Raw genomic sequence first — 1,153,433 nt, 5'->3', positions numbered from 1 at the left:
TTTCCATCGCGGGTCAATAGCATCATTGGCCTATACAGCAATAATCTGCTTTTACAGCTGTTTTTTTCCCAACGTTCACCCAATAAATCTCAATGTTCTGCTCAGGTTTTAATGCACAACTTTGAATTATCTTGTGCCCCCATAGAGCTCGGACGCAATAAATGGTTTTACTATGAATCACATTGGACTGCCTGAAGCATTGCGTTGGTAGAAGACATGGTTATATTATGAGTCAATGACAACTAGAATCAAGGACAATTAATGCTTCTTTCATATCAAACTCAGCAGTGCAAAATAAAACCGAGCATGATTATAATTTACTGGAGTAATAAAAATACAGCAGAGGGCAAATGAAAGGATCAAGAAATGGGGTGCTTCATAATACATTGCACTACCTTTATAAAGGGGCACAACGAAAATTCTAAAATACCCACCAGGCGAATGGCAAAAGATGAATGTAATGTGTAACTCCAAGCACACCTTGCAAAAGTGCTTTACCACCTTGGACTTTTCAACGGGAAATTTATTTAATTGGGATTTTTGTCATTGATCTACACAAAATAGTTTAAATATTGTTTCAAATATGTTGTACAATTTCCAAAATTATTTTAAAAACAAAAAAGCTCAAGTGAAGATTGTAAAACATATATAAAACAGTGGCCATTAGCACAAGGGTTTGAAATAGTGGTGCACCGAAATGAAAATTCTGGTGCTGAAACCAAAAATTCAGGATGCATTTGGCCGAAAACAGGAAACCGAAACCGGAATGGAGAGTTAAAAAAAAAAAAATATATATATATATATATATACACACACACATATATATATATATATATATATATATATATATATATATATATATATATATAATGTATTATATTTGAGTTTTTAATTAATAACATTAATAACATGAATGTTAATACGGTCCTTGGCTGGTGACGTTTCCCTTCCTCTCCTGCAATTTCCTCCCTTTCCCCCCCCCCCCCCCCCCCTCCTTCTTTTCGTCCTTTTTTCCCAGCCACGGATCGCCACGTTATTGCTTAATGTAGTGCTTCATATATGTTTCATTGATTGTTGCACTAGGTGTATGACTTTATACACTTTGTTGTTTATATGTTAATTCCTTTTTTTGTCTGTGTGTCATCCATTCACATGCCTCTCCTTTGCTCCTTTTGTTTCCATTTGCAATGCACGCTCATCCACCCCTCTGATCGCCTGGTTTGTTTTGCCCTTGCTATGGGTTGGAGAGCCTTGGCTCCTCCTCTCGCTTCCCACGGATGTGTGATCCTCGGATGGAGGTGCGGGATGTGGAGGTATGATTACCTCCACTTCCGCTCTCCATGGCTGCACGCGGCTGCGTGATGCGGCCGAGTCTAGTGCAGCACTATGCGCGCTTCCGGTGCGCGCATCGTTGAGGATCTGACCCACGCTGCGGCGCATGTCTATGACATGCGTCCGGCGTCGGGTTGAGGTAGTATATAAGCGGGAGGTTTGGCGTTTCACATCCTTGTGAGAAGGCCATGCTTTCCATCTGAAAATATGTGGGTAAGTACGTGTTGCTTGTCATGCCCGGAGGTCTGTTGTCTGATTGATGGCCATGCCTGGAGGTTTGCTATCACACGAACCCCGAGGCTATGTCTCAATTTCAAACTACTTTTGTATCTTCCCTTTAGATGCTCTGTGCTACTTGGTCAACTCTATCTGGATACCTATAGGTGGTTCCCTCTGGTGTACCTCAGTACGAGCATGACAATTAGACACCACCCACTGCAGCTATAGACGCTTGTTTGCTTCTTCCTCAATTGGCCTCTCCATACTTTATCAGCATTCTCTGCAAGGTAGCCATCTCTTTCTTGTCTTCTTTCTTTTCATTCATTTGCTTCCCCTTTTTTTGTTTTTCCTCCTCTCCCCCCCCTTTTTTTCCCACCCCCTTTTTCTCTTCCCCTTTTTAACGCTTGCTGTGTGTTCTGTCTCCCTTTCCATTCTTTCTCCCCATCTCTTTCTTTCCCGGTGTTACTCCCTTTGTTTTATCCCCTTTTCTTCTCTCCTTTCTATGTTCTCTGGTTCCCTTTTCTCTTCCTTTCGTTTTTTGTCCTTCTAAGTTGCTTCTTTGTCAGGATCAGTTATGCCTCTTAATATATTCTATATTTCTTTCTTTAGAGATAGGAGCTTTAGGGTTCCAAATCACTCGGTCTCATTATCGAGCCATATATAATTCAGTACCATTAAAGGTAAATTTATTGCCTTTTAAGTTCCATTTTTACCTTTACTTGCCCTAGCAAACACTTTCCTTGGATATACCTTTGGAAATTTTTGGTGTGCTCTCTCTTTTTGAACCCTACTGGTATCCCTCGAGGTACCTCGGTTGGCTCACAATACTTACGCCATCTGACTATCCTTGTCTTATTTCTCCTCCACATCCGTGGGTAAGACGTATTGTGGGGATCCTGGGCTCTCTCCCTCCTTGGTGCACTGCCGGGTGATGTTTTGTGGTGGTGGGCTGTGCATTGTAGACACAGGAGCCGCATGTGCATGTTTAACCATTAAGCTGTACTGTATTTTATTTGTCTATTCATTATTCGTTTTGTTTCTACATAGGTTTATTAAAACTCTCCTCTTATTTAGCATGTTACAGACCCCTGAAGAAGCAGCCCTACACAGGCTGCGAAACATGTTGGGTTAATTCTCCGAGGTCTTGCACACCGGATGAGCTATAAATCTATCATCACCTATTGTCTGTACCTTTATCACTGTACTGTTTGTATTCGCTGATATGTTTTTATACATATACAAATGTTTTCCCTTACTTGGTTTTTAATGATGTATAAATAAAATACTTGATTTTATCACCTTTTTATGATTTTTTCTACGGTACCATTAAAATCCCACCAGCCCTCATTCATATTCTTTCTTGGAACTCTGTTCTGTTCTTCTTCCCCCCTTTTTTCTTCCCTTTTTTTTCCTTCTTTTTCTCCTTTTTTCTTTCTCTTTTTCTCATTTTTTATTTTTTGTCCCTTTGTTCTTCTTTTTTCTTCTCTTTTCTTTCTTTCTATATACTTTTTTCTCTTCCCCCTTTTTCCTGTTCCCCTTCTCTTCCCTTCCCTTTCCTTTCTTTTCCTATTTCTGTCTCTTGTCCCCCCCTTTTTTACCCAGCCTTCGCTCTTTTCCCCTTCTTACATTTCTTTCCTCTCTATGCTCCTCCATGACTCTTCATGTATTTTCTGGATGAAGGCTCGAACACCTCGAGCCCTCATCCACTTCTTTTGGTAGTCCTTCTCTACCACTTATTATGAATGTTAATAATAATGAATATAAATTTATTTTCACCCATAAGCAGCACCTTTTCGGCCAATAGGCTGCTTTCACACTGGCCATCTGATCAGGTCCCCCTGTCAGTTTTTTCAGGCGGACCTGATTGGACCCTCCAGTCTCTTCTATGGAGCGGTGGATGTCAGCGGACACATGTCTGCTGACACCCACTACCATCCAATCTGATCCTGTCTGCCAAAAACTGACGGATGGTGGTCCTATTCCCCATCCGTCTGGCGGATCAGATTGGATGGAAACAGACAGGCAGTCCGTTTCCATCTGATTGTCCCAAAGAGGAGAGCAGGACTGTGGTCTGTGTCCACTCTGCATAGTGGAAACGGACCTGTCATCCGCCTGCTCAGCGGGGATCAGCGGAGAGATCCCCCACTGAGCAAGTGGATTCTATTTCTTGGAGGTGCCAGTGTGAAAGGCTGCTTTCACACTGAGCAGTCTTTCAAGTGCTTTTGCATTAAAGAAAAAAAAAAAGTGCAAGAAAAGCTCAAGAAAAAATGTATCCCCTTTAAAATCTATGTATGTCTTCACAGTGGTCCATTGTGCATCTGTTGTGGTGTTAAAAAACAATTCTGTTTGCCGCATTTTTGGTGCAAATTTGGGCAGTTAAAAAAACAGGCCAAAAATGCACTTTCCCACTGAGTCCCAGTTCACACTCATTCGGTGTGGGAACCGAATGGGATTTGGACAGGAATCGCATTGCATTCCTGTTCAAATCACATGCCACTCTGTATGCCTCAAATCGCACTGCATCCACACCAAAATCGTACAGGAGCCTTTATTTTTGCTGAACCAGAATCCAATCCGTTTCTCCCAATCGCACTGTGGTTTGCGAACCGATTTTGGGCTGTCGTTAACATACACGCCCTCCGCTTGAACGGGGTGTGATTTTGATGCAGTGCGGAAACGCACAGAATTCGTTGTAAATTCTGCACTGCATCAGTTTGAATTGGGCCTGAAATGCATTGAAAACATTTGAAAAACACATAAAAAATGCACCCATGTTCCGTTTTTGACGTGGGTTTTGAGTCAGATGACCTATGAAAAATGTACCATAAATGCAGCAAAATCATGGTAAAATCTAGCCCTTTTTTCAGAGGCCATTATCGGCACCTTTTTTTTCTATCGTTAAAACACTGATAACTCTATTTTCAGCCAATAATGTTCGGCGGCCACTATATCTGTGCATTCCTAGTTTTAAAGCCTCCATTCCAAATGATACTTGGGAAAAAAAGTTCAAAAAGAGTTGCCCATGGGATTTTCAAAGGAGGTCACAACACACCAAGGTATAAAAACAAAATCTACAAAATCCATGCTTTATTACAAATCACAAGGTAAAAGAAAAATACATTAGACTGATTACACCTTAATACATACATGATATTACTTCATATGTATTACATACAATACATATGTTTATACCATGAATATAGAAGGTGAAGGACATTATAATCTTGAACATAATAATCTCAACGCGTTTCGTGAAGCACAGTTAATTTTATCATCATTTGATGTTGTGGACAAGGTGCCAAAATAGCATGTGAAACAAAAAAAGAACGGCATAGCCATCCCGGCATCACAGGGCCCACATCAGAGATGTCTATCCCAGGGGCTGTGGCCACAGACAAAACCAGGAAGCAAGGCAAACGCAAAGAAGATGTGTCCGGGAAGTAAGGCCACTGACAGAGAGAAACCGCTTGAACTAAAGAAAATTGCCTATAGCAGAGATATAATGGACATCTGGTGCAAAAGGTAAATTATATTATAGAGATTCAAAGATTAATGCTGAGTTACTTCATAGATCTGGTAGAAAGCATCAATAATGCACCCATGTTACGTTTTTGATGCAGTTTTTTTGTCACATGACCGATGAAAAATGCACCATAAGTACAGTAAAATCATGGTAAAATAAAAAAAAAAATACTGTGCGTTTTTCGGCACCTTTTTCTCTTATCGGCAAAATGCCAATAACACCATTTTTGGCCAATACGTTTCAGCAGCTGAAACTTTGATGCATCTCTACAAAGGACACAAGATTCAAGGAAGAATGTCCTAAGGAGACAATTTATTTTTGTCCATGTGCATGGACTCATGACCTCCCCTGCCTTGTTTTTTAAAAAATATATACATTTTTACTGTTTGTTCATTTGAAGGTCCTGTCTCTTTAAGATTTTTGAGTTACCTGTACAGGTATTACCTGAATGTTCCAAAGGAAACAGGTAACTATGTGGAACTTTCCAGGACATACCTGGCCGGGTATATAAAGCCACACATATCTGGGCTTCTTGACACACATACCTGGGCTTCTTGTTGAGGGTTGGACACTGGAGACCTTGATCCTGCGGGTCCGCCATGAAGATGTTACTCAGAAGACTCCTGGAGCATGCGGAGAGCCCTGGGGGAGAAAAATTGATTTGCAGGTGCCTGGCCATCGCAGAGGAAGAAGGCAGATGGCGAGAGGAACGCAGGGAAGAGGTTTTGGGACTGCTAGGACCCTCGGGCGACCATCAAGACTGGCTGTTTACCCCAAATAAAAATGGGGCATGAAGGACGTTGGCCTATGGCTAAACCTAATTGTCCCTCAAAAGTCTCTGCCTCCTAAGAAAACACCCTCTGCTAGCATTTAGGATATTGCGTTGCTTATAATGAGGGTCAGTGTAAGTGGGGTGCATCATGCCGTTATAAGCATGAATGCTCCTTTTGCTCTGGTCCTCATCCTCTGTCTAGGTGCTTCAGGAAATCCACCTCTAATGTTCAAAAAGATATTTTTTCCAGGAGGCTGCGCTCAAGTAAGGCTGGCAAAAATGCTTCATTGACTGTTAGTTTTCCCCCGATAGCTCAGTTTGGCCGGATGGCCAGCTCTAGGAAGGGTTCTGGTCGTCCCAAACTTCTTCCATTTGAGGATTATGGAGGCCACTGTGCTCTTAGGAACCTTAAGTGCAGCAGAAATCTTTTTGTAACCTTGGCCAGATCTGTGCCTTGCCACAATTCTGTCTCTGAGCTCTTCAGGCAGTTCCTTTGACCTCATGATTCTCATTTGCTCTGACATGCATTGTGATCTGGAAGGTCTTATATAGACAGGTGTGTGGCTTTCCTAATCAAGTCCATCAGTATAATCAAACACAGCTGGACTCAAATGAAGGTGTAGAACCATCTCAAGGATGATCAGAAGTAATGGAAAGCACCTGAGTTAAATATATGAGTGTCACAGCAAAGGGTCTGAATACTTAGGACCATGTGATATTTCAGTTTTTCTTTTTTAATAAATCTTCAACGATGTCAACAATTCTGTGTTTTTCTGTCAGTATGGGGTGCTATGTGTACATTCATGAGGAAGAAGAATGAACCTAAATGATTTTAGCAAATGGCTGCAATATAACAAAGAGTGAAAAATTTAAGGGGGTCTGAATACTTTCCGTACCCACTGTATCCCTGGTAAATTGAACTCAATTGCGGATGCTTTATCCTGTTTTCAGATTTCGCGTTTTTGTCAGCTCTTCAAGCGGACCAAGAGGGTTTGGTTTGCCCGGACCATCTCTGGAACCGAATTTAGACACGTTAGCCATGGCAATCAAGAATTCTCTTTCGCCTCATACATGGTGGGATTATTCTGCAGCCTGGAATAAGCTGCTATTTTGCCATGTTGCTATTTTGCAGGACTTTCATTTTCATTTTTACTTCTACTCAGAGTGCGATTTTGTCTTTCTTATGCCTCCTTATGCACGATTGTTTGTCCCATAGCCAAAGAGTTAAAATTCTTGCTGGGATATCTTTCTTTTTAAACTCCACAGTTTACCCCCAGTTAATGCTTTCTTTTCAGTGAAGCAAGCATTGAAGGGATATAGAAAATGCAATTATGCTCCAGATAAGCGTAGACCCATATCTTTTGAATTACTAAAACAACTTTGTTTGTCCACCCGGCAAGTGTGCCACAACCAATTTGAAGAGTTTCTTTTTCAGGCAGCCATCTGTTTAGCCTTCTTTTTTGCACTTAGGGTGTCAGAATTAGTCCCCCTTAATAAATGAGGTACGTCCAGGCTTAGATGGCAGGATGTTATTACCTCTGATACCAGTATCCGCATATTTATCCATCACCCTAAGACAGATCAGTTGGGAAGAGTTTGTTGGATTCAACTCTATTCTTGTGGTGATCCTGTTATTTGCCCTTCTTTGGTAATTTCAAAATATTTGGCCATCAGGCCTAAATTGGCAGGCAACCTCTTGAGCCACCCTGAAAGTTTGCTTTTTACCAGATTTCAGTATTCCTCAGTGTTTTAAAAATGTTCATGTTTTATTGGTTTGTCTGATGCGCAGTTCTCGACCCATTCTTTCCGGATCAGCGCTGCCACTGAGACGGCCAGAATGGGTCAAGACGATGAAATAATATAAAGGCTAAGTAGGTGGGAATCCGAAAGATTGAATGTTTATGTTCATCCTAATATTTCTGTTTAATTTCTGTAGGTTCAAACATGGTCGTGTGGATTATTGGCCATTCTTTTGTTTTCTGGGCACGTAGGCGAGCATCTCAGCGTTGCTATATGGAAAATCTTTCACTTCCTACCGATTAATTTTCAAACTTTTGGAAAGGTATTAGAGGTTTGCATTGGAGTCAACTATCTTTTCATCTTTCGCAACTAGGTACGCAATGGCCTCCACCTTGGGTAATTATAGTCTATGCAGGTGATAATGATAAAGGCCGTATGAAATCTTTGGATTTATTATTCATGATAAAGCGTGATTTTTAGTGCTTTAACCTTTTTTCACCATTTTATACTTTTGTTTTTTCAGGGATATTTCCCCGCCTTCTTTGATTCTCCTCGCCTCAATTGAAGCCTCTGGAGAAGGTGAGAAGGCGGATCAACAGGTTTATTGAAAAATTTATACCGACTATTGGTGGCATGTCATACTGTCATGTAGACTTAGAAGGCGTTGTCCCTGGCTTGTATAGATACGACTCTGTTCATTTGTCTGACGTGGGGCTTGAGCTATTCAATCTGGGTCTCCATGCTAGTGTGAAAATGGCTGCGGCTGTTGGGTACGCCAATCCCATTTGCAACAGGATTGACTGGTGGGGGACTTACAGTTTGAAGTTTTTGATATTTGCTCGAGTCCCATGACTGAGCAGTTTTTTCCTGAAAATGTATTCGTTATACAATGTGTGGTTAAGAAACAAATGTGATGATTAAATGTTTGCATATTCATACCAATAAAAGTGCTGTGGCCATTATTCAAGCCATATGTTTTCTTTTCAGTGTTTTTGTTTGGGGGGAGGAGGGTTGTGCGGCCTGCGATCCCATATATATGCTTCTTGTATTTAGACAATATTTGCATATTCTGGTGTTCAAGTTTAAGGCATGCAGAAACTCCTGATATGATGAGGCAGGGTTTCTCAACCAGGGTGTCATAGAACCCTAGGGTTCCTCCCGAGGTTGCAAGGGGTTCCTTGAGCAATGAACAATTTCGCTCTCTCAGATTAGTTTGCACTGACACTATTGGTCTTTTACCTATCTGCAAGGGGGTAATTCTTCCCAATAACCACAAGTATAAGGAAAATTCTTCATCACACTAATATATCATGATCTATAGTAACTTTTAGCAGGTGTTTCCTGGGGCTGGAAAGTTATTTCATGGGTTGAAAAGGTTGAGAAAGGCTGTGATAAGGTTTCAATTATGCAGTGTCAATCAGCCTTGCTCTTAATTTCAGAAAAATATCACTTATAATGTATTAAGTAATAAAAGTAAATAAAAAAAAGTGCAGCTTAAAAAAAATGTAGATGTTATCCCAATGAACTAAAGGAAGTTCAATGTAACACACATTTGGGGGCAATCATAAAAGGTGTTGTAGAACTTTAGAATCCCTTCGGGGACGTAGCACTGAATTTGTCCATGTCTGCACTGGGGAAGGAATGTAAGTATTAGGGGTACTGGGGGGGGGGGGGGGGCTGCTACACACAGAAGGCTTTTTATCTTAATGTATAGAACGCATCAAGATAAAAAAACCTTCCTGACTTTACAACTCCTTTAACCACTTCTTTAACCGACTGCCCGCTACAGTTATACTGCGGCAGGGCGGCCCTCCTGCGCGAACCGACGTAGGTATACGCCTGCAGCTAGTAGGGGATCACGCGCCGGCGCGCTCCCGCCCCTACTCGGCAGCGGGATGCCGATGTATGGGGCAGGCGGCTCCGATTGCCGCCTGACACCCGCGATCGCTTCCCGCTGAGAGAGAGGAACGGTCAGCTGTTGTAAACACAGCTGACCGTTCCTTCTCTCTGCAATGATCACAGAGCACCTGTGATCCTGCTATATAGAACCCCCACAGTTAGAAACACACCCCTAGGCACACATTTAACCACTTGATCACTTATTGTGTTAACCCCTTCACTGCCAGTGTCATTATTACAGTAACAGTGCATATTTTTAGCACTGATTCTGGTAGTAATGCCACTGGTCCCCCCAAAAGTGTCAAAAATGTCAGTCAGGGGTCTGATCTGTCCGCTGCAATGTCGCAGTCCCGCAAAAAAAAAAAAAAAAAAATCGCAGATCACCGCCATTACTAGTAAAAAAAACAATAAAAATAACATAAATCTTTCCCATAGTTAGTAGATGCGATAACTTTTGCACAAACCAATCAAAATACGCTTATTGCAATTTTCTTCACCAAAAATATGTGGCATAAAACAATTTGGCCTAAAATGTTAAAAAATTTTGATTTTTAAATCTTTTTGTTGGGAATGTTATATAGCAGAATGTGAAAAATATAGTTTTTTTTCAGAATTGTCGCTATTTTTTTGATTATAGCGCGAAAAATAAAAATTGAACAGGTGATCAAATACCACCAAAAGAAAGCTCTATTTGTGGGAAAAAAAGGACATCAATTTTATTTGGGTACAGCGTCGCACGACCGCGCAATTGTCTGTTAAAGTAATGCAGTGCGGAATCGCAAAATATGGCCTGATCATTAAGGGGGAAAATCTTCCGGTCCAGAAGTGGTTAAGCATGCATTGCATGTACATGCAATATGTGTGAACTAAAAATCCCTGTTTTTCATTGCATAGTTTGCTGGAAAGAATGTATAGCAGTGTGCAGAGGGTCCATCCAGAATTTTTAGTTCTAATATGTGATCACACCCCTTTAGCACCTGATAGTAAAAATACATATACAAGCTATTAGGATTTGAGCACAGGTATATCTTTTTTCCAGAAGAAAGCGCATCGCGACTCAGGCATGCGCAATAGGAAACCGGCTGTAAAGCCTGAAGGGGTCACATGCCGGTTTTCCTTAGTGAAAATGCCAGCGCCTACTTTGAAGAATCAGTTCAGGGTGCCCACATCGTGGGATCCCTGGACTGGTAAGTGTTCTCATATTAAAAATTAGCAGCTACAGTATTTTGCCCAGACTGGAGCTCCTCTTTAACACAGCAGATGTATTTGCACAAAAAACACGTGAGAAGTGTTAAGGCCCCTTTCACACACGCTGTCAGTTTGTCAGTTTTTCATCCATCCGTTGACGGATGAAAAACGGACATCAATGCATCTCTATGTAAAAACGGATGACAACGGATGAAAGACGGATAACAACTGACGAAAAACTGATAACAACTGACGAAAAATGGATGACAACTGACGTAGTGTGAAAGGGGCCTAAGTGTTCCTATATTTCTATAAAAAACATGTGCATCCAAACTGCAAACAAAATATGCCAACGGAGTTCTGAAATCTACCACATGTGGTAGAAATTTAAAAAATAATTAGCACCTGATGTGGCTTCTCCTCCGAGTGTCTGAGCAAGTCTCATTAAGGGAAATGAGGAAAAAAATTTGCATCTATGCAACAGGAGCCTTGTGCGCATGCAAGCTGTACTGCCGATCAGCATGATGTATATTTGCAGAGTGTCAGGCCCTGGGGTGTTTACTATTTTGCTGATATACAGTACAGTATGCAAGGAAAGTAATTAATTGATTATATGAAAGTGATGGTAAAGTCTGTTTTTTTTCCTATTAAAATACCAAACATGTTATACTTACCTGCTTTGTGCAGTTGGTTTTGCACAGGGTAGCCCACATCCTCCTTTTCTCAGGTCTCTCTTCGATGCTCCTGCCCCCCCCCCCCCGGTGAGTGCCCCCACAGCAAATGGCTTGCTATGGGGGCACCCGAGCCAAGCTGCAGCTCCGTGCATCCATTCAGACACAGAGCTGCCATTCAGCCCTGCCTCCTCTCTCTCCTGATTGGCTAACTGAGTTTGATTGACAGAACCATAAGCCAATGGCGCTGCTGCTGTGTCCCAACAAATCCGGAGAGAGAGTCCTGGACTTTCACTTTGGGGTGTCGGTCACACTTGAAGTTGCTGCTTATTATTTGGATTAGCGCAGTTGTTTTTTCCTTTATAGAGTCCTGGACAGCTGAGGCACTCATGGACATCGCTGGATAGAGAGGGGGCTCAGGTAAGTATTAGGGGGCTGCTGCAAACAGAAGGCATAGAATGCATTAAGATAAAAAAAATTCTGACTTTGCAACCCCTTTAAGGTTTCAGATACACGGGTGTACTACAGCATACACCCGTGCAAGAGCCGTGTTTGCACACAAGGCAATGCACAGGTGTTCCATCCATCCCTGTGCAGGCGGTCCCATCTATGTCCATCGGGATGCAATAGCTGCACAGACACTGCCTCAGCTCCCAATTTGACAGCAGTGTATGTGCACAGCCCAAATCCCACACTGTCTGCATTCAGGGCTGGGGAAACACATGGTTGTTAACCACTTCAGCTCTTGAAGGTTTTACCCCCTTAATGACCAGGCCATTTTTTTGTGATACGGCACTGCGTTTTCTTTAACTAACCATTGCGCGGTTGCTGTACCCAAATAAAATTGATGCCTTTTTTCCCACAAATAGAGCTTTCTTTTGGTGATAGTTGATCACCTCTGTGGTTTCTTTTTTGGGCTAGAAACAAAAAAAAGACCAACAATTTTGAAAAGAAAAAAATGTTTTTACTTTCTGCTCTAAAACATTCCCAATAAAAAAAATAAAATGTTTTCATCAATTTAGGCCATTATGTATTTTGCTACATATTTTTGGTAAAAAAAAAAATCCTAATTGTATTTTGATTGGTTTGCGCAAAAGTTATAGCGTCTACAACTATGGGATAGATTTATGGCTTTTTTTTTTTTTTTTTTTTTTTAGTTTTTACTAGTAATGGCAGTGATCAGCAATTTTTAGTGGGACTGCGACATTGCGGCGGTCAAATCTGACCCTAAGTGACACTTTTTGGGGACCAATGACACCAATAAAGCGATCAGTGCTAAAAAAAATGCACTGTTACTGTATAAATGACATTGGCAGGGAAGGGGTTAACACAAGGGGTAATCAAGGGGTTAAGGGTGCTCCTAGGGAATGCTTTCTAACTGTGTGGGGGATGGATGTGCTAGAGGAAAAGAAAGAGCTGTGTTTCAGCTTAGCTTAGCTGAAACACAAGATCTCACTCTTCCTCTGTGACAGAACAGCCGTTCTGTCATTCTCCTGCACGATCTTGGGTGACCGGCAACCATCGCAGCCACAGGACCCACTGATTGGCTCCCTCCTTAGCGGTGCAGCATGCTAACATGTGTTATGTTAAGGTAGCAAGTTCAATTGCAATGGTCTGCCAATGAATCCACATGTGCTTTACTGCAGCAGTGTTAATTTTGTCGACTAAAACGTTTTCGTCGACTAAATTAACACAATTTTAGTCTACTAAAATACGACTAAAACAATTCAGATGACTAAAATACGACTAAAACTAAAATGGCATTTTAGTCTTAAGACTAAAATACGACTAAAACTAAAATGGCATTTTAGTCAAAAGACTTTAACTAAAACTAAATCTAAATTTGCTGCCAAAATTAACACTGGTGCATGCTCAAAGCTTAATACCATAAATAATAACATATTAGATTTTTCACTCCAGGACCACCAGTAGTATATAATGAGTTTGGAAATTGTAGAGAAATTCTTGGATAATGCATTACAAATTACAATTGAGCTACACCCATTAGATTATAGATGACTAAAATGTAGGACGTTTTAGTTGACTAAAATGTACTGGAGTTTTAGTCCACTAAATACAACTACAACTAAAACACTTGCAGAAGACTAAAATGGGACTAAAACTAAAATGCCATTTTAGTCCTAAGACTAAGACTAAAACTAGATTGAAATTTGCTGCCAAAATTAACACTGTACTGCAGTTGCTTGCCAATGTACTAGTTTGTTTGGGGTGCTATTCAAAACGATTGACGCCACAATGCACTGTACTATGGTAAAAGCATTACCTCAATGCATAGGTGGGATTGGGCCCTGAAGTGTAAGTTCACCCAAATCTGATACTGTGCATTTGAAAAATATTCACAGCGCTTCACTTTTTCCACATTTTGTTATGTTACAGCCTTATTCCAAAATTGATTCAATTCATTATTTTCCTCAAAATTCTACAAACAATACCCCATAATGACAACGTGAAAGAAGTTTGTTTGAATTCTTTGCAAATGTATTAAAAATTAAAAAAAAAAAAAAAAAAAAAAAAAAAATCCCATGTACATAAGTATTCACAGCCTTTTCTCAATACTTTGTTGAAGCATCTTTGGTACCAAATACAGCCTCAAGTCTTTTTGAGTATGATACTACAAGCTTGGCACCTATTTTTGGGCAGTTACTAACATTCTTCTTTGCAGGACCTCTCAAGCTCCATTAGATTGGATGAGGAGCACCGGTGCACAGTCATTTTCTGATCTTTCCAGAGATGTTCAATTGGGTTCAAGTCTTGTTTCTGGCTGGGTCACTCAAGGACATCAACAGAGTTGTCCAATAGCCACTCCTTTGTTATCTTGGCTGTGTTCTTAGGGTCGTTGTCCTTTTGGAAGATGAACCTTTGCCCCAGCCTGAGATCCAGAGCGCTCTGGAGCAGGTTTTCATCAAGGATGTCTATGTACATTGCTGCATTCATGTTCCCCGGGATCCTGACTAGTCTCCCAGTTCCTGCCACTGAAAAACATCCTCACAGCATGATGCTGCCACCGCCATTCTTCACTGCCTGGTTTCCTTCAGACATGACACTTGCCATTCAGGCCAAATGTTTAATCTTTGTTTCATCAGACCAGAGAATCTTGTTTCTCAAATTCTGAGAGTCCTTCAGGTGCCTTTTGGCAAACTCCAGACAGGCTGTCATGTGCCTTTTACTGAGGAGTGGCTTTCATCTGGCCACTCTACCATACAGGCCTGATTGGTGGAGTACTGCAGAGATGGTTGTTCTTCTGGAAGGTTCTCCTCTATTCACAGAGAAACACTAGAGCCCTGTCAGAGTAACTATTGGGTTCTTGGTCACCTCTCTAAGGCCCTTCTTCCCCTATCGCTCAGTTTGGCCAGGCAGACCTTAAATGCTGCAGAAATGGTTTCCTTACTCTTCCCCAGATCTGTCTACAATCCTGTCTTGGAGGCCTATAGACAATTCCGTGGACTTCATGGCTTGATTTGTGCTCTGACATGCACTGTTAACTGTGAGACCTTACATAGACAGGTGTGTGCCTTTCCAAATCATGTCCAATCAACTGAATTTACCACAGGTGGACTCCATTCAAGTTGTAGAAACATCTCCAGGATGAGCAATGAAAACAAGATGCACCTGAGCTCAATTTTGAGTGTCATGACAAAGGCTGTGAATACTTATGTACATGTGATATTTTCCTTTTTTATTTTTAGTAAATTTGCAAAGATTTCAAACTTCTTTCACGTTGTCATTATGGGGTATTGTTTGTAGAGTTTTGAGGAAAATAATGAATTCAAGCCATTTTGGAAGAAGGCTAAAACATAACAAAATGTGAAAAAAAAAGTGAAACATTGTGAATACTTTCCGAGTGCACCGTACAAAATTTGCTAAAGGATGCCAGAGGGCAAACCACTTATCTCTTTCAGGACTTTTAGTAGTGAGATCTCTGCGCTTGAGTTTCCAGATCATCACATCTGCCAAGGATAGAGGTGGAACAAGGAGGTCTTGCTCTCTTCTATTGTTTTTTTGGAAAATACTGTGGCAGTACCTGAAAAGCTTCTAAAATGGGGGATAAATAGCCTTTTAACCACTTAAGCCCCGGAGGATTTGGCTGCTAAAAGACCAGGGGTTTTTTTGCGATTTTTTACTGCGTGACTTTAACGGACAATTGTGCGGTCGTGCGACGCTGTACCTAAACGAATTTGACGCCCTTTTTTTCCCACAAACATAGCTTTCTTTTGGTGGTATTTGATCACCTGTGCGATTTTTTGATCATGCGTTATAAACAGAAAAAGAGCGTCAATTTTGCAAAAATAACAATATTTTTCACATTTTTTTATATGAAATTCCCCCCAAAAAAAATGTAAAAATCTAAATTTTTTAACATTTTCGGCCAATTTGTTTTATGCTACATATGTTTGGTAAAAAAAATCGCAAAAAGCGTATTTTGATTTGTTTGAGCAAAAGTTATCGCGTTTACTAACAAAGGGAAAGATTTTTGTCATTTTTGGTGTTTTTTTTTTTACGCGTAATGGCGGCGATCTGCGATTTTTTTTTCGGTACTGCGGCGGACAGATCGGACCCTTGACTGACATTTTTGACACTTTTGGGGGTACCAGTGACATTACTGCAGTAATCAGTGCTATACATATGCACTGTTACTGCAAAAATGACACTGGCAGAGAAGGGGTTAACTGTATTGGAGAGGGAGGGGTTAAGTGTGTCCTAGGGGCGTGCTTCTAACTGTATAGGGACATGGCTATTGGTGTAAAAGCAAAGATCAATGGTCCTACATAGTAGAACCGTCTGATCTTCATTTTTACACCAGGGAGAATGACGGGCGGCTTGTTTACATAAGCCGCTCCGCCTTTCTCCCTTCACAGGAGCGATCGTAGTGTGACCGGCGGACATCGGGTCCACCGGTCACACGCACTGACTTGTCTGTAAGCGAGCCGCGGCGGGCGCGCGCCCGCCCGCAATTGGCTCTCAAGTCAGTGACAGGCGAGTGACGTATCCATACGTCACTCTGCCTAGCCGGGGCTGACCGCCGCAGTATATAGTCGTGCGGCGGTCGGCAACCGGTTAAGATGAAATGGTGGATTCTGTGGTACTACAGAGACATGACAGTCAAAGATTTGAAGCACCCACCTTCTCCCTCATATTGTCCTCTCCAGCCTCTCAAGAACCAACGACAATATAGATAAGCGTGAAGGCCGAGGCCAGGGATGTAATTGCTACACACAGATGTGCAGGAGACATCGGGAGGGGGAGGATCTGTATTGTATTACTGCCAAGCTAGTTAGGGAAATTTGTATCTGTGACATAATTGCTGTTTCATATATGTGATGTACACGCTTTTTCACTCACTTAGCAAGCGGGCATGAGCCGGGCTAAGCCATTTTCGCTGGCGAATAAAAAGGTTTGATTCCGAAGCCTGAGTCCAACAAATTCATTCTGGGTTTCAATTTACTTGCTGCAACAATACAGCATGAGGAGTGAGCAATCACCACTGTGGAGCAAGAGTGACTCCAAGGTGGGCAACAATAGGGCCTGGGGACCATGACATAGACATCTTGTAAGTGGAATCCCTAAGGAATATATGAAGGTAGCAAGTAACTCAAACCATCAGACTCCACCTTTAACTGGAATATTTTTGGGTGGTCTGACATTTTCATTAATTCTTCATAGAAATTGTCAGCTATATTTTACTTTTCTTTTTGTCCATTCACGCTGCTGTCATCTGGTAAAACTCTTTACGCTTAATACTTTCCTTCTGCTACGTGCCAGCAGTAGGCAATTATGGATACCACCCTAAAATTGCCTTCTTTAACTAGGATCCACTGATTGTATTACATCCCGTTCTTGTGCAGGCTGAAGAAAACTTAATCTTAGAGCTGCTATTAACAGGATGGCCTGTGATATTTCCACTTGCTTAATCATTTGGAAGGATGTTATATGAAGTTCGGAAAGTAATTTGAGTTTTGTAAGAAGTCTCCTCCTTAATCTGCTGCTACTGCTGTGTTGAATCCTCAGTAATATCTAAACCCTTAATGCACGGGCTCATATGGCAATCCTCCATCACATGTCATATCACCCTGCATTACTCTGTTCCAACGATAACTATTTAAAGGAATAATCTGCTAAAGAACCATGCAAGAGAAACTTGCTGCTCAGCACAGTTACAATCCCTAACTTGTTATTAACTCTCAGAAATAAAAAAAAGACAGTTTTATACAGGACTGTGGCTGTCCTAATATATTCTTAAATCTGTCATTTATATGATGTGCTTATCTACCATTAATGGATATCATCTAGGTAAAATAATGTCATTGCAAGCCTAGAGAGCATAGCATTGCCCATAAGGAACTGGGTTGTACATTCTCCCTATGCATGGTTCTCTGGTTTATTTTCACAACCCAAAAAAAAAAGGTAGGTTGTATTTCACTTGATGTGTTATTAACCTTTGTTGCGCCTCAGTACTGGTGATCTCCTGCAGTCTCTTTCAGCCACTTCCTGTCTACATGCACTGTAGCTACAGCTGCATGGCATTTCTCAGGGCAGGTTTCCTGATGGTGACAACAGTGGACCTACATAATGTGTGTTGAAACAGCAACTCGTAACCTCCACCCAAAGCCCGCTGAATATTTACAAGTATTGAAAATTATATTAATATGTTAAGGAGATGCTGTCACCAACTTAAAATACTGGAGGTAAAAGCACAGGAAAATTACGTATTTTAGATGCCTACCTGGAGCATTTTTCCTTTCCATAAATTACTTTTTATTGACTTGCAATGTGCCTTTGAACTCGCTAGTAAACTTGACCACTTCAGGTGGAGTAATTTGCCTAGTACCTTCTGCCTTCTTGCAGGTCATAGTCCTCTTCTCATCTGGGTATGTTTAATTACTGTCTATGCTGGCCCAGCTCCTCCATCCCTCCTCCTTCACCTCTATACATAACTTTATATACATAACTTTATATGTAGCAGTTACCAGTCACCTAATGCACATACACAGATCTTAACCCATTCTTACATCAACGTCCTCAGTCCCCACTGCACATCATGGTTCCCTCCCCCTTCACATCAAGATCCCCTTGATCCTTGATGAGTGTCCTCAGCTCCCCCTTTACATCACCCCCCTCCACCCCTTTCACATTAGTGTTCTCACGCTTCCTTGACATCAACCCCCATTAACAGAAATGTCCTCTGCACCTATTTACACCATTCCCCCCACATTCCAGTTCTCAGCTCCCCCCACCCACCCCCCAATTCCAGTCCTCAGCTCTTCCCACATTCCAGGCCTTAGTTCCCCCCACATTCCAGTCCTCAGCTACCCCCACATTCCAGTCCTCAGCTCCCCCCACATTCCAGTCCTCAGCCCCCCCCCCCACATTTTAGAATTCAGCTCCCCCCACATTTTAGTCCTCAGTACCCCCACATTCCAGTCCTCAGCTCCCCACATTCCAGACCTCAGTCCCCCCCCATTCCAGACCTCAGTCCCCCCACATTCCAGACCTCAGTCCCCTCCACATTCCAGTCTTTAGCTCCCCCACATTCCAAACCTCAGTCCCCCACATTCCAGACCGCAGTCCCCCCCACATTCCAGACCTCAGCCCCCCCCCCCCCACATTCCAGACCTCAGTCCCCCCTACATTCCAGTCCTCACCTCCCCCCACATTCCAGTCCTCAGCTCCCCCTACTTTGATGTCCTCAGACTCATCACTGCTATCCTCAGCACCCCCCCCCCACATTCAGTCCTTAGCCCTGTTTAACTTCATCTCCCTCACTGTCCTACCTTACACAGACAGGACGGAGGGAGACATGCGGCTCTGTCTGGATGGAGGTAGGCATTGCAAGATAGTGATTGGCTGCTAGGACTACCCTTCATCCTAGCAGCCAATCACCTGCTTTTTAAAGCCAATCACCTGCTTTTTAACTTAACAGCTCCGCCTTCCATCCAGAACTGTCCTGCCTCCCGCTGTCCGCCCTGCGAGGTATACAGAGCGACAGCAGGGGGAAAGAAAAGGCTCCTAAATGGCGGGACCATTTACTCAGGCCTGATTTAAATGTATTAACTGTCTTTAGGCCTTTTTGTTTTGGTCTCAGAATTTATTCCCTGAGTAGATTGTATACAATTGGCAATTTTTTTATGGTTGTACATTGACAAGCTGCTGTATGTCTTTTGTATTGCCACCAGATTGCTAATGTTTTTCTAATGTTTTTCTTGGATTAATAAAACTTTTTCTGATTCAAAAAAGAGGAACACTTACACTGGAACTTTACACATAACAACTTGATAAAAAAATGTTCTTTAGCAAGGAACATCCATTCCACGATAATAATTATGCTACCAAAAAGCCCCAAAACAGCAGTAAACCTGCAGATCGACCTCTATATTTTTGGCACATTGCCGGAAAATAGAGAGGAACTGAGCATGTGCAGATCAAGCTGAGACGGTGAATTTTTGGAATTTAAACATTATAGGCACTTATTTACATAGCTACACCTGTAAAAGGGGTCAGCTTGAAATCATCTAGCAGGACTTCATTTTCTGACTACTGCGCCGATGTGCTCTAAAGGAACGGACGCCCATGCCGTATCTTCAGAGCCCTGTGCCGCAGGAGTGACGTCACGCGCCTGGAGTTTGCGGACCCAGGAAGACGGGTGAAGATGGATGCGGTCTCCAGCGGGGACGACAAGGGCTTAATTTGCAGCTAAGTGTCACATAATGTGCTAGTTTGTGATGCATACTAGCACATTATCCCTTTACTTTGCAGGTAAAAAAAAATGGGGAAAAAAAGCAGAGTTTATTTCCTCTTAACAGTTCTGAGTCCGCAGGGGCTGCTAACATCACATCCAAAGATGGCGGCACCCAGAAACAGCCTTACGGTTTTTTGAATGTCTACACAAGGGAGGCTGAATGTCTACACAAGGGAGGCTTTTACAGGTGATTAACATGCCTCAAATATGTCAAATGAACATAAAAATCTTATGGGAAAATTGCTGGTAAAATGAATGCACTAGCAACATGATCTACAAGCACTGAACTTATTCTCTCTGGAGAAGAGACGACCGAGGGGGGATATGATATCAATGTTCAAATACTGTACTGGCGACCCTAGCATAAGGAACAAACTATTCAGAGAAAGGGAATACAATAAGACACGTGGCCATTCACTAAAACTAGAGGAAAGGCGGTTTAACCTTAAAATGCGTAAGGGGTTCTTCACTGTAAGAGCAGTAAGGATGTGGAATTCTCTTCCACAAGCAGTCGTATCAGCAGGGAGCATTGATAGTTTCAAAAAACTGTTAGATGGGCACCTTAGAGACCACAACATACAGGGGTATACAATGTACGGTTAAAAGTTAACACACACACACATTATAGGTTGAACTGGATGGACTGGTGTCTTTTTTCAACCTCACTAACTATGTAACTATAATCTCTTTAAACTTATATGAGATTTTAGTCTATAAGTTTACATATATTTATTTTATACTCAGAAAGAAATCACTGCAGATTTGGTCAAAATTTTAGAGGCCAGCTTATGCTGGAACGCAGTTTGGGAAAGGCGCATTTCCATGCACTTTTTCCACAAATGTGTTGCCCTTGTCAGATGCATGCGGGTGCCATTATTTGTAAATGACATCCCAAATGCATCTTGTAAATGCAGTGTGTTTGCAGCCACCAAACTACATGGTACCACATTACCACATTGTATGGTACAAATCGCTCCTGTGCATCAAACGCGCACCCAGATGGACCGGCAGCTGGCTCAGCCTCTCAGCGAGCCTCTGGGAGTCTAAGCAAGCATCTCCTGCTCTCTCCACAGCCCAGCATTCCAGTGAGTGCTGGAGGAGAAGAGCAGAGACTGACTGTTACCAGCTTTCTGCAGCCTGAAGACACAGCTGAGTAGATAGCAGTGTTTGTTAGCTCAGTTCTCAGTCTGGAGCCAGCAGGGGACCTAGCTGAGTATAATTTTTTTTTCACGAATCCCATACTTCTCTTTGAAGCTGAGGCCAGAAATTCCACAATGTGTGTCTTTAAGCTGAGATCAGCTATTTCCCAATCCTGTGAAGTCCGACCGACAGCTATGCCAGGCTGGCACTGTGCGGTCAGTTACAGTGAAAGAAGGGAGCAATCTAGGTGTAGGTGATCAATATAGTCCAGCCATTTGCTCCAAATATTTAAAAATTTAGCATGAGCATTGGCATTGGTTAGCTTTTCATGTATCATTGTCCCCATAGCTAATGGACTGTTGCCTCCAGGCCTTACCTAGTGTTTGAAGGGCTGCCAGGAACACAAACCCCATCTTTAATTCCTAATAATTAATACGCAACCCGTCAGCAGACCCTGCCATTGGGAAAGGGGTGGAAAGTCATGCTCTGCTGGTACTGATATTAAAACAGAAGGTATGACCTGACCAGATATACTGTTAGCTTACAATTAAAACTGTTAGCATATATTATGATGTCCTTCCACTGGTTCCCTTTATACTACATATTCAAAATCATATAGAGTAACAATAGCACACGTAGCTCCTGAACCAACCTTTTAAAATATACATAAAACAATTTTTTTTAAAATGGCCTTTATGGATCCTGCACTGATACTGATACATCTAAATATATGGTTTATAAAAAAAAAAGTTAAAACTATTGTAAGCCCTTCATATAAATTAAAAGGCATAAGTTGTTGTTTTTCTTGTTTTGCTTTTTGCTATTAACCCCTCTGCCGCCCCTTGACACACACTGTGCTATTACCATGTTAATTGGCAGTCTTCATCACAGCTGTACACAGTGGCAGCAGCACAATACAAACCTGAATGTTAATTAAAAGAGCCCATTTGTGCACTAAACAAATTTCTTCCCTTAAAAGAGAAAAAAAAAAAAAGGTCCCTAATCGTTCTGCATACTGAGGCTACCAAGTTTAAAATATTAAGTTGTACAGATCAGAAATGTAATCGCGAGAGACAAGCTGTGAGAGTTTTTCAATCACTGTGGGCCTGCATCAATTTAAAGTCATGTTACATTAAAGAGAAATATGTCTGGGAGAGGCTCCCAGTTGTCACTTTGGATTAGATTTGTAGTTGTGATCAGGATGTGCATTTTGCAGGTCTTCGAACATTCTGAAAATATTGCCTAATGCTAGCGGTAAAGAAATAGCAGAGTTCTGGCTTATCTCGGCACTCTCGAATATATGCCGCGTACGAATTTACCTGCACAGCGTGAAACCCATCACGAAGATAAAAACCTATTAACATGTAAACATTAACTAAAACCTTCGGACGTGTTTAATAAACAGCGACTGAGATTTTATTTTTATTTTTTTCCTCTTTTATTGTTATTCCACTGCACTCAAGTTAAGATTGTTACACATATCGGTTGGTGTCTAATCTTGAATCAATGAAGCGTGGCAAAAATAATTTATACAATTTATTTAAACAAGCAAAAAGGCATTTTAGTTTTACCGCCGGATGCGAGGAGGGCTACGCATGCCATCCCTTGAGAAAATAATTAAGCCTGTGTGATGGGCTAGCTTTATTGAATGCTGTTTGGACATTTTATTGCATATTAAAGATAAAAAAAGGGGTTGTCTTTTAGGCAGCTATATATCCCACTAAACAACAGGGAGTAATTTATTGTACGCTAAATATATTGTCATTTAAGCATAATATTATATAAAATGGTCTTGTCTAACTGCTTAATTACCTACAAGACACATAAAATTAAAGGCATTGTATAACCTTTTATTTTTTAAGGTATAACTGTAAATTTGATCTTAAATAATCAAGGTGCATTTAGATTTAAAGGGAACGCGTCAAAATAGAAATATGAGAGTTGTCATCGCTAAATTGCTTTTAAAAGAGTAAATCCTCAGCTTTTATTCTTATTCTGACATAAACTTAAAGTGGAACTATAGTCCCCCTTTAAAAGCTACAAGCAGGCAGGCTCTTCATGCAGAAGAGACATGGAATGTCTCTTCTGCAATAAAAAAACAAAAACCTACCTATCTTCTTTGGAATGTACGCTATGCTGCATGGTTTATATTTTGGCACAATGCCTGTGTGGTGGGATGACTGCACTCCTGCACAGGAGCGTCATCATCCTGCACCGGCCAATGGGAAAAGCCACGGCCCGACACCTACAAGATGCTGGGCAGTAGATGTTGGCATCCACAAGGGACATCAGACCATTGAAGGGAGGTAAGTATTATAGAGTAAAACTACCCTTTAAGAGAGCAGAAGTACATGTAGGTATGAGCCAACTGCTCTCAGGACAAATCTTTAGAGTAATTTATTAACTTGCAAGGTTGGCTCTTTGAACACAGAGAAAAGGAGGAGAGCATTGTAGCTAAGTGCTATTACTGCCAATTATCTCAGGGGGTAACAACACATATTGGAGAAGGTTACCAATCCAGTTTTATAAATGCCCCACTTGACAACTTTTACGTTATGCCACATTTTCCAAGCCTACCATAATTTTACTCAAAGATTTAAAGTTCAGTTTTAATAAAACGCTTGTTATTCCATCCTCCCTGGCCCCCTAACCTAATCTAAACCTGAATCCCCGCCACCCAGGTGCTTACTTATCTCTCCCTGCCAGGAGCTGCCTCCTACAGTCTGTGAATTGACTCCACAAAGACTTGAATTAGGCCATATCCCTAGTGTCTCTAGAGTTTGAGCATGGCACCATTAACGTCTATGGGGTGTTATTGTGTAGGTGCAGTCTGTGCTAGAGTAAATGTTTGGCCTGAGGATGTAAAAACTGGGGTGGGCAATCACCTTAACGTGATATTAAAGTCTTAGCATTTTTTAGCTTAACGCATTAAGAACAATAAAATAAATGTTCCCTAATAAACTTCTAATGAAAAAATCTTACCTTTAGGACTTGCACTTTACTGTACGGCACTTTCAGTGCTGCAGGCTTCTGCTCTCTCTGCGCTGCTTCCCTAAACTTCAGGTCATCACAGGAGAAAGTTAACAGTGGACATTACAGTCTCCAGTCATTATGTAGGCTTAGAGAAGGAAGGGGGGAAAGAATAGCAGGGGAGTACCTTGCCATCCTAGGCTACAGAGCTGTATTTTTTTGTTGATGCACACCATGTAGAAACTGAGACCAAACTATATATAGTAAAGTAAAGTTATTATTAGTAAAACAAATGACATTTAAACACCAGCAAACAGGAAACACAGCAAACATAAAGATATATGTGAACCACAACCATATAACTAAGTACCAGGAAGCCAGACTAACAAGATAACTATATACAATATGTACAAAAATGGTGAACACAGATAAACAGGGAAAACTGGAGATGCAGGGAACAGATGGGAAGGGTGAACCAGAACTGGGATCCGGTACAAAGGGAGCAGGGTTCAGGATGCAGGGCAAGAGAAAGGATCAGGATCAGGTTAAGTGGCAAACAGTATCTGGCAGCAAAGCAAAACACTGAAGCGAAGTGTAATAGTAAAGGAGGGACTAAATACCCTACCAGCAACTAGCATCAGGTGGACATGGATTACTGGAATCTATTGGCTGCTGGGAGACACCTGCTGGTAGACACCAGAACTACAACCTCCAACTCTGGGAAGCACAGTGCCACCAACAGGTTATCCAGGTCCTGACACCCTGCATGTAAGGGTGGCTCCATCAGTTGCTGCATAAGAAGGGAGCAACCCTGAGACAGGAAGCCTTGGGGCAGCAGTCAATGCGTCAGCCTAAACTGAAACATTGGCAAGGATTAACAGATAAATAAGATACACACTGTAATTGATTATATTTGCTGTTAAAAGTGCTTTAAAAACTGAGAGTTTTAAATTCCCTTAGAGAAAGAGGTAAGTCACTACCAGGGTTTGGGTAGTTCTAGGTTAGATTATGTTAGAGGCCTTGGGATTGTGACCTACTGATTTTTTTATTCAAACTGAACTTGTCTCCACCCGCTGACACATGCCTCAACTCTGCTTGAACTTTTATTACCATTTCAAGAGTTTTGTGTAATAAGTATAAATTAGTTAGGACATTGGTTCCTAGAATGTGGTTAGTCGACAGTTGTACACCGAGTGGTGTGTATCACCTGCAGATACTGCATACACTGGTGTCTGTGGGTGAAGCAGAGCAGACAAGGAGATGTTTTCATAAATGCAGCTTCTAGTCACTAAGATAAGCACATGTTCAAACTGTGTCCAGAGAAGTGGGCTACGTGTGTCTTTCCCATCACTCCTCTGTTTGCATTGGACAAGTGGAACATGGGAAGAAGGAGGGTTGACTTTTAAAAATGGTGGAGAGTTGGAGAGCTCTGTCACCTGTATGATGTCGGGTGGAAAAAGTGTAGATCCTACAATAGAATCATAAGGGAAAGGATCATATCACATACAGAACATTCATAAAATGTATGGAAAAGGAGGTCATCCTAAGCTTCTGTGACTTGATTTAAACTGTTCTGCAGACCACAGAACCGAGAACCACTAAGTTAGGCTACTGTACTACTGCCTTTCTAAACAATAATATTTACCATGGATTGCAATTAAAAAAACATTATGTGCAAAAAGTATGACTTCACACCACTGTATTAGATGTTTTTTCAACTACTGTTGAGTAACAAAATGTCCTTCACCTCAACAATACCCATGGTCCACAGTTATAATATGCCAAAATGGCTCGATGAAAATCTGTTATCCATGCCTGAATTGTCATTTGGCAACTCTGGCAGTTTGAAAGTCCTTGTGCCACTTGTTCTTGGGCTATATACAAAAGTAAAATCTTATGGCTATTGCACTACAAACTGATTGTGAACCCCAGGCTTGTATTGGCAGTAGATTGGCCAACAATCTGATCTTTCTAAACATCAGAGAGAATGGGTTTAAGAAAAGTGAGACACTGCACTGTCACGATTGACATCCCAGTACTTAGGTTGTTGGGGCATTAAGTAACCAATAAGGGTCTTGAGGCTGCCAAGGTACAATTAATAAAAAACTGTCTGAAGAAGACATCCACTACCAGCAATCTCAGCATAACCACAGGAAGCAGATGGGCCTTTATAGAAGTGGAGTGCTTTTCAACACCTTGCTGAGTCCATGCCGTGAAAAAAAATAGCCTTTAATCAATCAGCAGTGCAAGGGAATATTAGGAAGGTGATGTTTTTTTAACAGTAGCATATATCAATCAAGAAAAACAAGAACAAAGCAAGGCTGAAACCATTAACAACATAGAAATAGCTAAATTTATAAGAACCTTTGCAGAGACGAAACACACCAGATATGTTGAATTAGCCAGGGCTATACTTTCTCTATGTCTTATTCAGATTAATTAGTTCAATTATGTTTTGAGTGCGTGACTAATGTATCATTTTAGTTTTAATCATTTCAATTGAAAAAATATTAAATTTTTGAAGGAAGATAATCTGAATTTTAATTATGCTAACAATACTATTATAAAAGGCTTCTTTCATTTCATTTTAATTGAACTACAGTATGCTTCCTAACTTCATTTTTTTTTTCTCCAGGAAAGGAACAGAAAATTAATTCTCGACACTTTTTTGTCGAGCACTAATGGCCACATGTCATGAATGAAACCAAGAACAATCATGCTATTGTCCATAAATATATGACCTGTGTTCTTAATTATTAAAAATATCTCACAGATTTTATGTTGAAAGCAACAATAATTATTCTTGAATTAGTTAAGCTAGTAAATCAAATGGGTAGTAAAATGAAGTACTGCAAATAGGTTCCAACAAGACACAAATGTTTATGTTCAGTTCATCACTTATTTTATTAAAGCAAGCTTGTAGCACACATAATATCGATACACACGCACACTAACACACACACAATGTTCATAGAACTGACTAAGACCAAGGTTAAGAAAGAGTGGTTCATACTGTACATAATTGTGTTAGAGGGATGATTTCAGTAGTGACGAAATAGGTTAGGTAGAGGAGGACACATTATAATGCTAGGACGTGTTTGCCAGCCACCTGGTTGGGTGTTGCCAGTATTTAACTTAATGTACATAAATGGTTGGTGCACTATTTATGGGTAATAAGCTGGTTTTATCTTTTAAGTTATTTTAATAAAAGTTACACTACTGCCAGATTCTTTAAGAGAACTATGTGGAACTATAAGGTCTTCTTCAGAGTCTCTCCTATCCTCTGGAACTCCCTACTGCATCTGTTCGGCTATCTCCTACTCTGTCCACTTTTAGGCGATCCTACAGAGAATAACTATTCTGAGGCTGTCTTCTCCCTAACGCACCAGACGCAGGAATTTTCCACGTCTTGGACTGATACTCCTAATACTTCATCTACCTCTAGCCACGAGCAATACTTGTTTACAACAGGCATGCCATACCGGCCCACATACCTGTAAGGACCTTGGAACCAATGGTGGATCCCTGTGGCGCCCACGGTCTAGCCATTTGCCAGTCAACCTTTACATCAATTTTCTTGCCAGTGAACTATGTTTAAGGGAGACCTGACACCCCTCTTTCGGTTAACAACGTTTTAAATTGACAGGCCATTTATCCCTATAGGAAGACTTCCTTTGGTACAGCTAGTGCATTGAACTCTGGTTGACCCCTGAAGAAGGGTTTCTATACACGAAACACGTAGGGTCTTGTCTGGTTCTCTCCACCAATGGTCTGTCCTTGCATGCAAGTTTTAACCTTTGCATATCCAGTATTTGCTGGATATATAATTATGTATATGTAATTTTTTGTTTGTTTTCTTTATGTAATAAAATTGTAATTTTATATACACTTATCTGTACATTTTTTCAGTGTCTCAGTGGCATATTAAAGTCCCAAACCATTGGGGGTTTTTCCTTTTTTGTATCCAAATATCGGGATGAAGGCCACTGGCACTGGGTACTAAGTGATAGGAACCCATATTCTAGTATCCAGGCTTACATCCAATAGTGCTCTTGATGCTCTTGAGCATCGCCTGAGGAAGGAGCACGCATGCTCCGAACGCGAGCACCCCCCCCTGCCACTATTGGATGTAAGCCTGGATGCTGAACGCTGCCAGAAACACAGGAAGTGTTGAACTCCACCGGCGCAGCCAGGACCACGGCCGCCACAGTGTATTATCCCTACAGTGCTGCAGATGAACCATCACCATTTGCTGATCAACTATTTCCTCTGTGTGAGTTACTACATTGTTTTTACGTAATAAATAACCTTTTAATCTACACTGAGGTGGTGCTGCTTTTCTTCTCCTACCCCTTTTTGTCTATTGCAGAGTCCCTCTAGCTCTGTATGAAGCCTGCAGCCACCTCCACCATCCATCTCCACTAACCCCAAGGATTGAACTATCCTGCATACCTCCTAAAAAGACTAACTACAGCCACAGTTGAAACTTTTTTCATAAGATGGAATGTATTTGACTTTTTCACTGGCGCAGGTCGAACGTTGTGTATATGTACCTTTATTGAATTGTATTGTTGCTGTATAGTCTCCCTTTATACTTTAAAGTGCCGCACAAACTGTTAGTGCTATATAAATCCTGTATACTAATAATGTTACTAACTACAGTCATAGAGAAAGAGGTCTGAGTTGACAACTCTGGCTCCAAGACAAGATCTGTTATTATTTGACAGTGATCACCAGACAACGTTTCATCATACAAATCTATCACCTTCTGCCCCATAGCTGAAAGATAAAGAAAGTACACTGTGCTTGTATAACATTTCTAATTACAGTGATAAATTTAAACTTGTCTAGAGATCAAAAAAGACAATACATTTTTGTGGTCAATTTTTACTCAAGTAAAACAAATTGTATACCCATGGCTTAAACATGTCTTTTCTAATTATGTTGAAGAAGAAATGAAATGTTCCTTTGAGAAATTTTTCATATTTCAAAAACATCCTATTTTGCTCCAACTGTAGAACAAGGCACTAGTGAACATGAGGAAAAAAGTTTAATTTTTCTTCACTTTTCTTAAAAAGCAGCAGTTTATAACTAAAATAAGCTTTTTTAATGCTTAAGCTATCGTACTAAATAGTCAGCAAAGCCTTTCAGGGTTCCATCTAAAATCTCAAAGCCCGAAATCTGTTTAAATTCTAGAAATGCCTCTAGTTATTTTATCCTTATCACTAAAGAAAATGAATTGTAGATATTATTTAAAAAGTCGTTTAATAATGAACATCATCTAAACCCTCTACCTCAGATGTCTTTAAATAATTTAGCTTTTAAAGAACGCTTAGTGGTAAAAGTATAAAATTTTACCAGTTCAATAGATTAACTGCAAAACGAAATTAACACTGCCTTAGGAAATGGAGATAAAATTTATATTGAAAACGTTTTGATGGACTATTTTTTTTTCACAGTTTTATCTAGAAAGACCCAACATTTTAAAATGAGCCTTTAACAGTGATGAGTGTGATTCATCATGGGTCTATATTCAATACAGTCATAAACTTAATTTGATTGTGGCCAAACTTTACCAGGCCTTGTTCTAGCATGTCTTTAAATTGTAAAAAAAAAAAAGGAAAATTCACAATGTTCCAGAGTTAGCGTTGTTTATGAACACCTCTTCCAGCATAGAGATTGTGAAAATTAAATAAACTTTTCCAGGCTTCTGTGAAACACCCTGTCTATGCGCAATTGCCAATACACATTGACAATCCTGTGATCGAGCACATTAAAAAAATCTCAGTAATATTGGATGTGTCCATTCCAGTCTCCCTTGTTAAATGCAGTGTAGTTCAATTAACATCTCCTCAATATATAATTTAATTTTTCCTTCGTCTTGATCCTCAGCCCAGTCTAAAATGAGCTATGCCAGGATAGATGTACTTTGAATATTGTAGAAAGTATTCATAAATAAACCTATCAGGCTGGTAATGATTTCTGCCATAATGTGACAAAACGTTTCAAAGTTGGTACGGGGTGAAGGAGTTGTTCTTTCACAACTTATTTTATTTCGTCTGGCACTTACAAGAAAACAAATTACTCATGCTCAAAACACTATTTATTGTATATATATATATTTATATATTTGGATACAAAGTTTTGGGCTTATCTTCTTGTGTTTCAATAAAGTTTACCCTAACAATGAACTTTGATTTGCTCCCTTTTAGTGTGTGAAATATGCCACTGAGAGCATTTTAGCACATCAATTGCTGCTGATCCTGCCAGAAATCTATTGAGCTGTTTACTTCATGTGTACTCTCTTTTGCACTGAAATCTCAATCAGTGTTATCAACCTTGCTTCGTTCATCTCTGAACTACAGAACAACACTCCCTTAAACTGGTTGTAAACCTGAGTCATGGAATCTGAGCAAAGCACATACTGTATATCTGCAGTGTTTCCTTATCTCTCCCCAAAGTTCTAAGTGCAGTTTCTCTCTGGTGCTTTGTTCATCTGTTATGAGCCACTTCTGAGAATTTTTCTCGACACATGACATGAATTTATGTCAGGAGGGGGAGGAAGAGCTCAGAACGGAGACTGTCTCTTTCAAAAGTTCGGTTCGACCAGAACACCCAAACTTCCAGAAAGTTCGGCCCGGATTTCAGAACCCCATTGAAATCAATGGGACCTGAACTTCTGGAATCAAAAAACACAATTTGGAAGCCCTAAAACCCAATAAATGCCCCTAAAAAGTGCCTAGGGTTCTGGGTCATGCCCCAGGGACTATTAATCACACAAAAAAAGTTCTTAAAAATTGTCATTTTTAATAGAGAGCCAATTATTGAAAAAATAAAAAAATATGGTCGGGGATGGTCGACCCGAACTGTTCGATCATCCCTATTCAGAACACAGTTCTTCTGCTGTGTAGGGGGTGTGTGCCTTTCCTCCAATCCACTCTTACGCACTGTAACTGGAATCTGAAGACGTTGCATATTGATGACAAAACGCGTCATTTTGGAACGCACGCAGGGGGCACGTGACCGGTAGTCGGACAGGACGGAGTGGAACGCACGCGGAAGCTGGCGTTCCCCGTCCTTTTTCTCACTAGAATATAGTGATACCGCACCATCCGTGCCTTCCTTCTCATTGTATCGTTTTTATGTTTTTTAAACTAGTTCAGTTTGGATCTGTCTCTTATGCATGCACAGTTTTTATATGACAGACCATTTTTTTAATAAAATATACAATTTTTAAACGGATCTCACTATGAGGCTCCTTATATCCTTTCCTATATTACACTGAGTGGCCGCGGGGTGCATCAAAAGAAAGGGGGTTTATGCCCGGGAGTAGCGTGAGGACGAGCTACACAGCTTGAAGTCCTGGAGAGAGAAGCTTCACCTTTCTATAAGCCTTAAAGATCCCCCTATCGTAAGGTAAGAGGGGATCAAACATTTCTGGTGAGCCTTCTGACAAACCCCTCTTGAGCACTGTGGTGACCCTTATGAACATCCCTACCACCGCCTCTTTCCTATTTTGATCGGAATATCTGTTGTGGAACTTTTAGATCCCTTCTTTATATGTATGGTGGAATTCCTACATCCCATATAGACTGATCCATTGTGGACATTATTTTTTATTTATATTATTTAATTTATTGTATTTAACATCTTTACCAGCTGGATAATATATGTATGATAGCTATAATTGCACTACCTGGTTGTTTGCACAATTTAGGGTGTGATATTGATTACACATATTTAATTTTTTTATATATATATAGGTTGCAAGCACACTAAACGTGGGGGGTTACCCTTTCTATATACCCCTCTTCTTTACATAAAAGCTGTGTGAAAGCTGTGTGAAAACATTTATAGATCCCTTTAAGTCTCCATGTATTCAAAGTGAATTGCAAAGTCTCATTTTTTATTTTAAAACAAACATGTTATACTTACCTGTGTTTTGCACAGAGCAGCCCGGATCCTCCTCTTCTCAGGTCCCCCCCCCCCCCTTTGCTGCTCCTAGCCCCTTCCTTCTGTTGAGTGCCCCCACAGCAAGCAACTTAGTATGGGCATTCGAGTGGCATTTTACAAGCATTAATGATGAGTTAAAAAAGCTCCCTAAATGCCTTATGGGCAGTTTTGAAGCGTTTGATGAGCATTATGGCGCATTAACATCTCTCCACAAATGCCTATTCCATTACAGTAAATTAACTAATCTTAATGCCCCGCAACTGCACCGCAAATGCCTGCCAGGGCATTTGCCAAGCGTTACCATAGACTTGAAAGGCAACCGTGTAGGTTTAGAAGATATACATTTTACCTACAGGTAAGCCTTATCATAGGCTTACCTGTAGGTAAAAGTTTATTGGCGGAGTATACTACCGCTTTAATGCACAATGTATAAATAGCCATAGTGTATGGGCATATAGTAAATTGTGAATAAGTCGTTTTGGTTCAGGATACTTTATACAGACCCACATTTAAAGCAAACTTTGACAGGTGTAAAATCATATAGCAGCAGTCACTTTTAAAAAAAGAGGCTTTATTCTAGAAGAGCTCCAGGGCCCACTTGTATCCATCACTTCTGAGTGTATCAGACAGCATGTGGGTTCCTCCCATTAACCCGGTATATATGTATGTATGTATATATATATATATATATATATATATATATATATGTGCTTTAAGTGCACTCACATAAAAATTTTTGCATCTTTAAGGTGGCGAATGTAAATTTTGACGACTCGGGAATTATTAATACTGTCTATTAAAAGGAGAAAAAAAACAAAGAAAATGTGTTCTATTAAATTAACCACTCATTACTTCACTTAACTGCATTAATTGGCTTACTCTACCACAAGATTAAAAATAAGTCTTACAAAAATATAATTTACAAGTTCATAATCTATGGTTATTTCAATTTACTTTTATTGGCTACAGTACACAGCAAATGGAGTATGCCATTCGAGTGCACAAAACAGGCTCAGTTTGGAAAAGATAATGACTGAAATTAGTTTATAATGAATGCATTTATGCTTTTTTATGTATGGAATACGAATACTAACATTGACAAGCCCATTATGAATAATGATCAGTTTACATATTCATACCGAGCTGTATTTAATTATTTCCATAAGCTGCTCTCGATTCGGTTTACAAAAAATTAATTTGCAGACATGTTATTCTGATTTATGTATGTGCTGGCCCCAAAGTTGTTTATCACAATAGTCAGACCCCCATCTCAAGTAAATGCTAGAAATCACCTAAAATATAAATTACTAAATGTTTGATGTTATGATTATGTCTATAAACCTGAAGTTTTTCACAATACAAAACATTGGTTTTATACAAATATTGTACTGTACGTAATAAAGTGTATCTAAATCCAAGAACAAAAATGTAGTATATTGAAGTTTACCTGTCCTTTGATGTGGTGTCTGCATTTAACTTCAGGCTTTGTTCCAGTTATTTTTACTTGTTGATCCTGTAATCACACACTTTGTCCCAGGGTGGCAATGCTCACTTACCATACTGTATCTATGAATAAGCAGCATTGTTACCCTAGGGCACATCCACCTCCCCTCTCCTCTTCTCCATCATTTAAGGAAGACATGGTTCGGTAGCCCTTATACATAGCTGGAAACACTGGATCTGATCAGAGACAACACAGGCAGGGAGCACCAGATGTTATTAGATCACTTGGTTTCTGGCAGGATCAATAGGTATTTTTGTCTTTTTTAAACAGAAGTAACACATTTTTTTCAATGCCATTCAATGGCATATTTAAAAGACCAAAAGGAACAAAATAAGAGAAACTTGCTTTGGTTTACGTGACTTTAAAATGGACTTGCCAAAACAACAGTGCATTCAATATGTGACTAAAGAGATACAGTATAGGTGCAGCTGAAACAATATTTCAGGTGTCCACAGGGCTGTTCCTATTATCTTCATTGGCCTAGGAGACAATTTTGTTGAAGCGCAACTCTCAAGTGGTAGCAGGGGAAGGGATTCCCACACCCTCACCTATACTTAACCTTCCATCTACCAGCGGAATGCTCTTTGGTATTTCCCTAGCATTTACATTGGTAGATATGGAGGACGGCTTACCACCAGGGCTGCCAATAGGGGGGTACCACCGGGTCTCCTGTATCCAGGGGGGCCCGGATAGCAGGGGGATCAGTGCTGTAGGACGGGAGGACAATTACAGAATGATGCACTGTGTCTCTCCTTCTAACAGCTGAAAGCCGGTTTCTCCCCCCTCTCTCCCACCAGCTTTTAGCTGCTGCAGGGAGAGACACAGACATAGTGCATCGTTCTGTAACAGTCCTCCCATCCCGCCACACCGATCCCCCTCCCTGTGCTGCCCACATATGATTCCCCCATGTGCCTGGCCCCCCTCGTCTCCCCAACAGTGCTGCTGGTTTTCCTCTCCTGCTTCAGGTGGATGGAGAGCAGGGGAAGGGGCCGGTCATTTGTAATTTACGGGCCCCTTCCTTTTCTGAATTGGACACTGTGAGCTATCAGTACCAATCGCTCCTGTGTCCATTGATAACTAAGCATAGTAAACAGTTTTTAGGCCTTTGTCTCTAGTTCATTCATCTTCAGTGCAGCTGAGGCTAGAGAAAGAAAAAACTGAAGAATCTGTGTCCTCAACTCCTTTCTCGATCTCAAAGGTGAGATGTCAAGGGTCTGTAATTTCGTAGGCGGGGCCTATCCGATAGGCTGTACGGTGCCCCGTGATTTCTAATGGCAGCCAATTTACCATAGTGAAGAAGCTTTGTGTTAGTAGAGGCATATGAATTCTACTGGAGATACAAGACAGCCCCTAAAAGGGTATAAATAAGCCCAAACCCATCAGGTGGTTATTTGGCCATGTAGTACAATCTGATCAACAAAAACCTTACAGTATTTGTGAAAGATCCTATTGCTATGAGGAAAGGCAGATAAGGTAAGGAACCCCAAGGGTTGGATAATCTTTGGAAGAACAATTATTAAAAAAAATTTAAAAAAAGACAACTATTTCCTCTAAAACAAGAGGGTTGGCGAAGTCTGGGAAGGCCTGACAGGCCACACTGACATGTAGTCTACTGCCCATTCTAGATGAAGTTGGCCAGATCAGATAACAATTATGTCAAATCTATGCTTATCTTAAAAGACAAAGTATTTTCCTCTGTGGTCTGCGCAGAGAGGGAATGAAGTTGTTCTTTATGGACTGTTATGTCTAAAAGCTTGAACTTGTATTTGGCTCATAGATACAAAAGAGCAAACTACCAGTCTAGCTATTTTCAACTGTACCAAAAGGTTATTTCATGACTGTACTTATGAATAGCTTCAGATGCCCCAGGCCAAGATAGCTAATCTTTCTTCCTACCTCATTCACAAGGATTGCTGTTTAGAGCCAAAACTGGGTCAAAAAGACCCTGTGAGATGGTTAAGGTCCAATTTAAATTTCAGTCTAAATCAGATGCAACAAAATAGATGCTCACAGACGCTCAATGTCTAACAATTCTTTTCAATCTAAAGCAGACACAGCCTAAGTAGAAAAGACTGCCCCCTGCCAACAGCAGTAGAGTGGGACCATCTGTAGGGAAGCACTGGTCTCCGGTTATAGGTCCCACAAGCCATACCGAGTCAGACCTATAGCTTTGCAATTTGCAAATCTCATGCTCTCTGCTGAATAGAAAGCTTTTGCTCTGAGGATATATTTACCCCAGACGTGGTGGGACTGCGTTGGGTGGACTATTTCTTAAAAAAAGTAGTGCGTACAGTACTTTTTTCAGCTCAGCGCAATGTAAGGTAATCTGGCTGCAGGCAGCAATTGAATTTTATGAAATGTCTGTGTGACATTCCAATAAAGTTTATTTAGGAAAAAAAAAGAAAACAGTGTGATGTGCTGTGATTGGCGCATCATCACTGCACTGATATCAGTTGGACTGCACCACGCACCAACAGCTACTATGTATCAGAGCCGCTAGCGTAAACATACCTCGATTCAGTGGGGGACACGTTGGACCTCTGCAAAATTATCACTGCTCCCCTACTTTAAAGCATGCTGGTAGGACCCAGGCTTCTCTACTCTACTAGACTGTAACTAATTTAAAAAAAAAAAAGGCCGGGTTCACATTTGTGCAGCCGCGGCTCCCAGCATGGGGTCTGGTGCATCCCTGTTCACTGGTTCAGGCACAAATCAAGTCTGAATTTTTTCCTGAATTCGCACCTAAACCAGACCAAAAGACGCAGACCATGGCCACCCTGATCTTGTGTGAATCAGCTCCATTGTGACCTGGGCACACTCAATTGTCATGCAAATTAGATGTGGGGAAATCCGCATCAAATTCGCACATATGTGAACCCAGCCTAAGACTTTGCAAACCTTTTGTTTTGACAAACTTTGAATGTAGTTAGCAAATTTAAACTGAAAGCTCAGTTGATCTTTAAGCCACATTTAAATAACTAACCCTTCTTTGATGCTAAGGCCAATTTAGTTGTGCATGTGGGACACCGCATGTGATTTGGATAGGAACTGCCTCTCATTCCTATTTAATTTACATGCGATCTGCACAAAAAAAAGCGCAGGACCATTTTTTTTCCCCTGCACTAGAATCAGATCGCATGGGTGTTCACACCTATGCAATCCGATTCTGTCAATCGCACTGCGTTTTGCAAACCGTCTTGGGGTGCCTTTAACATAAGATTGGAAAGAAGATGTACACCGCTCAGGTGGATCTATATCCACAATCAATCGTGGGTGCTGGACCTCGAATCGCCACCGCAAACAGAAACATGAAGAGAAAGTGGCCGCACACCAAACAATGACTTGATAGTAGAAAAAGATTTATTGTACAAATCTGGATACAAAGTACAACAGAATGGAAGTGGTAGACGCATTTCACGTGACCAACAGCGTGCTTGTTCACACGTGAACAAGCACGCAACTTTCATGCGACCACTTTCTCTTCATGTTAACTTAACATTGACACCCGCTGGGGTTTGCATTACCAGAATGCAGATTCTATGCGATAAGGGAAACGCACAGGATTTGCTGCGTTTCCTGCACCGCATTTATGTGCACCGAGCCTTAAAGCAATATTAAGGCACATTTATGAAGCACAGAGTTGCCAAAATTATATGATTGGCCTTTCCTCCAGTTACGCTGTTCTCCTTGCAGGAGTTGCACAAAAAAAAACTCTGTAAGACACTGCAGCCTGCATTTTATAAATGACTTGTAAAACATAGAGGCAATGTAAAGTAACACTAGGGTGTCCAGCAGAGAATTAATAGCATTATCTGCTCCTCGCAATACTGTACATAGGCATTATAAAATCAGAAAAAAAAAATTTTACATGTTAACATGAAATTCTCTTTAGGGCTCAATAATGCATACAAATGCGTATAGCAAATATTTTTTATAAGCACCTATATGCAGCAGTATAGAAGTCTATGGGTTGAATGACACAGCTGCGTCCAGAGCATTTTTTAGAATTCTCCTATAAGGGGGCATGGCAGGGGTGTGTGTCCTGTGCCTAATACTTTTGCTAATATATGTCCCTCATTCCCATCGCAAAAAGTTGGAAAAAAAAAAAAAAGTTGGGAGGTATGTTAAAATAGTCATAGAAACATAGAAACATAGAATGTGTCGGCAGATAAGAACCATTTGGCCCATCTAGTCTGCCCAATATATCTGAATCCTATGAATAGTCCCTGGCCCTATCTTATATGAAGGATAGCCTTATGCCTATACCATGCATGCTTAAACTCCTTCACTGTATTTGCAGCTACCACTTCTGCAGGAAGGTTATTCCATGCATCCACTACTCTCTCAGTGAAGTAATACTTCCTCATATTACTTTTATACCTTTGCCCCTCTAATTTAAAACTGTGTCCTCTTGTGGTAGTTTTTCTTCTTTTATATATGCTCTCCTCCTTTACCGAGTTGATTCCCTTTATGTATTTAAAAGTTTCTATCATATCCCCTCTGTCTCTTCTTTCTTCCAAGCTATACATGTTAAGGTCCTTTAACCTTTCCTGGTAAGTTTTTTCCTGCAATCCATGTACTAGTTTAGTAGCTCTTCTCTGAACTCTCTCTAGAGTATCTATATCCTTCTGGAGATATGGCCTCCAGTACTGCGCACAATACTCCAAGTCAGAAAATGTAAAAGCACACAGTAGCCTTAACCATCCAGCAATGTAAACATTAGGGACCGCAAAGTCACCGCTTCGTCCAATAGGACTGGGTACCTCCACAACTGTAGCAAACACTGTAGGGGAAAGGGGGAAACCCCAAAAAGTAGCCCAAATGGGGTACTCAGGGGAAGTAGTTGTAAAGGAGGACCAACAACGGTGCAAATTGCAAAAGGCTATTCTTTATTGAAAAATTAAAATACACATTGGAATGGGATGTGCTCCCAGACACCTAAAAAAACACACAGACAACATTGATACAGACAAGGCATTCATATGGGCCCCATTCACTCCAAATAGCGTGTCACCGTTGCACTGCCTCCAGTCCTGTAATACAAGTAAATTAGGTGTGATAAAATGGACTATCACAGGGTGGGGAAAGTCCACATATTGTGGAATTGTTTCCTCAACGCAAAGTCAACGCACCTCAACGCAAAGTCCCATTTTATGCGGGTATTGAAACACTCCTGGCAACAGGTGCAGTGATTAACAGTTCAAAAGTATACCCGGGTCACATAGACGAAGATTAATAGAGGATAAGATTATCTAAGAAAGCCAAGAGGCATCTCACCACTCTTCTGAACCCTTGCTCTGTGGGTTTGAGTTAGCTGACTAGCAACTTAAGCGAGGTGATCCAGAACTCTGTATATAGCTGAAATACTTTCACTGAGAAGCACCCCAGTGATCATACATGATTTAAAGTGACTAGACAGCCACAGTCTTTTGTTACCGCAACTGGTTTGGAGTCAATTTTTTTTAGCTTACATACTAACTGAATTTGACCTTTGTGTCTATTCTTGGACTGCAATACCTGAGGAAACAATTCCACAATATTGCATATGAGTAATCTAGGACATTAGATGGCTGGAGCCACCTGCTTTGTAGCAGGACAGAATGTGCAAAGGTTAGAACTCCTGTCATGTTTTACTGCTATCTGGGACTCCATTAGAGTATCAGTAACTGACACTGATGTCTCTAGTAACACTAATACAGTGATCAGTGATAATACTGTACACTGGCACTGTACTGACACTGGCTGGGAAGGGGTTAACAGCTAAGGGCAATCAAGGGGTTAACTGTGTGTCTAACAATGTGTAATGTGTGTTGCTTTTACTTTCTGATCTGGTTGTTCTTCCTCCCTGCTTTTTAGGGAGAAGAAACAGCCAGATTGCGGTTCCCAGTACACACAGTTTGGTGTGTTTGTAAACACAGAACTCTGTGTGTGATTGGACACAGTCGATCAGCTGACTTCAGTGGAAATAATTGATTGATCAATAAAAAAATATAGCAATTTTAACTTCTGTGTTTCTCAAACCAGACAAAAGGACAGAAAGTTAGGATAAGTCTCACTAAGATTCTGCATGCATCATACATACTAGGGGGGGGGGGGGGGGAGTACAACTGGGGGAATCAATGGCGGAGAAGGATCTGGGGGTTTTGGTAGATCATAAGCTTAAAAATAGCATGCAATGCCAAACTGTGGTTTCCAAGGCAAGCAAAGTACTTTCTTGTATTAAGAGAGGAATAGACTCCATAGAGAGAGAGATCCTTTTGCCTCTGTACAAATCATTAGTAAGACCTCATCTGGAATATGCAGTTCAGCTTTGGGCACCAGTTCTCAAAAAGGATATCGGGGAACTGGAGAAAGTGGAGAGAAGGGCAACCAAACTAATAAGAGACATGGAAGAGCTCAGCTATGAGGAAAGATTAGGGGCACTGATTTTATTGTCTCTTGAGAAGAGGTGATTAAGGGGGGGGGGATATGATCAATAAGTATAAATGCATAAGGGGTCCATATAGTGATCTTGGTGTTGAGTTATTCACTTTAAGGTCACCAGAGAGGACAAGGGGGCACTCTTTACGTCTAGAGGAAAATAGATTTCATCTCTAAATATGGAAAGGTTTCCTTACAGTAAGAGTTGGGAAAATGTGGAATAGACTCCCTCCAGAGGTGGTTCTAGCCAGCTCATTAGATTGCTATGAAAAAGACCTGGATTCTTTCCTAAATGTACATGATATAATGGAATACTAACATTTATATGTAAAGGTGATTCAGGGTATATCCGATTGCCTCTCGGGGATCAGTAAGGATTTTTGCATCTGCTGGAGCAAATTGGATCATGCTTTGCTGGGGTTTTCGCCTTTCTCTGGATCAACTGTGGGCATAGCATTGTGTATTTGGCATTGTATGGCTGTTTTTTTTTTTTTTATTATTGGTTGAACTAGATGGACTTGTGTTTTTTTCAGTTTTTTTTTTTTTTTCAACCTGACTAACTAACAGAGCCATAGATTGCATTTTAAATCCTGCCAGGGATTCTAATCTATTCCACTCTATCCAAAGCCACAAAAAAAGCCAAAGGGTTTGGCTGCATATTTACTTTAAGGAAGGATGAAATTGGAATATCAAAAAAACATATTTATCAGACTAGTATAACTCTATGAAGTGGAATATGTGAGTACTTGTACTAAGCAGGGCCATCTTACCGAATGGGCACGCTGGGCAGTTTTCCAGGGGCCCCACTTGCCCGGGGGGGGGGGGCCCAGCTGCCCAGCGACCCATCCAAGCATTAGTCCCGATTCCCGTGTGCATCCCGCCACCAAACTTAGCAGGTGGCAAGCTCCTGTCGGCCCTATGCTGCTGTCAGGCCACTTGGGGCATGGAGGGGGAGCCCACAACTGCATGAATGCCTGTCCCCCTCCACGGGAACAGGTACACACAGGACAGTCGAGTCTGACTCCCATCCATGTGTGTGCTCACCAGACCCAGCCGCTGAACAATGACAATTTTTATATCTTATGTCATTTTTTTCATCAATGCCAATAAACCAGTTTACCAATTTCTCCAAGTGTTTTTTTCTATAACGAATTGTTTAAGCTCGCTCTTCACAGAACTATAATTATATGCAGATATCTGGTCCTCAAAGTCCATCAGAAAACCGGCAAAGATGATGCCAAGCTGCCTGACTTTGCAACTTCCCTATAAACAGGTCTCTGAGTCTCTGGAGGCCTGCTGTCACATAGCCGGCTTTACCCCGTGGCAAACCTAGATCCATGGCTTCAGCCGGTAAATATGTAAAACAAAAAGGATGTGATAAAATATACAAGGCATAATGCCTCAGCCCCCAGTTACTACAGTATGAAAATCTTAAGAGATGTTTACATAAACATATATTATTACTGCTGGATTAAAGTACATTCTTTGACTTCGAGATAAAAAAAATTGCTTTGGGTTGAAGGCTGAGGAGATGGTAATACACCTAAAATGTGCGTGTAAATCAATTTGGTAATAGCAGAAGCTGTACCGTCACTAAAGTGCTGCAGCTTAATACCTTTTAAAAAATTAAGGAAAAGTGGTATTGCCGGGAGAGGTGGACACCTCTGCTTGTTTGTAAAATGCACTAGGCTTTGCATTTTATTACAATGATAGATAGGTATTTTTCAGCACAGTATACACACTGTAAGAAACAGCATTTTACTAACTTACTGACAGGCAATACAGATAACAGATATACATATTTAAAGAAGAACCCTGTTCTATTTAAGGGGAGATTCTACTGCTTTTTATAGTAAGTATGAAGAATGAGTTAATGTTCTAACATTTACCCTAAATTGCTGTTCCATATTTGATTAGTGTATTTCATGCTAAGATTTATATATGTCCCTCTAATGGTCATTAATATATCAGGAAATGTGATTAGCATTCTTTAATGGCCATAGCCATGAACATGATGGGTAGGAAGACACCTCAAAAATGATAAGTAGAAGGACATCTCCCTATTTTTGAACCTGCTGCACATTTTTCTGCGGCTCAGTGATAGTGCTTGAGCAATTAAACAGAGATGATTTAGAAAAATATATACCGTAGGTGAATTTCAAGTACAATGTAAAAAAAAAAAAAAAATTATACTATGTACTGTATATACAAAAATTATCAAAATGTTATTTTTGTCCCCATTTCACCTTAAAGTGATTGTAAACGATCACCTTGTAAACTAGAAATAAAAGGCAAAATATTTTTGAACAGATATAAAAAAGCTTTATAAATACCTCCCACCCCCTTTTTTTTTTATAAGTGATTACATTCCCTCTGTTCTCAGCTGCACAAGAGCAAGGGGGAGGAGAACCAGTAGCACACCGAGCTTCACAGTGAATGTCTGTGCAGCGGAGGGAGGTGTATGGACAAGTCTGATCAATGAAGGAGAGCAGCTTGAGCTCCCAGCATAGCTAGAGAACTGACCACGCTATGTTCTCCTGCTTAGCGTGGTCAGTTTTTAATAGGAAAGCGGAGAGCCCGGCAGGAACACCAGGGATTTCATGCAAAGAAAGCAATACAAAGAGAAGAGAATACTTTCTCATACAAGTACATGGTACAGCAGGGCACATATCAGGAATATGAAGTACTGGGGTAACAAACATTTTAAACATAAGGCCAAAACATTTTTAAGAAATACAATTTTGATAATTTTTGGATATACATTGGAGTATAATTTTAAGCTTTTATAGATTGTTGTGACACAATAAGCTTTCTTACTTGCTATATTACTCTATGTACACTACCGTTCAAAAGTTTGGGGTCACTTAGAAGTGTCCTTACTTTTTAAAGAAAAGTACTGTTTTTTTCAATGAAGATAACTTTAAATTAATCAGAAATACAGTCTAGACATTGTTAATATGGTAAATGACTATTCTAGCTGGAAATGGCTGATTTTTTAATGGAATATCTACATAGGTGTACAGAGGCCCATTTCCAGCAACCATCACTCCTTTGTTCTAATGGTACATTCTGTTAGCTAATCGTGTTAAAAGGCTAATTGACGATTACAAAAGGCTAATTGATGATTACAAAACCATTGTGCAATTATGTTAGCACAGCTGAAAACTGTTGTGTTGATTAGAGAAACTATAAAACTGGCCCTTCCTTTGAGCTAGTTGAGTATATGGAGCATCAGCATTTGTGTGTTCGATTATACTCTCAAAATGGCCAGAAAAAGAGAACTTTCTTCAAAAACTCGACAGTCTATTCTTGTTCTGAGAAATTAAGGCTGTTCCATGCGAGAAATTGCCAAGATACTGAAGATTTCCTACAAGGGTGTGTACTACTCCCTTCAGAGAACAGCACAAACGGGCTCTAAACAGAATAGAAAGAGAATTGGGAGGCCCCAGGGCACAATTAAGCAAGAGAAAAAGTACATTAGAGTCCCTAGTTTGAGATATAAATGCCTCACAGGTCCTCAACTGGCAGCTTCATTAAATGGTACCCGCAAAATGCCAGTTTCAATGTCCACAGTGAAGAGGCGACTCCGGAATGCTGGCCTTCTAGGCAGAGTGGCAAAGAAAAAGCCATATCTGAGACAAGCCATTAAAAGGAAAAGATTAAGATGGGCAAAAGAACTCAGACATTGGACAGAGGAAGATTGGAAAAAAGTGTTATGGACAGACGAATCTAAGTTTGAGGTGTTTGGATCACACAGAAGAACATTTGTCAGACGCAGAACAAGTGCACAGATGCTAGAGGGAAGCCTGACACCATCTGTCAAGCATGGTGGAGGTAATGTGATGGTCTGGGGCTGCTTTGGTGCTGGTAAAGTGGGAGATTTGTACAAGGTAAAAGGGATTTTGAATAAGGAAGTCTATCACTCCATTTTGCAACGCCATGCCATACCCTGTGGTCAGCGCGTGATTGGAGCCAATTTCCTCCTACAACTAGACAATGACCCAAAGCACACCTTTGAACTATGCAAGAACTATTTAGGGAAGAAGCAGTCAGCTGGTACTCTGTCTGTAATGGAGTGGACGGCGCAATTACCAGATTTCAACCCTATTGAGCTGTTGTGGGAACAGCTTGACCGTATGGTACGTAAGAAGTGCCCATCAAGCCAATCCAACTTGTGGAAGGTGCTTCAGGAAGCATGGGGTGAAATTTCTTCAGCTTACCTCAACAAATTGACAGCTAGAATGCCAAAGGTCTGCAAGGCTGTAATTACTGCAAATTGAGAATTACTTGATGAAACCAAAGTTTGAAGGATAAAAAATGGATTTTTGTAAAATCTTACCGTAAAATCCTTTTCTCTTAGCTCATTGACAGACGTAGTCCTCGGTGATACACCACCTTCGGGTTATGTTGCCTCCACAGGAGCAGGACTAGACAGGAAATTAAAAAGCTCTGGCCACACCCTAGGGGCAGTCCCAGAGGGTATATCCTCTCTCTCTCTGCCTCAGCAAATCAGTTATGTGAAAAAGCAGTCTTTAGAGATTTTAACCCAACCCAACTCAAAAACAGAGGGGCGGGGACTACGTCTGTCAATGAGCTAAGAGAAAAGGATTTTACGGTAAGATTTTACAAAAATCCATTTTTCTCTAGCGCTCATTGACAGACGTAGTCCTCGGTGATACACCACCTTCGGGACGTCCCAGAGCAGTATCACAAATGAGGGGTGGGAAAATGGAAATCAAATCCCAATCTAGAAGGCCCAACCGGTGCCAACTAGAAGTTTACAATGCTCATCCTTAATGATGAGACTCAACAAAAAAGAGAAAATTTTTTTTTTTTTTTTTTTTTTTTCAAACAGAAAAAAACCCTCGAGGTAGACCACCGGTCTCCTCAAATTGCGGCCTGCAAAACCTTGCGGCCAAATGAGGCATCCGCCGATGCCGTCACATCAATTTTATAGAATTTTGTAAAGGTATGTACCGACGACCAGGTGGCCGCCTTACATACCTGGACCACTGACGCCTGATGGCGAAAGGCCCAGGAAGTACTGAGCGCTCGAGTGGAGTGCGCCCTAACAGGGAACGGAGGACTCTGACCCTTAATAGAATAAGCCTGTACCACCGTTTGTCTAATCCATTTGGCAATGGTCGCGGCAGATGCAGGCAAACCCTTTCTGGGGCCATCCGTGATCACAAAAAGTGAATCCGTCTTACGGAATGATTCCGTAGCTTTCAGGTATACCCTGATTGCCCGAACCACATCTAAGGAATGCAACGCATGTTCCCGATGATGCTTGGGCTGAGGACACAAGGAAGGTAGTACAATATCTTCATTCAGATGAAAATCTGAAACCACCTTAGGAAGAAAAGATGGCTTAGGATGAAGTACTACCTTATCCCTATGAATCACTAGGTATGGGGACTGGCATGATAATGCAGCCAGTTCTGACACCCTGCGAGCAGAAGTAATAGCCACCAAGAAGGCCACCTTCTGGGATAAAGTAAGCAAGGGAATCTCCCTGATGTTTTCAAAGGGAGGTTTCTGTAGAACCGACAAAACCAAATTAAGATCCCAGGGCGGTAAGGGCGCGCGGACTGGAGGAGCCAGGTGCCGCACCCCCTGGATGAAATTCCGCACCAAGGACTTGGTAGCTAAAGGTTTCTGAAAGAAGATTGCTAATGCTGAAACTTGACCCTTGATGGTGCTTAAGGCTAGCTTCTGCTCAACCCCTTGTTGCAAAAAGGCCAATATTCGAGTCACCGAATAGGTACGTGGAGGAAATCCTAAAGATTCGCACCACGCAATATAAGTCTTCCATGTGTGATAATAGACCTTGCTGGAAGTCGCTTTCCTTGCTTTAATAAGGGTAGGAATGACTGAAGTAGACAAACCTCTGTCCTTCAGTACTTGGGTCTCAATGGCCAGGCCATTAAACCCAGCGACTGTAAAGCATGATGGTAAATTGGTCCTTGAGACCACAGACACTCCCTGAGACGAAGTTCCCACGGAACGTCTGCGACTAGCATGTCCAAGTCGGCCAGGCCAGCTTGAGGAGGCCAGCCTAGAATTTCTAGGACCACTGGCGCTGATAGAATCTGAACCAGGCGTCCCTAGAGGTATCTGGCCCCGACCATCCGAGAAAGTCTGGTCGTTTTCTGTTCCCACACATTTATCAGATACCTGATTGTTATCAGGAAGGGTGATCTTTTCTGGTTGAACCTCAGGGACCGAAGTCACCCGACTAGAGGCTACTTGGCCTATCTGGTCAACCAGATCCGATTCCTGTGAGGTATAGGGACTAATCTTAGGAAAAGGTAAAGGAAAAGATCTATTCAGGGAACGGTAACTACCGCTTCCTGTAGTACTTAAATGTTGGAAGGGAAGAATCGCACCGGTAGTAGTGGTAGAAGCTCGATCTAATGTCCTGAATACCGGTGAAAACGTCCCCCCACCCTGAAACCGGGTGGGGGCGCACCTTCAGGCTGTGTACTCCTTTGCTTCGGGTTTGGCTGGGTTGGTCCTCTGCTTGTCCGACCAGCCCTTCTTGAACCCTCCTGGAGGAGTCTTACCTTTCCCGCTAGTACCAGCCGGGCGCCCTTTATGGGCGGTAAAGAAAGGTCCTCGCTTGTTGCGAGGTCCCTTAGCTTTAGCAGCCTGTGGCAAAAAAGTGCTCTTGCCCCCAGTGGCATCCTTGATGATTTCATCTAGGTTGGCCCCAAATAGACGATTCCCCTGAAAAGGGAGATTTGTCAAGGTCTTTTTGGAACCTAGGTCAGCTGACCAGCATTTTAACCACAGCACACATCTGAGGATCACCGCTGACATAGATGCATGCCCTAATAAGGGAGTAGTGTCCAAGGCTGCGTCACAGATAAACTGTAGCCCTTGTATAATCTGTTCCATCAAATCAGATGTCTCCTGGGGAATATCTTTTCCCCTAAGGTCTTGGCGTACCATTTTCGCCCATTCCGTAAGTGTCTGGGAAACTAGACCAATAACAATTACTGGTCTAAATGCTGACCCTATCAGAGAGAAGATGGTGCGGGACTCTGCTTCCATCTTTCGATCCACCGGATCCTTAAAGGACGAAGTGTCCTCCACTGGGATAACCGTGGCTTTATTCAGCCTGGAAATAGGTGGATCCACCACTGGTGGTACCGTCCATTTCTTAATGATGGATTCCTCAAACGGATAGCGTCTAGCAATACGCTTGGAAATAGTAAAGGTACGTTTAGAATGCTCCCATTCTTCTTTAATCTGATTACCGAAACATTTGGGTACAGGAAAAACCTTCACCGTTTTGATGGGCTTATTAGTACCAAAAGGAATCTCTGTTTCAGTTGCCTCTGCCGGTAAAGCCTCAAGTTTTAAGGTTTCCTGCACTGCCACAACTAGTGCGTCCACCAATGCTTCTTCCTGAATTATAGCAGGATAAGAAGCGTCCTCCTCACTGTCTGAGGGGGCTTTACCTGGGATAACAGCCTTTGCAGAGGAACCTGCAACTGCAGTGACCATCTCTGAATCAGAGTCAGAGGTGTCAGATAGTATAGGGGTAGGCGGGGGTCGCTTCCTTGACCCCCGTCCCTGACAGGCCGCCTCCACCCGAGCCACCATAGACTCCAAAATTGCTGTAAATGACTCTACACTCTGTGCACCGGCGGGTCCCGTGGCCCCCTCGAGGGAAACAGGTGGGGGAATATGTGTGGCAGGGTCCATGATAATTCCAGTCACTTCCTGGATAATATAATTCAAAAATAAAAAACTTTTTTTTTTTTTTTTTTTTTTTCAGACCCCCAGCGCCACAAAAAGCCCCTTAGTGTTACCTGCTAGGGATCCCTATCGATCGAGAGAGAGAGAGAGATAGACCCCCAGGCTCACCACTTGATGCTCAGAGTTTAACTGCAACAGGTTACAGCGCTGTCTTGACAAACAGGAAGTCTTTTGGCTGGCTGCCCAGGAAGAAAGGAGGCGGCTCCGCCCCTCTGCACGCCTTCCGGCGCCTCCCCTAGCTCCACGAGGTGTTTGGATCACCTCAAACATGGCCGCCCCCATGCTGGAGACACGAGGCTACGCCAAAATGGCGGCTCGTGCGATCCAGCAAAAAAAATGGCGGCGGCCTGTACTGAATAGCGGTGTGCTGCAGGGCACACAACACTCTCTCTGCATGGGGATTTGGCGTGGTTGGCGGTACCGGCCCTGGCGGACCGCATGGCCATTCGGGAGGCCTGCTAATAGCTGGAGATCTGATTAGGAAGGCAGTCTACATGTCCGTGGCTTCTGACTGGTAGGTAGCTTATTCTTATCACCTTAAGATTCCCAGAATGCCACAGATTATAATCTTTTTAACATGTATAGAATTAGATTGTTAGCTCCCAAACCAAGCCTCCTGGCTTTTTGCACATAAAATCACACTCAAAGTAGGAGGATCTGTGTCATTTATAGGATAGAGAGGGACTCTATCTTACCATACAGAGAGGGGCCCGCGTTCACCACAAGACCCGTCAGGGGAAAAGGGGGAACATACTACTCACCATACCGGAACCAGGCGGGCACCAACTCCTGACAGTACCCCTCTCCACCGAGGCGGGAGGGCTGTCGACCGATATGGACGCCATGACTCATGGTCTTTGGCGTTTCAGCGAGACGTTTAACTCGCGGGGTCAGTCCTTTAATGGGACTTTGTCGCGGCCGACCCAGCGCGGAGCTATGGCCTGCACGCGCTCGTAGGCTGAACTGGGGTGACCACCGGATCTCAACATCCAGCCCGTTGCCCAGTTCAGCTTTCTTGCTTGAAGATCTCACAGGAACACTGGAGAAAAAAAGCTGTCTAAAAAATCCTTTAAGAAAAAAATCTTGCCAGGACCTAAGATCCCAGCAAGGTATCTAGGTCCTTACTCCTAACTAGACAGAAAATAACTGATTTGCTGAGGCAGAGAGAGAGAGGATATACCCTCTGGGACTGCCCCTAGGGTGTGGCCAGAGCTTTTTAATTTCCTGTCTAGTCCTGCTCCTGTGGAGGCAACATAACCCGAAGGTGGTGTATCACCGAGGACTACGTCTGTCAATGAGCGCTAGAGAAATTATTATTTCAGATAAAAATCATTATTTCTAACCTCGTCAATGTCTTGACAATATTTTCTATTCATTTTGCAACTAATTTGATGGAAAACATGAAATTGTCTGGGTGACCCCAAACTTTTGAACGGTAGTGTATATTATGTTTTATAAGCACAGTTCACAACAATGTGATTTAGCTAACCATTTTCTTTTTTTGTGCAATAAAATAATTTAGTCTGGTCTTACAAGGGAATTGATTTTGCACCCGTTCTAATAATGATTTACAAAAAGTTGGAAAATGTGTTATATACCGAGTAGTTCTGATTAATAGAAATAATTTTACCCTCTAAAAGTAGCCCATAATATTCCAATCTATTCCTGATTGTCATATCAGGTAATCAAGTTTGGGTGGACCAGGCCATTTTTAGCTACCTTATTAACTGGTGAAATAGGCTTAACTTATAAGAGCTGATTTACGAAATAGTTTTCCTCAGAGCTTAGTGAATGTAGGAAAGCTCTGCTGACATCTATCATCCAATCAAGTTCAAGTAATCTACAGTTTTGTTTTTTATTTTCCTTGCATGTGATTAGGTATTTTTTCCTTGCAAAATGAAACTTCATTACATTCACTAAGCTCTTGGGTGAAGTCTCTTGCCTATTTGCCTTTAGTAAATCAACCCCATTATATACAGGAGCATCTCAAAAAATTTGAATATCATCAAAAAGTTAATTTATTTCAGTAAATCAATTCAAAAAGTAGAACTCATATACTTTATACAGAAGTATTATAAACAGAGTGATATATTCAAGCATTTCAAGTGATGATGGGGGTTGCTCTCGTGATTTGAGAAACTGGAAAAGTGATTTCATACTTTAGAATTAATGTTTGAATGTATTTGGGTAAGGATTGATATATTTAACTAAAATGTACTGGTGGTATCCCAATGGGGCATCTAAGTAATGAGTGGGCTGTTCTCATGAATCGAGAAACTGGAAAAGTGATTTCATACTTTAGAATTAATGTTTGAATGCGAAAATTGTAGAGCAACACCAAGATTGTCGGAAATTAGGTTTTATTCCAAATAGCAGGTAGGTGCTACAGCCAACATGTTTCAAGGACTGTACATTGTCTCCTTCATCAGGGCTTAAAGAGGAAGTAAACCCTCCTCTGACACTTGTACCTCTAGGTACTGTAAATATCTCCTAAACATGTACCGTTTAGGAGATATTTACCTTAGATGCATCCAGTGACGTCACTGGCGCATGCGCTCTGAAGGAACGGCCGCTGGTGCCGTTCCTTCAGAGCCCCGTGCCGTGACCGTAGGCTCCCGCGCGCGTGCGCGGGAGTGACGTCACCGCGGCTCCGGCCAATCAGATGGCCGGATGCCGCGATCCCGGAAGACGGGCGACTGGACATGTCGCCCGTCATGCAGGTAAGCGGACAGCACGGCGGGGGCTCGTTCTAAGGTAAGTATTGCATAATGAGCTAGTATGCGATGCATACTAGCTCATTATGTGTTTCTCTTGCAGGTGGCAAAAAAAAATGTTGGGGGTTTACAACCTCTTTAACATGAAAAGTATCCCGCTGGCGGGGACTCAAATTAAAAGTTTAAACTCTAAACTTCAGCAGCTGATGAACTAGGGCTGAGTGTTTGGACAATGTATGGTCTTTAAAAAGTGTTGGATGTAGCGCCTGACAAATGTTTAGAAAAAAACAAATTTCTGACTCTAAAATTTTGGCATGGCACTTTTTCACACTTAAACATGGTTATTAACTATGGCAGTGGATACAATACACTAAATGCCCCTGACTTGCTCTCTTGCTGCCCTGATCCACCACAAAATGAGCACTTCCAGCTATGGGGAATACCACATAGTCCCTCCTCCACCCAAAGCTTTCAGTGTCTGATCAGTTAATCATTAGGCCTGAGTCTCATCATTTTGGGATGGTGGGGTGCTTACTTTGCCTTTTTGCGGGTTCAGCTTTCAGAAATTAGTACCTGCTACTAACCTGTGGCATTACTTTAAATTTTATATAAAAAAACCGAGCTTCTTTCATTTAAAATTTCTTCTGAAATTAGCAACTTTACAGCATTCCTTGACTTTTACTATAAAATCTGAGAAAAAAGCCTTACCCTTTCCATAATCACATTTTTGTCCTTTCGACCACAAACTGTATAAGGCCGTCTAAACAAAATACTGTACAGCCCTGAGACTTGATTTATATAAAACTAGCATCCTGTTATCCGCAGATCTGTGTGAGTCCAGCAAATTTCATTATTTTCGCCCCATGTATATTGCCAGCTTGCATTCTTTATTTCTTTTAATAACTCGTCCAGAGAAGCAAAGTAAAATGAGATAGTTATAAATGCTGAAGCCTCCCACAATTATCTTGTGTGTAAAACAAGTGCATAATAAATTCTATTAATGAAGAAGGTGAGGCCGGCTTATGGTAAATACAGGGATAAGTGTTTACTGTACGTTTAATGTGTTACACAACTGCTTTTATAATTCTGCTTATCTGTTCCTTCTAATTCCCTAACGGCAAAATAAAATAACCCCCTAAAGAGAATAATTACTGTTATACTTCTTACAAGGCTCTGGGTTTTTTTTTTCATTGTGAGAGAGAAGTAATCTGAGCTGCTTTTTAAAGAGGACTTAAAAAAAAATAAAAATGCAAATAAGCTTCCTTGTAAATACATTAATTACCCACCTAGCCCCCTATTACCGTGTTTATATTGTTTGCAAAGTCTATTTACAGTGCTGTTGAAATTAACATCACCGTGGCTTCGGAAAGGCATGTAGTCGGTGGGTTGTGCTCTGGAACCAATTAGGATGAACTCTGTGTCTGCGGGGACTCCAGGGGAAAGAGCACAGCCTTGCAATGTCAAATAATAATATCGTTTGACTGGACTGTATGGATATTGGATTGTAATTACACAGTTGGACCCTGCTCCCTCCCTCTCACTGCTGAACAGATTCTCATTGTCTGCTTTATAAAAATCAGTAGGCACAAAAGATTCGGCTAATGATTTAATATGCAAAATGGGTAATTTTTATGCAAGGAAAGCTAAGAAGTCAAGTGGCACTCTTTGAAGCAAAAGCCATTCTGTGCTACCTAGTTGGGACTTGCCAACTTAAAATGTAACTGTAGCCAGGATGTGAACACTCATGTTTTTGTATAGTCTTAACAAGCAATAAATGGGATTTATAAGCCCTCTTGACATTTGTAGCTGCAGGCACTGTGGAGCAATTCAATCTAAAATTTAACAAGACAAGAAGTTGTTCAAGTGTGTTTATTTAGATAACTGCACCCTAATCCCTTTCAAGCAGTGACTCAGCAGCCTAGCAGCCAGTGGGGGACAGGGCTGGTGGGTATTTGCAACCGGGATAAGACCTAATCAATCAATCTTTGACACATTGTGGGCATTATACCTGCATGCCCCCATTTACACTTATGATTACAGTGTCTGTCAGAGGGAGGTCTTCCAGCACCAACTGTGCAACTCCAACATGTCATGTGACTAAATGCCAAGGCTGCAAAGGAACATGATGCCAGAAGATGCAAATCTGTACTTATAAAATGGGACACTTGGATGTATTTGCAGATCCAGGTTGAAGTTTTGAAGTCCTTCACTTCATCCAGGCTCCTTATATCCAATGTGAACATATAGCAGGAATTCAGAGAGGGAAGAAGTGTGAGCTAAGCTGCTCAAAGAATGATCTGAATGCCTAACCACCCTATTTAATCCCTGTTTTTAAAAAATGGATCAAACTTAAAATTGTAGGTCCACTGTAATTCCTGCAATGTTATTTACTACCAAATAAAAACTATTATCAGGATACTTGTAAAGCCTGGCTCCGCTCTGCCTCTGGGTCAAGGAATGAAAGTAAGTGTACTCCTGTAACCAAAAGAGAAGTATGGACAAAAAGGCCTTAGCCATACTTCTCTTTTGATTACCAATTGTTGCCATCTTTTTTCTTGGTATTTATTAGGTGTTGCCCTGCAGTCTCCTGCAGAATAATTCCACTCAGTTCAGCCCACTATCATATTTGACAGTTTTAAATAAAAAAATTCAAGGCAGTTGAGGATGTTTTTTATGTTTATGGTGGGAAAGTGCACGAAAGTACCTGACAGATGCATCTTAAAGCGGAGTTCCGGCCACAAAATCGACATAGTCGATTTTGGGCCATCTGCTTGCTTATGGTCACCTGAAAAATGAATAGTTACGATTTTTTTTGTTTACTTACCTTGTTATTGAAGAAAAATATACTCACCTTTCTTCCACTTCCTTCCTCTGCGGCCTTGGCCCGCACCGTCACTTCCTCTTAGCATTCATTCCTGGGAGCTGAACATCATCGCTACCAGGAATCGATGTGCCTGCACCGGCCCCGCTCGTCATTTCCAGTGCGGGCACGTCATTCCCTGCTAAACAGCTTCTGGACATGCCCAGAAGCTGTGGAGGGATGACGCGCCTGCATCGGAAGTGACGAGCGGGGCCGGTGCAGGCGCATTCTGGGAGAAGAGGACACAGAAGAGGACGCAGAAGAGGACGCGCTGGCTTCAGCTGCCCACACCTGAGATGGCAGCGCTGGAGAAGAAATTTTCAAGGTAAGTATTTCTTCTAAAAGGTAAGTGCGACCCGGGACAGTACAGAGGCTATCCATTGTGGAATGTACTAGCCCTGACTGTCCCGGGGGTATTTTTATTGAAAAAATATTGTCGTGGCCGGAACTCCGCTTTAACTAATGGGTGATTCATTCAGACAACTTACAATATATTTCAGTTTTGGGTGGTCTGATCTGCAGGTATAAAAGTGCAGGCACCTAGAGTTGAAACCTCATACATGAAGCAACATCTAAGACCTTATTGTTTTGGGCTGAATCCCAAGTTGATCTAAAAGGCAAAGTTCAGACAATTGTGTCAGAGATTGCCGCTACTTGCCTCCTCTTACACATTCCTACTGGTCTATCATAATGATAGGCTTCATTAATGGCCAACAGAAAAGTACAGGATGCAGAAACCAGATGGCAAACTTTAAAGGAGCTATCAGAATAAGGATTTGGCTGTAAGGGCAGTGTTTTGTAGACTAGTACAAGTACAGTATACCTGAGGAGACTGCCTAAACCCTCTACTTTGAAAAACTACAGAACTCATAATAACAAAAATGTCATTCATTTCCTTTTATGTCACCTAGCACCTTTGGGTTTTTAGGAAGGGGGTATCAAAGCAAACATCATTCTAAGGTGCCTAGAGCAAAGCAAAATATTAAGAAGACAGCTGCAGAAGCATATCCTCATATATACAGCTGTAAATACAATATTCAGCACATAGATCAGGAAATGTTACATGCGCTGCCAGAGACCCCCTGCTAATTCACAAAGATCAATACACCTCTGATAAATCAAACACATGTGATTCTGAACATAACAACAAAACATAACAGTGCATAAAGTAGACCACCAATGTCCTATATAAAATCTTAACCAAGCATACATAAGAAAAATAATTATACTGAGTACACTAAGAAAAGGATCAAGTGTTATCAAAGTTATCAATACACAAAGCTTTACAAAACTGATTTAGGACACACAATGGAAAAAATCAAGATGGTCAAACAGCCTTTGTTTAACCACTTCCCACCATGTAAAAATCATCAATTTTTTGCTAGAAAATTATTCAGAACCCCTAAACATCATAAATGTGTTTTTTAGCAGAGAACTTAGGGAATAAAATAGTGGTTGTTGCAACTTTTTATGTTGTACACTATATGCGTAGAAATTTTTCAAACGTGTTTTTTTGTGGAAAAAAAACTGTTCCATGAATTAAAAAAACAAAACACAAATGTTAGCCTGATCGTTTTGTATAATGTGAAAGATGATGGTACCCCGAGTAAAAAGATACCTAACATGTCACGCTTTAAAAATGTGTACACTCGTGGCGCCAAACTTCAGCACTTAAAAATCTCCAAAGGTGAAGCTTTAAAAATGTTTACAGGTTACCTGTTTAGAGTTACAGAAGAGGTCTTAGGCTAGAATTATTGCTCCCGCTCTAACGTTCACAGTGACACCTCACATGAGTGGTTTGAAGGCCGTTTACATATGCGGGCGCGATCTACATTTGCTTCTGCGAGTAAGCACGCAGGGAGGGGGCGCTTTAAATGTATTTTTTTTTTTGCTTTTATGTTTATATTTTGACACATTCCTTTTACTTTTTTTTTAATCGCTTTTATTCCTATTACAAGGAATGTAAACATCCCTTGTAATAGGAATAGGGCATTACAGGTCCTCTTTACAGTGAGATCTGGGGTCTATAAGTTCCCAGATCTCACCTCTAGGCTGAAAAGCCTAAAAAAAAAAAAAAAAAAAAAAAGATAAATCCATTAATATGTTATTGGCATTTGATTCCACATGTACCTTTTACCTTGTTTATGCAGAACATTCTGTAACTTGTTCATTCCCTTAATACCATTTTGTGGTTGTTTTGTTTCTTTATGTTGCTCAATAAAATTAATAAAAAGAATTATTGAAAAAATAGAAAAAAAAAAACCATCTTGGCTTCCCAGCCAAGGCAACGGCAGTGTTTACAACTGCTGATGACAGGCATGACGTCATAATGTCGTGCCCAGCCTCAGAAGGTCATAAAGACTTCCGGGGACCATCTGGTCCACAGTATTCTCTATTGTGAATGTCTGCCGCGTGTGGATTCCTTCTCTGGCTCGCTGATCACACGGGCGATCCGGTAGAAGCACCGGAGGGTGGCGGGGGGGGGGGGGATGCACGGAATCTCCTGCTAAAAATGAAGATATCTGAATGATGGCTGTGGCTGCAGGCATCATTCAGCTATCCCCACCTTAAAGTCTGCAATGTCATATGACATAGTTGGGCGGGAAGTGGTTAAAGAGGGTTTCTGCATGTCTCAAGTCAATAAAAATAAGGTGGTTACTCCTCATTTTAGGATAGCAGTGGAAGCCAGCAAACCTCCTCCTATGCCCTATGGTCAATGAGACCATCCATCACGTTAAAGGACCAAAACAGAGGCTGCAGCTTGTTAGCTGCATTATACAGTTCCCATGGCTTTGATGCTGCTAAGATTAATGGTAAATAAAGGGCTATGTAGTCCTGTGTTTTGATCCTTTCTTATAGTTAATCATTTCAGTACTTATATGCTTTAATGGTTGGTTTCTTACAAATCTGACATAGTAAACCAGGGTAAAGTACAACAGAATAACTGAATTTAAACAAAGCATATTGTAAATCCAAAAATCATGATCATATTGACATTTGTGGTAGAAATCAAAGGGAGGGATGGGTGGCCCTGTCTGAGAAAAGCTGCAGTTGTATCAGAACAAAAAATGAATGCATATGGACCCATAGTATGTAATAAACCAATATAAAGTGCTATTGTTAAAGACCCTTAATATGTAAAAATGTATCTGTAAATATCTATAATGTATAAATGAAATAAAGTGCTATGGTGGTAAATAAAGTGCAAAAACAATATTCTCATGAATATGTAAGAAAACATGATGTAATATGTAAGAAAATGTGATTTAATATAAAGTGCTCTCAGTGCAAAGAATGCAAAAAAACAGTATGTAAACTATAAATTAATCTTAAAAATTCATCAATCTATATAAAGTGAAAAGTGCAAAACCAGTGCAAGTAAGTCACAATCTCTAGTGATAAACTGTGAAAAAAAAGGCAAACCACCATATACAGAATAATCTCCAAAAATAAAAAATAAAAATGTATAAATAAATTAATAAGTCCAGATCAAGTGACAAGTGCAGAAGCCAGTGACGGTAGATCTCTGGTAATAAACCATGAAGGTGGGTACACATGGGCTCCCCCTCTCTCCAAGGTCCGCACTCACCAGATGATGGAACCCTGTAGGGATCACAGGCACCCTGCAGGGGTTCCATCATCTGGTGAGTGCAGACCTTTGAGAGAGGGGGAGCACGTGTGTACCCACCTTCTTGGTTTATCACCAGAGATCGTGATCTACCAGCACTTGTTTCTGCACTTGTCACTTGATATGGACTTAAGAATTTATTTATATTATTTATATTATTATTTATTTGTATTAAGGGTCTTTAACAATAGCACTTTATATTTGTTAATTACATACTAAGGGTCCATATGCATTTGTATTTTGTTCTGATACACCTGCAGCTTTTCTCAGGCAGCGCCACCCATCCCTCCCTTTGATTCCTACTCCATTTCATATCCGTTAATTGGGATATGAAATGGTCTCAGTCTGTCATACATATCCTAGCATGGAAATCATCCATTCCCATTTGACATTTGTACTTCAACATTTAACAAAATGGACATTGAAACCAAAATGCTTAACCTGAGTTGCCTGCCTGCCAACATTGCAATGCAAGCATTGGGAGTGGAATTGAAGTGGGAGACAGCATGGACACCTGTACACTGCAGGAAGTGTAACCTTTATCCATATCAATTAAGAGGCTCATAAAATTACTGTTTAACTCTTAACTATAGAAAAAGGTGTACGCCTATTTAAATATGTATCTTGCTCTTTTATCCCTCTACACCAGAGGTATGCAACCTCAGCGCTCCAGCTGTGTTAAAACTTTAAGTCCCATCATGCCTCTGCCTCCGGAAGTCATGCCTGTGGCTGTCAGAGTCTTGGAAGGTCCCATGAGATTCGTAATTTTACTACAGCTAGAGTGCTAAGGTTACCCACCCCTGCTTCGCAGGCTCTTCAAATATTCACTGTGAATAATATAAAAAAATTACGTTCAGAAGAGTTTAACTAGAAGGAAAGCAAACAAACCAGCAGCAATCCTCACTAAAATGAGGCCACAAAATGTAATGCTTAGACTGTTGCCATAGACAAATACCATAAACAAACCTATCCAGCAGAATGAACAGGGGTTCATTTTATTACAGGCAGGTTTTTCGCTTTGGAAGGGAATGTTCCCTAAGCTTAGTAAATGTAATGAAAATTCATTTTGCAAAGAATACACAATCATGTACAAAAAAAAACCTTATTTTTGCTTGCACGTCGCTGGATGATGGAAGTCAGCAGAACTTCACCTCATTCACTAAGCTCTGTCATTTAAAGTCTTTGAATGACTGTAGAGAACACTCACCATAGAAAAAAAGAAACAAAAATAATAGAAGCAATAGTTCTGCTTAACCTCCTGCTGCCCACATTGCACATATGCGTCCATGGGCGGCAGAGCATTTTGTACTTAGAGTGCACTCACTGTATGCTCTAAGCACAGTGACAGACCTGTCAAAGAGAGCTCTCTGTCTCCAGGGCTGCCGATAGTGGGGGACCACCGGTCCTTCTGTAGGGGGCCTTGTCACTTATCAGGGGTGCCCGACCGGCAGCTTCAGACTTCATGTAGGGTATCACTGTGTACAGTCAGTCTGTGTACATAATATACTGTTCCCCGCCAGAGTCCCGGGTATTCATATTCACTGCTGGACTGACGGGACCCCATCTGTCCACCTTTTGAGCCGGGAGACTGTAGATCACTGCAGCAGCTAGGGCCTATTATTTATTTTCGGTCGCCCCCGCGGACTTACACACATTTTCCTGTGATGTGAGGAATTCCTGGCTCTGTAAGTTTCCCGTTGCTGGCCTGCACACTGCCTGACTCCTTTAGCAAGTAAGTGCTGAGGGAACCAGGCAGAAGAGTGCTGGCAGGCTAGGGGCAGCCGGCTGGAGCCTGGAACTGGAAACGATCAGTGCAGGGCAGGCACAGAGACGAGTCCATGTGTGATCTCCACTCAGCAGCCAGTCCAGCAGTGCAGACACAGAGGGATCGCTGGCTCTGGCAGAAGTAATTACCAGGAAAGGTAAAGTCTCATGACATGACACAGCACACACCTTTCCCCATGCCCTGGCCATTGCCTATTTTCATTTATATAGCAGGGAGCAGCCAAATGTGATCATCATTATCACCATGATGACAGTCACACTCACAAAGTACAGGTGCTTTGAGCCACACCACCTGTACTGTGTGATTATCATGATGATAATGATAATCATCATTGAAGGAAGGACAGTGAAATGCAAGCCGGGCATACATTTTAAATTTTTTTTTTTTTTTTAAAGGGTATGTTTATTAAACTTTTGTAGACATTATTACAGCAACAACTAAAGCCTAATCGTGGTAAAACAAAGCTTGCCAAACAGGGCAGTTTACCGAGGCGCAGCTCGGACAAATACAAAAAAAAAAAAAAACGCGATCCATTTATCCATCACCCCAATGCTAAATGAAAGACCAAATGGTCATGACAGCCATAGATGGTTCGAATCCCAGCAGGTTCAACAGGAACCGGCCGAGATTGCAACCATCTATAGGCAGGCTGATTGTACCCAAGTCAATCCACTTGATAGACTTGGGTACGACCAGCCTGTCAGATTTTACATCCAATTATTGCTAGCAGCTATTTGAGCTGCTAGCAAGTAATCATTGTGTTCTCCTAGAGGGGACCGGCCAGCAGAATTATTGTGTTCTCCTGACCGTGGTTGCAGGAAAGAAAATCCAGGCCACTATCACATGGGATGGACTCTGCTTTGTTCAGTGGGGGGGGGGGGGGGATCTCTCCACTGATCAGAGCAGAGCGGGCAGATGACAGGTCCATGTCCACTCAGTTTAAGCAGAGTAGACATGGACAGAGCCCATTCTGCTCTATGGGCAGTCGGGTGTAAATGGACTCCATTGTCTATTTACACCCTACTGCCCTCTGATCTGATCCACCTAGATAGAGGCCTGACTCCCTTTGTTTTTTTTACCAGACCAGATCAGAGGTAGGCAGGTGTAAATAGACACTAGTACGTTTACATCCGCAGCTTCATAGAGGTGAATCGAGGGTCTGATTGGGTCGGCCCAGGGTGGCCGATAAAGGGGGTACCATTGGGCCTCCTGTAGGGTTACTTATCAGGGGGCCTGGCCGGCAGCTTCAAACTTCATATAGAAGATAACTATCCCTGGAAGACAAAGCTGCATTTTTTTAAGGCAGGTGGGCGGGGTCATCAAGGGGGTAAGCGGCGGGCATTTGAGGGCCCCATCAGGTAGACTGTATGGGGGCCCATGATTTCTAACAGCAGCCCTGTCTGTCTCTATAAAAGCTCATTCAGATAGCTAGTTAGTGCTGTCCTCAGATGTGTGTGCATCCAACTCAGAGCTGTGTGCAGGTGCAAGCTTTGACGTGGCCAGGAGTGGGTACAAAGGTCCATATGCAGAGCTCTGCTCCTGCCCACGTGTCAGAGTTTGACATGCGATTGTGTCTGTGCAGCACAGATTCTATTCTTTATATTTGTCATATTTACTATAAGCATCAAAAGTGAAAGAAAATCACAACTTTTGGGTTGTCCCCAGAACAGAATTAGAGGGGAAAGCTTCCAATGAGAACAAAAGACAAGTCAACCAGGGATTCCCTCATATGGAGAGATTTCACTCATTTTCAGTTTTGGTAATAAAACAGGAAGTAAGAGGAAATCTCCCTAATGAGACACAGATGACAAAAAAATAAATAAAACTTGACTGGAGTTATAACCCTCCCTGACTCTATCCAAAATGAAAAAATGTTTAGTGTAAGGTAATTTTTTATCTAAATCTTAATTACATTTTTATTTCTCCACACTTGTGATACTGAACGTATGCATCATCATTTTTTTTATTATATTGTACTTGACTCTATCATGTTTTTTTGACTAGTCCTATTATCTTATGTACCCTATGAAACTTGTACACATAGATACCAGTGTTATCACCCTAAACGGAGAAAGTAGCAATTTAAAGCCACAGAACATTTTTTTGAGAAATAAAGAAGTTCAACGTTCAATAAAATCGGAAGACTCCAACCTATACAGAGACATATTAGAACGGACACATCTGCCAAATGGACCACCAACACGTTTTTTTACATTCCCCTAAACAACTACAGTAGACATGTGATCTGTCAGTCCTTCCTGCCCCTCTGGGCTTAAAGACTCTGTTAAAGGGATGCTGAGGTTGGGCAGGATGGGATTTAAAAAAAAAGTCAATGTACAGGAATTTTAGAAAAAGAGACCTTCTGTAAAACTATGTTTTTGAGGCCATTGCTTACATACAGTCATAGGACAAACATTAGTATTAACATGCCCTGCCTTAAAGCTGAACTCCAGAAATTCAGTCACTTGGAAATAAGTCAAGGCCCACTATGAGTTAAATGCAAGGAGCTGCATGACATCTCCAGGGCTCGATCCAACAATGTGCACGAGAGCAGCTGCTCTCCCTGCTCTCTCCCTCCTCATCGGCTCAGACACAGTAGTGGGAGCCAATTGCTTCAGATGGTGACAATCGCAGTCAGTGAGGAGGGAGCAGGGGAGGGGAGCTCGGGAGCAAGAATGCACGAGTGCCCTGGTAGCAAGCCGCATTGCACTCAGCAGAGGGTTGGAGACCAGAGCGCCGGCGGGAGACCCAAGAAAAGGAAACCATTGCACAAAGCAGGTAAGTATAACATGCTTGTTATTTTTTATTTTTCCTTTAGTATAACTAATTCATTGTGTGCCTTCATTTTTTTACAAAGGAGCTGAATTCCCACCTCTAGACAGAGGGGAACTTACTGCCAGTATCTAGGCCCTGTTTTCACCATAGACCCCTGATTGGTTTAGTAAAAATCACATGCAGTTTATTACAATAGCTCTTACATTTCATACAAAAAGGAAAATCAGGGTAAATGGCAAGAATGAGAGAAGTCACACCACACAAGTGGACTTTTTATTTCACAGATTTTTTTCCATATGACAGGTTCACTTAAATGACAAACGTGGCACTATTTGAAAGCCCGTTCAAAAAGTGCAAGCTTGTTAAAAAAAAAAAAAAAGTTCCAGACTGGCAATCTCAACTCGCTGCGTGACAATCAGCTTAATAAAATAACTTTAATTAATTTAAAAAGTCAAGTTCTCCATTTGTATAATCAAAATAAATCTAAATGAATTGCTGTGGGGTAATTTCTGCTACAGCCAAGCAGCGAGTCCCACTGACTGTGGACTTGACGCTGTTCTAACTCGACACTGTATATCTTTGCTTTATAGAGAGAATGTAACAAATCTCCTTTATGATTTAGATCCAGGTTTACAGCGGTTTTCAAACAGACCATAAAAATTATAACATTGAAACTGTATAAACAAGCAGAACAGTGTTTTTACTGTAAAACATGAATGTAGTGTAAATATTTGTCTTTCCCTTCTCTCGGCGTCCATAATGAGCGCAGAAAATTCATGCCATATGTTTAGATCGCAAGGAGGAACAGAAAAGATTTCAACAATTCATCCATGTGAGCGTCGGTGAAGCTGCGAATGAGGCATCCAACCCATTTTCTGCCAGCCTGAACTCTGAAAGCACCAGAAACACTTATTATATTGAGTTTAAGGCCCAACGAGAGATGGGAAGGCCTGGAGAAAAAACTGAAAAATTGGGGGGGGGGGGGATTTTTTTCCAAAGCCATTTTTTTCCAGAAAGATGGAAAAAAAAGTGTGGAATATGTTCTTTTACAATGATAAATAATATATCTATGACATGGTATTCAAACTATATAACATGTAGACCTTAATGAATTGTTTCTGAGACTTTATATAAAGTTTTAAATTATTGCAAGTTCTGAAGACAAGCACATTTTGATGAGGAAGAGAAAACCCTGGAATACAGTTCAAGTAACACTGTATTTCTGGAATGAGTTCTTGAACAGGAGAAATATGCATTTCTGGTGCTGCAGAAGAAAGGTTCCAGTTTATATTTCTAATCTTGAAATGGTCCCTATTTATGTTCTCCACCACTAGAGCATGTTTACCTATAGTCTGGTTTGTAAATAGTTTTATTCTTTCCCCGCTCTCAGTAAAATGGTGAGACCAACATCTAGAGTTTGGAAAAATTTCCACAGTGCAATTTCTGCTGAGAGCAAAGCTGCAATTTGCAAATAGTTTGAGAAGAAATAATCTTTTCCAAATGCTCCAAGAATGACAAAACACATCCATGCATGTCAGAGGTGTCCTAAAGACATAAAAAAATACTTTATGTCGCTACGCCCAGATCTCCCATTTCGCAGCCTCCCTTAGGCGAAAAAGCGATATCACTACCTCCACACCAATGGAGTATCTTTGCCGCACACTAGACAAGCAAAAAAGCTACATATCTACGATTTATAATATACTCCACGGGGATGACAGTAAACTGCCATACATGTTACGCTGGGAGGAGGATCTGGGAGAGTCTCTGGACAGGGCGGAATGGAGTGCTTTAGCACAGTTTAACTCTAGATCCATACTTAATACTTCTTTGATAGAAGCAAACTTTAAGGTGTTTTTGCGTTGGTATATGGTTCCGGTCAGGTTGGCAGCGGCGGTGAGCACTGCATCCCCCAATTGTTTTCGGGGATGTGGCCAGGTGGGCACGGTGCTCCACACGTGGTGGACTTGTCCGAAAGTCCGCCGATTCTGGATCCGAGTCTACAATTTTGTTTACTCCTTGACTCAAGTCAATTTGGCGAAAGACCCCCAAAATGCCCTTCTGGGTAAACCAGTGGAGGGAGCAACTAAGCCCGGTTAAGCGCCTCATTGCCTTTGTGTTCACGGCCGCTAAAATAGCCATAGCCCGCTCGTGGCGCACCCCCGTGGTGCCATTTGAGCTCTTGAAAGCCAAACTGACCTGGATCATGTTAAATGAACGGATGGTGGCAATATTGAATGATAGGATGCGCATGTTTGATAAAACTTGGGACCCCTGGATAAGGTACCTGGCGGGCCCCTCATAGGGGTGTTCGGGTGCCTTGGTAGCATTGGATGAGTTGTTGTGGGGGGGATTTCCCCCCGGCGGGGCGGGCGGGGCCTGGGTGTCGACCCTCGGCCTTCTATTTTCTCCATAGCCGCTGATGTCTCTTTCTTCTCTCTCCCTCTTCCATTCCTGCTGCCCTCCTCTGCAGTTTCCTCCTTTTCCCCCAGTCTGGTCCCTTTCCCTCTATCTACTTTTTCTCTTTTTTCTTAATTTCTGATATTTTTCTGACGGTGCACGGACGACAGGCTGTGCCCCCCACTAGTGGAGGGTTTGCTATAGGGGTCGGGGTTGGGGTTCGTCCCCTCTGGAAGGGCACAGTGAGTTCCCGTAGGGGCGCCATTGAGGGGTCGGGCCCGGACCGTCGGTCCTGTAGGGTGTAATAGCGGGGGCGCTGTCTGTCTGGGTGTCGCTATGCTTTCGCACTGTTGGTTGGATGCCTAACTTAAGTTTACATTTTAGGTTACAGTCTTATTGACTACCCATTTTGCTTTTGTGTTTTTCTGCATTGGCACTAATGTATGTCTTGTTTTCTGAGATATTTACTGTATACATACGAAGTAATTGAGCCATGTTGGCTCCTAGTGCACTGTTAACGCTTTCTTTCCAAAAAAAAAACTTCAATAAAAACATTGAAACATAAAAAAATACTTTATGGAATGAAATGGTGAGGACCACAATGAAAGTGCGAGTAGCTTTTCCCTCCAGAATTCTCAGTTTAGGCAAGTTTATTTTATTTACTGAATAGGCTGTACTTTTATTTCTTTAATATACACTGCATTTCATCTTCCCAGTGTAACAAAATGACTTTTAATTTGTAAAAATACGCCACACTGATATTTCCTCAATTTTTGCAAAAATGTCAATTTTTTTCCTCTGGAAAAAAAACAGGTAAAAAACATTTTTTTCTTGTGGTTTAAAATTTCCAGAAATTTTACATCACTAGACTGTTAAGGACCCTAACACACTGATCCCTTTTTATGCATTTTTTGGGGTAAAGGAAGAAGAACAACAATGAACAATTCATACCATTGTGCCATGGTGCATTTTTAAAAGTCCTGCATGGTGCATCTTTTCAAAACTGAACAAAAACCCATCTCCCGTTGATTTCTAATTGCTCATTTACTTACTTCCCCCATGCTGGCAAACTGGCCTCCACAGCATTGTCTCCTCAATGCTCCACCAGTCTAAGGTCCTGACATCATCAAGACCATTGCAAGGTAGAAAGCTCTGAATTAGACATGCTGGAACAGAGGAACAGTCCACTACCAGAGGAGAGCACCACCTGCCAGGGGCGCGGAGGATCAGGTAAGTAAAAGCACTTTTGCTCTCCCCTAGACAAAATGAACAGTTAACCCTTGCAGATCATTTTTACATTTCCCAAAGTTGGGCTTTTAATCTAAACTCTAGGGACAAAAACTCCAATATAAATATTTTCTTCAATAGCCAAAAGATGATAGAAATCCACTTTGTGTGTACCAAGCACCTTTAGAAAGATGCCAATTCTGTTCAACCACAGTGCCCATACGTGGATCGAAATTTGTCTGCTCCCTGCTGAACTGGCCAAATTTCGATCCATGTATGGCCAGTTTTTAACCAACCCAGGTTAGGTGGGCTTTATTGATGAGCGTGGATATCATTAATGCGATTTGCAATGTAATAATTATTGAGTTGAAAAGCTTTTATTCAATGATTTTACAAATGTTGTTCAAAAGTACTTCAAAATTTTGTTTGGTTTTAATATTCAATTTTGCAATGAATAGATTTTAAACACATACACTGTTAGAAATTCATTTGATCAAGAAAACATTTTCACTGCAGTCAAAAATAAACATGGATTTGAACCCACTAATGATTAGAAAATCAAACAAATGTTTTTAAAATGAAAATTTTCGAACAAACTTCAATTAAGGTATGGCCATCTTTAAAAAACACACCTACTGTCACAAGGTGTCAGATGGGCAGGACGTTAAGTGAAATTACCCTAGAGGTTCATTCACTCCAACAAGCCATGCTAAATGCATGGGCACTAATCTGCACTGGGAGACACAGTGCTGATGTGCCGATCCTGGCACATCGCAAGGTTTACCTTTTTCACAAAACTTTATGAAAACCTTACAAGCAACATTTTAATACAGTTCTTTTCACATCAGCAGCACTGCAAAGGTTTCTGTCAGACTTAGAACACAATCTGCAGCAAAACTGTGGTGTGAACTGACAGCCATCTTAAGAGCCTTATAGGCCCCTGGGCAATGCAGTGCACTGGGGCCCCCTGCCTACACAATCATGCACGAGAATAAAAATGCAAGGTAGTGGTCTCTTGTAGTATATATTGGTCCCTGTAATATGTATATAGTAAGGTATATACTCCAGGTAGTAGTTGTACTCTCTTGTAGTATATAGTGTTCCCTGTAATATGTATATAGACTATATACACATTACAGGGAACACTATATACTACAAGAGAGTACAACTACCTGGAGGATATACCTTACAATATACATATTACAGGGACCAATATATACTACAAGAGAGTACAACTACCTGGAGTATATACCTTACTATATACATATTACAGGGAACACTATATACTACAAGAGTCTCTTGTAGTATATAGGATTCCCTGTAATATGTATATAGTAGGGTATATACTCCAGGTAGTAGTTTTACTCTCTTGTAGTATATAGTGCTCCCTGTATTATGTATATAAACTATATACACATTACAGGGAACACTATATACTACAAGAGAGTACAACTACCTGGAGTATATACCTTACTATATACATATTACAGGGAACACTATATACTACAAGAGTCTCTTGTAGTATATAGTGTTCCATGTAATATGTATATAGTTAGTAAGGTATATACTCCAGGTAGTTGTCTCTTGTCTTGTAGTATATATTGGTCCCTGTAATATGTATATAGTAAGGTATATACTCCAGGTAGTAGTTGTACTCATTTGTAGTATATAGTGTTCCCTGTAATATGTATATAGACTATATACATATTACAGGGAACACTATATACTACAAGAGAGTACAACTACTACCTGGAGGATATATACCTTACTATATACATATTACAGGCCAGGGACCAATATATAGTAGGTATATCCTCCAGCCAGGACAGGTAGTTGTCTGTCTCTTGTGTCACATTGATTCGATCCCATCATTGCCATCATGCCATGACCATGAGAGAGTTAAAAAAATATATAATTTAATCAGTCAGCCTGGCAGGCTGCGGCAGCCTTACCTTACAACGGCTGCACATGGGAGGAGGTGGGTGGAGGCGGAGCCAGTCTTCTTCTAGGGTCGAGATGAAGCCGGACTGGAGAGGAGTGAGGAGGAAGAGACGACGAGGAGGAGGATCCTCCTCCGAGTCCTCCGCGGCGGCGCTGTGCATCCTGGGTCTGCACTCTGCTAACGTCACTGGTTTCTAGATGCCAATCGGGCTGGCCTTAGCAACCAGTGTGCACTGCAGTGCAGACTCGAGCCACGGCCGCTGCCGGAGAGGAGGAAGCAATAAGGGGGGGGGGGGCGGCGGACAACGGAACGGGGGGGGGCCTAGACCACCAGGGACATATATAAATAAAGCTGCGCTAACAAATGAAACAGTCCATGTGAATGTCCATAAATAAGAGGGAAAAATGATGACCCTTGTGCAGGTACCGCTTACCAGATTCCAATCATTAAAGAGCCAAGAAATTTAAAGGCAGAGTCTTCAAATGTGGAACACAGCAAGCTTCATAGGGCTCCGATGTAAATCTCCTCAGTGGTATATGAATAGAAGGAGAAAAACAACACCATAGTGTAAACCAGTAACAAAAATGGAAAAAATTGCGTTATAACTTGTGCGGGTACCGCTTACCAGAAGTAGCAGATACTGTAGCCAAAATAATGGGAACCGAATCCACAGACCTCAGAAGGCAGCAACCCGTACCGTGGTGATGCAGGTGTCCAGGGATACGTTTAAATGAGGGAAAAAAAGGCAAACGCCATAGCGTAAAACCACAAAACAAACGATGATAACACCCAAATAGTGATAACTAAAAATCCAATAGTGGTGAATAGTGACAGCCACCACCGAAGAGGGTAGGTTCCCTTATAGACTGTACCAAGAAGTTTAAGCAGGTAGTGAGATAAACCGCTTACCAGATAGACTAGAAGGTAGACGTATAATAGAACCTAAAGGGCACCAGTGAGAATGGGTACTCTTACCAGCTCCAGATATTAATTGAGCGGGGGTTCAAAGTGACGCTGGACAACACTCCTGATAGCGCTCGTCAACCAGACTCAGGGAGGGATGCAGGTTACCCAAGAAATGAGGAGGGGAGAGCCATAGCATAAAATCCAACGACTATTTATTGACACAAAAATGTATTGCACTTACAAATATCAGACGACAAGGAACGTGGATGAGAGGGGTTGGAGGGAGGTAACAGCCGCCGGCCGGACGGCTCCGCTCGCCCGTGCTTCACAACAAGTAGGTGGGTGTGACGTCAGCACGCCGTGACCTGACTAGTTTCATCAAAGATGATTTTTTCAAAGGTACGGGCGGCGTGCTGACGCCACCTATAAATATAGTTGAATCAATGACCGGAAGTTCCCTTTCGGCCATTTTCGTTATGGTAATAGAAGACCGGAAATACACGTCATAAACCGGAAGAGGATATGACGTATGTTGCCCAAATGTAAACAAATAGCAAAAGTGGAGCTCCGCATCCAAGGGATCAGAGATTGCATCAACACAGACCTGAGGTCCACTACGAGATCCGGGCTTTAGCGCCGAGACTCCAAAACAGCCCCAGATGGCAGATTTGTCAAAAATGCCATCTCATCGGCCAATGAAAAATTAAAATAATATAAATAATATTATAACTGAGTAATTAAAATAGGATATTCCGGTCATGGATTCCTAAATACAATACAAATGAAAAGCTAAAACTAAAATCACTAAATTAATTAAAAATGCATTGCAACATATTAAAAAAGTACATAAAAAGCACCTATACAGAACGTATTGTCCCCTAAAAAGAAACTAAAAATTCACCAACCAAAAAGGTAATTATTCTTTGAAAATCCTAATCAGCTCAGGAGTTATCAATGAATGCGTTGATCTCTGTGTCAACATTCAAGCCAAAAGGTGTGTATGTTTTGACCCTATATATCCAGGCCATCTCAAGGCGGGAAATACCCCTCTTAAGAGGTTCACCCCGCCAGTGTGGGGTAAACTTGTCAATTCCCAGAAATAGTGTATTCTTGGGATCACTATTGTGGGCCTGGGCATAATGTTTCGATACCGAGTGCTTCGGAAATGATTTTCGAATGTTTGCCACATGTTCATTGAGTCTGACATTCATAGGGCGTTTGGTTCTGCCTATGTATTGATAGCCACAAGGGCATTGAAGCAGATAGACAACTCCCTTGGTAGTGCACGAAATGAAAGGCTCAATGTCATGTGGCTTGCCAGTACTATGTGAAGTGAAGGATTTAGTATTACGTGTCCGTATTGAATTCAAAGAACATATCTGGCACCTATTACATTTGTAATAACCAGTGAGCTGGTCTAGGAAAGTACTCCTAGGTTTGGGGGGTTCCAGCACATTGGGGGCCAGACTATGTCTTAAGGATAGTGCACCCTTGAAAACAACCCTAGCTTTCTCAGGTAGGGTTGTGCCTAGAACAGGGTCATTATTTAAAATATGCCAGTGTCGGCGTATTAAGTTTTTAATGACCATGTGTTGACTGGAAAAGGTGGTAATAAAGGGAGCAGCGGGCACGCTGGAAACTGTATTATCTTCCACTTCCCGTGGTTTCAAGAGTGAAGCTCTATCTTTTTGCTGTACCTCCAAGAGTGTTTTCTGGAGAAATTCATGATCATATCCCTTCTCAAGAAATCTCTTGGTTAAAACCTCAGACTGAGAAAGAAAAACCTGATGACTGGAACAATTCCTCCTGATGCGGAGATATTGTCCCTTTGGCACAGCCTTTAGCCAAGGGTCATGGTGATAGCTGTCGACGGGAATGTATGAATTTCTGTCCGTCGATTTAAAGTAGGTAGAGGTGAAAAAACAGTTATCCCTCACAGTTATGGTAATGTCAAGAAAGTTAATAGTAGATTGACTACATTCATAATTAAGTTGGATCCCTCTTGAGTTGGAATTCAGCATCTCCATAAAAGCTACCAGGTCACGATGATGACCATCCCAGAGGAGGAGGACATCATCTATGTACCTGGCCCACAACCTCAACTGAGGCCTATGGTGGGCATAGATGACATCCTCCTCCCACTGTGCCATAAACAAGTTGGCAAGGGAGGGGGCATACTTAGCACCCATTGCCACATCTGTCGTCTGGCGATAGAACCTCCCATCAAACCAAAAATAGTTGTGATGGGTGGCGAATTCCAAAAGTCTCATAATGAGTGAGATCTGTTGGTCAGGTATAGAGGAGTCTCTGTCTAGAAACATTCCCACTGCATTAAGACCCAAGTGATGTGGAATGACGGTATACAGTGAAGATACGTCCGCTGTTACCATCCATAGGTCAGCAGTGGGAGTCAGTCCAGATAGTAAATTAAGGACATGTGTAGTGTCCTTAATGTACGATGGGGTCTTTTGGACCAGAGGCTGTATACCGTCATTCCACATCACTTGGGTCTTAATGCAGTGGGAATGTTTCTAGACAGAGACTCCTCTATACCTGACCAACAGATCTCACTCATTATGAGACTTTTGGAATTCGCCACCCATCACAACTATTTTTGGTTTGATGGGAGGTTCTATCGCCAGACGACAGGTGTGGCAATGGGTGCTAAGTATGCCCCCTCCCTTGCCAACTTGTTTATGGCACAGTGGGAGGAGGATGTCATCTATGCCCACCATAGGCCTCAGTTGAGGTTGTGGGCCAGGTACATAGATGATGTCCTCCTCCTCTGGGATGGTCATCATCGTGACCTGGTAGCTTTTATGGAGATGCTGAATTCCAACTCAAGAGGGATCCAACTTAATTATGAATGTAGTCAATCTACTATTAACTTTCTTGACATTACCATAACTGTGAGGGATAACTGTTTTTTCACCTCTACCTACTTTAAATCGACGGGCAGAAATTCATACATTCCCGTCGACAGCTGTCACCATGACCCTTGGCTAAAGGCTGTGCCAAAGGGACAATATCTCCGCATCAGGAGGAATTGTTCCAGTCATCAGGTTTTTCTTTCTCAGTCTGAGGTTTTAACCAAGAGATTTCTTGAGAAGGGATATGATCATGAATTTCTCCAGAAAACACTCTTGGAGGTACAGCAAAAAGATAGAGCTTCACTCTTGAAACCACGGGAAGTGGAAGATAATACAGTTTCCAGCGTGCCTGCTGCTCCCTTTATTACCACCTTTTCCAGTCAACACATGGTCATTAAAAACTTAATACGCCGACACTGGCATATTTTAAATAATGACCCTGTTCTAGGCACAACCCTACCTGAGAAACCTAGGGTTGTTTTCAAGGGTGCACTATCCTTAAGACATAGTCTGGCCCCCAATGTGCTGGAACCCCCCAAACCTAGGAGTACTTTCCTAGACCAGCTCACTGGTTATTACAAATGTAATAGGTGCCAGATATGTTCTTTGAATTCAATACGGACACGTAATACTAAATCCTTCACTTCACATAGTACTGGCAAGCCACATGACATTGAGCCTTTCATTTCGTGCACTACCAAGGGAGTTGTCTATCTGCTTCAATGCCCTTGTGGCTATCAATACATAGGCAGAACCAAACGCCCTATGAATGTCAGACTCAATGAACATGTGGCAAACATTCGAAAATCATTTCCGAAGCACTCGGTATCGAAACATTATGCCCAGGCCCACAATAGTGATCCCAAGAATACACTATTTCTGGGAATTGACAAGTTTACCCCACACTGGCGGGGTGAACCTCTTAAGAGGGGTATTTCCCGCCTTGAGATGGCCTGGATATATAGGGTCAAAACATACACACCTTTTGGCTTGAATGTTGACACAGAGATCAACGCATTCATTGATAACTCCTGAGCTGATTAGGATTTTCAAAGAATAATTACCTTTTTGGTTGGTGAATTTTTAGTTTCTTTTTAGGGGACAATACGTTCTGTATAGGTGCTTTTTATGTACTTTTTTAATATGTTGCAATGCATTTTTAATTAATTTAGTGATTTTAGTTTTAGCTTTTCATTTGTATTGTATTTAGGAATCCATGACCGGAATATCCTATTTTAATTACTCAGTTATAATATTATTTATATTATTTTAATTTTTCATTGGCCGATGAGATGGCATTTTTGACAAATCTGCCATCTGGGGCTGTTTTGGAGTCTCGGCGCTAAAGCCCGGATCTCGTAGTGGACCTCAGGTCTGTGTTGATGCAATCTCTGATCCCTTGGATGCGGAGCTCCACTTTTGCTATTTGTTTACATTTGGGCAACATACGTCATATCCTCTTCCGGTTTATGACGTGTATTTCCGGTCTTCTATTACCATAACGAAAATGGCCGAAAGGGAACTTCCGGTCATTGATTCAACTATATTTATAGGTGGCGTCAGCACGCCGCCCGTACCTTTGAAAAAATCATCTTTGATGAAACTAGTCAGGTCACGGCGTGCTGACGTCACACCCACCTACTTGTTGTGAAGGACGGGCGAGCGGAGCCGTCCGGCCGGCGGCTGTTACCTCCCTCCAACCCCTCTCATCCACGTTCCTTGTCGTCTGATATTTGTAAGTGCAATACATTTTTGTGTCAATAAATAGTCGTTGGATTTTATGCTATGGCTCTCCCCTCCTCATTTCTTGGGTAACCTGCATCCCTCCCTGAGTCTGGTTGACGAGCGCTATCAGGAGTGTTGTCCAGCGTCACTTTGAACCCCCGCTCAATTAATATCTGGAGCTGGTAAGAGTACCCATTCTCACTGGTGCCCTTTAGGTTCTATTATACGTCTACCTTCTAGTCTATCTGGTAAGCGGTTTATCTCACTACCTGCTTAAACTTCTTGGTACAGTCTATAAGGGAACCTACCCTCTTCGGTGGTGGCTGTCACTATTCACCACTATTGGATTTTTAGTTATCACTATTTGGGTGTTATCATCGTTTGTTTTGTGGTTTTACGCTATGGCGTTTGCCTTTTTTTCCCTCATTTAAACGTATCCCTGGACACCTGCATCACCACGGTACGGGTTGCTGCCTTCTGAGGTCTGTGGATTCGGTTCCCATTATTTTGGCTACAGTATCTGCTACTTCTGGTAAGCGGTACCCGCACAAGTTATAACGCAATTTTTTCCATTTTTGTTACTGGTTTACACTATGGTGTTGTTTTTCTCCTTCTATTCATATACCACTGAGGAGATTTACATCGGAGCCCTATGAAGCTTGCTGTGTTCCACATTTGAAGACTCTGCCTTTAAATTTCTTGGCTCTTTAATGATTGGAATCTGGTAAGCGGTACCTGCACAAGGGTCATCATTTTTCCCTCTTATTTATGGACATTCACATGGACTGTTTCATTTGTTAGCGCAGCTTTATTTATATATTTTCTTCTTGGGGTGTCAGTCGCACTTGAAGCTGCTGCTTTGCTTTTTTGAATTAGCGCAGTTGTTTTTTCTCCTTTAGACCACCAGGGACATGCCACCATCCATGTGGGGCCCCTTGGCAAGTGGGTCCCCCGGGCAACCGCCGGGCATGCCCAGTGGAAAAGACGGCCCTGCTTGTCTATACATTGGGGCTGCACTGGAAATACTGTAGCTGCCAGCTTAGCCCTAACAGATCGGGTGTGAACAACCATTAAGGGGGTCCTGAACAGCATTAAACATTTGACAAATGTATTTAATTTTTTTTAAGCCTACTAAAGCTATAAAAAAAAGTTGGCTAGAGATGGTCTATTAGTTATTTTATTTTCTAATGTCAGTAGTATTTCCCATTACAGGCAGTCCTCGGGTTAAAAACATCGAACTTACAAACTACTCCTACTTACAAACAGAGGGAGACAACAGGAAGAGAGGAGAAATCTACCTCTAGGAAGGGAAATTCACTCCTGTAAGAGTTCTCCTGGGAAAAAGGTGTCCCCACTGAAGCTTTATCACAAATCCTTGTTTCCACAACAACCCACATTTTTCAAAATCCAGTTATAGGGACAGTAAGTGAGGTGAAATCTTCTGAACAGGGGAACAGACAGCAAAACAAATGGCACATGGTCTTGGCTATACAAAAAAATTAAAAACTATTCTTTTGACTGGGGCTACAAAAATGTACCTGTTCCGACTTACAAACAAATTCGACTTAAGAACAAACCTACAGTCCCTATCTTGTTTGTAACCCAGGGACTGCCTGTATATCAATATCAGGGAAGAGGGAAAACCCTAAATATGTTTTCTACCTCATACAAGGCATGAAGAAAGTTTTCACAAAGATAGAAACTCAAACTCAACAGTACTGCAGAGGCAAAATTATGCTACAAGAGTCTAGAGTTTCTTAGCCAGGGCTCTATAGAATCCTGGGGTTCCTCCAGCTGTAGCTAGAGGTTATTGCAGCAGTGAAGAGTTTATAACTCCCAGATAAACACTGATCTCAATGATCTTTTTGGCTGTGTATAAAAGGGGGGGGGGTGGCCAGTTTTCCAACTGGTCAACAAAGCAAGAGTGTCCTTCCCCTACTGACCACTAATATAAGGGGTCCTTCTCCCATTAGACACCAAAATATAGGACCACTACACCAACTACCAGTATAACAAAGCACTTTTCCACTGACAACCAATGTAATGGACACTATAGTTTTCACCATCAACGTTTTTTTCTGGGCATTTGTTCCATTTCCTGATTGTTCTTGAAATATTTTTTTCTTATACAAAAGGGGACTGTTAAAAATACTATCTGAAAAAAAAAATACTATCTGCTCTGGGTGTCAAAAAATGCAATAAACATCTAATGTTAGATGAGAATGATTGGTCTGAGGTATGGGACTTTCCTTTCACTCATCTAGTGTTTGCCAGGGACAAACTTATTAAATTCAAAACCCTACACCAAGCTTACTTTATCTCCTACAGACTCCCAAAGATAAAACAGGAGGTCTACTGTTGGAGATGAACATTTCTTCCACATATTCTGGACTTGCTCAGCATTTACTGTATACTGGAAGGATGTACTTCAGGTCATCAACTTCAAGACTCAAGTACAAATCCATTGTACTCCTAGGCACTGTTTACTGGGCCTGCTAGAAGAACTTGCCAATACGGTGGCGGTACGGATTCTCTTAAGCCAATTATTGTTTAACGCCAAGACAGCTATCACAACGTGATGGAAAAAATCATAGACTCCTGTCCCATTTTGGATGCAACTGGCAAACTCTAGTTTACCTCTGTATCAAGCTACTTATTGTAATAGAGGTTGCCCGAGAAAATTTCAAAAAGTTTGGTCACGCTTGCTGGACAACTTTTCTACAGCTGATGCCTAAAGTTATTGACCTACTCCCATGAAATTAGTCCTTGTGAAATCCTACCCGTGGGCATGATACCCTTAAGAATACTCTCTACAACTTGTGCTCGAGCCACGCACTGTACAACTCTAAGACTTATTGTACAACTTCTATGTTTTGCGCGTGTATCCTTTTTGTTTATTTTGTGCACTTTTATCAAAAATTTAATGAAAGGTATTTTAAAAAATGCAAAAAAAACTGTATTATTTATTCTTTTATGTACTACTATATTTACAAATTATGACCATGCATATGTGCCATGAGCTAGAGATGTAATAATTAGGCAGGGGTTCCCAGAGACAAAAACATTATTTCCAGGGTTCCTCTGCATTAAAAAGGCTGAGAAGGCTGCTCTACAAGTTGGGCAAAGCTATCACAGTGGAATTTGTGACATGTTTGGTTGGCCATGTTAATGAAGTGTAGCCGAGATTGATTTAGAAGGATGTTTTCAGAGCCACGACAGAGGCCAGAAAAAGAGCTAGCCCATAGAATATGAGATTCAGACGTTCAGATTACAAAGGCAATAGGGCCTCTGTTTGGTTCCATAGTCTATGTAATACCTAAAACAAGATCTAACATATCTCATATGAAAATATTTTTCAACATTTTTACTCTGTTTGAATTACATATATTCATCGTAAGGTGAAATAGCGTGAGGTGGCTCAGGACACTGGGATCCCAGAACCTTATAAAAGAGGCAGTACACATGAACTTTACAGAGAAAGTTCAATAGGCAGTAAAGCATGTATGTCTTATCATTCTCTGCCCTGCCCTGGTCCAATCTACAGCTCACCTATAAGATATATCCCAACATAAATATCTTTATGTTGGGATATATCTTTAATTTTAATTTATTTTTGGAAAATTTTACAAACACACACTTTAAAAAAAAAAAACCCATCGCAACCATTTACCCAGCCATCACGATTTCTGACCATTGTTTGCTTAATATGTTAATTTCCAATTATCATCTGCTTCATCTAGTAACCATAATACAGTATTTCTCTGATTGTGGTATTTCAGGAAAAAGCTGTGGCCACTAAATGGAGCTGATAATCATAGGAAACCGCTTGCCTACCAGTCGCCGTAGTTTTACTATGGCAGGTCAGCTCTGTCCTGCGAAACGACGGACCGCTAGTGGGGGCACGCACATGCCATGGGGGGAGCCAATCAGTGAGCCCGTGATGTCTGCTGGGCACCCGCGATCGCTCCCCATGGAGACAGAACGGCAGTCTGCTGTTGTAAACACACCAAACCGCTGTTCTGTCAGTAGTGAACGCAGGGATCCTGGGTTCCTCCTATTTAGGAACATAGGTCTCTGTGTTCATGCAGCAAGCCCATCCCCACACAGTTAGAAAGCACCCCCTAGGGGCACATTTAACCCTATGATCGCCCCTGGTTTTAACCCCTTCCCTGCCAGTGTCATTAGTACAGTGCATATTTTTAGCACTGATTACTGTAGTAATGTCACTGGTTCCCCCAAAAGTGTCAAAAATGGCAGTTAGTTGTCCGATCTGTCCGCCGCAATGTCGCACTCCCACTAAAAATCACTGATCGCCGCCACATTACGAGTAAAAATTAATGAATAAGACATAAATCTTTCCCCTAGTTTGTAGACATGATAATTTTTGCACAAACCAATCAATATACACTTGTATATTTATCCCTTGTAGGGAGGGGATGGGAGGGGAGGGGTGGAGAAGCTGGGCCAGCACTGATAATAGAAAAGAAAAAATCTACTATTAATCATTTAAAAGACTTTAATTTGCAATGATTTCACAATTTTGTTAAGTTGGTGACAAGCCTTCTCTGCAGTAAGGTCAGGAAGTCACAAAATATTTAGGTTCCCCAGTTTTTAGGCATACCCTAAAATATGGTAGGCACAGTCCCTTCAAAGATGTTTACAATGTAGACATTTAAAGCTTAAATTTAGGTGCTGGGTAGATGCTAGTGGCTGGAATCACTTACTACACTTCTTACTGGTGGCAAGATCTCTCAAGACCACCAAACTCTAAGCTATAACAACAAACTTCACTATCCCTATTTCATTTTTCATTTTTTTTACATCACAGAGAATAGGAGGACTTCATTGTGATGGGATCTGTTATCAGGTGACAGGTTCCCCCTCTTTTAATACAGCTTTGATACACAGGAAAGAGTACATAAAGTCAACTTGTAGTGCTTCGCCATTCTCCAAAGATGAACAACCAGTACTTCATAGTGGAAAAGTAGAACCTCTTCATTTTCCATCCAAATAAACACATTCCCATAACCCTACTCATCCCCAACATTTGCTTACTGCTCCCGATTGCATTTGAAATGTTTGTAAAGTATATATTTTTTTTTTAAATAACAAACATGTTATAAGTACCTTCTCTATGCAGTTGGTTTTTGCACAGAGCAGCCTGGATCCTCCTCTTATCGGGTCCCTCTTCGGCTCTCCTGGCCCCTCCCTCCTTTTGAGTGCCCCCACAGCAAGCCGCTTGCTATGGGGGCACCCGAGCCGAGTAACAGCTCACTGTGTCCATTCAGGTACGGAGTCGGGACCCGGCCCCACCCCCTCTTTCTCCTGATTGGCTGAATGATTTTGAATGAGCCAATCATGCCAGGCTGCTGTCTCAACCAATGAGATGGGGAGTCCGAGGCGGCTTAGACACTCCTGCAACATCGCTGGATAAAGATAGGCTCGGGTAAGTATTAGGGGGGCTGAGGAGGGCTGCTGCACACAGAAGGTTTTTTTATTTTAATGCAAAGAATTAATTAAGATTAAAAAAAATCTTTTGCCTTTACAATCCTTTTAAAGAGGGTACCGCTTCATGTTTTATAGTATGTCCTGCTTCCACAAAAAAACACCACCCTCTTTTTAATTTAGCCCTCAAGTCAAATACATTCTGTATTGGAACGATCAGTTCTACTTTACCAAGCATTGATATTTTTATTTTTTTTAAACTGTCTTGGCTGCTCAAGGGCTTTTCTATTACTCAAGATGAAATTTATGTTAGACAATATCTTTTTGATTAAAACAAATCACAGTTTTACACTTTCTAATTTCTTCTGTTCGGGCATGAGATATCAAACAAAACTGGGATAAGATAAAAAAAAAAAAAAAAACCTTGATCATGCATAAGCAATCTATTTTAAAAAAAAAGCAATACAGAAAAAGACAAAAGCTTTGGACCCTGACGTGGCTGTTTTCTCGTCATTACTTCAACACAATAGCAATGAATGCATGAAACAAAAACATTTTTGCTGTAATGTCTTTACCGAGTGCAATATGGATTGAAGAGGCTGGTGTTGGGATCAAACCAGGCAATTAAATAGTCTTCTGGAACAAAACTGCATGACTGGCTTTAGATTTTTACCTCTGGCTATTTGTTATAAATCTTTCTGTATGGATACATTCATGATTACAGAAATCCTTTACTTCAATATCTTTGATAAAGGATGGCTTTTCAAATTGGCTGCCAAGCTGTGGCAGTTTAAATAGAAAAAAATGTAGGAAGAAAAAAACATTTTTATACCCTTACATATACCCAGTGAAGTGACTGGCCACAGTTGATACACAGAGATTAAACAAATCCTCCTACATAAGTTGTACCTGTTTATCTGCAGTCTTCTCTGCTCTACAGCTGATCAAAGTGTTGCATAGGGCTGAACACCCCCCTGTTCGGTTCACAGCAGAGCTCCCAAACAGGGGAAATGTTCTAACCCAAACGGCTGACCCCATTAAAGTCTTTAGGAGCCAAACAGGAAAAATCAAAAGTGCCCATTTTGAAAGCTTATATGCAAGTAATTGCCCATAAAAGGGCTATGGAGGTCTGGGTACTGCCCTGAAAGACATGCATCAATAGAAAAAAGTTTTTTCAGGAGCAGCGATTTAAATTATGTTTAAAGTGCAACAATAAAAATGAAAAATTCCTTTAAATATAGTGCCTGGGGGAACCCCCTAATGTGACTGTAAAGTGGAGCATTTGTAGCATGTATAAAACATGCTGCAGCAAATAATTACATTTTCTAAAGAAAAAAAACAAAAAAACTAAGACTCACAGTTACAAATGCTGTCACCAGGCTTTTGGTGCCAGGTCACCAGGTGCCAGGTTTACAGGCATCAAAGCAAGTAAGTGTACTACCTATTTTTTCATTCGGTAAACCCTACCCAAACTATTTTACACTATGGGCTTCCCTCTACTTTCTTCTGAGCGGTATCACTGAACTTCTATCATCAGACTAACCCAGGTGTACAGGACATCCATTTAAAAGGGGACATGCCCCACAACCGTGTGTGAACATACTAGAACTAGGTGGTCAGATATTCTGGTGATTGCAATTCCATGTGGGGTACCATAATTTGCACAAAGTGGATTGAGCACCTTATCTTGCCTATTGAGAGCACAAACACCTGCACAGCAGGACTGTTTTATAATTGGGGCTTTTATATGTTTTATATCAGGGGTCTCCAAACTGTGGCCCGTTGCTTGTTTTTATCCGACACTGAGGGCACTACTCCTGGTTATAACACCAATGATGGGACACCATTCCTCTCTCTAAAGGCATCAATAAGGAACTATTTCTCCCATTAAAATGATGGGACAATTTTTTGCTTCTACTGGCAACAGTTTGGCCCACTAAAAAAAACCTGAAGGACAACAAACTGGCCCTTTGCTTAGAAAGTTTAGAGACTCCATATGTATGTTTATATTTTAAAATATTTTTTTGTATAATGGAGTAACAATTTAAGGACTTTATTTGGTTTGCAATGTTTGACTAGCATGGTTGACCATTGTATACTATTTTAAGTTATTAATACAGCAAAAAGGGTGACCTCTACTCATGCCACATCCTAGAATGTATACATGAAAAACAAGAAGGAACCCAGGACTAGGTTCTTCAATGGATGGACTTTACTGGCAATAGCATGACACCAACTCAAAAGATAAAAATATCATAATCATTTTATTCATGGGTTCCTTGGGGCATTGGAACCCAGGATATACCAAACAAGGGAGGTGCTGTATTAGGGTGCCATTTTGTTTTTATATTCCATCTGTATAGTTTTAATGTGTTCTTTATTTGTACATTTGGATGTCTTGCAAACATCCTCATATTTTTTAATCAAATGTGATGAATACAATTATTATGAAATTTTTATCTTTTGAGTTGGTTTCATGCTATTGCCAGTAAAGTCCATCCATTGAAGAACCCAGTCCTGGGTTCCTTCTTGTTTTTCTTGTATTATTAATATACTTCACAACTGCAGCAGTCAGTAGACAATATTTAGAATACACACCATTGGCGCTAAACCACAATAATTTAATATTCCTAAACATTTACCTAAATCCTTTCTCAATCCAGAGCTGTGCCCATATGCACCAGCACTATTCTCTCTTCCTCTTCTCACAGGACACACAGGTAGCAGGGGAGGGAGCGGGAAGGGGGTGGTGGCTGAACCAAGCTGCGCTGTCTATGGGGGAACACCGTACACAGCCTGGCTCTGGAGCACGCCTGCACTATTGCCCCTTGCGAGTGTGGCACTCGGAAAAAAGAGAGGAGCAGAGACGCCAACAAGGGACCCCAGAAGAGGAGGTAAGGGGCCATTCTGTGCAATACCTTTGCACAGAGCAGGTACCGTATATACTCGAGTATAAGCCGAGTTTTTCAGCACATTTTTTTGTGCTGAAAACGTCCCCCTCGGCTTATACTCAAGTCAAGGAAAAAAAAAAATTCCCTGTCCGCTCCGACGGGCTTAAGCTTTAAAAATGGCGCCGCCCTATCGCATACATGTCACCGTGCACGCGCCGCCGCCGCTCGTGTAATTTCGGCTATTCCCGGCCTCTCCCGCCGGCGCCGCTCGGGAGAGGCCGGGAATAGACGAAAGTGTACGAGCGGCGGCGGCGCGTGCGCAATGACGTGTCGGCGCCGGGCGGCGCCATTTTTAAAATGAAGGCGCCTCTGGAACAGGTAAGTGAAACAGCTTCACTACCTGCCATTATGCAGGGCTGCGGGCACACTACAAGGCATGCAGTGCTGCGGGCATGGTCCACCTGTACCATGCCCACAGCACTGCATCTCCTGTAGTATGCCCACAACCCCGGATCCTCTTGTACCATGCCAGTACCCTGCATTCTCCTGCACCATGCCAGTACCCTGCATTCTCCTGTACCATGCCAGTACCCTGCATTCTCCTGCACCATGCCAGTACCCTGCATTCTTCTGTACCATGCCAGTACCCTGCATTCTCCAGTACCATGCCAGTACCCTGCATTCTCCTGTACCATGCCAGTACCCTGCATTCTCCTGCACCATGCCAGTACCCTGCATTCTCCTGCACCATGCCAGTCACCCTGCATTCTCCTGTACCATGCCCGCCGCCCTGCATTCTCCTGCACCATGCCAGTACCCTGCATTCTCCTGCACCATGCCAGTACCCTGCATTCTCCTGCACCATGCCAGTACCCTGCATTCTCCTGCACCATGCCAGTACCCTGCATTCTCCTGCACCATGCCAGTCACCCTGCATTCTCCTGTACCATGCCCGCCGCCCTGCATTTTCCTGCACCATGCCAGTACCCTGCATTCTCCTGCACCATGCCAGTACCCTGCATTCTCCTGCACCATGCCAGTACCCTGCATTCTCCTGTACCATGCCCGCCGCCCTGCATTCTCACCCTAGGCTTATACTCGAGTCAATGATTTTTCCCATCTTTTTGTGGTAAAAGTAGGGGCCTCGGCTTATACTCGGGTCGGCTTATACTCGAGTATATACGGTAAATATAATTTTTTTTTATTTTAGGAAAAAAAATACCTTTAGAACCACTTTATTAACCTAGCTCTCCTGCTGCTTTTACCAACCTTCTGTTCCCACTATTATCATTACCTATCCAGTGCTTCTGGGTAGGGGTAGCATGTAACTCGAACCCCTTCCTCTCATGGTGAAATTCTGGGTGCCTAAGCTTCAGGAACTAGTCCCAAAGCTGTTGCTTTAAGAGGATTCCTAGCCCCGTGACAACTAAGAATTTGACAAATAAAGTCAAATAAGTAGTCTACAACAATATTATGAAAATAGTCGCTGGTTAGTAAACCTGAACAATTATATAGCACTAAAATGCTGAACTGAAAAAAAAAACATAAAAAATAAAAAAACTGTGAATTTTTTAAAAAAAAGCCAATAATATTTAAAGCTCATAATTTCTATCACCCAACTAAAAAAATCCATTTACTATTATTTCTTTGTAAATTCATCCGAACGTATCATGATAGAGATTAATATAAAAATGACTTGGTCCATTAAAATGAATTATTAGTATTGCATAGAATTTTATATAATCAAAAACATGGTAGACTAACAGTATACAGTATGATCTATACAAATTAACTGACTATAATAGCGTATACAGTCTTATATGATCAACTTTATGATCTAATAATGTAGCAGCCAGAACATTCAAAAGAAATCACATAAACTCCAAATCATATTAATGACAAATGATTTTTTTTTTTTAATAAAGAGAAAATTAAAAGTGCATTGGCATATTAAATCTAAAAGAAATTATTATTTTGCAGCTTACCAATTCTAAAATGTGATGGCTGCATTTGTTGCATTTGTTTCATTTTTTAAGGATTTATTTCTTCTATTTTCACCTGGGGATCCAGCCAGCAAGTCTGTTGTTTTCAAAAGCACAAGCTCTCCAGCAGAATGTATCAGTTTTCATGGATGGGACAAACCACTTAACACTGGCAGGGGTGATTAAAACGATCAGCTTTTATTTACTCATGCAATACCTTTATCCCAAAAGGAAAAAATACTGTTTGCTGTAACTGCTTATAAAGTGGGAGCTGGAGTTTGGCTTCAATTTATTTGTGTATCTAAATTTGCTAATACATTCAACACTACCCTCCCCCCAGACTAACAATGCTTGCTGTCTGCTGTAGCTCCTGTGCTCATTCTTCCAGAGTTGTGTCTCACTAATACTGTAGGTGTGTTACTGGCTAAATCCCCAGGTGAAAATAGAGGGGAAAAAAACAAAAAAAAGAAAATGGATGCGACCACCACATCTAATGATTGCTAAAAAACATGTAAACCCTTAACTCGTAAAACAACCCATTTAGTTTAAAATAGGAATGAAAGGCAAAACATTAGTGTATAGCTTAAAAAAAAATTATATATGCTTGAAGTGACCACATTTAAGCAATGATAGCCTCTGAACTGTCCCCTGTTTCACTTACCTATAAGAAGAAATACTTACCTTGAAAATGTCTTGTCCAGCGCTGCCATCTCAGGTGTGGGCAGCTGAAGCTGGAGCGTGTCCTCTCAGTGATGTCGGAGTCCCAGAATGCCGTGAACAGCTTCTGCGCATGTCCAGAAGCTGTTCAGCAGGGAATGACGCGCCTGTACCGGAAGTGACGAGTGACTCCAGTGCAGGTGCATTGATTCCTGGGAGCGATGACACTCATTTCCCAGGAGTCAATGCAAGGAGGAAGTGACAGCGTGGGCCGCGGCCGCAGAGGGAGGAAGAATTAGGAAGATAAGTATATTTTCATTAAAAACAAGGTAAGTGAAACAAAAACAATTTTTTAATTATCCAATTCTTTTTTCAGGTTCATCTAAGCTAGCGGACATGCAAAAATAGTTTTTAGGGTGGAACTCCGCTTTAAATAAACCTTTAGTGCACGTTTCCAGCACCTCATTCAAAATGCACTGCACTTGCGATCTGCAGTGGGTGTCGGTGTTAACTGAACCACTTGACCTCCAGAAGGTTTCACCCCCTTCATGACCAGCCCATTTTTTTGCGATACAACACTACATTACTTTAAATGACAATTGTGTGGCCGTGTGACACTTCACCCAAATAAAATCATCATGTTTTTCCTCACACATATAGCTTTCCTTTGGTGGTAGTTGATCAACTCTGCGGTTATTATTTTTAGCACTATAAACAAAAAATGACTGACAATTTTGAAAGCAAAACAGTATTTTATATTTTCTGCTATAAAACATACCCAATAAAAAAATGTAAAAAATCGAATTTCTTCATCAATTTAGGCCAATATGTATTCTACTGCATATTTTTGGTAAAAAAAAAAATCATAATAAGTGTATATTGATTGGTTTGCGCAAAAGTTATCGCGTCTACAAACTATGGGATATTTTTATTTATTTTTATTTTTCTTAGTAATGGTGGTGATCAGCGACTTAAAGCGGGACTGCAATTTTGCGGCAGACAAATCGGACACTGACAATTTTGGCACTTTTTGGGGACCAGTGAAACTAATACAGCAATCAGTGCTAAAAAATGTGCACTGTCTCTGTACTAATGACACTGGCTGTGTGCCAAGATTGTGCCAACTCACTGTGGGGAAGGTGCTTTGTCTAGGGCGCACGTGTCAAACACAAGGCCCTGGGGCCGAATCAGGTCCTCCAGAAAATTTTATGTGGCCCTTGCACCTCTCCTGCAGCTGCGGCAACTCCTTCATTGTTGCTCTCACCTTGTCTCAGCAGTCAGCAGAAGAGAGAATGGTAGAACTCCTCCACTAGATCCTGCACTTCTCCATGCAGCCACAGAGAGGCTCGTATCTTCCCACCCCCTTTCCCCATCTCAGCAGTCCGCAATAGAGAGGAAAACAGCACCCTCTCCTCTCCACTTTCCCTGGTCTTAGCATCAAGTAGACTCCAGCCTTCCTCTAGTCCTCCTCCCAACTCTGCACTTTCTGCCTCCCAGCTCCGCCCTCAGCTTCTTCCCTGCAGCAGCACAAGGTAAGGGGGGTGCACTGTGATGTAAGGGAAGGTGAGGGATTCTTAACTTCTGATGGTGGGGGGGGGGATGCTCTTGACATCTGATGTCAGGGGGGTGGGGTGCTCTGAACGCTTAGTCTTACAAATATAACCGGCCCTTTGAGGGGAACCATAATGCTGATTCGGCCCTTGATGAAATTGAGTTTGACACCCCTGGTCTAAGGGAAGGAAAAGATCCGTGTTCCTGCTTTGCAGAAACACAGAATCAAACTCCCCTCTGACAGAACGACAATCTGCCTTGGTTACATAGTAAAGATAGTAGAAGTGTCTGATTATGTACTAGGTATGTGATCTGGTGCAGAATAGCCACCCTGCCGCAGTATATGTGCTGTGGGCGGTCACTAAGTGGTTAAAGTGGAACTTCACTCTCCCAATCAACATTGATTATTTTTAATACTCACACTGCTAGCATTAGTAAATAGATAGGAAAATGTATTATATTTACTTGTTTTAAACTTTTTTTTTTTTTTTTACATTTTTCAGTTACTTCCTGGTTTCCTGCCTAGGCAAGTGATGTCATACATCCCAGTCGTCTTCAGGAGGGGAGCAGATGAGCAGGGGTTATCTCAGCTAAGCATAATCTCCTGCATGCATACTTGAGCTAAAGGCAGGAACTAAATGTTACATGAATCATTTGCCCTTACTCAAGATGGCCACAGCCAGAAATGCTGGGGGGTGTTTTTCAAAGTGACTTCTCACCAAAATAAAGGATGGAGACATGGATGGATGGGGGAGTTTGCTATGAATATTAAAAATGAATGATATAGTATTTTTGGTTTGTGGTGCTTTACAGCGTAACTCCACTTTTGTTGAGAAAAAACATTCCCCTCTGGGTGATCTCTGTACATTACAAGGATTTTAACAAACTTTGTTGCAGATTCCTACCTTTTGTTATTCTGAAGAAATTGTTTGTACCTCTGTGCCGGGTGGATCAGATGGGAGTGGTTTCATAATTATCTATCAGCTGTGCAGCAGGGAGCTAATTAGGAAATCTGCTGGGCCTGCATCCCTTTAGACGTGTTCCTATTGGGAGTATCTCACCAAACATGACATTTTTGTTGCAGGAGATGCCAGAAATCTGACTTGTATCTTAGGCAGACTTCTGGGAAATTTGGTGAGCCAATCACACAAGCAGGAAATGATGTTTCTGGGGTGTGGTCAGTATACATTCTGTGTACAGAACACCTCCAGGGAGCCATATTGCATTGCATTTTCAGAAAACTACAACAGCTGCAGATTGAAAAGGAAAGGTCATTTTTAATGACATTCAATTACAATATGATTTGTGTCGCAATTGTATATGCTATGTTGTTTATTCTTTATTTGCTATTTTTTTCCCCCACAAAAGTGGAGTTACCCTTTAACGACACCTCAAATGCAGGTCACTAATGCAGTGCTTTTACATGCACTGTATTGCATGGTACAGTAGTACCATGGGATCTGGTTGCTGTGCGTTTTGTAAAGTAGAGCATGCACTACTTTTGGTGTGGTCCAGTGCGATTTTAGCCCATTCATTTGCAGTGCACTCAGATTGCATGTGAATCACACAGAAATGCACATGGTGTGAACCGGCCCTTTAATTTCCCCCTTGAAAGTAACATTTTTCAGTGGAACTAACTTAGAAACCAATAAAAGAAACACAGTTAGACATGAAGACGATGTCACAAAAATCATGCCGATGTAAAAAGAACCTCTTGGTAAATTTAGTGAAACAGCAGGAGTGAAAACTGTCACTCCCTTTTATTCACCTCGGGTCTATACCTGGCTATTCATTCCTTCTACATTTTATCACAGCTGTCAGTCTTTATTATAACGATGTACTAAGAGTGACAGTGAGAGGTTATGCTGGGCTTTGTTATTATTCTTTTACAAAGCTCTACAAAAGAAATGTCATCATTAGATGGGATCATTTCAAGAGCTTTTCCATTCTAACTTAGAAGGCAGAAGACCACAGGTTATGGGTTATTTATTATAGGTACTTATATGGCGCCATCAATTCACTCAGCACTTTACACATGTATATTGTACATTCACATCAGTCACTTCAACACTGATGTCCTGGGTACTTGTTGGGATTCCACCGGATTCTTCAGTTTACATTCATTTTTGCCGGAACTGGCCAAACTATGTATATGTGCTTTAGAAAAAAGGTCCCCACATATCACCACAGAGAAGAGATACTGGGAAAAACTGGATTTTTGTCTTGTCGTAAAATCCTTTTCTCTGATGTTCATTGACGGACACATCTCCGTATCTTCTTGACCCTTGGGTTTATGCTGTCCCCTACAGGAGTAGGATACTAGGCAGAAAAAAGTTTGACTACGCCCATAGTGCAGTCTCAGGGGTTATATTCCCACTTCCTGCTATAGGTCTTCAGTTTTGTAACAAGCAGTGTCAGAATAACATATAACCCAACTCAATAGAGGAGTGGATGCGCAAACTGTTGGCGCTATATAAATCCTGTATAATAATGTAGCACCCTTTTAGATAGGTGCTAGGAAGGAGAGTAGTGTGCTCTGCCTGCTTAACAGGGGAGCCTGATCAATAGTTATGCCTGTTGCATGTGTGATTCATCTGGGCTGAGGGAGTGTCCCCACTGTGTCCAATAGGGGAGCGTGTTGGACAGTGGAGGAAACACAGCCAGTAACACACAGGCTTTGTAACTATACCAGTGGGTTGGCACAAGCAGTGGTGCATCCTGGGATATGTTGTAAAAGCCAAGGGCACATGTGAAAGGGTGTCTTTGGGCGGGAAGCCAGTTCTCAGAAGGAGGGTGACGGCTGTCTCTCCTCCTGTCTGTATGGAAGGTGGTCACAGGCGGTCGGCCTAGTGAGCCAGAAGTGTGGTACTGAGCCAGGAGCTCCAGTGGATGCTGACAAGTGAGTTGGAGGCAGAAGCAACCTTGGGAAAAACAGTGTCTGTGAGTACCGGGAAGCTTGTCAGGGGTCTGCCCAGGAAAGGGGACCACTCCAGTGGAGAGCCAGTGGACAGGGGCTAGCACGCACAGTGCGTGAGAAAGGGGGTACCAAGTTAGGACCCTGAAGAGAAACTATAACAGGATCATTTTCTTTATCTTCACTTCAGTGACAAGGTGAAGCAGCGGCCTTGCCACACACTACAGCTAGTTTTCCTCAAGATTTGTGCATAAATATAAAAGATAAAATAAGTACCGTTGCTGCACAAGACCGCAGTGATACTGATATTAATCTGCAGTGCATAAATGGTAATCCCACCAACTAACAGTGAAACCTGAACACAGGTACCTGAGCACAGATAGAATATAAACAGGAAAATTACCCCCTGATTCACATCACTCAAATTGTGCATGCATATTAAATCAAAAAACAAAGTCCATAAGTAGTCCGTAATGTAAACAGTTATTGACAGATCCTCCTATTTATCAATGGGGTTGAAAAAGATGATTCGTAATAATTATAGGGATCACCACCAAGCTCCACCACCTCTGTGTTGGGGTTAAAAAAATTGGCCACTCACCAACTTCCCATGCCTACCCACTCTCATGGATTAGGCTCACCAGATATGTATGTGGATTCATCAAAGACCCTCATCAAAACATTCATCCAATGATAATACTTCATCCAATGTAATAATACCCCTCACAGGTGGAGGAAGAAAGAAGGATCGCAAATCGCGTAGGAACGTTTAAAAATGTGGATTTATTAATTAAAAACTCATTGCACTCACTGGTACACCATGAAATACAGGCATATCATGTCATGCGAGGAGTCCCAAATTCCCTGATGGTCTGGAGTTAGCTCCACGCCGAACGCCAAGGCCCGCTGAGACTGTCTCCTCATGTGTTGTTGACGCAATACTGCCACGCCCCGACACGTTTCGTCACTTCCTGGCTTCTTAGTGACAGCGGACGTGTCGTCCCTATACACCATCATCCAGCATGACAACGCTCTCCTAGCCCTAAATTGGGCATTGAGCAGAAGGGATGAGATTTAATTTGAACAAAAAGCTTTCATCCAAAAGGCCCTTGATTTTTGTCTCGGGCACAATTATTTCTGGTACCAGAATATGTTCTACAGCCAGAAAACAGGGGTGGCCATGGGAGCCAAATTTGCTCCCAGTCTTGCCAATATTTTTATGGCAGAGTGGGAGGACAAATTTGTCTTCAACATCAATAGACCTGAGTTGAAATTCTATCGCAGCTTTATAGATGATATTATCTTCATTTGGGAAGGCCCAGAATCAACCTTGGTATCATTTATGACCCATTTAAATAATAATCCAAATAACATCTTATTGGATTATGTATGGAGTGAGAGGGAGGTCCACTTTCTGGATGTTGTGATCCAGAGAGAAGGTGCGAAGCTTACTACTAAAGTGTACTTCAAACCGACTGATAGGAACAGTTATTTGTCAATTCAAAGCAGACATCACCCTCTGTGGTTGAAGAACATTCCCCGCGGTCAACTGACACGAATTAGACGTAACTGTTCTTATGACCAAGATTTTCACTCTCAGTCCTTTGTCATTAAAAAGAAATTTGTTGACAAGAGATATAGAGAGGAATCTTTGGATTGTGAAATACAAAGGGTACTGGCAACTACAAGAGCTGATCTATTGAAGGATAAAGCGAGAAAGGACACTATGAATGGTATATCCAACACAAAGGAATTCAGTTTCCTTTCAGACTACTCTCAAGATTATAGAAGTGTGGAAGAGATATTTAAAATACACTGGCATGTCCTGGGGATGGATAAGATTTTAGGCCCAGTTCTGCCGAGTGTCCCTTCATTCATTTACAGGAGAGCTCCCAATTTTGGTGACCGTATTGTACATAAAATCTTGGACCCCCCAGATACCTCCTTTTTCCCAGGTAGGAAGGGTTTCCACGCGTGTGGGAGGTGTAGAGCTTGTTTTTTAGATTTTGACTTGATAAAAGCTTTTTGCACCCTACACAGCAGCACTTAATCTACGAGGGCTATGGTAGTATTCTAAGCCAACCAGGCTCTGTAGCATTAACATGTGCTAACAAAGAACATGCTAACAGGAGGAGAAAGCCAAGTGAGTAAGTCTCCATCCGCTCATTCACTGTCCTCCAATCATAGGCTGGAGGCAGAAAGGTGACCAGGCTGTGCATTCCTAATTGTAGAAGTGTAAAGTCATGTCACTAGCCTGGTGGCTAGCTGGTATACTATATATATATATATATATATATATATATATATATATATATATATATATATATATATATATATATATAGATATATATACTATGTATATATTGTTAAAGTGATAGGCCCTGTCACTATGTGAATTTAGGTAATGTGGTAACCTTTAATCCTGTACAGCGCCTTGAAAACTTATTCATACCCCTTGAAATTTTCCATATGTTGTCATGTTACAACCAAAAACGTAAATGTATATTATTGGAATTTTACGTAATAGACCAACACAAAGTGGCACATAATTGTGAAGTGAAGTGGAAGGAAAATGATAAATGGTTTTAAAATGTTTTACAAATAAATATGTGAAAAGTGTGGCATGCATTTATATTCAGCCCCCCTGAGTCAATACTTTGTAGAACCACCGTTCACTGAAATTACAGCTGCAAAGTTTTTATGTCCCGCTTTTTGGTTCCATCTATCCCCTGTGTCCACCCCAAGCCAGTTTTGCCTTTGTTTGTTTGGAGGAGGTATGTGTACTATTAAGATCACACCTATATGTATTCAAATACAAATATATCCTATATGATTTGTGAATTAATAATATTTTTTTATTTTATTTTAAGAATACACATACGGTCCTGATGAAGCTTACTGCGAAACGCGTTGACCTTTGAACAGACGTGTTCTCATATCTACGCAACTCTGATATGTATTGTATTCCCACTATGTACATGATTCATACCTAGTAGTTCTATTCTCTTGTATGTATGTTTGGTGAGCTGGACCCTTTTCTTTGGTCAGCTTCATCAATTGTATTTGGTTTTAACATTGAACTAATAAATGTTTATTTTATAATTATGTGTATGTTTATCTGTCTCATGATGTGCCCATGAAGTCTAGTTTTTATCACTGAAGACATGCAGCTAAACTAAATTAACACTCGAATACACATGCCAAAAAATAGTCACGTATAAGATACGATTATAGCACAGAAAAAATAATGTATCAGTCCCAAGCAAGATATCCCTTTCCAGGGGAAATTAATTCAATGTTAAATTATTCTGTGCAAATACTACAGAAAATAAGTCTCCATATGCAACTGCCCCACAGGCAATATTGTTTAGGTTGCCCAATATGTATTAAAAGTTAGACACACATTTCAGAACAAATGGCTGTTCATGGCTAAGATCCCTCAGTTTCAAGTGAGTAATATTTTGGTGGTAATTTATTAAAAAAAGAGAAAGGAAAATTAACGCTAAACTGAAGTTGTCATCAACAGTGGCTAATTAAACGTCTTGTTTTGTTTTTTGAAAATGTAATAGGAAATTAGCCTGATAGAACCAGCAATAATCCACGTTGCTTCTAGTCGCTCATTCCTCCTCGATCCTCCAGCTGCTACCAAGTGTGTGCCCCAGCCCTAACCAAATGTCAGAAGCAATAAAATAACGGCATCACAAATGCTAAAAACAGTTTAATCTGATAACACAGGGTCTCTACGATTAAGCCCCCTTTTGGTCGAAACGCATTGGAGCAGGTGAACAAAAGACAGGGTGTCAAGCTGTGATACTGTGCTGTGAACGCAATGCCCCAGGAAGACTTTCCTTCTGACAAAATGTATGTTAGGTGGAGCGGCGCGGTGACGTCATAATGTTCGCTGTGGAGAGCGGTGCATCCTTGTGTCATGCTGTACAACTTTTAATGTTTGTGAGCACCAATTACTAATATCACTGCACTATGGAGCTTTCTCTTGTGTTTCTTCTGTGACACAGTTGAGCTTTTGAGGATCCCGATGGATGTTTGAATAAAGAGGAGTGTGTTAAAACAATCTATCTGAGACCCATTTTAAGTGCTGTAGGACCTCCACATTTTTGGGGGGTCTATTGCTCTGGCAAGCAGTTTGATGTGTAGATAGAGGAGCACTGGATAGACAGCTTTTTGCATAGAATTTACAGAGTCTTTGAAGCATGTTTCTGTTAACATATTGATGGACTTTATCACAAATTTTGTCACTGATTTGAGCATTGTGATTCACACTGATTAGCGATGAATATGTGTTTATAATCATCTTATGATTTCAATATAATTACTGATTTTTGTCATTATATCACATTAAGGGTCCTTTCACACGGGCGTTCCGCCCAGCGGACTTCACTTTGCTCAGCGGGGGATTGATCCGTTGATCCCCGCTGAGCAGGTGGATGACAGGTCCATCTCCACTCACTGTGCTGAGATGGACCTGTCAGAGTCCCACTCTCCTCTATGGGAGATCCAATGAAAACAGACCGCCTGTCCATTTTCATCCGATCCAATCCACCAGATGGATAAAAAATAGGGGTACCATCCATGTGGAATTCAGGGACAGGATCGAATCGGATAGCAGCATGTGTCAGCAGACATCCGCTGCCCCATAGGAGCATCCGATCATGTCCACCTGGAAAACTGACAGGTGGACCTGATAATAAAGCCCGCGTAAAAGGGGCCTGAGCACATGAGCTTAATTTTGAGTGTCATGGCAAAGGCTGTGAATACTTCTGTATATGTACATTTTTAAGTTTAATTTTTAATAAATCTGCAAAGATTTCAAACAAACTTCTTTCACGTTGTCATTGTGGGGTATTGTTTATCAAATTTTGAGGAAAATAATGAATTGAATCCATTTTGGAATAAGGCTGTAAGATAACAAAATGTGGAAAAAGTGAAGCACTGTGAATATTTTCTGGATGCACTGTATTTCCATAAATACAAAAAATATTTTTTGCTTTGTAGACATAAATAAAAAAATGGATAAAATCTATTTATAGTCACCTGACTGTATACATTCATCTGTTTGGTATCGCAATACTTAAAGTGACACTAAACTCTGGTTGAAACAAAAAAAAAATCTATTCAAGCATGCATTCTTAACTCAGAAAAGAACCTTCTATTCTCAGCCTCCTCCAAATCTCCAAATTCCTTTTTTTAAGCTCCTGTGATCTCACTTCCTGTTAGAGGGTGGCGACATTCGTTTTCCATGGTCTCACTGTACAGTATCTCACAAAAGTGAGTACACCCCTCACATTTTTGTAAATATTTTATTATATCTTTTCATGTGACAACACTGAAGAAATTACACTTTGCTACAACGTAAAGTAGTGAGTGTACAGCTTGTATAACAGTGTACATTTGCTGTCCCCTCAAAATAACTCAACACACAGCCATTAATGTCTAAACCGCTGGGAACAAAAGTGAGTACACCCCTAAGTGAAAATGTCCAAATTGGGCCCAATTAGCCATTACCCACCCCCCGGGTGTCATGTGACTCGTTAGTGTTACAAGGTCTCAGGTGTGAATGGGGAGCAGGTGTGTTAAATTTGGTGTTATCGCTCTCACTCTCTCATACTGGTCACTGGAAGTTCAACATGGCAGCTCATGGCAAAGAACTCTCTGAGAATCTGAAAAAAAAAATTGTTGCTCTACATAAAGATGGCTAAGGCTATAAGAAGATTGTCAAGACCCTGAAACTGTGCTGCAGCACGGTGGCCAATACCATACAGCGGTTTAAAAGGACAGGTTCCATTCAGAACAGGCCTCGCCATGGTCGATAAAAGAAGTTGAGTGCATGTACTTGTAGCGTCAAATCCAGAGGTTGTCTTTGGGAAATAGATGTACGAGTGCAGCCAGCATTGCTGCAAAGGTTGAAGGGGTGGGGGGTCAGCCTGTTAGTGCTCAGACCAAACGCCGCACACTGCTTCAAATTGGTCTGCATGGCTGTCGTCCCAGAAAGAAGCCTCTTCTAAAGATTATGCACAAGAAAGCCAGCAAACAGTTTGCTGAAGACAAGCAGACTAAGGACATGGATTACTGGAACCATGTTCTGTGGTCTGATGAGACCAAGATAAACTTATTTGGTTCAGATGGGGTCAAGCGTGTGTGGCGGCAACCAGGTGAGGAGTACAAAGACAAGTGTGTCTATCCTACAGTCAAGCATGGTGGTGGGAGTGTCATGGTCTGGGGCTTCATGAGCGCTGCCGTCACTGGTGAGCTACAGTTCATTGAGGGATCCATGAATGCCAACATGATGAAGCACAGCATGATCCCCTCTCTTCATAGACTGGGCCGCAGGGCAGTATTCCAACATGATAAAGTCCCCAAACACACCTCCAAGATGACCACTGCCTTGCTAAAGAAGCTGAAGGTAAAAGTGATGAACTGGCCAAGCATGTCTCCAGACCTAAACCCTATTGAGCGTCTGTGGGGCATCCTCAAAACGGAAGGTGGAGGAGTGCAAGGTCTCTAACATCCACCAGCTCTGTGATGTCGTTATGGAGAAGTGGACAAGGACTCCAGTGGCAAGCTGTGAAGCTTTGGTGAACTCCATGCCCAAGACGGTTAAGGCAGTGCTGGAAAATAATGGTGGCCACACAAAATATTGTAACTGTGGGCCCAATTTGGACATTTGCACTTAGGGGTGTACTCACTTTTGTTGCCAGCAGTTTAGACATTAATGGTTGTGTGTTGAGTTATTTTGAGGGGACAGCAAATTTACACTGTTATACAAGATGTACACTCACTACTTTTCATTGTAGCAAACGGTCATTTGTTCAATGTTATCACATGAAAAGATATAATAAAGTATTTACAAAAATGTGAGGGGTGTACTCACTTTTGTGAGATACTGTATATATACACACACACGCACACAGATACACACTCTTACAGCAGTGATCAGTGGGGGGTCTTTCCAATCTTCCTGTCGGCACACAGAGTTCTAATGCGCAAGGAGGGTGTGCATTAGGGCGTGCCCAGGCACACACCAATGGCCTATACGGTTTAATATTGAGTTGGCCCACCTATAACAGCTTCAACTCTTCTGGGAAGGCTGTCCACAAGGTTTAGGAGTGTGTCTATGGGAATGTTTGACCATTCTTCCAGAAGCGCATTTATGAGGTCGGACACTGATGTTAGATGAGAATGCCTGGCTCCCTGTCTCCGCTCTTATTCCTCCCAAAGGTGTTCTATTGGGTTGTGGTCAGGACCAGTCAAGTTTCTCCACCCCAAACATCAGTGCTTGACCTCACAAATGCATTTCTGAAAGAATGGTCAAACATTCCCATAGACACATTCCTAAACCTTGTGGGCCAACTCAATATTGAACCCTAAAGTCTATGCGCGTTTAAAGGCAGGCGTCCCAATACTTTTTCCAATATAGTGTATTTGTTACATGGGCGGCAACAGGTAAAGTAGTGGAAGTGAATGGATTATTTTTGGAGAGTAAGGATACCATATAGAGCCACTTTAATATTACCTACAAGTAGAGGTTCAGAAGAAATCTTGAGCCTGGGATCACACTTGTGCAGTGCAGGAAACTGCATTGGATTCCGATAAGAATCGCATCTTTCACATGTGATTTGGGAAAATTAATTTTGTATGGGCTCAATTCGCACCCCACCGCATGAAAAAGGCGCATGCATCTTTTTTTCTTTTCTTGCCACACCAAAATCAGATGTCATGGCTGTTCAAACCCAGGCAATCGGATTCTTGCAATCGAACTGCATTTTGTGACCTTTTTTGGGGTGTCAATAATTTACCATTGACACCGGTGGCAGATCGCATGATCTGAGTGTGATTTCAAACGCTCAGGATTCGCTGCATTTACCGAACATCATATATGTGAACCGGGGCTAAGTATTTTCTGTTTGCCATGACTCATCAATAGAAGGAAGGAGTACATCTTTGTGGAGTGCACCACTATTGCAATTTCACCATAAAAAAAAGTACAGTCAAAGCTACAGTCAAAATAAGAAATGCTGTTTTCTACGATGAATCTATCTTTATAAGAAATGGGCTGAACGTTAATTCTAGTTTTTTTTTTTTCCTCTGCATAGAATGCAATGTAAATTTCAGGCATCCTGTAATTAATCAACAAATTCTCTCCTGGCTATATAGCGCGAGTAATCAAAGTTCAGTAATAACTTATTCTTTCTGCTCCAGCACCTGCATTTCATTTGTTTATTTTCACAGTCTCGGAAATCTGAGGGACTGTCAAAGTGCCATAATATTACCACAATAATCAAAGTTAATTAGCCCCTCTCAATAAACAACAAAGCCATTACAGAGATACAGTGAAAGCTTTTTTCTCCCTTGGTTGGGGGACACGTTAAATTGTTTTTCCTAAGACAAAAAAAAGAATAAAAATGATTCCTTTGGAAATGGCAAATGACAAGGATTGGAAAGTACTTAGAGATACCTTCTGCTCCCACCCAATGCTGAGACTCTGCTAGGATTTGTCTGAGATTTGAGTGTGATCTGCTGCTTTAAGGCCCAAAAATGATCCCTTGCACTGCAAGGGTGTATTCCTCATTGATGTCAAGGGGAACAATAAAAGGAGATATACTTACAAACTCAGGGGAGGACTGGGCCAGGGGGCGGGGGGGGGGGCAATTGCCCCCCCTGGGCTTCTCTGATGCCCCATCAAAAGGCTGCATCACTTCTGCCACAACATGCCTAAAGGATTCCTGAGTGCGGGTTGAAGACAAGGACAAAGCGCAGGCCTCCCTTCCCCCTTACCCAGCATGAATGGTGTAAACTGTGTCTGCGCAGAGGCCGGTACCATGCCCCATTGGACACCCTTCTGCCCAGGCCAGCCCCAAACGAGCTGTCCCAGCTCCCCCCAACCTCACCCTGCTGGTCAGGTCAGAAACCCGAATTCAGACGGTAAGTAGAGAGTATCTGGAGCAGGGCTTCAGCGTGGAATGGGGGTCAGAAGGAGGATTGGGAGGGTGGGAGGGGGGTTAGGGAGAATGGGAGGGGGGCATAGTTGCTGCACCATGAGCCTCTGGTTTGTACTTACCCCCTGGGCTGAAAGTTGCCAGTCTGCCCCTGTACACACTCACCCACTCCTCCCCGCTACTAGACAGATCCCTGCCACTTTTGCACCCCCCATGCACCCTGGTCTAGGGTCCTGATGCGCTGGATGTGAGGACACCGAGGGACAATCCACCACAGATCATGAGGAAGCACCACTCGGGGCTGTACTTCTCCTGGGGATCACAGGAGTGCAATTTGTTCTCCACTCCCGTAACTCGTTTTTGTTTTTTGCTACTGAGCCAATCCAGGCTTGGGAAAGATCTCAACTCTACAGTCAGGAGACACCCAGATAAAAACGCAGGCAGCTGGCTTAGCCCAACCCACTGAGAGCCTGAGCCAGCCTCATCCCCTCCACAGCCTGGCATTCAGTGAGCGTTGGAGGGGCAGAGCAGAGATCTGGTGACTGACAGTCACCAACTCTCTGCTCAATGAAGACTGAGAACTGAGTGATCAGCAGTCTTTGATTGCTCAGTTCTCACTAGTAGGCTCCAGTAGTTGAAAAATATATGGGTTAACTGTTTTACCTGCCAAGGGATATGCAGTTCTGCTTGGGTAGTCTTGTGATTCAGTCGTGTGATCTGTCACACTATACGGTAAAGCTGGCCCTACACATAAAAAATTTCCTCCAACCATGGTACACAGCATGGGTGAACAAATCTCCTGCTTTGTATTTTGAGAGCCAACCCCAACAGCTGTTAAAATCCCTGAAACTGGAGGCAGTTGCTGTTTGGCCAACAATTTTCCACCTGGTTACTCAATCAATGGATGTTGGGTAGGAGGCAGCCAACAGGACCACCCACTGAGTGAATTTTGGCTAGCTCATCAGGAACTGACCAAAATGCGCTCCAGCATGGTAGTGACATAACTACATTTCACTGCAAATTTCCTAATACTAGCAGTCACAGACAACAGGCTGTAGGTACAGGGGTGCCTGGGCACCCTCACATACTGGGAAGTGCTCTGCTACTTTAGGGAGGAATTCAAGACAAAAGGGGACAATTTTCAGGGCACAGCTTAGGCACAATTAACATTTCTAAATGTTTCCTATAGAATAGCAACTCTGCACTTTTGGATTTCACTTTTAAGTGTATGAACTTCAAACATAGATAAATCAGTGGTGTGCAAACCCTATATGCCAGTATCAAATGTGCATAAATCAACAACCATCAGTGTAAGCAATGCAATTTACACAGTAAGCTTTGCACATAATTTAATGAAAGAAGGCTTGTGAGCTACAATTGAAACAAGATCTAAGCTGTACATATTTTTGTATGTGAAACCCACAGTGATCACATCAGTTGCTATATCTCATTTCAGTTGTTATTTGCACTCATACAAATTGTAGTCACGTCAATCTAAAAAAATAAAAAAGGAATATTTTGACTTACCCATTCGTCTAATATCTGCCTCTTGGCTTCATTGGCTTTTTGGAGGTTTCTGCATGCCATGATAACATGTGCACCATGGAGAGACAATGATCGAGCTGTTTCAAATCCTGCATGGAGGAAAAACAGCCTATAAATATTGAACAATAATCCAAAATGTATTTTTTATTTTTTTTTATTTTAAACTTTTTAATTAAAAAAAAAAAATCCAGGCTTAGTCAGCAGGCAGTGCACATAGGTACTTACGTACTTTATGTACTGTATATAAAGGGGAATGTCTCTTAAACTATTATTATATTTTGAATGCTTTAAGTTGTAGAAAAATGACTAAAAAAATCAGACAGAAAAAAAATGCAAACCTAAGAATAGAAAAAGTTCAGGAAAATGGAAAAAAAAAAATCACAATATAGTAATAAGGAATGGTAGTAAGAATGTAAATAAAATGTAAAACTACATTTTACAATACGTATAAATTATTAAAACAAGTCATACATAAAGGTATGGACAATTTATATGACATATACAATACACAAAGCTAAGAATTAAAGGAGAAGTACAGCCAAAGCATAGAGCAATGCTAACATCACGAGGGCAGCGCCACTCCTTGAATAACTGTATTTTAAGTAGGGATAGACCGATATGGTTTTTCCAGGGCCGATACCGATATTTTGGTCACAACGTATCAGTATTGGCCGATATGGCCCGATATTTTGTACATTTAAAATTTTGAATTACAAAAGACAATTTTTGACACAAATCTGGCTAGCACCCTGTGGTGGGTGGCTGGCTGGCTGGCACCCTGTGGTGGGTGGCTGGCTTGCTGGCACCCTGTGGTGGGTGGCTGGCTGGCACACTGTGGTGGGTGGGTGGCTGGTTGTCTGGCACCCTGTGGTGGGTGGCTGGCTTGTTGGCACCCTGTGGTGGGTGGGTGGCTGGCTGGCACAGGGCCTGTGGGTGGCTGGCTGGTACAGGGCATGTGGGGGGCAGGCTGGTACAGTGCCTGTGGCTGGCTGGTACAGGGCCTTTGGGTGGGTGGCTGTCTGGCACCCTGTGGTGGGTGGCTGGCACTGGGTCTGTGGGTGGCTGGCTGGTACCGTGCCTGTGGCTGGCTGGTACAGAGCCTGTGGGTGGCTGGCTGGCACAGGGCCTGTGGGTGGCTGGCTCGCTGGTACAGTGCCTGTGGCTGGCTGGTACAGGGCCTGTGGATGTGGGTAGCTGGCTGGCATCGGGCTGCTAGTCCTGACTCCAGACGAGGCTGTCCAAGGTGAGGGAGGCAGCCTAAGAAGGCAGAATGATGTCACAAAAATATCGGCAATATCGGCCAGTTCCGGGGCCTATACTGATATATCAGGGAAAGTGCATATTCGCCCCCAATATATCGGCCTTGCCGATAATGGGTATATCCCTAATTTTAAGTGATAGGTCCATCAGGGGACAGGTCCATGATGCCCCGCGCTGCACTGCTTTTTTGTTTTACACTGCTGCTGGGGTAATTTTTTTTTACGTTGTCCAGATTTAAATCTCCTTTTTACAGGGTTGCTTGGTTTCATTTTATTTTTTTTTACTATAGTGACAGGACTGAGTTAGGCTAAGCTTTTGCCACTCACCAACCACCCCCCTTAGACTGCAGTAGGCTCTGGACTGGGGTGTTTACACGACACGGTCGCGATGCTTCACTTCATGCCCGCAACAAAGTTTCAAGCAAAAAGGGAAGGGCAAACACCCTGCAACCACAAGCAATTCATGAAGAGAAAGGAGGGGGAAGGTGTATGGCGCTGCCAAAAACTGCTGATGTTTCTATATGTCCAAAATTTAGGCGTTATAGATACATACAAAATAAATCACCACTATGAATAAAGTGTCCAGTGCATCCTATGTGTCTTCCTATTGAATGTGCAATACTAAAAGATAATACAAATAAATAATAAATATTTGTGCTGAAAAGTGGATATAGAATAAGTGAAATTTGGTATGATGAGAAAATTAGATGAAATGTATGAATTAAAAAATAGATAAAGGGGTGGATTTGTACAGAATAAAAATAAATATATAAAAAATATAAAAATGGATCCACTTAAAGTATGACTTAAATAAGGTGCACAATAGGTAGATAAATATTATAGCAGCAATGATACAAGAATAAATAAGTCCGTTACACCTAAGAAAGAACAAATAGTCCCACAATGCAAGAAAATTCCTAAAAAACTTGGCAAAAAAAGGTGACTTGAGTGCAGGTGTTCTGATGAAATATTAAAGGTGCTCAGGTATATGGTGACCGTTCAGTGCTCCCCGCACCCCTTGGACCGCACTCACCAGAACTATGTACCCCTGCAGGGGTATCAGGCCTTGTCTATAATCCTGGATCTTCTCCACTGACCATCAAAGTGGTTGGGTGGTCCGATTATCTACCCGAATCTTGTGAACCAGGTTCCTTGATGTTAGGGTCCGAAGGTGTATCGATATATGGGGGAAGAAGGCTCACATAGAGTAGTACTGCTGAGCAGTACTGAGCAGTACTACTCTATGTGAGCCTTCTTCCCCCATATATCGATACACCTTCGGACCCTAACATCAAGGAACCTGGTTCACAAGATTCGGGTAGATAATCGGACCACCCAACCACTTTGATGGTCAGTGGAGAAGATCCAGGATTATAGACAAGGCCTGATACCCCTGCAGGGGTACATAGTTCTGGTGAGTGCGGTCCAAGGGGTGCGGGGAGCACTGAACGGTCACCATATACCTGAGCACCTTTAATATTTCATCAGAACACCTGCACTCAAGTCACCTTTTTTTGCCAAGTTTTTTAGGAATTTTCTTGCATTGTGGGACTATTTGTTCTTTCTTAGGTGTAACGGACTTATTTATTCTTGTATCATTGCTGCTATAATATTTATCTACCTATTGTGCACCTTATTTAAGTCATACTTTAAGTGGATCCATTTTTATATTTTTTATATATTTATTTTTATTCTGTACAAATCCACCCCTTTATCTATTTTTTAATTCATACATTTCATCTAATTTTCTCATCATACCAAATTTCACTTATTCTATATCCACTTTTCAGCACAAATATTTATTATTTATTTGTATTATCTTTTAGTATTGCACATTCAATAGGAAGACACATAGGATGCACTGGACACTTTATTCATAGTGGTGATTTATTTTGTATGTATCTATAACGCCTAAATTTTGGACATATAGAAACATCAGCAGTTTTTGGCAGCGCCATACACCTTCCCCCTCCTTTCTCTTCATTCTCACTATATTCTTAGTAATATAGTATAAAGGTGGGCTGCAGCCAATACTAAATACCAGGAATCTAGAATTATCCTAAGCGCGGATTTGTTTACATTTCACAAGCAATTCATGTGGTGTGTTTCTCTGCAAAAATGGAGTTAAAAAAGGCAGTGAGAAGGCGTTGCATTATTTCCTCACCACCTGTCAGTAGCCTCTGAAGAGTGACTTGAGCACAGATTGGGCTTCAGGCACCAGAGGAAAAGGAGAGCACGTTTAAAGGGGTTGAAAAGTCAATAGGTTTTTTTTATCTTAATGCCTTCTTTGTGCAGCCGCCCCCCAGCAACCCCTAATATTTACCTGAGCCGCATCTCTGTCCAGCGATGTCCTCTTCCTTCCGTGACTTTCCCTCCTGATTGGCTGAGACACAGCCGCAGCGCCATTGGCTACCGTGGCTGTCAATCAAAAACACCCAATCAGAAGAGATAGGAGGTGGGGCCGAAGGGTAGCTCAGTGTCTGAATGGACACAAGGAGCTGCAGCTCCGCTCGGGTGCCCCCATAACAAGCTGCTTGCTGTGGGGGCACTTGACAGGAGGGAGGGGCCAGGAGCAGAGAAGAGGGACCCCAGAAGAGGAGGATCTGGGCTTCTCTGTGCAAAACCAACTGCACCGAGGAGGTAAGTATAACATGTTTGTTATTTAAAAAAAAAAAAAAAAACTTTACAATCACTTTAAATCTACAATTAAGGTAACCAATGCAATAATAATTAAAATATTTGCTTACTAAAATGCAGTATGCTTTCCCTTTAAACAAGTATACTTGGACCAATATATCTAAGCAAGGCATTCAGAAAGCACAAAACAATATTCTCTGCAAAACCTAGTTTCTTTAATGCTGAGTTGCAACAATGGTTTACGTTAAACAGTCAGTGCTGAGGCAGGTGTATAAAGACAGCAGTACACCCTTGGATGTCTCTCGGATTGCTACGGCATAGACATGTAGAAAATTTACTGTCGAATTAACTGGGTTAACTGGATTGGTTTAAAATGACTGTGTAAACTCTGGCTGTTTCTCGTGCAACCTCGAGGGACCCATCCATTGTTGTGTACTGTACACTATTCCAAATCAAAGCATTCAAAAATTAAGTGCGGTTTGCAAGATTGATGAAGAAGCCATATGTTCCCTATTAAGTCAAGAAAGACAAAAATGTATAATTACACCATTTAATGTACTTAGCAAATATTTTCTGTTAGTCTATGGAAATCCACCAAAGCGATTAGGAATTATGACAATAAGACAGCGGGTTTTTTTTCCATGCAGCAAAATTTTTAACGTGACATGGCAAAAAAAAACAGACATTAGGAAAGAAAAGTGCCACTTTAAAAAATATAATAATAATAATAATAAAAATAAAAAAAAGCAGATTGCTATCAGCAAAACAAAGTCTAGAATGTATTACTTTCTAACGATTTTGTGGGCAGCTGCAGATTTAAATGACCGTGTTATTTCAGAAGTTGGATAAAAAGTTAATTGCTTAGTCAAAGACTTTATGGATTGAAGAGCAAAAATCTTTGACGTTCTTACAAAAGTGACAAAGAGATCGGCTTAATTAAAGTGCTTGAGGGCCCCTGTAGCACGAGGACTGGCTTCAAATGCCGATATTGGCAGGACTGTATTTCCTTGTGTGATAAGTAAGTTGTCCATCTAAAGACAATCAGCACTTATGTCAAGCATTTGACCTCAACCTGTGAAGTCCTGTGATAAACAGACAGGATTAAATGTTTTACTAACATCAGTTTCCACATACCACTATGCCTTCAATGGAATCAATTTCACTTTTCTAAAGTTCTTTTTAAATAAATACATGAATAGGATGATCACACAATGGACATGTGGGCAGGCTATGCACATGTAGATAGTTTTACATTATCTACAAGCATTAAATATTCGTTAAAATAAGCCTTTACTGGGGGGGGGGCGTGGCAACCGCACAATGTGATGGCCGCATTCTAAGAGAGCTCCACTTGCCGGCTACTGAATCTGCCTGTTTGGAATCCCCGCGACTCATCCCATACCCATACACTCCACTCTCTCCTCTTACACCCCAGAGACTGCACAACATGACGAGGCATCGAAGAGATAAACCCCTGATGGGTAAATTAGATGGCTTCTTCTCTCCCTTACCACCGAGGCTACAACAAAATAGCGGTGACCGCCGCCATTTAGTGCCAGATACCCGTGTTTTAGAGGCCCCTTCAGTGACACCAGGACATCAGGGAGACCAGATGAATATCCACCCAGCTCCATCCTCCCACTCTGGGTCCTCCACACCATCCACAAGGAGCCCTGCTAAATCCAGAGCATGGCTAGATGAGGAAGATGACCTCTTAATCCAAGATGGCACGGAAGTGAGCAATATGCATACCCCACAAATTAGCCAGACTCAGGATGACCCCATTACATCATTCCCTACCTCTGGCCAGCCTGTATCCGATTCCAATCAAAAGGACATGCTACTCTCTCTACATGCATCACTACAAGCGGACATGGTATCATGCATTCATGGGTTCCAAAAAGATATTACAGCAATAGGAGGTAGAGTAAATCAGATTTAAAATAGGAAGGAAGAATATGCAAACTCCTTCAACTCCCTCCTTGACTCAAATGAGGAACAAAAGGAAGATATACACTGGCTCAGAGAGAAGGTGGCAAATATGGAAGGCCGCTCTCTCCGTAACAATATCAAAATAGGAGAGGTACCTGAGACAGTCACACAGGCCCATCTCGGTCACTATGCACAAGACCTGTTCAAATGCATTGCACCCAACTTGACACAGGAAGATATCACAATTGACATAATTCACAGACTTCCTAAGCCAGCCTACCTTCCTCAGTCATTGCCAGGAGATGTGATACTCCATATCCACTTTTATCAGGCGAAGGAAAAAATCCTGTCAAACTTCCGCCGTATGGACCCACTCCCTGAACAGTACGCCAGATTACAACTCCTGCCAGACCTATCCCAACTTATCCTTCAAAAGCAAAAGAATCTGGCAACCATCACAAAAGCACTCAGGAACCACACAATCACTCATCACTGGCACTACCCCTGCATGCTAGTGGTGACACGAGACAGAGAAACCATCTGAATCAAAACACTCGATGAGGGCATTCGATTCCTCAGAAGTTGGGATATCATACCAGATATGAACCCATCTCAAACTAACCCCAATGCCACATCACAAGAGTGGCAAGTTGTATCTCACAAAAGATCCACTAAGAAGCACTCCAGCAATGGATCTTGAACACCCAAGCTATTCATCTATACCTACAATTTATAGCCAGTAATGAGCATCTGATGCTCTGTTCTTTTTCTTACCCCTCTAGTCCAGCAGAGTTATTGCCCGCGGCTCACGTTGAGCCCTTTTTTATACCCATTTACCAGTTCTCTACTTCCAACAAATTATCTCACCTCTACAACACAAGCGCTTTGGTACAGGACACAGCTATTCTACTGAATACCTTCCCGACCACCATACCCCCTCATTATGGGGTTCAAAATTGTCTCACTTAACACCAGAGTCTTAAATCCCCGCAAAACGATGCTCCATGTGGAGAGAAGCCATCAAACACCATCCTTACCTGTGAAATCAATACCCAACTGTTCACCTTGGTTAATCTGTACGCTCCAAACTCCCACCAACTGCAATTCATTTGCAAAGTGGTCCGCAAAGCTTCAAAGATGCAATATGGCCGTCTGATAATTTGTGGGGACTTTAACACCCTGGTGGATTCATCAATGGACTCATACAACCCATTCAAATGTTTACTGCCCACTTTAGGTCGACTACTCCACGAAGAAGATCTATTTGATGTCTGGAGATGTCATCACGAAATGGAGAGAGATTACACCCAGGCACACCTCCTACTCCCGTATTGACCTTTTTCTTGTTGACAAATTGTTGCTCCAGCAGACATCCTCCTCCTCCATTGCAGACATTACTTGGTCGGACCATGCAGCAATTTCAATTTCAGTGGAAGAGTGGGACACCTGCTCTCCGATTCGCATTTGGCGCTGCAACTCAAAAGTAATTTCCGAACCTTCTACTACTCAATTGCTCACTCAACATCTCAGGGAATGCTTAAATAACAATGCTTTCCCCTCCGGTGACCCCTTTCTAATTTGGAATGCCCATAAGGCATATATGAGAGGAGTCATCCTCTAATGCTGCACACAAGCTAAAAAACGATACTCCCAGCATTTAGACACCATGCTTGAGGAGATCCACTAATTTGAAATACTTATCCTCAACCCTCTCGAAACTTTGATTAGACCTCAGAGCTAATCTATTCGAGAAGTTCGAAAGATTAGAGAGAACTTTAAAAATCAAACACTACGCAAGTGGTAATAAAACAGGTAAACTATTGGCCAACAGATTGAAAGTCCAACAAACAAAATCTAAAATCTCGCACCTTCTCAACCCTCATACTAACCACAAAAAGACCAACCCTCAAGATATCGCTAACTCATTTGCTGACTACTATAGCTCATTATACAATCTTAAAGATGACCCCTTACTCCCCATCCCACCCCTCAACTCGGACGTTAGAATCTATGCGAAGCTCCTAGCCAGACGCCTATTTGACATTCTTCCAGAATTGGTGAGCCCTGATCAAACAGGCTTCATGAAGGGAAGATAGGGAGCTAAAGCCACCTGGAGAATTGTTGATCTCCACCTAGCCGGATCCGGTCGTGCACCTTTTCTGCTTATCTCTTTGGATGCAGAGAAGGAATTTGACAGGATTCACTGGGGCTATATGGGGAAAGTGTTAACAAAATTTGATTTCCAGGGTGCAATTCTTAAGGCTATCTTAGCTCTTTAATCCTGTCCCTCAGCCCAGGTATATACCTTCAGCCTCCTGTCTAAGTCATTTGAAATCGCAAACGGTACCAGGCAAGGATTCCCCCTTTCGCCCTCCATATTCAACCTACTAATTGAGCCACTTGCCGAAGTCATATGCTCACACCCCAAAATTCAAGGATTTCGACTGGGCCAATCCCACCACTCAATTAGTCTCTTCGCAGACGATATTATATTACTTTTGACCCATCCTACCACTTCCCTAATACACACGCCCATGATATCTTATCATGATTCAGTACAATTACATACTACAAAGTAAACTGCTCTAAATCTTTAGTCCTTGACCTAAACGTGCCCAAGACCCAGCGACAAGCACTTCAACCCAAATTCCCTTACACTTGGAGTTCTTGGGAGATCCCATACTTTACACACATCACAACTGGCCTCCCGAAACTTAGACATTCTACGCAGGAAGTGGACCCAGGAGCTATCCTATTTATCTAAATTTGAATTATCCTGGTCTGGACGATTGGTGTCATTTAAAATGCTCCTCCCCCAGATGCTCTACCTGTTCTGCACGCAGGTTCTCTTCTCTGCCAAACAACTCGTCATACTGAACACCCTACTCAAAAACTTTATTTGGCAGGGAAAAGGGCAAAATGCTCTACTTTCCTCCTGGTTAAACACAGGAATGCTGGAGGTATGGGCCTGGTTTATGTGAGAGATTACTATTTGGCGACTCGCTTAGAGCAAATTAAACACTGGTTTAACCCAACCAGTGTTTTGCCATGGGTAGTGCTTGAAAGGTGCATCCAAATTTCCAAAAGAAAAAAAAAAGTATTACTAGCCGACCATTGGCAACCCACCCAATTAACGGATCTATCACCCCCAATTAGAGCCTCACTCCTTGCCTGGAGAGCTCTTCACACTACTCCGTACCCAGAGTCCTTTAAAACTCCTCTACTTATCCCCACGGAAGTTATTCACCCCTTAGCTCCAAAAATTTCATTGCAACAATGGACCACCAAAGGGGCCAGACTACTTAATAATATATCTGTGAACAATAGGCTCCAAACCTGGGAGTTGCTGCAGAAGAGATTTGGACTGGATCCCTCAGACCACTACACGTAATGTAGAATCCTACATCTCACACAACAATCCCCACTCCCAGAGATTAAATTTCCCAGGACTCTTCTGCAATTTTACTGCTCTACTCCCTCTAACACTGGGAACTAACCCAAAAAATCTCTCTTCGATGGTATTTTACACCACTACGACTATCCTGAATCTCTCACACTCTCCTCTCTGTTGGAGAGACTGCGGACAAACCGCAAACCTCCTCCATGTGTTCTGGTTGCGTAAATTTATCCTATGTTTTTGGAATAAAATATTTCATATGATATCTGAAATTGCAGGTATAATAATTCCCCCCTCTCCTCCCCTGGCAAGCCTGAGTCTGGGCATCGAGAACATCCCCCACTCTTTACGGACAGTGGTAACGCATCTACTTATAGCCGCCAGGCTCACGGTTGCCAGGAAATGGAAAGTGAATGAAGCCCCCGAACTGTCTGAAGTAGTTGCACTCACAAAGCTCCATCATTCCTACGAACATACTTTGGCGGCTTGGAATGGGCAACTAAACAGCTGTGATTCTATATGGGAACCCTGGTCAACTTGGATAGCTACAAAACATACTGCATAATAATTTCTATGAGAATGTATATATTTCTCTTCCTTTTTGAGTACAAACTTACTCCATAGGATATTGGATGAACTGTCGCGATCGGCTCTCGAAAGCTGTGCACTAAAGATCAGCTGTACGATAGCTTCAAAAGCGGTATTTTTTGTGCGATTTTCTGATCGTGTGTACGGGCCTTAACAGTGCTGAATTCCAGAGCGGCTAATTGTGAGTCTCATAGTCCTCATACTCAGAAATACTTAGAAGGCAGTGGACACAAGCAAAAAAATTGCTACCATGTTTCCCCAAAAAAAAAACCTACCCTAAAAATAAGACCTACTGTTATTTTCGGGGAGGGCAGCAATATAAGCACTACCCCGAAAATAAGCCCTAGTTTAGTGTAAAATCTTAGCATCCAATTTATTAGTGTTTTATATAATGTCCAGTGTGTGTTTTTGTAATCTAATAGTGTGAAATACCTTTGTTACATCGGCGCTCAGCTGATTCCCAGCTCTGCTGTCTCTCTCCTCTCATAGCTGTCAGAGGGGGATCTCAGCCCCTCCCCTCTGCAGTGTACACAGAAGCGCCGAGTATTAAATTAGAATTGTGTGAAATACCTTAGTTACGTCGCCGCTCTGCGCTTCCGTGACCACCAGCTGTCAGCGGGGGAGAAGAGAAGGAGAGCAGAGCGGCAGATCAGCTGAGCGCCGAGCGGCGATGTAACAAAGGTATTTCACACAATTCTAATCTAATACCCGAAACTTCTGTATACACTGCAGAGGGGAGGGGCTGAGATCCCCCTCTGACAGCAATGGGAGGAGAAAGACAGCAGAGCGGGAGATTAGCTGAGCGCCGAGCAGCGTGGTATCGAAGGTATTTCACACTATTCTATTACAGAAACACACATTGGACAGTATATGAAACATAAATAAAGTGGATTCTAGGTTTTTAGAAACACTAAACTAGGTTCACACAGGATTCCTGACAGTCAGGGTGGGAAGAGAAGACAGCACATTACAGCTAAGACCTACCCCGAAAATAAGCCCTACTGTGTCTTTTCGTGCCAAAATTAATATAAGACCAGGGCTTATTTTCAGGGAAACACAGTAACTACAAAATTTAGGTTCAATAGTACAAATACACATACTCTGGTTCCCAGTCATCAGTGGAGAACTGGGAATTTTGTGACTGCTGGGACTGAGAGTCAGCAGTTGCACAAAGTGTTTGATGCTGGCTGTCAAAGAGGGATATTTACAAACAAACAGGCTGGTTGTACCCATGTTGTCGAACAATCAACTTGGGTACAAATCAGCATGTCCAAATATGGTTTTGAATTTTGGCCGGTCCATGCTGAACTGGCCAAGACCTGAACAGTCTATGGCTGGCTTTAGAGTAGCACATAATGTGCATGTGATGCTACAGAAAACAGCCAAAAGAGGCAGAAATACAACAGTAGATGGTCAGAGACTGTGCACATTCTATAAGAGTGACTGGAGACTGGGGACATACTGCAGAAGACTGTCCACGTCTGGGGACATGTTCCATAAGACTGCTAGAGATGACTGCCAGTACACCCCGTTTACAATTCAGTGCTCCCTACAATTTCCTTTAAAACTCACAACCCCACATTTGAGTTATCTTTCAGAAAAATCCATTAAGGTGGGCAGTGAAAAAAATATACAAAAAGAGTAAAAAAGAATAGACCAAAACATAAATAGCAAGAAAGTGTGAAATAAATAAACCAAATAATTTAGCTAGAAGAAACCAGTTTAACATTTTTCTTTGCTGTCCCTGAGTAAGCTTAGGCCAAATACGACCCTTGGGCCACAACTTGAACACCAGGGATATACCCAATTAGATTTCTATATAAAATGCATTTTTCTGAAAATGCACTGTGGTTATATTACGTTACCATTTTAGTTGTAAATATTGCTTTAGTGACTCCATGCTTAGTTTTCCTGTATGGTGAATACAAAGTTCAACAATATGGTTAACTGGATTCTATATTTGCCTTTATGATAAAATACAGATCCATAGAACACCACACAATATGCATTAGAGAGACATCCAGCAGTGCGCGTAACTCGAACTGTATCATTTTCTCCAACAAACCGGAAAATATAAATAAACATTTCATCCCCGCCTTCTCCTCGCAGCAAATATGCTGGAGAGTTTTTAAAGAAAGATTAACAGATTACTTTTTTCACAACTGAATAGCACAGTAATCACCCCTAGCTTCTGGGGAGTGCAGATGTTTCGACTAAAACGGAGTAATGAACGCGGCGTTCATGTGAGCACAAAATGTGTTGAACAAGGCAAGTATTAATTTTAACAGTTTCATTTTTAGTCTGCTGAAGAACATTTTGCTTTTATTTTTCCCTAATTAGCGTAGAGCTGCCAACTATAATACAATATCATTTTGAGAATTAAGCTGTAATGGAATGCAGGTTTCTATTAGCTAGACCGCAGTGGTAAAAAGCAGAGCTGGGAATTTTTTATAAATATGTTGTGACTCGTGTACACTGCACGTAGGTGTAATTGTGCATAAGATTATGTTATAATGGTCCTTTACTTATAGAATACAAGTAATTAGATAGAAATAGAGATAATAGAAAAAAAAATGAAACCAACCCCATCACTGCATGCTAGCCACCCTTTGGTGCCTAAACTTACCTTTAGTAGCAAAACCCTACTTCTCCATCATTGCCCCCCCAAAATAGCGCAGCAATTAACACCATGTGTGACATGTCCCCCCCCCCCATGTGACAGTGCTGTGACACCTTTTATAAGAAAGGTAATTGCAAGCCCTCTTCATAAAAATGCTAGTTGTCTGGCTGTGTATTGCTGCAGTACTCTAAAATCACATAACCATAACAAGCACGCTTTAAACAAAGGCCAAAAATGACATTATTTATTTTCCTGGCCTCCTTGTGTCAGTATACACATGGGTCAGCTCTGCCCCCTGACCCCATTGGGACAACCCTTTCCTAATCTATAAAAAGGTAACCCAAGTGGTTCTTTCTCTGTCTCACTTGGGACAAGTAGGAAGACAATTAAGAAGTAAGGATTAAGAAGACTCCTCCTGGGCACTTGGACCACTGTCTAACTCTCTTGAGTAAAAGAATCTGTTGTTAGGGGTAAATCTCCTTTGAGCCCTCCTCTGGTGCTGGAGCTTGATTTTGCATGCCTATCTTATGAGCTGGCTTCGTTATAGACAGACTGGACACTTGGTGTTTTTTCCTGCTTCTGCTGCCAATTTTCTATATTTGTTTTTACCTCCATCCTTTCCCTTTGCCTCCAGTCTATAGTGCCTTTCTGTACTGTTGCCAGGCTTTTCTTACCTACCTTCTTCAGACATCCAGGAACCCATGTTTTTTCATCTTCTACTGTAATGAGTCTACTAGCTCAGACTGATTGTACAGTTTATATTAGGCCTTTCCCAAAGCTCAGTTGGGTTGTGCATTTCTCACTGTTGCCAGTAGATATCACTGGTACCACAGGTCATAGTACAATATTTCACAAACAGGCTTTATGAACATTTATATTTTTTTCAGCCAGCCCAGTAGGAGGTTCATGGCTACTGGTGCATTCTGGGAGAGGATATATAGTTTGGGTGGGCAATGTGCTCGATCTCTTGCCTCAGGCTGAGACCTGAAGAGGTTCTGCTGAAGTGATCTGTGTGCTTAGGCCCAGAGGCCTGTCTAGGACCAGGAATGCTGAGATGGTCCTGAGGCAGTGTGGAGGAAGTGAAGCCAAGGTGAAAAGACCCAGGGCAGGACCATTGCTGGAGAACCAGGATGAAGGCTGGTCTCTCAGAAGGGCCTGGTGACTTGCTTGGAGGACACACCAGAATCTGAAAATGTGCTTGCCGTGTTGCCGGGTCAGCTTAAAAGTTCTGACACTGTGAAGCTGTACTTTGTTCTGGCTCTAAAAAAGTGTTGCTGGCTCGGCTTTAGGGTTCTGACACCGTAAAGCTGTACTTTGTTCTGGATCCGAGGAATCTCTGGATCCGAGGAATCTGTAAGCTATCTTCTGTGGTATCTGAGACCCCTAACCCTCTGTCCTTCTACCTCCTTTCCAAGTTCAACATTAAAGCTTTGAGAAGACCAAAAATAACTTGTGTCCAATTTCTGTTTAAAAACCCCTAATATAGCCATGGATTCAGCCCTGGGGTAAACAGTAACCCCCTCTCCATCTCTGAAGGTGTTATCCTGACTTTAGAGGGCCAAGGGGGGTGTCACACACTGTAGCCTGTTAAAGCCAGGCAGGAGAAGATGATCATACGTAAATATGATCTCAAGAGTCATTTCTCTTTATCCTGATATATTTTCCAGGAATAATAGTCCACAGTTGTCATCAAGAACAACCACATAAAAGACTTTGACAGTTATCGTTTGTTTAGATAGTTTCACCATCAACAGAGATTAGAGTCCCGTTGAGAAATCTGCAGTTCACAAGACCATTGTTCTTGAGACTTTGTAGAACATAGTGCAGTCAGAAGGCATTGTTCTCCATCCTGACTTTCTGAAGCAGGTGTATGTTAGACTTCTTTCGAACGGGCCCTGCCTTCAAAGTCTCTTAGCAGAAAGATGTGAGGACAGATACAGATAAGAATTCAGATACACACAGTATACAATTCTTTATTCAAATAGCAATTGCCGCAAGTGTTCCTAAGCAGCTAATCCTGAACGATCAAGTCCAATCTATCCCAAGGCAAGCCCCTCAAGGGCATTAGCTTTAGAGAACTACTTCAGTTTCCAATCACCTGGAATTAATAGTGACATTTGAATAATAGTGGCATAGAGACTGTTCCAATTGGTCATCAGAGATTAGCAGTGAAGGTGTTGTTAGACCATCAAGGAAGCACTGGGAATCCAAACCTGCTCCATATAATGGCAAAAATCTTTCAGTGGGCCAAGCAGAACCTGGTGGATTTTTACAGTGTCTTATCTTTCGGTTACACAGAATACACTAGTTGATTCTCTAAATCAACATATGTACAGCAATGGGAGTGGACCTTGAACAGAATATCTTTGGCTGAGACTTTTGCATTATTGTGGAAGGCTGAAAGTGGATTGTTTGGCAACTCTGCGTAATGCCCGTTCTTCTTCTCCAGTTTCTACTGACCCCAGGTGCTGGATTAAGATGCAAGACAATGGACTTTCAATTTAGTTTACTCCTTTCCCCTGTGGTTTTCATCCTGTGAGTGTTGCTAAAAATCCAGTAGGAGAGGGTTCAAGTAATTGCCATCATACCATGCTGGTCAAGGAGATTTTGGCTTCTCTGTCATTTGCTAATGGAACCCCCTATTACCTTACCACTGAGGAAAGATCTGCTATCTCAATATCATTTTCTCCACCCTCACCTCAAGAGATTTTATTTGATGGCCTGGTGAGTGGAGCCACTGATAATCAACATCCTGCTGAAATCTAGAAAAAAATCAACTAAGCCTTCATACCCCAACGTTTTAAAAAATGTAAACTTTACAGCACTTATAACATTTAATTTATGTTATCCATATACATTACACATACTATGGTTTCTGCAATCAGCTCTGGACATTGGACTTTAACTGTGCAGGTGTCAACTCTTTCCACTTTAAAGAGGGCACAAAGGTGAGTCAACCCTCTGGTGGTACGATTTATAAAAGCAACCATGAAGATAAGGCCTCTAATAAGATCAGTAATCCATCAAAAGGACCTGCATTTGGTCTTAAACAGTCTTATGGGTGTTATTTTCTTTCTGCTGGACTCATACATTTATTTGTTATTGGTATTTATAAAGATTTGGCAATTTATGCAGAACTTTATGTACTGTACATTTACATCAGTCCCTGCCTTCAAGGAGCTTACAATCTTTGGTCTCTATCTCACAAGCATACATACACAAAATAGGCCCAAATGTAGAAAGCACTAACGTAGCCTTTAGACCTGCTCCGGTGTTTATTCCAATGGTGGCTTCAGAATCCCATATGGACTAAGAATTGATATTGTCAGTGCTGGAGCCATCTGGATTTTTCATTAGAGGAGCAGAGGTGGACAAGGTTGTAACTGCTAACTTTATAAAAGCTTTATTTGCAAAGAACAGAATTTTTTCATGAAGAAGAGTCCCTCTTCATTCTTCCTTCAGGTCCAAAATATGGTACAGCAGCATAGTCTAGAATTATTTGTTCCTGGATCATAAAGGTTCACTCAGTTAGGGGTATGGTGACATCTTGGGTTAAGGTCCCAGTTGGTGATGTGCAATATGATAGATGAGGCAGAAAAGCTGAGAAGTGGTGAAGATGTTAGTTTTCATAAAGATGAGTTCTTCCTTCAGGTCCAAAAACAGGTCCAGCAGCAAAGCTTGAATAATTTCTTCCAGACTTCTTTCTCTATTAGGCTTAACAGTGCACTTAACTAGAGTTTAAGGTGTCTTAGGCTAAGCTCCTAATCAGTGAAAGCGAAAAGGTGGGCGTCAGTGAATATGTTAATTTCCCACTATTAGAAATCTTCAGACTCTTCAAGTTCTTTTGGATCAGCCATGTAGTTTACAGCTGGGCCTCAGAACTAAATAACTTGTCTTTGCAGTTACCTTTGCGTGGAATTTTCTTAGTGTCTTCTCTGCCTTTTTTCATTGCTACTTAGATTTCCTGTGCATGCTAACATGAGGAGGCCAGGAATACAGAAAATTGTTATATTTACTGTCATTTTATTTTCCTGGCCTCTACCCGTGTCAGCATACAACCCTCTGTAAGTGTTCTATGGCAAGTCTACATGGTAACATAAGAGTGGGGGAGTTTGGGTTAGCTTTCTATGGGTTAGGAAAAGGGGTCTGAGGGTGGAGCTGGCCCATGTGCAGGGCTTTTTTTTCTCAGAGAATAGGTGCAGGAACTCCCCCTTTCTGGGTAAATTCTTGTCTCTGCCCTCTACCCACCTCCGAGCACCGATTTTTGATTAACCCCCCCCCCCCCTCCCACTACCTCTTAGTGCTGCCCCCTTTACAGAATACAGAGCCAGGCATCATTTTGTGGCGCTAAGTAATTTGTATGGAATTTGGTAATGATAGCAAGAAAAGCAGTAAAATAGATCCCCCTGCATTTACTAGCAATAGACCCTCCCCAGCAACTACAGATCGCCCAGCAGCCAGCATCAGCAGACCCCTTCCTCAACAGCAGGTCCTATCCAGCAACAATTGACTCCCCAGCATCATAAGCCCTCCTTGAGCAAACCAGCAACAGATAATCTCCCCAGAAACAAACAACCATGCAAAAATAGATACCCCCCCAGCAACAATAGATCCCCCAGCAGCCAATATTAATAGACCGTCCAGCACACCCAAGCACCCCTTGCTATTAAATACAGTTCTATTCAGTACTGAAGGTGCCGAAACTGCGTTCCCCCGCGTTCCTGCTGAAAAAAAGCCCTGCCCATGTGTATGCGGACATGAAGAGAGGCAAGGAAAGAAAAAAATACAGTAAGATTTGAATAACAATTGTCCATGATTTCCATGCTTTTTCTGGGCATTTCTGTATTACCATTGCCAACTGCAGTACGTCATAAATTCACATCAACTAACATAAAAACATGCACTGAAAAGTGAAAATAACACTCAAAATTGCAGTGATACAGCTAGCAATAATGAGAGTTAATTCTGTTTTCTACTGCATATGAGATACACATATATGTTAACATATCCTAAAGCGATGGACCATGCCTATGTTTTTAGACCTACACCCTCACAAATTTCATGACTGAAATTAAATTCTAAATTTCTTCCTTTCCAACTCCCAAAACCCTTGCTGTATTAGGCCAAATCTATGTTTCCATACAGTTATTCAACACCTGGCAATCAGTCATGAAGATGCTTGATGCACTGACGTCTGTGTGCCAGTTTTAAGACTGGGATACTGCGCACCCTTAACTTACTATTGCCAAGAAATGTGGCAGCGGTTATCAAGGTAGCGCAATGCAGTATTGAAACAGCTTCTATTTTCTCTGTGTTAATGCTTTAAAATCAATGTTCGCACACAGAAATAGAGCTTTACTACTCTACATATTTCATTGGGTCAGTTTGGAACCATAATTATTCACTCAACCCAGTGCAATGTCTTATGTGTCTTGACAATACAATTCAATACTAATCACCCCAACATCCACCTAGGTTTTTGACTGCAGTGCATTACAGACATAATGGGAACTTAAGCCCCGTACACAGGCACCGATTGTTGGCCGAACGATCGGCCGTCTTTTGTCCGGTGCTGTCATGTAGGTTGAAAAGTGCTAAAGACTGCACACAAATTTTGTCGGCCAACAACAACCGACTGCAGAAGTGATGTCATGTGATGGTTAACTTTCCGTGTGTTTTTTCTTCTCTGAGCATGCCCAGTCTTGCTCATCTATGGTTTGTCGGCCGAATTCTGTACTGACTGAGGAACAATCGGCCGTTCTGGTGTTGGCCAACAAAAATTTTAAAGCATGCACATCAGATTCTGTTCGGCCGAAAAGTCGCAGTCGGTTGTCGGAAGCATCATACTAACAAGCCGACGATCGGACGGTGGCCGAATATTTACGGCCGACAATCGCTGCGTGTGTACGGGCCTTAAGTTATAAATGCATAACGTAGACAGCAAAAAAGAAAAATTATATATTCACATACTAAATTTAAATAACCTGATATTATATGTGTACTAGTTGTACCCTGAGTAGAATTCTCCTTTAAAAATGAATCCTTACTGCAGTTGACCAATGCAAGACACAAAAAGAGGCTGTAAATTACAGCAAAGTATACTTTTAACTGTACATCCACAGCACCACTTTAAGAAGAGAAATGTTGCTTTTATAAGTAGCTATTATCATGGTTTATTGCTGAGCCATTAACATGAAACGGTGGAATATGAAAGAGCTCAAAGATGTTATTTTATGGGAGGACAGTGAAGATGTACAGAATAGCCAGAGCATGCATGGATTCTCTGAGGAGTAGAATCTTGAGGCAATAATGTTTTGCAAAACCCTATAATGAATTTCAAGTGACTGGCCTGTAACTCTCTAGAGGCAGGAATGACCCGAGGCGGGCTGCTGCTCATGCCACAACTGTGCTTCAATGAGTTCTAATCTGACCCTCCAGTAACAATTCAGCTTAAGCAGAGCAATAAGAAATGCATAGCTCACTGCTACAGGCCTCATGCAAACAGGTGAGCCCTCCATAGTAACTGTACACAGTGTCAGGAAGAGGGGAACAAGTTGGAGGCTGGCACTAATATATCACAAGTTATTAACAGTGAATGGATACAGATAGGCTTGCAGATATGGAACCCATTTGCAGGACTTGGTAAAATGACTAAAATGCAAATAACTAAATAAATGTTATCATATTCAGCATACTTGGTTAATTCAAAGGCGGCAGTCCAAACCAACATGTCTACACAGCACATGCTATCAGTACAGTGCCTGAAAGCAAGTGCTAACAGGAAATACACTGAAGGTAGCAGTGAAAAGAGAGAAATCATTTTCAAGTTTTGCATGTATATGGCATCAATGGCATTGAATTAGATGTGCAAGTTTATTCTTGCAAGCTAAACATGAGCTGCTCTAGGAAGAGTATATATCTAATGTACACTATATTGTCAAAAGTATTGGGATGCCTGCCTTTACATGCACATGATCTTTACAGGTATCCCAGTATTACTCTGTAGGGTGCAATACTGAGTTAGCCCACCCTTTGCAGTTATAGCAGTTTCAACTCTTCTGGGAAGGCTGTCCACAAGGTTTAGGAGTGTGTCTATTGGAATGTTTGACCATTCTTCCAGAAGCAAATTTGTGAGGTCAGGCACTTATGTTGGACCAGAAGGCCTGGCTCGCAGTCTCTGTTCTAATTCATCCCAAAGGTGTTCTATCGGGTTTGGGTCAGGACAGTCACGTTCCTTCACCCCAAACTCACTCATCCATGTCCTTATGGGTCTTGCTTTGTGCACTGGTGCGCAGTCATGTTGGAACAGGAAGGCGCCTTCCCCAAACTGTTCCCACAAACTTGGGAGCATGAAATTGTCCAAAATTTCTTGGTATGGTGATGTCTTAGGAGTTCTCTTCACTGGAACTAAGGGGTCAAGCCCAACTCCTGAAAAGCAACCCATACCATAATTCCACCAAATATTTGGACCAGCGCACAAAGAAAGGTCCATAAAGACATGGATGAGTGAGTTTGGGGTGGAGGAACTTGACTGGCCTGTACAGAGTCCTGACCTCTGGAATGAGTTAGAGCCGAGACTGTGAGCCAGGCTTTCTTGTCTAACATCAGTGCCTGCCTCACAAATGCGTTTCTGGAACAATGGTCAAACATTTCAATAGACACACTCCTAAACCTTGTGGACAGCCTTTCCAGCAGAATTGAAGCTGTTATAGCTGCAAAGGGTGGGCCAACTCAATATTGAACTCTACAGACTAAGACTGGGATGCTATTAAAGTTCATGTGTGTGTGTAAAGGCAGGCATTCCAATATTTTTGACAATATAGTATGTTAAGGATAATACAATAATTTTTGCTAATCCCTGTACAGCTTACTGGGACAGCAACAAAGAGGATCGTGTCAGGCTAATAGAACATAAAAACCCTATGAAGGTCCCAACATTAAAATAACGGTTATACTCAACTATCAGACGACATGTGTCTCCCACCTACCCTGTATTTCAGCACTGAATCCTTTTCGAGACTCTCTGCCATTTTTCACTTCCAAGAGTGCTGGGTGCCAGTGCACCCCCCCTTATACATGCTGTGTTTCGAAGTTCCTAACCCTATGTCACTGCCATGTCCTGCAGTGACATAGGCGTTGAAGGATAGAATTTTTGCGTACAGTGGGGGACACGGGTGTTTAACGTTGAGGAGCCCAACTGAGACTAAAATGCTGCAAGAGAGGGAGGGTAGCAGATAAGTGCCACTAAAAACATTAGTATAAGCGCTATTCTATTGCACAGACCTTCCGATAGCATTTTTATGTTTAGCCTGACAGGGTCGGCTTAAAGGGTCTCTGTAGCAAATGGTAAAATCCCAACAAAAGCCGTTCCTGTAAAGAAGAAAGTAAAGAACTCTCCTGCCACCAACCAAGGCTGAACAGTGCTGAGGGTGGAATCGCTTAGCCTTGCGGGGGAGCAGGAGACTCCCCTAAGTGTTGGTTTCTGAAGAATTTGGGGCAATTGCTGGCAATTCCTCATCAATGAAGCAGTTTTAGATGGCACACATGACAGAAGACATAAGTACTTACCAGTAGTTTCTTCTTAACAGGGACATATTTTATTGAGACTTTCAGAGCCCCTTTTATGACTTACCCTTGCATTCCTTTAAGAAAGCCTCCCCACAAACCTATTTTTTTTTTTTTACAAAATGTCCTTTTCATATTTAATCTAAGCATGACTGACAGGGGGAGAGGGAATCTTGCCATTTAACACACCAGGGCTCCATTGATTCAAAAAATAAAAAAATAAATGATTTGCTTCAATCACTCATCATCAATCCCACCATGGAGTATGCTGCAAAAGTCCCGCTCTGCTATTTTATTAAAACAAGTTGCTGTAATAGCCTATTGTCAACTGGTAAGGCGTCCAAACGGCAGATTACATTATAAAATCTGCAGATTCATTAGCAACTTAGAATGATTGGGCAGTTTATTTTCAACAGGGAAATGGTCCAATTAAAGAAAACAGGGTTGTTCTGTGGGTTTAGATCTACTTTTATATCATAATTATCAAATCATTATCAAATGAAAAAAAAATAATTTTAAAGAAAGGCTTTCCTTTTAAGTCCTACTTTTAAATAATAAAGTTATTCGAAGAGATTTAGTATTAATGCCTTTTAAACATTACTATTTGTCAAACAATTAAAATATACTGAAACTCTTAATATGTCAGAGAGAGCAAAAGGGAAACATTTGAGCCTGAATACATAACAACAGACGTGTCTATATTTATAGGGAGAAGGCATCTTGTAGAACATAAATTTGTAACTGCAGACATCAGATTTTAAAACATAATATCATGTTTAGGTTAAAAACGACATCCTGCCTCTCCCTCTGTGTGTTAAACTGGCATGTGTTGTTTTTGGACGTGAGAGGGCTCTAGAACGCCAAATAAAATGAATTAAGATGACTAATGTGTAGATTCTGTTCCTCGTCCAACCAAGGCTAATGTGAAAAGCAGTTTCACATGTTGCTGGCACAGCCCATCTCACTGTCCATGCAGAGGAAGAGTAATATGTCTTGTGTCAAACACATGATCTCCACTTGAAGGTCCTTCAAAGAACTGAATGTATGTGGAGTGCAAACGGTGTCCAAAAATGCATCTGTTGGAAAGCAAGCCTATGTCAGCTACCATTGTCAAATTCAACATATTAGAGATAGCTGCATCCAAGATACTGCAGCCAATTTGAAAACAAGGAGGTTACAGCAGAGCCGAAGGTGTACAATCACAGGCAGTGAAGGCCAAAAACAATATTCATAAAACATCTAGACCGCCATGAAGAAGATAATAAATTGGGAAACCTTAGGTTATTTATAGATGTTGATTGGCAGTGATTTCTCTGATTCATGCTATACAAAAAAAAAAGGTTCATTCTATTTAAAGGGCCAAAAACCTCAATATACATATGAAAGTGATATCCGAAATGGCACATTTTACTGGCCATACGTGGATGCAAGAGGACATTATTCTACAAATCTGAGTTAGGCTGGATTTTTATCTCTGGCTGCTTTTACTGCGGAGCGGCCGCCACGGACTTCATAAGATTGAAGTCAATGCATGTCACTCCAGGTCGCCCCAAAGAAGCTCCGGACCCTTTTTCTAAGTCGGAGCGACTTGTGTCGCTCCTATTAGAACGGGTCCACAGCTTCTCTATGCCAGGCGACCTACGGCGACCTGTCAGGCAACCAGGTCGCCTGACAGGTCGCCCCAGTGTGAACGGGGACTTACAGGTCACCTCCCTAAGTCTCTGACTGGACAGTGAAAGAAGAAGCAGCAAACTGCTGAAATAGTCTCTTTGGTACTCTGCTCTTTCTGTCAACATCCTAATGCTCCTTCTCCCCCTTCCAGTCTGAGTTCTTCTGTACAGGGACTGAAATATGTTGCTAGCATGGCCAAATCCAAGTACATTTAGGGATGTATTAAAGAATGCAAAACCGCATTAAAGAAATACTAAAGGTTTGGCTTTTTTTTTTTAAATCACAATTAGCACAACTTTAATCCCCGCTTCTTGGATAAACCCAACAGCTAATTCTCTTGTGTTAGATGTTGCTGTACCGGTGACTGGTTGAGCTACATGGAGAACCAACCAGTGAATAAAGATGAGCAATCACTCTCCGAGAACTCTAGCACACCAAGGTCACTAGGAGTGCAGAGGTGTGACTCTAGTCTCAGGGCTTTGAGGGCTATGTTATACTTACCTGCTCTGTGCAGTAGTTTTGCTCAGAGCAGCCCCGATCCTCCTTTCTTCGGGTCGCCCACTGACGCTCCTGGCTCCTCCCCCTGCCAATTGCCCTGGGAGGAGCACTCATGTGTGTTTGCTCCCGAGTAACTTACACATAAGACACATATAGCGTGGCTCAGACCCGCTCTTTCCTCACTGGCTGTGATGGACAGTCATTGGCCCTTGCTGCTGTGCCTCCGCCAATGAGGAGGGAGAGACCAGGGAGAGCCGCTGCTCTCATGCAAATCGCTAAATCGGGATTGGGCTAGAGTAAGTATTAGGATGAAGCTACAGTGTGAAAATGATTTACCTTTATGTATAGAATGCATGAAGATAAAAGATCTTCAGCCTTTACAACCACTTTAAATTGTGTCTTTTATATCTGGCTAGAGTTCAGCTTTACCAGAGGGTTACAATAATATATATATATATATATATATATATATATATATATATATACATACATACATACATTCAAGAAGACATTCAGTATTAAGCCTGCCCATGTCTTTTCATGTGCAGTGTTTCAGGTCACACCATTGCTTTGCATTTCCAATATTAACATTACTATTACTACATTATTATTACTGTTATTCTTAAGTCCATTTCCCATGTGCTAAACACAGCATGTTTAAGATGTGACAAAGCAAAAAAATCCCCTTTTCTCTTTTTCAATTCTATTGATACCCTTTTTTTATTGGTAAATGCACACTGCAGTCATATTTGAATATTTGACAAACTGAAGACTGAAAACTGATACCAAAAAAAGAATAACTCTTTAATCGTCAAGTACCTGTTGTTCTGAGAACACATAATACCAGGGATGTCATTCTGCAAAATAGTCATTTTGAGCTCCGACCATCCATCTAATTTTGAACACCCATGATTATTGGTCCCATTGATTACATGGTCCTTATTAGCTAGATTCTCCTAAAAACATAAAATGCAAAAGGATTCCTCAAAGGCTTTATGAAAAAAGAGAGTGCACCCCCTCAGGGGCTTTTTTTTGCTTAGGCTTCCCAATAATGCTAAAATTAAATAAAACATAGATCATGAAAAAAATAAGGGGGCATTTTTTACTATGACTTTAACCCAGCAAAAATATTTTGTACCTAAAAAGATAATTTAATTTACTGCTTAATTTTTTTTATTTATTTTAAACTCCTAATCAACAAAAGGACAAGATCTCCTTAGCCCACAAAAACCCCATACAAATATAACTACTAAAAATGCCAAACATGCTTATAAAGGCCATGGAAAAGCAATTTTTCTTTTGCCATGGACACCTTATTTGGAAAAAAGAAATCATCCATTTTTGTTGACAAAACTGAAAAAAAATGATAAATAGTTAACTATGCCAGATATAGCGTGGTGAAAATCCTCTTTAAAATGTTTAAAAAAAAAACTCAATTCAATTTTGTTAACCATTCAACGGAGTTACCATTGTCATTACTGAAATACAAAAACAGAATGGACAATGCATCATACACCTTGATAAAGTTAAAAATAAATAAATAAATGGTTAAATATTACATTTTTTAGGGCACTAAACATTACAATGGACCTTTTTTTTTTTTTTTTTTTTAGAATCAGAGATAATTTCCCAGAAATGTAAGAAATATAAGTCTGCCCCCATGTTGAGGGAGAGGACAGTAAATTAATTTAATTCTAGGCTGCTCAAAGTATAAAATCTGCAGAAGATAAAACTTCAACGGCAGCCAAGCAGTGTTCAGCGAGCACGTCCACAAATCACCCAAAATCTGATCAGACTTCAGCTCCACAGCAGCAGTAAGAGGGTCTGCCAGCAAAGGCCTGGACACAAGATGAACCTGCGCCTGGGGCCTAAACTCCTTACCAAGGGGGTTAACCCCCTCGCTGCAACTGAAGAGGAGTTCATTAAAAGCATACAAAGCTGTTATGCAGCTATCCAAGCTTCTCTCCCTTCCCCTGCCCTAACATTCCCAACTTTCACTCATGTTTAATCGCTGCACTGGGATACATGATGTACTTTTTCTGGCAAGGAGCTTGGGCCAAAAATACAATGGCCAGATAATTAATATGAACGATCCACAGGCTGAACAGAATCGCTCTGAATTATGTTGCAGAGATGAACGCCGGTCTTTAAGCAGGAGTCAGGCTTGGCAAAATGATCAGTGAGAGATTTTGTGTAAATTAAATGTTTGGACGAGTGGCACTTGAAGATGGCATACACAGGGAACAGAAGCAGGAGGTGTTAAAGGGCAAGTCACACTTAAATTCACAGCTGGAAAATGTATACAGAATTTGGTAACAGCCAAAAGATGTGTAAAATGATGTAGATACTCTTGAAAGCCAGCCATTTCTGATGTATAATACACTATATTGTCGAAAGTATTGGGACACCTGCCTTTACACACACGTAAAAACAAAAACACGTATCTGCTGCGCCTGGTACAAAAATATATATACAACTTGTACATAATTCCAAACTAAGCAGCTGGCACAATATTGTTGGACAACAAGAGCATAAAAAAGAGTAAAGGTGCAGCGCTATACAAAAAAAAAACTAAAAATCATAAAAATCCATATCAACAGAAATCCATAGATTTCCAGAAGAGGTCATAATATTGAAGTGCAGCAAAATAGCATATGGTAAGGAAACTACCACCAACACCCGATCACACTGCTTCTTACCCAGTGCCGGGACAAGGTCATCTAGAGCCCAGGGCGAACAAGCCAAGATCCCCTCTCACCCAAAATAAAATCAAGCACTAAACATACATTTCCCCTCTTCCAAGTACAGATCCAACCCCCTGCTATAATCCCCCTCCCAGCACAAATCTCTCTACCCCTCCAGCTTGAATCTTCTTATTCTGCATATGCGACCCAGCACAATTCCTCCCCCTTCCCCATAAAAATGTCCCCTTTCTAGCACAAATCCTTTACCCCTCAAATTTCCCCTCTGAGCACAATCCCCCCCCCCCCTCCCCTCTCCAATACCCCACTCCCAGCACAAATTCCCCACCACCAATCCTCCAGTCTAGCACAAATCCCCCTCCACCCAAATTTCCCCTCCTAGGACAAATGCCCCCCTAACATCCCTACTAGCCCTCACAAAAAAATTACCCTCCTAGCACAAATCGCCCACCCCCTACCATATTACTTTTACTGGCAAAAAAAACAAATCACCCCTCCTAGCTCAAATCCTCTTCCTCCATCCCTTCTCTTAACACAAACCGCCCCCCCCCCCCCCAAATCACCACTCCTAGCACACCTCCCCAAATTTCCCCTCCTAGAACAGTTCTTACATCCTGCTGCCCCCAAATTACCCTTCCCAACACAAATCTCCCCCCCCCATCTCCTTGTGGTGCCCCCACACCTCACATAATACCACAGCACCCAGGGCAGCCCCCCCCCCCTCGTCCTGGCCCTGCTCGTACCCTCCACTCCAGACTCTCATAACAAAGGTCAAATACACAGTGGGTGGCAATCCAGTGAAATCTCCAATATCAATGTCTTCCTCTCCAAAAAATTTGAATGTCTCCAACAAGACTTTATATATCACCCAGGTTGTAGGGAACAGCACAGGCGCCAACAGCAAAAGCTTGGAGTAGGAGTACTGGTGGAGACATTCAAATTATTTGAAGAGAAAAACATTGATATTGGAGATTTCACTGGATTGCCGCGCACTGCGTATTTGACCTTTGTTATGAGGGTCTGGAGTGGAAGGTAAGAGGCAGTGTGATCGGGTGTCGGTAATGATTTCCTCACGCATATTCTATTTAGCTGCACTTCAATATTATTACCTCTTCAGGACATCTCCTATAGATTTCTGTTGATATGGACTTTTATACACCTTTACTCTTTTTTTTACACACACATGAACTCTAATGGCATCCCAGTCTTAGTCTGTAGGGCTCAATATTGAGTTGGCCCACCCTTTGCGGCTATAACAGCTTCAACTCTTCTGGGAAGGCTGTCCACGAGGTTTAGGAGTGCATCTATGGGAATGTTTGAGCATTCTTCTAGAAGAGCATTTGTGAGGTCAGGTACTGATGTTGGATGAGAAGGCCTGGCTCTCAGTCTCTGCTCTAATTCTAACAGAGTTCAGTACTCTGTGCAGGCCAGTAAAGATTCCTCCAACCCAAACTCGCTCATCCATGTCTTTATGGACCTTGCTTTATGCACTGGTACACAGTCATGTTGGAACAGAAAGGGGCCATCCCCAAACTGTTCCCACAAAGTTGGGAACATGAATTTGTCCAAAATGTCTTGGTATACTGACGCCAAGCCCAACCCCTGAAAAAACATCCCACATCATAATCCTGCCTCCCCCAAATGATTTGGACCAGTGCACAAACCAAGGAGTGGAGGAACTTGACTGGCCTTCACAGAGTCCTGATCGAAACCCGATAGAACACCCTTGGGATGAATTAGAGAGGAGACTGTGAGTCAGGCTTTCTGGTCCACATCAGTTCCTGACCTCACAAATGTGCTTCTGGAAGAATGGTCAAACATAGACACATCCCTAAACCTTGTGGTCAGCTTTTCCAGAAGAGTTAAAATGGTTATAGCTGCAAAGTGTGGGCTAACTCAATATTGAACCCTACAGACTAAGACGGGGATGCCATTAAAGTTCATGTGCGTGTAAAGGCAGGCGTCCCAATACTTTTGACAATATAGTGTATGTCTGCAAAGGGTAAGGAGGGTAATAACACTTTTCATACCATGCAGTTCCTGAGAAAACATGCAGCTGCTACCATCTACATTCTGTTATTAGTAATACTAGTACATATCACTAAGGGCCCTTTCACATGGATCCGCCTGTCATTTTTTCAGGCGGACCTGATTGGACCCTCCAGTCTCCTCTATGGAGACTACTGCCGACATCCGATCCTGTCCACTAAAAACAGACCAATGGGGATCCATTCCCCATCCGTCTGGCAGATCAGATGGGTGTAAACAAATAGGCATTCCATTGACATCCGACCACCCATGGAGGAGAGTGGGCTGTGTCGGCTCTGCATTAATGGAGCGGACATGGACCAGCCATCTGCCTGCTCAGTGGGGAATCAGCAGACAGATTCCCCACTGAGAATGCAGACTCCACCGGAGCCCGTCCCATGTGGAAGGGGCCTAAATTGAAGATGCCCAAGCTGAAATTTTTCCTGCAATAAGCCCACCACTAGCACTCTCCACTAAATACCCAATTCAAAATAATATGACCTTGCCGAAAATATCTTTGAGGTGCTAAAGCTTGTGCACCTTTTGGTGCTTGCAAGTACCCATGTTAGTATTTAGAACAATCTTGGTACCCCTGTAAAACCCCTTAGATCCTTGCCCCAAGCTGTACATGTGGCTTTGATTTTTGGCCAAGTAGACACTAAGGGGGAGATTTACTAAAACTAAAGCATCGTAGCCAATCAGCTTCTAACTTCAGCTTGTTCAATTAAGCTTTGGCAATAAAACCTGGAACTGCAGCAGATTTTGCACTCTCCAGTTTTAGTAAATAACCCACTAGGATTCATTTGCTCCCAACACAAAGCTACATTCCTGTCATTTGAATGCTAAATTCCAGAACTTCAGTGGGCAGTTGAAGCTCTGGCATCTGATAGTTCAGTGACAGGGTAGGAGTAGGGGAAATCTTTCTGAAGAGATTCAAACTATCTTTAACAAGCTAGAGAAAGGTAGGACAAATTTACTGGAGCTACACTTTAACCGCTTGCCAACCGCCGCACGACTATTTATGGCGGCGGTCAGCCCCACACAGGCAAAGCGACGTAGGGCTACGTCGCTAGCCTGTGAGGCTCTAGGGAGCGGTCGCGCTCCCGCGCGGTCACGGACTCTCCCGTGCGTGTGCCCGGCGGACCCAATGTCCGCCGGGCACTCGCGATCGTCCGTTACACCGGGAGAAAGGCAGGCGGCTAATGTAAACAAAGCCGCCTGTCATTCTCCCCTGTGTAAGAATGGTGATCATACGGTTCTACTATGTAGGACCGTTGATCACTGTTCTTACACATCAAGCCACAGCCAATCACAGTTAGAAACACGCCCCTAGGGACACACATAACCCCTCCCTCTCAAAAAAAAGTTAACCCCTTCACTGCCAGTGTCATTTTTACAGTAACAGTGCATATGTATAGCACTGATTACTGCAGTAATGTCACTCGTAACCCCAAAAGTGTCAAAAATGTCAGTCAAGGGTCCGATCTGTCCGCCCCAATGTCGCAGTCCCGCAAAAAAGAAATCGCAGATCGCAGCCATTACGCGTTAAAGAAAAAACAACAAAAATGACAAAAATCTTTCCCTTTGTTAGTAAACGCAATACCTTTTGCTCAAACCAATCAAAATACGCTTTTTGCGATTTTTTTCACCAAACATATGGTAAAAAAAAAATTGGCCTAAAATGTTAAAAATTTTTGATTTTTACTTTTTTTTGGGGAATTTCATTTAAAAAAAATTTGAAAAATATTGTTATTTTTGCCAAATTGACGCTCTTTTTTTGTTTATAGCGCGTGATCAAAAAATCGCACAGGTGATCAAATACCACCAAAAGAAAGCTCTGTTTGTGGGAAAAAAAGGACGTCAAATTCGTTTAGGTACAGCGTCGCACGACCGCGCAATTGTCCATTAAAGTCACGCAGTGCCGAATCGCAAAATAGACCCTGGTCAGAAGGGGGTAAAACCTTCCGGGGCTTAAGTGGTTAAAGACCCCTCAAGGTATATAAAAGCAAATATTCTATATTAGTTAAAAAAAAAATGGTATCCATGATTTTGTCTGTCCCACAATACTTTTACACTTTTAGTCGTATTTGATTTGTCTTAATTAACTTTAGATGACAAAAAAACAGCAAATAGGGATGAGCTCTTTATCACTCATACCTTACACATTATAGATTGGATTTTTTGGTCTGTTATTAGAACATATCTCTCCAGGTAATGAAACCGTGTCTTATGACTGGTTACTAGTTAGAGGTTTGTTCATCCATAACAAATCAAATTTTATCTACATTATCAAATCTGTATTAATAAAACAAAAACAATAAAAGTCCACATAAGCTCAATGACAACTAGTAAATTATTGTTAGGAACAAAAGATGAAATGCAGAATGCATTAGTTTACATGGATGAGACAAACCATTTAACACTGGCAGGGGTGATTAAACTGATCTGCTTTTATTTATTCATTTATTCAAAATCTTTATCCCAAAAGGAAAAAAAAAAACAATTTGCTGTAACAAATTATAAAGTGTGAGCTGGAGTTTGGCTTCAATTTTATAGCATTTTTAACCACTTTAGCCCCGGAAGATTTGGCCGCTCAAAGACCAGGCCCTATTTTGCGATTCGGCACTCCGTGATTTTAACGGACAATTGCGCGGTCGTGCGACGCTGTACCCAAACAAAATTGACCTCCTTTTTTTCCCACAAACAGAGCTTTCTTTTGGTGGTATTTGATCACTTGTGCAATTTTTATTTTTTGTGCTATAAACAAAAAAATGCGACAATTTTGAAAAAATAACAATATTTTTCAATTTTTTTATATGAAATTCTCCAAAAAAAATGTAAAAATCAAATTTTTTTAACACTTTAGACCAATTTGTTTTCTGCTACATATTTTTGGTATAAAAAAAATCGCAATAAGCATATTTTGATTGGTTTGCGCAAAAGTTATTGCGTTTACTAACTACGGGAAAGATTTATGTCATTTTTATTGTTTTTTTTTTTAACTAGTAATGGCGGCGATCTGCGATTTTTTTTGCAGGACTGCGACAGTGCAGGGGACAGATCAGAGACCCCTGACTGATATTTTTGACACTTTTGGGAGTACCAGTGACATTACTACAGTAATCAGTGCTATAAATATGCACTGTTACTGTAAACAAGAAATTGCTATATATACCTTTTCTGAAGCCGATTCAGTCCGGTTTCCAGCAGCGGATGCTGTGTGGAAGAGGCAGCCAACATCGGATGAGAAATGCCTTATAAGTGACATCACCCATGGAGTTATGGATCGAGATGGGTCTCAGGTAAGTATTAGGGGAACTGCTGCACACAAAAGGTTTTTTTTATCCTAATGCAAAGAATGCATTAAGGAAAAAAAAAACCTTCTACCTTTAGAACCACTTTAAATATTGATATTTGTACTAAAAATTGTCATTTTGGCTTTTGAACTGTCATTAAAAAAATGTGGCTCTGTCAGTAAATTCTGTGTGCAGGAACATGAAGAAATAGTGGCCGCACACTAAAACGATAACTTGATAGTGGCAAAGATTTCTTTGTACAAATCTGGATACAAGGTACAACAGAATAGAAATGGTAGACGCATTTCACTTGATCAACAGCGTGCTTGTTTACTAATAAACAGTGAACAAGCACGCTGTTGGTCGTGTGAAACGCGTCTACCATTTCCATTCTGTTGTACCTTGTATCCAGATTTGCACAAAGAAATCTTTGCTACTATCAAGTTATCGTTTTGGTGTGCGGCCACTTTCTCTTTATGTTCCTGTTTTCTAGTGGCGATCCGAGGTCCAGCACCCACGGCCGATAAAGATCCACCTGAGCGGAGTACATCTTCTTTTCAGTAAATTCTGTGTGTTGTGACAGTAAATTTCACTTCGGGAGGTTAACATCCCTGCTTCTACTTACCATCAAAAATCCACTGATCCTCCAAGTCTTTAAAACCCATCATTCATAAAGGCTTATATAGCTGAATCACATCATCGCTATCCTGCTATCTACAACACAACACTTATGGTCAGGTCTTCCTTCCCTCTTTCTATCTGTTCATTCTTCCTTTAGATCAGGGGTCTTCAAACTATGGCCCTCCAGTTGTTCAGGAACTACAATTCCCATCATGCCTAGTCATGTCTGTGAATGTCAGAGTTTACATTGCCTCATGGGACATGTAGTTCTGCAACAGCTGGAGGGCCGTAGTTTGAGGATCCTTGCTTTAGATTGTGAGCTCTTTTGGAATCTATGTATTTTTGTATGCAATAATATTATAGCACCTGGCATGTTCTCAGCTTATGTAGTACTGCAGAAGATGACAGGTCTAGGTAAATCAATAATATCAACAGCACTCAACTGCGGGGTTGAACAACCAAGCCTCTAGGGGGTATGGGAAAACTGGCCATCAGTCAGGACATATGTTTACACAAAGCTATGAACTCTATGAAGTCCAACAAGCACAAAAGGTAAAGCCAGTTTTCTCAGGAAGGCTTGCCAAATCGAAGGTGCAGCCCTCACATTTGACTGCTCTCAAGTAATAGGAACATGAAGTGCATGGTAAATTTGGCTTACAGTATAAATTTTCATTATGCAGAAAGGGGAAACATTTCCTTTTAGTCTGTAAACCAACTGTGAGAAACCCTTGTAAAAGCAATACTAGATGTGAAGTTAACTGGTCATGTTTCAGTTACTGCTACCCACTTTGAGAAGTGTGTGTGTTTTGGCAAATGATTATACCTAGCCGGAGTCCAAACTCCACAGGGGAGTCCTACCAGTAAGTCCCAGATATTAGAGATTTTAGAATTTTTTGTACGCAGACGGAATGGCAATCAGTAGTATAGCTTTTAGAAAATCAAACCAGAAGTTTCATTTTTTTTGCGTTTTTTTGGCATTTAGGAAAGCCACTTTCAGACAAACACCTGTTTTTGTGGATTTTTTTTTCTTTCCTGGATTCCAAATAGCAGTAAACACAATCCGATTTATGCATTAATTCATGCAATAAAAAACTATCAATAAATGGTGTATTACATGCGGTTAAAACTCACTCATTAACTATGAGGTTCGGTTTCTGTATTCTGCAAAAAAAAACCTGGTTGATACTGCTGCTCTCTATCTCCACCTTCTGTTCATGTCCCCAAATCAGCTAGGGATATTGCAGCTGTGGTGGCAACTCTGCACATGCTCAGTTTTCAGTGAGTTTCTGGGCTGAGCATTTCCTCCCTACCACATCTGAGCAGCCCATGTGACTATAAAGTCACACATGTGGTCGTATACACAGTGGTAAATGACTGCCCACTCCCTCCCTCCATCTCCATGCCCACTAGACATGCTAAATACAATGTGGGCAGGATATTACATGTGGATTGATGGAGGCTTCACCTCCCTCTTATTCTAAGAGGCAGACTGAAGGGGCGTGACACAGCCTGTGACTGGCAGAAATCCACCGGCACCATGTTACTGCCACAAAATAATAAAGATTTGATTTCAAATATATATTTGTATGACAATTTAAAACTGTTTATTGATATTATTTATTTTTATTCTTTATTCCAAAGACTGTTTTTTTTTTTTTTGTTTTTTAATATTTTGAACATGTGATCAGCAGCAGCGGACTAGTACCTCCTCCTGCCTATGTTTCCCTGCAGACAGGCTGGGAAAGATCTGTGTCATGTGACAGCTGTATATCGATTAGGAAAAAAGGTACTTTGATTTTTTTTTTTTAATTAAAATAATACAATGCCATCATCCACATAAAGAAATAGAAGGGACTATGTAAATTAAACAGTATGTGTTTAGTATCACTTGAACTCTTTTTAGTCCATGAACTGTCTCCCACTGCTGCCAACTGATATACCCTTCAGAATAGCCAGCTTGCAGCTCATCACATATCACCTAATATTAGCAATTGTACTTTTCTGTATTATAACAATTCTATGTTCCAGATACAGATATCAAACACAGAAGTTTTACCATTGGAAAACAGGATTACAAAACACAATTAGTGATCAAAGTTATCCGCAAGACATGAGTAAATCAGTCATTAGCAGAGAAATACTAAGAAGGGGAACAAACATAGTTTAAGTTCCTCTTATCATTTTAGTTTATTAGAGTGCCATCTGGATGTTATATCACTTGGCTATGGGCCCCTTTCAGACGAAGTGTATCCATCCAAACAGCCTGCAGGCAGATGACAGGTCCGTGTCCGCTCTGCTATGCAGAACAGACACAGCCCGCTGTCCTCCATAGGGCGGTCAGATGGAAATGGACAGCATTGCCTGTTTCCATCTGATTGTCATTGGATCTGTCCTGCTAGATGGATAGCGAACATTCGTCTGTTTTTTTTGCGGATGTCATTGGATCGGATGCCAGTGGGTGTCCGCTGACATCCGCCACCCCATAGAGAGCAATGGGTGGTCTGATCGCGTCCGTCTGAAGAACGGACAGGTGGACCCGACCGGTACGCTGGTGTGAAAGGGGCCTTACATACATTTTCTTTTGTTTTCTTATAGAGCACCCTGTGAGCTTTCAAGAGAAAAGAAAAGCAACTTGGCCTATGGTCAGTAGTTGCATGAGAAATGGGAGTTTGGGGTTTCAAAAACCAAAACCCTGGGTTATCTAGAAGATAACCAAAAATTTGTAAAGGCACATTTAGGTTAAGTGCTATAAAATTTAGCTGCCGCTTCAGTATGCCAAATATCATTACAGGTACACTTTAAGGAGCATATCCTCAAACCAAGTAAAAATCAATGTACAGTAAACCCCCGCTCCATCGCGGTTCAGTTTTTGCGGTCCCGGTATATTGCGGTTTTTTTTGTAATGTTATTTTACTATATAAATCATTAAAAATGAAATATTTTTGTGTTTTCCATAGCTCTTGCTATGTCTCTCAGTATCTTTTATGTGTTTAAATCAGTTTCTATTGTTTTAAAAGTGTGTTTAAAGACCTTAAAATGCTTTCACACGTACAGTGACAGTAAAAAAACAGGCCTACAATGCATTTTAATAGGGTTTTTTTATTTCACGGATTTTCACGTTTCGCGGCTGGGTCTGGAACGTAACCCCCGCAATGGAGGGGGATTTACTGTAGTACTAATGTCATCCAAACACTGCACATAAGCGCCTACTTACTTTTCTTAAGTACTGGACCTTGAGGTAGTGAGCTTCAGCCAATCAAATAGATACCCTAAAAGTTATTCTGGGTGGTATTGCACGGAGGGTGCTATTTGGAACCTGGGAACGCAGTGGCCCACATTTTCACAGGCTTGAATTCAGGGCCACTTAGAAAAGGAAATGTTGACCAGTTTTTACAAGGGGACAGCCAGGTGCAAAAGATGCAAGGATGATAATTAAAGGCACTCAATAAGCTTATAGTTCGAGTGAGTTTTAAATTAAAATGTTTATGTTTGTTTGGCCTTTTCGATTTATTAATTTATGCCATATGACACTAAAATAATTAACGGAACGAAAAATAAAATATATATATATATTTTCAAAATTATAATACACAGAATTATGCGTGTAAACTACATGCGTGTGTATAAGCAAACAAATATCATAAGTAGGTCCACTTAAAACATTAGGGTTAACATTCCTACAGAAGCGTGTCTACACATCTGTAAAAAGAAAAACTAGAATTTTGCGGTTGTATCCTGCCAATTCCAAAGAGCAACAGTGCCCTCTAATGCCCAACACTTAACATTACAGCATTCTACATTTTAAATGGCAAAATGGTGAGGAGGCAAAATTATAATCAAATATGAAAATCTATATCCCAATGCATTACCTGCATCATTGCCCATCTCACCGTCTATGCATCGCAAAAGCTTTAGTACTTAAATAGGAACTCTGATTTAATTAAAAAGCAGAATACTGTGTTAAAATGAGTTGCTGCCAAAATTACCAGACCAAAAGTTACCTCTGGTGGTCTACCAACCACCTTTGTGCTTTTAGACTTAAACTGAATACACACTATACAATTTTCTTTAGATTTTTTCCTATAGACTTACCAAAACCATATAATATGAGGTCAGACCTAAACACTTTCAGTTTGTATGCAATCAGGCAGGCCCTTATACTACATAGTTGAAGGTAAATATAAAGGAAACTTAACAACAAAAGTTGTATAGTGTGTATCCAGCTTTAAACTAAAGCTTAGTCCAATCCTAACACTAAAAGATAAATATATAATGGTTTTAGATAAATGTTACATTCCTTTTGCTTGAGTTTATACATTTAAAACAGATGTCTTGCATATGTCTTTACAACTTCTATAAAAATGTTTGTAATAGAAATATAAAAATACTTTGAATGACACGGGATTAAGCCCCCGTTCACATGCAGGCGACGCTACTTCGCACCGCGACCTCCGAGGTGACGGTGCGAGCAGCGCGCCGCGACCTCCGAGCGGCCGCCACGGACTTCATAACATTGAAGTCTATGGCGGTCGCCTCCTGGTCGCCCCAAAGAAGCTCCGGACCCTTTTTCTAAGTCGGAGCGACTTGTGTCGCTCCTATTAGAACGGGTCCGCAGCTTCCCTATGGGAGGCGACCTACGGCGACCTGTGAGGCAACCAGGTCGCCTCAAAGGTCGCCCTAGTGTGATCCGGGGCTTACAGAGTACTACGGGTTTTATAAAGAGAGGACAGTAGAAGCTGTTTACCTTCAGGTTCTCTTACTCAGATTTTAACTTTTTATAGGGTCCTCAAAAAGGCAGACAGGCAGGATGAGAAAGGAAAATGCCTATTTGCTTTTTTTTTTCTTTTTTATTTGAAGCGTCATATAGTCACACTTGATTCATGTTTCTAAATAGCAGCACGGTGCTGTGATATGTGGTGCCATCCAGTGTGCTGTGGAAAAATGCAGACATGCCACATTTTTCTGCATCGCACATTACACCAACATTGTGTTGTCAACAGGGCACATAGAAAAAGATTGTTTTCTATGTGCCCCTAGCGGTGAACTGCATTTATCCAATGTGGAAAAATGCAGGTCACTCTACATAGTGTGAATAGGCCCTAGCTCATTCAGTGCTTTTCAGCTAGAGCTATAGAGCTCTGTAAACAGAAGTTTTTTTTTTTTTTTTTTACAAAGTAGGAAAAGAGAGTCATGAATTAAAGCCACAAGCTGTTTGCTGGATATGAGAGAGAGAAATATTCATTCAATATTTCAAACAACTGCCTAACTCTCAGCAGTGCATGCCCCCTTCCCAGCTACCAGGATTGAGAAGAAAGCTTCAAGCCACCTTGTTAGAGCTCAAGCAGGACCATGGACTCCTTCTCTAGCCCCACGTTACAGAACTGGGCCAAGCACCAGGTACCTATCACTTTACCATGAAGGGAACTGACCTCACCCATATCAGGTGGCTGAACTCATTCAGGTCTCCTTGAGTAGTGCAAAAACAAGGAAAAGTATATGCTGTAGTTAAAGTGTTTTGTTTCTGTTTTTTGGCGTTCCCCCCTGTAAAATTGTTTTATTACCTGTTGGTCCAATCAGTATGTCAGCTTATTTTTCCACTTGCTTTTAGAAGGTGAAATGCTGCTTGTTCTGCAGTGAAATATAATACAAAATTGTCACAATGGACAAGGTAGTCTTAAGGCTAGCCATAGATGATTTGTTTTACTTAATTTAGCCAGCTGGCTGAATAAAAAAAAAACACCACATTAATCCATCCAAACAATCAAAAAGGATGGAAGAATTCCTTTGATTCTATCCTATTAAAAGGGTTACTGCAGATTCTACAAAAAAAAATGGACAAACAATAGGCAGCCAAGATACTGCCAATCTATACATTATAAAAGCAAAGCTAATTAAAGCATAGCCCCTTGCTCCAATTCACAGCCTGTAAGTGGCTGGTATGGTGTTTGCCTTGTTATCAGTTCTACACAGGCACAAAAGTGTGTCCCACGTTTGGGATGCGCTCCTAATAGGCGACAGGCATTGAGTAGGGTCTCTCTTCACATGGTGAATATTGTTCAGCCTGATACAGACCCCAATTCCCATAATTCCTTCAGAAGTGCGTGCCCACTCCAAGCTTGCTCCTGGTCTTCCTCTAGAGAAATGCCCAGAATGCAAATACTGTGTCATCTCAGCCAGTGAGAACCAGGGTGTAATGCCACAATCAGGTACACATTTGTAATTTAAATGTAGCACCCTCTAGTGTGCTAGTAGTGAAGTACAGGCACATTTATTTGACTCATGGTAAGTGTGAGTCTGGAATCTAGGTCAGGGTTTATTGCAGGTCAGACTGGATGACTCTTATAAGCAGGTCTCTGGTGCCTCCCCCTGACTCTGGAAGTTTCGAGAACCAAATAGAAGTTAGTAGGTGAAAACCAGGAGGGTTTATCTGCATACTTAGGGGAAATTAGCCAACCCCCAGGCGTACTGTCCTGGCAGGGTGGCTAGGCCAGCCCTTAAATATGGATAAGTCAGGCTAGTAGGGGATTTTGGTGGAAGATGGAGTGCTAAGGAGGCTGTCGGTGGCCTAGGAGGGGTCTCCTAGAACTAAGGGAAACCCCGGCTCCCGGCTGGGCTCGGGCTGGCCCAGGAGGATTTATTCTGCAGTGCAGTTTGAATTGGAATGTTGCTGGAGAGAAGTGGGAGCATAGAGGACAGTGTAAGTACATCAGCACACATATGGTTTTTCACGGGGAAAAACTGCTACAGTTAGCAAGTTTTTTAAAGGACAGCGTTGTGCTTAACCCTTCATCCTTGCCCTGGAAGATCTTCAAAGCAGTCAAGAAGGCTGGTAGTACCTGCAAGCAAGTGTAGCTGGGAGCAGCTCTACACAACGGGAGGACACACTCCTGCATGCATGTTTACTTTATCTTTTTGTGCTATTTTCAAGAGGGGCTGATAGCTCCTAGTCTGTAAAGGACTTTTCCTATTAATCTACTAAGGGCTTTGCGAGGAAAGGAAGAAAGCACTTCTCTTTTTTTACAGAAAAGGAAAGTTGTCCTATTTTTGTTGTTCTTTGCTTCAAGTTGGACATCCCATAAATTCCTTCACCCCATCCAAATTGTTACCCCTAATAAAACATCAAAAACAAAGCCAAGGGATGGACTTCTTGTGTCTAGATGAAAGTGGAGTATGCATGATGCCTGGCTGTGCAGGAGTAGGGGAGCCAGTCACCAGCAGCCCTTGTGGGGGTAGTACCACATTTATATTGGCAGAAAATTGGCTGCTTATTTTTTAGTTACCTTATTTTGTTTTTTAAGGATAAAGTGAAAGGTTCTTTTCATGGCTCACCACTTCCAGCTTCCCTTCCAAAGTAAAAAGCCTGTGTAAAGCCTTGTACATTCAGACGAATGATCATCTGTTTCTTTTTGCATGTTTGTCTCTATATGGAAAATGAAGAGGCTACTAAAGTTACAAAAATGCTTGTATGACAGAATACAACTTCGGAAGTGGTGTAATGTATTGTATTTTTGGACGAAAAACTGTCCTATTTAAAGGACAATCGTATGATCTGGTATCGTATGAGAAAAATGTTCGTGTTTGACCCTTCGGATAATTTTGGATGAGCTGACATGATCGGCTCTCGAAAGCTGTGTCCTAACCATCAGATAATCATAAGATTCGAAATCGGTATTTTTCATCTGATTTTCTGATTGTGTGTACTAGGAATGTAGCTAATGAACCTCCCCACCATCACCACTAACATGACAGTGCTCAGACCTAAAGAACACTGCTTTGAGGAAAGAAGGCGAAATGGGCACATGCCTCAACATATGCTATGAGGAAGGCTGAGGCCGAAACGTGCAAGCATCAATGGACATTATATCTGCTGTTGTGCATTAATAAAGGATCTTTTAAGAAGAAGAACCGAGTTGCCGGCTTTTTGTTGGATTTATCTACATGCCTCACCATACCCTAAGTGCTGGGCATTTGCAAGGGCTCCGACATGAGATCAGAACAGTGGAAGAGTGGAAGGCAATTATCAGCAAGAGGTGTTGGGTATCTAATCAAAAGAACCTTTAAAAAACGAATAATATATAATAAAATAAATAAAACAACTCTGAAGCTGTACACCTACCACCCTTATATGCCTTCTTGCCCCCTAAATGTGCCATGGTTTCAAGCAAACAACAACCTTCTTTCTTCTACAATTCAGTTCTTTGTGCCTAAGAGACCTGCAACTAGATCCTAGCTATGTCATGGGAAGACATGTTTAGATGTATGCAAATACCACCTTTTAAAAAATCATTATTTTTCCATGAAATCTGGGGAGGGGGAGGGAGACACAACGGAGGCCCTGCAGCAGTATGTAAGGGAAACACATAGGCACTTCAAAGATAAGCTTTGGTACCAAAACATGGCTTCTCTGCAAATACTAGGTTGCTGTTTAACAGCAAGTGATAGGTATTCTTTAGGCCTTATGCACACTGGACGTTTTTACAGCTGCTGTTAGCAGCGTCAGACGTTTTTTTTTGCAGCTGCAGAACGCCCATCCATGTTATTCTATGGCCTCATGCACACATAGAGCTTTTAGGAGCTCCAAGTGGCATAGGCGTTTTACAGCTCCAAAAAAAACCCAGGAACTGTGGGTTCAGGAGCTCCAGCGTCAAGCTGCAAAAAACGTCTGACGCTGCTAAAGGCTCCATAAGGCTCCATAACGTTGCTTAACGTGCGTTAAGCCACGTTATACGTTTTTTTCTTCCATTCAAAATCAATGGTTCCCTATGGGAGCCTATTGATTTGAATGGAAGTCACACCGCAGGTCGGATCAGGGTGATCCGACTTGCGGTGCGACCTGCACTGTGAGAATCTTGAGGGGGAACTCCACGCCAAAATGGGGAAAAAAACGGCGTGGGGTTCCCCCCCAGGTTCCAAACCAGGCCCTTCGGATCTGGTATGGAATTTGAGGGTAGCCCCGCGCCCAAAAAACGGCGTGGGGTCCCCCCCAAAATCCATACCAGACCCTTATCCGAGCATGCAGTCCGGCATGCCAGGAAAGGGGAGGGGACGAGCGAGCGGCCCCACCCCCCCTGGATCATACCAGGCCACACGCCCTCAACATGGGGGGGGTGTGGGTGCTTTGGGGCAGGGGGGGCTCTGCACCCCGCACCTCGAAGCACCTTGCCCCCATGTTGATGAGGACAAGGGCCTCATCCCCACAACCCTGGCCGGTGGTTGTGGGGGTCTGCGGGCAGGGGGCTCATCGGAATCTGGAAGCCCCCTTTAACAAGGGGGCCCCCGATCCCGGATCCCCTCCCTATGTGAATGGGTATGGGGTACACTGTACCCCTACTCATTCACCCCATAAAATGCAGAGTATGGAAATGACGACAGGAGACGTTTTGGAAAATTTATTAAAAATCTTCATCCGGCGGGTCTTCTGCTGTCTTCTCTCCGAGGGTCTTCTGCTCTTTTGCTGTCCGCCCTTCTTGTCTTCTCCTCTCCGAGGGTCTTCTGCTGTCCGCCCTTCTGCTGTCCAATCTTCTTGTCTTCTCCTCTCCGGTCTTCTGCTCTTTTGCTGTCGGCTGTCCTTCTTCCTCCGGTCCTCCTCCGACGACGTCTTCAGCGATTATGCCGGCCTCTGGTCTCTGCAGCTTATTATATAGCCATTAGGGGCGTGGCCGCCAGATGACGTCATCGGGAGACCACGCCCCCTTGTGTCACAGATGACGTCATAATAATAAGCTGCAGAGACCAGAGGCCGGCATAATCGCTGAAGACGTCGTCGGAGGAGGACCGGAGGAAGAAGGACAGCCGACAGCAAAAGAGCAGAAGACCGGAGAGGAGAAGACAAGAAGATTGGACAGCAGAAGGGCGGACAGCAGAAGACCCTCGGAGAGGAGAAGACAGCAGAAGACCCCCGGAGAGGAGAAGACAAGAAGGGCGGACAGCAAAAGAGCAGAAGACCCTCGGAGAGAAGACAGCAGAAGACCCGCCGGATGAAGATTTTTAATAAATTTTCCAAAACATCTCCTGTCGTCATTTCCATACACTGCATTTTATGGGGTGAATGAGTAGGGGTACAGTGTACCCCATACCCATTCACATAGGGAGGGGGTCCGGGATCGGGGGCCCCCTTGTTAAAGGGGGCTTCCAGATTCCGATGAGCCCCCTGCCCGCAGACCCCCACAACCACCGGCCAGGGTTGTGGGGATGAGGCCCTTGTCCTCATCAACATGGGGGCAAGGTGCTTTGAGGTGCGGGGTGCAGAGTCCCCCCGACCCCAAAGCACCCACACCCCCCCATGTTGAGGGCGTGTGGCCTGGTATGATCCAGGGGCGGTGGGGCCGCTCGCTCGTCCCCTCCCCTTTCCTGGCATGCCGGACTGCATGCTCGGATAAGGGTCTGGTATGGATTTTGGGGGGGACCCCACGCCATTTTTTCGGCGCGGGGCTACCCTCAAATTCCATACCAGATCCGAAGGGCCTGGTTTGGAACCTGGGGGGGAACCCCACGCCGTTTTTTTCCCCATTTTGGCGTGGAGTTCCCCCTCAAGATTCTCACAGTGCAGGTCGCACCGCAAGTCGGATCACCCTGATCCGACCTGCGGTGTGACTTCCATTCAAATCAATAGGCTCCCATAGGGAACCATTGATTTTGAATGGAAGAAAAAAAAACGCTGCTAACAGCTACTGTGGCCAAACGTGCAATAACGCTAGTAGAAAAAGCTACTGAAAGCACGTTTTTACAGCTGCTGTTTCCCGGCGTTATGTAAACAGCTTTGGAGCACGTTTTTATGACGCCCTGTGTGCATGGAGCCTTAACCTTTACCAAATACTGCCACATGATGCTAGCAGCCAAAAAATAGGCAAAGCATAAGGTTTCATAGAACATTGACTTTTTATAAGTTGACAGCAAATAGGGAACATCCTGTTTGGCATTCCTATTTATTGTAAATGACAGCAACTGAAATGCCATGGCTACAATAAAGCAGGCCATACACAGAGCAAATTTCTTTCCTGGAACCACGGGTTGCAGGAAAAAAATTTGCATGATTCTCCCATCAACACAGACAATACTGAAAGGGTAATCCCTCCTGCCGAGCCATTGTCTTCCCCTGGGGGGATGCTGGGGTGAGCGGAGAGAGGACAGTGATTATCGCTAACCGCTATAGAAGCAGCTGGCAATAATTGCAAGAGAATCCAGTAGGCTGGTTGTATCCAAGTTGATTGATCAAATAACTTGGTACATTCAGCCTGCCCAATAAAGTATTGAATATTGGCCAGTTCCTGCTGCACCAACCGGATGAGATTGGAATCGTGTATGCCCGGCCTGAGATCAATTTACTAAAATATGTTCAAGTTATTTGCCTTAGGCTAGGTTCACACCTATGCATTTTGCAGCATGTTTTAAGTTTGGCAGAAACGCACTACAGTCCATTTAACATGAGATCCTATGGGTCACGCTCATTCACGCAATCATATTTGCACACACTTATCTGCTGCGTTTTTTTAAAAGGGTCTGGGACTTTTTTGCCCGTAGCAGGTTGCGTTTTTGGTTCCACAGAATTAATTGGAAACGCATCTGATGCGTTTTTGCTGGTTTCCTCTGCATGACAACAGATACCTCCCAAAAACGCAAAACACATAAAAAATGCATTAAACACTTCAGCTCTAGAAGATTTACCCCCCTTGCGATACAGTACTGTGTTACTTTAATGGTCGTGTGACGCTGTACCCAAATAAAATGTATGTCCTGTTTTTTCCACAAATAGAGGTTTCTTTTGGTGGTATTTGTTTCACCTCTGTGTTTTTATTTTTTGCGCTTTTAACAAATAAAAACTGACGAAAAAGAAAAGTTTTACCTTCTGCTATAAAACATATCCAATCAAAAATGTAAAAAAACTTTATAAATGTAGGCCAAAATGTATCCTGCTACATATTTTTGGCAACAAAAAAAAAAAAATCCCAATAAGGGTATATTTAATTGGTTTGCGCAAAAGTTATAGCGTCTATAGTAACTGACACTTTTTGGGGACCAGTGACATTAGTACAGTGATCGGTGCTAAAAAAAAAAAATATGCGCGGTCACTGTACTAATGACACTGGCTGGGACGGGGTTAATATCAGTAGCGATCACAGGGTTAAATTTCTACAGTGTGGGAGGTGCCTTTACTAAGGGAAGGCATAGATCTGTGTCCCTTCTTTGCAGGAACACAGGATCTATGCCTTCCCTACTGACAGAACGTCAATCTGCCTTGTTTACATAGGCAGATTGCCGTTCTGTGTCTGTACCGAATAATCCATGGGTGCCAGCGGACATAGAGTCCGCGGTACCTGCTGATCGGTTCCCGCCGGGAAAAGCGCATGGAAAACAACACAAAATGCATCAAGAAAACACATCAACCGCAACCCGCATAAGTGTGAACCTAGCCTAAATGTTTGTTATTTTCATCCATGTGACTTTAATTTTCCACTCTCATTGGCTGTCTTTGCAGAATCTAGTTGACAATTTTGACAATAACGGTTGGCATGGCTTGGTAAATTGAGTCTAAAATTTTCACAACAGAAGCACATATGAACTTGTAGTTCCTACAACGTATACAAGATGGAAATGACTCTTTTAAACTAAAGTCTCGCATAATAATATCATCAGCAGCAAACAGCAAATAAAGCAGGCAAAGGTAAACTTTGAAACTACGAAGATCTGCAGTTAAAGGTACACACTAATAAGGTATAGAACATAAGCATTAAAACAGGCTCTGAGGGCTGACTGTCTCTATCTTTTACCCTAACAAGCATTCTCTGCACCTGGCTGCCCTCTAGCTATTTCCCTACAGAATCCGATCCCCTGGGGTCAGCGTAATTTCTGGTATAAACACTTTCCATGGCAACCTCATTCCACTACTTCAGTCTACTGACTGTCACACAGCTGGCAATGTAAACTAAGCATATGATGGAAAAAAAAAACATAAGCAGAACCTACTTGCAGTGAAAACTGCACGTCGACACTTTGAGGGGATCCAGAGATAAAGGCATTTGAAAATATACTTTATATGAAAAGACATTTTCATGTAAATGTTGAGCTTGACCCTGCCCTTCCTTGGACAATCAAGCCCCATTCCCTAATAGGGAAGGGTGAGATTGGGAGCTGGTAGGGAAAAGCTTGATACTAAAGTCTTGTTTTTTTTTTTGTGTATTGAAATAACAAACATGTTATACTTACCTGCTCTGTGCAGTGGTTTTGCACAGAGCAGCCTGGATCCTCCTCTTGTCGGGTCCCCTTCTTTTGCTCCTTGGCCCCTCCCTCTTGCCAATTTTGCCAGCTTGCTATGGGGGCACCCGAGCCGAGCTGCTGCTCTGTGTGTCCATTCAGACACAAAGCCGTGGCTCGGCCCCACCCCCTCTCTCTCCTCATTTGCTCACTGACTTTGACAGCAGTGGGAGCCAATGGTGTCTGCTGCTGTGTCTCAGCCAGTCAGGAGGGAGAATCCCGGACAACTGAGGCTCTCGAGTAACATCGCTGGATTGAGATGGGGCTCAGGAAAGAATTTGGGGGGGGGGGGCAGAGGGGGCTGCTGCACACTGAAGGTTTTTTATCTTATTAAGGAAAGAAGGGACATATAGTCTCATTTGAAAAAGTCAACAACATCCCATTCATTTAAAATAATATGATATTAGGGATATGCATCTCTTTTAAAACCATAAAAAAAACTGTTGCAACTCATATTCAAACCCAAGGCACCCCTGAAGATAGAAATCCCTCCTTATGTACAGTATGTATACAGTATAAACTGTGTTAATGTTTGGTATCCACCATATACAATTGTATATAAAGCATCACACAAGGAAGGGATAACTCATCCCGATGCGTTTCACCTTAGTCGGCTTCTTCAAGGGCTTAGAGGGGTGCTTTTAGAATGGGTTGCTAGAAAGAAAGAAAAATATACATAACATGCATTCAAAAACATATTGTTCATCAGACATTGTTTTTACCATAATATTGCATATGTATTAGTCTTATTGACTTACAATTAGTAACAGATAAGATATACCTCAGGAGGATCCAAAGTAGGATGTACTTATAGTCTCTCCCTATGCAGCCAGACACCAGATGGGCAAAGATGGTAAATGTCGAGAAAATACACAGGCCAGGGAAGTCAATAAGACTAATACATATGCAATATTATGGTAAAAGCAATGTATGATGAACAATATGTTTTTGAATGTATATTATGTATATTTTTCTTTCTTTCTAGCAACGTGTTGGAATGCATTATCCCTTCCTTGAGTGATGCTTTAGGTACAATTGTTTTTGTATATGGTGGATACCAAACATTAACACAGTTTATACTGTACACATACATAAGGAGGGATTTCTATCTTCAGGGGTGCCTTGGGTTTGAATAGTTTGAAGTTGCAGCAGTTGTTTATGGTTTTAAAAGGGATGTATATCCTTAATTTCATATTCTTTTAAATTATTTTTCAATAAAGAATCTCTTTTAATCCATGTAATGTATGTGTACTGGTAATCATTCTGTGAGGAGGTTCAAAACCTGTAAAGTCCCTTCTGTCTGTGTTCTTTTCGTATTAAAAAAAATCTTATTGTATAGAATGCATTAGGTTAAAAAAAAGCCTTTACAACCACTTTAAGCCCCGGTTCACACTGATGCAATGCAAAAAATGCACAGGAATTGCTGAGTTTCCCCAATCGCATGGGAATTGTGTTAATGCGATCTGCTGCGGGTGTCAATAAAAAGTTAATGACACCCCAAAAACAGCTCTCAAAAGTCCCCCAAGGTTCTGTTCTTGGACCTCTCCTTTTCTCAAGCTACACCTCCTCCCTGAGTTAGTTGATCGCTTCCCATGGCTTTCAATATCATCTCTACGCTGACGAGATCCAAATCTACCTCTCTACCCCCTCAACTCACTCCAAATGTCCCCTTACGCATCACCAACTTACTAACAGACATATCAGCCTGGATGTCACATCACTTCACCAAACTCAACCTATCCAAGACAGAGCTCATGATATTTCCTCCCCCATATGCCTCTTCTGATGTCTCTTTCAAAATCAATGGCTCAACTATCAACCTGTCCCCCCATGCCAAGGTCTTAGGTGTAATTCTGGACTCTGAACTATCCTTTCAGCCCCACATCCAATCGCTGTCCAAAGTGTGCCGCCTAAACCTCCGGAACATCTCCAAGATACACCCCTTTCCTAACCAATGTCACCATTAAGTTTCTAATCCACTCCTTGATCATCTCTCACCTCAACAACTGCAACTCCCTCCTCATTGGCTTACCTCTAAATAGGCTATCCCCCCTTCAGTCCATCAAGAATGCTGCTGCCAGGCTCATCCAGCTTACAAACTGATCGGCCTCCGCTACCCCTCTCTGCCAATCCCTCCAGTGGCTGCCACTCAACCAACAAATTAAATTCGAGATACTAACAGTAACTTACAGAGCCATCTGCAAACTGGCCCCCAGCTACATCCCTAACCTGGTCTCAAAATACCAACCAATTCGTCCTCTTCGCTCCTCCTAAGACCTCCTGCTCTCTTACTCACTTGTCACATCATCCCATGCTAGCTTCCAGGACTTCTTTCGAGCCTCTCCCATCCTCTGGAATGCTCTACCCCGATCTGTCCAACTATCTCCTACTTTGAGTACTTTCAGACGATCCCTGAAAACGTATCTCTTCAGAGAAGCCTATCTGGCCCCCACCTAACAACTGTGCATTTATTTTCTCCATCAGCACATCCCCCACAGTTATTACCTCTTTCATCTCTTGACCCTCCCTCTTAGACTGTAAGCTCTAACAAGCTCTATGATTCCTACTGTATTAAAGTGTATTGCATTTGTACTATCTACACTCAAGTTGTAAAGTGCTGCGTAAACTGCCGGCACTATATAAATCCTGTATAATAATAATAAAAGTACAGAATCAGCAGGCAGGGCAAGTCCAGTAAACAGGCCGAGGTCATAGTAGTCAGCTAAACAGAGCTGAAGCAGGAGCAGAGCAAAGTCCAAAGGCAAGCTGGGTCATGTACAGGTAAGCAGGTACAGCGGATCTGATCTCAGGAACAAGCTAAGGACTATTCAGTAACTGCTAATAGTAATAGACCAATTTAAATAGGCCACTGGACGTCAAGTGTGCATGCTAATTGGTATGTGCTTGCGCACATATATGCGCATGGCGAACTGGCACAGTATATCTAACTTAGCAGGGGCCGCTCTGTCACCCGCGACCCCACACCTCGTGCCAGCTGCCACCAGGATTTAGACACAGACAGGCTTGCTGGGTGTGAGAGCGAGCCTGTCAGCTCCTGCAGGGGAATTCTCCCCCTCCCTCTACTTCACTGCAGTATGCGAGCGGACATTTTTCTTTGGACCTTTCACAGGACTGGTGAGAAGGCACTTGCCCACCTTAAAGACACACTTGTCCACCTTAAAGTCCCTGCGGGCAGACAAGGTTGCCTTACCTGTGCATACACCTGTAGAAACACTTGCACCCTACTGAGCGGTCATAGTATCCGTCTTGCTTGCCATGATACTGCCAGCACACCGCACATCACCCTTGTCTGCCAGGGTACCTTTAATGACACTTTTCTCATCCTGCTAGTTAGGACATCAAGTGCACCATCACCAGGCTAGCTGAAGATACCAGATATCTACATTGTGAGGACCTTCCTGTTTCTTCTTCAGTTAGCAGTGATTTAGTGGTCACAGTTACACTCAATAAAGAGGAACTCTAACATCAAACCTAAAGTTGATAATTAAAATTATTGCCAGTTGCATAACATGTTTACCACCTGGGCCTGTGATCTCAGGATTTTAGGGAGAAAGAATGACCGTCATCAAGCCAGTCCTGTTCCCCTTCATGCTTGAGCGCATAGGCCACATTAGAGCCATTTAAGTCAGTTTAACTGTATTTTTTTAAATCTAATGTGGTCTTGATTTACATGTCTGAGTTTGCTATCACTTATTACTGGGCTACACTTTTATTGTTTGATTGTAGAAAGTCTCCCAGTAAACAAACTTTTTGGTTCACGCAGTTTGTGTGTACTTATTACTGTGATTGCATTTACACTATGTACTAGGTGTGCCAGAGGGTTGGGACTGTTCTTGAGGTTGAGAGGCACAGCACAGAACCAAACATACTCAAGCGGCTCCTTCGGGGGTGGCGCTACATAATATTGCCCCTTCGTTCGGAAAAACGAGCATGTGTACATAAGCACAAGTCAGCACTGGTTTTCTGGTGCTAGGAATCTGGTTTACCCTACAGTACCCTTACTAAAAGATTTCCCTTTTCCGGTTTTTGGCCTGAAGACAACTGTATGGTTTTGCAGTGACAGTGGTCACCAGGACTAATATGGAGAGTAAATCACTTTTTTTGGAATGCAGACAGCAAACCCGAAAGTGGTTCTAATTACTAACCACTCAATTAAAAAAAAAAAAAAAAGCTGGCTTTAGATACACTTTAACGTTTTCAATCATGTCAAGCTTTGTATATAACTTTAGCTACCTATATCTCTGGATCCTGTTACTGTTTTGACAGGCTGAAGGCCTTCTGCTAATGTGTTTTTTCACGACGTGCTTAGCTTGAGTCGCCCACTTGTCTGAATGCTTATTATTAACAAAATCCAGTCGTCTAATTTATCATTAACCATAGATTGTTTAGCTTCAGGAGGTCATTGAGCCTTCCAAGGGTTAATGTGAACAGTAAACCCTTTCCTTGAGCCGGAGAGCCCCTGACATAACTGATCTCAGGATTTCACTTTGGCAGAGTGGACGCCAACCCTGTGCCAAGAATCAAAAGCTTTTTGGAAAGCAGGACGTAGCAGACTTGCAAAGAGGAGCAGTATTAAGTGTGTCTTTGGCAGTGATTAACAGGGACTCCAGTGGCTTGGCATCACGTAGACTGTTTAAGTAACAGTCAAATTCCAACACCTGTTAGAGGCTTGGTGGAAAGGAGATGTCTCTTTATTCAGGGAAAAGATCCTCAGCTAATGTTATTTTTCTCTAAATGCTCCCTCCTCTCTGTGTATTTTTTAAAATTCAAACTGTCCATCAGGTTGTCAGCTGTCTTTACAGGAATGCTAATATTCCATAGAAAAACACACGCAAGCCTTGTGAGGGTTGTGACCACTACTTTCCGAGAACATATGTTCCTGTGAATCGCACTCACCGCAAGACGTCAAGACTATACAGCAATTCATCAAAGTGTGGTTGTGTTTAAAGACTCATCAGCTGAAACCAGAAATCCCGTACAAATAAAGACATATTTCAATTAAAGAATAAAGAAAGGCGGTAATAAATATTATTTGTATGTGCGGTGGCTGGAACCTGACGCAAGTTGGGCAAAACTCTGCAGACAGCATTTAAACCACAGGTACCTGCAGAAGCAAAGTTTCACTTCAAAAAGGCCCAGTAAAGCAACCGCACACTGGGTGAAGGTGAAGATGAAGCTAAAACTAACCGAAAGCACTCACTGATTGGCTATTATTCTCAAAAGTGGTTACAAACCTTGCTTTCTGGGCACGTTGTTGTCCATCTCCAAGACACCAGTGCCTGAAGGATCGATTTGCTTGCTTCTTTACTCAGTCTGCATTGTAATTAGGTATTTGTTGGTTGGGACTGACGATAGGCACAATTCACTAAGCGTTAAATACCTTGTGAATATTTTGAAAGGCAATTCACTAAAAAACCCAGGATAAAGTGGTTGTAAACCTTAGACATGAAATATAAACAATGCATACCCCTCTATAGTGTGTAGCAAGAGAAAAAAGGTGTCAGGGGAGGGATCTCCAGCGGCTTGACAGCCTCAGCTCTGTTCCCATATGCTGTATGGAGGGGGGGGTGTCCCTTCACTCCAATCAGCTCTCAGAGCTCTTCTCACTGAGCTCTGCAGAATACCTTCATCTCTCCGCCCCCTTTTTTCTTAACTCTCAGAGAAGCTTTATAATTCAGCACTGTAAACAGATGTAGAGAAGAGAAGACTGCAGATAGACAGATACAACTTATATAGAAGGATTTGTTTCATTTCTGTGTATCACCTTAAGCCGGTCACTTCACTGGGTATAAATAAAGGGTTTACAACCACTTTAAATACCACATAAGTCATTTTTTATTTTTTTTTATCTTGCAGTATTTGATATGTGTTTTTGCACGTTATTTTACCGAAGAGTGGCTGTAGCCAGAACTGAAAGTTCTATTCCTACCACTGCTAAATATGACAGTTAAGCTCAGAGTTGCTAGGTTTTAGGCAGCCGGCACCTGACGTGTCCTAACAACCACAACTAATTCCCCTGAAAGCAGACTGAAAACAAAATAGCCAACAGAAAAAAAAAAAAGGCATTTGGGTCCCCCCTCCCCCCCACCCAGTCTATTCCAGGCCCTTTGGGTCTGGTATAGATTTTGCGGAGGGGACCTCAAGCCTATAAAATTGCATGAGCCCCCCCCCCCAAAATCTATACTAGACCCTTATCTGAGAATGCAGCGCAGGAAAAAGGGGGGATAAGAGTGAGCCCCCCCACCTGAACCATACCGAGCCCCATGGAGGGGTGCTGTGCCGGGGTGGGAGGCTCCCTGGCAAAGCACCTTATCCCCATGTTGTCATGAACAACAAGTTAGGCCTTGAATACATTTCCTAAACAAGGGGTGGCTAAACCACTTCTTATTTGGCAAATTTGTAAAATATTTGTTTACTTTTTCTTGTGAATTGACAGGTCTAGGCGGTATTTACCAAGTGTTTTTATTTTTGCGGTAAATATTGCATAAACCTGTAATGAATTGAGATTTTCCAATTCGCATGTGATATCTGGGTAAAATGTGCCACATGAACCAAACATCACATGCAATATCCTTTAGTGAATTGAGCCCAGTGTCTCATGTTGTCATTTCCGATGTACATATGTAAACCTTCTTTGGCAATACCAAAGTTGAAGTTTATCAAATTGCAGCACAATGAGCTAAAAAATACAGATTCGCTCAACATCCTCATAGAAAAGGATTTGTAAAAAAAATAAAACTGATTTTTTTTCGCTCAACATCCTCATAGAAAAGGATTTGTAAAAATATATATATATTTTACTTGATTAATTTTAACAAATACCTTTATAATATATATATATATATATACCTTTACAATATATTTCTATGTGATTTTAATTTCTAGGTCTATCATTCTTTCTCCATTTTTTGTCACAGTTCTAAAGAGTGCTGTGTGCACTTGGTTATAATGCTATGCATTTAAACAATATGTAAATAAACCGCATTAATGCAGTCCAATCCCCACGCAGCAAACACAATTTTAATCCTAAAGGATAAGTTCACTTTTAAGTAAAAAAAGATAAATGCACATTTTTTTGCTGGTAAATAAACTTGCATTTATTTTATTTATTTTTTGGCGCCTGTAAAGCATTGCACCATGCAGGTCTCTTGTAGTACTGCCAGTGTATCTGCTTGCCCGTACATCCTGTACAGGCAAGCAGATAAAATCTAACAGGAAGAGAGAATGAACTACCACGGTGCTGTACTTCATTGAAAGTTTCAAGCTGACAGCTGCAAACGCTGCTGGACCTTGCAGGTTTCCATTCATAGGACACTGTGAATGAGTGACGCAGCTGGTCAGGTGGTGTCCCACTCGGCCACGCTTTTTGAAGAATTGTCAGATCAGGGATCGGGGAGGTGGGGGGGGGCGGTCCGTTCGCAACATGTTACATGTAACCAGGGCTTTTTTCTCAGAAAATAGGTACAGGAACTCAACCACGGTCCCCCACAAACCCCCTCCCCCCACACACACACCCTCAAAGCCGCATAAAATAGTGGCTGTGGTCAGATTTCACTAACTGTGGAATGGTCTTAAAGGGATATTAAATACCAGGAGTGCATTAGATACAGAGTGCAGAGTTCAGGGGTGCGCGATGTGCAGAGTTCAAGGATGCATTATGTACAGAGTGCAGAGTTCAGTTGTTTGCTGCATACAGATTGCAGAGTTCAGTGGTGCACAATGCACAGAGTGCAGAGTTCAGCCTTCTTCCATAGCTGCTTACCTCTGCATTCCCTAACCACATCTCACTTTCACCCCTCTTCAGCTATGACCTCTGCATGCAACCCCTCTTCCACTGCCCCTATGTTCTCCCCCCTCCTTAAAAGCTCCACCATCTTCCACCTTACTTTTTTTGTTCCATTAAGCTGAAGCACCCAGCCAGCTCTAGTACCTCCCTGCACACTGTAGGTGGCTCCACCTCTCTTACTTGCAGGGAAATCATCCAGTGGGGTTGTCGGCATCCGCACTGCATCACAGGCACCTACATCTCCCTTGTCCCCATACTGCACTTAGTGGGAGCCACTCAGGAGATCAGATCTATGGAAGCCATTTGGGAGACAAGCTGTCACTTGTAAACACAAAAGCTGGGTTTCCGTATTTACAAGTGATAGTGGTGAGCAGGGAACAGAGGCCCTGAGCCAGAGGTGGTGGAACTAAGTTCAACCAAGTTCCAGCTGAAAAAAGCCCTGTATGCAACACCCTGAATATGGGTGGAACATGTAACATGACAGGGGAACTTATCCTTTAAATCCTAACATCTAAGAGCAGCTAAACACTAATAGTGATTCACACCAAAATACAAATTAATTGAATAAAGTGCAGCACTCCAATTAATACAACTGCATAATATAAAGTGATAAAAATGTGAGCACACCATTATCAATAGTGACCACATATATACATAAATAATGCCAAAACACCCATGTATAAATATTTAGTATAAATTACTTTTGAGCCACATTGATTGCACTTCATTCATTATGCACTATTAGTGTTCCATTACACATGGCTGTTCTGACATAATTTATGTATAAGTGTGGTCACTATTGATAATACTATATTGGTTTGGTCACATTTGTTATCATCACTTTATATTATGTAGTGGGTTTATTCTATTAGAAGAGCTGAACTTTATTTATGTATTGATGGAGAACAGCATGGTTGCTGCAGCAAGAAGCAAAACGAGGGTAGGTGGTGAAAGGACATTGGGGTAAAGAAGATAGGTAGGAGGGGAGGAAAGCAGTCCCATATCCTTGACCACTTGACAATTATTAAGCACAGAATCAGCAGATAGTCAAATATGGCATAGTACCCCCAATATGCAATCATTAACAGATGGGATTATGCTAGGGATACAAAATCAAGGAATGATAGCTATGGCAGTGCATGAGAAAAATTGAAAGAGTTTTCTTGGCTGAAGCAATGGAACCAGGAAAGGCAGAGGGCACCGCAAGTTCTTAGCTTATACACCACACCAAAAAAATTGTAGGCATGGGCTTTTTTAGGGCATATAGAAAATAACAAAACAAGAATTATATAAAACCACAAAATTTATTATGCATAAAATTTTAAATAAAATTGAATTAATAATTTCCTAGCTCAAATGCACAGGTGTCCATGGATTTGCATGTGTTAAAAATCGCACGCAAGTAAATTACTGACAGTGGATGCAGATTTTTCTTTTTGGTTTTACTAACCTTATGCATCGCAATTTTACTGATGTAAATGCAGGTCTGTGCGTGGGCTCATACAATACAATATAGCTGCATTCAGACTAAAAAACAATACAATATACAGATCTGAAGGTAGAATTTTTTGTCTACACACATTAGCCCTAAGCGCCCATTCAGACTGGCGCGACACGACTTGCTGGGTCGACCTGTGAGGTTGCGGTGCACAGCGTGCACCGCGACCTCGGCGCGACTGGCAGGGACTTCATATAATTGAAGTCAATGCAAGTCGCCTCCAGGTCGCCCCAAAGTAGTACAGGACCCTTTTTCTAAGTCGGAGTGACTTGTGTCGCTCCTATTAGAACGGGTCCTGTACTATTCAATGGCGAGCGACCGACCGCGACTTGTCAGTCGCTCTAGTGTGAATGGACCCTTAGACTCACTAGCTACATGTTTACCAATATAGAATGGAACTCACTGTCCTATTTAGAATAGCTTAGCTAAGTTTAGCTTGGTGTAAATGTAAATGATCATTTAGAATTCTTTTATGTTAGAGCCGCTGTGAAATGGGCTTTGTTGCATTGCATATGATTGGCAGTTACAATCAGTTTAGGGTGACTCTAGTGACCCTTCTATTCAGTGTACATGCACTTCCAGTAAAATGTAAAAAAAAAAAAAAAAAACTGGGCCAGGAGGACACAATAAAGTTCATAATGATGATAAGGGGAAAAGAAAGGCAATTAATTATTACCAGGAAAGAAAAGAGAGCACAGCAAATATGTACAAGAAGAAAATGTGTTATCACTTGACCTTACACTTTAAATAGAATGAATGTTTTTCCTGATATTTTATCTAATAAAATACTGGCTCTTACCAATACCACTATTGGCTCCGGTAACAATGATGACTTTTGCTGAGAGATCACAGCCCTGCAGAGTGTCCATAGCAGTGGTGTTCCCATCATACTTCTGCCTTGTGTTCATCTTCCCAGGCTGATCTTCTACAGTGAAGGCAAGTCTTGGATCCAGGTAAGTAGTCCTTTTATTTAAGTGGCTGCAGGAATGAAAAATCATATGAGACTCCTAATCTATATTTGTTTCACTATTTTTCAAGCAATTGTTTTTTACCTTAAATAGTTACTTATCTAATTAAATGTATAACTAAAGGCAAAGCTTTTTTTGGTTTTGGATAGAATGGAGAGGGATTAGAACGCTTGTTAGTTTTTATTGTTCCCCCATTATGTTGATCCCCCCCCCCCTTTTTGTCCTGTTTACCATTATCATTGAAAGTGAACGTAAAAGAAAATCATACATTTGTCTGTCCCCAAAAAAAAGTAATAGAGGGGAAATCTTCCAATAGGGACACTAGTTCTGGTGACCAGGGGGTCCCCAAGGAATTCCCTTAATTTTCAGGGATTTCCTCTCCCTTCCTGTTTGCCTATGGAACAGGAAGTGAAGGGAAATCTCCACAATGGGACATGGATGGCAAAAAAAAAAAAAATCTGACCGGGGTTATAAGCCTCCAATTCCAGATGACGCCTTGTATGGGGAAATGCGTTGGGCGGAGCTAGCTGTATGACGTCAACGCGCACGGACAGGTTATCATCGTATCGTCGATCGCAGTCGTGCTTATCGGAGCTGTTTGCTTATACATTTGCTATATTTTGTAAGTGCAATTTTTCTTACGAATAAACCTTTTAGATGCAGTATAGAGTTCTCTTCCTTGTTTCTAACATATGTATATGCCGGAGCTGGCTGGTGGAATCTAAACCATTATGAGCAATTTCTGTCATTCCCAAATGCATGCTTATACTGAGCAGAGCTAATTCTGATTGGCCCAGCATACCCCTGATGCAACAGATCACCACAACAGTGATTAATTGTTGCTGATAATACTAAGACAGGCCATAGATGATATGATTTTGCAGGAAAGAAAATTGCTTGATTCTCCCATCCCCACCATCAGTGCTGTTGGGGTTGGAGGTTTATTCACACACTAGTATTTTAGATTAGTACTGATTCACAAAATAGTTTGTAAAACAATCATCCCAGTCATCTTCAGTCAGATCACCTAATAGGTTGAAGTCAGTATGGTAGAATGAACTAGGGAGAGTTCCAGATAAATAGAGGACAGTGGTTACTCCATTACACTTGAAGTAAGCAAGCGCACTATGGGATCAAGTTCCAAAGTGAATTTGATTAAACTGAAAGAGCATGTTGCTAGGCAAAAAATACTAAAGGCCTGTACACGATAGTAAAATCTGAAGTAAAAGTTCATATGTCGCACGATTAGCCGATTATATGGTCGTTAGTACAGTGCATTCGACAACCAATTCGGACAACAAAAATTGAAGGTGCAGGCTAGAAAATTTGAACAATTTTTTAAATTTAAAATGTTTAATAGTACAGTTTTCGTCCGAAAAAAAAAAAAAAAAAGAATACGCATGCTCAGAAACAAAAGAATACATTACATAATTTACGAAGTTGTATTCTGTTGTATAAGAATTTTTGTAAGTTGAGTAACCTCTTCATTTGTGATATGAGACTAACATGAAAAAAAAAAAAAACGGACGAAACCTCAGTAGATTCTTGTTTACCATAATATGTTTCAAAGTTGTTACCCCTTGGCTGGCCCAGAGCTGCGGATTTGGAATCAAATTGAGATGACGGAGGGAAGGGTTTCCCCACAGTGGGATATGCAATTGGAAGGAACTGTATGTGCATCTCGATATACCATTCTAGACAGGTTCCACATTCGGACAGTGGTTCACACGAGACACACAACATGAGATCTAGAGGTGAGCTCTAGGACCCCTAAATACTAGAATACGGAGAGCAGCTTAAGAGCCCAATTGGGCTGCTTCAAGAGCTACTGCAGGATTATTGGTGAACAGAGAACCACCACCATATTGTCCTCAGCACTGCTGCCCAATAATAGAGCTAAAAATTAGGAAGGGCTAGGCCCCCATGAGAAAGAGGAAATTGTAAGGTTGTCCTACCAATGCAGGGGATCCTCCCAGCCCACAAAAAATATAGTATTATCCCATCTATTTTAGTAAATAGTGGTTTTGTTATAGGTGCCAGAGTGCAAAAAAATACAGGAACTTCGGTAGAAAGACCATTTTAATGAGATTCAGTCTACCCACCGGGAATAAAGGAAGGGATCTACATGGTGCACACCTAGGTGTAAGTCGGGTAAGGGATGTCAATTTTGTGCTGAGTAAGTAATAAGCTCACTGGCAATCCTCACCCCTAGATAGGTGAGTTCATCAACCCACTGAAGTGGTTCATTTGTGGTAACCCTAGCACATGTCAGGTAAAGTGGAAACAGCAACGACTTATCTCATTCTTAATTTTCAAGGTGGAATGTAAGGAGGGGGGGGGGGGCATTGCTAGGATATAGGAGAGTGTCAGCCGCGTACAAGGATAGTTTTTCCTCAAGTTTGCCTATTTTAATACCCCCTCACCATATATTCATCTCTTATGAGGATAACCAGTGGTTCCAAAGCTTACACAAACAAACCAGGGGAGAGAGGACAATCCTCTCACGTCCCTCTGTACAAGAGAAAGGGGTCAGATATATTATCATAGGGCCACACTCGGGCCGTAGGGCCAGTATTTGGCATCTGCCGCCACAAAATAAATTTCAGACCAAAGCCAAACTTATTCTGTTGAATGGGAAAACCTTTGGGTGGTCCTTTAGTTTTCCCATTCAACAGAATCAAGATTTGTTTTAGCATTCAAAGATAGCACTAACCCAGGGCGATCCAGGTTGGCTAGGGTGATGTGAGCAATCTCCAGATATTATTCTCAGTTCCACACCCAGCATGAACCCTGATTGATAACTCAAAGATGTAATAACTAAGTTCAGACGCCTAGGTAAGATCTTGGTTAAAATCTTAGCTTCCTCATTAAGTAGAGAAATTGGGCGATACGAGGACAACACATCAGGGCTCTTGCCAGGCTTAGGCGGCACCACCACAGAAGATGGTGGTAAAGATCCACCTTTTAGGGAGTTTAATAACATCAAGTGAAAACAGGGAGCCAACTTTTTAGAATATGTCCTGTAGAATTCAGCAGGAAAACTGTCCGGCCAGGGGGTTTTCCAAGACTGGAGGATGGAGATAGCTACCTGAACTTCCTCAAGTGTGATAGAGGCATCAAGTCGATCCCTATAGGTGGTCATGAGGACAGGGATGTCAATAGTCTCCAAGTACATTGCAAGGTCGGTAGGAGTATATGTCAGCTTTGAACTACAGAAACTTTGATAATAGGAAGCAAAACTGAGTTTTATTTTCACAGGCTCAGTATGGATGTCCCCAGTTGGGTTAATATTTTGGGGAATACTTGCAAAAGCAGATTAATTCCTAGCTAACAGCGCTAGCATTCTCCCATTTCAATCTCCTTGCTCAAAAAAACTTTGAGATTGGTGTAGAAGAGTCTTTTTTAGTCATCATGCAAAGAAGAACAGTTCTAGATTTCTGTTGGAAGTTATCGTTAGCCTGGGAGCCATAAGTCTTAATATACAATCATTCCGAAGCATAGGCCTCAGCTTCTGCCTCTGCCAGGCCATCTTTCCTTGCTTTCCATACCTTCCTTATTATGGACTGGAAGTGTCTCCGAGAGACCGCATTAAAGGTGTCCTACCCAACCTCCATCGGCGTGTAATCAGGATTGAGGCTCCAAAATTCAATCAGGTTATGTTTAAATTGTGGTTCCACCCTAGTGACAGAAAGCCAATATCTTGATAATCTTCATAATCCATCCAGGGGGTTCACTGAGATTGCAATCTACAAAAACTCCTAGGCAGGACAGACATTTCTCTTTTCCTGGAGAGGACAGAGTACCCGCTAATGCCAAATCAATGCAAAAAAAACTTCCTATAAGATGCTGAGTGACCCGTGAAAACTTTGGTGGAAGGATGTTTCCATCTCTAAAGATCCATGAGACCATATGTCTCTGCGAAGGTAGAGTAGAGGTAAATAAAGGGAGGCCTGTATCCCAAACCCAAAACCCAAAACATGACACTAAGCCACCTATAGGGGGCACAATGTGCCTTCTTCCCCTCTTTGGTCATGCAATATGTCACGTGACAAGAGGAGACAGGAAAAAGGGCAGTGTGCCCATCACTCCTTGTGTTGAAGGTAGGAGAGAGCAGAATCCTTGCTCCACAAGATATCGTGGGCCCTGCTCTGTGCTTCATTCTGATTGAAAGGAGTTGTGGCAGCATCACTACTGTCATTTAGACAGATGGAGAACAGTGTGCTGAAAAGCTTCCAGCACCCCCTCTCCACATAACAACACTGTGTCAAGGGCAGGTACCCCTCCTGCCCCCTCCTTCCCCTCACCTTCTAGCCCTAGCCTTGAAATATTCTTTCTTTATGTGTCACATAACATACAAGGAAATAGCTGAGAGAGATAACTCCTCAAATGGAAGCATTCTAGAAAAGCATCTATTTATACAAAGATATACTTTTTTTTTTACTTTTTTTATATTTTAATAATACCATCCTAAATTTTTATAAAACCTAATTTACAGTGCATCCCTGGATGTTAAACAGAAGGGTCGGATAATAACAGTTAATGGTGGAATTTCTGAGTCATTGATAAAGTGCCTACGCTTTCCACACACTATGCAAAATTAGTAAAAACATTTTGGCTGGAGTTTCATCCTGAAGATATATTCGTATTCATTACTGCATTGGATACACTAGACTACAGGTGTGATCTACATTCAGAAAAACATGAAAGTGTTTTGAATATTCAACTTAACCAGCAACCAGCAGAGTGTGTATATACTCTAACACACTTAAAGCAAACATATCAATAATGTCAAAAGTCTGCATGAACAAAATCCTAACACAATTTCCACCAGGACTACAACCAAGCCTATTTAAGTATGTGGTAGGAAAACAAGGGATTGCTGTGGATAGGGGATCTTCTTCATGGAAATGAACTCTATTCTCTTTAGCACTATAAAACTAAACTGAAAATGCCCCCAGCTAAATGTTTAGATACCGGCAGGTTACGTCATTCTTAGTGTCAAAATTAAAGGGACAACTCGCCCTAATCTCCTTTAAATTCTCTTGCAAGGCTGCTACCAGGGGAGGACTGGGCCAGGGGGCAGGGGGGCAATTGCCTCCTGGGCTGCTCTGATGTCCTGTAAGAAGGCTGCACCGCTTCTGCCACAGACATGCCTAAAGGATTCCTGGTGAAGAAAAGTAAAAAGTCTCTGCCACTGACCTACTGAGTGCGGGATTGAGGACAAGGACAGAGCACAGGCCTCCTTCTCCGGCTTGGATGGTGTAAACTGTGTCTGAGCAGAGGCCGGTTCCATGACCCACTTGAAACTCTCCTCCCCTAGTCAGCCCCAACTGAGCTCCCCCAACCACCTCCTGCTGGCCAGACTGGGACACCGGATTCAGCCAGTGAGTAGATAGTACCTGGAGCAGGGCTTCAGCCTGGAATGGGGATCAGGAGGAGGATAGGAAGAGGGAGAGTGGGAGGGGGGCTGAGTCCCTGCACCATAGGCCTCTGGTTTGTACTTGCCCCCTGGGCTGAAAGTTGCCAGTCTGCCCCTGGCTGCCACACACCTGAGAGGTCACGTGACCACCTTATATGAGCTTTTAATCACTCCAGCGCACAAACTTCAATACATGATTTAATGTGAATGCGTTTAGGAATTTACCTTGAAGCTAGACGAAGGACATGAAGTAGCTAATAATTTGGCCAAAGTATCGCTTAACACAACCCTGGTAGAGTCCAAATAAAAAAAAATACTGTTGAGGTGGTACATTCTCCCTACCAGAGTTGCTAAACTATGCCTGCGAGCATCCTCTTCTTGTTTAGGGGATGTGGACAACTGGGAACCATTTTCAACATTTGGTGGCAATGCTCCAAAATCACTAGATTTTGGATAAAGAGCTTTACTTTAAATACACTTGGTAACTAAACTGAATATCCTTAGAAAGCCTGAAATTGCTCTTTTTTCAGAAACTAGACTTTGAGGCTCCTAAACACCAGAAAAAAGAGGGTTTTTTGGAAAGAATCATCGGTCTGCTGCAGACAAGTCTTCAGTCCCCCTCTGTGATCACTCTTAGTATAGTGTTCTAGAAGGTCACAGATGTAACAGTGGGAAACAGTAGAGCTAGCATGATGATTTTTTTCACTGGTTGATCAAGTTAAAAGCAGCAGAAGAGGGCTGTGCTATGTGAAACATGCATACATACACAGCCAAGACCATGAACAGCACTGAAAAGACCCTGGGATTTCCAATATTGTGTCCTCTAGGGGGCCAGCAACTTGATTCCAGAAGTACATACTGACCCTAGCTGATGTGTATGTAGTGCCCTCCTAGGTAGGTGCTAAAGTGAGTGAATATCGTTTTTGGTTTCTCTGCTTAACAGGGAGACAGCTAGGTAAAATTATTTGCTGTCTGCTTAACAGAGAGCTGTGATTTTTTAGTGAGGTCTGCCCAATGTGCTCAGGTGCTGCTCGTGCTGTCTTGAGAGTTTCACACTGATCCAATAGCTATGGAGTATATAGACAGTGGGTGAAAACCTGGCAGATGACAGCATGGATGTCTGTACAGCCCTGGCCAATTAGAAGGGGATGTGCCCCAAGGCATGCTGGGTTCCTGTATTTATAACTGAAAAACACATGGGCTTGTGGTCCAGTCTACCTCTAGGGAGAGAGGTCCAGGTGGGGAGGGAGCTGCTGCCTCCCCCCATCACAGGCTGCCATGAAGCCTCAGGTGGTCGACCCGAGGGCCTGAAACATTGAAGTTGCAACCCATGGTCCTTATGAGAGCTGACTGACGGAGGATGTCCACGGATCCTGTCTGGTACTACTGAGGAAGGCTGCCGTGTGTGCTTCAGGATTCTTGAGAGTACAGACGCCCACAGGAGATCCTTGGGACTTGTGCTGTTTGATCCCCCTCTGGGTGCTAGAAGTCAGTTACAGGGTGCAAGCTAAAGGAGACACTGGCTAGTGTCTTGAAGAGACAAAGTTTACTGAGTTCCTTCCGCTACAAAGGGACTTATTCATCCCATACAGGCGCAGTATGGTCCTGCAGATGATCTGCTACACAGTTCTCTTGAGAGAGTTGTCCTCACCTGTGAATAGTTTATTTGGAGTATCCAACTAAATCCTCTTCTCCTATCCAAGTTCTCCAAATAAAATACAAAAACAAATCCCCATGCATTTACATTATTACATATATCTGATTGTAGATCAATCAGTATTCCTGTGTTCTTTTGGAATCTACCTTTTCTTTAGGTCTGGTGTCAACAGGTTTTGGGCTTGCGTTGATGGGAAAATACAACTTGCTTTCAGATGCATTCAGCCTGCATTTGAGATCAGTTTGAGAGGCTTCTATGATCATTCAGGGTTCATTTACAGGGGCACCCGACCTCAGGGGTTCATTTACAGGGGCACCTGACCTTAGGGGTTAATTTACAAGGACATCTGACCTAAGGGGTTAATTCATAGGGGCATTTGACCTTAGGGGTTCATTTAAAGGGGCATCTGACCAGCAGTTGACTTACCTGAAGCCACAGTCACATGATGATCCTTCTTTCTTCTTCTGAGTACTTCCTGTGTTCCTTTTTCGGGGTGTTCACATCACTGCCTGCTTGATGTGGACACCTCCTATTGGTGGATGCAACACTTTTAGTGCCCAGGTCCTCTCTCATAGCTTCAGGTGGGGGAGGTGGGGGAGGGTGGTTAAGTGACCAGTGCCCAAGAAAATAACAAGCAGGAAAAAATGTCTGCTCCCCAGGGCAGGATATTATTGCTCACAGAGGAAACTGTGACTTTGATCCTTTACACTGTAGACTGGCTGATGAAGAGGTGTTTGGAATCAAGACTGAGGAGTAAGGCAATTGATGCACAATACACTATTTAAAATACATTTTTTTCCTGGATTTATACTTTAAGCTGCGTTTGCAATCCCATGGACTTGTTCTAAAATGAATAAAAGTGTCAACACATGCACACATACTCACTCAACAAAATACATTTGCCCGTTTTCATCAGTTTCTTGTTCCCAACCATATGGCAGATCTGAAAGAAACATAAATACAGATTAGAAACCTACTCACATGGAAAATACACCAACAGGTTTGTTCATACTCACTTTCTCTTTCTATCTCCTACCATAACTCTTAGGGTAGAAAAAATTATCAGAGAAAACCACAACATTCCTGGCTGTTAGCAGCCAATCATTTTGTGTATACCTATACAGTAAACCCCCCTCTATTGCGGGGGTTACGTTCTGGACCCACCCGCGAAAAGTGAAAATGCGCGAAATAGAAAAACCCTATTAAAATACATTGTAGGCATGTTTTTTTTTTACTGTCACTGTACTTTTTAAAAGCATTTTAGGGTCTTTAAACACACTTTTAAAACAATAGAAACTAATTTAAACACATAAAAGATACTGAGAGACATAGCAAGAGCTATGGAAAACACAAAAATATTTCATTTTCAATGATTTATATAGTAAAATAACATTACAGAAAAAAACGCAATATACCGGGACCGCAAAAACTGAACCGCGATGGAGCTGGGGTTTACTGTAATACCTAAATCATAACTTCAGGCAGATATAAAAAATATTTCAGTTATGCATATATAAAAATAATTAATTACATTATTTTTTTTTTTTGTTTGTTTTTTGAAATACTAGATACAGTGCCTTGAAAAAGTATTCATACCCCTTGAAATTTTCCAAATTTTTTCATGTTCGAACCAAAAACGTAAATGTATTTATTGGGATTTTATGTGATAACCCAACACAAAGTGGCATATAATTGTGAAGTGGAAGGAAAATGATAAATTATATTCAATTTTTTTTACAATAAATATCTGAAAAGTGTGACGTGCATTTGTATTCAGTCCCCTTGAGGCTGGGTTCACACTAGTGCGAATTGGATGCGGGTTTCCCCCCATCCAATTCACATGTCAGGAGACTGTGACCAGCTCTCAATGGAGCCAGTTCACACAGCTCTGAGACGGATGCGGAGCCGATAGCAGAAAAGTCCTGTCTGGTCCAATTCAGGTCCGAATCCACCTAAAAATTCAGGCCTGATTTGTCCCTGAAACGGAGAACAGGGACACACCGGACCCCTGCTGTGAGCCACAGAAGTATGAACCCAGCCTTAGGCCCCTTTCACACATACGAACTGTTCATTTCATCAGTTCAGTCACGTCAAAATGGATGAAGTATTCATCAGTTTTTCATCCATTTTTCATTAGTGTTTTTGTCAGTTTTTCGTCCGTTTTTTTACATCCACTATAAATGCAAAAATGGATGAAAAACAGACCGTTTCTGAGTTTACATCCGTTTTCTGTCCAATCAGTTTTAATGGAAGAAAAATAGGGCTTTCATCCATTCAAAAAAACGGATATTGTCGGACGCAGATGTAAACGGACGATCATCTGTTTTTCCATAGGAATGCATTGATGCCCATATTTTATCCAACGTATGGATGAAAAACGGACAAACGGTCCATATGTGTGAAAGGGGCCCTACTCTGATACACCTAACTAAAATCTAGTGGAACCAACTGCCTTCAGAGGTCACCTAATTAGTAAATAGAGTCCCACCTGTGTGTAATTTATTCTCAGCATAAATACAGCTGTTCTGTGAAGCCCAGTTTGGTTAGAGAACCTCAGTGAACAAACAGCATCATGAAGGCCAACAGCAGACAGTTCAGGGGGACATTTAAAGCAGGGTTAGGTTATAAAAAATATCCCAAGCTTAGAACATCCATTTCTGAAAATGGAAAGAGTATAGCACAACTGCAAACCTACAAAGACATGGCCGTCCACCTAAACTGACAGGCCCTGAGAACCAAGAGGAGGAAGCATGTCCTCAAAACACGTTAGTCTGTTGGATGTCAAATTATCAGGTCATATTATATGATTTATCGTGGACTGGATGTTGCTTTTTCTATAGGATGAGCTTTTCATGAATTTGCCATTTTGTGAGTATAATATTTACCACCTCTAAATGTAATAATTATGTTTTTAGGATAATACACTGGGCTGCTCTGCCCTCTCTTTTGCTTTATGGTTACAATCAAGTTATTGGTCCATATAACATACAGCTATTAGCAGATTAGGTCTACATGTATAGATAGCTTCAGACAGGGATGTGTATGTAAAGAAATGCATGAAAATGAATATGTCTGTAAAAAGCCCAAACACACAAAGGACATGGCAGTCTTATAACGGTCAGCCAACCTGTTTTGATCTGAGCTTTTCCACCAATGAAGGGAGATCATCACTGACTATAGAATAGGTATATAAAACAAATGAGGTACGAATCTGATGGTTTCCATTCAATTAAATCCTTCTATGTATGGTCAACCAACACAGATAAGAACTGAGGACATAAAAATAATCTGCAGCATGTATGACAGAAGCATTAATATATAACATAGGCTAATGAAATGCTTATATACTACCATACCTCCCATTGCTACTGATACAAAGAGTGGCTCATGCAGGAAACATTACTCCTATAATTCACTTATATATAAAAGGAAACATCATAAGTTAAAGACAATGAAGTCATTACCAACCTCCTGCTATTCTCTTCCGCTTTCCCGTTTTTGGGTGCTCCCACTGAGTTTTCTCATCTAAGTGGCTAGTAAATGAAAAACAGAAACATTACTTTATTGGCACATAATTCATATATTCTGGAGGGTTCATTTTATTGAACTATACGTAAACCCAAATAATATCTTATTTTATTTGCTCCATTTTGTCCTGCTAAATATAACATTGGAAGCATTTTGTTATATCTGTTCGATACGCGATCCTGTCAAAAATGTATCACTCTTCTGTGTTATCTCAGGGAGTATAATTAGCCCTCAGAGTTCTAATTTTGGTCTATAAAACAATTATCTCCTATACTGTGGAGATACGGTGAGTGGGAGGGAAGGGGAGGAAGTTTACCAAGCAGCAACTAGGTAGGGCTGACACCATTTCTTGCCAGCCACAAGAAAGGGATGGAGGGCATTATACAACATCTACATGCCAACTTCTCTTCCACAGTTTCCTCATAGCCCCATTTAAAACGAGCTTCAGCTTGTATAAGATCAGTATAAAAAGAAAGCTTTGACAAAGCATTTGCTGAGCTTTCATCAAGCATTGTTGAAGATGTTAAAGTACCATTCAGCTCCAGCTTGTAAAAGTTAAACAAAGATGCCATTAGGAATGCTGGTTGCCACTTTAAGCAAGTTTTTCCTTTTCCACTTTAGCAAGGCATCCTTTTCCACTTTAAGTAAGTTGCATGCAGGCTTTCAACAAGCTTTAAAAAGTGTTGAAGCCTGCTAGCAGCTTGTTTAACCCCTTCACACCGACAGTACGCAACCAGCCTTATATCTGCATACCACATTGTACATAGAGCTGTGCCGTGAGCCCACACTCCTGGCACAGATACCGGCGTCTACCCGAAAGCTCCTGATCGCTACTTGAGATCGGGAGCTTTCCGATCATGTGACCACTGTGGCAGCCAATCAAGGTCGTTACATGATCATAAAACCCACCCCCAGCATCTGAAACCCCTTAAAGGGCCAGGAGGCGTCAGGGCAAGGGGGTTAAAGTGGCAATCAGCACTCCCTTTAGGATCTGTTTTCAACATTTACAAACTTGAGATGAATGGTACTTTAAAAGGTCCAACAAAGCTTGCTGAAAGCTCTGTAAATGCTTTGTCAAAACTTCTTGTTCACACTGCTCTTAAGCCTCGTACACACAACTAGTTTTTTTCCATTCAACCCAGCTCAGGTCAGGGCCACTGTACCAACAATCCAAAGTTAGTACAGAAATCTCCCCTGCTGTGTTACTGTGATCTGACAGGGGGACAGTCCCCCCGCCAGAACACTCCAGTCGGCGCCGTTGGCAATGAGCGCTGATCGGGAGCCTGTCAGCAGACCTTTTGCGGTCATGACCATTTAACAGAAGCCGGCTGCCATAAACACATGCCGAATGCCAGCCGGTTTCTACGGAACTGGCCCGTGTTTACTAGGCTTTATACAAGCTGAAGCCCATATAAAACAGGCCTAAGAGGTCAAATTAAAATGTCTCACTTGCCAGGCCTGTTATCTCCGCACTCCATGTACCACTAATCATCATGATCCCTTTTAATTGGGAAAACCCAACAAGTACAGAGAACACAAGCCATACAGGGAACTTCTTAAGATGGTGTAAGTACACCCCATAAGAACCCATAACATATCTTTATTGATTAATGCAATGGATCTTTTAGAATTCAGATTTCATCTGTGTCTGGGAAAACATGAATGTATCTAGTTTTAGCAGTTTACATGCAAATAAAAAGGACTTGCTTTCCGCAAGAGTTAGTACCCTAGATCGGTGGTCCTCAACCCTGGTCCTCAGGGCACACTAACAGGCCAGGTTTGCAAGATAACTGAAATCCATCCCAGGTGATATAATTTGCTGCTCAGTGATTCCAGTATTCTAGTCCACATCTCCCCAAGGTAATACTTAAAATCTGGCCTGTTAGTGGGCCCTGAGGAATGGAGTTGAGGACCATTGCCCTAGATCACTTAAAGTGGACATATCCATACATGTAAAGATCTGCATGGAAAAATTCTAATACTGTATGTCAACAGAATTATTTTAGCTTTCCACACACAGCTGTCAATCCCAGCCACAGGAATCAGTAGCATCTTGTCAATGGAAGCCATAGTGGTAGCTAAGCACCAATGTGAAGGCAGCCTAACAGAGCTGTGTTTTTCTGCCTATATGCATGAGACCTTAAGAAACTGCTAATAGCCTTTCAACAAGCTCCAAGTAGTACTGATTGCTACTGAAACCTACTAGCAGCTTGTTTACCCTCTTTTGACGACATGCTCATAGTAGATGTACTGCGAGCATGCAGCACAGCCAGAAACCGCGACATACCTGTACATCACAGTGTCGATTTTTGTTAGGAGGCGCACCCTGCTGACCCGTGCTGTGATTGGACGCAGTACAACATTGTCAACAGATTTCAGCCAGCGATTTTTGGCTGAAACCTGCTGATCGGCTGTGGCCAATCACAGCTCAAAAATCTGTGTTGACAAACACACAGGACTCTGTGCATAGACAGTGATATATTTCTTCTCCCTGAAATCAACTCTGATTTTAAGGAGAAAAAGCAGACATATCTGTTAGTAAAAGCAGCACACATTACATTTGTTAGGCACACAGTTAACCCCTTGATGTTATCGACTTCTCAGCAAGTGCCATTAGTACAGTGTACAGTATTATCACTGATCACTGTATTTTAGTGTCACTAGCAACATCAATGTCAGTTAATCAGTTAGTATGCCTCCCAGTCAATTAGTGCTAGATTTCCCGCCACACTATCACAGTCACATAGTCAAATACCACCAAAAGAAAGCTATTTTTGCGTGAAAAAAAATATACAAATTTAATTTGCATACAGTGTTGTATGGCCATGCAATTGACAGTTAAATTAGCACAGGGCTGAATAGCAAAAAATGCCCTGGTCATGAAGGGGGTAAAACCCTGCAGAGGTCACCTGGGTAAAGCGACTGTCAGCACTGTTTAACTATGTTTAACATACCTAAAAAAGAAGCTTGCTTTAGGCCTCATTTAATTTGTCATTGATTAGAGATTAGGTGTCCTCTGAAATCATTTCTACCTGAACTCTGAACTAGCACTTTATTTTTACTCCATTAAGCAGCATGCCAGGTCAATCCTGCCTCCCATCTCTTTGTTTATGTGAGATATGGGGTGGGAATGACTCACTAGAGTAAAAAAAAAAAGTGGGCAAGTATGGAGTTCAGGCAGCAAAGAGTTCAGAAGACACTCATCTTTGGCAATAGCATGCATTTCCTTATAGAACATTTCTAAATGCCTATACAGGCGGTCCCCCCGGGTTACAAACAAGATGGGGTCTGTAGGTTTGTTCTTAAGTCGAATTTGTTTGTAAGTCGGAACAGGTACATTTTTTAGGTGTAGCAGTGCCATCTTAAGAGCATTAAAGGCCCTGGGCAATGCAGTGCAATGGGGCCCCACCTACACAATCACCCACAAAATGCAAATTATCGATACGGCGATATTTATTGGTACAGCAGTGCCAGGCTAATGACAGCTTCCAAATTTGGTGGCTGGGTCCAGTGAACACACACACGGACGGGAGTCAGACTCTACTGACCTGTGTGTGTGCCTGTTCCCTAGGAGGGGGACAGGCATTCCTGCAGTTCTGGGCTCCCCCTCCACGACCCAAGTGGCCTGACAGCAGCACCCCTGCTAAGTTTGGTGGCAGGATGCACATGGGAATTGGAAGAAAATGCTTGGCTGGGGCTGGGGCGCTGGGCAGGTGGGGCCCCCGGGCAACAGCCCAGCATGCCCATTCTGTAAGATGGCCCTGAGGTGTAGCTCCAGCCAAAAGAATAATTAAGTTTTTTAAATAGCATAGGGAAGGGTTAACACCCCTGTACAGTTTGTTTTGCTGTCTGTACCCCTGTTCATAAGATTTCACCTCACTTTGTCCCTATGACAAATGGATTTTGAAAATCTTGGGTTGTTGTGGAATTAAGGATTGGTGATAAAGCTTCAGTGGAGACACCTTTTTCCCATGATAACACTTACAGGAGTGGATTTCCCTTCCTAGGGGTAGATTTCCTCTTACTTTCTCTTATCTCCCTCCGTTTGTAAGTAGGAGATGTTTGTAAGTCAGATGTTTGTAACCGGGAGACCGCCTGTAGACATGTTTCATTTGGTTAATTTACCTGCAGAGGCTAGAGTGAATGTAACCTTTAAAGGTTCCAGCAAAGCTGCTTAAAGATTCTTGCTATACACATTGCTGTCCCATAATGAAGCCTGTATGTACTGGACCTTATTAAAAGATCACATAACAGCATACAACTTTTTATCAAACACTTTGCAGGTTGCTGCCTGAATTAGAGATTCATCATAGAGATTGATAATAGACTCCCCACGTTGGCCCATCTTACTTTGCATAGTAAACCCAACCATCCTTTGTGCTCCTCTCCTCCCATCCTGGTGGCAGCTCATCCTCACTGTCTGTATCGTCCAGGCCGGCGTACTTCAGGGCTGCCATGGCACTGCTGCAGCTATAGTAATGTCAAATTTAATGTGAATGAGTTGGGCTTCTCCGGCTTCAAACAGTATGTAACCTCGCCACCAGGGGTCTCCAGAGCTCTGTAAACAGAAAGAGAAAGGATAATTCTGGTTGTATCCAGAAAACATAGGATATGTACACAGAAGGGACCAGAAATGACAAGAGTTCAACCTATTCATGTCAAACCTTGAAAATCCCACACTTATGGGGGGCCATAAAAAGAAAAAAAAAAAGCGATTTTTTATTTTGGATACAGTAAAGAAGTACAGTATACAGGTTTATGCTAAAAATAGAATGTTTTCTATTATGCCCCAACACTATATCAGGGATATGAAGACTAGTGATTGACCAATATCGGTTTTTCGTTGCCGATACTGATATTTTGGCCAATGCATATATGTATCGGCCGATATTGGCTGATATTTTCGTACAAAAAAAATATTTTTTTTTTAATTTGACAGGTACTCTTGTGGAGGGTTCTAGGGGTCTAAAAAGGACCCCAAACCTCTCCTCTGCACTTAAAAGCATTCAAAACACCAAGTTTGGCTGTTTTGAATGCTGTCATTTTTTTTTTAATCTGGCGCCAGACAGTACCCGGAAGTGATGTCACTCATCACTGAGTGAGCCACAGAAGGTGGCGGGAGGGGGGGGGTGCATTTACAAGACAGCCGACCGTCGGCTATGGGCGCCAGTACCGGGGTGATGCCTCTAGCTGCAGGCATCACTCCGGTACAAGCACTTTCCCCAAAATATCGGCAATATCCGAGGAGGAGATCGTGACGTCACCCGCAGTCCCTGTCAGCGGAGCGTGGCTCTGCTTATCTTGTTTGCTGATATCGCTGTTTTTTCTTCTGAATCAAAACTTGGGAGAAGGGGATACATGTAAAGGTCCGATGATCCAGTGTGGATATTTGACTATGCTGATTATTGAATAAGGCTGCTTACTCTCAGCCTTCAGGTGAGAGGCTAGAATCACTGGTGGAGGATATTGACACTGAGTGTGAGCACCTTGTATCTGGATATTGTCAAGCACTGTGCACTTTTTCCCTTGGACTTTCTTGGACTTTTTAACCCCTCAATTTTAGGATGTTTTACAGAGATCTTTTATGAATGATTTTTAGATATTTATTGACCAATTGAGCACTGCACTTTTTTTCTTGTTGGACTTTTTGAGTTTTTTTGTATTTTTACCTTGGTGTCAGCTGCTTTGTAACATTTGCTCTCTTGCTTGCGCTGATATATTCTTTTGCTTTCACCATTACAACTTTCCAGCTTCCAACCTCCCAACAACCAATGACATCATCAGTCAATAAGGCGGATGTCAGCTGCCTGGATATCATCCTTGTTTGACCCTTCCTTGCTTCTCCCCATCAGCTTTGGTCTCTCATTAGCTAAGTGATGGAGAAAAACTGAGGGAGAAGAGAAACATTGGAGTACTTGTCTACCAGTTTGCAAAAGTGCATTTGCTTTGGAAGAATAAATCACCTCGAATGTTGGGTGACCTACCTTTATTGATGTTGCTGCTACATTGTGTAAAACTATTAGAATCGTTTTTACATTTAAGAATGGGGCGCCTCAAGACTGTCCATAATTTTGGAGGGTGCCTCCAGATTGCCCATAGTTTTAAAGGGCGTCTCAAGACTGTCCATAATTTTGGAGGGTGCCTCCAGATTGCCCATAGTTTTAAAGGGCGTCTCAAGACTGTCCATAATTTTGGAGGGTGCCTCCAGATTGTCCATAATTTTAAAGGGTGCCTTGAGTGGAAAAAGTTTGCGAAACATTGTACTAGAATATAGCAACACATTGCCATTCATGTCTTTGAGACAGGCTGCACTTGGGCTGCTTGGTAGAGGAAACATGCCAGCATTTATGTTAAACTGGCTCTGCTGCCCATAAAAATATTGAATATGATTTTTTTGCACGGGGCTCTATGATCAAAAAGACAGCCCTAGAAGATGGCGCCTTTCAAAGACCAAGTCAGGGTTTTTTTTTGTTTTTTCATTTTGGATAGAGTAAAGGAGGGTCAGCAAGATCTGCTTTTTACAGAACACAGGAAGGTTTCAGCTAACTTTCACACTCCTACACTCCATCCCTAATGAATTAAATCCAACCTATTTTTAGCATAGCTCCCTGATTTGGAACAAAGTCCCTCTGTCCGTCTTTCCTTCTCATTTTGCCCTCATTTTGGTCTGATCTATATAGTTATATATAAAATGCACTTTTTATCCTTTAAAAAGTCTTTCCCAGTGCTAAACCTTTCATCCAATTTCTAATTTGCTGCATTTGTAAATTTCATAAGCCAATATAAAGGAATACAGTGCCTTGAAAAGGTATTCATACCCCTTGAAATTTTCCACATTTTGTCATGTTACAACCAAAAATGTAAATGTATTTTACTGGGATTTTATGTGATAGACCAACACAAAGTGGCACATAATTGTGAAGTGGAAGGAAAAAGATAAATGGTTTTTCAAAATTTTTTTACAAATAAATATCTAAAAAGGTGTGGCGTGCATTTGTATTCAGCCCTTCTGAGTCAATACTTTGTAGAACCCTCATTCACTGCAATTACAGCTGCAAGTCTTTTTGGGTATGTCTCTACTAGCTTTGCACATCTAGAGAGTGAAATAATGCCCCCTCTTCTTTGCAAAATATCTCAAGCTCTGTCAGATTGGATGGAGAGCATCTGCGAACAGCAATTTTCAAGTCTTGCCACAGATTCTCAATTGGATTTAGGTCTGGACTTTGACTGGACCATTCTAACACATGAATATGCTTTGATCAGAAACCATTCCATTGTAGCTCTAGCTGTACGTTTAGGGTCATTGTCCTGCTGGAAGGTAAACCTCTGCCCCAGTCTCAAGTCTTTTGCAGACTCTAACAGGTTTTCTTCTAAGATTGCCCTGTATTTGGCTCAATCCATCTTCCCATCAACTCTGACTAGCTTCCCTGTCCATGCTGAAGAAAAGCATCCCCTCAACATGATGCTGCTACCACCATGTTTCATGATGGGGATGGTGTGTTCAGGGTTATGTGCAGTGTTAGTTTTATTCCACACATAGCGTTTTGCTTTTAGGCCGAAAAGTACAATTTTGGTCTCATCTGACCAGAGCACCTTCTTCCAAATGTTGGCTGTGTCACCTACATGGCTTCTCACAAACTGCAAAGGGACTTCTTATGGCTTTCTTCTTGCCACTCTTCCATAAAGGCCAGATTTGTGGAGTACACGACTAATAGTTGTCCTGTGGACAGATTCTCCCACCTGAGCTGTGGATCTTTGCAGCTCCTTCAGAGTTACCATGGGCCTCTTGGCTGCTTCTCTGATTAATGCTTTCCTTGCCCGTCCTATCAGTTTAGGTGGACGGCCATGTCTTGGTAGGTTTTCAGTTGTGCCATACTCTTTCCATTTTTGGATGATGGATTGAACAGTGCTCCGTGAGATGTTCAAAGCTTGGGACTTTTTTTTTATAAATTAACCCTGCTTTAAACTTTTCCACAACTCTATCTCTGACCTGTCTGGTGTGTTCCTTGGTCTTCATGATGCTGTTTGTTCACTAATGTTCTCTAACAAACCTTTGAGGGCTTCACAAAACAGCTGTATTCATACTGAGATTATATTAAACGCAGGTGGTTTAGATTTACAAATTAGGTGACTTCTGAAGGCAATTAGTTCCACTAGATTGTAGTTAGGGGTATCAGAGTAAAGGGGGCTGAATACAAATGCACGCCACACTTTTCAGATATTTATTTGTAAAAAATTGTGAAAAACATTTATTTTCCTTCCACTTCACAATTATGTGCCACTTTGTGTTGGTCTATCACATAAAATCCCAATAAAATACATTAACGTTTTTGGCTGTAGCATGACAAAATGTGAAAAATGTCAACGGATATAGATACTTTTTCAAGGCAATGTAGTAGTGGTAAAAAATCCACTTGTGGGTTTACCTAATCTTTTTTTTGTATAATTCTCCTATTAGGGGGTGTGTCCTATGTGTACATACTTTTGCTAATAGGTGTCCCGTGTTCCCATCTCAAAAAGTTATGAGGTATGTTTTAGGCTGGGTTCACATATATGGGAATTGGATGCATTTTTAACCGCATCTAATTCGCATAATGTGTGAATGTGACTGTCTCTCTAAAGAGCCGGTTCACACATGTCCAGGGTGGCCGCGGTATGGTTTTGAAAAGGGTCTTGTGCGTTTTTTGGGTCCAGTTCAGGTGCAAATTCAGACAAAAATTTGCACCTGAACCGGTGAACAGAAACACACTGGACTCTGGACTGCAAACCGCAGCCAGATATGTGTGAACCCAGCCTCAGTATTCATATCAATGTTAATTTCATGCAACCAAGGACCTGTATATATTTGCGTTGCCCTGTAAAAAGCAATTTGCGGTGGATAACTTTTTAAAGGACGGTTGAAAGATAGCTGGAAGGTGATATGTTGCCTTCTGGATGTTGTTTCAACCCTTGAAAGGCCACTGCTCTGCAGCCACATGCATTACATGCGGTTTAAGGACATTTGTGGCGCCTTCATTTGAATGAGTCACATTTGGCGGCGATACTGCCCATCGAATATGTGTGTATAATGGTGTATCCTTTTTGCTGCATTTGTGATATAAAGCATCATGGCCATGCCACATGTATTACCCCCTCTGATCACCATGTTAGCTGGAGGTAGGTCGATAGGTGGTAAAACTGTGGCTCCATTGCCTATTTTCACCGCCTTACCCCCCAACTGCAACTGTACATGGGGGGGGGGGGGGGACGTCAGGTGTAATTAGCCCTTCCAGTAGTGTCTGTCAGTTCAGATTTTTAGATTTTATAAGACCCCTTTTCACACAAGGGGCCAGAGGGTGGTAAAAAAACACTGTTTACCCACCCTCCAACTGCCCACCTAAAAGCTACCATAGAACCGGAGGGGGCTGTACATATGCTGTGGCCACAAACCTGTCCATTCATCTGCATTAGTCCCTTCAATGTCTGACTTCTTGTCCCAGAGACACAACCAGAAGGTAAAGAAAAAATCTCTCCAAAGTGTGGTGTCACCAGAACAGGGGTTCCATTGAAGGATTCCCCCTCTTTTCTTTGACAAAACGTGTGCAAGTGTCAATAAAAGGACTCTGATGTCACCAGTATCTCACCCCCTTATTTACGGGTGCTGCGTGACTGGGTTCGCAGCTCCTTGGATTAGAAAGTAGCGCAAAGTGGAGGTCCAGATAAAGAAAAGTCTGGAGGATGTCATCCAAACTCATCTCTACGCAGCATAAGTGGTAAGACTCCACAGCTGACTGGGCAGTGCAAGAGACTTTGGGAGCCTCTGGCAGATTTTTAACACCCTGAGGGCTCATTTGCACAACAAAGCAATGTACTGATCGCCTCTATTCTTTAAAATGCAAAGCATGGAGCAATCACAATGTGAGTTGCTGTGGCACAATGTAGATGTGAGCTGAGGATATGTGTGTGTGAGCTGCTCAGGCTGTATGGGAATGGAAGTCTTGTGCCCACCGCTGTCAGTGCGGGTTGGGAATGAAGCTCCTCTATGCTCTAAGAAATGGTTTAGAATGACTAGGTGTCCCAGGAGCCACACATCAAGTCAAGATCTGCTGTATGATAGTGAATGGCAGCCTCAGCCTGGACCCTCACCAGGCCAATTTCCCAACGCATTTCACTCCACCTCATGGCCTCATGAGTAAGCTCCGGTGGGTGGAGTGAAACATGTTAGGAGCGTGGCCTGCTGGGGGTCCAGGCTGAGACTGCCATTCACTATCATACAGCAGGTCTTGACTTGATGTGTGGCTCCTTGGACACCTAGTCACTCTTTAACACTGTAGATGTGCGTTGGAGTGCATTGCCATACTTTAAGGTAGTAAAGAAAACAAGTTTTGGTCAATAGAAAAAAAGAGACTTTAATGGCTCAGAGTGTAAACATATATTTAAAAACTTGATTTTATTTATCAAAAAGATATATTTCTCACAGTACAAAAGACATAGATTTATATATAATAAAAGTGGGATACAGAGTATTTCTCACAACACAATCACATAGTGTTACTGTCTGAATCAGCATACAGAGGTTGCAATAACAAATCCAACACGTTTCAGAGTTCTGAGACTCCTTCCTCAGGGAATTCTCTGATAAAAAGTTCCTAGACCACACCATTATCACACTGCAGAGGATTCTATGTCTTTTGGACTGTGAAAAATATATCTTTTTGATAAATAAAAATACGTTTTTAAATATATGTTTACTCTCTGAACCTTTAAAGTCCCATTTTTCTGTTGGAGGATACTCATTTTCTCTAATAATGAAGGGATGTGGCCATATATAGCAGATGAATTTCCCCCCAAATAATTTTTCTACTTTAACGTACTGAGCGGTATAACGCATATTGTGGTGTGAAAGAGACCTAAGGGCCCCTTCACACAAAAGGGGTTCATGATGTCGTGCGCCAACGTGTGGTGCCTTAGGCTGCCAACACACCAAAAATGATGGTGCTTGCAGTGTACATTCAGGGTTGCTCACCCACGTCACATTAGGACAAGCATCAGGTTCCATGCAGCCTCTGAGTCCTAAGACTTGATTGTGCTATCTGCATGCAGCACCTAAAGTCTAGAGACACTGGAAACAATGTCCTGTTCACGGTATGCAGCCTTCAGCGCTCGTATGAGTAATGCAGGAAATGCTTAAAAAAAAAAAAAAAACAAGCGAGCAGCAGGATAGGATTTCCTATTTTTTAAAAACTAGCATTCATTTCCAGCTATGTCCAATGGGATTTGAGAATTACAGTCACATGGCTGAAAATAAAGCTCCTTATATGATAAACTCATCACACATGTTGCAATCTGATTGTACAATCTCTTTTTATGGTGGCCATTCACATAACAATCTGATGAAACAATTCTTCACAGAATCTGACAATGGGATCTGATCTGTTCTGATCTAAAAAAAAAAAAAAAAAAAGAGAAGGACATACTGTTCGATTTCCAGGAAAACCAATTTAATTAAATGCATCGTGATAAATCTGGACACACAATTTAATGATAGGAAAGTAGATAATTCGATATGTTCCTTGTGTGTGCGTAACACCCTTGTAATTTAGGTGCTAGGAAGTAAATAATTAGACTAATGTAATTTGCTCTTCCTCCTAACGGTGGGGTTAGAGGCAAGCCTATCTTAACATGTCTGTTTACCAGAATGCTGCAATTCTTTAGTTAGGGCTGCTCCTGCCTGGGCTCCTCCTGATTTCTGGAAACCAATAGAGCTTTCTGGAACATGGGAGGGAGTTAGGCAAATAGGCAGCATGAGTATGTAGCAGTCTCAGCCAATTACAGGGGAGGTGCCCCTAAGCATGCTAGGATTGGCCTATATATTCAGAGAACATGAGAGCTCTGGGTCCTTCCCAGATGGGGCAATGCACCAGCTAGGGGTGAGGCAAGCTTGCACCCCTGGCATTTGCTGCCATACGGCCTCAGGTGGGCGACCTGAGAGCCTGAAGCTAACATGGAGGAGTGACCCTGGTGCTTCCGAAGACCTGACTGAAGGAGAGCCGTGCCTGAGAGAATCGGAATGCGATTTAAGCGAGTTGAAACCAAAGATCTAGGGGCCTGTTCTTTGTGACTAACCCCTTTGTGTGAGTACAGTCAGCCAAGAGTCCAACTAAATGGATGACTGGCTAGTGTCTATTTGTCCTTCATTACAAGAGATTTTGCTCATACTCTCTATTTCTACACTGCTACTGCCACAGGGGAAGTCTGCCATCTGCTCCCAGCAAGGGACTTCACCTACTACTTAAATCTAGATCAGCTAGAGTCCTCAATCTGTACATAATTTTGTTCTGGAGTATGATACAATGATACAATTGTATAAACAGTGCCTTGAAAAAGTATTCATACCAATTTACATGTTTCACATTTTGTCATGTTACAACCAAAAATGTAAATGTATTTTATTGGGATTTTCTGTGATAGACCAACACAAAGTGGCACATGACTGTGAAGTGGAAGGAAAATGATAAATGGTTTTCAAACTTTTTTACAAATAAATATCTGAAAAGTATGGCGTGCATTTGTATTCAGCCCCCTTAACCTCATACCCCAACTAAAATCTAGTGGAACCAATTTCCTTCAGAAGTCACCTAATTAGTAAATAGAGTCTACCTGTGTATAATTTAGGCCCCTTTCACACAGGCGGACCGTTCAGATCCGCCTGTCCGTTTTTTTGGCGGATCTGAATGGTCCCCCCATGCATTCCTATGGGGCATCGGATGTCAGCGGAGACATGTCCGCTGACATCCGACCCGATCCGTCAAATCTGGACGGATGGAAACCCTATTTTCCATCCGTCCATCGGATCGGATGGCATCAAATGAGAACGGACCGACGGTCCGTTCCCATCCGATTTCCCCCATAGAGATGCATGGGGAAATGACAGCTGTGTCTCCGCACACAGCACGGAGACACAGCTGTCCTCCGTGTAACCAGACCTGATCCGTCAAATCTGGACGGATGGAAACCCTATTTTCCATCCGTCCATCGGATCGGATGGCATCGAATGAGAACGGACCGACGGTCCGTTCCCATCTGATTTCCCCCATAGAGATGCATGGGGAACTGACAGCTGTGTCTCCGCACACAGCACGGAGACACAGCTGTCCTCCTGCTGCTCAGCGGGGGATCGGCGGCTCGATCCCCCGCTGAGAAAAACGGACTCCGCCCAACGGACGGAGTGTGTGAAAGGAGCCTTAATCTCAGCATAAGTACAGATGTTCATGTTCATTTGTTAGAGAACCTTCGTGAACAAACAACATCTTGAAGGCCATAGAACACACCAGACAGGTCAGGGTTAAAGTTGTGGAGAAGTTTAAAGAAGGGTTAGGTTTTGAAAAAATAGCCTAAGCTTTAAACATCTCACGGAGCACTGTTCAATCCAACATGGAAAGAGTATGGCACAACTGCAAACCTACCAAGACATGGCCATCCACCTAAACTGAGATGCTGGGCAAGGAGAGCATAAATCAGAGAAGCAGCCAAGAGACCCATGGTAACTCTGGAGGAGCTTCAGAGGTCCACAGCTTAGGTGGGAGATTCTGTCCACAGGACACTATTAGTTGTGCACTCCACAAATCTGGCCTTGAAGGAAGAGTGTCAAGAAGCCATTGTTGAAAGAAAGCCATAAGAAGTCCCTTTGCAGTTTGCAAGAAGCCATATGGGGACACAGCAAACATGTGGAAGAAGGTGCTCTGGTCAGATGAGACCAAAATTGAACCTTTTGGCCTAAAAGCAAAACACTGGCCTAAAAGGAAAACTAACACTGCACATCACCTTGAACACACCATCCCCACCATTAAACATGGTGGTGGCAGCATCATGTTGTGAGGTTTTTTTTTGTCAGCAGGGCAAGGGAAGCTGGTCAGAGTTGATGATAGGAAGATGGATGGAGCCAAATACAGGCCAACTTTAGAAGAAAACCTGTTCGTCTGCAAAAGACTTGAGACTGGGTCGGAGATTCACCTTCCAGCAGGACAACGACCCTAAACATACAATCAGAGCTACAATGAAATGGTTTTGATCAAAGCATATTCATGTGTTAGGCTGGGTTTACACTATCTGTGGCGCAGCTCGCAGCAGGGGGTCCAGTGCGTTCACTGTTACAGGTCTGAATTAGGTCAGAATTTTTTCCTGAATTATGACACAAAACTGAGCAAAAGATGCACAGGACCCTTCTGCAGTGCACGGCCGCCCTTAGAGATGTATGAACCAGCTCAATTAAGAGCCAGATACACTCTCCTATCATGCGAATTGGATGAGGGGAAACCCGCATCCAAATCCCATAAGTCTGAACCCTGCCTAAGAATGGCCAAGTTGGCAAAGTCAAAGTCCAGACCTAAATCCAATTGAGAATCTGTGACAAGACTTGAAAATTGCTGTTCATAGACGCTCTCCATCCAATCTGACAGAGCTTAAGCTATTTTGCAAAGAATTATGGGCAACAATTTCACTCTCTAGATGTGCAAAGCTGGTAGAGACATCCCCAAAAAGACTTGGAGCTGTAATTGCAGTGAAAGGTGTTTCTACAAAGTATTGACTCAGGGTGGCTGAATACAAATGCATGCCACACTTGCCAGATATTTGTAAAACATTTTGAAAACCAATTTATAATTTTCCTTCCACTTCACAATTATGTGCCACTTTGTGTTGGTCGATCAATCCATGTATAGAATACATTTAAGTTTTTGATTGTAACTTGACAAAATGTGTAAAATTTCAAGGGGTATGAATACTTTTTCAAGGCACTGCAAAATGATTCTGTATATGGCCACCATGAGTATGTAGTGTGCAAAGACGTGCCTGATTGGTTACATATTGATTGGATAGATTTGGGAGGTGCTTATGCTTAATAGTTCTGGAAAATCTAATGTCGATTGTACAAGGATTGCGTGGTCAGATTGTAAAGCCTGGTACAAACGGTTCAGCGGGCTGAACCAAAAAAAAAAAAAAAACGGAGCAGCTCACAAAGGGGTCTATGCTATGTTAGTACAGCGATCTCCCCTGCTGTGCTATTGTGTTCTGACGGGGACTGCCACCTCCCCCAGAACACACCAGTCAGAGCTCGCAGCCCCTGGCTGAGAGTGCTGATCAGATGCTGGATTTCAAGCCTGCCTGTTCGACAGAAGCTGGTCGTGAACTCGGCGTCTGTCAAACAAGGACCTGCATACATGGGCCGAATGTCGGGCGGTATTAACTATATCGGTATCAACTATATATTTTGCCCGTAAATTCAGCCTGTGTGTACAAGGCATTACATGTATGGTGTCCCTAAGAGGTTGTTCACACTAGCTTTGCTCCCTGAAGAGTGATCCATGTTTGGATCGCTTTCCAGAGAGCATTTGACAAGTGGTAAGGAGGCGTTGGGATTGATTTACTAAAGGCAAATAGATTGTGCACTTTGCAAGTGCTGTTGCACTCAGTTTCCACAAAGCTCAATGAATGTGGTGAAGCTTTACCATCAGAGACCTACCATATAGGACACTTAAAATGCACACGAATCGCTTAAAGTATTGTTTTTTTTTTTTCCTAGGGCTGTATTGTTAATAACCCCACCAGGTACAGAATTTGTTGGCCTCCTGGCGGGATTGGACACATGGGAACTCGAACACGTCCGCACCCATCTCTAGTGAGCATGTGCTAAGAGTGTGTATGAGTATGTGTTGTAAAGAGTATCCTGATAAATGTTGTTGTATGCATACAATGACAATAAAGTATATTATTATATTATGATTATCTTTGTAATAAATACTCAATCAGGTGCAAGGAAAAAAAAAAAAAAAACAGCATTTTTGTTTGCACATAATTGGATGAGCAGAGTTACTAACCCCTAGTAGAGATGAGCGTGTTCGAGTTTGTACGTGCCTGATCCCGCCAGGAAGTCCACACTGCACTCGGCTAATCACAAGCACTGAGACATTTCCCAGTCTGTGCAGCTGTGGATTGGGAAATGTCTCACTGCCTGTGATTAGCAGAGTGCAGTGCCGGCTTCCTGGTGGGATCGGGCACGTACAAACTCGAACACGCCCGAAGTCATCCCTGACCCCTAGGGAAGATAAGTGCAATTGCACTTGCTAAGTGCACAGTCTATTTGCCTTTAGTAAATACACCCCATTATATTGCCCACTCCCTGTCTGCTTTAACCCCTTATTAGTGTGTTGCAACCACATTCATTGCACGCAGTTGCAGGTTACTTGCAAAGCGGCTTCATTTACTTGAATGGGTCACGATCAGCAGACACTACTCCTACCAGAATGGACAGGGGGTATAATTCCTGCTGTGAAGCAAATAATTGCGGAAGGTGTGCACCCCTGGCCACTGCAGCTAAAGGGGCAAACAAAAGTGCAGCTCAATTGCAGGGTTTTACCACCCTACTGCTAGTGTGAACAAGCCCTTGGGGCTCTTGCACACAGGGTACAGTCAAACAGAATAGTATATGGCTGTTATTGTGGTACGCGGACCATTGCCATGCGTTATCGAACACACTATGCGCAGCAAAGCACACCAGCACTCGTGTTTACATGCACGGGTGTATGTGTATTTTTCAAAACATAACATTTTAGGTTTTGAAAAATCCTCCCATATGCGTGCACGTGTGAACACCAATGCTGGCACACGTATAGCCACACACAACATATTCTGTAACGCATGTCAATGTGCAAAACACTACATGCTACATCTGTGGCTTCCGGGCATCCCAGTGTGTTATACTCTGTACGGCGGTACGCCTGTATACAGACTGAGCCCAATGTGAGAAATGTTCCATTCACAGAGCGACAACACCACAATAGGGATCCTGATTTTTCTTTTTAAAGTGAAAATGAGCGTCACATGGCTGAAAATAAAGATCCTTATCCTTGTGTACAGCTTCAGGAACTGTAATAAAAGAAATGTCAGTAGACAATAGAAGCCTGGTGGGGGAGAGAGGGGGGATAAGGCACTTGCCTTGTGATGATGCTGATAGCAGTTCAAGCTCCAGAAGGGTTAATACAGGTTGATATTTCCCAGTGTCACTAGATTGCAAGCTCCTGGGGACAAAGCCTTTTCCTCTTCACAGGCTGTATACAAGAGAGATCAGTCCTGTGAATGGACACACAGCAGCTTGTCCAGAGATCAGAGTCTGCACACACTCACATGGGCTGCACACACAATTCTATACACTGGCTTGTCTCTGTGTGTATATACTTCCTGTGTTCTGAGAATAACACCCTCCGGAAACACAGGCCACGCCGTGAAGTTCCCGGGCATTGCTCATCTGTCACTTACGTAGCGCGTCACAGTGACCGAATACAAAGCAGGGCTGTCGTTATGAATTCACGTCACGTGAGAAGCTTACGCAAGGAAGGATTCACAAAACATGGAGGAAAGAGAAGCGTCTGTATTGTTTAACCCCTTAGCGACTAAGGGTGAAACAAATGTTAATGTCTGAACACAATTTTGCAACTTTGACATGTGTTAGAGCCCTTTTACACTGAGGCGCTAAAAAAGGGCCTGAAAAGCTCACGAAAAACTATTCCTATTAAAGTCAATAAATGCTTTTACACTAGGGTTGCCACATCATCCCTTTAAACCCGAACACACATTAATTACAGAGGTTCTGAGGCTAATTTAATGCAGATAAGGCACTAAGTGAGTTTAATTATCACCTTAATCAGACACAGAAGCTGTGGAATGAATATGTGTTCAGTTTTAAAGGGATGAGGTGGCAACACTATTGCACGCTAGGGTTGCCACTTCATCCTTAAACCAGGACACACATTAATTACACAGGTTCTGTGCCTGATTAAGGCGGTAATTAAACTCACTTGGTGCCTTAGGCCCCTTTCACACATGGGAGTCCGTCGGCGGACTCAGTTTTTCTAAGCGGGGAATCGGTCCGCCGATCCCCAGCTGAGCAGGCAGATGGCAGCTCTGTCTCCATGCTGTGTGTGGAGACAGAGCTGTCAGGTCCCCGCTGTTCTCTATGGGGGAATCGGATGAGAACGGATTGCCTGTCTATTCTCATCCGATCCGCTGAACGGATGGAAAATAAGGTTTTCATCTGTCCAGATTTGACGGACCGGATCGGATGTCAGCAGACATGTCTACACTGACATCCGATGCCCCATAGAGATGCATGGGGCATCCGTTCATTTTCGCCTGAAAAACTGACAGGCGGATCTGAACGGTCTGCTAGTGTGAAAGGGGCCTTAGGTGCATTATATCAGCCTCAGAACCTGTGTAATTAACCACTTGCTGACCACCCGCCGCATATATACTGCGGCAGGATGGCTCGGCTGCGCAACCTGTACAGCGATCCGCTGGAGCGCTCCTGGGGGTGAGCGTGCACCGCCGGTGGCACGCTCTCGCTCCTACTAAGCAGCGGGGATGCCAATGCACAGGACCAGCGGCACCGATTGCCGCTGGCCATCCACGATCGCTCATCGCTCACCGCTGAGAGAGAAGGACGGTCAGCTGTTGTTCTTCTCTCCGTGAAATGATCACAGAGCGCCTGTGATCCTTCTATATAGGATCACAGGTCTCTATGATCATTTCACAAGTCCCTCCCTGCACAGTTAGTAAACACTCCCCTAGGCTCACATTTAACCATTTGATCAGTCTAGGTTAACCCCTTCCTTGCCAGTGTCATTATTACAGTAACCGTGCATATTTTTAGGACTGATTACTGTAGTAATGTCACTGGTCCCCCCAAAAGTGTAAAAAATGTCAGTTAGGGGTTCGATCTGTCCGCCACAATGTCGCAGTCGCAGATCGCTGCCATTACTAATAACAAAAAGATGAACAAAAATTACATAAATCTTTCCCCTAGTTTGTATTTGCGATAACTTTTGCGCAAACCAATCAAAATACACTTATTGCGATTTTTTTTTTATACCAAAAATATGTAGCAGAATACAAATTGGCCTAAAAGGATAAAAAATGTTTTTACCTTTTTTTAAAAAAAAAAAAATGTCTTAACAATTATTGCTATTACCCCCATGTGATAGCATCGGGCAGGCTACAGGTACTCTTTATGGAAACATTGGAGGTCTAATAGACCCCAGTGTCTCCCCTGCCCTCCATAGCAGGAAACTGAGCCGAGATCTGCTCGGTTACATGCTTCTCTGGCTGTATCAACCAGGGAATGACAGCTCTGAAACCAAAAGTGACAAAATGAATGTCGCTTCCAGTTTTATTCCCGGCAGAGGAGATCAAAGAATGGATGTTCTCCAGTCTCCTCCCGCTTGCCAGTAAGAGTGGAAGAGCCTGGGACTCACACAGAGATGGGGAGGGCATTTCTATCACTTTACAGCCAGGAGCTGGCTGGGGAGAACAAGCAAAAGCTAAACATCTATCAGTTTTTTTTTATTTTTGTCCTGTTTATAATTATCAGCGAAAGTGAAAGTAAAAGAAAATCCCAAATTTTGGGTTATCCCCAGAAACCTTTTAATGTGGACAATAGTCCTGGGGACAATTAGGGATCCCCTAATTTTTGGTGTATTTTTCCTCACTTCTTGTTTTGGCTATGGCACAGGATGTGAAGAGAAATCTCCCCTTAGGGGACACAGATGGCAAAAAAAAAAAACTGCCACTCTTCCTTATCTTCTACCAAAAGTAAAAAATAAAATTTTGCCTTTAGTTCTATTTTAAGTCAACCTTTTACAGAAAAAAAAGTAAATGCAACATGCATTCATAGGAAAAAAATGTGCATATTATATATTTTTCCCAAGGAGCCTGCACCCGAGATCAGTGGCCATATCTGTACACGATAACAAACATTCATTTGGAGAGCCGGAGAAAGTGTCATTGAAATACGAGCATGTTGATTATCATACTCATGTTCCATTAACACCTACAAGTGTGTCTGCCATGGTGGAAGATGGGACTTGTAGTTCATTCATTCAGTAATTTCTGTTTCTGAATGATGTGGCTGTGTGGGGTAAGCAGGGCCTCACACAACAGCACCGATCTCAAAAGTGCCAGGGGATGCGGGGTAGAAGAACCCCCATGTGCTGTCATTGGGGGGCTGGTTTGGTTGTGCGGTATCCCATATGAACGCAGCTCAGGACGGATACAAACACCAAAGGAAGGGCAGCCTGCATGCAGGATGGATGCCAGTGCCCGTCTGACAGAAGTAATTTAAACAGGCACCCAGAGGAAAGTAAAACCGGTATTTGAGCTGCGGTTTTACTGCTCACAACCACCCAACTACAACCTAACATGGAGCCAGAGGGGGGCCATGCACATGCCATGGCAAATTTAACTTGTCATGCTGCGTTTATAAGACTCCCTATTTGAAGTCAATGGGGGTCGTGCTGCAACTACAATGCAACTGCAGTTGGCTCAAGGTTGGAGCACAGTGTTTCTATACAAAATACTCTTTTGGCTGAAAAAAAATTAACAAACACACATTTCCGAGGCAGGAGGATGGCCTCCTGAATGCCTATAGGCTGCTGCTCTTCCACCCCCTGAAAGTGATCCACCCCATATTGCTTTTCAGAGGGTTGTATAAACTGCCACTCATATGAAAGGGGCCTAAAAATGACCCTGTAACACATTGCTTAGCAACTTCAGAGATATAAGGGGCTGTAAAAGCTAAAGGCATTTTTCTGACTTTGTTCCATGTTACACTGATATTTAGTGCCGGTTCACATTTATGCGATCACAGTGATCGCATGTAATTCGGAGCGCACTGCTCCTAAAAATTACATGCAATGTCTGTGCGGTGCAAATTCAGCCATACAGTTTGTATGGCTGAATTTGCACCGCAATCGCACTGAACGCGCACAGGACTCTTTTTTTGGTCCGCAGCAGAATTAAATCGCATGGTGGTTCACATTAGTGCGATCCGATTCTGTGCAAACTCTCAGATCACACTGCGATATGTGATCTGATCTGGGGTTGTCGTTAACTTTAAATTGACACCCCCAGCGTATTTCATATCGCAGTGTGAACTGCCTGTGCTGCGGATGCGATGCGGGAACACGCTGTATATTTTCAGCGTTCCCGCATCGCATAAATGTGAACCGTCACTAAGGGTGTAACAGGAAAAATGGTCACAGTCTGCAGTCCCCTAAACCACCCCCCTCTGGCGGTCTTTCTCCCCGCAGGCTCCTGTCATTTTTTGAATTTGGCGTGGCTGTACAATACTCTGCCAGCTGCATCATAAAGAAAACACAAGTCCCATCTGCCACCACGAGAGTTCTCCATGGAGACCAAACACAGTGATGTCACCATACGTGCACTCCCGTCAATACTTCCTCCAGCCCCATAACTCAAGGGGCATGTATTAAAATGACTGAACAGAATTGTCTGAAAAACTGACTGTGGTGTTTCTACGTAGCTCCCAACTCGTAGCTCCCAACCCAAAGAGGGACACCTTTGATCAAACAAAATTTAGGCAATGAATACACCCTTGGCTCACTTTCCGATCCTGTGGATTATGATGAAAGTTTGTGATGATGAAAAACGTACTGGGACTTTTTCACCACTATTTTTACGTTTCATAATATTTAAAAATAACCATTGCAGTAATCTAAAGCAGTCATTCTCAACCAGGGTTCCTTCAGAGTTTGATTGACCTTCTGTCTGATGGTGCCTGCATAATTCAGGGCCAACGCCACTTGGCATAGCCAGCGGCATGAAAACAATGATTTTTTTTAGCTGTCTGTAAGGGTGGAATTCTGACCACCACTGTAAAAACAGCGTTCTTCCCGATGACCACCACTGTATGGGTTTCATTCTTCCCCATGACCACCACTGTATGGGTTCCATTCTTCCCAATGGCCACCACTGTATGGGTTCCATTCTTCCCGATGACCACCACTGTATGGGTTCCATTCTTCCCGATGACCACCACTGTATGGGTTTCATTCTTCCCCATGACCACCACTGTATGGGTTCCATTCTTCCCAATGTCCACCACTGTATGGGTTCCATTCTTCCCAATGACCACCACTGTATGGGTTCCATTCTTCCCAATGGCCACCACCGTATGGGTTTGATTCTTCCTAATGACCATCACTGTATGAGTTCCATTCTTCCTAATAGCCACCACCGTATGGGTTCCATTCTTCCCAATGGCCACCACTGTATGGGTTCCATTCTTCCCGATGACCACCACTGTATGGGTTTCATTCTTCCCCATGATCACCACTGTATGGATTCCATTCTTCCCAATAGCCACCACTGTATGGGTTCCATTCTTCCCAATGGCCACCACCGTATGGGTTCCATTCTTCCCAATGGCCACCACCGTATGAGTTCCATTATTCCCAATGACCACCACTGTAAGGGTTCTATTCCTTCTACTGACCATCACTGCAAGGGTTCTATTCTTCTTACTGACCAACACTGTAAGGGGAACATTCCTCCTACTGACTGCCAATGTAAGGGGCATTTTTCTCACTGACCCCCAATAGATTGGTTTTGGTAAGGGTTTCCCGAAACCTGGAAATTAATTTAGGGTTCCTGTTGGGTGAGAAGATTAGGAAAGGCTGATTTAAAGGATGAAATAAAGTTTAGTCAAATATAAACAACTCTGGCAGTTGCATTACTTATTTTTGTTACGGATCTCTAAAACACATCCAAAAGAGGCCCCTTTAACGTGGGTTGTGTCCAGTCTGATCAGCACAGGCCTGAACAGGTCTCCAACTGAATCTGTGCAGGATGGAACAGATGTCGCTTTTGTTTATTGTATATTTGCTATGTTTAAAAAGTGGAACTTTCCAGAGCGTTATTAGATCTATGGTGGGCCGGGTGGAAACAGTTGCATACATCTGATTACCTCTGATCTGTCACATTTAGGTCCAAAAAATAATGAAAATGTATGCAGACTTTTCCATTTTTTTTCAGAACTGGATAGACTCAGAGGTGGTCAAATTAACTTTGACAGTGGACTGGTACGTCAGTTCCGACAGTGGGGCATAGGGTGGGCATAGTCGGCACTCTGAGCACCTGTCGCTATGTCTTAGTTCTATTACTCCCTCCACACTAAAAAATTACAGCGGTTGGTGTGGGGGGATCAAAGGAGGAGGATTTCAGTGGACACCGCAGCATAAATGGCACATTTCAATGAAGGTAGATAATATCCCCTATGCTGATTTTTTAGTTTTTTTTTGTTTTTTTTGTTTAAGGTAAACTTAGGCTTCACTCTACATCTCAATGATCTTTCCTTTCAAGTGTGGTTAATTTGATATAATCTGCGATAATCCACTGTGGAATGCACTGCAGCTTTTATCGAAAGGGCAAGGCCATGTCACAAGAAAGACATTTCCCCTTTCTTTTAATTTTGGATTTAACAGATTGCTATGTAAATCTTCCTGAGCCACAAAACTGTCACAAATGCACGGTAATCTCTTGCTGAACAGAAATATTTTGGCACAGCATTTGTTAAAGTGTGGGAACTGTTTAACAGAGTAGGTAATCGGCCAAATCATTTAACAGGGAGTAATGCCTCGTACACACGCAACGATTGTTGGCCGTGAATTTTCGGCCAACGTCCGATCGGCCGATTTTCGGCTTGTTAGTATGATGCTTCCGACAAGTGAATCCGACTTTTCGGCCGAACAAAATCTGGTGTGCATGCTTTAAAATTTTTGTTGGCCGTCAACAGAACAGCCGATTTTCCGTCAGTCAGTACAGATTTCGGCAGACAAAATTCAGATGAGCAAGACTGGGCATGCTCAGAGAAGAAAAAACACACGGAAAGTTAACCAGCACATGACATCACTTCTGAAGTTGGTTTTTGTTGGCCGAGAAAATTTGTGTGCAGTCTAGAGCACATTTCAACCAACACAACAACACTGGACAAAAGACGGCCGATCGGTCGGGCGAAAATCGTTGCGTGTGTACGAGGCTTAACTGTAAATTGCAGCTTACTAAACAGGTCCAAAGGTAAAAGCCAAAATGCAAAAGAGGCTCTGGATGGCAAAAAAAAACATATAAAATACTGCAGAATAATGAAAGCTGCACAAACATGGACTCGTTATAGCAATGTCTATTTGATTGGCTCTGAGTAACATACAGTATGGCCGCATAATAGTCTCTATAAGACTCTATAATAAAAAAAAAGTCAAGCTAAGAATCACTACTTCGGGAAAACAGTAGAGAACACAGCTACCTGCGATTATTATCCTCATAGACAGCCTCCCCTCTCAGTGATCTCCAGGGTGGCTCTGGTAACACAGGTGAACAAATCCTTAGCGCCAGTCTGTCTGAATAGTATGGTCGCCTGCTGACTGGACACCATCGACAGGAAGCTTAACTCTTCAAAAGACACATAAGTTGAATCTAAACCCCCGTACACACGTACCGATCGTCGGCCGAACGATCTGCTGTCTTTTGTCCAGGGCTGTCGGTGTCTGTTGAAAAGTGCAAAAGACTGCACAAGAATTTTGTCCACCGACTACAGCCGACTGCAGAAGTGATGTCATGTAATGGTTAACTTTCCCTGTGTTTTTCCTTTTCTGAACATGCCCAGTCTTGCAAATCTGTGGTCTGTCGGCCAAAATCTGTACTGACTGGCGAACAATCGGCCGCTCTGGTGTCGGCATACAAAAATTTTAATGCTTGCATGACAGATTCTTTTCGGCCGAATGTGCGCTGTCGGCTGTCGGAGGCATCATACTAACAAGCCTACAATCGGTACGTGTGTACAGGCCTTAACACTATTTTCCTTCAACTAACTGCAATACACAGGATGTTTATCAAGTCTTTTGAAGTATAAGAAGACATTGAGTTTTCTAAGCCCTTTCTCTATGAATAACTAACACTGAGAGGACATGGAAGAAGTAAGGAGGGAATTGCTAAGACTAAACTTAAGGCCCGTACACACGCACCGATTGTTGGCCGTGTATAGTCGGCCAACGTCCGATCGGCCGATTATCGGCTTGTTAGTATGATGCTTCCGACAACCGACTGTGACTTTTCGGCCGAACAAAATCTGGTGTGCAGGCTATAAATTTTTTGTTGGCCAACAAAGAACGGCAGATTGTTCGTCAGTCAGTACAGATTTCGGCCGACAAAAATGTGATGATCAAGACTGGGCATGCTCAGTGAAGAAAAAACACACGAAAAGTAGACCAGAACATGACATCACTTCTGCAGTTGGTTGTTGTTGGCCGACAAAATTCGTGTGCAGTCTTTAGCACTTTTCAACCAACAAAACAGCACCGGACAAAAGACAGCCGAACGGTCGGCCGACAATCGGTACGTGTGTAAGGGGCTTAACTAGCCCTAAACAGGAGGGGAGGACAGAGAAAGATACCAAAATCACATTGGTTAGCAAGTTGCAGTGGCCCAAACCACCACTAAATGGCAACATACTACTGAACAATAACAACACAATAACAACCCAATGCAGTTCAAAAAGAAGACATAAAGACATAAAAAATAAATGAAAGTGTGGCACAACAGGATCCAAGGACAAAGGACTATCCCGCTGGAACTGCAGTACTCTGGTAGCAATTGGGGAGGGGCTCCCAACTGCAGCTGGGTCTTCTGGACAAGCTATGTGCTATTAAGCTCTAGCCCGGCTATCAATTCTTCCATTTCTGCCATATGATCTTTCTGTTGCAACCAGTCCTTCATGTCTGGCACATTAATCATTTTTCAAAATCTTGGTATGACTGTTTTGCAGGATTAAGGAAAGAAATGGAAGTAAGCGTTTATATGTAGGAGATGGCATGGGTGCATTGCGTAGTAGAAATAGAGCCAGATTGAAAGGAAGATCATGGCCAAATATTTTCAGTCAACCAGTGTACTTGGAAACAAAATGGCTGGATCTGTGGACATAGTACCTTTATCTTTGGAACATCCCCTGCAGTATTGGAAATGGCTCATGAGATTTTATGCAACAATTCTAGTGTTCAGTATTGTCTGCTACAAAGTTTATAATTTGTTTCTTGTATATTGACATTGATGGAGCCCTTCAGAAGGATCATGTTCACTTGTCACCAGTTATCCTCTGATAGAGTTAAATCAAGGTCTCGGTTCCAGGCTGCTGCTGCTGAATCTCTGTTGGGTGTGTGGTTTTCGAATAGGCTAAACTTGCAGGGTTCTCCAAACTATGGCCCTCCAGCTGGTGCCAAACTATACATCCCATGAGGCATTGTAAAACTCTGTCATGCACAGCCATGATTAGGCATGATGGGAATTGTAGTTCCTGAACAACTGGAGGGCCAGAGTTTGGAGACCCCTTGGCTAGAGAGTATATCTGGGATATAACGTACCTAAGAGAGGAGTTGGAGGCGCATAGCTTCTCGAAAGGTGCCTAGTATGGCGCTGTTGACTCTCTGGGGCATTAACCACTTAAGCCCCGGAAGATTTTACCCCCATTCCGACCATTGTTTTTTTTTGCGATTCGGCACTGCGTGACTTTAACGGACAATTGCGCGGTCGTGTGACGCTGTACCTAAATGACGTCCTTTTTTCCCCCACAAACAGAGCTTTCTTTTGGTTGTATTTGATCACCTGTGCGATATTTTGATCATGCGCTATAAACAAAAAAAGAGCGTAAATTTTGCAAAAATAACAATATTTTTCAAATTTTTTTATATGAAATTCCCCAAAAAAAAAATGTAAAAATCAACATTTTTTAACATTTTGGGCCAATTTGTTTTATGCTACATATGTTTGGTAAAAAAAAAAAACGCAAAAAGCGTTGGTTTGCGCAAACGTTATCGCGTTTACTAACAAAGGGAAGGATTTTTGTCATTTTTGTTGTTTTTTTTTTAACGCGTAATGGCGGCGATCTGTGTTTTTTTTTTTTTTTTTTTTTTTGCGGTACTGCGACATTGCGGAGGACAGATCAGACCCTTGACTGACATTTTTGACACTTTTGGGGTTACCAGTGACATTTCTACAGTAATCAGTGCTATACATATGCACTGTTACTGTAAAATGACACTGGTAGTGAAGGGGTTAACTTTTTTAAGAGGGAGGGGCTGTGTGTGTCCCTAGGGGCGTGATTCTAACTGTGATTGGCTGTGGCTTGAGCTGTAGGAACAGTGATCAACGGTCCTACATAGTAGAACCGTATGATCACTATTCCTACACAGGGGAGAATGACAGGCGGCTTGTTTACATCAGCGGCCTGCCTTTCTCCCTCTGCACCGATGATCGCCGAGTGACATCGGGTCTGCCGGTCACACGCGCGGGGGGGTCGGTGACCACGCGGGAGCGCGCCTCCGGGGGCGCGCGCTCGCTCCCTAGACCCTCACAGGCTAGCGACGTAGTACTACGTTGCTCTGCCTGTGAGGGGCTGACCGCCGCAGTAAATAGTCGTGCGGCGGTCGGCAAGTGGTTAAGGAAGTGCCTGATCTGTAAGTAGGACCATTCAGGAATATTGCCTACCTGCATGAGTTCTTGTAGTTTATAGACAGGTACAGTCTACTTTCTCCACTGCAGGTGGCGCTATCGCAGTGGCACTGTAGGTGAGGATTAAGTCTGGAGGAAAATGGTTCCTCTATGGTTTCTTGGGTCACTGGGGAAGAGATACGACTGGATGCTGCCACCCCATATGTCACCCTGGCGACCATCTTGGGTCAGGCAGAGCCTTCTTTGTAAAGCATGTTGCTGTGCTTTATACTGTATAGATATACTGTGTAACTATATTCTATTTTTTAAAGCCATATCGTTGCTTTATAAATGAGCCACTTAGTCTCTTCAGACCTACTTAAACATTTTATTGTACTGAATATTAATGACTGTTGTATATTGTACTGCTTAGGCCTGCCAACTTCTTCTACAAAGGAATAAATATTTTGTTCCAGCAGTTATACATGGCTGATGTGTTCTTAAGAAAGTCCAATCACTCAAGGAATGATTACATGCAGAGTAACCATGGCCCAAAGTACGTCTGTTCCTGTTAACTTTGTAGGCCGCTATCACAGTTTGCAGACTTGGTTGGGGGCCTCTCCTCCCTGTGGTAGGTTATGGTCCTGTAAACCGAATAGCCAGTCTGCAGAGCTTGGCCTTAGAGACACCTTAAAGGCATTTTAGGCCTTCTTACCTGTACCTTGTGTTTTCACCTGCTTAGGGTGTGCATTGATCATATAGTTTCATGGTGTCATTTGCTGGCCTGTACACACAGCCTATAGTAGAGAAAATATTGACATTCCAGTTTCAGAAGTTTTTGTTTGTGTTCACTTCTCTTAAAGAAACTACGTTGTACATATTCCACAATCCCAAGGTTCTCATTCTAGTGCTGGCACAGGTGAGCGCTGCACAATAATTAGATCTGATACAGACACAAATAGGCATAGCCATTAACAGAATATCTCCATGCTTGTGGGCGGGGACATTCGCCCTGCACATGGGGTACCTTTTGCGCTTATCAATGCCAGGATCCAGACATGAACCGTGCTCATGTGAGAATCAAACATTATGGCAGCTTCCTGACCCAGGGATGAGCCATGTCACTCTATAAAGTAATTAAAATACAGAGTTCCTCTGAATCATGTTTCCCCATGTCACTTCACACCTTAGCTTATTGTATGTTGCAATTAGAAGTGACACCACTTAGCCTTTGCCTTCTTCCCCAGCCCAGCACACCTCTGCCACCTTACTCCTAGTGACAAAATGGGGTCCCGCCACGCACCCAGCTCAGGCCCCATGCATGCACCTAACGCTTTCACTCCCACACCAAGTGGCCGGGATATGGGTCTCTGTAACGCAGGTTCCAGTTGCTACAAGAAACTGACAGCTGGGGAGGGAGCTAGGCCACCAACCCCCTCGCTACCGGAGGATCCTCTGCCGAACCATATACATTTCTTCAAGACTGACTGCAGTGTACCTTGCACTAGTCCTTCGTTACCCATAGCAATGGCATTACTTCTCCATTTTGTCTTGCCAAGTAGACCTTTTGTAGTGGTTTTGCCTAATACCGTACATGTGCTTTAATGACTCAAGTTCTTTCATACGCCAGAAACCATCATGCACCCCATTGAATATCTTCAGACCAGGCTTGAAGCAGTTAATGCTAATTTTCTGAGCATTCAGCAGCACAGTTCAACACCACAGCACACATGAAACAGAGTCTAGCCCTTACTAATACAGGCTGCCCAGATCCATACCTTCTAGAAAAGCAAAGTCCAATTGGCAAAAGTCCTGTAATGGTCCCTGTTTTTTTTGCTGTCAAGTTGGGCTTCCCTAATTCATATTCCCCATCCAAGTTATTACCCCTAATAAAACATAAAACAAAGCTCAAAGATTGTTCCTTGTCTATGGATGAAAGCTGAAAATGCTACTCACCTGGCTGTGCAGGAGTGGGGAACCCTGTCATCTACAACCTCTACAGGGGTGGTGCTACACAAAGTAAGGCAAAGAAAACAACACAGGTAATATAACTTTGTACAATGCCTTTAAAGCAGAACTACCTGTAACAGGGGATGGGGTTTGACATTTTTGTTGAGTCTTTACTGTTCTTTGTGACTCCAGCAGAAATAATCCCTTAACCACTTAAGCCCCGGAAGATTTTACCCCCTTCCTGACCAGGGGGTATTTTGCGATTTGGCACTGTGTGACTTTAACGGACAATTGCGCGGTCGTGCGACGCTGTACCTAAACGAATTTGATGTCCTTTTTTTCCCACAAACAGAGCTTTCTTTTGGTGGTATTTGATCACCTGTGCGATTTTTGATCATGCGCTATAAACAAAAAAAGAGCGTCAATTTTGCAAAAATAGCAATATTTTTAACATTTTTTTATATGAAATTCCCCCCAAAAAAAATGTAAAAATCAAAATTTTTTAACATTTTCGGCCAATTTGTTTTATGCTACATATGTTTGGTAAAAAAAAAAATCGCAAAAAGCGTATTTTGATTGGTTTGCGCAAAAGTTATCGCATTTACTAACAAAGGGAAAGATTTTTGTCATTTTTGTTGTTTTTTTTTTTTTTGGCGTAATGGCGGCGATCTGCATTTTTTTTTTTTGCGGGACTGCGACATTGGGGCGGACAGATCGGACCCTTGACTGACATTTTTGACACTTTTGGGGTTACCAGTGACATTACTGCAGTAATCAGTGCTATGCATATGCACTGTTACTGTAAAATGACACTGGTAGTGAAGGGGTTAACTTTATTTGAGAGGGAGGGGTTATGTGTGTCCCTAGGGGCGTGATTCTAACTGTGATTGGCTGTGGCTTGAGGTATAAGAACAATGATCTACGGTCCTACATAGTAGAACCGTATGATCACTGTTTCTACACAGGGGAGAATGACAGGCGGCTTGTTTACACTAGCCGCCTGCCTTTCTCCCGCTGTCACGGACGATCATGGATATCGGGTCCGCCGGTCACACGCGCGGGGGGGGGGCCCGTGACCGCGCGGGAGCGAGCCTCCGGTGACGCGCGCTCGCTCCCTAGAGCCTCACAGGCTAGTGACGTACTGGTACGTCACTTTGCCTGTGAGGGGCTGACCTCCGCAGTATATGTACTTGCGGCGGTCGGCAAGTGGTTAAAGGAGAAGTATGGCCAAAGCTTTTTTTTTTTTCCCTACAGTTCGCCTGTGGGTCACAGGAATGTAGTTGGTTCTGCACTCCTCCTGTTTTCAGCCGACAGTGGGCTAAAGCCAGCCACTCCTGCTCCTTGCCCCCTCCACAGCCCAGTGCTCCAGTGAGCAATGGACTTACAGTCACCAGCTCTCTGCAGGCTGAGGACCAAGAATTAACCAATCAGTGGTGTTTGGTTGCCCAGTTCTTGGTCCTAGAGGGTGGGGGATAGCTGCAGATGGGATCGGTTCTTCACCCATCTAGGTGAATATGATTTTTTTTTTTTTTGTGATTGTGATTCCTAAATTTCTTTTTACTGTACGCAGAGTCAACCTTCCTTCAAAGTGTAAAATTCAAATATTTTTTATATATAATCCATTAAAGGGTGGATTACACACAGGTGTAGGGGAATAAAAATCTTCATTTAGTTTATTGGAGACTGTTTTACATGTCTTGACGCACGCTAATATAGCAGATGCAAATACCTTCTCTGGTAATGCACTTTGATTCGTACATAAAAGTTGACATAGATGCTGGAGGGTGGTTGAACATTTCACACAATGGCATGACATGACCCTCTGGAGCTATCTATTCAATTGCTAGGTTTTGCTCTAACAGGCTGTCGTTGGTTTCTGCTGAAGTTAGATTGAGCACTGTTCATTGCACCTTAAACCCTATGAATTACCTTTTTTATTTTTTATTTTTATTTATTTATGTATTTATTTTTTTGCTAAAGCACTGTGTATTAAAAAAATAGCCTTTTTTTTTCTAAGATATTATTTTTCCTTTTTTTTTTTATATATCCATGCTACTCATCTGCTGCAACTTCTTAGTCCCCACTACCTGTCTACATTCCCTCTAGCAATGGCTGCATGGGTTTCTTAGGTCAGATAATGACAACAGTGGAATATACTTGTGAAATGTGTGTTAAAATGGTCACTTGTATTCTCCATCGTAAGCCATATGACATAATACCATCACAGGAGCACAGCAGGAAAAAAGGGCTAGAACTTTGTCTTTCTATAATTGGAGGTACCTAAGAAAGGACCTTCATGGTAGGATCACAAGGTATTATTTTAATGAATGCTGCAGATTTAAAAATAGTGAGATTGGAAATTACATGTCAAAATTGTTTTGTTTTTTTTTTTTTTTTTATTGGGGTGACAAATACTTTATTTTAACCTAAAACTAGTCATAACTTATTCTAGCACTAACAGTTAGCCTGAGAGTAAACTTTTTAATTGTATGTTTTTTTAAAATAACTTTTAACTTTTTTGTAACTAGAAATCAAGATTATATTTTACCTTTTATGTGACAGGTCTGCAATAAGAGGGCACAAGGTGTCTGAACATACAATATCTAGAAATTATTTAGTCAGTCATTTCTTTTTTATAGCACTAGATGGCAGCGTGTGCAAGAAAAAAAACTTTATAAGGCCGGATTCACATTTCACTTCTTTTGCTCATTTTTATAGCGCCAGCATTTTCCATGGCTGAACCTGAGGTTCACTTAGGCTGGCCTTACATGTTGTTCAATTGTCTTGTACAATTTTCTTTTAGATTTACCAAAAACCACATAATATGAGGTCAAAACTAAACAACTTTCAATTGTATCCAATTAGGCAGGCCCTTGCACTACATAGTTTAAAGCGGTGTTCCAGCTTCCCCCTCCAAAAATGAAAAGTCAGCCATACCTCCCAACTTTTGAACTTGAGAATGAGGGACATTTTAGGGAGAGAGTGATCTGTGGCGCGTGTAGCGGCAAAAAGTGGGTGTGGCCACACATTATAGTGGGAGGGGTTTAATGGCCTTAGTTAAACAAAATCAGTGCATGCGCACTGGCAAGCGGCTCACGGCTCACCCGATGGGACGAGGGTAGGGAATTTTCAGGAGTAGGGTTTTTTAATGGAACACGGACTGCTGCATCACGGTGGGGCCGCTCAGCGTCCACTGGACAGGAGAATTAATGGAGTCCAGTACCGGAACCTTGTTTCAGTACTGGGCTCTGCTGCAGGAATCCGTGATGGTTAGGAGGTATAGCAATGGGCATACAGGGACACCCAGACTGCACAACTGCAAACTCTGAAAAGTGTTGTCACCTTCTGCAGTGATATAGAGCAACACCAAATAGTGGAAGACAGCAGGGACAGCGTTATTGTAGAATTCCTTTATAGATTTATTTCTACTCTGCACTTGGCTGGAAGTGACTTACCTGGGACTTCGTCAGGACTTTGCAGATCAATGTGAGATGAGGGTGTCAAGAGCTTCATCAGGTGTCCCCATGAGAGGATCCCCTTACATCTTAGTCCCCACCCTCTCACACCAGGGTCCCCATCAGAGCCCCCCCCCCCGTCACACCAGGGTCCCCATCTGAGTCCCTCCTTACATCAGGGTCCCCTTATATCACAGTCCTACTCAGAGTCCCCTCCCCCCACAGCAGATGTCCCCATCAGAGTCTCTCCTTACATCAGGGTCCACATTTGAGGACCCCCTTATATCACAGTGCCCATCCGAGTCCCCCATAGACCAGTAGAGTCCCCATCAGAGTCCCCCATAGATCATTAGAGCCCCTATCAGAGTCCCCCATAGATCAGTAGAGTCCCCATCAGAGTCCCCCATAGATCAGTAGAGCCCCTATCAGAGTCCCCCATAGAGCAGTATAGCCCCTATCAGAGTCCCCCATAGATCAGTAGAGTCCCTATCAGAGTCCCCCATAGATCAGTAGAGTCCCCATCAGAGTCCCCCATAGATCAGAGGAGTCCCTATCAAAGTCCCCCATAGAGCCCCTATCAGAGTCCCCCATAGAGCAGTAGAGTCCCCATCAGAGTCCCCCATAGAGCAGTAGAGTCCCCATCAGAGTCCCCCATAGAGCAGTAGAGTCCCCATCAGAGTCCCCCATAGATCTGTAGAGTCCCTATCAGAGTCCCCCATAGAGCAGTATAGCCCCTATCAGAGTCCCCCATAGATTAGTAGAGTCCCTATCAGAGTCCCCCATAGATCAGTAGAGCCCCCCATAGATCAGTAGAGCCCCCCATAGATAAGTAGAGCCCCCCATAGATCAGTAGAGTTCCTATCAGAGTCCCCCATAGATCAGTAGAGCCCCCATAGATCAGTAGAGCCCCCATAGATCAATAGAGCCCCCATAGATCAGTAGAGCCCCCCATAGATCAGTAGAGTCCCCCATAGATCAGTAGCAGAGATGTATAGTAACTAAGTAGAACTACTTCACTACTGTACTTAAGTACCGAAAGGCGGTATCTGTACTTTCCTAGAGTAGAATTTTTTTCTCCTACTTCCACTTTTACTTCACTAAATTTTTTCAATGATTTCAATACTTCTACTCCGATATTTTTTTTTTGTGCTGCATAGTTACTCGTTACAATTATAAAAATTACCACTGCCAGAACAGTAGATGGCAGGTTTCATGAAGCTCAAAATAATGTGTAATGTCATGTACTTTTGACTTCTTTTGACTTCTTTCTTTAATAACTTTAACTTTAATACATTTTTGACTTCTTTCTTTAATAACAACACAACACAGTACCTGTACTTTTACTTTCAGTACTTGAGTAGCAAAATTAAAAAAAAAAACTACTTGCAATACTTAAGTACAAAAAATGTTGAATACTTTAGTACTTCTACTCAAGTCACTTTTTGATCGAGCACTTCCACTCCTACTCAAGTCACTTTTTGATCGAGCACTTGTACTTTTACTCAAGTATGGGTTTCGAGTACTTTATACAACTCTGATCAGTATAGCCCCCCCATAGATCAGTATAGCCCCCCATAGATAAGTATAGCCCCCCATAGATCAGTATAGCCCCCCATAGATCAGTATAGCCCCCCCATAGATCAGTATAGCCCCCCATAGATCAGTATAGCCCCCCATAGATCAGTATAGCCCCCCATAGATCAGTATAGCAGTGTACCTGTCCCTGTAGCTTGAGCACTGGAAGCAGAAGCACATTGCAGGGGGCGGGGAGCTCAGCATTTAGTGAAGGCGGCACCAGAGGAAAAACGTACAGTGATAGGAGGACGGGACGCGGAGGGCATTTCTGGGAGTGCAGGTGATGATTGATAGCACCTCCAGCCAACTTAAGTACAAAAAATGTTGAATACTTTAGTACTTCTACTCAAGTCACTTTTTGATCGAGCACTTCCACTTCTACTCAAGTATAGGTTTTGAGTAATTTATACAACTCTGCTTGTCTCTGAATTCCTGTGGGGAGAAGGAGGAGAAGAGCGGGAATTTCAAATCCCCAGATCGCTGGATCGGCTACAGGAGCCCTGACAGCTCAGAATCGACAGAGGGTGTATACAGTAGGGAATGAGGGAGGGATTGTACAATGTTAGTTCACCTTTACATTTATTCTGTGTAGCACCCTCCTAGGTAGGTGCTAGGTTGGTAAAAGATTAGCAGCTCTATCTGCTTATCAGGGGAGCCTGATTGTTAGTTCTGCCTGTTGCATGTGTCCAGGGTGTAATTCATCTGGGCTGAGAGAGTGTCCCCACTGTATCCAATGGGAGAGCCTGTTGGACAGTGGAGGAAACCCAGCTAGTGACACACAGGCTTTCGTGGCTGCCCCAGTGGGTTGGCACAACAGTGGTGCATTCTGGGATAGGTCATAAAAGCCTGGGGCACATGTGACAGGGTGTCTTTGGGTGGGAAGCCAGGTCCTAGGAGGAGGGTGATGGCTGTCTCTCCTCCTGTCAGTAAGGAAGGTGGTCACAGGCGGTCGGTCTAGTGGACCAAGTGTGTGATGCTGAGTCAGGAGGTCCAGGATACTGACGAGTGGAGCTGAAGGCAGAGCAACCCAGGGAAAAACAGTGTCTGTGAGTACCGGAAGCTTGCCAGGGGTCTGACCAGGAAGGGGACCACTCCAGTGGAGAGTCAGTGAACAAGGGCTAGCACACACAGCAAGTGAGAAAGGGGGTGCCAGGTTAGGACCCTAAAGAGGAATTCATTCAGGAACAAGCTACTCACTAGGGGGGAAACCTGTGAGTCTAGGATGGAAAAGGACCTGGGGGTCCTAGTGGACAACAGGCTTGACAATGGCATGCAATGCCAAGCCGCTGCAAGCAAAGCCAACAAAATACTGGCATGTATAAAAAATGGGATTCACTCCAGAAATAAAGGAATTATTCTCCCACTCTACAAGACTCTGGTCCGGCCACATCTGGAGTATTCCGTCCAGTTCTGGGTACCGGTCCTTAGAAAGGATGTGCTGGAACTGGAGAGAGTCCAGAGAAGGGCAACAAAAATAATTGGAGAAGAGACGATTGAGGGGGGATATGATATCAATGTACAAATACTGTACTGGTGATGACCCTAGCATAAGGAACAAACTTTTCAGAGAAAGGGAATACAATAAGACACGTGGCCACTCACTAAAACTAGAGGAAAAACGGTTTAACCTTAAAATACATAAGGGGTTCTTCACTGTCAGAGCAGTAAGGATGTGGAATTCTCTTCCACAAGCAGTCGTATCAGCAGGTAGCATTGATAGCTTCAAAAAACTATTAGATGGGCACCTTAAAGACCACAACATACAGGGGTATAAAATGTACGGTTAACAGCAAACACACTCACACATCATAGGTTGAACTGGATGGACTGATGTCTTTTTTCAACCTCACTAACTATGTAACTATATCTTCTACTTCACTTCAGTGGCAAGGTGAAGCAGCGTCCTTGCCACACACACTACAGTCAGTTGTCCTCAGAAATTGTGCATATTTCTAGTTGCAGTATCCCACTCATCCCTTCTCCCATCCAAGTTCTAAAATAAAACACAAAAAAAAAAAACAAATCCCCTGTACTGTTCATTGTCTGAGCCAAATCTTAAAGTGATCAGTTCTACAGACTGTTGCTATGGGTAACCCAGGGGAATCCACACTCAGCAGCCCCCTAGGGAGCAGTGCTACATCTGTAAAGGTGAACTAACACACTCACACTAAACCTAACCATTAGGGGCTATAACAAGGGCACTGTTTCAGGCATGCAGAGTTATTCTGAGGCACTTGGAGATCAGAGAACCCCGCACACATATAAAAATAATCACTACTGTGCATGGGCAACACACTTAGAATGGAAAAATACATTTACAAACATAGGGGCTGGAAAAGAAAAACTCTGGACTCCTTGGAAGGATAACCTGGGCTTGAATCCAATTGACTTGGTAGTAGGCCGGATCCTCTGTAGTTAGGGAGTAATTGTGCTCCTTTTATTGTAATGTATATTAAAGCGATATTAAAGTTTTGTTTTTTAAATAACAAGCATGTCATACTTACCTGCTCTGTGCAGTGGTTTTGCACAGAGAAGCCCGGATCATCCTCTTCTCAGGTCCCACGCCAGCACTCCTGGCCCCTCCCTCCTGCCGGGTGCCCCTACAGCAAGCAGCGTGCTGTGGGGGCACCCAAGCTGGCGCACTCCCGAACCGCAGCTCTGTGTGTCCATTCATACACAGAGCCATAGCTTGGCCCCGCCTCCTCCGTCTCCTGTCTGGCTCACTGACAGTGATTGATTGGCTCCAGCAGCTGCCAAAAGCCAATCAGGAGTGCGAGTCTCTGGAAAACCAAGGCTCTGGTGGACATGGCATAGAACCCCAGTGTTTATTTTATTGTGGAATGACTCGGAGCCCATAGGCTGTATATACACTCACCGGACACTTTATTAGGTACATTTTTTCAATTGCTTGGTAACACAAATTGCTAAATAGCCAATCACATGACAGCAACTCAATGCAATTAGGCATCTAGACGTGGTGAAGACAGCTTGCTGAAGGTCAAACCGAACATCAGAATGGGGAAGAAAGAGGATTTAAGTGACTTTAAACCTAGCATGGTTGTTGGTGGCAGACAAGCTGGTCCGAGTATTTCAAAAACTGCTGATCTACGGGTATTTTCACGCAAACCCATCTCGCGGTTTTGCAGAGAATGGTCCAAAAAAGAGAAAATATCCAGTGAGCGGCAGTTGTGTGGATGAAAATGCTTTGTTGATGTCAGAGGTCAGAGGAGAATGGGAAGACTGATTCAAGAAAGGCAACAGTAACTCAAATAACCACAACCAAGGTATGCAGAATACCATCTCTGGATGCACAACACACCGAACCTTGAAGCAGATGGGCTACAGCAGCAGAAGACCATACTGGGTGCCCCTCCTGTCAGCTAAGAACAGGAAACTGAGGCTACACTTTTCACAGGCTCACCAGAATTGGACGATAGAATATTGGAAAAACTTTGCCTGGTCTAAAGGGTCTCAATTTCAGCTGCGACATTCAGATGATAGGGTTAGAATTTGGTGTAAACAACATGAAAGCCTGGATCCATCCTGTCTTTTGTCAACGGTTCAGGCTGGTGGTGGTGTAATGGTGTGGGGGACATTTTCTTGGCACACTTTGGGCCCTTTAGTACCAATTGAGCATCGTTTAACATCGTGGCCAACCTGAGTATTGTTGCTGACCATGTCCATCCCTTTATGGCTACAGTGTACCCATCTTCTGATGGCTCCTTCCAGCAGGATAATGCACCATGTCACAACGCTCAAATCGTCTCACCACTGGTTTCTTGAACATGACAATGAGGTCACTGTACTCCAATGGCCTCCACACTCACCAGACCTCAATCCAATAGAGCACCTTTGGGATGTGGTGGAATGGGAGATTCCCATCATGGATGTGCAGCCAAGAAATCTGCAGCAACTGCATGATGCTATAATTTCAATATGGACCAAAACCTCTGAGGAATGTTTCCAACACCTTGTATCTATGCCACAAAGAATTAGGGCAGTTCTGAAGGCAAATGGGGGTCCAACCCGGTACTAGCAAGGTGTACCTAATAAAGTGTGCGGTGGGTATACACCCTAGCTCTTCCGCTGTATTACTACAACATACCCTGGAAAATGCCGGTCCCCCTTCCCAATGCTCTGTCACAATTGGTTTCTGGGCTTCGTGTTCTCATCGGTGAACCGAGATCCTGCATGAAGGTTTCCACTGGGGGGAGGGGAAGAGGATCAGCAAATGTCTATTTCTTCTCTCCTTTTCCTGTTTGACGGTTGGAATTCTTTTCAAATGAAAATAACAAACATGTTATACTTCCCTTCTCTCTGCATTGGCATTGTACAGAGTGCCCCTGAACCTCCTCTTCTTGTGTCCCCCGCTGGTAGGCTTGTGTCATCTTCCACCTGATTTCCAAGCCCTGCACCCATTGGGAAACCTGGAACAGCATTGCGGGTGCTGCCGGGTAACTATTTTCATGTACTCTGATTAAACCAAGAGTCCTTTGGTGAAATCAATTGGCCAAAAGTGAAGCTCTCTAGAGAGTAGGGATCACTCCCAGTCACTGGCATGCTTTGACCAAGAGATTCCAAGCCTGCCCACCACGACAAGGTAGACTCTTCTAGGGCAGGACCTACACTAACTACACTAAGCTACCCTACTTGATGCTAGTCATCATTTTTTAATGTAGACAGGCTGAGGAAGAAGCTTGGAAACATGTTCCTGTATCCTACTGTGCATGTGAACATCGGCTACATGGGGGGGCCTCCACTTCTGGGGTTGTGGAATGGTGACAAACATTGGTACTTAAAAATCCCCATAGGCAACATTTTAAAAATGTCTACAGGTTACCAGCTTAGAGTTACAGAGGAGGTCTAGGGCTCAAAATATTTCTCTCGCTCTAACAATCGCGGCGATACCTCACGTGTGTGGTTTGGACACCGTTTACATATGTGGGCGGGACTTGTGTATGCGTTCGCTTCTGTGCTCGAGCTAACGGGGCTTACTTTTTTTTTTTCCTATTTATTTTATTTATTATTTTTTATTTTTACACAGTTTTAAAAAAAAATAAAAATTGTTGATCATTTTTATTCCTATTACAAGCAATGTAAACGTCCCTTGTAATAGAAATAAGCATGACAGGACCTCTTTATTGTGAGATCTGGGGTCAAAAAGACTAAAAAAAATTGCTGAAAAAAATCTGGTTGCTAGGCAGCGATGTTTGACGTCGCTTCGGTCCTCCAAGACCATAGAGTCAAATGGGGGCCACCTTGCCCTCACTCGGCTTCCTGTCTGTGAGGAGCGGGGACCCGATCATTTTCCTCGCTGTCGGCGGATCCCGTAAGCGGGGAAAATGACCGAGACGTGGCGGAAGGGGGGGGAGCACACCATAGGGGTAATCCCATGGAGAATCCCCCGCTGGGACCACTGTTATCTGAAAGCAGATCGCCCGCCGTTTAAAAAATTACCGGGTATTTAGCGTTAAAGGACTGGCATATAATGACGGAGGGCGGTCGGTAAGTGCTTAAGGGGGGGGGGGGGCTTTCTTTCTTTTTTAGGGAAACATCAACTACAACTAATATACACATCCTGTATAAAAAGAAAAGATTGATTAAACAATACATTTACATTTATATAGTTATACATTTTTTTAAGGGGGGGCTTTTTTTTTTTTTTTGTTTTTTGGGAAACATCAACTACAACTAGTATACACATCCTGTTTAAAAACTAAATATTGATTAAACTATACATTTACACTTATATAGTTATACATTTTTTTAAGGGGGGGGGGGGCTTTTTTTTTTTTTTGGGGGGGGAAACCTTAACTACAACTAGTATACACATCCTGTATAAAAAGAAAAGATTGATTAAACAATACATTTACACTTATATAGTTATACATTTTATAAGGGGGAGGGGCTTTTTTTTTTTTTTTTTTTTTTTTTTTTGGGAAACATCAACTACAACTATATATATAAGTATACACATCCTGTATAAAAAGAAAAAATATGTTACAGTATCGAGGTTAATAGCACATACCGAACACCATTCTCACCAACCCATATGGAATAGAAGTTGTTGATGAGGTCTTGATTGCTGATTTCCTCCATCCTGACCAGTCTCCGTCTGATGATCTGCGGAAGTGAGTTGGGAACAGCAGCCCGGCACAGTGGACACGTTGCGCTCTGCTGAAGCCATTGTTGGATGCAGCCGGTGTGGAATCGGTGAGCGCAGGTCAGAAGCCTGGTGTCTTCGCCATCTTCATATTCTGAAAGACAAATGGGACAGTTTACCTCCTCCTCGCCGCGTGGCTCCATGGGCGGTGGTGGTGCTGGGTGGTGTTCAGCAGCCCTGTTGCGGTCTCTTGGTGAACGGCTCCTGTTGATTGGCTCGTCCTCCTGTCTCCGCCGACGTTGCACTCTGGACCTCGTCCGGTGGGCGATTGGTGACTCTTCGCCTTCCTGACGGGAGCGTCTTTGCCGGAATCGGGGACGTGAAGGACGAGGCATCCTGATGGTATTGGATGCCTGTGTACCTGAAAACGGCTTAAAAAACTGAATATTAATACTAATATACAATACAAACTATAATAATACGATGGTAAGAGCTGTAAATATAAATAAAAGTTATAATATTCGCAGTAAATAGCAGTAAATAGCAATGAATAGCAGTGAATAGCAGTGAATCGCTGGAGCTAGGCCCTGACGATGTCACCTCGGCAACTCGCTATGGAGAAGTGACCTGAGCCACCTCAGGCTGCAGGTAAACAACAGAGCCTCACACCAACTGTCACTTTTCAGGCCTACATTTCAGGCCTACATTTCAGGCCTATATTTTGATTGGCGATATGTCGGTCATACAACACAGTAACCATATAAATTTTATATCATTTTATAGATTTTACATTGAATTAAACAGTAATGGGTCCTTTGAATGGTTATTTTTCAAATCGGCCAGAAGATGGCGATGTCATTCTACAATGTAATACCGATCCTCACCATAGAGGTCACCCTTTCTGATTAACTGAATAGAAATCAGAGAGAATAGAGAACGATGTGTTATTTCTATCAGACATGTGGATGTGAGGAGGTCGGATGAAAGATTGTGAGGGGGGAGAAAATGGCGGCCGGGGGGAGCAGAGCTGAGCAGGTGAGGAGGAGAGGGAAGGAGAAGGGTGATGGAGGTCGGGGGCTTTATGGAGAGACCTGGGGGGGGGGTATAGAAAGGCCTGATAGATAGAGAGGTGATGTCTGGAGAAAGTGGGGGGCTACAGACGTAGCTGGACCCCCCTATTACCCCCCCTTAGTGTGCTCTCATCTGCCAACCCCCCCACCTATATATACAGTAACCCCCCCCCTCCTGTATATACAACAATCACCCCCTCCTATATATACAACAATCACCCCCTCCTATATATACAACAATCACCCCCTCCTATATATACAATAATGACCCCCCCCCCATCCCCCGATTGCTCAGATTGTGATCCCTGTCATACAATCAGTGAGGTCACATCTGGGCGTTTGCAATCGCAGGCAGAATCGCCGCAGTTCTTCCCGCCATCCCAAACCATTCTGCAAAACCGCATCATGCAAGGTTTGACACCCAGAAGAAGCTCCGCCCCTTTCTCAGTGACGCGCTTCGCACGATTTATCACGCAACAATCGCGGCAGAACCGCGCCCATGTTTAGGTGCCATTGAAAATGAATTTGTAAAAAAAAAAAAAGATTATTCAGCTTTGCAGAGCGTGTTTGGAATGGCGGCAGAATTGCGGTGATTCTTCCCCGGATCGCAGACAGCCGGGTGTGACCGGGGCCTGAAGAATAAAATGATAACTCCGGGCCGGTTCTCACCATAGAAATGCAGTCTGGATGCGTTCCGGATGATTTTTTGCACGCGCGTTTTTGATGCATTTTGGTGCATTTTTTTCCTTCACCTTAAATAAGGACATTGTGTATTCCGATGCGTTTTTGATGCGTTTTACTGCTTTCCAGTTTAGTGCAGACAAAATGCCGCATGTTCTACTTTATTTTCTGGAACTGGAATGCACTGGTGAGATCCATGCCATTGAAAACCATAGAATCTACTTTACATGCGTTTTTGATGCAGAAATAACCGCACCGGACCGCATGATGTGTGAAGCGGCTCTAAAGGCAAAACTTATTTTTTATCTTTGGACGGAGTAGAGAGGATTGGAGCCCCTGTCAGGTTTTTATCGCTGTCTGTGTCCCCGTGAGGGGGATTCATCCTCTCTATTTATCCTGTTTACCATTATCATCCAAAGTGTCCCCAGAAAAGTCATAGAGGAGAAATCGTCCAATGGGGACACTAGTTCTGGTCACCTGGGGGATCCCTAAGGAATCCCCTTATTTGCAGGGATTTCCTCTTCCTGTTTTGGCTATGGGGACAGGAAGTGAAGGGAAATCTGGGACACAGATGGCAGAAAATAATCTGACCGGGGTGACCCCAATAACACGGGGAATCGGTGCGGTCGGGCCGGGGAAATTACAGAAGGAAACCCTGTGCAGCTCTCTGCAGCAGCTGAAAGCCAGTTTCTCCCCCTCCTGCCAACTTTCAGCTGCTGCGGGAAAAGAGAGACAGACATAGGGCATTGTTCCGGTAATTTCTTCTCCAGCACTGATCCCCCCCTCCCTGTTCTGCCTGCTTCTGATCCCCTCCCCCCCCCCATGTGCCCCCATTTCCCAGTACCTCCTGTGTAACTCCACACTGGTGACCTGTCAGGGCATTTAAGTGTCACCTATGGAGAATTTTAAGCACCGTAGTTTTCCGCCATTCCACAGGCAGACAGAATTGTAAAGTGTGACATGTTAGGTATCTATTTACTCAGTGTGACTTCATCTTTCCCATCATACAAAATATTGGGATAACTTTAGTGGGTTTTTTTTAACCAAAGACCGGAAGGATTTGCCCCCTTAACCACCTGCCGTCTGCTCACTAGAGCTCTACTGCGGCAAAGTGGTTCGTTATCGCCTGGCGACGTAGACCTACGTCGCCAGACAATCCCCTTTCTCGCTCCTGCTGTATTCAGTCACAGCGGGAGTCGGGCCAGGGGAGGAGCAGCGGCGATCGCCGCTTCTCTTCCCCGATCGTCGGGGGAATCGAGTGTGGAGATCCGCCTGCTTGTGTAAACAAAGTGTGCGGATCTCCTAAGTGACAGGCAGGGTCAGATTGCGGGGTTCAGCATAGCTGAACATGCGATCTGTCCCTGTGTCACACAGTCACCTCCCCCCCCCCCCCACACACGTCAGTAAGCACCAGGCATACATTAACCCCTCCCTCTACAATAAAATTAACCCCTTCCCTGCCAGTGTCATTTTTACAGTAACAGTACATATATATATAGCACTGATTACTGAAGTAATGTCACTGGTACCCCTAATAGTGTCAAAAATGTCAGTCAAGGGTCCGATCTGTCCGCCACAATGTCGCAGTCCCGCAAAAAAAATCGCAGATTGCCGCCATTACTCGTTAAAAAAAAAACACCAAAAATGACAGAAATCTTTCCCTTAGTTAGTAAACGCAATAACTTTTGCGCAAACCAATCAAAATACGCTTATTGTGATTTTTTTTTACCAAACATAGGTAGCAGAAAACAAATTGGCCAAAAATTTAAAAAAATGTAGATTTTTACATTTTTTTTGGGGGGGGGGGGGAATTTCATATAAAAAAAATGTGAAAAATATTGTTATTTTTTCAAAATTTATGCTCTTTTTTTTGTTTATAGCGCAAAAAGTAAAAATCGCACAGGTGATCAAATACTACCAAAAGAAAGCTCTGTTTGTGGGAAAAAAAGGACGTAAATTTCGTTTGGGTATGGCGTCGCACGACCGCGCAATTGTCAGTTAAAGTCGCACAGTGCCGAATCGCAAAAAGTGGCCTGGACGTAAGACAGCAAAATCCTCCGGTGGTAAAGTGGTTAATGACCATGCCCTATTTTGCGATTCGGCACTGCGTTACTTTAACAGACAATTGCGCAGTCCTGGTATTTGATCATCTCTGCGATTTTTATTTTTTGCGCTGTAAACAAAAAAAGAGCAACAATTTTGAAAAAAAAAAACAATATTTTTCACATTCTGCTATATGACATTATCAAAAAAAAAATTTAAAAATCAAATTTTTTTAACATTTTAGGCCAATTTGTTAATTCTGCTACATATATTTGGTAAAAAAAAATCACAGTAAATGTATTTTGATTGGTTTGCACAAAAGTTATTGCTTCTACAAACTAGGGGAAAGATTTGTCATTTTTAATTGTATTTTTTTTTTTTTACTAGTAATGGTGGTGATCTGCGATTTATTTATTTTTTTTTTTTTTTGCGGTACTGCGACATTGCAGTGGGCAGATCAGAACCCTAACTGACATTTTGACACTTTTGGGGGGACCAGTGACATTACTACAATAATCAGTGCTAAAAATATGCACTGTTACTGTAATAATGACACTGGCAGGGAAGGGGTTAACAGTATAGGTGATCAAGGGCTTAATGTGACTCTAGGGGAGTCATTCTAACTGTGGAGGGGGCGTGGCTTCTGAGATGACCATAGAGACATGTTCCTATATAGAAGGATCACATGAGCTCTGTGATCATTTCAGGGAGAAGGACGGTCAGCTGTGTTTACAACAGCCGACCACCCTTCTCTCTCTGCAGGGAGCGATCGCGGAGGTCAGGTGGCAATCAGAGCCGCCTGACACACGTGTCGGCTTACCCACTGACGATGGGGGATGGGAGCGCGTCCCCTAGCTCCTCCCAGGCGAGCGACGTAGATTTACGTAGTTTTGCCTGTATGAGCCAGCCCGCCGCAGTAAATATACAGGAGCTGGTCGGCAACTGGTTAATTCATGAAAATTTAATTTTTCCCCAAAAAATTGCTTTTGAAAAACCGCTGCGCAAATACCTTGGGACATAAAAAATTCCAACACCCAGCATTTTATTCTAGAGGGCCTCTGCTAAAAAATATATATAATGTTTGGGGGTTGTAGCAGAAGTCGATTTTTTTCCATGTTGGAGTGAAGTGTCAGAATCGGCCCGGATAGGAAGAGGATAACAAAAATGTCCGGATAGTTTCCCAGTGCTGCACAACAATCCAGTTGGTGTGAAAGTGGCTCAGCTTGTATGGCAGCGCTCCAATATTCACACTTCTTCCCAGAGATGTATAGTAACTAAGTAGAACTACTTCACTACTGTACTTAAGTACCGAAAGGCGGTATCTGTACTTTCCTAGAGTAGAATTTTTTTCTCCTACTTCCACTTTTACTTCACTACATTTTTTTCGATGATTTCAATACTTCTACTCCGATATTTTTTTTTTTTGTGCTGCATAGTTACTCGTTACTATTATAAAAATTACCACTGCCAGAACAGTAGATGGCAGGTTTCATGAAGCTCAAAACATGTGTATTATCAGCGCATACGAAAATAAATGCTACTGTATGTATAAATAAAAGCTGCAATTGAAATAATAAAAAACAATATGATGTTCAAACTTTTGACTTCTTTCTTTAATAACTACATAACACAGTACTTGTACTTTTACTTTCAGTACTTGAGTAGCAAAAATTTTTTAAAAAACTACTTGCAATACTTAAGTAAAAAAAATGTTGAATACTTTAGTACTTCTACTCAAGTCACTTTTTGATTGAGCACTTCCACTTCTACTCAAGTCACTTTTTGATCGAGCACTTGTACTTTTACTCAAGTATGGGTTTCTGGTACTTTATACAACTCTGATCAGTATAGCTCCCCATAGATCAGTAGAGTCCCCCATAGATCAGTAGAGTCCCCCATAGATCAGTATAGAAGTGTACCTGTCCCTGTAGCTTGAGCACTGGAAGCAGAAGCACATTGCAGGGGGCGGGGAGCTCCGCATTTAGTGAAGGCGGCACCGGAGGAAAAACGTACAGTGATAGGAGGACAGGACTCGGAGGGCATTTCTGGGAGTGCAGGTGATGATTGATAGCAGCTCCAGCCAACCAGCAGCCTCTCATCAGCCGCCTGTGTGAGACTTGAATCCACTCAGAGGAGCCGACACTCGCACCCTCAGCACACTGTGAATTTCAGTGTGGGCGGGGCAGATGGGATAGGAGCCTGACTGCTGGAGAACAGCGCGGAAGCTCTGCGTGCACCGGACAGGGGAATCTGTGGAGTCCAGTACCGGAACTTGTTCCGGTACTGGGCTCTGCTGCGGGATTTAGCATGGATTCGCGGGACAGCGGGATTTGCTTGAAATTCCGGGACAGTCCCGCCGAATCCGTGACGGTTGGGAGGTATGAGTCAGCAGCTACACACACTGTAGCTGCTGACTTATAATATTAGGACACTCACCTATCCTGGAGTCCAGCGATGTTGGCACCACAGCTGATGTTTCCATTGGCTGTCGGGTGCTGCAGCCGCCATTGCCGTAAAGGGAACTCGGCAGGGAAGCCTTGAGGCTTCACGGGCGGGCCCCTACTGCGTATACGCAAAGCGCGCTGCGCATTCCTACTGGCTCGGCAGCGGAGGAGGGAGGAGGGGACCAAGCTTCCGAGGGACGGCGCCGTATCCCGGAAGTGGGGAAGGGTAAATGTCAAAAACAGGTACCTGCCCCCCCCCCCCCGAAAGTGCCAAATGTGGCACCAGAGGGGGGTGGAGGAAACAAAGAGAGGAAGTTCCACTTTTGGGTGGAACTCCGCTTTAAGGTAAATCTAAAGGGAAATTGTACATGAGCATTGAACATGTATGGCCAGCCTTAGGGTTCATTTATACTTTTAGTGGAATAGCACTATTACCACCCTCCAACCACTCCCCATTAAGCTGCTAAGGCAGTGGACAGGGGTGTACACATGCCACGGCTGTGATGGTATGCTTCAAGGTCTCGGCAAAAATGAAACCCGCCGTCGTATTTGGCAGGCACTACTACCCGTCTAACTACCCATTCAGGTAAATGGGGCACCACAATAGTCTGACATTTAGTGGTTAAAACGGGGTGTAAGGAGGAAACACAGATGGCTTTTTAGAGGCACAGCAGTACTTGACATATGGACTTATTCTCACATATTGCAGCCCTTACCACCCCTCTGAAAAGTGGCATGAGGTGGATTGATTTTTAAAGTGCATTTCACAGGTGGTGAGGACTCGGAGGTAGGGTTGCCACCTCATCCCTTTTAAACCAGGACACACATTAATTACACAGGTTCTGTGGCTGGTTAAGGTGGTAATTAAACTCGGTGCCTTACGTGCAGTATAGCAGCCTCAGAACCTCAGTGTAAATTTTATGTGTTCTGGATTAAAGGGATGAGGTGGCAACCCTATGAGGAGGTAAAACATCACCTCCTTATCACCTGTTTTAACACAATAAAGGCTGAACCACAGCACCTCAAATATATATATTGCAAGGCACATGCAGACTGGCCCCATGCACTCAAATGGGTCCTGTCTAGTGGCGGCACCACCTGCCGACTGTGACATACAGTTTAATTTTTGCTGATGCCACAAGCGGTTGCATGCCCTTTTTTAGGTGAGCAGTGGGGGTGGTAAAACCATGGCTCAACTACCTGCCACCCATGTGAACAAGCCCTTAAATCGGACCTTTACTCCATCTATGAGTGCACATGTTACCCCCTCCTCTTTTCAATAAATCCCAGTCCCCACTTCCGCCACCCAAAGCCTCCTGAGATACTGTTACCATGCATCCCAGAAAGGTTCAGGTCAATCTTCACCACACTCAGCATGCGATAGGGCATGGGGGGCCTGCTCAAAAACCCTGGAAAAGACAGACGGTCCCCTAATGATGTCAGAACAGAAGATTGCGGTGAGGGCCCAGAGTGCTGAGACAGAGTGGAGGCAAACACTCCCACACTGGGTATGTTTTTTCAGGCCAACTCCTCTATCAAGTAAGAGGAAAAATAAAGTAAAAGAGAGCGAAAGATGGGTTCCTCTTTAAAAAAAAAAAAAAAGAAAACATGGCTTATAGGTATCAGGCAGTAGTAGTACCGTAGAGCGTGTATTTATTTACTGCTCAAAAAAATTAAAGGAACACTTTTTAATCAGAGTATAGCATCAAGTCAATATAAACTCATGGGGCATTGATCTGGTCAGTTAAGTAGCAGAAGGGGTTGTTAATCAGTTTCAGTTGCTTTGGTGTTAATGAAGTTAACAACAGGTGCACTAGATGGGCAACAATGAGATGAACTCCAAAACAGGAATGGTTTCACAGTGGGGGCCACCGGCATTTTTTTTTCCCTACTCATCTTTTCTGACTGTTTTTCACTAGTTTTGCATTCGGCTAGGGTCAGTGTCGCTACTGGTAGCATAAGGCGATACCTGGGCCCTATAGGGGTTGCACAGGCAGTCCAACTCCACCAGGATGGCACATGAACACCTGCCATTGCAGGTATGTTGTGTCTGCCAGCACAGTCTCAAGAGCATGGAGTAGATTCCAACAGACAAGCAGTTACTCTACGAGACCTGGACAGGGCCATAGAAGGTCCCTAACCCATCAGCAGGACTGGTATCTGATCTTTTGTGCAAGGAGGAACAGGATGAGCACTGCCAGAGCCCTACAAAATGACCTCCAGCAGGCCACTGGTGGGAATGTCTCTGACCAAACAATCATAAACAGGCTTCATGAGGGTGGCCTGAAGGTCTGAGGGCCCAACGTCCTCTAGTGGGCCCTGTGCTCACTGCCCGGCACCATGGAGCTTGATTGGCATTTGCCATTGAACACCAGAATTGGCAGGTCCGCCACAGGCTCCCTGTGCTTTTCACAGATGAGAGCAGGTTTACCCTGAGCGCATGTGACAGATGTGAAAGGGTCTGGAGAAGCCGTGGGGAACATTATGCTGCCTGTAACATCGTTCAGCATGACCAGTTGGGTGGTGATTCAGTGATGGTCAGAGGAGGCATATCCATGGAGGGACACACAGACCTCTACAGGCTAGACAATGGCACCCTGACTGCCATTAGGTATTGGGACGAAATCTTTGGACCCATTGTCAGACCTTACACTGGTGCAGTGGGTCCTGGGTTCCCGACAATGCCTGGCCTCATGTAACGAGAGTATGCAGCCAGTTCCTGGAGGATGAAGGAATTAATACCATTGAATGGTCCCCACGCTCGCCTGACCTAAAGCCAATGTAACACCTCTGGAATGTTATGTTTTGGTCCATCCAATGACACAAGGTTGCACCTCCAGTCTGTTCAGGAGCTCAGTGATGCCCTGGTCCAGATCTGGGGGAAAATACTCCACAACACCATCCTTAGTCTCATTAGGAGCATGCCCCAATGTTGTCAGGCATGCATAAAAGCATGTGGGAGCCATACAAACTACTGAATACCATTTTGAGTTGCTGCAAATTTCAGCAAAATGGACTAGCTTGCTGTATCTTTTTTTCAGTTTGATTTTCGAGGTGTCTTTGAATTTAGGTTGATCGTTTTCATTTCCATTAAACGATTTGTCATCCTTTCCTTCCTAACACATTAACCAGTCCATATCAGTATACAAAGTAGATATCCAGCATGATATTTTTTCCTATCGAAATCTAATGTGTTTTCAAAGTGTTCCTTTAACTTTTTTGAGCAGTGTATAAAGCAGACCTTTCGTTAACTTTGCAAGTCCGTTGGAATAAATTCTTTGACATATATATATATATATATATATATATATATATATATATATATATATATTCCTCAGTGGTATCCTTTTTTTTATATAAATATCTGTACTTTTACCATTAAAATATGGTCTTATTTTGTGCTCCTAACTACTCTTCACAGTTAGTGCTGCAAATTCCTGGTAAACCTAAACATCACAGAATTAATATGCAATGGGTATAGAAAAGATTCACCCTCCTTTTAAAATAATCACATTTTGTTGCTTTGCAGCCTGAAATGAAGACAGACATGATTTTTATTTTATTTTTTTATCCAGCTGTATGTACTCATTGCAACGTATAACATCCAAGTGAAAGATATAACCCCAACATGTCAGAAAATAAATAAATAAAAATCAAAAACTGAATTACTGAGTTGGAAAAAAAATCACTTGTAAACTCAATCAGGTGTAGCTAATCACCTTTTTAATGGCACACTAAGCCATTTGACGTTTAACTGTGATCAGCTGTGGTCATTTTGATTAACTCAGCATGAAAAGAGCTTTTTCTGGAGCATTTCAGTCCCTGGTATTGCAAATGAAGCAAACAATCAACTATGGGAGGCAAGGCACTGTCAAAAGATCTCCGGGATAAAGTTGTTGACAGGCACAAGCCAGGAGATGGATACAAAAAGGCTTTATCAATGCCTAGAAGCACAGTGAAGTCTATTATTAGGAAGTAGGAAGTATTTATTACAGCACAGACCCTCCCTGAATCAGGACATTGCTCCAAGATGGATGAAAGAGCCAGGAGGAAATTGATTAGAGAGGCTACCAAGAGGCCTACAGCAACTCTGAAGCAGTTGCAGGAATTTTTGACAAAGAGTGGTCATTGTTTGCATGTGACAACAATATTACACATTCTCCACAAATGTGGCTTGTATGGGAGGGTTGTCACAACTGAGCTTTGTCAAAATGCACCTTGGAGATTCTGAGGCCACATGGAAAAAGGTGTTAACACCAAACGATATGTTTGGCGGAAATCCAATACAGCTCACCATCCAAGTAACACCATTCCTACAGTAAAGGATTGAGGTAGTAAAATTCAGGATATAAGGAAAAATGGATGGGGAAAAATACTGTGAAATTCTTGAGGAAAATCTGCTGCCCTCTGCCTGAAACCTGTCAATAGGAAGAAGATTTACCTTCAAACATGACAATGACCCAAAGCACACAGCAAAAATGACCACACAGTGGTTAAAGGAGAAAAAGGGTGATGTCCTTGCATGGCCTAGTCAGAGCCCAGACTTAAACCCCATTGAAAATCGGTGGAATGACTTGAAGACTGCAGTCCACAAAAGGTCACTATTAAATTTAACTGAACTTCAGCAGTTCTGTAAAGAAGAGTGGGCAAATATTGCAAAGTCTAGATGTGCAAAGTTAATAGAGACATATCCCAACAGACTAAAGGCTGTAATCAAAGCAAAAGTTGGTTCAACAAAATACTGACACAAGGGGTGAACCTTTTTCTAACTCAGCGGTTCTGTTTTTGAATTTTTTATTTCTGACATGTTGGTGTTATATCTTTCACGTGGATGTTATAAATTGCACTAGTAAATACAGCTGGATAAAACAAAAAATGTGTCTGTCTTCATTTCAGGCTGCCAAGCAACACACTTGTATGTTGTGGCAACACCTGTAGGTTAACACGCAATGCCGCAATGCATGGCAAGTGTACCTGTTCATGGGTTGCAGTTGAATTCATTTTAGTTTTGAATGGCTACCCCAATGCATTGTAGAGTGGAGCAAAGCGCACAATGCACAGCAGTGTACCACAATGCTTATACCATGTGTTCTAGTGCACTGCAGTTATAAAAAGGGGTCATGCACATTTTTCATCCATTGTGGTGCATAGGCAGCAACAGATTAGCATTCTCTTGTGATGTGAACACTCTCTAATAATAAAAGTAACCAGCTGTCTTTGACCATTTGCAGATGCAATAGTTTCTATTTCTTCCATTTAGCTGAAATTTTTTTTTTATTGGTTTAGTACCAACAAACATACAATTCATACAAACATGTAGGTATTAATGTGACCCTTGCAGGGGAATACAGTATATAGTGCAATATAGAGTTACATATAACAGGACCGGAGGAGGGTCAAAATGCTGAAGGAGAAAGCCTAGCTCCCATAGGTCAGATAGAGGCACTGGCAATCACTTCTACATGTAAGTCAATGCAGTCTTGAGCTGTGTCAATATAAGGCAATTTGTGAACCAAACTGAGGCAGTAGTAAACCACTCATCCAACCTAAGGCACCTCAAAAGCCGTAGAGGGCTCCACCAGCCATTTGGACAACACCTTATCAAATTTTTTGGGGCAACCTCAGTGTGTATGGGTATCTTTATAAAGAAGCAAGTTTTTGTTGACCAGCTGTTTCCAGAGAGATGGAGGAGAGGATTTCTTCCAGTGGAGTGCTACGGCTTTCCTACCATAGAACAGGAGCAAACTTATCACAGTGGGCCCTGCGACCGACTGATTGTTCAACAAGGCCAAGTATACAGATGGAGATGGATGGCTGCTGAGATATGTCACTGACTAGTTGAAGGAAGGCTATTATTTCATTCCAGAACCCAAAGATGACTGGGCAGGTCCAGAAAATATGGGCAAAGTCCCCCTGGGACTCCTCCACACCGCCAGCACCCAGGGGAAAAGCTGGAGTTCATTTTATGTAACCTGTATGAGGTGAAGTATGCCCGGTGGACCAGTTTAACTTGAATTAGTCGGTCTTGTAGGGAAACTAATGAATGAAAGGGGAAGTCCCAGATATCGTCTAAGTCGTCATCACCTAGTTCCGGAATGTCATGTTGCCATCTGGCCCTGAGTCCCCCAAAGAAAGCAAAGAAATCAACACCAGATGAGAATGCAGTCGGGAAGCGGGTTTTTTTTTCCCCCGCTACGATCTCAGTAACTTTTTCAGCGTCGATTGTAATATCTGAGGGCCTGCCTGAGAAAATTGGCTACAAAAGGCTTGGGAGAGTTGGAAGTAGTGGAATGAGTGAGTTCCTGGGATATTGAATTTAGAGGGGGCCAGGGAATGGTCAGGGAATGGAAAGGCAAGGGGGCCAGGGAATGGTCAACTGTAATCTGGGAAATCTTTTAATGGTGAATTTGGGCCAGGCATATGGTTCTAATATTTTGTGGAATTCATGTAGATTGGAATTGCGCCATGGGGGGGTGTCAGGAAAACTGCATGTTTGGGGTAGTGTTCATACCTGAGACCAGCCTCCCAGGCCCGGATGGTGGTAATCATGGAAGGCGTCAAAGGGTAAGGGGTGTGGCAACCACGAAATAGGAGAAATTTCAGTTCCTCCAAGGATTCCCCCACAGCTGCCTCTACCATTTCCGATGGATTGGTGGTATCAGGGTTCAGCCACCAGGCTGCTGTAACAAGCTGGGTGGCCAAAAAGTATTTATATAGGTCTGGAAGGGCTAATCCGCCCTGGGAGGCAGAGTGCATGAGTGTGGACCCTTTATAGAGAGCCCGAAAGGAAGGAGGAGAATATCTGATTCAATTTCGTGAAAAAAAGACTTGGGTAGCCATTGCGGAGAATGGCGGAACAGGTATGTAGATTTAGGTAATATTTTAATTTTAGGTAGGTTGATGCCTCCCAAGAGGGATAGAGGGAGGGACTCCCATGCCTTTAGATTTAGCTTGACCTCCTGTACCACCGGGGTAAATTCAAGGACATGTAATCTGAAGCCTGTCTGGATATTTCAACCCTTAAGTATGTAAAGCTTTCAATCCACTGTAATGGAAGAATAGGGGGGCCTCCATTCTGGCTGCAGGGTTTATGTGGAATAGAAGGTATTTGGACCAGTTATCTCTAAGGTCCGTGAACTTGAAGAATGAGTCTAAGACCTTTAAGGGCCCCTGTAGGGATGGGCCGGCATCATATAGAAATACCATACAGTGCTACCCTCTCCTCCAGCCAACCAATAAGCAGTCCCTTGATGTGCGGGGAAGCACAAAGTGCCTCTTCCACAGGCCCAATGGGGATAGCAAATAATGCCAGAGAGAGAGGACAGCCCTGTCCGGTACCCCAGGTCAAGGGAAAAGGCTCTGACAGACTGTCTCTAAGTTTGAGAGCCGCCGTGTGATGTTTGTATAATATCTGTAGCCAATTGATGAAGACCAGAGGGAAACCCATTCTGCAGAGGACCTCCCACAATAAAAGGCCACTTGACTGTGTCGAAGGCCTTCTCAATGTCCAGGGAGGCCACCACCCTGGAACCCACGTTGAGATGTTGGGCGTGGATATGGGTATGTAGTCTCCATAGGTTGATGTCTGCTGGATAAGATCCAATCACCCTAAGAATCTCGTCAGGCGTAATCGACCCCACCAGAGCCTTTCAATCCTCTTCTGCCAGTCAGCCAAGGGCCAGAAGGTCCAGCCAAGCAGTCAGGTCTGTGAAAAGATAATCAAATGGCAAAACGGAGGAGTAAAGAGAGCTATAAAATTGACGAAAAGTGTTTAGAATAGCAGGAAGGGAAGAGGCCGACTCACCCGACAAGGTTTTAATTTCTGTTATCAGGGTTAAAGGCTGTTCGTGCTGCGCTAGCATCGCCAGTAGGCGTCCAATGTGGTCCACCTCTTCAAAAAACCTCTGTTTGTTCTTGTTTAAGTCCAATCTAGTAATTTCAGCTAGGTATAACTTAAGCTCGTGTTTTTATGCTTGAAGCTGGTCGAAATGGATATCAGTTGGGTTAGTGTTATATGATTCCGTATACTGTTTAACTGCATCTTGAAGGGCAGCGGTGGTGGCAGCCTGGTCCCTACGAACTGTGGCTATGGAGGAGATGTAATGCCCCGGGTAACTGCCTTGAAGGCATCCCAAGTAACCTCAGGAGAGGACGACCCTGCGTTGATTTCCCAGTATTCTGCCAGGAGTGGGGGAATGGTATCCATTAGGTCAGGGTGAGTCACCTAGTGAGAACCCATGCGCCACAAAGTGGAGTTGCGGGTGCAGGGTGAACGGATGGACAGAGCCAATGGACAATGGTCCGAGAGTCCACTGGGGAGGTATGAAGCATCCAACACATCCGACATGGATGCAATCTCTTTCTCTGTAGTTCAGCAGCCGGAGGAGAAAGGGACGCGGAGGAGCCCCCAGCCTAGGAGGAGTTGGCTGGACCCTGTGGGCTCTTTCCACCACAACGGTGGGTAGCGTGTCCATCAGGCCAAAGAGAGTGGTCAGGAGGCATTCAGTAAACTCTGCGGGCTTAGATCCTTCCGATCTCTCAGGGAGACCCAATATGCGGATATTATTTCGCCTTAAGCGGTTTTCAGTATCCACTGCTCGGTTCTGGAGTGCCTTTACCTGTAACCGCAAGGCCTGTTGGTCTCTGAAATCTGATCGGACCACATCCTCCACCGCGCAGACCCTGTCCCCCACGGCCCCACCTCAGAGATCCAGGACCAGAATTTGTCTAGGTCCTGACGGATTAAGCTGACATCCATCGCTATGAAGTCTATTTTTGCTGTCAGGGCTTCTTTACAGGCAGTGATGGCTGCCAAAATCTCGGCACCAGAGGGAGAGCTGGCTGCCACTGGATCATCCGCCGTTTGTGTGCTAGCAGACATTACTGCAGCCTGGTGCCTCTTGGCCAAGATGGCAGCCAAGGAATATGGGCAAGAGTACCAGGTCCTGGCTCTGAAGATCAGGTCTTTGGCAGAACCCATGCAGGCAGAAGTGAGCCACTGACTGGACCCCCAGGGATTCGGGAAATCGGATGGAGGTCTCCAGTAGCAAAAAACGAGGGTCAGAAATGCTGGAAGCAGATGTCAAAAACGGAGCTCCAGTGATACACGTCAGCTCCGCTTCACATGGCGGCCACGCCCCAGCTGACGCTTTTTATACTCATTGTTGTTGACCACAGAACATGCTGCTTTTCCTACTTCACCCTTCCAATCATCTCCAAATATTGGTAAGTCTTCTATCTGCAATGGCTGCTTAATCACAGGTGCAAAGAGAGCCAGCTTCAATAAACATTTGTGTGTGTTCTGACAACCATCAACTGTTCTTTGTAGCAAATTAATCACTCACAGAAATAGTTTTATGTTTGGATAAACTTGAATGGTTTATTCCAGTTCACGACTCGTTAGGAAGTAATTTGTTTCCTGAATTGTTCATCCAGCCTGCAATTTTTAGGACTACTCCGCATATTCTGCTTCTAGATTTCTTATCTGCTCTAAAAGCTTTACAAATCCACAGCAACATTTGTGACCTACATTTTTGAACACATAACCTGGTACTTGTGATTTCTATCTCATATATTCATCTGATTATGAGAGCATCAAGCGTAGAAAGGTTAAACCAGGTGAAACAGAGGGTGAGGCCAACTGAAAATAAACAAGTTGGATAAATGAGCTTCCTTCAGTTTAAGTAAACCTTTAACAGTACAGTACTTGGTTTCAGCTCTTCACCTTCTTGAACTATGCTTGCCACTAAAGGCAAATTCAACTAGTTCCTGGTGAACTGACCGAAAGTCACTTAGTGGGTGACGTTGTTGGCCTCCTCCCACCTGATATACACTATATTACCAAAAGTATGTTTTAGTCTAAGTCCGTAGGATTCAATACTGCGTCGGCCCACCATTTGCAGCTATAACAGCTTCAACTCTTCAAGGAAGGCTGTCCACAAGGTTTAGGAGTGTGTCTATGGGAATGTTTGACCATTCTTCCAGAAGCGCATTTGTGAGATCCGACACTGAGGAGGATGAGAAGGCCTTCCTTGCAGTCTCCACTTTAATTCCTCCCAAAGGTGTTTTATGAGGTTAAGGTCAGGACTCTGTGCAGGCCAGTCAAGTTCCTCCACCCCAAACTCGCCCATCCATGTCTTTATGGACCTTGTTTGTGCACCGGTGCACAGTCATGTTAGATAAGGAAGGGGCCATCCCCAAATTGTTCCCACAAAGTTGGGATCTTGGAATTGTCCAAAATGTCTTGGTATGCTGATGCCCTAAGAGTTCCCTTCACGGGAACTAAGGGGCCAAACCCAATCCCAGAAAAACAACCCCACACCATTATCCCCCCTCCACCAAATGATTTGGACCAGTGCACAAAGCAAGACCCATAAAGACATGGGTGAACGAGTTTGGGGTGAAGGAACTTGACTGTCCTGCCCAGAGTCCTGACCTCAACCCAATAGAACACCCTTGGGATGAATTTGAGTGGAGACTGCGAGCCAGGCCAGTGCCTAACTTTACAAATGCACTTCTGGAAAAATGGACTTCTGGAAAAATGGTCAAACATTCCCATAGACACACTCCTAAACCTTGTGGACAGCCTTCCCGGAAGAGTTGAAGCTGTTATAGCTGCAAAGGGTGGGCCAACTCAATATTGAACCCTATGGACTAAGACTGGGATGCCATTAAAGTTCATGTAAAGGCAGGTGTCCCAAAACGTTTGGTAATTTAGTGTACTTCAATTTAAAAATCAAAGGACCCAGGCAGGAAAATGTCAGCCATACAACAGCTGAATCCAATCATTTAGAGCAGGGGTTCCCAAACTTTTCAGACCGCGACCCCCAATATTAGATTGTTGACGACCCGCGACCCCGACCCCTCCCCCTCCCCCTCGTATGTAAGATTTGCGATTTGGTTACATACTGACAGAGCTAAAACAAAAAGGAACACAATCTCTAAGCCAGGCTATTTTATTAACAAATTATGGACAAAAACAAATACATCCATAACTGTGAAATGCTTACAGACAGAATACGAACAAGCTGCCGACCAGAAATGAAGTATTTTAAGTTGTTTCCACTGTTGATAGGAAAATGCGAGTGATGGCAGCGGCGCCTCTATCCATGTCATATAGTGCGTGCTCCACTCCGCACAAACACTTGGATATGCGCTTCATAAAAGCTAACATTTATCTGGTTAACGTTAGAGTGAGCGGCCTCTTTCTTTAAACAAATTCGTTTAGGCTTTACAATAAATATTGTTTATGGGCTAATTAATGCCACAATAATTTGTTTATTTTATTGGCTAATTGTATTTTTCATTTTTGTTTTGCACTGAATACCATTGAATATTTTCATTGAATGCATTAAATATTTGCCGTGCACCGCTATGCCAGAAAAACGTTAAGAGCCACCTATTTTTTTTAAAATAAAGGGTTTCTATTTCCTATTTACGCGAAATCTACAGATGCAAACAGACAAAGTGTAATAAAATAAAGACCTAAATGTGTATTTCGGACTTTTTTTTTCACCACAGTCTGAAAGAAGACATGTTATTGAAGACAAATATCCAAAAATCTCAAAATTGACCAGTAAAAAAAAAAAACAATGTTTTTGCCTGCCGTGTCTCGCATTAACTCGCATTAAAAATAATAAAAAAAAGTTTCTGTAAATCATCTTGCGACCCCCCGCTCCCCACTCCGCGACCCCCCGGGGGGTCGCGACCCCCACTTTGGGAACCACTGATTTAGAGGACCTGTGGATTCTTCTATCTTCTTCTTACAGTGGATTCTTCTGTATAGTGTAGATGGAGGTATCTGTTGTATTGCTGAACGAAAAAAAACAGTGTATGGCCAGCCATACTTTACGAAGGAGTCCATTTTATCAATTATAACCCTTTATTTTGAGGATAGCTTCAGTTTGGTGTGTTGATTGTAAACTTGGAGAGTATATGTAATCCAAAATCTATTTTCAGTTTTGACATCATGCCTCACTGTTCACAGTTTTGTTACCCAATTGCCGCCTGGACCAAATTTAGGACATTTTTACATATATGTTAAAATTACCAATTATGTTTTTACTAGAAAATTACTTGGAAATCCCCAACATTATCAATTTTCCAAAAGCAGAGACCATAGAGAATAAAATGGTGGCTGCTGCGGGCGCATTCACTGTGCAATCCAGTTTGGCTGCCACTGTGTTTCTTTGGAGATGGTCTTTTGGAGTGAATTCTCCCATAAAGAGACGCATGGCATTTCAACAATATAAAGCAAATGTAGATGACACACTACTCTTACAAGAGACTCACTGTCTATCTTCGTATGAACTAACCTTTTTACAACAAGATTACCTGATTTATTTTCCCTAGCGGCCTAGCCAATGCATTAGACAAAACCAGAGGAGTGACCATTTGTTTTTCTAAAAGCTCTCCCTAAACCCTAACAGATACACATAAAAGATCCAGATGGTCAATACATTCTTATCAAGGGCTATATTAAAGAATATCTACAGTATATTGGTTTATCTCCTACTATGCCCCCAGCCCATTCCGATTTCCCTTTTTTGACTTTAATGTACCCCTGGATTTGACTTTAAACTGTATCAATCCTGTAAATGCCCCTGGCTTAAACTCCCTCCAAAAGTGATCACAAAGTTAGCTGAGCTTCACACGTTTGACTTGGTAGATGCTTGACTAGGTAGATGCTTGGTGAGAGATGAATGCAAATACTGTGGGATATTACCCATTTTTCTCACTCATTCTCTACATACTCTAGAAAAGATCATATCTTTCTATCAATGCATAGGATTCCAGCCCTCTCAGCTGCAAAGGAAGTGACCTGGTCAGACTACTATTTATTGATAAATCTTCATAAAACGAGGGTGGCCCAAGATCCTTCCATTGGAGACTTGGTGAACCATTGCTGAGTGATCCGGTCCTCTGTCAAAAATTAAACTCACTTTGGCATCTATTTCTACCTAGATGCTCCAAGTGTCACATCTCCATTCTTTTGGGCAACCGCAAATTAAACAACAACATACTTGTAATACCCATATTGCAATGTTGAATCGTGAACTGCATTTCTTTGTAAATGCTTGCCTAATGCAGCCCCAAGCCCGGTAAAGATTAGTCTCATTTCTAGATCACTTTATACATAGAGATCAATTTGGCTTTAAATTGGGGAAGCAGAGATCAGATCAAATAAGGAGAGTGTAAGCAGGTTGAAATAATCAGTTAGGCGCTTTTCTGGCCAGGAGGGTAGGAGTTAATGCCTTTCCCGGTTCTTTAGTCTTTTGGGGGTTCTTCTCTGTATCCAGCCCACTGATGCTCAAAAGTGTGGAGCACAGAGCCCCTGAGAAAAGTCCGCAGTACAGAGCTTAGACGTCCAGGGCCCCCATCAGGTCCAAAGCTCGTAAGAGTATGAGAGGGAGAACAAAACTTGCGGTGAGCAGAAGGACACCGCTCACCACTGCCTGGACGCAAAGTCATCAGAACCTAGGGTTCACCTCGAAGACACCAGCTCTGTAGGAATGCCTCTGTTGGACTCTGTTACACGATCACTACCTTTGCATGTATGTTGGGGGCAGTGCACAGCCTGTATTTAGAGATAGGGAGGAATTATGCCTTTGAATGTTGGACTCTGTAATTGCCTTTACCCTTTTCTAAGTAAAGCATTTGAAACGTTGTCCCTGGCTGTTCTGAAGTTACTGAGGTATAATGGGGTTTAATGCAAGTTACTGGCAAACATAGCCTACTGAATGGGTCTTAAACACATTGGGCTATGAAGACATTGGTGTGAAGTGGAGTAGTGTGAAGACACAAGTGGTTACCTAGAGTAACAAAAGTTTTACAGCAGCCTGACATGTACCTGTTATAGGTGACACAGCCTTTTGCAGCGAAGGAGGATTTGTTGGCACTCTTTCCGCCAGCGGTCTGTCTCCCAGAGCAATGGGAGGGGATTCCTGCTGTTGAGGTTCCCATACTGTACAGAGGAACAGAAATTCAAGAGTTAAGTGCACATGTGGAGCCCATGCAGGGTGCATGATGGGACCCACTCCGCTACTGGGGAATGGTAGTGGAAAACGCTGGACAGTTGGATGTAAACAAGGCTCAACATGTCCCTCCTTAATGCAGATTACTGAGAAGGTGTACATTGGTACTGGGACCTAAGAGTTAACTGGAGAACAATTGCAGTGCAAGTGTACATGGTATACATTCATCTCTAGTAGTAGGCCCGTCTTAAGGTCGAGTTTTCCCCCACGACAGCCTCAGCCTTGTCCCAGGGCATTGATGAAAACAACACAAAGCAAAGGTACTCCATGTGTACTAAAGTGACCCTGTACAAGGTGCCATGCGTAGCCCTAAAGAACCCATCCCAGGGGTAGTCCTCCCATGTGACCCAGAACTTGGCACCCAAAGTGTTGATGGGGAAAATGGATGAAGGTTTGCCACCACATGCCTACCCCCTTACAAAAACAATAAAAAAATATATCACTTTTGCAGTCTAACTGGGATGGGAATTCGCCCTGTGCACGGAATCCAATGAGGAAATGGATTTTATGGAATAAAGCATGCAAGATTTTCTAAGAATTGGTGTGCAGTCATCTCCTCTGTACATATTCCCAGTGTGCCCTGTACAGGCCTGCTGTTGTCTGTGGACCTGCAAAAGTCTTTGATGTAATTTCATGGCTTTTGGTGTTACATAGGTGGAACGTTGACCCATATTTCATAACGATCCTACAAAATCTTTATTCTTACAATGGCCATAGATTTCTAACGAAAATGCTCAGAAAAAGAAGGTTCTAAGAAAGTTCTTTCATTTATCTAATCATTAAAGTGTTCCTAAACAACAACAGTAAAATCAGCCTGTATATGCAGTAAAGCATGCTTGTTACACTGTGAAACCTAAGGGGTTAATCCTATGCATTGTGTAAAAAAGGCTGTTTGATCCTGTATGCACAGATCCTCCTCTTCTTCCAGTCACTCCAGAACAGGTCTGGATAAGACAGAGCCTTTGGAGTCAGGATGCACATGCTCAGTTTGGTGTGTATTGCTAGAGAGTTTTTTTTTCCTTCTTGGGAGAGGTCATGTGATCAGTACAGGGCCAATCAGCACTGTCCAGACAGAGGGTCAGGTGTCCTGCATCCTGATAGAACAGCCAGTGCAGTATGAAAACTCCTCCTACAAGCTATAACCAGTGCTCGGCTGACACTGATAGAAGTCTCAAGACTGCTTTCGATCCCTGCTATAGACTGCTGATGAGAAAAGGAATTTAGCAGTTTATATTTACTAAAATAATTGCATTTCCATTTTCTGTGTAGTGTGGGAGAGCTGATATAGTGAATGCAGTCTTTGGGTTTAGTAACTCTTTAATGGGTCAAATCGACGTTTATTTTCAAGTGCAACGACAGAAAAATTCAAAGGAGAAGGATGGAACATTTTTCTGGAACAATCAAATTTCTAACAGTGTATGCGGTTTTTGTTTGTTAAAGTCCATTCATTCCAAAATTAAAACTTAAAAGCAAACTACATTTTTCAAATGACAAATGAATATTCTGAGAATGTTCTGAAAATGTTTGTATACATTTTTCTAAGACTTTTCCTAAGTATTTTCATTTGAAGTTCTATCCATCATGGCCAATTTAACCCTCAAGCTATAATTAGAATGCGGTAATCCTGTTCCAAGGCCATCTTAATTAAGCAAGGAACTAGACAGGGATGTTCCTTGTCACCTCTACTTTTTTCTATAATAATTTAACCATTAGCAATTGCTATCCGCGAGAATCCTAGTATTAAGGGGGTACGCGGATGATCATTTATTATTTCTCAAGTCCCCCCGTTTTACTATAAACAATGTCTTAGCCACTTTACATAGATTTGCTAAAGTTTCGGGCCTACGTGTTAATTCAACCAAATCTTTAGCTTTGAATATTAAAGTGTTTGTAACCCTAGAAAAAAAAATTGATCCTGTTCCTTTAAAGCATGCTATATATCACGTGCTTGTGCAGTGTAATTTGGCCCTTTGTATCACCTGAAATACCTGGCTGATCCTGCCTGGTTCTGCCCTTCCCCCTGTAAACTGACCACGGTTTATCATGGCTGCTGAGCCCTGACATCATGGTCAGTTTACGTGCCTCTGTCGTCCTCTGTCTCTCCTCCCGACTCCCTATCCCCTGTCTGTGAGCACCGATCCGCTCCTCGACCCCCCCCCCGTTGGAAAATTAACTATGTCTTCTTGCTACAATCTCATCTACTATATTAAATGATGTGCCCCAGTGTATGCTTTTTTGTTATAAAAATAAGCCGCTGTATACCTTATTTTAGAGTGCTGCTTGGCGCTTAACCGACCATCTGCCTCTCTCCTCCTCTCTTCTCTGCCTCCTGGCTGATGTCAGTGGGGGATTCTCAGCCCCGCCCGCTGTAGCTGTCAGATCAAGAGAGGAGAAAGGCAGCCGGTCATGTGAGCACCAAGCGGGCTATAAAATAAAGGTATACAGCAGCTTATTTTTTAAAAAACACATACACTGAGGCACATCATTTAATACCATGTTTCCTCGAATATAAGACCGGGTCTTATTTTACATTTTGGCAACAAAAGACACAGTAGGGCTTATTTTCGGGATAGGTCTTATCATGTAATGTGTATTTGCCAGTTCCTGTGTCCCCTGTCTTCTCTCCCCCTCTCCCTCCCTGCCTGTCAGGAATCCCCAGTGTGAACCGAGTTAAAGTGGTTGTAAAATCCTATAATACACTCTATTACAGTATTATATAATTTACAATCTGTGTGTTTCTGTAATGTTAATGTTCCAAATACCTTCGTTACAGCACCACTGGGCGCTTACGTGACATGCGATAGCTATCTTTCACGCTCCAAAGAACTGCAGTGGGAGGGGTAGAGATCCCCCGCTGACAGCCAAGAGAAGAGGAGAAGAGCTGCGGGAGGCCAGGTGAGCGCCTAGCGGCGCTGTAAGGTAGGATTTAAAACCATAGGGCTTATTTTCGGGGTAGGGCTTATATTGCAGCCATCCTGGAAAATCACAGTAGGTCTTATTTTCCGTGTAGGTCTTATTTTTGGGGAAACACTATATAAGAGACGAGTTTGTAGCAAGAAGACTCAGTGGCTTAACAACCACTTTAATCTTTTGCCAGGCCCTCTTTCTGATTGTAAATCATGTTTCTTTTTCCTTTGGAAACAGGACTCTATTACATTACCATTTCCTACAATGATTGATAAACTGTACATGATCAATTGACCCAATGTTATTCAAAAAGCTAAGTGAAGGTTTGGATAAATGGGCAACTTATGGTCTGTTATGGTTAGGACATATACTGTAAATGCAGTAAAAATGACCTTACTTCCTAAAGTTGTTTACAGCTTCCGATCCCTTGCGATTCATTTGGTAAAATCAGACTTGGGAAAACTGCAGTCAGAGATAATTTGATTTATTTGGGGTAAAAAGGGACACAAACACTGCAGCCATGATTCTGCTATAACCACTTCCAGTCCAGGGTGTACGCTGGACAGAAAGCGGTCAAGCAAATTGTTGTGCTTGTGAATTGTGAATCTGTTGCAAAAGTTCTTACCTGAAGATCCTACCATTAACAGCACTTCCTGTTTCACGTTGATAAACCCGAAGATAGAGAATCACGTACAGGTACATGATTTGCGCTTAAGGGCCGCCCTGCCGCAGTATATGTACGTGGGGCGGTCCTTAAGTGGTTAATGAAAGGCACAGTAGTTACTCTAAAATAACTATGGCTTTAAAGTATGCTGCCTCTTTAAATTCCTTAGTGGAGGTGTCTTGCATTGCTTGTGGCATTTTATATAAACTTGTATTATTTTTATCTGTAATCTTGTAAATGACGTTTTCTTGATTGCGTTGCCCATGTTGGGTTATGCTTATAGGAAGGCATTTTTACAAGCCAATGTTCAGCACTTGAATTATTTTGTGATTCCGTCCCTGGCTTCAAAAAACAATACATGCAAAATCTGGACTGGATTACAATAATATGTATCCCGAGGACATGTTTCATTGAATTAGTTTAGTCAGTTAGTATAATACTGACAAATTATGCTTTAGTGCTTTACAAGAACATTAAACTATTTACATCACTGCCTGCCTCCATGGGGCTTACAGCCTCCTTTCCCAACCCCTAATCATATTCCTAAGCCCTCGTTTACAATAAATGTGGCTTTGAAGTTGTGCAACCTCATCTGAAATTGCACAATTTTAAAGCCACAGGTCATTGGTGCAATTTTGAAGACATCTGTGTGGCTTCATGCACATATGTCTATTCAAGTCGCATCCAAAATCGCCAAAAGTAATGCAGGAACTACTTTTTCAAATCAATGCGATGCCACAAAATCAGCGTCGCAAAGATTTGAACAAGGCCATTGCTGACAATAGGGTGTGACTTGTCATGCGATTTGACCTGTCAAATCGCATGACAAGTCACTCCAATGTGAGCGAGGGCTTAGACTTTTTTTGGCTGGAGTTTGAATAATTAAATATTAGTATTATTTTTATTACTAACTTTATTACTAACTATATTAAAATATTATTGTGTTTTCTCCCTATAGACTGAAAAGAAACATTATAAATCTAAAAACAATATTGTCCAAGTAGAGGCTAATAAATCCTAAAAGCTTAGCTAAACAAGTATATCTTTATTAAATCTGACAAAGGATGAAGCATTGAGAACAGAAGTAGGGAGTAAAGTACACAGGACCCTAGATCAGTTTTGTACTGGGGAAAGGGGGTTTAAGCCATTGGTACATAGAGGAAAATAATTAGGCTGGCAAATTATGTGCAGCAAATATGTTCTAACAGTGGGAGGGGCTTAAAAAGAAAGCCTTCTCACTGTGTACATGGTAACGTATGGCACATTTTTTTTACCCAAATATTATTCTTTACCAGTTTTCACCTGGCCTATAGACAAATGATGGCCCGGGCGGGACCGCTCTAGGTGGACGTCATATGATGTCCTCCACAGACCCTGCCTCTCGCGAGCTCCACGGGGGGATGTGTCCACAGGACACAGCTGATGAGAGATCACTGTACCAGGCTGGTGCCATGTGATCACTGTGACCAGTTACAGCAGATCACATGACAATTGTACACAATGGATGGCTTGCATTTATGACATTCATATTCATGTACTATTTTGTTGCTTGCGGTGATTGCTCACAGTGATCACACGGTACAGACAGGGCCAATCACAGCCCATCTATACAATGTGATTAGCTATGGCCAATCACAGCTAATCACAACAATACACAGTGAATGAATTGATTTCATTCAGAAAAAGATGGTTGCCTATACCAGTGAATATCAGTAATATCCTTATCGCCTCCCCAGAGTAGTACAGTGTTACTATGGTAACACTGTGTTACCCTGGTCACAGTAGGTGAAAAAAATATCTTAAAAAAAAATAAACAAAAAAATAAATTATAAAGGGAAAAAATATTTAAAAAAAAAGCCTGAAAAAAAAATGTAAATGTCTCTGATCAATGCCACACCAGTTATATGATGGTTCTGTACTGCACTAGTGACAGTGTGTAAAAAAAAAAAAACATTTTCTTTTTTTTTCCATTTCCAAAAATTGTGACAAAAGTTCAAAAAAACTTGCCATGCCTCTTACCAACTACATTGGACTGCCCACTTTCCAAAAAGGGATCACTTGCGGGATATTGGTACTGTTCTCATGTTTTCGGAAATCTGACCCCAAAAAATGAGATAGGCCGTCAGTACATCAGGACTGATTGATTTTCAGATGTATATTTGTGGAATATCTTTGCTACATACCTAATAATATACATTGAATTCGGTTATTTTTACCAAAGAATTATAGCAGAATACATTTTGGCCTAAATTTTTTAGGAAAAATTATTTATTTGCAAAATCTTATAACAAAAACTAAGTAAAATGCTATTTTTTCTTTTTTTAATTGTTGGTCTTTTTCAGTTTATTTAGCAAAGAATTAAAAACCCAGTGGTGAAATTATCACCAAATGAAAACTCTACTTGTGTGAAAAAAATTATACAAATTTCATTTGGGTACAGCGTTGCATGGCCGAACAATTGTCACTCAGTGTGACAGCGCTGAAAGCTGAAAATTTGCCTGGGCAGGAAAGGGGTGAAAGTGCCCTGTATTGAAGTGGCTAATTACTCTCCAAGCCAAAATCTCCCCGGTACAGATCTTCCCCCTTCCACTATTACATTTCCCCTCCACGGTACAGATGGTAAGTTGAGTGGGCTTATATTGTCAATAGAGTCCCGGAGAACTACTACAATTTCTATAAAATTATATTTGTAATAAACTTTTACAACATATTTGTTGTGCTCTGGTCCAGATCTTTTGGTGGAGGGGGGATTATGGTGGGGTTGTCTTTCAGGGTTGGGTTTGGCCCCTTAGTTCCAGTGAAGAGAACTCTTAAGGTGTCAGCATACCAAGACATTTTGGACAATTTCATGCTCCCCATTTGGGGATGGTCCCTTCCTGTTCCAACATGTCACCAGTGCACAAAGCAAGGTCCATAAAGACATGGATGAGTGAGTTTAGGGTGGAGGAACTTGACTGGCCTACATAAAGTCCTGACCTCAACCTGATAAAAAAACCTTTGGGATGAATTAGATCGGAGACTGCGAGCCAGGCCTTCTTGTCCAATCAGTGACCTCACCAATGCGCTTCTGGAAGAATGGTCAAACATTCCCATAGACACACTCCTAAACCTTGTGGACAGCCTTCCCAGAAAAGTTGAAGCTCTTAACCGATTGCCGACTGCCTAACGACGATTTATGTCGGCAGTCAGCCCCTCACAGGCAAAGCTACGTAGGTCTACGTCGCTAGCCTGTGAGGCTCTGGGGAGCGAGCGCGCGCCGCTGGAGGTGCGCTCCCGCTCCTGCTCGCTCACGGACCCCCCCCCCGCGCGTGTACCGGCGGACCCAATGTCTGCCGGGCACTCACGATCGTCCGTTAGAGCGGGAGAAAGGCAGGCGGCTAATGTAAACACAGCCGCCTGTCATTCTCCCCTGTGTAAGAATGGAGATCACACGGTTCTACTATGTAGGACCGTTGATCTCTGTTCTTACACCAGTATCCACATCCAATCACAGTAAGAATCACGCCCCTAGGGAGACACTTAACCCCACCCTCTCAAATAAAGTTAACTCTTTCCCTGCCAGTGTCATTTTTACAGTAACAGTGCATATGTATAGCACTGATTACTGTAGTAATGTCACTGGTAACCCCAAAAGTGTCAAAAATGTCAGTCAAGGGTCCAATCTGTCCGCCGCAATGTCGCAGTCCCGCAAAAAAAATCGCAGATCGCCGCCATTACTCATTAAAAAAAAAACAACAAAAATGACAAAAATCTTTCCCTTAGTTAGTAAACGCAATAACCTTTGCGCAAACCAATCAAAATACGCTTTTTGCGATTTTTTTTTTTTTACCAAACATAGGTAGCATAAAACAAATTGGCCTAAAATGTTAAAAAATGTTTTTTTTGGGGGGAATTTCATATAAAAATGTGAAAAATATTGTTATTTTTGCAAAATTGACGCTTTTTTTGTTTATAGCGCATGATCAAAAAATCGCAGAGGTGATCAAATACCACCAAAAGAAAGCTCTGTTAGTGGAAAAAAAGGACGTCAAATTCGTTTAGGTACAGCGTCACACGACCGCGCAATTGTCCGTTAAAGTCACGCAGTGCCGAATCGCAAAATAGGCCCTGGTCAGGAAGGGGGTAAAATCTTCCGGGGCTTAAGTGGTTAAAGCTCCAAAGGGTGGACCAACTCAATATTGAACCCTACGGACTAAGACTGGGATGCCATTCAAGTTCATATGCATGAAAAGCCAAGTGTCTCAATACTTTTGGTAATATAGTGTATGTGAAATATCACAGTATTTCTACTTACTTTACACAGATATATCAGAGTTATGAATATAATTAGTGGCTCTTTCATGCCATAGATCTTTGCTAATGATTTAGGTAAACGGGCTCTTTAAAGCATGAATAGATCTTTTGGTCTTGGAAAATGACCATGATTTTGTTTCACTTCTAATTTGATTTTGAAAACTAATTTTAGGGTTTGGGATTTTCTCTGTGAAGTCAGATCCCTCTGCTCATTTCCACAGTGGTAACATCAAAGAGGTGGAGAAGTCTGAGAAACATCATGCTATGTTGCTTTTAGCAAAATAAATATACAAAGATTCTGTTTATTGTAAGTAGAAGTAATGGGAAACAAAAGTAAACAGTTTTTCACTTAAAGCAGAACTTCACTCTCCTTTTGTAGATTGCATTATCCTGGCTCTCTCCTTAACACATTTGGAAAGTCATTTTTCTGGAGTAGCAATTTTTCATAAGGTACTTGCTCCCACTTTCTTATTCCTAACCTAAGTAAAAATGACATTTGCTGGGTCCTCCCCACCCAGGATACGTCACACATCCCAGGAGGCTGTAGGACAGTTTTCTCCAATCAGTATATTTTGTGCATGCATGGTGAGGAGATGGCTGTGACTGATTGGGAAGTCAGACGGTTCCCAAATCCAAGGTGGTGGCCCAGGGGCAGACTGGCAACTTTCAGCCCAGGGGGCAAGTACAAACCAGAAGCCTATGATGCAGCGACTCAGCCCCCCTCCCACTCTCCCTCTTCCTATCCTCCTCCTGATCCCCATTCCAGGTTGAAGCCCTGTTCCAGGTACTCTCTACTCACTGGCTGAATCCGGGCTCCCAACCTGGCCAGCAGGGGGTGGTTGGGGGAGCTGGGGGAACTCAGTTGGGGCTGACTAGGGGAGGAGAGTTTCAAGTGGGTCATGGACCCGGCCTCTGCTCAGACACAGTTTACACCATCCATGCCGGGAAAGGAGGCCTGTGCTCTGTCCTTGTCTTCATCCCGCACTCAGTAGGTCAGTGGCAGAGACGTTTTACTTCTCTTCTTCACCAGGAATCCTTTAGGCATTTCTGTGGCAGAAGTGGTGCAGCCTTCTTACAGGACATCAGAGCAACCCTGGGGGCTATTGCCCCCCTGCCCCCTGGCCCAGTCCTCCCCTGGTGGTGGCCATGAACAGAAGACCGCTAACGATATGGGGTTGTGCGAAGACAGTGCTGGATTCCATGGACTGGTAAGTACCTTTTAAGTACTGTAGCTGCTGATTTTTACTGTTTCCAGGCTGAAGTTCCTCTTTCAAATAAAGATTGTGCATTTCTATGTGGGCAGATTATAAGGAACAAAGAAAGAAAAAAGAAGCTATATAGCCTATTCTTTTATATATCTATTTTATTTAACTAGTAAGATATATATATATATATATATATATATATATATATATATATATATATATTTCACTTCTAATTCCCCAAGTTGAGCTTAGCTTGCATCAACAATTCAATATAGAACACTTTACTTTCAGTTACGAAAAAAGTAGATTTTTTTTTAGATTTCAAAATTTTTATTAATTTTATGTAAGAAAAAGTCACAAAGCTACAAATAGTTCATTACCATGGAACAGGATAACAAGGAACACTTCAAAACAGCTGACATGGTATTCAGAGTGATAAAACATTGGCATAAACATCAACAAACGGTGCAGCCCCTCCGTGCCAACTGAATCTGTGCCGGTCGACCCGGGCTCGCTACTCCCCCTCCGGCGCCCCCGCGGGAACCTACTGCGCCCCGAGGGGGAGAGTGGCCGCCCGACCCCCAGCCTATAATACCAAAACTAACCTTGGAGGGGTCCACCACCAGCAATTCAGCAGGGGTGCCACCTATATGCCAGGTATAGGCAATGACCGCGATATGCGTTGGCTGAGGACCAACATTGGTCCGTGAACGGCCATGTCATTGTATGTAACATTTTATAAGAGGAGATGAAGAAATAGGAGAGAGATACGGAAAAGGAAGGAAGGAAGGATAGAAAAAGGAAAAAAAAGAAGGTGGGTAGAAATGTGTCGGTGTCCAGATCCAAGAGCCTGGGGATCGCAAGCAAACTATGCGATCCCATTAAGTGGAGGCCCCCCCCTCTGATCAGGGAGGGCCAGCTAAACAAAAAAAGTTTTAATCAAAACGTAAAAAAAAAAAAAGCATTAAAAAACAACCGTAAATTATATACACACACATTTTTGCCTATCCTTTTCCTAAACGTAAATATTTGTGTAAATGGGAAAACTCTTTGGGAAGGCAACTTGAGCTAGATGAATAGAAGGAGATTTGGAGTAATTCCATAAAAACCTTGATATGTGCTCTTTGTAAAAAAGCTATTATAAAAACGTTCCCTCATTGGTACCATGCTGGAACTGTAATTTCCATATAGGTACCCTTTACTACATATACTGAGAATGCCCTAAAGTGAAGCCTTTCTGGTGAATTGTCAAACCAACCTATTCATCTTGAACCTATTTCATCATTTCATTTTAGGCCCTACCATATTTGATTAAGTGTTGGTTCACATTGGTGCGATGCGGAAACCCTGCAAATCCACTGCGGGTTCCTGCATCCCACCCGATTCACCCTGCCATATGAGGACTGCAATACAAAGTTAATGACTACCCCACAATTCGAACAGGAATTGCATCGCATAGGTGTGAACACCCATGAGATCCGATTCTGGTGCGGAGCAAAAAAAAGGGTTCTGCAAGACTTTGGTCCGAATGTGATGAAAATTCAGCCATACAATCTGTATGGCTGAATTTGCATCGCACAGACATTGCATGTGATTTGCAGAGCAGTTCGGTGCGAATCACATGTGATGTCTGACATCGCTACAATATACTTACAGTACATAGATGCTCTGTTAAATAACGAATTATATTCTGACCAACACACAATGACTTTGAAATGGAGACCCCTAACAGGGCCTTTCCAAATCCAATCTCTATAAACAAATATACGACATCCAGAACATGAAATACCTTACAGCATTAGTGAACAACTCCCTGGCCTTTGAGGACCTGTACAAGGTAAGCGACACCTCCCACCCCCTTCCCTACCGAGCTGCATGCAGGGTGGGACTCCCGGCCAGCTCAGTGCTGACACTTAACTCTAAATTTCCCCCACTTGGTAGAGGTGTTTTCAGAGGGCAGCCGAGAGCTGAGATCCCCCCCAATTACAGGATTAATAGAGAGATGTGATAACATTGAAGAGCTGCTTGTTATTTCTCAGTGCTGTCACTGAACCCCTCATTAACTGCCATTCACCCTGATGGGGTATACAAACAGCATGCTCTTTAGCCGTTCCTATGCTGAGCACATATACTGCAGGGCAGTCATTAGCTGATTACAATACATTCAATGCAAAGATCTAAGCAATAAATCATAATAACAGGAATTGACCAGTTCACTCTGACTGTCTCCTGTAGTATGTATGCAGTCTCGGACCATCTTTTGTACCGTGTCCGCAGTCTCAGGCTATCTCCTGTTGTATGTCCGCAGTCTATAACTATCTCCTATAGTATGTCTGCAGTCTCTGACCATCTCCTGTAGTATGTCTGCAGTCTCTGACCATCTACTGTAGTATGTCCGCAGTCTCTGACTTTCTCCTGTTGTATGTCTGCAGTCTCTGACCATCTCCTGTAGTATGTCTGCAGTCTCTGACCATCTCCTGTAGTATGTCTGCAGTCTCTGACCATCTCCTGTAGTATGTCTGCAGTCTCTGACCATCTCCTGTAGTATGTCCGCAGTCTCTGACTATCTACTGTAGTATGTCCGCAGTCTCTGACCATCTGCTGTAGTATGTCTGCAGTCTCTAACCATATCCTATAGTAGGTCTGCAGTCTCTGACCATCTTCAATAGTAGGCCTGCGAACTCTGACCATTTTCTGTAGTATGTCTGCAGTCCTTTGACCATCTACTGTAGTACGTCTGCAGTTCTTTTGATCATCTTCTGTAGTAGATCTGCAGTCACTGACCATATCCTGTAGTAGGTCTGCAGTCTTTGACCATCTTCAATAGTAGGTCTGCAAACTCTGACCATTTTCTGTAGTATGTCTGCAGTCCTTTGACCATCTACTGTAGTCTGCACAGTCTGTGACTATCTCCTCTCCTGTACTTTGTTTACAGTATTGGACTGTGTTCTTTAGTAGGACTGCAGTCTCTGTGGATTCTGATGTAAGGGGGAACTCTGTGGACTGTGATGTAAGGGGAAGCTCTGTAGACCCTTGTGTAAGTAGGGGGATGTGATGACCAAAGACCCCCTCACATTAGAGTCCGCAGCATTCTCCCTTACATCAGAGTCCGCAAAACTCTCCTTTACATCAGGATCTGCAGAGTCCTCCCATGCACTAAAAGGGGAACTCTGTGTTGTTTTATATTAACCTGACCTTCATGTAATTGGATAAACATGTTTTTTGCCTTTTGTTATGCCTTAAACACATTGCTAATAGCACTAGCTGCATGCTTGTTACTTACATATTGATATTTACACTATTTTGCACTGAAAACGGCCGTTTTATATACTTTTTTGAAGTGTAAAAAATGTGGCTCTGTCAGTAAATTCCATGATTTTTTGGGCATCCACTCAGTAAATTTCACTTTAGGGGGTTGGCAACACTGACCAGGAGGAGGGAAAAAGCTGCCTAGGCCTAGGTGCCACATACATGCTTACATAAACCTTTTGAACAGAAAACCGAGAAAAGAAAAATGTTTAACTTTTACAGCACCAATTGCACATAATTATATCATAGCTCATATTTATTATTGTTAAAAAAAAATGTAAAAATCCACAACATCTGATATATTATAGTGCAAGAGAACCCTCTAGTCACAATAATCCTCTACCGCTTACCATCTGTAACTAGTTTACTACCATCATATTAAAGCGGAACTACACTCACCTTGGCTCTAGCGATGCGATGTCCTGGAGCTCTCTGCTGGCCGCTGACATCTTCGAGTGGCCAACTTCCGGGTATGAAACGCCAGCCGCTTTAATTGACAGGACGGGGATGATTTTATTCCCGCGCATGCGTGGCATTTCTGTTGACTTCGGCAATGCCGAATTCCTACAATAAGCTGCGCATGCACAGTTCATTATACAGAGGCGGGCAGGCAGGTAGGTAATTTTAATGCGCAAGAGACAAAGAATGCCTTTTCTGAATCAAAAATCCTGCCTGTTAGCCCATTTTTATTTACTACCTAAAGTTCCACTTTAAGTCATTCTGTTTCAACAGAAGAGTATCAGGGGTATCAAAGAGTGTAAATCTACTTGTGTTTTCCAGATGTGCCACTATGAAGGTCCAGCTCCTCCAAAAAAAAAAAAACATCAGTGGATGCAGTGGTACCAGAGAGAAGTGTTTTAGGCTGGGTTCATACTGGTATGAATTGGATGCGGGCTTCCCTGCAACCAATTCGTATGTCAAGAGCCTGTGACTGGCTCTCAATGGAGCCGCTTCACACAGCCCTGGGACGGCTGTGGAGCGGTTTGCAGGAAATTTGTGTGCATCTTCTGATCCGTTTCAGGTCCAAATTCAGTTAAAAAATCGGGCTGAATTCGGATCAGAAGCGGTGAACAGGACGCACCGGACCCCCTGCTGCGAGCCGCTCCGCAATCCAGTTTGAACTCAGCCTTAGGGCCCATGCACACTGGGCGTAAAAACCGCTGCTTCTACAGGTGTTTTGTACTTTGACGGTAGAAGCATCAGTTTCCGCTCGGGCGCCGCGGCGCTCCGAGCGGAAGTGGGAGCGGGTACCTGTCAAAACTAGGTACCCGCTCCCCCCCAAAAAAATGACAAGCCAAATGTGGCATGTCAGGGGGTTAGGACTACCTAAAGCGGAAGTTCCACTTTTTTTCCACTTTTTTGCTTTAACTACAAGTCAGATTTCAGGCATCCCCTGCAACACAAATGTCATTTTTGGTGAGATATTCCCAATAGGAAATCAAATCTAAAGGGATGCAGGTCCAGCAGCTTTCCTCATTAGTGCCCTGCAGGTGCCACAGCTGATTGATAATTATGAAACCACTCCCATTAGACTCACTAAGCACATGGGCACAGAGGAACAAACAGTGATTTCTTCAGAATAACAAAAGGTAGGAATCTGCAACTAAATTTGTTAAAATCTTTGCAACGTACATAGATCACCCAGAGGGGAACATTTTTTTTCTCAACAAAAGTGGAGTTCCACTTTAAAGGAGTTGTAAAGTCAGAAGGTTTTTTTGCATTCTATACATTAGGATAAAAAGCCTTCTGTGTGTAGCAGCCCCCCTCAGCCCTATAAATACTTACCTAAACCCATTTCTATTCAGCAAAGCTGCAGGAGTGTCTCGGCTGCCCGAGACACTCCCTCCTGATTGGCTGAGATGGCAGCGCTGCACTATTGGCTGTCAATCAAATGCAGTGAGCCAATCAGAAGAGAGGGGGCGGGGCTGGATCACAGCTCTGTGTCTGAGAGGCTCGGCTCGGGTGCCCCCATAGCAAGCTTCTGGCTATGGGGGAATTCAACAGGAGCAGCAAAGAGCGGCGCATGCGCTCTGAAGGTCCGGGGGGACCTTCAATTTTGTTTGCCGGGAACTTGCCGGAAAATCACTCCCGCGCGCATGCGCGGGAGTGACGTCATCGCGGCTCCGGCCAATCATCGCGCCGGAGCCGTCTCTTTCGGCCAATCACCGCCGAACCCGGAAGAGACGGCCAGGGATCATGGCAGCACCCGCAGCGATGTCCGGGGGTCCGTGTCGGGGCTTCGTTCTAAGGTAAGTTACACATAATTGGCTAGTATGCGATGCATACTAGCTCATTATGCCTTTGTCTTGCAGGTCTTTTTTTTTTTTAGGGTTTACAACCGCTTTAAGCTCTGCATTTAGAAAATAAACCCTTCTGGTTTTACGTTTTTGAGAAGAGTTTTCCGGCAGAACAAAAAACGACGCTCCTAAACTATTCTAAACGCCTGTACAAAAACGTGGTATACGAGCATTTTTTTTCTGCCAAAAGAGCTTGTTACTTAGCTGACATAGATTTCTTTTTTAATAATAATGAGACATTTTAGACAGATTAGAGAGAGCTTTTTTTCTAAGGGCTATTAAGGCCATAATTGTAAAAATGAAATTGAATAAATTAGCCAAGTGGTCCTGGGTTACTGTTCATTTTATTAGGGTGTTTTTTTTATTGATGGGAATGTTTTTTATTCATTTGATATATAATATGATTTATGTTCTGTGCATGTTTGTGTGTGTGTGACGCATTGCTTTTATGTTTTTTGTATATTGTGGGGAGTAGTTGTGAAATTTCCTTGTTAAATTTATTTACAATGACCATAAATCCTATCTGATCTTATCTTACCTTGCCATTTTGAAAATGTTAACACTTACAATATTACTGAATCCATAAAAGATGTTAATTTGCGTAATCTTCATGTAATGGGTTTTTATCAGAATATCAGAATGTCTGCAGGAAAACAGAATTGTTTATATGCTTAAATAGTGTAGTTGCTAGGCAGCATGCAGGGAAAGTTGTCGGTGACCTTGCACTGCTTCCTGTGTTAGTGTTTATATTCTTTTAAAGTATTTATTGTGTTGGTGTGATATTATACTATTGGAACAAAGGTAGCTTTGTTCACAAAGTGTGCCCACTCTCATTGCAAGTGCTTCAGAACAGAATTGCAGTGGACAAAAGTGCATAGTTCAAACATCGGTAGTTGGATTGGGTAAGTATAAAGTATTTCTGTTTTGTTTCTATAAATGTGCTTACTTCTTAAACCTTGGTATTGTTGATGTTGCTGTCATTGGTGATCGTTTACTAGGTGTTGTTACTACTGGAGTAATTGCTTAAAGCTGATTAAATCTTGGGAGTGCTGGGTGTGTTGCAATTAGCATATGTAAGATAGGTAAACTATACAGAGTAGAAAGTGTTTATATTTAAAGCGGAGTTCCGGCCTCAAATACCTTTTTTAACTAAAAATACCCCTATAATACTAATCCATCGCTCTTTACAAAACCGCTATTCTCATACTTACAAGGTGTACAGTATTGGATTTTAGTCAAAATCTTACTTTTAAAAACTCTGTCTGGGCGCGGCCATCTTGGATGTGGGCATCTGAAGCCGCAGTGTAACCTGATATGTCCTTCTTCCTGATTCCAGGGAGTGTTCTGGGAGTTCTTCCTGATTCCAGCCTCCTGGGAGTGATGACAAACAGCTCCCAGGATGCAATGCAAAGGCGGAAGTGATGTCGGTGGCTGCTGCCACAGAGGGGGAGAAGGAGGAAGTACAATAAAAAATGCTCTAAAAAAAGGTAAGGGACCCCCCAAAAAAATAGAAAATGCCCAATTGTTGATCAGCATAGCGAGCACTCCAGGAATCACTAAAGTTGCAAAATAGGCCAGAACTCCACTTTAAAGCGGAGTTCCACCCAAAAGTGGAACTTCCGCTTTAGGTAGTGCTAACCCCCTGACATGCCACATTTGGCATGTCAATTTTTTTTTGGGGGGGAGCGGGTACCTAGTTTTGACAGGTACCCGCTCCCACTTCCGCTCGGAGCGCCGCGACGCCCTGAGCGGAAGTTCTCCTCTCCCCCTCCCTCCCTGCAATCTTCTGGGACATGTCAGAGGTCCCAGAAGATTGCTGGCCAATCACGACGCGTAGCGCAACTCGCGCATGCGCAGTGCATACCCGGCTGTGAAGCCGCAAACTGTCACAGCCGGGTGCCCACACCGCCGGAGAGCAGAGAGGGAGAAGAGCGAGGCTTCGGGCGGCCGCATCGCTGGACCGTTGGACACGTGAGTGTGTTAGGCTGGAACACACTTTACAACTTTTGTTGCTAGATTTCCTTTAGATTTACCTCCAACTATGTAGTGCACAGGCCTGCCTGATTGCATACAAATTGAAAGTGTTTAGATTTGACCTCATATTTTATAGTTTTGGTAAATCTAAAGGAAAAAATCTAAAGACAATTGTATAGTGTGTATGGCCCATTAGGCCCCTTTCACACAGGCTTTCCGATCCGATCCGCCTGTCAGTTTCTCAGCCAGACCTGATCAGATGTTCCATGCAGCCCTATGGAGTGGCGGATGTCAGAGGAGACATCTCCACTGACACCCGCTGCTATCCAATCCGATCCTGTCTGTGAAATCCGGGTGGATAGAAACCCTATTTTCCATCCGTCTGGAGGATCAGATCGGATAGGATCGGATGAGAACGGACAGGCAGTCCGTTCTCATTCGATCTCCCCATAGAGGAGAGCGGGGATCTGACAGCTCTGTCTCTGCACACAGAACGGAGATTGAGCTGTCAGACGCCTGCTCAGTGGGGATAGGCGGATCGATCCCCCGCTGAGCAGAACGGACTCTGTCGGGCGCACCGCCCATGTGAAAGGAGCCTAAGTGTGGTATTTAAGGACCCCTTTACACAAAAGTTGGCCTTTTGAAGGGTTATCTGCAGTGATCACTTTTTTAGAGGGCATTTGACAGGTGATGTGTCCCCTCCTGCTGCCTGTTTTAAAGTGATTGTGGTTTTTTTTTTAAAAATCAACGAATATGCCAATACTTACCTGCTATGTGCAATGCTTTTGCACAGAGCAGCCCGATCCTTATCTGTCGGGGTCTCCCACCAGCGCTCCAGGCCCCTCCTCTTCGGCGGGTGTCCCCACAGAAAGCTGCTTTCCATGGGGCACCCATGCGGGCCCACTCCTGAGTCCCACTGCTACGTCCATTGACAAACAGCGGGATTTAGCCCCCCCCCCCCCCGCTACCATGTCACAGCTTTTGATTGATAGCAGCGAGAGTCAATCTGTCCAATGAGGAGAGAGACAATGGCTGGAGCCGCTGCACTCGTGCACATCACTTGATCAGTTTAGCTCAGGCAAAAAAAGGGGGGGCTGGGGGGAGCAGCAGAACAGAAAGTTTTTCACCTTGATGCATAGAATGCATTAAGGAGAAAAACTTTAAGGCTTTACAAGCACCTTAAAGGGGTTGTAAAGGCAGAAGGTTTTTTTTTTTTTTTTTAATCTAAATGCATTCTATGCATTAAGATATAAAGTCTTCTATGTGTAGCAGTCCCCCTCAGCCTCCTAATACTTACCTGAGATCCTTCTCTATCCAGCGATGTCCACAATTTCTTCGGCTGTCTCTTCCTCCTGATTGGCTGAGACACAGTAGCGGCGCAGTTCGCTCCCACTGCTGTCAATCAAAGTCAGTTAGCCAATCAGGAGAGAGAGGGATCGGGGCGGGGCCGAACTGTAGCCCTGTGTTTGAATGGACACACGGAGCTGCAGCTTGGCCCGGGTGCCCCCATAGCAAGCTGCTTGTTGTGGGGGCACTCGACAGGAAGGAGGGGCCAGGAACAGCAAACAGGGACCCAAGAAGAGGTGGATGTGGGCCACTATGTGCAAATCCACTGCACAAAGCAGGTAAGTATAACATGTTTGTTATTTAAAAAAAAACACAAGAATTTACAATCCCTTTAACCTTTAGAAGCCCACACCACCATAGTTGTAGCATGGCCTCATTCAACCCAAATGCAATAGAGGGGATACGTTTTGCCATAGTGTGATGTAAAGCTTATGTAAACCTCTGTACAGCTGCCTTTGTAGTTTGGGAAAGGGGGGGGGGGGGTAAAATGTGGCTCACTCACCTGTTTTACCCCCCCCCCCCCCCTGACTGTAGGTGAAAAGTTAGCCTTAGCGGAATAGTAAGTTATGTTTGCTCATTATGAGTGCATCAGGATAAATTCAGCGGACAAAAGTCCATAGTTTGTTTGAAAAAAGCAGAAGTTTGGAGACGGTAGACTTGGCAAGTACCTGTGTATAAAAGTTTTATTACTTCCACTACTTCTAGGTAAATTAGTAATAAAAAAATATATATTAAAAAAACACTGTCAGGACTCGGACCTCAACTTGCAACCTCTGCTATGTCTGGTAATGTCTCTTCTTGCTGAGCCATCTGAGATCTGGACAGCTACCTGCCTGATTCCTTAGTCTACCTTGCATTGTGTTTTGTTTCTCTTGAACCTTGAACCCTTTGCTCCTCCTATGAACTTCCCATTTAAGCCATGCCTTTGTACTTCCTGTTTGCTAGATTATAGTGCTTTCCCATCAATACCTCGCTCTTGTCCCTCTTGGTTCCGTCTATATCTTCACTACCTCTTGTTACTGACCTTTGGCTTATTCCTCGACTATGCTTCCACTTGATCCCAACCCGTAACCACTTGTTACTGACCTTTTGGCTTATTTATTAACTAAGACTGATCCCTACCTGCTATATCTGCTACTGGACCCGGGTTGCTCACCTCCTGGTTGGGCGATCCTGAGGACTGTGGCCTGGTACTTACACGCAACAAAACCCATCTCCACCATCAGCAGCTCTGGTGAATACATTTTAGTGCTTAGACCCTGCACCTCGGGTGAGCCCACATCTTCTGCCATCCGTCATAGCTCCGGGACTCTGAGCCTGACCCCTTACCATAACAAACACTTAGGTAGCTATCTGCCCACAATAATTAAAGCTGGACTCTGGAAAACTAGAAGTCTTCCCTTGCAGTGGGCCTCTGCCTGAACTGTAAATGGTAACTGCTCACTTATGCCTAGGGGACCAGGTACAGCTATTTTTACCTACCATGCTCCTCTGTGCTGCTAGACTCACCCTTGCAGCCTCTTCTTCCATGAACTCTGGTGTTCTAAGGTCTCTGATGTCATGAAGACTGATGAAGGAACTATAGCCTTGCATTTCACGTGCACATGCTGAGGGAAAGTCCATTGTTGGAGTGGAGCACTATTTGCCAGGGGATTTGAGGATCAGGTAAGTAAAAATGCTCTCATTGTCCCCTAGAGTAAATTAGCAACAACCCTCGCAGTGTGGGGGCAGCCCCACTGCAAGGGAGGACTATAGACTTTCCTGGAGTTCCATTTTAAATTGATTGTAAACCTTCCTTATTTTCAAAATATAATTATGCACAGAGCAGCCCCAATTCTCCTCTTCCCTCCCTCACTGGCGCTCCTGGCTTCTCCTCTTCTCAGGGTACCACCATAGGAAGTCCTATTGTGGCACACCTGCGAGCTCCATCCCAAGCTGTGCTGCCTATGTCCATAGACAGAGTGTGTCTTGCCCCTGCCCACTGCTCCCTCATCACAGGATTTGATTGACAGAAGCAGAAGCCAATGGCTCCTGCTGCTGCCTGTCTGTCCTTTGAGGTAGAGAAAGCGGAGAGAGCCACTGCTCTTGGGTACAGCGCTGGATTGAGATTGGGCTCAAGTAAGTATAAGGGGGAGCTGCAGGATCCTATGCACAGAAGGTTTTATACCAAAATGCAGAAATTGCATTTAGGTAAAAAAAACTTTGTGTCTTCAGAACCACTTTAAAGGCTAAAAAGTTACCAGATTCAGTAAAAGTGCTATGGCCTCTGTAATATTCTGCTACAATTCCACTTGTTTAAAAAAGTAGAAAAAAAAAACATCTTTTGCTGCAATATCCACCTTCAATCCAGTACTTTTTTGCTGCCACTACATGTCCTCCATCTGGTTGCCAGCATCTTTCAACCCATCATCCTGGACTCACCTCAGCCTGTCACTGGATAGTGAAAGTAGAAGCAGCACAGTGACGAGCACATCTCTGTCACTCTACTTTCTCTTCCTATCAGCATGTTTTTTATTCAGCCCATGAACTAATTGACTCCTTGTGCTGCTTCTTACTCTTAAACTCCAGCCCTGCTGTACAGGGTTATCATATACTAAATTATCCTTGCATTTGTAGACATGGTCCGAAACAACTGTCACACAAGGTTTTAGCACTATAGAAGCTTAATAGCAGTTGTTCAGAGTTATAACATTCACGATAAATGAGCATTATGGTGCATTGGAAAACAAGTGAGTTTCTACACAGCTCGCTGTAGTGTAATTCACTGTGATGCTGATGGGGGGACAGCATCTGGTACAAAGTACTGGCCCACTGGGAAGATACTTTGCAAGATTCTTGTGGCACCAGACGGTGTCCCCTGTACTGTCCTTACTTAACAGGAACCTTTCTCTGTGCTATGCACTGTCCCTAGCTAGCGGGTTCCTTGCTCTAACCAGCTATTTGCTCAAAGAACTATCAAATTACTTGGGATGCCCTTTTTAAAGGCTCCCTTGTTAAACCCTGTAATAGAACCGACCAACAATGTGCTTGTGTGCTTCCGTCAGTATACCGCTTCCTTCAGTCTTGAACATAGATATCAGATATTATAGCCGCCCCATACAAGACTAGCTGAGAACTTAGCTTGTATAAGATCTGGAACTGTTTATTGAACAAACTCACACAGAATATATACCCTACCATGTCAGAATTAACATAACTAAGGAACAACTAACACAGACTGTAACCAGAAACATAATTAACCTGAGCTAATTAACTAGCAATATGGACAGAAACAATAGGCGAATGGGAATCCACACCCAGATAATGTTGTAATTAACATGCTAATTAACTCAGCACTTAAACCAACCTGGGTGACCAGAATGCTGGCAACTAGGCTAAAACAAAGTACATTACACATTATCCTAAGTATAAACACAGAGCAATTTATTAAGCAGACAATAGCAAGAGACCCCAGTAGTAGACTGTCCATCTACAATAGTCTGAGGCAAAGCTCATAAAATGTTCCATCATTCTGATACAGTGGAATTAATGTATCATAGATTTCTTAAGTGATATTGTGGATAAATATTGCTGTCCCATTTGAAGTAATCCAAGCCATATTCTCAGTGTCCATTAAGTAGTTGTCCATCATTTTCTCCGTCACCCTGTGCCCCTAATAGACACAGGGTGATTTAAACATAAGAGGGACATGGGGAGCTTAGACATTGATTTCCCAACCTCTCTAAGGTAAGCTGGATTCTATGAGCTTTCAAACCAAAGCGACTACCGTTGCAACCGCTTTACGCCAATGTTAAACAAATATGTGGCCTCACTGCACTGGGATTTTTTAGATGGGGGCTGCATATGTTTCTGCCTTTGTGCTGGGTGGCACGGTGCGCTTCCTGCACAGAGACTGGGGTCTCACCAAGAGCCCCAGGCCCTGTACTAACAATTTCAGGTCACCTGATTGCTGTGGTAGCCTCTGATCGGCTACCACAGTGATCAGTCACTGTGAAGCCCGCCAATGTGTTTTCCTTTTCTTTCTGTGAATAGAGTAGAAGGATACAATGTTTCTTTCTCATTCCTTGCAGAAAAAAAAAAAAGTGTTTGTAAAAAAAGAAATTAAAATATATAAATAATAAAAAATAAAAGAAAAAAATAAAGAAAAAGACCTAGATCTAGGTTTGATCGAAGTCAGTGCCATGTTAGTGTTTGGGTCAAGGTCAGGGTCGAAGGTCAGGGTCAGTATATTTTGGACAGGATATTTTTTTCTAATTAGCATCAATGTCAGTTATTGTTGGTGTGTTTTAGGTAGGACAAAAAATAAAAATAAAAGCAAAATGTGCACTATTGTTTTTGGGCTGTACTACGGGTACAAAAAAATAGTACCATACACATATATGGTATTGTTGCAATCGTCAGGAGCAGGAGAACTTATTTTGGGTTGTTCTTTCGAGGTAGGTTATGGTAGTAACAACAAATATACAGCAAAATTATAAAAAAAAAAATATATATATATATATATATATATATATATATATATATATATTTTTGTACTATTTTGGGCTAGTTTTAGTCTTAGATAATAAGACATCAGGAGATATTCACAACTATTTACTACCAAATGAAAGCCCAATTTGTCCAGAAAAAAACAAAGTATAATCCACCTGGATGCACAAAGTAGTTGTGATGATATGTATGGTTTTAATAACACATGTCAAAATCGCAAAAATCAGCCTAGGCATTTAGATTTGTTCTACCCTTAGGTACAAAGGGGTTAAGATGGCCGCCTGAACTCTCGTGGAATCTTGGCATTAAATCAGATACCTGCTTTCGCAGAGAAGACTGACGCAGTAGCTAAGGGGACGATTTCCCCTTTAAGCTGCACTAAAATCAAAAAGTTGACTTTACCCTGCAGATAAGACTATAAAAACTCTTACATGTAGTTGCCTTTAAAACAGCTTTAATTTATGTAATTTAGTAAATAATGGCATCAGCTTAAGCTGATGACTTTATTAGCACATGCACAGTACTCTCTGAATGCCTGAACACTGAGTAGATTGAGAGAGTGTGTGTCGCTATTGTGACTCCCGTACGCATGCGTGGAAGTGACGTCATCACGCCCTGGCCATTCAAACAGCTGGAGGGTGCGAAGTATGAACCCAAAAGAAGGACCGGGTAAAGATGGATGCACCTTCAGCAATGACAGTGCAGAACTGAAGGGCCTTGTTTGTAAGGCAAGTCTGTCATAATGTACTAGTATGTGGTGCATACTACCACAATCTGACATTAACCACTTGCCGACCAGCTGCCATACTTTTCCTGCGGCAGGTTGGCTCTGTACCTGTACGTCGCTTCATGAGACAGATAGTGGGGGGCGCACGCACGCCGCTGGATGCGCGTGAATGCGCTGATTGGCCACATGTGAAGCCAATCAGCAGGTACCTGCGATCGCTTCCCATGAGGACAGAACGGCAGTCTGCCATGTTTATATCTGTTCTGTCAGTAATGAACACAGGGATCCCATGTTCCTCCTATTTAGGAACACAGGTCTCTGTGTTCATGCAGCAAACCCATCCTCCACACAGTTAGAAGCACCCACTAGGGACACATTTAACCCTTTGATTGCCCCTGGTGTTAATCCCTTCCCTGCCAGTGTCATTAGTACAGTAACAGTGCATTTTGTTGCACTTTTTACAGTAGTAATGTCACTGGTCCCTCCAAAAGTGTCAGTTAGGTGACCGATCTGTCCGCCGCAATGTCGCAGTCCCGCTAAGAATCGCTGATCGCCGCCAATATTAGTAAAAAATAAATAGAAAATTACATAAATCTTCCCCCTAGTTTGTAGACACGATAACTTTTGCGCAAACCAATCAACACTTTATGGGATTTTTTTTTTTTATACCAAAAATATGTGTCAGAATACATATTGGCCTTAAATGATGAAAAAATTAGATTTTTAATTTTTTTTTTTTTTTTAATGGTGAATGTTTTATAGCAGAAAGTAAAAAACTTTGTTTTTTTTTTCATAATTGTCGCTTTTATGTTTATAGCGCAAAAAAATTTGAATCATAGAGGTGATCAAATACCACCAAAAGAAAGCTCTATTTGTGGGGAAAAAAGGACATCAATTTTTTTTCATTAACTTCGCACGACCACACAATTATCAGTTAAAGTAACGCAGTGCCCTATCGCAAAAAATGGCCTGGTCATTAAGGGAGTAACGCCTTCTGGTCCGTAGGTGGTTAACCCTCAGGAGGACATTTATTTTTTTTAGTTTACTACCACTTTAACAGACTCCCCTTCCCATGTAGCATCTGCACAGTGCCACCTACAGGAAAGAAGAATGCCTGCAGCTGCCTACACACTTTGCTGCTTACAGTATGTATCCATTGGGATATACTGTAAACACTTGCACAGTCCTTATCAGATTCAGGTGACACAATGCACTGCTTGTAACCATGAACAAACACAGGCAGAGTGTCATCATTTTGAAACAAAATGCCAAACAATAGCCAGACAGAAGGTTTGTATAATGATCCTGAAAAGAAAGGACAATATTGACTCTGAAGATGGGTAACAGGTACATTCTATATTTACTATCGCACGCAATATTGCATTTCACATTCTTTTATTATAGATGTCCTATATTGGCCTACATTGGTGAAGAAATTTGATTTTTAATTTTTTTTTTATTGGATATGTTTTATAGCATAAAGTAAAAAATATTGTTTTTTTTTTCTTCTAAATTTTCAGTATTTTTTAGTTTATAGTGCAAAAAAGAAAAAAAAAACAGTGGTGATCAACTACCACCAAAAGAAAGCTCTTTGTGTGTGAAAAAAATGATCTAAATTTAATTTGGGTACAGTGTTGCATGACCACGCAATTGTCAGTTAACGTAATGCAGTGCCAACAGGCATAAAATGGGCTGGTTATGAAGGAGGATAAATCTTCCGGAGGGCAAGTGGTTAAAGAGGATCTTCACCCCACCTCTCCTATTTTTTTCCCTATTCCCCTGCGTACCGGGTGGTGTTGTCTGAACAGTTTGGATACACATCCACCCACCCAGTGGATCAAGCGTTGTCCCGCTGACATCCTTCTGTCAACAGACACCACTCTGTCCAGCGGTACCATCTTTCATGTGATGTCATCCAGAGGCCTGCTGGCTCTTCCGGATTCTGCCAGCGGGGCCTCTTGATGATGGGCCGCTAGGCTTGCCCCTTCATACTGAATAAAAAAACTAAGGCCTCCTGGGATTTATGACGTGTATATCCCAGGAGGCCCTGTGAGCCCTCAACTGTTCTATTTGTGTAGAGGAGAGGAAAAGAGATGGAGAGAGGGAAGTTTATGTAGAGGGAGAAGATCCACTAAGTCCTAACTAGGCCCTCCCCGTTTCGTCTATGTTCCCTCCATCAGAAGAACTAGTTCTCTGCAGAGGCAGGGTTTAGGAAAGCCATTGCCTTTTACCCTTCAATAGACTGGAAAGACATCCTCTGTACTGCACCTTTCCGATGTTGTAACTTCTGTGTCTTATTGCAGAGTTAAACTGCCTGTGGATGGTGCAAAGTCAGAAGGTGACAATACGGCCTTGACAGGCTGGGTCTATAGAAAAATGGTAACACATAAAGCTGTATTTGAAACAGAATATTATATCTGTACTAGAACTAAAGGCAAACCTGTTTTTCATTTTAGATAGAGTAAGGGACATCTGTCAGTTTTTGTTTTTTTTTTTACCATGGGCCATTGGGGAAATTTCCCTTCCTGTCCCATGGCCAAAACAGGAAGTGAGAGGAATCACTGGTTATCATCACTAGAACTAGTGTTCCCATTGGAAGATTTCCCTTCTATTCCTGTTTTGGGAACAACCCAAAGTTTTACATTTTCTTTCACTCTATGTGAACATGACAAATTGAGATGGTGAATCTCCCTAATGAGTGCAATAAAAACCTGACGGGTGCTCCAATCTCTCCCCACTTTCCAAAACTAAAACAAACAAACAGAAAGTGGGCAGGTCTGACACCATGCATTCCACAAACATTCTGTGGGTTGTCAGCCCACAACAGGGCTTAAAGTGGTTGTAAACCTCTTACATGAAAAACGAACAAAGCACATCCTTCTATAGTGTGTACTTGTCTCAATCCAAAGCACTGAGCGTAATTTCTCTCTGCTGTCTAATTCTTCTGCTCTCCACATGAGTCACTACCCAAAAGTTTTCCAACTCCAGGAGACGGGCGGGAGTGGGGTTCTCCAGCACATAGTAGGTGATTGACAGCCTCAGCTGTGCATGTTTCCTTATGAGATTGTGAAGAGGGGGGTGTGTCCCTTCCCTCCACTCAGCTCTGGGATTAAACAGAGCTCTGCTGTCTGAGCTGTGCAGTTGGTGATGTCAGATCTCTGCCCCCTGCCTCTGGAAGCTCAGAAATGCTGTGTAAAATGTGTCTTCAGATAAACAGGTACAACTTCCGTAGGGGAATTTGTTTCATCTCTCTGTATCACCTGAGGACAGTCATTTCACTTGGGTATACGTGAGAGTTTACAGACACTTTAAAGCAGGGTTCCACCCAAAAATGGAAGCTCTGCTTTACTGCATGAAAAACAGGTACCCGCTCCCACTTCCGTGTAAGGGCGCTGCAACGACCTACATCATTTGCGGCCCCTCCTTCTTCCCCGCTCTGCCTTCTGGAAGACACACACAGGTTCAGAAGACAGCGGGACCATTCAGAAAGCACAGTGCAACTTGCGCATGCGCAGTAGGAAACAGGCTGTAAAGCCGGAAGGCATCACTTCCTGTTTCCCTTAGTAAGGATGCCGGCGCCTGCACCCGGAGCTGATGGATGGGTCGGCTTCAGGTGCTAACATCGTGGGCTCCCTGGACAGGTAAGTGTCCTTATATTTAAAGTCAGTAGCTACAGTATTTGTAGCTGCTGACTTTTAAATCCCCCCCCCAGGCTGGAACTCCCCTTTAAGAGCTGAGCACATTTCTAGCAGATCAACAGATATTTTAGAGCTTTACCTGTTATGTGTTTAGTTTTTGTTTGTTTTTTTTATTTTTTGGGGCGGTTTCTTTGCCTTGACACAAGCTTCAATGCAAGTCATAGCATTTTGTGATGTATGTTTATTTTCTAATAATGACTATTTTTGGAACTGATGTATGTTTATTTTAGAAAAACGACTACTTTTGGAACTGTCTGTTTCAAAAGAAAAATTAAGGTAACATTAGCCTGGGATTCAGGCCAGTATTAGAAAGCTAGTTCTAAAAACCGTCATAAAACAATTATATCGCAAAATATAAGATTTTGCATTAAACTGATTAATATTTTTCAAACGATACATGCATGGGCGCCCGCAGTTAGGGGTAAGGGGGGAAAATGCCCCCCCCCCCGGAATCTCAACGTCCCCTTTCAAGTGGTTGTTAACCTCCCTGGCGGTGTGTTTGTTTACGATTTTAGGTGCTGAAAGCGGTACCATTATTTTGCATGTAATTCTTAAGGACCAGCAGCCTAAACCAACTATTTACATATGACTTTTTTACTGTGCGTTCTTCTTTATAACATCTCGGGTATGATAAAGTTTGAAATACAAAATCATAAATTATAATATAATAAATAAATATAAATAAGTTAAAGTGTGTGTATGTATGTATATATATATATATATATATATATATATATATATATATATATATATATACAGTGGGGATCGAAAGTTTGGGCGCCCCAGGTAAAAAATTTGTATTAATGTGCATAAAGAAGCTAAGGAAAGATGGAAAAATCTCCAAAAGGCATCAAATTACAGATTAGACATTCTTATAATATGTCAAAAAAAATTTGATTTTATTTCCATCATTTACACTTTCGAAATAACAGAAAACAAAAAAATGGCGTCTGCAAAAGTTTGGGCACCCCGCAGAGTTAATATCTTGTACTGCCCCCTTTGGCAAGTATCACAGCTTGTAAACGCTTTTTGTAGCCAGCCAAGAGTCTTTTAATTCTGGTTTGAGGTATCTTTGCCCATTCTTCCTTACAAAAGTCTTCCATTTCTTTGAGATTTCTGGGCTGTCTGTCACTCACTGCTCTTTTAAAGGTCTATCCATAGATTTTCAATTATGTTGAGGTCAGGAGATTGTGAAGGCCATGGCAAAACCCTCAGGTGTGTTTAGGATCACCTTTGAGGTGTGTTTAGGATCATTATCCATTTGTAGAAGCCATCCTCTCTTTAACTTCAGCTTTTTCACAGATGGCATCAAGTTACCATCCAAAATTTGCTGAAATTTTATTGAATCCATTTTTCCTTCTACTCGTGAGATGTTCCCTGTGCCACTGGCTGCAATACAACCCCAAAGCATGATTGATCCACCCCCATGCTTAACAGTTGGACAGAGGTTATTTTCATTAAATTCTTTGCCCCTTCTTCTTACCTTTGCTCATTCCGGCCCAAAAGTTCAATTTTAACCTCATCAGTCCACAGAACTTGTTTCCAAAATGCATCAGGCTTGTCTATATGTTCATTTGCAAAGTTCAAATGCTGATTTTTGTGTTGAGGACGTAGAAGAGGTTTTCTTCTGATGACTCTTCCATGAAGACCATATTTGTACAAGTATCTCTTTATAGTGCAATAGTGTACCACAACTCCAGTGTCTGCCAGATCTTTCTGGAGGGATCGTGCAGTCAAACGTGGGTTTTGAATTGTTTTTCTCACAATCCTGCGAGCTGTTCTGTCTGATATTTTTCTTGGTCTTCCAGATCTTGCTTTAATTTCCACTGTTCCTGATGACTGCCATTTCTTAATTACATTCCGAACAGAGGATATTGACATCTGAAAACGCTTTGCTATTTTCTTAAAGCCTTCTCCAGCTTTGTGAGCGTCAACTATTTTCAGTTTCAGTTTTTTAGACAACTGCTTAGAAGATCTCATGGTGCTGATTGTTGGGGCAAGGTCAAATGAGTCTGGGCATTTAAAACTTTTGAGATTGACATCACCTGGTCTTCCCAGAAGATGATTGAGAACAATCCATGACACTGGCAGGTCTCAGCCTTGCAAAGGGGGCAGTGCATGCTATAAATTCTGCAGGGTGCCCAAACCTTTGCAGACGCCATTTTTTTGTTTTCTGTAATTTTGAAAGTGTCAATGATGGAAATAAAATCTAACTTTTGTTGACATATTATAAGAATGTCTAATCTGTAATTTGATGCCTTTTGGAGATTTTTCCATCTTTCCTTGGCTTCTTTATGCACATTAATACAAATATTTACCTGGGGTGCCCAAACTTTCGATCCCCACTGTGTGTATATACTGTATGTATATATATATATATATATATATATACTTTAACTTTATTATTATAATTTATGATTTTGTGTTTCAAACTTTATCATACCCGAGATGTTATAAAGAAGAACACACAGTAAAATATATATATATATATATATATATATATATATATATATATAAAGTACAGTAAAACTGCAGGAAAGGGCACTGGGGGGCAAACTAATGTCAATTTACTTTATTTGTAATGTAATCCAATAGGATTACAATAGATCAGTGTGTTTAACTATTTGAATTTGCCGCCGGTTCCACCCCCCTGCAACGTGACGCCGGGGAGACGGAAGCCGGGGCTCACAGCATCGGGTGGAAGATCCGGCCGCCGTATGCAGCAGGGACCCATCGCAGGATCCCGGGGACAAGGTAAGTAACCTCTACCAGGATCCAGCGATGCTCCCTGGCGGTACCCCGAGTGTGGGTCACACTCGGGAATAACGCCAAGGAGGTTAAGCCACTTTATACCATCCTGTCTGGTCTGTTTAATAATCCTGTGTGCCCCTGTGTTTGAGTATGTGTTTTTAAAAAATAAGCCTTTCTTTACCAGTTTTCAGAGGGCCGAGCACCGCTCACGTGACCTGTCCGCTCTCCACTCCCCGTCTAACGGCTGTCTGCAGTGGGCGGGGCTGAGGATTCGTCACTGTTGTCAGACAGGAGGGGAGGAGGAGGGGAGGGGAAGAGGAGGAGAGAGGTGGCGGGTCACGTGAATGGCTTCAACGTCATGTCACCATGGTGACCAAAATACACAGGTAGGAAAAAGCCTTCAAATATATGTAAAATACCCTATCTATCTATCTATCTATCTATCTATCTATCTATCTATCTATCTATCTATCTATCTATCTATCTATCTATCTATCTATCTATCTATCTATCTATCTATCTATCTATCTATCGCATTTGTGTCACATTTCATTAGGTATTGAACTGATCAGTCTTACCCGGACATGATGGAGCCGTGTCATAGTCACTACTCTTACCTGGTGTCATGAGTGCTTCAGATTTTTCTAACAATGTAGTCTTCCCCCCCCCCCCCCCCCCTATAGAAAAGGTACTCTCTGCCATAGAGGATCTGTTTTAATTGTATTTATTTTTTTTGAATGATCCTCAATAGCAATCACTACTTTTGCTCTGATTCCATTGGATGATTGTCAATCTTCATCCACGATCTTTCTCCATCCAGATGTTCTGCTTTAGACAGTTTTATATCTCCCTGAAACTCAGCCTTAATTTGGACCATTTTATTATTATACTATTGTACTATTGTAAATGACACAAGATTCACATTAAGGATTATTGCAAAGTTCCAGACTATTGTTTCTGAGTGGAGAAAGATGTGCTTTTGGTTTTCTCAAGATTCCGTAGTCCTGGATTGGGGCCTAGAGCTTGAAGGATTCAAAGTGTCCTGAATGGGATGGAACCTTCAATCCTGAGTCTGGATTCTACTGGGTGCCTGCAGCCAGTGTGAGTACACAGGTGTGCACAGTTGTTATATACTCAAGCCTGAGGATAGCTCAGGGCTCCCAGTTTTGAAACAGCTCCCATATTAGAGACAGGAGGTCTCAACTAGGGGTCAGAGATGCCCCAGCAAGCAATCAGAAGGTCTCATCCCAGGAGTCAGGTGGGCTCCTATCAGGGTGTCAGGAAAACCCCTATCCAGAGGCCAGGAGTGTGCTGCGCAGCAGGGCTTTGTGACTAAAGGCTAAGAGGGACAGGTAAGGAGAGCAGCAGTGCTGCCAACAAGGAAGCCAGGTGGTTTGGTACTTTCAGTGGACTTTTCATGATGATGATGCCGGTGGGGGCAACTGATGTTTATGTGAACTCTGTTTTGTTCAATAAAGTGGGCTGCCACGTCCTAAAGAAGCCTTTTTTAACCAGAGCATCCTGGGGTGTCTTGAGGTTTCTTCAGGGGTGACTTGGCAAAATGCCTAGGAAGGAAGGCTGCCTTTTAGTTACACTAAGTAACAGGTTTTCATTGTGCACTATTAGAACCTTCTAACTGCCGGTGTTCAAAAATTTTGTCTGACCCATGAAAATTCCGGACCTCGTCACTTCCTTTGACACTACGTCATAACCCAGCTGGTGCGAGCCCCGGTGCGCATGCGCACAAGACATTTTCACGGTCCAATGAAATTCTAAGACTTAACGAACAGCTGATTGAGAGGAGGAGGGGCTGAGGTGGGACGCACACACCGCCGCGGGAAAATTGCTGTCATGGGCGAACCAAAGGTGCTGGAGAGCCCAAAATTTTATCGTAGGTGGCCAAGACCATTACCTATGGCTGATAAAAAAAGTCTCGGGGATGAAAGGGCGAGACTTCCACCTCTCAAAGGTTGTCTACCCCTGCTCCAGGATATTCAAAAGATTTGAAGAGACATGTACAAATGTGAAAAGTTTCTCCAAAATCTTTTGAATTACCCTCTCGATATGTAAAAAAAGATCTGAAATAACTCTTTAGCCACTTGGAGTATCTTAGCACGTGGGAAACAGCAGGTGGTAGTGGGGGGGGGGGGGGGCAGTTCAACTTTTGCATCAGAGCCCACAAGCTTCAAGCTACGCCTCTGTTTGTAGGGCTACTTCCATTTCAAGTTCAGTAATAAAAGGGTTAGAATAACTCCAGTACACTTATCCAAATCTTGGCCAAATAACTTTCCCCAGCTTGCCTGCCAAGACACATTTATCTGTACCCTTTCCACTTTCCTATGGAAAGTCCATACTCTACTCTTCCTCCATGCAGTCTGATTAGAAGAATTTAGATTCTTTGTAGTGGATCTATGAGTATTCTCACTGTGTACTCTTTATTTACCAGTGCCCAATCACATGCAATGTACAAGCCATGTTATGACTAAAGCCTTAACCTTTAAATTTTAATCTCATAGGTCTGACTTTAGAAATCAGAATTCTGATTTTTATTTTCAAACTTCTAACATTGAAGCAGATAATTTTGACTTTGAAACTCAGAATTCTGACTTTTAATCTAAGAATTCTATCAAACAGTGAATAAAATAGTTCAATAAAAATAATTAGTTCGATAAAAATAATTCCTTTATATGCCACAACCAGATAAAACATAGTGTAATGAAACTTATTCTTATTCTCCTCAGAATAATGATGCATTCCACCAGGTACCAACCCACTTGAAAAGTTTGGGAAGTACACCATGTACACGTGCCCTCCACCGCAATAAAGCCTCTTACCTAGATGATTATGATCCCCAATTACAAAGATAAAACACACATAAGGAACAACCACAGGCTCCTTTGATCATGCTTGCAGGCTTTTATTTTTTTTTAAATATTTAGCCACGCATGGTGTTTTTAAATCAGCAGTAGAGGATTTATGTATTGGTGAGCGCTAATTGGTTGTCACGAACCGGCAGGACTGGTAGTGGATCCTCTGGACCAGAGAGGCGATGGCGCGGGTTGTACTAGAGAACCGGTTCTAAGCAGTTACTGGTCTTCACCAGAGCCCGCCGCAAAGCGGGATGGATTTGCTGCGGCGGTAACTACCAGGCCGTGTCCCCTAGTAACAACTCGACCTCTCTGGCAGCTGATATGGCGTGGTACACAGGGAGTAGGCAAGAGCATAGTCGGACGTAGCAGAGGTCAGGGCAGGCGGCAAAGGTTCAAAGGCGAGTAGTCGGTAGCAACGGGTTCGGCAACAGGCAAGGCGAACTAACACAGTAGGGAACGCTTTCTCAGAGGCACAAGGCACAAAGATCTGGTCCACAAGTACCTTTCTGTGGTTGTGGGAGGAGAAGGTATTTATGGGCAGTGCACAGGTGAAGCCTAATTAAGTCAGCACTGCCTCTCACAAACCTTAACCCTTAATAACCACTTTGGGCCAGGCACCAATCACTGGTGCACTGGCCCTTTGAATCTAAGAGTCCCGGCGCGCGCGCGTCCTTGAGAGCGGGGACGCACACGCCGAGACGCTGGAGTGCTGCCTGGGGGCATACGCTGTGAGCACTCCGAGGCCAGCAGGGAGCCCGGAGCGCTCAGCGTAACATTGGTCTTCGGTCTTCATTTGTGCTCTAGTGTCCACCAATTGCGGATGTCATTTTCTTGAAGATTGTTTTTATCATTTAATGTCCGATCACGTGATTGGAGCAGTCTATAAAGTTCTTTGCTCTGGCATTGCATACTCACACTCCTGTTCCCCTGACGACGCGCTGTGACGTGAAAACCATTGTGCGGGCCATGAACCTGTGACATAATTTTGCCCTAAGATGCCAGCTGCCGCTAAGGCTTCATGTTGTTTGACTGCTTATGATTGACTTGAGTAATATGAGTACCTTTCTGTGGTTTTAACAATAAACGTATATTAGCACTATTCACGCCATGTACATCCTACGTTCCTTTCTCTGTATGGCAGCAATTTGAGTCCAATTCGGGGGTTGTGGCAACTGTAATGGTAAAAATTATATGCTGGGACCCAGTGGACCATACTTGCCTAGCTTTGAGACACCAGTAGGGGTCTGTTGTTCCTTATGTGTGTTTAAACTCTGTAATTTGGGATCTGCTAAGAGGCTTTATTAAGGTGGAGGGCATGTGTGCATGGTGTACTTCCCAAATTTTTCACATTGCTTGGTATTTCTGTTAGGATAGCTCCAGGGCTCTTTCACATATTCTCTGCTCCTTGTGAAGCTTCTAATTTTAAATCCCTATAAAAATTACAAGGACAGACAAGAACCAGTTTGATCAGAAAATTATTGCAAAGAAACTATCGCAAAGCAAAACACATGTTATTAGGTAGATGCAGCCTTCACCGAACACAGGTGCAACATACACGTTCTTGGGCAATTAAATTAAACTATTCAAAGTTTATGTAAAGCAAAACTTTTTTTTTTTTTTCGGTAGAGCCAAAAAAGCTTGTCAGGTTTTTTGTTGTCTGGGATTGTTGGAATGAATCACATTTTCTATTTGTCTTGGTGAACATAGTCTATTTTTTTCCTTGCTTGTAAGATTTCGTCTTGCTTCCCCTTGTGCAGGAAGGGAAGAGAAATCTCCCTGATGGACAGAGATAGGCCAAAAAAGGGTCTTTATTATTCCATGTTATTAGGCTAATCATAAATATCTTTTACTTAAATCCTCAGACGTGAAATATGAACAAAGCATAGCCCTTTAAAGTGTGTACTTTTCTTAAATAAAAGCACTAAGCGTCATTTTTGTCTGCTGCTTCGTTCCTCTATCAGCTTGAATCACTTCTGTCAAGGTTTCCTGACACCAAGAGAAAAATGGTGACAGGGGAGGGAGCTCCATCTGATTGACAGACTCAGCTCTGTTCCTGTGTGTTGTGTGGAGGGGGGGGGGGTGTTCCTTCCCTCCAATCAGCTCTCAGAGCTCTCCTCACTGAGCTCTGCAGAGTGTAACTTCAGCTCTTTGCCCTGAAAAAAGTCTGAACTTTAAACAGATCTAGAGAAGACTGCAGATAAACAGGTGCAACTTAGGTAGGAGGTTTTATTTCATCTGTGTATCACATGAGGCCAGTCACTACACTGGCTATATGTAAGGGTTTACAACCACTTTAAAGCCCATCTCTTAGGCGAAAAAGAATGCTCCCTTGCAGTGGGGCTGCCTGGGCGTTAAAAGCTTGTTTGTGTTTAGGGGGCCAGGAATAGCAGTTTTTCTTACCTGATTCTCCACTCCTGGCAGCCTGCACTCTCCTTTACTCCCCTGCTCTCTGGCAGTAGACTGCCCCTCATCCTCATGCCTAGTGCAGGGCAATAGGCTATGAATTGGTCCTGATGGTGTCAGGGGGCATCTGACTGCCAAGAAATGGTTGCAGGGACCATCTTCCAAGCGGGACTTGAGAATCTGGTAAGTAACAGTTTCTCCTACCTAAACTTGCATTAAACATTCTGTTCCTTGGGGCTCTGCTCGGTCTTGTCATAGGTGTTGTCCCCGTTGAAAGCCATGTCGGAGTCTCCAATAAAGAGTGATGACAGGTATCCCTGTCGATAGATGGGGGTGAGGAGGGAGATCAGACAGCTCATTAAGGCTGGGTTCACACTATCTGCAGCCGCGGCTTGCAGCAGGGGGTTTGTGTGTTTCCCTGTTAACCGTTTCAGGTCCAAATTGGGTTGGAATTTTTGCCTGAATTTGGACCTGAAACAGAGCCAAAGACACAGAGGACCCTTCTGCAGTGCGCTCCGCGGCCACTCCAGAGATGTGTGAACCGGCTCCATTGGGAGCCAGTCACAGTCTCCTGTCATGTAAATTGGATGCAGGGAAACCTGCATCCCATTCGCAGATGTTTGAACTCAGTCTTATACTAAAATGTATAGATAAAGTTGATCCAGGAACATAAATAGAAAAGACAGAGTGCACCGGCTTCTAGTGCAACACCGTTTATTGTTTAGAATTAAAAGATAACAAAGTAACACTAAACACTCACATTGTGTTCAGAGAACAAGCGCATCTATGTGAAACTGTAGTGGCTCTCCCATGTGTAGGGCTTCAGGCTGGATCCAGGGTAAGCTGACAGCCAAAGTTCTCAGTGTAACCCACCCGCACACAACGAGGATCCTCCAATCACCGAGAGACTCAATCCAGATACACATCCAAGAGATCCTCGAGCAGTGCCAGCTGGTATCTGACGCTAAGGTTGCTATGACAACACGTTTCATAGGGCGTGGCCTCCTTCAGGTCTGAGATCTAAAGAAGGAGGCCATGCCCATGCCTCTGTGTATCTGGATAGAGTCTCCCGGTGATCGGAGGATCCTTGTTGTGTGCGGGTGGGTTACACTGAGAACTTTGGCTGTCAGCTTACCCTGGATCCAGCCTGGAGCCCTACACATGGGAGAGGCACTACAGTTTCACATAGATGTGCTTGTACTCTGAACACAATGTGAGCAGGGTCGGTGCTAGACTATTTTACGCCCTAGGCAAGACCAGCTACTTGCGCCCCCCCCCCCAAAAAAAAAAATAAAAAGGGAAAGGGTTAAAAACAACTCTATGTAATACCAAGTGACCCTGATGTGATGGTTCCTCCATGTTATGCTGTCATACCCAGTGACCCCCATATTCCTTCATGTCCTTATGTCCTTCTATGTCACATCCAGGGACCCTGATGTTTTTCCATGTCACATCCTGGGACCCCAATATTCCTCAATGTCATGCTGTCATACCCAGTGACCCTAATGTTCCTCTATGTCACACCAGGGGCCCCTGATGTTCCTCCATGTCATACTAGGAGAGACCCTGATCTTTTTACATGTCACACCTGGGGAAACAATCCCCCATGGCACACAAAGGGACCCCAATTTCTCAGGGCACACATGGTGACCCCGAACCCCTGTTACGCCCAGTGACCCCTATCCCCCATGTCACACCTGGTGACTCCGATTCACCATGGCAAACCTGGTGACCCCGATTCCCTTTCACACCAGGGATCCCCAAGTCACACCCCGGGACCCCAATCCCCTGTTCTGGGGACACCCACTGGGCAGTATGAAGAGAGTGGTACGCACTCTGCCCTCCTTCACCGTAATTCCTTTTCCCAGAACGCTCCTCTCCTGGACCACAGTGCTCACCATGGCTCCAACCGGCTTGTGGTGGATGGAGAAGCAGCAGTCAGTGCCGAGCTCCGGCTCAGGTTCAGCCCACCAGCTTAGTGCAGAGTATCACTTCCTGCTCGGGGTTTAGGCCACTCAGCTCCAGCCGAAGAGGATCATCATGCAGGCAGCACTCCAGTGGTCTCCCTTCCTGCCTATTGGGGCTCCCCCAAACAGCGGTGGAAAGCCAAGGCCTGGTAGTTCTGCCACTGCCTCAGACACCTATCATCTTCCTCTGTGTCTTCTTCCTCGCCCACTGCCGCCTCTCCCCTCAGCTCACAAGAATCATTAATGATGGAGAGAGAGTGCCGACTCATGGCTGCGCCCCTAGGTGGCAATGCGCCCTAGGCAGCTGCCTAGTTTGCCTAGTGGAAGCACCGGCCCTGAATGTGAGTGTTTAGTGTTACTTTGTTATCTTTTAATTCTAAACAATAAGCGGTGTTGCACTAGGAGCCGGTGCACTCTGTCTTTTCTATTTAGGTTTTGGCAGTTATCAGTTATCCCGCTGGTGGACGGAGAAGCAAGGTACATCATTCACCACACCGAGTTAACCCCTTCCTTGGTGAATGTTTTCAGACTTGGTTAAGCACTCATTGGTTAAGATTCATTGGACTCTAGCGCTATGTTGGTATTTTTTGTTTAAAGTTGATCCAGGGAATATATGATTGCCTCTCTGGGGCTCAGGAAGGAATTTTTACCCTTGCTGAAGCTAATTGGATCATGCTTTGCTGGTTTTGTTGCCTTCCTCTGGATCAACTGTGGGTATAGGAGTGTGTATATGGGATTGTAAGATTATTCCCCCCCCCCCCCTTTTTTTTGGGTTGAATGGACTTGTGTCTTTTTTCAACCAGACTAACTACGGTATGTGACTAACTATTTGACTAGCTCCTACTTTGGTTTGACTGCTTTAAAACTTGCAGTGCAGGGACAGCCCCACTGCAAGGTAGCATTTTTGAACATCCATGGGATTTGAACTCAGAACCCAAGCAGCACTTTTCCCTCTAAGATTCAAGCAATATGTTCCTTCCTGAGAATAATAGCCATACACTGCTTTTACAGATCCCTTACCCTCTGCAGTTTTATGAAGGTCACACTTGCCTTCAATATAACTGCAGAGCACTTCAACAGCTTAGTTGTCTTGGATCTTAGAACAGGTGCTTGCTTGTAATTGTATTGCTTTAAATAAAACACGTGAGAAATGAGCACCCAGTTAAATCCATGTAACAACTCGAGAATGTCTTGAAATTGCCTGCAGCTAATGCATGAATCTCATAGCAGTTAGATATCTGAGTAAACAAAGCATTGCTTGCATGATTCAGCAATTAATCCACAGAATTCTCCTGTACTGAAAAGGTTAAGGTCAGCAGATGATATTTGCTGAAGATCTGTTGCAGAAAACTGGCTCAGAGAGGAGAAAGACTCATCCAGTGATTTATTTGTTGCCTGATCCAGACATATAAGCCACAACGAGAGAGAGAGAGAGTGCGAGCAAGCGAGAGAGAGAGAGAAATATAATGTATTCTGAAGCTGATGAACACCAACAGCCAATGGGAGGGAGTCAATTGTTAATCAGTAGGAGAGAGGTGGAGGGTATTCTTCAAGTGTGTAAGTGTTTTAAGCTACTGTAGTGGTGCATGATCATAATCGACGTCTCTTCTTTTTTCTGACAGTGTGGCCAGCTGATATGAAATCTGTTTTTGGGAGACAGGAATATGATGTGATATGCTATATTAAGACGTTTAATTATGCCTCATGCTACAAGATTTTAGCAGAAAGTGTTTCACTATGATGCTGCATTAAATCAAAGGCTGTATGGTACAAGTTTGGACATCCAAGCCTTCGGTGAGCTGGCCACTTTTCCCTTATCGTGATGGAAAATATGGAGAAGGTGCAGGGCCACTTGGACAGTGGACAGGAGATGCATGACCAACTTGCTGTTGACACAGCCTTAAGCACCTTGATAGTAATTCTGGTCTATATTGTAGTGAAGGTGAGCGTGGATGGAATTCGTCAATGGAGAGCCCGGGTGTCCATCCTAGTGGTAGGTGCCGGACCTGTTGGGTTGACAGCGGCACTGGTTGCTGTCCGCTCCAGGAAAGTGCTGAATTTAACCATCTTGGACGAGCGCACAAGAACTGCCCTGTTCTGCAGACCTCAACAGATAGCCTTGGACCCCCGAAGTGTTAAGTTTCTTTTGACTTTGGGAGTCGATTTTGACAATATTGAAGGATGTTGGGACAATGACCACTTCTTTACCAAGATTGGTGTTTTCCAGGAGCATCTTCTAAGTATTCTAGAACAGAGGAAACAAACCCTGGACATTAGAATTCTACTTGGAACCAAAGTAAGTGTTTGGCATAATTATATCTTTGTCAATTTATCTGTCAGTCACTACTATTTTTATTTTATTTATTTAAGGTACTTATATCACACTGTCAATTTACGTAGCTCTTTACATATAGTATACTGTACATTCACATCAGTCCCTGCCCTCAAGGACCTTACAATCTAAGGTATCTAACTCACATTCATACATACACATACTAAGGACGATTTAGACAGGAGCCAATTAACTTACCAGCATGGCTTTGGAGTGTGAGAGGAAACCAGGGTACCCGGAAGAAATCTACGCAGGCACAGGGAGAACATGCAAACTCCAGGCAGGTAGTGCTATGGTTGGGATTCAAACCAAGGACCCAAGTGCTACTAGGCAGAAGTGCGAAATCTCTGCACAGCCATTATATAGTCACGTACCAGTCCTAAAATAAACTATCCTTCCATCTTCACACACTGTTCAGTTCATGAAAATGGATGTAATTGAAAAATGTAGATATTATCAAATCAACCAGGCAGATTTTATGTTTCTAATTAATTTCAGCCAATTTTATGACCAATACTCAACAACTTAAATTCCAGAAATTACAGAGGACCATGTCAAATGAAATATTTTATGGCGAGTAAAAGTGACAAAATCACCAAACTTCAGTTTCATTATTCTGAAGTCGCTTACCAGCTGCCTAAGAGCCGGTTCACACTGGGGCGACTTGTCAGGTGACTTGGTCGCCTGACAAGTCGCCGTGGGTCGCCTGCCATAGATTAGCACAGGACCGTTCTAATAGGAGCGACACAAGTCGCTCCGACTTAGAAAAAGGGTCCTGTACTACTTTGGGGCGACCTGGAGCGACCTGCATTGACTTCAATGATATGAAGTCCGTGCATGTCTCTCCGAGGTCGCGGTGCACGCTGTACACTGCGACTTCACAGGTCGCCCCGGCAAGTCAGGTCGCCTGTATGTGAACCGGCTCTAAACCAGCAACATTTTACTTTTATCACTGCTTTTTTATTATCCTTATCCATGAGTTAATGTCTAATTGGAACTTAGTTGATTTTGTCGCTGGTAAAGCATTGCCAGCAATAAAATCAGCCATCTGATCAGGCCCTAACAGTGCAGATCTCCCTAATCTCTTAATCTCTTTATAAAATCTCAAGTGAAATATTTGGTCTGTTACTGTCAATGTTACTAAGAAATACATACGTTCACTTATGTGGTATAGAAGAAAACATGCACTGGTAATCCTTGGTGACTGTTTTAAGTAATCATGATATAATGCATAACACATATCAAAAAGGGACACACACGTGTGTCAAGGGTTGTATTTATAAATAATTCACATAGCAATTAAGCTAATGAAAGTGTATGTACTGCCATTCTATGAGAATGGGGCAAATTTTTATTAGACTATTTCCTGTGCTCAAATGTTTTTCCTAGATTTAGAAAGGAAAATACTGCATTTGGTCAATAGATGGCGATAAGTATCATAGGAATTTTCCATACTTGTGGCCAAATGTGACATTTTCTGTTTTAAAGCAATGAAAGACATTTGACCATTACATAAAATAGCCTAATAAAATCATTTTTCACCCCATGCGTGCAGAACGGCAACGCTCCCTTCATGCGTTCCAGGCTGGTTCTAACTGCTTCCTGTTTCCGGGCACGACACTTCCACCTTGTGGTTTAGAGTCACAGTAATGTCACGCGGGAGCGCCGACGGGCCCAGCCTGTCTCCCGTTTGTCTGCGCCTCTCCTAAGCAGCATTACATTCCACCAGTGGCCCTCCTTGTTCAATCCAGTGGATCCAGCAGCCATCCACCGATCTCCATCGGACTAGGCCAGCCTGGTATTGCATCAGCATTTTATTCTAACTTTTACCCAATTCTACACTGACTGGTTGTCACAATAAACTTTTACCATCTCCAGTGGCCTTTCCATCATCTGGTAACTGTCATGATAGCACCCATATCCGGATAACGCTGTCTCTCCTGGTTGCTTGTTTGATAAGCTGAAAACTGGGCAACACGTGGATTTCCTCTTTTGTTTTACATTGCGTTTTTTCTGAATTGTGCATTAGTCATAGTACCAATAACTAGAGAGTTCAGCTAAGGATGTCTTTATTATGGTCTTGTAAGAGGGTGTCTAAATCTAGGCACAGGAGTCTTTCAAACGTTTAAAATGTATGTGACTGATTAAATGTCACTATCAAATTAGGATGGACTTCTAAAAATCAAGTAGACCCAGGTAAAATACAATTCTTTTACCACTTTGACATTTAAAAATTAGAAGTGTATGTCTGGAGAAAATACAAAAAATATATACTGAGTTCATCTCTGGTATACACTGCTCAAAAGACATAAAGGAACACTTTAAAAACACATCAGCTCTCAAGGAGAAAAAATATGATGCTGGATATCTATACTGATATGGATGTGGTAATGTGTTTGGAAGGAAAGGATGCCACATCGGTTGATGGAAATGAAGATAATCAACCTATAGAGGGCTAAATTCAAAGACATCTGAAAATCAAAGTGAAAAAATGATGCAGCTGGCTAGTCCATTTTGCTGAAATTTAATTTTGCTGAAATTTAATTGCAGCAACACAAAATGATACTCAGTAGTTTGCATGGCCCCCACGTGCTTGTATGCATGCCTGACAACATCAGGAGCAAACAAATAAACCATTGGTGCAAAGCACCCATCCCCTGCGCTCCGAGTGGTGCAATCCTCTATCCAGCTTGGCTACAGACTTGCAGATGTCGAGAACTATTGACACGGCAACCTTGGAATGCTTCAGCCTTGCAGCCCCTCACAAGACCAGGGTGGTCTGGGAAGGCTAAAAACGATAGACAAACACAAGGGCGCATCGCCCTAGTGCATTATCCTTTAAGCAGGTTTATTAAAAGTAATAGAATAAAAATACTCACAAATGAGTTCTTGATAAAAGCACATCAAACAAAGTTTAAAATCCTCAGCATCGAGATCGGGATTGGATCGTCCCCCGAAGTTGTATAGGCTTACGCGTTTCGAGGCAGCGCCTCTTCTTCAGAGCCTCTGAAGAATCAAGAACTCGTTTGTGTGTATTTTTTTTATATTACTTTTAATAAACCTGCTTAAAAGGATAATGGACTAGGCCGGTGCACCCTTGTGTTTGTCTATCGTTTTTACTGACAACATCAGGGCATGCTCCTAATGAGACGACAGATGGTGCTCTGGGGTATTTCTTCCCAGATCTGGACCAGGGCAACCCTGAGCTCCTAAACAGACTAAGGTGCAACCTAGCAGCGTCGGATGGACTGAAACATAATGTCCCAGAGGTGTCCTATTGGATTTATGTCAAGCGAGCCTGGGGGCTATTTAATGGTATGAATTTCTTTATGCATCAGCATAGGGTCTGACAATGGGTCCAAGAATTTCCTCCCAATACCTATTGGCAGTCAGGGTGCTATTGTCTAGCCTGTAGAGGTCTGTGCATCCCTACTTGGATATGCCTCCCCAGACCATCACTGACCCACCACCAAACGGGTCATGCTAAACAATGACACAGGCAGTATAACATTTTCCATGGCTTCTCCAGACCCTTTCACGTTTGTCACATGTGCTCAGGGTGAACCTGCGCTCATTTGTGAAAAGCACAGGGCATCAGTGGCGGACCTGCCAATTCTGGTGTTCAATGGCAATTGCCAATCGAGCTCCACAGTGCCAGGCAGTGAGCACAGGGCCCACTAGAGGATGTCAGGACCTCTGACCACCCTCATAAAGTCTGTTTCTGATTGTTTTTTTAGTGAAATTCACACCAGTGGCCTGCTGGAGGTCATTTTGTAGGGCTCTGGCAGTGCTCATTTTGTTCCTCCTTACACAAAGTAGCAGATACCAGTCCTGCTGCTGGGTTAAGGACCGTCTATGGCCCTGTTCAACGCTTATAGAGTAACTCCTCCATGCTTTTAAGACTGTGCTGGGAGACAAAACTTCCGGCAATGGCATGTATTGATGTGCCATCCTGGAGGACTTTTGCTTTTCAGAGATGAGAGCAGGTTCACCCTGAGCACATGTGACAGAGGTTAAAAAGTCAGGAGAAGCCATTGGGAACGTTATGCTGCCTGTAACATCGTTCAGCATGACTGGTTTGGTGGTGGGTCAGTGATGGTCTGGGGAGGCATATCAATGGAGGGACAGCCAGACCTCTACAAGCTAGACAATGGCACCCTGATTGCCATTAGGTATCAGGATGAACTCCTTGAACTCATTGTCAGACCCTACACTGGTGCAGTGGGTCCTTGGTTCCTTCTGGTGCATGACAATGCCCGACCTCATGTGGCGAGAGTATGCAGCCAGTTCCTGGAGGATGAAGTAATTGATACCAATGGCCCTCATGCTCACCTAAATCCAATAGAACACCTCTGGGATATTATGTTTTAGTTCATCTGGCCACCAAGTTGCACCTCAGTCTCTTCAGGAGCTCGGTGATGCCCTGGTCCAGATCTGGGACATTGTCAGGGATATATTAAAGCATGTGGGGGGGGGGGCCATACAAACTACTGAGTACTATTTTGAGTTGCTGCAATGAAATTTCAGCAAAATGGACAAGCCTGCTGCATCATTTTTTCACTTTCATTTTCGGGGTGTCTTTGAATTCAGCCCTCTGTAGGTTGATCGTTTTCATTCCCATCAAACAATGTGGCATCCTTTCCTTCCTAACACATTACCCAGTCCATATCAGTATAGATATCCAGCATGATATTTTCCCCATTGAGATCTGATGTGTTTGTAAATTGTTCCTTTAATTTTTTTAAACAGTATATATTTTGTACTGTCTGACATAGCAAAATCAGCAGTATATAGCAGTCTTGTGACTTGTATCAGTTCCTAGTAAAGCTTGTAGGAGTAGTTTTAATTCTCCCCTGATCCTCTGTCTGGAAAGTGCTGATTGGCCCTGTGCTTATCACATGCACTCTCCCAAGAAATAAAAAACTCTCTAGCAATACTGAGCATGTGCAGCCCATCCCCTGGCTCTGTAAATATCAGGTTATTTTTTGGATACATTGAAAGAAGAGGAGGATCAGAAAAACAGGATCAAACAGCCTTTATACACAATGCAAAGGATTAACCCCTTAGGTTCCACAGTAAGTATAACAAGTATGCTTTACTGCATATATATATATATATATATATATATATATATATATATATATATATATATATATATATATATATATTGATTTTACTGTTGTGGGTTTAGTAGTTTTCTCTGCTATGCAGAAGGGCTTGGGTCTTTTCTACAAATTAACCCTCTCTGTACTGTGCTGGCAGATCTTATTAAAGTTGTAAGATAGATTTAAACACTGTCTATCCTAACACAGTGTTAAGGATTGAGAAGCTGTGGTAATATGGTAATGAGCCGAAACTCAGTGTGTCCCTGCTCTAAACAAACACCTAGAAATTGAAGTAATAGTTTTTTTAAATTATTTTTAGGTATATTGTGTGAATGGGAAGCCATAAAGGACACATAGTGGGTTTTTTTTTTCAAATTTGACTGCAAAAGTAGAAATGCAGTTTAAGGCCCACAGACAGCCAATGACAGCTGACTTAAGCCAATGGCAGCTGATCACAGAAGTAAACAGAAGTCGGTTACTAGCTTTTTTTTCTTCACGTGAAGAGAAGAAGAAAGCCATTACCGGCTTCTGTTAGAAAGACATCGGCCCCCTTGTCCCACCAGTGCTGCTAATCAGTGCCATCCAGTGCCTACCAGTGCCATCTATTTAGCAATAATCAACTATGTAGTGTTAGGGTATGTCTAAATACATAGCATACCCTTTAAAAACACACAAAAAAGTTTTGGCTTTAAATATAGACCAATTCTTTTTTGCTTTGCATTCAAAGATACATGAATCTAGCCAAATGCTGTAAGGAACTGCTTTGTTAAAAACATGTGCAATACTCAGGGCTTTTTCTTCTGCCAGAATGTGGTGGAGCGCCGTTCTGTCACCTCCATCTCTAACCCTGTGCTTGCCGCTCACCGCTGTCACTTGTAAACACCGGAGCTTGGTTCCTGTGTCTTCAAGCAGAGCAAACAGAACCACCCTGTCCTGCATATCCCTACTACATAACAATAGAGGAGGGGGTGGGCAATGGCACAGGTGGGGGAGGTGAGGGGGTGGTACCTCAATCCAGTAGGTGTGGACATGGCCAGAGTTTCTTTTGACCGCCTCGTGTTGCAAACTGCAGTCTGCAAATGACTTGCTTCGGCAGGCAGGAGAAGGAGAGGCAGAGTGATCTGACATCACCCTCCTCATGCTAAAGTTTCGCCCACCAACGGGCGGCAGGCAGGAACAGGCTGAACACTCTGCAGGCGCCCTGCTCTCTTCTCCCCTCTAGTCTGCACAGCTGCATTCTGAGAATAAGTGCAGCGCTTCCTCTTTTATGGCATCAGAAAGAAAAGGCTTTCCACACAGGAGAAGAATGGGAGGGGGGCAAGATACCGCCCTAAGTACAGTAAGACTTTGCAGTGTGAACTAGTGTATGTGGCTCAGCTGCTTCTTCTTGAACAGGGATATGCAAACTGTGGCCCTCCAAACTGTGGCCCTACAAGTCTCATCATGCCCCTGCCTCTGGGTGTCATGCTTGTGGCTGTCAGTCTTGCTATGCATCATGGGACTTGTAGTTCTGCAACAGCTGGAGGGCCAGAATTTGCACATCCCTGTTCTAGAAAAAAAAACTAGCTGGGCAAAAAACTTTATTTTACAGGAAGCTGTCAGGGAATGGTTTCTACAGAGGGGTGGACTGAGAAATTCACAAATTAGCATGGGGCTATTACAACTGTGCCCCATGCAGGGCAATATTTTACTGGCACATGGATGTACAGGTGTTCCGTGCATTCCAGTGCTAGCAGTCCTATTGTTATCTATGGGGACACAGGGGCTGTACAGACACAGCCGCTGCTCCCAATATGACATGGGGCGGTTGTAGAGCCCTGAAGCATCCAGGGTGAGTTCAGGTACATGCACCCACACCAGAGCTGCACGGTTCTGGTTAAAATGAGAATCATATTTTTTTTTGCTTAGAATAAAGATCAGACACCTGATTTGACTAGGAATGTTTTTAGGGTATTGGATCACATATATAGGTTGGCCAAGTGGGAATACAATTCACTTTTCCAGGGAATAAACAACAGTTTGGTGAGTGGATATTAGATGAAGGGGCACAAATAAAAGATATATTAAATAAGGGGAAAATAAAGACATATCAGGATTTGAAACAAATGGAGAATTTGATGGATTTGAATGAATGGGGTACCTCCAGTTAAAACTTTTTATTATGAAATTACCCTAACCAATTCGATCGGGAGCGGATTTACACCCTCTTGAACGTCTGTTTGCAAAACAGAAAGAAGCAAAACATAACATCTCTAAGATATATAAAATTCTTATAGGAATGGGGGGACCTGAGGTGCCGTCATTCATTAGAAAATGGAGAGAGGAATTAGGTAGACATCTGGAGACCCAACAAATAAAGAAAGTAGTGGAAGCAGTTCATAAGGTAACAACAGATATAAGCTCAATAGAGCTGAATTATACAAGCCTGGTGAGGTAGCATATAACCCCAGAGAAATTAAATAAAATACAAGCAGAAAAATTCCCTATGTACAGTATTGGCGGGGTTGCCCCCAGATTGGTACAATGAACATACTGTATATGGTGGGAATGCCCCAAGATAGTGTTTTTTTGGCAAAAGATTAGGCAGTTAATAAAAGATATTGTAGGAACTGAGGTTAAAGTGGAGTTCCACCCTAATTTAATACTTACCTCCATCTTCTCGCTCCGGGTCACCTGAAAAAGAAATGGATAATCGCATATTTTTTTTTTTTTTACTTACCTCGTAGCGAAGAAAAAATACTTACCTTACTTCCTTCTTCCTCCTTCCTCGGCCGCGGCCCGTCGTCACTTCCTGGCTCTGCAATGATTCCTGGGAGCTGAACATCATAGCTCCCAGGAATCATTGCGCCTGCACCGGCCCCCGACGTCAGTTCCGGGTCGCGAGCGTCATCCCCTTCTAAACAGCTTCTGGGCATGCCCAGAAGCTGTAGAGGGATGACGCGCGCGACCCGGAAGTGACGTCGGGGCCGGCGCAGAGCATCGTGGGACCAAAGAAGGCGGAAGAAGACGCCGAAGGGGATCTCGCTGGCTTCAAGCTGCCCACATCTGAGATGGCAGCGCTGGACAAGACGTTTTCAAGGTAAGTATTTGTTCTAACAGGTAAGTGCAACCCGGGACAGATCAGAGGCTAGCCATTGTGGAATGTACTAGCCCTGACTGTCCCGGGGGTATTAAAAAAAAAAAAAAAAAAATCCAGGGTGGAACTCTGCTTTAAGGATAATCCATGGGTGTGTTTATTCCATAATGTTAAAGAACCGATTAAACAATACAGAAATACATTGATCCCTAGTCTGCTGGTAGAGCCAAGGGAGCAATACCAAAGAAGTGGCAGGAACCAGAGGCCCCAACAATTAAAGAGTGGTTTAGAGGAGTGGAATTTATACAAGAAATGGAATACTAAGTCAAAATATAAAGGGGGTTAGATAGAAATGAAAAGATCTGGGGGATGTGGAGAGAGTTTAACGAAGCTAGAAGTTTTATTGAGGAAACGATAGAAGGCTGAAGTGAAGTAATAAAGGTTAGGTGAGGAAGACCATTGGCATCAGGGATTGGATGAGGGGAGTAGGGGAGGGGGGTGGATGAGAGGGGAGGGCTTAAAAGGGTGTTTGCATCTTCTATGTTGTTTTTGTTTTGTTTTTTTTCTCTCTTCTTGAGTATATCAGGAGAGATGATGTAAATGTATGAAGATGTAATTGTCTGAAATTAAATAAAAATTAAAATAAGAAAAAAAAAAAGAATTAAGATCAGCATAACATCTTTCACATTATACAAAAAGATTGGGCTAACTTTACTGTTTAGTTTTTTTTTAATTCATTGAAATGTATTTTTTCCAAAAAATTGCTTTTAAAAGACCGCTGCACGAATACAGTGTGACATAAAATATTGATACGACCACAACTGTATTATCAACGGTCTCTGCTAAAAAATATATATAATGTTTGAGGGTTCTAAGTAATTTTCTAGCAAAAAATACTGATTTTAACGTGAAAGCCTCAAGTGTCAGGAAAAGGCCTGCTCTTTAAAGCATTTATTAATCTAAAAAATTTGATCCTGTTCCCTTAACTACTTAAGCCCCGGAAGATTTTACCCCCTTCCTGACCAGGGCCTATTTTGTGATTCGGCACTGCGTGACTTTAACGGACAATTGCGCGGTCGTGTGACGCTGTACCTAAACGAATGGTGGTATTTGGTGGTATTTGATCACCTGTGCGATTTATAAACAAAAAGAGAGCGTCAATTTTGCAAAAATAACAATATTTTTCACATTTATTTATATGAAATTCCCTAAAAAAAAAAAAAATGTAAAAATCTAAATTTTTTAACATTTTAGGCCAATTTTTTTTCTTTACCACATGTTGTTTTTTTTTTTTTTAACGCGTAATGGCGGCGATCTGCGTTTTTTTTTTTTTTTGCGGGACCACGACATTGGGGCGGACAGATCGGACCCTTGACTGACATTTTTGACACTTTTGGGGTTACCAGTGACATTACTACAGTAATCAGTGCTATACATATGGACTTGTATGGAGGTACGGCGCCACATTGATAAAAGGACCCCAAATGAATAAACAAAGTCCATAAAGTCCGTCTGGAACTGGTGCTAAGATGCAGAAATAAATACAGATGAATTCTAACACCGTGAGAGCAGACACAAAATTCAGGCGATCACCACGTGCATAAATAAGGTAGTCTCCTTACCAGATGTATAGACCCCCTGTTACGGAAGGCCCACCGAGCATGAGGTATAAACGATCACCAATGAAGGGTCCACTCCAAATCAGCATCCAGTCCACCATGGAATGTTCACACAGGACAGTACAACCTTGCAAACGCCATGAACCCCAAGTACCAGACATAGATGTTCCTCCAAAAAGTGGTGGGTCAGTCTGTCAGTGCTCAGACCATACGCTGCACACTGCATCAAATTGGTCTGCATGGCTGTTGTCCCAGAAGGAAGCCTCTTCTATGCACAAGAAAGCCTGCGAACAGATTGCTGAAGACAAGCAAACTAAAGACATGGATTACTGGAACCATGTCCTGTGGTCTAATGAGACTAAGATAAACTTATTTGGTTCAGATGGTGTCAAGGGTGTTTGGCAGCAATCAGGTGAGGAGTACAAAGACAACTGTGTCTTGCCTACAGTCAAGCATGGTGGTGGGTGTGTCATGGTCAGGGGCTGCATGAGCGCTGCCAGGACTGGGGAGCTACAGTTCATTGAGGAAACCATAAATGCCAACATGTGCAGCTGATGAGCAGAAAAAGTGGGGCAGATCACACATTACCGATCACTGATATGATGATGTACCTATCTGAGTAATAATGTTCCTTGAACAATCTTCCTTAATCCCCTACTTTTCTTTTTTTTTGGGGGGTCTGTTTTGTTTTGTGATGTGGAAGCCATGCAAGAAAAAAAAAAATAGATGAGGATATTGGATTTCAACTATGTACTGTGTGGACTCTGTGGAGAGGTAGAGGAGGGGAGGTTGTGGGCAGGGGGCTTTGGCAAAGGGGGGGGCAGCCTACCCCAGCACCCCCCAGATACCATCATGTGGCATTTACTTGCCTGGAGATATCAGGAGTCCCTGCATTCTCTGCTGTCAGTGCTGTTACAAACATGGCAGCTCCGGCATCCCTCCAAATGTGCCTGTGCCTGGCTCCTCATTATCAACCACCACGGCTGCTATGCTTGCATGGCATTCCCGGCATCCATCCATACGTGCATGTACCCAGCCAGCTTGTCCCTGTCTACCGCCATGGCTTCTATGCTGAACTCTCTTGGGCTATGGGTTGGACACCCCTGCTGTAAGGGAATGGAGCCACCCCAAAAGAGAAATCGAGCAGGGGAGCATTGAAGGAATGGAACTGAAAGTATAAACTGTTGGAGACTTTCAAAGTGCAACATCCCAAAAATCTTATAGAAAAAAATGTGGGGTGGAAGAGGGGGGGAAACATCCCCCCCATTCAACTACCTAAAGATAAGGGACTTTATTGGCACAATACGGGACACATATAAACAAAAAACAGTTTATTGAAATCACATTAAAAATAAAACACTCTATGGGGATATAATCCCCTAATTCTCATAGAGGCATACAGACAATACCCATAACTGGATAGGGAAGCATATAATCTGATATAGTAGTTTGTATACGAATATGCAACAAATTGTAGTAGAATGGGCTTCTCCATATTTAGATAATGTCAACGCGTTTCACAGTGAAGTGGCTTCATCAGGACCGTGGGTATGTCAATTCAAGCTAGATACACAAATAACACTAATAAGTACAATGCACAAAAATGTAAACTTGCATACATGTATTAACTATATATTTTTCACAAAAATTCAAACATTCAGTTTCTGACCGCTATCATATCACCATCATTTTATGGCTCTGTAGGTAGTTGAATAGGGGGAGATGCCCCCCTCTCTTCCACCCTATGATTTTTTTCTTTATGGAACGTAACGTAATCACACCTTTTTAATAACCCAACAATGGACTTGGAGGTAATCAGAGGTAAATGGGCGTATGCCTGTTCACATCTGCCTGGCCATTGACTAATGGAGCTTCCATTCAGATCCACATAAAAAACAGAGAGGCAGATCTAATCAGACCGCCCCTGTGGGGTATGGATACCACACAATATTAATTTTTTCAGTACACAGAAAGGCTTTTTATTTTTATGAAATGTTAAAATTGTTCTTTTTATATTTGACTTTACAGAACAGCTGTAACGTGAACACAAACCTCCCCATTCTAGAAGATGATCAGTCATTTTCTATGACAATGAACACGGGGACCCAGGACAGAATTATGTAACCGTAAAAGATTGGCTGGCTTATATTTATGGCAGCTGAACTGCAAATATTTGCCATTATGTATGTTATAATCAATAAATGCTAACACTCCAAGGACGCTCCCCGGTTGCCCTCCGATCTGAACGATCCAAATATGTCACATTATCTGGAACAAGCTGACACATCACACGTTCTAATTGCCTTAATGATTCTATGTGTAAGCTCTGCAGAGAGAGTGAGAGGAAAGCACTCTGGATTGTGTTAATTAAAGCTAAACGCCAAGCAAACAGCAGAACACAACTGAGGACACAGCAGAAATTTCTGTGTGAATTGTTTTACCTGTTTTAGTGAATTTAATGTGATGTGATCCAGGCAGGACTGGGACAAAGGGGTGGGCGAAGGGACGGCTGCCCATGGGCTCTGTGGTATCATGTGAGCGGAGGGGATTTGTGCTGGGAGGGGAAATTTGGGGGGCAGTAGGTAGGGTTGCCACCTCATCCCTTTATTTCAGGACACATATTAATTACATAGGTTCTGAGGCTGATATCATGCACATAAGGCACCAAGCTTGGAGCTTGCTGTGAGTGTGGGTTTATTGCATTGTTTATCTAGTCTGAATATAAATAAAAAACTATTTAAAGGCAGCAGCTATACATACTGTAGCTGCTGAGTTTTTATAAAAAGGACTCTTGTCCAGGGATCTAGCACCATCCTCACCCAGACTAGTTCCTCACTAGCCTTAGGGCTCCCAGCGCCGGCACCCACAGCTTCACAGCCAGCTGCACACTGTGCTTTGTGAAAGGTCCCACAGTCTTCTGGAACCTGTGACATATCCCAGAAGACTGCAGGGAGGCAGAGGGAAGGAGAGACCGGGTACCTGCTCCCCCCCCCCAAAAAAAAAATGACATGCCAAATATGAGAGCGGAGAGGGGAGGAGGACTTAAAGTGTTACTAAACCCACAACAGTAAAATCAGTCTGCATATGCAGAAAGCATGCTTGTTATACTCACTGTGGAACCTAAGGTGTTTATCCTCTGCATTGTGTAAAAAGGCTGTTTGATTCTGTCTCCTCTGATCCTCCCCTTCTTCCATGTCTCCTAATCATTTCCTGATAGTACCGAGCTCGGGGACAAGCTGCACATGCTCAGTTTGGTGTGTATTGCTACAGTTTTTTTTTTCCTTGGGAGAGTGCATGTGATCAGCACAGGGCCAATCAGCCCTGTCCAGACAGAGGGCCAGGGGTCCTGCATCCTTATAGGACATTCAAGGGAAGATGAAAACTCCTCCTACAAGCTTTACCAGACACTGATAGAAGTCACAAGACTGCTATATACTGCTGATGAGAAAAGGTATTTAGCAGTTTATGTTTACTAAAATGATTGCAATTCCATGTTCTGTGGGAGACCAGATATAGTGAATGCAGGCTCCTGGATTTAGACACACTTTAAAGCAGAGCTTCCCCTTTTGGGTGTAGTTCCACTTTAACCTGGCCACGCACGAACACACAGACACATATGGGTTGGACAAAAAAAAATCTAACAGATTCTTCCATCCATTCTAACTAGCACAAGTGGATGAATCTCCCATTGTGGCCATTGTATTCTGACAACTGGCACTGCCGGCTGTCAAGAAACCTTAACTGTGCCTGCATCTATTTGGATACAGGCTCTGTTCACAGCCTACAGTTTGCCAGATTCTGGTGAGGTTAACTACCTAACAATCTCTTATATACAACAGGAAAAGATGGAGCACACAAAGGTGGGTGAGAAAAAACAAAACAAAAAAAAAAAAAAAAAAACCCACCCAAAAAACAAACAAACCAAAAAGCCTATAAAAAGCCACAGAAGGAAAAGAGGGAAAATGCCATCTGTGTAAGGATTGAGCCATTAAATCTCCCAAAAACATTAGGTATTTTCAGGGGTTTTTTTTCTCAGAAAATAGGTACAGGAACTCAGCCGTGACCCACCCCCCCCCAAAACCCACTCCCCCCCGACACATACACCTTCCAAACTGCATTAAATAGTGGGTAGGGTCAAATTTCAATGATGGTGGGGGGGGGGGCTCTTAAAGGGTGGTTAAATACCAGGGGTAAAGAGTTTGGTAGGGTTACACACAGAGTGCAGAGTTCAGGGGTGCTCCATGTGCAGAGTTCGGGAGTGCACTACACACAGAGTGCAGAGTTTGGGATTGCACTACACACAGAGTTCAGTGTTCAGGGGTGCGCTACACATAGAGTGCAGAGTTCAGCCTTCTTCCACAGCTGCTTATCTCTGCATTCCCCATCCAAATCTCAATTTCACCCCTCTTCTTCTCTAGTACCTCTCCGTATAACATTCAAGTATCACATTCATGCTACTTCTGAGGGTTAACATTGAAGTCTATGGCCCTCAAGTTGCAAAAAAGTCAGACCAAAGTAGTGCATAAACTACTTTGAAGTTGCTGCAATTTTAAGTTGCGCATATATGAATGGGTATCATTGGAAAACATGGGGAACGACATGTTGTGTAACTCTGATGTCCAAAGTTGCATTGATGTCCAAAGTTGCATGACAGGTTGCACAATTGTGAAAGGGGCCTGAATGGACACAGGGAGCTGTGGCTAGGCTTGGGTGCCCCCATAGCAAGCTGCTTGGTGCGGGGGACTCAACAGGAGGGAGGGGTCAGGAGCGCCAAAGAGGGACCCGAGAAGAGGGGGATCCGGGCCACTCTGTCCAAAACCACTGCACAGAGCAGGTAAGTATAACATGTTTGTTATTATTTTTATTTAAAACAAGATTTTACTATACCTTTAACTAGTGCTGGTACAAGGTCATCCCGTGCCCAGGGCATAGATGCCAAACTGCACCCCCCACCCCCCATGATGTGCAAGCTTAGTTGATCCTATGCCCAGCAGTCACTCACTTGTCCAATTCACTGCTGCGGTCACTACTCCTGTCAGCCTTGTAACAGAAGGAAGGTGCCCTCATCCCTACAGTAAACCATTGGGCCCAAGGCAGCCGCGCCTCTTGGCCACCCCTTGTCCCGGCCCTGCCTTTAACTATATTTTCTGGTGGCAGAATTTATTTAAATCAAATAAAGAGTTTTCCCGAGTGAGTAAAGATAAAGATCCAATTTTCTATCAAGCTGAAATTGTCAGAAGGGCCCAAAATAATCTGGCAAGAGGATCTGCTCTGAAATATCCCATTCCAGGGCCAATGTTTTTCCCCAAGTGATGTCTCACTGCTGTTCTTAATTAGCTATGGTTTCAAAACATTATTTATACTTTATGCGCCAGGTTTAAACCTTCACTATTTTCTCTTCTCCATTCTGCATCTTTTAGAGAAAATTTCCAGTGTTTTTCAAGCATGCTGCTTAGAGGACAAATTAGACTTTTATCCAAGCTTGTATAACTGGATCAACATATTCATGGAAAAATCCTGACTCGTGAGGCCAGCAATGCACAAGCACCTGGAATGTCACTGATTCGAGACATTTATAAGTCTTAGGTTATACATTTACTTAAAGATACACTCCAGTTAAAGTTCTAATAAAAGCTTTAAAATGCATAGAGGGAAAAGCCAACCTGCCCAAGGCTTTTTTTTTTTTTTTTTTTTGCTATAGGCAGTAGGCCCACAATGCTTGTGAAAAAAAAAGCTTTAAGGGTAACATTATGCTAGGAACTTGAGTTTAAAAGTGTTTAAACTTCTGGCTCCTCTAGCTGAAACACCTATTGAAGCCAGCAAAGATACTAGTGCACATGTGTCAAACACAAGGTCCGCAGGCTGAATCCGGCCCTCCAGGCCATTTCAGATGGCCCTCGCACCTCGCACCTCTTTTGCAGCTGCAGCACCCCCCTTGTCTCCAACCCCACCTTGTCTCCACAATCGACAGCAGAGTGGAGGACAGAACTCCTCCTACAGATCCTGTGTCTCTCTCTGCAGCTGCAGCACCCCCTCATCTCTGCCTTCACCGATCTCAGCATTCAGCAGACTGACAGTCTCTGGGCATCTGCTTATAATTATTATAATAATACAATTCGATGCCAGTTGAAAAAAGGGTCGTACACAGCTGGTATCATCCACAAGAAACTTTATTGGAGACTAATCAGACAGAACACCATGGCAGAACCAAATTTTGTCTGAGCAGTCTCCAAAAAAGTATCTTGTGGATGATACCAGCTGTGTGCGACCATCCTTTTCAGACTTGCATCATCTGCTACAGGAGTGTGAGTGGGCTCTGTACTAGTCTGCACTCTGCACCTGTCCTTCACAACTTAGGTCTTAGGTTGATAACCCCTCCAACATTTTAAAGTAGGTCTATCCCAAACTCCACCCAATGCCCCACCATGCACAATGCCCAGTGCCCATCAATGCAGCCTCACCAGTGCTCATCAGTGCAGCCCCACCAGTGCCCATCAATGCAGCCTCATCAGTGCACATCAGCTTAACCTCATCAGTGCCCATCAGTGTAGCCTCATCAGTGCCCATCAATGCAGCCTAATCAGTGCCCATCAATGCAGCATGATCAGTGCCCATCAGCTCAGCCCTACCTGTGCCCATCAATGCACCCTGATCAGACAGTTTCCATCAGCTCAGCCTCACCATTGCCCATCAGTGCAGCCTTGCCAGTGCCCATCAGCTCAGCCTTACCTTTGTCCATCAATGCAGCCTGATCAGACAGTGCCCATCAGCTCAGCCTCACCCGTGCCCATCAGCGCAACCTCGCCAGTGCCCATCAGTGCAGCCTTGCCAGTGCCCATCAACGCAGCCTTGACAGTGCCCATCAACGCAGCCTTGCTAGTGCATGGGGAGAGGAGAGCCACTGGTTTACATGGAGCGGGGATCTCCTGCTTACCCGGCTCTGAGTGTCATACAAAGCAGGGGCGTAACTACAGGGGTTGCAGGGGTTGCGATTGCTACCGGGCCCCATGCTCCAGGGGGCCCAGTAGCAAACCAGTGGGTGAACTTCCAGGATTGCAAAAGTCACACTTGCGACCGGGCCCTGGCATTGCACCACTGTGGGGAGGCCCAAAGATTGCAGGAAGGGAGCCCACTGCAGAACTTGTGAAAGGATCCTGCTGCGGGACCGTAATAAAAGGCCATGCAACGAGAGTAAAGAGCCCCAGGATTAGTGGGAAGAGCCCTGGGCTTGAAGGGAAGGGCCCCGGCCAGGGATCTGGGGGGGCCCTTCATGGTTTCTTGCATCGGGGCCCTGAAGGCTCTAGTTACGCCTCTGATACAAAGTCTCGCCATCTGGACTGGCTCCTATGATGGACGTCAGATGTCCCAGCATTGGACCAGTGTCACATCACGTCACAATACGTCACATCCATCATAGGAGCTGGTCTAGGAGGCGGGACCTCCTATGACACTCAGCCGTGCCGGGTAAGCGGGAGGTTCCCGCTCTTTGTAAACCGATGGTGCTTGCCCTCCCATTCCCTTCAGAGGTAGCCCAGCATGCACCCACCCAGGATCGGCCCTGCAAAGTGGCCCTAGGGCAGGCTGCCAATCCCAGAGTTCCTGGCCAACCCCAGGCCTTGGAATTTGGGGCTAATGTCATTAAATAATAGAAGACCTGGGGCTTTTTGAGGGTTCACTCGGGGCTATAGCAGTGGCCTCAGCCCCCCCTGCTGACGCCGCTGATGCTAGGCATTATATAGCTACCTAGTTCCCATTAACCGCTTGCCGACTGCTCACAGTATATTTACTGCGGCATTCCAAAAAAGATAAGTGCTGGACAGCACTCCCTTTTCCTGCGCTCGGAACCTGGTCCTCAGGCTGTTACAATCCTGGAACTCGTACTGGTATTAGGCATCCATGATGGCTAGGCTTTGCTGCCCCTTACGACCAGGGTGGTCGACCAGACACTGAAAATACAAAGCAAAAAAGGGCGCACCAGCCTAGCGCATTATCCTTGGCAAGTTTATTTGGATAAAATTGTTTAAAATCAAATACTCACAAACAAACAAGAAGTTTCAGGCACATCAATTCCATACACCTGCCTCCTACCAGAGGATCAACGTCTTTACTGGAAGCAGAGGGCTGACGCGTTTCGAGGCTGTGCCTCTTCCTCAGAGCCTGGAGGCCATGGTCAAGACCATAGTTTAAATATAGTATGTAGGGCCAGGCCTCCATATGACCCCTGGGAGATGTGGGAGGAGATATCGCCCAAATGGGCGTTGCTACACAGCCATTTACCCAAAAGCTATTGCAAGTCACAAGTGTAGTTACATTTACATTTTAGTTGGCAAAGCCCCACGTGACCATTTGTTCCATTGGTGAGCTATCCAAAACACTTCCCAGCTCATCGTGGACTCCATTTCACATAATAATAATAATCATAATCATACAAAATAATAATAATAATATAAGAATAATAACTAATATGGTAGACTGACCTGTACGTGTCGTGGTCCTGAACCAAGTAGGGCATCGAGCTGGGACCATCGTGTTGGTTGATAGTCCACTAACTCATACTGGGCATATTGGGCATATTCCCTGGTGGTCCAATGGTGTTCACTGTAAGATAGGTTACCAGGATATTTGGGATGGTATAATATGGCAGCAGGGTGGCGGTGGAACGCACGCCGCTCACCCCGGAACTAGCGTGCGCACCACCGCATAGCGTCACTTCCGCCCATCCAGGTCGTGACAGCTTCCGGTTTCCATATACGTGGGCGGCGGGACAGCGGTGGAACGCACGCCGCTCGACCCGGAACTGGCGTGCGCATCACCGCGTAACGTCACTTCCGCCCATCCAAACAACAACAACCTCCGTCCTCAGCAAGCCGTTCCTATGGAGACCGCAAAGGGGAGGACACAAGTATGCCCCGCTGATGTGATATATATATACACACCGGACCACGTCCAGGGGCACTAAATTAAGATGCACCATACGGAGTCGACTCTGGTGGGAGTTGATTGGGGCGCCCACCAAGTTTGGAAAAAGATGGTCGCACATATTTAAAATAACAGTGAAATATTGTACATCAGATAGAACAACCCAAACCAATAAAATTAAATTAAAATTGACATTAACACTAATAATATTAATGATGGGTACCCGTGTACTATTAATGTAACTTGCTAAGCCTGAATGAGAATCACATGTATAAAAGAATAAATCAATGGATAAAAGATTATTCAATTTTCAATTAAATTATATAACTGTGAATAAGTATATACACATATATAAAAAATTAAAAAAATTATACATACCATGCACATATAAATATACATGTATATACAGACACCTATATATACATGCCGAACCATAATGATTCATTATATAAAATCCATATTAAAACCATCTAAAAATATATGTGTACATATAGTGTGACTCGTTAGATATGGCATGTGGAGCTTCGGACACCAATTTGCGCGTGCCATACCTCCTCTATAAACATACCTTGGAGAGCTTGAAAAACTAAACTCGGTAAGCCAAATGCAAAAAACTATAGGTGTGGGACCTATACTAAGGAACTATACGCTTCAAAATAAATTGAGGGGAAGGAAAGGAAAAGGGAAAGGGAGGATGGTGTAGCAAGCAGTGTGTGTATATGTGCGTGCATAGGCTACGCTCACACATATCCACACAATTGAGGAGACGGGGAGGGGGGAGGGGCACACACATGCACATACGTCAGCCTGAACATATACACCAGCGTATGCGTGTAGACCCCAAAAGGAAAATAGAAAGTGGTGTGGTACTAGGATGGGCCATAGAAGGAACAATGGTAACTGCAGCGGATGTCGGGGGGACAGAGACACATACGGAAGGGGGGAGAAAACAAGAATGCACTGCGGAAACTACAGTACACTCTGGATTTCAAGATCTTCATTCAAACCCCCAGGGGCCATAGACCCTAGGGTGAAGATCCAGTAAGACTCCCTTCTGCACAGCCTCTGGAATCTAGCCCCCTCGTCAGGGTCCTTAGCTATTTGCTCAATGCCAAAGACCCGTAGGCCCGTTGGATCCCCATTATGGTGCTGCTCAAAGTGGCGAGGTATGGAGTAGCTGTTGCGGTCCTTAACTCCAGCCTTCGTTTTCCTGTTCAATATGCTGCACTTATGTTCACTGAACCTTACTCTAAGGGGCCGTATAGTGCGGCCTACATAGAGTAGGTTACACGGGCAGACTATACCGTAAACTACGTAGTTGGTGCCGCAATTGATAAACTGTTTGATGTTCCTACTGCGGCCATCCAGCCCGAGGACCTCACTCTTTCTATGCCACATATATGAACAGGTTCCACAATTCCTCACTCCACACCTAAAACTGCCCTTTTGATCAAACACAGTAAACCACGGGTTATTCGGGATGATACCACCGCACTCCTTAATTTTCCTGACTTTACTGGGGGCAATCTGACTCCTAAGGTCCCTAGGTTTTCTAAAGACCACCTCTGGGGCCGGGGGGAGGAGAGAGCCCAGGACTGGATCTTGTTTCAAAATGTTCCAATTGCGTTTCAGGGTCCGCTGTATGTTAAAGGCTTTGTTGTTATAAATAGTACTAAACCTGGTGATCCTAGTTCCTGATGACTTAGCACACGGCTTCTTGGGCCTGACCACCCGACATGTGTTCGTGGCTTGGATACCGCCGACATTGGTACCTTCTCCCTCATAGTGTTGTAAGTATTTGTTAAAGGCCTCGTCAATAAGACAAACCTGATATCCCTTTTCCAAAAATCTATTTTTCAGTACCTGGCCCTGCTCTTCATAATCCGTGACCAAAGTGCATGTTCTTTGTAGTCTGCAGAATTGGCCGAAAGGGACATTTCTAATCCACCTCGGGTGATGATTACTCTCCGCGTGGAGGTAGGAGTTCCCTCCACTCGGTTTGAGGTGTGTTTTAGAAATTATGCCCCCTTCCTGAGTAGCTCGCAGTTCAAGGTCCAGGAACACCAGATGGTTATCACTTACAACATGGGTGAAGGATATCTCAAAAGGGTTGCTGCTGCAATGTGAGATAAACCCATCCAACTCCTCACTAGTACCGTCCCAGATGATCAATATGTCATCAATATATCTGGAATACAAGGCCAGATGGACTCTATAGGGGTTATTATTCCAGATATACTGATCCTCCCAGTACCCCATAAACAAATTGGCATAGCTTGGGGCAAATCGAGCTCCCATAGCTGTGCCTCTGGTTTGTCTATAGTATTCATCCAAATATACGAAGTAATTGTGATTCAATGTATATTCTATACAATCAACCAAAAACTTCGCTTGGGAAGGGTGAAGATTACTGGTTTTTAAATAATACTCGACTGCTGCGACACCAAAGTCATGTCTAATTGACGTGTACAAGGATGATACATCTAGTGATACCCATTTATAATGTCTCAGCCATTGTATAGGTGCCAGGATATCAAGCATGTGTCCTGAATCTCTGACGTATGACGGTAATGCCATCACTATATCTTGTAGGAAAGAGTCGATGTAGCTACCCAAGTTACTTGTCAAGCTGTCAATGCCAGCTATGATCGGTCTACCCGGGGGGTTGATCTCATTTTTATGTATCTTGGGAATATGGTAAAAGTGTGGGGTTCTGGGATGCGGGACATACAGGAAGTGATATTCACTCTTCGAGATGATGCTTTTGGACAGTGCGTCGTCGAGAAGGACCTTGAGCGACCTTTTATAGTCGCACAAAGGATCCTTTCGAAGCTTTTCATACGTTAATTCATCACCTAATAGCCTGAAGGCTTCTGCTAAGTAAGCCGACCTATCCTGTATTACCAGGCTCCCCCCCTTATCAGCCTGCCTAATAATGACATCATCCCTGCCCTTCAATTCTTTGATCACATCACCCATAGTAAGACCTTCCTGGGTCAGGATATTGCGCTTGGAATTGGACTTGGTGTAGTCCTTTCTAGTACATAATTGTCTAAGTTCCCCAAGGACTACCTCATAAAAGACGGGAATGAAATTACCCTTAGCCCAGTGGGGAAAAAACGTTGACTTGGGCCTAAAATTGGTATGGATGATGTCCCCACCACTCTCAGATGTGGGAAGGTCTATCATAAAATCCTCGCACCCCCCTTCCTGAAATAGGTCCTCCAGAATAATTAGAGCTTCATCATCTGTCATGCAATTCTTAGGGGACTGGGTTGGTGCTATAGTCATTTCATTGCTACAGGGTTCCACCGTATCCTTTTTCATAGCGTAATACCTTTGGATTGTTAGTCCACGAATGAACCTATTCAGGTCTACAAAGAGGTTGAAGAGGTTAGGCTGGCTGTCTGGCGCAAAGTTCAGCCCCTTTCGTAACAAGTCTAGTTCAGTCTCCGAAAAAACCGAAGCAGACAGGTTATAGATCTTAATGGTTGACCTGCCAGCCATCACCTTCTTCCTCCCCTGGGCCTTCTTTCCTCCCCTCGTACCTCTCTTTCTCTTTCCCTTTGTTCCATCTTTCTCTGGGACTGTCTTATAGGGAGCGAGTTTTGATATTTCGCTGCTGTGGGCGTGAATCCCCCCACAGCTCCTCTCCCTAAAAAACGGGAATCTGGCTGCTGGTCCCCAACTGGTAAGTGGCTAGACTGGCATGCAGGACCAGGTCTATCACTGGTGTCTACCCAATTGACCTCCGAACCACCAAGGGGAGGCTCTGTGACCGTGCGATCAGAGACACCTCTATTTTCACGAGGGGCTGGGTCTGATGTGTTCTCCATAGTGCTCCTTTGGGGGGCCTGTTTACTGGACCTGTCACTGCCAACTTCTCTAATATCATTAGGGTGGCCATATCCCCTATTATAGACATTATTATGCTGTTGGTAGTGGCGTTTGTTCTTTTTCTTTTTCCTCTGGGATCTATTGGGCCTAAAGTGATTCACATTTTCACCTTCTCTGAGATCGTTAACAGGGGCCTTACTAGTAAATGAATCCCTTCTCCAGTTCAACTCTCTCCCCTCCTGATAGTCAAGTCTATCCCTCTCAAATTTTCCTGATTTGCGACTAATTAGGTCTGTTTCGAAATTGACAATCTGGTCATTTACTTTACCATCCCAACTACTAAAGGATGGTAGATCTACAAAGGAGGCCAGTTCTTCTTGTGTGTTTTTCAGATCCTCACGGATATTATCCAGATTCCTCTTCCTTTGTGCCACAATAGATTCGAGGAGGATTTTATTGCACTCCCTCAGCTTATTGAGCCAATTGGTTTGTAGGTCCTCATCTAACCAGAAGCAAGTCTTAGTAAGTCTGAGGCCTCTAGGAATCCTATTAACCTCAAGGTACTTTTCTAATAGTAAGATGTCCCACCACTGTGTCATTTCCTTCTCCAAGGAATGTTTAAGTTTATAAAACAAGGACACCATAGTGTCTTCTCTGTCCACAACCGCTGGAGCTTCTTTATTCACCGTACTAGGTGCATGCTGCTTTTCGTAGGAATCTATGCTATTACTGAAACCTCTAGCTAAGGATTGCCTCCTGAGTTCCCTTTCTTCCATAGAAAGGACCATCTTGTAGAGTCCTTTTTTGCAACACAGCCGATCCAATGAATCACTAGAGGGCCTAATCCTCAGCTGCAGGAATCCCACTTGTATGTATTCCAAAAAAGATAAGTGCTGGACAGCACTCCCTTTTCCTGCGCTCGGAACCTGGTCCTCAGGCTGTTACAATCCTGGAACTCGTACTGGTATTAGGCATCCATGATGGCTAGGCTTTGCTGCCCCTTACGACCAGGGTGGTCGACCAGACACTGAAAATACAAAGCAAAAAAGGGCGCACCAGCCTAGCGCATTATCCTTGGCAAGTTTATTTGGATAAAATTGTTTAAAATCAAATACTCACAAACAAACAAGAAGTTTCAGGCACATCAATTCCATACACCTGCCTCCTACCAGAGGATCAACGTCTTTACTGGAAGCAGAGGGCTGACGCGTTTCGAGGCTGTGCCTCTTCCTCAGAGCCTGGAGGCCATGGTCAAGACCATAGTTTAAATATAGTATGTAGGGCCAGGCCTCCATATGACCCCTGGGAGATGTGGGAGGAGATATCGCCCAAATGGGCGTTGCTACACAGCCATTTACCCAAAAGCTATTGCAAGTCACAAGTGTAGTTACATTTACATTTTAGTTGGCAAAGCCCCACGTGACCATTTGTTCCATTGGTGAGCTATCCAAAACACTTCCCAGCTCATCGTGGACTCCATTTCACATAATAATAATAATCATAATCATACAAAATAATAATAATAATATAAGAATAATAACTAATATGGTAGACTGACCTGTACGTGTCGTGGTCCTGAACCAAGTAGGGCATCGAGCTGGGACCATCGTGTTGGTTGATAGTCCACTAACTCATACTGGGCATATTGGGCATATTCCCTGGTGGTCCAATGGTGTTCACTGTAAGATAGGTTACCAGGATATTTGGGATGGTATAATATGGCAGCAGGGTGGCGGTGGAACGCACGCCGCTCACCCCGGAACTAGCGTGCGCACCACCGCATAGCGTCACTTCCGCCCATCCAGGTCGTGACAGCTTCCGGTTTCCATATACGTGGGCGGCGGGACAGCGGTGGAACGCACGCCGCTCGACCCGGAACTGGCGTGCGCATCACCGCGTAACGTCACTTCCGCCCATCCAAACAACAACAACCTCCGTCCTCAGCAAGCCGTTCCTATGGAGACCGCAAAGGGGAGGACACAAGTATGCCCCGCTGATGTGATATATATATACACACCGGACCACGTCCAGGGGCACTAAATTATAGTGATGGCATTACCGTCATACGTCAGAGATTCAGGACACATGCTTGATATCCTGGCACCTATACAATGGCTGAGACATTATAAATGGGTATCACTAGATGTATCATCCTTGTACACGTCAATTAGACATGACTTTGGTGTCGCAGCAGTCGAGTATTATTTAAAAACCAGTAATCTTCACCCTTCCCAAGCGAAGTTTTTGGTTGATTGTATAGAATATACATTGAATCACAATTACTTCGTATATTTGGATGAATACTATAGACAAACCAGAGGCACAGCTATGGGAGCTCGATTTGCCCCAAGCTATGCCAATTTGTTTATGGGGTACTGGGAGGATCAGTATATCTGGAATAATAACCCCTATAGAGTCCATCTGGCCTTGTATTCCAGATATATTGATGACATATTGATCATCTGGGACGGTACTAGTGAGGAGTTGGATGGGTTTATCTCACATTGCAGCAGCAACCCTTTTGAGATATCCTTCACCCATGTTGTAAGTGATAACCATCTGGTGTTCCTGGACCTTGAACTGCGAGCTACTCAGGAAGGGGGCATAATTTCTAAAACACACTTCAAACCGAGTGGAGGGAACTCCTACCTCCACGCGGAGAGTAATCATCACCCGAGGTGGATTAGAAATGTCCCTTTCGGCCAATTCTGCAGACTACAAAGAACATGCACTTTGGTCACGGATTATGAAGAGCAGGGCCAGGTACTGAAAAATAGATTTTTGGAAAAGGGATATCAGGCTTGTCTTATTGACGAGGCCTTTAACAAATACTTACAACACTATGAGGGAGAAGGTACCAATGTCGGCGGTATCCAAGCCACGAACACATGTCGGGTGGTCAGGCCCAAGAAGCCGTGTGCTAAGTCATCAGGAACTAGGATCACCAGGTTTAGTACTATTTATAACAACAAAGCCTTTAACATACAGCGGACCCTGAAACGCAATTGGAACATTTTGAAACAAGATCCAGTCCTGGGCTCTCTCCTCCCCCCGGCCCCAGAGGTGGTCTTTAGAAAACCTAGGGACCTTAGGAGTCAGATTGCCCCCAGTAAAGTCAGGAAAATTAAGGAGTGCGGTGGTATCATCCCGAATAACCCGTGGTTTACTGTGTTTGATCAAAAGGGCAGTTTTAGGTGTGGAGTGAGGAATTGTGGAACCTGTTCATATATGTGGCATAGAAAGAGTGAGGTCCTCGGGCTGGATGGCCGCAGTAGGAACATCAAACAGTTTATCAATTGCGGCACCAACTACGTAGTTTACGGTATAGTCTGCCCGTGTAACCTACTCTATGTAGGCCGCACTATACGGCCCCTTAGAGTAAGGTTCAGTGAACATAAGTGCAGCATATTGAACAGGAAAACGAAGGCTGGAGTTAAGGACCGCAACAGCTACTCCATACCTCGCCACTTTGAGCAGCACCATAATGGGGATCCAACGGGCCTACGGGTCTTTGGCATTGAGCAAATAGCTAAGGACCCTGACGAGGGGGCTAGATTCCAGAGGCTGTGCAGAAGGGAGTCTTACTGGATCTTCACCCTAGGGTCTATGGCCCCTGGGGGTTTGAATGAAGATCTTGAAATCCAGAGTGTACTGTAGTTTCCGCAGTGCATTCTTGTTTTCTCCCCCCTTCCGTATGTGTCTCTGTCCCCCCGACATCCGCTGCAGTTACCATTGTTCCTTCTATGGCCCATCCTAGTACCACACCACTTTCTATTTTCCTTTTGGGGTCTACACGCATACGCTGGTGTATATGTTCAGGCTGACGTATGTGCATGTGTGTGCCCCTCCCCCCTCCCCGTCTCCTCAATTGTGTGGATATGTGTGAGCGTAGCCTATGCACGCACATATACACACACTGCTTGCTACACCATCCTCCCTTTCCCTTTTCCTTTCCTTCCCCTCAATTTATTTTGAAGCGTATAGTTCCTTAGTATAGGTCCCACACCTATAGTTTTTTGCATTTGGCTTACCGAGTTTAGTTTTTCAAGCTCTCCAAGGTATGTTTATAGAGGAGGTATGGCACGCGCAAATTGGTGTCCGAAGCTCCACATGCCATATCTAACGAGTCACACTATATGTACACATATATTTTTAGATGGTTTTAATATGGATTTTATATAATGAATCATTATGGTTCGGCATGTATATATAGGTGTCTGTATATACATGTATATTTATATGTGCATGGTATGTATAATTTTTTTAAATTTTTTTAATTTTTTTTTTTTTTTTAATTTTTTATATATGTGTATATACTTATTCACAGTTATATAATTTAATTGAAAATTGAATAATCTTTTATCCATTGATTTATTCTTTTATACATGTGATTCTCATTCAGGCTTAGCAAGTTACATTAATAGTACACGGGTACCCATCATTAATATTATTAGTGTTAATGTCAATTTTAATTTAATTTTATTGGTTTGGGTTGTTCTATCTGATGTACAATATTTCACTGTTATTTTAAATATGTGCGACCATCTTTTTCCAAACTTGGTGGGCGCCCCAATCAACTCCCACCAGAGTCGACTCCGTATGGTGCATCTTAATTTAGTGCCCCTGGACGTGGTCCGGTGTGTATATATATATCACATCAGCGGGGCATACTTGTGTCCTCCCCTTTGCGGTCTCCATAGGAACGGCTTGCTGAGGACGGAGGTTGTTGTTGTTTGGATGGGCGGAAGTGACGTTACGCGGTGATGCGCACGCCAGTTCCGGGTCGAGCGGCGTGCGTTCCACCGCTGTCCCGCCGCCCACGTATATGGAAACCGGAAGCTGTCACGACCTGGATGGGCGGAAGTGACGCTATGCGGTGGTGCGCACGCTAGTTCCGGGGTGAGCGGCGTGCGTTCCACCGCCACCCTGCTGCCATATTATACCATCCCAAATATCCTGGTAACCTATCTTACAGTGAACACCATTGGACCACCAGGGAATATGCCCAATATGCCCAGTATGAGTTAGTGGACTATCAACCAACACGATGGTCCCAGCTCGATGCCCTACTTGGTTCAGGACCACGACACGTACAGGTCAGTCTACCATATTAGTTATTATTCTTATATTATTATTATTATTTTGTATGATTATGATTATTATTATTATGTGAAATGGAGTCCACGATGAGCTGGGAAGTGTTTTGGATAGCTCACCAATGGAACAAATGGTCACGTGGGGCTTTGCCAACTAAAATGTAAATGTAACTACACTTGTGACTTGCAATAGCTTTTGGGTAAATGGCTGTGTAGCAACGCCCATTTGGGCGATATCTCCTCCCACATCTCCCAGGGGTCATATGGAGGCCTGGCCCTACATACTATATTTAAACTATGGTCTTGACCATGGCCTCCAGGCTCTGAGGAAGAGGCACAGCCTCGAAACGCGTCAGCCCTCTGCTTCCAGTAAAGACGTTGATCCTCTGGTAGGAGGCAGGTGTATGGAATTGATGTGCCTGAAACTTCTTGTTTGTTTGTGAGTATTTGATTTTAAACAATTTTATCCAAATAAACTTGCCAAGGATAATGCGCTAGGCTGGTGCGCCCTTTTTTGCTTTGTATTTTCAGTATTTACTGCGGCAGTCAGCCCCTCACAGGCAGAGTGACGTAGGTCTACGTCGCTCGCCTGTGAGGCTCTGGGGAGCGAGCCCGCGGAGGCGCGCTCCCGCTCCCGCGCTGTCACGGACCCCCCCGCGCGTGTGACCAGCGGACCTGATGTCCGCCGGTCACTCGGCGATCGGCGGGGGAGAGGGAGAATGTCAGGCAGCTTGTGTAAACAAGCCACCTGTCATTCTCCTCGCTGTAAAAACACTGATCACATGGATCTACTATGTAGATCCGTTGATCAGTGTCCTTACAGCTCAAGCCACAGCCAATCACAGTAGAAAGCACGCCCCTAGGGACACACACAGCCCCTCCCTCCCAAATAAAGTTAACCCCTTCACTACCAGTGTATTTTTACAGTAACAGTGCATATATATAGCACTGATTACTGTAGAAATGTCACTGGTAACCCCAAAAGTGTCAAAAATGTCAGTCAAGGGTCCGATCTGTCCGCCCCAATGTCGCAGTACCGCAAAAAAATCGCAGATCACCACCATTACACGTTAAAAAAAAAAAACACCAAAAATGACAGAAATCTTTCCCTTTGTTAGTAAACGCGATAACTTTTGCGCAAACCAATCAAAATACGCTTTTTGCGATTTTTTTTACCAAACATAGGTAGCATAAAACAAATTGGCCGAAAATTTTAAAACATTTTGATTTTTACATTTTTTTTGGGGGGAATTTCATATAAAAAAATGTGAAAAATATTGTTATTTTTGCAAAATGTACTCTCTTTTTTTGTTTATAGCGCAAAAAGTAAAAATCGCACGAGTGATCAAATACCACCAAAAGAAAGCTCTGTTTGTGGGAAAAAAAGGATGCCAAATTCGTTTAGATACAGCGTCGCACGACCGCGCAATTGTCTGTTAAAGTCACGCAGTGCCGAATCGCAAAATACCCCCTGGTCGTTTAGCAGGAAAATCCTCCGGGGCTTAAGTGGTTAAAGTTTGTGTTGCCAAAATATTTTTTTTTCTATGTGTGTTTACATACGCTATATTGTCAAAAGTATTGGGACACCTGCCCTTACACGCCCATAAACTTTTTATGTCATCTTCCGTAGGGTTCAATATTGAGTTGATCCACCCTTTGCAGCTATAACAGCTTCAATTCTTCTTGTAAGGCTGTCAACAAGTTTTTTTTTTTTTTTTTTATAAATCATAGTCTCTATCATTTTTATGTACTTCTTCCATCTGAAATACCTGGTTGATCATGCCAGTCACCTTTATTCCTCCTTTTAAATTGACTACACAAAGTATAGAAGGTGATCTGTGTTAGTGTGGTCAGTTCTCATTCTTTGGGTGGCCTTTCAGGCATACAGGACATTTTGCAAACACAGAATGCCTTCCTGCCTCAGGTTGAACAGACTTGTACAATACAGACACGCTGTGTGTCTGCACAGTGTCATGTAACTCCAACCCCCGCACTCAGGAAGAAGCGATATATGGTCACATTACAGAATTTTTTAACCTTGTACAAAAGGTAGGAAAGATCATATTTGAAACTAGTGGTGGGCTTTATGTTCAAGTCGAACATATGTTCGATGCGAACATTGGGTGTTCGTGTGTTAGCTGAACATACAAACACCCAGGGCGCTCAGCGGGAAGTTCGCCCGCTGAGCGCTGAGGAGCGGAAGTTCACCCACCGAGGAGCGCCCCATAATGCACTGTGCGATTGCTCTTTGGCCTTTTGGGTCTGGTATAGATTTGAAGGGGAATTCCACTCCAAAATTGAAAAATAAAAACGGCGTGGGATACCCCCCAGAATCGAACGCTGAGGAGCAGAAGTTCACCCGCCGAGGAGTGCCCCATAATGCACTGTGCGATTGCACTTTGGCCCTTTGGGTCTGGTATAGATTTGAAGGGGAACTCCATGCCAAAATAAAACAAAAAAAAAAACAGCGTGGGGTCCTCCCCAAAATCCATACCAGACCGTTATCCAAGCATGCAGCCTGGCAGGCCAGGAAAGGGGGGGACGAGCGGGAGCCCCCCCTCCTGAACCATACCAGGCCACTTGCCCTCAACATGGGGAGGGTGTCCCCCAAAGCACCTTGTTCCCATGTTGATGGGGACAAGGGTCTCCTCCCGACAACCCTGGGCTGTGGTTGGGGGGTCTGCGGGTGGGCGGCTTATCGGAATCTGGAAGCCCTCTTTAACAAGGGGGCCTCCAGATCCTGGTCCATCCCCTATGTAAATGGGTATCGGGTATCAAACCCCTACCCATTCACCAAAAAAGTGTACAAAAAAATAAACACATAAGACAGTTTTTGACAAGTCCTTTATTCAAAAATAAAAAAAATGTGTCCCCCATTGTAAATTCATCGTCAATCATGCCGCCCGCCACACCCGCCCACCTCTCGGTGAACGCTTTTCGTGGATTGCCTATTCACAGTTTGCCGCCTCATCAGTGCCCCTTAGTGCAGTCTCATCAGTGCTCGTCAGTGCAGGAGAAAACTTACTTATTTACAAAATGTTTAACATAAACAAAGAAAAACTTTTTTTTTTTTTCAAAATTTTCGGTCTTTTTTTATGTGTTTAGCAAAAAAAAACCCCAGAGGTGTTTAAATACCACCAAAAGAAAGCTCTCTTTATAGGAAAAAAATTATAACAATTTTTTTTGGGTACAGCGTTGCATGACCGCGCAATTATCATTCAAAATGTGACAGCGCTAAAGGCGGAAAATTGTCCTGGGCAGGAAGGGGGTGAAAGTGCCCTGTATTGAAGTGGTTAAAACTATAAAGGTAGGCAGATAAGTCCGTTATTGTCAATTAAACCAATAAATATAGAAGCTTCAAAACTTTGTCTTGGCATTTAGGGTTCAATGACCTAAGTCCCCCTTAAGTTCTCACTGAAGACCCCCCTTGAGTCCTCCTGCTTCCCGGCAGTCTAAAACAAAGTTTGCACCTACTCTTGTCCCACAATGCTATACTGGTCCCAGCAGGCCCAAATAGGGGTTATGCCTTTGGATGTGCAAATAAGAAAGTTTCCACTTGCACAGTTTTAATCCCAGCTACAGCTCATAAAACTAAACAGCCTGGCACCTTGTAAAATAAAAAAATAAAAATAACTCCTGCTACAATACTCATCCTGTCGTGGAAACTGTCCTTTCACTGATTGACCTATCTGCGAGTTGATGCTCTTTTGGGTTTATTCGCTTTACTTCTTGAGACCCCAGGGCAGAAGAAAAGGGGGAAGAGGATCCAAGACATCATGTGACTACACCAAGGACACCTTGAAAATAGGAATTAGATATAGAAATTTTAAGATTTCACCGGCCCAGCTAGAGTTGAAGTACAGTAGGTTACTTTGGGGGCACAAAGCTTTAAAAACAACGCACACGCTCATGCTGTCACCTGTCAGCTGCAACCCTGGTTCAGTTTATATTCTTTGGCACCGGCTTACTTAAAGCACAGTTACAGTGTGGCCTGGATAGTATTTAACACATCATTGATTTTACAGCTTGCCTGGAGATGGTTTTTAATATAGTTTGACACGCTATGTTTATTCAACCTATAGGGGAAGATTATATTACCTTTACAGCTATGTTTATGTCTTAGTTAATGCTCTTTTATGTATATGTTATATTCAAGATTTTAGATCTGGTTCAAAAAAATGAAGAGGAAAGAATAGGTTTTGTTGCCCAAAACAGTCAGCAACATTGTAGAGGATGTTTCTAACGCTAATTTAATACAAAATAGTCAAACAGGTATTTTCTTTGTTTTTTTTTCATTTATTTTTTTTTATTTCATAAAACAGTCCGGACTGTAATTTTTATCCTAACCTGTAGAGATTACATTCACATTTTGAAAATTCACAAAAAAAGTGAAACCCTGTCTGTGAAAAAAATGTGTAAAATGTAAAGTGACACAAATGATACCCTTAGTTTTCAAAAATAATCCATACATATCTTCTAACTAATGGCCCGGAACATATTTTTCCATAGAAATCTAAAGGCTCCCACTACTGTCAGTCAAATCCTGTGAGGAGGGAGCGGGGGGCTGGGTGGGGCCAAACTGTGTTGTGTGTGTGTGTTAATAGACGCACATAGCCCAGGTCAGGAGCAAGCTATGGGAGCACAAGTAGAAGAGGAGGAGTCAGGAGTGCCAGCAGGGGACCCTGGTATTGCACAAAGCAGGTAGATATAAAATGTCTGTTTTTTTAAGGAAAAAAGCCTTTAGAACCACTTTAATAGATGGGGAGACAGAAGTACTTAGAGTGCACTGAAAGCCCTTTATGCTGAGTTTTTAGTGCTGACAGCTAGCATAATACCAGAACAAGTATACATATTTTCATTTAAAGACTTCATTAAAATTGAACACTGGTACATTATGTCGTATAATGTGTGTGTTTTATTTATTTATTTATATATATATATATATATATATATATATATATATATATATATATATATACTGTATATAGGTTGCTCACACCTGTTTAACTTAAGCATTAATATGATACCACTCTATATTAATAAACAGAAAACAGACCACAAGCAACTTGAGAATTATTAGGATGAATGTATTATTGAAGGGTAGGCAAATGCAATGCATAGAACAAATAAACAGGACAACAGAATATGCTAGATTAACTAGCGGGCAGGTTAGCCTCACCTACGCTGCAACAGGGTTAACCCCCTTACATAAGTCCACATGGTATCAGTAAGAATAGCATCAACCGTGAATGTAAAAATGGCATAAAATAAACCTCACTGTAATTCTTAGTAATAGCTACTCAAACAATGTTCCTGGGTGCACATTACACACACAGTCCCAATGGCAGGTGGGTGACAAAGGGCAAAGGGGTACCCCTGGTGGTGTCCAAAGTTCCTGGTGCTTAATTGTCAAGGTCAGCTATCTGCCATCGGGGCCCTTCTGTAAGGTGGGGCACTTGTAGCTTTCTCTTTAAGGGTGTTCGCAAACGTTAGGTAATCAGCTGTTGTTGGGTAAGGATCTAACTATTGCATTAATTGTGAGCAGTAAGGGTTAACTATGTAGCACCGTGCACCAATCCTGGCATGCAACAGGTCCAGTCCCATAGGTTCCGCCTAATGATGTGATCTTCCTAATCAGGTCCTCTCCGAGGTGGACCCACACAGCATCCGGTCTCCCCAGCTCAAGTCCCAAGGCACAGCAACTCTCTCTGTGGCTCTTGCCCTCACAGACTCTGCCCTTGGTGTAGGCAGATACAGCATAGGTCCTCTCACACTGGTTTTCCCACACTGTCTGCCTGCTGTCCTGCGCAGACCCGAGCAACAGGTGTGCACATTTTGCTCCCCATGCTGTTCTGCCCTAATCTCTAAAGATTTGCCCAGGAAAAAATATTTCCTCTTTTCCTCTTTTCCCCTGATGTGCAGCGAATCTTGGGTATTAAAGTCCTGCAACCTTTAGCCTCCATTCACTTGTATTGAGCACCCTGCCCTTTAAGGATTACATCTCTCAGAATCCATGGCGGCTGCATAATAAAACCTGTCTGCCATGGATTGGTTGAAAGCCACTGTTGCCAGAAGAGGGGGGGCAGGAGTGAGCGAGGGAGGACACACAGAACCAGCTCTGATAACATGAGACTTCACAGCCTGCAGCCCAGTATTACAGCACCTCTGTCCCACAGAGCCCAGCGGTGGGGGAGGCCCGAGGTCCGAGCTCACACACAGATATGCTCAGCCTGCTTCAGATAGCATCAAGGAAGTGGGAGGAGAGAGCTCACTGAAGTGCACACACTGACGGGATGGTGAAAGAGGGGAGCGGGCACAAGCACGCACAGCCTGCTCCTCCAGCCGGCTTTCAGCACCCAGAGATAGATATACAGTATATATATATATATGTATTGGGATGCACCAATACTTTTTCTCAAGTACTTGTCGATACCAATAACCGATACCTATTTTGCCTGGTTCACATATGTGCGGGGTTTGCAGTACGGTTTGTAAAAGTGTGTGGTTTCGTTCAGCGATTCCAATGCAAATCGTTAAAGTGTATGACATTGGATATCGCACTTGAATCCGGCTGAAAATTGTATCTGAATTTTTTTTATAAATCACACTGCAGCCGGCCCGCACATACCAAGGGGAGTAGCCACACATTAAGGGGGAATACCTGCCTTTACTTTTCCCCTCTAAAACCTGGCATGTCCCCGTGCCTACAACTACCACATGACATACAAGAACAATACACAACCTACAATATGCATAAAAAAATGTGTGATGACTTCACACAACAAATGATAAAATGATAGGAATTAAATGGCATGGACATAACCAAGATTTTTGGCAAACAGTTGGGAAATATTTAATTTTGATCGGGAACGGGTGAGTATAAGCCTGGTTGTGGGATTGGGTTCTGTCCTGCTTCAAAGGTACAGTTAGGCTGGCCATACATATTACATTTTCTTGTACAATTTTCTGTTCGATTTACCAAAAACCATATAATATAGGGTAAAAACTAAACCCCACTTTCAATTGTATCCAATTAGGCAGGCCTTTTTACTACATAATTGAAGGTAAATTTAAAGAAAATTGTACAGAAAATCGTATAATGTATGGTCTATAATTTTATTCTCTCTAATTAGCTAATTTTGAAATGACTTATTGCAAGTTTTGGGCCGGTTTAGAAACAGGCTTTGGATCAGCAAATGTTGCCCTTCACACAGATATCACTGTGCTTTGGCTGGGGATATAGGATGATGATATCACGCAACACATGATCAACCTGCCAGGATCAACACACACTGGGGCCTGAAGTCATACTGTAGTGCTTTGCCTAAATGCAGTCAGCAACATTATTTTTAACATTTCACTTTCATGGGACAAAAAAAATAGCAAATAAAAAAAATAAATATATATATATATATATATATATATATATATATATATATATATATATATATATATATATATATATATAGATAGATATATAGATAGATATATATATAGCATATACAATTGCAACTCAAGTCATATTGTAATTGAATGTTATTAAAAATTACCTTTCCTTTTCGATCTTCAGAGCTGTAATTTTCTGTAAAATACAATGCAATATGGCTACCTGGAGGCATTCTGTATACAGATGGTGTACAGAACGACCCCTGAAGATGCATTTCCTGCATGTGTGATTGGCTCACTGATTTCCCCAGAAGTCTGCAGTCAGATTTCTGGCATTCCATGAAACAAAAATGTCATTTTTGGTGAGATACTCCCAAAAGGAAATCACATCTATAGGAAGGCAGACCCTGCCAATTTGACACTGCCTATCAGTGTCTAGTTACAGCTCATAGGAGGAGTTTTCATTCTCCACTGACTGTCCTATAAGACTGCAGGACCCCTGACCCTCTGTCTGGACAGTGCTGATTGGCCCTGTGCTGATTACATGCACCCTACCAAGGAAAAAATAAAACTCACAAAACAAAAACAAAACACACCAAACTGAGCATGTGCAGAGTGACTCCAAAGGCTCTGTCCTATCAGTAGATGGATTGGGGACAGTAAAAGAAGGGGAGGATTAGAGAAGAGAGGATCAAACAGCCTTTTTACACAGTGCGGAGGATTAACCCCTTAGGTTCCACAGTGAGTATAATAAGCATGCTTTACTGTATATACAGACTGATTTTACTGTTGTGGGTTTAGTAACACTTTAAGATTGTAATTTTTTTCATGCAAAGCCACTTGTGAAAGATCCCATAATTGTAGATGGTGTATTTGGTGTGTATATATATACAAAATATTCTGAACATACTGCCAGGAAGGTACTTGTTCAGCATAAATTGCAACAAAAAGCCCCAAAAAAAACAACATGTATACTGAACAAAAATCCATCATGCAGTAGGACAGCAAAAAGGAGATATGCCCAGATCATGCATTATATGGAAGGCAATCCAGGCAAATATTTAAACAGTAACTTCATGTTCCGATTAACTGATGAGGCTAAAATCTCACATGTAATTACCATGAAATAGCCATCCAACAATGCATCCAGTCAGACCGGTCTTCCCAGCACAGAACAATACCTTTATTAAAAACATGCCAACACAAAGCGAAATTAATGACTTTCAAAACATTTGTCAACCATGATAAGCTCTCCCAGAGTGTGAATCTGCAGTGTACAAATTAAAGTCCAACTTACTAACGCAAACAAACGTTCCACACGTGGAAAACAACAAAGACAGCTTCCAATTTGAAGAAAAAAAATCTATATTTAATTAGACATTTTTAGCTTTGTTTTTCCCCGGAGTCTGCTCAGAATGCTGGTTCGCTGCCATAGCGAGGATTGTTTGGCCTCTCCATTAGTACAACAGGCAAACACATAAAAATGCAGTTTTTAAGCCAAGTGGTTTTCGAGTTATTTATTCTAAATTACCAATAGCCACTTTGTTCAAATGTGTTGTAACCCTGGAAGGATGGGAGCCAATGTGAAATGACTGGAGTTTAGAGAACTTCATGGTGTTGTAGACAATTTAACAAGGAAAACATTTAGTGAAGAAATCGCTTGATTTACGAGGTCAATTTCAAGGTTTTTCTTTACGATGTGTGGAAAAGTCTTGCTTACTTTGAGTGTGTAGCACAGTGTGGTTCATGTTCTAACAGGGTTTTAAATCCCAACTCCATGCACAACAAAAGAGGAAACCCTTGAAGTGCCCCCCCCCCCCCATAATGCAAGCGTTAAATGTTCATCTTAAATCTAGGGGGTTGCAGAAGAGTCTGTGGCAGTGGCGGTCTGACCATTGGGGGCGCAGGGGCGCCGCCCCCCCCCATCCATGCATCCGGCCCCCTAATCTACATGCAGGGCACCAGACGCGTGAGGTGATGGGGTGGTTGTCACATCCTCCATGTTTCCCCTCTCGTTGAGTGCCAAGCAAGGGTCACATGCAGGGGTGGACTGACAACTCATGGGGCCCCCCGGGCAATCAGAGATCATGGGGCCCCCTGTGTCCACACTCAAGCCACACAAAGCCCCACCTACAAATTGCAGCTCAGCCACATAGAGTGGGCATTTAAAATATCTACCACAGCATAGCCTGCATGGAAGTTCCTGGCTTCTTTCTGTAGTGTGTAGCCTCTAATGGGGCCCCCTACTGACCCTGGGCCCTCGGGCAGTGCCCTAATCCCAGAATGGTCAGTCCGCCCCTGGTCACATGAGAGGCCTACCCCGGGGTTAGTTCTTCTGGGTCATGCTATGCACTTTGTACAGGGTCCTTGACTTACATACGTGGTACATTTCCTTAAACAGATGACTGATCTCTAATAAACTCTCTTAATGTAAGTATACACCACCATGGTCACTGATGCATTTAGGAGGGACACACAGAGCCCTTGCCCTTTCCACATGCCCAGCGTATCACGGCAACCTCCCTCCCAGTAACAGCATGGAGCCCGCTGTGTACCTAGCACTGACTCCATGCATGCACTGCACATAACTCTTCCTAATGGGCCATACACACTATAAGATTTTCTGAAGACTTTTTCCTTTAGACTTACCAAGTCTATGCATGCTAATATTCTGCCGGCTTTGGCAGCTGCAGCTTCTCATTGCATGCTATTGCCTAGTCTATCCTCTACTAAAGGGCAATACACACTATAAGATTTTCTGAAGACTTTTTCCTTTAGACTTACCAAAACCATATAATATGAGGTCAAACCTAAACACTTTCAATTTGTATGCAATCTGGCAAGCCCTTGCACTACATAGAAAAGGTAAACCTGAAGGAAATCTAACCACAAAAGTTGGATAGTGTGTATCCAGCTTTACCTGTGTACAGGCTGGGGACCTCTGCAGTGCTGATCTGCAGAGAGTGCCAACACAACTCCTCTTGAAATGATCTATCCCACCTTCCACATGTACACACTTACAACAGGCTGCTGGAGAAACCTTTGTTACCCTTGGTAACCATTTGTTTGTACTTTACACCTTATTAACTCTTGTACCGTTATCTTTATACCCCAATATGCTCAGTGACCAAAGCTTTAGACTATGTGTGCTGGTTACTTGCATTATACCCCTTTAGTAACTTCCGACCAGGCAAAGGCAATGTTTCAAAGCTTTACTGAAGAATAAGTTAACACAACAGTTTAACATAAAGTGCAGTCTTTTCCTACTGTCCCTAGTTCCTAACTTCAGGCTTGTGGCTGCCCCAGCATACCTCCTCAGGAAAGAGTCCATTTTTGGCAGAGTCCAAGGATGGAATCTTCAAGGAGGACCCATAAATCTCCCTATAATCTCCAAGCTCATCATGGCACTGGCGATCAAGACTCCTGCAATGGCAATGAACAATGCTCAGACATTTCTCTCTCTCATTCTCTAGCCCCAAGCCTCTTGGGTACAGCCCCCTAGTCCCTTTATAATACACAGAACTAGTGGCTCGGACCCAGAAAAGCCCGCCAAGAAAAACCCGGGAACATAATTAACACTAGCTTTCCTAGCTGGGGCATCAATAAATTCCACCTGTCTACATACCTCCCTCTTAAAACTTTTGATTTTTATTTATTTTTTTGAGAATGTTATATAGCAGAAAGTGAAAAATATTGTTTTTTTTTTCAGAATTGTCACTCTTTTTTTGTTAATAGCACAAAAAATAAAATTCGCACAGGTGATCAGATACCACCAAAAGAAAGAAAAGGACATCAATTTTATTTGGGTACAGCATCGCACGACTGTGCAATTGTCCTTTAAAGTAACGTAGTGCCAAAAATATGGCCTGGTTATTAAAGGGGAAAATCTTCCGGTCCAGAAGTGGTTAATGGAATTATTTTTTAAATATGTTGCTTTGCCCTGTATGGACAAAGCACAGGTTCTTTAAAAATAAAGTTTTAAATGATTTCACCAAGTGTTCCAACTCTTTCAGTGCAAGGCTCAAACTAAAGGATACTGGATGTAGAGCAAATAGAGCACAGAACAGGTTAAATCGTACGCATAATAATGCAAATGATGTGAAGACCCATGTTCTTTTGTACTTTATAATTATTTTTATTTCAGTTTTTCTTTCATTTCTGGGCTCCAACATTCTATTTATTCTGCATCCTTTTTATGTTGTATATAGTCACCAAATGGTTTGTGTTTATGTCTTTATTTTATCCATGTGTTCCATGTGAACGGTTGTTTACAACATGTTCTTCTTTTTAAAGAAACTTTTTTGTGGCTTTAGAAAAATGTTCTCTCACACTAAAACATACTGATGTTTCATAAAAAAATTTCACCAAAGCTAACTTTGTGTCTTGTCAGTATTAAATGCTTGCAACCCTTATTTATTATCAGCATAGCCCACAGTGCCATTGCTCAAAGCTGACTGTGCATGGAATGAGGTTTTTTTTGGACAATGTTGATAATTTGCCTTTTAAAGCCAAAGAGTCCCACCACCAGCCCAATTTGCAACACTTGCTGGAGGGAGAAAGCATTGCTGAATGCAGCTTTGTAGTGATAATGGGAAGGGGGGATGGCCGCTTTTCTCATAGTTCTGAACTGCAGTCTCCTGTCTGGTATTGGTGTTTTTCTTATAATCCTATAAAAATGTGTGTAAAGAGCACTTACCCAAAAATTTGTGTATCTATTTCTGTGAAGCTGCCCCTTTCACGCTTGTTCACACATGCTCATATGCAAAAAGAAATTTAAAAAGTAGGCACTAGCACAATTCACCTAATAAATCATTAACCTACTATTACATTTTTTCCTGGCAAGATCCAAACATATAACAAAAAAATGTGCATCAAAAAAATGTCCAAAACTGCAGAAGTTCACAAAATATAATCCATCCCCACACCAAGAGAGCTTTAAGATTTTCCACATCCACTTCTTAAGTAGTGCATCAAACAAACACCACCACCACATACTGTATAGATTACGCACTCACCAGAGAGCCATGACCTGCAAATGAATATAGGTCAGGAAACGCTTGTTCAAAAAACCCAGGATGTCATTAGTCAAGGGGATCTTTAATTGGCAACTTGTTCTCCGTTAATTGTTAATCGATTAGTTTTGTTATCTAAGCATCTTCAGGAAGCAAGGAGCTTCTTGAAGACGTTGAGATAGCAAACTAGTCGAGGCTGCACTATTGCCGTCACTTCCGAATCCTGTTCTGACGTCAAATCCAGGGCCCGAACTTCTGGTTTGGGGAGTGCATGCCGGAGTTTAATGTGCGGTGAGACGGGAGCAAGTGCATAGTAAGGCTGTACACATCGGTGCCGATTTTGGGCACAATTAATATCGGCACAAATAATATGAGTGGGCATTTGTTTGTTTATATAGTTTAAATTATTTGTGGATACAATAAATACTACACTATAAGACCTTTTTATTCTGGTATGTGTGCCTGAATATGGAGAAACAATAAAGGGAGAAAAACTTGCCACTTGACGATCACCTTTTTCACACTATGGCGATCCGACTTCGGGGGCGACCTGTGAAGTCGCGTGCACCGTGACTTCGGCGCGACTTGCACAGACTTCACATAATGGAAGTCAATGCAAGTCGCTCCGATGTCGCCCCGAAGTAGTACAGGAACTATTTTCTAAGTCGGAGTGACTTGAGTCGCTCCTATTAGAACGGTTTCCGTAGCACAGAATGGACCGCGACTTGTCAGGCTGACCAGTCTCCTGACAAGTCGCGGTAGTGTGAACCGGGACTTATACATTTTTATTGAGAGAAAGGTTTTACAGAAATACAAACAAAAGTATAACATGACATTTCCCCAATGAAGGGGGGTATGTAACACAATATAAAGCAAAGACGGTAAGTTCTACATAACTACCGGAGAGGGTGCATAACAATGACACAGTGCTGATGGGGCGAGGGGAAGGGGTCCGAACTAGACTCACAGTCTCCACACCAAATGAGCAAGGAAAGCAAAATACCACTTAGGTAACCAATCGTAGAGACATACCAGATTCTGTGAACAATTCTATCACCTTGCGGGTGTTTCATGAAGAGAGAGCAAGGAGAGGGATACAAGGTGGATTAAAGAGAAAGGAACAAAGAAGAGCGAAGAAAAGGAGGAGGAGGAGAAGGTAGGTAATGGTGAGGAGAAGGGGGGGGACCCCCCTGGCGCAGCTGATCAACAAAAGTGGAATATTTTCAAGAATTATGGGATATATAGTCAGCATATACCTGAGAATGGGTAAAGGAAAACCAGCAGGCCCATATCTTATAGGCTTGGGGGGGCAAGGCCCCTGTAATCAATTGTCATATCTTCCAAGTGGTAAATTTGATCGATCGCCTGAAGCCACTGCCTAATAGAAGGAGTTGTGGGTTGTTTTCAATATTTGGGTATTAGAGCCTTAGCGGCATTAAGAAGATGGGGTGTGATTGATACCGGCCTGCTGGTTCCCTTGTGCCATGAAACAACACTGTCCAAGGATCATTATCAATAGGTGAACCCTGGATGGATTCAATGAGACTAAGGACTGAAGACCAAAAAGGACAAATGACCGGGCAGTGCCACCATATGTGAGCATGGGTGGCCACGGTGTCACACCCCCCACTTGATGATCACCTTGACTGATGACATCCTGAGTTTGTTTAACAAGAGTTTCCTGATCTTTATTTATGTAGAAATCCTGGCTCGGTGGTGAGTGCACCATCTATATATGGTGGTGGTCGCCTGATGCACTTCTTAAGAGGAGGATGTGGAAGATCCGAAAGCTCACTTGAGTTGGGAATTCATTATCTTTTGTGAACTTCTGCAGTTTTAGACATTTTTTTTATGCACTTTTTTGTTATGTTTGGATCTTGCAAGATAAAATTCAATATTGAGTTAATGGTTTATTAGTTGTATTGTGGTAGCAGCTACTTTATTATTTTAATTTTGCATAGGTGTTTTTATGCTGGGGTTGGGGGAGAATTTTAACCTTTGATTCACCCTGATTTACCCTGGCTTGATGTCTATCATTTAAGATAAAACTTGCTTTAACCAAATCGAAATGTATCTGGGACATACAGAAATGTGTCTTATAGAAGCAAAAATATTGTGTTATCTATGCACTGATCCCAGTGCTGCCCTTACCAAACATGCAATTCATATCCTTATAAATATAAAGACATACAAATGCAAAATGTCATATAGTCCAAATGTGTAGAAATCAAGTCCTATAAACAAAGTGTAAAAGTGCTTTCTTCAAAAAGTGCAAACAGTGTTCAAATTCTTCTTTGCATGGTAAATTAAGTGCCGTGCTCCCCTCCTATGTGCCCTCACTCACCAACTTTAGCATTTAGATTTGCCTATTGATAGGGACATATCTTAAAGTTGGTGAGTGAGGGCACATAAGAGGGGAGAACGACACTTCATTTACAACGCAAAGAAGAATTTGAACACTGTTTGCACTTTTTGAAGAAAGCACTTTGTTTATAGGACTTGATTTATGCACATTTGATTTGGACTATACACAATTTTGCATTTGTATGTATTTATATTTATAAGGATATGAATTGCACGTTTGGTAAGGGCAGTGCTGGGATCAGTACATACATAATTTAAAGGGGCAACCACACCTTTATTTTAGCAGAAGCCCACACAATTAACACAGTCACTTTTAAATATTATAGTTTTCTGTAGCGCGGGTATATACTTAGCAAAAAATATTGTGTTGCTCAACTGTATGATCTTAGGAAAGGCAGACATTGGGAAGTCTTAAAGCTTAAAGTCAGAACATTTTTTTTTTTTTTTTTTTGCTGGATGTGGATGGATTAGAACTTCTCTAAGGTTTTTTTTATTTTTGTCTGTGTCTCTGTATGGGAAATTAAAGTGCCACCTACCTGGTAGAGGCCATTCTGATGAGAGGGCTTCCTTATACCTCCTATACCTCCTGTCCAATACCCCCTGGATTTGGTGACCTGGTGTAGTAGGGCGAGAGGTTGGCACGGGTTCCTGGGGTAGGTCCTAACACTATAAGCGGCCAGATGACAGTCTGGATACTGCTGCAATGCGGTAGATGCAGAACTAGAACTTGTGCAGAATACTGTCACACATATGGAGCGCAGGAACTCACAGATGAAGGTATAAAAGCCACAGTCAGAGCAAGCTTAGCGCAACAACAACGGGGCAGAAGAGGTACTAATTTGGAAGGCAGAAGCAGGGTCAGATGTCAGATCGTGGTCATAATCAGACAGGCAGAAGAAGTACAAAAACGTGAGGCTATGTCAGAATGCAAGCCAAGGTCAGCAACAAGAGATCAGAAATAAGCAGAGGCAAGACAGGTTTAAGCACAGCATAGTCAGGATGCAGGTCCGGTCACAAGGCACTGAAGCTGATGACTGATCAGCAATTCCCTATAGTTCCATTATACTTTAAACAGGCCACTGGGCACCAAAAGCCAGTGGCACCTGTGCATGCTAACTCACACCAATGCATTAGCGAACACACACTAAATCATGTACAGCCCTGACTCTGGGCACTGGTCCCCAAACTGCTCTGTTCGCACACACAGATCTTCAGGCACAGCCATACACCTGATCTTCCTGACATTACCACTCACTTCCCATCCCAGTATTTTACCTATACATGCAGGGAGTTGGAATAAATGTTATCATGAGCTAATGCTGCTACTGTTAACACTGGTACATTGTTTCACTGTCTCACTATGAATAAGCAAGATGGATTCCATACAGACCTGTCTGGTAATTTAAGTCTCTGAGTCCATTTAGGCCCTGTCAAAGTTCCTAAGCTCCCAAAATGTCAACACATTTTATGTGATCATACTATGTACCAATAATGTAGAACTTAAGGCAAAACTTTTTTGTTTTCATTTTTGATAGAGTAAGGGAGGGTTATAACCCCTGTCAAACTTATTTTTGCAATCTTGGTCCGTTTTGGGGAGATTTCTCTTCACTTCATAGTCAAAAGTAGGAGTGAGAGGAAATATCTCCAAAGTAAGGGAACTCCTGGTTGTCACCAGGGTCACAAGAAGTAGTGGAAGATTCCCTGTTTTTATTCTTGTGACAACCCAGGGTTGTTCTTTCGCACTCACTCTCGGTGATAATAGTAAACTGGATAAATAAAGAGGGAGACTCTCCATAACGGGAGGCAGAAACAGCAATGAAAATCCTACAAGTGTTTCTAATCCCTCGCCACTCTAAACAAAATTAAAAAAAATAAAAGTTTTGCTTTTAGTTATATTTTAAATTTTGTAAATCAAGTTGCGCTAATTGTGATCTATGGAGGTATAAAGTCCACAAAAGTCCCAATATTGATGACAGATGAAGAAGTATCCTGGGTAAGATTCTGAACCCGACTCCCTTAAGAGTGTATGCTTATACAGTATGCCTATGTGAATGAGACCTGAAACTGAGACAGTTCCCGTTTGGAAAAAGTTTTAATTACTAGGAGACTGGATCATTGATTGGGGATTTCCATGGTTGAAAGCGAGGATTTGTCCCATATTTCATGGTTGGACCCTGCCTATTGACTACCATACAAGCTTGACTGAGTCCAATATCTGGTAAGAGGCGACCCCTATTGGTGATTCCTAGCATTGCATCCTGTGTCACTTGGATTGATTTCTACACACTTGCTTTAACTTTCATTCGGTAAGAGGCTGATCTAGCTGGTGATGGTCCAATACACATCTTTAATATTGTTATCCTTCACTTGGGCTTTTTAATATTTTTGTCTGGTAAGAGGCAACTCCAACTGGAACATTTTTTGCACTTATCCGCATTTCTTTTGTTAGGGTTATTTATCCCTCAACTTTTTGCTTCTACTAAGCTATCTTGGTGGCAGCTCTAATTACACACTTCCCAATTTCCTTTTTCAAGTCACACTCATGGTGATAATACACTAAGTTGTTGGGTTTTACGCTATTGCGTTTGTTTATATTTTTTTCATGATCCAATGACCTTTGAGTTCACTGCTCACACGGGCCTGGATCTTCTATCAAAGTGACAAGATAAAGCTTATCCGCTTCATTCTTACCTTATTCTGGTAAGCATACACTCTTAAGGGAGTCGGGTTCAGAATCTTACCCAGGATACTTCTTCATCTGTCATCAATATTGGGACTTTTGTGGACTTTATACCTCCATAGATCACAATTAGCGCAACTTGATTTACAAAATTTCTTTAGGGTGTGGTCACACTTGAAGTTGCTGCTTGTTCGTTTTATTCCTCTAGCGCGGTTAATCCCCCCTTTTTAGTTATATTTTAAAGCCTTTGAATCCTTCTAGGGTACCCTCCGGAGGAGGCCTCACCAGAGCCAGTGAGCTTGTGGATTGATTATGTTCTCTTCATGAATAACTTTTGAAGTCCCTCTTAAATATGTCTTTATGGAGCTATAAAAACTTGACAGAGGTTCTAGCTAATACATAGTGGTCTGTCCCCATTGGAGAATGTATTGCCAGTTGCTGAAGCAACCAGTTCAGCAAACAACAAATAGTACTCACCAAACTCACAGCCTAAATTTTTGTATATGGAAATGATTTGATTGCATGTGTTTAGTTTACAGAGGAGTACATGAGGAAGATGCCACAAGATGCATGGCCCAGAATCATTATAGTTGCTGATGGATCTTGTGGAGAGTCAAGTTTTCTGTTGGGTGTCAACTCAGAATACATTGTGGAATCCTGTAATGCATATGGGGCCAATGCAGCATTTGAAAGATTAGACCAGCGGCAGGTAAGGCGTTTATTAATATTAATATGTAAAAGGGGAGCTGGTATATATGGGATCGAGGTGTGTCTCAGTCCCAAATAGTACAGACAACAACAAAGAACATAGCCCACGGGACTTTTAAAGAAACACAACCCACAAATAAAGAAAACATAGATTTATTATTTGAAGTCACATATGACATCACATACATTTAACCTCCCTGGCGGTATGATTATGTCAGGAATTATATACCAAAAGCGGTACAATTTTTTTCATGGAAATTTGGCGTTATGTATTATAGGCCTACAATTCTTAGTAATTACTGACTTAAACCTGACCAAAACAAGACTCTAGTAGACATCCCAGATGTGATAAATTTGAAACACAAACGCATGAATTATAATCGAATCAATAATATAATTTTATTATATAATATATAATATATATAATAAAATTATATTATTGATTAGATTATAATTCATGCATTATATATTATATATATATATATGTGTGTGTGTGTATATATATATATATATATATATATATACATACACACACACACATATATATATATGTGTATATATATATATATGCACACACACACACATATATATATATATATATATATATATATATATATATATATATATATATATATATATACCTATATACACATGTATATATATATATATATATATATATAAAAATATATTATTGATTCGATTATAATTATATATTTTATATATATATATGTATATATATATATAAATAAAATATATAATTGTAATTGAATCAATAATATAATTTTATATATATATATATATATATATATATATATATATATATATATACACGTGTGTGTATATAGGTATATGTATATATATATATATATATATATATATATATATATATATATATATATACGTGTGTGTGCATATATATATATATATATATATATGTATATATATATATAATATAAAATGTGTTATGTGTTTGAGTTTTGTGCAACGTTTTTTGAATTTCCTTCCCTAGTTCCGCTCCCATGCAGCATTGCTGCTGCAGGGAACGGAACTAGGAAGTCATCACACCGACGGACGAGCGGCGAGACTCTCGGCTGGCGGTCACAGCAATGAGAGATCATCGCTGGATCGCCAGGAGAAGGTAAGAGAACACCGCTGCGCTCTCTGCACATTCACCCCGAGCGTGACTCGGGGATACCGATCCTGGACTAAAAAATCCACCCCGAGTCACGCTCGGGATTACCGCCAGGGGGGTTAAAGCCATATCATGATAAATGGTTACCAAAAAGATCCAACAGTAGAAAATCCATGAATAGAATACATGTCATTGTATAAACAATCCAACAATTTTGGACAGTCTGTGCTGTTTGTGTCTCTAGGTGTTTCGCAGGGTACAGAACTCTCTTCTGTAGGAGAAGCACAGATAAGAATCTCTCAATTACCCGGACTTACAATTAATATAGTTGTCTGAACCTTCACTTACTTATAACCAATAGATAATGGAAAGCCTAATCCACTTGGTCAACTGTCCAAATGACTCACAGTGTCACCCCGAATGAGGAAACCCCCTGGTCCACAATTTTAATTTTTCTAACTTTTTGGTTTGTGTTTTTAGATTCCTATCTGTGCTTCTCCTGAGGAAGCGAGTTCTGTACCCCGCGAAACGCATAGAGACACAAACAGCACAGACTGTCCAAAATTGTTGGAATGTTTATACAATGACATGTAAATCAAGCGTTACATACAGTATACTGTCCTTTATGTCCTTATATCATACACTAATATACATTCCATTATGGTGCTGTTAAATTTCCTGTAGGTGCACAAAATTAATTTAGTCAGTGTGGATTCCCTTTTAAGTGCAACATGGCTGTTCTAGGTGTTTTCACTGCGTGTACCCACCAGTGTTGGAGGTAACTAGTTACAAAGTAACTGATTACAGTAACTACATTATTTTTTTGGGTAACGAAGTAATGTAACTAGTTACAATACTAATATTGGTAACTACACTACTTTACTAGGCTATAGGAGGTAACTACACTACTTTACTAGGCTATAGGAACGCGCTTTCCTGCGTTACCCAAGCCGTACGATACAATCATTATTTAGAAGAATAGAGAGGGATGAAGTTTATGACTTTTTGTTGCACTTTATGTTTTATTCTGTTTTTTCAGGTTTTGTTCTCATGTTTCCCAAAGCCTGTGTTTATACAATAAACTCTATGCAGAAACAGTGTCATGTATCTTCTTCTACACGGTCAATTAAGAAAGAGGAAAGTAAAGTAATAAGTAGTGAAGTTACTTTTCAAATGCAGTAACTAGTAAAGTAATCTCATTACAATTTACAGAAGTAACTAGTAACTAGTTACATTTTTTGAGTAACTACCCCAACACTGGTACCCACCACCAGTGTATAACCGCTCACAGTTTAGTCTTTTTTTTCCCCTCAGATCTAATGATCTGGACAGTAACACACCTTCTGCATTAGATTGTCTGCACTTTGCATGAAGGAGTTCAGGGGCATCTTTGGACAGCAGCATTGTCAGTCTGGGGGGAGGGAAGTGTTAGATGTACCAGCAGATTTAAATACACTAACAAATTCAAGCCAAACTCCAGCTAATATTAGCAAACTTTTTTTGTTCCTTCCTGTCTTTGGTTAATGGTTTGTCTCATCACCAAAAGGCCCCTTTCACATGGGTTGCTCAGAAGGGAATCTGTCCGCTGCTCCCCGCTGAGCAGGCAGACAGCTGGTCCATGTCCGCTCCTCCTATGCAGAGTAGACATGGACACAGCCAGCTCCCCTCTATGGGCTGTCAGATGTAAAAAGACCGCCTGTCTTTACATCTGGCTGCGATCCGATCCGCCAGAAGGATGGGAAAAGGGTCCATCTGTTTTTAGCAGTTGGATCCGATGTCGGCTAGTGTCAACGGACACATGTCCACTGACGCCCGCCCCTCCATAGAGGGCAATGAACGAACCGATCGGGTCTGCCTGAAAAACGTAAAGGCAGTCCACCCGTGTAAAACGGCCCAAGCTGATAAATTTGTTGGAGGACTTGTTCTTTGAAAAACAACAGACTTGCTGGCTGAATTACCATATGACAATAAAAGAAAACCTAAAAAAGAAAACAATTGCAGCCATCACATGAATAATGAACCTGCAATATGGTGCTTTGGGGTTTAATGTCACTTTAATGTTTTAAGATGTTTCATGAAAGTGTTTGGTTAGACATTCAATTGTATTCAAATGGTTTCCGAAATGTATTAATTGCACACACAAACATCCTGCTTACAGGAAATTGGATTCACTACAACACATATTTTCATAATGTCCATAAGAAATTCCAATAAAATTCAGTAAATATGCCCTTGTGTTTTTCAATCATCATTCGTCCCTCTCATTTGCCAGTGTTTGCAGGAAAGGAAAACTGTTTAGTGATCAAGACCCTGCAGTCTGCCTTCTGAATAATATTTTTTAGATAATCTGGAGCACACTTCCTGGGTTTTCTGCCTAGGCAAAAATGATATCCTAAGTCTGCCTGCTGCCCCTGGAAAGCATTTTCCAGGAGGCTTCTGGGGCAATCTACTGCACATGTGCTGTAATGCATCATCAGGGGTCAACTGTCTCCTTCTGATTCTTGAAAACACGCCCTATGATGACATGCATGCACAGTTGTGCGTCATTAGGGGGCTTGCCTAAAAACCAGGAAGATAGAGCCACACCTAAGATGATGTTGGAGAGGAAGATGTCAGGGCAGGACCCAGTGAGGAGCAGCAAAATGGCAGGTTATAGCAGAGCATTGCTGGACGTGTGAGTATGTTTATGAAGGACAGCAGAGAGAAGGCAGGATGGAATTAAAAATTGAAAAAATAAGGAGGGGTGAAGTTCTGCTTTAAGGGGCCCACTTAAATCAAAGCGCGGAACAGTGTTATCCCAATTACTTGGTATGGAGTTGCGATATGGAGTCAACGGTGTCCTATAAACGTATCTCTACTTAAAGTGGTATTAAACCCAGAACCAAAAATGTAATATCATCAGATGTGGTGGCTGCATTTGTTTTTTTTTTAGGCTTTCTTCCTTCTCTTTTCACCTGTTGACATAGGTGTGCGCAGGGGGTGTGCCAGGTGTGCCTGGGCACAACCAAATCACCAGGGCTGCCAACCATGCAGTTTCAGTAAAAAGCCTATGCCTGGTGACCTGACCAGTAACATACCTACTGTATTAGAGTGCCCCCCATTGTGGATGAAGGAGCACAGAGACACATTTGAACAGCAACATTGCCAATTTTAGGTGGAGGGGAGTGGTACATGCACTAGCAGATTTGGGTACACTAACAAATTGAAGCTGAATTCTTCAGTTTATAAGCATGGGCGTCCCCATGGGGGGGGCAAAGGGGGGGGGGTAAGTGCCCCCCCTGGAATCTCAACTTCCCCTTTAAAGTGGTTGTTAAGCCACTTTATACCATCCTGTCTGGTCTGTTTAATAATTCTGTGTGCCCATGCTCCTGTGTCTGTGCTTTAAAAAAATAAGGCGTTCTTTACCAGTTTTCAGATCGCCGCTCACATGACCCGCCAGCTCTCTCCTCTCCCTGTCTGACAGCTGCCTGCAGAGGGCGGATGCCGAGGATTCCCAGCTGAAGTCAGTCGAGGGGGAGGAGGAGAGGCAGAGAGGAGGAGAGAAGCAGCGGGTCACGTGAGCGGCGATCAGCGCTCTGGAAACAGGTAAAGAGTGTCTTATTTTTCCCCTTTAAAAATAAATACTTGCGAGTCACGGCTTGCGTGGTAACTGGCATCAGCAGCCACGCGGACCACGGTCCTCAGCCTCAGGCCCCGGTGCTATCATTCCAGGAGAGGGAGAGCCCGGGGGCATGGAAATTGAGGAGATTTATGGCCCCGTGCACAGAGGTACGGCGCGTGACGTCACAGCGTGTACTGACGTCACGTGCATGCATGCACCACCTGCACAAACCCAAAACAGAGAGAGTCAGCTTTGCTTTTGCATCAGGTTTCTCAAACCTTTGAATGTCTGCGCTTTATGTGATAATGACTAAGTCCCTCCTCTTCATGACATTGTTGAAAAGGGGCAGAGCATGGCTCACCTTAAAATGATACCACCCCCCCCCTGGAAAAAGTTCTGCGGATGCCCATGGTAATGGCGAATCTCTTCCGTTAGCCCCCATTCACATTGACTTTGGCTTTGAAATCGTGTGACTTCCTCTGAAATCACATGATTTCAAAGCCAAATCTCACTGCAACTTTGAAGACACCTCTGCGGCTTCATGCACAGGTGTCTATTCAAGTCTTACCCAAAATCGCCAAATGTAGTGCATGTACTACTTTTTTAATTCGGTGCGGCACCTCGGAGTCGGCGTTGCACCAATTTGAACAGTGCCATTGCTGGTAATAGGCTGCAACTTGTCCTGTCAAATCGCATTACAAGGAATGATGGCCAGTATGGGGCTGAAGTGTGTATAAATAGGCAGGGGGCTGGAACAGCATGGTCCTTGTTTCTATGGGAGGTAACACAGCCTGAGGGCTGAGGCCCTCTGGGCTAGATAGCTGCAGCTTAGATGAGGTCATTTGGGTCTCCCCTCTGGATAGCTCTAGTGGACCCACATCCAGAGTTCCTGAAGAAAAGTGCAGGAAGTCTGCAGAGGATCTGACCTGGAGGTATCCAGTACAGAGGCTGGCTAGTACTGCAAGAAAGCATTAAAATACACAGGGCACAGGGAGTACAAGCCTAAAGGACCCCAGAGACTGTCCTTGATACATTTTTGCTGGCTCAGGTAATACCTTCGTAATGGGGTCCCCTGAGTTGTAGCTCACGAAACACTGAATACAGGGGGGGGGGGGGGCTACACCCTGAAGAGATAGTTCCTCCATTATCTTTCTGCTAGTTTGGAGCATCCCAAATCTTACCAACATCCTACCCAAGTTAAATCAGCAAATACACTTCAAAAAGACATGCACTGCCTGCTTTCTGAGTTGAGTGATTGTGATCACCTGTATGCAGTGCTGTATTTTGGCCTAGGCCAACAAGGCCCAGGCCTAGGGCGGCACTTTGCAGGGGGGCAGCAAAAAAGCCACCCCCTCCACCTGAGACACTATTGGCCACTGGTTGCTAGAACCGCCTCTCTTACCCCCTCTCTCTCACCCCCCCCCCTCTGCCTCTCTCTTACTCACCCCCCTCTCTCACTCTCTCACCCCTCCTCGCTCTCTCCCTCCCTCTCTCTCACGCCTCCTCTCTCTTTCTCTATCACCCCCCTCTCTCTCTCTCTCATCCCCCCTCTCTCTCTGTTGCTCTCATCCCTCTCTCATTCCCCTCTCTCACCCCCCTCTCTGTCACTCTCTCTCTCTCATCCCCCCTTTCTCTTGCTCTCTCTCTCATCCCCCCTCTCTCTCATCCCCCTACTCTCTCATCCCCCTCTCTCTCATCCTCTCTCTCTCTCATCCCCCCTCTCTCATCCCCCTCTCTTTCTCTCTTTCTTCGATTCCCCCCTCTCTCTCATCCCCCTCTCTCATCCACCTATCTCTCTCACCCCCACTCTCTCTCTCCCTCCCTCACCCACCCCCCCTCTCTCTCTCTCCCCCCCTCTCTCTCTCATCCCCCCTCTCTCTCCCACCCCCTCTTACCCCCCCTCTTGTGAGATATCAGCGGTTCATACTGGGACTTGTAGTCCTTCAATTTTGAAGGGGGTTACATCCGTTAAAAAATGAGTGGAAAAATGTATAAGGGGGGGGGGGAGGGGGGTGCACAATTTTATTCTTGCCTAGGGCAGCACAAAACCAAAATACACCTCTGCCTGTGTGCCTGGCTGCCATGTGCCTCCCAGGGACTGGATCCTGGAATAATGCGGCCAGCCTATTCTGGGGTCTGTGTTACACTGATAATGTATAAGTTTAATGGTTATGTTTATCCTTACTGGAGTTCAACTGAAGTAGACAGGACAAGTTGTACACAGTATTCGTGGAATATGGATTCTATAAAAGTGTCTTATAACAGAATCCAGTGACCTCTATTCTATCTTTGTTTAAACAAAATGTGTGTTAGGTCTCCTTATTTGTCCATACATTCAGTGAAGATTTATAGAAAAATGTAAAGAGAATAATGTTTAGTTCAGGCTCTTATAGCAAGTCACATATTCGATGTGATCATCGTAAAAATAAAACTTTTTCAACTCCTATTGCGAGCGAAGCCGACGTGGGATTTCTCAGACAGCTTGACGTGTCAGTGTTGATTCATTGCTTGTTTTAAAAGAATGCATGAATAAACCTTTGGGGTGCCACGGTTAAGACATTAAGGTGTTTGTTTTGGCAACATAAAAAGTACATCTTAAGAGAGAGAGAACAGCATGATAGGATTCCTCCAGGCAATGCAATGAGCAATGCTTTTATCAGAGTTCATCTTCTATCAGCATAGGGAAGTAAGGATTATAAAAACGTAATGGCTGATAACCTACAATTACATAGTTACATAGTTACATAGTAGTTGAGGTTGAAAAAAGACAATAGTCCATCCAGTTCAACCTGTGTAGGTGTGTGTGGCCGTAATCATTTCTCATACCCCTTAATGTTCTGATACTTGAGATGTACGTCCAAGAGTCTTTTGAAAGTAGCCATACTTCTCGCAGAAACTACCTCTGGTGGTAGAGAATTCCACAATCTTGTAGCCCTAACAGTAAAGAACCCCTTGCGTTGCCTGAGGTTAAAACGCTTCTCCTCTAATCGCATTGTTTGTCCTCGCGTCCTCATGCAATCCTTGTGACTGAATCGTTTTTTTTCTATGCTAAGATCACCATTGAGGTATTTGTAAATTGCTATCAGGTCCCCTCTCAGGCGTCTCTTCTCCAGGGAGAATAATTCAAGCGATTGTAAACGCTCTTCATAACTAAGGTCCTCCAATCCCCTAATTAGTTAAGTTGCCTTTCTCGAGACTCTCTCCAGCTCCAACTCATCCCTGCTGAGGACTGGCGACCAGAACTGGACAGAATACTCCAGATGAGGGCAGACCAGAGTTTTATAAAGTGGAAGGATTATAGTTTTATCTCTGGAATACATTCCCTTTTTTATGCATGCTAATATTCTGACGGCTTTGGCAGCTGCAGCTTCTCATTGCATGCTATTGCCTAGTCTATCCTCTACTAAAGGGCAATACACACTATACGATTTTCTAAAGACTTTTTCCTTTAGACTTACCAAAACCATATAATATGAGGTCAAACCTAAACACTTTCAATTTGTATGCAATCTGGCAGGCCCTTGCACTACATAGAAAAGGTAAATCTGAAGGAAAAAGTCTTCAGAAAATCTTATAGTGTGTATGGCCATTAAGACTCCCAGATCTTTCTCCATTTTTGATTCCCCCAAATGTCCCCCCCCCCCTAAAGTGTATTGTGCTTTTATGTTTTTAGTCCCCAAGTGCAAAACCTTACACTTCTCCACATCAAACCTCATTTGCCATGTAGTTGCCCATTCTGTTATTTTGTTCAGGTCATCCTGTAGGATATCTGCCTCATGTTGTGCAGTTATTGCCCTGCCCAATTTTGTGTCATCTGCAAAAACTGATATTGAGCTAATCATCCTGTCCTCAATGCTGTTTAAGAATAAATTGAACAAGGTTGGTCCCAGGACTGAGCCTTGGGGGACGCCACTTACCACCCCAGACCAGTCTGAGTACGCATTATTTATTACCACCCTTTGGACACGCCCTTTTAACCAATTCCGTATCCAAGAGCAAACCTTGTGATCGATGCCTGCAGACCTTATTTTATAAATTGTGGGGAACTGTATCAAACGCCTTAGCAAAATCCAGGTACACCACATCCACTGGTCTCCCCCTATCTAGCTCACAGCTCACCTCCTCGTAGAATGATAACAGATTGGTTTGACAAGAACGCCTGTTTGTAAACCCGTGCTGATTACTGCCGATGATGTTGTTGTCTTTAGAAAACTCTATGATATAGTCCCTTATAATCCCCTTCAGAAGTTTACATACTATTGACATCAGGCTGACCGGCCTATAATTTCCCTGGACATGCCTCTGCCCTTTTTTGAATATCGGTATCACGTTAGCTTTCCTCCAATCACCTGGTACATTTCCTGTCATAATACTGTCAGCAAAGATCAGGAACAGTGGTCTAGATATAGATTTACTAAGTTATTTGAGTGCTCTCGGATGTACGCCATCCGGGCCTGGCTGTGAAGTACTACTAACCATACAGTCATGGTCAGTGTACCCCTCCTTTTCCTGTGTAAAGACTGAGGAGAAAAAAAGCATTCAGCACGGTTGCCTTTTCAGTGTCCTCTGTAACCATCCTCCCATCATCGTTAATTATATGTGCAACATGCTCTGCTCTAGTTTTTTGCTGTTGATACATAAAGAATTTCTTAGGGTTCTTTTTACTATCCTCCGCTATTTGTCTCTCGAAGTTGATTTTAGCCATTTTGATTTCGTATTTACCTTTCTTATTTGCTTCCTTGTATTGCTGTAAAGCCTATACTGTGCCCTCTGATTTATATTTCCTGAAGGCCATTTTTTTCCCCCTAATAAGTTTTTTAACATTACGGTTTAGCCAGCCAGGTTTGGCTTTGTCTCTTCTAAATTTATTTCCCATAGAAATGCACTGCGAGATGCATTTGTTTAATATGTTCCTAAAGTATTCCCATTTTTCCTCCTTGGTCAGTGTTCCTAGGTTTTGGTCCCAGTTTACCTTCTCCATCAATGAGTACAATTTTAGAAAGTTTGCCCTTCTGAAGTTTAGGGTTCTTATGTTCCCCACTTGCCTTGTTATACGTATTGTTATTTACAGTAAATGTGATCATCATAGGCGTGCGCACGGGGTGTGCTGGGTGTGCCTGGGCACACCCTAATCACCCTGTGTCTGTTAGTGTAGGGCCTGCTGTCTCCCGAGATCTCCATCTTTGGCACTGAGGGTAGTGAGATACTCGGTGGAGAGGCGGCTGTGCTGTTGGCTCCAGCAGATAGTGCGGCTTACCAAAGCCAGCGTCCTCTGAGAGATCTTGTATGGCAGTGTGAAGGCAGCTGCAGTGGCAGCTCCTTCAATCCGTGCTGCAAGCGGGGGGCGGAGCCACGGCGGGAAGAAAGGGGGCGGGGCCTCGTCGGGAAGAAAGGGGGCAGAGCCTTGTCGGGAAGAAAGGGGGCGGAGCCTTGGCGGGAAGAATTGGCGGGGCCTCGGCGGGAAGAAGGTGAGTGCCCATTGCTCAAGGGTGTGTGCTCTGTGCTGGATAGGAGGGGGATGGGGAAGCTGCATATAGAGGAATTCATCCTTCCCTATTCTTCCTGCAGCTGCTGAATAACTGATTGTCCTCCTCTCCCTCCTGCAGGAAGAATAGGTAAAGATCAATTCCTCTATATGCAGCTGCCCCATCCCCCTCCTATACAACTTCCTTTGCTGACCCCCCAGTGCTCTTAACCCCCCCTCCAGTGCTCCTAATCCCCCCCCCTCAGTGATCTTAACCCCCCAGTGCACTAGACCCCCCTGTTCTTTAGCCCCCCCCATGCTCTTCAGCTCCCCACAGTGCTTTTCATCTCCCTCCCCCTATTCTCCCTGTCCCCCCCAGTGCTCTCCACCCCCCTGGTTTTCCCTGCTCGCCCCCCCAGTCCTCTCCACCCCCTGCGCCTTCCAACCCCCCTACAATGCTTTCCAAACCCCCTCTTAATTCTCTCCTGTCCCCCCCCCCCCCACCGTGCCCTTCACCTCCTCCAGTGCTCTCTGCTTCCCCTTTGCTCTCCGGCCCCCCTAGTGCTCTTCTATCTTCTATCATGCCTGCAGTCTCTGACCATCTCCTGTATCATGTCTGCAGTCTCTGACCATCTCCTGTATCATGTCTGCAGTCTCTGACCATCTCCTGTATCATGTCTGCAGTCTCTGACTATCTCCTGTATCATGTCTGCAGTCTCTGACTATCTCCTGTATCATGTCTGCAGTCTCTGACCATCTCCTGTATCATGTCTGCAGTCTCTGACTATCTCTTGTATCATGTCCTCAGTCTCTGACCATCTCTTGTATCATGTCTGCAGTCTCTGACTATCTCCTGTATCATGTCCTCAGTCTCTGACCATCTCTTGTATCATGTCCTCAGTCTCTGACCATCTCTTGTATCATGTCTGCAGTCTCTGACCATCTCCTGTATCATGTCTGCAGTCTCTGACTATCTCCTGTATCATGTCTGCAGTCTCTGACCATCTCCTGTATCATGTCTGCAGTCTCTGACCATCTCTTGTATCATGTCTGCAGTCTCTGACTATCTCCTGTATCATGTCTGCAGTCTCTGACTATCTCCTGTATCATGTCCTCAGTCTCTGACCATCTCTTGTATCATGTCTGCAGTCTCTGACCATCTCTTGTATCATGTCTGCAGTCTCTGACCATCTCCTGTATCACGTCCTCCATCTCTGATCATCTACTGTATTATGTCTGCCGTCTCTGACCATCTCTTGTATCATGTCCTCAGTCTCTGACCATCTCTTGTATCATGTCCTCAGTCTCTGACCATCTCCTGTACCATGTCTGCAGTCTCTGACCATCTCCTGTTTCATGTCTGCAGTCTCTGACTATCTCCTGTATCATGTCCTCAGTCTCTGACCATCTCTTGTATCATGTCTGCAGTCTCTGACCATCTCTTGTATCATGTCTGCAGTCTCTGACCATCTCCTGTATCACGTCCTCCGTCTCTGATCATCTACTGTATTATGTCTGCAGTCTCTGACCATCTCTTGTATCATGTCCTCAGTCTCTGACCATCTCTTGTATCATGTCCTCAGTCTCTGACCATCTCCTGTACCATGTCTGCAGTCACTGACCATCTCCTGTATCATGTCTGCAGTCTCTGACTATCTCCTGTATCATGTCCTCAGTCTCTTACCATCTCTTGTATCATGTCTGCAGTCTCTGACCATCTCTTGTATCATGTCTGCAGTCTCTGACCATCTCCTGTATCACGTCCTCCGTCTCTGATCATCTACTGTATTATGTCTGCAGTCTCTGACCATCTCTTGTATCATGTCCTCAGTCTCTGACCATCTCCTGTATCATGTCTGCAGTCTCTGACCATCTCTTGTATCATGTCTGCAGTCTCTGACCATCTCCTGTATCATGTCTGCAGTCTCTGACCATCTCCTGTATCACGTTTGCAGTCTCTGACCATCTACTGTATCATGTCTGCAGTCTCGGACCATCTCTTGTATCATGTCTGCAGTCTCTGACCATCTCTTGTATCATGTCTGCAGTCTCTGACCATCTCCTGTATCACGTCCTCCGTCTCTGATCATCTACTGTATTATGTCTGCAGTCTCTGACCATCTCTTGTATCATGTCCTCAGTCTCTGACCATCTCCTGTATCATGTCTGCAGTCTCTGACCATCTCTTGTATCATGTCTGCAGTCTCTGACCATCTCCTGTATCACGTTTGCAGTCTCTGACCATCTACTGTATCATGTCTGCAGTCTCTGACCATCTCTTGTATCATGTCTGCAGTCTCTGACCATCTCCTGTATCATGTCTGCAGTCTCTAACCATCTCCTGTATCATGTCTGCAGTCTCTGACCATCTCCTGTATCACGTCCTCAGTCTCTGATCATCTACTGTATTATGTCTGCAGTCTCTGACCATCTCTTGTATCATGTCCTCAGTCTCTGACCATCTCCTGTATCATGTCTGCAGTCTCTGACCATCTACTGTATCATGTCTGCAGTCTCTGACCATCTCCTGTATCACGTTTGCAGTCTCTGACCATCTACTGTATCATGTCTGCAGTCTCTGACCATCTCTTGTATCATGTCTGCAGTCTCTGACCATCTCCTGTATCATGTCTGCAGTCTCTGACCATCTCCTGTATCACGCCTGCAGTCTCTGACCATCTCTTGTATCATGTCTGCAGCCTTGGATCCTTCTCCTGTACCATGTCTGCAGTCTCTGACCATCTCCTGTATTATGTCTGCAGTCTCTGACCGTCTCCTGTATTATGTCTGCAGTCTCTGACCGTCTCCTGTATTATGTCTGCAGTCTCTGACCATCTACTGTATCACGTCTGCAGTCTCTGACCATCTCCTGTATCACATCTGCAGTCTCTGACCATCTCCTGTATCACATCTGCAGTCTCTGACCATCTCTTGTATCACATCTGCAGTCTCTGACCATCTCCTGTATCATGTCCTCAGTCTCTGACCATCTACTGTATCATGTCTGCAGTCTCTGACCATCTCCTGTATCATGTCTGCAGTCTCTGACTGTCTCATGCCAAGGTTCGCCATCACTGCTCTATATATATATATATATATATATATATATATATATATACACGCATGTGTGTTTGAGCTTTGGGGTGCACACCCTAATGCAATAGGCTGCGCACGCCTATGGTGATCATCCTGTGATCGCTAGAACCCAGGTTGTTCCGGACTCCTACATCTCAGATTAGGTCTGGGTCATTAGTGATTAATAGATCCAGCACTGCATTTTCTCTAGTAGGAGACCAACTGAGACATGTAGTTGTCCTGTAAGGTTTCCATGAAGAGACAGGCCTTCTGTGAGTGTGTAGTCCCCTCTCCCCAGTCAATGTCGGGATAATTAATGTCCCCTAATATGATGACTGATCCCAGCTTTGCCACTTTACCCAACAGTGATATAAATTCCAACTCTACCTCCTCCCTTTGGTTGGGTGGCCTATAACAAACCCCCACAGTTACTTTTCCCTTTACTTCTTCCCTATGGAGTTCTACCCACACTGATTCTAACTCTGTACTCATCCCTTCCATAATATCACTCCTCTCTACCACCCTTACATTATTCTTCACATAGAGACATACCCCTCCCCCTCTTTTTCCTACCCTGTCCTTCCGATACACAGAATACCCTTAGATATTGGCCAGCCAGTCATGTGAGGGGTCGAACCAAGTTTCTGTTATTCCCACAAGGTCTATTTCCTCCTCATGTACTAACATTTCAAACGAATCCATTTTATTAGCTAGGCTCCTGGCATTTGCTTATAGTTTTGTGGAAGTTGATAGTGAATGGTGCTTATTTTTATTCCTGTTTGGTCTGAGGTTTGCCCGCACAGACCCCCCAATTGACGTTACGGATCTACTGTCGCTGCTGATCCTAATAATACCTTCTGTCCTTTGCTCCCTCCCTCCTGACTCTACTTCTGAGCCCCCCCATCTCCTAGTAAAGCCTCTCCAACTTGGTGGCCATCTTTCTCCCCAAAAGAGCTGTACCGTCCCCATTAAGGTGCAGCCCATCCTTACTAAAGAGCCGGTAGCTGACTGAAAAGTCAGCCTAGTTCTCCAGTAACCCGAACCCCTCCTTCCTACACCAATTCCCCAGCCACTTGTTAAGTTTCCTAATCTCCTTCTGCCTCTTTTGTATGGCTCGAGGTACAGGCAGTATTTCAGAGAAAACCACCTTGGAGGTCCTATTTCTCAATCTATTCCCTAAGTCCCTGAAATCGTTCTTTAGGATCATCCACCTTCCTCTTACTTGTTCATTGGTGCCCACATGCACCATGACTGCTGGGTCCTCCCCAGCCCCGCCCAATAATCTGTCTTCCCGATCCGTGATGTGCCGAACTCGAGCGTAAACAACATACTGTTTGGCTACCACGATCATTTTGACATATTGCCCTCTCTGTCCTCTTGATAATTGAGTCTCCCACTACCACAACCTGTCTAACCTTTCCTGAGACACGGCCCCCCCCCCCTCCTTCCTGGATCCGCCGCTTTAACAGAAAATTGAGCGGTCGTGCAACGCTGTACGGAAATAAAATTGATGTCCTTTTTTTCCCACAAATAGAGCTTTCTTTTGGTGGTATTTGATCACCTGTGTGTTATAAACAAAAAAACAATTCTGAAAAAAAATAATATTTTTCACATTCTGCTATATAACATTCCCCAAAAACAAATTAAAAAATCAAAATTTTTCATCCTTCTAGGCCAATTTGTATTCTACTACATATTTTTTGTAAAAAAAAAAAAAAAACGCAATAAGCTCATTTTGATTGGTTTGCACAAAGATTATCACGTCTACAAACTAGGGGAAAGATTTATGTCATTTTTATTTCTTTTCTATTTTTTTACTAGTAATGGCCGCAATCTGCGATTTTTAGAGGGACTACGACATTGCGAGAGACAGATCGGACACCTAACTGAAATTTTTGACACTTTTGGGGGGGACCAGTGACATTGCTACAGTGATCATTTTTTGTACCATGTTACATGATGTAATGTTTTACACTAATCATTAAATTGAGATTACATTTACTCCATTGAGTGGCCACCTGTGTTCGCCTTATTTAAAGTCCCAGGGCAACCTTCCCTTTCTGTATGTAAATGATTTAGGGATGGAGGCGTTATCACTATAAGTGGTACCGGACCGTTTATTTTTATTGCTACAGTAATCAGTGCTAAAAATATGCACTGTTACTGTAATTATGACATTGGCAAGTTAGGGGTTAACCTAGGGGTGATCAAAGGGTTAAGTGTGAGCCTAGGGGAGTGTTTTCTAACTGTGGGGGGGGGGGGGCTTGTGAAATAACCACAGAGACCTGTGATCCTATATAGAAGGATCACAGGCGCTCTGTGATCATTTCAGAGAGAGGAACGGTCAGCTGTGTTTACAACAGCTGACCGTCCTTCTCTCTCAGCGGGAAGCGATTGCGGGTGCCCGGCGGCAATCGTGGCCTCCGGCCGCGTGGATCGGCATCCCTGCTGCCCCAGCACCACGCACGCGACTGACGTAGGGCTACTTCGGTTCGCGCAGGAGAGCCAGCCTCGGGAGCCAGGCGGTCGGGAAGGTGTTAAAAAAGTACCTGTTAGTAGAGAAATATTGGAGCTGCCATTGCTGACTTTTCAAGGTGCAGACTCATCTTTTCTGTTATCCTTAGCCATGATTTGTTGCGTAATTACTCACTGACCTGGAAAAAAATAATAATATACTGGTAATCTAAAACCCAAATCCAGCCCAATTTTATTTTGATTGGAGGAGTGAGGAAGTGTTAGAATCTCTGCAAACAGAACACAAAAGCACAGAAAACAATAAAAGATTGACAAAGGCTCCCAACCCTACCTAGGTTTGCTTGGATTTGAGCTAGGTACTATTTATAAAAATAGTGTTGAACCTGCACTAGGCTGGAAATGAAGAAAATAGCAGCTGTACTCGAACCCAACACCTAATAAATTATTAAAATAACAATAGTGCAGTACTCTAGTGCATACATAGTGATTACGAATACACATCAATACTTGAAGTAGAACTATGGGCAAAACATTTTTTTATTCTTTTTTTATTTTGGCTAGCGTCCATGTTTTTTTCGACATCTGTGTCCCCTTGCGGACATTTCCCTTGACTTCCTGGTCCATAGTCAAGCAGGAAGAAATCCCTGCAAATTAAGGGAATTCTTTGGGGACCCCCAGCTCACCAGAACTAGTGTCCCCATTGGAATATTTCCCCTCTATTACTTTTCTGGGAACAACCCAAAATTTGGGAATCTCTTTTACTTTCACTTGCTATGATAATGGCAAACCGTACAAATAGAAAGGGTGAATCTCCTTAACTGGGGACAAAAACAGCTATAAAAACTGACAGGGGTTCTAATCCTTCTCCACTTTATCCCCCAAAAAAATTTTTGTCTTTAGTTATACTTTAAAGAATTGTGAAGGCAGAAGGTTTTTTTTTTATCTTAATGCATTCTATGCATTAAGATAAAACAACCTTCTGTGTGCAGCAACTCCCCTCAGCCACTCTAATACTTACCTGAGCCCGTCTTTATCCAGCGATGTTGCAGGAGTGTCTAAGCTGCCTGGGACTCCCTTCCTCATTGGCCGAGACAGCAGCTTTGTGCGATTGGCTCCTGCTGCTGTTAACCAAAATCATTCAGCAAATCAGGAAAGAGAGGGGATGTGGCCTGGTCAAAGCTCCATGTCTGAATGGACACAGGGAGCTGTGACTCAGCTCGGGTGCCCCCATAGCAAGCTACTTGCTGTAGGGGCACTCAACAGGAGGGAGGGGCCAGGAGCGCCAAAGAGGGACCTGAGAAGAGGAGGATGAAGGCTGCTCTGTGCAAAACCAACTGCATAGAGAAGATAAGTATAACATGTTTGCTATTTTTCTTTATTTTTTTAAACGAGACTTTACAATTACTTTAAAAGTTTGTAAAAAATAATGTGTAAACAAAATCACTGAAAAAGTCCAGATAAAAGGAGAGAAAAATTTAATTCAGTAGTCCCTAGCAAATTCAGCCTCACAAAGACAGGAATGCTCCTTTCAGAGAGGCGATCAAAGCAGCTCCATCACCTAGGGCAGTAATAACAGGTGAATCCACATTAATTATAGTTTCCCATATGTGTGTAAACTTGGCCACAAGCGAAAGCCTGTAAATGTGAGCACATGATTTTTGTGTAGAGTGCTTGACTGCATAGCCAAAATCCAAAAAGTCATGTAATCACATTATGGGCTTTCGCTTGTGGACATATATGGGATGTGAATTCACCTGTTATTACTGCCCTGGGTGATGGACCTGCTTTGATTGCCTCACTGGAAGGAGCACTCCTGTCTTTGCGAGGCTGAATTTGCTATGTTAGTGAAAGGGCTTGTTGACCACTTTTATCATGGGATCACACTCATTCCAGTAAGCAGAGCATGAGAGTAGATGGTGTCACCTTGCTATCTTAGAGATTCTTGCTTCTATCACAGCTTGTGGGACTACTGAATTTCATTTTTCCCTCCTTTTTATCTGGAGTCTGGACTTTTTTAGTATTTTTGATCACACATTTATCTTTTACACACTTTTAAGTATTGATGTGTATTTGTAATCACTATTTAGGTACTATTTAGACTGTAGAGTAGCTTTAATACAGCACACGTACCCCTTGGATGAGTCACCAGAACTTCCTGCAATGTCCACTGGCAGCAGCTCTCCAGGACAGTCTTCAGCAGTAAAGTCTTCTCCCATGTGCCCCAATCTGGGCATTCACCCTTCGGTTCCACCTGCCTTGGATATACCCTCCAGCAGAACAGCAGGAGGCTTCAAACCGCTGGTTTGGGCCTTTCTGTAGCACATCATACCCTACCAAGGCTTTAGGCCTGGAAGGACAGAAACACACAACAACACACCCTCTCCAGGCAGAGTCTGGGAGGCACCAGCTACCAGAAGGATTCTTCTAATATTTATATCCTTCCCCAGCATGCGCCACTGGCAATAAACCCCATAGGGGTTGGTAGGGAGATGTAAATGTTCAGAATTCATGGTAATCAAATCCTTCCATTCTATATACACTTCCCAACATCAGGCAGAAGCAAACAATAACCAGAGCTTAGAAGAGACCCATAGGAAGCTGAACCTTCAAACCAGCGTAGGCTGACTACAGCCCAGCAACACATCATTGAGGCTAGAAACACTACTGCATAGGGCAGGGTCCCTACACACAAAGAACATGATAATTTGTAAATACCCTTCTATGAGGGGACTATTCTGACAGATGATAGATTGTGTGGCCAATAAATATACAGTAATATAATAACAAAAACTATGTGCTAAAACAATCTATTCCCAAACTTAAAAGAAAACACTAATAAACCAGCCGCTATGCAAAATTATCAAAATTACTTTGTCAAAATTGTATACTATCCAAACAATGCAGGGCACTATTTCTCCCACCCAACACATGATAAATACCCAATAAATAATGTATAGTTGATACTACTAAGTAATACAAAATAATAAATTATAACCTAAAAAAAAAAAACTATAAAATAAACAAAATATTACAACATTATTTTTTACTGTATCAACTTGTAATCAATCAATATCAATAATATGTTCGTGATCATTCCTTAGTAACTCCACTTTTGTTGAGAAAAAAACATTCCCCCTGGGTGATCACTGTACATTACAAGGATTTTAACAAACTTTTTTGCAAATTCCTACCTTCCCTGCTTGAACCTCTATGCCTCTGTGCTAAGTGGATCAAATGGCAGTGGCTTCATAATTATCTATCAGCTGTAGAAGCTGTAGGGCTTTAATGAGGAAAGCCGCTGGGCCTGCATCCCTTTAGACGTGTTCCTATTGGGAGTATCTCACCAAAAATGACATTTGTGTTGCAGGGGATGCCAGAAATCTGACTTGTATCTTAGCGCAGACTTCTGGGAAATTGGTTAGCCAATCACACAAGCAGGAATTTATGTTTCTGGGGTGTGGTCAGGACACATTCTGTGTACAGAACAGCTCCAGGTAGCCATATTGCATTGTATTTTCAGAAAATTACAACAGCTGCAGACTGAAAAGGAAAGGTCATTTTTAATAACATTTCATTACAATATGATTTGTGTCACAGTTGTATACGCTATATTGTTTTTTCTTTATTTGCTATTTTTTTCCCCATGAATGTGGAGTTACCCTGTGAATAATTCTCAGTGCATAAACCCACAATGCAAAGTGAATTTGATATCTGCTATAACCCTTTAACCATTAACAGTTGCTCAAACGTGTAATTAGTCAGTTCTATAATACAATATGGAGTCAATAGTCATTCCTTAGATAAAAATCAGTGTGTGAATGAACTTGATATCCATTGTTTACCCTACCAACTGTTGACATTAGTTGCTTGATATATTTATTCAATGCAAACAAGCAAATGAATCAGAGTGCTAGTGATTTCTAACACCATCATGCTCCCACCTTCCTTGAGAGGACTTACCAGATAACATGTGACCTTGTGAAATTAAAGGTCATAAGCACTTTATATACAAGATCCTCACTCCTCCCTTTGATCTTCTTAGATACCAGCCCATTCCCTGAGAACCATAAGCTCAGAAAGAAATGATCCTAAAATAGCGTAAAACACTTTTTTTTTTTATTAAAACAAATTAAAAACACCCAGGAACATCAGCATGTAGCTGTACTATAAGGCCGGGTTCACACTAGCTGCAGTCGCGGCTCACAGCAGGGGGTCCGATGCATCCCTGTTCTCCGTTTCAGGTGCAAATCAGATCAGAATTTTTGCCTGAATTCGGACCTGAAACAGAGCCAAAGACGCAAAGGACCCTTTTCCAGTGCGGACCGTTGCCTCCCCGGAACTGGCTCAATTGACAGCTGATCACACTCTCCTGTCATGCAAATTGAATGCGAGGAAACCCACATCCAATTCACATAAGTGTGAACCCAGCCTATCAGTGTGTCAGGGTGCCAGGAAACCAGACCACACGAAGATGTAAGTTTAAAATACAGTAGTTTATTAATGCAACAATAATAAACACACAGCAAGAGAGAGGAGCGAAATCAGGAACAGCTGGGGTCAAGTTCGGAAGCAGCTAGTCATCCAAGCTGGGACCGAGTCCAGGAGTGGGTAATAATCCAAGCCAGGGTCGAGTCCAGGAGCGAGAAGTCTGCCAAAGCCAGGTCGTCTGCCGATGCGGAATCGAAAGCCAGGAAGGTCGTCAGCCAAGCCAGGTCATGCACGGAGGAATACAGAGAACAGAGGACTGCTAGCAGTGATGCACCTTGGAGCAAAAACGCAAGGGCAAGGTCTGAAAGCCATCAGGTGATATATATATATATATATATATATATATATAGTCAGGTTTGCAGCATCATCACTGAGCGACGCCCAGGCAGCAGACTAGTGATGATGCAAACAGAGTTTATAAGAGACAGCAGTCTGCACATGTCCAAGATGGCTGCCAACAGGAAGGCAAGGTAAGACCTTGACAGTACCCTCAACGGCCCCTCCTCCGCGGAGCAAAAAAAGAAGAGAAAAAGAGAAGGGCGGGAGCATGAGCATCAGTTTAGGGAACCTCAGGACCATAGCCCTTCCAATGAACCAGGTATTGAACCTGACCTCGTAACAGACGAGAATCCAAGATGCTGCTAACCTCACACTCCTCATGATTGCCCACAGGAATGGGATTAGGGTGAGGAAATGAAGAAGTATAGCGATTGCAATCCAGTGGCTTCAAAAGTGACACGTGAAAGACGTTGGAGATACACATGCCAGGAGGAAGGTCAAGGGCATAGGCCACCAGGTTCACCTTACAGAGGATGCGAAAAGGGCCAACAAAAGGAGGTGCCAGTTTAGGAGTAGGCACCCTAAGGTTGATACTGATCAACAACCACACCCTCTACCCGACCTGGTACGAAGGAGCAGATAAACGTCTCTGGTCTGCATGGAGCTTCTGACGCTGTGCAGAGACCTGTAAAGGCTCTAGAATCTGCACCCAGCTGGAATGTCCTGTGGCGAGAACGACTCGGGCAACACAGCGGGTTGGAACTCATAATTGGCCATGAATGGAGACATTCCAGAAGATGAGTTGATGGAAGAGTTCCTGGCAAACTCTGCCCAGGGTAGCAGATCAACCCAATTGTCCTGATGGTCAGAGATATAGCAGCCGAGAAATTGCTCCAGAGCTTGGTTGGAACGCTCAGCGGCACCATTGGAATGCAGATGGTAGGCCAAGGAGAAGGAGAGTTGAATACCCAATTGGGAACAAAAGGCGCGCCAGAACCTAAAGACAAACTGGCTCCTACGGTCTGAGACAATTTCCTTAGGCAACCTATGTAAGTGGAAAACCTCCCTGGCAAACACAGAGGCAAGCGAAGCTCCTGAGCGTTAGGCAGCCGCTTAAAAGGAACACAGTGGCACATTTTGGAAAATTGGTCGACAACCATGAGGATAACCGTGTAGCCTCGGGATGCGGGAAGTTCTACTAAAGAATCCTTGGCCAGGTGAGACCAGGGACGCTCCCCCATTGGGAATAGGATGCAGTAGGCCCAAGGGAAGGTGCCACAGAGATTTGTTCTGGGCATTGAGCGAACAAGAAGCAACATACCCAACAACATCAGTTGGCCACCAGAACTGATGGGATATAGCCCAGGACATCTGGTTCTTACCAGGATGACCAGCAGTCTTGGAATTGAGGTACGTGCGCAACAGTCTGATGTGCAACCCCTCAGGTACAAAACATTTGCCAGCAGGTCTCTCAGTGGGAGCAACAGGTTGGGCAGCCAACATCTGTTCCCCAAGAGGAGAGGTTAAGCTGGTGCAGATGGCAGCTAGGATATGATATGAAGGTATGAACGGGGTTGGAACAGAGTCCTCCCTGGACAACTCAGAAAACTGATGAGACAAGGCATCAGCTTTAACATTCTTGGAACATTCTTGGAGCTGGGCAAATAGGAAAACACATAGTTAAAACGAGACAAGAATAAGGCTGGCCTGACGGGATGTGAGCCTCTTGGCCTCCGAGATATACGTCAGATTCTTATGATCGGTGAGAATGAGATCTGGAACCACAAAACCTTCGAGCAAGTGTCTCCACTTCTTGAGAGCCATGATCATGGCCAAGAGCTCTCTGTCTCCAATCTCCTAATTGTTTTCAGCTGGAGACCGCTTCCTGGAGTAGAACCCACAAGGAGGTAAGGGTCCATCAGGTGTCCGACACTGAGACAAGAGGACGCCTACTCCTGTCTCAGATACATCCACCTCCAGGACAAAGGGCAAACCAGGATTAGGATGAGACAGAATGGGAGCCGATGCGAAAGCAGACTTGAGGGCCTCGAAAGCTTGGATAGTAGCAGGTGTCCAATTGTGGGGATCGCTGTCCGTCTTGGTCAGATCTGAGATAGGTTTGGTCAAGAGGAAAAGTATTTTATAAATTTCTGTTAGTAGTTGGCAAACCCAAGGAAATGTTGAATGGAATGGAGACCACTAGGGCGAGGCCACGGTAGAACAGCCGAAACCTTCTGAGGGTCCATGGAGAACCCTTCAGCAGAAATGATGTAGCCCAAGAAGGCAACCTGAGACAGGTGGAATTCACATTTTTCAAGCTTACAGAAAAGCTCATTCTCGCGTAACCGTTGCAGCACCCGTCTGACATCCAGGTAGTGTGATTCAATGGAATTCGAGTATATCAAGATGTTGTCCAAATAGACTACCACACATTGCTGCAACATATCACGAAAGAGATCATTGATGAATTCCTGGAAGACAGCGGGCGCATTGCACAAGCCAAAGGGCATCAGTAGATATTTGTAATTTAATGCAGTCTTCCACTCATCGCCCTCCTTGATCCTTACGAGGTTATACGCGGTCGTTAGGTCAAGCTTGGTAAAGATCGTCACTCCCTTGAGGTGGTGGAATAATTCAGTAAACAACGGAATCGGGTATGCATTCTTGACCGTGATGCGATTAAGACCCCTATAATCAATGTAAAGTCTCAACTCACCCCCCTTCTTCTTTACGAAAAAAAATCCTGCACCCGCTGGAAAAGTGGACTTAGGAATGTGACCTTGGGCAAGCACATCTACCACGTACTCCTCCATGGCCTTATTCTCTGCAACAGTGAGAGGATAAACCCTGCCATGAAGGGGGAATGGCACCAGGTTGCAAATCTGCACATGCCCAAGATGGCTGCCAACAGGAAGGCAAGGTAAGACCTTGACACAATGCTAGTGTGAAGCAATCAACCCCCCTTGCTGCCTCCAATCTTCACAGTTGATATGTATGAAAATGATGTCACCAACCCCCTTCCGGTGCATTTTGTCATATCGGGATTTTCTCAAGAGTTGGTTGGGCAGGGCTTGGTGATGTCCTTTTGTCAGACATGTCAGACATGTTTGTGCACAATTACATGTGGAGCTTTTGTACAACACATGTACTGTAATGTATTTTATTTTATTTTATTCAGTTATTTACTTTTTTTATTTTTGCTGTTGCTTTGTTGTCATCCTTGTATGGTGACCTTGGGTTTTCTGAAAGATGCCTATAAATAAAATATAAATAAAATATATTATTACTATTTATATTAATATAATATTATTAATATTTTCTACTGAAAATACAGTTTTGATAAACAGTGCACAATTATTTTGTGACAATAAAAAATTACAACTTCTACCATTTTATTTTAAAGAGATTCTTCTTTCAGAAAATATAACATTTTTTGGGGGTTTTAAACTAAAGTCAGGAATACTCACCTATTCTCCAGCAGTCTGGCACACACAAGGTTCCTTGCTGGTGCCGGCATCTTGTTCTTAGCTTATTACAGGTGCTGATCTTTGACCATCTTGATTGGGGATGGGGTCAGTCCAAAACATGGGTGGGAGTGATTTATCCCAACACACAGGCACTGTGCCAGAAATGTAAATGGAGCCAGATATATTTTGCAGAAGATTGCAAACAAGAAATGAATATTCAATTGCAGAAGAGACATTGCACCAACAATATGTTATTATTTAGAGTGTTTAAACCCCTCCACAGTGTATCAATCTGTTAGTACAATAGTTTTGAATATATAGAGTAAGCACACCCCATAGCCAAACTGCTTTAGCAATAGGTTTGTATTAGGTATATACAGTGCCCTGAAAATGTATTCATATCCCTTGAAATTTTCCACATTTTGTCATGTTACAACCAAAAACTGTTTTTTTTGGGGGGATTTTATGTGATAGGCCAACGCAAAGTGGCACATAATTGTGAAGTGGAAGAAAATTAATAAATGGTCTTCAAATATTTTTACAAATATCTCATCAGTGCCGCCTCATCAGTGCCACCTCATCAGTGCCCATTAGTGCCGCCTCATCAGTGCCACCTCATCAGTGCCCATTAGTGCAGCCTCATCAGTGCCTATCAGTGCAGCCTCATCAGCGCACATCAGTAAAGGAGAAAAATGACTTATTTAGAAAATTTTATAACAAACTAATTTTTGTTTTGTTTTTTTTTTCATTTTTTTTACAAAAAAATAAAGGAGCACATGCCAAAAGAAAGCTTTGTCTAAAAAAAAAAAAAAAATATGATAAAAATGTTGTTCGGTTACAGTGTTCCATGACCGCACAATTGTCATTCATAGTGTGACAGAGTTGAAAGCTGAAAATTGGCCTGGGCAGGAAGGGGGGGTGAAAGTGCCCAGTAGGGTTGCACACCGCTGATATCATAAGTGATTACTAAAACCATTATTATTTAAATGCAGGGGCAATCATTATTATTATTATTATGTAATATCATATAGAGTAGATACATTTACAAGTACCTTGAAAAAGTATTCACACCGCTTGAATTTTTTCACATTTTGTCATTTTACAACCAAAAAGGTAGATGTATTTTATTGGGATTTTTGTGATAGACCAACACAAATGGCACATAATTGTGAAGTGGAAGGAAAATGGTAAATGTTTTTTCAATTTTTTTTTTTTACAAATAAATATATGAAAAGTGTGGCTTGCATTTGTATTCAGCCCCCTTTACTTTGCTACCTAAACTAACTAAAATCTAGTGGAACTGCCTTCAGAAGTCACCTAATTTGTAAACAGAGTCCACCTGAGTGTAATTTAATCTCAGTATAAATACAGCTGTTCTTTGAAGCCCTCAGAGGTTTGTTAGAGAGCCGCAGAGAACAAACATTATCATGAAGGTCAAGGAACACACCAGACACATCATGGATAAAGTTGTGGTGAAGTTTAAAGCAGGGTATATTATCAAAATATATCGAAAGATAAAGTAAAAGTACACAGTACATATGGCGCTCCTAGGAGACGTACAGAGTCCTTTGGTCCATTGGAACTTTCATCTGTATCTGTAGACCATCAACAGGATAGAGGAATAGATTAGGCAACTGGATGGATGGATGGATGGATGGATGGATGGATGGATGGATGGATGGCTGAATGGGAGAAGTGCACGCCGCACTTTTCACATATTTATTTGTAAAACATTTTGAAAACCATTTATCATTTTCCTTCCACTTCACAATTATGTGCCACGTTGTGTTGGTCTATCACATAAAATCCCATTAAAATACATTTTCATTTTTGGTTGTAACATGACAAAATGTGGAAAACTTCAAGGGATATGAATATTTCTTCAAGTCACTGTACATACAAGTATACAACCGGTACAGATAGTTACATAGTTGCATAGTTAGTCGGGTTGAAAAAAGACACAAGTCCATCTGGCTCAACCAATAAAAAACAAAAAAAACAGTAAAGAAAACCCAACCATACAATCCCATATACACAATCCGACACCCACAGTTGATCCAGAGAAAGGTGAAAAAACCTCTGGAGGGAGTCTATTCCACATTTTCACAGCTCTTACGGTGAAGAACGCTTTCCATATTTGGAGACAAAATCTATTTTCCTCTAGGAGGTGTAAAGAGTGCCCCCTTGTCCTCTGTGATGACCTTAAAGTGAACAACTCAACACCAAGCTCACTATATGGGCCCCTTATGTATTTATACATGTTGATCATATCCCCCCTTATCTCCTCTTCTCAAGAGAGAATACATTCAGTTCTTCTAATCTTTCCTCATAGCTGAGCTCCTCCATGCCTCTTATCAGTTTGGTTGCCCTTCTCTGCCATTTCTCCATTTCCTCGATATCCTTTTTAAAAAACTGAACTGCATATTTCAGATGAGGTCTTACTAACGATTTGTATAGGGGCAAAAATATATCTCTCTCTCTCTCTCTGGAGTCCATGCCTCTGTTAATACAAGAAAGGACTTTGCTCGCTTTGGAAACCGCAGCTTGGCATTGCATGCTATTATTAAGGTTTGGATCTATCAGAACACCCAGATCCTTCTCCGCTATGGATTCCCCCAGTGCTACTCTGCCTAGTATGTATGATGCATGCATATTCTTAGCCCCCAAGTGCATAACTTTACATTTATCAACATTAAACCTCATTTGCCACATAGCTGACCAATGAAACAGTGCATTGAGGTCAGCTTGTAAATTGGAGACATCCTGTAAGGAAGTTACTCCACTGCATAGCTTGGTGTCATCTGCAAAGACTGAAATTGTACTTTTAATCCCAGACCCGATATCATTTATAAAGATATTAAAAAGTTAGGGTCCCAACACTGATAACTGATAACCAAGTATGTCATCTAACATCAAGCATAATACAACTAAGATATTTACTCCAAGGCATGGGCATCCACAGGTAGGGGCAAGGGGAGGCAAATGCCCCCCCCCCCCCCTGGAATCTCAACTTCCTTTTTCAAGTGGTTGTTAAGCCACTTTCTACCATCATGTCTTGTCTGTTTAATAATCCTGTGTGCCTTTGTGTCTGTTTTAAAAAAATAAGCCGTTCCTTACTAGTTTTCAGAGGGCTGAGCGCCGCTCACGTGACCCGTCCGCTCTCTCCGAGGATTCCTCATTGATGTCAGTCGAGAGGGGAGGGTGAGAGAAGGAGAGAGGGGGCGGGTCATGTGAGTGGAAAGTGGCGCTCTGTATTTTTATAAAACACAGACACAGGGGCACACAGTATTAATAAACAGACTGTAGACAGGATATGAAAGTTTAAATGAAACTACAGCATAGGAGGAGAGGGGGGCTGGCACTAACACAGGAGCAGACAGGCAGGGAGAGAGGACAGAGGATGACGGAGGCATGTAAACTGAACTCAGTGTCAGGGCTTAGCAGCCATGGAATACCGTGGTCAGTTTAAAGAGGGGAGAACATAGCCAGGCAGGATCAGCCAGGTATTTTAGGTGATAGAAGGGGCCAAATTACACAGCAAAGCACTGTGCTGTATAACATGCTTTAAGGGAACAGAATCAATTTTTTTTTTTTTTAGGTTAACAAATGCTTTAAAAATAAATGCTGCCATTTGCCCTTTAAAAATAAATACTCAAAATAAGTATAATGACTAAGCCCCTCCCCTTTCACAACATTGTTAAAAAGGAGCGGAGCATGGGTGACCTTAAAATGATGCCCCCCCCCTGAAAAAAGTTCTGTGGACGCCCATGCTCCAAGGTTGAATCATTGCGAACATGCATTAATATGGGTACAATGAGCTACACTTAAAACGTATAAGAGCTGATGTTCAGAAAAATATACAGGAATTCAGTACCCTTAATAGTGTAATGTACTTTTCACCAGGATCCGGTTTAGCTTTCCTTTACAGTACACTATCAAAGGTACTGAATTTCTGTATTTCTGAACATCAGCTCTTATACGTTTTAAGTGTAGCTCATTGTACCTATATTCATGCATGTTTTTTTGCAATGATTCAACCTTGGAGTAAATATATCTTTGTTGTATCATGATTGCCGTGTGATTATTCTATACAGCATATGCAAAACTATTGTACGAACACTTTTTTTTTTTTTTAGCCTTTAGTTCCACTTTATGTATACTTCAGCCTAAAAATGTGCATTTTAACATGTGCAAAAAAAAAAAAAAAAGGGGGGGGGGATGGTTGTGGCAGTTAAAGTATTGCAAAAGATATAGCGAAAGAAATATTGTATGTAGTTGGCCTTTGCTGGCCACTATCTGAAAATGCTGGCTGCCTTGCTAGCTTAAAAGTGGCACTTAACTATTAAAAAAAAAAAAAAAAGCATGCTATTCAAGTATATAAGGTAGGTACTCAAAAGAAGTTTCTTCTATTACTCTTGGCCTCCTCCAAATCTGCAAATCCTTTCTGGGGTTTTTTTTTTTTTTGCTGCTAGGATCCGATTTCTAGGATCCGATTTCCCGTTAGAGGGTGGCTACATTTGTTCCACATGGTCCCACTTTATTTAAGAATGTAGCCACTCTCTCTTGCTCCCTCTTGGGATGAACTATGGCACCCACGGCTGTCAGAATACCTGAACAGCAACTCGGATGCCACCACCGTTTTGTTGACAACTTTTCACCCACCTCCTTCACAAAAGTTGTTTGACATTCAACTTTTGCTGAGCCGGATGGTGCTGTCAGGGCATCTAAGACATTTTGACTGATTCAGGAAGAATCAACTAAAATTCGAGCTGTGCACGGCAGCTTTTATGTATACCCCATTTATTCCGGCCTTACAAAACTAAATATTTATCTTGGTAGAGTGTTTCACTGCAGGGGTAAACAGGCAAGCAGGCAGGAAAGTAAATTTAAATTTAAAATTGCATTTCTAACAAACCCTGGCCAACAATAACAAAGCCTATCTCTACACTTCATTACTTGAACTGATTACAAACTCTTTTTATTATACCACTCCCTCATTGGTGTAGACATATTAGAGCATCTTGTCATTGGTGGCAACTCAAGAGTGTGCTTAACTCTTGCTACTAGCATAATTCAAGGGGGTGGGTGACTGTTTACCAGTGAGGTGAACAGCCTGGGCAAATGTTTTACCACTGATAACTCACAGCAGTTGCAATGGACTACATGGGTGGTGACATCACGATATCTATGCTCTAATGAGATCTGTGAGTCCCTCTGCTATGGTGGCAGATGGAACATTAGGTCCTTCCATTCACAGATCCTTTCTATAGGGCTTGAGTCGATGGCTGTTATTGTTTTGAAGGCATCATTTTGACATCAGTTTAGGATGCTTCTTGGACCATTCAGAATTCATAGACACATGGATTTGCAGTTGACCACCTTCTGACCATAGGCAGATCTTGGGGGGGGGGGGCTTGGGTGGGCTGCAACCCCCAACATTTCTGTTGCACCCCTCCCATGGATGCTGTGCCTGGCCTCTTTGGCTCCTTCGCCCATCCCTGCACATCACACAGTCTGGGCACAGACAGCAGAGCTCCTCCTCCCAACACAGCACATAACTGAGATCATATTCTGCACACAGCCCCGATCTACACAGTGGGTAGCTGGCTATTATGTTGCAGTTCTGACCTGTGAAACTCCCAGATCTTAATAACAGCACAGCTGCAAAAGCCAGCTATACACTGTGCAGATCGAAGCAGCTGTGATTGTAACAGAATCTGATCTCATTTATGTACTGCATGGGGAGGAGGTGCCCTACCAGCAGTGACCCTGTCCTCCGTCCTGCTGACCCCCTGTCCTCTTCACTGCGGACTCCTCTCCTGTGCCCTGCTAACCCATTTCATCTGCCCTGCTGATCCCTTGTCCTCTTCACTGCTGACTCCCTGTCCTCCTAACTGGTGACCCCTCTCCTCTGCCCTGCTGATCCCTGTTCTACGTCTTGCTGACCCCTGCTCTCTGCTCTGCTTACACCCTGTACACTGCCTTACTGACTCCTGTACACTCCCCTGCTGACCTTCCATCATCTGCACTAAAGACCCCTGTACACAGCCCTACAAACTAATGACCTCTGTACACTGCCCTACAGACTGTTGACCCTATCCTCTGCCCTACTGACATACAGTCCTATGCCCTACTGACAATTTTTTTTTACTGCACACCCACATTAGACCGAATGGATCCAGCTCTGCTTCTGACGTGAGCAAAAGTCCTTTGACACAGTCATTTATTTTGATGATCAATATATATCAAACTTTCTGACTTGTTTCACAATCTGCAAACAGCTGAACCTAGACCTAGAGTACTGTACATGGGTAAGAAAAAAAAATGCTTTACAACTGAATCCCTAGGGCTAGCCCTCCATTATTTTTGTAAGTGTTTGTGTGCCTGTGTGTTTTAATATGAAGTGGAATTCCAGGCTAGATCAAACCAAGCCGAAAATGTCTCCCACCCACCTTCTAACTCCTATTCTAACTACCCTGTAGAAGGAAGCTACCTATACTTACCTATTCTCAGGGCACTCTGGTCCAGTCACATGATCGGCTCCCAGTGGCCGGCTTCAGGGGAGTGGAGAGGAGGTGACAGTAGCTGGAATGCCTGGTTGGTGACATCACCCATGGGCTTACTATGGGGCTTACAGTGTCGGCTGTCCCTCCTCTCCCTGAATATGGCGTTAGGAGCCAACCATGAGACTCCTAGAGCGCCCTGAGAATAGGTAAGTATAGCCATCTTCCTTCTACAGGTTAGTTAGTATAGGAGTAAGGAGGGAAGTAGTATGAGTTTTAAGCTTAGTTATAAACTAGCCTGGAATTCCAGTTTAATGTCTTTACACCAGTTTAGTTATCTTCAGTTGAGGGCCAGTTCATGCTATTTGTGTTGGGCTGTGCAGCTGAATCCCAATGCAAAGGGAAGATATTTTGCCTTGTTTTCTATAAAATCAGTTCACTGGATTGCAGTGGTGTGCACTGAAAAAAAAATAAACTGCATGCACAACATTTCTCAGCTCAGCGTGTTTTGTCACATGATACCACATCGCAACACTGCTGCCACCAATAGAATTGAATTAAATTTCTTCTGTGAAGCTCAGAATCCAGATCATTGGCACCGTTCCTCCAAGTCAAACATTAGCCGTTAATTTAGCGTGGCATGCTGCTGTGAATGAGCCTTAAATGTTGCCAGCTCTCATCTTTTTCCAACAGATAAAGCTACCTGATAACACTTGAATGCTATGACAGCTGAGCTACGCGGTGCATACATCGGAGTATAACTGCGTGCAGAGATGTTAATAATAAGCTCACAAACAATGCAGAGAGTAATTTCCAGCATAGGACTTTGTAAACAGTCATTAAATGAATGATATCCTGCTTATGTGAATAAAGACCTCTTGTTCAAACAATTATTTTTCCCCTCAGGTTGATTGGAATAAATACAACTCTGTAATTATTCTGTGAGCAAGTACTTTGCATCCTGCTTTCACCTGTGAGCGCAATACCTTGCTGCAAATAGATGCTGTCTTAGGCTTCAGTCACAGGGGCCTATGTGTATATTTTTTACAGAATATTGGTTCTTGCTGGCAGAGCTACCAGAAGATCCTACGCAAAATACACACCTAAAGTACTTGCATTTAGAACATACAATTCTTCTACTAACTTTAGGACTCATTCCTTGTGCATGGGGTGTATCAACTTTGGGTGGAAGACCGTGCTGGACTGGTGCCATCGAAGGCTGCCCAATGGCAGGTTCCAGTGTGGAGGGTATAGAGAGAATCACTTCTAATTGGTTATATCTTAGTTGTAGGTGGTAGGTGACAGACACCGTTGGGGTCTAGGGTTGCTACCTTTCTGATAATGACAATGTTGTTTATTGAAGATAAAAGTAAACAAATGGAGCCAACGTGTTTCAAGGGAGTTGCCCCTCTTCTTCAATTTCTCGGAGAATAGTTAGACTCTGCTGAGAGCATTAAATATGTTTCAATTAGTGCCTCTTCAGTATGCAGGCTAGCATACTTAAACTAAAACACACAGGCACACAAATACTTACATATATAATGGCTAGCACTAGGAACTCAATTGTAAAGCAGTTATATTTACTTACCTATGTACAGTACTCTAGGTCTAGGTCCAGCCATTAGCAGATTGTGAAACGAGTAATAAAGTTTAATATATATTGATCAACAAAATAAGGGCCTGTGTCTAACGACTTTTGCTCACGTCAGAAGTACAACAGAAGCAGAGCTGGATCCATTCTGTCTGATGTGGGTGTGCAGTAAAAAAATGTCAGTGGGGCATAGGTATGGAAATGGACAGGGCAGAGGAAAGGGACAGCACCCTGGCACTGCTGCCACTGATTGAATTTATTGAATCCTTTCAGAGTTTAACCATTCTCCAAGATATACAGCCCTGAAGAAGCGGGAGGCAATTCCCCTGAAACACATTTAACTATATTTGTATACATTTATCTTCAATAAACAACTATAAAAATCATCAAGTGAGAAATTTTACTGGACTGGTGCTCCTCTCCAATCACCCAAGTGTCCTTGGGGTGGGCCAGGGACAGTAAGGCCCCTTTCACACTGGTGTGGTTTTGCTGCACTAAAAACACACCTTTCTAGTGTGATAAAAGCACATGTAAATGATTCCCCTTTAAATCCTATGTGATGCTGCTTTCATTGTAAGCCAAAGGAAACGCATCAAAAGAGCACCACAACTGCCTTTTTGAAGCATTTTGAGTCACATGTCCATGTCTCACAGGTGTATGCTGGGAGTCAGGTAACCAGAAAGAGCACCAAAATACATAAACCACTTACAGTGGTTGTTAAGCCACTATGTTATCTTTACACCATCTCCTCTGTTAGATTACAACCTGTATCCTAGTTCCTCTGCTTTTAAAAAAAAACAAACAGATTTCTACCTGTTTTCACAGCGCCTATCGGCGCTCACATGACTCCCAACTTTCTCCTCTCCCCATCTGACATCTCCAGTGGGCGGGGCCCAATAACTTCCTCTGACATCAGCCAGGGAGGCGGGGAGGAAAGGAGGAGAGAGTTGGGAGTCACGTGAGCGCTGATAGTCGCTGTGAAAACAGGTAGAAATTGGCTTTTTTTTAATAAAGCACAGGAACTAGGATGCAGGTTGCTATCTAACAGAGGGGATAGTGTAAAGATAAAATAGTTTTGTAGCAGTGGGGAGGGGAGCAGAGTGGTGCTAGTGAGAGCTGACAGACAGGGAGTGGCCCTTCGGGGTCTCAAGACAAAGGATCAAAACCCTTCTGGGCCTCTTCCGGAGGATCCAAACAAACCTGGTCTGGCAAGCCGAGAGCGGGCTTCTCCAGACCTGTGGACAAGGCTCCTTTAGCATGAAGGGCACCCTCACCCGTATGTTGGGTGGAGGGATGTCTTCGCTGGTTTCTGGACTCGTGGACCTCCATGGTACAGGACAAGTGGGCCCACAAAGTAATTCGGTCCGGCTACAAGATCGAGTTTCGTTCTTACCCTCTGGAAAGTTTTTTTCCATCCAACTTGCGCCTGTCCCCAGACCGCTTTGGGGCAGTTCAAGACTTGCTGATTGTCCTGGTTCCTACTTCAGGAACGTTTTCAGGGGTTTTATTCAAACCTGTTTACAGTCCCCAGGAAGGAGGGCAAGGTGCATCCAGTTCTTGACCTCAAGGCGCTAAACTGCTTTGTGCGGGTGCAGAAGTTCTGAATGGAGTCCATTTGCGTGGCAATGGCATCCCTGCATCAGGGGGATCTTCTTGCTTCTATCGACATCAAGGATGCTTACCTTCACATTTCAATATGTGTTGGTCACCAGCGCTTCCTCCGCTTTATCGTGGTAGAGGAGCATTATCAGTTTGTGGAGTTACCCTTTGGTGTTGGCCCTGGCGCTGGCACTGTTGCATCGGGGGGGATCGCAGTACTGGGGTCCCTGGATGATCTTTTGCTGTGAGCGGTAGACAACTTGGAGATTACCCTGCGAACTCTGAGGGAGTTTGTTTTCGATTCTGAACCTTCAGAAGTCTGCTCTGGAAAAAACTGCAGAAACTGCAGGAAGCAATTCAAATTTTGTTGTCCAGCAGACAGTCATCCCTTCAGACTTGCATGCGAGTGCTGGGCCTGATGGTGTCGTCGAGGCTGTTCCGTTTACACAGTTCCACACGAGATCTCTGCAAAGAGATTCTGGTCAAATGGGACAAGAATCCACAGTCTATAGAAAATCTGATCTGGCTGAGCCAGAGTACGAGAGGGTCCCTGATCTGGCGGTTTCGTTTTCCGGCACTTCGCCAGGTCAAACCCTTTCTCCCCCTGTACTGGACGGTGGTCACCACGGATGCCAGCCGAGTTGGGGAGGCGTCCTCTGAAAAGATTCTGCTCAGAGGGTCTGGACACTGGAAGAGTTCAGACTGCCGATCAATGTACTTGAACTCTGAGTGATCAGACTTTTTCTGGATCATTGGACGGATCATCTTCAAGGGTGTCCAGTGCAAATTCAGTCGGACAATGTCACAGCTGTCGATTACCAAGGGGGCACAAGATGTGTCCTGGCGGCTCGGGAAGTAGTCCGCATTCTAAGGTGGGCAGAACATTTAGTTCCAGCCATCTCTGCTGTACACATTCTGGGGGTGGAAAATTGGCAGGCGAATTACCTCAGTCGACAGGTGTTGGATCAGGGGGAATGGCCACTTCATCTGGAGGTGTTTCATCAGTTGTGCCTCTAGTGGGGTACTCCCGAAGTGGACCTGTTTGCCTCTCGTCTCAACAAGAAGGTGCAAAGGTTTGTGCAGACCCACTGGTCTCCAGACCCTCTGGTGGATGCCACAGACGTATATTTTTTTCAAAATTGTCGCAAAAAATAAAAAATGCAAAGGTGTTTATATACCACAAAAAGAAATCTCTATTTGTGGGAAAAAAGGACATATATTTTATTTGGGTACAGCGTCACATGACCTCACAATTTTCAGTTAAAGTAATGCAGTGCCGTATCACAAAAAACAGCATGGTCATGAAGGGGTGTACATCTTCCGCAGTGGTTAAAAATGTGTTGAAAAAGAGCATTTTTGAAAAAGCATACCATCTTTTAAAGTGCACCTGTGTAAAAGGGCTGAGGAGGAAAGGATGAGGAAGGCCCTATCTGACTTGGTGCAGCTTCTAATGCACATTGTGAGAAGCCTACTGTGTACAGTGAAACCAATGTAAGCAATTTCAGTAGAAGTGATGAGCCTGTACAGCTTTGAAAGACTGGAGGTAAAGTTGGAGTTAAGTTTTAGGTTGGCCCTTCCACGTTGATAAATAAATGCTCAATCACTAAAGTAGGGTTGTGTGAAAATGTGTACCCCCAAATCCAAAAATATTTTTTTTCTTCGGGCTCCAGTAGCAAACAGGTAAGGACATTGTTTGGTACCAATTCTACAGTATGGGGAGAATGAAAGTAAAATGATTACACAACACCGCAGTGGCAGAAAAATTGCACAATCTTCATTAGTGTTCATTTACAAAGCTGATTCCAAAAAAGTTGGGACACTGTACAAATTGTGAACAAAAACAGAATGCAATGATGTGGAAGTTTCAAATTTCAATATTTTATTCAGAATACAACATAGATGACATATTAAAAGTTTAAACTGAGAAAATTGATTTTAAATTTCATGGCATCAACACATCTCAGAAAAGTTGGGACAAGACCGTATTTACCACTGTGTGGCATCCCCTCTTCTTTTTATAATAGTCTGCAAACGTCTGGGGACCGAGGAGACAAGTTGTTCAAATTTAGGAATAGGAATGTTGTCCCATTCTTGTCTAATACAGGTTTATAGTTGCTCAAATGTCTTAGGTCTTCTTTGTCGCATCTTCCTCTTTATGATGCGCCAAATGTTTTCTATGGGTGAAAGATCTGGACTGCAGGCTGGCCATTTCAGTACCCGGATCCTTCTTCTACACAGCCATGATGTTGTAATTGATGCAGTATATGGTCTGGCATTGTCATGTTGTAAAATGCAAGGTCTTCCCTGCAAGAGACGACATCTGGATGGGAGCATATGTTGTTCTAGAACTTGGATATACCTTTCAGCATTGATGGTGCCTTTCCAGATGTGTAAGCTGCCCATGCCACACGCACTCATGCAACCCCATACCATCAGAGATGCAGGCTTCTGAACTGAGCGCTGATAACAACTTGGGTTGTCCTTGTCCTCTTTAGTCGGATGACATGGCGTCCCAGTTTTCCAAAAAGAACTTCAAATTTTGATTCGTCTGACCACAGAACAGTTTTCCACTTTGCCACAGTCCATTTTAAATGAGCCTTGGCCCAGAGAAAACGCCTGCGCTTCTGGATCATGTTAAGATTTGGCTTCTTTTTTGGCCTATAGAGTTTTAGCCGGCAACAGCGAATGGCACGGTGGATTGTGTTCACCGACAATGTTTTCTGGAAGTATTCCTGAGCCCATGTTGTGATTTCCATTACAGTAGCATTCCTGTATGTGATGCAGTGCCGTCTAAGGGCCCGAAGATCACGGGCATCCAGTATGGTTTTCCGGCCCTGACCCATACACACAGAGATTGTTCCAGATTCTCTGAATCTTTGGATGATATTATGTACTGTAGATGATGATAGCTTCAAACTCTTTGCAATTTTTCTCTGAGAAACTCCTTTCTGATATTGCTCCATTATTTTTCGTCACAGCATTGGGGGAATTGGTGATCCTCTGCTCATCTTGACTTCTCAGAGACACTGCCACTCTGAGAGGCTCTTTTTATACCCAATCATGTTGTCTCACTTTCAACATTTGATATGTTATCTATATTATATTGTGAATAAAATATAAGTTTATGAGATTTGTAAATTAGTCCATTCCTTTTTTACTCACAATTGGTACAGTGTCCCAACTTTTTTGGAATCCGGTTGTATTTTAACAGAGCAAATGGGCGAAAAAAGAAAACACATTACTTTTTAGGCAACCAAACTGCATAAGGCTTCTTTCAGATGGGCATTCTGATCAGGTCCGCCTGAGTAATGGCACCCATGTGCATTTGCTAAAGTGCAGCCCATTTCTCTGCATGTCGGGAAATTGTGCGATTTTGCATGTATAGACGTAAATCTAGTGCAAGTGGCTCCCGGTGGTACTACTCAGCTACTGCAGAGAAAGTGCTGCAAACCTATAAAGATTATTCAAGTGAATCAGGACTTCCATATCTCTGTTATGCAGTCCATACTATGCAACCTGCATTCACTTTGCAGGACATTTGTGTGACCCGCCATGGAGTGGAACGGTAGGTCAGCAAAAAGGCCATACAGTGTGTTTTCAGGCAGTATACCAAATAAACAGAGTTTTCTTCTTTATTTTTTTATGCAAGCCAATGCAAAATGAAAAAGTAAAATTCCAATGTCAATGTTCAAAAAATGCAAGAGAATACATGCCCCAAACCGCATAAAAAAACAAGCAAAGCCACATACATTCTCACGGCAAGGTGTGAATAGGGCCTGTGTTATGGTCCCCGGCAAAGCAAACAAAGGATGACTGTAGTGATTGACACTTATAGAGAGCCTTGTAAATAGTATAAACTCAAGCTCCAAAAACTAAAGTACACAATCCTGGCAACCATAATGTTAACCCTTACCAACACGCTGCAAGTGTTTTTTTTTTTTTTATCTCCAAAAGCCTATCGAATGACAGAGAGATAATAAAAGGGATCTTTTATCCACTGAAACCAATCCGCTTTGAATTGCCCTTATTTTCAGTGCCCCTTTCTGAAGATGCTAGCTGTGTGATAGTCATTGGCTTCCATGCCTTTTGAGCCACTGATCTGGAAAAAGCTATCTTTTTGGGGCCAATTGCTCAGAAGGTATTGAAGTTGCTGGATCATCATGTCAGCCAGGCAGCTAGCATTTTTAGGAGAGGTCAGCAAAGCAGCCTACATATTTGTCATAATATACTTGATTGCTTGTCATAGAAGACCCACCCTCTTCATTTTAGGAGTTGTTTTTCAGTGGTCAACCCTGTTTCACTTTGCATCCAAGTTTGTCTAGTACTAGACATTATCCAATAAGGTTGTCCTTCATTACGATCAGCCAATAGGAAAGTTTAGGAGGCAGGTGGACCAGTTATCCACACTATAAGAGTCAGCAGTTGCACGCCTAAGGATTCAGGGCTCCAGGATATTAAAGAAGAGGTTAAAATGGAATGCGTTGGCAGGCACCATGGTTGTCTTAAGCAGGCCATACATTATGCAATTTTATTTCCGTCCACTCCGGGTGGAAGGAAAGAAAATAGCTAAGTTCCACATTTAACACAGTGAGTATTGATGGGGTAATCCCTCTCACTGCATTATTGTGTTCAGGCGGCGGGGAAGTTTCCTTGCTAGCAGAACATAATAATTATTCTAGCCACTGGCAGTGATTGATTAATAAAATCAGAGAACCTGGTTATACTAAAGATATAAAAGTACAGCCTCTGCCCCCCCTCCAATGGACCCTGCGGGACCCATGGTAGGGCCAGCCTAGGTCCAATGGACCCTGCGGGACCCATGGTAGGGCCGGCCCCAGGGGCGTAACTACAGGAGTTGCAGGGGTTGCAATCACAACTGGGCCCCATGCTCCAGGAGGCCTCTGCGGCCCCCCTGTACCCCTGGATAGGAGGGGCGGCGGGAGCAGCATGTAGGGAAATCACTGTCCTCCTTTTTCCTCCTGTAGCTGCAGGAGGAAAATGGAGGAGATTGGTTCTTCTGTATGCCGCCCCTGCCACTCCTATTCAGTTCACTTATGTTCTGCTGTCTCTGGGCCCCTGTGTGCTCCCCGATCCCCACCCCCACTGTGCTCCCTCCCCTCTCCTGCCGGCTGCTGCAGGGGATGTGTCACAATAGAGAACCAGGAAGGGGTCGGTAAATATGTAATTTACCAGCTCCTTCCTTTTCTGAATGGACAGAGTCATAGTCAGTGACATTGTAAAAAAACAAAATAAAATGATAAAAAATAATACAATTAAAATACCAAAAAATAAAAACTACTGACACCAGTGGGGGAACTTCCAGGGTCGCAAAGGTCACACTTGTGACCAGGCCCTGGCATTCCACCACCGTGGGGAGTCCCCAAGTTGGCAGGAAGGGGGCCCTCTGCAGAACTTGTGAAAGGGTCCCGCTGCGGAACTGTAATAAAGGGGCCCACAACAAGAGTAAAGTGCCCCAGGATCAGTGGGAAGAGTGGTGGAAGGAAATATTAAAAATATATAAATACATGGCTTGCTTTAGTAATGGATTTAACATATCTGTGTTAAAATGTCTACTAACAGTAGATGGAGGCTGGTTGTACACCCACAATTCCGCCAGCGGAAAGCTGTTCCCATGAATTTGCATGTCTGTACCTACGAATGGTAGATTTAGACAGCAACTTGTCTCCAAGGTAAAATAGTAGTGATCAGCTGGGTCATTGCCGATTTATGACCAGGCCTTCATCTCCCTAAAAACTGTGTTTAGGACGGTGACTGTTTTTTGTGTCTGTAGGCACCTTTATACACAAGGTACCATCAAACAAGTAGGTAGTGCTGTGCTGTTAATTTGAAAAGTTCTTTCGTATGAGGACTGTCACAAAATTTTGTACAGGTTGCCCAGATTTTGGCTATACCTTCTGTAATAAACAAATCCCTGATGATCATCAGCGCCATCTAGTGGCCAAAAAAAGGTATATTTTTTCATTGTTGTAGTTATAAAAATTATATGGCATTTTGGCCACTAGATGGAGCTGGCGATTATAAGAATCAATTTATTATAGAACTCAAGGCCAAAATTTGCACAGGCTGCACGAATGTGTGTGACATTCGTCTAATGAATGTTTTATAAATAGACCCTATAATATGCAGAGCTAGCTCGACTTTCAAAATAAAAAGCACAGCACTACCTACGTATTTGATGGCACCTTGGCATTGCATGGACGCATTGAAATGTATGTTTGCCAAATAAAGATTTTATCTAAATTGTAAAAATAATACAGTAGCTCTTTGCTTACCATTGGAACCACTATTTATTGGTTAAAATGGAACTAAAGTGCTTTGGGGGTGGGTATACTTGCACATTATGGCATATTTAGCTACAAAGGTGCCCTAATTTAGCGCTCACCAATGTAGACTGTTGAATGTCACTCTATCCAGCGTCGCCGCAATCTCCTCTGCAGCTTCTTCTGGGTCCCCCGTCATTTTTTTGGTCACTGGGCAACAACTAATAATGTAACATAGTGGTGTATGAACTTACATTGTCCCTGAACCACGGCTCTATTCACGATCTCTTGATGCAAGGAATGGGCCGGGACATGTATTTTTACTTGGAGTGCTTTGTGTATTTCTTCCAGATCTGTGCAGTAATCCAGTGTGAAACGTTCCCGTGCAGGAGCTTCCTGTAATAAAGACCCCATCACTGCTGTCTCCACCCCCTCCTGTAGTTTTCTGCAGGCAGCCTGTAGTGGGTGGAGCCTGCTGGGCCGCGATCACAGCTCTGCTCTCCGCACAGACTACTGTATGTAGAGTAGTGATTGACCAATATCATTTTTTTAATGCCGATACCGATATTTGGGTCATCGGATATCGGTATCAGCCGATATCTGCCAATATTTTCGAACATGTAAAAAAAATTATTTTTTTATTTTTTTTCCAAAGGTACTCCTTCTGGAGGGATCTGGGGGTCTAAAACAGTGGTCCTCAACTCCGGTCCTCAGGGCCCACTAACAGGCCAGATTTTAAGTATTACCTTGGAGAGATGCAGACTTGAGTACTGCAATCACTGAGCAGCAAATTATATCACCTGGGATGTATATTAGTTATCTTGCAAACCTGGCCTGTTAGTGGGCCCTGGACCACTGGTCAAAAAGACCCCAAACCCCTCCTCGGCACTGAAAAGCATTCAAACGCCAAGTTTGGCTGTTTTGAATGCTGTCAGTTTTTTTAATTTGGCGCCAAGTACCCGGAAGTGATGTCATGACATCAGTTCTGGGTTTTTTACATGGAGACCCGATCAGAGCCGAATGCGGCTTTGATCGGGTCTTTGGCGGCAGTGCAGGTAGGATGCCCTGTAGCACGGGAGACCCGGGCGAGCCGCGGGAGAGGGGGGACGTCCCCTCCCGCTCCTTGTAATGACAGCAGAACGACTTCTCAGCCACATCGGTTGTCATTACAAGACAGCCGACCGTCGGCTATGGACGCCGGAACCGGGGTGATGCCTCTAGCTGCAGGCATCACTCCGGTACAGCACTTTCCCGAAATATTGGCAATATCGGTAAATCAAAAGGCCGATTCTGAAAGTGCATATCGGCCCTCGATATATCGGTGTTGCCAATAATCGGTCGATCCCTAATGTAAAGCACAGTGATGATGTCAATGCTATATTACAAAAAATAAATAAATAAATAAAAAATACATGGGTTTGCAAAAGGCATTTGGTGCACACACAGTGGATTTATATCCTATGTTGCTATGAGGAATATATTTAAATAAATATTTTTGTTGCGGAGTTTAGCTTTAAGGGAGCAGGCAGGAAATGTTCTTTTGATTTGTTTGGGATCTTCTATTTATTTTCCAGTGTTTTTTTCCTGTATAGTCAGTTAAATATTTACAGCGTATCTGTGTATGAATAACCGTGTACATGTCTTTTATGCACTTACTATAATAAACTTTGTTTCACAAAAAAAAAAAAAAGGTCTCTGCACCAGAGGAGATTAGACATCTGCAAGCATAATGAGAAACATTGCTTTCTGCTTATAAATATTCATATGTGCTGCCAATATAATTGCTTGTCATCACATCATAATTGGCGGATTTAATCATTTATTTCTTTTATTTTAAATGATGGAGAGAATTCGCTTAAAGCCGAACTCTAGGAAAACCGCTAAATACACAATGTAATTGCACCTATGCATTCTGTCATATCTGTAAAATGGTTTGTTATTCCGTCCAGCCACTTTTCTTATTTGTACACTCTTGCTAGGCAGCACAGCCAGGAGGGTGGCATTACTTTATCTATAAATAAGGGTTTATTGACATGTGCGGCCAGTGGCCCACGACCGCCCACCAGAATACCCCTTACAGCCGACCTGGCAGGGCCCCCCCCCCCCCCCGAATATATCAAGACAATATTTTCACTAAAAATACACTAAAACCATTGTTAGCAGACACAAACATAACAGAGAACCTGTGTGAATTAGCCCTTTTTAATTGTTTTTTTCCATTAAAAAAAAAAAAAACATTTATTTTTTTAATGTTAAAAATGTTTACAACTATTTTATTGTGCAATTTTTTTTAATCATTTATTACAATGTTTATTTATTATTATTTTTTAATATACATAATTTTTTTACAGGATAGGGAAGGCTGCAGCGCTTTGGGGGGGCACACAAGAAGGGGGGGTGGATCAGAAGCAGGCAGAACAGGGAGGGGGATCAGTATCGGAGAAGCAATTACAGGAAAATTATGCCCTGTGTCTCTCTCAGCAGCAGCTAAAAGCTGTCAGGAGGGGGAGAAACTGGCTTTCAGCTGCTGCAGAGAGCCGCACAGGGCTTCCTTCTGTATTTGCCCCTCCGCCGAACCGCACCGTTTCCTTGTGCTGTTGGGGCCCCCCTGTGTGCCCCGGCCCTCTACTGAAGGACTGGTCCCCCCTATCAGCGGCCCTGCCTGCATGCAGCCATTCAGGGGTGTACACATGGCACGGCCGCAGAACAGACTAAACAGCATGTGATATTAGCATGCGTTATTGCCGCTGAATGCGACCCATGCAAGTCTATTGTGCAGCCCCACAACATGTGCAATGCAAGAAATTGATATCACTTGCACTTTTTTCTTTCTCCTTTATTTATTTTTTTTTTTTCCAAAAAGTTTATTGAAGAATAATGAAAGTAACTCTTTTTTTTACTTTTTTGTGCTATTTTTTTTGTTGCTTGTTGGGCTTTTCTAGTTCACTCAATTACTATAATATTTTACCCCCTAATTGCATATTTATATATTCACATTTGTGGTGCATTAGCACATCTCTCCCAGGCCCCAGCAAGGAGTGTTGTCTCCAAGGGTTGGAGAGGCTGGATTCACCCCTTTTTTATGGATAGTGTAGGACCCACTGATAATGGGGTACTTTGACGTAGTGGTGGGCTTGAGCACGATATGGCCATATGGTGGGACTAAATCCCCATTTTTATTTATGGATTGTCTCCATATTTGATAGTCATTTCTTTTGCATGTGTGCGCTATTCTTTTTTAATATACATGTCGCTTGGTCCTTAGCTGCACTGGCTTTAGATATACATGTTCAGGGTTTGCTCCCCCAATTTTTTGCTTGTTTATTATTTATTCACATCTGTTGTCTAACCTTTTCATACGGTGGTCATTTGTTTAGGAATATTTCCCCTCCTTTTTGGTTTTACACAATCCAGGATCCAGGATGTCTTTTTGCCTTGGCCGGTAGGCCCACTCCTTCCTTCATTTACCGGACAGACCCGATCCCTGGTTGTCCTTCCGTGTCTCTGCCCCTCTGGAATATTTTTGGATTCCGTCTTTTTCTTGAAAACTGTTTATCTGCTATATAAGTATAATATGTGGAGGGAGGGGACATTGTGTTTTCCACCCTTATTAAACTCATAGTCAGTTTAAGGCTTATTTTTTTCTATTATAACATGGTCTCTGCACAGCTACAGTATTTTGGTTGTCCCCTGAGGAAGTGAATGTTGTTTCACGAAACACATTGAGATCATCCTGTTATGCATTCCTTCATCTACATCTATAATGCTATTTATGCTTACCCAAAATATATTTACTTATACTTGTATATCTCCTACTTTTATATTATGACATATGTATTAATTACTTTGTCTATTTTAATCTTGCATTTGGAATAAACTTTGTACTTTTTATATAAATTTGGTAATAACCTGGTGTTACTATCAAAAAGTCCCATTGGCACATTGTTTTCATGCAAAAATTAGGATATTAAGGTATTTGGACAAAAAAAAAAAAAAAAAAAATTACGATATTAGGGACTGAGTTCGGCCAACATGTTTGCACTTTAGGCCCTTTTTTTGATTTATGCTTATGTTAAGGGAAACACTGTTTTTAGCTTTTTAGCCAAAGCACGTAAATTGATTTAATCTACTTCCCTACAGCTCAGGAGATTGCTTTTAAAGGGGCCTAGATTATTTCTGAAATGTACATAATATAACTGGATATTAACATTTATGGGTAAAGTTGATCCAGGGAATATTTGATTGCATCTTGGGGGATCAGGAAGGAATTTTTTCTCCCGCTGGAGCATATTGGATCATGCTTTGCTGTTTTTTTTTTGCCTTCTCACCTGTTGTTCTGTCAAACGTCTTCAAAAAGTTATCCACCGTGGATTTTTTTAGGGGGCACTAAAGGCTGCCACACAACTGAATGAGCCCTTAAAATATAACTGAAGGCAAATATTTTTTTTTTCATTCTCTATAGAGTGTAGTATCGATAAGAACATTGATCAGGTTTTTATTGCTGTCTGTGTCCCCCCGTTAGGGAAATTCACCCTCAGCATTTGTTATCACCAAAAGTGAAAAACAAATCCCAAATATTGAATGATCATCTGAACAGTAATAGAGGGGAAATCCCTCACGCTTGAGTGATTTCTTCTCACTTCCTGTTTTGGCTATGGGACAGGAAGTAGAAGAAATTTTCCCTGCAAAAAATTTGACAGGGGTTGTAATACTCTCTTAGGCTCCATCCACACCTGAGTGTATTATTTTAAGGCATTTCTTTTTGGGCTTTTTTCAGGCGTTTTTTTTTTGGGCTTTTTTCAGGCGTTTTTTTCTGCCTTTTTCCAGGTGTTTTTTGCAGGTGTTTGGAGGCAGGCATTGACATCTAATAAAAACGCTTGTAATCTGCCAAAAAAGAAGGTAATGTACTTTTTTGAGCTTCGGGTGACAAAATGCTCAGATGTGAACAGGGGCCATTGAAATGAATGGATTTTTGCTTGTTGAGCGTTTTGAGACTTCAGAGATGAGCGTTTTACGAGCTGAAATACGCTCAGGTGTGAACAGGGCTTTACTCTATCCAAAATGAAAAAAAAAAAAATAGTTTTGTCTTCAGTTTTAATTTAAAGCAGAGTTCCACCCTAATTTTATACTTACCTCCATCTTCTCGCTCCGGGTCACCTGAAAAACAAATGGATAATCGCAATTTTTTTTTTACTTACCTTGTAGAGAAAATATACTTACCTTACTTCCTTCTTCCTCCCCTTGGCGGCCGCGGCGATTCGTCACTTCCTGGCTTTTGCAATGATTCCTGGGAGCTGAACGTCTTCGCTCCCAGGAATCATTGCGCCTGCACCGGCCCCGACGTCAGTTCCGGGGCGCGCACGTCATTCCCTTCTAAACAGCTTCTGGGCATGCCCAGAAGCTGTGGAGGGATGACGCGCGCGCACCGGAAGTGACGTCGGGGCCGGTGCACTGCATCGTGGGACCGAAGAAGAAGGAAGAGGACGCCGAAGAGGATCGCGCTGGCTTCAAGCTGCCCACACCTGAGATGGCAGCGCTGGAGAATACTTTTTCAAGGTAAGTATTTCTCCTAAAAGGTAAGTGCAACCCGGGACAGATCAGAGGCTAGCCATTGTGGAATGTACTAGCCCTGACTGTCCCGGGGGTATTTTTTTTAAAAAAAATGTGCACTGGGTGGAACTCCGCTTTAAGGTATACATTGCTCTCAGCTTGCAGATTGGACAGTGAAGAAGCTGGAACACACTGATAAGTCATCAACTCTACTGACTTCTCCAGTCAAAGTCTACCATGCAGGAACATATCATTCAGCAAAGCCTGATTGGTTGTTAATGCAGCCCCTCCCAATTTGAGTGCTTCTTTTTTCAAACCAGACCATTTCAGGGTTCATAAAAATCACAGCTATCAGTGGAGTATTTTTTAATATAAAAATTGGGTTTTCTACTACCAACAAAAAAGAACACCTGAGGTGTATGTAAAACAAAATTCATCTAGTGAACCTGCATGTTCGTTTATGGGGAAAAAAAATGAATGCTACTAGCCTTTTTTTCCGGTGCTGTTTGAATGTTTTGTCATTGAGTTGATGAAACAGAAATTGCCACATTTGGCCACTAGATGGGGTTAAGTATCACAGGAAAATCCTATTATACTTAGCGCCATCTATTGACCAAATGCAGCATTTTAAGGGGTTGATTTATAAAGAATTCATGCAGGAGTTCACCTAGTGAAAGCACTTGTACATTCATTCAGATCAAATGGGGAAAAAAATTAATGTTATTGGGCTATATCCTGTGCTTTTTTTAATTGTAAATCGTTGATTTTTAATTGATTTTTAAAATCACTGATTTACAATTGAATAACATTTGTTTTTCTGCACTGTGCACACCGAATGAATGTACATGCACTTTCACTGAGCAAATTGCTATGAAAACTCTTTATAAATCTACCCTCAAATTTTAAAACATGTTAGGCTTCCTTGGACATAATATAACATTGGATCTGTGAATCACATATTTATATACAAAAACATTAAACAGATACAAATACCATCTTCCTGAATCACATAAGTTGTTTCCAAACTTGAAAACATTAAGGATTTTCAGATAGTAATCAGAAGTTAAAAATGATAATAAGGGGTTGGCGTATAATTGGATACGTGAAGGCCAGACACAATTTACATTGGGATGTGGTTTGATGATAACTTTGATTATAGCCCCAGGTTTCATGTTCCAGGGTGGCCCTTTTTTCTTGCAGCATCCTATGAAGTCACTCTTGCATGCAGAGACTCGAGCTGTGTCTCCTAGCACTGTGTGCATCAAAAGAAACACACAGCCCTGTAGCCTAGGGTAGCAAGTTACCTCCCTGCCCACCCACCCACTCCCCCGCCTTTTTTCTAATCTAACAAACTGACTCCAAGTTGCACTGTCCACTCTTCGTTGTTTCCTGTGAACACTGGAAGTTCAGGGAAGCAGCACTAAGAGAGCAGGAGCCAGCAGCATTGAACGTTGTAAACTGCAAGTGCTGGGGTAAGAATTGTAACAAATAGTTCACTGCCGAATGTTTATCTGGTTGTGCTTAATGCGCTGAGCTAAAAAATAGTGAGTTTTTAATACTTTAAGTTTTAAACATCTTTCACACGGTGCAGGTTATTTAATTTATTCATTCTAATTGCAGAGTCATTTTAAATTGGTTGTAAAGGCTGAAGGCATTCTGCATGAAGGTAAAAAAAAAAAACCTTCAGTGTGCAGCTCCCTCATGAGCTCCTCTTATACTCACCTGAGCCCAATCTTGATCCAGCAACGTGCACAAGAGCAGCGGCTCTCCCTGCTCTCTCCCTGCTAGCTCCCGCTGCTGTCAGTCTCAGCCAATGAGGTGTGAGTGAGGTCTGGGCTGAGCCACACTCTGTGTCCTATGGACACAGAAAGCCTGCTCGGGAGCGAGCACGCAAAAGTGTCCTCAGAGCAAGCCACTTGCTATTGGAGAACTCGGCAGAAAGCTTTAAGCTTTATTTTTTTCTTTATCTATCATGCTTTAAGTAAGCCTTAAAAAATTTTAAAAATATTTTTTTCTTTCTGTTGCAAGGTAAATATTAAGTTTTGCATATGTTTACCAGGCTAACATTAGCTGCTTTACTGACTTTGTTTACAGAGCTCAATAGCAAAAAGTTAAAAGTATTTGAAGTTTCTAAAAAAAATCTGTTTTGTTTGACTTTCATCAACACAGGTGCCAACTCCAGAGATCCGAGCCCACAATTTACATTTTGACCTGTCAGCCTATGGAATCGATGTTGCCAGTGGTGGGAAGGATACTTTAGGCAAGCCAGGATTTCACCTGAAAATCTATGGGACCTTTCGCAATCGATATATGGCTTTAGCCTGCCCGGCTTCAGACGCCAAAGTTGTTCGATTTCTGAGATACACTCCAAATTCTGCTGTAAGTTGAGAAACTTTATTTATATGAACAGAAAATAAATAGCATACCTCCCAACTTTCTGAGATGGGAATGAGGGACGCCTATTAACAAGAGTATTGTAGGCATAGGACACACCCCTGCCACGCCCCCCTTAAAGGAGAACTGTACAAAAAAATATGATTTGTTAAACCCACAATACAGCAATTTAGAAATTGGATGAAAGGTTTATAAAACACTTTTTGCTAGATAAGTAGTGCAATTTATATATAACTATATACATCAGACCAAAATGAGGGACAAATGAGGAGGAAAGAGGGGCAGAGGGACTTTGTTCCCATTTATTGACATTCCCTAGAAATCAGGGACAGTTGGGAGCTATGATATAGTGATGGTGGTGGGAGCATGTGTATAAGTTTGTACAGGCTCTGGCATTAAATTAGTGCAACAGGGGGGACACAGGGGTTTGTACATGGCCATAGTACCATCTATAAAGCTTTCACTACTGAAAAATTACAAATTCATTTAAGATGAACCCGTGTTTTGTCCATGTAGGACAAAGCAACAGGTTTAAAGCCCAACTCCAGTAAAACAAAAACTCCTTAATTGCAGTGGGGCTGCGCCTGCGCTGCAAGGGTTAAATTTTAATTTCTGTCTAGGGCAGGGTTTCTCAACCAGGGTTCCTCCTGAGGTTGCTAGAGGTTCCTTGAGCAATGGACAATTTCTGCCTCTCTGATAACTTCCCAATGACACCATTGTTCCTTTTAGCTCTCTGTAAGGGGGTAATTCTTCCCAATGATGACAAGAGTAAGGAGCATTCTTCCCACTGACTGTCACCCTAATGTGTCATGAGTTGTAGGTTTTTCATTGTTAGCAGGGGTTCCCCGAGACCAGAAATTTATTTTAAGGGTTCCTCTGTGTTGAAGAGGTTGAGAAAGGCTGGTCTAGGGGATAATAAAAGCATTTTACTTACTTGACCCAGCTCCCCCACCTAGGTGGCACTCCTCCATGTTCTAGTGGTGAACTGTCCCTCAGCGTCCTTACTTCCAGTGCAGGGCTATGGATTGAGGACATTTCCCTGTCCCCATATGATGGTGTCCTCTCTTCCTGTCATTGGTTTGAGGAAGGAGCATTATTGCGCATGCTCCGAAATGCGTTACCACCGCCTGACATCACTACGCCCCGTGCGGTCCAAGGGCGAGGCGTGTGTTCCATTGCAGCCTTGGATGGAGGAACTGCCCCTGCCTGGGGTCTCCTACTCCACCATCTCCTTGCTGCTGGATGGCCTAGGAAGATAGAGCCACAGGGTCAGGAATGGACCCCGAGTGATGTCGTTATATTCGCCCATCTTGTGAGTTTTTTATTCTCTGTGTGCAAATAAAGGTTTTACAAGCTGCACTTAGAGGTGCCTTCTTCTTTTCTTGCCATATGATGGTGTTGGTGCCAATTGCTAAGTATCAGCACTGACACATGAGAGGTTGGGAGTCTGTTACATAATCCACTATACTCCAAAATTACCAGGAATTTCTCTTTACTCCTAGTAGTGAAGGGATTGTTTGGGGAGTGAAGGAAGGGTGAAATATTAATTTTAACTTCTTGCTTTGGAAGCAGTGGCAGATTAAACTCAGTGGAAGCCCCTAGACAGTTGAAACCTTGGGGCCCTCCTTGCCCGTTTCTGATGGGGTCTTCAAACTATGGGCCTCCAGTTGTTCAGGAAATACAATTCCCATCATGCCTAGTCATGTCTGTGAATGTCAGAGTTTTACAATGCCTCATGGGATGTGTAGTTCTGCAACAGCTGGAGGAACGTAGTTTGGGGATCCCTGTTCTAGTGGGATAGCAATGAACTAAGAAGTGTGAATGTCAGGCGCTAGATGGAGATACCCATCACTACAGTACATTACACGTATGTAGGTTGCACCAAAACTTTTTACAAACAGCTGAATGAAGATGAACTTTTAAGAGACAAACTGTAACGTTAACCTCATGTCTATGGTTGATCCATTATCACTGGGCCCTTAAATAGCATGGGGCCGATATGCCTCTGCCTATTTGGTAATTCGGCACTCTCTTTAGGCCTTCATTCACACAGTCCTCAATTTGGCTGTGTATTACTAAGTGCTGCATGCAGGCCGCCCATGTTAGGCCTGGTTCGCCTATTGTGTGTGGTTGTGGGTTAGGGAATCGCAGCGATTCCTGCTCCTCCAACCACCCACAGTCAAAATGCCCTGTTGTTTAAAAAATGCACTGGGATTCCGTTCATTCTTAAGGCATACCAAAGTATCTCAAACTGCAGCACGTTTGCAGGAACCGCAAGGAGATTGCATGGTCTATACCCAGCCGCTGCGATTCCAAAATGGTGCATGCCATGGGCGCCCGCAGAACTTTTTTCAGGGGGGAGCATCATTTTAAGGTCATCCATTTTCCGCCCCTTTTCGCCCCCCATAGATCTCCCTTTAGAGCAAGCCAGGCCAGGGTCCCCCATAGATCCCCTTTAGAGCAGGGTCCCCATAGATCCCCCTTTAGGGTAGGCCAGGCCAGGGTCCCCCATAGATCCCTCTTTAGAGCAGGGTCCCCATAGATCCCCCTTTAGGGTAGGCCAGGGTCCCCCATAGATCCCCCTTTAGAGCAGGCCAGGGTCCCCATAGATCCCTATTTAGTCTTACCTTTTCACCTATATTCCCCGTGCTACCAGGTTTTCCTGCACCACTAGGTACTCCAGGCTCTCCCTGCAAAGAATATATATATATTTAGCCAATATGACCCCCTTTGGAGCAGGCCAGGGTACCCATAGATCCCCCTTTAGAGCAGGCCAGGCCAGGGTCCCCCATAGATCCCCTTTAGAGCAGGGTCAAAGCAGGCCCCAAACCCGCAATAGTGTGAACCAGGCCTATTGTATGGGTATAGCTCCTTGTCTTAATTTGACAAGAGTGCAGGTGCAGGTGGTTGGCCCCAAATATAGACAATGTGCTTTTGGGGCCATGCACCGTCAAACTGGACATGCGACTGTGTCAGTGCAGCCGCTACAACCCAATACACTTATATGGGTGGCCTGCAGGCAGCACCTGGCAGCTCAAGTCACATAAACATACCGTCCACTGCACACCTCTAGGCTGTCATACTGCAGGGAAAGGACATTTTCATTTTTTTTCTTTAAAAAATATTCTCCATCGCCAGAGTCAAATAGAAATGTTTCTATCAATAAATTTAAAAAAATTTAAAAAAATTTAAAAAAATGCAATGCTATAACAAGTGTTTAGCGCAAGTAGAGTTTTCCTTTAAGTACAAACCTTGATATTCAGTCTTTAAGGCCTCATGCACACAGCGCTGTCCCAGAGCTGTGTAAACCGGCTCCATTGAGAGCCAGTCACACTCTCCTGTCATGCGAATTGGATGTGGAGAAACCCCTGAAATTTTCCACATTTTGTCATGTCATGTTATATCTAAAAACATAAAATGTATTTTATTGGGATTTTATGTAATAGACCAACACAAAGTGGCATATAATTGTGAAGTGGAAGGAAAATGATAAAAGGTTTTCAAAATTTTTTACAAATAAATATCTGAAAAGTGTGGCGTGCATTTGTATTCAGCCCCCCTTTACTCTGATACCCCAAACCAAAATCGAGTGGAACCAATAGCATTCATAAGTCACCTAATTAGTAAATACAGTCAACCTGTGTGTAATTTAATCTCAGTATAAATACAGCTGTTCTGTGAAGCCCTCAGAGGTCTGTTAGAGAACCTTAGTGAACAAACAGCATCATGAAGGGCAAGGAACACACCAGACAGGCCAGGGATAAAGTTGTGGAGTGGTTAAAGCAGGGATAGGTTATAAAAAAAATATTCCAAGCTTTGAACACCCCACAATCCATCATCTGAAAATGGAATGAGTATGGCACAACTGCAAACCTAGCAAGACATGGCCGTCCACCCAAACTGACAGGCCGGGATAGGAGAGCATTAATCAGAGAAGCAATATAAAGTGAACTTGACTGCAGCGCTGATAATTATGACAGTGTTTAAACAAGCGAAAGTCCAAACAAAGGAAAAATTCCTCATAAAGTGATTAAATTATATTTGAACATAAACATAAAGTCCAAAGGCTGAATCCAAATGTGTAATTAGCAGTCAAGAGACAGCTGCATGAATCAATGTATTCAGAAAGGTTCCTCCAGTGACAGACACAGAGTGCCAGAACATTCACCAGACTAAAGCCAAAACATAGCCGTGAAATAGAGGAAGTGATGCACCTCATGTGTTACCAAAAGATTTCTTCACTGTGCTCTCCCTCCACCTTTCTGTACACTCACCAGATGATGTAATAAATAGGCCCTGTATCGCTGTCAACCAGTATGCTGGAAACGTGGCTCACTATGATGGTCCCACGGTCACTTTTCATACGATACCCACTGTATGAAGAAGCTCACTTGCTCTCCTCCATTGGAAAGTGCCTCCAGGACTTCAGCATAGATCGGCATCCCTTTGGACTTTATGCTTATGTACAACATTCTTTCTCCACCTTTTCAACACAGAGGAACCCTTGAAATAAATGTCTGGTCTCGGGGAACCCCTGCTAAAAATTAGAAATCTACAACTCATGACACATTAGTGTGACAGTCAGTGGGAAGAATGCTCCTTACTCTTGTCATCATTGGGAAGAATTAAACCCTTACAGATTGCAAAAAGGAACAATGGTGTCATTGGAAACTTATCGGAGAGGCAGAAATTGCCCATTGCTGAAGGAACCCCCAGCAACCTCAGGAGGAACCCTAGGTTGAGAAACCCTGATGTACAAATATCCTTTGATCACTTTATGAGGAATTTTTCCTTTATTTGGACTTTTGCTTGTTTAAAAAAAAAGGTGCATTATTGAAGGCAACAGAAAATTGCATTAGACTTGTCAGTAAAAGCAAAAAAAGGAAGAGACCACTGTGGTACTCAGCAGAAGTGGACCAAATCATTAAAAATAAAAAGCTAGCATTATAAAAAAACCCAGAGCAATGAAGATAAGGAAATCTACAAGATTAGGCAGAAAGAGGCCAAGCAAGTTATAAGAACTTCTAAAGCGCAGGCAGAAGAAAAACTAGCTCAGTCTATGAAAAAGGGGGATAAGACATTCTTCAGATATATAAATGAAAAAAGGAAATTAAAACAAGGAATAACTAAATTAAAAACAAAGGACGGAAGGTATGTAGAAGAGAATAAAGGGCTAGCCGACTGCCTTAATGAATACTTCTGTTCAGTTTTTACAGAAGAAAAAGAAGGAGAAGGACCTCCACTTGAAAGGATGACTAATGAATCGTTTGATGCATGTGTCTTTACAGAGGAAGACGTTCTAAGATTGCTGTCTATAGTGAAGACAAATAAGTCACAGGGTCCTGTTGAGATACACCCAAAATTATTAAAAGAGCTTAGTGGTGAGCTGGCAAAACCATTAACAGATTTATTTAACCAATCATTAGTTACAGGAGTCGTCCCGGAAGATTGGAAATTGGCAAATATCGTGCCCATTCACAAGAAAGGTAGTAGGGAGGAATCGAGCAACTATAGACCAGTGAGTCTGACATCAATAGTAGGCAAATTAATGGAAACCCTATTAAAGGATAGGATTGTGGAACATCTTAAATCCCATGGATTGCAAGATGAAAAACAACATGGGTTTACTTCAGGGAGATCATGTCAAACAAATCTTATAGATTTTTTTGACTGGGTGACTAAAATAATAGACGGTGGAGGTGCAGTAGACATTGCATATCTAGATTTTAGTAAGGCTTTTGACACTGTCCCACATAGAAGACTTATCAATAAACTGCAGTCATTGAGCATGGACTCCCATATTGTTGAGTGGATTAGGCAGTGGCTGAGTGACAGACAACAGAGGGTTGTAGTCAATGGAGAACATTCAGAACAAGGTCATGTTACCAGTGGGGTACCTGATGGATCTGTACTGGGACCAATTTTGTTTAATATCTTCATAAGTGATATTACAAAAGGCCTCGATGGTAAGGTTTGTCTTTTTGCTGATGACACAAAGATATGTAACAGGGTTGATGTTCCTGGAGGGAAACGCCAAATGGAAAAGGATTTAGGAAAACTAGAAGAATGGTCAGAACTCTGGCAACTGAAATTTAATGTGGATAAGTGCAAGATAGTGCACCTGGGGCGTAAAAACCCAAGGGCAGAATATAGAATATTTGACACAGTCCTGACCTCAGTATCTGAGGAAAGGGATTTAGGAGTAATTATTTCAGAAGACTTAAAGGTGGGAAGACAATGTAATAGAGCAGCATGAAATGCCAGCAGAATGCTTGGATGTATAGGGAGAGGTATAAGCAGTAGAAAGAGAGAAGTGCTTATGCCGCTGTACAGAACACTGGTGAGACCTCACTTGGAGTATTGTGCGCAGTACTGGAGGCCATATCTCCAGAAGGATATAGATACTCTAGAGAGAGTTCAGAGAAGAGCTACTAAACTAGTACATGGATTGCAGGAAAAAACTTACCAGGAAAGGTTAAAGGACCTTAACATGTATAGCTTGGAAGAAAGAAGAGACAGAGGGGATATGATAGAAACTTTTAAATACATAAAGGGAATCAACTCGGTAAAGGAGGAGAGCATATTTAAAAGAAGAAAAGCTACCACAAGAGGACACAGTTTTAAATTAGAGGGGCAAAGGTTTAAAAGTAATATGAGGAAGTATTACTTTACTGAGAGAGTAGTGGATGCATGGAATAACCTTCCTGCAGAAGTGGTAGCTGCAAATACAGTGAAGGAGTTTAAGCATGCATGGGATAGGCATAAGGCTATCCTTCATATAAGATAGGGCCAGGGACTATTCATAGGATTCAGATATATTGGGCAGACTAGATGGACCAAATGGTTCTTATCTGCCGACACATTCTATGTTTCTATGTTTCTATGTTTCTAAAAACACTGTCATAATTATCAGCGCTGCACTCAAGTTCACTTTATATTGTTTTTCGCAGGTTTTATATTCACCTTTATTTTGTGCCAGCAGCACTCACTTTATATATTTTTTTGCTTAATCAGAGAAGCAGCCAAGAGGTCCATGCTAACTCTGGAGGAGCTTCAGAGATCCACAGCTCAGGTGGGAGAATCTGTCCACAGGACAACTATTAGTCATGCATTCCAAAAATCTGGCCTTTATGGAAGAGTGGCAAGAAGAAAGCCATTGTTGAAAGAAAACCATAAGAAGTCCCATTTGCAGTTTGCATGAAGCCATGTGGGGGGACACAGCAAACATGTGAAAGAGCGTGCTCTGTTCAGATGAGACCAAAATTGAACTTTTTGGCCTAAAAGCAAAATGCTATGTGTGGCAGAAAACTAACACTGCACATCACCCTGAACACACCATCCCCACCGTGAAACATGGTGGTGGCAGCATCATGTTGTGGAGATGCTTTTCTTCAGCAGGGACATGGAAGCCGGTCAGAGTTGATGGAAAGATGGATGGAGCCAACTACAGGCCAACCTTAGAAGAAAACCTGTTAGAGTCTGCAAAAGACTTGAGACTGGGGTGGAGGTTTACCTTCCAGCAGGACAACAACAGTGTGGGGGACACAGCAAACATGTGGAAGAAGGTACTCTGGTCAGATGAGACCAACATTGAACACTACACATCACTCTGAACACACCATCCCCACGGTAAAACATGGTGGTGGCAGCATTATGTTGTGGGGATGCTTTTCTTTAGCAGGGACAGGGAAGTCGGTCAGAGTTGAAGGGCAGATGGATGGAGCCAAATACAGGGAGAAGAAAACTTGTTAGAGTCTGCAAAAGACTTGAGACTAGGGTGGAGGTTTACCTTCCAGCAGGACAATAACCCTAAACATACGGGCAGAGCTATAATGAAATGGTTTAGATCAAAGCATATTCATTTGTTAGAATGGCTCAGTCAAAGTTTGGACCTAAATCCAATTGAGAATCTGTGGCAAGACTTCCCTTCCACTCCACAATTATGTGCCACTTTATGTTGGTCTATCGCATAAAATCCCAATAGAATATATTTACGTTTTTGGTTGTAACATGACAGAATGTGGAAAATTTTAAGGGATATGAATACTTTTTCAAGGCACTGTATGTGTGTACCAAGATGAGTAGACTAAAGCCCCGTACACACGCGTCGAAAATTGGCAGGAAATTTTCGTCCGACGACCGATCTGCCGATTTTCGGCTTGTTAGTATGATGCTTCCGACAACCAACTCTGACTTTTCAACCGAAAAAAATCTGGTGTGCAGACTATAAATTTTTTGTTGGCTGTTAACACAACGGCCGGTTTTCGTGCAGTCAGTACAGATTTCGACAGGGAAAAATCTGATAAGCAAGTCTGGGCATGCTCAGTGAAGAAAGAACACAAAGAAAGCAAACCAACACATGACATCACTTCTGAAGTAGAATTTTGTTGGGCAAAAAAATTAGTGTGCAGTCTAGAGCACATTCCAACCAACAAAACACAACTCTGGACAAAAGACGGACGATCGGTCGGCCGATAATCGTTGCGTGTGTACGGGGCTTTAAGCTGGCCATACACTAGTGGAATTTTGTTTTGAAATGTTTAGCTTTAAGATCGTTCATTTGATTTTGGGGTCAAATTGACGTTTTTTTTTCGACAACAGAAAATTTTTCTCGAACGAGCAATTTATTACCGTTGAATATGGTTTTCTTTTGATTAATTACCTTCATTCATAAAGTAAATGTTAGAAGCAAACACAATTTTGAAGCACTTTCAAATTACATTTGTCAAGTCATCGAACGTACTGAGAATTTTCACATGAATGTTCGTACACGTTTATACAAGCATTTATTTGAAGATGTGCTATCGTATGGCCAACTTGACTTATGAATAATTTATATTTCGCTTAGTTTTTAATGGAGTTTAAATTTGTGACCAAGTCAACTTTTTATTGCTGTCCCTGTTGGTTATTTTTACACACTTCCTGTCCTGATACAGAAAATAAAATGGTTCTACCTCTTCACCTCATTCTAAAAGTGGAAAAATGTTTTGCTTTGAGTTTTAATTGAATGCATTTGCTCCTGTAACCTCAGTATGTTCTTGTTTCTGTAATCTAATCAGAATTTGCATAATCACCTGATAACAGTAATTGTATCATCAGTATGCGCTTATACATTCAGCTAAACAGATGAGGGAAAATTGATATTCATAGCGGGGCAGGCGTCTTTAGAAAAACAAGTACCCATAGGCACAATTTAACCACTTCTGGACCGGAAGATTCCAGGCCATATTTTGTGATTCGGCACTGCGTTACTTTAACTGACAACTGCGCGATCGTGCGACTCTGTACCCAAATAAAATTGATTTCCTTTTTTTCCCAGAAATAGAGCTTTCTTTTGGTGGTATTTGATCACCTGTGTGATTTTTTATTTTTTGCGCTATAAACAAAACAAGAGCGACAATTTTGAAAATAAAAAAACAATATTTTTCACTTTTTGCTATATAACATTCACAAAAAAAATGTAAAAATTAAAATTTTTTAACATTTTAGGCCAATTTGTTTTTTGCTACATATTTTTGGTAAAGAAAATCGCAATAAGCGTATTTTGTTTGTTTTGCACAAAAGATATCGCGTCTACTAACTACAGGAAAGATTTATGTAATTTTTATTGTTTTTTTTTTTTTTACTAGTAATGGCGGCGATCTGCGATTTTTAGCGGTACTGCGAGATTGCGGCGGACAGATCGGACCCCTGACTGACATTTTTGACACTTTTGGGGGGACCAGTGACATTACTACATTAATCAGTGCGAAAAATATGCACTGTTACTGTAATAATGAAACTGGCAAGGAAAGGGTTAACACTGTGGGTGATCAAGGGGTTAAATGTGAGCCTAGGGGCGTAATTCTTACTGTATGGGGGCGTGGCTTGTGAAATGATCACAGAGACCTGTGTTCCTATATAGAAGGATCAAAGGAGCTCTGTGATCATTCCAGAGAGAAGAATGGTTAGCTGTGTTTACAATAGCTGACCATTCTTCTCTCTCAGCCGGGAGCCATCGCGGGTGTCAGGTGGCAATCGGAAGCGCCTGCCCCGTGCATTGGAGTCCCCGCTGCTGAGTGGGGGCAGGAGCGAGGCGCGCGCTCGCCCCTAGCTTCAGGCACGCGACCGACGTAGCCCTGCGTCGATTCGCGCAGGAGGGCCGCCCTGCCGCAGTATATATGCGGTGGGCGGTCCGGAAGCGGTTAAATTCAAAATCTGTTTGATAAAGTACCTTGGTTCACACATGTGCGATGCGGGAACCAGCACGATTCTAGTGTTCCCGCATCGTATCTGCCCCGCAGGCAGTTCACACTGTTCTCTGAAAACCCCATGCGGGTGTCAATATAAACCTATTGACACTGCCAGATTGGTTCTCGGATCGCAGTGCGAACTGTGAATTCAGACAGGAATTGGATCGCATAGATGTGAACGCCCATGCGATCCAATTCCAGTTCGTGGAAAAAAAAAAAAAGCAGCATTGTCGTGCGAATGGGATGCGAGTTCAGCCACACAAACTGTATGGCTGAATTCGCATCGCACAGACATCGCATGTGATCTGCACAGCAATGCGGTGCGAATCACATGCAATGTCTGTGATGTCTGTGTTCGCAATAGTGTGAATCTAGGCTTAAATAAAAATATGGTCATAATTTAGGGATGAAATAGAAATGCTCAAGTCCACTGAGAAATTGAGCTTTTAAATATTGGTAAATCTGGCCATGGTGCATTTTAGAGTTTATTTCAGTTTTTTAAACACAGACATTGCTTTTTGGCTGAATATACAATAAACAGTAGTAGAAGGGACAAATAAAAGGATGAACAAAAACTGACATGGGGTGCTCAGTAGAAACAAAGCTCTTTTTGAGTCCTAAATAAAAGGTGTATTTTATTAAATTGCAACTCTTTAAGTGCCACCAATTTACATAAACACAGTGATGACTGGTGGAGTGGGACTGTGAGCTGCTCTTTAACCTTTTCAATACCGGGCACTTTCACCCCCTTCCTGCCCAGGCCAATTTTCAGCTTTCAGTGCTCTCACACTTTGAATGACAATTGTGCAGTCATGCAATGCTGTACCCAAATGAAATTGTTATATTTATTTCACACAAATAGAGCTTTCTTTTGGTGGTATTTATTCACTACTGGGTTTTTTATTTTTTACTAAAAAAAAGATAGAAACTTTTGAAAAAAAAAGTTTTTTTAATTTCTGTCAGCAAATTTTATAAATAAGTAATTTTTCTCCTTTACTGATGGGCACTGATAGGCTGCACTGATTGGCACTGATGAGGAGGCACTAATATGACGCACTAATGGGCACTGATAGGCGGCACTGATGGTCACTGAAAGGTGGCACTGATGGGCACTAATAGGTGGCATTGGTGGGCACTGACAGACGGCACTGTTGGGTAATGATGAGCAGCACTGATGGGCAGCACATATGAGCAGGCACTGATATGCACTGACTGGCAGCACTGTGGGCACTGATTGAGGTCACTGTGAGCACTGATTGGGGGTCACTGATGGACATTGGTTGATGTGTCTGTGTGTGACTTATGGGGACTGTTTTTACTTTACTGTAATCAGGGCACTGTTGATCAGTGCCCTGATTACCTGTCCTAGACTCCCCTTTGAGGAGGAGCTGCTGATCGGCTCTCCTCACCACACACATTAACCGTGTGAGGCGAGGAGAGCTGATAAACGGCACTTCCTCATTTACATGTGACCGGCTGTGATTGGACACAGTCGATCACATAGATAAAAAGCCACGTCATTGGCTCTTTACCAAGATAGGGGTCACACCGTGTGCTAGAAACACGGCGCAGCCGTGATCGCTGAGCTGTGCGCCCCCGCGGACGCACATGAGCGGCCTTTTTGGGTGCCGTCATATGACGTCCTTCCAGAACGAGAGCCGCACTGCTCCACTATCATTTGACAGTGGGCAGGCGGTAAGTGGTTAAAGACCATTATCAAGTGGAATTCTACCTGGTGATCATAAAAGTTTTAGCCTGGGTAGAAATTCACTTTAAATTCTAACAGATAAAATGATATGTGGGAGAGGCCTTGCACATAGTAAATGATAGCCCATCCAGCTCAATACTTATCACCCAAGAAATGAATCCAGAAAGTGAGAAAGCAAAAAATAATGAGTGTTCATGGATAACTTCTACATACATTCATGACACGCAGATACAGTGAGGGAAAAAAGTATTTGATCCCCTGCTGATTTTGTACGTTTGCCCACTGACAAAGAAATGATCAGTCTATAATTTTAATGGCAGGTTTATTTCAACAGTGAGAGACTGAATACCAACAAATAAATCCAGAAAAGCGCATTTCAAAAAAGTTATAAATTGATTTGCATTTTAATGAGTGAAATAAGCATTTGATCCCCTATCAGTCAGCAAGATTTCTGGCTCCCAGGTGTCTTCTATGATTCTAGGACAATATCCCCCTGGACAATATCCCCCCGGACAATATCCCCGGACATTATCCCCCCGGACAATATCCCCGGACATTATCCCCCCGGACAATATCCCCGGACATTATCCCCCCCGGACAATATCCACCGGGAAACATCCCCCCTGGACAATATCCTCCCTGGACAATATCCCCCTAGACAATATCCCCCCTCTAACCCTAACCCTTTGTTCAGGGGGATGTTGTCCCGGGGGGGATATTGCCTGGGGGATGTTGTCCCGGGGGGATATTATCCGGGGGGATGTTGTCCCGGGGGGGATCATGTCCAGGGGGATGTTTTCCGGGGGGATATTGTCCCGGGGGATAATGTCTGGGGGGATATTGTCCTGATACCGTTTTCTATACTGGTATGGAGCTGAGATTAGGAGCACTCTCTTGAAGGGAGTGCTCCTAATCCTAGCTTGTTACCTGTATAAAAGACACCCTTCCTCCGAAGCAATCAATCAATCAGATACCAATCTCTCCACTATAGACAAGACCAAAGAGCTGTCCAAGGATGTCAGGGACAAGACTGTAGACCTACACAAACCTGGAATGGGCTACAAGACCATCTCCACACAGAGAGAGAGACAACAAGTGAGAGAGTGACAACAGTTGGTGCGATTATTCGCAAATGGAAGAAACCCAAAATAACTATCAATCTCCCTCCGTCTGGGGCTCCATGCAAGATCTCACATCGTGGAGTTTTAATGATCATGAGAATGATGAGCCAACAAAACTTTCCATGCTAATGGAACAAATCTGATTGGCAAGGTTGTTAGTTACCACTGATTGGAACTAAAGTTAATGAAAAATATAGTTAGCATTTTGAGTGTGGGAAACTGATAGCTATCATTTTCTGCATTTATTTTATTTAATAAACCTTGATTAATATAAAACCTATTGATAGTCCTGATATGTACAAAATGTCATAATGTACACGTAAAGTGTACCTCTTAGATAAAGACATACAGTGCCTTTAAAATGTTTTTTCATGTTACAACCAAAAATGTAAATGTACTTTCTTAGGATTTTCTGTGATAGACCAACACAAAGTGCCACATAATTGTGAAGTGGAAGGAAAATGAGAAATGGTTTTCAACATTTTTTACAAATAAATATCTGAAAAGTGTGGCGCGCATTTGAATTCAGCCCCCCCTGAGTCAATACTTCGTAGAACCACCTTTCGCTGCAATTACAGCTGCGAGTCTTTTTGGGTATGTCTCTACCAGCTTTGCACATCTAAAAAGTGACATTTCTGCCCATTCTTCTTGCAAAATAGCTCAAGCTCTGTCAGATTGGATGGAAAGCATCTGTGAAGAGCAATTTTCAAGTTTTGCCACAGTTTTTCAAATGAATTTAGGCCTGGACATTGACTTGACCATTCTAACACATGAATATGCTTTGATTTAAACCATTCCATTGTAGCTCTGCCCTGGCTGTATGTTTAGGGTCCCTACCCTGCTGAAAGGTTAGCCTCCACCCAAGTCTCAAGTCTTTTGCAGAATCAAACCGGTTTTCTTCTAAGATTGCCCTGTTATTTGGTCCATCCATCTTCCCATCAACTCTGACCAGCTTCCCTGTCCCTGCTGAAGAAAAGCATCCCCACAACTTGATACTTCCACCGCCATGTTTCACGGTGGTGTGTTCAGGGTGATGTGCAGTGTTAGTTTTACGCCACACAAAGCCTTTTGCTTGTAGGCCAAAAGAGTTCAGTTTTGGTCTCATCTGACCAGAGCACCTTCTTCCACATGTTTGCTGTGTCCCCCACATGACTTCTTGCAATGCTGCAAATGGGACTTCTTACGGCTTTCTTTCAACAATGGCTTTCTTCTTGCCAGTCTTTCATAAAGGCCAGATCTGTGAAATACACAACCAAAAGTTGTCCTGTGGACAGATTCTCCCACCTGATCTCTATAGCTCCTCCAGAGCTACCATGGGCCTCTTGGCTGCTTCTCTGATTAATGCTCCCCTTGCCCGGCCTGTCAGTTTAGGTGGAAGGCCATGTCTTGGTAGGTTTGCAGTTGTGGCATACTCTTGACTAGGGTATAAAAGATGATTTTGTCTCTATAAACTGCTTGACCAAAACTCCCCCTTATTTCTTTACCCAAGTAAAACACTAGACACCATAGTTGGAGTTTAATGGCCAAAGCAGCCTTTTATTAAACCAAATTGCATAAATACCATACATAACCCATACCAGCAACAGTAAGTACATTCTGAAATTTTGAGCCCCAAGGTCCTTGTAGGCACCACTACTTCACGTACCTGCTTGACCAAACTTAGGCCTCCAGCCGCAAACACCGACTCGGAGACAACACCACTATTAGCAGATACAACCCAGACAAAACCACAGGGAGCCGTACCCAAGACGGGTCCCTACCAATTTCCATTTATCAAATAAAGCACATACAAGGACCTTGTACCCCGCCAGCTGCCTTGACATACCACCCAGGAAAACAGCCCAAAAGTACCCAAGAACGTAACCAAAAAACAAAAGGGGAGGGAGGGTGGGAAGTTGTTCCGACGTTGTCTCTCTCCAGATTGAAGACCTCTCCAGGACCCTCCTACTGTTTGACCCCTAAGCCCCACCTGTTCCCTACGCTCCACCAATCCTGTAAGTGTCCCCTTTACTATTTCCATTAAACCCTCCTTAAATTATTACTCCAAACCCCCTTTTAACCCTGTCATGTCGGCCCTCCGCTAGGTTTTTCTTCCCTTACTCCGGGCCTTGCTTGACTAGGGTATAAAAGATGATTTTGTCTCCATAAACTGCTTGACCAAAACTCCCCCTTATTTCTTTACCCAAGTAAAACACTAGACACCATAGTTGGAGTTTAATGGCCAAAGCAGCCTTTTATTAAACCAAATTGCATAAATACCATACATAACCCATACCAGCAACAGTAAGTACATTCTGAAATTTTGAGCCCCAAGGTCCTTGTAGGCACCACTACTTCACGTACCTGCTTGACCAAACTTAGGCCTCCAACCGCAAACACCGACTCGGAGACAACACCACTATTAGCAGATACAACCCAGACAAAACCACAGGGAGCCGTACCCAAGACGGGTCCCTACCAATTTCCATTTATCAAATAAAGCACATACAAGGACCTTGTACCCCGCCACCGGCGCACAAACATGACACCTCGTGTTTGAGCGCTCCACCACACCCACAGAGCCCTCTGCTCGTTATCCTCCACTCATCAATACACAATGTGAACACCATCACCACATAATTACTGTCAGGTGTCCCACTCCTACTCCCGGGTCTGACCCCCAGACCACCCACACTCACCACGATAACCGACTCCGAAGAGATTCACCCGAACCCTTTGCAACTATCACTAAGAGAGCCATACCCATTGGGTATGTGCTACCATCTCCGACCATGAAAGAAAGGGAGCAGGGAAGGAGAAACAGGGAAGGAGAAACAAAGAAGTAGCAAATCCAGTGGAAGACCCCCATCAGCTCCGACATGGAGAAAAGACCCCCAACATAGTCCCCCTCAGGTACCGGTGACCTGTCAGCAGCTCCGGTGAGGCACCGGAATCGGTGAAAGCTCCCCCACCACATGGCCACATGACCCCCCAGGCACTCCCGTACAGCAAACATTACCTCTTAAAAGGAGAAACGGCCGGTACGGCCTGTTATGAAACAAAACCTGAACCTGCTGATACCGAAAACAGTCAAACCAATCCCGGCAAACGAATGGTTGCAGATTCTAATTGATATCACCTGCCACAACTTTGGGGCATGCGGTACCAATAAAGTAGATCCTGGCCCCCAGACACGAAACACCGCCCCGAGGACGATTCTAACCGACCGCAGGCCCCTACTACCTCGTGCAACCCGGTAGGTCTGGACCGAACCAGACCAACCATAGGACTCCACGCCCGAGATGAGGCCCCACCACGAGTTCGGTCGCCACTATATTCTGGACCCCCGTCAAGGACCCCAACTGCCAAAGCAGCACCGGTATGAAACCCACCACCTGTCTTAAGGTGCACACCGCCATCAATCCGCACCTACCAATGCAGAGAACCCAGCTATTTATAACCCCCGCCGCACAGACACTACCAGGCCCCCCAAAACAAAGGAATGCCCCATGAAACAGAGAAACCAAAAAAGGGGGGTCGGGCTGGCCCGTAAACAAAATAACCAAAAGAAACCATACCCGACTAGTCGGTTGCACACAACCGAGCAACCAAGGAACAAGGTATACCGAAACAAAAGAAACTCTCCCCGTCCAAAAGTAACACAGTTAGGGGCAGCTCCACAACCAGGGATCCAAGGACTGCCGCCCATCTAAAAGTAACATAGATAGGGGCAGCTCCCCGACCAGTGATCCAAGGACTGCCGTCTATGAACAGAAGCAAAATCAAGCTGCAGCCGTGATGCCCCACATAAAGCCATTGAGCGCAGCAGCCACGGCACGACACCCCATGGTCAGAAAAAACCAAACACTACGACCATGCCACAGGCCACCATTCAACAAAAGCAAAAAAGGGGGGGGGGTCCCACTAAAATGCACATAACAAAGAGGTAACCCCCAACGTAGGCGGGCATCAAAACCCAAAACCGTACCAAACTCGCCCGCAACCCGCGTCCCCCTTGTAAAACCCAGTAGACCCTAAGGCCAAAAGCACCAGGGCGAGCCACCCGGTGCAGCGAACTGGCCTGCCACGACAAGCGGCACTAACCACTGGTACACAATGCAACATGCCCGTTTATTAACCCTTTAAACTTAAAACTAACATAAGGAGAAAAAACATTCCTTGAAACAGATACAAACCAGTCGTGAAGCCTGTTGGTCTATGAGGCACCCCCCAAATAAATTCCAAATCCTACCCTGCGGGACCTGTGCCCTGATAGGCCTCCAGCCGCGGCACCGGCTCGGAGACAACCCACTCCCCGCAGTGCCACCATTTTAAATTCCCTTTAAACTGACAGTAAATGGAATGCACCATAGGGACACATACCAACGATGAGTCCCAACCATACCCCTATCCCAAACTGTTCACCTCCCCCGCCAGCAAAGACCAACAAAAACACCAAGCTGCCACAGACCCGAGCAGCCCTATGACTACCAGAAACTAGCAAATAAGAGAAGGACCTGATCCGCATGAACCACACCACCCCACACCATGAAACCAAATGAACACCCTCACTCCACCTGGGAAAACCGACCAGGTATGTTGCCAACCGATTGGCGAATCAGCTCCAGCGCCTCCGATATTACAAAGCAAGATGCCCCCGCCAGTCCCAACCAAGGACCCAGAACAGCCCCAATGTCACCCCAAAAACTGCGCCCACGTAGACCTGCACCCGAGAGCTAGTACAACCAGGCGTGGGTGCGGCGTAAAAACGTTTCAATATGCAAGCAAGACAGCACAATATGTCACAACGAGTGAAACCATAGAGAGAAGATGTCGAAACACTAGCAATCGCCACCACAGCGACCTCAGTAACCCAATGGAAACAGACCTACAGATAACCGAAATATGCACCAAACCGGCCACAGCCAGCACAATGGTGAAAAACCAGCAAGGGAACTGGTAGGAACCCCGCCCCCTACACCCCACCTGGAGGCCCGGGGAAAGGGGGTAACCAAAGCCCCCGTAGTAGCCCACCCCAACACGCTGCTCACCGCGAACCACACAAGACAAAATACTGGTAGCCTCCCCCAAACATGCCGACCCAACCATTGTAGGAATGCTGCATGAAGGATGAGACCAGCCAACCCAGGTGTGGCCAACAGAAATGGAAACTGCTTTAAGCAACGGCACTGCGCTGTTAATTGCCCCCCGCAGAGCCTAGAAAGGCAAACCGGGTATACTCCACAGAGCAGCCGCCCGCAACCCCAGTGTTGAGCAAAATGCCTAGAAAGCGGAAACAGGCAAACGAAAACTCAAAGAATGAAACCTCGGTCACCCGCCGAACTGGTGGGAGAACACCACCACAAAACTAGGACCAAAGGAGAGATCCTCTGTCCCGTCAAAGCAAAGGTACGCCCAATACTCCCCGCCGCCCACAAACCAGTAAGACAGCGTACTTATAAAATCCGCCGGACCTGCACGCAGCCCACCAAGGTTAACCAAAAGAATCCCTGGTACGATGGCACAACCATCCCTAACAGGAATTGAAAATCGTGAGCCAGTGCAAGAGAGCAAACCACCACCGCAGCAAGGCCAGGCTACTAAGCCGCCAGCCATCAGGCCCACGAAAGCTGAAACTCCCCGGATAAACAGGCAATGATAGAATGGGTCCCACACATCCCGTATCGCACGGAACACTGCCCGGGGGCCTGAGCTGAAACTGACACAGCCCACTGGCAAGATACAGGATGAGTCAACCACGTTGGGTTCATTTAGTTATGTGTTATTTTTTTTTTTTTTTTTTGTATGTCTTACTCATCAAGGTACACAAACTGGGGACGGCACCCAAAAGGGGAACCTAGAAACCGTCCCAGCGAGGGGTCCGAGATGGACCAGCCCTGTGGCCCAAGCGACTGTCCTGCGGACAGCTCGGCCAAAACAAAAAGGACCTTCGGGCATAACCACAGAACAAACAGAGCCTGCAGGAAAGGAACAAAAGAAGGCCACCGATCTAACCGAACCCTAAGCTCAATCCCCGCCCACCGAACGGGCCGCACAGGGAGCCGTATAGCCACGTCGCAAAAGAAGCATCCCTGCCACCTGCCGCAGACCTCTCCCCAGCGGCCCAAGGCCCCCCAAGACATATTGCAACCCCTGGCAACATGCCATAAACCCGGTGAGCCGCTCCACGAACGCCAAAATAGCGATAAACCATGTGGAACAGCGTCCCGCGTTCATCACCCCCATACCCCCAAACAAAGATGGCAACAGCGCGGAACACCAAATATCTACCCTCCCATGTTATCTGCCTTGAGCATGATATACTCACCCTTAATCAGGTTGCACTCATCCGGCAGACGCAACGGGAAAAATCCCAAGTACTCACCTGCACATCCCAATGTCCACCGCCCGCTTGAGACAGGGCCCCACAAAGCACCCGAACACTATAACCCACTCTGCCGTATGGGTCCAATTTTTGCCCCAGGCATCCCCCCAAGTAACCCGGCGCCAGGCGCCGCCACAACGCATAGCGCTGCAAACGAGAGTGGGAAACCGGAGCCGACAGGAAATCCCCCGCAGCCCCATCCCATAATATGAACCCCACAGAAGACAAGGCATCGCCCAAACCCATACAAGCGCTAAACGCCAGACCCGCAGACATGCTAAGAGGGCATCCCCAATAGGCTAGGTACCACGGCCCACCAAAGAAGACAACAAGCCCACAGTACCTAACATCCCTCACCTACTCCCCCAGCAACCGGAACTAAATCCCCAGTAAAATATAAGAGAAAAACATACTTACAAGGCTGCCCAGGACACTAAGCCCCACCAGCCGCAGGTCCTGCGTCCAAGCTGATAGCGCCGATCCCCCGTTGCTGGGATGATCCAGTCCGCCGACTGCAGTGAGGAGGACCGGAGGAGGCACCGAGCGATCCGCTGCCAGCGCAGGGCTCACGACCCGCCCCCTCCCGACCTCATCACCGGCTGCCCTCCCGCCCAGTCCTCCGCAGCGTGCCCGGCGACTAGCCTGGGAGCCGACCCCAGCTAGTGTGATGCAGCCCAAGGAGCCGCACTGCAGCGCTCCGGATGCCAGGCAGGGACACACTGTCAACAGACCAGTTCCCGCCGCCACCACACTCCCACGCTGGACCCGGATGGCTGCCGCTGTTCCCGCCATGCGCAGGGGAGGGGGGCGAAAACATCGAGGACTCCCCCCCTGCCGGCTCTGCAGACGATCCCCTTTCCAGCCCGCAGCAGCACCGAGTCAAGGTGAGGGACCCAGAAGGCCCAAACGTGGCTCCCAGCGCTGCGCCGACCCCAGAGAGTCAAACAGTCAGCACGTGTAGCCGTACCGGGGCTATAGCAGAAGCCCGCAGCCTGCCTTCCGAGAAGTTGTTCCGACGTTGTCTCTCTCCAGATTGAAGACCTCTCCAGGACCCTCCTACTGTTTGAATCCTAAGCCCCACCTGTTCCCTACGCTCCACCAATCCTGTAAGTGTCCCCTTTACTATTTCCATTAAACCCTCCTTAAATTATTACTCCAAACCCCCTTTTAACCCTGTCATGTCGGCCCTCCGCTAGGTTTTTCTTCCCTTACTCCGGGCCTTGCTTTCCATTTTTCGGATGATGAATTGAACAGTGCTCCGTGAGATTTTCAAAGCTTGGGATATTTTTTTTATAACATAACCCTGATTTAAACCTCTCCACAACTTTATCCCTGACCTGTCTGGTGTGTTCCTTGGCCTTCATGATGAGGTTTGTTCACTAAGGTTCTTTAACAAGCCTCTGAGGGCTTAACAGAACAGCTGTATTCATACTGAGATTAAATTACACACATGTGAATGCTTTTTACTAATTAGGTGACTTCTGAAATAGGTTCCACTAGATTTTAGTTAGGGGTATCAGAGTAAAGGTAACTAAATACAAATGCACACAGCACTTTTCAAATATTTATTTGTGAAAAATTTTGAAAACCATTTATTATTTTCCTTCCGCTTCACAATTATGTGCCACTTTGTGTTGGTCTATCATATAAAATCCCAAAAAATTACATTTACGTTTTTGGTTGTAAAATGACAAAATGTGTAAAATGTCAAGGGGTATAAATACTTTTTCAAGGCACTGTAACTGTAACATAAAGGTAAACTACCCGCCACACTTATTATAAAATAAATATATAATATATTTATTCTGTCCAGCCGACAGACGGCAAAATAAACAGTAAGAAATAGTAAAGCCATTTATTTGGCTTTGCAGTGGCAGAACTTGTTCTAATCACTAGCTGAATTGAATTACAGTTAGAAAGTATTACACTCAGAAAGTCATCTTTTACCATAAGAGTAGTGGACGCTTGGAACAGACTTCCATCAGGTCTAAATTAAGACAAAACTGATAAAATAAATATGGGGACACAGACTAGATTGATGACTTGGTTTTTTTGTGCTATTATTCTTCTATGTATCTACGTTTTCTTTGCTGGTTTATCCAATTCACATTCACATGTACTTTTAAAGTGTATTTAGTTGTTTTCTTGGAGTTCTATCCAAAGATTCGATGATCCTGATATCCATTTCAAAACATTTCACTCCAAGTGCCCTTTAATAATGTATACTTTACCTTTAAAGCTCAACTCCATTCAAATCTTGTTTCTCTTTTGAATAGAGTAAAGAAAGCTCATGGTGTCCCATTGTAAAGCCTAGTACACGTTTTCTGAATGTTGGGCAGCATTGGCTGGTTCAATAGAAACCGTCCGACATTTAGCTCAAGTGTTCTGCAGTCAGTCCGACAGAAGCCGGCCTTTCGGCCTTCTTCTGTCGAGGGGGCATGACTGAAAAAGGTCTGCCGACTGGCTCCTGATCAGCACTCTCAGCCAATGGCCCAAAGAGTTCTGGCAGGGTGGGCATCCCCCTGTCAGAACACAATAGAACAGCAGGGGAGATTACTAACAATGGATAGTTAGTACAGCGGCTCCAAACTGAGCTGCCAATTTTTTTTTTGTTTCGGCCCTGCTGGGTTGGGGTGTCTACCAGAGTTGAGACTAATATAATACAATCCTGGATTTTAGTAAATCATTCAGAGGTGTGGTCTGGTTCTTCATACTGAGATCATTGCCTGGTCATAAGTGCATACCTGTCCTCATTAAGAATTTTTATCCTAAAAGGCTTGCATCTGTAGAAATAAAAAAAAAAAGGTCAAATCAGTGCCTGATATCTGTTGGAATTTAAAGTTATATAAAAACTGTGGCCTATTATTAAACTTTCTGTGCAAGCTAACTCATGTTTTTAGATGTATTATCAACAATCATGCATTTTCATCCACATCAATAAAGGACAATGCCTATCTACACATTACATCAAGGATCCTCAAACTACGGTCCTCCAGCTGTTGTGAAACTACGCATCCCATGAGGCATTGTAAAACTCTGACATTCACAGGCATGACTAGGCATGATGGAAATTGTAGTTCCTGAACAACTGGAGGGCCATAGTTTGAAGACCCCTGCATTACATGAATGTGAACAATGCTATTTAAAAAAGTGGCTAAATTGTAGATATTCTTTGGCATGTGTTAAAATGTTTAGGTTAAAGATCGACCGATTATGGGCAAAGCCGATATATAAAGGGCCGATATGCATTTTCCCCGATATATCGGAATCGGCCTTTTGATTTACCGATATTGCTGATATTTCGGGAAAGTGCATGTACCGGAGTGATGCCTGCAGCTAGAGGCATCACCCCGGTACCGAAGTCCATAGCCGACGGTCGGCTGTCTTGTAATGACAACCGATGCGGCTGAAAAGCCGCTCGGCTGTCATTCCAAGGAGTGGGAGGGGACGTCCCCCCCACGTCCCCCCCCCCCTCCAGCCACCTTCCGTGGCTCGCCCGGGTCTCCTGTCCCATCGGGAGACCCGGGCATCCTACCTTCACCGCCGCCATCTGACCGGGTCTCCATTTCTTTATATTCGGCGCCGCCGAGTACCCGGAAGTGATGTCATGACATCACTTCCGGGGACTGGCGGCGCCGAATTCAAAAACGTACAGCATTCAAAACAATTTTAATGTCTGAAAATATCGGCCAATATTGGCCAATACCGATATCCGATGACCAAAAAATCGGTATCGGCGGTAAAAAAAACTATATTGGTTAATCACTAGTTTAGGTGTGCATGGGCCCTTAAGGATAGAAAGAATGTGGTTATGCCTAGTGGTCCGTTTATGTTGGGTAGGTGTAGTGCTTCACATCTGTGTAGATTGTTACAGAATTACATTATAAGTTTGCCCACTTGGTAGCTCATGTTGTGCATGTATATTGAGTTTAGTAGCAATGTATTATCGTCATGACTAGTGCTCTAATCATATTGGAGGTGTAGTGTTTCATGTGATGGTGTTTCAAATTATTATGTACTGTTTTATGATTATGTCAAGTGGTCAGGCCATACTTGGAGCTATCTATAAATACAGGATGTAATAGATCTGCATTGTGGTCAAACCACATGGTCAGCTTGTGTCGTCAGTGTATTTCTCCAAGGTTAATAAAAAAAATGTATACTGCACATATCCAGTAGTCTGGTCATTTTAGAGGTTTAGCATTTATTTGTTTGTAACAAATGTAAAATAGTATAATTTCAGTGGTGATGTGGGGATATGTTGTGTTCTATACCTGTCTTAAGTTTGGCCCATTTCACACGAGGAGGATTCTGTTCCAATTAGCAGATCCGTTCACAGATCCACTGCTGATCAGATCAAAGTGGACAGATGACAGATCCGGGTCCATTCAGTTTATGCAGAGTGGACACAGACGGAGTCTGCTTTGCTCTATGGGCGACTCCGTTTTCTGTTTTCACCCGACTGCCCTCCGATCCAATCCTCCCACACGGAGATGAACAGATCCTCTTCTGTTTGTTTTTAGCAGACCGGTCTGGATTAGAGGTAGGCGGGTGTACGCGGACAAAAGTCCCTTTTCACCTACCAGCCCATATGGGTTAGTGGACCATACAATTGGGTCCACCTGAAAAACTGACAGGTGGACCTGAACGAAATGGTAAGGTGAAAGGGGTCCTAATCATACAATTGTATTTTTCTGCCAAGTTGTCAGGTTGTGTTTGTACAGGGTATAATAAATGGTGTTTTGATCATATATATTAATGGTCAGCTTAATATAGAGGGCCTCCAGTGCACCTCCTAATATGACCAAAGGGTGGTACACAATGTATAGTGATGTAATGCTACAGAAAATGGTCAGACTGGACATCCTACATTAGATAGTCAGAGGCTGCAGGCATACCACAGGAAACTGTCAAAGACTGCAGCTATGGCACAGGCATGGTTAGAGACTGCTAGGGATCACTTCCAATATGGTCAGCACTCCCTACACCCCACTTGAAAATGTACTGGTACTGTATTTGATATTCCTCTCAGCAAGATCCATTATAATAGAAGGAAAAAATGCATACAAAGAATGAACAGCACAGAAAAAGTAAGGAGGTGTGAAAGAAATGAACAAAATCATTTGGCTAGTGGAATTAATAATAATAATACAAATAATATTGTTGTTATTATTATTATTATTATTATTATTATTATTATTATTATTATTAATAATATTATTATTTTTTTATATATCTTTACTATCCCTGAGTTAGTAGGCAAGGAAAATACTTTCAACTGCCTAGGAGGCCAGACAATATTCACTAAAGGGCCACATGTTGGGTACAAGGAATTGACAGTGACCAGGACATGCTACAGCTGTAGGTTTAGTGTTTTATTGATATGTAGTAATATAGATTATGTTGTGAAATTTTTACAGTTTTTCAAGCTCAGATGGCCAGAGCCCGTTTTCCAATTTGCCAAAATTACACTGTCAAGAAATATCTATTAACTGACCTGGAAGGCAAAGTCTGCAATGATGGCATAAACTACAATGGCAAGAAGTGACTCAGGGGGATGAAATAAGTATAGGATGTGGAAGAAATCAGAAAGCAGTTGCTCACAGCCAAGAGAAATGGCAGAAATTATTGAAACCTAATTGAGTCATCCTTATTTATCACTATATATATTCAGGGCCAGATCTAGCCTATTTGTTTGGAGATCAGCACAGCATAGTATCCTGGAACAAGTCCCATGCTTCTCTTTGCCTGGAAGTACCTGGTAGTGTTCCCCCTTCTGGCAACTAAAGGTAGAGCAAAGGTAGGGTGAGTATATGCTGATGGAGAGGGGTAATAAGCTCAAACCTATTGCTATGTGGGCATGGATATATAACAAGTTTGTACACATGGCCTAATCTATCTATCCAAAAGTAAGGCAGTTTTCAGCAGTTTTATAATACAAACTTACAGATCATATGATACTAGCGTACTGCGTTACACCCAGACTTGTATAAAGTACTCGAAATTTCTACTTGAGTAAAAGTACAAGTGCTCGATCAAAAAGTGACTTGAGTAGAAGTGGAAGTGCTCGCAGAAAAAGTTACTTAAGTAGAAGTACTAAAGTATTCAACATTTTCTTTACTTAAGTATTGCAAGTAGTTTTTTCAAAAAATTTGCTACTTAAGTACTAAAAGTAAAAAGTACCAGTAGTTTTGAAAAAAAATTTCTACTCAAGTACTGAAAGTAGAAGTACAAGTACTGTGTTATGTAGTTATTAAAGAAAGAAGTCAAAAGTTTGAACATCATATTGTTTTTTATTATTTCAAATGATTTATTCAAATGATTAACCTGTGTTTGTTAGTAGTTTCTTGATGCACTTTAAGCGCTGTAGCACCAATTATTTGTTTGTTTCATATTTTCTTTTTATTGGAAAGATTTGGTATAGCAGCTTTTATTATACACAGCCTTTATTTTCGTATGCGCTGATTTACAAATGACATTATACACATTTTTTTGAGCTTTATGCAACCTGCCATCTACTGTTCTGGCAGTGGTAATTTTTTTAAAAGTAACTAGTAACTATGCAGCACAAAAAAAAAAATACTTGAGTAGAAGTATCGAAATCATCGAAAAAATGTAGTGAAGTAAAAGTAGAAGTAGGAGAAAAAAATTCTACTCTAGGAAAGTACAGATACCGCATTTCGGTACTTAAGTACAGTACTTAAGTAGTTCTACTTCGTTACTATACATCTCTGGTTACACCATAACCCCCTTAAAATATCCAGCAGCCCTGAAAGTCTCTACAGATAACCAGTAGCCAGTGGAAGACTGTTCCTAGAAGCTGACACCTCGTACTGGGAAACGTACTCTTTCCCTCCTCAACAGGTACCTCTCCCCAGTGCAACCCCTCCTCTCTCCCTAATCACTGTTTGATTAATTTTTATTATTAAGAGCAAACTCACCCATCCACCCATGCCTCCATTCTTTATTATGCTAAGAAATCACAATGAACCCCCCCCTAGAATTTCTGGCTGTGGCCATCTTGAGTAAGGGCAGATGATTCACGTAGCATTTGCTTCCTGGAATCCATCTGCTCTTAGCTAAGCACACCCTTCGGCTGTCATACTTGGTCTAAGAAAATAAGAGAACCCCCTCCTGAAGACTCCTGGGACGTATGACCTCAGTTGTCTGAGCATGAAAACCTGGAAGTAATTGAAGAAATGTAAAAAAAATTAAACAAGTAAATATAATATATTTTCCAATCTATTTACAAATGCTAGTAGCATGAGGATTAAAAATAGTCAGTGTTGACTGATAGAGTGAAGTTTTGCTTTTTAGATATGCCATCCTCCCCAAGATGGCCACCTGAAGCCCATAGCAGGGGACAAATTGGTTCTCAGTGGTCTCCTACCAGCCTGAAGGATTGGCACAGTGCCACCTGTCCCCCGTCAATGTGATGGCACAAGGATGCGGGGTCTCCGAATAACGTCACTAGATGGCCATGCCCCATAGCCATAAAAGAACTGGCAGACAACAGAGCTGACACAACTGAGGGAGCCAGCATTGGAGAAAGATCCATGTTTTTTTTTTGTTGCGAGTAGCAGAAGACATCACTGGAAGGAGAAGACCAGAGGAAAAAGACATCAGCAGTGGGAGAAGACCGGAGAAAGAAGACACATTGGAGCTATGACGGGGGGGATTCTTCATTTTTAAGAAAGGACTTGTCAAAAACATCTCTTGTTTTTTGTAACACAACACTTTTTTTTTTTTGGTGAATGGGTAGGGGTATAATGTACCCCATATTCATTCACATCGGGCGGCTGGGATCTGGGGGCCCCTTTCTTACAGGGGGCTTCCAGATTCTGATAAGCCCCCTGCTTGCAGACCCACACAACCACAGCCCAGGGTTGTCGGGAAGAGGCCCTTGTCCCCATCAACACTGTCTGGGACCAGGGTCTGGTATGGTCTTGGAGGGGGACCCCACACTCCTATTTTTTAAAATTTTGGCATGGGGTTTCCCTTCAAGATCCTGGCACAAGTCACATGCCACATGTCAGATCAGTTAAGATGATGATTCGACTTGGATGCGACTTACATTCAAATCAACGGATTAAATCGTGCCCTAGTCGGACCAAAGTAGTGCAGGAATCTTTTTCAAAGTCGGGCCGACACAAGTCGGACCAGTTAAGACAGCTCTCATAGGAAACCATTCATTTTAACATGTCATTAGACTTGTGCTCTTGAAGTCGGAGTGCATGTTGGACCATAGCCTTTAGCCCTCATTCACACTGAACACAGCTTTAAAATTGTGCAAGTTCATCTAAAAGTTCACAATTTCAAAGCCATAACTTTGGGTACGACGTGAAAGACATCTGTGCAGCTTCATGCACAGATGTCTATTGAAGTTGCACCCGAAATCAGCAAAAGTAGTGAAGGAACTGTGCCATTGCTGGCAATAGGCTGCGACTTGGCTAAAGATTTGACCTGTCAAATCGCATGACAAATTGCTTCAATGTAAGTAAATCCCCCACACAGTTAGAAAGCATCCCCTAGGCACACATTTAAACCTTTGATCGCCCCTGGTGTTAACCCCTTCCCTGCCAGTGTCATTAGTACAGTAACAGTGCATATTTTTAGCACTGATTACTGTAGTAATGTCACTGGTCCCCTCAAAAGTGTCCGTTAGGTGTTTGATCTGTCCGCCACAATGTCGCAGTCCTGCTAAAAATTTCTGATTGCTGCCATTACTAGTAAAAATAAATAAAAATGTCCTAAATCTTTCCTTTAGTTTGTAGGCGCGATAACTTTTGCGCAAACCAATCAATATACAGTTATTGGGATTTCTTTTTACTAAAAATATGTAGCAGAATACATACTTGATGAAAACATTTTTAAACATTTTTTTATTGGGAATGTTTTAAAGCAGAAAGTAAAAAAAAGATATATTTTTTCAAAATTGTCGCTCTTTTTGTTTATAGCGCAAAAAATAAAAACCGCACAGGTGATCAAATACCACCAAAAGAAAGCTCTGTTTGTGGGAAAAATGGTCATCAAATGTATTTGGGTACAGCGTCGCACGACTGTGCAGTTGTCAGTTAAAGTAACACAGTGCCATATTGCAAAAAATGGCCTGGTCATTAAGGGGGGTAAAACCTTCTGGTCCTTAAGTAATTAAACCCTATTGCTTATTTACCTGTCATATTGACTGCTTTAGAATATGCCCCTTAGACGGGGTGGACAGTGCGATATCAGAAAAGGCTGTCAGGAACACTGTAGAAAGCTTGTAATGAATCTTTATGCAACTGGTTCAAATTTTTTGTATTATTCCTTTAAACTTGAATTCCATCCTTATTTTGTATCCCTCTGTCCATTCCTTGTTTTATTAATATCTCTTGAATGACCTCAAATGTTCCAGGGAAAAGGAATCTTCTCTGGTCTTTGCATCTGTCACAATGAACGTGCTTGTGCAGTTATGTTTATAAATTGTTCTTGATTTGTGAGTTCTCTTTGCAATGTCTAATATTATGCTTCTCTCCTCTCTGCCTAGTGAGAGTGATGAATCGCATGCTTCAAGAGATAGCATCTGGGAGAACCAATTAGCTAAACACTGGTGTGATCTACCGCATACTAACTGCTCAGCTGTGGTGGTCAACCACAAATAAGCTCATACCTATCATCTTTAGGACTATTAATACAGAAATCCAACTTAAATATAGTCTACTAGAGCCTGGTGTATTCTTACTTGAATCATAGGGGTCTATATATATAAAACAGACATAGGGGTCTATATATATAAAACAGACATAGGGGTCTATATATAAAAAACAGACATAGGGGTCTATATATAAAACAGACTTAGAGGTCTATATATTAAACAAACATAGGGGTCTATATATTAAACAGACATAGGGGTCTATATATTAAACAGACTTAGGGTGGTCTATATATAAAACAGACATAGGGGTCTATATATTAAACAGACATAGGGGTCTATAGATAATACAGACATAGTGGTCTATATATAAAAAAACAGACATAGGGGTCTATAGATAATACAGACATAGGGGTCTATATATAAAACAGACATAGGGGTCTATAAATTAAACAGACTTAGGGGGGGGGTCTATATATTAAACAGACATAGAGGTCTATATATTAAACAGACATAGGGGTCTATATATTAAACAGTCTTAGGGGGGTCTATATATAAAACAGACATAGGGGTCTATATATTAAACAGACATAGGGGTCTATAGATAATACAGACATAGTGGTCTATATATAAAAAACAGACATAGGGGTCTATAGATAATACAGACATAGGGGTCTATATATAAAAAACAGACATAGGGGTCAATATCTAAAAAACAGACATAGGGGTCTATATATTAAACAGACATAGGGGTCTATAGATAATACAAACATAGGGGTCTATATATATAAAACAGACATTGGGGTCTATATATTAAACAGACAAAGGGGTCTATATATTAAACAGACAAAGGGGTCTATATATTAAACAGACATTGGGGGTCTATTGATAATACAAACATAGGGGTCTATAGATAATACAGACATAGGGGTCTATATATTAAACAGACTTAGGGGTCTATAGATAATAGAGACATAGGGGTCTATAGATAAAACAGACATAGGGGTCTATATACTAAACAGACATAGAGGTATATAGATAAAACAGACATAAGGGTCTATACAGGGCTCCTATTAGAAATCTGGTGCCCCCCAATATTTTAAGACAATATTTTTAATAAAAGTATACTAAAATCATTATTAGCAGACACAAACCTAACAGAGAACCAGTGTGAATTAGCCCTTTTTAATTGTTTTTTACATAAAATATATATATATATATACAGTGGGTACGGAAAGTATTCAGACCCCCTTAAATTTTTCACTCTTTGTTATATTGCAGCCATTTGCTAAAATCATTTAAGTTCATTCTTCTTCCTCATGAATGTACACATAGCACCCCATACTGACAGAAAAACACAGAATTGTTGACATTGTTGCAGATTTATTAAAAAAGAAAAACTGAAATATCACATGGTCCTAAGTATTCAGACCCTTTGCTCAGTATTTAGTAGAAGCCCCCTTTTGATCTAATACAGCCAGGAGTCTTTTTGGGAAAGATGCAACAAGTCTTTCACACCTGGATTTGGGGATCCTCTGCCATTCCTCCTTGCAGATCCTCTCTAGTTCTGTCAGGTTGGATGGTAAACGTTGGTGGACAGCCATTTTTAGGTCTCTCCAGAGATGCTCAATTGGGTTTAAGTCAGGGCTCTGGCTGGGCCATTCAAGAACAGTCACGGAGTTGTTGTGAAACCACTCCTTCGTTATTTTAGCTGTGTGCTTAGGGTCATTGTCTTGTTGGAAGGTAAACCTTCGGCCCAGTCTGAGGTCCAGAGCACTCTGGAGAAGGTTTTTGTCCAGGATATCCCTGTACTTGGCCGCATTCATCTTTCCCTTGATTGCAACCAGTCGTCCTGTCCCTGCAGCTGAAAAACACCCCCACAGCATGATGCTGCCACCACCATGCTTCACTGTTGGGACTGTATTGGACAGGTGATGAGCAGTGCCTGGTTTTCTCCACACATACCGCTTAGAATTAAGGCCAAAAAGTTCTATTTTGGTCTCATCAGACCAGAGAATCTTATTTCTCACCATCTTGGAGTCCTTCAGGTGTTTTTTTCGCAAACTCCATGCGGGCTTTCATGTGTCTTACACTGAGGAGAGGCTTCCTTCGGGCCACTCTGCCATAAAGCCCCGACTGGCGGAGGGCTGCAGTGATGGTTGACTTTCTACAACTTTCTCCCATCTCCTGACTGCATCTCTGGAGCTCAGCCACAGTGATCTTTGGGTTCTTCTTTACCTCTCTCACCAAGGCTCTTCTCCCCCGATAGCTCAGTTTGGCCGGACGGCCAGCTCTAGGAAGGGTTCTGGTCGTCCCAAACGTCTTCCATTTGAGGATTATGGAGGCCACTGTGCTCTTAGGAACCTTAAGTGCAGCAGAAATCTTTTTGTAACCTTGGCCAGATCTGTGCCTTGCCACAATTCTGTCTCTGAGCTCTTCAGGCAGTTCCTTTGACCTCATGATTCTCATTTTCTCTGACATGTATTGTGATCTGGAAGGTCTTATATAGACAGGTGTGTGGCTTTCCTAATCAAGTCCAATCAGTATAATCAAACACAGCTGGACTCAAATGAAGGTGTAGAACCATCTCAAGGATGATCAGAAGAAATGGAAAGCACCTGAGTTAAATATATGAGTGTCACAGCAAAGGGTCTGAATACTTAGGACCATGTGATATTTCAGTTTTTCTTTTTTAATAAATCTGCAACAATGTCAACAATTCTGTGTTTTTCTGTCAGTATGGGGTGCTATGTGTACATTCATGAGGAAGAAGAATGAACTTAAATGATTTTAGCAAATGGCTGCAATATAACAAAGAGTGAAAAATTTAAGGGGGTCTGAATACTTTCCGTACCCACTGTATATATATATTTTTTTTATGTTGAAAATGTTTACAATTATTTTATTTTACGATTTTTTACAATTATTTATTATAATGTTTAATAATTTTTATTATTTTTTTTTTACAATTTGTTATTTTTTTTACAGGGCAGGGAAGCCTGCAGCGCTGTGGGGGGAGGGGGGCACAGTGAAAGGGGGGCACATGGGTAGAGGGGGATCAGAAGCAGGCAGAACAGGGAGGGGGGATCGGGGTGGAAGAAGCAATTACAGGAACGATGCCCTGTGTCTGTGTCTCTCCCTGCAGCAGCTGAATGCCGTCTTATGGAGTTGTCTTACTAAAACTAGAGAGTGCAAAATCTGATGCAGCTGTGCATGGCAGCCAATCAGCTTCTAACTTCAATTCTTTCAATTAACTGGTTCCCGACCGCCAGCCGCCTTTTTACTGCAGCAGTGCGGCTCTCCTGCGCAAACCGACATATACATAAGTCGGTCGCGCGCCCCCACTCGGCAGCAGGGATGCCGATGCATGGGGCAGGCGGCTCGGATTGCCGCCTGACACCCGCGGTCCCTCCCCGCTGAGAGAGAAGAACGGTCAGCTGTTGTAAACACAGCTGACCATTCTTCTCTCTGCAATGATCACAGAGCCCCTGTGATCCTGCTATATAGGAACACAGGTCTTTGTGATCATGTCACAAGCTCCCCCCCCCCCCCCCCCACAGTTGGAAACACGCCCCTAGGTACACATTTAACCCCTTGATCACTTACTGTGTATATTTTAAGCACTGATTATTGTAGTAATGTCACTGGTCCCCCCAAAAGTGTAAAAAAATGTCAGTCAGGGGTCCGATCTGTCCGCAGCAATGTCGTAGTCCCATAAGAAATCTCAGATTGCCGGCATTACTAGTAAAAAAAAAAACAAAAGCCATAAAAATTACATAAATCTTTCCCGTAGTTAGTAGACATGATAACTTTTGCGCAAGCCAATTAAATACGCTTATTGTTATTTTTTTTTTACCAAAAATATGTAGCAGAAAACAAATTGGCCTAAAATGTTAAAGAATTTTGATTTTTAATTTTTTTTTTTTGGGAATGTTATATTGCAGAAAGTGAAAAATAATGTTTTTTTTTTTTTTTTCAGAATTGTCGCTCTTTTTTGTTTATAGCGCAAAAAATAAATATCGCACAGGTGATCAAATACCAACAAAAGAAAGCTCTATTTGTGGGAAAAAAAGGACATCAATTTTATTTCGGTACAGCGTCGCCTGACCATGCAATTGTCCGTTAAAGTAACGCAGTCCTGAATTGCAAAATATGGCCTGGTCATTAAGGGGGAAAATCTTCTGATCCAGAAGTGGTTTGGCTTTGACGGTGAAACCCGGAAGCTGATTGGTTTCTATACAGAGCTACACCAAATTTTGCCCTCTCCAGTTTTAGTAAATCAACCCCTATGACTTCCTCCAAATCATTGCATTTATGATATTGGTTTAAGTCCAACAGTAGACATTTTTTTTCTGGACAGATCAGGGAACAATTAGATTCTCTTTTAGTTTTTTCAGTGCGGTCTCTGTCCATGTTGGAAAGATTTTACTTTACTTCCTTGTGAGGCCACTTGTAAAAAGTCCAACGTAAGGCAAAACTGCAATGAAATCTCTCTTCACAAGGGTAAGAACCTCTCCCAGGTGTTAGAATCTATGTTGGGGCAATTTCCTTCCATTTTTTTGTATGAATACACTGAGAATTGCAACAAATACCCAGCGCAAGCAGCGCCACACCCACTAATATTTTTATATTTTTATTACAGAAATAAAAAAATGTTTGCACTGCTACCCTCAGAGGCGCCACGCCATTTTTTCACAGTAGTTTCCTCTCAGCACAACACACACAGTTCAATCACTCTTCAGGCTCATTAAATAGACTAGGGGTATGCTTTATTGTAGAACTTGGATAGATAGTAGGTAATGGTAAGATACTTCAATAACCCTTAGCAACAATTTGGAGACACTGAAGTTTCTTTTGCAGAACTACAAGCATTGGGCATTGAAGTAGTGACTTAAGATGTATCTTCCCCTATAGGCAGTTCAAGCAAAGTTCCATCCATTAAATAGACTAAGCTCTTCATGACAAAGTACACAATGTTCCCTTTAACCCTTTGGTTATTACAAATCAGGAGCACAGTCAGGGTATTAAGATTGCCTCAAACTGCTAAACTACACTATTTTACCAAAAGTATTGGGACGCCTGCTTTTACCCCCACATGATCTTTAATGGCATCCCAGTCTTAGTCCTTAGGGTTTAATATTGAGTTGGCCCACCCTTTGCAGCCATAACAGCTTCAACTCTTCTGAGAAGGCTGTCCACAAGGTTTAGGTGTGGATCTATAAGAATGTTGACCATTCTTCCAAAATGGCAGCAGTGAGGTCAGGCACTGACGTGGACAAGAAAGCCTCCACTCTAATTCTGTTTCAATGTATTTATTGGTTTGATGACACAACATAAGAAATCAGAAGCAAGCATATAGGTCGCTGCAGGGACTAAAGAATGATCAGGTATTACAGAGGAATCCATAAGGGATACAAACAGAACAATCGTAATTAAAACCTTTATACAATTGGGAGGATATATTATAGGATAATTAATGCAAAATGGAAAAAAAGGGGGAAAAGGTCATATGCCACAGTCTACTTACAGTCATCCCAGGGATGGCCCAACTAGTCTCCGCTCTAATTCATTCCAAAGGTGTACTATTGGGTTGAGATCAGGACTCTGTGCAGGCTAGTCAAGTTCCTCCACCCTAAACCTGCTCAACCGTGTCTTTATGGACCTTGCTTTGTGCACTGGTGTGCAGTCGTGTTGGAACAGGAAGGGGCCATCCCCAAACTGTTCCCACAAAGTTGGGAGCATGAATTTGTCCAAAATTTCTTGGTATGCTGGCACCTTCACTGGAAGTGAGGGGCTGGACTCCCAAAAAACAACACCACACCATAATCCCCCCTCCACCAAATGATTAGGACCAGTGCACAAAGCAAGGTCCATAAAGACATGGATGAGTGAGTTTGGGGTGGAGGAATTTGACTGGCTTGCAAAGAGTCCTGACCTCAACCTGATAGAACACCTTTGGGATGAATTAGAGCAACAACTGCAAGCCAGACCTGTTCGTCCAACATCAGAGCCTGATCTCACAAATGCGCTTCTGGAAGAATGGGTAAACGTTCCCATAGACACACTCCTAAACCTTGTGGACAGTCTTCCAAGAAGAGTTAAAGCTGTTATAGCTTCAATATTGAACCCTATGGACTAAGACTAGGATGCCATTAAAGATCATGTAAAAGCAGGCGTCCCAATAGTTTTGGTAATATAGTGTATGTCAGAGTAGGGATGATCAAACGGTTCGGGTCGACCATCAGTTCGACCCGAACATTGGCTGTTCGAGGTTCGGCCGAATTCCGAACTTTTTGCTGAAAAAGTTTGGAATTCAGCAACCAGAACCGACCAAAAAATGCAATGGGACAGAAAATGGGCTTTAAAAGCCCGTGATTGGACCAGAACCATCAGTAAAAGCCAATTGAGGGGGCAGGAGAATGCTAGGAATGTGATTGGAGTGACTAGGGGGTCCAGAGGCCAATCATTAGTGAATACGCCCCCAGTATATAAGATAGCCCCCGCCAAATTCCTAGCATTGTAATACAGGGACATGGAAGAGAGTGGAAGCAGTTCTGTTACTTCTGCTTCAAAGTGTCATTTAGCTATTATTAGTGTGAGGAAAGGGATATCTAGTGTAGTTAGGGTGCTATTTTCCACTTTAGTTAGCTTTAATAATCTAGTTTCTGTAGGGAAAGTGTTAAGTGCCAGGGTGACCGTAGTGTAGGGTTAACTGACTCTGACTGCTATGGCAGGGTGACCAAACCCTTCCATGTCAGGGTGACCGCTATAGAGAAAAGATTGTTTCTCTTAGGTCACTTATAGAACAGCGATATGGCTTCTCGCCGGTCAGCCTGCTTTTTGCTGCAGGCGTTCATAGGGCTTTTTTGAGGACATGTTTGGAGTCAGGCATGACATCTGAACTTCTGTATAGGGGTATATATACACACACATGTATGTATATATACACCTACACATACATAGGTGTGAAAGTAGCAGAACACTATGCTTGCGCTAATGAAATAATTAACAGGCATATGTCTCCGCTCCTATCACACCTATATATGTGTATATATACATATAAGTGTGTGTGTATATATACCCCTATACAGAAGTTCAGATGTTTTGCCTGCCTCCAAAGACCCCAAAAAAATGACCAAAAAAACGCCCAGGTGTGTTATTGCAGGCTTTTTTTGGGCATTTTTTGGAGTCTTTGGAGGCAGGCATGACATCTGATCTTCTGTATAGGGGTATATATACACACACATGTATGTATGTATGTATGTATATATACACCTACACATACATAGGTGTGAAAGTAGCAGAACACTATGCTTGCGCTAATGAAATAATTAACAGACATATGTCTCCGCTCCTATCACACCTATATATGTGTATGTGTTTATATACATATAAGTATGTGTGTGTATATATACCCCTATACAGAAGTTCAGATGTTTTGCATGCCTCCAAAGACCCCAAAAAAACGCCCAGGTGTGTTATTGCAGGGGTTTGTTTTGGGCATTTTTTTGGGGTCTTTGGAGGCAGGCAAAACATCTGAACTTCTGTATAGGGGTATATATACACACACACTCATATGTATATATACACATACACATATATAGGTGTGATAGGAGCGGAGAGATATTGGTGTTAATTATTTCATTAGTGCAAGCATATTGTTCTGCTATTTTCACACCTATATGTGTTGGGTGTATATATACATACATGTGTGTGTATATATACCCCTATACAGAAGTTCAGATGTTTTGCCTGCCTCCAAAGACCCACAAAAAATGCCCAAAAAACGCCTGCGCCAAAAAAAAAACGCCCAGGTGTGTTATTGCAGGGGTTTTTTTTGGGCATTTTTTGTGGGTCTTTGGAGGCAGGCAAAACATCTGAAATTCTGTATAGGGGTATATATACACACACACTTATATGTATTTTACAGGAGCGGAGACATATTGGTGTTAATTATTTCATTAGCGCAAGTATAGTGTTCTGCTACTTTCACACCTATATATGTGTATGTGTATATATACATATAAGTGTGTGTGTATATATACCCCTACACAGAAGTTCTGATGTTATGCCTGCCTCCAATAACTCCCAAAAAATGCCCAAAAAAACGCTTGCTACAAAAACGGCAAGGTGTGAAAACAGCGGAGCCATATCCCTGTTCTATAAGTGTTCTAATACAAACAATCTCTTTTTTCTGGTTCTGGACATGCTACAGAGCTGAAACTTCACATGTACACTTTTTAGACCCCCAGAAACGAAATCCAAAGAAATCTCTTTTTTTTTTTTTTCAATAATTTTTTCAATACTTGGCTCTCTATCAAAAATGACAATTTTTAAAAACTTTTTTTTTGTGTGATTAATAGTCCCTGGGACATGACCCAGAACCCTAGGCACTTTTTAGGGGCATTTATTGGGTTTTAGGGCTTCAAAATGGTGTTTTTTGATTACCGAAGTTCGGGTCCCATTGATTTCAATGGGGTTCTGAAATCCGGGCCGAACTTTTAGGAAGTTCGGGTGTTCTGGTCGAGCATCCCTATGTCAGAGGTGACAGGAAAAACTATCATAATGTGTCCTTCTTTGCCAGTCTAAGAGCTGTATTACTATTACTGCCTCCTATTTGGCACCTGCCTCCTCAAACGTCTCATATTTGTCTTCACACCAAAAGTAAACCTTCCCATTGCCTTGCTGTCATCACTTTCACTTTTATTGGATCAGTTGCCCAGATAGCAAGGATAACTTGGCACACATTTGTGGCAGTGTTGAATTGTAATGCTGGCCATACACTATACAAAAAATCGTTCAAACTCATTTTTGAAAAAAAAAAAAAAACCCTCGGCCGTGACAGCAGACGGTTGTGCCATCATGTAATGACCGATAAATCGTTCAATGGACATAAATCAATCCTTCTTTTGTTCGTTTTTTTCTCATATACCTAGTGCAATCAGTTTGGATAAGAAACACAATAACCTTTCAGTTTTTTGTTTGTTTCGGCAGCAAATTTCCAAACTTTTCCATTGTTTTTTTTTGGCTCAAAATTGTCACAACCAATTACCAATTTGTGCCCATTAACTGCCAAGTTGTACACTTGCAGAGCACTTGAAGCGCAAGTTCTAGTTTACACTTTTCCAGTTTGTAGCAAAATTGTATGGCAAGTCTCTAGCAAGAGGAAATTTGCAGTGGTGAGTCTACAGCAAGAGCTCTGAAAGTTACAGTGACCCCTGTGGTGGGATGACTATTGCACAACTGAACTGATTTGCGGCAGACTTGCAGAATGTTTGCAATGAAATTTGATCTAGAGTCATGCAATGTGGACTTGCTGCAATTGTGCAACAAACTTGTGAAGCCCGGCAAGTCTAGCAATAGCTTAGCAAGTCATTTTCAAACTTATAGTTTGATTGCTTGTTATCTGGGTGGAAGTTCAAGGTAGCTGGTGTTGGTTTGGGCTGTGATGTTCATTGGAGACTATTTGAAGCCTGTTATTTGAGAGAATGTTCTTTAGCTTTTTAGGAGATAAGACCCTGCTTACCAAACCGGAGTATGTGGAAACATACAGCAATCTTTTTATTCCAATGAATGGTGCATTGAACAAAAGCAATGATGTTTATAGGTCTCTTTCATACGTTAGCCCAATAAAGAGACAGTAATGTATGACAATAAAATTAGTATCTTCCATATCCATCTTCAATTTTACCTTCTGCCTCACTGTACATGTTGCCTAGGTTGCTTTGCTGTATAGTGCCACTTCCCATTTATAAACACAATGTTTAAAGGTCATTTTTCTGGCTTTTTTGCTTCAGTGTAATGAGTCACTTGGTTGTCATCAGCTTCAATATTGTGCCTAGAAATGGTGAGTCACAGGCCTCTCTCTAGTCACTAGCCGGTCTTTTCATCTGGTTACCAAGTAACCAATGAAGAGGCAAAACTGCACTTCCTCAATTAACTCCTGTATTGCCAGAGAAAATATCTCATAACTTTCTGTTAACAGATACTGGTTCCTTTACAGATAAGTAGATAGCTATGGAAAAAAATGGATCATGAAGTTGATAATGCTGAAACTGATATAGTTTCATTAAAGATGTTATTGATTCCTTAATAAATTGCTTCCGCCTTGTAGTCATCTACGGAAATTATTTTTTGGAATGCCAATTTAACCTCAAAGCAGAATTTATATTTTCATTTTTAAAAGAACTGAATTCTTACATCCAATGCTACAACAACTTCCATGGCACTGGCCCCAGAACTGCAAAAAGGGGCTTGCCTTTTACCCTCAAAGAAGAATTTATATTTTCATTTTTAAAAGAACTGAATTCTTACATCCAATGCTACAACAACTTCCATGGCACTGGCCCCAGAACTGCAAAAAGGGGCTTGCCTTTTACCCTCAAAGAAGAATTTATATTTTCATTTTTAAAAGAACTGAATTCTTACATCCATGGCTACAACAACTTCCATGGCACTGGCCCCAGAACTACAAAAAGGGACTGCCATTTTTACCTCAAATCAGAATTTATATTTTCATTTTTGAAAGAACTGAATTCTTACATCCATGGCTACAACAACTTCCATGGTACTGGCCCCAGAACTGCAAAAAAGGATTGCACACAAAATTTCAGTGTGTTATTGGTATGGATTTATGCCTACTTTTCATACATTTGACCTCTATTTTCTTAAGCTGATAAGTAAAGCAATTCTTTACTTGGAAAAAAAAGAGAAATCTAAATAAAGGAGCATGAAAAAGTAGACCATTAATACTTTCGAAACTCTTTGGTTGATGGAAAGCTCCCATTTTGCTGCCTTCAAGATAAAAAGCCTCCTGCCGAAATTGTGCCCATCGTTTTGGGCTGTGTTGGATTTCTGGCTCCCCACTGAGCACTGTGGTTTCTTCTGCCAGCCAGTATATTAGTACAGTGACCTGTAGTAACGTAAGGGCCAGCAGATGAAACCATAATGCATGGAGGGGTGAATGCATACACTACCCCCAGAAGTGTCTGATGCTGAAATTTTTCCTAGTGCGTAGTGCGCCTCTGCACCAAATCCAGGCAAGCAAAATAAAAATAGCAACTGCTCCAATCAATTTATTACTAGCTTTTTAATATAAAACAAAAACTTCTCAGTCCACTTACCAAAAAGCCAGTGAAAAAACAAACAAATTGTGCACTGCTTCAACTTGGGATGCGCCGAAACCAGTTTTTCTAACAAGTATGAGTACTGAAACCTTTTCCCAACTACTCGCAGATACCAATTATGATACCTATTTTTAGTGTCATGTGACAGCTTTTTTAGGGCTCATTCATAATCTTGAAGAGCAGCCCTCATCAAAATTTGCTCTCTTAAAGTTAAGTGTCTTTATATTTCCAGTACGCGCTTGTTGCTTATGGTCACTGCTACCGCAATTTTCTTTTATATGAACATTAGTAGAAAGCTCTGCATGGTTTAAGATTACCAGGTCCAGCAGAGCATCATTCCTAGCCAGGGCCTCTATAAACTGGACCATAAAATTATTTTGTAATAGATTTATATATTTTTCCCATGTAACTGTTCCATTACTCCAGCAGTGCCATTACTCCATTCAATATCAGGGTAGTTAAAATCCCCCATTATTATCACCACTCCAGCCCTTGCTGGCCTTTCAATCTGTGCAAGGAGCTTAATCTCCACATTAACATTGGGTGGCCTATAACAAACATCAATTATTAACTTAACTTCACACGTCTATATGCAGTTCCAACCAGAATGCTTCAGCCTCATCACACTCTCTATCAACTAGGTCCTCTTTTACGCTTGCATTGAGATCACTTCTCACATAGAGACAGACACCACCACCTTTCCTTTTTACCTTGTCTCTCTGAAAGAGTGCATAGCTAGGAATATTAATAGCCCAGTCACGTGAATAATGAAGCCAAGATTCAAGAATACTGATTAAATCCTAGTCTTTCTACGCCAAAGCTTCCAACTCACCTATTTTACTTGGCAGACTTCTGGAATTGGTAAACAAACACTTTAATGCATTATTACATTTTGCTCTTGTGTTTTGCATATCGTTTTTAGTCGTACAAATATCACTATAATTTCCAATGGTTGTTTGTAATATGGGAGTCTTCTTGTCACCTGCCATAACCCTTCCCCCATCTATCCCCATTCCGTCCTCCCTTAATGTCTGACCCCTAACTGTTGTTGTATGATTTTTGAGCACAGAGCACTTTTTGTTTATTCACTTGGATGCACTTTAATCAAAAATAATGTTTTGGAACAAATTAACTATTATTTTTAGTCACTCATGTATGAATTTCCTTTGCACTTTTTCTCATTTGATATTATAACACTTGGGCTTATGAAGTGTTACTTTAATTATTATATATTGGCATTTTTGCACATGATATGAGACAACTTCTGATGTTTTGTGTATCATTTGCATGTTTTACCACATAGTGGTTATAACACGTGACAAATAAATAGACAGGGCATTTTTTTCAGTTTAATATAACACTATGACCACCCACCATAACCCGTTGAAGCATGGGCCCCACTAGAACTCTGAAGGTATGCTCTGGTATCTGGCACCAAGCCATCAGTAGCAGATACTTTAAGTCCTGTAAGTTACAAGGTGAGACCTCCATGGATCAAACTTATGATGCTCATGTGCTCATTGTAGGGGTTTTGGCTGTGGACACGGGTGTGCACTGTGTTTTCTGACACCTTTGTTTATCACAACCAGCATTAACTTTTTCAGACATTTGAGCTACTGTAGCTCTTCTTCTGGATTCGACTACACAGGCCAGCCTTCTCTCCCCAAGTGCATAAAAATACTGTGCCATTGACCTTGTCCCAGGTTCACTGGTTTTCCTTCCTTGGACCTCTTTTGGTAGGTCCTGACCAGTGCAGACTGGTAACATCCCACAAGAGCTGCAGTTTTGGACTTGCTCTGACACAGTTATCTGGCCATTATAATTTGGTCCTTCTCAAAGTCGCTCAAATCCTTACACTTGCCCATTTTTTCTGATTTCAACACATCAACTTCAGGGGCAACCTGTTCACTTGGCTGCCCAATCTATCCCACCTACTTTCAGATGCCAACAATGTAACAAGAATGTCTGTAGAACAAAATTAAAGCAAAACTCGGTTGTATAAAAAATGTCTGATCCCTGACCCTGCAGACTTGCCCACCGCAAGGTCCAGTGCCCACTCACTTCTGGGTTAAATATTGCTCGGTGTCCATCTTGCTGTCAGTGCAAGGCTTCATGTGGCCACCCCACAGAGAATGTCACCACTACGCTCGACATAGAAATATAATACAAAAACTGACATATATGTGTGATTGCTTATATGATATGCCATAAACTTCAACCTATGTGGCCATAATATAATAAACAAGTGAATAAATCACGACACCCTACATTTAATACAATTACTGTCCATGTAATAGAACCATAGGATATAGTTTAGATGCTATAATAGTATTAGTGATAGTCCACTGTGATCAAAATATAAATGTCGATAATCTGTGACAATCCACTCCCAAATGAAGGTGCTCTTCTGCCTTCTAAACAGTGCTCCACCTCGTGAATGACAAATATACTGCGCTCACCAGAGTCCCCAGATCCCAGGGACCACTAGGCTATGTATAAGTAAGATTGCCAAATCCTCCAGGTATCCTTTCCCAGCCCACGCTGCAAATTTGAGTTCTTGAACTCCCCTCAGATGGCCGGTGATAGCCACATGAAAGCAAACAGGAACAAAAAAATCGTGCAACACCGTTTATTAAAAAGCTTCCCTATATAATGTAGCTAGGTAATATGCTTACGTAAAATAATGCCCAGGCCAGCACCAGCTCAGATCGCCCACAACAACTCCCCAGCTTCAATACACTCTCACCTCTCCGGTGTGCGTTCCACAGAGGCACCGGACGTGACGTCAGTGGTTCGACTTGTACCTCAAACGGCAATCAGATTTCTATGCATTTTGCCTGTCATAGGCATCATCAGGAAATATATACATAGCCTAGTGGTCCCTGGAACCTGGGGACTCCTTTGGGAGTGGATTGTCACAGATTATCAACATTTATATTTAAATCACAGTGGACTATCACTAATACTATTATAGAATCTAAACTATATCCTATGGTTCTATTACACAGACAGTAATTGTATTACATGCCACTTTGTAGGGTGTCATGATTTATTCACTTGTTTATTATATTATGGCCACATAGATTGAAGTTTATGGCATATCATATAAGCAATCACACATACACTATATGCCAGTTTTTGTGTTATATTGTGTTATATTGTCACACAAGGAGTTTTTTTTTTGGTGTGTCCACTGTATACACAGTTTATAACAGTTTAAACTTCATGAGTTTTTTATGGTTTTTATGTGGTTCACATTAAAGCAGTTTTCTTTTAGCTTTTTACACCCACATGAAATTTAATGGCATTCCAGTCTTAGTCTGAAGGGTTCAATATTGAGTTGGCCTGCCCTTTTCAGCTATAACAGCTTCAACTTTTCTTGGAAGGCTGTCCACAAGGTTTGGGCGTGTCTATGGGAATGATTGACTATTCTTCCAGAGGCGCATTTGTGAGGTCAGGCACTGATGTTGGACAAGAGGATCTGGCTTGCAGTCTCTGTTCCAATTCATCCCAAAGGTGTTCTATCAGGTTGAGGTCAGAACTCTGTGCAGGCCAGTCAGGTTTCTCCACCCCAAACTCACTCGTCCATGTCTTTATGGACCTTGCTTTGTGCATACTAAGACATTTTGGACAATTGCATGCTCCCAACTTTGTGGGAACAGTTTGAGTATGGCCCCTTCCTATTCCAACATGACTGTGCACCAGTGCACAAAGCAAGGTCCACTCAGTTTTGAACCCTACAGACTAAGACTGGGATGCCATTAAAGTTCATATGTGTGTAAAGGCAGGCGTCCCAATACTTTTGCCAATATGGTGTATATACAAAAGAAGAAAAAAATCACAGTAATGGTCTACAGGGGAGTAGGGATTGGAATAAGTTGGCGATTGGGACCAGGAGGATGGAATCTGGAGTTGGGCTTTAAATGCAAAAGAAAAATAATATACTCTAATTTTTGTGTCTTCATTATATACTTTTATGAATTGCTCTAATGCGGAGTTTGGTATACTTGTTTACCAAAATCTTGGTCCTAATTTTCTCACCCACAGGTCATGAAGAACATTTTTCACCAGTCCTTCAATGCTTATAAAGCAGACATTGAGCCCAGAATGAGCGATTTATCCTTTTCTCACCTGCAGTGCAGTCGCAGATTATTTGAGCTCATGCTTTCACACAGGAGGGTAACATCTGCTTTTATTGAAGGCATTAATGTTGTGGTCACATTAGAGGGAGAAGCTGCTCGGGTTCTTAACTTTGATACAGGTAGGTCTTTTCTTGTTTTCTTAAAGGTACGCAGAAAAATGTAACCATGAGATGCATACAGGGAACATAGCCTACCTGCTAATTTGTTCAGGCATTCATTCAGGCATTGCTGTAGTCCCATCCTAACCCACATGCCATTTTCTGTAACCTGGTGACCCTGGTACATACCTGCTAGTAATGCTGGAATGCCCTCCTTGCTGCCTCTGGCAGAAAACAAATGTAATTGCTTAGAATTTTCTTTGATATTGGAAGTTTGAATATGCAGGGAGCAGAGGAACACCACAGTCTTCAGCAAGTACACTCTTTTCCTGAAAAATGTTTTTGAACAAACTTCTTCTAGGGCACAGGTGTCAAAGACAAGGCCCATGGGCCGAATCCGGCCCTCCAGGCCATTTCATGTGGCCCTTGCACCTCTCCTGCAGCTGCTGCATTTCCCTCATCTCTGCCCCCACCTTGTCTCAGCAGATGGCAGCAGAAAGGATAGATCTCCTCTGCCAGATCCTGTGCTTCCCCCTGTAGCTGCAGAGAGGACCCCCCCCCCCCCAATTTAGCAGTTGGCAGCAGAGAGGAGGACACAACTCCTCCTACAGATCCTGCACCTCTCTGTGCAGCTGCAGCACCCCCTCCTCTCCAACTCCACTGGTCTTAGCATTCAGCAGACTCCAGCAGCTGACTCCAGCCCTCCTCCAGACACTGCAGTTGCTGCTTCCCAGCTCTGCCTCCAGCTTCTTCCCAGCAGCAGCACATGGTAAAGGGGATACACTGTGATGTAAGGGATGAGAGGATGGGGGCTCTTGACTTCTGATAGTGGTGTACTACAGATAGAACTGGCCCTCTGAGGGCGACCATAATGGGGATACGGCCCGCCATGAAATTGAGTTTGACACCTCTGTTCTAGGGTATGGCCAGCTTTAGTGAATAAATCAATGTCTGACTGTGCCATACAATAAATGACTACAAGTTTGCAGCAGCTGCTATGTTTGCTTGAGAATGTTTATTGTATTATTATTGTATGCTTTGTAACTAGAGTTCCACTTTATGAAAATTTAAGGTCATTGATTGAGCAAATGAAGGATTAAGTGTACTTAGGCTCCAGGCAAATTTGGGCTTATTCATAAGAGGAAGTGAAGGATACCAGATCGATCCACTTTCTGAAAATTACAGGCACTGTTCAGTGTCACAGCTCCGAAAGGAAACTGTCTTACCATAAAACAGGTAGAGGTTAGAAAGTTGACCCTTATTTTACAAATGCATATTTAAGACAAGGTTCCTTCACACTGCATTATTGGTTGAGCATTCTGAGAAAGCCCAGCACTAGTTGCACATTTGTAGACTGCTCCTGCTAATGACACCATTTTTAATAGAAGAGGAAGGGGGGGTGTCCCTTTTCTTACTCAGGACAAGTAACAACTGCTTTCTTTGCAGAAATCAATGTCTTTCAGCTTTTTAAAATAGTGATGAGTAGCTTCAAGTAAGGCTTCATGTACACTGGCTCAAAAAAAGAGTTCTGGCGCTACTCCAACAGGTAGTCTCCTGAAAATGTCATGCAAATATGTAGAACACAAATATCCATAAAAACACTGTTCGCCCAATCCTAAGTATTGGATAACTTGTAAATGTGATGAAGAGAAATTAAAGGATGGCGCTCAAGTGTGTTAATAGCTGATAATTACCCCAAAGGAGACATAGATAATGATCCAATAAAAGTTTATTCCATGAATCCAAAGATAAAAAGCAATATGTGTTAAAAATAAGTGATTCCTCCTACCAGTCCGTGAAGCCTCTGTATATCACTGCTGCCTCAGCACGACTCCCTGATGTGAATCCCAGGGGAAGGAGAAAGCTGGCAGATGGAAATGGATATGGCATAGATCAGTGAGAAAGAGGAGCGGGTCCCAGCGGAGGTAGGGGCTCACATGGTCCGGTGTGCGGCTGCTTCCTGGACCGGAGCCCACGCTGTGCTACGCTGATGCCCGCTGTGAGCGCTGTGAGCACCGAGGGATCGCACACTGATGACGTCACCGCTGTCAGCCGAGTGTGTGTCCGCAGCCGGCGGGGGAATCACCTGAAGGACGGGGAGCTTGGTGGAAGATGTTCGCTCGCTTCTACAGAGCCTCCCGATTGCCACAACGACATGTTTCGCTACATTGGTAGCTTTGTCAAGTTGTGGCTGGAGGCAATCGGGGGCTCTAAGAAGCCGAATGGTGGGTGGGGTAGGCTGGCTAGCCAATGAAAAAAAACCCCACTATATATTAATAGAAAAAAGGATGAATAGAAAAATGGAACAAAAGAAGAGAGATATATGTAATAATAAATGTGAAAAATAAAAAACAAGAAAAAATATGAAAAAATATAAAAAAAAAAAAAAATGTGTTAGAAAATGATGAATAAAAAGTTTTAAATATTATAAAAATATTAGTGTTGGGCATGTTGGAAACACAGAATGCTTCATGGAGGTAGGAGCTTGTTAATACAAACATTGTCATATGTATAAATAAATAATCCACGCACATACCAAATTGTATACCCATATGATGATATACACATAGCCCTTCTACCGTCATTGACAGACCATAAGGGACATCATAGAGAAATATGTGGCTATCAATATGACCTAGAAATAAAATAATAAATAAATGGGTGTATACCCTAGCATAAAAAACTCTCCATAAGCACCTGGGTCTCACCGTATATTTGCAGGCTTAATATTAAAATACGAAAGGTATATATAAAATCAAAATATTAAAAATATTACACCAACAGATTAAAAGGTTAAAACCTACATTTAGACAAGACAATTAACCTCTAGTTCTTCATTGAGGCCTTGGGGCGCTAGGCAATTGAATTTATAAATCCAATAAGTCTCTCTTTTGCATAAAAGAGAGAAACGCTCATTTTCGGTCAAAGTACCTTTCGGAATACTTTCTATTGCCATGACCTCTAATTTCCTAAAATCCTTGTTGTGGAACTTTAAGAAATGACGTGGGACACTATGCTTGTCGCATCCCTTGTGGATGAATCGGCGATGTTCTCCTATTCTTTTACGTAATGTCCGCATAGTGCGACCCACATAAATCAATTGGCATGGACATCTTAATACATATATCACAAATTCAGTAGAGCATGTGATGAATTGCTTGATGTGAAAGATGTCATCCCTGTTTTTGATGGAAGTGCAAGCTTGCACTATAGATTGACAAGTCAGGCAACCGCGTTTCTTGCACTGATAGGTGCCAATGCGGTTATCAAAATAAAACCTGATGTCATTGGAAGCTCGCACCTGGGGTTTAAGTTTGCTTGGGACTAAGATGTTTTTAATTGTGCGTGCCCTTTTGAAAGTAACCTGTGGTACTGAAGGTAAATTGGGACCTAATCTACTGTCGAGATGAAGAATATTAAAATGCTTCTTGATAATGTGTGAAATGGCCCTATGTTGGTCATTGTAGCCAGTTATGAACCTAACTGTATTTTTGTTGTTATTGTCGGCTTGGTTGCGTATCTGAGTCAATTTAGGCTCCAAATGTGATCTAAAAGCCTCCTCAACAAGGGGTAATGGAAACCCCTTGTCTAGGAAGCATTCCTTCATTCTGGTTCCTTGATCACAATAATCCGTTAAATTGGAACAGTTGCTCCGGAGTCTATGAAATTGACCCCCTGGGATGTTACGTTTCCAGGCGGGGTGATGACAACTTGCATAATGTAAGTATGAATTGCCACTGGTGGATTTTCTGTGGTTCTTACTAATAATGTTTGGGCCTTCATGGGATAGCACAAATCTAGAAAAACCAACTCATTGGGGTCGATGACGGATGTAAAGGACAACCCCAACGAGTTGGCATTGCAATGTGCCACAAATGCCTCAAACATTGCCTTGTCGCCACTCCAAATGAGGACAACATCATCAATATATCATCCATAAAAGACGACATATTGGGCAAAAGGATTGTTGTGCCAGACGTGGTGCTCTTCCCATAGGCCCATGGTCAGATTGGCATATACTGGAGCAAAGTTGGCCCCCATGGCGGTACCCTTGATCTGTAAATAAAACTGGTCCAAAAATGAAAAATAATTGTGACGTAAGCAAAATTCAATACAGTCCACTAAAAATATGGACTGCAATGAATTGAAGGAACCAGAGTGACTCAGAAAATATGTAACGGCCTGAAGTCCTACTTCGTGTGGTATGGAAGTATATAATGACGTAACGTCAAGAGAGGCCCACATATAATTTTTTTCCCATATGTAAGGTTTTAGAGCCTCAAGTACTTGTGAAGAGTCTCTGATATATGAGGGCAGTTGACACACCAAAGGTTGAAGGAAGAAGTCTATATATTTCGAAATGCCGCTTGTGAAGCTATTGGTACTTGCCACGATCGGTCTCCCTGGTGGCTGTATTAAAGACTGGTGTACCTTTGGCAAATGATAAAAATACGGAGTACTGACTTCTCCTGGAAGTAAAAAATTTTTCTCTTTGTCATTAATGACACCTTGGTGCCACGCACTCTCGACCAGAGATTTGAGTTCAAGTTTGTATTTGGGAAGTGGATCACTGGGTAGCTTGATATAAGTCTCAGTGTCGGCCAATAGTCGATTGGCCTCACTGAGATAATCAATTTTATTCTGTACAACCAGACTACCTCCCTTATCAGCCTGCTTCACAATGATGCCCTCATTGCTAGTGAGGGCTTTCAAAGCTAACTTCTCCGTTTTACTGAGATTACTGTGAAATGTGTCCCTAGGGGATTTACAGAGTTTGATAAGATCTCTGTATACCGCCTGGTAGTAGGTCTCAATATATGGACCCTTTGAATGGACTGGATTGAAGGACGAGCTAGGTCTAAGGCTACTAAAGCGTACTTCAGGATCCATCAATAATAATTCAGATAATTCTTTCTATGATGTCCCTTATGGTCTGTCAATGACGGTAGAAGTGCTATGTGTATATCATCATATGAGTATACAATTTGGTATGTGCGTGGATTATTTATTTATACATATGACAATGTTTGTATTAACAAGCTCCTACCTCCATGAAGCATTCTGTGTTTCCAACATGCCCAACACTAATATTTTTATAATATTTAAAACTTTTTATTCATCATTTTCTAACACATTTTTTTTTTTTTATTTTATATTTTTTCATATTTTTTTTTGTTTTTTATTTTTCACATTTATTATTACATATATCTCTCTTCTTTTGTTCCATTTTTCTATTCATCCTTTTTTCTATCAGCACTTTGAAGTTCTATTAATATATAGTGGGGTTTTTTTTCATTGGCTAGCCAGCCTACCCCACCCACCATTCGGCTTCTTAGAGCAATCGGGAGGCTCTGTAGAAGCGAGCGAACACCTTCCTCCAAGCTCCCCGTCCTTCAGGTGATTCCCCCGCCGGCCGCGGACACACACTCGGCTGACAGCGGTGACGTCATCAGTGTGCGATCCCTCGGCGCTCACAGCGGGCATCAGCGTAGCACAGCGTGGGCTCTGGTCCAGGAAGCGTCCGCACACCGGACCGTGTGAGCCCCTACCTCCGCTGGGACCCGCTCCTCTTTCTCACTGATCTATGCCATATCCATTTCCATCTGCCAGCTTTCTCCTTCCCCTGGGATTCACATCAGGGAGTCGTGCTGAGGCAGCAGTGATATACAGAGGCTTCATGGACTGGTAGGAGGAATCACTTATTTTTAACACATATTGCTTTTTATCTTTGGATTCATGGAATAAACTTTTATTGGATCATTATCTATGTCTCCTTTGGGGTAATTATCAGCTATTAACACACTTGAGCGCCATCCTTTAATTTCTCTTCTTCGTGTACACTGGCCTACATTTACGGCAGCCATGGGAAAATACAAAAGGAGGTGAGAGAAGCTCACCTAAACGAACCAGCTCCTAAACTCTGCTAAAAAGCCCTTGGAAAAAAAAAAGTCAAAAGCTCCTAAACTCAGGTTTAGTGTACATGAAGCCTAAATCTGTTCAGGGCTCACATCAAAGATTCAAAATACTCAATTTTTTATGCAAAGGTAATAGGAATCACTTTCTACTAAGGTACCTTTTTGACCCACTTGTGGTATAACTGTCTCCTGCAGACTGACTTTTTAGATGTACGCCCTAATGGTACACTCCAATTTCCGCACCAGTGTTACTTGTTCCACACTCAAACTAAGCCTAGAATAAGTTGATTATTTCCTGCCAATGGTGGGCAACAGTCAGTAGAATGATCAACCCCCACCCCTATGTCCCCCATGCCCTTCAAGTCCAATTTTCTGGCCCCTATTCGTTTGCTGACCAATTGCAATCTAGATAGATAGTGATACCCCCAAAAAAATTATGGTTTGAAATATGCAACTTGAACCTGGCTGTGATTGTTCACTTCTCATCTAAGTTTTGTCAAGACAGCATGTCTTAATGTAATAGACAGAAATTGATTACCCAGCAGCACTGGGGATTTTATGAACCAGGAGCACAGCCAGGGCATTACTTAGAATGCCTCAAACATCACCTATCTTAGAAGTGAGCAGTGTCCAGATCTACTACAATAAAATCAATGCACTACCTCTGGGCAAATAAGTGATATTCACAAAATATAATTCTAATGTAAATATATATATAATAACAATATATATTAATAATGCATGAATATAGTGTCCAAGCATGCCCAAATTCCAAACACTTGTGCACAATGATATGGCATGCATACCTGCTCCCTCTTTGTGTGTCAACCACCAGTCTCCCATCACATGTCCAACCCACGGCTAATATAAATGGGCCAATAAATCCTAGTGTCATTGTACAGACTGTGTAAATGGTATCTGTCCCTGGAGGAAAGACTTTCATGATGTATTCTTCTCTGTATGCTGAGAGGCGCTTCACCATTACTGCCTCCTATTTAGCACCTGTCTCCGCAAATGTCTCATATTTGTCTCCACACAGTAAGTTAATCCTCCCTATGTCTTGCCATCAACAGTTTCACTTTTAGTCGACTCAGTGGTAGGTTGGAGGTCCAAGGTATTTGGGGTTTTTTTGGGCTGCAAAATAAGTTGGTAAGTACAAAGTACATCTTTGCAGACCCCACATCGCTCCAATCAGCTTCTGACAAATTCTAAACTTATTTTCTCAAAAAACTGTATAATTTACATCTTCAGTTTTTTCAGTACTCACCACACCCCTTATTTTAAGGCCCACAAAATGTGTTGGCTTCATCCATTATTTTAATGCATATTGGAATAAATGTATACTTGGACAATTCATTCTTGGTTTGGTGCTTTAATCTCTGATGCACAAATAATAAGTACCCAACAAATTCAATGACCCCAACAAATACCAAAAGAAGAATTTCTTCAAAGAAGAAATGCAAGAAAGCAAAGTGGCTATCTGGTGAGGCTATACAAATAGGCGAACAAAGAGGAAGGTAAAAGGCAATGGAGAAAGGGAAAAATATAGCCTAACTGAATGCAGACTTCCGGAGGATAGCAAGAACAGACAAAAAGAACTTCTTAAACAATCAATGCAAAGAATTAGAGGAAAACCACAGAATGGGAAAGACTAGAGAGCTTTTCAAGAAAATTGGAGATATCAAGGGAAAGTTTTGTACAAGGATGGGCATGATAATAGACAAAAATGGCAAGGACCTGACAGAATAGAAGAAGATATGTCAAGAATACACAGAAGAACTATACAAGAAAGAGCTGTATGTCCCATGTAACCACAATGATGCAGTGACTGGTCTTGAACTGGATATCCTGAAGAGTGAAGTCAAGTGGGCCTTAGAAAACATTGCTTATAACAAAGCAAGCGGAAGTGAGTGTATCCCAGCTGAGTTATCTAAAATCCTAAAAAATGATGCTGTTAAGGTTATGCACTCAATATGCCAACAAATTTGGGAAACTCAACAATGGGCACAGGACTGGAAGAGGTCTGTTTAAATTTCGATACTAAAGAAAGGCAGCGCCTTCAACTACCGTACAATCGCACTCATCTCACACGCTAGCAAGGTTATGCTGAAAATTCTACAAGCTAAGCTTCAGCAGCATGTGAACAGGGATCTACTACAGGTACGAGCTGGATTTCAAAGAGGCAGAGGAACTAGGGATCAAATTGCCAACATTCGCTGGATCATGGTGAAAGCAAGGAAGTTCCAGAAGAATGTCTACTTCTGATTTATTGACTACAGTAAAGCCTTTGATTGTTTGGATCAAAACAATATGTGGCAAATACTGAAAGAAATGGGAATACCAGACCACCTCACTTGTCTTATTAAAAACCTGTATGCAGGCCAAGAAGCAACAGTTTGAACAGTACATATAACAACTGACTGGTTCAAAATTGAGAAAGGAGTGTGGCAAGGATGTATATTGTCACCCTACTTATTTAACTTTTATGCAGAGTATCATGGAAAATGCCAGGATCGACGAATCACAAGCCGGAATTAAGATTGAAGGGAGAAATATCAACAACCTGATATATGCAGATGATACCACACTAATGGCAGAAATGAAGAGGACCTAAAGAGTCTCTTAATGAAGGTGAAAGAGAAGAGCACAAAAGCTGGCCTGAAATTGAACATTAAGAAATCTAAGATCATGGCAACCGGTCCCATCACTCTTTGGCAAAGGAAAGAAATGGAAACCGTGACATATTTTATCTTCCTAGGCTTCAAGATCACGGCAGACGGTGACTGCAGACATGGAATTAAGAGACATTTGCTTCTTGGAAATTAAGCAATGTCAAACCTAGACAACATTATAAAAAGCAGAGACATCACCCTACCGACAAAGTGTCAAAGCTATGGTATTCCCAGTAGTAACCTATGGCTGTGAAAGTTGGACCATAAGGAAGGCTGAACGCCGAAGAATTGATGCTTTTGAACTATGGTGTTGGAGAAGACTCTTGTAAGTCCCTTGGAACAGTCAATCTTAAATGAAATCAACCCTGACTATCCACTGGAAGGACAGATCCTGAAGCTGAAACTCGAATACTTTGGCCACCTAATGCAAAGGGAGGACTCATTGGAAAATATCCTAATGCTGAGAAACGTGGAAGGAAAAAGGAGAAGAATACGACAGAAAACAAGATGGATAGATAGCATCGTTGAAACAATGAACATGAAGGTAAGCAAGCTCCAGGAGGCAGTGGAGGACAGAAAAGCCTGGCATGCTATTTTTCATGAGATCATGAAGAGTCGGACACGGCTAAATGACTGAACAACATCAACAACAAATTCCAACCTCATATTTGTGTTAGCTTCCATAGGCTTGTTCTGTGCCTTACTACATTGTATTATTGTTCATTATGAATTTCAATAAGTACGATTGTAATGAGAAATGTACAGGTATGGCGTATATAATTAAATTCTGAGACCAGTAACTTATAGAAGTAAGTACAGGCCATCTCTATTTCTTTTAACTCTTCCTCTAGGCTGCAAACCCAATGTCATAGACAGAAATAGACTGACCAGCACTAATTAAATATTACAAACCAGGAGCATAGCCGTATTACAAACCAGCAGCTGCTCTGCCAGTATGTTATGTCTGGTTTTTAGTGTCAGATTCAACAGATTTCAGATTGCTGCACATGAACTAGAATTCAGAGTGTTAGCTTTTTGTTGCCTTTCTTTTGATATTTTTCTTTAAATGGAAAAGTAAAGGAAACCAGAACTTGGAGAAATATATAGAGTCTGTCATTGCTAGTTTCCCAAACACAAGAACGAATAGGGCGTTGGATTTCTAAAGGTCACTGAAATTGTTATTGGGCATACTGGCTCTAATTCGGCAGCATTCCACAAAATAGGGAGCACCTTCAGAAACGGGTAAAGAACCTGTGACAGATTGCCTTGCACCCTACTTTAATGCCTCTGCCAAACAGTGCCTCCTGCCCTCCTAAGCCTTCCAGCAAGCCGATAGCTAATACCAGCCCTTTACTCAAGCATCATACACAGACAAGATGTTGAGGTACAGTTAAAACCAAAGGAATCACTTAATTGAACAGAGATACACATTCCGCAATGGTTAGGTAATGAGGTAAAGTTGACAGAAGACTAATCACAGCCAGGAGGATTAGCAAACAGACAAACAATAGGTGACTCCATTAACTCCTTTAACAATAGGAATGCACACCTAGGAGGTGAAATAGGGAAATTACTCAATGGGAGAAAGACACTTAACCATAAACACATCTTAATAACAGGCTCCCCTATTGGATACAGTGGGGACACTCCCTCAGACCAAGTGAATCACACATGGACACATGCAACAGGCCTAACTAACAATCAGGCTCTCCTGATGAGCAGGCAGAGCAAAAGAACTATGCCTTTGCCTAGCACCTATCTAGGAGGGTGCTACATATGTACTCATTTTGTCATCTTCCACATTTTATACATAAATAAATACATTAATTTCTGGTAATGCACTAGATGTTTGCGCTCTCCTGTATGTTTTCCTTAAATATGCTCTGCCTGACCCAAGATGGCTGCTAGAGTCAAATGGGGCGGCAGCAACCAATTGGATGCTTCCACAGGGACCAAGGAAACCTTAGAGGAAATTGGTTCCCCTTTGCTTCCTCTTTAACTGCAGTGCTTCTGCGGAAGAGCACCACCTGCAGTGGAGAAAGTAGACTGCACTTGCCTACAAATGGATCCCGAGTGCGTTATAACAAGGAGACTGACACAGTGTCTGAAGCCCTAATGAAGGGGTCATTTCAGGGCCCCAAAATGCATTTACTACTGCACCCAATCAATAAACTTCTTTCTGAATGTAACCTTTTGCTGTGGCACTTCAATCTCCATGTCAGAGTTTCTTCCATTTCTTTTGTCGTGGGCAGGCCAACTTGCCTCTTTTAGCTCAGCATTCAGCCAAAATGCTTAACAGATGGACTCAGCTGTATGTCAGTTTATATTTTAATAGCTTGTTTTTTTGTGCAAATATAAGCCCTGTGCAGGAATATAGATACACTATGGAAAAACATACTAGGCAAATTTGTGTTAGATGATTTAGATGTAGTGTCCCCTTTACATGAGTACAACAGACATTTGCTGTAACATAAAAATATATTGATATAAAAGCTTTTATTGCTAAATAATACCAACCATCAAACCCTTTGCCTTTTATTATAGCACTTTCCAAAGCACTTTCCTTCTCAAACGGCATAAGTCATTCAGATCAATAAACTTTGTCTAAACTAAGCATTTCAGGAAACCAGAATTGCTGGTCAATTTACAGCTATATGGATTGCAATTCTGTATTATGAGTTTGTAGTTTCCGCTGGCAAGCTAAGAATCTAATCTTTGTGAAGTCTAAATTTGTCTTGGCAATTGTATTACATTTAAACAATGAATGTTGCGTTGCACAGCTCCCTCTTCTGATTGAAGTAAGATATGCAACACAGCATGTCGCATAATCAAGAAATGCATCCTTTATTCAGCTATTGAAAATCGATATAATTGTTCAAGCTTCTTTAAATGCAGATAAATTAGAACCACATTACCCTGTTTAGGATTATTTAACATAAAAACGATTCATTAGTTCAATAATTCTTAAAGATTGATTGAACATCACAGGGGCATTGAATTAATATTCATTCTTTCTAAAGCAACTACAGCCTGGGTAGAAAAACCTGTCACCTGCCAGCAGCTGCAGAGTGAGAATTGTGCTCCTTCTGGTGAAGCAGTGGCCTATCTGCAGAATCTAGCAAACCCCCTACATAGTCAGTCTGCAATCAGAAAATGTAATGCCCCCCATTGGATAGCATTGGCTCTGACTCAGTAGGTGGACTTCTGCAGAGAGAGATCACTGCTTCCAATACAGAAAGCAAAGGTTCCACTCCACAGCATGCTGATAGGGGACAGGCTTTTTCTACCTAGACTGTGGCTGTAAATCCCATATCAGACTGGGCTCAGTCCTTTATAGTAACAGGATTGGGTCCCCAATGGCATTAGCCTAATCTTTGTGTTTAATAGTGTGTTAAGTGTGTATGAATGTGTGTGTATGTGTGTGTATTGGTAAACATATAGATTGTATGTACAGTACACTGTATATATATATATGTTTTGGTATGCTGACCCCTTAAGAGTTCCCTTCACTGTAACTAAAGGGCCAAGCCCAAGCCCAACCCCTGAAAAACAACCCCTCACCATAATACCAAAGGTTCCCATAGACACACTCCTAAACCTTGTGGACAGCCTTCCCAGAAGAGTCGAAAAACTGTTATAGCGGCAAAGGGTGGGCCAACTCAATATTATACCCTACACACTAAGACTGGGATGCCCTGAAAGTTTATGTTCGTGTCAGGGCAGGCGTCCCAATACTTTTTTGACAATATAGTGTGTGTGTGGATATGTATGTATGTATGTATGTGTGTATATATATATATATAGTGTGTATATATATATATATATATATTATATACTGTGCTCTGCATAAATGAGTACACCCCTTTTGAAAAGTAAGATTTTAATCAATATCTCCATGAACACAACAATGATTTCCAAAAGTTTGACAAAACTGAGTTTTAAATAACATTTCTTTACCTTATTACATGAAAGTAAGGTTAACAATATAACTTAGATTACAAAATCTTCAGTTTTAATCAAATTAGTTGATACAAAAATGAATACATCCCCACAACAAAAACTATTTCATCTAGTATTTTCTATGACCTCCATGATTTGTAAGGACAGCACCAAGTCTTCTATGCATGGAATGAACAAGTTGGCAACATATTGTAACCTCTTTTAGAGCTTGGATGATGGATGGGGAGTGATGCTTGTCTCCTTAGAGATGTTCCCCAATTGGGTTCAGTTCAGGAGACATACTTGGCCACTGAATCACTTTCACCCTGTTCTTCTTCAGAAATGCAACAGTGTGTTTTGGATCATTGTCATGTTGGAAAAGTGCACGATGACCAAGGGCACAAAGTGATGGTAGCGTCTTCTTTTTCAATATAGAACAGTACATCTGTGAATTCATGATACCATGATAACACCTAATGCAGCTCCTGGGCACCAGCAGCACTCTTGCAGCCCCACAGAAGGACACTGCCACCACCATGTTTCACTGTAAGCACCATGCATTTTTCTGGGTACTCCTCACCTTTGTGATGCCATACAGTTTTGAAGCCATCAGTTCCAAAAACTTTGATCTTGCTCTCATCACTCTACAGAGTACAGAGTCCCAGTAGTCTTCTTTAATTTCAGCATGGGCCCTGGCAAATTCTAAGTGGGCTTTTTTGTGCATTTGCTTTAGGAGAGGCTTCCTTTGTGGATGACGACCATGCATGCCATTCCTCTGCAGTGTACGCCATATTGTGTCACGGGAAACAATCATCCCAATGTGGCTTTCTTTATACTTCTTTAGCTAACTGCAGTGAACATGCATGGTGATTTTCTTCAACCCTTCTCTATAGAAGACGCTCCTGTCAAGGTGTTAACTTCCGTGGATGGCCTGGATGTCTCTGTGAGATGGTTGCAGTTCCATCTTTGCTAAATTTTTGTATCACTTTTGCTACAGTATTCTGACTGATAAGTAAAACTTTGCTGATCTTCACCTTTCTTGTATAAAGATAAGATTTTCTTTCTCAGGCCTTGTGACATTTCTCTTCCATGTGGTGCCACTAAAATGGGAAGGGATTTTCCTTGTTAAGTAATGCCCTTTTATAATAAACTGTGCGCTGGAAACCTAAGGAATAATTAGGTTCACCTGTAGTTGAATTCTTGTTAATAAGAATTTTGTTGTCTAAAATTTAGCTTTGCTCCTAAGTCTTTCATTGGGGGTGTATTCATTTTTCAACATGATATTGAATGAATATGTTAGGAAAAATACTTTTTGTATGTGCAAATTGACAAATCTGGGCCATTTTGTAGTATAGTGTCCCATAGAAAATTTTTGATTCTGAAAGGAAAGTAAAGGTTTTCTGACAAACTGTTGTGGTGTACTAATTTATGCTGAGCACTGTGTATAAAGTATATGTATATATATATATATATACTGCCTAGTATACCCCTGTATACTGCCCATCCTCTGCCCCTGACATTTTTTTTTACAGCACCCCCACATCAGACAGGCTAGATCTGGCCCTGATCTATCACCACTGAAGATTTTTCAGTGGAACAGATTTGTTTTTCTATATTAGGGGAGATTGACACTGTCAGTGTCCGTTTCTGCAGATGCGCTATTCAATTTGAAAAGCAGAAAACCAAAGAATCTGCCATCTTCATTACAGGGGGAGCTCTTTTTTAAACTTCCAGTTTAGTGGCAAAGTCAGTTTCTACCTAGAACCATTGTATATTATGGTTCCACTGCAATACCATATTTTGCCCAGAGCTAAAAATCTCAAATAATGATTGCTAGTCCATGTAAAACATGGAAACTATGAGAGCAGTCTCAGCAACAGGTTTACAATTCCAAAGGATCATGGGAAAGAATGCTGAAGGGTTAGAATCCCTGCCAATTTTATTGCCATCTGTGTCCTAGCTTGGCAGATTTACCCCTCTAATTTGCCTGATGACCATTATTACCAAGACAGAAGTTGTCACCAGAGCTAATGAGAGGAAATTATCTATTTAGGAAAATGTTCTGGAGGCAACTGTCTGAGCCTGGCCATACATTAAGCATTATTTTCATTCAACCAGTGGGTTGAACAAAAAAAATAATCCGTCTCCCCTATCCACTAGATGTGGAAGGGGAGAATCACTTCCGATGAGCTGTTTTGTTCTGAAGGTGGGTAGACTTCCCTGCCATTGGAATAAAATGATCAGTGCTGCTGGCAATAGCCAGCAGCACTGACCATTCAGGAAAAAACCCAACAGGTTGATTGTACACAAGTTGATCGATAGATGGACTTATGTACAACCAGCCGCTTGCCCATACATAGATTGAAGTTCGGCCAATCCCTGCTAAAGGGGATGAACTTTATTCAATGTACAGTATGGCTGCCCTAACATTGGAATTTCTTTCACTTTGGAGAGATTGCTTCTTAGTTCCTGTAAGCATCTCCAAGACAAGGAATGAAAGTAAATCTCCTTAAAATATCCTTGTACTGTAGGTATTTTGTACAATAATGATTTATTGCTGCATTTCCCATCTGTGAAAAAAAATTAAAAATTGAAAACAGACTTCTCTAACCCCTTGGAGCTGGCCTTCATTTGTCCAGGTTGTCATATTCCTCCTCATTGGCAGCTGTCATGTATCTAAGCAGGTTGGGTTCCTCCAGAGAAAATGTGTGTCACGTATTTTCATTTGTTGCTAAGGTTTATTTTCCACTTTGTTGCAGGTTGTGGCGTTAACCTAGGTCTGCGAGGCCTGGAATCATCAGAAGAGTTTATTTACAAAGTGGCTATAGCTGTGGACCAAAGGGATGTGTTTGAAGCCCTGTCAGCTAAAATAAAGCACTCCAAACAAGTGGTAGAAGACTTCAAATTCAGTGGGCTGGCTGCTTCAGTATTTGAATAACCAAGTGCAGAAATCCAACCAGGACTCTAAAGGTCAACATGTGCCCTTTTACCAAGGAACACTGGAGGCAGCCATTTTGTGTTTTGAACCCAATGGCAAAGCAGCCATTCTTTAAGACTGATTTTATTAAAAAGGTATTTCCAATAAAGAATTTACAAAAAAAAGGTATTTCCACTAATCATCAGCTCTATCTAGTGGCTTTAATACAGTATTTTCCTGATTCACTTTATTCTGTATGAAAAATAAAATTTTTACCAGCAGACAAAATATCCTAGCATATAGTTTTACAGGATGAATAGCACTGCATTTTTTTTTTTTTTTTTTAATAAAACTCTAAGTGTGTGGGTAAGCCATTTACCTATTACTAGATGAACTTGTATGCACCATCATGGTTGATCCAGTATCATACTTTTACAAAATGGCTGCCTTCACATTACGTTAAAACTGGATGAAGGGTTACAAAAGAAATGAAAACAATAATAGTTGCAAAGGGCTAAGCCAGTTTTAAAAATACCATGTTTGGTTTTATTTTGCTTTTTTCAACATGAATAAACTTTTTTTATGTTTTCATTTTGCTAAATTTTGTTATTTTTGCACATAGTGTGGTACCTTTGTGTAGCAAGCCAGTACAATATAATTGATATAAAGTGCATGATTCGCATAGACGGCCAAAACCTTTTATATTCTAAACTACACTTAAAAAAAACTTTATAAGTCATGTCCCAGTAGAGTTTGTAAATCAAAGGTCTCTCGAAAAAAAGGCCATGTATTATCACCCCTTAATGTGTATGGTGTGGACTGCCTGCTTTTCATTTGTATGCAATGACCACCAGCAGGCCACTGGTGTGAATGTCAATGACCAAACAATCAGAAACAGATTTCATGAGGGTGGCCTGAGGGCCCAATGTCCTTTAGTGGGCCCTGTGCTCACTGCCTGGCACCGTGGAGCTCGATTGGCATTTGCCATTGAACACCAGAATTGGCATGTCCTCCACTGGTGCCCTGGGCTTTTCACAGATGAGAGCAGGTTCACCCTGAGCACAAAGAACACACAAAAAATCCTGGTGCTGTAAACTGGATAATCAGAAAACCCAAACACCTGTGGTGTCAAGCTGAATGGGATGGACGACCATATATAAGGTGCCAGTAAGTCCATGTCAGGGGTGCAGCTGTCCCATGCTCAGACCCAGCTGAGAAAAGTGCAAAAACACAAGAAATGGATGGGAATGTGAGTGCTCCCCACAACAAGTGCAAGTTGGCACAAAAGTCACAAATAAAATGTCTCAATGATAAAAAGTCTCATTTAATGAGGCTTACGGATCTCCCTCCCCTCCACTCCCTGTGTGTGGTTGCTCCCTGGGCTGTCTCCACAAATTTGTGAGACCTGTGAGATGTTTCCACCTGTCTCCCTGACTTCCATTGCAGGTACTGCCTATCATTTGGATATATCCTGTTAACCAGTATTTTATGCCAAGTTTTACATTAAATGAGACTTTTTATCCTTGAGACATTTTATTTGTGACTTTTGTGCCAACTTGCACTTGTTGTGGGGAGCACTCACATTCCCATCCATTTGTTGTGTTTTTTTCACCCTGAGCACATGTTACAGACTTGAAAGGGTCTGAAGAAGCCCTGGAGAACGTTATGCTGCCTGTAGCATCATTCGGCATGACCTGTTTGGTAGTGGGGTAGTGATGGTCTGGGAAGGAATATCCATGGAGGGATGCACAGACCTCTACAGGCTAGACAATGGCACCCTAACTGTCTTTAGGTATCGGGATAAACTTATTGGACATATTGTCAGACCCTACGCTGGTGCAGTGGGTCCTGGGTTCCTCCTGGTGCACAACAATGCGCGGCCTCATGTGGCAAGAGTATGCAGCCAGTTCCTGGAGAATGAAGGAATTGATACCATTGAATGGCCCCCATGCTTGCCTGACCGAAATCCAAAAGAAAACCTCTGGGACATTATATTTCGGTCCATCTGACATCGCCAGGTTGCACCTCAGTCAGTTCAAGAGCTCAATGATGCCCTGGTCCAGATCTGGGAGGAAATAACCTAGGTCACCATCCGTCATCTCATTATAAGCATGCCCCGACGTTGTCAGGCATGCATACAAGCATGTGGGGGCCAAACAAACTACTGGGTACCATTTTGAGTTACTGTAATTAAATTTCAGCAAAATGGAATAGCCTGCTGCATCATTTTTTCACTTAGATTTTCGGGGTGTCTTTGACATCAGCCCTCTGTAGGTTGATAATTTTCATTTCCATCAAAGGATGTGGCATGCTTTCATTCCTAACACATTTCACAGTTCATATCAGTATTGATATCCAGCATGAGATTTTTTCCTATTGAGATCTGATGTGTTTTCAAAGTGTTCCTTTCATTTTTTTGAGCAGTATATATTGACAACATGTAATGTAATATATGTTTACATGGTTTCACGGAAGAAGGAAGAATCTGCATTCCAATATCTCTTGATGGAGATGTTCCAGCAAATGGGGATTTATATTTGGAAGTATTTTACCTGTACCCATGTTATTTTTGTAGTATGGCTTTGTAGTATGGCTTTTTATTAGCTATCATCTCTATTTGTTTTGTGTGAGTGAAGTGTCTCCAATTATCAAGTGGAGATATTTTAGTTTCGGCAGGCTAAGGATATGAGAGCGGCATCTTAATTCCGGTTCCCGCGAGACTGTTTGCTGGTTGCTATAGAGGTTGATTAGCAGCTATATAACGTCACTAGTAGCTCAGTGCTCCACCTACTGAAGAAGCCCAGTCAGATACGTGTCTCGGGGAGTAGTAGAGCTCTGCAACGTTTTCAAGAGTCGCGCCGTGAGGAGGTCAGGCTAACTCGCTCATACATGTCTTTATGGACCTTGCTTTGTGCACTGGACCAAATCATTTGGTGGAGGGGGGATTATGGTGTGGGGTTGTTTTCAGAGGTTGGGCTTGGCCTCTTAGTTCCAGTGAAGAAAACTTTTAAGGCATCAGCATACCAATACATTTTGGACAATTTCATGCTCCCCACTTTGTGGGAACAGTTTGGAGATGGCCCCTTCCTTTTCCAAGATGATTGTGCACCAGTGCACAAACAAGGTCCATAAAGGATGAGTGAGTTTGGGGTGAAAGAATTTGAATGGCCTGCACAGAGTCCTTACCTCAACCAGAAAGAACATCTTTGGGATGAATTAGAGCGGAGACTGCGAGCCAAGCCTTCTCGTCTGCATCAGTGTCTAACCTCACAAATGTGCTTCTGGAAGAATGGTCAAACATTCCCATAGACACACTCCTAAACCTTGTAAACCGTCTTCCCAGAAGAGTTGAAGCTGTTATAGCTGCAAAGGGTGGGCCAGCTGAATATTGAACCCTACAGACCAAGACTGGGATGCTATTAAAGTTCTTGTGCGTGTAAAGGCAGGCAACCCTATACTTTTGGTAATATAGTGTATGTATACAGTGAATCCGGAAAGTATTCACAGCGCTTCATTTTTTTCCACATTTTGGTATGTTACAGCCTTATTCCAAAAAGGATTATATTCATTATTTTTCTCAACATTCTACAAACAATACCCCATAATAACAATGTGAAAGAAGTTTGTTTGAAATCTTTGTAAATTTATGAAGATAAAAAAATGAAAAAATCGCATGTACTGTACATAAGTATTCACAGCATTTGCCATGACACTCAAAATTGAGTTCAAGTGCATCCTGATTCCACTGATCATCTTTGAGATGTTTCTACAACTTGATTGGAGTCCCCTTGTGGTAATCTCAGTTGATTGGACATGATTTGGAAAGGTGCACACCTGTCTATATAAGGTCCCACAGTTAACAGGGCTTTTCAGAGCTAAAACCAAGCCATGAAGTCCAAGGAATTGTCTGTAGACCTCCGAGACAGGATTGTATGGAGGCACAGATCTTAGAAAGGGTACAGAAAAATTTCCTGCAGAATTGAAGGTCCCAATAAGCACAGTGACCTCCATCACCCGTAAATGGGAGAAGTTTGGAACCACCAGTACTCTTGCCAGAGTGGGCCTCCCTGCCAAACAAGTGTTTGGGATAGAAGGGTCTTAGTCAGGGAGATGACCAAGAACCCAATGGTCATTCTGACAGAGCTCCAGTGTTTCTCTATGGAGAGAGGAGAACCTTCCAGAAGAGCAACCATCTCTGCAGCACTCCACCAATCAGGCCTGTATGGTAGAATGGCCAGGCAGAAGCCACTCCTCAGTAAAAGGCACATGGCAGCCTGCCTGGAGTTTGCCAAAAGGCACCTGAAGGACTCTTAGACCATGAGAAACAAAATTCTCTGGTCTGATGAAACAAAGATTGAACTTTTTGGCCTGTATGGCAAGTGTCATGTTTGGAGGAAACCAGTCACCACTCAACACCTGGCCAATACATCCCTACAGTGAAGTATGGCGGTGGCAGCATCATGCTGTGGTGATGTTTTTCAGTGGCAGGAATTGGGAGACTAGTCAAGATTGAGGGAAAGATGAATGCAGCAATGTACAGAGACATCCTTGACGAAAACCTGCTCCAGAGCCCTCTGGACCTCAGACTGGGGCGAAGGTTCATCTTCTAACAGGACAACGACCCTAAGCACACAGCCAAGATAACAAAGGAGTAGCTACAGGACAACTCTGTGAATGTACTTGAGTGTCCCAGCAAGAGCCCACACTTGAACCCCATTGAATATCTCTGGAGAGATCTGAAAATGGCTGTGCACCGATGCTCCCCGTACAACCTGATGGAGCTTGAGAGGTCCTGCAAAGAAGAATGGGAGAAACTGCCCAAAAATAAGTGTGCCAAGCTTGTAGCATCATACTCACAAAGTCTTGAGGCTGTATTTTGTGCCAACGGTGCTTCAACAAAGTTCTGGGCAAAGGCTGTGAATACTTATGTACATGTGATTTTTTTTGTTTTTTATTTTTAATAAATTTGCAAAAATTTCAAGCAAACTTCTTTCACATTGTCATTATGGGGTATTGTTTGTAGAATTTTGAGGAAAATAATGGATTTAATTCATTTTAGAATAGAGCTGTAACATAACAAAATGTGGAAAAAGTGAAGCGCTGTGAATACTTTCCGGATTGATTGATTGACTGTATATATGTGTATATATATATATATATATATATATATATATATATATATATATATATATATATATATATATATATATATATATATATATATATATATATATATATTGTGACAGGAAGTCAGTTAAATCTGTGGATGTAGTCACAGACAGGAGATACATTTCCACCTGGTTTAGAAAATTCACCAATTACTATAGGGTGTCTGCTGAAAAGGTAGCCAGGACAGCTTAAGGAAGTTGAAAGGCCTTCAGCTGTTCGGAATAAGGAAGTTAAGGCCTCTATAATTTGTCCAAAGGAAGTCTAAGGATTGCTGCCTCCTGACGCCGTGTGGGCTGGGGAGAGGAGGACAGTCAGATGTGTGCCTCCCGAAGCTGTGTGAGCATAGGAGGGGAAGACCTCCTGAAGCGATGTGCGCTGAGGAGGGTAACAAGTGTGGAGACTACTCAAGGATTGTTTCTATGTGAAAAGAAACCAATGGACATTTCCTGTGTGAAGGGGAAATTAATGAAGACTGAAGACTACTCAAGGTGAGGTCTGGGACTATTTCTTTGAGAAAAGAAATAAATGAACTGTTTGCTATGTGAAGAGACAAACAAAGGAATGTGTTCTATGTGAAGAGTAAAGGGATATGTTCAATGGACATTTGTTGTGTGAAGAGAAAAACATGGACTATTGAGTGTCTGAATGTAGGATCAGCAAAGTCTGCCCAACAGTAGGTTGGAGACAGACTTCCTTAGATAGGTTCCTGTGTGTGAGAAGGTAGCCGCCCACAGTGGCAAGGATTTATTTTGTGTTTTATTTTTATTTTGATGTTTTTTTACGCTTGCACTTGTGTGAAGTAAATTGCAAGAATAAACCAAACTATTGTTTGCAACCACTTCTCGGCTATCTCCCTGTGTAAACGCACCTACCCAAGGGGTCATCCATACCCGCCACCAAGCTAATCTCTCACAATATATATATATATATATATAATAATGGCTATATGAGGGCTAATGCCCTTTGGGCTGCTAGCTGCAGATTAGAGGAAATCCATCTGGGCCCCAACTCCAGCTAGAGCTCAGGGACCCATGTTCAGAGTCCCTGAAAGCAGTGCAGGAAGCCCACAGAGGATCCGATTTGGAGGCATCCAGTAGAGAGGCTGGCTTGTACTACAAGAGAGCTTTACAGTACCCAGGGCACAGTAAGTACAAGCCTTAAGGATCCTAGAGACTGTCATTGTCACCTTTGGTAGAGTTGACCAGAGTTCACCAGAGACAAGACACCCTGCACCCTGAAGAGACAGAACAGTTAGAGGTGTCCTCCATTACATTTCTGTTAGTTTGGAGTATCCCAAGGCTCACCCACACCTTACCCAGGTTAAACCAGCAAATAAACCACAAAAAGGCATGCACTGTCTCTTTTCTGACTTGAACTATAGTGTGCCTGGCTGCCATGTTCGTCACAGGGAATGGAACCAGGGATAATACAGCCAGCCCAGTCTGGGATCAGTTCTATGCTCAGACAACTCTGCAGTGTTCTGATACTCTATAAAGGTGACCTATAATAAAGTAAAATATCTGTGTGACAGCATTCTGAAGGAACTGACTCAATGCCCTAGTATGTGGTCCACTAGTTGAGGACTATCTGCTTCCATCAAAGTCTTCTAACCTAAAATTGGTTCATGAATTAGTCACTTTAAATGAAGGATGATGGATATGACTGCCTTTAAAATAGTAATATGAGGGAGAATTAGCTTATTCATTTGTTAACTGAAGTGAAGGATTTGTACTTGCAATGTGGTGGGCCAAGGCAACATTGCAGATGACTGTAACTCTGGGAGAGCTGGAACATGTTAAGGCCCGTACACACGTACCGATCGTCGGCATACAAACGTCGGTGGACGAAGGATCTGCCGATTGTACGCGTGTTAGTATGGTGCCTCCGACAGATGTCTGCGCACAATCCGCGGACAAAAGTCTTTCGTGCAAACATGAAAATATTTGTATGCCGACACCAGAACGGACGATTGTTCGCCTGTCAGTACACAATTCGGCCGACAGACCGCAGATTTGCAAGACTGGGCATGCTCAGAAAATAGAAAACACAGGGAAAGTTAACCATTACATGACATCACTTCTGCAGTCGGCGGACAAAATTCTTGTGCTGTCCTTGTGCTGTCTTTGCACTTTTCAGCAGACACCGACATCCCGGGGAGAAAAGAGGAACATTTGTATGCCGACCATCGGTACGTGTGTACGGGCCTTTACACAGACAACTGTTGACACCTGGAACTTTATTTTGGCTAGTCCACATACAGTTCTATTTTTGTTCTGCTTTTTTAGACTTAATGCCAAGAGCATTTGCAAATTACATTAATTTTGAAAATGTTTGAGTCCTTGTCTAGGGCAGTAAACAGGGTGTAATATACATATTCTATTACGGAGGTTTCTCAGCTCTCAGCCATGTGTTCATCCTTCCATAATTACATAGTTAACCAGTCTGAAAACAGATGCAACTTTTAAGTTACACCATTTAAAATCCAAAGGATTTGTAACCCAGAGGAGGACATAACAGATGCTTTTGGGCTAACTTTGCCTCAAGGGAGGAGAAAATACCTTTTTTCATCCAACAACCACAATTCAATCATTTCCACAGACACCATGTGATAATTGGTAATTATAACTGTGGTCTTTGATGCCATCTTTCACCCATGTATATCCCATTTTACCATTTCACAAACTTTCACGCCTCCTTTTCTTGGAAATCTTGAACATCTTGACACATTCGCTGATAATTTATTTATGGGACCTGAGTTATCCTTGTCGCTACAAAGGCTGTGGTATGAGTCCAGATGCATGTGACTTACTACTGTTAACTTTTAAGACTTGTTCACATCAGATGCAGTCCAGTGTGTTTTTATACTGCATCAAAAGCACACAGACAGTGTTTAATAGATGCATTGAAATTTGTACGGCCGAAACTGTTATGAAAATGTTACTATGTATAAAATATCCATACCTGGATTCTTTTTTAGTTTAGGCTTTCCAATGAACTCCATCCTGATTCTATTACAAACCAGTGTTCAACCCCTAAAGAAGGGGGGGAGGGGGGCTTTCCCCTGAAAACATTGACTCTATTTGATGTTCTCAATCAATACATATTTTGAACTCATTTCCAATCGAGACACACTTTGTACTAGGCACTGCTAACCACACACCTAGGAGCAAAATCAGGTTGCGACCTCTGATAGGGCTGTGTAGATCTTTAAAGTGGTTGTAAAGGCAGAAGATTTTTTTATATTAATGTATTCTATGCATTAAGATAAAAAGCCTTCTGTGTGCAGCAGCCCCTCAGCCCCCCTAATACTTACCTGAGCCCCATCTCTATCCATCGATTTTGCAGAAGTGTTTCAGCTCCCTCGACTCTCCCTCCTGAATGGTTGAGACGGCAGTGCAGTGCAGTGAGCCAATGAGGAGAAAGAGGGGGAGGGGCGGTGGCTCCATGTCTTAATACTGTGGGGGCACTCAGCAGGAGAGAGGGGAGAGGAGTGCCGACAAGGGACCTGAGAAGAGGAGGATCTGGACTGCTCTGTGCAAAACGAGACTTTACAATCACTTTAATACACACAGTCCAATAGATGATCTATCACATGTTTAGCTATGTTGTAGGGCACATGTGTCAAACACAAGGTCTGTGGGCCGAATCCAGCCCACCAGGCCATTTCATGTGGCCCTCGCACTGCAGCTGCAGCACCCCCCTCATCTCCACCCACACCTTGTCTCAACAGTCAGCAGTAGAGAGGAGAACAGAACTCCTCTGCCAGATTCTGTGCTTCTCCATGCAGCCACAGAGAGGCTTGCCTCTGCCCCCCTCCTTCCCTGTCTTAGCAGTTGGCAGCAGAGAGGACAGAACTCATCCTCAGATCCTGCTCCTCTCGCACCTCCTAGTCTCTACCTTCCTTAACTTCAGTAGACTTCGGCAGCTGACTGCAGCCCTCCTCTGGTCCTCCTTCAGACCCTGCGTTTCCACTAGCAGAACAAGGTAAGGGGGGGTGCAGGGAGGATGGGAGACTCTTAACTTCTGATGGTGGAGTGGTTATTGACATCTGATGTCTAGGGAAGGGGGGCTGCTCTGGACAGCTAGTCTTACAGATAAAACCGGCCCTTTGAGGGCAACCATAATGCTGATGCGGCCCACAATGAAATTGAGTTTGACACCCCTGTTGCATTTAGACTTAAAAAGGCAGAATATGCAAAGAAAAATATCTATTTTTGGAAAAAAAAAAAATACATCTCTATAGTTTACGTATAAACATTTATTTTTAATGTCTTTCATTTTCATTACATTTTTATACCATCTTGGTTCAATCCGTGTTCTCCATGCTTTTTTAGTTTTTTTATTTTATTTGTCAAAACACAAACTGTAACAACAAAAAAAGTGAATTAAAATTGCAATCCATTTATGAACCATATTAAAAACAAATTAAATGCAGGTTAATAAAAACTGTAGCAAGCTGCAGTCTTAAATATGGAAGGGGCTGAAAATGAAATTTTAATGACAACAAAGGCGTATCTGTACATTTCTTGCAGATTCCTTTTCTGAAGCACATTAAAATGGATCACAAATCGCACATTTTGCCCTGACTATAGTTACCCACATGTGCCCTCTATGGAATAATAAATTCACAGATGTATTTTTTTAGGGTACGACACACTTCATCGACCCATTTCCCTTGGGATGCCTGGTTAAAAAGAGCACAGTTTTTACGCTTGCCTCCACTGGGTGGGCGCTCCCAATTAAAATAAGTTATAGCGATGCCATTAACATCCACAAATTTGCCCTCATTGACCATATCGGTAATGCCCAACCAGAAATCTCCAGCCCCTGGGAGGCTCTTTTTTCCATAGTCACGAAGGGCACTGTTCTCATCCCCGTCTCTAGGTGTCGCCAAGGTTCCCCCTTTGGCTATACAGTCCTCGTTGGCTTCATGGAAGTGCTTGGTTTCTTCAAAGGCTAAGTAGCATTTTTTATGGATCTTGATACCCCTCAGGCAGACTGCAAATAAAAGCAATTCTTATAATTTATGACTGTATAGGAGGAGGCACTCATAAACTAATATTGCATTAGGCTCATAAAATACTCCTGTTAGTTCATGGGCTTTTAAATGGGACTTGACAGTGCAGAAATCATAAACAGTGATGATGAAACAGTATGTGGAGTATAGAAATCCCAACGGCAATTTATATGATACAATTACCCATGATGCCATTTTTAATCAGATCCAATTGAAGAAGAAACTCCAGTCTTACCATAATGCAGGGTGTTTTTTAATGAGGATCTGTTGAATTGATTATGCATTGTCAGTTCAAGCCTATTTTCCCTACAAAGCATTTTTCTGTGCACACCACAATTTCAGGCCCATAAGAATTAGTGGAAAATCCCCAAATTATAAGTATCATCCAATTTTGTGCACTTTTACCATATTTTTATCTCGTGGAAACTCTGGGGTTGATTTTAATAAGGCAAATCGTTTTTTTTTTTACATTACATGGGAATTTTTCTCAGAGCTTGGCGAATGAGGTGAACTTTCACTTTGTCAAGAATTCCCAATTACGTGCAAGGAAAATAAATAAATAGATAAATAAATGCACATTTGCTTGCACATGATTGGATGATGGAGGTCAGGAAAACTTCTTTCCTTGCAAAAATGCATTTTCCTTTGCAAGGTGAACAGTCTATTTACCTTTAGTAAATCAAACATATAAATAAGAACATTTTTTCTAGGTCCTCAAAGTCATTTGGCTCCATCATAAGTGGGCTCTTACATGTATCAGAGAACGGGCCTGGGAGCCCCTTGCAAAGAAGTGATGAAAAAAAAAAATTATGAAAACTAATTTAAACCCAATCTACATAGAACTGGGTCTTTTTAAGTACAATTATAACTCTAGACCAGGGGTGGGGAAGCTACGGCCCGCGGGCCGTATGCGGTCCCCGAAGCCATCTGATCCGGCCCTGCCATTGTGCTGCCTCCGGAGGGGAAGAAGAGGGGGAGCGCCTCTTGATTACACACAGAGCGGGTACCTCTGCTTACCCGGCACGGCCGCTGTCATACAAAGTCACGCCTCCTACCTATGATAGACAGCACAGTGGTGACGTCTATCATAGGAGCCGGTCTAGGAGGCGTGACTTCGTATGCGAACGCCCGCGCCGCGTAAGTAGAAGAACCCTGCTCTGCATTGATTGGGGGGGCACTAATCACTCTGCATTGATATGTGGGGGCACTCATCACTCTGCATTGATATGTGGGGGCACTCATCACTCTGAATTGATATGTGGGGGCACTCATCACTCTGCATTGATATGTGGGGGCACTCATCACTCTGCATTAAGGGGGGCAAACCTGGAAAACCAGTTGCCAGTAGCAACATCATCAATACCAGCTAACATCACACACCTCACCAAAGAGAAGCAGTTGCAGTCATCACATTAGGGGCGAGTTAATTAAATGCTTGCCCAAATATAATAGGCACATTTTTAAGTTGATAATTTTGTACGGCCCCGAATGATTTTAAAAATACCCAAATGGCCCTCGGCAGAAAAAAGGTTCCCCACCCCTGCTCTAGACCAATGCTTCAGAAAAATCAACTTATATTACACATACTGTATATCACATAGACACATATAAAATCAATGATCCCCAATATCTCTCTGTCCGTAATGCACAAATTCTCAACATTCCTATGCACTCCTATATGTATGAAAATGCTGGCATTCAGGTAATTAAATATGGCTGTATATGACAGAAACCTATATAAAGTCCAATGATGGATCCATATAGTAAGCCAGGAACAACTGTTGCATATTTTAGTGGATGAAAAGGTAGTGGGAGAAAAGGTACATTTGAATGCAAAAATCCTCTCAATTGGGTATCTTGTATAGTGCACCTCCGTGCGTTCAAACTTTAAGGCAACATAACATGAAACTCAGGCATTCGAATGTGGAAGTCCTCTCCAAACAGGTATCTTATATAGTGCACCTTCAAATGCATATTCTAACTTTTAAGGCAACATAACATGCATAATAGGCATGTGTATATGGGTACACAGTCCTATGCAAGGATTAAAGGCAGCATATATTCACAATGGAGTTCATTAGGCTGTTTTCCATATGGAGCGCTACCCTCACAGAGCCGCTGGATAAAAAGTCCCACTATTTCTGCACAGCCAATCAACGCGCATTTCCAACTTGCATCAAAACACAAGAAATCAGTCCATGGTCTTGTTTTTGATGTTTTATTTGGGGAAACAACTTGGATAGGGTATAGGGTTTATGGGATACCCAACTTGACTTGAAGACCAACAGATGAGGACAAACTTCCTTCTCTATGTACACAAAAATGAAGATCCTGGACTGTACTCCCTCCGGAATAATCGCAGTCTCTATGGATCAGTGGCAAAGGTCTTTACAAACCAGGAATGCTCAGTCCCATTTAGCGAAATAGCACAAAGTCCCAAACTGTATGCTGGAGTATAGTGTCTTCTGAGTAGAATCTCACACAGTTCTGATGCTTGTAGATACAACCAGACCACCTGGCTGCTCTGAAGAATGCCCCAGGGCAAAGGATTGGGATTTAGCACAAAGCTGTCCCTGGAAAGTATGCTAAAGCTGGCAGTCTCTCCCCTTTTATGCCTCTGGGTATGCTAAGGTACTTGAACTGTCCATTGCTACCTGCTGCAAGAATCCCGCTCAGGCCTCCAACTGATCAGATTCTCACATGCCAGCCTGGATGTCTTCTGCACAAGACCCAAAGGTAATGGAGATACCTATCTTAGGCTTCCTCTCCTTCCTTTTCTTAGCTCCAGCCTGGAGGCAGACCACCCAGACCCGGGTTCCCCTCCCAGGCCACACAACAGCAACTTCAACACTCCATCTTGTACCCAACTCCCCTGCTGTTCAGGCTCCACTGTATTTAAGGGCTGACCCAGCCACCCTGCCAGTGCCTTCTGCATGGGGATTAGCCAGATTCCCTCAAGTATGCAGATCAGGATCTTCTACCTCTCACCCACTAACTTCCAGAAGCTTCTCCAAGCATCTAGAACCAGGTGGTGGTACCAGAGACCTTCCCTACAAAGCCATCCAGCCTGACCTGGAGTAACCTGACCCATTAAGACTCACACAGCTACCACGAGTCAACAAAATATATGTACCTACAGAGGGTGCTACACATATAAGGTGTGGTTTAGAGGAGGACTTAAAATTAATACTTTAATTGTTCATTCCAACCTCCCTCACACGCTAAAATCAACTGCCAAACATCCTGCAAATTACATGATAGTATTTGGTACAAAAGTCACTAGTGTAACTAGTGCTGTTAATTTCCTAGCATATGTACACACATGGAGCCACTCACACAGGAAAGGTATGCTTCCTAAGTGAAAACTGCCTTCTTGCATGCCTGTATTATAGCCATAAAAAAAACTTCTCGCCACCAAGTATCCACCATTAAGGGCTTCAGGACCAGAGTTGGTAGGGGATTTTTACAATCCTATGCCATCCTAAACTTCTCCTCTAGACATTCCTAATATGAAAAAAAGTCTTATGGACTTATAATCCTTGCATAGGACTGTGTACCTAATTACACATGCCTAATTTTCATGTTATGCTGCCTTAAAAGTTGGAATATGCACTTGGAGGTGCACTATATAAGAAACCTGTTTGGAGAGGACTTCCACATTCGAGTGCCTGCCTTTCATGTTATGTTGCCTTGAAGTTGGAACACACACTTGGAGGTACACTATGCAAGATACCAAACTTTAAAGGATTTTTTCACTCAAATGTACCTTTTCACCACCTACCTTTTCATCCTCTAAAATTTGCAACAGCTGTTCCTGGCTTCCTATATGGATCCATAATGGGACTTTATATAGGTCTCTGTCATATACAGCCATATAAAATCACCTGCAATCCACCATTTTCATAGATATAGGAGTAATTGTACAATATGGACAGAGTGGTAGAAGGGATTATTGATCTTATATGTGTCTATTTAATATATGTGTAATAAAAGTGGATTTTTACGAAGCGTTGGTCTAGAGCAGGGGTCTCCAAACTTTCTAAACAAAGGGCCAGTTTACTGTCCTTCAGACTCAAGGGGGGCCAGACTGTGGCAATTGAAAGCATAAAATGGCCAACGTCAGTGCGAATAAACAATGCCCCAATCTTTGGTGTCAGTGGGAGGAATAGCACCCGTGGTTGGTGTCAGTGGGAGGAACTGTGCCCCATTGTTGGTGTCCTTGGGAGAAATCATTCCTCATCATTATTGTCATTGGGCCCCATTGTTGGTATCATTGAGGTACCTGCTGACAGTATTAGGACAGGAGATGTACCAGGGGATTGGAGGAAGGCTAACGTGATTCCGATATTTAAAAAGGGGCAGAGGCATATCCCAGGAAATTATAGGCCTGTCAGTTTGACATCAATAGTATGTAAACTTCTGGAGGGGATGATAAGGGACTATATCGTAGAGTTTGCTCTACGATAATCAGTAAGCAGTAATCAGCACGGGTTTACAAATGGGCGTTCTTGTCAAACCAATCTCTTAACATTCTACGAGGAGGTGAGCTGTGAGCTAGATAGGGGCAGACCAGTGGATGTGGTGTACTTGGATTTCGCTAAGGCGTTTGATACAGTTCCCCATAAGCGCTTAATTTATAAAATAAGGTCTGCAGGTATCGACAGCAGGGTTTGCTCTTGGATATGGAACTGGCTAAAAGGGCGTGTCCAAAGGGTGGTAGTAAACAGCGCATACTCAGACTGGTCTGAGGTAGTAAGCGGGCTCCCCCAGGGCTCTGTCCTGGGACCAACCTTGTTCAATTTATTCATAAACAGCATTGAGGACGGGATCAGTAGTTCAATATCAGTTTTTGCAGATGACACAAAATTGGCCAGGGCAATAACTGCACAGCATGAAGCAGATATCTTGCAGAATGACCTGAACAAAATAACGGAGTGGGCAACGACATGGCAAATGAGGTTTAACGTGGAGAAGTGTAAGGTTTTGCACTTGGGGACTAAAAACATAAAAACACAATACACTTTAGGAGGGGAACCCTTGGGGGAATCAAAAATGGAGAAGGATCTGGGAGTCTTGGTTGATGATAGATTAGGCAACAGCATGCAATGTCAAGCGGCAGCTGCCAAAGCCAGCAGAATATTAGCATGCATAAAGAAAGGAATGTATTCCAGAGATAAGACTATAATCCTTCCACTTTATAAAACTCTGGTCCGACCGCATCTGGAGTATTCTGTCCAGTACTGGTCGCCAGTCCTCAGGAGGGATGTGTTGAAGCTGGAGAGAGTCCAGAGAAGGGCAACTAAACTGATTAGGGGATTGGAGGACCTTAACTATGAAGAGCGTCTGCAATCGCTCGATTTATTCTCCCTGGAGAAGAGACGCCTGAGGGGGGACATGATAGCAATTTATAAATATCTCAATGGGGATCTCAGCTTAGAAAAAAAACTGTTCAGTCGTAGGGATTGCATGAGGACAAGAGGGCATACAATGCGATTAGAGGAGAAGCGTTTTAACCTCAGGCAACGTGGGGGGTTCTTTACTGTTAGGGCTAGAAGATTGTGGAATTCTCTACCACAAGAGGTGGTTTCTGCGGGAAGTATGGTGGCTTTCAAAAGACTCTTAGACGTACATTTCAAGGATCAGAACATTCAGGGCTATGTGAGATGACAGCCACACACACCTACACAGGTTGAACTGGATGGACTATTGTCTTTATTCAACCTCACCTACTATGTAACTATGAATAGTGCCCCATCCTTGGTGTCAATGGGAGGCATACTGCCCCTTCATTGGTGTCAATAAGGGGAATTATGCCTCATTGTTGGTATCAGTAGATGAAAATAGTGCCCCAAGGGCTGGATAAAATCAAGAAAAGGGTCGCAGTTTTGAGACCACTGGTCTGGAGTTGTGTGTATTTACAAAGACCAATTTCTATGTAGCTTTGGTATAGAGTCCTAAACTAGTTTTTATTCTTTAGTAAATCAAACAGTCTGACTCATGCAAGTTCCTGAATGAGAAAAAAAGGGATAATAATGTACAAACGCAATGTAGGTTTAAGTATATCTGAAAACTTTTTTTTCATTTTGGATAATGTATGGAAGCTATAAAACCCCTGTCAGATTTCCATTCCTATTAATGTCTCTACTAGGGAGATTTGCCCTATTAGGAAAGTTATGGGAAATCCAAAACTTTCATAGGTGAGAGGTAGGGATCGGCGGATTATCGGCGAGGCCAATATGCACTTTCCCCGATATATCGGAATCGGCCCCTGAGGTTACCGATATTGCAGATATTTCGGGAAAGTGCTTGTACCAGAGTGATGCCTGCAGCTAGAGGCATCACCCCGGTACCGGCGTCCATAATGACAACCGATGCGGCTGAGAGGCTGCTCAGCTTTCATTACAAGGAGCAGGAGGGGACGCCCCCCCTCCTGCCGCCTTCCGTCCCCCCCTCCCATCGGGAGACCCGGGCAACCAGCCTGCATGGCCGCCAAAGAGAAGACCCCGATCAAAGCCGCATTCGGATCCATGTAAAAACCCGGAAGTGATGTCATGACATCACTTCCAGGTACTCTGCGCCAAATTCAAAAAAATTACAGCATTTAAAACAGCCAAACTTGGGGTTTTGAATGCTTTTAAGTGCAGAGGAGGGGTTTGGGGTCTTTTAGACCCCCAGATCCCTCCACAAGAGTACCTGCCAAAAAAATAAATAAAAAAATGTACGAAAATACATCGGCCGATACCGATATGCGATGACCAAAATATCGGTATCGGCAATAAAAAAAACGATATCAGTCATTCACTAGTGAGAGTTAATCTTTGAAGGGGATACCTGCTCTGGTGACAAGTCTCTAAGAGGGGATTCCCATCAAGAGCCAGATTTAAAATATCAGCTGGTGTGCAGGAAATGGTCAGAGATAAAGCTCCAACCAATTTGATTTCATTTTGTTTTATTTGGTTTTGGAAGTGTGGGGAAAGACAAGATCCTCTCAAGTTTCTATACCTAGTCGTATTGCTGTGTAATGAAAATGTTTTGGCTGGAGTTGGACTTTAATCTAGGGAAGGATAAGAAGTAGTAGCACAGTTTAAAAATAAGCCATGAACTGGCACTGCTGAGATCTAGACATGTGAAAAGCCCACAGACGGCTCATAATCCCTTTTTTTCTTAAGTAAGGCTTCTGAAATGCTTTTTTTGGCTTCAAAGCCGTGCTTTAGAGTGAAATTATTATGTTTCATTGGGGAGCCTGACAGAAACGCTTCTGTTCACACCGAGTAAGGAGATAATCACCATTCACTAGCCTTCCGTACATCAGTAATAAATGCTGAGTAAAAGGAAACATGTACTGATAGAAACATAGTGGCTGAGATTTCCCTCTAGAAATGCTTATTGCCTGGCTGCCATGTACATTAGGAAGGGTTATTTCTTTCTGAATCACTGACCTTTAATAAGCACACAGATCTGCAGTTCTAACAATATTCTCACTAATGTGCTACTGTTCCTATTCCAGGTCAGTATTTCTAAAAGCAATAAAAACAGAGGCAGCCAGGCAACTAGCATGTTCACCTAAGGGACAGCAATGGGTCCCCTAAAATCTTCCTAATTATAAGTTTGCTTCAGGCCAGATACACATCTGTGCAGTGAGTTAACATGTCGAGTGTTCACATGCTTTACATTAAAGTGGATGTAAACCCCATTCATAAAATCTGACCTGGGCACATATATCTGTAGTGTTTACTTATCTCTCTCCATTGCCCAAAGTCCCATGTCTTTCTGCTGCTCAGTTCCTCTGTTATCAGCATTATAACTTCTGACAAGTTCTCAGACACAGGAGATAAAAGAAGCTGGAAATTTTCATCGGTGACAATGCTTAGAGATAGATTAGCAGAAAGCTGGTCTATTCACAGCACAGCTCTGCAAGTTTCCTCCTTCCTCTGCCTATGTGAAGGGGGGTGTGTGCCTTTCCTCCAATCAGCTGTCACACATTGTATGCCAAGACTCCACACCCAGTGCTGGAACAGGAAGAAAACATTCTAACATAATGTTCACTTTCTAAACAGTGTAGAATGCTGAAACAGCACATATACATGTAAAACTTATGTAGGAGGATTTGTTTTATCTCTGTGTATCATCAGAGGCTATTCACTTCACTGGGTATATGTGAGGGTTTACATCCACTTTAGGGAACCCAGATGTTCTGTTTCAAATGCTGCTTTACGCATTGATATTTCTCCTTAGACCTTGTCTGTCCGGACAGTATGGTCACCTGCTGACATAGCCGCATCAACATGCAGCCTAACTCTTTAATAAGACACAGAAGTTGAATCCAACCCAAATTTAATCTAGCTATTTGCAGTACAGAGGATGTTTTCCTCTAGTCTCTTAAAGTGTAAGAAGACAGTGGGTTTATTTACTAAAACTGGAGAGTGCAAAATCTGGTGCAGCTGTGCATGGTTGCCAATCAGCTTTTAACTTCAGCTTGTTCAAATAAGCTTTGACAAAAAAATGTGGAAGCTGATTGGTTTCTATGCCGAGCTGCATAGGCGTGCGCACAAGGTGTGCCTGGGCACACCCTAATCACCATGTGCTGTGCAAATTCCCCCTGCTGTTTGGCTGCAAATAAAGAGACTGGGGAATCTCTATCCTTTTTTAAAAGTGAGACATCAGGGGTCTGTTTAGATCCCTGATATTTCACCAATCCCCCCAGTGGGGCTCCTAAAAAATAAAACATAAAAAACAAAAACATATTAATTATTGTAAACAAAACATTGGGAAAAAATTAAATTGTAAAAAAGTAATAATAACAAAAATTATAAAAATAAACTACTGACACAAATTTCTGCCCTACTGACACCATCCACTGCTCTACTGACACTGTCCATTTCCCTACTGACACCATCCACTGCTCTACTGACACTGTCCATTTCCCTACTGACACCACCCATTGCTCTACTGACACTGTCCATTTCCCTACTGACACCATCCATTGCTCTAGTGACACTGTCCATTTCCCTACTGACACCATCCATTGCTCAACTGACACTGTCCATTTCCCTACTGACACCATCCACTGCTCTACTGACACTGTCCATTTCCCTACTGACACCATCCATTGCTCTACTGACACTGTCCATTTCCCTACTGACACCATCCATTGCTCTAGTGACACTGTCCATTTCCCTACTGACACCATCCACTGCTCTACTGACACTGTCCATTTCCCTACTGACACCATCCACTGCTCTACTGACACTGTCCTTTTCCCAACGACACCATCCACTGCTCTACTGACACTGTCCATTTCCCTACTGACACCATCCATTGCTCTACTGACACTGTCCATTTCCCAACGACACCATCCACTGCTCTACTGACACTGCCCATTTCCCTACTGACACCATCCACTGCTCTACTGACACTGTCCATTTCCCAACGACACCATCCACTGCTCTACTGACACTGTCCATTTCCCTACTGACACCATCCACTGCTCTACTGACACTGTCCATTTCCTAACGACACCATCCACTGCTCTACTGACACTGTCCATTTCCCTACTGACACCATCCACTGCTCTACTGACACTGTCCATTTCCCAACAACACCATCCACTGCTCTACTGACACTGTCCATTTCCCTACTGACACCATCCACTGCTCTACTGACACTGTCCATTTCCCAACAACACCATCCACTGCTCTACTGACACTGTCCATTTCCCTACTGACACCATCCATTGCTCTAGTGACACTGTCCATTTCCCAACTACACCATCCACTGCTCTACTGACACTGTCCATTTCCCAACGACACCATCCACTGCTCTACTGACACTGTCCATTTCCCTACTGACACCATCCGCTGCTCTACTGACACTGTCCATTTCCCTACTGACACCAGCCATTGCTCTACTGACACTGTCCATTTCCCTACTGACACCATCCATTGCTCTAGTGACACTGTCCATTTCCCTACTGACACCATCCACTGCTCTACTGACACTGTCCATTTCCCTACTGACACCAGCCATTGCTCTACTGACACTGTCTATTGCCCTACTGCTATATATATTAATTATACACACACGCATGTGTGTTTGGGCTTTGGGGTGCACACCCTAATGCAATAGGCTGTGCACACCTATGCAGAGTTGCACCAGATTTTGCACTCTCAAGTTTTAGTAAATCAATCCCTGCGACTTTCCTAGACCTCTCTGCAAAGTACTAACACTGACTGAGGGAACATGGAAGAAATGTAAGAAATGGGAGGGGTCTAGCTAGAACTGAACCAACTAGATTTAAACAGGAGGGGAGGACAGAGGCAGAAACCAAAATTGCATAGTAAACAGGTTGTAATGGCCCAAAACCGCCACTAGATGTCAACACAATATTAGCCTGATGCAGTTAAATTGAACACATAAAAAACATAAAAAACACTATGCGTTGCACCCCAGCACATAAGAAACAGCACCTGTGTGTTGGGACCAGTGTTGCCAACCACCAGTTAATTTATGGGAAGCCGGTAAATTTCTTCCTTTTTAGCGCTGCCTAATTTAAGGGCGCTGCTGCCCCTTTTACAGACAGCGGCGCCCATAAAAAATATGGCTGCAAGCCGACATGTTAACTGCCCATGCGCCGTTCCGAAACTTGCTGGGCTCTGGGAAGGCCATACATACTTGGCCATTTTCGGGCAGGCGGGTGCATGCGCAGTGACGTAATAGCGCTGCCCGGCGCCATTTTTAAATGTAAGGCACAAAATCTCAATGGTGACGCGCGCCTCGCCACATCACAGCTGGGTAAGACCAGACCCCCCAGCAGCCTTTGACCACCTCCTGTACTGTACCATGTCTGCACAGGCCTTTACTGTACCGCGTCTGCACAGCCTATGCCCACCTCCTGTACTGTACCATGTCTGCACAACCCTGTACTGTACCGCGTCTGCACAGCCTATGCCCACCTCCTGTACTGTGCCATGTTTGCACAGCCTATGACCACCCCCTGTCCTGTATCATGTCTACACAACCCTGTACTGCACTGCGTCTGCACAGTTCTATGTCCACCTCCTGTACTGTGCCATGTTTGCACAGCCTATGATCACATCCTGTACTGTTCCATGTCCGCATCCTCTGATCCCCTCCTGTACTGTAACATGTCTGCAGCCTCTGACCCCCTCCTGTACTGTATCATGTCCGAAGCCTCTGACTATCTCCTGTCTTGTCCTGTACCATGTCCGCAGCCTCTGACCCTCTCCTGTACTGTACAATATATGCAGACTCTGACCCTCTCCTGTACTGTACCATGTCCGCAGCCTCTGACCACCTCCTGTTCCATGCCCGAAGCCTCTGACCACCTCCTGCTCCATGCCCGAAGCCTCTGACCACCTCCTGCTCTATGTCTGCAGCCTCTGACCACCTCCTGCTCCATGTCTGCAGCCTCTGACCACCTCCTGTTCCATGTCCACAGCTCCTGACGACCTACTGTTTAATGTCTGCAGCCTCTGACCACCTCCTATTCCATGTCCACAGCCTCTGACCACCTCCTGTATTATGTCCGCAGCCTCTGACCTCCTCCTGTAACATGTCCGCAGCCTCTGACCTCCTTCTGTTCCATGTCCGCAGAATCTGACCCCCTCCTGTTCCATGTCCGCAGCCCCTGACCACCTCCTGTTCCATGTCCACAGCCTCTGACCACCTCCTGTTCCATGTACGCAGCCTCTTACCATCTCCTGTATTATGTCCGCAGCCTTTGACCTCCTCCTGCACCATGTCCGCAGCCTCTAACCATCTCTTGTATCATGTCTGCATCCTCTGACAATCTCTTGTCTTTTGACATGTCTCCAGTCTCTGAGGTGGAGCCTTGAGAGGAGTCATGAGGGGGAGTGCTGCTGGGATGGGGGTAATGGAAGGAGTTAGATATGTGTTGACTCTTGAAGAGGAGACTATAGGATAAAACCAGAGCCATAAAGCTGAAGACGACTGACTGAGAGTTGTGCAATGCACCTGAGAGGAGTTCAGTGACAGCGCCCCAGGCCAGTTTGAGGGGGGTTAGTGATGTAAGAAGGGAGTGAATAAAATAATGTAAGGGGGCACTGATATAAAGGTCCCCTCTTATATCACTATCACCCCCCCCCCTTTACCTTAGTGTATTCTTTCTGAGGAAAGTGGTCTCTAGTCGCCAGAGCACCCCCCCCCCCTCCACATTCCCAAAGTTCCCGACGTGCCCCTTTACATCAGAGTCTGCAGGATTCCCCCTTACAGTGCAAGGGGGAACTCTGCGGACTCTGATGCAAAGACAAACTTTGATGTAAAGGGCAATGCTGCAGACCCTGATGTAAGTGGAACTCTGATGTAAAGGGGAATGCAGTGGACTCTGACATAAGGTGGTCTCTGGTCACCAGGGCCCCCCTTACATCAGAGTTCCCCCGTAGATCATGATCTGCAGTGCTCCCCTTTATGTCAGAGTTTCCTTGCACTGTAAGGGAATCCTGCAGACTCTGATGTACGGGGAAACTCTGTATCGGTTTATATAAACCTGACCTTCATATTAATGGAGAAATTAGGTTTTTGACTTTTGTTTAACTTAAACACATTGCTAATAACTATAGGTGCATGTTTAGAGCCTAAATGTCGATATTTGCACTGTTTAGCACTGAAAACTGCCATTTTGGTCCTTTTTTCAAGTGTCAGTAAAAAATGTTGCTCTGTCAGTAAATTTCATGATTTTTGTCAGTAAAAAATTGGTGCTGTTTGTAAATTTTGGCATGCTGTTAGTAACTTTTACTTCGGGGAGTTGGCAACACTGGGTGGGAATGCAACACATAGCAGTGCACAGAACTGCATTACTGTCCAGTGGTGTGCTATATTAATGCGTTGATGTGCTATTAAGGCCCCTTCCACACTTGTGCTACCTAAATGTCACGTGACTTTGCAGTGATTTTTCTGCAAATTTGACATGACTTTGACGCGACTTGAAGCAATGCCTGTGTAATCTTGAGATCTATGGACCTCAAGTCGCATCAAAGTCAGACCAAAGTAGTGCAGGGACTACTTCGAAGTCACTGCTACTTGAAGTCGCACAGATATGAACGGTACTCGTTGGAAATCATGGGGTACAACTTGTCATGCAAGTTTGATAATCATAAAAGTAATAAATTAGTGTCCAAATGAATAAATCACTAATAATCACAATAATGTGTTTAAAAATGTCCAATTGAATGAGTCCCCAACAAAAGAACTGATGTGGAGAAAAAACATATATGGAGAAAAAACATATATCCGCAAGTGCAATAATCCAAGGGGGGGAGGGATTCTTCCCGGGACACCAAGGGTACGTGAAGGAAGGGAACACCTCTGTGATGAAATATGATAAGCAGCTTACCAGATTTCCATGGCTGCTCAGATTAGTGAGTCAGCCTCTCCCAGCTGTTTAATCCAAACCACTGAAGGTCAGAAATTATATAGGTACTTTGTCAGCTCCAAGGAACCACCACTCAAGATACAGGAGGATCAGTATAGGATTGGCACTCATCAATATATGTCATCAGTCATAAACGAATATGTGAAGAAAAGAGAGGCAAAGCCCATAGCGTAATCCCGTTTAAAACTTGAAATCTTGTTTATTAAAAGTTATACTCACAGTGTTTCATAAAATAACAGGCATATCAATGGCTATGTCAGGGATAAAGATGCGGCGTCCCGCAAGTGGTCCCAAATAGTAGATGATGAAGGCCGGCTAGTTTCAGGGGGCGTGTGGACGTTGCGTCTGGAGTCGCCAACGTTTCGTCTCAATAGACTTCGTCTGGGCGTGACCCCAGACGCAACTCACACGCCTATGTACCCCCGCATCTTCGCTGACTGGTCGTGGACTCCCGCCGCTGCACATCGGTAATTTGCGTGTGTCACGATCGTCAACCAATCCGCGATCAGCGGAAGTGACGACCGTCAACCAATCGAGTGTCAGCGGAAGTGACGAGTGCGACGATCGTTCACCAATCCGCAATCAGCGGAAGTGACGATCGTCCGCCAGTCAAATGCCGGCGGAAGTGACGCACATCGACCCATCGTCTAGTGTGCACGTCGGCGGAAGTCACCTGACCAGACGGCGGAGAGGTGTAATATAGCTGATCACTCCTCACATTGAAATCAACAAGAAATTAAAAATCAAAAAGCAATATCCTATATGGACATCTCCTCAAAAAACCTTTATCTTCCCGCATAATTTGTGAAATAATTTGCAGATGGAAGACTTCATATGCATCTTCCAATGAACAAAAGGCTCAGATGTTGATTTCTATTTAAATGAGCGATCATAACAATGCATAGGATAAAAAGTCCGCTCATTAATTTAAAAAAACGGGACAGCAGGAATATTATACAATGATGCAACATACCATACATAAAGAATTAACAATAAATTTAAACAATCTCATTGTAATAAGATTTCAGGATTGTGCGCTTATTTCATCCTGCTGGATAATATATATAAAATTAATAACGCCATCTAGTGGCCAAAATGGTGTAACATTTAAACACCTATGAATTATATGTGAACCACACAAAAAACGTGTATTTCAAGTTTTAAACGGGATTACGCTATGGGCTTTGCCTCTCTTTTCTTCACATATTCATTTATGACTGATGACATATATTGATGAGTGCCAATCCTATACTGATCCTCCTGTATCTTGAGTGGTGGTTCCTTGGAGCTGACAAAGTACCTATATAATTTCTGACCTTCAGTGGTTTGGATTAAACAGCTGGGAGAGGCTGACTCACTAATCTGAGCAGCCATGGAAATCTGGTAAGCTGCTTATCATATTTCATCACAGAGGTGTTCCCTTCCTTCACGTACCCTTGGTGTCCCGGGAAGAATCCCTCCCCCCCTTGGATTATTGCACTTGCGGATATATGTTTTTTCTCCATATATGTTTTTTCTCCACATCAGTTCTTTTGTTGGGGACTCATTCAATTGGACATTTTTAAACACATTATTGTGATTATTAGTGATTTATTCATTTGGACACTAATTTATTACTTTTATGATTATCAATTTTTTCTTTAGCGCTACACTTTTACGTTTTATTGCATTTTGAGTCACTGTTGGTTGATTTTGTGTTGGCTGCTGATATTTATTATTCCTTTTTACTCATTATACTAGCGCGGAAATTTTATATTTTTATTCTGTCATGCAAGTTTGCAGTCCCAAGTCGCAAAAGTGTGAAAGAGGCCTTAAAAAGAATATCATTGCAAAACACTAACATGATTGTGAACCCAACTCTTATGTATTTTATTTCACATTTTTTGCCTTTAAAGGAGTAAAGAGGAACTCTGGTAAGAATTATTTTTATAGTATAACATATACAACAATGATAAAAACATACATATACCAAAAAGGCTTAATAAGAAAACAGGAAAATAAAGAACAAGGGCAACTTTGAACTTGGTAGTCGTATTGCTCTGTGTGTACAATGCACTATCCAGCCGGAAACTACCTTGTACTAGTCTGACCTGATTTTAGTAAATTCGGATTGGTGATTTCTCTGCCTTTGCCTTTGTATGTTGTAGTATGCCTGAGTTAACGAGGCAAAAAAGTCAAGTGTGGCCACACCCTGTCATCTTCCTGAGTTTGCCTATTGGTCAAGTTATCAGACCAATGGGAGGGGCTAGTTACTATCAGCATATACTGTAACTTCAGCTGCCTGTCAGGATATGCTAATTGTTGTGATGTTTTTATTAAAAAATTCAACTTTGCTAATGATTTGTTTTAACGTAACATACAAACCATATTTTAAACCATTATTACTGATAAGAATTGGATAATGAAATATTATATTTACCTGTTTGTAAAGCCTGCATTTCCTTTAATGAGTTCACTTCCCGCCACAACTTTTCAATCTGTGTCTTCAAGTCTCCATCCTTTTCTTATAGTAAAAAAAAAAAAATCACACAAGGTTATTAAGAACACATTACTAAAAATATCAAGAAAAATGTTATGCATATACAGGATATACATACAGTAAATATATATATATATATATATATATATATATATATATACAGTATCTCACAAAAGTGAGTACACCCCTCATATTTTTGTAAATATTTTCATGTGACAACACTGAAGAAATTACACTTTGCTACAATGTAAAGTATTGAGTGTACAGCTTGTATAACAGTGTAAATTTGCTGTCCCCTCAAAATAATTCAATACACAGCTATTAATGTCTAAACCACTGGCAACAAAAGTGAGTACAACCCTAGGTGCAAATGTCCAAATTGGGCCCAATTAGCCATTCTCCCTCCCCAGTGTCATGTGACTCGTTAGTGTTCCAAGGTCTCAGATGTGAATGGGGAGCAGGTGTGTTAAATTTGGTGTTATCGCTCTCACTCTCTCATACTGGTCACTGGAAGTTCAACATGGCACCTCATGGCAAAGAATTCTCTGAGGATCTGAAAAAAAGAATTGTTGCTCTACATAAAGATGGCCTAGGCTATAAGAAGATTACCAAGACCCTGAAACTGAGCTGCAGCACAGTGGCCAAGACCATACAGCGGTTTAACAGGACAGGTTCCACTCAGAACAGGCCTCGCCATGGTGGACCAAAGAAGTTGAGTGTACGTGCTCAGCGTCATATTCAGAGGGTTTCTTTGGGAAATAGACGTAAGAGGGGTGGGGGGTAAGCCTGGCAGTGCTCAGACCATACGTTGCACCAAATTGGTCTGCATGGCTGTCGTCCCAGAAGGAAGCCTCTTCTAGAGATGATGCACAAGAAAGCCTGCAAACAGTTTACTGAAGACAAGCAGACTAAGGAGAGGGATTATTGGAACCATGTTCTGTGGTCTGATGAGACCAAAATAAACTTATTAGGTTGTCAAGTAGATGGTGTCAAGCGTGTGTAACGGCAACCAGGTGGGAGTGTCATAGTCTGGGGCTGCATGAGTGCTGCTGGCACTGGGGAGCTACAGTTGAGGAAACCATAAATGGCAACATGTACAGTGCATGATCCCTTCCCTTTGGAGACTGAGCCGCAGGGCAGCATTCTAACATGATAACGACCCCAAACACACCTCCAAGACAACCACTGCTTTGCTAAAGGAGCTGAGGGTAAAGGTGATGGGACTGGCCAAGCATGTCTCCAGACCTAAACACTATTGGGCATCTGTGGGGCATCCTCAAATGGAAGGTGGAGGAGCGCAAGGTCTCTAACATCCACCAGCTCCGTGATGTTGTCATGAAGGAGTGAAAGAGGACTCCAGTGGCAACCTGTGAAGCTCTGGTGAATTCCATGCCCAAGAGGGTTAGGGTAGTGCTGGAAAATAATGGTGGCCACAGAAAATATTACAACTTTTGGCCCAATTTGGACATTGTCACTTAGGGGTGTACTCACTTTTGTTGCCAGAGGTTTAGACAATAATGGCTGTGTGTTGAGTTATTTTGAGGGGACAGCAAATTTACACTGTTATACAAGCTGTACACTCACTACTTTACATTGTAGCAAAGTGTCATTTCTTCAGTGTTGTCACATGAAAAGATATAATAAAATATTTACAAAAATCTGAAGGATGTACCCTGTTCTGCTTATCAGGAGGGTCTGATCTGTTAGTTAGCCTGTCACATGCTTCCAGGTGTGACCTATTGAGTCTGGGGAGTCTCCCCACTATATCCAATGAGGGACCTTATTGGACAGTGGAGGAAACCTAGCCAATAGCACACCAGGGTTTATGACTGTTCCAGTGGGTGGGCATTGCTGCAATGCATCCTGGGATTGGAAATAAATCCTGAGGGACCATGTAACAGGGTGTCTTTTGGCGGGAGCAAAGTCTCAGGAGGAGGTGGACCGCTGTCTCTCCTCCTGCTGAAGTGAGGAAGGTGGTCCAGGCAGTCGGCCTAGGGACCAGGGGTTGAGCTGAGCTGCAGAGGATCCAGAGTGCTGACCAAGTGGAGCTGCTGGGCACAAAACTTCTGGAAAAACAGTATTGTGAGTACTCAAGGATATGCCCAGGGGTCTGCGTAAGGGAGGGGACCACTCCAGAGAGGTAAAGGGGATCCAGAAGTCAGCTAACCCAGAGTGTTGCAGTAAACGGGGTGCCTAGTTGTAAAGCCCTGAAGATTAGAGGGTAAAGGGGGCGCCAGGAAGGGCCCTGAGGTTGCTCAGCAGTGCAATCTACAATACAAGTCAGCTACCTCAGGAAAGGAGTACCTTAGGAAGCTAACAGGACTCTTTCACAGTCAAAGGTAAAAAAAAAGTAAAAAAAAGTAAAGTAAGCGACCTAGCCATGACTAGTTCAATCAGTGTTAACCAGCTTCGGTCAGTGTTAACCAGCGTCAATCAGCATTTTCTGTACAGTCCCTGCCTTTTTGTGCATAGTTCAGTTTCATTGTAGTATCCCACTCATCCCTTCTCCTATGCAAGTTCCTAATAAAACAAAAAAAACAAAGAAACTGGACTGGTCCTTGTCTGAGGTAAAATCACTTGGAGATATGTCGGAATGTTCTACTGTTGCTAACGGTAACCCAGGGGAACCCACACTCAGCAGCTCCCATGGGAGTAGTGCTACACACTGTGTATATATATACAGTGGGTACGGAAAGTATTCAGACCCCCTTAAATTTTTCACTCTTTGTTATATTGCAGCCATTTGCTAAAATCATTTAAGTTCATTCTTCTTCCTCATGAATTTACACATAGCACCCCATACTGACAGAAAAACACAGAATTGTTGACATTGTTGCAGATTTATTAAAAAAGAAAAACTGAAATATCACATGGTCCTAAGTATTCAGACCCTTTGCTGTGACACTCATATATTTAACTCAGGTGCTTTCCATTTCTTCTGATCATCCTTGAGATGGTTCTACACCTTCATTTGAGTCCAGCTGTGTTTGATTATTCTGATTGGACTTGATTAGGAAAGCCACACACCTGTCTATATAAGACCTTCCAGATCACAATGCATGTCAGAGCAAATGAGAATCATGAGGTCAAAGGAACTGCCTGAAGAGCTCAGAGACAGAATTGTGGCAAGGCACAGATCTGGCCAAGGTTACAAAAAGATTTCTGCTGCACTTAAGGTTCCTAAGAGCACAGTGGCCTCCATAATCCTCAAATGGAAGACGTTTGGGACGACCAGAACCCTTCCTAGAGCTGGCCGTCCGGCCAAACTGAGCTATCGGGGGAGAAGAGCCTTGGTGAGAGAGGTAAAGAAGAACCCAAAGATCACTGTGGCTGAGCTCCAGAGATGCAGTCAGGAGATGGGAGAAAGTTGTAGAAAGTCAACCATCACTGCAGCCCTCCACCAGTCGGGGCTTTATGGCAGAGTGGCCCGACGGAAGCCTCTCCTCAGTGTAAGACACATGAAAGCCCGCATGGAGTTTGCTAAAAAACACCTGAAGGACTCCAAGATGGTGAGAAATAAGATTCTCTGGTCTGATGAGACCAAAATAGAACTTTTTGGCCTTAATTCTAAGCGGTATGTGTGGAGAAAACCAGGCACTGCTCATCACCTGTCCAATACAGTCCCAACAGTGAAGCATGGTGGTGGCAGCATCATGCTGTGGGGGTGTTTTTCCGCTGCAGGGACAGGACGACTGGTTGCAATCGAGGGAAAGATGAATGCGGCCAAGTACAGGGATATCCTGGACAAAAACCTTCTCCAGAGTGCTCTGGACCTCAGACTGGGCCGAAGGTTTACCTTCCAACAAGACAATGACCCTAAGCAAACAGCTAAAATAACAAAGGAGTGGCTTCACAACAACTCCGTGACTGTTGAATGGCCCAGCCAGAGCCCTGACTTAAACCCAATTGAGCATCTCTGGAGAGACCTAAAAATGGCTGTCCACCAACGTTTACCATCCAACCTGACAGAACTGGAGAGGATCTGCAAGGAGGAATGGCAGAGGATCCCCAAATCCAGGTGTGAAAGACTTGTTGCATCTTTCCCAAAAAGACTCTTGGCTGTATTAGATCAAAAGGGGGCTTCTACTAAATACTGAGCAAAGGGTCTGAATACTTAGGACCATGTGATATTTCAGTTTTTCATTTTTAATAAATCTGCAACAATGTCAACAATTCTGTGTTTTTCTGTCAGTATGGGGTGCTATGTGTACATTCATGAGGAAGATGAATGAACTTAAATGATTTTAGCAAATGGCTGCAATATAACAAAGAGTGAAAAATTTAAGGGGGTCTGAATACTTTCCGTACCCACTGTATATATATATATATATATATATATATATATGGCTTTTTTTCTCAGGGAAAAGGTGCAGGTACTAGCCCCTTCTTAGTTTACTATGCTTCAGTTTATGAATGATTGGGAAGCTCTGTACAGAGCTATTTTTGTTCATTCATTCTGTGCAGCTGAAGAGGCAGAGAAAGGGACTGATGAGTCTTTCTTCAGTCTCTATCTCTGTCTCAAAAGTGAGACATCAGGGGTCTGTTCAGACCTCTGATATTTCACCAAAGCCCCCCAACGGGGGTGCTAAAAAAAATATGTAAAACTTTTTTTAAAAAAATCAAATTGTAAAAAAATAAAATAAAACTAAATAGTAAAATATACATTTTAAAACAACAAAAATAAAAAACTACTGACACCAGTGGCTACCAGGGTCCTAAAGGTCGCACTTGCAACTGGGCTCTGGTGTTCCGCCACCGTGGGGGGACCTCAAACCTGTGTGTTCAATAGGGTTCAATAATGAGTTGGCCCACCCTTTGCAGCTATAACAGCTTCAACTCTTCTGGGAAGGCTTCCACAAGGTTTAGGAGTGTGTCTATGGGAATGTTTGACCATTCTTCCAGAAGCACATTTGTGAGGTCAGACACTGATGTTGAAGAGAAGGCCTGGCTCGCAGTCTCTGTTTTTTTCCTCCCAAAGGTGTTCCATTGTGTTGAGGTCAGAACGTTTTGTAAGCCAGTCAAGTTCCTCCTCCCCCCAAACTTTCTCATCCATGTCTTTATGGACCTTGCTTTGTGCACTGGTGCACAGTAATTTTGGAACAGGAAAGGGGCCATCCCCAAACTGTTCCCACAAAGTTGGGAGCATGAAATTGTCCACAAATGTCTTGGTATGCTGATGCCTTAAGAGTTCCCTTCACTGGAACTAAGGGGCCAAGCCCAACCCCTGAAAACCAACCCTATATCATATTACTCCTCCACCAAATGATTTGGACCAGTGTACAAAGCAAGGTCCATAAAGACATGGATGAGCGAGTTTGGGGTGGAGGAACTTGACTGGCATGCAGAGAGTCCTGACCTCAACCGGATAGAACACCTTTGAGATGAATAAGTTTGGAGACTGCGAGCCAGGCCTTCTTGTCCAACATCAGTACCTGGCCTCACAAATGCGCTTCTGGAAGAATGGTCAAACATTCCCATAGACACACTCCTAAACCTTGTGGACAGCCTTCCCAGAAGAGTTGAAGCTAAAAGATTTTCCAAACAGAAACAGATATAAAAACTTTATGCAATCAGCATCAATACAAACTATAAGTGATTGATTTGTTGAGAAATATGATAAGCCAGTAGTTTCCCTCACTTTGGGAGATTTCCTCTAACTTCCTGTTGCACCTCTGGGACAGGAAGTGAATGGAAATTCCCCCAATTGTACACAGATAACAGTGCAATCCTTAGCAGGGGATTTAACCCTTTTGTAGTCTATCCAAAATTAAAAAAAGGTTTGCTTACACATTCACTTTAAGGGTCCCCTTTACACTGTAGTGTTGTGTTGCAGTGTGTTATGCTTTAGCATGCAGTATTTTGCACATTTATAATATGTCTTCCTTTAAAACAGCATTCTGATATAGACTGGCAACAAAAGGCAACAGATGAAAGACCGCACGTGTACTTTTTCTTCATCACAGCTCCCTAGAACACATGGCCTTGGAGTTGTGGTGTCATGCATTCAAGGTGTAATAAATCCAAAACCCAAAATGTAATGTATTGCAGTTTACCAATCATTAGATTTGGTGGCTGCATTCGTTATCTTTTTTTAAGCTTTTTTCCCCCTCTGTTTTCACCTGGTGATCTGACATCACACCTCCTGTATTGGAATGCCTACACTCTTGAAGAAGGAGCAATATCGACTAGGGATCGAACGATTATCGGCGAGGCCGATATCCACTTTCCCCGATATATCGGAATCGGCCCCTGAGGTTACCGATATTGTCGATATTTCGGGAAAGTGCTGTACTGGAGTGATGCCTGCAGCTAGAGGCATCACCCCGGTACCGGCGTCCATAGCCGATGGTCGGCTGCCTTGTAATGACAACCGATGCGTCTGAGAAGCCACTTGGCTGTCATTACAGGGAAGTCTCCCTCCACCTTCCGCGGCTCGCCCGGGTCTCCCATCCCACCGGGAGACCCGGGCAACCAGCCTGCACGGCCGCCGAAGGCCCGATCAAAGCCGCATTCCGCTCTGATCGGGTCTCCATGCAAAAACCCGGAAGTAATGTCATGATATCACTTCCGGATACTCTGCATCAATTTAAAAAAAATTACAGCATTCAAAACAGCCAAACTTGACATTCTGAATGCTTTTATGTGCAGAGGTGGGGTTTGGGGTCTTTTAGACCCCCAGATCCCTCCACAACTGTACCTGTGAAGAAAAAAAAAAAAATTTTTTTTTTAAATGTACGAAAATATCGGCCGATACCGATACGCGATGACCAAAATATCGGTATCGGCAATAAAAAACAATATCGGTCGATCACTAATAGAGACACCTTAGGACAGCAGCATTGTCAGTCTGGGGGAGTGGAGTGTTAGATGTGCTAGCTGATTTAACTACACTTTAAACAATTTGAAGCCAAACTCCAGCTCACAGTTACAGCAACATTTGTTTTTCCTTTTGAGATAAAGGTTTTATATGAATAAATAAAAGTTGATAATTGTAAGCACCACTGTCAGTGGTAAATGGTTTGTCTCAACCTTGTAACGTCTACATCTGTGGGACAGCTTATTCTTTGAAAAACAACAGACTTACTGTCCAGATAACCAGGTGAAAATGTCACTTTAAGATTAAACTTTGTACCATCCCCTGTATAGATCTTTTTATAGTGAGTGGGGATGTGCTGTAGTGGGAGGATGCGGGGGTCTCACACTCCTGGTCTGTCCAATCCACTTACATGCGTCATTTGATTGACAGACCTGGTGGTTCTTGGTCACGCTCTTCCTATTCACCACTTGCCGACTGCCACACGACCATATACTGCGGCAGTCAGCCCCCTACAGGCAAAGTGACGTACCTGTATGTCGCTCACCCACGAGCCTGTAGGGGGCGAGCGCGTTCCCTGCCATCCCCGCGCGTGTGACCGTGCTCCGATGTCCGCCGGCCAGGGGCGTAACTACAGGGGTTGCAGGGGTTTGCGATTGCTACCGGGCCCCATGCTCCAGGGGGCCCAGTAGCAAACCAGTGGGTGAACTTCCAGGATTGCAAAAGTCACACTTGCGACCGGGCCCTGGCATTGCACCACTGTGGGGAGGCCCCAAGATTGCAGGAAGGGAGCCCACTGCAGAACTTGTGAAAGGATCCTGCTGCGGGACCGTAATAAAAGGCCATGCAACGAGAATAAAGAGCCCCAGGATTAGTGGGAAGAGCCCTGGGCTTGAAGGGAAGGGCCCCGGCCAGGGATCTGGGGGGGCCCTTCATGGTTTCTTGCATCGGGGCCCTGAAGGCTCTAGTTACGCCTCTGCCGCCGGCCACTCGCGATCTCCCTCAGGAGAGGGAGAAAGACAGATGGCTGATATAAACACAGCCGCCTGTCATTCTCCCTTAGATCATCACTGAGGCTATGTGATCCTGCTATACAGGATCGTATGTCTCTGTGATGATCTAACAAGCCACGCCCCCTGACAGTTAGAATCACGCCCCTAGGGACACACTTAACCCCTTGATCACCAATAAAGTTAACCCCTTCCCGGCCAGTGTCATTTTTACAGTAACAGTGCATATTTATAGTACTGATTACTGTAGTAATGTCACTGGTACTCCCAAAAGTGTCAAAAATGTCAGTCAGGGGTCCGATCTGTCCGCCACAATGTCGCAGTCCCGCAAAAAAAATTGCAGATCGCCGCCATTACTAAAAAAACAATACAAATGACATAAATCTTTCCCGTAGTTAGTAAACGCAATAACTTTTGCGCAAACCAATAAAAATACGCTTATTGCGATTTTTTTTTACCAAAGATATGTAGCAGAAAACAAATTGGCCTAAAATGTTAAAAAATTTTGATTTTTACATTTTTTTTTTAGAATTTCATATAAAAAAATGTAAAAAATATTGTTATTTTTTTCAAAATTGTCTCTCTTTTTTTGTTTATAGTGCAAAAAAATAAAAATTGCACAGGTGATCAAATACCACCAAAAGAAAGCTCTGTTTGTGGGAAAAAAAGGACGTCAATTTCAATTTTGTACAGCATCGCACGACTGCGCAATTGTCCGTTAAATAGGGCCTGGTCTTTGAGCAGCCAAATCCTCTGGGGCTTAAGTGGTTAAGAACTACAATTGACAATAATCATTGTTGCCTACAATCAAGCCCGTCCACAATAATACCCATTGCATTATAATACTTTTAGATTGTTCCTCACCGCCGCACATCCATCGGAAAAGCTGGGAAGTTTTGGACTCCAATGGATTCTTTATGAAAGGGGCTCAATGAAATGTACTAAGCTTGTTTCAGAATATAACTCATTTTACAAAGAGAATTCTAAAAGCTAAGCTCTGATTACACCGTCAGATGTCACCATGTTCTTAGCAGCTATTTAAATATTATCCTTCCTGCTGTTTACTAGAGCACAGTGTCCTTGTATTTTGGACGCGGTGATCTTCTTTTTTACATGTTCTTCTCCAAATATTCTTTTCATGCTTTTTTTTTTCCAGAGAATCCACAGCACATTTCCTGTCTGAGCTGGGTAAACACTGAAATGGACCCAATGTACTTGCAGGGACTTATTTGGGAGAATTAGCAATTTTATTAGACTGTACTTGTTAAAGACTTTTCAGATAAACACATAGCTCCCAACTGTTCCTCATCTGGGACTAAATCCCTCCATCCTTCTTTCCTCCACAGATGTCCTTTTTTGGCTGGTGTATAGACCTCTATAAAAAAAGTACCATGTAACTAATTAAATTGGTCTATCTATAAAACATTTGTTGGGTGAATTTTTCCTGTATTTTCTCTAATACTATGACTTCCTTTGACTGTCAGCGCCATCTAGTGGCCAGAATGCAGAATATTTTTTCTGAAAGACCTTAAAGTCACCTGCGGAAAAAATTAAATTAAAAAAACAAAAAAACAGCCACATAGCTGTCTCACACCAGTCGGTCTCCCCCACTGTCTTCGGTCCCTGAAACCTTCACTATGGGCACAGGGCTGTGACAGCTTGCGGCTTCACAGCCGGATGCCAACTGCGCATGCGTGAGTCGCGCTGCGCATCATGAATGGTAGATGCAGTCTTCTGAGACCTGTCAGTGTCCCAGAAGACTGCATTGGGGAGGGGGGGAGAACTTCTGTTTCCAAGCGCCATGGCACTCAGAACAGAAGTGGGAAGCGGGTACCTGTCAAAATCAGGTACCCGCTCCCCCCGTTCCTCAAAAGTGCCAAATGTTCAAGAGGAGTGAGGAAAGAGTCCTTAAAGCGGAACTTCCCCTTTTGGGTGGAGCTCCGCCTTAAGCGCTTGCTGAATGCATACTGTATATATGGTGGCAAGGCGGCTTTCCTATAGGTACGTGATTCTGCACTTCCGGGTCTGGAACGCGCATGCGCGCCCCGCCAGAAACCTGCTCCCATTGTAATTGTACACAGCAGAAGCCAATCAGTGCATTCAGCAGACTCAATGTCCACCGGGACCTGCCGATCGTTCCCGAGAGAAGAAAAACGGCGGTCTGCCTATGTAAACAAGGCAGATCATAGTTCTGTGAGAAGGGAAGGTAGTGATCCTGTGTTTCTGTTAAGCAGGAACACGGATCTCTACCTTCTCACAGTACAAGCACCTCCCTCACAGTTAGTAAGCACTCCCTAGAAACATATTTAATCCTTTAATCACCCTTGATGTTAACCCCTTCCCAGCCAGCGTCATTAGTACAGTGACAGTGCATATTTTTAGCACAGATCACTGTATTGCTGTCACTGTTCCCCAAAAAAGTGTCAAAAGTATCACTTAGTATCCAGTCTGTCCACCGCAATGTCGCAGTCCCACTATAAGTTGCTGATCGCCTCCAAATGATAAATAAATACATAAAAATTCCATAAAAATATCCCATAGTTTGTAGACGTCATAACTTTTGCGCAAACCAATCAATATACGCTTATTAGAATTTTTTACCAAAAATTTGTAGCAGAATACATATTGGTCAAAATTGATGAAGAAATTCGATTTTTTACATTTTTTATTGGGAATGTTTTATAGCAGAAAGTAAAAAATTACTGTTTTCTTTTTTCAAAATTGTCAGTTTTTATTTCTTTATAGCGCAAAAAATAAAAACCGCAGAGGTGATCAAATACCACCAAAAGAAAGCTCTATTTGTAGGGGAAACATTTTATTTGGGTACAGTGTCGCACAACCACGCAATTGTCAGGTAAAGTAACGCAGTGCCGTATTGCAAGAAATGACCTGGTCAAGAAGGGGTGTAAACCTTCCAGAGCTGAAGTGGTTAATCAGAAAATATACTGCATTTTTGCCACTAGGTGGAGGTGATAATCATAAGAAGTTATAGTATAGGGAATATTTATGTATCCTGGATAAAAGCTTGTGACATTCATCCAACAAATGCTTCTAAAATAGACTCCAAAGTGTCTTACTACACTACACCTTTTATACAGCCTTTAAATGGTTGCATTCTTTTTTTTTTTTGGCACAATCAGAATAAGGAGGCATGTAATAAATGTGAACATCATTTTAAAACTAAGTAGATCACTACATTGAGAACTGTGTATTTTAATACAAAAGGATATGTTAAATTTGTGAATGAACAGGAGTCTCTGTACAGAACACTTCCTGTTCATTCATACGCAGTGCAGCTTAGGCTGCAGAGGAAGGATTGGAGTTCTATGTCCTCAAGTCTTTTCTCTGTCTCAAATGTGAAACATCAGGGGTGTGGATAGACCCCTGATATTTCAACATAGCCTTCCAACACATATATGGAAAAAAATGTTGGAAAAAATAATAACACATTTTAAAAAACAATTTAAAAATAATTAAGGGCTCATTTACACTAGTTTTCTGGCTCATTCATGGTAAATGAGCAGTTTGTTCATGCGGCTGAAGCCTACGCTATGGGGTACACATGCAGGGGCTGTAGAAATGAGGAGGTGTGTATGTATAAAAGGGCATCATCAATTTTGTGTGTTTAGAACAGTGGTCACTAACCAGTGGTCTGTGGACTACTGATGGTCCATGAGAAAACTTTGGTGGTCCCCAGGGGTTCTACTGCAAATCAACATTGTGGCGGATGTATACTGCCCAATGTTGCTTCCAGTGTTATTCTCAATGCCTGCTGACAGTCAATACTGTGAGCTAGCATTGATTCCTGACACTTCCTTTTGTAGTTCCCGCTTCTGTGAACTCAGAGGGAGGCACCAGGAGTAGTGCAGAGAGCAGGAGGTGAAGAAGGAGGGGAAGTCCAATGGCAGTGCTGATCATAGAATGTGGGAGGAAGCATGAAGCTCAAACACATAGCTGGATAAGGAGGTGAGATCCAATGAGGAGTCTGTGTAAGGCAGCAGTGTGATTCAGGGGGAGGGGGCAGAGAGCCGGAGCATTGTGTGTATAAGGCAGCAGTGTGATTCAGGGGGAGGGGGCAGAGAGCCGGAGCATTGTGTGTATAAGGCAGCAGTGTGATTCAGGGGGAGGGGGCAGAGAGCCGGAGCACTGTGTGTATAAGGCAGCAGTGTGATTCAGGGGGAGGGGGCAGAGAGCCGGAACACTGTGTGTATAAGGCAGCAGTGTGATTCAGGGGGAGGGGGCAGAGAGCCGGAGCACTGTGTGTATAAGGCAGCAGTGTGATTCAGAGGGAGGGGGCAGAGAGCCGGAGCATTGTGTGTATAAGGCAGCAGTGTGAGTCAGGGGGAGGGGGGCAGAGAGTCAGAGCACTGTGTGTATAAGGCAGCAGTGTGATTCAGGGGGAGGGGGCAGAGAGCCGGAGCATTGTGTGTATAAGGCAGCAGTGTGATTCAGGGGGAGGGGGCAGAGAGCCGAAACACTGTGTGTATAAGGCAGCAGTGTGATTCAGGGGGAGGGGGCAGAGAGCCGGAGCATTGTGTGTATAAGGCAGCAGTGTGATTCAGAGGGAGGGGGCAGAGAGCCGGAGCATTGTGTGTATAAGGCAGCAGTGTGATTCAGGGGGAGGGGAGCAGAGAGTCAGAGCACTGTGTGTATAAGGCAGCAGTGTGATTCAGGGGGAGGGGGCAGAGAGCCGGAGCATTGTGTGTATAAGGCAGCAGTGTGATTCAGGGGGAGGGGAGCAGAGAGTCAGAGCACTGTGTGTATAAGGCAGCAGTGTGATTCAGGGGGAGGGGGCAGAGAGCCGGAGCATTGTGTGTATAAGGCAGCAGTGTGATTCAGGGGGAGGGGGGCAGAGAGTCGGAGCACTGTGTGTATAAGGCAGCAGTGTCATTCAGGGGGAGGGGGCAGGGAGTCAGAGCACTGTGTGTATAAGGCAGCAGTGTGATTCAGGGGGAGGGGGCAGAGAACCGGAGCACTGTGTGTAAAAGGCAGCAGTGTGATTCAGGGGGAGGGGGGCAGAGAGTCGGAGCACTGTGTGTATAAGGCAGCAGTGTGATTCAAGGGGAGGGGGGCAGAGAGTCAGAGCATTGTGTGTATAAGGCAGCAGTGTGATTCAGGGGGAGGGGGCAGAGAGCCGGAGCACTGTGTGTATAAGGCAGCAGTGTGATTCAGGGGGAGGGGGCAGAGAGCCGGAGCATTGTGTGTATAAAGCAGCAGTGTGATTCAGGGGGAGGGGGCAGAGAGCCGGAACATTGTGTGTATAAGGCAGCAGTGTGATTCAGGGGGAGGGGGGCAGAGAGTCGGAGCACTGTATGTATAAGGCAGCAGTGTGATTCAGGGGGAGGGGGCAGAGAGCCGGAGCATTGTGTGTATAAAGCAGCAGTGTGATTCAGGGGGAGGGGGCAGAGAGCCGGAGTACTGTGTGTATAAGGCAGCAGTGTGATTCAGGGGGAGGGGGGCAGAGAGTCGGAGCACTGTATGTATAAGGCAGCAGTGTGATTCAGGGGGAGGGGGCAGAGAGCCGGAGCATTGTGTGTATAAAGCAGCAGTGTGATTCAGGGGGAGGGGGCAGAGAGCCGGAGTACTGTGTGTATAAGGCAGCAGTGTGATTCAGGGGGAGGGGGCAGAGAGCCGGAGCATTGTGTGTATAAGGCATGTAAAATTCATGTTAGTGGCCCATATGATTCAAAATTGTGAGTTTAGTGGTCCGATAGCTCCGAAATGTTGGCGACCACTGCTCTAGAACACCATGAGGTTTAAATAGAGCTGTGTTAGTAATTTGCAATTAAACATACATTGGACTCATCTAATTTTCTCTTGTTTTCTCAACAAAAAATTCAGTCATTGAAAAAGTTCACTTAAGCCGGCCATAGATAGATCAGAATACTTTTTGCTTTCATAGCAGTGTTAGAGGTTCCTAATATATAATTATCCATTATATATTTGCCAAACACTATTTCTTTCTTTCTGCAATAATTACTATGTAGCCAGTCAGTTCTGGGCCCCCAATGCTGCCAGGGCCCACTGCAGTTGCCTGGTCAGCAATGGCCATTGTTAAAGCATATCCAAACCCAAGAACCATAAGGTAACTTATTGCAGCCTACCAGTCTTTAGATGTGACTGTATTTCTTTTCTTTTTTTCCAGGTAATGCTGCTAGTAACACACTTTCTGTCGTAGAATGACATCACCCTCTCTCCGTACTGCATCATTGGAGGAGCAGCATTCTCACCCTAGACCACTCTCTTGATATGGATTACAAGCACCATCCACTATCCTCAGCTCATTTACATAGAGGGAGGTGTTCTGTAGATCACAGAAATAGCTGATACCTTTAACAATACTAACATTGTTTTACTTAGCAACTTATTGCACACAGATATCTTACATAGTTAGTCTGGTTGAAAAAAAGACACAAGTCCATCTAGTTCAACCAGTAAAAGGAAGAATAAATAATACAATCCCATATACACAATCCTATACCCACAGTTGATCCAGAGGAAGGCAAAAAAAAACCCAGGAAAGCATGATCCAATTTGCTCCAGCGGGGGAAAAATTCCTTTCTGATCCCCAAAAATCTATTTTCATTTTCTTTTCCAAGATGTACTAAACCTTAAAAAAAAGAAAACCAATGCAACCACCACATCCCAGGACTGGTAAACTTCAGTATTTAGATAGGATAGGGTTTAGATATGCTTTAAATTGTTGTGTTGGCCCTAAGTACCCTCATATTGTTGTTCTGAGACCCCAAAAAGGTTAACAATATTGATTTCCCCCTCCCCCCCCCCTATTAATTGTTGTGACCATGCTTGAGTTTCTGAGCCATACATTGTGCAACTAGAATTTGATAAAGTCAGATTAGCAAAATTCTCACAGGTCTCACCTTTATCCTTGGAGCGACGATCCTTCTTGTTTTTTACTCTAGAAGTCTGTCCACTGATCTGACCCAAGAGCAATATGGTAATTACAAATATAACGGTAAATCCTACTCGACCCATCTTGCTAGCTACTGTATAAGTGATCGTCCCGTATCAGGAGCAAGGTTTCATTAACTCCAACTCACTTTGAGCATGAATTCTGTATACAAGCACTCCTTGCTTACCAATGTGCTAAATGCTTCACTTGGCTGATGCATAAGGTACTTCCTTGTTCTCCTTTCCATGCTCACATTTTATGCATGCTGTCTTTTCTACCTCGGCAGGAATGAATACCCCTCTGTTGACCTGTAGAACACATGAAAGAACAGACAGTTTAAAGGACCTGTTCATCCTACAACTAGGGGAAGCTTCTGTAGGAGGATAGAAGAAGAAATTGTACTGTCAATGACCTCTCTGTTAAGCATTCATGTTTATATGTAGGTACCTGTAGCTTCGTGTTGGAAATAGAGGTACATTAGGGACCTGATTCAATAAGAAAACCAACATATATTCATATTATCAAAAAAGCTTATTTAAGTTTCCTGTTCTGTATGTATCCAAAAAGCCTGGAATTGGTCAGTCATCAAGAAAAAAATGAAATGTAATATTAAATCTCCTTGCCCTCTAATTTTATTTTTTAACGCCGGAACCCCTGCCAACCTTAGCAATAAGGACTTGCAAATATGTACAACACATCATAAGGTAGTTGGATTTGCTAATGATCTAAAAAAGTAAAATACTACCCAGGCTTCTGTATCTCCTTTAGATCCTGCCAGCTCACATCCTAACCCCTTTCCACTTCCTCTGGACCCACAAAGCCCACAGATTTAACTTCAATTTCCTGTTGAAGGTAAAGTCCATGGATGGTATAGGGTTCCCAGTTCCGCTACTATATAGCAAAGTGATCCACATGTTTAGGGAGTTAAGCCCCGTACACACGATCAGATTATCGAACGATCTGTCGTCCGTTTTTTTGTGGCATGTTAGTCTGATGTGGAAAGTGAAGAGGTTATTTTCATACGAATTTTCCCGTACGACAGAATTCTACTTCAGAAGTGATGTCATGTGCTGGATTGTTTTGTATGTGTTCTTTCGTCTCTGAGCATGCCTAGTCTTGCTCTTAAGATTTTTTTCCGTCTAAATCTGTACTAATGAGATGAAAATCGTACATTGTTTTGAGGGACGACAAAAATTATATAGCCTGCACATCAGGATTTTGTCAGCCGAAAAGTCGGAGTCGGCTGTCGAATGCACCATACTAACAATCCGAAAATCGACAGATCGGTCGTCGGACGAATTTTCCCTACAGATTTTCTTATCGTGTGTACGGGCCTTTAGACTAGTGCAGGTACCATACTTTGAAAATATGGATCCAGCTGAAACAATTTGTTACTAGTATTCCACTGCAGATCAAATCACATCCATTGATCGATAACACCCTTAAGGTCCACCAAACATAATTAGCTATCTCTCATGACTCCCCTTATAGGTAAACCCATCCTATTAGCCCCAGGACTTCAAGATGGGACTTTTTGACCCCTAAAGCTCTCTCAAAAGGGATGGCCTAAACTCATTCTATTTATAGATGGTTGCAAATCTGCTCTCAAGATCACAAATTTACACCCCCATGCTTGTTGTGGAGTGCAAAGCAACTTTATGAGTTCCTTATTAAACAGTACAAGGGACAGACTCCCACACAGCCAATAATGGACTTTGAAGAACTTTGCCTTGAGACAGAACCTCTAAGACACTCTAGCTACTTCCTACTACTGCCTCAACCCCCTGAGCTCCCCAGTGATTTTCCCACTTTTACATAAATGGGAGCCCTGGTAACCACCTTCTGGGCTGACCAAGAAGAGAACATCCTCCCCTAAGGCTTCTAGGTACAGGAAACAGAATATATACACTTCTCTCCTGGTGTCAGTGTATCATCAACTTACCATAAGATGGATCCTCAGTACTTACCCCTCTGTACATACTGGTACATTTTTTTAATATATAGTGCCTTATTATATATATTCTAAGTGTGCCCACTGCCAGTATTAAAATCTTTCTGGAAACCCATGATTACATTGATATTTAAATATACAGGTATCAAACTCAGTGTGAACCCAGCAGCTTTCTTTTTTTGACTTGACTCAAATACCATAAAAGAGTATAAGGAGACCTTACGTATCCATTTTATCAACTGGCTAGGGCTAGTATTCTCCTATGATGGCATTCAACTACCCCTCCATTAATGACCAAACTCCATGAAATTCAAACTATTATGGAACTTATAGCCGCACATGATTACAAGGAGGAACAGTTTCAGAAAACCTGGTGTTATTGCTGGATAGATTTTACCACTTCTACAGAAAATCGCTCGGCCCTCTCCGATAACTAAATAGACCAGACAATATTGTTTTCAAAGGGTAAACCCCTTCCATCTTTTTTGTTTTTTTGTTTTTCCCCTTTTCCTTTCCTCTCTTTCTCTCTCCTTCCTTTTCTCTTAAGTGAGAGGAAAAGCTTTCTAATACAGGAGTCCCCATTGGAAGATTTCCTTTCTATTCCTGTTCCAGCAACAACTTAACATTTTGGATTTCCCTTGCTTTTAGTACTAGTGACTATTGTCACCAGGACAAATAAAGGAAGCAAATCTCCCCAGGCAGGGTTGATATCCCCTGTCTGCTGCCATAATAAAAAGGGGACATAACAAAGTGGTTGATAGATTTCTGAAACTTTTTAACTATACACATTATTTTAAAGCTGAACTCCAGGTATGATCTTAATAATTGCATACTTTCGTTGGTCCTTGAGTCCGGGTCCTGTGCCGAGCAGTTGCCCCATTGTATACAGTGACGGAGTAAAGAGGAGGGAAGTTAAGGTCGTGATTTCCACCTGATCAGATCAGAGAATGCATTTTATTTATCAAGACTGTCAGTTCTTCAGGCAGACCTGATCGGATGCTCCATGCAACTCCATGGGCAGCCTAATGTAAACGGACTTGTGTCCATTTACACCCACCTACCCTCAGGTCATGACTGTGTCCTTTTTCGTTTTTCTTGACCTAAATGTGACAGATCAAAGGTACCCTGATGTAAACTGACATCTGACGCCTGTGTCTGCTGTGTAAATTCGGACACAAACTGAACAGGAGCGGATGTGAAAAAGCTGATCTCTGTCCCATTCAGTTCTGATTCAGCAAGGGAGCTGCTCACAGATCCCTTGCTGAATGGAGCGGATCGGCGTAAAAGAGCCTTTAGATCTTCTGTAGACTGCCCCACTGTGGTCAGTATGCAGGATTGCCTTAATTACTGTAGTAGCACAGACTACTACAGTTATGGTATCTTCCACACCTGTTCTCAGGTATGAGATATGCACACTGTACTGTAAGTATTCAAATTAGGATCCTACTTGGAGTTCAGCCTTAGCATTTATATATATATATATACATATATATATATATATATATATATATATACTGTATATATATATATATATATATATATATACATAGTGGGCTTTAACACCCACACGCCGCACATGCACTATATTACCAAAAGTATTGGGACACCTGCCTTTACACGCACATGAACTTTACTGGCGTCCCAGTCTTAGCCAGTAGGGTTCAATATAGAGTTGGCTCACCCTTTGCAGCTATAACAGCTTCAACTCTCCTGGGAAGGCTGTCCACAAGGTTTAGGAGTGTGTCTATGGGAATGTTTGAGCATTCTTCCAGAAGCCCATTTGTGAGGTCAGGCACTTGGATGAGAAGCCGTGGCTCGCAGTCTCCGCTCTAATTAATCTCAAAAGGTGTTCTATCAGGTTGAGGTCGGGACTCAGTGCAGGCCAGTCAAGCTCCTACACCCCAAACTCATTCATCCATGTCCTTATAGACCTTTCTTTGTGCACTGGTCTTAGTCATTTGGTGGAGGGGGGAGGGATTATGGTATGGGATTGTTTTTCAAGGGTTGGGCTTGGCCCCTTTATTCCAGTAAAGGGAACTCTTAAGGTGTAAGCATACCAAGACATTTTGACCAATTTCATGCTCCCAACCTTGTGGGAACAGCTTGGGGATGGCCCCTTCCTGTTCCAACATGACCGCGCAGCAGTGCACAAAGCAAGGTCCATAAAGACATGGATGAGCGAGTTTGGGGTGGAGGAACTTGACTGGCCTGCAGAGTCCTGACCTGAACCCGAAAGAACACCTTTGGGATAAATTAAAGAGGAGACTGCATTCTCCCAGCACAAAGACGAGCTGTCAGTTCTTGGTCTCCACTAATGATCTGCAGCCGGCAAGACTGGCTCCCAATCATGTGACCACTGTGACAGCCAATCACAGAGGACCCATGATTACTGATTACCATGATTACCCCCTCCCCCCCCCCCGCATTCAGAACTTTTTAAAGGATGCTGGGGTGGACAGGAATTGGTTAAATATCAGTTTTTTAAACTTTTAAAGTGTCATTCTTCAAATTCTCTTAAAATTATTTTGCATTAACAACTCTATGCAAATAAGAGGCTAAATTCACTAAGCTATTATGAACATTATTTGACATAACAATAGTTATTGTCAGCAATGAAAGATAATGAGAGCTGAAAATGACAATCACTTAGCTAAAAACTATCATTATAGCAAAAAAATAAAAATCCTATAGTTTAGTAAATTGAGTTTAATGTCATTTATTGTTAGTTACCCCTTTTTGTCTCCATTTTAAAATTCTGTTTGACTAATCCTTGATGTCGGTTCAGGCTGGTATTACATAGCTGTCAGTAAATCCCTTCAAAACAGCTTTGACAGATTTAGAATATAAATTTCTAATTCAGTTCCTGCATACAATTACACCTACTGTAGACTAATTTGATCATGTATATTTATGTGCATGCACTGCATATCACGTATTCTGTTCTTAGTAAATTGTAAAACGTAAATTAAAAGTAAATTAGTAAAAAATGCTGTTTGATCGTGTACTGCAAATGTCACACTAAATTCAGAAATTGCAGCATAACATGCACACACAAACCTCATTTCTGAGTGTTAGCCACAATTTAGATCATTTATGTATTCACTGAAATTGTTAAATATTTTAAAATTGTGCTTTGTTGAAGAGCATAATCAGAATTTACAAGGCCCCATAGCAACATTTTAAAGGGGCCTTCATCAGTGATAGGTAACGTATAATGCATATCTCTTTATCATTGGTAATCAGAGGTGGGCAGGCTATAATGTACCCCTCTTTACAACCACCTATCACTGTGGGTTAGAGGTGGGTGGGTAATATACAGTCAGGTCCATAAATATTGGGACATTGACACAATTCTAATCTTTTTGACTCTATACACCACCACAATGGATTTGAAATGAAACAAACAAGATGTGCTTTAACTGCAGACTTTCAGCTTTAATTTGAGGGTATTTACATCCAAATTAGGTGAACGGTGTAGGAATTACAACAGTTTGTATATGTGCCTAGGGACCAAAAGTAATGGGACAGATTAACAATCATAAATCAAACTTTCACTTTTTAATACTTGGTTGCAAATCCTTTGCAGTCAATTACAGCCTGAAGTCTGGAACACATAGACATCGCCAGATGCTGGGTTTCATCCCTGGTGATGCTCTGCCAGGACTCTACTGCAACTGTGTTCAGTTCCAGCTTGTTCTTGGGGCATTTTCCCTTCAGTTTTGTCTTCAGCAAGTGAAATGCATGCTCAATCGGATTCAGGTCAGGTGATTGACTTGGCCATTGCATAACATTCCACTTCTTTCCCTTAAAAAACTCTTTGGTTGCTTTAGCAGTATGCTTCGGGTCATTCTCCATCTGCACTGTGAAGCGCCGTCCAATGGGTTCTGAAGCATTTGGCTGAATATGAGCAGATAATATTGCCCGAAACATTTCAGAATTCATCCTTCTGCTTTTGTCAGCAGTCACATCATCAATAAATACAAGAGAACCAGTTCCATTGGCAACCATACATGCTCACGCCATGACACTACCATCACCATGCTTCACTGATGAGGTGGTATGCTTTGGATCATGAGCAGTTCCTTTCCTTCTCCATACTCTTCTCTTCCCATCACTCTGGTACAAGTTGATCTTGGTCTCATCTGTCCATAGGATGTTGTTCCAGAACTGTGAAGGCTTTTTTAGATGTTGTTTGGCAAACTCTAATCTGGCCTTCCTGTTTTTGAGGCTCACCAATGGTTTACATCTTGTGGTGAGCCCTCTGTATTCACTCTGGTGAAGTCTTCTCTTGATTGTTGACTTTGACACACATACACCTACCTCCTGGAGAGTGTTCTTGATCTGGCCAACTGCTGTGAAGGGTGTTTTCTTCACCAGGGAAAGAATTCTTCGGTCGTCCACCACAGTTGTTTTCCATGGTCTTCCGGGTCTTTTGGGGTTGCTGAGCTCACCGGTGCGTTCTTTCTTTGTAAGGATATTCCAAACTGTTGATTTGGCCACAACTAATGTTTCTGTCATCTCTCTGATGGGTTCGTTTTTTCAGCCTAATGATGGCTTGCTTCACTGATAGTGACAGCTCTTTGGATCTCATATTGAGAGTTGACAGCAACAGATTCCAAATGCAAATAGCACACTTGAAATAAACTCTGGACCTTTTATCTGCTCCTTGTAAATGGGATAATGAGGGAATAACACACACCTGGCCATGGAACAGCTGAGCAGCCAATTGTCCCATTACTTTTGGTCCCTTAAAAACTGGAAGGCACATATACAAACTGTTGTAATTCCTACACCGTTCACCTGATTTGGATGTAAATACCCTCAAATTAAAGCTTAAAGTCTGCAGTTAAAGCTCATCTTGTTTGTTTCATTTCAAATCCATTGTGGTGGTGTATAGAGCCAAAAACATTAGAATTGTGTCAATGTCCCAATATTTATGGACCTGACTGTATAATGCTCCAACAGTATATTTGAATCTATATACTATACTAGGACTATACAGTGCGTGAATCCCTTAAAGAACACATTTAGGACTATGTTTTCATGCGTTGTTAAACTGCTTAGCTTTGTTTTCATGTCCTGTGCATGAAAACATAGGAAGCGGGGTGCAGAAAAATATTCTAAAAGAAGTGTGAAGATTGGTGGTGGCGCTACCTCTGAAATAAAAAATACCCCTTGTGAAGTGTAAGGGGAAGTATACTGGTAAACACTAACCCACAAATGGTGCAATATCTAAAAATAATAATAAATGGATAACAAAGATATATTCAAATCAAACAATAAATGCGAAGAAAATATATATATATATATATAAACCGATGTCGTGACAAAAGACCCACAACCGAAGATATGTGAGTGATTTCCAAATGAATGTGCCACGTGATCTGTATCAGCGTGAGTGAAAAAAATAAATAAAATAAATTAATAAAAAAAAAAAAAAAAGTGGATAAGTGAAATTCCACGAGTGGCCACTAGGTGGCGCAAATAGCTTGGTACAACCTGTATGTTGATGTATGGAGATGTTCCTTTTCGAGATGAACGAGCAGTCAGAGAAGTCAGCGGCGGGTGCCCTGAGTGCTCACATGAAAGGAAAAATACCCCATGGTGAATAATAGTAACATACAGTTGTAAATAAGCGGCGTAGTAGACTCACTCGTACAGTAGATCAGGATCAGAATAGTCGTGTTCGCCGGGAGGCTTCCGCGTTCCACGGCCGACAACCGGAAGTGACGTTTGACGTCGGAGACTCCGCCCTCAAACGTCACTTCCGGTTGTCGGCCGTGGAATTCACCATGGGGTATTTTTCCTTTCATGTGAGCACTCAGGGCACCCGCCGCTGACTTCTCTGACTGCTCGTTCATCTCTGCTATAGCCACTCAGTTTTGTTACAAGCAGTGTCAGAATTATAACTCCACAGAGGGGTGGGTGCGGTATCCGTCAATGAACATAAAAGAAATCACATTTTCTCTTTTGTTCATTTACAGACACAGCTCCTTATATTCATAAACATTGGGGCGTCCCAAAGCAGTGTTAAACAGGAGGGGTGGGAACAACATAAAAATTCTCAAGGCTAAACATTAGCCAACCAGACAACATAGGTTGAACTGGATGGACTGATGTCTTTTTTCAACCTCACTAACTATGTAACTATGTAAGGAGCTCAACCAAACAACTGGAGCCCACCTGAAAAAAAACAACACACCCTCAAAGAGGATCAGGTCCTCTTAAACAGCAGCATGCAAAGCCCTTCGGCCAAAAGAAGCATCGGCAGATGCCAACACATCCACTTTAGAAAACTTTGTAAAAGTGTGTATCGACGACCAGGTGGCCGACTTGCAAACCTGCGTCACTGACACCTGATGACGGAAAGCCCAGGAGGCACTAAGCGCCCTAGTAGAGTGCGTCTTGACAGGGAAAGGAGGAACCTTACCCCTGATGGAATAGGCCTGAATCACCATCTGTCTGATCCATCTGGAAATGTTCACCGAGGAAGTGGACCCTTTTCGAGGTCCATCCATGAGCACAAAGAGAGAGTCTGGCTTCCTGAAAGACCCGTAGCTGCTAGGTACACCCTAATTGCCAGGACCACATCCAAGGCATGCAAGGCAATTTCTTTCGGATGTTTAGGTCTGGGACACAGGGAAGGCAGCATGTCTTAATTCGAATGAAAATCAGAGACAACTTTTGGAAGGAACGACGGACAGGAGTGAAAGAACGACCTTATCCCTGTGAATCACCAGGTAAGGTGAACGACTGGATAACGCTGCCAGTTCCGACACCCTGCACACAGAGGAAAATATTGAGCCTGGGATATATAACAAATCGAGTGAAGGGTACCAACGTCCCAAAATCAATATAACAGAGCCAGGGGATATGGGAAAACAGGGATCGGTTCCCCACAACAACAGTCCCTGGGGATGGGGGGATGGGAAATGGAAAATGCATCACATAAAGGGTATTAAATCAAAACAATTTTTATTCAAAACAGAAAAGACATAATCATTAAAAAAGGACAAATGTCCAACAGTGGTACATAGTTATCCAAACAATACTTAGTTGGTCAGTAAAAGAGTGTGCGATGTGAAATCCAAGCGTGCATTCCTCTACATGTTTCGGGGATAGACTGCTTCTTCAGGAGGATATGGGCGCACTCTGAGTAATAACAATGGAATGTAATAGGATGAAATACACATTGTCTATAGCATAGAAGACAGACATACAAAAATTGCCTATGAAAACATTGCATACATCCAATATATGTAAGCTTGTGGGGAGAAGGCTTGGGCTCACCTGGGGACAGTGGAAATCACTGGCTGCGCACAAGGTGTAGCCACCAAAACACTCACACCGTTGAACATGGGAAACACTGATAATGATAGGATAACAATAAAATATTTTATTGTTAATTTGGGGTGGGGACCGGAACAGGTGAAGGGAAAATATTAATAAAATGTGATGGGGAAAGGAAAGAGGAGGGGAGAGAAAGAACTGGGTGTGTAAAGAGGGGGGGAAAAGGGAGAAGAGAAGGAGAGCTGTGGAAGGGAATAAGTGAATGAATGGGAAAAGAAAAAAGGGGGAAAGAAAGGGGGGGAAAGACGGGAGGAAAGGGGGAAGGGAGGAAGGGGAAAAAAGGGGGAAACAGAAGGGGGGTGAAGAGAGGGGAAGAAGAAGGAGAGGGGGAAAAAAGGATGAAGAAGAGAGGGGGAAAATAGAGAAAAGAAGGGGACAGGGAATAAGGGAAGGGAAAAGGAGAGAGGAGGAACAGGGGGAAAAGGGAAAATGGAAAGGCAAGGAGATTGGAGGTCGTGAACATCGGGGAATGGAAAAGGGGTATAAACCAGTAAATGGTAAAAAGCATACCGACATTACTTGCATGTTCAAAAAAATCCACCAAGGGGGAAAGAGAGGTTCAAGGCTCAAAAAATATATAAAATATATGTATGTGAGGGTATACAGACACCCACTGCATGTAGATGTCCTATAACCCCCCCCCCCCGCAGCAACGGTCCAGCACAGTAGAACCCTGTGTACAGGAAAGGATCCAATGAGTAATAAATATACCATAATGTATCAGAGTGTGCCAGGTAAAAGGAAATCAGCAACTCACCTCTAACAGCCTTGACCTAAATAAGCCCCCTTGTGAGCACAGAGGTGATAGCGACTAATAAGACCAACTTCTGGGACAGCGTAAGCAGGGGAATCTCCTATTTTCAAAGGGAGGCTTCTGTAGAACTGAAAGCACCAAATTAAGATCCCACGGCGGCAACGGAGCCCGCACTGGAGGAATCAAATGTCAGACACCCTGAAGAAAGGTACGCACCAGGGAGTGTGTGGCCAAAGGTCTTTGGAAGAAGACCGACAAAGCTGACACCTGGCCCTTGATGGTACTCAAGGGCAGTTTCTGTTCAACCCTTTTGAAGGAAGGTCAAGGTCCGAGCGAGGAAGAACCCCAAGAGATACACACGTACAATGGTAGATCTTCCTAGAGGTAGATTTCCTAGCTTTCAACAGTGTGGGAATCACCGATCTCAGATAAACCCCTATCCTTCAGCACCTGGCGTTCATAAATCAAGCTGTCAAAGCCAGGGACTGTAAAGTAGAATGCAAGATCGGTCCTTAGAACAGCAGATCCTCCCTGAGAGGAAGCTGCCAAGGAACGTCGGCGACCAGCCGCACGAGATTGGCGTACCAAGCCCGGTGAGGCCAGTCCAGAGCCACTATGATGACCGGAATTCCTTCTGCCTCGATCTTGCGTATAAGTCTTGGCAGAAGCTTGAGAGAAGGGAAGACATAAATCAGACAATACTGACCCCCCCCAGGCCACCAGCACGTCTGTGGTGTCTGCCAGAGTATCCCTTGACCAAGCCACTAACCTCTGCACCTTTCTGTTGAGCCGAGATACCAACAGTTACAGCTAATGAAACACCTCCGGATGAAGGGACCATTTCCCATGGGTTGACCCAGACTGGGTTGACCACTGGATCTAGAGTATCCATCGCCCAGTCGGGCAGTTGATTGTAGATCTCACAGGAAAAAACCCAGGGTAAAAAATGTTCTATCTTAAAAAATGTTGCCAGAACCAAAGATCCCAGCAAGGAAATAGGTCCTTACTCTTGACTAAGCAGAAGTGGCTATAGCAGAGAGAGGGAGTATACCCCTTGGGACTGCCCATGGATGTAGCCAGAATTATTTTCTGCCTAGTGTTCTACTACTGTAGAGGGGAAGTATAATACAAAATTCTTGGTTTCTCAAGCCAAACATAAGTGGGACTTTTAAGGCAAGTTTATGCGATTTTATACATAAATGCAATTTGTGCGATTTATGCAATTTTTTTATATAAAATAAAATTCAATACAATTATCATAGATAAATAGATACATTTTGTACATTAAGTGGTGCTACAATTGGGCTAGAGACCCAAAAGTGAGGTGGTAAAGGTAAGAAGAAGTGACATATGTAAAAATGGTGACTTAGGATGTCATTTTCTGTTATCCGTGCTTGGTTTAGACTTAGGATGTACATAAGGCATCTAATCCTACACGTTTCGGCTGTGTGCCTTTATCAAGGATTTCACCATATCTATAAATACAACAATGTATGGTTATTGGGGTATATATATATCCACGTTCAATAAGTGTGGTGGATAGTTCATGCAAAAGCTTACATTTTGTTTTTTTTATGCAGATGTGTTTAAGATCAACAATGCAGGGTACCTCTCCTTCTTCCCTCCTGTTCCTGAGCAGCAACGAGAGCCCATAGAGGTGGGAGTGCGGCAGATTATATAGTACTGCAAGACATAATGACATTTAGGGAGCAAAATATCACTCTATCTGGGGTAAAAAATATTTGAATGTGCCATATTGACTCACTTTTTAGTCTGCGGCGGGTATCATGAAAATAATCCCATCACTCTATATGTATCTCCTGAGGCTCCCTCAGCAATTAGAGTTTGGAGGGAAATTAGATGTAATTTATATGCCCACTCAAAGTACCCAAGAACATGAGGAGCATTGGGTGAGATAAGAGGATTGTACTAACTTTTAGTAAGCATCTGGTGTCAGAAAAAGTTCTCCCATCAAGATATTATGTATCCTGTTGTTTGCCGGTATCTGGTTTAATAAAAGGAATCGTTTTCCCATAGCAGTATTTACAACGAAGGGAGACAGGACCTTCCTTTAACCTGGTACATTAAATAACTTACTTTTAACTTAAGCTGTGCACATGGGGCAAAGGGACAGGAGTTCCCTTTAAAATTCCTGGTCCGCCGTCTCCTGGAGGTGCTTCCTCTTCTCTGGTGTGAAGGGAATGGCACTCTCCTTGGGTTCCCCGGCGTCTTATATGTAGGCCGCGCATGCGCAGTACTGAGCAGTGCGGTCCTACGTGTCAGGGCGGAAGGCCCTCGCCGGGTCCCGCTGCGTATGCGCCAGCCAGCCAGGCTGCGCGCGCAGCGGTGGGGAGACCGTCCGTCAGGACATTGTAAGATCACACCTGCACGGTTTATCCCAAACCCCACTGTAGAAGGTAAGTATAAGCCAATGGTTATGAATATCAGGAGCTGTGTCTGTCAATGAACGGAAGAGAAAGGCTGTTTGTTCACGAAGGGTTAGAGAGCGGTACAGTATTGAGTATCTTCAAGCAACAGTGAAGCATGGTGGAGATTCCTTTCAAGTTTGGGGTTGCATTTCTGCAAATGGAGTTGGAGATTTTGTCAGGATCAATGCTGAGAAATACAGGCAGATAATTATCCATCATGCCATATCATCAGGGAGGAATGGTATTGGCCCAGAATTTATTTTCCAGCAGGACAACGACCCCAGACATACAGCTAATGTCATTAAGAACTACACTATATTGTCAAAAGTATTTGGACGCCTGCCTTTACACGCACATGAACTTTAATGGCATCCCAGTCTTAGTCCTTAGGGTTCAATAATGAGTTGGCCCACCAACTCACCAACCCCCCTTGGCAGAGGGGGGATTAAGGTGTGGGGTTGTTTTTCAGGGATTGGGCTTGGCCCCTTAGTTCCAGTGAATGGAACTCCTAAGGCATCAGCATACCAAGACATTTTGGACAATTTCATGCTCCCAACTTTGTGGGAACAGTTTGGGGATGGCCCCTTCCTGTTCCAACATGACTGTGCACCAGTGCACAAAGCAAGGTCCATAAAGACATGAATGAGCGAGTTTGGGGTGAAGGAATTTGACTGGCCTGCACAGAGTCATGACCTCAACCCAATAGAGCACCTTTGGGATGAATTAGAGAGGAGACTGAAAGCCAAGCCTTCTAGTTCAACATCAGTGCCTGACCTCACAAATGCGCTAATATTTGCCAGCACAATCATAAAGTAGTGTACAAATAATTTTTATTGAAGCACACATGATCACATCACAAAGGAGGTAGTACAATGTTTCGGAGTCACGCAGGACACCTTTGTCAGGCATGTGATCCCCATAGACACACTCATTCTTGTGAACAGCCTTCCCGTTACAGTTGAAGCTGTTATAGTTGCAAAGGGTGAGCCAGCTCAATATTGAACCCTACTGGCTAAGACTGGGATGCCATTAAAGTTCATGTCAGTGTAAAGGCAGGTGTCCCAATACTTTTGACAATATTGTATATGTTTAGAAGAACAGGGAGTTTCGAAACTGATGGTTTGGCTCCCACAGAGCCCTGATCTTAACATCATCGGGTCTGTCAGGGATTACATTATGAGACAGAAAGATTCGAGGCAGCATACACCCACAAAATATTCATGGTTATTTTTTCAAGATGTTTGGTATAACCTACCTGCCAAGTCCTGTTTTGAAGGTGTAGTAACCTCTAGTGTGCTAATAAGGTAAATTTATTGACTTGTGGTAAATGTGAGCCTGGAATCTGGGTCAGGGTTTATTGCAGGTCAGGTTGGATGACTCATAGAGGCAGGTTTGTGGTGCCCCTCCCCCCCGGTTATGGAATTTTGGAGAAACTTCCAGAAGTTAGAGGGTGGAGGCCAGGAGGGTTGATCTACATACTTTGAGGAACTTGACAAATTCACAGGCATTGGGCCTGGCAGGGTGGCTGAGCCCGCCCTTAAATATGGATAAGTCATGCCAGCAGGGGAGTCGAGTGGAAGATGGAGTGCTGAGGGGACTATCAGTGGCCTAAAAGGGGTCTCCTAGGTCTGGGGGGAAAACCCAAGCTCCAGGCTGGGCTTGAGCTGGCTCAGGAGGATCCATTCAGCCGAGCAGCTTGAAATTGAATCTTGCCTGAAAAGCAGTGAGAGCAAGGAAGACAGTGTGAGTACATAAGCACACACAGGTATTTCCAAGAGGAAAGACTGCCACATATAGCAAGCTTTTCAAAAAAGGACAGCGCTGTGCTTACCCCTTTTATTATCTTGCCCTGGGAGATCTTCAGAGCAGCCAGGAGGGCTGGTAGTGCCTGCAAGCACGTGTAGCTGGTAGCAGATCTACACAGGGAGAGGATACACTCATGCATGCAGTTTGCCTCAAGTTTTTGTGCTATTTCCAAGAGGGGCTGAGAGCTCCTAGTCTGTAATGGACTTTTGCTATTAAATCCACTAAGGGCTGTGTACATACAGGAAAGAGAGCAGCCCAAGATCTTTTGTGCAGAGGAAGGAAGTTGTACCTTGTTGTTGTTCTTGATTCAAGTTGTGCATCCCATAAATCTTTTCACCCATCCAAGTTTTTACCACTAATAAAACATAAAAACAAAGCCAAGGCACTGACTTCTTGTGTTTGGATGCAAGCGGAGAAAGCATGTTGCCTGGATGTGCAAGAGTAATACAGCCAGTTACCAGCAGCTCCTGCGGGGGCAGTGCTACAAAGGCAAAGGGTGGTCACACCAAATATTGATTTGGTTTGGATTTATTTTCTGTTCATTCACTTTTCATTTTGTTAATTGATAAAAAAAAAAAAAAACTATTGTCATTTCTATTTCTGAAAGCATTCTTAATTTAGAGCATTTTTTCACACCTGCATAGGACTTTTGCATAGCACTGTAGTTTTTTGCTAAAGGTGAACTAGCCCTTTATGTAAGAAATAAATGTGTCCATCTAGTAGGGAGCCCCTCCCCTTGTCACCCAAAGTATCATAGGCTGAGAACCTCCAAATGTTTACATAACTATTCTAACAGAGGCGAACTCCCACACTGTTTGCATCCCAACTGGCACGATCCAGTGTAGCGCTGTATATCAGGGCCATCTGTAACGCAGTGCAAAAGGGGCAGCTGCCCCGGGCCCAGTCATTGTTGTAGGGCCTAAAGCAGCTGCCCCTTGGCCCTGTGCTGCCCATAAATAGCTGAAAAGAGGATTCGTGGGGGGGGGGGGGGGCAAGAAAATGTTTGCCCAGGGTCCAATCAATATTAAAGATGACCCCTACTGTACATGCTTGTGCAGTAATGTCCCAATAGTTGAAAAGGACATTTCTTCAAGAGTATGTCCCATTGAAGTATATAAGACAGGGGTGTCAAACTCCATTTCATCGTGGGCCGCATCAGAACTATGGTTGCCTTAAAAGGGTTGGTTGTATCTATAAGATCATATAAATATATCTGCTCTTTATCATTTTAAATAATTGCCCCTCCATTTTATTATTACTGGTTTTAGTAACAGTTTTAGACTTAGGCTGGCCCTACATGTTCAATTTTCTTGTACAATTTTCTGTTAGATTTACCAAAAACCACATAATATCAGGTCAAAACTAAACAACATTTTCAATTCTATCCAATTAGGCAGGCCTTAGTTGAAGGTAAATCTAAAGAAAAGTGTACAAAAAATTGTAAGAAAATTGTATAATGTATGGCCAGCCTTAAGCTGTAAAGGGCAGGTGCAGATCAGCATGGAGCCCACTCATACTTCTGTAGCAAGTAATCTAAGTCTGAAAAGGGGCTTTTACACCACTGCCATGGTGCCATGGTGTTCTGTCTCAGCAGTCTCTAATAATATTTCTTGTGGATGACACCAGTGGTGTGCGGCCCTCCTTTTCAATTGGCATATCATTTTATTATTCTCATAATAATTCTAGGCAGATGTTCAGAGCACCCCAAACCCCTCTAACATCAGATGTCAAGAGTCACTATCCAAAGTTGAAAGTCCCCCACCCTCCCATACAGTGCACCCCCTTTCCTTGTGCTGCTGCTGGGAAGAAGCTGGAGGGCGGAGCTGGGAAGCAGATAGTGCAAGGTCTGGAGGAGGACTAGAGGAGGGTTGGAGTCAGCTGCTGGACAGAGACAAAGATGCTGCAGATGCACAGAGAGGCGCAGGGTCTGTAGAAGGAGTTCTGTCTCTCCAATGGGCCTTGTGTTTGACACATGAAATATAGAAAATAACTGGCCAAGTTTGGGTGGCTCCACACTAGATTTAGCTGGCCAGGATGGAAACAAATGGAGGAGATAGGTAAACACTTGGATGGGTGGGGGGGGGTGGAGAAAGGGGAATGTGTGTCATCTTAGGGGTGGCTTTTTTGTTAAAGCTGAATCCTCATGTCCAATACAGAACCCAAAGTCTTGCATTAGATGTGCCAAGGGGACAGTCGACTGCTGGAGCATAGGGGAGCAGAGAAGAGCTCTGGCTACCAGAGCGTGGCAGACAGGGTAAGTAAGGCTGGTTTCACAGGGGCTGTCTGATCAGGTCTGCCTGTCAGTTTTTCAGTTGGACCTGATTGGACCATCCATAGCTCTCTTTGGAGCAGCTGTCCATCCCTACTGGAAGGGAGGATTTTTACTTTCCCAGTGATGAGTTTTAAAGGTAGACTTATGTAGCACTGCCCCCTTGAGGACTGCTGAATTGTTCACCTTGGGATCCCCCTGGGTTACCGTTAGCAACTGCAGCATGCACAATTTAACTCTTTACTCTCCGGCTCAGTCAATGAACAGTCTAGGGGATGTAGTTGTTTTTGTGGTTTTATTTAAGTTAAGGATGGGAGAAGGTAAGAGGGGGATACTCCAATTCGAATTATTCACAATAGATGAGGACTGTCTGAAAATGCAGCCAGGCTGCTGATTCACCTTGCCACTTACATGAATTTAGGATTACTTGTTAGGATGAATTATCTACGGTATACACATCTAGTACCCCCTTCCACGCCACCTCCTGACACTCGTCCTCTGACTATTCTACACCAGGGTGGCCCCCCCAGGTCAGGCCCCTAGACATGATCTCCTGTGCTCATGATACTGTTTTTCAAGACTCTCCAGTGCCTCTACCCCTTCAGTCAGCTCTCGTGGACCTCTGGGATCACCTCCTTCCTTCCTGTTCCCCAGGCCGACCACCTGTGACTGCATGCCACTGCTACAGAGCAGGAGGCAGCTGCTACCCTCCCTCCGGAACTCTGCTCACCAGCTAAAGACCCCGCAGCACATGTGCTCCTGGCTTTTATACCACACCCCACAATGCACTGAGACAATCAGTCTGTGCCAATCACTGGGACTGTATCAAAGCCTGTGTACCCATTGGTCAGATTTCCTCCACTGTCCACTGCCTCCCTATTGGACCAGCGTGCAACACTCCCCTACACCAGATGAATCACACACTGAGCACTATGAGCAGAACTTACTCACAAATCCTGCTCTCTGGTAGGCAGAAAGCAATATAGATTTGCCTGCTCCCTCTCACTAGCACCTACCTAGGAGGGTGCTATACTTATCACTTAAAACTCGGGGTCTGTGTAACTTAACAAATACATGCAGCAGCCAGTCAATCTAATTAAGTCACTTGGTCAACTAAGGAAAAGGGCTTTAAGAAGTCATTCAGCAATATTTGTCGATTGGCATTTACAGTCAAAATACAAAAAAGATCATAACATAGCTTTTGTGTTGTATAGTCAGCTGAGCCAATCCATTTTCAATCTTAAAAAAAAAAAAAAAAAATTTGATTGTTAAAAATTAGAGCTTACTAACCTTTTACAATTGAAAGAGTTTGCTGGAAAAGCAAAGTGATCTACTGAACATAGTTAAAATATGGTAATTTGCTCTCAATTCTACAAGCTGCAGTAGAGAAAAAAGGTGTACTAGCAGCAGTATATATAATAAACTATGCCATTAAATAGAATTATGCATGTGGTTTTTAACAATGCCCCATTTCCATTACTGGAGCCTGTATACTGTATATACTGTACATACAGACTTTGGTGTCCAGCAGAGCCACTTTCCTCTGTAGAATTGAAGATCTTTATGTAGAACATTTCTTGTTTTACTGATCTTAACCTGGGTTATGATACTTTGACGATGTTTAAATATGCTTATATTGGATGACTGTATATCTACTAGTGATGGCTAAAAAAAAAGGTGGCTGATAGTTATACACTATTTATTTACAGTAACACTGTGCAAGAAATATTATTCGTTTAGTTGGAGTTGAGTACAACAATAATTTAGTTATTATAGCTTTTGTTCTAGATACTTTAAAATTTAGATCCTTAACCACTTAAGCCCCGGAGGATTTTCCTGCTAAACGACCAGGGGGTATTTTGCAATTCGGCACTGCGTGACTTTAAAGGACAATTGCGCGGTCGTGCGACGCTGTACCTAAACGAATTTGACGTCCTTTTTTTCCCACAAACAGAGCTTTCTTTTGGTGGTATTTGATCACCCGTGCAATTTTTACTTTTTGCGCTATAAACAAAAAAAGAGCGTACATTTTGCAAAAATAACAATATTTTTCACATTTTTTTATATGAAATTCCCCCCAAAAAAAATGTAAAAATCAAAATTTTTTAACATTTTCGGCCAATTTGTTTTATGCTACCTATGTTTGGTAAAAAAAATCGCAAAAAGCATATTTTGATTGGTTTGCGCAAAAGTTATCGCGTTTACTAACAAAGGGAAAGATTTTTGTCATTTTTGTTGTTTTTTTTTTTTAACGTGTAATGGCGGCGATCTGCGATTTTTTTTGCGGTACTGCGACATTGCGGCGGACAGATCGGACCCTTGACTGACATTTTTGACACTTTTGGGGTTACCAGTGACATTTCTACAGTAATCAGTGCTATATATATGCACTGTTACTGTAAAAATACACTGGTAGTGAAGGGGTTAACTTTATTTGGGAGGGAGGGGCTGTGTGTATCCCTAGGGGCGTGCTTTCTACTGTGATTGGCTGTGGCTTGAGCTGTAAGGACACTGATCAACGGATCTACATACTAGATCCGTGTGATCAGTGTCTTTACAGCGAGGAGAATGACAGGTGGCTTGTTTACACAAGCTGCCTGACATTCTCCCTCTCCCCCGCCGATCGCCGAGTGACCGGCGGACATTGGGTCCGCTGGTCACACGCGCGGGGGGGTCCGTGACCGCGCGGGAGCGCGCCTCCGCGGGCGTGCGATCGCTCCCCAGAGCCTCACAGGCGAGCGACGTAGACCTACGTCACTCTGCCTGTGAGGGGCTGACTGCCGCACTAAATATACTGTGAGCAGTCAGCAAGCGGTTAAATTAATAGATGGAAGGTGCATTTTTGTTATTTGTTACTTGTATTTGTAATTTATTTGTATGTTATTTTTAAACTTTATTTTTGATAAATTTAGGTTTTAAAAAAGGGAAATAATGTAAAGTAATAAACTACTGCATGTGTTATGCTTTTGTGAATAATTCCTTTTAATTAGGTGTGTGCTGCCACAGCTTAAAGAGTATGTTACTCCAACATTTCATGTTCCCTATATGTGTCTGTTGTACCATATACTTGCGCCAAAAAAATATCCTCTTTGTTCTCTTTGTATTTCTTCCTTTGTGTGAAATATCTGGTGATCCTACCAGTTCCCCATGTTCCTATTTAAAACTGATCACACAAGACATGAAAGGTAAAAGAAAAGATACCACAAAAATTTAGAACATTAGATGTAGGCACACACGAATTGACAAAAAACATTTTGAAAGTTTGGGATTTAATTTTTTAAACAAGCAAATTGGGAACACAACTCGCCACTAATTGCACTAACAGTGACAACATTTTTTTTTACCTGGCATAGGGCTTTTATTTGGAAACTGGTTAGGAAACACACATTTAAAGGACATAGTAAGGGAAGGAAAAATACGATCATTTCAAGAATTAAAGCACAGAGGTAGACTGACAGAGTTAAACGAAAGGTGTTATTAAGAGTCGGTTCACACTGAGGCAACACGACTCCTTACTACTTCGGGGGCGACTTGTGCATTCCCATGCACCACGACTTCGGAGCGACTTGCAGGGACTTCACATAATGGAAGTCTATGCAAGTCGCTCCGAGGTCGTCCCGAAGAAGTACAGGGCCCTTTTTCTAAGTCGGAGCGACTTGTGTCGCTCCTATTAGAACAGGTCCTGTAGCGGTCAATGGACCGCGAGGGAGCGTGACTTGTCAGGCTGACAAGTCACCTGACAAGTCGCGCTAGTGTGAACCGACTCTTACAATTAAAACACTTTGTGACAACACTACCACAACCAATCAGGTCAGAGGAGAATTTAACCCCAATGGAAAGACTATGTAATGCACAGAAGACGATAAAACATGGAACATCTCGAATACATAGAATATTCACGGAAATGGGGGGACTGGAAACACCCACATACATGAAGAGATGGGAAGACGAGTTGGGCATTAAGATAGGTGAGCAGCAAGTAGCAAACTCGCTGAGATTGGCACATGGGTATGCTAATGGCATAAATACAATAGAAATGAACAATAAATGCCTAGCAAGGTGGTATATAACACCAGAGTAAGCCCAAAAATACCAACAAAGCACCTCCGCCCTATGTTGGAGAGGATGTAATCAGAAAGGTAACATGGCACTTATTTGGTGGGAGTGTATAAAAATGAAGGAATACTGGCAGGAGATACAATATTATTTTAAGGAGATTACTGGAGAAGAGATACTAAACAGCCCATGGACATGTTTATTTCACAATGCAAAAAGTACACCAAAACAATACAGAACTTTGGTTCCACATTTGATAAATGCAGCGAAAGGAACAATCCCAAAAAAATTGTTAGACCCGGGTAAACCTTCCATAACAGAGTGGTATGAAAGAATAGAGTACATTTACAAAATGGAATATCTGTGTAGTAGAGAAGAGGGTACATTGAAAAATGTAATACTATATGAAAAAGATGGATAGAGTTCAAGAAAACTACGAAATATACAGAGAAATGGATAGAGTAAGAGGGAGGATGAGCAGGAGTAGATGTGGATGAGTGGGGGAAGTGGCACATCGGAGGAATGAGGAAAAAGAGGGAGGTAGGAAGGGAAGGGATGGGGAAAGGGGAAGTATTGTGTATGTATTGAATTTATAATTTGATAAATCGGATGGTTTCCCTTTGTGTATGGAAAAAAACAAAACTAAATAAAGTGTTAATAAAAAAAAACAAAAAAACTCTGTGACATTGTGTCTCGTGTGCGTTTACTTACTTTTGATAAGCTTGAAATTAGGAATGGGTTACCCAACTGGATATTCTTTAATGTTCTTTAGATTTCTCCACATACACAGTGCTTTCAGGGTCCAATTCCCCCACCCCTTGAGTCCCAAGATATTATAAGTCTCCTGCAGTCAGATAGTGAGGAAAAACATCTTTCTTCCCTCTACTCTCATCTTCTCATCTATCTTGAATGGACACCTCTAGAGTTTGGCAACTTTTCTTGTTCTGGCAAAGCGATATACCTACTCTAGCAGAGGATGATTGGGAGGAGGGCATTCAACAATCCCAACCATTGATGATTGCAGCGGGAGATAGATATGTCCAACTGAAATTTCTACATTGGGCCTATTATTCCCCCTGTAGGCTGTCCAGAATTTATGGTGCCCTAAAGGTTGGTCTGATGTGGATATTTTCCTACACATGGTTTGGTCCTGCCCTTATTTTCGGGAGTTCTGGGGTGGGGGGGGGGGGGTGATAGCCAGTGCTGTATCTTGGCCTAGGCCGACAAGGCCCAGGCCTAGGGCGGCACTTTGCAGGGGGGCAGCAAAAAAGCTGCACCCCGCACTGAAAAAAAATCTGCCTCTTCCCGTCTCCTGCACAAAAAAAGTCCCCACCGGCTTGCGCTACACTTTTACTATAGTGCCAGTCTTATGGGGCGAATTGGGCCGGAGGGCAGGGTCCAGGAGGCAAATCAGTCTGGCACCCCCATAAAGCGATCACATTGATACCTACCGCTTTGTTATTTAAATTAGGGGGGGGCACAAGTTTAGTCAGGCCTAGGGCAGCACAAAACCTAAATACACCACTGGTGATAGCAGGTGTTAACCTAATAGGTACATTTAATATCGCCAGGCATCGTGTTCTTCTGTTTCTAGGGATCTGTGATACTATAGATGCTACCCATCATAAAAAACTGTTCTATACTGCCTACTATGCCAGGAAAATTAAGTTACTTCAATGGAAAAAGTCGACACCTCTGACATTACAAGTACTGGTTAACACTGCGCTCCCACTTTAAAGAATTAATGTATATGGGGCGTTCACAGAAGTTCATGAAAACTTGGGTGGAATGGGTTGAGGTGAGAGACCGTACTTTGTGAGTAGCTTGCTTTATACAGTAAACACCCCTGTTATGTTTCTCTGGCTCGTGTACCCCTATCACCCTAAGAAGTCTGCTTGAGTATGGCTAACTCTCGAATGTTCCCCCTTCCTTCCTTATCCTTCTACTGCAATGGTCCCTGTTCTGCTGATGATAATACATGGGTCTCTACCCCAGTGAAATGTAATAAAGGTTGATAGTGAGCTCTGTACAGTATTTATACGTTTGCTAATGTTCTTTGCTTGATGCATTTTATGTGTGCTCTTTGTAACAGTTGGATTGTGCTTTTTTGTATTTACTGCTCAGCTCGGAGAGAGATGATATTCCACTGTTAGGTGTAACTGTTTTTTTCTTAAACGTAATAATGTTCATTGTTATTAAAAAAAAGGAGCTGCTGGTGATTGCTGTCCTATTTTCCCCCTAGAGCAAACATAGCCAGGTAGACAACTGACTTCAAAGAACAGTCTAGGGCACATGTGTCAAACACAAGGCCCGCGGGCTGAATACGGCCCTTCAGGCCATTTCATGTGGCCCTCGCACCTCTCCTGCAGCTGCATGAGAGCTCCAACCCTGCTCTGGTCCTCCTCCAGACCCTTAACTTATTGCTTTCCAGCACTGCCTAAACCTTCTTTCCAGCACCTGCACAAGATAAGAAGGGGTTAACTGTGATGTAAGGAAGGGTAAGGGACTTAACTTCTGATGGTGGTAAGGCTCTTAACATCTTATGTAAGGGTAGGGGATGCTCTGGACATCTAGTCTTACAGATACAACCGGCCCTCTGAGGACAATCATAATGCTGATGTGGCCCGAGATTAAATTGCGTTTGACACCCCTGGTCTAGGGGTTTCTTTTTTCCTTTTATTGGAAAACGATGAACTTGGATAGGGGTAGGGAGCATGGGATTCCTCTATGTATTGCATAAACTGAACAACTTGAGGACCTCTAGGCTGATGGTGATCTGTATGCCTTCAAGAGTTGAAAGCTACACACATTTACTATTCTTCAGCACTGGAGTCATCTACTCACAGAATCATTGGTGCCTCCTGTCGATATCCACCAGGCTTATCCTAGTAAGGGAAATGTAGACTCACACACCATAGGACAGCTAGACTCTTTCTTACCAATTACCTCCTGGCTCTCTCCAGTGGGCTTTTTAAGATCCAACTTGATCCTCGAATGCAAATTTGCAAATAGGTCCCCTGCTAAGCCTAGCTAGGACCTCGGTGACTTCCTTAAGGCTTTCTATAGGTCCCTGCACAAGGGGCAGAGCACAGGGGACTCCTCCTGCAGGACTGGACCCAGGAACACTGCCTTTGCTGCTCAGGCCTCAAACTATTTATAAGCTCTCTCTCGCCACCTTCTGGGCATGCCTTCCCAAGGATTGGTTTGAGTTATATACATATTCAGGCTGCCTGCTCTGTTCTCCCTCCCGCTATACTTCTAGAACTCCCTAAAACACAGGGGGAAGTAACAGAGCAGCAGCCTGTGAAACACTGAGCAGCCCTAGATAATCAACCCCTGCTCCACTTAAAACAGGGGAGCCAAACTAAATTTACCCAGCAGCCTGTTCTACACCAGGAGGGTGCTACAAATGTTTTTTTATTTTTTTATTCTGGATGAAGCAGCAACAGAGACACCTTTGAACAGCAGAATTGTCAATCTGGGGGGAGAGGAGCAGCAGTTACAACAAACATTTTTGGGGGAATGAGAGGATAAAGATTTTACATAAATGAATGCATGCTGATCATTGTAAGCACCCATGTAAGTGGTAAATAGTTTGTCTCAAACCTCTACCTGCTACATCTGCAGGACAGCTTGCACTGTTGAAAAACAACAGACTTGCTGGCAGGATCACCAGACAAAAAAAAAAAAGAGTCTATAAAAGAAAACAAATGCATCCATCACATCTAAGAATTGGTAAGCTAAAATATAATACATTTTTACTTTTGGGTTTAATATAGCTTTCAATTCCATCACACAGACATGGCTTAGGAAATCCAGCGTATTCTTACACTTCAAAAGACTAGAAAACAACTTCTGTATTTCATTTTCAGAAGTAAAACTATGTTGGATTTAACTTGATCTGCTTGCACTGCATAGAGTAGCACATGGACTTAGTGATAATGTCACTGGTAATAATGTCAACATAAGGTACGACCGATATCATTTTAATAATGCCGATACTGATATTTTGGTCTTTGGATATCGGTATCGGCCGATATTGTTGGACATGTAAAAAAAAATGTTTTTTTTTTTCCAAAGGTACTCCTTGTGGAGGGATCTGGGGGTCTAAAAGACCCCAAACCCCTCCTCGCCACTGAAAAGCATTCGAAACGCCAGGTTTGGCTGTTTTGAATGCTGTAAGTTTTTTTATTCTGGCGCCGAGTACCTGGGAGTGATGTCATGACATCGTGTCCGGGTTTTTTACATGGAGACCCGATCAGAGCCGAATGCGGCTTTGGTCGGGTCTTCTCTTCGGCGGGGGTGGAGGTAGAATGCCCGGGTCTCCCGGTGGAACGGGAGACCCGGGCGAGCCGGGGAAGGCGGCAGGAGGGGGGCGTGTCCTCCCGCTCCTTGTAATGACAGCCGAGCGGCTTCTCAGCCGCATCAGTTGTCATTACAAGTCAGCCAACCGCCGGCTATAGACACCGGTACCGGGGTGATGCTTCTAGCTGCAGGCATCGCTCCGGTACAGCACTTTCCCTAATCGCCAATATCAGTAACCTCAGGGGCCGATTCCGATATATCAGGGAAAGTGCATATCGGCCCCCGATATATCGGTGTTGTCGATAATCGGTCGATCCCTAATACCTACCCTTTATCAACAGAGCAGATTGAACAAGACATTTTTTTCACTTATAAGCAGAGCCAGGAAAGGTTAAGAATATCATTATTATTTTTTTTTTCGTTGTCTTTGTCCTTCTTTGTGTGATATTTTTCTCATTTTCTGCCCCAGGAACAGGTGTCACGGAGAGAGGGAGAAAGGAAAACTCTCCAGGGCCACAGAGGGCAATAAAAACCTGACAGAGGTTCTACCCTTATCAGCTCTATCCAAATCTGAATACATTTAGGGCTGGAGTTCTGTTTTAAATATACAGTGGGTACGGAAAGTATTCAGACCCCCTTAAATTTTTCACTCTTTGTTATATTGCAGCCATTTGCTAAAATCATTTAGGTTCATTCTTCTTCCTCATGAATGTACACATAGCACCCCATACTGACAGAAAAACACAGAATTGTTGACATTGTTGCAGATTTATTAAAAAAGAAAAACTGAAATATCACATGGTCCTAAGTATTCAGACCCTTTGCTCAGTATTTAGTAGAAGCCCCCTTTTGATCTAATACAGCCAGGAGTCTTTTTGGGAAAGATGCAACGAGTCTTTCACACCTGGATTTGGGGATCCTCTGCCATTCCTCCTTGCAGATCCTCTCCAGTTCTGTCAGGTTGGATGGTAAACGTTGGTGGACAGCCATTTTTAGGTCTCTCCAGAGATGCTCAATTGGGTTTAAGTCAGGGCTCTGGCTGGGCCATTCAAGAACAGTCACAGAGTTGTTGTAAAGCCACTCCTTCGTTATTTTAGCTGTGTGCTTAGGGTCATTGTCTTGTTGGAAGGTAAACCTTCGGCCCAGTCTGAGGTCCAGAGCACTCTGGAGAAGGTTTTTGTCCAGGATATCCCTGTACTTGGCCACATTCATCTTTCCCTCGATTGCAACCAGTCGCCCTGTCCCTGCAGCTGAAAAACACCCCCACAGCATGATGCTGCCACCACCATGCTTCACTGTTGGGACTGTATTGGACAGGTGATGAGCAGTGCCTGGTTTTCTCCACACATACCACTTAGAATTAAGGCCAAACAGTTCTATTTTTGTCTCAGCAGACCAGAGAATCTTATTTCTCACCATCTTGGAGTCCTTCAGGTGTTTTTTAGCAAACTCCATGCGGGCTTTCATGTGTCTTACACTGAGGAGAGGCTTCCGTCGGGCCACTCTGCCATAAAGCCCCGACTGGTGGAGGGCTGCAGTGATGGTTGACTTTTTACAACTTTCTCCCATCTCCTGACTGCATCTCTGGAGCTCAGCCACAGTGATCTTTGGGTTCTTCTTTACTTCTCTCACCAAGGCTCTTCTCCCCCGATAGCTCAGTTTGGCCGGACGGCCAGCTCTAGGAAGGGTTCTGGTCGTCCCAAACGTCTTCCATTTGAGGATTATGGAGGCCACTGTGCTCTTAGGAACCTTAAGTGCAGCAGAAATCTTTTTGTAACCTTGGCCAGATCTGTGCCTTGCCACAATTCTGTCTATGAGCTCTTCAGGCAGTTCCTTTGACCTCATGATTTTCATTTGCTCTGACATGCATTGTGATCTGGAAAGTCTTATATAGACAGGTGTGTGGCTTTCCTAATCAAGTCCAATCAGTATAATCAAACACAGCTGGACTCAAATAATGGTGTAGAAATATCTCAAGGATGATCAGAAGAAATGGAAAGCACCTGAGTTAAATATATGAGTGTCACAGCAAAGGGTCTGAATACTTAGGACCATGTGATATTTCAGTTTTTCTATTTTAATAAATCTGCAACAATGTCAACAATTCTGTGTTTTTCTGTCAGTATGGGGTGCTATGTGTACATTCATGAGGAAGAAGAATGAACTTAAATGATTTTAGCAATTGGCTGCAATATAACAAAGAGTGAAAAATTTAAGGGGGTCTAAATACTTTCCGTACCCACTGTAAATAACAACAGGTGTGAACATGTAAAAGGTTAACTTGCCCTATAACTAAGGACTAAGGAGAGACTATTTAATTTTTGGCTGTTGTTACAAGCCATGCCCTTTGATTTGAATCGACAAATGAACTTTTCATTTGATTAAAGAACCCAGAACTGAAAACAAAATGTCAGTACAAATTTGTAGCTGATACTAAGAAGACGAGAAATAGTAATAAAATAATATTTGCAATAAAATTCATATCCTTCCCTCCTGCTTTGGATAACAGATGACTATTAAGATTAACCAGTCTCAATCTTCCCTTGAAATCAAAGAAGTTATTAAAAAAAGCTTGACACACAGGAAATGGAATCAAAAGATTGTAGTAGGCTGTTGCTTAGCAACAGATGCAATAATGTACTTGAATGCATCTGTACTGAAGCTGGCAGTAATCATACATACATACAGGTTGTGGAAGCCTAGGAGTCCGGCATGGGGTTTAAAAAGATCTGCAATTTATTCAAAATCAATCATTCCATTGTAAGTAAAATAATCTATAAAAGGAATAGATTTAAAGTGACCGCTAATTTTTCCAGGAATGGCTGCCCAGCAAATTGAGACCAAGGAGTGACCATTTTATATTAGAAGATGTCTCTAAGAACCTTAAAATGTCATCATATGATCAGTAGGTAAATCATACAACAATCGAGGTCAAAGTGCATTCACCCACTATCATAAAGAGATTGCATCAATTTAACCTGCATTGGATGTGTGCCATGAAAAGCGTTTGCTGTCAAAAAAGTCCAGTGCTCTGCACCCCGAGCCAACCCTTTTTTGAAGCCTATTAGAGTCTCTGGCTCTAATCACGTGCCTCCTAAAAGAAAACCCCATTGGAATCCATGCATCCGGCACCCTGCATGTAGATTAGGGGGCCGGACGCATGGATGGGGGGGCGGCGCCCCTGAGCCCCCAATGCACCAGCCGACACTGGTGCCTAACACCCCCCAAGATAAAGGAGAAACATATTATTTAAAAACTAGAACAGCATGAAAATTTGTAAATGAAGGCCACAAAAGACACAAGTTGCTATGCTGATCTTTTTTTTTATTTATATAGGTTACTTTTTCATGTAAACAATTTCGTAGGCACAAGGTAACAAAAGCTCTATAGCAACAAACACAATCAAACAATATGTCGCTCCATGTTACATTGGCTTCAGTTGCAGACTGTAGAATAAAAAAAGAGGAAAACAGAAAAGTGTAGTTCATCCGCTCAAAGAGGGGTTTGCTCAAAGATTTACAGTTCAATAAAACCAATAGCTGTGTATAAGATGTATTCAGATCAGTAGTGCTGAGACAGATGGGTGAGTTCAGACTTACACGACAGAACAAATATGCATGGATGCATCTCCTCTAGCACCCTATCTGCATCAACACAGCTCAGTCTCTACACAGCCTTTGGCTCTTCATTATACGTTGAAGTGTATGTCTGCGGAAAAAAAAAAAAATCAGTACATCTCTGCTATACATGTATAGTGCCCCATGCTTTTTTTCCTTTAAAATGCTACAAGTACAGGAAAACACCTTTTGATCTGCCAGAAATGCAGTCCAGTTTGAGCTGACAACATAGAGGTGTTTTTCTAAAAAAAAATTGCATATCTGTTCATCCATCAAAACTACATGTAAATTTGTTCTGCACAAATAAAGCAAAACTGAATGTTCCCCAGCTATAGTCTCAGTAAATTGAATATATCAGTTTAGAAAATACCATATTAAAGCCACTGGATGGTGCTGATGAGCATATCTATTTCCTATTATAGTCAGTGCCATCTAGTGGTCATAATGCTGCTATTTCTATATTCACATATTTATATTGCACAGAAAATAGCCTGAGAATATTTGATTTTGCATTTGATATATAGAACGAATTTACATGCAGTTCTAATGGAAAAAAAAAAGCCATGTAGGAGACAAAACATGATGAAATGTGCATGTACTTTAAAGATGTACTTTTTTTTTTGCCAGAAATACGCTTCAATGTGCTGACTGTAAATGACCAAATAGGTCCACTCTGTCTAAGTGGAGATAAGCACTTCCCTATGCAACCTCTTTAAGGTAAACCAAAGAATTATGTGTGAATAGAATCCAAAGGTGAAGGTCACAAAAAGAAGTAAGAACATTTAAAACATCCAATCTAAATTATTTATTAGCTTAGAAAAATCATTGTTTTTAGATGATGTTTAATTTTGATAGAAACCCCCTATTGTGAATTCACAAGGTGGATTTTCTTTTTCGCCCACAAAAGTACAGTGGGAACTTTGACATTTTGTTGCTAATTTTTAGTGGACTTCAAAACAGCCATTCAGATATAATAGCTCTTTTAAATCAGAGGATCTCAAGCAGTGGTAAATGTATCCAATGGTTGAAATAGGAAATTCTGGCACTGGTATTTTTTTCAGCACAGAAATGTCAGTCTTTCTTACAAAGGATCCTAGCACATACTGTACATACTTCACAGGATAGTATATAAATCAGTGAGGTAACATAAGGAAAGTTACAGGAAGGGTTAGTCTTATAGATAAAGGAAGGGGTAGGGTAAGGATTAGTGTTATAGACAAAGGAAGGGGTAGGGTAAGGATTAGTGTTATAGACAAAGGAAGGGGTAGGGTAAGGATTAGGGTTATAGACAAAGGAAGGGGTAGGGTAAGGATTAGTGTTATAGACAAAGGAAGGGGTAGGGTAAGGATTAATGTTAAGCTTACAGGGAGTCTTGGTGTGAACATTAACATTGGGGTAACATGAAAGGTGAGTGTGAGGATAATTGTTAGAGTTCAGCAAACAGGGACAGTTAAAGCGGAGTTACACCCAAAAGTGGAACTTCCGCTTTAAGGACGCCTGACCCCCTGATTTGGCATGTTATGTTTTTTTTGGGGGGGAGCGGGTACCTAGTTTTGACAGGTACCCGCTCCCACTTCCGCTCGAAGCACCACGGTGCTCCGAGCGGAAGTTTTCCTCCCCCTAATCTTCTGGGACACGTCAGCGGTCCCAGAAGATTGTCGGCATTTAGGACACGCATGTGTAGCGCGCACCCAGCTTTGAAGCCGCAAGCTATCACAGCCAGGTGCCCACACCAGTGATGCCCGTGCCACCGAGAGGAGAGGGAGAGGATAAGGGCTTCGGGCGGCCACATCGCTGGATCGTGGGACAGGTGAGTGTGTGTTTATTGAAAGTCAGCAGCTACACTTTTTGTAGCTGCTGACTTTTAAACACAGAAACAGCTGGAACTCTGCTTTAGGCTTGCCCTACATGGATACAAATTTGACTGGTCCCTGCTGAACCAGCCGAATTTCGATCCATGTATGGGCACCCTGGCTGTACAGAAGTTGATCTACCAATCGACTTCTGTACAACCAGCCTGTTGGGTCTTTCCTGATCAATCAGAGTTGCCTGCTATAGCCGGCAGCACTGATCATTATATTTTGATGGTGGGGAAGGCTCCCCGCTGTCAGAACACAATAGCGCAGTGGGAGTAAATCAGATAATTTTCAAAAAAAAAAAAATGAATGTATGGGCTACCTTGGTGTAAGGGTTAGAGTTACAGGAAGAATTAGTGTTAGGGTTGAGGTTATGGGAAGGTTAATGCGAGGATTAGTGTGGTGTTACAGGGAGGGTTAGTGATGATTGGGGTTACTAAGAATAATTTTAGAGATACAGGGAGAATTAGCATGAGGATTAGTGTTAGAGTTACTGCCTGAACTAATATTAGTGTTACAGAGAAGGTTACCATGGGGGCTGAGGATTAGCATTAGGATTGAGGTTATAAAAAAAGATTAAGGTATAAATAAGTGTTGGTGTTACACAAAGGGTTAGTGTAAGATTTGAGGTTAGGGAGTAGTTTAGATTGCGAGGTTACGGTTACTAAGAATATAATTAGAGTTACGGGGTGAATTAGTGTTAGGGTTAAAAGGAAGGTTAGTTCAGAGAGGGTGTTCGAATAGGTGCAGTGATGGCAAACCTTGGCACCCCAGATGTTTTCAAACTACATTTCCCATGATGCTCAGCTACACTGCAGAGTGCAGGAGCATCATGGGAATTGTAGTTCCAAAACATCTGGGGTGCCAAGGTTTGCCATCACTGGAATAGGGCATCACTCTCTGCACTGATCAGCACCAGTCTCCGGCACTGAAAGCTTACATATCTCTGTAAATTTATAATACCGATCCAAACCTTTTACAAACAATTTTTTTTCTAAGATTTAAATAGGTTGCTTAGGTTGATAAAAACAGAAGTACTCAATTAGTGGTCACAGACAATTAAAGTTCACATGTCAATAGGTACTTGAGATAGACTGACTTACACAAAAAAGTTGAGAAACAGTGTTAGAGAAAATTCTAATGTTTTACACCCATAGTTAGCCAATACTGTATATCACGTCTTATATGTATGACCATGAAGTCTTCTTTATTTAGAGGGCTGCATCTAAGTACAGACACTACACAAAGCAGACATATTTTGTTGTGTTTGAAAGGTATTTGTCTGCCATCCATAGTAAAGGACATAAGAATCCAGCAAGAGGCCCCTGTGCAAAAAAAAACAATCTGAATCAGTACACCTAGAACTGACAACTGGAAGAGTATGGAAAACTGTGGACTTATTCTGCTTTCTGTTTGGTTCTTGGTGTATCGACCATGAGTTTGGAACCTTTTGTTATACAAGAAACCTGACCATCTTTGGAAAAATCGTGGGTGGCTGTGTGCCCCTAACAACGCCTTCCTTTGGGCCATGGCCAATGTTTACTATGCAAAAATCTGGCCGGACTGAATTCTTTTAAAACTGGTCTTTTTACAAGTATCTAGGTATCTGAAAATTCTCCGTAGGGATAAAACACAGCTGGGTAAAGGTTATTCATTTTGGATTCCAAATGTCAACTGCAAGAGTTTTTGTATTATTTTGATTTTTAATTTATTTAAAATGTTTTGAGTTTCTAAGCAATGTTCAAATTTCATCCAAAAGTGGAAAAGGCTAGTTACCCCAGATTTGCTTATTAGTGCTATCAATGAATACCTCCTAAAAATGCTTCATTTAGGAGTCATTGGAGCACACTATACTTTCCATCAATGCCACCACAGGATTAACCATGGCCTTTGGTGGAGTAAGTCATTGGAGCTGATCAGAGCACCAAGTTTACTTAGCTGGGCATAATTTTGATCACAACCTTCCCTCCCACCACAAGATTCAAAGTAGCCTTTGGTGGAATCAGTCATTAGAACGTTACAGGGCACAAAGTATTCTTAGGTGGGTATAATTTGGACCACAACCATCCCGCCCACAACCGGATTACACATGGCCTTTGGTGAGGTCAGTCAAAGGAGCTGATCAGAGCACCAAGTATTCCTAGGTGGGTATAATTTGGACCACAACCATCCCGCCTACAACCGGATTACACATGGCCTTTGGTGAGGTCAGTCAAAGGAGCTGATCAGAGCACAAAGTATTCTTAGGGGGGTATAATTTCAACCACAACCATCCTTCCCACAACCGGATTACACATGGCCTTTGGTGAAGTCAGTCAAAGGAGCTGATCAGAGCACCAAGTATTCTTAGGTTGGTATAATTTCAACCACAACCATCCTTCCCACAGCAAGACTACCCATGGCCTTTGATGAAGTCAGTCAATGGAGCTGATCAGAACACCAAGTATTCTTAGGTGGGTATAATTTGGACCACAACCATCCCTCCCACAACCGGATTACACATGGCCTTTGGTGAAGTCAGTCAAAGGAGCTGATCAGAGCACCAAGTATTCTTAGGTTGGTATAATTTCAACCACAACCATCCTTCCCACAGCAAGACTACCCATGGCCTTTGATGAAGTCAGTCAATGGAGCTGATCAGAACACCAAGTATAGTTAGCTTGGTATAATTTTGACCACAACCACTATGCTCAAGGGCAGAAAAAACATTTACAAATACCAAATAACATTTTTTCGTATAACTGGATACCCCATACATACACATAATACTAGAGTTTTTCAGTTTTCCTGGAGCAGTTTCAGATTATACAGATTTAGCAGTACCCAACTATAACACAAATTCCTGGCCATGTACAGACCTTACCAAAAATACTGATAGTATACTGACATAATCAGCTGACAAAAAAACTACAGCAAAAAACATTACAACAAACATAAACAAAATTGCTATAATAGCAATTTCACAGCTACAAATTCAGCTTTTACTGAGTTTATGAAGACAAATGGTCGTTATATAAACCTTATATATAAGCTCAGTTTTGACAGCAGTAAAGGTGATGGCATATATGTGCTTTGCATGACGTCTAGCTTAATCATTTGCCTGTGCTGACCCATGTGAGTAAAGGAGCATCCCATGTATCATTTCAGAGCTTAAAGGGCAAGTCCACATAAAACATACAGTTTGGTCATGGATAAAAGTTGGCTTGTTCAATTACCTTCTTAGTCCAAAAGTTATTTTTTTTTTTTCTCCCACCAGATTTCCTGGCTTGACTTTTAACACCTCCCTACTCCTGTTAAAATGGTAGAAGTTTTCATATTCCTCCAGCTTTATAAGGTAAAATGAATTATAACTTGGACAAGGAATGTGAATACTGTCTCCCCTTCCGCCTGCAACATGACAGTGACAGGTGGGCAAACCTTGGAAGTCAGGAACAAAAATCTTGCTGGAAGAGATCAAGATATGCAAGATGTTTCTGTGTGAGTCAGCCCTTTAGCATCTTTTTTTAAAACCAATGTATATACATTTTTAACAGACTAAACTTTTAAAGTGGACCAAACTCATGTTTTGCCTACTCCACCTATTGCTCTTGTTATTTTTTCACTATTGCAGTTCTACAATAACATCCAATCTGTAATTACTGATGGCCTCAGCTACTGCAACTAGATGACACAGAGCCAGCTAAGGGAGCCTTTCACAGTCACCTTCAGGATCGTTTTTTGCATGCTATTTTCCTCTATATATCTTTACACATACTGTATGTACTATATTTCACCCACCAATATGGTAAAAGGTAAAGCCGCACCACTCCATGGTGGTATATTTACACTATTATGTCAAAAGTACTGGGACGCCTGCCTTTACACCCAAATGAATATTAATGACATCCTTGTCTTACTCTGTAGGGTTCAATAATGAGTTGACCCACCCTTTGCAGCAATAACAGCTTCAACTCTTCTGTTGGATGAGAAGGCCAGGCTCGTAGTCTGCGCTGTAATTCATCACAAAGGTGTTCTATTGGGTGGGGGTCAGGATTTTGTGCAGGCCAATCAAGTTCCTCCACCCCAAACTCAATCATCCATGTCTATGAACCCTGCTTTGTGCGCTGGTCCAAATCATTTGGTGGAGAGGGGATTATGGTGTGGGGTTGTTTTTCAGAGGTTGAGCTTGGCTCCTTACTTCCAGTGAAGGGAACTCTTAAGGTGTCAGCATACCAAGACATTTTGAACAATTTCATGCTCCCAACTTTGTGGGAACAGTTTGGGGATTAATGTTCCAACATGACTGCACACCAGTGCACAAAGTAAGGTCCATAAAGACATGGATGAGCGAGTCTGGGGTGTAGGAACTTGACTGGCCTGCACAGAGTCTTGACCTCAACCCGACAGAACACCATTGGAATTAATTAGAATGGAGACTGCGAGCCAGGCTGTCTCATCCTACATCAGTGCCTGACCTTACAAATGCACTTTTGGAAGAATGGTCAAACATTCCCAAGGACACACTCCTAAACCCTGTGGACAGCCTTCTCAGAAGAGTTGAAACTGTTATAGCTGCAAAGGGTGGGCTAACGCAATATTAAACCCTAAGGACTAGGACTGGGATACCAATAAAGGTCATGTGCGTAGCGGCAGGCGCCCCAATACTTTTGACAATATATACATACATATATATATATATATATATTTGTTTTTCAATTTTGTTTGCAAAGTTTCTTCAAGAAAGAATAATTGGAGGTCCCACAGACAACTATGCCTCATATGGTCATCAAATTAAACACTGTTATGACCTTTATTTATCCCAAATGGGAAGCACATGGCAAGTATCTTGGTGGATGTGTGTCCATCAGTATTTGTAGACTAGATAGTGTTGTAGCACTGCAATATATTTCTCTGGATTTAGACACATGGAGAGCCAAGGCTTGCAGTAATGTGGCGGTGGACATTCACAATTCTGAAAAACATTAATACTGCTTCTTGTCACTTCCATTGCCTATTTTCTTTCTACCAATTCATCATCATAACGAAATCCAAGCACAGGCAGAGGAACATAAGCCAATGAACGCAAAGCTCATAAATGCCACTAAATATAAGCAAATGATGCAGCTAATCCAATATAACGGAACACTGTACAAGTAAAACATTTGCTAAACAAATAATATTAATTATAATAAAGCTTTGAATTGTTAACTTCTAATACAGGTTTATGAAATGAGGTATCTACTGGCAGGATATCTAAGAACATCATAAACCAGTTTACGCCTTTAATCTACCTTCTCTGGATAATGAATTCAATAGTAATGGTCAACAAACACTCATACTTTGGGTTTTAGCTTTTTTTAATGGTGCGTTCCAGGCTAAATTAACGTTTACTTGTTGCTTCTTAGCACCTCGTCTTTTTCACTGTCAGCATTTTCAGATTTTACTGCCAGACCCTCCTACAGAATAAAACCTGTTGAGGCAGCCCAGCAATCTCATGTTTTGCATGGGTATACGAGCTAAGAGACTAATCTTAAACTTGCTTAAACAAATGTAAGCATTGGTCCCCCTATTCCTGAACAAGGTTGTCACTGGATAAATACAAATTTTTATCTAGTGATTATATCAGTTAGTTTTAACATAATATCAGGAATGAATAAAGAACATACAGACATATTGGCAGAACATTAGTACTAGATTTTGTTACACAGTATTATGTTGCATTTTACAAAAGGGCTCTCAACAAGTGTCAAACACAAAATAAACATGTGGCATGCCATCTGATTTTAGAGAGTCTTACTCCAAATCACTCTACAGATCACACTGGTTGATCTCAGTTTGCGACCATTTTTTTTAGATTTTGCAACTGTTGGTGTCAAGGATTGCAAGATATTATCCAAGCTGAAAGAACCAGGTTTAGGCCCGTTCACATCGGGGGGACGCTACTTCGCACCGCGACCTCCGAGGTCGCGGTGCGAGCAGCGCGCCGCGACCTCGGAGCGGCCGCCACGGACTTCATAACATTGAAGTCTATGGCGGTCGCCTCCTGGTCGCCCCAAAGAAGCTCCGGACCCTTTTTCTAAGTCGGAGCGACTTGTGTCGCTCCTATTAGAACGGGTCCGCAGCTTCCCTATGGGAGGTCGACCTACGGCGACCTGTGAGGCGACCAGGTCGCCTCACAGGTCGCCTCAGTGTGAACCGGGACTAACAGTGCAAAAATAGGCACTAGTGAACAAAACACACATCTCCGGCTATACCTTTAAAGCGGTAGTAAAGCCTGCTTTATGATTTTTACCTACAGGTAAGCCTATGATAAGGCTTACCTATAGGTAAAATGAATATTTCCTAAACATGCACTATTTAAGAGATATTCACACTGGATGCAGCCGGCGACGTCACTGGCGCATGCCGGATCTTCAGATCTTCTTACCAGAAACTGAGGGATCCCACGCACATGATCTGGAGTGGCATCACAGTGCCCGTGAACCCGGAAGAAAGACCTGGGGAAGATGTAAGCTCTCTCAGTGGTGACAGCGTGCTGCTGGAGAGCTTAGTTCTCAGGTAAGCAACTCATATTGTCCTAGTATGCGATGCATACTAGTACATTATACAATTGCCTAACATTTGTTTTGTTAAACTCTGCCGCGGTTTACTACCGCATTAACCTTTAGCAATCCACAGAGTTGGCTTTCATAGAGTGACTACACAACCTCTGTAAACGTTTGGTGCAGGGGCAGCAACCTCTATAAAGTATATTCAGAATTTAAAATCCTAATTTAGCCTGGAAAACACCTTTAAAAGATGAAATGGAGGGATAATAACATGGTTCATTCATTGGGAATAATCCCTTGGGCACTTTCCTGTGTCTTTAGTTCTTTTAGGGTAAACTCACTATAAAAGAGTGCAGCGGGTCATTTTATGGCACCAAAACACAACATATTAATACTGAAAAAGGGTTGGCACTTGAGTTAAGGTGGCAGTTTTGCTGATTGGCAGCTTTTAGTCTCTATATCTGACGTGTGTTGTTGAAGGAGTTGTCAAAGTGTCTCTGCTACATGCACAAAATAAAGACAGCTATTTTGTACTGAGTTGAAAATATTCAGTAAGTTCATTAATAAGTACCAAACTACTGAGGCAACTTCAGCCACGGAACTCTATGCTTCTGCTATGTCGCAGGTTGCTAGTGACTGTGTTCCCATGCAAATTCATTAAATCTACGCAATGCTATTACCTGCTGCTTTTATGCATTTTTAGTCTCTAAAATTAATTGAAAAACTGAAAACAGAATAATAAACACTTTTTATAACAATGCATGAAATGGAATAATAAAACTGAATAAAAATGACATTAATAAAAAAAAAACACAGTTTAGATGAAATAAATTAAATTAAACGTAATTGTTCATTTGCCAGAGAACATCAAAACATAAATGTTTCAAACTCTAGAACACAACATTCTGAACTGTTTAAAAAAAAAATTTCCATTTGTGGACTTTGATAGGTTAAATAGAAAAAAACGGTTTATACACTGTGTAGAGTCCCTTGGCACTTTTTTATTTGGGGGGGGACAATAGTGATAGGTCAGTAAAATTCAGCCTGGGCTATGGATTACATCCTTGAGATTAGCTGGCCAGGGACAATTTACAGGGTGCTAACAGAGATGCTCCTGATCCAACCATAATCAGCGACATCAGTAGACTATGTTCTGATGCTTAGTGGCTTACTAAAACTGGTCACAGATGGATGGATATCATCTCTGATTAAGCCATCAGAGAGTGATAAAATGCTCCTGCAATCCCCCCCTGGGTTTGATAAATGGCATCAGCAATCTCTCTCTTCCTGGATGGACACTTTTTGTCTGTGTACCTGAAAACTCATGAGTTTTTAGTAAAGGAAAGAAGATTGAGGGATAACTACTCTCTATGCAGCTTGAGGCCACTTAAATAGGACAACTCCAAAAAACACTGAAAACAGGTAACAGTCCATATGGTGGACCTAACAGTAGCACTAGCAATTCATGTACGTCATTTTTTTTAGGTTGAAAAGGATAGTATTTCTGTTTTTCTTTTAAATAAGACCACAATACCTGGCCTGCTTTAAGGTATCATATGCCATTCTGACATGATACTAACCCTACTAAAAGCTGCCAAGTCTATTTACTGCCATGTTAGACACAACATTGTTCAACAGTTTATACAGTAGCTCAGCTCACTGCAGACAAATACAACACACACTGTACTATAGCAAGTTTGTTCACTGATGTGCAGGATAGTTTTCCAGTCTTCAGATCTTCTGTTGGTCACTGAATGAAAGGCATCCTTTCCTTATTTTCAGTGTCTCCTTCGTGGTCTTCTTCTTCCTCTCCTGCCTCACTGTTTTCGGTACTGTCATTGGCCATCTGTGACAATATAACAGTGTAATAAGAATTGCTGTAATGACCAGAGATGTATAGTAACTAAGTAGAACTACTTCACTACTGTACTTAAGTACCGAAAGGCGGTATCTGTACTTTCCTAGAGTAGAATTTTTTTTCTCCTACTTCCACTTTTACTTCACTACATTTTTTCAATGATTTCAATACTTCTACTACGATATATTTTTTTGTGCTGCATAGTTACTCGTTACAATTATAAAAATTACCACTGCCAGAACAGTAGATGGCAGGTTTCATGAAGCTAAAAACACGTGGATTATCAGCGCATACGAAAATAAATGCTACTGTATGTATAAATAAAAGCTGCATTTGAAATAATAAAAAGCAATATGATGTTCAAACTTTTGACTTCTTTCTTTAAAAACTACATAACACAGTACTTGTACTTTTACTTTCAGTACTTGAGTAGCAATTTTTTTTTCAAAACTACTGGTACTTTTACTTTCAGTACTTGAGTAGCAAAATTAAAAAAAAAACTACTTGCAATACTTAAGTACAAAAAATGTTGAATACTTTAGTACTTCTACTCAAGTCACTTTTTGATCGAGCACTTGTACTTTTACTCAAGTATGGGTTTTGAGTACTTTATACAACTCTGATAATGATCACAAAACCTATGCAGCTGCTTGAGGAGGCATATATTATATTCTAGAGAACCTGAACAAATGTAGGCTTATAGTAAGTAGCTCAATTTAGGTGTATAAAGAAAAGAATTCTAGAAATGATGACTACATTGACCATGTACGAACACGTTCATTTGCAACCTTAAAGTGGAGTTCCACCCTATTTTTATACTTACCTCCATCTTCTCGCTCCGGGTCACCTGAAAAAGAAATGGATAATCACATATTTTTTTTTTTTTTACTTACCTCGTAGCGAAGAAAAAATACTTACCTTACTTCCTTCTTCCTCCTTCCTCGGCCGCGGCCCGTCGTCACTTCCTGGCTCTGCAATGATTCCTGGGAGCTGAACGTCATAGCTCCCAGGAATCATTGCGCCTGCACCGGCCCCGACGTCAGTTCCGGGTCGCGCGCGTCATCCCCTTCTAAACAGTAGAACTGTAGAGGGATGATGCGCGCGACCCGGAAGTGACGTCGGGGCCGGCGCAGAGCATCGTGGGACCAAAGAAGGCGGAAGAAGACGCCGAAGGGGATCTCGCTGGCTTCAAGCTGCCCACATCTGAGATGGCAGCGCTGGACAAGACGTTTGCAAGCTAAGTATTTGTCCTAACAGGTAAGTGGAACCCGGGACAGATCAGAGGCTAGCCATTGTGGAATGCACTAGCCCTGACTGTCCCGGGGGTATTAAAAAAAAAAAAATCCAGGGTGGAACTCCGCTTTAATCAAAGTGCAAATAAGCTTTTGATCCTGTTAAGTTGTTGCATGCAATGTGGACATATAAATCATGGCAGACCACTAGAGATAGACATACCCTCTGCCCTAAAATGTAGTTTGTGAGGCAGAGTTCATGGGTCTGTAGGTTGTACTGCAGAGTTCAGTAGTTTGTAACGCAGAGTTCAGAGATCTGTAGTTTGTAACAGAGAACTCTGCCTTACAAACTACTGAACTCTGTGTTAAAAACTACTGAACTCTGTGTTAAAAACTACTGAACTCTGTGTTAAAAACTACTGAACTCTGTTTTAAAAACTACTGAACTCTGTGTTAACCACTTGCCGACCGCCGCCCGACTATATACGGCGGCGGTCAGCCCCTCCCAGGCAAAGTGACGTACCGGTACGTCACTAGCCTGGGAGCCAATAGGGGGCGAGCGCGTGCTGTCAGAGGCGCGCTCCCGCCCCCGCTCGTTCCCTAAGCAGCCCACGCGTGTGACCGGCGGACCCGATGTCCGCCGGTCACTCGCAATCGTCGGGTGGAGAGGGAGAAAGGCAGGCGGCTAATGTAAACAAAGCCGCCTGTCATTCTCCCCTGTGTAAAAGCACAGATCATAAGGTCCTGCTATGTAGGACCGTTGATCTCTGCTGTTACATACACAGCCACATCCAATCACAGTTAGAAGCACGCCCCTAGGGACACACTTAACCCCTCCCTCTCCAATAAAGTTAACCCCTTCCCTCCCAGTGTCATTTTTACAGTAACAGTGCATATGTATAGCACTGATTACTGTAGTAATGTCACTGGTACCCCCAAAAGTGTCAAAAATGTCAGTCAAGGGTCCGATCTGTCCGCTGCAATGTCGCAGTCCTGCAAAAAAAATTGCAGATCGCCGCCATTACTCGTTAAACAAAAAACAATAAAAATGACAAAAATCTTTCCCTTAGTTAGTAAACGCAATAACTATTGCGCAAACCAATCAAAATACGCTTTTTGCGATTTTTCTTTACCAAACATATGTAGCAGAAAACAAATTGGCCTAAAATGTTAAAAAAGTTTGATTTTTACATTTTTTTGGGGGGGAATTTCATATAAAAGAAATGTGAAAAATATTGTTATTTTTGCAAAATTGTCGCTCTTTTTTTGTTTATAGCGCATGATCAAAAAATTGCACAGGTGATCAAATACCACCAAAAGAAAGCTCTGTTTGTGGGGAAAAAAGGACATCAAATTCGTTTGGTACAGCGTCCCACAACTGCGCAATTGTCTGTTAAAGTCACGCAGTGCCGAATCGCAAAATAGGCCCTGGTCAGGAAGGGGGTAAAATCTTCCGGGGCTTAAGTGGTTAAAAACTACTGAACTCTGTGTTAAAAACTACTGAACTCTGTTTAAAAAACTACTGAACTCTGTTTAAAAACCTACTGAACTCTGAACCGTCCATTAGTCCAAACAAAAGGTGGTAAAAATGTGTAACAAGCCTGCAATTAGCGATATTAGCATCGCCATGTACGTCTAACAGCTCTCAGGAGCTCATGCAGCCCACCAACCATACCATTTGCCTGTGTCTTTTTGCGGCCTCCATTACACAGAGAGGAGGGGCAACTCAGGGTCCCTGAAAGCACCGGCAGCTCCAGAAAGCTGTGTGGGCGTCTGATCTGTCCATAGCAACTAGAACATCAGCGGTTGACAGGATGTGGGTGGGTGGCTCATACAGCAAAGGGTCACAGTGGAGATAACATGTAAGTTTACAAGGTAGCAGATAGGTACCTCAGTTAAAAAAAAAAGGTTTTATTTTATTTGCAAGTAAAACTTCCTATTCCAGTCCCCTAGACATGAATGAGCAAATAACCCATGCAGTCTGGGAGCAGCCTCACTGCAAGGGAAGACTTTTGGTTTTTCTGGAGTACAACTTTAATGATCCATTTTTCTAGATGTGGGTCAGTTGGGTGCTGGGACCCTTCCTGCTGTCACATAGTCCTGGACAATGCTCACTTCTATCTAGCTGGTAATCACTACCAGACCAGTAGTTAGGCTACATTCACACCTGAGCGACCTGTGCAGGTGTTCCGTGAGAATTACCTACCCGTGAGAAAAACCTACCCCTCGTCACTTCCGGTTCACGGCACTGTATGGAATGCAGCCGTTACATTAAAACAACTGGGCTGCAATACGAATCATCTCCGCTCCTGTGGCTGTCACTTCCCTGCTCTCGGCAAGTAAATATAAAAGCGGCGGCGGGTGTATGTAAACATAAATCACGGAGACGCCAGCCGCTTTTATATTTACTTGCCGAGAGCAGGGAAGTGACAGCCACAGGAGCGGAGATGATTCGTATTGCAACCCCGCTGTTTTATTTAACCGCCGCGTGGGTAGGTTTTTTCCACGGTACACCGTCCTATTTCCATACTAGTGCGCATGCGCACTAGTCAGCTCCTCTGTCGTCCCTTTAGGTATCTGGCCCTGTGAGCATGCGCACTGCTGCGCTGCTCAGCTGTTCCTGGCCGGAAGTGACGAGGGGTAGGTAATTCTCACGGGGTAGGTAATTCTCACGCTACACAGGCGTTTTTAGAATCAATAGAGACCAATGGAAAACGCCTGTAATCTGCCCAAAAAGAAGCTCGTGTACTTTTTTGAGCGTTGGGCATTTTGCTCACAGTGTCAAAACGCTCAGATTTGAACAGGGGCCATTGAAATGAATAGGATTTGTCTTGTTGGGCATTTTGAGAGCTGATCCTAGAGCAGAAAAACTCCCCAAAAACGCCCCAAAACGCCTACATGTGAACGGAGCCTTAATTTGGGGAATCAACAAATAGTATTGCACATGGACCCCCTTGACTGCCACTAAAGACCACATAAATGCATCTGCTTCTTTAGATAAAAATTAAAAGGTTAGCCTTTTATTACTGGAAACTGCTTTGATGTGCTGATCTTCTCATTACTGATACACTGTAGTAGCAACTTAGACTGCACTCAGAGAATACGCTGGATGCCATTTGGATGCTGACTTCTCCTTTTAAAATGACGGTTGCCTAGTTGCTAAGCTGATGCTAGATGCTAGAAGCTGATGCTAAGCTAGATTTAATACTTTTGGAATCACAGGGGTTGAGAAACTAAAGGCAAATAGACTGTGCACTTTGCAACGGCATATGCTTAGTAAATGAGAGGAAGCTCTGCTGACTTCCATCATCCAATCATGTGCAAACAAAAATACTGTTTTTTTTAAATTTTCCCTTCATGCAACTTGGTATTCCTTACAAAGAGAAGATTCACCGCATTTATAAAGTTCTGGAGCAAATGCCCTTGCAGAGTGCAAAAGTGCAGAATCTATTTGCCTTTAGTAAATCAATTCCAATTGACTTGAAGCAAGCATGCAGATCAGGAGTTCCGACTTTAATCTCACTTGCTGCATAATAATATTGCTCCAGCCATCATATTAAAAGACAGTGATGCAACTAGCTTTTTTGGAAAGAGGTCAGCGATATCAGCCATGGTTTTCTTTCAGTACAGGTTTTCTTTCAATTTTAAAAGGCAGGAAGACGGAATATGTAAGATGTGCAATCATTTTTTATTTGCAAACCAGATTTCAAAGTGGCACTGCGATGAGCTCTATGAATTATGGGACAAATGTCTTTGTTAAATGCAAGATATTTTAAAAATAGCATACCCTGCCCCAGAAGATGCAAATAGCATTTAGAAAATACATTTTAACAAAATAAATGTACAGACAGTTTGAGAACATCGATATCACAGGTGTCAAACACAAGGCCCGCGGGCCGAATGCGGCCCCCCAGGCCATTTCATGTGGCCCTCCCACCTCTCCTGCAGCTGCGGCACCCCCCTTGTCTCTGCCCCCATCTTGTCTCTGTAGTTGGCAGCAGAGAGGACAGAACTCCTTTTGCCAGATTTTTTTCTGTGCAGCTGCAGAAAGACTTGTCTTTGCCCCCCCCCCCCCCCGTTCTAAGCAGTCCGCAGCAGAGAGGAGGACAGAACTCCTACTACAGATCCTGCACCCCTTTGTAAAGCCACAACAACCCAATGCCTCTGCCTCCCCTGGTCTCAGCATTCAGCAGACTCTGGGAGCTGACTCCAGTGCTCCTCTGATTCTCCTATAGACCCTGCACTTCTTCCCAGATCCACCCACATCTTCTTCCTGGCAGAAGCACAAGGTAAGGGGGTGCATTGTGATGTAAGGAAGGGTGGATGACCAGGGCCGCTGATAGGGGGGGACCACCAGCCCTCTTGTAGGGGGCCCGAGCACACAGGGGGGCCCACACAGAGAGGGGGATTAGTGATGGACAACAAATACAGAAATCTTCCTCCAGCACCTGAATCTGATCTCTGTCCCTCTCCCTGCTATCAGCTTTTATCTGTTGAGAAAGAGACCTTTGTCCCTCACTAATCCCCCTCCCTTGTGTGGGCCCCCCTCCCAGCACTTATCTCTGCTCAGGAGTTTATTTGTAACTTTGTTTCTCTCTCTCTGTCTCTCTGATCACTGAGCTCCAACTGCCCAGCCTGTATATTTTTCTCATCTCATCTTCTTTTTTATTTAACATACTTTTTTCTTTTAGATTTAGCAGGAATTATGCGAGTTATGTTATATTTGTGTCTGATAATAGTGATTTTGTTGTAATTTTAGCTAAATATATCTTGAATATTTTCTTGGGGGGGCCCTGCCAGGTAGTCTGTACAGGGCCCCGCGATTTCTAACAGCAGCCCTGTGGATGACTCTTGACTTCCGATGGTGGAGGGGCTCTTAACATCTCATGTAAGGGTGTAAGGAGGCGTGGGGTGCTCTGGACATCTAATATTACAGATATAACTGGCACTTTGAGGGCAATCATATTGCTGATGCGGCCCACAATGAAATTTAGTTTGACAACACTGATCTATATGATTGCTCTAAAAGCAGTAATAATAATAGTACTGTTTAACCACTTGCCGACCAGTCGCCGTAGTTTTACACGGCAGGTCGGCATTGTCCCGCAAAACAACGTACCTGTACGTCGCTTTGCTGGACCGCTAGCGGGGGCGCACATGCTTATTCGCCACAGGGGAAGCTAATCAGCGAGTCCGGCGACTGCAGTTACTGCCGGGCACCCGTGATCACTCCCTGTGGAGACAGAACGGTGGTCTGCCGTTGTAAACACGGCAGACCGCTGTTCTGTCAGTAATGAACACAGCGATCCTGTGTTCCTCCTATTTAGGAACATAAGTCTCTGGGGGGGATGGGATTGCTGCATGAACACAGTTAGAAAGCACCCCCCCAGGGACACATTTGACCCTTTGATCACCCCTGGTGTTAGCCCCTCCCCTGCCATTAGTGTGTCATTAGTGTAGTAATAGTGCATATTTTTAGCACTGATTACTGTAGTAATGTCACTGACCCTCCCCAAAAGTGTAAAAAATGTCAGTTGGGTGTCTGATCTGTCCGCCGCAATGTGGCAGTCCCGCTAACAATCACTGATTGCCGCCATTACTAGTGAAAAAATAAATAAATAAAAATGACATAAATCATTCCCCTAGTTTGTAGATGTGATAACTTTTGTGCAAACCAATCAATATACACTTATAGGGATTTTTTCCCCAAAAAATATGTAGTGGAATACTAATTGGCCTAAAATGATGAAAACATTTGATTTTTTGATTTTGTTTTTATTGCAAATGTTATATAGCAGAAAGTAAAAAATATTGTTTTTCACTCTATTTTTTTTGTTTATAGCGCAAAAAATAAAAATCTCACAGGTGATTAAATACCACCAAGAGGAAGCTTTATTTTTGGGGAAAAAAGGACATCAATTTTATTAGGGTACAGCGTCGCACAACCGTGCAATTGTCAGTTAAAGTAACGCAGTGCCGTATCGCAAAAAATGGCCTGGTCATAAGGGGGTAAATTCTTCTGGTCCAGAAGTGGTTAAAGCAGCAGTCTTCAAACTGCAGCCCAGGGGCCAGGTGCGGCCCTTTGCTTGCTTTTATCTGGCCCTTGGGGCATTATTCCCCTATTGTTTCTGCCACTGACACCAACAAGGGGGTACTATTCCTCCCAGTAACACTAATGATGGGGCACTATTCCTCCCACTAACACCAATAATGGGACACTAATCCTCCCACTGACACCAATGATGGGTCACTAATTGTCCCATTGACACCAATGATGTAGCACTAATCTTCACATTGACACCAATGTAAGGCACTAATCTTCCCCTTGGCACCAATGATGGGGCACTATTCCTCCCACTGACACAAATAATGGGACACTTTTCCTCCCACTGACACCAATGATGGGGCACTATTCCTCCCACTGACACAAATAATGGGACACTTTTCCTCCCACTGACACCAATGATGGAGCACTCATCCTACCACTGACACCAATGATGGGGCACTATTCCTCCAGTTGACACCAATGATGGGGCACTATTTCTCCTGCTGACACCAATGATGTGGCACTATTCCTCCCGTTGACACCAATGATGGGGCACTATCCCTCCCGCTGACACAAATGATGTGGTACTATTCCTCCTGCTGACACCAATGCTGTGGTACTTTTCCTCCCATTGACACCAATGATGGGGCACTATTCCTCCTACTGACACCAATGATGGTTTGAATGTGATGATTGGTTTAAAGTTTGAAGGTCAGTAAACTGAGCCTTTGTTTAGAAAGTTTGGAGACCCCTGGCTTAAAGCAACTCTTTAGATTGTAAGCTTTAATGAGCAGGGTGCTCTGATTCCACTTGTATTAAATTATATTGTAACTGTAACGTCTTCCACCATTTTGTAAAGTGCTGTGCAAACTGTTAGCGCCATATGAATCCTGAATAATAATAACAGTAATCTATACCATTAAATGTGTTGCCTTTGAGAAAGAGGTTAGAGAGACCTATGGTCCCTTAATATTATTTCTAGATGGTTCAATAAAAAATTATTTCCAATATAGCCAGCAGCACCGATCATTGTAATTTGACGGCAGGGAAGGCTCCCGGCCATCAGCATACAATAGCACAGTGGGAGTGATTCCCCCATCCACATGGAACGTGTGGAAGGGGGAATTGGATAATGTTTTTTTTTGCTCAACCTGCTGGTTGAATGGAAAAAAAAATGATTAATAATATATATCCTTAGTCTGAAAACAAGTGCCCACTTGGTTCTTAGGCTCAGGCTATACACGGAGCCCCCATCCTCCCAGCCTGTGAATGGACAAAGAAAGAGCAGAAAGACATTGATTAGGGCCCTCCCTGTGTCCTCCTTCCACTGACAGTGATCAACTAACAGCACTCTCGGTCTATGCGATGCTATGCAGAATACATATTCAGGTACTTAGACTATCTCTATGGATTATTCAGTAATATTATTATTATACAAGATTTTTATAGCACCAACAGTTTGCAGTAGGCTTTTATATCTTCATAGAGTTCTACATTCATATTTCTCTCTCAGCAAAATAAATCTATAAATAATAATAAATAAATTTGTTATGTAAGATCCTATAAAAAAACAGAAAATCTGCTGTGAAGGTGGGGTCACGCAGAACAGATGGTGAGCACAGTGCAGTAATAGAACCACAAGCCAGCACGGCTCAGATTGCTTCTGGGAGAAATTTTTACTAAACACAAGATCACTAATGTATAAATGGAGCCTACTGTCTAAGTGCTGAGGAAAATCAAACTGCATGTCAGTATAGGTTAAATGAATGGCTCCAGGGAAACGACTCTTTTGAGCTGTTTCTGTATTTATTTTGTAGCTTTGCACATAAGCAAAAGCAGTTTGAGGTCTGTAACCTGTAATCTAAAGCTAAGTTTAGTTAATTTTTTTTTGAATCAGCACAAGGGACAGTACTGACATAGAATGTGAAGTGTCCCTTGAGCTGGTGGCTGCCTTTTAATTGAAATCTTTTGTCCTTTGCCCCCCACAGCAATAATCTTCCAGTGCTGCAGAAATTAAAACAATGGCGCCTGGACCTGTCATTGAAATTGTAAAATAGCTTCCAGGAATAAAAACTACTCTATTAAAGGAGGATGGGCAGATGAATAAGGGGGGGGTCAGGCACACTCAGCACTCTTGTCAAGTCTAAGGCCTCTTGCACACTTTTTACTGAGCTAAAATACAGCCCATTATTTGTAATGTCCTATGCACGAAGGCGCGTAAACAAAAAAAAAAAAGGAAAATCTGCATTTTTGGTCAGTAATTTAGGCCTTTTCGTGCAAATACACGCAAATACTAATTTGCATATTATACAGGATGGGAAAGCGAGAAAAAGTTGTGGGTGCAAATACATACCAAAAAAATGCCTGAAATGATGTGTGAAGAAGTAGATGCGTAAACAGGAGTATTGTGTGCAAGAGGTCTAAAATGTCTATGACAGGCCAGGCGGCTGTATAAACCCTTGCAGCACCGGTGGGGGGCACAGTACAGAAGACTTCAACTAAATCAGCAGCCACCAGCACACTTCTTCTTAAATGTAAGTATCATCACTCATACTGATTTAATCACTTCAAGAATGCCTAACATGTATATACATTGCGGCTTTGAAGTGGTTTACCGGGGCTATTGGTGAAGCTATCAGCCATAACCCCGGTAATATGTTCTTCAGCCAACTGCTGTCTTTCTAATAAAAGAGTTCTGAGCGGCTCATGGGGCTTTAACCCGTTATTACACTTGCTAAAGATGGTATTTTGATCTTTAGCAAGTGTAGAGCGGCGATCGGTGATGCAGTGTGTCACTCTGACACACCGCATCTCCGATCTCGGTAATAGGCCTACTGACGTAGGCTATTTACCATGTGACCAGCTGTGTCCAATCACAGCTGGTCACATAGTTAATAGTAAGAGTCGTTGATCGGCTTTCCTTAGTTCGTGCCTGACAGAGCTTTGATTACCAGTGCAGACCCTTGGGGGGGGTGCCACTAGAACCACCAGGGATGCCCACCCATGACCCCAGGGATGCCCACCCATGACCCCAGGGATGCCCACCATGGCCACTAGGGATGGCACTCAGGGCTCAGGGAGCCCGCCAGTACCCTCCCCATCAGTGCTGCCCACCAGTGCCCATCATTGCCATCTATCAGTGCCTCCCACCAGTGCCCATTATTGCCCACCAGTGCCGCCCATCAGTGCCCATCAATGCTGCCTATCAGTGCCCATCAGTGCTGCCTATCAGTGCCCACCAATGCTGCATATCAGTGCCCACCAATGCTGCATATCAGTGCTATCTATCATTGCCACATATCAGTGCCCATCAGTGCTGCATATCAGTGCCACCTATCAGCGCCGCATATTAGTGCCACCCCCATCACTGCCTGCTCATCAGTGCCTGTCAGTGCGGCCTAATCAGTGCAGGAAAAAATGTATCTATTTACAAAATTGCCTTGCGGAGATCAAATACCACCAAAATAAAGCTCTATTTGTGGGAAAAAATGACATAAATTTGGTTTAGGTACAGTGTTGCATGACTGCGCAATTGTCATTCAAAATGCAACAGCGCTAAAAGCTATAAATTGGCGTGGGCGGGAAGAAGGAAAAGTGCCCGGTATTGAAGTGGTTAATTGACAATGTAAAAAAATAAATAAATAATAGCAATAAACTATTTTAAATTGGCATACAAATATATATTTGAAATTAAATCTTTAGTATTTTGTGGAAATAACATGGTGTGGGCGGATTTCTGCCAGTCACAGGCTGTCACACCTCTCAAGCTTGTGTCAATAAGAGGGAGGTGAATCCTTCATTAATCTACAAGCAATATCAAACCCCCATTGTGTTTATCTGGTTAGTGGGCATTGGGGAGGAAGGAGGGAGGGGGTGGGCATTTACCACGGTATATGCCCACATCCATGTGTGACTCTGGGCAGCTCAGATAGGGAGGAAATGCTCTGCATTTCCTGCAGAACATGCTGAAAAGTAAGCATGTGCAGAGTTGTCACCACAGCTGCAAAATCTCTAGCTGTTTTTTTGCAGAATCCAGAAAACAAATCTCATAGTGACTAAGTATGAACAGCATATACTACATCATTTATTGATAGTTTTTTATGATATGGATTTAGTGACATTCTAATTTATATATCTCTATAAATGGAAACCAGGCTTTGACTATCAACCCCTTAAAGCGGAGTTCCGGGCACAAAATCGACCTAATCGATTTTGTGCCCATCCGCTGGATCTTCTTCACCTGAAAAGGAATTGGATAGTTAGGTATATATTTTTTTTTTTACTCACCTTGTAATTCTAGATAGAAAATACTCACCTATTCTGCACTTCCTCCCTCTGTGCCGCGGCTCCGCCGTCACTTCCTGTCTTGCGATGATTCCTGGGAGCTGAACGTCATCACTCCCAGGAATCAATGCACCTGCACCGGCCCCGCTCGTCACTTCCGGGGCGGCGCCGCATTCCTCCACAGCTTCTGGGCATGCCCAGAAGCTGTTTAGCAGGGAATGCGGCGCCGCACCGGAAGTGACGAGAAGGGCCGATTCAGGCGCATTCTGGGAGAAGAAGACACGGAAGAGGATGCAGAAGAGGATCGCGCCGGCTTCAGCTGCCCACAACAGAGATGGCAACGCTGGAGAAGAAATTTTATAAGTGAGTATTTCTTCTTGCAGGTAAGTGCGAACCGGGACAGATCAGAGGCTAGCCATTGTGGAATGTACTAGCCCTGACTGTCCCGGGGGTATGTTTAGTGAAAAAACGTTTTCGTGCCCGGAACTCCGCTTTAACTATATTCACAAAAATGAATATTGTGAATATACGTAGTTAAGGGGTTGATAGCCAAAGCCTGGTTTTCATTTATTGAGATGCAGTAAATAATCGGATTCTCTTTCCCGGGCGCCTCCCCCTCATTCCTTATTTATGATTACCGATCATTTGGTAAGATGAGCCCACACGAGTGCCCACATAGGAAGTGACTTCCTATGTGATACCTTACTGGTGAGGAGGAGCCAAAAGCGCTGACGGGGTACTCGAGAAGAGGACGTTCGGGGCTGCTCTGTGTAATTCCATTGCACAGAGCAGGTAAGTATAAAAATGGATTTTTGTAAAATCTTACCGTAAAATCCTTTTCTCTTAGCTCATCGACAGACGTAGTCCTCGGTGATACACCACCTTCGGGTTATGTTACCTCCGCAGGAGCAGGACTAGACAGGAAATTAAAAAGCTCTGGCCACACCCTAGGGGCAGTCCCAGAGGGTATATCCTCTCTCTCTCTGCCTCAGCAAATCAGTTATGTGAAAAAGCAGTGCTTAGAGAATTTAACCCAACCCAACTCCAAAACAGAGGGGCGGGGACTACGTCTGTCGATGAGCTAAGAGAAAAGGATTTTACGGTAAGATTTTACAAAAATCCATTTTTCTCTAGCGCTCATCGACAGACGTAGTCCTCGGTGATACACCACCTTCGGGACGTCCCAGAGCAGTATCACAACTGAGGGGTGGGAAAATGGAAATCAAATCCCAATCTAGAAGGCCCAACCGGTGCCAACTAGAAGTTTACAATGCTCATCCTTAATGATGAGACTCAACAAAAAAATTTTCAAACAGAAAAAAACCCTCGAGGTAGACCACCGGTCTCCTCAAATTGCGGCCTGCAAAACCTTGCGGCCAAATGAGGCATCCGCCGATGCCGTCACATCAATTTTATAGAATTTTGTAAAGGTATGTACCGACGACCAGGTGGCCGCCTTACATACCTGGACCACTGACGCCTGATGGCGAAAGGCCCAGGAAGTACTGAGCGCTCGAGTGGAGTGCGCCCTAACAGGGAACGGAGGACTCTGACCCTTAATAGAATAAGCCTGTACCACCGTCTGTCTAATCCATTTGGCAATGGTTGCGGCAGATGCAGGCAAACCCTTTCTGGGGCCATCCGTGATCACAAAAAGTGAATCCGTCTTACGGGATGATTCCGTAGCTTTCAGGTATACCCTGATTGCCCGAACCACATCTAAGGAATGCAACGCATGTTCCCGATGATGCTTGGGCTGAGGACACAAGGAAGGTAGTACAATATCTTCATTCAGATGAAAATCTGAAACCACCTTAGGAAGAAAAGATGGCTTAGGATGAAGTACTACCTTATCCCTATGAATCACTAGGTATGGTGACTGGCATGATAATGCAGCCAGTTCTGACACCCTGCGAGCAGAAGTAATAGCCACCAAGAAGGCCACCTTCTGGGATAAAGTAAGCAAGGGAATCTCCCTGATGTTTTCAAAAGGAGGTTTCTGTAGAACCGACAAAACCAAATTAAGATCCCAGGGCGGTAAGGGCGCGCGGACTGGAGGAGCCAGGTGCCGCACCCCCTGGATGAAATTCCGCACCAAGGATTTGGTAGCTAACGGCTTCTGAAAGAAAATTGCTAATGCTGAAACTTGACCCTTGATGGTGCTCAAGGCTAGCTTCTGCTCAACCCCTTGTTGCAAAAAGGCCAATATTCGAGACACCGAATAGGTACGTGGAGGAAATCCTAAAGATTCGCACCACGCAATATAAGTCTTCCATGTGTGATAATAGACTTTGCTGGAAGTCGCTTTCCTTGCTTTAATAAGGGTAGGAATGACAGAAGTAGACAAACCTCTGTCCTTCAGTACTTGGGTCTCAATGGCCAGGCCATTAAAACCAGCGACTGTAAAGCACGAAGGTAACTTGGTCCTAGAGACCACAGACACTCCCTGAGACGAAGTTCCCACGGAACGTCTGCGACTAGCATGTCCAAGTCGGCCAGGCCGGCTTGAGGAGGCCAGCCTAGAATTTCTAGGACCACTGGCGCTGATTGGATCTGAACCAGGCGTCCCTAGAGCTATCTGGCCCCGACCATCCGAGAAAGTCTGGTCGTTTTCTGTTCCCACACATTTATCAGATACCTGATAGTTATCAGGAAGGGTGATCTTTTCTGGTTGAACCTCAGGGACCGAAGTCACCCGACTAGAGGCTACTTGGCCTATCTGGTCAACCAGATCCGATTCCTGTGAGGTATCGGGACTAATCTTAGGAAAGGGTAAAGGAAAAGATCTATTCAGGGAACGGTAACTACCGCTTCCTGTGGTACTTAAATGTTGGAAGGGAAGAATCGCACCGGTAGTAGTGGTTGATGCTCGATCTGATGTCCTGAATACCGGTGAAAACGTCCCCCCACCCTGAAACCGGGTGGGGGCGCACCTTCAGGCTGTGTACTCCTTTGCTTCGGGTTTGGCTGGGTTGGTCCTCTGCTTGTCCGACCAGCCCTTCTTGAATCCTCCTGGAGGAGTCTTGCCTTTCCCGCTAGTACCAGCCGGGCGCCCTTTATGGGCGGTAAAGAAAGGTCCTCGCTTGTTGCGAGGTCCCTTAGCTTTTGCAGCCTGTGGCAAGAAAGTGCTCTTGCCCCCAGTGGCATCCTTAATGATTTCATCTAGGTTGGCCCCAAATAGACGATTCCCCTGAAAAGGGAGATTGGTCAAGGTCTTCTTGGAACCTAGGTCAGCTGACCAGCATTTTAACCACAGCACACGTCTGAGGATTACTGCTAACTTAGATCATGCCCTAATAAGGGAGTTGTGTCCAAGGCTGCGTCACAGATAAACCGTAGCCCTTGTATGATCTGTTCCATCAAATCAGATGTCTCCTGGGGAATATCTTTTCCCCTAAGATCTTGGCGTACCATTTCCGCCCATTCCGTAAGTGTCTGGGAAACTAGACCAATAACAATTACTGGTCTAAATGCTGACCCTATCAGAGAAAAGATAGTGCGGGACTCTGCTTCTATCTTTCGATCCACCGGATCCTTAAAGGACGAAGTGTCCTCCACTGGAATAACCGTGGCTTTATTCAGCCTGGAAATAGGCGGATCCACGACTGGTGGTACCGTCCATTTCTTAATGATGGATTCCTCAAACGGATAGCGTCTAGCAATACGCTTGGAAATAGTAAAGGTACGTTTAGAATGCTCCCATTCTTCTTTAATCTGATTACCAAAACATTTAGGTACCGGAAAAGCCTTCGCCATCTTGATGGGCTTATTAGTACCGAAAGGCCTCTCTGTTTCAGTTGCCTCTGCCGGTAAAGCCTCAAGTTTTAAGGTTTCTTGCACTGCCCCAACTAGTGCGTCCACCAATGCTTCTTCCTGAATTATAGCAGGAGAAGAAGCGTCCTCCTCACTGTCTGAGGGGGCTTTACCTGGGATAACAGCCCTTGCAGAGGAACCTGCAACTGCCGTGACCATCTCTGAATCTGAGTCAGAGGTGTCAGATGGTATAGGGGTAGGCGGGGGTCGCTTCCTTGACCCCCGTCCCTGACAGGCCGCCTCCACCCGAGCCACCATAGACTCCAAAATTGCTGTAAATGATTCTATACTCTGTGCACCGGCGGGTCCCGAGGCCCCCTCGAGGGAAACAGGTGGGGGAATATGTGTGGCAGGGTCCATGATAACTCCAGTTACTTCCTGGATAATATAAATCAAAAGAAAAAAACTTTTTTTTTTTTTTTTTTTTTCTGACCCCCAGCGCCACAAAAAGCCCCTTAGTGTTACCTGCTAGGGATCCCTATCGATCGAGAGAGAGAGAGATAGACCCCCAGGCTCACCACTTGATGCTCAGAGTTAAACTGCAACAGCTTACAGCGCTGTCCTGACAAACAGGAAGTCTTTTGGCTGGCTGCCCAGGAAGAAGGGAGGCGGCTCCGCCCCTCTGCACGCCTTCCGGCGCCTCCCCCAAGCTCCACGAGGTGTAGGATCACCTCAAACATGGCCGCCCCCATGCTGGAGACACGAGGCTACGCCAAAATGGCGGCTCGTGCGATCCAGCAAAAAAAAATGGCGGCGGCCTGTGCTGACTAGCGGTGTGCTGCAGGGCACACAACACTCTCTCTGCATGGGGATATGGCGTGGTTGGCGGTACCGGCCCTGGCGGACCGCATGGCCGTTCGGGAGGCCTGCTAATAGCTGGAGATCTGATTTGGAAGGCAGTCTACATGTCCGTGGCTTCTGACTGGTAGGTAGCTTATACTTAACCCATAAGATTCCCAGAATGCCACAGATTACATCTTTAAAACATGTATACAATAGATTGTTAGCTCCCAAACCAAGCCTCCTGGCTTTTTGCACACATAAAATCACACTCAAAGTAGGAGGATTTGTGACATGTTATAGGATAGAAAGGACTCTTTCTTACCATACAGAGAGGGGCCCGCGTTCACCACAAACCCCGTCAGGGAAAAAGGGGGAACATACTACTCACCATACCGGAACCAGGCGGGCACCAACTCCTGACAGTACCCCTCTCCACCGGGGCGGGAGGGCTGTCGACCGATACGGACGCCGTGACTCATGGTCTTTGGCGTTTCAGCGAGACGTTTAACTCGCGGGGTCAGTCCTTTTAATGGGACTTTGTCGCGGCCGACTCAGCGTGGAGCTATGGCCTGCACGCGCTCGTAGGCTGAACTGGGGTGACCACCGGATCTCAACATCCAGCCCGTCGCCCAGTTCAGCTTTCTTGCTTGAAGATCTCACAGGAACACTGGAGAAAAAAAAAAAAAAGCTGTCTAAAAATCCTTTTAGAAAAAAATTCTTGCCAGGACCTAAGATCCCAGCAAGGTATCTAGGTCCTTACTCCTAACTAGACAGAAAATAACTGATTTGCTGAGGCAGAGAGAGAGAGGATATACCCTCTGGGACTGCCCCTAGGGTGTGGCCAGAGCTTTTTAATTTCCTGTCTAGTCCTGCTCCTGCGGAGGTAACATAACCCGAAGGTGGTGTATCACCGAGGACTACGTCTGTCGATGAGCGCTAGAGAAACCTATTTTCTCTTAACCACTTGCTGACCGTATACTGTATATATATGGTAGCAAGGTGGCTCTTCTGCCAAGGATCATGTATCTGTACATGATCCTGCACTTTCAGGTCTGGGGCGTGCACACGCACCACCCACGACCTGCTCCCACTGTGATGTGGGACAGAAGCAGAACGGCAGTCTGCCAATGTAAACAAGGAAGGCTGCAGTTCTGTCAGTAGGAAAGGTCGTGATTCTGTATTTCTGCAAAGCAGGAACACGGATCTCTGCCTTCCCATAGTACAAGCACCTCCCCCAAAGTAACCAAGCACATTTTAGGCACACATTTAAACCGTTGATCACCCCTGATGTTAACTCCTTCCTAGTCAGTGTCATTAGTACAGTGACAGTGCATATTTTTTAGCACTGATCACTGTAATATTGTCACAGTCCCCAAAAAAGTGTCAAAGGTGTCACTTAGTGTTAGATTTTTCCATGACAATATTACTGTCCCGCAATATTGATCGCCTCCACTAATAGTAAAAAATAATAAATAAAGATTCCATAAAAATATCCCATAATTTGTAGATGCTATAACTTTTGCAAAAAAAAACAATCAATATACGCTTATTCAGATTTTTTTTTTTTTACCAAAAATATGTAGCAGAATACATATTGGTCTAAATTGATGAAGAAATTAGATTTTTTACGTTTTTTATTGGATATGTTGGAATAAGCAGAAAGAAAAAAAATATTGGCTTTTTTTTTCAAACTTTTGTTTATAGCACAAAAAATAAAAACTGCAGAGGTGATCAAATACCACCGTAGGAATTCTCTTTTTGTGAGAAAAAAAGGACATCATTTTTATTTGGATACAGTGTTGCACGACCACTTAACTGTCAGTTAAAGTAATGCAGTGCTGTACTGCTAAAAATAGCCTGGTCATGAAGGGGGGGTTAACCTTCTGACGCTGAAGTGGTTAAAAAAAATTTGCATTTAAGTCCCTAGTAGTGCAGGGTCTACTTTGAAGTCATTGTGACTTGAAGTCGCACAGATATGAACAGTACTCATTGGAAATCATGGAGTACGACTTGGCATGCGACTTTGCAGTCCCAAGTCGCAGGACAAGCTGCACAAGCGTGAAAGGGGCCTTACAATCACTTAAAAAGGAGACTGGATAAACATACAGGTAAGTTAGGTAAACCCTAAACTACTGAAAGGGTATACTAACCAGAGGAGTTGGAGCCTTTTCCACATCTAAAATAAGTTTCCCAATGTTGCCTCTGTCATGAATTCTTTGCATCGCCTCCTTAACCTGTAATCAATACAAAGTAAAACAAATATGAAGAACGTAGTGGAACAATTCCAAGGACTGCATAAAGTAAGACATGTAAAAACTGATTGGCAGATGTGAAATCTAAATATCCCATTTCTTTAAAAAAATGTCCACCATAGTGAAAAATACCGTATTCGCCTGACTTCTAGCTCTTATACCCTTCTAAAAAGTATGCAACAACGACCCCTTGTTCAAAGGTATATTATCTCTGGTTTACAAGTCCTTATTAGACAGTGAGTGACACATCTGACTTCTCAGCTTATATTCCTCAGTGGTAAAGGGTCCTGGGGACTCACTGTTGACACAACAAGGGTCCCAGATATTGGATACTATTGCTCACGGTTCTGTGAACTCTTTATTTTTTTGAGGCCAACAGTAAGCTTCTACTCCAGTGGTATAGTATACCTTATAGACTAGCTAAATTTGTACAAGGTGCCTCAAACTGTTGCTTTTGTAGATGTGACTTGGCTGGCACTTTGGTTCACCTGTGGTGGAAATTATAAAAAATGTAAAGGTTTTGGAGAAGACTGATTTATACAGTTTTAGGAAACAGTATCCCCAAAAGCCCTTATGAGGCCTTTTTGAACCTCAAACCCCTCTTTTTCACATTCCAGCATCTTAAATTGATATTACGGTATATTTTCACTGCAGGCAAGCAAACCTTTGCTAGTTCATGGAAGTCTGGGGTTCAAACTATTATTGCACAAGTGATACAAAAAATTTCATAGTACTTATGTAATGAGAACCTGGCAGCTATTTTACACAACAAACTCAAAAAATGTAAAAAAGGATGGAACTTTAAGGGGCAACCTTAGTGACCCTAATAAATGTTTGGTCACTTTAGTTTATTTATTTAGGCTTATGCTTACCATTGGGGCTTTCCCCTGGAGGTCTGTCGGGGCCCAAATCTGACCCTTTACCCTGCCCCCTCCCCTTTTTTTCTATTCTTTTCTTGCTTTTTTTTTTACGCTCTCTCTCTCCCTATCATCCTCTTTGCAAAACTTTTGTTTCAACGGTTGGTGCCTATTTAAAACGGGGGTTTTGTTACCAGTATTTTAAGAATACATAAATTCTTCCCTTAAAACTGAGTAAGGCTCCATTGTGTTATGCGGGAATAAAATCCATCTCCTTTTGGGAATCCTTCATAATGGGGAAAAGAAGAATGGGATGCCGCTCACCGACCCAGTGTAATGTTCTGGTACCTCTGGTACCCTTGTTTCCATATTTCTCCTTTCCTAATTGCGTCCCATCTTGTGTAACAAGGGACGCATATACCTTTAAGACCGGATGACATCATTGCCGAGCGCCGCTATGAGCGGCTATTTCAATCGCCGGTTTGCTCTCACTCATCGCTCGTTCAAACCCACATGTTCATCGCACCTACGCCTGTGAAGTCGGAGCTGCTGACATTTCTCCCTTGCTGAACTGAAGCCGGAAACCTTGCTGGTGATCCGTATCTCGCTACGGGATCACCCCTCTCCAATGGACACTGTTATTCCTAAACCTATCTAAGTGATAAGTACCCCGCAGGGGATTCTTGCTAACCAATCTCCTACTGTCATCTACTGCAATTACCAAGACTATCTGTATCTATCTATTCACTATCATCTGCATAGACTGTTAGCTCTTGGGACTACCTTCAACTATCCTTGCACTAGGTTACTCTGTCTAAGTGTACTCCATCTGTGTCCTCTTACCATCTGCACTATACTTGACATCAGAACCTATCTGCTTTACCATCACCTGCAACTCTCCTAATACTACTTCTAGTGCTCACCATACAATAGCCTGTCTCTCATCTATATATCCTCATATACTCTATCCCTCCATTAAACATCTATTAATATATATATAGTATATAACAGGCTGTACGCGGTGATGAAGTCCTGAGAGTTGGATATGTGTGTTCAACAGATTCTCTACAAGGCTACTGAGTGTAATAATTCTGCAGCTGTAAATCCATCCACTAACAAAAACGCATGAACGTTACACCCAGTGCTTTAGCGGTGGATGGATGTGACCTCAGCCAACGCCGCTTTAGCCATGCCTCTGACGTGTTTCCCACCGGGGCTTAATCACAGAGGTGGCCCGCATCCTCCATAATGGGGGTTGGTACTCAATCGCTCCTCTTTGAGGAACTGACAAAGTAGACTTAAACGGCCAGCATCTACTTGGATTATACAGTTCATGTTCTTTTCTCTTTGTATTACGCCTTACTATTACCAACCTTCATGTAATATTAAAATGTGTATTTCTGTGAGACACAAAATGATTGTTAAATAATTGTAATGGCATTTTCACAAAAATGTTTAATAAAAATATTGTATTCCCCTGACTGTATGTGGTAAACCTGTAATCAAATTCATGATATGAATTCAGTTTTATTAAAAAGAGAAGTATGACAAAAGCTTTTTTGGCCATGCTTCTCTTCTATACTTATTTCTGTAAAAGATGATTGGTGCGCTAAACAAGAATAAATACCTATAATGCTCAACTAATTGTTGACAAATAAGTGACTCTTCATAAGTGAAGTATATATGAATAACAGCAATTCATAAATATTTCCAAAATAACAACAAAATTATCTTTGGAGTGGTTCAAAACAAATTAAGAGTCCATCAAGTAATAACAAAATGGTGTTCTGAAGTGATATGGTGACGGCGCTTGAAGTATTATTCCAAAAAAGTGACTTCCACGTGAATTAGGATCCCAACACCAGCTGCTAATCCTGCTTACCAGATATATGTATCTCTCAGGCAATATAACACCGCAAAAGGCATGCAGATCCACCCAGGTGTGACCACACAAATGAGCCTCTTACCAGATATAACAATGTATATGCTCATAGGATGTCTCCTCTAATTCAATCAGGAAGTAGTGTTGGTTGTCTGCTAGGCGATGCCCAGATCACCGGAATATGTACTCTTGTTAAATACTCCTCTTGTTGACAATAAGAACCCTCATGGCGTTCATAGGACTACACGGACACTCCGCTCACACTCTTCTATAGTATCTCATTCACTCATGAGTGAATGAGATACTATAGAAGAGTGTGAGCGGAGTGTCCGTGTAGTCCTATGAACGCCATGAGGGTTCTTATCGTCAACAAGAGGAGTATTTAACAAGAGTACATATTCCGGTGATCTGGGCATCGCCTAGCAGACAACCAACACTACTTCCTGATTGAATTAGAGGAGACATCCTATGAGCATATACATTGTTATATCTGGTAAGAGGCTCATTTGTGTGGTCACACCTGGGTGGATCTGCATGCCTTTTGCGGTGTTATATTGCCTGAGAGATACATATATCTGGTAAGCAGGATTAGCAGCTGGTGTTGGGATCTTAATTCACGTGGAAGTCACTTTTTTGGAATAATACTTCAAGCGCCGTCACCATATCACTTCAGAACACCATTTTGTTATTACTTGATGGACTCTTAATTTGTTTTGAACCACTCCAAAGATAATTTTGTTGTTATTTTGGAAATATTTATGAATTGTTGTTATTCATATATACTTCACTTATGAAGAGTCACTTATTTGTCAACAATTAGTTGAGCATTATAGGTATTTATTCTTGTTTAGCACACCAATCATCTTTTACATATTTCACTAGGCACAGTTTCTTGGTTGTAGCTTTACTAAATTCACATATTATCAGCGCACTTTTATTTAATTTCAGTTATACTTATTTCTGCACTTACGTGACCCAGATTCAGCTCACAGTGGGCTAACGATGTCAGCTGACGTCACAGAGGTGGTCCAGGCTCTACAAGGATCTCAACTGTAAGGTCAGGATCCACCCAGATGGCTGAATTGCAGCTGGTTCAGCCTTTCAAAGCATCGCCGATTGCCTAAGCCAGCCGCTCCCCCCCTCTCCACAGCCCGGTGCTACAGTGCTGGAGAGGCAGAATACAGAGTGGTGTTCGACAGTCACCGCTCCGTGCTCAGCGAAGACCGAGAACTGAGCGATCACTCAGTTCTCAGCCTTAGAGCCAACCAGAGACAGCTGCAGCATTGGATCAATGCTGCAGCCATATAGGTGAATATGTATACATTTACAGACAGACCAAGTTACAGGGGTTGGGACAAACCATATAATGCTGCCAGGGTGATTATCAGATTTTTATACATACAGTATCATTAAACCTTTTTTTCCAAAAGAAAACAAATGCTGCAACTTCTCCAAAAGTATTAGTTGGAAGTAGGCTTTCATTTATTTGTGGCTTACTTAAAGTCTGTTTAAAACTACAAGTCCATCTAAAGCTACCCTGTCAACAGGGTGACAATGCCGCTGCCTAATTTCACAGCAGAACGAACATCAGTGTCACCCTGTTACAGGAAGTGGAAAATAACAGATCTACTGGCAGAATCAACAGGTAATAAAGCTGTTATGGGGAGACTCAGAAAAACAAAAGCTGCTTTGTTAATGCCATTGACAGACTGTAGTATACAAGTCATTTTTGATATCTGACTGAAAAACGAAGAGCTCCTCTAATCACTGTCTACATATACACCAATTAGATACCATGATACAATCCTAATAAATCAGAGAAATCTTTTTGAGGATTTCTCTGCCCAGTCCTCTTGTATGAGTAAAGCTAGTAGATGTTTAAACGATATTTGTAAAACATTCATATATTTTCTAAATGCGAAAGTTCAGCGTTCGAATATGTTGGACACATATACGCGGGGAAAAGACAATGAACAAAAGCATCAGCATTTAGCTTGGGTTCACACATATGCGATATCAGACATCACATGTGAGTCACAATGCATTGCTGTGAAGATCACATGTGATGTCTGTGCAAATGCGAATCCAGCCATACATTTGTATGGCTGAACTCGCATTGGATTCGCATAAAAATTTCTGTTCGAATTCACAGTTCACACTGCAATCTGCGAACCGATCTGGAGGTGTCATTAACTTTGTATTGACACCCGTAGCAGTTCGCAGAGGGCAGTGTGAACTGCCTGCGGGGAAAATGCAATGCGGGAACCTGCACTAGAATCACCCAGGTTCCTGCATCGCATATGTGTGAACCCAGGTTTAGAAGAGCATGGCCATGTACAGCAATCCTTTTATATGGCAGGCTGTAGATCGCATATGCAGCTCCCTGGGCACCAGAAAATTATACTAGGCATATAATAGGCCTAAAATAGCTCTGTGTGCATGAACCCTTTTATGACTATAACTATAAAAGCAGACATTTGTAAAGAATCATATTTCAGCTGTAGACTAGAAATGCATATCATACTTCCTCCAAGGCCCATAATGAATCTACCAGGGGCTTGATCTTCTTCTGATTAAACAAAGTGAGGAGTTTATCTACTACTCCTTGAATAATTCCAGCTCGTCCTTGCTTGAAGAGTAAATTCAGGAGAGAGAAGCCTGCCATCACTTTATTCTCTTCGTATAACTTGATGGGATTGACCTTTTCCACCTGCCACCACTGAAACGGGAAAGACTGCATCAATCCTGGAAATCTTGCACAAGTTATCTGGTAAGAATATGTCACAATGCAACAGACCTGAGATGTAACTGCAAGACTCAAGCTTGCAACAATTCATGGCATAATAGACTATACATTATTTAATACATTATACATACATTATTAAAATGTATAAACTTACATTTTTCAACCACTTAACATTATTCAACCACTGAACCTCATGAAAAAAATAAATCAGCCATCTGAAAATCCTGTTGACCTGCATTGTTTACCATCTCTCTGAAGCTCAGAGATCTTCTGAAAAAGCCATATGAACTCAATATGTAGTGGAGCACAAACAGAACTACAGGTCAGTGGCTGATTGACCATACAGTATGTACAATTAATGTAAACTCATAGAGTCGTTTTATGCAGTGAAAACCGTTTGTGATGGAAGATTACTGGCTGAGTGGTAAATAATTCTCCCTGCTGAGGTCCTAGTTTCCAATTTCTCTATGTAATGCTATTGTCTTGTAGTTTGTGTTTGATTTCTCCGAATAGCTATTTTTCTATCCTCAATTTAACAATAAGAATAATCACAATTCCAGGCTCACTAACTACTGCCAAATAAGACGTAATGTGTGTTTGCATTAGAGTATGGTAGGAAAATTGGACTGGAAGCTTCACAGGGGCAGCAGTGCCATCTTAAGAGCATTAAAGGGCCCCGGGCAATGCAGTGCACTGGGGCCCTGCCTACACAATCACCTACGTGAATAAAAATGCAAATTATCGATAAGGCGATATTTATTGGTACAGCAGTGCCAGGCTAATAACAGCTTCCAAGTTCCGCAGCTGGTTCCGGTTAACACACACAGGGACGGGAGTCAGACTCGACTGTCCTGTGTGTGCCTGTTCCCGTGGAGGGGGACAGGCATTCCTGCACTTTTAGGCTACCCCTCCATGGTCCAAGTGGCCTGACAGCAGCGCAGGGCTGACAGGGGCTTGCCATCGGCTAAGTTTGGCAGTGGGATGCTCGTGGGAATCGGGACTAATGCTTGGCTGAGTCGCTGGGCAAGTGGGGCCCCCGGGCATCTGCCCAGCATGCCCATTCGATAAGATGGCCCTGAGGGGCAGGAGCTGATACTAATCAAAAAGAAAACAAAAATGCCCAGCTCCGTTACCAGCCAGCCTGCAACAAACTGAAAAGACCTTGTCTAAAGCCTGTTTTTTTTTGTCCATCCCAACAGGCTGAATAGAAAAAAAAAAAAAAAAATGAAGGGCTCAGGAGGAGCCGCTATACTAACCATCTGGTGTTAGTACTGTGCTCCCTTCACACGGGCCGAATGTCAGACAGTTTCTACTGAACCAGCCGATGCCGTCCAACATTCGTCATGCGTGTACTAAGCTTAACAGTTCATGTTAAAACCAATGGGCTTAGTGTGCACACATTTGAAAAATACATGTGTAAGCTGCAGCGGTCACGTCATGACACCCCAGTGTACTACAGTCCTAACTCTGTAATTTTAAGAGTCTACTGAGTTGGAGCACATTTAAAATAATGGATAGATTAAGGGCAATAGATTGGTGGGGATCCCACCCCTTCCTAAAAATATAGGGACACACTGGACACCCAGCAATAGCACAATGGAAGTATCCAGTGCGTCCCCTCACCAATTACCAATGGTACAAACAAATGGCAACCACCCCAACCTATAACTGGCCTTTGCAGCAAGGAGCTCATGGAAGGGCGAAACATGTCAAAAGCAGGATCTGATACTAATGGCTCATTACCTTCTAGAATATGCTGCAAAACATATTGGAGTCATTAAGGTAGACCTAAAAGAACTCCACCAAGCACTGTTGTATCTAAAATAGTCACATATAGTCTAAATACAGCTTTAGAGAAAAACAAGCTACAATCCTGGAATGGGTATTATACCACCAGAAAAAATCTCTGCAAAAGTTTCTTAAAGAAGAACTACAGAGAGTATCTTGAGAAATGATCGCAGGCGGGTAATTACACTTACCATTGAAAGCCCTGATGCGAGCTCAGATGTACTATCAGAGCGCATTATCTGAATGAAGTTAGTCAGCCCCACAGACTCTTACTATTACTACAGTGCAGCTCAGGGCAATATAGCATATCCCTCAATAAAGCTTAATTCTTGGAATTCTCAGGCAAGATGGAACCTAACTAGTAGTCTCTTTGAAAACACAGAACTTTTTTTTATCAACAACACTGGCAACAAGAGCAATATGTCATCTCTGACAGATCAAATAATGTTGCTGGGATCAGAAATCTAAAAGGGAATGTGTATGCCATTGAAGAGGTGGAGCATTACTTGTAACTAAGGTCCTTCTCTCATGCACTCCATTAGTTTAGTTATTTAGATATAAAGAAGAATTAAATAAAGACCTAATGACACTTTTCTGGAGGCATTGCCCTTTAAAACGACCTGCTCCAGTTAAAAAAATCACTCTGAAAATTTTGGACACATGCAGCAGATTCAGGTAGTTCTCAATAATGCCATTTTTACAAAGTGGCACTATTACTGCACCAAATTCAAAAATAATTATTACAGTCATAGATAAAGAGACTGGAGGTAATTAAGATCAACTCTAACTTAGTGTACAGAGACAGGCAGAGTGCCTGTCTCTGTACACTGTGTAGCAGACGGCATGCTTGCCGCTGCTACCAACTCCCCTCCCCACCTGTCACTTGTTGCTAAGGACACTGTCAGCTTTACAATTGACAGCCTCCTGGCAAGAAGTGATGCTAACAGTGGGCAGAGACTTATTGGGAAGCTAAAGATCTACTAGTTCCCCATCAGGTCCACTCTCTCCTTGTGATTTTCAGCGGGCGAATTCTATAGCCAATAACAGGCTGTCTATTTCCTATGGGTCTGCCCACTGCCTACTGTCAATCACAGGGGAGTGGACCCAAATAGGGGAACTAGTGTCCCTGAATTCTTATCAGGCTCCGTTCACCCAGCTTCGAATATCCTCTGCATTGTACTGTCTGTGTGATAGCTGCAGGGGCTGGGAGGAAGTTCAGCTGCACTGTAGATGAATAGACACTGCGGTGTATGCCCCAAATGTATATCTGTCTCCAACAGGGACATGAATCTGTTGCCTGCAGAAAAATTTGTTATAGACATTCTTTATGAATTCTTCTGGTAGAGTCTTTGATACTTCAGAAAGCCTGTGTCATGTGAAGCAATATTTTAAAAAGATCTCTTGAAATTTGACTGTTCAAACCTTATACAGGTTATAATAGCACAAAAACAATTGGGAAAAACACAAAATAAAAAACAGAATACCTAAATAATAGCATCAAAGAAAATGAAGGCATTGGGTACAGAATTCAATATTCATAGTTAAGAGCACGAAAACAAATCTCTTTTGTTGCTTTGGTGTTTTTTTCTTTCCAGGCGCTTTATTGATCAGCTCCATAATATGCCCTGAGCCTTATCTTTATCAAGGACTACAGCATTTTACACTTGTGAGACCTCCTACATTCATCTCTCTGAAGCTTGCGCACAAAATAGCCCAAATGAAAATTGCGATTAATAACCCATGAGACAACGGCACTTACTGATTTAGCAAAGCTGAAGAAGCTTTTTGTTTCACCAGTAACCATATTGGATGAGCCTATAAAGGAAAGACGTTACAAATTACAAATCGATTAAAAGGGGATATCTCAAAACAGGATGTACAATTAAGATGAACTCCAGATACAAAACAATTAAACCTTAAATCAGCTAAATACAATCCCGGCGCTTAAAAAAAGGTGTACATAGCCTTACAGTTTGCTTTCTTTAGAAAGAAAAAGCCTGTCTCCTGCCAGCATACTGCTCCCTGCAGAAGTCTGGTAAACTCTCTGCTGAGTCAGAGATTTCCAATCAACAGGAAAAAAAAAGGCTTTGCTGAATGCAGGTCTGACTCAGCAAGGGGAGTACTGGACCTCTGTAGAGAGACCACTGCTTACCTACAGAGAGCAAGCATTTCCCTTTGCAGCTGCTAACGGGGAACAGGCTTTTTCACTCAGGCTTCATTCACATGTCAGCGTAGCGATCGCGGGCAGAATCACAGCGATTCTGCCCGCGATCCGGAAATCATTGCAAATCGCGGGACGCTTGTGCGTTGCCCGTGATTTGCAATAGCACCCCAAACTCTGTGCGATGTTGCTGCGATTTGCACCTGCCGAATCGCAGTAACATTGCGCAAAAAAAATCGCAGGACGCATAAAGCCCCAAAGAAGCTCTTGTACCATTCTTGGGCGTCATGCGTCCCGCGATTTTTCTTGCGCGATGTTACCGCGATTCGGCAGGCGCAAATCGCGGCAACATCGCACAGCGTTTGGGGTGCTATTGCAAATCACGGGCAACGCACAGGCGTCCCGCGACTTGCAATGATTTCCGGATTCTGCCCGCGATCGCTACGCTGACATGTGAATGAAGCCTCAAGCTTTAGCTGCTTTGGAAATAAAGTAAACTCTAAAACATTGAACATCTTTTGTTTTGATGCACCTGGCTTATATTTAGCTGATTTCAAGTTCAATCGGCCTCTAAAAAAATAATCAAATGTATTTTTCATAGAATTGGTAAAAGTTTTGTATTCGTTCTCTGACCAGCAGCACCCAGATAGGAGGTGGGAGAATCAGCAATCTGAGCAAATCAAGTCTCTGCTTCTTGCTGGGCAAGGTGACAGTGCCTCTGAAAAGGGCATCCCCAATGCCTAAATACTTATGCTACACAATGGGGTTGATTTACTGAAACTGGAGAGTGCAACATCTGGGGAAGTGCTACATAGAAACAAATCAGCTTCCAGGTTTTATTGTCAAAGCCTCATTAAACAAGCTGAAGTTAGAAGCAGATTGGCTACCATGCACAGCTGCAGCAGGTTTTGCACGCTGTAGTTTTCATAAAGCACCCCCAATATTCTTAGTTTTCAACCCCAATATCCTTATTTTTGAAAATGAATACGTACACATCACTACTTAAAAAGTAACTCCACTTTTGTTGAGAAAAAAACATTCCCCTCTGGGTGATCTATGTACATTACAAGGATTTTAACAAACTTTGTTTCAGATTCCTACCTTTTGTTATTCTGAAGAAATCCCTGTGTGATTGTCTGTGTCCATGTGGGAAACTGAATCTAATGGAAGTGGTTTTATAATTATCAAACAGGGCACCTGCAGGGCACTAAAGAGGAAAGCTGCTGGGCCTGCATCCCTTTAGACGTGATTTCCTATTGGGAATATCTCACCAAAAACGACATTTATGTTGCAGGGGATGCCTGAAATCTGACTTGTATCTTAGGGCAGATTTCTGGGAAAATCAGTGAGCCAATAACACAAGCAGGAAATGATGTTTCTGGGGGGCGTTCTGTACGCATTCTGTGTACAGAACACCTTTAGGGAGCCATATCGCATTGAATTTTACAGAAAATTACAGCGGCTGCAGATTAAAAGGGAAAGGTCCTTTTTATTAACATTCAATTACAATATGACTTGTGTCCCAATTGTATACGCTATATTATTTTTTCTTTATTTGCAATTTTTTTCCCCCACTAAAGTGGACTTATCGTTTAATGGTCCTGTAATTGTTCCTTAGGCCCCTTTCACATGAGCGATCCAATCAGATCCGCCTGTCAGTTTTTTAGGCGGATCTGATCGGATTCCCCATGCATCCCTATGGGGCAGTGGATGTCAGCGGAAATATGTCCTCTGACACCCGCTGCCATCCGCATCCGATCCTGTCCGTGAAATCCGGACGGATGGAAACCCTATTTTCCATCCGTCCAGGGGATCGGATCGGATGGACGGTCCGCTCTCATCCGATTCCCCCATAGAGCTGCATGGGGCTCTGACACCTCCCTCTCCGCACAAAGAGCGGAGAGGGAGCTGTCACCTTTTCCTGCTCAGCGGGGATCTGTGTTTACGATCCCCTGCTGAGCAGCACGGATCCGTCTACGGAGGTGGACCATGTGAAAGAGCCCTTACTGTGTTTTTCTGTGCCCTTGTAACTTCCTCCATTAGCTCCCAAACCTCCCTTTATCCTTCTTACTTCTGTTTGTTTGAATTGAGCAGTTCCCATTAGTTGTGGTCATGCGCACTGCTCTATGCACACTACACATCCCCCAGTCCTTAGGCCCTAGTCCATCTTGGTAAATGAGAAAGGGAGGGTGGCTATGCTTCTACTTACAGTGGGACCATTGAGAATGAACATAACCACCCTCTACCAGGAAGTTGAATCACAGCAGCAAAATAAAAAAAATAAGGAATTTGGAGATCTGGAGGTAGCTGAGAGCAAAAGACGGTACTTTTTGAGTTAAGAATACATGCTTGAATAGAATATGTTTTTTTAAAACCAAAGTTTAGTTGAGCCTTTTTCAACCAGGGTGCCGTGGCACCCTCGAGTGCCTTTAGGATTATTCAGGGGCGCCTTGGAAAAACAACATAAAAATTGCCCAAAAAGGGTTAACAAAGCCAGCAGGTAGATCAAGTCTGCCTTTTGTTTTGTTATACAAAGCCACAGGTTTTTATTGTGCAGAAGTACAACCTTGAGCATCATGCTGGCTAACCACTGGTGTCCTAACAACCGATAATGACATAGGTTGATAAGGAGGACAATGGCGCCTGAAGACATCCTTATTTAACCCTCTCTGTCAGCATTGGGGTCATGTTAGTTGAAGAAAGGTGAGAAACTGAGGGGGAAGCAGAACAATGTAATACTAGTCAGTACCAGTGTGAAAAGGTGTATTTGTTTTGTAAGAATAAATCTCCGCTAACACTGGGTGTCCTATGTGTGTGGATGTTGCTGTGTTATGTGAAACTATCAATTTCATTTTTATATTTCAGAATGGAATAAAAAAAACAGAAGAAAAATGTCATTTTTGGTGAGATATTCCCAACATGAACACATCTAAAGGGGTGCAGGCCCAGCAGCTTTCCTCATTAGTGCCCTGCAGCTGCTGATTAATAATTATGAAACCCCTCCCATTAGATTTATTCAGCACAGAGGCACAGAGGAACAAACAGTGATTTCTCCAGAATAACAAAAGGTAGGAATCTGCAACAAAGTTTGTTGTAAAATCCTTGCAATGTACATAGATCTTTTTTTTTCTCAACAAAAGTGGAGTTTTGCTTTAAGATCTGTCAGGGCAATAAGGATGTGGAACTCTCTTCCACAATTGGTGGTGTCAGTAGGGAGTATTGATATTTTTAAAAGACTCTTGGAAGTGCTTCTTTAAGAACACAACATACAGGGATATGGGAAACGATTATCGACACTGACACACATACGCCTAGTCAGGTTTAACTGGATGGACTATTGTCTTTATTCAACCTCACCTACTATGTAAGTATACAGGGGTCAGGGGATGCCCTTTGCAGGGAGACACTGTCACCGTGCCATGCATGCAGAACAGTGAACCTATTAACACAGCTGTTACTGGTCACCACTAAAGATTTCATCTTGCTTAGAGACTGCCACTAGCAGAAGTGGTGCTATTTCCAAAGCTGAAAACATCACCACACCATCACACACCGCTGCCCCAGGAGTTGCCTTGCCTCCTTTGTAAATTAGGAGCAGGATCTGCTCAGTTTTCTCAGATTCGAAGGGTAGTTGCAGGCTTTATGTCTGCACCACTCTTTGTTAATTCTCCCAGTATGTTCTTCACTCTTTGCTTAGTAAAAGGAATCTACTGTGATTTGTTCTGAACTTGTTAAAAGTTTTATTCTGCTTTACTGAGTGTTTTAATGTGAGCATAAAATATTGTTAATTTGGAAATTGTACTGCAAAAATGATAGGTTCATTAACACCACTTAATTGCTATTTAAAGTGTTAATATATAGTTAGTAAGCCAACCTAAATGTCATAGTGAATGCTAAAAAAAGCCAGCACAGCGTATCATCTTGATCCTTTAAGCTGCGTGGAAAACCAGCAAAGTGAGCTCTGGCAGTGAGAGAGTTAATGAGAGAGATGTGATGTATGTGATAATTATGCAGTGATAGCAGAAATGGAAAATAATTTATTGTTAATTTTAAAATTATTCACAGTTAATTATACAGTATCATGAAGTATGCATGGGAGGGTAAGATGCAGGTAAGTGCGTGCTTGCATCTTGCTAAAGATGGTCTCACTGAAAATTTAGTGTACAAAGGGATGAAAAAAATTTACTTTGTAAGACTGTAACATCAAACAAACTAAAGAAAAAATATCCTGACCATATCCACATGTTAAATAATATACTCCTTCCCATCATTTGTTAAAGCGGAGTTCCACCCTAAATTTATACTTACCTCCATCTTCTCGCTCCGGGTCACCTGAAAAACAAATGGATAATCGCAATTTTTTTTTTTTTTACTTACCTCGTATAGAAGAAAATATACTTACCTTACTTCCTTCTTCCTCCCCCCGGCGGCCACGGCGATTCGTCACTTCCTGGCTTTGCAAAGATTCCTGGGAGCTGAACGTCATCGCTCCCAGGAATCAATGTGCCTGCACCGGCCCCGCCGTCACTTCCGGTGCGCGTGCGTCATTCCCTTCTAAACAGCTTCTGGGCATGCCCAGAAGCTGTGGAGGGATGACGCGCGCGCACCGGAAGTGATGGCGGGGCCGGTACAGTGCATCCTGGGACCGAAGAAGACGGAAGAGATTACACAGAAGAGGATCACGCTGGCTTCAAGCTGCCCACACCTGAGATGGCAGCGCTGGACAATACATTTTGAAGGTGAGTATTTCTCCTAAAAGGTAAGTGCAACCCAGGACAGATCAGAGGCTAGCCAATGTGGAATGTACTAGCCCTGACTGTCCCGGGGGTATTTTTATTAAAAAAATGTATTCCCAGGGTGGAACTCCGCTTTAAAGTGGAAGTAAAGAAAAAACCTAACTAACTCTAAACCTACTCCCACCCCAATTTTAAGACTAATCTATCTAACTCTATAAAGAAAATATCACTATAATTACCTGTCCTGAAGCTGCTCCGGTCAGGTCCCAGGCTGAGCTGTCAGCGGCATCTTCAGTGTGCAGGAGAGGCAGCCGACAACGGAAGCCCCATAGAAAATCAATGGGTGACGGCACTTCCCAGGCATTTCCCATCCAATGTCAGCTTTCTCTTGAACACAGAAGGTGCCGCTGGAGACGGGACCAGAGGGGCTTCAGAATAGGTAAGTATAGGGATCTTTTCTGTACAGGGTTAAATAGATTAGGCTTAAAATGGGGGTGAGAGTACGTTCAGAGTTAGTTAGGTTTTGCCTTTACTTCTACCTTAAGTTTAATTTCTTATGATAATACCTGTGGTATTTGAGAACTATCTTTTTTGTAATAAATTGCTATGACTACTATAATAAAAAATAAGTATGGGAAATAAAAAATAAACATTTATACTCACCTAGGTGGATGCAGCATCGGTCTGATGCTGCTTCTTTCCCCCACTGCCTCTAAGACTGAGAACCGAACACTCAAAGACCACTGCTCGATCGGTTCTCGGTCTTCAGTGAGCAGAGAGCTGGTGGCTGTCAGGCAGCCGCTCTCTGTTCTGCCCCTCTAACACTCATTGGAGCACCAGGCTGTACAGGGGGTGGAAGCAGCTGGCTCAGGTTCTCAGCGGCTCGCTGAGAGGCTGAGCCAGCTGCCAGTCCAGGCATATGAGTGGATCCCTACTGTAATGTTGGGAATTGATTCAGCGCCTGGACCAGCTGAGTGACGTCAGTCGACAGCCTGCTGTCGGTGAAAGCGGGTCACAGGAGTGCAGAACTAAGTCCACAAGAGAAGTAGGGCCAAAAGAACTTTGGCCATACTTCTTTATTACACAAGTTTTTTTTTAGTAATTTAGTGTTCAAATGTATCTTACATTTTTTTTTTAGGAAAGATTAGAACTCCTGTCAGGTTTTACTGCTATTTGGGTATTTGGGGCTGAGTTAGAGAGATTTTTCCCTTACTCTCAATTCTTCTACTTAACTTCATGAAATACTGCAACCTTCAGAAGGGTTGAACACTGGCAAACAACAAATATTTAGGCCAGTCCCAGCATACCCTTTTTACTACCAGCATGCCTCAGTTCTGTGGCAAAGCAGTACTGCTGAGAGCAAGGTCAAAAACACAGAGGGAGGTATGTCCCTACGTGGGACATACAGTAGGTCCCTTAATGGACTACAAGAAAATGATTTCACAATTACTGCAAAAATCCTATTTCTTTCTTTTCCGTTAAGGGTTACAAGAAGTCTTTAACCTTTAGGACGTCCAAAACCAGTCCAAGTAAGGGGTGAGCAACACAGCAAACGTCAACAGGCCCAAGAAAATACAACAGAAATGGGGACTGACTGCAGCTCAAAGACCTGTCTAAAGGACATTATGCCTGAAGCCAGCTTCAGATGAGGACAAACATCCACCTGGTAGAACCTAGAGAACACGTGAACAGAGGGCCAGGTGTCAGCCTTGCAAATTTGGGAAACCATTCCTTGATGCCAAAAAGCCCAGGAAGCACCAACAGGGAAGGGTGGAACCTGATTCTTGAGACCATAAGCTTGGAAATTGTATGTGCTACCTAGACATGGTGCAAGAGGAATCTAGTGTAGCTGGTCCATCCAGGGTGCCAAAAAGGGAATCAATCTTCCTGAAAGAAGCAGTGACTAAGAGACAGCCTCTCACAGCCAGACAATGGGGGAAATGTCCTTCCTTTCCTTTGAACAGAAGCCGGAGAGAAGGACAGAAGAACAATGTCCTGGTTGAGGTGGAATGCAGAAAAAACTAGCTTAGGGAAGAAGCAAATCCTGGGCCTCAACGCCATTGTGTTCCCATGCAAAACCTGAAGGAGTTCATTAAAGGATAAGGCCCCCTGTTTAGCTATAAGAAACACCATCTTGTGGGTATGAGTAGAGTGTCTAATGGGTTTAAAGAGGGGTTTCTTAAGCACAGAAAAAAACGAAAGCACAGAAAGAACCAGATTTACAGTATCTCACAAAAGTGAGTACACCACTCACATTTCTGTAAATATTTTATTATATCAAAATTGAGTACACCCTTAAGGGAAAATGTCCAAATTGGGCCCAATTAGCCATTTTCCCTCCCCAGTGTCATGTAACTTTTTAGTTTTATAAGGTCTCAGGTGTGAATGGGGAGCAGGTGTGTTAAATGTGGGGTTATCGCTCTCACTCACTCATACTGGTCACTGGAAGTTCAACATGGCAAAGAACTCTCTGAGGATCGGAAAAAAAGAATTACATAAACATGGCCTAGGCTATAAGAAGATTGCCAAGACCCTGAAACTGAACATGGTAGCCAAGACCATACAGTGGTTTAAGAAGACAGGTTCCACTCAGAGCAGGCCTCGCCGTGGTTGACCAAATAGTTGAGTGCACGTGCTCAGCGTCATATCCAGAGGTTGTCTTTGGGAAATAAATGTATGAGTGCTGACAGCATTGCTGCAGAGGCTGAAATGGTGGAATGTCAGCCTGTCAGTGCTCAGACCATACGCCGCACACTGCATCAAATTGGTCTGCACAGCTGTCGTCCCAGAAGGAAGGCTCTTCTAAAGATGATGCACAGGAAAGCCCGCAAAAGGTTTGCTGAAGACAAGCAGACTAAGGACATGGATTACTGGAACCATGTCCTGTGGTTTGATGAGACCAAGATAAACTTATTTGGTTCAAATAGTATCAAGCGTGTGTGGTGGCAACCAGGTGAGGAGTACAAAGTGTGTCTTGCCTAAAGTCAAGCATGGTGGTGGGAGTGTCATGGTCTGGGGCTGCATGAGTGCTGCCGGCACTGGGGAGCTACAGTTCATTGAGGGAACCATGAATGCCAACATGTACTGTGACACACTGAAGAAGAGCATGGAAACTGGGCCACAGGGCAGTATTTTAACATGATAACGACCCCAAACACACATCCAAGACAACCCCTGTCTTTTGCTAAAGAAGCTGAGGGTAAAGATGATGGACTGGCCAAGCATGTCTCCAGACCTAAACCTTATTTAGCATCTGTGGGACATCCTCAAACAGAAAGGTGGAAGAGCGCAAGGTCTCTAACATCCACTAGCTCCATGATGTCATCATGGAGAAGTGGAAGAGGACTCCAGAGGCAACCTGTAAAGCTCTGGTGAACTCCATGCCCGAGATGGTTAAGGTAGTTCTGGAAAATAATGGTGGCCACACAAAATATTGACACTTTGGGCCCAATTTGGACATTTTCACTTAGGTGTGTACTCACTTTTGTTGCCAGAGGTTAAGACATTAATGGTTGTGTGTTGAATTATTTTGAGGGAACAGCAAACGTACACTGTTATACAAGCTGTACACTCACTACTTTACCATTGTAGCAAAGTGTAATTTTTTCAGTGTTGTCACGTGAAAAGATATAACAAACGTGAGGGGTGTACTCACTTTTGTGAGATACTGTAAGTCCCACAGAGTCATGAGGACAGACTGGGGGAGGAGATCCCTGTAAAAAGGTCGTAATCAAGGGGGGAGAGGCCGGCAGTCTTTAAAGCAGGATAAAAAAGGCATAAGCCTGACTCTCAATAGCGTTAGGAACAAAAATCTGATCCAGACTCAACTGCAGGAAGAAGAGGATTCATCCCACAGGCAATCTCCTGGGGTGGTAGCCCGAGGACTCACGCATAACAAATTCCGATGATAGACCTTGCAGGGTGTAGACTTTCTAACATTTAGCATCATAGGAATCAAAGACTCAGAGATGCCCCTTTCCCTCACAACCTGGGCTTCAACAGCAATGCAATTAAAGCAAGCAACTGTGAAGAAGGATGGCAAATTGGACCTTGGGATAAATTATCCTGGTGATCTGGAAGGGCCCCAGAGCAATGAGGATCAATAAATTGCTCTTTATCTCAGTCCTACGAATAAGATAGGGAAGAAGCTTTAGGGAAGGAAATGTATAGATCAGGGTGTACTGATCCCATGAAGAATACACTGGATCCCTGTATGTCTGAAGACAAGCCTGTCCAGTTTGTTGTTGAACTTGTGACGCAGGTGACAGAACACCTCTGGGACCACTACCCTGGGTCCAGGCACTGCTGGCTGAGGAAATCTGTCTGCAAATTGTCAACACCTGTAATGTACAATGGCTGACAAGGCTGGGACATGAAGTTCTGCCCAGGACAAGACCTTCCAGAAGCATGTTCCAAAGGTTTAGAGACAGCCAAATTAGCCTGTTGTGAGGATCTTTCAAAAGATGGAAAGAAAGGACTTCCCTGACTTCTTAGTTGGGTTTCTGAGAAAACCAACCTGGTCCACGACAACGAATGAAATGGTTTGTCCAGAGACCAGATTGACTTATCCGACAGGAACAGGGTGTTGCGTTGTAGAGGTTTGGACTGAATCTGAGCAAATGGAACTGCCTCAAAGGACGCTTAGGACTCTAATGCAAAGAGAGATTTGGACTGGAGAATTCAAATCTGTAAAACAAGTATCTGAAGTTTCTCCTGGAAGGAACAATGGTTGTGTTCAGGACAAGACCCACCTACTCTAAACAAATAATTGATTCCAAAGCAATTTTGTCCAACAAAACCTGCACCAACTGCAAGCCCTTACATTTTCCGATAATAGGGATGCCACAAGCACCTTGATATTTACCTGAAGTGTAGATGAGAGGCTACAGGGCAGGGTCACAAACTAGTAGTGCAAGGGCCCTACAGCAAAGTGCAGGAATCGCTGATGAGCTGGACAGATGGAGGCATCTTTAATGTCCACAGTACCCAGAAAGTCTCTCTGACGAAAGGAGGGTATGATAGATTTAATAGATTTTTTTGGAATTTCTGGACCCAAATAAAGACATTCAGAGCTTTGAGATACAGAATGGATAGAATGCAGCCCTTAGGTACTGGAGCAATGACACTTTTATTTAGAAGACCTGAGGTAAATGTGCAAATTTGTGGGCTGACTATAGATGGGAAACCAACAAGGGGGCAGGGGATGGCTCCAGGATACCACCTCCGGCACGCAAGCTGTCCAAGACTATTGATTAAAAACAAAATTGAAGGATGCACAAAAAGTAGGTATACCTCAGCCAACTGTTCAAATGGCATATGAGCCCAAAGACTGCAGATACAAATTTAGTTCCTAATGGCACTCTTCCACTGCAAGTACCGGCTCGGCTCTACTCGGCCCTGCTTGGCCTGGTTTTGTTTTCCACTGCATGGTACGGTGTTGGAACGGTTCGGTACAGTTTGGTATGGTTTGTTTTTCCACTAAAGTAGTACTAAAGTAAGTGGGTGGGATAACAACGATTCTCTGACCAATCAGTGGCTAGTAGTGACTGCATTCAAAGGATTGTGGGATATGGTACCGTTCAGTTCCATGTAGTGAAAAGCGCCGCCGTACCGTACCGAACCGCTCCTACACCGTACCATGTGGTACCAGCAGTGGAAAAGCACAAAAGCGAGCCGAACCGTTCCATGCAGTGGAAAAGCGCCATTAGACTGATGGACATGCATATTAACAATGCTCAATGTCTCTGGTTCTACAGACATCTCTGATGTAATAATTATATGTTCTTATACATACATCTTCAATAAACTCAATCACAATTTGATTAAAAAGATACATACAGTATAACAGTGGAAAAATACAACTAACCATATAAAATATATGTCCCCAATGGCTTCAGAAGGCTGATGCCTTTTCCAGTGTTTTCCCCACATAAGCAGTCGAGAACGATGTCTACACCCTCTGGTGAGATTCTGGAAAAGATATGTTGTCCTATCTATTATCAAAAGTATAAATATATAACATGCATTCTACGGATAAATGTATAAATGTAAGGGCAATTTGTCCTATATACACCCAAACTTCTTGGGTGAACATTCAAGCTGATCTCCAGGCAAATATAAAATACACAAATTAATTCAGCTCTGTATTAGTTTATATATATTAAAATCAATATTTAAAATACAAGCAGTACAGGTATGTAAATTTGACCTGGTATCAGCCTCTCAAGGTCCCTGTACAGTAGAGCTCTGACTGAGGGAGGGAGAAGCAGCAAAGGAAGAGACCTGAATGGGCTACTGCAGAAGAGAAAGATCAAGTCCCTCTTTTTCTAGACAGCTATGTTGTGTGGCAGAGCCGCGTAATACGCAGGACGGTTGGACCGAAATACAAATCTTTTGGCAGGTAAAAAAAACTGACCCCTGATATGTATTTTCTCTGTGTATTTAGCGGTTTGTCTGGAGTTTAGCTTTAAATTAATCAGTTGGACAAAGCACATGTTCACTTTAAAACTGGATAAAGAGTATTTTGTTATCAATATATGGCAGATCATCTTAAAAAATCTACAGTATTTGCTGCTGTGGAATGTAACAATCCAGACATTACACACAGAGATATTGGAATGCTCAGGAAGATGTCATATTACCTTTTTACCTCCTGCACATAATCTGCATTTCTGTCAAAGAGGTGATTGATGGAGTTTTTAATGGCCTCATGTTTAAAAGCGGAAGCAGTTCCAAAAACTGTGACGTTGGGAATGGTTGAGCAGAGCTGAGCTACTGCTTGCCCCTAAAAAAGATAAATGATAAATAATATAAGGTTCCGATTAAAAATAACACAATATACAGTATGTTAGAACAAATATATATTTTATCGTTATAGGTTATTTAGGACCAGGCCTTCCAAAAGCAACAAATTGCATCTGAAATAGGTGGTTGGTCAACTTACCAAATTTTGTTATATCTGAGGCTGGATTCACATCTATGCATGTTGCTTTTGAGCATTTCAGCAGTGCTTTTTGCTGTGCTTTCTGCTTTTTTAACCACATTTTTACCTTAATTTTGTCACAAATTGTGTCTTGCTTTTTTTTTTTTTTTACGTTCACTGTATATATCTGGTTGCTAAGAAGCGGGACGGGAAGCTGGCCACCGCTTCCCTAACAACCGACGAGTCATCGGCTGTCAGCGGTTCTCCGCTGACAGCTAAATGGAGCCCTTCCCCAGATTTGTAGGGAACACCCCCACGACAAAGTGTAAAACAAAAAATGGCGGGAAGCCCCCCCCCCAAAATCTATTCAAACCCTTATCCGAGCATGCAGCTGGCAGGTCAGGAAAGAGAGGGGACGAGTGAGCGCGCCCCCCCTCCTGGATCATACCAGGCCACATGCCCTTAACATGGGGGGGGGGGGTGCGGTGCTTATGGCCAGAGGGGCTCTACTGCCCCAAAGCACCTTGTCCCCATTTTGATGCCACTGCTGAGCCTGTTGTCCACTAGGACCCCCAGGTCCTTTTCCATCTTAGATTCACCTAGACGTTCCCCCCTAGCGAGTAACTTGCATTTGAATTTCTGACACCCAAGTGCATTACCTTACATTTTTCAACATTAAACCTCATCTGCTATGTAGCTACCACCCCATTATTTTGTTCAGGTCTGCTTGCAAGGTTACCACGACCTGCATAGAAGATATTGCCTTGTTTAGCTTAGTATTGTCCGCAAATACAGAGATTGTGCTGGATATCCCATCCTCTAGGTCGTTTATGAATAAATTAAAAAGGATTGGTCCCGGGACAGATCCTTGGGGGACCCCACTTTCCACATCCGCCCAATACGAGTACTTCCCATTTATCACCACCCTCTGGTCTTGCCTCTGAAGCCAGTTCTTTATCCAGATACTCACCCTATGGTCCATACCTATGTACTTTAGTTTGAACAGTAAACGTTTGTGGGGAACAGTGTCAAATGCCTTTGCAAAGTCCAGATACACCACATCCACATTCCTTTATCTAGATGGCAACTCACTTCATCATAGAAGGTTAAAAGATTGGTCTGGCAAGAACGATTTTTCATGAATCCATGCTGATTTCTACTAATAATACAGTTTCTATTACTATAGTCTTGTATATAATCCCTTAACATTCCCTCCAAAACTTTGCAGACTACTGATGTTAGGCTAACCGGCCTATAATTCCTTGGGATATATATTGGCCCTTTTTTAAATATTGGTACCACATTGGCTTTTTTCCGATCAGCTGGCACCATACCAGTCTGTAGACTATCCATAAAGATCAAGAACAATGGTCTGGCTATCACCTGGCTGAGTTCTTTAAGAACCCTTGGGTGCAAGCCATCCAGTCCCGGTGATTTATTTATGTTACGTTTTTCAAGTTTAGTTCGAAGTCTATCTTCTGTTAACCATGGGCGTGCTTCCTGGGGTGTATTATTTGTTATAACATTACAAGTTGGGTTAGAGTAGCCCCCCAATTCTTTCGTGAAAACGAAGGAGAAGAATATATTTAGCACTTTCTCCTTCCCTCTGTGTTCTGTGGCCAGATTCCCTTCATCGTCTTTTAAAGGGCCAATGTGTTCTGGTTTCGCTTTCTTACTATTTATATACTTAAAGAATTTCTTGGGGTTTTTTTTTTACTCTCTTCAGCTATATGTCTCTCGTGTTCTATTTTAGCCGCCTTGATTTCGCCTTTACGTTTCTTATTGCACTCTTTGTAATGTTGGAATGCTGCCAATGACCCCTCAGCCTTGTATTTTTTTAAGGCCTTTTCTTTAGTTTTAATATGCATTTTTATGTTAGGGTTTAGCCACTCAGGGTTTATTTTTGCTCTTTTAAACGTATTCCCTTTTGGGATGCACTGGCCAATCCCTTTGTTTAGTGTGTTCTTGAAATATTTTTCCTCCATGTTCTTTGTTCCTAGGATTCTATCCCATTTGATATTGTCTAGCAAAGAGCACAGTTTAGGGAAGTTAGCTCTTTTGAAATTCAGTGTTCTTATATTACCCTGGTGTTTCCTACTTCTATGATTTATACTGAAACTGTTTGACCTATGATCACTGTTTCCTAAGTTGCCCTGTATTTCTATATCTGTGATCAGGTCAGTATTGTTGGTGCTCAGTAGGTCTAGTGCCGCATTGTTTCTTGTTGGTGCGTTCACCATCTGACCCATGAAATTGTCCTGCAAAACACTTAGGAACTGCCAAGCCTTAGACAAATGCATGGTTCTTTCTGCCCAGTCTATATCTGGATAATTAAAGTCCCCCATTATAATGACATTTCCCATCCTTGCTGCCATTCCAAGTTGTGATAGGAGGTCCACCTCCCCTCCTCCCTCTGGTTTGGGGGCTTATAGCATACGCCCAAAATTACTTTCCCCATAGTGCCTTCCCTTTGAAGTTCTACCCATAGGGATTCTACCTCCTCCTTTGCTCCATTTGTGATGTCGTCCCTCATATTTACCTGGACACTGTTCTTAATATACAGACATACCCCTCCTTCTTTGCTACCTTCTCTATCCCTGCTATATAGGGAATACCCCTGAATGGTTGCCAGCCAATTATGAGAGCTGTCAAACCAAGTCCCTGAAATTCCCACAAAATCTAAATCCTAGATAAAAAAAAAGCGACAGGCTTGTTGTACTGAAGTCGATCGATCAGTAAACAAGCCTGCCCATTTTTGGTTAAACAATTGGCCAGTTCCTGCTAAACTGGCCAGATTTCGCTCCATCTATGGCTGGCTTTAGTTTGTGCCTCCATTGGAAATATTTCCCCTCAATTCCTGCCCTGAAGAATATGCACAATAAAACCAGACTTTCCCATTCAATCTGAAATATATAAAAAAGGCTTTTGCTGGTACTCTACTTTATTATACTGTATATTTAGTGCATTGAGTTGGGCTTTTTTGAAATGTGAAGAATTTATGTCAATGACTTTTGTTGATATTTTATTACCATTATGGAAATTTGTGTATGCCCCATTTCCTGTCAAAACTGGTGCACTGATAAAAAAAAAAAAAATTTGCATGAGTATTTACAGAGCTAATGAATATAAATGAAGTAACGGGGAGTAATTTGATGTTCAACACCCTCTAAAGCATGGCATTCACTTCCACTTGTTTACACATAATCCGAAAAGGCTTAGTAACTCTGGTATGCTTAAGCATTGTGCTCCATGTTATTATCCACAGCAAAGAAATAACGTCCTAAATCTCATTATGTGTTCTATGGAATGACAAGAATGAGAATGTGTTATGTAGAATTAAAATCACAGCCTTTCATTCAGACACAGTTACTTGCAAGGGCTTTGTGGTTGGGCTGGCGGTAAACCGTTTAAAACTGAAGTCCAACCTTCCCCTAAAGCCTCGCACACACCAGTAGTTTTTTTCGTTCAACCCAGCAGGGCTGAACAAAAAACAACTGACAGCTCAGGAGGAGCCGCTGTACTCACTATCCGATGTTAGTACAGCGATCTCCCCTGATGTGCTATTGTGTGCTGACAGGGGAACGGCCCCACGCCAGAACACTTTGGTCGCTAATCGGAAGACCTTTTTCAGTTATGCCCCTTTGACATAAGATGGCTGAATGGCTGGCTTCTGTCGGACCTACTCCAATACACACGGTCCGAATATCCCGATAGAAACCAGCCAATGCCATCCGACATTGGACCCGTGTGTACTAGGCTTAAAGGGATAATTCACCTTTACCACAAAACTGCCTTTGCAAATAAGGGGCTTCTGTAGATAAAAACAAACTGTGCAGCTCTAATTAAGGTTGAATAAAGCTCTGACTGTGGGTGTAGGCCATTTACATTCTTTATGAAGCCTGACTGGAATACTCCCAGGATGTTGCTAAGCCAGGCCTAGTCATCACTGCTCATCTCCACCATCACAGGAGTGAGCTCTCAAATGCTGAACTCAGAGATACTGCATCAGGGGGGAGAAAGAGTATGTAAGGGGGTTCAAATCAGAGAAAGAGCTCACTCCTGTGATGGTGGAGGTGAGCAGTGACGACTAGGCCTCACTTAGAAACATCCTGGGAGTAATTAGCAACTTCCTGGGAGTATTCCAGTCAGGCTTCGGGTATGTAAATGCATACACCTATAGCAAGGGTATTATTCAACTTAACCCCTTCCCATGCCCCTTTTTACTGGGGCACTGCGCACCCCCCCCCTACGCAAACCAACGTAGACCTACGTCAATCGCGCGCCTGCAGCTAAAGGGCATGCCGCGCCCCCGGCGGCGTGCTCCCGCCCCCATTTGGCAGCAGGGAAGCCGATACACGGGACAGGTGGCTCCGACTGCTGCCTGACACCTGCGATCGCTCCCCACTGAGAGAGAAGAACGGTCAGCTGTTGTAAACACAGCTGACCGTTCTTCTCTCTGGAATGATCATAGAGCCCCTGTGATCCTTCTATATAGGATCACCGGTCTCTATGATCATTTCACAAGCCCCGCCCCCCACAGATAGAATCACACCCCTAGGCTCACATGTAACCCCTTGATCACCCACAATGTTAACCCCTTCCCTGCCAGCCAGTGTCATTATTACAGTAACAGTGCATATTTTTAGCACTGATTACTGTAGTAATATCACTGGTTCCCCCCAAAAGTGTCAAAAATGTCAGTTAGGGGTCCGATTTGTCCACCGCAATGTCGCAGTCCCGCTGAAAAAAGCAGATTGCCGCCATTACTAGTAAAAAAAAAAAAAACAATAAAAATCACATAAATCTTTCCCGTAGTTAGTAGACGCGATAACGTTTGCACAAACCACCAAAATACCAAAATACGCTTATTACGATTTTTTTTTTTTTTTTTTTAACAAAAATATGTAGCAGAAAACAAATTGACCTAAAATGTTAAAAAAAATTTAGATTTTTACATATTTTTTTTTGAGAATGTTATATACCGTAGTAGAAAGTGAAAAATATTGTTTTTTTTTCAGAATTGTTGCTCAATTTTTGTTTATAGCACAAAAAATAAAAATCGCAGAGGCGATCAAATACCACCAAAATAAAGCTCTATTTGTGGTTAAAAAAAAGACATAAATTTTATTTAGGTACATCATCGCAGGACCGCTCAATTGTCCGTTAAAATGAAGAAGTGCCGAATCGCAAAATATGGCCTGGTCATTAACCTCCCTGGCGGTATGATTCTTTACGATTTTAGGTGCTGAAAGTGGTACAATTATTTTGCTAGTAAAACGAGCAGCCCAAACCAACTATTTACATATGATTTTTTTTTACTGTGCGTTCTTCTTTATAACATCTCGGGTATGATAAAGTTTGAAACACAAAATCAAAAATTTTACTATAATAAATAACTATAAATAAGTTAAAGAGTATATATATATATATATATATATATATATATATATATACGTATACATATGTTTTATATATATATATATATATACAGTATATATATACGTATACATACAGTGCCTTGCGAAAGTATTCGGCCCCCTTTGAACTTAAACATATCCAGGTGTTAGAATGCCCAAGTCAAAGTCCAGACCTGAATCCAATCAAGAATCTGTGGAAAGAACTGAAAACTGCTGTTCACAAACGCTCTCCATCCAACCTCACTGAGCTTGAGCTGTTTTGCAAGGAGGAATGTGCAAAAATGTCTGTCAGTCTCTCGATGTGCAAAACTGATAGAGACATACCCCAAGCGACTTACAGCTGTAATCGCAGGAAAAGGTGGTGCTACAAAGTATTAACTTAAGGGGGCTGAATAATTTTGCACGCCCAATTTTTCAGTTTTTTATTTGTTAAAAAAGTTTGAAATATCCAATAAATTTCGTTCCACTTCATGATTGTGTCCCACTTGTTGTTGATTCTTCACAAAAAAATTGCAGTTTTATATCTTTATGTTTGAAGCCTGAAATGTGGCAAAAGGTCACAAAGTTCAAGGGGGCCGAATACTTTCGCAAGGCACTGTATATATATGTATGTGTGTAAATATATATATATATATATATATACGTGTATATCTATCTATATATATATATGTATATATATATATAAGAAAAAAAGATATATAATAGATAGACACTCCACAGTATCTCTATGTATATATAGTAGCACAAACTTATCAAAAAGACAGTGCCAAAAATAATGTGCCAACTGCACAAAGTCCAAAAAAATGCAATGAATGTCACATAGGCAGCAGGAAAAAATCAGAAATGACAGAAACAGTCCATATTCCTTCACTCTATATCCTGGGATGACAATATACAGAAGCGTGTTTCTCAAAGGGATCACCACCACCACCGTGCTCCAAGGGGGGAGGAGAATTACCCACTCACCAGATGCTGTGGCCCAACCCACTTTCGTGTTTGAGCATTCAAGCTTATAATGATGGTCACTGGTCCAGAGTATTCACACCGGGAATCACACCAGCACAGTCAAAAGAAGCTCGGCAATTTTCCCAGAAGTCTGCACTAAGATACAAGTCCGATTTCTGGCATCCCCTCCTTGCTGCAGTGCTTCTGTTTTGCCTCCCTTCACATGTGGTGTTTGGGCTTCTCTGTTATATCATAGATGTGTGTGTGTATATATATATATATATATATATATATATATATATATATATATATACACACATACATACACACGTATATATATATATATATATATATATATATATATACATAAAAAGTACAGTAAAACTGCAGGAATATACTGTATATATATATATATATATATATATATATATATATATATATATATACATAAAAAGTACAGTAAAACTGCAGGAAAGGGCACTGGGGGGCAAACTAATATCAGTTTATTTTATTTTGCAATGAAATCAGTGTGCTTGTGTGTATAACTTTTCAAATTTGCCGCCGGTTCCACCCCCCTGCGAGCGTCAAGTCGCAGGAGACGGAAGCCGGGGCTCTACAGCATCGGGCAGGAGATCCAGCCGCGGTATGCTGAAGGGACACATCGCTGGATCCCGGTGACAAGGTAAGTAACCTCTACAAGGATCCAGCGATGCTCCCTGGTGGTACTGGTGGTACCCCGAGTGTGGCTCGGGGTTACCGCTTATGGTAGTGAAATCCCACCCCAAGCCACGCTCGGGAATACCGCCAGGGAGGTTAAGGGGGAAAATCTTCCGGTCCAGAAGTGGTTAGGTCAGATCTGCACAGTTTGTTTTAATCTACAAACATCCCTTACCTGCATAGGTAGGTTTTTTTTTTTATAAAGGTGAACTATCCTTTTAAGTCTTGTACAGTTGTATAAGCTCCTCTTATGGACTGAAATTGCTAACTCTGATTTTACTGCACACTGTGAGAAGCTCACAGTATAGATTAGAAGCAGAAATATTTCAAACAGAGCCTGCTTTATCTCCTGGCTATATATATATATATATATAGTCAGGGTACCCCTGCTGACCCGTATCCACATCCAAAAACACTGAATTAAGATTGATCAGCGTGTATGCTTATTCAATAAGGCAAGGAGTAATGTGAACCATTTAGCAAACAGTCTTAACTAATGTTCTCTCATCTAACAAAATGCTAAATGTCTGGCTGGTTTGGGCTACTGCACTTAGAACAAAAGTTTATTTGAAATAATGTTAAATCAGCCCCATAGCACGGTCAAACGAAATGCTAAATCATGTATACATATTTGCTGAAGGACGTGATTAAAGCTGGCCATACATTAGTAAAATTATATTTAAATTCTTTTGTTTTAACATTTGTTAAATTTTCTAATCGTTAATAGGGTCAAAAAATTGATGTTCATTTTCAACTGCAGTGTGCAGTGATTAGAAAATGTGAAGCACAATGGAAATTTATCTCAAAGAAATGAATTTTAAACAGTAAATGTGTTTTTTATTCAGTAAAGTCCATTGGTTCCAAAATTGTTCTGAACTACTTTTGAATGACACAAGTACAATGTAGTTGAATGTACTGAGAATTATTATACGGATGTTTCTTTGAAAAGCTACTAGTGTAGTGCATGGGCAAATTTCCTCTCTAAGCTAAAGAATTCCTACAAAAGGACTAGGGGTTATTTGAGGTCTGAGCTTTCATTTAAAGCTGGATATATTCTGATGGACTGGATTCTGTGAAAGACACTCAAAAAAACAGAAGAGATAATGAATAGGAATTGATGGCTCCACCTTTCCTCTTATCCTGTCTATTTCAGCACTAATACATTTCTGAGCCACACTTATATTTCACACAGCCCTTGGCACTTCAATAAGGTAATGAGCTGTAAATGTAGCTGTTAAATGCTGTAAACCACAAAACAGCCTGATTCGTAAGTTTAACCACTGGAAGACCAGGCCTTTTCTGGAACTTTTTGTTTAAAAGTTTAAATCAGTATTTTTTGCTAGAAAATACCTTAGAAGCCCCAAACATGATATCTTTTTTTTTTTTAGCAGAGACCCTAGAGAATAAAATGGTGATTTGTTGCAATATTTTATGTCACACAATATTTGCACAGCAGTCTTTCAAATGCAATGGTTTCGGAAAAAATACACTTTATTGCATTTCTAAAGCGAAAAAACACCATAGATAACCCTTTTTTTTGGTGGAAAATATAAAAGATGAGGTTAAACCGAGTAAATAGATACCTAACATGTGATGCTTTAAAATTGTGCGAGCTTGTGGAATCTTAACAAACTATGGTACTTAAAAATTTCCATAGGCAACATTTTAAAAAGGTTTGCAGGTTACCTGTTTTTTTACAAAGGAGGTCTTGTATAAGAGAGCTATTGCTCTCACTCTAACGTTCGCGGCAATACCTCACATGTATGGTTTGAACATCATTTACATATGCTTGCGCAACCGAAGTATGCGTTCACTTCTGCGAGCACCTAGAGATGGGGCGCTTTCAATTTTTTCTTTTTTCTTTTACTTTTTATTTTTATACTGTTACTTTTTTTTTATCACTATTCCTATTACAAGGAATGTAAACATCCCTTGTAATAGAAATAAGGATGACAGGTCCTCTTTATTGAGGGATCTGGGGTAAAAAAAAAGACACCAAATCTCTAATTTCCTTAAAAAACAAAAATAAAAAATTATTTACTATGGCCCGGGTATTGGAAGTGAAATCATGATGTCGCTCCGGTCCTTCAAGGGCATATAGACAAGTGGCAGCCATCTTGGCCTCACTGTTCTCCATACACAGCTACTGCCAGCATCAGATCACTCCTGGGCTTCACTAATCGGGTAAGTAAACCCGGGAACGACTGGGAAGCAACATCTGTGTCCCATAGGAGACAATACCCTCCACTTTCTGTCCCAGAGCCAAAAGAAGAAGTGAGAGGAAATCCCTCCAAAGTGAGGGAATCTCTGTGTCACCAGAACTACTGTCCTGTTTGGAAGATTTTCCCTCTATTACTGTTCTGATGTCAACCCAAAATTTGGGATTTTCTTTTACTTTCAATGATAATGGTAAACAGGACAAACAGAGAGGATGAATCTCCCTAACGGGGGACACACAAAAAAACAGACAGGTGTTCTAATCCCTCTCCACGCTATCCAAAAGTGAAAAAACAGTTCTGCTTTTAGTTACACTTTAGGCCCCTTTCACATGGGCAGACCGATCAAGTCTGCCTGTCAGCTTTATTTAGAGGACCAGATCGGACCCTCCATTGCCCTCTATGGAGCGGCGAAAATCAACAGACGTCGACACCCACCGACATCAGATCCGATCCTGTCCTACAAAACAGATGGGGGATCTGTTCCCCATCTGTCTATCGCAGCCTTTTTCAATCAGGATGCCCAGGCACCCTGGGGTGCCTTGAGGTTTCTTCAGGGGTGCTTTAGCAAAATGCCTAAACAATGCCCAAAAATTGTACACAAGCCAGCATGTGGGTGAAGCCTGCCTTTTTAGTTACACTAAGTCACAAGTTTTCATTGTGCACTATTACAACTGTGACGAGACCCTTGCTCGCTCGCTTCCGCTCTCTCGACACTCCTCTGTTTCTAGTGAGTCAGCTAGCAGATCGCAACGTCTGATGGTTCGGTCAACCAAGGCTCCGGGATCCGAACTACAGCTATGTGCCGTTCAGAATCCATTAGAACACACACCAGGCAGGCTGTATGTAAGTTCAAACAGGAAGACAATTTATTGGAAGAACACAGCACACTTTTATACAGAATTTGGAACAGCCTGCCCCCAACAACCGCTTTCCCATTGGTCAATTGCACAGTACCTGCAGTTCCCCTTCAGGTCCTCCTAAGCCATGCAAATGAGGACTTGAAAATGAGTCAGCAGGGATTGGTCCAGCTTGGATAGCTTGACCAGAAGGACGGTTATGTGTAATGAGACAGAAGCCCCAGGGGGCAATCAATGTACACAATAGCCAGACACAGAACAATGGTTCCCTAACGAGCCCCCAATACACATTACTCTGAGTGTCAATACATCCCTTAGCAGACAACAGGTGAGTTCATTAGCACACCTGACAATAGGTGAATGGAAAGCCACCTCAGACAAAAGCAACATTGTTAGACAGTCCGTCTCCTCATTGAACTTCCTGGAATGACCATATTAGGAGTGGTACTTCCTGGTCAGAGACCTTGCTGTCAAATATGAAGCAATCCAAACCATCACCCATCTGTCCTTAAATTCCAGTGACGGTGAACACCGTCACAACAACCTTCTAGTTGCTGGCATCCTAATGACCAATAGCATCATCAGTTGTTAGGGAGGATGTCAGTCACCTGCGAGCATTCTTGTTTGACCTTCCCCTGCCCATCTCCCTCAGGGTTGGGGTCACATTAGCTGAGTGATGAAGAAAAACTGAGGGAGAAGAGAAACATTGGTATACTAGTCAGTACTAGTATATTTGCTTGGAAAGAATAAATCCCCTCTAACGTTGGGTGTCCTACTTGGACTTGTGGATGTTGTTGCCTTATGTAAAACTATTAGAATAGCTTTTACATCTTAGAATCGGGTGCCTCGAGATTGTCCAAAATTTTTAAAGGGTGCCCTGACTAAAAAAAGGTTGAGAAACACTAGTCTATCAGATCAGATCGAATGACAGTCAGACCAACCATAAAGCAAAGCGGGCTGCGTCCATGTTCACTCTGCTTAAGTGGAGTGGACACAGACCTGTCATCAGCCTACTTGGTGAGATCAGCGGAGAGATCCCCTGCTGAGCAGGCTGATCCACTGGTGGAGTTTGCCCATCTGAAAGGGGCTTTAAACCACTGAAACAGTGAAGGTGATTGGATTGGGGCTGCTGAGAAAAAATTCTGTCTTTACCAAAATATAGTAAGCAGGAATTGTAAGACCGCTTATGCATGTGTGGTATGGAGGATCAGGAGTTCATTCTCACGGTACTTAATACTGAAAGCCTAGCCTTGCCTTTTCTAAGACTACAAAGAGGGAAAGACCTAGAACTTGTGTTAAATCAGGTCATCAAACGGCTGGGTGCTGGCTAGCTCCCCAATTCTGAACTTCTGTAGCCCCAAAATAAAAAGGAAGTGTGTTAGGACTACAGAAGGCAGTTCTATAGTTCACAGAGCACTGGGCAGGACAAATAAGAACCATTGGGGGCTGATGCAGTCTAGTGCATTATTATTCTGTATCAAAAATGCATGGACAGTGCATGGATTCCAATGGCTCTAGATCACACCAGTACAGTGAGTTCCAGTGCACTCAACAAAAGTGAAAAAAAATTTCTGTATGGAAAGCATTTGGAACGCGGCAAAACACGTCAAAAACGCACTGGAATGCACATGTCCTCAACTGGGATGAAGTAAAAAAAAAGGGAACAAACGCACCGGAACACAGAAACTCACAAGCAGAAATGCATCCGGAGAGCAGAAATTTTGGTGTGAATCAGCCCTGAGATTACATGGCAGGAGTGGCAGAGTGCACAGGAGATGAATATGAGCTTTCACAAGTTCAAAAAGTATTTTTTTTATGCAAAACACTTTCAATCATATGTTTAACAGACCAAAAGGGACCAAACAGGACAAGTGTTACGGGTTATATGCACTTTAGGCAACTAAAAAAAGTTTCCACAATTATTACCCTTTTCCCTTCACGCCGGTGGTGTTCGTTCAGCCTCAGCAACAAAAAATCCTGGACTGATCCCCTGCTGAATCAGTTTAAAACAGTACAAATGTGACATCCTTGTCTGCTAGGGTTGCCACCTCATCCCTTTAAACCAGGACGCATATTAAATACACAGGTTCTGAGGCTAATATAATGCACATAAGGCACTAAGTGAGTTTAATTACCACCTTAACCTCCCTGGCGGTATTCCCGAGTGTGGCTCGGGGTTAATATACAGTGCCAAAAGCGGTAACCCTGAGCCACACTTGGGATTACCCCACAATCAAACTTACCTTCCACTGCGATCCCCCGCTGTCCTCCCCTGCCGTCCTCCAGCCATCCTCCCGCAGTGTGATCCGGCTGATGCCGACACCTTCTTCCGGTTCCCTTCCCTGCGCAGTGGGGTGGAACCCGGCGGGAAATTCAAAAAATAAATACAAACCCAATTGCAAAAAAGTTGGGACACTGTACAAATCGTGAGTAAAAAAGGAATGGACTAATATTTCAAATCTCATAAACGTATATTTTATTCACAATAAAATATAGATAACATATCAAATGTTGAAAGTGAGACATTTTGAAATGTCATGCCAAATATTGGCTCATTTAGGATTTCATGAGAGCTACACATTCCAAAAAAGTTGGGACAGGTAGCAATAAGAAGCTGGAAAAGTTAAATGTACATATAAGGAACAGCTGGAGGACCAATTTGCAAATTATTAGGTCAATTGGCAACACGATTGGGTATAAAAATAGCCTCTCAGAGTGGCAGTGTCTCTCAGAAGTCAAGATGGGCAGAGGATCACCAATTCCACCAATGCTGCAGCGAAAAATAGTGGAGCAATATCAGAAAGGAGTTTCTCCGAGAATAATTGCAAAGAGTTTGAAGTTATCATCATCTACAGTGCATAATATCATCCAAAGATTCAGAGAATCTGGAACAATCTCTGTGTGTAAGGGTCAAGGTCAGAAAACCATACTGGATGCCCATGATCTTCGGGCCCTTAGACGGCACTGCATCACATACAGGAATGCTACTGTAATGGAAATCACAACATGGGCTCAGGAATACTTCCAGAAAACATTGTTGGTGAACACAATCCACCGTGCCATTTGCCATTGCCGGCTAAAACTCTATAGGCAAAAAAAGAAGCCATAACTAACCATGATCCAGAAGCGCAGGCGTTTTCTCTGGGCCAAGGCTCATTTAAAATGGACTGTGTCAAAGTGGAAAACTGTTCTGTGGTCAGACGAATCAAAATTTGAAGTTCTTTTTGGAAAACTGGGACGCCATGTCATCCGGACTAAAGAGGACAAGGACAACCCAAGTTGTTATCAGAGCTCAGTTCAGAAGCCTGCATCTCTGATGGTATGGGGTTGCATGAGTGCGTGTGGCATGGGCAGCTTACACATCTGGAAAGGCACCATCAATGCTGAAAGGTATATCCAAGTTCTAGAACAACATATGCTTCCATCCAGACGTCGTCTTTTTCAGGGAAGACCTTGCATTTTCCAACATGACAATGCCAGACCACATACTGCATCAATTACAACATCATGGCTGCGTAGAAGAAGGATCCGGGTACTGAAATGGTCAGCCTGCAGTCCAGATCTTTCACCCATAGAAAACATTTGGCGCATCATAAAGAGGAAGATGCGACAAAGAAGACCTAAGACAGTTGAGCAACTAGAAGCCTGTATTAGACAAGATTGGGACAACATTCCTATTCCTAAACTTGGGCAACTTGTCTCCTCAGTCCCCAGACATTTGCAGACTGTTATGAAAAAAAGAGGGGATGCCACACAGTGGTACACATGGCTATCCCAACTTTTTTGAGATGTGTTGATGCCATGAAATTTAAAATCAACTTATTTTTCCCTTAAAATTATATATTTTCTCAGTTTAAACATTTGATGTCATCTATGTTGTATTCTGAATAAAATATTGAAATTTGAAACCTCCACATCATTGCATTCTGTTTTTATTCACAATTTGTACAGTGTCCCAACTTTTTTGGAATCGGGTTTTTAGAAACAAATGACATGATACAGTGTAATCTGTTAGGATTACAACTTTGTATCATGCAATTTTACCACAGGTTTTCAACTAGTGTCTTTTCCAGTGCCCTGTCTGTACTTTGTGCCTGGAAAACTGAGAACATTGATGGCGTCCAAAAAGCGTTCTTTTAGCTCAAAAGTGCTTTTAGATGAACTGGAAAATCACAACAATGAATCGGAATTGTTTGAAGAACTGAGCAATAGTGATTCGTGGGAAAATTCGTCATCAGGTACTGAAAGTGACAACAGCGATGATTCTGCGACAGCTCAGCGATTTGAGAACTTGATGCTCTATTAACTACGGTACGGAACAGGCAGCGCCCCCCAAGATTCCCATTTACTGGAGCATCTGGTATGAAAGTTAACATTGACCATGACAACCCCTTGGCATACCTACAATTATTTCTGACCGATGAGGTTATTGAAGAAAAAGTTACCGAGACAAACCGGTACAAGGAGCAGCAATTGGCTATGCATGAGAAGGTTTCAAGATGCAGAAAGTGGGAACCACTGACCAAAGATGACATTTGTAAATTTCTGGCCCTAATAATTCTTCAGGGAGTGGTGGATAAACCCCTGCAGAAGTGGTTTTGGACAACCAATACATTACTTGCCACTCCATTCTTTGGCACGGTCATGTCAGAGTACAGATTCTCCCTCATAATGAAAAATTTCCACTTCCAAAACAATGAAGAATTTGATGAAACCACCCATCCTGCACCAAAACTGAAGAAAATTTGGGAAGTATATCAAATGATTCTTCAGCATTTCCAACAGAGCTATGTACCAGAAAGAGACATCAACATAGATGAAAGTCTAATGGTCTACAAGGGAAGGCTCAGCTGGCTACATTTGGAATTCAGTGAAATACACTGGAAAAGGAACAATATTCGATCAAAAAAACAGCAATTATGAAATGGCAACATCTTCTGTTCTTTCACTAATTGAGCCATTGCTAAATCAGGACTATTGTGTAACAACTGACAACATTTATACATCTCCTGAACTTTATGAGGTTCTACTGAAAAAAAAAAAACTGATGCCTATGGAACCGTTAGGGCTAACCGGCGCGACATGCTGCCAATGTTTGTCAAAAAGAAGCTCAAGACAGGAGAAATGGTTGCCTGGCAGAAAGGCAAAATGATGGCACTGCGATGGCGGGACAAGAAAGATGTGTGCCTAATGAGTACAGTTCATAATACCTCTACTGTTATGGTACGCACAAAAGGTGGTAAAGAAGTCATGAAGCCACAAGTCATGATAAACTACAACAACAAACAAAATAAGGTGAAAGACACACCTTTCTCCTGCGCTCAGAAGACGAGGCTCCCCAACCGCTCTTCCCACAAAGCTTTACAAAAGGCGTCTCAGATGGCTATGGTCTTGCTGCCCTAAAGGACTGGGGCAGTCCAACAGTACTGCAAACAAAAAAACAAAAAAGGGCACATCGACCTAGCGCATTATCCTCAATAATGGTTTTTTATTGTTGTAACATAGAAAAAATGGCTACTTACAAACACAGATGAAATCAATCATATCGGACTCAGAAACTTGAGTGTCAAAAGTAGTCCATACGAAAAGGTGGTGGCTCTGAGGAAGAGGCGTAGGCCTCGAAACGCGTCAGCCGTCATCCTAATAGGACAATGGACTTTCGTATGGACTACTTTTGACACTCAAGTTTCTGAGTCCGATATGATTGATTTCATCTGTGTTTGTGAGTAGCCATTTTTTCTATGTTACAACAATAAAAACCATTATTGAGGATAATGCGCTAGGTCGATGCGCCCTTTTTTGTTTGCAAAACTTCAACACCATGGGAGGTGTCGACAGAGCCGACCAAGCAATGACATTCTACCCAGCAATGAGGAAACAGCAGAAGTACTATAGTTATATTACTATCTTCAGACATCTTCTTGAGCAATGCTTGTGGAATGCACACATTCTGCTCAAAATAAAAGAGTGACAAGCCTGTGATTCATTCGGAGTTCATTTGCAAAGTTGCCGAACGTATCTTTCTGAGTCACCTATCACCATCAATGGCTGGGAATAGATCCGGACGTCGTGCTGTTGGCGTTGTCATCCTGGAACACCTGACTGGTCGTCACTTCGTGGACTAGATCCCACCAACTGAGAAAAAGTCGGCACCTACAAGGAAGTGCGTGGTTTGTTGCTCGAAGAGAGATGACAGTGGAAGGAAAATAAGAAAAGAAAGCAGATTCTATTGTCCCGATTGTGACGTCGGACTTTGTGCGTTCCCATGCTTCAAAATATTTCACACCCGAGATGTTTACTGAACCATTATTACAGTGACTAGTAATATTGCATCCCTTGTTTGTACATATTTCAGTGTTTTTAGTTTGATTATATTATTGAATAAAATGTATTCTTATTATATTATTATTTATGATTTTGTGTTTAAAACTTTATCATAACCAGGATGTCTACTACACACTTGTTTGAATAGGTTTAAGTTAGTTATTCCTAAGAATTACAGGCCTAAAATATAAAACAACATATTTCCATGCAAAACAATGTACCGCTTTTAGATCAAAAATTCTGACATAATCAGACCAATCGGGAGGTTAATCAATCACAGAACCTGTGTCATTTATGTGTGTCCTGGTTTAACCACTTTACCACCGGAGGATTTTGCTGTCTTACGTCCAGGCCACTTTTTGCGATTTGGCACTGTGCGATTTTAACTGACAATTGTGCGGTCAAGCAACGCCGTACCCAAACAAAATTTACGTCCTTTTTTCCCCCACAAACAGAGCTTTCTTTTGGTGGTATTTGATCACCTCTGCGCTTTTCATTTTTTGCGATATTAATAAAAAAAATGCGAAAATTTTGAAAAAATAACAATATTTTTCTACTTTGACAGTTAAAAAATATCCAATATATTCAATTTTTGTCATATATTTAGGCCAAAATGTATTTAGCTACATGTCTTTGACAAAAAAATTCTCAATGAGCGTATTTTTAACCGCTTTAAGACCGGAACATTTTACCCCCTTCCTGACCAGGCCATATTTTGCGATTCGGCACTGCGTTACTTTACCGGACAATTGCGCGGTCCTGCGACGCTGTACCCAAATTAAATTTATGTCCTTTTTTTCCCCACAACAGAGCTTTCTTTTGGTGGTATTTGATCACCTGTGCGATTTTTACTTTTTGCGCTATATACAAAAAAAGAGCGACAATTTTGAAAAAATAACAACATTTTTCACATTTTTTTAATGAAATTCCCCCCCAAAAAAATGTAGAAATCAAAATTTTTTTACTTTTTTTTGCCAATTTGTTTTCTGCTACATATTATTGGTAAAAAAAAAAAAATCGCAATAAGCGTATTTTGATTGGTTTGCGCAAAAGTTATCGCAGCTACTAACTACGGGAAATGTATGTAATTTTTATTGTTTTTTTTTTTAACTAGTAATGGCGGTGATCTGCAATTTTTTTTGCGGGACTGCGACATTGCGGCGGACAGATCGGACCCTTGACTGACATTTTTGACACTTTTAGGGGTACCAGTGACATTACTACAGTAATCAGTGCTATAAATATGCACTGTTACTGTAAAAATGACACTGGCAGGGAAGGGGTTAATTTTTATTGGTGATCAAGGGGTTAATGTATGCCTGGTGCTTACTGGCGTGTGTGGGGGGAGGGGACTATGTGACACAGGGACAGATCGCAGGTTCAGCTATGCTGAACCCTGCAATCTGACCCTGCCTGTCACTTAGGAGATCTACCCGCTTTGTTTACACAAGCGGACGGATCTCCACACTCGATCACCGCCGCTCCTCCCCTGGCCCGACTCCCGCTGTAACTGAATACAGCAGGAGCGAGCCTCCGGCGGCGCGCGCGCGCCGCCCACAAGGTGGGGAGTCCAGTGACGTAGGTCTACGTCGCTGGACGATAACGAGCCACATTGCCGCAGTAGCAGCAATGTGAGCGGTCGTGAAGTGGTTAAAGGGATGAGGTGGCAACTCTATTGTCCGCTCTGAACTTTCCTCAATGGAAAAAATGGACCCATGTAATTCCTATGGGTCAGTGGATGTAAGTGAACTTATATCCCCCTATATCCATCCACCTCCAGTCTGGTTACTAAAAGTGGACTGAAATCAAACTTTTTCTGTTCAGTCCTAGGGACCTGAAAAGGCCCAAAGGTGGGCGTGTAAAGGGCGACGCAAGTCTGCTTATATTTTCCCATCCATAGGCATGTATTGCTGTCTGCTTTGATCTCTGTAATCACAGGGCAAAAAAATGACAGATACTGCCAATGTCAAAGGTCCCCCTCTCATCATCAAAAAGCCCACCGGCTCTTCCTGGTTCAACTGATATTGCGAGGCTAGGTAACCCCCCTCCTCCTTTCTGAATGAAGAGCTATGCCTCCTAGAATATGTGATGTGTATATCCCAAGAGGCAAAGGGAGGACAATGCACATGATTCGCCCACCAGGGTGAATGACGTGCAAGGGAGGCAGGGCCGCACTTTTTTTTTTTTTTTTAACAAAGAAGAGGGGTAGGAGGGGAGGGAAGTCTTTTATAAGGGGAAGATCCACTTTAAGCGGACCATATACTGTAAGATTTTTCACTTTCAGCTTTGTGGGCAGTGTGGATGGAGGAATCTCCAATTCCGATTATTGTATCAAGACAGCCAGTGCCTGCTGCTGTCAGAATACTGGAACTGTGGCTGCATCTGATTGAATGCAGCCACTTTTCAGCTGATAGTTCGACGGTTATCAGTCGAGAGTGTGCTGACAGTGACACACATGGCTGGAAGATCGCCCTGTTTATTAGCAATTGTCCAAAATTTGCACTGTGTATGGCCAGCCTTAGACTCCTGCACTTAAAGTGTCATTAAACCCACATAGTTAAAAACTATCAATAAATGGTCTATTACATGCTGTTCCTACTCAGTCACTATGAGATTCTTTTTCTGTATTCTGCAAAAACCTGGACGATCTTGCTGCTCTCTATCTCCCCCTTCTGTCCATGTCCCCAATCCAGCTAAGGATCTTGCAGAGCTGGGATGGCAACTCTGCGCATGCTCAGTTTTCAGTGAGTTTCTTTTTCTGAGCATTTCCTCCCTTTCACATCTGGGCAGCCCATGTGACTATAGAGTCACATATGTGGGCGTATACACAATGGTAAATGACAGCCCGCTCCCTCCCTCCTCCTCCATGCCCACTAACCAACTAAACACAATGGGGGCAGAATACTACATGCCCATTTTAGGAGGCGTGACACAGCCTGTGACTGGCAGAAATCCATGGTATTCCCAAAAAATAATAAACACTTCCATTTCAAATATTTATTTGTATGACAATTTAAAGCAGTTTATTGGTATTAAATATTTATTTTTACTCTGTATTCCAAAGATTTTTTTTTTATTTTGAACATGTGACCAGCCACAGAGGACTAGAAGCTCCTACTGCTTATGTTTCCCTGCAGACAGGCTGGGAAAGATCTGTATATCGATTAGGATAAAGGTACTTAGATGTTTTGGGTTTGTTTCGTGCCGGTTCACACATATGTGATTTCAGACATCGCATGTGATTCGCATGTGCAAATCACATGTGATGTCTGTGTGATGCGAATTCAGCCATGCAAGTTGCATGGCTGAATTTGCATCGCATTCAGACCAAAGTCGCACAGGACGCTTTTTTTGGTCCGTATCAGAATCAAATCGTATGGGTGTTCACACCCATGCGATCTGATGCGATCCAATTCCTGTCGTAACTGACAGTTCACACTGCAATATGCAAACTAGTTTGGGAGTGTCGTTAAAGCGGAGTTCATTCCCAAAAATGGAACTTCTGCTTTTTTGCTTCCCCCCCCCCCTCTGGTGCCACATTTGGCACCTTTCAGGGTGGGGGGGGGGGGACGGAATGGGTACCTGTTCTTGACAGGTACCCTTCCAAATTTCTGGGATACGGTGCTGCGGCGCCGTCCCTCGGAAGTTTGGCCACCTCCTACTTCCCCCGCCGCCGAGCCAATAGGAATGCACAGCACGCTTCGCGCATGCGCATTAGGGACCCGCCCGTGAAGCCAAGAGGCTTCACTGCCGGGTTCCCTTACCGCCAATGGCGACGGCAGCACCCGACAGCCGATGGAAACATCGCCTGCGGTGCCGACATCGCTGGACTCCAGGACTGGTAAGTGTCCTAATATTAAAAGTTAGCAGCTACAGTATGTGTAGCTGCTGACTTTTAATTTTCGGAGGGGGTGGAGGGGGAGGCGGAACTCCGCTTTAACTTTGTATTGACACTCCCAGCAGTTCGCATATGGCAGTGTGAACTGCTTGCGAGTCAGGTGCGATGCAGTGGATTCGCAGGGTTCCCGCATTGCACCAATGTGAACCAGCGCTTAAATTAATATAATTACAGTGCCTTTATCCACATACAGAAATAGAAGGGACAATGTAAAATAAACAGTGTGTGCTTAGTGTGACTTTAATTCATATACAATGTACATGTAAACTTCAATTTTTACCCAGAATTGGGCTTTAAACAAATCACTTACCACTCCTCCACCAGCAGAGTGCACAAGGACAGACATCCCTTCCCTGAGATTGGCCACCTCAAACAGCATCATGTAGGCTGTGACAAAGTTCATAGGGAAGGCAGCTGCTTCTGAGAAGCTCATACTATCTGGGATCTTATAGACAAACTCGGCAGGGGTGCAGGCCACTTCTGCCCATGCGTTGTAGTTGACAAAGGCCATAACTCTGTCCCCAATCTGGAATAAAAAAAATATAACACAAAAAGGTTACTTTCAGACCAGTGATAAAAAGCAATCACATTTTCTAAACTTCTGCGCTGCTATGTCAGGCGGTTTCAATCAGAGATAGAAAATCATAAACGTAAAGACCTTTTGTGCTCTCCCATAGTGCTCAGGGAATCTTTTCCACGTGTGTAAGCTGTATTATAGCAGTAATAAACCCAAAAGAAAACATTTATTATATTGCATATTTCTTAGATGTGATGATTGTATTAGTTTCCTTTTTTGGGGGTACTTTCTACTATTTTCATCTGGTGATCCAGCCAGTAAGTCTGTTGTTTTTCAACAGAAAAGTTCTCCTTGCAGTTAGAGGGATGAGGCAGACCATTTAACACTGATAGGGGTGCTTAAAATGATCAGCTTTTATTTGTTTATATAAAATCTTTATCACAAAAGGAAAAAAATGTAACTGATTATAAAGTATTGCTGGGGTCTGGCTTCAATTTCTTAATGTATTTAAAGTGGTTCTAAAGGCAGAAAATATTTTTTTACCTTAAAGCAGTTGTAAACCTTTGATTTTTTAAAAATAAAAATAACATTCCTATATTTACCTGCTATATGCAAAAGATTTTCACAGAGCAGCCCCAATCCTCCTCTTCTGGGGTCCCCTGCCAACACTCCAGGCTCCTCCTCTTCATCGAAGGCCCAATGGAAAGGCCTGGTTCACACCTATGCATTTTTTCGTGCTTTTTGCAGAAATGCACTTCATTCCATTTAACATGGTTTTCTATGGGACACATTCAGATCTATGCTTTTTTTAGCCGCTGTGTTTCTAGAATGGGTCAGGGACTTTTTTAGACGCAAAACGTTTTTGGATTAATAGACTTCAACGAGAAGCTGTAGAAAAGTAAAGTATGTAGTGCATTTTTGCTGCAATTTTGCTGCGATTTGCAATTTTAATTTGCCCAAAAACAAATTGTGCAAAAAAACAAAAAAGGCATAAAAATGCAAACCGCGAAACACGTAAAAAAAACGCATGATCAAAAATATTGCAAAAGCACTGCAGAAATGGATCAAAAGCAAACTGCATAGATGTGAATTCAAACTCACTCAGTCACTATGAGATTACTTTTCTGCACTCTGAAAAAACCTGGTTGATCCTGCTGCTCTTTATCTCCCCCTCCTGTCCATGTCCCAAATTCAGCTAAGGATTTTACAGAGCAGTGTTGGCAGCTCTGCACATGCTCAGTTTTCAGTGAGTTTCTATGCTGAGCATTTCCTTCCTATCACATTTGAGCAGCCCATGTGAGTATAGAGCAGGGATCCTCAAACTACGGCCCTCCAGCTGTTGTGGATCTACACATCCCATAAGGTATTGTAAAACTCTGACATTCACAGATATGGCTAGGCATGATGGGGACTGTATTTCCTGAACAACTGGAGGGCCATAGTTTGAAGACCCCTGCGATAGAGTCACACATGTGGGTGTATACACAGTGATAAATGACAACCCACTCCCTCCCTCCTCCTCAATGCCCACTAACCACCTAAACACAATGGGGTGGGATATTACATGTAGATTACAGGAGGCTTCACCTCCCTTCTATTCTAAGACCCAGGCTGGAGGGGTGTGACACAGTCTGTGACTGGTAGAAATCTGCCCACACCATGCTATTGCCAAAAAATAATAAATGTTTAATTTCAAATATATATCTGTATGACAATTTTAAAAAGAATATTGTTATATATTAAAGATTATAAATTATATTATTTCTTTTCACATTAGCAGTCCGTATGTCAGTTTTTCATCCCATTTTTTTGCGGATGAAAAACAAACATAATGCATGTCAATGGGATTGCGGACGCTGACATCCGATTTGCGTCCTTTCCTATCAGTTCCGTTTTTTGGAACAGAAGAGAACCCTATTTTTCTTCCGTTTATAAAAACGGAACTGACGCAAAAACGGATGTCAGCGGTGTCATCCGCTGACATCGGCAATCCCATTGACATACATTATCTCCACTTATCATTCGCAAACGGATGGGATGATAAACGGACATACGGACCGGATGCAAGTGTCATCCGTGTCCGTAAAAAAAAAAAAGGTTCCGGAGCGGAGGAAAATATGGTCCGCCCCGTATGAAAGGACCCTTACTCTGTATTCCAAAGGCTTTTTTTTTCTTGAACATGTGACCAGTAGCAGAGGACTAGAAGCTCCTCCTGCTTATGTTTCCCTGCAGACAGGCTGGTAAAGAGCTTGGTCATGTGACAGCTGTATATCGATTAGGAAGGTAATTTGATGTTTTTTTTTTTTTTATTAAATAATTACAGCACCATCATCCACATACAGAAATATTATTATTATTATTATACAGGATTTATATAGCGCCAACAGTTTGCGCAGCGCTTTACAATATGAGGGAAGACAATACAGTAACAATACAATTGAAAACAGGAGGAACTAGAGGGCCCTGCTTGTTAGAGCTTACAATCTAGAAGGGAGGGTCAAGTGAAACAAAAGGCAATAACCGTGGAGGATGGGTTGATGGAGAAAATGGAGGTATATTTGTTAAGCGTGGGTAGGATAGGCTTCTCTGAAAAGGAGGGTTTTCAGAGATCGCCTAAAAGCTAATAGAGTAGGAGATAATCGGACAGATGAGGGTAAGGAGTTCCATAGGATTGGAGAGGCTCTGGAAAAGTCCTGGAGGCGAGCATGGGAGGAAGACAATGTAAATTGTAAATTGTGTGTTTAGTATCACTTTAATTTGAGTCTTTTAAATCCCCCTGGAGAATAGTCTCAATATTAGTCTACAACTGGAACTTTTTCCTTCTCTATTTGTATTCTTTATCTCTTCCTCCCAGAACATTTGCAGCAGCTAAAGGTGTCTCTATCAGAGTCTCATTTGTTGTGATTGATGCATCTTTATTCAAGCAGCACAGATCTAATTGTACGAAGGATTATAGACTTGACTTCTGAGCAGCAGAAAAGATCATGATGTCGCTTCCCCTTGTTGGCTCTGCAGCAAAAAAGGTCAGATGTGCTCTGTGGTCACGTTTTTAATTACCGTCCTGCCGTGAGCGGCCGCAATTCCTTTTACCAAGAAGGTTGCTATGGAGAAGGAAGATGTGTCTTATCCCTGCAACATACAAACCTGACTTTAATTATAACTGAAAAAGGAGCACCCAGTGTCTTCTTCTGCGTCTCCCCTAATTACTGACAGTTCTCCGAGCTCCTTTGTTCTGATTACTGATGGTCTAGCAGAAAGTTCCACACTGATGGCTTTGTTAATAAGACAACCCAATCACTAAGAAGAGATATTTATTGACAAGCTGTACTGTGCAGTATCCCATAGCAAATATTTTCTGAATTGCAACTAAAGAAGTCATGTTAAACGTTTTAATAAATCGTTTCCTCATTACCCATCAAAAAGAAGCTTTGTCCTAGGACTGAAGCACAGACAGTCCTCCTTTCATAGGCTTTATAAAAAGGTTATAAATGTCTACTGTACATTCCCAAAAGAGAACCCTTTAGGTAGTGTCAAAGCATATCCTCCCTTTTTTACTTTCTACTTATTTCTGTCAGGAAAGAGCTCACCTGCTGGAGGCACTGTAGCTCCCAGATCCATAGGCTGCAGTTCCAGTGTCCACCAGCGGGTGTCTCTCAGTAGTCAGAAGCGAACATCTTATGCAATCAGTCATCACCTGATGCTGGTTGCAGGAAGTATATTTAAACCCTGTGTATGCTTCTTCTCACTGCCTTGGTATTGTCTCCATGTGCGCCTGACCTGCATTCCTGTGTCCCTGTATCCTGATCCTGACCCTGCAGCCTGATTCCTTCCTTCCTTCCTGTTTGCTTACTCCGTCTCCTGCAACCCTCTCTCTGTTCTGTCTTGCTCCCAGCTCCCTCTGCTTGATCTCCCGTGTATGACCCCGGCTCTGTTACTATTACTATTCATTTATCCTGTTTTGTATATATTTGGTTTGAGCAGTTGTTTGCTGTGTGTCACTATTGTTTGGGTATCTGATTGGATTTACACAGTTATAGTTTTCTGGAGGTGCGTTTACATTTGTGTTATTCACTTATTTTTAAATAAATTATATTCTTTACACCTTAATTATGTCTAATGTTCTCTGTGTCAGTCCATACATTTCTGGTCACACCTGTTGCTGACAATTTCTATTTGCGTATGACGAAACGCGTTGGGAAGCTCCCTATTGGTGGACGCCTGGACGCACATGTGCAGCTGAGGACGACCGTGGCCATTTTGTTGGTTAGAATCGGAACCACGCTGATCGGTGTTTACATGCTTGCAATCCCCTGCTATAATGTGAGTTTTCCTCCTATTATTTGAATAAACGGTTGATGCTTACATACTGCACCATGAGGGGTATTATTTTTCTTTATGAGCGGTTTCCGATTTGTTATCTGACCTTATACCTGTGAGATCTTCATCTGAGAAGCGGAATGGGATGGCGACCCTTTGATTGTTATCTGCAGTTTGCCATGGCTATTGCTTGAATGCTTGTCTATTACATCCGTCTGGTAAGCATGTTTTGGCATTTTACTTGGTGGCGGATCTGTTTCACCCTCCTACTCAGTGTTGGTTGCTGTGTGTTTACACTCTTCCACGAGGATCTCTGGATATCTCTTCCTTTATGGACTGTTTATGGACTTCTTTTAAATTCTGATTAGGCGCTACATATATTTATCTATCTTGCTTTTATATTATCAGTATATGACCAGTGTAGCTGCTATTTGATGCTTTTATATATTTATATGGTTGGAACTTGACAATACTCAGCGCAGTTATCTATACATAATACTTATTTCTATTGGCCAATGAGACATCCCATAATGGCGATGGTATAGCTCCACCCCACCTGCTGATGTCACACTGCCACTTCTGGTTTCGGAATTGGAGGCCATCTGCTGTATATGTTTTTGCACTTGGCATCTGGATGATTTATATCACTTTTATGTATCAGTAATAAATTACTACTAATCTAGCCTGTTTTGTTATTTAGCTTCTTGCGCAAGTGCTTATTTTCCATCTAGTGGCGTTGTTGGCTTTTCCAAATCTCCCCAGTGGTGGGTTGCTGCTGCAACAGTCAGAGGACCTCAGGTGGATGGATGGAGCTGGACGTCCAAAGAGTGGGAACTGAGATTGTAATTCCCAATGCATTGAAAGCTAGTAAGCAAGTAAGTGCAGTCTTATCCTCAGTTGCATGTTGTGCCCCTTTTTTGGATGGTGGAAGCAAGACACGGAGTAAAAGCGGTAGTAAACTGCAGCTGGTAGAAAAAAAAAAACACCGGTAAGGCAAATGCATAATGTGATAGTATGCATCGCATACTAGCACAATATGCAATACTTACCTTGGAATGAAGCCTGCCAGCGGCGCGCTGTCACTGCTGAGAGGACTGACATCTTCCCCCAGGCTTTCTTCCGGGTTTGCATGCTCCGGCTATGCGATTGGCTGGAGCCGCGATGATGTCATTCCCGCACATGTCTGCGGGAGCCTTCAGTTCCGGCACTAAGCTCTGAAGGTCCAGCAAGGTATGTCAGACCTTCAGAGTGCATGCACCGGTGATGTCACCGACTGCATCCAGGGTGAATATCTCCTAAATGATGCACGTTTAGGAGATATTCATTTTACCTACAGGTAGGCCTTATTATAGGCTTATATATATTATATTGTTAGCCTTATAAAATCACCAAGGGGGCTTTACTATCGCTTTAAAGGACTTATTAGTTCATTTATGTATTATATATGTGTGTGTGATTTTCACTTTCACCTTTAGGCCCCTTTCACACTATCCGCCCGTCGGACGGATTCCCGCTGAGCAGGAGGATGACAGCTGTGTCTCCGTGCTGTGGGCGGAGACACAGCTGTCAGTTCCCCATGCATCTCTATGGGGGAAATCGGATGGGAACGGACCGTCGGTCCGTTCTCATCCGATCCCATCCGATCCGATCCGCTGGACGGATGTAAAATAGGGTTTCCATCGTCCAGATTTGACGGATCGGATGTCAGCGGACATGTCTCCGCTGACATCCGATCCCCCATAGGAATGCATGGGGGGACCATTCAGATCTGCCAAAAAAACGGACAGGTGGATCTGAACAGTCCGCCTGTGTGAAAGGGGCCTTAAGATGTTTACATTCCTTGTAGTAGGAAAAAAATGATCAAATCTTTTTTTTTTTTTTAAACGGTGTAAAAATAGAAAAAATAAATAAATAAAATAAATAGGAAAAAAAAAAATTAAGCGACCTGTCCCCGTTCGCTCGCGCTCAGAAGCGAACGCCCACATATGTAAACGGTGTTCAAACCACTTATGTAAGGTATCGTCGCGAGAGCAATAATTCTAGCCCTAGACCTCCTCTGTAACTCTAAGCTGGTAACCTGTAGACATTTTTAAATTTTCGCCTATGGGATTTTTAGGTACCAAAGTTTGTCGCCATTCCGCGAGCGTGCGCAATTTTTAAGCATGACATGTTGGGTATCTATTTACTCGGCGTAATATTATCTTTCACATTATGGAAAAAAGTGGGCTAACTTTACTGTTTTCTAATTTTTTTAATTCGATACGGGGAGATTCTGGTGCCTCAAACCAGTAGTGAGTGGGACTTTTTGGGCAAAAGATTTAAGATAGGTTGTATGTAAATAAAACAGATTTATTTATACTATTGTTAAAAACAATACACATATGTGTGTAGGGCTATAGACCCTATGGTGTGGAGAGGTGATGAAGTATAAAGTTGCAGTGAAAAATTGGTGACTTTGGTGAGCATATAGATGTTTTTCTCTGTTCTCTGGATTTGGTTTCAAGTTTTCTGGGTCAGAGAGAGAACATCTGCAGTATCCTACGCGTTTCGGCCTTTCAGCCTTTTTCAAGGATTTCACCGTATCTGTATTAGTAACAGAGAAGATTTTTTAGTACACCTACACATCCAAGGGGAAATAGTTTCCATTTGGGGTGGTGTTTACATTTGAACTTAAATTTTTCTTCCTAAATTGCCTTTCCAAGCATGGAGACCTTTTCCTCCTGTCCTATTTCTGCAACAGGAACTGGAGTCGCTTTTCCTATGATTCATGTTTATAAGAATTACCAGGTGTGACTTGTAAAAAATGTATTTATTCGAATTATCGAAGTTTTACTCACTGGCTTTAAACTGTAAGTCAGGGTATTTCTGCAAGTTTTCAAGATCAGGGGTATTTGATCCTAGACGATACCTCACTATATTTAATAACTCTTTGACTTAATATATACATTTTATATGTAAAAAAAGCCTTTCCACATGCAAGGAAATATACTTCCTCAAATTCTGTCCGGATTTTTCTGCATTATTAAATATAGTGAGGTATCGTCTAGGATCAAATACCCCTGATCTTGAAAACTTGCAGAAATACCCTGACTTACAGTTTAAAGCCAGTGAGTAAAACTTCGATAATTCGAATAAATACATTTTTTACAAGTCACACCTGGTAATTCTTATAAACATGAATCATAGGAAAAGCGAGTCCAGTTCCTGTTGCAGAAATAGGACAGGAGGAAAAGGTCTCCATGCTTGGAAAGGCAATTTAGGAAGAAAAATTTAAGTTCAAATGTAAACACCACCCCAAATGGAAACTATTTCCCCTTGGATGTGTAGGTGTACTAAAAAATCTTCTCTGTTACTAATACAGATACGGTGAAATCCTTGAAAAAGGCTGAAAGGCCGAAACGCGTAGGATACTGCAGATGTTCTCTCTCTGACCCAGAAAACTTGAAACCAAGTCCAGAGAACAGAGAAAAACATCTATATGCTCACCAAAGTCACCAATTTTTCACTGCAACTTTATACTTCATCACCTCTCCACACCATAGGGTCTATAGCCCTATACACATATGTGTATTGTTTTTAACAATTGTATAAATAAATCTGTTCTATTTACATACAACCTATCTTAAGGCCTCATGCACACTGGACGTTTTTACAGCTGCTGTTAGCAGCGTCAGACGTTTTTTTTTGCAGCTGCAGAACGCCCATCCATGTTATTCTATGGCCTCATGCACACATAGAGCTTTTAGGAGCTCCAAGTGGCATAGGCGTTTTACAGCTCCAAAAAAAACCCAGGAACTGTGGGTTCAGGAGCTCCAGCGTCAAGCTGCAAAAAACGTCTGACGCTGCTAAAGGCTCCATAAGGCTCCATAACGTTGCTTAACGTGCGTTAAGCCACGTTATACGTTTTTTTTCTTCCATTCAAAATCAATGGTTCCCTATGGGAGCCTATTGATTTGAATGGAAGTCACACCGCAGGTCGGATCGGGGTGATCCGACTTGCGGTGCGACCTGCACTGTGAGAATCTTGAGGGGGAACTCCACGCCAAAATGGGGAAAAAAACGGCGTGGGGTTCCCCCCCAGGCCCTTCGGATCTGGTATGGAATTTGAGGGTAGCCCCGCGCCGAAAAAAACAGCGTGGGGTCCCCCCCCAAAATCCATACCAGACCCTTATCCGAGCATGCAGTCCGGCATGCCAGGAAAGGGGAGGGGACGAGCGAGCGGCCCCACCCCCCCTGGATCATACCAGGCCACACGCCCTCAACATGGGGGGGTGTGGGTGCTTTGGGGCAGGGGGGGCTCTGCACCCCGCACCTCAAAGCACCTTGCCCCCATGTTGATGAGGACAAGGGCCTCATCCCCACAACCCTGGCCGGTGGTTGTGGGGGTCTGCGGGCAGGGGGCTCATCGGAATCTGGAAGCCCCCTTTAACAAGGGGGCCCCCGATCCCGGACCCCCTCCCTATGTGAATGGGTATGGGGTACACTGTACCCCTACTCATTCACCCCATAAAATGCAGTGTATGGAAATAACGACAGGAGACGTTTTGGAAAATTTATTAAAAATCTTCATCCGGCTCTTGTCCTCTCCGGGGGTCTTCTCCTCACCGAGGGTCTTCTGCTCTTTTGCTGTCCACCCTTCTTGTCTTCTCCTCTCCGGGGTCTTCTGCTGTCTTCTGCTCTTTTGCTGTCCGCCCTTCTTGTCTTCTCCTCTCCGGGGGTCCCGCCCTTCTTGTCTTCTCCTCTCCGGGGGTCTTCTGCTGTCTTCTCCTCTCCGGGGGTCTTCTGCTGTCCGCCCTTCTGCTGTCCAATCTTCTTGTCTTCTCCTCTCCGGTCTTCTGCTCTTTTGCTGTCGGCTGTCGGTTGTCCTTCTTCCTCCGGTCCTCCTCCTCCGACGTCTTCAGCGATAATGCCGGCCTCTGGTCTCTGCAGCTTATTATATAGCCATTAGGGGCGTGGTCGCCAGATGACGTCATCGGGAGACCACGCCCCCTTGTGTCACAGATGACGTCATCTGTGACACAAGGGGGCGTGGTCTCCCGATGACGTCATCTGGCGACCACGCCCCTAATGGCTATATAATAAGCTGCAGAGACCAGAGGCCGGCATTATCGCTGAAGACGTCGGAGGAGGAGGACCGGAGGAAGAAGGACAACCGACAGCCGACAGCAAAAGAGCAGAAGACCGGAGAGGAGAAGACAAGAAGATTGGACAGCAGAAGGGCGGACAGCAGAAGACCCCCGGAGAGGAGAAGACAGCAGAAGACCCCCGGAGAGGAGAAGACAAGAAGGGCGGGACCCCCGGAGAGGAGAAGACAAGAAGGGCGGACAGCAAAAGAGCAGAAGACAGCAGAAGACCCCGGAGAGGAGAAGACAAGAAGGGTGGACAGCAAAAGAGCAGAAGACCCTCGGTGAGGAGAAGACCCCCGGAGAGGACAAGAGCCGGATGAAGATTTTTAATAAATTTTCCAAAACGTCTCCTGTCGTTATTTCCATACACTGCATTTTATGGGGTGAATGAGTAGGGGTACAGTGTACCCCATACCCATTCACATAGGGAGGGGGTCCGGGATCGGGGGCCCCCTTGTTAAAGGGGGCTTCCAGATTCCGATGAGCCCCCTGCCCGCAGACCCCCACAACCACCGGCCAGGGTTGTGGGGATGAGGCCCTTGTCCTCATCAACATGGGGGCAAGGTGCTTTGAGGTGCGGGGTGCAGAGCCCCCCCTGCCCCAAAGCACCCACACCCCCCCATGTTGAGGGCGTGTGGCCTGGTATGATCCAGGGGGGGTGGGGCCGCTCGCTCGTCCCCTCCCCTTTCCTGGCATGCCGGACTGCATGCTCGGATAAGGGTCTGGTATGGATTTTGGGGGGGACCCCACGCCGTTTTTTCGGCGCGGGGCTACCCTCAAATTCCATACCAGATCCGAAGGGCCTGGTTTGGAACCTGGGGGGGAACCCCACGCCGTTTTTTTCCCCATTTTGGCGTGGAGTTCCCCCTCAAGATTCTCACAGTGCAGGTCGCACCGCAAGTCGGATCACCCTGATCCGACCTGCGGTGTGACTTCCATTCAAATCAATAGGCTCCCATAGGGAACCATTGATTTTGAATGGAGGCAGAAAAAAACGCTGCTAACAGCTACTGTGGCCAAACGTGCAATAACGCTAGTAGAAAAAGCTACTGAAAGCACGTTTTTACAGCTGCTGTTTCCCGGCGTTATGTAAACAGCTTTGGAGCACGTTTTTATGACGCCCTGTGTGCATGGAGCCTAAATCTTTTGCCCAAAAAGTCCCACTCACTAGTGGTTTGAGGCACCAGAAAATCCCCGTATAGAATTTAAAGGGGATGTTGGCAAAAGTATATAAGCAAAAGCACTGAGAAACCTAACAAATCCACAACATTTTTTTAAATTAAAAAAAGTGAATTTTTCCAAAAAAATTGCATTTGGAAGACCGCTACACCAATACGGTGTGATAAAAAATATTGCAATGATCTCCATTTTATTCTCTAGGGTCTCTGCTTAAAAAAATATATAATGTTTGGGGGTTCTAAGTATTTTTCTAGCAAAAAAAATGATTTTAGGTTGTAAACATCAAGTGTCAAAAATAGGCCCGGACTTAAAGTGGTTAAGACAAACACCTACTATAGAGGGATGTGCTTTGTTCATATCTCATGTCTGAGGTTTACACACACTTTAATCACTTTACCACCGGAGGATTTTCCTGCTTTACGTCTGGGCCACTTTTTGCGATTCGGCACTGTGCGACTTTAACTGACAATTGCGCGGTCATGCAACGCCGTACCCAAACGAAATTTACTTCCTTTTTTCCCATAAACAGAGCTTTCTTTTGGTGGTATTTGATCACCTGTGCGATTTTCATTTTTTGCGATATTAATTAAAAAATGCGACAATTTTGAAAAAATAACAATATTTTTCTACTTTGACAGTTAAAAAATATCCAATATATTAAATTTTTGTCATATATTTAGGCCAAAATGTATTTAGCTACATGTCTTTGACAAAAAAATTCTCAATGAGCGTATTTTTAACCGCTTTATGACCGGAAGGTTTTACCCCATTCCTGACCAGGCCATATTTTGCGATTCGGCTCTGCGTTACTTTAACGGACAATTGCGCGGTCCTGCAACGCTGTACCCAAATTAAATTTATGTCCTTTTTTCCCCACAAACAGAGCTTTCTTTTGGTGGTATTTGATCACCTGTGCAATTTTTACTTTTTGCGCTATAAACAAAAATTATGAAAATATATATGAAATTCCCCCCAAAAATGTAAAAATCTAAATGTTTTATCATTTTAGGCCAATTTGTTTTCTGCTGCATATTTTTGGTAAAAAAAATCACAATAAGTGTATTTTGATTGGTTTGCGCAAAAGTTATTGCGTTTACTAACTAAGGGAAAGATTTCTGTCATTTTTGGTGTTTTTTTTTTTAACTAGTAATGGGGGCGATCTGCGATTTTTTTTTTTTTTTTTTTTTTGCGGGACTGCGACATTGCGGCGGACAGATCGGACCCTTGACTGACATTTTTGACACTTTTGGGGGTACCAGTGACATTACTACAGTAATCAGTGCTATACATATGCACTGTTACTGTAAAAATGACACTGGCAGGGAAGGGGTTAATTTTATTGGAGAGGGAGGGGTTAATGTATGCCTGGTGCTTACTGACGTGTGTGGGGGGAGGTGACTGAGTGACACAGGGACAGATCACATGTTCAGCTATGCTGAACCCTGCAATCTGACCCTACCTGTCACTTAGGAGATCCGCCCACTTTGTTTACACAAGCGGGTGGATTTCCACACTAGATCTCCGACGATCGGGGAAGAGCGGCGGTGATCACTGCCGCTCCTCCCCTGGCCCGACTTCCGCGCCGCCGAGAGAGGGGAATGTCTGGTGACGTAGGTCTACGTCGCCAGATGATAACGAACCACTTTGCCGCAGTACAGTCAACGTGACTGGTCGGCAAGTGGTTAAGTATAGCAGGATTAGATATGCCTAATAAACATATTCATCTTTTTCAAACCTTTAGCAGGAACCCAGTCCTATTTACATATTTCAGTTTTATATTTAGTTTGTGTTGCCCTTGAAGGCACCAAGAAACCACTATTAAATTCCCTTGACACGTATATCTCATTCTGGCTTTTCTCACATTTTTACAAAGATATATACTGTATATTATTTTTTTACTGTAATCAGGAGAAGAGACGTTAGCAGTGCCTTCTTCATGTACACAAACACCATTTTACAGAAACTGTCTGGAAGAATGATGCTCTTGATGATACAAATGGCCCAATTCTGCTCCAGTGCTTTAATTCAAACACATTCCCAGCAAAACCCCAACTCCCCTGACACCATTTTTCTCTCGGTGTCAGGAAAACTTGTCAGAAGTGACTCATGCTAAAAGCAAAGGAACGAAGCAGCAGGCAGAAATAACAATTAGTGCTCTTAAGCCCCGTACACACACGCAGATCGTCGTCATACAAACGTCGGCGGACGAAAGATCTGCCGATTGTATGCGTGTTAGTATGGTGCCTCCGACAGATGTCTGCACACAATCCGCGGACAAGAGTCTTTCTTGCAAACATGAAAATTTTTGTCTGCAGACACCAGAACGGACGATTGTTCGCCTGTCAGTACAGAAATCAGCCGACAGACCGCAGATTTGCAAGACTGGGCATGCTCAGAAAATAAAAAACACAGGGAAAGTTAACCATCACATGACATCACTTCTGCAGTCAGCTGAAGTCTGCGGACAAAATTCTTGTGCTGTCCTTGTGCTGTCTTTGCACTTTTCAACAGACACCGACATCCCGGGGAGAAAAGACGAACATTTGTATGACGACGATCTGCGTGTGTGTACGGGGCTTTAATTGTGACTAGTCCACACTATAGAAGGTTATGCTTTGTTCATATTTCATGTCTCAGGTTTACAAAAACTTTAAAGTTTATTTTAAAGCCACATAGCTACTGGTGATTTAGTTGGACCTGTTCTGCTCATTCAGATCTAATAAAGGTCAGGAACAGAGAAGACAACTGGATCACAGCAGGCATAAAAGAGGTAATCTGTGTCAAACTGGAACAACCTTCCTTAACCACTTCTGGCCCGGAAGGATTTGACCCCTTAATGACCAGGCCATTTTTTGCGATTCGGCAATGTGTTACTTTAACGGGAAATTGCGCAGTCGTGCGACACTGTACTGAAATAAAATTCATGTTTTTTTTTTCCTACAAATAGAGCTTTCTTTTGGTAGTATTTGATCGCCTGTGCGATTTTTATTTTTTGCGCTATAAACAAAAAAGAAGAGACAATTCTGAAAAAAATATATATTTTTCACATTCTGCTATAAAACATTCCCGAAAAAAATGTAAAAATCAAAAACTTTCATTCTTTTAGGCCAATTTGTATTGCTACATATTTTTGGTAAAAAAAAAAAAAAAAATCGCAATAAGCTTACTTTGATTGGTTTGCACAAGTTACCACGTCTACAAACTAGGGGAAAGATTTATGTCATTTTTCATTTTTATTACTAGTAATGTCGGCGATCTGCGATTTTTAACCAGACTGCGACATTGCGGCGGACAGATCGGACCCCTAACTGACATTTTTGACACTTTTGGGGGTACCAGTGACATTACTACAGTAATCAGTGCTAAAAATATGCACTATTACTGTAATAATGACACTGGCAGGGAAGGGTTTAACCTAGGGGTGATCAAAGGGTTAACTGTGAGCCTATGGGAGTGTTTTCTAACTGTACGGGGGGATGGGCTTGTGAAATGACCACAGAGACCTGTGATCCTATATAGAAGGATCAAAGGCGCTCTTTGATAATTTCAGAGAGAAGAACGGTCAGCTGTGTTTACAATAGCTGACCGTCCTTCTCTCTCAATGGGGAGCGATCATGGGTGCCTGATGGGAATTGCGGGCGCCAGCCCCATGGATCGGCATCCTCGCTGCCTAGTAGCACGCGACCGACGTAGGGCTACACCGTTTCGTAAAACTGCGGCGGGCGGTCTGTCGGCATGTGCTTAAACAGGGGTAGCAGCCTTCAACATCATCTTTCAGCCACATAAAATGCTGTTTCAACATCTGTACCCTGGCATTGATTAAGGGAGTATGAGCAGCAGTATACAACACCCAGCTGTCTGTGATGGGGACTTTCAGAACCGCACAGCATGCAAATATGACGGCCGCATTCATAAAGTGATAAAAATCTGAAAAGGGTTCCAACTGTTCTCTACTTTAGCCAAAAAAAAACAACTAAAACTAAAACTAAATATATATATATATATATATATATATATATATATATATATATATATATTGGCTAAAGAGACACCCACCTGTCAAATGATATCTGACATCTGTATGCTTCAAAACATTTTTTCTCTTATAAAGAATGCATAAAAAAAGGATATCTGACGTAAATAAAATAATCACTTTAAGTGCCTGTGCATTTCCCTGTAGTTTCACTAGGGGGAGTATGTGTAACTATTCCAGATACCCGCCCCTGAGGGGAAGTAACAAAAAGTTCCTTTTTGTGTTTTTTTTTTTTTTTTTTTTTATTTCCAGTCTATTTAACCCCATCATGGCTGCATTGCTATGCAGTTTAGGTGGGGGTGACCTGAGCCACTATGTACATAGTTTGTCAGTGTGTTTCTTATTTTGTGGAGATGTATTATGCTGACATTTCATGGTTTGTTTTTTGTTAATGTTCAGATGAATTTATTTTCCTGTATTTTGGAATAAAGTGTTTCTATAAAAAAAAAAAAAAAATAATAATAATAATACCTCAAAGCCAGTAACATTGGCTCCAAGAGCCTCAACTATCCCAGATAGCTCAAAACCAGGGACCAGCGGTGTTTTCGGAGGATTGTCAATGTTTCCTTGTCGAACCATCAAATCAATGAAGTTTAGACCACTACAAAGGAAAAAAAAAAAGAAGAAATCAGATTATTACAATAAAGATAATCACAACTAGTCCAGCGAAAGCAAGCAGATTCAACTTTCATTACAGGATTGAAATGGAATTTAAACCATATTTTGGCTTTGGATAAAGCATCAAATAGTGTTGTTACATAAAAGCATTAAGGCAGCCCATCATACAGGCTTCATAAGGCCTAATTTCTGGAAACAAAACACAAAAAAATGACCATACAATTTTGGACAATTCCTGCTGAATCGGCTGAAATGTATTTCTTTGGATGGCCCTGTTGGCACCACCATTTTCAGTTGATTTTTTGCCTAATGATCCAGGTGGAAATTTCTTGCCCAAACACCGTCTGCATCCAATCAGATGCAGGCACTGTCTGCATATTCTGCCATCTGGCTGTAAGAACAGCTGGTGTTGCTGATACAACCAGCACAGAGCAACCCTGAACTCCCTCTTCATAGGTTTCCTGCCGATGCTCTGGGCACCCCCATAAGCCACTTCTAATGGGGGTGTACCTGCAGGCTTGTTCCAGAGCCTAGCTGTTTGCGTCTATTGACACACAAAACAGGGCTCCTGCTTTCAGGATTTGATTGACAGCAGCAGGAGCCAATGGCTCCCGCTACTGCTTCTGTGGAGAGGAGAGAGTCACTGCAGATGGGCACAGCGCTGCTAGATCAAAATTTGGCTCAGGTAAATATACAGGTGGTGAGGGGGGGGCGATACTACCACTGGGATATTTTCTTCCCTCAGGCCAGTTTCACACTAATTCAGCCGCTGGTTCCTGCCTGGGGGTCGGCAGAAAGCAAGGTCCACAAACCAAGATCCATAAAGACATGGATGAGCGAGTTTGGGGTGGAGTCCTGACCTCAACCTGAAAGAACACCTTTGGGATGAATTAGAGTGGAGTCTGCGAGCCAGGCCTTCTCTTCAATATCAGTGCCTGACCTCACAAATGCATTTCTGGAAGAATGGTCAAACATTCCCATAGACACACTCCTAAACCCTGTGGACAGCCTTCCCAGAAGAGTTGAAGTTGTTATAGCTGCAAAGGGTGGGCCAACTCAATATTGAACCCTACGGAACAAGACTGGGATGCCAGTAAAGTTCATGTGTGTGTAAAGGCAGGCGTCCCAATACTTTTAGTAATATAGTGTAGGAGACATTTATTGCTAGGGGATTTCAGTTTATTTCTAAGCACAGGTGGAAAAATCCTCATTGATGCATTTGGGTTACTGCTGCTTTAACCACTTCCCCCAAATGGACGTACCCGTAAGTTCTTGGGGTTCATTGGTTCCGGGATGATGCCTGCACCTACAGGTTTTTTGCAGCTAGTGATCCCATTTCAGGCAGAAGTGATCTGAGTGGCTAATTAGCCATTCAATCATTTCTGTGGGTGGCAGAAGGGTGTCCCACCCCCCTCCCGCCTCTCCCGCGGTCTCTGGTCCCATCGCGGAGGCCGGGACAATTCGGCTGGCGGCGATGGCTGCCTGGTACAGAGAGAAAGGAACTGATGTTGTTCCCCTCTCTATCTGTAATGCTGGAAACCGGGAGCGATGAGTATTCGTCACTTCTGGTTCCGCCCCTTTGTTTACCTGGCCGTCAGCGGCCAGAGAAGCAGCCGGTCAGATCAATAGCGGTCTGATCGGCTGCATGGGGGACCAGAGGAGAGATTTGGGGTCTAATAGACTCCAAATCTCTCAATAAAGAGAACCTATCATGGCCCATGTTGTTCATCCCTTGTGATAGCAATAAAGTTGAAACAAAAAAAGTGCAAAAAACATTTATTTATTTTTTTTAAATTAAATTAATAATAATAATAATAAATAAATTCAAAGTGCTCCCATCCCACTGTGGTTAAGGGCAAATGGGAACGCATACTTTACTCCTGCATGTATATGTAAACGACACTCCCAGTGGTTCTCATATGGCAGTGTGAACTGTCTGCGAGTCGTGTGCAATGCGGTAACATTGCATTCGCAGGGTTCCCGCATCGCACCAATGTGAACCGAGCCTTAAGCATTTGACGTGTGTTTGTAGAGCACTACTGCATGGCTTTATCATTGCCCCAACCACCCAAAAAAATAAAAAATAGTTGTTCTGAGAGCTCAAACAAGCTTGCTAAGAGCCCTTTCACACTGAGGAGTTTTTCAAGTGCTTTTGCGTTACAAAAAAAACAACATCTGAAAAGCTTAAGAAAAATGCCTCCTATTAAAATCAATGAATGCTTTCACACTGGGTCGGTGCGCTAGCGGTGCGGGGAAAAAAATCCTGCATGCAGCATCTTTGGAAAGCCCCTCAAAAATGTCCCTCTCCATTTTTGAGTCACGTGTCCTTTATAAACTGCACCTCAAACAGGCAGTTTTGAAGCGAACCACTGTGAAATGGGCCTAACTTCTAAACCAGGGATCTCCAGACTACGGCCCTCCAGCTGTTGCAGAACTACATGTCTCATAAGGCATTGTAAAACTCTGACATTCACAGACCTGAATAGGCATGATGGGTGAGACAGTACTCACCATCACTGGGAGTGAAAGACAGGTACTTAACGGACACTGAGAATATGGTTTGGATTACTTCAAATGGGACAGTAATATTATCCATATATCTCAAGAAACATATGAAGACTGCGTCACACAGTCAGACTCATAGCAGATGCTAATATCATCAGCTCAACCACCTATCTTCCAAACATTGTTGAATATGCTGATTTACTCACCCGTTATCTACAATGGGTTCTGTGTTTACACTTATGATATTGTGCATTGTATTTTATGAGCTCGAGGGCGGCAGTCTGCTAGTTAATTGGCTCAGGTTGATTGAATCACTGTCATCTGTTAGTTGCTGAGTGGAAATAGTATACTGTTTGTGCTGGTTGTTCCTTAGATATGTTAAAGCGGAGTTCCGGCCACGGGGGTGAAATTTAGCTAAAAATACCCCCGGGACAGTCAGGGCTAGTACATTCCACAATGGATAGCCTCTGTACTGTCCCGGGTCACACTTACCTTTTAGAAGAAATACTTACCTTTAAAATTTATTCTCCAGCGCTGCCATCTCGGATGTGGGCAGCTGAAGCCAGCGCGTCCTCTTCTGCGTCCTCTTCTCCCAGAATGCGCCTGCACCGGCCCCGCTCGTCACTTCTGGTGCGGGCGCGTCATCCCTGCACAGCTTCTGGGCATGCCCAGAAGCTGTTTAGCAGGGAATGAGGTGCCGCACCGGAAGTGACTAGCGGGGCCGGTGCAGGCGCATTGATTCCTGGGAGTTATGACGTTCAGCTCCCAGGAATCAATGCAAAGAGGAAGTGACGGCGCAGGCCGCGGCCGCAGAGGGAGGAAGTGGAAGAAAGGTGAGTATGTTTTTCTTCAATAACAAGGTAAACAAAAAAAAAAAATCTTAACTATCCAACTAACCAAGCGGATGGCCCAAAATCGATTATGTCGATTTTGTGGCCGGAACTCCACTTTAAGTATATTTCTGTATACAATTTCATCTGCATAGGATAATGTAATCAGGCACATGACCTGGTGTAATTTGATCAGGAGGGGGAGGTCCTCATGTATGTATAAATTGTGTGAGACTGTTCAATTAAAAAAAAAGAGAAGGTTCCAGAACTTGCACTAGCTAAGTTGTAGGCTATCTTTGTATGGGGGGTGGCTAGAATATCTGATATCTATGTTCAAGACTGGTGGAAGCCATATACTGACGGAAGCCGACAAACACAGTGTGGGTCGCGGTTCTGTTACAATGGGTATTGTAGTTCCTGAACAACTGGAGGGCCAAAGTTTGGAGACCCCTGTTCTAAACTAAATATTTAAAAAGCATCTAGACACAAACGTTGAAGGCATTTTATCCTCCATGCCCATGTAAACATAAAGAGCCTGATTGCATGTTTTGATCCTGCAGTTATTTCAGTATAGTCTCTGTCCTGCCTTCGCCATGTAAATCTGTGTTGGTCACAATTGCTGCAACCTAAAGCCCCGTACACACGCAACGATTATCGGCGGACCGATCGTCCGTCTTTTGTCTAGAGTTGTGTTTTGTTGGTTGGAATGTGCCTAGACTGCACACGAATTTTCTCGCCCAACAAAATTCTACTTCAGAAGTGATGTCATGTGTTGGTTTGCTTTCTTTGTGTTCTTTCTTCACTGAGCATGCTCAGACTTGCTCATCAGATTTTTCCCTGTCGAAATCTGTACTGACTGCACGAAAATCGGCCGTTGTGTTGACGGCCAACAAAAATTTTATAGCCTGCACACCAGATTTTTTTCGGTCGAAAAGTCGGAGTCGGTTGTCGGAAGCATCATACTAACAAGCCGAAAATCGGCATATCGGTCGTCGGACGAAAATTCCCTGCCAATTTTCGACGCGTGTTTACTAGGCTTTATGATTCTTCCCACATCACCATTATCCATCTCCCCCTCCAGAGTGACAACTTAACTTAGATGAACTGTCATATATTGTATGCTTGCATGGTGGCAAAGAGATGGCTGAGGGGGGGTTAGATTGTTCCTGCATGTTAAGCCACATCTGGGTGATACTGGCACCTTTACAGGAGTCTGACTACGACAATGGCTGAATTTTAAGTAGTACCATTAAGAGCCTCTTTCCTGACACTTCCTTTCTCCCCAGAAATAATTAAACATTCTGCTTTAAATGCCTCCATGGGAAAGTAAAATATGCATAGACAGCAGAAAGGCTTATGGTCCTCTAGCAGTTAGAAAGAAACATATGGTGGTCTATACTGAGCTCTGTTGACTCTACACTGGCACTGCCAACAGCCCATTAGAAGTCGAAGGAATACATGACAGTTGTAAAGCTGCCAATGCAAAAGGGACATAAACCACGTATATGATCGCTGTGTTTCGGGTTCTGTAAATAATGCATGAATAATCAGCAAAGATCCTTAGGGATGACTAGTGAGACATTTTACTTCATTTGCATTGCATTAGGACAGAGCTAGGGTAGAGTTTTAGAGCATGGCTTACAGAAAACAACTCCGTGCAAATTTATAAGACGCACTTTGGTTCACTTGTGTATTCCTTCAAAAGTCCAGAAATATTTTTCATGTGGGCTAATGCAATCACAAGGGATGTGCCTGGAATGAATTGGAAGTGTCGGCGCTGTATGATAATGGTAGGAGGTTCATCTGAGGATATTCTGAATTATGAACCCTTTTACCAAGCTGATATTAACCCCCTTATGTGGGTTTCCTTGTGTTAGCCGTCTTTGGCATGTATATTTTATGTATGAACCTCAAAGTGGTGTTTTTTAACCACTCCTGGACCGGAAGATTTTCCCCCTTAATGACCAGGCCATTTTTTGTGATTCGGCCCTGTGCTACTTTAACGGACAATTGCATGTTCATGCGAAGCTGTACCCAAATAAAATCGATGTCCTTTTTTTCTCATAAATAGAGCTTTCTTTTGGTGGTATTTGATCACCTGTGAGATTTTTATTTTTATTATTTGCGCTATAAATAAAAAAAAGAGCAACAATTCTGAAAAATATATATATATATTTTTCACTTTCTGCTATTTAAATTTTTAAAAATCAAATTTTTTCATCATTTTAGGCCAATTTGTATTCTGCTACATATTTTTGGTAACAAAAAATCCCAATAAGCGTATTTTGATTGGTTTGCGCAAAAGTTATCACGTCTACAAACTAGGGGAAAGATTTATGTCATTTTTATTTATTGTTTTTTACGAGTAATGGCGGTGATCTGCGTTTTGTAGCGAGACTGTGACATTGCGGCAGACAGATCGGACCCCTAACTGACATTTTTGACACTTTTGGAGGGACCAGTGACATTACTACAGTAATCAGTGCTATAAATATGCACTGTTACGGTAATAATGACACTGGCAGGGAAGGGGGTAACCCAGGGGTGATCAAAGGGTTAAATGTGAGCCTAGGGGGTTTTCTAACTGTAAGGGGGATGGGCTTATTGGATCAACACAGGGACCTACGTTCCTAAATAGGAGGAACACAGGAGCCCTGTACTGACTGCTGACAGAATAACGTCTGCCGCGTTTACAACGGCAGACCGCCGTTCTGTCTTCCCGGGGAGTCATCGTGGGTGCCTGGCAGCAATCGCGATCCCGCAGATCAGCTTCCCCTCTCTTGAATCACCACGCGTGCTGCAGAGGAGCGACGTATGGGTACGGTGATTCACGCAGCTGAGACAGCCTGACAGTATATCTACGGGTGGTCGGCAAGCGGTTAAGGTTAAGCAATCCTTTATTATATTAAATCCAAAAATAAAAATGTTATATATTGCATTTAACCAATCCTTAAAGTGAAGCTTAAGTGCCGGTTCACATTAGTGTGATGACAGAGATCGCATGTAATTCGGAGCACACCGCTCCTAAAATTACATGCGATCTCTGTGCGGTGCAAATTCGGCCATACAGTTTGTATGGCTGAATTCGCACCGCAATCGCACTAAAACACGCACAGGACCCTTTTTTTGGTCCGCAGTGCGATATGCGATCTGATCTGGGGGTGTCGTTAACTTCTAATTGACTCCCCCAGCGTATCGCATATGGCAGTGTGAACTGCCACGGGTGCGGATGCCATGAGGGAACACGCAGCGTTCCCGCATCGCACAAATGTGAACCGGCACTTACTCTGCCAATCAACATTGATTATTTTTAATTATTTTTAATCCTCATGCTGCTAGCATTAGTAAATAAATACGAAAGTACTGTATATTATGTTTACTTGTTTCAAACTTTTGGTCAGTCAATAGCCAATCAGGACTGCGAGTCCACGGAGAGGCAAGTCTCTTATATACATCGCTGGATCGAGAGGGGGCTTGGGTATTAGCGTGGGGAGGGGGGTCTACTGCACACAGAAGGTTTTTTTACCTTCATGCATAGAATACATAAAGGTAAAAAACCTTGTGCCTTTACAACCACTTTAAGGCCGGGTTTACACTAGCTGTGACCACAGCTTGCAGCAGGGGGTCCAGTGCACCCCTGTTCTCTTTTTCAAGTGCAAATCAGGTCCAATGTTTGCTTGAATTTGGACCTGAAACTGAGCCAAAGACGCCCAGGACCCTTTTCTAGTGTGGACCGCGGCCATCCCAGAGCAGTGCAAACCGGCTGTGGGAAAACCTGCATCCAATTTGTATAAGTGTGAACCCAGCCTAAGGCAGTTCTGAAGGCAAAAGGGGGTCCAACCCAGTAGTAGCATGGTGAACCTAATAAAGGGGTGGGTGAGTGTATATATCTGATGAGGTAATGTGATTTGTGACGATACACGTGGGTAGAAGCTAGGTGACGTCATCGCTGAGTACAAGCAGTAGTGGCGAGTACCATTTGTATGATAGAATTTGTACTGATTGCTATTACAACATTAGGGCTGGGTTCACACTGATGCACGGAGTGGCTCACCGCTGGGGCCTGGTGCGTCCCTGTTCACTGTTTCAGGTCCAATTTCAGTCTGAATTTGTGGCTTCAGACCTAAAATGGACCAGAAGATGCACAGGACTCCTGTGCAATTTGTGCCGGAGCCACTCTGGAGATTTGTGAACCAGCTCCAAAGAGAGCCAGGCACAATCTCCTGACATGCGAATTGGATGCGGGGAAACCCACATCCAATTCGCAATAGTGTGAACCCAGCCTAAGCTTTGTGTGTGTTACTTCAATTAATAAAGTGGCTGATTATTTTAACATACTACACCAGCCTTTCTCAACCTTTTCAACACAGAGGAACCCTTGAAATAAATTTCTGGTCTCGGGGGAACCCTGCTAAAAATTAAAATGATTAAACTCATGACACATTAGTGTGCCAGTCAGTGGGAAGAATGCTCCTTACTCTTATCATTGGGAAGAATTACCCCCTTACAGATAGCTAAAAGGAACAATGGCGTCATTGGGAACTTATCTGAGAGGCAGAAATTGCCCATCGCTCAAGGACCCCCCTAGCAACCTCAGGAGGAACCCTGGTTGAGAAACCCTGCACTACACTATGGGACATCCTTGTTTTTGGTGTTGAGCTTCCATTCCATTCAGAAGAAATAGATGTATGAGAGTGGAGTGGAGTGGAGGACAAAGCTGAAGTGGAAACTATATAGGGGAAGATTGTGGATTGTTTGGCAGCTGTGTGTCTGATTCTGATTCTTATAAAGGGAAAAGCCTTTTGAGACCTAGATGGGCTCAGGCGTGTTCGAGTTTGCACATGCCCGATCCCACCAGGAAGCCAACACTGCAGTCCACTAATCACAGGCACTGAGACATTTCCCGATCTGTGCAGCTGCGGCTCGGGAAATATCTCACTGTGTCAATTTCCTGGTGGCATCGGGCAACGTGCGAACAACAACGCGCCCGAGCCCATCTCTAATTATAATATATACAGTATCTCACAAAAGTGAGTACACCCCTCACATTTTTGAAAATATTTTATTAAATCTTTTCATGTGACAACACTGAAGAAATGACACTTTGCTACAATGTAAAGTAGTGAGTGTACAGCTTGTATAACAGTGTAAATTTGCTGTCCCCTCAAAATAACTCAACACACAGCCATTATTGTCTAAACCGCTGGCCACAAAAGTGAGTACACCCCTAAGTGAAAATGTCCAAGTTGGGCCCAAGTGTCAATATTTTATGTGCCCACCGTTATTTTCCAGCACTGCCTTAACCCTCTTGGGCATGGAGTTCTCCAGAGCTTCACAGGTTGCCTCTGGAGTCCTCTTCCACTCCTCCATAATGACATCACGGAGCTGGTGGATGTTAGAGACCTTGCACTCCTCCACCTTCCTTTTGAGAATGCCCCACAGATGCTCAATAGGGTTGAGGTCTGGAGACCTGCTTGGCCAGCCCATCACCTTTACTCTCAGCTTCTTTAGCAAGGCAGTGGTCGTCTTGGAGGTGTGTTTGGGGTTATCATGTTGGAATACTGCCCTGCGGCCCAGTCTTCAAAGGGCAGGGATCATGCTCTGCTTCAATATGTCACAGTACATGTTGGCATTCATGGTTCCCTCAATGAACTGTGGCTCCCCAGTGCCGGAAGCACTTATGCAGCCCCAGCCCATGACACTCACACCACCATGCTTGACTGTAGGCAAGATACACTTGTCTTTGTACTCCTCACCTGGTTGCCGCCACACACGCTTGGCACCATCTGAACCAAATAAGTTTATCTTGGTCTCATCAGACCACAGGACAGGGTTCCAGCAATCCATGTCCTAAGTCTGCTTGTCTTCAGCAAACTGTTTGCAGGCTTTCTTGTGCATCATCTTTAGAAGAGGCTTCCTTCTGGGACGACAGCCATGCAGACCAATTTGATGCAGTGTGTGGCGTATGGTCTGAGCACTGACAGGCTGACCCCCCGCCCCTTCAACCTCTTCAGCAATGCCGGCAGCACTCATGCGTCTATTTCCCAAAGTCAACCTCTGTATATGACGCTGAGCAAGCGCATTCAACTTCTTTGGTCAACCATGGCGAGGCCTGTTCTGGATGGAACCTGTCCTGTTAAACCTCTGTAAGGTCTTGGCCAGCTCAGTTTCAGGGTCGTCGCAATCTTCTCATAGTCTAAGCCATAGGTCAGCAACCCGCGGCTCCGGAGCCGCATGCGGCTCTTTTGAACTTTTGCTGCGGCTCCGGGGCGGATGCTAGCGAGGGGAGGAGGCGCACTGTGCGCCCCGACACTCCCCACTGAGGCGCTGTCCTGGCTGTGACATCGCATGGGGGGTGGTGCGTGCATTAGTCACGCACCGTCCCGACGTCACCTTCCCGCCCACTGCCAGAGAGGAGGGCAGCGGCGCAATGCAGTTCGAAGAAGACATCCGTCCAGACTCCCGTCAGCAGCAGCACGCCAGGCACCAGTGTGAGGTAAGTGAAGTTATGCCTCAGCGGGGGGGGGCACACACTGCTTTGAAGGGGGCACGCACGCATGCTGGTCTCTGCATTAAAATGGGGCATGTATGCTGGTCACTACATTGAAAGGGGCATGTATGCTGGTCACTACATTGAAAGGGGCATGCATGCTGGTCATTGCATTGAAAGGGGCATGCATGCTGGTCATTACATTGAAAGGGGCATGTATGCTGGTCACTACATTGAAAGGGGCATGCATGCTGGTCACTGCATTGAAAGGGGCATGCATGCTGGTCACTACATTGAAAGGGGCATGTATGCTGGTCACTGCATTGAAAGGGGCATGTATGCTGGTCACTGCATTGAAAGGGGCATGTACGCTGGTCTCTGCATTGAAGGGGGCATGTACGCTGGTCACTGCATTGAAAAGGGCATGTATGCTGGTCACTGCATTGAAAAGGGCATGTATGCTGGTCACTGCATTGAAAAGGGCATGTACGCTGGTCACTGCATTGAAAAGGGCATGTACGCTGGTCACTGCATTGAAAAGGGCATGTACGCTGGTCACTGCATTTAAAGGGGCATGTACGCTGGTCTCTGCATTGAAAGGGGCATGTACGCTGGTCTCTGCATTGAAGGGGGCATGTATGCTGGTCACTACATTGAAAGGGGCATGTATGCTGGTCACTGCATTGAAAGGGGGCATGTATGCTGGTCACTGCATTGAAGGGGGCATGTATGCTGGTCACTGCATTGAAGGGGGCATGTATGCTGGTCACTGCATTGAAGGGGGCATGTACGCTGGTCACTGCATTGTGGTATGATCATTGGGCATAGCAAATTTTGCTATGGGGCCCTGTGATTTCTAATTACGTCCCTGTTTTCGACCCCCCCCCCCCCCCCCGGTAGGTTTTGCGGCTCCCAGTTTTTTTTTTCCTTCGGAAATGGGTCCAAGTGGCTCTTTATGTCTTAAAGGTTGCAGACCCCTGGTCTAAGCCATCTTTATGTAGAGCAACAATTCATTTTTTTCAAATCCCCAGAGAGCCCTTTGCCATGAGGTGCCATGTTGAACTTCCAATGACCAGTATGAGAGAGTGAGAGCGATAACACCAAATTGAACACACCTGCTCCCCATTCACACCTGAGACCTTGTAACACTAACCAGTCACATGACACCCTGGAGAGAAAATGGCTAATTGGGTCCAATTTGGACATTGTCAATTAGGGGTGTACTCACTTTTGTTGCCAGTGGTTTAGACATTATTGGCTGTGTGTTGAGTTATTTTGAGGGTACAGCAGATTTACACTGTTATACAAGCTGTACACTCACTACTTTACATTGTAGCAAAGTGTAATTTCTTCAGTGTTGTCAAATGAAAAGATATAATGAAATATTTACAAAAATGTGAGGGGTGTACTCACTTTTTGTGAGATACTGTAGGTCCAGATAACAGGTACGGGTCTATCTCAAATCACTGCATGGTGGTGCACAGCACTGGGACTTTTGTTTTTACTTATCAGCAGTTTTCCCTGACATAAAGTTTTTTTGGTGAAGTACTGTATCACTATTTCAGGCTCAGGTTACACTTGCGTGATGCGGGAAACCCTTTGATCCCTGTGCGGGTTCCTGCATCGCACCTGAATCGCAGGCGGTTCACACTGACCTCTGCGAACCGCTGTCAATGTTAAGTTAATGACACCCCCAGATTGGTTCGTGGATCGCAGTGCCAACTGTGAAATGGTACAGAAATCAGGTCGTATAGGTGAACACCCATGCAAATCGATTCCAGTGCGAACCAAAAAAAGGGTCTTGTACCATTATGGTCCCAATGCGATGCAAATTCAGCCATACTGTATGGATGAATTTGCATCGCACAGACATCGCATGTGATCTGTACAGCAATGCGATGTCTGTTTTTTCACCAGCCTAAAGCCCCGTACACACGTACCGAATGTCGGCCGAACGATCGGCCGTCTTTTGTCCGGTGCTGTCCTGTCGGCTGAAAAGTGCTAAAGACTGCACACGAATTTTGTCGGCCAACAACAGCCGACTGCAGAAGTGATGTCATGTGATGGTTAACTTTCCGTGTCTTTTTTCTTTTCTGAGCATGCCCAGTCTTGCTAATCGGGCTGTTTGTCGGCCGAATTCTGTACTGACTGGCGAACAATCGGCCGTTCTGGTGTCTGCCAACAAAAATTTTAATGCCTGCACACCCGATTCTGTTCGGCCAAAAGTCGCTGTCGGTTGTCGGAAGCATCATACTAACAAGCCGACAATCGGCCAATCGTTCCGCGGCTGAATATTTACGGCCGACAATCGCTACGTGTGTACGGGGCTTAACATTAAGGCCCCTTTCACACATCCTTTTTTTAGCGGATCTGAACGGTCCCCCCATGCATCTCTATGGGGCATCGGATGTCAGCGGAGACATGTCCGCTGACACCCGATCCGACCCGTCAAATCTGGATGGATGGAAACCCTATTTTCCATCCATCCAGCGGATCGGATAGGATGGGATCGGAGGAGAAAGGACCGATGATTCCCCCATAGAGATGTATGGGGCTCTGACAGCTCTGTCTCCGCACACAGTGCGGAGAACAGCTGTCATTCTCCTGCTCTGCGGGGGGATCGGCGGATCGATCCCCCGCTGAGATAAACGGAGTCCGTCCAACGGACATCCTGTGTGAAAGAGCCCTTAGAGACGTATTCATTCAAAGCACTGGGAGTGCGGTGTCACACCCCAGGAGGACAGCAGATTATAACACAGGAATTGCACTCATTTCATGTTTTTGCATTGTTTATTCACTTTTGTGTGATTCTAATCATTGGTGGAAGGTTTTCAGTAGTATTATTATTTGCCCTGTATATTTATTGCAGTTTTGGTTTTATTGCCTTATTCACAGCAGCGCATTACTTTATACTATTGTTATTTTGGTTTATGTGATCCACACACACAATTCAGTGATTGCAACAGCTGGGTCAATGAATGATTTATGGAGGTAGACTCAATTTGGCAGTGCATTAGTATTATTGCTATTTCAGTTTTTATATATCCTTTTTTTTTACTGTAATCAGGAAAAGAGATGTTAGCAGTTTCTTCTTCATGCACACAAACACCATTTTACAGTAACTGGCTGGAAGAGCGATGCTCTTGATGATACAAATGGCCCAGTTCTGCTCCAGTGCTTCGATTCAAACACATTCCCAGCAAACAGCCGAGGCTGCAATGATTCAGCAGGGACACAGTGAGCCCGTCTAGGCCTTTTAGTAGGGCTGAATATGACTCATTCTGCATGGCATTTACACTACGTATAATCGGTGGCATCTCATTTCCTACCCGAAACATGATTCACACAATTTTATCCTAAAAGACTGTTCTGCTTGTATCTTTTGGCATCAAAGGTAATTGAAATGACACAAATATACTCAGCTGACCTATATGTGCGTCATTGAGTATATCTGGACAAAGGATAGTATATAATGAGTTTGCCATGCCTAAAGAAATGCAATTTTTCTCATTACTACTTCAAGAAAAACTCCAGTGTAGTTACTGTCACCCATACTTCCTGTCCCTATACATGTTAAATGTTAAAACATTTTTTTTTTTAACCAATCTATTTTCTGAAAAATTATGTTTATATTTTCTGTAATGTCATCTCTCTTCCATTCAGAAATTGCAGCTATGCCAGGAACCAGGAGAAAATAGTAGAGAAGCGCCGACATTACTTCCTATTTGTAACAAAATACAATTCTGATTGTGCAAAAGAGATCATAGCAGCAATGGGTGTAAATGTTGGGGCAATGGACAGGACAGATCAGACATCTCTTGGCCTGTTGATTAAGGCCCCTTTCACACAACGTCAGTTGTCATCCGTTTTTCGTCAGTTGTTATCCGTTTTTCGTCAGTTGTTATCCGTCTTTCATCCGTTGTCATCTGTTTTTACATAGAGATGCATTGATGTCCGTTTTTCATCCGTCAACGGATGGATGAAAAACGGACAAACGGACAGCGTGTGTGAAAGGGGCCTAAATGATGCAATGATAGTGAGTGGGTCAGTTTCTCGAGTCCTCCCAATAGAGCAAGAAGTGACAGGCTACGTTCACATGTTGGCATAGCGAATCGCAGGCAGAATCACAGCGATTCTGCCCGCAATCCGGAAATCATTGCAAATCGTGGGACGCCTGTGCGTTGCCGTTGATTTGCAATGGCACCCCAAACGCTGTGCGATGTTGCCGCGATTTCTGCCTGCCGAATCACTGTAACATGGCGCAAACAAAATCGCGGGTCGCATGATGCCCCAAAGAAGCTCTTGTACCTTTTTTGGGCGTCATGCGACCCGCGATTTTGTTTCCGCGATGTTACCGCGATTCAGCAGGCGGAAATCGCTGCAACATCGCACAGCGTTTGGGGTGCCATTGCAAATCAACAGCAACACACAGGCGTCCCGCGATTTGCAATGATTTCTGGATCGCGGGCAGAATCACGGTGATTCTGCCCGTGATCCGCTACACCAACATGTGAACGTAACCTTAAAGTGGTTGTAAACCTCAGACATGAAATATGAACAAAGCATATCCCGCTATAGTGTTCTCTTGTCTCAACCCAGAACACTAAAGACCCGTACACACGTACCGATTGTTGGCCGTAAATATTCGGCCGACGACCGATCGGCCGATTGTAGGCTTGTTAGTATGATACTTCCGACAGCCGACAGCGCATTTTCGGCCGAACAGAATCTGTCATGCGGGCATTAAAATTTTTTTTGGCCAACACCAGAACGGCCGATTGTTCGCTAGTCAGTACAGATTTTGGCCGACAGACAGCCGATTAGCAAGACTGGGCATGCTCAGAAAAGAAAAAAGACAAGGAAAGTTAACCATCACATGACATCACTTCTGCAGTCGGCTGTTGTTGGCCGACAAAATTCGTGTGCAGTCTTTTGCAGTTTTCAACAGACACGACAGCCCTGGACAAAAGACGGCCGATCGTTCGGCCGACGATCGGTACGTGTGTACAGGGCTTAAGTGTCATTTCTGTCTGCTGCTTCATTCCTCTGCTATCTATCATTTCTGACAAGTTTTCATAACACCAGGACACTGATTGCCAATCCCAGCTATGTTCCTGTGTGCTGTGTGAAGAGGGGTGTCCCTTCTCTTTCCATTCCCTCAAATCTGCTCTTATGGAACTTTAAATAGTAAAATTTCAGCTCTCCGACTCCTGCTCTCTGAAATCTCAGACAAGCTGAGGCGGCGACATCACAAGTGGCGAGATCTTCGGGTGACGTCACCGGGTGGCCATGCCCCATAGTTATATAAGAACTGGCAGACAGATAAGCTGGCATAACAGCGGGAGCCATTGTCGGAGCAGGGCCAGATTTTTTTCATTTTGAGCGCGTTGGCGGTGGCAGAAGAAGTCGACGATGACATGGGCAGAGGGAGAAGACATCACCGGAAGGAGAAGACATCGAAGAGAGATGACCGAAAGAAGAAGAAGACCGGAGGAAGAAGCCAACAGAAGAAAGAACAGACTGGAGAAAGTAGCCTCATTGGAGCTACGTGGGGGGGACATTCTTCAATTAATAAAGGACTTGTCAAAAACCGTCCTAGTTTTGTTACACTACATTTCTTTTTTTGGTGAATGGGTAGGGGTACAATGTACCCCATACTCATTCACATGGTGGGGGGCGGGATCTGGGGGCCCCCTTGTTAAAGAGAGCTTCCAAATTCCGACAAGCCCCTTGCCTGCAGACCCCCACAACCACCGGCCAGGGTTGTTGGGAAGAGCCCCCTTTCCCCATCAACATGCATTTAAAATAGAAAGTTGATCCACAGAAGGTCCTGACTTGTTTCTGAGCATAAAAATAAGCAGAAGCTAGTTTGTAGACAAAGTCCTAAAAATGTAGTTTATGCTTATGCTTATCTTTTCCATATGCTCCATAGGTAAAAGGTAAGCTTCTCTTAGTGGAGAGAAAAGGTTTATCACCTTTGGTGAACAGTCGACCTACAGAGACAGGCAGAGTGCCAGTCTGCATGTACACTGTGCAGCAGGGCAACATGTTTCGCTACCCTCCCCGTTCCTCACCTGTCCCTGGTTGTCAAGGGTGCTGTTGACTTTACAGTCAACAAGCTTCTAGCAACCAGTAATTTTGAAAGTGGTTGCAGCCTGATGGGGAAGCTGAGGGACTAGCTTCCCATCAAGTCCACCCTCAACTTGAGATCAACAACAGACATTGGGTGGATTCCATCGCCCAAAGCAGTCTGTATATTGGCTTTGGAAACCGCCCACTGCCTGCTGGTATTCACATGAGAACCGGACCTGATGGGAAACGAATGTCTCTAAATCCTCATCAGGCTCCAATCACCCAACTACAAAGCTCCTCGGCTGTGCGGTAGGTAGGGATGAGCTCAGGTGTGTTTGGATCATATTCCCAATCCACCTGAGCAATCCCGCCAGGAAGCCGTCACTGCACACTGCCAATCATGGGCAATGAGGCACTTCCCCGTCTGCACCTGCACATACGCACGGTGCCTATGATTGGTGTGTGGTGACAGCTTCCTGGCGGGATTGCTCAGGTTGGTTGGGACTACGATTCAAACGTGCCTGAGCCCATCCCTAGTGACAGGTGCAGTGGTGGGAAGGGAGGTAATTTGGATCTTCTAGCTTCATTGCACCCCAGCACGCGGTACTTGCCTCAGATTCATGTACCTGTTTCCAACAGGTTTTAAGGTAGGGACTGACAAAGGCACAATGGAAATCATAGTGTCCCAGGCACTTTTTATGGATTTCCCAAATTGTGTTTTTTTATGTAATGATCTGTCTGTGAATGAAGCATTCCCCCACCCCTAAAGATAGGGCTTCAAACACCACATTGCATTGCCCTACGCTACCTCCCTCCACCTGCAAATTCAGCCTGCCAAGCACCCAAAAACTGCCAGAAAAGGTTGTAGTGTGCACAAGGCCTTATTATAAAACTCCCTCAAAGCTAGAACATACTTTAAAATCCTTGAACACTGCAACTAAATGAAGAGTTACCGATCACTATAACCTTCGCTACACATTCATAGCCTCTTGTAAATATGCATTTAAAATAGAAAGTTGATCCACAGAAGGTCCTGACTTGTTTCCGAGCATAAAAATAAGCAGAATCTAGTTTGTAGACAAAGTGCTCATTATTTCTGCTGAAAATTTTGTTTAAGAGCGATTGCAGTTATTATGTTTATTTCAAAGAACGTCACTAAAGATGCAATGTGAAATGCGCCTTTCTGGCTTTTTGCCCAGAATAATACAACAAAAGGGTAACAAGACATTCACCAACATTAAACCTGACACAAATGCTACTGTTACTATGGCGACAGTTACCCAGATTAAAGTGAGTAAGCAGAATGATCACATGAGCCTGAATAAATAGCTGAAATACCTCTTAGCATACTATATTCTCAGCAATGGTATGTGTTTAACAAAAGTAAAGGTAGTGATTCTCAAACAGGGGGCTTACACATACACGGAGTAGAAGGAGTTATTTGAAGGGTAAGCTGCAGTAGAACAACCGCCATAACAGGGTCCTGGGACGAGGGGTCACCTTGGCTCCATCTGCCTTTTCTGTGGGCTCAAGTGGAGCAGTGCCAATGGTATTAAGTTTCAGGAAGGTACTGCCTGTCCCCACCTGCCAGTGTCCACTATTAGGCAATTATGTCCATTTCCCTGGCATTCAAAAACAGGCACTTTTGTTGGATTACCAGATTTCAGTTCCAGACTGCATCAAGGTAACCCTTTACTTGCCAACAGCAACATACTAAAAGTCCAAAAAAGAAGGAAATAAATTATTGTTGCACAATGCTCAAGTAAACCATATTAGGGCTTGTGCACACCAGCTTCAGCTATTTTTTTAAAGAGGTTGTAAACCCTCTCTTGGAAGTTGTACCTATAGGTAAGCCTTTAATAAGAGTTACCTATAGGTACTGTAAATATCTCCTAAACTTAAACTGTTTAGGAGATATTTACTTTTAATGGAGCCGAATACTTAATCGGCGCATGCGTTCTTTCAGAGCCCTGTGCCATGTACATGCGCGGGAGTGATGTAAAGGACGTGAACCAGGAAGCAGGATGGCCAAACATGTCGGCCGTCCTGTCGCTGTGCTGGCGGCACTGCAGGGGCTTCGTTCTAAGGTAAGTATTTCATAATGAGCTAGTATGCGAAGCATACTAGCTCATTATGCCTTTGTCTTACAGGGTTTTTTTTTCTCATTTTTTCATGCAGGGTTTACTTCATCTTTAAGATGTACCTGTGTCCTGACCTCTGGCCTTAACCACTTAAACCCCGGAAGATTTTACCCCCTTCCTGACCAGGGGGTATTTTGCGATTCGGCACTGCGTGACTTTAACGGACAATTGCGCGGTCGTGCGACGCTGTACCCAAATGAATTTGACGTCCTTTTTTTCCCACAAACAGAGCTTTCTTTTGGTGGTATTTGATCACCTGTGTGATTTTTTTTGATCATGCGCTATAAACAAAAGAAGAGCGACAATTTTGCAAAAATAACAATATTTTTCACATTTTTTTATATGAAATTCCCCCCCCCCCCCCCCCCCAAAATGTAAAAATCTAAATTTTTTAACATTTTAGGCCAATTTGTTTTCTGCTACATACGTTTGGTAAAAAAAAAAAAAAAAAAATCGCAAAAGGCGCATTTTGCTTGGTTTGCGCAAAAGTTATTGCGTTTACTAACTAAGGGAAAGATTTTTGTCATTTTTATTGTTTTTTTTTTTTTACGAGTAATGGCGGCGATCTGCAATTTTGTTTTGCGGGACTGCGACATTGCGGCAGACAGATCGGACCCTTGACTGACATTTTTGACACTTTTGGGGGTACCAGTGACATTTCTACAGTAATCAGTGCTATACATATGCACTGTTACTGTCAAAATGACACTGGGAGGGAAGGGGTTAACTTTATTGGAGAGGGAGGGGTTAAGTTTGTCCCTAGGGGCGTGTTTCTTACTGTCATTGGATGTGGCTAGTGGTGTAACAGCACAGATCAACGGTCCTACATAGCAGGACCGAGTGATCTGTGCTTTTACACAGGGGAGAGTGACAGGCGGCTTTGTTTACATTAGCCGCCTGCCTTTCTCCCTCTCTACCCGACGATCGCGAGTGACCCGATGTCCGCCGGTCACACGCGCCGGCTTCTTCGGGTACGAGCGGGGGCGGGAGCGCCCTATTCGCTCCCAGGCTAGTGACGTACCGGCACGTCACTTTGCCTGGGAGGGGCTGACCGCCGCCGTATATAGTCAGGGCGGCGGTCGGCAAGTGGTTAAAGTGATACTAAACCCACTTCATAAAAAACTATTAATAAATGCAGGGCGCCCAAGACATTGTCCTGCCTGGGTCCGAGAAAGAAATGTCCCCCCCACCCCCTCAAAAAAAAAAAAAAAATAAGCACACTCCCACATCCATTATTTTATATAAATATAAAATTTTGAAAATATTATATACAATACATTGTTATCTTCTTCCATAACCCACCACCAGACCGGTCCACCAAACCCCCACTGTCTGTCCTAAGTCCTCCTGTGTCTGCCGCAGCCACCGCCCTGGAAGATCCAGCCTGCCCTGCATGAGATGGAGTAAGCTGTCTGACATCATTGCGCACACTATGATCATGCGAGGGCCGTTCCCCAGAGGAGACACTTCTTCTCATACTCATCTGTTTGCACTACGGGCGGCAGTAAGAGATGGGAAAATGCCGCCCGTACCGCAAACTGATGGCACACAAAACTGTTGGAAAAAAAAATCTTGGCCGTCAAATTGCCGCCCTTCTCAAATTTCTGTCTGGGCCCAATGGACCCAGTGGGACCCATAGTAGGGCCGGCCCTGAATAAATGCTGTATTACATGCTGTTCATACTTTCAGCCACTATGAGATTCCTTTTCAGTATTCAGCAAAAAAAACCTGATTGATCCTGCTGCTCTCTATTTCCACCTTCTGTCCATGTCCCCAATTCAGCAGGGGATTTGCAGCTGTGGTGGAAACTCTGCACATGCTCAGTTTTCAGTGAGTTTCTATGCTGAGCATTTCCTCTTTTTCATATCTGAGCAGCCCATGTGACTATAGAGTAACACGTGGGTGTATACACAGTGGTAAATGACAGCCTACTGCCTCCCTCCTCCTCCATTCTAACTAACCAGCTAAACACGATGGGGGCGAAATATTACATGTAGATTGATGGAGGTTTCACTTCCCTGTTATTCTAAGACATAGGCTGGAGGGGCATGACACAGCCTGTGACTGGCAGAAATCTGCCCACACCACGTTATTATTTAAAAAAAGATTAGATTTCAAATATATGTTTGGATGATGATTTAAAACAGTTTATTGACATTCATTTTTTATTTTTACTCTGTATCCTGTAGGCAGTTTTTTTTTATTTTGAACACTAGCAGCAGAGGACTAGAACCTCCTCCTGTCACTTTTTCCCTGCAAACAGGTCGGGAAAGAGCTGGGACATGTAACAGCTGTACATCAATTAGGAAAAAGGTACTTTATTAAAAAAAATTTTTAATAAAATAATCACAGTGCCATCATCCACATACAGAAAGAGAAGGGATAATTAAATAGTGTGTGTTTGGTATCACATTAGGCTCGGTTCACACCTATGCAGTTTGCATTTGATCTATTTCTGCAGTGCTTTTTGCTGTGCATTTTTGCACAAGTGATTTTACAGCGATTTTGCTACGATTTGCGTTTTGCATTTGGTAAGTATTTTATTTTTTTTTTTGGCCAATTTGTTGTTGGGCAGATTAAAAAACACAAAGCGCAAATCGTGGCAAAAACGCACTACATGCTTTTCTGCAGCTTCTCCATTGAAGTCTATTGAGCCAAAAAAGGTAACAAAACACCGTTTTGCATTTAAAAAAGTCTGTGACCTTTTCCAAAAATGCAGCAGTTGAAAAAAGCATAGATGTGAACGAGTCCCATAGGAAACCATGTTAAATGAACTGTAGTATGTTTCTGTAAAAAGCACCAAAAAAAGCATAGGTATGAACAAGGCCTTAACCAGGTTGTAAGCCCCCCTGTACTGTTTGTACCTATAGGTAAGCCTATAATAAGTCTTACCTATAGGTACTGTAAATATCTCATAAATTTGCACCGTTTAGAAGATATTTACATTTCATGCAGCCGATGACGTCATCGGCGCATGCGCTTTGAAGGAATGGCCCCTTGTGCCATTTCTTCAGAGCCCTGTGCTGTGACCAACGGCTCCCGCGCACATGCGTGGGAGTGATGTCATGCGGCTCTGGCCAAGTAGCACAGCTGGAGTCCGCAGACCTGGAAGGAAGATGGGCGAAGATGGATGCAGCATCCAGCGGGGATGACACGGGCTTCGTTTGCAGGTAAGTGTCACATAATGTGCCATTTTTAAAAAAAAGTTAAAGCGGTTGTAAACCTAAAAAAAAAAAAAAAAAAAACCCCTGCAAGACAAAGGCATAATGAGCTAGTACTACTAGCTCATTATGAATTACTTACCTTAGAACGAAGCCCCGACACGGACCCCCGGACACAGCTGTGGGAGCTGACATGATCCCTCGACGTCTCTTCTGGGTTCGATGGCTCCGGCGCTGTGATTGGCCGGAGCCACGATGACGTCACTCCAGCGCATGCGTGCGGGAGTCATTTTCCGGCAAGCTCCCGGCAAGGAAAGCTGAAGGTCTGCCGGTTTAGGAGATATTAATTGTACCTACAGGTAAGATTATTATAGGCTTACCTGTAGTTAAAAGTGGAAAAAAAGTGGTATACTACCACTTTAACCTTTACAACAACTTTAAGGCCTGTTTCACACTGGTGCAACATACGCTCCGACCGTGGGGAGCACATGTCACATGACGTGTACAAATCAATGGTTTCCTATAAGAGCCACCTTTACTGGTCCGACATGTGTTGGTCTAACTTTGAAAAAGGTTCCTGCCCTACTTTGGTCCAACTTCAGCCCATTCAATATTATTGAAGTCGGATCAAATTAGGATTCTCGTCCCAACCATCCGACTTGTGACATCCGATATGGTGATTACAGCAGCAGTAAAAGGAATTTGTCACACTGGGATTGTTTTGATTGGTGACAAGTCGAACTATCTCAATGTCTGAGCAAAATCAGGGGTTATGCAGTGCAAAGAAATGCTGATAGAAGAAGAGAACAGAGCGACAGAGAGAAATTACATCATCAGTGTGCTACTTCTTTTTTCACTGTCCAGTCACTAGTGGACCATCACCAGTTACCGCAATGGAAATATGTAAAGCTAAGGGCACCTGAAGACACCTAACTAAATGTTTCTTGTTTTGGGGAAGTGCAGTACAAATTACAGTATCTCAGAAGGAATACATCCTATTAACATGCACTGTGTTCAGCAAAACAGAAGGACTGCAGATAGTAGGATTCATTGGCCCATGTCTGTCAAACAGATTGATCCTGTAGAAATCTTCTGTGCAGTGATGACAGGTCCTCTTCCTGCTCCTGGGCAAATGGCGCTGAGGGAGTTAGTAGCTTGTGAGCTGCCGAGAAAAAGATCTGACAGTGAACCGCCCCCACCTCTTCCATTGAGAAAAGCTTGTGCATTGATTATATTGCACGCAACACAATCTGTGAATGGGGGAGAGTCTGAGGAATGACATAATGCAGTATAATCAATACAAAGGCTTTTGTCATTGGAGGAGGAGCGGAAGAGGGGACAGGCCACTGTCAGATCTCCTTCTCTGCAGCTCACAGAAGCCTCAGAGCTATTAAAGTGATTGTAAAGGTTCAGGTTTTTTTTTTGTTTTTTTTTAAATAACAAACATGCAGGGCTCGACAAACCCCAGGCGCCAGGTCGCATCGGCGACTAGAATTAGCGGCCTGGCACCTGGGTTACACTGCCGCAGGTGTCTTGTCGCCAGACATCCCAAGTCTCCTGCGAGGTGTGGTGTCTCTCGCATGCGGGCTGCGGATCCCTGACAACCGCAAGTGCCCGTCTGCATGCGGGAGACTCCTGCACTTTGCAGGAGACTTGGGATCTCTGTTGAATGAACAGTGTCTGTCAGCTGTGACAGAACGAAGCTGATGCCTCCTGTATAGTTCCGGCTCAATCCTGTGACAGGCGGAGTGATATCAAATGCACTCCACCTGTGAGTGGAGAGATACAGGAAGCATTGGCTCTACATGCTTCCTCCTCACACTCTCCGCCAGCATTTCCAGCCAGCAGTACCCACAGCAATACCAGCAAGAAGTACCAGCCAGCAGTACCCACAGCAGTACCAGCCAGCAGTACCCACCAGCAGTAAGTCACATGTGTTAGGGGTGCAACTAGCCCCAGCACAGAATTGTAAATATCCCAGCATGTGCAGTGTTTCTGACTTCAAATCACTGAAGTGGCCATGGTGTTTGGTGGGCTCCCTTAATATCTCTCAGAAGAAGTAAACAAATTACACACTGGTCGAATGCCAGGCAGCATCAGCTGGTTCATTAAAAACTGGCCGGTTCAACAGAAAAGTGGCTCTGCAAACATGGTATGGTAAACACGCCCCCGGAGGCGCGCTCCCGCGTGGTCACGGACCCCCCCGCGCGTGTGACCGGCGGACCCGATGTCCGCCGCTCACTCTGCGATCGTCGCTGTAGAGGGAGAAAGTCAGGCGGCTAGTGTAAACAAGCCGCCTGTCATTCTCCCCTGTGTAGAAACAGTGATCATACGGTTCTACTATGTAGGACCGTTGATCACTGTTTCTACAGCTCAAGCCACAGCCAATCACAGTTAGAATCACGCCCCTAGGGACACACAGCCCCTCCCTCTCAAATAAAGTTAACCCCTTCACTACCAGTGTCATTTTGCAGTAACAGTGCATATATATAGCACTGATTACTGCAGTAATGTCACTGGTAACCCCAAAAGTGTCAAAAATGTCAGTCAAGGGTCCGATCTGTCCACCGCAATGTCGCAGTACCGCAAAAAAAAATCGCAGATCGCCGCCATTACGCGTTAAAAAAAAAAAAACAACAAAAATGACAAAAATCTTTCCCTTTGTTAGTAAACGCGATAACTTTTGCGCAAACCAATCAAAATACGCTTTTTGTGATTTTTTTTTTACCAAACATATGTAGCATAAAATAAATTGGCCGAAAATGTTAAAAAATTTTGATTTTTACATTTTTTTTTGGGGGAATTTCATATTAAAAAATGTGAAAAACATTGCTATTTTTGCAAAATTGACGCTCTTTTTTTGTTTATAGCGCATGATCAAAAAAATCGCACTGGTGATCAAATACCACCAAAAGAAAGCTCTGTTTGTGGGAAAAGGACGTCAAATTTGTTTAGGTACAGCGTCGCACGACCGCGCAATTGTCCGTTAAAGTCACGCAGTGCCGAATCGCAAAATAGGCCCTGGTCAGGAAGGGGGTAAAATCTTCCGGGGCTTAAGTGGTTAAGGGTTATTCATTTTTATCTTAATTTTGCCTGGAGTTCTGCTTTGAATTGCCATTTAAGCACTCCCTGGAGATCAGAATGGTTGCTGATTTGTTATTATTACGCCCTTTCCATCCAATAAATGTGGCACTTCATAAACAATTCTGGATGAAGAGTAGGTGGCGCTCGGAAATATTGCGTTTTTACATGACTCGGGAGCCGGTCTCCATGGTAACATAACACCCTGAAAATTAAAATATCAAAGTGCCTGTTAAGCTCATGGTTAGCAATGCTGTTCCATCACTTTGTAACTGTCTTTTCAATTCCAGTTACAAAGCGCAAACAAAACCCACAGAAACTGGAAATAATAACAGAAAATCATTAGCTTAGAAAATGCTGCCTGACAATCAAATTTGTAGGTTGATGGGAAATGGCTGCAAGATGACATCCAGCTATCAGGCTGACAGATGACATTATGATTAAAGATACGGGTCGTCTACTGACAGTGTAAAGGCCAATGATGTGCGGTGACCACAGCAGCCAATTACAGCTTAGCTTTTGCAGGACAGCGCATACTGTGAATAGCCGAGCTGTGATCCAATTTTCTGCGGTATGTCCATTATAACCGATCCGAGTCCGATGCTGTTCATAAAAGCTATAGACTTAGCAGGAGAATAGAATCTGTCACAAGCAAGGCAACACCACACTGTTATAACTGAAATTATTTCTTATTCAGGTTACCATTCATGAGTAGACAGCAGTGAAAAATCAGCATTCTTGCACCTTCCCTTTACACCAGGGGGCTTTAAACCATGGCCATGGTTCAGGAACTACAATTCCCATCATGCCTAGTCATGTCTGCGAATGTCAGAGTTTTACAATGCCTCATGGGATGTGGAGTTCAGCAACAGATGGAGGGCCGTAGTTTGAGGATCCCTGCTTTACACAATACCAAACCAGTGACTGAAACTACAATCACTGCCCACTTTATTAGGTACACCTGTTCAATTCCTTGGTAACACAAATTGCTAATCAGCCAATCACATGGCAACAACTCAATGCCTGCAGGCATCTAGACGTGGTGAAGATGACTTGCTGAATTTCAGACTGAGCATCAGAATGGGGAAGAAAGGGGTTTTAAGTGACTTTGACCATGGCATGGTTGTTGGTGCCAGACAGGCTCGTCTGAGTATCTTAAAAAACTGCAGATCTACTGGGATTTTCACACACAACCATCTCTTGGGTTTACAGAAAATGGTCCAAAAAAGAGAAAATATCCAGTGAGCGGCACTTGTGTAGATGAAATTGCCTTGTTGATGTCAGAGGTCAGAGGAGAACGGGCAAACTGGTTTGAGATGATAGAAAGGCAACAGTAACTCCAATAACAACTCGTTACAACCAAGGTATGCAGAATACCATACCTGAACACACAGCACAGCAAACCTTGGAGCAGATGGGCTACAGCAGCAGAAGACCACACCGGGTGCCACTCCTGTCAGCTAAGAACAGGAAACTGAGGCTACAATTGGCACAGGCTCACCAAAATTGGACAAGAGAATGCAGGGTTCGGGAGTGTGTAAGACTCAGAATGCAGGGATCAGGAGTGCGTTAGGCTCAGTACGCAGGGATCAGGAGTACATTAGGCTCAGTACGCAGGGATCAGGAGTGCGTTAGGCTCAGTACACAGGGATCAAGAGTGCGTTAGGCTCAGTACGCAGGGATCAGGAGTGCGTTAGGCTCAGTACGCAGGGATCAGGAGTGTGTTAGGCTCAGTACGCAGGGATCAGGAGTGCGTTAGGCTCAGTACGCAGGGATCAGGAGTGCATTAGGCTCAGTACGCAGGGATCAGGAGTGCGTTAGGCTCAGTACACAGGGATCAGGAGTGCATTAGGCTCAGTACGCAGGGATCAGAAATGCGTTAGGCTCAGTACGCAGGGATCAGGAGTGCATTAGGCTCAGTACGCAGGGATCAGGAGTGCGTTAGGCTCAGTATGCAGGGATCAGGAGGGCATTAGGCTCAGTATGCAGGGATCAGGAGTGCATTAGGCTCAGTACGCAGGGATCAGGAGTGCATTAGGCTCAGTACGCAGGGATCAGGAGTGCGTTAGGCTCAGTATGCAGGGATCAGGAGGGCATTAGGCTCAGTATGCAGGGATCAGGAGTGCATTAGGCTCAGTACGCAGGGATCAGGAGTGCATTAGGCTCAGTACGCAGGGATCAGGAGTGCGTTAGGCTCAGTATGCAGGGATCAGGAGGGCATTAGGCTCAGTATGCAGGGATCAGGAGTGCATTAGGCTCAGTACGCAGGGATCAGGAGTGCATTAGGCTCAGTACGCAGGGATCAGGAGGGCATTAGGCTCAGTACGCAGGGATCAGGAGGGCATTAGGCTCAGTACGCAGGGATCAGGAGGGCATTAGGCTCAGTACGCAGGGATCAGGAGGGCATTAGGCTCAGTACGCAGGGATCAGGAGGGCATTAGGCTCAGTACGCAGGGATCAGGAGTGCTTTAGGCTCAGTACGCAGGGATCAGGAGTGCATTAGGCTCAGTACGCAGGGATCAGGAGTGTGTTAGGCTCAGTACGCAGGGATCTGGAGTGCGTTAGGCTCAGTACGCAGGGATCAGGAGTGCATTAGGCTCAGTACGCAGGGATCAGGAGGGCATTAGGCTCAGTACGCAGGGATCAGGAGTGCTTTAGGCTCAGTACGCAGGGATCAGGAGTGCATTAGGCTCAGTACGCAGGGATCAGGAGTGTGTTAGGCTCAGTACGCAGGGATCAGGAGTGCGTTAGGCTCAGTACGCAGGGATCAGGAGTGTGGTGGGCTCAGTACGCAGGGATCAGGAGTGCGTTAGGCTCAGTACACTGGGATCAGGAGTTCTTTAGGCTCAGTACACAGGGATCAGGAGTGCATTAGGCTCAGTACGCAGGGATCAGAAATGCGTTAGGCTCAGTACGCAGGGATCAGGAGTGCATTAGGCTCAGTACGCAGGGATCAGGAGTGCATTAGGCTCAGTACGCAGGGATCAGGAGTGTGTTAGGCTCAGTACGCAGGGATCTGGAGTGCGTTAGGCTCAGTACGCAGGGATCAGGAGTGCATTAGGCTCAGTACGCAGGGATCAGGAGGGCATTAGGCTCAGTACGCAGGGATCAGGAGTGCTTTAGGCTCAGTACGCAGGGATCAGGAGTGCATTAGGCTCAGTACGCAGGGATCAGGAGTGTGTTAGGCTCAGTACGCAGGGATCAGGAGTGCGTTAGGCTCAGTACGCAGGGATCAGGAGTGTGGTGGGCTCAGTACGCAGGGATCAGGAGTGCGTTAGGCTCAGTACACAGGGATCAGGAGTGCATTAGGCTCAGTACGCAGGGATCAGAAATGCGTTAGGCTCAGTACGCAGGGATCAGGAGTGCATTAGGCTCAGTACGCAGGGATCAGGAGTGATTTAGGCTCAGTACGCAGGGATCAGGAGTGCATTAGGCTCAGTACGCAGGGATCAGGAGTGCGTTAGGCTCAGTACTCAGGGATCAGGAGTGTGTTAGGCTCAGTACGCAGGGATCAGGAGTGCATTAGGCTCAGTACGCAGGGATCAGGAGTGCGTTAGGCTCAGTACACAGGGATCAGGAGTGCATTAGGCTCAGTACGCAGGGATCAGAAATGCGTTAGGCTCAGTACGCAGGGATCAGGAGTGCATTAGGCTCAGTACGCAGGGATCAGGAGTGCGTTAGGCTCAGTATGCAGGGATCAGGAGGGCATTAGGCTCAGTATGCAGGGATCAGGAGTGCATTAGGCTCAGTACGCAGGGATCAGGAGTGCATTAGGCTCAGTACGCAGGGATCAGGAGTGCGTTAGGCTCAGTATGCAGGGATCAGGAGGGCATTAGGCTCAGTATGCAGGGATCAGGAGTGCATTAGGCTCAGTACGCAGGGATCAGGAGTGCATTAGGCTCAGTACGCAGGGATCAGGAGGGCATTAGGCTCAGTACGCAGGGATCAGGAGTGCATTAGGCTCAGTACGCAGGGATCAGGAGGGCATTAGGCTCAGTACGCAGGGATCAGGAGTGCTTTAGGCTCAGTACGCAGGGATCAGGAGTGCATTAGGCTCAGTACGCAGGGATCAGGAGTGTGTTAGGCTCAGTACGCAGGGATCTGGAGTGCGTTAGGCTCAGTACGCAGGGATCAGGAGTGCATTAGGCTCAGTATGCAGGGATCAGGAGGGCATTAGGCTCAGTACGCAGGGATCAGGAGTGCATTAGGCTCAGTACGCAGGGATCAGGAGTGCATTAGGCTCAGTACGCAGGGATCAGGAGTGCGTTAGGCTCAGTATGCAGGGATCAGGAGGGCATTAGGCTCAGTATGCAGGGATCAGGAGTGCATTAGGCTCAGTACGCAGGGATCAGGAGTGCATTAGGCTCAGTACGCAGGGATCAGGAGGGCATTAGGCTCAGTACGCAGGGATCAGGAGTGCATTAGGCTCAGTACGCAGGGATCAGGAGGGCATTAGGCTCAGTACGCAGGGATCAGGAGTGCTTTAGGCTCAGTACGCAGGGATCAGGAGTGCATTAGGCTCAGTACGCAGGGATCAGGAGTGTGTTAGGCTCAGTACGCAGGGATCTGGAGTGCGTTAGGCTCAGTACGCAGGGATCAGGAGTGCATTAGGCTCAGTATGCAGGGATCAGGAGGGCATTAGGCTCAGTACGCAGGGATCAGGAGTGCTTTAGGCTCAGTACGCAGGGATCAGGACTGCATTAGGCTCAGTACGCAGGGATCAGGAGTGTGTTAGGCTCAGTACGCAGGGATCAGGAGTGCGTTAGGCTCAGTACGCAGGGATCAGGAGTGTGGTGGGCTCAGTACGCAGGGATCAGGAGTGCGTTAGGCTCAGTACGCAGGGATCAGGAGTTCTTTAGGCTCAGTACGCAGGGATCAGGAGTGCATTAGGCTCAGTACACAGGGATCAGGAGTGAGTTAAATGTTGAAAAAATAGGTGCGCTAAACAAAATAAATACCAAAGTGACACAAATGCACAATGTGAATAAGGCTCCGTTCACATGTCAGCGTATGATCGCGGGCAGAACCGCCGCGGTTCCGCCCGCGATCCGGAGATTTATTGCAAATCGCGGGACGCCTAGCGTTGCCCGTTGATTTGCAATAGCCCCCCAAACGCCGAGCGATGTTGCCGCGATTTACGCCCGCCGAATCGCGGCAACATCGCGCAAACAAAATCGCGGGACGCAATACGCTCCAAAAAAGTACAAGAGCTTCTTTGGAGCGTATTGCGTCCCGCGATTTTGTTTGCGCGATGTTGCCGCTGACATGTGAACGGAGCCTAAATGAACATGTACAATAATGAACATATATAAATCAAAGTGATGGTGATCCAGTGATACTGCAAAACTCAAATGAGTGCAAAAACTGATACAAGTCCACAAAGTCCAAATATCTTCACCAAGTGATACATGAAATAGTGAAAGAACTTAAAGTGATGTTTCCAGTGCTGTGAAATGAAGATCCCACCACCAACAGGCTTTCCTCCTTACCAGAAAAGGTTGGAAAAGGAGGAAACTTCACTACAATTCCACCCTGTGGTATGATGCAAAATGGCCTCTTACCGAATGTCATATAAATCAAAGCACAGGAGATTCTCTTATATAGATGTCCTTTCAGTTGATCGGATGCCAATGGCTTTCTTCCGCTACCAATGTACGTCCGTGCTCTTATTGACTCCCCAAGGTACCATATGTGGGACAAGGAATAAGCGGACAATAGTGTAATACCCCCGAGATACGTTTATTAAATGAGGTTATGCACTTACATCTCAGCAGAAGCCTTGTCAGAGGAAACGCGTCAGAGAGGAGGCATGTCGCGCCGCCATAGACGTCACGCACTGCCCGATCTGCAGCCAAAATTATACAGCTGTCAGTAAAAAGTCACCTTTTTCCTAATTTGTGTCCTTTTAACCAATCTAATCCTAAAGCTGAACTCCAAACAGAATTTTTTTATATATCTATAATGGTGCTTTCTTTCCTTGCACAAATGTGGTGTTGAGTGCTTTAATTGGTATAATGAAAATAAGATATCCATGTTAATTCTCCATTAATGTAGGCCTGATTCACCTTTACATCTGTTTTGTTAGACCGGTGGTCATTGTGCCCTTTATCCTCCGGCCGCCGGTCATGTAACTTCCCCACTTTAGTTCTGTTACAGCGAGCAGTGATGTAATTAAATCCCCGCTTACTGTAGTGAGCTGACCTGGAAGGCTCAGATCCCTGGTCTGATCCATCCATTACACATGCATCATCAGCCACAGCTCTGCTTACTGCTCAGCCAGCTCCCCGCCATCATCCCAGCCCCAGCTCTGCCCACACATCTGGGCCATTACTTCCTGCACTTCCCATTGCATCATGGGAAATGTGGTGCTATTTCCCTACACAGCGTATTTTTCAGAGGGGCGTGATGACGTCAGTAGGATTTGAAAATGCAGAATTACAAGAAAATTAAGCCTTTCTAAATTTACAATTTGTCAGCGTTTTGATAGTGATAACATCCCAAAAAATGCAAACTTAGCAGGATCCTGGAGTTGGGCTTTAATGTTCAGCTAGCAATTTACTATTCCATTACATTAGATAAAAGTCGCATTAATGTGATATTGTTTAAATCAGCAGACTTTGTTGATAACATTTTTGGGGTAAATATATAGGGGGTGCGCAATATACATAAACATTGTGTTAGGAAAATGTACAGCAAAATGCATTTTTTTCTAATTTATGGGCTATTTATTCCCAATAAAACCAAGAAATGAAAGTGATTGTAGTCTATTTCTTTTTTTTAAACAACGACCATTATATAATCACCTGCTCTGTACTAAAGAATTGCACAGAACGGCCCTGATCCCCCTCTTCTGGGGTACCCCGCTGGCGCTCCTGGCTCCTCCTTTTCTCGGTGTGCCAACACAGGAAGCCGCTTCCTATTGAGGCACATCTGCAGACTCCATCCAGAGTCCATAGAGACAGACAGTGCAGCTCAGCCCCGCCCCCTGCTCCATCATAGGATTTGAATGACAGCAGCTGGAGCCAAAGGAACCTGTGAGAGTGGGGAGAGCCACTACAGACGGGCACAGCATTGGATTGAGTTAGAGCTCAGGTAAGTATGGGGAAGGGAAAGGCAATACCTTTACCTAAACATATTTTACCATAAAGTGGTTGTAAGCCTGAGACATGAGATATAAACAAAGCATATCCCTCTATAGCGTGTATTTGTCTCAATTAAAGGAGTTGTAAAGGCAGAGAGTTTCTTATCCTAATGCATTCTATGCATTAGGATAAAAAGCCTTATGTGTGTAGCAGCCCCCTTAATACTTACCCAAGCCTCATCTCTGTCCAGCGATGTCCACAAGTCCCTCGGCCATCTGGGACTCTCCCTCCTGGTTGGCTGAGACACAGCAGTGGTGTCATTGGCTCCCGCTGCTGTCAATCAAAGAGAGGGGGCAGGGCCGAACGGCAGGTCTGTGTCTGAATGGACACACAGAGCTGCAGCTCGACTTGGGTGACCCCAGAGCAAACTGCTTGCTGTGGGGGCACTCGACAGGAGGGAGGGGCCAGGAGCAGTGAAGAGGGACCCTAGAGGAGGAGAATTCGGGCCACTCTGTGCAAAACTAACTGCACAGAGGAGGTAAGTATAACATGTTTGTTATTTAAAAAAAAAAAAAAAACACAAGACTTTTAGTGCACTAAAGCCGCGTACACAATACTAGTTTTTTTTTTTCGTACAACTCAGCGGGTTAAATTAAAAGAAACGGACAGTTTAGATCAGAGCTGTTGTACTAACAATCAGATATTAGTACAGCGATCTCCCCTGTTCTATGGTATACTGACAGGGGAACAGGCCCCCTGCCTGAACACCCTGGTCAGTGCTCTCAGCCATTGGCTGAGAGCACTGACCGGGAGCCGGTCGGCAGACCTTTTTCCGGCTGCCGTACACATGGGCCAAATGTCAATAGAAACCGTCCAATGCCACCTGAAATTCAGCCCATATGTACTAGGCATCAGTGTCATTTCTGTCTACTGCTTTGTTCCTCTGCTATCAGCATAAATCACTTCTGACATGTTCTCCTGACACCAAGAGAAAAATGGTGACAGGCGAGAGACAGCCTCAGCTCTGTTGCTGTGTGAAGGGGAGGGGGTGTCTCTTCCCTCCAATCAGCGCCAGGGCGAACCATAGCCGAACGCTCGATGGCGGGCTGGGGATCCCTCTGACCCTCTGCCCTGGAGAGCCAGGGCGGCCAGTCCGATTCCCAGCTCCGCAAAATCCATCTTCATCCGAAGATCCGACTAAACTAAAGCTGACAAAATAAACAGCTAGTAAAGCAAAGAAAAAACTGAGATTCTTGCAAATAAAAATCATAAGAAAAGATTAGAAGGCTGAGACTGTAGCCCCAGCACAGGGAAGCCTATCTACTCCTAATGCTAGGCAGAGACAAACTGAGTTGGGATGGCTTAATGCAGGGGGGGTATTGACCAGTGGGACAGCCCCCATGGGTGTGGCTATGCTAAAAGCTTTTGTTTCCAACAAGTCTTATGCCTAGCTACTCCTGCGGAGCGGAAGTCAATACCCATTGGTGAAGACTATTTGAGGGACGGCGACGTAAGAGAAATGGTGATAGGCGAGAGACAGTCTCAGCTATGTTGCTGTGTGAGGGGGAGTGTCTCTTCCCTCCAATTAGCTGTCAGACCTCTCCTCACTGAGCTCTGCAGAGTAACTTTAGCTCTCCGCCCCCTTTTTTCTGAACTCTCAGAAGAGCTTTAAAAATTCTGAACTTTAAACGGATGTAGAAAAGAGAATACTAAAGATAAACAGGTACAACGTATGTAGGAGGATATGTTTTATTTCTGTGTATCACCTGCAGCCAGTCACTTTACTGGGTATATGTAAGGGTTTACAACCACTTTAATGCAAGGAATGCATTCATGTAAAAAATGTTTAGGCTTTAGAAGCATTTTAAACATATATGAACCCACATTTTCTACCAAAATTAATGCCCTATTTGTCCCGAGAAAAAAAAGCAAAGTATAATTTGTTAGGGCAGACTACAACCTGAGATGAAACATGCAGAACCGAGACATCGCCAAGATGAAAAACACACTCTGGGGTGCAAGTGGTTAAGAAAAAAGCCTGATCCCACTAATAGAAATAACTGGAGCACAAAACGTGGAACGGTGACAGTTCAACTGTGAATTAAAAAAAATATGTTCATCTGTTCTAATTTTACTGATTCCTCCTGGCCTCCGGCACAGCCATCAGAGAGGTTGTGTCCTATCTGGCAGCAAACATCTTTAATAAGGTAATACAGGAACGGTGTCTGTGGCTCGCTATTACAAGAGCTGGAGGGGATGATGCCAGGGAAACCATTCCATTAATTTCACCCACAGCACTGGACACTCAACAATTCCATCCCCAGAAAGTACATTCAATTAGTGGCGGTCAACGTTTTTGGTATAGGGGGCCCTGATATCACCAAAGGGCCACCCATAATATTCAGTGCTATAGAAAGATGTCAGAGATTGCAGACATGCAGCAGGAGATGGTCAGAGACAGCAAACAGGCAACAAAAGATAATAAGAGACTGCAGACATGGTACATAAGATGGTCAGAGACTGCGAACATGCCAGAGGAATTGTTGGAGACTGGGGTTATGCTTCAGAAGACAGTTATGGACTGGAGACTACATCTACAGATCACCACTTCTGTGGACATGTTACAAGGGTTATGACTCTTACATGCGCAACATGTCAACTGTAATCTATCCTGCGCTATTGTATCATGTTTGAAGTACAACAACCTTTTATTAAATTGCAATTGCGGTGTGCGACCAGTTTTCCTCCTATTTGCATGTTACAAGAGTTGATTAGCCACTTAAGCCCCGGAAGATTTTCCCCCCTTTCTGACCAGGGGGTATTTTGCGATTCGGCACTGCGTGACTTTAACGGACAATTGCGCGGTCGTGCGATGCTGGACCTAAACGAATTTGACGTCCTTTTTTTCTCACAAACAGAGCTTTCTTTTGGTGGTATTTGATCACCTGTGCGATTTTTTTGATCATGCGCTATAATCAAAAAAAAGGAGCAACAATTTTGCAAAAATAACAATATTTTTTACATTTTTAATATGAACTTCCCCCCCAAAAAAATGTAAAAATCTAAATTTTTTAAAATTTTTGGCCAATTTGTTTTCTGCTACCTATGTTTGGTAAAAAAAAAATCACAATAAGCTTATTTTGATTGGTTTGCGCAAAAGTTATTGCGTTTACTAACTAAGGGAAAGATTTTTGTCATTTTTGTTGTTTTTTTTTTTTAACGAGTAATGGCGGCGATCTGCGATTTTTTTTTGCGGGACTGCGACATTGCGGTGGACAGATCGGACCCTTGACTGATATTTTTGACACTTTTGGGGGTACCAGTGACATTACTACAGTAATCAGTGCTATACATATGCACTGTTACTGTAAAAATGACACTGGTAGGGAAGGGGTTAACTTTATTGTAGAAGGAGGGGTTAAATGTGTCCCTAGGGGCGTGCTTCTAACTGTGCAGGGATGTGGCTGTGTGTGTAACAGCACAGATCAACGGTCCTACATAGCAGGACCGTTAGATCAGTGCTTTTACACAGGGAAGAATGACAGGCGGCTTTGTTTACATTAGCCGCCTGCCTTTCTCCCTTCACAGCGGACGATCGCGAGTGACCGGCGGACATCAGTCATAGGCATGGAGGTGTCCATGAACGAGCCGGGCGGGAGCCTCCGGCAGCGCGCACTCACCCGCTATTGGCTCCCAGGCTAGTGACGTACCGGTACGTCACTTTGCCTGGCCGGGGCTGACCGCCACAGTATATGTACTTGCGGCGGTCGGCAACCGGTTAGAGATAGCATACATGCAACAGAAGATAGTCAATTGCAGGCATGCTAAAAGAGATGGTCAGAGACTGTGGACATGCTATTAGAGATAGTCAGACTTCAGAAAACAACAGGAGATGGTCAAAGACTGTGGGCATATTACTAGAGGTGGTCAGAGACTGTAGACATGCTACAAGAGATGGTCAAAGGCTAAGGGCATGATACAAGAGATGGTCAGAGACTGCAGAAAGCAACAGGAGATGGTCAAAGACTGTGGTTACATTACAAGAGATGGTCAGAAACTGCAGACATGCCACACGAGATGGTCAGAGATTGTGGACATGCTGCAAGAGATGGTCAGAGACTGTGGACATGCTACTAGAGATGGTCAAAGACTTCAAAAAGCAACAGGAGATTGTCAAAGACTGTGGGCCTATTACAAAAGATGGTCAGAAACTGCAGACATGCTACAAGAGATGGACAGAGGCTAAGGGCATGATACAAGAGATGGTCAGAGACTGCAAAGCAACAGGAGATGGTCAAAGCCTGTGGGCATATTACAAGAGATGGTCAGAGACTGCAGATATGTTACAAGAGATGGTTAGAGACTGTGGACATGCAAAAAAAGATAATCAAGAACTGTAGGCATGCTACAAAAGATGGTTAGATACTGTGGACATGCTACTAGAGATTGTCAGAGACTGTGGACATGCAACAGAAGATAATCAAAAACCATAGGCATGCTACAAGAGATAGTTAGAGACTGTGGACATACTACTAGAGATGATCAGAGATTTCAGAAAGCAACAAGAGATGGTCAAATACTGTGGACATATTACAAGAGATGGTCAGAGACTGTAGACATGCCACAAGAGATAGTCAGAGATTGTGGTCATGCTGCAAGAGATGGTCGGAGGCTGAGGGCATGATACAAGAGATGATCAGAGATTGCAGAAAGCAAGAGGAGTTGGTCAAAGACTGCGGACATCATACAAGAGATGATCAGAGATTTCAGACATGCTACAAGAGATGGTAAGAGACAGCAGACATGCTACAAGAGATGGTCAGAGACAGCAGAGCAAACATGCTACAAGAGATGGTAAGAGACAGCAAAGCAAACATGCTACTAGAGATGGTAAGAGAGAGCAGACATGCTACAAGAGATGGTAAGAGACAGCAAAGCAAACATGCTACTAGAGATGGTAAGAGAGAGCAGACATGCTACAAGAGATGGTAAGAGACAGCAAAGCAAACATGCTACTAGAGATGGTAAGAGAGAGCAGACATGCTACAAGAGATGGTAAGAGACAGCAGACATGCTACAAGAGATGGTAAGAGACAGCAGACATGCTACAAGAGATGGTCAAAGATTACAAACATTATACCAAAAGTGGTAAGAGACTGCAGAAAGCAGGAGAAGATGGTCAAAGACTGCAGACATGCTAGAGAAGACAGTCAAAGACTATGGGCATGCTACAAAAGATGGCCAGAGATGGAAGACATGCTACAGGTATAAGGGTATATGTTATTTGAGATGATCAGAGACAACATGCTACACGAGGATGCAGACATCCTTCAGGAGCCACAGACTGCAGACATATTACAAGAGACCGCTAGAGATCATCATATTACTACTATTTAAGCCCCTTTATAAATTAGCTGTGCCACATTTTATATTTTTTTCTCGGCAAGATCCATGACATAAGATTAGAGGAAAAAACACAAAAAGAGAAAAGGGAAGACAATGTGAAAGAAATCAAACAAGCCATTAAAAATGAGTTAAGTATAAAGAATAAGTAAGAGCCCACATAAGGAAAACACAGATTCCTGCCTGCGGGGGCCCTAAGGGCTACACAAAATGTATATAGGGTGGAATGGGATCCCTGAGCCGCATGGGTCCCATTTTTACAGCATCTAGACTGCCTATCAATAGGGATGGGCTGAAAACCCCCCTGTTTGGTTGGCAGCAGAACTCCCGAACATGGGGATGTTCTTCATTTTGAAGGCTTATATGCAAGTAATTGGCCATAAAAGTGGTTTGGGGGTCTGGGTACTGCCCTGGTGGACATGTATCAATAAAAAAAAAAAAAACAATAATTTTTTTCAGGCGCATTGATTTTAATTATACTTCGGGTGCAACAATAAAAATAAAAAATTCCTTTAAATATAGTGCCTGGGGGGTCCCCTTAATGTGCCTGTAAAATGGCCCATCTGCAGCATGCATAAAACATTCTACAGCAAAAATGAAATTTCCAAAGAAAAAAAAACGAGTCAAATCCCATATAAATGACTTGCGGGTACAATTGCCGGCTCCTGGCTATTGAAAAAATAAAGAAAAAAACAACGTAGCTTGTTAAAGGGGGCTTCAAGATTCCAATAAGGCCTCTGCCCGCAGACCCTGACAACCACAGCCCAGGGTTGTCCAAAAGAGGCCCTTGTCCCCATTACCATGGGGACGAGGTGCTTTGAAGTGGGGGGGGGCAGAGGGGCTCTGCCCCCCCCCCTGCCCCAAAGCACCCACCCCCATGTTGAGGGCATGTGGCCTAGTATAGTTCGGGTGGGGGGTTGGCTCTCTTCCCCCCCCCCCGTTCCTGACCTGCCAGGCTGCATTCTTGGATAAGGGTCTGGTATGGATATTTGGGGGGATATTTGGCTGTTTTTTTTTTTTTTATCCATGTCTTTATGGACCTTGCTTTGTGCACCGGTGTGCAGTCATGTTGGAACAGGAAGGGGCCATCCCCAAACTGTTCCCACAAAGCTGTGAGCCTGAAATTGTCCAAAATGTCTTGGTATGCTGACGCCTCAAGTTCAAGTTCACTGGAACGAAGGGGCCAAGCCCAACCTCTGAAAAACAACCCCACACCATAATCTCCCCTCCACCAAATGATATGGACAGGTACACAAAGCAAGGTCCATAAGGAGATGGATGAGCGAGTTTGGGGTGGAGGAACTTGACTGGCCTGCACAGAGTCCTAACCTCAACCTGATAGAACACCTTTGGGATGAATTAGAGTAGAGACTGTGAGCCATGCCTTCTCATCCACATCAGTGCTTGACCTCACAAAAGTGCTTCTGGAAGAATGGTCAAACATTCCCATAGACACACTCCTAAGGCTTGTGGACAGCCTTCCCAGAAGAGTTAAAGCTTTTGTAGCTGCAATGGGTGGGCCAAACACAATATTGAACCCTACGGACTAAGACTGGGATGCCATTAAAGTTCATGTGCGTGTAAAGGCAGGCGTCCCAATACTTTTGGTATTATAATGTATTTAAAACTGGCGATTCACTATACAATTCATGTACAATCTCCTTTAACCACTTGCCACACAATCACCTATATATACGTGATTGTGTTCAAGTGGTTATATTACAGCTGTCATCCATAACCCCGGTATTAAAATTTTCAGCCGGCGGTTCTCTCATTTGTAAAAGAGATTAGCCACTGGATCCCTTTTATAGGCAGGTCTTCCCCCTTCCTGCCACTGCCGGATGCCTCTCTGGGCTCTCCAGTGTGATCAGGAAGCCCAGCAGGACAGCTGGTATAGGACAGTGGTCTCTAAACCTTTGGCCACATGTGGCCCTTTCCTTACCTTTATCTGGCCCTTGGGGCACTATTCCTCTAATTGATACAAGGCATTATTCCTCCCACTGACACCAACAAGTGGGCAATATTTCTTCTGTGACACTAACAATTGTGCAGTATTTGTTCTACTGACATCGACAGGGCACTATTCCTTCCACTGACACCAACAATGGAGCACTATTCCTTCCACTGACACCAACGATGGAGCACTATTCCTTCCACTGACACCAACGATGGAGCACTATTCCTTCCACTGACACCAACGATGGAGCACTATTCCTCCCAGTGACACCAACCATGGAGCACTATTCCTTCCACTGACACCAATGATGGAGGCACTATTCCTTCCACTGACACCAATGATGGTCCACTATCCCTCCCACTGACACCAATGATGGGGCACTATCCCTCCCACTGAAACCAATGATGGGGCACTATTCCTCCCACTGACACCAATGATGAGGCACTATTCCTCCCACTGACACCAACAATGGTCCACTATCCCTCCCACTAACACCAATGATGAAGGCACTATTCCTCCCACTGACACCAGTGATGGGGCACTATTCCTCCCACTGACACCAATGATGGTCCACTATCCCTCCCACTAACACCAATGATGAAGGCACTATCCCTCCCACTGACACCAATGATGGGGCACTATTCCTCCCACTGACACCAATGATGGGGCACTATCCCTCCCACTGACACCAATGATTGAGCACTATCCCTCCCACTGACACCAATGATGGGGCACTATCCCTCCCATTGACACCAATGATGGGGCACTATCCCTCCCACTGACACTAATGATTGAGCACTATCCCTCCCACTGACACCAATGATGGGGCACTATCCCTCCCATTGACACCAATGATGGGGCACTATTCCTCCCAGTGACACCAACAATGGTCCACTATCCCTCCCACTGACACCAATGATGGGGCACTATCCCTCCCATTGACACCAATGATGGGGCACTATTCCTCCCAGTGACACCAACAATGGTCCACTATCCCTCCCATTGACACCAATGATGGGGCACTATTCCTCCCAGTGACACCAACAATGGTCCACTATCCCTCCCACTGACACCAATGATGGGGCACTATCCCTCCCATTGACACCAATGATGGGGCACTATTCCTCCCAGTGACACCAACAATGGTCCACTATCCCTCCCACTGACACCAATGATGGGGCACTATCCCTCCCATTGACAGCAATGATGGGGCACTATTCCTCCCAGTGACACCAACAATGGTCCACTATCCCTCCCACTGACACCAATGATGGAGCTCTATTCCTCCCACTAATGCCAACAATTGGCATTAATACTCCCACTGACACCAATGATAGGACATTATTCCTCCTTCTACAGACCAGAGATGCAATGTAATTTTTTTACTTCCACTGACTACCAAGTCTGGGGCATTTTCTACTCCCACTGACCAAAGTCCGGCCCCCCTAAAGTCTGAAGGACAGTAAATTGACCCTTTGTTTAGAAAGTTTGGAGACCCCTGTTCTAGGAGACCGAAAACAATGAGCATTTTTTGTCACTGTTAGGGCAAATGTAAACACTACCATTTTTTTTTTTTAAAGCATAAGATCAATGTTTTTTTTGTTTTTTTTTTTTATCTCATGCTTTTCAGGGCAGAGGAGAGATCTGGGATCTTATAGACCCCCAGATGTCTCCAAGAACACCTCTCACATTTTATTACAAGGGATGTTTACATTTCTTGTGACAGCAATAAAAGTGATTTAAAAAAATGAAAGGGGCAGTGTAAAAATAAAAAAAATTTATAAAAAAATTAATAATAATTTTAAAAAAATGAAAGCGCCCCTATCCCCCCCCTGCTCCCACCCAAATGCATACATAGGTCACGCCCGCATGTAAATGGTGTTCGCACCACACATGTGCGGTATCATCGCGAATGTTATAGCGCGAGCAATTATTTAAGCTCAAGACCTCCTTTGTAATGCCTTGTACACACAATAAGAGAATGGGTCGAAAAATACCGCTTTCGAATTGATCGTTCGATAATCTGATCGTTAGTACACAGGTTTCGAGAGCCGATCATGACATTTCATGTAAAATTATCTGACTGAACAAGCACAAACGTTTTTCCCGTATGATAAAAGAACAAAAATTTTCAATTAATCAGTACAGTAGTTATCCGAATCATAAGACCGAGACCACGCATGCTCGGAAATGAAAGAATACATTACACTTCCAAAGCTGTATTCTGTCCTACGAGAATTATTGTAACTTTAGTTACCTCTTTTATTGTAACTTTAGCAACCGAATTATGACTACAGCATGGACTTTCAGTGCTGGGAGGGCGTCAATAGATGTCCTCCCATGAGCGCGCCGCGGGCAGCGCGCTCTGTGATCGCCGAGTCTTTCGGAAGCTGACAGCTGATCACAGAAGCCAGTTATCAGCTTTCTTTCTCCTCATGATCAGCATGAGGAGAAAAGAATCAAGCCGGTAACCGGTTTCTGTTACAGGGATGTCGGTTCCTGCATCAGTGCCTACCGGTGCTGCTAATTAGTGCCACCCAGTGCCACCTATCAGTGTTCATCAGAACTACTAATCAGTGTCCACCAGTGCCACCGATGAGTGCCGATCAGTGCCACCGATGAGTGCCCATCAGTGGCAACGATGAGTGCCCATCAGTGGCAACGATGAGTGTCCATCAGTGCCTCATCATTAGTGTCACCTATCAGTGCTGCCCTACCAGTGTCGCCTACTATTGCCCATCAGTGCCACATATCAGTGCTGCCTTCCAGTGCCACCTCTCAGTGCCCTTTAGTGCTGCCTATCAGTGCCCATCAATGCCACCTATCAGTGCCCATCAATGCCACCTATCAGTGCAGCCTCATCAGTGCCCACCAGTGCAGCCTCATCAATGCCCATCAGTGCAGCCTCATCAGTGCCACCTCACAATTTCCACCTCATCGATGCCTATCAGCGTCCATCAGTGCAGCCTATCAGCGTCCATCAGTGCAGCCTCATCAGCGCACATCAATGAAGGAGAAAAATTGCCTGTTTGCAAAATTTAATAACAAACTATGAAAAATTTTGTTTTTTTTTTTTTTTTCAAAATGTTTTATTGTTTCTTTTGCAAAAAAATAAAAAACCCAGTGGTGATTAACCCCTTCTGGACCGGAAGGATTTGCCCCCTTAATGACCAGGCCATTTTTTGCGATATGGCACTGCGTTACTTTAACTGACAATTGCGTGTTTATGCGACACTGTACCCAAATAAAATGAATGTCCTTTTTTCCCACAAATAGAGCTTTCTTTTGGTGGCATTTGGTCACCTCTGCGATTTTTCTTTTTTTTTTTATTGCGCTATAAACAAAAAAAGAGAGACAATTCTGAAAATTCAATTAAACTTTTATTCATCATTTTAGCCCAATATGTATTCTGCTACATATTTTTGGTAAAAAAAAATCCCAATAAGCGTATATTGATTGGTTTGCGCAAAAGTTATCACGTCTACAAACTAGGGGAAAGATTTATGTCATTTTTATTTATTTATTTATTTTTTTACTAGTATTGGTGGAGATCAGTGATTTTTAGTGGGACTGTGACATTGCGGCGGACAGATCGGACCCCTGACTGACATTTTTGACACTTTTGGGGGGACCAGTGACATTACTACAGTAATTAGTGCTAAAAATATGCACTGATACTGTAATAATGACACTGGCCGGGAAGGGGTTAACACCAGTTGCGTGTGCAATTTTAAAGTGTGACATGTTTTGTATCTATTTACTCGGCATACCATCATCTTTTATATTTTACCCAAAAATATAGGCTATACAGTGGAGAAAATAATTATTTGAACCCCTGCAGGTTTTTTATGTTTGACCATTTACAAAAAAATGACATCATTTTTATCATAGGTGTATTTATTGTAAATGATAGAGACAGAATATCAACCAAAAATCCAGAAAAAACATGATACAAATGTTATAAATTAAGTCGCAGTTCGGTGAGTAAAATAAGTATTTGATCTCCAAGCAAAACAGGACTAAAGCCCCGTACACACGTACCGATTGTCGGCCGACGACCGATCGGCCGATTGTAGGCTTGTTAGTATGATGCTTCCGACAGCCGACAGCGCATTTTCGGCCGAACAGAATCTGTCGTGCAGGCATTAAAATTTTTGTTGGCCAACACCAGAACGGCCGATTGTTCGCCAGTCAGTACAGAATTCGGCCGACAGACAGCAGATTAGCAAGACTGGGCATGCTCAGAAAAGAAAAAAGACAAGGAAAGTTAACCATCACATGACATCACTTCTGCAGTCGGCTGTTGTTGAACGACAAAATTCGTGTGCAGTCTTTTGCAGTTTTCAACAGACACAACAGCCCTCCGACAAAAGACGGCCGATCGTTCGGCCAACGATCGGTACGTGTGTACGGGGCTTTAGTACTTGGAGAAACCCTTGTTAGCAAGCACAGAGGTAAGACGTTTCTTGTAGTTGGTTACCAGGTTTGCACACATCTCAGGAGGGATTTTGGTCCACTCTTTACAGATCTTCTCTAAATCCTTAAGGTTTTTTTGGCTGTCGCTTGGCAACTCGAAGTTTCAGGTCCCTAAATACATTTTTTATAGCGTAAGTTCTGGAGACTTCATGACCTTAATGTGCTTCTTCTTGAGCCACTCCTTTGTTGCCTTGGTGGTATGTTTTGGGTCAGTGTCATTGTGAAGACCCATCCATGATCCATCTTCAGTGTTCTGGCTAAGGGAAGAAGGTTCTCATCCAAGATTTTACAATACATGGCCTCGTCCATTGGCCCCTCAATGCAGCAAAGTCAGCCTGTACCTTTAGCAGAGAAACAGCCCCAAAGCATAATGTTTCCTCCTCCGTGCTTGACTGTAGGGATGGTGTTCTTAGGGTCACAGTCAGCATTTTTCTTCCTCCGATAATGGCGAGTCGAGTTAATGCCAAAGAGCTCAATTTTGGTCTCATCTGACCACAGCACTTTCTCCCAATCTTTCTCTGAATCATTTAGATGTTCACTGGCAGGCTTTAGACGGGCCTGTACATGTGACGTCTTGAGGAGGGGGACCTTGCGGGCGCTGCAGGATTTTAATCCATGGCAGCGTATTGTTTTACCAATGGTTTGTTTTGGGACTGTGGTTTCAACTGCCTTGAGATTATTCACGAGTTCCTTTCATGTAGTTCTGGGCTGATCCCTCACATCATTATCCTCATCCCATGAGGCGAAATCTTGCATGGAGCTCCAGACCAAGGGCGTTTGATGGTATTTCTTCCTTTTGCGAATAATCGCTTCAACAGTTGTCTCCTTCTCACCAAGCTTCTTGATGTTGGTCTTGTAGCCCATTCCAGCCTTGTGCAGGTCTACAATCTTGTCCCTGACGTCCTTTGACAGCTCTTTGGTCTTGTTCCTGATGATGAGGATTGAATGGAAGAAACAGATTCTGTAGACAGGTGTCTTTAATACACATAACGAGTTTTTGTTAGGAGCACCTTCTTAACCACTTTACCACCGGAGGATTTTGCTGTCTTACGTCCGGGCCACTTTTTGCGATTCGGCGCTGTGCGACTTTAAATGACAATTGCGCGGTCGTGCGACGCCGTACCCAAATGAAATTGACGTCCTTATTTTCCCACAAATAGAGCTTTCTTTTGGTGGTATTTGATTACCTGTGCGATTTTTACTTTTTGTGCTATAAACAAAAAAAGAGCGTAAATTTTGAAAAAATAACAATATTTTTCACATTTTTTATATGAAACCCCCCCCCCCCCCCCCAAAAATTAAAAAATCTAAATTTTTTTACATTTTTGGCCAATTTGTTTTCTGCTACCTATGTTTGGTAAAAAAAATCGCAATAAGCGTATTTTGATTGGTATGCGCAAAAGTTATCGCGTTTACTAACTAAGGGAAAGATTTATGTCATTTTTTTTTTTTAACGAGTAATGGCGGCAATCTGCAATTTTTTTTGCGGGACTGCGACATTGCGGCGGACAGATCGGACCCTTGACTGACATTTTTGACACTTTTGGGGGTACCAGTGACATTACTGCCGTAATCAGTGCTATATATATACACTGTTACTGTAAAAATTACACTGGCTGGGAAGGGGGTTCATTTTTATTGGAGAGGGAGGGGTTAATGTATGCCTGGTGCTTACTAACGTGTGTGGGGGGAGGTGACTGAGTGACACAGGGACAGATCGCATGTTCAGCTACGCTGAACCCTGCGATCTGACCCTGTCTGTCACTTAGGCGATCCGCCCGCTTTGTTTACACAAGCGGGCGGATCTCCAGACTCGATTTCTCGACGATCGGGGAAGAGCAGCGGCGATCGCCGCTGCTCCTCCCCTGGCCCGACTCCCGCTGTGACTGAATACAGCGGGAGCGGGCCTCCGGCAGCGCGCGTGCGCCGCCCACAAGGGGAGGAGTCCAGCAACGTAGGTCTACGTCGCTGGACGGGAACGAGCCATTTGCCGCAGTACAGTCAACGTGACCGGTCGGCAAGTGGTTAAATTGGCTTGACTAATCTGTGTACCCCATGAGCACATATTGTAGCTAGTCTGTAGGAACCAGAATTATTTTTGGTTGGTAGGGAATCAAATACTTTTTTTACTCACTGAACTGCAACTCAATTTATAACATTTGTATCTGGATTTTTGGTTGATATTCTGTCTCTATGATTTAAAATACACCTATGATAAAAAATGATAGACCCGTCATTTCTTTGTAAGTGGGCAAACTTACAAAAACTGCAGGGGATCAAATAATTATTTTCCTCTCTGTATATTTTGTTTTTTTGCATAAAGGGTAACTCCACTTTCGTGGGGGAAAAAATCAGCAAATAAAGAAAAAAACAATATAGCGTATACAATTGTGACACAAATCATATTGTAATTGAATGTTATTAAAAATGACAAACACACACACAGAAGACCGCTCAGGTGTGAGGAGTCCAACAGTCAGGCGCACGTCAGACCCCCAGCTGTAATCGTTAGAAGTAGAGGACTGCACTCCGACTTGGAAAATTGTGATCATTTATTGATAAATCCAAAAATCCATAATAGACGAAATTATCAGAGACAGGAGACAAGACATAGTTGACGCGTTTCACGAAATCAAATTCAACTATGTCTTGTCTCCTGTCTCTGATAATTTCGTCTATTATGGATTTTTGGATTTATCAATAAATGATCACAATTTTTCAAGTCGGAGTGCAGTCCTCTACTTCTAACGATTACAGTTATTAAAAATGACCTTTCCTTTTCAATCTGCAGATGTTTTCTGAAAATGCAATGCAATATGGCTGCCTGGAGGTGTTCTGTACACAGAATGTATACTGACCACACCCCAGAAACATAATTTCCTGCTTGTGTGATTGGCTCCCCAATTTTCCCAGAAGTCTGCGCTAAGATACAAGTCAGATTTCTGGCATCTCCTGCAACACAAATGTCATTTTTGGTGAGATACTTCCAATAGGAGCACGTCTAAACGGATGCAGGTCCAGCAGATTGCCTCATTAGAGGCCTGCAGCTGCACAGCTGATAGATAATTATGAAGCCACTCCCATTTGACCCACTCAGCACAGAGGAACAAACAATGATTTCTTCAGAATAAGGTAGGAATCTGCAACAAAGTTTGTTAAAGTTCCTGCCAGGGGCGTAACTACAGGGGTTGCAGGGGTTGCGATTGCTACCGGGCCCCATGCTCCAGGGGGCCCAGTAGCAAACTAGTGGGTGAACTTCCAGGATTGCAAAAGTCACACTTGCGACGGGGCCCTGGCATTGCACCACTGTGGGGAGGCCCCAAGATTGCAGGAAGGGAGCCCACTGCAGAACTTGTGAAAGGATCCTGCTGCGGGACCGTAATAAAAGGCCATGCAACGAGAATAAAGAGCCCCAGGATTAGTGGGAAGAGCCCTGGGCTTGAAGGGAAGGGCCCCGGCCAGGGATCTGGGGGGGCCCTTCATGGTTTCTTGCATTGGGGCCCTGAAGGCTCTAGTTACGCCTCTGGTTCCTGCAATGTACAGAGATCACCCAGAGGGGAATGTTTTTTTCTCAAAAAAAGTGGAGTTACGCTTTAAACTTCATTAAAGTAAAACCTCTGTGAAAAAACCGTGTGACATAAAACTGCAACAACCACCGTTTTATTCTCTATGGGCCTCTGCTAAAACAAATATATAATGTTTTGGGGGTTCTAAGTAATTTTCTAGCAACAAAATACAGATTTTTACCTGTAAACAAAAAGTGTTAGAAAAGGCCTGGTCTTCAAGTGGTTAAAGCAGAGTTGCGCCCAAGAACCCAACCACATCCCCCCCCCCCCGCCCAAAAATTAAAAGTCAGCAGCTACACATACTGTACACATACTGTAGCTGCTGACTTTTAATATTAGGACTCTTAACTATCCTGGAGTCCAGTGATGTCGGCACCCCAGCTGATGTTTCCATCGGCTGTGGGATGCTGCCGCCGACGTTGCCGGTAAGGAAACCCGGCAGTGAAGCCTTTCAGCATTACGGCCGAGTCCCTACTGCGCATGCGCTAAGCGCGCTGACCTCGGTTACTGGCCTGGAAGCAGAGGAGGGAGGAGGAGGGGGCCGAACTTCTGACGTACCTTGCTGTGGCGAGGACTGATGGAGGTGGGGACAGGGTACCTGTCAAAAACAGTTACCCACTCCCCCCTGAAAGGTGCCAAAGGTGCCAAATGTGGCACCGGAGGGGAAGAGTGGGTTCAGCTGAACTCTGCTTTAAGTAAGGGCTCTTTCACACGGGCGTTCCTTTTTTTTTGCCCGATCAGGTCCTTTTTTTTTTTTTGTAACGGACACGGATGACACTTGTGTCATCCGGTCCGTATGTCCGTTTTTCATCCCATCCGTTTGCGGATGAAAAACTGACATAATGCATGTCTATGTAAATACGGATGTCTGCGGATGACACCACTGACATCCGTTTTTGCTTCCGTTCCGTTTTTTGAAAGGAAGAAAAAATAGGGTTCTCCTCCGTTCAAAAAAACTGAACTGAACTGAACTGACAAAAAACGGATGTCAGAGGATGATCATCCGATGACATCCGTATTTACATAGAGATACATTATGTCCGTTTTTCATCCGCAAACGGATGGGATGAAAAACGGACATACGGAACGCCCGTGTGAAAGAGCCCTAATAAAAGAACAAATCTAAACAATCCATTCACCTAATATCAGGCAGGCTCTTGCCATAGTTGATGGTAGATCTAAAGGAGATTGTACAATCCGATTGTATAGTGAATAGCCAGCTTTAGATTTATGTTGCCAGTGAAAAGGATCAGTAAAGCTGGAATTGGCCATCTATTATTTGTAGGAAGAAGAATCCATATTTCATTACATAAACCTTCAAGAATCCTTTCAATACAGACCGGCACCAGTGCAGCTGTATTATGCGAACATTCTTTTCCGCAGGGAAGACGGTTTCCGTTACTGCAAAGATTTTTCACACAAACAATGTTTTCCAGGTCTGGTAAGCTCTGTCTGCTTTTTATGGCCGGCATTCTGCAGTCACAATAAAAAGTCACAAAGTTTGGTGGCATTGCACGGCTTGTGACATGATAGTGCTATAGATCGATAGGCAGTGACAGATCCATCCGTCATCCATAGGACCTATATATTATACATAACGGGTGGATCTGTCACTGCCTATCGGTCTACATCGCATTGCTCGGACCGTGAGATCAGAGTGCTATAGACCGATAGACAGTGACAGATCCATCCGTCATCCATAAGACCTATATATACTGTATATAACAGGTGGATCTGTCACTGCCTGTCCGTCTATAGCGCATTGCACAGACCATGACATGATAGTGCTATAGACCGATAGGCAGTGACAGATCCATCCGTCATTCATAGGACCTATATATATATATAATGGGTGGATCTGTCACTGCCTATAGGTCTATAGTGCATTGCATGGACCGTGACAAGATAGTGCTATAGACGGATAGACTGGCAATACACTGTGCAATCTGATGGGGCAATGTCTGTACAATCTCCTTCAGAGATAGCAAATCTGTGCAATGAGGACAAATCTAAACAACCAATTCAATTATTATCCAATCAGGAAAGAGAAGAATGTAAATGCTACTTATCAATGGGAAACCTGAGTCAGGGATGAGGTGCACAGATACCCTCCTTCACATCAGAGTCCCTCCATCACATCAGAGTCCTCCCCTTCACTTTACAGTCCCTCCTTCACATAAAAGTCCCCCCTTCACATCACAGTCCCTCCTTCACATCAGAGTCCCTCCTTCACATAGGAATCCTCCCCTTCACATCAGAGCCCCCCACCCCCATCACATCAGAGTTCCCCCTTCACATGAGAGTCTCCATCACATCAGAGTTCCCTCTTCAAATCAGAGTCCCCCCTTCACATCAGAGTTCCCCCTTCATATCAGAGTCTCCTATCACGTCAGAGTCCCCCCTTCACAACAGACTACCCTATCATATCAGATTCCTCCCTTCACATAAGAATCCCCACATCACATCAGAGTTCCCCCCCTCACCTCAGAGCCCCCCATTGCATCAGGGTTCCTCCATCACATCAGAGTCCCCCATCTCATCAGAGCTCCCTTAACATCAGTGTCTTTCCAACACATCTTAGGTCCCCCCTTCACATCAGAGTCCCCCCATTGCATCATAAAACCCCCTTCACATAAGAGTTCCCCCATCACAGGTACTCCCCTCACATCAGAGTCCCTTCCTTCATATCAGAGTCCCCCCCCCCATCGCATCACAGGTACCCCCTTCACATCAGAATCCCTTCCTTCATATCAGAGTCCCCTCATCACATCATAGACCCCCCTTAACATCAGAGTCCCATCAGAGTTCCCCCATCACATCATAGGAACCCCCTTCACATCAGAGTCCCTTCCTTCATATCAGAGTTCCCCCATCACATCAGAATTCCCCCATCTCATCACAGGTCTCGCCTTCACATCAGAGGTCCCCCATCACATTAGAGTTCCCCCCAACACATCAGAGTCCCCCTTCACATCAGAGTCCCCCCACCACCTCAACAGAGTCACACCATCTTACTAGTGGTCCTGTCTTCACATCAGAGGTCCCCATCATATCAGAGGTCCCCCATCACAACAGAGTCCCACCATCTCATCAGTGGTCCCACCTTCACATCAGAGGTCCCACCATCTCAATAGAGCCCCCCCCCATCACATTAGAGGTCCTGCCATTACATGAAAGTCCCACTATCACAAAATCCGATCATCGCATCAGAATCCCCCTTTCCCATCAGAGTCCCCACCTATACATCAGAGCCCCCCATCACTTCAGAGTGATCCCATTACAGAGTCCTCCCATCACAGCATTCCCTCTTCTCATCAGAGCCCTACCTTGTTCCAGCAGCATGGCAGAGGACAGGAGGTGAAGCAGGTCTGGACTGAGGTGCTCTTCTTTCCTCTTCTGAATGCTGGGGGTGGCCCTGCATACCGCCTACCCTAGATGAGTATCATGCAGAGCCATGGTGCAGGCAGGACGCTGTGTGCTTCACTGGTTGTTATGGTGCTGATGGCCAATCTGCAGGTACCATGGCAACCCATGACACTGATCCAAAGCAAACTGTCCCGTGTTCATGGCACCCCAGGGGAACCCAAATTGCACCCTGGATGAGAAACGCTGGTATAATGTATGGTCAGCCTATGTGCACCAAGAGAGTGGCAGACCTATTGTCATTTACTACAAAAAGGGCATTTGCCTCGCCTGGTTCCCAACCTATGGGCCACAGGGACATCTATGGCCCATCGGTACTTGTTGCAGAGCCCTTATTCCCTTGCAGTCATTAGTGGGAAGTTCAATTGGTGAAGGGGCTGTGATGTCACTGATCTCTAGCAGTTTCTTATATCATGTCTTCTGACAGTCTCCTGGAGCATGACTCTCCAATCACATCTGTATGAGGCCGGAACTCTCTGACCATCTTTTCTCTCTCTGCACTCTATGATGTCCCATTTAGGCCTAGTTCACACTTGCGGGGGTTGAGCCGCATTTTTACTACCCCCCAACTTCCCCCCTAGGCTGCACATGGGTACACATGTACCCCAAAAACTATCCCTCCCGTCACATTTGGCAGGCTGAACCTCCTGCTGATCACAACTCATGCAAGTAAATAGGGCTACACCTCAACTTTAACCGGATGCAATACACACATTTGCAGTGCAGTGGTGTGGGCTTCTAAGAGTTAAAACAGGCATTGTGGGTTAAAACACACCTACAGTAACATGTCCTCTGAAAAGCAATTCACTGCAGATCTTTATTCAGAGGGTTAATGCTAGTGTCCACGAGACTTTACACAGTTGCATTTGCGTTTCAGCACGCCAAAACACGTGTCCTACCTCCTCATGGTATAGGCCTCTTTCACACGGAGCGGACCGTATTGCGATCCGCTCCAGGGCTTTTTTTTTTCTTTTTACGGACACGGATGACACTTGTGTCAGGCCTCTTTCACACGGGCGTTCCGTATGTCCGTATATCACCCCATCCGTTTGCAGGTAATATACGGATATAATGCATGTCAATGGGATTGCGGATGTCAGCGGATGACCATCCGCTGACATCCGATTTGTGTCCTTTCAGTTCTGTTCCATTTTTTGGAACGGAACAGAACCCTATTTTTCTTCTGTTTAAAAAACGGAAAGGACGCAAAATCGGATGTCAGCGGTGTCATCCGCTGACATCCGCAATCCCATAGACTTACATTATGTCCGTATATCATCCGCAAACGGATGGGATGATATGCGGACATACGGAGCAGATGACAGAAGTGTAAAAAGAAAAAAAAAGCGCCGGAGCGGATCGCAATACAGTCCGCTCCATGTGAAAGAGGCCTCATCCGGTCCGTATGTCCGCATATCATCCCATCTATTTGTGGATGATATACGGATATAATGTATATCTATGGGATTGCGGATGTCAGCGGATGACACCGCTGACATCCGATTTTGCGTCCTTTCCGTTTTTGAAATGGAAGAAAAATAGGGTTCTGTTCCGTTCCAAAAAACTGAACAGAACTGAAAGGACGCAAATCGGATGTCAGCGGATGGTCATCTGCTGACATCCGCAATCCCATTGACATTCATTATGTTCGTATATCACCCGCAAACGAATGGGGTGATATACGGACATACGGAACGCCCGTGTGAAAGAGGCCATAGATAGGGTCTGGTCCCATCTCAGCGTTGGAGTGCAATGCCGCTGGAAAAGTACAAGCATGACGTTTTTTTCTGCATTTAATGCATAGAAGTCAATGGAAACGTGTCAAAATACACATGGCCTCCGGGCACACGGGTATCTGGTTCAGTAAAACGTAAAATTCTGGAGTATTTTCCCGCCCAGGAGTCAAAGGTGCTGAACGTAGGTAAACGCTGGTTCTTGCATAAACGTGCACATGCGTATGGATGTACAACCGTGAACATGGAGTGCCGGGTCACACTTGTGTGATGCGGGAAGGCTGCGAATTTGCAGCCTGTTCCCGCATCGCAAACGCACATCTGGCAGTTCACACTGCCATATGCGATACGCAGGGGGTGTCAATGAAATGATAAGGACACCCCCAGTTTGATCGCATATCGCAGTGCGATCTTTACAGTTCGCACAGGATCGGATCGCACAAGTGTGAACCACTGTGCGATTCGATGCTGATGCGGCTGAAAAAATGCCTCATGTGCGACTTTTGTGCGGGTGCAGTGCGAATTTAGCCATACAAAGTGTATGGCTGAATTCGCACTGCACATCCGATCGCATGTAATGAAGGAGCAGTGCGCTCCGATATTACATGCGATCGCCGCACACGCGGAAGTGTGAACTGGCATGGACAGTCTGCGATTGGGGAATTACATGCGTGTTTACACAAGTATCGGCGTCCACACGGGCAGTCATTGATTTCTAAGGACAGCTCCCGAGTCGGGGAAATGCCCCCGAATTTTCCATCGTCTTCCCCAGGCGCCCCTATACACGGGCCATATACGTTGGTGGCAGATATTACCAATGGCTGTTACCCCTATCCACTCCAAATTGTAAGGCCCCGTTCAAACATCGCGTTTTACAAACGCGCTTTTTTTTTTATGACACCATAGGGCAGCCGATTCATCTGAATGGCCTGTCCTACGCGCCACAAACGTGCTGGAGAAGTTTCTGCGCCTTTTTTGGGCGTAGAGCTTGGCGGGTTATGCCAGATGATTAAATGTGCGTTTGCTGACTGCCTCTGAGATGCCATTAATTGATGGCAACGCAAGCATTCTGCGCTTTTTTTGTGCGTTCCCAGAATCCGCAGATGTGAATGCAGCCTTACATGTGTGTCAACGCACAAAATAAGCGTACGCTGACTCGTGACAACGTAAGTCCCCCCAAAACGCATTTAAACGGGCCCTAATGATCTGCATTTTTAAATACAGCATGCGGCCCTCCGGAGAGGTCAGGGGCCACATTTGGCCCCCTATACCAGGCAAGCTGAGGACTGCTGCCCCCGACCTGGCGCTGACTTTTTCTCCCGACTTTTCTGACACGCCCAGCGACCGCCTTCTCCAGTCATAGGTGTGGAAAAGTGGAGTCACCCCAAACAAGTCGCAGATTTTCTAGATGATTAGGAATAATTGCTGGCGCTCACGTGACGGCCGGTGTATATCGCATGTGTCGCTGCATCGTCATGCATGGGGGCTTTAACCCTTCCATGTCTGACCTCTGGATAACTTCCAGAAATCACTGCCATAGACAGGGGAACTACAAGTCCCAGGAGCCCAGGGCACATCTGCCTGCAGCAGGGCATGGCTGGTACTTGTAGTCCTGCTCTGGGGGAGGGGAGTAATATATAGAGAAGGGGTACCAGGCTTTCACTCGGATCTTCAGCTCTCCCTCCTGGGGCTCCGCCATCACTTTCCGTGCCACCCGCAGCTTGTTGAGCCCTCCGAATCCGGAGAGGAGCACGGCTCTCATGTCCCGGCCATCCCCGGCTCCTGCCACCGCCGCCGCCGCCTCCTCGGCCGCCTCCTTCTCGGCTTCCTTCTCTATCATCTGCTCGGTCTCTTCGGCTTTCTCCGGCCGCTCCTTGGCCATGGCTGCGGGCACGGCTCCCCGCTCTTCAATGGGATGCTCGGCTGCTGCTGCTGCGGCTCCGGGCGCTGCTCCTCTCAGATACCGTAATGCGCACTGTACGGGCGCCGTGCCCAGCTCTGGGTCAATGCCAACCGGACTCTGCTGCGCTCCTACTACACACACACAGCGCACCAGCCTGGAAGTGTTGCTGTATGTAAATATTGGGTCTATAGGATGAGTGTGCTCATCTCCATCATCAGACTGTCCTCATCTCCATCACATGTCTGTCCTCATCTCCATCATCAGTCTGTCCTCATCTCCATCACATGTCTGTCCTCATCTCCATCATCAGTCTGTCCTCATCTCCATCATCAGACTGTCCTCATCTCCATCATCAGACTGTCCTCATCTCCATCACATGTCTGTCCTTATCTCCATCACATGTCTGCCCTCATCTCCATCATCAGACTGTCCTCATCTCCATCATTTGTCTGTCCTCATCTCCATCACATGTCTGTCCTCATCTCCATCATCAAACTGTCCTCAGTGAGCTCCATCATCAGTCTGTCCTCATCTCCATCACATGTCTGTCCTCATCTCCATCATCACTGTCCTAATCTCCATCATATCTCTGTCCTCATCTCCATCATCAGACTGTCCTCATCTCCATCATCAGACTGTCCTCATCAGTGTTGGGGGTAACTAGTTACAAAGTAACGGATTACAGTAACTACATTACTTTTTTTGGTAACTAAGTAAAGTAACTAGTTACAATACTAATATTGGTAACTACGCTACTTTACTAGGCTATAGGAAGGTGCTTTCCTGCGTTACCCAAGCCGTGCGATACAATCGTTATTTCGAAGAATAGAGAGGGATGAAGTTTATGACTTTTTGTTGTACTTTATGTTTTATTCTGTTTTTTCAGGTTTTGTTCTCATGTTTCCCAAAGCCTGGGTTTATACAATAAACTCTATGCAGAAAGAGTGTCATGTATCTTCTTCTACACGGTCAATTAAGAAAGAGGAAAGTAAAGTAATAAGTAGTGAAGTTACTTTTCAAATGCAGTAACTAGTAAAGTAATCTCATTACAATTTACAGAAGTAACTAGCTACATTTTTTGAGTAACTACCCCAACACTGGTCCTCATCTCCATCACATGTCTGTCCTCATCTCCATCATCAGTCTGTCCTCATCTCCATCATCAGTCTGTCCTCATCTCCATCATCAGTCTGTCCTCATCTCCATCATCAGTCTGTCCTCATTTCCATCACATGTCTGTCCTCATCTCCATCATCAGACTGTCCTCATCTCCATCACATGTCTGTCCTCATCTCTATCATCAGACTGTCCTCATCTCCATCATCAGACTGTCCTCATCTCCATCACATGTCTGTCCTCATCTCCATCATCAGTCTGTCCTCATCTCCATCATCAGTCTGTCCTCATCTCCATCATCAGACTGTCCTCATCTCCATCATTAGTCTGTCCTCATCTCCATCATATCTCTGTCCTCATCTCCATCATCAGACTGTCCTCATCTCCATCACATGTCTGTCCTCATCTCCATCATTAGTCTATCCTCATCTCCATCATCAGACTGTCCTCATCTCCATCATCAGACTGTCCTCGTCTCCATCACATGTCTGTCCTCATCTCCATCATTAGTCTGTCCTCATCTCCATCATCACTGTCCTCATCTCCATCATCAGTCTGTCCTCATCTTCATCATCAGTCTGTCCTCATCTCCATCATCAGACTGTCCTCATCTCCATCACATGTCTGTCCTCATCTCCATCACGTCTGTCCGCATCTCCATCATCAGTCTGTCCTCATCTCCATCATCAGTGTTTTCTCATCTCCATCATCAATCTGTCCTCACCTCCATCATCAGTCTGTCCTCATCTTCATCATATGTCTGTCCTCATCTCCATCATCAGTCTGTCCTCATCTCCATCATCAGTCTGTCCTCATCTCCATCACATGTCTGTCCTCTTCTCCATCACATGTCTGTCCTCATCTCCATCATCAGTCTGTCCTCATCTCCATCACATGTCTGTCCTCATCTCCGTCATCAGACTGTCCTCATCTCCATCACATGTCTGTCCTCATCTCCATCATCAGTCTGTCCTCATCTCCATCACATGTCTGCCCTCATCTCCATCACATGTCTGCCCTCATCTCCATCATCAGACTGTCCTCATCTCCATCATCAGACTGTCCTCATCTCCATCACATGACTGTCCTCATCTCCATCACATGACTGTCCTCATCTCCATCATCAGTCTGTCCTCATCTCCATCATCAGTCTGTCCTCATCTCCATCATCAGTCTGTCCTCATCTCCATCATCAGTCTGTCCTCATCTCCATCACATGTCTGTCCTCATCTCCATCATCAGTCTGTCCTTATCTCCACCATCAGTCTGTCCTCATCTCCATCATCAGTCTGTCCTCATCTCCATCACATGTCTGTCCTCATCTCTATCATCAGACTGTCCTCATCTCCATCATCAGACTGTCCTCATCTCCATCATCAGTCTGTACTCATCTCCATCATATGTCTGTCCTCATCTCCATCACACGTCTGTCCTCATCTCCATCACATGTCTGTCCTCATTCCCATCACATGTCTGTCCTCATCTCCATCATCAGACTGTCCTCATCTCCATTATCAGTCTGTCCTCATCTCCATCATCAGTCTGTCCTCATCTCCATCATCAGTCTGTCCTCATCTCCATCATCAGTCTGTCCTCATCTCCATCATATGTCTTTCCTCATCTCCATCACACGTCTGTCCTCATCTCCATCACATGTCTGTCCTCATCTCCATCATCAGACTGTCCTCATCCCCATAATATGTCTGTCTTCATCTCCATCATTTGTCTGTCCTCATCTCCATCATCAGGCTTTCCTCATCTCCATCACATGTCTGTCCCAATCTCCATCATCAGACTGTCCTCGTCTCCATCATGTGTCTGATCTCATCTCCATCATCAGACTGTCCTCATCTCCATCACATGTCTGTCCTCATCTCCATCATCAGTCTGTCCTCATCTCCATCATCAGTCTGTGCTCATCTCCATCATCAGTCTGTCCTCATCTCCATCATCAGTCTGTCCTCATCTTCATCATATGTCTGTCCTCATCTCCATAATGTCAGTCTTTATCTCCATCACCTTCATCCCTGTCCTGTCATCTCCATTATATGCCTGTCCTCACCCCTATTATTTTTATCATATGTCTGTCCTCATCTCCATCACATGTCTGTCCTCGTCTCATTCATCTCCATCATATGTCTGCCCTTATCTTCATAATGCCTGCCCTCATTCCCATATGTCTGTCCTCGTCTCATTCATCTCCATCATATGTCTGCCCTTATCTTCATAATGCCTGCCCTCATTCCCATACGTCTGTCCTCATCTCCATCATCTGTCTGTTCTCATTTCCTTGGTATCTGAACAATCTACCCTATAGCAGCACCAGTAAAGGAGCAATACCCGGAGGTCTTATGTTGCTCTGAGCTCTCTACTCGATGTGAAACCTCTACTGCTAAATGTCATGTTTATTTTAGTGTCATACTGAGTATCTGAATTTGCTGAATAGCTATCTTTGAATTTATTTCCCATTATTGACACTACTATCTGGATCTGCATAAGTAATGAGAGGTTCTGTTTGGTGTGCTTGTGTGGATGAGTGGGGCCGGTTTTAGGTGCTTATTTCGACTAGGTTTAATTTGTATTTTCAATAGGTGTCTGGGTACATTTTTTTTACTGGATATTTTAGTAATTAAGTTCTGTGTGCCAGCTATTTTTCAATACATTTTTGCAGATTTATACCGTTGTTGGTCCTCTGTTTCAACTATTCTTCAGGATATCCCTCCCACGAGGGACTCCTTATTTTCTTTATTTCTCTATATGCCTTAGTTGAGGAGGTACCCGGTCCTATTGAACAATGTGGTTACTGCATTACTAGGAATACCATTCACCTTAATGTTTGGGGTTTGAATGGTAGAAGGATCCATGAGTTTTTATTATTAGTTTATCTCCATCACCTCCATCCTATCCCTGTCCTCATCTCCATCACATGTCTGTCCTTATCTCCATCATCTCCATCATATGTCTATCCTCATCTCAACCATGTGCCTGTCCTCACCCCTATTATTTTCATCATATGTCTGGCCTCATCTCCATCACATGTCTGTCCTCATCTCCATCATCTCCATCATATGTCTATCCTCATCTCAACCACGTGCCTGTCCTCACCCCTATTATTTTCATCATATGTCTGTCCTCATCTCCATCACATGTCTGTCCTCATCTCATTCATTTCCATCATATGTCTGCCTTATCTTCATGTCTGCCCTCATCCCCATATGTCTGTCCTCATCTCCATCATCTGTCTGTTCTGATTTCCAACACATGTCTGCCCTCATCACCCTCATTTCCATCACGTCTGTCCTCATCTCCATCACATGTCTGATCTCACCCCCATCTTCTCCATCATATGTCTGTCCTTATCCCCATCATCTCCATAATTTGTCTGTCCTCATCTCCATCCTATGTTTGTCCTCATCTCCATTATTTCCATTATATGCCCTTATCTCCATCATATGTCTGTCCACATCTCCATCACATGTCTCTCTTCATCTCCATCATATGGGTGTCCTCATTTCCAACATTTCAGTCTTTATCTCCATTATCTCTGTCCTCATCTCCATCACATGTCTGTCCTTATCTCCGTCATTATCATATGTATGTCCTCGTATCAATCATCTCCATCATGTCTGTCTTTATCTCCATCATATGTCTCTCCTCATCTCCATAATGTCTGTCTTTATTTTTATTTTTTTATTGGTTGAACTAGATGGACTTTGTGTCTTTTTTTTAACCAGACTACCATGTAACTATCTCCATCATATGTCTCTCATCTCCATCATATGTTTGTTCTCATCTCCATCTTCTCCACCATATACAGTATCTGTTCTCACCTCCATCTTGTGTCTGTCCTTTCCATCATCTCCATGACGTCTGTCCTCGTCGCTGTCATCTCCATCATACATCTCTGTCTTTCTCTCCATCATCTCCATCATATGTCTTTCTTCATCTTATCAGTTTTTGGGACAGAGAACGGAGTGTCCCCTGTGGAGAGAGGAGGGCGCTGTCTGTTATTCGCCCAATATAAAAAGGTTGTAATGAAGAGGGCCTTTTTTCCTCCCGGCTTTTCCCTGGTTGAAGGCAAGGCTCTCCCTAAAATAGCCCATAGATAAATTCATTTTTTTTGCCTTCCACTAGGGGTGGAAGGAAAGAACATAACTTGATTTCTCCATCAATGCAGTTAGTGTTGATGAGGGAATGCCTCCCACACGCTATTGTGTTCTGCAGGGAGCCTTCCCTACCGGCAGAACACAATGATTACTAGCCACCGGCAGTAATCACATGAAAATAATTAAACAGGCTGGTATTTGAGAGATTGAATCTCAGCTCGTCCTTGCTGAACTGGCTGAATTTTGATCCATGTATAGCCAACTTGAATTCTAATGCCTTTCTGTTTTGAATAGAGCTGCATTTGCCTGACCAATGGTCTGGAAGACAGAGAATCCACGGTGTTAGTGCCCCCTGGGAGTAGGTCGCTAGAGTTGGGTGAATGGTTCGGGTCGACCAAAAGTGCAGTCTGAACATTTCCTGTTCGGCGGACACCTGAATTTGCAGGGCGCTGGTCAGGTGCAAGGTTTAGCCAATTAGGGAACTGTTAGGAACACTCCCTGTGCACACTGAAGTGCTGTCATGAATCTGCCACTTAAAGGAGTAGTCTGAAGCAAACTTTTTCTGGGGCAAATAGAGCATCACACAAAGTTATAACACATTTAAATATACTTACGTTTTCCTTATGGTCTTCTTCCTGGTCTATATATAGATATAGATAGATAGATAGATAGATAGATAGATAGATAGATAGATAGATAGATAGATAGATAGATAGATAGATAGATAGATAGATATACATAGATAGATATATATACATAGATAGATATATATATAGATATATATATATATATAGATATATATATATATATATATATATATATATATATATATATATAGATATATATATATATATATATAGATATAGATATATCTATATATATATATCTATATATATATCTATATATATATCTATATATATATCTATCTATGTATATATATATATATATATATATATATATATATATATATATATATATATATATATATATATATATATATATATCTATATATATCTATATATATTATATATATATATATATATATATATATTTTTTTTATATATATATATATATATATATAGATATATATATCTATATATATATATATATATATATATATATATATATATCTATATATCTATACCCGAAGAGCAGAGGGGAGCATCGTGGGAAAACAAGGATGACGCACGCAGAGGCGGCCAAAAGCTCATTGGAGCTCGGCAAGCCAATACAATAGGACGTTTTTTAAGAGGCGGGGATAGGGAAATAGGTTGGAGAGAAGGGGGCGTGTAATATTATAATTTAGGGAGGGGGCCGAGCGGAGGAGTCACAGGGGGAGGGCAGGAGATTACAGGAAGAGCTGAGTGGGCATGCTGGGAGAGGTAGTTTTATCATGGAGGCCATAGAAGAAAACCAGGAAGTGCTGAAAACTTCGGGAGGGAATAAAAGACTAACCGCTGGGGCGATTTTCTTAAAAGTGGCGACATTGAAAAGGTATTTCAATTGGCTAAATTCTGGCATTTTGTGGAATGGGGCTTCAGACTACTCCTTTAAGAGTTAAACTAGTGCAGACGAATTGCACTAATTGGCAAAAGGCTGCCTTATTTAAACACCTCAGCAGCACTGTGCCTTTGCTGTCTTGTCTGCAGCTTTACCTGTACTTCCTGATCCTGAACCTGCTGTTTCCTGTTGACTTCCTGATCGACCTCCCGGCTTGTCCACTATTTCGTCTGCTTGCTGCCCGCCCCGACCTTGGCTCGTTCCTGTGACCACTCTCCTGCCTTATCCTTGTCGGCTTATCTGCTTCAGATTCTGGACTTGTTCACCTCCTGGTGGGGCAACCCTGAGGACCGCGACCTGGTGTTCAGCACGCAGCAAAATCCATCCTCACCATCAGCGGCTCTGGTGAAGACCTGCTGTCACTTAGACTCCGCACCTCGGACTAGCCCGTGTCTACCACCAGTGTGACCCATCCGTGTTCCTGTTGTACCAGATCCCACAAGGCTACCTCTGCACATCAGGCTCAGCCACCAGCACCATTACAGGCACAGAGCACTGTCAGAGCCCAGATTTGTACAAAGTGATGATGACTTTGTCCAATCACGGCTCAGTGCTCATAGTCCCACCCCAAACTATAAAAGGTTACTTCCCACAGGAAGCTTTTGCAGTTGTTGGAGTGGAGATAGAAAGAGCAGGGATCAGTTTGCTACTGGTGAGTTAGTGTGTTCACTTATTGTGACTCTGAGTGTAGAGTGTTAGTTGGTTTTTGTTTTGTTTTTTGGTTGCTGCGTGGCTTTTTTTTTTTTCTTTTGTTTTTTTGTGGGTTTTTTGTGGAGTTTTTTTGTCAGCTGCAGTTTTTTTTTTGTCTGTGCTGCCGGTGTCCTTTTTTTTTTTTTTTTTTTTATAGTTTTTTTATATTTCTTCCAGCGCAATTTCTCAATTTAAAGTGCACCAAATGCCAATTTTCATTCAATAAAATGCATCCAATCACACATTTCCCAGTTTCTATTAAATTTGGGTAATAACCCCCTCCCCCATCATGTCTGGGAGGGCAACAAGGAGAGGCAGATGTTCCCATGTCACTATGAGGAGACCAGCAGCATAGGTGTCCACAGGCAAAGGTGAACATGGTCCATGGATATTTGTCTCTTGTTTAGTGATGTTGCCCATGTTATCCAGCCACAGCATGCAGAAGAGGTGGTGGACAAGCTTACTAAATCATCTTTCTCATCCTCTATGACCCAAGCTGACACTAGTACAAAGTCCACCGCAGCTGCCAAAGTGGCTTATTTTGCCTCCTTGTCCACAGCTACTCCTGCCATAGCCCCAGCCTCATGCATGGAGGAGTCAGCTGAATTATTTGAACACAGCGTTAGCCACTTGCTTCTTGAGGATACACAGACATTACTTGATTCTGATGTTGGTTGCAAGGTAGAGGAAGGGAGTAACATGAGCCTACAGAGAGAAGAAAAACCACTGATAAACAACAAATTGGCAGTCATGTTCTCCCAGCAGTAGTGTATTGCCAAGTTGGCTCCAGTGATGACGAGGATGGAGGGGATGACAATGATGAGGTTACTGATGCGACTTGGGTGACGGATAGAGCAGAGGAGGAAAAAGAGGAGGGGGGAACCCCAATGAGGCAGCCATCATGGAAGAGTAAAGAGCAGCCACCCTATTCCATTACATTGTGGGGCTGTTATCTCTTGGCCCACTACCCACAGCTCAGCTGTCTGGGCCTTTTTTAGCACATGTACAGCTGATCGCACTGTTGCAATTTGCAATATCTGCCGCAAGCAGATCAAGTGTGGCAAAAACACCAGCCATTTGGGTACCACATGCTTGACAAGACATTTAACTTCCCACCACTGGCAAGGGCACCTGAAAGCCACACACAAGGGACAAATTTTTCCTCCTCACCCCTCACTTTTCATGTCTACCGCCACTATATCTCATGACCTCTCAGTAGCCTCCATTGACAGGGATGATGGTATAGCAAAGGGTGGGTGTCACAGGTTCTTGCAACACGTCTGCAGGCAGCAGCTGTAGAGTATAGAAGGCAAATTTATCTGCCCCAGCTGCTCCAATCAAACAAAAAATACACTCCCTGCCACATACACAAGCACTTATTTTTTTATTCCTTCTTCTTGTGCATGTCACTTTGTACTTATGTATGTTCTTTCCTTTGGAATGGAGGGTATGGGTCCTTGGGCCTACCCTGAAGTCTAGAGGGAGGATGTGTGGCCATTTGATTCCTTCTTCCCCTGAACCTGGGGGGGGGGGGGGGTTCAGGAGAGCCCCTTACCTAGTACTTAGTGGTCGACTTCTGCTGACCATGAGGAGAGGGGCCAGCCAGGCCTTTTGGCTAGGTGGACCATATGTGTACTTGCCCCTGTCAGCAGTCTTTTGTCCTGGGGAGGTCAGGGAAAAGTCCTACTTCTTCATGAGGTGAACGAGAGACACACCCCCTAAGTGCACTGTGTGGTCACACTTTTTATCACATGCCTATCCTCATCGCCATCATCTCCCATCACATGCCTGTTCTGATCTCCATCATGTTCTTTCACGTCCTCACCCCCCATTCCACTAGTCATTATTCAGTCAGTGGTAAAACAACTGGGAACTCCATCTAATCAGTTTTTCCTGTGTTGTGACCCAGTGGGAAGAGAAGTGTTCTCTAGAAACTCTGAGATCTTTGAGGTATCCCATACTCCCCCCTCCCCATATCCAAGTTCAATCTTTTTTTTTTTTTTTTTTTTAATCTTTTTATTAATATAAGGAACATACAACAATAACTGGTGCAATAGACTCGTCATACAGATGCTACAGTCATAAATCAACCATCAGCATGCTACCTACGCAGGGGCGGCGTCACACCAAGAAAGATAAGCAAATCGGCCTATAAACATGGCAATAGGTTGAGGAGACAACAAGTGGTATCACAACAGGTAAATAGGGCAACAGGCAAGTAACAGAGGCATGAAGATATTTAAGCTAACAGTGCGGCGGAAGAATCCGTTAGCCATCTCGCCCATACCCGGTCATGCTTTTTGGGGCAGCCCCTATGATAGTAGGTATCACGGTACAGAGGCAGGATGGAGTCCACCAGGCCCCTTAACTGCAGAAGCGTGGGGGGGAGCCTGCTGCCGCCAGCAGAGAGCAATGTTTTTCCTGGCAAAGAAAAGCAGTAGACCTAGGAGGGTACGGTCCGCCACCCAGGGCACCAGGTCATCCAGTAGCCCCAGAAGGCCGATCTTGGGAGAGGGGTCCATTGAGATTTGTAGAATGGTGGAGGACAACTCAAAAATTCGGGACCAGTAAGCGTAGAGCTCCGGGCATATCCAGAAGATATGAATGAAATCTCCCGGGGCTCGTCCACAGCGCTATCACACCGGGGAGTGTGAAGAATGAATCTTATGCAGGCGGTATGGGGTAAGGTAGGCCCTGTGGACAATTTTGTATTGAACCAGGCGGTCCCGCATGGAAACCAAAATTTTAAAGGGAGAATCCCAAATGTGCAGCCAGTCCACCAAGTCCAGATCCGGAACATCCCGGGCCCAGCGAGAATGAAGGCAAGAGAGCTCCGGAGAGGAGACCCCGGAGGAGATGGGCATGGAGTACCGAGACAGCCCACCTAGAGCATTCGTGGTGCAAAACGCGCTCCAGGTTCGACTGCACCAGCTGCGAAGTGCCTGTCGGCAACTGGGCTCTGAAGGCGTGGGACAACTGCATATAATGAAAGAAGTAAGAGGGCGGAATATCACAATTGGTGACCAAGTGTGTGAAGGACGGGAGGGATAAGTCATGAGTGAGATCTGAAACCTTTTTGATGTTGTGCTTAGTCCAGATCACAGGGTCGGGCAAGTGATATACAATAAATGTGGCAAGGAGGGGTTGGTCCATAGGGGAGTACTGGGGGAGAACGCGGTGTCCAGGTATGCCTCTAATAGCAGCCCCTGTCGCCACGCCCGAAGTGTCGTTTTCATAGAGGCGGTCAGGGCATAGGGAGCCCGAGGGCCCCTAAACAGTAGGTGAGATCCACTGACCCCAGCACCGCGGCCTCCACCTCAACCGCAGAGTTGGAGGCCTCCGGGGTCAGCAACCAGACAGCGGTGACCAGCTGGAAAGCCAAAAAGTATTTATGGCAATCTGGGAATGCCAGGCCCCCCTGAGACAGGGGGTGCATGAGGGTAGAATGTATATCTAGGAGGACGTGGACCCCACAAGAATGTGCAGAATAATTTATTAAGTTTAGAAAAAAAGGACTTTGTGATCCATTGAGGCGAGTGTGGAAACAGATAGGTAAGTTTGGGAAGAATTTTCATTTTTAGCAGATTAATGCGACCTAGGATTCTCCCACGCCTTCAGTTTGGCCCTAATCACCGAAACCACCGGGTCAAGATTAAGGGCGATGACTCCCGTGACACCCGCACCCCCAGGTAAGTAAAGCTGTCTACCCACTGCAGGGAAACATCCGGCGGAGCCCCACTCCTGGCCTCCGGGTCAATTGCCAGCAGTAGTGACTTGGACCGATTGACCCGCAGTCCCGTCACACCGGAGAAGGCATTAAATATCTGTAAGGTGCCCTCAAGAGAGGGGCCCGCATCATTCAGGAACAGCAGGAGGTCGTCCACATACAGGGCCACCCTCTCCTCCAGCCAGGCCACCCGCAGGCACTTAATATGCGGAGAGACACACAGTGCCTCCTCCAGTGGTTCCATGGCGATGGCGAAAAGGGCCGGAGAGAGAGGGCAGCCCTGCCGCATATCCTGCGACAGTCTAAACATCCTGTCGCCGAGGCACATGGCAGCCACTGGCGAACTATAAATAATCTGCAACCACTTGATAAACAGAAGTGGAAAGCCCATCCATCTGAGGATCTCCCACAGGAAAAGCCACTCGACCGAGTCGAACGCCTTCTCAATATCGAGAGAGGCGACAACCCTAGATCCTGAGTTGATGTGCCGCACCTGCAAGTTAGTATAGAGTCTACGGAGATTAATATCAGTGTATCTATGGGCCATGAAGCCGGTCTGGTCCTGGTCAATGACAGAGGGAAGCAGAGGCTGTAGCCTAGAAGCAAGCAGTTTGGTGAGAATTTTGAGGTCGTTATTAAGCAGCACAAAAGGCAGATAAGAGGCACACAATTTGGAATCCTTAGGAAATTTATGGATCAGGATTATGGAGGGAGGGAGAGCTCCGTCCACCAAGCAATCGTTAAACAGCGAGGCGAGCAAGGGGGCCAGGAGACCCGAGTGGGCTTGGTAAAATTTGATGGGCAACCCATCCAAAGCCAGGGGCTTTACCCTTGGGAATGGAGTGAATCACTGCTTTCACCTCTTCCTCAGTGATCGGGTGGACCAGACCGGACCTCTCTTGATCAGACAACCAGCCCAGAGCAACAGGGTCTAGGAGGGGGTACAGATCCTCTGGGCGAAGATCCGAGGGGAGATTAGTGGAATATAGGTGAAAGTAAAAGGCACAGAATTCTGACAGGATCTCCTAAGGTGAGGTGATGGCTCCCCCTGTGGAAGATGTAAGCTCAGGGACCAAGGTCAAGGGGGCATCATGTTGGGAAAGGATCGCCAGCAGTCTACCATTGCGGTCACCCTGTTCAAAGAAACGCTGCCTCGACTGGTACATTGACAACCTGGTGATCTCCGAGTGGTGGAGTTGGAGGTCCCTCTTGGAGGCCTGGAGCCCCACGAAGTTGGAGGCCGTGGGGTCCCGCCCGTAATGGGCGGAGGCCTCCTCGACCGCCTCCTCCAATGCAGAAGCGGCGGCAGACTGCTGCAGGCGAACAGCCTTAATAGCGGAGATATAGTGGCCCTTGGTGAAGGCCTTGAACGCGTCCCATACCATGGCAGGAGAGGATGTGTCAGCGTTAGTTTCCCAAAATTCCCGGATCGGCGTGGTCTGTTCCGAGATATCCAGCTGGTCAATCCACTGGGCGCCCAGGCGCCACATGGAGCCGCTGTGAGCGCAACCGGAGCGCAGTGTGACCAGCAAGGGGCTATGGTCGGACAAACCGCTGGGCAGGTAAGCCACCGCCTCCACATCAGACAGGAGAGGGCGGATTAGCGAAAGCAAAGTCTATCCTGGAGGAAGTTTTATGGGTGGTGGAGAAGCAAGAGTAAACTCTCTGCAAGGGGTACTTCCACCGCCAGACCTCCTGAACACCAGCCGCCATGGCCCAGTTAAGGAGGTCATCCGAGAACACCTCGGGAGGCGTGGGAGTGTCCAGATCGGGGGAGAGAATGGTGCTGAAGTCCCCTAGCAGCAGCATTTTTGCAGAAACATAGGCAGAAATTTTCTCCAGAACGGCATAGAGGACCTCGGATTTAAAAGGTGGGGGTACATAAATGCCTACCACAACATACCGCTACTGCCACAGGGAAAGCATCAATATGACGTACCTACCCTTGGGGTCAGTATGAACCGCCTCCACCACCCCGGGCAGGGACCTGTGCATCAAGATTGACACCCCCCATAAGTGGAATAAGAGGCATGAAATGCCCTCTGAACCCATGGTCTCTTCAAAGACTGCAGCTTGCTGCCCACCAGGTGCGTCTCCTACAAAACTAAAATGGAGGGATTGTAGGACTTGACATACTGAAACAGCAGCACCCGTTTGAACTTACAATTGAGGCCGCGGACATTCCAGGAGAGCACAGAGAAGGTGTGAGGGTTATGTGATGCCATGACAAAAGGAGAAATAGAGGCCTGCAACGGCAGGCTTAAGGCCAGAAGGTGGCACCTGGGGAGCAGCAGCAGAGCCTGAATCCTTGCACCAGTCAAAAAAAAAAAAACAATAAGGCACACATATATAAAACAGTACAAAACACCCCGAGCAAAAAAAGCTTGCCCTACTATCCCCTGGGCACCCCAAATAACCCCTTGGGGGAGGCCAGGGAACGGTCTATACCCAAAAACAGAAAAGTGGAAAATCCGGAGCACTAGTAGCTCAGCCTGCAGGCCGACCGCTACTACCTGAAGCTGGTGGCAATGGCCACAGTTCCAAACTCAGAGGGGGGACCAGTCCAGCAGTTCGGGACAAAACGAGTTTGAGGTCTAAGAGAGGGACGATAAGGCACTGTAGGGGATAGCTTTGAGGTAGTGGGCATCCAACAAAATAAACTGACAGATGAGCAACAAACGGCACAAAGGGAAGATGGAGGAAGGAGAGTCAAGTCAAGCAAGTGAGGTGGCGGGGCACGGAGAAGAGGGAGGGGAGGTGACATGGGGGGCAATGGTCCCCCGCCATCCGGAGAGGGGCATGGGCAGGAGAAGAAGGGGGGTAGACAGCCGAGGATGTGGTAAAACCAGTACATGGAGGGCTGGGAAGGAAAAGACAGCAGGAGAGGGGGCCAGGCCCATATACTTGCAGCAAATTTTATGATGCGGAGACCGTGCAGGAGGGACATCCAGCGGGGAATTGATGACTAGCGAACTTCCAGCCAGGCATCCGCCTCCTCCGGAGTGTCGCAGAAAGGGGTACGGTCACCGTCGATCACCCGGAGCCTGCTGGGGTAGAGGAGGCTGTATTTCAATCCCTTGTCCAGCAGCTGCTTCCTGATGTCTGTGAAGAGGCGTCGTTTGTGTTGCACCTCCGGTGAGTAATCTAGGGTGAGCATGAGCTTAGCATTTTCATAGCGAAGATCCTGCTTGACACAAGCCGCAGCGATCGGGCGATCCCGGTCCCGGTAGTTGAGGAGCCTGAGGAGAAACGGCCGAGGCGGTGCTCCCAGGATCGGGGGAGTCGGTGGGACTCTGTGCGCCCTCTCGACCACGAACGTGGGCGGCATGGTGGGGAGATCCAGCAGGGAGGGCAGGAAGGCCCGATCTTGGAGGCCCTTGACCTGCAGCTGGAGGGCATGCAATTCCCTGGAGTCGTCACGGGAGGAGTCTTCCAGATGTGACATGCGCTCTTCGGCCTCCGACACCCGGGAGTGGAATTTGTCAAGGTCATGACGGATAAGACTGATGTCGGTCGCCAGGTAGTCCATCTTCACGGTAAGTGGGTCTTTACATGCTTTAATGGCCTCCAGGATGTCCCATGGGGATGGATCCGAGGAGCCGCCAGGGCATGTCTGAGTGCCGGCAGACATGCTGGAAAGAGGAGGCCTCATGTCCAAGATGGCCGCCGCGAGACCTGGTGGCCGTGAGGAACCCCCGGAGGGTTTAGATGACCGCAGCTTCCCCGGTGACAGTGGAGGAACCCGCAAGGTGCCGCCCGTCTTCCTGGAACCCAGGGTGAGGTTGAAGAGGGTGCGGAAAGGAGAGATGGATGGCGATGGAGAAGACAGGATAAGAACAGGATCGGAGCTAGAGCCCAGTGCGTCCGCTCAGCTTCACATCACGGCCACGCCCCCCCAAGTTCAATCTTTAATAAAAACCTAAAAAGACTTCCCCTGGACTGTTTGGTAAGCCAAATAGAGAGAGGGGGGAACGCTGTGCCTGGCTGTGTTTGCACTAAATTTGGGGATTGAATCTGTGTATCATTAGCAACTCCTTGGAGGGTGTGCAACATATTATTTTCTTTACGTCAACATCTGTCATTTCCATTCAATTTGCTCTATTTACTGTCCCCATCAGAACGCCTTCCTACACCATGTATCCCCATTAGAGTGCCCCCTAACATTAGGTGCCCCCCATCAGAGTGCCCCAAAACATCAGATGTTCCTATACTGTAAGAGTATCTCCTAACATCAACTGTTACAAACAGAGTGCCCCTTTACATCGACTTTGCATTTTGCAGAGCAGATTAGGAACTGGCCATAGAGCGTTTACTTTGATGCAGTTGGCCAGCTTAACCATTGTATTGCAATATGTGGGAAAAAAATATCTGTTGTTATATTAAAAAGTTTGCTAGAAAGGGTATATAACAGTGTGCAGAAAGTTCATGCTCCAAAAAAAACAATAAGGTGTGACCACCTTTCTTCTGCGCTTGGTATCCAAGCCCCTCGACCACACTCCTCACAGGACTCACACCTGGCTTCTCAGATGGCTAAGGTCTTGCTGCCCATATCGGACTGGGGTAGTCCACCGGTACTAAAAGCAAAGAGAACAAAGAAAGGGCGCACCGACCTAGCGCATTATCCTCAATAACAGGCTTTATTTGTGTAACATTAAAAAATGGCTACTCACAGACATAGATGAAAGTATATCATATCGAGCTGAATTGCTTAAATATCCGGGTTGGTCCATGTAATCGTCCATAATAACCGATGAGATGACGGCTGACGCGTTTCGAGGCCTAGCCTCTTCCTCAGAGCCACTGTGCCACTGTGTAATGCAGTGATCACTGCATTACTATTTAAACCAAGGAGATAGCCATGACACAGTGGCTCTGAGGAAGAGGCTAGGCCTCGAAACGCGTCAGCCGTCATCTCATCGGTTATGGACGATTACATGGACTAACCCGGACATTTAAGCAATTCAGCTCGATATGATATACTTTCATTTATGTCTGTGAGTAGCCATTTTTTAATGTTACACAAATAAAGCCTGTTATTGAGGATAATGCGCTAGGTCGGTGCGCCCTTTCTTTGTTCTCTTTGCAGAAAGTTCATCCATGATTCCTAGTGTTAACAGCGGTAACACCCCTTTAGCACTTGATGGACAATATACATGTTGCAATGGTATATTATTTATGGTACTTATATAGTGCTGTCAATTTTCGCAGCTCTTTACACATATACAGTAAAACCTTGGATTGCGAGCATAATTCGTTCCAGAAACATGCTTGTAATCCAAAGCACTCTTATATCAAAGCAAATTTCCCCATAAGAAATAATGGAAACTCAGATGATTCGTTCCACAACCATTTAGTCATAAATCCTTCAGTTTATAGTCCATATAAAAAGATTATAGCATTGTGATAGGTTATATAACCATAAAATGTCCATCTACAAATAGCCGCTTCCACAAGGGGATTAGAAGCAAAATCCAGCAGGAGCTACAGAGTATCAAAGAGAAGAGAGGCGCCTCTAAGTGTAACAATATGGTTCCATTTAATGAAGGTACAACATTTAGCAACTCACATGGCTGATGAATAAAACAGGCACATCTAAGTATGCAGGCATCCGGGGTAAAGCTGTCCACATAGACCATCTTCTGCACCAATCAACAACCATGTGAGTTGCTAAATGTTGTACCTTCATTAAATTTAACCATATTGCTACACTTAGAGGCGCCTCTCTTCTCTTTTATACTCAGCTGTGACTTGAGGCTACTTGTATATCAAGACATCGCTTGTACATCAAGTCAAAATTTATTTGAAAATTTTGCTTGTCTTGCAAAGCGCTCTTAAACCAAGTTACTCTCAAACCAAGGTTTTACTGTACAGTAAATTTACATTCACATCAGTCCCTGCCCACAAGGAGCTTACAATCTTAGGTCTGTAGCTCACATTATTACATACAGCACACATACAAAGGACAATTTAGACAGGAGCCAATTACCAGCATGTCTTTGGAGTGTGGGATGAAACTGGAGCACCCGGAGGAAACCCACGCAGACACAGGGAGAACATGCAGACTCCAGCCAGATAGTACCGGGGTCGGGATTCTCCTCCAAATTGTGTCTGTTTGCCCTATACTGGCACTGTATCCACTGTAGCATTTGCATTTTGTAGGGCAGTTTCAGAACTGGCAATAGAGGGATCACTTTGACGCAGTTGGCCAGCTTAAACACTTATTGCAATATGTGTGAACTAAAAATGCCTGTTTTTTCATTGCAAAGTTTGCTAGAAAGTGTATATAACAGTGTGTAGAGAGTTCATCCAGACTTTCTAGTGTTAAAGGGGTTGTAAAGGTTTGATTTTTTTTAAATAAAAAAAACAAACAAGGGTTTTGCACAGAGCAGTCCTGATCTTTGTCTTCTGGGGTGCCCCGCCGGCACTCCTGGCTCCTCCTCTTTATAGGGTGCCCCCATGGAGAGCCGCCGTTAAGTTCCGCTGCTACGTCCATTGACACAGACAGTAGAACTCAGCCGCCCCCCGCTCCCGTGTCACTAGATTTGATTGACAGCAGCGGAAGACAATTGCTCCCGCTGCTATCAATCTATCCAACGAGGACAGAGACAGCAGCTGGAGCTGCTGGGCTCATGCACATTTATGGAACGGATGGGCTCAGGTAAGAAAAAGGGAGGGCTCTGAGGGCAGCTGCAGCAAAGAATGTTTTTCACCTTAATACATAGAATGCATTAAGGTGAAAAAGCATGAGACTTTACAATCCCTTTAACATGTGATCACACCCCTTTAGCACCTGATGGATTATATACAGTACATGTACAAGGTTTTGGGATTTGAGCACAGGCATATCTTATTTCTATTTTGTTTACATCAACTGTTCCCATAAGAGTGCCCCCTTACATAATTTATCCCAGAGTGCCCCTTACATAAATTTTCCCTTTACATTAGGTATCCCTATCACAATGCCTCATTTTGTGCCCAAACTCTGGCAATAGTACAGGGTGGGGATAGATCAATTCTCCTCTTTGTATCCCTTGCTAAGACGAAGATCCTCAGCACACTGCATCCGCTGGGTAATGTGCTCCTTCTCAGCAAAGTCCGGATCAGAGGTCTGGGAACCCTGGTCAGGGGCATCTGCTCAGTCCCACTCAGTTGCCGTAACTGATCCATAATCCCCAAAGTTCTCTTCTATTATTCCATACAAATTCTTTAAAATGGATGACCTCGAAACAAAATCCCCTGGGCCCTTCTCTCCCAATGAACTGGATAGGTCCAGCTTTTGGGTTTTACTGATTGCTGACATCTTCCCTACAGTCAACTGGTCCTCTGCCCGAACAACTGTGCTGTTTGCAGGCTTCTCCACTACAGTCAGCTCACCCTCTGTTTGAATCATTGTAGCAGTTCCACCCCAACTCTTGCAGGCAGTAACCCTCTGAATAGTAGAAATTAGTGTTTCACTCCTTCGGCAAACAGTCGTCTGGGTGTATACCACTGGTCCCAACCCATTGGTTGCTCCACTGTTTAACCGTTACCTGTGAGTGCTTTGTGGGTGGCATACAGCCCACCTCCCAGTCTACTAGCAGGATACTAGGCTGCTAATCTGTGGGCAGTAGTTTCAGCAGAATCTTGCCACAGTGACCACACTGACCCTAGGCTAGCAGCTTGAACATCACCCGCTGACATCTGTCACATACCAGCCCAATGTACTTTATTCCATTCTTGCTGCACAATGCCAAACACACCTGGGGCATCAACTGCACTCCTTTGTCAGTCAGCATTCTGCTTTGCAGCTCTGCCTATCTGGATGATCGCAGGTAATACTGATGGCTTTGGGAATCACCTGCGGTTCTTCATGCTTAACATGCTACATCTTTGTGCCTTCTCCACGTGCGCCTCTCTCCTCTATACCCAAGACTGGTGCATCAACTTTTCCCATCTCCCCCTGGATTGGCTGGAATTGGGCAGTAACCCCACCCACTTTTTCTTCTGATAGGCTGGTGCGTTGGCTGCAATCCCACCTGTTGGGCAGGCTTCACTGACACTCCTGCATCAAATGTTAACTCTTTCACTGCCACTTCTTGTAAATGCTTCTGCACTGGCAGTAATCCTCAATGTAGAGAAGACATTCTCCGCTGTGACACAACATTCCTCCATCACACTGATTGTCTCTCTTCAATCCACACAACAATGAATAACAACACTAACAGTCTCTTCCATTTTCTTCCGTCAGTTACCAGTAGCAATCGCTGCGATTTCATAGGGAAATCCCAGACGAGCCCCCAAATGTAGTACCACCCCCTGTAGGAGCCATTAGGTCGATTGCCACAACATTCCTCCATCACACTGATTGCCTCTCTTCAATCCACAGAACAATGAATAACAACACTGACAGTCTCTTCCATTTTCTTCCGTCAGTTACTAGTAGCAATCGCTGCAATTTTTATAGGGAAATCCCAGGTGAGCCCCCAAATGTAGTACCACCCCCTGTAGGAGCCATTAGGTATATTGCCCAGATTTTTCCCAGTAATTTCATTGCATTAGAACACACAGGTCCAATCACTCTTCAAACTAATAAACCAGTCTAGGGGTATGCTTTTTCTAATGTTTTATTGAGAACTTGGATAGGTAGTGGGTAATTGTAGGATACTCCAGTAACCCTTAGCAATGATTTAAGGACAATGAACTTTCTCTTGTAGAACTGTGAGGCAAGCCCTTGTACAAGTAAAGAATGGATTGGGCTTTGTAGTAGCAACTTGAGAATTATCTTCTGCTCCAGACAGTTCAAGACATGTCTGTACTCACAAATGTCCTTGGAAATATTGGTTGCCTCCTTCCAATATATTCATGACACTTTCACCCTGTGATACTAGACTAGATCCTCAGATGACTTTCAGGAAAGCAGGTCTCCAGATAGCCCACCTGAGGCCTCGAACACCCCGCAGTCAAATCATAACAAGGCCTAAGGGGCTAGTAGACCCCCTAGGAAATTTCCTTCTCAGGAAAAAGACCAGGCTGCTCTCTGTCTCAGAGTATTTATACAGACTCCCAGTCATCATCTGGATGCTTCTCTCTTAGGGATTCAGCCAGATTGAAGCAGTCATTCCTGCAAGCACTAAAACATAGAACAGGCCAGAACAATCAACATGGGTTACAGTAAGCCAAAACTAAATTTGCCTAACAACAAACTGCAGCTCCTCTGGATACTAGAACTAAATCTACCTAATCCTACCACCCACCTAGGAGGGTGATACACATGTTTTTTTTTTTATCTCCCAATTGCATTAGTTTAATTTCCTTGCATTGAACTTCATCTGCAATGTAGCTGCCCAACTCTCTATTTTATCAAGGTTCTCTTGCAAGGTTGCTATATTCTGTTGTGAAGTTATCACCCTGCTTAGTTTTGTATCCTCAGCAAACACTGAGATAGAACTGTTTATTCCAAACTCTACGTCATTTGTGAACAAGTTAAACAGAATTGGTCTCAGGACAGAGCTCTTGGACACCCCACTCACAACTCCAGACCATTCAGAAAATATGCCATTAATCACTATCCTCTAGATGTACTCCTGCAACCATTTTTCTATTCAGGTACATAACCTGTCATCAGTGTCACTTGAAAATTAATAATTTGTGGGATACGGTTTTTAAATGCCTTATCGAAATCCAGATACAATACGTCCACAGGCATCCAAATTGCAGCTCACCTCCTCATAGAATGTTAAGAGGTTGGTTTGGCAAGAATGGCTCTTCAAAAATCCGTGTTGGTTATGGTTAACACCAGTGATGCTAATTTCATCAGCAATTTCTTATATATGGTCTCAAATCATTCCCTCAAATATTTTACATATTATTATTTTTTGTATTTCATATTTTAATTTAGAAAAAAAAAAAGGAGCTCGGGCTTTGTAGAAGTTTAACTCCCATGATCATGCGCACAACAAAATGACACACTAACTATTGCGCCAAAGCACTTCCAAACACCACATGGCATAGAAGTTTCATTTAAAGCGGTTGTAAACTGCTGCACTTTTTTTTTTTTTGCCATACCTGCAAGGCAAAGGCATAATGTACTAGTATGCATCGCATGCAAGCACGAGCTGCCAGTCACTGCACACTGCTCTGAAGAAACGGCAAAGGTGGCCGTTCCTTCAGAGCGCATGCACCAGTGACGTATCTAGACAGCACAGGTGGCCGTTCCTTCAGAGCGCATGCGCCAGTGACGTATCTAGATGGCACGGGTGGCCGTTCCTTCAGAGCGCATGCGCCAGTGACGTATCTAGACGGCACAGGTGGCCGTTCCTTCAGAGCGCATACGCCAGTGACGTATGTAGCTGCTAGGACAGTAAATATCTCCTAAACGGTGCATGTTTAGGAGATATTTACACTACCTATAGGTAAGCTGTAATATAGGCTTACCTATAGGTAAAACTTAAAGATGGAAGTTTACTTCCTCTTTACATTGACTCCCCAACTGCGAGCTCGTGCTCAATCCTGGTGCCAGTCTTTTTTTTTTTTAATCACCAAGATAGCGGAGCTCATTTCCTACAAATCTTTTGGAAGATTTCATATTTCCGACTGCTACACTGAATTCTTACTAAAGCCATATGCAGTTGCCATAGCAACCAGAAGAGGGAATTTTTTTACTATAGCGATACACTATTAGCATGGAAACCACTACATTGAATTTTTACTATAGCGAAATGCAGTTACTATGACAAGTACTACACGAAATCCTTACTGTAGCGATATGCAGTTACCATGGCAAACAGTACACCAAATTCTTTCTATAGTGCATGTGCCATGGCATTTGGTACACTGAATTCTTACTTATAGTGATCTGCAGTTACTGTGGCAACCAGTACATGACCCTAACAAGCAGTGTGAATGAGCCTTTACTGGAAAACAGCTATTTTTACAGTAACTTGTTATTTTTATTTGATTCATTGTATTTAAAAATAAGCTTACAAAAACAGAAAATGCAACTTCTTCTGGAATCCAAATGTACTCTATGTATGCTCCACCTACTTTCTGTTCCTTCGCTGACATCACTTCCAGGTCCCTCTATTGGGTGGGAACTACAGGTGACTATGAATGATCAGGAGAAGCAGATGGCGCTGTACCACTTCCCTCCCATAGAGTGCAGTCTATATGTGTTTATTTTCCTAAAATTAAATACAAAATTCTAACGCTACCCTGCTCAGACTCAAACCCAGGACCTACAGTTGCCCTAACCATTACACCACAAAAATGACTCATAAATGGTTCCAACTGCCATGGGCTCATCCTCACATGATGCTTTGCAGCTGATGCACTCATTTGTATATGCAGCTTGCAGTTAAAACAATGTATTTAATTCTGTGTAAAAAGCAGAATGGACATTTCACCCTTCTTTCCTACAAGTCTTTTTTTCAATTCGCTCTTTGTAGGGGCACCATAACTTGCAAGTATCAGTTATAGCAGAGTCATAAATATCGGTCAGGTTTTCTGTTAGATTGTCCCTGTAACAGCAGAGTTGTATAAAGTACTCGAAACCCATACTTGAGTAAAAGTACAAGTGCTCAATCAAAAAGTGACTTGAGTAGAAGTGGAAGTGCTCGATCAAAAAGTGACTTGAGTAGAAGTACTAAAGTATTCAACATTTTTTGTACTTAAAGCGGAGTTCCAGCCATTTACTCACCTGTCCAACGGTCCAGCGATGCGGCCGCCGGAAGCCTCGATCCTCTCCCTCGGCGCCGGCATCACTGCTGTGGGCACCCGGCTGTTACAGTTTGCGGCTTCACAGCCGGGTACCCACTGCGCATGCGCGAGTCGCGCTGCGCGCCGTGATTGGCCGGCAATCTTCTGGGACCTCTGACGTGTCCCAGAAGATTGCAGGGAGGGAGGGGGAGAGGAGAACTTCCGTTCAGGGCGCCGCGGCGCTCCGAGCGGAAGTGGGAGCGGGTACCTGTCAAAACTAGGTACCCGCTCCCCCCCCCAAAAAATGACATGCCAAATGTGGCATGTCGGGGGGTCAGGACTCCCTAAAGCGGAAGTTCCACTTTTGGGTGGAACTCCGCTTTAAGTATTGCAAGTAGTTTTTTTAAAAATTTTGCTACTCAAGTACTGAAAGTAAAAGTACCAGTAGTTTTGAAAAAAAAATTGCTACTCAAGTACTGAAAGTAAAAGTACAAGTACTGTGTTATGTAGTTATTAAAAAAAGAAGTCAAAAGTTTATTAAAGTTAAAGTTATTAAAGTTAAAGTTATTAAAGAAAGAAGTCAAAAGTCAAAAGTACACATGTCATTATACATATTTTTTCGAGCTTCATGAAACCTGCCATCTACTGTTCTGGCAGTGGTAAATTTTATAATTGTTACGAGTAACTATGCAGCACAAAAAAAAAATATTGGAGTAGAAGTATTGAAATCATTGAAAAAATGTAGTGAAGTAAAAGTGGAAGTAGGAGAAAAAAATTCTACTCTAGGAAAGTACAGATACTGCCTTTCGGTACTTAAGTACAGTAGTGAAGTAGTTCTACTTAGTTACTATACATCTCTGTGTAACAGTAGGTGGGTGGTACCTCATTCATGTTCCCCTCTGCATTGGGCGCCAAGTGTGACTCACATAAGAAGCCTACCCCAGGGTGGGTTGTTCTGGGCTACATTAGGCACCTTTTACAGGGTCACTTTACACACATGGAGTACCTTTGCTTTGTGCCATTTTAATCAATGCCCTAGATGGGCCTCTACGATGAACCTACACCATGTACACTTGCACTTCAACTGTTCTCCAGTTAACTCTTTGTTCCCCATGACAATGTACACCTTTACTATAGTCTGCACTTAGAAGGGACATTCCAAGCCTTGTCCACATCCACCCATCCAGTGAATTCCCCTACAATTCTCCAGTAGCAGAGTGGGCTCAACATGTGCACTTAACTTAACACTCAAACGTCCGTACCTCTGTGCAGGATGTGAATTCACTCCCATTGCTCTGGAAGACAGACTGCTGGGGGAAGAAGTGCTGACAACATCTCTCTCGCTAGAGGTCGTTCCACCTATAACAAGTACACGCTATCGACAGGCTGCTGTGAAACTTCTGTTACCCTAGGTACCCACTTGTGTCTTCACACTACTCCACTTCACACCAATGTCTTCATACCCCAATATGTTTAAAACCCACTCGGTGAACTACTTGGTTACTTGCATTTCCCCCCTTTAGACCAGGCAGGGGAAACGTTTGAAACACGTTACTTGAAAATGTGCAAAAGCAATTACAGAGTCCAACATTCAAAAGCATAATTCTTCCCTAATTCCCTAACTCTAGCTACAAACTGTGCGCTGCCCGGCATACCTGGGAAGGTAGTATTCGTGCAGTACAAAGTCCATCAAAGGCATTCCTCAAGGGCTGGTGCCTTTACATCCAGGCAATAATTAGCATCATCCTTCTGCCCCTTGCATGTGTTATACACCGACTTTCTCCCTTACCGGGCACAGTTCTCTATTAAAAGCAAGTGTTTGATCCTGTTCATTTAAATTATAAATAACAGCACAGTGATTGTGCTGTGTAATTTGTCCCTTTCTATAATCTAATATACTTGGCTGATCCTGCCTGGTGCTGCCCTCCCCTCAGTAAACTGACCACGTTCATCATGGCTGCTGACACTGCTGTCCCTCTTCTCTCCCCCTCCCTCCCTGCCTGTCAGATAGTCTCTGCTAATCTGCTCCCTGCCCCTCCACTCATGCTGCTATAATAACTTTCTTTTTTTCCTAGAATCCCCTGTGTTCAATTAAGTTATGTGCCCCAGTGTATGTGCTTTTTAAAATATATACAGCTTTATACCCTATTTCAGAGCCCCGCTCGGCGCTCACGTGACCGACTGCCGCTCTCCTCCTCTCCTCCCCTCCTTCCCGGATGTCAGCGGGGGATTCTTAGCCCCTCCCGCTGTAGTTCTCAGATTAGGGAAGGAGAGCGGAGGGCAGTCTCATGAGCGCTTCTCAGAAATAAGGTATAAAGCGGCATATTTTTACAAAGCACATACACTGGGGCACATAACAATCGAACACAGGGGATTCTAGGAAGAAAACACAGTGGCTTTACAGACATTTTAAGCCTTTGTTGGGAAAATGGTGTTGGAGGTGTCTCAAACCCAAAGTGACCTCAGCCTGCTTCCTCAGGGGCTCTGGACTCCAAACTCCCAAGTTTTCTGGGGCCTCTCTCTGGGGCTAACGCATCCTCTCTTGGGGCTGACTGAATTTTTGAACCAGACCACTGCCCCATATTTATAAATCACAGGATTAGTGGGCTGAACCCAGAGAAGAACCCGCCAAAAGATCAAAGAACCGGGAAAGACATTAGCCCCTACCCCCCCGCTGTCTCAGACCCTAACTGGCTATTTGAACCTGCTTACATCCTTCTAGTGAAGAAGAGGGGGGGTTTTGGGACTTTGAATGAAGCACATAAATAAACCTTACATTTAGGGAATAGATCTGCAGCACCACAGCTAAAACCTCCATCCCTAAAATTGTAAAAGAAAATCGGGGGGGCCAGTGGGACTTTGAGTGAGGTGAAACATTAGCTGTTAATGAACAAAATGGAAAATTAGTGCCAAATAATGATTTAATTTGTCAATGGCTGCATGACGGATGAAAAATCAAGCAGCAATTATCACATTAAAAACATGTCGGTCAATAAATTATAAGGACTAAAAACAACACGAGCATGGATGCCATGGAGAAAAACATTTGAACATGCACGTGTGTAATGCATATAACATCAATAACAAATATATACTGTATTATACTATAATAAGAACCCATGTACATACAAAATACACGTTACATGAATGCTCTAAATCAGAAGAAAAAAGAGCAAAAAATCAACATAAACAAACATCTGAAATTTAGTCTCATAAAACATTCCATTAATCCAAGTCGTGATCTGTCATTTTGTAGCTCTACGCGTTTCGTGGAATTTGCATCCACTCTTCAGGAGCTTTGTAAAAATACCTTAAATATAAAAATTAATTGGCACAGATGTAACTATAGTAAAGACAAATATACCGGAAAATTCAACTTATAAGCAACCAAAATCTGAAGAATTATGATACTTACAAAATCAAAATTAATAATTGACCAGAAAATCTCCAGGGATATTCTGGGATTTTGAAGGATGTGAAGAAAGGGCATTCCTCATTGCTGAATGCACCAGAGTGGATATACGTCTGATCCGGGGCTGAGGCGGGTGCACGCAAAAGAGGTCCAAGATGGAGCAGGGGAGAGGAACCAGATGGACCCCACAAAGAAAATAAATTATGCCATTGTTTTTCCACACATATGTGACCAAATAATCTGTTTTCAAAAAACATTGGATTAATTGGTGTAAATAATGTATATAAATATATACTAATGAAGGACTAAGTCCAGAATATGGTGATAAGTGTGAGAAAGTCCAAATGGAAAGAATGAAAACCATAGGATACCACGGAGAAACAATACAGTGCCATGCAAACCATATAGGACAAATGGGTATAAAGTGACCAAGGAAAATTGAAACAGCAGAAAGAACCCTGCTTCCGAGATTGAAAAGGAAAGGTGTGCACAAGGAAAAAGAAAGACAATTGTTGATAGAAAAGAAAATGAGATAGTAGATTCATGTTGACTTACAAAAAGGATGACAAAAGAATGATAAATAGAAAACCGAGGTGCAAGCAGCGCATGAAGAAATCGTATCCCAATGATCCATCGGGTTTAAATCTCCCCAGACCTGGGCGAGTCCCCGCCAACGCCATGCGGACGCCAAAGGAAGGGACGGGTTGAGACGGACCCGGCATCCGGTAGGTGCCGGACTCCGCCCATCTCGCAAGTCCCTCCCAGCAGTCAGTGTGGTGAAAAAAGTCCAAATCCAATGATCCGTGAAAGCGGACAGTGGATTGGTTAAAGGCATGACGCCGATGCTCAGCATGACATAAAGTTCCAACTTTTTTTTCTTTTTCCATACATCCTTCTAGTGAAGACGTGTCATAAGGAAAAGACAATATAAAGAAGATTTGCATTGTCGTTCCGTAAGGATGACGCAAGCCTAGAATGCAAAGCAATACAGTTTTTGGTTGTAAATACTTGGTTGCTGTTGTGGTGTAATGGTTAGGGCAACTGTTTACAATACATGGCCCACTGTTTCATTTGGAGAATACTGTAGAGGAAAATGGAAGGAGGTGATTTAACAAATAATAATATGAACATTAATGTATAATACCAATTTAGTTTATTTCATTTTCTTTTTCAATACGTTTTTATAAGGTTTTTGAAGGATATAAGACATAACCCAAACAAATATGTAAGTAAAACCAGTATGCTAATGAGTTACAAAATAGTATCCATTGAACATCAAGGGAAAAGAGAGTGACTAAAGTATATAGCAATAAGTAATACTGGAAGCAGGCAGCAGCACCACCCATCAGCCTATGGTTCGCTAAGGTAAATGAAACCCACCAAATGGAATCACTTGTATCATCAGTAAACCATCCTGAAGGTTAGTATCGGTGGTGGCCGAAGTTAACCGGGGCGCTCTGGGCGTAACTGGAGGACCGGAGTAGGCCAAACCAGAGAAAGCCGGACGGTTCCAATGCCTTCCTGATTTGAATGGGTCCGCCCCTGTCAGTTTGAAGGGAGTGGGAAAGCCGGGCGACCACGGTTAGTACTGCTCCTGGATGTAATTGGTGGGAGTGCGGATGGTGAGGGGAAGGGCCTTTCCTCTTGGGTGAATTTGGCTAGAAGGGGGCCATTTTCTATACCCTCGAGGTTGGGCTCTCCCCGAGCTGTCTGCATTCCTGGCCTCCTGACAGGAAGGGCTACACTGGGTCTGGCCAGGGGCTGAGACCGAAAAAGCCCGTGGTGTACGTGCCCCTGGGGTGGCAGCCCAGGGGTGCCTCAATCTCACTGGTGAGGGGCAGCTCACCTGAGTTTTTGTGGCACCTTGGTCACTGCACCATCACACTTTTTCAAGCACCTGCCTCTTGGGGTGGGCCTTTTGGCCAACACCAGAGGAATTTTTTATTCCTGGCCGGGGGGCCTGCCGAGGTCTTGCACTTAGGCACTACCCAGCACTTCTCCACTTCCCTTTTCCCCACTCTGTTTTTTCTTTGTTGTGTGTCACGTTTGTCCCTTTTGGTTGAGCACTTTTGCACGACTTTGATGGCGTAGGTCCTCGGGCCTGCCCTGTAAGTCTTGGGAGGGGGTGGATATGGCCTTTTGGCTTAGTTCGCCCTCTCCCATGGGGTCTCCCTTCGGGGGAGCCCCACCTAGTACTCGGGGTGGGCTGTTTCGGCAGTCCCCCTGAAGAATGGGGTCTGCCCGGCTTCGGCTGGGTGGACCAAAGTGAGTACCTCAGTCCCTGTCAGGAGCTTCGCGCCCCGGGGGATCAGGGTCAGGGCCCTTCCTCTTCGGAGGAGGGCCATGTGTACGCCTTGTGCACTTTTTGTGTGTCCACGTTTGCGTGTGGGCACTTTTTTATGCACCGGGTGTAAGTCTTTTGAGTGTGTTTCACACACCACGGGCTTTAAAAAAAAACAAAATCAGTAAACCATCAGGAAGAATGCTGCGGTAAAACAGGATTCTTTTGGACCAAGTTTACTTGCTTTTCTGGATACTGGGACATCGTAGGTTCACAGACGTAGTTAGGCATTCTGGATATTTTTAGTGGCTCAGGACAGTACCTGTTTCCTAGATAGCCCAGATATTGCACACTCCCCATTACCACTCCCCCCCCTCCCCTCTCCTTTCACAACAACCCTCCCCCCTTCCTTTTTTGTTTTTTTTGTTAGTTTTTCCTGTTTCTCGTCACATCTGGTCCAGGTGCTCAACTACGTACCATAGGCTGCAGTGGCAGCTGGTGCTCGGTAATTCGGGGGGGGGGGGGGCGGCAAACCAATTTGGGGTAATTCAGAGGAGCCCCCCCCCCCCGAACGGCCAGCCAGCCTGCCTGCCTGCCTCCTTACCTCCTCCTGTCCGAGCCAGGGAGTGCTGGATGGCTGAGCCGCTGCCGCGTGTCTCCTCCCTCCTTTTGGCTCTCCTTTTGGCCAATCAGGAAAGGGGACTTACAACCCTCTTCCCTATTGGCTGGGAGGAAAATCAGTGTGACAATAGCGAATATTTATTCGCTATTACAACTGGGTGGGCTCAGTGCTCTGCGCCCCGAGCTCCCCCTTTCTTGAAGCCTATTAGAGCCTCTGGCTCTAATCACGTGCTTCAAAAAACAAAAAAAAAATCCCCTATTGGAATCCATGCATCCAGCGCCCTGCATGTAGATTAGGGGGCCGGACGTATGGATGGGGGAGCGGCGCCCCTGCACCCCTAATGGACGGGCCGCCACTGATAGGCTGCATGTTTTGTTTTTTTGGGCGTTTATTTTTCAATTTTGTTCTTTTCGATTGTTGCCTAAGAGGTTACTGTTTAAGTATTGATAGCTGGATTTGTCAGGAGCACCAGATTTGCCAACTTACCATATATACTCGAGTATAAGCCGACTTTTTCAGCATGTTTTTTCATGCTGAAAAAGTCCCCCTTGGCTTGTACTCGAGTCACGGTCTCACTTACCTTTTCCCTGTCCGTGCGCATGTGCCGCCGCCGCTCCGGAAAGCCCGTACACATTCGGCTATTCCCGGGCAGACGGCGCATATGCTGTAACATGTTTAAATGTAAGGCGGAAAGGTAAGTGAGACGCCTCTGCAGCACTGCAGGTAAAGGTAAGTGAGACTCCTGTACCATGCCCACAGCACTGCATATCCTGCACCATCTGTGCCATGCCTGTACCATCTGTGCCATATCTGTGCCATGCTTGTACCATATCTGTGCCATGCCTGTACCATCTGTGCCATATTTGTGCCATGCCTGTACAATATCTGTGCCATGCCTGTACCATCTGTGCCATATCTGTGCCATGCCTGTAAAATTTCCTGTGCCATGCCTGAACCATCTCCTGTGCCATGCCTATACCATCTCCTGTGCCATGCCTGTACCATCTCCTGTACCATGCCCACAGCCCTGCATCTCCTGTACCATGTCCCCAGCCCCTGCACCATGCCCGCAGCCCCTGTTTTGGGTCTCGTGGTGGTCCAGTTGGATCAAGTAGCTGCTGCATTTCCCACCCTAGGCTTATACTCGAGTCAATACGTTTTCCCAGTTTTTTGTGGTAAAATTAGGTGCCTCTGCTTATATTCGGGTTGGCTTATACTCGAGTATATACGGTATATATTGTGCTAGGGATAGACCGATTATCGGCAAGGCCGATATATCGGGGGCCAATATGCACTTTCCCCGATATATCGGTATCGGCACCGGAACTGGCCGATATTGCCGATATTTTTGTGACATCATTCTGCCTTCTTAGGCCGCCTCCCTCGCATTGGACAGCCTCGTCTGGAGCCAGGACTAGTCTCGCGGGAGTGTATCACAGCCATACACCCACCCACAGCACCCCGGTGCCAACCAGCCACCCACATCCACAGGCCATGTACCAGCCAGCCAGCCACAGGCACTGCACCAGCGCGCCAGCCAGCCACCCACAGCCCCTGTACCAGCCAGCCACCCACAGGCCCTGTACCTGCCAGCTACAGGCACTGTACCAGCCAGTCACCCACATCCCCTGTGCCAGCCACTCACCTACCATAGGGTGCCAGCCAGCCAGCCACCCACCACATGGTGCCAGCCAGCCATCCACAGACAGGGTGCCAGACAGCCAGCCACCCACAGACAGGGTGCCAGACAGACAGCCACCCACAGGCCCTGTATCAGCCAGCCACAGGCCCTGTACCAGCCAGTCACCCACAGCCCCTGTGCCAGCCACCCACCTACCCAGGGTGCCAGCCAGCCAGCCACCCACCACAGGGTACCAACCAGCCAGCCACCCATCACAGGGTGCCAGACCGCCACCCACCCACCACAGGGTGCCAGACAGCCACCCACCCACCACGGGGTGCCAGCCAGCCAGCCATCCACCACAGGGTGCCAGCAAGCCAGCCATTAAGCATTAAACAAAAATTAACATGTTCAGTACCAGATTTGTTTTAAAAATTGTTTTTCAAAACTTTAAATGTACAAAATATCAACCCATATCAGCCAATAACGATACATTGTGACCAAAATATCGGTATCGGTATCGGCCCTGAAAAAAACATATCGGTCTATCCCTATATTGTACTATATCTGTGGTTTTGTGGGAATCCCATCTCCCGTATGTCTTGTTGAAAAATACAAAGAAATTATTGAAAAAAAAAGAAACAATAAGTTTACTGGAGTACATGCTAGCAATACAATAATGGTGAGCAGTATATATCAAAATATGAACTGAGCACCAGTAACAGATTAGAAGACCATCATAGGGTTGATGTGGAAATTAGGTCCGCTATACGGAAAAGCAAGAAAATGTGTGGACAGGAGCCTCCACGATAGGGGGGCCAAGGAAAGTGAGAGAGTAAAAGTTCTAAAGAAGAGAAGAGGGAATGACATCAGGAACACCCCAGATGGAACCTCAGGGCCTCAGTGTCTATAACAGTGCATGACTTGCTATAGACATAGAAGGGAGGGAATGTTGTATCCACGGGGTCCATGTTTTTAAAAAATTCTAATGCGTGTCTAGGAGAATGCTAGTGGGTTATTCATTTCAAAATTGTCTTACTTTTTGGTGGTATTTAATAACCACTGGATTATTTATTTTTGTGATATGAGTGAAAAAAGGGTGACAATGTTGAAAAAAACTATTTTTTTTTAGTTTCTATTATAAAATTTTGCAAAAATCAAAAAACAAAATTCATAAATGTAGACATTGGTCTATTCTGTTGCTATCTTTCCAATGAATATTGTTCTTGTAGCCCCTGACATCCTCTCATCGGTGACACCGATTTTAATCGACAGCCCAGTTGCCCCTACTAAGAAGTCCCCCTTGTGGTAGGTATCAACCTTCAAAAATCTAAAAAGAGTGTTATATTCTTTTTAAATGCACATTATATACTGTTTAATCTTTGATGTCATAAGACTCATGAATTTGACAATATTGATATGCAATGTGTTATATTCGTTATAAATGCATACTATATACTGTTTAATCTTTGATGTCATAAGATTCATGAATTTGACAATACTAATATGCAATTTATACTCATAAATAGGTTGACATTGTGTACTGAACTCTGGTTGACCCCTGATGAAGGGTTTGTAACCCGAAACGCGTAGGGTCTTGTCCGGTTCATCCTACCAATGACACCCAAGGGTCTTCTGTACGGATACTGATCTGTCAACACTTGCAAGGTTTTTTAATTGTGTGTCTATCTTGTTTTAGACATATACGTTGTATAATTTTTGTGTTTTGTGCAATAAAATTGTTTTGTACCCATACAATCTTCGTATTCTTGTTCAGTGTGCATGTGGCATATAAAGTCCCACACCATTGGGGGATTTTCCTTTTCCTATTAATCGGGATGATGGCCACCCACACTGGGTATTGAGTGATAGGTTCTACCTAATCCTCTTCATAAATGTAGGGCAAAATGTATACTGCTACATTTGTGGGGCTAAATGTATACTTGGTAAAATAAATGTATACTTGGTAAAATAACCCAAATCAGTGTATATTGTTTTCTGTGGGAAAGTTATAGAGTCTACAAGCTATGCTACGTATCATTGAAAATTGATCAATCCTAATGTACTGACTGCCTATCTAATTTCTTGAGGCCCTGAAATGTCAGGAAAGTACAAATACTCATGGCACAGTGGTGTAGTGGTTAGCACTTTCACCTAGCAGCAAGAGGGTCGGTGGTTCGGACCCCAACCACGACACTACCTGCCTGGAGTTTGCATGTTCTCCCTGTGCCTGCGTGGGTTTCCTCTGGGTACTCCGGTTTCCTCCCACACTCCAAAGACATGCTGGTAGGTTAATTGGATCCTGTATAAAATTGTCCCTACTATGTATGTATGAATGTGAGTTAGGGACCTTAGGTTGTAAGCTCCTTGAGGGCAGGGACTGATGTGAATGTGCAATGTATATGTTAAGCGCTGCATAAATTGACAGCGCTATATAAGAACCTGAAATAAATAAATACCCCCCAAATTACCCCTTTTTGGAAAGTAGACAGTAATGGTATTTAGTAAGAGGTTTAGTGAGTTTTTTGAAGTTGTAATTTATTGTGAGGCATAATGAGTCTTTAGAACATGTCATTTTTTTCTTACAAGTTTTTGAAAAAATATGGAAAGAAAATAAAAATGTATTTATTTTATTTACACAAAGTTGTCCATTTATAAGATATTTCCTACACAAAGCATGTACATACCAGGAATTACACCCCAAAATACATTCTGCTGCTCCTCCTGAGTATGGCAATACCACATGCATGAGACTCTTTCACACCTTGGCCACATACAGATGCCCAAAATCCAAGTAGCCCCTTCAGGCATTCTAGGGGCATAAATTACACATCTAATTTCCTGACTACCTATTACATTTTTGTAGGCTCTCGAGCACCAGAACAATGGAATAACCCACAAAAATAACACTTTTTGGAAAGCAAACACCCAATGTATATTCTTTGAGACATAATGAGTCTTTTAAACATGTAATTTTTTTCTACAAGTTTTTACAAAATGAGGAAAGAAAATGAAATGTTATTTTTTTTTTTTTTACACAAAGTTGTCAATTTAACCCCTTCCCAACCACCCGCCGCCTATTTACTGCGGCAGGGTGGCTCTCCTGCACAAACCAACGTAGGTCTACGTTGGTCGCTCGTGGGAAGCTAGGGGGCGAGCACGCGCCGCCGGTGGCACGCTCCTGCCCCCACTCAGCAGCGGGGAAGCCGATGCATGGGTCAGGCGGCTCCGATTGCCGCCTGACAGCAGCGATCATTCCACGCTGAGGGAGAAGGATGGTCGGCTGTTGTAAACACAGCCGACCGCTTTTCTCCCTGAAATGATCACAGAGCTCATATGATCCTTCTACATAGGATCACATGTCTCTATTGTCATTTTACAAGTCACGCCCCCCCCACAGTTAGAATTACTCCCCTAGGCTCACATTTAACCCATTGATCACCCACAGTGTTAACCCCTTCCCTGCCAGTGTCATTATTACAGTAACAGTGCATATTTTTAGCACTGATTACTGTAGTAATGTTACTGGTACCCCCAAAAGTGTCAAAAAGGTCAGTTAGGGGTCCGATCTGTCTGCCGCAATGTCGCAGTCCCGCAATAAATCACAGATTGCCGCCATTGCTAGTAAAAAAAAAACAAAAAAAACAATAAAAGTGACATAAATCTTTCCCGTAGTTAGTAGACGCAATAACTTTTGCGCAAACAATCAAAATACGCGTATTGCGATTTTTTTTTACCAAAAATATGTTGCAGAAAACAAATTGGCCAAAATAATTTTGATTTTTACATTTTTTTTTTGAGAATGTCATATAGCAGAATGTGGAAACTATTGTTGGTTTTTTTTTCAAAATTGTCGCACTTTTTTTCTTTATAGCGCAAAAAATAAAAATGGCACAGGTTATCAAATACCACCAAAAGAAAGCTCTATTTGTGGGGAAAAAAGGACATCAATTTTATTTGGGTACAGCGTCGCACTACTGCGCAATTGTCTGTTAAAGTAACGCAGTGCCGAATCGCAAAATAGGGCCTGGTCATTAAGGGGGCAAATCCTTCCGGCCTTAAAGTGGTTAAAAGGCAATGCTAACACATAGCATTTATGTACCAAGAATTAAACCCAAAAACACATTCTACTGAGCAAAGGATAAAAAAAAGATTACCTTTGGTTTTAGCAGTGCAGTTGTCCACAGAGGAGAGCACTGATCCAGGCAGCAGGCAGGGATGTGGTTAGTGACAGCGAAAGGAATCATTTAGGCAGCAGATAGGAATACGGTCCATAAAAAGTCCAGACTCCGTACAGGCAGAGATATCCTCAGCATAGCCAAAGCATTGGTCCAGGCAGCAAGCAGAGATGTGGTCAGCAACAGCCAAAGGAATTGGTCTTGGCAGTAGGCAGAAATATGATCCATAATCAGGCTAGAGTCAGTACAGGCAGCAGGCAGAAGCGTGTTTCTGTTTAGGTGGCAGCAGAGACATGATCAATTAACAGGCCAGGGTCAGTCGACAGTAGGCACAAATATCAGGCTTACGGCCTCAGTCAGTTAACACCTGGGCACAGAGGTAGAGGCTTCTTCCCACCCAAATCTCTTAGAGGCCTCTGGTCTCCTGTCCCTTATTCGGGAATTACAAAACCCGGAGAAAACCAAAAACATATTGTGGGGGGGGGGGGGCAGGCAGAAGCATCATTAGTAAGTGCCGGGTCACACTTGTGCAATGCGGGAAGGCTGCGAATTCGCAGCTTGCTCCCGCATCGCAAATGCACATCTCGCAGTTCACACTGCCATATGCGATACGCAGGGGGTGTCAATGAAATGTTAACGACACCCCCAGTTTGATCGCATATCGCAGTGCGATCTGACAGTTCGCACAGGATTGGATCACACAAGTGTGAACCACAAAATGGTTAAATATGGGGAAACGGCATGAATTTAGAACTAAATTCACTATTATTGTAGGGAAATATGGTAACGGCGGAAGCATTCTCCTATGCATAGGCTTGGTTGGGAAGGTCACTGGGGACAATAATCGTGTTTCCTCTAACTCAGCACACCCTACATTTTTTTTTAAGGTTTTTGGCCGGTTTCTCTAAGAGGGACTTTATCAGGAAAATGACATTTGTGGAGTCTGCTCACTGGATCAGAATGCTTTCTGATGGGGGCTTTCCTGGTCCACAAGGGCAGTGACAATATCCTCTTGATATCATAGAAAGGTTTCGGTCTTTCAGTGAATTTACAGCACATAACATAAGTTTCATGAATTGGCAAGTTGAAAAGATAAATGGAGGCTTTCTTCTACTATTTTTTCTTGTTGCAAGATGGGTTGGATCATCTGGTCGTTATAGTCTACCCCCCCTGAGTTTAATGTCCTCATGCACGCTTTTGGGTTTCTGGACTGGGCCATTCCTTGCGGGGATTTGCAGGGAGGTGTCGTTGTGGATTGAGGAAGGCATATACAGGTATCTGTCTTGTTTGTCCCTCCACTTCATAGCCAATACATCTTCATTCCGCAAACTCACCGGCCCTCTTTTCAGTTTTGTATTTACCAGCCTTTGTGGGAAGCCCTTTCTATTAGCTCTCACTGTGCCACACACAAAAGTTTTCTTCTGGTAAAGATTCCAGAAAAGGAGCAGGCTGGTAATATAGTTATCAACGTATAGATGATAACCCTTGTCAAAGAGTGGTTATACAAGGTCCCAAACTATTTTTCCATTTGTTCAAATATAGTCTGTGCAATTAGAGGGATGCAGCTGGGTGTCCTTTCCTTTGTGCAAACGGAAGGCATTTGTGTACCTCGCGCCTCTGTCGCACAACTTGTTCAGTTTTACTCCATATCGGGGTGAAATATAAGCAATTAGGCTGTACTAATGAGTGCTGACGAGGCTGCATTGATGGGTTCTGATGAGGCTTCTCTGATGGGCACTGATCAGGCTGAGCTGATGGCCACTAATCAAGCTGCACTAATGAGCACTGATCTGCACTGATGGGGTTGCACTAATGTGCACTAATGAGGCTGCACTGATGTGCACTAATGCACTGTGGCTGCACTGATGGGCCTGCACTGATGAGGCGGCACTGATAAGCTACACTTATGTGCACTGATGAGGCAGCACCGATGAAAGCTAATGAAGCTCAGCTGATGAAGCTCCACTGATAGGGCGGCACTGATGGGCACTGATAAGCTATACTGATATGCACTGATTAGGTGACACTAATGGGCGCTGATGAGGCTCCACCGATGGGGCAGTACTGAGGGGCACTGATAAGTGGCATTGGTGAGGCTGAAGCTGTACTAATGAGGCACTGCGTGGTACTGTGTGGCAATGTAAAACACTGTGTGGCATTTTAAAAATAAATGCAACTGCATTTCTGGCACAGATCCCTCTTCTTCCCTCACACTCAGTCTCTGTGTGAGGGAAGGAGACCTGTCAAACCCTGATGACCCTGGTTTGTTTACATTGTGATCGCATGTGATTGGACACAGTGATCACGTAGTAAAGGGCCGCTGTGAAAGGCTCTTTACGTTGATCTGTGATGCACTGTGTCTAAGGCCCCTTTCACACAATGTCAGTTGTCATCCGTTTTTCGTCAGTTGTTATCCGTTTTTCATCCGTTGTCATCCGTTTTTACATAGAGATGCATTGATGTCCGTTTTTCATCTGTCAACGGATGGATGAAAAACGGACAAACGGACAGCGTGTGTGAAAGGGGCCTAAGGCACACAGCAATCACAAATATTTTCCGATGCACACCCTACCTAGGGGGTGTTCTTGGGAGGACGAGAGAGCCACGCTGTAGCTGTCTTTCGACTATGGCGTGGTAATGAAGTCGGTAAAGCTGCAATTGTTCTTGTGAATTGTGATGTTACTTTCTTTCCATGAAAACAAATTAAATATAATATATAAAACATACAGTATATACCCCATTAATACTAAAAAAATATAAAAATAGATGGTAAGTATAATAAAACTATTAATACGAAATCTATTGCGGCCCACCAGTTTCAATATTAACTCTAAAATACATCATTATATAAATCCTTTTTTTACTATTCATAAAATTCTAATAACCATTTACTATACTTCCATCTAGTGGACAAAATGAAAATTGCACCAACTCCCTAAAGATAAATTAATTATAAAAATGTTATGAAATAAAAAAAAAAAAAAATTATTTTCACCATTTATTTTCACCCTAGTTATTAAAATATTTAATAGACTTCAAAGACCTAAATTGTTTCTAACATCAGCTGTTAAGTACCCTAAATGGCCCTCTGACCCCCTTAGTTACATCCAGGCCTTTTAATTTGTATAAATAAAGGCCGCACAACAAAATAGCAAGCTATCCACTGCAGCAAAAGTTGAATTCCCCCAAACTCCTGGTGATTGTGCAATCCTGGTGCTAGTTTTTTTTTTAATTGACACACATAACATACTTCTTTTTTAATTTGGAGAGTGCTGTGTAAGAAAATAGAGGTGGGGGGAGGGGTTAAACAAACAATAATACGTACATTAATGAGGGGTATTCAGTAAGCCTCGGTTTCCACTAGTGCGACTTGCGGTGCGACTTGACACATGTCAAGTCGCACAGCAAGTCAAAACCCATTGTTTTCAATGGGGCCCCGTTTCCACTGCCGCGGCTTCAGTTGCCGCGACCTCAAAAGTAAATCGTGTACTACTTTTGAGCGCGACTTCCCTCTATATATGAGGGACAAGTCTAACTGAAGCCGCGGTTTACTTTTGCTACGAAGTCGTGCTAGAAGTAGCACGACTTCGTAGCCGCACTAGTGGAAACCGAGGCTAAATGATTATATGGACATTAATATCAATATTATCCATCAACAACAAATTGTGTGTCAGCAATGACACACATCACAAACTAGAGATGAAAAATAATTTATTGTATGAAGAATTCAACAAACAGCTTAGTTACTTGGTAAGGAAATATTACACGTAACAATATTTTAGAGGCATCAAAATGACGGACAAACATTAACTGCAATACTTGTCGCTAGCAAATAATGAAACCTCTGCACAATAGAAGACAAATCCTGATAGATCCCAAGGCAATATTCAAGCAAACATAAACTGGGTAGATTACCAACCAACAAGCGTACCCAATATTACCATTCTCTGGGGATTAACAATAGCTGAAGTCTCTCTCAGACCCCCTCTATGTGTCTATCCAAGTGCCCCCCAGATGTCTCTCTGTCAGGGATCCCCCTCTGCTCCTTCTCCCTACTCAAGTCTCCTTAAAGCGGAGTTCCACCCAAAAGTGGAACTTCCGCTTTAGGGAGTCCTGACCCCCCGACATGCCACATTTGGCATGTCATTTTTTGGGGGGGGGAGCGGGTACCTAGTTTTGACAGGTACCCACTCTCACTTCCGCTCGGAGCGCCGCGGCGCCCTGAGTGGAAGTTCTCCCCGCCTCTCCCTCCCTGCAATCTTCTGGGACACGTCAGAGGTCCCAGAAGATTGCCGGCCAATCACGGCGCGCAGCGCGACTCGCGCATGCGCAGTGGGTACCCGGCTGTGAAGCCGCAAACTGTAACAGCCGGGTGCCCACAGCAGTGATGCCGGCGCCGAGGGAGAGGATCGAGGCTTCCGGCGGCCGCATCGCTGGACCGTTGGACAGGTGAGTAAATGGCTGGAACTCCGCTTTAAGTCAGGCCCCCCCTTGACCATTATTCTACTAGTTCATCTGTTCACAATCATTGAAGAATCTCTGATTGGTCCAAACTGCTCAACCCTATCTTTCTCATGAAAGTGACCAGAGTTGTATAAAGTACTCGAAACCCATACTTGAGTAAAAGTACAAGTGCTCGATCAAAAAGTGACTTGAGTAGAAGTGGAAGTGTTCGATCAAAAAGTGACTTGAGTAGAAGTACTAAAGTATTCAACATTTTTTGTACTTAAGTATTGCAAGTAGTTTTTTTTTTAATTTTGCTACTCAAGTACTGAAAGTAAAAATACCAGTAGTTTTGAAAAAAAAATTGCTACTCAAGTACCGAAAGTAAAAGTAAAAGTACAAGAAAGAAGTCAAAAGTTTGAACATCATATTGTTTTTTATTATTTCAAATGCAGCTTTTATTTCTACATACAGTAGCATTTATTTTCGTATGCGCTGATAATACACATGTTTTGAGCTTCATGAAACCTGCCATCTACTGTTCTGGCAGTGGTAATTTTTATAAAAGTAACGAGTAACTATGCAGCACAAAAAAAAAAATATCGGAGTAGAAGTATTGAAATCATCGAAAAAATGTAGTGAAGTAAAAGTGGAAGTAGGAGAAAAAATTCTACTCCAGGAAAGTACAGATACCGCCTTTCGGTATTTAAGTACAGTAGTGAAGTAGTTCTACTTAGTTACTATACATCTCTGCATCTGTCACACTCAGCGGCATCTATTTTTTCTCTCTTGCCTGCCAGCGGGACTTCGCTTCTGCCTGTTAGAGCTGCCCTCTGTGTTGGCGTGGTGCATCTGTGCACCCCAGAGATCCGGTCATCGATCTAGTCACTTTTCTCCTATCAAGACCCCTGCATTGGGGACCCATCTCCCAGCAGAAGCGCCCAACAAACTTTTCCTCTCACACATAAAAAATGGCCTGGTCAGGAAGGGGGGGGGGGGTTAATCTTCCAGAGCTGAAGTGGTTAAATCCACAAATGTTTTTGTTTTTTACCACTACTGTTCCTTTAGGCCCCTTTCACACTTGTGTAATCTAAAAGTCGCACGATTTTGCTGCGATTTTGACTGGACTTGAAGCAATATCTGTGTAATCTTGAGGTCTATGGACTTCAAAATCCATCAAATTGGGACCAAACTAGTGCAGGGACTACTTTGACGTTTTACGGATATGAACGGTACTCATTGGAAATCATGGAGAACGACTTGTCATGCAGTCCCAAGTCGCAGGAAAAGTCGCACAAGCGTGAAAGAGGCCTTATACTGGCTTTTAGAATTTACAAATGCAGCAATTTCGAATTTGGATGAAAGGATTAGGGGCTCTTTCACACGGTCCGCCTCCGTAGGCGGATCCGTGCTGCTCAACGGGGATCGATCCGCGATCCCCACTGAGCCGGCGGATGACAGCTCTGTCTCCGCTTGCAGTGCGGAGAGGAAGGTGTCACAGCCCCCGCTGCTCTCTATGGGGAATCGGATGAGAGAGGACCACCTGTCCGCTCTCATCCAATCCGATCCCCAGGACGGATGGAAAATAGGGTTTCCATCTGTCCGGATTTCACGGACAGGATCGGATGCGGATGGCAGCGGGTGTCAGCGGACATGTCACCGCTGACATCCGCTGCTCCATAGGGCTAAATGGGGCATCCGATCAGATCCGCCTAAAAAACTGACAGGTGGATCTGATTGGACCGCCCGTGTGAAAGAGCCCTAGCACTGGAAACAACTTTTTGACAGATAAGTATTGCATTTTTTACACTACTATACAGATCAGACCAAAATGAGGGACAAATTAGGAGGAAAGAGGAACATTTTCCTATGTCCCCATTTTCCTGAATGATGGACGGTCCCTTGAAATCAGGGACAGTTAGGAGCTATGCCATGGTCAGAGATGAGGATCCCCTGTCCTGTGAAGAACATAAGAGGAAATAGATGTGTATGTGAAATGGTCACACTGATAGGGCCCCGCCTGTCCATGTTACTAGGAAGCGAGGCTCGTTTTATTTATTTAGAAGCAGAACCCCACAGCGCTTCCCGTCCGCCACTGTGTGTCTGCGCTCTGACACGCTGAATAAAGTTTTTTCTTGGCCGCGCAGCATGCTGGGAGGAAGCCGGCCAATCAGAGAGCAGGAGCCGGAGAGCGCGAGGAGAGCGGAGCTGGACAGGTATGGAGGGACTGAGAGTCATGTGAGGGGGAAGGAAGCCGGGGAGAAGCGGGAGACGGGTGTGCTGTGTACCGGGGGAGGCGGAGCTGCCGGTCTCTGGGTTATTCTCTCTCTCCCCGGTGTTGGCAGTGACAGCCCGGCCTCCTCAGTGTATATGAGGGAAGTGAGCTGTCCTCAGTGAGCAGCACAGGCCTGAGGTGGATACATTGCTCACTCCTGGGGACTCCTTTAGGTCCCATTCACACCTAGGACAATGTGTGTTCCTGCAACCTGTGTTAGCTGTGTGCTGCCCTTCCAGAGCCAATTCCACTGGAAGAGCGGAGCCAATACCCCTGGAAGAGCGGAGCCAATACCCCTGGAAGAGCGGGCCTTTCGCTTACAAGTTTAACCACTTCTGGACTGGAAGGATTCGCTCCCTTAAGTGGGGTACACGCTATAAGAAAATTGGGCGAACGATTGTCCGATTTTCCTCGCCGTTTCACAGCAAATTGCAACTGATGAATTTTCTTCCGAAAATTTGCACCAAAATTCTCGTACGGCAAAGCCTTTTTTTGTTATTGTTTCTGATCATGTGCAGTCTTTTCTGATTTTTCTTCTACAAAAATCGTACGAAAACGGTGCACATTAAACGAAAATCGTTTGTTTTTTTCCCGTATGAGAAAAATTTTGGAGTTTGTCTATGCAAGAATTTTTGTAAGAAAATTCTGAATCCTCTGTAGAAAGTTCTGTACACAATATACGAAAACTCTTTGGATGAAAATGTTCACCTGATTTTCTTAATAGTGTGTACGAGCCCTTAACCGGTTGCCGACCGCCGCAAGTACATATACTGCGGCGGTCAGCCCCGGCCAGGCAAAGTGACGTATGGGTACGTCACTAGCCTGTCACTTGCTTGTGAGCCAATAGCGGGCGGGCGCGCGCCCCGGCTCGTTCCCTAACAAGTCAGTGCGTGTGACCGGCGGACCCGATGTCCGCCGGTTACTCGCGATCGTTCTCCGTGAAGGGAGAAAGGCTAATGTAAACAAAGCCGCCTGTCATTCTCCCCTGTGTAAAAATGGAGATCACACGGTTCTACTATGTAGGACCATTGATCACTGTTCCTACACTAGTAGCCATGTCCAATCACAGTTAGAAACACACCCCTAGGGACACACTTTTCCCTAATAAGGTTAACCCCTTCCCTGCCAGTGTCATTTTTACAGTAACCGTGCATATGTATAGCACTGATTACTGTAGTAATGTCACTGGTAACCCCAAAAGTGTCAAAAATGTCAGTCAAGGGTCCGATCTGTCCGCCGCAGTCCCGCAAAAAAAAATCGCAGATCGCCGCCATTACTCGTTAAAAAAAAAAAAAAACAATAAAAATGACATCTTTCTCTTTCCCGGAGTTAGTAATCGCAGTAACTTTTGCGCAAACCAATCAAAATACGCTTATTGCGATTTTTTTTTTTTTTTTTTTCTACCAAAAATAGGTAGCAGGAAACAAATTGGCCTAAAATTTAGATTTTTTTTTTTTTTACATTTTTTTTTTTTTTTGAGAATTTCATATAAAAAAATTTGAGAAATATTGTTATTTTTTTAAAAATTGTCCTTTTTTTTTTTTTTTTTATAGCACAAAAAATAAAAATCGCACAGATGGTCAAATACCACCAAAAGAAAGATCTGTTTGTGGGGAAAAAAGGACGTCGCATGACCGCGCAATTGTCTGTTAAAGTCACGCAGTGCCGAATCGCAAAATAGGGCCTTTGAGCAGCCAAATCCTCCGGGGCTTAAAGCGGAGTTCTGGCCACAACATTTTTTTTTTTTTAAAAAAATAGCCCCAGGACAGTCAGGGCTAGTACATTCCACCATGGATAGCCTCTGTACTGTCCCGGGTCGCACTTACCTTTTTAGAAGAAATACTTACCTTGAAAATTTCTTCTCCAGCGCTGCCATCTCGGATGTGGGCAGATGAAGACAGCGCGTCCTCTTCTGCGTCCTCTTTTCCCAGGAATCAATGCGCCTTCACCGGCCCTGCTCGTCACTTCCGGTGCCTCAGCGTCATCCCTCCACAGCTTCTGGGCATGCCCAGAAGCTGTTTAGCAGGGAATGAGGCGCCGCACCGGAAGTGACGAGCAGGGCCGGTGCAGGCGCATTGATTCCTGGGAGCGATGACGTTCAGCTCCCAGGAATCAATGCAAAGAGGAAGTTACGGTGCGGGCTGCGGCCGCAGAGGGAGGAAGTGGAAGAAAGGGGAGTATATTTTTCTTCATTAACAAGGTAAGTAAACAAAAAAAAAAAATCCTAACTATCCATTTCTTTTTCAGGTGACCAAAAGCAAGAGGATGGCCCAAAATCGATTGTCGATTTTGTGGCCGGAACTCCGCTTTAAGTGGTTAAAGTGAGTTCCAGCCTCAAAACGAAAATTTGACATCCGCTTGCTCTAAATAACCTGAAAAAGAATTTGATAATCACGATTTTTTTTTTGCTTTACTCTACCTTGGTTTTGAAGAAAATATACTTACCTTCCTTCCACTTCCTCCCTCTACGGCCGCGGCCCACGCCCTGACTTCCTGCTTGCATTGACTCCTGGGAGCCGAACGTCATCGATCCCAGGAGTCAATGCGTCTGCACTGGCCATGCTCGTCATTTCCGGTGCAGGCGCATCATTCCCTGCTAAACACCTTCTGGGCATGCCCAGAAGCTGTGCAGGGATGATGCTCCTGCACCGGAAGTGACGAGCAGGGCATTCTGGGACTCCAACGTCACCGAAGAGGACGCTCTGGCTTCAGCTGCCCACACCTGAGATGGCAGCGCTGGACAAGACATTTTCAAGGTAAGTATTTCTTCTAAAAGGTAAGTAACCCGGGGACAGTTCAGAGGCCATCATTGCCAAAATGCATTAGCCCTGGTATTTTTATCGGGAAAAAATTTTTGAGGCCGGAACTCCGCTTTAATGACCAAGGCATTTTTTGTGATTCGGCACTGCGTTACTTTAACGGACATTTGCGCAGTCGTGCGACGCTGTACCCAAAGAAAATTGATGTCCTTTTTTTTTCCCCCACAAATAGAGCTTTCTTTTGGTGGTATTTGATCACCTCCGTGATTTTTTTTTTTTTTTTTTTTTTTTTGTGCTATAAACAAAAAAAAAAAAAATTTTCACTTTCTGCTATATAACACCCCCCCAATTTTTTTTAACATTTTAGGCCAATTTGTTGTCTGCTACATATGTTTGGTAAAAAAAAATCGCAATAAGTGTATTTTGATTGGTTTGCGTGCATAAGTTATCGCGTCTACTAACTACGGGAAAGATTTGTTATTTTTATTGTTTTTTTTTTTTACTAGTAATGGTGCCAATCTGCACTTTTTAGTGGGACTGCGACATTGCCGCGGACAGATCGGACCCCTAGCTGACATTTTTGACACTTTTGGGAGGACCAGTGACATTAGTACAGTAATCAGTGCTAGTACAGTAATCAGTACAGTAATCATTACTAATGACATTGGCAGGGAAGGGGCTAAAACAGTGGGTGATCAAGGGGTTAAATGTAAACCTAGGGGAGTGTTTTTAACTGTATGGGGGTTGGGCTTTTGAAATAATCAGAGACCTGTGATCCTACATAGAAGGATATATTTATACACACTCTATGTACTTTAGTGGCTAGTATTTATAAACTCTAAGCTGTACCACCAACTGAACCTTCTCTGCATATATTAACCTAATGTATATTACAGATCTTCCCTCACAATGGACGGTGAGGGCTTTGGAGAGCTCCTGCAGCAAGCAGAACAATTGGCAGCAGAGACAGAAGGAATCACAGAGCTGCCTCATGTAGAAAGAAATCTTCAGGAAATCCAGCAGGCTGGAGAGAGGCTTCGCTCGAGGACTATGACCCGCACCTCCCAGGAGTCAGCCAATGTTAAAGCGTAAGAACTAACCTGACTCCTAATATGCATAACCTGCAGTCAGCAGATGGGCATTGTCTTAATACTTAGGAGGAAAAGGGGATGTTGTTTTAGAAGTATGTAATTTATGTTATATATAGTGATAGAAAATGGCTCAAGCTTTGCTTATATCCCATCTTTAGGTCAGTTTTGCTGGGTTCCAGAGGTTTGGACATCTCTCACATATCCCAGAGACTAGAAAGTCTCAGTGCAGTAACAACATTTGAGCCTCTTGAGCCAGTGAAGGACACAGATATCCAGGTTTGTGGACTGTGCCTATGTCTAATCTTACTGTGTAACAATTTAATTTGTACAGGTCTTCTGGTTTGTGTATTTTTTAATATATACACATTTTGTATGTTTTTAGCCATGAAATGTAACAAACTAAAAATATCAGTTGATATGGCTTTATTATAGATTTTTTGGGACATCACTGACTGAAGTCTCTTCAGAAACTGTCAGTTGAAATCCTTTTCCCCCCACTACACTCAGTACTTCTTCCCACCTACACCTCCATCATTACTGTGCCCTGTAGTGACATAGGGGGTCAGCAGTAGGGAACTCTGAGTGCAGCAGGGACTTGGAGGTAAACATAGTAGCTTTGGAAATGCACTACAGTCAAGGCTAACTGAATATCATAGGGAGGTTGCTGAGAGGACCAAGGTCTAACTACACGCAAATTACTGCTTTAAAGTATTTTTCCAGAATTCTCTTCCAGGACGGCTGTTTGAGAAGATGATTGGTTCCATCTTCAACAGGCAGTACAAACCAAACCAGAAATATATTAAAACGTCCCTCCTTTCCCCCCTTCATCTTCAGTTTTGTGTTTCTGACCGTCCTGGTGTACACTACATAATGTTGGTCTTTTTTTCCCCTGGCTCTAGTGTTTATTGTAATCGCCTCTCTGTGGGTTTCTCTCTGGGGTTTCCTGGTGGTGTGTGTCTGCTATATCATGAATTGCCAGGGAGAACCAAAATGGTGCCAGCTACATTTCCAGCACCAGGTGATGACACGCTTCCAGTGCGAGGCACACACATGCTGTCTGTCCTAAACATCCATTCCACCTGGCCTCTGAGTTTGAGCAATTACAAAGAAGAATAATGTTTTTTACAGAATTTCCAATATGTCTGTGATCACTTAAGCGTTAATTATCAAAATATATAAAGTAAATGAATAATCTACACAGTAAATATGCATGTGTTGATATACTAAATACCACCTCCACCAATTTATAAAACTTCAATGAAAATACTCCAAAAATAGACGACAATCCATATGAAACAAATCCTCATGCAAATGTTTAAAAATAAACCAGTGGAAACCTAGGTAAAATATTACACAATGTCCCATATAATTCAAGTGATAGGTCTCTGTGCAATATATTAATCTTGTGTCTGCTTGCACATATTAAATCCTTGTGCTCATCCCTTGGTTAATAGATGACCACTCCATAGCCTCTTATGCCATTAATTCCTTTCACTCGTGATCACCCATCAGATGTGCTCTCACCTGTTGTAATGTGACTGCATAACCAAGTGCGGTCAAACCGTGCCTTGGCAATAGGATTTCTCGTATCCTCTTTCCTCAATGCAGGTGCTGAGGTTTCCTCGTGCAGCATTGATCACATTAGAACTATAATAAGGGAAACAATCTCCAATAGTGCTTATAATGTTTATATAAATATCTATTTACGCTCCATAAAAAATATACTCCCATTTTAAAAGGAGCATGAAGCACCACACTGTAAACTAGGCCTGCACGATATTGGGAAAAAAATATATTGCGATATTTTTTTTCCAACGATATATATTGCGATATTGTGGGACCCGTCCTTTATATGGAGAAATATAAAGGAGGTTGGCTGCAGCCCACTTCAGAATATAACCCTGGAAGGGGTTATATAATAGATTATAAAAAGGAAGAGGAAGTGATTGGTGCTGCCAGTATATATGTGAAATACAATAAATAATCTATATTGACATGGTGTGTATACAAAAAGGGAAAAGTAGATGTATGTATGTATATGTAGAGGAAAATAAATTATTAATATATAAATATATAAATCACCTCTGAATTATTAATAATTTATTTTCCTCTACATATACATACATACATCTACTTTTCCCTTTTTGTATACACACCATGTCAATATAGATTATTTATTGCATTTCACATATATACTGCTACTGGCAGTGGTGGTAGGAGGCTGGAGCGGTGGATTAGAAAGGAGCACAGCCGCATACATTACATTACTCACTCGTGCAGGCTGCAGCCCGCCCCGCACGTTCAGTGAGTCTCACTCTCCGCCCTAGTTTTTCTCAATGGCACATTCAGGGAGCCAATCACGCCGTGAGTAGCGGCACAGCGAACCAATCAGGTGTGCAGGCACGCGTGATTGGTTAGCTGTGCAGCTGCTCACGGTGTGATTGGTTGCCTGAATGTGCCATTGAAAAAACTAGGGCGGAGAGTGAGACTCACTGAACGTGTGGGGCGGGCTGCAGCCTGCAGTGGATTGGATGAGTTCTCCTCCGAGTCCCTGCCGAACACGGAAGTCTGCGAGTCCTCCTCCAAGTCCCTCCCCCTGCCTATGCAAATATCGTGACCTCGGCGATATGAATATCGCCTACGGCCACAGAACGATAGTCGATATCATATCGACTATCGTTCAGTCCTACTGTAAACTCCTTTGTATGAGTACTTTTTACTTTGTGACAATGCAATCTTTAACACGCGTGCTGCCAGATTGCCCCACTCTTACGTGTTATGCCACAGGGTCACCTGGCTTCCTAGAGAATATTGTCTGTATTTTTGGAGTATGTTCATTGAAGTTTTATGTATTGGTAGAGGGGGTATTTAGTATTTTGACACTTGAATATTTATATTGATATTCACTGTATAGATAATTAAAGTGTAAGTCCACCCTAACACTAAAATCCCTGCATCTACAGACATCTACGATCTAATCCTAATCAATCTAGCCCTGTAAAGAAGAAATCAGTATACGTACCTTTTTTGATGCCGATCCCACGCTGAGCTGTCAGCCACGGCTTCGCTGTGTAGGCGAGTGAAGAGGACACATCTGACAATGGAAGCCACATAGTAAGTCTATGGGTGCCGTCACTCCCCATTCATTGTCGGCCGTGTCCTCTGCAGAGCTTCTGCCGCTGGAAACCGGATCAGATCGGCTTTAAAAAAGGTATGTATACAGATTTCTTCTTTAGAGGGCTAGATAGGTTAGTGTTAGATCATTTATGTCTTTAGATGCAGGAATTTCAGTTTTAGGGTGGACTTACTGACTTTAAAACTCCTTTAAAGTGTAGGTTTTTTTTTTTTAATCCTAATGCGTTCTGTGCATTAGGATAAAAAGCCTTCTGTCTGAAGCAGCCCCCCCAGCACTTCTATCACTTACCTGAGCCCCATCTCTGTCCAGGGATGTCCGTCAGGGACTCTTTGTGTCCCCATAGAAAGTGGGTTGCTGTGGGGGCGCTTATTGGGAGGGGGCGGGCTAGGAGCAACAAAGAGGAGGCTCTGGGCTGCTCTGTGCAAAACCAACTGCACAGATCAGGTAAGTGTAACATGTTTGTATTTTTTTTTTAGAAGACTTTACAATCATTTTACTTATTTATATTTTTTGATAATTTGCACTTTATTGATCACATAGACATATAAGAGAATTATGTAAAAAAAATGTGCTTTGTAGGAAATAGCGCAAAACACATTAGGTTTTGGATATTTGCACATGAATATAGGGATGTGACATGTGTCAGCAGCTGCAAACTAAGATAAAGAGTATTGTTGTCTAGTTGCTCCAGCAGGGTTTAGCTGTGTGTTTTTTTTTTTTTTTTTTTTTTTTTTTTTTTTTTAAATGGTATATGTTTGATGAAATGTTGCAAGCTTATTTTTCTTTTTCCTTGAACACTCCTGGATTCAAATATGACAGGAAGTGAATCTAGCTGATAAGCTGAGCTGCTGGTTGTCACCAGCTAAATAAAAATCTATTTTGGTGTCGATGCTACCCTTGTTTGTTTTGTTTTAGGCTGGTCTCTCATTTATTGCTTCTATTCCAGGGATTCCTTAAAAACGAAAAAGACAATGCACTCTTTGCAGCAATTGAAGAATCTAGGAGAAAAGTGAGTATATCTCTGAAACAAGAGACTGTTTTATGTAGCAGTAAATTTATTGCTGTTTTCTTAGGCTTTAGAGTAATTTTCAAAGATGTAATGATGTAAGATGTTCTGCTTGTACTGTAGACGTTTGCGATGGCAGAGGAGTACCACAGAGAGTCAATGCTTGTGGAGTGGGAACAGGTGAAACAGAGGATCCTGCACACCCTGCTTGCATCTGGAGAGGATGATTTAGGCTTTTCTCAGGAAGCAGAGGTTTGTCACTTCCCTGTCACCTCGGAAATGCCCCTGCCTAGATGATGATGAAATATGCATGTAACTTTTGTGTCTTTCTTGTCTCTGTAGACTAGTTACATCAGTGAGCTTGGACCTCCTGGTCGCAGTTCCCTCGATAGTGTGGAAATGGCATATGCACGACAGGTAAAGCAGAACAGTGGCAAATCCAACAGGGTTGCACTTTTACGAGCTTGGAACAGGTTGCAAACTGCCCGCTAAAGTTCTAGCATATGAATCACAGAGGGAAATGCTTAGTGGGAGTGGGGCCTTATCTGAACAGAAGCTTAAAACCCATGGACAGCCTGGATCCAGGAGATGGGGGACAGCACAGGGATTGGCTTAAAGAATTGAAGAGGTACTTGCAGGGTCCATCCACAAGCTTACTCTTTGTCACTGTTATTTAGAAATGCTGTATTCCTGTTAACCTGCTACATGCTTGTTTCCTGTCCATGGATAAGAATATTAAATTGCATGTAACTATTGACAGAGTGAAAAGAATGGGGGCTGCCAATCGCTGGTATACTTCCTAAAATGCAAGTTGCCTGGCTGGGACTCAGACTAAGCATGCTGTAAGCATGCTGACATCAGCATGACGGCTACAAAACTAGCATGAGGAATGATCGCGTGTCCCTGTGAATCAGCCTACCCGCTGGCTAATGGGGGCGCGTGTGCCCCCAGCCTGTCAGGGCGACTTGTAGCTCTGCCAATGATCTTACAAGAACATGGAAATCACCTGTGCATAAGTGTGAAACCTGGTTCAAGTAGTGGTACAATCTCCACTCAAAGCCTCAAGACTGAAGACTCAAAGCCTTGCTGCTCTCAGGGACTGGAGGGTTGTCCTGTAGCCACTACAAAAAACAAGCAAAAGGTGCACCAGTCTAGTGCAATATTCCACAACCTTTCTTTATTAACCGCTTACTGACCGCCCGCCATCATTATACGTCGGTCCTTTGACGCTGAATACCGGGGTTATGGCAGCAGATAGCTGCCATAACCCCAGTATTCTTTTAAACGGCAGACGGTGCTCTTTAAGATCAGGGTGGTTTCAGCGGTGGATTTGCCACGGAATCACCCTTACGGTGCGGTGGAAGAGGTGACCCCCCTCCCGCCACGTCCCAGGTAAAACTATCTCATCACAGACAGGAAGTCGAGTGAGGGCAAGATGGCCCCCACTTGACTCTATGGTCTTGGAGGGCCGGAGCGACGTCAAACGTTGTTGCCTAGCAACCGGTTTAAAGGGGCGGATTTTTGTGTAGTTGTGAGGTCTGAGGTCTTTTTGACCCCAGATCTCACAATAAAGAGGTCCTGTCTTGCCTATTTCTATTACAAGGGATGTTTACATTCCTTGTAATAGGAATAAAAAAATGATCAAAAATTTAAAAAACAAAAAAAAACAAAAAATAAATAGGAAAAAAAAATTAAAGCGCCTTGTCCCAGTTAGCTCGCGCGCAGAAGCGAACGCATACGCAAGTCCCGCCCACATATGTAAACGGTGTTCAAACCACACATGTGAGGTATCGTTGCTAGAGCGAGAGCAATAATTTGAGCCCTAGACCTCCTCTGTAACTCTAAGCTGGTAACCTGTAGAAATTTTTAAAATGTCGCCTATGGGGATTTTTAAGTACCAATGTTTTTCGCCATCCGGTGAGCGTGGGCAATTTTGAAGCATTACATGTTGGGTATTTATTTACTTAGCGTAACATTATCTTTCACATGGAAAAAAAATTGGGCTAACTTTACTGTTTTTTTTATTTTTTTTTAATTAAAAAAAGAGAAATTTTTCCAAAAAAATTGCGTTTGGAAGACCGCTGCGCAAATACAGTGTGATAAAGAACATTGGAACGATATCCATTTTATTCTCTAGGGTCTCTGCTAAAAATTAATAAATATATATATAAAAAATGTGTGTGTTTGGGGGTTCTAAAGTAGTTTTTCTTGCAAAATAAATGATTTTAGCTTGTAAACACAAAGTGTCAAAAATAAGCCAGGTCTTAAATTGGTTAATATAAAAACATAAAATGTTCAAAACATTTTTGTTCAAGCCATAACCCAATAGTCATCAACCTGACAGGCTCCACGGAACAGGGGGGCCTCTCCGGTAACTGACTTATTTAGGATATACCTTCTTCAGAGCTTAATTAAAGTGGAGTTCTGGCCTCGGGGTCAAATTCAGATAGAAATCCCCCCGGGATAGTCAGGGCTAGTACATTCCACGATGGCTAGCCTCTGAACTGTCCCGGGTCGCACTTACCTGTAATAAATACTTGCCTTGAAAACTTCTCCAGCGCTGCCATCTCAGGTGTGGGCAGCTGAAGCCAGCGCGTCCTTTTCTGCGGCCTCTTCGTTGATGTCGGAGTCCCACAATGCACTGCACCGGCCCCGCTCGTCACTTCCGGTGCAGACGCGGCATCTACGTCGCTGGACCCAGCCAAGCCACTCTGCTGCAGTAGCAGCAACGTGAGCGGTCGGCTAGTGGTTAATCACTTCACTTCATTTCTCTTGGAAGTAACTTTCCATACTAGTTTGCATGTAAACTGGCTATACATGGATCGAAAGTGCAGCAGGGTCCAGCCAAATTTCAATCCGATGTATAGCACCCAGATTGTACACCAGTCCATTCATTGATCGACTTGCATACAACCAGCCTCTCATGTAATTCCTGAATGATTAGTGCTGCAAGCTATAAGCCGGAAACACAAATCATTATGTTGTGCTGGCATGGGAGGCTCCCCACCAGCAGAACACAATAGTGCTTCAGGAGGGATTCCCCCATCCACACATTCCGTGTTGGGCCGATTCACATTTTGCAGAAATGCACTCCAGTCCATTTAACATGATTTTTTATAGAACGCGTTCTGTAGTGCAGATCTGTAAAATGCAAAAAGTGCTGAAAATGCATTGGTGGGAATCAGGCCTTAATGGGGGAATCAAGCAATTTTCTTTTGGGTGGACGGAAAATAAAATTAATGTACGGCTTGCTTAAATGTAAACGCTATTCGAATGTCATCTGTAAATGTGGTCTATTCCCTTTCCCAATCTCCTATAATGGGTGTCATGCATACTGCAGCTAAAAAAAAAAAAAGTGCTGGCATTTGAGCTTATTTTTTTTTTCTGCCTAAAAGCTCAAAGAAGCTTGAGCTTGTTCTTTTGTGTTTTCGGGTGCTTAGGCATGTGCTTGAAAGCTCCTCTCAAAAACAGGAGTTTGGTGAGGGGGGGGGGGGGCGGGGGGTTTCTGCCTGTAAGCTCATATGCCTGTAAACTCCTGAAAAAGCCATAGTGTGCATGGACACATTGGCTAACATGGAGGGGAGTTTCCTGGCAGAAAAAAAAAAAAAATGGAAGGCTCAAAAAAAGCTCAAAAGCCTGCAGGAGCCCACTTTAAAATGCAGTGTGCATGAACCCTTTAAACGGTTCTCTGGTCGTTTAAAAAAAAAAATAAGACTGTTGTCCAGGGATCCGGCACTGTACTCACCCGGGTCGGTTCTTTACCGGTCTTCAGGCCCCTGGCGCTACCATGCTGAATGTGGGAAGCTGGTTGTGAGCCGTGCAGAAAGTTGTAGGGAGGGAGGCCAACTTATCGCCTTTTTGTTTTTTAGTGAAGTTTCACTTTAAATATTCAGGTAACAGTTCAGATAATAAAATGGAATATAGTTTAGAAATCACATGGGTGGGTCCTTTTTGGTATATAAACATCGGTCTATATATTGCCTTTATCTTGTCCTTTTTTTTCCACTTTAAAAGATCATTAGGACAGCAAGGCAAGTAATGTTTTTAAATTGAGGGTCAGCAGTCTCTATTTCTGTTGTGATAAGTTTTTTCACACTTGTTGGAGAAATATGTGTGCTGTCATTTCTTAACTCTATCTCAAAATTCTAGCTGCTTGGCATTGCCTGGATAGAACATTTTGCAGACAGACATGGAAAAGGCATGCAGCAAATGGGATAAACAGCAGAATTCCTTATCTCTGCTTGTTTGAGGTCAGACATTGAGTACTGAAACCAAAGCATGAGCATATTGGACCGGAAACTGCAATTTTCAGACAATAACATCTTTTTTTCAGGCTTCCTTTACTTTCGATTGGTAATGCTGCAAATAACGCATTTCCTGTCCCGGAGTGGCTGCGCACTCACTCTCTCTACTGTATCTATAGGCGGACAGTTATACAATAATTGCACTTTATTGAACACAGAGGTTTCCAAGATTCCCTGGAAAGGACTTTTAGGATTTTCTGTTATGTGGACTATTGACTTTGAAGCGTTGGTTTTAATAGAGATCTATAGGGGCAGCCTGTCTTCCTTGCATGGCGGGGGGGATAGTAGGATTAGAAATGTACAGGGGAAAAAAAAAAAAGATTTCAGTTCAGCTACATGAAGTGACAAGGTCTGGGAGTATCAACAGGTATTTTCTGTACTTCCCTAAATGTCTTGGTATGAAAAATAATGCAGTCACCACTAATGACTGATAAGCTACAGTGTAATTTTTGCTCTTGGATTTAGATATCCTTTGAATAATTTGTTTTGTAAACTGTTATTGTTTTTGCTCTGTGCAGATTTATGTGTACAATGAGAAGGTTGTGAGTGGAAACCTGCAGCCCAGTCTGGTGGATTTGTTTACAGCTGTTGCTGAAAAACTAGATGACAAGGTAAGACTCTTAGCATCTTCACCTCAGAGTTCAGAACTGTGCTATATAGAGCATAGAACACCATCCACAGTAGTTATAAAAGGATTGCAATGAATATATAAAGTTGAAGATGGCAGGTTGTGTGCTTTTATACAGGTCACAAGTGAACTTTTCGTTAAAACTACTGCAGATGTATATTGCACTTTAAAGTGGTTGTAAAGTCTTAAGGTTTTTCACCTTAATGCATTATATCCTTTTTTTTTTTTTTTTACCTGAGCCCGATCCAATCCAGCAATGTGCAATAAGCGCAGCGGCTCCAGCCGCTGATGCTCTTTTCATTGGACAGATTGATAGCAGCAGGAGCCATTGGCTCCCGCTGCTGTCAAATCAAAAGCTGTGAGGCGGGGGGCAGGCCCGAGTCTCAATGTCTGTGTCAATGGACGCAGCAACAGGACTCGGGACCGAACCCGCACCGTGCTCCCATAGAAAGGGGCTTTCTGTGGGGGGGACCTGATGAAGAGCACCGGCATTGGACCCCAGAAAAAGAGAATCAGGCTGCTCTGTCAGAGCAGGTAAGTATAAGCATGTTTTGTTGTTTTTATTAAAAAAAAGAAAAGCAAGTGTTTTCAAACCCTCTAATAATGCAACACTACAGCTCCCGTCTCCCCTACCCTGGCTTTATATTTCTGATTTCTTCCCCTTGTCTCGGCAACCTCCCCAATAAATGTGTTTTTCCAACCTCTTCTGCTTCCTTTATTAGAGTACCCTAAAGAGTAACTCCACTTTTTTGTTAATGTATTTTTTTGTGTTGATCTTCCTTTTCTAAATGTTATAAATTGAGTTGCAGTTCAGTATGTAAAATAGGTTTTTGATCCCCCAAGCTAAACATGACTTAGTACTTGGTGGAGAAACCCTTGTTGGCAAGCTCAGAGGTAAGACGTTTCTTGTAGTTGGTTACCAGGTTTGCACACATCTCAAAGGATTTTGGTCCACTCTTTATAGATCTCCCGAAGTCCTTTTAGGTTTCTTGGCTGTTGCTTGACAACTCGAAATTTCAGCTCCCTCCATAAATTTTCTATAGGATTAAGGTCTGGAGACTGGCTAGGCCACTCCATGTGCTGCTTCTTAAGCCACTCCTTTGTTGCCTTGGCGGTATGTTTTGGGTTATTGTCAAGATAGAAGACTCCTCAATCACCCATCTTCAGTGTTCTGGGTGAGGGAAGAAGGTTCTCATCCAAGATTTTACAATACAATAATATTGTTGATTGGTACCTCAAGCCAAGTTATGGGTGGGGACTTTTAAGGCAAGTGGTAATAATAGTGAAGATACATAGTAGTAAAAGTAAAACAAGTATTTAATATCTTGTACTCCGTAGTATATATACAAAGTACAACGATCAATTGTGAAGGGTTATAGACTCAAGTGAGAGAGGTGCAAAGTAGTAAAGAGTTTTGTGACAGGTGTTTATTTCTGTGACTGTATTAGGATAAATCTCTGTCTTGTCAGAGACTTTCTCCTGCGTTTTTTTCCAACGCCTTTCGGCTCTCAATTGAGCCTTTTTCAAGGGTGGTTTGTAGTCACTCGTTCTGTAACTATTATACAGATACAGTTATTAGTCATCTTGTAGTAAATACCACTGATTTTATTCAATGTGGTATTGAAGAAAAATGTATACATACATCAATTTTTTCCTTCCATGTGTGATTGTGTTTTCCCTTTTAGAATAGCGAGAACCTTAGCTGCATCCTGATAGATATGGTACTGATTAGAGTGAGTATAGCTGTGTGATTGTATGATCAAAGTGCTAGGTGAATATCAGTTCTTAACACTTACAATCAAAATTGGACGAGTGTTGCCAATGGAGGCATACACCTGTTCAATCACTCCTTCAATATAGAGATGTGTGTTTATTCCCGATGGGACCCAAAACATATCAGTCGCATCTGTTAATAAGATTATTTTTATTCAATGATATATTTATTGCGTATTGATAAATTTCTCTTGTTAAAGTTTTTTTCATTTTGTAGTAAATATATAATCGATTAACCAGAGACTGTATGTTTCTTGGTTCAGATATGGGATTCCTTAATTCCTCTATTTTTTTAGGGGAGTGTCTGGGGATAAACAAAATTTAAATTGGTGAACTATACAATGCACCATGTACATTTCCATTAGATGAGGTGAGCCGGATTTATTCTTTACCTTATTATGTGTTGTTTAGTTTTTTGTTTTCCATGGGTTTGCCTCGGTTCAGTCTTGGTCCCTCTGTAGGTGTAGATTGTAACATCGTATTATTTACTGATTAGTTCGTTGTGGCAAAGGGTGGAGAATGTACTCACTCAGTTCTCAGTCACTTTCGGGTGCTGGCTGTCTTCCGTCCTCTCTCTTCCCTGTCTGGTGGGAAGTGAGCAGGACAGCGGTTCCCCGGCCTATTTATGTGGGACGCGCATGCGCATACCACGCCGCACGTCTCATTCACTGATCCCCGACAGCTGATGTCTAGCCGTGGTAAGCGTGCGCGAGGTGCGTGCGCATCCTGCCATCAGTCATCCGAGTTTCAGCACAGCCGCCGACACGGATATCTACGAGTGTATTAACCCCTGCTATGTAGATAATACATGCAGGGGCTTTCCGTGTCGGGTATTCCTCCGGGTTTGGTCACTTCATAGATCTGACAATACATTCCATACATAAAAACATTGATTGATGATAATAAGAAAACAGTATATACAGTAAAATAGTGCATTTGTTGTTACAGTATTAACAACAGAGTTAAGTAAAAAATAGCGAAAACAATGTGTAGATAATGGTGGCATTTTTTCTGAGAATGGTTTCCCTGGGTATTTTCTGTGAGATTAAGGTTACTCGTGTTTTTTTTTTTTTTTTTATTTTCTATTTCTAGCGATGTCTATTTGGGAGGATTTTTTTCCACCAGATTTTTTTGTGAATGGATCGCTCATTTTTTCATTAGGAAGAGTTTGAGGGTTCCTTTGTTTTTGTTACTTGTATATAGTTTATATCTAACCTCTACCTTTTTAATACAAGGTACTTTGTATATATACTACTGAGTACAAGATATTAAATGCTTGTTTTACTTTTACTACTATGTATCTTCACTATTATTACCACTTGCCTTAAAAGTCCCCACCCATAACTTGGCTTGAGGTACCAACCAACAATATTATTGCAATTGGGACGACGGCAAAACCTGATTTCTAAATAGGTTGATAGAGATCAAAACTTGTCTCTAGATTTTACAATACATGGCTACATCTATTGGCCCCTCAATGCAGCAAAGTTAGCCTGTATTTGAAGCAGAGAAACAGCCCCAAAGCATAATGCTTTACTGTAGGGATGGTGTTCTTAGGGTCATTGTCAGCATTTTTTCTTCCTCCAAATCCTGATCATCCTTACCCCATGAGGTGAAACCTTGCATGGAGCTCTAGACCGAAAAACATCAGTGTCCTTCCAAAAGTCCTTCAATCACTGTGCCCTAAAGTGTTATAAACCCACAACAGAAAAATCAGTCTCTATATTTAGTAAAGCATTCTTGTTGTGCTTACTGTGGAACCTAAGGGGTTAATCCTCTGCAAAGCTGTTTGATCCTGTATGCACAGATCCTCCTCTTCCACTGACTCCAAAACCGGTCTGGATAGGACAGAGTTACTGGAATCAGGCTGCACATGCTCAGTTTGGCTTGTATTGCTAGACATTTTTCTTGGAAGAGTGCATGTGATCAGCACAGGGCCAATCGGCACTGTCCAGACAGAGGGTCAGGGGTCCTGGATCCTAATTGGGACAGCCAGTTCAGTATGAAAACTCCTACAAGCTTTAACTAGGCACTGATGGAAGTCACAAGACTGCTATATACTGATGATGAGAGGGTATTTAGCAGTTTTTTTTATTTGTATTTACTAAAATAATTGCATTTCCATGTTCTGTGTACTGTTGGATACCAGATCTAGTAAATGCAGGGTCTTGAGTTTAGGAACACTTTAACGTACATAGTGACTTCTTATCCAGTATTGGTGCTTTTAAAAAGCCTCAAACATTTACCCCTCCGACTTTCCTCTTTAAGGCACATTATATTCATCTACTTTTTTCTCTAAAAATTGCTGTCATCTACTGACCCCCCCCCCCCCCTCCTGGACCGATATCAACCTTCCTTGTTGACTTCTCTGCCTGGCTACCCTACTTTTTCTCTTCTGAAATCCCCACAATCATTCTCGGCGACTTCATCATCCCTGTTTAATGGTACTTCTAAACTTAGTCTTGCCTCATCTCTTGACCTGAAGCAATGGATACAGGCTCCTACTTTACTCCAATGGCAACACCCTTGACATTGTTTTCGCTTATCTATGCCCTCTGTTTAACCTCTCCAACAATCCTCTCCCACTCTCTGATAACCACCTTTTATTAGTTTCGCTGTCTTCCACCTCCTCTCCCTCCAACCACCTAACAGTTACCCGTAGAAACCTTCCCCACCTCCAACCCTTCTCTACTCTGCAACTGACCACCTCTATGACAAAATCTCACCCCTGTCCTGCCCAACCTAGCCACTTCTGTCTACAACAGTCCACTGGTACAATCCTTACTTCCCTCATTCAACCCTGCTAGTATTAACAAGGTTGCTAAACTTTTTTTTCTAACGCCTACATAACCTCCTTCTTACTCTCTAACTCGCATCCTCAACTTCTCCCTCTCTTCTGGCATTCTCCCCAACTCTCATGCGCTAGTCACCCCCATCCTTAAAGCCCTCACTGGTCCTCACCAATCTTTAAACCAACACCCCATCTCCTTACTCCCTTTCTCCTCCAAACTCCTTGAAGGACTGGTCTACAATCGTCGAGTGACCATCTAAGAATAAACTTCTTGATACCCTTCATTCCTGATTTCGCCCTCAACACTCCACAGAAGCTGCTCTCCTTGAACTCACAAATGACCTACTAATGGCTAAAACCAATGGTCCCTATTCTGTACTACTCCTCCTTGAACTCTGCTGCCCTTGACACAGTGGACAAGCCCTCCTCCTCCTCAAAAAAACTCCACTCTTTTGGTCTCCGTGACTGTACTCTTCACTGGTTCACTTCCTACCTATCCCACCGCATCTTCAGTGTCGCATGCACTCTACTTCCTGCTTTCCTCTTCCTTTCTCGGTCGGGGTCCCCCAAGTTTCTGTTCTTGAACCTCTCCTTTTCTCAATATACACCTCCACCCTGGGTCCGTTGATTGCCTCTCATGGCTTTCAATAAAATTTCTACGCTGATGACACCGAAATCTATCGCTCTACCACCCAGCTCACTCCATTAGTCTCCTCAAGCATCACGAACTTACTAACACAGATATCAGCCTGGTTGTCACTTCCTCATACTTAATCTATGCAAAACTGAGCTCATGATATTTCCTCCCCTAGGTGCCTCTTCCTCTGATTTCTCTGTCCAAATCAGTGGCTAAACTATCAACCCGACCCCCACGCCAAGTTCCTAGGTGTAATCCTGGACTTTGAACTATTCTTTCTGCCCACATCCAATTGCTGTCTAAAGCTTGTCGACTCAACCTCTGCAACATCTCCAAGATGCACCCTTTCTTAACCAATGACACCACAAAGCTTCTAATCCACTTCCTGGTCATCTCTCGCCTCGACTATTGCAACTCCCACCTCATTGGCTTACCTTTTTTAAATAAGCTACCTCTCCTTCAGTCTTGTCATGAATGCTCCTGCCAGGCTCATCTACCTTGCTAACCGCTTGGTGTCTGCTACCCCGGTCTGCCAATCCTGCCATTGGCTGCCTTTCATCCAACTAATTAAACTCAAGATACTAACAAGAACTTACAAAGCCATCCACAACTTTGCCACCAGCTACATCCCTAACCTAGTCTCAAAGTAACCAAATGGTTCTCTTAGTTCCTCCCAAGACCTCCTGCTCTCTAGCTCCCTTATTATCTCATCCCACATTCGCCTTCAGGACTTCTCCAGAGCCTCTCCCATCCTTTGGAACACACTACCCCATTCTGTCCGACTATCTCCTACTTTGTCCACTTTCAGACGTTCCCTGAAAACTCATCTTTTCAGAGAAGCCTATCTGGCCGCCACCCGACAACTGTACATTTATTTTCTCCATCAGCACATCCCCCACAGTTATTCTCTCTTGTATCTCTTGACCCTCCCTCTTAGATTGTAAGCTCTAACAAGCAGGGCCCTCTGATTCCTACTGTATTAACGTGTATTGTAGTTGTACTGCCTACCCTCCAAGTTGTAAAGTGCTGCGTAAAACTGTTGACGCTATATAAATCCTGTATAATATAACGAGATGGCCACCAGAGGGTATTGTGATGGATCTAAAAATAAGCAGGCACTCCAAATATAGCTCTCTCAATTGGTCAGCTATACCAGGAGCCCTAAGAGGATGATGGATAATAATCTAGTGTAGTACTTTATTTGAAAGCTGCAATTACATCTCAGGTTGTTTCAGTTAGACCCAACACAATACAGGCTTGGGAGTACACCTGTCTCGTCACTGGTATGGAGCTAGCGTGTGTTCCAAAACCCAGAAGTGACCCCAGGAGTCCCCACCGGAAGTGATGTTTGTAATGGTGACCACGTAGCTTCAATGCATTTCACAGGATGTGCATCATCCGGAAGCTTAGCTGCCACCACCTTAAAGTGTAAGTCCACCCTAACTCTAAAATCCCTGCATCTACAGGCATCCATGATCTAACGCAAACCTATCTAGCCCTGTAAAGAAGAAATCGGTATACATACCTTTTTTGAAGCTGATCTGACCTGATCTTCAGCAGCAGAAGCTCTGCAGATGTCTCAGCCGACTACGGCTGTGAAATGGAAGGGAATGCGAACCGAAATTGGGTTTAATCGGCTTCAAAAAGTAGGTGTACTGATTTTCTTCTTTACAAGGCTAGATGGGTAAGTGTTAGATGTCTGTAGATGCAGGGATTTTAGTGTTAGGATTTAATTAAACTTTTTAAGAACCCCCTTCTTCAATATTATTGAACAAAATGTGACTAATATAAAAATAAAAAGTATAAAAGCAGGCTTCATTCCAATTCAAATGACTTACTGGGCCACCTGGGAAAACACTATTGATGGTAATGAAGTAAGGGAGGCTGTGTAGGCTGTAAAACCACTGTATATGCACCTATTCATAACATAGCAAAAGCAAATACAAAAAAATGTCACAATGATTAATATGATAAACCATATAAAAAATAAATAATGACAAGGCAATGCTTGTGGAAAGTAGTGAGCCAATGATATGGGCACAGTTATTTTCCAGGATGGGGAGTTCACTGTATGAAGTGCTCCCAGAGTAATGGGTACAATGAAGCAAAAGTTTTTTTTTTTTTTTTTTGGCAGATAGAAAGGTAACTTTTAGTTCCATTTAAAGTGAAGCTTTACCCTTACTGGTTTATTAACCAGTAGTGTTTTTTTTAACAAAAAAAACATACGCTGCACATTAATAAATGTTGCTACCAAAATTTGTGCTGTAAATTGCCTCCAGCATTGCTTCTGTCTGTTCTTGCTGGAGGCCGCCATTTTGTTGAAGCCCAAAATAGCTTAATGGGAACTCTCCCTCTCTCCTTCAGTCTCTAAAACTGTCACATTTTGTAATTTAAAATATGTACTTTCCAGCCTTAATTGTGTGTCTTGTCCAAGTTAGAGAGAATAGCTAACAGAAGGTTTACAGTGCTGAAGTTCACAGGCTGCTACTGAGGAGAAAGGAGAGCATATCGGGGAGATAGAATAGGAAAGGACACTATCCTTGTATGTTTAATGTCTGTCTCCCTGACAGCAGTTTGTCCGGTCACCTCTCCTGCTTTTCTATCACCATAATCTGTGTTGCCTTCACAGTCTGTCATTCCTGTTGCTTTTACCCCTTCAGTAATAGTAAATGTTAAATCTGTCAACAGATTGGCTCTGATTTCAGGCACAGAGATTAGACAGCAGCATGTGCAGTGCATTACTGGATTTTAAACAGCATAGGCACTTCTTTTTAATGTTTTACGTAGCTATACCAGCAAAAGGGGCCAGCCTGAAGTGATCTATCAGGACCCTAATTTAAAATTCCACTTTAAATTAGTCAGTACTTGTTTAGCAATTATATAGGTTATGACCTTTTTTTTTTTACAGTGAAAGTCGTGGTTTTGTAGAAGAGAGTGCAAAGATCAGTGGTAGTATTTATGCCATAGGTTTGACTTTTTAATCACATTATTGTAAACAGCCATGCTTATGTTTTTATCTTATTGTGCTTCCTCCGGTTAACCCTACAGAATGTATCTGATGTTTGGTTGATGGTGAAGCAGATGACAGATGTCCTACTAGTTCCTGCCACAGATACGCTAAAAAGTCGTTGCTCAGTCAAGATGCAGATGGGATTTGTGAGACAGGCGTTAAAATTCTTAGAGGACAGGTAAGTTACATTTTTTTTTTTTTTTTCAGCCATCTACTACAGTGGTCTCTATTGAATGCATCTATCTGTCTTGGATATCTTTGATTGTGGTTTCTGCAACCTGTTATTGGCATTACCATATCTGAACTTCTCATGCATTTTTAGCCAATGTTTCGCTAATATAGGTACAAAAGTTTTACTAGGTTTTCCATTTGTTTGCCAGAGCTATTTTACCTGCGGTTTTGTTGATTTGCTTTTCCTTTAAAGAAAATAAATCCCAAAGAATAATTACAGACAGTCTCAGGTTGCAGACTTTAGATTGTATCTTAAGCCAAAGTGTGTTTTAATATAAATAAATAAAAAAAAAAAAAAAGGTTTAGACCCTTTTTCAGGCTTTTATTGCCGCCTGTGCCCCCCCCACCAAAAAGATTCACTTTCAATATTTGTCCTGATGGGCATTGTCACTGGAACTAAATGTTAAAGCCAAGAATGTAGGGAAAATTATCCAATAGGGATGCATGTTGCGATGACAGCTGTTTTCAGAGGATTTCGCCTGAAGGTAAAGGAAAAAAACCTTCAGCCTTTACAACCACTTTATTCACTTACCTTGCTCCCCATTCCAGCGATCTTCACTGTGTGGGCCTTCATCGCATGGCTGGAAAACAGCTTACATATTGGAAAGAATCGGGCCTCCGCGCACATATTCACTTTAAAAACTGCTCGGCAAGGACATTTCACTAGAAAGACTTGTGGCGCCACACAGTGAAGACCGCTGGAACACAGGAGAGCAAGGCAAATACAGGCATACCCCACTTTTAAGTACACAATGGGACCAGAGCATGTATGTAAAACGAAAATGTACTTAAAGTGAAGCAATACCTTTTTTCATTTCTCAATGCATGTAAATACACTAGCTCCATAGGAAATCTTGGTCAGCTTGACATGGCATTGGTCCCAAACCATGTGACAAGGACACCAAGCTTGGGGGAGCATGTAAAGGGGATCCAGGACTATGACATAGTAGATTACCTAGGCAAGCTGGCCAGCCACAAATAGGATATGTTGTAGTCCTGGGTCCCCTCTCGGTGCTCCCTAAGTTTGGTATCTCTGTCACTTATGGTTTGGGAGCAGTGCCATGTCAAGCTGACCAAGATTTCCTATAGACGCCAATGTTAAAAACCGGGAGTAGTGTCATGCCAAGCTGAACAAGCTGTGTCCTTACTCGCGAGTGTACTTAAAGTGAGTGTACTTAAAGCGGGGTATGCCTGTATTTAACACAGCAAGTTATACTGCGTACAAACTGGAACTGTGTTGTACTCCTGCTCATTTTTTTGACCTTTTGAAATTCATAGTTATCGGGACTACACTATGAAGAGTGTATATGCTAACCTACAACAGGCCCAGCTGGGAGGAGTTCCTTCCACTTTAAATCTAGTACGAAGCTTCCTCAATATCAGACTGCCAGCTCCAATACCTGGGCTGCAGGTGGGTAAATCGCACACACTATGAATTGCTTATGTTGTGATGTGTTTGAACAGAAAGTTGTTATTCTTCTCCTTTTTTTTTTTTATGCCTCCAGGACGGAGAGCTGGAGGGTTATCCAGTTTGGGCGCTCATCTACTACTGCTTGCGCTGTGGTGATTTCTTAGCAGCTCAGCAAGTCGTTAACCGATTGCAGCATCAGCTAGGAGAGTTCAAGAACTGGTTCCAAGAATATGTACACAATGAACGGAGGTAAAGAAATACGGCTCTTCGTTTTTTGTTGCTGTATTTCTGAGTGTAATTGGAATTATTGGGTTTTCTATTCACGACTTCCATACTGGGTCAATTCTTGCATTCCCCTCCTACATGTAAAAATCATCTTCTTTTTTTTTTTTTGCTTAACCACTTAATCCCCGGAAGATTTTACCCCCTTCCTGACCAGGCCCTATTTTGTGATTCGGCACTGCGTGACTTTAACGGACAATTGCGCGGTCGTGCGACGCTGTACCCAAATGAAATTGACGTCCTTTCTCTATCGCTCATTGACAGACGTAGTCTTCTTGATTCTCAAGAGCTGGGTTATGTTGTCTCCGCAGGAGTAGGACTAGGCAGAAAGACAAAACGTTCTGGCTCCAACTTAGGGGCAGTCCCTGAGGGTATATCCTCCCTCTCTCTGCTACAGGGAATCAGTTTTTTTCTGTCTAGTCAGGAGTAAGGACCTAAGCTCCTTGCTGGGATCTTTTTGGTCCTGGCAAGATTTTTTCTTTAGAAGAAATATTTTTTAGGTAGTTTTTTCTCCAGTGTTTTTCCTGTGAGATCTTCAAGCAAAAAACGCCGGACTGGGCGACACTAGTGGTCACCCCAGCCGGCCTACGAGCGCGCGCAGACCATTGCATTGCGCTTGGTCGGCCGCGACACATTCAAGTAAGTATGCGGGGCCGGGCGACGGGCTGGATGTTGAGATCCAGTGGTCACCCCGGTTTCTGCCTACGAGCGCGTGCAGACCAGAGCTCCGCGCTGGGTCGGCCGCGACGGAGTCCCAGTGGAGGGACTGACCTTGCGAGTTAAAAGTCTCGCTTGGACGCCAGGAACCAGAGAGTCGAGGCGTCCGGAGTGGTCCACAAACCCCCACCCCGGTGGAGAGGGTATTGTGAAGAGAGGGTGCCTGTCGGTTCGGTATGGTGAGTAAACGTTCCCTTTTTTCTTTCCTCGTTATGAGGCAGTATGTATTATGGGCCCCTCCATACATGGTCAGTATATATCTGACACTAAAAGTCCCCCTTGTAAATACAGTATGTGTTTGTGGGAAGTGGACTTGGTTTGAGAGCTAACACTCTACCCAGCAGACTGTAGCATTACAGCAGACATAGGAGGTATAATCCTACCTTATTTGTAGTGTATCTCCTGTAGATCTATCAATCGCCACTCAGTAGAGATGCAGGTGGATGTGCTGGGAAAAACTATTTCGGCGGTCCGCCGCCATTTTGCCGTAGACCAGGTGCATGCATGTCCTCAGGTCACGCCGGCCGCCATGTTTTTGGAGTCTAATGTCTCCTATATGGGGGCGGCCATGTTTCATGAGCCCAGCTACCTCGTGGAGAGCTGGGAACGCCGGAAGGCGTACACAGGGGGCGGAGCCACGTTCTTCTACCCGGGAAAAAGCAACAGCTCCTTCCAGTCTGTAAAGACAGACGCTGACTGCAGTTGGTTGGAAACTTCACTGCATCGGTTGGTGAGCCTTGGGGGTCCCTCTCTCTCTCTGTGGGATCGAGAAGCAGGTACTCTGAGGGGCGCTATTGCGCTAGGGGGAGACACATAAAAAAAAAAAAAAAAAATTAAAAAAAAAAAAAGAGGTATTTTTTATTTAAAAAAAAAAAAAAGTTTTTTTGTGTTTTCTGGCAAAGGTGTCCTGAATTATCATGGACCCTGCCACTCATGTATCTCCTCCGGATCCCCTCGAGGGGTCTGCGGGATCCTCCAGCACCCCACTGACGATTAAATCATTGTCCGCTATTATGGAAGCTTGTGTCCCGGGTGGAAGTGGCTTGTCAGGGACAGGGCGCAAGTAAGCGACCCCCGCCTAACCCCTTATTATCTGAAACCTCGGATTCAGACTCTGAGCCTATTTCTGCAGTTGCAGGTACTTCATCTGGTATTGGTGTCTCGTGTACTGTCTTTTCAGACAGTGAGGAGGATGTTTCGGCATCAGCCATAGCCAGAGAGGAAGCGTTGGTAAACGCACTCATGGTATCTGTTCAAGAGACCTTAAGGTTACAGGGTATTCCGTCAGAAATAGCTGAAACTGAAATCCCTTTTGGGACTAAAAACGCATCTAGTGGCGAAGGTTTTTTCCATTGCCCAAATGTTTTGGCAATCCAATCAAAGAAGAATGGAGTCTGCCAAAACGCATTTCTACTATTTCTAAACGCATTAACAGGCGTTATCCGTTTGAGGAAACCCTCATTAAGATATGGACAGAACCACCTGTGGTGGATTCACCAATTGCTAGATTGAATAAAGCCACGGTTATTCCTCTAGAAGACGCTCCGTCTTTTAAAGATCCAGTGGATCGCAAGATAGAAGCTATGTCTCGCACCATGTTTACCTTGATTGGATCAGCTTTCAGACCAATAATTGCTATTGGTCTGGTTTCGCAGGCTGTAACTGTATGGACCAAGTGGTTACGCCGGGACCTAGAAGAGGTCCCTCAGGCGGTATCAGATTTGTTGGAACAGATGATACAGGGGTTACAGTTTGTGTGTGATGCGGCGTTAGACGCCACTTCATTATTGGCGCGAGCATCTGTCTCAGCGGTGGTTCTCAAGCGTACACTGTGGCTAAAAGGTTGGTTAGCCGACCAAGGTTCCAAAAAAGCATTGGCTAATTTCCCCTTTTTAGGAGAGCGTCTATTTGGAGCCAACTTGGATGAGATCATTAAGGATCTCACGGGTGGAAAGAGCACCTTTTTACCGCAAAATTTTAAAGGTAAAGGAACTCGTCAAAGACGAGGGCCTTCTTTTTCTGCTCACAAGAGGTTTTTTTTCGTCCCGCGGGTGAAAAAATTAAGTCCTCCAAAGCTCCTGCAGGAGGCGTCAGGGGTCGTTGGTCGGGCAAGCAAAAGCCCGCCCCCTCTAGACCTGAAGATAAACCGTTCAAAGCCTGAAGGTGCGCCCCCCACCCATAACTGGGGTGGGGGGACGTCTTCGCCGGTTCCCGGATCCATGGCTTTCCAGAATCCCGGACAGATGGGTTTGCGAAGTCATAAGGTCAGGGTACAAGATCGAGTTTCGATCTCTCCCACTGGCGCAATTCTTCCCTTCCAATAGCCGACTATCCCCGGATCGTTTAGACGATCTGTGGAGAGCAGTCACAGATTTACTACAACAAGGAGTGGTAGTCCACGTTCCTTGGACAGAACGCTTTCAGGGGTTTTTATTCAAACCTATTTACAATACCCAGGAAAGAGGGCAAAGTGCGTCCAATTCTGGACTTAAGGGCACTCAATTCTTTTGTCTACATAAGAAGATTCAGAATGGAGTCCATTCGCACAGTAGCAGCCTTTCTGCATCCAGGGGATGTCCTAGCGTCCATAGACATCTAGGACGCATATCTTCACATTCCCATTTTCGCAGGACATCAGCGGTTTTCTACGTTTTTCCGTAGAAGAGAACCACTATCAGTTTGTGGCGTTACCTTTCGGTCTCGCCACGGCTCCGCGGGTCTTCACTGAGAGCGATCAGACTTTGTCTGATTCACTGGACTGAGCAGCTCCAGGGCAGCCCGGTTCGGATCCAGTCGGACAACGCCACGGCCGTGGCTTATGTCAATCACCAGGGGGGCACCAAGAGTGTCCGAGCGGCCAAAGAAGTGGCTTGCATTCTTCGCTGGGCGGAACGATTTGTTCCAGCAATCTCTGCGGTGTTCATTCCGGGGGTGGAGAATTGGCAGGCAGATTATCTCAGCCGTCAGACTCTGGATCAAGGGGAATGGTCCCTCCATCCAGACGTTTTCCACCAGTTGTGCCTACGATGGGGCACCCCGGATATGGATCTGTTGGCATCTCGATTCAACAGGAAAGTTCAGAGATTCGTGGCTCGCTCCCGCGATCCTCTAGCAGAAACCGCAGACGCACTGATCGCCCCGTGGGGGCAATACCAGCTAATGTATGCCTTCCCTCCTCTTGGGTTACTGCCAAGACTTCTTCGCAAGATAGAGGAGGAAGGAATTCCAGTAATCCTGGCAGCTCCGGACTGGCCTCGTCGAGCTTGTTACGCCGACTTGGTCAGACTGATGGCGGACGTCCCGTGGAGACTTCCTCTCAGGGAGGATCTACTGTCTCAGGGGCCGATCTTCCATCCTGCTTTACGATCGCTGGTTTTAAACGGCCTGGTTATTGAGACCCAGGTGCTGAAGGACAAGGGATTGTCAGCTTCAGTTATTCCTACTCTAGTTAAAACAAGGAAAGCGACTTCCAGAAAGATTATCATCGTACATGGAAGTCTTATATTGTGTGATGTGAATCCCTTGGGTTCCATCTACATCTTTATTCGGTAGTCCGAATATTGGCTTTCTGCAACAGGGAGTTGAGCAGAAGCTGGCCTTGAGTGTTGTCAAGGGTCTGGTTTCAGCATTTGCTATCTTCTTTCAGAAGCTTTTGTCTACTCATTCCTTGGTGCGGAATTTCATCCAGGGGGTGCGACACCTGGCTCTGCCAGTGCACGCGCCGTTACCATCCTGGGATCTTAATTTGGTGCTGTCGGTTCTTCAGACACCTCCCTTTGAAAATATCAGGGAGATTCCCTTGCCTACTTTATCCCAGAAGGTGGTCTTCTTGGTGGCTATCACTTCTGCACGCAGGGTGTCAGAACTGGCTGCATTATCCTGTTGTTCCCCAGATCTGGTGGTTCATAGAGATAAGGTTGTTCTTCATTCGAATCCATCCTTCCTTCTAAGGTGGTTTCAAAGTTTCATTGAATAAGGACAGTGTATTGTCCTTCCTATGTCCTTAGCCCAATCATCCTCGAGAATTTGCATGGCATTCCGTGGATGTAGTTCGGGCGATCAGGATATACTTGAATACTACGGATTCAATTTGTAAGACGGATTCACTGTTTGTGATCACGGATGGCCCTAAGAAGGGGTTGCCTGTTCTGCTGCGACCATCTTTAGATGGATCAGACAGACGGTGGTATAGGCTTATTTTATCTAAGGGTCGGGATCCCCCGTTCCCTGTTAAGGCGCATTTTACTCGGGCGCTTAGTTTCCTGGACCTTCCGCCATCAGGCGTCAGTGGTTCAGGTTTTCAAGGCGACTGTTTAGTCGGTTCATACCTTTACAATATTGTATAAGGTTTATGTGATGGCATCGTCAGATGCCTCTTCTGGCTGCAAGGTTCCTGCAGGCCACTGTTTGAGGAGACTGTTGGTCTACCTCGAGGATTTGTGGGGTAGGTCTCATCTGTTTACTCGATGAGTCCTTTGATACTTCTGGTTGCTCCGGTTGGGCCTTCTAGATTGGATTTTGATTCTGTCAATCCCACCCCTCATTTGTGGCACTGCTTCTGGATGTCCCAGCTCTTGAGAATCAAGAAGACTACGTCTGTCAATGAGCGATAGAGAAAAATGGATTTTTGTAAGATCTTACCGTAAAATCCTTTTCTCTTAAGCTCATTGACAGACGTAGTACCCGCCCCTCTATCATTGAGTTGGGTTGGGTTAAATTCTCTGTACTGCTTTAAAACAGAACTGATTCCCTGTAGCAGAGAGAGGGAGGATATACCCTCAGGGACTGCCCCTAAGGTGGAGCCAGAACGTTTTGTCTTTCTGCCTAGTCCTACTCCTGCGGAGACAACATAACCCAGCTCTTGAGAATCAAGAAGACTACGTCTGTCAATGAGCTTAAGAGAAAAGGATTTTACGGTAAGATCTTACAAAAATCCATTTTTTTTCCCACAAACAGAGCTTTCTTTTGGTGGTATTTGATCACCTGTGTGGTTTTTTTTTTTTTTTTTTTTTTTGCGCTATAACTTTTAATTTTGAAAAAATTAACAATATTTTTCACTTTTTTTATATGAAATTCCAAAAAAAAAAATGTAAAAATCTAAATTTTTTTAACATTTTAGGCCAATTTGTTTTCTGCTACATATTTTTGGTAGAAAAAAATCGCAATATGCGTATTTTGATTAGTTTGCGCAAAAGTTATTGCGTTTACTAACTAAGGGAAAGATTTGTGTCATCTTTTGGCGTTTTGGCGTTTTTATTTTTTTTTTAACGAGTAATGGCGGCAATCTGCGTGTTTTTTTTTTTTTTTTTTTTTTTTTTTTTTTTTTTTCGGGACTGCGACATTGCAGCGGACAGATCAGACCCTTGACTGACATTTTTGACACTTTTGGGGGTACCAGTGATATTACTACAGTAATCAGTGCTATACATATGCACTGTTACTGTAAAAATGACACTGGCAGGGAAGGGGTTAACTTTATTGGTGATGCAGGGGTTAAGTGTATCCCTAGGGGCGTGCTTCTAACTGTAAAGGGGTGTGGCTAGTGATGTAACCACAGACGCATACGATCCTACATAGCAGGATTGTTTGATCTCTGCAGTTAGATCAGGGAGAATGACAGGCGGCTTTGTTTACATCAGCTGCCTGCCTTTCTCCCTCTCCATGGGGAGATCGCGAGTGACCGGTGGACATCGGGTCCGCCGGTCACACGCACGGACTTGTTAGGGAACAAGCGGGGGCGGGATCCCGCCTCCAGCGGCGCGCGCTTGCCCCCTAGAGGCTCTCAGGCTAGTGACGTAGTACTACGTCACTTTGCCTGTACGGGGCTGACCGCCGCAGTAAATAGTCGTGCGGCGGTCGGCAAGTGGTTAAATTACTCAGAACCCCCAAACATATTATATATATTTTTGCAGAGACCCTATGGATTAGGATGGCTTTGTTGCAATTTTATGTCACACGGTATTTGCGCAGCAATGTTTCAAATGCAATGCAAATTTTTTTCGGGGTGGGAAGCACTTTCATGAATAGAAATAACCAAAACACTAAAGTTAGCCCAATTTTTTTGTATAATGTGGAAGATGTTATGCCTAGTACATTTGATATCTGTCTGTAAAATTGCGCACACATATGAAATGGCGCCAAGCTTCGGTACTTAAAACTCTCCATAGGCTACGATTTAAATTTTTTTGCATGTTATGGGGGGGGGGTTTTTTTGTTTTATTTTTGCACTCTTCCATAAAAAAATTTTTTATCACTTTTATTCCTATTGCAATGAAATGTAAACATCCCTTGTAATAGAAATGGGGCATAACAGGTCCTCTTTACAGAGACATATGGGGTCTAGAAGTCCCCACATCTCTCCTCTATACTGGAAAGCCTGAGATAAAAACGATCTCAGGCTTCCCAGCAAAAAAAAAAAAAGGCAGTGTTTACATCTGCTGGAAGTGAAGTTATGAAGTCGCTTCCGGCCTTCGAGGGTCATAGAGATGACCGGGGACCATCTGGTCTGCGATCAGCTCTATGGTAAACCGCTGCCGGGTTTATTCTCCGGCTCGCCGATCCAACGGGCGAGCCGGGAGAAGCATCGGAGGGTGGGAACATCCCCTCCTGCTGCCTGTAAAAGCCATCAAGCTGCTAAACTGCTGCTTTGGTGGCTTTTACTTTTGCTGGAAATCGCCTGCTGAAAAAAACTATATTTGAATGATGCGTGCAGCTGCAGGCATCATTCAGATATCTCCACTCAAAGTCCAGGACGTCATATGATGTCCTAGGGGCGGGAAGTGGTTAAAAATTATGGTGATAGTACTTACTGATTTATGGTCCATTTACACCTGTCTGTTTTGTGCACACACCTTTTCCATTGAAATCCATAGCGAACAATCAAAACATAACTTGCAGTGCAAACGCCAATTCAGAGGACACACTAATGCATGTTGCGTGGGAAATGCATCAAGTAAAAGCCCACAAGTAAGTAGGCCTTTTACAGTAGAGGCTTTTGTCTCCCTTTATGGTCCTTTGCTTACGCCTGTAAATGGAAATAGAACTAAAACTGTGAAAACTTCATAGGATAGGTCCTTTTTTAAAAAAAACTGACAGATTTACAAACTAAGGTTTCTTGTTTTCTAGGTTACTCCCAGGGACAGAGAACAAACTTCGTCTCCATTACAGAAGAGCTGTAAGGTCGAGCACAGACCCTTATAAGAGGGCAGTATACTGTTTAATTGGCCGATGTGACGTAGCAGATAATCATAGTGAGGTAGCGGATAAAACCGAAGACTACCTCTGGCTGAAGGTGAATAACTGCAGAATTCTTTCTTTAATTTTCATTCCAAAGAGCATATGTTAGCTTTCTGGGCCTATGTTCCAAATCATCTTAGGGAAATGATGAAACATTTAAAACTCAGCTAAAAAAAATCCTGATTCTTCTTTAAATCCCTTATCTGAGCAGCACTTGCTCATCTCTCCAGCCAACTATTTCACATGGGCTGAAAAGGATCTTCAGTCCTGTGTAAGCTTCAAAACCTACTTCTGGTGGCTGAAAGGTGCAGAACGATAGTGACAGAGTGTTGGGCAGGAGGGCATTAAAACAAAGCTATTGCTGTGCTTTTCATGAGTAAAGTACAAGTTCATTTTCAACACAAGGAGCTTTTGTTAGCAGAGGTTAATATAAAATTGTTCAAAGCTGTCCAGTTCAGATCCTTACAGTTGAGGAGTATCTGATGTGATTGCTTTAACCAATTGCCGACCGCCGCACGACTATTTACTGCGGCGGCCAGCCCCTCACAGGCAAAGTGACGGACGTCTTCATCGCTAGCCTGTGAGGCCTCTAGCGGGCGCGCTCCCGTGCGGTCATGGATTCCCCAACCCAAACGCCCCCCCCCCGCCCCCCCCCGCGTGTGCCCGGCGGAATTTTACGGTAAGATTTTACAAAAATTCAGTTTTTTTGACTTACCGTAAAATCCATTTCTCTGTTAATTGATGGACACAGCACCCACCCCTCTGTGGAGCTGTAATTTTCTGACACTGCTTGTAACTAAACTCAGTACCTAGAGCAGTGAGAGGGAGAATACCCCCTGGGACTGCCCATAGGCAAAGCCAGACTCTTTTTCAGCCTATTGTCCTACTCCTGTAGGGGGCAGTATAACTCGACAATTATGAAGATCTGAAGCGGTGTCTGTTAATGAACAGCAGAGAAATGGATTTTACGGGAGTCAAAAATCTAATTTTTTTTTTTTCCTCATAGAAGTGTAGCACTTTCCTAGGTAGGTGCTAGGAAAACCATAGGGGAAGCCCTGTCTGCTTATCAGGGGGGCCTGATTGCTAGGCTGTCATGTGTTTCCAGGAGTGCCTGTTGAGCTGGGGGAGTCTCCCTATTATGTCCAATGAGGGCTTTTATTGGACAGTAGCGAAAACCTGACCAATAGTACACCAGGGCTTGTATCCATCCCAGAGAGGGTATAAGTCAGAGGGGAGCACATGACGCAGCATCTTTGGTGGGAAGCAGAGTCCCAGGTGGAGGGTGACGGCTGTCTCTCCTCCTGTCAGCGTGAGGAAAGGTCCTTGGCAGAAGGCCTAGAGGATGGAAGGTTGAGCTAAGCTGCAGAGAGGGATCCAGTGTGCTGTGGACCGAGTGGAGCTGCTGGGCAGAGGTTTCCACGAAAGCAGTGTCGTGGGTACTGTAAACTGCCTAGGGGAGGGGACCACTCCAGAAGGTCAGAGGGATCCGGGAGCCAGCTAACCAGTAGAGAAGGCTTACAAAGGGGGTGCCAGAGTCTAAGCCCTGAAGATAAGTGCGTGAAAGAGGGTCCTGAAGCGTACAAGTGTTCAGCAGTGATGAAGTAGCTAACTCAGCAAGGACTTTGAGTCTTAAGGAGGTGATCAGAAGTCAGTTCATTGTTTACAGCCAGCAGGCCGGCGTTGACCTGGGGGGGGGGGGGGGGTCTCAAAAAGGAAGTGCTTAAACAAAATGGCAGCCTCCAGCGAGAAGAAATGGAAGCAATGCTCAAGGCCCTTTTATAGCACATACAAATTCTGGTTACAAATATATTAATGTGGAATGTTTGTTGCTTGCTAAAGAACATTTTTTTCATAGTTATTTGTAAAGTTCCACTTTAGTGTGGTTTCACAAAACCAGGTTAAACATTCTGTTGAGAGGTTGACCATGGTAACACAGAGCTGTAGTGTTACTTGTGTGTGCAGAGCTGTGGTTACTACCTTTTTTTATATGTGTAGCCATAGTAATTACCTGTATCCGTGGAGCTGTAGATCTTGTATACAGCAGTTCCTTTTGCTGATTGATCTGTGTTTTATCTAGTTGAATCAAATTTGCTTTGATGAGGACTCCAGCAGCTCAGCTCAAGACAGACTGACATTACCACAATTTCAGAAGCAGCTTCTTGAAGATTATGGTAAATATTATAAATACTGCATCTCTTGTATAGCACACCCTTTTTGGGTTATAGAACAGTTTACATAATGTTGTTTTATTCTTTTTCCTCAGGAGAGTCTCATTTTGCAGTGAACCAGCAACCATTTTTATATTTTCAAGTTCTTTTCTTGACTGCTCAGTTTGAAGCTGCGATTGCCTATTTGTTCCGCATGGAACGGACGCGTTGTCATTCTGTGCATGTTGCTTTAGCTCTCTTTGAACTTAAACTACTACTAAAGTCATATGGGCAGAGTGCACAGTTATGTAAGTACTTATGATGGTATGTCGGAAAGAAGAAAGGTTCTCTTTGATAATACATTTCTACCTTCTCTCTGTTTTTGTGATTTTTTTTTTTTTTTTTTTATCAACCCCTTATAACTTCATCAGCTATCTATTCATCTGTCTACAGTGTGTCACCAGGACACTTTTCTGCCTGGCAGTGGGAAAACTTGATCTTCCGCAAAACTGTTGCACTAGTAACAATGCAATTCAAATAGTGATGTTTTTATTTTCTGCTTCCTAGTCTGGTTCACACTCGCCACTAGATGGCAGGGCATTTATTTTAGATAACTGCTTTATATTTTAATCTGTTTATTAAAGGTGTTCATTCATAGTAGGCAAAACAGTAGGATCACAAATGACATTCGGTACCATTCAGCAAGTAATATCAATAAAAATAAATTAAAAGTGTCAACGTAGAAAAAAAAAAAAAATTTGCCCCATTTACAGTTTGTACAATATAAACTTGACAGCGTTATTCTAATTTGTACAGTATCTTATCACATTCAATCTTCATATACACACTGCATGCACTTCATGTCATAAGTGAGTGGGTAAAGAAGACCAATCAAGTCATGCATATGAATTCTAATCTGTAGAATGACAACTTTACTTTGACTTTAAAGTATAACTTCACTTTTAAAAAAAAAAACAAATAATAATGCACATTTTTTTTTTTGCATGTAAAAAAATTGTACATCCATTTTAAGTTTATGGAGCCTCTAAAGCATTGAGCCAGCGACCAGCAGATCGCTGGTGCCATGCAGGTCTCCTGCAGACCTGTTAGTGTATCTGTGTGCCCATACATCGTACGGGCAAGCAGAAATAATCTGACAGGAAGACTCCGTTAACTACCACAGCACTGTGGTAGTTCATTGAAAACTACAAGCCTTTGCGGATGTTGGGACTTGTAGTTTACCATTCACAGAGGCTGGGCAGACAGGGCCCTGCTGGGCCGCATTTAAAAAAAATTATGACAGCAGGGGCCAGTCATTTCGTAACATGCTACACCGTGAATATTAGTGTAACATGTTACAAAATATAAACTTATCATTTTTAAATAGTTTGGGTCAAGCCAGCCCAAACAAACTATTTTCATTACTAACCGATGTGGCCGCTGTGTGCGCTCCACTATACTTGTAGAACCGATTTACATAAGTAAGCGGCACTGCCTTCCAGCAGCAGTACAGGTGATTTCACCATGTGCTACCAGAACTAAATTGGGTCAGCAGGAATGCTTTTATAAGACTTTCTCCTATTGGCTGAGGGGGGGGGAGCTAGGTGAATGTTGTCACGATTTCTACCTCAGCCAGTTAGCAGAAACACAAGCCTTCCCCTGAATGACAGCATGAATGAAGCATTCAGGCCAGCTTGGCTTAGTTTCAGCAGCAGAAAGAACTAAGGCAGTGAGAAATGGAAATTAAAATTTAAAGTAAACCTGGAATTCTACTTTAAATTTGCAAAAACTTTTATATAGCTATTGGCATACATTTTCCAAATTCTGGTTCAAGTATTTCAATTTGTGATTGCTTTGACCAGTTGGTTTGTACATTGGGATATGTAGGTGATCTGCAGCTGGGCATACGGCAGACTGAGGTTATAAGTAGTGCACTCTTTAGTCTACACGCTGATATTTTAGCACGGACACTGCCATCACCATCAAGTAGAATGGGATCATTGGATCAATACCGCTGTCTATTTACAGAGGCTATGAAGACTGTAATTAAATACCCCAGGTCTGCCTTACTGGAACTAACCAGGCTGTATAATATTAGGTGTGTAAGATGTATTTTTAATGCTGTACTTTTGAAGTTCCCTGTTATCTCCTTGCTACCTTTCATTCAAAGTTTTAATCTGCTTTAACAATTTTGTCTTTGGCCATAATAAATCAATAGAAGCCATTTTACAGAAATTGTCGGGCTTTATTAAATATATTACATTTATACTGGTCAGCGTGCAAAGCTAACAGCATGGGGAGCATTATGGAAGCTCTTTTGCTGCATAACCTCCTTTTTTTTTTTTTTTTTTTTTTTTATTATGAGCTGTGCTATGATTAGATTGTATGACACTTATCTCTTTCGTTATAACTAATGAAAAAAAAAAAGACTTGTACGCCTGACTTTTCTTACACTCCCCCCAAGCCCCCAAGCATCTTCTTTTCTTTACTGCCCTAAATATGTGCTGTGCTACACATTTCATCCTAATTTAAATTAACATTTAACATTGTTTCTACAGATCTGTACACTCAAAACATGACTGATGGCTAGCAGTCATTACCTCCCTGTCTTTTTATTTTTAACTTTGTGTATGTATGTATGTATGTGTATGTGTATGTGTGTGTGTGTGTATATATATATATATATATATATATATATATATATATATATATATATATATATATATATATATATATATATATATATAGAGCACCTTTTTTATTTGGCAGAATATTCTGTAACAAGGTCTGATGTATAGATGGACCATAATTTAGAATTTATTGTTGCATTTGTAATACTATGCTAAATCGTTGCATTAATATTGTTCACGTGTTTGTATCTGTCTAGTGAGTCAGGAAGCAGGGGACCCTGTTGGTATTCGGCGCCTAAATTTTGTCCGCCTCCTCATGCTGTACACTCGAAAGTTTGAGCCAACTGATCCACGAGAAGCCTTACAGTACTTTTACTTTCTCAGGTAAGTAGAATAACTTTTTAATTCAGGCTAGCAAGGCCTACAGCATGTCTGAGATTTTTTTCTGATTGTTGAATTGAATCATAATAGTTTTTACTTATAGTTTCAAGCTTCAGGGTGTTAAATGTTAAATCAAGCTCAGACTTGTTTTGTGGGTTTTGAATAGTATAGGAAATGGTTGGAACCCCTGTTATGTTTTTATTGCTGTCTTTGGGTTCAATTCACTAAGAGTTAAATACCGCATGAGTACTTGCATTAAAATAACGCATGTGGTTGTAACACAACATGCAGTTCACAAAAAAGCAGGTTAAGTACCGCATGAGTTAAATTTTTATTTCTTTCGTTCATTGACGGACATAGTTCCAGAAACTTCTTAACCATTGGGTTATGCTGCCCCATACAGGAGTAGGACACTAGGCAGGAAAAAGCTTTACCACGCCTATTGGGCAGTTCTAGGTGGTATACTCCCACTTCCTGCTATAGGCATTCCGTTTTTTTGTGCTTAGTCAGGACCTAGTTCCTTGCTGGGATCTCTGTTCCTGGCATTTTTTTGTTTTTAAACAGATTTTCTCTATCGCCCATTGACAGACGCAGCTCTAATAGTACTTATCCATTGGGTTATGCTGCCCCCTGCAGGAGTAGTACTAGGCAGGAAAAAAAAATCAATTCACCATGCCCATGGGGCTATCCCTATAGACATAACCCCACACCCCCTGCTCCAGCAAAACAGTTTTTCTGCCTAGTGAAGGAGTAGGACCTGCTGGGACTTCAGTCTGTTTTTTGTTTTTTTCTAAGAACATTTTGTTTTTTTATCTTTACTAGTTAGTGTTCAGGGGGATCCTCCTGGTGATCTACAAGCAATGCCGGCTGAGGTTTCACAATGGATAATCTAGATCCTTAAGGTCTCCCAGCCTGGCCTACGAGCGTGAGCAGGTTATAGTCCCGCACTAGGCCTCGCCACGGCGGAGCCCCTTTTCGGATATGGACGAGCCTGCGAGTGGATGTCTCGCTGGGACGCGACCACCTGGAACTCCGAGTCATAGCGTCCCCCTCGGTTGGCAGCACCCCCACTCTGGGAGGTGGTCTGTCCAGAGCAGGGCCCACCCGGTCCATGGTTTGGTGAGTAAATGCTGCCCCCCCCCCCATGTCCTTTGGGGGAGGGGGGGGTAGTGGGGAAAGTGGGCCCTCTCCTGGGGATAATGGGACCTGGACTTCCTAAAAAGATCCTCCTGGCCTGTCAGGCTACCTGGACCCCCAGGGGGCACTATTGTTGCGGGGCTTTGGGGGGGGGGGGGGTAAATGGTACCTTTTCCTGCTGGGTCTGGTTGTAGATCCCTTGTGGCCTTCATATTGGGGGTCCCTGACCGCATGGCACGCCGTGGGTACTGCAATCTTTAGTATAGGCAGTAGAACTTTTTTCCCCATTGACTTGTATGGGGCAGCCATTTTCTCTGTGCTTCCCATAGACTTGCATTGACAGCCATTTTTTTGTAGCCCTATGGAGCTACACAGGCAATGTGACCTTTTGCATACCAGGCTGTCATATCCTGCGTCTCTCACTCCTGCTGCACAGACCGATTCAGGATGTTTTCTCTGAAGGTGGTAAAGCACTGGGGTCTCTTGTGTGCATATCCCTGTGCACGCTGTGTATATATTAAAGGGGACTCCGCAGTGATCGGCAGTTGGGACCGCGTTCGGCTCTTTTAAAGTGACAGTACTCCCCCTTTTTTTTTTCTGTTGAATTACTATGGAGTCCCAGGATTCCGGATCGCAGTCGCTGGCCGCGATTTCAGCAGCACTGGAAAGCCTAGCGACCAAGGTCAATTTTGTTATGAAAAAGGTTACTAGCCGCAAACGGCCACTGCCTTCACCATCATTGGTGGGGTTCTCTGATTCAGAGGTAGATATGGTCGCAGTCCTCGCAATCGGATGGTGAAGAGGACCTGTCCTCTTCAGCTGCAGCGCAGAAACGTGCTTTGGTGGAAGCCCTGATTGTTTCAGTAAGGGAAACTTTGAAAATGGCAGATGAGCCCACACCGGCAGGGACACGGGTGTCTTTTGGCTCCTGCAAGACCCAAAAGTCTGGCAAGGTTTTCCCCGGCCCCGAGACTTTTTTTCTTGATAGTGTGAATGACCAACGGGAGCACGTTAAGCACGTGCTAGTGGTGCCAAAACGCTTTTAAACGCAGTTACCCCTTTGCTGAGATGATTTCCAACCGCTGGACGGTACCGCCTAAGGTGGATCATCATGTTTCCAGGTTGAACAAATCTACTATAGTGCCTGTGGAAGATTCCCCGGTTTTTACAGATCCGTAATAAGCGCGGGCCTTCTTCACCGCTCATAGACTGTTTTTATGTGCCTCCGGGGCGCAAGAAAAAGGTAAGCCATTCAGAACTTCTGGAGGGACTAAGAAGCCCTGGGGCAAGCCCAAGACCAGTTAGTTTGGTTCTGCGGACAAGTCCTCTTCAGCATGAAGGGCTGCCTCACCCATTTCTGGGGTGGGGGGGGACGTCTGCGCTTCTTTCAGGAACCCTGGATTTCCTTTGTTCAAGACAAATGGGTTCACAAACTGATTTGTTCCGTGTACAAAATTCGAATTTCGGTCCCAGCCGGCGGACAGGTTCTTTCAGTCAAATCTTCGCCTGTCTGAATCATTTGAAAGGTCTCCGGGAGGCTGTGCAGGATCTCCTTGCTCAAGGAGTAATTGTGCCGGTTTCTCCGCAGGAACGCTTTTAAGGTTTCTATTCAAACCGTTTCACGGTGCCCAGAAAGGAGGGCAAGGTGCGTCCAATCTTGGATCTTAAGGCTCTGAACCGCTTTGTGCGGGTGCAGAAGTTTCAAATGGAGTCCATTCGGTCAGTGGTGGCATCTTTGAATCGGGGAGATTTTCTGGCCTCTATCGATATAAGATGCGTATTTGCACGTCCCCATCTTCGAGGAACACCAGCGATTCCTCCGCTTTGCGGTGGCAGAGGAGCATTTTCAATTTGTGGCGTTACCCTTTGGTCCCGCCTCCGCCCCCCCCCAGAGTTTTTACCAAGGTCCTGACCCCGTTGTTGGCCTTCTTAAGTCAGAAAGGGATTGCCATCTTGGGATATCTGGACAATCTCCTGTTACAAGCAGACTCTCACTCAAATCTGTTGGGTGACCTCTCAGGGCCCTGGGTCTGATGGGTATCGACCTTCGAGGCGGTCCTGTTTGCTCAGTCTCTCTCGGGGTCTCTGCAAAAAGAGATTCTTGCAAAATGGAACGGGGACCCTCGGTCATTGGAACAGAAGATACAGTACAGACCAAAAGTTTGGACACCTCATTCAAAGAGTTTTCTTTATTTTCATTGTAGAGTCACACTTCAAGAGGTAGTCACCTGAAATGGTCTTCCAACAGTCTTGAAGGAGTTCCCAGAGATGCTTAGCACTTGTTGGCCCTTTTGCCTTCACTCTGCGGTCCAGCTCACCCCAAACCATCTCGATTGGGTTCAGGTCCGGTGACTGTGGAGGCCAGGTCATCTGGCGCAGCACCCCATCACTCTCCTTCTTGGTCAAATAGCCCTTACACAGTCTGGAGGTGTGTTTGGGGTCATTGTCCTGTTGAAAAATAAATGATGGTCCAACTAAACGCAAACCGGATGGAATAGCATGCCACTGCAAGAGGCTGTGGTAGCCATGCTGGTTCAGTATGCCTTCAATTTTGAATAAATCCCCAACAGTGTCGCCAGCAAAGCACCCCCACACCATCACACCTCCTCCTCCATGCTTCCCGGTGGGAACCAGGCATGTAGAGTCCATCCGTTCACCTTTTCTGCGTCGCACAAAGACACGGTGGTTGGAAACAAAGATCTCAAATTTGGACTCATCAGACCAAAGCACAGATTTCCACTGGTCTAATGTCCATTCCTTGTGTTCTTTAGCCCAAACAAGTCTCTTCTGCTTGTTGCCTTTCTTTAGCAGTGGTTTCCTAGCAGATATTCTACTATGAAGGCCTGATTCACACAGTCTCCTCTTAACAGTTGTTCTAGAGATGTCTGCTGCTAGAACTCAGTGTGCCATTGACCTGGTCTCTAATCTGAGCTGCTGTTAACCTGCGATTTCTGAGGCTGGTGACTCGGATGAACTTATCCTCCACAGCAGAGGTGACTCTTGGGCTTCCTTTCCTGGGGCGGTCTGCATGTGAGCCAGTTTCTTTGTAGCGCTTGATGGTTTTTGTGACTGCACTTGGGGACACTTTCAAAGTTTTTCCCAATTTTTCGGACTGACTGACCTTCATTTCTTAAAGTAATGATGGCCACTCGTTTTCCTGTACTTAGCTGCGTTTTTCTTGCCTTAATACAAATTCTAACAGTCTATTCGGTAGGCCTATCAGCTGTGTATCCACCTGACTTCTGCACAACACAACTGATGGTCCCAACCCCATTTTAAGGCAAGAAATCACACTTATTAAACCTGACAGGGCACACCTGTGAAGTGAAAACCATTTCAGGTGACTACCTCATGAAGTGTGACTACAATTTTCATAGTCATGAAAATAAAGAAAACTCTTTGAATGAGAAGGTGTCCAAACTTTTGGTCTGTACTGTACGTTTGAGCCATTTTACGAGGTCGGCTCTATCCTGGTGGCTCCAGCCGCCAGCTTTGTGTCAGGGCAAGTCTGTCCTGCCGCTGTTCTGGACGGTGGTCACCATGGACACCAGCCTGTGTCAGGCTGGGGTGAAGTGCTGGGGAAGCTCTGTGCCCAGGGGACTTGGTAGACAGTGGAGTGTTGCCGATCAATATTCTGGAGCTCAGAGCGATCAAGCTTTGTCTGTTCCACTGGACGAGTCAGCTGCACGGTTCTCCAAGTTCGGATACAATCGGAAAATGCCACGGCCGTGGCTTCCATCTATCAAGGGGGCACCAAGAGTGTCCTGGCGGCCAAGGAGGTGGCCGTGATTCTGGTATGTGTGGAAGACAATTTTCCAGCTCTTTCCGCAGTCCACATTCCGGTTGTGGAGAATTCATCAGGTGCTGGATCAAGGGGAATGGTCACTTTTTTTCCAGAGGTGTTTCATCTCCTGTGTGCCCGGTGGGGGACTCCGGAGTTGGATCTGTTTGCGCCTCGCCTCAACCGAAAAGTCCAGAGGTTTGTGGCCTGGTCTCGAGATCCTCTGGCTGACGCCACAGGCACTTTGGTGGCTCCTTGGAGCCAGTATCGGCTGATCTAATCCTTTATTCCGCTCAAACTCCTGCTGAGGTTTCTTCACAGGGTGGTGGTGGTGGAAGGAATTCTGGTCGTTCTGGTGGCCGCAGACTGGCCTCGTCAGTCTTGGTACGCTGACCTAGTAAAAATGGTCGTCTATCCTCCGTGGAGACTTCCTCTACGAGAAAATCTGCTGTCCCAGGGACCGATCTTCCATCCTGCTTTACGGTCGCTGGCTTTAATGGCATGGCTGTTGAAAGCGTGGTGTTGAGGGGTAGAGGTCTTTCTGACTCTGATTCCTACACTTTTGAAGGCCAGTAAGTTGACGTCCAGGAAGATCTATCATCGTATGTGGAAATCGTACATTTCCTGGTGTGAATCGCTGCAGCTGCACCCTCGCTTCTTTTTCTATAGCTAGGGTTTTGGCCTTTTTACAAAAAGGGGTTGAGCAGCGGTTGGCTTTTAGCACCATCAAGGGCCAAGTATCAGCCTTGGCCATTTACTTCCAATGTCTGTTGGCTGCTAATGCCTTGATTCTCACTTTTATTCAGGGGGTGCGTCATCTGGCTCCCCCTTGCCTCCGTGGGATCTCAATCTGGTTTTCTTTTCTTCTTCGAAAGCCTCCTTTTGAGAACATTAGGGAGATTTCTCTACTTTCTTTATCCAAGAAGGTTGCCTTTCTGGTGGCAATTACTTCTGCATGCAGACTGTCTGAGTTGGCGGCTCCGTTCTGTCGTTCGCCTTTTTTTTTTGGGTGGTCCACAGAGATATTGGTACTCCGACCTAATCCGTCTTTTCTTCCTAAGGTGGTATAGGATTTTCATCTTAATGAAGACATTGTGTTGCCTTCTCATTGTCCTAAGCCTCAGCATCCCAGGGAAGTTGCCTTGCATCCTCTGGATGTGGTTTGGGCGATAAGGGTTTATCTGGTGGTAACTGAATCTTTTAGAAAATCGTACTCTTTGTTCTTACCGAAGGACCTCGGAAAGGACAGCTGCGTCTGCTGCGACTATTTCCAGATGGATCAGGCAGATGGTTGTTCAGGCTTATTCACTGAAGGGTCAGGTTCCTCCTTTCCCTGTGAAGGCGCATTCTACTAGAGCGCTGAGTGCCTCTTGGGCTTTTCGCCATCAGGCCTCCGTAGTGCAAGTTCTGTAAAGCAGCGACTTGATCGTCTGGGCACACTTTTACAAAATTCTACAAGGTAGATTTGTTGGCATCGTCAGATGCTTCCTTTGGCCGTAAGGTTTTGCAGGCTGCTGTTTCATAAGAGAATTGTTTGTTTCTCTTTTTTAGGGTTTTTTTTCTTTCATCGGTGAGCTGTTCCTGGTTGAGCTTCTTGTTACCTAGTTAAGTTTAGCTTTTGGAGTTTGTTTACTATCTGGTTGCATTCTCCCCACCCCCTCATGCCTACACTGCTTTGGGACGTCCCGATGGATAAGAAGTATGAGAACTGCTTCTGTCAATGGACGATAGAGAAAACTGGATTTTTTTTTTTGTAAGAACTTATCGTAAAATCCTTTGAGTCCATTGACAGAGGCAGCACCCACCTCTGATATGGGGATGGTTTTGTCATGTTTCACTGCTTGCAACTAAACTGTTTTTGCTGGAGCAGGGTGTGTGAGATTATGCCTATAGGGACAGCCCTGTGGGCGTGGTGAATTTATTTTTTTCCTGCCTAGTACTACTCCTGCAGAGGGCAGCATAACCTAATGGATAAGTATGCGAGCTGCGTCTGTCAATGGACTAGAGAAAAGGATTTTAAGGTAAGTTCTTACATAAATCCATTGTTTTCCTCTTTTATTTTCTATTCCTGAGAACTACAATCAACTGCTGGACTGGATATTCTAGATCCTTGCGGTCTCCCCAGTCCGGCCAGTGAGCGCGTGCAGACCTCAGCTCCACGCTAGGTCGGCTGCGACATAGCCCCACTGGACAGGGGTGGCCTGCAAGTTAAAAACCATCACATGAGGACACATACGACCTGGTCCAGACCTGAGTCGCAGAGTGCCTTCTGACCCGCAGCACCCTCATTCCGATGGAGAGGTGGTCTGCCTGGAGCGGTGCCCACCCAGTTCTATAGTATGGTAAGTAGTGTCCCTCCTTCCCTGATGGCCTTTCAGGGTGGACATGGGCCAATCCCCGGGACAGTCAGACCCCCCCCCAGCCCCTCTAAATTTTGGTCACTGTGTGTTTTTGCCCCCCTGGGTGTGGTTATTAGCTGGCTGTTCCCACATGCTCTTCAGGGGGGCTGGTTGGAGTTGCTGCTGGCTGGGTTTTCCTGGTGTGAAACGGGGTTGAGCAGGGTTCCCTGCCATTCTGGGGGTTGGGACTAGGGCAGGGATGGCTTTGTGGCCTACTCGCCGGCTGTCTGGGCTGCTGACCAAAACCTATGTGAGGCAGCCCCTGTGAGAATGGCTGAGCCACTGCCTCCCGCATGGACATCCGCCTTCTCCGCTGCCCTGGGTAGTCGGCTCCGCTGGGGCTCACTTCCTGACGGCTGGGCGCCCTCAAAAATGTAGGCTGCGGCTGAGTTGGGCGCCACCATTGGGGGGCACTCTCAGGGAGTCTAGCTGAAGCCCCCAACTCTCCTTTTGGGCATCTGCCGGACTGAAGATCTGTGCAATTGCGGCTGGGCCTCCACAAAAATTTTAGGCCGCGTCTTGCGGCCTGCTGGGCCATATGTTTAGCTTGGCACCTCCCTTGACCCGGGTGGGACTGTGGGGGTGCTTTTATAGTGACAGTCTTGCAGCCATTATTGTGTGGCCGAGGGTACCCTGCCTGCGCGTCCATGTTACGGCGGGCGGCCCCCTTTAAGGTGGCAATGTCCTATTATGTCCTCTATGGAGGGCGACTCCCTTGTTTTTTGCGGGGTCTCATGGGTGTTACATTCGTGGATCTTTGGCCGGTGTTCTCTTGCGGCATTACAGTCAGCGGCCTCCCCAGATTATATTTTGGGGTGAGCTTAGTATGTAGCGACCCTGAGTCTGCGTCCATGCACTTCGAGTGCTCTGATAGTGAGGATGATTCCTCTGCAGAACGAGACCTCTACAAAGGGAGATCCTGTTAAGCCAGGGTACGAGAGGTTCCCTGATTTGGTGGCCTTCTCTCTCCGGCACTTCGACAGGGAAAATCTTTCCTTCCCCTGTACTGGACGGTGGTCACCACAATCGGACAAGGCCGTGGCTTATGTCAATCACAAAGGGGGCATATGAAGTGTCCTGGCAGGTCGGGAAGTAGCCGACATTTGAAGGTGGGCAGAATGCTTCGCTTCGTTCCAGCCCTCTCTACTGTGCATATTCCAGGGGTGGGAAAATTGGCAGGCGGATTATGTTGTCAGGCATTGGAACAGAGAGAATGGTCACTTCATCCGGAGGTGTTTCTGTGGTGGGGAACTCTCGAGGTGGACCTGTTGGCCTCTCGTCTCAACAGGAAGGTGCAGAGGTTTGTGGCACGGTCTCGGGATCCTTTGGCCATATCCATAGACGCACTGGTGGCTCCTTTTTGGACAGTATTATCTGAGATACGCCTTTCCTCCAATTCAACTTCTGTCGAGACTCCTGCGAAGGATCGAGGCAGAAGGGATACCGGCCATCTTAGTGGCTCCAGACTGACCTCGCCTGTCTTGGTATGCAGATCTGATACGGTCGGTCACCTATTCACCTTGGAGACTTCCCCCCTCAGAGAAGATCTGTTGGCCCAAGGGCTAATCTTCAATCTTGCTTTACAGTCGCTGGCTTTAACAGCTTGGCTGTCGAAAGCCAGGTACAGAAGGATAGAGGGTTGTCTGAATCAGTGATTCTCACGCTGCTAAAAGCTAGCAGATTTACCATTGCCTTTTGGAAAGCGTACATTGCTTGCAGTGAGTCTCTTGGGGTTCACCCCTGCTCCTTTTCGGTGGCTCTGAGTTTGGCTTTCCTCCACCGTGGTGTTGAGCAGCGTTTGGCCTTGGGTACCATTAAGGGCCAGATTTTCAGCCTTGACAGTTTTCTTTCAGTGTCCTTTGGCAAGGCATTCTTTTATTTGCACCTTTATTCCGGGGGTTCGCCACTTGGCTCCTCCAGTGCGGTCTCCCTTGCCTCCGTGAGACCTCAATTTGGTGCTGTTGGTTTTCCAGAAACCACATTTTGAAATTATTTGTGGGATTCCTCTGCTTACATTGTCCCTGAAGGTGGCCTTCTTGGTGGCTATTACTTCTGCATGCAGGGTGTCGGAGCTGGCAGCATTGTCTTGTCATAAGGGGGCAGCATAACCCAATGGGTAATAAGATTCTGGAGCTGTGTCCGTCAATGAACATTTAGAGAAAAGGATTTTGCGGTAAGACAAAAATTTAAATTCATGCGGTGCTTAACGTGTTCTTGCACCATATTTTAATGCAGACTGAACCTCCCAGCTGCAGTAGGAAGTGAAACATTTAGGCTCTATTTACACCTGAGCGTTCAGAATCGCAGGTGATTCTAGACTTGCGGCAAAACGTGGGATGCTTTTGCAATGCCATTACTTCTAATTGCACCCCAATCGTAGTGTTGTTTTTGCCGCGACTTTCGCACAATAAATCGCGGCAAAATTGCAATGCCTGAAGCTTTACGCTAAAAAGGAGCAGGAGCTTCTTTGGTCCGATAGCGGCGTGCGTTGCGATTTGCCGCATGACAACCACAGAAAACTTGCACCGCGATTAGGGTGCCACTAGAAGTAATGGCATCGTAAACGCGTCCCGCATTTTGCCATGATTCTGGAATCACGGGTATAATCCCCTGCAATTCTGGAACACCCAGGTGTGAATGGAGCCTTGGATGTGGCTGGTGGTTAAGAAGCCGGCTCCCCTGGCAAAGCACATTGTCCCCATGTCAATGACAAGAGCCCTGTCCCAGTAGTTTTGAGGGTGCAAGGCTTATCTGAATTTGGAAGTCCCCTTTTAACAAGGGAACCCTCAGATCCCACCAACCCCCCCCCGTATTTATATGTAAAGGAGTGTGCCCCTACTCACTCACCCAAAAAATGACAAGTGTAAATAAAAAAAAAAATAGTTTTTCATAAGTTCTTTAAAAAAAAAAAAAGTTCCCCTGATGTATATCTGTCGTCAATCATGAATGCCTCCCACCCAAAAAAAAAACACCTGCTGCCCACCGACATCACTGCTCTGGCGCTTGGCTCCTGCGGACTGACATGTCACTTCCCCCTGACGCTTAAGTAAATGAGGGTTGAGTCAATGATGACATGGGGCCAGTGGATTGGGTCATTGATGCCATTGACCACACATGGATACATCCATGTGTGGTCATAGACGTCTTAAGGGGCAGGGCCACCCAGTTACATACAGTGACCATACATGAACTCCTTCTTCTTTGGAAAATGATAAATGGAATATAGTCAGTGTGAACGTCAAAACTGTGCCGCATCCCTAAAATGTGAAAAATATGGGAAATCCCCTATAGATGGGACTTTAATGGCACCAAAAAAGTAGTACAGAAAAACCTTGGATTGCGAGCATAATTCGTTCTGGAAACATGCTTGTAATCCAAAGCACTCTTATATCAAAGCAAATATCCCCATAAGAAATAATGGAAACTCAAGATTCGTTCCACAAGTCCTTCAGTTTATAGTCTATATACAAAGATTATAGCAATGTGATAGGTTGTGTAACCATAAAATGTCCAACCATAATATGCAGCCTTCCCAAGGGGATTAGAAGCAAAATCTAGCAGAGCTACAGAATATAAGAGAGATGAGAGGCGCCTCTAAGTGTAGCAATATGGTTACATTTAATGAAGGTTCAACATTTAGCAACTCACATGGTTGATGATTAAAATAGGCACATCTAAGTATGCAGGCATCCGGGGTAAAGCTGACCATCTTCTGAACCACCGGCTCTCACCACTGTCGGTCTGCAATCCTGATCGGGAAGAATAGCCTGCAGTAGAGTGATCTAAAAGTGAGATTTTGAATCACTTGTGGAGTGCAGCGGGGAAGGGATGATGAAGATGGCTGTGCAGAAGGCTGTGCAGAAGATGGTCTATGTGGACAGCTTTACCCCGGATGCCTGCATACTTAGATGTGCCTGTTTTAATCATCAACCATGTGATTTGCTAAATATTGAACCTTCATTAAATGTAACCATATTGCTACACTTTAGAGGCTCCTCTCTTCTTTTTTATACATGGCGCTACTTGTATATCAAGACATCGCTTGTATAACAAGTCAAAATTTATTTAAAAAAAATTTTGCTTGTCTTGCAAAGCGCTCTCAAACCAAGTTACTCTCAAACCAAGGTTTTACTGTAGATGGTATATAGGTAAAAGCAATTTTTATTAGAAATTTCTAAAGGCACTAATACATGAAATGTATAGCCGCATATAGAATGATAGAAACAGGAAGACATGGAGAAACCAAAAATATAGCACCATGAAATACAACAGGTTGACATCAATCACCCAACGCGTTTCGGGGCTGAACAGCTCCATCAGGGATATGACTGAAGTTGACACATTTCTCCTTTTTTGCCACTAGATGGCTCCTGATTGCACAGCAAGCGGCCTAATTCCTTCTGGGTCAGGAGAGGTGGTAGTGTGAGCTGAGCGCTTGGTCGCCACTCTTCACTTTTCCCCTCATCTTTTGCGCCGAGTCATGATTAGCTGATCTGACCCGGCGCCTTCCCATGTCGGCAAGGCGCTTGCGCATGTCGCCATCCCAGCATGCATCTGATCTGTGTTTCTCCATGTCTTCCTGTTTTGTATCATATTGTATATGCTGCTATACATTTCCTGTATTAATGCTTTTTTAAATTTATAATAATAAAAATTAGCTTTTACCTATATACCATCCACTACTTTTTTGGTGCCATTAAAGTCCCTTATATAGGGGATTTTCCATGTTTTTCTTTGGAAAGTGAGATCACCAGGTGGCCCCACCCGGTAATGTAACCTACTGAACATGGATGTGTTCATGTATGTTCAAGGGTTTCACTGGGTGGCCCCTCCCCCTTATGACATCCTTACCCTTACCCCCTTGTTTACTTAAGCGGGGGGATACAGTGTGCATGTTGGCGGGCCCTAAGCGATGGAGAGGTTGTGTCGGCGGGCAGTGGGTGTAATTGATGATGGATGTACATTGCGGGAAAGTTCTTTTATTAAAAAAAAAAAAAAAAGTGTCAGTTTTCTGTGTGTTTATTTCCTCCTTACTCATTCACATGGGGAAAGGGGCTTGGATTTGAAGGGGCCCCTTGTTAATTCTGCTTAGGCACTCCCACAACCACCTGCCAATAGTTATGGAGAAGAGGCCCTTGTCCTCATCAACCTGGGGGGGGGGGGGGGGATCAAGGTGCTTTGAAATACCAGGCCCCTTGTATGGTTCAGGAGGGTGGGGGCTTGTTCCTTACCCTCCCCCCCTTCCTGGCTTGCTGGGCTCTCCAAATTTTTTGTAAATGGCGCAAGGCCCCCCCCCCTAAAATCCACATCAGACCCAAAGGGCCTGGTAGTTTGTTTTTGTTTTTTTCTTTTAATGTTTTTCTCTTTTGTTAGTCTGTCAGCAGGGAATTCATGCTGACAGTAGGTAAGTCACTGGTTGGCATGTGTGGGCTTCTTAACCAGCTAGTAATTGTATATATTGGTTAAATACATTTGTTAAGTCTTGGTCTAGCCACATGCTATTTGTTTAATCTTTTTTGTGAATTGACCCTTAAACGGTATTTACCAATTGTTTTTTATTTTTGTTGGAAAACTGCATAAACCTGTAGGGAATTGACATTTCCATTATCACACGCAAAATTTTTATACATGGCCCTGATCCTTTAGTGAATTTAGTCCTGTGCCCCGCTGTTGAACTGCTCCCTATTCAATTTTTCTGGTTAATATTGTCACTGGGAGAGAACAGGATGTGTGATTATCATGATCTTGCTTACTGATCAGTTGCTCCAAGATGCAGGTTGTTAGGAAAGGTTATGCGTAGAGCTGTCTGAATACCTGTGCTGCAGGGCTTTCCCTAACAGTCACTTGTGTTAGAATGTCTTGCAGATGTGATAAGTCCCGATCTTACATAGCCATTGGTTTTATCGTCTTATCCGTTATGTATACGTCACACAAGAATAAAGGTTCAATGTCTGTAGACTGGCTTTTATTTTGATGAGCGAACCCTTATCTTACAGAAATGAGAAGGACAGTCAAGACAAGAACATGTTCTTGAGATGTGTCAGCGAACTGGTGATCGAGAGCCGGGAGGTACTCATGTTCCCTTTCTTTTAATGGCTGGCTCTAATTTATTGTCTGTAACAAAATCCTCATTGTTTTTTGTCTTATTTTTCAGTTTGACATGCTTCTTGGAAAATTAGAGAACGATGGCACTAGAAAGGTAACTTGCTACATAATCCTGACCCCACACCTAAAAAAAAAAAATGAAATTGCTTGTGGCTAATTTAGTGTTTTGTATTTTTTTTTTTTTTTGCTTCAATCAACTGCGGACTTCCCAAAAGATCTAGTTAGACTGGGGAAAGTCCCATTGTGCCACCAGGCACATTTACTGTATGCTACTTCATGACCACATTGCTTGGCATATGTATTATCTTATAAATATGTCAACATAATGTATAGCAGGATATAACAGTTCATATGAATTTTTTTTTTTTTTTTGCATTTTGTTTCGACAGCCGGGTGCAATTGATAAATTTACAAGAGACACAAAACCAATTATTAGTGAAGTGGCATCTGTGGCAGAACAGAAGGGTTTGTTCGAGGAAGCAGCTAAACTCTATGAGTTGGCCAAGGTAGTGTGTGCATATTTTTTGTAATGTGTAATTAAATTATTCAGTATTACTTTGTGTAATTTTGAAGGAGACTTCCAAGCGAAACTGAAATTAAAATGTGCTGTTTTCCTGTGGCCTATCCCTTTCCTTATTCCATACAATTCATCACACTCCCCTTTTTATATACATTTGTGCCCCTATTTGTTTGCAATGCTTGGTTGATTTACTTCTGATGATAGAAGTATACAAAGGTTCCTAAAAAGAAACATTTCATTTTATTATAGCAGTACGTATTGCATCTGTGTAAGAAGGGGCAATTAACTCCTCCCTGGTCTATTACTATATGTGCACCTCAAGGATTATAGAGATCTTTGTGGGAGATTTTTTACTGGCATGTAGGCACCTCCAGTGTACTTGTTGAAATTGTCATTTGTGTTCTTTAGATATCCAGATGCAGTCTTGTCTAGTATTACCTCCCCTTGTATTTAAAAAAGTCTCAGCAAAAATACAATTTTACCAGCATTCCTCTACCTCCTCCATTCATTTCTCTTCCCCACCTCCCTTTGCAAGTCTCAATCTCCTCCTCTTGTTCTCTTCTCTGCCAACACCTGTATACAGTCCCTCGTCTCCTGTAGTCCTTTCCCTCATCTCTCATGCAATTCTCATTGTCCCCTCCTCCTCCTCCTGTCATTCACCTTGCACAAACTTCTGCCTGGGACAGACAGTCACTCAAAACAAATTAAATATTCGCCTCCTTGTGAGCAGTGTGGTCAAACAGCGTGCTGTCAACCGCTCAGGATCTGGACCACCTAAAAAGATAGTGCTGCATGCACTTTGTCCCCTAAGGTACAGGGGGAATTAAGAAAAGCTTTGAGACTTTTTTTAAAACTTTGCAATGAACTTGGTCTCTTAGGACTTCATTTTATTAGATGTTTTTTTTGAAGGGTTCACTGCACTGGGACTGTAAAGCTATATTGGATATATTCCCGGAGGTTAAATTTGTAAAGTTAATCAGTCACTGGCTAACCTCCTAGGCTGGAGCGAGGCTGCCATCTCAAAAGGGCTGGGAACCCAAGCACTGCAGCAGAAGAGAAGGGAAAGAAAGAGGCCAAGCCGCCAATGGTGTAGCACAATTATACAGTAAAACTTTGGAGGTGACATGCAGGTAGTGACAAAGGTGGGATCACCAAGGGAAAGTCCAGTCAACGTAGGTGCCATAAGGGGAAGCAGTACAGGAGTCCAGACAAACCACAGAGGAGTTGCCACGAGGAGAGAGCTGTCAAATGACATGTCAAACCCTGGGACTCTGTGGCCAGTGAGTTAAAAAGGCAAAGGCCATTTTTTTTAAAATCACTAAATGTCTTTCATGGCAGTTACAGGAATTTTCAACAAAACACAAGTTGGAATATGTGGTAATTATTCTGACAGTTGTTTAGACCCTATTGTTTAGATTGACAGTTTTTTTTTTCCTTAGAATCCAGACAAAGTTTTGGAACTGACAAACAAGTTGTTGAGTCCCGTGGTTGCCCAAATCAGCACTCCACAGTCCAACAGAGAACGTCTGAAAAACATGGCTTTTTCTATTGCGGAGAGGTATGAACCTACACATTTTGTAACCCATGTATGGTATGTCACGTTTTTGTAAGGTGTTAAAAACACAATAGTGAGCATTTTGATTGTTATATTGCAGTTGATCAGTATAGGGCAACCTTTCTCCATCTCTTTACCCAAATAAATTTCAGGTCTCTGGGATCTCTTGCTAAAGGCAATTGGGGGGGGGAGGGGGGTCAGTAAGATAAAATGCTTCTTAAATTGGTGGTGAAAATACCGCTCTTGCTGACAACTAGAAAGATCATTGATATGCTGTGTTAAATGGCATTGGCTGTGGAACTATGTGAGCACTTTCTAAAGGTGATCCAAGAGATAAGAGAAGCCCTCCCCTTATATAATAGTGTATATCAGGTAGTATACCTTTTCAACTACCAAATGCAAGAGAAAAGGCGCACATAACAAGAACCCTGTGACTCTCGATGGTTTAGAGTCATAAGAGCCTATCCATCAAGAACTGTGGCAGGGCAAGATTGGAATTGTCTAACCAAGGCTGCGCGCCGCATTCCTATGGCGATAGGCCAGTTAGGCCTTTATTCCCTACGAAGGAGAGTTGACATAAGCAATCCATCGTTTGGTAGGCATGGCAGAAGTTATCCAATGTCGAGCTATACACTTTCTAGCCAAGTACAATTACCTGGTAATCATAATGTATGTACCTTTTTTGGATACATTTCATCATCGATTGCACCCAGTAGGCACACTAGAGGGGTGGAAGGTATAGTTACTTATGCTAGATCAGATATAAGTTCCAACACTTTGGGGTGATCGTTCAATTGTGATCTGCCCTACTTTTTCTGCTCATCAGCTCTCCTTATTGTTAGTGTATTTTATGTGTGTCTCAAGACAATTCCTCTTCTTCAAATGTGGCCCAGGTAGGTCAGAAGGTTAAACATCTCTGTTTTAATACCTATCTCCTGCCCACCTTAATGGAGTTGCTTCCAATGCACCCTTATCTTCAGTCACCTTTTAATTTTGATTCTCCTTGTTACCCTTGGTAACTCCAGCCATTCTACACCCCTTGTAAGCAGTTATGTTATGTTCTATCCGATCAACACATTCCTGCTTGGGGAGGTAAGTTGTGTCACTGGACAACCTCTGTAATTACTGAGTTTTCCTCCCTTAAACCTAGGAGCTTATGGATGTAGAGGCTTGGTCTCCTCCCTTTCAGACCAGCAGGTATTTCTTACCCAAACATGTCTGTTCTAGATTCATTCTTCAGATCTGTTCCTGAAGCCTGAGGTCTGACCCCATTTCTGACTGACCACATTTGACTTTGGTTCTGATTCTACCTACACAGGTGGAGGTGAGCTCTTGACAATATGTGAAAGTATGCCCTAATTACATTGTCCCTGGCTTCTGCCATGCGGATTACGCAGAACTTCACAAACTTACTTCCCTCTTGTGTTTTTTTTTTTTTTTTTTTTTTTAGAGATACATGCCTCTGCCTGCTAGGGTTTTCTGTTGGAAGACTCTAGTTTCTTTCATTTTGCTTTTATTGCTATAATAAAAGTTGTAACAGTTTAGAACAAATATCCAGACACCTAGGGAACAGTGCGTACAAAAAATGGAAAGAAAGAGAAAAATTAGATGAAAAGAGTGCTTTCTCTATGACCAAAAATATAGAGCAGGCTGTATCATCTGATAAATCAGTCCATTGATGGCTACAAGTACCTGTGTCCCAGGATTTAGACAGGATAAGTGCATAGATTACAAAGAAGAGATGAAAGCACACACGGAAAACAGCTCCTGAACCATTGCTTTTTACCTTGAATAGATTTTTATTGATTTCAAAACATTACAACACATGACGAAAATTTGTCACGGTCACAGTATTTCAGAACAAAACATACAAGGAGCGAGTCTGCAGAACTCAATCACAATACGTTGGTCCCCATACCTCTGGCTGTCTTCAATGTCTTACTACCCTATACAGCAACCAACATGTTCACAGCTGCTGGCATTCTAGAGGTATCCCAGTTATACCACCGCGACTCCCTTAAATCCTTTCACAGTCTCCAACAGGAGTTCAGGCTCCCTCCTAAAGCCATGTTCTCATATAACACCATTGCCAGCTTTCTACGCAAATATCCCTTACCCCAATTACGGCTCCCAACCCCCCTATGGAAATTTCTTACAGATGTCGAATCTCCACTGAAAGGTATTTCCCTTTTTTATAATTTCTTGGGACACAAGACCACATTCCAAAAAACCTCGCACATGATCAAGTAGGAGGGAGAGCTTCAGACACCTTACTCCGACCTACAGTGGAAAGTAGCGATACAAACCTCCTTCACAGCCTCCCGGTGCGTGAATCACTGGGAACAAATGCAAAAACTCCTGACTAGGTGGTATCTCACACCATATCGCCTATCTAAAATCTTCCATACCCAAAGCCCGCTTTGCTGGCGTAACTGTGACCAGGTAGGCACAATCTCTCATATCTTCTGGTCATGTAAAAGTCTGACGAACCATTGCTTTTTGACACGTTTCACCTGTCATGGGCTTAATCGTAGTATTCGCACAGCTGTTATCAAATGTAAGTTCAACCCACCCCCATGGGGGGGATTTCTCTGATCTCCATTTTGGGTTTGGTGTTAAGAATTTCACTTGAAAGTGCTGTACTAAGCACATATGTTTTTATGCTCCATAGATTAGTGTTCTGCTGCGTTTTGACATTGAAAGATGTCCTGTGATAGCCAATAACTGCCCCTGTGTGGGGTCCAAAACTGTATGTGCTATAGATTTTCTATGGTGGTACAGGGCAAGTGTAGCTATGATGTCCATGTCCATGGTAGGCCTGGGCACTCCTATAATGTTTTAATCTCACTGTTTAGTAAATAGACAGTCTTACACAACTTGGTATGATGCATGAATTTTGATTTTACATTGGCTTTGTGTGTGTGCGTTTTTATTTCAGCATGTTTTTCAGAGAAAATTTTTGATAAACTCTAAATTTTGATTAACACAATTTCTTTTTTTTTTTTTTAACTTAGGTACAGATCGCAGGGAACAAGTGCTGAAAAATCTATTAGTGCCACATTTTACCTGCTGTTGGATTTGATGACGTTTTTTGATAGTTATCACGCAGGCCATATAGATGTCGCCTTTGATGTAAGCTGGTATAAGGATACATTTGTGTTAAATGTGTGGTAGTCTTTCATTTTGCAGTATTTTTAGTTTAACACTTAGGGGTAAATTTTACCCACCTACCTCCTACCCCCTGCACTAAACCTATTCTGATAGTTTTGTTTTCTTACTTCTCCTTCCCCTTACCTTTTGAAGCAAGTTGTACTCCCCACCATCCAGGTTGCTCGTGAGCGCTGCTCTCGAAGACCAGCAGCAGGAAGAAACCAGGGAGAAGATGCTGGCAAGGGACCTCACAGGCCTTGGACCATTGGAGCATAGTTCAGTGTTCCTGCCTTTAGTTCCTCTTTAAGCCTGGGTTCATGCGGATACCAGTGCAATTCTTGTGTGGCTTCCCTCATCGCACTTGAATCGCCGGGGGTTCTCGCTGACATCTGCAAATCACTGCAGGTGTCAGTGTAAAGGTAATGACACCCCAGATGGGTTCACAGATCGCAGTGTGAACTGTGAAATGGTGCAGGAATCGGATCGCATAGGTGAACACCCATGCTATCTTGATTCCAGTGCAGACCAAAAAAAGTCCTGTGCCATTTTGGTGTGATTGCGATTTCAGCCATACAGTTTGTATGGCTAATGTCGCATCGCATGTGGTCTGCACAGCAATGCGCGGGGTTGTGAGCAATGCGCAGGGTTGTGATCGCAGAAGTGTGAACCCAGCCTGACTGCGGATGGGTTTTTCATCCCAGCATAAAAATTTTAAATTGGTTTCTTTCAGTTTAGAAGATTTAAACTGCTAAAAACTCCACCTAACATTTCTCTTGCTCTGGCCAGTACATAACTGTCATTTGGAAGTGATGTGATCAGTCTCAGCATATTCTTGATGTAATCAGGCACATGTAAAGCAAGGTTTCATACCCACTAGGCATCATATATTGGCCTTTTCTTGGAGGTATGCATGCTCAGGTCATAGATCCATGAATTCATAGAGCCCCCAAATGTAAGTACCGCTCGGCCTCCAGCCTCTGTGAGTTTCAGGCTGTAATGGACTTTGAAAGGCTAAGGTAGTGGTTATTGGACAATGCACCTGTGCCTCCCTGGCGCACAAAAAAACAATATTTGATGTACAAGGGCTAAACCTTCAGTGTATATGTAGCCTTAATCTGCATACAGAACAGCTGTGTAATCTGGCATCAGTATGTATGTACAGACACCCAGAGATCCTTGCACATATCCCCCTATTTTCTTCTACAGTGCTCAGTGAGTCCTTTTTACCCAGCACACCCTAAGCAGGTCTCTGCTGGTAAGCAAAGCAGCCCATCAGATTCATGGACCCATAGGCAGCTGTTAGTGAGGGTTGGAGCCATGTGCAGACATGCAATTGGGATGGTGATTGCTAGTTTACACAGGTTGATTTTGGTGGGTGTTTTTTTAAAAATCTAGAGATACAAAGTATGTGGGTGCCATAAATACTGTCTGTTTGATAAGATTTTATCCATTGTACATGGTAGAAGAATTGTTTCCATTAAGGCTACGTTCACATCTTGGCGTTGCTATTTTTAGGCGTTTTTTTCAGGCGTTTTATGGGTGTTTTACAGGCATTTTTATGCAGGTGTTTTTTAGGTTGACAAGTGACCAATGGAAAAAAATAAAAATGCCTGTAATCTGCCCAAAAAGAAGCTAAAGTACTTTTTTGAGCGTTGGGCGTTTTGCTTAAAACGTCAAAACACTCAGATGTATACAGGACCATTGAAATGAATAGGTTTTGTCTTGTTGGGCTTTTTTGAGCTGATCCTAGAGCAGAAAAACGTCCCAAAAGCCTACATGTGAACTTAGCCTAATTGTTGACGATTTGCCTTTTCTTAGTTGTGTTTTTTTTTTTTTTTTCTTTACCTAAAGGAGAAGTTCTGCAGGGGACCTGCATGGCATCAGTGATCTGCTTATCTCTGGCTCAGTGTTTTACAGGCTCCAGAAAAAAAATAAATGCACATTTCACTTACGTCCTCTGACGTCCCTCGCTCATACACTCATACAATCGATTAGGCTTCGTTGCTTGTAGATCTCACAGGAAAAAAATTTGGTGGCAAAAAATCTATCTAGAAAAAAAACTTTTGCCAGGACCAGAGGTCCCAGCAAAGGAACTAGGTCCTCACTCCTGACTAGACAGATTAAAACTGACATCCTATAGCAGGGAGCCAGAACTTTTTTTCTGCCTAGTGTCCTACTCCTGTAGGGGGCAGTATAACCCTACTGTTAATGAAGAACAGAGACTGCGTCCATCAATGAACTATAGAAAAAATAGAATTTTTGTAAGAACTTACCGTAAAATTCTTTTCTCGGAGTCCTCTGACGGTCGCCGCCCACTCATACAATCTGCACGTCTGGGTATTGGCCTTCTCCATAGCAGTAAGCTAGGCAGAAGATTTTGTTAGAATATTCACAAAAAATTTGTATAGACACACCTACAGGGGGCTGTCCCTTCTGGTCAATACCCCCAGCTAGCCTCATTTCCAATTCAGTTTGCTGCTGCCTAGCTTAGGAATAGGCTGGCTTTTATCTGGCTGGGGCTGCGGTCTCAGCCTTTTTCTTCTTCTTTTTATTTTTTCTCTTGAAAAGTATTTTTTCTTTTAAAAAGATAGCTTTTTATTTGTTCCTGCGCTTAGTCGGACTTCGGAAGACTACAGTGTTTGCGGGGCTGGGAATCGCACTGGTTATTCTAGAGCCTTACGGAATCCCAGCCTGCCATCGAGCGTTAGCAGGTTATGAGTACGCCCAGGCCTTGCAAACGACTATGTCCCTGTCCTCAAGGTCGAACCTGTGAAGTTATCTTCACCGGGATGTCTCAACTGTGGTATGCTCGCGTGTTGCTAGCGTCCCATTCGGCTGACGGCACCACCACTCAGAGTGGGAGGCTTCCTGTCACAGAGCGGTACCAACGTTTTAGCTGAGTACCATGTTACCCCTCTGTCTCTGGCATTTGTCTGTCGGGGTGTGTATGTGGGCCCTCTGTTTTATGGGGGTGGCAGTTCGGTATGGGTTCTGTAATGTCCCCCTCATGTCTGTCGGTGCGGTCCCTGTGTGTCCCTTCCTGGTCCCTGCGGGGGCGCTGTGGCAGTTCCGCCGCTGTATGGGGGGTTGCGTGGGTCTCCCGTGTCCCTGAGATGCTTGTGGAACTATTTGGGGAACAGTACATGGTGTGTGGGGGCCGCAATCGGCGCGAAACCGTGCGGCCGCCATTTTAGGTGTGGGCAGGCTGTTTGGCCTCATAGTGAGGGCAGCAGCCATTTTCTACTATGCTGTTGGCGCCGATCGGGCGCCATCTTTAGTGTGGGCAAAATGTCCTTATGTGGACAGCGGCCATTTTCCCAGAGCTTTTCCCATAGACTTGTATTGGCAGCCATTTTTTTGTGGTTCAGGGCTGTCTCTGCCTCTAGAGGCGTGAGGTCACTTCCTCTGTTCACCTTCAGATCGATTCAGCAGCGTGGCAAGTATAGCACACTGTGGGGGGCTTTTATTGTGTTTTCTGGCCTGCATTCCTGCTAGCATTCATTTGTAGCACAGGACTTGCTCCCCAATTTCGGTGCATTTGCGGTGGGGACCGCGGGAATTGCCGATTTAAAGGGCCAGCGACATTTAAAATTGAGATTACGATTATGGAGTCCCAGGATAGCAAATTCCTCCCCCCCCCCCCCCCCCCCAGATGTGGTAGAGGGTTCAGGTACTCCTGATTCCTCTGCTATAGTCTCACTTACTGCTGCACTTGCGACTTTAGCGTCAAAAGTGGATTTGTTAATGTCTGACTTCTAAGAAAAGGCCTATGCCCTCTGTCTTTTGATTCAGAGCCAGATTTGGTGGCCACGGACAGCGTACCCCCTGAGGGGTCTCAGTCCTCTCAGTTGGATGTGGAAGAGGAGGATTCCTCCTCTGGATCAGCACGGGACCGCGCTGCGGTGTCCGTGCTTATTAGCTCTGTTAAAGACACTTTAAATTTGGATGATGAGCCCCACCTGTCGGGTAAGCTGTCTTACTTTGGGACCCGCAAAGCCCAAAAATCAGGCCAGGTTTTCCCTTGCCCCGCAGAGTTTCACGACACCGTGAATGAGCAATGGCGCCATTTAAAACGTAATTTTGTGGTGCCAAAGAGATTTCAGTACTGTTATCCCTTTGCGGATCCGATGGTTTCTCGCTGGACTGCGGCTCCTAAGTGGACCACACTGTGTCCAGGTTAAATAAGGCCACTTTAATGCCCGCGGAGGATTCTCCGGTGTTTAAAGACCCGGCGGATAGGCGGGTGGAAACTTTCCCGCCACATCTATCTGGTAGCGGGTTCCTTGCTGAAACCCGTGTTCGCTTTGGTAATGGTCTCTCAGGCTGTTGCGGAGTGGGCCAAGGCGCTTAAGCGCACTCTGATTGCTGACTCCGTCTCTCCTGCTGCTCTGGAGATGGTGGATCAAATGGGTCAGGCTGTTTTTATACCTGGGTGACACGGCCTTAGATGAGGCCCCTTTAGTCGCACGACTTTCAACGGTCGCAGTTGCGATTCGTCACATCGTTTGGTTGAAAAGCTAGAAAAAGAAGACAGTGTCTGACATACCTTATGCGAGTTGTCGTCTTTTTGGGGACTCTCTGGATGAACTGGTCAAGGGGATCACTGGGGGCAAGAGCACTCTGTTGCCCCAGGTGTCCAGGGGAAAATCTTTACGCGGCAAGCGGGGTTCCTCCTTTAAACCTAACCAGGGGTCCTTTCGTGCCTTCAAGGCACAAGACAAAGGAAAATCCTTCAAGGCCTTTAGTTGCCAGAAGAAGACTTGGGCAGAGGTCTCTTGTCGGCGGTCATTCCTACCTTGCTCAAGGTCAGGAAGGCCTCCTCTGGTAGGATTTATTATCGTACCTGGAAGGCTTATTTCGCCTGGTGCGAGTTGCAGGGTTTCTATCCACGCTCCTTTTCGGTGGCGAGAGTGTTGACTTTCCTGCCAACTGGTGTGGAGCAGCGTCTTGCGCTGACCACTATTAAGGGCCAGTTGTCTGCGCTAGCCATTCTTTTTCAGTGCCCTTTGGCGTCAAATTCCTTAATCCGCACCTTCATTCAAGGGGTGCGTCACCTGGCTCCCCCTAGGAGGGCACCCTTGCCTCCTTGGGACCTGAATTTGGTTCTGTCCGTTTTGCAACGTCCCTCCCTTTGAGTACATCCTGGAGATTCCTCTGCCGGTGCTGTCACGGAAAGTTGCCTTTCTGGTGGCGATCACATCTGCTCGCAGAGTGTCGGAGTTGGCGGCCCTGTCTTGCCGCTTTCCCTATCTGGTTGATCATAGGGATAACAAAATGGAAATTCCCCTTGGGGTGGGACTTTTAAGGCACGAAAATGGATACAAAAAATAATAATAATAGATTTTATTGAAAAATAACATATACAAATATAAATGGTTAAAAACAGTTGGCAAGCTTGGTATAATTCATACAGTCAAATGGACAGAAGGGTACCGCTCTATTGAGGTATGTGCCCAACGCGTTTCAAAGATATAAGTCACAACTCCTTCTTCAGGGGCAACCTTAAAGCAGCGGTCTGTAAATGATCAACCATATGGGTAATTAATATATTTGAAAGATATTTGCAAATATGTAGTTTATACAGAAAGTCATGTAATACTGTATTGGACATTCAATGCAGATTAAAGTCATCCGGATGAAATGTCCATATATCAAAGATACAAGGGCAAAAAGAACACTGCCGTGTAACTGTTTAGAATATATGCCTGCCAATGAAGTTAAAAACAGATGGCTGGGTGGGTCTCATCGCTGCATTTGAGTGCTTCTTTAGGGAAAGTCGATAGTTTAAGAAATAGAAGTATTTATAAAAGCATCCTCCAGTTAAGTGCGCCCATCAGCTGTAAGGCTGACTGGGGGCAGCTGAAATCCACAAAGCAAGGGAAATCTGCCAGGTGAGGAGAAAGAAAATAAAATTTGTGGGGTTTTGTAGATAGAATTGTTTCTATAGAACATCAGCTGATTGCCCTGCTGAAAATCAAATCTGCCGCAATATGCTGCACATGCCTTTTCAACTGTGAAAGAGATCATATAGAGGATAGCTAGTCCTTAGTCATAATTGTCTCTAGTGTTAATGTTGTTAGATACCAATGAAAAGAGAGAAAAAAGAAAAAAATTAGTTTTGCGTAAAAAATCCCAATTCTAAAAAAGATTAGAGCGGTATTAACAATGGGGACACAGGGATTCTGGCATGTGCAGCAATATTTGAAAGCAGATAAGCAAGCAGGCAATTTAAAAGAATAAATTTGGGCTTTGTTACCTTGTTCGTTTGGAGATTTTAGCAGAGGGTTGTGCAGCAAGCGTCCACCTTCAGCGAGTGAATGGTATGTTTCACTCTTGGAAGGGGAGCTGTATAAGAAGGCTGTTGATTAAGTTCAGATGCAAATCAGCTGGTGATACTTACTTTGTGTCCTCCGTTTGGTCAGTTCCCTATTGGATTTCCTGGTGCGCAGTCGCCGCATAGACCTCCCGCCGCACATGCGCACTTGTGGAGTGCAGCGGAAGTTCACGCGGCCAATGCGCACCACCGGCACGGTCACTTCCGCCGGCGTGGAACGCAAACGGAAGTGAATGGGCGAGTCCACAGGGTCTCATAGAGAACCAATGGTCTACAGCCCAAAGGCGGATCATAGGGATAAAGTGGTTTTGCAACCTCATCAGTCCTTTCTTCCAAAGGTGATTTCGGAATTCCATCTTAACGAGGACATTCTTACCTTCGCTGTGTGCGAAGCCTAAGCATCCTAAGGAGTTTGCCTTGCATTCCTTGGATGTGGTACGGGCGATCAGGGTTTACCTGTCTACTGAATCCTTCAGACAGATTGTCAGATTGTCTTTTTGTCCTTCCTGAGGCTGCGTCTGTGGCAACCATTTCAAAATGGATCAGACAGACGATTGTGCAGGCCTATTCAATTAGGGATCAGGTTCCTCCTTTCCCTGTCACAGCGCACTCTACCAGAGCGATTAGTGCATCTTGGGCCTTGCGTCATCAGGCGTCGGTGACTCAGGTCGTCCGTGCATACCTTTACAAAATTTTACAAACTTGATGTCTTGGCATCAGCGGATGCTTCTTTTGGCCGCAAAGTTTTGAGTGCGGCAGTGCCTTAGGGGAGACAGGGTAGTTTTAGCCTGTCTCCTCCTGTTGGGGGTTCTCCCTTTTTTGGTTTTGTTTTCCTGGGCTTTCGCTCCTGTTGAGCTTTCTTGTTGCCCAGTGTTTACCTTTCTGGTTCAGGAAAGGTTCTTTTCTTGACCTGGGTGCTGCGTTGCCTTTCTTGACGGTTGTGTTTTCCCACCCCTCACATCTACACTGCTTTGGGACGTCCCAGACGTGCAGATTGTATGAGTGGGCGGCGACTGTAAAAAGCACATAAGAGAAAATAGAATTTTTGTAAGAACTTAGCGTAAAATTCTTTTCTCTGAGTCCTCTGACAGTCGCCGCCCCCCACCCTTCTTTTGGGGTTTGTGGATCTCTATACTGCTTGCTACCAAACTGAATTGGAAATGAGGCTAGCTGGGGGTATTGACCAGAAGGGACAGCCCCCTGTAGGTGTGTCTATACAAAGTTTTTGTAAATATTCTAAGAAAATCTTCTGCCTAGCTTACTACTATGGAGAAGGCCAATACCCAGACGTGCAGATTGTATGAGTGGGCGGCGACTGTCAGAGGACGCAGTCTCTGTTCTTCATAACAGTAGGGTTATACTGCCCCCCACAGGAGTAGGACACTAGGCAGAAAAAAAGTTCTGGCTCCCTGCTATAGGATGTCAGTTTTAATCTGCCTAGTCAGGAGTGAGGACCTAGTTCCTTTGCTGGGATCTCTGGGCTTGGCAAAAGTTTTTTTTTTCTAAATAGATTTTTTGCCACCAAATTTTTTTCCTGTGAGATCTACAAGCAACGAAGCCTGATCTGGGTGACGGGCTGGATATATAGATCCAGTGGTCACCCCAGCCGGCCATCTAGCACGCTCAGACCCCCAGCTCCGCGATAGTTCGGCCGCGACATAGTCCCACCGAACGGGGACTGGCCCTGCAAGTTAAACGTCTTGCCAGGTCGCATACGGCTGGGTCTAGGCCCGAGTCGCAGCAATCCTATTGGCCTACAGCCCCCCACTTTGGCGGAGAGGGGCTCGGTCAGGAGATGGTGCCCGCCTGTTCCAGGTATGGTAAGTAAAGTATCGTCGTCGCAACCCCCCCCCCCACTGGCGGGTTTTGGGGTGGATGTGGGCACCTCCTTGGGACGGTCGGACCCTCGCACCTCCGGGTTCCCCTCTGTCCTGTCACGCAGCCCCCTTCCTGTCCAGGAGGCTGGGAGGTCCCCTCGAGTGCCCCCAGAAGCCACACGGGGCTGCCATTTTCTTGTAGCCCATGTGCTGAGAAAGATTGGCGGCCATGTTGGTACATCCGGCAGGCATTTTGCGGTGGATTTCCATTGAAAATCACTGGCGGCCATGTTCTTGAAGTCCCTAGAGGCATTTTTTTGGTGGTGGAGCCCCTCCCTATGCCCTGGGGCTGACGCTCAGGTTTTTCTCTGCTGATCGAGATCGCTGCAGACTTGTGCTGTACAGATATTCTGGGCCTTTCTGGTGCGGGTGGTGAGTCTGGGGGGGGGGGTCTCTCTCTGCTGGGGGTCATTGGTGCATTCTGCCTGACCTCTTGGGGGCGCTATCGCGCGGTGGGACGTTCTTAAGAAAAAAAAAAAGCCCTTTGGACTTGTATGAGCGTTCTGGGACTGATGTTGTCCTTCGAGGCGGTCCCTTTCGCTCAATTCCACACAAGAATCCTCCAGAAGGAAATACTTCTCAAATGGAACAAAGATCCAAATTCCCTGGATAACCAGATCCAGCTGAGCCAGGGGACCAAGGGGTCCCTGAAATGGTGGCTTCGGTCTCCGATGCTCAATCTAGGAAAATCCTTCCTCCCCTTATATTGGACAGTGATCACCATGGATGCCAGACTGTCCGGGTGGGGAGGTGTTCTAGGCAAGCTTTCTGCTCAAGGGGTCTGGTCTCTGGAGGAATCCAGGTTACCGATCAATGTTCTGGAGCTGAGAGCGTACAGGCTTTTCCTAGTCCACTGGACGGAGTACCTTCAAGGCTGTCCAGTGCGCTTTCAATCGGACCGTGCCACGGCTGTGGCTTATATCAATCACCAAGGGGGCACCAAGAGTGTCCTTGCGGCTTTTTCCTTCGATGGGCAGAATGCTCTGTTCCAGCTCTTTCCGCCGTTAAGATTCCAAGAGTGGAAAATTGGCAGGCGGATTACCTCAGTCGGCAGACCTTGGATCCAGGGAAACGGTCTCTCCAACCGGAGGTGTTCCAGCAGTTGTGCCTTCATTGGGGCACTCCAGAAGCAGATCCATTGGCGTCTCGGATCAACATGAAAGAGAGGTTTGTGGCCCGATCTCGGGACCTTCTGGCAGACGCCACAGACGCGCTGGTGGCTCCGTGGGGTTAGTATCAGCCGATTTTATGCTTTACCCCCTCTCAAGTTGCTGCCAGGACTTCTTTGCAGGATCGAGGCGGAAGAGAATTCCGGTCATCCTTGTTGCTCCGGACTGGCCTCGCCGAGCTTGGTACGCCGTCCTGGTCAGACTAGTCGCAGACGTTCCTTGGAGACTTCCTCTCAGGGAAGATCTACTGTCTCAAGGGCCGATCTTCCATCCTACTTTACAGTGGCTGGCTTTGACGGCTTGGCTGTTGAAAGCCAGGTGTTGAAGGACAGGGGATTGTCTGCTACAGTGATTCCCACTCTGCTTAAAGCGAGAAATGTGACTTCTAGAAAGATATATCATCGTACGTGGAATTCATATATTGTGTGGTGTGAGTCTATTGGGGTTCCCCCTCGCTCTTACTCGGTGGCTCGGCTCTTGGAGTGGGGATCTTGGGGAGTTGATCGAAAATTTGCCTTGAGTACTATTAAGGGTCAGGTCTCAGCCTTGGCAATTTTCTTCCAGAGGCCACTAGCCACCCATTCCCTGGTGTGACACTTGGCGCCGCCAGTGCGACCTTCTTTGCCATCTTGGGACCTTAATTTGGTGCTGTTGGTTCTCCAGAAGCCTCCCTTTGAAAATATTCGGGAGATTCCCCTGCTTACCTTATCCCAGAAGGTGGCCTTCTTGGTGGCTATTACTTCTGCATGCAGGGTCTCGGAACTGGCTGCGTTGTCCTGTCCTCTATCTGGTGGTTCACAGGGATAAAGTGGTTTTTCCTCCGGATCCGTCTTTCCTTCCGAAGGTGATTTCCATTTTCCACTTAAATGAGGACATTGTGTTGCCCTCCTTGTGTTCTAAGCCTCAACATCCCAAGCAATTTGCACTACATACTTTGGATGTGGTTCAGGCAATCAGGGTGTACTTGGCGACTACTGAATCTTTTCGGTAGTCAGATTCGCTCTTTGTACTCACGGATGAACTGCTGTGACTATTTCCAGATCGATCTGGAATTGTGCAGGCTTATTCAATTTAGGGTCTGGTTCCACCTTTCCCTGTTAAGGCGCATTCTACTCGGGCGCTTAGTGCTTCCTGGGCCTTCGCCATCAGGCATCTGTGGTTCAGGTTTGCAAGGCGGCTACCTGGTCATCTGTTCATACCTTTACAAAGTTTTATAAGGTGGGTGTGCTGGCATCTGCAGATGCCTCCTTTTTGGCCGCAAACTTTTGTAGGCTGCTGTTTTTAAGGGTGTTTTTGGTCTCCCTTGAGGGTGTTTTAGCCTTGGGGAATTATTTTCTGATGTTCCCACCCCTCATTTTAAGGCACTGCTTTGAGACGTCCCTACTGTTATGAAGAACACAGACTGTGTCAGCCAATGAATGATGGAGAAAATTGGATTTTTGACTTACTGTAAAATCCTTTTTCTCTAAAGTTTGACGGATGCAATACCTGCCCCTCTATTTTCGAGTTGGGTTGGTATTACTTTCTCTGACACTGCTTTGATACAAAACTGACATCCTATAGCATGGAGAGAGGGTATACCCCCTGGGACTGCCCATAGGCATGGCCAGAACTTTTTTCTGCCTAGTTTCCTACTCCTGTAGTGGGCAGTATAACCCTACTGATATGAAGAACAGAGACTGCGTCCGTCAATGAACTTCAGAGAAAAGGATTTTACGGTAAGGCAAAAATCCAATTTTTTTTTTTCACCTGCAAAATGTTCATTTTATTATTTTTTTGTCAAAAGGTGAACTTATCCTTTAACCCCCTTAGCGGTATCCCTGAGTCTGACTCTGGGTGGATTTTTTATGCTACTATCGGTATCCCCGAGTCGCGCTCGGGGTGGATGTGCAGCGCCTGCAGCGGTGTCCCTTACCTTCTCCTGGCGATCCAGCGCTGATCTCCCATTGCTGTGATCGCCAGCCGAGCCACTCGTCCGTCGGTCTGATGACTTCCTGGTTTCGTTCCCTGCAGCAGCAATGGTGTATGGGAGCGTAACTGGGAGGGAAATTCAAATGTTGCACAAAACACAAACACGTAACATTTTATATTATATTATAATGTGTGTATGTATGTATGTATGTGTGTGTGTGTGTGTGTATGTGTGTGTGTGTGTGTGTATATATATATATATATATATATATATATATATATATATATATATATATATATATATATATATATATATATATATATATATTACAGTACAGACAAAAAGTTTGGACACACCTTCTCATTCAAAGAGTTTTCTTTATTTTCATAACTATGAAAATTGTAGATTCACACTAAAGGCATCAAAACTATGAATTAACACCTGTGGAATTATATACATAACAAAGTGTGAAACAACTGAAAATATGTCCTATTCTAGGTTCTTCAAAGTAGCCACCTTTTGCTTTGATTACTGCTTTGCACACTCTTGCCATTCTCTTGATGAGCTTCAAGAGGTAGTCACCTGAAATGGTCTTCCAACAGTCTTGAAGGAGTTCCCAGAGATGCTTGGCACTTGTTGGCCCTTTTGCCTTCACTCTGCGGTCCAGCTCACCCCAAACCATCTTGATTGGGTTCAGGTCCGGTGACTGTGGAGGCCAGGTCATCTGGCGCAGCACCCCATCACTACCCTTCTTGGTCAAATAGCCCTTACACAGCCTGGAGGTGTGTTTGGGGTCATTGTCCTGTTGAAAAATAAATGATGGTCCAACTAAACGCAAACAGGATGGAATAGCATGCCGCTGCAAGATGCTGTGGTAGCCATGCTGGTTCAGTATGCCTTCAATTTTGAATAAATCCCCAACAGTGTCACTAGCAAAGCACCCCCACACCATCACACCTCCTCCTCCATGCTTCACGGTGGGAACCAGGCATGTAGAGTCCATCTGTTCACCTTTTCTGCGTCGCACAAACACACGGTGGTTGGAACCAAAGATCTTAAATTTGGGCTCATCAGACCAAAGCACAGATTTCCAGTGGTCTAATGTCCATTCCTGGTGTTCTTTAACCGGTTGCCGACCGCCGCACGACTATATACTGCGGCGGTCAGCCCCGGCCAGGCAGAGTGACGTATCGGTACGTCACTCGCCTGTCACTGACTTGCGAGCCTATCGCGGGCGGGCGCGCGCCCGCCGAGGCGCGCGCCCGCCGCGGCTCGTTCACAGGCAAGTCAGTGCGTGTGACCGGCGGACTCGATGTCCGCCGGCCACACTACGATCGCTCCTGTGAAGGGAGAAAGACAGAGCAGCTTGTGTAAACAAGCTGCCTGTCAGTTCTCCCTGTGTAAAAGTGAAGATCTGACCGTTCTACTATGTAGAACGGTTGATCTTTGCTTTTACACCAATAGCCATGTCCCTACACAGTAGAAAGCACGCCCCCTAGGACACACTTAACCCCTCCCTGTCCAATAAAGTTAACCCCTTCCCTGCCAGTGTCATTTTTGCAGTAACAGTGCATATGTATAGCACTGATTACTGCAGTAATGTCACTGGTAACCCCAAAAGTGTCAAAAATGTCAGTCAAGGGTCCGATCTGTCCGCCGCAATGTCGCAGTACCGAAAAAAAAATCGCAGATCGCCGCCATTATGCGTTAAAAAAAAAAACACCAAAAATGACAAAAATCTTTCTCTTTGTTAGTAAACGCGATAACTTTTGCGCAAACCAATCAAAATACACTTTTTGCGATTTTTTTTTTTACCAAACATAGGTAGCATAAAACAAATTGGCCGAAAAATGTTAAAAAATTTTGATTTTTACTTTTTTTTTGGGGGAATTTCATATAAAAAAATGTGAAAAATATTGTTATTTTTGCAAAATTTACGCTCTTTTTTTTGTTTATAGCGCGTGATCAAAAAATCGCACAGATGATCAAATACCACCAAAAGAAAGCTCTGTTTGTGGGAAAAAAAGGACGTCAAATTCGTTTAGGTACAGCGTCGCACGACCGCGCAATTGTCCGTTAAAGTCACGCAGTAAAAAATCGCAAAAAAACCCCTGGTCCTTTAGCAGCCAAATCCTCCGGGGCTTAAGTGGTTAACCCAAACAAGTCTCTTGTGCTTGTTGCCTTTCTTTAGCAGTGGTTTCCTAGCAGATATTCTACCATGAAAGCCTGATTCACACAGTCTCCTCTTAACAGTTGTTCTAGAGATGTCTGCTGCTAGAACTGGCCATTGACCTGGTCTCTAATCTGAGCTGCTGTTAACCTGCGATTTCTGAGGCTGGTGACTCGGATGAACTTATCCTCCACAGCAGAGGGGACTCGTGGTCTTCCTTTCCTGGGGCGGTCCGCATGTGAGCCAGTTTTTGTGACTGCACTTGGGATCACTTTCAAAGTTTTCCCAATTTTACGGACTGACTGACCTTCATTTCTTAAAGTAATGATGGCCACTCATTTTCCTGTACTTAGCTGCTTTTTTCTTGCCTTAATACAAATTCTAACAATCTATTCAGTAGGACTATCAGCTGTGTATCCACCAGACTTCTGCACAACACAACTGATGGTCCTAACCCCATTTATAAGGCAAGAAATCCCACTTATTAAACCTGACAGGGCACACCTGTGAAGTGAAAACAATTTCAGGTGACTACCTCTTGAAGTGTGACTCTACAATTTTCATAGTCATGAAAATAAAGAAAACTCTTTGAATGAGAAGGTGTCCAAATTTTTGGTCTGTACTATATATATATATATATATATATATATATATATATATATATATATATATATATATATATATATATATATATATATATATAATAAAATTATATTATTGATTAGATTATAATGCATGCGTTTGTTTCAAATTTATCACATCTGGGATGTCTTCTAAAGTCTTGTTTTGGTCAGGTTTAAGTCAGTAATTACTAAGAATTGTAAGCCTATAATACAGAACGCCAAATTTCCATGCAAAAAATTGTACCGCTTTTGGTACAGAATTCCTGACAGAATCATACTGCCAGGGAGGTTAAGTTCAGTGTTTCTTATTACTACAGGTCTCTTCTAGTGCTCAGATATATATATATATATATAGCATCTTTTGTAATGTCCTGTTTTTTTTTTTTTTTTTTTACTTTGCTACATGCAGATTATTGAGAAGCTGAAGATTGTTCCACTAAGTCAGGACAGTGTGGAGGAGAGGGTTGCTGCTTTCAGGAACTTTAGTGATGAGGTGAGTGGACTTTTTTTTTTTTTTTTTTTTTTTTTCATTTAAAAAGGGGGACCTAAAGGAACTGTGTGACCAAGGATCTGGGTTCACGTTAAAAATGTCTGTCTGCTATAAGAAAATATAGCATATTTTGGGGGTTTATGCAATCTTTAGGGCTAAAGTGATTTTTCTAAAACATATGCAAAAATGGCTCTGACAGTGAAAGGGTCAAATGCGTTTTTATAGCTCATCATTTTAGGGTGAATTCACGCATACTGTAGTGACAGGCGTTTTACAATGTACTGCAAGGACACACAGGTAACAGTTGTTTTGTGTGTACCATTTTACACTGCAATGCAACCTAGGACTGTACTAATATGCAGACATGCGGCATTTTATCACAGTGCACTGTGCCGTATTGCATGGCATTGTACCGCGGTGCATTACCATGAATGAAGTGTACGTTTTTTACACTTCAAACAAAGTTTGTACAAAAAAGGAATATTCTTCACACCACACTGCCCCCTACCACATCCGGCAACGGAGAGGTCCAACCTGTCTACATTGTGTAGTGTGAATTTACCCTTGGGCTCCTTTCACACGGGCACCTCCATGAATTGGGATCCGCTTGCTCGGCAAGGGATCTCTCCACCAATCCCGGCTGAGCAGGCAGATGACAGGTCCATGTTCGTGGACCATGTCCATGTGCTATGCAGAGTGAACACAGCCTGCTCTCATCTATGGGGCAATCAAGTGGAAACAGATTGCCTGTCTCCCATCTGTCTGTTTTTGCAGACAGGATCAGATGGTGGCAGATGTCAGTGGACATGTGTCTGTTGACATCAGCCACTCCGTAGAAGAGACTATAGAGTCCGATCCGGTTCGCCTGAAAAACTGACAGCTGGACCTGATCGGATTGCCCGGGTGAACTGGGGCCTTAGAGTTCACTGTAAATGAGGGACCTAGAATAGTTGCTCTTACACTGTCATGCATGATGATATACTGTATAACGTGTGGCGCAATCACATCTACTTTTGTGCTCTGGATCTGCATTTGTATGTGTGTGTGTGTGGGGGAGGGCGCGCAACGGGTGCTTTTTAGGGTTTTTAATTTTTATTTTTTGCACCTACCTTTATTGCGATCACAAGGGGGTTAAAGAATAAGTCCGCCCTAACACTAAAACCCCTGCATCTATAGATCTTCACGATCTAACACTAACCTATCTAGCCCTGTAAAGAAGAAATAAGTATACACCCCTTTTTTTAAGCCGATCCAACCCGTGCAGAGGACACAGTCAACAACAAAATCCCCATAGTAAGTCTATGGGTGACGTCACTTCCCATTCATTTCACAGCCGTTGTCGGCTGTGTCCTCCTGCAGAGCTTCCGCCACTGGAGATCGGGTTGGATTGGCTTTAAAAAAGGTAAGTATACTGATTTCTTCTTTACAGGGCTAGATAGATTAATGTTTAGAACGTGGAGATCTATAGTAGCAGGGATTTTAGTTTTAGGGTGGACTTATCCTTTAACAGCTTAACTCTATTTAGATTCCTAGTGTCTCCCCTGCCCTCCAAAAAGACACACCCACACCGTAAAGTCCTACAAGGTATAGAACACTTTTCCCTGTAAACAGGTGGAGGAAACTTTTCCACTTAAACACAATGCATACACTCGCACCCAGGTGGATACAAGCTCTACCTACCTCCTCCTATGTGTTCTTACGATAAATATATCCTGAACTGGTTCCTATTATACTTTTGAGGTTCCACAAATACCGTTTTTTTTTTTTTTTTTTCTTTCTCCCCTCCTCTTTCCCCCCTATAAAGATGGAGGAGAATAACTAGTTATAAATGTATGTACAGGTACTCCCGTTTGCATATGGGAAATGGGAGTAGCTGCACATTTATAACTACTTATTCTCCTCCATTTTTTATGGGGAAAAATCGGTATTTGTGGAATCCCAAAGTATAATCAGAACAAATTCAGGATATAATTATTGTAAAAACACAGAAGAGGAGGTAGAGCTTGTATCCACCTGGGTGCTGGTGTATGTGCTGTGCCCTCTACTCCACCAGATCAAGCGTAGACAATGTTTTGATCAGCTCTGCACCTGGCTTGCTGGCCTGGATTTTGACACCTCCTAAAACTGCAGGCTGGAGCATGCTTTAGGCCTCATTCACACCATATGTGCAGAAAAACTGACATCAGTTTTCATGCGCATTTCAGTGATATTTATATACACGACATATATTCCTGCGCATAAAAATCTGTATACCAGTGTTGTGGTGTGAACAGGGCAGAACGCGTGCAGAAAAACACGTGTCTGCACATTATGTGAAAGAGGCCACAGTGTCTTCAAACTGTGGACATACGAGACATGTCTTAAATGCTGAAGCGGTTAGGTGAAAGACAAGTACACATGTATTACAGTAGGTGGGAACTAATGGCCATTTGAATTACTGTATGTCGTGTGTCTGCTCTGTACTCTGTATATAGGTTGTGTGTTCTGTTTTTTTGCACAGGTCAGACAAAACTTATCTGAAGTTCTCCTTGCAACAATGAACATATTATACACTCAGTACAAGAGGCTAAAGGGCAGCGGACCCTCCACTGTTGGCAGACAACAGCGAGTTTTAGAAGATAATGACTCGGTAAGTGAGAATTTGTCTTTATAGCAAACATTTACTTCTTTGAATTTACCCTTCTAATGGGTGGTGTTGTCTCTAACAGGCCTTGCGCAGTCAAGCACGTGCTCTTATCACCTTTGCCGGAATGATTCCATACAGAATGTCTGGAGATACAAATGCTCGACTTGTACAGATGGAGGTTTTGATGAACTGAAGCAGGGAAGATTTTCATAAACATCTAAGAAACATATTGTTTCGTGCTGTTGTTATATCATAAATACATTTTTCTTTTCTTTTTTCAATCTCTTCTGTTTATTTTATTAGTTTGGTTTATATTCTGTGAGTTGTGTGCTGAATGATTACCTTACATTTGTTTGGAAAAATTAGTCTAGCAGACACACTTCTTGGCTGCAAACTGTAAAGAAACGAGCAAAGCTGCCCATCGACTGGTAGTTTTTCATACGAATGTTAGTAAGAAGGTTTTCCAGTACATTTTATTGCCTACAGAAACTTTACAGATGTTTGAAATTACTTCATAATTGAGTTTCTCTTTCGTTCACTGATGGGCACAGCTCCATATCTACTTGACTCTTGGGTTTATGCTGCCCCCTACATGAGTAGGACACTAGGCGGAAAAAGGTTTCACTATGCCTATAGGCAGTCCCAGGGGGTATACTCCCACTACCCGCTTTAGCTCGTCAGTTTTGTTACAAGCAGTGTCAGAAGAACATAAAACCGACAAGCTATAGCAGGAAGTGGGAGTATACCCCCTGGGACTGCCCTATAGGCGTAGTCAAACTTTTTTCTGCCTTGTTTTCTTTTCTTTTTTTTTTTTTTTCTCTTCAAATTCTTTATTTATTAAAGGAAAAAGTCATACAGGTAATAGAGCTGTGGTTAACAATCACCATGCAGCTGATATGTATGTTAAAAAAAAAATACATAAATGTGAATAATTTACAATATCCAAAAAGAAAAAAAATATTCATCGATACAGATAATATAAATCATCACACACATCTTAAAACGATAATTCCAACTCCCACCCACTGAGATGGAAGAAAAAAACTACAGTCAGTCCCAGAAAGGGAACAATATAAGGAAAAATAAACTGAATTAAAGGAAAGAAGAAAAAAAGGAAAAGAAAGTTGTGATGGTTGCCACCGCTGAGAAGTTTGATCTGCCATCATAATGATGCCTCGCCTAGTAAGGCTTTACCTTCATCAGAATAGTTGAACCTATCCCAAAGCGCCCAAGTTCTCATATATATGTCTTGCCGATTTTGAGCCGTTAATACCAGATCTTCCAGAATGTTTATCGATCCAACTTTCCTAAGCCATAAAACAGTAGGTGGATTTGGACTTTTCCAACACTGAGAAATGCACGATTTCGCAGAATTTAACAGATTACATGAGATTGATTTTCTATATTTCTTAGGCGGTATTTGTGTACAATGAAGTAAAAAGAAGGCAGGGTCCTTAGGTATGGGGAAGTCAGAAAACCGTTGGGCTATGGCCCTCACTTCAATCCAAAACTGTTTCAATCTGGGACAGCTCTAAAATATATGAAGCAAGGTCCCCGGTTCCCCCTACGTATTAGGAAAAAACCGATGTAGCACAGACGGTGTATAATACCAAGGAGATAGAAGTTTATAATTAATTTCTTGTGTTTGTGTACAAATAGAGGATTTTAAAGAGAGGTAGACTATGTTCCATCGAGTGTTTACAAAAAAAAAAAAACCTGCGCAACACCCTTTCCCATTTCACCAGACCCGGCACCTTGAAGTCCTCCGGGGGAGACACAAGTAATGAATATAGTTTTGAAAGGGCATGAGGCAAAGGCACGTCTCCAATACAAAAAGATTCAAACCGCGTGGATTGACTGCTATAGTTCTCCAGAGTATGGAGCGATCAAAGAAAGTGTGCACGTTGGAGAGCTTGCCAGAACTTTAGTTGAAATTCTGCCTCTGGTCTAGTCAGGCTTGTGATCGAGGGCCAAGAGTTACCCACTATAAAGTGCGCGGCCCGCCAATAGCCCCTATTTAAAAGATCCTGAAAATTTCCTAGTTCACAACCAGGAGGGAAAGCAAAATTGCCCAAAATCGGGAATAATGGTGAGCCGGGGGGAGGGGGGGGGATATGGTAGAGGTGCGAAACGTCAAGGCACAGAACTTTAGTGTAGGACCAATGGTAGGATGTAACTTGAGAGTACTTGGAATAGTAGAGTAACACCAATAGGACAGAAATTCTGTTCAATAGATGGCCAGAGTTTGAGTTCTTTAGGTTTGCACCAATCTATTAATCTCCCTAGATGGACTGCCCGAAAGTATTTAACTACATTGAGGACCGCAACCCCCCCCAATAAATTTTCGGAAGTTGCAACAAGTGTCCATGAAGTCTTGGGCACTTATTTGCCCAGATAAATCTGGTGAAGTCTGCGGTCACCTGTTGAAAAAAATGTGTCGGGACAGAAATAGGTAAAGTCTGGAAGAGATATTAAAATGAGTATTTTTCCCAAATGGTTGTGATATTGCAGCGGCCAAACCAGGAATGAAGCCCAGGTTGCTACTTAGTGAGAAGGGTTCGAACTGCACTCAATAATGGAGGGAGATTAAGAGAAAACAGTATGGTCGGGTCCGCAGGGATATAGGTACCCAGATATTTCAATGCACTCCTAGTCCATTTAAATTGAAAAGTAGGTTGAAAATGTATAGCCATGTAGGCAACATCACACTCATTGCTTCTGATTTGGTGAAATTTATTTTTAAGTTTGAGATCACCCCATAACGGTCAAATTCTGCCAACAGATTGGGGAGGGAGGTAACGGGGTCCATTATTGAGAAAAGTAGGTCATCGGCATAAGCCGAAACCTTATATTGCGATTCACCAATCGGAATGCCCTTAATATCCAAATTGGCACGGATTTTACTCAAAAACGGTTCTAAAGATAGGGCGAATAACGGGGGAAAGGTGGGTACTGTTGGAGATGAACGGCTCGGACAGCTTACCATTCACCTTCACCGAAACACGTGGTGATGAGTAAACATTAGAGATCCATTGTATCATCCGTTCCCCCAATGCCAACACCCCGCAGGACTGTAAACATATAAGGCCAACTTACTCTATCAAAAGCCTTCTCGGCGTCTGTACTTAAAAAGAACCCAGGGATTTTTGCCTCTTGCACCCTATGAATCAAATTAATAACCTTGATGGTGTTATCCCTCGCCTCTCTAGTAGGGATAAACCCAACCTGGTCTTGGTGGACTAGGCGGGGCAAGAGCATCTGTAGTCTTATTGCTAAAATCTTGGTAAACAGTTTCAAATCTGTATTAAAGGAGGGAGATGGGGCGGTAACTTCCGCATAAAGAGGGATCTTTACCCTCTTTAGTGATCACCGAGGTGTGCGCATAGAGAGTAGAAGGATGTAAGGTGGCTGTATGGCCTAATTCTTTAAACAGTTTAAGCATGAAGGGATAAAGTTGGGAATTAAAGATTTTGTAATACTGAATGGTATACCCGTCTTGGCCAGGTGCCCTGCCAAGTTTAGTATTTGCAATTGCTGATTGTAGTTACACTAAAGATATGGGTTCATCTAAGGTCTGTCTATCTTGTACGGAAAGGCGAGGGAGTTGGACCGATGTAAGGTATTCCTCAACTTGTGCATTTGGGGCACCAGAGGGGGGGAGATTGTACAGGGAGGAGTAAAATATTCAGAAAGATTCAGCTTGTCCCCTGAAGCATTGAGAATATTTTGAACATAGGACGTCGTCCTTAAATCTCGGAGGGATCGGGCCAAGAGCTTGCCACACTTGTCTCCTGCCTCAGAACACAGTTTCTGACAGGCTTGCAGAGCTGCCTTTTGCCTTAAAACGAAGAAGGTCGGCGACGATGAACAAGCTCAATCCCACGAGAGGGGGAGAGTGTTCTTTTATGTTGTAATTCCAAAGCGGCTATAGAGGATAGTAATTTCTGTAATTGTGCTTCCCTTTCCTTCTTTAGGCGGGAGCCATACTTGATCAGAATCCCCCGAATTACTGCCTTATGGGCCTCCCAAACAGTCCCAGGGTTACAGTCCGGGGTATAGTTAATCAGAAAGTAAGATGTAAGTTCTGCTGAGACCTCTTGAAGGATCTCTGGGGTTTGGAGGAGGCTCTCATTTAATCGCCAGTGCCACTCAGGGTCACCGGCCATACCACCTAGGGCAAATAGAGTGATTGGTGCATAATCCGACCAGGTTATATGGCCGATTGAAATGGAAAGTATCGAGGACAGAGATCAGTGCGGAAATAAAAAAAAAAAAATCAAAGCGGGAATATAGTTGGTGAGAAATATGTATAATCCGTTCATCTACATGGTATACCCCCCATGCATCCACCAACTGATGGTCATGCAGGGTTCGTAGGATGCGTTTTGACGCCGAGGGGAACTGAGGACGTGCCCAAAGAGGTATACAGATGAGGGTCAAGAGGAATATTACAGTCCCCACCGAGAATTAGTCTGCCTTCCATAAACTTCATAAGCTTAGTCAGTGTTTTACATAGGAAAGTGTCTTGATGGGTATTTGGAGCATATATAGTGGCGAAAGTTACTGGCACAATTCCTATGCGGCCTTTAAGAAACAGAAGACATTTTTGGATCGATACATTTATCTAATAGTGTCCAAGAAATCTCGTTAGAGATAAGAATAGATACCCCTCTAGATTTAAATTGCCTCCATCACAACTAATAATCAAACCAAAAGGGAAAGGGGGAAATAAAATCAAGAAGAACCTACTAGGATGGGCACTCAAATCCGGAGTAGCCAGAAAGAGGTTGAGCTTATATGGGGGGAGATGGAAGGAAATGGGTTCAGAGCAAGGCTCAATATCAGAGCCCCTCTGCCATATATCTGACTCATAAAACAATTGTCTATCTCGATTATACTCAGAATTCTGTTGTCCAAAGAAAACCCTCCCAGGGGAGAAGTTATGGTTAGGTGGGAGTATGTTCCCCCTACACAAATCCCCCTTCCCCAAAAAATTAGGGGGGGAGATGTGGCGTGGGGGGGGGGGGGGGGGAATACAGGGGAGAGGGGCATAGATATATTGGGCGGACGGTACATTCTATGGGCCCCATAACCAAGTCCTGGCTGGGACTCACCCTACTCCCCTGGTCAAAATTAAAGTCCTTTCATGTTGTAGCCCTTGTGACACACAGGTTAGGCTTACACATACCTTATGGGATCTTTTACACCACCTACAACCCTACTTTTATTGGCAGTTACCCTATAACAGTGATGGTGAACCTTGGCACCCCAGATGTTTTTGAACTACATTTCCCATGATGCTCACCTACACTGCAGAGTACATGAGCATCATGGGAAATGTAGTTCCAAAACATCTGGGGTGCCAAGGTTCGCCATCACTGCCCTAAAAGGTCCAATAGACATCAATTCATAAAAATTAGTATCAGTCTGTATAAATATTAAATATATGTCTATATATACGTCTATACTCCCTGGGGAACAGTAAAATAAAATAAAAAGGGAGGGGGAAGATGCCCCTAATGGAGCCCCGGCGTCTGTGGGGCGACCTCATAGGGGTTTGCCTCCCGGAACCCTAAAGGACTCCCAGAAGACTCCAGATTGTCCATATCTACCTGCCAGTATATGTTCTGGTCCAGACAATAAGATCAAGGTGAGTAAGGAACAAAAAGAGGGGAACAAGTTTCCTTTATGAGGGAATGGAGCCTGCAAAAGTATTCCTCTCTTTATCTAAAGACTGGACCTTCCCGACTAAGGTCTGCTGAAAAAAAGGGGGGGGGAGGGAGAGGAACCCATAAAATATATTCTGTAGCAGCAGCAGTTGTACATCTACGGTGCCTTGCGAAAGTATTCAGCCCCCTTGAACTTTGCGACCTTTTGCCACATTTCAGGCTTCAAACATAAAGATATAAAACTGTAATTTTTTTGTGAAGACTCAACAACAAGTGGGACACAATCATGAAGTGGAATGAAATTTATTGGATATTTCAAACTTTTTAACAAATAAAAAACTGAAAAATTGGGCGTGCAAAATTATTCAGCCCCCTTAATTTAATACTTTGTAGCGCCACCTTTTGCTGCGATTACAGCTGTAAGTCACTTGGGGTATGTCTCTATCAGTTTTGCACATCGAGAGACTGACATTTTTGCCCATTCCTCCTTGCAAAACAGCTCGAGCTCAGTGAGGTTGGATGGAGAGCGTTTGTGAACAGCAGTTTTCAGTTCTTTCCACAGATTCTCGATTGGATTCAGGTCTGGACTTTGACTTGGCCATTCTAACACCTTGATATGTTTATTTGTGAACCATTCCATTGTAGATTTTGCTTTATGTTTTGGATCATTGTCTTGTTGGAAGACCAATCTCCATCCCAGTCTCAGGTCTTTTGCAGACTCCATCAGGTTTTCTTCCAGAATGGTCCTGTATTTGGCTCCATCCATCTTCCCATCAATTTTAACCATCTTCCCTGTCCCTGCTGAAGAAAAGCAGGCCCAAACCATGATGCTGCCACCACCATATTTGACAGTGGGGATGGTGTGTTCAGGGTGATGAGCTGTGTTGCTTTTACATCAAACATAACGTTTTGGCTGCATCTCTGATCAGTCTTCTCCTTGTATGAGCTGAAAGTTTAGAGGGACGGCCAGGTCTTCGAAGATTTGCAGTGGTCTGATACTCCTTCCATTTCAATATTATCACTTGCACAGTGCTCCTTGGGATGTTTAAAGCTTGGGAAATCTTCTTGTATCCAAATCCGGCTTTAAACTTCTCCACAACAGTATCTCGGACCTGCCTGGTGTGTTCCTTGTTCTTCATGATGCTCTCTGCGCTTTAAACGGACATCTGAGACTATCACAGTGCAGGGGCATTTATATGGAGACTTGAATACATACAGGTGGATTCTATTTATCATCATTAGTCATTTAGGTCAACATTGGATCATTCAGAGATCCTCACTGAACTTCTGGAGTGAGTTTGCTGCACTGAAAGTAAAGGGGCTGAATAATTTTGCACGCCCAATTTTTCAGTTTTTTATTTGTTAAAAAAGTTTGAAATATCCAATAAATTTCGTTCCACTTCTTGTTGATTCTTCACAAAAAATTACAGTTTTATATCTTTATGTTTGAAGCCTGAAATGTGGCAAAAGGTCACAAAGTTCAAGGGGGCTGAATACTTTCGCAAGGCACTGTATATACAGTACAGTATATCAGCAAACACTACAATGTAACACAGCATTACATTACACTATACTATATCATTGCACCCCTGCAGCATTTCATCATTACAGCATTACATATGGTAATGAGTCCCATGTTCTCTCGTTATATATGGAGGGGGTCTTCTGCTTCCTACACCTCCAGGTGGCATTGCTGCTGTTCTTGTTGAGCCATGTAGATGCTGCAGCCAGTTTGGTATTTCTATCGCTTCAATCTCTAGAAAGGCAAAAATATTAGGAAGGTCATCAGGGTGAAGTAACAAAAAAGATTGACCTTTCCTCACCGTCAATGAGATGGGGAAACCACAGCGCTATGTATACCCTAGCTGTCTAATTTTAGTCAATAATGGGCGCAGAGAGCGTGGCTCTCGACAGGTCAGGCGAAATTCGGAGGGTGGCCCCCTCAAAGTCAATGTCCCCCTCCTTACGTATTATGGCCTCCTTATGGGTGAACCGATGTAGATGGCAGACTATGTCCCGGGGTCTCTGGGGGGTCCGTTGGGCGAGGCCCCAGGGCACTGTGCACTCTATCAAAATTAATCTCCTGCGGTGGGATAGGGGCTGCCAGGCGTTGGCAAATAGATAATACATCAGAATGCTGTGATTCTTGGCCTTTAGTTTCAGAAAGACCCAAAAGCCGCAAATTATTGCGACGGCTCCGGTCTTCTAGTTCCTCCATATGGAGCTGCAGTGAGATAACGTATTAGGACTCGGCAACACCAAAAGACCCGGAAGACCATGGAAAACAACTGTGGTGGATGACCAAAAAATTCTTTCCCTGATGAAGAAAACACCCTTCACAACAGTTGGCCAGATCAAGAATACTCTCCGGGAGGTAGGTGTATGTGTATCAAAGTCAACAATCAAGAGAAGACTTCACCAGAGTGAATACAGAGGGCTCACCACAAGATGTAAACCATTGGTGAGCCTCAAAAACAGAAAGGCCAGATTAGAGTTTGCCAAACATCATCTAAAAAAGCCTTCACAGGTCTGGAACAATATCCTATGGACAGATGAGACCAAGATCAACTTGTACCAGAGTGATGGGAAGAGAAGAGTATGGAGAAGGAAAGGAACTGCTCATGATCCAAAGCATACCACCTCATCAGTGAAGCATGGTGGTGGTAGTGTCATGGCGTGGGCATGTATGGCTGTTAATGGAACTGGTTCGCTTGTATTTATTGATGATGTGACTGCTGACAAAGGCAGCAGGATTAATTCTGAAGTGTTTCGGGCAATATTATCTGCTCATATTCAGCCAAATGCTTCAGAACTCATTGGACGGCGATTCACAGTGCAGATGGACAATGACCCGAAGCATACTGCGAAAGCAACCAAAGAGTTTTTTAAGGGAAAGAAGTGGAATGTTATGCAATGGCCAAGTCAATCACCGGACCTGAATCCGAATGAGCATGCATTTCACTTGCTGAAGACAAAACTGAAGGAAAAATGCCCCAAGAACAAGCAGGAACTGAAGTCAGTCGCAGTAGAGGCCTGGCAGAGCATCACCGGGGATGATTTTGATTTATGATTGTTAATCTGTCCCATTACTTTTGGTCCCTTAAAAAGTGGGAGGCACATATACAAACTGTTGTAACTCCTACACAGTTCACCTGATTTGCATGTAAATACCCTCAAATTAAAGCTGAAAGTCTGCAGTTAAAGCACATGTTTCATTTCAAATCCAATGTGGTGGTGTATAGAGCCAAAAAGATTAGAATTGTGTCGCTGTCCCAATATTTATGGACCTGACTGTATAATGTGTGTGTGTATATATATATATATATATATATATATATATATATATATATAATATAATACATATTCACACACACAGTATCTCACAAAAGTGAGTATACCCCTCACGTTTTTGTAAATATTTTATTATATTTTTTCATGTGACAACACTGAAGAAATTACACTTTGCTACAATGTAGTGAGTGTACACCTTGTATAACAGTGTAAATTTGCTGTCCCCCTCAAAATAACTCAACACTCAGCCATTAATGTCTAAACCGCTGGCAAAAAAAATGAGTACACCCCTAAATAAAAATGTCCAAATTGGGCCCAATTAGTAATTTTCCCTCCCGGGTGTCATGTGACTCGTTAGTGTCTCAGGTGTGTAAATTTGGTTTTATCACTCTCACTCTCATACTGGTCACTGGAAGTTCAACATGGCACCTCATGGCAAAGAACTCTCTGAGGATCTGAAAAAAGAATTGTTGCTCTACATAAAGATGGCCTAGGATATGGGAAGATTGCCAGGACCCTTTGCCAAGTTACCTCTTTTGATGGGAGTCACTTTGGTTGGGGGGCTTGTGGAACTCCAATTGCTTTAGGGAGGTTGGGAGACTCCTTGTCCCGCATCCCCAGTCCCTCTTATGTGTAAATCACCCTGTTTCTATAAGGGGCACAGGGTGACCAAAAACCCCAGTCAGGCCAGCTCTGCACTAATCAGACTCTTGCTAGTGGGGGTGGGGGCTTGTTGTTGTTGAATACCTGCATTCCATTGTTATATTGTTATTATGGGATGGGTATGTTGAGTGGATTGACTAAGGGGGAGGGGTTGTCCCAGAAGTGTTCATCTCCATGTGCTTTGTGTTTGAATAAACAGTTCATTCTGGTTTCACTCCAAAACTTGTACTGTCGAGTTCTTGGGGTAACTATACCCAGAATCACGGATCCCATGTTCCAGAGCTTAGGAAGCAGGTTACTGGCGGAGATACCCAGTCAGTGGTGTCCGGATTCCATCACACCTCTTCATTCCAATATCTGCTAGTCACCAGCATTTTCTCCCCTTTACTATGGGAGAGAAGTATTATCAGTTTGTGGCGTTATCCTTTGGTCTCACCTCCGCTCCTCGGGTCTTCACAAAAGTGTTGGCCCCGGTGCTAGCTTTGCTACGCCAACGGGGGGATCTCGGTACTGGGTTACTTGGACGATCTTTTCTGCGAGCAGAGTCTCCCTCTGCTCTGGTGGAAAACCTGAAGATCACAAATGGACTCTGTGGGAGTTCGGCTGGATTCAGAATTTTCAGAAGTCTGCTCTGGTTCAGTCCACACAGCTAGACTATTTGGGCCTTACTCTGGACTCAGCCTTAGCCAGAGTGCAGCTTGCAGGCTGCAATTCGCCTCCTTCTGTCCAACAAATGGTCATCTCTCCAGACTTGCAGGCGGGTGCTGGACCTAATGGTGTCTACCTTAGAGGCGGTTCCGTTTGCACAGTTCCATACAAGATCTCTGCAAAGGGAGATTCTGACCAAATGGGACAAGACTCCGCAGTATCTTGACAATCAGATCCGGCTGAGTTGGGGAACGAAGGAGTCCCTGATATGGTGACTTCGCTCTCCAGTGCTTCGGCTGGGAAAATCCTTCCTCCCCTTGTATTGGACAGTGGTCACCACAGATGCCGTATTCCGAACCAGTATCAGATGATGCAAGCTCCCCGCTGCTCTCATCATCCGACATGGTTAGCATTTCATATGCCTCCTCTGCTGTAAAAAGCCTTTTAGACATACTGGCGGTACTGATGGGTACTGGCGGGCTGTTGGATGTGCTGACAGATCCAGGTGTGCTGACAGATCCAGATGTTCTGACAGATCCAGATGTGACAGAGATGGGCTGTGACACTAGGTGACAGGTTCACTCACTGATCTCTGCTCTTCTCCTCACACGATCGGTGTGTGAGGAGAAGAGCTCAGATCAGTAGTAACGGCTTCCCTGTGTTTTGATTGTGACCGGCTGTGATTGGACACAGCCGATCACATGGTAAACAGTCAATTTTATTGGCTGTTTACCCTGATCGGGTATGCGCTGTGTCTGAGGGACACGTTACATGCCCGATGGCCGCGGTGCGCGCACTCGGCAGCGCGCGCCAGCTGCTTTTCCTGCCCGCCGTCCTATGACGTCGGGTCAGGATAACTGAACCGTCATTTTGTAATAGGGCGGGGGGGGGAAGTGGTTAAGAGGATCTTCTTTGAGGGTGTATTGTTTTTTTCAGGTGGACTCTAGTTATTTGGTTGAGCTCCTGTTGTCTGGTTGGCTCATTTTTAGCCTTGGGAATTTTTTACGGATTCCCACCTCTCATGTTTAATACTGTTTGGGATGTCCCAATGGTTAAGAATACCAGGAGGGGTCTCTGTCAATGAATGAAAGAGAAAATGGGATTTTTGACTAAAATCCAGTTCTCTGGTGTTTTATTAACGGACACAGCACCCACCCTCTGTGGAGTTATTCTCTTGACACTGCTTGTAAAAAAAAATGGGTGGCTATAGCAGAGAGAGGGAGTATACTCCCTGGGACTGCCCATGAATGTAGCCAGAATTTTTTTCTGCCTAATGTCCTACTCCTGTAGGGGGCATTATAACCCAATGGATAAAAATACCAGGAGTTGTGTCCATCACTGAACATCAAAGAAATGGATTTTACGGTAAGTCAAAAATCCAATTTTGTGCCAGATCACCCGTGTCTGCCTGCTTTTCTTTACTTGGCAGGTCTCATGTTACATGAAACAGACCTAAACCTATTCCTGGAGGCCTTACTGACTAACCAACTAAATGGAAGTAATAATTTTGTTGTGTTATCGCTATGTGTGATCTCAGTAAACAAGTCTGTATACATTGCTTTAAGTATTCAATCCCCTTGGATATTTCCACATTGTATTTAGTGTTTAAAACCTGAAACGCAAATGAATATAAATAGAATTTTCTTATATTTAACTGACAAATGGTTTATAATGTTTGTAAAATCTACAATTTTTTTTATAATGTTTACAAGTTAAGAGGGAGATGTAAAGCAATTGCATGACAAAATTGGTCACAAATCAGGCTGCCTGTCAGCAAACTCTATGCAGCCGGTTTTGTGTACAGTATATTGACTCCTGCAATCCTGGACAGCCAACTAAAACAGTTCTCCACAGGTCTGCATCAGATTTACCATTGGAAATTAGATCGATTTTAACTCAAACGTGCAAAATTAAGAAGCAGTAGAGTAGGAATTTATGAATGAAGCCTCCCAATTATAATAAATTTGTCTCGCTGTTTCTGCAACGCACAGCATTATAGATTCAAACTAGCTATTACTCACTTGCCCGCTGGAAGATTTACCCCACTTTATGACCGGGCAATTTTTTGCAATACGGTTCTGCGTTACTTTAACGGACAATTGCGCAGTCATGCAACGCTGTACCCAAATAAAATTTGTAATTTCTCCCACATATTGAGTTTTCTTTTAGTGGTATTTGATCACTACTGCGTTTTTAATTTTTTGCACTCTTAAGAAAAAAAGATAATTTAAAAAATATATATATTGTTCTATTTCGTTCATTGATGGACACAGCTCCAGATCCTCTTGACCCTTGGGTTTATGCTGCCACCTACAGGAGTAGGACACTAGGGGGAAAAAAGTTTGACTATATCTATAAGGCAGGCAGTCCCAGGGGGTATACTCCCACTTCCTGCTATGGGTCTTCAGTTTTTTCCTGCCTAGTCAGGAGTAAGGACCTAGTTCCTTGCTGGGATCTCTGGTCCTAGCATTTTTTCTTTTTTAAACAGAATTTTTTCTTTTATTGTTTTCTGTTCCTGTGAGAACTACAATCAGTATGGTTCCTGTGAGAACTACAATCAACTGCTGGACTGAGCAATGGACTGAATATCCTAGATCCTTACGGTCTTCCTAGTCTGGCCAGTGAGCATGACCTGACCTTAGCTCTATGCTAGGTTGGCCGCGACGCAGCCCCACTGGACGGGGGCTGGCCGGCGAGTTAAACGCCTCACGAGCGTGCCTCTGGGCCACAGCACCCCCATTCCAAGATGGTGCAGTGGTCTGGCTGGAGCGGTGTGCTGAGTAGTGTCCCGCCTCTCTTCTGGTGGTTTCTCGGGGTGGACGTCGGGGCCTTCCTGGGTTGGTCGGACCCCTGAGTTCCATTCCTTCCCTCATGTCGCTCGCCCTCACTATCGGGGGCCCTCTGCCGACCACCCCCCATTCACCCACTCCAGGGCGGCTATGCCTGTTTCTGTTTGGGGGTATCGAGCATGTGCTGGGGCCGCTAGGGACCCCCAAGAGGACCATACCCTCAAAAACAGCGTTTTGCGCATGTCGCTGGCTGCGCAAAACGCTGTTTTTGAGGGTATGGTCCTCTTGGGGGTCCCTAGCGGGATTCCCCCTTACTGTAGAAGTGTATCTGCTATTTTGCAGGGGATGACTACTGTATAATCGGCGGCAATGCTTGTGTAGTCTGGCGGCCATTTTCTTGTAGTTTCCTATTGCTATCACACGACGGCCATGTTTTTGAAGCTTATGGAGCAGTGAATTAGTGGGGGGCCTCTAGTGGCAGTTCCTAAACTTCCTCTTTCTCTTTGATCGCCGCACAGCATGCAGCCTGGCTTTCTGGCTCTGCATCTGAGGAGGGTGTGGTGAGTCCCTGTGGGTGCTAAACAGCTCCCTCTTTCTGCTATAGCGGTAATTGGTGCGGTCCTGCAGTCACTGGTGTCCAAAGTAGATCTGGCCCTCCAAAATAGGCCGAGCAAAAAGCGTCCTCCGACTTTACCTGCATCCTCTGTCTCCTCAGTGTCTGAGGTTGATTTGGCGAGTCACCCTACTGGGTCTGCATCCACGCTCTGATAGTGAGGATAATTCCTCTTCCACTACAGCCGCACATGAAAAAGTGCTAGTGGATGCACTCATTGTATCAGTGCAAGAAATTGAAATTGGAGGACGCGGCTACTGCTGCGTCAGCTGCAAAGATGCAATTTGGTACCCGCAGAGTCTCCAAAGCGGCAAAGATGTTTCCCTTTCCCGTCTATTTCGACAACATTGTCGCAAGTCAGTGGGGTTCCCCTAAACGCTCTTTCTGGGTCCCTAAGCGCTTAAGGACTTTTGAAGAGTCCCAGGTAAAGAAACTGACAGTACCACCTGTGGTGGACTCGCAGGTTTCCAGGTTGAATAAAGCCACCCTTCTCTTGGTGGAGGACTCTCCGTCCTTTAAGGACCCTTTTGACAAGAGAGCTGAATCTCTGATCCGATACCTTTTTACCTTGGCCGGTTCCATTCTGCGCCTGGCTTTTGCCTTAACCTTGGTTTCACAGACCTTGTGGGCTAAGCTGCGCCAGGATTTGGAAGGGAAACCGTTCCCTCCTGACCTGGCAGAACTGGTGGACCAGTTTGTCCAGGGGTTGCATTATATCTGTGATACCTCTCTGGAGTTGGCCTCCTTAGCCTGCAGGGTGTCCGTGACAGCGGTGACTCTTCGCCGCATGATATGGCTGAAATACTGGTCTGTGGACCAGGCTTCCAAGAAAGTATTGACTGATCTCCCTTTTGTAGGAGACCACTTGTTTGGAGCTTCTATGGAAGAGATCATTAATGCTCTTACTAGAGGTCTCGTCGCAAACTTGGCCCTTTCTTCCCGACCCATAAGCAGTCCTTTCTTCCCTCAGGATCTAAGGGCAAGGGATCAAAATCCACCTGTAACCCCGCAGGGGGGTTCCAAGGTGCCCTAGCCTGGTAAGTTGAGAGCAGGTTCCTTTGGGACCGCAGACAAGCCCACTTCTGCCTAAAGGGGTGCCCTCACCCGTATCTGGGGTGGGGGAATGTCTTCACTTTTTTCAGGATCCGTGGACCTTGATCAAAACAAATGGATCCACGAGTTGATTCAGTCCGGTTACAAGATCGAGTTCCAGTCCTCTGGCAAGGTTCTTCCCTTCCAACCTGCAATTGGCCCCAGATCACCTACAAGGTCTTCCTGGGGCCGTATAGGATCTGCTTTCTCAGGGGGTCATTGTACCAGTTCCAGAATCGTAACACTTTCAGGGGTTTTATTCAAACCTATTTACTGTTCCCAGGAAGGAAGGCAAGGTCCATCCTGTGGGTTCAGAAACTTTGAATAGAGTCCATTTGCACAGTAGTGGCATCCCTTCATCAAGGGGATTTCCTGGCCTCTATTGATATCAAGGACGGTTACCTTCATACCCCAATATATTTCGGGCATCAGCGTTTCTTCGCTTTGCCGTGGGTGAGGAGCACTATCAATTCGTGGCATTACCTTTTGTTCTTGCCTTAACTCCTCGGGTGTTCACAAAAGTTTTGACCCCGGTGTTAGCATTGCTAAGGCAGAAGGGGATTGCGGTACTGGGGTACTTGGACGACCTCCTTCTGCGAGCAGAGTCTCCGAATGCCTTGAAAGACAGGTAAAAGAGAGTTTGACATAAGGAGCCAATGAATTTGGGAGAAACCAGCCCTGAGAAATGTAGAAAAAGCTATATAAATTCCCCAATATAAACCCCAATCTCACCACCAGGAGAGAGGGGCAAGAAATGGGCCTTTAAATGATGACTCCCAAATAAATGCAAACTACAAAGTATATTAAATATCTACATAGTAATTTTTATTATTACAAAGATCAATACACCATATACAAGCATACAGTACACCAAAGGAACAAATAGCGCCCCAATAGGAAGATTGAACACAGGAAAAACACAAAAAAAAAAAAAAGGGTTTATTTTTTCTTTCGGGTCTACGATTTATTTAGATATGTTTTCCCTCTGTTTCAAACCTCCCCCCTCTCTCTCTTTTTTTTTTTTTTTTTTTTTTGTGGTTTTCCTATTTTTGATAAAACCCTACTGGTTGGGATATGCTATGTGTGTTTTTATCTATGTACAGTGCCTTGCGAAAGTGTTCGGCCCCCTTGAACTTTGCGACCTTTTGCCACATTTCAGGCTTCAAACATAAAGATATAAAACTGTAATTTTTTGTGAAGAATCAACAACAAGTGGGACACAATAATTTGTAGAACGAAATTTATTGGATATTTCAAACTTTTTTAACAAATAAAAAAAATGAAAAATTGGGCGTACAAAATTATTCAGCCCCCTTGAGTTAATACTTTGTAGCGCCACCCTTTGCTGCGATTACAGCTGTAAGTCACTTGGTGTATGTCTCTATCAGTTTTGCACATCGAGAGACTGAAATTTTTGCCCATTCCTCCTTGCAAAACAGCTTGAGCTCAGTGAGGTTGGATGGGGAGCGGTTTTCAGTTCTTTCCACAGATTCTCGATTGGATTCAGGTCTGGACTTTGACTTGGCCATTCTAACACCTGGATATGTTTATTTGTGAACCATTCCATTGTAGATTTTGCTTTATGTTTTGCAGTGGTCTGATACTGCTTCCATTATAATATTATCGCTTGCACAGTGCTCCTTGGGATGTTTAAAGCTTGGGAAATCCTTTTGTATCCAAATCAGGCTTTAAACTTCTCCACAACAGTATCTCGGACCTGCCTGGTGTGTTCCTTGTTCTTCATGATGCTCTCTGTGCTTTAAACGGACCTCTGAGACTATCACAGTGCAGGTGCATTTATACGGAGACTTGATTACACACAGGTGGATTCTATTTATCATCATTAGTCATTTAGGTCAGTATTGGATCATTCAGAGATCCTCACTGAACTTCTGGAGAGAGTTTGCTGCACTGAAAGTAAAGGGGCTGAATAATTTTGCACGCCCAATTTTTTCGTTTTTTATTTGTTAACAAAGTTTGAAACATCCAATAAATTTCGTTCCACTTCATGATTGTGTCCCACTTGTTGATTCTTCACAAAAAAATACAGTTTTATATCTTTATGTTTGAAGCCTGAAATGTGGCAAAAGGTCGCAAAGTTCAAGGGGGCCGAATACTTTCGCAAGGCACTGTAAATGTTTTTTTGTGTATATAAATATATGCTTTTCTCTATTTTTAGTTAACAGGTATTTGTGAATTTTTTTTTTTATTTCTTTATTAAATATTTTTCTCATTTGAAATTTATAACATACATTTCATTTAGGAAAACATTACTTGTTGCATCAAGTTTATCAATATTTCCCGTCTATATATTTTCCTTCTCAAAACTAAAGTTATACTATTTTCCCTCACCCATCCCACCTTTACTTTATCTCACCTTCTCCCTGAATCATTATATAATCCCCTGTTTGTTTAAAATCTTGCCAATCTTCCCAAATTTGTTCCCATTTTCCTTGATCCTCTTCCCCCCAACTCCTTAGTAGTTCTAAATTTATAGTTTTTTTCCACCTTCTTGAGCCATTCTTTACACGAGGGAGGGTCTTCTTTTTGCCATTTTAGGGGTATCAAACTTTTTGCCGAGTTTAACAAGTGAGGAATTAATGTTTTCTTATATTGTTTAACTGACATTTTTGTAACGTGAAATATTCATCTCCAAGGATCCTCTGGGATATATACAGTATGTTTGTGATTTTATTAGTCAAGGTTTGTACTTCCCTCCAGAATTTTTTAATTTTCGGGCACTCCCACCAAATATGTGTTATTGTACCCACAACCGTACAACCCTGCCAACAATTTTTCGAACTCTCCGTTTGGTAAATACTCACTTTATCCGGGGTTTTGTACCATCTGGAGATAAGTTTGTAGTTCATTTCTGCTGTATTTGTATCTATTGCTGAAATGTGCACGAGTTTTAAACTTTTTTCCCATTGTAACCCCTCACTACATGGCCCCAATTCCCTCTTTCCCATTTTTCTATGAGCAAAGGCCCGGTCACCTTAGTTTCTGCAATTATAATTTTATAAATATTTGAAATATTGTTTACTATCTTATCCGAAACACACATTTGTTCATAAGGCAATAATTCTTTCATGTCCCTTATTGGCTGAGGTAGTAAGGCTATAAAGTGCTTCAGCTGCCAGTACCTCCACTCATTTATTTTCCAATTCCTTTTTTTTTTTGTTTTCATTTTGTAAGGGTTATAATTTTTCCTTCCTCTATTATATCTCCCAACCGTGCATCCTCATCTTCAATCCATTTACCGTGTTCCCTCCCCTCCCCTGGTGCAAAAAAAATTGTATTTTGTAATGGTATCAGTGGTGAGTTATATTTCCATTTTTCTCTAGTGTGTGTCATGTCCCATATTTTCAGTGCCTGATGTGTAATTATATGAGTATTAACATTTAACTTTCCAAACTGTGGAGGGATCCAAATGATATTCCCTAAATGTGTGTCACTCGTATTGTTTTCTATTTTTACTCAACTTTTATCACTCTCTTTTTTACTCCATTCTATCACCCGTGTAAGTACTGATGCTTGATAATATTTTTTGAAATCCGGTAGTGCTAATCCCCCTTGCCCCTTCCCTTTACTTAATGTTGTATATTTTATCCTTGGATTTTTATTTTTCCATATGAACTGGGTTATCAGGGATTTAAGTGTCTTAAAAAATGCCTGTGAGATTGGGATTGGTATCATTTGAAATTGATATGATATTTTTGGAAGGATTGCCATCTTTATGATATTTATTCTCCCTATCCATGAGAAAATCCTTGGGGTTAGTTTATTAATCTCTGTTCTTATTTCATTTAGTAGTGGAAGAAAGTTTGCCTTAAACAGTTTATCTGGGGTAGATGTTAATTTAATTCCTAGATATTTTATTTCATCCTTTCTCCATACAAAGTGGAATTCACTTTTTAACCTCTCTCTTTCCTGCTTACTTATATTAATACTCAATATCTCTGATTTTATTTGGTTAATTTTTAAGTTTGAAAGTTCTCCATATTGTTTCAGAATTTTAATTATATTTGGCAAAGTAATCCTTGGATTGGATATGTAGAGCAGTACGTCATCTGCGAAGGCTGAGACTTTATGCTCCACATGTCCTACCCTCACCCCTCTAATATCTGGACTTCCTCTAATTGTTGCTAAGAGAGGTTCAAGAGAGAGTACAAACAACATTGGGGACAAGGGGCATCCTTGTCAGGTATTTGTGAAATTACTGTGGACAAACAAATAGTCCAGAAGAAGTGGGTCAGATGTGCCGCGAAACATGTCAACAACAGCCTTGTCCTGATTTCCATTAATAACACAATATTATGTGTGTTCAATCTTCCTATTGGGGTGCTATTTGGCCTTTTTGGTCTAATGTATGCTTGTATACTGTATTAATCTTTGTAATAATAAAAATTACTATGTATATACATTTTTTTGCATTTATTTGGCAGTCATCTTTTAAAGGCCCATTTTTTGCCCAAACCTCTTTCTTGCTCCTCTCTCCTGGTGGGGAGATTGGGCTTAATATTGGGGTTTTTATATATTTTTCTGCCTTAAAAGACAGTCTGGACATTTCAGTGCAAATTCTGCAAGAGTTCGGATGGAAACTGAATTTCCAAAAATCTGTTCTGGTCCCATCCACTAAGCTGGACTATCTAGGCCTAACCTTGGACACGGCCTCAGCCTGGATGTTTCTTTCAGAGGTGAAACTCCAGAAGTTGCAGAATGCGATACAGCTCCTGTTGTCCAGCCGGCGGTCATCTCTCAGGACTTGTATGCAAGTGCTGGGCTTGATGGTCTCCATCTTCGAGGCGGTTCCGTTTGCTCAGTTCCATACCAGATCTCTGCAAAAGGAGATTCTTGCCAAATGGAACAAGAACCCACAGTCTCTAGACATTCTAAACCTGTTGAGAGGGGGGACGAGGGGATGCCTGATCTGGTGGCTCCGCTCTCCAATGCTTTGACAGGGAAATTTTCTTTTCTCCCCCTGTACTGGCAGTGGTCACCACGGATGCCAGCCTGTCCGGGTGGGGAGGTGTCCTGGGCACAGATTGTTTGGGCACAGGGTTTTGGACTCTGAAGGGGTCCAGGCTGTCAATCAATATCCTGGAAATTCAGGCGATCGGGCTTTGCCTGACCCAATGGAAGGTTTGTCTGCAGGGGCGCCTGGTAAGGATTCAATCGAACAATCCCAAGGCCGTGGCATATTATGTCAATCATCAAGGGGGCACCAAAAGTGTCCTAGCGGCCCAGAAAGTAGCTGGCACTCTAAGGTGGCCAGAGCAGTTCGTTCCAGCCATCTCTGCTGTGCATATTCCAGGGGTAAAAAATTGGCAGACGGACTACCTCAGTTAGCAGAGAATGGTCTCTCCACCAGGAGGTGGTGTTTCATCGACTGTGTCCCTGGTGGGGGACTCCCGATGTGGATCTGTTGGCCTCTCATCTCAAAAGAAAGGTGCAGAGGTTCATAGCAAGATCTCAGGATCCTCTGGCCGACTCCACAGACGCTCTGGTGGCTCCTTGGGGCCAGTATCAACTGATGTATGCTTTTCCCCTGTTAACTCTTCTGACAAGATTCCTGCGAAGAATCAAGGCAGAAGGGATTCCGGTCATCCTAGTGGCTCCAGACTGGCCTCATAGGTCCTGGTATGCAGACCTAGTACGGCTGTTTGCCAATGTCCCTTGGAGACTCCCTTTCAGAAAAGGTCTGTTATCTCAAGGACTGATCTTTCATCTTGCTTTACAGTCGCAGGCTTAAACGACTTGGCTGTTTAAAGCCAGATGCTGAAGGATAGAGGGGTGTCTGAATCCGTGATTTCTACACTGGTAAGCTAGTAAATCTACTTAGATGAAGATTTATCTTTGAGTTTGGAGGGGGTACATTCCTTGGTGTGGGTCTCAAGGAGCTTCCCTTGTTCCTTTTCGGTGTCTCGTGTTTTGGAGTTTCTCCAAAGAGGTGTAGATCAGCGTTTGGCCTTGGGTACCATCAAAGGCCAGATTTCGACCCTGGCAATTTTCTTTCAGTGCCTGTTGGCCACGAATATCTTGTTTCACACCCTTTGTTCAAGGGGTCTGCCACCTGGGTCCCCCGGTAACATCTCTGTTACCTTCGTGGGATTTCAAATTAGTGCTGTCGGTTCTTCAGAAACCGCCTTTTCAAAATATCCGTGAGGTTTCTCTGCTTACTCACAGGTAGCCTTCTTAGTGGCTATAGTGGCTATTACTTCTGCGTGCAGGGTGTCTGAGTTGGCTGCGTTGTCTTGTCGTTCACCCTAGCTGGTGGTTCACAGAGACAAAGTGCTTCGTCCCTGCCAGTCGTTCTTTTCTAAAGTCATCTCTGGTTTCCATTTAAATGAAGACATTGTGTTGCCTTCCTTGTGTCCTAAGCCTAAGCATCCTAAAAAAATTGCCTTACATTCCTTGGATGTGGTTCGGGGAAATTAAGGTGTACATGGTGGCGACTGAGTCTTCCGAAAATCAGATTCTCTCTTTGTCTTTACGGATGGACCCTGTAAGGGGCTGGCCACGTCTGCTGTGACCCTTTCTAGATGGATCAAGCAGACAGTGGTGCAGGTCTATTCCATCAAGGGTCAGGATCCTCCTTTCCATGTTAAGGCGCATTCTATGAGGGCGCGTAGTGCCTCCTGGGCCTTCTGTCTTTAGGTGTCGGTAGTGCAGGTTTGCAAGGTGGCTACCTGGTTGTCCATGCAAACTTTCACAAATGTTATAAGGTGGATGTGTTGGCATCTGTGGATGCTTCCTTTGGCCGCAATGTTTTGCAGGCTGCTGTTGGAGAGGATTAGTCCTCTTTGAGGATGTTTTTTGTTTTTGTCAGGTGAGCTCCAGTTGTTCCTGGTTGAGCTCCTGTTTTACCTGGTTGGCTATGTTTAGCCTTTGAGAAGTGTGTTTCTTCCCTCCCCTCATGTTGACACTGCTTTGGGACGTCCCAAGGGTCATGAAGATCTGGAGCTGTTTCTGTCAATGAAAGAAAGAGAAAACTGGATTTTTCTCTTACTGTAAAATCCTTTTCTCTAATGTTTATTGACGAACATAGCACACGCCCCTTTATTGAGTAGGGTTTTATGTTGTTCTGACACTGCTTTTTACAAAACTGAAGACCTAGAGCAGGAAGTGGGAATATACACCTGGAGACTGCTCTATAGGCACAGTCAAACTTTTTTTCCGCCTAGTGTTCTACTCCTGTAGGGGACAGCATAAACCCAAGGGGTTAGAAGATCTGGAGCTGTGTCCGTCAATGAACATCAGAGAGAAGGATTTTACAGTAAGACAAAAATCCAGTTTTTACTTTCTGTTATAAAACACCCAATAAAAAAATGTTTAAAACGAATTTCTTAAATTTAGGCTAATTTGTATTCTGCTACATGTTTTTGGTTTCAAAAATCCCAATAAGTGTATATTAATTGGTTTGTCCAAAAGTTATAGTGTCTACAAACTATAGGATACATACTGGAATTTTTTCTTTATTTATTTTTTATACTAATAATGGCAGCCATCAGCGACTTATAGCTGTGATATTGCGTTGGACAATTGAACACTAACTGACACTTTGTGGAACCAGTGATACCAATACAGTGATCAGTGCTGAAAATATGCACTGCACTAATGACACTGGCTGGAAAGGGGTTAAATGTGTGCCTAACAAGTGTGAGTATGTACTGTATGCGCCGGTTTCACTTAGGGATGTGATGAATTTTATTCACTGCTTCGCAGGGAAAGAAAATTCATCACTTCCCCCCTTAGGACAGAGCACTGCATTGTTTACATATGCAGAGCTCAGTCCAGCCTCTCTCCTTGACGATCAGCGGATGCTGGAGGACATCCATTGGCCGGCACCCGCTGATCAGCTTCTGCTGTGCCCCCCTACCCTGAACTACAAAATCACAAATATATACATGATTCTGCACGGAGCGGCCACACTGTAGCAGTAAATCTGTCCTGAGGTGGTCTGCAAGTGGTTAAAATAAGTCTGACATAATTTCTGGAGTAGCACTACTCTAGGTTGGATTACAGAAAAAAAAAATATTCCCAAACTTCTAAGATCTTCTGGAACACCATTACAGCAAATATGTGCTTTGTTCATTTAATTTAAAGCTGTTTGTTTGCTTTATTGATTCCCCTCCTGACCACATACCCACCATCCCTTTGTCACCCAAATCCGAGCTAACAAAGGCCTGTAGACTCTCTTCCCACTAAGTGACAGCACTGGGCCCATCTATATACACTTGTGGTATTACATGAGTAGAGGAGGTTTCAGCAACATTATCCCCTGTACCCAGAAGTCTACAAGTTTTTCCCATCCATTGAGGGACACAGAAATTGTGTAGTGTTGGGTTATACTGCCATCTACAGAAAGACTGGACACTAGCAAGCAAAACAAAACCTATATCCCAGTCCAGATTAACTCCTTATCTACCCATCATGCAATTTTTCTAGTGCCCTAGGAGGGTGGACACATTTCTTCAACTCTTCTAAGAAAATTCTAACCCATCCTTGCAAGCCTTTTTATTTATCCCCCCCCCCCCCCCAGTATAATCACATCCTATTTCTAGCATTCCATCTTTTCTTCAGCTGTGTTTGTAAAATTCTGAATATATTTCTTTCTTTAATTGTTTCTTCAATCAAGATTCTTTTCTACATTGTTGCTTTAATTGGTCTCTACAATGGCAGCTATCCAGGTTAGCCTTTTATCAGCCTAGCTATGAAGTGCTGCATTTGCACCCTGTTGGCATGAACATTGCAAGGCTAGCTTATAAGTGATCTTTGAGGACCTCATTCTGTTAAAAAGTTAGTGGCATAGTGTATTTCAGGTCTAGACCCAAGGCATTGGCCTTGCCCTGTCTCTGAAGGCTCACTCTGTGAGTAGGCCAATCGGGATGTGTATTGGGAGCTACCTCATTATTTGCACCACTGGGTGTCTGAATTTTCCATGCAAGGGATTAATGCTAAGGAACTGAGCCCTGAGCTCATATTCTGGGTGCAATGTCCCATGCTTTCTTTCCCACCATTCAGCGGTGAGAAAGCATCACACTGCTGCTGCTCCTGCTATGCAGAGAGCCACTTGGAACTCCAATCTCTAGCTCATTCCTATTGCTTGTTTACAGTGGAGATGGTCACCTATCACCATCTGACCTTCACCAACTACTGGCTGTCTGCATCTAGACATTTGCACTGTGCCACCTAAAGGTTCTAATGTATGTCATCCGGAGTCTTGTTTTTCTATGGTCAAAGGGTCTACCTCAGAGTCTTCCTTAGCCCCGGTGGGTTAGGCCATGTACCCTGCCTTATCAGGAGCCTCTACTACACTTCCACAAGACTTTGTGACCAAATTCACATAGCTCTTTTCTGATGCTGTAAGCACATTTATGTGCCTTCTCCAGCAGAGTCTGTTTCTGAGCTCTCCAAAACCTTTTGAAGAGGCCAGGCCACCAGTTGCAGTCATCAGCTCTTGACTCGGATTCAGGGTTCCCTCAATCTCTCTTTGATTAGGTTATTTGCTTTTGAGGAATTGGTATTCTGGCTTTACCTACTTGTACCCTCACAGCGTTACCCAAACCTAGAGATTCTTCTTGTTCCTGTCAGCTAAGGCCTTAGGAAATGTATCACATTCTAGCCACTGGTCTTTACCCAAGAGCAATTCATTGTTTCCATTTGGGACATGTAATTCCATCATTGGTGCTTAGTATGCATCCAAGACACCATCCCTGTCCCTCCCCAGAGAAACAATTTCACCTGCACTGTCAGCTGGGATCAGCACTGCCTGTTCACTGCCCTACCAGGGCTCTTGCTCAACAGTGTCACATCTGTATATCAAATGTGTTCTGAGGGGTTGGCTCTACTGCCTTCTTGTATCATCCCCACTGTGGGACCTTAGGAAGACCTCTTGTGGAAAAAAAAGTTGTTTTGAATAGAAGGTGTTCGGGTCTGGTGGTTAGGATGGGTATTGCCAACATCCGTAAAGTTACAGAACTGGACAAAAACTCCCCTCGGGTTTGGGACTTTTTAGGCAATAACCCATCACAGAGTAGGCTTAGTAATGAACAAATATAATTTTATTTAGAGTATACAAAATATTGTGAAAGAAACAAAACAACAATATAACACTTAAAATGCATGTGGCTAGATGTTACATCACTTGAGAGGAGATGTGGAATGAAAAGCAAGAGAGTTCCATGTGATAACCTGACTCGTTTCGGACTTGGCCTTTTTCAGAGGTCAATGGAAATACATCTCAGGCTATAAGTACGAAAAAAAAGTATAAGTAAAACATGGATACATATATGTATCTATAAACAATGTAGGCTATGTGGGACTTTAGGTGAGACACCAGCAGGTAATGCCCAGCGTCTCCATCCCTGTATCAGAAAAAATGTAGGTTGAAAAGCATTAAAAGGGGTGCATGGAAGCCAGCCAGCCCCCAGTCTGATGTACTCACCCTCCAGTCTGCCACCAACCAAGTAGACCTGTCTCATGATATAAATAAAGAATTTATATCATGAGACAGGTCTACTTGGTTTGTGGCAGACTGGAGGGTGAGTACATCAGCCTGGGGGCTGGCTGGCTTCCATGCACCTATTTTAATCCTTTTCAACCTACGTTACATATATGTATATACACTCATAGTTTACAGTCATATATTAAATATACAAGGTATCTGTTATACATGGGTATGTATCAATTGAAGAAATTTTATATTATTATTAAAAAAAATATATATATATACGTCCCAATCAGGCCACTCCATGTGATGTATGTAGCCACTATATTTAAAAAACATACATGAATGGTACACGCCCAATGATGGGATGCTGCAACACTATAAAGTGCAAAACCAAAATGAAATAGATTTGCCACGGCCCAGGGAGGATGGTAAAATGATGATAATGTATAGCATCATTCCAAAAAAATGCGGTCAATCCCCACCAGTGGTTCCCACGAGGATCCCAAAAAGTGGTCCCCTAGGAGGCGTCTAAAAATAAGAAAAAAGTAGCAATTAAGAATATAACACAGTCACTCATAAAGAAAAAATACAGAAAGAGGCCAGTATAATTAATACATACTGAACTCAAGTAAGGGATGTATGTTGATCCTGATGATGTATGAGATTTTAGTGTATAAAAGGAGTATATAGTATCTCAAGGCAATCCCTTAAATATGACAAAATAAATATTAAATTTGGTGACTATGTAATTGGTAAGAAAAAAAATAAAGTGGGAGGATCTAGGAGACACCGATATAAAGTGGTTCAGTCCAAACCCAGAGGGACATTATAAAATGTAACAATGTCCGAGTGACTAGAGAAGTTCCACTGATGAGTGACCCAAAATCCATGGGGAAAATGAATAGTGAGTGGAGTGATAGAAATACACCATAAGTTTACCATATGAAGTAAGTGGGGAATATGACTCCCATCAGGAAATACCACTGTGGAGGAAAAACGAAGGAAAATACCAAAAAAGAAAGTGCATATAAATAGAAATATCCCCAAGTGATCGAGGCAAAGAATGAGTAGCGAATAAGCTGTACCTGTAGGAATCGGTGGGGTAAAGTCTCCCAATGGCGGCAAGCACTGATGCGTATGGAGTCCGCCGTATATAATGACGCCGACGCATCCGCATGACGTCGACCAATGGGGGTACCCCGTGTCTGGAGCTCACGGCGCCGCCCACTGGGGTCTGTGCGCCACAACGTGCGCTCCAGGCACGCCGACGCACTACGTCATCGCCCGCGGATGCGTACCCAAGTGGAGATCATCTCGTGATTGAAGTGGGGCGGAAGAACCGCCCCTTTGTGCGCCGGGGGGGAAGAACTGAATAGAGGAAAAGAGGCCGCATAGATGGAACGATGCTAATGATGTATAACATTTTTTGTCTCTTGATCTGTAAACAGGGTATTTGTTATACATCATTAGCATCTTTGCATCTATGCCGCCTCTTTTCCTCTATTCAGTTCTTCCCCCCCGGCGCACTTTGATCGCGAGATGGTGTCCACTTGGGTACGCATCCGTGGCCGATGACGTAGTGCGTCGGCGTGCCTGGAGCGCACGTCTCGGCGCACGGTCCCCAGTGGGCGGCGCCGTGCGCTCCAGACACTGGGGACCCCCATTGGTCGACGTCATGAGGAGGCACGGCTTCGCCCATTGCGCATGCGTCGGCGTCTTTATATACGGCGGACTCCATAAGCATCAGTGCTTGCCGCCACCGGGAGACTTTACCCCACCGATTCCTACAGGTACAGCTTATTCGCTACTCATTCTTTGCCTCAATCACTTGGGGATATTTCTCTTTATATGCACTTTCTTTTTTGGTCTTTTCCTTTGTTTTTCCTCCACAGTGGTATTTCCTGATGGGAGTCATATACCCCACTTACTTCATATGGTAAACTTATGGTGTATTTCTATCACTCCACTCACTATTCATTTCCCCTATGGATTTTGGGTCACTCATCAGTTGAACTTCTCTGGTCACTCGGACATTGTTACATTTTATAATGTCCCTCTGGGTTTGGACTGAACCACTTTATATAGGTGTCTCCTGGATCCTCCCCTTTTTTATTTTTTTTCTTACCAATCACACAGTGACCAAATTTAATATAATTTATTTTGTCATCTTTAAGGGATTGCCTTGAGATACTATATACTCTATTTTTTATATATATATATATATATATATTTTTTTTTTTTAATAATAATATAAAATCTCTTCTATTGATACATATATAACAGATACCTTGTAAATTTATACTATGTAAACTATGAGTGTATATACATATATGTATCCATGTTTTACTTATGTGTAAAACAATAACTTATTTTCCGCGCTGTGATGTATATTTTGGTGAAAAAATAAAATATAAACAATGTATAAAACCTGAAGCTGCTGCTCACTAGGTGAAATACCAGAAAAAACTAAAAGCATAAATAGACAGCGCTAACAGGTGACAAAATGTAAATGAATTATAAATATATATAAATGTGCTACAATAATTAATTGGTGCCCTAAAACATTGATGCTCTAAAAAATTGGTACAACCAAAAAGTGTATATATAAACAATACATATATAATAAATACTAAAGTGCTAAGATTAAGTGTCCATAATATAACCATTAAAGTGCAAAGTGATTTGTTAAGGTGCAGTCCAAAAAATGCTTCTTCAACACAAAACTAAAGTGCCAAACAGGTGCTCGAATCCATAAAAGTGCCCAAGTGCTCTTCAGGAAAAAGGCCCCCAATGGGGATGCACTCACCAGATTTTGGGTAAAAATGAGCCTTGAACATGTATAATGTTCCTTGATCGGATCACAGGATCAATGCAGCTACCCTAGCATATGAGATATCCCTCAAACGGATGGATGGATGACAAGCACCTCATAGACTGGCTCCTTAATAATTCGTCTCCTCTCTCTCTCCCATGTGTGTTTCAAATATAAAGAGAGAAGCCGTACATAGTGAAGCCCGTAATATTTATTTAAAACAGAATGGTAAGAATAGTACTCACAATGTATCTTTAAAAAATCGGCAATGAACAGCATTAAACAGCCTAGCACAGTCAATCCTCCAATTTCCGTGTCGCTGCCGGCGTGCGTTCCACGGTGGTTAACAGGAAATGACGCTGCAAAAGCTCCGCTGCCCGGAAGTGCGTCGACGCGTTTCGCCCGCCTTAATGGGCGTTATCAAAGACATCGGATGTCTTTGATAACGCCCATTAAGGCGGGCGAAACGCGTCGACGCACTTCCGGGCAGCGGAGCTTTTGCAGCGTCATTTCCTGTTAACCACCGTGGAACGCACGCCGGCAGCGACACGGAAATTGGAGGATTGACTGTGCTAGGCTGTTTAATGCTGTTCATTGCCGATTTTTTAAAGATACATTGTGAGTACTATTCTTACCATTCTGTTTTAAATAAATATTACGGGCTTCACTATGTACGGCTTCTCTCTTTATATTTGAAACACACATGGGAGAGAGAGAGGAGACGAATTATTAAGGAGCCAGTCTATGAGGTGCTTGTCATCCATCCATCCGTTTGAGGGATATCTCATATGCTAGGGTAGCTGCATTGATCCTGTGATCCGATCAAGGAACATTATACATGTTCAAGGCTCATTTTTACCCAAAATCTGGTGAGTGCATCCCCATTGGGGGCCTTTTTCCTGAAGAGCACTTGGGCACTTTTATGGATTCGAGCACCTGTTTGGCACTTTAGTTTTGTGTTGAAGAAGCATTTTTTGGACTGCACCTTAACAAATCACTTTGCACTTTAATGGTTATATTATGGACACTTAATCTTAGCACTTTAGTATTTATTATATATGTATTGTTTATATATACACTTTTTGGTTGTACCAATTTTTTAGAGCATCAATGTTTTAGGGCACCAATTAATTATTGTAGCACATTTATATATATTTATAATTCATTTACATTTTGTCACCTGTTAGCGCTGTCTATTTATGCTTTCATGTTTTACTTATACTTGTCTTTCATACTTATAGCCTGAGATGTATTTCCATTGACCTCTGAAAAAGGCCAAGTCCGAAACGTGTCAGGTTATCACATGGAACTCTCTTGCTTTTCATTCCACATCTCCTCTCAAGTGATGTAACATCTAGCCACATGCATTTTAAGTGTTGTATTGTTGTTTTGTTTCTTTCACAATATTTTGTATACTCTGAATAAAATTATATTTGTTCGTTACTAAGCCTACTCTGTGATGGGTTATTGCCTAAAAAGTCCCACACCCGAGGGGTATTTTTGTCCAAAAAGTTGTTTTGGGTCCTAGTAGACATAAACCTTGCTGATGGGATAAGCGCCTCCAAGATTCACCAAAGGAAAAAGATTTTAAGTGGGATTTTTGAGGTACAATTCATACCATACAATTACAATTTCCATCACTTTACTACAAGATATATAACATTTAGAATTTTTAAAATCATCATAATAATCTCCTTATCTATAACTACAGTAAAATTTTCTCATACATCATTACATTTCTGACCATACTCTGAATTGGGTGTCAAAACCACTTTGGCATTAGACTTTTTGATGCTTAATGCATTTCTTTGCTCACAGTACACTTCTTCAGGAGTAGGCGTTGGAGATATTTAAAAAAAAAAAAAACTGAAAACCTATTGGGGCCATTGGAAAGACTTGGAGGGTCCAAATAAGTGAGATACAGCACCAGGAAGAAAAGTCAACCCCACATAACATACCAGTATCCCTTCTTCATTTATGTACTCACATCAGGAGGTTCACTCTTTAGGTCTATATAATAATACAATATCTTTATCAAGTAAGGGCCAAATGGATCTTTTTAATCAGATACTTCCCCTCTATTGTCCAACTTCAGTTTGCACTTTATCCTTCCACGGGGATTCAGGATACACTGGCATCTTGGGTGGAACAAGATGTGAAGGGAAATTTTCCTAATGCTATACACAGAACAAAAAACACAGCTTGGTGGGGGTTTTCAACATTCTTTACTCCGAAATGAAAATAAAAGTTGGGGCTATACATATATTTTACCTTTAGTCATAAAGTTTGTTACATTATCTTTCACAAAGCTGTATCCTTAGCACTGTAAGGAGTTAAAACAATACACATCCTCTTAACCACTTAAGCCCCGGAGGATTTGGCTGCTAAACGACCAGAGGGCATTTTGCGATTCGGCACTGCGTAACTTTAACGGACAATTGCGCGGTCGTGCGACGCTGTACCGAAACGAATTTGGCGTCCTTTTTTTCCCACAAACAGAGCTTTCTTTTGGTGGTATTTGATCACCTGTGCGATTTTTTGATCACGCGCTATAAACAAAAAAAGAGCGTAAATTTTGCAAAAATAGCAATATTTTTCCCTTTTTTTTATATGAAATTCCCCCAAAAAAAAATGTAAAAATCAAAATTTTTTAATATTTTCGGCCAATTTGTTTTATGCTACCTATGTTTGGTAAAAAAAATCGCAAAAAGCGTATTTTGATTGGTTTGCGCAAAAGTTATTGCGTTTACTAACAAAGGGAAAGATTTTTGTCATTTTTGTTGTTTTTTTTTTTAACGCGTAATGGCGGCGATCTGCGATTTTTTTTGCGGTACTGCGACATTGCGGCGGACAGATCGGACCCTTGACTGACATTTATGACACTTTTGGGGTTACCAGTGACATTTCTACAGTAATCAGTGCTATACATATGCACTGTTACTGTAAAAATGCACTGGTAGTGAAGGGGTTAACTTTATTTGAGAGGGAGGGGCTGTGTGTGTCCCTAGGGGCGTGATTCTAACTGTGATTGGCTGTGGCTTCAACTGTATGAGGAGTGATCAATGGATCTACATAGTAGATCCATGTGATCAGCTCTCATACAGAGAGGAGAATGACAGGCAGCTTGTTTACACAAGCTGCCTGACTATCTCCCTCTCCCCCGCCGATCGCAGAGTGGCCGGCGGCGATCGGGTCCGCCGGTCACGCGCGCGGGGGGGTCCGTGACCACGCGGGAGCGGGAGCGCGCCTCCGGCGGCGCGCGCTCGCTCCCTAAACCCTCACAGGCGAGCGACGTAGACCTACGTCACTTTGCCTGTGAGGGGCTGACCGCCCACGTAGATAGTCGTGCGGCGGTCGGCAAGTGGTTAAAATTACCCTAGTGAGGTTTGGCTTTTATGACAAAACTAAAGTTAGTCCCTTAAATGCCTTTAGACTTCAAAATATGCCCCAAGGGCAGACAATATAAATTTTCCATTAACTTTCTCAGGTCCTTCCAAAGCGATACCAGTGTAAAGAATTTGCCTTCCGTCTGAATTGCTCTTGATAAAGATGTTATCTGCTGGAGCTATTGCACTTGCATGTGACCCAAGCATTTAATACATTTTGTTAATAAAACCAAAGGCCTGCACTACCTTATTAAATAAAATGTACCAACCATGAGGACAAAAGTACAATATTAAAAAAAATGAAAGAATCACCTTGTACAACCTGGCAACATAGCTAATAGAACTACAGGAAGTAAAATGTGACTATTACAAAATACAGCCCATCAATCTTTTTTTTTCCATAAAAGTTTTATTTCATTTAAAATAAATGAACAAGATACAGTGATGATCAACATTTATCAAATTCAAACGTAACACACTTCTTGGTACATAAACACGTAAAGTTATTAACAAAGGTTTTGAAAGCGTAATAGAAATGTTGGAGGGGGGAGGGGTGGGGGTGGAAGAAAAGCATGAAGAAATAAAGAATCAATTTAGACAATCGTTTATAGGATACGACATAGCTCTTCAGGTGACAGTTTGGATCAGAGATTTTTAAAGCTGTGCATTCAACTTGTTTGAGGAGATATAGCCCCGCACAGCTCTGGTGGATGTCTCTCTATGTATAAAAAGAGAGTTTAGAATCTGCAAAGGAAAGTGTGAAATCACATTCATTTATATGTGAATTTATTGTACAATGCATTATGGTTGTTGGAAGATAATCCCATCTTTAAGTTCTGTGTATTGGTTTGTGGTTCGGAAGTGCAACCAACACACCCAGGTCTGATAGAATTTCGTTGGTGTGTCTTTGGCAATATGTATGAGTTCCTCCATTTCTGCAATCGTGTTGATTTTTTTAGACCATTCACTTATTGAGGGAATATGTTGTGAACCCCAGTGAATGGGAAAACACAGCATTGATCATCTGTAGGGGAAGAGTTTTGCAGTATGCAGATATTAGATTGTCAGAATCAAGTAGTAAAAGCTGGGGTGTATTCTAGAGCAGTGGTTCTCAACCAACAGGCCAGGTTTGCAAGATAACTAAATTACATCACAGGTGACCTCATTTGCTGCTCAGTGATTGTGGTATTCTAGTCTGCATCCCCCAAGGTAATACTTAAAATCTGGCCTGTTAGTGGGTCCCGAGGACCGGAATTGAGAACCACTGTTCTAGAGCCAGGGTGGAGACTTTGGTCGTTTATTTGATGTACTTGTGTCCAAAATGTTTGGATACGTGGGCAAGACCACCAAATATGCGAAAGGGTACCTTCTTCTCTGGAGCATCTCCAACATTTATCCGAGTTTTCGGAATTGAATTTATGTAAAAAAGTTGGTGTCCTATACCATCGGGTCAATGTTTTGAAGTTGTTTTCTTGTGTCACGACGTTGATGGACCCTTTATGTGCAATGCTAAAAATGCGCTCCCAGTCAGATTCTGACAAATCTATACTTCTTCTCCCATGCAAGACATACCTTCCCCTCTTTCAAGGAAGTGTCTAGGAAGAGCACATTGTGCATCAAAGAGATTACATGTCTTTGGGGAGCGAATTGAGAGCATAGGGTTTTGAAAAGAGTAAGCTGTCGTGACATTGAAATGGAGTGATCGGAAGTTGTGAGGAAATGCCTTATGTGATGGTAGAGCAAGGTAGGGAAAGAGCCTTCTGACACTTGAGTGGAAATAGAGGTTAAATCTCAGAAGATGCCTCCTGAGAAAAAGTTTTTAGCTAATAAGTGTTTAAATGGCCAGTTATTTCTAATGAAAGGTAAGTCCATTCCAGGAGGAAAGGCTGGGTTGTTATTAATTGGCGTAAGGGGACCTGGGTTAGAAGAAAGGCCAAATTTCTTGGAGACTTTCTTGAAGACTCTTAGTGTTGGGCCAATGAGTGGGTGTCTCTTGAGTAACGGCGGTATGTGACCGGTCATAATCCAAGGAGTATGATCTAATGTAAGGGGGGAAAATGTTCCCTCAAGGGATACCCAATCTTTGAGCGTGGCATGCACCAACCAATTCACAATTCTGGATAGGTGACAAGCCCAATAATAGTTCTCTAGGTCGGGAATACTGATGCCTCCTTTCTGCTTAGGTCTTATCAGTTGGTCAAAGCTGGTCCTTGGACTTTTATTGTTCCATAGGAACCGAATACACAATGAATGGAAGTTTCTAAAAAAGGACGCAGGAATTGTGATAGGAGCGGCCTGAAGGATATATACAGTGCCTTACGAAAGTATTCGACCCTCTTGAACTTTTCGACCTTTTGCCACATTTCAGGATTCAAACATAAAGATATAAAACTGTAATTTTTTGAGAAGAATCAACAAGTGGGACACAATCATGAAGTGGAACGAAATTTATTGGATATTTCAAACTTTTTTAACAAATAAAAAACTGAAAAATTGGGTGTGCAAAATTATTCAGCCCCTTTACTTTCAGTGCAGCAAACTCTCTCCAGAAGTACTTCAGTGAAGATGTCTGAATGATCCAATGTTGACCCAAATGACTAATGATGATAAATAGAATCCACCTGGTAAGGTTAAAGTTAGGGTAATAGGATGGTGGTCAGATAAGAGCATCGGCTCGATAGTTGTATTAGTTACAAAGGGAAGATCTTTTTGTGAAAGGAGCAGGTAGTCTATTCTAGAGTATTTGTCATGGGGAGGAGAGTAAAAGGTGTAGTCTTTTTCGGTTGGGTTCAGAAATCGCCATGTGTCATGAAGGGATAGTTGTTGCAGTGCTTTCTTGATGTTTGAGAGGGCTTGGTAGGGTAAAGATGACTTGCCTGAAGAGGTATCTATGAGTGGGTTAAGGGCAACATTATAGTCACCCCCCAGAACAGTGGTCCCCATTTGAAAGCCAGCCAAAAGCTGTGTCGTTTCTCTAAAAAATGTTACCTGCCCTGAGTTTGGGGAGTAGATATTGGCCAAAGTAAACGGGCGTCCTCTAATAGTGACTTTTAGAAAAACGAATCGGCCTCCATCTATGAGGGAGTCTGAAAATTGCCATTGTAGGTGTTTGGAAGATCGAGACTCCTTTTGTCTTGGTCAGGGCGTTAGTGGCATGATAAGGCGTGGGAAAATTTATATTATGAAGTTTGGGTATTGTATCCGAACGAAAATGTGTCTCCTGAAGAAAATAGATATCAGCTTTTAATTTACGAGCCAGGGCCATTACTTGGCTGCATTTTTCAGGTATGTTTAATCCTTTTGCGCGTGTTGCAATAGTAGGTATGAGTTGGTGAGGTCATGATGTCGTTAAAGGTGAGTTAATGTGAGTCTAAATTTTTAGTTCAAATAATAATAATAAAAATAAAAAAAAAGGGAAGGAGACAAGGGGCAAAACCTTTTGAACAGGACAGAAGGGTGTTACCGTAAATAGGCTGTATATAGCAGCCGTCATTAAATGGCGGCCTGCGGTCCAAGAACGGACCACACGATGCTTCCGCCTGGATGGCCAGGCCGCCACCTACAAGCAGTCATTGGTTTGCTGGGACCGTGGGTGTTCCAGCAACCAGTGACGTCCTGTGTGTGCGCCCCGCTGCTTCTTACTGCGGCTTCCGGTGTACTGCTCTCACTCCGAGCCGCGAGTTGGGGGCGTGACATCATGTGTGCTCCCCGCCCCCCTGCTCCTCACTGCGGCTCCTGGCTCTCTTTTCCAGCCAGGCCGCAAATTGGGTGTGACATCATGTGCGCCCCGCCCCCCTGCTGCTCCCGGCTCCTGGCTTGGTATATCTCGTATTTATCTCTTGACTCCTGCCCCAAAGGTATGTGGGGCACATTTTAAAAAGGATTGCTGATGAGAATAATTGTTGCAGTGCACACTGTTGGGCATATTATGTTAAGGGTCACACTAATGGGCACATTTTGTTGTGCCCCATAAAATAAAATGTGCCCATCACAGTGCCCCTTAACATAAAAAGTGCCCATCAGCATGCTACTTATTTTATTTTAAGGGTCACGCTGATGGGCACATTTTATGTTAAGAGCAACACTAATGGGCACATTTTGTTGTGCCTATCAGCGTACCGCTTAACATAAAATGTGCCCATCAGAGTGCCCCCTAACATAAAATGTGCCCATCAGAGTGCCCCCTAACATAAAATGTGCCCATCAGCGTGCCCCTTATTTTATGTTAAGGATCATGCTGATGGGCTAATTTTATGCTAAGGGTCAGGCTGATGGGAATATTTTATGTTAAGGGGCACTCTAATGGGCATATTTTATGTTAAGAGCAACGCTGATGGGCATATTTTGTTCTGCTCATCAGAGTGCCCCTAACATAAAATGTGCCAATCAGCGTGACCCTTAGCATAAAATTTGCCCATCAGCGGGATTCTTAACATAAAATAAGGGGCACGCTGATGGGCACATTTTATGTTAGGGGCACGCTGTTGGGCAAAACAAAACTTGCCCATCAGCGTTGCTCTTAACATAAAATATGCCAATTAGAGTGCCCCTTAACATTAAATATGCCCATCAGCGTGACCCTTAACATAAAATATGCCCATCAGCATGCCCCTTAGCATAAAATTTGCCCATCAGCGTGACCCTTATTTTATGTTAAGGGGCACTCTGTTGGGCACATTTATTTATTTATTGGCACATTTATGCTATTGGGCACACTGATGTGCATATTTTATGTTAAGGGGAACTCTGATGGGCACAATTTATGTTAAGGGGGCATACTGATGGGGACAACTGATGTAAGGGGGCACTCTGACGGGAATGCCTGATGTAAGGTGGCACTGGGATGGGGACACCTGATGTAAAGAAGCACTGTGATGGGGACACCTGATGTAAGGGGGCACTCTGATGGGAATGCCTGACGTAAGGTGGCACTGTAATGGGGACACCTGATGTAAGGGGGCACTCTGACGGGAATGCCTGACGTAAGGTGGCACTGTGATGGAGACAACTTATGTAAAGGAGCACTGTGATGGGGACACCCGATGTAAAGGAGCACTGTCATGGGGACACCTGATGTAAAGGAGTATAAAGAAAATGAAATGGCACTATATTCATAAATCCTAGCTATATCAAGTGTCAAGCCTATGGCAAAAAAGAGGGAAGGTTCCAATGGCTTAGAATGTCTCTAAACAGGATGATAATCCAAATATGTGTATGGTGAGATAAAAGGGTTGTACACCAATAAATTAATATTATAATAAATCAAACATCCATAGTGCTAAAAGACACATATAATAAAAACAATAAATAAATCTGTTATAGCTAAAAGAGTGATAGTGAATATAATGTGCAAACAAATGCAAATCAGCAATTATAAAATGCAATAGTGAAGATGAATAAAAATGAGTAGCTGATATAAAGTGATAATAAAAGTGACATTTAAGGTGCACAAAGTCCAAGTTGTGTAATCAAAAAACAGTCCATTTCAATAATAGTGCAAAATTGCAAAGAAATCGCGACTCTGTGGAAGTGATATGAGTGACACCAAGTACACTCAGCTTCAAGGTGGTCGTCAGTGTGGTAAAATTTCACAGTGAATCCAGGTGCTGGTAAGAAATGGCCGCTCACCTTAGCCAAATGATAAACAGTCGTGGTAAAGAGAATGTGTCTCCTGACAACTCTCAATCACAGGCACTCAAAGTGATAGGCATTAAAGTTGGTCTTCTGTTCAGACTTGCTCACACAGCAGATAGAACGATGTGGATTGGCCCCATGGATATTCACTCAGTGTTCCAAAATGTTCCATCATAAGGGTAAATAATAAAAGGGGGCTCACTGTGCAGTATATTAAACTATTTATTCAAACAAAAAGTAGTAACTTACATATACATTTAGATAGATGCTCCACCGCAGATCACGGGATAGGGATAAAAGTAGAACTTCCAGTCATGGCCGTAGACACGGAAGTGACGTCACCCGGCTCCTCCCGACGCGTTGCGTCACACACCTCGTGACTTTCTCAAGGGTACCAAAGGAGTACTGTCATGGGGACACCTGATGTAAAAGATTACTGTCATGGAGACACCTGCTGTAAGGGGGCACTCTGACGGGAATGCCTGACGTAAGGTGGCACTGTGATGGGGACAATTGATGTAAAGAAGCACTGTGATGGAGCCACCTGATGTAGGGGGCACTCTGATGGGAATGCCTGATGTAAGGTGGCACTGTCATGGGGACACCTGATGTAAAGGAGTACTGTGATGGGCACAGACTTGAGATTCGGACCTCGGCCCAAAAAAAAAGTTTAGCGACCGGACCTCCTTGAATTTTAATTCATTACCCCGATATATATATTGTATGTTAATGAGTATCACACAAGTAGAGGCTGAAAGACATCCTGTGATATAAATAAAAGGAAACAAAGATAAATAATTTTAGAACGTTTTCACCTTTTAATCTGTAAAGGGTACAACTCCATTCAAAAACAAACTCAATTCTTTTAGGGGGGGAAGTAAAAATAAAAAATAATAAGGTTGCATAAGTGTGCACACCCTCTTATAACTGGGGATGTAGCTGTGTTCAGAATTAAGCAATCACATATAAACTCATGTTAAATAGGAGTCAGTACACCCCTGCAATCATTTAAAGTGCCTCAGATTAACCCCCAAAAAAGTTCAGCTGTTCTAGGAGGTCTTTCCTGACATTTCCTTTGTGGCATCCTACAGCAAAAGCCATGGTTCGCAAAGAGCTTTCAAAGCTTTAGAGGGATCTACTTGCTAAAAGGTATCTTTAAGGAGAAGGGTACCAAAGAATTTCCAGGGCATTAGGTATACCATGGAACACAGTGAAGACCGTCATCATCAAGTGGAGAAAATATGGCACAACAATGACATTACCAAGAACTGGATGTCCCTCCAAAACTGATGAAAGGACAAGAAGAAAAATGGTCAGGGAGGCTGCCAAGAGGCCTACAGCATTATTAAAGGAGCTGCAGAATATCTGGCAAGTATTGGCTGTGTGGTACATGTGACGACTATCTCCCGTATTCTTCTTATGTCTGGGCTATGGGTTAGAGTGGCAAGATGAAAGCCTTTTCTTTAAAAAAAAAAAACATCCAAGCCCATCTAAATTTGGCAAAAACACATTTGATGTCTCCCAAAAGCATGTGGGAAAATGTGTTATGGTCTGATGAAACCAAGGTTGAACTTTTTGGTCATAATTCCAAAAGATATGTTTGGCACAATAACAACACTACACATCACCAAAAGAACACCATACCAACAGTGAAGCATGTGGTGACAGCATCATGCTTTGGGGCGGTTTTACTTCAGCTGGAACAGGGGCCTTAGTCAAGGTAGAGGGTATTATGTACAGTTTAAAATACCAGTCAATATCGTCAGAAAACCTTCAGGCTTCTGCTAGAACTTCATCTTTCAGCATGACAATGACCCAAAGCATACATCCAAATCAACAAAGAAATGGCTTCACCAGAAGAAAAAAAAAAAAGTTTTAAAATGGCCCAGCCAGAGCCCAGACCTGAATCTGATTAAAAATTTGTGGGGTGATCTAAAGAGGGCTATTCACAGGGGATGCCCTTGCAATCTGACAGATTTGGAGTGTTTTTGCAAGTTAGCAAATATTGCCAAGTCAAGACACATACCCAAAAAGACTAAGTGCTTTAACTACTTCCTGCAAACCGACGTAGCTCTACATCGGCTGCAAGAAGTGGCTGTACCAGGATGATGCCTGCAGCTAGAGGCATCATCCCGGTACCATTTTTTTAGAGGCCGGCGGTCGGCTTTCAGGCAGTAACGACTGATGCGGCTCGGGAGCCAATTAATCGTTACCCCAGCGAGCGGGAGGGAACACCCCCCCCACCTGCTGCCCTCTGCGGCTCTGCCTGGGTCTCCCGTCCCACTGGATCGGGTCTCCGATGATGTAACCCGGAAGCGGGGTCCATGATGTCATGTCTGGGTTACTCGGCGGCTAAAGGCGCCGAATTTAAAAAGTGACAGTATCCAAAAATGCAGCTTTCGGCATTACTTTCAAGTGCAGTGGAGGGACCCCCGATCCCTCCATAAAAAGTACCTATCACTGCCTATTGCTGTCACAAGGGATGTTTACATTGCTTGTGACAGCAATAAAAGTAATCAGATTTTTTTTTTTTTTTAAAACCTGTGCTAAAATTTAAATAAATAGGAAAAAAAAAGATTTTTAAGCGCCCCCGTCGTTGTGAGCTCACGCACGAAAGAAAACGTATACGGAAGTCACGCCCACAAATGACCATGTTCAAACCACATATGTGAGGTATCGTCACGATCGCCAGAGCAAGAGCAATAATTTATTATTAGAGCAATAACAAAAACCCAACACCAGGTGCTGCTAAGTAAGTTTATTAACAAGTAAACAAAGCAGACGAAAGAAGAGAAGACCCCATCTCTTTGGATTGAGAAGAAATTACGTCAAGCTTGTTGTCTTATAGTATATAATAAGTATTCGGAGAACTGCCGATAACCTAGGCCAGGCTGCCCAGGAAGAAGAAGCTGCCCTGGTAGAGTGTGCACAAATCTCCTGAGGAGGGGGAAGGCCCTCTAGCGAGTAGGCCATCTGGATTGCCTTCACGACCCATGTTGAAATAACCCTCGGGGAAGCCGGCATGCCCATCCTAGGACCTTTTGGATACACAAAAAGAGCTTCAGACTTGTGAAATGGCTCTGTTCTCTCCAAATATGTTTGCAGAATTAACTTCAGATCCAACTTGCACAATTCTGATTCCTCAACACCCGGCTCTGAAGTTGGAAAAGCTGAGAGGACTGAATGCCAGTTAAAGTGGAACTCAGAGAATACCTTAGGTAAAAAACTTGGAGAGGTGCGTAGCACCACTCCATCCGGAAAAAAGGTGCAATATGGCCCATTACAGCAGAATGCGGCGATCTCTGAGACTCGTCTAGCTGAGACCACTGCTGTAAGGAAAACAATCTTCAGGGTAAGATTAAATAATGTACTTGTCGTATCTAGAAAAAAGGGCGATCTTAATAGTCCCCTCAGGACTAATGGTAAGTCCCTTTCAGGGAAAAAAGGATAAATTGGAGGTCCGAATCTTAATCGCTGCTTTAAGAAACCTGATCACCAGTGGTTCTTCGCCGCTGCTGGAACACAGGAGGACCGCAGGGTGCCTGGGGATGACATCACCCGCAGTGCCCAACCAGGAAGTCGACCATGCAGCGAGAGAGAGAAGAGAAGAGTGAGAGATAAACCAACCCAGGATGGCGCTATGATAATGCCTTACAGCACCTTATGTCTGCGCTATCACTGGCACCAGGAGTGCCCACTCTCAGGGAGATTTACCCCCAACAAGGGACCTTCTACTGCAACGACCGACAGTAGGACAGCAAGGAACGTCCGGAGCAAGGACAAACAAAGAACAGGTACTGACGGTGTTTTATGTCTAGTAACGGATGTCCTATATGGGGTCAAGGGGCGGGATGACCCGAGGTCAAGGTGGGATGGGGCTGAGTGACGAAATATGTATATCACTGACAGGCCCTCACCCCCATTACATATATACAGAGGAATAAACTGGCACCTAACTTTGTTAGCTGGCTCCTAGGTTCAAAGAATATTTGTCAAGCCCTGCAGTAAGAAATGATATAACCACTTGACCAAAAGAGGGTTTTACCCCCGTCATGACGAGGGCATTTCTTGCTATTCAGAACTGTGCTACTTTAGCTAGCAATTGCACGTTCGTTTAACACTGTACACAAATTCATTTTTTATAATGTTTTTAATACACAAATAGAGCTTTCTTTTGGTAATATTTGTTTTTGTTTTTTTTTTTACGATGGATCTACATTGAGGGACATTGTTTTTTTTTAATTTTTAATAAAGGAATTATCAAAAACAGTTTTTTTTTTATTTTCAATGTGACATATTCATTATCATGGGGGGGGGGTGTTGGGATCTGGGGGGCACTTTTGTTATGTCTTGATATTAATGATATGTATCTTTGAATTATAGCATATCTTGAATGCATAGAAAGCACCCCTGAGAAAGAAGGTGACTTTCAAACGTGTCGGCTGCTATATGTTGTGATTATCTATGCAGTTGGATATATATTACATTGTAACTTATATGTGTAATATGTTCCATAAGCAGAACCTCTAACATTTATGGTCTTTTAACTTCTAATGTTTGTACTAATAAAATTTAGAATTTTTTTTTACACAATTATTTATTATGTAGCCTAAAAAGTCCCACGGATTAGAGAATATTCTTGGTCCTTGTATTCACAGGGGTGATGGCTGCCCATTAGCACCATATTATACTGCAATTTTTATTTTGTACTTCTTGTTATAAAACATCCAATCAAAAAAATGTATTTTTTTCATGAATTTAGGACAAAATGTGTTCTGCTACATGTCTTTAGTAAAATAAAAATCCCAATAAGTGTATATTAATTGGTTTGTGTGAAAGTTATAGTGTCTACAAACTATGGTATCTATATTGGAATTTACACAACTATAAACCCTATCCTGGTAATAGCAATGATCAGCGACGTAAAGTGTGACTGTGATAGTGTGGTGGGCAATTTGGCGCTAACAGATAATGGCTGAGAGGGACAGTAACTGATACTGACATTGCTAATGACACTAATACAGCAATCAGATATAATGCTGTACACTGTACTAATGACACTAGCTAGAAGGAGTTCAACATCAAGGGGTTAACTGTGTGCTTAACAGGCATATAGTGTGTGATGTGTGCTGCTTTTACTCACAGATCTGTCTGTTTTGCTCCCTACTTTTCAGGGAGAAGAAACATCCAGATCTTGTTTCTGTGTACACAGAGTTCTGTGTGTTTGTAAACACGGAACTCTGTGCTGTGATTGAACACAGCTGATCAGCAGGTTTAATTTGAAATCAGTGGCTGAAACCTGCTGACAAAATAGTACTGTGTCAAATCACAGCCCATTGTCAGTAGCCTAGTTTGCAATGATCTCAGGGGTGTCCTGTGCCCTAGCCCTGTCTCCCTAAATGTTGGTGAATACATTTCCTGCAAGCAAAACATCAACAGTATGGAAATCAATTAACGGGTCACCATTTGTTGTTCGAGAGAGGAGGTTTTTTCCTTCTCGCCCACTGACCGCAAACTTGAACATCCATTACTGCAGTTCGAAGATCCGCAGGATACCGTATGAGCCTTTTTTGATCCCCTTTGTCATATGGCAAGTTGGGTCCATTTGTTCTGGTGAGCCTGATTATTTGTCTTTCCTTTTGGTGTTGGGATCTGATCTGATGCCTTCTGTGGATCACGTACATCACCCTGGAATTTCATTAATACGTTTTGCACTTGGGACTTTTTGTTATTACAGTCACATTGTTCACGATTTTGATATACATCTTTATTAAGTATTATTTTTTTAGCGTTGCACGTTATTTGCAATTTTTTTGATTATCAACACATGTCAGTTGAGTGTGCTAGCTGCTTTATTTTTATGAGTTAGCGCAGTTTATTTATACTTATCCATTGTCAGCAGGATATCCTTACCCCAAACCCAGAAGAAAGCTGGCAATGTACATGTACCTTGCCCTGCCTGCACCCGTTGCCTGCTTGCAGTATAGTTACTGCAGACAGGTCAGCAAGTGGTTAATGAAAGATAGATTACGGGACCGTTAAGTTGTATATGTATTGTTTCATTTTTGGAGAATAAAGATATAATTTATTGTCACTTTAAAGTGCTATTAAATCCCCAAAAAGTAATATATTCTTAGCTTTTCGATCCTTAGACTTGTTTTTCCCTTTAGCTTTCTCTCAGTGATCCAGCCAGTAACACACTTCCTGTTGTAGATTGTCTCTATTCTGGATGGAGGAGCAATAGAAACACCTTTGTACAGCAGCATTGTTATTTTTGGTAGAGGGTAGTGTTAAATGTACTAGCAGATTTAGATGGACTTGACTAAGAAATTAAAACCAGACCCCAGCTAACACTTTTTGACCGCTTCCAGACCGCCACACGTTCATATACTGCAGCAGGGCGGCCCTTCAGCGTGACATCACATACTTGTACTTCATTTTTTGTTCTGAGTCTGGGGCGCGCATGCGTTCCACTGGTGACCCACTCCCGCTGTGATTGTACACAGCGGGGGCCAATCAGCTGGTCCCAGCGGACCCAATGTTCGCAGACACCCGGCGATTGTTCCCAAGAGAGGCTAAACGGCGGTCTGCCTATGTAAACAAGGCAGATTGCTGTTTTGTTAGAGTGGAAGATGGAGATCCTGTGTTTCTCCTAAGCAGGAACATAGAACTCAGTCTTCCCCTAGTCCCACCTAGCACCTCCCACACGGTTAGCAAGCACTCTAATGTTACCCCCTTCCCTGTCAATGTCGTTAGTACAGTGACAGTGCATTCCTTTTATCACTGATCACTGTATTGGCGTCACTGGTCCCCAAAAACTGTCGAAACAGGAAGCGAAACGCGTCGACGTCATCAGCCCGGCGGCACACCTCCTCACTACTCCTACCAGGCGGCGGATCGCCCGAGAGAGCGGAAGCCACCCGCAGCACACGAGGAGACAATCGGGAACAAGGACATGAGGAACCCATCGACGGATTACCAAAGAGGTACTGTTTAAACTCAGGGGTGAAGAAACAGCCGAAGGGCTGTCAGAGCTAGTGACATACCCCACAACCGCACACCCGCCATTACCCCACACGCGGCTTGCGGAATTCGGGTGCACTTACCCGCCCCCTTAAGCTCTGCATAAATCCCCGCAATAACAGGTTACCCTCACACACGGACACAAATCACCCACACGGCAAACCCAGGAGAGACATTCAGTCTAACGATAGGGGTGAAGAAACGGCATCTCTGCCGTCAGAGACATAGACTCAAACTGTCAGATCTCTGCCTAGTCCCCACTCAAGACTCCCATACACGTTAAAGACTGGTGTTACTACCACCCAGCAGTAACGTTAAGCAAACCCTCCTCCCCACCAGGACATCTCCCGAAAGCTGCAATATCCATTAAACAACCTCCAGCTCTCTCCCCAATTGTCACATGCATGATCGAATGCACTTATACTGACTTTTTTGGATCTAATTCCTAGCACATTAGTGCAGTACTGTTATCAGTCAAAGTTACTGATCCACACCCCCCAAGGAGTTCTTCCAAGAATACCCTATACTCTATCCAATTTGATATATAGGATCTAAATAATATATATATTCTTGATGTTATTTACTCACGCCAGCCGGTTTTGTTATTATCTGTTACATGTTATGTTTGTCTTGTTTCTTGTAACTCACACTGATTGTATCCACTTATATCTTTGCACGGATGTATATTGATACTTCCCTAATTGCCTTAATAAATATCTGTGTTCACATAAGTATATGCGCCCTCTATCTTATTAGCTGACAAGATAACCTCCCTTTTTTCTGCGACCTGTACAGAATACCTTGTTTAAATAGAATAACAACCCCACTAGTGTGATACCGTTTATAAATAATTTTATTTAGATTTTACAAGGTGTGCACTCACAAAACACATGCTTAATTAAAGCCCATCAAATCAAGTACATCAATCACATCAGGCTGGATGACTCCCGCAACCATCCCAGGTACTCACGACCTCTCCACGCTGAAGGAGTAAACCACAGGGATGTCCGTCCGTCCGTCACCACAATGTACTTCCGGTTGCCGTATGGTCAAACCGACATGTTTCCTCATTTCCGATTTTCTCAAAGGTGAATTCCATTTTTATTTTTATTGGATATGTTTTATAACAGAAAGTAAAAATGATTGTTTTTTTTTTTCAAAATTGTCGGTCTTTATGGTTATAGCGCAAAAACTAAAACCGCAGAGGTAATCAAATACCACCTAAAGAAAGCTCTATTTGTGGGGAAAAAAGGACATCCTTTTCATTTGGATACAGCGTCGCTTGAAGCTGTACCCAATTGTCAGTTAAAGTAATGCAGTGCCGTATCACAAAAAAAAAAAAAAATGGCCTGGTCACGAAGGGGGCTAAACCTTCCAAGACTGAAGTGATTAAGCAGTTATAGCAACAGTTTTTCTTTCCTTTTGGGATAAAGGTTTCACATAAATGAAAAAAAGCTGACCATTGTAAGCATCCCTGTCAATGTTAAACAATTTGTCTCAACATTCTAAATTTTTAATTTTATTATTATTATTAAGGCTGGGAATTACAAACACTGCATAACAAAAGTACTTGCATGCATTTTTATACATAAGCAGTCGCATATTCATATACAGTGGGTACGGAAAGTATTCAGACCCCCTTAAATTTTTCACTCTTTGTTATATTGCAGCCATTTGCTAAAATCATTTAGGTTCATTCCTCTTCCTCATGAATGTACACATAGCACCCCATACTGACAGAAAAACACAGAATTGTTGACATTGTTGCAGATTTATTAAAAAAGAAAAACTGAAATATCACATGGTCCTAAGTATTCAGACCCTTTGCTCAGTAATTAGTAGAAGCCCCCTTTTGATCTAATACAGCCAGGAGTCTTTTTTGGAAAGATGCAACAAGTCTTTCACACCTGGATTTGGGGATCCTCTGCCATTCCTCCTTGCAGATCCTCTCCAGTTGTGTCAGGTTGGATGGTAAACGTTGGTGGACAGCCATTTTTAGGTCTCTCCAGAGATGCTCAATTGGGTTTAAGTCAGGGCTCTGGCTGGGCCATTCAAGAACAGTCACGGAGTTGTTGTGAAGCCACTCCTTCGTTATTTTAGCTGTGTGCTTAGGGTCATTGTCTTGTTGGAAGGTAAACCTTCGGCCCAGTCTGAGGTCCAGAGCACTCTGGAGAAGGTTTTTGTCCAGGATATCCCTGTACTTGGCCGCATTCATCTTTCCCTCGATTGCAACCAGTCGTCCTGTCCCTGCAGCTGAAAAACACCCCCACAGCATGATGCTGCCACCACCATGCTTCACTGTTGGGACTGTATTGGACAGGTGATGAGCAGTGCCTGGTTTTCTCCACACATACCGCTTAGAATTATGGCCAAAAAGTTCTATTTTGGTCTCATCAGACCAGAGAATCTTATTTCTCACCATCTTGGAGTCCTTCAGGTGTTTTTTTAGCAAACTCCATGCGGGCTTTCATGTGTCTTACACTGAGGAGAGGCTTCCGTCGGGCCACTCTGCCATAAAGTCCTGACTGGTGGAGGGCTGCAGTGATGGTTGACTTTCTACAATTTTCTCCCATCTCCTGACTGCATCTCTGGAGCTCAGCCACAGTGTTCTTTGGGTTCTTCTTTACCTCTCTCACCAAGGCTCTTCTCCCCCGATAGCTCAGTTTGGCCGGACGGCCAGCTCTAGGAAGGGTTCTGGTCGTCCCAAACATCTTCCATTTGAGGATTATGGAGGCCACTGTGCTCTTAGGAACCTTAAGTGCAGCAGAAATCTTTTTGTAACCTTGGCCAGATCTGTGCCTTGCCACAATTCTGTCTCTGAGCTCTTCAGGCAGTTCCTTTGACCTCATGATTCTCATTTGCTCTGACATGCATTGTGATCTGGAAGGTCTTATATAGACAGGTGTGTGGCTTTCCTAATCAAGTCCAATCAGTATAATCAAACACAGCTGGACTCAAATGAAGGTGTAGAACCATCTCAAGGATGATCAGAAGAAATGGAAAGCACCTGAGTTAAATATATGAGTGTCACAGCAAAGGGTCTGAATACTTAGGACCATGTGATATTTCAGTTTTTCTTTTTTAATAAATCTGCAACAATGTCAACAATTCTGTGTTTTTCTGTCAGTATGGGGTGCTATGTGTACATTCATGAGGAAGAAGAATGAACCTAAATGATTTTAGCAAATGGCTGCAATATAAAATAGAGTGAAAAATTTTAGGGGGTCTGAATACTTTCCGTACCCACTGTATTTATTGTAAAAAGTAGATCACAAATAGCCACAAAAAAAATAAAAATAACATAATCATATCTAACCTATCCCATGCCTCTTATTTAATAAGGTGTAGGGCCTAAATAAAAAGGGGGGGGGAGGGAGAAAGGGAACAAAAAAAAAACCCCAGGCCCCTGTCTCAACATTCTAACTGACACTTTTGCTGAATAGCTTGCCCTGTTAGAAAGAAAAACAGGCATACTGGCCAGATCACCAGGTAAAAATAAACAGGCATACTGGCCAGATCACCAGGTAAAAATAAACAGGCATACTGGCCAGATCACCAGGTAAAAATAAAGGAAAAATGTCTTAAAAAAAAGAAAACAAATGCAGCCACCATGATTGGTAAGCTGCAGTATAATACATATTTTGTTTCTGGGTTTAATGCCAGGGGCGTAACTACAGGGGTTGTAGGGGTTGCAATCGCTACCGGGCCCCATGCTCCAGGGGGCCCGGTAACAAACCAGTGGGTGAACTTCCAGGATCGCAAAGGTCACACTTGCGACCGGACCCTGGCATTGCACCACTCTGGGGAGGCCCCAAGATTGCAGGAAGGGGGCCCACAAGATTGCAGGAAGGGGGCCCACTGCAGAACCTGTGAAAGAATCCTGCTGCGGGACCGTAATAAAAGGCCATGCAACGAGTGTAAAGAGCCCCAGGATTAGTGGGAAGAGCCCTGGGCTTGAAGGTAAGGGCCCCGGCCAGGGGTCTGGGGGGCCCTTCATGGTTTCTTGCATCAGGGCCCTGAAGGTTCTAGTTACGCCTCTGTTTAATGCCACATTAAGTTGTGAAAAAAAGTAAATAGAATGCTTAGTTTTTTAAAACAAATGTTTTGGCTGGAAACACCTATGTTATATTGCATGTTTAATATGTTCACTGTAAGAGAAGGTCGCTGTGCCAGGTTATGATATTAGTCATCCATCTACAAATCTGAATGGAAAAAAATGAAAATGACGTAAATTCTAATACAGGAGTATGCTAGTCAAATAGCTCATTCTTTGTAAATGATATAGAATTTTAAAAAATTGCAGGTTTGTTACTTTAATGACAGACCAATGGCTCAAGCATTATAGACGTTCTTTGTTTTATTATGGAACAGCACATGTAGATGGTATAAAGGAAAGATATGCAAGCCCCTATGATTAATTCTGTCTATGGACTGATGGTCATTGTCACTTTCAGGCTCCAGCCCACCAAGCAGACAGGAAATATCTGCAGGATATGTTCACATAACATATTATCTCTGTCTTGAAATGTATCCGATATGATGGTTTCCCAGGATTGTGTGGTGTCTGGAGGTTGATAGTGTCCATGCAGGATTTAAGGTAAGAAAGTGATTATCAGCTCAGCCAATACCACCACTTACAGCCACTTTAGCAATTGTTATTGCAGTTTAAAGGTTAGTCCATGCAAATGCTGCTACATAATTTGGGAGAAGCATAACGCTGGGATCATACACTGGCATTAAACATAATACAATCTGATTGTGCAATCTTTGTTACATCTACTAAAATGTAATATGAGGGCCTGTTTAAAAAAAAAAAAAAAACAATCTGTATCTATTCAGGCTACCCCTTGCACTACCTAATTGTTAGGAGCTCTAGATGAGAGTGCAATTGTTTTTTATGTGTATAATAAGCTTAAAGTGTGCATTGACAGGCTTTTTATTTTGTACTGGCTAGAGTAGGTAAAGATAAAGCCTAGTACACACCATTAGTTTTTTTGCGGGTTGAATGAAAAGAAAACTAACAGCTCCAGTCAGAGCCGCTGTACTAACAAACTAATGTTAGTACAGCAATCTCCCCTGCTGAGCTGTTGTGTTCTGACAGGGGGGACACTCCAGTCAGCACTCAGCCATTTTCTGAGAGCGCTGATCGGGAGTCGGTTGGCTGCTGGTTTTCCATCTGGACCGGCTGCCATACACACGGTCCGAATGTCGCCTGGTTTTTATTGAACTGGCCAATGTCGCCCCGCATTCAGCCTGTGTGTACTAGGTTTCAGACTCTGTTTCAGGTTTTCATTGTTTGTGTCCCCATTGGAAAAATGCCTCCCTCTATTTGTCCTGTTGACCATTGTCACTGAGATAGAGACCTTACCAGAGCAAGAATATGGGGTATTTGGGGTAATTCCTATGTGGACAAATGTTTTTAGTGACATCTCCCCAAGATGGAAACTCCTCACTTTGCTGAGATTTCTTCTCATTTCCTATTGCTTCTTCAGGAGAGGAAGTGAAAGGAAAAGGACGTCTCGATAGCACGACACAGACAACCAATTATTACCTAAAATGGGTTCTAGCTTTTCTAAACTGTATCCAAAACTATCACGCTAAATAGTCATTATGCACCAAGCTGGCCCAGGCAAACTATTTCCATTACATAATGATGTGGTTTATGACTGTGCTGTAATATACTGTTGTAGCATTAGCATTACTACATACAGTAATTGGTGCTGGGTTCTAGCCTTGGCTCAGGTGGAAATCATTATATCAAAACATCAGCCAGTCAGAGGAAGCCCTGTTTTTATTGATAAAAATAAAAGACTTCTCCTGAATGGCTAAGTAGCTCTCATCTCGTCTTACCCATATTGCTGCCGCAACATAGCCTAATACCCTAATGATGTCATATTATGCACCGGCCGGTACCTTGTTAAATGTTTAATGTTTCACGTTGTATGTCTTGTTTTTTATGTATGTTTTTTGTGTTTATACTGGTCACATATAAAAGGCTGAGCCTATATCTGTACGGAAATGTACTAAAGATAATACCATTTCACAATAAATTGCTATGTTTACTTTTTACGTTTGAATCCCTATATTTTTGCACTGACCATCTAACCTACCCTTAGTTCTGACACCTGAACAGAACACCTTTCATGTATGCTTGCCCTGGTTAGGTCAGACAAGTATTATTTCAATACAGGGACCTATAACAGCAATTTATAACCATATGCTCCTTACCCTCACCTTATATGCTGCCGCAACATAGCGCCTCTTACTGTATGTATTTAATGCAGTATGTATGAGCACACAAAGTGGCCGAATTATTATGTAATGGAAGTAGTTTGCTTGGGCCACAGTGGCCAAAATGAACAATATAAAGGGGTAGGGAATCTGGAATTCTACTTTAGGAGCCCCAGTTGGTGAAATTTCCCTTCTCTAGTTTCCAGTTCTCCCTTTCCCTGAAATGGAGACTTCTTATTCTTATAAGCAACAATAGAGTCTCACTGACGAAAGTCAGCAGATCTCTTCATGATACTGTACAGGCATACCCTGTTTTAAGTACACTCACTTTAAGTACACTCGCGAGTAAGGACACAGCTTGTTCAGCTTGGCATGACACTACTCCCGGTTTTTAACATTGGCGTCTATAGGAAATCTTGGTCAGCTTGACATGGCACTACTCCCAAACCATAAGTGACAGGGATACCAAACTTAGGGAGCACCGAGAGGGGACCCAGGACTAAAACATATCCTGTTTGTGGCTTGCCTAGGTAATCTACTATGTCATAGTCCTGGATCCCCTTAACATGCTCCCCAAGCTTGGTGTCCTTGTCACATGGTTTGGGAGCAATGCCATGTCAAGCTGACCAAGATTTCCTATGGAGCTAGTGTATTTACATGCATTGAGAAATGAAAAAGGGTATTGCTTCACTTTAAGTACATTTTCGTTTTACATACATGCTCTGGTCCCATTGTGTACTTAAAAGTGGGGTATGCCTGTATACAGTATAATGAACCCTGTCTGTGATTTGGTCTGCCAATGTTAACAAGACAAAAATATTAGCCTGGATGAACTTTAATCAAGGCATAGAAATGAACTGTTGAAGCAGAGGTTATGTGTATAGGTTATTTTATGTGTTAGTTACTATGTAGCTTCTTATCATCCTTCTAATCAGAACATCTATCTGGAGTCATTTTTTCTGGCCTTAGGCTGTGATATTCTCAGCAGTTTACTATGTGACATTTTGGTTAGTGATTTACAGGTTTGGTTCCTGCTGGTTTTCCTCAGTATAAAACCCCCTTCTCTGAATTTAATTAGATAGGTTACCACAAACCCAGTCTTCGGATGACATGGCTGAGAGCAGAGTTGAAACCCCAGTGGACAGTGCTCCATCCAGTGGAAGGTTCACCATCCGCTCACTCATCAGTACCGAGGAACCAACGAAATCTCAATATGGGCCGCCAGAGTCAACCTATGACACATTTAATCCCAATAATCTTACCCATTCCAACACCTTTTACATGAGGACTTTTGGATACAATACTATTGATGCTGTTCCAAGCTATGACCATTATGCTAATACTGACGTTACTGGGATAGTGAAGAAGGTCAGGCCTACTTTAGAAGATCTGCACTCTATTCTAAAGGTAAGAACCTGAAGACCAGTGTATTGTGTTAAATACACAGCATATTTTATTATGTATGGACCTAAAAGTACTCATATATACTAAATAATGTTCAGCTGCATCTACCAACTTCAAAGCATTTCTAAAAAGTAAATGTAAACCCAATTTCTAAAATCCTATGTATCCCTTAACATGCTAATGTGATAGCAAATATAATTTTCAATATTTTTAAATCTCCAACTTTGAGTAAAATAATACCTTATAACAGCACCATGTAACTGTCCTCCATTTGTGCTCCTGTGTTGTCACCAGTTGCAAAGATTTGATAAAGACAACAAGTGGCTTCATGGTCTACTGATGTCACTTTCACAAATCAGAAAATCTGAAATGCAAAGGATTTTTTGAATGACTGCACAAATGACCATCATAACAATTTTACAGTATACATTTTTTAGGTTGTTAAAGTGTAGTCCAAACAAATATTTATCTGATGTGTCAGCGAATAAACTAGGAACTGTAGGGGCAGAGTATACATAATGCAGATTGTATTTTCCCTTAATTTAGGTTGCTTAATTGAAAAAAGAACTGTTTAGTAATTGGTAATGGTGTTTTTACAGTACATGTCAACTAGCTAAGTTCGGTTTCTCCGTTTTCATATACATGCCTGTTAAATGTGTGCCCGGAGGGAGCCCACCACTCCTTAAAAGTACAGGGATGCACATGATGCCCAGCAATAGCACAATGGCAGCGAAGGCATCCAGTAGCTCCCTGCACTTGATTCGACCAGCTGTACAAAAAAATGGCAACCACCCCAACCTATGAAAAAAGGGGTGGGCTTCCTCCAGGCACACCTGCCCTTAATCTATCCACTGATATGTGTGCTCCTATGATGGAGGCTCTGGAAATGTTAGAGCTAGGACTACAGTATTTACAGAGTTCCCTTGGCGTGGGCACTGAGGCTTAGGCATGTATTTGCAAATGTGTACAAACAAAACCCTCTGTTTTTAACACAAACTGTTAGACAGGGATAATTTGATTGTTTTTCAGGCTGGCTAGTAAGTGTGCTGACCCATTGAGGCATGTACGCCATTAGACCTCTGAAGGTATGCTGTGGTATCTGGCACCAAGCTCTTAGTAGCAGATCCCTTAAGAACTGTGAGTTACGAGGTGTGGCCTCCATGCATCAGACTTGTTTTTCCAGCACATCCCACAGATGCTCAATTGGATTGAGATCTGGAGAATTTGAAGGCCAAGTCAAGACCTCAAACTTGTTCCTCAAACCATTCTTAAACAATTTTAGCAGTGTGGAAGAACACATTATCCTGCTGAAAGAGGCCTCTGATTCCATGAAGGGGTGTACTTGGTCACCAAAAATGTTTTAAGTAGATGGTATGTGTCAAAGCAACAGCCACCCGAATGACAGGAGCAAGATTTCCCAGCAGAATATTGCCCAAAGCATCACACTGCCTCCGCCAGCTTTCCTTCTTCCTATTCTGCATCCCAGTGTCATCTTTTCGACAAGGTAATCAAAGCAGACACACCCGGCCATCCATATGATGTAAAGGAAGACATGATTCATCAGACCAGGCCACCTTTTTCCATTGCTCTGTGGTCCAGTTCTGATACTCACGGGGTCCATTGTAGGCAATTTTGTCTGTGGACATGGGTCCACATGGGCACCCTGACCAGTCTGCAGCTACACAGCCCCATCCACAACAAAATGTGATGCTCGTTTTTTCTGCTTTCAACACATAAACCTTATGGACAACATTTTTACCTCCTTCCTAAAATATCCCATTTACTTTCAGAAGGAATTTTAATGAGAAAATCTATGTTATTAACTTAACCTGTCAGTGGTCACAAAGTTATGGAGAATCGGTGTAAAGCATCTATATACTCATTATTGCACACTAAGCAAATTTTCCTAAAAGAGAAATATGGGGTTCTTAAAAAAAAAAAAAAATACTCACCTAGGTGGATGCAGCATCGGTTCAATGCTACATCTATTCCCCACTGCTTTTAAGACCAAGAATTGAACGATCAAAGACGACTGATCAATTAGTTCTCAGTCTTCAGTGAGCAGAGAGCTGGTGACTGTCTCAACTCTGTCCCTATAGCACTCACTGAAGTGCCGGGCTGTGCAGGGGATGGGAGCAGCTGGCTCTCAGTGGCTCGCTGAGAGGCTGAGCCGGCTCCTGGTCCAGGCATCTGGGTGAATCCCAGCTGTAAAGTCAGGATCTTTCCAGAGCGTAGACTTGCTGAGTGGTGTCAGCCGATGGTGGGCTTTAGCCTGCTGTCGGCTAAAAATGGGTCACAGGAGTGCGGAAAACAAACTAAATGCCTGTGATCCATAGGAGAAGTAGGGCTTCTCCTTTAAAGCCTGGTATACATTATCAGGTTTTTTTTTTGTTCATCCCAGCTGGCTAAATGAAAAAAAAATTCTGATGTTAGTACAGCGATCTCCCCTGCTGAGCTATTGTGTTCTGACAGGAAGGCGGCCCCCTGCCAGAACACTCTGGTCGGCAGACCTTTTTTGATCATGCCTCTTTGATAGAAGCCAGACCTTCGGCCAGCTTTTGTTGGACCGGCTGCCGTACACACGAGCCAAATGACGTCCATTTTCTAATGAACCGGCTGATACCGCCCAATATTTGGCCCGTGTGTATGGCCTTTAAGTCCTTAGACTTTTTTAAATTTGATTTTAATTGACTATTATCATAATTATATATGTATGGGTGGTTCCTGCGCTATCCGAGGTCGTATATGTTTCCCTTCCTGCTGCTGCACCACAATACTGGTACCAGGAACCAGTCAATACAATAGTGCAATTTGGGTGGGTGGTGCGCTTCAGAAGTGGAAATGTAACTTATAAGGGTGTGGCTTAAAACATGGCTTAAAATGGTGAATATATAAAATAAAGACGTGTTCCTGTAATAAAATTGTGTATTCGTTAAATTATGCCGTGGTGATCAAACAAATTAAAATGTAAATAAACCATTACAATATATCTTCTATACAAAAAAAGTGCTGAGTACTTCAATTTCATAAAAAATCAGTAAATAAATAATCCGTTAATAAAGTATAAATATATAGATGGAGTTTCAAAACCAATTAAAGGTGCTTTGTGCTTTCTGAAATAAATAAATAAAGTGCACTGTTCAAGGTGTCCATTTATAAAAATCCAAAAATCAGGTACAATTCCCTTCAATAGCTTCAAAGAATAGTAAACGTGCTCTCATGCAAGAAATAAGGGAGTTGTGACTTGCTGCCTCCACCAGGTGTCACATCTAGGTGTTCTATATTCTCACCTCAATAAGGTGTATATTGCGCCTGTATGTAAAGCTTAGCCTCCGGGTAACATGTAGGCTTTTGCTAATTCCAGTCTCCTGTTTCGACCTCCGGGTGTTTTCCTGTCCTGTCCTTTCAGCTTTTGGGGTGTAATCTGTAATCTGGCTATCCCGGGCCGGGCTGCAGGAGCAGCCCGGCCCGGGATAGCCAGATTACAGATTACACCCCAAAAGCTGAAAGGACAGGACAGGAAAACACCCGGAGGTCGAAACAGGAGACTGGAATTAGCAAAAGCCTACATGTTACCCGGAGGCTAAGCTTTACATACAGGCGCAATATACACCTTATTGAGGTGAGAATATAGAACACCTAGATGTGACACCTGGTGGAGGCAGCAAGTCACAACACCCTTATTTCTTGCATGAGAGCACGTTTACTATTCTTTGAAGCTATTGAAGGGAATTGTACCTGATTTTTGGATTTTTATAAATGGACACCTTGAACAGTGCACTTTATTTATTTATTTCAGAAAGCACAAAGCACCTTTAATTGGTTTTGAAACTCCATCTATATATTTATACTTTATTAACGGATTATTTATTTACTGATTTTTTATGAAATTGAAGTACTCAGCACTTTTTTTGTATAGAAGATATATTGTAATGGTTTATTTACATTTTAATTTGTTTGATCACCACGGCATAATTTAACGAATACACAATTTTATCACAGGAACACGTCTTTATTTTATATATTCACCATTTTAAGCCATGTTTTAAGCCACACCCTTATAAGTTACATTTCCACTTCTGAAGCGCACCACCCACCCAAATTGCACTATTATCATAATTACATTTAATTTCTTGAGGGATTTATTTTTTGTGTAGCACGGTTATTTTGTGTGTGAAATCTACATTTTATTAAGCCTTTTAATTCAGTGGCTCGATTATTGCATATGTAATTTTTAAAAGCTAGAATAAAGTAAAAGCTATGGTAAAAAAACATATATGGGTTTAACCAATGGTCAGCGTAACAAGGTTGTTGCAGTGGTGTGTCCTTTGGACATCTATTTTGTGCTAAAAGGCATCCTTCTTTCTCACCTCAAAAAGTTGGCAGGTATGATAGAGGAATATACACAGATGAGCCCTAACTTTATGACCACTCCCCTAATATTGAGTAGGTCCCCCTTTTGCTGCCAAAATAGGTCTGACTCATCGAGGCATGTACGCCACTAGACCTCTGAAGGTATGCTGTGGTATCTGGCACCAAGCTCTTAGTAGCAGATCCTTTAAGAACTGTAGGTTATGAGGTGGGCCCTCCATGGATCGGATTTGTTATTCCATCACATCCCATAGATGCTCAATCGGATTGAGATCTGGAGAATTTGAAGGCCAAGTCAAGGCCTTAAACTTGTTCTGTTCCACAAACCATTCTTGAACAATTTTTGCAGTGTGGCAGAACACATTATCCTGCTGAAAGAGGCCTCTGCCATCAGGGAATACTGATTCCATTAAGAGGTGCACTTGGTCACCAACAATGTTTTAAGTAGATGGTACGTGTCAAAGTAACATCCACCCAAATGACAGGAGCAAGGTTTCCCAGCAGAACATTGCCTAAAGCATCACACTGCCTCCGCCGGCTTGCCTTCTTCCTATTCTGCATCCTGGTGTCATCTTTTCCACAGGTAATCAAAGCAGACACACTTGTCCATCCACATGATGTAAAAGAAGACATGATTCATCAGACCAGGCCATCTTCTTCCATTGCTCCGTGGTCCAGTTCCAATGCTTACAGGTTCATTGTAGGCACTTTTGGCTGTGGACATGGGTCAGCATGGGCACCCTGACCAGTCCGCGGCTACACAGCACCATTCGCAACAAAATTTGATACTCGTTTTTTTTTGCTTTCAACACATCAACCTTATGGACAACACATTTACCTGCTACCTAAAATAAATATTCCATTGACTTTCAGAAGCAATTGTAACGAGATAATCTATGTTATTAACTTAACCTGTCAGTGGTCACAAAGTTATGGCTGATTGGTGTAAAGGGTCTATATAATCATTATTGCACACTAAACAAGTTTTCCTAAAAGAGAAATATGAAGTTCTTAAAAAAAAAAAAAAAAAATACTCACCTAGGTGGACACAGCTTCGGTTCAATGATACATCTGTTCCCCACTGCTTTTTAGATGAAGAACTGAGCGATCAAAGACCATTGATCGCTTAGTTCTCAGTCTACAGTGATCAGAGAGCCGGTGACTGACAGTCAGCTCTGTCCCTATAGCGCTCACTGAAGTGCCGGGCTTTGTAGTGGGTGATAGCTGCTGGCTCTCAGCGGCTCGCTGAGAGGCCGAGCCAGCTGCCGGTCCAGGCACCTGGGTTAATCCCAACCGTTAGTGATGGACGAACATTGGACGGGGCGGTTAGCGATTGCCAAGTTCGCAGCGGACCCCATTCACTTTAATGGCAGGCGAACATTAAAAACCTCCAGGTCATATTTGCAGCCACAAAATACTTACTAGCTGTGCATACATAGTCCCACAACATAGACACCGACATACCAGGACTATTGCTATTGGGAAAGTTGACATAAAAATTTTTTTTTTTTTTCAGCCAAAAAATTTATTTTTTTTTTTTTCTAAATCAGCCATAACTGACAGCAGCCGGTAAATACATGTCAAATACATATAGGGTCCATTCACATGTCTGTAAAATGAGTCCGCATCCGTTCCACAATTTAGCGGAACGTTTACAGACCCATTGATTTTCAATGCCAGTCTGAAAAATTAGGCATTCACAGGATGAAGAAGTAAGTGTCGGCCAGTACAGGCCCCAAAAATTAGCCCACAGGCGTTCACCTGACAGCAAAGAACTTTGTATTCTGTGGCTGGAGGTACATTAGGCATACACAGGATACAGAAGTAAATGTCGGCCAGTACAGGCCCCAGAAATTAGCCCACAGGCGTTCACCTGACAGCAAAGAACTTGGTTTTCTGTGCCTGGAGGTACATTAGCCATACACAGGATACAGAAGAAAGTGTCGGCCAGTACAGGCCCCAAAAATTAGCCCACAGGGGTTCACCTGACAGCAAAGAACTTTGCATTCTCTGGCTGAAAGTACATTAGGCATACACAGGATACAGAAGTAAGTGTCGGGCAGTACAGGCCCCAAAAAATTAGCCCACAGGCGTTCACCTGACAGAAAAGAACTTTGTATTCTGTGGCTGGAGGTACATTAGGCATGCACAGGATACAGAAGTAAGTGTCGGGCAGTACAGGCCCCAAAAATTAGCCCACAGGCGTTCACCTGACAGCAAAGAACTTGGTTTTCTGTGGCTGGAGGTACATTAGGCATACACAGGATATAGAAGTAAGTGTTGGCCAGTACAGGCCCCAGAAATTAGCCCACAGGCGTTCACCTGACAGCAAAGAACTTGGTATTCTGTGGCTGGAGGTACATTAGGCATTCACAGGATACAGAAGTAAGTGTCGGCCAGTACAGGTCCCAAAAATTAGCCAACAGGTGTTCATCTGACAGCAAAGAACTTTGTATTCTGTGGCTGGAGGTTGCTGTGTGGAGCAGGGACAGACTGTATAGTGACACAAGTCGCTAGCTAATAGGTCCACAAAAGACTTTTGTCAGTGTAGGGAGAGGTTGCTGTGTGGAGCTGGGATAGACTGTAGCAATTAGGCATTCAACAGACATAAAAGGCCTTTTATGCTGCTGTATTTACCTAAGACAGGGACCATGAATTGTTATGGGTGGTGGCGGATATTTGTGGGCTGTCATGAGGAATTTGAATCAAACATGGTCTACTGGTCACATGTGTTGAATTCCTCCGAGATCCATGCCGCATTCATTTTTAGAAATGTGAGGTAGTCAACACTGTCGTGAGCTAGGCGAGTGAGCTTATCGTTCATGATCCCCCCCTGCTGCGCTGAACATCCTTTCGGACAGGACACTGGACGAGGGGCAAGCCAACAGTTCCATTGCAAATTGTGCAAGCTCTGGCCAGAGGTCAAGCCTGCCCACCCAGTAGTCCAGGGGTTCATCACTTCTCAGAGCGTCCACATCGGCTGTTAACCCGATGTAGTCGGACACCTGTCGGTCTATGCATTCCCTGATGCTGGAGCCTTTGCAGTCAATGCATAAGTCGCAGTAAGCTCAACACTCAGCTAGGGACGATCCACTGGACGGATGGAAAATAGGGTTTCCATCCGTCCAGATTTGACGGATCAGATGTCAGCGAACATGTCTCCGCTGACATCCGATGCCCCATAGACATGCATGGGGGGACCGTTCAGATCCACTAAAAAAAATGGACAGGCGGATCTGAATGGTCCGCCTGTGTGAAAGGGGCCTAAGAAGGCACCTGGACTCCCATCACCGAGCCCAGTGGGAGCAACGCCGTCAGAACCCACAAAGCCACACTCCAGGCTCTCACTGTCCAGCCTCTTCTTCTTCTCCTTCTCCTCTCTCCTCACAATTGTCCTCCACTCCACCTGCCATCATGCCGTCCTCATGTTTTTCTAGAAAAAGACAAGCTTCCGTGGCCCAAATGTTCGAGCATAAAAAAATTATTACGCTGGATAACCCTCTTGCCCAACGGTTGACCGCTGGCTTGTCGGAACTGATAGCCCGCCAACTACTGCCATATAAACTGGTGGACTCGGAGGCCTTTCGAAAATTTGTGGCCATTGGAACACCACTATGGATGGTCCCAGGAAGGAAATATTTCTCGCAGAAGAGCATCCCAGAGCTATATGGCCATGTTCAGCGGCAAGTGAATGTATCTCTGGCACACAGTGTCGGTGCCAAGATACATCTGACCACAGACACGTGTTCTAGCAAACACGGGCAGAGAAGGTATATAACTTTTACTGCCCACTGGGTGAACCTTCTGATGGCCGTCAAGCATGTATCCAGTGGCACCCGTGTAGATTTGGTTTTACTGCCACGGATTGCATGCATGCCTGCCTCTTCTTCTCCTCCTCCTACTCCATCCTCCCTCTCCTCCTCGGCTGACTCCTCCTTTTCCGCTGCTACCGTCTCTACCGATGCGCCGCCCAAGATCCCCAGAACCTATTCGACATGCCAGGTGAGAAGTTGCCATGCTGTGCTGCGTCAGTTGTGCCTGGAAGCCAAGAGCCACACTGGCCCTGCACAGATTGTATGGCTGAATTCGCACCACAATCGCAGTGAACACGCACAGGACCCTTTTTTTGGTCTACAGCAGAATCAGATCGCATGATGGTTCACTCCAGTGCGATACGATTCTGTGCGAACTGTCAGATCACACTGCAATATGGGATCTGAGCTGGGGGTGTCGTTAACTTTGAATTGACACCCCCAGCGTATCGCATATGGCAGTGTGAACTGCCTGTGCTGTGGATGCGATGCAGGAATACGTAGATATATTCGCAGTGTTCCCGCATCGCATCAGTGTGAACTGGCACTGACAGTCTGTCCCTGCTCCCTACAGCAACCTCTCCCTACACTGACAAAAGACAGAATATAGATAGTACACCTATACCAAATACCAGTCCTTAAAAGGACTTTTGTGGACCTATAACCGAGCGATCTGTGTCACTGACAATCAGTCCCTGCTCCACACAGCAAACCTCTCCCTACACTGAAAAAAAGCAGTATATAGATAGTACACCTATACCAAATACCAGTCCTTAAAAGGACTTTTGTGGACCTATAACCGAGCGATCTGTGTCACTGACAATCAGTCCCTGCTCCACACAGCAAACCTCTCCCTAAACTGACAAAAAGCAGAATATAGATAGTACACCTATACCAAATACCAGTCCTTAAAAGGACTTTTGTGGACCTATAACCGAGCGATCTGTGTCACTGACAATCTGTCCCTGCTCCACACAGCAAACCTCTCCTTACACTGACAAAAAGCAGAATGTAAAATGGCAGCCAGATCAGGTCTATTTATAAGGTAAGGGGTATGTCCATGTGCTGAAATGTCTCAGTTGGCTGTCCTGTACCACCTGATGGATGTGTCATGGGTCAAAGTTCTTCACAATGTAAAAGAATATGGCCGCCGCAAACATCGCCATATGTTCGCATGATCGGTGGACAGCGAACAAGCAAAGTTCGCAGCGAACTGACCGCCGGGCGAACCGCAAGGCCATCTCTACCAACCGTTAAGTCAGGATCTTTCCAGAGCGTAGACTGGCTCACAGGAGTCACAGGAGTGTGGAACAAACTGAACGCCTGTGATCCATAGGAGAAGTAGGGCTTCTCCTTTAAAGCCTGGTACACACTATCAGTTTTGTTTTCGTTCAACTCAGCAGGCTGAACGAAAAAAAAAAAACTGAAGAGCTCCGGAGGAGTTACTGTACTAACAATCCAATGTTAGTACAGCAATCTGCCCTGCAGAGCTATTGTGTTCTGAAAGGAAGGCGGCCCCCTGCCAGAATACTCTGGTTGGCAGACCTTTTTTGATCATGCCTCTTCGATAGAAGCCGGACGTTCAGCCAGCTTCTGTTGGACCGACTGCCATACACACGAGCCAAACGTCGGCCGGTTTCTATTGAACCGGCTGATACCGCCCAATATTTGGCCCGTGTGTATGGCCCTTAAGTCTTTATGGACACTCCCTGGTTATACTCCTTTGTCATTGGTAGCAATATTTTAGATACAATTTCCGTCTCCAGGATCCATTTGCTGAGGATGACTTCTGAGGTTTGTTACCACACATAGTCCTTCCAGTTGAAACTCAAACCTGATAAAACTGGTGTTAGAAAATTACAAAACTCTTATGTCTATAGCTACCTCATGAAGCTAAGATAACACTTATTAAGCCATTTACTGATATTATTTCCTCACTGTTTTTCTTTAGGAAGATCACCTTCGGCCTCCGGTGTATGAAGCCAATGTAGAATCTCCAGATGGGGAGGCTGAGAATGTGGTGGAGAAGCCAATAGAAGAACCAGTCAGATTTGGGTGGATAAAAGGAGTCATGGTAAGTGTAAATTAGTCACACAATTAATTACAGTATACAGAGGCCACAAAAAGAAAGAGCCATGGTACACAGAGGTATGTGTTGTTATGATTTGAGGCTTCATAAAAAAACATAAATTGCATTGCTGCATATTTATACAGCCACCTTTCCTGAGCCATGTGCTATTATACTGAAATCTGTATTTTGCTGTCTGAATGGGTAAGCTGGAAATGTATCTGGGCATGCGCCAACCCATTTGGGACAGTAGTTGATTATAGAGGACTTTCTGACATGGTCAAGTAACACACACACATACAGCATAAAAGTGAGTACACCCCTCACATTTTTGTAAATATTTTTTTATATCTTTTCACGTGAAAACACTGAAGAAATTACGCTTTTCTACAATGTAAAGTAGTGAGTGTGCAGTTTGTATAACAGTGTCAATCTGCTGTCCCCTCAAAATAACTCAACACGCAGCCAATAATGTCTAAACCACTGGCAACAAAAGTGAGTACACCCCTAAGTGAAAGTGTCCAAATTGGGCCCAATTAGCCATTTTCCCTCCCCAGTTTCATGTGACTCGTTAGTGTTACAACCTACAAGGTCTCAGGTGTGAATGGGGAGCAGTTGTGTTAAATTTGGTGTTATCGCTCTCACTCTCTCATACTGGTCACTGGAAATTCAACATGGCACCTCATGGCAAAGAACTCTCTGAGGATCTGAAAAAAAGAATTGTTGCTTTACATAAAGATGGACTAGTCTGCTTGTCTCCAGCAAACTGCTTGTGGGCTTTCTTGTACATCCTCTTTAGAGGAGGCTTCCTTCTTGGACGACAGCCATGCAGACCAACTTGATGCAGTGTACAGCGTATGGTCTGAGCACTGACAGGCTGAACCCCCCCCCCCACCCCTTTAACCTCTGCAGAAATGCTGGCAGCACTGATACATCTATTTCCCAAAGACAACCTCTGGATATGACGCTAAGCATGTGCACTCAACTTCTTTGGTCGACCATGGCAAGGCCTATTCTGAGTGGAACCTGTCCTGTTAAACCGCTGTATGGTCTTGACCACTGTGCTGCAGCTCAGTTTCAGGGTCTTGCCAATCCTCTTATAGCCTAGGCCATCTTTATGTAGAACAACAATTCTTTTTTTCAGATCCTAAGAGAGTTCTTTGCCATGAGGTGCCATGTTGAACTTCCAGTGACCAGTATTAGAGAGTGAGAACGACATTAATGGCTGTGTGTTGAGTTATTTTGAGGGGACAGCAAATTTACACTTTTTTACAAGCTGTGCACTCACTACTTTACATTGTAGCAAAGTGTCATTTCTTCAGTGTTGTCACATGAAAAGAAATAATAAAATATTTACAAAAATGTGAGGGGTGTACTCACTTTTGTGAGATACTGTATGTCTTGTGTGATTTTGAATGAAAATGAAAAAGTGATTTTAAGAAAATAAGTAATTTAGTAGAAGTAAATTAGTAGTAGGCTGTTTTCATGGTGACAAGAATGTATAGGTTAATCACTGTTGTCTACACCGTCCCAGATCCGCTGCATGTTGAATATCTGGGGAGTGATTTTGTACCTCCGTCTACCCTGGATCACTGCTCAGGCTGGGATAGGTCAGTATATGTTCAATATTTTGTGCTCACATTTCCTAAACATACATTAACGCTCTTTTAAATTCCCCTATAGCGTTAACCTGGCTTATTATCATCATGTCTGTGACGGTCACCAGTATCACAGGATTGTCTATCTCTGCTATTTCCACCAATGGAAAAGTCAAATCAGGTAACTTGAGCTGTGTTTTTAAAGAATGCATTTAAGGTAGTATTTTTAAGCTAGGTACACACTTTCAGTTATTTTCGTTCAACCAAGCGCGCTTTGCATAGTATTACCTATGCAATGTTTGTACAGCAATCTCCCTGCTGAGCTAGTGTGCTCTGACAGGGGGACAGCCCCCATCAGAACACACCAGTGTTCACAGCCATTGGGTGAGAGCACTGATCAGATGCTGAACAGCAGATGGTTTTCGGTCATGCCTTTGCAACAGAAGCCGGACGGACTGCCGTACACTCGGGCGAATGTTAGCCAGTTTCTGTTGAACCAGCTGATATTCGCCCCGTGTGTACGGGGCTTTAGTATTACTAGAAAAAAGTCCTGAGGCTGACCATAGATGTTATATGGCTAAATAATCTGCTTTTCTTATAAAGATGTTTATGTACTGAGCACACATCTGTATAAACCCTGTTCTGAGTGGAGATGAGCTTGAACATCCTCCAAATTCATCTCTAGCTGAGCTGGGAACGTGTGAACTTTTTTTATCTTCAATGAGGTGTAGGCCTGAATATTACCACTTTGCCTCTTTGTTTACGTTAGCTACAGGATTGGAATGACATGGCCTGTAGCTCACTGGAGTAAAAAAATTTTTCCAATAGTCCAGAGAACACCCAAGCAAATTTCCAAATCTAAGGAATCAAAAGTGATCAGCCAGGTAAAGCCCAACATTAAAAGGTGTCTAAATGGCTAAAAATTCAGCTTGTCCATTTTCTCGAATCTTTACCACCGGTGGCCTCTTTTACTAGACGCCTCACGCCTTTTGAGGAATTATGCGCAATGGATCCCACAGTGCGCCATGCTATCTCCCTGCTATACCGTGTATTGACGACACCCGAACCTTCTTTCAGGCCCTCATATATATCTCTCTGGGAACGCGATCTGGGTGTTTCCTTCTCGGATCATCAAGTTGAGCGCATGCTCTTCTTCACATACAAAACCTCCATGTGCTCTAAATATCAGGAGGTGGGATATAAGGTCTTGACCAGGTGGTACTATACCCCGGTTAGGCTCCGCAGGATGTTCCCCTCTTGCTCGGATCTTTGCTGGCGCTGTGGAGAGGAGGTGGGATCCCTTCTCCAAATTTTCTGCTCTTGCAGTAGACTACAGCCCTTCTGGCAGGAGGTCCTCCGCATTGCCCAAAAATTCACGGATCACGCCCTAGCTTTGGACCCGGCTCTCTTCCTTCTACACCACCATAGCTTTCCAAGTTGATCCTGCCACTCCTGCTTACGGCGGCCAAGAGCTGTATTCCCCTTCTCTGGAAGCGGTCCCATCCTCCTACTGTGGCGATGTGGCTACGTAAAGTAGCGTTTATCAATGAAATGGAAGACCTGATAGCGGCCAAGCGGGGCACTAGAGATAAGTTCCTCAAGCGATGGTACTACTGGCATGAGTTCAGTTTTTCCGCAGAATACAAAGACCTAGTCACCTAAACTGACTTGCTCAAACTGGGTGGCCCTCTCCCCTCACCCCCACCAGCCCCCCTAGTCCTTTCCCTCCCCCCCTTTTTTTTTTCTCTCTCTTCCTCTCCCCCCTACTTCTCCTTCTCCCCTCCTTCTTACCTGGCTCTTCCTGATCTTTTTCCTTACTTGCTATACACGTCTTCTCCAAACAATCTCTCGCATTCCCTTAAGGCATACATATCATTGCTGCTTTTTGATGTCTGTTGGGGTGGCCGACCTCATGGGATGCCCTCCTCAATCCTGTATACCGGCCATGTGACAGATACCGGTGGGGGAGTGGTTCTCCATTGGGACCTGGTATAATGCAGATATTTACCGATAAACTATGTATTAGCCTTAATTGCATACTATAATGTCCGCATGGCTCCTGCCTTCTGTTCCGATGTTTCCTTGATGTTCGGATGTATTATAATTTTATACTCTTGTTGATTGTGTATGCTTTCTTCCCCTCAATAAGCATTGAATTTGTAAAAAATAAGGTGTCTAAAGACAAAACTTTTTTTTTCATTTTGGATTGAGTCAGGAATAGTTAAAACCCCTGTCAGATTATGTTTTTTTTGCCACCTGTGTCCCATTCCTTCCTGTCTTGTAGACACAACTAAGGTCCCTTTAACATGGGCTTTCCGATCCGGTCCACCTGTCCGTTGTTCAGGCGGACTGGATCGGATGCTCCCTGCAGCCCTATGGAGCAGCGTATGTCAGCGGAGATATCTTCGCTGACACCCGCTGCTGTCCCATCCGATCCTGTCTGTGAAATCCAGACGGATAGAAACCCTATTTTCCATCTGTCTGGAGGATGGATAGGATCAGATGAAAATGGACTGGCGGCCCGTTAACATCCTATCTCCCATAGAGGAGAGTAGGGATCTGACAGCTCCGTCTCTGCACACAGAGCGGAGACGGAGCTGAGCTGTCAACTGCCTGCTCAGCGGGGATCGGCGGATTGATCCCTGCTGAGCAAAACGGAGTCCGTCGGGCACATCGCTCATGTGAAAGGAGCCTAAAAGAGTCTCCCCTCTTAGATAATTGTCACTGGTATAAGCTTCCCTATTGGAAAATTTCCACTCTAATCCTGTTCTGGTGACAACACAGATTTTGGATTTTTTTTCCTTGCTTTCTGTCCCAAAGACAAAGATCACAACAGACTAATGAAGAGAGTGAAAATACTTGGTGAGAACAAAGCATAAACACATTAAAGGTGCTCTAACCTCTCACTACTCTAACCAAAAGAAAAATAAGTTTGGCACTAGATTGTCAGAAAGTTTTTTTAAACATTGCACTTGAGAATAGAGATAAATTATACAGTCAGTAGTCTTTTAAGCAGTACAACATACCATAGCAGTAAAAAAAAAAAAAGAATACAGTTAAGCCAATGAGTCAAATTTTACAAATAACGCACAGTCATTACACCATTGTTTACACAGCAAGTACAGGGCTCTAGATCTGCTTTAATCTTACATTTGAGGACCCACAATTTAAAGCCAAACAAACTTTTAGTTTAAATCAGTTAAAGTGGAGTTCCACCCTATTTTTATACTTACCTCCATCTTCTCGCTCCGGGTCACCTGAAAAAGAAATGGATAATCGCATATTTTTTTTTTTTTTACTTACCTCGTAGCGAAGAAAAAATACTTACCTTACTTCCTTCTTCCTCCTTCCTCGGCCGCGGCCCGTCGTCACTTCCTGGCTCTGCAATGATTCCTGGGAGCTGAACGTCATAGCTCCCAGGAATCATTGCGCCTGCCCCGACGTCAGTTCCGGGTCGCACGCGTCATCCCCTTCTAAACAGCTTCTGGGCATGCCCAGAAGCTGTAGAGGGATGACGCGCACGACCCGGAAGTGACGCCGGGGCCGGCGCAGAGCATCGTGGGACCAAAGAAGGCGGAAGAAGACGCCGAAGGGGATCTCGCTGGCTTCAAGCTGCCCACATCTGAGATGGCAGCGCTGGACAAGACGTTTGCAAGGTAAGTATTTGTCCTAACAGGTAAGTGCAACCCGGGACAGATCAGAGGCTAGCCATTGTGGAATGTACTACCCCTGACTGTCCCGGGGGTATTAAAAAAAAAAAAAAATCCAGGGTGGAACTCCGCTTTAAATACATTCTAGGGGTATTATCTAAGCAACAAGTCAACAAAATCTCGCTGTTTTTGTTTTTTTATTCGAAAAGCAACACACAGCCTGGGTAAAAAAGTCTGTCCCCTGCCAGCATACTGTAGGGAAGAACTTTTGGTCTCTGCATGGCATGGCTTTTCTGCAGAGGTCTGACCTCTGTTTAATCAGAGCTGGAGCTCTCCAAACAGCAAGGATTATTGAGCTTTTAAGATTTTAAACCCATTTTTTGTTCTAGTGCGCCTAGGATGTATTTATTTGATTTAAACTGAAAGTTCAATTGGGGCTTTTATTAGTTCCCTCTGGCAATCTGTTCCTGCTTCTTTTGCTGCTGTTGCATGTTAGAATTTAGTTTTGGCGAAACTGATAGCAATGAGGAATTCTCTAACATGAAGATAGGCAGTAAAATGAGGATGACAGGAGGAGAGAAACTCAGTTTTTTTCATCTGTAATCTTACAACCCTTTAGATTTCCTTCCTTTATTTTCTGTTGATTATGATTTTTTTTCATCTTTTTAAAAGTAAACATTTTTTTTTCTGTAAAAACAATTTTTTGGGGTCTTCTTCACCCCTCTACCATTGCAAAAAAAGACTTTCTTTTGGTGTTCTACTTTTTTTTTGCTATTAGATGTACCCACCCAATTGTTCTGTTTACCATGATTTCATTGATGAAGGTTAATTGTCACGAGTTTCTCTTTAGTTCTTTTTAATCACTGCAATTTATAAGGTACAAGTGGGGGACGCCCACCATTGTCCAGCCACAGCTATATCAGTTCTGGGTGGACTCAGACTTTAAAGTAAAATTGTCAGAATACTATTTTCGACTTAAAAAATATTTTATACAATTTAGGTGGAACCTATTTCCTTATCTCTAGAAGCCTGGGACCCGAGTTAGGAGGATCTATTGGCCTGATATTTGCGTTTGCGAATGCTGTGGCTGTTGCCATGCACACAGTTGGTTTTGCGGAGACTGTGCGAGATCTGCTGCAGGTGAGACAATGAGCCTGAAAGAAATTATAGTACACAAGTAGTATTTCAGTTGTACATAATACTCAGAATTCCACTATTACAGGATTATGACGCAACCATTGTGGACCCAGTTAATGACATCAGAATCATTGGCATCATTACTGTTGTGGCACTTCTAGGAATCTCTCTGGCTGGTATGGAGTGGGAGGCAAAGGTAACAAAAAATGATGCAATGTTAATGAATAAATAGCCAATCTATAGCATTTTTTCTTCTGTATGATTGTCAGCAGGTGTCTTGCAAATACTTGTTTTAAAAGTAGCATATTTTTTCAACAGAAAGGCAAAGCATAGGGGGCCCAATTTATATAATAACCACGGGTTGCATGAAAGAAATTCACGATTCCCCCATCAACACAGATGGTTCTGACAGGGGGATCAGCAAATGTATTCTCCCGATGGTGGGGGCGGGGGCAAGCAGGGGAAAAAACAAATTGAAAAGGATTAAAAGAGGTGCATGGAAGCCAGCCAGCCCCCAGGGGAAGCCGTCCCTGCTGGTAGAAGACTACTAGTGATTATTGCTAGCGGCTATAGCAGCTGCTAGCGATAATTGCAGGAGAATCTGGCAGGCTGGTTGTACCAAAGTTAATTGATTGATCAACTTGGTACGCTCAGCCTGCCCATTCACAGTTCAAATTTCGGCTGGTTACTGCTGAACCGGTCAAGACTCGAACCATGTATGGATGGCCTTACTTTTTTTCTTTTTTTTATATTCATATTTTTTTCATTTTAGTAAGCATATAGGAAATTCAAGTCATTACAAAAATCAATGATCATATATAAACAGTGCCCTCTAGTTCCTCCTGTTTTGAATGGTATTGTATTGTAACTGTATTGTCTTCCCTCACATTGTAAAGCGCTGCACAAACTGTTGGCGCTATATAAATCCTGTATAATAATAATAATAATACACATTACATTCTTAGTGACCCCTCCCAAACCCCAAAAAAATAAATGATTATTATTTTTTTCCTTCTTCCATCTCAAAATCCCTCTCTTGTGCTTTATATCTCCTAATTTTGACCCATACCTCTAAGGCCCAGGTAATTTTACTCCTAGGCTGTATCCCCTATCAGCCCCAAACACCCAGCATCTTCATATAATCCTCCGTTTTTTTAAACTTCCTCCAATCCCCCCATATATCCAAATACTTCCCACAAGAATCCTCTGCTGCAGATAATTTCTTCCATGGATCTCACCCATTCCACCCTTACGGCCCAATCTCTCATACTTGGGACTTCTGGCAATCGCCAAAATATCAGTATCAGGCTTTTAGCTGCATTCAATAAATGAGGCACTAGCATGTTTTTATACTCCATCACCTTTTTCTCCGTACTGTGAAACAGACAGGTCCAAGGTTCCACCTGGACACAGTCTCCTGTAATCTAGTGGATTGTACTGGTGATCCCTTCCCAAAAAACTTGTATCTTTGAACACTCCCACCACAAATGCGCAAATGTTCCAGGGGCTACGCATCCTCTCCAACAAGTTGGGGATATCTCGGCGCCAAACTTCTGAGCCCTCTGTGGGGTAAGGTACCACCTGGTAAATAGCTTATAGCACATCTCTGTTGTCCTTAAATCAACCGAAGAACAACAGGCTATTCTTAAAACTTTCTTCCTCTTTTCTTCATCTTGAAGGGGACCTAATTCCTGTTCCCATTTCCCTAAATATGGCGGTTATCCGGGTTCTAATTCCCTAAGTAAAATCTTATATATTTTTGATATGCTATGTATGATACATGTGGGGGAGCTAAACAGTTTCTCCAATGGTCTCAAATTATCCCTCCCCCGCAGAGGCTGCGGTAGGGAGTGCACAAAGTGTTGCAATTGTGTGTATCTCCATTTATCAAGTGGCATATTCCCCTATTTTTGGGTTATTTCTGAAAAAGTGCACATTCTATTCCCTACCATTACATCTTGTAGTTGTATGACTTCATTTTTTGCCCATCTAATAAAATATAAATAATCCTCCCTCTTTCCCAGGTTTAAAATAATTAGTGTAAATTAATTAAATAAAAGGTGCATTATAATCCCAGTGAGCAATTTTACATAAACTATCCCATGTCCTTAACGTGTCCCTAGTCAATATGCTCTTGTTCTTGGTCCTGACCGGCCTTACTTCTGACCCTGCTAATGATGTTTCCTGAAGCAATTACTCTCCTAATGAATCCTTTGAACTTCTAGTAAGAAAGTAATCTGATTGACCTTTAGTTCACCTAAGCTGCCTATACACTAGTAGATTTTTGAACAAATGTTGGTATGAGCATTCAAGCCAAAAATCTTATCGGCACATTCAATGACATGATGAATTTTGTTATCAAGGTCTTTAAAAACATTTGCCTTTAACATTCGATTTTGGAGTTAATATACTTTCCCAAAGGAATACCACATTCACTGTTTGAGATTTGTTCGTTTGAGAAAAATTCTCCATCACTGCGGTCAAAAACGAATGTCGACCCCACTAATGGCTAGAAAAAATTAACAAACGTTCTTAAAAACGAAAAAAAATTCCAACAAAATTCTAATAGTGAATGGTCAGCTTGATACAGTAGGTCATTATACATTTCTTTAGACTAGAATTCCAGTGACTAGTGCTTGCATAGTCACACATTTAAACGCAGCCGTGTTTAACCACTTGCCGACTGCCCGCCGCATATATACTGCGGCAGGCTGGCTCGGCTGTGCGAATTGCCGTACCTGTAACGGGAGCGCTCCTGGGGCAAGCGAGCGCCGCTGGCTGCCTGCTCCCACCCCCACTAGGCAGCGGGGATGCCGATCCACGGGACCAGTGGCACCGATTGCCACAGGGCACCAACGATCGCTCCCCGCTGAGAGAGAAAAAACGGTCAGCTGTTGTAAACACAGCTGACCGTTGTTCTCTCTGAAATTATCAGAGCTCATGTGATCCTTCTACATAGGATCACAGGTCTCTATGATCATTTCACAAGTCCCTCCCCCCACAGTTAGAAAACACTCCCCTAGGCTCACAATTACCCCTTTGATCACCCCTAGGTTAACCCCTTCCATGCCAGTGTCATTATTACGGTAACAGTGCATATTTTTAGCAGTGATTACTGTAGTAATGTCACTGGTCCCCCCAAAACTGTCAAAAATGTCAGTTAGGTGTCCGATCTGTCCTCCGCAATGTCACAGTCCCGTTAAAAATCGCAGATTGCCGCCATTACTAGTAAAAAATAAATAAAAAATTCAAATTACATAAATCTTTCCCCTACTTTGTAGATGTGATAACTTTTGCGCAAACCAATCAAAATATGCTTATTGAGATTTTTTTTTTTACCAAAAAATATGTAGCAGAAAACAAATTGAGCTAAAAGGATGAAAAAAAATTGATTTTCACATTTTTTTGGAATGTTTTATAGCAGAAAGTAGAAAATATTGTTTTATTTTCAGAATTGCCGCTCTTTTTTTGTTTACAGCACAAAAAATAAAAATCGCACAGGTGATCAAATACCACCAAAAGAAAGCTCTGTTTTTGGAGGAAAAAAGGACATCATTTTTATTTAGGTACAGCGTTGCACGACCGCGCAATTGTTCCTTAAAGTATCGAATCACAAAAAATGGCCTAGTCATTAAGGGGACAAATCCTTCCGGTCTAGAACTGGTTAAGTGAAAAATCAGTGTTTGACCTGCTTTTTCTGCCATCCAAACACACTTCAGTAGAAACGAATGCAACTGAAGAAACACAATGCCAGGAAGGTCAAACCGACCTCTCAACTGTCTAATACACCTCTCTATTAAAGTTAATGGGAATCTACTGACCTGTGTTTGAACACAGGTAAATGCATAAAAACAATGGCCAATACCCTAATATAACTATAGACATCCGAGAACAGCTCAATGTACATATATGTCCACTTTCTGCCCTAAAATGCTCTGGTGAAACTAGGAGTTATGTTTAGATAATAAAGAGGGGTGTAGGAGCAATGCACAGATAAACCAGTGCTAGCTTATTTTAGGGAAAATTATAGAATTTGAGGCTTTTATGGTAGTGCAATTTTGGATCAGTGAGGCTAGTTCCTAGTTTGCTTGCTTCCAACTCATTTCAGATTTCCTTTAAGAAATAACTTCCAGCCAAAACAAATGTTTCAGGTGTTTATTCCTATGTAGATGAAGAAGTAACCACTGGATTCCTGGTTCTGACTGATTATACCAGCTGGGTATGTTTTTAGTAGAGAGCTCCCTAGAATACAGGCCTGTGGTTGGGACCTTGGAGCACATTTTCTTTATAGTCCAGAAATGGATTACTTATCACACATTTTGTTAAAAAAACAGCATTTCAGTGGCACTAGGGACCCCTTTCAGCAGGGCTGTAATAAAACTAATAGGAGTCCTAAGAATTTTATATACCGTAACAGTACAAAATCCTATTAGGAATAGGGGAAAAATGATTAAGTTATAATAAGCAGAACTGATAATATATATACGTAGGGCTTTTTTTCAGCGGGAACGCGGGGGAACGCAGTTCCGGCACCTCCAGAACTGAATGTATGTAATGGCAAGGGGTGCTGGAGGTGTGCTGCAGGGTCTGTTGATGCTGGTTGCTGGGGATCTATTGTCACTGGAGGGAATCTATTATTGGAGGGGGGGGGGTCTGTTGCTGTGGAGATCTGTTGTTGCTGGCAGGGGATCTATTGTTGCTAAGGGTGGGTCTTATGTTGCTGGGGGGTCAGTCGTTTCTGGGAGGGATCTACTGTTGAGGAAGAGGTCTATTGTTGCTGGCTCCTGGAAGATCTGTTGTTGCTTCCGGGGGTCTATTTTTGCTGAGGAAGGGGGTGGTATTTTCTTGTAGGTGGTCCATTGTTGCTAGGGGGGGAGAATTTATTCTTCCAGAGGGTCTGCTGATGCTGGCTGCGAGGAGATCTGTTGTTGCTGCTAGGGAGGGGGGTGTTTTGTTGTTAGTGGTCCATTGTTGCTGGCTGCAGGGGATCTGTTCTACTGCTTTTCTTGTTATCATTACCAAGCTCAATACAAATTAGTTAGTACCACAAATGTTACTGTATTATCCAAAAGGGGTGGTCTTGGGAGGTGGGTAATGGGTGGAACCAAGAAACGGTGCTCGGAGGTGGGTAGGGGCGGAGACAAGGGGTGACTTGAAAAGGGGGAGTTCCTGCACCTATTCTCTGTGAAAAAAAGCCCTGTATATACGACATAAGATTAATTAAGGTGTTCATTACTGTTTAGGTCCAAATTTTAACCATTTCCCTTCACTTCTGTACTATAGAATGCTTTAAATAGGACATGAAGATAGTGGAAATTACCTGTTTGGTGTGTAGACAGCAACAAAGTAATAAAAAGTGACTATAAATAAAAAATACCAAAACAACTTTCACACAAAACAGTAAAAAAATATGTAATGATCCCCTGCGCACTACTTAAGTGACCTATGTGGGAAAAAGACAATTGTTATCGTCTTACTTATAGACAAGTTGCTGCTACTTCAAAATCAAGCATAAATCAAAAAAGCACCAATTTGTCCACAGAAAAAATAGGTGTAAGCCCCGGTTCACACTTGTGCGTGTGCGGGGTTTGCATGTAATGTTGGAGCGCACTGCTCCGACATTACATGCGATCGGCTGTGCGGTGCAAGTTTAGCCATACAGTTTGTATGGCTAAATTCGCACCGCAGCCGCAGCAAACACGCACAGGGACCCTTTTTGGCAGCCACATCAGGATCGGATCGCACAGCGGTTCACACTTGTGCGATCCGATCCTGTGCGAACTGTAAGATCGCACTGCGATATGCGATCAAACTGGGGGTGTCGTTAAGATTACATTGACACCCCCAGCGTATCGCATATGGCAGTGTGAACTGCCGGGGGTGCGTGTGCGATGCGGGAACAGGCTGCAGATTCGCAGCCTTCCCGCATCGCATAAATGTGAACCGAGGCTCAGTAGCGCAAACACAACATGGTCAGAATTGACAGATGAATTTCCCCATACATCTGTAAACAAATTCAGTCCATCAAAAAGCACAGTCTATGACAGAGTCCATGAATAAATAAATATATTAGAATTCCAGGGAAACAGAAAGCAAATCTCCCAGTGTGCAGATTGAAATAGATCACCTTACACTCCTCCACCAGTGTGTTGCTAAACTCAGAGAAGGTGGAAACTCACCGGACAATGATGCCTATCCAGTCTCATGGATAAGGCACATAAGCGTGGCTAATGATCACCAGATAATCCCCAAGGATGGCCATCACTTGATTAAAAAAAGCCACACTGATCCTGGTCAGATATCACCTAAGATTTCTCCTGGGTACATAATAGCATTTTTCCTCCACTCCTCCAGTCACTCAATGGAATAGGGGTATGAAAAAAAGATAAACCGCACTAGTGTGATATCGTTTTTATTTTTAAAAAGCACACTTATTTATTGAACTCTTCAATGATTACACTCACAAGCATGTCATAAAAAGCCAGTGTTGTTTAAGATCATATGGGTGCACTAACAGACAATCCGGGGGGCTCCTCACCCTCTCCACGATGGTGTGGCCTCCTCTCAGAGCAGTCCGTGCACTTTCCTTTGACAAAGTCGGAAATGACGAAACGCGTAAGGGCGACTAGCGATGACGGACGGGCTTTTTTTGATCAAGTGACGGCCATCCTTGGAGATCATCTGGTGATCATTAGCCACGCTTATATGCCTTATCCATGATAGTGGATAGGCATCATTGTCCGGTGAGATCCCACCTTCTCTGGGTTTAGCAACACACTGGTGGAGGAGTGTGAGGTGATCTATTTCAATCTGCACACTGGGACATTTGCTTTTTGTTTCCCTGGAATTATAATATATTTATTTATTCATGGACTCTGTCATAGACTGTGCTTTTTGATGGACTGAATTTGTTTATGGATGTATAGGGAAATTCATCTGTCAATTCTGACCATGTTGTGTTTGCGCTACTAACACCTATTTTTTCTGTGGACAAATTGGTGCCTTTTGAAAAAGTGATTATAACCTTTTTTCCCTTTTTTAATATTGCTGTCTTTTTTCCATTGGAGAGATCTTCTCTCTGGGTGACATCACCATCAACGGGGCAGGAAGTGAGTGAAATAAACCAAATCTGCTCTGTCCTAAAAAAATTCCCTTTCTTGCCATCATAGTGGCTGTGATCACCAGTCCAGGAAGTGAGGAGCTTGTCCAAAACTAGGAGAAATGTTTTTGCTGGAATTCTACTTAAAGACAAGGTTGTAGTATTACCCTGCGAATTCTCCATATATTTCTGTAAGGAATACAGAAGAGGAGAAATTCTTATGGTTGGGTGCAGCGGGTGTGGAAGCAATAACACACACTCAGTCCAGGTACATTTAATGGAACTTATATTGAAGTAAATGGAAAACAGTTCACAACGAGCCCAGTGGAAGGAGACTCAATACAAACATTCAAAGATGCCAACAACGTGTAGTGGAGCAGATGTCAGCCAAACTGACAGCTTCTATCTGGAGGGGCCGAATGTGGCCTTGCTAGTCCCAGCCCAACTGGGAAGGTGTCCAAGGAGAGTGGCAGTATCCTAAGCTTTCTCTCATCGTCTGGAACCTTTCCCTACCACTAATACTGTCCCCGACAGATGGGTATCCTGTCCCTACACTATCCACACGCGGAATGCGTGCCAAACCCAGGAGTCAGGGTCTTAAATAGAATCTGCAGCGCCTAAGATTGCCTCCAGAGTCACGTGGGTGGCCAGCATCCAACTGGATTGCTGCCCCGGATATTTAGAAAACCATACAGAAACCTCTCTCTATGCACTGCCGCTGTGGTTGAGACCCACCCGCAGTGGAGAGAACAGACTTGCACCTGCCTACATGCTACAAAGATGCCTTTTTCTGCCGGGTCACACTTAATTTGTTGAAATGGAACACCTGATATTTCTGATATGATATGGCTTCAGGCAAACCAATCTATTGTAAGATAAACCTAATTAATGTCCACCTAAAACATTTTTTATTAGTTTTGGATAGAGTAGAATAAGAGTCCCTGTCTATTTTTTACTCCTATTTGGAGCTCTGTTGGAGAAAATTCCCCTCTCGTCATGATGTGCTTAGGGGAACTCTTCAACAGGTAAATGGACAGAAAAAAATGTTTTTTTTTACTAAGGCTGAAGGAAGACTGGAACCTCTGTCAGATTTGTATTTCTGTCTGTGTCTTTGTTGCAGATTTATACCTCACTTTCTGTCTGGTGGAATCATTTTTAGTAGGACAGGAATTAAGGGCAAATCTCCCTATAGGAGTCCTAGATAATAATAAAAAGCCCAACGGGAGTTTTAAACCTTTCCCCAACTTTAAACTAAAAATAAAATGTTTTTGGCTTGACGTATGCTTTAATCCACTTAGACCTGAAATGGCAGCTACCGTACTAGCGTGACATACTGATCTTCATCTCCTAATAAAAGTGTCACCAGTTTTCTTTTAGTTTGCTTGTTACCCTACAAAGAAATAAGGTAAAGAGTGTAATGATACTATCACTTTTTAACACCCCTCTTTAGTATGATTTATTTCCATGTTCTTATTCTCCAGGCTCAGATACTTTTTTTCATTGTCATCATGATCTCATTTGTAAACTACCTAGTAGGCACGTTCATTCCTGCCACAGAAGAAAAGAAGGCGAAGGGATTCTTCAGCTATCGAGGTGAGGGATGAGGCAGTCACAGGATCATATTTTCATATTAGTATAAAATTGCAGTGCTGATTTGTGGTAATTATTACTTAGCAACATAGGTGTGCCTGGGCACACCCTAATCACACTGTGTGGTGCAGAGTCCCCGTTTAAACCCCTAATATTTCACCAAAGCACAGGGCTCCTAAAAAATTTGTAAAAAACGTGCGAAAAAAATGTAAAAAATAATAATATTTAGAGCCTGAGTTCCAAAACCCCCTTTTTTTAGGTGTGCTTAGCAATGTGCGTAGTAGTTAGTATAAATTATATGTGATTAAAGGTTATTTCTGTAGAGAAAGCTAACAATTGCTCATCGGTCACAGGGATTTTCTAGATGGGTGGAAAAGTGTTTGTCATCATTCAAATGTTAACGTTATATGATTATCATAAATTGTCTTTGAATCTGTAAAATGTGGTCTTCATATTGCTACCATCAATTCCTTTCTTTTTTTATAGTTACCCTAATGTGTGGAGAAATTCTTTATACAGTTGTATACCTTTTCAATGTTTTTTTGTCTATAGCTGATATCTTTGCTGAAAACTTTGTGCCAAGCTGGAGAGGACAAGACGGCTCCTTCTTTGGAATGTTCTCCATCTTCTTCCCATCGGCTACGGGAATCCTGGCTGGAGCGAACATCTCTGGAGATCTAAAGGTTGCTAATTATATCATACTCTCAGTATATAAATATTATAATAGATCAACTTCTGTTAAGCGGCATGATTACACATTGATTGAAATTCAGCGGGTCCCTGCTGAACCAGACAAATTTATTTATGGCCACTGTAAAGCCACCAATACATGGATCAAAATTCCCCAGTTCAGCAGGGATGGGCAGGCTGATTGTACCCAAGTTGATCGATTGATCAACTTGGGTACAACCGGCATGTCGGATTTTTCTACATATGGTTACTGCCAGTTGCTATAGCCGCTAGCAGTAACAATTGAATTCTGCTGCCTGGGAATGATCCCTGCACCCCCTATTGGCAGAATACAATAGCGCAGCGGGAAGCCTTCCCCCATCGACACTAACTGTAGATCCAGAAAAATAGAAGAGGACTCAATCCTTTTCGTTTTTTTTCTGACCTGGGTGGATTCAGAGGTAGGTTGATGTAAATGGACGCAAGTTCGCTTATATCCACTTGCCCATAGAGCTGCATGCAGCTTCCAACCAGGTCAGCCTAATAAATTTACAGGTGGACCTGTTTAAAAAGCCCATATGAAAAGCCTCAGGTTTTCAGTTAACAGCTGGCCCTTCATAGCCTTGCCCCGTGTTTGACCAACAATGCTTAGCCTGTACATTGGTCAGAATGGGAGATTTATGGGTTGATTTACTAAAACTGGAGAGTGCAGAATCTGGTGCAGCTCTGCATAAAAACCAATCAGCTTCCAGGTTTGTTTTATCAAAGCGTAATTGAACACGTTGAAGTTAGAAGCGGATTGGCTACCATGCACAGCTGCACCATTTTTTGCACTCCCCAGTTTTAGTAAATCAACCCCTAAGGCTCCTTTCACACTATCTGTCCGTCGGATGGATTTCGTTTTTCTCAGCGGGGGATCGAGCTGCCGATCCCCCGCTGAGCAGCAGGATGACAGCTGTGTCTCCGCACTATGTGCGGAGACACATCTGTCAGTTCCCCATGCATCTCTATGGGGGAAATCGGATGGGAACGGACCGTCGGTCAGTTCTCATCCGATCCCATCCGATCCGATCCGATCCGCTGGACGGATGGAAAATAGGGTTTCCATCCATCCAGATTTGACGGATCTAATCGGATCGGATGTCAGCGGACATGTCTCTGCTGACATCCGATCCTCCATAGAGATGCATGGGGGGACCGTTCAGATCCGCCAAAAAAATGGACAGGCGGATCTGAACGGTCCGCCTGTGTGAAAGGGGCCTTAGTGTCTGCAGGAGTTTGCTAGTAGCAGGGAGATGATGTGCAAGCACTTCTGAAGCCCTACCACCATTACTTGCACCATTATGGGGATGGAGCACACGAGGTAGCTTCAGACAATGATTTCAATATTAAAGGCAATTTAGACAGCCTTCTGGTTCACATTGTATAGTGGTAAGGAGCTGCTAGACTCAATGGGGGTTATTTACTAAAACTGAAGATTGCAAAATCTGGTGCAGTTCTGCATAGAACCCAATCAGCTTCCAGGTTTTTATTGCCAAAGCTTATTGAACAAGCTGAAGTTAGAAGCTGATTGGCTACCATGCACATCTGCACCATATTCTGAGTTCACCAGTTTTAGTAAATCTCCCCCAGTATGTGAGGCAGCTTCCGAAGGATAATCTGTCATGCATTTTTTTCTTTTTGTAAAAGAGCTTGCAGGTTCACATTTCATAAAAGTAAGCATGTGAGGCAGCTTCAAAGTATGATTTGATGAGTAAACATCAGTTTTAAATGAGCAAAACCGCTTGCTGGTTCATACATCAAAAAACGAACTGCTATTAACATAAGAATACAAGAAGAATCTTTGAAACCTCATATCCTGAATTGATGTTCTAGCTTACCAAGGAGTGTCTACTAAAAGTTTTGTAATACCAGGGACTGATCTGTAAATTGTTTACAGAAAGAATATCCAATTTCTAGATCTGCTAGTGGTTGTGGGACATTAAAATCCATACCTGGCATCTTAGCACGTTACACTTGACCATTATTAACACACTTGTATGTTACCAAGTTTAATGGTGTGAGACAGTTATGTGTAGCCAAGGAAATCCTTGTTGGCACTCTATTGATCATGGTGGACACACTAAAACTATCTTCAGATGTTTCTTTATTTTGTTCACACAGGATCCAGCTGTGGCTATCCCTAGAGGTACCCTGATGGCCATTTTCTGGACTACAGTGTCTTACCTGGTCATTTCTGCAACTATTGGTATGATGTTTTTAATATAAATAATGATTACTTAGTGAAGTACAGATGGAGTTTAATGCAGTAACGCTCTACATGAAGTTTGTATATTTTGGGCTACTGTTTGAGCATGCATATACCTCCATGTTTGCGTAAAGATTGCATTTTGCAAACAATATGGCAGCAGGGTAAATGTCTATTTGTATGGCTATTCAGATTAAAGTTTAAAGCTGTAACTAATCCATGACACAGGTTTTATAAATCACACTGTTTTCTACAAACAGCAGCAGCAGCAGCTTTTACTGCTTCGTCTACAAAGGAAACTCTCTACTGAGTCACACAAGGCAGGGAAGAGGGAACAGGCTGGGTCACTAATCACTCACCTGTGTGTGTCATTTAAACTTCAGCTCTTCAACCCTGTTAACAACCAGCTTTTTTTTTTTAGCAAAGCAGTTAAGGTCAGCCTGGTAAACATGTAAAAAAAGGGCCACAGAGCTTCATCTGCTGGCTGGAAAAAAATAAATATAAAATTCATTATTTGAAGAGTTTTATTTTTTTGGCTTGAATATAACAAGGAAAGAAAACATTTTCATAACATTATTGTGTAGATTTACTAAATTGAAGCACTCAGAATCTGCTGAAGCTGTGTATGGTAGCCAATCAGCTTGTAACTTCAGCTTCTTCAATTACGCTTTGACAATAAAACCTGGAAGCTGATTGGTTTCTATGCAGAGCTGCACCAGATTTAGCATGTTCCAGTTTCACTAAATCTCCCCCTATGGGTGGATTTACTAAAGGCAAATAAAATGTGCACTTTGGAAGTGCAGTTGCACTTATTTTTTCCCAGACCTGAGCAGATTTGGTGAAGCTTTATTTTTTAAATAGTCCAAAACCAGGTGCAAAGAAAATATACATAAAAGAGCATTTTTCTTGCACATGATTGGATGATGGAAAGCAGCAGAGCTTTAACACATTCACTAAGCTCTGGGGAAAAATGAATGCAACACATTGCACAGTCTATTTAAGTTTACTAAATACACCCCTATATACAGTATGTCCCTTAAATCCCCAAGCTCAGTTGACACTATTCGGCATTGAAGAAAGTTTATTGGTGGGGATAGGCTATTTGGTAGACTATTGTCCTCACACATAAATTCCCACTCATAAAATACTGTATGTCCATACCAAACTGCTTAGAATAAAAAAGATGAAAGTAAAATTATTTTAATAGAAAACCAAATTCACCAGATGTATGATTTAACATTGCCATAGGGCATAGGGAAGGATGTGAAAGGGTGCGGACGTGAGGTAGTGAGCTCCAGCTCCAGCTGATTATCATCCGTGCTATCCATGCTATCCATGCTATCCTCGCTATCCTCTGAGCACCTGGAGTGCTCCATATGTGATAGTAAACGAAGGGACGGCCACTCCGCAATTGGAATGGGATGCTTTTAAAGCCACTACTAGAGGGATGTATATATCCGCCATCAAGGCGCTTAGGAAGGAACGTAGGGAAGAATTGGCGTTATTAGAAAACAAAGAAAGAAAATGCGCGGAGGTGTACGCCGCAAGCCCATCCCCATCTCTAGATGTGGTAGCATCATTGAGATTGGCTAGGAGGGAAATACAGTTACATTACCAGCATTTAACCTTAGTATCCGAGCAAAAAAAGGTCATCTAATTTCTTTGAAAAGGGTGATAAGAATGGTAGTCTTTTAGAACTACTAACAGCATCGGGTAGCTGTCAAACAGTAGTCTCGTGTATAAAATCAACAACGGGAGAACTATTGACAGGTAGAGAGGATATATTACAAACTTTTAGAACTTTCTATAGCTCATTTTATGCGGCTATACCACAATATGAACCTGAAGAGTTGAGCAGTGTCCTACACACACTACATTTCCCCAAGTTGCTAGAGGAAGGTAGAGAATCTCTGGAGGTAGAGTTGGGGGAGGGTGAGTTAGCTACGGCCCTGGATTTACTACCAAGTGACAAGGCTCCAGGCCCCGACGGTCTGCCGGTAGAGTGGTATAGGCACTATGCGGTATCTTTAATACCGAAGCCGCAACGGATATAAATCTCAGAAGAATATTTACACATACCCAGCTACCCAGCTGGGACCAAATATCTCCAGTGGTGGTGTATTGTTTTTTTTAGATATCAAAAAGACATTCAACTCTATAGACTGGAGGTATATGGGAGCGGTATTAGAGGAATTCGGGTTCGGGCCTAAATTTAGGAAATGGATTGATATTTTATATAAGCGTCCTACAGCAGCGATAAAATTAAATGAAATGCTTTCAGAACGGTTCCCTGTAGAGAGGAGAACACGGCAGGGCTGCCCGTAATCCTCGGGTCTCCTTTCTTTAATGATAGAACCGCTGGCAATGGCTTTGAGAAACTCGACGGAGATACAGGGGATTCAAGTAGGAAATCTGTCAGAGAAAATTGCATTATACGCGGACAATATGGTTCTTTTCCCACGAGATTCGGAGTCCTCTCTAACAGTAGTTTTGGATATTTTGAATTTTTTTTCGAAATGGTCAGGATTAAAAGTAAATTGGAATAAATCTCAAATTCTCCCCCTAAGAACACCATCCCCGAGCTGCAGAGTGCCCGATAGATGCCCACTTGAACAGGTAGATAAGGTCAAATATTTAGGCGTATAAATATCTAACTCGATTTCTGATTTTTTTAAACTAAATGTTATTTTACTATTGCAGCAGCTTAAGATCCAAATACAATCCTGGCAAAAGTTACCTTTGTCACCTATAGGTAGAAATAACCTAATTAAAATGAAATTCTTACCGTTATTCTTGTATATGTTTAGAAATTCTCCTATATGGATTCCTAAATATATTTTTTTTAAAATCGATCGTCTAATTAATAATTTTCTGTGGCAGGGGCGAAATCCTAGGATTAAGCTACAAACGCTTAAACAGCTGCATAAAAGAGGAGGGCTGGCGGTTCCGGATTTTTTCCGTTATTTTCTTGCTGGCCAGCTAGTTTTTGTTCATAGATGGCTAAATAGTCCAGAAGATGATGTGTCGAGAGATTTAGAGGCAGCCATTGTTGGGTCTTATGAGGCGCTGGCATTGCTTGTGATGCGAGGACCTAGGGCATTATACAGTCTTACTGATTCCATGAAGGCAAATCTGAGAGCATGGGCAGCAGTGGAAAATATGGTTGGGAAAGGAGTCGGAGTAATTTCACTGCACGTGCCAATATGGAGGAACCCCCGTCTTCCACATTTGGACTCGATATAATATAAAGACGGTGGGTGATATTGTGGGGGAAGGGGGAATCCTCCAATTTGAGATAATAAAAAATAGATTTAACCTTCCCAATTCTCATTTTTTTCGATATTTACAGCTTAGGCATGCTTGTCCGGCCCAATTTGATGCTACAGGGCTTCAGATCAAAATAGGAGAGATGGAATCTCATCTTAGGAAATCTCCCTTGGTTAAACCATTATCTAATCTCTATAAAAATCTGTTTAAGGATGGTTTGGAACATCTCGCTCGCTGCCGGGCAGCGTGGGAGATATTGCTCCCACAATTAGATGGAGAGGACTGGGAGGAAGTATGGGATATTAATCTGTCCAGACTGGTCTCGTCTAGAGATCAGCTTATTCAATATAAATTTTTACATAGGGTCTATTATACACTGGCTAAGCTGGCAAAATTATATCACAGTCAGCCCCCAGATTGTTGGTGGTGTTCTGCCACCTATGCAGATTTCGATCATGTTTTTTGGAGATGCGATGAAATTCAGGTTTTTTGGAGGGGAGTAATGGATGGCATAGCAGAGGTGACAGATATTATAGTGCAACCACGAGCAGAGATATGCCTTCTGGGATTAGTGGATGGATTAGCCCATAAAAAAGATACCTGCACGCTCTTGACACCTCGAACAGTACATGGCTGGAAAGGAATTATAAATAGGACACTCCCGCTTTATAAAACTATGTACATAAATAGGGGCACATTGGAAAAGTTTAATGAGGTTTGGGGATGTTGGGTCGGTATTGTATCTACAGTATCAGAAGAATTGGGAAATCCTTGAAGAGTAGTAGAGAGTTGGGGGGCTTTTGGCCTACATGGGCTGAAGGTATATAGATTTGGAAAATGGAAGGAAGAGAAGGAAAATGGTAAAGTTATGCTGTAGTACCTAGAAGGGAAGGAAGGAAAAGGAAAGGGGAGATAAAAGTGAAATATATATTAAAAAATGTATACTTTATTTATCACTATAATTTTTTTTTTCTCTTTTTTTCTTTGGGGTTGGGTTATGAATCGTTGAATGTATGTATTGGTTGGTTCCCTTGGGGAATTGTATGTTTGTATTGTTATTATCTGTATTGAAATTAATAAAAATTAAAAGTTTAAAAAAAAAAAAAAAAACATTGCCATAGGGGAAATTGAGGACTGTATATATCAGCCTAAATATAGCCCAATACCCAATAGTAATAACATCATAAGAACCTTTTTTTCTGCAGGCTCCTGTGTAATTCGAGATGCATCTGGAAGTGTAAATGACTCATTCATAGGTGAAGCCACAAACTGTATTGGACTGGGTTGTGAATATGGGATGAACTTCACTGAATGTGCTTTAAATCAAAACTGTAAATATGGACTTAGAAATTACTACCAGGTAAGCCCTAATTGTTACTCCCAAGGTATTATATAGTGGACTCACATTTAAAGATAAATAGTCCAAGACCTGATACCCTACAAAATATTATGGTGTGCCTACTTCTTTCATGACGTCATTTTTACTGACAGCACAGCAACTACCAACAATAGAGGAGGTACAGATGAACGTAGCAATCTCCACCCCTCCAATTACTAAATGCCTTGCACTCTGTGAAATGAATGCAAGCGTTTTCTCAATAGACGAGGTTCCAAGCAAGCGACTTGCCATGATCAGTGTACACCAGCCGGAACCGTGAATCTCAATGCCAGACATTAGCTATTGGATGAATTAAAGTAAACGTTTTACAGAATACTGCAGCCTACACACAGGGCACACAGTTTATTAGTGCTAATGTATTTGTACTGTGCACATGTCCAAATACTGCTTTTGGTTGGAATTCTGTTTTATTTAATTCAACTCTGTATCCATAATACATTAAAGTGGAATTCAAGTTAAAAATTTAAATCTGTCCTTGGTTAGTGAGTATAATAATTAAAACTGTTACATTATGCATTATTGTAATTGCTGATTGTCTGATTAGAAACAAGAGCCTAAGCTTTACCGACAGTGGTGAATCCTGTACAGCTGATTGTGGCTGCTCAGAAGCACTTCCTGGAACCATTATCAGTGTCTGCGTATGAATCACAGCCCAGGTCCAAACAGCCCTGTCCCCAACCTGCTCTGCCCTTATCACCTCTGGCCCCAGCTTCACCCACATCCCACCCAGCTCCACCCACATTCCGCCCAGCTCAGCACCATTTGTGATGCTATCTGCATTCATGAGAGCTCCAACAGCAATGTGATTCAGCTCCTCCTATCCTCCTAGCCTTGCTTTGGCTTTCAGGAGTGACAGAGAGCTGTAAAATAACCTAATGCCTCTAAAGAAACATCTTTTACGCATTTTACATATATCAGTGTACTAGTATGGTGTAAACGGTTTCATGGAGTTTTTTGAAAGCAAGCCATTCCTTCCACTTTAAGATTCTTGTAAATACACTAAAAATACGTATTCAAATATAGGGCTATACTAAGTTCTGATATTAGATTTTAGAGTTTGGTTAGAATTGCAGTCTTTAATTGTCTAAAATAATCTATAAATCTTTTATTTAGGCATTGAGCATGGTGTCAGGATTTGCCCCTCTTGTAACAGCAGGGATTTTTGGTGCCACGTTATCATCCGCTTTGGCTTGTCTGGTCTCTGCACCGAAGGTGTTCCAGGTATTGCTATTAATGGCAGAAAGATAAATCTGCTTATATTACACATTGTTTGAATGACTAGGAATGTGTGCATTAAAACAAATAGTAATCCTAAGGCTTGGCTCTGTAGTACTAATATAAAGTTGTATCAAAGCAGCAGTTAATTATAAATTTTTATTTTGACTAATGAGAGTCAGAAAATGAAGCCAAGTACCAGTACCAGCCAGGTATTGGCACACCATGCAAACTTTGATAAAAAACACTTATTATGCGGCATTACTTGTATCCTGAGAAGTAGGGATGAGGTTCAGGTTCTCCACCACCATGAATTTGCGGCAATTGTAAATTTTGGCCACAAACTTTACAGGGTCAAAGCCATGAATAAAACACACCCTTTATTGAAGTGTATAGCATTTGCCCCTAGTTAGTTGAAACACAAGAGCCAATCATTTGAAGGAAGGGATAACCCAACCTGCTTTATATAAGGCAACTATATTGTCAGTGTGTCTTGAAACTGTTAGGTAGACCTGCAAATTTTGTATAGAGAATTTATTTTATACATTTATTTTGGCTTTGGTGATGCATGTCCCCAATAGCAGTGGCCATCTTCCCTTGCCTTTTGTTTACCCATATCTGTATTTGCTCTACAAAGGGCTACATTGGAATAGCAATTTCACCACTCAAGGCTTCTTTTTGGTTGGCTGCAAAGTTTGTGAACTGTGAACTTGGAGCAAGATTTGCAAAACTGTTCACACACCAAACCCAGGTAGATTTGTACATCTCTACAAGGGAGTAATCAACCCTGGTGGAGAATGAGAATCCCATCCTGAATATGTTGGCACTGGATACATCATTTTCCTAAATCAACTGCCTTGAGTTCTGCTTTAAAAACAAATGTCTGACACAGCATAGGAAAATAATTTTCCTTCTTTTGATCACATTTCCTTTGTTGGCCTTGTATTAATTTTTCATTAAAATTCTTGATTGTTGCTAGATAGTACCAATCTTTAATCAAAGAGATTGTGATGTCTCTTGTCACATCAACATTATATAGGCCCATTATTGCATGTTCATATGTGATATTTTCCTGAGACTAATACTTTCCTGATTTTTAGTAAACAATACATTGTTCCACTGTGAAAAGAACTGAATAAAGAATATATTCTGTATTAAAAAATAAGATTGTTATATTGAACTATCCTAGTACAGTATGTTCAGAGCCAGTATTAGTCAGCCAAACTGACTGTACAATGCAAAAAAATCTCTTATTTATCCTACCGATAAGGAAGGAAACAATTGCAGATCTACAACAAAATTTCAAATAGAAAGTGACTCTGTAGGTATGCCACCAAGCATATGGGGTTGATTTACTAAAGGAAAATGTACTGGACACTGCAAGTGCAGTTGCTCCAGAGCTTAGTAAATGAGGTAAAGCTTCACTTTGCAAAGAATACCCAATCACATGCAAGAGAAATAAAAAACAGCATTTTTGCTTGTACATGATTGGATGATAGAAACCAGCAGAGCTTCTCCTCATTTCAGAGCTTCCCCTCAGATCTTGAGCAAATGCATTTGAAGTGCGCTTGCAGTGCACAGTATATTTGCATTTAGTAAATCAATCTCTACGTGCCAACCCTTCGGTTTTATATAATTACCACAGTAGGCATGAGAGCACAGCGTGGTCAGTTTTCTGGCTGTGCTGATTACTCAGACTGCTCACCTCCAATGATTAGACGTCTGCTCACATGCCCCCACTGCGCAGCCATTCACTGAAAAGGCCAGTGTACTGATGTTTCTCCTCCCCCAGCTCTCTGAGCTCCAGAAAAGAGGGTATGTGATCACAAAAAATAGGGGGGAAAAAGGTATTTATAATGTTTTTTATATTTATACACAGAAATTTCGCCTTCCATTTCTTTTTTAAATGGATGGGCTATTTTACAAGGTGAGGGTTCATGTATACTTTAAAACCAAAATAGCCAGAGGTCTGGTCAAAATAGCCAAGTCAACACCTGATACACTGTGACAGCACACAAAGCAAATAAAGCTTTCCAAAACAAAAAAAAATGAATCAAAATTTTGACTTAGAAATCAGTGAAATATATTAATATAATAAAATTAGAGGACTCACCCCTATTAATGAGAGTTAAGCCCTCTGTCTCAAAAAAATCCATATACACAAAAAAATGTCCAGACACTCGCAGATACCTGATCAGATGCATGCAAAAAAAAAAATGGGTCCACACTTTTTTCTGTTCAACCATAGCTTTTGTGTAACATATATATATATATATATATATATATATATATATATATATATATATATATATATATAGCCTTGACATGTTTTTCATGCAAAAGGCTTATTTTCTAACACACTGCCATGTAACCCACACTAGTGGAAAAAGACTCTCTGCAAAAACTTAATTTTCTGATGTCTGCAATTTTACTGGGAAAAGCAGAAAACAAATGAGACACCTGGTAGAAATGAGCCCTTAAATTTCTTTCAGTTCAAATTCAGTTCAATACAGAAGGAATAGGGGGGCCGTGCTCATGGAACTTACAAACTAAAGTGAGGGATAATAGTTTCTTAATCTCATATGTCCTTTACTTACATGTGTTGCCATTGGTATGTTCAGAGCAATCATCTGTGTTTCTCTCTGTTTCTGTACAGTGCCTCTGTAAGGACAACCTCTACCCAGTGATTGGCTTTTTTGGGAAAGGTTATGGGAAGAACAATGAGCCTATCCGTGGATATCTGCTCACATTCCTCATTGCATCTGCATTTATCCTGATTGGTACGTCAAAGACTTTTATTAATGCCGGTACCAGTGTTTGAATTCCAGTTTCACAATACAGCTTTTCTTTTCTTTACGGTGAAAACCATCATTTTTGTTAGGAAGTAATGGATTTCAGCTTATAATAGAAATTCCTCACCAGGGTGCGAATACCCATCAAAACAAAGTTTTTTTTCTAGCTCTTTAAATTTAGTACAATTATAGTGGAAATATAGACAATATTTTTTTTTTCCATTTTGGATAGCTTAAGCGAGGGTTATAATCATCTGTGTCCAATTAGAGAGATTTTCCTTCACTTCCTATAGCCAAAACAGGAAGTAAGAGAAAATCCCCGCAAATTAAGAGAAACCCTTGTAGCCCCTCCCCAGGTCATCATAACCAGTGTCCCCACTGGAAGATTTCCCCTCTATTACTGTTCTGGGGACAATCCAACATTTGGGATTTTCCTTTACTTTCAATGATAATGGTAAACAGGACAAATAGAGGAAATGAATCTCCCTAGCGGGGGGTAGAGACAGCAATACAAATTTGATAGGTATTCTAATCTCCACCCCATCCAAAGCAAAAACAGCAAAAAAAATTGCCTTTAAGAACTGGAGTTACTCAGTTACCACCCAATATCACACCTGCCCTGGAAGCCTAAATCTATATACTATACAATCTGAGTATACAATCTTCTTTAGATCTACCATCAACTATGTAGTTGCATCTGCCTTAGTTGATCCTAATTGGATGGATTGTTTGGGTTTGTCCTCATAATACATAGTCGCCACTTTATACTTCATCTAATGTTAGTGCATCACTCCCAAACCATCAGCTTGTGATGATTTTTTGCTGTATGTGAATTAAGGATCATTATACTAAGATGTTCTAGTGGGGATTGGGAATTATTATTTTCGTACATATGCCAACCACACATTTGCTGGATTTTGTCCTGTTTACTACACAACTTGATTTATCCATTATCCAATGGATGTTAATTCTTGAATGGTAAATGAAAGTAGCATTGCAATTATTTAATATATGGTAAATATTACAGCTGCAGGGCCCAGTCTGTTTTTGACATATGCCATTTAGCAATTCATTTTATTAATGGTTTGTTTTTCAATCGTGCACCCTCTTCCCATGTATTACCTTAAATACCCTTATTAGCATCCATTGAAAATGATAGTGCTATTTGTACTAATAAAAAAGATATGCCAAACACCAAAACAAAATGTAATAATGCATTAAAGTGTTTTTGTTCACCAATGGCAGAAGTCTGCCAAGCACAATAGGTGAGTTGGAAGCTTGGGTGCTATGATTTTATCGGTATTGCTGAATCTTGGCTTCATTCTGCACACAACTGGGCTTTGATATTCCTGGCTTTGTACTCTTTCAGAGAGAGAGGGTAAAAAGGAAAGGTAGCTGTGTTTATCTCTATGTAAGAAGTGATCTCAAAGCGAGCGTGAAAGAGGACCTAGTTTATGGAGAGTGCGATGTGTCTAAAGCTTTATGGGTGGAACTGCATATAGATGTGCGTAGTTCAAATTAATAATTTGAGTTTGTAATAGACCTCCCAGTGTCACCGAGGAGGTGGAGATTCAGCTCCTTGCACAGATGGAAAGGAATAGGGTGGTGATAATAATGGGGGATTTTAACTATTCTGATATTGACTGGAGTAATGGCACTGTTGGAACATTTAAAGGACAAAAATGTATAAACCTATTACAAGACAATTTTATGGTGCCGTTCATAGAGGCCCCAACTAGGAATGATTCTCTGTTGGACCTGGTAATCTCAAACCGTGCAGAGCTTATATAACTAATGTTCATTTAAAAGAACATCTGGGTAGCAGTGATCATAAAATGATTTAATTTAATTTTAGCTTTGAGCAACAAAACACACAGGAAATATAAAAACTTAACTTCAAGAGGGCAAATTTCCCAAGGATGAGGTCTGCTCTCCAAGACTTAGACTGAAAGGGAATATTGGCATCGATGAACACAGAACAGTAATGACAATTCTTCAAAGTGACTTATGTGAACACACTGTAAAGTATATTCCCATGGACAAAAATTTTAAAAGGCTAAAAAAAAAAAAAACAACGTGGCTTACACCCAAAGTTTTAAAATAATAATAAGAAAAGAGAAAAAAGAAAAGAGCTTTTAAAAAAAATATAAAGATGAAGGAACACTGTCCTTGCTTAAATGGTACAAAGAATATAACAGAATATGTAAAAAGGAAACAAAGGACGCAATATTCAAAGTGAACAACAGATTGCAAGAGATAGTAGGACAAACTCCCAAAAATTCTTCAAATATATTATAAGTAAAAAAATCAGGTCTGAGCATGTAGGCCCTTTACAAAATAAACTGGAGTAGGTGACTGGGGACAAAGAGAAGTTAGATTTTTTTATATACCTTCTTCAGCTCTGTGTATACAAAGAAGCATGAGGGAGCTCATGTCCATAATGTGGATGGTATTGACACAGCCCTTAAGGAACCACTATGGCTCAAATTAATATGGTCCAGAAATATTTAGACAGAATAAAGGTGAATAAAGCACCTCAACTGGATGGCATGCACTCACAGATCCTAAAAGGATTGCGCTCTGTCATTTCAATGCCTTTATTTCTAAATTTTAGGGACTCTTTAAGGACTGGAATAGTACCACTGAATTGGCGTAAGGCCAATGTGGTGCCTTTATTTAAAAAGGGATCAAAGTCTTTACCAAGTAACTTTAGACCTGTTAGTTTAACTTCTACAGTTGGGAAGATAGTGGAGAGTTTGATAAAAGACCCCATAGATGAGTTCTTGCTGGGAAAAAAAAATCTAAGTAACAGACAGCATGGATTCATAAAAGACAGAAGTTGTCAGACAAATCGAATTTCTTTTTATGAGGACGTAGTATACTTGGATTTTGCAAAAGAGTTTTGGACAGTTCCCCACACACGGCTTATGTGTAAGGTAAAGTGTACAGGCTTGGAAAAATCAGTTTGTAAATGGATAGAAAACTAAAAGACCGTATTCAGAGAGTAGTGGTTAATGGTTCATACTCTGAATGGTCTAAGGTTATCAGTGGTGTACCCCAAGATTCAGTGTTGGGACCATTTCTTAATATATTTATAAATGATATAGGTCCTTGGATTAAAAGTACCATTTCAGTGTTTGCTGATGACACCAAGCTATGCAGTGGAAAAACATCCTTACAGGATGTCTCCAACTTACAAGCTGACCTCAATGCTCTGTTTAGATGGGCAACTATCTGGCAAATGAGGGAACCAAGAAAAATATGCTATTGCATAAGAAATGGACTTTACTGGCATAACATCATGACAATAAGTCGTAAAAATACATAATTTTATTTCAAAACAGTTTTTTACGACTTATTGTGATGATGTTGTGCCAGTAAAGTCCATTTCTTATGCAATAACATATTTTTCTTGGTTCCCCTATATCAGGGGTAATTAATTAGAATTCAAGGAGGTCCGGTCGCTAAAATTTTCTTTGGGCCGAGGTCCGAATCTGAAGTCTGTGCTATGACTCAGAAAGATGGGCAAAACAAAACATGTCCATCAGCGTTGCTCTTAACATAAAATATGCCCATTTGAGTGCCCCTTAACATAAAATGTGTCCATCAGCGTGACCCTTAGCATAAAATTTGCCCATCAGCGTGACCCTTAACATAAAATAAGGGGCACGCTGATGGGCACATTTTATGTTAGGGGGCACTCTGATGGGCACATTTTATGTTAGGGTGCACGCTGATGGGCACATTTTGTAAGGGGGCACACTGATGGGCAAAACAAAACGTGTCCATTAGTGTTGCTCTTAACATAAAATATGCCCATTAGAGTGCCCCTTAACATAAAATGTGGCCATCAGAGTGCCCCCTAGCATAAAATTTGCCCATCGGCGTGACCCTTAGCATAAAATTTGCCCATCAGCGTGCCCCCTAGCATAAAATGTGCCCATCGGCGTGACCCTTAGCATAAAATTTGCCCATCAGCATGCCCCCAGCATAAAATGTGCCCATCGGCGTGACCCTTAGCATAAAATTTGCCCATCAGCGTGCCCCTTAACATAAAATATGCCCATCAGCGTGACCCTTAACATAAAATAAGGGGAACGCTGATTGTCACATTTTATGTTAGGGGGCACTCTGATGGCCACATTTTATGTTAGGGGGCACTTTGATGGGCACATTTTATGTTAGGGGGCATTCTGATGGGCACATTTTATGTTAGGGGGCACTTTGATGGGCACATTTTATGTTAGGGGGCATTCTAATGGGACCATTTTATGTTAAGGGGCACGCTGATGGGCAAAACAAAACGTGTCTATCAGTGTTGCTCTTAACATAAAATATGCCCATTAGAGTGCCCTTTAACATAAAATATGCCCATTAGAGTGCCCCTTAACATAAAATGTGCCCATCAGCGTGACCCTTAACATAAAATAAGGCGCAAGCTGATGGGTACATTTTATCTTAGGGGGCACTCTAATAGGCATATTTTATTTTATGGGGCACTCTAATGGACACAAATGTGTGCCCCTTAACAAAATATGCCCATCAGTCTGTATTTTATAAAACTGTGCCCCACATACCTTTGGGAGCGAAAAATGTGGGAGCCAGGAGCAGCGAACATCAGGGGGGCAGGGCGTGCATGTGATGTCCCGCGGCTAGGCTGAGTGTGAGAGTCAGGAGCCGCAGTTAGGAGCAGGGGGCGGGGCACGCACGTGACGTCACGCCCCAACTCGCGGCTGGCTGGGAGGGAGCCGAAGAAAGAAGCAGGGGGCGGGGCGCACACACGGAATGTCACTGGTTGCTGGGACACCCGCGGTCCCAGCAAACCAATGATTACTTACGGTGGCGGCCTGACGGGTCCGGGCGGAAGCCTCGCGCGGGCCGCTCCTGGACCGCGGGCCGCCATTTAGTGACGGCTGCCCTATATGGTAGAACGTGGCACGGTCACATATTGGTGTCCATAAGGCCATCTTGTGGTGACACTAGTTATATACACTATGTGGCAAATGAGGTTTAATGTTGATAAATATAAAGTTATGCACTTGGGGGCTAAGAATATGCATGCAGCCATACATGCTACCGTAGGAGTAGAACAGCTGGGGGAGTCAATGGTGGAGAAGTATCTGGGTGTTCTGGTAGATAATAGGCTTAATAATGGCATGCAATGCCAAGCCGCAGTTTCCAAAGCAAGCAAAATCCTTTCTTGTATTGAGAGGTATGGACTGCAGAGAGAGAGATACCATTTTGCCCCTATACAAATCATTCGTAAGACCTCATCCGGAATATGCAGTTCAGTTTTGGGCACCAGTTCATAAAAAGGATATTGGGGAACTGGAGAAAGTGTAGAGAATGGCAACCAAACTGATAAAAGGCATGGAGGAGCTTAGCTATGAGGAAAGATTAGAGGAACTGAATGTATTCGCTCTTGAGAAGAGGAGATTAAGGGGGTATATGATCAACATGTATAAATACATAAGTGGTCTGTATAGCGAACTGGTGTTGAGTTATTCACTTTAACCACTTTACTACCAGTCACGTAACCTCTACGTCATCAGACTTTGCGGGGTTATACCGGGATGATGCCTCTAGCTAGAGGCATCATCCCGGTACCGTTGTTTGAAGCCGACGGTCGGCTTTCCGTCGGTAACGATCGATGCGGCTCGGGAGCCGCTCGATCGTTACCCGGGGGGGCGGGAGGGGACGTCCCCCCCCTCCCGCCGCCTTCCGCGGCTTTGCTCGGGGCTACCGTCCCACCGGGAGCCCCGAGCACCCAGCCGGCACGTCCGCCGGCTGGATGGAGTCCCGATGAATGCCGGAAACGGCATCGATCGGGTCTCCGATGACGTAACCCGGAGGCGGCGTCCATGACGTCACGTCCGGGTTACTGTGCTGCAAAAGGCGGCAGATTTGAAAAACGGCTGTATGCAAAAATGCCGTTTTCGGCATTTTGCATACAGGGAAGTGTAGTGGAGGGGTCTAGGGTCTTTTAGACCCTCGATCCCTCCATAAAGAGTACCTGTCACGACATATTGCTGTCACCAGGGATGTTTACATTGCTTGTGACAGCAATAAAAGTGATCAGATTTTTTTTTTTTTAAAAACCTGTAATAAAGTTTAAAAAAAAAGAAAAAATAAATAGGAAAAAAAAAAAAAAAAAAATTTAGCCGTCCCCGTCACCGTTAGCTCGCGCACAAAAAAAAACATATACGCAAGTCGAGTCGCAAATGAAATCGCTGTTCAAACCACACATGTGAGGTATCGCCGCGATCGCCAGAGCGTGGGCAATAATTAAAAAAAAAGAGCTACACTCTAACTCTAAACTGGTAACCGTTAAATAAATTTAAAGCGTCGCAGATTGAGATCTCTATTGACCGTAGTTTGTCGCCATCCCACGGGGGGGCGCAATTTTAAACCGTAACATGTTTGGTATCTATTTACTCGGCGTGACATCATCTTTCACAATATACAAAAAAAATGGGCTAACTTTACTGTTTAGTATTTTTTAAATGCAGTGAAATGTGATTTTTCAAATTTTTTCCAAAAAAATGGCGTTTTAAAGACCGCTGCGCAAATACCGCGTGACAAAAAATTTTGCAATGACCGACATTTTATTCTCCAGAGTCTTTGCTAAAAAAATATATATAATGTTTGGGGGTTCTAAGTAGTTTTCTAGGAAAAAATACTGGTTTTAACTTGTGAACAAAAAGTGTCCGAAATAGGGCTGGGGCTAAAGTGGTTAAGGTCATCACAGAGGACAAGGGGGCACTCTTTACGTCTGGAGGAAAAAATATTTCATCTCCAAATCCAGAAAGGCTTCTTCACAGTAAGGGTTGTGAAAATGTGGAATAGACTCCCTCAAGAGCTGGTTCTGGCCAGCTCAGAAAATTGTTTTAAGAAAGGCTTGGATTCTCTCCTAGATGCACACAATATAACTGGATACTAATAATTGTAGGTAAAGATGATCCAGGGAATATCTGATTGCCTCTGGGGGATCAGAAAGGAATTTTTCCCCTTGCTGGTGCAAGTTGGTCTAGAATATTTTTAGTTGTCAGTTGAAAGGCTTCATTTTTTTTTTTCATTTACCTACGAAGTACTCTAGGTTGCTTCCTACAATGCTTTGTTTGGTTATGATCTATCTTTATGAAACTCACATTTTAGGCCATAGAAGTTCTCATGTATTGTTATCATTTTGTCTTCTGCAGGTGAACTAAACACCATAGCACCAATCATCTCTAATTTCTTCCTGTGTTCGTATGCCTTGATTAATTTTAGCTGTTTTCATGCTTCTATAACTAATTCACCAGGTAAGTATGCCAGTTTTTATTGTGTACATTTTACCAAAAACAGCAAGATAAATCCTATACGGAAACAGGCATTCTTCTAAATTGTAAAAATTACCATCATGTAGGCAGCTATAAATGTACTGTACAGTATTCAGACTGAAAATAGCCCTGCTAGTGACACAGTGAATGCTCAGTGTGTTTCTCAAAACCTGTGGTCTCTATGCATTCTAAACAAAAGACCAATTTACTGTCCTTTAGGCTTTAGGGGGGCCAGACTGTGGTCAGTGGGCATAACAATGCTACATCATTGGTTTTAAGCATGGGTGGGAAGCATAGTGCCCGATTGTTGTTATCAGTGGAAAAAAAGGTGCCCCATTGTTGGCATAGTGGAAAGAATGGCTCCCCATTGTTTGTGTTAGTGGGAGGAATAGTGCTACATTGTTGATAGAAATGGGAGGGATAGTGCCCGATTGATGGTGTCAGTAGGGGAAATAGTGCCCCATTGTTGGTGTCAGTAGGAGGAATAGTGCCCGATCGATGGTGTCAGTGGGAAAAATAGTGCCGCGTGTGGCAGAGAAAGGCAAGCAAAGGACCACATCCAGCCCCTAGGCTGCAACTTAGAAACCACTCCTCTAAACAATGGTATGGATTCACTGTAGAGTGAACTGATTTGATCATATACAAGCTCACTGTCACCCTGAACATAACAGCATCTCATCCACAAAACTGGAGGTGATATTTTGAAGGAGCAGGTTTGAACCTCTTTAGTTAGAAACAGAAAACTCCTCATCTCTACTTGCGATTGGGAGCTTTCCGATCATGTGACCACTGCGACAGCCAAATTATGGCGGTCACATGATCAGAAACGCCACCTGGCCTCCTGGCATCAGAAATCTCCTAAAGGGCAAGGAGGCGCCAGCGTTAAGGGGTGGAGGTGTTAACTGTGTCCTAGCAGAGCTCAGAAAATGTATCTTTTGTCTTCAATTCCTTCTGAAAACATACAGTGCATTTCCTGGTAGGGGTGCCTTTGCACTTCTGTGCCCACAGCCCTATAACCATATATGTGCAGTGTGAGATCATCTAGAGTGTTTCTGCCTCTGACTGCTAGTCTAAAGAGATTTGGAAAAATATTTGGTCACTTTTGTGCTGCTCACTGTTCACCTTGCTGGAGGCTTTGATATGAAGAAGTAAAACCCTGCCTCTAACAAGATGGCTGCCTTCACATAGAAACACAGTGCAGAAAAAAGCATTGTAAGTCAATAATGGGGAAAGAATCAGCTGCAAAGAGACCACAGATCATACTAGAAATGTATCTTTTTTTCATCTGCCCTTTTGTGGGCGCATATTTTCCAGGGTTAAGTTCCTCTTAACCACATGCCTATCAGGCCATAGCCAAAATACGGCTACATCACAGTCAGCCTAGTCTGGGATGGTGTACAATTACGTCTTCCCAGAATGACGCTTCCCGCACGCTCTATGGGGCGCACACATGGACGTGTCTGTGCTTGACTCGGCACATCACTGATCGTGGTAGAGAGCCAATGACAGCAGCCCTTTACCACATGATCACTCTGTCCAATGAGGGAGCGATGAGCTGTAAACAAACCGGCGCATGTCCGGTTCAGTTCTCTCCTCCCATGCTGTACACATCGATTGATACAGCTTGCAAGGAGTGGCGAGAGACCGCAGCACTGCTCACCCCTGCCTTATCCATGCCTCAATCGTGCCTCAGCCATGCCACATTCATGCCTCAATCATACCTCAATCATGCCTCAATCATGCCTCAGTCATGCCCATCCATGCCTCAATCATGCCAATTTTTGCCTCAATCAAGCCCATCCATGCCTCAATCATGCCAATCTGTGCCTCAATCATGCCCATCCATGCTTCAATTATGTCTATTTGTGCCTCAGTCATGTCTCATTCATGCCCATCCGTGCCACATCCATGCCTCATCTGTGCCCACCCATGCCACCTTAGTGCTCATCTGTGCTAATCCATGCACCATCCATGCCACATCAGTGCTCATACAGTGCCTCACAAAAGTGTAATAGGTAGTCAGGAAATTACCTGAACCTGCTCCTGGACCTAAATGTTGGGTCTCTGTATGTGGCTGGGCTGTGTCTCACATATGTAGTATTGCCACACTCAGGAGGAGTAGCAGAATGTATTTTGGGGTGTCATTTTTGCTATGTACATGCTATGTGTTACAAATATCTTATAAATGGACAACCTTGTGTAAACAAAAAAAAATCCTTTTTTTAATTTTTCTTTCCACATTTTCCAAAAACTTGTGGAAAAAAATCACATGTTCAAAAAACACATTATGCCTCCTAGATTATGTGTTAGAGTGTTTGTTTTCCAAAATGGGGTCATTTTGTGGGAGTTTCCATTGTCCTGGTGTTTCAGGGCCTTTAAAAGTGTGATAGGTTGTCAGGAAATTATATGTGTAATTTATGCTCCTAGAACACCTGGAGATGCTACTTTGATGTTGGGCTTCTGTATGTGGCCAAGCTATGTAAAATTCTCACCCATATGGTATCGCCATACTTAGGAGGAGTAGCAGAATGTATTTTGGGGTGTAGTTGCAAGTATGCCTATACAGTGTGTGGGAAATTTTGTGAAAAAAGATCTTCATTTTGCAAATAATTGTGGGGAAAAAATTACAACTTCAAAAAACTCACCATGCCTTCTACTAAATAGATTAGAATGTCTACTTTCCAAAAAGGGGTCATTTGGGGGCTATTTGTACTTTCCTGGCTTTTTAGTGTCTCAAGAAATTAGATAGGCCTTCAGTACATCAGGTGTGATCAATTTTTAATGATTGCCACTAAAGCTTGTAGACTCTATAAGCTTCACTTAGACCAAATAATATAACTTATTTGTTTTTTTTTTTGTTTTTTTACCAAACATATGTAGCAGTATAAATTTTGGCCAAAATGTATGAAGAAAAATTACTAAATCTGCAAAATTTTAAAAACGAAACAAAGAAAAATAATTTTTTTTTTACAAAATTTTTGGTCTTTTTTAATTTATAGCGCAAAAAATAACAAACCCAGTGATGATTAAATACTACCGAAAGAAAGCTCTATTTGTGTGAAAAGAAGGACAAAAATTTAATATGGGTACAGTGTTGCATGAGTTATTGTCATTCAAAATGTGAGAGCACTGAAAGCTGAAAAGGGAGTATGCAAGAAGAAAGGTGGGTGTTTTTTTTCAAGTGAATATGAATATGTAAACAAGAACTGTGCTAATTAATCGCCAAAAAATATGTAAGAAGTAAAATATATATATATGTCACCCTACACATAAATATAACCATAAAAATATATCATCATAAATACTATCACTTTTATATGTGCAAAATAGCAGTCCAGTAGATCTGTGCAAATGATTATTGGGTGCAAAAATGGCAAAAGAGTGCCAGTGCTTAAAACTACTAAGTGAATATAAAAGATAAGGGTCATAAATTAGTGGGAAAATGGTCATTCTATTGTGAAAAATAATTCATAGATTGTGCATAGATGTTGTAAAGTCCTGTAAATTAAAAGTGTGCACTGTGTCCATAAGATTCTACTCGTTAACTTGCTGCTCAATCTAGTGCCACCGATGGTTCGCCTTCAGTGGTATTGTTACATTCAGGTGTGTATTATGGCATTTATGGTCTGGGTGTCTTCACTCGTGTCCCCCACCTGGTATCTCACTCACCAGATATCCTACCCATTGCAACAGGGGATCTCGCTGCGTATAAGTATATCTGGTTGGTGTTACTTCTCCTCTGTCTCCTTATGTTCCCCCTCGTGTACACAAGTATAGTGACATCCTCCCAAGTCAGTCAATAAAATTAGAAAGATACAGCCCCCATAGAGTAAAATCTTATGTGCAGGATTTATTATTAAAAGTAATATACTTACATAAGAAAAACAGTCACTCGCGTTGAAATCCAGGAAGTCCAGGACGCCGTGCACTCCACGGACACAAACCACAAAGCCGGAGGTTACGCAGTGACGCTTGGTACCGCTTGGTAAATTTACTTTTCACATATTTTTTGGCAATTAATAAGCATAGTTCTTGTTTACATATACATATTCACTTAGAAACACTTAGAGCAGCGCCAACACCCACCTTTCTTCTTGCATACTCCCTTTTCACAGACGCTACTCTGGTGGTTAGTCAGGGTGAGGGCAGCAGCTACAGTATCTCACAAAAGTGAGTACACCCCTCACATTTTTGTAAATATTTTATTATATCTTCTCATGTGACAACACTGAAGAAATGACACTTTGCTACAATGTAAAGTAGTGAGTGTACAGCTTGTATAACAGTGTAAATTTGCTGTCCCCTCAAAATAACTCACCACACAGCCAGTAATGTCTAAACCGCTGGCAATAAAAGTCAGTACACCCCTAAGTGACAATGTCAAAATTGGGCCCAATTAGCCATTTTCCCTCCCCAGTGTCATGTGACTTGTTAGTGTTACAAGGTCTCAGGTGTGAATGGGGAGCAGGTGTGTTACATTTGGGGTTATTGCTCTCACTCTCTCATACTGGTCATTGGAAGTTCAACATGGCACCTCATGGCAAAGAACTCTCTGAGGATCTGAAAAAAAGAATTGTTGCTCTACATAAAGTTGGCCTATTCTATAAGAAGATTGCCAAGACCCTAAAACTGAGCTGCAGCAGCCAAGACCATACAGCGGTTTAACATTACAGGTTCCACTCAGGACAGGCCTCACCTTGGTTCACTATAGACGTTGAGTGCACGTGCTTAGCGTCATATCCAGAGGTTGTCTTTGGGAAATAGACGTATGAGTGCTGCCAGCATTGCTGTAGAGGTTGAAGGGGTGGGGGGGTCAGACTGTCAGTGCCCAGACCATACGCCGCACACTGCATCAAATTTGTCTGCATGGCTGTTGTCGCAGAAGGAAGCCTCGTCTAAAGATGATGCACAAGAAAGCCTGCAAACAGTTTGCTGAAGACAAGCAGACTGAGGACATGGATTACTGGAACCATGTCCTGTGGTCTGATGAGATCAAAATAAAGCTTTTTGGTTCAGATGGTGTCAAGTGTGTGTGGTGGCAACCAGGTGAGGAGTACAAAGACAAGTGTGTCTTGCATACAGTCAAGCATGGTGGTGGGAGTGTCATGTTTTGGGGCTGCATGAGTACTGCCAGCACTGGGGAGCTACAGTTCATTGAGGAAACCATGAATGCCAACATATACTGTGACATACTGAAGCAGAGCATGATCCCCTCCCTTCGGGGACTGGGCTGCAGGGCAGTAGTCCAACATGATAAAAACCACAAACACACCTCCAAGACAACCACTGCCTTGCTAAAGAAGCTGAGGGTAAAGGTGATGGACTGGCCAAGACTCTCCAGACCTAAACCCTATTGAGCATCTGTGGAGCATCCTCAAACAGGAGGTTGAAGAATGCAAGGTCTCTAACATCCACCGAATCCGTGATGTCGTCATGGAGGAGTGGAAGAGGACTCGTGGCAACCTCTGAAGCTCTGGTAAACTCTATGCCCAAGAGGGTTAAGGCAGTTCTGGAAAATAAAAGTGGCCACACAAAATATTGACACTTTGGGCCCAATTTGGACATTGTCACTTAGGGGTGTACTCCCTTTTGTTGCCAGTGGTTTAGACATTAATGGCTGTGTGTTGAGTTATTTTGAGGGAACAGCAAATTTTCACTATGCTACAAGCTGTACACTCTACTTTACATTGTAGCAAAGTGTAATTTCTTCAGTGTTGTCAAATGAAAAGATATAATAAAATATTTGCAAAAATGTGAGAGGTGTATTTACTTTTGTGAGATACTGTATATATTAGCTAGATCGATAGCGCAGAAACATATATCCATAAATAACTGAAAAATTGTCTGGTTAGGAAGGGGGTTTAAGTGCCCAGTGGGTAAGCGGTTAAACTATACACCATAAATCCACATTTAATTATATTTTTTACAAGTTAGATCTGTTTCATATGTACAAAATATCTTTCAGTGAAGTATAAATATTAAATTTGATCTTTTTTTATATGATGCTTTTTCCCTGTCAGGCTGGAGACCATCATTTAAATATTACAGTAAATGGGCATCACTGTTTGGAGCAGTAGTGTCTGTAGTTATCATGTTCCTGTTGGCTTGGGAGTCTGCTCTGATCGCTATCGGTATAGTCATATTTCTACTGGCCTACGTCTTGTACAAGAAGCCTGGTATGTACACAATGGGTTATCTGCCCCTCAGCAATTCCTAATCCCCTGGGAGAGGAATTCAAATGTGGCACAGTGTTTAAATAGTGATAGTTTATCCTTCAAAGTGTATGTACTTATAAGAAATGAGCCATTGTGAAAATGTCTAAATATATATGCTGCTTGCTGAATCTCTCGCAAAATAAAAAAATAGAAATAAAGATTCCATGTTATGAAGAAATAAACTTGCCTATCCTGACGCCCGTGATGTAGGATTTCTGGTCCCTTAACCTTCCTAGTGGTATTCCCGAGTGGGACTCGGGGTTAGATTTTAGAGCCAAAAGCAGTAACCCCGAGTCACACTCGGGGTAGCGCTAGGAAGATCGCTGGATGCTGGAAGAGGTTTTACTTATCTTTTCTCCGGGATCCAGCAAAGAATGCGGGCGGTGTGCGGCGGCGGAGCTTCCTCCCGATCGTCTGCGAGCCCCGGCTTCCGTCTCCGGCGACGTGACGTCCGCCGGGGGGTGGAACCCGGCGGCAAATTCGAATGTAAAATACACCAAACACACTGATACCATTCAAAATAAAAAAAAAATCACATTACATTGCCCCCCAGTGCCCTTTCCTGCAGTTTTACTGTACTTTTTATGTAAATATATGTGTATATATATATATACATATATATATATACATACATACACAGTATATATATATACACACATATATATATATATATATATATATATATATATATACACACACGTGTATATATATATATATACATAATTCTTGTGAATGAGCAGCCCAAACCAACTGTGTACATTATATATATATATAAAATATATATATAATAAATGTATACAGTTGGTTTGGGCTGCTCATTCACAAGAATTACATGCAAAATAATGGTACCGCTTTCAGCACCTAAAATCCAAAAGAATCATACCACCAGGGAGGTTAAAGAGCACTCTGGTGCCTGCCGCCAGCCCCTGCATTGCTGCAAGATGCAATAGCGACATAGGTGTTGGCAGGAGGAATCTCAGTGCTTAGCAGGGAACCAGGAGTCTGACCCAACCAGAAGCGCCTCAGATGAAGAGGATTCTCTGGCCATTGAGCCCCGGTTCACACTTGTGCGAGTGCCGGGTTCGCATGTAATGTCGGAGCGCACTGCTCCTTCATTACATGCGATCGGCTGTGCGGTGCGAGTTTAGCCATACACTTTGTATGGCTAAATTTGCACCGCAGCCGCAGCAAACACGCACAGGGACCCTTTTTGGAAGCCGCATCAGGATCGGATCGCACAGCGGTTCACACTTGTGCGATCCGATCCTGTGCGAACTGCACGATCGCACTGCGATATGCGATCAAACTGGAGGTGTCGTTAAGATTACATTGACACCCCCAGCGTATCGCAGCCTTCCCGCACTCGCATAAGTGTGAACCGGGGCTGAAAGTTAGGCAGAGAGTAGATATGGCAGCATAGGTTGCAGTAATGATAAGAATAACATATTTTCTTTGCAGGGTAACCGGTTTTATCAGTTGTGACAGAGTCAATTTAGATATGGAGCCTATTTGAAATTGAAAGGAGACCTACATGTCTTGCCTAAACAGTAATTAGAATATATTTTTAGTAAAAACATATACTATATTACCAAAAGTATCGGGACATCTGCATTTACATTCAAATGAACTTTAATGGCATCCCAGTCTTGGTCTGTAGGGTTCACTATTGAGTTGAAATAAGGAAAAGTCGAATACTGCTCTAAACATGTAAAAAAGCTGCCAGCACTGAACAACTGAAATTACAGGTTGTGAAAAATAGATAGGTAGTAAGTGCAGCGCTAACGTGATAAGTGAAATAAACACATTCACAAAAAAAATGGGAGCCGCCAGTCATGGCACAGGGCTCTGAAGAAACGGCACGGGCGGCCATTTCTTCAGAGCACATGCGCCGATCACGTCATCGTCTGCATGCACCGTAAATATCTCCTAAACGGTGCAAGTTTAGGAGATATTTACAGCACCTATAGGTAAGCCTTAATATAGGCTTACCTATAGGTAAAAGTCATTAAAGTGGGTTTACACCCACTTTAACTATCCCCCATAACACCGCTGTCAGGTGAAAAACTCAGAGGATATGACAAGTCACTATCACAGGATACAAGTCTGCAAAACCACACAAGTGGAGGTCCAGTCAGCAAAATTTCCTTCTGGCAGAGGTCCGAATCTCGTTAGCGCTATATCACATCACGGCCCCCCCTACATCATCATCTTCAGCGTGCCTTTCACATTGTAGTCCCCTTTACATCACAGTCCCCTCTTTAAAGCAGTCCTACAGTGTCCTCAGTTCCCCTTCACATCATTGCTCCCCTTTACATTGCAGTGCCGCTTATCATAACACAGTGCCCCTTTAATTAAGATAGTGCCCCTTTACTTAAGATAGTGCCCCTTAACACAACATAGTGCCACTTACCATTAATATTACAGTGCCCCTAACACATCACAGTGCTCCTAACACAACACAGAGCCCCCTTTATTGCAAGCCTCCCCTGCACAGTCCTATGGCAGGGCAGAGGTACTAATCTTCCTGAAGTGTCCTCTCCCGGGCTTCTAGCCTGGCCACCAATGACCTTCTCACAGCGGGCGGGGGTGAACGGAGCTGCAGATCGGGATTGAGGGGCGGGATTCTTTTCATAATAACAAGCCAGGTAATCACCTGCTTGTTAACATAATAACTTGGGCAGCTCCTGCCCATCAGTTCCAATTTGCAGCTCAGGAAAGGAGACCCGGCAGTGGCATGGTCGCGGTCTTGACATGATTGTCACTCGGTCCGGTTCTGGACCGTGGTCCGCAATTAAGTGCCTGCTGCTATATAGGTTCACATTTGACATAAAAGAAACAGCTCTATACTCATTAATATATCCTTAGATGTTTTTTTAAAAGCAAGCAGTACCAATACCTGAATTTGACTTGTTATCAGCCTCTTGCAGTCCCTGTACAGTAGAGCTCAGAGAAGCAGCACAAGGAGCCAATCAGTTGTGCTGCTGTGCAAAGAGGATGCTGATAGGAGGAGAAAGCAAAGGGACACAGAGAGGAGCTCATCAGTTTGCTGCTTACTTTTTCACTGTCCGGTATCACAGTGGAGAGGGTAGGAGACCAGTAAAAGTTATTGCACTGCAACACACACAGAAAAATCAGGTCTTTTGCCTTGCCAGGTAGGGCTGTGTTATATTGCAGAGCTAAGTAAATCTCAGAACTGGATGGACAAAACTACAAATCATTGGCAGGTAAACGTTATACAGCATACGTATTTCATCTGTGTATTTAGATGTTGTTAGCCTTAAAATGCTGGAAAGCGTACTTGAAATGTAAGATAAAAAATAAAAATAAACTGGTTCTAGTGCTTACCTCAAATATTAAATTTGTAATTTCACACAATAATTGCCTAATATTTGAAAATGACTGTACATATTTTCATTTAGAGGCAAACTGGGGTTCCTCTGTGCAAGCTGGATCTTACAACATGGCTCTTTCCTACTGTGTGGGGCTTAATCAAGTGGAGGAACATATTAAAAATTTCAGGTAACATAAAATCTTGGCTTCTCTTTGATCATGCCGCGCTCCATGAGGAAAAGTATAGACATTGCTATCTTGCTTTTCTATTGTGTACTTTTCTACAGTGGCGCAGTATGGGTTGACAGTTCCTGGGGCAAGGCTAGCATTGAACTCCCTTACCCATGGACTGTAAGCACTCAATCAGTCTTTCTGCCAGATGTGAATACTTTACCTGAATTCCTCTGTGTGCCAGGCTTTCTCATCCACTCCAAGCACCCCTCAAAAGGGAGCACCCCTTACTCTATGGGGTACACCCCATCATGGTGCACACCCACTCCCTTCATCCCTTCATTGTGTCCCTAATGCCATAAAACCCTGACCCATTGTGCACCCCCAGTATTTCACCATCTTATTGTGCACCCCAAATCTAAATAACCCCCCCCCCCCAACCAGGCTCACTGGTAGTTTGAAGAGTCCTAGTGTACTGTATGTCAGTTGGTGGTAGTCCCGGGGAGGAGAGAGGAGAGGAAGGAGAAGAAAGATCAAAGCCATTCTCCACTGCTACTCTGGCAAATGGTGCTCCCCCTATGCTGTAGACCAGCCTTTTTCAACCAGGGTGCCCAGGCACCCTGGAGTGCCTTGAGGTTTCTTCAAGGATGCCTTGGCAAAATGGATAAAAATTTCCAAAAAATTGTATGCAAGCTGGCGTTTTTATAAAGCCTGCCTTTTAGTTATGCAAAGCCATAGGTTTTCCTTGTGCCATATTACAGCCTTCTAGCTGCCGGTGTCCTAACAACCAATGACGTCATCAGTTGATATGGAGGATGTCAATCGTCTGCATAGCATCCTTGTATCCCCTTTTACTGCCCCTCTCCCTCAGCGTTGGGGTCACATTAGATGAGTGATGGAGAAAAACTGAGGGAGAAGAGAAACATTGGAATACTAGTCAGTACCAGTGTGTAAAAATGTATTTGCTTTGGAAGAAAAAATCATCTCTAATGTTGGGTGTCCTACTTGTGTGGATGTTGCTGCAATATGTTTTTTTGGAATGGGGCGCCTCAGGACTCCATAGTTTTGGAGGGTACCTCGAGAAGGTCCAAATTTTTAAAGGGTGCCTTGACTGAAAAGAGGTTGAGAAACACTGCTCTAGGCAGTAGACTGTTCCTTAGCGTCGTCGCATCCAATGCAGGGCTTTAATCCCTGCATCAGTCTTTTACACCAGGAGACTTTAGACCACCAGATTTTAGGGAAGAAGAGGCTGCGGGGATCAGTCTATCAGCACATAAAAGCTTGGTGGAGCATAAGTTCTGGTAATTAAAAGTGCTTTACCAAGTCCCCTAGAGATAAACTAGCAGTTAACCCCTGCAGTGTGTGCATAGCCTTACAAGGGAGCATTTGGATTTTCCTGGATTTTAGCTTTAACAGATCAAAAGGGGCCAAACAAGAAAAGTCAATTTTTATGGTTTACAATGCACTTTATACAATGATTACTGCATGTGAAATCTATAGTAAATGTCTGAAATGAAAGTTTCAGTGTTATTCATAGCAACTAATTTGCAAAATTGCTATGAACAACACTGACAAAAAATAACTAGAATCTGATTTCTATCCAGTTTTACTAAATCAACTACCCCCCCCCCCCCCGTGTCACTTGTTTTGTTGTTTCTTCACAATTCTTTACTTCAATGCCATAAAAATCTGTGTTCAGAGTGGACAGAAACCTGAAGTGGCCTGAGTGATAAGTTAACAAAGCAGGGATTTATACATGCACCATTCTTCTAAACTGAGAAAACAAAGCAGATTCTGCTCCTAATTAAAGGAGAAGTAAAGCCAAAGCTTGTTTTGCTGTATTTCTCCTGTGGATCACAGGAGTGCAGTTCGTTCTGCACTCCTGTGACCCGTTTTCAGCAGTCAGCAGGCTGAAGCCCGCTGTCGGCTGATGTCACAGAGTCGAGCCAGGCCCGGACAAGATCATGACAATAAAGTTGGGATCCACTCACATGCCTGGAACAGCAACTGGCTCCGCCTCTCAGTGAACCGCTGAGAGCCTGAGCCGGCCGCTGCTGCCTCCCCCACAGCCCAACACTCCAGTGAGCGAGGAGGAGGTAGAGCAGACAGCGATGACTTTTTGTCATCAGCTCTCTGCCCAAGGAGCTGTGAGAACTGAGCAATCGGCAGTGTTAGATCGCTTCGTTCTCAGTGTTAGAGCCAGTGGGGGACAGATGCAGCATCGGATTGATGCTGCATCAACCTAGCTAAGTATGATTGGGAATAAAAAAAAAATCCCAAACTTCTCTTTTAATAAAGGGGCAAATTATTTTTTGTTAATTCTGTGTCTGGGTCAGACAGGGCATACTGAGAAGAAGAGCAGGAGCTCCCTGCCCTGGATCCCTCAACTGCTGTTGCCCAGCTGAGGTAGGATTTAAATGATTTGTTTGCTGAGGGAGCTTTCCCTGCCTTAATGCAAGATCTGCCCGTTTAGTGTGTAAAATGCACAGTCCAAGAGAGGCGTATGAACCGTCACCATGGTGTCACCAGACACCAGTCAAATCGGTGACAGTTTTCTACACTAGAATCCCTTTGTTAAGTAGGCGAAGATGCAGTGCCAGATTCCATTTCACTCTGAACTAGAGAACTGGCACGAGCGCCACCAGTAAACCTGAAACAGGTCTATCTGCTTTGTTTAAGCAGTACACCTACTTGTGCCAATAAGAATTATGCAGAAAGCTTTGTTAATTCCACCATTATGCTCGACTAAGTCTAGATTGTTTCCTCTGGCAGAATACCTAACTACATCGTTTTGCAGGCCTAGGGCTGCCGATTTTTAAAGTAACTTCCAGGGGTCTGCCATTACAGGCCTCCTTTTGAAATTACTAGATGCCTGGACATGTCAGACTTGGTATATTTCACCCAGAACAAGCATACTGAATATGGGTGCCAAAAAAGTGTCCAAAACTGTTAGCCTGGGTTCACACATATGCGATGTCAGACATTGCATGGAATTCACACCGCATTGCTGTGCAGATCACATGCGAGGTCTGTGCAAATGCAAATTCAGCCATACAGTTGTATGGCTGAATTTGCATTGGATTTGCACATAAAAGGTGCAGGAACCTTTTTTTTTTCCCCGCACTGGAATCGGATCGCATGAGTGTTCACACCCATGCGATCCGATTCCTGTCTGAATTCACAGTTCGCACAGGGATCTGCGAACCGATCTGGGGGTGTCATTAACTTTGTGAACTGACTGCGGGGGAGATGTGATGCGGGAACCCGCACTAGAATCGCGCTGGTTCCCGCATCGCATATGTGTGAACCCAGGCTTAATCTCTTTCCTGGTCAGCAACCCAGAGAGCACTGAAGAGTGACAGCCAGGGAACTAGGAATCTCTTTCAGCTATAGGTTAGAGTGCGGCTGCCACTAAAAGTCATTGTATGGGGGGGACTGGCAGCGCCCAACCTACGCCTTTATTATTTTGCATCCCAGTTGGCACACGCACATTGGTGGTTCCATCCCGAGGACAATCATGCTGCGGCGGCTTTGGAGGCGGCTATTTTCACGTCCTATGAATCTCTGCAAAATTTGCTGCACCGTAGATCTACTATGGGCAGGCCGAACACTGCACTTATCTCGGTCACTCTACGGGTTTTTGCGGCTACCGCATTGGGTGAGGCCGACCCTCCGGGGTCGTACTCCCCTAATGCCCCCCTTTGGCACAATCCTCGGTTTCGGGAGTTTTTCGGTCGGGACGACGGTATTTTTTGGGCCCGTCTTGGGGTGAAGTCTGTTGATCACCTGTATGTCCGGGGAACCTTCCGGTCCTTTCCGGACATGCAGTCCACTTTTGCTGTACCATCTACGGCTCATTTTCGCTACCTCCAGCTGAGACATGCGGCGGCTGCGCAGTTTGGCCTCCGGGATGTCTCGCTGGAGCCATCCCCCTTGGAATATCTCCTCTCTGACTCTTCACATGAGAAACTGGTCTCCACATATTATCGTAGGCTTTTGCATTCTAAGTCTAAGCGCTTGGCGGTGGTTGAGTCCCAGTGGCGTGAGAATGTCCCGGACTTGACGGAGGAGGTATGGCATGACGTCCTTCCTGAACAAATCCCGGTCGTAATTTCCTCCAGGGATAGAGTCATACAATTAAAATTCCTGTATAGGGCTTACTACACTCCCCTGTTCCTTCATAAAATTGGTACATTATCCTCCCCTCTCTGCTCTAAGTGCTCTGATGGTGTGGGATCCTTCTTTCACATGTTTTGGGAATGTCCCCCTATCCGTGCCTTTTGGTCAGGGGTGACGGCCTTTATAACTAATATCTCTCAATTGTCCAATGTCTGTGGCCCCCTTCGTTGTCTCCTAGGGTATGTGGATGATGAGGATGCTCCGGCCCGCATGAAACTATTTCTGCGTTTGCTCTTTTTCTATGCTAGGAAAGCTATTGCTCTCCGTTGGAAATCTTCCACACCCCCTGACGTTCCATTTTGGATCTCTATTGTTAATCAGGCTCTGCCTTTGTATAAACTGACGTATGAGGCCAGAGGATGTCCGAAGAAATTCAATAAAATCTGGTCCTTCTGGGTAGACTCTGATCTTACTGCCTCCTCGGTGTCTGACGCCTCCTAGGCGATGTCTAAAGTGCCTTCTTTTGCTCCGCATGTGTCGTTATATATTGCTTATAATAATGTGTTACCCCCCCCTTTTTTACCACGATTACTGGGTATTCTCTGTACTGTGGTTCTATTTTGTTAGATGATTGGAGAGGATGCTTTGTATGTTCTGTATCCTCTCTTTTATGTTGCAATGCCATTTTTCTTTTGGTGTACTGTGTTTTGTTTGTTTAATAAAAACCTTTAAAAAAAAAAAAGTCATTGTATGAGATTTATCTTTGCTAATTTTTTTTATCTTTTTTCCTAGGCCTCAGTGTTTAGTCCTGACTGGACCTCCCAATTTTCGGCCTGCTCTTGTGGATTTTGTGGGGACGTTTACAAAAAAACAAAGCCTAATGATGTGTGGAAATATAATTATTGTAAGCGTCACTAGGGCTTATTTAGTTTGAAGAACTTACACTGAGCTCCGGCCTTTATTGAAGTGTTAAAATGATTGCTGCAAGGGAATTCAATACACTGTGGAGCTCCAAACTCTAAGCCAGCTTCTAAGTTCACATGGCTTCACCCTGAATAAAAGAGAATATTTATTTTTATTCTAAGCCACCTAAATATCCACATATTTCTATATTTTATATCATGTACAGAAAGAGTTTATTATTAGGTACAGTAGGCTTGTGCCTATAGGCAGCAGAGGGGAAGAGGCAGCTTTTCCCTGCATACGTATTAGACACATATCTTTTTCTCACCATCAGTAGAAATACAATTATCTCATAAATTCTTTTTACACCTTGTCACTCCATAGTAATGTGACCAAAAGAAATGTTGGTAAAGAACTGATATATAATGAAATAAAGTTCAGCGCAATAAAAATAAATATAAATAAATAGATAAATGCAGCATACTGATAAAATGGGACACCTTATTAAATGATACAGCATAGATAGTGTATATAAACACAATTAAATCAGTCCATGAGCAGCCGGACCTTAATGAATAATGCAGCATAGAAAAATAACACAGCTAAATTAGTCCATATGCAGCCGAAGAGTGACAAGATGACAGCCACTGTGGAATAGATAGAGCTTCCATATAACATGCAGGTGTTAAACGTGAACTTCAGCCCATCCATCACAGACAAATACTGCCTCTAACCTCCTGAATTCGACCTAAAAGGTCACACAGCATAATCCCAAGGCATAGGATGTTAACTCCTGTATACAGCTCCCGGCATGGATAGGAACTGGTGACTCTGTGTGTATATGTAAACACAATACACACAATCTAGTGCCCTCTGCATATGCCACAGTTTATTAAATAAAGATAAAATACTACTTACAACACTAACAAGTGCATGTAATCAGCGTTAGTAATCAGACCACAAAGATGGTCGCAGGTGACGTCATACATTGCTCCTCCTCCCGTACGCGTTACGTCTGTGGGCGGGACTTCGTCAGCATGCTCTGGCTGCTCATGGACTGATTTAATTGTGTTTACGTATCTATGCTGTATCATTTATTAAGGTGTCCCATTTTATCAGTACTCTACATTTATTATTTATTTATTTGTATTTATTTTTATTGTGCTGCACTTTTTTTCATTATATGTTTTATGAGGGTTTATGGCATTGACCTTATAGTGTATAGCTGGCATTTTACATTTATTTTCATTTTACATGTCTGCACTGAATATTGTTTCACTTGTTGGTAAAAGAACTAATCTTAGCTAAAGTCCCTTTCATACAGGCAGCAAAGGGGTGGTAAAAATCGGTGGTTACTCTGCATTTTATCACCCAGCTTAACTTAAACCTAATATGTTGCAATGGCAAATTGAACTCAGCATGTCAAATTTGACAGTCTGCGCTGCTTGTCAGACTCGCCCACTGAGGTCAATGGAATTCTACTAATGTGGTATTTTACCACAAAATCCCTCTTTGTCTGAGAGAAAAACAAAACAGGAATTCAGGAGGTGGCAGTATCACCTCCTGAATGCCTGTAAACTGTCTCTGGAAAAGCAATTCAGCACAGATCAATTTTCTGAGGGGTGACAGAGGCTGTGACCCATGTAAAAGAGGCTTAAACTATAAAACTGTATTAAACTAGAACTATAAGCAAAACTTTTTTTTTTTTCATTTTGGAGAGAAAAAGGAATGGTTATAACCTGTCAGATTTTTTTCATCATCTGGGTCCCCATTGCGGAGATATACCATTACTTCCTGTCCCCTAGCCAAACAGGAAGTGAAAGGAAATCCCTGCAAATTAAGGGAATTCTTCGGGGACCCCCAGCACTAGTGTCTTAGTTGGAAGATTTCCCCTCTATTACTTTTCTGGGGACAACCTAAAATGTATGATTTTGCTTTTACTTTCACTTTCAATGATGATGGTAAACAGGACAAATAGAGAGGGTGAATCTCCATAACAGGAGCACCGACAGCATTAAAGGAGTTGTAAAGTCAGAAGGTTTTTTTTATCTTAATGCATTCTATGCATTAAGAAAAAAAGCCTTCTGTGTTTAGCAGCCCCCCCCCCCCCCCAGCACCCCCTAATTAGCTGAGCCCCATCTCTATCCAGCGATGACCACGAGTCCCTCGACCGTCCTTGGACTCTCCCTCTTGATTGGCTGAGATACAGCAGTGGCGCCATTTGCTCCCACGGCTGTCAATCAAAGTCAGTGAGCCAATCAGGAGAGAGAGAGGGAGTAGGGCCGAACGGCAGCTCCATGTCTGAATGGACACACGGAGCTGCAGCTCGGCTTGGGTGCCCCCATAGCAAGCTGCTTGCTGTGGGGGCACTCGGCAGGAGGGAGGGGCCAGGAGAAGCAAAGAGGGACCCGAGAAGAGGAGGATCCAGGCTGCTCTGTGCAAACCCAACTGCACAAAGGAGGTAAATACAACATGTTTGTTTTTTGAGAGATAAAAAAAAAAAAAAAGGAAAAGAGCTGCTCTGTGCAAAACAAACTGCACAGAGAAGTTAAGTATAACATGTTTGTTTATTTTTTTAAAAACAAAACTTTACAAATACTTTAAAAACTGACAGGGGTTCTAATCCATCTCTACTCTATCCAAAACAAAAAAAAAAAGTTTTGCCTTTAGTTATACTTTAAGGGTATTTGCCCAATCTTCCAGTTTTGTAAATATGTTCCTAGTATTATGTCTGTAAAGCTGACCATGGACGGATCGAAAATTGGCCGCTTTTATTCCTCTATGGCCAGGCTGGTTGTACTGATGTCGATCCATCAGTCGACTTCAGTACAACCAGCCTGTTGGGTTTCTTTTTCACCCGATCATTGCCGGCAGCAATCATTGTATTCTGCCGGTGGGGAAGACTCTCTGCCAGCAGAACAGAATAGTCCTGCGGGAGGGATTCCCCCATTAACACTGACTGTGTAGGTGGGGGAATTGAGCAATTTTCTTTTCTTCAACCCGTGTTTGATGGAAAGAAAATTACATGTATGTATAGCCTGCCTAAATTTGTGTTTTACATTTGAATTGTTGCTGTTTCAGTAAATAGGGAGTGTTCCAGGTGTAACATCTCCCGCATGCTCTCAGGGAATGTAAATGAATGGAAAATACAAAACCCTTAAAGCGGAGTTCCACCCAAACGTGGAACTTCCACTCTTTTGTTTCCTCCCCCCCCCCTCCGGTGCCACATATGGCACCTTTCAGGGGGAACGGGTACCTGTTTTTGACAGGTACCCTTCCCCACCTCCGGGATACGGCGCCGCTGCGCTGTCCCTCGGAAGCTTGGCCCCCTTCTCCCTCACAGAGCCAGTAGGAATGCGCAGCGTGCTTCACGCATGCGCAGTAGGGACCCGCCCATGAAGCCGCAAGGCTTCACTGCCGGGTTCCCTCACCGGCAATGGCGGTGGCAGCAGTGCAGCACCCAACAGCCGATGGAAACATTGGCTGCGGAGCCAATTTTTGGAGGGGGGGGGGGGGCGGCACTCCGTTTTAAGCTCACCATACATGTTGCAATCTCATTGTACAATGTCCTTTTAGATCTACAAAAAACACAATGGCTTGTCTGATTGGATACAAAATTATTAGATAGATTAGGTAGGTCCTCATATTACATAGTTTGGTTCAAGTACAAGTTAATTGCACAAAGGCTGTATGGTCAGGTTGTAACATCTATGATGACCCTTGGGTATCACTGTTGTTGTACTCTTCACTCTTCATGTCTTCTTGGCTACTGTCACTGTTGCTGCAACAAAAACTGATCTATACACAAAATGTAAAACCTACAAAATATTTTCTTTTTACTAACAATGAAAAAATAATTATCATGCTAGTTTGTCATTAAAGCTTGGTTCACTCTGGTGCGATACGGGAACCCTGCGAATCCACTGCCGGGTTCAGCATCGCACCCGATTAACAGGCAGCTCACACTGCCATATGCGAACTGCTGGGATTGTCAATACAAAGTTATTAACACACCCCAGATTAGTTTGCATATCGCAGTGCAACCTGTCAATTTGACAGGAATTGGATCACATGGGTTTGAACACCGGTGCAATCTTAATTCTGGTGCAGACCAAAAAAAAAAGGGTCCTTTTTCATTCATTTGGTCTGAATGCGATGCAAATTCAGCCATACAATTTGCATCGCAAAGATATCGCCTGTGATTTGCACAGCAGTGCGGTGCGAATGACATCGCACCAGTATGAACCGGCCCTAAGACATATTCTGGGATCACCTCACTGTTAACCTAAAATATAATGCAATGAAAAATATCCTCTATGTGTTCTTTGCAAAGGGTCCACGAAAACAGAAACTTCAAGAGCTGAACCCTGAAGGTCACATCAAGTGGTTGAACAAGAGAAAAATTAGAGCTTTCTATACAGGTCTGATTGCCGATGATCTGCGAAGTGGAGTTCAAATGCTGATCCAGGTATGTTTGTCTTATGTAGGGTTTAAAGAATTTTACTTGACATAGTTTCCTAGTGATTGTAAAGTTGCACCTATTCTTGTGTTCATCCTGTTTTGGTGCTCAGTAATACACTCGTTTTCTGAGCCGATCACTTTTCCTCTCTATTTCATTCTGCAATACCAAATCGAATTTTTTTTTAAATTAAATGGAATTATATCACCAACTGGAGAAAGTTGTTGTCATTCATATTAAAGAAATACATTTTCACTATTTCAGGTTTCGTTTTTTTTTTTTTAAAGAAAACTACAGTCCACATTTAAGTTTTATTGTAAGTTATTTTTGTAATTGTTGATGACAGTGTTTTACTTACAAAGCTTCACAGCACACACAAGTAATAAAGAAATATGGAATATACATGTATAATTATTAAAGGGTCCGTTCAAATAAAAGTGCTGTTTAACCGCTTCAATGCAGGGCACTTTCCTGCCCAGGCTTATAGCGCTGTCACACTTTGAATGAAAATTGCGCGGTCATGCAATGCTGTACCCAAATTAAATTTTTATAATTTTTTTCACACAAATAGAGCTTTCTTTTGGTGGTATTTAATCATTTAATTAAAAAAAGTAAAACATTTTGAAAAAAAAAAAAAAGTTTTTCTTAGTTACTGTCAGTAAACATTGTAAATAAATAATTTTTCTCCTTCACTGAGATACGCTGATGAGGCGGCACTGATGGGCACTGATAGGCTGCACTGATGGGCATTAATCAGGTGGCACTTATGGGCACTGATGAGGTGGCAATGAAGGGCACTGACTAGGTGGCACTGATGAGGAGGAATGAATAGGCCGCACTGATATGCGGCACTGATGAGCACTGATAGGTGGCACTGATGGGTACTGATAGGCAGCACTGGTTGAGGGAACTGATGGTCAGCATTGATGGTCGGCACTGATGGGCAGCACTGATGGGCAGCACAGATGAGCAGGCACTGACTGGCATCACTAATGGGCACTGATTGGGGTCACTGATGGGCATTGATTGGTGTCACTGATGTGCACTGTTTGGTGTCACTGATGGACACTGCTCTTGCTTTACTGTAATCATTACTTGTCCTGGACTCCCCTTTGAGGAGGAGCTGCTGATTGGCTCTCTTTGCCACACACTCTGACAATGTGAGGCGAGGAGCGCGGATAAACGGCACTTCTGCATTTACATGTGACCGGCTGTGATTGGACACAGCTGATCACGTGGGTAAAGAGCCAAGTCGTTGGTTCCTAGGACGTAGGTTCCTTTGCCGCAATTGCCACGCTGCGCGTCATATGATGTTGTCCCAGATCGAAAACCGCACCGCTCCTCCATCATTTGAAATGAACTAACAGTGGGCGGGCTGCAAGTGGTTAATTTTCTGGACTGGCCATATACCCTTTATATATCGTAGGGTCTAGAGAAAACAAAATCCCTTTAGTTTCCAGTCTGCTAATTTTTATAATACCCCTGGTACATTCTCTGTAATGTGAATTAATTGAAAAATACTTAAAGTGTTACAAACAAATTCTGCATTCACTATATCTGGTCTCCCACAGTACACAGAACATGGAAATGCAATTATTTTAGTAAATATAAACTGCTAACTAGCTTTATTCATCAGCAGTATACATCAGTCTTGTGACTTCTATCAGTGTCTGGTTAAAGCTTGTAAGAGGGGTTTTCATTCTAATCTGGCTGTCCTATGAGGCTGCAGGACCCCTGACCCTCTGTGTGGACAGTGCTGATTGGCCCTGTGCTGATTACATGCATCCTTCCAAGGAAAAAAAACAACTCCCTAGCAATACACACCAAACTAAACATGTGCAGAGTGCCCCAAAAGTTCTGTACTAACAGAAGATGGGTTGGGAACAGTGGAAGAATGAAGACAGGATCAAACAGCCTTTTTACACAATGTGCAGGATTAACCCCTTAAGTACCACAGTGAGTATAACAAGCATGCTTTACTGCATAAACAGACTGACTTTACTGTTGTGGGTTTAGTAACACTTTAAAAATGCAAGAGTGAGACTCAAGGATTCTGTTGCATTGAACCCTTAAGACAGTGGAAGAGATTTACAAATAAATTACAGGAGTAGTTATTGTAATAAATGTAAATGTTGCATGTAATTAAACTGTGCTTATGTTAGGTTGGTTGTCCTTGTGGAAATGTTTATAAATCTCCCTTATTTGTCTGTACAAATACCTTTTGTAGATTCTCTTTGTCTTTGTAAAGGCTTGCATAGTGTCACACACCCATGTACCCAATGACTATCTAAACATCTGTTCTCCTTTCTATTATGCAGGCAGCTGGGTTAGGTCATATGAAACCAAATGTCTTGTTTTTGGGCTATAAGAAGAACTGGCATACGTCTCACCCAAGCAACGTGGAAAGCTACGTGGCAATACTTCAGTATGTATGGTTGAAACTGTGTTTTATTGTTCATTGTGACATTTTAATATTTTGGAACAGTGGTAAATGCTAAATATGCATTAAACCTTAAACTCCACTCCTCAGTGAATGTAAGGCCTAGCTGAGTAGTGACTAACACAGTGGCTCTAACATTAAAGTTTATCTTTAGCCATTAGTTTTTTTTTTTGTTTTAGGTGGAGTGGGGAAAGGGTTAGAACCCCTTTCATGCTTTTATTGTTGCCTTTGCCCTGCTGGGAAGATTATCAAAGTCAATTTTCCCCGGTGACCCCTGTCACTAGAAAAGGATGTGACATGTAAACTTACAATGGGGGCACCTGTCCTTGTATTAACTGACTTCACTTTGGTAAGATCTCCTCTTACTCCTTGTCCTGTTTTCAGGACAGGAAATTAAAGGAAATATCCCCAATGGGACATAGATAAGAAAAATACTCATAGAGATTGCTTTTTGTGTTAGCTGGACATACACTATAATTTAGCTCCGAGAAGTTAGTAAGCAAAAACTCTCCACATTTCTCCCATGTAGGTCCCATATACTTTAGGTTTGTGCCCCTGGAATGACTCTGAAGCATGGAGCATGGCAGGCAGTTTTATGTAATATTATGTATGATATATATTATGAGTAACCCAGCTTTCTCCACATTGCAGTGATGCACTTGACTTTAACTATGGATTGTGTCTACTGAGGATGAAAGATGGCCTGAACATGTCTCGTGTTATGCAAGCTCACAGTAAGTGCCCATAGACATATCCACTTCCTTTTTGTTGTTCACACCTGGATACCCCATGCTGTAATATTACATTACATTATTGGAGATATGTGTTGTGTTTTTATAAATCTTTCTACATAAAATTCTATTGTTCTCTGCAGTCAATCCCGTGTTTCAACAATTGGAAGAACCTAAACTGAAAGAAGCAGAAAATGGAGATGGCTGTATGACACAAGGAACATGTGAGTCTGAGATCTATAAACTTGTGTGAACATCACAGTTCTTTCATAAACTTTATGTACTACAATCAAGAAGTGTCATTTATTCCCTGAGTGTGGTACCTTCCGTAGCAACTTTGTATTGCAAATGGATGTTATGAGTGAAATATGGGGACTGCCATGTCTTATCCCTCCTTCTACACGTACTAAGCTGCTTGTCTGACCAAATGTTTAGATCAGCCTTTCTTTAAGTGGTTGTTAAGCCATGCAATAACCTTGCAACAATCCCCTCTGCTATGTTAAATAATGTCCCCAGTGCATTTTTTTTTTATTTAAAAAAGGCTGTTGTGTATTTTTAGATTTCAGAGCACCAATCGGCGCTGTTGTGACCTCTATCCTCTCTTGAGCTGACAGCAAGGCGGGCGGGGCTGAGAAACCCCTGCTGATGTCAGCCAGGAGGAGGAGAGGAGGAGCGAGGTGGCCGGTCACATGATCGCCAATCGGCACTCTGAAATCAGGTCCAGAGCCACATTTTAAAAAAACAACAAATGTACTGGGGACATTATTTAACATAGCAGCTGGGATTGTTGCAAGATCGTTGTGTTATGAGAGCAGCAGGAGGGGAGGATTGTGGAGTGGACAGAGCTGACAGAAGGGAGGAGAGGAGAGAGAGCAGAGAGGAGGGGGGGGGGAGAGAGGATAGAGGAGAGCTGCGGATGACGGAGGCAGGTAAAACTGACCACGGTGTCAGGGCTCAGCAGCCATGATAAACCGTGGTCAGTTTACAGGGGGAGGTCATAGCCAGGCAAGATTAACCAGGTATTTCAGGTGATACAGGGGGCCAAATTACACAGCACAAGCTGTATAACATGCTTTAAGGGAACAGGATCTAATTTTTTTTTTTTTTTTTTTAAGGGTAACACCTTAACCTTTTCAACACAGAGGAACCCTTGAAATAACTTTTCATTATCGGGAAGCCCCTGTTTAAAAGTACTATATCTAGTACATTGACTAGATCTATTCAATCCTGTAATGAATGATCTAATGTGAATGAGCACCCCTATGGCTTTTACATCCTGGCAACAAGGCAGGAAGTGGTGATTGCTAAATGGGAGTTTTTTGGCCAGGCTTTCAGGGGAACCCGAATGGCCTACAGGATTAACACACAAAAGTAATGAACATTTTACAAAGTGCTATAATCTGTTTTTCTGCAATTAATGAGAAACTGTCAACTTGCACATTCTGGACAAAGTTACAGTGTATGTGTAAAATCTATCCCCTGACCACTTGATAACTCTGAAGTGCTTCCTCACTGTTCCTTCTTCTGTTATGCTTATTGCTCAAAAACCCCATGTCCCATGAATTCAATAGGTTTTCATGAGGGTGCACTGGGGGCATTCTCAGCAAAGCTTTTGCCAGTATCCAATCATCTGAAGACAGCCTGCATTTAATCCTGATCTATGAATACAAGTCCTGTGCTGTACAATTAGGATATATTTTTTTTATTTTGGGGTTTAGGATCACTTTATTGATTTTGATAGTTCCCAATTTTAAAGCAATATCCTGCTTTCTATTACACTATAGTTCCTTCAATAAAAAATTTGCAAGGCGGGCATCTTCACTCCCAAATAACTGCCCTTATCACTATTCTCTTTTACTGCTCAACTGCACCAAGGAATTAACTATGATCTCATACAAAGCTGATAAGCATTTAGGTTACTGAATTTAAAATGCTGGTGCACATAATTCTTCTCTATTTGCAGTGGATCCCGAGGCTGTAACTGCTGAACAACAGGCAAGCACCATCTTCCAAGTCACCCAAGAAAAGAAGACAATTGATATATATTGGTTATTTGATGATGGAGGTTAGTGACACTTATCGTTTCCAGCATGTTACCTCCAAAGTCATTGTCACTGTAATATTCTCTTTCTTCCTCCCCCCTTCCTGATGCCTTTTACATAGGTTTATATGCTAAGCAGAGTCAAGTATACAAGTATATGAAATTATGCAAGCACTCTAACTTGAGGCGAGTTAAGCCGACCATACACAAATCGAAATTCGGCCGATTCAGGAGGGACTGGCTAATTTCGACTCATGTATGGGCAGGCTGGTTGCACATACCCTGTCAGGTTTTTCCCGATCGATCCGTGCCGCCGACTATAGTCAGCAGCGTTGATCAGTGTATTCTGACAGCGGGAAAGTCTCCCTGCCATCATAATACAATAACTAAGCGGGAGTTATTCCCCAATCCACATCAAGTGTATGGATGAGGGAATCGGGTCATCTTTTTTTGAATGAAATAACTGAATATATGGGCTGCCTTAGATTATGACTGTAGATCCAAGCAATACAAAAAGTCCCCAGCACATTCTTCAGCTAATCAAAAACACTAATTGAATTCATCATTTTGTAAAGGCACCACAGTAAAGTGTGGTCTCTGAGTTTTACTTGCCCAAAATTTTGGTAAAAGTCTTGCATTTCCCTAATTATATTGCCATGTTGACAAAATGCATTGGAGTTAATGGTGTTTTTTTTTTTTTTTTTTTTAAGGTGAAATGATTCCTGAGGGTTATAGAAGTTCCTTTTAACATACAATCCTAGCCCACTAATTTTTTACACAGGAAAAAAAGTAAAAAAATAAAAAAATACATAGTGACAGTGCAAAGATAACAATTATTCAAAAAGAAAAAAAGGATAATGCAAAGAACACAAAAATTTTGCTCTAAACACAACCACCAGCTAACCCCCCCCCCCCCCCCCCAACACACACCCTTAAAAAAAGAAAAAACTTGCATGTTTTCTGGGAGCAAAGTTTTCCAAAGAAGTGCGGAAACTTTGTGGCAAAATCAGTATAGCCAAAATCACCCCACCTATTCCTAATGAACTGAAAGCATTTTTTAAATTACTGTTGGGGAACAGAGTAAAATATATTTCTATATAAATATATTTTAGCAAATAAAATAATATTACCCTACACTCCTTGTTGATCAGCATCCACTTTCAGTAACATTCAGAAAAGGCAATTACTGAAGTCACATGACAATTTCATTTATCTGGCAGGTCTAACTCTGCTTATCCCCTACCTACTGAGCCGCAAGAAACGATGGGCAAATGTCAAAATTCGAGTATTTGTGGGAGGACAGATCAATAGACTGGATGAAGAGCGCAAAGCGTAAGATTTTTTTTTTGTATGCAATATTATTGTTGGGGTAACACCACATTTAATATAAACACCACGGTAAACAGAACATGTACTGTATGTATATGTACAGGTTATACCTTTAATATATTGTCCTATGATCTTTTGTATTACAGGATGATTGCTCTGCTTGGTCAATTCAGAATTGTATTCCACGAAGTGCATATTCTGCCAGATATCAACCAGAAGCCTCGGCCTGAGCAGTAAGAACAATATATATTGTTTTTCAGGGTCAGTGATGAACTTCGAAGGAGCCTTGAAAAAGTATTCATACCCGTTAACATTTTCCACATTCTGTCATTTTACAACCAACATGTTTAGGGTCGTTGTCCTGTTGGAAGGTGAACCTCCTCCCCAGTCTCAAGTCTTTTTCAAACTCTAACAGGTTTTCTTCTAAGATTGCCCTGTATTTGGCTCCATCCATCTTCCCATCAACTATGACTAGCTTCCCACAGCATGATGCTGCCACCACCACCACCATGTTTTACGGTGGGGATGGTGTGTTCAGGGCAATGTGCAGTGTTAGTTTTCTCCGCCACACATTGTGTCTTGCTTTTAGGCCAAAAAGTTCAGTTTTGTTCTCATCTGACCAGACCACCTTCTTCCACATATTTGCTGTGTCCCCCACATGGCTTCTCGCAAACTGCAAACAGGACTTCTTATGGCTTTCTTTCAGCAATGTCTCTCTTCTTACCACTGTTCCATGAAGGCCAGATTTGTGGAGTGCACGACTTATTGTTGTCCTGTAGACAGATTCTCCCACCTGAGCTGTGGGTCTCTGCAGCTCCTCCAGAGTTACCATGGGCAACTTGGCTGCTTTTCTGATTAATGATCGCTTGGTAGGTTTGCATTTGTGCCGTACGCTTTTTATTTTCAGATGATGAATTGAACAGTGCTCCGTGAGATGTTCAAAGCTTGGGATATTTTTTATAACCTAACCCTACTTTAAAATTCTTCACAACTTTATACTGGACCTGTCTGGAGTGTTCCTTGGCCTTCATGATGCTGTTTGTTCACTAAGGTTCTCTAAAAAAACCTCTGAGGGCTTCACAGTACAGCTGTATTTATACAGAGATTAAACTACACACAGGTGGACTCTATTTACTAATTTGCTAACTTCTGAAGGCAATTGATTCCACTACATTTTAGTTAGAGTTATCAGAGTAAAGGGGACTGAATACAAATGCATGCCACACTTTTCAGCTTTTTATTTGTAAAAAAATTTGAAAACCATTTTTCATTTTCTTTCCACTTCACAATTATGTTTGACTTTGTGTTTGTCTATCACACAAAAGCTCAATAAAATAAATTTACTTTTTTGGTTGTAACGTGACAAAATGTGGAAAATGTTAAGGGGTATGAATACTTTTTCAAGGCACTGTAGGTTATATGTCACAAAACATCCAGAGCAGTAAACTTTAGAAAATCTACAGTCCCTTGATACATAGTTTAAAGAAACCTGCAGTAATATTTTTCCTAGCTAAGAAACTAATGCTTAAAGGGAATTCCTTTCAAATTGGTTATTTGCAGCAAAAACATATTGCAGATTGGGAATATTATCATTTTATTGTCTTTTTTTTCATTCTGTTCCTCTGTAACACAACATTTTTGGTTAAAATTTATTTTTATACTTTAGCAAAACCTCCATACCAAAGCCAGGAGATAGAAGCTTATTACTCCAATATAAGCATCTGTTTTTTCCTAAATAATAAAAAGACAACCTAACACTTTACAGCCTGGCCTATAGCAGATTGATAGCCAGGCAGGACTTTACTCCTTCTGAGTGTACATCATATGATGTCCTTTTAGAAGGTGCCGCTTGTGCGGCCATGGGGCAGCGCAACGGCATGATCAGTCACCAGCTGATCACTATACCGACCCGCTGCCAGTGTCATGTGATCGATGTGACCAATCAGGCCATGCCTTTCATGCCATACAATTGTGTTAACAGCTGTGATTGGTCACAGTGATCACATGGTACAGACAGGGCCAATTACAGGTAATCACAACAAAAGACACTGAATGAATCAGTTTCATTCCATAAAAATGGTTGCTTATACCAATGAAATTCATTGGTATAAGCAATCATAATGTGTAAAAAAAATATATATATATTTATAGCCTGATCACTTCCCCAGAGTAGTACAGTGTTACTATGGTAACACTATTGCTCTGGTTATAGTGTGTTAAAAAAAAAAAACCTTAAAAAAAAATTATTTTATTTTTTACATACTTTTAGCAATCAATGTACCTGATCACCACCACACCAGTTATATAATAATGCTGTACTGCACTGGTGACAGTATGTAAAAAAAACAATTGTGAAAAACATGATTTTTTTATTTTTAAATTTCTTCACTTTCCAAAAAATTGTGACAAAAGAAATTGCAACTTCAGAAAACTCGTCATGCCTCTTACTAAATAACTAGGACTGTCTACTTTCCAAAAATGGGTATTTAGGGGTATTTGTACTGTCCTGGCATTTTTGGGCCTCAAGAAATGATATAAATCAGTACTTCAGGAGTGATCGATTTTCAGAGATATATATATAAAACATAGTTTGTGGATTCTATAACTTTCCTACAGACTAAGTATTATACACTGATTTGGGTTATTTTCACCAAGGAATACATTTTGACCTAAATATTTTTTTTCAAAACTTTCTGCCTTTTTTGTTTAGCAAAAAATAACGACCCAGTAGTGATTAAATACCAAAAAAAAGCTCTATTTGGGAAAAAATGATAAAAATGTCCTATGGGTACAGTGTTCGCAATTGTCATGTCAGTGTGACAGCACTAAAAGCTGAAAATTGGCCTGGGCAGGAAGGGGGGTAAAAGTACCTGGTAGTGAAGTGGTTAATCATAGCACCATGCATGCTGTCCATGTTCCATACTTACTGTGCTGCCAATGTAAATTTTGGTTGTGAAGTGGGGCAGCGCTTCTTCCCACTGGTCCAGTATGTAGCTATTATAGTGTCACTACTGTTTGACAACACTGCTCCTACTTAGAGAGCTGCTAATGCAATGTTGTCACCAATACAGGAATTTGCTATAGCAGCTATAACCTTCAGGATCAACAGGATTAAGAAGGAAGGAATGAAAACAAATATACAAACTGGATCAAATGCAATTTAATTTAAAATGTTGGGAATTTTTAAACTTAGGGTTTAGATACATTTATAAAATTGAGGAGTGCCCACTCTCAGAACTGCTGAAAAGGAGGAGCTGACACCTTCAGCCATATCATCACTCTGGTGATCTTTACTAGCAGGCCAAATAGGCAGAAGGCAGGGAAGACTCTGAAGAGGAACGGTCATGCAGCTTAAAGTAGAAGTCCACTCTAACACTAAAATCCCTGCATCTATAGACCTCCACGATCTAACACTAGCCTATCTTGCCCTCTAAAGAAGAGATCAGTATACATACCTTTTTTCAAGCCGATCTGACCCGATTCCACGCTGAGCTGTTAGTGTTGCACATATGCTTAAAGTATGGTCAATATTTCCAATGTGCGAAGGGATCGGACCGGATGAAACCAGAATTATTTTTATTGAGAAGTTTCTGCAATTACAAGGACATGAGTGAGGTATAATGACCTTTAAATCTGGTGGACAGCAACTGCTATTCTGTTTATACATACTATCACATAACTATATATATATTAATATCAACATTCTGATATACAGGAATAACATCCTCATAGAAAATAATAACCAATTAAACATGTGCTGAAATGTTGTTACTCCTTCTGCATCACAGTGGTCTCATAGTACAATCTAATTTAAGATATAACATACCACTATAATAACCACATTCCTGGTACACTGTAGTCATGTGATGCTACAGTGTGACCCACTAACATTTGTGCAGTGTTATTTAATCACACAGTAGTGGCAGCAGCCTTTACTGATCACAGGGATATAAATTAAATCAATTTCGCCCTGTTTATAACCATAAATGTACTCCTTCTTACCTGCAATTACATGGACATGAGTGAGGTATGATGACCTTTTAATCTGGTGGACAGCAACTTCTATTCTGTCCCACCAGGAACAAAAGGTCTAACTTTTTAGTTCCTCCCATGCCTTGCTTGCAGTTGAACTTTGTGCTTTGTGCTGCCATCTACTGGTAAATCAATAGAAATGCCATAAAACGGAAATGTGTTTTTTTATGGGGTACCTGACATCCCTTACATTAGCCGTGGCTACACTGTGTTAGGCGGTGCAGGGGACACATCCGACAACAGAAGCCACATAGTAAGTCTATGGGTGACGTCGCTTACCATTCATTTCTCAGCTGTTGTCGACAGTGTCCTCTGCAGAGCTTCCACCGTTGGTGACAGGATCCGATCGGCTTAAAAAATGTATACTGATTTCTTCTTTACAGGGCTAGATAGGATAGTGTTAGATCGTGGAGGTCTGTAGATGCAAGGGAATTTAGTTTTAGGGGGGACTAACACTTTAAGCAATGCAGCCATAGAATTCAGAGGGCTTACTGGTGTTATTCTTTATGTTTTAGAGCATGAGGGCAAGGAATGCAATAATTACACCTTACATTGTTGTTTTCTTATTAATAGTGTGAAGCGTTTTGAAGATCTTGTTGCTCCTTACATGCTGAATGATGGTTTTAAAGAAGAACTTCTAGTAAATGAGATGAGGCGTGATTGCCCCTGGAAGATCTCAGATGAAGAATTCAAAATAAACAGAGCAAAGGTCTGAATGAGAAAAATAAATAGTTGTGTTGTATAATGAGTCTTAAAGTGGATCTGAACTCCAGAAAATAAAGATTTTAAAATGTTAATTATGTATACCCTGAAAAATGTACCCTTTATTTGGAGTTTTTCCTAAAATAAGCAAATCACTTCCTGGTATGTGAGAGTGCCTAGCGTCTCATAGCTCCATATCTGCAGTGTGAGATCTAAGGCACTGTCGCCTCTGACTGCTAGTCTCAGGAGATTTAATGGTGCCACTAGTGTGCTGCTCACTGTTCTCCTTGCTAGAGGCTCTATAACTTGGAGAATCAAAGCTCTGCCTCAAACAAGATGGCACCTCCACACAGAGACACTGTGCAGAAGATGGTATCATAAGTCAGTAATAGATCAACATCCTCTGCAGGAAGACAGGCAATACTGGTGACTAGACCTTTGCACTCTGCCTGCTTTTATAGACACAGTTTCCACAGTTCGGATATTGGTTAGAATGACTCCTGGGCTAGAATAGTAAAATGCCACTGACAAATTCAGACTTTGTCACTGTAAGTGGCAAATTTAGCTGGCCCTTAGGTAACCTGCATGTCAATATGCGTTGTGCACTTTAGAAGAAAGTATACAGTAAGAACTTTCAAGCTGGATTATAATAGGTGGAGGAATAAAAAGTTTAAAAATGCCAGAGACAGGTTACAAAATATGTAATCCCAACATTTCAAATTCCTGATATGTGCCTGCTGTACCATGTACTTGTATGAGGAAGTATCCTGTTCTCTTTGTATTGTTTTCTTTGTGTGAAATCCCTGGTGTTTCTGCCAGTTCCTCTGCTTTCCTATTTAAATCTGACCACACTAAGCAGGAGAACACACCGTAGTCAGTTCGCTAGCTGTGCTGGCCACTCAGCCTGCTTTTCTCCAATGATCAGACATGCCCCTCCCTCCCCCCCGCCCAGCCATTCACTGGGAGGATCAGAGTACTTTTGCTTCTTCTCCCCCAGCCTTTATGCAACCGAGAACAGAGGGAATGTCAACACTTATAAAAAAAAGGGGGGGGGGGGAGGTATTTATAATGTTTTTTTTATAGCTATACACAAATGTTTTGCCTTTCATTTATATTTTAAACTGAATGGGTTGTTTTAGAAGGTGATCATTTAGACCCGGTTCACACTACTCCGACTTGGGATGTGACTTGTGCGACCTCAAGTTGCCCCAAGTTGTTTGTCATTACAAATTCAATGTAAATGAATGAGAGCCGTCTTAATATGCACTACTGAAGTCACTCTGACTTCAGAAAAAGTACTACTTCAAGGCGACCTCTATCCGACTTGTGCACATAGACTTCAATGGAAGTTGCCTCTGGTCGGATCCTTATCTATTTTCAAGTGACTGTGATCAGACTTTCTAGGAAGAAGGAAATGATTACCCAGGCATTCCCCACAGACAAAGTCGCCTATCATTTAAGTCTCTTTAAAGTAGGGCACAAGTCGCACTAAAGTCACGCTAAAAAGTCGCTCCTTCATGAGGCGACTTTATGGTCGCGGTAGTGTGAACCAGCTCTTAATGATTACCATGTTTTCAGAATGTATCTGTTTTTATGTATCGTTTACTGATACGCATTTTAGACACATACACATATACAGTAGTATAAGCCCTGATAATGAGTTACATTCTCTTTTTCTTTCTCTATAGTCTTTGAGACAGGTCAGACTGAATGAAGTCTTGTTGGATTATTCTCGAGATGCTGCTCTTATTGTCATGTGAGTATGATAGACCTCCGCAATAGGACAATCAAGTACTTGAGAAGGACAATGTGCACCTTGAAGTCTTTTTTCCAGATTTCTAGAAAGCATGTTTGTAATACATTTAGTTTTTTTTTTTTGTTTTTTTTTTTTGGGTAACTTGTGAAACCAGATGTAAAAACAATAATTCAAGAGAAAGTTATTTTATTTGTCATGATCGCCTGGTCTAAAGGAGAAAAATGTCTGAAGACAGTCAAAGACTGGAAGAAAAATATTTCTTAGTCCTTACTACGAAGAGCCACCAAGCTAAAATCCCATTATTTAAAGACAAGGATGACATTTTTTTTTATTTCTGCAAGAGTGTAGAATTAAAAGTGGCAGTTATAGTAAATATTAGTATGATGAAGGTATGATTTTGCTAGACCTTTATTTAGCAATAAAATGCAGGGGCACCTACATGGAAAGATGGGTGGAAGTTATGGTCCCATCCAATTTTAAGGGCCCAGGAGCTTGTGCATTCCAGTATCTATGCTGGCTTAACCTTTTTGATGGACAGCCCATGACAAAAGGGTGCTAGCCCCTGCTCATTTTATTGACAGAAGAAAACCTGAGCATAAAGACAATGGGGTTGATTTATTAAATGAAAATATACTGTGCACTGCAAGTGCTCCAGAGCTTATTAAATGATTTAAAGCTTCACTTTGCAAAAAATAATCAATCACATGCAAGGAAAAAAAATATCTATTACTAAACAGGGTTTTTTACAGCCAACCCTACAGGAGTAAGACACTAGGCAGAAAAAAAGACTCAGCACCTCCTATGAGCAGTTCTCTCTGGGCATAAACACATTCTCTGCTATAGCCTACGGTCAGTCACAAGTAATGCCAAAGGAGAATTTCCATAGAGGGGTGGGTGCTGTTATGCTCTCTGCTATAGGCCTCCAGTCATTCTGGCTAGTGTCTTCAGGAGTATGGACATGTTGTTTTCTACTAGGACTTGTGGTCCCATAGCTTTTTTCTCTTTTTATGGAATTTTGGCTTTTTTCCTGCAGAGATCTTCTATCAACAGTCGGTCTGGCCGACTGGCAGGATAATCCAGATCCAGTAGTCACCCCAGTCTGACAAGCAAGTGCGCGCAAACTGTTAGCTCCACGCTTGGTTGGGACAATGCCCCACGGACCAGGGCGGCGCCGGCCAGTGAGTTAAACACCTTTCAGGGACACATATGACCGGGCGCCTATAGTCTGTGTCACAGTGCTACCCCTGGCTGTCAGCCCCCCCCCCCACTTCAGGGGGGAGGAGGATCTGTCACTGGAGCAAGCAAGCAGGGCCCCCATCTTTACCCTTTTTTTTTCCTGTGACTGTTCTGAGCCCAAATCTGCGGGTACGTCTGCTGTGGTGCCTGTACTCTTTGGTACGCACAAGCTAGCTTGGGCTGCTAAGGTTTTGCCTTATCTCGCATATTTGGACAACAAAATGTATTAGGAGCCTGGGGTTGTTCGAATCGCTTGTTTGTACTTCCTAAGTGCTTTGCGGTGTGCTACCCCTTTGAGGAGGCCCTTCTAAAGAAGTGGACTACTCCGCTGGTGGTAAATCCACCAATCACCCGGCTCAATACGGCCACAGTCATCCTGGTGGAAGACTCTCTCTCTCCTTTTAGGACCCTGTGGACTGCAGGGTTGAGGTGTTAGCCTCATGGGCGGAAAGAGTACCTTCCTCCTCCAAACCAGAAAGGGAAAGGAGCTGCGGGAGAAGGCTGGTCCAACCTTCTCAGCTCACAAGACGATTTTGTTTGTTCCCCTGGGCCCTCGACAAAGGGCTCTAAACCTTTCTGGCCTTACACGTGTGGCGCCAAACATGCCTGGGCCAGAAGCCCTTTAAGCCTCAGCAGCATTGAAGGTTGCCCCCACCCCTATGAGGGTGGAGGGTTGCCTTCACTGACTTCCGGGCCCGTGGAATTCCCTCATTCCCGTCCCGTGGGTTCACAAACATTCTCTCAGACTGCAAAATAGGATTCATTTATTTTCGCCAGTTCTTTCCCTCTAAACAACGGCTTTTGCTGGACCATCTGCTGGCTCTGTACGGGGCTGTGCAGAATTGCTCCTTGAGGAGTGGTGGTTCTAGTGCCTGAGTCAGAGTGGTTACAAGGATTTTATTCCTAGTCTATCAGTCCCTAAAACGGACGGAGTTCGCCCAATCCCAGATCTCAAGGCCCTGAGTGTCTTTGAACAGTGCCTAGAAGATGGAATTAGTTTCCTCGATGGTAGCCTCCCTTCTCCAGGGGGCTTTTCTGGGCATCCATCTACGAAGGACATCAGTATCTTCAACAGTTTGCTGTTGGGGAAGCACATTATCGTTTTGTAGCGCTGCGCTTCAGTCTGGCTTCTGCTCCCCGGTTGTTTCCCAGTCCTGGCCTTCCTGAGACAACGGGGGTTTGCTGTGATTGGTGCCAGTTTGCTCCTGCAGGCAAGGACTAGTTCATCCCTGTTGGACAGTGTAGAGATCACTATGCCTTCCCTCGAGAATTTTGGGTGGCTCCTGATCTTCAGGAAGTCTATGTTGACTCCATCCAAGCGTTTGGAGTATCTGGGGCTGATCCTCAATTTGGAGCAAGCCAAGGTGCTCCTCTCACATAACAAACTCTGGAAGTGCCGATCTGCGGTCCGGCAGTTCTTGGCTTGCAGATGGCCCTCCCTGTGATTTAAATGCAGGTTTAAGGCCTTATGATGGCTGCCTTCGAGGCTGTTCTGTATGTGCAGGGCCTCTCTCCTCCGGTGGTTGCAGTCTCTGGTCCTTGGGAATGGAAAGTCCTTTCTTTCCCTTTCGCTGGTCTGTGGTCATGACGGAGGCCAGCCTGTCATGCTGGGGAGGAGCCCTGAGATCAAACTCAGCTCAAGGTCTCTGGACCCTGGAGGAAGCCCGTCGATGTCCTGGAGGTTCATGCTAGCAGGTTGTCGCTGAGTCATTGGACAGATTGTCTAAATTGCCTGCCAACCAGTATCCGGTTGGACAACGCCACCGCGGTGGTGTATGTCCATTATTGGGAAGGCTCAAGGAGTGCAGTGGCAGCGCTGGAAATGTCTTGCATCTTGCGATGGGCAGAAAGGTTTGTTCTGGCTTTGTCCGCAGTGCATATTTCAGGTGTCAAAATCTGGCAAGCGGATTACCTCAAATACTGGATCGAGGCGAGTGGTCCCTACACCTGGAGGTGTTTCATCAGCTCTGTCTTCACTGGGGGAAATCAGACATGGATCTCCCAGCATCCAGCCTCCATCGAAAGTTTCCCAGGTTCGTGGTGAGATCATTGGATCCTCTGACTAGCGCAACAGATGCGTTAGTGGCGCAGTGGAATCTGTTTAATATCATCAATGCCTTTCCACCCCTCCTTCTCATACCTCAGCTGTTGTGCAGGATAGAGGCCGAAAGGATTCCCGGTCATCCTGGTGGCTCCAGACTAGCCTTGTCCCACAACATGCTGTCTCAGGGGCCGTTGTTCCATCCTGCTTTACTGTCGCTCTGATGGGGTGGCTGTTGAAAGCCAGGTTCTGAAGGACAGGGGGTTGTCTGCTTCGGTGATCCCACCTCGGTTTAATGCTCTGAAGTCCACCTCACAGAAGATTTATCATTGCACCTGGAGAGCCTATATCGTTTGGTGGGAAGCCCTGGGGTTCCATCCCCGCTCCTTTTGGTGTTGGCCCTACTGCAACGTGACGTAGATCAGAAGCTTACTTTGAGCCCTATCAAGGATCAAGTCTATGCTCTGGCTGTTTTCTTTAGCATCCTTTGGCCACACACTCTTTGGTCCACACTTTCATATGGGGGGTTTGTCATGTGGTGCTTGTCCGGTGCATTCTTTCTTGCCACCATGGGCCTTAAATTCTGTTTTGTCGGCTTTGTAAGCCTCCTTCTCTTATTTTGCATACGAACAAGGGTGGTGCTTTGACTTTTCCCTTCCTTTTTGCCGAAAGAGTGTCGGATTTTCACTTAAAGAAGGATATTGTTATTTTTTTTCTCTTTGTCTTTAGCCGGCACGTCTTAGGGAGGTGGCCTTACACTCCTTGGGCATGGTTTGCGAGATTCTTGTGTACCTTTCAGTGACGGCTGCTTTTCAGATTTACCGTTTGATGCAGCTGATTGTGCAGGCATATGCCATTAATGGGCAAGGGCCTCTCATCCCTGTTATTGGGCTCTCCTTTAGGGCGGTTAGTGCCTCCTGGGCGTTCCATCAGCAGGTCTTTCTCAAGTCTGGAGAGTGACACCTGGTTGTCTGTGCACACTGTACTAAGTTTTATAAAAATTGCTGTGTTTGCATCCTCGGGCGTTAGTTTTGGCTGCAAGGTATTGCAGGCAGCCCTTGGAGTAATTTGGAGTGTTGGCATTTTGCTTGGGGTTTTGTCTTTCTATTCATTGGTTTGCCCACCCCTCGTCGCGGCACTGTTTGGGGAAATCCCTGTTTGGTAATGAATAAAAAAGAAGCAGCTGTGCCTGTTAATGAACGTAAGAGAAAACTGGATTTTTTTCTTACTCACCGTAAGATCCCTTTCTGAGTTAATTGATGGACACAGCACCCGCCCCTCTATGGAAATTCTCCTTTGACACTACTTGTGACTGACTGGAGGCTATAGCAGAGAGGGGGTTTTATGCCCAGAGAGAACTACTCATAGGAGGTGCCGAGTCTTTTTTTCTGCCTAGTGTCCAACTCCTGTAGATGGGGCTATAAAACCCAGTTTGGTAATTGATAAAGAAGAAACGGCTGTTTCCGTCAATGAACTTAGAAAAAGGGATTTTACAGTAACAAAAAAAAAAAACCTTTTTGATTGCACATAATTGGATGATAGAAATTAGCAGAGCTTCCCTTCATTTTAGAGCTTCCCCTCAGATCTAGACTTGAAATGCACTTCAAACTACACTTGCATTGCACAGTATATTTGCCTTTAGTAAATAAACCTCAGTGTGTATATAACCCAAATAAAAGTTGCGCTCAGATCAGCAATTATTGCCAAGCAATCTAAAAATGAAAACAGCTGCTTCATACGTGTAGGATAAAACATATATAAACAATAGAAAAAGGAAAATGCAGCGCTATAACAGAATAAAATGAATTATCAGTCCAAAATTAGTCCATTCAGATGAGGTCCAGCAGATTGGTCTTATGAAATAAAATAAAATAAAACAAGCTGCGCTAAAGCCGTGAAACAGTGCTATGACAACACGTATATAACAGATGATAATATTAAAAGAAAACATTATATATAATAAAGTCCATAGAGTCTCTATTCAGATATATTTCACAACGGTAAATTCACAGGTTTCGCTAGATGTAGTGGGACCTCCACTAGTAGTGCAAACTGCTAACCAGAGTATAATGAATATTGTGCCCATTCAGGGGGTTTCACACCCGAGACCTCCGAAGGATATCGCTCCTATGGGACAGTGCTCCACTATATTCAGAAATCCTGGACCATACAGTAGCCTCAGCCAGATATTGTTATATAAAACGCCAAATGGAATTAATTCATCAAGGGTCTCAGATGCTCCAGCAATGCAATATGAAGAAAACTCAATGGACCTCCAAAGTAATGGGTTCAAATCTCACAGTATGGACATCAATCACCAGGTCACATGTATAAAAGTAAAAATATACCCCATAGCGTAAAACCGTATATTTTATTTAAAATCAATAGAGAAAAAAACTTACAAACATCAAAAGTGGAGATGACGTCATCTCTGACGAAAAGTACGTCGGTCGCGGCGTGCTGACGTCATCCGAGTGAGACCAAGGGCGGGCGGAAGAGCCGACAGGCCGGCGGCTTATTATCATTCTACACGCTCTCCACTTTTGATGTTTGTAAGTTTTTTTCTCTATTGATTTTAAATAAAATATACGGTTTTACGCTATGGGGTATATTTTTACTTTTATACATGTGACCTGGTGATTGATGCCCATACTGTGAGATTTGAACCCATTACTTTAGCGGTCCATTGAGTTTTCTTCATATTGGATTACTGGAGCATCTGAGACCCTTGATGAATTCATTCCATTTGGCGTTTTATATAACAATATCTGGCTGAGGCTACTGAATGGTCCAGGATTTCTGAATATAGTGGAGCACTGTCCCATAGGAGCGATATCCTTTGGAGGTCTCGGTTGTGAAACCCCCTGAATGGGCACAATATTCATTATACTCTGGTAAGCAGTTTGCACTACTAGTGGAGGTCCCACTACATCTAGCGAAACCTGTGAATTTACTGTTGTGGAGTATATCTGAATAGAGACTCTATGGACTTTATTATATATAATTTTTTCTTTAATATCATCATCTGTTATATACGTGTTGTCATAGCACTGTTTCACGGCTTTAGCGCAGCTTGTTGTTTTTTATTTTATTTACTTTTGGTGTTGTCACACTTGAAGCTGCTGCTTTATTTCTTTTAATCACCTAGCGCGGTTAATTTTCCTTTACTGGTCATGAAATGCCACCACCACCAGGAGAGTGACCCCAATCACACTGCCGCTTACTGTCCAGCTGATAATATAAAGCTCTCATAAATTCCACCAAAACTCCAGGTCTCCTCCTTCCCACTCAGTGATCACAGGATAGAATAGTACAGCCTGATAGTCAGATGGCCAGTGAAATTCCAATATCAGATGCTCAGGATAAAAGGATCAAAAATCATCCCCAAAAACAGAAGGAATACTCATAGTGTAGTATTTTGTAACAAAAAATTTATTTGCCAACTAAGCCCAAAACACTCACAAGAATATAGTAAAAAACAGCTTATCTGTGTCTGCACTGAGGATCGGTGTTACACCCAGAAGATGGCCGCTGCTTCTTTGAACGCGGTGACGTCACAAAATAGAAGCATCTTAGGCAGCTTATGGTCCCAGAAAAAGCTACGTAAGCAGCAACAGGATATCTGGAATCAACAATAAACCATGGTCAGAACAGAAGATGAAGGTAAAAGCTTAAAACAAACAAGGTTGGTCATACTGCGATCGCAGACCTGGTCAGATAGGAACACAAATGGTTAAACATGAGACAATTTTCCATTAAAGGTAGATCTTGATAACCTACTAAAGCAACTGCAGCAGTCCATTGTGATTCTGGGTGCACATATCATTTAAAATAGCCTTTTTAGGTGGCTGTTAATGGATCTTTGTGTAAATGTACATGCATAGATGTTCCTTAGCCAATGAGAGATAGTGACGGTAGTATTCTATTCTGTACTATTTACAGTTTTTTTTCTCTTTTTCAGAACAATGCCTATTGCCAGGAAGGGGAAAACTCCCAGTTCACTCTACATGGCCTGGTTGGAAACACTGTCCCAAGACCTAAGACCACCTGTCCTACTGGTCAGAGGAAACCAGAAGAATGTTCTTACTATGTACTGTCAGTAAAAAGAACCAAAACTATCTCCAGATTCCAAGAAGAGCAAGTAAAAATGGATGAAGATGCAGAAATATGAGCATTCTGTTTATAGACCTCTGAATTTAAAAATTGTAACGGTCTTCAAAATGACCACCTATACAGAGACAATAAAATAGACCAAACTGCTATGTAAAAAAAAATACCCACCAATTTATGTATTGTATTCTATATGTTTTAACACTGGATAAATCTTTAGGCACCATTTCTAGCATTCTGTTTTGTTTATTATTAATATTGTTTTGCTTTATAGTAACCAGTTTTTATAAAGGTTCCACTGTCTGATACAAGATAAGTGTAACCTAATCTGAAGAGTTTGATAACTGGATTTTTGTCTTACTGTAAAATCTCTGAGGTTCACTGACAGACACAGCTCCATGTTTTCTAGACCATTTGGCTTATGCTGCTCTCTCTTCGGGAGAAGGACTAGGAAGAAACCTTTTTGGTTACACCCCTGAGGCAGTCCCAGAGGGTATATTTTCACTTCCTGCTATAGGACTTCAGTTTGTAACAAGCAGTGTCAGAAGAACACATAACTAAACCCAACAGAGGGGCGGGTGCTGTGTCCATCAGTGAACCTCCGAGAAAAAGATTTTACGGTAAGACAAAAATCCAGTTTTCTCTTTCGTTCACTGACGGACACAGCTCCATGTCTTCTAGACCATTGGGATGTCCCAAAGCAGTGTCAACATGAGGGGTGGGAAAAACACAGCAATACGTAGAATTCCCAACAAGGCTAAAGATAGCCAACCAGGTAAAAACAGGAGCTCAACCAGGAACAACTGGAGCTCACCTCCACCTCCAGGAAAAAACCCTCAAGAAGCGGAAGCCTCTGCAACTGCAGCCTGCAAAATCACCCTAACCACATCCAAGGAATGTAAATCAATGTCCTTAGGATGTTTCGGTTTAGGACATAAGGACAGTAACACAATATCTTCATTCAAATGAAACCCCAAGACAACCTAAGGAAGGAACGCCTGACACCGCAACACCGCTTTGTCCCTATGAATCACCAGGTAAGGCGACTGACAGGACAATGCAGCCAACTCAGACACCCTACGTGCAGAAGTAATAGGGACTAAGAAGGCCACCTTCTGTGACAGAGTGAGCAGAGGAAGTTCTCAAATATTTTCAAAGCACCGACAGTACCAAATTGAGATCCCACAGAGGCACCAGGGATCGCACCGGAGGAGCCAGATAGCAAACTCCCTGCACAAAAGTGTGAAGCAAGGACTTTGCCGCCAACGGCCTTTGGAAAAATATAGCCGAAGTGGAAATATGGCCCTTGATGGTGTCCAGAGCCAAACATTGATCTACACCCAGCTGTAGAAACTCCAACAGGCGAGACACAGAAAAGGAATGGAGAGAAACCCCTCCCAAGACTCACACCAAGTAATGTATGCCTTCCAAACTCTATGATAAACCTTCCTGGAAGTAGATTTCAAAATTTTACTTTCGATTTTCTTATCGTGTGTACGGGCCTTTTGTCCGTAGGGTTCAATATTGAGTTGGCCCACTCTTTGCAGATATAACAGCTTCAACTCTTTTGGGAAGGCTGTCCACAAGATTTAGGAGTGTGTCTATGGAACTGTTTGATCATTCTTCTAGAAGCGCATTTAAGAGATCAGGCACTGATGTTGGCTGAGTAGGCCTGACTTGCAGTCTGCGCTCTAATTCATCCCAAAGGTGTTCCTCCACCCCAAACTCGCTCATCCATGTCTTTATGGACCTTGTTTTGCACATCTAGAGAGTGACATTTTTTCCCATTCTTCTTTGGAAAATAGCTCAAGCTCTGTCAGATTGGATGGAGAGTGTCTGTAGTTCCACTTCAAGTAATCAGCACAACTCAGGAAAAAGCACCACTGAAATATTACTATACTTTTCAACGAATAAGATTTATTATTGATTTATAAATAGGGTTGAGCGAACACCTAGATGTCCGTGTTCGACGGGTTCGGCCGAACTTTAAAAAAAAGTCCGGGTCCGTGTCCCGGACTTTTACCGAACTTTTCCCGGACACCGAACCCCATTGAAGTCAATGGGGACCCGAACTTTAAGGCACTAAAATGGCTCTAAAACACCAAAGGAAAGGGCTAGAGTGCTGCAAATGGCAGCAAAACGTAATTAAGAGCATGGCAAGTGCTCTGCAAACAAATGTGGATAGGGAAATAACTTAAAACAACAAAAAAAAACAGAAAAATAAAACAATGTTCTTCTTCATCTCTGAAGGACGAGGCCCATATGGAGTAGGAGGGAGGTTGAGGTGGTGGTGGATGTGGCGGTGACATAGGCGTGCGCACAGGGTGTGCTGGGTGTGCCTGGGCACACCCTAATCACCTAGGGCACATAGCATTGCCAGTGAGGAGATGGGAAAGATCTCCCTGGGACCTGCTCTGCTCTATTTCTCCTTGCCTACAGGTACATGGCCCCGATACATTACTCTCCCTGCTGGCAAACACATGCATGTGTATTTCAACTTTGGGGTGCACACCTTAATGCAATAGGCTGCGCACACCTATGGGCGGTGTAGGTGGAAGCGGCGGTGGAGGAGGACCAGGGCCGGATTAACAGCATCATGGGCTTGGTGCTGAGGATTTTGAAGGGCCTTAAGGGCCGTGCCTTGCCATGCACCCAGAGGAGGAAGGGTGCAGCCATGCATGCCTAATTCAACATGGGATGCTGTCTCTGAAGCCCATAAACACATCCATGCATCGCCAACTGTCCCTCCTTGTCCGGCCTTCACGCTGTGTGGGGAGGTTCTGAGGGTGCTGCCTGGGGAAGCGAGCATAGAAGCCAGACTTCTGTGTTTACAAGTGACAGAAGAGCGGTAACAGTGAATATGGCCAACCCGGGGCCTATATAAAAGGTAGGGGCCTGGAGCTGCAGCTCCAATAGCCCCTACATTAATCTGGCCCTGAGGAGGAGGACGAGGTAGCCAACACTGCTTCTTTTCAAAAATTTTAAATGAGGGTACACCCCAAAAGAGTGAGAAAGAGCAAAAATGGAACAATGGGTGGGTAAGGTCGGTATCCATTGCTATTCTGCATAAGGTACGGAAAAGTCCCGTGGGATCCATGCCTGGTTCATTTTAATGAACGTGAGCTTGTCCACATTGTCTCTGGACAGGCGGCTGCGCTTGTCTGTTATAACGCCCCCAGCCGTGCTAAATACCCGTTCAGATAATACACTGGCTGCAGGGCACGCCAGCACCTCCAAGGCGTAAAGGGCAAGCTCAGGCCATGTGCCCAATTTGGAGACCCAGAAGTTGAAGGGGGCAGACATACATGTAGGCGTGTGCACACATACTGCTCCACCATGTTGGTAAAATGCTGCCTCCTGCTAAGACGTTCCATCTGAGCTGCTGGTGCTGCTGTTTGTTGTGGCGTGCTGACAAAGCTTTTCCACATTTCGGCCATGCTAACCCTGCCTTCTGAGGTGCTGGCGGTGCCCTGGTTGCGTTGGCGACCTCCTCCTCCTCCTCCTCTGCCTTGTGCTTCCACTGTGGCCCCGCTGTCAGATGGGAATGCCAGCAGCATGGCGTCTACCAGCGTGCGCTTGTACTCGCGCATCTTGCGATCGCGCTCCAGTGAGTGAATTAAGGACGGTATGTTGTCCTTGTAACGGGGATCCAGCAGCGTGGCCACCCAGTAATCAGCACAAGTTAGAATGTGGGCAACTCGGCGGTCGTTGTGGAGACACTGCAGCATGTAATCGCTCATGTGTGCCAGGCTGCCCAGAGGCAACGAAAGGCTGTCCTCTGTGGGAGGTGTATCGTCCGTGTCCTCTGTATCCCCCCAGCCACGCACCAGTGATGGCCATGAGCTGGCCTGGGTACCACCCTGCTGTGAACATGGTTCCATCTCCTCCTCCAGTTCCTCCTCCTCCTCATCCTCCTCATCCTCCAGAACTGTGCCCCTGCTGGACAATTGCGTCCCTGGCGTTTGCGTGTGCAGGAACCCACCCTCGGAGCCCCTTGCGAATTACTGCCCTGAAAGCCTTGGAAATGTTACCTCTTCATCCTCCTCCTCCTCCTCATCCTGTGCCACATCCTCTTCCATCATCGCCCGAATTGTTTTTTCAAGGAGGCATAGAAGTGGGATAGTTAAGCTGAGAACGGCGTCATTGCCACTGGCCATGTTGGTGGAGTACTCAAAACAGCGCAACAAGGCACACAGGTCTCGCATGGAGGCCCAGTTAAATTAAATAGCGGAATAGAAAATATGATCCAAAAAAAGTGTATGTATATCACACGTACACAACCACACTGGGCCCCAATTACTATTGTTTGTACCCCTAAAAGGCTAGATGAGGAGTAGGGGGGGTATGGAACAGGCAGCACCCTCAAACCTTCAGAAGTATGAGATGAACCCCAACAACTTGGAAAGGTGGATCTCTCTCACACGTACCGACACAGACTATCCCGCAATTCAATTGATCCTCAAAGGTTTTTATTGAATAGCGGAATAGGAAATATGATCAAAAAAAGTGTATGTATCTCGCACGTACACAACCACACTAGGCCCCAATTACTATTGTTTGTACCCCTAAAAGGCTAGATGAGGAGTAGGGGGGGGTATGGAACAGGCAGCACCCTCAAACCTTCAGAAGTATGAGATGAACCCCAACAACTTGGAAAGGTGGATCTCTCTCACACGTACCGACACAGACTATCCCCCAATTTAACTGATCCCCAAAGGTTTTTGCTTAAATAGCGGAATAGAAAATATGATCCCAAAAAAGTGTATGTATATCACACGTACACAACCACACTGGGCCCCAATTACTATTGTTTGTACCCCTAAAAGGCTAGATGAGGAGTAGGGGGAGTATGGAACAGGCAGCACCCTCAAACCTTCAGAAGTATGAGATGAACCCCAACAACTTGGAAAGGTGGATCTCTCTCACACGTACCAACACAGACTATCCCCCAATTTAACTGATCCCCAAAGGTTTTTGATTAAATAGCGGAATAGAAAATATGATCCAAAAAAAGTGTATGTATATCACACGTACACAACCACACTAGGCCCCAATTACTATTGTTTGTACCCCTAAAAGGCTAGATGAGGAGTAGGGGGAGTATGGAACAGGCAGCACCCTCAAACCTTCAGAAGTATGAGATGAACCCCAACAACTTGGAAAGGTGGATCTCTCTCACACGTACCGACACAGACTATCCCGCAATTCAATTGATCCTCAAAGGTTTTTATTGAATAGCGGAATAGGAAATATGATCAAAAAAAGTGTATGTATCTCGCACGTACACAACCACACTAGGCCCCAATTACTATTGTTTGTACCCCTAAAAGGCTAGATGAGGAGTAGGGGGGGTATGGAACAGGCAGCACCCTCAAACCTTCAGAAGTATGAGATGAACCCCAACAACTTGGAAAGGTGGATCTCTCTCACACGTACCGACACAGACTATCCCGCAATTCAATTGATCCTCAAAGGTTTTTATTGAATAGCGGAATAGGAAATATGATCAAAAAAAGTGTATGTATCTCGCACGTACACAACCACACTAGGCCCCAATTACTATTGTTTGTACCCCTAAAAGGCTAGATGAGGAGTAGGGGGGGTATGGAACAGGCAGCACCCTCAAACCTTCAGAAGTATGAGATGAACCCCAACAACTTGGAAAGGTGGATCTCTCTCACACGTACCAACACAGACTATCCCCCAATTTAACTGATCCCCAAAGGTTTTTGATTAAATAGCGGAATAGAAAATATGATCCCAAAAAAGTGTATGTATATCACACGTACACAACCACACTAGGCCCCAATTACTATTGTTTGTACCCCTAAAAGGCTAGGAGTAGGGGGAGTATGGAACAGGCAGCACCCTCAAACCTTCAGAAGTATGAGATGAACCCCAACAACTTGGAAAGGTGGATCTCTCTCACACGTACCAACACAGACTATCCCCCAATTTAACTGATCCCCAAAGGTTTTTGATTAAATAGCGGAATAGAAAATATGATCCCAAAAAAGTGTATGTATATCACACGTACACAACCACACTAGGCCCCAATTACTATTGTTTGTACCCCTAAAAGGCTAGGAGTAGGGGGAGTATGGAACAGGCAGCACCCTCAAACCTTCAGAAGTATGAGATGAACCCCAACAACTTGGAAAGGTGGATCTCTCTCACACGTACCAACACAGACTATCCCCCAATTTAACTGATCCCCAAAGGTTTTTGATTAAATAGCGGAATAGAAAATATGATCCCAAAAAAGTGTATGTATATCACACGTACACAACCACACTAGGCCCCAATTACTATTGTTTGTACCCCTAAAAGGCTAGGAGTAGGGGGAGTATGGAACAGGCAGCACCCTCAAACCTTCAGAAGTATGAGATGAACCCCAACAACTTGGAAAGGTGGATCTCTCTCACACGTACCAACACAGACTATCCCCCAATTTAACTGATCCCCAAAGGTTTTTGAATAAATAGCGGAATAGAAAATATGATCCCAAAAAAGTGTATGTATATCACACGTACACAACCACACTAGGCCCCAATTACTATTGTTTGTACCCCTAAAAGGCTAGGAGTAGGGGGAGTATGGAACAGGCAGCACCCTCAAACCTTCAGAAGTATGAGATGAACCCCAACAACTTGGAAAGGTGGATCTCTCTCACACGTACCAACACAGACTATCCCCCAATTTAACTGATCCCCAAAGGTTTTTGATTAAATAGCGGAATAGAAAATATGATCCCAAAAAAGTGTATGTATATCACACGTACACAACCACACTAGGCCCCAATTACTATTGTTTGTACCCCTAAAAGGCTAGGAGTAGGGGGAGTATGGAACAGGCAGCACCCTCAAACCTTCAGAAGTATGAGATGAACCTCAACAACTTGGAAAGGTGGATCTCTCTCACACGTACCAACACAGACTATCCCCCAATTTAACTGATCCCCAAAGGTTTTTGATTAAATAGCGGAATAGAAAATATGATCCCAAAAAAGTGTATGTATATCACACGTACGCAACCACACTAGGCCCCAATTACTATTGTTTGTACCCCTAAAAGGCTAGGAGTAGGGGGAGTATGGAACAGGCAGCACCCTCAAACCTTCAGAAGTATGAGATGAACCCCAACAACTTGGAAAGGTGGATCTCTCTCACACGTACCAACACAGACTATCCCCCAATTTAACTGATCCCCAAAGGTTTTTGATTAAATAGCGGAATAGAAAATATGATCCCAAAAAAGTGTATGTATATCACACGTACACAACCACACTAGGCCCCAATTACTATTGTTTGTACCCCTAAAAGGCTAGGAGTAGGGGGAGTATGGAACAGGCAGCACCCTCAAACCTTCAGAAGTATGAGATGAACCCCAACAACTTGGAAAGGTGGATCTCTCTCACACGTACCAACACAGACTATCCCCCAATTTAACTGATCCCCAAAAGGTTTTTGATTAAATAGCGGAATAGAAAATATGATCCCAAAAAAGTGTATGTATATCACACGTACACAACCACACTAGGCCCCAATTACTATTGTTTGTACCCCTAAAAGGCTAGGAGTAGGGGGAGTATGGAACAGGCAGCACCCTCAAACCTTCAGAAGTATGAGATGAACCCCAACAACTTGGAAAGGTGGATCTCTCTCACACGTACCAACACAGACTATCCCCCAATTTAACTGATCCCCAAAGGTTTTTGATTAAATAGCGGAATAGAAAATATGATCCCAAAAAAGTGTATGTATATCACACGTACACAACCACACTAGGCCCCAATTACTATTGTTTGTACCCCTAAAAGGCTAGATGAGGAGTAGGGGGAGTATGGAACAGGCAGCACCCTCAAACCTTCAGTATGAGATTGTGTTCACTGTACCCCACAAAGATTGAGTTCACTGCACCCCACAATGATTGTGTTCACTGCACCCCACAAAGATTGTGTTCACTGCACCTCACAAAGATTGTGTTCACTGTACCCCCCAAAGATTGTGTTCACTGCACCCCACAAAGATTCTGTTCACTGTACCCCACAAAGATTGTGTTCACTGCACCCCAAAAAGATTGTGTTCACTGCACCCCAAAAAGGATGTTGTTCACTGCACCCCAAAAAGGATGTTGTTCACTCCACCCCAAAAAGATTGTGTTCACTGCACCCCACAAAGATTGTGTTCACTGCACCCCAAAAAGATTGTGTTCACTGCACCCCAAAAATGATTTTGTTCACTGCACCCCAAAAAGGATTTTGTTCACTGCACCCCAAAAAGGATGTTGTTCACTCCACCCCAAAAAGATTGTGTTCACTGCACCCCAAAAAGATTGTGTTCACTGCACCCCACAAAGGATTTTGTTCACTGCACCCCAAAAAGATTGTGTTCACTGCACCCCAAAAAGGATGTTGTTCACTGCACCCCAAAAAGGATTTTGTTCACTGCACCCCAAAAAGATTGTGTTCACTGCACCCCACAAAGGATTTTGTTCACTGCACCCCACAAAGATTGTGTTCACTGCACACCAAAAAGGATTGTGTTCACTGCACCCCAAAAAGATTTTGTTCACTGCACCCCAAAAAGATTGTGTTCACTGCAGCCCAAAAAGATTGTGTTCACTGCAGCCCAAAAAGATTGTGTTCACTGCAGCCCAAAAAGATTGTGTTCACTGCAGCCCAAAAAGATTGTGTTCACTGCAGCCCAAAAAGATTGTGTTCACTGCAGCTCACACACAGAAAAATGGATGTGGATCACTGACACCTGCCTATCTCCAATCCCACACCACACAGCAATATCGATTGTAGTTTGTAGAACACAGTTTCCCTAAAATTCAGCAGACTCTGTCCCTAACAGGATTGAGAAGAGATCGTAGATCAGGATTGAGTGCAGATTCACCCCACCCCCCACACAGCAATATCGATTGTAGTTTGTAGAAGACACTGACCCTATATAATTCAGCAGACTCTATCCCTAAAATGCCTACAACTCGCCCTGCCTAAACACTCCGACCTGTCCCTCAATTCTATCCGGACACAAATGGTTTTTTCCTGCCTATCTTTCCCTAATCAGCAGCCAGCACGTTGATGTGTGCTCTGTCCCTGAATCTAAGCAGCATAATGACGCCGCTGCGGCTGCCTCGAACTTATAAAGACTTGGTCACATGCTTCAGACGGCCAATCACAGCTACTGAGACATTTGCAGGCATGGCTGGGATGGCTTAAGGCACACCAGTTAAACGATTGTTGATTGGCTGTTGAAAGCCCGCCATGAAAAGAGCGCCAAAGCATGCAAAACCCGGAAATAAAACGACCGAACACGGATTTTTACCCGAACATACAGTAAAGTGTCCGTGTCCGTGTTCGGGTACAAAAAATCCAATTATTCGGTACGAACACGAATAATACAGTCCGTGTTCGCTCAACACTATTTATAAACCCAATTCCACATTTTTTTTATTTGTGTCAGTGCCCCCCCCCCCCTATTTTTAATTGCAATCTGTGACCCTATTGGGGAGGAGTGAGAATATGTTAGAGGTTTTGACAATGATTTCATTGCTGTCTGAGCTTTCCTGTCCCATTGTCAACGTCACTGTCCATTTCTTGTTTGCGTGTCACAGGGACAGGAAGTGAAGAAAAATCTCCTGAATGGGGTTGCAGACAAAAAAAAAACATGACCAAAATTTGGAAATGCCCACCCAACCCCAAAAATGTTGGCTACAAACAGGCTTTAACTAGACCTAGATATGGAGCTTCACTATGAGGTTGAGGTAAAATGTGTGTAGTTACACTGTAAACAAAGGTTATGATCAGTGAAAACTGAATGTTAAAATGTTCCTATTGTTCTTTTAATGCAATGGACCGCCTCACTGATCAGTAGGGAAGCTGTGTGGTTGAGAGCATGGAATTACTGTAAAGTGGGGGTTACGTTTTTAGGGTGTCACAGGCCAGACAGTTCTTAAGAGATATTTTTTATTCTTACCCAAAAAAGAGTTTGTCTTTTCTCTACAAAGTGATTAACATGTGCAATTATTCCCTAAATTCCGATAGCCTGCTCTAGAATCAATCAAACAATCAATGTGCCATTTCTGTGATTTTTATCTGCTGTATGTAAACACTTAAGTTAGTTGTTATGTCAAAAAACATAACAATAAAATGTCAAAGGTACCGAAATCAGTGTGATTACTTCATGCAAAGAAGCTGAGATACGTACATATGAGATTTGACATAAAATTAAAAGTGCACCTATGAATTAATTCAGTCATGTTCTCATCAAAATGTTTGAATTTGTATATCTAATATTCCAAAGGGTGCACAACTGTTTCTGCGCATTAAAGATGAATTCCAGGAAAACCACTAAACACACACTCCTTTCTCCCATTAAAAAACATAAACTGGATTATGCAATAATGGCCTGGGAGAGAGAACTGGAACTGCAATCCTCCCTCATATAGGAGTAATAGGTGGAGGCATGGACTGCAATAGCACATAGCTCACTTAACATGTGATCTTTAGAAAATGTATACATATAATATGATCTTTAGAAAACATATAGATATATGATCCTTATAAAAAAATAAAATAAAAAATTACTCTCTTTACAAAATTACAACAATTTCAAAACAAACTTCAAATCTAAAGAAGCAGCCCATAGATTATAATGTTTTTTTTTTTCATTCAACCAGTGTGTTTAATGAAAAAAACTGACCTTATTCCCCCATCAACACATTTACTGTGGATGGGGGAATCACTCTAGCTGCGTTATTGTATTCTGACAGCGGAGAGACCTCCCCGCCGTTGGAATACACTGATCAGTGCTTTCAGCTTTAGCTGGTGGTGCTAACTGAGCGCAATTTATCTGACAGGTTGGTTGTACAGAAGTCAATCGGTAGCCAAATTTCGTTCCATGTATTACTGGCTTAAATCACACTCAATTTAGTTCAACAAAACAAACCATAACCAAAGTCATGTGAAACCCCTTCACTTAAAGCGGAGTTCCACCCTGGATTTTTTTTTTTTAATACCCCCGGGACAGTCAGGGCTAGTGCATTCCACAATGGCTAGCCTCTGATCTGTCCCGGGTTGCACTTACCTGTTAGGACAAATACTTACCTTGCAAACGTCTTGTCCAGCGCTGCCATCTCAGATGTGGGCAGCTTGAAGCCAGCGCGTCCTCTTCGGCGTCTTCTTCCGCCTTCTTTGGTCCCACGATGCTCTGCGCCGGCCCCGACGTCACTTCTGGGTCGCGCGCGTCATCCCTCCACAGCTTCTGGGCATGCCCAGAAGCTGTTTAGAAGGGGATGACGCGCGCGACCCGGAACTGACGTCGGGGCCGGTGCAGGCGCAATGATTCCTGGGAGCTATGACGTCCAGCTCCCAGGAATCATTGCAGAGCCAGGAAGTGACGACGGGCCGCGGCCGAGGAAGGAGGAAGAAGGAAGTAAGGTAAGTATATTTTCTTCGCTACGAGGTAAGTAAAAAAAAAAAAAAATATGCGATTATCCATTTCTTTTTCAGGTGACCCGGAGCGAGAAGATGGAGGTAAGTATAAAAATAGGGTGGAACTCCACTTTAAAATAGAACTAACCCCATTAATTTAACTGTTTCCCCCTGACTTCACTGGAGTGGTCCCCCTTCCTGGGCCAGACCCTTTGGTAAGTCCCTCAGTACTCATGGACACTGTTTTTCCCAAGAGACTCTGCCAGCAGCTCCACCGTCAGTTACACCGGATATTTGCACGGGATCCGATGTAACTGATGGTGGAGCTGCTGGCAGAGTCTCTTGGGAAAAACAGTGTCCAGGAGTACTGAGGGACCAGCCAAAGGGTCTGGCCCAGGAAGGGGGACCACTCCAGTGAAGTCAGGGGATCAAGGAGCTAGCTCACACGGAGAGTATTACAGTAAAGGGGATGCCATGTAGAAAGCCCTGAAGAATAGGAACAAATGGGGTGCCACAAAAGGCCCTGAAGAGTGTTCTGCAGTACAGTACAGCTTTTCTAAAGCGGTTCATTAATTACTACTTCATTGCTAGTGATAAGGTGAAGCAGCAGCCTTGCAGCACTCAATTATATCTAACGTCCCAGCAAATTGTGCATAGTTTATTCAAGTTGCAGTATCCCACTCATTCCCTTCTCCTATCCAAGTTCTCAATAAAAAACACAAAAACCAAAACTCCTAGACTGTTTCTTGACTGAGCCAGGCACTTTGAAGTCGCTGAACTATTGTACTGTTGCTATGGGTAACCCAGGGGAACCCGTCACCAGCAGCTCCCAAGGGAGTAGTGCTACACGTCGTTTCATGGTACAGAGCCGTCCTGCCGCAGTATAACTGTGGCGGGCGGTCCTTAGGAGGTTAAGTATGTTGTGAGGTGGGGCCTCCATGGATCAGACTTGTTTTTCCAGCACATACCAAAGATGCTCGATTGGATTAGGATCTGGAGAATTTGGAGGCCAAGTTAACACCTAAAACTCGTTGTGTTCCTCAAACCATTCTTGAATTCATCAGACCAGGCCACCTTCTTCCATTGCTCTGTGGTCCAGTTTTGATGCTCACGTGCCCATTGTAGGCTTCCTGACCTGTCTGCAGCTACGCAGCCCACAAGCCAAAAAACTGCAATGCACTGTGTGTTCTGACACCTTTCTATCAGAACCAGCATTACCTTTTTGAACAATTTGAGCACCAGTAGCTCTTCTTTTGGCTTGGACTATATGGGCCAGCCTTCGCTTCCCACGTGCATCAATGAGCCTTGGCTACTCATGACCCTGTCACTGGTTATCCTTCCTTGGACCACCTTTGGTGGGTCCTGACCATTGCAGGAAGCAAAAATCTTGCAAGAGCTGCAGTCTTGGAGATGCTCTGTCTCAGCTGTCTAGCCATTACAATTTGGTCCTTGTAAAAGTCATTCAAATCCTTACTGAGTGCTGGAACTATACATGTTAGAGCACATTTATGGCAACTATGCTATTCTTAGACAAATTGGGTATGCACTGTCCAAAAGAAAAGGAGGATGGTAGCAGAGGGTGCAGGGGAACAAAGGGGGCTTGCAGAATAATTATTACAGGAGGGGCAGTCCTTTAAGATGTCCTTCTGCTGGCTATCATTGGGGCCCTTTAAGAGCATCATTTACACCTAACGATAGTCAGGGCCGTCTTTAATATTGATTGGACCCTGGGCAAACATTTTTTTGGGCTCTCCGAAATCCACTTATCAACTATTTGTGGCCAGTGTGGGCTCAAGGGGGAGCTGCTTTGGGCCCCAAAACAATGACTGGGCCAGGGCAGCTGCCCCTTTTGCCCTGTGTTAAAGACTGCCCTGACAATAGTCCCAGTTAACCTGCATGTGGTATAGGTACAGTATAGGCATGGTATAGTCTCGGCACAGATGCAAGGTAGATGTGGTTCAAATGCAGTAAAAGTTTGGTATATTGTGGTATAAGGTTGGTATAGGTGCAGTCTAGGTTTGGAATAAGTGTGGTGTAGAGTGCAGTATGGGTGCTGTAGGGATTGGGTACACTTGGTGTCCTGCTCTCAGTGGCTCAGTCCCTGCTAGCAGTATCAGCAATGTGCTATTGGCCCTCTCACTAGTCCCTGTGATGCTGCAGTGACCCTTCACTGTAGAAAGGGGCACTCTTGATCTCTCCTTGAAAGTCTCCAGTGATCAGCAGTGGAAAGCAGAGTGTGATTGGATTCTCCAGTCTCCCTACTGCAGTGGTGCAGGTGCTGTGATGTGAGCCGTGATGTGCTGCTGCCAGTGTCCCTACTCCCAGTCTCAGGCTCGGATCTCTGCTGGTATGATCTCCCGCTCACTGGCAAATATCCTGACAGAGGTGCTCTCCCCCTAACTCCCTCAGTGCCAAGCAAAATAATTATTTCAGTCATTTTTAAACAAATCCTCTCTTCTTACTGCACAGTGCACATTTGAATATGTAGTGTCACCATTATAGTGCAGCCCTATCAGGGGAGGACTGGGCCAGGGGGCAGGGGGGCAATTGCCCCCTGGGCCGCTCTGATGCCCTGTAAAAAGGCTGCACCGCTTCTGCCACAGACATGCCTAAAGGATTCCTGGTGAAGAGAAGTAAAATGTCTCCACCGCTGACCTACTGAGTGCGAGTTGAAGAAAAGGACAGAACTCAGGACCCCCCAGTATGGATGGTGTAAACTGTGTCTGAGCAGTGGCCGGTTCCATGACCCACTGAAGACTCTCCTCCCCCTGCCAGCCCCAACCGAGCTTTCCCAGCTCCCCCCAACTGCCCCCTGCCCAGATTCAGCCAGAGAATACCTGGAGCAGGGATTCAGCCTGGAATGAGGGTCAAGGTGAGGACAGGAAGAGGGGGGTCAAGTCGCTGCACCATAGGCCTCTAGTTTGTACTCACTCCCTGGTCCGAAAAGTCGCCAGTCTACCCCTGAGCCCTATATCGTTTCCATCTTAAACTACAACTTCCACCATTCTCAGTACTCTGCATAGACGTCCGTGGGATTGCTTGGCTTTCACTCTCCTATTGCTGGCCGGAGGAGGTTAGTGCAGCATAACAATAATATCATAGTAGAGAGGGAAGCAAAAAAGAGTACTGTCTACTTCTCCATGTTATTGTAGCCCAGCACCTGGATACTGACCCTATAGCTTTCTCCCCTTCTGGGAGTGTGTGTATATATATATATATATATATAATTAGGGTTGCCACCTCATCCATTTAAACCAGGACAACAGTACACATATTAATTACACAGATTCTGAGGCTAATATAGTTTAAGGTCCCTTTCACACGGGCTTTCCGATCCGGTCCACCTGTCAGTTTTTCAGGCGAACCTGATCGGATGCTCCATGCACTCCTATGGAGCAGCGGATGTCAGCGGAGACATCTTCGCTGACACCCGCTGCTATCCCATACGATCCTGTCCATGAAATCCGGACGGATGAAAGCCCTATTGTCCATCCGTCCGGAGGATCGGATAGGACCGGATGAAAACGGACAAGAGGACCATTTTCTTCCGATCTCCTATAAAGGAGAGCGGGGCTCTGACAGCTCCATCTCTGCAAAGTAAGCGGAGACTAAGCTGTCATCTGCCTGCTCAGTGGGGATCGGTGGATCGATTCCCGCTGAGCAAAACGGAGTCCGTCGGGCGCACCGCCTGTGGGAAAGGGGCCTAATGCAGATGAGGCACTAAGTGAGTTTAATTACCACCTTAATCAGCCTCAGAACCTGTAATTAATGTGTGTCCTGGTTTAAAAGGATGAGGTGGAAACCCTAATATACTGTATATATATATATATATATATATATATATATATATATATATATATACACACAGTATTACACCCCTCACATTTTTGTAAATATTTTATTATATCTTTTCATGTGACAACACTGAAGAAATGACACTTTGCTACAATGTAAAGTAGTGAGTGTACAGCTTGTTTAAGGCCCCTTTCACACATACTGTCCAATCAGATCTGCCTGTCAGTTTTTCAGGCGGACCTGATCGGATGCCCCATGCATCCCTATGGGGCAGCGGATGTCAGCGGAGACATCTCCGCTGACACCCGCTGCCATCCGATCCGATCCTGTACGTCAAATCCGGACGGGTGAAAACCCTATTTTGCTATTTTTCCGTTGGATCGGATCGGATGGAATCGATCTATGGGGGAATCATCCAATTCCCCCATAGAGGACAGCAGGGATCTGACAGCTCCGTCTCCGCAGACAGAGCGGAGACGTAGCTGTCATCCGCCTACTCATTGGGGATCGGCAGATTGATCCCCCGCTGAGCAGAACAGTTGGTGCAACGGACAGGTGTGAAAGGACCCTAACAGTGTAAATTGCCTGTCCCCTCAAATTAACTCAACACACAGCCATTAATGTCTAAACCACTGGCAACAAAAGTGAGTACCCCCCTAGGTGAAATGTCCGAATTGGGCCCAAAGTGTCAATATTTTGTGTGGCCATCATTATTTTCCAGCACTGCCTTAACCCTCTTGGGCATGGAGTTCACCAGAGCTTCACAGGTTTTCACTGGAGTCCTCTTCTACTCCTCCATGATGACATCACAGAGCTGGTGGATGTTAGAGACCTTGCGCTCCTCCACCTTCCGTTTCAGGATGCCCCACAGATGCTCAATAGGGCTTAGGTCTGGAGACATGCTTGGCCTGTCCATCACCTTTACCCTCAGCTTCTTTAGCAAGGCAGTGGTCATCTTGGAGGTGTGTTTGGGGTTGTTATCGTGTTGGAATACTGCCCTGCGGCCCAGTCTCTGAAGGGAGGGGATCGTGCTCTGCTTCAGTATGTCACAGTACATGTTGGCATTCATGATTCCCTCAATGAACTTTAGATCTCCAGTGGTGGCAGGACTTATGCAGCCCCAGACCATGACACTCCCACCACCATGCTTGACTGTAGGCAAGACACACTTTGTCTTGTACTCCTCACCTGGTTGCCGCCATACATGCTTGACATCATCTGAATCAAAAAAGGTTAACTTGGCCTCATCAAACCACATGGCATGGTTCCAGTAATCCATGCCCTTAGTCTGCTTGTACTCAGCAAACTGTTTGCAGGCTTTCTTGTGCATCATATTTAGAAGAGGCTTCCTTCTGGGACGACAGCCATGCAGACCAATTTGATGCTTAGTATGGTCTGAGCACTGACAGGCTGACCCCCCACCCCTTGAACCTCTGCAGCAATACTGGGAGCACTCACACATCTATTTCCCAAAGACAACCTCTGGATATCAAGCTGAGCACGTGCACTCAACTTCTTTGGTCGACCATGGCGAGGTCTGTTCTGAGAGGAACCTGTCCTGTTAAACCGCTGTATGGTCTTGGCCACCATGCTGCAGCTCAGTTTCAGGGTTTTGGCAGTCTTCCTATAGCCTAGTCCATCTTTATGTAGAGCAACAATTATTTTTTCAGATCCTAGACAGTTCTTTGCCATGAGGTGCCATGTTGAACTTCCAGTGACCAGTATGAGAGAGTGAGAGCGATAACACCAACATTAACACACCTGCTCCCCATTCACACCTGAGACCTTGTAACACTAATGAGTCACATGACACCGGGGAGGGAAAATGGCTAATTGAGCCCAATTTTTACATTTTCACTTAGGGGTGTACTCTCTTTTGTTGCCAGCCGTTTAGACAATAACGGCTGTGTTGAGTTATTTTGAATGGACAGCAAATTTACACTGTTATACAAGCTGTACACTCACTACTTTACATTGTAGCAAAGTGTCATTTCTTCAGTGTTGTCACATGAAAAGATATAATAAAATATTTACATAAATGTGAGGGGTGTACTCACTTTTGTGAGATACTGTATATATATATATATATATATATATATATATATATATATATATATATATATATACTGGATATATTACATAGGGGACTAAAAATACCCTATGTTATACTATTTTTGTGACAGGTTCTCTTTAATGAGACATCAAAGTACCCCTGATATCTCAGCTGCTCTCCATTGACACTAATGGAGTGCAGATCACACTCTATAAATTTTTTTCCCAGCCGCCGCAGCAGAACCCAAAGGTGATGTAATACACATTAAAGTCCTTCCCCTCAAGAATTGGGTTGAATTCCTAGAGTCATGATGTCACCGGTTCTATTGCCCTCTGTTAAATACTTCCGGACCGCCCGCTGTAGTTTTACTGCGGCAGGCAGCCCCTCCTGCGCGAACCGACGTAGCTCTAAGTCGGTCACGCTCCTGCAGCTAGGGGGCGAGCGCACACCGCTGGCGACGCGCTCCAGCCCCCACTCGGCAGCAGGGACTCCAATGCACAGAGCAGGCGGCTCCTATTGCCGTCTGCCACCTGCAATCGATCCCCACTGAGAGAGAAGGACGGTCAGCTATTGTAAACACAGCTGACCGTTCTTCTCTCTGGAATGATCACAGAGCCCCTGTGATCCTTCTATTTAGGATCACAGATCTCTGTGATCATTTCAAAAGACCAACCCCCATACAGTTAGAAACACTCCCCTAGGTACACATTTAACCCCTTGATCACCCACTATGTTAACCCCTTCCCTGCCAGTGTCATTATTACAGTAACAGTGCATATTTTTAGCACTGATTACTGTAGTAATGTCACTGGTCCCCCCAAAAGTATAAAAAATGTCAGTTAGGGGTCCAATCTGTCCGCTACAATGTTGCAGCCCTGCTAAAAATTGCAGATCACCGCCATTACTATTAAAAAAAAAAAACAATAAAAATGACCTAAATCTTTCCTGTAGTTAGTAGACGCAAACCAATCAAAATACGCTTATTGAGATTTTTTTTTTACCAAAAAATTGTAGCAGAATACAAATTGGCCTAAAATGTTAAACAAAAAAAATTTTTTATTTTTATTTGGGGAATGTTATATAGCAGAAAGTGAAAAATATTGTTTTTTTTTTCAGAATTGTCGCTCTATTTTTGTAAAAAATAAAAAACGCAGAGGTGATCAAATACCAACAAAAGAAAGCTCTATTTGTGGGGAAAAAAAGGACATCAATTTTATTTAGGCACGGCGTTGCACGATCGCGCAATTGTCTGTTATATTAATGCAGTGCCGAATTGCAAAAAAATGGCCCTGGTCATTAAGGGGGCAAATCCTTTCCGGTCCAGAAGTGGTTAATGGCGCTCCCTCTGCTGCAGCAGCTGCTCGCTGACACAAGGAAACTATTGCTTCTGGATCATGTAACCATACTAAAACAGATAAAAGAAAAGATATTTTAACAGATTTGTTTTTAAACGGTATGCAGAATAGGTTGGAGGATGGGGGAGGCAATGTTTTTATTAAGACTTGCTGTATATTTAGCTTATACTTCCACTTCAGGAACTATTAGACGTCTGTGACACGGATGAACAAGCACAGACAGTGTGAAAAACAGAGTACTGCTGTGGCTGAAAAGAAGAGCACCTGTCCGCCAATCTTCATATGTGCACATCCAGCGGTTAGTGACAGATGTCCAACTCATGACACACACAGATGAGTCTTGGGACAGACATCTGACCCATCTGACATGCGGACAGCTCCGCCTCCTGGTAGCCTGTCACTGCTTTTTACAGGCTGAGTGGCTGAAGTTGTCAGCAAACGCCTGTCAGCCCATCCACAGAAATACGCAAAGGCTGCATTCACACCTGAATGCCGTGTTTTTGGACACTTTGTGTGTTTTTATACAGCGTACTTTAAGCGTTTTTGAGTTTTGGAATTTTTTTCTTGGCCAATAGTGAAACATATATTCTGTTTTATCATGTTTTGCTATACTTTTCAGTTTTTTCATCCACTTCATCATCTGCTGGTGTTTACTGTATTTATATTTTATATGTATTTATTTATAACCCTAACAAATAAATACATAAACACCAGGGTTAGGCTCCATTTACACCTGATCACTGGCGTAATCGCGGCAATTCTGCCTGCAGTTTCAAATCGCTACAAAATGCGGGAGGCACCCTTCTAATGACACCCCAATCGCACTGCGATTTAGCCGCTGTTGCCCAAAGGAATCTCATTGCATTTACCACGCAACAAATCTCAGAAAAATCGTGCCGTGATTGGGGAGCCATTAGGAAGTAATAGCATCACAAATGTGTCCCTCGTGTTGCGGTGATTTTAAATCGGTGTAAATAGAGCCTTAGGGTTAGTGGTTAATTAATGAATTGAAGTGACTGTAAAGTCTTGTTTTAAAAAAAAAAATAATTAACCACTTGCCGACCGCTCACATGGAGCATACTGCGGCAAAGTGGCTCGATTCCGTCCAGCGACGTAGACCTACGTCGCTGGACGCCTCCCCCTTTTGGGCGGCGCGCGCGCGCCGCCAGAGACTCGCTCCCTCTGTATTCAGACACAGCGGGAGTCGGGCCAGGGGAGGAGAGGCGATGATCACCGCCGCTCTTCCCTGATCGTCGGGGATCGAGTGAGGAGATCCACCCGCTTGTGTAAACAAAGCGGGCGGATCTCCTATGTGACAGGCAGGGACAGATTACAGGATTCAGCATAGCTGAACCTGTGATCTGTGCCTGTGTCACACAGTCCCCTCCCCCCACACACGTCAGTAAGCACCAGGCATATATTTAACCCCTTGATCACCAATAAAGTTAACCCCTTCCCTGCCAGTGTCATTATTACAGTAACAGTGCATATTTATAGCACTGATTACTGTAGTAATGTCACTGGTCCCCCCAAAAGTGTCAAAAATGTCAGTCAAGGGTCCGATCTGTCCGCCGCAATGTCCCGCAAAAAAAATTGCAGATCGCCACCATTACTCGTTAAAAAAAAAAACAATAAAAATGACATAAATGACATAAATCTTTCCCATAGTTAGTAGCTGCGATAACTTTTGCGCAAACCAATCAAAATATGATTATTGCGATTTTTTTACCAAAAATATGTAGCAGAAAAAAAATTGGCCTAAAATGTTGAAAAATTTTGATTTTTACATTTTTTTGGGGAATTTCATATAAAAAAAATGTGAAAAATATTATTATTTTTTCAAAATTGTCCCTCTTTTTTGTTTATAGCGCAAAAAGTAAAAATCACACAGGTGATCAAATACCACCAAAAGAAAGCTCTGTTTGTGAGGAAACATAAATTTAATTTGGGTACAGCGTCGCATGACCGCTCAATTGTACATTAAAGTAATGCAGTGCCGAATCGCAAAATATGGCCTGGTCAGGAATGGGGTAAAATCTTCCGGTCTTAAAGCGGTTAAAAATACGCTCATTGAGAATTTTTTTGTCAAAGACATGTAGCTAAATACATTTTGGCCTAAATATATGACAAAAATTGAATATATTGGATATTTTTTAACTGTCAAAGTAGAAAAATATTGTTATTTTTTCAAAATTGACGCTCTTTTTTTATTAATATTGCAAAAAATGAAAAGCGCAGAGGTGATCAAATACCACCAAAAGAAAGCTCTGTTTGTGGGAAAAAAAGGACGTAAATTTCGTTTGGGTACAGCGTTGCACGACCGCGCAATTGTCAGTTAAATTCGCACAGTGCCAAGTTGCAAAAAGTGGCCTGGACGTAAAGCAGGAAAATCCTTACCTTACCTGCTCTGTGCAGTTGGTTTTGCACAGAGTGGCCCGGATCCTCCTCTTCTTGGGTCCGTCTTCGGCTCTCCCCTCTTATTGCGAGCAAGCTGCTTGCTGTGGGGGAACCCGAGCGGAATCACAGCTCCCTGTGTCCATTCAGACATGGAGCCGCGACCCAACCCCGTCCGCTCTCTCTCCTCATTGGCTGACTGACTTTGATTGACAGCAGTGGGAGCCAATCACGCAACGCTGCTGTCTCAGCCAATGAGGAGGGGAGTCCCAGGCAGAAATTCTTGCAACATTGCTGGATAAAGATGGTATGAGGGGGGCTGCTGCACACAGAAGGTTCTGTCCTTACAATCCCTTTCATTTATTTTTGGGCATTTTTTTTTGTATTTATTTTATTAATTTATAAATTATATTTATTTAAGGGCCGGTTCACATTTGTGCGAGTGCGGCGATCGCATGTAATTCGGGGCGCACTGCTCCTTCATTACATGCGATCTCTGTGCGGATGCAAATTCAGCCATACACTTTGTATGGCTGAAATTTGCACTGCACCCGCACAAAAGACGCACAGGACCCTTTTTTCCAGCCGCATCAGGATCGGATCGCACAGTGGTTCACACTTGTGCGATCCGATCCTGTGCGAACTGTCAGATCGCACTGCGATATGCGATCAAACTGGGGGTGTCGTTAACATTTAATTGACACCCCCTGCGTATCGCATATAGCAGTGTGAACTGCCAGATGTGCGTTTGCGATGCGGGAACAGGCTGCCAATTCGCAGCCTTCCCGCATCGCACAAGTGTGAACCGGCACTTAATGCGCAACAAAAATGCACCAAAACGCTTACAAAATGCTATTCAGTGCATTTCAGTGAGGGGAAAAAAAAATCCTAAAAAATGCACCAATCTATCTGAATCAAGCTTCAAATGCAGCTCCTAAACTTTTTTGAGTATCAGCCGACTTGGAGTGAAGATGTGAACCAACTCCATAGAGATACACTGAATTCATCTGCTCCAGCGTTTTGGACCTTCGAACTCAGGGGTGAATGAGACCTAAAAGTATAGGATTCCATTCACATTTGGCATTTTGGAATCTCTGGCAGAATCGCTGCTATTCTGCCTGGGATCTCAAATCGCACTGAAATCGCAAAATGCATGTTCAGATGCCATTTCTTTTCAATGGCACCTAAAATGGGATAAAGGAAAAAGTTAGCTCTCTACAGGGAAAATTCTAACTCTAGCTTCAGCTGCCTCTATCCCTGGATCTTCTTTTATGTATTGTTTTTTTTCCTCTATTTTATGCTCAGGTTTCTCAAAGGTTTACTGTAATTTAGTAATTCTAGCAGCTCCTACCTTTAAATTTATATCATGCTTTTAAATCAGATATGAGTTTATTAACCCGTCCTTAGGACTTTTCTCTTCTTTTTCCTGCAGCAATAACAGCCTGCTCCCTGGCCGTGTGACACGCGTGTATACTGTAAATGTTATTTGTACTTGGAACGGCTGATTGTCAGGAAGGACAAGCACTGTGCAGCTAGTTTCACATTGTGAGCACTGGGAGGACTCTAAGGACTAGTGCTCTGCAATGTGTTACAATGCTGTCATCAGCACCTGGCTGTGCAACCAGCCACCAATTTGATGCAATAACTTATATGTGTGTCTCCATGTGTAAACACTAATGCCCCATACACACGTGCAGATTATCTGCAGACTTTAGTCTGCAGACTTACCAAAACCATATAATATGAGGTCAAACCTAAACACTTTCAATTTGTATGCAATCCGGCAGGCCCTTGCACTACATAGAAAAGGTAAGTCTGCAGACAAAAGTCTGCAGATAATCTGCACGTGTGTATGGGGCATAATAGAGAAGAAAACTTTCTTCAGGCATCTGTTATTGCAAACCTTGGTGTAGAATGTTCCCCAGCCTATTTGTAAAGTTAAAATGAAATTATATAGCCCTTTTCTTTATAAGAACCAGTTTAGCAAAGAAATGTATAGGGGATTGCACTGTCCTTGTTTGGACTCAATCACAGAGGCATCGTGAAAGTAGAACTTTGGGCAAACTGCTTTCATTTTGGATAGCGCAAGGGCGGGTTACAACTAGGGATCAACCCTAGGGGAACCCTTGGGGGAATCAAAAATGGAGAAGGATCTGGGAGTCTTGGTTGATGATAGATTAGGCAACAGCATGCAATGTCAAGCGGCAGCTGCCAAAGCCAGCAGAATATTGGCATGCATAAAGAAAGGGATGTATTCCAGAGATAAGACTATAATCCTTCCACTTTATAAAACTCTGGTCCGACCGCATCTGGAGTATTCTGTCCAGTTCTGGTCGCCAGTCCTCAGGAGGGATGTGTTGGAGCTGGAGAGAGTCCAGAGAAGGGCAACTAAACTAATTAGGGGATTGGAGGACCTTGACTATGAAGAGCGTCTACAATCGCTCGATTTATTCTCCCTGGAGAAGAGACGTCTGAGGGGGGACATGATAGCAATTTATAAATATCTTAATGGGGATCCCAGCTTAGAAAAAAAGCTGTTCATTCGAAGGGATTGCATGAGGACTCGGGGGCATACAATGCGATTAGAGGAGAAGCGTTTTAACCTCAGGCAACGTGGGGGGTTCTTTACTGTTAGGGCTACAAGATTGTGGAATTCTCTACCACAAGAGGTGGTTTCTGCGGGTAGTATGGTGGCTTTCAAAAGACTCTTAGACTTACATCTCAAGGATCAGAACATTCAGGGCTATGTGAGATGATTACAGCCACACACACCTACACAGGTTGAACTGGATGGACTATTGTCTTTATTCAACCTCACCTACTATGTAACTATATGTAACCGATTATCGGCACCACCGTTATATCGGGGCCGATATGCACTTTCCCCAATATATCGGAATCGGCCCTTTGCCGATATTTCGGGAAAGTGCTGTACCGGAGTGATGCCTGCAGACTGCAGCTAGAGGCATCACCCCGGTACCGGCGTCCATAGCCAACGGTCGGCTGTCTGTAATGACAACCGATGCAGCTGAGAAGCCGCTCGGCTGTAATTACAAGAAGCGAGAGGGGCGGCTCGCCCGGGTCTCCCGTCCCACCGGGAGACCCGGGCACCCTACCGGCACAGCCGCCGAACAGAAGACCGGATCAAAGCCGGATTCGGCTCTGATCGGGTCTCCATGTAAAAAACCCAGGAGTGATTACATGACATCACTTCCGGGTACTCGGCGCCACATTAAAAAAACTGACAGCATTCAAAACAGCCAAACTTGGCATTTTGAATGCTTTTCAGTGCCAAGGAGGGGTTTGGGGTCTTTTAAACCCCCAGATCCCTCCACAATGAGTACCTGGTAAAAAAAGAAAATGAAAAAAAAATTTTTTTTACATGTCCGAAAATATCGGCCGATAGCGATATCCGATGACCAAAATATAGGTATCAGTATCGGCATTAAAAAAACCATATCGGTCGATCCCTAGTTATAAACCTTGTCAGATTTTTTTTCCGCCATCTGTGTCTCCTTGCGGAGATTTCCCTTCACTTCCTGTCCCATAGCTAATCCGAAAGTGAGAGGAAATCCCTGCAAATTAAAGGAAATTTCTTGGGGACCCCCAGCACACCAGAACTAGTCTCTCCATTGGAAGATTTCCCCTCTTACTTCTTTTCCCTATTACTTTTCTGGGGACAACCTCAAATTTGGGATTTTCTTTTACTTTCCCTTTCAATATTAATGGTAAAAGGACTAATAGAGAGGGTGAATCTCCTTAACCACTTAAAGCGGAGTTCCAGCCATTTCACTCACCTGTCCAACGGTCCAGTGATGCGGCCGCCCAAAGCCTCGATTCTCTCCCTCGGTGCCGGCATCACTGCTGTGGGCACCCGGCTGTGACAGTTTGCGGCTTCACAGCCGGGTACCCACTGCACATGCGAGAGTCGCGCTGCGCGTCTTGATTGGCCGGCAAACTTCTGGGACCTCTGACATGTCCCAGAAGATTGCAGGGAGGGAGGGGGAGAGGAGAACTTCCGCTCAGGGCGCCGCGGCGCTCCGAGCAGAAGTGGGAGCGGGTACCTGTCAAAACTAGGTACCCGCTCCCCCCCAAAAAAATGACATGCCAAATGTGGCATGTCAGGGGGTTAGAATACCTAAAGCGGAAGTTCCACTTTTGGGTGGAACTCCGCTTTAAGGTCCGCCCGCCGCAGTTATACTGCGGCAGGCACCCCCTCCTGTGCAAACTGAAGTAGGTATACGTCAGTTGCGCGCACGCCAGCGGCGTGCTCCCTCTCCCACTCGGCAGCGGGGACTCCGATGCACAGGACAGGCGGCTCCGATTGCCGCCTGACACCCGCGATCGCTTCCCGCTGAGAGAGAACGGTCAGCTGTTGTAAACACAGCTGACCGTTCTTCTCTCTGGAATGATCACAGAGCTCCTGTAATCCTTCTATATAGGATCACATGTCTCTGTAATCTTTTCACAAGCCACGCCCTCCCCCCTACAGTTAGAATCACTCCCCTAGGCTCACATTTAACCTCTTGATCACCCACAGTATGAACCCCTTCCCTGCCAGGGTCATTATTACAGTAACAGTGCATATTTTTAGCACTGATTACTGTAGTAATGTCACTGGTCCCCCCCCCCCCCCCCAAAAAGCTGCAATATATAATATTCTTGGTTTTGGGTTTAATACTGGTTGAATTAAGAATAAAAACATTTTTTGTATATTTGTACATTAAAAATAAATTACCTACCATCTCTGGCTGCTGGAGGGTCTCTTAGGCCCCTTTCACATGGGATCATCGCCCGACGGAGCCCGTTCTGCTCAGTGGGGGATCGATCCGCCAATCCCCGCTGAACAGGCGGATGGCAGTTCCGTCTCCGCTCTGTGTGCGGAGATGGAGCTGTCAGATCCCCGCTGTCCTCTATGGGGAGATCGGATGAGAATGGACCACCTGTACGTTCTCATCCGATCCCATCCTCCAGACAGATGGAAAATAGGGGTCCCATCCGTCCGGATTTCACGGACAGGATCAGATGGGAGAGCAGCGGGTGTCAGCGGACATGTCACCGCTGCCACCCGCTGCCACATAGGGATGCATGGAGCATCCAATCAGGTCCGTCTGAAAAACTGACAGGCGGATCGGATCAAATCGCCTGTGTGAAAGGGGCCTTATAAGTTAGGCTGGCCATACACTATACAATTTTCTTATTTAATTTCCTTAAGATTTACCTTTAACTATGTAGTGCAAGGGCCTGCCTGATTGCATACAAATTGAAAGTGTTTAGGTTTGACCCTATATTACATGGTTTTGGTAAATCTAAAGGAAAGTTGAACAAGAAAATTGTATAGTGTATGGCCAGCCTTACTTTTATATAGCCCACAGTCTCCAATCAGTGTTGATTGTCTGGCTCTGAGGTTTGTAGTTTCTGCCTGTAGCACAGATATCAAAGGTCACTCTCTCGGCACCTCCTCAATTCAGAAGAAGCCTTGCATTCTTTTCACTTAAAGTGATTGTAAAGTCTCGTGGCTTTTTTCTATAACAAACATGTTATACCTACCTCCTGTGCAGTTGGTTGATAGGTGACACTGATGAGGAGGTACTGATTGGCAGCACTGATGAGCACTGATGTCAGCTGTCAGTGTGAGGAAAGGAATGCCGATAACCAGCTTGTGTTTACATCATGATCAGCTGTGATTGGACACAGCTGATTACATGGTAAAGGTCTGTTGTGATTGGCTCTTTACCCCAATCTGTGATCAACTGTGTCCTAAGGACACAGCGATCACACAATGCGCCGCCCACTCGCCACAGTGTGTGCGATCACGGGAGGACATCATATGACCCAGACACAGACAACCCTACTGTAGCCTTAATTAGGCTCTAGCACAGTCGGGTGTTCTCACACATGGGTCATAGTGATTAGCACAGCCAGTGTTCTCCTATCCACAGCGCGGCTCCAAATCCTCTAAGCGTTACGCTCCTGTACCAGAGCTTCCTCAGCAAGCATGACCCATGTATTTTTCATGCTGAGATACATATCACTGTGGGTGCTTTTTAAATGTAAGTGTTGATTTTGGGAGCTTTTAATAAATTGTTACTATTCAGAGAGCACTATCGTGGTCCTATTCTTTTTTTGCATGCGATGTATTCGTGGTAAGGATTGGAATACTGAGGAGGAAGGGTGAAGAGGAGTAGCTGATGCCACATATGCCCAAGGTGGGGCAACAAGTGCGTTATGACCTTGATCTCTAATGAGGTTCATTGCACAAGGTGAGCACATATTATTACTGGGTGTTTGCATGTGTCACCGAGAAAAGAGGAAGGAAGAGATAAATCACACCATGGTGATAGAGGAAATACAGCTTTATTGAACCATGAAGGACCATCATATCGTTTTGAATTAAGAACCATCAAATAATTTGATGGGATTGAGCTGCATCGTGGAGGATGTTGTATAATATACACTTAGGCCCCTTTCACACATGGAGTCCGTTCAGATCCGCCTGTCAATTTTTTCATGCATCTCCATGGGGCATTGGATGTCAGCAGAGACATGTCCGCTGACATCCGATCCGTCAAAACGGGACGGAGGGAAACCCTATTTTCCATCCGTCTGGCGGATCGGATGAGAAGGGACAGACGGTGCGTTCCCATCCGGTTCCCCCATAGAGAAAAATGGGGACCTAACAGCTGTGTCTCCGCACACAGCGCAGAGACACAGCTGTCATCCTCCTGCTCAGCAGGGGGATCAGCGGATCGATCCCCCGCTGAGAAAAACAGACTCTGTGTGTGAAAGGTGCCTGATCAGGTGCTCCATGCAGCCCTATGGAGTGGTGACATGTCGGCTGACACCCGCTGCTATCCGATCCTGTCCGTGAAATCCAGACGGATGGAAACACTATTTTCCATCCATCTGGAGGATCGTATCGGATAGGATAGCATGAAAATAGACAGGCGGTCCGTTTTCATCCTATCTCCCATAGAGGAGAGCGGGATCTGATCTGCTGCCATAATCCCGGTATTTAGGGTCAAAGTGATGACGTACATCTGCGGTGGGCGATCGGTAAGTGGTTAAAGTGGATAAAGATTTTTTTTAATTATTTTGGGTGAAGTAAGAATGAGTTGTATAACCACTGTCAGGTTTTTTTTTTTTTTGTGTCTCATTGGGGAGCTTTCCCTTCACTTCCTGTCCCATAGACACAACAGGAAGTGAGAGGTAATCCCTCCAAAGGGAGAAAATCTCTGCATGTCACCAGAACAAGTTTCCCCATTGGAAGATTTCCCCACTATTCCTGTTCTGAAGACAACCCATATGCTGGGGATTTTCTTTCATTTTTGGTGAAAACGGTAACCAGGACTGATAGGGTGAATCTCCTAATTGGGGACACAGGTGGCAATGAAAATCTAACAGGTGTTCTTATCCCTCTCCACTATATGCAAAATTAAAAAAATGCATTTCATTCTTCTTTAATGTGTAATAGAAATGTCAACATTTATATGCTGGCATCTCCCTGACACCTACGACCAGCAGCACTGCGCATGCGCTCCTCTCCAGCCAGCGCACTCCGTCCGGAATTTTCCTCTCTCAGCGGATTGCATCAGCCTGGCTCCGCCTACCGTCAACACCGTACTCGCTCATTGGTACACGTGTGGACCGGGCCGCCCCGTGCCACCAATAGCAGCCAGCCACACGGTGTTTTGGTAACAGGAGCGGAGTATAAGTACCGGAGAGCGGCGGGCGCGCGGTCGTAGTCTGTATACACAGAGGTGACTGGTTGGACGGAAGTGGCGTGTCCGGGATATACAAACATGGCGGACGGAGAAGTGAGCCTGGTGATTCGTAGCCCCAGCCTGAAGCAGGAGGAGAGGGAGGTGAAGGCGGCCCGAGGCTGGACGGTGTGGGAGCTGAAGAGCCATCTGAGGAGGGAGCTGCCCGGAGAGCCGGTGAGCACAGGGCGATGTCTACAGGGGCGGGGCTTGTGTGTTGTGACATCTGCTGGACTACAAGTCTCAGCAAGAGGACCTGTCACTGTGTCCAGCAGTCTATAGCGGTGCAGGCCTGGCAGAGGAGGTCAAAGGCTCGTCCACACACGGGTCAGAGGTCAAAGGTTAGCCCCCACACGGGTCAGAGGTCAAAGGTTATTCCCCACACAGAGGTCAGTATTCTGCAGTGTCCCTAAGGCCTCGTTCACACCTTTTGCCTGTTTTCCACCTCATGCACATAGGACAGCCCTGCGCGCAACAAATGTTCCAGACCCAGAGCGTCTCTATTTTATGTTGCATTCAGGGTGCCTATAAGAACGAATGTCACCCAGTCTCGCGTTTTAGGTCCCGTTCACACTTGGGCTTAGCAAAAATGCTCAATGCGCTTGCAGTGCCATTATTTCTCAATGGGGGGGCAGTCGGTTGTTTTGCCGCATGTTTTCTGTGTGATGTTTTTGCGTCACAATGCAAACCGCACTTGGCTCAGTGCTGAAATTTGGTAGCACAAAAGTTGGTAGCTTCTTTAACGCATTTTTGGAGTGAGGAGGGGTCGAGGCAAATGATGCCGCTCCACAGATGTGCAGCAGGTACGCCCCCTGCAGAGGTGCCTCAAGTGCGCCCCCCAACACCCCCCGCCGAGGTGCCTCAAGTGCGCATCCAACACCCCCCGCCGAGGTGCCTCAAGTGCGCCCCCAACACCCCCCGCAGAGGTGCCTCAAGTGCGCCCCCCAACACCCCCCGCAGAGGTGCCTCAAGTGCGCCTCCAACACCCCCCGCGGAGGTGCCTCAAGTGCGCCCCCAACACCCCCCGCGGAGGTGCCTCAAGTGCGCCCCCAACACCCCCCGCAGAGGTGCCTCAAGTGCGCCCCCAACACCCCCCGCAGAGGTGCCTCAAGTGCGCCCCCAACACCCCCCGCAGAGGTGCCTCAAGTGCGCCCCCAACACCCCCCGCAGAGGTGCCTCAAGTGCGCCCCCAACACCCCCCGCGGAGGTGCCTCAAGTGCGCCCCCCAACACCCCCCGCGGAGGTGCCTCAAGTGCGCCCCCCAACACCCCCCGCAGAGGTGCCTCAAGTGCGCCCCCCAACACCCCCCGCAGAGGTGCCTCAAGTGCGCCCCCCAACACCCCCCGCAGAGGTGCCTCAAGTGCGCCCCCCAACACCCCCCGCAGAGGTGCCTCAAGTGCGCCCCCCAACACCCCCCGCAGAGGTGCCTCAAGTGCGCCCCCCAACACCCCCCGCAGAGGTGCCTCAAGTGCGCCCCCCAACACCCCCCGCAGAGGTGCCTCAAGTGCGCCCCCCAACACCCCCCGCAGAGGTGCCTCAAGTGCGCCCCCCAACACCCCCCGCAGAGGTGCCTCGTGTTCGCCCCTCCTGCAGAGGCGCCTTAAGTACACACCACAGAAGTGCTGCAAGTGCGCTCTGCCGATGTGCCGCAGTGCGTCACTCTAGTGTGAGCGGGGTCCTTCACACATTTCCAGAGCGCATTCAGAAATGCGCATTTCTGCATGCGTTCTTAGAACACACAGCCTCAAGTTGGCCTTACGCCTTCCAATCTGATCCATTTCCATGCAATGTCCATCAGGTTTATCTAATATAAGGGCTAGCAGAGATCAGGATTGGATGACTGTACACCGTCATACATAAGATCCAATCGTTTAATTTCAAACTGCAAGAAATGTCCATACAAAGCATTGGGTGGAGAGCTAGTACTGATGCATTTCACGCCAACGGGCGCTTAAGCATAGGGATATGATTGAGCACTGGTGGCGTGAAATGCGTCAGTACTAGCTCTCCACCCTATGCTTTGTATGGACATTTCTTGCACTTTGAAATAAACTATTTGATTCTATGTATGACGGTGTGCGTTCATCCAATCTTCATCTCTCCTATCCTACAGTATGGGCTGCACCAGCACCTGAGCTGAACGATTGTGGCAGACTCACCTAGAGCCAGGTCTACTGTTTGGACCAATAAAAAGGGCCGCCTGTACAATCCGTTCCCTATTATGTGATTAGACAGGCCCTCATACTATGTATTAAAAAACAACAAGAGAAGGGCGCACCAACCTTGTGCATTACCACTAAAAAAGTTTATTATCCAAAAAGGTAGCATAAAAATCCTAAAGTAATGCACAAGGTCGGTGCGCTCTTCTCTTGTTGTTGTTTAGTGTATTTGGATTCCCTTGGTCCTGAGGGGGCAGCAAGACCGTAAGTGGTGTTCAAAGACCACTCACCTTCCCGCATGCCACTTGAGCGTAGGAGAGATACTGTTTGGAATATCCTCATACTACGTATGTTGGTGGATCTAAAGGAAATTCCACAGATTGTAAGGGGTATGTCCAGCAGCATCACATGACAGGGATAAGAGCAGTTGGAGCTACTTGGTAGCTGGAAGTCATCCTGTGAGTGCAGCCTGAGCTCAGATAGGTGATGGGACCTTTCACCTCTGACCTGCAGCCCATCCTAAGGGTCACCATAAACTATGTGATCTCCTTTAGATCTACCACCAACTATGTAAGGGCCTGCCTGATTGGATACAAAGGTAGGTCCTCACATTACATAGTTGTGGTCAGTCCAAAGTGGATTGTACATAGATTAACGTATGTGATGACTGTAAGGGTTGCCATAAAATATACAATATGATTGTACAATCTCTCCTGGATTTACCAAAACGATGTGATATAAAGGACAAACCTAAACAGCCCAGGCTATTTGTATCCAATCAGGCAGGCTTTTATATTAGTTGATGGTAGATCCATTGAAAATGGTCATACGGTCTGATTGTACAATCACCTTTAGATCTACCGTCAGCCTCATGGGTGTTCAACCTGTGGCTCTCCACCTGTTTTCAAACTACAAGTCCCATCATGCCTCTGCCTTTGGGAGCCATGCTTCTCACTATCAGCCTTGCAATGCCTCATGGTATTTGTAGTTCTGCAACAGCTGGAGGGCCACATGTTGTGCACCTATGAGCTATACCATGCAATGACCTGCCTGGTTTAATACAAATAGAATGGATTGTTTAGGTGTTAACATACATTTGGTAAATCTAAAGACGATTGTACAGTGTATGGCTAGCTTAGAATCACTGTACAATCTAAATGTAACAATCTCTTTTAGCTCTATCAGCTATGTAGTGCAGGGGTCTCTAAACTTTTCTAAACAAAGGGCCAGTCTACTGTCCTTCAGACTTTAAGGGGAGGGGCCAGACGGTGGCCAATGGGAGTAGAAGATGTCTTGGCATCAAGGGGAGTAAACAATGCTTCAGGATCGGTGATCACACCTGTCATCAGTAAGAGAAACAATAGTGCCCAATCATTGGCGTCAGTGGCAGGATTTATGCCCCCAATTGGCGTCAGTGGCAGGATTTATGCCCCCAATTGGCGTCAGTGGCAGGATTTATGCCCCCAATTGGTGTCAGTGGCAGGATTTATGCCCCCAATTGGTGTCAGTGGCAGGATTTATGCCCCCAATTGGTGTCAGTGGCAGGATTTATGCCCCCAATTGGTGTCAGTGGCAGGATTTATGCCCCCAATTGGTGTCAGTGGCAGGATTTATGCCCCCAATTGGTGTCAGTGGCAGGATTTATGACCCCAATTGGTGTCAGTGGCAGGATTTATGCCCCCAATTGGTGTCAGTGGCAGGATTTATGCCCCCAATTGGCGTCAGTGGCAGGATTTATGCCCCCAATTGGCGTCAGTGGCAGGATTTATGCCCCCAATTGGCGTCAGTGGCAGGATTTATGCCCCCAATTGGCGCCAGTGGCAGGATTTATGCCCCCAATTGGCGCCAGTGGCAGGATTTATGCCCCCAATTGGCGTCAGTGGCAGGATTTATGCCCCCAATTGGCGTCAGTGGCAGGATTTATGCCCCCAATTGGCGTCAGTGGCAGGATTTATGCCCCCAATTGGCGTCAGTGGCAGGATTTATGCCCCCAATTGGCGTCAGTGGCAGGATTTATGCCCCACAATTGGCGTCAGTGGCAGGATTTATGCCCCCAATTGGCGTCAGTGGCAGGATTTATGCCCCCAATTGGCGTCAGTGGCAGGATTTATGCCCCACAATTGGTGTCAGTAGCAGGATTTTTGCAGCACAGTTGGTGTCAGTGGGAGGAATGGTACCCCAAGGGCCATATAAAGGCTTGCAAAGGGCAACAGTTTGGAGACCACTGATGTAGTGTAAGGGCCTGCCTGATCGGACAGTTTAATAGATCCTCTATAACATAGTTTTGGTAAATCTGAAGTTGGCTGTATGAAGATTGTATGGTCAGATTGTATTCACACAGTTGCCATGTGCAGTGCCTGAACAGGATTGTCCGCCCTCCCCTGGGGTCCTGAGCCCACGCAGGTGTGCTTAAAGGCCTGCAGTAAAGCCCCCTGTGTGAACGAGCAATTAGATGCAGCAAATGTCGGCAGCTAAGTTTGTTTAAAAAAGCTCTCAACTTCCAGGATTTGCTGGAATGCCCTGTAATGTAGATACAGAATAGATGGGCCTGTCATCTGTAAGATGCAGACTGGGCTTTCTGGTACTTGTAGTTCAGTAGCAACTGAACCAGATGGTATAATGGCACTGTTGTGTAATTCATGTAAACTAGACCATTAATCCACTAGGACTGGCATAGATTGCGATGTCAGGTTATCCCAGTCTGATATATATAGCTATGGTAATTAGGTGCACTTACTTCTCATACCATTAATTACCACGGTTCCATCACTTGCTTAACCAGTAATTATCTGTTCCTGATCAGGGACATATTGTCGTCTAATGTAATTCCCCTGGCTAAGGAGCTGGAGTGCGACTGTCACCACCAAATTCTATTTTAAGTCGAAATTTCTAAATTGGTACATATGTATGCAATGGAAGACCGGGGGGTTTGTCTGTCATTTGTTTTTAATAAACCATTCTGGTGCAATGGAAGCAGACAATACCTTAAAGAGGAACTCCAGGTCAAGTCTTTATTTTCCCATGCTGTGTCCTCACTGCATGGATTTACTGCTCGGTTTTGTATAGCGGTGAGGAGAGCGGGAGGTATACTTACCTAATCTGCTGAACCTCTGAGCGCAAGACTGGTCCATGTTGCTCCAACCGAAGGCTTCATTTATATGGTATTTAGACACTGTGCATTCAGTATATGCTATTGTTCAGCCATTCATGACTATGGTGGCTGTATGTATGCTGGAGCTGCGTCCCCGGGGTGCAGAGATAACACGCACAGTTTGGGTTGTATGTCCTCTTGCACCGCTGTGCAGTGAGATAAATGTGTTTCCTCTTTTCGAAATGGTTTATTGGCTTTCATTGTTCATACGTGGCAAATGTTTGTAATTTCAGTTCCGCCTTGTGTCTTAGATAACCCATAAAGCAGCTATTATGTCTAAGTGAAGGCTGTCACCAGATTAGTGGGGGTGTTAGGGCAGGACGGCCTTTGATTGGGCTTTAGTAGTAAAGTACTCGGAGTGTAAACAGTCCCACAAACTGCAGGCCCCACCAATGGCTGTCAGGCTTATCATTGTTTCCAGGGGTGGGGATTGATACTGATCATCTGGGCAGGCTCTAATCTTCCTGGTCAGCAGGAGCTGGCTGGTTTGGAACATTTTATAAACTAAAGTTGTCACCTGACGGCTGACGATGGCCAGTTCATACTAATGGGTACATTGGACTTATAATGCACACTTTAACGGAGTGTTTGAACACTTGACGGCGGGGCTGTGTAGAGATGTCCTAACCAGCAGATCTGATTGCAATCAGCACTCATCACACAAAGATGTTTGCAGCAAATTTGTCTCTATGCAGCCAGTAGCTAATCAATTTATTTTTAAAGGGAAATATCTTGCACCACATATGACAGTCAGCAGAGGGGAGACAAAAGAACGTCCCTTCCCCATGACAGGAACCTCTTACTGCCTGCTATTCTCAAGGAGACCTCCTCTTGGGGCAGTACAACTTGCAGCCCTGCAAGGACCAAAAGTCTGATGGAATAGTCTGTGGCTTTTGGGCATCACGTTCAGACACTTTTTTTTGGGCCTACAATAGGGCTGCACGATATTGAAAAAAAATCACATTGCTATATTTTTTTCCCAACGTTCTATATTGTGATATTTTTTGCGGCGGATCCTCATCGTGCATTTTTAGTAGTGCAGAGTTACTACAGCGTGCCCCCATTCGATGCAGAGTTACTACAGCATGCCCCCATTCAGTGCAGTGACCAGTGTGCCCCCCATCAATGCAGTGACCAGCTTGCCCCCCATCAATGTAGTGACCAGCGTGCCCCCCCCCATCAATATAGTGACCAGCGTGTGCCCCCCCCCCCATCAATGTAGTGACCAGCGTGCCCCCCCCCCCATATCAATGTAGTGACCAGCGTGCCCCCCCCCATCAATGTAGTGACCAGCGTGCCCCCCCCCCAATCAATGTAGTGACCAGCGTGCCCCCCCCATCAATGTAGTGACCAGCGTGCCCCCCCCCCCCATCAATGTGGTGACCAGCGTGCCCCCCCCCCCATATCAATGTAGTGACCAGCGTGCCCCCCCCCCCATATCAATGTAGTGACCAGCGTGCCCCCCCATCAATGTAGTGACCAGCGTGCCCCCCCCCATCAATGTAGTGACCAGCGTGCCCCCCCATCAATGTAGTGACCAGCGTGCCCCCCCCCATCAATGTAGTGACCAGCGTGCCTCCCCCAATCAATGTAGTGACCAGCGTGCCTCCCCCAATCAATGTAGTGACCAGCGTGCCCCCCCCCATCAATGTAGTGACCAGCGTGCCCCCCCCATCAATGTAGTGACCAGCGTGCCCCCCCCATATCAATGTAGTGACCAGCGTGACCCCCCCCCCCCCCATCAATGTAGTGACCAGCATGCCGTGTCCCCTTCAATGCAGAGACTTACCTAAGGTAGAACACAGCATGACATCCATCCCACATGTTCAGTCTGCCCCACAGCTAGTTCTCTTGACCGAGCGGTGAGCGCAGCACAGCGAACCAATCAGGTGTGCAGGCATGCATGATTGGTTAGCTGTGCAGCTCCTCACGGCGCGCTGCTCACCGCTCAGTCAGGAGAACTAGGCTAGCTGCAGGCAGGCAGACTTGAATGTGTGGGACGGATGTCGGGCTGTGTTCTGCTACAATCACTGTGAGTCCTCCCCAGTCCCGACTTCTCCCTGCCTAATGCCTATGCCTTACTATCGTATCTTTTGGCGATGTGACTATCGCCCACGCCCGCAGCACCATAGTCGATATCGTATTTTCACACTTGGAATAAACAGCTGCTGTGTACAGCCCCCCATAGTAATGAATAGCTGTATGTCGGTGTACACCGCTAGTTTTATAAACCATGCATAAAGGTATAGATGCTGCACACCCATACACATGCGCTGTTTTACACAGGTAGCAGTATAAACCCACATGCAGCTGATCTTAACTAAGGACAGCTTTGTATCCCAGGTGGCAAAATGCACACAAGTTAAGTTGTATGCCCAAAAATGCCATGCGTGAGTCCATAGTTTACAGCAGGGATCTCCAAACAAAGGGCCAGTTTACTGTCTTTCAGGCTTTTGTGGGGGGTCGGACTATGACAATTGGGATTAGAAAATTCCCCATTGTTATTGGGAGTAAACAATGCCCCATTATTGGTTTTAGTGGAAGAAATGGTGCCCCATTGCTGGTGTCAGTTAAAGGATTAGTGCCCCAAGAGCCGGACAAAGACAGGTAAAGGGCCACACCCAGGCCCCCGGCCACAGTTTGGAGACCACTCATTTAGAGAAATTCTATGGTCTGAAGTTTAAGTGGGGTACACACTATTAGAAAATTCCCGTCCGAGGTAAAATCGTACGATTTTCGGCTAGTGTGTACACAACTTTCAGCAGTTGATGCCGACATTTTCAATGAAAAAAAACGGAGGGATAAACACCAAAATTGTTATCATCCGTCCCCAGCACGACCAATTTTCGTGTAATGTGTATGCAGTACGTCCGCAAAAGACCGCGCATGATCTGAAGTTGCTGACGACCCGGAAGTCTAGGAACAAATGTCCAAAAAAAAAATCTGACGAGAAATTTTGTGAACATTATGCACCGTCAACTAAAAACGGTTATGACTGCTGAACAAGAGAGAGAAAAATCGGAGGATATTTCATCCGATTTTCGTCAAGTGTATATGAGCCTTTACCTGTTGCATCAACTGGCATCCTAAGAAAACCTGAGTAGATCAGAAAACTCCTATGCTTAGATTATAGCCAGTAATTCTCATAAGGCTTTATACTATAATTGGTTTGCATTAAATAATCTTAAAGTGAACCAAAACTTCATTTTTAACTTACATACAAAGAGGTAATTCCTAACATCAGACTCCTCGTATACCTTTTATAGTTATTGGCCAGAAAAGCATTTTACGATGCCCCTCTCTGATTTAGTTTTGCTTTGTTACTAGGAAATGACTTCCCCTGACTTCATGGCTGTGCACTGCCACTTTACTGTCAAGTGAGGGCGCTCTTACTGGCTGCTGAGGCATTGAATGGTGGAACAGCAGTTGGCAGGGCTTAGCCATGAAATTAGAAGCCAGGAACATTTAAGTTTGTAGTTTTGCATAGAATGTGGAAAGGTTAAACCCCTGTCAGATTTTATCTGCAGCTCCCGAGAAAGCAATAAATCCCCTCACTTCCTGTCTTGGGAATAACCGCTTTACCAGGCAGGAAGTGAAGGAATCTCCCCTATGGAGCCCCCAATGGCCGTAAAACTTGACAGGCATTCTAACCCAAAACTAAAGTATATATATATATATATATATATATATACTTTAACCAGAGGAGGGCAGAGGAGTGGCTTTTCTGGCTAAAGCTGGGTATACACATAAGTTTTTTTTTTATTCAACCAACAGTTTAAAAAAAAAAACCTCTCAGATCCTGCATCCACACAGGTAACGTGGATGCATGGATCGCCCCTGTTGTGCTTTTGTATTCCCCTTTCAGAATACAATGATCAGCGCTGCATTGGCTGCTCGCATGCTGGTTTTCTATCAGGGCCGTTCGAAAAACGCTGGTGTTACAACTGACGGGGCCACATACTGATCTGCTGATCTGCTTTTGACCTGTATACCCAGCTTGAGGCTAGCCATACACGTAGATATTTTCTCTTCAAGAAAACATTGTTGATTCCCCCATTATGCTGAACAGTGTAGATGGGTGTAATCTTCTCTGCCGCAGCCATCCGAATACCATAACTGCATTCTGGCAGCCGCAGCCATCCGAATACCTAAACTGTGATTGCATCCAATAGGGCACAGGTAATATTTAACTGATAATTTTCCACCCTGTTTGGTTGATCTTTAATTTTTGTCAAGCTGGGTGATGCAGACAAAGCCATCCATAGTGTTCCTGCTGAATCAACCAAGATTCCAGCCTGGATCCTCCTTTTCTGTGCTCCCTCTCTCCCTGTTGAGTGTCCCCACAGCAAGCAGCTTACCATGGGGGCACCTGAGACAAGCTGCAACACCATTTATCCATTCAGACATGGATTTGCCCCCCACTCTCTCCTGACTGGCTAACGGAGTTTGACAGTAGCGGGAGCCAATCGGAGGGAGAGTCCTGGATGGCAGAGGAACTCATGCGCATCACTGGATAGAGAAGGGTCTCAGGGGGGGCTGCTGCATACAGAAGGCTTTTTATCTTAATGCATAGAATGCATTAAGATAAAAAAAAACCTGACTTTACAACCTCTTTAAGTCACATCTCCTGTTGACCAGATGAAGACATGTGTAGAGTAGTTGGACCCACTAGAGCAGGGGTCAGGGACCTTTTTGGCTGAGAGAGCCATGAACACCACATATATTCAAATGTAATTCCGTGAGAGCCATACACTATATTTCAGGGTCGGGAACCTTTATATAATCATGTTCATGGGCCGCAGCTATACAGTGAGTAGATGGAGCCGTGTGAAAGTGCCTGGAGTCGGGTCGGGAAGAGAGCAGGCAGGTATGCAATGAGGCCGGAGTGGTGAAGCGCCTGCAGGCCTTTGGGTGATGGAGGCGAGTATAGACCCTGAGAAATTGGCGGCCGGCTGCTGAAGGCCTCAAAGTGGATGTAAGAGGCAGCTCCCGCGGGTCCCCAGGTGTTAGAGGGGAAGGAGATCGTGTCTGTCGGGGCACAGGGAGCGCATGGCAGATCTCCTTACCAGGCGGTGATTGCTAAGGCCCTCAGATGCACAGCAGACGAGCCGGCTGTGGTACTGCGAGTAGGCTGCAGGGTCCGTAGCGCAGCAATCCGGTCACCCAGATACGAACTGAGGGTAGCCCACAAAGTGTACCGTCGATGGGTGCAGAAATCTCCTTGGCAGCGGGCACAGCTACGCGGATGGCACTGGATTGAGTGGTAGATGCGGCGGAGCTCTGGGACTACCCGTCCAGCGTGGCTCATGCCCGGACACGCCCCCTTTAGGGCTCAAGCCCGGACACGCCCCCTTTATTTAAGATTTGTCTGCGAGACAGGTGCAGCCATCAAGAGCCACGTCTGGCTCGCGAGCCTTAGGTTACCTACCCCTGCACCAGAGAGTGCGAACAGAGCATAGGGGAAGAAAGGAGACTTCAACTACGATGTATTATTCCTGACCTGAAGGTTCTTATGAAGTGGAAAATGGCTTTGCATACAAGTACTTATTGCTGTGAGTTCTGAGGCCAGATGTATCCTGTTGAGAACCAGTATTTCCACCGACGAAGAGAATACATGTGTGCAGGAAGCTGAGGTATGCAAATAGTGAGCATGGTGCAGATTGTTTATAGTATTGATTATTCCAGAGAACATGCTTCAGTGACACCACAGTATGTCTACATTCCCCAAAGACACTATTATTTCAGCTGTTTTTATGATGCTTAACTAAATATTGGAGCGGCAGTCATAAAACAAACCTAAGGGCATAACATTAATGCAAGCATGTATCTTTCCGAACACAAATATATCTTATGCAAACGTGTTATGTTTCTGAATGTTCAATTTACTAACGCGTTTTACTTGTCCTATTTTGTTCGGTTAAGAAGTTTACATTTTGAATTTTTAAAACTGGAGAAAATTTTAGTAATAAAACAGGATAAAGAGGGTTGAAAAGAAAACCCAATATTACTAGGCTTTTTAACCACCTCCCACCCGGGCCATAGTACATATACGGCCAGGTGGGAGTCTCGTCCTTCTGAATGGACGTTCCGGAACGTCCTTCAGAAGGAGAGAGATCGCTCCGCCGCGGGCACGCGCAGCGGCGCGATCTTGATGTGCCTGTGTCCCTAGGACACAGAGCAACAAGACTCGGCAGGAGGGCCCTGTGATTGGCCCTCCTGATCACATGACGGCTGTGACCAATCACAGCCGTCATGTAATGTCAATACAGCCGTTGTAACGGCTTCGATCTCTTCTCCTCCTGACAGATCCTGTCAGTGTGAGAAGGAGAGGATCGATTCTGCAGCCGGGGTGATCAGTGAGTATTTCTAATTACTCACTGATCACAGGGGGGGGGGGGTCTGTGCTGGTAATCAGATGATTACCAGTGCAGCCCTGGGGGGAGGGGATGCCACTAGAGCCACCAGGGATGCCCACCCATGACCACCAGGGATAACAAACAGGGCTCAGAGAGCCTGCCAGTGGTGCCCCCCTATCAGTGCTGCCCACCAATGCCATCTATCAGTGCTGCCCACCAGTGCCTGTTATTGCCATCCATCAGTGCCGCCCATCAGTGCCGCCTATCAGTGCCCATCAGTGCTGCCTATCAGTGCCCACCAATGCTGCATATCAGTGCTATTTATCAGTGCCCATCCGTGCCACCCCATCAGTGCCACCCCATCAGTGCCTGTCAGTGCGGTGTCATCAGTGCTCATCAGTGCAGGAAAAAACGTATCTATTTACAAAATTTTATAACCTAAACAAAAAAACTTTTTTTTTTTTTCAAACTTTTCGGTCTTTTTTTATTTGTGCACCAAAAAAGAAACCTGGCGGTGATCAAATACCACCAAAAGAAAGCTCTATTTGTGGGGAAAAAATGACATAAATTTGGTTTAGGTACAGTGTTGCATGACCGCGCAATTGTCATTCAAAATGCAACAGCTCTAAAAGCTGAAAATTGGTCTGGGAAGGAAGGGGGTTTAAGTGCCCTGTATTTAGGTGATTAAACTGGAAATGTTGTCATGGAAGAGAGATGGAGGCTCACCTTTGAAAAATGCTGGTTGCCTGGCTTTCATTGGGGATCATCTCACTTCCTGCTCCTGTGACATCAATACAAGGAATGGGGAAGGGGCTGTCATCAAGATGGAAAAGCACAGATGATAATAAAGAGAATTTCAATATAAAGATGGTTAGGGGTAGACCCGGCACTCGATCAAGCCAAGGGGCTGAAGGGATGCCTCTCCAAGCGCATGGGATTTTCAAGGGCAATGATTGGTGGCGAGTTGTGATAGATCTCGGCAAGGACAGTTATAAAAGGAATTAATTGTATTCAAATTGCAAATACAAATGTTAAAAACAACATAGAGCAGACATATACATATCCAAACATAATAGAAAAACAATGAACAGCAGTATGGATCACATAGGTAAAGAGAAGTTCCTCTCCCTACTAAAAATTTGCTCTGGTTTCTGTCCCAAGTAGAGACTTTTCCCATCACTTCCTTTTCTAGCACACAGTAAGCACCAATCCGTAATAAAATCAGCATTAGGACTTTAACCGAATATTTTACCCCCTTCCTGACCAGGGGGTATTTTGCGATTCGGCACTGCGTGACTTTAATGGACAATTACGCGGTCGTGTGACGCTGTACCTAAACTAATTTGGCGTCCTTTTTTTCCCCACAAACAGAGCTTTCTGTTGGTGGTATTTGATCACCTGTGCGATTTTTTGATCATGTGTTATAAACAAAAAAATAGCGTCAATTTTGCAAAAATAACAATATTTTTCACATTTTTTTATATGAAATTCCCCAAAAAAAATGTAAAAATCAAATTTTTTTAACATTTTCGGCCAATTTGTTTTCTGCTACCTATGTTTGGTAAAAAAAAATCGCAAAAAGCGTATTTTGATTGGTTTGCGCAAAAGTTATCGCGTTTACTAACAAAGGGAAAGATTTTTGTAATTTTTGTTGTTTTTTTTTTTTAACGCGTAATGGTGGCGATCTGCAGTTTTTTTTGCGGTACTGCGACATTGGGGCGGACAGATCGGACCCTTGACTGACATTTTTGACACTTTTGGGGTTACCAGTGACATTACTGCAGTAATCAGTGCTATACATATGCACTGTTACTGTAAAAATACTGGCAGTGAAGGGGTTAACTTTATTTGAGAGGGAGGGGCTGTGTGTCCCTAGGGGCGTGATTCTAACTGTGATTGGCTGTGGCTTGAAGTGAAGGAACAATGATCAACGGTCCTACATAGTAGAACCATATGATCATTGTTTCTACACAGGGGAGAATGACAGGCGGCTTGTTTACACTAGTCGCCTGCCTTTCTCCCGTTGTCATGGACGATCGTGAGTGAGCAGCGGACACCGGGTCCGTGACCGCGCCTCCGGCGGCGCTCGCTCATCAGAGCCTCACAGGCTAGTGACGTACAGGTACGTCACTTTGCCTGTGAGGGGCTGACCGCCGCAGTATATGTACTTGCGGCGGTCGGCAAGTGGTTAAACCCTTCTAAAAATGTTAGTGTAAATCTCAGATAAAAGGGATTTTCCAGTCACACAAAGAGGGGGAGCTGCAGTTAACACATTGTAAAAAAGCTCTGCGAGCTGATTGCAGGGTTCATACGGTCCTGGAAATCCTGGAAAAGTTTGGGAATTTTTAGATGACACTTTCCAGGCCTGGAAAGGTCATGGAAAATTAGGAAACACACTAGGTTTTGGAAAAGTCATGGATTTAACTTCTTGCCATCCGCGCTATAGCCGAAGTACGGCTACAGCGCGGACTCGAATTTCCGGGAGGCCGTCTTTAAACAGCCTCCCAGTAACAGTCTCCCTGCACGCTCCCGCGAGCGCGCTTCGGGAAAAATCTATGTTGGCCGTGTCCCTTGGACACAGTCAATCACAGATCGTGGTAAATGGCCAATCACAGCGGCCATTTACCACGTGATCGGCCCATGCAATAAGAGATGATCTCATATGTATTAAACAAATTAAGGCAAGCCAGATGATGTGACCCCTCCCCCCCCCCCCCCCCTCTACAGAAAATTGCTTAATTTCCCCCATAAGTGCATTGTTGATGCTGGAATCCCTCCAGCCAGCCATCCCTGCCAGGAGAACACAATGATTATTGCTAGCGGCTATAGCCCTGGCAATAATTGCATATAAAAATCCAACATTCTGGTTGTACCCAAGTCAGTCAATGGATCAGCTTGGGTACACTCAGCATGGTTCGAATCTCACCTGGACAGTGCTGAAACGGCGGAGATTTGAACCATCTATGGCTGGCTTTACACACTATTTGTGTCACCGAACATGCTAGGATGCAATCAGCTGGTGATTCCCAATAGACAACATTATTGCTATATGCATGTGAATGGTACACAAACATTTACATGCCTATGGTGTAAATAATGCTAACATTTATATCCTTGGGTGTTGCTGTGTCATTTTTAGTTTTATGCTGCTGAATCTTGCTGATGTGTGAATGGGTCAGTAGGAATATACTGGTACATACAGATGTGTAGTAATCTATATATTGTACGCAGTGTTTGTAATCTCTCAGCTCAGCAACAATGTTTTTTGAAAGTCTAAAAGCTCTTTTCAGCGAAAGCCCTCTGATTTTTGTTTTCTGAAGGTTGCAGTGGTTTGAATTTGGTGATGAGCTAGTTAACAGACTGTGTCATGTACAGATGTTCTCCCCTCTGCCAGGCCTCCCTGTTACACATTCCTCAGTATGGAAGCCTTTTGGAACTTTAGGCTCCATGCACACAGGGCGTCATAAAAACGTGCTCCAAAGCTGTTTACATAACGCCGGGAAACAGCAGCTGTAAAAACGTGCTTTCAGTAGCTTTTCCTACTAGCGTTATTGCACGTTTGGCCACAGTAGCTGTTAGCAGCGTTTTTTTCTGCCTCCATTCAAAATCAATGGTTCCCTATGGGAGCCTATTGATTTGAATGGAAGTCACACCGCAGGTCGGATCAGGGTGATCCGACTTGCGGTGCGACCTGCACTGTGAGAATCTTGAGGGGGAACTCCACGCCAAAATGGGGAAAAAAACGGCGTGGGGTTCCCCCCCAGGTTCCAAACCAGGCCCTTCGGATCTGGTATGGAATTTGAGGGTAGCCCCGCGCCGAAAAAACGGCGTGGGGTCCCCCCCAAAATCCATACCAGACCCTTATCCGAGCATGCAGTCCGGCATGCCAGGAAAGGGGAGGGGACGAGCGAGCGGCCCCACCCCCCCTGGATCATACCAGGCCACACGCCCTCAACATGGGGGGGGTGTGGGTGCTTTGGGGCAGGGGGGGCTCTGCACCCCGCACCTCAAAGCACCTTGCCCCCATGTTGATGAGGACAAGGGCCTCATCCCCACAACCCTGGCCGGTGGTTGTGGGGGTCTGCGGGCAGGGGGCTCATCGGAATCTGGAGGCCCCCTTTAACAAGGGGGGCCCCGATCCCGGACCCCCTCCCTATGTGAATGGGTATGGGGTACACTGTACCCCTACTCATTCACCCCATAAAATGCAGTGTATGGAAATGACGACAGGAGACGTTTTGGAAAATTTATTAAAAATCTTCATCCGGCTCTTGTCCTCTCCGGGGGTCTTCTCCTCTCCGAGGGTCTTCTGCTCTTTTGCTGTCCGCCCTTCTTGTCTTCTCCTCTCCGGGGTCTTCTGCTGTCTTCTTCTCTCCGGGGGTCTTCTGCTGTCTTCTCTCCGAGGGTCTTCTGCTCTTTTGCTGTCCGCCCTTCTTGTCTTCTCCTCTCCGGGGATCTTCCGCTGTCTTCTCCTCTCCGAGGGTCTTCTGCTGTCCGCCCTTCTGCTGTCCAATCTTCTTGTCTTCTCCGCTCCGGTCTTCTGCTCTTTTGCTGTCGGCTGTCCTTCTTCCTCCGGTCCTCCTCCGACGACGTCTTCAGCGATTATGCCGGCCTCTGGTCTCCGCAGCTTATTATATAGCCATTAGGGGCGTGGCCGCCAGATGACGTCATCGGGAGACCACGCCCCTTGTGTCACAGGTGACGTCACCTGTGACACAAGGGGCGTGGTCTCCCGATGACGTCATCTGGCGGCCACGCCCCTAATGGCTATATAATAAGCTGCGGAGACCAGAGGCCGGCATAATCGCTGAAGACGTCGTCGGAGGAGGACCGGAGGAAGAAGGACAGCCGACAGCCGACAGCAAAAGAGCAGAAGACCGGAGAGGAGAAGACAAGAAGATTGGACAGCAGAAGGGCGGACAGCAGAAGACCCTCGGAGAGGAGAAGACAGCGGAAGACCCCCGGAGAGGAGAAGACAAGAAGGGCGGACAGCAAAAGAGCAGAAGACCCTCGGAGAGAAGACAGCAGAAGACCCCCGGAGAGAAGAAGACAGCAGAAGACCCCGGAGAGGAGAAGACAAGAAGGGCGGACAGCAAAAGAGCAGAAGACCCTCGGAGAGGAGAAGACCCCCGGAGAGGACAAGAGCCGGATGAAGATTTTTAATAAATTTTCCAAAACGTCTCCTGTCGTCATTTCCATACACTGCATTTTATGGGGTGAATGAGTAGGGGTACAGTGTACCCCATACCCATTCACATAGGGAGGGGGTCCGGGATCGGGGCCCCCCTTGTTAAAGGGGGCCTCCAGATTCCGATGAGCCCCCTGCCCGCAGACCCCCACAACCACCGGCCAGGGTTGTGGGGATGAGGCCCTTGTCCTCATCAACATGGGGGCAAGGTGCTTTGAGGTGCGGGGTGCAGAGCCCCCCCCTGCCCCAAAGCACCCACACCCCCCCCATGTTGAGGGTGTGGCCTGGTATGATCCAGGGGGGGTGGGGCCGCTCGCTCGTCCCCTCCCCTTTCCTGGCATGCCGGACTGCATGCTCGGATAAGGGTCTGGTATGGATTTTGGGGGGGACCCCACGCCGTTTTTTCGGCGCGGGGCTACCCTCAAATTCCATACCAGATCCGAAGGGCCTGGTTTGGAACCTGGGGGGGAACCCCACGCCGTTTTTTTCCCCATTTTGGCGTGGAGTTCCCCCTCAAGATTCTCACAGTGCAGGTCGCACCGCAAGTCGGATCACCCTGATCCGACCTGCGGTGTGACTTCCATTCAAATCAATAGGCTCCCATAGGGAACCATTGATTTTGAATGGAAGAAAAAAAACGTATAACGTGGCTTAACGCACGTTAAGCAACGTTATGGAGCCTTATGGAGCCTTTAGCAGCGTCAGACGTTTTTTGCAGCTTGACGCTGGAGCTCCTGAACCCACAGTTTCTGGGTTTTTTTTGGAGCTGTAAAACGCCTATGCCACTTGGAGCTCCTAAAAGCTCTATGTGTGCATGAGGCCATAGAATAACATGGATGGGCGTTCTGCAGCTGCAAAAAAAACGTCTGACGCTGCTAACAGCAGCTGTAAAAACGTCCAGTGTGCATGAGGCCTTACTGATTTCATGCTTTTTGTTTTGCAGATGGAACAAGACCAGAGGCTGATCTACTCAGGAAAACTGCTCCCTGACCATCTGAAGCTAAGCGATGTCCTTTCCAAGGTAACCATTCCAGCACAGATTATTAATCATTAAATAAACAGCGTTTTGTGATAAGTATTGCTGGTATTGACGTGTGCTTTAATGTAAACATATTTTTTGCATTCCAGGAGAACAGACACGTGTTGCACCTTGTGTTCTCTATGAGGAACCAGGTACGTTTTTCTGGACCTCTGAGGTATCAGTCACATAGATTTAGAACCCGAATGCTTTGTTTTATCTACTACATGGAGTGTATACAGGGGAGGGTTGAAGGTCACGCTGTTCTAGCATTTCCTTCATGTTGTTCCTGTTTACTGTGCAGGGTACAGGCAGCCATTCTGCAAGCCAGACATGCTAGTAATATATTATAATGTTCTGTAAACATTTACTATCTGTGTACCCAGAGGCTTTTGTTTTGGAACATTCAGGGCTTTATTCTCTAACGCTAGCCATTGATGATTTGAATTGTTTTCTATTAGTCAGCAAGCTGATTTAAAAAAAAAAAATAATAATAATAATGGATTCCTGCATCTGCGCACATTCAAGGTGGATGAAGGAATCCTCCGTGATGCGTTGTATTCTGACAGTGGAACTCCTCTACTGTCAGAATAAACTAATTCTGAGTTGCTAAGGCCTGTGCTGGTAATTGACACTGGAAAAAAATACAGTTGCAGGTCCAGTTCACTTCTGATTTCTTCATTGTTGCCAGTCAAGCCCTGATGAAGTGGGCATTCTTGGACCCTCGAAACGTGTTGGCTACTTTTTGGATTGCACCCCTGACTCTTATTGGAATAAAATTGTATCTGGACCTCTTAGTGGTGTGGCGCTTCAAATTAAATTCTAGTTGGAATACACGGATTAGTGCTGCAACCCATTGGCTGCATGTGCTGATTGAACACAAATTTTCCAGTATTGCCATTTGAGAGGAGTTATATAGTTACATAGGAGTTCAATATTAGCTCTTCTTGAACATGAAAGATCAATCCGAAAATCACCATGGACCTGCTGAGTTTCAATTCTATCTATGGCCAGCTTACCCAGCCTAACCAGCCTTTCTCAATCTCTTCATCCAGGAGTAACCTTGAAATAATTTTCAAGTCTTAGGGGGAACCTATGCTAAAACCAATATGAGAGTCATTGAAGAATGCCCCCAGATAATTGGTGTTATGCTGCTGCTCCGCCAAGTGGCATTTGTCCCCAAACTATGCAGACAATGTCAGATGGGAGGTCAGCCAGGGACTCCTAGCAACCTTGGGAGGAACCCTAGAGTTCCATGGAAACTTTCTTGGGAATGGCTGCTCGAATTCACCTTCAGTCATTTTGTTTAAACATTTCTCACCTGGTGCCCCTGTGGCTTTATATAGCAAATCCAGCTGTGACCTTTTGCTTACTGTGTGGTTGTGTCAAGGCCAAATGGCTTGCAGTGGGATTTTCAAGGCTTCAGATATTACAAGAAGCCATTAAAATACTTGCTGGCATATTGGCTAGACTTGTACCCAGATTATGGACAATGAACCAGTAAAATCTGGTTTGTATATAGTACTCATTGCACTTTGCACAACGTTCTTGCTCTGCTGGGTTTGGAGTGTAAAATATTTATGAAAATCTCTTTAGGCTGTGTGCCAACAATGATTGCACAACACAGGGTGGTTCCTGTATGTAACCTTCATGTATATCTTGTCTCTAGGCTGCAGAATACAAGTCACCGCCAAGCAGTACAACACAGCCTGCTGCTTCTCAGACAGATGGTGTTAGACAGAGGAATTCATCACAGAATGTTCCATCAGCACAAGACAACACACCCAGGTATGCATGGCCACATACAATTGACATTGCTTGCATAATCCAGCAGTGCATTTACCATTATATATGTTGTATAGTGTACTCATGTAGAATTTCTTTGCAGGCCTCAAGCAGCAAGTCCAACGCTCTCTCCCTACTCTATGTACAGCCCTCAGCAGATTCTGTGGTATCAGATGTACGCCAGACAGTACTACATGCAATAGTAAGTTTCCTATTGCTAGGCCATCGTAAACTGTATATGAGTAGAATGTCAGAGTAACATATGCCACCAGTGAACACTTAATGAGGCAAGTCAGTTTATATTGTACGCTGAATTGAGCAGTATATAAGCAGTCAGTATAGTACTGGTGTCACCCATGTTTCAGGGCTCCGGTTAGAGTCACTGTCTTTTGTCTGGAGCCTGTTCACACCCTTTTTCAATTTTACAGCACTGCATAATATGGAGATACCCTATAAAAAAAATGGGATGATTTGCATACCACAGGAGGATCAATCCTCTGATTCACCAACCTGTCTGGGTGAACAGGTGTGACTATCTTGCAATTCAGTTGTACTACTTGTACATCTGGTATTGTATGTATTTATCAGTATTAATATACTACAGCTGTGTGTAAACAAGAGAATCCTTTAAAGACTTAAAGAACTTCTCCTTTGATAAAGTTGTCCTTTAACCGGTTGCCGACTGCGCACAGTATATTTACTGCGGCAGTCAGCCCCGGCCAGGCAGAGTGACGTAGGTCTACGTCGCTCGCCTGTCACTGCTATTAGAGCCAATAGCGGGTGAGCGCGCACTCGGCTCGTTCAGGGAGGAGTGCGGGCGTGTGACCGGCGGACCCGATGTCCGCCGGTCACTCGCTGATCGTCGGTACAGCGGGAGAAAGGCAGGCTGCTTATGTAAACAAACCGCCTGTCATTCTCCCCTGTGTAAAAATGGAGATCAGACGGTTCTACTATGTAGAACCGTTGATCTTTGTTTTTACACCAATAGCATTGTCCCACTACAGTTAGAATCATGCCCCTAGGACACACTTAACCCCTCCCTGTCCAATACAGTTAACCCCTTCCCTGCCAGTGTAATTTTTGCAGTAACAGTGCATATATATAGCACTGATTACTGCAGTAATGTCACTGGTAACCCCAAAAGTGTCAAAAATGTCAGTCAAGGGTCCGATCTGTCCGCCGCAATGTCGCAGTACCGCAAAAAAAAATCGCAGATCGCCGCCATTACTCGTTAAAAAAAAAACACCAAAAATGACAAAAATCTTTCCCTTTGTTAGTAAACGCGATAACTTTTGCGCAAACCAATTAAAATACACTTTTTGCGTTTTTGTTTACCAAACATATGTAGCATAAAACAATTTGGCCGAAAATGTTAAAAAATTTAGATTTTTAAATTTTTTTGGGGGGGGAATTTCATATAAAAAAAAGAGAAATATTATTATTTTTGCAAAAATTACGCTCTTTTTTTGTTTATAGCTCATGATGAAAAAATCGCACAGGTGATCAAATACCACTAAAAGAAAGCTCTGTTTGTGGGAAAAAAAGGATGTGAAATTTCGTTTAGGTACAGCGTCGCACGACCGCGCAATTGTCCGTTAAAGTCACGCAGTAAAAAATCGCAAAAAACCCCCTGGTCAGGAAGGGGGTAAAATCTTCCGGGGCTTAAGTGGTTAATGAGACCCGCCCTCCCTGATCAAGTGACCTTACTGTTGACGTAGACCTGGCCAGCTCTCTATTATTCTACGTTTGTTGTGGCATGCACTTAACTAAGAGCCATCTGGGTTCATGTCAGCAGTAAGATCACTGAATTGGGGCTGAAGGTAATGGCACCCAGGCTGCCTGCATTCAGGAGGTGGGGGCTTATGAACATAGTGGTGTGTTTTTTTTTTTTTTTTTTATTACTACTACTTCTATGTCATACACACAGTTTCCATTTCTTTCCCGAATAGATTTGTTAAATGCAGAGTCTGTTCATTATCCATTAGTAGGATAATTAATGGATTAGTGCTAGGCAGATTTTAGGGATATTTGTTGCCAGGCCCACCTTAAAACAGCCACCTGCTGTTGACAGTGAGAGGTCCTTTTATTAATATAATGGGTTGGATATGACCACCTGTATTGTGTATAGAACATATGAATAATAACTCTTCTGTCATCCTCTAGCTACGCTGCAGCTGCTGCCACCACCACGTCTCCCTCTCAGAGAAGACAGGAACTTCCAGTTGTGCCCCCTGCTGCTCCAGACCCGCTTCCTCATCCTTTCCCAGCTGCCAACCAGGCCCCCAACCCTGACGTTCAAGCCCCTGTAAATCCTGTAGCCAATCAGAACTTGCGTATGAATGCACAAGGAGGAGTGGTGGAGGAAGAAGATGAGGTGAACAGAGACTGGTTGGACTGGGTGTACACTGCCGCACGCTTCTCAATCTTTCTCAGTATACTGTATTTCTACTCCAGCCTCAGCCGTTTCATGATGGTCCTCGGTGCCATGATCGTAATGTATCTGTAAGTGTCTTAGTCGATGTCTGTTCTTATATGAAGGCATGCTTATATGAAGGCATGCATTAAATTATTTCTTGTGAAGGCAATAATTAGTAGTTATACCTTAGAGCAGTGATGGCAAACCTTGGCACTCCAGAGGTTTTGGAACGACATTTCCCATGATGCTCAACTATACTGCAGAGTGCATGAGCATTATGGTAAATGTAGTTCCAAAACCTCTGGGGTGCCAAGGTTCCCCATCACTGCCTTAGAGTATACCTAAAGGCAACAATTGTTTCTTCGATTTAGAGTGCTGAAGGGTCAATCTCTCTGTCACTGGGAATGAAAGTGAGGCTAAATACAAAATCAAAATGCTTTTGATATACCTTAAAGGGATTGTAAAGGCATTAGGTTTTTTATCCTAATGCTTTCTATGCGTTAAGATAAAAAACCTTGTGTGCAGCAGCCCCCTTCAGCCCCCCTTAATACCTGCGCCCGTCTTTATCCAGCGATTTTGCAGGAGTGTCTCAGCTGCTTCCCCTCTTTATTGGCAGAGACAGCAGTGCGGCGCGAATGGCGCTCCCGCTGCTCAAATCATTGGCTTCGGCTCAATAAAAATCATTCAGCCACGTGACTCCGTGTCTGAATGGAAGTATAACATGTTTTTTTTTTTTTTCTTAAATGAGACATTACATTCACTTTAATGTTTAAGTTTTCTTTGTCTATGCTCTTTTTGTTTTTATTATAATACAACCAAAAACAAATTTGCCCATGGGACTTTAGATGAGGCTACACACTCACACACATTGTACCATAAAATTCAAATAATTTAATTTGACAATATTGAAAATGGTAAGTACATACAATAAAAACATGTTGGACTGATCAGTGGTATCCATTGCAAAAAATACAAACAATATTATAAAATATGCAATAGCAGTGTGGATCTGCATTCAATGCGTATATAACCATATGTTGAACATGACAGATTGTAGTAACCTTGTACTGTACTGACGCGTTTCGCGAAATATGATTCGCTTCTTCAGAGTGGGTTTCTATCATGTATCTACAAAGTAAAAAATGTTATCAGTATTACAACATGTGTCTGTACAGAGTGTTCAATGTGAAAAGGAGCAAACATGAGGGCTCCATACTCACTGAGTCAGTTTCAGCATGAAAGCGTTGGATACGCTGGTCCATAAAAACGTCTAACCCGGGAGCTGTGGGGGAAACTCCAGTGGACACGGGGATCGTATGGAGAGCAGGATGAAAATTACCAGAGTGTATGTCCGTATACCTGTGTTAGGTTGGAGAAATCAACCCAAAGAGCCAATCAGTGATGATTGTGTGAGGGTAGTGTATATATAATTTTATATATATATATTTTTATACATATATATTAGTGTAAAAAATATTGGAATATATATTGAAAATAGTGATTGGGCATGGGTGATCCTAATGGTCTAAAAAATGCACAAGGGTTGGTATGAATTAGGGCAACATTAGTGTCCACAGCCAAGGTGTTACTGGTAAAAAAATTGGGGAATGCAATCTCACACTGTGGCTTCCCCGCACTTTTCATGGCAGTACATGGCGTTGGGGGACACTCCGGATGCCGTCGGGGGTTCCTTTGGTACAAGCAGGATATCACCATCCACACCCTCTGGTAATGCATTCCCCAATTTTTTCCACGTTTCCACCCAAAATGTTTTTGTACTTGTTTACTATTTGACATTCACACATTTTATAATTTTTTCGTTTTTACCCAATCCCCCTCACCTTTACCAGTAACACCTTGGCTGTGGACACTAATGTTGCCCTAATTCATACCAACCCTTGTGCATTTTTTAGACCATTAGGACCAGCGTATCCAACGCTTTCATGCTGAAACTGACTCAGTGAGTATGGAGCCCTCATGTTTGCTCCTTTTCACATTGAACACTCTGTACAGACACATGTTGTAATACTGATAAAATTTTTTACTTTGTAGATACATGATAGAAACCCACTCTGAAGAAGCGAATCATATTTCGCGAAACGCGTCAGTACAGTACACGGTTACTACAATCTGTCATGTTCAACATATGGTTATATACGCATTGAATGCAGATCCACACTGCTATTGCATATTTTATAATATTGTTTGTATTTTTTTGCAATGGATACCACTGATCAGTCCAACATGTTTTTATTGTATGTACTTACCATTTTCAATATTGTCAAATTAAATTATTTGAATTTTATGGTACAATGTGTGTGAGTGTGTAGCCTCATCTAAAGTCCCATGGGCAAATTTGTTTTTGGTTGTATTATGCATACTTTTTGGGATGGAGGCACGCTACTCAGTTGGTCGATCCAGGTCACACCCCTTGTTTTTTGTTTTTATTTGTTTAACCAGAAGTAAGGCCCTTCCTGGTTTGTATTTAGACTCTTTTAAAACATGTTAGCAGTTAAGCTATAGGCTTTGCAGGGGTTGTGCATACAAGTTTTCGAATTTGAAACATGGAAGTGTTGGGATTTTATGGGTCATCAAATTGTGACTGTTAAAATTGCCTATATTTAATAACAATGTAGGGCCCAACGTATACTCTTGAGGTATTGCTTTACATAATTTTGGGTTTACAGATTAAGGAAAAGAGAAAATGAGATGACTTGATTTTCAGGAGCTAATGGTGTACTTGTTTGCTATGCAGAATTTTTTAAAGCGGAAATAAACTCACAGAAATAATCACCTCATTCAAGCTATGTGGTGGTTAAGTAACTCCATGGCCAATGTTGTTCAAAAGGGTATGAAATAGTAGAATAATTATATCAAGCTTCTCTCTTACATTAACCACCACCTTCCCAAGCCTATTCTGACTCTTCGCTCCTACATGTAAAAATCTACTTTTTTTTTTTGCTAGAAAATTACTTAGAACCCCCAAACATTATAGACACTATAGAATAAAATGGTGTATGTTGCAATTTTTTTTGTCACACAGTATTTGCGCAGCGGTTTTTCGAACGCAATTTTTTGGGTAAAAAAATCACCAAAACAGTAAAGTTAGCCCATTTTTTTTTTGTATATTATATAAGAAGTTATACTGAGTAAATAGATACCTAACATGTCACGCTTTAAAAGTGTGTCTGCCCATGGAATGCGGAAAACTAGGTGCTTAAAATTCTCCAAATGCGACGCTTTTAATGCCTTTACAGGTTACCAGGTTAGAGTTGTACAGAAGGTCTGGTGCTAGAATTATTGCTCTCGCTCTGACATCCGCGACAATACCTCACGTGTGGTGCGATCTCCGTTTACAAAATGCGTGCGGGAGTATGCGTTCACATTTGTGCATAAGCTCGGTGGGACAGGGGAGCTTTACATTTTTTATTAAAAAAAAATTACACCTTTTTTTTTTCTTTCGTAATGTTATTGCTATCACAATGGATAAACAGCATTCCTTGTGACCACGTGGGTCGTGACAGGTTCTCTTTATGGAGAGATTTGGGGTCTATTAGACCCCAAATCTCTCCTAGCCCCCCATGCAGCCGATCAGACTGAGATCAGTCCAATCGGATTCTTCTCTGGCCTCTGGTGGCAAGGTAAATAAAGGGGCGCAACTGGAAGTGAGGAATACTCATTGCTCCCGGTTTCCAGGATTACAGAGAGGGGAATGACGTCAGTTTCTCTCCTCTGTACCAGGCAGCCATCGCCACCAGACGCATCACTCCCAGCCTCCACGATGAGACAGGAGAGGCGGGAGGGGGGTGGGAACCCCTTCCGCCACCCGCAGAAGTGATCGAGTGTCTTAATTAGCCACTCAGATCACTTCTCCAAAAAAGAATGACCAGGTGAACATAAATATATATGGAATGATGCCTGTAGGCACCCATGATCTCAGTATAACCACTGAACCCCCAAGGACGTACAGGTATGTACATTTGGGGGAAGTGGTTAAAAGCTAAAACATTATTGAAGAAAGAGAATACATTCCATTAAATGAGTTCAGGGTTGAAAAACATTGAACATGCTCCTGTGAATAGGTGGAAAGCACTTTGGTCTTTCCTGGAGAACCTTTTTAAGAGCCGATATAAAGAGGTTCCCTTCAGCGGTAATATTTAGAGGAAACCTTTGCCTTTGTTCGGACTTACTCCTTTTACTTTTTGTCTTATGCATATAGAAATAGGCAGCACTACACTACAATCGCTGTAGTTCCATTTAACAACTTATTTTTTAACCCTTTTGTCATAAGTTGACACTGAAAAAATCCAGTTAGGCAGGGCCATTTATAAAGATAAACTAGATCCTATCTCTGCTATTGTACATGGATTTGTATGAGAATAAGGTTTACGGGAAAGAGAAAATAACTTGGATACCATCAACAGATACAGAGAAAGCAGGCTGGACAGGAGTAACGCTTCCTTCCTCTAATATTACCGGAAATATATAAACTGGAGTTTCCCTTCTAATAATGACCAGGGTGACCTCTGATCTTCATAAATCGGTGTCTAATGTAAAACATAGAGGCTTCTCACTATAGTAACACAAACCTCAACAATTGGTCAATACAACCTATCCAGATTCATTTTAAAAGCATCTGAAAACTAAACGTATCTCTAAACCTTATAGCGGGAGTAAGCCCATCAATTTCCCAGTTTCAAATTTTCTCTGCTTCCAAGTTTTCAGCCTCTCGATTGGCCGGTCGGGAAAATTTGTCATCTTGCACATTGTCGCGGCAATCCATCATTTTGACACAATGGAAATGTGCTGGGAAAGCACGCTGAGCATGTGCAGCTCAGTGTGCATTTATTGGAAGACTGAGCACGCAGATCATATTGCAAATACTACAAACACAAAAAATAAATGGATTTGGACTCTTTATTTTTATTTTTTTGTGTTTGTAGCATTTTAATTTGTGGAGAGCCCCCCACCCGATTTAAAGTTTAGAGTTCACATATACAGACCTAGTAGGATTGGATGTGGTTTTTGTAAGTATTATTGCACAAGAGACATAGTATGTCCCTATTGCAATAAAGAGCTGCTTGCTTGCAGTTTTTTTTATTAGGTTTAGTTCCACTTTAAGTGTTATCTTACTCTGTATTCTGGTTGCTGTTTGCCCTGTATAGTAAGTGCTGAAAAAGTCCTTCAAAGGCTCCTGCAGTCTCTTTAGCATACATGATTTTTAAGGACAAAATAGTTTTGTGTCTGACATTTAATTTGTCTTTTGATTGCGTGTCAATTGTGAGAACCAACCTTTTCCGTGCTAAGCATTTGTTTTTATTGTAGACACACAGCTGGATGGTTTCCATTTAGGCAAAGGCAACCTCAAGAAGCTGCAGTTGATCAGCCACAGGCTGCTGGAAATCAACAGGATCAAAATAACAACTTACAGGTGAGTTACTCAGGCTTGCTGACCCTGGGGACATGCTAATAGCTTCAATGCTAATTGGTTTTGTAGGGATAGTGGGCCACTGTTTTTTTTTTTTTTACATATGTGTTCGTGATATAGCTCTATTGTGAAAATACACCAAAAAAAAAACATTGATTGGTACACTATATTACCAAAAGTATTGGGGCGCCTGCCTTTACACGCACATGAACTTTAATGGCATTCCAGTCTTGGTCAGTAGGGTTCAATATTGAGTTGGTCCACCGTTTGCAGCTATAACAGCTTCAGCTCTTCTGGGACGGCTGTCCACAAGGTTTAGGAGTGTGACTATGGGAATTTTTGACCATTCTTCCAGAAGCGCATTTGTAGGGTCAGATACTGATGTTGGATGAGAAGGCCTGGCTAAGTCTCCACTCTAAATTATCCCAAAGGTGTTCTGTCAGTTTGAAGTCAAGACTCTGTGCAGGCCAGTCAAGTTCCTCCACCCCAAACTTGCTCATCCATGTGTTTATGATGGACTTGGTTTTCGCACTGGTGTGCAGTCATGTTGGAACAGTAAAGGGCCATCCCCAAACTGTTCCCATAAAGTTGGGAGCATGAAATTGTTCAAAACGTCTTGGTATGCTGACACCTTAAGAGTTCTCTTCACTGGAACTCGGGGGTTCCAACCTCTGAAAAATATCGCCACACCGTAATCCCCCTTCCAAATGATTTGGCCCGGTGCACAAAGCAAGGTCCATAGACATGGATAAGAAAGTTTGGGGTGTAGAAACTTGACTGGCCTACACAAGAGTCCTGACCTCAACCCAATAGAACACCTTTGGGATGAATTAGAGCAGATACTAAGAGCCAAGCCTTCTTGTCCACAATAGGGGCCTAACCTCACTAATGTGCTTCTGGAAGAATGGGCAAACATTCCCATTGACACACTCTTAAACCTTGTGGACAGCCTTCCCAGAAGAATTGAAACTCTTATAGCTGCAAACGGTGGCCAACTCAGTATTGAACCCTACAGACTAATGTAGGGATGCCATTAAATTTCATGTGCGTGTAAAGGCAGGCGTCCCAGTTAATTTGCTAATATAGTGTATGTCAGAAGTTGTCTAGCATTTACCCAATACTTCAAGCAACAGCTCGTTCTTGTATATTAAAATAGAGCAGCATGGTTCCTCCTCTTCGACTAGTGCATCTATAGGAAGCTGTTTCTTACCAGGGCTCCTTGTCTTTGTCCATTGACACATAGTGTAGCTTGGCCCCACCCCCTTGTCACAGAATTTGATCTGTCAAGATCAATCAGCCCAGTGAGGGGGGGGGGGGGGGAGACAAAGTCAGGAGAGTTGCTACACTCATGCACAGTACTGGTATGAGATCAGGTAAGTAAGTATAAAGGAGGGGGGACTGTAGGGACACATGCAGCACGTGGAAGGCTTTTTACTGTAAAGTGTTACTAAACCCACAACAGTAAAATCTGTCTATAGATGCAGAATAGCATGCTTGTTATACTCGCTGTGTAACTTAATTTGCATTGTGTAAAAAGGCTGTGTGATCCTGTATGCACAGATCCTCCCCCTCCTGCAAGTTCACTCTGGACAAGTCCAGATAAGCACAGTAAGTTTAGTTCAGCTGCACATGCTCAGTTTGGTCTCTCTTGCTCAGAGAATACTTCCTGGTTTTAGCTGAGCTATTCGGGTCACATGGTATTCGCATCACACATTTGGGCGTGTATACAGATCCTAAATGACCGCCCAGTAACTGAAAAAGAACACGATGGGTGGGATGTCACGTCTTGATTGATGGGTGATTTTTTTTTTTTTTTTTTCTTGGGAGGGTACATGTGATCAGCACAGGGCCAATCAGCACTGTCCAGACATGTTTAGACAGACTAGTAGGGTCTTGAAGCCTGATAGGACAATTGTGGGAGAAAGGAAAACTCCTACAATCTATCAGCACTCGCTGATACAAGTCACAAGATTGCTCTAATTGCTATATACAGCTGATGAGAGAAGGTATTTATCAGTTTATTTTTACTAAAATATGGGTATAGTTGCGCTAAAAAACTTAAAAGGTAAGCGATTGAACGCACAATAAAATAATTAACAAAGCAGCTACACTCAAATCATACACTGAGCATATGTATATAACAAAAAAGAAATAAAATATGTAGCGCTAAAATATTATGAACAAAGTCCATAAATAAAGTCCATTTCCACCAGTGATATTGCACGGCACCAATTTGCAGTAAAGTGAAAGGAATCCACCACCAAAAGGAGTGTTCAAAACACGCTTACCAGATAGTTATATGCATTGGGCCTTGAACTATCATAGAACTGCAACACACTCGGTGACGAATTGGACCGGACCTCTTCACAAAGATGAATCCCAGAATTGATACCTTGACAGTATACCTTAAGGGAGCCACTCAAAAGAAGGAAATAAAACCCCTCATAGTGCAGTAATTTCCATAAACTTTATTGGATGTAAAGCAAAGATATATAGCACTCACATTTGAGAAGGGTATAGTGTGCGAATCACACGCCGACCTGCGTGGTTCCAAATCGGTTAGCAAGGTAGCAGCCAATGTCCTCTATTGCATGTAGGCGTCCAGCAAGGGCGGCCCTTGCTGGACGCCTACATGCAATAGAGGACATTGGCTGCTACCTTGCTAACCGATTTGGAACCACGCAGGTCGGCGTGTGATTCGCACACTATACCCTTCTCAAATGTGAGTGCTATATATCTTTGCTTTACATCCAATAAAGTTTATGGAAATTACTGCACTATGAGGGGTTTTATTTCCTTCTTTTGAGTGGCTCCCTTAAGGTATACTGTCAAGGTATCAATTCTGGGATTCATCTTTGTGAAGAGGTCCGGTCCAATTCGTCACCGAGTGTGTTGCAGTTCTATGATAGTTCAAGGCCCAATGCATATAACTATCTGGTAAGCGTGTTTTGAACACTCCTTTTGGTGGTGGATTCCTTTCACTTTACTGCAAATTGGTGCCGTGCAATATCACTGGTGGAAATGGACTTTATTTATGGACTTTGTTCATAATATTTTAGCGCTACATATTTTATTTCTTTTTAGTTTATTTTTACTACAATAATTGCATTTCCATGTTCTGTGTACTGTAGGAGACCAGATATGGTGAATGCAGGATCTGGGTTTAGTAACTCTTTAATGCAGTTTTCAGTTTGAGCCAATGTGGCTGAAATAGTTACTGTGGCAGAACACGCTGGCTGCTTTATATGCTGTAATACAGCGCTGCAGCTTGTGCTGTGTTCCTACACACTTCCCTTGTGTAGCTGGAAAGAGAGAGAGTTGTTCATGTGGCATATCAGCCATTCAGGGAGTGTCTTTGTTTACCAATGGATACAAGGCTTTCTCTAGCCAAAGCAGGGAGGCAGGCGTGTAATGTCATAAGCTCCATTTCGGCCAATCAGGGGATGCCTTGTATGCATTAATAAAGTAAACAAGATGCTTTCTAAATGGCTGATGTACCACAAGACCAAATCCTGTTTCTTGGTGCCTTCATGTCGGCATACACATGGTTGTGGGCAGACACTTGGATAGGCGCCAAGAAAGGGAAGTTTTCTGTTTTCCTGGTGCCTCCATGGCAGCTCCGCCCACAACTATGTGTATGCTGTCATGGATAGGCACCAGTAAAGGAAAATTACATAAAGGTAAGTATTCAATTTTTTTCTCTTTCAGGCTTTCAAGTGTGTAGGACTCGGCTGAGAACAAAGCAAGGCTTGCTGTATGCAACACAAGTTGCTGCACTGTATTGCAGCACACACGGTGTTTGGAAGACACTATCACAATCATTTCAACCAGCTTGCCCAAATGACATTTTTTAAGTCACTGGTTAAATCCTGCTTTGCCAGTGCTACTCGACTGGAGGTCTGGCTCACACAGTCGTGATTTAAGATAATTGGGAACCATGCCATGTCTTTACCTATCCCCTACTATTGACTGCTGTATTGTCAAGAAGGTGATGCGGTCACACAGTTTTTTTTTTTCTATTTTGTTTTTTCCCCCCTCCAGTTATTTCACATGGGTATTGTTTGAGAATTGGGATTATATTATCTATAAGACTACTATAGATAATGTTTCAGAATTGCACAGTGTGTCTGGGCTTTTGACATCTTCAACAGGTACAGGATGAGGAAGCGAACATTTTGTGGAGGATGGTTGGGACTCTCTACCAGCTGGTCATTATCAACCAAGTTCTTGTCTTATTTGATATAAGAAATTTTTCTGGCTGAAGTATGTTCACACTTTTGAGGGGTAAATGTGATTCCGAAGTCCTTTTCCTACTTCCAGAGGAGGGGAATCGGTCTTCCCAAGAGTTATGTAGACTCTTCACAATCATAGAGGAGTGCTGCACAGAAATTGTTTCTAAACACATTTTCTCAAATTATATTAAGGGCCAGAGGATCTTATATTAAGGGCCATTAAGTTATGTTGCCTATTGGGGTGTAAAGGGTGCTTTGCTGAGGGCCATAAAGACATTTTAGAAATACATTTACCATGTTTTTCATCTTTTTAACAGGAAAATGGTCAAGCTGGAGAAGAAGCACTAAATGAGGCTGCAGCCGCCACCCTTCAGGCACACTCATTCACGTCCACAGCCTGGGTCTTCTTCAAAACATTCTTTGCCTCTTTGATTCCTGAGGGACCTCAAGCAATGGTGCAATGAAGACCATTCATGAAGGACATTTTGGGTACAGATAATGGACTTGCAGCTGCATGTTATCGGTCTTCCATCCCTTTACATGGCCACAAGAACAGGCCCAGTTCAAAGAACTGATGCTTTATAGTTTTCTAGGAAGACTTTTTCTTGAGACATGTCTCCTTCAGAAAGAATATTCTTTTCTACCAGTCCAAAGATGTGTGTTCAGTATGCACATGTGAGTGGGCATTCTCTGCTCATGGCATTTGATTCCTTGTGGAATGTCGGGGTAATTTACACTAATTGTAGTGTTAACGTTTACACATGTAACAACTTTAGCATACCGGCCAGTCTTGCTTTGATCTCTACCGGCTGTGCAGTAGATATATTACCAGACAGTATGCTAATCTGCATTTCAAAATCTTCCTTGTGCTAACCTTTCATGCACAAAATCCTGCACTTTAGAGAATACTTTCAATAAACTGAGAAGCTTTGTATTGTCTTTGTTGTTTATCTTTCCATAAATTAGTTAAGGAACAGATGATGGTTTTAGTTTCTGCTTTCTCCAGCACACTGGGTAGTCAAACATATATCCTGTATTTAGTTTTGCAGCGCTGTCGCACTGAAAACAGAATTGATCCCTTTTATTGTGTAAATTAGGGACCCCTGATAAACATGCATCATTTAAGGGTGCCCTGCAGTGAATTGCAAATTAAACCTTACAGGTAGTGCAGCCTACCTGCTGTGTAGTTCATTTTTTTTTTGTATCCTGGCATTGCTGTACTCCACCCAACTTTTTTTTCTGGGGATACTGGAACCCTTCTGATGCTAGAACACACCCAGTGCTGCTTTCGGTATACACAAAGGTTCATGTAAATACATCTGCTAATACTATGAAGCTTTCTCCCTGTCACCAATCAGACTCCAGCCTGCTTTGGAAATATGAATGTGGTTGGTATTGCAGGAAACCGAGTGGAAGTTGCATAGTACAGGCTTCAGGAAGGAAGTGCGCTGCTATTGCCCCTCTGTGTATATTTGCAGTACTTTTGGATAGAATTATTTGCTGAATAGTTTCAATTTTGCATAGAATTTCCCTTGCAAAGTTAACAGGCTTTTAGTATGGCATTTTTGTATTGTGGAATCACACTCATTTTGGGCCAAGTGTTTGGGTTACGTTGCAGCCCCATTTATTTACATGGGTCATGTGTTATAAAAATAAGTGCAGCGCTGTGAATAAACTCCATTCTATAAACCCTAATTCTCTTTCATTCATTGACGGACACAGCTCCTGATTCTTCTTAACCATTGGGTTATACTGCCCCCTAGGCAGGAAAAAGCTTGACTACACCTATGAAGCAGTCCCAGGGGGTGATGCCCACTCTGTTATAGGCACTCAGTTTTTTTCTGCTCAGTCAGGAGTAAGGACCTAGTTCCTTGCCGGGATCTCTGGTCCTGGCAAATTTTTATTTTTTTCTTCTTTTTAAATGGTGTTTTTTGCTAGCTTTGTTTTGTTCCTGTGAGAATCTACAATCAATTGTCGGACTGGATAATCTAGATCCAGAGGGTTCACCCAGTCTGGCCAGTGAGCGCGTGCAGGCCTCAGTGAGCGCTAGGTTGCTCGCAACATAGCCCCACTGGACGGGGGTTGGTCTGCAAGGTAAATATCTCGCGAGGGCGCATACGACCTGGGCTCGTCTGAGTTGCAGAATTCCTCCTGACCGACAGCCACCCACATTCCGATGGAGTGGTTGTCTGTCCAGAGAGGTGCCCATTCTGTTCCTGGTATGGTAAGTAGCTGTCCCACCCTCTACTCCTGGAGGGTTTTGGGGAAGATGCGGGCCCCTCCCCGGGACGGTGGGACCCCCGGGTTCCCCTCCTTCCCCCCAGGCCCTCTAAACCTTTGGTGGTCACTGTGGGTCTTTCGCCCCCCCTCCCCTTTCTGGGTGAGGTTATGAGCTGGGTTTTGCCAAATGCTCCAAAAGGGGCTTAATGGAGTGCTGCTCCTGGTGCGCAACGGGGGGTTGAGCAGGGTTCCTGCCACGCTGGGGGTTGGTGACTAGGGCAGGGATGTCCTTTGGGCTCCCTGCGGCGGCTGGGGGAGCAGATGGCTTAGCATCCGCGGGTCTGCGCCTCAATCGGCTGGATCCGGCCAATAATTTGGGCCGCGGCTATGCGGCCTACTGGTCTGAAACTATGTGGGGCAGCCCCTGTCTTCTGTTTGGGCAGCCACCCCCCCTTTGCTGCCCCTGGGTGGTCGGCTTCGCTGGGGCTCACGTCCAGGTGAGCCCCACAAAAATTTAGGCTGTGGCTTGCGGCCTACTCGGCCTTGTGGCCGAGTCGGGCGCCTCTGTTGGGGGCGGCCCTAGTGAGTTGGGCTGAGGCCCCCACTCTTCCTTTGGGCATCTGCCGGGCTGGGATCTGAGCACTTGTGGCTGGGCCTCTGCGAAAATGTACGCTGCGGCTTGGGGCGTCCCTTGGAAGGGGTGGTGCTGTGAGGCGGTTCAGTTTTTTGATGACAGCCTTGCCGCTATTATGTAGGGCACCTGCCCCTTTTTAGCGCTGCGGACCATAAGGGTACCCTGCCTGCGCGTCTGTGTCACAGCGGACGGCCCCCTTTTAAGGGAGCTATTTACTATTATGTGGGCCTCTATGGAGGGGCTTGGAGGGCGACCCCCTTGTCCCCTCTTTGCGGGGTCCAGTTGGTGGGCCCTCGGTCAGCGTCCCATTTGAAGGATCACAGTTAGCGGCCCTCCCCTGATACATTAGATCCTGAAATAATTTTGGGGTCTGCGTCCATGTACCCTGAGTGCTCAGATGGAAAGGCTGATTCCTCTGCTGCTCTAGCTGCGCATGAAAAGGCACTGGTGGATGCACTGTTTGTGTCAGTGTGTGAAATTTTTAAAAATGGAGGCTCCGTCAGAGGCGTCGGCCCCCTTTGGGCACCCACAGGCCCTCCAAAGTGGCGAGGGTGTTCCCCTTTCCGCTTACTTTGACAACATTGTCACAAAACAGTGGGATTGTCCAAAACGCAGTGGATCCTAAGCGTTTTTGCCTTGCGGGGTATCATGAGGATTAACCGCTTAAAAGGTGGACAGCCCCACCTGTAGCAAACTCGTCGGTTTCCAGGTTTAATAAAGCTACCTTCATTCCGGTTGAGGAGTCTCTGGCCTTTACAGATCCAGCTGATAGGAGGGCAGGGGCTCTGGCCCGCCATATGTTCGCTGTGGCTGGTTCGGCACTTAGGCCGGTATTTACGATTGCCCTGGTGTCACAAACTCTGACAGAGTGGGCTAAACTTTTATGGCAGCACCTGAAGGGGAGACCGCTTCCCCCTGTCTTACGGAGCTGGCGGATCAGGTGATCCAGGAGCTACAGATTTTCTCTGTGATGTTTCTTTGGATGCGGCTCTTTTGATTTCTAGGCTGTCTTTTTAGCAGTGGTCCTTCAGTGTATTATCTGGCTGAAATGCTTGTCTGCGGACTAGACTTCTAAGAAGGCCTTATCCGATCTTCCCCTTGTAGAGGATTGCCTGTTTGGAGCTTCCTTGGATGACATAGTTAAGGGTCTCACAGGGGGAAATATTACTCTTCCACCGGCTACCGAGGGCAAGGAGCCCCATCGTAGATGTAGGCCATTCTCCTCAGCTCATGAGGTTTTTTTCATCCCTGGGCTGCAGCTGGGCCTTTACGAAAATGTGAAGGGGCGCCCTCACCTGTATCTGGGGTGGGGGGATGTCTTTGCTGGTTTCCGGATCCATGGACCTCCTTGGTACAGAACGAGTGGGTCCACAAAGTTCAGAAAGGGAAATAGTGCAGCGCTCATGGGTCACAATGAAAACACATAAGTGACTAAAAAACCAATCATGCTAAAGTAGATAATACCCTGCTCAAATACCTCCATTTTCTCCATCAACCCATCCCCCACGGTTATTGCCTTTTTGTTTCACTTTACCCTCCCTTCTAGATTGTAAGCTCTAACGAGCAGGGCCCTCTATTTCCTCCTGTTCTGAACTGTATTGTAACTGTATGGTCTTCCCTCAAATTGTAAAGCGCTGCGCAAACTGTTGGCGCTATATAAATCCTGTATAATAATACAGAGTCCATGCATGAGCCCATGAGGAAGAGGTGTGGATAAGCCTGAGATGTGCTCTTCAGTGAACAAACTGCCCACCACCACATAAATTGGCCTCTCACCTTAGGAATGAAAATACAAACACTCTTCGCTAATAAGGAACCAGACAGCACTGCTCCTTAGGGAAGATACATCCAGACCTCCAATGCTCATAGAACTAAAGGCACAGTCCACAAAGTTATTCAGTCAGGCTACAAGATCGAGTTTGATCTTATCCTCTGGAAAGGTTATTCACTTCCAACCTGCACTTGTCCCCAGATCGCTTACAGGGTTTCTTCGGGGCAGTGCAAGACTTTTTACTTTAAGGGGTGATTGTTCCCATCCCGACTTCAGAACTTTTTCAGGGGTTTTTACAAAAACCTCTTTACAGTTCCCAGGAAGGAAGGCAAGGTATGTCCAATTCTGGACCTCATGGCGCTAAGCTGCTTTGTGCAGGTACAGAAGTTCCTGCATGAAATCCATTCTCACAGTAGTGGTGTCCCTACATCAGTGTTGGCCCCGGTGCTGCCATTGTTTGAGTCAGTGGGGGATTGCGGTACCTGGGTGATCTTTTGCGAGCGGAGTCTCTGACTGCTCTGAGGGACATCTGGAAATTACTCTGCGAACTCTGAGGGAGTTTGGTTGGATTCTGAACCTTCCGAAGTCTGCTTTGGTTCTCAAATAATGTACTATCTGGGTCTGACTCTGAACTTGGTTTAGCCAGAAGAACTCCAGACATTGCAGGAGACCATTCAGCTTCTGTCCAGCAGACAGTCATCCCTCCGGGCTTGTATGCGGGTGCTGGGCCTGATGGTGTCCACCTTTTGAGGCAGTCTGTTTGCACAGTTCCAGACAAGATCTCTGCAAAAGAGATTCTGGTGAAATGGGACAAGGATCAACGGTCGCCCAGCCTGTCTGGGTGGGGAGGCGTTCTCAGCACAGATGTGCTCAGGAGGTTTGGATTCTGGCAGAATCCAGACTGCCAGTTTATGTACTTGAACTCCGAGCGATCAGACTGGCTAATTGGGCATTTCGTCTTCAGGGGTGTCTGGTACAAGTTCAGTCGAACATGGCCGTGGTCTATGTCAATCACCAAGGGGGCACAAGAAGTGTCCTGGCTCGGTAAGTAGTCGGCATTCTGAGGTGGGCTGCCGATTCGGTCCAGTCCTCTTGAACTCCTGCCACGACTCTTGTGCAGAATCGAGGCAGAAAGGATTCCGGTCATTCTAGTGGCCCCAGACTGGCCTCGTCGGTCTTGGTATGCCGATCTGGTACGGCTGGTCACCAAAGCTCCTTGGGGACTTCCTCTCAGGGAGGATCTGCTGTCCCAAGGACCAATCTTCCATCCTGCTTTACAGTTGCTGGCTTTGACGGCTTGGCTGTTAAACGCCAGGTGCTGAGGGATAGAGGTTTGTCTAAGTCAGTGATTCCTACCCTGTTGAAAGCTAGGTAATCTACTTCTAGGAAGATCTACCATTGTACGTGGAAGACGTACCTTGTGTTTCATGAGTCTCTTGGGGTTCTTCCTAGCTCCTTCTCGGTGGATCAGGTCTTAACCTTCTTTCAACAGGGGGTTGAACAGCAATAGGCCTTGAGTACCATCAAGGGCCAGGTATCAGCTTTAGCAGTTTTTGTCCAACGACCTTTGGCCACACACTCCCTAGTGTGTACCTTTCTTCAGGGTGTCCGACATTTGGTTCCTTCAGTGCAGGCTCTGCTGCCACCCTGGGATCTTAATTTGGTGCTTTCAGCTGTACAGAAGCCTCCCTTTGAAAATATTTGGGAGCTTTTCCTGCTTTGGCTGTCCCAGAAGGTAGCATTCACCTCTGCGTGCAGTGTGTCAGAATAGAGTAATCTCCAGCTCCCAGTCCAGGCTTCTGGGTGATCACATTGATATGGTCAGGATCTTTTTAGAGCCTGGACCAGCTCTGTGATGTCTGCTGAAAATGTGACACAGGAGTGCAGAACGAACTGCAGTCATGTGATCCATAGAAGAACAGCTATATTTCTCATTTAGAGCCAGTTCACACCACATGCAGTCCCGTGTGTTTTTTTTCTGCATCAAAAAGCATTATAGTACTTTATGGTTTTTAATGGCATAGTTCACACCAGTGCGGTCAACTCCGGGGAAAAAAAAAAAAAATGAGTGCTGCATTTTTTCTGCATAGAACTCTACTGGAACGTTTTAAACCAATTTCAAAAGTGCACTGAAACACGTCGTCATTTAACCACTAGACAACCGCCCGACGCAGATTTACTGCAGCAGGCAGCCGCTCCTGGGCGAACCGTCGTAGCTCTACATCAGTTTGGCACAGGCAGCTAGGGGGTGAGCTGGTGCGTGTGTCAGGTGGCTCCGATTGCCGCCTGACACCGGCGATCGTTCCCTGCTGAGAGGAGGACGGTTGGCTGTTGTAAACATGGCCGTCCGTCCTCCCTGGGATGATCAGAGACCATGTGATCCTGCTATATAGGATCGCACGTCTCTATGGTCATCTCACAAGCCATGCCCCCCACAGTTAGAATCACTCCCCTAGGCTTACACTTAACCCCTTGATCACCAACAGTATTAACCCCTTCCCTGCCAATGACATTATTACAGTAACAGTGCATATTTTTAGCACTGATTACTGTAGTAATGTCACTGGTACCCCCAAAAGTGTCAAAAATGTCAGGGGTCCGATCTGTCCGCTGCAATGTCGCAGTCCCGCAAAAAATCGCAGATCGCTGCCATTACTAGTAAAAAAAAAAAAAAAAACAATAAAAATGACATAAATCTTTCCCGTAGTTAGTAGACACAATAACTTTTGCGTAAGCCAATCAAAATAACACTTATTGCAATTTTTTTTTAAACCAAAAATATGTAGCAGAAAACAAAAATTGGCCTAAAATGTTAAAAAATTTTGATTTTTAATTTTTTTTTTTGGAAATGTCATATAGCAGAATGTGAAAAATATTTTTCTTTTTTCAAAATTGTCACTCTTTTTTTGTTGCGCAAAAAATAATCGCACAGGTGATCAAATACCACCAAAAGAAAGCTCTATATGTGGGAAAAAAAAGACATAAATTTTGTTTGGTGAGAATTCGGTCATACGGCGTATACAGAGATGTCTACAAGTAAACTCTGAAGAGAACTCAATTTTAGCAAGTGCTGTATTCCTAGAATTTTATCTTCATTTTGTTATTAGAATGCTAACCTTTTGTGAACAGGGCAGAAGAGTAATCTATTGATTTATTGTCTTTTTGGGGCCCATTTCCAGCTATTGTGAGAAGAGATAGGCGCAGTGCTTCTCTACACTAAGAAGGAAGCACAGGATGTGTTGGGACTGTGTAATTTCCTGTATATGTGGATTTTAGGGAACGCAAATCACACGGCTTACTAGTAGATCTCTGGTGACTGAGTGCTGCACGGTTGGCATAATGTGGCTTCTTGTGTTCTCGGCCTGCTTTCTGAGCGTTTCATCATCCTGCAAGTTTAAGCCATCATCCCCTCCAGAGACCGGGATAGTCTGCAGGTTGACGAAGCCGGCCGCCTTGGTGTGTAAGTACTTGCCTCATCTCTGACAATATTTCCATCCTTACTTATAACAGTTCTACTTGTAATATTGCAACATTGTTTATGGATACAAATACACTGCTTGTTTTTTTCTGACTATCAAAGCATCTCTGCTAATAATCAAATAGCTTCTCAACCAATACATGTACACCAGGGGGTAGACTATTCTCCTTCAGAACGTAACTTAAAATATAACTAAAGGCAAAACTTTTTACGGTTTTGGATGGAGTGGAGCTATAATGCCTTACAGGTTTTTATTGCTGTCTGTGTCCCACCCTAGGGAGAACTACCCTCTCTATTTGTCCTGTTTACTCTTATTACTGCAAGTGAAATAAAATCCTTAATTGTGGATTTTCACCAGAACAAAAAAGGGAAATCTTCCAATGGGGACACCAGTTTTGGTGACAACCAGGGATTTTCTCTCACTTCCTATTTTGGCTATAGGACATGAAGTGAAAAGAAATCTCATCAATGGGACAGATGGCAATAACCTTCCTTTATTCTATCCAAATTGGAAAAAAGAAAAAGCCTTTAGTTCAACTTTAATAAAAGTTGGGGCAAGTAAAACATCTACAGTATAAAATAAAACCAGAGATAGTACTTTAGATATACTGTGTATATATGTATTCTGTATACATGTATGCACAATTAAGCGTAAGTGGTTTTTATACACTGCTCAAAAAATATTAAAGGAACACTTTGAAAACACATCAGATCTCAATCTGGAAAAATATAATGCTGGATTTCTATACTGATATGGATGGGGTAATGTGTTAGGAATGAAAGGATGCCTTTTTGTTTGATGGAAATGAATATTATCAACCTACAGAGGGCTGAATTCAAAGACATCCCGGAAATCTAAGTGAAAGAATAAGGCAGCAGGCTTGTCCATTTGCTGAAATTTCACTGCAGCAACTCAAAATGGTCCTCAGTTGTTTATATGGCCCCCTACTTCTATGCACGCCTGACAGTGTTGGGGCATGCTCATAATGAGACAACGGATGGTGTCCGAGGATATTTCCTTCCAGATCTAGACCAGGGCATCACTGAGCTCATAAACAGACTGAGGTGCAACCTGGTGGCATCGGATGGACCGAAACATAATGTCCCAGAGGTATTCTATTGGATTTAGGTCAGGTGAGCGTGGGGGCCATTCAGTGGTATCAATTCCTTCATCTTCCAGAAACTGGCTGCATACTCTCGCCACATGAGGCCGGGCATTGTCGTGCACCTGGAGGAACCAAAGACCCACTGCACCAGCGTAGGGTCTGATAATAGCCTGTAGAGGTCTGTGTGTTCCTCCATGGATATGCATCACTGACCCACCACCAAACTGAGCATGCTGAATGATGTTACAGGCAGCATAATGCTCTCCACAGCTTCCCCAGACCCTTTTACCTCTGTCACATGTGCTCAGGGAGAACCTGCTCATCTGTGAAAAGCACAGGGCTTCAGTGAAAGACATGCCAATTCTGGTGTTCAATGCAAATGCCAATCAAGCTCCACAGTGCCAGGCAGTGAGCACAGGGCCCACTAGAGGACATCAGGCTCTCAGGCCATCCTCCTTAAATCTGTTTCTGGTTGTTTGGTCAGAGACATTCACACCAGTGACCTGCTGGAGTTCATTTTCTAGGGCTCTGGCAGTGCTCATCCTGTTCCTCCTTGCACAAAGGAGCAGATACCGGTCCTGCTGATGGGTCAGGGACCTTCTATGGCCCTGTCCAGCTCTCCTTTAGTAACTGCCTGTCTCCTGGAATCTCCTCCATGCTCTTGAGACTGCGCTGGGTGACACAGTAAACCTTCTGGCAATGGCACATATTGATCTGTCATCCTAGAGGAGTTGGACTGCCTCTGCAACCTCTATAGCAGGGGTCCCCAAACGATGGCTCTTGAGTTGTTCAGGAACTACAACTCCCATCATGCCTAGTCATGTCTGTGAATGTCCGTGTTTTACAATGCCTCATGGGACGCGTAATTCAGCAACAGCTGGAGGGCCGTAGTTTGGAGATCCCTTCTCTATAGCAGTGGACCTCAACTCTGGTCCTCAGGGCCCACTAACAGGCCAGATTTTAAGTATTACCTTGGGGAGATGCAGACTAGAGTACTGCAATCACTGAGCAGCAAATGATATCACCTGGGATGTATTTCAGTTATCTTTCAAACCTGGCCTGTTAGTGGGCCCTGTAGGCCAGGGTTGAGGACCACTGCTCTATAGGGTCCAAGTATCTCCTCATGCTACCAGTAGAGTCACTGACCCTAGCCATATGCAAAACTAGTAAAAACAGAAAAGATGAGTAGGGAAAAAGAAATGTCAGTGGCCTCCACCTGTAAAATCACTCCCGTTTTGGGGGGTCATCTCATCAATTGCATCTGTTGTGCACCTGTTGTTAATTTCATTAACACAAAAGCAGCTGAAACTGATTACCAACGCTCTCTGCTACTTAACTGCCCAGATCAATATCCCAGGCGTTTAACTGACTTGATGCTATACTCTAATTAGGCCTTCGATTACATTGGGGACGGGTTTGAAATTGTGCAAGTTCAAACCCGCATTTCATTGTGAGTTCAGGGGCGATTTGTGTGAGTTCATGCACAGATGTCTATTGAAATCGCCCCAGAAGTCGCCAAAAGTAGTGCAGAAATTGCTTGTGGAAATAGGTGCGGCGCTGCAAAGTTGACGTCGCACCGATTCAGACAGTGCCGTTGCTGGCAATAGGCTGCGATTTGGCATGAGATTTGACATGTCAAATCCCGATGTGAACGGGGGCTAAAAAGTGTTCCTTTAATTTTTTGGAGCAGTGTATATACTGTATAAAGGGGATACCTGAGATAAAGTGACTTACACTAGGGCCACATAATCAAAATGAGCAACACTGAATGAAAGTATAAAGTATAAAATATAATTCAATTGAGTTTACTGACATATAAAGTTCATTACATTGCCACTACATACTGCAACAACGTCATGCATTGCTTTTGTATACTGCTCACTGAACAGCACTGCCTTTATGTACTGCATACTGCCCTGCCCTGCCACTGTCACTGTGCATGGCCCAGTACTTCTTTACTACTACATGCTGCTCACACCCCTGCCCATGCAGTGGGAATGTTGGGCAGCTATTCCAGCGCAGTCCTCCTTGCATTGTGGTGGTGTGTGGGCAGTACTTTTTTTTTATTTCAATGCAGAGCAGTCCACCGGCTCGCATTACAATGTGCAGCCGGCAATTAAACTGAGGTCCAGTTCACACCTGCAGTCCTGTGTGTTTTCTTTCTGCATCAAAAATGCATGGATAGTAGGTTATATGGTTTTCAATGGCATAGTTCACACAAGTGCAGTCAGTTCCAGTGCGTTCAAGTTCCAGAAAAAAAAAAGTAGAACATGCTGCATTTTTTTCTGCACTGGACAAGGGCCGGCTCTACCATTGGACCCAGGCAGAACTTTGAGAGGGGCAGCAAATTGATGCCCAAGATTTTTTTTTTTTCCAGCAGTTTTGTGTGTCATCAGTTTGCGGCGCCTTACAGGCGGCATTCCCCCATCTCATACTGCCGCCCATAGTGCAAATGATTATGAGGAGGTGGAGGGTCTCCTTCTGGGGAACGTTCCTTATGTGATTGGGGTGTGCGCAATGACGTCAGGCATTCAGACAAACAAAATAATACTGGAGTTTATGGTTTGGAATTGAACACAATGGTATGTCATATAATTGTGCATGTAGACAAGGTGCTGTTGCATATAAATCTGACTTACTGATGCATTTAATTTTGGTTTTAATTATCATGATATAAAATAAAACATTTTTTTTTTGGTGGGCTTGATTTTTTTTGGGGGGGGGGGGGGGGCAGCATTTAATTTTTGGACCCAGGCAGCACAATATCTTGGGCAAGCCTTGCACTGGACTGTACTGTAACTATAAAACGCATCAAAAATGCACTTAAACGCACCAAAAATGTTCTGGACCACACATGTTCTTAGTTAAGGTTAAGAAAAAAAGAGGAGGAAAAAATGCACTGGGCCGCATCAAAAATGCACCAAAAACGCACTGGAACAAGTAAAAAATGTGCATGCAGAAAAGCATCCTGAACGCATCCGGACTGCGTTTCTATGGTGTGAGCTGGCTCATAATAAAATGTCTCTGTGACATGGGACAAGTTAATTTAAAAGAAAAGAAATGAACAGTGCAATGCGCCGATCAGCACAGCAGCGATGCTTCTAGACCAAACCACAGCGCACATCAACCGCTGCATTGTAATGCAGCGACTGATGTTAAAGGAGATGCACAGCCAAAGTTTGACTGGGAGTAAAATTCAGCCCTGGAAATAATTTCATACCAGCTCCAAGCATTATTATACCAGCCCAACAGCATAAAGCCATTATGTTCATAAAAGGGAAAACCATGCATTTTAAAGGAGATTTGAAGAGTGTATTATATATAGATAGGACAGATATGAAAGCATATAGGACTTTAAATACAGTTGTGCTCATAAGTTTACATACCCTGGCAGAATTTATGATTTCTTGGCCATTTTTCCGAGAATATGAATAACACAAAAACTTTTCTTTCACTCATGGTTAGGGTTTGGCTGAAGCCATTTATTATCAATCAACTGTGTTTACTCTTTTTAAATCATAATGACAACAGAAACTACCCAAATGACCCTGATCAAAAGTTTACAAACCCTAGTTCTTAATACCGTGCAAGTGCAGACTGACAACTCATGGGACCCCCGGCCAATCGGAGATCATGGGGCCCTTAGGTACATCACAGGTGATCTAATACGCTGCTCAGTGATTGCAGTATTCTAGCCTGCATCTCCCCAAGGTAATACTTAAAATCTGGCCTGTTAGTGGGTCCTGAGGACCAGGGTTGAGGACCACTGCTCTAGAACACTAAGGGGCACTCTGGAGGAGTTAGTACCTTCAGAGTGCTCCCTTACATCCTTCTGCAGAGTGCCCCCTTATGTTCTGCTCCTCCAGGGTGCCCCTATTTAACCACTTGCCTACTGTGCACGTACCCCCGTCTCGCCAAGCCCAATTCTCAGCTTTCAGTGCTGTTGCACTTTGAATGACAATTGCCTGGTCATCCAACAATGTACCCAAATAAAATCTTTATAATTTTTTCACACAAATAGAGCTTTGTTTTGATGATATTAAATTACCACTGGGGTTTTTATTTCTTGCTAAATAAGTGAAAAAAGACCGAAAAGTAAAAGAAAAAAAAAACTTTTTTATATTTTGTTAAAAAATGTAGTAAACAGGTAATTTTTCTCCTTCACTGATGTGCGCTGATGAGGCTACACTGATAGGCTGCACTGATGGGCACTGAAGAGAAGACAATGATAAGCACTGGTAGGTGGCACAGATTGCAAGCACTGGTGGGCACTCTTGGGGCTTCACTGATGATCGGTGCCCTGATTATCAGTGTAGATGTCCCTTTTACAGAAGTTGGTTATCAGTTCTCTTTTTCCTTCTCTTAAGCCTAGTACACACGCAACGATTATCGGCCGACCGATCGTCCGTCTTTTGTCCAGAGTTGTGTTGTGTTGGTTGGAATGTGCCTAGACTGCACACGAATTTTCTCGCCCGACAAAATTCTACTTCAGAAGTGATGTCATGTGTTGGGTTGCTTTCTTTGTGTTCTTTCTTCACTGAGCATGCCCAGTCTTGCTCATTAGATTTTTCTCTGTACTGACTGCACGAAAATCGGCTGTGTTTTGACGGCAGACAAAAATTTTCGATGCGTGTGTACGAGGCTTTACTCTGTCAGCATGAGAAAAGAAAAGCTGATAACCGGCTTCTGTTTACATCGTGGTCAGCTGTGATTGGACACAGCTGACCATGTGATAAAAGTCGCTGGTTGGCTCTTTACCTCAATTTGTGATCAGTAGTATCCGGAGGACACTGCGGTCACAGAGCATGGTGGGTGCAATCATGGGAGGACGTCATATGACGGCCTCCCAGAACTGTCCGTCCGCGCTGTAGCGGTCATATGACTATAGTGCGGTTGACAAGTGGTTTAATACCTCCTGGCCTGGTCACAACTCATGAGCGGCTGCTGATAAAACACTTCAGAAAACAAATCCTTGTCTGTGATTCTGAACAATACATGCGCAGTCTGGAGCCAGCCAATTAGTGAACGGCCGAGCTTGGTCTCTACTTGTGTGGCAGGAATGTGCGTGTGTGTGAATTTAACCACTTGCCGACCGCTCACTCGAGCTCTACTGCGGCAAAGTGGTTAGTTATCGTCCAGCGACGTAGACCTACGTCGCTGGACCCCTCCCCTTGTGGGCGGCGCTCGTGCGCTGCCGGAGGCTCGCTCCCGCTGTATTCATTCACAGCGGGAGTCGGGCCAGGGGAGGAGCGGCGGCGATCGCCGCTGCTCTTCCCCGATCATCGGGGATCTAGTGTGGAAATCCGCCCGCTTGTGTACACAAAGCGGGCGGATCTCCTAAGTGACAGACAGGGTCAGATTGCAGGGTTCAGCATAGCTGAACATGCGATCTGTCCCTGTGTCACTCAGTCACCTCCCCCCACACATGTTAGTAAGCACCAGGCATACATTAACCCCTCCCTCTCCAATAAAATTAACCCCTTCCCTGCCAGTGTCATTTTTACAGTAACAGTGCATATTTATAGCACTGATTACTGTAGTAATATCACTGGTACCCCCAAAAGTGTCAAAAATGTCAGTCAAGGGTCCGATCTGTCCGCCGCAATGTCGCAGTCCCGCAAAAAAAATCGCAGATAGCCGCCATTACTCGTTAAAAAAAAAAACACCAAAAATGACAGAAATCTTTCCCTTAGTTAGTAAACGCAATAACTTTTGCGCAAACCAATCAAAATACGCTTATTGTGATTTTTTTTACCAAACATAGGTAGCAGAAAACAAATTGGCCAAAAATTTAAAACATTTTTGATTTTTACATTTTTTTTGGGGGGGGAAAATATTGTTATTTTTTCAAAATTTACGCTTTTTTTTTTGTTTATAGCGCAAAAAGTAAAAATCGCACAGGTGATCAAATACCACCAAAAGAAAGCTCTGTTTGTGGGAAAAAAAGGACATAAATTTCGTTTGGGTACGGCATCGCACAACCGCGCAATTGTCAGTTAAATTCGCACAGTGCCGAATCGCAAAAAGTGGCCTGGACGTAAGACAGCAAAATCCTCCGGTGGTAAAGTGGTTAAGCCTTATCCCACTGCCTGATCTGGGGCTGAGCACAGCAGTTCTCTAATTGGCTGGCTCCAGACTGCGCATGCACAGTTCAGAGTCACCAAGAAGGATTTTTCTTTTCCTAAAGTGTTTCAGTGCCAGCTACTTGTGAGTTGTGAGCGCGGGGCAGCCAGGCCAGCAAGGGAGCCAGCTGTATTTGCGCTTGTTTCCCTTTTGTCTTGCCCACAGAAATTGCAAGTGCAGCAGAGTGCGGGTAGCAGGGCCAGAATTTGTTATGACAGGCCAGGATACTGCTGAGCAAGACAGGTGCTCTTCATGTGCCCCCTCTCCTATTGTGGTGTTTGAGGAAGCTCAGGGAGATTCACAGCACAAGGCTAGCAGAGAATGCAGGGACAGGAGGTTTGCTAGCTGTAAGGCTGATAAGGAACCAGTTCAGTGACCTCTGTTATCAAGCATGAGAAGAGGAGGGGGGAGAGCATGGGAAGGATCAAAGGCATCCTGCAGTGGCCGGGAGACCAGAAAAGATAGTAGCTGGCTGGAGTGTACTTCAACTTCTTCATTAATCAAAGGGAGGGGAGGGGGAGCACTGGAAGGATCACAGAGGCATCTGTGCTGCGGCTGCAAGGCTAGAAGAGACAGTGACAGGCTGGATCAGTGTGAGAGCGGGTGTACTCACGGCTCTTCCAGTAGTAATGCTGGAGAGAGAGGAGTCAGCAATATGCAGCGGGCGGTATATGCTGACAGGCAGCAGAGCTCTCTAACCATGTGTCTGCTCCGGGTGTTTGGCAACAGTCAGAGACGGGCCCCCTACTGGCCCTGGGCCCTCGGGCGGTGCCCGATATGCACGAATGGTCAGTCCGCTCCTGATACTGCGTATTTCCCCCTTTATTATCGATGACAGCTTGAAGTCTTTTGTGTTATTTGTGGATGAGGCTCTTTATCTTCTCAGATGGTAAAGCTGCCCATTCTTCCTGGCAAAAAGCCCCCAGTTCCTGTAAATTCTTGGGCTGTCTTTCATGAACTGCACGTTTGAGATCTCCCCAGAGTGGCTCAATGATATTATGGTCAGGAGACTGAGATGGCCACTCCAGAACCTTCACTTTATTCTGCTGTAGTCAATGACAGGTTGACTTGGCCTTGTGTTTAGGATCATTGTCATGTTGGAAGTCCAAGGACGTCCCATGTGCAGCTTCCAGGCTGATGAATGCAAATTTTCCACCAGTACTTTGATAACATACTGCATTCATCTTGCCATTAATTCTGACCAGATTTCCTGATCCTTTGTAGCTCACACATCCCCAAAACATCAGCGATCCACCTCCGTGTTTCACAGTAGGAATGGTGTACCTTTCATCATAGGCCTTGTTGGCTCCTCTCCAAATTTATGGTTGGCGTTTATGGTTGTGGCCAAAAAGCTAAATTTTGGTCTCATCACTCCAAATGACTTTGTGCCAGAAGGTTTGAGGCTTGTCTTTGTGCTGTTTGGCGTATTGTAAGTGGGATACTTTGTGGCATTTGCGTATTAATGGCTTTCTTCTGGCGACTCGACCATGCAGCCCATCTTTCTTCAAGTGCCTCCTTATTGTGCATCTTGAAACAGCCACACCACATGTTTTCAGAGAGTCCTGTATTTCACCTAAAGTTATTTGTGGGTTTTTCTTTGTATCCCGAGCAATTTTCCTGGCAGTTGTGGCTGAAATTTTAGGTGGTCTACCTGTCTGTGGTTTGGTTTCAACAGAACCCCTCATTTTCCACTTCTTGATTAGAGTTTGAACACTGCTGATTGCCATTCTCAATTCCTTGGATATCTTTTTATATCCCTTTCCTGTTTTATACAGTTCAACTACCTTTTCCCGTAGATCCTTTGACAATTCTTTTGCTTTCCCTATGACTAAGAATCCAGAAACGTCAGTGCAGCACTGGATGAAAGATGCAAGGGTCTTTCAGGAGTCCAGAAACTCATTGACCTTTTAAACACACACTCTAATTACAAGAAAACAGATCACATGTGAGGATGGTTACCTTTAATAGCCATTCAAACCCCTTTGTGTCAACTTGTGTGCATGTTATCAGGCCCAAATCACCAGGGTATGTAAACTTTTGATCAGGGTAATTTAGGTAGGTTCTTTATGATTTAAAAAGAGTAAACACAGTTGATTGATAATAAATGGCCAAACACTAACCATGAATGAAAGAAAAGTTTTTGTGTTATCATTCATATTGTTGAAAAAATGGCCAAGAAATCATAAATTCTGCCAAGGCATGTAAATTTATGAGCACAACTGTATATAAGAGCAAATTCCGGTTAAAAGTGCAGACATGGTACAGGAGGTGGTCATAGGCTGTGTGGACAAGGTACAAGAGGACATGTCAGAGGCTGTGGACATGGTAGGAGATGCAGGGGCTGTGGGCATGGTACAGAAGATGCAGGGGCTGTGGGCATGGTACAGGAGGACATGTTAGAGGCTGTGGACATGGTACATGAGATGTGAGAGGCTGCGACCATGGTATAGGAGATGTCATAGGCTGTGCAGACATGGTACAGGAGAAGCAGAGGTTGCAGGCAAGGTATAGGAGATGTCATAGGCTGTGCAGACATGGTACAGGAGATGCAGAGGCTTCGGGCATGGTACAGGAGATGCAGAGGCTGCCGGCATGGTACAGGAGATGCAGGGGCTGCGGACATGGTATTGGAGATGCCAGAGGCTGCGGGTATGGTACAGGGGATGTTAGAGGCTGGGGGCATGGTACAGGAGATGCAGAGGCTGTGGGCATGGTACAGGAGGTACAGGGGCTGCGGGCATGGTACAGGAGATGCAGAGGCTGCGGACATGGTACAGGAGATGCAGAGGCTGCGTACATGGTACAGGAGATGCAGAGGCTGTGGGCATGGTACAGGAGATGCAGGGGCTGTGGACATGGTATAGGAGATGCCAGAGGCTGCGGGTATAGTACAGGAGATGTCAAAGGCTGAAGGCATGGTACAGGAGATGCAGAGGCTGTGTGGACATGGTACAGGAGATGCAGAGGTTGGGGGTATGGTACAGGAGATGCAGTGCTGGGGGCATGGTACAGAAGATGCAGAGGCAGCGGACATTGTACAGGAGATGCAGAGGCTGCAGGCATGGTACAAGAGATGCAGAGGCTTCAGACATGGTACAGGAGATAAGAAAACAACAAGAGAAGGGCGCACCTACCTTGTGCATTACCACTTAAAAGTTTATTAAAAAAAAGTTATATAGCCAGTGGCCACCCCGATTCCGCCCTGGGAGGGGCAAAAGGTCAGGGACAGGTGTAGGAGAAAACAAACTGGGGTGCGTGTCCCAATGGTCAGGTGCATGCAATAAATGATGTTCATATCGCAGTAGCACTGAGTGCAAAACAACCAAGGATAGCATGATGGTGGTAATGGCCCAAAAAGTTTTGTATGGATGCTTGGTTGTTTTGCACTCAGTGCTACTGCGATATTATGAACATCATTTATTGCATGCACCTGACCATTGGGACACACACACCCCAGTTTGTTTTCTCCTACACCTGTCCCTGACCTTTTGCCCCTCCCAGGGCGGGGTCGGGGTGGTGTGGGCGGTGGCCACTGGCTATATAACTTCCTAGGAGTGCATGGTGGGTCAGTGGCGATTTTGGCTCTGAGGAAGAGGGTCCTCCCTCGAAACGCGTAAACGACATCATCAGGTTTTGAGGACGCCATCACGCTATCCAGCAGTAAAGAAGTGTCCTGGAAGCGAGCGGTGCCCATTTCCTATATGCTTGTTCATATGCTACGTTTGTGAGTATATTGTACGCTACCCTTCTTTGATTTTAATAAACTTTTAAGTGGTAATGCACAAGGTCGGTGCGCCCTTCTCTTGTTGTTTTCTTGTAGTGCCTTTTGGATACCCTTGGTCCTGAGGGGGGCAGCAAGACCACTTCTTTTGTGTCATAAAACCACCTAGAAGATTCACCTTCCCGCATACCACTTGAGCGCAGGAGAGATATTGTTGTTTTATGGTACAGGAGATGTCAGAGGGTACGGGCATGATACAAGAGATGCAGAGGCTTTGCACATGGTACAGGAGATGCAGGGGCTGTGGACATGGTACAGGAGATGTCAGAGGCTGTGTGGACATGGTACAGGAGATGCAGAGGCTGCGGGCATGGTACAGGAGATGCAGAGGCTGCGGGCCAGGTACAGGTGATACAGAGGCTACGCACATGGTACAGGAGATGCAGAGGCTGCGGATATGGTACAGGAGATGTCAGAGGCTGCTGGCTTGTACAGGAGGTGCAGAGGCTGCGGGCATGTTAATGGTACATAGGGTTGCCACCTCATCCCTTTAACCTCTTGCCGACCGCCCACCGTAGTATTACTGCGGCAGGGCGGCTCGGCTGCGAAAAATCACATAGTACTACACAACAGGAGGCGGGCCGCGGGAGGAGCGGCGGCGATCTCCGCCTTCCTCCCGTGATTGTCAGATAAACTGACAGAAGACCCGGCTGCTTATGTAAACAAAGCAGGTGAGTCTTCTGTGAGACAGGCAGGGAGAGATCAAGAGTTTTGGCTAAGTTGAAACTTCGATCTCTCTGTGCATGTCACAGAACCTTCCCATATACAGTTAGTAAGCACAGCTAGGCATACATTAACCCCTTTGATCACCCCCAGAGTAACCCCTTCCCTGCCAGTGTCATTTATACAGTAACAGTGCATAATATTTAGCACTGATTGCTGTGTTAATGTCACTGGTCCCCAAAAAGTGTCAAAATTGTTAATTAGGGGCCCAATCTGTCCACCGCAATGTTGCAGTCCCGCTAAAAAATGTGATCGCCGCCATTACTAATAAAAACAAAAAAATAAATAAAAATTCCAAAAATCTATCCCATAGTTTGTAAACGCTATAACTTTTGCCAAACCAATTAAAATACGCTTTTTGGGATTTTTTTTTACCAAAAATATGTAGCAGAATACAAATTGGCCTAAATTGAAAAAAAAAAACATGTATTTTTTAAATTTTTTATTGGGAATGTTTTATAGCAGAAAGTAAAAAATATGTTTTTTTTTTTACTGTGCGTTCTTCTTTATAACATCTCGGGTATGGTAAAGTTTGAAACACAAAATTATTAATTATAATATAATAAATAACTATAAATAAGTATATATATAAAAAATACAGTAAAACTGCAGGCAAGGGCACTGGGGGGCAAACTAAGGTCAATTTATTTTATTTAGTAATATAATCCAAAAGGATTACAATATATCAGTGTTTGTGTGTTTTACTTTTTGAATTTGCCGCCGGTTCCACCCCCTTGCGACGCGACGATCGCAGGGAATGGAAGCCGGGGCACACAGCATCAGGCGGAAGATCCGGCCGCCGTACACTGCCGGAATACATCGCAGGATCCTGGGGACAAGGTAAGTAACCTCTTCCAGGATCCAGCGACTTCTCCCTGGCGGTACCCCGAGTGTGGCTCGGGGGTTACCGCTAATGGCTCTGAAATTTTACCCCGAGCCACACTCGGGAATACCGCCAGGGAGGTGAAGCGGGTAAAACCTTCCAGAGCTGAAGTGGTTAAACCAGGGCACACATTAATTACACAGGTTCTGTGGCTGAATAATGTGGTAATTAACCGCTTGCCGACCGCCGCACGACTATTTACTGCGGTGGTCAGCCCCTCACAGGCAAAGCGACGTAGGACTACGTCGCTAGCCTGTGAGGCTCTAGGGAGCGAGCGCGCGCCGCCGGAGGCACGCTCCCGCGCGGTCACGGGCCCCCCCCGCGCACGTGCCAGGTGGACCCGATGTCCGCCAGGCACTCGCGATCGTCCGTTACACCAGAAGAAAGGCAGGCGGCTAATGTAAACAAAGCCACCTGTCATTCTTCCCTGTGTAAGAATGGAGATCACACGGTTCTACTATGTAGGACCGTTGATCTCTGTTCTTACACTAGTAGCCACAGCCAATCACAGTTAGAAACACGCCCCTAGGGACACACTTAACCCCTCCCTCTCCAATAAAGTTAACTCCTTCCCTGCCAGTGTCATTTTTACAGTAACAGTGCATATGTATAGCACTGATTACTGCAGTAATGTCACTGGTAACCCCAAAAGTGTCAAAAATGTCAGTCAAGGGTCCGATCTGTCCGCCCCAATGTCGCAGTCCCGCAAAAAAAATCGCAGATCGCCGCCATTACTTGTTAAAAAAAAAAAACAACAAACATGACAAAAATCTTTCCCTTAGTTAGTAAACACAATAACTTTTGCGCAAACCAATCAAAATACGCTTTTTGCTATTTTTTTTTACCAAACACAGGTAGCATAAAACAAATTGGCATAAAATGTTAAAAAATTTTGATTTTTACATTTTTTTGGGGGAATTTCATATAAAAAAATGTAAAAAATATTATTTTTGCAAAATTTACGCTTTTTTTTGTTTATAGCGCATGATCAAAAAATCGCCCAGGTGATCAAATACCACCAAAAGAAAGCTCTGTTTGTGGGAAAAAAAGGACGTCAAATTCGTTTAGGTACAGCATCGCACGACCGCGCAATTGTCCGTTAAAATCACGCAGTGCCGAATCGCAAAATAGGCCCTGGTCAGGAAGGGGGTAAAATCTTCCGGGGCTTAAGTGGTTAAACTCATTTAGTGTCCTATTTGCATTATATTAGCTTCAGAACCTGTGTCATTCATATGTGTCCTGGTTTAAAGGGATGAGGTGGCAACCCTAATGGTACAGGAGATGCAGAGGCTGTGGGCATGGTACAGGATAGGCTATTTACATGTTGGGCCAGCCGCAACCACTTTTTTACGGGTGCCACTGCCATTCAAGCAGCCCCAGGGCAGGAAATTTCCTGGTATCCTGATAGGACAGTCTTGCCCTGTTTGGCTGTATATATCCTATTGATTACAGGAGTGAACCGTTTTCAGCAAAGAGCAGGCTGAAGTCCGTTCTATGCTGACGTCACTTAAGTCGGTCCAGGCACTGCGTCATCACAACAAAGGAAGTTGGAATCCGCTAGGTGCCTGGACCGACACCCCGCACATCCTCTCAGCGAGCCCTGAGAGCCTGAGTCGGCTGCTCCCCACCCCTCTACAGCCCAGCACTCCAATGAGCGAGGAGGCGGCAGTCAGTAGCTCTCTGCCCCGGGCAACTGTCAGAACCGAGTGATCGGCAGTGTTTGATCACTCAGGTTCTCAGTGCAGAGGCGCCAGGAGACCAATACTGCATTCACCTAGGTAAGTATGATTGGGGAAAAAAAGAGAAACCCCATACTTCTCTTTTCATTAGCTCTAAAGTTGGCCCTAAAATGCAGTTTGTAATGACGGAACAAGGGAATTGAGACTATAAGCCTCTTACCTTATGGCTGGAGGTAGAAGCCCAGCTGCCATCTCTCCTCAATGTCACCACATTTGCAGCAGCTGCAACAGCCAGAGTGCAGCAGCCATGTGTGTGAGGAGGGGAAGAGGTGGCCACAACCCTGACCTTGCCCGACACCTCCACCTGTCCAGGGAAAAGATGCTTAGCTCTGAATGAGCACCCGCCAGCTCCCCCTCCACCTGAGGGCTACAGACAGGGAGCTTATATACATGAGACTGAAAGGGGACCCACTGAACCGAGGAAGAGGAGAGAGACGCAGACAGTCCTTGCTGGGCTTGGGTTCACCCCTGTTGGACCGATGGGGCCTCAGGCACTATAGGAGGATTGCCTGCACCCCTCTTAACCACCACACATGTGTTATTTCCTTCTTGGCCTTGCAGCACACTTCCTGCTATCAGCACCAAGACAATCAACATTGTTTGCTTTCAGACTGTCTCTTCTAAACAGAAAGTCTATAGCGAGCAATACAGAGCAGAGAGGGAGGAGGACAAGCTGTGGAACTCGCCTAAATAATTGTATTTTCAGGTTCAGAACTTAATACATACATTATATATATAGATATATATATATACATATATATATATGTATATTTAGGTTCAGAACTTAATAAATACATTATATATATAGATATATATATATATGTATAAAACTGTTCTTTCCCTTTAAGGTTTAGGGTGTACTATTGGGTAGGTTAAGTGTTAGGTTTCTGGTTTCAGGATAAGGTTACCTTTTGGGGTACCTTTTTACCACTGCACAGAGCAGGTAAGTATGAGACGTTTTTATAAAAAAAAAAAAAAATTATATCCTTTACAATTACTTTAAGTGAGTTATAAGGTGCCATCTAAAATATTTTAAATAACAATTTCTTATTTGGAACACTTCCACATTCTTGTGTTTTTAGTGAATGAGAAGACTACAGAAGTAATCCAGGCTGCTTTCAGACATGCGACGTTCCCAAACATCACCGGAGAGAAGGCTGTCACATTCCTTGGGGGAGTCAACTATGGTCTAACCAAGTAAGGACACCAGGGGTAATGACTTTCAATTCCACATACAGCCTTATGAAAAAGTACTGTAAGTGCAACCCTTCAAAATGATTGACACTTTCAATATATTTTAATAGACAAACATTAGATCTTCATTTAGCTAGTGCCTACAGAAAAAGGTGATATACTTCAATAAATGATACATAATGAAAATGAAGGTTTGTCATATGGAATAGAATTAGGTGTTCCAGACTAGTGTGCCAATGATTGGTACCTTGGTACCTTTTTAGGCCCCTTTCACATGAGTGCTGTCAGGTGGCAAAAAATAGTGGTTAAGACAAATTTGTAACTCGCCCACATGTCAAAACCAGACTATGGCCGCTGGACAGTCCCATACACATTGCCGTGGACTGCAAAAGAAAAAACAGGAATGTTGTCTTTGGCAAGTGATACTTCGCCTCAAAGGGGTGAATGTGGACAAACAACAGCTGCCCCCATTGGGGTGGGGTGGACCAGCCGCTGCTGATTACACGATCCACCACAAATCGCAAGTCAGCAGATAGGCTCACGTAAAAGAGCTCCTAAGGATGTATGTATGTGAAGCCTGCCTTTTCTTTATCATACATCACGGAACACAGAGCAGCCATAATAATTACTATCTGGGTTATACGCCACCTATAGGTGAATAGACACAGGCAAACCAAAAAGACAGGAAGTCCCCCTCTATATAACCCCTCCCATACAGGAAGTACCTAAGTTTTTTTTGCCACTGTCTTAAAGGTGATGGTCATGATTGGGGAAGCTCTCCATATTTTAAAGGTTATGCTATGGTCCCAGATATAGATTCTGCAGGACCAAGAGGCTTGGTAATCGGATCCATCTGAAAAGTGAAAGACTAACATAGATGGTACCCAAGTGGTGTGGCTAGGCTTAGCATGTGATAGGATGTGCTCTCCTGTGTTCCCCCTGAAGACTAGCATAATACCCAGCAAAAGAGGCATCTCCCGGCGCTATTCTCGCCCACAAACGTCTTTTTCGAGAGCAGAACACCAGTGGGAAGGACACTGCAGCATCACCCACTCACCAGGGCAATGGCTAAGTGGCTGAAAGATCTCGGAGTGGTGTCAGATCCAGGCCCTCAAGATGGCGCTGAACCGGCCCCACCCCATCCCCTGACCAAGGACAGAGGAAGAGATGCTACAGAACGGCTGGAGTGCTTTGCCTGGAGTGTTACTCCGATTCTCTATGCATCTACCAGAGGGTTGACATCGGCAGCATCAGAGACTGTGGACACTGGGAGAAGGACGGCTTTGTCATCAAGTGAGGTAAGAGGGAGATGACATGGTGGAGTGGATGGAGGCTGAGGGAGGGGGGAGGAAGAACAGGCCTGCGTCTAGTCAGCTCTCTTTACCTGGCCCCACAGAGGAACCGATCCTAAAAGATGTGTTTATGGCTGTTCAGAACTGTAATCACACTCTGGCTTCCCTGTCCACTCAGTTCCACCACCTTAGAGAGGATGTCAGTATCATGAGACATGAAATGCGGAAACTGCCGGATCACACATCTGCCTTGGAAGGCTGAGTGAGCAATATAGAGGATGAGATGGGACCCATCCAGCATGATCTCAAAGTAGTGGGTCTGCAAATTAACCACCACGCTAATTGCATTGATGATCTTGAAAATAGACTCAGAAGAAACAATGTCCTCATACTTACTTACATAACAGTAAGCACCTGTTAGGGAGGAACCCCATCGAGTTTATTGAGCAATGGTTGCTGGATACATTTGATAAGAAAAATTTGACCCCTTTCTTTGCCGTGGAAAGGGCACACAGAATCCCGGCTAGACCCCTGCCTCCATCCAATATGCCACGGCCATTTATCTCCACTACAGAGACAGAGACAAGATCCTTTCTTTAGCCCACACCAAGGGTAATGTTGATGTGAACAGATCTAAAGTCTCTTTCTTCCCAGACTATTCTGTTGAAGTCCAAAAACAAATAGCACAGTTTGCAGAAGTCAAAAGGTGCCTTTGCAATCTTCAGATCCAATACATCATGCTTTACCCTGCTAAGCTCTGCATGGTTGCCAGGGGAGAAACACTGTTCTTTGAAAATCCTAAGATGGCTGCCACCTGGCTCGACAGAGATGAGCAACACTTACCTCCTACTCCTCGCACTCTTAATCCCTACTGATGTGTTTTGGTTTGTGGAGTCGTTCTTTGATTTGGATATAGAGTTGTTCGGAGATGCCTTCTTCATCACACTCAGCTAAAGGCAGTTAAAGTACAGTTACGAGCACCCTACTCTACGTAATTTGAGTTGAACTCCTTCTACACTGATGGAATTCACGCACAGAGACAAACCTGGATGAACTTGTGTTTCTCCCATGTTTTCCTGTGGGATCTTGTTTGGCATTCAGAGTTCTGGGATCTGAGTTTGGATGGGTTTGTTCGACCATCCTGGTTTCTTTTTCTTTTTTTTTTCTCGCCTTTTCCTTTTTGTTTCCACATGCTGTCTCATCAAGGGATTTCCACGTGACCTGGTATGCTTCTAGTACTACTTGCCTGGGCTTTCGCTAAGAACTGTACTGAGAGTGGACTATTGACTCTTGTCATCCTCCTGGACTTCTGGATTTTCCCACAGTGAGTGGCTTGTTCCTGCTCTCGGGATCCTTGAGAGTTCTACACCCTTTTCGTAGTAGCAGCTGGGTGCAGCCTTGTTTGGGGTTGTTTTTGCTATTTTTTTGTTGTTGTGTTTTTTATTTTATTTACCTTTTCGTTTTCTTTTTGGCTACATTCACACCTGAGCGTAGCTTTTTTCGCGCGTTTTCTACCGCGATTTTACCACGATTTACAGGCGTTTTTTGTGCAGGCGTTTTTTGATTGAATAGATACCAATGGAAAACGCCTGTAATCTGCCCAAAAAGAAGCTCATGTACTTTTTTGAGCGTTGGGCGTTTTGCTTACAGCGTCAAAACGCTCAGATGTGAACAGGGGCCATTGAAATGAATAGGATTTGTCTTGTTGGGCGTTTTGAGAGCTGATCCTAGAGCAGAAAAACTCCCCAAAAACGCCTAGATGTGAACGGAGCCTTAATGTTTTTTGATGTTGAGCCAGGGAATGCCCAACGGCTCTGTTTTGTATGTTGTTCTATTTTCAAAACTAATAAAAAGTATTTTCAAAAAAAACATATGCTACTGATTTTGAACACCATCATTGTGCAAGTGCAAAATTGGAGGGTACTTAACAACAATTAAAACAGAACAATATATCTGCGCTCAGAACAAAATTTCATAAACCTAAAAACAAAGGCAGTCAGCACAATAATGGCAAAATTATACACCAATGTAACATAGAGAGATAAAGAGGCAGCGCCAATGTAGGTGTATACATAAAATAAAAACAAAGGACAGTGAATGTTCATAGTTCAATAAAGTTCATAGTGAAAGGGATGAAATCCTTCCAAAGCCTGTGGAAAGACTGAATTTAAACACACCATGTGGAAATAAAATGGACTCTTACCAAACAAAATTATAAAAAAAGAAAAGAAATAAAAAAGTGTAACTAAAGGCAAAACTTTTTTTTTTTTTTTTTTTTGTTTTGGATAGAGTGAAGAGAGATTAGAATGCTTGTCAGTTTTTATTTTTGTCTGTGCCCCCCTTAAGAAGAATCACCCTCTCTATTTGTCCTGTTTACCATTATCATTGAAAGTGAAAGTAAAAGAAAACACAACATTTTGGGTTGTCCCCAGAAAATTAATAGTGGGAAATCTTCCAATGGGGAGGGGGGGGGGGGCACTAATTCTGGTGACCTGGGGGTCCCCAAAGAATTCCCTTAATTTGCAGGGATTTCCACTTCCTGTTTGGCTATGGGACAGGAATTTAAGTGAAATCTCCGCAATTGAACACAGATGACAAAAAAAAATCAGACAGTGGTTATAACCCTCCCTTACTCTATCCAAGATGAAAAAAATGCCTATTAGCTCTTTGTTTGTCTTTTTCTTAACTCCTGGAAATATAAAAGATACATTGTTGCAGCTAAATGGAAGCAGGGTTTATTTCCCTAAACGTGTCTGTTAAGTGATATGCACTGACATCTAGTGGCTGAAAATAAAAATGACAACAAGTAATTTTAATGACATCCTGTACAATGGATTCAGGTACTGTAAACTTATCTGTGACATGCAGGAAGAGAATGCAAGCTTTCCATAGTGGATCCCAGTGTAGGCTAGGGGACAACACACCTAAAGGCTTTTCACAGAAATATTTATAGATTTGTAAACTAATAATTGAGTTGATGAATGTGGCCCCAGCCAGTGTCTCTCCAGCCATGTCCCCTGACATGTTTCGTCCCACTCACCAGGACTTGGTCACCAACCCCTGGTGGGCAGGGCGAAACATGTCAGAGGGAGATGGCTGAAGCGACGCTGGCTGAGGCCACATTTATCTACATACTAATGCGCTGGGTTGGTGAGTGGTGCCCTTTCTTCTCTTTGATAATGCTCTTACACCTCTGAACGGTGCCCCGATGCCAGCTCCCTTCACTGCAACCAGTGGGGAGATCTCTGTCTCTGCTTAAAGCAGCACTGCAAGTTTCATTTGGATCACTAATAATTGAATTATTTTATGTGGCCATGCTCAGTGGATTTCCTTTCACTGCCAGGTCCGTACCTTGTACAGACCTGACAGCGGGGGGTCTTACACACAATCCGGTGACTGCAGCCACTGGGATTGTGTGTAAAACTGACAGGCAGACTCCTGCTCCTCCTTGCTTACACACACACACACCCCCAGTACCAACGCCCCCCCCTCCCCACACGCATGAGCCCCCCGCCATGTGATTTCGGGCTCAGCTTGCCTATCTTTGGGCCCGGGACCGACATGGCAAGTGCTAGCGGGAGGAGGGAAGGGAAAAGAGTTGACACACGTCTGCTCTCATCCCCTTCTTGCTGTGACCTGGAAAGCATCGTCTATGACATCACTTCAGGGTCAGCCTCTCGGTGTCCCCAGCTAGCTTAGCCGAGAAGCAAAGTTTTGCAATTCAATCTGCACTGCAAAACATTCAATGGAGTCCACAGGAGACATCCAGTGTCTTTTAGACCCTGCATATCTCATTAAAGAGAACCTGCCACCTAAAAATTATTACATAAGGGACTTTTTGTCCACTATGTGACTGCAAAAAAATGAAATTACACCCAAGAAAATAAAAGCCCCCCACCCCCACATATAGGCACATATGAGAGTAAATGCATGCTTTGAGGGTGCCTACGTGTGAAAATTTATTTTGCGATACACATGTTACAAATTGCCACGCACGCCGGAGTGAGAGCAATAATTCTAGCACCAGATCTTCTCTGTACCACGGCTTTTGAAGCATCGCATATAGAAAATGTAGGGCACTGAAGTTTGTTGCCATTTCACGGGTGCACAGAAATTTAAGGTTTGACATGTTGGGTATTCTATTTCACTGTGCAACTGCGTCTTTTATATTTTCCAAAAATGTTTGTTTGCCCTAAAATTCACTTTAGTGTGTTTTTTAATGAAATTTTGTGTTTCCTAGACCCTTGTGGTAATATCCTGTGACATAATAAATTGGAACTATCACTACTACTACCACTATTTTATTCTCTAGGGTGTCTTCAGTCAGAAAATATATAATGCTTGAGCGTTTTGTGCAATCTTCAGGCCTAAAATTATTTTTTAAATGTGTGGAAAAAAATGCAAAAAATGGCTCTGGCAGCGAAAAGGTTAAATTGTTTGTTCATCTTTCAGCTAATTTCTTATATACACATTCTGTCTTGGGCACGGGGAAAGTTCTACACCAATAGCGATCTCATTTTGTGATGGGCTATTTCTTTCAATCTGAAGGTCACAAGAACATCTTTTAAAAACAGCGTTTGCCCTTTTTTAAGTGTTGGCTTAGCAATGGCTATGACTGATTGTGATAGTCGTGTATAATGTGCGTGTCTAATACTGACTGATCTCCATTTGATCCAGTATCCAGGTCAACGATCTGTCCATTGAGAACAGTGAAGTGGAGCTGAAAAGTGATGAGGCAGTGGACATCATCATCAAAAATGTTAGCGCAACTTTTAAAGGAGTTCTCCATTATGGATATGGGACCTGGTTGTAAGTGTTTATATTGTAAATTAAAATAACCATCCACATGGTATTATTTTAATGTCATATTTTATATGATATACTTGGTTGAAAAATAAACTATGCCTTACTCTGTTGTACACCACTGAAGCTTTGCTAACAAAACAGGGTTGCAGTACAGAACCCTTAGGCTTCATTGACTTGAGCAGCAGTTGTTCAAAGCCTTGCACTTGGTTAGTTCCTGGAAAACCAGCCAGGATGGGAATTCAAACTAAGAAGAGGGTATTTCTGGCAGGCTTCAGGGGGACAGAACATGGATTAAAGGTAAAGTCATCAATATTTTTAAAAGCTAATCCATTTTGTTTTAACCTACTGGGCCCCCCTTGTCTGCATGGTACTGAAAATGGTGTGCCAAAGGTGAACTTAGACTTTACAGTGTGTGTATATACACTATATTACCAAAAGTATTGGGACGCCTGCCTTTAAACACACATGAACTTTAATGGCATCCCAGTCTTAGTCCGTAGGGTTCAATATTGAGATGGCCCACCCTTTGCTGCTATAACAGCTTCAACTCTTCTGGGAAGGCTGTCCACAACGTTTAGGAGTGTGTCTATGGGAATGTTTGAGAATTCTTCCAGAAGCGCATTTGTAAGGTCAGGCACTGATGTTGGGTGAGAAGGCCTGGCTCGCAGCGTGCACTCTAATTCATCGGGTTCAAGTCCGGGTTGCAGGCCAGTCAAGTTCCTCCACCACAAACTCACTCATCCATGTCTTTATGGACCTTGCTTTGTGCACTGTCATGTTGGAACAGGAAGGGACCTTTTTCAACTCGCCCATCCATGTCTTTATGGACCTTGCTTTGTGCACTGGTGCGCAGTCATGTTGGAACAGGAAGGGGCCATCCCTAAACTGTTCCCACAAAGTTGGGAGCATGAAATTGTCCAAAATCTCTTAAGACGACTTAAGAATTCCCTTCACTGGAACTAAGGGGCCAAGCCCAACCCCTAAAAAAACAACCCCACGCCATAATCCCACCTCTACCAAATTATTTGGACCAGTGCACAAAGCAAGGTCCATAAAGACATGGATGGGCCTTGTGAAGCCCCAAACCCCCATCCCTAAAAATACACACAGAACCAAAACTAACTTAATAAGATTTATAACATTAGCAATTTTATTTAGCAAGAAAATGATCATACTTACAAAAGTTGAATGAAAATGATATTAAAGAGGTTCTCCATCATTTTTAAAAAAATAAAATAAAATGAAAGTCAACAGCCACAAATACAGTAGCTGCTCATTATTAATAAAAGGACACTTACCAGTCCAGGGATTCACCACCGTCCTCACCCGGGCCGGTTCTTCGCCGGTCTTTAGGTTCCCGGCATTGGCATGTTCAGTGTGGGCAGCCAGCTATGACTCCTTGCAGCTTCAGAGCCTTCCTCACACTGCGCATGCACGAGCCACTCTGCGGATGGTTCCACAGTCTGCTGAGACCTGTGACATGTCCCAGAGGGCTGTGGGCAGGGGGTGGGGTACCGAACCTCTAGTGGAATCACCTAGGCAATCCGACTGGAAGTGGGAGCAGGTACCTACCAAAACTAGGTACCCACCCACCCTCCAAAAAATAAAAACGTCCAAAAGTGTTAGAGGAGGACATAAACTGTAACTTCCCTATTTTTGATGAAGTTCTGCTTTAACCGAACCCCAACCAGTAACATGTCCACAGAGATAACTTAAGTACTGTACTGAAACAACCAGAACCCCCTGCGGAGACACAATTATTACTGTACTGACTGCCAGAAACATGTCTACTGCACACAATCAGTACTGTACAGTCCACCAGGAACATGTTCACCGAAGCTCAGTCAGTACCATATTATATCATGCTATAGGACCATTTGTGCCCCAAACAAGCATTCACAAAAGAAAAATACATCTTTAGGGCCAGTTCACATACAGTATACAGTGTATATATATATATATATATATATATATATATATATATATATATATATAGCGGTGATCTGCATTTTTCCACTAAGTCATAATTAGAACACAAACAAAACAACTGTTTTCTATGTATTCTTTTTACACTGCATCTCAACCAGGAGCTGCACTGCAGTGAGCTGCAATATGCTGCATTTTATCGCAGTTCACAGGATGAGATCACATGTCACTATACAGAAGCTCTGTGCACCGCACTGCTGTACGATGACATGAATGAAGTGTCAGTTTGTACATTTCAAATAAAGTTGAGTTAAAAAAAAGGAACTGTGTGATGCACTGAAACGAACATCACACCAGCCCCTACCGCCAGCTCATTGCAGCCTGTACAGACAGCTTCCGTACACTGAATCACTGCAGTTTAGGGTGTGACAGCTGTCGGGGTAGTGTGAGTGGGCTCTTTACATTTTCATACACATTTTCTTGTTAAATGTTTTTTTTTTTAACCCCTTCACGCTGACGTAACGCAAAAATGTGGCCTCGGCTTCAAGGTCGCCTATTGAGATTTGTAATCACTAATCCACGAGTGTGCAATTTTAAAGCATGACATGTTAGGTATCTATTTACTCAGCGTAACATCATCTTTCACAATATAAAAACAATTGGGCTAACTTTACTGTTTTTTTTTTTTTAATTAATGAAAGTGTATTTCTTTAAAAAAAATTGCATTTGAAAGACCGCTGCGCAAATACTGTGTGATATTAAATATGGCAATGATCGCCATTTTATTCTCTAGGGTCTCTTCTAAAAAATATATAATATTGGGGGGGGGGGGGGTCTAAGTAATTTTCTAGCCAAAAATACTGATTTTAACTTCCAAGCAACAAATGTCAGAAAAAGGCTTAGGCATGATGGGGTTAACTGTAACAGGCACAAATGTAATGCAGACAAGTACATGTATGTATGTTCAATTTGACATTGTGGTGTCAACTCAAAGTGCACAGGACGATCACAGAAAGGCACAAATAATACATTCCAATTAACCATATGCATTATAATGCCCCGTACACACGTGCAGATTATCTGAAGACTTTTGTCTGCAGACTTACCAAAACCATATAATATGAGGTCAAACCTAAACACTTTCAATTTGTATGCAATCCGGCAGGCCCTTGCACTACATAGAAAAGGTAAGTCTGCAGACAAAAGTCTTCAGATAATCTGCACGTGTGTATGGGGCATAAGCAAATAAATTATAGCATTTCAAATAATCCTGCACCTTTCCAACCATGGGAGTTACACTAGTCCAAAGTGGAAGATTTTCACGTATGCCCATTAATGCATAGTAAGTGATGGATTGTAAAGGGTGGAAGGTAATTACAAAGTACAGGTTTACTATATACTACTCAAAGAAAATAAAGGAAGGAAGAGAAGAATGTGCTTGAGAAAACAGAAGAAAAGAGAGAGCGAGAAAGAATGTTGCAGGTGAAAAGGAAAGGGGTGAAGAAGAAGTGTGGGGGACAATGGGAGTGGGATAGGGAATATCTCCCATCCCCATCTTCCTAAAACTTCAGCACAGGGGACTTCCATGAAGGGGATATCGTTTGTTTGGTGGCACTGAAAATAAAGTGGATCAATTTCGCCACTATGAATTTGAAAGTGACTATGTTGCCTCGATGAAAAAATAAAACATGGGCAGCTGGTAAAAGAAGCAGAACCTTTCTGGCAGGTGTATCAAATCTCTAAAAGAGATACCGGTGACACTGCTGACATAAATGCTGGGCTGTGTCAAACAGCATGTCCCCCACCACGTATTGTGGTTCCTTCCACTGGTCACTACATTACTACAGAACACAATAGTTATGTAGGGGGGTCAGTGGAAGGAATCACAGCACATAGCGGGGGACACGCTATCCAACACATTTGGTATTGTTAGATAGCAGCAGGGGCCATAGATCATACCTTGCGTAGCTTCCCAGCATACATGTATCGCCCCACAGCCTAGCTACACACCTTGCATGGCTGTCATTGCACACTGGGCTGAGAAGAGCTTACAGTGGGAGGCTTGAACAGCGACAAAAGGACAGCATTAGCAACAGACATGCAAATTAATAGCTTGGGCAGCAAAGTGCCACCCTAGGCCTTGGTCTAGATTAGGGTTTCTCAACCAAGGTTCCTGTAGAACCCTAGGGTTCCTCCTGAGGTTGCTAGGGATTCCTTGAGCAATGGGCAATTTCTGTCTCTCAGATAAGTTCCCAATGACACCATTGTTCCTTTTAGCTATCTGTAAGAGGGTAATTCTTCCCAACGATGACAAGAGTAAGGGTCCTTTCACACGGCCGCTCCGTGTGTCCGCAAATCATCCCATCCGATGATTTGCGGACATAATGTAAGTGAATGGCACTGCGGGTGTCAGCGGAATACCATCCGCTGACACCCGATTTTCCTCCTTTCAGTTCTGTTCCGTTTTTACGAATGGAACAGAACCCCATTTTTCCTTCCGTGTAAAAAACGGAAAGGAAGGAAAATCGGATGTCAGCGGTGTCATCCGCTGACATCCGCAGTGCCATATACTTACATTATGTCCGCATATCATCCGCAAACGGATGGGATGATATGCGGGCACACGGAGCGGATGACAGAAATGTCATCCGCTCCGTGGAAAAAAAAAAAAAAAAGTCCCGCAGCGGACCTTTCACAGGGAGCGGCCGTGTGAAAGGAACCTAAGGAGCATTCTTCCCACTGACTGCCACACTTATGTGTCACGAGTTGTAGATTTTTAATGTTAAGCAGGGGTTCCCCCGAGATCAGAAATTTATGTCAAGGGTTCTTCTGTGTTGAAAAGGTTGAGAAAGGCTGGTCTAGATAGCCAAATGTAAAATCTAGTCCTGCCTTAACCTCATCCTCTGGTGACAACTGTAACATTTTGGATTTTTCCATCATTTTCGGTCTCAGCAGTCACCAAGATAAAGAAAGTGGGTGAATCCACTGAGCAAGGACACAGAGAGTAATAAAAACTTGAACTACTTCTAAATCTTCTCTTTTGTATCCGAAACTAAAAAAAACATTGACAAGTTACCGCAAGTAACATGATACTGCATGGACTTTGAATGTTTTCTCTGTAATGAAGGTGTTCCTGTTATGTGATCTGTATTTTATGTAAGATAAAACTTACGCTCTTAGGCTCTGTTCACATCTTGGTGTTCCCGGATTGCGGGCAGAAACGCCGCAATTCTGCCTGTGATCCCGAATCATAGCAGATCGCGGGACGCCCGTATGATTCCCATCACTTCCAATGGCACCACAAATGTGGCGTGATTTTGCCGCGATTGTCGCCCCACAAACCACCGTAGAATCGTGGGACGCCTGTCTCCCAAAATAAGTTATTTTACTTTTTTTGGGCAACAGGCGTCCCGCAATTCTGTTTGCGCAATTTTACCACGATTCGTCAGACGAAAATCCCTACAAAATCGCACCGCGTATGGGGTGCCATTAGAAGTGATGGGAATCGCACAGGCGTCCCGCGATTTGCTGTGATTCAGGATCGCAGGCAGAATCGCAGCAATTCTGCCTGCAATCTGAAATGCCAAGATGTAAACGGAGCCTTAATGTTTCAGGCATGTATTAGAAAGCATCAAACTAAAATAAATATGTTTTTTCCCTTGTAGTGTTAATGTTCAACAGTCTATTGATTTTGAAATCTTTTCCTCAACGGATTTGCAAGTGAACACCAAACTAAGTGAGTGGATATGTGTACGAATACATGTATTTATGGTAATAATTTGCCAACCATCCCAACTAATGGGGGAGGGGGTGAGAGGGAAGAGGAGGGTAGACATGTTCTTTCGTTTAGATTTACATGTATGGTATATGGTATTCTGTGTTAAAAGGATAGAACAGACCTAAACTGCTAGAGCAGAGTTTCCCAACTAGGGTTCCATGGAACTTTAGGGTTCCTCCAGAGTTTTCTAGGGGTTCCTTGAGCAATAAGCTCAGATAAGTTAAAGTGTTACTAAACCCAGGACCCTGCATTCACTATATTTGGTCTCCCATACAGGACTGGCCCTACCATGGGTCCTGATGGGTTCATTGGACCCAGACAGAACTTGGAGAGAGGCAGCAAATAGACTCCCAAGATTTTTTTGTCCAGCAGTTTTGCGGCGTGTTACAGGCGGCATTTCTATATCTCATATTGCTGCCCGTAGTGCAAACTGATGAGTATGAGGAGGCGGAGCGTCTACTCCAGGGAACGTCCCTCGCATGATCGTGGTGTGCGCAATGACGTCAGACATCAGCGCACTCCATCTCACGCAGGGCAGGCTGGATCTCCTAGGGCAGTGGCCGTAGCAGACACAGGAGTGACAGGAGGACTGAGGACAGACAGTGGGTGTTTGGTGGACGGGTCCAGTGGTGAGTTATGGAAGATAACAGGATATATATTATTTTCAAAATGTTATATTTATATAAAATAATGGACGTGGTGGCCTTTTGGTGGGCGTGATTTGGGGGGGGACAGAACCTTTTTTTTACTTGGACCAAGGCAGCACAATATCTTGGGCCAGGCCTGCTCCAATAGCACACAGAATATGGAAATGCAATAGTTTTAGTAAATATAAACTGATAAATACCTTTTCTCATCAGCAGTATATAGCAGTATTATGACTTCTATCAAGGTCTGGTTAAAGCTTGTAGGAGGGGCTTTCATTTTCCTCTGACTGTCCTATGAGGCTGCAGGACTCCTGACCCTTTGTCCAGGCATTGCTGATAAGCCCAATGCTGATTACATGCAAACTCTCTAGCAATACACACCCAAATGAGCATGTACAGAGTGCCCCCAAGGCTCTGTTATATTAGGGGATGGTTTGGGGACTGTGGAAAAATGGGAGAACAGGATCAAAAGGCCTTTTTACACAATGCAGACGATTAACAACTTAGGTTCCACAGTGAGTATAGCAAGCATGCCATACTGCATGTACAGACTGATTTTACTGTTGTGGGTTTATAAACACTTTAAAGGAGAGTTCCTGTAATTTTTGTGGTTATTAAAAGTGTAGCTGCTGACTTTTATTAAACACACACTCACCTGTCCCGCGATCCAGCGATGTGGCCACCCTAACCCTCGGTTCTCTCCCTGGCCTCTCCCCAGCACCGGCATCACAAGTGTGGGCACAGCTGGGTGCGCACTGCACATGTGCGAGTGACGCTGCACCTCAATGGCCGGGCAATCCTCTGGGACCTGTGACGTGACCTGTGACGTGTCCCTGAAGATTGCAGGGAGGGAGGGGGAAAGGAGACTTCCATTTGAGTCGCCTAAGCTGTCTGAGCAGAAGTGGGAGCTGGGTACCTGTCAAAACTAGGTACCCCACTCCCCCCCCCCAAAAAAAAATGACATGCCAAATATGGCATGTAAGGGGGTGAGGGGTCCTTAAAGCGGATCTTTCACTTTTGGGTGTAACTCCGCTTTAAGTTCCAACTTGGCACCATTGATCTTTTTAGCAATCAGTATGAGGGAAATTCTTCCTAATGATCACAAGTATAAGGGGTATTCTTCCCACTGACCATTACACTAATGTATCATGTGTTGTTGATATAATAATTATTAGCAGGGGTTCCCTGAAACTGAAAAGGTATTTTAAGGGCTCTTCCGTGTTTAAAGGTTTGAGAAAGGCTGTGCTAGAGATACAAATTACAGATGGGGAAAGGAAACACAGAAATAGTTAAAGATACAACTGTAAAGTACAGCAAGTAAAGTGTATGAGCAACACACTAGGGGCAGACTGGCAACTTTCGGCCCAGGGGGCAAGTAAAAACCAGAGGCCCATGGTGCAGCGACTCGGCCCCCCTCCCACTTTCCCTCATCCCCCTTCCACTCTCTCAATCCTCCTCCTGACCCCCATTCCAAGCTGAAGCCCTGCTCCAGATACTCTCTACTTACCGTCTGAATCTGGATTCCCAACCTGCCAGCAGGGGGAGGTAGGGGGGAGCTAGAACAGCTTGGTTAGGGCTGGCCGGGGCAGAAGACTCTTCAGTGAGGCATGGAACCGGCCTCTGCACAGACATAGTTTACACCATCCATGCTGGGGGGGCTCGCTTTGTCCTTGTCTTCAACCCACACTCAGTAGGTCAGCGGCAGGGACTTTTTACTTCTCACCAGGAATCCTTTAGGCATGTCTGTGGCAGAAGCAGTGCAGCTTTTTTATGGGGCATCAGAGTGGCCCAGGGGGCAATTTCCCCCCTGCCCCCTTTCCCAGTCCTCCCCTGCACAACACAATAGAGGTGGCCTGAGATCTCTACACACATGCTTTTGGGCCAGTCAACACCCTCAATGGGTGGTGAGGACAGGAATTCGTAAAGATGTAGGATTTGGTGTTCCCACAACTTCACTTTTTTCAGGATGTGTAATTCTCTAAGGCAGGAAGAAGTTGATTTGGTTTTCCTAGGCTAAGGAGGCTAGAATTGACCTTTGTTAATTGAGGATGGCGCTCTGTGACCATCATTCTGCCTTGATCAGATATCATTTCCTGAGAAGGTTGACCTCCAAGAGAGGATGGGAAAGTTTCATGAATGTAAGTAATTGCATAGATATGTAAAATGCAGCACTGCCGTGTGACACCACTGCTGGATATAAAGCCAAGTCAAGATATAAAATTGACATTTTTTAAACATTATGGGTCTGTTAAATATTGACTGGAGGAAAGGGAACAAGGGGATATCAAAAGCAGTCAATCACCTGCCTGATCTAATTTTTTTTACCTTAAAATAACACTTATAATCCACTCATTTGCTATAGGTAATATTTCTATCGTACGTATATTTGTAATGCATTAGGATATATTTATGTTTACAAAACCAAAGTGACACCTTTCTTTTGGCCAGTTCTGGTTCATTTATTGTGAAGACTATGTTAATGTATACATTATATAATAAGTGGTATATAATAAATGGTTAGGGAGTTCTTTCTGTGTGGTCAACTCATGGTCCCCAAAGAACCTGCCATGGGGTCTGTGCACTGGCAGCAGTATTGTGTCTATACCCTAATAACTAATAATAAAATATATGAAAGAAATAAATAATGAAAAAGATTTTTAATGTGTTTTGTGTCTCATCATTGTACAGCCTGTGGGAAGAATCGTGTTGCCGCTGACACATCTGACTGTTACCTGTCGTTTCATAAACTGGATTTATACCTCCATGGAAACAAGCAGTAAGATAGTTCTAGTATTATTATTGAGCTTTTAGTCATAAGGAGGCATCAGGCTTCCTCATACCTCCTTACCACTGATAGATTAGCTCCCAACTGATACCCGAGCTGTGATACATACCTAAGAAGTTTGTGCATCATGAAACATGTTATTTAGTGTTATTTAGGGCCTGCCAATAAAGTAACTAGCGCTTTTAAAACTTCTTATACTACTGCAAGAATTGTGTACACCTCTGCAGGTGAGAAGCTCATCGCAGGCTCCACTGCAGAATTCATGAGTGTTGGCCTGGCTCATTGCACTCGGCAAATGAGTCATCAAAGGAATTGAATCACTGCACTCTGGGCTAGGCAACTTTTCTTGCTTATTGAATAGCAGGGGAGACCAACCCTGACATGTTTTGTGCTGAAAAGCGCTTTTTTTAAGTAAAAAAAAGTGTTTTTTTTGTGAAAATCATGTCAGAGGTGACCCCAGCTGCTATTCAATAAACAAGAAAGCTTGTCACAGCCCGAGACTGCTCTCCCTTACGTGGCTCAGGTATGATTACCATCAGGGAATTTTTGACACACCTTTTAGAACACACCAATAGTTTACAGTATACACAATAATAGTAACAGCCATGTAAACAAGCAAAACCAAAGACATTTCCAAGCTCAATTTACCAACCAGCCTGCGACCAACCAAACTGATCTGTCTTACAATATACGTTAAAAACAGGAGTTTAGTCTGCACACATTTGCAAATACATGCGTAAGCCACAGGCCCCGTCAAACAAGTGGCCACTGCCCTCACCTATAACTGGTCTTTGCAGCAAGGAGCCCTGGAAGGGTAACATATGTCAATCAAAACCAAAGAAATTTCCAAGCTCAACCTACCAACCAGCCCGCGACATAGCGAATTGACCTGTCTAACAATATGCGTTAAAAACAAGGGTTTCGTTTGCACACATTTGCAAATACATGCGTAAGCCACAGGCCCCGTCAAGGCTCTCCATTTTCTGTAGTCCTAACTCTAACTTCTGTGAGTCTCCACAATGGAAGCACATGTATTTTAATGGAGGGCAGAGAGCAGCTGAGCCTGGGCGAATCCCACCCTTCCTTTAAGGCACAGGGGTGCACTGAACACCCAGCACATAACATTGCATTTGCAAATGTGTGCAGACGAAACCCCTGTTTATAACTCATACTGTTAGACAGGTTAACTCAGTTGGTCATAGGCTGGTTGGTATGTTAAGCTGGGAAATGTCTTTGGTTTTGTTTGACATACGTCGTCCTTCCAGTGCTCCTTGCTGCAAAGACCAGTCATAGGTGGGGGCAGTGGCCACTTGTTTGTATCTTGAATATATTGGTCAGGCAACACACTGACACCTTTGCTGCCATAGAGTTATGTGCTGGGTGTTCAGTGTGCCCCTGTGCCTTTAAGGAGGGGTGGGCTCCCTCTGGCTCACCTGTCCTCTACCTATCCATCAAAATGCGTGTGCTTCCATTGTGGAGACTCACAGAAGTTAGAGTTAGGGACTACAGAAAACAGGGTCCCTTGATGGGGCCTGTAGCTTACACATGTATTTGCAAAGGTGTGCAGACTAAACCCCTGTTTTAATGCATATTGTTAGACAGATCGATTCAGTTGGTTGCAGGCTGGTTGGTAGGCTGAGCTTGGAAATTTTTAGGTTTTGCTTGACATATGTCGCCCTTCCAGTATTCCTTGCTGCAAAAACCAGTTATAGGTGGGGGCCGTGGCCATTTGTTTGTATTTTGGCCATGTAAACAAGGCCTAAGAAAAGAGAGTGAAGAACCCCTATTTCTCCTTCTCTAGCAATCCCAAAATACTTTTTGTACCTTACTAACTAGAAAAGGCTCGCCTGTCTTTCCTGACCTCCACTTGTCTTCTCTACTCTATATTTGCTCTTGCCAGAGTTCCACTTAAAAGTCTTCCTGTATGAGGCGTTTTCATTAAAACACACATTCACTCTCCTTTTAGAGATTGCATAATTCCAGTCTCCCCCCTTTACACATTTGGAAAGTAATTTTTTTTGAGGAGCAAGTACCTTTTCAGTCCCCTGTCAGCTGAATACGGGTCACAGGAGTGCTTTTCTGTGATTCCCTGGAAAAGTAAGGGCCAAAAGATCTGTGGCCCTACTACTAGAAAAAAAAAGGAAAAACTTGTTTTTAAGTTGTATTTTTTTAGTCCTGGTCATAATAAAGAACGCAATTAAAAGCAAACTTATGCATAACTCATATATAATGTATATGGTAAATATTAATCCATGTGATATAAAACAGTAACCTTTCTAAAAAATGTAATGTTTGTTTTATTTCCTACAGGCCTGGATGGCTGAAACAGCTTTTTACCGACTTTATTTCATTCACGCTAAAACTTGTTCTTAAAAGTCAGGTGAGATCAAGTTCTCCAGTTTTTTCTATGTAGGAACATAATATGGAGGATTTTTTTATTTAACCACTTGCCGACCGCCGCAAGTACATATACTGCGGCGGTCAGCCCCGGCCAGGCAAAGTGACGTATATATACGTCACTAGCCTGTCACCGGCTTGCGAGACAATAGCGAGCGCGCGCCCGCCGCGGCTCGTTCACTAAGGAGTCAGAGCGTGTGACCGGCGGACCCGATGTCCGCCGGTCACTCGGCGATCTTTGGTAGAGAGGGAGAAAGGCAGGCGGCTAATGTAAACAAGCCGCCTGTCATTCTCCCCTGTGTAAAAATGGAGATCAGACGGTTCTACTATGTAGAACCGTTGATCTCTGTTTTTACAATAGTAGACATGTCCCATCACAGTTAGAAACACGCCCCTAGGACACACTTAACCCCTCCCTCTCCAATACAGTTAACCCCTTCCCTGCCAGTGTCATTTTTACAGTAACAGTGCATATGTATAGCACTGATTACTGCAGTAATGTCACTGGTAACCACAAAAGTGTCAAAAATGTCAGTCAAGGGTCCGATATGTCCGCCGCAATGTCGCAGTCCCACAAAAAAAAATCGCAGATAGCCACCATTACTCGTTAAAAAAAAACACCAAAAATGACAAAAATCTTTCCCTTTGTTAGTAAACGCAATAACTTTTGCGCAAACCAATCAAAATACGCTTTTTGCGATTTTTTTTTACCAAACATATGTAGCATAAAACAAATTGGCCGAAAATGTTAAAAAATTTTGATTTTTACATTTTTTTTGGGGAATTTCATATAAAAAAATGTGGAAAATGTTATTTTTGCAAAATTTACGCTCTTTTTTTGTTTCTGGCGCATGATCAAAAAATCGCACAGGTGATCAAATACCACCAAAAGAAAGCTCTGTTTGTGGGAAAAAAGGACGTCAAATTCGTTTAGGTACAGCGTCGTACGACCGCGCAATTGTCCATTAAAGTCACGCAGTAAAAAATCACAAAAAACCCCCTGGTCAGGAAGGGGGTAAAATCTTCCGGGGCTTAAGTGGTTAAACAAGCATTGCAAAAAAAAAGCGGAGATTACATACAAAGTTCTATAACCCATGACAGCCAAGCAGTTTTTTGGTTTAAATAATGAAAGTGGTTAACATGGATTATTGGATTTTGCTTTCTGTTACTTTTTTAACATCTTTCGGCCCAGCTCTGGTGTCCCTTTAAATGGGTCTTTATGCCTGGGGAAGGGACAGACTTCTCAATCACTTGACCACTGTAATTGGAGCCTGTCCCCCAGTTCCTGATCATGACTGACAGCTCATTTACTGTTGGCATTGGGAATGCACAGTAAAGCCTGGTACACACTATGAGTTTTTCTCTGTTCAACCCAGAACGAAAAAAAACTGTCAGCTCTGGTCGGAGCCGCTGTACTAACGATTAGCCGTTAGTACAGTGATCTCCCCCACTGAGCTGTTGTTTTCTGACAGGGGGGGTGGCCCCCCGCCAGAACACTCCGGTCGGCGCTCTCAGCCATTGGCATTATCGGACCGGCTCCCATACACACGGGCCAAATTTCGGCTGGTTTTTATTAAACCGGCCAATGACGCCTGGCATTCGGCCCATGTGTACGGGAGTTGTAAAAGTAGAAGATTTTTTTTTCTTAATGCATTCTATGTATTATTGTAAAAAGCCTTCTGTGTGTAGCAGCTGCCCCAGCATCCCCTAAAATTTACCTGAGCCCATCTCTATCCAGCGATGTCCCTCGACTGTCCGGGACTCTCCCTCCTGATTGTTTGGGACACAGCAGCGGCACCATTGGCTCCCGCTGCTGTCCATCAAAGTCAGCTGGCCAATCAGGAAAGAGAGGGGGCGGGCCGAACTGCAGCTCCATGTCTGAATGGACACACGGAGCTGCAGCTCGGCTCATGTGCCCCCATAGCAAGCTGCTTGCTGTGGGGGCACTCGACAGGAGGGAGGGCTAGGAGCAGCGAAGAGGGACCCGAGAAGAGGAGGATCTGGGCCACTCTGAGAAAAAACACTACAAAGAGGAGGTAAGTATAACATACTTGTTATTTAAAAAAAAAAAAAAACGCATGATTTTACAATCACTTTAGGCCAACACAAAAATATTGTTTATTCATAGACACAAATGTGTTTTGTGTGGGCATTAAAGCTGCTGCACATATGCGTTACGTAGGCCGCAAGAGGTTAAGGAAGTGTAGCAGGTTTTCCAGGCCTGTTACCTGATGGGGGTCTGCCATCGGCACCGGTGACATCTCCAGCCCATGTGGGCTGAGGTCCTGGGTGTGAGCACTGAGACATAGAAAACTCCAGCATCTTTGTTTTGTAGTATTATTGTAGAAAAGGGGATGGGAGAAGGGAATGAGTGGGATACTCCTTGTAGGCTTCAACTGTATTCACTTGGGACTTTCTCCAGAAAATGTCTGTCAACGCTGTCCTGACGCCAGCCAACGCTAGCCAGCGCTCACTGAAGCTTAGTAACACACTGTAACTTGAAAGAAGTGCTAGATCCCTGACTTTAAGTCCAGAAGATCCAGGACTGCAGAATAGAGAGCTTCTAGCACTGTTTGACTTGCAGAGTCCCTGACTTTACTCCCCAGCCTTGCACTGGCTAGTAGTAAACTGCTAAAGGTTCCTGTATGAATGCAATTCTCAACCAACACTCTATACAATTCAGGGCCCTACCGCAGGCGCCCCCTTTACACTTGTTACTCTTCAGGGTCCACTAACTATGTACCCCCTCTGTAACTTCAGGGTCCTCAACCTAGGCACCCCCGTTACTGCTAGCTGGCACTGGATCCCAGAAGCTTCTCCGGAGTGGTCTCCTCTAACTCTTCAGGCGGACCCCCAGGGGCAATCCTCAGTACTCACAACCTGTGTAGGCTTTCCTGGGACTGAACCCCTCTCGCTCTCCACTGGTTCTCGGCACACCGGATCCCCTCAGCTCACTCTGCACTATATTCTCAGGCGACACCCCGAGACATCCGCTTCCTTAGACAGGAGGGGAGACAGCCGTTCTCTCCTTCCTGGGACTCTGCTCCCACCAAAGACACCCACGTCACATGCTCCCCCCAAACTTATACCCACTCCCAGAATTCCTTGCAGCATAATCTGCCTTCTGGGGTAGCTAAAAGCCTGGATGTGTCCCCTGATTAGGCTTCCTCCACGGCCCTATGAGAAGCCTCTCACAGGAGCCAGTGCGGAGACTTCCCCTTCAGCTCAACACATCTGCAACTCATGGCACCTTACTACAGAAATCATGGCCCTGCTGTTAGGCAGACAAGGCCCACTATACATTTACCTAGAACCTATCTGTAGGGTGCTACAGAAGAATTATCACTTTTTTACAGTATATAGTACCTGATGGGACAAAGTACATATAGTGCTTTGTCCCATCTTCTAAGTGGCCTGTGACATTAGCTGTGATGTTGGACAGAGTATACCCCCTTGGCTTACGGTCACCCAACAAGGAGGCTGCTTTACTAGCAAGGGTCTGTCTCTGGCTCCCAGCAGTTGGCTGAAGCAAGCACCACAACGAGGAATGCAGAGAAAGGTCAAGCTGGCAGACAATAAAAAAGGACACCTTTTAGCACAAAGCCTATAGGCAGAAGATACACCACCACATCCCTTATTACACAAATTTTATAGGATTCATATACAAAAACAATCACCACTGCATTTTGAAAAAAAAACAAGAGCAATCATTTCTCAGTTTGACAAAAAAAAAAAAAAAATGCAAAATAGTGCAGGGAGACAACTTAGGAGGAGGAAAAGTAATTTGGTTCAAAAAGAGGCATTGTACCTTCAAATGACAGACAATGGAGAGCCGTGGGATACTGTTAGTAAAGCTGGTTATAGATGGATGAAATTTGGTTTGTTCAATAGGGTTTGGCCAAATTTTGATCCATCTATGGCCATTCTTGTTGGAGAAAATTTGATCTAATGATCACCTTCTCTTGAATGGGACTACTGGAAAATTTTGCTTGATCAGCACCTGTAGCCAATCACCTGTAGCCAATCACCTGTAGCCAATCATCTATAGTGCTGATCAGTGTGTTCTGGCAGTGGAGAAGTCCCTGCTGTCAGAAAACTATTACACAGTGGGGAGGATTTTTCTAGACACCTCGATTGTGTGGATGGCGGAATCCATTCATTTTTTTCGTTAGCCGCTGGCATATTGCAATAGAATGATCTATGTATGACCAGCTTGAGACTCTCTAAAATTCAGCCTGGGCACCGTCTCCCTCACTCCCATCCCTTTCCTCTTCCTCTTCGCTTTGTCAAAGCTGCATCACCTTCTTGGAGTGAAGCAGTAGTACAGAGGTAAGCCGCAGTCCATGTAAAAAATGATTTTCTTCCTGAAAATCTAAGCAGTGTTTGTGAAACACTGACATTGTTCTGTTTGTAGTAAAATATCAGCTGGATTGCATTTGGTTATAAAATATGGACCCTTTGTGGATTATGTATTAAAGTGGTTCCAAAGTCAAAATGCTTTTTACCTTAAAGCGGAGCTCCACCTGGTTTTGACAGGTACCCGCTCCTACTTCCAGGTCAAAGTCACCCGGAAGTTCAGTCCCCTCCTCCTTCCCACATCGCTGGACCATTTACAAAACGCAGCACGCTTTGTGCATGCGCAGTAGGAAACCGGCTGTAAAGCCACAAGGCTTCACTGCCCATTTCCCTCACCCGAAATGGTGGCAGCAGCACCCGGGGGCCAATTAAAAAATTGGTTCCGGGCTCCGGGAAACCCATCGCTGGATTCGTGAACAGGTAAGTGTCCTAATATTAAAAGTTAGCAGCTACAGTATTTGTAACTGCTGACTTTTATTTTTTTCTGACAGAGCCTGGAGCTCTTCTTTAATGCATTCCCTTCATTAAGGTAAAAAGTGTCCCATTACCTGTTCTACCCCCCTCTGCCCCTAAACATTTATCACTCCTGTCACTGCTCCAGTGCTGTCTCAGCTACAGCATTGCTCCCCTCTCTTTTTCTTGTCTCACAGGAGACACTGAGAGCAGCAGGAGCCATAGGCTCCTGCTGCTGTCAGTCAAACGACCTTAGACCCATGAACTTTAACCCTAAGTGGATCTCCACTTAGTGACTCCCCCCCACCCCAAAACTGTTACCTTTCCCAGAACCTGCTCGGTTTGTTTGATTAGAAACGCTTTGAGCAATACAAAAAAGAAATTGTATCGCTCGCGTTGCTTGCTTGCATCATAGGAACATTGCGCTCACGTGTTTCGCTCACATCTAAGAAACTTGGAAGACACACAGGCTCACGACTCGTGAGCCTTATAAAAACATTTTGCGTGAAACGCACGCTAAACATTTCCCCTGAACTGGTTCACTCCCCCGACTTAGCTAGGGTTAGCGAAGGCGAGTGTAAGCAGCGCACAAAGTGCGCAAGCCGTTTTAGAAAACTTGGTAAGCACTTAGTATCAGGAGTCTCTGGTAGTGAGCCCTTGTAGATCGCCAGCTCAGGATTCCCCAGGGCTGGGAGTCTAAGCCCCAGCCTGCTTGTTCACCAGAGCCCCTGATGGTGGGGATGAACTTGCAGCAAGCTGGAACTAGATCAAGGCCCTCGGGTAGGCCCAGTTGAGGATGGGGAGACCACTAGCGTTCACTTCCTTGAACTGGGGTTAGTAGGTATACATTCCTTGAACTAGCTGTCTGAGAGCAAAGAGCCAGAGTATCATCACAAGTCACAAATCGTTCATGTCAATTGGGAGGCAGGGGCTACATGGCCAGAGCCACTGCTCTTAATTTGTCCACCGTGTGGGTGAGGGTTCCTAAACGCCAACAGTGTGGGTTTGGGGACCACATGAATGCCCTGCATGTGGATACACAGAACACCTTTACATCCTTGCGCAGGCAAGCAGGGCCCTCGCACACAGGCGTATGCATAAGTACACCCATGTGAGGCCTAAAAGTCAGCAAGGTATTGTAAAATAAAATAAAGAAATTTCTGCGCTCTGCCTCCCTACCTAACTAAGCAAACCAGAACTCCAATGTGTGAAACACAACTATAAAAGCAAATCAATCAGAATGAGTACCATGCTCAACTTTACCCCATAGATAATAGTGTATCCAACTACGTGCAATACCATCAAGGGACACAAACATGCCAAATTTGCTGATTATCAAATATATATATACTACACAAAAAGTGCATACATAGTAGTAGTTAATAATTATAAAGTGCTAAAATATGATAATTCAAAATGATGTGAAAGTACAAAATTAGGTACAAAATAGTCTGTGCAAAAGTTCACAGTTTAATCTATTCTTCTTCTAAATCTACACAAAAATGATTTCTGCAAGAAATAATTTTGCTTCAGATCATCTTATGACACGACACCCATAAGGGTCTATTTATAAAACGTTCAATGGAAAAATATCACACACATTTTATAAGCCTGGATACATTTTTCCCCTATTTTCTGTAATAGAATAATTCTCATGATCTTTAGCTCCATCTATTGGACAAAATATGTTACATTTTTTTATCGAGGTATTTTCGGAGAACTATACCACATTTTAGAGATGGAACTGACAGTCCTAGAAATGGAGAGATATTACAGTGCTTTCCAAAAGGTAACTTTATTAACCACTTCAGCCCCGGAAGGTTTTACCCCCTTAATGACCAGGCCCATTTTTGCAATAGGGCACTGCGTTACTTTAACTGACAATTGCTCAACGCTGTACCTAAAAAAAATTGATGTTTTTTTCCCCCAACAAATAGAGGTTTGTTTCGGTGGAATTCGATCACCTCTGCAGTTTTTATTTTTTGCGCTATAAACAAAAAAAGAGCAACAATTTTGAAAAAAAAAAAAAACAATAAATAATAATAAATAATATTTCTTTACTTATTGCTATAAAAAATACCCAATAAAAAAAATGTAAAAAATCCTATTGTTTCATTATTTTAGGCCAATATGTATTCTGCTACATATTTTTGGTAAAAAATCCCAATAAGTGTATATTGATTAAGTTGTGCAAAAGTTATTGCGTCTACAAACTATGGGATATTTTATGGCATTTTATTTATTTATTTTTTTACTAGTAATGGCGGCGTTCAGCGATTTTTAGCAGGACTGCAATATTGCGTGGACAAATCGGTCACCTAACTGACACTTTTTTGGGAACCAGTGACATTATTACCGTGATCAGTGCTAAAAATATGCACTGTTAATGTTCTAATGACACTTGCAGGAAAGGGGTTAACATCAGGGACGATCAAAGGGTTAAATGTGTCCCTAGGTGGTGCTTACTAACTGTGTGGGGTTGCTCTGACTGGGGGAACACAGAGATCGATGTTCCTGCTTAGCAGGAACACAAGATCTCTATCCTCTCCCCTGTCAGAATGGCGATCTGCCTTGTTTACATAGGCAGACCACCGTTCTGCCTCTCTCGGGAATGATCACGGGTGGCCGGTGGATACGCGCGCTCCCCCTAGTGGCCATTGACATACCTAGAGGTATGTGATTTTGCGCAATAGAGCCGACGTGCCGCAGTAAATGTACGTTAGGCGGTCGGCAAGTGGTTACAATAGAAATAAAATGACTCACATATATAAGTGCTCTCCACTTGTGCACACCCAGTACGACGTATCAGCGGTAAGTAACGCTGAGCCGGGATGCCGCTGTCAGGTGTTGTAGAATGCAACATCTGTGTTCATAATAGAGGTCAGCCATCTCATTGTGATATGTATGGATTGTACAGTACAGTACATAATAACCTCTAAATGATCCTTTGTCTATTCTTTCCAGATTTGTAAAGAAATTAATTATGTGGCAAATATACTGGCTGACTTTATTCAGGACAGAGCAGGTAAGTTATACTGAATAGAAAACTCCATTCCAATTGTAGATCAGTTCACTAATAGCTCAAAGAATACTCTGTCTATTTTAGGATTATAACTGTAATCAATTCAAACCGGACACTCACAGTAATGTAAATTTATCTGCCTGTTTAACATATGGAGCAGATAGCCAATTGGCACAGCACAGTGCTGCAATCCATAGCAACATCAGAATTTAATTTAGTCAGATCAGTCAAAAGTATATTTTGATTGGTTGTCATGGATACTGCACTCAGCTTTATGGTCAGAGATGTATAGTAACGAAGTAGAACTACTTAAGTACTGTACTTAAGTACCGAAATGCGGTATCTGTACTTTCCTAGAGTAGAATTTTTTTCTCCTACTTCTACTTTTACTTCACTACATTTTTTCGATGATTTCGATACTTCTACTCAAGTATTTTTTTTTTGTGCTGCATAGTTACTCGTTACTTTTAAAAAAATTACCACTGCCAGAACAGTAGATGGCAGGTTGCATAAAGCTCAAAAAAATGTGTATAATGTAATTTGTAAATCAGCGCATACGAAAATAAAGGCTGTGTATAATAAAAGCTGCTATACCAAATCTTTCCAATAAAAAGAAAATATGAAACAAACAAATAAATGGTGCTACAGCGCTTAAAGTGCATCAAGAAACTACTAACAAACACAGGTTAATCATTTGAATAAATCATTTGAAATAATAAAAACAATATGATGTTCATACTTTTGACTTCTTTCTTTAATAACTACATAACACAGTACTTGTACTTCTACTTTCAGTACTTGAGTAGAAATTTTTTTTCAAAACTACTGGTACTTTTTACTTTTAGTACTTAAGTAGCAAATTTTTTGAAAAAACTACTTGCAATACTTAAGTAAAAAAAATGTTGAATACTTTAGTACTTCTACTTAAGTAACTTTTTCTGCGAGCACTTCCACTTCTACTCAAGTAATTTTTTGATCGAGCACTTGTACTTTTACTCAAGTAGAAATTTCGAGTACTTTATACAAGTCTGTAATGATGCAAAGTTTTATTAAATATGCCCAAAACGTTACAGGGTTTATGAAATATAAAAAAGAATACGTTTTGTTTTATATTTTGAGTTTTCCACTTTTGTCAAGTTATAACCTTTAAAATCTTATTGCAGAAGACTTTTTGAGCGTTGGAGATATTCGAGTAAATATTGATGTATCATCCTTTCCGGTCATAAAAGATAACTACGTGGAGTCTCAACATAAGGTTAGTGCTAGAGAGCTACCTGCAAAATGGGCCAACACACAGGACTTCATTTACTACTGGAGAGTACAAATTCTGGTGCAGCTGTGCATGGCAGCCAATCAGCTTCTAGCTTAAGCGTGTTCGGTTATGCCTCGTACACACGCATCGATTATTGGCTGGGAATTTTCGGCCAACGTCCGATTGGCCGATTTTCGGCTTGTTAGTATGATGCTTCTGACAACTGACTCCGACTTTTCGGCCGAAAAAAAAATCTGATGTGCAGGCTATAAAATTTTTGTTGGCCGTCAACACAACGGCCGATTTTCCGTCAGTCAGTACAGATTTCGGCAGACAAAAATCTGATGAGCAAGACTGGGCATGCTCAGAGAAGAAAAAACACACGGAAAGTAAACCAGCACATGACATCACTTCTGAAGTAGATTTCTTTTGGCCGTGAAAATTCGTGTGCAGTCTAGGCACATTCCAACCAACAAAACACCACTCTGCACAAAAGTCGGACGATCGGTCGGCCGATAATCGTTGCGTGTGTACGAGGCATTAGGCTTGGACATAAAAAAAAAAACTGGAAGCTGATTGGTTTCTTTTCAGAGCTGCACTAGATTTTGCACTCCAGTTTTAATAAATGAACCCCCCAGTCTCTTATGCAGGGACTGTATTTTAATTAATTTTTAACTATGTAGCACTACCCCCATAGGGGTTGCAGGTGACTGGGTTCCCCACTCCTACACAGCCAGGCAAAAAGCATTTTCAGCTTTTATCAAGACACAAGGAGCAATCTTTGAGCTTGATTTTTATGTTTTATTAGGGGTTATAACTTGGATGGGGAATAAGAATCATGGAATGCCCAACTTGGTAGTAACGAAAACCAGGGACAACTTCCTCCCTATGTACAGCTTCAGATTTGTTTCTTCACTCACAGACACTGACAGTCTTTAAGTAAAAAGATGCAAAGCATCTTTAAGAAGCCCCTTAAAGTGGAAGTAAACCCTCCTCTGCAAGTTGTACCTATAGGTACTGTAAATATCTCCTAAACATGCACCGTTTAGGAGATATTTACCTCACTGGCGCATGCGCTCTGAAGGAACGGCCGCTGGTGCCGTTCCTTCAGAGCCCCGTGCCGTGACCGTCGGCTACCGCGTGCGTGGGAGTGACGTCACCGCGGTTCCGGCCAATCAGATGGCCGGATGCCGCGATCCCGGAAGACGGGCGATTGAACATGTCGCCCGTCATAGAGGTAAGCGGACGGCACGGCGGGGGCTCGTTCTAAGGTAAGTATTTCATAATGAGCTAGTATGCGATGCATACTAGCTCATTATGTGTTTGTCTTTCAGGGTGAAAAAGAAAAAAAAAAAAGGGTTTACAACCTCTTTAAGGACTAGAAACTCTCTGCCCCTTTAGAAAGTAGCACAAAATGTTGTGAACTGCGTCCTGGAGTACCTCCAACTCCCTTGTAGACACTGGTCCCAGTTCTACCACTGCAGGAAATGGCAGCCCACTTGGCTGCTTCTTCACCAGCCCATCCGGCTGCCTCTTCACTAGTCTATCTGACTCTTCATCAGTCTACCTGACTGCTCCAGAGATCTCCCAGGGCAAGTTTAAGAAAGATTTAAGCACACTGCTATCTTCCAGAGAGATCTTCTACGTGTTGCAGTCTTCCTCATTTTAAGTCCCTGACTGTGCTGTAGTACCCACACTGTCCTCCTTGCTCCCACTGCCTCTCAGAGAAGACTCCCTCCAAACTGCTTTTGTTGTCAGGATCCTCCCAGGCCAGCTTGAGCCCTGACCAGAGGCAGAGTACTCCCCCTTCCCAGACTAGGGGGTTCACCTCGAGGGCCACCGACCGTCCCCTCTGAACGCCATTTCCAACGTCCACCCAACTCCCCTGCCAGCATGACTCATCCATAATTAAAGGGCTGGCTCAACCACCCTGCCAGGCCCACCACCCGGGGATTGGCCAAGCTCCCATGAGTATGCAAAACAATCCACCTAGCCTCTGCCCCCCAGTTTCCAGAATGTTCTCTAACTTTCCAGAACTAGGGGGAGGCACCAGAGACTTGTCTGCAGGAATCATCCAGCCCTGACTTGAAGTAAACCCATGACCCAATTAAGACTCACAGGTTTAAGTATGAGCCAGAACATACCTTTTCCTGCACTCACACTAGTAGCACACTAGAGGGTGCTACAAATATATACTTGAATGTGATCAGACTATAGTAGAAAAAAAAATGGCACTGACGTGTGGTACTTTGCCAGCCCTTGTAATAGTGATATTTCAGTTATAGATGACATTTTGTGGGCTAAGTTACCTTCCTGCACTCTATGATACACAATAATCTCTTCCTTACAGCTCTGTTCCCACCTTGAAATTTGGTTCCCAGTTTTAGGAACCACTGCTATCTGACACTTCCTGGTGAGTCAGATAATGTGTCCACTTCTGTGGCTTCTCCATTATTTTCTATAGTGATGTAGGATTCAGTAGGGGAAACAGCAGTGACATATGGGACATGTTATCTAAAATCCAGAAGTGTTGGATACCAGTGGCACCTCAAGTTCTGCAAGAGAGAAAAGTTTAATCACACAACTTGCTGGAAATGTGAGTACTCCCCTTCTTTTACAGGCTACTTTTAGTTTTCATCCCCCAAGGAAGCAACAAGTTTACTTTCATTGTAACATCTTTTCTCTTCTCCTAATAATACTGCAGCCCCTTTTCTTCTGCGCTACTAACTGTGTGTAAGTGACAGGCTGCATGCTGTCTATCCAGACCACATGTCAAACATAAGGCCTGGGGGCCGACTCCAACCTGCCAGGCCATTTCATGTGGTCCTTGCACCCAGGGCATTCCCCCCCCCCCCCCCCCTGAACTCTGCATTTTGTGCAATGGGCACCTTTGAAACTGCACTCTGTCCATAGCACAACCCTGAACTTAGCACTCTGTCCATAGCACATCCCTGAACTTGGCACTCTGTCCATAGCCCTTCCCTGAACATAGCACTCTGTCCATAGCCCTTCCCTGAACATAGCGCTCTGTCTATTGCACATGCCTGAACATAGCACTCTGTCCATAGCACATCCCTGAACTTAGCACTCTGTCCATAACACATCCCTGAACTTAGCACTCTGTCCATAGCACATCCCTGAACTTAGCACTCTGTCCATAGCACATCGCTGAACCCTTCAGGTTTAGTTCACACTATTGCATTTTCTAGCGTGGCTTGCGTTTTTCAGAAACACAGTGCAAGCCATTTATAATGATTTCCTATGGGAAACGTTCACATCTATGTGGTTCCTGCGGGTGCGTTTTTTTAAGAAAGGGTCTGGGACATCTTTCCCTGCAGTGTTTTGCATTTTTGGTCCAATAGACTTCAAAGGGCCCGCATCCAAACGCAAGTGCTGCATGTGTCCTGCGTTTTGCCTGTGCTTCTACTGCGTTTTGCGACCTGTATTTTTGACCATACTTCACTGCAAACACCTCCCACTGAAAACAGACTTCTCATGCTGCCCTGCAAAACTATTGTATTTGCCAACAAAAAACACATGCAAAATGCATTAAAAACACAGGTACAAAAACGCAACATGCACTGCAAAACGCATATAGAAAACGGGCCAACTGCAAACTCCATTGGTCTGAACCTAGCCTCACTCAGGATGTACCTCCTGTGCCCCCCTGAACTCTGTACATAACTCACTTCTGTTATTTATTGCCCCTTTAAGAGCCTCCCACTGTGCAATTTGGCTACACCCACTATTTGATAAGGTTCGGCAGGGGATGTGGTTAAGTTCCTCCACCAATTCTCTAAGAAAAAAAAAGCCCTGGGTGCATTTATATAGTTTTACAGATACAATGGGCGCCTTGATGGCAACCATCATGCTTATGTTGCTTTGGGGTCCATTGTTGCTGGAAGGGATCTGCTGTTGAGGCAGGGGTCTATTGATCCTGGCTGCTAGGAGATCTGTTGTTGCTGCTCAAGGTCTATTGTTGCTGGGGTGAACTTTTTTCCAGGTGTCCATTGTTGCTGGTGGAGATCTATTGTTATTGGGGATCTATAGCTGCAGTGGATCTATTTTTCTGCTTTTCTTGTTATCATTAGCAAACTCCATACAAACTACTTAGCACCCCAGAATGATACTTGGCTCTGTATTCTCTAAATTGGGCAGTACTGAGAGGTGGGTGGAATCAAAAAACGGTGCTCGGAGATGGGTAAGGGAAGAGACAAAAATTGTCTCAGAAAGGAAAAAAGCCCTGGTTGGAAATAATACACTGTCCATGTGGTTTACAATATCAAGCAAAAGGACAGCCGGCAACTCTGTAAATCTTCCAATTCTTTATTGTCACGCCTCAGTGAGTAAAAAGACAAGGTGGCTTACGCGTTTCGGCGATGAGCCTTGATCACATGTGGCTTACCCTGTAGTTGCTTTCATTGTCAAGTCTAAGGAAACATATGGCAGTACACAATAAAACTCCATACTTTTACTCACGGAATCCTTCTGTAGTTTCTATGTTAAACATTTTAAAACACGTTTAGTATATCTTTAAAACCTGGCTCTTTTTGTTATTTCCATAGGGTTTCTTGAATTACAAGAACCACAGTGTTGATTATAACAGCTCCATATATACACCCTCCTTGCTGACAGAAGATAGGATGCTCTACTTCTGGTTTTCAGAGCAGGTCCTGGACAATTTACTGCTGGGCTATTACCTTGATGAACGACTTGTCCTGACACTGACAGGTGTTGAGCTAAAGGTAATACATAGATACAAGTGCACATCCTGCATTCAAATGTATCAGGACCTACTAACATGTATTTTCTCAGGTTATGAAAAATGAAAATCAAATGACAGTTTCAGATGACTCTGGGCCTACAGCCTTACTCCAAGCAGACATTAAATGCCCCAATTATTGAAATTACTGTATATACTGTACTCACTAAAATCATGAAATGTATTTTTAATTATTTATTATTATATTAATTATAAATAACTGAATTTGACTTGTTATCAGCCTTTACAGTTTTACAGTTAAAACGGGGAGAGGCAGCAGTAGAGGCCAGTCAGGTGTTGCATGCCCAGGGGGAAAGAGTGGAATGGGCAGAGGGATGACTTGATCAGTGTTCTGCTGCTCCTTGACTGTCGAGTCAGCAGGCTAGGAGCAGAGAATGGATCAAACTGTATAGCCTGACTGCAGAATAGAAAAAAAAAACAAAACAGTTCTTCAATCTGGTTCTGCAATCAGGAAGGGCTGTGAAAATTACAGGACTGGATAGACAGATGTACAAATCCTTTGATAAGCAATATAACTCATCTACAGTATGTATATCAACTGTGTAATTAAGAAGATTTCCTAGAGTTCAGCAATGTTATAAAATAAAAACAAAAAAATGTATTTATCTTTAGCATATAAAAATGGATACATTAAAGCGGAGTTCCAGTCCCCCAAATACTTTTTTTTTAAAACACCCCTCCGTACTTATTTAAACATATCTAGCAACATTTAGAACATGTCATACGTGTAGTCCCTGTAGTTTGTGGTAAAATATTTGAAGACCAACCAGATCTCCGAAGCAGGCAGGTTCCATGTCATCTGTGGGCATCTGAAGCCCTCTTCTCTTGATTTCTGGGATTCGGTGCAGCTGGCTACCCAGCATGCACCTCCCAATCTCGCGCCTGCGCAGTGAAGCCACTGAGCGTCTCTCTCTCTCTCTCTTCCCGACAGGTTGCCATAGCAATGGCAGCGGCAGTAGAAGTTCCTGTCCCGTTGCTTTAGCAACCTGCCAAACATGACAACCCGGTCCTCTTGTTCGTGTCATTGCCGGTCTGGAAATAACGCAAGATTTCGTCATTAGGCGATTCGCAAGGACTCCTAGGATACATGACGCTGCTATTCCAGGAGCCCTTGCAAATCACCCAGTGATGTAATCAAATCGCCTAGTGAATAAAAGTGCTTCAGAAAAAAAGGTATTTACAAAGAAAAAAAAAATGTATTGTCTTTTTTTTACAGCATTTAGGATGGGCATGACAGTAATTGGACTTTAAAAAAACGGGTGGAACTCCACCTTAATAAGAGGAGGATCTGTTAAAGTATAGACAACCACTGTAGGGTAGGGATAGGATCTTGATCCCAAATGGCCTGGCTGCGCTCTTCTTTCTCAAATAAAGACATAACAATAGTAAAAGCTACTGATTTAGTTAGAAAGCTAACTAACTTCTGATGGACCATCAGAAGTTAGTTAGCTAAAGCTTTCCATATCTAGCTTTTTAGCTCAGTCACCTAATGCCCTTTAAATACATAATAACAGCTAACATGACGTCTTGATTTAATCTCATCTATTTAGGATATCTTTCAGGATGACAATACAGAGACACATAAGCAAATCATCAATGAGGTAAGGTCATCCTAAGCCAGCAAATGCTGTATGTGCTGATGTGGTATTTAGATGTATAATAGGATTATTATAGACTGTAAAGCCGGATACACACTCTTAGTTTTTTGCGGGGTTGAACAAAAAAAAAAAAAGAAACTGTCAGCTCCGGTCGGAGCCGCTGCACTAACCATGCAAGGTTAGTTCAGCGATCTACCCCACTGAGATGCCCCCCCGCTAGAACACTCTGATCATCGCTCTCTGCCATTGACTGCGAGCGCTGATTGGGAGTCGGATGTCGGTTTTCCAGCATGCACGTGCGACGAAAGCCGGGCAAATGGCCAGCTTCTGTCAGACAGACAGACAGACACATGGGCCATATTTTTTTTTTAACCGGCTCTCCTGACATTCGGCTGTATGTACCCGACTTTAGTGTAGAACACTGCAGTACACCTTGTCAGGGCAATAATATGTATAAATGCTGATTTAATTTATTTGTAATTTACCTCTAATCAATGTTCTGCTTCAAGTACTGCGTCAGATTTAGGGGACATTACTTTTTTATTTTCCCTGAAACTAATTAGGCATTTGAAGTTAAATGCAAGAAAAGCAAAGGAGTCAAAAGCGCACAGCCCACGTCGTGTAATACAGTTTTATTAAAATACATCAATTGTAATATTCAAATGTAATAGAACTATATTACGCGAGGTGGGCTGTGCGCTTTTGTCTCCTTTGCTTTTCTTGCATAGAACATTTGTCCGCCACCCAGTGGCATTGAGTAGAGCTGCAACGACCAGTCTGTTAGAAAATGAACTGTGGTTAAAGAAGGACTATCTACCAGCCATCCTTGGTGCATTTTTGATCAGCGCATCAATGGTGAAAAATATATTTTTTTCTTATTTGAAGTTAAAGCAGTATTAAACCCAAAAACAAACATTTTTTATATTGCAGCATACCAATTCTTAGATATAGTGTCTGTATTAGTCTTCTTTTTTAGGCTTTCCTTCCCTGATTCGCATCTGGTGATTCTGCCAGTAAGTCTGCTCTTTTTATACAGAACAAGCTCTCTTGCAGATGTATCAGTTACAGAGATGAGACAAACCATTTAACCGTGGCAGGGGTGTTTACAATGATCTGCTTTTATTTATTTATTTTAAACTTTTATCCCAAAAGTCAATAAACTTTGCTGTAACTGTTTATAAAGTGTGAGCTGGCGTTTAGCTTCAGTTTATTTGTGTATTTAAATCTGCCAGTACATCTAACACTCCCCTCCCCCCAGACATATAATGCTGTTGCCAAAGGTGCCCCATGTTCTCCTTCATCCAGAGTGGGGGCACTTTAATACAGGAGGTGTGTTACTGGCCAGACCACCAGGTGAAAACGGACTACCACATTTATTGATTGGCAAGTTGCTATACATTACATTTTTTGTTTTGGGTTTAATGCCATTTTAACTCCTTCAGCATATCAGCCTTTAGTGAATAAAAGTATCACTCCAGTCCTGGATTGAAACGGGTTTTGTTCCTATCAAAGTCTTTGCAACCTGGTAAAATAAAGGTAGAGTGCAAGTATGGTATTTAAAGTGGTTGTAAACCTCAAACATGAAATATAAACAAAGCATATCTCTATAGTGTGTGCTTGTCTCAATTTAGGAGCACCGTGTGTCATTTTTGTTTGCTGCTTCGTTCCTCTGCTATCAGCATGAATCACTACTGACAAGTTTTCCTGACACCAAGAGAAAAATGGTGACAGGGGAGGGAGCTCCAGCCTCAGCTCTGTTCCCCTGTGTTGTGTGGAGGGTGTGTATCCCTTTCCTCCAATTAGCTGTCAGAGCTCTCTTCCCTGATCTCTGCAGTGTAACTTCAACTCCCCGCCCTCTTTTTTCTGACTGCTCAGTCAAGCTTTATTGACTCTGGATTTTGAACAGATGTAGAGAAGAAAAGACAGCAGATAAACAGCTACAATTTATGTAGGAGGATTTGTTTCATCTCTGTGTATCACCATAGGCCGGTCAGTTGACTGGCTATTTGTAAGGGTTTACAAGCACTTTATTGAACCCTTTGTGCAGTTACTGTAATTCAGTTATGAGCATTTTTATTTTATTCTTCTAGAAATACAACAGTGTTTAATTTGAACTAATTTGTCTATTTATTTGCCTGTTCATTGAGCTAGATCCTCCAAGACCTTCCAATGAATAACACTGTGGCCAAAGTATGGAGCCTCACTAGACCTCGGATCACATTCCGACCAAAGGGGACAATTGTTGAAGCATCTGTAGCTGTCCAAATAGATGTATCTTCCACTGAAGAACTATATTTTGAAGCAGTAAGTCAGAAGGAAAAGGTTACAAAGCAAAACATAAAAAGCAGAGTCATTTTGCCAAGGTTTAATATTCTATGTACCGTATATCTATGTTTTTCTTAATGGTGTGTCCTAAGTGAACAATTATTACATTTCTGTGGAGTCATTTTAGATGTGGGTAGCATTCTCTTGGTTGTCTAAGACAGCCTTTTTCAACCAGGGTGCAGTGGCACCCTGGTGTGCCTCCTGTGTTCTTCAGGGGTGCCTTGGCATAATGGCAACAAACTTTCACAGGTTTTAACTTTGTAGAATTACAACTCTGGGAACTGTGCTGGTCAAGCCACTGACACCCTGAGCACTGTGTGGGTCACGCCACTGGCACCCTGACAACCAGTGACATCACTGGTTGATAAGGGGAATGACAGGTGCTTGCACAGCATCCTTATTTACTCCTCCTCACCCCTTCTCCATCAGCACTGGGGTCACATTAACAAATAGAAGAGAAACTGAGGGAGAAGAGAAACCCTAGAATGCTAGCCTGTACCAGTTTGCAATAGTGGAGGAATAAATCACTTCAAATGTTGGATGGCCCATGTGTATGGATGTTGCTGCCTTATGTAAAACTATTAGTTTAGTTTTTTTTTTTTTTACATTTTAGAATGGGATGCCTCGAAATTGTGCAGAAACGTTAAGGGTGCCACAACTGAAAAAAGGTTGAGAAACATTGGTCTAAGGCCAGCTATAGAAGGAGTCAGTCAGTGTTCACAGTGGAATACTTCGCACCAAGCCATTGTGTTCTCCCTGGGGTGGGGGAGCCATCCCTGCTGGGAGAACACAGTAATTATTGCTAAGGGCTTTAATAGCTGCTAGCGATAATCACATGTAAAATCCGGAATGTCAAATCTGGCAATCGATCAACTTTGGTACATTCAGCTTGCCCACACCATCTATAGCCAGTTTTCATTGCCAACAGCCACTAATCAGAGTCTCAGAAAGGGGACGGGTGTGGGTATACTCCACAGAAACCAATCACATTCAATTGTCCAACTTTGGATCCATTCCCTCTTGTCTTTCTTTCAGGTCTTTCTTATCAAAGGGTTAGTACACCTTTACCAAAACATTCAAAAGAAAAATTTCTTGGTAGGAGCACAGTTCTATAATCTTAGTGACATTGATCTTACTGATGATGAACTTAACCACTTACCGACCAGCCACCGCAGTTATACGGCAGCAGGTTGGCAGGTGCCTGTATGGCGGTCCGCGGGAGCGATCCTGGGGGCACAAATGCGCGTGCTTCCAGGGGCCAATCCATGGGGCCAGTGCCCGCGATTGCTGCTGGGCACCCGTGATCGCTCCCTGTGAAGAGAGAATGGCGGTCTGCTGTTGTAAACACAGCAGACCGTTGTTCTCTCAGCAATCAATGCAGAGCTCCTGTGTTCCTCCTATTTGGGATCACAGGTCTCTGTATTGATTTTAAAAGCCCCCCCCCCCCAGTTAGAAAACCCCCCTCTAGGCTCACACTTAACCCTTTGATCGCCCCTGGGTTAACCCCTTCCCTGAAAGTGTCATTATTACAGTAACAGTGCATATTTGTAACACTGATTACTGTAGTAATGTCTCTGGTCCTCCTAAAAGTGTAAAAAATGTCAGTTAGGGGTCTGATCTGTCGCTGTCCCGCTAAAAATCGCAGATCGCCGCCATTACTAGTAAAAAAAATAAATAATAAAAAATGACATAAATCTTTCCCCTAGTTTGTAGCAGAATACAAATTGGCCTAAAATGATGAAAAAATTAGATTTTTTAATTTTTATTTGGGGCAATGTTATATAGCAGAAAGTGAAAAATATTGTTTTTTATCAGAATTGTCGCTCTTTTTTTGTTTATAGCACAAAAAAATAAAAATTGCACAGGTGATCAAATACCACCAAAAGAAAGCTCTATTTGTGGGGAAAAAAAGGACATCAATTTTTTTGGGTACAGTGTCACACGACTGCGCAATTGTCTGGTAAAATAACACAGTGCCAAATCGCAAAAAAATGGCTTGGTCATTAAGGGGGTAAACCTTCGGGTCCAGAAGTGGTTAAAGTGGTTGTAAAGTCAGAAGGTTTTTTTATCTTAATGAATTCTATACAATAAGATAAAAAGCCTTCTGTGTGCAACAGCTCCCCTCTGCCACCCTAACACTTACCTGAGGTCCCTCTCTGTCCAGCTATCTCCACGAATGTATCAGCCATCCAAGATTCTCCTTCCTGATTGGTTGGGACACAGCAGTGGCGCCATTGGTTGCCGCTGCTGTCAATCAAAGTCAGCTAGCCAATCAGAAGAGATAGGGGGCGGGGCTGGTACCGGGCGCTGTGTCTGAATGGACACAGGGAGCTGTGACTCGGCTTGTGTATCCCCATAGCAAGCTGCTTGCTGTGGGGGCACTGAACAGAAGGGAAGGGCCAGGATCACAGAAGAGGGACCTGAGAAGAGGAGGATCTGGGCTTCTCTGTGCAAATGTTTTTTATTTTTATAGAAAACAAAATGAGACTTTACAATTACTTTAAGGTTCTTAAAGGAGGACTGATAATTTGCCCCAGTAAGAAACCTTAATAAATTCTAGATTTACATCAGTGTTCAAAATTATGTGAGAAGTCTTGATAGAAAAAAAAAATTCTGTCCAAACCTGCTAAAAGGACTTGCCATCCTTCCCTGGGGTTATATTCCACTCTATCTAACAAATCCGTATTTAACCCCCTCAATAAGGATAATAAACAATAGAACATTGTCCTTAGTTATATAGAGGGGTTAAGTATTAAAAATTACACAAACCCTTGTTTTTTAAGAATGGCATTGCTTCCTTTGAGAGGAAAAGGATCTAATTATCCATCCTGCGGATAATGGAGGTGGTTTGGTCATCATGAACAAATTACAAGGAGGAAATGGGGCGGCTGCTAAGTGATAGAGAAACTTATCAGTTAATAAAAGGAGATCCGGTGTTTGAATTGAAAGAAGAATTACATCACTTGTTTAAAAAGGGAAAAGATAAAAATATTCCCAATAAGAAGAAGGCTTTATATTTGGATCCCATTGCATGTCGAACACTGATTATTTATTTTCTACCAAAAGTTCACAAGGATGCTCTTCATCCTCCGGGGAGGCCCATTGTGAACGGTATCGGTTCAGTATCTGCACGCTTGGACATTATTTCCTAAAACTGTTGATATCTGAGACTAGGGCCTATTTAAGGGATACCAAACATTATTCAAATTCTGGAGGGTCTCACTTGTCATCTTGGTAGTCTATTGGTAACAGTTGATGTCAGCTCCCTCTACACTGTTATAAGCCATCAAGATGTTCTTTCTTCTGTAGAGTGATCCTTTGAGAGGTCTGATCTGTCAAATAAACTTAAGAGGTATTTACTCCAATGTTTAGACTTCTGTCTTAACAGAAATTACTTTTGGTATGATCATCAGTTTTTCCTCCAGGTCAAAGGAGTTGCAATGGATGTCTGTTCCACCCCCAGTGTTGCCAATTTGTTTATGGCACACTAGGAGGCATAGGCAGTTTTCCAACATAACCCTGAGCAGTTAATTTGTTAGAGGGGGTATATTGATGATCTTTTCATGGTGTAGGCGATTTTGCCAGCCACCAATCATTCAATCCTAATATTAAAAATATAGGCCTTACATGGAACACTGATATGGAACAGATGGTGTTCCTGGACCTGGAGATATTTAAGGAGGGAGATCATTTCAGGACGTGGAGCTTTTTCAAGCCAACAGATAGGAATAGCTATATCCCCTTAAATAGTTGCCACCAGAAGACACGGCTATGCAACATACATAGTTTGTTGGCTTGAGAAGGAGTTGTTCCTCCGAAGCAGGGTATATATATCGCAGTCCTAGATTCTTGCTGACAGGTTCCTGCAAATGGGTATCGGAAAGAGACCTTGCAGGAGGAGCTTGAGAAAGTGAGCAATCTGTATAGAGTTGCTTTAGTTTCTGGCCCTCAAAAGGTAAGGGAGAGCAAGCATGAATTTAAAATTGTTTTAGACTATAATATTCAGCTTAAAAAGGTTGAGCGGATCATAGCTAAAAATTAAGGAATTTTGTTGAGGGACAGGTTCCTGGGTCTCGCTTTGCCTGTCTGCCCTCAGTTCATATATAGACAGGCCCCCACACCAAGGGATTTGATCGCTCCGGGTGTTATTGACCCCCTATTTGAAGGAAAACAAATTGTTCTTTTTTTTTTTAGGATTTTATCCCTGTGGGAATTGTTCTGCCTGCAGACATTCAAAATGTAATATTAAAAAACTTAAGGAATTTTCCTCTTTGGTCACTAACATAAATGGTAAAATAAAGGATCTCATTACCCGCAGTACGCAGAGAGATGTCTACATGTTGAAATGCGATTTTGGCCTTAAATATGTAGGCAGGACTTCCAGGGCACTCTATACACATATAGGAGAACATGTTATTAATATTAGAAAAGGTCTTAGAACTCATAGTGTCTCCAAACATTTTAGATATCATAATAACAGGCATCCTAGAGGCTTAAGGTTCTGGGGAATAGAGAGAGATAATAGGCATTGGAGAGGGGGTCATTTTATCAGGCACCTCAGTCAAAAGGAATCCTTTTGGGGGTCTCTGACAAGTTATGTTTTAACTGTTGCTTTTAATTTCTTCATTATTTTCCATCAGTAGGATCTCTTTCTAGCATTGTTGGCTGCCAGCGCTGATCGAATGCTACGTTTCTAGCATGACCGCTCGACAGAAGTTGGTCATAAAATCAGCTTTTGTTGGACAGGCAGCTGTACACACTGACCGATTGTTAGCCAGTTCCTGCTGAACCAACCAATATTCTGATCATGTGTACCCAGTAGAAGTAAAAGCAAAATCTAACTAACTCTAAACCTACTCTCAGCCACAGTCTAAGCCTATTCTATCTAGCCCTGTAAGTAAAGAGAAAATTGCTATACTTACCTGTGTTACCTGTGAGAAAGCTAAGAAACAATGGATAATGGTGGAGAATTCTGAGAAATACCTGGGAAGTGACATCACTTATAGAGCTACTATGGGGCTTATGTTAGTGGCCACCTCTTCTACACACTGAAGCCTCTGCTGACAGCTCAGCCTGGGACTGGACCAGAGCGGCTGCAGAACAGGTAAGCATAGCAATTTTTTTTCTCTTTACAGGGCTAGATAGATAAGGCTTACAATGTGGCCTAGAGAGTAGGTTTAGAGCTAGTCAGGTTTTGCTTTACTTCCACTTTAAGCCTGGGTTAACACTAGATGCGGTGCGAAGTCACTGCAAATTCAGCAGCGCATTTAAATCACAATCCATCCATGTAAACCGATTGCAGCGTATACTGTATGTTAATTGACACCCCACAATCGGTTTGCAAAATACAGCACAATTTGCAGAATCGGATTGCATGGGTGTGAATACCCATGCAAAATGATTCTGGTTCATACAAGAAAGGGTCCTACACCAGTTTGGTGTGAATACAATGCGATTTGAGCCATACAAATCCATGGCTCAAATCGCACCCCAGAAACACTGCATTTAATTCACACAGGAATGTGCTGCAATTCCTGTGCTAAGTAGATGCGGTGTCCTGCACCGCAGCAGTGTGAACCCAGGATAAGGGTCTCTGTTTATGCCTTACAGGTTATCCTGAGAAGGGGATGAAGCAATAAAAAGCCCTTATCTAGTCAGTGTGTAGCACAGTAAATCATTCTTAAAACAGAAGGTATTCATGTCTCACAACATCACATATCCCAGGATTTTTGGACTTACTCCAGAGAAGCCATGGTTTCCATTCACTGGAATGGTAATGGTCAAATAGCCGGAAAAAGCTGTATGCAGTTTGGAATAAATGACTCTAAAATATTAGGCTATATTTGCACTATACACCAGCACTTCCAAATGTATATCTGGCCAGATGGACAAAAAGCAATGGTTTGCATAGCTCCACCCCCTGTCCTGAAATGGGTAATAATCCTCTCATTTTGGAATAAGACATGTGAATATCTTCTGGATTTAAAAAGCCTTTACTGTGCCTATAATTGCAGAATTTTCCCTTCTTCTGTTCAGTCTTATAGAATTATTGTACTTTTTATCATTATTTGCTTACAGCCGTGACAGGTTTATCACAAACACATTGAACACAATGGGAGAGCGTCATATGATGTATCCTTCTGCTTTGTATTTTTGTCTGATTTCAGGAAACTCTAACCACGGTTCAGACTTCATACGGTGATAAGAAACTTACACTGCTCCCAACTGATTCAATGTGAGTTACAACCTATTCATAACAGTGGTTTTTGATTGCTAGGTTTCCTGTTCAAGAACCTTAAAGTGGAACTTATAGTGAAATCCTATTGATTTGCTCATGAGTAACAGGATGGACTTTTCTACTTACAGTATTTCTAAAGAAAACAAACTGTAAGACTTTGCACAAAATGTGTTTTGATGCACCTGGAATGCATTTAGATGATTTCAATTGAAAATTCAGTTGGGCTTTAAAGTGGAATAAAAATAATTAATTTGACTTTCCTAAACTAAATCCCAACTGAATTGTCAAGCCGTTCAATGGTTGGTGTCATAGTTAATCACATGTGCAGAATCATGGCAACTGCAGATCAAACAGAAGCTAAAATGGCAGCTTCCTTGGCTGTAAAGGATACGGAGTTTTTTTCCACTTTCATTTTTAACTGCCAATGGGTAAGCACGCTTGAGAGTTACATAGTTAGTGAGGTTGAAAAAAGACATCGGTCCATCCAGTTCAACCTATGATGTGTGTGTGTGTTTGCTTTTAACCGTACATTGTATACCCCTGTATGTTGTGGCCTCTAAGGTGCCCATCTAATAGTTTTTTGAAACTATCAATGCTCCCCGCCGACACGACTGCTTGTGGAAGAGAATTCCACATCCTTACCACTCTTACAGTGAAGAACCCCTTACGCATTTTAAGGTTAAACTGCCTTTCCTCTAGTTTTAGTGAGTGGCCATGTGTCTTATTGTATTCTCTTACTCTGAATAGTTTGTTCCTTATGCTAGGATCGCCAGTACAGTATTTGTACATTGATATCATATCCCCCCTTAATCGTCTCTTCTCCAGAGAGAATAAGTTCAGTGCTTGTAGTCTTTCCTCATAGCTGATGTCCTCCATTCCCCTAATTATTTTTGTTGCCCTTCTCTGGACTCTTTCCAATTCCAGCACATCCTTCCTGAGGACCGGTGCCCAGAACTGGACAGCATACTCCAGATGTGGCCGGACCAGAGTCTTGTAGAGCGGGAGAATAATCTCTTTATTTCTGGAGTGAATCCCCTTTTTTATCCAGTATTCTGTTGGCTTTGCTTGCAGCGGCTTGGCATTGCATGCCACTGCCAAGCCTGTTGTCTACCAGTACCCCCAAGTCTTTTTCCATCCTAGACTCACCCAGAGGTTCCCCCCCTAGTGAGTAGCTTGCTGTGAGTGAGTGAGAGATACTGTAGACAAGCACACAGAAGAAAATTTATGGAATAATAAAATTATCTGCGGGCACTTTGTGGTACCTGCTTATAAACTGTAACTAACTGTCATTTTTAAATTTTATGAAGCCAGATTTTGAACATTTCTAAACAGGCAGAGGCACCATGACCTTTATTTACATCATATGAAGAAAAGTATTTGCAAAGAATCGGAAATTGTACAATAAAGTGTAGAAAAGGGATTATCAACACTAGGAATACAAATGGATCATCCTTTATAATGCATTTGTTGTCTAAGGCCTCTTAAAGGTCCATGCACAGTGAAAAACAGTAACCCCTACAATTTTATTTTGCCCTCTGTGTACCACTGGAAAGATTCCCTTCTCTTCCTGTCTCATGGCCACAATAGGAAGTGAGAGGAAATCCCTTCAAAGTAAGGGAAGCTCTTGTTGTCACAAGGGTTACCAGAACTAAAAATGGGGAGGGGAGGTGGTGTGGACCCACCTCAGAAAGGCTGCAAAAATAGGGGCTCACACTAGGTTAACGTGCAAAACTCAATTTATTTGGTGGTACAGAATATCAACATGTATATTAAAATTCCATAGAGAAACTACTAAATACATTGTATTTAGTAGTTTCTCTATGGAATTTTAATATACATTTTTGATATTCTATACCACCAATAAAATTGAGTTTTGCACGTTAACCTAGTGTGAGCCCCTATTTTTGCAGCCTGAGGTGGGTCCACACCACCTCCCCTCCCCCATTTTTGTTTAGTGTTTGGTCCTTTTTGGTTGCTGAGAGTTCCCGACTAAAATGGTCGTTAGGTATTGCATAATGACTTTGAGTGTTCTAGCATTGCACTGAGAAGTATCATTTTTCTCTACCAGATTTTACCCACTTTTTTACCAGAACTTGTATCCCTATTGAAAGATTTCCTCTTAACATGGGCACACATGACATTAAAGACCTGAGAGATCTTCTAATACCTCTCCACTCTATCTAAAACTATTCATACTTTAAAACCAAAACAAATATTTATTGTATTGCAGCTTACCTATTCCTAGATGTGGTGGCTGCATTCCTTTTTCTTTTTGTTAGGCTTTTATTTCCACCTCTTTATCCAGTCAATAAATTAGTTGTTTTTCGACTTCCTTTAACCACTTGCCGACCGCTCACATGGAGCGTACTGCGGCAAAGTGGCTCGTTCCTGTCCAGCGACGTAGACCTACGTCGCTAGACTCCTCCCCCTGTAGGCGGCGCTCGCGCGCCGCCGGAGGTGCACTCCCGCTGTTTTCATTCACAGCGGGAGTCTGGCCAGGGGAGGAGCAGCGGCGATCGCCGCTGCTCTGCCCCGATCGTCGGGGAATCTAGTGAGGAGATTCGCCCGCCTGTGTAAACAGAGAGGGCGGATCTCCATAGTGACAGGGACTGACAGATCGGAGTGTTCAGCATAGCTGAACATCCGATCTGTCCTTCTGTCACTCAGTCACCTCCCCCCCCACACGTCAGTAAGAACCAGGCATACATTAACCCCTCCCTCTCCTAAAAAATTAACCCCTTCACTGCCAGTGTCATTTTTACAGTAACAGTGCATATGTATAGCACTGATTACTGCAGTAATGTCACTGGTACCCCCAAAAGTGTCAAAAATGTCAGTCAAGGGTCCGATCTGTTCGCCGCAATGTCGCAGTCCCACAAAAAAAAAAATCGCAGATCACCGCCATTACGCGTTAAAAAAAAAAACACCAAAAATGACATAAATCTTTCCCTTTGTTAGTAAACGCAATAACTTTTGCGCAAACCAATCAAAATACGCTTATTGCGATTTTTTTTACCAAACATAGGTAGCAGAAAACAAATTGGCCAAAAATGGGGGGAATTTCATATAAAAAAGTTAAAAATATTGTTATTTTTTCAAAATAAACGCTCTTTTTTTGTTTATAGCGCAAAAAGTAAAAATCGCACAGGTGATCAAATACCACCAAAAGAAAGCTCTGTTTGTGGGAAAAAAAGGACGTATATTTCGTTTGGGTACGGCGTCGCACGACCGCGCAATTGTCAGTTAAATTCGCACAGCGCCGAATCGCAAAAAGTGGCCTGGACGGAAGACAGCAAAATCCTCCGGTGGTCAAGTGGTTAACAGACCAATCTGTCCAGCAAAAATGGCAGTTAAAGGGTTGAGACAAACCATGTAACACTGACAGTGGTGCTTACAGCGGTCACCTTTTATTAAGATACCTTTATCCCAAAAGGAATAAAAAAAAAACAGTTTCTGTAACTATTTAACCACTTAAAGACCAGCCACCGCAAATATACTGGGGCAGGCTGGCTCTCCTGCGCAAACCGGTGTACCTGTATGGCGGCTTGCGGGAGTGTGTCTCGGGCACGCGTGCGCGGTGGTGGCGGCGCGATTGCGCGCCTGCTCTCTAGCCCTGCAGCTAAGCAACAGGTCTGGCGGCTGCGATGGCTTCAACCACCACTCACAGCTTTGCATAGTACTATCAGTATAAAACCTTCTTGCAGGTAGCAAAAGCACTGGGGGGACTTTTGTACTGCTGACCCTTCATTGCCCAGTGAGCAGGTTGTGGGCAAGTCCTCGGCTAAGCTGTTTTGCTTAGCTGCAGTAGAGAAAAGTAGAGTCACAGACCTAGTTCTTTGGCAAGTGTGCCTGCATCACATGCCTGGCCTAACAGAATTACAAATGCTGTGGCAGGTAAACCAGTTCATATGCTTGGTCCTTTTATCTAGCTGATTTTTTTCCCAGTGTTCAGCTTTAAAGGGAATCTGTTGCCAAGCTATTAACAGTAATTATTTAGCAACCATCTAAGACAGGGATCCTCAAACTACGGCCCTCCAGCTGTTGCCGAACTACACATCCCATGAGGCATTGTAAAACTCTGACACTCATAGACATGACTAGGCATGATGGGAATTGTAGTTCCTGAACAGCTGGAGGGCCATAATTTGAAGACCCCTGATCTAAGACATCATCTGTAACTAATATTAGGTTAGAATACATACACCTAATTTTACATTACCTCTCTCCCTGTATCAGAGTTCAAGTAACGAACTTCAGGAGCTCATTGGCACTAAGTCAGGTAAGAATTTTAAAAAATACACCTACTTACAATATACCTTAATCTTTAATAATTGCCTTAGTAATAAAAACGAGGCAACCAGTTATGGCAATGCTAGGCCCTGCCACTATGTGAAAATAGAAAAATGCAACACGGGGTTTGCACTAATTCCGAGTGCAGTGTGTGACAGAGCAGATCAGGGCTGGGACAAGGGGTGGGCAGGAGGACGGCTGCCCTGGGAGCAATGGGTTATTGCAGAGATAGGGGGCGCCCTGACCCCAACTCTAAGGTAAGGGGGCCGCAGTTTGGCATATTTGCTCTGGGCACTGGATATCTTATCCCGGCACTGGAGCAAAGTGCTGTGAAAGAGCAGAGAAAATGGGGTATTCAGTTTTTCCAGATTTTGTTATCCCAGACAAGGGTCTGGAGTTTGAAGATTTCAAAACATCTTGGGTGGGATGAAGTCCTTTTTCCAGGTCTTATTGGAGACCTGCAGGTTGTGTGAGTGTGCAGGCCTGCACACTCTTTATAAATAAGGCTTAGGCAAAGCTCAGGGCTCCAGCCAGGACGGAGGTGTGCTCCCATTGGAAGACAGCTGTGTGCTTCTATTAGGAGACAGGGGTGATCTACTTAGGAGACAGTGCTCCATGTTGGAGAGGTTCCATGTCTATCAGGCATAGGAAAGAGTTGAAGCGGCAAAATTAGTCTGGGACATTGGGAGAGAGTCTAAGAAATTGAGAGAGCTGGGGAAACTAGGCAAATTTAGGGGACTGAGCGAATCTGTAAATGTCAGAGAAGTGAGAGAGCCCAGGCTGTCAGGAGAATCCTGAATGAAAGGCCAGGGAGTGGCCCGTGCAGCAGGGAGCTGTAACTATGGGCTGAGTGAGCCAGGAAAGCCCAGGGAGCCAGGAGAAGATTGGTAAGGAGGTCTGAGGGATCAGTGACCACAGCAGTGGTGCTGCTAAACAAAGAGCCAGGTGGCTTTTCTTTGTTGTTGTGTCACTTCACTATCACCTTTTTCTTCCATGCACGACGAGTAGGGTGTGGTCCTTGGGCCTGCCTTGAAAGTCTTGGGAGGGGGTGGATATGGCCTTCTGGCTTAGTTCACCCTCTCTCATGGGGTCTCCCTTCTGGGGAGCCCCACCCAGTACTTGGGGTGGGCTGTTTCGGCAGTCCCCCTGGAGAACGGGGTTTGCCTGGTTTCGGCCAGGGAGACTATTGGAAGTACCTCAGTCCCTGTCAGGAGTCTTGCACCCCGGGGGATCAAGGTCAGGGTCCAACCTCTTCGGAGGTAGGACCATTTTGCACACCCTGTGCATTTTTTGTGTTTCCCACGTTTGCGTGTGTGTGCACTTTTTTATGCACCTGGTGTTAGTCTTTGAGTGTGATCACACACCACTGGCTTAAAAAAAAAAAAAGAGCCAGGTGGCTTGGTATATTTCTGTTAATTGTTTTGCTCTGTTGAACTAAAATCCCCTGCATAGGCAACTGTTTGTGAATGTTTTGCTCCTTTTTAAAATAAAAATAGACGGGCAAGTCTTTAAAACCACAGTTCAGAATGGTGTAGAGTGTAGACTCACCACAAAATGCTTCTACCACTGAACTGAATTCCCCCATATTACACAATTTATACCGTGTTTTATTTTCACACAATCAAATAATCACAATAGAGTGTGTTTTTGCAATATAGCATCATTACCTAGTCTAATCCTCAGCCAGCTTTTTGTTTGACCCCTTAATTTTTCTTAGCTGGTTTGGCTTGTAATCTGGGTTCAGGGAGAGCGCATTGCAAAGATAATCTAGTTTAAAAGACCGTTATTAGAAATGAAATTTTTACACTTCATCTGCATTGTGTTGTCAGGGCGTTAGAATTGGGATGGGGAGAGGAGAGTGTATTATGTCAATAACAATTACTTTTTTGTCCCATATCTTCTAATTGATCATAATATCCACCTAAAGGACCTGCCTCCCCTTTGTCTGGCTTCAATAGATGTTGAACCAATGGTTTGGTTAGGACCAAGGATTTAATTGTTAGAAAATAAGTGCAAGGGTACAGTATACAGTATATTATTATACAAGTTTATCCACTTTCCCTATTTTATTAATCGGCCTTTGCTAAAGTTAATCATTTTCAGGTAGAATGTATTATTTAAAGTCATGAAGAGCTTTCAGAAAGTATATTTGTTTCCCAGAATGAAGAATCTGTGAGACTGTTTCTCCAGGAGACAGTGGCTGACCTTGGAATTCCAGCTGTTGTAAAACGTAAGTTTCACGGATACATTGGCTCTTTCTTACAACAGTGTTATCTCATCTTATTCCCAACACTCCCTGCCTTGCAAATACAGCAGAACTTTAGGTGCAAGGGTGTTATACAGAATATTTCTTTTATATACATACAACTTACTTACGGTCCATAAACCTTTTGCATATGATGACCAATAACAATTTCTCATATTTGACCAACTCCAGCAGAAATGAATGCAGAAATTTTTTTTAACCATATTTAATTTTATGTAAAAAAGGAGCAAGTAGAGGTAAACCGGGGGACTAACAAACCTGCTCAACCGACGCTTGAATACAATATTAAAATTCAATGTGAAAATCACACATAAAAGTAAGCTGCTGCTATAACATAAAATAACATAAATAAAGGTGCATATAAAGATTGCAATACTCGAATGTAGCAGACTAAAACGCACTAGCAGCGCTCAAATAAAGTGCAATCCAATGGGCTAGGGAATAAAGTCAATACAGTTCATGCACAGTGCCCGAATGGTGTCCACTGACGACAGTCCTAAACGGACAAAAAATCCTTTGTTGTTCACCACACCGGACCCTCCACCTCACCAAGGTGCTCACCCTTAAAGAAATGCACTCACCAGAAATCTGGTCAAAGCGAGCCCACAACATAAGCCAATCACCGGCTGAGAGTCGATCGTCCGATCTCCACTGTAAAGGACTTCCACCAGACAAGACACCTGATAGATCTCGGTCAGATCGATATGTATAGCAGACCCAGAGTGCGTTCCCAAGATTCAGAGGTGGTACCTTCTTCTATGAGCCTGCAGCCCGTCCTCTCTTCTCCAGCTGTCCGCATCTCCTGCTCTGATATCAAACAAGGCGCGCTTGTTTGATATCAGAGCAGGAGATGCGGACAGCTGGAGAAGAGAGGAGAGGACGGGCTGCAGGCTCATAGAAGAAGGTACCACCTCTGAATCTTGGGAACGCACTCTGGGTCTGCTATACATATCGATCTGACCGAGATCTATCAGGTGTCTTGTCTGGTGGAAGTCCTTTACAGTGGAGATCGGACGATCGACTCTCAGCCGGTGATTGGCTTATGTTGTGGGCTCGCTTTGACCAGATTTCTGGTGAGTGCATTTCTTTAAGGGTGAGCACCTTGGTGAGGTGGAGGGTCCGGTGTGGTGAACAACAAAGGATTTTTTGTCCGTTTAGGACTGTCGTCAGTGGACACCATTCGGGCACTGTGCATGAACTGTATTGACTTTATTCCCTAGCCCATTGGATTGCACCTTATTTGAGCGCTGCTAGTGCGTTTTAGTCTGCTACATTCGAGTATTGCAATCTTTATATGCACCTTTATTTATATTTAATTTTATACTTAACATCTGTTCAGCAAAAAAAGAGAAAAAAATGAGGATAGAGTTGGCTGAAGTTTGGGTTTGAGGTCCATGGTCAGGGTGATCATAACAAAGGAAGGTAATTCCTTTCTTCCAGTATCTAAGTTATGGATGATCTCAGTTTATACAGCAATATGTAAAACACCATTCCTCATAAACCTGACATCTTCTTCTTACCATGGAAATAAGAGGCCTTCAGTATGAGTATGCAAAGACAATATATGCAAACACAATACAGTGTGTCTAGTGCAGCCTTTTTCAATCAGGGTACCCAGGCACCCTGGAGTGCCTTGAGGTTTCTTTGGGGGCGCCTTGGCAAAATGCCTAAGAATTGCCAAAAAATTGTTTAAAAACTGGTGTGTGGATGAAGGCTGCCTTGTAGTTATACTAAGTCACAGGTTTTCATTGTGCATCATTACAACCTTCTAGTTGCTGCCATCCTAATGACCAATGGCGTCATCAGTTGATAGGGAGGATGTCAGTCACCTGTATATCCTCGTTTGACCCTCCCCTGTCCCTCTCCATCAGCGGTGAGGTCACATTAGCTGAGTGATGGAGAAACATTGGAATACTAGTCAGTACCTGTTTGCAAAAGTGTATTTGCTTTGGAAGAAGACATTACCTCTAATGTTAGGTGTCCTAATTGGATTTGTGGCTGTTGCTGCATTATGTAAAACTATTAGAATAGTTTTTACATTTTAGAATGGAGTGTTTCGAGACTGTCCATAATTTGTAAAAGGTGCCTCAAAATTTTCCATAATTTTTAAAGGGTGCCTTGACTGAAAAAAGGTTGCGAAACACTGGTCTAGTGTATACAATATAACTGCTACCTTTTATCATATTGTATATCATAGTATATAATACTCTATATATTTAAAGAATTATTTTTGTACAGGTTTGGGACCAGCTTTGACATCACTGATGAACACCAAAGGCCTAAATTTATTTGAAATTATAAATCCTGAAGTCATACCGCACGAGGTAATAAATGTGTATATACCTGTATATATATATATATATATAGTGAAGAACTTTTGGGATAAGGACTAAACTACACTGATCTTGGTAAAATATGTTGATTATCAAAACTGTTCTCTTCATTTATTAAGTCCATACAGACCCTACCCTCAGTTCTTATGCATTAAAGTGGACCTGAACACAAAAAGGGAAGATTTGCTATGTCATAGGAAACAACTAAAAATGTTAATTTGGCACAGGAAGTACCCTGAAAATATATATTTTTTTACTGGGATTCCTCCTGAAAAATAGCAGTATGTGAAGGTACCTAGACAATACCGTGTCTACAACCTAATAGCTGTACAGTATATCTGTAATGTGGGATCTAGGGTGTTACTGCCTACTAGTTTTAGGAGATTTGGTGATGACATTACTGTGTTGCTCACTTATTCTCCTTGCTGGAGGCTCTGACCTGAGGAAGTAAAGCCGTGCCTCCCACAGAGACATAGTACAGAACAAGGCATTGTAAGTCAATAATGAGGAAAAGATCAGCTGTACAGGAACCACAGGCAATAGTGGTGACTAGTCATTTGTCTTCTGCTCGCTTCTTTTTGAGCTTTAAGAAGCGAGGAAAAGGGGAAACTAAGCCATCCCTTTTGGCATAAAATTTTTTCCCACTGTGGATGAATGACTCTTTTCCAGGAGTGATGTATTCATTTGTGGATTTATGTTTGTGGTGCATGTAATCAGTGTCGTATTTAGGTTTTGTGCGGCCCTAGGCCTGACTAAACTTGTGCATCCCCTAATTTAAATAAGACCCACCCCTTCCTGTAAAGGCCACACCCCTTCCTGTTTATGACCCACTCTGTCATCTGTAAATCACAGACCACAACCACAGTCTATCAGTGCCCATCAGCATAGCTTTATCAGTTCCCATAAGTTCAGCCTCATCAGTCCAGCCTTATCAGTGCCGCCTCTTTACTGCCCATCAGTGCAGCATATCAGTGTGGCCTCATCAGTGGTCACCAGTGCAGCCCCATCAGTGCCCATTAGTACAGCCTTATGTCATGGGATTAGTAAGATTACTCTTTTAAGATATTTGGACTTGTGTTTGCTGCCACTGATTGTAATTAGAGGATTATTTCACTTATTTGTATAATAAATAGGAAGTCCATAGTCATTATAAAAATAATGAAATATTTTTTCTGCTGCCCCCCTGCAAAGTGCCGGCCTAGGCCAGGATACAGCACTGCATGTAATGCCCTGGGATTTTTACCTTCTGCAAGATACCCCATGACATTGAATATATCCAAGGTGCCTCAAATAAAGCAATTTATTTTGTTCATTGCATCCAAAAAGATTCCTATTTTCAGAGATTTCCTGATTTTATAAGGAAACCTTTCATCCATACTACCTGTAATGCAGTTTCATCTAAGATTTGTATTTAACACTGTTGCTTTTCATTTCCAGGGGTACTTAATAGTCCAATTGGATTTTGGATTTCCTCATCATTTGCTTGTAGACTTCCTGAAAAAGACTCTGTAGAAGACAAAGTCGCAAAGAACTTATCCATCATGACCTTGAGGTCAAAGAAAACAGAGAATGTTGTCTCTAAAATGACTAATTAATAAACACATTTTAATGCAAAATTTCCATCCAGTTTAGTGATTGGTTCATGTTCTTTTATAGTATATAACAAACACGCATGCAACAAAATGTTTTTGTATTGTTTTCAATAGAGTGGAGTGGGGAATGGGTTTGATCCTCTGTCCCTGGAAAGAGGAAATGAAGACAAATTTAGTTCCCGGCTTTCCACTGCTTGTCTTGCTCAGCATTAGGTACAGTGACTTATGATGGTATTTGTTTTAAATAAAAATCTAACAAAGCAACAAAGATAGGGGAGAGATAGAGCGAGGATGCACTTGAAGGGGAATGTCTCATCAGTAAACTTCTTGAGTCTCTTTTAAAAGCTGGTGGATGCAGAGCAGACCTAGCATACTATATTCAAGTATGGTTTTCTTGTCCAATGATAAATAAGCTTTGGGAAAAAAATGACAAAGATGATTAATGAAATTATTAAAATGAAAGTGTATGTTGGCCCAACATTTCATATTCCTGATATGTGTCTGTTGTACCATGTACTTGTGTTTAAAACTATACTGTTCTCTTTGCATTGCTTCCTTTGTGTGAAATACCTGGTGATCCTGCCATTCCCCTTGCTTTCCTCTTTTAAACTGACCATGCCAGTCATGAGAGCACATCCTTCAGTGTGGTCAATTTTCAGGGTTACAATTTATTACTTTTTTCATTTCAATAGTTTAGTTTTTACTAAAGGGTTTCACAAAAAGTAATAAAAGAAAAAGACATCAGAGAATTTAACCACTTGCTGACCAGATATACGGCGGCAGGTCCCTGCGAAACGACGTACCCGTATCTCACTTAACGGGAGCGATCGTGGGGGCGCGCGTCCATTCGACATGAGGGGAAGCTGATTTGTGGGGCCGGCAGCCGCAATTGCTCCCTGTGGAGACAGAATGGCGGTCTCGGCCGATGTAAACAAGGCAGACCACTGTTCTGTCAGCAATGAACACAGGGCTCCTGTGTTCCTCCTATTTAGGGACACAGGTCCCTATATTCATTCCATAAGTCCATCCCCCACACAGTTAGAAAGCACTCTCTAGGGACACATTTAACCCTTTGAGCGCCCTAGTGTTAGCCCCTTCCCTACCATTAGTAGTGTCATTAGTACAGTAACAGTGCATATTTTTAGCACTAATTATTGTAGCAATGTCACGGGTCCCCCCAAAAGCGTCTAAAATGTCAGTTAGGTGTCCGATCTGTCTGCCGAAATGTCGCAATCCCACTAAAAATTGATGATCGCCACCAAATTAGCCTAAAATGATGAAAAAATCAGATTTTTAATTTTTTTTTTTATTGGGAATGTTACAGTATATAGCAGAAAGTGAAAAATATAGATTTTTTTCAGAATTGTCGCTTTTTTTGTTTATAGCACAAAAAATAAAAATTGAAGAGGTGATCAAATACCACCAAAGGAAAGCTCTATTTGTGGGAAAAAAGGACATCAATTTTATTGTTGCACGACCGCGCAATTGTCCATTAAATAATACAGTGCCTAATTGCAAAAAATAGCCTGGTCATTAAGGGGGGAATTTTCCGGTGCAGATTTGGTTAAACAATTCACAATTTCCATAGTATGCTGTGTGTGTAATAACAGCAAGAAAACAAAATAGAAGGGTTTGCATTATCATTCAAATGAAAAAAGCAAAAGGCGTATCGCCCCAAGTCCCATTGTAACTAAAGATTACTCCCTCTAGAATGCCAAACATCGGTGTGTCCAAGGCACTTAGTTGAGGACATATTAGGTATTCTCCAGCTTTATCAATCCAACAGTTATATCTTGCAAGAGGCTTTAAAGCCCAGTCAACTGGTACATACATAAGTACATAAGAAAGTATTGTTTTATTTTCCAATTTGGCGCAGATCTTGTTTTTTCTCGAATGTGCTGGGAACATAGCCTGCCTGTACTCCAGTGATCAGAATTGTGCTGACACCCTATCCTGCTCAGTTTTTAACTGGGAAGATCAGTGTATTGTCCTTTCTCTGCCTCCTGCTGACACACCAGCATTAGTCTCCATCCTCAGCTGCATCGCATACTAGCACATTATGAAATACTGACCCTAGAACAAAGGCTTTCAGCAGCACGCTGTCACTGCTGAAAGTGCTTCCATCTTCACCTGGTCTTCTTTCGGGGGTCATGCCCTCTGGCCGTCCGATTAGGCATGGCGCCATGATGTCACTCCCGCCCATGTGCGTGAAAGTTACAGACTCTGAAGGGAACGGCACGGGTATGCTGTCCCTTTAGAGCGCATGCGCCAGTGACATCACCAGCTGCATGCAGCGTGAATATCTGTTAAACTGTGCAAGTTTAGGAAATATTCACAATACCTACAGGTAAACCTTATTATAAGCTTACCTGTAGGTACAAGTTTACAAAAAAGGGTTTACTTCCACTTTAAAGCCAGCCTCCCAGAGACAGGAAGTGCTAATACATAAATATACATAACACTGTGATATTAGCAGCTACCAGTAGAGAGCAGCAGATCTCTACATTGGGATTGGGAATAGAATCGGCTTAGAAACTGAGACTAAAGAAGAACTTGGAACAGCTAGGTGGCACAAAAGGTAACGCATCATTTTTTTAATCATTTTTGGCAGGACATCAGTAATGATAGTTGTATTTCAGGCAAGCAGGTAAATACATGTTTTAATTATGAGACCTCCTTTTACCTGCCAAAATATTTGTAGTGCTATTTAACTAGTCTTGTATTCCAGACACCAAAGCCAAGTCTAAGCCTTTTCTGCACTTACAACGCAGCTTGGTCAAGGACATCCGTCTCTTACAGATCTCTTCTGCTCTGGTATATTAGTTGTTGCTCTGAAGTCCTGACAGGCACATCCAAGATATTACTGTCCACAAATGCCCTTGCAGCAAATTTAACATATACTAAACCAGTGCTTTAAGTGGGACGGTATGCACTGGTACTCAGTACCGCCACTTCCAAATATGGCTCTTGAGCATACCCCCACCTCTCCGTGCGCCTTAGTGTACCAGTACGCTCATTTTGGACATCTGCGCCCTCAATTGCCCCCCCCCCAAGGATATTTCCAGAGCCAGACCAGTCATCACCAGTGAGTCCCCCTGCTCCAGAGTCCCAGCCCAGGCCAGGGGGGGTGCTCTGTGGGGACCCTGATGTGTAGTGGTGGGGGGGGGGGGGGAATGTATAGGCTATAATAGAGTACCGGCACCTCTTTTGGGCCACTTAAAGCACTGTACTAAACGTATAATTAACCACTTAAGCCCCGGAAGATTTTACCCCCTTCCTGACCAGGGGGTTTTTTGTGATTTTTTTACTGCGTGACTTTAACGGACAATTGCGCGGTCGTGCGATGCTGTACCTAAACGAATTTCACGTCCTTTTTTTCCCACAAACAGAGCTTTCTTTATGTGGTATTTGATCACCTGTGCGATTTTTTGATCATGCGCTTTAAACAAAAAAAAAGAGCGTAAATGTTGCAAAAATAACAATATTTTTCACTTTTTTTTTTATATGAAACCCCCCCCCCAAAAAATGTAAAAATCAAAATTTTTTAACATTTTCGGCCAATTTGTTTTATGCTACATATGTTTGGTAAAAAAAAAAAAAAAAAATCGCAAAAAGCATATTTTGATTGGTTTGCGCAAAAGTTATCGCGTTTACTAACAAAGGGAAAGATTTTTGTCGTTTTTGGTGTTTTTTTTTTTTTAACGAGTAATGGCGGCGATCTGCGATTTTTTTTGCGGTATTGCGGCGGACAGATCGGACCCTTGACTGACATTTTTGACACTTTTGGGGGTACCAGTGACATTACTGCAGTAATCAGTGCTATACATATGCACTGTTACTGTAAAAATGACACTGGCAGGGAAGGGGTTAACTGTATTGGACAGGGAGGGGTTAAGTGTGTCCTAGGGGCGTGTTTCTAACTGTAGTGGGACAGGTCTACTAGTGTAAAAACAGAGATCAATGGTCCTACATAGTAGAACAGTCTGATCTCCATTTTTACACAGGGGATATTGACAGGCGGCTTGTTTACATAAGCCGCTCCGCCTTTCTCCCGCTCTACCGACGATCATAGTGTGACCGGCGGACATCGGGTCCGCCGGTCACACGCCCGGACTCCTCTGTGAACGAGCCGAGGTGGGCGTGCGCTCCCCCGCTATTGGCTTAAAACCCGGTGACAGGCTAGCGACGTAGATCTACGTCACTCTGCCTGGCAGGGGCTGACTGCCGCAGTGAATATACTGTGCGCAGTTGGCAAGCGGTTAACAGAAAAGTCATGATAAAGGAAATCTGAGACAAATCTTTGTAAATAAGGTCCAAGAGGGCATTATTGTCAAAATGAAGCTAAGATCAATGAACACAAGGACATAACCTGAAAACTAGCAAGAGAAAAGTCCAAAATGATTCTTAAAAATGTTTTTAAAAAAAAAGGTAGAGAATACTTGAAATAGACTTCCAGCATTCAGAAGTAGTCAGAGTCAGTCAACAGTAAGTAGATGCAAATATGTTTGGGCCAACATAAGATCTCACACAAAAAAAGTTAAAATAAATAAATGAAATATCATATTTATCCACTTGCCCCCGGGAGATTTCCCACCCTTCATGACCAGGCCATTTTTTGCGATACGGCACTGCGTTATTTCAACTGAATCAAACTGAATTATTCAACTGTATACGGAATACAGATCATTGAACATCGCTGTTTGATTAGTAAGTGGATGTGTTATTTAAATACCGGTAAACTATATTTTACTGGTACACTATGGGCTATTGGTATTGTCGTTCCATAATAACAAAACAAACCTGATGAGCACAGATCCGGAGGGAGAGACCCGGACACCACCACACTGTTACAAGGCCTGAGACCCCCTAGAGGGGATTGCTTTTTGGTGAGTGTGGGACCATCGGGGGAGCACTACTTGAGCACTGGTTGGCACTGAAATCGTCTTGAAGAGCACTTGTCACTTTATATAATCAGCATAGGAGAACTATTAATATTACTGGTTGGCAACCTACAAGTGATACTTGGAACTGATTTATCACTGGACACACGGATATTAGTTTGAAACACTGTGAAGAGCACTTTGTCACATTTTTATTTTTTTATTTAATTTATTTTTTATTTATTTCTTTTATTTTTCATATTTATTAATTTTATATATATTTGATGAAACTTAAGAGCACTTGTCACTTACATTTGATGGAAATGTATTAACCTATTTTTATGCATACTCTTTATTATCTTTACACTTATCTATTTATCAATATTGTATACTGGATCTGTGGATTCAGAGACCTCTTCATAGAAGTGTGGTTTTAAAGAGGAAGTAAACCCTCCTCTGTAACTTGTACCTATAGGTAAGCCTATGATAAGGCTTACCTATAGGTACTGTAAATATCTCCTAAACATGTACCGTTTAGGAGATATTTACCTTACATGCAGCCAGTGACGTCACTGGCGCATGCGCTCTGAAGGAACAGCCGCTCGTGCCGTTCCTTCAGAGTCCCGTGCCGTGACTGTCGGCTCTCGCGCGCGTGCGCGGGAGTGACGTCACCGCGGCTCCGGCCAATCAGATGGCCGGATGCCGCGATCCCAGAAGACAGGCGACTGGACATGTCATAGAGGTGAGTGAGCGGCACGGCGGGGGCTCATTCTAAGGTAAGTATTGCATAATGAGCTAGCATGCGATGCATACTAGCTCATTATGTCTCTTGCAGGGTGAAAAAAAGAAAAAAAAAATTTGAGTTTACAACCTCTTTAAACACTGCCAATGTATACAATGAATTCAAGCACTTAATCACTTTATAGTGATCCAACACAAATAGAAGTTTACACCCACAGCATTTAGGAACACACGGATATTCTTTATTAGGAAAGATTTTAGGTTCCACAAAGACTTCTTAGACCATATCTTTGTTAGACTAGTATATTGTGTACTAATTGCAGCACGGTTGTGAGAATATCAACCATCAGCTTAGAGCAGCGCCAAAACCCATTCATTTCTGATTTTAAATTCAAGATATTACTGTCCACAAATGCCCTTGCAGCAAATTTAACATATAGTAAATGTATAATTAACAGAAGAGTCATGATAAAGGAAATCTGAGGCAAATCTTTGTAAATAAGGTCCAAAAGGGCTAGGGTTGGGTTGTGGGGATGAGGCCCTTGTCCTCATCAACATGGGGGCAAGGTGCTTTGAGATGGGGGGTGCAGAGCTCCCCCTGACCCAAAACACCCACACCATGTTGAGGGCGTGTGGCCTGGTATGGTCCGGGGGGGGGGGGGGTTGCTCGCTCGTCCCCTTCCCTTTCCTGCCGGGCTGCATGCTCGGATAAGGGTCTGGTATGGATTTTGGGGGTAACCCCATGCCGTTTTTTCGGCGTGGGGCTACCCTCAAATTCCATACCAGACCCAAAGGGCCTGGTTTGGAACCTGGGGGGGAACCCCACGCCGTTTTTTTCCCCATTTTAGCGTGGAGTTCCCCCTCGAGATTCCAGCGCAAGTAGCACCGCAAGTCGGATCATCCTGATCCGACTTCCATTCAAATCAATAGGCTCCCATAGGGAACCAATGATTTTGAATGAAAGAAAAAAAAACGTATAACGTGGCTTAACGCACGTTAAGCAACGTTATTCAGCCTTTTACAGCTTGACGCTGCAGCTCCAGAACGCACAGTTCCTGGGTTTTTTTTGGAGCTGTAAAACGCCTATGCCACTTGGAGCTCCTAAAAGCTCTATGTGTGCATGAGGCCATAGAATAACATGGATGGGCGTTCTGCAGCTGCAAAAACGAACGTCTGACGCTGCTAACAGCAGCTCCAAAAACGTCCAGTGTGCGTGAGGCCTTAAATCTTCCTTTCTACACCTCTGTATATCATGTTTGTAATCATTTGATCATGTTTGGATTTTTGTTGTATCAATAAATACGGTATTTTTGTCCTGTCAGTTTTGGGTTGTCGTGTCTCTCATGTAAAGTCCCAAACCTTTTCTTTATTTTCAGTGCCACCTATCATTGCCCAGCCGTGCCTCACCATCAGTGTCACTTATCAGTGCTGCCTACCAGTGCCACCTATCAGTGCCCATAAGTGCCACCTATCAGTGCAGCTTCATCAGTGCACATCAGTGAAGGAGAAAAAAAATTACCTGTTTGCAAAATTTTATAAGAAACTCTGAAATTGTTTGTTTTTCAAAAAAAAAAAGTCTTTTTTTTTTTTAGCAAACAATAAAAAAACCCAGTAGTGATTAACTGCTTTCTGACCAGCCGCCGCAGATGTATGGTGCTCGCTCTGGGGAGGATAGCGGGCGAGCGCGTCCCGCACCCGCTCCTCAGCCGGGAAGCCAGTGCATGTGTCAAGCGGCTCCGATTGCCGCCTGACACCGGCCATCTCTCCCTGCTGATAGAGAAGGACGGTCAGCTGATGTAAACAAAGCCGTCCGTCCTTCTCCCTGGGATGATCACAGAGCTCCTGTGATCCTGTTATATAGGATCACATGTCTCTGTGATCATCTCACAAGTCCCACCCCCACAGTTAGAATCCCTCCCCTAGGCTTACATTTAACCCCTTGACAACCAACAGTATTAACCCCCTTCTCTGCCAGTGTCATTATTACAGTAACAGTGCATATTTTTAGCACTGATTACTGTAGTAATGTCACTGGTCCCCCCAAAAGTGTCAAAAATGTCAGTAAGGGGTCTGATCTGTCCGCCGCAATGTCGCAGTCCCGCACAAATTCGCAGATCACCCCCGTTACTAGTAAAAAAAAACACAATAAAATTACATAAATCTTTCCCGTAGTTAGTAGACACAATAACTTTTGCGCAAACCAATCAAAATACGCTTATTGCGATTTTTTTTCACCAAAAATATGTAGCAGAAAACTAATTGTCCTAAAATGTGAAAACATTTTGATTTTTACATTTATTTTATTGAGAATGTCATATAAAAGAATGTGAAAAATATTGTTTTTTTTTTTTTTCAAAATTGTCGCTCATTTTTTGTTTATAGCGCAAAAAATAAAAAATCGCACAGGTGATCAAATACCACCAAAAGAAAACTCTATTGTAGGAAAAAAATTACGGAGATTTCATTTGGGTACAGCATTGCACGACAGCGCAATTGTCCGTTAAAGTAATGCAGTGCCAAATCGCAAAATAGGGCCTGGTCATTAAGGGGCAAATCCTTCCGGGGCTGAAGTGGATAAATGCCACTAAAAGAAAGCTCTATTTGTGTGAAAAAAATTATAAACATTTTGTTTGGGTTCCATTTTGCACGACTGTGCAATTGTCATTCAAAGTGCGACAACGATGAAAGTTGAAAATTGGCTTGGGCAGGAAGGGGGTAAAAGTGCCCAGTAGACAAGTGGTTAAAGCGGTATTCAACTCTTTAAAAATAAAAATCTCTAAGCAGCCCCCTGCAGGTTTATACCATAATGTAGTGTATGCATTGCACATGTATACAGGGGTCCTTTATGACAGAAGAGACCGATAACATCTCTTCTCTCATTAAAAATCTGACAGTTTTTTTTTTTTTTTAATAAATGTGAGATAAAATGTGAGATAAATAGATTGTAAGCTCAGAGGGCAGGGACTGATGTGAATGTAGAATATGTAAAGCGCTGTGTAAAGTGACGGCGATATAGAAGCACCTGCAGTAAATAAATAAAAAAGCCCAACATGAAATGTAATGCAGCCACCAGATGTGAGGATTGGCGATACTCTAAAGGTTGGGATTGCCATTCACTATTAGGACTTCCAGCCACCTCTTATCCAGCAAGTGGCACATGAGAGTGAGGAAAGGAGAGCAATGCATACAATCATTACCCCAGCAGAGCGTTCCTCCGCTCTTCATAAACTCCTCTGTGTAATTCATTCAATCACCTTTACAAAAATAAATCAACAATAATGACCAAACAGTTTCAAAGTTCTGCAGAATAATCCAATTCACATCAAAGTGCTCCAACTTGTATCAGCCACGGTTCACACTGATGAGGTGCAATTTCTATGCATCTTCATCTGCGATTTCAGGAGCGCTTGCCGTGCGATTCTGTAGCAATTCTGACGCAAATTTAAACATCTGCGATTTCTGTTCTAGCCAATTATGTGACATTACAAATCGGCGCATCTCGCACTGAGACCGCATTGCAACTGAATACCTAAGAATTTTCATTGCTGTTTCCATTCATGTCTATGGGGCTCAAAAACGCACCGCATCGCACAGCACCCATTTGGAAATTGCATTGCGTTTGGAGTGCATAGCTGTGAACGACCTCCATAGAAAGCCATGTTATCTCCCTTGAAAGGCAAATCTGTGCGTTCTGGAACGCATCAGAACCGCATCAGTGTGAAAAAGGGGTTAACGTGCTCCAATATTCAGACTTCAATCCATAAACAAAGTGCTGCACAACACTCTTCCCTTGTCCTGTACCCCCCTGTGCTCACCAGCCTGGAGCCGGCGTCTGTACACCGAGTGCCGCTTCCCACCACCCCCGCAGCTCTGCGTTCCTGTGCGGCTCTGTGCCACCCATTCCAAACCCATTCACTTTGATTGGGCTACAACTGCACTGCGCCAAAAGTACTGCATGCACTCCATTCTAAAATGCACTGCAACCAAATCGCATGGTACAAAAGTATTATGTGATCTGGTGTGGGCAGCTATGGGAAAACGCACTGCGTGTGTGACCTATGTTTGGGGTGTCGTTTAATTCTTATGACACTCGCTGCAGATCACAAATCTGTGTATTTTGCATGCGGGATGAATGGCAGAGGAACGCATGGCGCATTTCTGTGCGATTCAGATGCAGGCATGATGTGAGCGGCCCTAAAGGCACCGACTAATGTGCGGGAAATTGCTTTAAGCTCCATAAAAAGGTTTCCCGCTATGACCCCCCTCTGTTTTCTGGGTAGGAGGCGGTTGTTGTAGTGGCGGGGAGGAACGGAGGTCATCACTGAGGGGACATTAGTTAGGGGTGTCACACCCACATGAAATAAAGGCCTTTAATATGTGGGGGGGTTCCTCTGCATTGGGGAGAGGTTCCTTCACCAACACGTGTGAGGTACAGGACAAGGGAAGAGTGTTGTGGAGCGCTTTGTTTATGGATGAAACCCTTCTGGAAGAAGTGTGAATATTGGAGCGCTGCCATACAAGCTGAGACACTTTCACACCAACTGGATTGTTGTGCAGCACTGGGAAACTATCCGGACATTTCTGTTCTCCTCTTCCTATCCGGGCCGATTCTGACACTTCGCTCCAACATGGAAAAATTACTTCTGCTACAACCCCCAAACATTATATAGATTTTTTAACAGAGGCCCTCTAGAATAAAATGGTGGGTGTTGGAATTTAAGTCACAAGGTATTTGCGCAGCGGTTTTTCAAACGCAATTTTTTGAGGAAAAATAGAATTTTAATGAATTAACCAGTTGCTGACCAGCTCCTGTATATTTACTGCGGCAGGCTGGCTCATACAGGCAAAACAGCGTACATCTACGTCACTCGCCTGGGAGGAGCTAGGGGACGCGCTCCCATCCCCCATCGTCAGCGGGTAAGCCGACATGTGTGTCAGGTGGCTCTGATTGCCGTCTGACCCCCGCGATCGCTCCCTACAGAGAGAGAAGGACGGTTGGCTGTTGTAAACACAGCTGACCGTCCTTCTCCCTGGAATGATCACAGAGCTCATGTGATCCTTCTATATAGGAACATGTCTCTATGGGCATCTCAGAAGCCACGCCCCCTCCCCCCCACAGTTAGGGTCACATTTAACCCCTTGATTACCTATACCAGTGATGGTGAACCTTGGCACCCCAGATGTTTTGAAACTACATTTCCCATGATGCTCCTGCACTCTGCAGTGTAGTTGAGCATTATGGGAAATGTAGTTCCAAAACATCTGGGGTGCCAAGGTTCGCCATCACTGACCTATACTGTTAACCCCCCCCCCCCCCACAGTTAGAATCACTCCCCTAGGGTCACATTTAACCCCTTGATTACCTATACTGTTAACCCCTTCCCCGACAGTGTCATTATTACAGTAACAGTGCATATTTTTAGCACTGATTACTGTAGTAATGTCACTGGTCCCCCCAAAAGTATCAAAATGTCAGTTAGGGGTCCGATCTGTCAGCCGCAATATTGCAGTCCTGCAAAAAAAAGAAAAAAAAAAAACGCAGATCGCCGCCATTACTAGTAAAAAAAAAAAAAAAACACATTAAAAATGATATAAATCTTTCCAATAATAAGTAGATGCAATAACTTTTGCGCAAAACAATCAAAGAACGCTTATTGTGATTTTTATTACAAAAAATATGTAGCAGAAAACAAATTGGCCTAAAATGTTAAAAAAAAAATCTTTATTTGATAATGTCATATAGCAGAATGTGAAAAATATTGTTTTTTTTTTTTCAAAATTCTCGCTCCTTTTTTGTTTATAGCGCAAAAAAAAAAAAAAAAATTGCACAGCTGATCAAATACCAGGACCGCGCAATTGTCCATTAAAGTAACGCAGTGCAGAATCGCAAAATAGGGCCTGGTCATTAAGGGGGCAAATCCTTCCGGTCTTTAAGTGGTTAAAAAAAAAAAAAAAACACTAAAGTCAGCCCAATATTTTGTATGATGGGAAAGATGAAGTCACACTGAGTAAATAGATTCCTAACATGTCACACTTTACAATTCTGTCTGCCTGTGGAATGGCAGAAAACTACGGTGCTTAACATTCTCCATAGGCGACACTTAAATGCCCTGACAGGTCACCAGTGTGGAGTTACACAGGAGGTACTGGGAAATGGGGGCACATGGGGGGAGGGGATCAGAAGCAGGCAGAACAGGGAGGGGGGGATCAGTGCTGGAGAAGTAATTACCGGAACGATGCCCTTTGTCTGTCTCTCTTTTCCCGCAGCAGCTGAAAGTTGGCAGGAGGGGGAGAAACTGGCTTTCAGCTGCTGCAGAGAGCTGCACAGGGTTTCCTTCTGTAATTTCCCCGGCCGACCGCACCGATTCCCCGTGCTATTGGGGTCACCCCGGTCAGATTATTTTCTGCCATCTGTGTCCCAGAATTCCCTTCACTTCCTGTCCCCATAGCCAAAACAGGAAGAGGAAATCCCTGCAAATAAGGGGATTCCTTAGGGACCCCCCAGGTGACCAGAACTAGTATCCCCATTGGACGATTTCTCCTCTATGACTTTTCTGGGGACACTTTGGATGATAATGGTAAACAGGATAAATAGAGAGGATGAATCCCCCTCACAGGGACACAGACAGCGATAAAAACCTGACAGGGGCTCCAATCCCTCTCTACTCCGTCCAAAGATAAAAAAGCCGGTTCACACAACATGCGGTCCAGTGCGCTTCTTTTTCTGCATCAAAAACGCATGTAAAGTAGATTCTATGGTTTTCAATGGCATGGATCTCACCAGTGCATTCCAGTTCCAGAAAATAAAGTAGAACATGCGGCATTTTGTCTGCACTAAACTGGAAAGCAGTAAAACGCATCAAAAACGCATCGGAATACACAATGTCCTTATTTTAGGGTGAAGGAAAAAAATGCACCAGAATGCATCAAAAACGCGCATGCAAAAAATCATCCGGAACGCATCCAGACTGCATTTCTATGGTGAGAACCGGCCCTGAGTTATCATTTTATTCTTCAGGCCCCGGTCACACCCGGCTGTCTGCGATCCGGGTAAGAATCACCGCAATTCTGCCGCCATTCCAAACACGCTCTGCAAAGCTGGCAATCCTTTGTCAAACATGGGAGTGGTTCTGCCGCCATTGTTGGGTGATAAATCGTGCGAAGCGCGTTACTGAGAAAGGGGCGGGGCTTCTTATGGGTGTCAAACCTTGCATGATGCGGTTTTGCAGAATGTTTTGGGATGGCGGGAAGAACTGCGGCGATTCTGCCTGCGATTGCAAACGCCCGGATGTGACCTCACTGATTGTATGACACCGATCACAATCTGAGCAATCGGGGGATTGAGTCATTATTGTATATACAGGAGGGGGGGGGTCATTATTTTATATACAGGAGGGGGGATTATTGTAGATATATATGGGGGAGGGGGGTTGGCAGATGAGAGAACACGGGGGGGGTAATAGGGGGGTCCAGCTATGTCTGTAGCCCCCCACTTTCTCCAGACATCACCTCTCTATCTATCAGGCCTTTCTATACCCCCCCCCCCCCCCAGTCTCTCCATAAAGCCCCCGACCTCCATCACCCTTCTCCTTCCCTCTCCTCCTCACCTGCTCAGCTCTGCTCCCCCCGGCCGCCATTTTCTCCCCCCTCACAATCTTTCATCCGACCTCCTCACATCCACATGTCTGATAGAAATAACACATCGTTCTCTATTCTCTCTGATTTCTATTCAGGTAATCAGGAAGGGTGACCTCTATGGCGAGGATCGGTATTACATTGTAGAATGACATCGCCATCTTCTGGCCGATTTGAAAAATAACCATTCAAATAACCCATTACTGTATAATTCAATGTAAAATCTATAAAATAATATAAAATTTATATGGTTACTGTGTTGTATGACCGACATATCGCCAATCAAAATATAGGCCTGAAATGTAGGCCTGAAAAGTGACAGTTGGTGTGAGGCTCTGTTGTTTACCTGCAGCCTGAGGTGTCTCAGGTCACTTCTCCATAGCGAGTTGCCGAGGTGACATCGTCAGGGCCTAGCTCCAGCGATTCACTGCTATTCACTGCTATTCATTGCTATTTACTGCTATTTACTGCGAATATTATAACTTTTATTTATATTTACAGCTCTTACCATCGTATTATTATAGTTTGTATTGTATATTAGTATTAATATTCAGTTTTTTTAGCCGTTTTCAGGTACACAGGCATCCAATACCATCAGGATGCCTCGTCCTTCACGTCCCCGATTCCGGCAAAGACGCTCCCGTCAGGAAGGCGAAGAGTCACCAATCGCCCACCGGACGAGGTCCAGAGTGCAACGTCGGCAGAGACAGGAGGACGAGCCAATCAACAGGAGCCGTTCACCAAGAGACCGCAACAGGGCTGCTGAACACCACCCAGCACCACCACCGCCCATGGAGCCACGCGGCGAGGAGGAGGTAAACTGTCCCATTTGTCTTTCAGAATATGAAGATGGCGAAGACACCAGGATTCTGACCTGCGCTCACCGATTCCACACCGGCTGCATCCAACAATGGCTTCAGGAGAGCGCAACGTGTCCACTGTGCCGGGCTGCTGTTCCCAACTCACTTCCGCAGATCATCAGACGGAGACTGGTCAGGATGGAGGAAATCACCAATCAAGACCTCATCAACAACTTCTATTCCATATGGGTTGGTGAGAATGGTGTTCGGTATGTGCTATTAACCTCGATACTGTAACATATTTTTTCTTTTTATACAGGATGTTTATAATTGTGTTTTAATAGCTAATGATTTAAAAAAAATGTATAGTATAACATATTTTTTCTTTTTATACAGGATGTGTATACTTATATATATAGTTGTAGTTGATGTTTCCCAAAAAACAAAAAAAAACAAAAAAAAGCCCCCCCCCCCCCCCTCATAAAATGTATAACTATATAAGTGTAAATGTATAGTTTAATCAATCTTTTCTTTTTATACAGGATGTGTATACTTATATATATAGTCGTAGTTGATGTTTCCCAAAAAACAAAAAAAAACAAAAAACAAAAAAAAAGCCCCCCCTCATAAAATGTATAACTATATAAATGTAAATGTATAGTTTAATCAATCTTTTCTTTTTATACAGGATATGTATATTAGTTGTAGTTGATGTTTCCCTTAAAAAGACAGAAAGCCCCCCCCCCCCCCTTAAGCACTTACCGACCGCCCGCCGTCATTATACGCCGGTCCTTTAACGCTAAATACCTGGTATTTTTTTTTCAACTGCGGCTGATCTGCTTTCAGATAACAGTGGTCCCAGCGGGGGATTCTCCGTGGGATCACCCTTACCGTGCGCCCCTCCCCTCCCGCCGCGTCCTGGCCGGTTTCCCAGGTTACCAGATCCGCCGGCAGCGAGGAAAATGATCGTGTCCCCGCTCCTCACAGACAGGAAGTCGAGTGAGGGCAAGATGGCCCCCACTCGACTCTATGGTCTTGGAGGACCGGAGTGACGTCAAACATCGTTGCCTAACAACCAGATTTTTTTTCAGCAATTTTTTTTAGTCTTTTTGACCCCAGATCTCACAATAAAGAGGTCCTGTCATGCTTATTTCTATTACAAGGGATGTTTACATTGCTTGCAATAGGAATACAAATGATCAACATTTTTTATTTTTTTTTAAAACTGTGTAAAAATAAAAAATAATAAATAAAATAAATAGGAAAAAAAAAAATGTAAGCGCCCTGTCCCCGTTAGCATGAGCACAGAAGCGAACGCATACACAAGTCCCGCCCACATATGTAAACGGTGTCCAAACCACACACGTGAGGTATCGCCGCGATCGTTAGAGCGAGAGAAATATTTTGAGCCCTAGATCTCCTCTGTAACTCTAAGCTGGTAACCTGTAGAAATTTTTAAAATGTCGCCTATGGGGATTTATAAGTACCAATGTTTGTCACCATTCCACAACCCCAGAAGTGGAGGCCCCCCCATGTAGCCGATGTTCACATGCACAGTAGGATACAGGAACATGTTTCCAAGCTTCTTCCTCAGCCTGTCTACATTAAAAAATGATGACTAGCATCAAGTAGGGTAGCTTAGTGTAGTTAGTGTAGGTCCTGCCCTAGAAGAGTCTACCTTGTCGTGGTGGGCAGGCTTGGAATCTCTTGGTCAAAGCGTGCCAGTGACTGGCAGTGATCACTACTCTCTAGAGAGCTTCACTTTTGGCCAATTGATTTCACCAAAGGACTCTTGGTTTAATCAGAGTACATGAAAATAGTTACCCGGCAGCACCCGCAATGCTGTTCCAGGTTTCCCAATGGGTGCAGGGCTTGGAAATCAGGTGGAAGATGACACAAGCCTACCAGCGGGGGACACAAGAAGAGGAGGTTCAGGGGCACTCTGTACAATGCCAATGCAGAGAGAAGGGAAGTATAACATGTTTGTTATTTTCATTTGAAAAATAAATGACAACCGTCAAACAGGAAAAGGAGAGAAGAAATAGACATTTGCTGATCCTCTTCCCCTCCCCCCAGTGGAAACCTTCATGCAGGATCTAGGTTCACAGATGAGAACACGAAGCCCAGAAACCAATGGTGACAGAGCATTTGGAAGGGGGACCGGCATTTTCCAGGGTATGTTGTAGTAATACAGCGGAAGAGCTAGGGTGTATACCCACCGCACACTTTATTAGGTACACCTTGCTAGTACAGGGTTGGACCCCCTTTTCCCTTCAGAACTGCCCTAATTCTTTGTGGCATAGATACAACAAGGTGTTGGAAACATTCCTCAGAGATTTTGGTCCATATTGAAATTATAGCATCATGCAGTTGCTGCAGATTTCTCGGCTGCACATCCATGATGGGAATCTCCCATTCCACCACATCCCAAAGGTGCTCTATTGGATTGGGATCTGGTGAGTGTGGAGGCCATTGGAGTACAGTGACCTCATTGTCATGTTCAAGAAACCAGTGGTGAGATGATCTGAGCTTTGTGACATGGTGCATTATCCTGCTGGAAGGAGCCATCAGAAGATGGGTACACTGTAGTCATAAAGGGATGGACATGGTCAGCAACAATACTCAGGTTGGCCATGATGTTTAAACGATGCTCAATTGGTACTAAGGGGACCAAAGTGTGCCAAGAAAATATCCCCCACACCATTACACCACCACCAGCCTGAACCGTTGACAAAAGGCAGGATGGATCCAGGCTTTCATGTTGTTTACACCAAATTCTAACCCTATCATCTGAATGTCGCAGCTGAAATTGAGTCCCATCAGACCAGGCAAAGTTTTTCCAATATTCCGATATTCTATCGTCCAATTCTGGTGAGCCTGTGAAAAGCCTGTGAAAAGTGTAGCCTCAGTTTCCTGTTCTTAGCTGACAGGAGGGGCACCCAGTATGGTCTTCTGCTGCTGTAGCCCATCTGCTTCAAGGTTCGGTGTGTTGTGCGTTCAGAGATGGTATTCTGCATACCTTGGTTGTGACGAGTGGTTATTTGAGTTACTGTTGCCTTTCTTGAATCAGTCTGCCCATTCTCCTCTGACATCAACAAGGCATTTTCATCCACACAACTGCCGCTCACTGGATATTTTCTCTTTTTTGGACCATTCTCTGCAAACCCGCGAGATGGGTTTGTGTGAAAATACCAGTAGATCAGCAGTTTTTGAAATACTCAGACCAGCTCGTCTGGCACCAACTACCACGCTTCGTTCAAAGTCACTTAAAACCTCTTTCTTCCCCATTCTATTGTTCGGTTTGAACTTCAGCAAGCTGTCTTCACCACGTCTAGATGCCTAAATGCATTGAGTTGCTGTCATGTGATTGGCTGATTAGCAATTTGTGTTACCAAACAATTGAAAAAATGTACCTAATAAAGTGTCCGGTGAGTGTATATACAGCCTATGGGCTCTGAGTCATTCCACAACAAAATAAACACTGGGGTTCTATGCCATGTCCACCAGAGCCTTGGTTTTCCAGGGACTCACACTCCTGATTGGCTTTTGGCAGCTGCTGGAGCCAATCAATCACTGCCAGTGAGCCAGACAGGAGATGGAGGAGGCGGGGCCAAGCTATGGCTCTGTGTGTGAATGGACACACAGAGCTGCGGTTCGGGAGTGCGCCAGCTTGGGTGCCCCCACAGCACGCTGCTTGCTGTAGGGGCACCCGGCAGGAGGGAGGGGCCAGGAGTGCTGGCGTGGGACCTGAGAAGAGGATGATCCGGGCTTCTCTGTGCAAAACCACTGCACAGAGCAGGTAAGTATGACATGCTTGTTATTTAAAAAACAAAACTTTAATATCGCTTTAATATACATTACAATAAAAGGAGCACAATTACTCCCTAACTACAGAGGATCCGGCCTACTACCAAGTCAATTGGATTCAAGCCCAGGTTATCCTTCCAAGGAGTCCAGAGGTTTCTTTCCCATTTTATTGGGCCAGCCCCTATGTTTGTAAATGTATTTTTCCATTCTAAGTGTGTTGCCCATGCACAGTAGTGATTATTTTATATGTGTGCGGGGTTCTCTGATCTCCAAGTGCCTCAGAATAACTCTGCATGCCTGAAACAGTGCCCTTCTTATAGCCCCTAATGGTTAGGTTTAGTGTGAGTGTGTTAGTTCACCTTTACAGATGTAGCACTGCCCCCTAGGGAGCTGCTGAGTGTGGATTCCCCTGGGTTACCCATAGCAACAGTCTGTAGAACTGATCACTTTAAGACTTGGCTCAGACAATGAACAATCCAGGGGATTTGTTTTTTTTTTTGTGTTTTATTTTAGAACTTGGATGGGAGAAGGGATGAGTGGGATACTGCAACTAGAACTATGCACAATTTCTGAGGACAACTGACTGTAGTGTGTGTGGCAAGGCCGCTGCTTCACCCTGCCACTGAAGTGAAGTAGAAGATATAGTTACATAGTTTGTGAGGTTGAAAAAAGACATCAGTCCATCCAGTTCAACCTATGATGTGTGTGAGAGTTTGCTGTTAACCATACATTGTATACCCCTGTATGTTGTGGTCTTTAAGGTGCCCATCTAATAGTTTTTTGAAACTATCGATGCTCCCTGCTGATACCACTGCTTGTGAAAGAGAATTCCACATCCTTACTGCTCTGACAGTGAAGAACCCCCTACGCATTTTAAGGTTAAACCGCCTTTCCTCTAGTTTTAGTGAGTGGCCACGTGTCTTATTGTATTCCCTTTCTCTGAATAGTTTGTTCCTTATGCTAGGGTCACCAGTACAGTATTTGTACATTGATATCATATCCCCCCCAAGCGTCTCTTCTCCAGAGAGAATAAGTTCAGTGCTTGTAGTCTTTCCTCATAGCCGATGTCCTTCCCCTAATTATTTTTGTTGCCCTTCTCTGGACTCTCTCCAGTTCAAGCACATCCTTTCTGAGGACCGGTACCCAGAACTGGACAGCATATTCCAGATGTGGCCGGACCAGAGTCTTGTAGAGTGGGAGAATAATTCCTTTATTTCTGGAGTGAATCCCCTTTTTTATACATGCCAGTATTTTGTTGGCTTTGCTTGCAGCGGCTTGGCATTGCATGCCACTGCCAGCCTGTTGTCCACTAGGACTCCCAGGTCCTTTTCCATCTTAGATTCACCCAGAGGTTCCCCCCCTAGTGAGAAGCTTTTTCCTGAATGAATTCCTCTTCAGGGTCCTAACCTGGTACCCCCTTTCTCACTTGCTGTGTGTGCTAGCCCTTGTTCACTGACTCTCCACTGGTGTGGTCCCCTTCCTGGTCAGACCCCTGGCAAGCTTCCAGTACTCACGGACACTGTTTTTCCCTGGGTTGCTCTGCCTTCAGCTCCACTCGTCAGTATCCTGGACCTCCTGACTCAGCATCACACACTTTGTCCACTAGACCGACTGCCTGTGACCACCTTCCTTGCTGACAGGAGGAGAGACAGCCGTCACCCTCCTCCTTGGACCTGGCTTCCTGCCCAAAGACGCCCTGTCACATGTGCCCCAGGCTTTTATGACCTATCCCAGAATGCACCACTGTTGTGCCAACCCACTGGGGCAGCCACAAAAGCCTGTGTGTCACTAGCTGGGTTTCTTCCACTGTCCAACAGGCTCTCCCATTGGATAAAGTGGGGACACTCTCTCAGCCCAGATGAATCACACCCTGGACACATGCAACAGGCAGAACTAACAATCAGGTTCCCCTGGAGCTCTCCGAGGTCACAGCCGTTCCAGCCGGCGCTCCCCCCCGGATTCAGGTCAGACCCGGTTAACATGAACACAGGAGTTGGTGCCCTATTCATCAGTAAGGGTCCCTCTGACACACAGCAAAACATCACTATACAAGCTACCTAGGTATCCGGGGTGTTTACGCTTTACCATATACTTTGAGAAAATTTGAATTACTTTTTCTGGGACTTGTTTGTGACTGCACCTATGCAAAACAGCATCCAGTTATATATTTCGTGACCTTATCTACACTGCCTTACTTGATTGGATCAAGGACCGTGTTCCTAAATATCCCCCCACCTTCTTTATACATACCCCTTTCCGTTGTGTCTGGGTTGTGGTCTGAGGCAATTTTCGGACAGCTGCTCCTCTTTGTCTGCTCTGCAGGCACAGGCATTTGAACCTTTTTAATAGAAAACAGTGCCTTTTGTGCACTATGCTACCAAGTTTGTTATATTGAATTGTTCAGCTAATACTTAAACTCCTGAAGAAGCGCTAACTGCGCGAAACATGTAGAGTTTCTTTTCTGACCGAATTCAATACCCAAACACCAAGCCTCTCTACCTCTACCGTCGATGAACTTGCTCACAAGCTTCATACTACTATATCAGAAATAGCCCTAGAGCTCTTCCACAACTTCCAGTTTGTATAGCTCCATCACGGTATATTTGGTCTATGTAGAGGGTTTTAGAGGCTATGGTTATTGAGGTTATATATGCCTTTTAAATGTGTGTTCTCTGAATTGAATGTGTATGTCTTTTGATTTATTTTTCATGTCTTGCACCTGTGGTGGTACACATACGTATATATGTCTTTTAATGATTTTTCAATAAAATATTTTTATTTTTACGACGTAATTGTCTGGTTGTCAGTGCCAATAAAGTCCATTGTCCCTACTCCCTCTATAAACTTTGATTAGGACGTGGCACGTATTAATTCAAGTGTCCACAGTGTCATCCTGTGTTGACACCATTTCCCTTTTCGATGTCCCCTGATAAGCAGATAGAGCTGCTAAGCTTTTACCAACCTAGCACCTACCTAGGAGGGTGCTACAAAGAATAAATGTAAAGGTGAACTAACATTGTACAATCCCTCCCTCATTCCCTGCTGTATACACCCTCTGTCGATTCTGAGCTGTCAGGGCTCCTGTAGCCGATCCAGCGATCTGGGGATTTGAAATTCCAGCTCTTCTCCTCCTTCTCCCTGCAGGAATTTAGGGACAAGAGCAATTATGATTGATCACCGCCATCACAGTGAATTGATCTGGTCTGTCCTGGAAGTGCTATACATAGAAGAGTTAGGATTTCGAATCTCTGGACCTGCTCAGGATTGCCGGAGATAGGCAGAGTAGGGACTGGAGGGTTGGGAAGGGTGTACGGTGTTAGTTCATAGTTACATCATTTTTTGGATAAAAAAAGACAAGTCCATCCAGTTCAACCAAGGGACTTTTTTTTCTGTAGAGGTGAATTTACCCTTTAAAAGGAAAAGTATAGCCAAAGCTTGTTTGGTTCTACATCTCCTGTAGATCATTGTAGTGCAGTTCATTCTGCACTCATGTGACCAATTTTCAGCTGAAGCCCGCTGTTTCTTGATGTCACTTAGCCAGCTGGCTCAGCATTTTAGCAGTCTGCCGAGAGCCCGAACCATCCGTTCCTACCCCCTCCACAGCTCGGCGCTCCAGGGAGAACTGGAGGGGCGGAGCAGAGAGCCAGTGACTGACAGCCACCAACTCTCTGTTAACAAAACAGTGAGAACTGAGTGACCAGCGGTGTTTGATCGCTCATTTCTCAGTCTTACAGCCAGGCAGGGGACAGGTGCAGCATACTTCTCTTTTAAATAGAAAAAGAAAAAAACATAATGACTTACCACATGGGGTGACTGCAGATTTAAGGCACAACCCTCTGTGATCGCAGGTGGAGATAACTTCTGTCTTCACACACAATTCTCTGGGGGTCCCAATCCTGTGTTCTCTGGAGGGCTGTCAATCAGGTGGGGAAAGACAAAAAGCCCGTCAGTATTCTGATCGACAAAGGCCTCTGTTGGAGTGAGTAGTAAAATTTGACATTTGTGTAATGAAAATTTGACATGAGGGCAGAAGCGAGTGCACGGATCTGAATGCAGGCACTGTGCGTTCAGATCTGTGCACCCCAAATGTTGACATGTGAATCTCTCCATGCAGCCGCTGAGTCTGCATCCACTTCTATACAGACTGCCTGCACGCAGCTTCGAGGTGGATGTACACACAGAAAAAAGCAAGTTAGCACAGAGGACAGGTCTCAGCACACCTCTAAGCGAGCCCTTAGACTATCTTAAGCATTTATTTGCAAATGTGTGCAAACTAAACTGTTGGACAGGGTAATTTGTTTTTTTGCAGGCTGGCTGGTAAGTGAGGGGGGAATAGGAATTTGCGCTGTCCTTTGGACATAGCTGTAGAGAGAGAGAGTACTCTGTTCCAGTCCCCACAGGAATTGGAAGAGGGGGTATAAATGGGCCTCCTGTAGGGGCCCGGGTCCCATCAATTTAAGAGAGGGGCCCAGAAAGCAGCTTTAACTTTCATGAAGCCTCATGTAAATGCAGCTGCAGGATGGTAGCCACAGATTTCTCTCTGAAGACAAGTGATGGTGTCATCAGAATGCTTACTCAGACAGGAAGGTGAGGGGATGACAATTTCCAGCACTGGCTTTGTTACATGTCATCAGTGTGCTGGCATCCCAACCTGCAAAAACTAATTTCAGGGAGTGGCACTCCGCGTCGCTGGTGGGTACTGCTGGCGGGTAATGCTGGTCATGTGGGTACCGCTGGAGGAAGCAGCGGCTGCAGTGTATTAAACCAAATAATAACTCTGCGCTATGGATATATGTATAACCTCAATCCAATTATAACCTCAATCCAAAAATGCTGCTGTTCAAAGATACTAGTATTCAAAGTGATGTGAAAATATTACACAGCGCAAAAATGGGGTATGCTAAATAAAGTCATAGATGCTTAAATAGATAATTGAAAAAACGTGCAATGTGCAAACCTAATTATTAGCCATCTACACCCAATCATAGATAATTAGGTGAAGTGCTTCAATAGTGCAAATCAGATGAAAATAGTATGAAATGCAAAAAAAAGGTAATTAATTGTGCGTAAATCAATGAATCAGAAAATGTGCACATCTAAATACATTAAATATAATTATTGAATGAATAGATAAATAATTAAAGTCCCAAAATGTTTATGTATTTCAGTTCTCCAAGTAGGTATCCAGTGAAAGTGCAGTGTGCTTTAAGTGCTCCTTAAAATATAAATCAGTGACCATCCGTGCCAAAGAATAAGGTGCAATGATGTGAGGGTCCACTCCCTATGGACACTTCCACTTACCAGACTGCCAGGACCCCTTAGCAATACTGCATGTGGGTCAATCTCACTTAGTCCGGAATGGAATGGGATCTTTTGGACTCCAGTAGTCGATCTCTCACCAGTGGGCCAATGGATATAGGACCATAAGGAAGGAAGACTCAAAATAGTGTAATCCCGTTTTAAAAGTTTATTGAATAGAGCATAAAATATAACTCACATTTCGGAGTAATGGGAAAAGCCTTGAAAGTATAAGATCTCCTATACCAGAGGAGACTTCCGGATTCGCGGCGTCTGCACGGGCTGCGCTGGTCCCGGCTTGCGTTCCACCGCGACCGGAAGTGACGTGTACTTCAAGCGTAAACCGGAAATTGCGTCAAATTGCGAGGCCATCAGAGGCCATCAGTACAGCCCCATCAGTGGCCACCAGTGCATCATATCAGTGCTGCCTTATTAGTGCAGCTTCTTAGTGCCATCTCATCAGAGGCCGTTAGCGCAGCCTCATCAGTGTGCCCATCAGTGAAACAGATCAGTGCCCATCAGGGTAGCATATCAGTGCAGCCCCATCAGTGAAACTTCTCAATGCCGCCTCATGCCCATCAGTGCAGCCTCATCAGTACCCATCAGTACAGCATAACAGTGCTGCCTCATTAGTGCCCACCAGTGCAGTTTATCCCTCAGTACGCACCACTGCTGCCTCACCACTGGCCATCAGAGCAGCATATTAGCGCACATCAGTGCAGCATGTCAGTGCCACCTCATCAGTGGCCATCAGTGTAGCTTTATCAGTGCCCATTAGTACAGCCTCATGTCATGGGATTAGTAGGATTACTCCATTCTTTTAAGAAAATTTGGACTTGTGTTTGCTGCCACTGATTGTAATCATAGGATTATTTCACTTAATTGTATAATGACTAGGAAGTCCACAGTCATTATGTAAATAATTAAAATAATCAGTGGCTGCAACCACAAGTCCAAATGTCCTAAAAGAAAGGAGTAAACTTACTAATCCAGTGACAAATTGCAATAGCACATATGGAGGTGAGCAGGTCCAAATTATTATTGTCATCATATAAAATTAAAAGTCTTAATTGTATATGATGCAATTCAGTATGCTCGCTCAAGGACAAGGATGTTTAAAGAAATTAAATAATATTATTGAGATAATGCCTGCCTTACCTGGGGGCGGAGGAGGGAAGGTGGAGCATTAGGCTGCAGTGCCACACTTATTAGCATTGGCTGCTGTTGGGCCAGTTGTATTAGGTGTGGTCGGCAGCCTGCGGTCTGTCCGAATGTCCTCACCAGCCGGTATTATCATACTGGCAGGTAGCAGTGTGACCGCTTTATAGGGCTGCCAGACTGACTTGCCTCCTGGACCCTGCCCTTCTGGCCCAATTCGCCCCATAAGACTGGAACTATACTAAAGGTTTAGAGCAAGCCGGCGGGGACCCTTTTTGTGCGGGGGCCAGGGAGAGGCTGTTTTTATTTTTGTGCGGGTTGCAGCTTTTTTGCTGCCCCCTGCAAAAAAGTTGTAACCCGCATGTTAGCCTAGGCCAAGATACAGCACTGGGTCTAACATACATTTTATTTTCTAAACGTTTTCTTTTTTCCATCACATGGGTTCAACAGGTCCTCTAATGTGATGCATTTTTGGTGACCGGTTCTCTTTAATGAGACATTAGGGGTCTTTTAGACCCCCTAAAGTCTCACCTGCCCTTCAATGAAACTAAGAGTGTAGATCGAACTCCATTAGACACCAGGACCCAGAAGTCACATTTAAATGTCACTTACAGGGAATTAACAGGAAGAGGAGATCAGCAATTGGACTTTCACTGATCTCCCTCCCATCTACCTGGTGACACCCACCATGCTGGTCCCAGGTTTTCCAATGGGCACGGAGCCTGGAAATCTGGTGGAAGAGGAGCCAAGATCGCTGGCAGGGACTCCACTGCACAGAGAGGGTAGTATAACATGTTTATTATTTTTTTTAAATCAGGTAAATGTTTATTAAAATGATCATATAACAAATCACAAAACAGTAGTGTCTCATAAAGCAATTGCATCTATATATGTTACATTGTCTCGCAAGTTCTATGGAATTTTATATTCATACCGGCATATAGTGTTATTAATATTCATGTGCTCTTTTAACTGGCGCCAGCCCAGCAGGTAGTTTCCTATCAATATACCCCCATCACCAGGACATATTCAAAAGCAATGTAAGTCATACTCCTTCCGAGTTAGCATAGAATCATACTCTGATTGGGTCGCCTAAGACTCTCTGGTATACCAATTCCCGAGGGCTAAGGCCAGGGGCGTCTAACCATAGCTTCCATATCTTTTCAAATTTACCGGGGCTGCCTCAGCGTTTGTAGATGTGGTTTTCCATAAGTAAGGCCTGACCCACCGCAGCCATGCAAGACGTATGTGTAGGGGGGGGGGGGGGGGGGCGGTGGGCGATTTCCACTGTACTAGCTACAGCCTTCGAGCCTGGAACAAGGCTCTTCCTAACGCTATCCTAGGATGTTCATCTGTGATTATGTCTTCCGGGACATTTAAAAGGCAGCATTTGGGATCTAAAGGAACTCTAACCCCAAATACCATGTTTAGTGTATCAACTACACTTTTCCAGTATATATCATAGATAAAGGAGGCGCTGGTGATCTTAATTTATCACGTGTTATAAATAAATTAAATAAATTATCAAATTATTAAATATAAAAATTTATAAGTGGTTTAAAATGCAAAAAATGTGATTGAAAAAAGTGCTACAAGTGTAGAAATTGTAGATGTTAATCTACTATTGGTGCAACAAGCAAAGAAAAGTGCATACCAGTGCAAATTCAATTAAAAGTGCCCGTGCTTCTTAAAGTAAATCAATCCACCAAGGTGTGGACCGGTGAATACACCAATGAATAAATATGTAAAAATCACATACAAAAAAATATAGAAATATATAAAAATATATAAAAATATATATTATAAATGTGCTCCAAGTAGTGTCTCTAAAATCCAGGCAATTTCATGCAATCAAATTGTGCTTGGTGAATCCTTAATTTTTTCCCATTCACAGTGCTCCAGGTGCTGGGGTGTGACAACCGTGGCCTCTTACCAGCTAGCAGCAGGTCACAAGGACCCCCAACGCCTGTGACCCATTTAATTGGGTGGATCAAACCTCTCCTCGATTGCTTGGATCTCTTGCTCCTATATTGCTCGAGTTGGACCATACAGTGGGTACGGAAAGTATTCAGACCCTCTTAAATTTTTCACTCTTTGTTATATTGCAGCCATTTGCTAAAATCATTTAAGTTCATTCTTCTTCCTCATGAATGTACACATAGCACCCCATACTGACAGAAAAACACAGAATTGTTGACATTGTTGCAGATTTATTAAAAAAGAAAAAACTGAAATATCACATGGTCCTAAGTATTCAGACCCTTTGCTGTGACACTCATATATTTAACTCAGGTGCTTTCCATTTCTTCTGATCGTCCTTGAGATGGTTCTACACCTTCATTTGAGTCCAGCTGTGTTTGATTATACTGATTGGACTTGATTAGGAAAGCCACACACCTGTCTATATAAGACCTTCCAGATCACAATGCATGTCAGAGCAAATGAGAATCATGAAGTCAAAGGAACTGCCTGAAGAGCTCAGAGACAGAATTGTGGCAAGGCACAGATCTGGCCAAGGTTACAAAAAGATTTCTGCTGCACTTAAGGTTCCTAAGAGCACAGTGGCCTCCATAATCCTCAAATGGAAGACGTTTGGGACGACCAGAACCCTTCCTAGAGCTGGCCGTCCGGCCAAACTGAGCTATCGGGGGAGAAGAGCATTGGTGAGAGAGGTAAAGAAGAACCCAAAGATCACTGTGGCTGAGCTCCAGAGATGCAGTCAGGAGATGGGAGAAAGTTGTAGAAAGTCAACCATCACTGCAGCCCTCCACCAGTCGGGGCTTTATGGCAGAGTGGCCCGACGGAAGCCTCTCCTCAGTGTAAGACACATGAAAGCCCGCATGGAGTTTGCTAAAAAACACCTGAAGGACTCCAAGATGGTGAGAAATAAGATTCTCTGGTCTGATGAGACCAAAATAGAACTTTTTGGCCTTAATGCTAAGCGGTATGTGTGGAGAAAACCAGGCACTGCTCATCACCTGTCCAATACAGTCCCAACAGTGAAGCATGGTGGTGGCAGCATCATGCTGTGGGGGTGTTTTTCAGCTGCAGGGACAGGACGACTGGTTGCAATCGAGGGAAAGATGAATGCGGCCAAGTACAGGGATATCCTGGACAAAAACCTTCTCCAGAGTGCTCTGGACCTCAGACTGGGCCGAAGGTTTACCTTCCAACAAGACAATGACCCTAAGCACACAGCTAAAATAACGAAGGAGTGGCTTCACAACAACTCCGTGACTGTTCTTGAATGGCCCAGCCAGAGCCCTGACTTAAACCCAATTGAGCATCTCTGGAGAGACCTAAAAATGGCTGTCCACCAACGTTTACCATCCAACCTGACAGAACTGGAGAGGATCTGCAAGGAGGAATGGCAGAGGATCCCCAAATCCAGGTGTGAAAGACTTGTTGCATCTTTCCCAAAAAGACTCCTGGCTGTATTAGATCAAAAGGGGGCTTCTACTAAATACTGAGCAAAGGGTCTGAATACTTAGGACCATGTAATATTTCAGTTTTTCTTTTTTAATAAATCTGCAACAATGTCAACAATTCTGTGTTTTTCTGTCAGTATGGGGTGCTATGTGTACATTCATGAGGAAGAAGAATGAACTTAAATGATTTTAGCAAATGGCTGCAATATAACAAAGAGTGAAAAATGTAAGGGGGTCTGAATACTTTCCGTACCCACTGTATAGTCCCCCCATATACATAAAGATATAGAAGAAAAAAAAATAGCCTCCAATAGTGAAATACTGTTTTATTTTCTAAAAGCATACACTAAAGGGTGACAATTAGCCTCTTACTATTTGTTGTGCCCTCCTGGCACTGGGCAATTCGGCAGTACAAAATCGTGTTGGGTCTTAGGAAGATATTCTCCGGGGATCTACAGCACCCTGTATCTCCTTTCCCCTTCCTTTGTATTGCGGCGGTGAGTGAGCGCCCCAGCCTCTGCTACGAATGCCTCTGTGTGTTACTTCCGGGTTAGCAATGACCACAATGCATTTCGCTTATCGTGCGTCATCAGGCGGTCTCAGCAGGTAGTTTCCTATCAATATACGTATATGTATATGGGGGACTATATGGTCCAACTCGAGCAATATAGGAGCAAGAGATCCAAGCAATCGAGGAGAGGTTTGATCCACACAATTAAAGGGATCACAGGCGTTGGGGGTCCTTGTGACCTGCTGCTAGCTGGTAAGAGGCCACGGTTGTCACACCCCAGCACCAGGAGCACTGTGAATGGGAAAAAATTAAGGATTCACCAAGCACAATTTGATTGCATGAAATTGCCTGGATTTTAGAGACACTACTTGGAGCACATTTATAATATATATTTTTTATATATTTTTATATATATTTTTATATATTTCTATGTTTTTTTGTATATGATTTTTGTATGTGATTTTTACATATTTATTCATTGGTGTATTCACCGGTCCACACCTTGGTGTTTTGATTTACTTTAAGAAGCACGGGCACTTTTAATTGAATTTGCACTGGTATGCACTTTTCTTTGCTTGTTGCACCAATAGTAGATTAACATCTACAATTTCTACACTTGTAGCACTTTTTTCAATCACATTTTTTGCATTTTAAACCACTTATAAATTTTTATATTTAATAATTTGATAATTTATTTAATTTATTTATAACACGTGATACATAAATTAAGATCACCAGCGCCTCCTTTATCTATGATATATACCTATTTATTGTTTTAATACAATTAAAGGGGCAGCAGGTTCAATTATCTTTCTTTTAAAGGGCCAGGCGCCTTCTCTTTTCTTTCCATTACACTTTTCCAGTAAATGTGCAGTCTGGGACAGCGCCACAGCATATGGATTAACTCGCCGTGGTCCCTTTTACATATATGGCAGTGTGGTTTCTTGCCATGACCCATCTTGAAGAGCCTCAGGGGAGTGTAGTGTGAACGCTGAAGGATAGATATATAATTGGGACAGTTTTTCCGCTGTGTTTAGGGAGCATGTAACAACTGCCTGGTAAGCCTCCTCCCACTGCTCACCCGTCATTGGGCCCAGGTCCCTCTCCCATAGCGATGGTGCCTTGTTAGGGGTGTTCTTATGGAAGTCTGACAGTAACATGTTAAGAACAAACAGTATCTTTTCACTCAGTGCCCAGTGTCAGTGGCCATCATCCCTATCAATTGTGAACAAGAAGAGTTCCCCTATGTATGGGACTGTAAATGCCACTGAACACTGTGTTTTGTATAAAATATCTTTATTGTTACAAAATACGTACAAAATGATAACATAAATCAATAACATCACAGGGCATAAAATATGCATGCATATGACAGACCAAATACCGAACACAATAGGGGCGCTTAGGTGTACAAGGTGATCGTGGAACCGGAACCGACCCTACGCGTTTCGGGCAGAAGAGCCCTTCTTCAGGGGTCACCCAAAGCTCCAGATACAATACCTAGTATATCTAAAACAATGAAGAAATGTTTTTAAGTGTGGTATAACATGGTTAGTCCGTATATATATATATATATATATATATATGAGTAAGCAGACAGTATGTCTCATATTTTGGATTTCATAATATATACTCAATATTCATGGACCTACCCTTAGCGTCTATCCCTACGGATTGGATTGGTCTGTCAGCTAAAAGATGGTATTGCTACCATTAGGAGGAATGCCCAAATTCCCACAGGCCCGTTCCAGGGCTGCGAAGTCCATGAGAGTATGAAAGAAGTAGTAGCATCCGCCCAGAGGAACCAGGAGGGCACCACGATGACCGGCAAAAAATTGGCTCAGTATAAACTACTCCCGTAAGGGGGAGGGGGATATATCCATATATCAACCTAGTGCACAAAAGATGAAGTAATAAGAATAGTAAAAAGTAAATTAGCTGATGATGAGAATATACAACAAATTCGTCACTGTACGCTTAAAGTGACAAGAGGCAAATATTTACCTGTGTTATACAGGAAGGATGAGACCACAGATGGTCCAATATAGTACAAGTAGTAATAATCTTGTATGGGTGAGATCAAAGTGTATGTGTATCTGTAAATGTAAAGGGTATACCGGTAGGTGAGTGACAAATAGTATTCAACCATCTTAAGTAAAGGGTGGTGACTTAGATAGTTATATAATTCGGAATCAGCGCCCGAAGAAAAAGAGAACACCATAGGGTTGTGAGAATCATTGGGGTATATAAGGTGAGTGTCAAAGAAGGTAAGGACATAGAAAAGGTAGTACCCCTTTGGCCCCAGGATATGCATCAATTTAATTCGTCATGGCTTCTGATAAAACAATATCAATAGCCGCTCGTAATGGTGTTTATCCCAAAAGAAAGGCCACTTTGGGCATATATATAAGCGTCAAAGACAGATTTGTGGCAGTATGTATATATGCATACTTATCTTGGGTAAAGGGTGCCATTTATAAGTCCAAGTATACAGCCATAGACCTCTATATAGGGACCTTGAAATATAGTTGAAGATTATGTGAAAACGCATGCAATAGAGAGCGGTGTACAGACCCATACAAATAGCAAAAACCAATAGGGAAAAGCAAGTGTGCAAATAGAACATGCGGGAAAGACCCCCATATAGGGGAAAGAGGGTGCCCGTGGGGAACGGAATAGGAATATAAAAAGGAAGAGAGGTAAAAAGTACCTCTATGTGCCATTATATTGCAGTGGTGTCATCAGTCAAGTATATTATGAAATCCAAAATATGAGACATACTGTCTGCTTACTCATATATATATATATATATATATATATATATATATATATATATATATATATATATATATATATATATATATATATATATATATATATATATATATACGGACTAACCATGTTATACCACACTTAAAAACATTTCTTCATTGTTTTAGATATACTAGGTATTGTATCTGGAGCTTTGGGTGACCCCTGAAGAAGGGCTCTTCTGCCCGAAACGCGTAGGGTCGGTTCCGGTTCCACGATCACCTTGTACACCTAAGCACCCCTATTGTGTTCGGTATTTGGTCTGTCATATGCATGCATACTTTATGCCCTGTGATGTTATTGATTTATGTTATCATTTTGTATGTATTTTGTAACAATAAAGATATTTTATACAAAACACAGTGTTCAGTGGCATTTACAGTCCCGTACATAGGGGAACTCTTCTTGTTGACAGTAACATGTTATAACACTGTGAGATAAAGCCTTTGGAGCTGTCCGCTATTTGGATTAGGTTGAAAATAGGCGTGGGTGACAAGTGCCACCCATTTCTAACCCCTTGTGCTTTAACAGAATGTCTTAATTGTAAATAGTAGACGTGCATATATAGCGGTAATGTGTATATGGTCTGAAGTGACTCAAATGGCAATAGGGCTCCATCCCTAATAATTTGGGCCATGTTGTTGATTCCATATGTTTTCCAGCGGGAGCCATGTTCTAATTTAGCAAGCCCCGGGTAGTTGTCATTGTACCATATCGGCTATATTTTGTGTAACCGTTGACCTGTTATAAATATTTGGTTTTGTTCCATATTTTTTGTATAAGATTGTAGGTTGGTAGGAGCCTATTCAATTTGGCAAAGCTCAAGGCTTCGAGACCCTCTGAAACAGAGTCTCTCTGAATGTGGGCTAGCATAACACGGGTGGCAGCGGGGACAGGTATATCAGCATCCTGCGCCTGTACGGAGCCAGGGCCAAGAAGCTGTTGTAGTTGTGCTGCGATCTAATAGAGCCAGGTATTAGGAAGGGCTAAGCCCCCCGCATCTTTGGGCCTTTGTAATTGTTCCAGCTTAATTCTCGGTGGACGCTGACCCCACAGCAAATTTCTGAAGATGGAGTTTATTATTCTAAATGTTTTTAGTGGAATGACAATAGGTGAATTATGTAGTGGGTAAAGCAGCTGGGGCATTAATATCATTTTTATAAGGTTTGCCTTACCCACAACCGACAGTGGTAGCCTGTTCCAGATTTTTATTTTATCCCTGAATCTATTCAGTAGGGGGGTAATATTCAGCACACTATAATCTAGAGGGGAGGAGCTAATATATATCCCCAGGTATTTGAATTTGTCTGTGATAGGTATGGGGCAGTTGGGAGTAATTGGTAGCTTTGAGTCACCATCCAGTAGAAGCAGTGCTGATTTAGACCAGTTAATAGTTAGTCCAGAATATTTACCGAATTCAAGTATCGTCGACATGACTGTTCGTAGTGATAAGTTTGTGTCGCCAAGCATTAATAGCATGTCGTCCGTGTATAACATGATTTTTTCATGGATTTTGCCATAGCGGAAGCCCATGATCAGGTGGTTGTCTCGTATGAGAGCAGCCAGCGGCTCTATGGCGAGCACAAAGAGCAGTGGGGATAGGGGGCATCCCTGCCTGGTGCCCCTTTCTAATGCAAATGCTGGAGATACCCTATCTAGTACTCTTATGGATGCTACGGGGGCGATATAAGAGCCGTACCCAGGATATAAAGCCCATTCCAAAACCAAATTTTGTTAGCACCAGCCATAGATAATCCCACTCAACACTATCAAAGGCCTTGTGGGCATCTAGGGATAGTAAGGCCCTGCCACCCTTGTTATCCACGGGGGTCTGTACAATAAGAAAGTCTCCGCAAGTTGACCGAGGTTGACTTTCGGGGCATAAATCCCGCCTGATCCTGATGCACAATTGCCAAGACTTTGGCTAGAAGCTTGACATCGCTCTGGAGTACGGATATTGGTCTGTAGGAGCCGGGGTCAAGGGGGTCCTTGCCAGGCTTCAGCAATAGAATCACCAAGGTTTGTGTCATGGATTCTGGGAGGCTACCCTCCTTTAGTGAGGCATTAAACACTGTTAGTAAATGTGGTAGCATAGTTTCTCCATATCTGACATAAACTTCCATTGGAATACCATCATCTCCTGGGGCTTTACCATTGGGAAAAGAGCTGGCCGCCCTCTGCAGTTCAGGTAGGGTGATGGGGGCATCCAGCCGTTCTCTTTGGGTATCTGTTAGGGAAGGAAGAGGGATCTCCTGAACATATTGTGTAAGGTCCTCTAAGGACCCCGTTCTATGTGTCTGGTAAAGGGCTGTATAATATTCTGTTAGTTCTCTTGCAATTAAGTCAGGCGAAGTAATGATTTTGTCGGAACTATTCCGGAGAGCACTAATATTTGGGGATACCTGCTGAGCCTGAGAGATCTTTGCCAGAAGGCGACCAGTCTTCTCCCCCTCTTCAAAGAATGCCACCTTATTGAAGAACTGTTTACGTTCTGCCCTGGGGGCCCTCAGCCGTTCCAGAGAGTCCTGTGCCGACACCCAGGCCTCCCAAGCGGAATCAGAGGGTTGTACTATGTATGCCAGTTCAGACCATTTAACTTGTTCCTCCATAATGGAGAAAAGTTCAGAGGATCTATTTTAACTGTCTAAATTTCTGAGATAACTATCCCCCTTAACACTGTTTTAAATGCCTCCCATTTTCGAAGAGGGTCCACAAAGGATTCATGGTCACAGAAAAATTCAGCAATACGGCGCTCTATACTGTCATGTGTGGTGAACAGTTGACACCAGTATGCATTTAATTTCCAGGGTGATCTAGGATGGATGATTGAGGGGCATGCTGCAAGTTCTACAAATAGCGGGGAGTGGCCTGAGACCCCTCTTGTATGGTATGTGATATTCGGGATCCTCCCCAGTATATGCGTGTTGCCCACGCATAGGTCTATCCTGGACAATGACCCATGAGTCTTGGAAAAGCAGGAGAATGTCTTAGTAGTTGGGAATTTAACACGCCATATGTCCAGTAGACCAACTTCTGGTAGGAATCTGCCCAGAACTGTAGTTCCCGATCCTCCTCTGCCGGTCAATGGGGGATGGCGGTCCAGAGTGTGGTTGGGATAGCAATTGAAGTCTCCCAATATTAGTAGTGGGAGGTCTGGTTTATCAGCTAGGTATGACATGAGGATGTGCAGGACCTCTCTCAAAAATGGGGGCGGAATATATACAAATGCTAAAATTAAAGTTAACTCAAACAGTTTGCAGTGCAAGAATACAAAATGACCCTCCGTATCAACCCGAGAGTCCAATTCCTGGAAAATAAAGGATTTATGTATCATCACACTGACACCCCTAGAATATGAGGTGTGGGTGGAGTGATACACCTTGCACGCCCAGGAATACTGTAGGCATCTAGTTGTTTCATGAGTCAAATGGGTCTCTTGCAGGCCTATTATAGCAGGGTGAAATTTTCTAAGGTACATGGAGAACATAGTGCGCTTCAGAGGATTGTTCACTCCTCTAACGTTCCATGAAACAATAGGTATAGCCATTGGGTATCAACATGCGGTTAACAAAAGTGAAAAACCGTGTCAAAGTGCTAAGCCTGGCAGCATACCAGGGGTCAGTCCATGCGGTCTGTGGTGCCCGTGTCCCAGGACGCGGGCATCGGTGAAAGTAAAGGATACAGTGTTCACAGGACCATGCAAAGGACCACTGAGACATATGCAGTGTAACTATGTGGTGCAGATGCAGTTTGCAGCTTTACATTTTTACCTTTGAGCGCAACTGCGCTAATGAGGCTGAGCTCCAATCCTGGATAAACACACATGTTCCGTGTAAGTCGTGGGTGTTGCACTAGTCTACTCCTCTCATTTGTCGGTGCTACATATATTGGCTCCCCAACCTAATTGGATAGTGGTGGAAGCAAATGTGTGTGCGCCCACTCACCCGTTGAAGAACAATGGTAATGGGATCTTGAGGTGGTTAATCCCCGTTTTCACGGTCTCTTCACTGGCGTAAGCTGTTCTCATTGTGATCCAGCCAGGCTGTCCCATCCGAGGCTGTGTCGAAGAAATGTGACTGGCTGTCAGCTGTGACCCTAAGTTTTGCTGGGTACATCATGGCATATGTGAGCTGTAAACGGCGGAGGCGTACCTTAACGTCCGTGAATTTAGTGCGTTTGCGCTGGACTTCCGTGGAGAAGTCTGGGTACAGGGATATTTTGGCACCTTTGTCAGCCTTTTCCCTGGCCAGTCTCAGGATTATCTCTCTGTCTTTATAGTTAAGCAGGCGTGCCAGTATGGGTCTCGGAGGGGCACCTTGTGGTAGAGGACGAGGTGGCGTACGGTGGGCTCTTTCCACTGCGAATAGTCGAGTAAACGCCTCTTTCCCAAAGATGTCTAATAGCCAACGTTCCACGAAGTCTGTGGTGTCCCTGCCCTCGGATTTTTCGGGCATATCCACTATTCGCACATTGTTCCGGCACAGTCTATTCTCTTATGCCTTCTGTCTTATTATGGGATGCAGCCACCTGTTGTGCCGCCATTTTCGTATCCCTGATCAGGGGGGGTAGTTGGTCTTCTAGGTCGCTGATGCGGCTTTCTGCTGCGGTGGTGCGTTCTCTGATCTTTTGAAGATCTTGTCTTACCAGTGACACTTCCTCCCTCAAACCCCCAAAGTGCTCTTTAAGATCATCTACAGAGGCAGTGAATATCTTGATCCTTTCACTCCTGCTGCCATCCGTATTCCTACTAACACTCGTTACTGACCTGGGCTTATATACCGACTACACATCTGTTTGATCTTGAACTGAAACCTGGTGGGGCGAACCTGAAGGTCAAAACCTGGCACTAGCATGCAGCAAATCCCATCTCTGCCCACAGTAGCTCTGGTAAGAAATGGTTAGTGCTTAGATCCCGAGCCTTGGGTGAGCCCACGTCATCCACCAGGATGACTTGCTTGTGTACTTATCCTGCTGGTCTATGGGAACCTCTCTACTGCTAAATCTTGTGGTATCTGAGCCTGACACCAGACCGTAAACCATTCGCTGATCTCCTTCCCCTCTACCCGGTGGCATCTATCATGCCGGTCTTGGGTTTGTCAATTGGCTTACAGAGTCCAGAAAAAAATAACGGGGGAGGGGCATGGGGGAATCTGCATTTTTCGGCGCATGTGGAAGTGATGCAGCAGAAGTGCTTGGGTGTAACTTTAACTTGTTAAATTGTTTTAGATTTTTTTCTAAACCTTTTTTCCGACAAATGGACATTGGCAGATCTCCTTCCCATCTACCCGGTGGCTTTCACCATGCTGGCCTCCGATTCGCCGATAGGCACTTAGCCTAGATATCTGGTGGATGAGGAGTCAAGATTACCGGTGGAAGACCCTAGAAGAGGAGGTTAGGGGCAGCTTTGCGAGATATCATCTTGCAAAAAAGGAGCGTGATTGGCTGGCTGTAAGGGGAGGAGGAGGCCGGATTTTTATTTTTTTTAACCACTTGCCTACTGTGCACTTAAACACCCTTCCCATCCAGGCCAATTTTCAGCTTTCAGCGCTGTCACACTTTGAATGACAATTGCGCGGTCATGCTACACTGTACCCATATGAAATTTTTATCATTTTTTTCACACAAATAGAGCTTTCTTTTGGTGGTATGTAATCACCTCTGGGTTTTTTATTTCTTACAAAAAAAAAGAATAAAGACAGAAAATTTTGAAAAAAAAAAAAAGTTTTATTTTCTGCGAGTAAATTTTGAAAATAAATTTTTCTCCTTCACTGATGTGCGCTGATGAGGCGGCACTGATGGGCACTGATAGGCTGCACTGATGGGCACTGATGAGGTGGCACTTATGGGCACTGATGAGGTGGCACTTATGGGCACTGATGAGGAGGTACTAATATGCCGCACTGATGAGCACTGATAGGCGGCACTGATAGGCGGCACTGATGAGCACTGATAGGCGGCACTGCTGGGCACTGAGAGGTGGCACTGCTGGGCACTGAGAGGTGGCACTGATGGGCGGCACTGATGGGCACTGGCGGATGGCACTGGACACTGACGGGTGGCACTGATGAGCGGCACTGATGGGCAGCACCATCAGTACCCACACTCAGTGCCCATAGTGCTGCCAGTCAGTGCTCATCCGTGCCTAGATGAGCAGGCACTGATGGGCACTGACTGGCAGCACTATGGGCACTGATTGTGGGCATTGATGGGGGCACTGATGGCGGGCACTGTGGGCACTGATGGGGGGGCACTGTGTGTATGTTTTTACCTTTTAGTAATCAGGGCACTGGTGATCAGTGCCCTGATTACATCGCTGTGTGTCCCCGGCGCTGTGAGGCTCCCCCTCCTTCCTCACACTGCAGGCTCTGTGTGAGGAAGGAGCGCCGGCGATGAGAGATGATCTCATATGTTTACATATGAGATCATCGCTCATTGGACGGCCCGATCACGTGGTGAATGGCCACTGTGATTGGCCATTCACCACGATCTTCCCACAGATTTTCCCCGCTGCGCGCTCGCGGGAGCGCGCGGGGGGGCGTGTCACTGGAGGCCGTTTAAAAACGGCCTCCCGAAAATTCGAGTCCACGCTGCAACCGTATATAGGCTGTAGCGCGGATGGCAGCAGGTTAAACAGCTTGCATAACAGAAAAAGGAGCGCGATTGACCATCTGTAGTGAGAGGAGCAGACCGGATTTTTTTTTTTAATTAAACATCTTGCAAAACAGAAAAAGAAGCGTGATTAGCCAGATATAAATATAACAATTGTGTAGCGCTAATACATATACAATTGGTGTGTGAAACCAAAACATTTTAAAATAGTAACACTCAAATGTTGAAATACCACTCAATGAAAAATGGCAGTGCAAAAATCTTCCATAAATAATACCATAAAAAATATATGACAAGAAAAAGTCCTGTATTGTGAATAAACCAAAGAAAGGGTAAAAAAAGTGTGCTCAAAATGAAATGAGAAAAATTGCAAAAAAGTCCCAATAGAATCCAATGAAACGATCCTTGTGTATCACCCGTGGATAATTATATAGTGAACTGCTTATCAGACCCTTAAGGTCTTCAGGCATATAGGCAACCACAGACAGGCAGATACCATAGGCAAAAGATTCATCAGGAACACACTTCTCATGTATAGGGCACCAGGCTCCAATGATGGTGAGGTGGGAAGTTCTCATAAGAGTATAGCCCATATATGGGCCAAGGAGAAAAGAAAGGGGCACATAGCGTAATACCGTTTAAAAAGTATGACACTGTTTATTTAAAAGTTGCAGCCACGCCCCTAACATTCGGTCCAAGTCTCCATTGTACCTGCGAGACGCCGCAGCCCTGTCTCTGCCTATGTTGTATCTATGGGAATGTTTGACCATTCTTCCAGAAGGGCATTTGTGAGGTCCGGTACTGATGTTGGACGAGAAGGGTTGGCTCGCAGTTTCTGCTCTAATTCCTCCCAAAGGTGTTCTACAATTCAGGTCAGGTCTCTGTGCAGACCAGTACAGTTCCTCAACCCCAAATTAGCTCATCCATGTCTTTATGGACCTTGCTTTGTGCACTGGTGCGCAGTCATGTTGGAACAGGAAGGGGCCGTCCCCAAACTGTTCCCACAAAGTTGGGAGCATGAAATTGTCCAAAATGTCTTGGTATGATTGATGACGCCTTAAGAGTTCCCTTTACTGGAACTTGGGAGCACAGAAGCATATTTGTGAGGTCAGCAACCAATGTGGAATAGAAGGCCTGGCTCGTAGTCTGCGCTCTAGTTCATCCCGAAGGTGTTCTATCGGGTTGAGGTCAGGACTCTGTGCAGACCAGTCAAGTTCCTCCACCCCAAACTCGCTCATCCATGTCTTTATGGACCTTGCTTTGTGCACTGGTCCAAATCATTTGGTGTGTGTGTGTGTGTGTGTTGGGTTTCAGGGGTTGGGCTTGGCCCCTTAGTTTTAGTGAAGCGGACTCTTAGGGCTTCAGCATACCAAGACATTTTGGACAATTTCATGCTCCCAACTTTGTGGGAACAGTTTGGGGATGGCCCCTTCCTGTTCCAACATGACTGCGCACCAATACACAAAGCAAGGTCCATAAAGACATGGATTAATGTATTTGGGTGGAGGAACTTGACTGGCCTGCACAGAGTCCTGACCTCAACCCCATAGGGGGATGAATTAAAGCAGAGATTGCAAGCCAGGCCTTCTCGTCCAACATCAGTGCCTGACCTCACAAAGGCACTTCTGGAAGAATTGTCAAACATTCCCATAGACACACTCCTAAACCTTGTGGAAGCCTTCTCAGAGGAGTTGAAGCTGTTATAGCTGCAAAGGGTGGGCCAACTCAATATTGGATAAAAAGTGTAATGCTGGAGGGATCAGCCGGTGAAAAGAAGAAAAAAGCCGGCACTTCCGCCTAGCAGCCCGAGGGTTGTCGGTTCAAATCCCAACCACTGCGCTACCTGCCTGGAGTTTGCATGTTCTCCCTGTGCCTGCGTGCGTTTCCTCCGGGTACTCCGGTTTCCTCCCACTCTCCAAAGACATGCTGCTAGGTTGATTGGTTCATGTCTTAGTTGGCCCTAATATGTGTTTGTATGAATGGGAATTAGATTGTAAGCTCTTTGAGGGCAGGGACTGATGTGAATGTAGAATATGTAAAGCGCTGTGTAAAGTGACGGAGATATATAAGCACCTGCAGTAAATAACCACTTCAGCTCCGGAAGGTTTTACCCCCTTAATGACCAGGCCATTTTTTGCGATTTGGCACTGCGTTACTTTGAAAATTGTGCGGTCGTGCGACGTTGTACCTAAATAAAATTGATGTCCTTTTTTCCCACAAATAGAGCTTTCTTTTGGTGGTATTTGATCACCTCTGCGGTTTTTAGATTTTGCGCTATAAACAAAAAAAGAGCGACAATTTTGGAAAAAAAAAAGTCATATTTTTTACTTTCTGCTATAAAACATTTTAAAATTACATTTTTTTTATCAGTTTAGGCCAATTTGTATTCTGCTACATATTTTTGGTTTAAAAAAAATCCCAAAAGCGTATTTTAATTGGTTTGCACAAAAGTTATAGCGTTTACAAACTGCGGGATAGATTTTTGGACTTTTTATTTATTTATTTTATTAGTAATGACAGTGATCAGCGATTTTTAGCGGGACTGTGACTTCGCAGCGGACAGATCGGACCCCTAACTGACATTTTTGACACTTTTTGGGGACCAGTGACACTAATACAGTGATCAGTGCTAAATAATATGCACTGTTACTGTATAAATGACACTGGCAGGGAAGGGGTTAATACTGGGGGTGATCAAAGGGGTTAAATGTATGCCTAAAGTGCTTGCTCACTGTGGGGGGGGGGGAGGTTTCTGTGACAGGCACAGGTAGATTAGGGTTTCAGGTTAGCTCTCCCTGCCTGTCTGACAGAAGATCCGCCTGCTTTGTTTATATAAGCAGGCGGATCTTCTCTGACGATCGCAGGAGGGCAGCGGCAATGGCCGCCGTTCCTCCCGCGGCCCGCCTCCCGCTGTGTCTAAACACAGCAGGAGTGTGGCTCCGACGGCGCGCATGAAACCACGTGCACAAAGTCACATAGTACTAGGTGACTGAGCGCCGTGAGAAATATTACGGCGGTGGTCAGCAAGTGGTTAAATAAAAAAGCCCAACATGAAATGTAATGCAGCCACCAGATGTGAGGATTGGCGATAATCTAAAGGTTGGGATTGCCATTCACTATTAGGGCTTCCAGCCACCTCTTATCCAGCAAGTCACACATGAGAGTCAGGAAAGGAGAGCAATGCATACAATCATTACCCCAGCAGAGCGTTCCTCCGCTCTTCATAAACTCCTCTGTGTAATTCATTCAATCACCTAAAAAATATAAAAGAAATCAACAATAATGACCAAATAGTTTCAAAGTTCTGCAGAATAATCCAATTCGTGTCAAAGTGCTCCAACTTGTATCAGCCCCGGTTCACACTGATGAGGTGCAATTTCTATGCGTCTTCATCTGCGATTTCAGGAGCACTTGCCGTGCGATTCTGTGGCAATTCTGACGCAAATTTAAATAGCTGCGATTTCTGTTCTAGCCAATTATGTGACATTACAAATCGGCGCATCTCGCACTGAGACCGCATTGCAACTGAATACCTAAGAATTTTCATTGCTGTTTTCATTCATGTCTATGGGGCTCAAAAACGCAGCGCATCGCACAGCACCCATTTGGAAATCACATTGCCTTTGGAGTGCATAGCTGTGAACGACCTCCATAGAAAGCCATGTTATCTCCCTTGAAAGGCAAATCTGTGCGTTCTGGAACGCATCAGAACCGCATCAGTGTGAAAAAGGGGTTAACGTGCTCCAATATTCAGACTTCAATCCATAAACAAAGTGCTGCACAACACTCTTCCCTTGTCCTGTACCCCCCTGTGCTCACCAGCCTGGAGCCGGCGTCTGTACACCGAGTGCCGCTTCCCACCACCCCCGGAGCTCTGCGTTCCTGTGCGGCTCTGTGCCACCCATTCCAAACCCATTCACTTTGATTGGACTACAACTGCACTGCGCCAAAACTACTGCATGCACTCCATTCTAAAATGCACTGCAACCAAATCGCATGGTACAAAGTATTATGAGATCTGGTGTGGGCAGCTATGGGAAAACGCACTGCGTGTGTGACCTGTGTTTGGGGTGTCGTTTAATTCTTATGACACTCGCTGCAGATCACAAATCTGTGTATTTTGCATGCGGGATGAATGGCAGAGGAACGCATGGCGCATTCCTGTGCGATTCAGATGCAGGCATGGTGTGAGCGGCCCTAAAGGCACCGACTAATGTGCGGGAAATTGCTTTAAGCTCCATAGAAAGGTTTCCCGCTATGACCCCCCTTTGTTTTCTGGGTAGGAGGCGGTTGTTGTAGTGGCGGGGAGGAACGGAGGTCATCACTGCGGGGACATTAGTTAGGGGTGTCACACCCACATGAAATAAAGGCCTTTAATATGTGGGGGGGTTCCTCTGCATTGGGGAGAGGTTCCTTCACCAACACGTGTGAGGTACAGGACAAGGGAAGAGTGTTGTGGAGCGCTTTGTTTATGGATGAAACCCTTCTGGAAGAAGTGTGAATATTGGAGCGCTGCCATACAAGCTGAGACACTTTCACACCAACTGGATTGTTGTGCAGCACTGGGAAACTATCCGGACATTTCTGTTCTCCTCTTCCTATCCGGGCCGATTCTGACACTTCACTCCAACATGGAAAAATCAACTTCTGCTACAACCCCCAAACATTATATATATATTTTTTTTTAGCAGAGGCCCTCTAGAATAAAATGGTGGGTGTTGGAATTTAAGTCACAAGGTATTTGCGCAGCGGTTTTTCAAACGCAATTTTTTGAGGAAAAATAGAATTTTAATGAATTAACCAGTTGCTGACCAGCTCCTGTATATTTACTGCGGCGGGCTGGCTCATACAGGCAAAACAGCGTACATCTACGTCACTCGCCTGGGAGGAGCTAGGGGACGCGCTCCCATCCCCCATCGTCAGCGGGTAAGCCGACACGTGTGTCAGGCGGCTCTGATTGCCGTCTGACCCCCGCGATCGCTCCCTGCAGAGAGAGAAGGACGGTTGGCTGTTGTAAACACAGCTGACCGTCCTTCTCCCTGAAATGATCACAGAGGTCATGTGATCCTTCTATATAGGAACATGTCTCTATGGTCATCTCAGAAGCCACGCCCCCTCCCCCCCCACAGTTAGGGTCACATTTAACCCCTTGATTACCTATACCAGTGATGGTGAACCTTGGCACCCCAGATGTTTTGAAACTACATTTCCCATGATGCTCCTGCACTCTGCAGTGTAGTTGAGCATTATGGGAAATGTAGTTCCAAAACATCTGGGGTGCCAAGGTTCGCCATCAGTGACCTATACTGTTAACCCCCCCACAGTTAGAATCACCCCCCTAGGGTCACATTTAACCCCTTGATTACCTATACTGTTAACCCCTTCCCTGACAGTGTCATTATTACAGTAACAGTGCATATTTTTAGCACTGATTACTGTAGTAATGTCACTGGTCCCCCCAAAAGTATCAAAATGTCAGTTAGGGGTCTGATCTGTCAGCCGCAATATTGCAGTCCTGCAAAAAAAAAGAAAAAAAAACGCAGATCGCCGCCATTACTAGTAAAAAAAAAAAAAAACACATTAAAAATTATATAAATCTTTCCAATAATAAGTAGACGCAATAACTTTTGCGCAAAACAATCAAAGAACGCTTATTGTGATTTTTATTACAAAAAATATGTAGCAGAAAACAAATTGGCCTAAAATGTTAAAAAAAAAATCTTTATTTGATAATGTCATATAGCAGAATGTGAAAAATATTGGGTTTTTTTTTCAAAATTCTCCCTCTTTTTTTGTTTATAGCGCAAAAAAAAAAAAAAAAAAAAAAAAAAAAATCGCACAGCTGATCAAATACCAGGACCGCGCAATTGTCCATTAAAGTAACGCAGTGCCGAATCGCAAAATAGGGCCTGGTCATTAAGGGGGCAAATCCTTCCGGTCTTTAAGTGGTTAAAAAAAAAAAAACCCCACTAAAGTTATCCCAATATTTTGTATGATGGGAAAGATGAAGTCACGCTGAGTAAATAGATACCTAACATGTCACACTTTACAATTCTGTCTGCCTGTGGAATGGCGGCAAACTACGGTGCTTAAAATTCTCCATAGGTGACACTTAAATGCCCTGACAGGTTACCAGTGTGGAGTTACACAGGAGGTACTGGGAAATGGGGGCACATGGGGGGGGAGGGGATCAGAAGCAGGCAGAACAGGGAGGGGGGGGGGATCAGTGCTGGAGAAGAAATTACCGGAACGATGCCCTATGTCTGTTTCTCTTTTCCCCCAGCAGCTGAAAGTTGGCAGGAGGGGGAGAAACTGGCTTTCAGCTGCTGCAGAAAGCTGCACAGGGTTTCCTTCTGTAATTTCCCCGGCCGACCGCACCGATTCCCCGTGCTATTGGGGTCACCCGGTCAGATTATTTTCTGCCATCTGTGTCCCAGAATTCCCTTCACTTCCTGTCCCCATAGCCAAAACAGGAAGAGGAAATCCCTGCTAATAAGGGGATTCCTTAGGGACCCCCCAGGTGACCAGAACTAGTGTCCCCATTGGACGATTTCTCCTCTATGACTTTTCTGGGGACACTGTGGATGATAATGGTAAACAGGATAAATAGAGAGGATGAATCCCCCTCACGGGGACACAGACAGCGATAAAAACCTGACAGGGGCTCCAATCCCTCTCTACTCCGTCCAAAGATAAAAAAGCCGGTTCACACAACATGCGGTCCAGTGCGCTTCTTTTTCTGCATCAAAAACGCATGTAAAGTAGATTCTATGGTTTTCAATGGCATGGATCTCACCAGTGCATTCCAGTTCCAGAAAATAAAGTAGAACATGCGGCATTTTGTCTGCACTAAACTGGAAAGCAGTAAAACGCATCAAAAACGCATCGGAATACACAATGTCCTTATTTAAGGGGAAGGAAAAAAATGCACCAGAATGCATCAAAAACGCGCGTGCAAAAAATCATCCGGAACGCATCCAGACTGCATTTCTATGGTGAGAACCGGCCCTGAGTTATCATTTTATTCTTCAGGCCCCGGTCACACCCGGCTGTCTGCGATCCGGGGAAGAATCACCGCAATTCTGCCGCCATTCCAAACACGCTCTGCAAAGCTGACAATCCTTTGTCAAACATGGGCGCGGTTCTGCCGCCATTGTTGGGTGATAAATCGTGCGAAGCGCGTTACTGAGAAAGGGGCGGGGCTTCTTCTGGGTGTCAAACCTTGCATGATGCGGTTTTGCAGAATGTTTTGGGATGGCGGGAAGAACTGCAGCGATTCTGCCTGCGATTGCAAACGCCCGGATGTGACCTCACTGATTGGATGACACGGATCACAATCTGAGCAATCGGGGGATGGGGGGGTGGGGTCATTATTGTATATACAGGAGGGGGGTTATTGTAGATATATATAGGGGGAGGGGGGTTGGCAGATGAGAGAACACTGGGGGGGGGGTAATAGGGGGGTCCAGCTACGTCTGTAGCCCCCCACTTTCTCCAGACATCACCTCTCTATCTATCAGGCCTTTCTATACCCCCCCCCAGTCTCTCCATAAAGCCCCCGACCTCCATCACCCTTCTCCTTCCCTCTCCTCCTCACCTGCTCAGCTCTGCTCCCCCCGGCCGCCATTTTCTCCCCCCTCACAATCTTTCATCCGACCTCCTCACATCCACATGTCTGATAGAAATAACACATCGTTCTCTATTCTCTCTGATTTCTATTCAGGTAATCAGGAAGGGTGACCTCTATGGCGAGGATCGGTATTACATTGTAGAATGACATCGCCATCTTCTGGCCGATTTGAAAAATAACCATTCAAAGGACCCATTACTGTATAATTCAATGTAAAATCTATAAAATGATATAAAATTTATATGGTTACTGTGTTGTATGACCGACATATCGCCAATCAAAATATAGGCCTGAAATGTAGGCCTGAAATGTAGGCCTGAAAAGTGACAGTTGGTGTGAGGTCCTGTTGTTTACCTGCAGCCTGAGGTGTCTCAGGTCACTTCTCCATAGCGAGTTGCCGAGGTGACATCGTCAGGGCCTAGCTCCAGCGATTCACTGCTATTCACTGCTATTTACTGCTATTTACTGCGAATATTATAACTTTTATTTATATTTACAGCTCTTACCATCGTATTATTATAGTTTGTATTGTATATTAGTATTAGTATTCTATTTTTTTAGCCGTTTTCAGGTACACAGGCATCCAATACCATCAGGATGCCTCGTCCTTCACGTCCCAGATTCCGGCGAAGACGCTCCCGTCAGGAAGGCGAAGAGTCACCAATCGCCCACCGGACGAGGTCCAGAGTGCACCGTCGGCGGAGACAGGAGGACGAGCCAATCAACAGGAGCCGTTCACCAAGAGACCGCAACAGGGCTGCTGAACACCACCCAGCACCACCACCGCCCATGGAGCCACGCGGCGAGGAGGAGGTAAACTGTCCCATTTGTCTTTCAGAATATGAAGATGGCGAAGACACCAGGATTCTGACCTGCGCTCACCGATTCCACACCGGCTGCATCCAACAATGGCTTCAGCAGAGCGCAACGTGTCCAGTGTGCCGGGCTGCTGTTCCCAACTCACTTCCGCAGATCATCAGACGGAGACTGGTCAGGATGGAGGAAATCACCAATCAAGACCTCATCAACAACTTCTATTCCATATGGGTTGGTGAGAATGGTGTTCGGTATGTGCTATTAACCTCCATACTGTAACATATTTTTTCTTTTTATACAGGATGTTTATAATTGTGTTTTAATAGCTAATGATTTAAAAAAAATGTATAGTATAACATATTTTTTCTTTTTATACAGGATGTGTATACTAGTTGTAGTTGATGTTTCCCAAAAAACAAAAAAAAACAAAAAAAAAGCCCCCCCCCCCCCCCCTCATAAAATGTATAACTATATAAGTGTAAATGTATAGTTTAATCAATCTTTTCTTTTTATACAGGATGTGTATATTAGTTGTAGTTGATGTTTCCCTTAAAAAGAAAGAAAGCCCCCCCCCCTTAAGCACTTACCGACCGCCCGCCGTCATTATACGCCGGTCCTTTAACGCTAAATACCTGGTATTTTTTTTTAAACAGCGGCTGATCTGCTTTCAGATAACAGTGGTCCCAGCGGGGGATTCGCCATGAGATCACCCTTACCGTGCGCCCCTCCCCTCCCGCCGCGTCCTGGCCGGTTTCCCAGGTTACCAGATCTGCCGGCAGCGAGGAAAATGATCGTGTCCCCGCTCCTCACAGACAGGAAGTCGAGTGAGGGCAAGATGGCCCCCACTCGACTCTATGGTCTTGGAGGACCGGAGTGACGTCAAACATCGTTGCCTAGCAGCCAGATTTTTTTTCAGCAATTTTTTTTAGTCTTTTTGACCCCAGATCTCACAATAAAGAGGTCCTGTCATGCTTATTTCTATTACAAGGGATGTTTACATTGCTTGTAATAGGAATAAAAATTATCAAAATTTTTTTTTTTTACAACTGTGTAAAAATAAAAAATAATAAATAAAATAAATAGGAAAAAAAAAAAGTAAGCGCCCTGTCCCCGTTAGCTCGAGCACAGAAGCGAACGCATACACAAGTCCCGCCCACATATGTAAACGGTGTCCAAACCACACACGTGAGCTATCATCGTGATCGTTAGAGCGAGAGAAATAATTTGAGCCCTAGACCTCCTCTGTAACTCTAAGCTGGTAACCTGTAGAAATTTTTAAAATGTTGCCTATGGGGATTTTTAAGTACCAATGTTTGTCACCATTCCACAACCCCAGAAGTGGAGGCCCCCCCATGTAGCCGATGTTCACATACACAGTAGGATACAGGAACATGTTTCCAAGCTTCTTCCTCAGCCTGTCTACATTAAAAAATGATGACTAGCATCAAGTAGGGTAGCTTAGTGTAGTTAGTGTAGGTCCTGCCCTAGAAGAGTCTACCTTGTCGTGGTGGGCAGGCTTGGAATCTCTTGGTCAAAGCGTGCCAGTGACTGGGAGTGATCACTACTCTCTAGAGAGCTTCACTTTTGGCCAATTGATTTCACCAAAGGACTCTTGGTTTAATCAGAGTACATGAAAATAGTTACCCGGCAGCACCCGCAATGCTGTTCCAGGTTTCCCAATGGGTGCAGGGCTTGGAAATCAGGTGGAAGATGACACAAGCCTACCAGCAGGGGACACAAGAAGAGGAGGTTCAGGGGCACTCTGTACAATGCCAATGCAGAGAGAAGGGAAGTAGAACATGTTTGTTATTTTGATTAGAAAAAAAAAAATTCCAACCGTCAAACAGGAAAAGGAGAGAAGAAATAGAGATTTGCTGATCCTCTTCCCCTCCCCCCAGTGGAAACCTTCATGCAGGATCTCGGTTCACCGATGAGAACACGAAGCCCAGAAACCAATTGTGACAGAGCATTTGGAAGGGGGACCGGCATTTTCCAGGGTATGTTGTAGTAATACAGCGGAAGAGCTAGGGTGTATACCCACCGGACACTTTATTAGGTACACCTTGCTAGTACAGGGTTGGACCCCCTTTTGCCTTCAGAACTGCCCTAATTCTTTGTGGCATAGATACAACAAGGTGTTGGAAACATTCCTCAGAGATTTTGGTCCATATTAAAATGATAGCATCACGCAGTTGCTGCAGATTTCTCGGCTGCACATCCATGATGCGAATCTCCCATTCCACCACATCCCAAAGGTGCTCTATTGGATTGAGGTCTGGTGAGTGTGGAGGCCATTGGAGTACAGTGACCTCATTGTCATGTTCAAGAAACCAGTGGTGAGATGATTTGAGCGTTGTGACATGGTGCATTATCCTGCTGGAAGGAGCCATCAGAAGATGGGGACACTGTAGTCATAAAGGGATGGACATGGTCAGCAACAATACTCAGGTTGGCCATGACGTTTAAACGATGCTCAATTGGTACTAAGGGGACCAAAGTGTGCCAAGAAAATATCCCCCACACCATTACACCACCACCAGCCTGAACCGTTGACAAAAGACAGGATGGATCCAGGCTTTCATGTTTTTTACTCCAAATTCTAACCCTATCATCTGAATGTCGCAGCTGAAATTAAAGCGGAGTTCCAGCCATTTACTCACCTGTCCAACGGTCCAGCGATGCGGCCGCCGGAAGCCTCGATCCTCTCCCTCGGCGCCGGCATCACTGCTGTGGGCACCCGGCTGTTACAGTTTGCGGCTTCACAGCCGGGTACCCACTGCGCATGCGCGAGTCGCGCTGCGCGCCGTGATTGGCCGGCAATCTTCTGGGACCTCTGACGTGTCCCAGAAGATTGCAGGGAGGGAGGGGGAGAGGAGAACTTCCGCTCAGGGCGCCGCGGCGCTCCGAGCGGAAGTGGGAGCGGGTACCTGTCAAAACTAGGTACCCGCTCCCCCCCCCAAAAAATGACATGCCAAATGTGGCATGTCGGGGGGTCAGGACTCCCTAAAGCGGAAGTTCCACTTTTGGGTGGAACTCCGCTTTAAGACCCTTTAGACCAGGCAAAGTTTTTCCAATATTCTATCGTCCAATTCTGGTGAGCCTGTGAAAAGTGTAGCCTCAGTTTCCTGTTCTTAGCTGACAGGAGGGGCACCCAGTATGGTCTTCTGCTGCTGTAGCCCATCTGCTTCAAGGTTCGGTGTGTTGTGCGTTCAGAGATGGTATTCTGCATACCTTGGTTGTGATTAATGGTTATTTATGTTACTGTTCCCTTTCTTGAATCAGTCTGCTTATTCTCCTCTGACCTCTGACATCAACAAAGCATTTTCATCCACACAACTGCCACTCACTGGATATTTTCTCTTTTTTGGACCGTTCTCTGCAAACCCGCGAGATGGGTTTGCGTGAAAATACCAGTAGATCAGCAGTTTTTGAAATACTCAGACCAGCTTGTCTGGCACCAACTACCACGCTACGTTCAGTCACTTAAATCCTCTTTCTTCCCCATTCTGTTGTTCGGTTTGAACTTCAGCAAGCTGTCTTCACCACGTCTAGATGCCTAAATGCATTGAGTTTCTGTCATGTGATTGGCTGATTAGTATTTTTTGTTACCAAGCAATTGAAAAAATGTACCTAATAAAGTGTCCGGTGAGTGTATATACAGCCTATGGGCTCCGAGTCATTCCACAATAAAATAAACACTGGGGTTCTATGCCATGTCCACCAGAGCCTTGGTTTTCCAGGGACTCGCACTCCTGATTGGCTTTTGGCAGCCGCTGGAGCCATAGGCTGTCGCTGCTGTCAATCACTGCCAGTGAGCCAGACAGGAGACGGAGGAGGCGGGGCCAAGCTATGGCTCTGTGTGTGAATGGACACACAGAGCTGCGGTTCGGGAGTGCGCCAGTTTGGGTGCCCCCATAGCACGCTGCTTACTGTAGGGGCACCCGATAGGAGGGAGGGGCCAGGAGTGCTGGCGTGGGACCTGAGAAGAGGATGATCCGGGCTTCTCTGTGCAAAACCACTGCACAGAGCAGGTAAGTATGACATGTTTGTTATTTAAAAAACAAAACTTTAATATCGCTTTAATATACATTACAATAAAAGGAGCACAATTACTCCCCAACTACAGAGGATCCGGCCTACTACCAACTCAATTGGATTCAAGCCCAGGATATCCTTCCAAGGAGTCCAGAGGTTTCTTTCCCATTTTATTGGGCCAGCCCCTATGTTTGTAAATGTATTTTTCCATTCTAAGTGTGTTGCCCATGCACCGTAGTGATTATTTTATATGTGTGCGGGGTTCTCTGATCTCCAAGTGCCTCAGAATAACTCTGCATGCCTGAAACAGTGCCCTTCTTATAGCCCCTAATGGTTAGGTTTAGTGTGAGAGTGTTAGTTCACCTTTACAGATGTAGCACTGCCCCCTAGGGAGCTGCTGAGTGTGGATTCCCCTGGGTTACCCATAGCAACAGTCTGTAGAACTGATCACTTTAAGACTTGGCTCAGACAATGAACAGTCCAGGGGATTTTTTTTTTTTTTGTGTTTTATTTTAGAACTTGGATGGGAGAAGGGATGAGTGGGATACTGCAACTAGAAATATGCACAATTTCTGAGGACAACTGACTGTAGTGTGTGTGGCAAGGCCGCTGCTTCACCTTGCCACTGAAGTGAAGTAGAAGATATAGTTACATAGTTTGTGAGGTTGAAAAAAGACATCAGTCCATCCAGTTCAACCTATGATGTGTGTGAGAGTTTGCTGTTAACCATACATTGTATACCCCTGTATTTTGTGGTCTTTAAGGTGCCCATCTAATAGTTTTTTGAAACTATTGATGCTCCCTGCTGATACCACTGCATGTGGAAGAGAATTCCACATCCTTACTGCTCTGACAGTGAAGAACCCCCTACGTATTTTAAGGTTAAACCGCCTTTCCTCTAGTTTTAGTGAGTGAGTGGCCACGTGTCTTATTGTATTCCCTTTCTCTGAATAGTTTGTTCCTTATGCTAGGGTCACCAGTACAGTATTTGTACATTGATATCATATCCCCCCCAAGCGTCTCTTCTCCAGAGAGAATAAGTTCAGTGCTTGTAGTCTTTCCTCATAGCCGATGTCCTTCCCCTAATTATTTTTGTTGCCCTTCTCTGGACTCTCTCCAGTTCCAGCACATCCTTTCTAAGGACCGGTACCCAGAACTGGACAGCATACTCCAGATGTGGCCGGACCAGAGTCTTGTAGAGTGGGAGAATAATTCCTTTATTTCTGGAGTGAATACCCTTTTTTATACATGCCAGTATTTTGTTGGCTTTGCTTGCAGCGGCTTGGCATTGCATGCCACTGCCAAGCCTGTTGTCCACTAGGACCCCCAGGTCCTTTTCCATCTTAGATTCACCCAGAGGTTCCCCCCCTAGTGAGAAGCTTTTTCCTGAATGAATTCCTCTTCAGGGTCCTAACCTGGTACCCCCTTTCTCACTTGCTGTGTGTGCTAGCCCTTGTTCACTGACTCTCCACTGGTGTGGTCCCCTTCCTGGTCAGACCCCTGGCAAGCTTCCAGTACTCACGGACACTGTTTTTCCCTGGGTTGCTCTGCCTTCAGCTCCACTCGTCAGTATCCTGGACCTCCTGACTCAGAATCACACACTTTGTCCACTAGACCGACTGCCTGTGACCACCTTCCTTGCTGACAGGAGGAGAGACAGCCGTCACCCTCCTCCTTGGACCTGGCTTCCTGCCCAAAGATGCCCTGTCACATGTGCCCCAGGCTTTTATGACCTATCCCAGAATGCACCACTGTTGTGCCAACCCACTGGGGCAGCCACAAAAGCCTGTGTGTCACTAGCTGGGTTTCTTCCACTGTCCAACAGGCTCTCCCATTGGATAAAGTGGGGACACTCTCTCAGCCCAGATGAATCACACCCTGGACACATGCAACAGGCAGAACTAACAATCAGGTTCCCCTGGAGCTCTTCGAGGTCACGGCCGTTCCAGCCGGCGCTCCCCCCGGATTCAGGTCAAACCCGGTTAACATGAACACAGGAGTTGGTGCCCTATTCACCAGTAAGGGTCCCTCTGACACACAGCAAAACATCACTATACAAGCTACCTAGGTATCCGGGGTGTTTACGCTTTACCATATACTTTGAGAAAATTTGAATTACTTTTTCTGGGACTTGTTTGTGACTGCACCTATGCAAAACAGCATCCAGTTATATATTTCGTGACCTTATCTACACTGCCTTACTTGATTGGATCAAGGACTGTGTTCCTAAATATCCCCCCACCTCCTTTATACATACCCCTTTCCGTTGTGTCTGGGGTGTGGTCTGAGGCAATTTTCGGACAGCTGCTCCTCTTTGTCTGCTCTGCAGGCACAGGCATTTGAACCTTTTTAATAGAAAACAGTGCCTTTTGTGCACTATGCTACCAAGTTTGTTATATTGAATTGTTCAGCTAATACTTAAACTCCTGAAGAAGCGCTAACTGCGCGAAACATGTAGAGTTTCTTTTCTGACCGAATTCAATACCCAAACACCAAGCCTCTCTACCTCTACCGTCGATGAACTTGCTCACAAGCTTCATACTACTATATCAGAAATAGCCCTAGAGCTCTTCCACAACTTCCAGTTTGTATAGCTCCATCACGGTATATTTGGTCTATGTAGAGGGTTTTAGAGGCTATGGTTATTGAGGTTATATATGCCTTTTAAATGTGTGTTCTCTGAATTGAATGTGTATGTCTTTTGATTTATTTTTCATGTCTTGCACCTGTGGTGGTACACATACGTATATATGTCTTTTAATGATTTTTCAATAAAATATTTTTATTTTTACGACGTAATTGTCTGGTTGTCAGTGCCAATAAAGTCCATTTGTCCCTACTCCCTCTATAAACTTTGATTAGGACGTGGCACGTATTAATTCAAGTGTCCACAGTGTCATCCTGTGTTGACACCATTTCCCTTTCGATGTCCCCTGATAAGCAGATAGAGCTGCTAAGCTTTTACCAACCTAGCACCTACCTAGGAGGGTGCTACACAGAATAAATGTAAAGGTGAACTAACATTGTACAATCCCTCCCTCATTCCCTGCTGTATACACCCTCTGTCTATTCTGAGCTGTCAGGGCTCCTGTAGCCGATCCAGGGATCTGGGGATTTGAAATTCCAGCTCTTCTCCTCCTTCTCCCTGCAGGAATTCAGGGACAAGAGCAATTATGATTGATCACCGCTATCACAGTGAATTGATCTGGTCTGTCCTGGAAGTGCTATACATAGAAGAGTGAGGATTTCGAATCTCTGGATCACTGGACCTGCTCAGGATTGCCGGGGATAGGCAGAGTAGGGACTGGAGGGTTGGGAAGGGTGTACGGTGTTAGTTCATAGTTACATCATTTTTTGGATAAAAAAAGACAAGTCCATCCAGTTCAACCAAGGGACTTTTTTTTCTGTAGAGGTGAATTTACCCTTTAAAAGGAAAAGTATAGCCAAAGCTTGTTTGGTTCTACATCTCCTGTAGATCATTGTAGTGCAGTTCATTCTGCACTCATGTGACCAATTTTCAGCTGAAGCCCGCTGTCTCCTGATGTCACTTAGCCAGCTGGCTCAGCATTTTAGCAGTCTGCCGAGAGCCCGAACCATCCGTTCCTACCCCCTCCACAGCCCGGCGCTCCAGGGAGAACTGGAGGGGCGGAGCAGAGAGCCAGTGACTGACAGCCACCAACTTTCTGTTAACAAAACAGTGAGAACTGAGTGACCAGCGGTGTTTGATCGCTCATTTCTCAGTCTTACAGCCAGGCAGGGGACAGGTGCAGCATACTTCTCTTTTAAATAGAAAAAGAAAAAAACATAATGACTTACCACATGGGGTGACTGCAGATTTAAGGCACAACCCTCTGTGATCGCAGGTGGAGATAACTTCTGTCTTCACACACAATTCTCTGGGGGTCCCAATCCTGTGTTCTCTGGAGGGCTGTCAATCAGGTGGGGAAAGACAAAAAGCCCGTCAGTATTCTGATCGACAAAGGCCTCTGTTGGAGTGAGTAGTAAAATTTGACATTTGTGTAATGAAAATTTGACATGAGGGCAGAAGCGAGTGCACGGATCTGAATGCAGGCACTGTGCGTTCAGATCTGTGCACCCCAAATGTTGACATGTGAATCTCTCCATGCAGCCGCTGAGTCTGCATCCACTTCTATACAGACTGCCTGCACGCAGCTTCGAGGTGGATGTACACACAGAAAAAAGCAAGTTAGCACAGAGGACAGGTCTCAGCACACCTCTAAGCGAGCCCTTAGCCTATCTTAAGCATTTATTTGCAAATGTGTGCAAACTAAACTGTTGGACAGGGTAATTCGTTTTTTTGAAGGCTGGCTGGTAAGTGAGGGGGGAATAGGAATTTGCGCTGTCCTTTGGACATAGCTGTAGAGAGAGAGAGTACTCTGTTCCAGTCCCCACAGGAATTGGAAGAGGGGGTATAAATGGGCCTCCTGTAGGGGCCCGGGTCCCATCAATTTAAGAGAGGGGCCCAGAAAGCAGCTTTAACTTTCATGAAGCCTCATGTAAATGCAGCTGCAGGATGGTAGCCACAGATTTCTCTCTGAAGACAAGTGATGGTGTCATCAGAAGGGGCGGGCTGTAAGAGTGTGCATGGGCTTCTAGAAGTAGCCTGTACTTTCTCCTGAAGATCAGGGCCAGGCAGCCTGCTTACTCAGACAGGAAGGTGAGGGGATGACAAGCTCCAGCACTGGCTCTGTTACATGTCATCAGTGTGCTGGCATCCCAACCTGCAAAAACTAATTTCAGGGAGTGGCACTCCGCGTCGCTGGTGGGTACTGCTGGCGGGTACTGCTGGTCATGTGGGTACTGCTGGAGGAAGCAGCGGCTGCAGTGTATTAAACCAAATAATAACTCTGCGCTATGGATATATGTATAACCTCAATCCAATTATACCCTCAATCCAAAAATGCTGCTGTTCAAAGATACTAGTATTCAAAGTGATGTGAAAATATTACACAGCGCAAAAATGGGGTATGCTAAATAAAGTCATAGATGCTTAAATAGATAATTGAAAAAACGTGCAATGTGCAAACCTAATTATTAGCCATCTACACCCGATCATAGATAATTAGGGGAAGTGCTTCAATAGTGCAAATCAGATGAAAATAGTATGAAATGCAAAAAAAAGGTAATTAATTGTGCATAAATCAATGAATCAGAAACTGTGCACATCTAAATACATTAAATATAATTATTGAATGAATAGATAAATAATTAAAGTCCCAAAATGTTTATATATTTCAGTTCTCCAAGTAGGTATCCAGTGAAAGTGCAGTGTGCTTTAAGTGCTCCTTAAAATATAAATCAGTGACCATCCGTGCCAAAGAATAAGGTGCAATGATGTGAGGGTCCACTCCCTATGGACACTTCCACTTACCAGACTGCCAGGACCCCTTAGCAATACTGCATGTGGGTCAATCTCACTTAGTCCGGAATGGAATGGGATCTTTTGGACTCCAGTAGTCGATCTCTCACCAGTGGGCCAATGGATATAGGACCATAAGGAAGGAAGACTCAAAATAGTGTAATCCCGTTTTAAAAGTTTATTGAATAGAGCATAAAATATAACTCACATTTCGGAGTAATGGGAAAAGCCTTGAAAGTATAAGATCTCCTATACCAGAGGAGACTTCCGGATTCGCGGCGTCTGCACGGGCTGCGCTGGTCCCGGCTTGCGTTACACCGCGACCGGAAGTGACGTGTACTTCAAGCGTAAACCGGATATTGCGTCAAATTGCGAGGCCATCAGTATAGCCCCATCAGTGGCCACCAGTGCATCATATCAGTGCTGCCTTATTAGTGCAGCTTCTTAGTGCCATCTCATCAGAGGCCGTTAGCGCAGCCTCATCAGTGTGCCCATCAGTGAAACAGATCAGTACCCATCAGTACAGCATAACAGTGCTGCCTCATTAGTGCCCACCAGTGCAGTTTATCCCTCAGTACGCACCACTGCTGCCTCACCACTGGCCATCAGAGCCGCATATTAGCGCACATCAGTGCAGCATGTCAGTGCCACCTCATCAGTGGCCATCAGTGCAGCTTTATCAGTGCCCATTAGTACAGCCTCATGTCATGGGATTAGTAGGATTACTCCATTCTTTTAAGAAAATTTGGACTTGTGTTTGCTGCCACTGATTGTAATCATAGGATTATTTCACTTAATTGTATAATGACTAGGAAGTCCACAGTCATTATGTAAATAATTAAAATAATCAGTGGCTGCAACCACAAGTCCAAATGTCCTAAAAGAAAGGAGTAAACTTACTAATCCAGTGACAAATTGCAATAGCACATATGGAGGTGAGCAGGTCCAAATTATTATTGTCATCATATAAAATTAAAAGTCTTAATTGTATATGATGCAATTCAGTATGCTCGCTCAAGGACAAGGATGTTTAAAGAAATTAAATAATATTATTGAGATAATGCCTGTCTTACCTGGGGGCGGAGGAGGGAAGGTGGAGCATTAGGCTGCAGTGCCACACTTATTAGCATTGGCTGCCGTTGGGCCAGTTGTATTAGGTGTGGTCGGCAGCCTGCGGTCTGTCCGAATGTCCTCACCAGCCGGTATTATCATACTGGCAGGTAGCAGTGTGACCGCTTTATAGGGCTGCCAGACTGACTTGCCTCCTGGACCCTGCCCTTCCGGCCCAATTCGCCCCATAAGACTGGAACTATACTAAAGGTTTAGAGCAAGCCGGCGGGGACCCTTTTTGTGCGGGGGCCAGGGAGAGGCTGTTTTTATTTTTGTGCAGGTTGCAGCTTTTTTGCTGCCCCCTGCAAAAAAGTTGTAACCCGCATGTTGGCCTAGGCCAAGATACAGCACTGGGTCTAACATACATTTTATTTTCTAAACGTTTTCAACATGGGTTCAACAGGTCCTCTAATGTGATGCATTTTTGGTGACCGGTTCTCTTTAATGAGACATTAGGGGTCTTTTAGACCCCCTAAAGTCTCACCTGCCCTTCAATGAAACTAAGAGTGTAGATCGAACTCCATTAGACACCAGGACCCAGAAGTCACATTTAAATGTCACTTACAGGGAATTAACAGGAAGAGGAGATCAGCAATTGGACTTTCACTGATCTCCCTCCCATCTACCTGGTGACACCCACCATGCTGGTCCCAGGTTTTCCAATGGGCACGGAGCCTGGAAATCTGGTGGAAGAGGAGCCAAGATCGCTGGCAGGGACTCCACTGCACAGAGAGGGTAGTATAACGTGTTTATTATTTTTTTTAAATCCGGTAAATGTTTATTAAAATGATCATATAACAAATCACAAAACAGTAGTGTCTCATAAAGCAATTGCATCTATATATGTTACATTGTCTCGCAAGTTCTATGGAATTTTATATTCATACCGGCATATAGTGTTATTAATATTCATGTGCTCTTTTAACTGGCGCCAGCCCAGCAGGTAGTTTCCTATCAATATACCCCCATCACCAGGACATATTCAAAAGCAATGTAAGTCATACTCCTTCCGAGTTAGCATAGAATCATACTCCGATCGGGTCGCCTAAGACTCTCTGGTATACCAATTCCCGAGGGCTAAGGCCAGGGGCGTCTAACCATAGCTTCCATATCTTTTCAAATTTACCGGGGCTGCCTCGGCGTTTGTAGATGTGGTTTTCCATAAGTAAGGCCTGACCCACCGCAGCCATGCAAGACGTATGTGTAGGGGGGGGGGGCGGTGGGCGATTTCCACTGTACTAGCTACAGCCTTCGAGCCTGGAACAAGGCTCTTCCTAACGCTATCCTAGGATGTTCATCTGTGATTATGTCTTCCAGGACATTTAAAAGGCAGCATTTGGGATCTAAAGGAACTCTAACCCCAAATACCATGTTTAGTGTATCAACTACACTTTTCCAGTAAATGTGCAGTCTGGGAAAGCGCCACAGCATATGGATTAACTCGCCGTGGTCCCTTTTACATCTATGGCAGTGTGGTTCCTTGCCATGACCCATCTTGAAGAGCCTCGGGGGAGTGTAGTGTGAACGCTGAAGGATAGATATATAATTGGGACAGTTTTTCCGCTGTGTTTAGGGAGCATGTAACATCTGCCTGCTAAGCCTCCTCCCACTGCTCACCCGTCATTGGGCCCAGGTCCCTCTCCCATAGCGATGGTGCCTTGTTAGGGGTGTTCTTATGGAAGTCTGACAGTAACATGTTGTAACACTGTGAGATAAAGCCTTTGGAGCTGTCCGCTATTTGGATTAGGTTGAAAATAGGCGTGGGTGACAAGTGCCACCCATTTCTAACCCCTTGTGCTTTAACAGCATGTCTTAATTGTAAATAGTAGACGTGCATATATAGCGGTAATGTGTATATGGTCTGAAGTGACTCAAATGGCAATAGGGCTCCATCCCTAATAATTTGGGCCATGTTGTTGATTCCATATGTTTTCCAGCGGGCGCCATGTTCTAATTTAGCAAGCTCCGGGTAGTTGTCATTGCACCATATCGGGCTATATTTTGTGTAACCGTTGACCTGTTATAAATATTTGGTTTTGTTCCATATTTTTTGTATAAGATTGTAGGTTGGTAGGAGCCTATTCAATTTGGCAAAGCTCAAGGCTTCGAGACCCTCTGAAACAGAGTCTCTCCGAATGTGGGCTAGCATAACACGGGTGGCAGCGGGGACAGGTATATCAGCATCCTGCGCCTGTACGGAGCCAGGGCCAAGAAGCTGTTGTAGTTGTGCTGCGATGTTATAGAGCCAGGTATTAGGAAGGGCTAAGCCCCCCACATCTTTGGGCCTTTGTAATTGTTCCAGCTTAATTCTCGGTGGACGCTGACCCCACAGCAAATTTCTGAAGATGGAGTTTATTATTCTAAATGTTTTTAGTGGAATGACAATAGGTGAATTATGTAGTGGGTAAAGCAGCTGGGGCATTAATATCATTTTTATAAGGTTTGCCTTACCCACAACCGACAGTGGTAGCCTGTTCCAGATTTTTATTTTATCCCTGAATCTATTCAGTAGGGGGGTAATATTCAGCACACTATAATCTAGAGGGGAGGAGTTAATATATATCCCCAGGTATTTGAATTTGTCTGTGATAGGTATGGGGCAGTTGGGAGTAATCGGTAGCTTTGAGTCACCATCCAGTAGAAGCAGTGCTGATTTAGACCAGTTAATAGTAAGTCCAGAATAGTTACCGAATTCAAGTATCGTCGACATGACGGATGTAGTGATAAGTTTGTGTCGCCAAGCATTAATAGCATGTCGTCCGTGTATAACATGATTTTGTCATGGATTTTGCCATAGCGGAAGCCCATGATCAGGTGGTTGTCTCGTATGAGAGCAGCCAGCGGCTCTATGGCGAGCACAAAGAGCAGTGGGGATAGGGGGCATCCCTGCCTGGTGCCCCTTTCTAATGCAAATGCTGGAGATACCCTATCTAGTACTCTTATGGATGCTACGGGGGCGATATAAGAGCCGTACCCAGGATATAAAGCCCATTCCAAAACCAAATTTTGTTAGCACCAGCCATAGATAATCCCACTCAACACTATCAAAGGCCTTGTGGGCATCTAGGGATAGTAAGGCCCTGCCACCCTTGTTATCCGCGGGGGTCTGTACAATAAGAAAAAGTCTCCGCAAGTTGACCGAGGTTGACTTTCGGGGCATAAATCCCGCCTGATCCTGATAAACAATTGCCAAGACTTTGGCTAGAAGCTTGACATCGCTCTGGAGTACGGATATTGGTCTGTAGGAGCCGGGGTCAAGGGGGTCTTTGCCAGGCTTCAGCAATAGAATCACCAAGGTTGTGTCATGGATTCTGGGAGGCTACCCTCCTTTAGTGAGGCATTAAACACGGTTAGTAAATGTGGTAGCATAGTTTCTCCATATCTGACATAAACTTCCATTGGAATACCATCATCTCCTGGGGCTTTACCATTGGGAAAAGAGCTGGCCGCCCTCTGCAGTTCAGGTAGGGTGATGGGGGCATCCAGCCGTTCTCTTTGGGTATCTGTTAGGGAAGGAAGAGGGATCTCCTGAACATATTGTGTAAGGTCCTCTAAGGACCCCGTTCTATGTGTCTGGTAAAGGGCTGTATAATATTCTGTTAATTCTCTTGCAATTAAGTCAGGCGAAGTAATGATTTTGTCTGAACTATTCCGGAGAGCACTAATATTTGGGGATACCTGCTGAGCCTGAGAGATCTTTGCCAGAAGGCGACCAGTCTTCTCCCCCTCTTCAAAGAATGCCACCTTATTGAAGAACTGTTTACGTCCTGCCCTGGGGGCCCTCAGCCGGTCCAGAGAGTCCTGTGCCGACACCCAGGCCTCCCAAGCGGAATCAGAGGGTTGTACTATGTATGCCAGTTCAGACCATTTAACTTGTTCCTCCATAATGGAGAAAAGTTCAGAGGATCTATTTTTAACTGTCTAAATTTCTGAGATAACTATCCCCCTTAACACTGTTTTAAATGCCTCCCATTTTCGAAGAGGGTCCACAAAGGATTCATGGTCACAGAAAAATTCAGCAATGCGGCGCTCTATACTGTCATGTGTGGTGAACAGTTGACACCAGTATGCATTTAATTTCCAGGGTGATCTAGGATGGATGATTGAGGGGCATGCTGCAAGTTCTACAAATAGCGGGGAGTGGTCTGAGACCCCTCTTGTATGGTATGTGATATTCGGGATCCTCCCCAGTATATGCGTGTTGCCCACGCATAGGTCTATCCTGGACAATGACCCATGAGTCTTGGAAAAGCAGGAGAATGTCTTAGTAGTTGGGAATTTAACACGCCATATGTCCAGTAGACCAACTTCTGGTAGGAATCTGCCCAGAACTGTAGTTCCCGATCCTCCTCTGCCGGTCAATGGGGGATGGCGGTCCAGAGTGTGGTTGAGATAGCAATTGAAGTCTCCCAATATTAGTAGTGGGAGGTCTGGTTTATCAGCTAGGTATGACATGAGGATGTGCAGGACCTCTCTCAAAAATGGGGGCGGAATATATACAAATGCTAAAATTAAAGTTAACTCAAACAGTTTGCAGTGCAAGAATACAAAACGACCCTCCGTATCAACCCGAGAGTCCAATTCCTGGAAAATAAAGGATTTATGTATCATCACACTGACACCCCTAGAATATGAGGTGTGGGTGGAGTGATACACCTTGCACGCCCAGGAATCCTGTAGGCATCTAGTTGTTTCATGAGTCAAATGGGTCTCTTGCAGGCCTATTATAGCAGGGTGAAATTTTCTAAGGTACATGGAGAACATAATGCGCTTCAGAGGATTGTTCACTCCTCTAACGTTCCATGAAACAATAGGTATAGCCATTGGGTATCAACATGCGGTTAACAAAAGTGAAAAACCGTGTCAAAGTGCCAAGCCTGGCAGCATACCAGGGGTCAGTCCATGCGGTCTGTGGTGCCTGTGTCCCAGGACGCGGGCATCGGTGAAAGTAAAGGATACGGTGTTCACAGGACCATGCAAAGGACCACTGAGACATATGCAGTGTAACTATGTGGTACAGATGCAGTTTGCAGCTTTACATTTTTACCTTTGAGCGCAACTGCGCTAATGAGGCTGAGCTCCGATCCTGGATAAAAACACATGTTCCGTGTAGGTCGTGGGTGTTGCACTAGTCTACTCCTCTCATTTGTCCGTGCTACATATATTGGCTCCCCAACCTAATTGGATAGTGGTGGAAGCAAATGTGTGTGCGCCCACTCACCCGTTGAAGAACAATGGTAATGGGATCTTGAGGTGGTTAATCCCCGTTTTCAAGGTCTCTTCACTGGCTTAAGCTGTTCTCATTGTGATCCAGCCAGGCTGTCCCATCCGAGGCTGTGTCGAAGAAATGTGACTGGCTGTCAGCTGTGACCCTAAGTTTTGCTGGGTACATCATGGCATATGTGAGCTGTAAACGGAGGAGGCGTACCTTAACTTCCGTGAATTTAGAGCGTTTGCGCTGGACTTCCGCGGAGAAGTCTGGGTACAGGGATATTTTGGCACCTTTGTCAGCCTTTTACCTGGCCAGTCTCAGGATTATCTCTCTGTCTTTATAGTTAAGCAGGCGTTCCAGTATGGGTCTCGGAGGGGCACCTTGTGGTAGAGGACGAGGTGGCGTACGGTGGGCTCTTTCCACTGCGAATAGTCGAGTAAACGCCTCTTTCCCAAAGATGTCTAATAGCCAACGTTCCACGAAGTCTGTGGTGTCCCTGCCCTCGGATTTTTCGGGCATATCCACTATTCGCACATTGTTCCGGCGCAGTCTATTCTCTTATGCCTTCTGTCTTATTATGGGATGCAGCCACCTGTTGTGCCGCCATTTTCGTATCCCTGATCAGGGGGGGTAGTTGGTCTTCTATGTCGCTTCCTGCGGCTTCTATGCGGCCTCCTGCTGCGGTGGTGCGTTCTCTGATCTTTTGAAGATCTTGTCTTACCAGTGACACTTCCTCCCTCAAACCCCCAAAGTGCTCTTTAAGATCATCTACAGAGGCAGTGAATATCTTGATCCTTTCACTCCTGCTGCCATCCGTATTCCTACTAACACTCGTTACTGACCTGGGCTTATATACCGACTACACATCTGTTTGATCTTGAACTGAAACCTGGTGGGGCGAACCTGAAGGTCGAAACCTGGCACTAGCATGCAGCAAATCCCATCTCTGCCCACAGTAGCTCTGGTAAGAAATGGTTAGTGCTTAGACCCCGAGCCTTGGGTGAGCCCACGTCATCCACCAGGATGACTTGCTTGTGTACTTATCCTGCTGGTCTATGGGAACCTCTCTACTGCTAAATCTTGTGGTATCTGAGCCTGACACCAGACCGTAAACCATTCGCTGATCTCCTTCCCCTCTACCCGGTGGCATCTATCATGCCAGTCTTGGGTTTGCCAATTGGCTCACAGAGTCCAGAAAAAAATAACGGGGGAGGGGCATGGGGGAATCTGCATTTTTCGGCGCATGTGGAAGTGATGCAGCAGAAGTGCTTGGGTGTAACTTTAACTTGTTAAATTGTTTTAGTTTTTTTTCTAAACCTTTTTCCCCATCACATAGGGGACAAAAAGTTCCACATGTCATTTATTTTTGGTGGCTGGTTCTCTTTAATGAGACATTGGGGATCTAATGCCTCGTTTCCACTGAGCGGAACGGTTCGGGTCGGTACAGTTTGGGAGGGTTAGAATGGTCCGGTCTATTCAGGTGAGCGTTTCCACTGCAAGTCGGGCCACCAGGGACCATGCAGGGTTTACACCAAATGAGGTGTTTGTTTTGCTCTTTCATTTGACGTGAGCATTGGAGTTTCCCTGTCCGCCAATCAGTGGAATCTATCGTGTGACGCCAGTAGCTCCGCCCTAACCGTACCGTACCATTTCCTATGGCCCTACATCTGAAGCAGGACCAGGAATGGTGCGGTTTGGTTCGGTTGTATGGGCCACTTTCATAATGGAAACACCCAAAATAGCGTACCGTACCGAACCGACCCGAACCGATCCGCTCAGTGGAAACGAGGCATAAAAGACCCCTGGTGTCTCACCTACCCTCCAAAGAAGCTAATAGAGTGCAGATCACATACTGGCTGGGGAAAGACAACAGAACCCAGAAGTAGCTTTCATATGTGCCATCTGAGCCATTAACAGGAAGGTGAGATTGACAAATGGACATTGGCAGATCTCCTTCCCATCTACCCGGTGGCTTTCACCATGCTGGCCTCTGGTTCGCCGATAGGCACTTAGCCTAGATATCTGGTGGATGAGGAGTCAAGATTACCGGTGGAAGACCCTAGAAGAGGAGGTTAGGGGCAGCTTTGTGAGATATCATCTTGCAAAAAAGGAGCGTGATTGGCTGGCTGTAAGGGGAGGAGGAGGCCGGATTTTTTTTTTTTTTTAAAAAAGCTTGCATAACAGAAAAAGGAGCGCGATTGACCATCTGTAGTGAGAGGAGCAGACCGGATTTTTTATTTTAATTAAACATCTTGCAAAACAGAAAAAGAAGCGTGATTAGCCAGATATAAATAACGGAATTTTTGTAAAATCTTACCTGTAAAATTCCTTTCTCTGAGTCCTCCGACAGTCGCCGCCCACTTCATATTCATCACCAATGGGGTTATGTCCTTTATTCCGTAGGAGTAGCTAGGCAATAGAATATGTTAGTACAAAGACTTTTAACATATCCCACCCCCAGGGGGTGGTCCCCTCAGTACATAACCCTCCACTTCCTGTATCCAACTCAGTTTCAGTGGAATAGCAGTAGAGAGTACATCAAAACCCCAAAAGAGGGGCGGGGGCGGCGACTGTCGGAGGACTCAGAGAAAGGAATTTTACAGGTAAGATTTTACAAAAATTCAGTTTTCTCTTACGTCCTCCGACAGTCGCCGCCCACTTCATATTCATCACCAATGGGGATGTCCCAAAGCAGTGCAAATATGAGGGGTGGGAAGAACGCAGCCGCGCCCAAGGCAACGCCGTCTCCCCATCAGAGAAAGAAACCTTACCAAAGGAAGGAAACCAGTTGGGCATAAGAACAAAACACTCGCTCAACAGGAGCAAGAAAACCCAGGGAAAAAACAAATATCCCAAAAAGCCAAAGAACCCGTAACAAGGGCTCTAGGGAACTGCCGCACTAAGAACCTTGCGGCCAAAGGAAGCATCAGCCGATGCCTGAACATCTACTCTGTAGAATATCGTGAAAGTGTGTACGGTCGACCAAGTCGCCGCCGTACACACCTGGGCCACAGAGGCCCCATGATGACAGGCCCAAGACGTACTCAGAGATCTGGTAGAGTGCGCCTACACAGGTACAGGGGGAACTTTCCCCTTCATAGGCCTGATCAATGGTCTGTCTGATCCATTTGGCGATTGTAGAAGCCGACGCCGCCATGCCCTTCCGAGGACCTTCCGGAAGGACAAACAAGGCATCCGATTTGCGAGAAGACACAGTCGATTTGAGATAGACTCTAATCGCCCGGACAACATCCAAGGAGTGAAGCAACACCTCGGATGCTTCGGCTTCGCGCAAAGCGAAGGTTTGACAATGTCCTCATTGAGATGAAAGTCCGAAACCCTTTTTGGAAGAAAAGAAGGGTTAGGTCGCAAGACCACCTTGTCCAAATGCACAACCAGATACGGAGACTTGCAGGACAAGGCTGCCAGCCCCGACACTCGACGAGTCGAGGTGATAGCCACCAAAAAGGCCACCGTCTTGGACAACAAAGACAGCGAGATCTCCCTGAACCTTTCAAAAGGAGCACGCTGCAATACTGATAGAACTAGATTCAAGTCCCAAGGGGGAAGAGGGTCCCTCCTAGGAGGGATCAGATGACGTACCCCCTGCACAAAAGTGCTAACCAAAGAATCCGATGCCACAGGCCGTTGAAAAAGAACGGCCAAAGCAGACACCTGACCCTTGATCGTGGCCAGCGCCAGACGCTGGTCAACACCCGTCCGAAGGAAGGGCAACACCCTAGACACCGAATAAGTGTCAGGAGAGAAACCCCTGGATTCGCACCAGGCAAAATACGCCTTCCAAGTACGGTAATAAACCTTCCCCGAGGAAGACTTCCTCGCATTTATTAAGGTGTGAATGACCTCAGGGGAAAGACCCCTGTTCTTCAGGACCTCGGTTTCAACAGCCAGGCCGTCAAGGCCAGCGACTGTAAAGCAGGATGGAAGATCGGTCCTTGCGACAGAAGATCTTCTCGAAGAGGCAGACGCCACGGGGCGTCGATTGCCAGATGCACGAGGTCTGCGTCCCAGGACCGGCGAGGCCAGTCCGGTGCCACAAGAATCACCGTGGTCGGTTCCGCGAAGGAACCTGGACAGCAATTGAATCGGTGGGAACGCATACATCAGTTGGTACTGATGCCACGGGGCAACCAACGCGTCCGACGCGTCTGCCCGAGGACCGCACGTCCTTGCCACGAACCGTGGCACTTTGTTGTTCAGACGAGACGCGAACAGGTCTACCTCCGGAAGACCCCACCTCACGCACAACATCTGGAAGACAGCCGGGTGAAGGGACCATTCTCCCTGGTCCAGGGTTCGACGGCTCAGATAATCCGCCTGCCAAATATCCACCCCCGGAATGTGACCTGCCGATATTGCCGGGACATGAGTCCCGGCCCAAGACAGAATCGCGGCCACTTCTCGAGCCGCCCGGGCACTCCTGGTGCCCCCTTGGTGATTGATGTAAGCCACCGCCGTGGCATTGTCCGTCTGCACCCGAACCGGGTAGCCGTGAAGATTGTCCGTCCAACGACGAAGACAGAGTAGTATCGCTCGCAGTTCCAGAACGTTGATCGGAAGGGAGGATTCCTCCGTCGACCAAACACCCTGGGTGGACGGAACTCCCAGAACACCACCCCAGCCCGACAGGCTGGCGTCCGCGGTGATCACCGTCCACGAAAGGGGACGAAAAGACTTGCCCCCCCGATACTGAGGGGGATTGAAGCCACCACAGAAGATCCCTTCTGGTCTGAGAACTCAATGACATCTGGAGATCCAGAGACTGCGGACGCCCGTCCCACTTGGACAATATCTCCGCTTGGAGATCCCGTGTGTGAAACTGGGCGAAGGGAATCGCCTCGAAAGCCGAGACCATCAATCCCAGACACCGCATGCACGTCCGAACGGACGAAGATGGAACGTCCCTGAGGGACCTGACTGCCTCCTGAAGAGCTGCGAGTTTTTCTTCCGGCAGGAAGACCTTCGCCTGGACAGAGTCCAGAATCATACCCAGGTAAGAAATCCGAACCGATAGGCCCAATGTCGACTTTGGAAAACTGATCGTCCAACCAAACTCCTGCAGAGTCTGCAACGTGACGGACAGATCCTTCTCCAGACTCTGGCTGGTCGCAGACCGAACCAAAATACCGTCCAGATACCCCAGAGCCGAAATGCCCTGGGCCCTCAACAAAGCCAGAACCGGTGCCAGCACACTGGTGAACACCCTCGGAGCCGAGGCGAGACCAAAAGGCAACGCCACAAATTGGTAACGATCTTCCGCTATGGCGAATCGAAGGTACCTCTGGTGACCCTCGAAAATCGGGATGTGAAGATACGCATCTTGCAAGTCGATGGAAGCCATGAACTCCCCCCTGAACCAGGGCAGCCACCACCAACTGCAGGGATTCCATGCGGAACTTGCGCACCCGCACAAAGCGGTTCAGCGCCTTCAAGTCCAGAATCGGACGCACCTTGCCCTCCTTCCTGGGCACGGTGAGCAGATTGGAATAGAAAACCCCTGAAATCTGTCCCGATGAGGCACCGGGACCACCACTCCCTGAGCCCTCAGGTCCTGCACCGCTAGATGCAGGACCCGCAAACGCTCCGGGGATAACAGAAGACTTGAGGGAAAAAATCTGCTCTCCGGCCGAGAGAGAAACTCGATCTAGTAGCCAGATCGAACGATTTCCTGTGAATTGGGTGAGGGCGCCCCTTCAGGCCGCACTGTTGTGGGCCGCAGAACCGGATTGGCCGGACTTTTGCTTACCTGCCCACGGCTTCTTGCGGGAGCCTTGACCCTTGGACGGCTTGCCCCAAAGTGTGAGCGAAAGGCACGAAAGGACCCCTGAGGGGGCCGAAAGAAAGCATTCTTTTTTCCAGGAGCCGTCTTAGTCTTGTGGGATTGAGGTAAGAGCGTGTTCTTACCCCCCGTGACCCCTTTAATTAGGGCATCCAGGGATTCGCCAAAAAGGCGAGAACCATCAAAAGGCAGATTGGCCAAGGTCTTACGTGAAGATTGATCCACAGACCAACACTTCAACCAAACCAGGCGGCGAGATAACACCGCCACACTGTGTACACGTGCAGCCAACGGAACCATATCCAGGTCCGCATCACACAAATACATGACACCCTGGTGGATTTGATCCACCATATCCAAAGTCGCCTGGGGGACAGAATCAGCCACCAGGACACGCCTAAGCACCTGCGTCCAGTTCGCGACCGCCTGGGCCGCCATAAGTGAAGCAATAAAGCTTTCAACATAGAACCCATAATAGAATAGGTACGACGGGCAAAGGACTCCATCCTCTTGTCCGTGGCATCCCGGAACACCGGGGTGTCTTCAGCAGGAATCGCAGTGGACTTGTTCAAAACTGCCAACGCCTGATCCACCGGAGGTGGGACACACCAACGCCCATCAGTAGCGGGCGTAAAAGGATAACGCAGCTTAAACCTACTTGGTACAGCAAAAGTTTTGCGTATATTACGCCATCGTTCTTTCACAGCACGCTGAAAATCATCAGTGCATGGAAACAACTGCGATGATATGCGCCTTTTCTGCGTCCCATAAGCCGCCAAGGCAGCTGGAGGACATGTTTCCTCCTCCAAACGCAGAGTTTGCTTGATAGAAGCAACCAATTCATCCATGAGTGCAAGCTCTTCAGACGAGCCAGGGGGAGAATTATCAACCCCCTCTACCTCAGCCTCCATTGCTGACCCTATAAGGTCCAGGGAGGAACGAGACCCCGATAAGGAGATCTCTGCCCCAGCAGCCCCAGTACCATCACCCTCTGAAACAGAGGAAATTGAAACTCTGGGCCATTTAGAGGATTGAGCAGCCACCAGCATTTGCACCTGAGTCGCAAGGCTAGCCACAATCGCAGCCAAATCCCCCCCGGGGGGGGGGGGAAACTGCAGTCCCCTGGCTTCCCACCAAATTGGCAGGAAACTAGTATTCCTGAGAATCCATGCCCTTAAAGTAACAAAAATAAATGGGTGACCGCCCCTTTAAGAGAACGCTGCGATCGTAGCCCACTCACACTAATCATCCCACACAAGGGACCCCCACAGGGACAAGTATATCAAGGCAGGATACAGGGATTTTATAAAGAGAAATGAACCTGGAGAGATCGGTGCTGCTGCTGCTGCCTGCGGTGCTCCTGAAGGAAAGGAAGTGCTGGCATACAGGGCGCTCTATGAAAGCCTATGGAGGCTACAAGAAAATGGCCGCCATGCATGTAAAACATGCGGCCGGAGCAATCGCAGCCAAAATGGCGCCGAAACCGCCGCTCCCACACCCCATGAGGGAAAAGTAAAACACACCATCTGCCCAAAAAAGGAACATGGTAAACCGCCGCAGCGTCGCTGTAATGTGCCCCAAGCATGAGAACTCAAGCCCCACAGCACACAGCCGTTCACACAGACAGAAAACTGACACAGAGTGCAGCCAGCCCCCCCTCCTGCAGCCCACAGCATGCAATGTGAGAGATAGGGAAAACGTAATAGTGTGAACACAGGGCAAGGTACACAGTCCCAGACTGACACCCCCCAGACAGACAGGTCCCCACATAAATGCACTTACCTCTCACATGGCGTGGGGGACCCGCACAGGCGAACAAACCGCTGCACATGAGGCAGGGAGAGTCGCATCCAGGACGCATCAGAAGGTGGGTTGAGAAACCGCACAGCGTCCAGTGAGGTAGCCACCTCACCTAGCATCCCTGCACGGAACAGGGATGGGTCGTTCAGATAACTCAGGAGCGATACCTGACTGAACGCTCGATGGCGGGCTGAGAAGCCACTGACCCACAGCCTGCTACCAGGGGGGTCAGCCCGAGACGCAGCCCGCATGATCCTCTTCATCAGAAGAACTAACTAACGCTGGTAAAATAACAGCTAACAAGAAAGAGAGAAAAAACTCAAATAAAATCCAAAGAAAGGAAAGAGAGCTGAGACAAGGTGCCCCAGCACAGAAACTTCCAGCTACTCCTGACAGCTAGACAAATGAAACTGAGTTGGATACAGGAAGTGGAGGGTTATGTACTGAGGGGACCACCCCCTGGGGGTGGGATATGTTAAAAGTCTTTGTACTAACATATTCTATTGCCTAGCTACTCCTACGGAATAAAGGACATAACCCCATTGGTGATGAATATGAAGTGGGCGGCGACTGTCGGAGGACGTAAGAGAAATAACAATTGTGTAGCGCTAATACATATACAATTGGTGTGTGAAACCAAAACATTTTAAAATAGTAACACTCAAATGTTGAAATACCACTCAATGAAAAATGGCAGTGCAAAAATCTTCCATAGATAATACCATAAAAAATATATGACAAGAAAAAGTCCTGTATTGTGAATAAACCAAAGAAAGGGTAAAAAAAAGTGTGCTCAAAATGAAATGAGAAAAATTGCAAAAAAGTCCCAATAGAATCCAATGAAACGATCCTTGTGTATCACCCGTGGATAATTATATAGTGAACTGCTTATCAGACCCTTAAGGTCTTCAGGCATATAGGCAACCACAGACAGGCAGATACCATAGGCAAAAGATTCATCAGGAACACACTTCTCATGTATAGGGCACCAGGCTCCAATGATGGTGAGGTGGGAAGTTCTCATAAGAGTATAGCCCATATATGGGCCAAGGAGAAAAGAAAGGGGCACATAGCGTAATACCGTTTAAAAAGTATGACACTGTTTATTTAAAAGTTGCAGCCACGCCCCTAACATTCGGTCCAAGTCTCCATTGTACCTGCGGGACGCCGCAGCCCTGTCTCTGCCTATGTTGTATCTATGGGAATGTTTGACCATTCTTCCAGAAGGGCATTTGTGAGGTCCGGTACTGATGTTGGACGAGAAGGGTTGGCTCGCAGTTTCTGCTCTAATTCCTCCCAAAGGTGTTCTACAATTCAGGTCAGGTCTCTGTGCAGACCAGTCAAGTTCCTCAACCCCAAATTAGCTCATCCATGTCTTTATGGACCTTGCTTTGTGCATTGGTGAGCAGTCATGTAGGAACAGGAAGGGGCCGTCCCCAAACTGTTCCCACAAAGTTGGGAGCATGAAATTGTCCAAAATGTCTTGGTATGATTGATGACGCCTTAAGAGTTCCCTTTACTGGAACTTGGGAGCACAGAAGCATATTTGTGAGGTCAGCAACCAATGTGGAATAGAAGGCCTGGCTCGTAGTCTGCGCTCTAGTTCATCCCGAAGGTGTTCTATCGGGTTGAGGTCAGGACTCTGTGCAGACCAGTCAAGTTCCTCCACCCCAAACTCGCTCATCCAAGTCTTTATGGACCTTGCTTTGTGCACTGGTCCAAATCATTTGGTGTGTGTGTGTGTGTGTTGGGGGGGTTGATTTTCAGGGGTTGGGCTTGGCCCCTTAGTTTTAGTGAAGCGGACTCTTAGGGGCTTCAGCATACCAAGACATTTTGGACAATTTCATGCTCCCAACTTTGTGGGAACAGTTTGGGGATGGCCCCTTCCTGTTCCAACATGACTGCGCACCAATGCACAAAGCAAGGTCCATAAAGACATGGATTAATGTATTTGGGTGGAGGAACTTGACTGGCCTGCACAGAGTCCTGACCTCAACCCCATAGGGGGATGAATTAAAGCAGAGATTGCGAGCCAGGCCTTCTCGTCCAACATCAGTGCCTGACCTCACAAAGGCACTTCTGGAAGAATTGTCAAACATTCCCATAGACACACTCCTAAACCTTGTGGAAGCCTTTCCAGAGGAGTTGAAGCTGTTATAGCTGCAAAGGGTGGGCCAACTCAATATTGGATAAAAAGTGTAATGCTGGAGGGATCAGCAGGTGAAAAGAAGAAAAAAGCCGGCACTTCCGCCTAGCAGCCCGAGGGTTGTCGGTTCAAATCCCAACCACTGCGCTACCTGCCTGGAGTTTGCATGTTCTCCCTGTGCCTGCGTGCGTTTCCTCCGGGTACTCCGGTTTCCTCCCACTCTCCAAAGACATGCTGCTAGGTTGATTGGTTCATCTCTTAGTTGGCCCTAATATGTGTTTGTATGAATGGGAATTAGATTGTAAGCTCTTTGAGGGCAGGGACTGATGTGAATGTAGAATATGTAAAGCGCTGTGTAAAGTGACGGCGATATATAAGCACCTGCAGTAAATAACCACTTCAGCTCCGGAAGGTTTTACCCCCTTAATGACCAGGCCATTTTTTGTGATTCGGCACTGCGTTACTTTGAAAATTGTGCGGTCGTGCGACGTTGTACCTAAATAAAATTGATGTCCTTTTTTCCCACAAACAGAGCTTTCTTTTGGTGGTATTTGATCACCTCTGCGTTTTTTAGATTTTGCGCTATAAACAAAAAAAGAGCGACAATTTTGGAAAAAAAAAAGTCATATTTTTTACTTTCTGCTATAAAACATTTTAAAATTACATTTTTTTATCAGTTTAGGCCAATTTGTATTCTGCTACATATTTTTGGTTTAAAAAAAATCCCAAAAGCGTATTTTAATTGGTTTGCACAAAAGTTATAGCGTTTACAAACTGCGGGATAGATTTTTGGACTTTTTATTTATTTATTTTATTAGTAATGACAGTGATCAGCGATTTTTAGCGGGACTGCGACATCGCAGCGGACAGATCGGACCCCTAACTGACATTTTTGACCCTTTTTGGGGACCAGTGACACTAATACAGTGATCAGTGCTAAATAATATGCACTGTTACTGTATAAATGACACTGGCAGGGAAGGGGTTAATACTGGGGGTGATCAAAGGGGTTAAATGTATGCCTAAAGTGCTTGCTCACTGTGGGGGGGGGGAGGTTTCTGTGACAGGCACAGGTAGATTAGGGTTTCAGCTTAGCTCTCCCTGCCTGTCTGACAGAAGATCCGCCTGCTTTGTTTATATAAGCAGGCGGATCTTCTCTCAGTTTCTCTGACGATCGCAGGAGGGCAGCGGCAATGGCCGCCGTTCCTCCCGCGGCCCGCCTCCCGCTGTGTCTAAACACAGCAGGAGTGTGGCTCCGACGGTGCGCATGAAACCACGTGCACAAAGTCACATAGTACTAGGTGACTGAGCGCCGTGAGAAATATTACGGCGGTGGTCAGCAAGTGGTTAAATAAAAAAGCCCAACATGAAATGTAATGCAGCCACCAGATGTGAGGATTGGCGATACTCTAAAGGTTGGGATTGCCATTCACTATTAGGACTCCCAGCCACCTCTTATCCAGCAAGTCACACATGAGAGTCAGGAAAGGAGAGCAATGCATACAATCATTACCCCAGCAGAGCGTTCCTCCGCTCTTCATAAACTCCTCTGTGTAATTCATTCAATCACCTGAAAAATATAAAATAAATCAACAATAATGACCAAATAGTTTCAAAGTTCTGCAGAATAATCCAATTCGTGTCAAAGTGCTCCAACTTGTATCAGCCCCGGTTCACACTGATGAGGTGCAATTTCTATGCGTCGTCATCTGCGATTTCAGGAGCACTTGCCGTGCGATTCTGTAGCAATTCTGACAAATTTAAACAGCTGCGATTTCTGTTCTAGCCAATTATGTGACATTACAAATCGGTGCATCTTGCACTGAGACCGCATTGCAACTGAATACCTAAGAATTTTCATTGCTGTTTCCATTCATGTCTATGGGGCTCAAAAATCGCACCGCATCGCACAGCACCCATTTGGAAATCGCATTGCCTTTGGAGTGCATAGCTGTGAACGACCTCCATAGAAAGCCATGTTATCTCCCTTGACAGGCAAATCTGTGCGTTCTGGAACGCATCAGAACCGCATCAGTGTGAAAAAGGGGTTAACGTGCTCCAATATTCAGACTTCAATCCATAAACAAAGTGCTGCACAACACTCTTCCCTTGTCCTGTACCCCCCCTGTGCTCACCAGCCTGGAGCCGGCGTCTGTACACCGAGTGCCGCTTCCCACCACCCCCGGAGCTCTGCGTTCCTGTGCGGCTCTGTGCCACCCATTCCAAACCCATTCACTTTGATTGGACTACAACTGCACTGCGCCAAAACTACTGCATGCACTCCATTCTAAAATGCACTGCAACCAAATCGCATGGTACAAAAGTATTATGAGATCTGGTGTGGGCAGCTATGGGAAAACGCACTGCGTGTGTGACCTGTGTTTGGGGTGTCGTTTAATTCTTATGACACTCGCTGCAGATCACAAATCTGTGTATTTTGCATGCGGGATGAATGGCAGAGGAACGCATGGCGCATTCCTGTGCGATTCAGATGCAGGCATGGTGTGAGCGGCCCTAAAGGCACCGACTAATGTGCGGGAAATTGCTTTAAGCTCCATAGAAAGGTTTCCCGCTATGACCCCCCTTTGTTTTCTGGGTAGGAGGCGGTTGTTGTAGTGGCGGGGAGGAACGGAGGTCATCACTGCGGGGACATTAGTTAGGGGTGTCACACCCACATGAAATAAAGGCCTTTAATATGTGGGGGGGTTCCTCTGCATTGGGGAGAGGTTCCTTCACCAACACGTGTGAGGTACAGGACAAGGGAAGAGTGTTGTGGAGCGCTTTGTTTATGGATGAAACCCTTCTGGAAGAAGTGTGAATATTGGAGCGCTGCCATACAAGCTGAGACACTTTCACACCAACTGGATTGTTGTGCAGCACTGGGAAACTATCCGGACATTTCTGTTCTCCTCTTCCTATCCGGGCCGATTCTGACACTTCACTCCAACATGGAAAAATCAACTTCTGCTACAACCCCCAAACATTATATATATATATATATTGTTAGCAGAGGCCCTCTAGAATAAAATGGTGGGTGTTGGAATTTAAGTCCCAAGGTATTTGCGCAGCGGTTTTTCAAACGCATTTTTTTGGGGAAAAATACAATTTTCATGAATTAACCAGTTGCCGACCAGCTCCTGTAAATTTACTGTGGCAGGCTGGCTCATACAGGCAAAACGACGTAGATCTACGTCACTCGTCTGGGAGGAGCTAGGGGACGCGCTCCCATCCCCCATCGTCAGCGGGTAAGCCGACATGTGTGTCAGGTGGCTCTGATTGCCGTCTGACCCCCGCGATCGTTCCCTGCAGAGAGAGAAGGACGGTTGGCTGTTGTAAACACAGCTGACCGTCCTTCTCCCTGAAATTATCACAGAGCTCATGTGATCCTTCTATATAGGAACATGTCTCTATGGTCATCTCAGAAGCCACGCCCCCCACAGTTAGAATCACTCCCCTAGAGTCACATTAACCCCTTGATCACCTATACTGTTAACCCCTTCCCTGCCAGTGTCATTATTACAGTAACAGTGCATATATATAGCACTGATTACTGTAGTAATGTCACTGGTCCCCCCAAAAGTGTCAAAATGTCAGTTAGGGGTCCGATCTGTCCACCGCAATGTCGCAGTCCCGAAAAAAAAATTAAAAACGCAGATCGCCGCCATTACTAGTAAAAAAAAAAAAAACATTAAAAATTACAAATCTTTCCCCTAGTTTGTAGACGCGATAACTTTTGCGCAAACCAATCAAAATACGTTTATTTTGATTTTTTTACCAAATATATGTAGCAGAATTAACAAATTGGCCTAAAATGTTAAAAAAAAATAGATTTTTAAATTTTTTTTTGAGAATGAATGTCATAATATAACAGAATGTGAAAAACATTGTTTATTTTTTTCAAAATTGTTGCTCTTTTTTTGTTTATAGCACAAAAAAAAAAAAAAATCGCACAGCTGATCAAATACCAGGACCGCGCAATTGTCCACTAAAGTAACGCAGTGCCGAATCGCAAAATAGGGCCTGGTCATTAAGGGGGCAAATCCTTTCCGGTCTTTAAGTGGTTAAAAAAAAAAACCCACTAAAGTCAGCCCAATATTTTGTATGATGGGAAAGATGAAGTCACACTGAGTAAATAGATACCTAACATGTCACACTTTACAATTCTGTCTGCCTGTGGAATGGCGGAAAACTACGGTGCTTAAAATTCTCCATAGGCGACACTTAAATGCCCTGACAGGTCACCAGTGTGGAGTTACACAGGAGGTACTGGGAAATGGGGGCACATGGGGGGGGGGAGGGGATCAGAAGCAGGCAGAACAGGGAGGGGGATCAGTGCTGGAGAAGAAATTACCGGAACGATGCCCTATGTCTGTCTCTCTTTTCCCGCAGCAGCTGAAAGTTGGCAGGAGGGGGAGAAACTGGCTTTCAGCTGCTGCAGAGAGCTGCACAGGGTTTCCTTCTGTAATTTCCCCGGCCGACCGCACCGATTCCCCGTGTTATTGGGGTCACCCCGGTCAGATTATTTTCTGCCATCTGTGTCCCAGATTTCCCTTCACTTCCTGTCCCCATAGCCAAAACAGGAAGAGGAAATCCCTGCAAATAAGGGGATTCCTTAGGGACCCCCCAGGTGAACAGAACTAGTGTCCCCATTGGACGATTTCTCCTCTATGACTTTTCTGGGGACACTTTGGATGATAATGGTAAACAGGATAAATAGAGAGGATGAATCCCCCTCACGGGGACACAGACAGCCATAAAAACCTGACAGGGGCTCCAATCCTCTCTACTCCGTCCAAAGATAAAAAGCCGCTTCACACAACATGCGGTCCAGTGCGCTTCTTTTTCTGCATCAAAAACGCATGTAAAGTAGATTCTATGGTTTTCAATGGCATGGATCTCACCAGTGCATTCCAGTTCCAGAAAATAAAGTAGAACATGCGGCATTTTGTCTGCACTAAACTGGAAAGCAGTAAAACGCATCAAAAACGCATCGGAATACACAATGTCCTTATTTTAGGGTGAAGGAAAAAAATGCACCAGAATGCATCAAAAACGCATCCGGAACGCATCCAGACTGCATTTCTATGGTGTGAACCGGCCCTGAGTTATCATTTTATTCTTCAGGCCCCGGTCACACCCGGCTGTCTGCGATCCGGGGAAGAATCACCGCAATTCTGCCGCCATTCCAAACACGCTCTGCAAAGCTGACAATCCTTTGTCAAACATGGGCGCGGTTCTGCCGCCATTGTTGGGTGATAAATCGTGCGAAGCGCGTTACTGAGAAAGGGGCGGGGCTTCTTCTGGGTGTCAAACCTTGCATGATGCGGTTTTGCAGAATGTTTTGGGATGGCGGGAAGAACTGCGGCGATTATGCCTGCGATAGCAAACGCCCGGATGTGACCTCACTGATTGGATGACACCGATCACAATCTGAGCAATCGGGGGATGGGGGGGTGGGGTCATTATTGTATATACAGGAGGGGGGATTATTGTAGATATATATAGGGGGAGGGGGGTTGGCAGATGAGAGAACACTGGGGGGGGGGTAATAGGGGGGTCCAGCTACGTCTGTAGCCCCCCACTTTCTCCAGACATCACCTCTCTATCTATCAGGCCTTTCTATACCCCCCCCCCCCAGTCTCTCCATAAAGCCCCCGACCTCCATCACCCTTCTCCTTCCCTCTCCTCCTCACCTGCTCAGCTCTGCTCCCCCCAGCCGCCATTTTCTCCCCCCTCACAATCTTTCATCCGACCTCCTCACATCCACATGTCTGATAGAAATAACACATCGTTCTCTATTCTCTCTGATTTCTATTCAGGTAATCAGGAAGGGTGACCTCTATGGCGAGGATCGGTATTACATTGTAGAATGACATCGCCATCTTCTGGCCGATTTGAAAAATAACCATTCAAATAACCCATTACTGTATAATTCAATGTAAAATCTATAAAATAATATAAAATTTATATGGTTACTGTGTTGTATGACCGACATATCGCCAATCAAAATATAGGCCTGAAATGTAGGCCTGAAAAGTGACAGTTGGTGTGAGGCTCTGTTGTTTACCTGCAGCCTGAGGTGTCTCAGGTCACTTCTCCATAGCGAGTTGCCGAGGTGACATCGTCAGGGCCTAGCTCCAGCGATTCACTGCTATTCACTGCTATTCATTGCTATTTACTGCTATTTACTGCGAATATTATAACTTTTATTTATATTTACAGCTCTTACCATCGTATTATTATAGTTTGTATTGTATATTAGTATTAATATTCAGTTTTTTTAGCCGTTTTCAGGTACACAGGCATCCAATACCATCAGGATGCCTCGTCCTTCACGTCCCCGATTCCGGCAAAGACGCTCCCGTCAGGAAGGCGAAGAGTCACCAATCGCCCACCGGACGAGGTCCAGAGTGCAACGTCGGCAGAGACAGGAGGACGAGCCAATCAACAGGAGCCGTTCACCAAGAGACCGCAACAGGGCTGCTGAACACCACCCAGCACCACCCCCGCCCATGGAGCCACGCGGCGAGGAGGAGGTAAACTGTCCCATTTGTCTTTCAGAATATGAAGATGGCGAAGACACCAGGATTCTGACCTGCGCTCACCGATTCCACACCGGCTGCATCCAACAATGGCTTCAGGAGAGCGCAACGTGTCCACTGTGCCGGGCTGCTGTTCCCAACTTACTTCCGCAGATCATCAGACGGAGACTGGTCAGGATGGAGGAAATCACCAATCAAGACCTCATCAACAACTTCTATTCCATATGGGTTGGTGAGAATGGTGTTCGGTATGTGCTATTAACCTCGATACTGTAACATATTTTTTCTTTTTATACAGGATGTTTATAATTGTGTTTTAATAGCTAATGATTTAAAAAAAATGTATAGTATAACATATTTTTTCTTTTTATACAGGATGTGTATACTAGTTGTAGTTGATGTTTCCCAAAAAACAAAAAAAAACAAAAAAAAAGCCCCCCCCCCCCCCTCATAAAATGTATAACTATATAAGTGTAAATGTATTGTTTAATCAATCTTTTCTTTTTATACAGGATGTGTATATTAGTTGTAGTTGATGTTTCCCAAAAAACAAAAAAAAAACAAAAAACAAAAAAAAAGCCCCCCCTCATAAAATGTATAACTATATAAGTGTAAATGTATTGTTTAATCAATCTTTTCTTTTTATACAGGATGTGTATATTAGTTGTAGTTGATGTTTCCCAAAAAACAAAAAAAAAACAAAAAACAAAAAAAAAGCCCCCCCTCATAAAATGTATAACTATATAAATGTAAATGTATTGTTTAATCAATCTTTTCTTTTTATACAGGATGTGTATTCTAGTTGTAGATGATGTTTCCCTTAAAAAGAAAGAAAGCCCCCCCCCCCCTTAAGCACTTACCGACCGCCCGCCGTCATTATACGCCGGTCCTTTAACGCTAAATACCTGGTATTTTTTTTTAAACGGCGGCTGATCTGTTTTCAGATAACAGTGGTCCCAGCAGGGGATTGTCCGTGGGATCACCCTTACCGTGCGCCCCTCCCTTCCCGCCGCGTCCTGGCCGTTTTCCCAGGTTACCAGATCCGCCGGCAGCGAGGAAAATGATTGTGTCCCCGCTCCTCACAGACAGGAAGTCGAGTGAGGGCAAGATGGCCCCCACTCGACTCTATGGTCTTGGAGGACCGGAGTGACGTCAAACATCGTTGCCTAGCAGCCAGATTTTTTTTCAGCAATTTTTTTTAGTCTTTTTGACCCCAGAACTCACAATAAAGAGGTCCTGTCATGCTTATTTCTATTACAAGGGATGTTTACATTGCTTGTAATAGGAATAAAAATTATCCAAATTTTTTTTTTTTACAACTGTGTAAAAATAAAAAATAAATAAAATAAATAGGAAAAAAAAAAAAGTAAGCGCCCTGTCCCCGTTAGCTCGAGCACAGAAGCGAACGCATACACAAGTCCCGCCCACATATGTAAACGGTGTTCAAACCACACACGTGAGGTATCGCCGCGATCGTTTGAGCGAGAGAAATAATTTGAGCCCTAGACCTCCTCTGTAACTCTAAGCTGGTAACCTGTAGAAATGTTTAAAATGTTGCCTATGGGGATTTTTAAGTAACAATGTTTGTCACCATTCCACAACCCCAGAAGTGGAGGCCCCCCCATGTAGCCGATGTTCACATACACAGTAGGGTACAGGAACATGTTTCCAAGCTTCTTCCTCAGCCTGTCTACATTAAAAAATGATGACTAGCATCAAGTAGGGTAGCTTAGTGTAGTTAGTGTAGGTCCTGCCCTAGAAGAGTCTACCTTGTCGTGGTGGGCAGGCTTGGAATCTCTTGGTCAAAGCGTGCCAGTGACTGGGAGTGATCACTACTCTCTACAGAGCTTCACTTTTGGCCAATTGATTTCACCAAAGGACTCTTGGTTTAATCAGAGTACATGAAAATAGTTACCCGGCAGCACCCGCAATGCTGTTCCAGGTTTCCCAATGGGTGCAGGGCTTGGAAATCAGGTGGAAGATGACACAAGCCTACCAGCGGGGGACACAAGAAGAGGAGGTTCAGGGGCACTCTGTACAATGCCAATGCAGAGAGAAGGGAAGTATAACATGTTTGTTATTTTCATTTGAAAAGAATTCCAACCGTCAAACAAGAAAAGGAGAGAAGAAATAGAGATTTGCTGATCCTCTTCCCCTCCCCCCAGTGGAAACCTTCATGCAGGATCTAGGTTCACCGATGAGAACACGAAGCCCAGAAACCAATCGTGACAGAGCATTTGGAAGGGGGACCGGCATTTTCCAGGGTATGTTGTAGTAATACAGCGGAAGAGCTAGGGTGTATACCCACCGCACACTTTATTAGGTACATCTTGCTAGTACCGGGTTGGACCCCTTTTGCCTTCAGAACTGCCCTAATTCTTTGTGGCATAGATACAACAAGGTGTTGGAAACATTCCTCAGAGATTTTGGTTCATATTGAAATGATAGCATCATGCAGTTGCTGCAGATTTCTCGGCTGCACATCCATGATGGGAATCTCCCGTTCCACCACATCCCAAAGGTGCTCTATTGGATTGAGGTCTGGTGACTGTGGAGGCCATTGGAGTACAGTGAACTCATTGTGATGTTCAAGAAACCAGTGGTGAGATGATCTGAGCTTTGTGACATGGTGCATTATCCTGCTGGAAGGAGCCATCAGAAGATGGGTACACTGTAGTCATAAAGGGATGGACATGGTCAGCAACAATACTCAGGTTGGCCATGACGTTTAAACGATGCTCAATTGGTACTAAGGGGACCAAAGTGTGCCAAGAAAATATCCCCCACACCATTACACCACCACCAGCCTGAACCGTTGACAAAGACAGGATGGGTCCAGGCTTTCATGTTTTTTACTCCAAATTCTAACCCTATCATCTGAATGTCGCAGCTGAAATCGAGACCCTTTAGACCAGGCAAAGTTTTTCCAATATTCTATCGTCCAATTCTAGTGAGCCTGTGAAAAGTGTAGCCTCAGTTTCCTGTTCTTAGCTGACAGGAGGGGCACCCAGTATGGTCTTCTGCTGCTGTACCCCATCTGCTTCAAGGTTCGGTGTGTTGTGCATTCAGAGATGGTATTCTGCATACCTTGGTTATGGTTATTTGAGTTACTGTTCCCTTTCTTGAATCAGTCTGCCCATTCTCCTCTGACCTCTGACATCAACAAAGCATTTTCATCCACACAACTGCCACTCACTGGATATTTTCTCTTTTTTGGACCGTTCTCTGCAAACCCGCGAGATGGGTTTGTGTGAAAATACCAGTAGATCAGCAGTTTTTGAAATACTCAGACCAGCTTGTCTGGCATCAACTACCACGCTTCGTTCAAAGTCACTTAAATCCTCTTTCTTCCCCATTCTGTTGTTCGGTTTGAACTTCAGCAAGCTGTCTTCACCACGTCTAGATGCCTAAATGCATTGAGTTGCTGTCATGTGATTGGCTGATTAGCAATTTGTGTTACCAAGCAATTGAAAAAATGTACCTAATAAAGTGTCCGGTGAGTGTATATACAGCCTATGGGCTCAGAGTCATTCCACAACAAAATAAACACTGGGGTTCTATGCCATGTCCATGAGAGCCTTGGTTTTCCAGGGACTCGCACTCCTGATTGGCTTTTGGCAGCTGCTGGAGCCAATCAATCACTGTCAGTGAGCCAGACAGGAGATGGAGGAGGCGGGGCCAAGCTATGACTCTGTGTGTGAATGGACACACAGAGCTGCGGTTCGGGAGTGCGCCAGCTTGGGTGCCCCCACAGCACGCTGCTTACTGTAGGGGCACCCGGCAGGAGGGAGGGGCCAGGAGTGCTGGCGTGGGACCTGAGAAGAGGATGATCCGGGCTTCTCTGTGCAAAACCACTGCACAGAGCAGGAAAGTATGACATGCTTGTTATTATAAAAACAAAACTTTAATATCACTTTAATATACATTACAATAAAAGGAGCACAATTTCTCCCTAACTACAGAGGATCCGGCCTACTACCAAGTCAATTGGATTCAAGCCCAGGTTATCCATTCAGAGAGAGAGTCCAGAGTTTTTTTTTTTTTTTTTTTCATTTTATTGGGCCAGCCCCTATGTATGTAAATGTATTTTTCCATTCTAAGTGTGTTGCCCATGCACAGTAGTGATTATTTTATATGTGTGCGGGGTTCTCTGATCTCCAAGTGCCTCAGAATAACTCTGCATGCCTGAAACAGTGCCCTTGTTATAGCCCCTAATGGTTAGGTTTAGTGTGAGTGTGTTAGTTCACCTTTACAGATGTAGCACTGCCCCCTAGGGGGCTGCTGAGTGTGGATTCCCCTGGGTTACCCATAGCAACAGTCTGTAGAACTGATCACTTTAAGACTTAGTAGAAGATAGACTTAACAACAGTATGCAATGTCAAGCTGCGGCTGCCAAAGCTGGCAGAATATTAGCATGCATAAGGAAGGGGATGTATTCCAGAGACAAAACTATAATCCTTCCACTTTATAAATCACTGGTGCCACCACATCTGGAGTATTCTGTCCAGTTCTGGTCACCAGTCCTCAGGAGGGATGTGTTGGAGCTGCAGAAAGTGCAGACAGAGAAGGGCAACAAAACTTATTAGGGGACTAGAGGACCTTAATTTACGAAGAGCGTTTGGAGGTGCTTGATTTATTCTCCCCGGAGAAGAGACGCCTAAGAGGGGACATGATAGCAATTTACAAATACCTCAACGGTGATCAGAGCATAGAAAAAAAACGATTCAGTCGCAAGGAATGCATGAGGACACGAGGCCATACAATGCGATTGGAGGAGAAGCGTTTTAACCTCAGGCTACGGAGGGTTTCTTTACTGTAAGGGCTACAAGATGATGGAATTCTCTGCCACAAGGGGTAGTAACTGCGGGGAGTATGGCTGCTTTTAAAAGACTCTTGGACATACATTTTAAGGACATTAACATACAGGGGTATGGGAAATGATTCACACCGACACAGGTTGAACTGGATGGACTATTGTGTTTATTCAACCTCAACTACTATGTAATTATGTACTATGTAACTTGGCTCAGACAATGAACAGTCCAGGGGATTTGTTTTTTTTTTTTGTGTTTTATTTTAGAACTTGGATGGGAGAAGGGATGAGTGGGATACTGCAACTATGAACTATGCACAATTTCTGAGGACAACTGACGGTAGTGTGTGTGACCAGGCCACTGCTCCACCTTGCCACTGAAGTGAAGTAGAAGATATGTTTCTGAATGAATTCCTCTTCAAGGTCCTAACCTGGCACCCCCTTTCTCACTTGCTGTGTGTGCTAGCCCTTGTTCACTGACTCTCCACTGGAGTGGTCCCCTTCCTGGTCAGGCCCCTGGCAAGCTTCCGGTACTCACGGACACTGTTTTTCCCTCGGTTGCTCTGCCTTCAGCTCCACTCGTCAGTATCCTGGACCTCCTGACTCAGCATCACACACTTGGTCCACTAGACCGACTGCCTGTGACCACCTTCCTTGCTGACAGGAGGAGAGACAGCCGTCACCCTCCTCCTTGGACCTGGCTTCCTGCCCAAAGACGCCCTGTCACATGTGCCCCCGGCTTTTATGACCTATTCCAGAATGCACCACTGTTGTGCCAACCCACTGGGGCAGCCACAAAAGCCTGTGTGTCACTAGCTGGGTTTCTTCCACTGTCCAACAGGCTCTCCCATTGGATACAGTGGGGACACTCTCTCAGCCCAGATGAATCACACCCTGGACACATGCAACAGGCAGAAGTAACAATCAGGCTCCCCTGATAAGCAGATAGAGCTGCTAAGCTTTTACCAACCTAGCACCTACCTAGGAGGGTGCTACACAGAATAAATGTAAAGGTGAACTAACATTGTACAATCCCTCCCTCATTCCCTGCTGTATACACCCTCTGTCGATTCTGAGCTGTCAGGGCTCCTGTAGCCGATCCAGCGATTTGGGGATTTGAAATTCCCGCTCTTCTCCTCCTTCTCCCTGCAGGAATTCAGGAACAAGAGCAATTATGATTGATCACCGCCATCACAGTGAATTGATCTGGTCTGTCCTGGAAGTGCTATACATAGAAGAGTGAGGATTTCGAATCTCTGGATCACTGGACCTGCTCAGGATTGCCGGAGATAGGCAGAGTAGGGACTGGAGGGTTGGGAAGGGTCCATCCAGTTCAACCAAGGGACATTTTTTTCTGTAGAGGTGGATTTTCCCTTTAAAGGAAAAGTATAACCAAAGCTTGTTTGGTTCTACATCTCCTGTTGTAGTGCAGTTCATTCTGCACTCATGTGACCAATTTTCAGCTGAAGTCTGCTGTCGCCTGATGTCACTTAGCCAGCTGGCTCAGCATCTCAGCAGTCTGCTTAGAGCCTGAACCATCCGTTCCTACCCCCTCCACAGCCCGGCGCTCCAGTGAGAAGTGGAGGGGCAGAGCAGAGAGCCAGTGACTGACAGCCACCAGCTCTCTGTTAATAAAACAGTGAGAACTGAGTGACCAGGGTTGTTTGATCGCTCATTTCTCAGTCTTACAGCCAGGCAGAGGACAGGTGCAGCATACTTCTCTTTTAAATAGAAAAATAAAAAAACATAATGACTTACCACATGGGGTGACTGCAACCTCATCAGATGTAAGGCACAACCCTCTGTGATCGCAGGTGGAGATAACTTCTGTCTTCACACAGGATGAGCTCCCTCCCAATTCTCTGGGGGTCCCAATCCTGTGTTCTCTGGAGGGCTGTCAAGCAGGTGGGGAAAGACAAAAAGCCCGTCAGTATTCTGATCGACAAAGGCCTCTGTTGCAGTGTGTAGTAAAATTTGACATTTGTGTAATGAAAATTTAACATGAGGGCAGAAGCGAGTGCACGGATCTGAATGCAGGCACTGTGCGCTCAGATCTGTGCACATGCTGACATGCATGAGGATAGGATAATAGGAGAAGACAGCCAATACCCGGCTTCACTAAAAGGGACATGTACACTGATAATCAGGTCAGTGATTATCAGTGCCCTGGTTATCTGTGCAGTCCAAACAGTGCCCACCAGTGCTGCCAATCAGTGCCCACCAGTGTCTCCTCATCAGTGTCATCTATCACTGCCGCCTACCAGTGCCACCTATCAGTGCCCATCAGTGTCACCTGTTCGTGCCTCCTCATCAGTGTCATCTATCACTGCCGCCTACCAGTGCCACCTATCAGTGCCCATCAGTGCCACCTGTCCGTGGCTCCTCATCAGTGCAGCCTATCAGTGCAGCCTCATCAGCGCAGCCTCATCAGTGCAAGAGACAAATTACCTTTTTCCAAAATTTTATAACAAACTATGACATTTTTTTTTATATTCAGAATTTTCGGTCTTTTTATGTTTATTTAGCAAAATACAAAAAAAAAAAAAAAAAAAAAAAAAAAAAAAACAGCAGTGAATAAATACTACCAAAAGAAAGCTCTATGTGTGTTAAAAAAAGATTAAAAATGTCATATGGGTACAGTGTTGCATGACCGCGCAATTGTCATTCAAATTGCAACAGCGCTGAAAGCTTAAAATTGGCCTGGGCAGGAAGGCGGTGAAAGTGCCCAGTAGACAAGTGGTTAATCTAATGGTACAGCTATAACATTGTACTGTGTGATTATCAGGATGATAATGATGATGACCATAGAAGGACAGTGAAATGCATCTTTAGGCCTCATTTAGGATCCACTTACACGGATACATATCCCTGAACGCATACAGAGTGCGTTTGGGGACTCGCACCCGCATGTTATATTGTGACACATGTGTCCATGCAGCTGCGTGTCCCAATGGAAATGAATAGGACACTGACATGGGGATGCGTGCACAACACCTCTGCATCCCCATGCCAGTAAAAGACGGGCCGTGCATGGGAGACACATCTATTCCCTGTGTGAATTGGCCCTTACACTTGTGTTTGGGGAGGTGGGGAGTGATAAAAACGTGTGGCTCATCTGTGCATATTTACCACCTCCTGTTCTCCCGTAGGCCTCATTCACACCTCAGCATTTTGTAGCTTGAAGATCGAATCTCCAAGACGCTGGAGATGGTTGCCTGAAGCCAATCATTTGAAGCGCAAAAAAGTTCTGGATTTTTTTTGTAGCTTGAAATTGGCAGATTTGAGCATTTTTGGTGCATTTTTATTCTCATAGAAATAAATGGAAACGCACCATATTCGCGTTTTTGTGCGCATTCTCACAGTTTGTTGCACGTATTTGTGAGATTTTCTGCTCAAGTGAAAACATTTTAAAAATAAAATTGTAGTAATATATGAACAAATAAATGTAAAATAAATACATGAATAACAAAAATCATCATGCATAAATTATAAATAAAATAACTGAATGATATGTAATAATACATAAATAAATAATTAACCCCTAACCTTAAAAAAATATGAAATACATTATTATTAAAAGTAATAATAATAATAATAATACAAAAGAATAATATTCACACAAATCAAAAAATAATCTACTATTACTAAAATAATAATAATAATAATAATTTATTTTGTGTTATTATTTTATGTATGATTATTTTTATTTCTGTATTTGTTTTACATTTATATATTTTACACATTTTTACATATTATACATACATAATATTTTTTTTAAATAAATGTATTCATATTATTATTATTATTAATATTATTATTAATAGTAGTAGTAGTAGTATTAATACCCTAAAAAAATAAATAAATAAATAATTAACTCTAACCCTAACTCCTAATCCTAACCCTAACCTAACCTTAACGCTAACCCCTTTTCCTAACGAAAAAAAAACAAATAATAATACATTTTAAAAAATAATGAAAAAAAAAGACAAAAGCTAATGTAAAAGCAAAAACAGCTGAAATGCATTGCAACATATGATATTTATTTTTATTGGCTAATAAAAAACACCAAAGCTCAAATACGCAGTATAAAAACATGCAAGTCACTCTTAAAAACATGCCAAAATCGTGCAATAAAACGTGCAAACAAAACACTGGAAAAACGCTCAAAGACGCTACTCTCAGGTGTGAATGAGGCCATATACTGCAATGCAGAGGAGGGGGGATAATATATGCTGTGGCCATGATGCTCATAGTGCAACAAATATGATCCCTGCTGTTGCATTCCACCCACCCTGTTTTCTCTCCCATTCCATCAGGTCAGGAGATGGAGGAACATCTGTTTTTCCCTCTCCTCTGTGATGAATGAAGCTATGAGGATTTTGTCACAGTTTCAGTTCTGTATTTACCTGGCTGGTACCAGCTAGGAAAGAGGCCGATTAAACAAATATTCTGTTTGATCAACTGTCTTAGAGGGCAGAGGAGGGATCAGGGGTCTAATAGACCCAGATCTCTCCATAAAGAAGACCCGTCACTGCCTAAGGTATCACAAGGGATGTTATTCTTCTTTTGTGATAGCAATAAAGTTGAATGAAAAAAAAAACATGTAAGAAAGAAATAATTCTAGCACAGTATTTTATTTGGATAATCAAATTTATAACAGGCTGGAGAAAGATAAATATCACTTGAAGACATTTTTTGTTTTTGAGAGGGGGTGGGGTCAGGGGGCCCTGTCAAGTAGGCTGTATGGGGCCCCATGATTTCTAACAGCAGCCCTGATCCTGCACCCTCATCCCTCTACCCACCTGTGTTTAGGTAGTGCAATAAATCTTCAAAAAGACAAACCTAGACTGAGCTTACATGGTGTGGGTGTGCCCTGGAACTGGCATCTGGGCCCGGCAGCCTCTGAATGGGTAAAGAAGACCTGGGTTATTTTCAATGGCCCCTCCAGGGCTAAGTGGGTGTAGGAAAGCTAAAAGAATGTGAGATTTTAGTTATGGAGCCTAATCTACTACAGTTTGCTTTAATTCTCCCACCCCACCATACTCACCCTTCCTTTGCAACCACAATGTCGTCCTTAGCTATAGGAATTAAAGTAAACTACTCATTCCGGATATATTGCCAAAAGTATTGGGACGCCTGCCTTTATACGTATATGAACTTTAATGGCATCCCAGTCTTAATCTGTAGGGTTCAATATTGAGTTGGCCCACCCTTTGAAATTATAACAGCTTCAACTCTTCTGGGAAGGCTGTCCACAAGGTTTAGGAGTGTGTCTATGGGAATGTTTGACCAATCTTCCAGGAGCACATTTGTGAGGTCCCAAAGGTGTTCTATTGGGTTGAGGTCAGGACTCTGTGCAGGCCAGTCAAGTTCCTCCACCCCAAACTCACTCATCCATGTCTTTATGGACCTTGCTTTGTGCACTGGTGCGCAGTCATGTTGGAACAGGAAGGGACCATCCCCAAACTGTTCCCACAAAGTTGGGAGAATGAAATTGTCCAAAATGTCTTGGTATGCTGACGCCTTAAGAGTTCCCTTCACTGGAACTAAGGCGCCAAGCCCAACCCCTGAAAAACAACCCAACAACATAATCTCCCCTTCACCAAATGATTTGGAGGGGTGGCCCAATATTTTTGGCAATATAGTGGATGAGCGAGTTTGGGGTGGAGGAACAGGTGTTCTATCGGTTTGAGGTCAGGACTGCACAGAGTCCTGACCTCAAACCGATAGAACACCTTTTGGATGAATTAGAGCGTAGACTGCGAGCCAGGCCTTCTCTTCCAACATCAGTGCCTGACCTCACAAATGCTCTTCAAGAAGAATGGTCAAGCATTCCCATAGACACACTCCTAAATGTTGTGAACAGCCTTCCCAGAAGAGTTGAAGCTGTTATAGCTACAAACGGTGGGTCAACTCAATATTGAACCCTACGGACTAAGACTGAGATGCCATAAAAGTTCATGTGTGCATATAGGCAGGTGTCCCAATACTTTTGATAATATAGTGTATATGCTACTTGGGAAGGGGGGATTTAAAGTGATTGTAAACTCTCGTTTTTTTTTTTTTTTTTTAACAAATATGTCATACTTACCTCCTCTGTGCAGTTGGTTTTGCACAGAGTGCCCCGGGTCCTCCTCTTCTTGGGTCTTTCTTCTGTGCTCCTGGCCCCTCCCTCCTGTTGAGTCCATTCAGACATGAAGCTGCGACCCTCCCCCCTCCTGATTGGCTGACCGACTTTGATTGATAGCCAATCGCTCCGCGCTGCTGTCTTAGCCAATGAGTAGGGGAGTCCTGGGCAGCTAAGACACTCCTGTAACATGGCTGGATTGAGATGGGGCTCATGTAAGTATTAGGGGGGCTGCTGCACACAGAAAGTTTTTTTATCCTAATGCATAGAATGCATTAAGATGAAAAAGAAAAAAAACCTTCTGCCTTTACAACTTTAATTTTATAACTCATGAAACAGAAAAGTTTAGTTGATGGCATCAACATGACCCATTACGGTTTTGCATTTACTATCCGGGTATTATCACTGATGCCAAAAGGCGTTGGTAATTATAAAGACAGAAAATATTTTTTTTCCCCTCATTGATAATATGGAAATACAGTAAGACCATATCTTCTGCCTCTAATGTAGGTATGTCTGTTTACTGATTCAGAAAAGTTGGAATGTGTGATGACTGAACTTAACCCAGGATATTTGTAATTACCAGTCCAGGCCCATCTGTAGAAAGGGCTGCAATTTAATTGTACAATTGAAACTTTTCCAGACTAATTCTTTCATGTGACCTGTTTTGTAATTGGTTTGTTTCTTGGTTGGTCTTGGATTGAAGATTTCCCAGCAACAGTTTTTACGCAATTAAAATGAAAGGGTATTTGGTTGTCAGCTTAGTTAGTATGTTGCTGCTGACACCTGGTGGTCACAATTGAGAATCACTTTTATTATTACAAACTTTTATTGAAAAAATCATTTGCATTACAAAGATCGTATTACATGACAAAAGCTGACACAGTTTTCAAATATAAACAAAACATTGCATATAGTAAAGAAAATATTATTTGTACAATCTTTGGTACGGTCATATTTTTTATATCCTTAGATTATGGCAAACATATCAAGTTGTTTTATACATGTGTCATAGTTGTATAATGTAAAGTGCCAATAAAAATGAAAAAAAACAAAAAAAAAATAAATAAATAAAAGTAAACATTAGAAAGTAATGGGCAGGAGTATTTCGTTAGAAAAAGAGAATAAAACTAAGGTAGGATATGGTAATATATAGGCATGTAGTCTATGCATCTGGTGAATTTTTGTAAAAAAACCATGGATTCCAGTTTAGATCAAAAAGTTTCTTTGTGTTATTCAATGTGTAAAAAATATATAATTTCTTCAATGAGAATCACTTTTAAAGGATGGTACTGACTGGGATGCCATTAAAGTTCATGTGCGTGTAAAGGCAGGTGTCCCAATACTTTTGACAATATAGTGTATGTGTGTGTATGTATATATATATATATATATATATACAAGCATCTGTGTTTAAGCTTTGGGGTGCACACCCTAATGCAATAGGCTGTGTACGCCTATGACGTTAACCCAATACTGCACCCCCCTCTATGCATTAACCCATTACTCACACCCCATATCAATGAAATACCACATATTGCACCCCTCCATCTGTGTACAACATTAACCTTTTGCTGCACCTCTCTATACATTAACCCCTTACCTCCATCTCCATGAATTAACACTTATTGCACCACCCCCCATCTGTGTACATCATTAACCCCTGCTCTTTCCCCCACCTATAGTCATACATTAATCTTACTGCTCTCTCCATGCATTACCCCTCACTGCACCCCTCATTGCAATATATAAGTCCTTAACCTCTTAGTGATATAGAGATCTAGATTGTAAGCTCTAACGAGGAGGGCCCTCTAGTTCCTCCTGTTTTGAATTGTATTGTAACTGTATTGTCTTCCATCATATTGTAAAGCGCTGCGCAAACTGTTGGTGCTATATAAATCCTGTATAATAATAACAATAATATATCTACTCCATCTATTTTCCTACCAATCTCCATACTTCCCTTACTGCACTCCCTTATCTACATATAAATCATAACCCCCCCCCCCCCATATCTATACATCCCTCATCTCCATTAGCATTATCTCCCTTACTACTCCCTCAATGGGGGGACGAGTACACTGGGGACTGACCAGGATCAGTATGGGGGGGGGTACTTTCCTTCCACTTCACAATTATGTGCTGGTCTATACATCACATAAAATACAATTACGTTTTTGGTTGTAAGTTAACATGACAAAATGTGGATTATTTCAAGGGGTGACTATGAATACTTTTTCAAGGCACTGTACCTTGATTACTGAAGGCCCCTTTCACACTTGTGTGACCTCAAAGCCACACACATTTTTACCTTGTTTTTTGCCACGAAGCAATGCCTATTACATTTTTCTGTTTGCGCCCCCCCCAAATTTTGAGCAGCACCCGCCACTGGTGTGGAGGGTATGAAAATGGGCAGTATGTAGAGAAGTGTGGCGTGTGGAGGGTATGAAAATGGGAAGTATGTAGAGGAGTGTGGTGTGTGGAGGGTAAGAAAACGGGCAGTATGTAGAGGAGTGTGGATGGTATGAAAATGGGCAGTATGTAGAGGACTGTGGAGAGTAAGAAAGGGAGCAATATGTGTAAGAGAGGCGTATGAAGGATACATTAGTGGCAGGATGACAAGCAGAGGAGTGCAAAGAGTATGACAGCAAGCTGCTGGTAAAGAAGGGTATAATGATCGGCAGTGTGTATAGAGGAGCATGCAGGGTCTGTTCACACATTCTTCAAACATAGGAATTTGTCAGTACAATACAGACTAGATAATAGTGGCCCTAAAGTTATGTTTTAAATGAGAAATTCAAATAAATTGTAGACATGGCCATTGATCTTCTGGGTGCCGCTGAACATGGCCTTGCCTGCCTACCGTGGCATCTGTGCCTTAGGATGCTGCCCTTTTGCAGAATCTGAAATGACATCTGATCATCGGATAAGAGAAAAGGCCTATAATTCACAACAGCCATTTTCACTTCCTTTTTTTTCTAAATAAATAAAAAAAATGAAGAGGAGAAGCCACGTGGTAAGTAAGATATGTGCTTATCCAGGGCCGGACTGGGAATAAAAAAAAACAGCCCTGGAAATAATTTCATACCAACCCCATAGCTTTAATTTACCAGCCCAACATCATAAAGTCATTATTTTCTTGTTCATAAAATGGAAAACCATGCATTTTAAAGCCCATTGGAAGAGTGTATTATATATAGATAAGACAGATATAAAAGCATATAGGGCTTTATGAGAGCAAATGCTGGTTAAAAGTGGTAAAAGTGCAGACATGGTACAGGAGGACGTGTCAGAGGCTGTGCAGACATGGTACAGGAGGACGTGTCAGAGGCTGTGGACATGGTATAGGAGGACATGTCAGAGCTTGCGGACATGATATAGGAGAACATGTCAGAGGCTGTGCGGACATGGTACAGGAGGACGTGTCAGAGTCTGCAGACATGGTACAAGAGGACATGTCAGAGGCAGCGAACATGTTACAGGGGGACATGTCAGAGGCTGCAGACAGGGTACAGGAGGAGATGTCAGATGCTGCGGACATGGTACAGGAGATGCAGAGGCTTCGGACATGGTACAGGAGATGCAGAGGCTTCGGACATGGTACAGGAGATGCAGGGGCTGCGGACAAAGTACAGGAGATGCAGGGGCTGCCAGCTTGGTACAGGAGATGCAGGGGCTGCGGACAGGGTACAGGAGATGCAGGGGCTGCGGACAGGGTACCGGAGATGCAGAGGTTGTGGACATGGTACAGGAGGAGATGGTCAGAGGCTGTGGACATGGCACAGGAGATGAAGAAGCTGCGGACATGGTGCAGGAGATGCAGAGACTGCGGACATGGTACAGGAGATGCAGAGGCTGCGGACATGATACAGGAGGAGATGGTCAGAGGCTGCAGACATGGTATAGGAGGAGATGGTCAGAGACTGAGGACATGGTACAGGAGATATCAGAGGCTGCGGAAATGGTACAGGGGGACATGTCAGAGGCTGCAGACTGGTACAGTAGGACATGTCATAGGCTGTGGACATTATACAGGAGGACATGTCAGAGGCTGCAGACATGGTACAGGAGATGCAGAGGCTGCGGACATGGTACAGGAGGAGATGTCAGTGGCTGCGAGCATGGTACAGGAGATACAGAGGCTGTGGGTTTGGTACAGGAGAAACAGAGGCTGCAGACATGGTACAGTATGGGATGTCAGTGGCTGTGGCCATGGTACAGGAGATACAGAGGCTGCGAACATGGTACAGGAGATGCAGAGGCTGCAGGCATGGTACATAAGATGCAGGGGCCGGGAGCATTGTACAGGAGATGCAGGGACTGCACACATGGTACAGGAGATGCAGGGGCTGTGGACATGGTACAGGAGGAGGCAGTGGGCATGGTACAGGAGATACAGAGGCTGCAAGCATGGTACAGGAGATACAGAGGCTGCAAGCATGGTACAGGAAATACAGAGGCTGCGGGCATGGTACAGGAGATTCAGGGGCTGTGGGCATGGTACAGGAGATTCAAAGGCTGTGGGCATGGTACAGGAGATGCAGGGGCTGCAGACATGGTACAGGAGGACGTGTCAGAGGCTGTGGACATGGTATAGGAGGACATGTCAGAGTTTGCGTACATGATATAGGAGAACATGTCAGAGGCTGTGCGGACATGGTACAGGAGGACGTGTCAGAGGCTGCAGACATGGTACAAGGGGACATGTCAGAGGCTGCGAACATGTTACAGGGGGACATGTCAGAGGCTGCGGACAGGGTACAGGAGGAGATGTCAGATGCTGTGGAGATTATACAGGAGATGCAGAGGCTACGGACATGGTACAGGAGATGCAGGGGCTACGGACAAAGTACAGGAGATGCAGGGGCTGCGGACTTGGTACAGGAGATGCAGGGGCTGCGGACAAGGTACAGGAGATGCAGGGGCTGCGGACAGGGTACAGGAGATGCAGAGGTTGTGGACATGGTACAGGAGGAGATGGTCAGAGGCTACGGGCATGGTACAGGAGATGCAGAGGCTGCGGACATGATACAGGAGGAGATGGTCAGAGGCTGCAGACATGGTATAGGAGGAGATGGTCAGAGACTGCGGACATGGTACAGGAGATGTCAGAGGCTGCGGAAATGGTACAGGGGGACGTGTCAGAGGCTGCAGACTGGTACAGTAGGACATGTCATAGGCTGTGGACATGATACAGCAGGACATGTCAGAGGCTGTAGACATGGTACAGGAGATGCAGAGGCTGCGGACATGGTACAGGAGGAGATGTCAGTGGCTGCGAGCATGGTACAGGAGATACAGAGGCTGTGGGTTTGGTACAGGAGAAACAGAGGCTGCAGACATGGTACAGTATGAGATGTCAGTGACTGTGGGCATGGTACAGGAGATACAGAGGCTGCGAACATTGTACAGGAGATGCAGAGGCTACAGACATGGTACAGGAGATGCAGGGGCTGCGGACTTGGTACAGGAGATGCAGGGGCTGCGGACAAGGTACAGGAGATGCAGGGGCTGCGGACAGGGTACAGGAGATGCAGAGGTTGTGGACATGGTACAGGAGGAGATGGTCAGAGGCTACGGGCATGGTACAGGAGATGCAGAGGCTGCGGACATGATACAGGAGGAGATGGTCAGAGGCTGCAGACATGGTATAGGAGGCGATGGTCAGAGACTGCAGACATGGTACAGGAGATGTCAGAGGCTGCGGAAATGGTACAGGGGGACGTGTCAGAGGCTGCAGACTGGTACAGTAGGACATGTCATAGGCTGTGGACATGATACAGCAGGACATGTCAGAGGCTGTAGACATGGTTCAGGAGATGCAGAGGCTGCGGACATGGTACAGGAGGAGATGTCAGTGGCTGCGAGCATGGTACAGGAGATACAGAGGCTGTGGGTTTGGTACAGGAGAAACAGAGGCTGCAGACATGGTACAGTATGAGATGTCAGTGACTGTGGGCATGGTACAGGAGATACAGAGGCTGCGAACATTGTACAGGAGATGCAGAGGCTGCAGGCATGGTACATAAGATGCAGGGGCTGGGAGCATTGTACAGGAGATGCAGGGACTGCGCACATGGTACAGGAGATGCAGGGGCTGTGGACATGGTACAGGAGGAGGCAGTGGGCATGGTACAGGAGATACAGGGGCTGCGGACATGGTACAGGAGGAGGCAGTGGGCATGGTACAGGAGATACAGAGGCTGCAAGCATGGTACAGGAGATACAGAGGCTGCAAGCATGGTACAGGAAATACAGAGGCTGCGGACATGGTACAGGAGATGCAGGGGCCGCGGGCATGGTACAGGAGATTCAGAGGCTGTGGGCATGGTACAGGAGATACAGGGGCTGCAGACATGGTACAGGAGGACGTGTCAGAGGCTGTGGACATGGTATAGGAGGACATGTCAGCGTTTGCAAACATGATATAGGAGAACATGTCAGAGGCTGTGCGGACATGGTACAAGAGGACATGTCCGAGGCAGCGAACATGTTACAGGGGGACATGTCAGATGCTGACATGGTACAGGAGATGCAGAGGCTACGGACATGGTACAGTAGATGCAGGGGCTGCAGACAAAGTACAGGAGATGCAGGGGCTGCGGACTTGGTACAGGAGATGCAGGGGCTGCGGACAGGGTACAGGAGATGCAGGGGCTGTGGACAGGGTACAGGAGATGCAAAGGTTGTGGACATGGTACAGGAGGAGATGGTCAGAGGCTACGGGCATGGTACAGGAGATGCAGAGGCTGCGGACATGGTACAGGAGATGCAGAGACTGCGGACATGGTACAGGAGATGCAGAGGCTGCGGACATGATACAAGAGGAGATGGTCAGAGGCGGTAGACATGGTATAGGAAGAGGTGGTCAGAGACTGCGGACATGGTACAGGAGATGTCAGAGGCTGCGGAAATAGTACAGGGGGACATGTCAGAGGCTGCAGACTGGTACAGTAGGACATGTCATAGGCTGCGGACATGATACAGGAGGACATGTCAGAGGCTGCAGACATGGTACAGGAGATGCAGAGGCTGCAGACATGGTACAGGAGACGCAGGGGCTGGGAGCATGATACAGGAGATACAGAGGCTGCGAGCATGGTACAGGAGATACAGAGGCTGCAAGCATGGTACAGGAGATACAGAGGCTGCAGGCATGGTACAGGAGATGCAGGGGCTGCGGGCATGGTACAGGAGATGCAGAGGCTGTGGGCATGGTACAGGAGATGCAGGGGCTGGGAGCATGGTACAGGAGATGCAGAGGCTGGGGACATGTTATAGGAGATATAGAGGCTGCGGACATGGTATAGTGGATACAGCTGCGGGCATGGTACAGGAGATACAGGGGCTGCGGGCATGGTACAGGAGATGCAGGGGCTGTGGACATTAGTCAGGAGGAGATGTCAGTGGCTGCGGGCATGGTACAGGAGATGCAGGGGCTGCAGACATGGAACAGGAGATGCAGGGGCTAAGGACATGGTAAAGGAGATGCAGGGGCTGCGGGCATGGTAGAGGAGATGCAGAGGCTGTGGACATTAGTCAGGAGGAGATGTCAGTGGCTGCAGGCATGGTGCAGGAGATGCAGGGGTTGCAGACATGGTACAGGAGATGTAGGGGCCTGCGAGTGATGGAGGTGAGTATAGACCCTGAGAAAATGGCGGCCGGCCGCTGAAGGCCTCTGAAGTGGATGTGAGAGGCAGCTCCCGCGGGTCCCCGGGTGTCTGTCGGGGCACAGGGAGCGGATGGCAGGTATCCTTACCGGGCTGTAATTGCCAAGGCCCTGAGATGCACAGCACACGAGCCGGCAGCGGTACCGCAAGTAGGCCGCGGGGTCCGTAGCACGGCAATCCGGTCACCCAGAGACGAACTGAGGGTAGCGGTGGGTAGCCCACAAAGTGTACCATTGATGGGTGCAGAAATCTCCTTGGCACCTTGGCACCAGGCAGATGGCACTGGATTGAGTGGTAGACGCGGCGGAGCTGTGGGACTACACATCCAGCGTGGCTCACGTCCGGACACGCCCCCCTTTATTAAAGATTTGTCTGCGAGCCAGATGCAGCCATCAAAAGAGCCACGTCTAGCTCGCGAGCCATAGGTTCCCTACCGATGCCTTATAAGAATTCTATGGGTGATGTTATAACCACATAGGCAGGGCCATCTTACCGCATGGGCACACTGGGAAGTTGCCCGGGGGCTCTACTTGCCCGGGGGGCCCCACCTGCCCAGTAACCCAGCCCCAGCCAAGCATTAGTCACGATGGCCATGTCCTGCCTGAGGGGTGACACCCAGGGCCGGCCGCTGGACTGCCTCCCCCACTCATTAATCACTTGCCGACTGCCTAACGATGATTTACGTCGGCAGTCAGCCCCTCACAGGCAAAGCGACGTAGGTCTATGTTGCTAGCCTGTGAGGCTCTAGGGAGTGAGCACGCGCCCCCGGAGGCGCGCTCCCGCTTGCTCACGGACGCGCCCGCGCGTGGGCACTCACAATCGTCCATTACAGCGGGAGAAAGGCAGGCGGCTAACGTAAACACAGCCGCCTGTCATTCTCCCCTGTGGAGATCATACGGTTCTGCTATGTAGGACCATTGATCACTGTTCTTACACCTCAAGCCACATCCAATCACAGTAAGAATCACGCCCCTAGGGACACACTTAACCCCTCCCTCTCGAAAAAAGTTCAGAGGGGGGGCTGTGTAATGTAAAGGGGTACATAGGGGGGGGGCTGTGTAATGTAAAGAGGTCCATGGAGGACTGTGTAATGTAAAGGGTTCTATGGGGGGGCTGTTCAATATAAATGGGTCCATGGGGGGCTGTGTAATGTAAAGGGGTCCAGAGGTGTGGTGTGGGGAGCTGTGTAATGTAATGGGGTCCATGGGGGGGCTGTGTAATGTAAAGAGGTCCATGGGAGAGGCTGTGTAATGTAAAGAGGTCCAGAGGTGTGGGGTGGGGAGCTGTGTAATGTAAAGAGGTCCATGGGGGGGGCTGTGTAATAAAAAATGAGCTTTGCAGCACAACGGGGCAGCATCGTTTGAACTGGCTTTCACTCTTGTATAGAGAATGACATCCTGAAGACCATTGACTTCAAGCCAATTATAAAAGAATTCTCTACAAAGAAGTATCGCACATTTAGTAAATAATTCATAGTGCTTTTGTACTGTGCCATTTCACTCTGTAATTTATTGTTTTTCAATTTCTTGTTTTTCAAGCTCGTGTTATATTGTCCGTTAGACAAAAATTGCCAAATAGGCCAGAAGGGGAAGAGGTTGAGAGATGCCAGAAATCATGTAATCAAAAAGGAACAATGTTGTATAAAAAGTTATACATTTATTAACATGAGTTAAAACATCCCCACAAAGTGGGATTGAAAAGATCCCCACAAAAAGGGATTGTTTGCTGTTTGCAATTGCATGGTGGTTGCATGCTAGACCTGTGTGTTAATCAGCGGCATTGGTAAGACCACATTTAAAAGAACATTCCTTTTTTACTTTTGCAGACCTTATGAAAGCCTTATTTGCTTGGTTGACTGTAGTTTATTGTGTGATTTAGGTGGAGCTGGGCCTCCCATAGGGGCTAGATTGGGTCTACTTGCTCCCATAGGGACACAAAGCTGTATTTTATGTGACTAGGAGTCCTGCCTGAGCCCCCCCCCCCCCCCCATTATTTGATTCCTATGCTTGGATGGATTCCCAGCACAATTTTGTTATTTTTGTAATTCTTTATATCCATTTTGTGAGACCACTTGTGTATGATATATTCTCATATATACATGTATTTGAATATATGTTATATTTTCAGAAGTATCAGTATTATCCTACTGTCCAGCATCCCCCTGAAGAAGACATGGTTAAGTTGAAACACGTTGGGGCTTTGGACAAGAACCAATGGGACTGTACCCTGCTGTGCACTAACACTGTCAGGCCCATGCTGTGATGTGCTACATCGGTTTGATTGCCTATGTAGTTGTTTTAACCGTTTGTCTTTTGATTCCCACTTTGTGGGGATGTTTTAACTCATGTTAATAAATTCATAACTTTTTATATAACATTGTGTAACAATGTCCCACCTCTTCCCCTTCTGGCCTATTTGGCAATTTTTGTCTATCTATCAGGGATGGATGCCTCCTCTTTATTATTGATATGGCCAACAGTTAGATGGTTGTGAATATTGTCCAAACGTTGTGGTAATGTTATGTAGCACTACTCCCTTGGGAGCTGCTGATTACGGGTTCCCCTGGGTTACCATTAGCAACTATAAGATAGTTCAACATTTTCAGAGTGATTTTAGCTCAATCAGGAAACAGTCCAGTGTCTTTGTTTTTTTTTTTTTTTTTTTAGAACTTGGATGGGAGAAGGGAATGAGTGGGATACTTCAACTTAATGTAACTATGCAGAATTGGCTGGGACGACTTGAAAGATACTGAGTAACGCTGAGTAACGCTGGGTAATGCTAGTCGCAGCTAGGCCGCTGCTTCACTTTGCCCTTGGCTGTGAAGTAGAATTGTATTAGCTCTCTGAGGTAATCTGTACTGTACTGCAGAACATCTTCAGGGTCCTTCCTGGCACCCCCTTTGTTCCTAATCTTCAGGGTCAACTACACAGCACCCCCTTTACTGTTAACTTCCTATGTGAGGTAGCTTCTTGATCCCCTGACCTCTCTGGATTGCTCCCCTCTCTCAGGCAGACCCTTAGGCAAATCCTCTGGTACTCACGATGATGTTTTTCCCAAAAGATTCTGCCAGCAGCTCCCCTTGTCAGCACTCTGGATCCTCTGCAGCTCAGCTCCACACCTGGTTCACTAGGTCGACCGCCTGGACCACCTTCCTCACACAGCAGGAGGAGAGACAGCCGTCCACCTCCTTCTGGGACTTTGCTCCCGCCAAAAGACGCCCTGTCACATGCTTCCTCAGAATTGATTGCCAATCCCAGGATGCATTACAAGAATGCCCACCCACTGAGACAGCCATAAACCCTGATGTACTACTGGCTAGGTTTCCTCCACTGTCCAACAAGCTCTCTTATTGGATACAGTGGGCATACTCTCTTAGACCCAATAAATCACACCTGGAAACATGTGACAGGCAAAACTAACAGATCAGGCTCTCCTGATAAGCAGAAGGAGCCACTTGATGCTTTTTCCTAGCACCTACCTAGGAGGGTGCTACAGTTAAAACACTGATTTTATTGGAGGCACCAATAAATATAGCCTTATCGATAATTAGCATTTTTATTCTCCTGGGTGATTGTGTAGGCAGTGCCCCAGTGCACTGCATTGCCCGGGGGCATATAATGCTCTTAAGATGGCACTGCACATAGGTTCTGCATTCGTTGTCAGCGATCTCTCCTCTTCCCGAAGCTGGCCGCTGGAGAGGTCATGTGACTGGGTCGGAGCGCCCCCAGCATAGATAGTATAGACATCTTTCCTTTACAGGGTAGTTCGAATAGGCTTAAAATTTGGTCAGAGCAAGTTTAAGTGTAGTTAGGATTTGACAGAACTTCTACTTTAACCACTTCTGAACCGGAAGGATTTACCCCCCTTAATGACCAGGCCATTTTTTGCGATTCTGCACTGCGTTAATTTAACTGACAATTGCGCGGTCGTGCGACGCTGTACCCAAATAAAATTGATGTCCAATTTCTCTCCACAAATAGAGCTTTCTTTTGGTGGTATTTAATCACCTCTGCGTGTTTTTTTTTTTTTTTGCGCTATAAACAACAAACAAGAGTAACAATTCTGAAAGAAACAAAAAAACAAAACAATATTATTTACTTTCTCCTATACACCTATATACCTCCCCCTCTTGCTAATTAGCGTGTGCATCCCCCCCCCCCCCCACTGGCTATTAAACAAAACCACATACAGGTACATGGTTTCGCATAATAGAGCGGACCTGCCTCAGTATATGTGTAGCGGCTTGTCCATAAGTGGTTAAGCTGGCCTTAGATCGATCGAACTTCAGCTAGATTAGCAGGGACTGGCTGAATTTTAATATATCATTAGCTGTTCCCCTTTAAAAGGAGTCAATCTAATGATCAACTCCTCTTGAACCAGACTGTAGGTATATTTTTATTAAGTCAGCTCTTGTAGCCAATCAGAATACGATAAAGCAGGGAGGATTCCTTTATCCATCTCGAATGTGTGGATGGGGGAATCTATTTTATTTATTTTTTTTAAACAATCCATCTATGGCAGGGGTGGGGAACCTGCGGCCCGCACGATCATTACGTGCGGCCCGCACAATCGTTACATCCGCCCCCTCCCCCCCCCGTGCCGCTGTGTCAGAAGTAGCCGATGGCTCCGTCCTGACACTGTGAGTCTCCAAAAAGGGTGGACCCGGGGCGCAGAGCAGTGCGCCTCGAGCCCGCCCATTTGTGTGACAATAGCGAATGAAAATTTGCTATTGTCTCACAGATCCTCCTCCTCCTTGGCCAATGCCATTGGCCGAGGAGGAGGCGGGATGCGGGAGGACTCGAAGAGACGCGGGCACTGAAGAGAGGAAGCCGCCGCTACAACAGGTAAGTCAAGTGCACTGGTCTGGGGGCTTGGCACGCTGTTCACTCTGCATTGTAAGGGGGCACAATGATCTCTGCATTGTGGTCAGTCTGCATTGAAGGGGGCACGATGATCTCTGCATTGTGGTCAGTCTGCATTGTAAGGGGGCACGCTGTGGTCAGTCTGCATTGTAAGGGGGCACGCTGTGGTCAGTCTGCATTGTAAGGGGGCACACTGTGGTCAGTCTGCATTGTAAGGGGGCACACTGTGGTCAGTCTGCATTGTAAGGGGGCACACTGTGGTCAGTCTGCATTGTAAGGGGGCACGCTGTGATCAGTCTGCATTGAAAGGGGGCACAATGTGGTCAGTCTGCATTGAAAGGGGGCACGCTGTGGTCAGTCTGCATTGAAAGGGGGCACGCTGTGGTCAGTCTGCATTGAAAGGGGGCACGCTGTGGTCAGTCTGCATTGAAAGGGGGCACTCTGTGGTCAGTCTGCCTTAAAAGGGGGCACACTGTGGTCAGTCTGCATTGAAAGGGGACACGCTGTGTTCAGTCTGCATTGAAAGGGGATACGCTGTGGTCAGTCTGCAGTGAAAGGGGGCACGATGTGGTCAGTCTGCATTGAAAGGGGGCACGCTGTGGTCAGTCTGCATTGAAAGGGGGCACGCTGTGGTCTCTCTGCATTGAAAGGGGGCACGCTGTGGTCTCTCTGCATTGAAAGGGGGCACGCTGTGGTCTCTCTGCATTGAAAGGGGGCACGCTGTGGTCACTCTGCATTGAAAGGGGGCAGGCTGTGGTCACTCTGCATTGAAAGGGGGCAGGCTGTGGTCAAATATAACAGGCTCATTTTTAAGTTGATCATTTTGTACTGCCCCCGAAAGATGTTACAAAAATCCAAATGGCCCTTGGCAGAAAAAAGGTTCCCCACCCCTGATGTATGGCCAGCTTTAGACTGCATTAAAAAAAATAAATACAAGTTAACTCCATTTTTTTGACCAAGTTTCATGTTACACCAATATTTAGAGTCTAAAAGCCCCTCCCCTACATTTATCGGATCCACGAGTTCTTCTTACCATTGGCTCCTATCATGTTTGAATTTGATGGCTCCGCCCACACAGCCATGTCATTAATTCAAATAGAGCTGTGAATGAAACTACAGCAGAAGGACTGTAATGGCCACTACACATGCAGTCCACTGATGGTAAAAGTAAGAAACCAATGCGCTAACCAAAAATTGGATATATAAGCATGGGTTGATCAGAGATGTAATAAATGGAAATAACAGCCAATTTTATAGTAGTGTCACCACATGCAATAAAGATCAATAAGTTAATAAGTAAATCGGCGCAAAAACATCACAAAAATAAAGATCAAAATAAAATTGCATAAATCCCATATGGTGTAGTGCAAATAATCATTCCAACAAATAGGAAAGTGAATGTGCAAATAAATGATACAGTAATGTGACAAAGGTGTAAATATGCACAATTCATAAATATACTAGTAAAATCATAATCATTAGTGGTCCAAATTTCCACACATAAAGCGCAAAGTGAAAAAATGAAAAAATATACATAGATAAATAGTCCAAAAACGCGAATTAATGTGCAGAGGAAATTAATTCTTCCTGTGTGTAGTGAATCACAGTCCAATTCGGGATCATCTACGGGTGCAAAATATTGATAACTTCCTCCTGTAACAAAGTGCCAAAACATGTATCCAAAGGAATCACCAAGTGAAATAACACCTTGTGAGTGCAATGGCTGCTCACCTCACTGAGAATTATTCTCGCTTTGGAATCAAATATCAGGGGCACAGGTCCAATCCTCCTTGGGGCCCTTTCACATTAACGATCCGATCAGATCCGCCTGTCAGTTTTTTAGGCGGACCTGATCGGATCCTCTATGTATCCCTATGGGGAAGCGGATGTCAGCGGAGGCATCTCCGCTGACACCCGCTGCTATCCGATTCCGATCCTGTCCGTGAAATCCGGACGGATGGAAACCCTATTTTCCATCCGTCCAGCGAATCGGATCGGATAAGATCGGATGAGAATGGACAGGCGGTCTGTTCTCATCCGATTCCCCATAGAAGACAGTGGGGATCTGACAGCTCCGATTTGGCACACAGAGCGGAGATGGAGCTGTCATCCACCTGCTCAGCAGGGATCGTGGACTGATCCCCGCTGAGCAGCACGGAGTCCGCCGGCGGAGGCGGACCGTGTGAAAGGAGCCCTGGCGGTGAACCAGTAGTTGTAGTACAGGACAAAAAGGTGCTGTATTAAATTATTCCCCAACAGTTGTAGGATCGCTTCAACTCATAAATAGGTGTGAAATAAGGGGCTCCATAGTGAAGTAATGTTAAAAGATAATCAACTTTATTAAATAAAAGACTTACATTAAAAAAGCTGTAATCATCAAAGAATAGAGACCCAACAGGGTCTCTGAAAGGCGTCTGCCTTCTCAAAAAGCAGTACCTCCGGTTTCCAAAAACCGGAAGTGACGTCACCCGACTCCTCCCCACTTTTTTCACTTCCTTGTTTACATAGGCAGACTGCCATTCTGCCTCTCTTAGGAACGATTGTGTGTGGCTCATTGATTGGCTCCTCCTCTGTCCTAGTGACTATGCACAAAATGTCGTACAAGTACGTGATTTTGGGCAATAGAGCCGACCTGCTGCAGTACATGTATGCTTGGCGGTCAGCAAGTGGTTAAAACTAGGGATCGACTGATATCGTTTTTTCGTTGCCGATACCGATATTTTTGGCCATCGCATATCGGTATCAGCCGATATGGGCCGATATTTTGTACATCCTATGTCAGTGTCCGAGACTAGTCTTCTCCTCCTCCAACCATTAGGTGGTGATGCTCATGTAAGGGTAAAATGATGTCACATAGCATAATTCCGTTTACAAATGTTATTGAATATGCCACTCACATATGTGCAAATTAAAGATATAAGCAATTCCACATTAGCAGATCTGCTGGCAGATCAGTATCTCTCACCCACTTGCCGTAAGTGATACCCGGGTGATACAGCTCCGTTCGGCATCCACTCAATACTGCTCTGTCTTTCACCCGCTCCATCACCCACCCACCCGATACTGATCCGTCTCTCACCCACTAGACGTAAGTGACACCCGGGTGATACCGATCCGTCCAGCATACGATCTTGGAGGTCACGTGCATGGAATTGCTTATATCTTTAATTTGTACATATGTGAGTGGCATATTCAATAACATTTGTAAACGGAATTATGCTATGTGACATCATTTTACTCTTACATGAGCAATATTTGGAATATCTCAATACCTGCCAGTTCCGGGGCCGATACAGATATATCGGCAAAAGTCAATATCGGCCCGCCGATAATTGGTCGATCCCTAGTTAAAATAGATGTATGTTTTTTTTTTTTGTATTTTAGATTCCTTCCAGCTCCTGGTATAGACCTGAGCTGGAAGAAGAGTCTGCAGGAGCAAGAGCATTGCTTCTGCAATCCACTGATCATGGTTGCAATGCTTTGAATGGGTCACACTTGCCAGGCGCTACACCTGTGTGACAGTGCGTGTAATTCCTGCTGTGCAGCTGCAACATGTGTACACTCCTGGGCACTGCAGTTAAAGAGGGTGTGGTTGGGGGGGGCTAGGGATGGGAGGGGGTAGGGATCAAATATGGCGTTTTTACCGCTCACAAAGTGCAAATGTTGTGTACACCTCTGGCCAGTGGGCGGATTTGGGGGAATGGTGGTGGTCAGGCCCGGGGGGGTCCAGGCCTAAAGCTGTGTAAGGGGCCTCAACATTTCTGATGGCTGCCCTGTTCACATAGTTTAATGTAATTACAGCAGTTTAATTTGTGTCTATAATTACCAGCCTGGTGTAACGCTCCTGCGTTTCTTATATGGTGTGGATTTTCAGCTGCAGAAATAGTTACACGTCAGTAGTCATGTAAGAGATATGCTGAGATACCACTCCCAACCTCAATGACTCATCATGTGTGGAAGGTCTTATTTCAGCCAGTAAATACACACAATTAGCAAGCTGGTTCCTAGAATGACTTTATGTATGTGGTAACACAATGATGAAGGTTGAGGGATAGGTTGAGTGGAGGTGGTAGGTGATAGACACTTGAAGGTGAGACAGTAGCAGATGGATGCAGGAAGGTTTAGCAATGTTGTATGGTAGCAGATGACAGAATAGCAGGTGGACATACAAAAGAGATCAACCCAGTGCAGAAAAGTAGCAATAGTTTCAAGAGCTAGCAATCTAGTTATGCAGATGTAATAAACAGTCTTTACTATGCAGAGCTAGATAGTGTAAGCTTAGTATAAGTTTATAGAGAATTCCCCTGCGGGGTACTTAGCACTATTAGCGATACAGCCGAAGGGTGGTTCAGGAGAGGCGGATGATCCAGTAGCGGGATACAGGGATCAGCGCGGCGAGGTTCCGTCAGCGAGGTAAGCTTGCAAGCATGGAAGCTTCAAGCAAGGTTAGCATCCAGGTAAGGGTGTTTGAAAGAACACATGTGAGTGAGAACCGGCGCTTTAAATAGCCATCTAGTCCGGCGCTGGGTGATGACAGCTCCAGTCTTAAAGGTGTATGCGCACCTTTCCAAAAGTAAATGGTGGGGCGCATACACTTGTGGAAAGTGTAAATTAGGGTACCAAAGGTACCGGAACATTACAATACCCCCCCTTAAGGCCTGCTCCTGAAGGCCTCTGGAGCTGGTTTGTCTGGGTATCTCGCATGAAAATTGCGGATTAATCTAGGGGCATGTATGTCAGAGGTGTTTAGCCAGGTGTCGTCTTGGGGCCCATAGTTCTTCCATCTAACCAAGTACTGAAGTCTTCTTCTGTAGATACGAGAATCCAGAATCTCTTTTATCTCGTATTCTTCTCCACCTTCAACTTGTACAGGAGGGGGAGGTGGAATATTAGGCCTTATTCCTTGGTCCGGAACATGGGGTTTTAGTAGCGACACATGGAAAATGGGATGGATTTTTAGGTCCATTGGCAATGTAAGCTGCACTGCAGCTTTTCCAATAAGTTTCTTGATTGGGAAAGGTCCCAAGAACAGAGGTCCAAGCTTTTTGCTAGGGATCTTCAGTCTCAAGTTTTTTGTTGAGAGCCAAACGAGGTCCCCGATAGTATACTGTGGAGAAGGTCTTCTACGAAGATCATAGTACTTCTTTTGTTGACTGTGAGCGTGTGCAATGGTAGTATTTAGTAAACCCAGAGAATCCTTTATTTGGGTAAGATAGTCTGAGGCTACTGGGTTATTTGAAGGAAGGATGCGTGGAGGGAGAATAGAGGGATGGAACCCATAGTTCAAGTAGAACGGACTCTGCTTGGTTGTACTGTGAGTTGCGTTGTTGTAGGCAAATTCTGCCAGGGGGAGAAGATCCAACCAATCATCCTGTTGGTAAGAAGTGTAACAACGTAAATACTGCTCGATGCATTGGTTGACTCTTTCAGTCTGTCCGTTGGTCTGCGGATGGTAAGGAGAAGTGAGCTTCCGCTCAATCCGTAGTATGTGACATAGTTCTTGCCAGAATTTAGAAATAAATTGGGATCCACGGTCAGACAGAAGAGTTTTTGGGATACCATGTAATCTGAAGACATGTTTCATCAGGAGTTCTGCCGTTTGTTTGGACGAAGGTAGTCTGCGAATAGCAATGAAATGTGCCATCTTTGTCAGATGGTCCACTGACACCAAGATGGTATTAAATCCTTTGGAAGGAGGCAATTCTACGATGAAGTCCAATGACAAAACCTCCCATGGAGTTTGGGGTATTGGTAGACTGCATAGTAGACCGGATGGTCTCGTAGTGTCAATTTTGGACCTGGCACAGACATTGCATGAAGAGACGAATTTTTGTATAGATGTTTTCATGTCAGGCCACCAGAATTGTCGAGAAATCAAATTGAAAGTCTTTGTCATACCCATATGTCCTGCCATAGGCACATCATGTGATAATTCCAAGATCTTGGTGCGTAGGGTAGGTGGTATGTAAAGTTTGTCGTTGTAGTAGAGGAAGCCTTCTGCATCAGTATTTAGTTGTGGTGGGGGTGAATCCAAACTTATACCATGCAGAACCTCTTCCTTTAAGGAACGGACAACTCCAATAATGCGTTTGTGAGGTATTATAGGAACGGAAGGGATTTCAAAGTAGTTTTCTTCAGTTAGTCGTGATAGTGCATCCGCCTTTTTGTTCTTATCTGCAGGTGTGTAGGTCACTAGGAAGTTAAACCTTAGAAAGAATAGTGACCATCGTACCTGTCGATGCGAGAGAGTTTTGCTAGTCTGAAGATATTGGAGGTTTTTATGGTCCGTGTATATAATTATTGGTAGTTGGGTGCCTTCGAGTAAGTGTCGCCAATTCTCCAGAGCCAATTTTATAGCAAGCAGTTCCTTTTCACACACGGGGTAATTTATCTCGGGACTGCTCAGGGATTTAGAAAAAAAAGCGACTGGATGAAGTGGTGAAGTGTGGGTAGGTCGTTGGGAGAGTATTGCTCCTACTGCCATGTTTGACGCATCTACCTCCAGAATGTATTGGAGGGATGGGTCTGGATGGCGTAATATGGGAGCGGAAGTAAACCTTGTCTTTAACAAGTGGAAAGCCTTATTTGCTTCTTCTGACCATTTAAATGGTATTTTTATGCTAGTGAGCTGTGTGAGGGGTCTCACAATAGCAGAAAAGTTTTTTATGAACTTCCTGTAGAAATTTGAAAATCCCAGGAATCGCTGTAGCGCCTTGCGTGTAGTTGGTGTAGGCCAATCCTGAATGCAGGATATTTTACTCATGTCCATCTCGATTCCTGTTTTGGATATGATGTAGCCTAGAAAGAGTACCCCATCTTTATGGAACAAGCATTTCTTCAGCTTCACATAAAGATTATGTGCAAGCAATCTCGATAATACAAGTCTTACATGTCTTATGTGTTCAGACAGGGTCCGTGAATATATAAGTATATCGTCCAGATATACCACAACACAGACATCTAGTAAGTCTTTAAAAATATCGTTTATAAATCATTGGAAAACTGCAGGGGCATTGCATAGGCCTAATGGCATCACAAGATATTCGAACAATCCGTATCTAGTTCTGAATGCAGTCTTCCACTCGTGTCCATCACGGATTCGAATGAGATTGTATGCTCCTTTCAGGTCTAATTTTGAAAAATAGGTAGCTCCACGCACCTGCTCAATGAGCTCAGGGATAAGCGGTAGAGGATAGCGATCTTTTATTGTGATAGCATTCAATTTCCTGTAGTCGATGATAGGTCTGAGACTTGAATCTTTATTGCGAACAAAAAAAAGTCCTGCTGCTGTGGAAGAAGTGGAAGGTCTAATAAAACCTTTTTCCAAGTTCTCGTCCAAATAGGTTTTGAGATGGGCAAGTTCTTCCTGTGAAGGAGGATAAACATGACCGAACGGCAATTTGCTATTTGGGAGTAGATCAATGCTACAATCATAGTCTCGATGAGGAGGTAATGCTTGAGCATTTTTCTCAAGAAAAACCTCAGAAAGATCCTGATAACATAGTCGTGCAATCTCATCTGTCACCACAGACAGAATCTTCCCGGAAAACAGGAGGTTACACGTTTCCTCGCAATAACAAGAAGGGAAGGTCAAGGACCGTTTCTTCCAATCTATGGTTGGTTGGTGTGTGTGCAACCAGGGAAGTCCCAACACAATGGGAAAGTGGGGTGATGGTATTAAATCGAAGGTAGAAGTCTCCCTATGAGACTCGTTAATAGTGACTAGAAGTGCTTGTGTCTGATCGGTGATCGGACCAGAGGATAACGGAACACCGGTAATAAGACTTACTGAGACAGGTTTGAGTTTAGAAATAATAGGAATTTTATTTAAAGCAGCAAAACATATATCCATATAATTTCCACAAGATCCTGTGTCAATCATGGCCTTAGTAGTAATCCTGTTCTGGTCCCACTGTAATGTCAAAAAAACAGAAATGTAGGGGTTAGTGAATGAAGTTGTCAATCCTCCTAGGGAGACATGTGAACACTCACCCTTCTTTTTGTTGACTAGGGGACAGACGTTTATCTTGTGATCCGGGGATGCACAGTACAAGCAGAGATTTTCATTTCGTCTTTTGGCTTTTTCCATAGTTGATAGCGGTGGGCGTATGGTTCTTACCTACATAGGAACGGCCAGACTCAGAGAGGAAACGGATAATGGCATTCCCATCTTTTCAGCCTTTCTTTCTCGTAGTCTTCTATCTATGGTAATACTGAGTTGTATTAATGCATCCAGGGTTTTTGGCAGATCCGCTCGGGCGAACTCGTCCTTAACGGCTTCTGATAGGCCAAGCCTAAATTGGGTTTTCAGAGATGCATCATTCCATTCTGAATCAAGGGTCAATCTCTTGAACTCTGCGACAAAGTCTTCTACAGGCCTCCTTCCTTGTTTCAAGGATCTTAACTGAAGATCAGCAGTACTCTGCCTATTGTGGTCATCATATAGGCTAGTGAGCTCTGCCAGGAACAAGGCATAGGAGTTGAGAAGCTGGTCGTTTTTCTCAAAAAGAGAATCTGCCCAGGCTCGAGGATCGCTTGATAGGTAAGAAATAATAGTACAAACCTTAATGTGATCAGTAAGGTTGGTACGAGGTTTTAGCAAAAAAAGTAACTCACATGCGTTTTTAAATTCGCGAAATTTTTTGCGATCGCCTGTAAATACCAAAGGGGGATTTATCTTGGGTTCAGGGGACTGAGCAGAGGTAAGTTGTGTCAGTCTAATTACCTGCTGCGACAGAGCCTGATTGTCTTCTTTTAATTCAGCAAGTGCGTGTATTAACGCAGATACTTGCTGTTTTAATTGTGTCACCTGAGTGGTTATTTCTGCTGAATCCATTTTTTGGTTTGTTCAATCTGTAACGCTCCTGCGTTTCTTATATGGTGTGGATTTTCAGCTGCAGAAATAGTTCCACGTCAGTAGTCATGTAAGAGATATGCTGAGATACCATTCCCAACCTCAATGACTCATCATGTGTGGAAGGTCTTATTTCAGCCAGTAAATACACACAATTAGCAAGCTGGTTCCAAGAATGACTTTATGTATGTGGTAACACAATGATGAAGGTTGAGGGATAGGTTGAGTGGAGGTGGTAGGTGATAGACACTTGAAGGTGAGACAGTAGCAGATGGATGCAGGAAGGTTTAGCAATGTTGTATGGTAGCAGATGACAGAATAGCAGGTGGACATACAAAAGAGATCAACCCAGTGCAGAAAAGTAGCAATAGTCTCAAGAGCTAGCAATCTAGTTATGCAGATGTAATAAACAGTCTTTACTATGCAGAGCTAGATAGTGTAAGCTTAGTATAAGTTTATAGAGAATTCCCCTGCGGGGTACTTAGCACTATTAGCGATACAGCCGAAGGGTGGTTCAGGAGAGGCGGATGATCCAGTAGCGGGATACAGGGATCAGCGCGGCGAGGTTCCGTCAGCGAGGTAAGCTTGCAAGCATGGAAGCTTCAAGCAAGGTTAGCATCCAGGTAAGGGTGTTTGAACGAACACATGTGAGTGAGAACCGGCGCTTTAAATAGCCATCTAGTCCGGCGCTGGGTGATGACAGCTCCAGTCTTAAAGGTGTATGCGCACCTTTCCAAAAGTAAATGGTGGGGCGCATACACTTGTGGAAAGTGTAATTTAGGGTACCAAAGGTACCGGAACATTACACCTGGCTGAATGAGTGTACCAGGTGCAACAAATGTTTTCTTGGCTAATGTTTTTTTAGCTGAACGGTTTAATAAAGACAGATTAATTATAGCAGAGCATGTCTCAGGAATTATGACTCCCAGAGCTTGGGGGGGGGGGGGGGGAGATACCAGTTGTAAACTTCAGATCCTGCAGGCTTCTCCCCGTTGCAAGATACCTCAATGTTGCAAGTAGCCTTTGCTCAGGAGTAATTGCAACCCGCATACAAGACATGCCCAGCACTAGGAGGAACGAACTAAGTGGAGGATATACATGACTGGGTGGAAGGTGAACCGAGCTGCAAGGGTTAATTGGGAAAAAGTAAGTGGTTTGTGCGGACACTTACCTTATTGGTCAGTTGTATGGGGTTAGGGAGTGGAGCTGTTGAAGTATAGATGCAGGGTAGGAGGGGTCCGGTCAATCTTTGAGGAGAAAACATGGAAGAACGTACCTCCCTCCCGCCCTCTTTTTTCTGTGGGGAACGCCGATGGTTGGGGTATTTTGTAATTTTTCGCTCTTTTCAAGGTGGTGGTGGTTTGGGGTCCTTGACAGGGGTCTATCAAGCTGGTTTTTGGGGAAAAATGGTGGGGACCCATCCGAGGTATGGCGTCCTCTAATTGGTACAGGTGGGTGTCTGAGGTCGGCTGTGTTAGTCGCCGAGGCGGTGCTTATCGGCTGGGGACGTGACCAGGGGCTGGCTGGCAACTTTTGGCCCAGGGGGCAAGTCCAACCAGAGGCCCATGGCGCAGTGACCTCCCACTCTCCCTCTTCCCATCCTCCTCCTGACCCCCATTCCAAGCTGAAGCCCTGCTCCAGATACTCTCTACTTATTGGCTGAATCCGGGTTCCAAACCTGGCCAGCAGGGGGCCGTTGGGGGGAGCTGGGACAGCTCGGTTGGGGCTGGCCGGGGGAGAAGAGTCCCCAGTGGGGCATTGCACCGGCCTCTGCTCAGACACAGTTTACACCATCCATGCTGGGGAGGTCTGCGCTCTGTTCTTGTCTTCAACCCGCACTCAGTATGTCAGTGGCGGGGACTTTTTGCTTCTCTTCACCAGGAACCCTTTAGACATGTCTGTGGCAGAAGCGATGCAACCTTTTTATGGGACATCAGAGTAGCCCAGGGGGCAATTGCCCCCCTGCCCCCTGGCCCAGTCCTCCCCTGGACGTGACTAAGCCAAATGGTGACACAGACACAAAAGTTGGTTAATATTGTACTGTCAAGGACCTGCAAACAAGATTAATCTGGGTTATTGTTATATTGTTATATTTAGTAATAAAATTTTTGTTGTTTAATAAAAGGCCATGTCGGCCATTTTAACTCCAAGTATGAGTAGCGTGATTATTTAATATAGTGGGGATGGTTTGGTAGTTGGGGGTGGGAACAGTAGGATATAACATGTGGTGCAACACGGGAGCTCTGATCTACCGAGATCATATATCCTGCTTACGGATATAGGGGGACACCAAGGCTAGAAGACGGTTAAAACAGGGATCCGTCATCCTCATATAGTTCCTGAAGTCATCAGGGTTGTTTTCTTGAAGCTCCCGCAGCAAGGACATGTGGGAAAATTGCTCACGGTTGAGCAACCACTTTTTGGACCAGGAGCTCCTCTTTTGCTTTTTCTTGCAAAGAACTTGGCTTAGAGCAATTACTCCCAGCCCAACAGCAAGAGTAGCATCATCGGTCATCATATTTGGTCCTAAAAAAAAAAAAATATTTGGTCCTCAAACTATGTCTTGGATTTTAGCGAAACATTGTTCCCCAAAATAATGCCAAATTAATTAGAAAAAGAGGCCCAGAGGGGTCACGTACACAAAATCACTTTTGTAGCGTAGTACGTAGCTACGTAAGCTTTTGTCGGACGAAAACATTCAGGCAGTCTAGAACACATTTCAACATCATGGACATGCACTTTCGACAAAAGACGGACGTTCGGTCGTCCGAAATTTGTATCGTGTGTACGGGGCTTAAGGGCTCTTTGAAACAGAGCTTCTCTGCTTAGTAAGGGATCCATGAGTGGTTTCCCTGCTGAACTGAAGCTTATTGGGATAGATGTCAGTGTTAAAACATCTGTGCCAGTTCAATCTATGACCGCATATACCACACAGTGGATAGGGGTAGACTTGTGATGGCTCTATGGGTGGACAGATGGAAATGGAAATGTGTTCATCAGACTATGTTTTATCTGTCATGTTTAGGTCTGGAAAAATAGAAAAGGATGCATTCCTTTTCCATTTTTTTCCAGGAACTGAACAGATCCAGAGGTAGGTGGATGTAAACAGACAGCAGTTCTTTTCTATTTTTCCAGACCTAAACATGACAGATCAAACATAGCCTGATGTAAATGGACACATTTCCATTTCCATCTGTCCACTCATAGAGCCATCACAAGTCTACCCCTACCCACTGTGTGGTGTATGTGGACTTCTGTAGACCTACACAGAGGTCTGCACAAAAAAATTGACTGGCAGATCTAAGTGGAAAGCTTGGGCAAATATTTCTTATGGGGAGTTCTTGGGGGCCTTAACCACTTAAGCCCCAGAAGACCCCCTTCCTGACCAGGCCCTATTTTGCGATTCGGCACTGCGTGACTTTAACGAACAATTGCGCGGTCGTGCGACGCTGTACCTAAACTAATTTGACGTCCTTTTTTTCCCACACACAGAGCTTTCTTTTGGTGGTATTCGATCACTTCTACGATTTTTTGATCATGCGCTATAAACAAAAAAAGAGCGACAATTTTGCAAAAATAACAATATTTTTCACATTTTTTATATGAAATTCCCCAAAAAAAATGTAAAAATCAAAATTTTTTAACATTTTTGGCCAATTCGTTTTCTGCTACATATGTTTGGTAAAAAAAAATCTCAATAAGCGTATTTTGATTGGTTTGCGCAAAAGTTATTGCGTTTACTAACTAAGCGAAAGATTTTTGTAGTTTTTGTTGTTTTTTTTTTTTAAACGAGTAATGGCGGCGATCTGCGATTTTTTTTGCGGGACTGCGACATTGCGGCGGACAGATCGGACCCTTGACTGACATTTTTGACACTTTTGGGGGTACCAGTGACATTACTACAGTAATCAGTGCTATACATATGCACTGTTACTGTAAAAATGACACTGGCAGGGAAGGGGTTAACTTTATTGGGGAAGGAGGGGTTAAGTGTGTCCCTAGGGGCGTGCTTCTTACTGTGCAGGGATGTGGCTTTTTATGTAACAGCAGAGATCTACGGTCCTACATAGCAGGACCGTATGATCTCTGCTGTTACACAGGGAAGAATGACAGGCAGCTTTGTTTACATTAGTCGCCTGCCTTTCTCCCTCTGTAACTGACGATCGCGAGTGACCGGCGGACATCGGGTCCGTTGGTCACTTGCGCTGAGGTGTCCGTGATCGAGCGGGGGCAGAAGCGCGCCTCTGGCGGCGCACACTCGCCCCCTATTGGCTCACAGGCTAGTGACGTACCGGTACGTCACTTTGCCTGCACTGGGCTGACCGCCGCAGTATATGTCGGCAAGCGGTTAAAAACACAGCTCAGCCATTTCCTGCCCTCCAAACAGAAATGTAACCAAGCATCTCATGTTTATGATTACCAACATTATAATGATCAGAGCACAGCAGCTAGTCTGTTGCTCTGTCAGTGTCACTGTCGGTTGCTGATTTTGTTATGGCTGTACTGTGTTATAATCTGTAACACAGTACAGCCATAAAGTTAACAAAATCAGCACCCAACAGCAATGTGCCACTGTGACAGAGCAACAGAGCAACTGCTGTTCTCTGATCATTATAATGATGGTCAGGGCAGCCATCAGAAATTTTGGGGCCCCTTACACAGCTTTAGGCCTGGGCACCTCCGAGCCTTACCACCAACATTTTGCAGGGCCCGCCCTCTGGCCGTCCCACCGAATCCACCCACTGGCCATCCCACCTAGTCCTTCAGTGGACCCACTTCTATTTTAAAACTCTTACAACTTAATATAAGAAAATGAATCCAAGCTAGCAAAGAGACATCCCCATATAATCAGTAAAGAGACATCCCAATCCAGCAAAGAGACGGCCTCATATATTCAGCAAAGAGACATCTCAATCCAGTAAAGAAACAGCTTCATATATTCAGCAAGGAGACAATCCAATCCAGTAAAGAGACGGCTTCATATATTCAGCAAAGAGAAATTACAATCCAAGAAAGAGACAGCCTCAAATATTCAGAAAAGAGACATCCCAATCCAGTAAAGAGACGGCCTCATATATTCAGCAAAGCCACATCCCAATCCAGTAAAGAGACAACCTCATATATTCAGCAAAGAGACATCCCGGTCCAGCAAAGATACAGCCTCATATTTTCAGCAAAGAGACAGCCCTTCAGCTGCATTGGCTTACTCTGCAGCCACCCAGCTTTAGCAATTGCTAGATACTACAGCAGCAGCAACTCGGTCTCGTTGTCTGGGGCCTTGGTGGCTGGGCCCCTTGGAATGCCCGGGCCCCCTACATGTGTACGGGCTGTCCCCCCCTGATGGCTGCCCTGATGATGGTAGGCGCACAGTGGGGAGTCGGGGAGTGTACCTTCCTTCCTTCCTTAGTAGTCAGTGTCATTGAATAGTTGCCAACATTTAAAAAAAATATCAGGGACACTTTGCAGCACACCTATCAATTACTTACCACCCCCACTTCCCTGAAGCTCCGCCCACTCTGCATAATTGATCTCCGCCTAATTAATTGAAATTGAAAAGGGAATTTCAAACTTAAGGCCAAAGAAGCAGAGTTGGAATAATTCTACCATTCAGCTGCACTACTTCTGCCTAAAGTTTAAAATTCTCATCACAATTCCTTGCAATTCTGAAGTGTCAAATGTGCTTAGGTGTGACCATACAAAAAATGTAATATGTAAATATAAATAAAGTGCAAGGTGTAAATAAGTACCATAAAACCGAATTATACTATCTGATATAATTAGGTTTTATCATACTTATTTATACCTTACACTTTATGGGATAGCAGACAGGACTCCTATACTTATTTTAAATAATAAATAATACACTATAATAATGAGACACCACACAACATTAGGTTGGAAAATTTTTAAGGCCGCGGCCATTTATGATGTGTTTACTCAGAACAAACTTGATAAAAGATTTCAACATTATAAAATGTAAAACACTGGAAACAACCCGGTCACTACTACCCAGGTTGTAAGAATAAATAAATTCAACTTAAAATAAAATTATCCAATAGAAAATTCAGACATCACATAAAATGTATATATCGTCCCCCTTTGCATAACACAAAGGTGACCCTACAAATAATAAAACTGGCCGCGACAAACAAGGGAGGGAGGGGAACACCACAGCTGCGTTCCAATGAGGCGGCTGAGTACTAGCTGCTGAGAGCCCCCCTTAAATAGCCCTAAACCAGGGGTTCTGGATGGAATTGGCTGACAATTAGGCGGTCATTTTGAGCGGGAAAAGGGGGATCTGACCTAATCTCCCCAGATACAGGGGAATTTTGAGCGGGAAGAAGGGAACCAGGCCTATTTTCCCCAGATACAGGAACAATTTGAGCGGGAAACGGAGGCTGTTTAACCCCAGCAACAGTTTACCTAGTCCTGTGACCGCTTAAAACTAAACCTTATACCTTATTATCCCTGTCACTATTCCATAAGGAAAAGGGGCACAAAACAATGCCCCTTTTCCTTTCATTTATATTTACATATTACATTTTTTGTATGGTCACACCTGAGCACATTTCACACTTTTATCATGTCATGTTACCAGATATTTTTGCACATAAGATTGTTGCTTTCATCCTACCTACCTTCATGTCTGTGAATGTGTCTTCACTCTCCAGGGGTCCTTCTCTGCTCTGCTGTGCCTTTAATTAAAAAATGGCGCCAGGCGGCGCCATTATATAACTGCGCAGGCGCCCGCCTGGCCGAACTTGTACGAGTTTTCCCGAGGCTTGCAGGTGTCGCAACGGCGCATGCACAGTTATGATGTCATCCCACAACCATTTTTTTTACGGGCACAGGCTGCCCATAATGGGCATTTACGGGTAGCCCGATTAACAACCGCTTGCTGGGACAATATAAATTACCCGGGACAGGCTCCTATTTGCCGGGACTATCCCAGCAAAATCGGGACAGTTGGCAAGTATGTCATTGTGTGAGGCTGTGCACCGCCACCCACCATCGGAATAAGCCTGCAGTGCCCTCTCAGCCTCCAACCCGCCTCACATCATTCTCTCCGTCTGTCCACAGATCTTACTGAGGCAGCAGTGTAGAAAAAAATCACTCCGCCAGTGAAAACATAGGCAGTGGGTTGCCGCGACCGGAACTATGATATGGGCAGCGCATGGGCTTGTCTGCCTGCACCCCGAAAAAGGAAAAAAAGTCCCTCCTCTGCTCAGCGCTGACATCTCCTGGGCCCCTATGTTAACCCAATGGGGCCCAGGAAATTACCCTCTGATAAGCATGTTGAAGAGGGTGTGGTTTAGAAAAACCTTTTTATTTATTTAGGCAGAAACAACTATAAAGCTGCCTGCCCCCCCTGCTGGACTGATAGAGCCCGGGCCCGGTACAACAGGGCTGGTTGTATTGCCTTATCAGCGGCCCTGGTATTACAGTTGTGTGTTACACAGAGATAAGGAAAAAATAGCTTCTTCAGTGCAACAAAAATTGCTCTTATATTACTAATAAATAAGTTAACAATAGCCAAGTTATAGAAAACCTAACATGAAACAGGTAGGCTGTCATTGCTGTTTTTTTTCTGAGAATGATAGTTGTTTGGTTGGCATGCTGACTGCATTGTTCTGATTCACTGGAGGTATACAGATTGGGGTATGTGAATTTTATTAGACTTTCCTGACATACTGTACATGTTTTAGGTCAGAATGTATTAAAGATAGTGGGTCAGCATAACCCCAAAAAAATTGGAATTCTCAGGAAGACCTAGCCCCCTTTTTCCCAAACACACAAATTCACAGCACTCTGCTAAGGGTTAGGGGTGTTATAAGTAAAGTGTAATATGCCTTATTATAGGTACTTAGGAGGCATTATTTTGCCTCTTCTCCACCTGTTTTAGGCTGGGTTCACACCATTGCGATGACAGACATTGCATGTTATTCGCATTGCTGTGCAGATCACATGCGATGTCTGTGCGATGCAAATTTAGACATACGGTTTGTGTGGCTGAATTCATATCCCATTCGGACCAAAATGGTGCAGGACCCTTTTTTTGGTCCGCACTGGAATCTGATCACATGGGTGTTTACACCTATGCGATCCAATTCCTCCACCATTTCAAAGTTCACACTGTGGTCTGTTTCCCATTAGGGGTGTCATTAAAGCGGAGTTCTAGGCAAAAATACATTTTTAAGCTAAAAATACCCCTCTAATCCTAACATATCCCCAATTACCCTAACACTAACCCCACATTTCAGTACATTACAGTAATTGAATAAAGATCAATTCTTACCTTTAAAATTGATTGCAGAGCACGGCAATCTCCGGTGTGGGCATCTGCAGCCGTGGTGTCCCCCACTGTGTCCTTCTTCCTGGATCCTGGCTACCCAGAATGCCGATCGCAATCTCGCGCATGCGCTGTAGACTGCGATCGGCAATCAGAATAGCAGCCGGCCGTTCCCATTGCATCCTGGGATTGATGACGCTCATCTCCCAGGACGCAATGCAAAGGAGGAAGTGACGTCGGGGGCCGCGGCCGCACAAGGAGGAAGAGGAAGGAAGGTAAGTATATTTTTATTAAAAACAAGGTAAGTGAAACAAAAAAAATATTAATTATCCAATTCTTTTTCAGGATTTTTTAACCACTTAAGCCCCAGAAGATTTTACCCCCTTCCTGACCAGGCCCTATTTTGCGATTCGGCACTGCGTGACTTTAACGGACAATTGCGCGGTCGGGCGACCCTGTACCCAAATGAAAATTACGTCCTTTTTTTCCCACAAACAGAGCTTTCTTTTGGTGGTATTTGATCACCTGTGCGATTTTTTGATCATGCGCCTTTAAACAAAAAAAGAGCGACAATTTTGTAAAAATAACAATATTTTTCACATTTTTTTATATTAAATTCCTCCCCAAAAAAAAATGTAAAAATCAAAATGTTTTAACATTTTAGGCCAATTTGTTTTCCGCTACATATGTTTGGTAGGTTTGCGCAAAAGTTATTGCGTTTACTAAGTAAGGGAAAGATTTTTGTCATTTTTATTGTTTTTTTTTTTTAACGCGTAATGGCGGCGATCTGCGATTTTTTTTGTGGGACTGCGACATTGTGGCGGACAGATCGGACCCCTGACTGACATTTTTGACACTTTTGGGGGTACCAGTGACATTACTACAGTAATCAGTGCTATACATATGCACTGTTACCGTAAAAATGACACTGGCAGGGAAGGGGTTAACTTTATTGGAGAAGGAGGGGTTAAGTGTGCCCCTAGGGGCGTGCTTCTAACTGTAAAGGGATGTGACTGTTTGTGTAACTACAGAGATATACGATCCTACATAGCAGGACCGTATGATCTCTGCACTTACACAGGGAAGAATGACAGGCGGCTTTGTTTACATTAGCCGCCTGCCTTTCTCCCTCTGTACCGGACGATCGCGAGTGACATCGGGTCCGCCGGTCACACGCGCGGACATGTTAGGGAGCGAGCAGGGGCGGAAGCGCGCCTACGGCGGCGCGCGCTCGCCCCCTAGAGTCTCACAGGCTAGTGACGGAGCCCTACGTCACTTTGCCTGTGAGGGGCTGACTGCCGCCGTAAATAGTCGTGCGGCAGTCGGCAAGTGATTAAGCTAACGGACGGTGCAAGTTCATTTTTAGGGTGGAACTCCGCTTTAACTGTACATTGACAGCCGCAGCGGTTCGCAGATGTCAGATTTAACCACCAGCGATTTAGATGCAATGCGAGAACCCACACAGGAATCGCAGAGTTTCCAGCATAACACCAGTCTTCACCACTGTGCTGTTAGCACACAAATTGCACATGGTTTTTGGGTGGCCAATTAGCTCATATTCTGCAGGTAGTACTGCCCACCGAACACTACAGGGGTCTATTTATGCCGTACTATGATACAAAGCATCACACCCTGGCATGTGTATACCTCCATATACAAAACAATTTATCAAGATTTTTCCTTAAATCCAATATTTATTATAATAATCTGTAACATGGACTAGCTACGTGTTGTAATCCATATCAGGTCTGACATGCGTATTCCTACTCTCTAAGAATAAGGATATGTGTAGACCTGCATAAGAGGAAGCATGTCAGACCTGCAATGCATTAGAATGTATACATGCTTAACCACTTCAGCCCCGGAAGGCTTTACTCCCTTCCTGACCAGGCCCTATTTTGCGATTCGGCACTGCGTTACTCTAACAGACAATTGAACGGTCGTGCGATGCTGTACCTAAACGAAATGCACTTCTTTTTTTCCCCACAAATAGAGCTTTCTTTTGGTGGTATTTGATCACCTGTGTGTTTTTATTTTTTACGCTATAAACAAAAAATTAGCGACAATTTTGAAAAAAAAAAATATATTTTTCACATTCTGCTACAGTGCCTTGCGAAAGTATTCAGCCCCCTTGAACTTTGCGACCTTTTGCCTCATTTCAGGCTTCAAACATAAAGATATAAAACTGTAATTTTTTGTGAAGAATCAACAAGTGGGACACAATCATGAAGTGGAACGAAATTTATTGAATATTTCAAACTTTTTTAACAAATAAAAAACTGACAAATTGGACGTGCAAAATTATTCAGCCCCCTTAAGTTAATACTTTGTAGCGCCACCCTTTGCTGCGATTATAGCTGTAAGTCGCTTGGGGTATGTCTCTATCAGTTTTGCACATCGAGAGACTGAAATTTTTGCCCATTCCTCCTTGCAAAACAGCTCGAGCTCAGTGAGGTTGGATGGAGAGCGTTTGTGAACAGCAGTTTTCAGTTCTTTCCACAGATTCTTGATTGGATTCAGGTCTGGACTTTGACTTGGCCATTCTAACACCTGGATATGTTTTATTTGTGAACCATTCCATTGTAGATTTTGCTTTATGTTTTGGATCATTGTCTTGTTGAAAGACAAATCTCCGTCCCAGTCTCAGGTCTTTTGCAGACTCCATCAGGTTTTCTTCCAGAATGGTCCTTTATTTGGCTCCATCCATCTTCCCATTAATTTTAACCATCTTCCCTGTCCCTACTGAAGAAAAGCAGGCCCAAACCATGATGCTGCCACCACCATGTTTGACAGTGGGGATGGTGTGTTCAGGGTGATGAGCTGTGTTGCTTTTACGCCAAACATAACGTTTTGCATTGTTGCCAAAAACTTTGATTTTGGTTTCATCTGACCAGAGCACCTTCTTCCACATGTTTGGTGTGTCTCCCAGGTGGCTTGTGGAAAACCTTAAACGGCACTTTTTATGGATATCTTTAAGAAATGGCTTTCTTCTTGCCACTCTTCCATAAAGGCCAGATTTGTGCAGTATACGACCAGACTTGTATAAAGTACTCGAAATTTCTACTTGAGTAAAAGTACAAGTGCTCGATCAAAAAGTGACTTGAGTAGAAGTGGAAGTGCTCGCAGAAAAAGTTACTTAAGTAGAAGTACTAAAGTATTCAACATTTTTTTTACTTAAGTATTGCAAGTAGTTTTTTCAAAAAATTTGCTACTTAAGTACTAAAAGTAAAAAGTACCAGTAGTTTTGAAAAAAAAATTCTACTCAAGTACTGAAAGTAGAAGTAGAAGTACTGTGTTATGTAGTTATTAACCACTTACCTACAGTGCACTTTCACCCCCTTCCTGCCCAGACCGATTTTCAGCTTTCAGCGCTCTCACACTTTGACTGAGAATTACTCAGTCATGCAACACTGTACCCATTCAAAAATTGTGTCCTTTTTTTCACACAAATAGAGCTTTCTTTTGATGGTATTTAATCACTACTGGGTTTTTTATTTTTTGTGCTATAAATAAAAAAAGACTGAAAATATTGTGAAAAAACGCATTTTTCTTTGTTTCTGTCATAAAATTTTGCAAATTAGTAATTTTTCTTCACAAATTTTGGCCAAAATTTATACTGCTACTTATCTTTGGTAAAAATAACCCAAGTAAGTGTATATTATTTGGTCTTTGTGAAAGTTATAGAGTCCACAAGCTATGGTGCGAATCATTGAAAATTGATCACACTTGATCACACCTGATGTACTGAAGGCCTATCTCATTTCTTGAGACACTAAAAAGTCAGGAAAGTACAAATACCCCCCAAATGACCCCTTTTTGGAAAGTAGACATTCCAAGGTATTTAATAAGGGGCATGGTGAGTTTTTTGAAGTTGTAATTTTTTCCCACAATGCTTTGCAAAATGAAGATTTTTTTTTTTATTTTATTTTTTTTTTACAAATTGCCGTATTAACAGGTTATTTCTCTCACACAGCACATGTATACTTGCAACTACACCCCAAAACACATTCTACTACTCCTTCTGAGTATGGCGATACCACATGTGTGAGACTTTTTCACAGCCTGGCCACATACAGAGGCCTAACATCCAACCAGCACCGTCCGGCATTCTAGGAGCACAAATTTCACATATAATTTCCTGACAACCTATCGTACTTTTGAAGGCCCTGGAGCACCAGGACAATGGAAACCCCTATAAAATGACCCCATTTTGGAAAGCAAACACCCCAACGTATAATTTTTGAGGCATAATGAGTCTTTTGAATATGTCATTTTTTTCCACAAGTTTTTGGAAAATGTGGAAAGAAAATGAAAACACATTTTTTTTTATACAAAGCTGTCCATTTATGCAATATTTCTAACACATAGCATGTACATAGCAAAAATTGCACCCCAAAATACATTCTGCTATTCCTCCTGAGTATGGCGATACCACATATGTAACACTTTTTCACAGCCTGGCCACATACATAGGCCTAACATCCAAGTAGCGCTTTACACAAAGTTGTCCATTTATCCACTTTAAGACTGGGCCTATTTTTGACACTTGGTGTTTACAAGCTAAAATCATTTTTTTGCTAGAAAACTACTTGGAACCCCCAAACATTATATATTTTTTTTTAGCAGAGACCCTAGAGAATAAAATGGAGATCGTTGCAATATTTTTTATCACACCATATTTGCGCAGCAGTCTTCCAAATGCGATTTTTTTGAAAAAAAATCACTTTTTTGATCTAAAAAATAAGAAAACAGTAAATTTAGCAAATTTTTTTTCCATAATGTGAACGATAATGTTACGCCGAGTAATTAGATACCCAACATGTCATGCTTCAAAATTGCGCATGCTCACAGAATGGCGCCAAACATTGGTACTTAAAAATCCCCATAGGCAACATTTTAAAAATTTCTGCAGGTTACTAGCTTAGAGTTACAGAAGAGGTCTAGGGCTTAAATTATTGCTCTCGCTCTAACGATCGCGGCGATACCTCACATGTATGGTTTGAACACCGTTTACATATGTGGGCGGGACTTGCGTATGCGTTTGCTTCTGCGCGCGAGCTAACGGGGACAGGGCGCTTTAATTTTTTTTTTTTTTTTTTTTTTCTATTTATTTTATTTATTATTTTTTTATTTTTACACAGTTTAAAAAAAAAAATGTTTTGATAATTTTTATTCCTATTACAAGGAATGTAAACATCCCTTGTAATAGAAATAGGCATGACAGGTCCTCTTTATTGTGAGATCTGGGGTCAAAAAGACCTCACACCTCACAACTACACTAAAAAAGAAAAAAAAAAAAAAAATTGTTGAAAGAGGAAAAAAAAAAAAGCAAAAAAAAAAAGCGGCCCTTTAAACCGGTTGCTAGGCAACGTCTTTTGACGTAGCTCCGGTCCTCCAAGACCATAGAGTTGAGTGAGGGCCATCTTGCCCTCACTCGACTTCCTGTCTCTGAGGATCCGGGACCGGATAGTTTTCCCCGCTGCCGGCGGGTCCGGTAAGCTGGGAAAACGTCTGGGACGCGGCAGGAGGGGGGGGGGGCACCTCTTCCCCTGCACCGTAAGGGTAATTCCGCGGCGAATCCGCCACTGGGACCACCCTTATCTGAAAGCCGACCGCCCGCCGTTTCAAAAAATACCGGGGTTATGGGGGCTATCTTCTGCCATAACCCCAGTATTTAGCTTTTAATGGCCGACGCATATAGTCGTTAGGCGGTCAGTAAGTGATTGCATGTATATGGCAAACAGGTGACGATGACTGATGGGGTGACAGGTGACGATGACTGATGGGGTGACAGGTGACGATGACGGATGGGGTGACAGGTGATGATGACTGATGGGGTGACAGGTGATGATGATTGATGAGGTGACAGGTGACGATGATTGATGAGGTGACAGATGACAATCACTGACCGGGTGACATGTGACGATGATTGATGGGGTGACAAGTGACGATCACTGATGGGGTGTCAAGTGACGATGATTGATAGGGTGACAGATGACGGTGACTGATGGGGTGACAGGTGACGATGACTGATGGGGTGACAGGTTACGATGACTGATGGGGTGACAGATGACGATGACTGATGGGGTGACAGGTGACGGTGATTGATGGGGTGACAGGTGACGGGGCGATGGTCACTGATGGGTGACAGGTGACGGGCGATGGTGCACGGCGGTACTGATGGCAGTCTCTGGTGACCGGTGAACTTTAGGCTACATTCACATGTGAGCGTAGCGATCACGGGCAGAATCACTGCGATTCTGCCCGCGATCCAGAAATCATTGCAAATGGCGGGACGCCTGTGCGTTGCCCGCTGTGCGATGTTGCTGCGATTTCCGCCTGCCGAATCGCGGTAACATCACGCAAACAACGCATGACGCCCCAAAGAAACTCTTGTACTTTTTTGGGCGTCATGCGATGTTTGCGCGATGTTACTGCGATTCGGCAGGCGGAAATGGCGGCAACATCGCACAGCGTTTGGGGTGCTATTGCAAATCACGGGCAACGCACAGGCGTCCCGCAATTTGCAATGATTTCCGGATCGCGGGCAGAATCGCGGTGATTTTGCCCGCGATCGCTGCGCTCACATGTGAACGTTATGGGTGTCAATTTCTGGGCACTGATGAGGTGACTGTTGGGTGACAGGTGACATTGGGGGGGGCTGAGGACTGTGTGGGGGGACCTTTATTACTGTGATTTTAGTGTGATTTTACTTTGTACATGTGTACAGAGCAGTAACTCACTATTTCTAGCTCTTCTCCCCTCATACTGGAAACTGTATGAGGAGAGAAGAGCTAGTAACAGTCAGTTACTGCTCTGTGTTTACATTTTGTGATCGGCTGTGAATGGATTCACAGCCGATCACATAGTAAACAGTCACTGTCAGTGACTGTTTACTACCGCCGGTGACAGCTGTGTTCCTACGGAACACAGTGCCACCGACATGACCGCGCTGCGCGCTCCCGATCGCGCATGCGCGGTCATCTCCCGGCCGCCTCCATTGTGATCGGCTGTGTCATTGGAACACAGCCGATCACGTGGGAAACAGCCATGCCTATTGGCTGTTTCCCCCCTGCCGGTGACCGCCTGTGTCCCGGGGACACACCGACACCGGCAGTGCACGGCGGCGCGCCCGCGATCGCGCGCCTGCCGTGCTTGAATGGGCGGACGTCATATGACGTCCGCCCAGGATAATAGCCGCACCGTCCCGCCGTCATATGACGGCGGGCGGGCGGTAAGTGGTTAAAGAAAGAAGTCAAAAGTTTGAACATCATATTGTTTTTTATTATTTCAAATGATTTATTCAAATGATTAACCTGTGTTTTTTATCAGTTTCTTGATGCACTTTAAGCGCTGTAGCACCATTTGTTTGTTTCATATTTTCTCTTTATTGGAAAGATTTGGTATAGCAGCTTTTATTATACACAGCCTTTATTTTCGTATGCGCTGATTTACAAATGACATTATACACATTTTTTTGAGCTTTATGCAACCTGCCATCTACTGTTCTGGCAGCGGTAATTTTTTTAAAAGTAACTAGTAACTATGCAGCACAAAAAAAAATACTTGAGTAGAAGTATTGAAATCATCGAAAAAATGTAGTGAAGTAAAAGTAGAAGTAGGAGAAAAAAATTCTACTCTAGGAAAGTACAGATACCGCATTTCGGTACTTAAGTACAGTACTTAAGTAGTTCTACTTCGTTACTATACATCTCTGTATACGACTGATTGTTGTCCTATGGACAGAGTCTCCCACCTCAGCTGTAGATCTCTGCAGTTCATCCAGAGTGATCATGGGCCTCTTGTCTGCATCTCTGATCAGTCTTCTCCTTGTATGAGCTGAAAGTTTAGAGGGACGGCCAGGTCTTCGTAGATTTGCAGTGGTCTGATACTCCTTCCATTTCAATATTATCACTTGCACAGTGCTCCTTGGGATGTTTAAAGCTTGGGAAATCTTTTCGTATCCAAATCCGGCTTTAAACTTCTCCACAACAGTATCTCGGACCTGCCTGGTGTGTTCCTTGTTCTTCATGATGCTCTCTGCGCTTTAAATGGACCTCTGAGACTATCACAGTGCAGGTGCATTTATACAGAGACTTGATTACACACAAGTGGATTCTATTTATCATCATTAGTCATTTAGGTCAACATTGGATCATTCAGAGATCTTCACTGAACTTCTGGAAAGAGTTTGCTGCACTGAAAGTAAAGGGGCTGAATGATTTTGCACGCCCAATTTTTCAGTTTTTTATTTGTTAACAAAGTTTGAAATATCCAATAAATTTCGTTTCACTTCATGATTGTGTCCCACTTGTTGTTGATTCTTCACAAAAAATTAAATTTTTATATCTTTATGTTTGAAGCCTGAAATGTAGCAAAAGGTCGCAAAGTTCAAGGGGGCCGAATACTTTCGCAAGGCACTGTATATGACACTCTCAAAAAAAAGAAAAACTTTAAAAATCAACATTTTTTAACATTTTAGGCCAATCTGTTTTCTGCTACATATATTTGGTAAAAAAAAATCGCAATAAGCGTATTTCGATTGGTTTGCGCAAAAGTTATCCCGTCTACTAACTACGGGAAAGATTTATGTCATTTTTGTTGTTTGTTTTTTTTTTTTTTTTACTAGTAATGGCAGCGATCTGCGATTTTTTGCGGGACTGCGACATAGAGGCGGACAGATCGGACCCAAAACTGAAATTTTTTACACTTTTGGGGGTACCAGTGACATTACTACAGTAATCAGTGCTAAAAATATGCACTGTTACTGTAATAATGCTACTGGTAGGGAAGGGGTTAACCCTGTTGGTGATCAAGGGGTTAAATGTAAGCCTAGGGGAGTGATTCTAACTGTGGGGGGGGGGGGCGTGGCTTCTGAGATGACCATAGAGACATGTGATCCTATATAGAAGGATCACATTGTCTCTGTGATCATCCCAGGGAGAAGGATGGTCGGCTGGGTTTACATCAGTCGACCGTTGCTCTCTCTCAGCGGGGAGAGATCGAGGGTGTCAGGCGGCAATCTGAGCTGCCTGACACACGCGCTGGCTTCCCCGCTGACGAGCGGGGGCGGGAGCGTGCCAGCGGCGACGCGTGCTCGCCCCCTAGACCTTTCAGAGCGAGCGCCGTACATGTACACTGGTTTGCCCAGGAGGGGCTGCCTGCCGTAGTATATTTGCGGTGGGTGGTCGTCTAGTGGATATAGCTGCTTTTGCAACTTAGGGGGTCATTGGAGGAGATGGTAGGTTTGAATCATTGCAGCACATGCTGTAACCAGTACATACATTTTAGTGCTGCATATGCTTCTCTGGGGGGGGGGGGCGCTGTTTGGCATTTTCGCCCTGGGCACTAGTTGATAGAGTTGTATAAAGTACTCGAAACCCATACTTGAGTAAAAGTACAAGTGCTCGATCAAAAAGTGACTTGAGTAGAAGTGGAAGTGCTCGATCAAAAAGTGACTTGAGTAGAAGTGGAAGTGCTCGATCAAAAAGTGACTTGAGTAGAAGTACTAAAGTATTCAACATTTTTTGTACTTAAGTATTGCAAGTAGTTTTTTAAAAAATTTTGCTACTCAAGTACTGAAAGTAAAAGTACCAGTAGTTTTGAAAAAAAAAATGCTACTCAAGTACTGAAAGTAAAAGTACAAGTACTGTGTTATGTAGTTATTAAACAAAGAAGTCAAAAGTTTGAATATCATATTGTTTTTTATTATTTTAAATGCAGCTTTTATTTCTACATACAGTAGCATTTATTTTCGTATGCGCTGATAATACACATGTTTTGAGCTTCATGAAACCTGCCATCTACTGTTCTGGCAGTGGTAATTTTTATAATACGGTAGTAACGAGTAACTATGCAGCACAAAAAAAATATTGGAGTAGAAGTATTGAAATCATTGAAAAAATGTAGTGAAGTAAAAGTGGAAGTAGGAGAAAAAAATTCTACTCTAGGAAAGTATAGATGCCGCTTTCGGGACTTAAGTACAGTAGTAAAGTAGTTCTACTTAGTTACTATACATCTCTGCTAGTTGACCATGTCCCACCACTGGTTACAACCAGTAAGAGGAAAAACTCTGCATCTGTTCCAACCAGTAATAGGCAAAACTCTGCATCTGTTCCAACCAGTACAGTAAACCCCCGCTCCATCGCTGTTCAGTTTTTGCGGTCCCGGTACATTGCATTTTTTTTTTGGAATGTTATTTTACTATATAAATCATTAACCACTTTACCACCGGAGGATTTTGCTGTCTTCCGTCCAGGCCACTTTTTGCGATTCGGCGCTGTGCGACTTCAACTGACAATTGCGCGGTCGTGCGACGCCGTACCCAAACGAAATTTACATCCTTTTTTTCCCACAAACAGAGCTTTCTTTTGGTGGTATTTGATCACCTGTGCGATTTTTACTTTTTGTGCTATAAACAAAAAAAGAGCGTTTATTTTGAAAAAATAACAATATTTTTAACATTTTTTTATATGAAATTCCCCCCAAAAAAGATGTAAAAACCAATTTTTTAAAAAATTTTTGGCCAATTTGTTTTCTGCTACCTATGTTTGGTAAAAAAAAATCGCAATAAGCGTATTTTGATTGGTTTGCGCAAAAGTTATTTTGCGTTTACTAACAAAGGGAAAGATTTCTGTCATTTTTGGTGTTTTTTTTTTAACGCGTAATGGCGGCGATCTGCGATTTTTTTGTGGGACTGCGACATTGCGGCGGACAGATCGGACCCTTGACTGACATTTTTGACACTTTTGGGGGTACCAGTGACATTACTGCAGTAATCAGTGCTATATATATGCACTGTTACTGTAAAAATGACACTGGCAGGGAAGGGGTTAATTTTATTGGAGAGGGAGGGGTTAATGTATGCCTGGTGCTTACTGACGTGTGGGGGGGGGGGGAGGGGACTGAGTGAGTCATGGACAGATCGGATGTCCAGCTATGCTGAACAGTCCGATCTGTCACTCCCTGTCACTATGGAGATCCGTCCGCTTGTGTTTACACAGGCGGGCGGATCTCCACACTAGATCCCCGGCGATCGGGGCAGAGCAGCGGCGATCGCCGCTGCTCCTCCCCTGGCCCGACTCCCGCTGTGAATGAAAACAGCGGGAGCGAGCCTCCGGCGGCGCGCAAGCGCCGCCCAGAAGGGGGAGTGTCTGACGACGTTAATACTACGTCGTCAGACGATAACGAGCCACTCTGCCGCAGTAGTATTACTGTGAGCGGACGTAAAGTGGTTAAGAATGAAATATTTTTGTGTTTTCCATAGCTCTTGCTCTGTCTCTCAGTATCTTTTATGTGTTTAAACGAGTTTCTATTGTTTTAAAAGTGTGTTTAAAGACCTTAAAATGCTTTTACACGTACAGTGACAGTAAAAAAAACATACCTACAGTGTATTTTAATAGGGTTTTTCGTGGATTTTCATTTTTTGCGGCTGGGTCCGGAACGTAACCCCCGCAATGGAGGGGGCTTTACTGTAATAGGCAAAACTCTGCATCTGTTCCAACCACTAACAACTCTTTACTGGATCCCTGTGAGAGTTCTGCTCACTTCTGTTTTCGGTGGCTTTGTGCCTAAACTCCTTTCACTTTCATTTTCCAGCTTCTGTTGGTCCGGAGAGGTAAGACACACATTTTGTCTTTAGCCGGAGATTGTGAAAATTTCCCATATTGGTAGGTTTGTGTGATTATTAACTGTTTATGATGTGCACAAATATCTGATCATATAGGTACAGATATTACCTAATCAAACATTTACAAACCTCTCTAACATTGCAAAAGTCTGTGTAGTGCAGTGCTGGGAGTCCTATGTGATAGAGAGAGGCCATCTACAACTGCACATCTTCTGTTTAATGTATATAGAAACATTTATGTAGAAACAGACTGGGTATGCTGGGGTTTATTGTTCCACCGCAGTTACAGACCACAGAAATATTTCCAATGTTTATATTCCACTTTTCTATCATGCATGACATTGAGCTGTTTTCTTCTGCAACTTGGTACATTGTTTTAAAGCGGTAGTATACTCCGCTTTTTAACTTTTACCTACAGGTAAGCCTATAATACGTCTTACCTGTAGGTAAAATTAACCACTTTAGCCCCGGAAGGCTTGGCTGCTCAATGACCAGTCCACTTTTTTCAACTGTACGACTTTACCTGACAATTGCAATGCTGTACCCAAACGAAATTTACGTCCTTTTTTCCCCACAAACAGAGCTTTCTTTTGGGGGTATTTGATCACCTGTGCGATTTTTATTGTTTGCGATATTAATGAAAAAAGAGCAAAAATTTTGCGAAACATTTGACATTTTCTACTTTGACTGTTAAAAAATATCCAATATATTCAATTTTTGTCATATATTTAGGCCAAAATGTATTTAGCTATTGCCGAGACAGCAAGGAGTCCAGCAACGTAGGTCTACGTCACTGGACACAGGGCTGCCACTGTGCTGCAGTAGCAGCACTGTGAGCAGTCCTAAAGTGGTTAATATCTCCTAAACCTGCACGGTTTAGGAGATATTTGCCCTGCATGCAGCCGCTGACACCAGGGGCGCATGCGCTCAGAGCTCCTTGCCGGCTTCCTGCCGGAAAGTGAACTCCCGCGCGCATGCGCGGGAGTGATGTCATTGCGGCGCCGGCCACTCACAGCGCCAGAGCCGCCGAACCTGGAAGAGACGCAGAGGGAACATGACAGCTCCCTCAGCCAGTGGCGGCCTGTGCATAGGGGGCGCCAGGGCGCTGCCCCGCCTAAAAAAAAAAAAAATTACAAAAAGAACAATAAAGTTTAAAAAAAAAAATCGCGTTCGCCGGCCTATGTGGTGGCTATGGGGGGGGGGGGGTTTACGACCCAGAAGAGGCGCCGATTGGCTGCCTTCTGGGGGCGTAACCTGGGCGCAGGTCATAGCGCTAGGACACCCCCACTTTCGTGATATCCTGGCTGTGATTGGTCCAGTCTCCAGCCTGGACCAATCATCATCCAGGACATCCGATTGCTGACCCCGCTGACGTCGCAATGGGGGCGGTGCCGGTGCGTGCGTCAGTCACGCACCGTCACCGCCCGATCTCCTTCCCGCCGCCCGGACCGATCGGAAGACCAGAAGACTGAAGAGGACAAGACGAGCAGCGCCGTGGACGGTTCCCGGAATCCCGCCGCCGTCAGAAGAAGAGGACTCGAGGAGAGGAGCAGTGCCGTGGACGTCTCGCAGGCAGCCCAGGAGGAGAGCAGGTAATTGATTGAAGCCGACCTGTGCCCTCACCTGTACCATGCCTATACCATCACCTGTACCATGCCGCCTATACCATCACCTGTACCATGCCGCCTATACCATCACCTGTGCCATGCCGCCTATACCATCACCTGTACCATGCCGCCTATACCATCACCTGTGCCATGCCGCCTATACCATCACCTGTGCCATGCCTATACCATCACCTGTGCCATGCCTGTACCATCACCTGTGCCATGCCTATACCATCACCTGTGCCATGCCTATACCATCACCTGTGCCATGCCTGTGCCATGCCTATACCATCACCTGTGCCATGCCTGTGCCATGCCTATACCATCACCTGTGCCATGCCTATACCATCACCTGTGCCATGCCTGTGCCATGCCTATACCATCACCTGTGCCATGCCTGTACCATCACCTGTGCCATGCCTACACATCACCTGTGCCATGCCTGTACCATCACCTGTGCCATGCCTATACCATCACCTGTGCCATGCCTGTACCATGACCTCAAAGTCACGCAATTTTTTTACTGCGTTTTTTGCCGCAAAGCAATACCTATTACATTTTTCTTTTTGCGCCCCCCCCAAAAATTTTGAGCACCAGCCGCCACTGCCCTCAGCGGTGTCCGGTCGACTGTGTCGGGTCTTCGTTTTAAGGTAAGTATTTCATAATGTTCTAGTATGTGATGCATACTATCTCATTATGCCTTTGTCCTGCAGGGTTTTTTTTTTTTTTTTAATAGAGCAATTAAATAATAATAAATAAAAGTTTTACCAGTTATTTGTATTAGCTACAGAATGTCCTTGGCATCAGAGGCCTAGCTTGAAACTTTTGGGCCCCGATGCAAAGGTTGACCTTGTGACCACGCACCACTAGGATACTCCAAGTGGCTAAAAACTTATTTCACATCTTTATTTACATATTGAAAAGGTAATTTAAAAGATTTTGGAGAGACTGCCCACATTTTGACATACCTCTCCAATTTTTTTTCTGATTACCTTTTAGGGGTAGACAACCTTTAAGCGGTAGTATACTCCGCTTTTTCATTTTTACCTACAGGTAAGCCTATAATAAGGCTTACCTGTAGGTAAAATTAATATCTCTTAAAACTGCACAGTTTAGGAGATATTCACCCATATCTTGCCGGACCTTCAGAGCTCCTTGGAAAGTGAACTCCCGCATGCATGCACGGGAGTGACATCATCGCGGCTCCGGCTACTCACAGCGCTGGCGCTGCCGAACCCAGAAGAGATGCATGTCAGTTCCCTCATCGGTGTCTGTGCGACCGTATGGGGGCTTCGTTCTAAGGTAAGTATTTCAAAAGGTACTAGTATGCTATGCATACTAGCACATTATGCCATTGTCCTGCAGGGTTTTTTTTTTGGGGGGGGGGGGGGGATACACCTGCTTTAAGGAAAACTTAGAAAAATATAATAAAACAAATGTCACTGTAAAAATATAGACTTAGCCTACCTTAAAAGTGGACAGTGTCAGTCAGTAGAGTAGTGAAAGGTGTCAGTAGGGCAGCAGATGGTGGTATTAGGGCAGTGGATGGTTTCAGTAAAGCAGATGTTGGTGGCAGTCGGACAGTGGATGTGGTCAGTAGTTTTTTTTACTTTTGTAAATTAATTTTTTTATATTTTTTTACCGTTTTATTTTACAATTTTATTTTATTTTAGTTTCTTTTATTTTTTTTACAATTTTTATTTTTTATTATTTTTTACAATTTTTTTTAGCAGCCCTGTTGGAGAGCTTTGGTGAAATATCAGTCTAAATAGACCTCTGATGTTTCACCTTTGAGACAGAGAAAATTGAGAACACAGCCCTCAATCTTCATCTCTACAGCCTCAGCAGCACAGAACAGGAATAGATCTGTAAAGAGCTTCCCATTCATTTACAAACTGAAGCATAGAAAACAGTTTACTAAGCTTCAGTTATGAATGTGCCCAGGAGCAATCAGTACAGTTCACTCGCTGTGTCCATTTAGAAAGGAGGGGCTGGTAAATTACATATTCACCGTCCCTATTCCTGCTCTCCATCATGAAACATCCCCCATAGCAGTCATCAGGAGAGGAGAGAGGGGATCATTGGGTGTGGTGGCTGCATTAGTGTTTTTTTTTTTTAGGCTTTCTTACTTTTATTTTCATCTGGCGATCCAGCCAACAAGTCTGTTGTTTTTCAAAAGAACAAGCTGTCTTGCAGATGTAGCAGTTGCAGGGTTGAGACAAACAGTTTACCACTGACAGGGGTTCTTACAACGATCAGTTTTATTTATTTATGAAAAACCTTTATCCAAAAGAAAAAAAAGGTGCTTGCTGCAACTGCTTATAAAGTGCAAGCTGGAGTTTTTTTAAAAATATTTATTTATTAATTGCGTGGCACAACTGCAAAAGAAACATCCTTAACATCCAATGGGCGGTACACAGTATAACCATCGTAAACAATTTCAAGAGTACAAAGATAACGTGGCTTAAGTTTGTTAGTGTATCTAAATTAGCTAATACATCTAGAATTTCCCGCCCCCCAGACTGACAATGATGCCCCTGTACTCCTTTATTCAGAGTGGGGGAACTTTAACCTCTTGGCGCCGACAGCATGTAAATATGCAGTCTCTTGGCGGGTGGGCCTTGGCGCTGAGCAGTCACAAATTGGCATGCAATATTGCAAAAACAGCTGTGCCGAGAGTGCGTACCCTACACTTACTAGTAGCTAATTGGAAGCTCCCGATCGCTGCTTGCGATCGGCAGCTTTCCGATCATGTGACCATGGCAACCATAATCCCCGCCCTGCCTCCCGCCATCTAAAACCCCTTAAACACTTTACCCCCTTCATGACCAGGCCATTTTATGCGATACGGCACTGCGGATGTTTTTTTTGCGCAACAAAAAAAGCCTGACAACTTTAAAAAATATATATTTTTTACTTTCTGCTATAAAACACACACAATAAAAAATTTAATAAATCAAATTTCTTCATCAATTTAGGCCAATATGTATTCTGCTACATATTTTTGGTAAAAAAAAAAAAAAAATCTCAATAAGAGTATATCGATTGGTTTGTGCAAAAGTTATTGCATCTACAAACGAGGGAATATTTTGTAGCGGGACTGCAATATTGCGGACGCCTGACAGTTTTGACACTTTTTAGGACCAGTGACACTAATATAGTGATCAGTGTTAAAAAAAAAATTGCCCCGTCACTGTACTAATGACATTGGCTGGGAAGGGGTTAACATTAGGGGCGATCAAAGGGTTAACTGTGTGCCTAGCTAGTGCTTACTGAATGTGGGGGAGGTGCTTTGACTAGGGGAAGGCATTGATTCATGCTTCTGCTTTGCAGGAACACAGAATCAATGCCTTCCCCACTGACAGAACGACAATCTGCCTTGTTTACATGGCTGTGTTCTGTGCAATCGGCGGGTGCCAGCGGACATCGAGTATGCGGTACTCATCGCTGGACTCCCGCTGTATGTAATCACAGCGGGAGCGGGTGGCAGGTGGCGCGCACCCAAGACCTGGAAGTGTCAGATCATGTACGTCATCTGGCACAGAGCGGCCGCCCTGCTGCAGTAAGGTGGGCAGTCCGCAAGTGGTAAAGGGCCGGGAGGTGCCGGCGCCAAAGGGTTAATACAGGAGGTGTGTTACAGGCCAGATCACCAGGTAAGTAATGCTGCCACCACGTCTAATAATTGGTAAGCTGAATTTTTGGTTTAATGCTGCTTTAAAGTTATAAAGTCAAAACGTTTTTTACCTTAATACATGCTCTGCATTAGGGAAAAAAAACGTCCCACTACTTTTTCTTCCCCATCCTTAAACACTTACCGAGTAACTTTCACGATCCAGCGCTGTCCCCAGCTGCAGCAGTGCTCTTCCTGAATTCACAGGAGACTCTGAGAGAAGTGGGAGCCATCGGCTCAAATCTTGTAAGGTGGGAGCGAAGGGCGTGGCCGAGCCACACTGTGTGTGCCTATAGACGCACATAGCCTGGCTCAGAAGCACACCCACACGAGACTCCCACAGCACACAGCTTGCTATGGGGGTACTTGAAAGAAGAAGGAGCAGACAACGCCAGCCGGGGGCCACCAAAGACGAGGTAAGAGACCGCTCTGTGCAATATTGCTGCACAGAGCAGGTAAGTATAACATCTTTTTTATTTTATAAAAAAAATGTTGACTTTAAAATCACTTTAATTGCTGTCATGAAAAAGGTCTGACTGAGTCCTAGCAGTTGCAGACGGTTGTAGCTCTGTCATTGAGCAATTGGATTGTTGCAGCATTTGGAGTTTGGATCATGTCACAATAGCAACAGGATTGCTAAGGGAACAGAAGGGGAATTTACTTGTGGGGTCACTCTCAGCCAGCGAACCTGTAGCCAGGGAGGAAGTATAGCTTTTAGTCTGCTATCTGGGATCTATTAACACTTGTCCATTTTCCTGCAGCGAAATGCAGTATATTGTGAAAGGGAAACTATATGAATATGAGCCTATTCATACCAATGCATACAGTGGGTACAGAAAAGAATCACACCCTAAATAAAATAATCACATTTTATTGCTTTGCAGCCTGAAATTAAGACAGATACTGTACAGTGTTTGTTTTATGCCTCGTTTCCACTGAGTGGTACGGTACGGTTCGGTTCAGTACGGTACGGTTCGGTACGGTACACATTGCGTTTCCACTGCCAATAGTACCCTTTCATGATAGGCGTGGTGTAGCAGGAAAGCTGTGATAGAGAATTCTCTGTCAACCAATCAAAGTTCTGCAGAGTGTAGCTCCACCCAGTTGGTACGGTACTAATGTGCTTGGTACCCCAACGAAAGGGTACCAAAAAAGTGGTACAGTACGGTTCGAAATTAAGGTACCATTCATAATGGAAACGGCATAAATAGCGTACCATACCGAACCGAACCGTACCAGAAAGCTCACTGGAAACGAGCCATTATTCAGCTGTATTTACTTAGTGCAACTTATAACATCCAATTGAAAGATATAACATCAACATGTCGGGAAAAAAAAAATTAAAACCAGAATTACTGAGTTGGAAAAAAGATCACGCCCCATGTGTCAGTATTTTGTTGAACGACCTTTTGCTTTAATTACAGCCTTTATTTAGTCTGTTGGGATATGTCTCTACTAACTCTGCACATCTAGACTTTGCAAAATATGCCCACTCTTCTTTACAGAACTGGCCAAGTTCAGTTAAATTTGGTGCTGACTGTTTGTGGACTACAGTCTTTAAAGCGGAGTTCCACCCTCAAAATGAACTTTTCCCCATCCGCTTGCTCTAATTTACCTGAAAAAGAATGGGATAATTACAATTTTTTTTTTTATTTACTTACCTTTTTTTTTTCAAAGAAAATATATTTACCTTCCTTCCTCTTCCTCCCTCCGCGGCTGCGGCCCGCGCTGTTACTTCCTGCTTGCATTGACTCCTGGGAGATGGGCGTCATCGATCCCAGGAGTCAATGCGCCTGCACTGGCCCTGCTCATCATTTCTGGTGCAGGAGCATCATTCCCTGCTGAACAGCTTCTGGGCATGCCCAGAAGCTGCGCAGAGATGACGCGCCTGCACCAGAAGTGACGAGCAGGGCCAGTGCAGGGCATTCTGGGACTCCGACGTCAATGAAAAGGACACCGAAGAGGACACTCCGGCTTCAGCTGCCCACACCTACATTTTCAAGGTAAGTATTTCTTCTAAAAGGTAAGTGAAACAGGGGACAGTTCAGAGGCTATTGTTGCTTAAATGCACTAGCCCTGACTGTTCCGGGGGTATTTTTATCTAAAAATAATTTTTTCAGGGTGGAACTCCGCTTTAAGTCATTCCACAGATTTTCAATGGGGTTTAAGTCTGGGCTCTGACTATGCCATGCAAGGACATTCACCTTCTTCTCCTTCAACCACTGTGTGGTCATTTTTGATGTGCTTTGGGTCATTGTCATGTTGGGAGGTAAACCTTCTTCCCATTGACAACTTTCTGGCAGAGGACAGCAGATTGTCCTCAAGAATTTGACGTTTTTTTGCCCCTTCCATTTTTTCTTCTATCCTGACAAGTGCTCCAGTCCCTGCTGCAGAGAAACACCCCCATAACAGGATATTACTATCCCCATAACAGGATATTACAACCTCCATGCTTTACTGTAGGAATGGTGTTATTTGGATGGTGAGCTGTATTGGATTTCCGCCAGACATAATGTTTGGTGTTGAGGTCAAATAATTCAATTTTAGTCATCTGACCATAACTCCTTTTTCCATGTGGCCTCAGAATCTTCAAGGTGCGTTTTGGCAAAACTCAGTCGTGGCTGCATGTGGCCTTTGTTGAGGAGTGGCTTTTTTCTAGCAAACCTGCCAAACAAGCCACATTTGTGTAGAATGTGTGATATTGTTGTCACATGCATACAATGGCCACTCTTTTTCATACATTCCTATAACTTCTTCAGAGTTGCTGTAGGCCTCTTGTACCTTCTCTGACCAGTTTCCTCCTGGCTCTTTTATCTAGTTACGAACGACGTCCTGATTCAGGGAGGGTTGGGTTGTACCAAGTACCTTCCACTTCCTAATAATGGATTTCACTGTGCTTCTAGGCATTGATAAAGCCTTTGACATTTTTTTGTATCCATCTCCTGAATTATGCCAGTCCAAACTTTATCCCAGGGATTTTTTTTACAGTGCCTTGCCTCCCATAGTTGATTGTTTGCTTCAGTTGCACTTCCAGGACTGAAATGCCCTAGGAAAGCTCTTTTTATGCTGAGCTAATCAAAATTACCACTGTTTAAAGTCAAATAGCTTTGTGTGCCATTGAGAAGGTGATTACAAAAAATACCCCGTGTAGGCACGGGCATAAGGAGCTATAATGCTGGCAAAGAATTTAGGGCAGTGGATATGAAAAGGAATATAAAATGACTTTATTTCAGTAAATGCAATGTACATAAAAGCCTGGTGGAGAAAAATCTCAATCCCTGACCTATGCCATAGACGACAAACAACAATTAACAGAAGACAGGACAAACGACATGAATACAAATGTAAACAACCGGCCGGATGCCAGGTGCCCTTTCTTATAGATGGGTTCCCACGGCATACGCTCTATGATATTGCTAACAATAATTTAGGTACTAGGGGTCCCTCTAGAGGAAAACTCCTGGGAGCTCGAGCTCTGAGGATGGAGTAGAGGGATGGTGGATACTGCCTGTGCAGGGGAGTAGGAAAAGTGAGGAGAGACCAATAGATCCCTTGTCTTGGGTATGGCCTGACTGAGCGTTATCCTCGCTCTGCTATCCTCCGGCTCGCCACCTTCCAAAGATGTTGGGGGTGGCGTCACGGCCGAAGATGATGTCATCAGATGACAGGCACCCACCATCCCTCTACTCCATCCTCAGATCTCGAGCCCCCAGGGGCTTGCATATAGTGACCCCTAGTTCATAAATTATTGTTAGCAATATCATATGGCATGTGCCATGGGAGCCCGTCTATGAGCAAGGGCACCTAGCATGCGGCTGGTTATTTACATTTGGATTCATGTCGTTTGTCCTGTCTTCTGTTCATTGTTGTTTGTTGCCTATGGCATAGGTCAGAGATTGAGATTTTTCTCCACCAGGCTTTAATATACATTGCATTTATTGCAATAAGTATTTTAATATTCCTTATCATATCCCACTGCCCTAAATTCTTTGCTGGCATTATAGCTCCTTATGCCCGTGCCTATACGGGGTATTTTTTGTATGCATGTTTTTAGCTATGTTGACAAACACCCATAGGTGATGATCATGCTGGGATAACTACTTAAATGATTGGTCTGATCGCTTTACATTCTTTATATGAGAAGGTGCTTAGCTACACCTGATTGAGTTTACAAGTCATTTATAGGAGAGTGGTGATCCTTTTTCCAACTCAGTGATTCTGTTTTAATTTGCAGTAAATATGGCTAAATAAAACAAAAACTGTGTATGTCTTCATTTCAGGCTGCAAAGCAACAAATGTGATTATTTTAAAGGTGAGTGATTCTTTTCTATACCCATTGTACACTCAAACACTCCTGAAAAGTGACAATCCAGCCTTAGCGATCCTATTGCAGGTCAGTAGCCAAGAGACACAGGATAAATATTGGTACTTTAGCTTTAGGAAAATAATTGGCAATTTCAGTAGCTCTTTGACCATTTGTGGCAATCATTATAAGCCAACTACAGCAATAAATCTTTAGCTGCTAAAATTCTCTGGTACAGACTGGTTGGTGTGACATGTGACATGTGACATGATTCCTAGCTACATTCAGGAACTGAGAGAGAAGGGTATTATTCTGAAACGGCAATGTGTGAGTAGGTCCTAAAGCTGAAGCTTAGATTTGAAAATATTTTACAATGTTATGTTTCTCCAGCTTGGACCAGTGTAAGTATGTACAGTACAGAACCTGGAAATCACTGTAGTAGTTACTGTTGCTACAGTAATCTCAAATAGCACCCGGGTACCATCCTGAGTGACTGCCCCGACACATTGTATACACAGGGGGCGCCATTTACAGAACACCTAGAATTGTTTCAATGAATGCAAAGTGTTCTGTGATTGGACGCGGTGGAGAAGCGGGGTGCTCATGTCACAATCTTCACCTCATCCAATCAGCAAGCATTTTGCATTCATTGAGAAAATGCAAAGTGTTCTCTAACTGGCGTCTGTGCCAAATGAATGACTTCTCTGTTCTGTACTCTGTTCACTAAGCAGTAGGGCAGTCACTCAGCATGGGA

General features: G+C 43.6%; 9 protein-coding genes and 1 long non-coding RNA gene across 12 annotated transcripts in view; 6 read left to right on the top strand and 4 right to left on the bottom strand.

The window, feature by feature from the left end:
* The window catches only part of WWOX (WW domain containing oxidoreductase), a 1,459,759-nt gene extending 1,290,638 nt beyond the window's left edge, over nucleotides 1-169,121 (bottom strand). The window contains exons 1-6 of one of the 2 annotated variants that reach the window (XM_082270138.1): nucleotides 168,918-169,121; nucleotides 164,508-164,572; nucleotides 161,925-161,982; nucleotides 153,795-153,973; nucleotides 98,608-98,714; nucleotides 62,011-62,506 (exon numbers count right to left, since the gene is read on the bottom strand). In XM_082270138.1, the coding sequence (XP_082126264.1) occupies nucleotides 62,441-62,506; nucleotides 98,608-98,714; nucleotides 153,795-153,973; nucleotides 161,925-161,982; nucleotides 164,508-164,572; nucleotides 168,918-169,024 (582 nt within the window). In that variant the 5' untranslated portion in view covers nucleotides 169,025-169,121 and the 3' untranslated portion in view covers nucleotides 62,011-62,440. Of the gene's footprint in view, nucleotides 1-62,010; nucleotides 62,507-98,607; nucleotides 98,715-153,794; nucleotides 153,974-161,924; nucleotides 161,983-164,507; nucleotides 164,573-168,917 lie in introns of those variants that run through there. The other variant, XM_082270137.1, reaches the window with a different exon arrangement.
* A 71,664-nt stretch (nucleotides 169,122-240,785) lies between these two features.
* Nucleotides 240,786-418,176, top strand: LOC309565254 (uncharacterized protein). Of its 2 annotated transcripts, XM_082270134.1 has the most exons (6): nucleotides 240,786-240,801; nucleotides 263,747-264,420; nucleotides 310,083-310,259; nucleotides 357,933-358,142; nucleotides 402,387-402,600; nucleotides 417,865-418,176. In XM_082270134.1, the coding sequence occupies exons 2-6, from the start codon at nucleotides 263,947-263,949 to the stop codon at nucleotides 418,041-418,043; spliced, it is 1,254 nt and encodes a 417-aa protein (XP_082126260.1). In that variant the 5' UTR covers nucleotides 240,786-240,801; nucleotides 263,747-263,946; the 3' UTR covers nucleotides 418,044-418,176. The 2 variants fall into 2 exon arrangements, with proteins under 2 accessions (XP_082126260.1, XP_082126261.1); XM_082270135.1 differs by lacking the exons at nucleotides 240,786-240,801; nucleotides 310,083-310,259 and having other exon boundaries at nucleotides 263,457-264,420.
* LOC309565261 lies at nucleotides 372,124-1,015,604 on the bottom strand. Its single transcript, XR_014225799.1, has 3 exons — nucleotides 1,015,470-1,015,604; nucleotides 1,012,532-1,012,619; nucleotides 372,124-372,184 (listed from the first exon to the last, which is right to left on the bottom strand). It is a non-coding gene; the product is annotated as an uncharacterized lncRNA (long non-coding RNA).
* Nucleotides 427,758-458,957, bottom strand: CLEC3A (C-type lectin domain family 3 member A). Its single transcript, XM_082270669.1, has 3 exons — nucleotides 458,804-458,957; nucleotides 444,039-444,122; nucleotides 427,758-428,189 (listed from the first exon to the last, which is right to left on the bottom strand). Exons 1-3 carry the CDS (start codon nucleotides 458,916-458,918, stop codon nucleotides 427,801-427,803), a joined length of 588 nt encoding a protein of 195 aa, XP_082126795.1. The 5' UTR covers nucleotides 458,919-458,957; the 3' UTR covers nucleotides 427,758-427,800.
* On the bottom strand, nucleotides 497,119-627,308 carry VAT1L (vesicle amine transport 1 like). The gene is made up of 9 exons (XM_082270259.1): nucleotides 626,855-627,308; nucleotides 573,136-573,265; nucleotides 557,803-558,018; nucleotides 536,835-536,977; nucleotides 536,060-536,163; nucleotides 525,056-525,111; nucleotides 521,287-521,481; nucleotides 515,922-516,005; nucleotides 497,119-497,601 (listed from the first exon to the last, which is right to left on the bottom strand). The coding sequence occupies exons 1-9, from the start codon at nucleotides 627,082-627,084 to the stop codon at nucleotides 497,503-497,505; spliced, it is 1,257 nt and encodes a 418-aa protein (XP_082126385.1). The 5' UTR covers nucleotides 627,085-627,308; the 3' UTR covers nucleotides 497,119-497,502.
* Nucleotides 668,672-741,104, top strand: NUP93 (nucleoporin 93). Its single transcript, XM_082270704.1, has 22 exons — nucleotides 668,672-668,750; nucleotides 672,465-672,656; nucleotides 672,818-672,935; nucleotides 676,742-676,804; nucleotides 676,925-677,053; nucleotides 677,144-677,218; nucleotides 681,624-681,716; nucleotides 689,983-690,122; nucleotides 691,454-691,586; nucleotides 691,681-691,835; nucleotides 699,711-699,876; nucleotides 701,899-701,992; nucleotides 702,085-702,276; nucleotides 704,856-704,982; nucleotides 718,293-718,365; nucleotides 718,451-718,495; nucleotides 718,791-718,907; nucleotides 720,361-720,479; nucleotides 723,491-723,608; nucleotides 738,121-738,204; nucleotides 740,702-740,830; nucleotides 740,910-741,104. Exons 1-22 carry the CDS (start codon nucleotides 668,683-668,685, stop codon nucleotides 741,018-741,020), a joined length of 2,541 nt encoding a protein of 846 aa, XP_082126830.1. The 5' UTR covers nucleotides 668,672-668,682; the 3' UTR covers nucleotides 741,021-741,104.
* On the top strand, nucleotides 792,210-876,453 carry SLC12A3 (solute carrier family 12 member 3). Its single transcript, XM_082270258.1, has 26 exons — nucleotides 792,210-792,538; nucleotides 802,670-802,792; nucleotides 804,321-804,396; nucleotides 804,470-804,565; nucleotides 809,035-809,174; nucleotides 809,257-809,367; nucleotides 817,752-817,863; nucleotides 818,413-818,543; nucleotides 820,693-820,777; nucleotides 825,250-825,404; nucleotides 826,557-826,664; nucleotides 829,315-829,438; nucleotides 836,650-836,751; nucleotides 842,790-842,945; nucleotides 846,404-846,503; nucleotides 851,397-851,508; nucleotides 855,841-855,975; nucleotides 858,285-858,391; nucleotides 859,058-859,140; nucleotides 859,281-859,361; nucleotides 861,101-861,202; nucleotides 862,399-862,510; nucleotides 862,654-862,740; nucleotides 867,113-867,248; nucleotides 868,930-868,997; nucleotides 876,236-876,453. Exons 1-26 carry the CDS (start codon nucleotides 792,242-792,244, stop codon nucleotides 876,375-876,377), a joined length of 3,081 nt encoding a protein of 1,026 aa, XP_082126384.1. The 5' UTR covers nucleotides 792,210-792,241; the 3' UTR covers nucleotides 876,378-876,453.
* Nucleotides 905,127-937,846, top strand: HERPUD1 (homocysteine inducible ER protein with ubiquitin like domain 1). Its single transcript, XM_082270141.1, has 8 exons — nucleotides 905,127-905,358; nucleotides 922,979-923,056; nucleotides 923,164-923,208; nucleotides 924,723-924,841; nucleotides 924,942-925,040; nucleotides 927,002-927,340; nucleotides 932,580-932,685; nucleotides 937,232-937,846. Exons 1-8 carry the CDS (start codon nucleotides 905,224-905,226, stop codon nucleotides 937,376-937,378), a joined length of 1,068 nt encoding a protein of 355 aa, XP_082126267.1. The 5' UTR covers nucleotides 905,127-905,223; the 3' UTR covers nucleotides 937,379-937,846.
* Nucleotides 944,826-1,012,729, top strand: CETP (cholesteryl ester transfer protein). Its single transcript, XM_082270143.1, has 16 exons — nucleotides 944,826-944,999; nucleotides 960,455-960,569; nucleotides 966,536-966,667; nucleotides 972,256-972,326; nucleotides 975,704-975,791; nucleotides 978,111-978,180; nucleotides 985,971-986,031; nucleotides 987,192-987,283; nucleotides 991,846-992,025; nucleotides 993,614-993,664; nucleotides 995,813-995,965; nucleotides 1,002,154-1,002,221; nucleotides 1,006,461-1,006,503; nucleotides 1,008,675-1,008,744; nucleotides 1,011,019-1,011,104; nucleotides 1,012,551-1,012,729. Exons 1-16 carry the CDS (start codon nucleotides 944,879-944,881, stop codon nucleotides 1,012,623-1,012,625), a joined length of 1,476 nt encoding a protein of 491 aa, XP_082126269.1. The 5' UTR covers nucleotides 944,826-944,878; the 3' UTR covers nucleotides 1,012,626-1,012,729.
* Nucleotides 1,015,605-1,142,953: 127,349 nt separating the features above from the next.
* The window catches only part of NLRC5 (NLR family CARD domain containing 5), a 314,671-nt gene continuing 304,191 nt past the window's right edge, over nucleotides 1,142,954-1,153,433 (top strand). Inside the window, exon 1 of the mRNA XM_082270129.1 lies at nucleotides 1,142,954-1,143,087. The gene's annotated coding sequence lies outside the window, so the exon portion shown is untranslated. The remainder of the gene's footprint in view (nucleotides 1,143,088-1,153,433) is intronic.

Source organism: Pelophylax lessonae (genome assembly GCF_965119305.1).
Source record: "Pelophylax lessonae genome assembly, chromosome: 10".
Classification (NCBI taxonomy): Eukaryota; Metazoa; Chordata; class Amphibia; order Anura; family Ranidae; genus Pelophylax; species Pelophylax lessonae.
The sequence above is the reverse complement of the archived record's forward strand: the minus strand, read 5'-3'. Positions and strand labels throughout refer to the sequence as shown.

Coding starts and splice junctions, on each gene's coding strand:
- LOC309565254 (XM_082270134.1), top strand. CDS start 263,947: ATGGAAAATATGGAGAAGGTGCAGGGCCACTTGGACAGTGGACAGGAG. Junction 264,421..310,082: donor GAATTCTACTTGGAACCAAA/GTAAGTGTTTGG, acceptor GCATGTGTTTAG/TTTACAGAGGAGTACATGAG. Junction 402,601..417,864: donor GGTTCTTAACTTTGATACAG/GTAGGTCTTTTC, acceptor ACTTTGTTGCAG/GTTGTGGCGTTAACCTAGGT.
- CLEC3A (XM_082270669.1), bottom strand. CDS start 458,918: ATGGGTCGAGTAGGATTTACCGTTATATTTGTAATTACCATATTGCTC. Junction 444,123..458,803: donor TCGTCGCTCCAAGGATAAAG/GTGAGACCTGTG, acceptor TTTTACTATAAG/AAAAGGATGGAGACTTGAAG. Junction 428,190..444,038: donor AATGCAGGCTTTACAAACAG/GTAAATATAATA, acceptor TTTTATTTGCAG/TCTGCCTGAGGGGTATCAAG.
- VAT1L (XM_082270259.1), bottom strand. CDS start 627,084: ATGGCCAAGGAGCGGCCGGAGAAAGCCGAAGAGACCGAGCAGATGATA. Junction 536,164..536,834: donor TATGTGCAGGAGGTAAAAAG/GTAATATGACAT, acceptor TATCTTTTCCAG/AATCTCACCAGAGGGTGTAG. Junction 497,602..515,921: donor AAAAGGCTCCAACTCCTCTG/GTTAGTATACCC, acceptor ATATTGTCACAG/ATGGCCAATGACAGTACCGA.
- NUP93 (XM_082270704.1), top strand. CDS start 668,683: ATGCTGGGAGGAAGCCGGCCAATCAGAGAGCAGGAGCCGGAGAGCGCG. Junction 681,717..689,982: donor CTGAAAAACTAGATGACAAG/GTAAGACTCTTA, acceptor TTAACCCTACAG/AATGTATCTGATGTTTGGTT. Junction 720,480..723,490: donor GCTTTTTCTATTGCGGAGAG/GTATGAACCTAC, acceptor TTTTTAACTTAG/GTACAGATCGCAGGGAACAA.
- SLC12A3 (XM_082270258.1), top strand. CDS start 792,242: ATGGCTGAGAGCAGAGTTGAAACCCCAGTGGACAGTGCTCCATCCAGT. Junction 817,864..818,412: donor GGGATTCTTCAGCTATCGAG/GTGAGGGATGAG, acceptor TTTTGTCTATAG/CTGATATCTTTGCTGAAAAC. Junction 851,509..855,840: donor TGTGTGGAAATATAATTATT/GTAAGCGTCACT, acceptor TTCTTTGCAAAG/GGTCCACGAAAACAGAAACT.
- HERPUD1 (XM_082270141.1), top strand. CDS start 905,224: ATGGCGGACGGAGAAGTGAGCCTGGTGATTCGTAGCCCCAGCCTGAAG. Junction 923,057..923,163: donor TAAGCGATGTCCTTTCCAAG/GTAACCATTCCA, acceptor TTTGCATTCCAG/GAGAACAGACACGTGTTGCA. Junction 925,041..927,001: donor AGACAGTACTACATGCAATA/GTAAGTTTCCTA, acceptor GTCATCCTCTAG/CTACGCTGCAGCTGCTGCCA.
- CETP (XM_082270143.1), top strand. CDS start 944,879: ATGTGGCTTCTTGTGTTCTCGGCCTGCTTTCTGAGCGTTTCATCATCC. Junction 987,284..991,845: donor ACGTGGAGTCTCAACATAAG/GTTAGTGCTAGA, acceptor TTATTTCCATAG/GGTTTCTTGAATTACAAGAA. Junction 995,966..1,002,153: donor AAGAACTATATTTTGAAGCA/GTAAGTCAGAAG, acceptor GTCTGATTTCAG/GAAACTCTAACCACGGTTCA.